A 1,153,433-nucleotide genomic window follows, 5' to 3' on the forward strand; every position below is an offset into this window, starting at 1 on the left:
CCCCAGGAAGCTGTTCGACTGCGTTGAACCACTAGTTGGTTAAGAGAGGTAGATCTGAGCATTCTCGGAGGGTTGTAAAGAATCAGTTGCTTTCTGAGGAATCGGGGTCCTAGGTCCTGAAGTGATTTAAAGACAGTACACAGAGATTTGAATTTGACCCTGTTGTGAATGGACAGCCAGTGATATTGTTTAAGCGTGTCCGAGATGGGTGCAAATCTAGGTTTTTTTGAGAGTACGCGGGCGGCGGCATTCTGCACGGTCTGTAATTTTTTAATGACTCTGTTCTGAGCATTGAGCAACAGACCATTGCAGTAGTCTAATGAAGACAGCACTAGCGAGGAAACTAGTGTTTTTGCTGCTGATTCTGGTAAGTAAGGAGTAATTTTCCTTACCATTCGCAGCTTAAAATGAGCATTGGCAGCTACCTTGTTCGCATGGGCCATGAAGTTGAGCTGGTTGTCAAAGGTGACACCTAAGTTTCTCACTTTGGCCGTGGGACAGGGAGGAGTGCCCATGGCCGCTGGCCACCAAGTTGCCGACCAGGCTGGGGAGAGATTACCGAAGATAACCACCTCCGTTTTATCGGAGTTAAGTTTCAGGCAATTTCTTGCCATCCACTCACTAATGGCAGTCATTCCATCTTGGAATCTCTCCGCCATCTTCTGTCCATCGCCCTTTATGGCCAGAACCAACTGAGTGTCGTCGGCGTATGAGGTCAGGCCCATCCCGTAAGCTTTGATGACACTAGCGAGGTCCGACACGTATATATTAACCTCATAGATGCTCGTAAACATCCCTCCCCAGTGCTGCGCTGTCCATTGGAACTAGTGCTGAATGAACGTCCAATGGTCGTGCGCAGCACTGGGGAGGAAGTGCTGCCGTCGGCCAACGCCCCGACGCAGCACTTAAGGGGTTAAATAGTGTCGGACTCAGAGATGAGCCTTGTGGGACCCCACACGGTAACGACAGGTCGGCCGACTGGAAAGGGCCTAGTGTAACCGCCTGGGTTCTGTTGGCCAGGAAGGAGGCCAGAAGATCTCTAGCAGTGAGCTGAATGCCCATCCTCTCGACACGGTCGACCAAAATCTTGTGGTCGACCGTGTCGAAAGCAGCTGACAGGTCAAGGAGGACTAATACAGCAGTACCTCCTTGGTCACGGATGACTCTTATATCGTCGGCTGCTTTGATGAGAGCGGTTCCGTGCCATGGTATTTGCGGAAGCCGAACTGGGTATCATCCAGCAGATGATTGTTCTCTATATAGGCTGATAACTGCTGGTTCATGGCCTTTTCTATGACCTTCGCTAGGAAAGGGAGAATTGCAATGGGACGGTAGTTCTTCAGTTCGCTTTTATCTAGCCCAGGTTTTTTAAGCAGAGGTTTGATCAATGTATTTTTCAAAGAGTCAGGATAGGATCCGGATGCCAAAATAATGTTACAGAGGGTGGTTATGATGGGGATGACTGTGTCTGGTACAGTGGCTAGTACAGAGGTGGGGCAGGGATCCAAAGCTGAGCCAGCTTTAATCGTATTGAAGATGCTCTTAACTTGATCAGTGGTGAGGGCATTGAAGGAGGTCATAGTAGTACTAGTCGGATTAGTCAAAGAAGTGATCAGAGAAGTGGACGCATTACTGTGGACCTGGTCAAGATTAAATGCTTGATAAATATCGTTGACTTTAGTAAAGAAAAAGTCTGACAAGGCATCACATAATGTTTGTGATGGGGGTGGGTTGAGATCTGGGGCATTTCCCGAGAGGGTTTTTGCAACGTCATAAAGCTTTTTGCTAGAGTTTTTAGCAGCTTCTATGTGGCGAGTGTAATAATCCTTTTTTGCTGTTATTATCATTGATTTATAAGTAGCCAGGGCTTTCTTATAATTATCCTTGTTTTCAGTGTCATAGGTTCTTCGCCATTGTCGTTCCTTGTTCCTAGTGAGTTGTTTTTGGTCTTTTAGTTCTTTCGTGTACCACTGGGCTTTGGGCGTATTTCTGTTTTTAGAAATTGATTTGGTGGGTGCCAGCTGAGTTGAAGCTTCACCCAACCATTTTTGGAATTGATTAGTGGCTATCGTAGGGTCGGTGGATAGTTCCGGGGTTGAAGTGTTGAGAAGCAACATTAAATCATTGGGGTTAATGTCCTTCCAAACTTTGAAAGTGCCCTTTGTCGCAGGGTTCACTTTTTTCCTCTGCGGACCTCTGATAGTAAGTTTGCTAAGGATGACTGAATGGTCTGTCCAGGTCATAGGGAGAACAGAAGTAATGGACAGTCCTTCCACATTTGTGAAGATTCCATCCAGCGTGTGGCCTGCCTGGTGGGTAGGGGTAGTGACCAACTGTTTGAGGCCCATCGAGTCAAGATCTGATACGAGGGTTGTGGTGTCCCTATCACTGTGAAGCTCTAAGTGAAAATTAAAATCACCTAATATCGTGGTAGATTCTTCTGCTGCTATAGATTCGGTGATATTGGTAAGATTTGCAAGGAACGCGGATCTGGTACCAGGGGATCTATATTTCAGTGATCCCTTAAAATTGTACGTGGGGGCCAAATTAATGTCAAAATGCATGGCTTCGCATGCTTTGATGGGGATAGGCGAGCAACGGGTTTTGTATTGGTCTCTTGCTATGATGGCTATTCCACCTCCTTTTCCCATGGGCCTGTCCTGCCGATAGGCACTATAGCCTGGGGGAACTGCCGTAACATAGTCAGGGGCAGATGCTTCGTCGGACCAAGTCTCTGTAATGTAAAGGATATCCAAGTTAAAATCACTAATCAGGTCGGCTATATCCTGGCAGTGCTTACTCAGGGACCGCGCATTAACAAGTGCCATGGAAATATGCGTGTCAGCCTCTGTAGCTCGGGTTTTGATATGCAACGTGGGGTTAACAAGCATGGACGGGGATTTACAGTGTAAACACTGTGTGTGTGATGCCGATAGTGTGAGCGATACATCAAGTTTGGTACATAGCGGAGCGTAGGAAGGGCGCAACTCCATAAGCTCGCTGCGGGAGTAAAAGATGCCTGAGGCAGGGGTTATGGCCCTGGGCCCGGTCCCGGCGCGGACGGGCCCGCCTTTGGCGCGCCTTCGGCGCGCCTTCGGCGCGCCCGCTGCGCGGACGGGCGATGGTGTTCTTTTTATACATACTTTGGGCGGGGCGTGAGGAGGGTGGGAGGGGCGCCGAGCTCTCGGCCAGCCTTCCCAAAGTAAGATGGCGGCCAAGTTCAGTTCCAAGCTTCCCTGCGCCTGACTACAGCGGCGCTAAGGGAGGGCAGTTCGAGACTAGGCGAGGTAATCTGATCTCAGAAGGACAATGTGGTAAAACAAAACAATTAAAATATTTACAGAGCTTAAAAACAAATTGTTGTCTGATTCGTTTTTGCCTATGTAGAATTAATGAAAGGTGCAAGGGAGCACAATCAGACCTCCGGCTTCCGCCTCAGAGGGAAACAAGTAGCAATACCAGCGTTTTCTGAAAGACGTGATTTAAATACCCTGGGAGGGCGGGAGGGGCGCCGAGCTCTCGGCCAGCCTTCCCAAAGTAAGATGGCGGCCAAGTTCAGTTCCAAGCTTCCCTGCGCCTGACTACAGCGGCGCTAAGGGAGGGCAGTTCGAGACTAGGCGAGGTAATCTGGTCTCAGAAGGACAATGTGGTAAAAACCACATGGCGGTTCCAACTGGTAGCTGTATATGGTAGTCCTCAAAGCACCCTGTAACCTCTGGAGTGTAAAGTGATCCATAACAGTTGCATCACGAAAGCGAGGGTCCTCTGTCCGGGAGAATACATGCACTTTTGGGACAAGGTAACCGAAGTTCACCAGGTGAAACTTGGCAAGTGTGCGCTTCACAAGCACCTCCTGCAGGATAGAGATCCACCTATTACCAGCCACTGGCAGTGCAGATGAGTACCAAATCTGGGAGCCTGTGAGTTTCAATAACTTATGCCATGCCCAATTAGTTGTAGACAAAGTTTGAATATCATTACAGTCCCGTGGGTATTTTATTTATTTATTTATTTATTTATTTAATGCCATTTATAAAGCGCGTACAATTACCCATAGGCGTCTCGGCGCTGAAATTGCATTAAAGTCTCACCCTGGACAGGAAGTGCGGAAATGAGAGTTACTGATTGAAGAGCCATGTCTTCAGTTTTTTCCTGAACTGAAGAAGAGTGGGACTGGTTCTTATGTGAATAGGTAGGGTGTTCCAGAGTCTAGGGGCCGCAATTGAAAAGCGGCGATCGCCCCAGGAAGCTGTTCGACTGCGTTGAACCACTAGTTGGTTAAGAGAGGTAGATCTGAGCATTCTCGGAGGGTTGTAAAGAATCAGTTGCTTTCTGAGGAATCGGGGTCCTAGGTCCTGAAGTGATTTAAAGACAGTACACAGAGATTTGAATTTGACCCTGTTGTGAATGGACAGCCAGTGATATTGTTTAAGCGTGTCCGAGATGGGTGCAAATCTAGGTTTTTTTGAGAGTACGCGGGCGGCGGCATTCTGCACGGTCTGTAATTTTTTAATGACTCTGTTCTGAGCATTGAGCAACAGACCATTGCAGTAGTCTAATGAAGACAGCACTAGCGAGGAAACTAGTGTTTTTGCTGCTGATTCTGGTAAGTAAGGAGTAATTTTCCTTACCATTCGCAGCTTAAAATGAGCATTGGCAGCTACCTTGTTCGCATGGGCCATGAAGTTGAGCTGGTTGTCAAAGGTGACACCTAAGTTTCTCACTTTGGCCGTGGGACAGGGAGGAGTGCCCATGGCCGCTGGCCACCAAGTTGCCGACCAGGCTGGGGAGAGATTACCGAAGATAACCACCTCCGTTTTATCGGAGTTAAGTTTCAGGCAATTTCTTGCCATCCACTCACTAATGGCAGTCATTCCATCTTGGAATCTCTCCGCCATCTTCTGTCCATCGCCCTTTATGGCCAGAACCAACTGAGTGTCGTCGGCGTATGAGGTCAGGCCCATCCCGTAAGCTTTGATGACACTAGCGAGGTCCGACACGTATATATTAACCTCATAGATGCTCGTAAACATCCCTCCCCAGTGCTGCGCTGTCCATTGGAACTAGTGCTGAATGAACGTCCAATGGTCGTGCGCAGCACTGGGGAGGAAGTGCTGCCGTCGGCCAACGCCCCGACGCAGCACTTAAGGGGTTAAATAGTGTCGGACTCAGAGATGAGCCTTGTGGGACCCCACACGGTAACGACAGGTCGGCCGACTGGAAAGGGCCTAGTGTAACCGCCTGGGTTCTGTTGGCCAGGAAGGAGGCCAGAAGATCTCTAGCAGTGAGCTGAATGCCCATCCTCTCGACACGGTCGACCAAAATCTTGTGGTCGACCGTGTCGAAAGCAGCTGACAGGTCAAGGAGGACTAATACAGCAGTACCTCCTTGGTCACGGATGACTCTTATATCGTCGGCTGCTTTGATGAGAGCGGTTCCGTGCCATGGTATTTGCGGAAGCCGAACTGGGTATCATCCAGCAGATGATTGTTCTCTATATAGGCTGATAACTGCTGGTTCATGGCCTTTTCTATGACCTTCGCTAGGAAAGGGAGAATTGCAATGGGACGGTAGTTCTTCAGTTCGCTTTTATCTAGCCCAGGTTTTTTAAGCAGAGGTTTGATCAATGTATTTTTCAAAGAGTCAGGATAGGATCCGGATGCCAAAATAATGTTACAGAGGGTGGTTATGATGGGGATGACTGTGTCTGGTACAGTGGCTAGTACAGAGGTGGGGCAGGGATCCAAAGCTGAGCCAGCTTTAATCGTATTGAAGATGCTCTTAACTTGATCAGTGGTGAGGGCATTGAAGGAGGTCATAGTAGTACTAGTCGGATTAGTCAAAGAAGTGATCAGAGAAGTGGACGCATTACTGTGGACCTGGTCAAGATTAAATGCTTGATAAATATCGTTGACTTTAGTAAAGAAAAAGTCTGACAAGGCATCACATAATGTTTGTGATGGGGGTGGGTTGAGATCTGGGGCATTTCCCGAGAGGGTTTTTGCAACGTCATAAAGCTTTTTGCTAGAGTTTTTAGCAGCTTCTATGTGGCGAGTGTAATAATCCTTTTTTGCTGTTATTATCATTGATTTATAAGTAGCCAGGGCTTTCTTATAATTATCCTTGTTTTCAGTGTCATAGGTTCTTCGCCATTGTCGTTCCTTGTTCCTAGTGAGTTGTTTTTGGTCTTTTAGTTCTTTCGTGTACCACTGGGCTTTGGGCGTATTTCTGTTTTTAGAAATTGATTTGGTGGGTGCCAGCTGAGTTGAAGCTTCACCCAACCATTTTTGGAATTGATTAGTGGCTATCGTAGGGTCGGTGGATAGTTCCGGGGTTGAAGTGTTGAGAAGCAACATTAAATCATTGGGGTTAATGTCCTTCCAAACTTTGAAAGTGCCCTTTGTCGCAGGGTTCACTTTTTTCCTCTGCGGACCTCTGATAGTAAGTTTGCTAAGGATGACTGAATGGTCTGTCCAGGTCATAGGGAGAACAGAAGTAATGGACAGTCCTTCCACATTTGTGAAGATTCCATCCAGCGTGTGGCCTGCCTGGTGGGTAGGGGTAGTGACCAACTGTTTGAGGCCCATCGAGTCAAGATCTGATACGAGGGTTGTGGTGTCCCTATCACTGTGAAGCTCTAAGTGAAAATTAAAATCACCTAATATCGTGGTAGATTCTTCTGCTGCTATAGATTCGGTGATATTGGTAAGATTTGCAAGGAACGCGGATCTGGTACCAGGGGATCTATATTTCAGTGATCCCTTAAAATTGTACGTGGGGGCCAAATTAATGTCAAAATGCATGGCTTCGCATGCTTTGATGGGGATAGGCGAGCAACGGGTTTTGTATTGGTCTCTTGCTATGATGGCTATTCCACCTCCTTTTCCCATGGGCCTGTCCTGCCGATAGGCACTATAGCCTGGGGGAACTGCCGTAACATAGTCAGGGGCAGATGCTTCGTCGGACCAAGTCTCTGTAATGTAAAGGATATCCAAGTTAAAATCACTAATCAGGTCGGCTATATCCTGGCAGTGCTTACTCAGGGACCGCGCATTAACAAGTGCCATGGAAATATGCGTGTCAGCCTCTGTAGCTCGGGTTTTGATATGCAACGTGGGGTTAACAAGCATGGACGGGGATTTACAGTGTAAACACTGTGTGTGTGATGCCGATAGTGTGAGCGATACATCAAGTTTGGTACATAGCGGAGCGTAGGAAGGGCGCAACTCCATAAGCTCGCTGCGGGAGTAAAAGATGCCTGAGGCAGGGGTTATGGCCCTGGGCCCGGTCCCGGCGCGGACGGGCCCGCCTTTGGCGCGCCTTCGGCGCGCCTTCGGCGCGCCCGCTGCGCGGACGGGCGATGGTGTTCTTTTTATACATACTTTGGGCGGGGCGTGAGGAGGGTGGGAGGGGCGCCGAGCTCTCGGCCAGCCTTCCCAAAGTAAGATGGCGGCCAAGTTCAGTTCCAAGCTTCCCTGCGCCTGACTACAGCGGCGCTAAGGGAGGGCAGTTCGAGACTAGGCGAGGTAATCTGATCTCAGAAGGACAATGTGGTAAAACAAAACAATTAAAATATTTACAGAGCTTAAAAACAAATTGTTGTCTGATTCGTTTTTGCCTATGTAGAATTAATGAAAGGTGCAAGGGAGCACAATCAGACCTCCGGCTTCCGCCTCAGAGGGAAACAAGTAGCAATACCAGCGTTTTCTGAAAGACGTGATTTAAATACCCTGGGAGGGCGGGAGGGGCGCCGAGCTCTCGGCCAGCCTTCCCAAAGTAAGATGGCGGCCAAGTTCAGTTCCAAGCTTCCCTGCGCCTGACTACAGCGGCGCTAAGGGAGGGCAGTTCGAGACTAGGCGAGGTAATCTGGTCTCAGAAGGACAATGTGGTAAAAACCACATGGCGGTTCCAACTGGTAGCTGTATATGGTAGTCCTCAAAGCACCCTGTAACCTCTGGAGTGTAAAGTGATCCATAACAGTTGCATCACGAAAGCGAGGGTCCTCTGTCCGGGAGAATACATGCACTTTTGGGACAAGGTAACCGAAGTTCACCAGGTGAAACTTGGCAAGTGTGCGCTTCACAAGCACCTCCTGCAGGATAGAGATCCACCTATTACCAGCCACTGGCAGTGCAGATGAGTACCAAATCTGGGAGCCTGTGAGTTTCAATAACTTATGCCATGCCCAATTAGTTGTAGACAAAGTTTGAATATCATTACAGTCCCGTGGGTATTTTATTTATTTATTTATTTATTTATTTAATGCCATTTATAAAGCGCGTACAATTACCCATAGGCGTCTCGGCGCTGAAATTGCATTAAAGTCTCACCCTGGACAGGAAGTGCGGAAATGAGAGTTACTGATTGAAGAGCCATGTCTTCAGTTTTTTCCTGAACTGAAGAAGAGTGGGACTGGTTCTTATGTGAATAGGTAGGGTGTTCCAGAGTCTAGGGGCCGCAATTGAAAAGCGGCGATCGCCCCAGGAAGCTGTTCGACTGCGTTGAACCACTAGTTGGTTAAGAGAGGTAGATCTGAGCATTCTCGGAGGGTTGTAAAGAATCAGTTGCTTTCTGAGGAATCGGGGTCCTAGGTCCTGAAGTGATTTAAAGACAGTACACAGAGATTTGAATTTGACCCTGTTGTGAATGGACAGCCAGTGATATTGTTTAAGCGTGTCCGAGATGGGTGCAAATCTAGGTTTTTTTGAGAGTACGCGGGCGGCGGCATTCTGCACGGTCTGTAATTTTTTAATGACTCTGTTCTGAGCATTGAGCAACAGACCATTGCAGTAGTCTAATGAAGACAGCACTAGCGAGGAAACTAGTGTTTTTGCTGCTGATTCTGGTAAGTAAGGAGTAATTTTCCTTACCATTCGCAGCTTAAAATGAGCATTGGCAGCTACCTTGTTCGCATGGGCCATGAAGTTGAGCTGGTTGTCAAAGGTGACACCTAAGTTTCTCACTTTGGCCGTGGGACAGGGAGGAGTGCCCATGGCCGCTGGCCACCAAGTTGCCGACCAGGCTGGGGAGAGATTACCGAAGATAACCACCTCCGTTTTATCGGAGTTAAGTTTCAGGCAATTTCTTGCCATCCACTCACTAATGGCAGTCATTCCATCTTGGAATCTCTCCGCCATCTTCTGTCCATCGCCCTTTATGGCCAGAACCAACTGAGTGTCGTCGGCGTATGAGGTCAGGCCCATCCCGTAAGCTTTGATGACACTAGCGAGGTCCGACACGTATATATTAACCTCATAGATGCTCGTAAACATCCCTCCCCAGTGCTGCGCTGTCCATTGGAACTAGTGCTGAATGAACGTCCAATGGTCGTGCGCAGCACTGGGGAGGAAGTGCTGCCGTCGGCCAACGCCCCGACGCAGCACTTAAGGGGTTAAATAGTGTCGGACTCAGAGATGAGCCTTGTGGGACCCCACACGGTAACGACAGGTCGGCCGACTGGAAAGGGCCTAGTGTAACCGCCTGGGTTCTGTTGGCCAGGAAGGAGGCCAGAAGATCTCTAGCAGTGAGCTGAATGCCCATCCTCTCGACACGGTCGACCAAAATCTTGTGGTCGACCGTGTCGAAAGCAGCTGACAGGTCAAGGAGGACTAATACAGCAGTACCTCCTTGGTCACGGATGACTCTTATATCGTCGGCTGCTTTGATGAGAGCGGTTCCGTGCCATGGTATTTGCGGAAGCCGAACTGGGTATCATCCAGCAGATGATTGTTCTCTATATAGGCTGATAACTGCTGGTTCATGGCCTTTTCTATGACCTTCGCTAGGAAAGGGAGACTTGCAATGGGACGGTAGTTCTTCAGTTCGCTTTTATCTAGCCCAGGTTTTTTAAGCAGAGGTTTGATCAATGTATTTTTCAAAGAGTCAGGATAGGATCCGGATGCCAAAATAATGTTACAGAGGGTGGTTATGATGGGGATGACTGTGTCTGGTACAGTGGCTAGTACAGAGGTGGGGCAGGGATCCAAAGCTGAGCCAGCTTTAATCGTATTGAAGATGCTCTTAACTTGATCAGTGGTGAGGGCATTGAAGGAGGTCATAGTAGTACTAGTCGGATTAGTCAAAGAAGTGATCAGAGAAGTGGACGCATTACTGTGGACCTGGTCAAGATTAAATGCTTGATAAATATCGTTGACTTTAGTAAAGAAAAAGTCTGACAAGGCATCACATAATGTTTGTGATGGGGGTGGGTTGAGATCTGGGGCATTTCCCGAGAGGGTTTTTGCAACGTCATAAAGCTTTTTGCTAGAGTTTTTAGCAGCTTCTATGTGGCGAGTGTAATAATCCTTTTTTGCTGTTATTATCATTGATTTATAAGTAGCCAGGGCTTTCTTATAATTATCCTTGTTTTCAGTGTCATAGGTTCTTCGCCATTGTCGTTCCTTGTTCCTAGTGAGTTGTTTTTGGTCTTTTAGTTCTTTCGTGTACCACTGGGCTTTGGGCGTATTTCTGTTTTTAGAAATTGATTTGGTGGGTGCCAGCTGAGTTGAAGCTTCACCCAACCATTTTTGGAATTGATTAGTGGCTATCGTAGGGTCGGTGGATAGTTCCGGGGTTGAAGTGTTGAGAAGCAACATTAAATCATTGGGGTTAATGTCCTTCCAAACTTTGAAAGTGCCCTTTGTCGCAGGGTTCACTTTTTTCCTCTGCGGACCTCTGATAGTAAGTTTGCTAAGGATGACTGAATGGTCTGTCCAGGTCATAGGGAGAACAGAAGTAATGGACAGTCCTTCCACATTTGTGAAGATTCCATCCAGCGTGTGGCCTGCCTGGTGGGTAGGGGTAGTGACCAACTGTTTGAGGCCCATCGAGTCAAGATCTGATACGAGGGTTGTGGTGTCCCTATCACTGTGAAGCTCTAAGTGAAAATTAAAATCACCTAATATCGTGGTAGATTCTTCTGCTGCTATAGATTCGGTGATATTGGTAAGATTTGCAAGGAACGCGGATCTGGTACCAGGGGATCTATATTTCAGTGATCCCTTAAAATTGTACGTGGGGGCCAAATTAATGTCAAAATGCATGGCTTCGCATGCTTTGATGGGGATAGGCGAGCAACGGGTTTTGTATTGGTCTCTTGCTATGATGGCTATTCCACCTCCTTTTCCCATGGGCCTGTCCTGCCGATAGGCACTATAGCCTGGGGGAACTGCCGTAACATAGTCAGGGGCAGATGCTTCGTCGGACCAAGTCTCTGTAATGTAAAGGATATCCAAGTTAAAATCACTAATCAGGTCGGCTATATCCTGGCAGTGCTTACTCAGGGACCGCGCATTAACAAGTGCCATGGAAATATGCGTGTCAGCCTCTGTAGCTCGGGTTTTGATATGCAACGTGGGGTTAACAAGCATGGACGGGGATTTACAGTGTAAACACCGTGTGTGTGATGCCGATAGTGTGAGCGATACATCAAGTTTGGTACATAGCGGAGCGTAGGAAGGGCGCAACTCCATAAGCTCGCTGCGGGAGTAAAAGATGCCTGAGGCAGGGGTTATGGCCCTGGGCCCGGTCCCGGCGCGGACGGGCCCGCCTTTGGCGCGCCTTCGGCGCGCCTTCGGCGCGCCCGCTGCGCAGACGGGCGATGGTGTTCTTTTTATACATACTTTGGGCGGGGCGTGAGGAGGGTGGGAGGGGCGCCGAGCTCTCGGCCAGCCTTCCCAAAGTAAGATGGCGGCCAAGTTCAGTTCCAAGCTTCCCTGCGCCTGACTACAGCGGCGCTAAGGGAGGGCAGTTCGAGACTAGGCGAGGTAATCTGATCTCAGAAGGACAATGTGGTAAAACGAAACAATTAAAATATTTACAGAGCTTAAAAACAAATTGTTGTCTGATTCGTTTTTGCCTATGTAGAATTAATGAAAGGTGCAAGGGAGCACAATCAGACCTCCGGCTTCCGCCTCAGAGGGAAACAAGTAGCAATACCAGCGTTTTCTGAAAGACGTGATTTAAATACCCTGGGAGGGCGGGAGGGGCGCCGAGCTCTCGGCCAGCCTTCCCAAAGTAAGATGGCGGCCAAGTTCAGTTCCAAGCTTCCCTGCGCCTGACTACAGCGGCGCTAAGGGAGGGCAGTTCGAGACTAGGCGAGGTAATCTGGTCTCAGAAGGACAATGTGGTAAAAACGAAACAATTAAAATATTTACAGAGCTTAAAAACAAATTGTTGTCTGATTCGTTTTTGCCTATGTAGAATTAATGAAAGGTGCAAGGGAGCACAATCAGACCTCCGGCTTCCGCCTCAGAGGGAAACAAGTAGCAATTACCAGCGTTTGCTGAAAGACGTGATTTAAATACCCTGGGAGGGCGGGAGGGGCGCCGAACTCTCGGCCAGCCTTCCCAAAGTAAGATGGCGGCCAAGTTCAGTGCCAAGCTTCCCTGCGCCTGACTACAGCGGCGCTAAGGGAGGGCAGTTCGAGACTAGGCGAGGTAATCTGGTCTCAGAAGGACAATGTGGTAAAAACGAAACAATTAAAATATTTACAGAGCTTAAAAACAAATTGTTGTCTGATTCGTTTTTGCCTATGTAGAATTAATGAAAGGTGCAAGGGAGCACAATCAGACCTCCGGCTTCCGCCTCAGAGGGAAACAAGTAGCAATTATCCCACAGGCAGCAGGACCCGAGGGATGCAGGAAGCGGTAAATCAGCCTCCGGGCGGTGATAGGGTATACGTATATCCATGCAATACCAGAGGCAAGCAAAACTTGCCTGCGCCACCAGATAGTAAACTTGAAAATTTGGCACCCCAAATCCCCCCCTTTCATAAGGTAGCATGGGAACATCCCAGCTAATGCAGTGTTGTTTACCTCCCCACATCAACTGTATCGGTAAAGTGCAGGGATTGGAAAAGAAGCTAATATACAGTGGGATTGGGATGTTATTAAATAAATACAGAAACTGTGGGAGGACCGCCATTTTGATAATTGCTATCCTCCCCACCATGGACAAGGGCAGGGCCAACCACCTCTGTATTCTGCCCTAGCCGCTCAAGCACCGGACCGTAGTTCAATTGCAGGATAAGGTTTTTGCCCCTAAGAATCTGGACTCCGAGGTACTTAACATGAGTCCTTATTCCAGGTCAGGGGGTATTCACAAATTTTACAACAAGGTGCCACAGTGAGAGGCAACACCTCTGATTGCTCCCAGTTAAAACACAACCCGGAGAGACTACCAAACCTGGTGACCTCAGCCAGTAACAGCGTTTGGTTATCATCGGGACGCAGGACAAATAATATAAAGTCGTCCGCATTTAGCATGAGTAGCAAAGGGCCAGAATTAAATTGTAAACCCCTATGGTAATGTCGCTCCTGTAGATGTCATACCAGTGGATCCAAGGCCAGCATGAACAGTAAGGGGGACAGAGGACACCCCTGCCGGGTGCCACGTTTGAGGAGAAATTCGGGCGATAGACTCCCATTAAGTCGAATGCACTCTGTTGGTTGCGTTTCAGTAAACGCACAATCGCCAAGAACCGGTCTGGCACTCCTAACCAGCTCATTGTAGCGTAGAGGAAAAGCCATTCGAGCAAATCGAATGCCTTTTCGGCATCGAGTAGCACCACGGCCGTCGGGTCTGATGGGTCCATTCTATGCAAAGTCGCAAACAAAGTGCGAACGCTTAATGCGGTAGACGTATTGGGGATGAATCCGGACTGTGCAGGGAAAATCAGTTTTCAATGATGAGTGCAAACCATGTGGCCAACATTTTGGCTAACACCTTGTTATCAAAGTTTAGGAGCGGGGTACTCACACTCTTTAGATAACTCTGACACAGGCGCACACCATAATGACATACACCACTGCATATTCTGAGATTTTAAACTCTACAGATATAACTCGTTCTTTCATGGATACTTTGGTTAAGTCCAAATGGCTGTGCTTAATTTAAAAAAAAATGATTGGCTTTTTGTAAAAAAAAGAAGAGCCCCATAGGTTTACATTTGGATTAGGTGCTGGGGCTGAGTTGCCAAATTCTCTTGCTCTTGGTCACAGTCGGATGATGAGGAAGAAGTCCTGGTCTTTAAAAAATGAGTGCTGGTGCCGACCTCTAGTGATCAGCTGTACAAATCAAGCTCTTAATAATAGAATAAGCCATTCACCAAAAAAGTACTGCTATTTACCATGTTAAATCCCAGGTTAGATATGCAGCAATGGAATTTGTATACTGACATTTAGAATGACTTGTAATCCTGATTTCATAATGGGGAAAAAAAGTTCTACAAACCCAAGAATGCATAGAGAAAGCCTCAAAAATTGGATGAACCTTGGAAACCTGAGTGTTCTTCTGTGCTTTCATTTTCGGACCGAAATGTGAGTAAAAAGTGCGTTGAGCTACATTTTCCATGATACATCTGGAAGGGCTGGTACAAACAAGTAAGGGACTCCTTTTGTATAAATTTGATTGAAGCCCATTTCCGCTAGAAGAGCTGGTGATGATTATCTGAGCCAAAGGCACACATCTGGCCTTTGATGGGTACATAACCACAGAAACCTAAAGCATAAGTCATGTAATCCCAGACAATGGACTGCTGTCTTCTGACAAGTAACAAAAGTTGTCTTGAATTTGAATATGGAAAGACATGTGAACACAGGAAGTATGTGAGTAAACAATGTATGTTGAACTATATTTAGAATGCAGTATTTTAGAAGACTGAAGCAGGCATACCATTTCTGGGAACTCCTTCATATAAAAAAATATTCTAAATGGCTTCATTATTTGCTTTTAGTTTGTACCTCTGCTGTCCAACAGTAGTGAAAGACGATATACTGTGTGATCCCTTTGAAGGATCAACCTAAGGGGTTGGGAGCAGAGGTGTAATTATTCCTCAAGCTTGCACTTTTTCAGGGCCCATGCTCATACTGCAAAATGTATTGATACATTTTGAAGCAAGCCTGTCCTGTTTACTACGGATAAGGGAGTTAACATGGCAAAAATCTCAAGGCGGTACCCTTGATCCTGCTTCAGGCTGGACGCTTCCCACGCCGCACAGAACCACCTGTGTGTTGCTGCCTTGAGCCCACTGCTGCAGCTCGCTGCAGGTTCGTGGCCGCAAGCTCTCACGCTCGCTCTGCCCCGTTTTCTCTAGTTAGCTCTGCTATAACTGTCTTTCATTATTGTGCTGTATTTCACCTTTCATTCCCCTTTTCCTTTTTTTCTTTTGCCCGTTATTATGCTGTATTTCACCTTTATTCCCTTTTTCCTTTTGTACTGTTGCCCGTTATTGTGCCTTTCCTTTTGCTTTCTGTACCCCCCACCCGCTCTACCGTCTCGCTTTTCCTGCCGATGCATACCCTGCGTCCCGCACCCCCTGCTCGCCCATTTGCCGCCCGCTCCAGCCTCGCAGATGCTCCTCCCTCCCACCTCCCCTTATATGGCAGCCTCTGCGCGGTGAGGAGAGCGACCCTTGACTCTGCTTCAGGCAGATCTCTCTCCATGCCGCACAGCACCACCAGTGTGTAGCTGCCCTGAGCCCGCTGCTGCCGCTCGCTGCAGGTTCATGGCCGCAAGCTCTCACGCTCGCTCTGCCCCATTTTCTCTAGTTAACCCTGCCATAACTGTCTTGCATTATTGTGCTGTATTTCACCTTTCATTCCCCTTTTCCTTTTTTACTTTCGCCCGTTATTGTGCTGTATTTCACCTTTTATTCCCTTTTTCGTTTTGTATTGTTGCCCGTTATTGTGCCCTTCCTTTTGCCTTCTGAATCCCTGCTCTACCCTCACGCTTTTCCCGCTGCTGCGTCCCCCACTGCTCACCCATTCGCCGCCCGCTCACTCCTGCTCCTCTCTCCCACCTCCCACCTCCCTTTATATGGCTCCCTCTGTGCCAGTCTGTGCCTGGATCGCGCCCAGCACCAGACCCCCTGGCCCCCGTGAATGTCACGACACCCGACGCTGCTACGACACCAACACCCTCCACGCACTCAATACTGGACGGTCGCACTTCTGCTTCCTGACCGCACCGAAGCACATCAAAGGACCCTTCTCCTGCCAGAGCTGCAGCTTCACCAGCCTTCGAGGCGCCAAACAGCCCACCGCGACAGGACGCACCCACCTCAGATGCATACTACTGAACACCCGCTCCGCACACAAACACGCCGTCGAACTCTGGGACCTGTTTGACACATCCTCCCCGGAAGTCGCCTTACTGAGAGAGACCTGGATGAACGCCTCCCCGGCACCCGACATCGCCATTGCCATCCCGGATGGCTACAAGATCACCCGCAGGGACCGCCCCAACGGAGTAGGAGGTGGAATCGCCATCATCCACAAGAACACCCGGGGTCTCGACCAGCACCGACAACACCCTCAGCACCGCCGAACAACTGCACTTCCAAATCCACACCGATCCCAACACCATCCTCAGAGGAACTCTCGTCTACAGACCCCCCGGAGCCTGGCCTCAGTTCAGCGACTCCATCCCCGACTTCGACAGCACGCACGCCTTCGCCTCCACAGACTACATCCTCCTCGGAGACCTGAACTTCCACCTTGAGAACAACAACAACACCAAGTCCACCACCCTGATTGACAACCTCAGAGAGCTCTTCACTACGCCCACCCACTCTGCAGGCCACAGGCTTGATCTCATCTTCTTCGCAAGCCTCCACGTCACCTTCAGCCACACCACAGAACTCCACTGGACCAACCAATGCTGCATCCACTTCACCTTCCTGAAACCCGCCACGCACCACCCACTCAACAGATCCCCCGCCGCAACTGGAGCAAAATCTCCGAAGACCAGATAAAAACCACCCTCCCCCGAACCCCACCTTCCGACCCCACCAATGCCAACACCACTGCCCGCAACCTCAGACGTTGGATCGACAACTGCACCAACACCCTTGTCCCGATCAAGAAACTCTCCAACAGACACACTAACAAGAAAGCTAGCTGGTTCACCACAGACCTCCAGGCCTTAAAGCAAGAGAAGAAATGGCACTACGAACAGACACCAGAGAGCCAAGCAGCCCATAAAAACGCCATCCGCAGACATCATCACCTCATCAGATCCGCCAAAAGGACCTCCTTCAAGGACCGACTCGAAAACAATGCACACAACAGAAAGAGCTCTTTAAAATCGTGAAGGAACTCTCCAACCCTAGCTCCAACACCAACGACATCCCACCATCACAAGACCTGTGCGATTCCTGCGCTTCCTTCTTTCATCGCAAGATCGCAGACATCCACGACAGCTTCAACAAACTGACCGCCCCAACAACCACTGACACCTCAGACCCCGCGGTCACCACCCACATCTATCTCCTGCTCACATGGACCAACATACACGATGACGAGACCATCAAAATCATGAGCACCATCCACTCCGGCTCTCTGTCAGACCAGCCTGGTCTCATGTTCCTAATATATGCATTCCAATAAAACGACACAAAAAGAACACATCTGTGTGACTCCATCCTTGTCACTTGTTGGTGATCATTCATATCACACTTACTTGTTGTGTGCATCAGACTTTGCTTATAATTGCTCTAAGAAGTTGTCATTAGTCCACTCAAATGCTAGACTAACTTTAATGCCTCTCACAATTGACCATTTTAATGTATGAATGACATCCATGCTACCCACACTATGCTGCCATTGTTTCTATTTTGTTCGATGTTTTCCAGTACCAAAAGCTTATTGTGGGCGAGGAGTACCTTGTGGCAATAGAGAGGTGGAAACGTATCTCCTCCATAAGGTAAATGACTTCCTAATGTTTTTTCTGACATTTATTTACTGATATGTTTGCCAATGATTGTTAAGGTAGGAAATCTATTGTGTACCTTATGATAACTGTAGGTACCTATTTGGAGTACGTGATCCTTATACACTATTCTTCCTCATTTACAGTTTGTTTTCCTTTTCAGATGGAGATGGCGTATTGACCACTTATTATGTTAGTGACATCAGCAAAACTCGGCACAGCTTCGCGTCATCCGGTGCCGGTTCCAAGAGACTTTGCATGACTTTGCGATGCTTTCCGCCGGTTCTTCCAGAGATTAGATGCAAAACCCACCTCTGAGGCCCTAAGGCAAGGGTAGGACTCACAGATGGCAGAGTCCAGCAGCACCAGCAGATTTGCAGGAAGTCTTTTGTGTCTCTGAGACTTCAGAACAGGAGGCCAGCACACTTCAGGCCCTTGGAAATCTCCTTCAAGCAGGGAACACAGCACACAGCAAATTCCTTCTCCTTTCCTTGGCAGAAACAGCAACTGAAGGCCAACCCCAGACACATAGCAAGGGCAGTCCTTCTCCTCAGTCTCTCCAGCTCTTCTCCTTGGCAAAGGTTCCTCTTGAATTCCAGGAATGATCTAAAGTTTGGGGTTTTGGGTCTGATACTTATACCCCAAAATGTCTTTGTTCTCTTTGTGCAAGGGGCTCTCAGCCCAGTTCAAACCAGTTCTGGGGGCTACTCTGCAAGTGCACAACAACACCCATTGTCAGTGTGAGCCTTAGCTCCAGACACACCACAAGGGGGGGGAGCCAGCATTGTGGAAGGCCAGCACAGCTCTATTCAGGTACAGGTGCTATTCCTCTCACCACTCCAAATGCAGATCAGGCCTATTCAGCCTAGTGCTGACTCATCCAGACTCCTGGATCCACTGCATCTCCCCAGCCCCTGTCACTCCAAAGCCAGACAGCCAATCCACAAACAGGTCGAGGCACACAGGATGGTTGAACAAGAAAATAGCCACTTTCTAAAAAGTGGTATTTTCAAACAAAGAATTAAAAAAATATCTGTACTAAAAGATCTGTTATTAAATTCTGAGTTCAAGGATTCCAAACTCAATTTTTCCATCTTATCCCTATGGGAATATATGCTTGTAAAATGTTACAAATTTTTCCCCATTCCGTCCTATGGGGCAAGATAGCCTTTCAATAGTGAAAAACGAAATTGGCAGTATTTCACTAACAGGGCATATTACACACACCAGTACATGTCCTACCTTTCACATATACTGCACCCTGCCCAGGGGGTACCTTGGGCCTACCATAGGGGTGGCCTATATGTAATAAAAGGGAAGGTTAGTGCCTGGAAAGTGGGTGCACTTGCCAAGCCGACATGGCAGTTAACAAACTCTACACAGGCACAGCGGTGCCTGGCCTGAGACCTCTTTTCAGGGCTACTCATGTGGGTGGCACAATCAGTGCTGCAGGCCCAGTAGCATTTGATCTACCCACCGTGGCACACTCAGTGCACTTTACTAGGGACCTACTGGTAAAACAAATAGGCCAATCAGGGAGAACCAATCACAATAACAATTTACAGAGAGAGCATATGCACTTTAGCACTGATCAGCAGTGGTGAAGTGCCCAGAGTCCTATAGCCAACAAACACAGGTCAGGAAAAATTACGAGGAAGAAGCAAAAAGTTTTGGGATAACCCTGCAAAAAGGGCCATTTCCAACAGGATGTATGTAAGATTTAATAATTATTTTATTATGAGATCCTGGCAGACAACCAAAAAAGAAATTCTAGCAGGAATTATTACGGCGTACAATTTCTACCCCTAGAGTTTGTCAGAGACAGGAAACAATATCAAGCTCCTTTCCTACTTTGGAAATTTGTGACATTTCATGTAACAAAATATCTGAAGGCTTTAATTCAGAGAAATAGCAATAATTCTGAGAAACAGATCAAACTTCTGACATCAGAAATACTTTATCTAGTGAACAATTCAAACCTCATGCTGGTATCACTGGCTTCTCCATAGCCAGCGAAGACCTCCTTTACTGAGCATAGGCAACTATCAGGCATACAGTAATAAGATTACATAGTATACAAAATTACAGTAGGCAAAGCAAAATACCATCTCTCCTATGACGGCCTAACAAGGATTCTGATATCTGTTATACCCGCAGTTTGTCAGAGTATTTATCACCGAAACTCATGACTATTATGGTAATCTCTGAGATTCCATCATCAAAATATCTGCCTCCAGCACAGTCCCTGAACGCTTATTGTCTTTAACACATGCTTTCACACTGGCTTTGTCATAACTTTTTATAATAAACAGAACCAACCTATGAATTCTGGTACAACTTTTCACAATTAACAGATAAAGCCCTTACCCTTTACTGTTGACTTTACACTTTAGCCAACACCAGCCTGTTTAAGTGCACATAATTGACAGCCACAATGCACACATTTATAGAATTGCTGATATGTAGAGAAATGCAGTGTACAAAACAATACACAACCCCTTTCAACAGGACCTAATAAGAATCATCAAAGTCGGGGCGTTTCAAAGTGGGTGGCCAATGCCAAAACCCTTTACTATGGTAACCTGTGAGATTACTTCTAACAAAATATCTATCTATAGCCTGTAATATAATGTGATAAAAACCAACTGCTTAAAGCTTACTGGGTTTAATAAATGCTTTTCACAATAAATAGGCTATGTCATCTGCCTTTGTCATAACGTTTCATAATGAGCAGACAAGATCTAAGGCATTGGACATAAGGTTTCCGGTACACCAAACAAGCCTCTAGCTTGTCACCATGACCAGCTCAGACTTACAGTATTGAGTGCAAGCTTTTCCACAAAGCAACCATCAGGCAACTAAACATATCTTTTTAATTGTTAACTGTTGTATGAATTGTTGAATTTTTTATTCTTAGAAAAAAATCTTGCTCATGCTTTTATGATATTTTATATCGAATAAAGTACATACAACAAGAACAACCATCAGGCACACAGCCATAACATTAGAAAGGTGTAGAAAAATACAGATAGGTAAGCAAAATAATATTTTTCCTAAGAGGGCATAGCAAGAATTCTCCCAGAGCAAATCTTCTATACCTTTGATTTGTCAGACCGGTAAACAACACCAAACCCCTGCTAAATACGGTAATCTGTGAAAGTCCATGTAACCAAATACTTGTCTGTAGGCTTTCATATATAGCAATAACTTCTGACACTTAATTGTCTATCGAATTAACATAAGTTTTTCACAGTAAATACATGAGGCCTAGTGAATTTCACAATACGCAGATCAGGCCTGTTGCCACGAACATTATGTTGGCACCATAACCAACTCAATTCTGCTGCTTCCGGCACAAGCTTTGCTAGATGCCAAAAAGTACAATAGAAGGAGTCTTTGTAGTGGAAGCCCACAAATTCAGCCCAAACAAATCCTATACTCTGGTCAAACCAACATGTGGATGGGACCTATGCCTCTCTCTCAGTAGTACTCTGAAAGCTCTTTTACACATAAGGTTAAGTGACAGCTGAACAGACAAGCCAGACTTAAACATCTAAGTAGATTAGTGGAGTCTTGACATTTTATATTAGTCTCAAACACGACAGGCATTGGCAATGCCAAAAGGTCTCGAGGCAGCTATTGGATTTGTCATTGTTATTTGTCTATGTGCATGGCTGACAGTAAAAATAGCTATGGCGAAGGCTAGTGCAAGGCGCTTCAAACTTTTGTTTTTATTGTTGGTGGGACGGGATACAACAAGGAAGGAGGGAGGGCATGTGGGGGGCAACACAGAAACCAAAGTGACTGGGGGAAAAAACGACATGATGCAGCCAGTGCTGGCCACATCATCGTGCTTTTTTGTTTTTTGGGAGGGAGGCAACACAGAGGAAGGCGAGGCAGAAGGCAACACAGAAGTAGATGGACAGGGGGCAACATGGAGGAAGGGGGTGAGAGAGCGTAAACTGAGTAAAATGTACGAGTATATCTGAATTACATGTAGTACGCACAAGTCATGAGGAGAAATGCCATGAGTGCGAATATTATATTCACCTATATCTAAACTGTGTAGCCAACGTAGAGAATATACATATAGAAGTGGAACTAATGTAGAAACGAGTATGAAATGTATAACCTTATTAGATGTGATTAATCAAGGTCCATGATAATTGTAGCTGCTAATGGGAAAAGGTCGTGCCGCAAAGCACAGAAGGGAACAGGCCACATGGCCATGCCTGAAAGAGTTAGAATGGTATACCTTTCATTTACATGGACAGCACAATTGTTATAATTAATGTTGTTTATTTGTTAGATCTATATTCCATAGATGTGAGTTCTTTTTATAAATTCAGAAATGATGCTAACATGTTATATTAGTTAACTGCTGCGAGAAGGGTTGTAGGCCTAAATGCTTAATTTGCACGTAAAGGCACAGGCCGACTTGTGTCTAGAAATTGTTGCAAACTTCTGTTAGAAGTCTATGGGAATGGGGATCCAGCTACAGATGTCTGTCTGCAAATGTGAGGGGGTCCAAATTAATAATGAGATGAATAGAGAACTGTTTAGGAGTTCAACGCAGACATGTAGGAGGGTTCGAGAATGTTGGGGTGTATCAGCGGGCCGGAGACGAGTCTGAGAAGCAAGGTCAATTCTAACGCACGAGGCTCAACGGGGAAGATCATGGAAAAAGCCAGAAGAAAACATCACGTGAAGGGGCGTCTCCCGAGGGGCGTCTCAGAATGTTATTGTTTTGTATTAGGGACAGCACCCCTGGGTGGAGGTAGAGCAGATGCCTGAGGACCCTTCAGAGAGCGGATGGGTAGGCAGAGAGGGGTCATGACTGGCGAATATAGGTTTCCACTTAGAGATTAGGAGTGGGTGATCTTCTTAGGAAGTCATTCACAACTGACACCTTTTGGTAGGATGAGAGCTTGTTAAGTAGGGATACCATCCAGATCAGGGTAGGGACAGCCTAACCTGTATTTTCCCTCCTGCTGTAAATGTCAGAGAGATCTCAATACGTGTCCATGCTGGTAGCCCTATTATTTTTAGAATTGGTACTTGTGGTTTTCGTGGCTCGTCTGAGGGTTTTCAGAGAGCACATGTATGTAGTTGGGCCCGTATATCTCGTGAATCTCATTTTGAGATGCCTGTACTTGCAACTTATATTAATTTTATAATAAACCTTTGAAAGCTAGAAGTAGTCTGTGGTTTTTCCGAGTCAAGCCCGTTATTGATTGAACTAACCTGGTATTAGATGCACCTTCTTTCCTCAATGACAGGCAATAAAGATTCAGCCGACCAGAATCGGGTTTAGATCAAGAGTGATAAGATATTGATCAAATCTCGAGCCCCAGCAGTTGGTAGCTATAGAGGATGGTTGCTTTCTTGAGGACGGTGACCTAGGCCAGGTTAGCTTACCCCAAGGCCCCTAGAGATCGATGATCGGAAGAACCGCCCGCCGAAGAAGATCCGGATGACGTGAGACCAGAAAAGCAGCAGTATCGGTCGAGAGTGAGTATAAAGGGTCATGCGTGTTAGATTGCGGTGTTTCTGTATTGTATCTATGTTGTAATGTCTAGCGGAGTTCAATGCCTGTAGAGTGACTGTGAGACAGGTTGTGAGCGCGCGCAACCGGTGCAAATCTTAAGTTCAAAGAGAGCTTAAGTGGTTCGGGTGTATCGGACATCCAGAGTAATTGTCAACCAGAGTAAAGGGGGTCATGAGGTACCATTGATCGCCCGCAGGACCGAGATAGGGGGAACGTAAGAGTGAGTGCGTGAGTAACGGACGCTGGTCGGAAGTTACTGTGTGTAAGCAACCTATCGGAAAGACGGAAGACGTTTCGTCAATTGTGGTGACAATTACAGATAGACTGTGGACGTACAGTCAAGAGAAGTGACGGCTTGGTCGGAAGTAGTCATTTTTCAGTGTATGAATGGGACGCATGCATGACCGGGGGACGAGCTGAGAAAGGAGGGGTGCTGCTGCGAAACGGAGACTAGTGACGTCAGAAAGTGCCGCGCTGGGATTGGCCGGCCGGAGCAAGACCGCGCTGTGATAGGCCAGCTAGAAAAGCCGCGCTAGGATTGGTGGATTGTCATCAGGAAGTAAACAGAATAGCGAGGTTGAAAATTGTATGTTTAAACATGAAATGTTTTAAATGGTTAAGAGCGGCATTTAAGAGAGAAAGGCGGAGATCTTATGAAGGGGAGGAAGCCCCGCCGGAGGGTACGCCGGCTTATTACATGGCGGTGAATGTGGGGCTACATACAATAATGTGGATCTCGGAGTGGAGTAAGATTACAGAAGGAAATGAGGAACTGACGTTTCCTAAGTACGGGACGTTCAGATTAGAGGCGCTACACCGATTAAAAGCAGTTATGACCTCAATGAGACCTATGCCTAGACCGACCCAGTTCGAAGCTCTCAATGCCTGGATTAGGGCGGCGCATGAGAGAAACCTGAATAGACGCCAAGAAAGGGTGAAACGATCGGTAAGAGCAGTGCAAGATGCTAAGTGGGATGCGGATGCTAAAAGATGGAGAGTACATAACATTGAAGTAAACAAATTGTACCCAGTGTTAGAAGTGACCCCAAACAAAAATCCATGTGAGGAAGATGATGAGAGCGAGACAGAGGACAGCCTGATAAATAGGTTACTAACAGATAGGCCACCCCCATACAACAAAGAGATAGGTAACGAGGAACAAAGCCGGGAAAGGGGGGCTAGCGTAGGGGAAAATGGACCGCTTTCCATAACTGATTGGGATCCCCCTGCGAAGAAAGAACTGTCCCAACCTAATCCGGTGCAGCAGGTAGTCGGAAGGTTTGTGGTACAGAGGGCCCCAGAAACAGAGTGTGCCACTTCCTACGCACTGCCAGATGCCCTGCAAGTACCTGTTACTATAGGCCCTATTGTATCGATTTATGACCCAGAGAGAGCCAGAGGGGAGGAACAGGTAAGAAAGGACAGGGAGAGAGCAGAGATGGTAAGGAGGAACGATACAATCACCTCCTCAAGTCAGATGCCCAGGCCGAGGGATTGGAGCACCCCAGTACACACAACAGGAGATCCGGAGGGACCTAGATGGCCGACGGATCTAAGGGGGTCAGGACGCAAATCCTTCCAGGAGCTAAACGAGTACATGAAAAAATGGGATGAGGCAGTAGAGGCTCACAAGAGCATCATAGCTGCAGAAGCAGAAAGGGAAAGCCAAGATAGCAGAACCCGGACTCATTGCGGAGCGAATGAAAGTCACCCAGGGTGGGGCGAGAAGGGACAAGATAGTAGCAGAGACCCTTGCCCTACCAGAAGCCCTGAGTGTGAGGAGGTGTCTCGCCGAATTCACAGCGGAGAGGATAGGAGAACACAGGAGTATAGAAACAGCTTTAAGTGCACTCACCATGCGTCTGGACAGGACGGACAGAATGGGAGTCGCGAGAGACTTTGCCATAACCATTGGGAGCGCGGACGAGAACGGGGTCTGGGGGAAATAGGGAGTCGAGAAGGGTCTTACAAGATACTGAGTGACACCAGGCAGAGGGAGAATAGCGATAGGGTAGAGGACAGCAAAGAATCCTGTCGCGAAATAAGAGAGTCCAGAGAGAATGGACAAAGTGGGAATGAGGGAAACAGGCTCGTGTTCCACCATCCCCCGAGGCCAGATGGGCGAGCATGGGACCTAGAGAGATGGGAACAAGGGAGGACTCCCCTTAACTCCCCTGACCCTAAGCGTAGAGCCCGGAGCTGGGACGGAAGAGAAACCAATGGGCCACCTAATAAGGATATACTGAGAGCAGAGATAAAAGCCAAAAGACTCGATGTTGCTACCTTACAGTCTGATCTAGATGATATGGTGGACGGTACCTTGCCCTTAGAAAGAATGGACATGTATGAACAGGATGAGATACTGTTCATGTCGAAAGATGTCACACAAAAAGCAAGGGCAGCACATGAGAAGTTAGTCGAATTAGCAGAAAAATACACGGTAGACCTGTCGAGGACCAAAGCATTACAGGGTAACCATAGGCTACATTATACGGATCGAGATTTAGATGAGAGGAGAACAATAGGGTTAAAAACACACATAAGGGAGCTGATCGCAGGAATAAGGACGTGGAGGGCATTGGACAAATGGGAAGAGAGGTGGTCCAAGAAAGGGACCGTCAGGAGAAGCATGCTTGGTACGACACCTGGAGGATTGCAGGGAATAGAGGCATACCCTTTGAGTGAAGTTGCAAATGGGAACTATGTGCATGTGCCATGGAGTAGGGGAGATTTAGCTGCTTTTACCAACTCCTTCCCAAAATTGAGGGAGAACCCGGTAGAGTGGTACAAGCAAGTAGAGAGGTTTGTAAAAATCTCTAAAGTCCTATGGATAGATCTGAACACTCTGTTCGATATAGTGGTACCAGGAGACTTGTGGACAGCATGCAAAGTTAGTGCCGAGTGGCCCACATCGGAACCAGAGAGGGATACACGGACTAATGGACCGTCCGAGACAGTAATGGCCAAATATGAGAGAATGATGACTTGGCTGAAAGACAAGGTGCCAATGCAGGACATAGATTGGGTCAAAATAGATCGAACTAGACAGGAGCCCAAAGAGACAGTTCATGAATATTATGAGAGATTGTTGAAAGCCTTCAAGCAGTACAGCGGGTTGGACGTAATGGATCCTAAAGACATAGGGCAGTTTGTGTCTAAATTTGTTTTGGGTCTAAGACCAGACATTAGTCTAATGATTCAGCAACACTTGATTTGTTGGCAAAACAAACCTTTAGAGGAAATCCTGAGATATGCTAGGTACTGTTGTGATGAGATAGATTCTAAAGCAAAGAAGCTAAAGGAAAAATTGATGGTGGTACAGATGCAGTCAGCTAAAGGGGGGCCACAGCAGCAGCAACAGGGAGCAGGTACTGGGGGTAAGAAACAGTATAGCCAGAATAAGGGCAATGAAGAGAACTCCACCTTTAAACCCAGGATGGACATAGCTGCCTTAAAGAAAACGACTAGGTGCCACCAGTGTAACGAGGTGGGGCATTGGAAACGCGAGTGTCCCTACAACATAGAAATTGGAGAACAGGAGGTAGAGGAGGAAGAGGTCCAGAGTACGCCTGCGAGAGGAGTAACGCCATACCAGGGAAAGGTGCTCAAAGGGGGGACCCCTCCTCCACGAGCCCAGTTCCCTCAGCCACCCAGAGTGGGGACTATGGGTAAGACATATAGACAGATGCCTCTGTTTGTAGGTGGAGAGGAATGCTATTACATAGACCCACTAACTGGACAGAGAGTAGAAAGAGAGGACTGCACCCTAGGGGCAGCCTTGGAGGTGGATCAGAGGGGACCCTATGTTGAGGCCGAAGTGGCAGGGTGCCCCACGACATTCCTAGTGGACACAGGAGCCACTCGATCCACGATCAGATCAGCCGCAGTTCCAGGCCTGCCCATGTCTGGAGAGACAATACAAGTGGTGGGGGTCGCAAACAGGAGAATAACCAGCCAATTGACAGAACCAGTACAGGTGAAAATAGGGAAATACAGTGATGAGCATCAGTTTGTGGTTTGCGATTCTAGTCCTGTGTGTCTGCTAGGAAGGGACCTTTTGTGTAAATTAAATTGTACAATATACTGCACACCTCAGGGAGTGGAGGTATTGACCAACGACGATGACGCAGATTTCAAGGTCGCAAACTCGAGAATATGTGTGGAACTATATCCCACCTTGACAGTGGATGAGCTTCCATGGGACCTAAGGGAGACCGTGGCCCCGGAAGTGTGGGACTTCACTGGGGAGGAAATCGGGCTAGTTAAGGGAGTAGAACCAGTTAAGATAGTAGTAAAACCGCATGCTGAGTTTCCAAGAACACCCCAGTATAAATTGACTCCAGAAACGATTGCCGGTATAAAGCCCGTGATTGAGTCCATGATCAAGCAGGGAATATTGAAAGAAATCGTGGGTAGTCCATGTAACTCCCCGATTATGGGTTTGCAGAAACCGAATGGGAAGTTCAGAATAGTGCAGGACCTTCGAAAGATTAATAACATAGTCATTTCATGTTGTCCAGTGGTACCGAATCCATCAGTGATACTGTTTCAGATACCGTTCCAAGCTGAGTGGTTTACGGTGATAGACCTGTGCCAGGCTTTCTTCTCGATCCCTTTGGACGAGGAGAGCCATTTTCTTTTCGCATTTAAGCTGGAAGATCGCGTATTAACATGGTGTCGTATTCCCCAGGGGTATACAGAAAGCCCATCGATCTTTAACCAGCTGTTGAAGAAAAATCTTGAAAGTCTAGTGCTGCCCCAGAAGTCAGTTCTGGTCCAGTACATAGACGACCTGCTTGTGGCGTCAGAAACAGAGGAAGCTTGCAGGGAGGACTCCATTGCTCTGCTAAATCACCTAGCTGTAAATGGGCATAAGGTGTCCCCAGGGAAATTGCAGTATTGCCTGACAGAAGTGCAGTACTTGGGACACAGAATTGAGAAAGGCAAACGAAAAGTGTCACCAGACAGAATCGAGGCGATCATGAAAATGAATGCGCCTAAAACACAGAGAGAGGTCAGAATGTTCCTAGGGATGGTGGGGTATTGCCGACAGTGGATAGCCAACTTTTCACTGAAAGCAAAACCACTACAAAAACTGACGCACAAGGAGGTGAGTGATCCGGTACCATGGGACAAGGACTGTTTGATGGCGTTCCTGCAGCTGAGAGAGGACCTGTGTCGTGCTCCTGCTCTGGGAATGCCGGATTACAATAAAACATTTTTGCTCTACTGTTGTGAGAGAGAGGGTTGTGCTTTGGCTGTGTTAGTCCAAATCCATGGGAATGCCCGTAGACCAGTTGCCTACTTCTCAGCTACTTTAGATCCAGTAGCTGCAGCGTTGCCCGGATGTCTCAAATCCGTTGCCGCAACAGGTGTCAGTATTGAAAGATGTGAGAACATTGTCATGGGGCACCCGTTAGAGGTATACGTGCCCCATTCTGTTGAACTGTTGATGACCAGGACCAAAACACAGCATCTGACCAATAGCAGGCTCACGCGCTATGAGCAAGTCATTCTTGCTGCAGAGAACGTGACCCTCAAGAGATGCTCTGTTTTGAACCCTGCTACCTTGATGCCACTTCCAAGAGATATCGAGGATGAGGATGAATGTACAGACCATGACTGCCTTGATGTGACTGAACTATGCACCAAACCGAGACCCGACATCGTTGATGAGCCACTGACTGACCCAGACGAAGTTTTCTTTGTCGATGGCTCATGTGTAAGGGACGAAGTTGGGCAGTTGAGAGCAGCTTACGCTGTATGTACAATAATGGGAGTTGTGGAAGCCGGATGCCTGGAAGGAGTACACTCCGCTCAGGTAGCTGAAATTGTTGCATTAACGCGTGCCTGCCTGGCAAGCAAACAAATTCGAGTCACCATATACACCGATAGCCAATACGGTTACGGGGTAGTTCATGATTACGGGCAGTTGTGGTCTCAAAGAGGTTACATGACTTCTTCAGGCTCTCCTATTCGTAATGGAGAGTTTGTTCGATTACTGTTGGAAGCTTTGCAATGTCCAGCATCTATCGCTGTTGTGAAATGTACCGCGCATACCAAAAATATGGACTTCGTGTCACAAGGCAATAGATGTGCCGACGAAGTCGCAAGGTATTGCGCAGAACAAGGGTACTCTTTCACGGAGGTGGAAGTGGGTGGAATACATGTCAGAACTGAATTAGCTATGGTTTTGGAAACTGTTGACTCCTGGGACGACTTAAGGGGTATGCAAGAAAATGCACCAGACTTTGAAAAGCAAACATGGAAAACTGCAGGATGTGTGCTAGGCGAGGCCCATTTCTGGGTGTCAGCAGATGGAAGAGCAGTATTACCCAATGAGATGGTGAGCCCAATGGCTAGGCTGATTCATGGTCCAGCACACCTAGGGAGGGATGCTATGCTGAGAGTATTCAGGCAGACCTGGTATAACCCGAAATTCAGAGTAGCAGCAGAATCAGTGTGCCAGCGCTGTGTGACCTGTCAGCAGCTGAACATAGGGAAGAGAACACCAGTCGCTCTAAGCCACATAGGGAGGTCAGGAGGGCCATTCAATAGGATGCAAATAGATTTCATAGAAATGCCAAGATGCAACCGCCTTCGTTATGTCCTGGTGGTTGTTTGTATATTTTCACGATGGGTCGAGGCATACCCTACACGCAGGTGCGACACCCTCACAGTAGCCAAACTATTGCTTAGAGAGCTCATTCCGAGGTTCGGGGTGCCGGCCTCTTTGGAATCAGATAGGGGAACACATTTTAACAGCGAGCTTGTAAAGATGATTTGTGCGGCTTTAAACATTGACCAGAAGTTGCACTGTAGCTATCGACCAGAAGCTTCAGGAATTGTGGAACAAATGAACTGCACTATAAAATCCCGGATGGCCAAGATGTGCTCGTCAACGTCCCTGAGTTGGCCTGATGCTCTGCCCTTAGTCCTGATGAGCATTTGTAGTACCCCAGACAGGAGGACAGGATTATCACCGCATGAGGTGTCAATGGGGAGAGCAATGAGACTGCCGTCTGTGCCGACGGCTGCACTGTTAAACATCACAGATGATATGATCCTGGACTATTGTAAGGGGCTGTCTGACGCCATTCATTCTGTGTCCCTTCAGGTGCAGGCTGCCGAGGTTCCATCGTGCCAGGGCCCGTGTCATGACCTGTATCCTGGGGACTGGGTCCTGGTGAAAAAACACGTGAGAAGAAGCTGCCTAGATGTTCGTTGGCGAGGGCCCTACCAGGTCATCCTGATCACGAACACAGCGGTGAAGGTGGGAAGTCTGCCCAACTGGATCCACGCGTCGCATACGAGGAGGGTTCCAGCACCTCTGGAAGACACAGCTCCTCTCTCGGATGAAAGTCTGGAAACGGACAGGGAAGCCACAGAGGGGGCCAGCCAAGCTGTAGAGGTGCAAGAAGAAGCTGGAAGTGTGTCTGACCAGGCTGAGGACGGTCAGTACAACAGTGAAACGGACGACGCCACAGAAGGAGGAAGTAGCTGGGAGGACGAGTCGGACTCCGACCCAGCCGACAGAGAACGCGAGTCAAGCCGAAGGAGAAGGAGCAGAAGGGTAAGGCGTGGAGAAGCCCGTTGGCCGCCGAGAAGGAGTACAAGCCTGAGGTCAACGCCAGAGAGAACCCTTGCTCCAATATCGGAAGACTCAGATCAGGAGGAAGGTGCTCAGGGCACTGCAGCACCAGATCCAAGAAGATCAAGAAGGATACGTGTGCCAAACAGGAGGTACGCCACCCCTGAGTGGACATATCTGGAGACAGATGTCTTGGGAACGAGCGACAGGGAGGATCAGGGCGGTGCTGGTGTCCTGCTCTGAACCTATCATCAAGGTGGAAGTAAAGCTGTTAGTGCCCGGAGTCGAAGCAGAAGGGACACTAACTTTCACACTCCCCAGCCCTCCCCGCTTAAGCAAGTTAAAGCACATGTTTTTCACTGAACTGCAATTCCCCGATTTTGGAAACAAGGTAACAGACCATGAGGAGAATATCCTTCGTTTGGAAATATTGAATTATGCTATTCAAGCCGCAGGCCCAGGCCTTATAGTAGATGCTTAAAAGACTTTGTAAATAAGCGAGAAGAGAAAGAAGATTACCTAGCGCCCAGGAAGCAGAGAATTGTAGGGACTTCCCTATAAGTTGACGGAGAAGGGCTAGGGATGTCTGTGTAAAAAGCTTGGAAGACATTGCAAAAGAGGAGTGCCAGTTCCACAGGTGGTTCTAAAGACTGGAAGATCAAAAGAGACTGTAAAGGAGCAGAAAGAAAAGAACTTTGTGATACAGGAAAGAAAAGTTTAGCACCATCTGAAGAAATGGAGACCGGCACCCCAAACAGAAAAGCCAAATGTATAATAGGCACATTAATAGTAGGAGTGATTTTCCTTATAGCTTTAGTTGTAACTGTATCTTATGTTATGGGACATGAGAGTGAAGCAAAGGTAACTGATGACAAGGCTGTAGTGACACCGAAACCCACTGTTGCTAGTAATAAGGGAGAAAATGTGCAGGGGAAAGCGTTATTAGCAGCAGAAGCCCGTAGGTTACACATAGATGAGTCCCAAGGCGACTATAGGTCAAACGCTTATGCTAAACTTCTGTATGAATACGTGGATGCCATGGAGGTTAAGGACTGCTATGTCTGCATGCAGTTGCCGGCGTCTGTAGATGAAGGCATTAGATATCATCACCTCCCGCTGACATATGGCATTACATGTAGCTTATTGCTTAGTATATTTTATGGGAGAGATAGTTTTGAATACTATTTCTCCAATTATGATTCTGTGTTACCAGAAGTCCCAAATTATAAACAGATGAACAAATGGGACTACTGGAAGAGTGAAGACAGATTGGCCAAGTTCTTCATTCCTTGGATTACTTTAGATACTTCACATGCCCGTAGAAATAATCTGACATGCAAGGTGTCAGAAGTCGAGAAGAAGTTCATAGGGCAGGTGGATGATCGATATAGAAGGCAAAAGATCCTGAAGAAATCAGGACAGGGGAAAACCGATTGGACCGAAGAAGAGAAGTCACACAAGAGAAAAGGTAGTAGCGGTCCAATAGCTTTAGATAAAACACAAAGAGGGAAATTATGTCTTCACAGAGCCAAAACGTATTACGAAAATGTGTACGTAGGAGAAGTCAGTTGTGAACATGCTTTCAATATAGAATACTATACCAAGGACTTCCTGAAAGGAATGCAAGTGATTCCAAATGTATACTTTGTGTGTGGGAGAAATGCTTACGTGAGATTGCCTGACAACTGGTACGGATCATGTTATCTGGCAATCATCTTCCCCAAAATATACCATGCCCAAGACTTAGAGATCATCGAGGGCAAGGCCTCAGTTAGGGGGAGAAGAGATCTGAGAGATGCAGAAATGGTCGGAGATGTATTTGGAGCTGTTTTTCCTCTTTTAGGACTGATTCTCAATGATGTCAAAATTAGACGACTGGCTACAGTCGTGGACAGGTTGTCTGCTAGCACTGCTAGGTCCTTAATGTTGGTTGAAGGAGAGATGCAATCGATAAGGGCCATGGTGCTTCAAAATCGGCTTGCATTAGACGTCCTGCTAGCAAAAGAGGGCGGAGTCTGTAAGGCTTTGAAGGTCCAGGAATGTTGCACTTACATTCCAGACAATTCAAAGCCTCTAGAAAAGGTCATTATGAATATAACAAATATTCACAAGGAGATCGAAGACCTATCAAAAGAAAATGTTTGGGAAAAAGTGGGTCATTGAATGGGTGAAGTTGGAGGTTGGTTCGCCAACCTAGGAAGGAGCTTTGTTTGGTACATCCTAAAACCTATCATCATAATAGTGATCTGTGTGATCATGTTGTGGGGATTGGTGAGGCTGTATCAATGGTATAGATCAAATGAGTTGGGAAGATCCAGAAGAGAGCAGCTGCAGAGATTGGCTGCTATACAAGACAATCAGTATAGGAGCTTGAGGGCTCTAGAAACGCAGAAACGAGGAGCACTAGCAATTACTTCAGTTTAAGTGTTGGTGATGACCCCGAGAGGTCATCAAAGGGGGGAACTGAGAGAGCGTAAACTGAGTAAAATGTACGAGTATATCCGAATTACATGTAGTACGCACAAGTCATGAGGAGAAATGCCATGAGTGCGAATATTATATTCACCTATATCTAAACTGTGTAGCCAACGTAGAGAATATACATATAGAAGTGGAACTAATGTAGAAACGAGTATGAAATGTATAACCTTATTAGATGTGATTAATCAAGGTCCATGATAAATGTAGCTGCTAATGGGAAAAGGTCGTGCCGCAAAGCACAGAAGGGAACAGGCCACATGGCCATGCCTGAAAGAGTTAGAATGGTATACCTTTCATTTACATGGACAGCACAATTGTTATAATTAATGTTGTTTATTCGTTAGATCTATATTCCATAGATGTGAGTTCTTTTTATAAATTCAGAAATGATGCTAACATGTTATATTAGTTAACTGCTGCGAGAAGGGTTGTAGGCCTAAATGCTTAATTTGCACGTAAAGGCACAGGCCGACTTGTGTCTAGAAATTGTTGCAAACTTCTGTTAGAAGTCTATGGGAATGGGGATCCAGCTACAGATGTCTGTCTGCAAATGTGAGGGGGTCCAAATTAATAATGAGATGAATAGAGAACTGTTTAGGAGTTCAACGCAGACATGTAGGAGGGTTTGAGAATGTTGGGGTGTATCAGCGGGCCGGAGACGAGTCTGAGAAGCAAGGTCAATTCTAACGCACGAGGCTCAACGGGGAAGATCATGGAAAAAGCCAGAAGAAAACATCACGTGAAGGGGCGTCTCCCGAGGGGCGTCTCAGAATGTTATTGTTTTGTATTAGGGACAGCACCCCTGGGTGGAGGTAGAGCAGATGCCTGAGGACCCTTCAGAGAGCGGATGGGTAGGCAGAGAGGGGTCATGACTGGCGAATATAGGTTTCCACTTAGAGATTAAGAGTGGGTGATCTTCTTAGGAAGTCATTCACAACTGACACCTTTTGGTAGGATGAGAGCTTGTTAAGTAGGGATACCATCCAGATCAGGGTAGGGACAGCCTAACCTGTATTTTCCCTCCTGCTGTAAATGTCAGAGAGATCTCAATACGTGTCCATGCTGGTAGCCCTATTATTTTTAGAATTGGTACTTGTGGTTTTCGTGGCTCGTCTGAGGGTTTTTAGAGAGCACATGTATGTAGTTGGGCCCGTATATCTCGTGAATCTCATTTTGAGATGCCTGTACTTGCAACTTATATTGATTTTATAATAAACCTTTGAAAGCTAGAAGTAGTCTGTGGTTTTTCCGAGTCAAGCCCGTTATTGATTGAACTAACCTGGTATTAGATGCACCTTCTTTCCTCAATGACAGGCAATAAAGATTCAGCCGACCAGAATCGGGTTTAGATCAAGAGTGATAAGATATTGATCAAATCTCGAGCCCCAGCAGGGGCTTGTTTGGAGGCAACACGGACAACAAAGGTGGGGGAAAGAACTGGTAGAAAGCACATGAACAACAGAGGGTGGGAAAGGGCAAACCAATGGAGAACAGAGTGTTGGAGGGGCTGAGGCAAACAACAATTCAGACAACAGAAGAAGGCAGGGAGAGTGGGTGCAAGCAACAACAGATGCAAGCAGCAACGCTGATGAAAACAGAAGGAGGGAGGGTGGATGGATGGGGCCAGCAACAACATGGACAACAATGGATTGGGGCAAGCAACAACATGTACAACAATGGTGGGTGTTGGCAAGCAACACAGACGAGGGAGCGCTGATGGCTGGAAATAACACAGATGAGAGAGTGAGGGAGGGCAACTGGAAGAATGGCAAACAACATGGATGAGGGAAGGAGGGACACTGAGGGGGAGAAGTACATGAGGGAGCCAGCTGAATAAGACTCACTCTGGTAGAGTGCTTAAACACAAAGAAAAAGCAGTGCCTAATCAAAAGAGCAGTAAAAGAACACAAGCAATTTGTTCATGCTCTAGGGGAGGGTCAAACTCACAAAGAGAAATCAAGCCTTCAGCAAATGACCAATAAGAGGCAAACAAATGAGAGTGACAATTAAACCAACCAATGGTAAGCAATGAGTGGACTCAGCACACTGATAGAAAACCAATGGAGAGAGCGCCTGCACTGTTTAGATGAGACCAAAATATACTGATACATTCTTAATGACTGGCCTTCTCCCATCTTGTGCCAGTTGCCAGAGAAAAACAAATACTATATATTATCTAGTTATATAAGACATTAACAGCATTACAATGCCATGTGTGTGTCCCCGAAAGTTTAATCTCAGGCAGACTTTACTGCTACTGGCGCCGGCAGCTGGATCAATAAACTAATGGTCTGATAACGATATTGGTGGATTGGATACTTCCATCACAAACATGACGGATATTGTCGCTGCCAAAAATTTCGCAAGATATAATGGAACTTTTAATACAGCAGACGGGATATCCATCATGTCTGTGACGGAGTATCCCATCCATCAAGATCTCAATCAGGCCCTTAATAATAGTTGAGTGAAGGGGAAGTATGTTTTCTGTGGAAGCACACAACTTCTGCCCAATCAGAACTTTTACTCTTGGCTATCACGTGTGAGTGGAGCCAAAGCCCCTCTCCGTGGTGCTCTAACATCTCTTCTTTAGATTAATTAATTTACATCTGACGACAGCTGTACTGTCAAGACAGACCTAAAATGGTTATGTGTCAAGTCAGTAATAAGAGGAATGAGCCTATTTTCTGTGGCCTTCTGTCTAAACTCTGCTATGTTGGATGCATGGTAGCGGTCCACTTAAAGGTTCATGGTGGGTCTTGATGATCCCATGACTCTTTCCTGATTAGCTTCATGAATTTTGGTGATCATTTTCATTGGATGGAACATTGGTCCAAAAACCAGTCCCAAGGGGAAATCATTAAGTCCTGCAGGGTTTTAGCAATTGATTCTTTCCCCACAATGTATCACATTGATCGCTTTCCCTTGCAAGAAATGTACACTGTTAAGGCCCTCATTTCGAGAAGACAGGCATTACCGTGCTAGGCTAAACCTTCAGTTTTCGTCTAAATGTGGAGCGACATTTGCAGACACATATCCACCTGCTTGAAGCTTGGAATTTTCCCATTCTATATATGCCTACATTATCTCCTAACTCGGGTATTAATGACATTTTATTCCATCGGAAATGCCAGGCGTGGTATTACCTCCAAGGTAATCAGGGTCAAAATGATTTATTGTTTTAGATTCTCAAATGTGGTCTAATTTAAAGAGCTCATGGGTTTGAACCGGAATTGCCATTGTCCACCGCTGGGTGACCAATGCGAAAACTTTTAATGACATTGTACATATTTGGTTCTTTGACTTCTGAGTTGTTTCCCCCTCTCCCTATCAAAGTAGCCTGGAAAGAAAAATGAAAATATGTATTTTTAAAAAAACATTCACATCCTAAACTAGTAATGAGGCAGGGCTGCTCTGAGAGACCTAACGTTTCAGAATCAAAGAAAGTTACATTGCCTTGAATACGCAGAGGAACATGTCCCTTGCTGGCGCACTTAGTCCACAAGTCGACGAAAAGTGAATCATTTGACGTGGGGGACCGATGCACAAGCATCTGTCTATTATTCTAGCCAACCCCGTCGAGGGGAGGCATGTCTGTAAACGGGGAGCTTTGAAGGGATTGAGCGCCAAAGCCACACGGCCAGGAACCGGGATGCCCCTGGACTAAAGACAACACGCGGTGTGTACCCAGGCCTGGAGTCCGGGCCTGCACCCTCGCTGCGCGGCGCTGTTTGTTTTGGAAGAGGTTTAATAAATAGCTGGGGGATATCGCATGATATTACAGAGGACATTACTTGGGAAAGCGTTAGCCTCCAAAAAGGAACAAAGGCAGCGGGCTCGAGCTTCAGCATAAGATATGGGCCATCGCAGATAGAATGTGTTTTTCTTAATTCTCCAAGGTAAAAAAAAAACAGAAATAGGAAGAGACGTTAAACAAATAATGTAGTCATCAAGGAACAGCCAGTCAGGGGCATTAGTGAATGTGAGCTTTGGTGCTCCAGATGGGTAAAGCAGTGAGCAGCTCCGAGTCATTTATATTCTGGGGCTTATTTGTAAAGACCCCACAAGGGGTCACAAATCTCACATAAGGCCCTATATGTGAATAGGAGCATTGTGGCGGCGCAGACGCACAGGGGTGGCGTCAGGTCACATGTGCACTCCGTAAATGAGAGGAAATGGGGCTTTGTGGGGGGGATCACGGTCAGTTCAGGATTCCCACGGTACATTAGGTATTTTTGTCTTTTTTTGGGGGATCGCTGCAGAGCAGCCAACAGCGGGGAACGTCCCAGAGGGAACTGATGACTTCAAATATTCGAAGGGTCATATTTATCACGTTATCACGCAGCGCAGCGCAGCACGTCACCGCGCTGCGCTGCGTGATAGGGAAAGGGCAGGAATGTGCCGTACTTAACATTGTGCTGTGTATTCCAGCTCTGGTGCACATTGTGCTGCCTGACGCCAGCGCAGGTACTCTTGCACCATAGTGCAAGGTGCCCGTGTTGTTAGCAGGATTGTTGTGCAGGAAGGGGCATTTTACTGCACAAAAAAAATCCCCTGAGGCATTTTCCTCTTTCTTTCTGTGGTGCAGAATGCAAAAAACATACAAAAAAATCTTTTTGAAATAAAAAAAAGAATGCACCACACATAGAAAGAGGAAAAAACAAGGTGGAATAAATATATTTCTCCTCGTTACACCTCACTTGCGGAGGCTGAGCAGTTTTGGTGCATTCCCAGGTTTACCACTAAAGATACATCTGGGAAAGCATCAAAATCCATAGGTTTTGCATGGGGAAACCCACGTACCACCAACACCTCTCTGGGGCAGAATAAAGCAACGCAACGAATTGAGCTGCGTTACTCTGGATTTATCAAGTGACTCAGGGCCACGCAAGCTTCATAAAATACATCTCAAGGGTTGCGTTGCTTTTGCACTCTTCTGCGTGGTGTAAAAGGGATGAAACCTTTGATATATAAGGCCCTAAGTGTTTCACTCCTGAGACTGCGAGTTTCTCAATCCTGCCCTGACTTGAGATGCAGGGAGGCAGGGTCGGACTGGGCACCAAAATTAAAGTGCGCCCCATTAGTGAACCTGATAGCTAAAAAAGTGCTCCTATTTCAAAATCAGGCCAATTTTGAGCTTGTAAAGAAACACTGTATGGATATTTTGCAAGGTATTGAAGACTTCAAGTATTTGTGTTTGCTCCAGGCAATGTTTGTGGCAATACGGAAATCAACAGAGAAAACTGTCCCACCTGGCCATAAAGCCTGCCCAAAAACGGCCCACACACTTACCTATCAGGACAACACTGCCTGATTTCTCTATAGGACAGTCCGACCCTGCAGGGAGGTGAAACAATTCTTCAAAGCTCCCTGCAACATCTACATGGCTTCCTACTGCAAATATACACAAACCCACATATAACAGCAAAGATACACTAACACACATGCACACTCTAACATGGCCATGACTGTCTCATCTGAAAACTACACTTCACGAGAAATGGATTGGGTGTACATTGCTCCCTAGCCCTAGTACTGGACACATGAAATATATTTTCGTACCCTCTGCGTGTAACATCAATCCAGCTGTTCTTCAAAACCGCACTAAACACCCTTCCCCTCAACACCCCCACTCCAAATAAAGACATTCACACCCCAGTTTAAACCACTCTCCATGAAACCCCATACCTCACACTATCCATCTTGCTATACAATAAAACATAATCACATCTGCAGGACACTACAGGACAGAACACGCCATTGCACCTAAGACACGCTATTTGCTACTCTCACACCAAACATATTGGCAAAAATTGAAAAAATCGCATGAAATCATAATTGAGTCGTTCAGATCAACGCCCCTCCCCTCACACTCCTTTCAACTTCAGCAAAGCAGTCAAAGTTTTCCTCGGCCCTGCCTGCCGAGGGTTGGGGACCCATCCCGCTGCTTCACTCTACTCGAACCAGCAATTCCATCCATCGCATTCACTAACATTTCAGAGAGTTCTATTTCCACCTCACACGAAATTCAGGAACGTTGAACAACCGCGAAGAAATGAAATATTTTAGTGTAACAATGACTATGTTAACGCCGCTCTGTGCCTTTATTCTTACAATAAATGGACTTCATACGTGGAATATTCATAGTTGAGGAACGAACTGCAAGTACTGCGAGTAGAATGAAATAAATTAGTTTTTCTGTAAAAATTAGGATTTTGCCATCATTCTTAATGCAATATTAAGATTTTTACCATTCTTTTGTGTGAAAACGTAAGAACACATACCTTTTCCATGCTTCTGTCTTGTGTACTGTCTTCCACATGGAAAACGAACAGGCGGTATGTACACCAGGGACATTCTGTGGTAATAAAACTGTACAAGATATGTCACTTGGCATATTGTGGAAAACGTGTTTTTCTAGATGGAAAATGGCATGAATATCAACCAAAATGCAAAACCTGGCAAAGAAAACGTGGCATGTGCAAGCCTGTGAAGCACTACTTCTTTGAGCTAGAAAAGTGCACAAGAACCAATCATACAATCACCACACATTAACATTATGTGGGTATTTAACAACATTGTATCACGGTTGCCCAGCAACAATGCAGAGGGCACAAAAGACGTTATACCCGGATGTCCAAGGTGGCCGCCATCCCTCTAGTATATGCAAGGGTTCATAGCCTGCTGGAAATTTTAGTTCACTGTCACAACACTGCTGCATAGCACAAGCAAAGACAACCCCAATCTAGACAAAGCTGACATTCCACAATGACTGTCAAATTTTATTTCTCTGAAAGAAAGTCAGTGCAAGTTGGTTTGAAGTGTGGCACCCCACACTCATCCTGTACCACATGGTAAGCAATGCTTCTAGTCCCGCTCCCTGCCAGTAACTCCATTATAAAAAGGAGATCCATCTGACAGATTCTGCACACGACTACTGTTGTTTAATTATACTGATATGCAACACATGTGATGCAGTACACCTTGAAGATTTAGCCTGTCCTACATGTGCTACAGAAATTAAATGAATAAAAATAGATTAGAAGACTACGTTTAATACCTATGACTGCCTTTTGGTTCGTGCTCCAGCACGGTCAGCATTATTTTGAGAAACCCAACCCTCACTGAACGAATACTTTTGTAATACACATTTATTTGAGCCCCTATTTGCTTATTCATTAGCTGTGCTTAAGGACTAACTTGTCAGCCAGTCAGTCAAAAAGGTCTTTATTTCGATTTTCATCATAAAAGACTAACTTGTCATATTGCAGGGTCCCACGTGGTAGTAATCTGAGATGGGCTGCATTTCTTCTCACCTTCAAATTTGTTCTGCTTTTTTTTAGGGCACTTAGGACACCTGTGCCTCCTTGCTAACTTTAAAACTAGCATCCTGTGCTCCATCAGAAAATGTTATTGTTTAAAAATGTCTCTATTTCTGCTGCCTGTTCAGTAGATATACAGTATACTATATAGATCATAATCTCGAAATCTTAAATAACTATGAATTTTGTGTAAATAAGTAGAATTTGATTGTTTTATTTTTTCCAGGAAAATTACGGCTCCTAAAATCCAGAATTTGTCTGGGGAGCATTGAAGGCAATAGTTTGGGTCAGATCAAAACCTTTTCTGCTTAGATGAATGAGGCCAAATGTAAACAATGGCAGAAGCCTCAGCAGGAGTTGAGCCTCAGCGAGTTTTTCTTCTTATATGCTGTTGAAACCTTTGAGTTCAGATACAGCCACCAATAAGTACAATTTCTGTTCTGAAATTATAGTTAGATTATATTGTCTTGTTGGTAAAATTAAATTGCAAGATTATTAGGTAACCTTTGAAATTATTCAGGCATTTACCAACTTCCTGTGTTATAAGGTAAATTATAATAAATGTAAGATTATTCTGTGTAATACACCCCATCTAAATTTCCATCTATCTTGGGGCTCAATAATGTCCACCAGCTTAAAAGTTCTCTTGGGTGAGATTCTCAAATGGGTCGGTGGATTTCATTGGTAAAAACTTTCCCCCACTGGTTTGTAAATTGGATAGACTTCTAAATTGATAGACTTTACTGCTATCCCCTTCACTGTTGCACACTGCCATAATCAAATGCTTATTTCAATATGATTTCAGGTTTACTTCACTTCAGTTCCTTGTTTTAAACTTGTTGGCTTTTTCAACATTGTAGAGAGTAAGTTGATTAGTTTCACCTGGGTCAATAGACATCCCAGACTCCAGAGTTTAAAAATGTCTGCTGGAGATGGTGGACTGTCATTCTCCAAATTTCTTTATCTGGCTTCTTTCCTACTTCAATTTGCTAATTTGTCAAACTGCAGTGCTTATTTCCTTTACATAATTCTCCTCTTAGACATGAATATATTGTATTCCATCATCTGCTATTACTTCTCCCTCTACCACAGCAACTGCTATGTGTCGGTTTTCTCTGCCAGGGAGGTGGATGTAGCAGCGATGGAAGCTAACCTAAGGGACACTTCCAAAAATGTTCATTGACAGTGTTTGCATACCCAGTGTGAAAGTATTGCTGAGGTGCCGCTGTTCTATAGCTGGTTAAAGTCAGGCAAGCATGGGCTCTGGATGCTAAAACGGTCTTGTCCTCGATCACTGAGAGAGAGATTTCATGATTTGGTAACAAGTTTTTTTTAACAAGGGTTATTGGTAGGAGTTTCCCAGACCCAGAAGTTGATTAGTATGTTTACAGATAGCGATTTGTTGAGGTATTCTCAGGAAGTTGAAGTATACCTGGTCTGCAACTCATGCCACAGATGGAAATTCCTGGTGTTGGGGTCTGCCTTCCAGATTTTGTCCCAGCAATTTATATAGCCCCGCCTGACCAAAGTCTGCCTTTGAAGGCCTAAGTATGGCTTACTAAGACCAAGTCATCAGTGTATAATAGGCTGGAGAGAATTGTGCCTCTTAATTTAGGAATGTGGGAATTGCAGATGTTTAGCTTTGGTGTTAGATCAGCCAAAAAAAGGTCAAACAAGGTGTGGGGCGAGAACACCCCCCGCTCAAACCTTGAGTTATTGAGTTTTCTCTAGAGAGGTGTGTTCCAGTGCCCAGCTTAACCTGCACTCACGTGTCTGTATGTAGCAATTTGAGCATTTTTAGTAGGGCCTGATGGATGTTCCAATACGCCAATTTACGCCAAAGTTTGTCCCCATCGACATGATCAAACGTTGAACTCTAGTCAATGAAATTAAATTGCAAAGACATTCTAGAGCCTTTTGCCGCATCGAACAGCGGGGGATAGGGCCAAGATGTTGGTAGTAGTTCAAGTCAATTTAGAAAACCCTGTCTGGTTTGACGGGGGATTACTGCATTGTCAGAGGCCCAGGAGCGTAAATTCCTCAAGACATTTCTCATCAAAGTATTTAGCCTCATTGTCAATAAGTGCTATGAGGTGATAGTTTTTTGCACAAGATGTATCTCCACTCTTGAAGATAGACGTTATCCATCCTCTCCATGAGACTGGCATTACTCTCTCAAACCTAATTTGACGAAAGACTGGTTCAAGTAGCTCCACCCAGTATCCTGCATCATGCTTGAATAGGGCAGAAGGAATGGCATTTGGACCAGGGGCCGCCTCCCATCTGTCCTTTCCTATTTGATGTCTAATAGTCCCCTTGGTTGCCAGTGTTGTGCCATTAAGTTGGTCTGCGGTTGACTGCGAGGGGACAAATACCTGGCTGGCTGCCTTAAAGTCATGCTGTTAGGGGTTGATTTCAATGGTCCTACAAGGGCCTGGCTGGTTATTTCACCACAAAAGAACAAAATAGGGAGTTTAGAGGTAGTGGATAGAATCTGCCTCCAGTACAAAGTTCGTAAACACAGAGACTCTATCCTTAGATATTTTTATATTTTGTAATTACTCACGTTATGAGCACAAAGGTGGGGCCTGTTACTCTGGGAAATGTCCAGGAGGAACACTGTGTTTTTAAACTACCCCTGACACACTATGAATCCCATAGTGTCATGCTTCATCATGGGGGTCCTACCGTCCCTCTACAGGGTGGGGCGTGCTACGACCGACGGCTGCATGGGAGCACTATATTTCGTGATAAGCTATGTGTGGTGTGGGTATTGGGAGTGGTAGGGAGTGTGGTGACTAGTGAAATAAACTTTAAAAATTTCCTGGCTAGTAGAAATAATATATTTTATTCGCTTCTCCAGCTGGAAATGTTAACCACATGGCTGCTGGGCGTTCCCCCCCCCCCCCCCCCCTGTGCTGGAAAATGCCATTTTAGTGGCACCATGACGAGCTCAGCTCGTCATCAGCACACAACACCCGTGGGTGATGACGAGCTGAGCTCGTCATCAGCATCGAAAGGGTTAAAAAGGGGTTAGGTAGGGTTTATTTAATATGCCCTCCCTGGTCAACATGTTTCGTAAGCAGTTCCCGCCTGCTTTACTCATCAGGACCACATGTGATCCCTACTACACTCAAATAAATCTAATTATATGTGATATGCCTATTGTCCTAAAAACAGATTGCAAAGATAGGCAAATACCTACCACTCCCATTACCCACACCACACATAGCCTATCACGAAATATAGTGCTCCCACGTAGCCGTCTATTGCAGCACGCCCCGCCCCGTAGAGGGACAGGAAGATCCCCATGATGAAGCATGACACTATGGGATTCATAGTGTGTGAGGGGTATTTTAAAAACACATAGGGGCTCATTAGGATGACGGTCGGACTTTGTCCACCCGCCATCCTGTCAGAATTCGGGACCGCCAGCCATAAGGGCGGGGGCCCCGTGGGGGGTATTAGGATGTGCCCGCCACAGTGGCGGGCACATCCTGCATTTTTAGCATTGTGGCGGGCGTTGCTCTCTGCACCGCCCGCCACAATGCTAAAAATGCATTGATGCATTTACATAAACAAAGCGGCAGGCACCGCGCGGTGCCTGCCGCTTTGTTAATGCAAATGAAGGGGGGTACCACAGGTACCCCCCGTGTGCACCCCCTACCTCTCCTTCACTCTGGGGGCCCACAGGGGGCCCCCAGAGTGAAGACCGCATGCCTTTCCGTGGTGGCATCGCCGCCACGGAAAGGCACTTAAGGACACTCATCATAATATGGCTGGCGGTGTCTGATAGACACTGCCCCCATAGTATTCCTTTCTGTCCGCCGAAGTCCCCCCCGCGTGGATGTCGGGCGGATTGCCTCCGCCAGGCTGGCGGTGGCTACCGCCAGCCTTGCGTGGGCAATACGCCCGACATCATAATAGGCCCCATAGTGTTCCTCCTGGACATTTCCCGGAGTAACAGCCACCACCTTTGTGCACATAACGTGAGTAATTAAAAAATATAAAAATATCTATGGTTATTCCACCAGACTGCTAGACGAAATTGTAAAATAGAAACTTTGCCCAAGTTTCCTCCGACAGCTGTGAGCTGATTCCTCCTTTGGTCCAAGTGCAGTAACTTGTTAGTAGTTTGCGAAACTTATTCCTTGTGTGAGAGAGCAACATGACCCAAAACAGATCATACTGCTGCCTTTTTCCCTTACTTCCGGTATTCGCTCCAGTATTTATTTGGCAGTGGAGCCCGGACGCGCAGTGGTAGGTAGCAGCTGTTGTTATTAATTGACCACAGGCACTTTGCACTTTGAAGCTTGCAGGTACCCGGTCCGCCGTGGCTCTTCTGGCCGATTGTGCGGAGGGACGTGACTCCTCCCCTTTGTTCCCCTATTTCTGGTATTGATGCCAGTATTTATTTGGCTTGGAAGCCCAGACACGCAGCGGTAGGTATCAGTGCACCAGAAGGCAAAAGCTATCTGATCTTGAACTTGATTCATAGCGTATTTAATGTGGCATACGGGGCTTTTTTTTTAGCGTTCTACTGTTTTTACCATTTTACTGTTGTTATTAATTGACAACAGGCACTTTGCACTTTGAAGCTTGCAGGTCCCCGGTCCGCCGCGGCTCTTCCGGCCGATTGTGTGGAGGGACATGGCTCCTCCACTTTGTTCCCCTATTTTCGGTATTCATGCCAGTATTTATTTGGCATGGGAGCCCGGATGTGCAGCGGATGCGTGCAGCGGGTGCGCCACTGGCATGCCAAAGGCAAGCACGTCTGTGCCTGTCCACTGTCAGATCGCGGCCAACGCCAGCCATGCTGCCCATTTGATTAGCAGCAAGGATATTCGATGGTCGAGGAAAGACCTTTTGTCCTTGAGAGGCAAGCCTTGTCCTAGAGAACATGCCGTTAATCTGGCAATTGATGCACTCCCCAGTAACTGTAAAGGATGCAACCTGGTTATGGGGCACACTATGGAGTATCAAGGTTAAAGCGGCAAGTATCGTGACAACATAGGTCAGAGTAAGCAGGCTGGCAAACTCAGGGCATGTTTATCAATTGTAGATCTCTGGCTAAACACGCAGAAGATATATGGCTTCTACTTGCAGATAATGATTGGGATGTCATGTTTTTGACGGAAACCTAGCTGACAGATGATGCCTCATCAGCAGTAGCTCTAGCCATTCCCCCATGATGCAAAATTTGCTGCACAAATAGGGAGGGAGAAAAACCAGATGGGGGGCAGCTATCATCTTAAAGAACTCCTGGGAAATCGCTACTTCAGTGCTGCATAACATGGGTGGTATAGAAGGCCTACATTTTTGTATTAAGATTGGCCCTACAACCTCCTTTGCAGGACTTCTGATGTACAGACCTCCATACTGTTCACCAAGTATAATTCCTGAGCTTTGCAATTTTGTTGCCCAGAAATCATTACAGTACTCTAACTTTATTGTGTTAGGGGATTTTAATTTACAAGTGGATGATCCGAGATGTAAGCAGGCAGCACAGCTCTCTTCGCCTCTCATTGGAGCTAACTTGATTCAGCATGTGAAACTACCAATTCATAGAGCAGGGCACATACTAGATCTTTTGTTTTCTAATATTCCTTCCTTATTAACTGAGATACCAGGCCAATTGATCTGGACAGAGCATTGCCTAATTCATGTTCCTTTAGTTTGGGAAAACCCAGTCAGAATGGGGGGAACTCGTTATTTTTTTAAAGAAATTGGAAGAAGCTGACCGCTGAGTCCTTAGGACCAGTTCTACAGGATAGTCAACCACTATTATCAAAAGATCCAAATGTGGATACAATGGCTTTAAATAGGTGGATTCCCACTGCTGTGGAGTCCACTGCCCCAGCCAAAGTTACTAAAACTATGAGGAAATCCCCCTGACCCCTATGGTTCTTAGAGACGCTCAGGATAAATAAAAGCAGATGCAAAAAAATTGGAACACTTGTGGAGGGTGTATTACAGCTCTGTGGCCAAACTGGCATACAAGAAAACACAGAAAGAGCTCCACAAATGGATGAAAGAGGCAAGGAGGTATTACGTGGTGAAGCGCATTAACAATGCAGAAAACTCAAGTAAAGAATTATTTAGGGTCATTAGCTCCTTCTCCAAACCGAGGGAGCTGGAGATTGAAGTACAGCCATCCCTTCTCTGTGTGAAAGGATTTCTGACTTTTTCGATAGCAAAATTCGGAAAGTCTATAACACCTTTACAGCTGCAGCAGAGACTGAAAAAAATGAAGAAAATGGAAGTAGTAAGCCCGAGCTCTCCCTTACCATATTTTGTTCTATCTCTCGGCAGGAATCACTGGCAGAGATCCAGAGATTTAAGTCAGGATCCCCGGAGGACTCATGCCCTCCTTCATTGTGGAAAGAACTGGCTCACTCGCTTATCCATGTGCTGGATCATATATGGAATACATCTCTTGCTTCTGGATTTTCCTGGATACATGCAAACATGCCGGACTCCTCCCCCTCAGAAAAAAACTTAGAGTGGAGTCCAGGGGAATTAAATAACTACCGACCAATTTCATTATTACCAGCACCAGCAAAATGCTGGAAAAAATGGTCCAGCGACAATTGGCAAATTTTATATAGTCATGATATTCTGCATGATACTCAAGTCTGGCTTTTGGACTGGCTTCAGTACCGAGACAACACTATTAGAGGTGGCAGAGTCAGTGATAATGGTAGTGGATGCAGGAGCATCAGCGATGCTAGTGGGCCTGGATTTATCCACAGCATTCGAGACGGTGGACCATCAAATTCTGTCACAGAGACTCCAGGCCGTTGGAATCAGGGGATTGGTACTTACCTGGCTGAAGTAATTTCTTAAAAACCGCACGCAGAAGGTCACTTTGCAACCCTATTAATCGGAACCCAAACATCTATGGTGTGGAGTGCCTCAGGGATCGCTTTGAGCCTGCTTCTTTTTAATATATATTTGGCCCCTTTGGTCTCACTCATAGCCAACTGAGAGTGAAGGCGATATCATATGCCGACAATGCTCAGCTAGTGTTTCCCTTTGAAGGCCAGTCAAAGGACTCCTTCAAGAATTTTAAGGGATGTCTGAAAGACATTGCCCAGTGGATGAACAAGAATGAACTCAAACTTAATGCTAAGAAAACTAAAGTGTTGTTCTTCTGCAAGGATTTGCCGCCAGCAGATGACATTTGGTGGCCAGCTGAAATGGACCGCCTCCCACCCCAGCTACCATGGCAAAAAACTTGGGAGTGAAGTTAGAAGCAGATCTTTCTTTCTCGGCTCAAATTTGGCAGGTGACAGCCTTTTGTTTCAGCAAATTGAGAAATCTGAGAAAATGTTTACATTTGTTGACAGAGGATTGTCGCAGAGTCATAGTCCATGCCAAGGTGACTGCTAGGTTGGGCTATGCAAACGCCCTTTACCTGGGCCTGCCTGTGTACCTAGTCAGAAGGCTGCAGATGGTACAGAATGCGGCTGCGAGATTTATTAGACCTGTACCATTTCGTTACCTTATCTCTCCGCATATCAAACAGCTCCTGGCTACTGGTAGCAAGAAGGATCGAGTTTACGTATTTGACCTTGGCATTTAAGACGATTCATAGTAAATGTCCTAGCTACCTTAAACAACGGCAATGTCGAAATGTTATGTTAACAAAATTTATAAAGCTCACAGCTACTCATGAGTGTCCCGGTGCGAGAACCAGTTAGAAAGAAATAGAATGGAATTGAGGAAGAGTGTTCTTAGGCAAACAGTAGTGTTTTTTAATTTTTTTTCAACATGGAAGGGTCTTTAATCCTGCGTAGTTCAAGGGGGAGAGAATTCCACGCTTCAGCGGCTTTGAAGGATAGAGAACTCCCTCCAATCCTTGTCCGCCGAAAGCGAGGAATCGATGCTAGGCACTGTGAGTCAGAGTACAGATGCCTTCTAGGAATATAAAAACTAAACCGCTTTCTTAGATAAAGAGGCCCTCGACCATAGAGAGCTGAATGGGCCATCGTAAGAGCCTTAAATTTCACTCTTGGGCCACTGGAAGCCAGTGCAAATCCCGCAGAGGTCGTTTAACGCTGGACCGGCTCGGAAAACCCATCAAGGCTCGTGCCGCTGTATTCTGGATGACCTGGAGTTTCTTAAGCTGGTATCCTGGTAGTTCAATATAAAGTGCATTGGCTAAGAATCAGAGCAGGCATGACCATTTCTCTAGCGGTCCTAGGTAATAGGGAAAGAAACTTCTTGAGAGATTTCAATGTACCAAAACATTGGGCGGCAAGTTTTTTTTACATGAGTGAGGAACTGAAGGTTTTCCTTAAACCATACACCCAGGTTCTTAACTGCCTGTCCCGAGGTGCTAGGAAGTGTATATTCTGGCGGTCAAAGTGCTACCCTGAACTGTGGGGGAAAAGATCTGCATAAAAGAATTTTAAACTTGTCTTTATTACATTTTAATCGGGCGGCTGCGAGCCATTTGAAGACAGCCGATAAACAATTTTTAGCTTTCGCTGGGGAGGTATCTAAATCCTTCCAAGTGAAGAGGAGCTGGGTGTCATCTGCATATGCCATGATTTTTGCTCCCAGCTCCTCTGGCAGATTGACCAAAGAGGTGACATATTTATTAAAAAAGAAGGGGACTCAGGGTAGAACCCTGAGGAACACCGGTGGTCACCTTTTGTGGTTTAGATGAAAAAGGAGGTAGCCACACTTGTTGAGATCTATCGGCCAGGAACAGACCCGTTCATTGAGGACCAATTCTCAAAATGTGTTATGTACCCCATGATTTGCAATAGCTCGGTAGATCGTTCACAGTGGGGCCTACTGAGCTGTAGAATTCTCTGCCAAACAATATTCGCCAAATTGAATCAGAGCCATTATTCAGGAAATCTGTAAAAACTTGGCTCTTTAGTCTAGGTTAGTATTCTTGGGGTCTGCGTGTTTCTTGTCATTCTCGCGTGTCCCTACTGCTATAGCGCTAAGAAACATCTGTTTGAGGTAGCTGTTCGCGCTTTCTAAATGTCGGTGTTATTATTATTATTATTATTATTTTTATGGCCCAATTTTAGTTTTAATAGCAAGGTTTTATGTTGTCTGAGTATTAGCTTTAGATTACAATCCCCCAGCCTGCGATGGAGGGACCTTAGTGTGTTATTTATAGCCCTTTCAAGCATATGTTGTTGTTCAATTTGTGCCTGGGTAAGGAATTCCTATTGCCCAATGCTGTATTTTTGGGACACTGTTCTTATTAGGATGCTGAAGTTGTTATCTAGCCCTTCGGTGAAACGCTCCCAGGTTATTAAAGTGCCATTGGACGTTGCCAGTAATTATTGTAGCAAAGACTGCTGATTCCGACAAATCGTTCATAGTGCAAGGAGAGTAATTGATTTTATCATAATTGATGGTAAGCACAGAGCTGAGCTTGGTACCTAGTCTGAATGGCAAAATACAGCGGGGGCAGCCTGGAAGGTCACTACTTGCGGAAGATTATCACTGTCCTCCTTCTCCCCCTGGTGATATGAGTCGACATTGTGAAACAGTGAGAGGGTGACAAAGATGTAGTCAAAGGTTGAACTGGCTAAGTTTAAATTGAAGGAGATTGTCCCCGATGAACCGGTCATTAGGCGCTCGGAAATGTAAGTGCTGTCAGTCACATAAGAGTAGGCCTTGGTGGTAAACTCTGCTATGCTTGCAGAGTTTGCAGATCATTTCCTGCTCCGCGTAGAGCACAGGGTTCCTAACAACTCCATGTAGCGGTGCAGAGCAGAGATTTTACTTTCTCACGGTGCACCAATTTTAAGGTCGTGAGCACGAATGAGGAAAGTCTAACGCTACACCATCTCCAGGCGAGATTTGTCAACATGGGCGGTTGCGGCAGGTGACTACCGCCCTCTTTGAGAAACCTGCCGCACAGGTTAAGGAAGCTGCTGCTAAAGTAGAACATCTACTTGAGCAGCAGAAAAATGCTGCACCCTCTTGTGCTGCGAGTGGTGCAGTTGTGCTGATTTTACAGTGCGGGACAAACGCCCAGCGCTAAAAATCAGTGCAACTTACTTCCTTCCACCGCTTGCAAAACTCCGTGGAGCGTGAGAGAGTTTATTTGCCACTTTGCAGAGTTCTCCTTAGTGGAACTCCGTGAACTCTCCCCAGGCCTACCTAAGAGTTGCCTGCCGGGTTTGTTTATTTTGCCGGTTCAATATTTGCCCTGAGCTGGTAGCTCCCAATGTAGGGACTGTGCTGATGTAAGCTCTTCGTAACAGGAGGATCCCAGGAGATGTAGATTAGGTCACCTGGCATCACAAAATTAGAAGTTTTTATCTTCCTCCAGGTACCTTAGGATTTCCTCTACCAGCAATCTTGAGGCCTTTGGATTGTATATAGATGTTGATAATACAACCTCAATTTTGCCATTATGGCAGTGAAATATCGCCTTCATTGCATTTACTGCCGGCAACTTGTAATGCAGTACCTTTCCTGAGCCTACACTTGTTGCAGTCGCATAAATTTCAGCTCACTCCTTGAGTGGCCATATTTTGCTCCTTCATAGGTTGGCACAGAGAAATGAATGAAACCTTGTATGTGGGAGGGATCGTCGAGCCACGTATAGGCTTGATCTGATGTTTTGCTAGCCAGACCGTTAATTTTCCAGGAGCAAAGATGTTGAAGCCCTAGCCGTTCCTTGGAGATTGTGCAGTTATCCAGGTTTTTTCATGAACTCCGGGATTCTCAATTTATTTTTCTCGAGAGCCATCTTAAGTCTGATTCTGAGAAGCCAACTGTGTTTGAATTTGATCAGTGTTGCTCCCTGGATGCTGTTCTCGTTGGTGGTGATTTCCCCAGAGCACTCTTAAGCACTGAGTGTGTGTGATTATGTGGCTGGGCATCGACTCTTGTTCAATCTGAGCGTAGCAAGAAAAGTCGGAACCCTGACTCATGATAGGGTCTTAACCTTATTCTCCATTTCTTAAACCTTGACCACTCCTTCAGCACTTTCCCAGCTGTTTCGATTGACCTCCAGGTGACCCTGGATGCTTCATTCTCTGATGGGCGTTCAGCATGAACAAATTCGAATGAGATAAGTTCTATTGACCTTTGATTATGCAGATTAGGGATCAGGGCTAATAAACGTAGTATGTTGCCTCTATTTAGTGTGTCGCAATTACCTTTGGATTTAGATTCGGGCAAAACAATTATAGCATTAGCTGAATGTCAAAATGGATTCCACTAAGATGTTGTATGCTAGATAGGGGATCCTCTAGTGGGTTTATCCTTATTGTTCTTGAGTCGAAGAGAACTTCAGTTGGAGCAATGGGTTTGGGAACGGCTTATCAAGCGTGCTAATGCTCTGCGTTAGACCCTCCTTCTGTCATGTTGACCCTTGAAGTCGAGTGAGAGTATCCCGCTGAGTCACCTCCTAGCTCAGTGCTCAATGAGGCCTTAATTCGAGTCTTTGCTCCTATCTTAATGCGCTGGGAACTGCCTGAATGTTGTGCTGCTGCACTTGATGGACAGATGTTCTCATCTGCTGGGCTCGGAGATACAGCCTTCTGGCCCATGAAGTTTCCTGATTTAGAAAGGGTACTGCTCTGTTGCTGCCCCAGGGCATCAGCTGTGACTCCGGGGCAACATCTGGAACTGGCTGATCCAGCTCCATTCAGGTGCCAGTTGCTCGCAGCTGATGTGACTTGTGGTTGTGGTGATGATTCAGGGTGTTCATTCTCACTAGACCTAGCCATTGTTCTGTTTATGGGATATTCCCCCATGCGGGTGGTAGTAACGTTTTGATTTTTTTTTTGCCTTTCCTTTTTTGCTTCTGTCCTAGTTGGCCATTGATCTGCTGTCCTCAAACACTGGACAAACTGGTTCTGACTTTTCTAAGACTACCACTGCTCATTTGGTGAAAGAATTTGAACCCCTTTGGGAAGACCAGTGTTGTTTTGATTTGGGTTGCCCTTTGCAGGTGGTTATGGCGTATTAATTTGTGATGAGCCTTGAGCATCTGAATTGGAGACTTGGAGCTGTAGCTGCGCTCCTGGTGTGGGCTTGGTGGTTTGTTTCAAATCTGTGAGTAGACCAGTAAGCATGGTTTGGAGGGAACATGGTTTGTCCAAAACTGGGGTGCAGGACAGCTTGCTTGGAACACTGGAGAATCTGATTGGGCTTGTTTAATGAGCGTGTTTAAATTTCCAAGTTTTTCGTCAATTCCAGCGACAAAGACCGCCAAAGTGTTAACTAATGATACATTGATATCCATGTTGTTGGACTGATATTGCACGGCTCCCACTGACAACTGTCCGGTGTTTAAAATGGATATCCACGAACTATCCATCAGCAGTGCATTTTCAGGCCCTGGTTTAGCCTTGTTACCTTGCAGACCGACAATACGAGGTGGGCCTTGAGTGTACGAAGCTAGCATCTCCTCCCATTCCTGAGTTGCAAGATAGGAGATGTCATTGTGTGCCCATTGGGCACCTTACCGGTCTTGCTGGTCTGGATGTTCTCCTCTGGCGCTGATGTCTTTGACCCTGTCTATGCTCAGTTGCCATTGGTAGTAAAGAGACCTGATTGCTTGCATCTTGATCAGATTTTGCAGTTGTCAGGTGTTCCCCCTGAGTCAGAGTTAGTGTTTCACGACGTAGGACCTTGCAGTCAACCACAAAGTTCTCGTAGTCCATAAGTATTTCTCTTTCAGTGCCCTCAGAGGAGTTCATAGTGCTCTTAGGTGGGCTTCTTGCTGCTATCAAAAGGACTGCTGGTCAAAACGACTAGTGCTTGGTGACCTCTCATAATTTGAGCCAGAGATTTCTTCTGTAGTCTGTTTGATGTTTCCCTCCTCCTTGATGCAGGAGGACTTTGGGTTGCTCAGTTCTCTATGATGGGATGCCAGTGTCTGCTACCCCTTCACCCAAACCTCGTGTTAGAAATTGGGGGAGCTCAAAGTAGCTGAATGAAGAGGAGCCCTCCAGGCAGGTAGATAACAGCCTCCGGTTGAAATTATGCCAGCAGTCTAACTAGCCCCTCGTACATCGAGTAGAAGGCAGATCCAGCATCCCTCAGGAAACTGAATTTTATATATCTTTTGGCTGAAAGCTGCAGGGCAATGCCTTACAGGGATGGTCCCCTCCTTAGAGCTGAGAGCTCGTCATTGAGCTTTCCTTTGGATCGATATTGGTTAGGACAAGGAGACTCTCTTTTATGGTAGATTTTCCCTTTTTTTTGTATATTTTAAGTATGTCTTTATCCAGTGGTCTTTGTGGGGATCACTCTCCTAAGTCTACCCGACCTCATTGAGACTCAACCTGGAAGCTTGTTAAAGGACCTGTATGTAGGAAGCCCCTAATTGATGGAAAGGGTGACATGGAAGAGCACCTATAGATTTTATAGGGAGCCGTACACTTACCCGGGCTGCAGTCCCATTTCATTGTGGCAAAGTGACTTTGAGGCTGCCGGATTCCAGCAAGATGGTTTACTCGTTGCTCACTCGTGACTCAGCGGTCATTGTTTTTGGAACCTGTTGCTTCCTAGATTTTCAGCCCATGTAGGTATTTCCCTTTAAAGCCCCTAATATAAGTTTGACGTGTTTTGTACTTTGATGCAGTGATACCAGAGGGTCATTAATCCCAATTCTAGCATAGACTACCAATCAAAATCCACCAATTATGAGATTTGTCCCCAGAATGCTGAATAATCACACAAAGCCAGAGATTTCAGCTCCTGTTTCCTGTGATTTCCTGTATGCTAGTGAGAAAACTACAGATATTTTTCACCTGCTCAGTTAATATGTCTGGATAGGAGCTGGTGAAGTTTGGGGAGGTTGCACTGGGAGGGTTTGCAGGGTCAGTGTAGGCTTGTCCATGCCATTTCTTGCTCCCCACTCTGTGCATTGGTTTGACAGAGACCGAGCTGTGATGTTGCCCACATCCCAAGCTGCTGCAGCACTGAAGTGAGGCCTGGTGTCTCCAGGCCTAGAATTATCAGGCTTGTTGATTGCAGGCCAGATCATTCCCAGCCAGAAGAGAGTTGAATTACTGGGGACCACACTTCATGCGGAGATATTGCTGCAGGTGAAATTACACCATTTATAATGAAGGCCTAACATGTACTTCCTGATATTAATATTAATTCCAATCAAGGTTTACACTATTAGCCGGCCTTATGCCAGGCAAACATTGGATTATGAAAAAGGCGAAGTAGGGACAGGGGCTTAATAGGTCCTGCATATGGTCCCCTAATGGCAGTAGCGAAAACAAGAGTATGCAGTTCCTAAGGGGAGGTGTGGGGCCAGAGTGGGGGAACAAGGGCCAGGTGTCCAGAAGTAGAAGGAGTGGAGTAGATCCTATAAGGAGCAAGGGCCCTCACACTCCCCGAGGGGTGTCATGCTTCATCAAACGGCAGCTCCTCGTTGGGCCGGTGCTGCAATGCCCAATTGGCCCCGCAGGGTGGCTCTTTGCCAGAGGTCTTCTCTTCTTTGCCGAAGTGAAGCGGTGGTGGGGCAAGAGTGTCAAGAGTAGAAATGGGAGGGAGTGAGTGTAAAATAAAAATAGCTGCTGGAATCCCTTACAGTAACTTTATTAGCTGGGTTTGATCGCTATGTCTAAAAAGACTATAAAGTCGTGGCTATGGGGGGGGGGGTAATTATACCCTCTGTATTTCTTAAATGTGTGTGTCAGGTGCTAGGGGTCAACATGTTTCATGCCATGTAATGTCCATAGGATCTCAGCATTTTTCCGGGACCATAAAATCCTCTTCTACTCTAATAGGGACGGTGGGGATAATTCTCCATCAAGTGCTGTAACTCTTAGCTTGGAGTTACGCAGAGGTACTGCATGGTGAAAGTGATTAAAAGTGTATATAAACCTTATGAAAAACCTAGAAGGGGGGTGCAGGGGCCCCAGCAGTGACAACAGGTGTACTCACAAAGGTGGCGTGATTCAGGTTTGAAATAAAGCCGTCTGGAGTGCGAGACCTATCCCCAACTGTCCGACACTGAAAGGCAAACATTGGAAACATGGCTATATTTGCTCCTAACACATAAAACTCCCACTGACCTATTTTGCATGGCTATTGGTGAGCTGTTAATTGTTATGACATTTAGAAAAAGACATGCCAGGGGATGACTCACCTGGATCTTGATTTGACATCATCCCTGGATAAAACCCAGACAGGATGGATATGATAAAAACGGAGAAGACAGACATAACAACTTACCAGATGTAGTAACACCTAAGACTGAGAATACAGATAAAAGATAGACGAATTGACAGTGTTGGAAGCAATAGCAGAGGATGACTCCACACTGAGAAGGCAGAGTCCAGACCAGCAGCGGGAGGAGGAACACTCTGCTTAAAAGAGGAAAAGCTGAAAAGGCATGTGAAAAGAAGACCTGGGGAAAACACTCAAAGGAAATAAACAGGTGTATAATGATTAAACGACCCTGAGTTTATTTTCTCATATGTCTGTTTATCATTTTCATTTTTTTCTTTTTTTTACGTATGTAGGGCTTCTTAAGGGAGAGTAACATTTCTGCAATTGTGTTGGACTACATGAGGAACTGGCTTAGAAATGATTAAAAGAGTAAAGGAAGCTCAACGGGGAAAAAACTGAGCTAATGGTACTAGGCAACCAGTCCCACTTCCGCCCGGAGTCTCTCTGGCCTTCCAGTATGGGCCCACCACCAATCCCCAAAACTGATATCAAGAGTCTGGGGATTTGGCTGGATGGCAAACTTACTCTCAACACGCAGGCCAAGAAAACTGCAGGAATTTGCTTTGGCCTGCTCCGCTCCATACGTAAAATTCTCCCACTCCTACCATTCCAGTCAAGAAAATTGGTCATGCAGGGCCTCATATTGTCTAGACTTGACTACGGCATAGCCCTATATCTTGGTTCCCCAAAAAAAGTCATCTCTAGGCTGCAGGTGGTGCAAAATGCGGCCGCCAGAATTCTCACTGGCACCAAAAAACGCTGCTCCGCCAAACCTGCACTCAAGGAGCTCCACTGGCTCCCGGTTGAACAAAGGGTGCAGTTCAAGGCCATGTGCCTAACCCACAAAATCCTGCATGGAAAAGCCCCCCCCGGTCCTGAAAGATCTCGTGACCCCTCACACGACAATCAGAACCCTACGCTCAACCAATGCCCACCTGACCAAAATACCTAAGATCAAAAAAACACGTTTTGGAGGTCGACAGTTCTCATTTCAGGCGTCCAAGATGTGGAATACTCTTCCACCAGACCTTCGGGCCCAACCTAATCTCCTTTCATTCCGCAAATCCCTGAAGACATGGCTGTTCCCCTGATCTCTTCTTTTCCCGCCGGTCGCCTCCTCTGGAGTCGATAGTGGATTTCAATTAGCGCTGGGACGCTCTCGGGCAGCCATGCGCTCTATAAATCTCCAAAATAAAAAGAACACAATAAGGGATCAGAAAAGGAACCCAGTGATGGAAACCCCAGAAGTAGGGACAAAAGAGGAAAAAGGGTGAGAGAACAAGTAGTGAAGGAAGAGAAACGTGAGAAATATGAGGTCTTTAGAAAAAAAGAAGTTGATATACTCACCTGAACACTAGTCTGTGTGTTATTTTAAGGTGAACGCTGGCTCTGTGGGAAAGCATAGTGGATTAATGAGACATCAGCATCTGGTACCAAAAGGAATGGAAGAACAATAACATAGCATCCTTTTAATAAAGAGCCTCTCTTTTGATTAATTTAATCCCACAAGACATATGACAAACAAAAACCCTGCACAAAACCTTTTCATTGATCCATACGATTTGAAGGATTTAGTGATAACTTATGTTCCACTCACGTATACTCTAACAAAAGACGCAGCCACAATTCTCATCTGCTGCACCATCAATCATTTAATTTCACCAAACTGTAGATCTCTCACAATGTTCTTGATAAAATGTTTTCTTATCTCAATTTAAATCAAAAAGTCTGATATGAACATTAGGTTGAAAATTACAAAACACACTGTTAATTTCACAGGCTTTATCACCCCAAGAACATCATCTTACCGGGTTGGAATCTTCTCCCATCATCATAATAAAATCACACTTGAGCATGCTATTGTAACTTCCAGGAAATACCTAGTGCACAGTGAATTTTTCCTAATTTTCTGCCACAAAAAATATAAGAACCATTTACATTTGACTTGATATATAGTCTTACACTGCGGGTGATGCCAATATGTTAACCATTACAAATACTCTAATAAAGCTTGTTTGCTATTTTAATGTGTCCATAATTGCAAAGCTGGTCACACTTTTCTGAAAAAAAATTGAGTACTACGGCATTTACAATACATGAGAACCAAATTATAAATTGGACAGATGCCCACTAACAAAAATGCTGCATTTTGATTGGGTCCGAGCCAGTCAATATCTACTGAAGAGAGTCATTGATAGTACCTGAAACAAGCCTCACTACTATATCAACTCAAATATCCCTTTAAAAAAAGAAATTCAAATTAATCATCTTTGAATTTGGTGAGTTTATCAGATTTACAGAAGACATTTTTATAAGCTACAAATATATTTGAAGATATGTTTTAGAACTTATTTAAACATTTACATAATTGTTATTTTAAAAAGCAGTGCACAGTGCAGCGGGGAGATGCAACTAACGACAAGAAGAAGTGAGTCAAAGTAAAAAGAAGAAAATTAAGGGGCCCATAAGGATGGCGGGCGGATTACCCCCGCCAGGCTGGCGGTAGCCACCGCCAGCCTGGCGGGGGAAATCCGCCCGTCATCCACACCTAAATTCCCCCCACCATATTAGGATGGCGGGGGGGGGGGGACCGCGGCAGACGGAAAGACCGTTCGCCGCTTTTCCGCTCCGGCCGCAAGGCGACCGGGGCGGAAAAGGTCTAACATGGTGGCGGTGTTTATTAGACACCGCCAGCCATATTAGGATGGGCCATAACAGATGCCTTTCCGTGGCGGCGATGCCGCCACGGAAAGGCATGTGGTTTTCACTTTGGGTGAAAAGTGAAGGCGAAGTGGGGGGTGCACATGGCATTTGCATATACAATGCAGCAGGCACCGCGCGGTGCCTGCTGCTTTGTGTATGCAAATGCATACGTTCATTTTTAGCATTGTGGCAGGCGTGCTGAGAGCACCGCCTGCCACAACGGTAAAAATGCAGGATGCGCCCTAATACCCCCCACGGGACCCGTGCCCTTATGGGGGGCGGTCCCGAATTCCGATAGGATGGTGGGCGTACTAAGTCCGCCCATCATCCTAATGACCCCCCTAATGTCCAAACACCAACTTGTTTGGAGGGTCCCACTGCACATTAGAACACACATTTCTTAATTTTAATCATAAAATAGATCTCTAGATAACTTCTTGCAACTCTAAGCAATCTATTCACAACATTTAAATGGAAAACCTTAATGTCCACTAAATTGTTATTTTTTTTAAATTAGGGGGATTTTAAGCAGCAGAGAAGATGGGGACACTTAGTAAAACGATACGGAAAGGGGATGTTGGACTTAGATAGGGATCTCTGTCTTTAACTATTTCAGCCCCTTCAAAATATATTATGGTTCAAATGATTAAATAAACCTGTACATACCCACACCTTTTTTAATCAGATGATTTCATATCTTTATTAACACCTCAATGCTTATTTACTTCAGCATGCTCCGCAGAAAAGGCTTGAGATTCAACAGCTCCTATTCCAATATAGACGTTCAGTAGTTCCTCGTTTTTGTCTTGAATACTCTTGTTGCTCATTAGAACTGTGTGGTGAAGCTACATTAGATCATCAGGAAGGCACCTGAGAGACTGCTGCTGGCATTGGAAGTGCAAGTTCCTCTCAGCATGCCAGATTTCTGCCGGTCATGTATGAGGATATTTTAAAATATATAAATCGTGTGCCCCTTTAAAGCTTTCTTGATCACTAACCATAATTTCAATGTCAAAATTATAATCCTCATTTTGTTCACTTACTGCAGTCTTCTCTATAGGAAATACTTTCAGTTCTACAGGTCTGATACCAGCAATGTGGGGCTTATTTACCAGCAGCGGGTTGCCCGTCGGTGCGTCACGTTGCGTGACGCACCGGCGGGCAACCTGCTGCTTGATATTTACAAGCACACGTAGAGCCACCCTGTGTGGCTTTAAGAGTGCTTGTATATATCGCCCCTTTTCACACAACACTTTGCATATTAGGGGTGTGACATTTCCACTGGTGCATTTCCAAATGGAAATGCATCAGAATGCTTCGCCACCCAAAGGGGTGGCACAGCGAGGCGTGACGAGGAGAATTGTTGTAATTTCTCCTCTTTTTTTCCTCTTTCAATGTGTGCTGCATTCTACAGCACGCATTGGAAGAGGAAATCAGCTCAATTGATTATTTTTGGGCAGGAAGTTGACCCTTCCTGCACAAAAACAATTTCCCCACGATGAAGGCATCCTTGCACCATGGTGCAAGACTGCCTGTGCCAGTGCAAGGCAGCAGTTTGTGCGCCAGTGCAGGGAAAGCACAGAGATGTGACATGTTGTTGTAAATATGTGCATCCCTGTGCCTCGAAAGTAACACAAAAACAACAGGTGATGGACCGAATGTGGATCAATGTCACACACTCAACCCAGTCCAAAGATCTGGGCCCAAATCCATCGTTTTTTTGCACTCCACACCACCCCGGGTTAGACAATGGCGATATGCAAATCAGCTCTGACCCTGTGCCCCATGGGAACAGTCCAGTCCGAACTACAAAAGCCATGTCCTTCCCAGAATGGAATCAAGCATCCGAGGACCGGACCGGTTTCGAGGTAACACCTCTCATCAGCCCGGCTAGCTTGACTCCAGTGGTGTGGAGTGCCTGGGACCCATGTCTGGGCATCCCCAGCGCACTTAGGGCGGAATTTGCAAAAACAACAGGTGATGGACCGAATGTGGATCAATGTCACACACTCAACCCAGTCCAAAGATCTGGGCCCAAATCCATCGTTTTTTTGCACTCCACACCACCCCGGGTTAGACAATGGCGATATGCAAATCAGCTCTGACCCTGTGCCCCATGGGAACAGTCCAGTCCGAACTACAAAAGCCATGTCCTTCCCAGAACGGAATCAAGCATCCGAGGACCGGACCGGTTTCGAGGTAACACCTCTCATCAGCCCGGCTAGCTTGACTCCAGTGGTGTGGAGTGCCTGGGACCCACGTCTGGGCATCCCCAGCGCACTTAGGGCGGAATTTGCAAAAACAACAGGTGATGGACCGAATGTAGATCAATGTCACACACTCAACCCAATCCAAAGACCTGGGCCCAAATCCATCGTTTTTTTGCACTCCACACCACCCCGGGTTAGACAATGGCGATATGCAAATCAGCTCTGACCCTGTGCCCCATGGGAACAGTCCAGTCCGAACTACAAAAGCCATGTCCTTCCCAGAACGGAATCAAGCATCCGAGGACCGGACCGGTTTCGAGGTAACACCTCTCATCAGCCCGGCTAGCTTGACTCCAGTGGTGTGGAGTGCCTGGGACCCACGTCTGGGCATCCCCAGCGCACTTAGGGCGGAATTTGCAAAAACAACAGGTGATGGACCGAATGTGGATCAATGTCACACACTCAACCCAGTCCAAAGATCTGGGCCCAAATCCATCGCTTTTTTGCACTCCACACCACCCCGGGTTAGACAATGGCGATATGCAAATCAGCTCTGACCCTGTGCCCCATGGGAACAGTCCAGTCCGAACTACAAAAGCCATGTCCTTCCCAGAACGGAATCAAAAATCCGAGGACCGGACCGGTTTCGAGGTAACACCTCTCATCAGCCCGGCTAGCTTGACTCCAGTGGTGTGGAGTGCCTGGGACCCACGTCTGGGCATCCCCAGCGCACTTAGGGAGGAATTTGCAAAAACAACAGGTGATGGACCGAATGTGGATCAATGTCACACACTCAACCCAGTCCAAAGATCTGGGCCCAAATCCATCGTTTTTTTGCACTCCACACCACCCCGGGTTAGACAATGGCTATATGCAAATCAGCTCTGACCCTGTGCCCCATGGGAACAGTCCAGTCCGAACTACAAAAGCCATGTCCTTCCCAGAACGGAATCAAGCATCCGAGGACCGGACCGGTTTCGAGGTGACACCTCTCATCAGCCCGGCTAGCTTGACTCCAGTGGTGTGGAGTGCCTGGGACCCACGTCTGGGCATCCCCAGTGCACTTAGGGCGGAATTTGCAAAAACAACAGGTGATGGACCGAATGTGGATCAATGTCACACACTCAACCCAGTCCAAAGATCTGGGCCCAAATCCATCGTTTTTTTGCACTCCACACCACCCCGGGTTAGACAATGGCGATATGCAAATCAGCTCTGACCCTGTGCCCCATGGGAACAGTCCAGTCCGAACTACAAAAGCCATGTCCTTCCCAGAACGGAATCAAGCATCCGAGGACCGGACCGGTTTCGAGGTAACACCTCTCATCAGCCCGGCTAGCTTGACTCCAGTGGTGTGGAGTGCCTGGGACCCACGTCTGGGCATCCCCAGCGCACTTAGGGCGGAATTTGCAAAAACAACAGGTGATGGACCGAATGTGGATCAATGTCACACACTCAACCCAGTCCAAAGATCTGGGCCCAAATCCATCGTTTTTTTGCACTCCACACCACCCCGGGTTAGACAATGGCGATATGCAAATCAGCTCTGACCCTGTGCCCCATGGGAACAGTCCAGTCCGAACTACAAAAGCCATGTCCTTCCCAGAACGGAATCAAGCATCCGAGGACCGGACCGGTTTCGAGGTAACACCTCTCATCAGCCCGGCTAGCTTGACTCTAGTGGTGTGGAGTGCCTGGGACCCACGTCTGGGCATCCCCAGCGCACTTAGGGCGGAATTTGCAAAAACAACAGGTGATGGACCGAATATGGATCAATGTCAAACACTCAACCCAGTCCAAAGATCTGGGCCCAAATCCATCGTTTTTTTGCACTCCACACCACCCCGGGTTAGACAATGGCGATATGCAAATCAGCTCTGACCCAGTGCCCCATGGGAACAGTCCAGTCCGAACTACAAAAGCCATGTCCTTCCCAGAACGGAATCAAGCATCCGAGGACCGGACCGGTTTCGAGGTAACACCTCTCATCAGCCCGGCTAGCTTGACTCCAGTGGTGTGGAGTGCCTGGGACCCACGTCTGGGCATCCCCAGCGCACTTAGGGCGGAATTTACAAAAACAACAGGTGATGGACCGAATGTAGATCAATGTCACACACTCAACCCAATCCAAAGACCTGGGCCCAAATCCATCGTTTTTTTGCACTCCACACCACCCCGGGTTAGACAATGGCGATATGCAAATCAGCTCTGACCCTGTGCCCCATGGGAACAGTCCAGTCCGAACTACAAAAGCCATGTCCTTCCCAGAACGGAATCAAGCATCCGAGGACCGGACCGGTTTCGAGGTGACACCTCTCATCAGCCCGGCTAGCTTGACTCCAGTGGTGTGGAGTGCCTGGGACCCACGTCTGGGCATCCCCAGTGCACTTAGGGCGGAATTTGCAAAAACAACAGGTGATGGACCGAATGTGGATCAATGTCACACACTCAACCCAGTCCAAAGATCTGGGCCCAAATCCATCGTTTTTTTGCACTCCACACCACCCCGGGTTAGACAATGGCGATATGCAAATCAGCTCTGACCCTGTGCCCCATGGGAACAGTCCAGTCCGAACTACAAAAGCCATGTCCTTCCCAGAACGGAATCAAGCATCCGAGGACCGGACCGGTTTCGAGGTAACACCTCTCATCAGCCCGGCTAGCTTGACTCCAGTGGTGTGGAGTGCCTGGGACCCACGTCTGGGCATCCCCAGCGCACTTAGGGCGGAATTTGCAAAAACAACAGGTGATGGACCGAATGTGGATCAATGTCACACACTCAACCCAGTCCAAAGATCTGGGCCCAAATCCATCGTTTTTTTGCACTCCACACCACCCCGGGTTAGACAATGGCGATATGCAAATCAGCTCTGACCCTGTGCCCCATGGGAACAGTCCAGTCCGAACTACAAAAGCCATGTCCTTCCCAGAACGGAATCAAGCATCCGAGGACCGGACCGGTTTCGAGGTAACACCTCTCATCAGCCCGGCTAGCTTGACTCCAGTGGTGTGGAGTGCCTGGGACCCACGTCTGGGCATCCCCAGCGCACTTAGGGCGGAATTTGCAAAAACAACAGGTGATGGACCGAATATGGATCAATGTCAAACACTCAACCCAGTCCAAAGATCTGGGCCCAAATCCATCGTTTTTTTGCACTCCACACCACCCCGGGTTAGACAATGGCGATATGCAAATCAGCTCTGACCCTGTGCCCCATGGGAACAGTCCAGTCCGAACTACAAAAGCCATGTCCTTCCCAGAACGGAATCAAGCATCCGAGGACCGGACCGGTTTCGAGGTAACACCTCTCATCAGCCCGGCTAGCTTGACTCCAGTGGTGTGGAGTGCCTGGGACCCACGTCTGGGCATCCCCAGCGCACTTAGGGCGGAATTTGCAAAAACAACAGGTGATGGACCGAATGTGGATCAATGTCACACACTCAACCCAGTCCAAAGATCTGGGCCCAAATCCATCGTTTTTTTGCACTCCACACCACCCCGGGTTAGACAATTCCCATGGACTGTTCCCATGGGGCAACAGGGTCAGAGCTGATTTGCATATCGCCATTGTCTAACCCAGGGTGGTGTGGAGTGCAAAAAAACGATGGATTTGGGCCCAGATCTTTTGACTGGGGGAGTGTGTGACATTGATCCACATTCGGTCCATCACTTGTTATTTTTGCAGTTGCCGCCCTAAGTGCGCTGGGGATGCCCAGACGTGGGTCCCAGGCACTCCACACCACTTGGAGTCAAGCTAGCCGGGCTGATGAGAGGTGTTACCTCGAAACCGGTCCGGTCCTCGGATGCTTGATTCCGTTCTGGGAAGGACATGGCTTTTGTAGTTCGGACTGGACTGTTCCCATGGGGCAACAGGGTCAGAGCTGATTTGCATATCGCCATTGTCTAACCCAGGGTGGTGTGGAGTGCAAAAAAACGATGGATTTGGGCCCAGATCTTTTGACTGGGGGAGTGTGTGACATTGATCCACATTCGGTCCATCACTTGTTGTTTTTGCAGTTGCCGCCCTAAGTGCGCTGGGGATGCCCAGACGTGGGTCCCAGGCACTCCACACCACTTGGAGTCAAGCTAGCCGGGCTGATGAGAGGTGTTACCTCGAAACCGGTCCGGTCCTCGGATGCTTGATTCCGTTCTGGGAAGGACATGGCTTTTGTAGTTCGGACTGGACTGTTCCCATGGGGCAACAGGGTCAGAGCTGATTTGCATATCGCCATTGTCTAACCCAGGGTGGTGTGGAGTGCAAAAAAACGATGGATTTGGGCCCAGATCTTTTGACTGGGGGAGTGTGTGACATTGATCCACATTCGGTCCATCACTTGTTTTTGCAGTTGCCGCCCTAAGTGCGCTGGGGATGCCCAGACGTGGGTCCCAGGCACTCCACACCACTTGGAGTCAAGCTAGCCGGGCTGATGAGAGGTGTTACCTCGAAACCGGTCCGGTCCTCGGATGCTTGATTCCGTTCTGGGAAGGACATGGCTTTTGTAGTTCGGACTGGACTGTTCCCATGGGGCAACAGGGTCAGAGCTGATTTGCATATCGCCATTGTCTAACCCAGGGTGGTGTGGAGTGCAAAAAAACGATGGATTTTGGCCCAGATCTTTTGACTGGGGGAGTGTGTGACATTGATCCACATTCGGTCCATCACTTGTTGTTTTCGAAAGTAACACAGCACAGCAAAATGACTTTTGGCACCTGGCAGCATTTCTTTCTCGTTAATAGGGCCCATGGATTTCGTGTGTGATACAAATTTGTCTTAGATATAGAATATTAGCACTTTAGTTGTTCATTAGAACTCTGTGGTGAAGCTGCAGTAGAACACTGGGAATCAGCTGGTAGAATGCAGCTACTATTAGAAATATGTATTTTACACCACATGCTAGACGTTTTCTCACAAGACTGAATACCATATTTGTGAATTCATAAGAAAATGTGTCATATTAGTTCCTAAATCACCTTCCATAATCTCTATGATAGTAAAATAAGAGAGAAAAATGTTTTCTCTCAAACATCAAATCTCAGCAAAGGATCAAAAGTCACTTCGGATCTCACAACAGTTCCTAAAATGAGCATCTTACTTACAACAAATGCTTTAAAGTGTGGCTAAAATCCGTTATCATCTTTTATATGTGCCCCTCTTTGTGACCCTATAAACCATGCCTTCACTACAATGCATTTCAATAGGACAGCAATGATGGAGCCCTGCCACAAAACACTATTCACCAGACCCATGTCAAAAACACATCATCTAACAAACAGTTTTGAGACTTTAACCCCACATTTTAAGGGTTTGATTGCTAATAGCAATATTATGCAAGGGGTGCTTCCAGATAGTTATTGACTGGGATGGAATATGGCCCCCAGATTCATCTCTGGACCCTCTGACTCCCCACGTTAAGATTTACCTGGGAACGTACTCCCCCTTCGATGATCCTGCTTAAATAACAATAAACATCAACATAGTAGGAAAGCTAATGAGAGGAATTCTTTAACTAAATGTATAGCAGCCCATCTGAAAGTTTCTGGTGCTGTTGAGTTAACTGTATAGTAGATTAGCTGGGAGGTTCTCTACTGTTGCATTAAATGTATAATATACCTCCTGTGAATTTCAAGTACTGTCATTAAATATATTGAAGCCTTGCTGAGAGATTCTAGGGCTGTGTCATTAAATAATGTGTTTTCAAGCTAACAGGCATTGATACTAAAAGAAAAACAGCGCTAATGACAAGTTCTGAAAGATTTTCACACTTAAAGGAAACAGGGGAAGTGACGCTCAATTAAATCCTTACCACGGCGTCTGATATTATCAACAAGTACCACACTCTTCTCTATAAACACAGTCTTACAAAAGTATTCAAATTGACCACATCTCTAAATTCATCACACACAAAAGTCATTATGAAAGATATAAAAACGTAAAGGATTTTTTCATAATTGTTTGCAAATGTGTGCAATAAGACACATCTCAAACAAACTCACATAACGAAGAAAGTGAAAACAGCTCTTAGCAAAGTGGACACAAATCGCTTTCGGAAACATGCACTAGGACTGAGCAAGAGTAACACATTCACTGCTAATCACAAAAAAACAGTAACATTCCAAAGAAAGGATATTGCTAAACTGTTGCGTTCCAAGCAAGAAAAACATATTTAAGGTCATGTTCTCAAGGGTAGGAACCATATGTTGATTGAATACCAAAATATGAAGTTTGATTTTCCACAGCCTTTTGTTCTGCCCTTAATTAACACACCCCAGGAAGGTTTGACATGTCCCTTTATTTGTGGAGGAGGATGGAGTTTTCTGCTGTGATTATGAGACTCATGCTGAGCAGCGAAAAATAAATTCAAGATCCTAGATCATTTCATAAACTTTGTTTTTACGGAGAGTATTCTCTCCCCAAAAGAAACACTAAAATAGTGTAAGAAGGTTTATCCCAGTGGCTATTACATTTTTTTAGTTACAGGGGCACATTGAGCCCTATAGTAACTCACCAACGTTTTGTTTTTTTAATCTGCCAGGGGCACCACACTATTAAAGGATTTCCCTGTGGATACGCCTAGGTAGTTTTATTTACCCACTCCTGCACGCACTTCACCACCGTCCCATTGGATCCACCTCACATACCCGCACTCACCTGACGGCTTTTCTCTTAAAAAATCTCCACAAAAGTGACCCTTCGGGAGACCAGTCGAGCATTGCTGCGCCGACCCGACGAGGAGCAGATGCCCGATGATGAAGCATGACATCCTTCAGGGTGTGTGAGGGCAACTAAGAGGCCAGACTTGGTCCTCCCCTTCGGTATTGGATCCTTGATACTGGGGATATACCTCTGCCTCTCTCTCTTTCCTTCTTCTCTCACCTTCTATTCTATTCCTAAACTTTCTATCTCTATTTGTTGAGAAGGTGAGACTGTGCACACTCAAATCGAAAGAGTGTCCCTTATGATTTAATGATATTTTGTGGAGCACGGACACTGGACCTGAACAGGCTCCTGGCCCCCCTCTTTTTTTGTTGCCGTAATTTAATTTCAAACAATGGAGTAGAGGGAGTAGCAATGCATACCTTTAAGAAATGCAGATGATGGTGGAATTAACAACATCATAATCTTTAAACCAGTGGAGCTACATTTTGAAATATATATGCAATCTGTACCAATGACCACTAACAGCGTTAAAGAATAGCGACACAACGCTGGACTGGATCAAAAATCTGCATTTATGACTGCCAATGTAACAGAAATGTCCTGCACAGAAACGTAGGAAGCACGCAACAATTGTGTAATTGAATGAATTGACTCAACTAGAGTTAAACAAGGCAATTTTGAAGGACTTCTAATGTTATAGGTGCATGTGAGAGTAACGGCTTAACGAGGCAAAGATTGAAAGAAGGCAATCAATTAATAGGAATAGCAGCACAAATAAAATCGAAATATGAATGGGACTAACAGTGCACCATTGCCATGCTTGGCGTGAAGTGAACAATTTGCAAAACTGCCACCAACACAGCCAATCCATGCAAAACTTATACAAGAACCCATACAATATCCACCATCACCCATAAATCCCAGTCAAGGGATGGAAGTAGGGGGCACTTGGGCGTTTCAGGGCATGGCTATCCCTGGACGTTTCTGGACATCAAACAGGTGCATTTGTGGACGCTTGCAAACTACTGTCATTCCCCTTTCCAGCCTAGAAAGGGTTGGACTTATACAGTCAGTCAACGGATGGTGTAGTTACTCTTTCCAGGGTACAAAGGCAAATGGATCATAACCACATTTGGGGGGGGGGTATAGGGAAAGATTTTTTTACAGAGGGGAAGAATATATTTCCCCGTCAACAAAAAAACACAAAGAAACACATGTGCATTTGCAGGGGTGGGAGGATCCATTCCACATTTGTGGAAAACTCCATCACATCCATACAGATAGAATGCATTCCCAACACGGACATCATTTGATTTTCCAAGAAAATCACATGGAAACCAGGGCAGGTTTCCATATGGATTCCTTGAAAAGTTTATAAATTCCAAAAAGTAGGCTATCTACACTTGAACCTAAATGAAAATATCCAAATGTAGATTTCACACATTTCTATGCCTAAGCCTGTGAGCTCTGTTCACACAATGAGATTTCACTACAATACAGTTAGATTCACAGGAACAGAATAGTGTACTGTAATTATGGAGAGGTGCAAGCTAACTAGACATGGGGGGGGGCTGACAAGCAGAACATGAAAATAATCCATCAATGGTAACTGAGCAAGCAAAAATTCTTTGGCCCTTATTTGCAAACCCTACATCAACACTGCATATTAGTGTGCACAGCATATGTTCGCAGCATATGCCATGAGAAAAGTTTTGAAAATCTCAAAACTCCATTGAGCAAACACAGGGCAGATTTGTTAAGAAATCATGCAATGCAGTGCAGCAAGGCAAATTGCTGCGCTGCGTTTCATGAATGGGAGAAAGTTGAAAAGTACAATGTCTTGATGCTCTTCAGCTCGCTCTCTTTGCTGGCACACTGGAGGCTGACTCATGCCAATGGTTCAAGGGTGTCTGCATTGTGCTTAGGATTGTTTTTGTGGGGAAGGGCTCACCTTCCTACACAAACACTATAGAAAGTGGCACATTCATCTTTCCTATGTGTGCTGCAGAATGCAGTAAACCTCGAAAGAGGAAGTAATGAGGTGAAGTAAAGATATTTCTCCTTGTTCACTTCTGACGGGTAGGAAAACCTTTTTGGTGATAAAATTCAGGCTTAGAAATCTTTGTGAAGATGGGTTTGTTTCAAAATACATGGGTGGGTGCATGGGACCGCCTATGCACCATTCATGTAATGCCTACCAAATATTAAGTAATGGTTGTATGATAGAGGCACGCAAGGCTCAACTACGCATGCCTCTACTATGCAGCCTGAAACATGAATGTGACTAAACCACTCATGCCTTTACCACGCATGACTTTACCTCGCAATTTTGTGGTAAAGGGTGTACGTATGGCTAAGGTCGCCCTACTCCACCATCCTATTCCCTAAATTACAAGCTCCCTACCTGCCCCCGCCCTAAGCCTAAATTACAAACCCTCTACCTGCCCCTACTGTAAACCCTAAATTACAAACCCCCTATCTGCCCGCCACCCTAAGCCCTAAATTACAAACCACCTACCTGCCCCCTGCCCTAAACCCTAAAAACACCCTATTCCTTAAATACTCCCCAAAACCAGCCTTTAAAGCTTCTCCAATCCCCTCCTCCTGCCTTGAGCTCTGAAAACTTGCCCCCTCCTTAAAAGTACCCTGACCCCCTACCCCTCACCCTCCCTGAGCCCTAAAAACTTGTCATGCCCCACCCAAATGCAACCCCGAGACCTGCCCTTCTGTCTTAAGCCCTAAAAACACCACATTCCTTAAATACTCCCCAAATCTAGCCTTTAAAGATTCTCCAAACCCCTTCCCCTGCCTTGAGCTCTAAAAACACGCCCCCTCCTTAAAAGTACCCTGACTCCCTCTCCATAAAAACTTGCCATGCCACACCCGAAAGCAAATCGAGACCTGAGCCCTTAAACCTTGCCACGGACCCCCCCAAAAGTGACCCACGGACCCAGCCCCAGCCCCAGCCCCACTTACCTATCCATGTCAACTTCCCGTTCCAACGCTACTGTTTGGAGTCTCTGCCCATCCCGAAAACTAGAGCACATTTGTGTTAACCACACATATGCATGGTTTAGGCAAATGCATTGTTAGGGCAAGCGTGGTTTCCGGAATGCGTGGCTCTGGCCGCGTAGTTATGGATGTTTCCCCAAAGTAATGCATGTATTTACTAAACTATGCAAAGCCATGCAAAGTGGCTTTGTGTGGCTTAGGTAATGCCAACAATGATTTTTCACAGGGGCTGTGCCACAAAAGTAACACATCCCGATGAAACATCACAGTAAATCTTCCCCTGCATGCACAGTAGCAGCCCTTTTTCTGCCAGCACAGTAATCTAGCATGTCTGTGTAATACTACATTGTCTAAACACTACTACCAATGGACACATGCTTATATCCATTTGATTTCCTTGGAACTGTGGGCAGTTATTTACATCATGGTCTTGAATGAGGGTGGTGACTCCTGTAGTCGCACATTCGTCAAGGAGCACTGCCAGTCACCAACCTACAGCGCTTCCCTCAGCCCGCTGCATCTTATTGGTGGATCAGTTCTTGCTACTAGGGTTTGGATAGGACAGGATACATTTCCTGTCCAATTTTCTCTTCCCCGTACTCTTTGTGCTTACTGGTGTTTATGTTTGGAGGACGTACGGTGTCGATCTTCTCCTCTGTGTCTACCTTTGTGGTAGAGGGTGGAGTCTCTGGACCTAGTTGTTATCAGTTTTTTTGAAGTGTCAATCAGCAAAAGACAATATGACAAACCCTGCTTAGAAACGTTGTCACCTCTCACAAAGACATCTGTGTATTAACTGAGCCAACACAAAGGGGCCAATTATGATGCTGTAGTGAACAGCTCCCACCCTCTGTCAGAGCCGTTCCTACGGCATCGTAATCAGCTGTTCGGATTAATTTCTGACCGGCCCATTTGGATCGAGTCGGTTAGAAAGATTCCAAACTGGATTTCCGAATGGCTTCCAACGGGCTCGGAGAGCCCATATGCCATTTGGAAAGCTTCCTGCAATCCCAAGGGCGGCTCTTTCTGCCCGAGGGATTACAATGTCAGCTTCCAACAGACTTTCTGTGACAGCCTTTCCGACACAGAAAGGCTATCGGAAGTTGACTTAGGGGTCCCCCAGCATGGCCCCCATTGGTGCACAGCTCTGGTTGGAGGCTGAGGGGACACCTATAGTTCCCCCCTATTGATCCCTGCACCCTGTGGCAGGCACCTTGAGGTGCATGCCACGGGGTTCAGGGATGAACTGCACCTCTTCTCTTTAAAATGAGAACATGCCTTCCAGTCAGAATGCATGCTGCCATTGTACAGAATAGGAGTACGACGGAACAGTGTTCAGTGGCATCCTAATTGCTGGGTTGGGACCGCCGGCAGGAGGTCAGTCTTTCCAAGTGCGTAATTGGTGTCGGATGGACTCAGGTTAGTCCAACATCAAAATCGGGCCTATAGTCTGGATACCAGTTTCACATGCAGTCAGGTAACTGAGGGCAGGGCTTCATGCCCGTTTACTATGCAGGGGACATTCCAATCCCAACAGAGTTCTTTTTTACTACCTTTTCTATACCAAGTGGTTTTCCCCTTCCTAAAATCAGGATTTATACTTTTCTTAGTTATAATGCCTCTTATTTGTTTTGTATTTCCCCTGTGGCCCTCTTGCACCTTTGTCTGAAAAACTATATATTCAGCCAGCACTGAGGGTTACCTGATACTTGATAGTTTTGTAAATCTTATGAAATTGTGTGCTGCCTTGTGACGGGACCTGCTCTTGTCCATGTAGGGAAAATTCTACAGAGATGCACAGAAAGTGTGCACACAAAGCGCATAACTCTTGACCTCTAGGGTTCTTGCAAATATTATAAGTGTTTCACAAGGTTAATACAATGCATTAATTGCTTGATCAAATGCTTTATTTTAACATATATTTTATCTGACATATATTTTTGAGTTAACACTCATGAGCATGAGAATCCAAACAACAGACACCTATGACGCAATGACACATCCAAACATACACAACATACACTAGACCCGAAGGCATCTGCACCCTCAAATGACGCATGCACATCAGACACTGTCACTCCCTCTACCTCCCAAACCCAACTCCCTGCTGAACACCCAACCCATTTTCCCATAGAACATGTTCTTTTTACACTTGCTCTAACACCTACCAAACCATAACCCACTCCTAGCAAACACAAATCTACCTCTTCCACATCCCAACCCTACAAATTCACCCCTTTCACATCCCAAACCACCCCTACCAAAGGCAAGAGCACCCCTCCCAACCCCAAGTGCACCACCTCTCAACCCCCCTCCCATGTGAGATCTTGAAGGTGCCTGCTCTGTTCACGAGATGCCCCTTCCTCAGGAGGTAACCCTTGGCAGTGTATTGGAGGTAAGCTTTGGGCCACTGCACAAAAATGCAGAACTTTTCACTTTATGGACTGCCATTTGGCTTGATTATTATTTTGATAGCCTGATCTCATTATGTGTAATAAATCTATACTTTTGACTTCACCAAATTAGTCCTAGCATTATGTTTCCATCGCAATTGTTTGATTCCTAGCTATGTTTTTAAGTAAAATGTGAAGTACCTATTTTCCTTTACTTTGATGGCAGGTAATACAACTGATTTGTTATAGTCTACTTTGTTAAGTTGATACACTGGTTAACATAGTATGTGATGGTCATTTGAATTTAGGTGCAGGCATTCATCATAGTAATGGCCACTTGCACCAACTAATTGATGATACTAATTTTATTTGGCTGTTACTACAGGTGTGTCTGTTTCACCTTGAATACTGATCAGTATGAAATATTTTGTGGCTATTGAAATTGAATATAGTAGACAAGGGGACATGTTAAATGGATTTATATGGTGAATACTTACAATTTGTGACTGACAGTGAATTTTTAGGGGAAACTTTACACCTTGTCTAGTACATTGCACTTATCCCTATGATGTGTGTTGCATATGTTTTTAATGTGGGAATTTTAGAAATGTCTTTCAACACACCTGTATGGCGACTGTTTGATTTTGGCTGTCTATTTTTCTGAAGGCAGCTTGCACCTAATTTATACATACAATGTGATCACACAGGTGTGTTTCTTTAAATTTCTTGAATGTCAACATTACAGGCATATGTATTGCAGATAGTTATGTTAATGCTTGTAAGAGAGATTTATAAATGCACGAGTCCTGTGCACATGCAAACAGACAATCCAATATGTAAAAGTGGAGCTTACCGTGGATTACCCCCATGATTGTGTTAGTTTTGTTCGTCATCAAGAAAATGCAGCAGTGGCAGGACTTGGAAGATCATATCTATGGTGCAACAAGAAGTGTGAAAGTGAGAAAAGGTGAGTTTCAACATTATATCCCTTCCATTCCTCCAACTCAGGTTGTACCACCACAATCACGTTGGTGGGAAGGCACATTATGATTGGGCTGGCAGAGGAACTGATGGTCCTCTCTCCAACAGCCACACAGTCAAGATTTCCTGGTAGTTACAAAAGTACTGCTGCAGTCTTTTGTCTATGGACCCACTAACATCTGATTAGGCCAGGCGGACCGCCAAGTCAGCGGGTGGGAAGACTGCAGAAAAAGCCATGGCGGGACTCTATCTTTCAAGATCTAAAATAGGTCCTTAATCCCCTAATGGACTATTTCGAAGATGCATGGGTTGGCAGACTGCATTGGTCAGGACACACATGCCAAGCCAAGTCAAGGTAACACGGTGGAATGCCTATGACAGCACCCTGTCCCAGGAGCCCAAAACAAACAACGACGCAGTGAAAGGATACCACAATGCCTTCCAATCCACACCAGGCAGAACACATAAGCTACATTATACACATTTACCGAAAATTACAAAAAGAACATAGGAGTCGATTACGAGTCTGGCGGTCCACAGACTGCCAGGCTCGTGGAGGGGTGGCAGTGGTCAAATTATGTGGTTGTTGTGCTGCCCTGGGACTGCCAACACGACCAGGGAACCGCTGTTCCCTGGCTGTGGTGCAGCAGTCCAGAGGCATCCTTATGCTTGGCTGGACCGTTGTGGTCCTGCCAAGCATATTAGGAGTTTCCTCTCCGCCAAGGAATTCATGGCGGTTCCCCTGCCTGGTGAAAGCCCTGCCAAAGAGGAAACAAAAGGCCCCTTCAAGTGCCCCTTCTGCCTCACAACCTGTAGATGCACACAGGGGGGCGCAGCATGTGTCCTGTGTGCATGCACAGAAGTCCACACCATGCTGGAACTGTTTTTAACGTTCCCAATGGGGTGCCTATTTTATAGGGAACGCCAAAGGAATCACCCACAGCTGCAGCCTCACCATCCATATTATAAGTTTTCTCACTGCAAAACTTCATGGCGGTCCAACTACCCTTAAAAGTGTGGTGGTGAGGAAAAATAGGGCGCCCTACAGGGCCCCCTTGTGCCTCTGAGCCATGGAGTGCATTCAGGGGGGAGCAATGTGCCCCCCTGTCTGCATGCATCCCCAGTTCCTGCAGGGCATGAACTTTACAGTCCATGCACTGCAGGAACTGGCTTTGATACTCTCATTGCTGTGCCTTGTTCCAAGGTACCGCCTAAGAACCGCCAAAGAACTGCCTGCCAGAGACTTTAAAAGTCGTACTCTAGTGGGTGTTTTTTTATGGCTTTGGAGATCTTGGAGTGGGGCTGCGGCATGGGGGCCCTGCTAAGAGACTACCAAAGTCATAATGAGTCCCTCAAACATCAAAATAATATTGAGATATAAAAATATTGTATCATGAATATCAGAACATCAAAAATATGGTGGACAGGAATATTGAAATAAAAATATAATTTTTTGCGTTGTTTTTAATATCATTGTGAAAAATATCAATGTACAAAATATTGTTGCAGGTAATATCATTTGTAAGTGCTAATTAGTATGTAATATATTGTAGTATGTTGATTGTATGTGTTTATAATTTTTTAATTTAGGCTTTTAGTAAGATATAATATTATTTATGAGATTGTTGAAATTTGTATTTTCAGTTGTACTAATGTATATAATTGATTGTTGAATTTTGTTTCAGTAGTAGGATAACTGTGGGGACATTTAAAAAAAATTGTGTTCCAATTTTAAATTGTACATTTTTCAAAGATATGGAAATTAATAATATAGAATTTTTAAATGTATTTTATAATTTTAATATCTTATTATATTTAAATTTGGTGTTCATTAATATACAATAATGGGATTACATTTGTTTTATAAGGAAAAATGTAATATTATAAAATATAATTCTTTTATTTAAGTAGAATATTTGGAAAAATATGTTAAAAAATAGAAAAATGTAAAATATATAAAATTGTATAAATATTTCTAATTTGTTTTACAAAAAAATATTTTAATTTTCAGCTACAGTACTACATTACTTTATAAAGTATAACATTTATTTCAATATTTTTAAAAGTTATGATTGTTAATTTTGTGTTATTTGTTTATTGTTTAAAGTTTATAAATGGTAAAGATTATTTTCAACAATGTATTATATTTTAATAACAATTGAAATAGGAATTTTATAATTCAAAGCATAAATATGTATCTAAAGGTTTTCAGTTTAGAGTAGTGTGTTTTTAGATAACATTTTAGTAGGTTTCATATTACAAAAATTGTGTGAGAATATGGAGGATTGATTGTGTTTGTAATATTTTTATTTTGAAATATGTAACTTGAAAGTTTTATTTTGAAGTTGATATTGTAAATGTCAACACTTTGGTGTTCTACGCCTTCCCCCGATATGGTTAGATTAGAGTGGTACTAGCAAATTTCATCTCTATGGTGTCCTACATCTTCCCCCAATATGGTTACATTGGAGTGGGAATTGTAAATGTCACTCCTTCAGTGTCCAGCACTTTCCCCAATTTGGTTAGATTGGAGTAGGAATAGTAAATGTCACCCCTTTAGTGTACAGCACCTTCCTCAAAATTTGTATTATAAGTACGCCACACATTTTTCATTGTAATTTGTTTCCATTTTTTATTATTCTCCAGTTTTACATTTCGAATCATACATTCAAGTAAAAATAAAGAAACATATATAGCTAAGTAAACAAAAATAATTGATTATTTTTCAATAATGAAGGATCAGATGAATCATATTTATAGACATTTGTATGTTGTACATTTCTGACTATTATTTTTAACTGTTAACAATTTCTTAATATTTCTTAACTTTTTCATTTACAGATATTCAACATTATTTAAACATTTTTATTATTAAATATTTGTATATATTTTATATTATTATTTCCTCATACTTTTTTCACAATTTGTTATAACAGGGTTCAATATGTTTTATACGTTTAATTATTTATTACATTTTTTAAACATTTTAAAGCTTTTTTATTAATATATATTTTCAACATTATTTTAACATATGCTCTTATAGTATATATTAAATAATTGTGTATGTTGTATACTAATATTCAATTTATTTCTTTACAAAGTTTTCTACATTAATATGTTTTACATGTTGAATAATTTTTTTAACATTTCTAAACGTTTATATATTTATATAATATATATTTGTAAAATTATTTTAAAATATGGTTCATTATTATATAATAAATAATTAAATATATTTTATACTATTTAATTTATACTTTACAATGTTGTCATACTTTTATAACAATGATTGATATGTTTTACATGTTTAATAATTGCTAAAAAAAAAGTAAAACATTTATTCAATATTTCCCATTCATTTTTATCGGTAGATAATCTTTTTATTTTAGTTTCATTCAGCTGCCTTTTATTTTGGAGTATGTTTTTGTTTTTTTGGTCTATTTTCCATGAACCAAGGTGCGGTAAGGTCATGTTGTTCATCAGAACAGGAAAGTCCTTTTTTAAGGATTATTTAAGATTTGTTAGGGTAGAAGGGAGGTTTTAAAATTAGTTAGAGTATTGTTTGTGAGTTTTTGGTATATATTGGGCCTCATTAAGATGTCGGTCGGAAAGCATACCAAGCGACCTCTTGTCGGAATGGTTTCCAACCGACTAGGGTTCGGGGAGTCTGACTGATCAATTACGATATTTCCAAACACTGTTCGGTCGGACTCCCATTGACTTCAATGTGAGCTTGTGTTCTGACTGACACATTGGCTCTCACTGAAGAAAGGGGTGGTTGCAGCAAACCTTGCAGCCTGTGGTGGGCACCCCATGTTTTTGCTTCCTGTGCCAAAGTGGTGTCATGGCCATTTCACCGTGCTATTTGGAATTTGGGTTAGAGTCTGTGTCCGGAGGGATTCAGTCTACCAACTGTCTTCAAAATAGTCCATTCGGGAACTAAGTTTGTCTTAATTCGATTGGTAGAAAGGGCTTTCCATTAGCAAAGTGTATTTGTTGGCAAACTCTATGATAGGGACATAGGCTAGTGCTACCATGTATTTTATTTCAAAGGCAAATTGGCTGTTTGTGAAGTATTATATTCTTAGGAGCCGATTACAAGTTAAACCACCCCGCACCCCCACAATGCCAAGTCTCTCCGCTGTCCGTCCACCCACCATATTATGACTTTAAAGTGATCTGGTGGGTGGACAGGCAATGTGGTGGTCCTGTGATGGTTCCCCTTTCAAAGATGATGGTGCCTTTGAAATAGGCACCACAATGGGGCCGCCCACAAGGTTCCTACACGGCTGGACTCAAAAGTCCCTGCCATGCAGGAACTCGTGTACCTGCAAACAGGGGGGGGGCTGTGAGCAACTGCATGCAGTGGAGGGAAAGGGCCCCTTTGTTTACTCTCTGCCACCGTGTACATGGAGGAGGAAACTGACTTTGTGTCAAAAAGATATTCCCTTTGGGCACCTTAATGAAAACAAACCAACTTATACAGACAAAATACACATCAAAACATATCACTCTGAGCAATGCAATGAGTAACAAAATTCTGTAAGGACAAATAAATTCAGTATGCACAGTTTATTTATATATTTAAAACAATTAAAAAACACATTAAAAAAATCTTTTTCAGTATGGATCCCCTGCCACAGTGCTTAAATCTCATTGTGTTCTAGTAATGAAGAATCTATTAATGTAAGGAGATTCTCCATTAGAATAAACAGTGGGTATAAGATAATACTCCACCTAGATATAGTGTCTAATTGAGATCCATTGTAGATCTACTCTTGTACCCTCCCACACTCTGTGGCTTATTAGTTGCATAGCTGTCATATAAATGTCCGGATGCTCTCTGAGTATTCATCGTACTCTGTGTAGCAGTATTATTACTCCATACTTGCAGTGTTAAGTAACGCTAGTATGCCGATTCGTGGTGCCAGGGAACCTCGATGTGCAGTCTAGGCGAAAAATACCTTTGTCTCAAAACTGAATCTTAATATTATATCATTAAATAGTGCCTGGATCCATTGTTGGGCCATGGACTCACATAGGTGTTGGATAGTAAGCTTTTATATAAAAAACACACACGTTCCCTAGAGGGTTAAAAATGCGTGTGTTTTTATCAATTCAAAGACCCCGAGTGTCAGCTATTAATAGCCCTTTATCACCAAAATACACTATGTCATTTATGACAATATTGGTGGTCTTTCTTTCCATTTTTTCTTCTTCTATTTTTAGGCCAATTATCAGCAGGTACGCTTAGGCTGAAAGGGGCTATTTGCTCCACCCATTGGTAGTACTATCTTTATGTCTATTGACATTGTAGGCCGTCCCGGGCGCAATGGACTTGTGATCCTATCTCAATGTTTAGCGATATTGTCCGTCATCGCTTCTTATTGAACACTGCGTCACTCTGTGGGAAAGAGATGGCGCGGAATTTTGAGTATATAAACTACGCAGCTGCTTTATACTGTGTTTTTTATTGAAAACAACAGGAACTGCATGCGGGACGTTCGGCGCATTAGAATTTAAGGTATGTTTGCTTGCTATTAGGCGGTAGTAAGGAACTTCGGGACTGCCCACCCATTATATCTAAACCGGTAATTTTCTTTTCGCAGAGGCGGCACAGATTTAGAGACTGAAGAGACTGGAGATAGCTCTCAGGCCCCTAGTGCCCTATATCAAAGAAAAGTGTAAGTATAGTTAATGCCATCGTACTGGGATAAACTGAGAGTACTTAGGCTCTGAGATTGGTGATCTTAATGGATACCTTTCATTTTTCTTTAATCCACTAGTGTACTACGAGTATCGAACACCTGCGACCTCAATTTTTTACCGCGTGCAATTTGAATTAAAAACAACGATTTTTAAGTGAGTATTTAGCACTGAGCCATACTAACACAGCGGAATAATAAGACAACCTATAGGTAATTTAGTTGATAGAGAGACACAGAGATTTATTTGTCTTTCAGGGCTTACTTTTTACTTTGCTCAGAAAGGACCAACTGTATCCGTTTTCGTATGTGTGACATCGAGAAATAAAAAGGATGTAAGTATTACATCTATGCACTTGTAGATAAAGCGGCAATTGTGACAATGTAGTATATTATTAAAAAATGTTGTTCCGCATGGCCATTGTTACTAGTATCGTTTTGGCCGACAATCAATAGTCTGAGTACTATATCTAAAATAAGGCATAGATTTAGATAGCCTTACTAATTTTTTCCGAATATGGCCTAAAAATATATATCTCTGTCCTTTCTTACTATGTATTACAGCGATTAAGCTGTGGCCCATGTAAACAGCGTCAGCTCGAGAAAATACGATTTTGTTAAAGAGGAAGGAGGCGTCAATCCCCTACCTAGAAGGCAGGCTTTCCCTCACAGGTTAGTAATCGAGAATGACCATTGGGGACTCAATGTATCGAGTACTACCGGCCCTGAATTGGGTTTCCAAGGTGATGTTAGCTTCTTGTTGCTAATCACTAGCCAGTATGAACCATTTTGAATTACAAAGATCAACAGCTTAATATGCCTTTTTGACTTATGGGAAAGCTTATGAAATGTGAGAAAATGGAAATTGAATCATACTTGTCTACGGAGATGGTCAAATTTGATTTTTGTAAATTGTAACGACTGAAATATTTGCTTCACCTTATCATGCACAACCAACCAGTGTCAGGTTTATACAACTATGAGTAGTATGTTCATAGTGACTAATATGAATAGGATCCATTCTTGTGGACCATTGGTAAAAAGTTTTCTTGTGTATGTATATAGTCTTCGGACTGTTTGTATGAATAAATTGTTATATGTCAGTATCTGATATGTATGTTATGATGTGATGTGTGTTCTCTGGAGCAATAGCCATGTGACATTTATTTAGTTTTTTCAGCTGGTTTCAGCTTTATGTACGGGTTTATTATTAGATTATGTCATAGTGTATATAGGATCTAAGGCATATTTTATTTGAATTTCACAAATCTTGGGAAGACAGCCAATATTTTCCTGATGAAGGCGGCAATATGTTAAATGTCCGTCGAAGCGCGTTGAAACTAAGGGAGAAGTACAATATATATTGGTCAAGGAGTATTCTGATTGTTGCTGAATATACCTTATTTGTACCTCCCTCATTAGCTTTAGGATTTAACTGGATGAATTCATGTATATGATTTGTTCCTCTGTATATTGTCTGTTTTCCCTAGTTTTATATACATTTTTTAAATGTGTTTTTTAATTGTTTTTAAATATATAAATAAACTGTGCATACTGAATTTATTTGTCCTTACAGAATTTTGTTACTCATTGCATTGCTCAGAGTGATATGTTTTTATGTCTGAAGAATTTATGTGTATTTTGTCTGTATAAGTTGGTTTGTTTTCATTAAGGTGCCCAAAGGGAATTTCTTTTTGACACAAAGTCAGTTGCTGGTACCCTATCCCTTTGTTATTGGGTCCCTCTCTCTTTTATTAGACATGGAGGAGGAAACTCCATGACACAACGGACGGAGAGGAAGCTCGTAATATTCTTGGTGGGACGGTGGTGGGACTACAGTGGTCCCACCAAGCATATTGCAGCCTCTGACTGAACGGTGGTTCCCTGGCAGCCTCAGCAGTAAGCACCCTATGGTGCCTGCCATGTAGTGCAGGGATATGTAAATTGTCCTTTTTTTGCATTGTGGCAGGTGCTGCAGCCAGCAGCAGCTGCCACAATGCAAAATATAGGCACTAGGCTGTCGCATCATAAGTCCTACTGTGGGACTGCCGCCTTGTAGGTCCCAAATACGAAACGATAACGGACAGACTGAAGTGCGTCCGCCATCGTAATAAGTCTCTAAATTTTTCTTTCTGTAAAGTGATACAATTGACGGCCTGTGGTATTGTATCTGTATGTAGTTTCTTAGTATAAAAATATAACTTTACCACTCTTGTTATTAATATACACTGCAATCACTTCTTTATTGTACACTTACATATATGTTCTGTTGAGTTGTTTCACACAGTTTTACAGCTTTTCAGTTGGGGTTTTATTGTGGAGCAGGTGCTTTCTTTTGAATGAGGAAAAGCTAAAGTTATATTTTAAATAGTACCTTGTTGATAGTTTGTAGAACTTGAGGACGTTAGATTTAGTTTTGTTCGCTATTTGGGTAAGTTCATAATTTGCTATTTAATCATGTATACTTACTTTCTTATAACCAATTTGCTGGTACTTGTTATCAGTTGATGAGTATTCAAGTTGTAGATTATTTCTTTTAGGAAGTCTATGTAAAAAGATAAAAGTTGATAAGTGTGTTAATATTTATTTGCTATTTTACATTTTCAAGTTTCATAAAAGTAACATTTTTGTTTAAATATAAGTATTACTTACTTGGTTATGTAGTTGTTCAGATGTATATTTTTCTTCTTTAATCGTTTGTTGAGAGAATCCAGCAGAGCTTTCTTGTCATGCAGCATTTGTCATTTTTGAAGTATTTAGGGCCTGATTATGATGTTGGTCTGACATTTCTGTGGTTTCGGAACCGACTGACCTCGTGTCGGCGTTCCGAAACCTCAATTACAATGCGACCGCACATGGTGTTGTCGCAGACTCACATTTCCCTATAGGAGCTTGTACGGCAATCAGAAATGGGCCACAGCACAAGCTTCCTAAGAGAAATGGCAGTTACTGTACATACCTGCACCGAGTGGCAGGCACCTCACATGCCTGCCACACGGTGCAGGGATTTACAGGGGGGCACCATAGGCGCCCCCACATCCCCCAACTGGATGCCGTGGAAAAGTTGCTTTCAAACAGGCTTTTCATGTCGGGCCTTAGGAAACTGACATCATAGTTCCGAGGGCAGAACGCCATCCATACTCGATTATGTGACGTTCCATCGGAAGCCAGTCTGAATGACTAACCAGTCTCAAATCCGCTTAAAGCTGAGTCCCATAAAAAAAGTAAAAAATAAAGAAAAGGATGCAGGGTAGGAATACCCTGACCCCTCAGATAGGGTGAAGGGTTCAACAGGGGCAGAGGCAAAATTAATAAAAAAAGACATGTGGGCTCCCATGCGTCTTTTTTATGAAGCCCCCCGGGTGGGCCAAATCCAGGGGGCAGTATTTATTAATTATATAGGGGGAGCCCAAGACACCCCCATGCCCCAGGGACTGCCACCTCCCTAGGGCAATGTGTAAAATGAGTGCAGGATGACCCATATGTCCTTCCCCATAGCCCCAGGGCCTGCCACCTCCCTGGAACATTCCTAACAATTTATGCAAGAGGGCCTGTGGACCACCACCTTTCTGGGCATGCAATTTGGCCCCCCGCAGCCCGTAGATCGTCACTTCCCTGTGGCTAAATATCAAATTATTGCAGGGGGGCATGCCCCCTGCAGCCCCAGGGACTGCCACCTTCCTGGCCCAAATATAAATAGTTAAAGTGGGGGGGGGGGTGCCCTATTCACATTATTTATTTTTAAACAATTTTTTAAATGATGCCTGGGCCCTCGGGATGGGGTGCCGGTGCCAAAATTGGCTCAGGAGGGGGGCGCTCAGACCCCGCTCCCTTTTCGTCTAAAAAAATTAAAATCAAAAAGGTTGTGCCCGAAGGGATGAGGTCCCTGGGACCTAAACTGGCCCAAGTTGGGGCCACACAGACCCCTCCTGGAAGAAATCCAAAATAAATGAATAAAAAAAGACCAGCAGGTCACCGGAGGCCCCACCCCCTTTCTTCATCACTTTGCAAATGCAACTCCTGGTGCACTGTTAGTTGGGGCGATGAAGTCCCCTTGGGTGCTGAGGGTCCTTATGGGCCAACAAGACCTCCTATTGCCTCCGCTAAGTCCCAAACAGTGGGATTACTGGGGTTTCTTTGGAGGCCACATCTCCTTTTTCCACCACTCTGCCGGTGTGCCTCCTGGTGCACTACTTGTTGGGGGATGACGTCCCTTGCCTCTTGAGGCTGCTTGGGGGCCAGTAACCGCTCCTGTTACTCCAGTAAGTCCCACACAGCCAGATTGCTGAGTGGTGGTCGGAGGCCTCGCCCCCTTTTTCCACCACTCTACAAAAGCACCTTGTGGTGCACTACTAGTTAGGGGAAGAATTCCCCATGAATGCCGAGGGTCCTATGGGGCCGGCAAGCCCTCCTGTTACCTCCAGTAGGCCCCAAACAGTGGGATCGCTTAGAGAAATTACGAGTCCAGGCCCTCTTTCTCCACCACTGAAAAAATCAAAGGTTACAGGAACATTATATTTAGGATCAGATTTCACTTATATAAAACCATTAAAATCCAGTGTTATAGTTATCTAAGCTAACTTTAACTAACGACACTGCTATGCATTGCTTATGACCTCACATATTACATCACTCATGACATGCTCAATGACATCAATTATGACGTGTCAAATGACATCACTGATGACATCATCCAGTGAGCAAAAGTATTTCATAAACGTTTCTGAGACGTAAAGATAAATGGTAAGCTACTGTCAAAGTTAAATTACTACTGATTAGTTATAGTATTTCTAACACATGGCATCTGAGCCTCTGTGAGACTGAATCTGTGTGTGAATGCCTGTATGAGTTGTTGTATAGGTATGTGAGTGGCATACGGTATGCTTTCCACCAGTCTGCGCAGATGACTGCTATTCGCGTGGAGGACAATATAAAAACGGCCATGGGCATCTGCTTCGCCCCAGCTACGCAAATCTTTTCGTGGGCTGGTTGGATAAGCGGGTGGCCTGGTCGGACTCTTATGATATCTGGGTGGGAAACATCATTAGTTGGCGTAGATATATATACGATCTCTTCATCATCTACAGGGGGACAGAGGAGTCAGCGAGTGAGTACATAGCAGCCCTCAATAATAATGAAATCAATCTCAGATTCACCTATGAGATTAGCCTCACCAGTGTTAACTTCTTGGATTTACACGTTTTTGTCAGTGACAACAAAATATGTAACTCATTGTATAGAAAACCAACTGCGGACAATGTAGTTCTCCACGCGAATAGCAGTCATCCACGCAGACTGGTGGAAAGCATACCGTATGAGGAACTGTTACGGAATAAAAGGAATACCACAATAGAGAAAGATTACCATCAAGCAGCACAGGTCTGCATAGAGAGATTTAAAGTGAGAGGGTACAGTAAGGGCACATTACAAGAGGCCAAAAAAGAGTAAATAGGAAGAAACAAAGCGACCTACTACAGGACAAGAAAGAAAGGATTCATGACAACAACACCAATTCAGTTAGGATGATCGCCAATTTTTCCAGTAAGGCTAATGCGGTGAGAAAGATCCTTCAGACACATTGGGCAATCTTGAGATCATACCCGATGATAGGTAAAGATATACTGAGGTACCCAGCTATGACATTCAGAAAAACGAGATCTCTTAGAGATACTCTAGTAAAAAGTCATTTATCCCGTCCAACAATTGAAATCCCATTATCAACAGTGAAGGGATTTTACCCGTCTCAAATGCAAGGCATATGCCAATAGTAGTACGATCTTTACCTATGAAATCCCTGGTCTCAAGAAAATAAACTAGTTGATGAATTGCAATGCCCCCTACACAGTGTATTGTGTAGTCTGCCCCTGTAAACTCTGCTACATGGGGAGCACCATTCAACCTACTAATGTACAGATATTGGAGCATTTGAGAGCGACTGTCAATTGTGATAGCTCTTACCCTGTAGCCCTACACTTTGATCTGCAACATAAAAGTAACAGGAATCTATTACAATTCTTCTGTCTGGACAATGTCCCTCATGAAGTAAGTTGGGGGGTAACCAGGAGTTGAGGCTTCGACGACTGGAATCCATATATATATTAGATATGCAAACAAAAGTACCAAATGGTATGAATAAAAGCGAAGAACTAGCAATCCACCTGTAACAGAAAGCAAGATGTAGCAGGACACAATGGTCATGTAAATGTTCGGTGGGTGCCGGAGCTGTATGCAATGTTTGTAAGCCCATTCAGGGCTAAATCACTAAGCAAGGGAAGCCCATTCAGGGACGATACGAACTGTATAACTGAATATATGTAAATATGACATGAAATATGCAATATGTTGACAGCTTTTACTGACACTGAATGATGAAATGTATTCCTTTGCAAAGGTCTTTACGTGTTCCAAGATGGCGCCCAAAAGTACCATTTAATTTGAGCAATGTAAATCAATAGTCCTTTAACTATGTCAATGAATGCTGTTGTAATGTGATACAAAAAAACAAAACAAAACGCAATGCCAGCTGACATTGACAAAGGCAGTTTGTGCCGAAAATTGTCTGAGTGTCTTGCAAGGACAAATAACGTTTTGTCCTCATGAGTGCTGGATTTTTTTGGAGTTGGGATATATATATATATATATATATATATATATATATATATATATATATATATATATATATATATATATATATATATATATATATATATATATATATATTACCTACTGGCGGTCGCCAGTAGGTATATATAGTTAGGATTTTTTCCCTATGGGATTTCTGAAAATTCTATGTCTAATAACTTTGGCGTTTGTGGACGGAATTGGCTGAAATTTTCTGGAAAATGGCACATTTTGTTCCTGAGCAGCTCCTGGAAATTTGGGGGGTGTTCGGCAAGGGGGGGCTGAGATCAAAGGGGGGTCCCAAAACGCGTTTTTCCCATGTTAATTTCCATAGGGCGGTTGGCCTCACTTTTAGCCCGAACGGCTGAATGGATTTCCACGAAACTTGGCAAAATTGTAGGGACTGTTAGCCCGATGTGCCTTTGCTAGGTCTCAATATATGTGCTTCAGTGGATTTTGAGAAATTAACGTTTAAAACAAGATATATATCTGTAACAGCGCTCCGGGCTGCGCTCCGGTTCGCGAACTTTTCGCGTATCGGAACTTTGCGAAGCGAAGCTGATTGGCTCTCCGGTGTCTGTCAACATTCTAAACAGTCCGGAGCGGCCGCCATCTTGTCTCTCGGTAGGATCGAGAGACAAGAGGAGGCCAAAACAAAGGGGGAAATTACCATAAGGGGGCATAGTAGATCCTCGTTGACCCCCTAGGTTTTATGTGGAGGTTTTAAAAGGGCCCAGGAGGGTCGAAAAAAAAAAAAAATTTTTTTTTTGCGTGGTGAGCGCCAGGTTCGTGAACCGGAAAGCGTTCTGGGCAGCGTACTATAAGGATAAAAGAATGATAGACTTTTCTAATACTGTATGTTAATTGTTTGTTGTTTTTGTTGTTTTTTTTTGTTTTCTTTATTTTAAAAGTATTTTTTTTTTATTTATTGAATTAAGAAATTAAAATTTATTTTTCATTTTGTTTTTCAAAATTTAAAAGAAAATCTAAAAAATCGTGATAATTTTTTTCTTCATTTTTTAGTAGAAAATCTACTGCATCTACGCATTGCACAAGTTCATTATTTATTGTGTCGTCGTAGAAATCCATGTCATCTTGTGTCTCAATTTTTTCTTCTGTTTCAGTTTTCATGTTCTTTTGTTGTGCTTCCATTTTCAATTCTGAAAAATGAATTTTTAAAAAATATATCAGTACAGAAAGGGCATTGTTGGGTTTCAGTACAGATTGGCAGTTTGGTTATTTATATAGTGTTTTTTTCACAAAGAAAGGTGTCGCCTGCAATTAAGGTCTATTGCAGGGGGCCCCCTCCTTGGGCCTCCCATGGATGGTGTCAGGAGGTATAGGGGAGGGAGAAGGAGACGCTCCCTCAATTGCAAGGAGACCATTCACAGGCACTGAGGAGGCCCATTGTCCAGCATTTTTGCGCCCCCACAGTTTTAACTTTTAGACCACAATCAATTCTCACACCTATGAAGGTGTGAGATATGCGTGTGGATTTGAAGTTAAAACTGTGGGGGCGTCAAAATGCTGGACAATGGGGCCCCCTCAGTGCCTGTGAATGGTCTCCTTGCAAGGGGCCACTTATGTAAATTGGAGGGGGCTTCGCGCACGTTCCTTTTTAGCCTATGGTCTTGGAAATTTCTTGGAATGGCTCTGCCATAACTAAAACAGAGTAGTCTATTTTTTTCTATAAGTATTACAGAGTGATAGAATATAATTCTCAGAAAATGTTTTTCTAATTAGGTTTCAGTACAGAACATACTTAAGTTTTATAAATAATATCTTACCTTTTAAATATAAGTTGAAGTTATCAGTTGATTTTTTGTTGTGCACTTCACGAAGTAGCAGTCAAAATGGCTGTGTTTCCTTCTCTTCCTTTATATATATTCAGGTATATAACCAATCAAATGTCAGGTAATAAAAGTTGAAAATGAAAGTCACATTTTCATTGGTTGTCAATTCCAACACTTCAGATGTGTTTTGTGAAGTAATTTACCTCACGGTACTTAGAGAGGTCTACAGGCTAAATGGCTAAATGAAATTTCAATCAAATTTGTGAAAATGAAAGGGATTGTTATGTAGTATGAGCTAATCTATATTTGGTGAGAGTGTCTCTAGTCGTTTTTCTGTAAATTACTTTCCCACCTTTTTTTAGGACCGCTTCCCGGGAAACGGTCCGGTCCGCGAACCTTAAGCGTCACGGGAGTCCACCATTTTGTGTTTCGGTCGCATTAAGATACAAGATGGAGGGCAAATAATGTTTAGAATGGGTAGAAGGGGTCATGGTAGACTTATCTTGACCCCCTAGGTTTTCTGAGGGTGGCTGAGGAGGCTTATATGTGCGGAAAAAAAACATTTTAAAAAAAAATTCCGCGAGGTTAGCTTTCGGTTAGCGAACCGGGTAGCGGCCCGGGGAGCGTATTTTGTGGAAAATTAGTGAAAAAAGTTAGAAAAAAATAATAATTGTGAGTGATCAGATGAAGGGTAGCTCTGAGAAGAGCTTTTGGGTTTATGGTACATTTAGGTACTTATAAGTAGGTACCAATGCACAGTCTTAAATTCAGAATGAAAATTCTGTTGCCCTCATCTGAGAAGTGAACTCCATCTCCTCTGTAGAAATCTTGCATGTAGTAACGCAAGTTATTGTTGTACAAGGATCCCATTCCATGGTCTCTCATGAAAGCTGAAACAGATTTGTTTACATGCTTCCTCGCTTTCTCAATTTGTGGACAAAATTGGTTGGTCCACCTCCATTTCTGTCTTTGGCATATATTGGAATATACCAAGGCAGTTTGAGGAAAAAGTGCCATTAATTGCTCAAAGGTGTCCTTTAAAAGCATTTCCAGACCTACCCCAGTCAAAGTGCCCAAATCATTACCTCCACAGTGCACAATTAACAGGTCAGGTTTTGGCAAATGCATAAAGGTTTTCACCAATGGTATCAATTGGTGACATTTTAATCCTCTTTGGCCCAACCACTTAATTTCCACATCTTGTAAATTGAGGTTAGGTAAATTTCTGTTCTCAGCATACCTTTGAGCCCAGTGGATGTAACTATGTCCAACAATCCAGACATTAAACATGGTGGGAGAAGGTTGTGCTGCAGTCAGATGAAGTGTGGTAATGAAAGGGCAGTTGAAACAGTAGGAGTTTGTAAAGAAAAAAAACTGTGGATTTCCAATGCTAATGATTCATTAGCAGTGATTGGTGCATTTCCATTTCTGAAAACAGAAAGTTAGGGTGCATGGATGTGTTCTTTGAAAGATGTAATTTGAATGGTCAAGGAAGAAACATTTAATGAAAGATTGCACTGGATACGCAGGTGCACTGAGAGTTCAGAGTTCAATTGAAACATTGTTGTGTGAATTTGCAAACATGAGAGGTCTTCCAGGAGGTGGTTGCTATGGAAAAAAGGCAGAGAGGGCAGAGGGGGGAAGGGTTTTGATTTGAAAAAAGTGAAGGAAGAGTTATGATTGGCTAATATGAGAGATATGTGAAATGAATATCTGTATTTCTGTGCTTTCAATAGCTGCAGCCTCTGGAGTGCATCCTTTTTCTTCTGCTGAAGACAATTTGGTGTATTTCTGAGACTGTTTTCAAAACTCAAAAAGTATTTGCTAAGGTGAGAAAAGATTTATTTAATTTAGATAGAGAATAGTATGATTTAAGGAGAAAATGATGAAGAAAGCTGTGTTTTTAAAATGTGGCTTTGTCTCTAGTGATATATAAATAGATTTTGTTTCTTTGAGAAATTGTAATTGCATATTCGGTGTAGCATTCTGGCATGCAGTAACACAAGTTATTGTTGTACATGGAGCCCATTCCATGTTCTCTTATGTAAGCTGAAACAGATATGTTGTTTTTAAAAACGATTTTTGAAATCAATTACATTTCTGGATATGTACTGCTAGAGCTTCATAGGTTGTTTTGGGTCATATTTATAAGGCATTTGAGTGTCTTTGATGTTATTTTTTCCTTTTTAAATGGAAAGCATTCCTCATGGGGCAAGTGTCTTGTAAATACGCTCCCACCTGTGCTTGGCAAATTTAGATTTTGATTATGGGAGTTACATAGCCATGTTAATAATGTCCAAAAAATGGTGCTAGGGCATTCCAGAAAACGCTTTCATGTGTCTCAAGGACATTTTCAGTCATTTCCTCTTGAATGCAGGTATACAATTGATTTATATGCTGTGTTTAAAAACGATTTTTTGAAATCAATTACATTTCTGGATATGTACTGCTAGAGCTTCATAGGTTGTTTTGGGTCATATTTATAAGGCATATGAGTGTCTATGATGTTATTTTTCCCATTTAAATTGAAGAGCTTTCTCCATGGGGCAAGTGTCTTGTAAATACGCTCCCACCTGTGCTTGGCAAATTTAGATTTTGATTATGGGAGTTACATAGCCATGTTAATAATGTCCAAAAAATGGTGCTAGGGCATTCCAGAAAACGCTTTCATGTGTCTCAAGGACATTTTCAGTCATTTCCTCTTGAATGCAGGTATACAATTGATTTATATGCTGTGTTTAAAAACGATTTTTTGAAATCAATTACATTTCTGGATATGTACTGCTAGAGCTTCATAGGTTGTTTTGGGTCATATTTATAAGGCATATGAGTGTCTATGATGTTATTTTTCCCATTTAAATTGAAGAGCTTTCTCCATGGGGCAAGTGTCTTGTAAATACGCTCCCACCTGTGCTTGGCAAATTTAGATTTTGATTATGGGAGTTACATAGCCATGTTAATAATGTCCAAAAAATGGTGCAAGGGCATTCCAGAAAACGCTTTCATGTGTCTCAAGGACATTTTCAGTCATTTCCTCTTGAATGCAGGTATACAATTGATTTATATGCTGTGTTTAAAAACGATTTTTTGAAATCAATTACATATCTGGATATGTACTGCTAGAGCTTCATAGGTTGTTTTGGGTCATATTTATAAGGCATTTGAGTGTCTATGATGTTATTTTTCCCATTTAAATTGAAGAGCTTTCTCCATGGGGTAAGTTTCTTGTAAATACGCTCCCACTTGCGGTTGGTAAATTTAGATTTTGATTATGGGAGTTACATAGCCATGTTAATAATGTAAAAAAAATGGTGTTAGGGCATTCCAAAAAAACGCTTTCATGTGTCTCAAGGACATTTTCAGTCATTTCCTCTTGAATGCAGGTATACAATTGATTTATATGCTGTGTTTAAAAACGATTTTTTGAAATCAATTACATTTCTGGATATGTCCTGCTAGAGCTTCATAGGTTGTTTTGGGTCATATTTATAAGGCATTTGAGTGTCTATTATGTTATTTTACCCTTTTCAAATGGAAAGCGTACCTCATGGGGCAAGTTTCTTGTAAATACGCTCCCACTTGCGGTTGGCAAATTTAGATTTTGATTATGGGAGTTACATAGGCATGTTAATAATGTCCCAAAAATGGTGTAAGGGCATAATCAAAATCTAAATTTGCCAACCGCAGGTGGGAGTGTATTTACAAGAAACTTGCCCCATGAGGTACGCTTTCCATTTAAATGGGAAAAATAACATCATAGACACTCAAATGCCTTATAAATATGACAGGACATATCCAGAAATGTAATTGATTTCAAAAAATCGTTTTTAAACACAGCATATAAATCAATTGTATACCTGCATTCAAGAGGAAATGACTGAAAATGTCCTTGAGACACATGAAAGCGTTTTCTGGAATGCCCTAGCACCATTTTTTGGACATTATTAACATGGCTATGTAACTCCCATAATCAAAATCTAAATTTGCCAAGCACAGGTGGGAGCGTATTTATAAGACACTTGCCCCATGAGGAACGTTTTCCATTTAAAAAGGAAAAATAACATCATAGACACTCATATGCCTTATAAATATGACCCAAAACAACCTATGAAGCTCTAGCAGGACATATCCAGAAATGTAATTGATTTCAAATAATGACTTACTTCATTGGTAGGCCTTCACATGTATTATCTCCTTTGTTTTCTTCAGTGAAAATCTTATCTGCAACCATGTGTTGGCCTCACCTCAAACAAACAAAACAGGTGATGGACCGAATGTGGATCAATGACACACATTCACCCCAGTCCAAAGATCTGGGCCTAAACAAACCTTTAGATAGGCCACACCTTATCGTCATCCTGAATTAATCATTTAAAATATTAGGGAGAGATTTATGATTGTTGTATGCCTGTTTTGTACCACTGTGTGTCATTTTTGTGATGCAGTGCTGGTGCAAAAGATTTGCTATGTTAAATAATAAGTAGGGCATTAAGTTTTTGATGACTGTTATTCATTTACTGTTTGGTAATAGTGGTTAATAACATTTTTTATTATATTTTTCCACAGATTCAACTGCAGATCTTTTCTTAATTTGAAAAATGCCAACGAAAAATCGAATTAGAAAGGCTAGAAAACGTCAAAGACAGCAGGATGATCTTTTATTGCAGCAGTCCTCTTCCCCAAATACTTTTCAAAACACCAAGAAAGCTCCGGGTAAGAAATATTTTTAGTAAAAAAAGAATTTATCCCAAAAATGTTTCAGTTCAGAAAAAGAAAAGCAATTTAAATGGAAAGGAAAGACCCATCAAAAATGTTACTGGTAGAGGAAGAGATAACTCTGTGCATGATAGTAGAAGGAAACAACAGTTTAGGGACATTCGAAAACGAATGTTCCGTAACAGGATAATAGTTAATTTATTAAAAAATATTAAGAAAGGCCAACAGAAAGTGGCATTTTATAAGAAGAAGAAAAATGTAGAGAAAATTTTTGATCATGCTTTTGAAATTAAGCGAAAGTTGTTTATTTTGGTAATCAATAGAATTAGGAAACTAAGCAAGGTAATTTCTGATTTCAAAACAAAAAGTAGATGGAAGAGAGTAGTAGATCGTAGTAACTTTTGTGAAGTGTTTTCCGGAGAATGGATGCATAGTTCAAGTTGTGAGGCATTTTTTAATGAGGAGAGTTATTTTCAGGATAATGATTTGGTGTTTGCAGTTGACACCAGTGGTCGAGCTTATGAAGTGAAGGATGGTTGTCCAGTTGAAAAAGAAAAACTTGTGACAACAGAGACAGAAGAGGCGCTAAGTGATGAGGTTTTAGGAAGACGTCCTAAGGGTCCTGTGTACATTTGGAAGTGTAGTTCTATTTGCAGTGTGCGACAGGTTTCCATCAATTTGCTTTGTGATTTTATACGGACATTTAATAAGAAAAGTTTGAAGCAGAAAATGAAGTTGTTGCAAGATTTAGATCCTTGCAGAGTGAGACAAATGACAGGTTTGCGTGGTCATTCACTGGCTTGTCTTTCCAGGAGAGTATGCCAGAGTGTTTTTCATCATTTCAGGATGCTAGCAGTGCATCATAATAAAGTGAGAAAATTAGTGAGAATGTTGTATTATGCTAAGAGTCCAGCAATTATGCTTAAACAATTATGTGCTGCTCTTTTGCATGGTTCTGAAATAGATGTGAAGAATATTTGTGAAGAAATTGAGTTTTGTTACTTTGGTAGTAAAGATGAGAATGTTCAAATTGACCCAGAAGTAGAGGGTAATGTTGAAGATAATGTACAGGTTTCCAGTACAGATAATTTTCAGAAGGAAATTGCCACGTTTCAGATGAAATCAAGTGAGAAGCCTAATTTCACTTGTGTATGTTGTCGACGCACTTATTATAAGAATCAGACTAAGTTAGTGGATTTATATGCAAAAAGTGAAAGGGAAAATAATAGTGAATGGAAGGATTTTGCCACATACTTGATGGTAGAAAATTATTTTGATTTGGGATCGGATCAACGTGTGTGTACTTATTGTTGTAATAAATTAAACCAAAACCAGATGCCTGCTAGGGCAGTTCATAATAATCTGGAATTGGTTGAGATTCCTTCTGAATTGAAGGATTTAAATACTTATGAATCTATTTTGATTCAAAGTATCCATCCCTTTCAGGCTATTGTAAGAATGGAGCCAAAGACAGGGAAGTTGCCTCCAGCAGATTTACAGAGAGGATTAAAGGGAAGAGTTGTTTATTTGCCTCAAGATTTGAACATAAACATTAACACAATTGGAGTAGAAAAAGTGGAAGAGGAACCTCTGGTTATCTTGGTTAATGGGGTTCCGACAAAGAATAAGAAAATATGGCAAGATTTAGTGGATGTTAGGAAAGTCAAAAAGGCAACATTGTATTTGAAGAAAAATAATAAGTACTATAAGAATGTATATGTTGCAGAAGAGGAAATAAGTGATGAAGAGGATAGCGATTTGTGTGCTGGCCAAATTGAGAAAGTAGAGGCCTCTAAAAGTGAAGAAATATATGAACATTATAGTGTTCATCCTTTGCATTCCAAGGAAGTCATGGGGAATGCTATTGAGTTGTTTCAAATGAAACAAGCCAAAGGGAGTCCCATTAGTGTTTGGGAGGAAAGTTTGGAAGCTCGGTGTTTCCCACAGCTATTTCCCACAGGTCGAGGAGGAAGATATGATGAGCGACCTCATCAAATTCCTGCATCTGAATACCGGACTTTACGATTGTATGCAGAAGATCCTAGGTTTCGTCAATGCATTCCCTATTTGTTTCATCTCCTGTTTGAAAGCGATCTGTCTGGACTGTCATATGCAGTGAACCACATCTTAAAAAGTGGTATACAGATGCGAAACATCTCTGCAAGTGATTTTATGCATAAAGTCAATGTCCAAGACAGTATTTTGGATTCTCACTTAATTAATCTCATGGCGTGTCAGCGTGGTACTAATGAGTACTGGTACCGTCGTCATGGTGATTTAAAATGTATGCTGAGGAACTTAGGAACTCCGACATGGTTCCTTACTCTGAGCTGTGCCGAGTATGGCTGGGAAGACTTACTTGAATTTCTACGAGAGGCAAATGGAAATATTGAAAACATTGAATTCAAGACACCTGGAGAACTGTGTTCTTTGGATCCAGTGAATGTATGCAGGTACTTCAATCATAGATTTGAAGCTATGATGTCTTTCATCACAAATAAGAAGAATCCACCTCTTGGAGAGGTGTTGGATTTCTTCTGGAGAAAGGAGTACCAAGCAAGAGGTGCTCCTCATATACATATGTTGTTGTGGATCAAGGATGCACCTAAATTTGGAACAGATCCGGATGACTTAGTGATGAATTTCATAGAACAGTATTCTACGTGTGCTGTTCCAAACGCAACAGAGAAGAAAAGCCTAAGAGAACAAGTTCTACGTTTCCAAAGCCATCGTTGTGGAAAGTACTGTCGTCGTAAATTCAGAAACAAGGACAAGTTCTACACCAAATGTCGTTTCAACTTTCCACGACTGGTGATTTCTAAAGGAAGAGTGAACAGTTTGATGTCTTCACTGCGACATAATGTGACGAGGAAATCACCCAAAAATACATACAATTTGAAAAGGAACGAAGAGTCCAAGTACATCAACGACTACAACCCAGTGATTTTGTCCATGTGGAATGCCAACATGGATATACAGTTTGTGGCTGACAACTGTATGGCTGTGGCTCGGTATGTGACATCTTACATCACCAAAAAAGAAAAGACAGAACTGAAGGATATGTGGGAGGACATTTCCCATGAAAAGAGCCTCAGCAAGAAGTTGTACAGTTTCAGTCTGAAGATGTTGTCGCATCGAGAAATCGGAGCCTACGAATGTTCTGATCGATTGTCTTCAGCAAGTCTCTATGCCAAATCCAGGAGTATCGTTTGGGCGAGTCTTGGTCTTGCTGCAACGCGAAATCGAGTTCTAAAACCTGTCCGGGAAATTGAGTATTTGGCAGAAAAGGAACCAAACAGTACCGACATTTTGAAGACCAACATGTTGGATACATATTATCCAAATCGAAGCAGTCACCTTGAGAATGTTTGTCTATATGAGGTTCTACAAAATTATATATTCAAGAGGAACATCAAAGAAGATATTGAGAAAGGAGTGTATGCTGTAATTGGAAGTGAGGGATGCCTGGTCAAGCAAAGAAAATGCCAATTAGTAAACCATCGAAAATTGAGTGGCGAATCTCCAGAAAAAAAGGAGTTTTTCTATTTAGCACTTTTGCAACTTTTCAAGCCTTGGCGTGCAGAAGAGGAACTGCTTGGAGATTTCCTCTGTTACGAAGACTCTTTCACTGCTGCTAAGGAGACCATAGAATGTCCTGCTTTTCCCAAATATCAAGAAATGCTAACTTTGGAAATTGAGCAGGAAGCAACGATTGCACCCGAGATTGCCAGAGACAGTTCTCAGGACAGTCAGAGTTCTGTTTCATTGAGTCAAGATCCACTTGGAGGACCTATTATCGAAAATGAAGCTGCCACTGCTATGAATGAAGTGGAAAGAGCCATGGCACATGCTCAGGAGGATTCAGTTAACTTAGAAGACTTGGAAAAACAACTCAACGTTGAGCAGAGGAAAATATATGATGAAGTTACCAAGCAAATTGAGCACGGATTAAGTCATGAGAAGAAAGAGTGCTCATGTACATCGTTGAAGCCTGTCCGACTGTACGTGAGTGGAGAAGCGGGAGCTGGAAAAAGTTTCCTCCTTAAAGCAATTTCTTGTTATTTGCAGGAAAGGACTGAGTCATCGCTGTCTTGTGTTGTCACCGCTCCTACTGGACTGGCAGCACATAACATTAAAGGTATTACTTTGCATCGTCTACTGATGCTGCCAGTGGAGCATGACAACAAATTACAATACCACAAGTTATCTGGGGATGCTTGCTGTGAAGTTTCAAGAGTCTTGAGGAAAATGAAACTACTTATCATTGACGAAGTAAGCATGGTTTCCAATGTCATGCTTGCCTTTGTGCATTTGAGAATGCAAGAAGTACTTAAAACTGAATATGATGTGTTATTTGGTGGCAAACACATCATTGTTTTCGGAGATCTTCTGCAGCTGACACCAGTAAAAGGTCAACCTGTGTTCAAAATACTCACGCATGAAGATACCAGGAAGTGCCTAGGGAGCATTGGCAACGTCAATATATGGTTAAACTTCAATTATGCTGAACTGCATGAAAATATGCGTCAGGCGAAGGATGAAGATTACAAGAATATTCTACAAGATATTAGAATTGGAAAAGTGACCGAGCATGGAAAAGAAGCTTTAAATGCACGATTACTTTCAAATTTATATCCCGAACAAGAGATTGTGCCTGAGAATATTTTTCAGAAAATTACTGAGAAGAAATCCGGAATATGTTTGATGCCAACTCTTGCAGAATGTGCCATCTTCAACAACAAAATGTTGAATTTAGAAAAGCTAGAGATTGTGAAACTTGAAGCGATTGACAAAATAGAGCATATGGGATCAACAATTATTTTGTCAGAGAATTTGAAATCAAAATTGGATTCATTAGAGAAGACTATATCTAAAACAGCGGGTTTTGAAAAGACTTTGAATGTGTGTTTAAATTGCCGAATCATTTTGAGAAGGAATTTACATGTTGAAAGAGGTCTGGTAAATGGATCAATGGGTAATGTTGTTGATTTTGAGAAATACAGAAATAGAGATGGAATAGAATTTTTAAAAATTAAATCTGATGGCATTGAGGAAGTACAGCTAATTGGTCATTGTTCTGCTAGGTTTTTGCTTGTTAAAGACTTATATGTTCGCCGTAAACAGTTTCCTGTTTGCTTGGCATATGCGGTGACAATCCATAAATCGCAAGGTTTAAGTGTAGACAGTGCATTGGTGAATATTGGCAGTTCTGTGTTCAAGGAGGGTATGGCATATGTGGCATTGTCACGAGTTAGAACTTTATCGGGATTGTACTTGATTGACTGTGATGTCACAAACATTTGTGCGGATCTAGATTGTGTTAAGGAATACAATAGGTTAAGAAGAGAGTATGCGCCACATTTGCCTCAATATCCTTTGTTTGAGAAACGTGTGGTAGGCCGGAAACGTAGAAATATCAGTAATAGTAGGGAGGTTGTAGCAAAAAGACCAAAAGTCAATGAACCGAAAATTGTTAGCAGAAAGAAAGTGGATTCTGTTGAAGATGTTGTCGGTTTTCAATTTGAAAACAGTTCTGGTGTCAACTGCTATGCAAATGTAGTGGTTAATGTTCTCTTTTCACTAGAGAGTTTAAAAGAACAGATTCTGTTGAATTCAGAACAAATTTTATGCTGTTTGTTGAATTCTGTTTTCGAGAAATGTAGCACTGATCGAACAAAAGTAGAAAGTGTGTCTGAAGTTCGTTATCTGTTAGATGAATGTTCAGGTCAAACAGACTTCTCTGAAAATAATCAGCAAGATTGTCAGGAGTTTTTAATGTATATGCTTGATGTATTGCAAGATGAGGGTGTAGATGTAGATCACCTGTTTGGGCTTTCTTATCAATGGCAGCATGACTGCGAGAACTGTATGGTATCAAGTACTACTAGTGTAGACTCAGAAAGATTTATATATTTAACTTTGCCAGACAGTAAATCAGTCTCCTTTAATAAGCTAGTAAATGCAGCGGATCACAACATGGAGTGTAGCCAATGTAATCTGAAATGATGTCAACATTATTTATATGTAGATATGGCCAGTATGTCATTTTAATGATCCAACGATGTAGGCCTGATGGATCAAAATTGTCAACTATAATAAAAAAATGTGTGGCTTCTCAGCTGTCAATATCAGGAAGGACTTTTGTAACTGTAGCAATTATCTATCACGATGGTCCTTCAACAACATCAGGACATTATACAGCTTATTTAAAGTCTCGAAACGGCTGGTCATTCTGCAATGATTCCGTTGTAACTTTAAAAAAAAAATTGCCGTTTGACCTTAAAAATTCTTACCTGGTGTTTTTAAAACCAAAATTTTAAAGAAAGAATCTCGGGATTTCCTGTGAAGAATTGCAAAAGGTTCATCAAGTAGAGGGAATGTAAGTCTGCAATGCTGTCTAGATTATTGGTCCAAAACTTTTAATTATAATGTCAATTTAAAAATCCAACTATATAAACCTGATGCAAGTAAGTCTGCTTCATAGTAAGCAGTATCAGTGTCATAGGAAAAGGAGAACATGAGTGACAAAGAAGGGTAAGATATTAGTAGTCCAGGATTGTGAACATAATCTTAAATGTTTTCTTTTTGAAAGTTGCGAAAATAGAAAATGACGGGATTTGATTGGAAGAATTACAAGACTTGTGAATCGCTGCAACATGATTTGGCCTAGTGGAAACATGTGGTAGAATGTGAGAAGTCTTTTCTTGTATGTAACATATTTTTCAAAACGATGGAGGTTTTCTTTCAGAAAGTGGCGGGCTGAAAATATTTATAGCACAACAGAGTGGACGCTGTTCATAGGACATCCTTCGACGTCATTGAAAGTAAGTTAATTTTAAGGACTTTTGAATTCAGATTTCTTAGGTTGTATGGGTTTTTTAAACACAATAATTTTGATTGTGTTTTTTTTTCCCCGCTGTTACATGATGAATACCTTCAAGTCACTGATTTAAGTGAAATTTGATACATTCTGAGAACAGCAAAAATAAACCATTTAACATGTATAATTAATGTTCTGCTTTTTGTACTTATGATATACATTTAGAAATGTGAGGTAGATATGGAGAAACTGAGTCTTCTGTAAGTGTCAATTTTAATGCTTACAGTGCTGTACTTCAGGGTACTGTTTTTTTTTAAAAAAAGGAATAGGCCTCACATCAAAGAAAGCTCTTGAAAGCACACATCTTATTTGCATCCTGAAACTATCATTTAAAATGTTAGACACAATTTTATGATGGCTTTACATTTTTGTGCTGCTATTGCATCACTATTGTGAGACATCAGCAGTGCAAAAGAAGCACCATGTTCCAAAATAGGCCTCAGTTCATCAGCATGAAGATACTGTTTGTTTAAAATATATATCTTTAGGATTGTGTAGGGGACGTAGAGAAGCAGAGGCTTCTGTAAATGTCAAAGTTGTTGAAAAACTGTTTGTTCTTGAACCTTTTCCCTTTTCTTTTCTAATTTTTAAATACATGTTGTAATATTTTTGGAAATGTTTGTTCTCTCTTTTACAGATTGAAAGTATGAAAAAATATTTTAAAAAGGTAACAAGAATTATAAGGTAAATGTTTTCTACTCTTTTTACCCGCAATGCACTGCTGATGATGTCACTGACCATGTCATGAATGATGTAATAAGAGGACATGACTTACTTCATTGGTAGGCCTTCACATGCATTATCTGCTCTGTATTCTTCAACAAGTGTAAAATTGATCTGTAACCCTGAGTAGGTCTCACCTTAAACAAACCTCAGGAGAGATCACACCTTATCGTCATCCTGAATTAATAAATAGATCTATTAAACAGTATCTCTGGTTTACTCCCTATAGCTGTCTTTCTTTTAACATTACTCTCTGTTTACTTCCCTTATACTAACTCTTCTTTTTTTAAAAAAAATATTTTTTTGGTTCGCTTCAAGTTCGCGAACCGGGCAGCGAACCGGAAAGCGAACCAAAAGAAATAGAGCTTGCCAGAGTGCTAAACATTCTAGCAATTTTATTTGAAAGGGGAGGTAGTTCTGAAAAGAACTTTTTTTTAATGTTTTTGTTGTTTTATTTATTTTATTTTTTTCTGAACATTTTTTGTTTTTTTTGTATTTTTAGAACAGTTTTATGTTTTTTTTGTGTTTTTCATGGAGGGGAAACAACAAAAAACATGCATTGAAAAGGGCTCAACAGGAGCAAAAAAAAAATTACTGTTTGGGTGGGTTAGGGCACTTGTGGTTTTCGTACGCAATGTTGATTAATTTCACGCTCATGTTCCCACATGAGAGCAGAGCGCCACAATATATGCAGGTAAACTTCATGTGTTTGAAGTTTTGCTGTATGTTTGGCACAGTTTCCTGTGCCTCTCCTCCTGTCAAAGAGATAGTTGACGTTGATCTGGCCACAGGAGTTGTCGGGGGATTATCTTGCAGGTCCCTTAACTCTGCCCGGCTGTAGTTTAATGGATGCCACCTGGCCATATGGCGATGCATAGTATAGTTGCCCATACTATACTTTTTATCAGTGCCTCTAGATAATCGGTATTTGCAGATGAGGCAGGTGGCATACTTCGCATTGACCTTCTTCTCCCCTTGAGGGATGGAAAAAAACTGCCATATAAAACTTGTTTTCCTTCGGGAAACACGGGGCAAATCCTGTATAAATTCTGGTTCATCTGTGTCCTCTTCTTCTAGGTCCTCCTCTTCCTCCTCTCTGTTGGAGATGAATTGACTTGGTGGTCCTCTCTTCTCATGAGGAGGTTGAGGTGGCGGTGGGGGTCCACTAGCTGAAGCAAGGATAGAAGCCATTGCTGAATTACTGGAAAATGGTCTTTCTCTCACCAAGATGAAAGTCAGAGTGAGGAAAGAAGGAGGGGTTTTCATGATTTGGGAAAAGCAAAAGTTCTGAACCAATGAAAAGTGTTATTTTTAGGTCACATGACCTAGTCATACATCATTTGGAAACCAAAAGTGAAATGAACCAATGAAAAGTTTGATAAACAAGTCACATGACCTGTTCCGCTTACGTCACGCGGTGCGCGCCGCGTCCCGGATCGTTTCCGGTTCGCGGTCCGGAGCACTTCCGGGAGCGCTAACGCGGCGCGTCATAAGACGCATTACGCGACAACGTGATACGTCGCGCTTCCGCGACGCGTCACAGTTGCGCTAACGAAACGTTTACCGGTTCGCGGACTAGGTCGCGGCATCAAGATGAGCTAACGGAAAGCTTCCCGGTTCGCTTACCGGAAGCGAAGAAAAAAAATATTAAAAAAAAAAATTATCAATAAACATCTAAAATATATTTTGGGATTTAAAGAAGAATACATTTTACAGCTACAGATGTTAGCTTTTAAAAAACCAATGAAATTCACAGAAAAAAACATAGGTTATAGAACATATATAGTTAGGAATTTGCATTTACAAAACCTTGAAAATTAACTGAAAAAACCATAGGTTATAGACCATATATAGTTAGGGATTAGCATTTACAAAACCTTATTTTACTCTCATAAAACCATTGAAATTTCATATATAGTTTGTTGCGCTAACTATATATCGCGCACCCGCAATCCACTGCTGATGATGTCACATATTACATCATTCATGACATGGTCAGTGACATCACTGATGACATCACTGATGACATCTCAAATGACATCACTGATGACATAACTGATGACATCTCAAATGACATCACTGATGACATCTCAAATGACATCACTGATGACATCTCATTTGATATTACTGATCACATCACTGATGATATCATTCATGTGATAATACGATGAACCTCTTCAGACTCTAATATAACCTTAGATACAATCAGTGTAAACAGACACTCACAGACTGTCACTCATCCATGGAGTTACTCACACACCTAGTCAGTCATGCAAAGAATCAATCACACCTCCATTTCCTCAACTATACAGTTATACACACCTTACTTATTCAAACATATACTAACACACATTTACTCTCTTATACAATCCCTGATACAAGTTCACAATGATCCATACTGCCACTCACACATTCACTGGCTCTCATGCACAGTTATTTATATATGTCAACTCTCACATGTACTGTGTTTTACATATGTACTTACTTTGACATGTAGCACTAAGATATCCATTCACTCACCAATAGACTCATGCACACAGTCAACCGCCCATACAGCTGTTTCCACATGCACTTTTGAACCCATACATCTAGTGAATCCACTGCTCACACATCTATGCACAGAGTCATACACCTCCCAGCCACCCACACACACACTCAGTGTCCCATACAAATACTTGGGCAACCAATCAATAACCCATATAGTTACTCATATAGCTACTGATCAACACATGCAGCAGTTTACAGAACAACAGACATAATGATGCACAAATTAAGACAGTTTAGTCACTAACCCATGCACTCAGTGAGACACATTTAATCACTCACTCATACAGTCAGTCATGCACCTACTAAATCCTTCATCCAGACACTTATACATCCACTCATTCTTCAATATGTAAGACATATTTACACTTTACAGAAACATACAGTCACTGGATGTTGTCATCAGTGATGTCATCAGTGATGTCACTGACCATGTCATGAATGATGTAATATGTGACATCATCAGCAGTGGATTGCGGGTGCGCGATATATAGTTAGCGCAACTAACTATGTATGAAATTTCAATGGTTTTATGCGAGTAAAATAAGGTTTTGTAAATGCTAATCCCTAACTATATATGGTCTATAACCTATGGTTTTTTCAGTGAATTTTCAAGGTTTTGTAAATGCAAATTCCTAACTATATATGTTCTATAACCTATGGTTTTTTCTGTGAATATATATATAGATAGATAGATAGATAGATAGATAGATAGACAGATAGATAGATAGATAGATAGATAGATAGATAGATAGATAGATAGATAGATAGATAGATAGATAGATAGATAGATAGATAGATAGATAGATAGATAGATAGATAGATAGATAGATAGATAGATAGATAGATAGTAATATTTAGGTTGGTGTTTAAATGCTAAGTTTTGGTGGGGTTTTATTGTATATATTTTAGATATATAGGGTTTTTGGGGATGAATAGTACTTTATTTTTGATGTAATATATTTTTACTTAATGTAAATATGTGTATAATAAAATGTGGGTTTATTTAAAGTAATTATTTTATGTGAAAAGTGTTTTTTATTTATTTTTAATGATTATTGAATTATTTTGGCGATAATATTGTAGTTGATATTGTGTAAATCTATATTTGTGACACATTACATGTTTATTTGAAGGTAACAATACTTTTGCTTCTGATATTTTGATTTTTAATACATGTAAAAATCGATATTTCTAACAACGATATTTGTGTTGTCGATATGTGTGCTTTTATACTTAAGTATATGAAGTTGATATTTTGTTATCAATATTTATCTTCAAATATATTAATGTTTTGACATATTAAAGATCGATATTATGTCAGTGATCCATATTTGAAATAATAAACAACTCTCCATTAAGAAAGTAATAAAGGGTGAGAAAGGGAGGAAGAGGGAGAGAAGATAGAAGGGAGAGGGATACAGGGAAAGAATGAGGAGGGAGGCTGCTTAGTGCCTTAATGGAAATAATGTTCACACTACAGCTTCTCTATAACTAAACTTTCCATGCAACCCCTTCCACTCTTCTAGTTAGCCCCAATGCTGTATATGAAGCTTTAGACAATGTCATCAGCAATAACGTAACTCCATTACCTGTCTCATAAGTTCAGGCCAAGTATGGCAGAGCTCAGTTTCATATCCTTTATAAAAGCACACTTCACTTCAGTTCGGATAGAAGATATGTTTTTCCTTTCTTCAAAACCTTCAGGGGCACTGGGTTGTATAAGGAGGCTGAAATCGCTAGGTCCACTCGTCTCTTTTGTATCTCTCTGAGTTCCTTTCTGTAAGTATGTGCCCCTGGACTAACGTTCACATCTTGATGGATTCATATATCATCAATATAGAGTGAGTACCACTTTCATCAGGATAGGGTTTTGGATCCCAGAGAACCACAATAAGCAAGCTATCACCCTTATGATTCCTGGGCCCATTTGACATGTGGGGTATTCTGAGTACCATTTTAAACAGTATACCTATATAGTTATTGGATGGAAAAGAACCTTTCAGGTGTCTTCTTCACCACCATCTTGGAGAAGACAGCACTAAAAACAAAATACCCTTGCTTGTGTTATGTGCTCAAGGTTTTTCAATTATCTATCTTGCTGTGAAGCATCACTAGTGTCACATTGTGCCCCCATGCAATTCATGTGACCCTTCTTCTGCCTACTCTGGAACTCATTTCCTACATTGAGGCCTCCAACTCTGTCAAATCGGAGACAATATGCCACAAGGGGGTTACTGTAGCCACTGTTGCCTTCTCAAGTGTGTCCGTTTTCTCAATATTACATCCCATCAGATATTCTCCAGATCCCATCTTTCTATGTGCATCAGCTAAAACAAAACCCCCTTTCTCTGACCCCTGTCTGACTTAAAACCACTCTTGCTACCACACAGTGCTGCCACATCATGACAAAGCCTCATATGGATGGTTCTGTTGCCATCTCCTTCCCTTCCTGGGAATGCTTCCCTGCACACACTGGGTTGTTGTGTGTAGGATGGCCTTGATCCAGACCCTGCCTGCAGTCAGCCACTGAAAATGTTCCTTCACCAAGGGGGCAAATAGCAGGTCACCATCTTGACACTCTCACAGCCAGTACCAGGTCCCTTGGCACACTGAGCTGGCATCAGCTCGTATGTGAGAACAATGCGATAGATGCAATGCTTCAATTAACCTGAACCACTTGCAATTACCCTATTATGCATTATAGCCCATCATTTCCTTTGCATACTGTGGCACACCAAATAGGGAGCAAGCAATACAAATCAGTCTTGATTCTGCTCCAATAGGAACTTTCCAGCTTGGACTGCCTGGCCACGTCCACTCGGAAGTGAACACAAGCAACCCAGACCATCATGACACACTGTCTGTGCTCAGGAGAGAGCAATTATAACCCCCAGTTTACAAGCATCCATGCTTCTACACTTTCAAAATGCCATCATTAGTTCATCCATTAGTGTCAGTCACCTAACTGTTCAGTACAATTGTACAACAGAATTTCTCTAGAGCCTGATAGACAAACATGGTGCTGGAGCTTGGGAAGAGTTGGCCACTGTGCTCGCCACGAGGGTCCACCCCACCCATCGCTCAAAGAAGTGTGAGTGTATGAAGACGTGTGTTCTGGTGATAACATCATTATGTATGGTGTTACAGAAACTAATATATCCTCTGGAGTAATTGGGCTATTTCAATTCTATGAGATCATGCAAAAGAAAAGTATTAATTGTTGCTCAGTACCTTTTGAATAGTTTCTGTTGCATTATCTTTGACAAGAATTCTCTGCATTTTCTAAAGCATTGTGTTCCCTTTTTAATAATGCCTTTATAGGTTAAAATGGATGCACCTCATTTTCAAGGTCTGCTAAAGTAATATAAAGTAGCACCATTTGCCTCTTTGTGCTTCTTTGTGTTAAGCGGGCACCCCAGGGGTGTAGGCAACCCGTGGTATTTCACTCTTCAGAATACATAAAAACTCCTTAAAATTCTCCAGAGTTCCGTCAACTGGCATAAAGTAAACAATGCATGCTGCGCTGCAATTTAGTGTCTGCAGCGCATTCCACAGTGAAAAATCAGCACAAATGGCAACACATGGTGTGCAACAGTGCGTGGCTATTCAAGTCGTTTTTGCTCCTGCTCGAGTAAAAAGTCTGCTGGAGATGCCGCCCTCTCCCCGCAATCACTCCAGCGACCTCTTGCATTAGAAAATCATGGCAGAAGGCTTCCTAGCAACTGGAAATCGGACTAGGGAATGACAAATCTCATTCACCAGCTGACTTGCTGGAGCCTCACATTCTTCCTGTGGTCATGGCTTTGCTTGGACCAGAAAAGAATTTTGTGAGACGGTGATAGACGGAATTTTTGTCAGAACTCCACGTTAAAAGAGTAACGTGAAGTTACCAATTTTTCAAGCAGAATTAAAAAGTCCTCCCGAGCCTAGGTGGTACATAGGCAGTCCCAATGCAACCATCCATGCACTTTGAAGAATAGCCCTATCTGCTAAAAATTGTAGATAGGGTTATTAGTCAAATATTTAGGGAGCCTCTAGGCAGGTATAATGCTGAAGAACAAAAAAATGCTGTAATGTATGTAAACTTACAAACTTGGAAAAGAAAGTGAGCAGTACAAATCCTATGCTAGATATCACACACACACACCTGTGATTTATGTGCATGGTGTAAAGCTGCCTAAAGAGCTCCTATGCTGAGGGAAGGGAGAAACAGCACCATATTGTGCTAGCTGTAGTTTTCTCTCTCTCTCTCTCTCTCTCTCTCACACACTCTCTCTCTCTGTGACTCAACGCTGTGCATCAACTTTGCATTGTTTCCAAAGTATGAAAATATGACCCCACTCGCCTAAGAACAGTTTCAGGAACAGGGCCCAGCAGATATGAGGAAACATGGCTAAGGTACTTTCTGCATCAAGCTATCCACAAGAAGCCAAAAGTAAAAAAGATCTGAAAAAATGGCAAGCATTTCAAGTGTGATACAGTCGGAAGACAGTAAAGGAGTGTCTGCAAACAGGAAGCAGCTTTCCATCACGAGTAGCGTGCGGGCCTTTAGGCCTCTAGCGTTCTGGATCTATCAGGACATTGTTACCTTTTGAAGTGTTTGTCCTATGTACATGTACACAATAGGCCCAAATCACCATTAAAACATAAAGGTACGGGTAAAAATTTTGATCTCCACCTGAAATTATTTTTATATGTTTTCAGTATTATCTAACATTCCCAGTAATAGAATAAACAATCTTATTAGACATTTGCTGAGCGCTATCACTATTGAACTATTCATTATGGTTTATATTCTTTATTATCTCAGAAAGCGTCTTCACACGGATTGGTGTCACTACAACGCATGCTTTTACATCGCATGCCTTTACAACGCGGTTTTTACCACGCAGTCCATTACAACGCATAATGCTTTTAGGCGCTGGATAGTGAATTATTTAATTTACTATTCCAACTCCAGTCCCTGTGGATAGCAGGGAAGGTGTTGTATAGTAAATTAAATATATTCCCTATCCTAGAGCGCCCCCCAGCGCAATGCGTTGTAATGGTATGCGTTGTAATGGTTGCGATGTAATGGTAGTGCGTTGTAAAAAATGCGTTGTAAGTGATGTTCCCCCTTCACACTTACTCTCAGGTTTTACTAAAATGTTGTGCTTGTTACAGTTTTGTTTATATTTCTAGTGTCTATTTGTTTCATCCTTAATAGTACCACAATAGTAACACAACATATCTGTTAATAATGTTGCCAACATGTGTTTTGCATCCGACTTCCACATGGCACTCCACAAAAAAAGTAAACAAGTCCAATGTTCTACCACACAATTGTGTAATTTGAACCGGTAAATTAACTCAGATCTTTCTGAAAATTGATTGTGAAAACATAGAAAAAGAATACAAAGCAAAAACACTCAATATATAACACATTTACATTTATAGTAAGACATGTTCTATTACACATACTTTTAATTCTCTTATACTCGCAATTCTATCTCAAGAAAAGGGATACATCTACTTGTCTTCCTTTCTTTCACGTCACATAGTTCTTCATTCACTCATTAAAACCTAAGTTTCATACTCAATTGTATTTGTATTAGTACAATCTTAATTGCTAAATATCTAAGATCTCATTGAGATATATTTTAGGTTGCATACATTAGAATATATTACCTCAAGCTTAAAGTCTTTGTAAAAAGGCCCCAATATCCATCAATTTTAGAATCTGCATTACAAGGAAATAAACTCTAGATGCAGCCAGCTAACATGAGAAGGGACATCCAGCAGAAACTGAAGGACCACCACCTCATGGAATCAACATACGTACTGAACAGGCCCCATCAACCACCACCAAAGACCAGACGGCATGCTATTAATGTTCCTGTACATGTTTTACAGTATGCTGCGCTAGAGTAGATCACTTGATAGGTGAGTGCTGGTGACATCCTGTTACAACATACTCAGCATGACACTGAAATAGGCAGCACCTTAAAACAGAGCATGCAACCAGTACCACTTGTAAACAATGTTCCTCTGTCAAATACCATGCCAGTTACATCAACATCCACCACAGCATTATTCATGACACTGACCTACCTAAACTAATTGGAGGATCAAAGTTATCCTCAACATAGGCTGCAAACAATTGGAGGCCATATTTTTAATCTCAAGGTCATACATCAAATAAATCAGATTTTAAGATTCAGTGCAAAACGATTATAGGTCATAAAATGGTCACTCGTCATGCCATGAACTAGAGTGTAGTGATGACGAACGTAGGGCCTGTTATACTGATATGAACGTATGAGTGAAGGAAATGAGGAAAAATGTGAACAGGTCCAAAGATGGAAAAAACTCCAAGGGCTTTGAAGTTTACCAAGATAGTGCACCACATTCATTATATCCATTACAATATTTTGCCTTTGATTTGTGCCTTAGGTTTCAGTTCCTTAGATAACTTGAAGTATTCTACCTTAGTGGAGTACCACATGCATTCAAACCTATGAGTTATCTAACCATACCAGTGTAATTTGTAGGCGGGTCATTGTATCCGGCACCATACGAAGAATGTGAGGTTGTCCAGTACATTACAGAGACTAATGTCTGAAACAATGTTCACTGGCAGCTGCCCAATGTTTTGGCTGTGGTTTCGTGATTTAGTGCTGTTTGGGAGGGTTACATTGTCATCTGTGTGACTCTTTGTACCACATTCGTTACATTGAAAGGTGATGATGTGTCTAATAGGTTCTGTTGTACTATTGGCTTTGAGTGCTGTGATCAGTGACAGATAGTGTAAATCTGTTAAAGTGTTATAGTTCACTCATTTAGAACATGTTATATATGTTACATTCACTACACTTCCTTTTCTTTGAGTGGCAAAATATTTTTCATTCTTTTCGGACATTAACGCGTGATCTAGTAGTTGACTAAAACAGGTGTTTTAGGTCATTATCTATTTAATCTGTAATTGAAACATTGTGTCTAGTTACCATGGGCCATTTGTACAAATATATGGTTGCAAAAAAACAGTTACAATTTACAACCTTTATTTTTGTGTCCAGTAAAGATTTTTAGTAAACGACCAATGTACTAATAGTGCTATGGTAACAAACAATCGGTGGAATGCTGAATAAATCAAACATTCACCTTCAGTCAAGAGATATTGGTTAAATCCATTGTTCTTTTGCTCACTACACCACCCCAGTTTATTTGCAAATCAGCCTTGACCCTGCTCCTCATGAGAGCAGGCCACCTGGAACAGCCAAGCCAGATCCTCCCTGAACCGTAAACAACCATTCTGGGTCCAGTTTCGGGGTACCACCTCTCATCAGCCAGGCTAGCTTGAATCCAGTGCACAGCATGCAAGAGACCCATGTCTGGGCATACCCATGCTACTTAGGGCAAAAAGTGCTATTGCAATAAATGATGGAAGTAACGATGAATAAATCAAACAGTGAACCCAGTCAAAAGATCTGGTTTAAATCCATTGTTCTTTTGCTCACTGTTTGGACCCAGCCATATGCAAATCAGTCTTGACCCTGCTCCTTATGGGAACAGGCCAGCCTGAACTTACACTATATACTACTAGGTCAGTTCTTAAAAATGTAAATCGAAGTGGGAAGGAGGCCGCACGGCCCCCCTCCCAAGGCCAATTTCGGCCCTGGGACCTCTTCCCCCAGGGCATGGCCGTTTAAAAAAATAAATATTATAATTTATACGGAAGTGGAGCAGCGTGGCACCCCCTTTCCAGGGCCACTTTTGGCCCGGGCACCCCATCCACAGGGTCTGCCCTCTTTTTTTTCTAAATAATTTTTACAGGGGGAGGGCCGCATGGCCCCCCTTCCCTGGGTCACTTTAGGCCCTGGATACCCCATCCCCCGGGGCCTGACCTCAGTGTTGGGGACCGTGGGGGGAGCCCCAATGCCCCGTGGTCCCTGCCCGCTCCTCGCCTGCTGGAGCCGGCATTGCTTTTGGGCAATGGGAGCTGCTAATATGCAGCTCCCTTTAACCAAAAGCAATTGTCATAGCAAGCTGCAATGTCCTGGGCTGGGCACCCCAGGACATTCCTGGAGCCGGCCCTGGGGGGTGGCGTTCCTAAAGCCTTAGAGGGCTCCAGGAGGGGAGCAGTGCGGCCCCAAACCCATCATAATTAAAGCCCCGGGGAGGTGGTGGTCCCCAGGGCTGGGGGCCCGCAACAGACCCCGCCCATAATTAAAGTTTGCCCCGGGGAGGTGGTGGTCCCTGGGGCAGTGTGAGGAGGGGCAGGAGCCCCCCACTTTTTGTTTAGTTATATTTAAGCCCCGGGGAGGTGGTGGTCCCTGGGGCTTGGGGGGCACACAAGGCCCCCGCTCATTATTATGAAATGCTCCGGGGAGGTGGTGGTCGCAGGGGCAGCATGGGGGGGCAATAACCCCCAACACTTATTTTAAAAGCCCTGGGGTCCCTGGGGCTGCAGGGGGGCCGCGTGCCCCGGCACACTCATAACATAGCCCGGTTGAGGTGGTGGTCCCCGGGTCTGCGGGGGCCCCTGCAGGCCCCCACAGAACAATAATACATTGCCCCTGGGAACTGGCCATCCCAGGGGCTTAAAAGCAACAAAGCGCCTGGATACCACACTTCATAAAAAAACAAATCGTTGGAATTCGCCTACCCTATGCGAATCCCACCATAAATATTTTTTTTAAATGCTTTTTTTTAGCCCTGGGGGCCCCTATGGAACCCCTGACCAGACCTAGGGGATCAGGGGGTTTCTACCCTGCCCCCTTTTCTTTTTTTATCATTTTCTTCCCTTTTTGCTTGTGACTCTGTTTTCCTGAGTCACAAGATGGCTGGCAACACTTCTTGGTTTAAAGTGTTGGCAGCCAATGAGACAAGCTCATGATCAGGAGGGTTCGCAGATCCACCGCGGCAGCCAGATGTATAATTCTTTTTATTGTTGAATTTCTCAGGAACTACTGAACGGATTGACACCATTTAAAGCAAAGACTGCACTCTGGACAGTTACCTCTCTACCAAATTTGGTGGCGACTGCCAGTTATATATATATATATATATATATATATATATATATATATATATATATACAACAAAAACGGGTAGCCCTCAAGGAAAGAGGCCGCCAGCAGGTAAGTAGTTTGTAACTTAATTGGTGGCACCTTGCACACAAACAGCTTTAAGGAAAACAGGCTACCCTTTTTTTGTTGTGTATATATATATATTTATATATATATATATATTTACATATATATAATATGTGAACAAGGCAACTGTGGCTGCTAGAGCATGTTATGCCGTTTGGATGAACGAAAAATAAAGACCTACTGATATAATAAACCCCCATTTTTGTTAGGTCTCGGCTAGTAACGCGCTGAAAGTACGTTCTCGCCAGATAACTATTGTCGGCGTCTCAGCAGTCTGAGAACACCGAAGTGAGACAAGACCTGGCCGCGCGCAGCGTTTCCCCATAGGATAACGTTGTGCGCGCGGCCAGGTCTTGTCTCCACAGCATTGCAGGGCAGACAGGATCGCGTCGCGATCCTCTCTGGAATGCAAGGGGAGTCTGCAGAGGGGCGCGCGGCGCTGTTCACGAGGCACGCGGCGCTCATAAACAAGCTGGCTGCCTCTTCTCTCACCCGCCCTCCCACCTTCAGCCTCTCCCTCTTCAGTTGTTAACTCCTCCTTGTTGCAACAGTATTTGATGGCTGCAGATTTCACACCCTCAAAGCGGTAGCATATCGTAAAACGATGTATTTATTCCTATTGCCAATTCCACTGTCTCGTGAAGGCCCTTGCCTTACCTTTTTGTGATAAACTGATTTTTATTGATTTTTATCACAAAGAGAACTCTGAGCCAAGTAATACAATAGAATCGTGTCAGTTGTGAGTTAACAAACATATACATAGCTATAGTCAGCAGAGCAAGGTTTGTAGCCCGATGTGGACCCTCTATTCTCCCAGACCTTTTGATGTTTAGAAGGGCAGCACCTTGCAGCATGGATAGGTTACTTCATCTTTGTGTACCAGTGAATGCCCTTATGCAGGACTCAGATACTACGCGTGAGTTCAGAGTTTCATCTACGCATTATATGTGTCTTGGTGATCAATGCCCCTAGTCCCACAAGGTATCGGTCACATCTCCTCACTCCTAGGTCTTACAACATGCCAAGGGGCACTGTGTGGGGCGAGCAGTACACAGGCTGTCCCAGCACCCGGGACAGGGTGTCAAAGGCTGAGGGGCTCGCAGAACCATTGATAGATCCCAAACTACACGAAAGAAATCGGCCTTCGCCTTGTTACATTGGGTGCAGGCGTACAATTGACGCCAGCCTGCTTCCAAAGCCACAGGGGAGTCGAAATTTTCGTGCAGGAAATTAACTTCTTACCTTTTTTAACATGTTTAACATTTTTTTTTAAAAATGTTGTCATTTGTATTACATTTTAAAACAAGTTAAATGATTAGGCAACCAAATTGTGATCAAGAAGAGTAGAGATGTAAGAAGTGAATTGAGGAGGGCAACAAATGAATGTTATTGGTTAGCGAACGATAAGAAGCCAGGTTGGAAGGCTATTGTATGCAGCCTATGAATATGCAATCAATAATAAATGGTCTGAGGTCTCTGTTCACTTGTGTAAGTAGAAGTGTGAAAGGGGAAAACAGTATTGGTATAGAAATATTCTGTGACAAAAGCTGGTTTCGGGATTCTATATAATGAGGAACGGGCAACATAATTTTAATCACGTTAGGGCACAAATAAGCTGGAGGATAAAATAAGCATGACAATCATTGAGGACTTAAAAAAAAGATACTAGGGGGCCCATTAGGATGACGGGCGGACTTTGTCCGCCCGTCATCCTACTGGTGATTGGGACCGCCCGCAATAAGGGGGGTCCCGTGGGGGCTATTAGGATGTGCCCGCCACAGTGGCGGGCACATCCTGTAGTTGTAGCATTGTGGCGGGCGGTGCACTCGGCACCGCCCGCCACAATGCAAAAAATGCATTTTCACATTTGCATATGCAAAGCGGCAGGCACCGCGCGGTGCCTGCCGCTTTGTATATGCAAATGAAGGGGGGTACCATAGGTACCCCCCCTGTGCACCACCACCTCGGCCTTCAACATGGGGGCCCGCAGGGGCCCCCAATGGCAACGACGCCTGCCTTTCCGTGGCAGAATCGCCGCCGCGGAAAGGCACCTATGGCCACACATGCAAATATGGCTGGCGGTGTCTGATAGACACCGCCACCATATGAAACCTTTTCCGCCCCGGCCGCAAGGCGACCGGGGCGGAAAAGTGGAGGGCAGTGTTTGCTACCGCTGCGGTCCCCCCTCCATTGTAATGTGGTGGGGGGGAAAAGGGTGGCGGGTGGGCATTTCTGTCGGGCGGATCGCCACCGCCACCATGGCGGTGGCGATCCGCCCGACATTATAATGGAGCCCTAAGTTTGCTTTTTTGTGTGCGTTTAACTTTGAATTAATTGACTCAACTTAATTGACAAATCGTATTTTAAAACAACACCACTTCAATGTGGAATAATAAACTGTGGCCAAAGGACCTCTGGCACTGGTGCCGATGAAGAAGGCCCCGTCACCCCCTCAGCCCCACCCCAACCCCACGCGCTGCAGTGTGACCAGTGGCACCCATTTACAACAAGGTGACCTGTTTGCCAATAATTTCAGCCTCTATCTCTTTTGGTGCTACTTTCCATTTCCCACTCAAAACTGTGTTTAGTATATCATGATGATACTGATATTAAATCACAAACAAGTACTCTGATATCTGGATGCAGTAATAGTAACAACTGATCACATAACTTGGGCAGGCGTGTGTGTGGCTCTGTCTGTCTGTGTGCTTGTGTGTGTGTGTGGCTCTGTCTGTCTGTGTGAGTGTGTGTGTGTGTGGCTCTGTGGGTGTGTGTGCGTGTGTGTGTGGCTCTGTCTGTGCGTGGCTCTGTCTGTCTGTGTGCGCATGGGTGGCTCAGTCTGTGTGCGCGTGGGTGGCTCTGTCTGTCTGTGTGCGTGTGGGTGGCTCTGTCTGTCTGTGTGCGAGTGGGTGGCTCTGTCTGTGTGCGCGTGGGTGGCTCTGTCTGTCTGTGTGCGAGTGGGTGGCTCTGTCTGTGTGCATGGGTGGCTCTGTCTGTGTAGGTGGCTCTGTGTGGGTGGCTCGGTGTGTGTGTGGGTGGCTGTATGTGAATGGCTCTGTGGGCGGCTCTGTATGTGTGTGTGGGTGGCTCTGTGTGGGTGCAAATGCAATAGGTGTCGCATTTGCGAGCTATTAAGCTATTGGCATTGTAAATGACAATGTCATTTATTTATGTTTTCAAAACTAAAACATAAATAAAAATAATGTCATGAGCAAAGCCAATGGCTCGAACTTTAACAATGCCGAGACCATTGCATTGTATATGCTTGTTGTACCTGTGTTTACATCGTGGCAGGAGCAGATGCATATTTTCTGATTGCTCTAAAAATTCACAGATGGGTGGTTGCTCTTTTTAGGTCTCGGCTAGTAACGCGCTGAAAGCGCGTTCTCGCCAGAGAACTATTGTCGGCGTCTCAGCAGTTTGAAGACGGCAAAGTGAGACAAGACCTGGCCGCGCGCAGCGTTTTCCCATAGGATAACGTTGTGCGCGCGGCCAGGTCTTGTCTCCACGGCATTGCATGGCAGTCCGGATCGCGTCACGCGCCTCTCTGGAATGCAGGGGGAGTCTGCAGAGAGGCGCGCAGCGCTGATAAAAGCTTCGCTTCGCTGACATGCTCTGTTTCTGGTCGCCCTAACCTTGAGCGGCCCCCTCCTTCCTGTTGCTGGTTGTCTATTGGAAGCATTTCTGTAGCAGCTCCTTTCCTTTTCATAAACAATGTCAATGTGCTGCTTTGGGTTGTATAATTTTACTCAGATGATGTTCAGCGTGGTACTACACTCAATTATGGGTACTGGTAACTGGTAGTCTAACTGGATGATGCTTCTTTCCCTTATGCCTCGAAACTTGCTACTTGAAATTCAATCCTTCACTTATTAGCTTAAAGCTTGAGGGCTTATTTTCAGATTTTGAACTAAAATGTTTGGGGCTGACCAGGAGCCAGAGTACGTGCATGCTCTCTCAGCGGGCAAAAATATTACATAACACTCGTCATCACAGCCCAGTGACGTCAGCTGACCTAACATGCTCTGTGGACGCTTGGAGACTAGGCGGGTCAAACGTGCCTCTACTAATTTAATTCGCTGTGGGGCTGCCATCTGTGCCAACGCGGTACCCATACCTGGCACATTTCAAAACCGCACTTTTACCGGCGATGCTAGAACGTATGCAGCACGCGCCAGAGGCGGGACTTTCCCAGGGGCATCTGGGGCTCTTCTACCCTCCGCCAGTTTGATCGGCATTGGAAGCATCAACGCCTGAGTCGGCAGCCATTTGAAGATCCGAGTATAAAGTAACGCTTCTGCGTTGTGGGAGGGGCGCGGACCTGACTTACCATAGGCACATACCCAACAAAATGACAGCTGGGAATAAACAGCGTTATAAAAACAAAGAACGTGGTACACGTGTGGCATCCTTGACTAGTAAGGCTATCACAAATGTTATTTTACACACTACAATTACAAAACGTAAACTTTATTATGTGGTGTCTAAAGCTGTGGGCGCTCTCATTCTTGGGAATAACATTGAAGGTGGTAAGGGAGTTATCTGTGGGTTGAAATCCCCGCCCCCTAATGCCAAGCAGTGTGGAGTAATACATGAAGGGCTAATTGCCGCTGAGGACAAGCCCCCACTGCAGCATTGTAATCCCTACCGAGGATGAGAAAAACAATATGAGGATATATACAACGCCGCCCGGGATTCACACTGTGGTTAATTGCAGCTATATATAGCCATAGGTGGGACCGTTCATGCCCTACTCCTAAAACTTAAAGCACGCCACACAAATGCAGGAAAGCGTCTAAATATATGACTTAAAAAAACCTGAAATGTCTTTGACAGGGAAAGTGTACGATGCGGTGCAGTCTCAAACAGTTTTTCTCTCTCAATTGTTTATTTAAATATAAGGAAGGAGTAAGCTGCGAGGCCGGGGCGAGCCTCATTTGCAGTCACGAGATGCTAGGGGGTTGCAGAACTTGAGAAGGTGAGTAATGGGTTTGATTTGGAGGAGGGGGACGGAGGGGGGTGTTGCTCCCTGTACCCGTTATGTGTTTTGTCTCACGGTGTGTTTTAAGTTGTTGCCTCCTCGCAGCACGCCCTTGTGCGTTGCACCCTTTGTGTAAATCTGGACGTGGAGGGGGGCGCTGCCTGTTTCCTCTGCCGAGGGGCTGAGATTAAAATACCAGGTTGTGTTTCACTGTCGGCTTCTGCTGCCATACACCAAGGAGGGAGTGAGTGGCGAGGCCTGGGCGAGCCTCAATTGCAGTCGCGAGATGCTAGGGGGTCGTGTTTCCAACGAGGCAGGTCAGTGGGTCAACGCGCCTGCTGCAGACCTCCCTCCCCCAGTTCACAGACTGTACGGGTAGGGGAGGGGTGGAGCACTGGTTTGCCAGATGAGCGTGTGACCAAGTGTCACGGGTTCAAGTCTCAGCTTGGCAGGTTAATGTCCCTGCTGCAGAAAGCTGGCTGTGCCCAGCGGGTCTCGGGTGCCAGTATGTGAAGTGGTGAGTTAATGTCCCTGCTTTGGATGTTTGTTTGCTGCAGGCCACGTGCTCTGAAGTAATATAGCTCGTCGGGGAATGACCCTGTGTTTTCTGTGTGCACACTGATCAAAAGGTTGCAATTTTAAGACAGCTGGGATGGTTAATGCACTCCCTGCAGGTGTGTGTGTCTGCGCGCCACAGACGCGACGAAGGGGAGACAAGAGCTGGCCGCGCGCCCAGCATTCTCAATGGGAAAATCATTTTCAGAGTCGGATTACGACGCGCGCTTAAGGATTGGGTCGTGCGCGTGAGCTTGTACCATAGACCGCTCACGTGACGTCGTGCGGCCAATCCCAAGGCGCGCGTCGTAATCCGACGCTGCCCCCCTCTCAGGCTCGCGTTGGTCACATGGAAAACTGTAGTGGTACTTGGGTGGTTTCATTGCAGGAAACTGCTTGTCATTCCCTCAATGTGTCCTCCGCCGCTCCTCACCTCCGTGCAAACCCTCTAGCGTGCCTCCAAATTCCCTGGCCAGCGTCTCTGCTGATCTTCCGGAGCTGGATCCGGAGTGCTCCCACGACAACACAGGAGTTTCAGCAGCAGCGCCGACGGGAGTCTGCATATTTCCTCTCCCTCTGCCAAAATGTCCGACCAGTCCGGTCCGGGCTCACAGGCTCAGGAGAGGGTGTATGATCCTGGCTCCTCTTCCACCTGGATCAGCCCACCCCCGCACTGCCACCAGCTCTGCACAGTGGAGCGAGATGCCCGAGCCCCCAGTGCTTCTGGTCAGTGCAAATCTGTAAAGGCCTCGCAGGTCTGTCGACGTACCATTTTGTTTTCATCTGTGAAAACAGTCTCTGCACGTTTTGTGTAAAATATAGACATTCTTAGACTACCCACATATTGTTATTCTGTCTACCCAGTAGAAACCGTTGTAAAAATGCAAGATGTCTTTAGTTAATGCCATTGCTCTGGTACAGCCGTGTACAAAATCCCACACACACATCGAAACACAAGCACATAAAAACACAGACACGCAAATACACCAGGGCACATATAAGCATGAACACACATGCACACATCGAAACACAAGCACATAAAAGCACAGACACGCAAATACACCAGGGCACATATAAGCATGAACACACATGCACACATCGAAACACAAGCACATAAAAGCACAGACACGCAAATACACCAGGGCACATATAAGCATGAACACACATGCACACATCGAAACACAAGCACATAAAAGCACAGACACGCAAATACACCACGGCACATATAAGCATGAACACATATGCACACATCGAAACACAAGCACATAAAAGCACAGACACGCAAATACACCAGGGCACATATAAGCATGAAGACACATGCACACATCAAACACAAGCACATAAAAGCACAGACACGGAAATACACCAGGGCACATATAAGCACGCACACATCGAAGCACAAGCACATACATGCAGACACACAAATACACCAGGGCACATATTAGCATGCACATCGAAACACACGCACATAAAAGCACAGACATGCAAATACACCAGGGCACATATAAGACCGCACACACATGCAAGCACCTACACAATAACACATTTCTATATTGCCATGCAAGTACACAAGCAAACACAAATATAAGCCCACAGATGTATACACACGTATATAGGCACTCACGCAGCCCACACAATTGCACATGGTTCCATTCGGCAACATAAAAACGCACACTCAATGCCACACAGAAACACGTAAAAGTTTGTTTTGATATGCCACGTGGATCCATGCACACACGAGGCATACACGCTGTCAAGCCAACACACACATCCAAACGAGCACACATGGATCCGTGCACAATGTGTCACATACACACATGCACGGGCAAACACGGCCACCTGTTCACACATTCATCACTGCTTTTGTGCTGCATGGAATATTACAGTTGGTGTTGCAATATTTAGCAATGCCAATAGCTCAAACTTAATTAACCCGAGACCTATTGCATTTTAAATGCTTGTTCTTTTAAGGCAGCGAAAAGCTTGTACTCTTTCCTGCACAACCTGAGAACTGAAGCATATCTTCATGTTTCTCGTAAAAAAATGAAAAGCTGGCTTTCAACCAAATAAAGAGATGAGTTCTGGTTCCCTCCGGAAGTGTTCTCAATAAGTCCATGATGGTTCATTAGCAGATAATTAAGTACTTTAGGAATTGATTAACATAGCATAACATGTATAAACTAGCACTGGCAAATCCCCACCAAACCATAGGCTGAAAAATGCTAGTCAGGATAGAATGTTTAAGTTAATGTTTTTTTGAGGAGCACTACTATGGTAACTCTCAATGTGTCAGAAGTTCGAGTGTATGCAGAAATAGGGGCATACGATGGTTAGAACGCAGATGTATAGAGGTGTGCAAGGGCTTTCTAACCATTGTGGGGATTTGCCTTTTTAGAGACAACTGAGTTATGTTTAATGGTTGGATACAAACAAAATAGCTAGACACTGCAATGAAATCTTGACTAGCAGCAGTTCACATATCATTATAGCTATTTCTTCCATCCTAACAGAGCGGGCTTCATTTTTATCCCGAGCTGGTGCCGGGTGAGGTGACGTTACTTCCCACATAACGCTGGGTGAGTACATCATAACTTTTGAAATGAATTTGTCGACATTTTTGTCTTGGATCAAGAGGATTACTGCCTCTTGATAATGAGGAGACTGTTTGCCCCTTACTATTTGTGTGTTGTATGTTCTGTCCTCTTTGTGACTTAGGGATCATATTGGATACTAGTCTTGACAGTACACATTTGTTTGCACTATCTTCCTTTCTTTTAGGAAAAGGACGATTTATCTTACTATCCGCCAGCTAACATCGGGGCTCCAAGTTCCTGGTAGGAGTATGTATATTGTTTAAATTTACACTGTATGAATTATTTACTTTGTAGTCGCTTTTTCCATCACGGTCCTGAAGAAAGCTGGATACTTCACTCCTAACAGCTGAAACATGTTGACCACACTGCACTGCGCCAACATATAGTTATACTTTCAAACTATTAGGCACTTTTTTAATCTTAACACTAGCACAGTGCCAAATAAACATACTTTCTGTCCTAGTAGTTATTTTTAATCTCACTTATTTTTCACTGAGCACTGCACATCTATCAGCATCACTTGAAATGGGAAACATCACTTACAACGCATTTATTACAACGCACTACCATTACAACGCAACCATTACAACGCAAACCATTACAACACATTGCGCTGGGGGGCGCTCTAGGATAGGGAATATATTTAATTTACTATCCAACACCTTCCCTACTATCCACGGGGACTGGAGTTGGAATAGTAAATTAAATAAATCACTATCCAGCGCTTAAAAGCACTATGCGTTGTAGTGGTATGCGATGTAAAAACCGCGTTGTAACAGCAGGCGTTGTAATAGCCTGCGCTGTAACGACACCAATCCCTTGAAATACACTGTGGCTAGAAGGTTACCTCGGTCATCCATCTCTGCACCATCATTAGATGGGTTGGGCGAGATTTGGATTAACCATCCGTATCCCACGTGATGAAATTCCGCCACAATGGTCCGCTGATGGGAATTTCTTCAGCTTAGTGTAATTCTTCTTATCCACGATCTTGACTGTCACTTGATTTCAGAACAGCACACATTCTTCCTGACTATACACCTCTTTTCAATTATTGTTACCAATGAGATACCTACACACGGGCTAAGGTGTGTGGTTTAAGTGTTGGCATACTTACTGACACTTGTCAAAAAACCTGTTAGGGGAGAGAAAGGACAAGACTAGACATATAGATTATAGCAACAGAAAATGCAATCTTGAAAGGTGCTGTAGTCATTGTCTTGGTTACTACCACAGAAATTGGTGTGCTGAATGCGCCGCATGCTGACAGCGACGTGCAAAAACTCGTGGCATGCTGCGCCTGCAAATGCGTGGTTGATTGCTTCCAGTGCCGCCTTGGTGAGCTAAGTGCGCACTCACCTAGGCAAAAGGTGGCCGCATGGAAGTGTATGGTCAAGTGGCGAGGCACCTTGGCGTGCTGGGATATTGGAGCCTAAGCCGTTTGGCCTTAATAGGTAGAGGTCAGAGTAGACAAGCGTGCGAGTGGCGCCCTGTGCAGCCTGTAGTGGCTACACCTACAGTTGTGACTGGATCGCCGTGTGACACATGTTGGCCACATAGGGAGTATAACATGTGGTCAAAGGCGCGCTATGCTTATCTGGATATGGCCACAAATAATGTACATACATGCAGTCATGTGACATAGTGCGCTGTTAAAAACAATATATGTAGATTAGGCAAATGCGTGATGTTGGCGATCATAATTACACTATATTTAGATATTTGGAAGCTAATCGAGGCTCGGGGATGCTCTTCCGATGTCCCAATCTGAAAATAAAGTGCAAGAATTGCGGCATTATAAGCATGGAGGTCCGTATGTGCTCATGAGTCTAAATGAGCTGGGGCACGCGCTACCTTACTTGGTCTCGGTGAGTGTCCCGATTCAAACCTGCCTGATTCCCCGGTAGTCACGGCTGGTATGGGACGTCGCGGGGGAGTGCGCTTTTAAGTGAAGTAGCATGGTTCGGTACGTGTCGTTCGGCAGAATTGCCGGGTATGTGTCAGAATGGCAGTGATACAGCACTATATTGGCACGCATGAACGCGCATGCGCATGGTGTGCCGATGAAGTTCTTTGCAAGCCCAACAGTAGGTAAGAGGTTGGCGGCCATATTGGAGTGGTTTAAAGTAGAAGTGAGGATGCGAAGATGAGTAGGAAAGGTCCTGGCCCAACTTGGGCTATGGGCAACGTTCCTGGCGAAGAAGAGGTTATTATTTACCGCCGATGATGATATATGAAAAGAAGGGGGAAAGAAACAGTTGCCAAATACACCCTGAGAGTATTGAAATCCACCCTGGATGAGACTGAGTGGCAGTTACCAGACCTCAAAGAGATTCATCTTGGAATGTGCCACGCTGGCACTGAAAGCAAACTTTGAGTTTGAGGGCCAACTCTATCTACAGAAGTACGGTACCTCAATGAGGAGCGTTTTCGCCCCCCGTGGCCGGCCTTTACGTATACAATATTGAGATTAAATACTTACTCCACAACAACATGCCACGGATCCCTGAAATAAGGTTCTATAAACGCTACATAGATGACATCCTACTCATCTGGGAAGGCAATATTGAGTCACTCACAACATTCTGCCAATGGCTTAACACTTGCGACCCCAATTTCAAATTTACGCATAGCATTGACCGTAAAAAGACCACATTCCTAAATCTGGACATAGAAGCTGACAGTGGGTATCTGAAGAGGAAAACCCACTTCGAACCCACAGCCCACAACTCACTCATACATTTCTCCAGTTTACACCCCAGATCACTGCGAGGAAATCTCCCCTACGTACAGTACCTCTGGCTCCGCAGAACCTGCAGCGATGTTGGAGACTATTAAGACCAAGCAAAGGATCTATGCACTAAGCTACTGAAGCATGGATACCCGAAACACATCACAGAGAAAGCCAAGAAACGAGCATGGTATCAAAACTGTGAAGCGCTCATTGAAATACAGACACGGGAAACCACCCCAACACCGTTGACATGTGTAACCACCGTCAACAGCGTCTCCAACAAGGTTTCTCAAATCATAAAAAAACATTGGCAAATCCTCAAGACAGGCAATCCAAACTGGGACCCTCCGCTTTTATTACACAAAAAAAGCAAGGTCCATTAAAGATGCCTTAAAAACACGACTGGCCCCACAGCTGAAGTCGGCGAACACAGTCCTAAATTCTTGGGGGCTTCCCAAAGTCATCGGCCACTTTCCCTGTGTCAATTGCAGTGTGTGCCACATCACAGAAACCACCAAGAACCTTAATCTGGAACCAGGCAAGACCTGGCAACTACGACAACACACCAACTTCAATACGGCACATGTTGTATACTGCATCATATGCCCCTGCAACCACAAACAGGAAGGTCAAGACCAGAGTCTGCGAACACCGCAGCACCATAAGATTTAAAAGGAACACCACAGAAATAACCAACCACTTTCTGGAAGCAGGCCATACTACAAATGATATGCGCTAGGTCGTCATTGAAGCACTGGACCCAAATCTGTCGAACATACACCACCACCTACTAGAAAAAGAGCAAAGACTGATTTAATGCTTATTCAGCCATAAGGCAGGCCTCAATGACAGTATACCATGGAACAGTCTCAGTAGGCCCTAATGTTAACATACGTTAATACAGGCACTATCCCAGGTCACATCTGACCACCTAGGCCGCCTTTCTTCACCTCCTTTGTCTCAGTCTGGTTCACAATATCCAAGACAGGAATCCCCTCCTGAAATTATCAGAGCGTCAACTGTACGCATGAAAACCTGCTTCTCAGCACCCATGTGGTGTGTGTTTCTCTTCCTTTTGACCATTAAGGTTAATGGTTCATTTTGCCACTGCCACGATTTGGCTACTGTTTTTTTCCACTTCTTTTCATATATCATCATCAGCGGTAAATAATAACCCCTTCTTTGCCAGGACCGTTACCCATAGCCCAAGTTGGGTCAATGGACCGTTCCTACTCATTTTTGCAACCTCACTTCTACTCTAAACCACTCCAATGTGGCCGCCAACCTCTCGCTCACAGTTGGGCTTGCAGAGAACTTCATCAGCATGCCATGAGCATTTGCGAGCATGCGTGCCGTTCGGGTGCTATGTCACTGCCATTCTGACACGTACCCGGTAATCCTGCCGAACGGCACATCCCAGACCATGCTATTTCACTTAAAAGCGCACTCCCTCGCGATGTCCCATACCTGCCGTATCTACGGGGGAATCATGCAGGTTTGAATCGGGACACTCACCGAGACCATGTAAGGTAGCATGTGACCCTGCCCATTTAGACGTATGAGCACACACAGACCTCCATGCTCATAATGCCGCAATTCTCGCACTTTATTATCAGATTGGGACATCGGAACAGCACCCCCCTGAGCCTCGATTAGCTGCCAAATATATAAATAGAGTGTAAATATGACCGCCAACATCACGCATTCACCTAATCTACATATATTGTTTTTAACAGTGCACTATGTCACATGACTGCATGTAAGTACCTCGCGTGTGGCCATATCCAGATAAGCATAGCACACCCTTGACCACATGTTATACTCCCTATGTGGCCACCACGTGTCAAACGGCGCTCCAGTCAGGCTGCACAGGGCGTCACTTGAAATCTTGTCTACTCTGACCTCTACCTATCAAAGCCAAGCGGCCTAGGCTCCAATATCCCAGCACACCAAGGTACCTCGCCACTTGACCAGTCACTTCCAGGAGGCCATCTTCTGCCTAGGTGAGTGCGTACTTAGCTCACCAAGGCTGCAGTGGAAGCCATCAACCATGCATTTGCAGGCGCAGCATGCCACGAGTCATTGCGCGTCGCTGTCACCATGCGCTGCATTTAGCATAACAATCACTGTGGTAGTCACCAAGACAATGACTAAATCACCTTTTAAGATTGCATTTTATGTTGCTATAATCTATATGTCTTCTCTTGTCCTTTCTCTCCCCTAACAGGTTTTTTGACAAGTGTCAGTAAGTACGTCGACACTTAAACCACACACCTTAGCGCGTGTGTAGGTACCTCACTGGTTTCACGTGTAAGTTTTCACCTTTGCCACTCACAAGTCTTACTGACCTGGTCCTGAAGAAAGCCCTATCACACGTTTTGATGGGCTGAAACATGTAGACCTCAACACATAGTCCACTAATAGTAATAGCCTCATGATAGGTGCACCACATATAGTTTTAACCATATCCTGAGCTGCCATAATAAAGTCTATAGGCAGGGATTCTCAGAGATATTTTTAATATAATTAATTCACGTCACATCACATATTTGCACCACACCAGCTCTGCTGTAACCAGGATCGTAGCACAACCAGGGGGCACTCGGCCACCTGGTTGGGACCAAAATGATGAAGCATGACACCAACTAGGTTGGTGTGTGAGGGGTCTTTTAAGTACACCAAATGGGTCCATGTGCTTACCACACGTAGTGATTGTAACACATACACAGAGTGGGTTTCTCCACATTGTTTAAGTCTAGCATTATATTGGGGATCAGGACGTACCCCCTTTCCTTCCCTTGCTCTCTTCCTTTTCCCCACATAAAAAGGTGGGCACCATGAGTGACCCCAGGACCGATAGCGGAGGCCCAGGGGGGAATTAAGTCACTTTACCCTGCCTTTTCTTGTCTGGTTAGCCACCATGAAAGGGCCAGCGGAAAGGGATATCCTAATCCCTACGGCGGTGCCTGAGCAGGCACCGCCCCATTGTAGGGAATAGGAATCCAACCGCCGCACTGATGGATCCTTGATCCTGTTGGACGCAGCGGGCTGTACCCCACCAGTCGTGATCCGACCGCCTGCATCTAATGTGGGGGTCGGATCAAGTGGGCTGGGTGGCATTGAGACAGCTACTGATGGCCTGGCAGTGACAGTCCCACCGCCATCTTAATCAAACCCTTAGTGCTAGCGGTTTATCACGAGAAAGTCAACAAAGACACACTAGGTCACTAAGATTAACTGAGTGATTCAACAAAATGCCACGTTGTTAGTGGCTACCTAAACTGCAGCAGGTTGGAATGGGAGCACAAAGTTAGAGGCAGAGAGTTCCAAAGTTTACTAGCACAGAAGGAGAAAATCCTGCAATACTATCTAGCCGGGCCGGAGGTGCTCCCCACCGGCCCGGCGGTGGCGATCCACCCGCCATAAGTTCCTGGTTATGTCCCTGCCATATTAGTGTAGCAGGGGGCACCGCTGAGGACGGAAAGACCATGTGTCGCTTTTCCGCCGGTCGGAATCTCTACCAGGCAGAAAAGGGGCACAATATGGTGGCAGCGTCTCCAAGACACCGCCATCCATATTATGATGTGGCAATATTCATGCCTTTCCTTGGCGGATACTCCGCCATGGAAAAGCATGCAATATTTGCTCGGGGGCCCGTTGTGGGCCACCAGGGGGGTGGGGCTGGGGGCTGCACTTGGGGGTACCTATAGTACCCCCCAACATTGGCATGGACAATGTGGCAGGCACCGCGCAGTGCCTGTCATGTTGTGCATGCAAATGCACAATAGCCATTCACAGCATTGTGGCGGGCGGTGCTGTGAGCACTGCTCACCACAATGTCGTGAATGTGGGTTGCCACCGCCATGGTGGCAGTGGCATCCTAATTGACGGTGCAGGACCGCCGCACCACTTGCGGCCGGTCCTGGCACCGCTAGGGTGGCTGGTGGACAGGAGTCCGCCCGCCATCCTAATGGGGCCCGTAGTGCCTTAAAATAGATCTGGTTCTTAACTGGGTGCCAGTGTAGCCTCTGTAATGATTGTGAGATGGGAGCAAACTTGGGAATTTTCCGAAGCAGTCTTGCGCCTGCATTTTGTAGAGATTGAAGTTTTCTCGCCAAATATTTATGAGTGCTCAGATACAAGTCATTGCAATACTCTATCTTTGAGATAACGAGCACCACCATAACTGTCTTTTCCAGTTCCAGAGGAATGAATGCAAATAGTTTCATTAAAGTCCTGATCAAGAAAATCTAAAGACTTCCTCATCGACCTTTGTATGAATGGAGACAACAATTTTCATGTCATCTGCATTAGCTATTGTGTTGAAGTCAAAGGATCTAATCAGTGCTGCCTATGTAGCCACATAAATGCTGAACAATGTGGGACCTAGGGGCCCATTAGGATGACGGGCGGACTTTGTCCGCCCGTCATCCTACCGGTGATTGGGACCGCCCGCCATAAGGGCGGGGGTCCCGTGGGGGCTATTAGGATGTGCCCGCCACAGTGGCGGGCACATCCTGTAGTTGTAGCATTGTGGCGGGCGGTGCACTCTGCACCGCCGCCACAATGCAAAAAATGCATTTTCACATTTGCATATGCAAAGCGGCAGGCACCATGCGGTGCCTGCCGCTTTGTATATGCAAATGAAGGGGGGTACCATAGGTACCCCCCCTGTGCACCCCCACCTCGGCCTTCAACATGGGGGCCCGCAGGGGCCCCCAATGGCAACGACCCCCTGCCTTTCCGTGGCGGGATCGCCGCCGCGGAAAGGCACCTTTAGCCACACATGCAAATATAGCTGGCGGTGTCTGATAGACACCGCCACCATATGAACCCTTTTCCGCCCCGGCCGCAAGGGACGGAAAGGTGGTGGGCGGTGTTTGCCATCGCTGCGGTCCCCCCCGCCATTGTAATGTGGCGGGGGGGAAAGGGTGGCGGGCGGGCATTTCTGTCGGGCGGAACCCCTAGTTTGGACTCCTGTAGAACCCCGCATGGCAAAAAGGAAAACAAACAACTAGAAGTAAAGTCTCCAAAAGAGACTGACTGGATTCTGTTTTTGAGGAAAGCTACAAAGAGATTGAGGGCAGTTCCTTTTATCCGATCGCCATTAGACGGTGAATGAAGACCGGAAGACTCTCACTGTCAAAGGCTGCGAAAAGATTCAAAAGGACCACGGCAGCCTCTCCACCTCTATCCAAGATGCCACGAATCTCTTCTGTATCCTCCAACAGAGCAAATTCCGGACCGTGTGATGTCCTAAAGCCAAATTGTGCTCCATCTAGGCTCTTGCTCTTCTCCAGAAAGAAAGAGAGCCATGTATCATGATTGAATGGATTTAAACTACTCTGATTGACACTACATCTCCACTGATTATATTGTCTGGCCAAAATTATCCATTGAATAATTGGGCGCTTGGACCATTTTTTTCTGCATAGACTTAGAGCATGGTTGTTTTCATTTCTGCTAATGCTTTGTACGATATCACAAGGAAGGATGGTCTAAACTTAAAGAATACTAGCCTCTTCAGTTGGCTGCTTCCTTATGCACAAATACTGCCACCACGCTTCTCTCACAAAACCAGCCATATGTTGAGCACATTTCCGAATTCCTCCCTAATTTAATAGATTATGCAGAGTATTCTGTGGGTTTCGTGGTCTTTTTTAAACAAACAGCTCCAATAAAAGATATTCCTCTTTTTTTCCCACGAATGAACAGCATTTACTTATTACACTTTTTATGCGCTAAATTAACACATTCCTGTTCCAAAAGTGCCCATCAAACTAGAACAAATGATTCGCACTCAGCGAATCATCTTTATCAACTAAGACGTAAAAAAAAAAAATCTGCAATTCAACATTTGAATCAGACAGCATTTACTTTATGAATCTCTAGTGTTCAGGGGGATTTTTATCGGACTATCTAGGCAGAGATGAAGCATTCGTGTTGTACATAGCGAGCATCTGGGGGTTTTGAAACTAGGAGACGTCTACAATTAATCACACCCAATGCGCTCACGCTGGAGTTGGACAAAACACGTTGTGAGGAGGCAGATACTCAGCAGATGTTTCTTTTGTTGGTTTAAGGACCAAGTCTCTGGTTTATATTCAAGTTTCTGAGTCGGGTTGTCATTAATACTAGTTAATGGTCCTGTTTGTGACATTTGTTGGCAATTGTGCGAGCGCGGGCCCTGAATACCGCAGGCCACAGAGGGGCCTGGGGTCTTGTGTAAACACTTCTTTGCTAAGTAGGATTCTCAAAGTGAAGTAAACGCTCTGCATCCCGCTGAAACCCAGGCATGCCGGGAGTGATTCATTTATACGAGTGCGCAAATCCCTCCACAAGAAAGACAAAGTGCAATAAAACGGCGTCTTTTTTCTGTCATTTGTTTTGACCCCGTATAAAGTCTGGGGAATACAGGGAAGCCTGCATGGCTCAGGGGCCACCCTTGCTCTCGGCTATGCAGGGGCAGGTAATCCTGCAAGGTTCTTTGCTTTAGGATGGCGCTGGTGTAGCAAGCCACTTCCCCTGAACCGAAGAAGGGAAAACAACTAAAGGACTCAGACAGGGATGAATGAACAGAAAAAGGGTCTAAGATGCTCCATTGGAGAAAGGACATGAATAATTTCTGCACTTTGAAGTAAGTGCTGAGTAAAGACAAGGAGTGGACCTTGTACCGCCTTCACCAAAACTCAACGAGGTTAGGCTCAGGTAGAAACGCATTAAGTATTAAAAGGTGCTGCTTCCCATTGTATTAATGTGTTTAATTGGTCATATGCAGTACGTAAATTGGAAAAAAAATACATGAACGAATACATAAAATTAAAAATATTATAACATAAGTTCGGGAGCCCTGCCTAATTCCTTGGATGCCAGATATCAAGCTTTCTAGTCTTTTGGGCAATGGCAAATACAGCGATTGTCAAACAATGCATTGCCTTTGCAACTCGGGCGGAATAATGAATGTGCCTAAACCACGCATTACATTTACAACGCAAGTCGTTACAACGACATGCATTAGGTCAAGCGTCCTTTGACTTTACAGTCCAACGCTTTCCTTACTGTTACGGTGACTGGTGTTGGAATAGTAAATTATACTATTGCAAAGTGCAGCACCTCCCTAAGGCAAGTCGTTGTAAAAACTTGCGTTGTAAATAGAATGCGTGGTTCAGACATATTAATTGTTCTGCCCGTGTTGTTAAGGAACGCGTGGAAAATGAATGCGTGGTTGTGTTCTACAACCAGTCTTTTTCTTGCACCACCCTACTTTTCCAGTCTTCTTTTGTATATCTTTTCCCATCCCTGTTGACTCTCTTAATCACTGTGTTCTTTTTCTTTCCTCTTCTGTCTCCTGTTTCGATCTTTCTTTCTCCGCAGACATCAGATAGAGCTTAATTTGAGGTGGTGGTTGCCAGTGGTTGCCGGTAGGGCCCACCAGGTCTCATTTTTAGGGACAGGATATATTTTTCATTCATCAGACTTTGGCCCAGAACAACAGAAAGAAAGACAGAAGAGAGAGAAAGAAAGAGGAAGAGATTAAAGCAAAAACACTGAGTAAGGGAGGAACCAGTGATGAAAAAGATCCTGCAGGAGAAAGGACCTGTTAACCTTTGGTTAATTCAATGAATTTCGAAGGGTATTTTAAATGTACAACAAGATGCAATAACAATTCCTAACTATAACGCCACTTGAACCTTTTGTTTTTGCCAGCGAATTTCTACGTTTTTTAAACTTAAAATACCTTTTTTTTCACTGTATGTAAAGCCAACACCATACCATGCACGACCTGCAGACTTGAGTAGTATGCGATTGGCCACAGGCTCTGGCCTCTAGTGTGGGGTTGAGGCTTGTGCAGGATTCACTGCAGGGTCTGGTTCCCAAACCTGCCAAATGCCCCATGGGTGTGCATGGCTTCATTTGTAATATTAAAATAAAAAGGGTGTCATTTTATGTAAGGCAGACCTACTGACTTAGTCAAACAGTATAATTGGCCTGTTGGCTTTATGAATTGGTCAACAAATTAAAATATATAAAGCACACCTATTATCTTCAACATATATAAAGCACACTCATGGAGGGGAAATTTATTTTCAATTAGTAGGGGTGCATTGTAACTGCATATAACCTTGCACGTGTATTAACGTGAGGTGTTAGAATTGTGAAATGTATTAACTTAATTATGTGACATGTTTTAGGTTATTGACATATAGCATGGAAATTAACGTAGGAAATGAATTTAAGTAGAAGGAAATGTTATTGTTAAGAAGTTGTGTTGTGAAACTGACAACATCTGTATACTAATTGTGTTTTACAATAATATTTTATAATGTGTTAGATGTGTTAGTAAAATGCAATAGGGTTATGCCAGGTTGTAATGTCTAAAGTGACATGTTCTTATGTTAGCTGAAGTCGTAGGCCTGAAATGCAGGTCCTTGAAAAATTTCTCTTTAGAATTTTAGTTGAATTTCATGTGCACTGCAGAATCTTTTCTTTCTCATGTTTGCATCGTAGGTGGAGAAGCATTCATTAGGGAAAAGTAATGTCTTTGCTTTTACGCTAGGCAAGGAGAAAAGAAGTTACAATCGTGTGCCTTGGATCGATAAAAGTAAATACCCTGGGATTCAAATGGGAGAAGGCATGGGTACCAAGGACGAATTGTTACAACGGATATACACGGAGAACGTTATGGAAAAGTGCCCACATGACAATGCCCATTGTTAACTGTGTGCACCCTGTGCATCATGGGAAAGCATACCTGTGGATAACTGATTGTTGGAATTAGGGAAAGGGCCCACTTCTTTCTTGCCTTCAGGGAGAGAGCATCTCAGAACAAGCTCTTTCTAATGATAGTGGCTTTATTCTATTTGACCCATTGATGGTGGGGAGGCTTCTTAGAAAGACTCCATGCAGTGACACCTTTTTTCCTTTTCATTAAAAATGCTTAGGTAGAGATGTCATCTTAGAGGTAGACTAGGGATAGATTAATGCTTTTCACTCACTAACCATTGATGCAGGGTAATACGGACTCATGCGTCCTGATATTCGGTATCCTACTTCTTGAATTAATAGTTTTGTTCATGTTGCACCGTCTAAATTGGATACTTATATTTGGCGTCATACTAATTCCTTTGTATTTCTATACCCTCGTGTTGAGGTGTCTCTACGATGTTATTTTTGGTTTTGTAATAAACGAACTAACCTTAGATAGTTGTCTGCCAGTTATTATGTATAAAGGAGAGTAATTGGCTAATTGATTATGTATTAACGATTTTCTCCCTTTTATACATTCATGCTGTGAAAAAGTGTAGCTTTAGAACCAACCACATGGGGACTCTGCATTCCAGCTGAAGAGCTTAGACCTCCAGCTATTTGTGATATGAAGAAATATGGTAAGCATTCCTGGGGTCATGGATTTAATGAACCAGGAGACTTACAGTTTTTGTTGTTAATGTTGCAGTGGTCTGCTGCACTCCCTGCAGCCCCCCAAAACATACAAAATAGTTTGGTGGGTGCCACTGCCCCATCTAGGACACCACAAGCAAAACATATTGTGTAAATAAGCACTAAGGCATTTTGGAGCGTTCCTTGCTAGTAGCAGGTAATAATAAAGGAGAGTCTCTTTCTGCTTATTTATTATTCATGTTTTTTTAATATTGGGAAGGGTGTGCGTGGCCCCTTCCCCAAATAATTCCTAGACATGGTGATCTCATCCCCTGGGGCAATTTTTTTTTATGGGAGGATGACTGAACGCTGAAAGGCACCAGGGACACCATCTCCCGGGCTCTTTTCTTTTTTTGATGGGAGAGGTGTGCAGCCCTGCTCTCTGAATCTTTGCAGACCACAGGTTCCCCATTCCCTGGGGCTGTATCCTATATAAGGGTATGGGGTGCACACTCCCCAAGACTTTACAGATCCCTGGGACCCCATCCACCAGGGCTGGGGCACCCATAACATAAAATCTTGGTTGCCATGGGGGACCCCTAGGGTTCCTGTGGCCCCACATGCTCCCGTGCATCCAATCATCCTGAGTGCAGGGGTAGCCGGCATTGTTCCCACCTGGCAGGAGCCGGTTCTTTTCTCTACTCCTGCCACCTTTAGGCAATCTCAGTTTTACAGCCTGCAAGAGCGTGAGTAGGGAAACAGAAGTGTGCTCCCAGCCAGCTGGAGCATTTTTCCCTGACTATGCTCTTGCAGACAGGAAAACAGTGCCCCGGCGGTGGTCTCGACAGGGCCCAACAAGTGTGCCAGCTCCAGGGATGAGGTCCCTTGAGCCTTTCTAGGCTCAGGAATGGGGTCCATGTGCCCCCTTTCACAAATGTGGAGGGCCGTGAGGATGGGTTCCCCAGGGCTGAAATCTGCTTGTGGGCCCAAAACACCTTTCCCCGTCAAGAAATGCTCAAGGCTTCGGAAATGGAGTCCCCAATGCCAAAATTGGCTTGTGGAGTAGGGCCTAATGCATGCCTTCTTCCCAATATTTACATTAAATAAATATGTTTTGACCCGCACGCCCTGACCCACCCCAAGGTTCATTTTAATTAAAAAAATAATGGCATCTGCCAGTTTGATTATTTTTACCAGGATCCAGCTGGGGAATCACAGTATTGCTGCAGAATACAATGTTTTTTAAACATTTTGGCCTCAGGGACAACCACACAAGGGCTAAAGGGCAGAGTATCCCTATATAGCTATCTTATATTCTTTTTTAGAAATGTTTTCCTGAGTTGTGTGATGGCAGCTGCAACATTTATTTTCATGTTGCGGCCAGCCACTCAGAACTCTCACTCTTGCAGGACCCTCACTTCCACTGGAGCTAGGTGGTCAAAGGCCCCCACAGTCAATCAGAATGGTCTATTATTTTCAGGTTGAGCTTGTGGGACTATCGCAAGAGTTTCATGAACCCAACAACTGCTGAAGCAATTGCACCAAATTCGGCAGGAAGCTATATCTTGGGCCTCAGATTGTGCTTTTTGTAATTTGGTGCAAAACCGTTAAGTCGTTTTTGAGACATTAAGAGCCAAAAATAGTATATTTTGGCAGTTGGGCTTGTGAGAGACTTGTGAGCCTCACACAAGAGTGCACATTAAAAAATGCAGGCTTATGATTAGGGAGAGGTCAGTTTTTCCCATGAGCCTTCATGTGCTCACGGGTCCCGTGAACACTTTGATTGGCTGGCTGTTGGATTTTAAGAAATGAAATGGCTGTCATGACTGTTTCCGGTGAAAAATTAGAGGTGTTGTGGAAATGAAGGGAAAAAAACGGTATAATGGCACAGCAGAAAGGTATGCTGGTCCCCTAGATTTAGAGAGGAGGTGTATATAGGCTAACTACTGTGAAGAAAATAAATATATTGTTTTTAACTATTTTTTACAAACTTGAGGTACTAATAGTAAAAAGGACTAGATGAGTTCTCAATACACTCCACTTGCAGGAATGCGTATTGTGGTTCTTGTTTTTGAGAGGAAGTGTGTAAGAGATAAGTACTGTGATGAGCAGAAGGTTATTACTCTTTATTTTAGTTACGATCTTACAAGATTCTTGTGGGATCGTGAAATGTAGGAAGGAGTAGGTGATCTGTGACTACACTCTGGTATGCACACTTGTTATTGTAGGAAGGAGTCTTACTGGAGATGGTGTTTATCAGAGTCTACTATTTATGCCCATTGCTTTGGGAAGAGTTTTTAATAGAGTTAAAGCTCTTCCCACACATGTCCTACTATGCACCCCGTCATCTGAGAGATTGGTCTGTCAGGAGAGGTCTGTCACTCCCTATACACCTTACTACGTGCCCCTGTCAGTGAGAGTTCTGAAAGGAGAGGCAGTCTATCCACACACTCTACTATGCACACACATCAACTGAGAGAAAGGGCTGAAAGGAGAGGCCAGTACATCTACACACCCTATTTCAGACACCCATCATCTGAGACAGAGGTCTGAAAGGAAAGATCAGTCGATTCACACACTCTATTAATAACACGTGTCATCTGAGAGAGAAGTCTGACAGTAAAGGGCAAATCCACTCTACACACTATTATGCACACCTGTCATGTCTGACAGAGGTCTGAAAGTAGAAGCCAGTCTATCCACACACCCTACTATAAACACCCATCATCTGCAAGAGAGGTCTTACAGAAAAGGTCTGCCACTCCCCATACACCATACTGTGCACAGCCATCATCTGTCTGAGAGACAGGTCTGTCAAGAATTGCTTCCCATATGCCCTACTACACACACCCGTCATCTGAGGTCTGAAAGGAGAGGCCAGCCAATCCACATACTCTACCATGCACACCTGTCATCTGAGAAAGAGGTCTGAAAGGAGAGGGCAGTCCATCCACACACCGTACTAGCACATCCGTCTTCTGAGGCAGAGGTCTGACACAAGAGGGGCCAATCCATTTGCATATCCGACGACGCACATCCATTACCTGAGAGAGAGGTCTGGAAGGAGAGGACAGTCCCTGCACACGCCCTACTATGCACACTCGTCATTTGAGAGTGAGGTCTGACAGGAGAGGTCTGTCACTCTCCATACACCCTACTATGCACACCCTTCATCTGAGAGAGAGTTCACAAAGAGGAGACCAGTCCATTCACAGACACTACTACACACGCCCATCATCTGAGAGAGAGGTCTGAAAGGAGAGGGCAGTCCATCCCCACACTGTTCTAGGCACATCTGTCTTCTGAGACAGAGGGCTGAAAGGAAAGGCCAGTTCATTCACACACTCTACTATAAACACCCATCATTTGAGATAGAGGTCTGACAGGACAGGGCACTCCCTTCCCACGCACTACCATACACCTACGTCATCTGATGAAGAGATCTGAAAAGAGAGGCCAGTCCATCCACACACTACTATGCACACCTGTCATCTGAGAGAGAGGTCTTAAAGGAGAGCCCAGTCCATCTACAAATCCTACTATGTGCCACTGTCATCTGAGAGAGAAGTCTGAAAGGTAAGGCCAGTCCTTTTACACCCCCTACTACGCACACCTGTCATTTGAGAGTGAGGTCTTAAATGAGAGGCCAGTCCATCCACATACTGAACTAGGTACATCCGTCTTTTGAGATAGAGGTCTGACAGGAGAGGGTAGTCCCTTCCCAATCACTACAATGCACATGGGTCATCTGATAGAAAGGTCTGAAAGGAGAAGCCAGGCCATCCAGACACCCTACTACACACACCCGTGATCTGAGAGAGATGTTTGAAAGAAGAGGCCTGTTACTCGCCCCACACTACTATGCATATCCATCACCAGAGAGAAAAGTCTGATACAAGAGGGCAGTCCCTCCCCACTCACTACTACACACATCCATCATCTGAGAGAGAGGACTGAAATGAGAGGCCTGTTACTCCTCACATCCTAGTGCGCAAATTCATCATTTGATAGAGAGCTCTGAAAGGAGAGAGCATAGCTCCCACACATCCATTCTTACAATCTAGTGTGGAAAGAGCGTCCTCCCCATCCCGGGCACTCACCAATGACTATGCCACACATGGAGGATAGTTTAACACATCTTTATTCATCAGCATGTAAGTGCAAACTCAACATTTAAAACCTGCATTTATTTCATTATGCTCTAATGCTTAGGTCACAGGTCTATGGAGTTCATTGGAAGCCAAAAGGGTTCCATCCTTTATAACTCACACAACAATACATCTCGCCCTTTGTTAGATAAATAAAAAAAAATATATATATATATATACTCAATTATAGCTCTTCAGTGAGTCTTTGTGGCACTCTGATCACACGTCCGAATCGTGTTTTTGGAAACAGTTAGTCAAAGTAGCTGTGATCTGCATTGACAATATAGAAACAACAGTAGTCAATGGATTTTCAGCTGTCTGTTCAGACCCAATCTCTATGTTGACATCAATGCTTGGCAAGCGATGGGCCACATTTCAGAAGTGCAAGGAGTCTCACGTAATGGACTTCCCAGGATGTTGGGCAGTCACCATGTATCCTTTGCTGGAGTGGGCTCAGCATCAAAGGGAGCATCAGATTTCATCTTTGAAACCTGAGGCGCAAGTGAAAGTAATATCTTTTGCATGTCATTGCTTGTCTGCATAGGCCTTAATTTTCTTTTTGTGTCAGAAATCGTATACCTGTGCCAAGACTTCCACTGGAGCAGGGTAACAATTGCCCGAATCCCAAACTCCGCTGCTAGCAACAATTTAGCTTTGCTACCAACACCAGAGAGGGGGAAAGAAAGAGAGACTGTGTGGTGATGTGATGCTGGCAGAACCTCTTGAGTGTTCCATTATGTCATCTAGAGTGTTGGTAGGCTTCCTGCCCTGAGTGTTCCCTCTTTGAGAGTTGCTGCTTGGGTCTTGGCTGTGCCAGCTGGGACGGCTCTCTGTGTCCTCACAATAAATACTTATGGAAATCTACTGCTGCATCTACTCCACATCATTTCAGTGGTGACAGAAGACGGGATGCCACTCGGCCACCTACTGTCTTTCAAGTATCTTTTTCCTGCAACTCAACTGTCTGCAACTTCACTGTGAGTCAAGTACCCGTTGCATGCAGCTCAACTGTGAGTAATTTTTATTTTGTTCCCACTATCGTCCAAGGCACACCTGTGAACAGGTACAGAGAGCAATGCCTGTTGTTCTTTAATTTTTTTATTTATACATGCCCTAAGTGATCGCACGGCTCTAAGCTCTAGCGGTCTGCTTTCTACTTGTTTAAAAAAAAAAAAGAAACTGCGAGGGCTCCTTGTGACTTTGCCAAGATAGTGCTCTGTTCCATCTGCCTGTGCTGGTTCTGAACCTTCTGCCTCTGTTTTTTTGCCAAAACTGGGACTTTGGTTCACTGCACAGAGCTAACGGCAAGAAACCTGTCATGCGCGCATTCACCCGAGTGGACTTTGAAAGCGTGCCACATGAGCACCTTCACGAGCTGTCTTTGTTTTTTTTCAATTCGGGCATCTACTCATACACCCTCGGGCCCCAGTACAGGCCTCGAACATTCTGCTGCTTGGCAACCAACTCTCCTCACCGAGTCTTTAGTAACGCTGACCAGCACAGCACAGTACTTATTTTTGCATGCCAGCACCACATCGGTTGTTTTGACGCCCACTCCTGTGGTGGTTCACATCGAGCAGAGAGGACAGAGAGGGTGTTGCTCTGTGATTCCAGAGTGCACTTCAATCTGATGTCCCACCTTCTACTTCCTGCTGTTTTTACATTGGCTGGGCAAAACCTTGAAGCAGAAGTTATTCTTTACCTTGTCCAAACCTGCCATCTTGTGTATAAGCATCATATTCAACATTGAATTTTTACATTTTTAAAACATTTTTTACTTCTGTGATACACTCAGATTTTCTATTTTGCTCCTGATAACTTCTACTGGTGAAAGCAGTGTTTTGAGAAAGAAGTGCTTTCATTTTATGCGCAAGACAAGTCTTTGGTCACATACACAAAAGTGGTAAACTGCAAGTGACAAGTTTTTTTGTGTTCTCTTCAAAAATATACTTTTCTTTTTCTCTTTTCTTTTTTCTATTTCTTCATACTTTTCTTGTGTGTTTTATTTCTTCTTCTTTATTCCTTTGTTTCCCAGGTTGTGTTTAACAGTTGTGCACCCATTATGCAGAGTGTTACAGCTCCAGCTCCATTTCTGCAAGATCCAGGAGAACCACCTCTTGAATAGAAGTTGTGGTTCAGATCGTTCAAAGCTTATTTGGGTGCCATTGATGGTCAAAGGTACAAACCTGAGAAGAAGAAAAATCTAATGAATTATCACCTAGGGGTTGAAGATCAAAATGTATTTGATCATTTACCTCCATATGACCCATCTGAGGCGAAGATCCTGATGAATTTGACACAGCTGTAGCCTAACTTGATAAATACTTCACAAAAACGAAAAACATTGTAGTTCACAGGTACAATTTATTTTACAAGGACGCAGAAACCATCTGAGAACATTGACACCTTCATTATGGCTTTAAAAGTCCTTGCCTCTAAGTGTGAGTTTGAGAATTTTACATCACAACTTATAAGAGATCAACTGGTAGCAAGGTGTCACTGTAAAAAAATTCAAGAAAGGTTACTTACGTGCAAAAATGCTTGTCTGGACAAAGCAGTAGACATTGCCAAAAGCATCAAGAGCTCTATGGAGGATGTCAAACAATTAGAGACTGCCTTGTCTAACTCCACAATTTCAGTTGCTGTTTCCACCAAATTTCCTTTTATGAAACGTGAAAACACCGCAAAACCTCCTGATTTTACACAAGACTATACAAGAAGACCTAATATATCTAGGGGTGGGAGAAGTAGACAGTTCACTTATAGAATCAGTTGTTAAAGATGTGGTTCATCTCTGCATGTCTCATCTTTTAAGAACTGTCCTGCTATTAAGCAACAGTGTGGTCAATGTGGCAAAATGGGCCATTTTTCCAGTTTGCATGAGTTGCAGGAGAAAAAATGTACGGTGTGTCCTCAATGAGACTGACAATCTCTATAATGACGATATCACATGTCAAGAAAATGTTGTAGTGTTCAAGGACCATAATCAGAGGCTTGACGCGCCACACATTCCTGAAGTTGATGTTATCATTGAAACCAATCGCATTCAACTTCTTGTTGATACAGGAGCACGTATTACCATAGTATCTCAAGATAAATATCTCAAGTTTTGGGCTGAGAAATGCTTGTTACCACCTGATGTACTCACTTGTGGGCTTGGAAGGCAGTAGAATTGAATTGTTGGGTTATTTCTGGGCTAGCATCAGCGTTCTAGGGGAAGCTATCAAAGGAAAAGTGTATGTGGGAAAAAAGGGGATCAATGTTCTTGGTCTTCTTCAACAGGCCGAATTTTGGGTTTACTATAAAACCAGTCTGCCTAACCCCGTTTTCATTGACAAACAACCTGGTGAAAGTCACACACTTCCACTAAAGATATCAACCCTCTGTCTAGTGCTCACATGGCTAGTGGTTGAGAACGCAAGTTCAGCAAAATATTTGAAGACCGTCTGGGCAAAATGACCAATTTTCAATACTTCATTAGAGTTAAAGAAAATGCTACTCCCGTAAAACACAGATTACGCAATGTTCCCTTAAGCATCAGATGTGATCTTTCTAAACATTTACAAACATTGTGTGACCAAGGTATAATCGAAAAAGTTGAGTCCACCCTCTGGCTTTCACTCATTGTTAAGGCCAAGAAAAGGTGTGGGGACTTGAGGATGTGCGTTGATTTGAGAAGCCTCAATCAAGCCATCTGGGTTGATGGTTTTCCTTTCCCACGCATTGAAGATCTTATTGCAAGAGCAGGGTCCTCTTCATGGTATACCAAACTCGATCTCAAGGCTGCCTGTCATCAAATTGCACTACATCCTCAGTCCCGACACCTTACAGCCTTTGTTACTCCTGATGGTGTTTTCCAGTTCTGTCGGGTACCTCTTGGTCTGGCCTATGCGGCCGCCTGATGGTGTTTTCCAGTTCTGTTGGATACCTCTTCGTCTGGCCTATGCGGCCGCAGTCTTTCAGAGACTCATGACTGTAATGTTTCATAACCCTCATGCTGTAGAATTTCAAGACAGCATCCTCATCTTCAACAAAACTGAGCCTTAACATGAATCTGATATTGATCACGTTTTCAGTGTTCTAGAAAGCAGAGGGGTTGCTTTGCAGAAAAGCAAGTGTACTTTGCAAGTAAGAGAGATTAAATATTTGGGTCAAATCATTTCTGAACATGGTATAAAACCAAGACCAGGCTTAATCAAGAGTATCATTGAAGCTCCTGCTCCTCAACATAAGGAACAACTCCTGAGTCTGCCATATTAGATGTACTGGGATCCAAACCCTTGTAGAGTTTTAATTATTAGAGTCAGCAACTCCAAACCCAATAATGGAGATCAATAGTGTCTCCCTTGTGGATATTTGAATTGGCTCTCAAACCCTAACTTCTGAGTACGTCATTTTATCTTGTTTATAGAGTCAATTTGTTCAGACCTGACATTATGATTCAAGTCTTTGGTAAGGATACCATCCTCAGTGATTGATCTATGATTGTTCCATTGAGCCAACTTGGTCATCATGACTCCACTGTATATCAGTGTCTCAGGGCTTTCACCTGTGGTCAAGGAAGGGGTTGAACGGTAAGCTCAAAGAGCTGAATTCAAGACAGCCTTCAAGTCAAGGTTCTCCAAGCAGCACGTTAAACAGTTAACGTCAAAGTACTCATTAAACGTTCAACAAAGCCATTGGCCTATGGCAAATGAGGGATGCTCTTCTGATGCTCCACATTAAGATGACTGAGAAACTATCAGAATTCTCGACTGTTGCTAAGTAGGCCATTGTTAGATTTCAAAATCATAAGAACACCCCATTTCGCAAAGATGTCATCTAATCTTTCAATGACTTTTTTCTTGAGTGATAGATGAAAGATCTTCTATTAATAAAAAACGAGAACATTTATCAACAATCACCATCAAATGATGTCCATTGTCAAGAGGACCGAAAAAGTCAACAGCAATTCTTTTTCATGCATGCTTGGCAACTCTGATATATTTAAAGTGTGTTGAGTGATAATAGACAGTTGCATAAATGACATGCCTTCAACTTTCTTTCAACCCTTTCATTGAGATGAGGAAACCAGACTTGGTCTCTGCAAGCTCGTTTAGTGGCAACGATCCCACTATGTCCATTGTGGGCCACCTCAATCATCTATTGTCACAGACTCTCCGGAATAGAAATTCTAGAACCTCTCAGGATAAGGCCTTTTTGTGTTTTAGACATTTAATCTTCGACATTTTTGAATTTTAGGTATTCACTGTCACTGGTGAGAGGTCGAGAGTGTTAGTTCCAAGACTGATGTGTATTAATGCCTTTCAGTTTTAACATGTCACTCTTTTGACTCGTGGAAGTGACAATTTGTTTCAATGAAATGGCAGCTGGTGTGCTTTATTTTACAATGAAATTTATAAATGCTTCAAATTTCTTAGAAGGAGTACCAGGGCACTGGTGCATCTTAGCCTCTCGATTGCCAAAAATGGTCAATAATGCTTGATGATCTCTACCCAATTGTAACAGGCTTTCCATATAAGATTATATGAAAATGTTCACAAGCCTACTGATAAACTTTCTTACTTAGATTGTGAATAAGCATGTTCGGTTTGGGACAAACCTTTGCTTGCATGCGCCACAATATGTCTTCGAGTCTTTGAATGTTTGCTGTGCTGTGCACGAATTGGTCTCAATTGTACAGGGGCAGCATCTACAATAACCTCTGTATGTCACTTTAGATCAAAATATGCCATTTCAGGAGCATTCTCTTTGAATTATTTAATCTTGAAGCTTTGCTTGCACTCAGGTGACCAATAAAATGAAGCATTATTTTTCATGAAGTCTCTTAGTGGAGCATTAACAGTGTCAAAGTCTTGTATGTATCTAGAACAGAAACATGCAATGCCAAGTAATGAACACAACATGAAAATGTCTTCTGCGGAATTGGTAGTATGCAACGCTTGCACTTTAGCTGGATCACAAGTCATAGTCATATCACAAAAGATATGGCCTAAGAATTTTACCTTTGTCTTATGGAATTCACATTTATCAATATTCAAAGTTTAACCTGCATCACCTAGCAAGCAGCATTCTTGTGTGAGAGCTTTGTCAAGCTCCTTCTGGGTAGCTGCGAAAATCAATATATCATCACTATAGTTGAAAGCATTAATGACAGACTGTATGATACGTCGAATGACATCTTGGAAAATCTCTGCAGCAGATGACACACTAAAACGTATCCTTTTTTTGTTGGAAGAAACCAATAAGTGTAGAAAAAGTTGTTATGTACCTGCAATTCTCTTTGAGTCCCAACTGATGATAGCATTTATTTAAATCAAGGCAAGAGGTGCCTCCTCAGCTGCCACATCCCTAGGCATACGCCATTTGTGTCTAATGGAAAATACACCAATGGCTTTCATAGCTCTAATCCTGAATTAGCTGTTGGACTTTATGGCATACTTTACAATAAAATGAGAATTAGAAATTTCATGTGTCCTTTATACTCAGGAAAGGCATATTCTGTTATCTGCATACTGATCAACTGAGACAAGAGAATTTCTCCAGATGATGTCTCAGTGTATTAAATGTTAGCTCTGTGGGCGAGTGAGAAGAAAAAAAAGCTTGGCCAATTATACAACAGCATCCAAAATTACAAATTACCCCAAGTGCGTTCATCTAGCCTTAAAACATATGTAGAAAACATCAATTCGATATAAACTCACCTGGAGAAGAATTTCTTGAACGCCTTGATTTGGAGTGGAAAGCACTTCTAATATTTAGAGGTTTTAATATATAGCTGCGCTTTCTTCACAATTTTTGCCACCTACTTGCTAAACAAACAGGGTAATGCTCAGTCCATCACTGAAGAGTTCATATTATATATGGCCTTGAATTGAGACCTGGGTCAAAAAAGTATTTTCATCCAGCCATAAAAACAGACCCCAAGTAATAAATGTGCTTTCTCATCACAGTATGACCCATGTCCACATTATCCCTGAAGCAAAGTACTGCATGTCTGTGAATTCTTGTTGGAATACCAGTTGGAATGAACACAAGTGTGAATCAGAGACCGCTGCTAACATTTCAAAGTGGTAGGGTGAATATTTTGTCCCACTGGCAGGCACTGTGAGAAACCTGCAATGCCGGTAGGCTCAACACCAAAGCTCTCAATTGTTGTCCGTAATAAAAAGTATATTTAATGGACCACAACTGAGAGTTCTGGAGTTCAGGCTGAATGCAATGGAAGTTTCTTACAGTGCCTGTCAGTGAGGGAAAAAACATTTGAATTACAATTAAAAAGTTTACTTACCGACTGCCTTAGTGTTCTTCTCCAGTCCTGGCAGTCGCAGATCCGAGATTGAGGTCCAATTGAGTCAATTCCCCTAACCAATCTAGATGCTGCTCCCATGCTGAGGGTTGGTGTCTGCTCTCCACCCGGCTGTCTAATACAGCTAGAGTTGGCAAGTTTTGAAGTGTGCATGTCTGGCAGGCCATTACAAGACAGTCTGCCAAGCTGACATGTGCACTTGGAGTGGCCACCATGCCACATTACACCTCCCTCACACACGGCTCAGGCTAGCCGCACTGAAAAATGAAAAGGTAAGAAAATTATTTTATAACCATTTTATTGTTCACGTTTGCTGCGCCCGCAGCAGGGTGGTGATGCTCCTTTGCCCTAAAGGAGGAGCTGCGACTGGTGTTAAGTATGTTTTGCCATAGAGCACTGACTCCTCAAATTATGTTACATTGGCAGCTTCTATACTTGTAAAAGTACTAAAATGACCTGATAGACATTTTCAATAACTCATCACACAATGCAGGACCAGATTTACTCAGCAATGTTATGCTTGCCTCGAGGAGGAGTACATTTCTGGTTCTTTTTTGGCAGTTAGGGCTTTGCATCAAAAGCCATGGGTAGTTGCATGGGAAAACCCATGTACCAAACATGCGATGCCTTAAAGCACTACTTTGCATTGCTTTTGTGCTTATTTCCAGGGCAAATACAAATTTGCTCTGGAAAATTAATTCCAATTCAAATATTTGCACCATTTTGAGTCAGTGTGTGATACTGCACTGACACAAATGCTTGATAAATCCGGCCGTCAGTTTTCTTTAATGTGTCCACCTACTTATGCAAAACTAACAATGTATAAGACAGCTTGCACCGAGGGCATAGCATGATATGGCATGTAAAATATTCGCACTAGGCACTGCTACTGGAGATTTGAATATGCTAACATGTTTGCTGTCGTAAATCCATCACTGTATAATACACCTACAAAATCTACTCTCAAAACTAACCACACTCACAATTACCAAGCCTATATTAGGCCCTGGTTATCAGTGCCTAGTAGGTGATGCTACGTTTATCAAACCTAATAAATGTTGATACTCAATAGCTTGGCAATTATTGGTTGTGGTAAATATTGCATAGTACATGTAAAACCTTTCAAATTGTGGCGTACTGTAGATTTTGTTGTGTCTGCACAACCAAAATCCTAATATTCTCTAGGATTTTTGTCCAGGTAGATATTGATGAAGAGTGATATCAGATTTTATCATGCACAACACATTTACTTTAAGACACAACAACTTGAAAGTGCATTTACTCACGTAGTGCAAAGAAAAACAGAAACTAGGGGGCCTATTATCAAGGAACCGCGTTAAAACTATCGCCTCTTTAGAGGCAGGAAACTACTGCTAAAACGGCGATAGCGGGCTTGATAATATGCCGTACAGAATTAAAATAGAAGCCCATGTTAACACCAGGACATGGGCTTTTATTGGAATTCTCAAGGGCATATTATCAAGCCCTTTATCTCCACTTTAGCAGCAGTTTCCTGCCGCTAAAGCGGTGATAATTTTAACGCCGTTCTTGATAATATTCCCCTAAGTGACAGCACCGTAAAAGCATGCTTGAAAGTGTAATAATAGATATGCTTGCGACGAGAGTATAACAGCTTATGAGAACGTAATACAAGGGTTTAATTTGAGAAAACTGATTTATGAGTGTTTATATTTACCAAAGTAAATTAATACCGTGGCCTAGCATCAGTTATTTTTAATTGTGTGCTAAAAGAAGAATGAGGTGCAAATATGTGATATTAGTAGATATGAAGCTGAAATTTACTATAGTGACCGATAAGAACATGATATTTATAAGGACTGATAAACAACTTTCGAAAAATAATTTTTAACAGTAATCCATAGTTTGTGTTAACCAGTTTAATGTAAGAATGCATTGCTGAAGTACTATTATTTTCCTTTTTATTATAAATTTTTAAGATTTTAATTGAGTTAAATGATTTAAAGCTGACGTATGCATCCAAATGCCTTTTCAACGTGCTGTTTTCCTGATGCTGCATTTTCCCATAGCTTGATACAATGAACCTTTGCATTTTATGAATGTTTCTTTTTTTAATTTCAACATATTTTTATTGATTTTTACTACATATAGTCATCAATGCTTTGTCGTTACAGGGTGCCAGCCCAAACTGGCTGTGTTTGTTGGCAATACAGTTAAACAGTATGTATGCTTGGCTGACCCCCTATCCACTGTCCCGCTAAGAGAATAATAATGAGTGAAAGGGGAAAGGATAGAGAATAAGGGATAGAACAGAAGAGATAGTATACCAGAAGTTTACTTCCTTCTCGTTAGTATTCTGATCTTGTGGGTGTGTTGTTTAGGGTCAATTGGTCCCTTTTGCTGGGTCTGCTCACGGGGGTTCGCTGGGGTCCGGGAACTCGTCCAAGGAAGCCCACATTCCTTGGTGGTTTGTGTCCATGGTGAGATTTGCAGGGCCGTACTGTCAGCGCCTCTGAGGTACGTCACCCAGTTGAGCCAACCCTTGAAAGTTGCCTGTATCTTTCCATTTGGTGAGTACTATTTTCACTGCGGCTGTCAGTAGGAGTTTTAATAGGTCTGTCATGTTGTGAGTCTAGTTCTGTTGTCATGAATGCGGTGGTAAGGGTTGAGAAGTCTGGTTTTAGTGTGCAGTCTAACGCTTTATTTATGAAGATTAATATTTTTTTCCAGAATTTTTTAACTTTGGGACAATAGTAGATAAGGTGTGCCAGGTCCCCCTTTTCTTTGTCGCAGTTCCAGCACATGCCATTTTCCCTGAGGCCCAGTGCTGCCAGGTGAGCCGGGGTCCAGTAAGTCTTGTGTAGGAGCCAGAATTTAGTCGGTGCTAGTACTGGGGAGATTTTGTTTTTCGAAGGGGAGGCCTAGAGGAGATGGAGTTCTTTCTTGCTAGGTGTCGTGTTGAGTTGTTTTTCCCAGTATGTGGCTGCTTTGTCATTAATTTTGGTGGAGCTGGGACATAGTAGCTTGTAGAGGTGTGATACCTGATGGCCTATTTTGTTGAGATTCGTCATGTATTGAATGATTGATGACCTGTGCTTTGCTAGTTTCGCTTTTGTCAGGGCTGTTCTGATTTTATGGAAGTTGTATAGTTCTATGTCTGGAAGTTTATGCTTTGGTTTTAACATGGTGAAGGTGGCGGGGCTTCCCCCCTCTTCCAACTGCGCCGGGTAGGAGATTCCTAGCCTCTTCCATGTGTCTTTGGGGAGAGGTTTCCCCCTGTACTTAACCTTTGTGTTTGACCGCAGCGATTCCCACATTGAGTTTTTAACGCTGTACTTCATTTTTTGGTCTATTTTAAGCAGGGCGTTTTTGGGTATTTTTGAGTATTGGGTTGGAAGCATGTATGTGTTTGTTGGTTGTGAGAAGTACTATTGGCTCTAGATTGTTTAGGATGGATCTCTCAATTGCAAGCCATAACGGGGTGTACTCCTGGCTAGGCAGAAGCCAGTAGACCCCCTGTTTCACTAGAAAAGCAGTTTGGAATGTTTTGAAGTCTGCCACATTTAGTCCTCCCAGTTTTTTGTCTAGTCTTAGTTTTTTCAAGCTTATTCTCGCTTTTTTGTCCCTCCATAAAAATGTATTTATCATCTTATCAATCTTGCCGTGGAAGTCGTCGGTGAGTAGCAGAGGGAGCATACCCAATAGATAGTTGATCATCGGGGTGATCATCATCTTCACTGTTTCTATCCGCCCCACCATTTTATAAATTTGGGGACCAGGAATCTAGCAGCGTCCTTGTCTTCTCTAACAGTAGCTTTTCATTTTGGTCAAGTGTGGTTTTGAGGTCTTTGAGGAAGTGTACCCCTAGGTACTTGATGAATCCCGTTTGCCATGCTAGGCCCGAGTTCTCCAATATCTCCCTAGTGGTGTGGATGTTAAGCGGTTTGCACTCCGACTTATCCTTGCTGAGCTTGTAACCTGATTGTTTTGAGTATATTCCTATGGTCTCCATGAGAGCCGTGATGGAGGTCCCGGGTCACTCTGTCACTATGAGGATGTTGTCCGCATATGCAGCTAGTTTGACTGTGACCTCATTGATGGTGATCCCCCTCACCTCCTCATTGGCCCTGACATCCCTGATCAGGGGTACCAAAGCTAGCAGGAATAACGAGGGGGACAAGGGACACCCCTATCTTGTCCCGCGTTGCAGGGCGAAGGGTTCGGAGGCCGCCCCATTAACTACTATTCGAGCTCTGGGATCTCCATACAGTGCCATTACTTTCCATGTGTATGATTCCCCAAAATTGTATGTCCGCATGCATTATTCTAGGAAGTCCCACGATACCCTGTCGAACGCTTTCTCGGCATCTAGTGTGATAGTCATCACTGGTTCGTCTGTTTTGGAGGCGCGTTCCAGTATGTGGCATAGAAATCTGGTTTTATCATGTGACATGTGGGTCTTTAGGAACCCTACCTGCGAGTTGCTTATTAGTTTTGGGAGTACAGTGTTCAGTCTTGAGGCCAAGATTTTGGCGTATACTTTGCAATCTACATTGATTAGCGATATGGGCCTGTAGTTTTGGGGCAGTTGAGCGTCTTTGCCTTCCTTTGGGATAACTATTATGTTCGCCTCTGAAATGGATTGGGAAACCACTCCCTCTCCCACGCAGTGGTTGAACACTTTTTTCATGGTTGGTTGCAGGTGCGTTAGGAATGTTTTGTAGAATGTGGCCGTGTACCCATCTGGGCCCGGTGCTTTGTTGTCTTTGAGAGACTTGACCACCATCTCTGTTTCAACCAAGCTTATTTCCCCTCCTGGTGTCTGTGCTTCTTCATCCGTTATCTTTGTGAGGTCTAGTCTGTCTAGGTATCCTGCACAGCCTTCTTGGTCTAAGGATTGGTCTTTTTTGTAGAGTTCTTTATAGAACTCTTGGAATGTTCTTAGGATTTCCTTATGTCTTGTGTGTGTGTTGTTTTGTGAGTTGATGATTGATGAGATGGTGTGCTGTCTTTGTTTGTGTTTCAGGTAGGAGGCTAGGAGCTTCCCTGCTTGGTTAGCCTTGCAGAGGTTGATAGCCTTATATTTGTTCACCCACAGCCTGGCCCTCTCACTGAAGATTCTGTTGTACTCGTATTTTTTCTTAGTGAGCTCTGTTAGGGAGCTAGTGTTCTTTATGTCAGTGATGCGGATCATCTCTAACCCTTTGATGTCTTTTTCCAGCTGGTTCAGATGTTGGTTAGCCTTTTTGTTCATTTTGGCCTTGATTTCTAATATTGCGCCTCTGACTGTTACCTTGAATGCGTCCCATATGATCTTGGGGTCAGTGTTCTGTGTGCCGTTATGCCATAGGTATTCTTTTTTGGCTTCTTCTATTTTGGTTTTGTTGTCCTGGTCTGCCAGGACATTGCTATTAAACATCTATCTACATGGAATGTCTTTGTTATGGCTCCCACACAGCTGTAGGCTGATGCACGAGTGAGATAGTTCTAGTCGCAATGTCATTGTGTTCTATTAGGTGAGTATGTGTGTGCCTGAGATTAGTATGTAGTCTATCCTGCTGTATGAGTTGTGCGGGTTGGAGTAGAAGGTGTAATCTCTGGTGTCCGGGTGTTGAAGTCGCCATGGGTCTTTGAGGTTGAATCTGGTGTATATGTTCTTTAGTATGTTGTGTGCTATTGGGGGGTGGGAGTGGCACTGAGATTGTCTGTCTAGTGTGTAGTCTAGTGCTATGTTAAAGTCTCCAGCCACCACTGTTAGGTCATTCTGGGGAATTGCTTCCAGTGTCTTCGAGACTCAAACCAATCAATCAGGAGTAAGGGTCTCAAGGCACTAGGGGTCGGGGGTGTAGGCTCCATTCCATCAAGGAGGGGGTCTGTCGAAGAGCCAGGTTTTGAGGTTTCTTGCGAAGATGGGGGGCGATGTTGTCGCCCTCCCAGAATTCAGTGTCGTCTGTGTTAGGGTCATAAATGTTTGCTACAAGTTTGGTTTCTTCTCCCCTTTTCAGTTGTGTTAACAGTATTCTGCCTGTTTCGTCATGTTGTTTGTCCTCTATTGTTATCTTGGAGTTGTTATTTATTACAGTGATCCCCCCGCTTCTTCCCTATTGCTGGAGAGCAGGCTACCTGTCCTATCCATCTGTCTTTCACACGTTTGGCGTCGTCGAGAGATAGCTTGGTTTCTTACAGCAGGATCACATTCCCTTTGGTCTTAGCTAGGTAGTCTAGGATTTTTTTCCTCTTGACTGGGTGGTTGAGGCCTTTAACATTGAGGGAGATTATCTTTAGGTTAGATGCCAAGGAAGTCGTGCTACATTGTGTCATTGGTTATAGTGTGTGTTAGCCGTTCCTCGATCCCCCTTACTCCCCTTTGTGATGTTTGTGCCCTTCTTTCTTGCTGGGTTTACCTGCCTGGGTTGGTAGATGGTACCTGTGTCTCCCCCTGTTGGGTCGGTTGATTACCCCACCAGATCTTGATTTCCTGTTACTTCTTGTATGTAGGTGCGTAGATGGAAAGATGAAGATAGCATAGAGGACAGTGGATAGATTCAGAGTATATAAACAAGATAGACAAGACAGACAATCCCTCCCCCCTCCCCCTCTCCCCCCAGTTACAAAACCTTGTACTCTGGATGTGCGACGGCAAGATCACCATTCCTTCCCCCCCCCGGGAGCCGTTAACTTAGTATGCTAATTTTAATATTCCTGTCCCCACCCCCCCTTATGCGTCCGTTTCAGCTGGCTCTGCATATCGTATATGCGTTTTGTTTGCCCCTTTGCATGTTTGCATTCTCCCTGTTTCCTCCTTACACTAAGAAACCCTCCAGATCCCCCTTATCCATATAAACAAAAAGGATATACAGTTATTTATAGTCTCTCTTTATCCCCTGTCGCATGGCGTTCCGCTTGCCCTTGTCTCTCTTCTTCCGTCAGCATCATGAGGTAGATATTGTTTTAGTCTTTTGGGTAAAAATCGTGGGTCTGAGGTAGTTTCGCAAAATCGTTTGTTTAGTCCTGAGGTAGTCTTGTTTGCTCTGAGGTAGATACGGTTGTTGCTCCTGAGCTTTACTTTTGGCTCTTGTCTTCCAACTGATCACTCCACTCTTGGTTCCGGCGATGCTCCCCTCTTGCCTGTTCCTGTTTGTGAGGTTTCCATCTCCTGTTGTGTCAGCCATTGTAGATATTTGCTTAGCTCTCTTGGGTCTTCGAAGATGTGCGTTCTTCCTTTGTCTCTTATTCTGAATCTTGTGGGGCCCACAAATGAGAATATGATGTTCTCTTTCCTCAGTTTTTCTCTCAGTGCCAGGAACCCTTTTCTTATGTCCACTGTGGGTTTGGAGTAGTCCTGTGTAAGGATTATCCTCTGCCCGTTCCACTGCATATTTTGTTTTTTCCTTGCTACTCCAAATATAGTCTCTGTATAATGTGACTGTAGTGGCCTGCATATTATTGGGCGAGGGCCCACCCTGTTGGTTGCTTTGAAGGCCGGTACTCTGTATGCTTTGTCTAGTTCGACGGGTTATCGAAATTGATGGTAGTATTTTTGAGGATCATTTCTTCGATGAGGGCCATGCAGGACCCCGCTTTGTCTTCCTCGCCCTCTGGGACTCCTAGGATTCTTATGTTCCCCCTTCTGTTTTGATCTTCTAGGTCCTCCGTCTGCTTTGGAGCACTGCTGTGGTTTTAGTTTGGGCCATAAGAGCTTTATTTGTTTGTTCATCTCCGTCCTCTATGTCGCTTACTCTCCGCTTCATCACCGTCAGTCTGTTGTTTGCCATGTGGATGTCCGCTCTGACTGCTGCTAGTTCCAGTTGGATTGCATCCGTAGTCTGTTTTGTTGTTTTGGCTAGGTCATGGACCTCCGCAAGTTTTTTCAGAATCATGTCGAGTGTGCTGTTGATATCTGGTCTTTGCTTGATGGGCAAGTCTGTTAGTGTATAGAGTGTTAGCTCGGGTGCACTGTGCGTTCACTCTCCTTCTACACCAACAGTGGCAGTCCCCCGTTGCGTCCTACACTGTTTATATAGGGCGATTTGCTGTTGCTAATTTTGTGTCTTGCCTCTTCTCTTGGCGATCTGCCTTACTCACATTGGAGGTGCTGTCAATATGGTTATCCGTTCTAGTGTTGTTTTGTGCAGGGGAGCCTAGTAGTGTGGCGCCTGCCTTTGCCACCTGTTCTCTTCTTCCTTCTGCTCAACCCCCTCTAGGCGTTACTGTGCAGTGCGCCCCTCCTTTTGGATAGTGCCACACCTGTGACCCGGTCACTGCATGCTGTTCCCCCACGCTTGGTGTAGATCGGCTGTACTTGAATCTGGTTGTGGCACCACTGCCGGTCATCCACTGTTGCTCTGTGGCATAATCCCTGCGCATGATTCCTGACTGCCCCTCAGGAGGCGGTCATACATGCACCTTTGATCGATCTTTCCTCGCATCTGCTCTCCTCTTAATTAAAGGACATTCCTTTCAAGTTTAATGTTGAATAGTTTTGTGAGAAGTTGACGGATAACCTGAAGTCATGAAACGTGGGTGGACGATAATGTCAGTGTTTTTCTTAATTTGAAAAGTCGACATTCAAGTTATGAATCTTACTTTGTTTTATAAGTTATTTTCTGCCTTGTTCCCAGAGTGAATTGGTTAGTGCCCTTCCCTGTGCTAGAAGGCTCAATTGTACATTATGACTATTTTGCACAATTTGTTTCCCTTTTTCACAATTTGTTTTCCAAACTGTGCAAGTTTTTGTCTTCTCACGTGTTTATATGGCCTTTAGCATGTCAGTTATTTGTACTTCAGCGGTACTAGCTCTGGAGGTTACTATGCCCTCCCCCTGATGATCCCCCATTCCCGGATTTAAGTGTCTCCTATGCCCGCACAGACAGACAGCAGGACATGCAGCCACCTAAACCGATTGCAAATGGACTCAAAAGCAGGCAATCTGCATCTTGTTTGTTGCACTCTGCTCTGACGAACATCCACCCGGTGCTTAGAAGCGCGCCCTTCTGTACAGCGCTACAAAAACCTACTCAAACAAGGACATGTACATACCATGCCAGAGATTTGCGTGCACAAGGAAGGGCTTTGTTGTGCAAGGTGTCAGCCTGAAAGAGTTCTGTAAACTGGAAGACAGTTCTGCTGTCCAATAACAATGTTGTAATCCCTCTACAACCTAAGGGGTAGCCCTTCTGTACTGGTGCAAGTGTGTCTGTTGTTTGCCATGTGGATGTCCGCTCTGACTGCTGCTAGTTCCAGTTGGATTGCATCCGTAGTCTGTTTTGTTGTTTTGGCTAGGTCATGGACCTCCGCAAGTTTTTTCAGAATCATGTCGAGTGTGCTGTTGATATCTGGTCTTTGCTTGATGGGCAAGTCTGTTAGTGTATCCCCCTTGTTCTTTTTCGACTGCTGTTGGATTTTCCCTTTGCTCCCTGCCATGATTGTCAGTTCTCTCTTCGCTTGTTGGAGCTCGAATCTTCTGCTCACTTTCTGAGTTATGGGGTAGTATCTCTGCTCTTGTGAGAGTTTGTTTTGATCCCTTTTGGTTTTCTCTTTCAGCGCAGCTTGTTTTGTGGCCTTGTCGGGTTGCTTTGTGTGGTTCTCTTGGTCAATTTGTCTTCGCGATGACCGTGTGGACGCCACTCCACCTATTTGCTTTGCCTTTATGGGGAGGTCATGCCCCTCCCTACTTCTGTGGTGGCGATTTCCGGTGTATGCGTGCCCTGTCCCTAGGCCGTTGTATGTTTTCCCTCGCTAGGGCTACCAGCCCATTCCGGGCAGTTGCGTGTTCCCCCTATGGCCCTTGCCTGTTGCAGTGAGTGTACAGCACCTCAGCTGCCGGAGCGGATGTACGTGGTCCGTTCTCTACCACACCATCCCCGGCAGTTAGGAGTTGTGTTCTTTCTATTCACGAGCTCGGGTGCACTGTGCGTTCACTCTCCTTCTACACCAACAGTGGCAGTCCCCCGTTGCGTCCTACACTGTTTATATAGGGCGATTTGCTGTTGCTAATTTTGTGTCTTGCCTCTTCTCTTGGCGATCTGCCTTACTCACATTGGAGGTGCTGTCAATATGGTTATCCGTTCTAGTGTTGTTTTGTGCAGGGGAGCCTAGTAGTGTGGCGCCTGCCTTTGCCACCTGTTCTCTTCTTCCTTCTGCTCAACCCCCTCTAGGCGTTACTGTGCAGTGCGCCCCTCCTTTTGGATAGTGCCACACCTGTGACCCGGTCACTGCATGCTGTTCCCCCACGCTTGGTGTAGATCGGCTGTACTTGAATCTGGTTGTGGCACCACTGCCGGTCATCCACTGTTGCTCTGTGGCATAATCCCTGCGCGTGATTCCTGACTGCCCCTCAGGAGGCGGTCATACATGCACCTTTGATCGATCTTTCCTCGCATCTGCTCTCCTCAGCTCTCATCAGTTCAAGTTAGGCCACATCTTTGTCCTTTTGCTTCTCACAACGGGTGTTTGTCCTGCGCTCTTCTCTTAGTTTCACTTTCCCTGTTCCCTCGCCGCTCGGGGCTCACAATCTTGCAGGGCTTGTTTGTCCTTCGCCTGGGCTTATCTCTCCTGCAGTTGCTCTCCTCACTTCCACTCTCTTGTAATTCGAAGGATCTCCTTGTCAGCTATTATCTGCGGGAGGCTTTGGTTGTGGCACGGCAATCGGCACCCCCCCTGTGTGACTGGCGTGACCTCTGTTTCCTCTTGGGGTCCTGCGGTCCAAACTGTGGCCCCACCGCTCGCTTGTTGCTTCCTTTTGAGCTATCGCCATTCATACGTCTTTTGGAGCTCGTTAGCCACCTCCGTGTATTCGGGTGATCGTCTTAGCTTTGCTCTGCCCCCTTAGGATGGTGCCCTTTGTGCTTTGTGCCTCTCCTTTTGCTTTCGTTTCTTGCTATTTTGCCGCCATTAGCCTCTCTGATACTTTTGGTGGGGTTTGGGTTGGGGGTAGTGCCTGGAGTATCACGCCGCCAGACTGGTCCCCTTGTTCTCCCAGACTGGGGTTCTCAGCTGCTTGTGCTCCTTGTCTGGATCCCGTCTGTGTATCCTGTCCGCTGCTCCTATCTATCTGGCGCTTATTGTTTGCCTCGGGCCCGCACTGCCCGCTTCCGGTCTTTGCGCATCACCTAGGTTTCCGCGGCCTCCATTGCTCGTCCTCTTTCGCAACTAAGATGGCGGCCCCCTCTGCTTATTTTTAGTTTCAGTTCTTTGACCGGGGTCGGGTTCTTCTCTCCTACTCATCACGGGGGTGTCACGGGGGGGTGTCACGGGAAGGGAGGCTTCTGCACTGACCTTAAATGTTTTGGCGCCGAGTGAGGCGCTGCTGGTCCAGGCGCTCCGTAGCTCTATTCGGCTACCTTGGCGATGTTTTCAGTTTCTAGGCACCATCTTTGGAGTTCCTCCACTCCTCAGAAGTTTTGGGGTTTCCTCGTTTAAACTCCGCTGCGGGAATTTGCATTAAGGGCTGTCGTCATCTCGAGCCTTTCCGACGCACATGGGGGTCATTCTTTCTTCTTTTCGTGTGGTGGTTGTTTACGAAATCCTTCGGCTGCTCCCAGGGTGTGACGGAACGGCAGATTCAGGCAACTTTCCTCATTGCCGTCCAAGCCACGCCCTCTCTGAATGTTTCATTATTTGTACTAAACATGCAACATATTTTAATTAAAGGACATTCCTTTCAAGTTTAATGTTGAATAGTTTTGTGAGAAGTTGACGGATAACCTGAAGTCATGAAACGTGGGTGGACGATAATGTCAGTGTTTTTCTTAATTTGAAAAGTCGACATTCAAGTTATGAATCTTACTTTGTTTTATAAGTTATTTTCTGCCTTGTTCCCAGAGTGAATTGGTTAGTGCCCTTCCCTGTGCTAGAAGGCTCAATTGTACATTATGACTATTTTGCACAATTTGTTTCCCTTTTTCACAATTTGTTTTCCAAACTGTGCAAGTTTTTGTCTTCTCACGTGTTTATATGGCCTTTAGCATGTCAGTTATTTGTACTTCAGCGGTACTAGCTCTGGAGGTTACTATGCCCTCCCCCTGATGATCCCCCATTCCCGGATTTAAGTGTCTCCTATGCCCGCATAGACAGACAGCAGGACATGCAGCCACCTAAACCGATTGCAAATGGACTCAAAAGCAGGCAATCTGCATCTTGTTTGTTGCACTCTGCTCTGACGAACATCCACCCGGTGCTTAGAAGCGCGCCCTTCTGTACAGCGCTACAAAAACCTACTCAAACAAGGACATGTACATACCATGCCAGAGATTTGCGTGCACAAGGAAGGGCTTTGTTGTGCAAGGTGTCAGCCTGAAAGAGTTCTGTAAACTGGAAGACAGTTCTGCTGTCCAATAACAATGTTGTAATCCCTCTACAACCTAAGGGGTAACCCTTCTGTACTGGTGCAAGTGTGTGGGATCTAGCAATCTGTTGTCTCAGGCGCAGTAAAACCTGGTGCACCAGTTTGTTGCAGTCCTGCCAAGTACCACTCATCAGGAGATTTGCATGGCAAACTCTAATGCTTGCACTTATGCAAAAAAACGACCTAAAAGTGTTAGACTAACGATGTGTAGCACTTGGCAGGGCTGATACCCTGAAACTGTTAGACAAAGATGACCCATACACTGGCATTTCAGAGCTCCCAGGTACAACAACGTGTGCCCAGTGAACAACATACAGAGTGTACTCAGGATGAAACTGGGAGCCTTCCCGAATGCATTTCATTCTGCTAAGTGTTGACACAACAGGGCCAGAGCACAAGGCAGCTGAGAGCAGCTGGGCTTGACATCACACCTGTCTACAGGGACAGTCTGAGAAAAACCTGACAACCCATCGTGAATTTTTTTTTACCAGTGGATTGTCTTGGATACTTAGCACTTCCCCAGGAATTTGTGAATACTTGATTGCAGACTACCTCTAAACCAGGCCCCTAAGCTGCTGTCCGAAAGTGTACTAAGACAGTATCCATCCTTCTATTGTAGTTACAAGTAAGGTAACTCTTGATACATTCTATCTCTCCATCCTTTCCTTCCTCTGTCCCGTTATCTCCTTCCTCTTCAGTTTTAATTCCCATCCTCCTCTTCTCATCATACATCCCATCCTCCTACCTTCCCTCTCACTTCCCTTTTTCTCATTTTCCCTCTTCCTTCATCTCCTTCTCTTGATCCTTCCTACCTTCGATCTTCTTCCTCTTGTCTCTCCTGCCTTTCTTCTTTACTCCCAGCCACTTTGATCACTTTGCCTTAGTACCTCCCATTTCCTCCTTCTTGTCCCACATTTCTTACTTCCTATTGTCTGTCTTCTCTTGCCACCCTATTCCATCTATCTCCTAACCTCTTTCCTGTCTCAGTTCTTTTGTCTTTCTCAAAGCCTTTTCCTAATCCTTTTCTTCCTCCCTATCACAAATCCTCCTTTTTCCTCTATTCCTACTTACCTGCCACACCCTCTCCTTGTTACTCCCTCGCTTTTACCCTTTCATTTCTGCTTTTGTCCTTCTCTTTCCTCCAATCTCACCTACGCCCCCTCTCTCACATCTCTCCTCCTTTTGTCTACCTCCTTCCCTCTCACCACTCTCCCTACTCCCATTGCCCCCTCCTTCTCTCTCTCTCTCTCTCCCTGCTCCTGTTGTTTCTCTTCTTCTTTCTCATCCTTGACAGTCTGTGCACTATGCAGTCAGCTGAGACTGTGGGACACTTAGGCAGCTGAAATGCCTCAGTGTGTAACTTGTTCATGTTGGGCTCTCACACATCCTTCTGTTGAGCCGGGTCCCATGTGGACAGAGAGACCCTTTCGGGTGCTTTCTAGCAGTTTTAAGATCTTCTTGGAGTTTCTCGATGCGGATCACCACACTGAAATGCATTAGTCTAACTCCTGAAGCGTGGTACTTGGCAGAGCTGGAGATTGGAGTTTAGTATAGTTGATGTTTTGACTTATGTGAAGGTATTGCAGAGGGTTATCATGCCTGCTGCAAAAAACATGTACAATATACATTACAGAGTGCATATAATGTAAATGGATCAGCAGGTTACAGCTTTTAGGAGCGACATCCTTTTGTTCCTTGCAATTGATAACTTATCCTAATATAGAACAATGAGGTAATAACTTTCATCATAGAGCTGCATACACACTGCAATTTATACATTAGAGCATAGATTAATGTTACAAATGGTTATTTTTATTAAAGAAAACTCCCAACTATGCTGTTTCCTTTTTGACTCTGAGTTTGTGCAACTCCACACCAAGCACTCCTAAACTATACTGCCTACCAATATGGATGACACGTGACCCCTACACTTTTTTTTCCTTTGGCTTATGCAACATTTCCTATAAACTGATTTACAAACCTATGTCGGATTATCTCTGTGTAATGTGTGTGTGATGCAAAAAGCTCTGACATCCTTTACTGGTATGAGTGGCGCTGTATAACTAATTCAGTGCATTTGAGAGAGAGTGGTTAGGGAGACTTGGTCACTGTTAAAGGGTGCTAGTAAGAGATACCGATTATGAAGGTGGTCAGGGGGGGGGGGCGCCAACTAACACTAACACAACTAACAGCTGGGTGCCACCAGCGGTACAGCCGGCCCTGCATGGATTGTTACTTTGTAATTTCTCACCATTGGCAAATCTGTGAGGCTCAGAAAGCCAGTTCTTTCCCATGAACAGTATGGGAAAGCAAGCAGCTGTAACTAAAATATGTCTTGTGACTACATGCATAAATTAATCATATGATAGACTGACAAGTGGAGTAACACCAGGTCATTAAGGTGTCATAAGAACTATAAATGAAGAAGCCCCAAAGGAGGGGCAATGCTATAAATGTTCCTTCTTTGAGAGATATAGGGCCCGATGTAGGTAAACGCGATTTTCCGATTTCAAAATACCGAGGCGGGCCGAATCGGTATTGTGAAATCGGAAAACGAGATGTAGGGAAAAAAAAACGAATGAATACCGAATCGGGCGGCATCGGTAATGAGAATCGGTACGTTCCGATTGGGCTCGGCCCGAATCGGAAAGTACCGAATCGGCTAACAACGATTCGGAAATTACCGAATCGGCTACCACCGAATCGGAAAGCCCCGAATCGGCGAATACCGAATCGGTAAAAGCCGATTCGGTAAAATCCGATTCGGCAATCATAGATTCGTAGCCATGAAAACACACCCATGGGGAAAAAAGCCCATAGGAATGCATTGAAGGAACCGAATCGGCTTTTACCGAATCGGATAATACCGAATCGGATAACACCGATTCGGATTTTACCGATTCGGTAAAATCCGATTCGTCAAAAGCCGATTCAGCCAATGAGGTGGCTCCCCCTCCCCCACCCGAACAGGGAGTGGCAACACTGGCAGGTGCAGCTAATTAAGAAGTTTCTGGAGAGCCAGCCTGAGCTCAACACTCACAGTTTGCAGCAGTGGGAGTAGGAGGTTGCCAACTGAACTGGAGAACATGGCAGAGCAGTCAGAAAGCCAGAAGTCCTCCCAGAAGAGGAAGCCGAAGTTCACCAACACCGAACTTCAGGTGCTGGTCGAGGAGGTGGTGAGGGTGCACCGCCAGCTGTTTGGCAAGCTGTCCCTCAACGTGCCAGACACCACCAAGAGGAGAATCTGGGCCGACATCGCCCAGAAGGTGAATGCTGCGGGTGTCACCCCCAGGTCTGTAGAAGAACTAAAAAAGAGGTTCTATGACATCCGCAGCCTCACTAAGAGGAAGATGGCTGAGATACAGAGGCAGGCTGGAGGCACTGGAGGAGGCAGGAACCCGGCGCCACCCCTCACCGAGCTGGAGGAACTGGTCTCCAGCACCATTGAGAGGGAGAGTGTCAGCGGAATCGGGACCCTGGACAGCTCTGCGAGAGCCACAGCTACAGGTAAGAAACATGCGCATCATGACACACCCTACCAGACACCTCCCCATTAGACACAATGCATAGGCAAACCCCAGCACAGTACTGTCACCAACATACAAGAGACAAGCATCATGGTACATGTAGTCAGCAGAAGTTAGCTAAATATGGCAGTGCAGAATCACAAGACAGGAAACAGTGTGACACAGTGTAAGAAGATGCAAGGACATGTGGAATGCTATAATTGTACTGACTGTAATACATCGGCACTCAGTTTACAAATGCTTCTTTGTACCTAGGGGCCCCATCAGGCGGAACAACAGTGGCATCAGAGGGAGCAGCACCGTCCGACACTGCAGTCGCAGGGCCGAGCACCAGCCAGGCAGGCCAGGAGGAGGAGGAGGAAGGAGACACCCCAGGGCTAGGAATGGAGGGAGTCCTGGTCATTGACTTCGATGCCCTGCACTCCCCAGTAATGCCCAGCACACCCCCCTTGCAGTTCTCCCCAGAGAACTCCCCTACAAGGGACACCATTCCGCCTACCCCAGCTCCTGCCACAACCGTGGCCTTGCCACCTGTTCAACCTGTCCCGGGAGCAGGGGCTCAGGGACCGCCCAGCATCACCCCCCCACCAGTGGCACCCCAGCCCACTCAGCAGGCCGGAAGCAGCAGTGCCCGGCGCCGTACCATCACCACCACTGCTGCACCAGCACGGGAGGGCAGTGTATTCCTGGGCCTGGAGGGACAGATGGTTAAAATCCAGAGGCAACAGGCAAGATCCACCATGGCCTGCCAACGCCAGCTCCTGCAGCACAACATGCAGATGGGAGAGTTGGTCAAGGGATTCCAGGCCGTTGTGGAATCCAACAAGGAGGTGGCAGCAGGGTTAGGCAGGCTGACCACTGCCATCACCCACTCATCTGCCAGACAGGAGGAGCATGAGCTGGTGCGCAGGCGGGATGCCCGGGTGCTGAACCGGGCCATGGGCCGCCTTGCAGCGGCGACGGCACAACTGTGCCATCGCAGCGCCAACCAGGAATCTGTCCTTAGTCAGCATACGGCTGAGCTCACTAGGGGGATGGCCAGGATCACCACGGCTATGGAGGCCATGATTATTTCAAACACCGCCTCCAATCCTGCCCTGGACCTGGGTGATGCTGGAGACAGCAGCAGCCGCAGCAGCCCGGCCAGCGCTGCGTCTGAGCCACGGAGGAGCACCAGGCGCTCCGCTGATGCTGCTGGGCATTCAGAGGGGGCTGAGGGACACCCCAGTGGGTCTGGCAAGCGGGCAAAAAAATAGCCTGGCAAGGGCGGGTGAGGCAACCAGAACCCTGGACTTTATTTTATTTACCATACTCCATTTTTTGATGCACATCAGTGCTGTAACTGTGGTGCAACACTATTAAAATTTGTTTTTTCCAAGCAACATTTAGCTGTCTTTGCATCTGTACTCAGTCAGAAATAGTTCTCAGTGATCTCCTCACGTCTGTATATGCCATCACTTGGCGTACACACCCCAGCTGGCTGTGTCAGTGGCACAGCTTCGTCGTCGTCATGGTCCTCGTAGTCAGACAACTCCACCTCAGTGCCCTTCTTCACCGCAAGGTTGTGTAACATTGCACATACAGCTATGATCTTGCAGCAGGTGATGGGGGTATACTGCCTTGCACCTCCACTCTTGTGCAGGCATCTGAATCTACTTTTCCAGATGCCAAAGGTCCGCTCAACAACATTCCTTGTGCGTATGTGGGCCCGGTTATACCTCCTTTGGCTGGGTGTGGAGGGGTTGAGGTAGGGGGTGAGTATGAATGAGCGGAGGGCATATGCACTGTCGCCTGGAAGAGAAAGGGGTCACATTAGACACATGCATACATGTATTCCACCTACCTACTATGTGTTATGGGGGTCTGATGATGTGTCTCACCTAGGAGGTATCCTTCTCCAAATTCGCCAGCCATCAGCCGTGCACATATGCCGCTCTGTTGGAATATATAGGAGTCATGGGTACTCCCTGGAAATTTTGCTACCAGGTCTGTGATGGTGCACTTTGCATTGCAGATCAACTGCACGTTGATGGTGTGTGTAGATTTCCGATTGCGGTATATGTATTCGGTGTCCGCTGGTGGGCAAATCGGAATGTGCGTGCCATCTATGCAACCGATGATTTGGGGAAATTGTGCCATCTGGTAGAAGTCAGCTTTAGTTTGTAGCAGTTCTGCGTGGGTTGCAGGGAAAGAGATGTATTGGTCCATCCTGTCTATCATGGCGTCAAGGAATGTGTGGAAGAACCTTGACAGGCTGCTCTGGCTCACCCCTCCTGCTGCTGCTACTCCACTTTGATAGCTGCCAGACGCTAGCAGGTGTAGGCTGCATAGCACCTGGACGTGCGCAGGGATGGCGTGTGCCCTTGGGGTGTGGTGGTCCAAGAATGGCTTGAGATCCCTGATGAGCTCAAGTATGGTGTCAGAGTCCAGCCTGTATCTCTGTAGTATCTCTGCCTCTGTCAGCATGAACAGGGTTATCCTCTGTCTGTAGACCTGTTCATTTCTTAGCCATTCCCTCTGTCCTTCCTGCTGTAGCCGTAGCCGCCTCGCAATGACATAGAAAGCTGCCATCCTGCAAGTTGCAATGCATTTTGGGACTGTTTATATGGGTTGGAGTTGGTTACCACCTGATTGCAATCCATGGTAAATACCGAGTGAATTCTACCGATTTTGAGCCGATTTCGGTGTTTCTGTGCCTCCCTACATCTCCCCAACTGTCGGAATCGGGGAATTTCCCGATCGGCGATTCATACGAATCGGCATGTTTTCCGATTCGGCTCATGTCCGATTCGGTCTTTGTACCGATTCGGTACATGGACCGATTCGGTGATTTTCCGATTCGGTGTCACTAACGAATCGGTACATGGACCGATTCGGTGATTTTCCGAATCGGTGTCACTAACGAATCGGTACATGGACCGAATCGGTGATTCTCCGATTCGGTCTTTGTACAGATTCGGTACATGGACCGAATCGGTGACTTTCCGATTCGGTGTCACTGACGAATCGGTACATGGACCGATTCGGTCTTTGCATCCGAATCGGTGTTTTTCCGGTTCGTTACATATCCGATTTTCGGTATGTACGTATCGGATTCTTTCCCATTCGGTACTCATTCCGAATCGGTTTTCTATCCGATTCTTTATGTTTTTGGTTCCCTACATCTCGATGGCTGTTTACCGATCGGTAAGGGCCAAAAATCGGTATTTTCGGCCGTTACCGATCGGTAACGCCCTACCTACATCGGGCCCATAATGAGCCGGCATTATTTTTTCACTACGCTATTTCTCTTTGCAAGAGGATTGAATACTTTTTCATGATTTACAACCATTGTTGATTTTTATTTTTGGACTGCCTATATGTATTCTTTGCCAAACTATTGATTTACTGATTCTCACTTTTGCCTGTGCATATGGACTCACCCTTTTGCCCCTGTGCTTAGAATCACCACGTCTTTATGGTGTCATAAGAACTATAAATGAAGAAGCCCCAAAGGAGGGGCAATGCTATAAATGTTCCTTCTTTGAGAGATACAATGAGCTGTCATTATTTTTTCTTTTACTTGGGATACCAATACTACGCTATTGCTCTTTGCAAGAGGATTGAACACTTTTTTATGATTTACAACCATTGTTGATTTTTATTTTTGGACTGCCTATATGTATTCTTTGCCAAACTATTGATTTACTGATTCTCACTTTTGCCTGTGCATATGGACTCACCCTTTTGCCCCTGTGCTTAGAATCTTTAATGATGTTAAGAAAGCAACCTACCTATCTGCCTAAATGGTAGCTGGGATTTGTAACTTTGAACCTTCCTCTTTCCGATTCGATTTTCTGATCAAATGTGTAGTTTTGGCCATGCGCGATTGAGCGCGACCAGGTCTTGGCCCCCCCACAGTGGTCCAGCTGTCTTTATCTCTCACCGGACATGCTGCTTGCTGTTAGCTGGAGAGTGTAGCAGAGTACGTATGGAGTACCTGAAGAGCTGCAAGCTGCAAGCCTAAGCAGCATCAGTGAATCATGTAGTCAACAAATTTTCAGGTACAAAAGGGGGTGGTGATGAACGGAGCATCTGAATCAATCAAACACTCACACCCAGTCAAAAGATCTGGGTTTAATCCATCACCGTTTAACAAGTTTTCCGGCCGTGTTCATTAGACATCATTGGATTTCATTGGTTATCAGATTTTAGCCATCAGCAGAGCAGAGCTGAGCAAGAGAGCAGGAGGTACAGAGGGAAAGAGGAGAGGGGAGGGATTGGAAGGATTGAACTGATTGGACTGTATGGGCCATAGATTTAAGCGGGTGGCCACAGCAAGTGAGCACTTAGAGTCTTGTGGAGGTGGCCTGTGACACAGCCTTGGGAGTCTTGGGACCCGTGATTCTCGTTCTTGTTATACTTCATTTGCACAGCTGAATTTATTTACTGTCATTGATATGGATCCCCTTAGTTTTAATGTTGCTGTCCTGCTGTCCTACTGTCCTACAGCCCATAGCCTGTGATTGTCTATGTTTGCCAACACGAATTCCTCTGGAGCAGCCTGAGCCTGTGAGTTGGTGCTCAGTGTTGCATGAGCGGCGCATCAGCGAAAAGGAGCTGAAGGAGCTATAGGAGCTATACCTCTCTGGTGGTGTCGGCCGCCCGGCTAAGGATTCCTCTGAATAAGGACTAAGATATGACTGCAAAGAAATTGCGCTCTGGTAGATTGCTATATACAAGAGCGTGCAACAAAAACTAAAGCTATTCCCTTAAGAAACAACTCACTACAAATAAACATTTTGAATCGTTTCAATATGTTTCAATACCATTTCTTCAGTTTTTCCGAAAAAGAAATAAGGTTAAATTCAGTAGGGATGTTGGAGTCTACTTGAGAAGCTTGTAGAGAGGCTAAAGTAGTCCCTGGGAAATCATCGCCAGTCGTATCTATTACCCATCTCCCAAAATTGGAGAAACTTGATCTAGGGATCCCCAACACTTGGATTCTAGGGAGGCTGACTCTTTGTTGGCGAACTTAACCATCCACTCCCTTGCTAATGGAGTCTCCCAACTTGAAGGGGTATGTCATCTAGTCTGAAAAATTGGAGAACCCATAACGGAAGATTTTATGCTCCCTGACCACAACATTAATTTAAATCAGTCTTTTAAGATGCCTGACGCACCTAATCTAGAGTCGTCCAGGAATCATATTCCTGCTACCTCACTTTCCTTTAATTCTTGTTAAAATGCAGCTGTTTAGTAGTACACCCAGCGGAACAAGCATATTAGATTCACTTGGCTCAACTACACCTGATCTTTCCCCGAACTTTCACCCTTCAATTCATAATCCAGAGTAAAAAATGCTGATGTCGGAATCATTACTTTGCCTGGAACGAGTGCTGTGTTCTATTTTAGTCTTAATAGAGAAATCAGTAGGCAACTCCGACTCTATTCTGGATTCTCTTTTGGCTCTGACCAAATGTTTAGCCTCTGAGCAAAGATTATCACCTGGTAAAGCAGGCCTACTTTATTTTTCCAGAATGCCCTCTCAACCTTTATTTTTGGAGGATAACACCACTCAAATAAACTTTCTTCCCCACGCTAATGGGCGGGACTTTGGCCTTTTATTAGTAGGAAAAAGCAATTTAAATCGAAAGAAAATGAAGATATACAAGATAAATTACAGTATTCAGTTCTTTAACAGCTTTTCAATATATAATTCAAAAAGTTTTCCTAAAAACAGGTGCAAAACATCCTGAGCATCCTATAGTGGAGGGGCTAAGCCTAAAAGCTGGCTGTTTATCCTCCAAAGAAAAAGATTCAAAGAATAAAAGTAACAGCATCGGTAAGAAAAAGAAGGAAAAAAGGGAAAATTGTCAAAGGATAAATAAAAAAAAGGGCAAAACGGCTATGCTTCGACCCTAACGAAATTTACAATATATCATCAGTTCCCGACTCAAACCTTTTGAAGATGGTCAAGCAGAATACACCCTATCAGGACCTTGTTCTTCTTTTTTTGAACCCAAGTGCTCCAATTCAATCCTCCCAAGAGCTATTTGTATTTGCTATAAACGTTCCCCCAACTGTTCAGAGTAACGTGAACCCTAATGCCTCACTATTAGCTTCCTCCTTAGGCAATAACATCATATATAATTCTATCGATAATATTCCTGAGGTAACCTGCAAAATCAATCATTCATCTTTTGCCCCTTATACCTTGGATTTTTTGTTTATTTTTTTCCATGAACCATTTATGAATAGGCCCTTCTTGTTAGATTGCTTTGCTGAAATCCCTGGCCTTCAAATGATTCGAAGCAATGACCTTGCTCTGGTAGGTTCAAGACCAAAAATATAATAATCATAGGGGAGCAAGTGTAATGTTTGCATCTAAAGCTATCCCCCATATGATAATGTTACACAGTGATAAATTACGTTGTTGTGGCATTGACGTTCTTATTTTAAGGAAAGAGTAGGCACTTGGCACACCATATTTTTTCTAGCTTTTTGATTCTACGTTGTGCTTATGGTTCATAGTACTCCAACTATTGCGTGCTATCAGGTGTCATGGGGCTGCCTGTCCCCTATGTGCAAATAACTTTGATAAAGCGGGTAGTAAACAACATTTACTCCCTGACCTGATGCACAGCCCAAAATTTATTTAAACTACTTTTCTTAAATTAAATCACAAGTTTACCAAGTTTCAATTAATTGCACTGGGTTTTATTCACCGTGTTTTTTTCATAGGATCATTATTTTTCAATGTTATTTACTTTTCTCTTTTAAGATCATCACTTATATCATCATGTACATTTCCTATACATTAAATCTTTGGTGTGATGCTGCTCACACGTTAACACATCCCAAAAACTGATTAATCTAAAACAGTTGAGAAGTGGTTGGCCCGATGCATTTCGGGACCCAGTCCCTTCTTCGGGGCCCGTCCTGTAAATGAAGCACATTAAACATCACTTTAAATGTTTCTCTTTGACGTTCTTATACCTGAAGAGGAGTTAGCTTTAAAAAAAAAGTGGTCCAAAATCAGCAGTCTAACACTTACTCAGAAATTGCCACAAGGGGCATACCTCACTCCGAGAGAGAATGTATATTGTAGGTCTCCCTTGAAAAAGAAGGCAGGAGGGTCTTGCCACTCACAGAGAAAAAGACTCAGTATAAATTTTCCGCAGATGAGGAAGATAAGAAATGGATTTGCAGGTGCTCTTAATAAAAATAGATCCCTTGGCTTAAAAGGTGGGAATTCTTCCTAGCAAGGATATTACTGTGATATCTTGGAACGCAGCCGGCATAAGCACCAACAAAAATAAACTCTTATTTTTGAAAGAGCAGAGTTCAGATATATGTCTACAAGAGACTTGGATCACAAAGGATTCGTCCACTGAAGATTATATAGTGCTGGGCCGGTCTGCACTCCCTGTGAATAGAGGACATGCTAAAGGAGGTACAAATTTTAGTTAGTCATATAAAGCATTTTTTCATGCCTCCAACTTAATTCAGGCGATTAAGCTAGATCTCAAGGATGCCAAGGATCATTCAAATTACCCGCTGATCATAAATGCATATTTACCTCCTGATGCATCTTACACTCACTTAATAAAAGACCAATTTATTTTTATCTCTTCCACCTCAGAAAGGGAAGATTGCAGGTTTCTAATGTTAGTTGGAGATTTGAATTCTTTCGGGGCATATTATCATGTGGCATCGATAATTATCGCTGGCCGCTCGTAGCAAGAACTTATTTATCACCGTCTATCGCTGGCAATTATCGCCATGCTATCGCTGTATTAACAGCGCATAGCGAAATGGCGGTAATTTTCCAGTGATAGCAGTGTTTTCCATGGAACATTGCTGGTTTTCCAGCAATGCTCCATCGAAAACGGCGATAACCTGTGGTCGTATAAGCATAATCCACCCCCCTTGTTAGGTATAGGTAAGTCAGCATTTTAGCAGACGTCTGCTAAAATGCGTGGGGCACTTTGTAAATATCGTGATGTACATTTAGCGACATTTTACGAGGTAGTCTGTCAGTGACGCCCACCTCATTAGAGATACAAAGCTAGGCATCAGTAAAACGGTTGCTAACATGCGCTAATGCATGTTAGCACCACCTTGTAAATAGGGCGATGAAAATATCGCTGATTTAGCAGAAAAAAGTGCAGCTAAAGCGGAGATACTGCCCCTGTTAATATGCCACAAAGAGTATAAGTTTATTCTCTAACACTGCAAAAAACGAAGCCCTAAATATTCCCTCTGCCCAATTTCCGAATAAAAGCAGAAGATAAAAAAGCAGCTACACTACTCGAAGGTCTTAGGAGCTTGGACCTTATAATTGCTAATGGGAGGATAGAAAATGACATTCCAGCAAATTATACTCATAAGGATCCAACTAGGAGATCCATTATAGATTATTTAATTGTCTTGGCAGATTTCTTTTGTAATCTCATAAATATGGAAGCTTTGGGAACTGATTTTAGCGACCATTTGTTGATCAGTTCCAAATTTAATTTTACGTGTGCTAAGGTAGGTCCCTGGAACTTCAAAGGCAGCACAGAGGGTTCAATGCAACAACTGGTAGAATTCACTGGAACACTCAAGCTACAGCTAACTTTAAAGCAAATATATCTGCTTTGATAAAAGATCAGCAACATTTAGTAATGGCCGAGGGTAACTCTCCTCAATCTATTCCTCTTGAAGCCTTTTCTCATAATGTAGTTTCTTTGGCTACATTTTGTATATCATCGCATGTTCCAGCTAAACAGAGATCATATTTTAATCGCTCACTTTAAACAGGGAAACATATAAATTAGTGAGGGCCCAGTTCCTGAATTTTTCTATCGAACGTAGCAATCTAATGAACCTATTTAAGAGGAAAAGGCATAGGAAAAAACGCTCCTTAAAACAAATAAAGGAAAATGGCGCATGGGTGTAGTTAAAAGAGGCTGCCTCAAAAAAATAACTAAAACGTTTGGGGAAATAATCGATGACTGCGGGACAAGAGTGAAATCTCTCCTCATTTCTATTAAAGAAGAGGATTGGAAACTCCACCTGGTAGAATTTTATTCTGCTAATTCTAATTCTACCAGCATTGTCCACGCTGCACCTGACTCTTCTGATACTCCTTTATCCTACTATGCACATTCATTGAACGACGTGGTTGGATTTATTAAAAAAACAAGATCTTCAGGAGCATTGGGACCGGATGAAATCCCCATGACAGTATTCTAAAAGGAGCCGCATTTGTGGGCCACATATCTAGTTCTATTATTTAATTTGTGTTACTCTCAGGGGAAGACACCGCCATCCGGGTCTGGAAGTATATTGATCCCTCTGCACAAAAAGGGCCCTAGAACCCATCCGGGTAACTACCAACAAATAGCTTTATTAGATGCAGCTGGAAAAATATTTGCACATAGTATTCTCGATCACCTCACGGAATGGGTGATGGAGAAGAAGGTCCTCCCTATAGAACAAGCAGGTTTTAGGAAAAATAGTTCCATCCAGGATAACATCTCCATGTTGAAACTAATTGAGGGAAAATACACAATCTCTTGTAGGTCAAACGTTTACATGGCCTTCATAGATTTTTCAATGGCCTTCGATAAGGTACACCGACCATTACTATGGAGGAAACTACATAATATGGGCTTGCCTGCTCCCCTGCTATCCTTAATTATTGCATTACATTCTCAAACCCGGTGCTTATGGGAGGAAACCAAGGTTTAACATCTGTAATTCCCATATAAAATGGTCTGAAACAAGGTTGCCTACTAGCACCGCTGCTATTTTCCTTATTTGTAGCAGATTTACCTGATTGTTTTTCCCACCAAGAGGGAGATGCACCAAAGATAGGCAGCCGACCATTTGCATGTCTCCTTTATGCAGAAGATATGGTAGTGATGGACCTAACCCCTATTGGGCTGAATAGAAAGCTAATATCATTTAAGCATAGGCAAAATTTGCAAATTTGCGTTCCGCGAATTAGCGGATTTCCCTGCGAAATCGCAAAAAAAATCTGCGAATTTGCGAATTTTCCTGCAAAATCGCAGATTTTTTTGCGATTTGCCCTGGAGTACTTTGAACTGGCTAATCCAGTAAGTGCTCCCTCATTGGGTAAATGTATAGTGCTTTTACTACACTGCAGCTGCGGAAAGGGCCAGAAGATGTGTCTCCAGTGACCATGTGTGCCTGTAACACAGGCACAGGCACACATGGTCACTGGAGACACATCTTCTGGCCCTTTACGCAGCTAGGGTGTAGTAAAAGCGCAATGGGGCAGATTTACAAGCCGCTTGTGTCTCTTTTGCGCCGCAGTTGCGTCACTTTTGTGACGCAGCGGCAGCACAAAAGATGCACCATGGTGCTGGGTATTAACAACGTGACACATCTGAGAGATGCGTCATGTTGTAAAGCCCTGCGCCATCAGGAAGTGTTCAGGCGCAGGGGAGGGCGTTCACTCAGTCACTTTTAGGCCAATGCTGCGCCAAAACCCTGTGCCTGCTTGAAGCAGGCGCAAGGCTTGACGCAGCATTGGGGAGATAGGGCCCCCCAGAGCATTGCTGGAGCAGCGTTGCGCTTGCGACGCAGCTCCAGCAATGCGCTGCTTTTACGGCACAGATGCGTGACACATCTGTGCCATTTTTGCCACATGGTGCGCCACATTGTAAATGCGGCGCACCATGGGTGACGGAGCTGCAGCGCACAATAACTGGTGCATCCCTGAGGATGCGCCAGTTATTGTAAATCTGCCCCTATACATTTAGCCAACGAGGTAGCACTTACTGATTAGACAGTAGAAAGTACTCCAGTTGAGTAGAGGTATTGCACAAAAAGGTGGCATCTTCGTAGACAAACACGCAAGGCGGGATTCGTTCTGCCCCCTGTTAGACTCGTTTTTTGTGCCCTTCTGCCCTCTGTTAGACTCGTTTTTCCCTTGTTTTTCTGCCCTTCTGCCCTGTGTTAGACTCGTTTTTCCATTGTTTTTCTGCCCTTCCGCCCCTGTTAGACTCGTTTTTTGTGCCCTTCTGCCCTCTGTTAGTCTAATTTTTCCCTTGTTTTTCTGCCCTTCTGCCCTCTGTTAGACTCATTTTTTGTGCACTTCTGCCCTCTGTTATTCCCTTGTTTTTGTGCCCTTCTGCCCTCTGTTAGACTCGTTTTTTGTGCCCTTCTGCCCTCTGTTAGACTCGTTTTTGTCCCTTTCTGCCCCCTGTTAGACTGTTTTTTTGTGCCCTTGTGCCCTCTGTTAGACTCGTTTTTCCCTTGTTTTTCTGCCCTTCTGTCCTCTGTTAGACTGTTTTTTTGTGCCCTTCTGCCCTCTGTTAGACTCGTTTTTCCCTTGTTTTTCTGCCCTTCTACCCTTCGTTAGACTGCTTTTTGTGCCTTTCTGCCCTCTACATCACCACATCATCACTCAGCGCTACCCCCGCATCACTCAGCACCACCACATTATCACTCAGCACCACCACATTATCACTCAGCACCACCACAGCACCACTCAGCACCACCACAGCATTACTCAGCACCACCACAGCACCACTCAGCACCACCACAGCACCACTCAGTGCCACCACAGCATCACTCAGCACCACCACAGCATCACTCAGCACCATCCCAGTATCACTCAGCACCACCACAGCACCACTCAGCATCACCACAGCACCACTCAGCACCACCACAGCACCACTGAGCGCCACCCCAGCATCAATATGCGCAACCATTCAACAACAACTGGTTCAAATATGTTCTCTCAATGTTTCAAGCTTTATTACAAATGTCACAAAAAGATGTTAATATTTCACTTCTGTTCTTGGATTTTCATCACAATAAAATACACTGAACATAATCATCACAAAAGTTATTTACAAAAGTTTAAGCTATTGCCATTATAAATTAAAATCACTTTTATTTAAGTATTAAATATTTAAAAAAATTAAAAGCCATTGTAATTTGTAATATCAATACATCTAAGTCACGTAAATACAAAACATGTTGCATTACAAATGCTATAGGTGTCACATTTGCGAAAGTTATAACTATTGGCATTGTAAATGACAAAGCTATTAATTTAGCTATTTTCAAAACCAACACATAAATAAAAAAAATTGTCATTTACAAGAACAATAGCTCAAACTTTCCTAATGCGAGACCTATTGCATTGCAAATGCTTGTTTTTATATCTGTCAGTGCTTCCTGTTGAGGTTTAATTTTCGTGACAGGCCCCTCATTGCGTACTTGTAACTATTCTCTGACCCTGCTTCAAGAGTCAGAGCAGGGTCAGAGAATAGTTGCAAGTAGGCAACGAGGCGCCAGGAAGCACTTACAGGCTTACAGCAGCAGGTGCCCAAATTGAAGTTAATTTCTTTGTAACCCTTTTGTAAAAGGTTACACAAAATTAGCTTCAACTTTTGCACCTGCTGCTGTAACCCTGTAAGTACTTGGCAGAAAATTCGTCCCCGCTGATTCGTGGATTGTACTGCGATTTCGCGAGATTCGCGGATCGTGAAATTGCGGAAAATCCGCAAATTCCGCGAGCGGAACGAATTTTCAGCCCATGCTTAATATCATTACAGAATTACACAATGGCTCATTTCTTGAAGGTCAATGTATTAAAAAGTAAAATTTTAATCATGAAATGTAACAGAAGTAGAAAATCAAGTAATTTCAAATGGCAAATTGATTCTGAAAAGTTGGAGGTGGCTATTTAGGGAAAATAATAGCAAGCAATACGAAGAATAAACTTCATATCGAACATTCGTTTTGTAAAGCTATGTCCAACACTGATGGTTTGCGCATTTTCTATAGTGCAATGGGCAGAAGGCATTTTTTCCATCTGCTGACGGTTTTTAAAGCAAAAATCCCACCAACTCTGCTCTATGCTATTGTTTCAATCCCTGTAAAGGACTGGAGTTTTTTAGATAGGATTGAAGGCCAGATTTTATGTAAATTGTGCAATTTAAACACGTTAGGTCCATCAGCTGCTATTAGATTGGAATTTTGCCTGATAAGCACCTATATCCAAGGTGTTTCCAGAGTTTTACATTAGGAATACCAGTTAAAATATAGCGAACCCCATTCATTAAGAGGTTTCATGTGTCAAGAAATCTTTGGGGGTGTTAGGGGGAAATATTCCCTATATCGTGATTTCTCTCTGGCACTAGAACTCTTCTGTGTACAGAAAGAAGCAGTCATTACCCTCCAACCAGTAAAATTTAAATCCTTTTTAAAAAACATAAGTGATAAAATCAGCTTTAATAGAGATATTAAGTTCTGTTATACTAAAGAGAGATTAAAGATAATAGCCATGACAAGCTTGCCAAGAACTTCCCAGAAATATTTATCCTGGAACCTAGAACATGGAACTCGATGTTGGCTCTCTTTATGTCGCATGAATCTTTTACCTCTAAATGATTTAACAGTAAACTGGTCCCAGAACATGAAACATGGAAAAAAATTGCAATTTTTGTGAACTGAGCATTCATAACCTGGATCATGTCCTGTTTGTCTGTCCCTCATTGGTCTTAAGTCGTCACCGCTGCTTTCGGCCGTTTTTACACAATGGAGTTAAGGATGTAGCTTCAGCCCGCGACTTTCTGTTTTGCCCAAAAAATGAAGCAGTCTGTGTAAAATTATTCAACTTTTTCAAGGAGTTTATGTACATATTTTAATCGTTTACATATTCTTTTAAATGGGCTGTTACCCCTGAGCCTTTCGCCCTATAATGTATGTGAGAAGTTGGCCTGGTAAGTGATGTCCACTATTCTAGTGGGCACCCTGTATAAGTCCAAACAACCCTTATTGTGATGGTTCTGAAGTCAACCTTATAGACCAGCTATCCTAGTGGTAGCATGGACAAAGCAGTCTTAGGCTAATACTTCAGAGAGCTTGTGAAGCCAATTGTTTTACAAATAATAACCCCTTGAATACCAAATGAAAGGACACCACACAAGGTATATATCAAATATATATGTATTTATTACTAACACAACCCCTCTGCACTCTTTATGAGGTCAGAGTTCGAGATACAGCACAAGTAACTCAATGAGCATACTATAAGTTGCACAAATACAATTCTGCCGTAGGGGCCTCACGAACCATAAACTAAATAAGTGGTATAAGAACCACTTCAGAACAGGTGAATAGGCCTAGGGCCTAGGGAATGGCTGGGACTACACTGAACAACCACAGGTTAGGAAATAGGAGTCTCTCAGGATGCGTGTGCAGTGTCTAAATACTCACGTGAGTTCTCATAGACTTTCAATGGGAACATAAAAGTTAGAAACTAGTTGATTTCGGACAGTCCGGGTGGACTTGCGGGGAATCCCAGTTAAAACAGGACACTTGGATAGTTACTACCCATGGGCGCACCGGAGTACTCGAGTTACCTCACCCAGGGAAGCCAGGTGCATAGGTGTGAAGTTGTGTCAGGTTTAGTCGTCGATTCCGATGGAGAGCTGCAAGAAGATGCTGCAGGCGACCAGGAGGAAGATGTCCGGATGTATCCAAGGGTGGATCAGAGAAGTGAAGAACCTGAAAGCAGAGGGGACAGAGTCTGGGTCACTAGCCAGTGACCAGGAAGGAATCAGGCGATGTCGAGCTGCAAACAGGTAAAGAAGTGAAGCTTGTCTCTGCAGCCACGTAGACCAGGAGGCGTCAACGATCACCAGGAGCTGATTACGGACTGTCCCACAAAGGCTCTCTCTGTTGGCGGTGTTGGCTTCCGGATTAATATCAACAAGGCTTGGCAAAGGCAACCCACGCAGGAAGTAAAGATCGGCTTCATGTACAGACCAGCAAGGTTTGTGGAGCTTCCCCTTTACAGGCAAGCTAGAGCAAGCCCAGAGCAACCAGGCAAGCAGCGTTGTTTCAAAATGGAGTCTGCAAGATGGTCATTAGCCAGCGGGCCAACAACCGCGAAGATGCATTGAGAGGAAATGCAAGAGCAGGCCCCACGCGGCACTCGTGGAGTATGGAGAGCTGAGCTTTGGTGCACTTACGACTCAGGGTTGGGGCTTCTCAAGTCCCAAAGCACAACTTCGCGGACGCCTCAGAAGCTGCACAGTTTAGCAAAGAGCAAAATGACCAGGTGTCCGGTCCCACGTCTCTCGTGTCCGCCACGGGTCTCAGCTTTGCTGGAGGTGTGGGTTGGGTCGGGTCGGAGAAGTCTGGAAGTCCAGTCCTGTGAAGCAGAGTTGACGGGATCCTTCAGGAGCGTTGACAAAGTAAACCGGCAATTCGCTAGGTGTTGCCTGTTTGCACAGGGTGGTCACTCCTTGACCACAAGTGAGATTCTTCAGTCTTCTAGTTGTAAAAGAATGTCAAAGGTCCAGAGTTTCATTTCAGAGTTTCAGTTCAGGATAATCTAAAGCCTCTAGACTCAGCTCCTAGCTTTATACTGATTAAAGGGGCTGGATGACCTGCTAGGTCCCTCCTATGGGTGGGACCAGGGAAGGGGGTGGTTACACCCCTTTCCCTTTCTCCAGTTATGTGCCAGAGCTGGGGCTGGGGTGCCCCAGCAACTGGTTTGAACCGGGCTATGCATGGAACACCTTGTGTGCCCCAGGCAGTGTCTCATTTCATTCAACCCATCCTGCCCCAATACACTATAGCCTGTCTGGTAAGGTGCTAGCACCTCCCCAGGCAGGAAACCTATTGTCCAGGCCTCCCTCGCTCGAAGGGCTCCCAGCTGCAGGAGGTCAGACTTGTGACTGTGGCAGCAGCATCCATTTTGTAATGCTGAGGCTCTGTTTGACTTTAACCGGGTAAAGCTACAACTACATGTCTTCTCCCTCTAGAAGGGTGGAATGCTACCCCCGCCGCCAGGACCTGGTGGGGGGTAGTATTCCAACGCTTATGACACCTTACACGACTTGTTTTGATGAAGCCAAACCAAAGTTAGCATTAACCACGAGGATTAAAATGCACTTAAGAGTATATGGTATGGCTATATCATTGAACAGCTATAAGGACATGATACCGAAAGCTGCAGACAGGCTCAGCTCATGCTAGAGCACCATATCACATAAAGCCAAGCACTCTGCCTTCAGGATTGTCAAGGCCTGCCATAGGAGTGACTTATAGGTATATATGTGTCTATATATACTGGTAGGTATAGGAATACTATACCTAAGCAAGGGGTGATTACACGACCTTGTCCCAGCTGAGTGATCAGCCAGTTGTGTCAATTTGGATGGCCAGCCAGGGATGGCATAATACATGCTGCAGCCCCTGGTAGGCCTTGGATGCACCTATTCCCTAGGTACCTATGGTACACTATACAGGGGCACATAAGGTGACCCAATATCCAATTGGAGATGTACCTAAAGTACATGGAGTCCATTTTACAGTGAGAGCAGATAGCCTGGGGCCCTGATTAGCAGGATCCCAGGCCAACTAAGTCGAAAACCAGCTACACACTAGGCAAAAAATTGGGATAACCATATAGTCAGATATCCACCTTCCTACAAGATAGTCTTAATATTCTCTTCTTTTCCCAAATGCATTTTGCACATGTTTTGGCTACTACTTATTTGCTCTTTTCAAAACTGGGATATGTTTTGTTTTTTGCCCACTGTCTTGTTACAAACTTGATTCTCTATTGAAGTTGGATTTCGGTTTGTTTTCTGCACATTACTCTGCCGTAACACAACAGTTTTTTCGGAGTTAATTTTCTGCTAAAGCTGGAATTTTTTATTGTATTTTGCATATCAACTGGCTGCTACTGTCGCAGGGATTCTGTTCTCACACAGAACTGTGCACAGACACTTGGAACCTCAGTGAATTAGGGTGTCCCAAAACTCACCTTAGTACCCAAAAATCCCTTACCAGACTAGCAACAGTGTCTCATTGGTTCTTACACTCTCCCAATGTTTAGACAAACCAGAACATGGATTTAGAACAGCTCAGGTACCGTGGAACATATGAACACTCTTTCGTTACACAACCATATCAATCCAGAACAAGGAGTAAATGAGGACGCGTGCACATTTGAAATGTTTATTTTCTAATGCAGTGTTCTCAAGCGCAGTATCTTGGCTAATACAAGCAAACATATTTTAAGCAACAAAGTAATCAGCATAGTTACTAGTCCATAGAATACAAAGGGAGAAAGCATGTTAAAATGCTAGAGGGAAGAAGGCTAAATTGCACCTAAATCTCACCCTCCCTTGCTAGTATAGATGTTATATCTAAGAAGGTCTCCTTGGGTTTTAGCAGGGCGGCCCCATACCTTTGACCCTAGTGGAAAGGGATCACATCATCTGCCACTAGCTCTCTGCATGTGAAGCATCATCAAGTGTGTGTGTATTCTCTGTGCAAGGCAATATTAAATGCGCCTTAAGCCAGAGTTTGGCTGCAGCTGCATGTATGTTATGTCTAGAACGTGCGAAGATCAGACCTCACAACAACCACTGTGTTGAAGTATCCTTGAATGCCTCGGCACTCACTGTACAGACATAGCTTACCAAGCAAAGCTGATACCGAAGCAACAACATATTATTCTCGTGTGAAGCAAAACACTCTACTAGGCTCAAACCTAAAATAACAATATGTGCCGTGTGCAGACGCAGCAGAAAGGCAAAATGGTGTTTAAGCTCCTAATAAGCTTGTGCTAACTTAATACAGTGTGTAGGTAAAGCATATCTATATGACTCTACCTAAATGCTCTTTGCACATTTCAGGATATGCTCTGTTACCTCAATCCTCTTGCTGTTAATCCCAAACTTTATTTGCTGAAACTGCTTTGCATTGAAAAATTTGTACACTGGGTTGATGTCATTAATATATTTCTGCATGTTTTATTATATTTTATGTAATAATTTGTTTGTATCCTTTTAAGTGGACCTCATTGGAGATCCAAATCTTTAATAAATATTGAATTGAATTGAATTGAATTGACAACATGTTGTAATGTTTTTTTTACTGAAAAGCTTGAGATTTTCTAATTTTGTTGATTTTGGATCATAAATACAATAACAATTTCGCAAAATTTCCTGAGTCTATTATTGTGTTTTGATGTTATAAGTTGAACCATACTATAAGTCCCAATTAGATGAAATGTGTTGTAGAAAGAATCAGAGAATCTTTTCAGAATATCACATTTTGCTCTTTTTATTTTGTGTTGCAGTGACCAAGCTCCTCGTGTGCGTAATCCTGGTTGGACTTAATTTCATCAGGAGGGTGGGTCTTCCCATTGAAATACTTCATGTACATTGTTAGGTGCTGAAAATAGTATATTCAAACCTGATTTCAAAATTGTGAGTTAGTCACCAATTAATGGTCCTCATTGGGTTTCTAACACTATGATTTGGACAAACTAATTCCCACCCCTCCTATCAGTGGAGAAAGATCCATGAGAGGACCATCCGCCTCAGTGGTAAGAGACATTTTGTGAGTCTTTTGAACGTGAAGGGATCAATACGCTTAGAGTGATACATGATTAAGCAGTGGATTCAATTAGAAACTTTCCTCGTTATGGAACATTTAATTTCAGAATAATTGAAAATGTAAGAAGGAAATTATACGAAATAAGACCTCCACCAAGATCTACTGTAAGTGAAGCATTAAATACATGTGAACATGTGCCCATCAGAAAAAGAGAGAAAAGTACCAAGGGAGACACAGGAGAGCTTTGGATAATTATGCAGAAGCTAAATGGGATGCAGAACAGAAAAGATGGATAGCAGATATTGTACGTGGCACTAGATTATATCCTGTGTTAGAAGTTGAACGGGATGATAAGGGAAAGAGAAAAGATAAAAGGAAACATACAGAGACATAAAACAATGACATAGGGAAAGAGGGAGAAGAGAGTGACATAGATGATGAACTTAAATATTTTTTTTGATGAAACATCCACCACATTATAATGAGATTTCAAGTGAGAGTTTTCCCAACACTATTATGGCTGAGATTTCGAATGCACCAATAATACCTCACATGTCAAAAGAGCAAACACTTGTATCTCCTGTATAAGAGAGGACAGAAATAACTGCTTTGAAGAACCCAATTGATTCAAATGCACCAGATGCTCTGATTGTTCCCGTTACCACTGGACCTGTTGTACCCCTTTACAAGTCTGGGTTACAGGTAAACACTGTTCACTATTTAGCTGTTCTTCCTGGAGTAAATATAGCACAAGGCAGTTCAATAGAATTGGCAACAAGATCATTGCTTAAGACACATATGGTTCCGACTCGAAGCATTACTGCTGCAAATGTTCACAATATTGGTTATGTACTAAATCAGAATCAAATTTGCACGATAAAGAGAATGTTTTAGAGGTGTCCTTCTTTTTATAGTCCCAGACAAAGTGGACCTCCTGAGTTGACTTATCAGGCTTCTGATATGACTATTCCCAAGGGAAATTTAGCTCCAGATCCATCTGCACTTATAATGCAATCTGGAACAAGTACAAATTTAAGTAATGGAGAATATGCTATAAGTACTCCAAGAGCGCAAACAGTATTTACTCCTCAAGAATTTGAAGAATTGTTTAAAGGTAATAGTACCCCGATTAGTAATCAGAATGCTGAATATGTTTCAGTTTCAGCTTTGGTTCCGAACGTGGATCCGATTCCAGTACCAGCTCCAGTTTCTTTACAGCTTCAGCTTCCTTTTCAGTTCCAAGTTTGATTCAAAATAAAGTTCAAGAAAAAAAAACTATTGATGTGAATAGGTTAAAAGAAAGTGGAGTTGGAGGAAATGATCTTTGGAACAATTAGTCCTTCTCGATTAGATACTTACCACAAAGAAGAACTATTGTTTCTCTGTAAAGATATTACTCAAAGAACAAGATTGACACTTGAGAAAATGACTGAATTGGCTCAAAAATATGACATAGCTATTCAAAAATCAAAGGTCTTACAAACGTCACACAGATTAGACTTTAGTGACATAAACATTCTGAATACAGGGAGCTAATGGAATAAAATTGCAGATTAAAGAACTGATGATGATGGAAAGAAATGGGAAGGCAGATGGTCGAAAAAAAGGAAATAAAATGAGTTAGGGTGCAGTCTTCACGTGAGGTCTTTAATTAAAGTGTAAAAGGAATTCAAATGCTCCGAATGAGAGAAGTACCCGGAGGAGGTAATGTCCATGTACCATGAACAAGACCCATCATTTAGTTATTCACAAATGATTTTCCCAAACTAAGAGAAAATCTAGTGGAATGGAGACAGATTGAGCAATTTGTGAAGTTTTTAAGGGTTTTCTAGATTGATTTGAATACATTGTTTGACATTGTGGGCCTAGGAGATTGTGGGATGAATGTTAAGTTACTGTGGATTGGCCTGAGACAGAAGCAGAAAGGGATCCTAGAACAGGAGCACCATCTCCAGTGGTATTGAAAAAGTATCAGCAGGTGATTCATCAATTGAAGACAAAGATTTCTCCTAAAGAGATTGATTGACAGAAGAACTCAGTAACTAAAAGAGACAGTATATGCCTATTATGAGAGATTGATGCAAATTTTCAAACAATATAATGGTTTGGATAATGCCGCAGAAAAAGATATGGGACATTTTGTTTAGAGATTTGTGCGTAGGTTTGAGACCTGAAATTTCTAACATGATTTAACAGTAGTTGCTTTGCTGGCAGAGCAAGCCATTAGACAAGATTTAGCATTATGCAAAATATTGTGGGAAGAAGATTGAGATGAAACACAAAAAGTTAAATGAGAAGTTGATGGTTGCTCAGATAACAGCAATGCAGGAAGGCCAGAATTAGATGACGTTTGACAATATTTCTCCTGTACAGTGAGGATATAACTAAGTTCTGACTATGCAGGGAAGTAAAAGCTGTCAATTGACTACTAATAGAGTTATGACTGTAAAAGCCATTGGAAATGTCAAGTGTGGTCTTAAACCTTTTTCTAAAGAGACTATCAACCAGGGCAGAACTGTGAGTATTCTGTACCGCGCTCGTCCGACAATGAGTGTTTAAAATCCAATAATCCAAAATTTGGCGGTACAACCCATCGGTTTGGGTACAGCGAAAAGAGGATTATTCATGGGTGACATACATGTTTCAAGTATACCTTGATATTCCATTTGCTCAAGGATTTCTGCGACAGGAGCTTTTGCTTCACGCCACATGGGATATTGGGGTTGAGGCTGTGGCATAGACCGCAATGGAATCTCATGTCTGGGAGAATGTTTATCCCAACCGACCTGAGTACGGTACTAAGCCGGTGCCAGCACCTAAGCCCACTCTTCTGCAAAATGCTGTATGTGCTCCTTTGGCACAGTGTGGGCAAAACTAGGAGGATTAGCTCCTCCCCTCTCGGAGCAGCCAAAACTAAAGGTGGGGTCCAGTCTGCCTCCACTAACAAAATGTCACAAGTAGAGGTCAGATGTTCCCCAAAAATCCTTTTTATTTTACGTTTTATGTCACCTTTAATCAAAAGGACTATGTCATATAGTGTATCAGGGGGAGCCACTCTAGTGTCAGCTGTCTCGACAATGATGAACGTGTCAGTTGCTGTCGCCTTCAGATACGGACGCAGTGCTTGCCGCACTAATGTAACCTTCGCTGCGCTATCTAGCAGCGTTAGCGCCCATGTCAGGTTACGAACCTGTGTTCTCACTATCCGTGGCATATCTTGCTGTTAACGCAGCAACTTTCTTTTTCTGAAACTGAGGTTGTTGATGTTGAAAGTCGTCCTGCTTACCTTTACCTTCTGTTAGGCGGGGCTGCTCACGTCCTTGTGGGTTACCCTGGCCTCTGTCGTATTCTCCTCCACCGGTTTTCGAGATCGCTGTTTCCTTCAAAGAACGAGGAGAATGTTGATCAGGAACCTGAAATCTATCAGACCTAATTATCGCACGCTGCACAAATCATATGTGCACTCAGTAGTCACAGGTATTGGTGACGCAGGTGAAGTAATTGGAAGTTTATTCGCAGGAGGACAGCTTGTACAACCACCAGTTAGAAGTACCCAGGAGATCTGAGCAACCACCACACAGAGAATATGGAATGCACATCAGAAAGATAACAATTCTAAGTGAGATCATCTAAAAGGGATACTACAGCAGGACGTGACCCTTGTTTCTGTTTCTGGTTCTCCTGTTTGTTATTTTTCCAATTCTGTTTCGGAAAATTGGGATGGTTGTCTTTATTAGACTTCTCCGTCTGAGTTTGCGGTTGCACTGCTGTTTTAGCAAAAGGCTTAACACCCAAACTATTGCGGACAATGGTTTTATACGCCTTCGCAATAATTTTCAGCAACTGACGGAGATTATTGGATTCAGGGACAGCTTGCAAAGCATTAGACACCTGGAAATTAACCGCATCTCCCTTGACATTAGCAAGAATGAGATCGGAAATTACGTCAAACACTCTGTCGTCTCATTCCTAACTCAACAGCCGCTTCCGGACCATCTTGATCCTGAGCACGCTTAATCACGGAGGGCAGGACAGTCATAGCGGGGTGCTGAAGCCCTTTGCATAGACTGTGCAAATACTTTACCCCATGTCTCACAATCGGTCACCTCAGGCACCAAGTCTTTCTGCAAACTAATGGTTAGAATCCTGTGTTTCTCCACAGGAGTCGTATTAGGAAATACTGCTTCCAGTTGGCAACATTTCTTGGCAAGCCAAAAAGGCATCTCGTCCTTTTCTTGGGGGTGCTTGCCCATAACCGAATTAACCATGACATGTCTGATTTTTATACCAGCCGGTCCAACTGGTTGCGCCGCAGCACCAGAAGGGGTTGGTGGCCGTTGAATCCCCACAGGTAGGGAAGGAAGATATATTCTATTGATAGTATTTAACTGTTTAAACTGGGTGACCCAAGTTGCTCAGGAGAGAACATTTGTAGCCACATGCAGATGCTTTGCCTTTGTTTCATAAATGAGTCTTTTTTTATTCACGACAATGGACTGCTTGGTGCTATTGTAAGAATACTGATGAACATCTAATGACACTTTTGTTGAAGGCTCTTATAAAGTGGACTTTGATCTGGTGTTTCTTGTATTTCTCTTGTAGACCCCTGAAGAAGGGTTGAGATGCGACCTGAAATGCATTGGGTTTTGTGAAATGCATTTCGTTCTGCTACAAATGATGGAATCATGAATTAATGAATTATAATCTAACAAATGAATGAATAAATTCATGGAGTAATATAAAACGATCAATGTATTGGATTTTCTGTTTGAGAGTAATTGAATCAAGTTAAGAAAACATTGTTTCAGGAAAAGGTGCATACATCCAGGGGACTGGCTAGCCCGACCCATGTAGTTTTGCACAGTATCAATATCACCCATAAGTACAGAAAAAACAATCTATATGAATTGTAGCACAAAAAGGGTAGTAATCCAAATGCAAACCTTTTTATAAATATCAAGCTTGAATGAACCTATAACACATTTGTATAAGTAGGTTAATCCGTCACGCCTGTCAACCGGAAACAGGTTTGAGGGTGGTGTGGACTAATATAAGCACTAATAGAGCGTCTCGAATATAAGACCAAACGTTAGGTGCCCCGTGTTTCGGGGATTCTGTGTAGGCACAGAACTGGGCACAGGAAACCAGGACCTCAGTGAATTGTGGTGTACCAGAAACTCACCTCAGTACCCAGAACCCCTATCTGACTAACATCAGTGTCTCATTGGCTCTCTGTCCTACAGCGAAGCTACCAATGATTAGACAACCCGGAACATGCGACTTAGGGAACTCTCCGGAATGGGGGGAATCAAGAACACTCTTTCGTTTTTATTCTCATACCAGTCCACAACGTGAGTAATCAGAGACACGGAAAAGTTTTAGATGACTATTTTTAACAACGTGCTCTAAGATGCAGTATTTTGGCTAACATAAGCAGGCACATGATTAGAAATAAAACAATCAGCACTGTTACAATTCCATAAAACATAAAGGGAGAAATCATGTTATAATGGTAGTGGAAACAGGTCGTATAGCGCCTTGTGAACCACCCTTCTCTACTAGGAACTAGGTTTTATAATAATAGAAGGTATTTTTAGGCTTGAATGGGGAACCCCATACCTCCAAGATCAGCAGAGGTGAATCTCATCCCAGGATCAGCAAAGCTCTCTGTCTTTGGAAATGTATTTTTTCCACGTGCCCAAATCATGCATGCAGTGCAATATTAAAAGCACTAGAATTTCAGTTGGTTGCAGCTGTGTGTGTGTTGTGTCTAGAGCATGGGTCGATTAACCTGAATAACAGCATACATTGTTATTATGACCTTGAAGGCTTCTGCACGCAGTGTGCAGACTAATGTCGTGGTGTAAGTCTAGGGATTTAAAAAACAAGACCGTTCTCATGTGAAGAAAATCATATAGTTTAACTTACAACAACAGTTACATGTAGTGCTGTGTGAAAAAGCTGCAAAGTGGCAAAATGGTGTTTAAACTTTTAATACGCTTATGCTAACATAGCAATGTGTGCAAGCAGGGCCCAGTCTTAACTACAGTGGACTGCGTGCTTGGTGCAGGCTTAGATGTAGACCAGAGTGGTCCCTTTATGGATGGAGAAGTGGATGCAAATCATGTCTCATTCCTTGTTGACACTGGTGCTACTCACTTGACTGTAAGAATAGCAGAGATTCCTAACCTACTCCTCTCAGGAGAAATCAGTGAGTTGTATGCATTACAAACAAAAAGTTGTTCACCCCAATTTCAGAACCTGTCTCAGTTGAAATAGGGTCCTTTGAGGAGGGACATCGATTTGTAGTGTGTAATAGAAGCCCAGTACATTTACTTGAATGTGTAAATAGATTTGCTCTATCTGTTGCACACCAAGAGGTATCATGTTTCACACAGAAACAATGGCAATGTTGTTTTTAAACTTGCCCAAGAGAAATCTGATGTGGGAATGTATCCTCTCCTGATGAGTGCCCATTGAATAAAGAGATGCAGGGTTACTCGAAGTATGGGACTTTACAGGTAAAGATATCTAACTAATTAAACATGTTGAACCAGTCCAAATTACTGTTAAATCGAATGCAGAATTACCAAGAATCCCACAATACAATTTCACTCCAGATACTATTACCAGAATTACTCCTGTGATCGACTCAATGATTGAGAAAGGGATTTTAAAGGTGATAATGGTCGTCTATGTAAGTCTCCTGTTATGGGCTTGCAGAAGTCGAATAGCAAGTTTCAAATTTTGCAGGATTTGCGTAGGGTAAATTCCATTGTTGTTCCATGTTCTCCCGTGGTACCAAATGCATCTGTGATATTGTTTCAAGTACCATTCGCAAACCTGCATTTTTCTCAATTCCATTGCTTAAGGATAGTCAATAACTTTTTGCCTTACTTTTTGACACTCTTGTTTGGGCATGGTGCCGAGTCCCACAAGGGTATACGGGAAGCCCTGCAATCTTTAAGCAGATAATCAAAAAGAATCTCTAGTCTCTAAAAGTGCTGAATCATTCAGTGTTAGTGCAGTATATTGACAACCTAGTGTTGGTGTCAAATACTAAAGAAGTTTGCAGAATTTACCCAATTGCCATTTTAAACTACTTAGCAGAGAATGGACATAAGGTTTCCCCAACTAAGTTACAGTTTTGCAAAACAGAAGTCTTGTACTTAGGACATCACATTGGGAAGGGAGTGATGAAAGTGTCACAGGAAAGAATCTCAGTGATTCTTAATACGAATCCTCCATCCCAAAAGAAGTCTGCATGTTCTTAGGAATGGTGAGCTATTGCAGGCAATGGATACCAAATATATCATTGACAACAAAACCTCTTCAGAGGTTGACACACAAAGATGTGTCTGATCCGATACCCTGGGACGGCAGTTGTATGACAGCCTTCACTGTGCTGAGAGATTGCCTTTTCAGGGCACCGCATTGGGAATGCCAGACTACAACAAATGTTTTGTGTTGTTTTGTAGTGAAAGAGAAGGCTGTGCTCTTTCAGTATTGACAGAAATTACATGGATGCAATCACAGACCAATCGCATACTTTTCGGTGACCTTGACCCTGTTGCAGCTGCTTTGCCTTGAAGCCTGAAAGTGGTTGCATCTGCAAGCGTGATTCTTGAACAATGTGAAAGTGTAGTCATGGGAAACCCACTGAATGCATTTGTACCACATTCATTGGAGATACTGTTGACATGTACCCGTACACAGTATCTTACAAATAGTTATTTGACTAAGTATGAACAGATTCTTTTGGGGCAGAGACTGTTACACTTAAAAGATGCATGATTCTAAATCAGTCTACTCTGATTCCATTACCTGGAAATGCAAATGTCCATTAATTGTTTGGATGTGACTAAGTTATGTACGACGCAGTGTCCTGATATTTTGGACAAACAATTGCCTGAATCTGATCATGTGTTGTCTGCTGATGGTTCTTGATTGAGTGACGATCAAGATAAAGGAAATCTGATAGTGGCTTATGCTGTATGTACAGTTGCAGATATTCTGGAGCATCATGTTTGCAAGGTGTGTTTTCTGTGCATGTTGTGGAACTTGTCATGCTAACCCGAGCTTGCAGCATTTCAGAGCAACTTAGAATTAAAATTTACACAGACAGTCAGTATGGCTTTGGAGTCGTGCATGACTTAAAGCAATTGTGGTCACAGTGTTGGTTCATGACATGCTCTGGTTCGCCAATATGGAACGTAGAGTGTGTGAGCAATCATTTACAGTCCCTACAATTGCCTACCCAAATTGCAATCATGAAGTGCATTGCTCACATACAAGGTACCAACAATGTAACAGTCGGGAACTGATATGCCGATGAGATGGCAAGGTATTGTGCATTAAATGCACATAACTTTAAGGAAGAAAGGAAAATCAGACATCACAGATTACAACTTATTGTTGTCAGCAGTAGACACTTGGGATGACGTGAGGAATGCAAGAGGAGGTGACAGAAATTGAACAGCAAGGTTGAGTGCATCCAAGTTATACCAAAAGAGCCAACCATGTATGGCTTTACACGATGGCAGACCTGTATCACCTGATAGTTTATTGTCACCAATGACAAAGACACTATCATGGTCCAGCACATGTGGGAAGAGAGGAACTGATGTGCCTTTTCCAACAAGTATGGTTAATACTAGATTCAGAGTAACAGCAGAAACATTGTGGCACAGATTTGTGGTAAGCCAGCAACAGAACCCTGGAAGAAAAACTCAGGTTGTGATGAGTCAATCTGCAGGTCCTTTAAACTGGATGCAACTAGACTTCATTGAGATGGCCCTTCGCAATAGTCTGAGGTATGTTTTGGTCATTGTGTGTATTTTCTCAAAAAGGGTTGAAGCCTATCCAACACACAGGAATGATAGCTTGTCTGTGGCAAAACTATTATGAAGAGAATTGGTTCCGAGGTTTGGGTTTCCAACTTCTCAAGTCAGATTGAGGAACTAATTTTAATATTAAGGTCCTGAAAATGTTGTGTGCAGCACTATAGGTTGAGCAGAAGCTCCATTGCAGTTATTGGCCAGAAGCTTCTGGCTTGGTGGAACAGGTAAATGGCACATTGAAATCTAGATTGGCAATGATGTGCACTTCCACATCTCTGAAATGACCAGATGCATTGCCTCTTGTGTTAATGAGTTTGAGAAGTACACCAGACAGGAGGACCGGATTGTCAGCACACAAAGTTATAATTAGTGAGTGATGAGACTGGCAGGTGTTCCTGCTCATGCACTCGTGAATATAACAGACGATCTTATTTTGGAGTACTGCAAGGGACTGGCTGATATGGTACATTCTGTGTCCTGCCAGGTTGGCAAATATACTTTTGCAGTTCAATATTAGCAGTGCCATGACCTCAATCATGGTGACTAGGTAATGGTGAAGAAACACATGCACAAAACGTGTCTGGAACCATGCTGGAGAGGACCTTTCCAGGTGATGTTAGTCACCAGCATCGCTGTGAAGAGCTGAGGTCTCCCGAACTGGGACATGCAAGCCACAATTGCAGAGTCCCATGTCCCCTTGATGATACAACAGCACCTGTTCCTGATGTACCAGTGGTCACAGTGAGGCAGAGGGATCAGTTTAGTCAAGCTGTTGGGGACCAGCAAGCTGCTGGGACAGCACTCGTTTGGCCTGAGGGGGTTCCAAGAGAATTAACTGTGGGTATCAAAGGGTCTAAGTAAACAAAGTTGACTGCGAAAAGTAAGGATCCTAATGAAGGGTCTAATGCACCAAGAAAATGAATAGTACCCTGAGACTGTTGGCCCAGAAGAGGTGAAATCCTGAGAAGATGTTTGACAACAGGAGGAGTGCCACCAGTGGCTCCTGAAAGCTCTGAACTGTCTGATCAAACTGATACCGTTGATGAGCAAACCACTGTAAGGAGATTGAAAAGAGAAAGAGTATCCCGTCAAAAGTTCTCATCTCCTGAATGGACTAACTTGGCAGCGAATGAATGGGATCAAGTGTTTATTACCCATTGTATTAACAATACTAATCCACCTGAATCTCCTTGAAACTAACTTTGTTGTGAATCATCCTCCTGGAAATCTCAGCAGCCTTTGACACAGTTTCACATCCTAACCCGCAGACGCCACGACTCAGGAATCAGGAACAAAGCCCTCGACTGGATCCACTCATTCCTCTCCGGCAGAACGCAGCCAGTCAGACTCCCTCCCTTCCTCTCGGATCCCACACCCACCATCTGCAGAGTCCCCCAAGGATCCTCCATCAGCCCCACTCTGTTCAACGTCTACATCGCCCCGCTCGCATCCATCGTCCGATCACATGGACTCAACATCTTATCGTACGCAGACGACACTCAACTCATCCTCTCCCTATCCAACAAACCCAACATCTCCAAACACAACTTTCAACAAGGAATGGAAGCCGTCACCAGATGGTATGAAGCACAGCTGCCTCCAACTTAACACGACAAAACTCAAGTACTCATCATAGGCCCACACCCGACACCTGGAACGACACCTGGTGCCCTCAAGAACCCACCCATGGACCACACATACAACCTCGTTACAGGCATTGTAGAAAGTATTTAAGCAGCACACAAACAGTAAAAAACTGAAAACTTAACACAAGAAATATCCTTCGCTAATTTAGAAAATTAGAGTAAAATGTAATAAATTATATTACACCAAAATTCCAAAAATCCAATCAGTAGAACTTGATTATGCAATTTCAAAGTGTTAGGGTAAGCATAACAGCTAAAAGCATAAAGCACCAACTGTGGTTATCTGGGCACGCCGGACTGGGACAAAGTTACAAGTTCAGGCTGACCGCAAACGATCACAGGGCAGATATAGGGACCAGGTTAGTCCAACTGAGAATTGTACCTCATGTTCTTGATGTGGGGTGTTGCCAGTCAGCTAACCCCTTGAGTCAGTCTGGTGGTTCCGGGTTCAAGAAGCAGGTCCAAAATTCCTTTCTCAGGCAGCAGGGCAGTCCTTCCAGCAGCAAGGCAGCAGAGCAGTCCTTCTTTTGAATCTTCCACAGATCCAGAAGTGATCTGAAGACTGGGTAGAGGGTCCTACTTTCTTTTATACCTGGTGCTAGTTTTGAAATGGGAGAAGCTTCTGGAGGTTTTCCCTCAAAGAGATGATTGGAATTTCCTGCCTCCCTGGTCTGGTCCCGAGCAATCTGCAGTCACAATAGGCTTGTGTGAAGTACTTTGTGTGTGAGCTGAGGCAGTGTCCTTGAATAACAATTGTAATAGGTGACAGCTCTGCCCTCATCATCAAGTCAGACTGCTTCATCCTGTTAACACCCAGGCCATTCATTGTGATACTATCTGGGAGGAATACACAAAGGACAACTACACCTAGTCATGTGACCCAGGAAACATGCTGCTGGTACCAAATGGTTAGAACAAGAGAACGCCAACTTTCTAGAAAGTGTCATTTTCAGAACTGTGACGTAAATTCCGACTTTACCATTAAAGAGGGTTTCAAATTAAAATTTAAAAAACACCAAACATGACAATCCCACCTACTCCCACACAAATGTTACTACCTTATTAAATGTATGAAAGTGACCCAATGCTATCCCCTGGGAGAGGTAGGCCTTGCAAAAGTGAAAAACACATTTGAGAGTGTTTCTCGACCAAGATATATAAAACTTAAAAGTACATGGCCAACTTTTTATGTACAGCACACCCTTCCCTGCGGGTTGTTTAGGGCCTACACTTGGGTTGACATGTGATAAAAAAGAAGGTTTTGGCTCTGCAAAATGTTTATTTAGCTAGGTCGAAATGACTGTTTAAAACGGTACAAACAGATGCAATGGCAGCCTGAGACATGATTTTTAAAGGACTACTTAAGTGGGTGGTACAATAAGTGCTACAGGCCCACTAGTAGCACGATATTTTCAGTCCCTGGATACATATAGTACCACTTTACTAGGGACGTTAAAGTTAATTAAATGTTCAAATTGGATGTATGCCAATTTTATCATGTTTAAATAAGACACCCCAAGCACATTAGCACTGCTTAGCAGTGATGAACTGCACAGAGTCCTAAAAGTCATCACACATGGGTTCAGAAAACAGAGGGAGGAAGGCAAAATGATTGGGGGGGCCAGGTCAAAGAGGCCTTCATTGCCAGGTGGCTCGCTCACAGCTCAAACAGCGTTGTGTGGAGCCAGGTTTCCACTGGAGGCCAGAGGTCTCTGATCTTCACTTTTTCTAGATGGCCTCCCCAATTCAGAAGTGGCGCATCTGTCACCAACATCAACTCTGGGTTGGGAAGAGAGAGGGATCTTCTGCGGGTCACACAGTGGTCATGCTGTCAATACTGCAGATTTGTTGCCATCTCGTCTGAAACCTGGATGGCATCCACCAGGTTCCCTTAGTGCTGAGTCTACTTGGACTTCAGATTTCACGGAACAGTCTGAATATGCAACCTGGCAAAGTAGACAAGAATGATGCATGAGGCCAACAGGCCAAGAAGCTTCAGAGCTGCTCTCATGGAGAACCAGGACCAAGGCTAAAACATCGGGATCATAGCTCAGATGTTGTGGACTAATTACAATGGTGGAATCGCCCTGAACTACATCTTGCCCAGAACAACTGCTGTGAAGTGAGGTATGACTTCAGCTCATTGATTGATGTCATGGGGTTCTCTGTCATCTGGACGTTGTCTATGACTGACAGTGCCAAGCCCGTCTTCAACAGTCAGCCATCGAGGTAGGGGAAAACATGTATACCCAACCTCGGAACAACTGAGGGGTGCTGGTAAGGCTGAAGGGGAGCACAGAAAACTGAACTTAGCCTACCTTGAACTATAAGTAATGTCTGAGGAACTGCAGGAAGGACATATTAAAGTATGCACTTACAGATCCTAGGCTACCATACAATCACTCGGATCAAGGGCACATAGAACTTGGCATTTGTGAGCATTTTCAGTTTTCATTCCACAAGAAGGCATTCAGAATGCAAAGGTCTAAAATAGGGTGGAGGCCACCCTCCTTCGACATGATGAAATAGTGGAAGTTACAACCTATCCTTGTCTCCGAGACTGGTACCCAATCTATGGCAACTTTGAACAGAAGAGTTTGTACTTCTAGCAGCAAAAAGGATTGGTGCTCCTCTGAGAGGCACTTTGATTTGTGTGGAAACTGAGGGAGGGCAAAGCCTTGTGGGACAATCTGGAGGACCCATCTGTCAGATGTGATAGACGGCCACTCTGGAAGAGAAAGTGGAATACTTCTTTAAACAGGATGTTTGTGTGCTGCTAAGGGCAAACTAAAGTGGTGTGGGGACTGATGTCGTAGAGAAGGATGATGGGGAAAATTGGAGCCCTTGGTGATCTGCATGTTGCCTGCCTGATCTCCATCCCCGCCACGAAAGCGCTAAGGTGAATGCAGTGGGTCTGCGGGGTGTCTGGCACTATCTATAGGCCAAACTTCTGGTGTAGCTCTGGAAGGACCAAAACTGATGAGGGAACTGTCTGGCAGGGTTTGAAAGTCCCAAAGAGCACGTCATAGCCTGGCTTTCCACAAAGCCTTCCAGGGCGGAATCAGCTTTTTTGGCAAAAAGGCGGGGTCCATTAAAAGGCACATCAACCAAGGGATGCCTATACATCTTGAGAGAAGCCTGCAGATCTCATGCACAGATGGTGATGAATCACCACACTAGTGCTGATTGCTTGTCCCAAACAATTTGAGGTGTACAGATCAGATCAAAATATTTCACTGTAACCTGTCCACCATAATTTGTTTGAGCAAGGGATGCTCTGAACTCCTCTGGGACTGCTGAAAATATCTCAGCCATGTTACAGAGGTAATGCGCATAATGGCCTAGTAGGCAACTTTCACTGGCCAACCTCAAGGCTAGGCTGGCTGAAGAGAACATTTGTTTCACAAAAGCTCAATCCTTTTAAACTCCCTTTCAGCTAGGATCATGGAGCATGCATTACAATAAATTTTGCTAGGCGAAGCAAACATTCAGGTGTAGGATGCTGTGTAGGTAAATTAGGGTCACCAAGCACCACTGTAAGGTGTCTGGCCACATGCCTGTTCACTGGTGGACAAGAGCAAGGTTTAGACAAAGTGACCAAAAGGGTGTCAGTTAGGCCTTCATTGAATGGTAGTAAGGACTCAGAAAGAGCATACAAAATCATTCTGCTATCAGGAAAGCTATAAAGGCTTGTTTCTCTGTCAGCCTTTCTTGCGTAAAAAGACTTTTACTTTCTTGCTTAGTCTTTATTTCGTTTTTAATTTAATTTTCTCAGTTTTATAAAGTAAGTTCATTAAGAAGGGTATTGTGAGTGGAATGTTCAATATCTAACTTCCTTTTCTATTGACCAAGGCCCACATGCATCAAGCATTTTTGGAGTCGCAAATCGTCCGTTTGCGATTCCAAAAGTGCTGTTTGGGATGCATCATGCTATTTTAGAAATCGCAACTTTTTTGCGATTTCTAAAATTGCGATAGCATATAAGAAATCGCAATTTTGCGATTTCTTAAATGCTATCCATCATTTCCAAAAAATGTGCGATTTCTCAAATTGGAAGTGCAAATTACCACGAAGTTCAACCTTGTGGTAATCTGCGAAATTGTTAAAAAATGCACAAAAATGCATTTTTTAAACTGTTAAGTTACAGACACACATGTCCTTAGGACATGTGTGTATGTAACTTCTACTGAAAAGTACATTTCATGGGTGCAGGGGGGAGGTCATTTAGACCCCCCTCTCCACCCTTGAAATGGATTGATGAATTGCGATTTCAAATTGCGAATTCGCAATTCCCATTCATTCCTATGGGCATTTTGGCCCATAGGAATGAATGGGAATTGCGAATTCGCAATTTGAAATTCGCATTTTTTATGCGATTCGGTAAAAATAGCGATTTTTACCGAATTGCATAAAAAATGAAAAAATAATCATGCATAGGCTTTTGCGATTTCTAAATTGCGAATCACTATTTTTCGCAATTTAGAAATCGCAAAAGCCGATATTGATGCATGTGGGCCCAAAGCCCTTCGAGGTGTACATTACGCAATTTAAATTTAAAATCAAATCATTCTTTACATTTGCATTCATTGTGGATTTCTGAATGTCATCTTGCCCCACCCAGCTGACACTGCACTGGTGCATTAAAAGAGACTTCTGCGTGCAGATAGTGCAGCAAGTAAGCTCTGCTCTTCATTAAATAACAATTAACATTTATGAGCTGACAAGGAGACTCTGCTTTGTTTTATGACAGTTTATATTTGCCTGCCTGAGAGATTCAGGCTGTCTGCAACATGTATGTAGGTCATTATTAGAGCAAATAAAGAACAGTAACAAATAATTTACAACATTTGGCTTTAGTAATAGTTTGACATAAATTTCAGGTTATATAATTTTTCCCAAAGTATTATTCTAAATTTATTTGGAAAACCTAGTGATTAGCACAGCAAGCGATATCTTGCATGAGAGAAAGCAATATGTATTGAAAAGAGAAAGGATATTATGTGGTCTAAGGAGATCATGAATGAAACAAGCATTGACAAAGCCAATAAGTCTTGCCTATGCGAGAGGTATTGGCATTGCCAATGTTTTTTAGCCATGTTGTGCAGCAGCTTGGCTGTTGTGCGGCATGGATAAATGTTAGGAAAAAAAGCACTGGCAATCATAATCCGTCTCGCTTTTTATATAAAGGTAAACCCCAAAGCTTGTTATTGACTTCCTGCTGATGCTGCTGCAACAGTAATTGCATGCACAATAGAAGCTAAAATACACAGGCACCAGACGAGAGTGCACGTTCGGGCCAGGCCTCTGAGCACCTAGATAGACCGTTTCCTTCATAGACAGTCTTTTAATGATTTATGTTGAGCCTGGGCAGCTCATGCGTTGCTCTGCGAGGCATGCAGTATTGAGGTATGGCTTAGAAGCTCCACCCATTTCCCACTCATCTTTTCAATTGGCTCCTGTTACTGTTCTTGCAAAATCGTTGCTTTTCATTTGTGAATAGGCTTAGTAGTCACTCCTTGGTACCGCCTTGTCTGCATTTGTAACCTCCCATATCGACTGGACTTTTTAATTGTGTTGTTACAGTTTCTTTTATGTGGTCTGTGAACACTATTTCATTTAATTATCTTCCCCAATTCCACCCAAGACATCGCAGCACACTGCATGTATTTATATTGTTAGTAATGTATTTATTTCAATTACAGCGTGGTCCTCTTTAACTATAGCAGCTGTGCTTGCTTAATTATTTAATTTACAGTGCAGGCCGCTTTCACATTAGTGGCCACGCTTGTTTAATTATTCATTTTATAGCACAGGCCACTTTAACTTACTCCAAATGCGAGACCTATTGTATTGAAAATGGATCACTGACACAACATAGACATATATATCGAGAGGACAAAATATCGAATCAAAAATATCGACTGCAAAAATATCGACTTCCTATCTTCAAACAGGTAAGTATAAAAATATCAACTCCAAAATATCGAGTATAAAAAATATAGACTGTCAAAATATCGATTTTTTTAAATGTCTTAAAAGTAAATTTCAAGTAATATAATATTAAATTAAATTAATTTAAACATATTTAAAATACTTAAATAAACGTAAAATTGAGAAATAATTGATGTAACTAAAAAAATATATATATTTTAAATACATATATATATATATATATATATATATATATATATATATATATATATATATATATATATATATATATATATACTTATTATTTACAAAACATATACAATATTTTTACCGTAGGATAGAAAAAGGGTTAAATTTACTGTAACGACTCCAGTGAGTGTAACAGTAGGGAAAGCGGTGGATAGCGTAGGGGTAAAAATTTCTATTCCCACTCCAGAGAGTGCAACAGTAGGGAAAGCGTTGGATAGCGTAGGGGTAAAAATTACTATTCCTATTCCGAAGAGTGCAACAGTAGGGAAAACGTTGGATAGCGTAGGGGTAAAAATTACTATTCCCACTCCAGTGAGTGCAACAGTAGGGAAAGCGTTGGATAGCGTAGGGGATTAAATTACTATTCCTACTCCAGTGAGTGTAACAGTAGGGTAAGCGTTGGATAGCGTAGGGATAAAAATTACTATTCCAACTCCAGAGAGTGCAACAGTAGGGAAAACATTGGATAGAGTAGGGGTAAAAATTACTATTACCACTCAAAAGAGTGCAACAGTAGGGAAAGCGTTGGATAGCGTAGGGGTAAAAATTACTATTCCCACTCCAACGAGTGCAACAGTAGGGAAAATGTTGTATAGCGTAGGGGTAAAAATTACTATTACCACTCCAGAGAGTGCAACAGTAGGGAAAGCGTTGGATAGCATAGGGGTAAAAATTACTATTACCACTCCAGAGAGTGCAACAGTAGGGAAAGCGTTGGATAGCATAGGGGTAAAAATTACTATTACCACTCCAGAGAGTGCAACAGTAGGGAAAGCGTTGGATAGCATAGGGGTAAAAATTACTATTACCACTCCAGCGAGTGCAACAGTAGGGAAAGTATTGGATAGCGTAGGGGTAAAAATTACTATTCCAACTCCAGTGAGTGCAACAGTAGGGAAAACGTTGGATAGCATAGGGGTAAAAATTACTATTCCCACTCCAGTGAGTGCAACAGTAGGGAAAGCGTTGGATAGCGTAGGGGTTTAAATTACTATTCCTACTCCAGTGAGTGTAACAGTAGGGTAAGCGTTGGATAGCGTAGGGATAAAAATTACTATTCCAACTCCAGAGAGTGCAACAGTAGGGAAAACATTGGATAGCGTAGGGGTAAAAATTACTATTACCACTCAAAAGAGTGCAACAGTAGGGAAAGCGTTGGATAGCGTAGGGGTAAAAATTACTATTCCCACTCCAACGAGTGCAACAGTAGGGAAAATGTTGGATAGCGTAGGGGTAAAAATTACTATTACCACTCCAGAAAGTGCAACAGTAGGGAAAGCGTTGGATAGCGTAGGGGTAAAAATTACTATTACCACTCCAGAGAGTGCAACAGTAGGGAAAGCGTTGGATAGCATAGGGGTAAAAATTACTATTACCACTCCAGCGAGTGCAACAGTAGGGAAAGTGTTGGATAGCGTAGGGGTAAAAATTACTATTCCAACTCCAGTGAGTGCAATAGTAGGGAAAGCGTTGGATAGTGTAGGGGTAAAAATGACTATTCCCACTCCAGTGAGTGCAACAGTAGGGAAAGTGTTAGATAGTGTAGGGGTTTAAATTACTATTCCCACTCCAGTGAGTGCAACAGTAGGGAAAGCGTTGGATAGCGTAGGGGTAAAAATTACTATTACCACTCCAGAGAGTGCAACAGTAGGGAAAGCGTTGGATAGCGTAGGGGTAAAAATTACTATTACCACTCCAGCGAGTGTAACAGTAGGGAAAGTATTGGATAGCATAGGGGTAAAAATTACTATTCCAACTTCAGTGAGTGCAACAGTAGGGAAAGCGTTGGATAGTGTAGGGGTAAAAATTACTATTCCCACTCCAGTGAGTGCAACAGTAGGGAAAGCGTTGGATAGTGTAGGGGTATAAAGTACTATTCCAACTCCAGTGAGTGCAACAGTAGGGAAAGCGTTGGATAGCGTAGGGGTAAAAATTACTATTCCCACTCCAGTGAGTGCAACAGTAGGGAAAGCGTTGGATAGTGTAGGGGTAAAAATGACTATTCCAACTCCACTGAGTGCAACAGTAGGGAAAGCGTTGGATAGCGTAGGGGTAAAATTGCTATTCCAACTACAGTGAGTGCAATAGTAGTGCAAGTAAATACTTCTTATTTAAATATAAATAATATAAATAGTAACACCAATTACAAATTAATTAAAATATTTTACAATTGTGTTAAATATATTAAATAATCAATTTAAAATACAAATAAAAATTATTTAATAATAAAAATTACCTACTAATACTAAATATTTACCTATTAATAATAACATATTTAACAATTTGAAAGTATTTTGAAAAAATAACTCAATACATTTTTTATTCAAAAATGTAATTACTTACAATTAAATTACTTCACAAGCTATTCCCCTAAAAACACACAACCCACTACAGAAATTAATGTAATAAAAGTAACATAATTATCAATTAATCAATTACAATAAAGTACAAAATATATTTTAATTAATTACAAATTAATATTTTATTTACAATTAATTCGAAATAAATACCAATAATTAAAATAACATATTAAATTAATTATAATGAAATTACTTCCCACCCTATTCCCCTATAAACCCACAACCCGCTGCAGAAAATAAATTACTAAAATTAACATATTTATCAATTATTCAATTAAATTTAATTATCAATTATTTTTAATTAATTTCCAATCAATTATTAATTATCAATTAAGTCTAAATAAATACCCAAAAATTAAATTACATATTTAATTAATTATAATAAAATTACTTCCCACCCTATTCCCCTATAAACCCACAACCCGCTACAGAAAAAATTTTAATAACATTAACATATTTATCAATTAATCAATTAAAATTAATTACCAATTATATTTCAATTAATTGGAAAATTTTAAATAATTATTATATAATTCTAAATAAATACCAATAACTAAAATAACATTTTTAATTTATTATAATTAAATTACTTCCCACCCTATTCCCCTATAAACCCACAACCCGCTACAAAAAATAAATTACTAAAAACAAAATATTTATCAATTAATCAATTAAAATTAATTAGCAATTATATTTTAATTAATTACCAATAATAATAATTTATCAATTAATTGTAAATAAATACCAATAAATAAAATAACTTATTTAATTAATTATAATTAAATTACTTCCCACCCTATTCCCCTATAAACCCACAACACGCTACAAAAAATAAATTACTAAAAATAAAATATTCATCAATTAATCAATTAAAATTAATTAGCAATTATATTTTAATTAATTACCAATGTATTATAATTTAACAATTAATTCTAAATAAATACCAATAAATAAAATAACATATTTAATTAATTATAATTAAATAACTTCCAATCCTATTCCCCTATAAACACACAACCCGCTACAGAAATATATTACACAAAAATTAAATATTAATATTTACTTAGCTTAAATTCGATATTTTTGTTGTCTATATTCTATCTAGTCAATATTATGTCCATTCTATATTTTATAATCGATATTTTTGCTATTCTAGTCGATATTAATTTTTTCTAGTCGATATTTTTGTAGTCTATATTATGTCTAGTCGATATTATGTCTACTCTATATTTTTGACTTGATATTATGTCTAGTCGAAATTAAAAACTCGATATTTTGACTAGTTACCATTGAAAATGCTTGCTTCTAGAAGCAGAAGTGTTCAGGGAGTGTAAAATCTTAGAGTGAGCCTGTGCACCCTATTGGTTCACTTATAAGATGTAGAGTTTCTAATGATTTTATTATCCATTTTTTCAAAACGTACTTGAATTTACTGCTATTAGGTTGTGAAAATCTGGAACCTGCTCATGAATTTTTAGCTGTATGAATTATGTTTTAAGTGTCATGCAGAGAGTGAATGCAGACAGGAGATGTATGAATGTCTTTTGATTTATTAACCAGTATTTGCAAGTTATTTCAATATTGTACTTCAGATGCGGTGATAGCTTCATGGTTTACTCTCTTGGTCGCGTAGCCAATCTGGTGTTGATTTCAAATGCTCACCTTGAAAAACAGCACATCTTGCAGGGTGTTAATGCCTGCTCAGTGCACCTCACTTTGCTTCCTTTTCGATGTCCCTGAGTTAAGAGGCATATGTTTGGGTGGAAAGTTCAAATGTTTTTCAAGGAGAGCAGTTCATGACTCCGTTTATTAAAACACAACAGAAACTGCCTCAGCACAATTGGCTTATTCAAAAGGAGCTTAAGGAGAAAAGGGAGGAAATTAATAGAGTAATTCCAAGGAAAGGTCAATCCTTTACCCTTCTAAAGAAAAAAGATTTTAGTAAGAGCAAATTAAAGAGTTTAGGAATTTGAGGCTGTCTAATTTTATTTCCTAATCTCACAAGTGCACTGCTAATTGCTAATTCCTCGTTGCAATTCATACCAGTGGTGTTTTTGTCTGCAGGTCTATGATATAGCGCTATTCAAGGCGTTGGAGACGCGAAATCCAGTCCCCCCCACTTGGGTTCACTGGGACATGATCAACGCAATATAAGGAAATAAATCCCTGTTGCGTGGAATTACTATATTAATTTCCTCCATTTTCTCCTTACGTTCCTTTTGAATAGAAATTGAGAAGGTTTACGACTAAACAATGATGAATTAAATATATGTAACAAGTTCAGGAAACCGTTTCCAAGTTGGCATTTTATGTATAAAATGAAATTTTAAAGCATGTTAACAATTTGTTTGGAAAGTTAGCCCATTCAGGGCATGATTGTTGGAGTATAATTGATATTGACTTTGCAACATTTGTCTAGGTGTACCTGTGAGCCCATACGGCGCGAGATAGTTTATTTCATCAAATTGAATGATTAGGATTGCCTAAAGCAACACAATATGAAAAACGTATTATTTATAAGAAATATGCGGATGTGACTTGATTGCGACCAAATCTTTGATGATGTATTATCAGTATGGTATTCCTTGACAGTGCCAACATGGTGGAACCATTCACATTTGCGAGTATGGTCTGTCTTCTAATTTTTTAATGGAAGTTTGCATTCATTCATGTACATATAAAAAATGGCGGCTAAGACACTCTTCACAAACATCGATAAAGGCATCAGCCGAAACGCATCTGTTTGGCCAGAGATCGGAGTAATAACATTGCGGATCTTACCCTCGGAAGTGCTTTTTTCTGTCTTAGGTATGTTTACCCGTTTGGCTTTAGGAGCTACAATATAGAGCGGAGGAAGGAGCTAGCACATTGCACGGTGAAGGAGTGTGCTGAAAAACGCTGGTGCCTGCATTTCACTAGGCGTCTGTGTTTTATATCGATATTGCCCCAAGTTTATAAGCACCATGACTGCTGACACGTTACGAAGTCGGGAAGCTGCAGCATGCGATATATTTGTCAACTCCCCAAGGAGTCTTCCATTTGCACCACATATCTTGAATGCGACACTAATACCAATGTACGGGAGCTTTTTAGGAAACTTGAAAAGCTCATGAAAGCGGATCAAGCAAAGTGGTGGAAGCACAGGTCTCTCAGCTGTTACTAAGAAGTGGGACGCATACCAAGGGGGCTTCGTATCATGCTGGCCTCGAGTTATAAAAACCCTGACCCTAGGATGCTCTCAGAACAGGCAGAATGTAATTTGGAGTCTTCGAGAAGACTGGTGGTACTCCTGGTCAAATACGCAGAGAGTGACCGGGAAAAGATCCAAAATGAAATAGACATTCTGAATGTGGAAATAAATAAAGTGGAAGTTACAGCCATTATTGCCAAGTATAGAGAAGACATGATTGCACGTTTATTCCGCGAGGAAGAAGTAATACAAAAAGGAAAACGTGACCCTGCCCCTGGGTCTCCTGGTGCTTGGGGGTGATTTTGATGCAGTACTCGATGGGGCAATAGATAGATTCCCGGCACGAATTCATACACCATCGCAGATGTGGCTCCCTGACTTCCTTGAAACGCTGGGTTTGGTTGATAGTTGGAGGGTACGTAATCCGACTCAGAGGCACTTCACTCATGTGTCCGCCGCACACAATAGTATGTCAAGATTAGACTACATATTGATACCGGCGGTCATGGCGGACACAATTAGAGAAGCAAGATACCTTGGGAGGGGCATCTCAGATCATCCCCCAATGTGGTTACAGGTCGAGATCGGGCAGCCAGCGGTTGGCAGGGTAGCTACGATTAATGCCTGGCACTTGAAGGTCCCAGCCACTAAAAAGGAGATACTCCAAGTTTTGGAACTCTATTTTCACGAGAATGTGGGCACTGTGGACTCAGCGCAGTCCCTGTGGGAGGCATATAAAGTAGTGCTGAGGGGTGACGTCCTTTCACTGATTGCAGGCAAGAAGAAGAAACACCAGGCAGAGGTGACCAGGGTGGAGGGAGAAGTTGTAGGGTTAGAGGAACAGGCTGCTCAGACTGCTGCTCAGGGAGACCTGCATCTACTGAAGTTGAAACAGGATGAATACAAGGGCCTCTCCAGGGAAAGAGCAGTTTATCATAACAATGTCATACAAAGTCGAATATATGTACATGGGGATATGGCCAGTAAGTTGATCGCATGGTTAGAACGTGGAGAGCGGGCCTCTCGTTTGGTGCCTGATCTAGAAGGGTCGGTTTCTGATAGAATTACTGATCCGCAGGCAGTGGCAGACGTATTTTCTAAATATTTCAAAGAAGTATATGCCTCATTGAGTGGTTTCACCGAGACCGACAATGGTGAAATGATCGGGAATATCTACATGCCAATCTTATCTGAGGACAATAGGAAATATTTAGACTCCCATAAAAACTGGGAAGGCGATGGGTCCCAATGGGATACCAATAGAACTATATAAATTGAATGCCTATAAAATTGCTCCGCATATCCGGGCCATGTTTCTAGAAAGTAGGGAATTGGGGCAACTTCCGTATGACCAGCAGGTGGCAAATATTGTGGTTATTCATAAGACAGGCAAGCCTAAGACATCCCCCTCCTCATATAGACCCATCTCGCTTCTTAATGCTGAGTCCAAGATTTTGGTGAAATTGCTCGCCACCAGATTGGTCAAGGTCATTACAACCCTGATACACGTCGATCAATCTGGCGTCATGTTGCGTCGTAACACAGCCCTGAACTTGGGGAGACTCCACAGGATTCTGGGTGGCTCCCAATAGATACTGGAACCGGCAGTATTGGTGTCCTTGGATGTCACTATGGCATTTGATAGGGTCGAATGGGCTTATCTATTTGCGGCTTTGACTAAGATGGGCTTTGGCTCGCAGTTTATCGGTTGGATTAGATTGTTGTATGCCACTCCCCTGGCCAGAGTAATCGTGAATAATTATAAATCAGCTGATTTTTCCCTCTGGAGGGGCACAAGACAGGGATGCCCGCTGTCCCCACTTCTCTTCGCATCGGCGTTGGAGCCTCTTGCGGCTTGGGTCAGGTGGGACCGGTCGATACGTGGCCTGTGGTGGACACCAGAGTGGGAGGATAAAATCTCACTTTACGTGGATGATATTCTGCTATATCTTACTAACCCCAGGGCGTCCTTGAGTAATTTTTTGGATGTCCTGGCCATATTTGGTAGATACACCATGTTTGCTATAAACTGGTCAAAGTCGGTATTGTTTGTTATATCGGGTGAGCCGCCTGTGGTCCTGCAGTCATGCTCTATAAAGATTGAACTGGTGGTATTCAAATATCTAGATATATATGTAACATTGGACCCGAAGACAAGATATACTAATAATTTTGGGCCCCCTTGAGTCGGTTCTAAAAAGTTGTGGAACGCTGGAGGACACCCCCCATTATCATTACTTGGGAGGGCGGTGTTATTTAAGATGATGGTCTTACCTCAGTTCCTGTACATACTCCAGAACACAATGGATCCGGTGCCGGCTGTTTCTTACTTCAGGGAGATCGAGACACTTCAGCAGCAGCTCCTCTGGTACGGCAGGCCCTGTATAGCTTTTATCAAGCTGACTCTCCCGTGGTATTATTGGGCCTCACATCTTGCGGCGGTGAATCATATGGTTTATGGACCCCGGGAGACCCAGGCTATGCTATGGATCGTGGACAGGCTCCAGGTGGAGATATTATCAAAGCCTTGTATGCCAGGCCCGGGAGATTCACGTTGGCGTGCCCGACGGCACACACCGTACATGTTTGGGACACGGCTACCAGAAGTTTGGGGTGGGAGGGAAGACTGACATTGGCCACCCCCCTGTTCAGTTCTGAGAAGCTTGGAAGCTTGGAAGCTTGTGGAAGTCTAAAGGGTTCAATAAGTGGGACCTTGTTGGAATCAGCCAGATTAAGGATGTGTGGGAGAAGGGCTGTGTGCAGACATTCGAATCTCTCAAACAACAATATAGTTTGCATGATAATGAACACATTCGCTACCGAGAGATTAGGCACACCCTTCTTGCCCGCATACCTAGAGGCGTGGTGCTTCTGGAGGCTTCTCCCCTCGAGGACCGAGTGCTGGATGGTCACATCCCAGAACAGACTATCTCCCTAATATATAGGAAACTTGTAAATAATATGAATGACCCATTGGGGTTTATAAGAACAGCGTGGGGGGCAGATGGATTGGAGTTAGACGATGAAGACTGGGTAGAGGCTATCTCCTCCCCTAAAGTGGTTGCAGTTCAGATGAGGCTCAGATTGGTGCAACTTAGGATCCTACATAGATCATATATCACAGGGCCCAGAATAGTACACATGGGGCGTGCGGTGAGCGGAGACTTTAGGAGAGGTTGTGGAGAACTTGGCGCTTTCATGCATATCCTATGGCACTGTGAAGAGATACAAAATTACTGGGTAAAGGTACACGATGTGATTACTGAAGTACTGGGGGAGGAAATGCGACCGGAGGCCCGGAGATGTATATTAAATGTGTGGAAACCCAGGGATTTGAACGGGTATCAGAAACAGTGGGTGACGTTGGCATGTATGGTGGCGAAGCGTAATATTGCTCAGTTGTGGGGAGCCTGCCAGTCACCCCGGACTACCAAGTGGGCCCAGGATCTAGACTGGTGTATGTTTCGGGAAAGGGCAGTGTATGTGGCTAGGGGTTGTCCGGAAAAGTAGGGGAAGATCTGGGGGCCTGGAATAGTCATCGCTGCGATTTGTGTACAGCCCCGACACGACAAATGGAAGCTGACACACAGGAATCCCCGTGATCCCAAAATGTATGCATACTGTAATTTATGATTCTGTACGAATGACGAATCAAACCTCGCAATGATGTCAAATGTTGATCACCTGATGCTAATGTTACTTTTCAATAAAAAGATTTATAACAAAAAGTAAAAAAGGAAGACGTTCAAGTTTCAGCTGGACAAACTTGACTATGAACATGGCCAGATATTTACTTTTTCAAAAAAGTACGATAGTGTCAAAGCTCATAGTAAGGCAATTCCTTCCACAACTATCCTTAATGCAGCATCCAAAGAGTTATCAGCTGCCACGTCCGCATCCGATTTGAGTTCCGCTATGGATAGCGGATCTGATAATGAATTGTCAAGAGCACAGAGGTCAGGGTTTCAAAAATACTCCCTGGTGCAAGAGGTAGATTGTCTGCGCCAGGACAGACGTCAAACACATTGCCCACGTGCACAGGGTGCAAAAAGCAATTCAAGCGCAATAGAAAAAGATGGGAACGACAACAATACTGCAAACAGTGCAGGCAGGAAGCAGAATACCAGAAAAACAAAAAAGCAATGGTATCGGAAATAAGCAACAATATGCTGAACAGCAATGCACAAACTGTCATCAACTTCACAGATATTCCCCTAACTGAGAGCGAGACCTCCATTTTGTCCCTTGGTTTATCGTTTAGCTCTAAGAGTGACTTCAATTATGCAGATTGTCGCATTGACATGTATATGTGTGTGTGCGAAAGTTGAAGTTGCAAAAGTTTAATCTCCTGCAAGGTCCTATGAAAAGAAAACAAACTATGGCGTTGACTGATACAGCTATGAGCCCACCAATTTTAACAGTAAGCGATTTTGCGCTAATGCATGACCTCCATGGGCTGCAATGGGAAGGGGATGACGCACTGGGGATCTACAGCCAAATGATAAAAAATATGACACTGGATCTTTAACCCCATTCAAGACAAAATTTAAGTTCTGTCCTGTAATGTTAAGGGACAACATAGACGTATTTCATGACAAGGTGACACAGGAACTAAAAATTCTCTACAAGAAACAAAGTGAAGTCAAAAAATGCTACACTGCCCGTGATGACTCCTATTTCAATTGAATGAAAAAATTGGGGCTCAACAGTAATGTTATTGTAAAGCAATCGGACAAGGGCCGCAACGTCATTCTTTGGCCCAGGAATATGTATATGACAGAGGCCTTAAACCAGCAGAACGATAAAGAATGTTACAAACAGAGTGACATGGCCGATGTTAAAACATCTTGAAACTCTTTTTATTCCAGCTTATTGGCATGGAAGAGTACGGGCCTCTTGTCAACAGATGAATTTCGTTTCCTTAAGAACGATCACCCTGTGATGCCGGTGGTGTATTTCATACCCAAAATTCATAAGGATGTTCATGTGCCACCCGGCAGGCCAATTATATCGGCCTGCAACAGCATCATGGAAAATACCAGTAAATATGTTGATTTCTTTTTACAGGAACATGTGAGGTCATTGCCTTCATTTATACTTGATACAGGGGATCTGTTACGTAAATTGGATGATGTTGTTTGGTATGAGGATTATTTCTTTGGATGTCTCGTCTCTCTCCACGAGCATCCACCATAGAGATGGACTTAAGGCTGTAGAGTATTTTTTAAACAAACGATCCATATGCTTTTATGAACATAACAAAATGTTAATGGCCATTATATCTATGTGTCTGGAAAATATTTTTTTCTTATTTCAAAAACAGGTGTGCCAACAGATCAGGGCATGGCTATGGGGGCTGTAGTGATTGCATGTTTCTTTAAATGGAATTCTTCCTATGTATTGTAGAATGTTTTGCTATGAATGTTCATTCCTATGTGTGCAATGAAAATACTGATGGGAATCATTCTTTGGATGAACCCGCTTCCAGCTGCATCTATCTTTTCTTGCTCAAGAATAAATTCTACTCAACTCAATATTTGGATTCATCTTCTTCACTATACATTGATACTACAATTTTGGCGACTGAGGATGGTTTTGAAACAAGAAGAACCGAATTTTTAACAAAGATCCAATGACTGCCTTGTGTTAAATTTACTTTTCATCGCCCTTCACCTGCTAATTTCTCCTCTGCTTGTAAGTACTCTACTTCACGTTTTCCCTTATTCCCGCTTTTCTCCCTTACCAGGAGTAATTTTCATCTAACTTTAAGCGTTATTGATATTTCACAAAGGGTGTGAAAGCGTAGAAAGAAAGCATGAGGAAGGCATGAGAATCGCATGAGAAAGATTCCGCTTGCATAGCGATGTTTTGGGATTTTCAATGAAAAACATATTGTTTACCTTCAAAAGCCGTCTCTTAACGGATTCATACCAACAGCGTCCTGTATTTGAACGTAGTCGCGAGGAAGCCCTCCATCGAACTTCTCTTTACAATCTCGTATGTGGATGATGTCAGCATCATCACGCATCACGCGGCGTGATAGCGTCATCACGTCAGGACGGCCATTTTGGATTTGTTAGTATCGGGTTTCCTTGACAACCAGTCGCGTTGGAGAAACTCCGAACAGACTTCGGAGCAGGCAGCATTTGGACGCGATTGTAGCGGTATTTCTTTGACAAAGTTCTTCTTTTTCTACAAGCATAAGACAGTTGGAAGCCCAAAGTATTACTGGAGGACACATTCACGATTGGCATCACAATTCAGTGGCTGCTGATTCAGGTTCCCCATTTACAATCACTCCTCAGAAAATGTGGAGAAGCCATTTTGTAGACAAAATAGGTGAATGGTTGGAACCTAATGATATATCTGCTGAGAGTTACACTGGAAATGATATCAGTTTTTTTAGGATTCAGAACAATCATTTTTTGATTTAAAGAAAGGCAGGCCACTGGGAAATTATATGTTGCCAGTGATGGTCCACCAGTTCTTGGGTGGAAGGATCAAAAGATGTTAGATATCATTCTCAACCCGAATAGCAAAGAGCAAGTCTTGGTCTCCTGTGAGAGTGTGGACACTAAGAAATGGGTCTAAGAAGAATTTCCTGAGGTGTTTGAGAGTCATATGGGGAAATTAAAAGGTTTCACCCATAGGATTCTTTTGAAGGAAGGCGCAATTCCCAAGATTCATAAAGCTAGAAACATTCCATTTATCATCAGGGATGAGGTTAAACAAGAATTAGACAAAATGTTGGCTAATAATGTCATTGAGCCTATTAAGGCTGCTGAATGGGTTTCGCCTTTGGTCGTAGCCCACAATCCAATGGCCGAGCCCGTTTGTGTGTAGATTTGAGGCATCTCAATAATAACATCATTGTGGACCAATTTCCCTTACCTAGAATTGATGAAATGCTTTCTTTAACACGAGATGCGAAGTGGTTTTCCACTTTGGATCTTTCTTCCGCCTATCACCAGGTTGTGTTAGATAAGCAAAGCAGACATTTGACATCTTTTTGCACTCCTTTTGGGTGTTACAGATTCATTCGAATGCCATTTGGATTGGCATCAGCCGCTGCAGTATTTCAGAGGCTAATGACAAACCTATTCAATCACATACCTGAAGTGGTAGTATTTCAAGATGATATTCTCATCATGGGGAAAAGTAAATCTCATCATGACACTTTATTGAGGGAGGTTCTATCTATCCTCAGAACAAATGGTTTAATTGCTGAGGGCAACAAGTGTAAATTTTCAGAAAAACATGTCACATATCTAGGGCATGAAATTGATGGTTCAGGTATTAAACCAAAAAGTTCATTGGTTGAAGCTATTCTGAAGGCTCCGTCTCCCAAATCAAAGGATGAATTGAGGTCATTTTGAGGTTTAGCGGAGTTTTATGCTAAATTTGTGAACAATTTTTTGCAAAAAACATACAACATGCGTACTTTGATGAAAAATAAGGTTCCTTTTTGTTGGACTGATGATTGTCAGAAGTCATTTGACGTTATAAAGGAATCAGTTGCACGAGCCCCTGCATTACAGGGATTTGATCCAAAAGCAGACTCCATCATAACTACGGCCGCTATTGGCACAGGTTTGGGGGGTGTTTTGTCACAGGTGAATAGGGATGGCAAAGAAGTGGTAGTTGCTTTTGCTTCTTGTGCATTGTCCCCTGCGGAAGTGAAGTACTCCGTCATAGAGAGAGAAACACTGGCTTGTGTGTGGGCTATGGAGTATTTTAGAAAGTTCGTTTGGGGAAAGAAGTTTCTTTTAAGGTCAGATCACAAACCATTGACAAAACTGTTGACTACCGAAGGTCTTTCTAGAGCTTCAGCCAGAATTGCAAGGATGTCGATGAGAAGCCAGGATTTTGTGTATGAGGTGCAGTACGTGCCTGAAGCCAAGAATGTCATAGCGGATTTTCTTAGTAGGCATTCCTTGCCTCTTAAAGAAATAGCACCAGACCCTTGGAATGATTGGTGTGTTGCTGCTGTGTTTGACAACACTCCTACGCTCTCGAAGAGCACATGGCAGGAGGAACACAAAAAAGATGTTGTGTTGCAATCTGTTTCTGATAAACTTATTCAGGGATGGGGTAAATTGGACAAACTGGATCAAAAGTTAAGACCTTTCTGGGAGGTTAGGGACGAATTAAGTCAGGATGGGGAGTTTCTTTGCAGATCTCAGAAGATCATGCCTCCTATGGGTATGAGAGACAGAATACTTGAATTAGGGCATGAAAGTCATCCAGGAATCACTAGAACGAAGAGAGGTATTAAAATGTTATATTGGTGGCCTGGAATTGATGTGAACATAGAGCGATTTGTCCGCAATTGCATTCAATGTGAGATTTCTGACAAAGCACAGAAAACGTTAAATCCACCTTGGTCATCTTTGGAGTGTCCCACTTTACCTTGGCAGAGTGTAGCATTGGACATCATGGGACCTGTTGTTTGGCAAGATAATGCAATCAGGTATATTTTAGTTTTAGTTGATTTGTTTTCAAGATGGCTCGAAGTGGAAGTTGTTTCTAGAGTAGACACTCAAAGTGTTATAACATTTTTGGAAATGTGTTTTCTGAGAGAAGGTTTTCCTGCATGTATTCTGAAGGACAATGGTGTTCAATTTAAATCAGACTTAATGAAAAGTTTTGTAACCAGGACTGGAATTGAGCAAAAGTTTACCGCACTTTACCATCCTAGAGGTAACACTGTAGTTGAAAGGGCAAACAGGATGCTTAAAGGTGTTTTACAATTGGCAAAAAAGAGTAATAAGAATTGGGATGATGAATTATTTAGATTAATCTGGTCCTATAGAGTTACAGTTCATGACACCGTTGGTGAAAGTCCTTTTTGTCTAATGAGAGGGAGATTTCCACATTCAAAAATCAATCCAGGATGGATTGGTAGGAGTAAAAGAGTGGATTGGGATGCTGACAAGGTTCAACAATCTATTTTGAGGTCACAGGACAGGAACAAAAATTATTATGACAGGAAACATGGCACCAAGGAGGTTAAAATCAGTGTTGGGCAACTGGTATGTGTTAAGTCTGCAAGGAAGGTTGGGAAATTACACTCAAAATTTTCTGAACCCAAAACTGTTGTAAGAGTCATGAGGAATACAGTTCAATTGGATGATGGCACGATTCATCATATGAGTCGTATTGCTTTGGCTGGCAAATCTAATTTAGAAGGGAATCTCTGTGGGGATTTGGAAAGAGATTATTGGTGGTTGGATGTTTTTTCTCAATTTGAAAGGGAGGATGGTGTTGTGAGTGAAGATTCAGAAGTCCAGGGTTCACAGGCTCCTGAAGTCCAGGGTTCACAGGCTCCTGACATTCAGGTTTCACAGATTCCTGCACAGGTTCCTGATTCTTTAGAATCTCCAAGTGAAACGCCACCACAGTCTAGTCCTCAATCTTTTGATCAACTTACCAGTTTACCTTCGTTTGACAGTTCTAATCCACAAGGTAGTGTTACTTTGGAGGGAAGGCCTTTGCCTGTCAAATGTACCAGAACTGGGAGAGAGATTGTAGCTCCCAAGAAATTTGATGATTTTGTTTGCTCTTGATTTATTTGTTTTTTTTTTGTGTTCAATTTTTACTTTTGTTTTTTTTATTTTAGGAGGGGGATGTGTAGTGATTGCATGTTTCTTTAAATGGAATTCTTCCTATGTATTGTAGAATGTTTTGTTATTAATGTTCATTCCTATGTGTGCAATGAAAATACTGTTGGGAATCATTCTTTGGATGAACCCGCTTCCAGCTGCATCTATCTTTTCTTGCTCAAGAATAAATTCTACTCAACTCAATATTTGGATTCATCTTCTTTACTATACATTGATACTACAGGGGTCTGTTTCTCCACCAGCTATGCTTGTTTGCATATGGGGCTGTGGGAGGAGCAGGTCCCCAGGCCCGCCTATGAGGAAATCATGAGAAACACGTAATATGATGGTACAGATATATAGATGATTTGCTCATTATTTGGAAGGGTACGGGGAGAGTGGGGCCCTAAAGTTTATTGAGCATATCAATGAGAACAACTTGAACGTAAAACTCACAGGCCAGTTAAGTCGAGAGTCAATCTGCTTTCTTGATGTTGAGATTCTCATAAAAAATACACAGATACACACCATCACCCAGTGCATTTGATCCACAGCATTCCCTTTGGGGAGATGCTGCGCATTAGAAGAATCTGTAGCACAGATGATGAATGTATTAAAGCACAGATTGAATGCTGTACAGGGTTCCTCACACGAGGTTACATTACCAGTGTAGTGGATAAAGCCATGGCCAAAGCTAATGAGCAGGGCAGAGCACAGGCATTGGTCAGTAGAATACCTAAAGACAATCTTCCAGGGACAGAGCTGCCCACAAGACTTATTCTGACATATAGCAACCAACATCATATTATCAGAAAAATTGTCAATAAAAACTGGGCATTAGTAAGGAATGATCCTGTGCTGGGTGACAAACTTACAATGTCCCCTAACTTACCATTTAGAAAAGCCCGCTCGATGAGCAACTCACTAGTTACAAGTAGTCCAGAAGCGACTCAAAATACAATGTGGTTGCTAGACAGTAAAGGCTTTATCAAATGTGCAGTCTGTAAAGCATGCAAACATGGCGTGAGCAAAACAGAATTTTCCACACCATTTAGGAGCAGGCCTACCAAGAATGATAAAAAACTCACCTGCAAGAGGGAGTTTGCGGTGTATGTGCTGGAGTGTCCTTGTGGCCTACGCTATGTGGGCAGCACTAGGCTGCAGGTCCACAAGAGGATACTCCAGCACATACGCGCAATTAACAATGGAGATGTGGTGTACCCCGTTGCCTGTCATTTTGAAGAAATGCATTCTAAGAAATCCTGTGATTTGCGTTACTTTGTGGTGGATTCAATTCCACCGTTAAGAAGAGGCGGAGACTGTGAAACTCTTTTGAGAAAACTTGAAACTACATACATTTTAGAAATGGATACAAAGACTCTGAATGGGTTAAATTCCAGTGAGGATTTTTATAAGCATTTGTAATATCTCATTCTGTCATGTGCATATTTGAAAGTATCCATATCTCTTTGCTGCTGCTTCTGAAATTAATGTTTTAGATTAATTCTGCTATATTTTGCACTATTTTGCACATTAGGTTTTATAGGTATTTTTATGTGACAAAATGTTTTATGCACTAGCAATTTATCAGTAGACTTGGTTTATAGTGATCATTGCCCACTTGGGCTTTATTTGGCATTGTCTAATTGTGGCAATGTTTATAGTTACTGTTGTGCAATATGAAAATTTAAATGCTGCTACATCAATTAGGATTAGTAAAGGATATTTATTTATATATCTTTTTATGGCATATTCATTTTTTTAAACAACTGTACATATATTTAGTATTGTGTATATATATGTGAAATATCGGTTGTTTAATTCCCTATACTGGCATATTGATGACAATGGTGTCAGTATGATCAGGTTTATTTATTACAAGGTTGATCTGAGGGTTCTAGGGATTTATGTATTTATACTATCATTTTGCGTAGTTTTGCATAATACTAGCAATAAGAACTGCTTTGCCCAAAAAAATATTAGAAAATATCCGAATGTTTTTTTCCATGTCGATGGCTAAGAGCTTGTTTTTTTATGTACTGTCACTTTCAAAAGAGGAGATTGTACCTAGTAAATTGTCATGTGATCAAGGTCACACGAGGATGGAAATGCGTAATGGCGGCGGTGCTGGGTAAACCATAAAAGAAAAGAGCCCTGTATGAGATGAGTATACAGGACATATATAACTGAAATATGTGGGGAGCACTAAGCTCCCCGTTCACAGGAGAATATTGCAACATTTAAGGGCAATAACAACACAGGACAATACGTACCCGGTGGCACGCCACTTCAAAACACACCATCAGAGCAATAATTGCAAGGCGCCTCCCCCCTTCGGGGAGTGGCGTCGTTAGTGGCAGCCAAAGGGCCGACCCAGAGGAGGTTCACTTCCGAGTCAGCTGACCCGGAAGTGAATAGTGTGCAAAGACCAATGGAAGCGGAGGGTGGCGGAACGCCCCGGAAGTAGTCATAGGGCGCGAGGCATAAAAGCCCGCGACCACCTTAGAGACCCCCTCTTTGTCCGCTGACCGCCCAGGAGTCGGACGTCGCGTGAAGAAGACATCGCGGGACCGTCGCGTGGAAGTGAACAGCGAGGGTCAATCCGACTTGTGGTCTAGGTTAGCGGGCCGTGCAGTGTGTTGTGTGGTTGTGGTGAAACGGTATGCATGCATATCTCGTGATTCGAGCGATTTGTTGAGGGAGCGAACGGAGGTGGGGAACGAACCGCCCCGGGAGCTAGTTGGCTGACTAGGGAACGGGTCGCAGGCATCGTGAGTCACGCGCACGCGGGAAGGTAGCTGAACGTGTGTGTGGCAGTCGCGGTGTGATTGGGATCCCTACGGAAGTGCATTATTTTCGAGATGGAATGGAGCAATGGCGGGCGCTGTGATTGGGGTCCAGCGCGGTAATTTTTTAAATGCTTTTGAGGCCTCCTTTTTTGTTATCATACCCAGGGGGGTGAGCGCATGCGCATACAGCATAACCTGATTCCCCGGGAACTAACTCAAGCCGCGGCAGGGCTTGCCCAAATGCATGTAATGTCAGTTAAAGGTTTTAACGTTTGTTTTCTTTGAGTGCAGGATGCCGCCAAAGAGGACACCGAAGGGCAAAGAACCCTCAGCCAAAAATGATGAGTACCTCGCTTTTACGGAGCTACTGGAGTTCACGAGAGAAAAAGGCGTGGATTGGGTCCTAAAGAACATGAGAGAAGGGGCTAGAGCAGATGCGAATTCTCAGGAAGAAAAAGGGAGAGGCAAGAGAGGGAACGTATCCCAGAGAGGCTTAAAGGTGCGACAAAAGACAAGCGGCCTAGGCCGGCAGACCCCCAACCAGCATCACCAGGTGAGGAGGAGGTGCTAGAGACAATTGACTCGAATTCAGTCGCAGATAAAGACAAAGACGATGCTGAAGGACAGCACGTGACTGCTAAGTCTACACAAATAGGAGGGCTCCCTGTCACTCATGTGGGGGGGCCCTGTTCGCAGGGTATGTTACCGCCAGTAGTGGCGCAGCCAGGTAGCGGAGTGTCGCAAGTGTGGGTGCAACCCGAAGGGGTCGCACAGTTACCAGGGATGCAATTATATGGGTCGCATGGTCAAGCAATTGGTAACGGCCCTATAAGCTCGATGATCCCCGCCATGTCCAGGCCTGGGGTGGTTAAAATATGATAAAATGTTTAGACAGATGAAAGCAGTCCACCCAGGTATATCATGGGACCAGCGGGAGATCAATCTTTGGCACACAGTGTTTTATTCCTCGCCCTCAACGTCTAACACTGGTTCCCCTGCTCAGAGTCAGTCCTTTCGGAGTGACAAAGGAGTCGGCGATAAAAAACAGGCCTGCTGGCAGTTTAACAGAAATGAGTGTACTAGAGGGGTCTCGTGCAGGTTCAAACACTGCTGTTCGTATTGCGGGGGAACATCCCATCCAGAAATCAGATGTTTCAAGAAGACCGGAAATCCCAAAGAACAGCCCAGCCATAGCACCCAAAAAGGAAAGCCACCTAAAGCTTCCGACAAAGCTCCCAACCCCAATTAAACGGCATGTCCTGACACACCTCCTCAGTAAGTATGACAACCTTGTGGAGGCTCAATTCCTGCTTCATGGTTTTACGTTTGGTTTCCGTATCTCGTCTTCAGCCCCCCCTTCTACTGTCCCGCCCCGCAATCAAAGCTCAGTGCTGCGGAATATGGAGGCAGCGCGAGACAAGATCATGAAGGAAGTATCCTTGGGGCGGGTCGGGGGCCCTTTCAAAGATCCACCTAACCCCAACCTGGTTTGCTCGCCGTTGGGATTAGTTCCAAAAAAAAGAGGAAGGTAAATTCCGCCTGATTCATAATCTATCAAGCCCAACAGGGTTATCTGTCAATGATAAGTTAGACCCAGACCTGTGCATGGTGCGGTATACCACGTTCGACATGGCCATTGAAAAATTGCAGGAACTGGAGGAGGGAGCCTTAATGGCCAAAGCTGATATTGAGTCGGCTTTTAGGTTACTTCCTGTTCACCCAGAAGATACCAGTTTGTTGGGTTTCACTTTTGATGGTAACTACTTCGTAGACTTGTGCATGCCTATGGGATGTTCTATTGCCTGTGCAGTCTTCGAGACTTTCGCGAGGTTCTTGGAGTGGGCTGTGGAGCAGTTCCTGACCTCAGACAAATCTCATGCTGTAGTGCACTACTTGGATGACTTTTTATTCATGGGCCCTGAGTGTTCCCAGTCATGCAGGAAGGCCCTTCTGGGCTTCCAGCACTTGGCTGAGGCGCTGGGGGTGCCGTTGGCGGCAGAAAAAACTGAAGGTCCAACTACATGTTTGACTTTCTTGGGCATTGAAATCGATACCAGAACAGGTGTGTGCAGGTTGCCAAAGACTAAAGTAGATGCCTTCAAGGCCGCAATTGATAGCTGCCTAGGAGCAAGGAAGGTAACTTTACACCAGTTACAAGTTCTCTTAGGCCAACTGAACTTTGCCTTACGGGTCATACCAATGGGCAGGGCTTTCTCCAGGAGTATAGCAAGGGCAATGTCCGGGCTGCGGGCAAAACACCACAGAGTGAGGTTGTCAGCCGAGGTGAGAGAGGACTTAATGATTTGGAAATGTTTCTTGCAGGAATTCAATGGCACGGTGTTGTGGCGGTCAGCCAGCACCTCAAACGCTGACCTTGAGCTATTCACTGATGCTGCAGGGAGTATTGGCTTCGGAGCGATTCTGGGCCCTAAGTGGTGCATGCAGCACTGGCCAGACGAATGGATAGAACGAGGTCTGACCCATAACATTTCCTTCCTAGAATTGTTCCCCATAGTGGTAGCGTTGCACTTGTGGGGGGATATGCTCGCAAACAGGCGCATTGTATTTTGGTCAGACAGCATGTCAGTAGTGATGGTGATCAATAACCAGAGAGCAACCTGCACTTGGGTGCTCCGGCTGTTAAAAGAGTTAGTATTGCAATGCCTGAGCCACAATGTCCATTTCACTGCTAGACATGTTCCAGGTGTGGAGAACAAAGCGGCTGATGCATTGTCTCGTTTTAAGTTGACAGAATTCCGGGCGCATTGGCCGCAAGCAGAGATGACAATGACAGCCTTCCCAGCGGAGCTATGGAAGTTTGGTGCCCCACGGCTGCCGAGTTGATAGCTGCATCCTTGGCCCCCAAGACTAAGTGTATGTATCAGAAGTCTTGGGATTGTTATAAGACATACTTAAGGGGAGCGGGCCTAGTGGACGCCTTTGTGCCTCAGAGCGTGTTAGGTTTCATAGTACAACAGAAAGAGAAGGGAAAATCAGTGGCTTTTATGAAAAGGCAGTTGTCGGCATTGGCATTCTATGCAGGGTTACAGGGAGTTTCAGACCCGACAAAAGACCAGAGGGTAAGAAGAGCAGTGAGGGGTTGGGAGCGCTTGACACCTGGGGAAAAAGATTCCAGAAGACCTATAGATGTAGGGAAGTTGGTAAAAATCTTGGAGGCTCTGCCGTTCGTTTGTTTTTCCCCATACGAGACCCAATTATTCCGGGTGGCCTACGCCTTAGCTTTTTGTGGAGCATTGCGGATCTCTGAATTACTCCCAGCGTCTAAGACAGATAGGGAGGGGGGCCTAAGGTGCTCAGACATAATTGAGTCAGAAGATGTCCTGAGACTCAGAGTTCGTAGATCAAAAATGGACCCTTTAGGTAAAGGGGCTTGGTTACAATTGGGTAGAGTAGAAGGGGAGCCCTTCTGTCCAGTTAACTTACTGAGGGGATTCATGCTAGTCAGGCCTCAAGGAGCGGATGATAGATTGCTGGTTCACAAGGATGATCTACCCCTCACCAGGTTCCAGTTTACACGGGTAGTAAGAATGACCCTGGCAAAGATCGGGGTTGATCCTACCGACTTTACATCCCATTCATTCCGAATTGGTGCAGCGACAACAGCTGCTGGCCTAGGCCTGCCCGAACAGGCGATTAAGAGATTGGGTCGCTGGAAATCATCATGTTATGAGCAATAATAAAGAACTGACATATTATGTGGTGGATGCCATAACAGCTAGCAGGAGAGGAGGCAATAGGGAGGCCAAATTGCGTAAAATGGAAACAAATTACATCTTAAAATTTAATAGCAAACAGCCTGGGGGGTTAAACCTTACAGAGGACCTTTACTCATGTTTGCATTAGGATTAAAAATATTCAAATCCTTGTTCGGAAAGCAAATTTCTAAGGATTATATATGAAAGTTTACATAATTGTATATAAATGAATTCTGGATACTTTCTTTTTATCTGTGTATAATGAAAAATGTATTTTTGTATATGTAAATATATTTATGATTTTAGGATCATACCCTTGTTTTAACAGATATAAGAACATTATCCTTAGTCATGCAGTCCGAAAATACAGCTAAAGCATCATGTATATAATAACAAGGGTCTGTACAAGCCATCTGCAGTTAAACTCCCTATGGAGGAAATTACCATGACCCATAGAAACCCATATGTGAAGAAGGGTTCAGAGCACTCTCCTAATAGAACTGTATAACTCTAACCAAGATTTAGCCTATCATGAGACATTAGCGGGGGGTGCCCCAAAACAAGACGATACAAAGCAGAGAGGAAATAATGTATAAAATACGAGAGGGTGGTGACACTGAAAGCAGCGACCAAATTGATGAAATGAATGAACTTGAAATATGACGCTCAGTCCTACTCTGAAAAAGGACAAGTTTATATAATATTTATTAGCACACAAAAGCACTTTTCACACATTGGGATTAATGGGTTCAAATACACAGGGAAAGACCGAGAATACCACAGTTGTGTAATATCTACAACTAAGGGATTTATCCCACAATTTTGAAATTGTATCAATGTAGTATGAGTATGAACAGGGATTTAACCCATGATTCAATCTAAAAAAATGTGTATATATATTAATTTAAATTGGCTAAACTATGTACTAGCAAAGTTTTGAATGTACTAGTAATTCGAACCTGTAACTCAGGGTACGATCGGCCAGTGATAAAGAGTCTTTCCTTTATGTTTGTGTAAGATCAATCAGGAAACAGCACTGTGCACTTTAAAAACTCACGTAAAATGTGGTTACGCTGTCATGTGATCAAGGCTCTGTGCCGAAACGTTATGGCGACAGCTGAATAAATCTAACCAGCATCTGAAAACGTTGGTCCGTGTCTGTGTCTGTATATATATATATATATATATATCTGCAATACCTCGCAGCAGCAGCACTCCACCCCTTAGGTAAAAATACGAGGCATGGACCAACTTGTGTTGCAGCATTCATTTATTCCCAAATAAACAGCTTGTCACGACGCGTTTCGGCCGTCCCTGCGGCCTTGATCACATGACAATGCATTGTGCTCAGCCCATTTTTAAAGTGCCAGTGCATCACATGTTGCAATAGACATAGAAATTATACTATCTCCATAAATACATTTACAGTACTTTGATTTTATAAATACGATCTGTATAAATACAATAAATGACTTCACCAATGACAGTTTAAAAAAAAAAAAGCTTCAACTATCAAGGATATGTTTGGAAAGTTGAAAGCATGTTTAATTCACAGTTTTGCTATCTTTTTGTCTGACTATAAAATGAACCACAGTGGTGTGTACTGCATATATATCCAAACATAGAGTTTGCCTGCAAGATAAAGGAGCCCACGAGCAAGGCAGTCACCTGCCTCGGAGCACAATTATTATTAAAATGAACCACAGTAGGGTGTACTGCATCACACCTCAATGGCGCAGCTGTCCATCGCCTTCCCACAACAGCCCCTTGCTCCCATAGGTGTGGCGTTGTAAAGCGTCTCCGTGGCGGGCTGGGAAAACCCCAGGGCTACCTCCGCGGCTCAGGCACGCTGCTCCAAATCCAAACGTAGAGTTTGCCTGCAAGATAGAGGAGCCCACGAGCAAGGTAAGATTTTCAGCTTTAATTAATTCTTTGTAGAAAGCAGCTTGCGAAATGGATGCAAATACAGCAACAGCTTAGAAAGTCAGCCTGACGCATTTCGTTTTTCAACTTCTTCAAAGGCACTGACTCAGGCTTAGGCTGTAACAGTGTCTGAATAAATCTTCATTTCCAATGAGCGGAGTGCTGGTTTTCCTTTTCGTGAGTAATAATTTACGGGACCCGGTCCTGGCCCCGAACCAAGCACCGACTTGCCAAGTTGTTCCCTCTGCGACGGCATCGTTTGTGAATAATATATATATATATATATATATATATTCATTGAAAAAAACATTGGTTATAGACCATATATAGTTAGGAATTAGCATTTACAAAACCTTGAAAATTCACTGAAAAAACCATAGGTTATAGACCATATATAGTTTGGGATTAGCATTTACAAAACCTTATTTTACTCGCATAAAACCATTGAAATTCGCATATATAGTTAGTTGCGCTAACTATATATCGCGCACCCGCAATCCACTGCTGATGATGTCACATATTACATCATTCATGACATGGTCAGTGACATCACTGATGACATCACTGATGACATTACTGATGACATTTCAAATGACATCACTGATGACATCACTGATGACATCTCATTTGACATTACTGATCACATCACTGATGACATCATTCATGTGATTATACGATGAACCTCTTCAGACTCTGATATAACCTTAGATACACTCAGTGTAAACAGACACTCACAGACTGTCACTCATCCATGGAGTTACTCACACACCTAGTCAGTCATGCAAAGAATCAATCACACCTCCATTTCCTCAACTATACAGTTATACACACCTTACTTATTCGAACATATACTAACACATATTTACTCTTTTATACAATCCCTGATACAAGTTCACAATGATCCATACAGCCACTCACACATTCACTGGCTCTTATGCACAGTAATTTATATATGTGAACTCTCACATGTACTGTGTTTTACATATGTACTTACTTTGACATGTAGCACTGAGATATCCATTCACTCACCAATACACTCGTACACAGTCAACCACCCATACAGCTGTTTCCACATGCAGTTTTGAACCCATAGATCTAGTGAATCAACTGTTCACACATGTATGCACAGAGTCACACACCTCCCAGCCACCCCCACACACACACTCACTCTCCCATACAAATACTTGGACAACCAATCAATAACCCATACAGTTACTCATATAGCTACTGATCAACACATGCAGCAGTTTATAGAACAACAGATATAATGATGCACAAATTAAGACAGTTTAGTCACTAACCCATGCACTCAGTGAGACACATTTAATCACTCTCTCATACAGTCAGTCATGCAACTTCTAAATCCTTCATCCAGACACTTATACATCCACTCATTCTTCAATATGTAAGACATATTTTAACTTTACAGAAACAGACAGTCACTGGATGTTGTCATCAGTGATGTCATCAGTGATGTCATTTGAGATGTCATCAGTAATGTCATCAGTGATGTCACTGACCATGTCATGAATGATGTAATATGTGACATCATCAGCAGTGGATTGCGGGTGCGCGATATATAGTTAGCGCAACTAACTATATATGCGAATTTCAATGGTTTTATGCGAGTAAAATAAGGTTTTGTAAATGCTAATCCCTAACTATATATGGTCTATAACCTATGGTTTTTTCAGTGAATTTTCAAGGTTTTGTAAATGCTAATTCCTAACTATATATGCTCTATAACCAATGGTTTTTTCAATGAATTTTCAAGGTTTTGTAAATGCAAATTCCTAACTATATATGGTCTATAACCTATGGTTTTTTCAGTGAATTTCATTGTTTTTTTAAAAGCTAATATCTATAGTTGTAAAATATATTCTTGATTACGTGACGTATCACGTAGCCACGTGAGACGCCTCATGACGCGTCGCATAAACGTGACGTATCGTCTCTGCAGCGCAAACAAAACCAGTAACGTAAGCGCGCCAGAGCACGCTTACAGATATATATATTTTTTTTAACCTTAATTAGACAAAATCCACACGTGCACATATCTTGAGGCCTTGCAAAGGCACATCAAACAAACAGTCCCTACAATTTTGCCAAGTTTGGTGGAAATCTATTCCTTTAAATTTTATTTTACTGTTTCTCTTGGTTTTCCCCTTGTTACGCTTACCGGAACGCTACCCGGTACACAAACCGGACGCTCCAAAAACACAAGATGTCGGACTCCCGTTACGGTGCCGGTTAGCTGCCCGGTTAGCGTACCGGGAAGCGCCTCTACCGCGAAAAATCGCAATTTTCTTTTTTTTTCTTTTGCCCCGCGGGCACTTTAATATCCCCCTCATCAATCCTAGGGGGTCAGGAGGGGTCTACCTTGCCCCCTTTCCTTCATTTCCCACTTCGTTTTTCACCACCTCTTGTCTCTCGATCCTACCGAGAGACAAGATGGCGTCCGCTCCGGACTGTTTACAATGTTGACAGCCAATCAGCTTCTCCTTAGACTCCCGTTACGCTGCCGGTTAGCTGCCTGGTTCGCGTACCGGGACGCGCCTCTACCGCGAAAAATCGCAATGTTTTTTTTTTTTGCCCCGCGGGCCACTTTAATATCCCCCTCATCAATCCTAGGGGGTCAGGAGGGGTCTACCTTGCCCCCTTTCCTTCATTTCCCCCTTTGTTTTTCACCACCTCTTGTCTCTCGATCCTACCGAGAAACAAGATGGCGGCCGCTCCAGACTGTTTACAATGTTGACACCCATTCAGCTTCTCCTCAGACTCCCGTTACACTGCCGGTTAGCTGCCGGGTTAGCTGCCCGGTTCACGTACCGATTTGCGCCTCTACGACAAAAAATCGCAAATTTTAAAAAAAAAATGTTTGGCCCCGCGGGGCACTTTAATATCCCCCTCATCAATCCTAGGGGGTCAGAAGAGGTCTACCTTGCCTCCTTTCCTTCATTTCCCCCTTCGTTTTGGCCTCCTCTTGTCTCTCGATCCTACCGAGAGACAAGATGGCGGCTGCTCCGGACTGTTTAGAATGTTGACAGACACCGGACAGCCAATCAGCTTCGCTTCGCAAAGCTCCGTTACGCGAAAAGTACGCGAACTGGTGCGCTATCCAGGACGCTGTCACAGATATATACATTTTTTTAAACGTTAATTTCTCAAAATCCACTGGAGCACATATATTGAGACCCAGCAAAGGCACATTGGGCTAACCCCCTACAATTTTGCCAAGTTTCGTGCAAATCCATTCAGCCGTTCGAGCTAAAAGTGAGGCCAAACGCCCTATGGAAATTAACATGGGAAAAACGCGTTTTGGGACCCCCCTTTTTTCTTGGCCCCCCCTTGACGAAACCCCCCAAATTTTCAGGGGCTGCTCAGAAACAAAATGTGCCATTTTCCTGAAAATTTCAGCCGATTCCGTCCACAAACGCCAAAGTTATTAGACATAGAATTTTCAAAAGTCCCATAGGAAAAAAATCCTAACTATATATACCAACTGGCTATCGCCAGTCTTGGTAGGCTGCCGCCCTCCCCCATGTGATATACTTTATATCTCCTTGTTGGGTTTATGCACGTAATTTTTCCTTTTTCATTATTTTTATAATGATTCACGGTGATTCACTTATTATGTTAGGTTATTATCTTTTGGTTAACACCAACCTTTTGAGGACATAGACAATAGGCATTTTCTGTTTTTCCTGAAATGCACGCTTTTTTATAATCGGATATGTGACAATAGTAATCCTGTGGTATCTATATCAAATAGTCTTTGCCCTACAAATATGCTGCTACAGTCATATGTTTACAAACAGCGCGGATTTGCACAGAAATATGTATGGATGCAATATGATAATGTTTACAATATGGCATATTTTGCACAAATAATCGTTATTATTAATCTTGATTGCGTATATTTGGACATTCATTTTTAATGATGCACTTTGCACTTTATTACGCATTTTTGCACTACAACTTTGTTTTGTATGTTGGGGCTTGGATTATAAATATTTGGTATTACAAATATAGGCATTATATGCTGTTATGTTCTTCGCACCATTTTTCCATGTACCGCATGTTTTAACATTGTCACAGTGATTTTTGGATTTTAACCAGGAATTTAACTTTATTTCCGATTTTTTCTAATTTGAAATGTTTGGAAAACAGACTACTCCATGCAGTACTGGTAGTTTGTCCTCTCTTTTTATTACCACGTGGTGTATAGCAAAAAATGAAAAAAATTCACTTTCACTGTCATGCATTTGGTATTTAAATGTGGCCATTTCCAACTCTGACTGTCTGTGAGCAAGGGCGGATGCCCGAAACGCGTCAGATTGTTTGGTTCAGCTCTGAATAAAACTTGTGCCTGAAGTAAGTTATTGGATCTGCGTGATTTCCTGGGTCGCTGCGGTCGGACCCTCGGAGGTTGCACTTGCTGAATGTAATTTTCGGAAGGTGATTGCTTCCGAGGCGGATCCACTCCCCTGAAGTTGGCTGTCGTGTGCAATCATCTCACTCAAGCCTTTCCTGTCAGGAAAATTCGTCGACAACAGCCCCTGTGTCTGTGGAGGCATAAGGCTCACGCTGGGAGATTCTGTGGCGTTTCCAAAGATCAAAAAGGGCGCGGCGGCGCTGACTCGCCTGACGACTCGGACTCCAGCAGTGAGCACTCTGCAATTAAGCGGCACGGTGGGGAGGAACATTTGGCACTTGCACGTTACCCTGGGAGCAGGATTTTCGGTCTCGGGTAAATCCGTGCAAATAACAGCTTTGAGCAATTTGAACCAGACGCCATGTCAGAGGAGACCCTCCGTGGCAGGGAAGCGGCGGCGGCCGCCTTGTACTCTAACCTGCCCAAAGTAACATCGGGTGCAGGAGGAGGCAGCAACAAAACGGACCAAACCGATAGCTCCAACACGGTGGAAAATCAAATACGATCTGCACTGAGAAGATTGGAAAAATGCATGTATTCCGAAATGTCCAAGTGGTGGGAGCACAAATCCCTGACTATGTACTTAGAGGAAAATCGAGTTCCGAGGGGGTTACGCATTTTGCTGGCGCCGAGCTATGATAGACCAAATCCCAGCATGCTGAAGGAGTGGGGTCAAGCTAACCTTGAGTCATCTGCCAAACTGATACAGATTTTGGTCAAGTATGCTGTTATTGATCGCGAGCAACTTATGCAAGAAATTGCTGAGATTAATGAGGAGTTGTTAAAATTTGAACCACATGACCTCATAACCAAATCTCGTAAGGAAATTGATGAGCGCCTATCCAAACAGGAAGAAAAAATAAAAGCACGCAAGATTTTTAAATTTGCGCGTGATAAAGAAGACTACGCACAAGGTAGAATATTTACCTTTGCGCGCAAATTTGACAGTGCGAAGCGCTCTAAGTTCGCTCAACAAACACAGCTAGCAAAACAAGGCAAATCTGACAAGCAAGCATCTACCTCGGCCCCTCATGGATCCACAACAAGCAGCACCAGCCAAGTAAACAGTGATAATGAGTCACTTACGAGTGCGCCAACCTCGGATGACGATGCCAGCAGCACCTGGGAAGCAAGCTCAGTTATTTTGGACCTAGGTGAAGAAGTGGATTTTTTATCCCTGGAAAGACTTCAATCACTGAGGCCCCGGAACAAACAACAGACAAAGGTGCAGCAGCAGCAGTAAAACGCGCAAGGAACAACAGGAGACGGGGCCAGCGCCGGAAAAAACACAAAGCCGCCCAAAAAACCAAAGCGGCAATACTGGCGCAAAAACAAGTAAGTGACAACACGATAGTCAATTTGTCTTCCATTGACCTAACCTTGGCTGAAAAACAACTTTTAAGTCTTGGACTTTCTTACTGTCCAGCAACTGACTTTAACTATGCCAAGACTCGTATAGACGTATACATGTATATCAGAAAACTTAAGCTCAAAAAATTCTTTGATATTAAGGTGGGTCTTAGCAACAAGACACCACAAGGAATTGGAGCTACCATTAGCATTCTTCCCAATGTGCCCATACTTCTGGCCAGTGATACTAGAACGGTATTAACAGTTCTGAATCTTTTGGCGAATGATGCACCAGCTAATGACCTTGCATCCACACAGGATGAGTTAAGAGCAGCAGCCATTCCCCAAATAGGAGCTAACATCAGTCCTTTTAAACAAGCGTCCAAATTCAATCCTACCATGCCTAGGGACTCTATAGATGTCTTCCACGACGTGGTAGTGGAGGACTTAAAGCATTTGCATCATCGGATTAAACACAAAAAGCGATACAGAAGCAAACAGGAAATTGATTACCATTCATTGGTCAAAAGACTGGGTAATGACCACAATATTATTGGAACAACAGCTGACAAGGGGGGCAATGTGGTCATTTGGCCCCAAGATGACTACATTAAGGAAGCCAAAAGACAGTTAAGTGATAATTCATGCTACTCCATTACCAACATGAGACATTTTGAAGCCTCCAAGGATGTGCTCAAGAAACTGCTATTTAAGTACAAAAGGGAGGGCATGATTTCCTTACAAGAATTTGAGTTCCTCCATGTTGAATTTCCTGTCTTGCCTAAACTTTATTTACTCCCTAAAATCCACAAGTTGACTAGACCGGCACCTGGCCGACCGATTATTTCGGCTATTGCGGGTGTGGCAGAGCATGTCACAGAGTACATAGATTATTTCCTGCAAGACTTAGTCCAGGACCTGCCAACATATGTGAGAGACACAGGCGATTTTCTTGCCAAAATACAGAATACCCAGTGGAATGATGGAATGCTCATGATTACTTTAGACATTGAATCGCTCTACACGAGCATAGAGCATATGTCCGGCTTGAAAGCATTGGACTTCTTTCTTGGCAAAAGACCTATGAACTGTTACCATCACAACAAAGTATTAATTGAGCTAACATCATGGTGTCTTAATAACAATTTCTTTTTATTTGGGAGTGATTTGTATCTGCAAAAGCGTGGAGTCGCAATGGGGGCCTGTTTCTCTCCCAGCTACGCGTGCTTGCACGTAGGCTGGTGGGAGGAGCAGGTCCTCAGGCGGCAACACGCCAAAGTTTTTTCCGATCATGTTTTGCTTTGGCTTCGTTATATTGATGACGTTTTTTTGTTATGGCAGGGGGACAGGAACAGTGCACAAATGTTCATTGACTCTATCAATAACAACAATGAAAACCTTAAATTCACGAGTTCCATCAGTGATTGTGAGGCTGACTTTTTAGATGTAAAAGTCTTTATTCGCAATGGCCAGCTAGCAACAAAGCTACATCGGAAAAGCACTGCTGGCAACAGCATTCTTCACGCCAGCAGTGCACACCCGCGACATGTAGTTGATAATATCCCTTTGGGTGAACTCTTAAGAATTAAGAGAATTTGCAGTACAGATTCTGATCTTAAAACATGCACTAACGAAGCCTTGGGCAGGTTTCGGGCAAGAGGTTATCGTGAATCTGTGTTAAAAACAGCAGTGGAAAAAACCGAATGTAGATCCCGTGCCTCTCTATTAGAGACCAAAAACACTGCTGAAACATCTACTACTACTGTTGATAACACCATAAATCCTAGGTTCATTACCTCTTACAGTAGACAGGCCAGACAAATAAGATCTATTATGTCCAAGAGATGGCCAGTCCTTAAAACCGATCCAGTACTGAAACCCCAACTTGCTGAAGCACCCATTGTCACCTTTAGGAAAGGTCCCTCACTCAGGTCCCATATCTGCCATGACTTTCCTGAACTCAGAAAAAAACAGGAATGGATGAAAACCAGGTCAGGTTTTATACGCTGCACCTCTTGCAGGGCCTGCAAATTTGGCAAAAGTACTCGGCAGTATTATACGCCTTTCAGTCCTGACCCAATTCAGATCAAGGGTCAATACAATTGTAAAACTGAATTTGCCATTTATGTTTTAACTTGCACGTGTGCATTAAGATATGTCGGCAGTACACGACAGCCTGTGCATGTTAGGATCCTCCAGCACTTACGAGCCATCGTCAATAATGACCCAGCCTATCCGGTGGCCAGGCACTTCAAGGCTGTACATAATAACAATTTAGAGTGCCTGTCCTATTATGTTATCTCTGCGATTGACAAACCTAGAAGGGGCGGAGATAGGGTCAAGATGCTCAGAAGAATGGAATCTCATTTCATTCTTGAGCTGGATAGCAGATCCCCTAATGGGCTTAACAACACGGAGGACCTACATGTATTTCTGTAATTCAGTTCTGCACAGGCCCCCCCTTTCTGTATTGCTTTGGTTATGTGAGTCTTGGTAGGCTGCCGCCCTCCCCCATGTGATATACTTTATATCTCCTTGTTGGGTTTATGCACGTAATTTTTCCTTTTTCATTATTTTTATAATGATTTACTGTGATTCACTAATTATGTTAGGTTATTATCTTTTGGTTAACACCAACCTTTTGAGGACATAGACAATAGGCATTTTCTGTTTTTCCTGAAATGCACGCTTTTTTATAATCGGATATGTGACAATAGTAATCCTGTGGTATCTATATCAAATAGTCTTTGCCCTACAAATATGCTGCTACAGTCATATGTTTACAAACAGCGCGGATTTGCACAGAAATATGTATGGATGCAATATGATAATGTTTACAATATGGCATATTTTGCACAAATAATTGTTATTATTAATCTTGATTGCGTATATTTGGACATTCATTTTTAATGATGCACTTTGCACTTTATTACGCATTTTTGCACTACAACTTTGTTTTGTATGTTGGGGCTTGGATTATAAATATTTGGTATTACAAATATAGGCATTTTATGCTGTTATGTTCTTCGCACCATTTTTCCATGTACCGCATGTTTTAACATTGTCACAGTGATTTTTGGATTTTAACCAGAAATTTAACTTTATTTCCGATTTTTTCTAATTTGAAATGTTTGGAAAACAGACTACTCCATGCAGTACTGGTAGTTTGTCCTCTCTTTTTATTACCACGTGGTGTATAGCAAAAAATGAAAAAAATGCACTTTCACTGTCATGCATTTGGTATTTAAATGTGTCCATTTCCAACTCTGACTGTCTGTGAGCAAGGGCGGATGCCCGAAACGCGTCAGATTGTTTGGTTCAGCTCTGAATAAAACTTGTGCCTGAAGTAAGTTATTGGATCTGCGTGATTTCCTGGGTCGCTGCGGTCGGAGCCTGGGAGGTTGCACTTGCTGAATATATATATATATATATATATATATATATATATATATATATATATATATATATATATATATATATATATATATATCTATATATATATATATATATATATATATATATATATATATATATATATATATATATATATATATATATATATATATGTGTGTGTGTGTGTATAACATCTATACTTTTTCTTAAATTTCACTCTGGAAGCAGGCATGGACTCCATTAAAGTGCGAAAGCTATTTTATTATATTTTCACATTTTAAGTGCCATTGCATTATCCATGGCGCGTTTAAGCCACTTTGAAGTCCTTGATCACATGTCAAACTGTCTTGCATTATATGATGTATATATATGATACTTCTGCTGTAACCAGCACTGACTTGCCAGCAGATGGATTATTTCAATTTAATAATCGTGAATAGTTATGCAGTGCACACTGCAAAACGAATAGTCTTCTGGCACTGAATATCAACTGCCACTTTTTTGATAGACTCCAGAAGAATGCCAAGCTGAGCTGGTTCTGCCTGGCGTCAAACGTCTGACCAGCAAATCTCAAGGTTATGTTACTCCATTTCTGAGTGAGACACCATTCCAATCAAGGCCAGCAGGCCAAACGTGCCCTAGCACCTCTTTTTTAAGCATATTCTTCCTAACATCATATGTGCAAAATGCCACAACCAGAAATATAAATCCTCTTTTTAAGTTATTTTATTATCTCCGGTGGTTTCATTAAAAGACTGAATTTACACAGCTCAGCAATATATGTGGTCAAAAACTATGTGTCCTTAAACAGCGGCATACAGTAAAAATAAGCAACAGTGCTTAGATATTAAATACATTCCTGCTGTGTCACATCATGGCGCCGGCAAAAGCCGAATTCATGACTTTTAATCGTTGAGAGGCACTTCTACATTTCAATATGGCCGCCTGCCAGCAACATAAATAACAAAGCACTCACTCATAAACAATACCGAAATGCAGTGTGTCAGGCAGATGCCTTTTGAAACAAAGCAGCTCATGTTGCCATCATGGCTGCACTATACCTGTGGACAATGGGTTTTACCTTTGTCTTCTGCATTCCTGAATATTAATAGCATTTTGCAAGTCCTGACTAGTTATTTTTCAGATCACCCGTTCAATAGAAATTTAAAAATGTCTCTCTCCAGTTATCAATTCTACTGGCTAAAAAGGTGGTGAAAAATCTGCGATCATTGTAAGGAAAGCACAATCATATCAAGGTACAAAATGAGTTGTGGCCAAAATAAGAATCACACAACTGACGCGAATTTGCAAAAGAGAGGAAACTACACACGCCTTTGATGTCAATGCAGTTTGTATTTTATCAGTTGGAAAGTTACACAATCACACAACCATTTTTTCAGATATACATATATACATTTAAATAGGAAAATCTGTAAACGGATAATTAGATCTAAATAATGGAAAACCAAAAACGGACTTAGAGTGAGAAATATCAAATCTGCAAGTAAAAGTATTCAATGAAAATACACATTTTTTTCTTTCGTGCTTTGCTTTGAAAGGGTTTACAAAATGTCTAAGTATTCAACTTCTTATGCGATTTAGTGTAAATGACTGTAAACAAGATAGCATTGAAGAGTAAAAAAAACATTTTTTTCTCATAAGTGCACCTATACAAAAGTATGAATTGTGCGAAAAATATTGTTACAATTTTTATTGAACTATAGTAATATGAAGTATAGCACGTCCCCGAACTTGATAATAATAAAATATTTTGATTGTCTTATGTTATTGCCAGCAATTCCTGATATAACAAGATTTTTCATGATGGAAAATATTATTTACATCCTGGCTTCCATGTTGGGAGTGCAGTTCTTGATATACGTGTAAAACGGATGTAATCCAGCTGTCCTATGGTCAGGGCAGTGAAGCTGATCAGTTATGTACATCTAGTTATAGTAACTTGTCCCCAGCTGCCATCTTTCTTGGTATATGTCGGTGCAGGTCAACCAAGTAACTAGTTCTGCAGTTCAAGGCACACATTTGCTGCAATGCAGCTCACGAAAGTTTATTTTGCCATTCAAAGGAGACACTATAACACTCTATGTCATATACATATGAATGTGTACATGATGTTTCTGACTGCGACTCAAGTGATGTGAGAAGTCAGTCGTGGGCTCGCATGTTTGAGACTTCATAAAGTCTCCATCGTTTATTCCTGGTTCTTGGTTTTCATACATCAGTCTCACCACTCCCCCAGGAGGCTATCCAGAACTCAGACTAATAACCCCACTCACAACACTATTTCCAGCTGTTAATGAAAGTTAGCAAACTGAAAGGCATTTACTATTGTATGCCACGACTGTGTACAAATATGTTGTTGCAACTTCCAATTTTTGGGGAGTGTGTGGATCAATATGTAGTTTGGCTTGAGATTTTTTGAACACCCAGAGACTCATTAGTTTGGGACAATCCACAGACCCACTGACGCTTTCCCCCCGGGAAATGGTCAGCGATTTGCTCCATTAAAGGACTGGTGTAAGTACATTTCCAGGCTGGAAATGGGAAAGGAACACACCACCAAACGTCCTAGGGGCAAACAGGAAGGTGTTTCTCCACCAAGAAACATGTTTTCCTCATGAAGAAAAAATCAGATTAAAATTTTTTTAAAAAAAGAAACTGAATAGTGATTCGCCTTTTCCAGTACACAGTTCAAGTGTGTGGATAATCTTGTACCAGCAAAACAGCAGAATCTAAAAAATACAAATGACATTTCAGCACTGTGCATAGAAACATACGACTGGCACAGCTCTTTAGGCAATGTTAGTAAATATTAGAAAATAGTAAATATGCACTCATTCTTAGTAATATTTTTACGAGTGTAGATGAACACTGTTTTTGTGACGTGTGGATGAATTATCAATGACCATTCCGAACAGATAACAGTTGTGTCCCCTCCAGACATGTCCCAAAACCTTAATAGTAATTTATAAGGCGGCACTCTGTGCAACAGCTATCCTATACAGATAACCCCAGGATTTGTTTCCTGTAAACTATGATACACATCTAGTTATATGCCCCTTTATGTAGAAGTTCCAAATACAGTAAAAGAGATTTAGCATTACCTGTAGCAAATGAAATTGTGAAAAAAATGTTCACTGCAATTTAAAAAAAAACAATTACATTTATAAATGATCAGAGGTCAGACAGAGATTTTGTTCATAGTGATAAATGTTCATTGTGCATTTGAAGTGTGTCTGCCTACAAACAACATTGCCTTGCAAAACAGACATGTGGCGTATACATATAACATTGTAAAACTACACTGCATTTTGTACAGTAAATGTCTGCTTTCATTCTTAAAGTGACATAGAAAGAGTGACAGGTATTGGAGTGTATGCATAAGATGGGTAACGTCCTCAAAAATACTACTCCAATCCATTCATAGGTTTCACAGGATATGGGTTCATGTTGGCTCCCCTTATACACCTGTCCCAATATACACGAAATAAATGAGTGTGGGTGAAACACATTAAATGTAGCAGATTGAAAACTTTTCTTACATGTCCTATTACCATAAGGATATGCATGTACTACCCTCAGAAATGTAACAAACTAGAAAAGTGGAGGGGAGACAGAGAGGATAGGGTGTCCTTGGAAGTTCTTCCACCTGCTTCCCATGTCTCTCAACTATTAAATCCCACTGAGTCAAAGCTTAGATGTATGCTAGTCACTATTTCTTTTCAATAATGGACTAGGAGTTAAAAGCTACCCTGTTTACCCAGTGAGTGTAGTGAGTTTGATGTTCTTCAGAAGAATTTATGGGAAACATTACAAATGTGTCTAACAGAAAAGTCGATACACCCCCTCAGGGCTTTTTGCCAGGCTTAACATCTGATGATTCTGTTCTGGCTGACTTTAGGGCAGTGCGGGAGGTGCTGCCGAACTGGGCGCTGACCTGTGCATGGGGCGCTGACTTCAGGGGGGGCGCTATGCTTAGCAATAACTTATGATTGGAGAGTTGAGGGGCACTTTTGCCTGGTGGTAGTGAGAGAATCCGAGGAGGCGGTCAAAGGGCCTGGGGGTGCTAAAATATTTTGTCGCACTGGTCGCCACCAGCGCTAAAGCCGGCCCGATTCTGCTATTCGACCACCCCTAAAGCAGTCCCCTGACCCTCAGCCTACTGGAGGATTTCCCTGTGTTCCATGAAGCCAGTCTCACCCTGTTTATAATCATGAGCCAAGGCATGTAATACAGTGAGTTTTGTAGCACCACTATGCGTGTGTTAGGGGTATTATAAGGTAGTGGAAGGTAAGGAGGAGAAGAGTGCTCTGGGTGAACGCTAATGATACAGATTAGATAAATGTATTGCAAGCACGCTCTTCCACTAATCTGTGTAATTTTGAGCATATCAGCAATGCAGGCTAACAATCAAAAGAGGGTTCAATAATTCAATGTGTGCTTTTAAAAATCAGCTGTCTAGCATGGACCATATAAGGATGCATATTTTCGCTCATAAGATACTGAAGTCATATACAGGATCAGTTAAGGAGAAATGTAGCAAAAAGAGAAATAATGAGTCTTTGGTTATTAATCCCGCTCTTTGCATCCACTTAACCCATGAGCCGGCAAGGAAAGTTCCAACAAGGCCTCAACTTCAGCCACTGTCGGCATGTTTTCCTCTTACTGATGCACAGCTGGACTCTAGCCTGCCAACTCCACACAAGGGAGGCTTTCAAAGAGTCTCCATTTATGGAATCTTGAAATCCGAATATAACACTTGTGTCACTTTGGAGATTGTGTGAAAGATCCATCATTTATTCAGTGTAAGGCTTAAATTTAAAATCTGTCAAAAAACGCATAGTACACTAAGAATACTACCAAAGATGAACCTTACACTTGGCTCTCTGTGCTGGAAATAGTGTTTATGTACGAAACAGGAAGCAGGGAACTGGCAACTGAATATGCAATCCAGATTTATCAAATTCATACAGTATCTCAGATTAGATTGTCATAACCATCACTTGGTTTTCCCAACTGCACCATTACTGTCTAGGATAAGTACAAAAGCACAATTATATACATATAATAAACAAAATGCCAGTGTAAACATGCTTTAGATAGTTCAATGCGTAATGTATTGCACATAGATAAATTCTTATGTTCAGCATTTCCTAACTGTGAAACCATACCTTACCTAAATGTATGCGGAAGACTATTCATTCGACTACAAATTTACTTATCTCAAATTCTTACATTAAACTAGAGAAGTCAATAGTTTCTGAATTTTTTATGAACTTTATTTTTGGGTATTAAGGTCTTTAAATCTCGGACAGATCGTATTCTAATACAGTACTTTGACCAGTGTAATAACTATTTTTGCATGATTGCTATATTCATGGCAGTTATGCATATTTTATTTTTCTTTGTACAATACACAAACTGCCATAAGACATGGGTATAAAAATGTGTATCTCGTGGTAATAGAATTTGACGTATTTCTGGTGAATGCAGTTTTTTTTCTAAAAAATATTTTTAAAAGGCATAAAATATCCCCCTCACCAAAACGAATGTTTAACTCAAGAGCAAACTTAATTGCTTTTGGTTCCAAAGCACCTGGGAGTACCCCCACAATAGAGACAGTGTCAGTGCGGAACTTAAGGAAAATGCTCCATCTGCATAACAAGTACACAATGGATTGAGTAGCTTCTTAATGCATCTGTTAAACATCTATTCATTCTGGCAATCCTATAAATTGCCCATATTTTGCTTTCAATATTTAGCTCCGTAATCAATCTAATGCTAATTCTTTGGCAAAACTAATATTTATGTCAACACAACGTTACTATCTGAGTGTCACTAGATCTAATACAGCATTATGAGCCATCATGTCTCATTGATTGTCTCTCAAAGTTTACCCTATAGGCGTTTCCCAACATTCTTGCTGGTTCAAGAAATCTAAAGTTTTATCACAACAAGCTCTCAACAGAAGGGCTATACAGGTTCAATCAGCAATGCCATGCAGATCCTAACACTGCAAAGTCAAACACGTTTTATTCAATCATCTTCAGGATTCAGCCCGCTCATACTTTGTGATATAAGATAGAGGGTGCTGCACTAGTTCAGGCAGTTTTACTGACATTTCTTAGAAAAATTAATTCTGAACAACTAAGTAATTAAAACATTGGAGCTATTTAAACTTGTTATTCATAAAGAAGAGGTTTCATCAAATGTGCAAAGTGACAAGCACCGTAAAAGATCCACATTTCTCTACAAATATGGTACTTCTTGGTGTGCATACATATGTAGCGGAACCTGCGAAGTGACTTTATTAGGCCATTTCTAAAAAACCTGTTCATATACACTGTGCTTGGTAAAGAAGTTTCTAAGAGAAAGGTTTGAAGACAGGTCTGTTTTAAAAACCTCATGTGAAAAGAGAGACTGATATGAATTTTAGATTCTTTTTCAAATTACAAAAGAAACAATCCACTTCTGTGAGCTGCAAAAAGCACATAGCCAGGATTTCTGATTTTCTTTAGAATGTTCTTTCCAATGAGGTGGGAGATAAATATCTGTGCTTGAGTACTCAAAAGGCAAGCAGTAGAATATCTCAAATATATGTTCACATTACAATCAATACTCTGGTTCAAGTCTACAGCCATGTTTCCATAAGAAGAGCTATGTCATCGATGGCGAGTAGTCGGGACATAGTCGTAATGATGTAGAGCAGCTGATTACGTTATCTCCTTCCATCCTTCAAGCTTCACTTCAGAACAAGTTTTTCATTTCCTGGTGAGCCAGAGTTACGCTGCAATAGTCTCAATGCACCTGCTATGGTCACTGTAATGCACCCCAGAGCAGGAAATGCTCAAGTAAAACCCAATGCTCCTGTACCAGTTTTTTAAGGCTGTGAGTATTGCTGCCCTGTGCAACAAAGGTTCATCACAAGGAGAATTTCAGAAAGTTGACTAGCTGAAATTACAACATTGTAGCAATTCCAATTTCCAAAGTTCAATTGGAGTGGGTGCAAACGTCTTTCGTTTCATTCTCTTTTTTTCTTAAGTTGAACTACATTTATGGACACTTTTTTTCATGCCTCTGCCGTTTTTCCTTTTGTTAGATGTTCTGTGTCTGCTGTTTCATCCTGGGGTGGTCGAGCTCTGTCAAAGAACCCACACTAAAAAAAAAGAATGGAATATTGAAGGTTTAAAACAAAGAAAAGTAATAGTCCAACCAAACATTGTAGTAAATCTGTAATAAGTCATCAATGCGTGAAGTATAGAGCACTGGATTGGAGGGCAGAAGGTATTTGTTAATAATCACATCCTTAGAATTTGTCTTACAGCTCACAGTACTTTTGGCATTTGGGGCCATACTTTAATTAATAGCAATATATGATGAGTTTGGAGGAACAGCTTATGCTAGAGGTCCTGCGCAAGAGACCCTAGAGGGGTCCTTAAAACCTCTTTGACACTCCCTGGTCTGGTCTGTTATAATCTTCCCTCTGATGGTGGATTGCAACTAAAATTCAGTTTCCAACCGAGCCCCACACAGGAGCATTCTTGGGCCAAAATATGTGAGGCAATGGTGGTGTTGTGCCGAATAAGTCAAAAGAGACTTCTACAAATACACAACGAACATGACTTTGGAGGATCTGTTTAAATTATACATCCTGCAGAACCCTCTCCTCTGCCTGATAAAGCCAGTTGTCTAAGTCCATCATTAACAACGCATTGACATTAAGGGGGCCAAACTTTGAGAATACACATTGATGAAGCTCCTTGTGCAGACACACACCTGCCTGATCTTCTCAGGATAAATCCACAGTAGTGGACACATTTACATGTTTCTCTTTCAACTTGTCATAACAAAACCATGCCCTAAACCCTTGAACGTTCGGATAAACAACAAATGGGATAAAAGTGATAAACCATTATTGGATGATAGCTATTACATATTTTATGACTTTAGCTGACCAAGGGCCATATGTGTCAAGCAATTTTTCCGTTTGCAAACGGGCAGATTCTCAGAATCGGCCCGTTTGTGAATTTGAACAAGCCTTTTGGGATGTATCATCCCAAAAGTCCATCGCAAAATAGAGAATTGCTAAATTTGCGATTCTTAATTTTGCGAATGCAATTAAGGAATTGCAAATTGCTATTCCTTAAATGAAATTCTAGAAGCACCAGAAATTTGCTATTTGGCAAATTACCACCAACTTCAAGTTGATGGTAATTTGCGATTTTCTTTAAAAAAACACTTTTTAGATTTTTTAAAAGTGCCATATGTCACACATAAATGCCCTTAGGGCATATATGTGCGCAAAATGTGCACACATGCATATTTCAGGGGTGCAACAGAGTGTCCTTTTGGCAAATTTGCAACCTTGAAATTGCATTCTCAATTTGCGGTTCTCTAATTGGTAATCACAAATTGAGAATGTCTTCCCAATCATTCCTATGGGCCTCCTAGCCCATGGGAAGGTATTCCTTATTTGCAAATCTTAATTTGCGATTCGCAAATAAGGAATTTGTAGGATTTGCACATATTTTAGCAAATCCTACATACATTGCATTTTGCTAACAATCGCAATTTGAGAATCGCAAAACTCTTTTTTTTTTAAATATGGCCCCTAGTCTGTTCAATAAGGACCCCTTCATGCTACAAATGTTGGCTTCATTTCCAATCTTAGAAAATAAAACTTTCAAATATACAATAAAAAAAGAAACTCTCAATTCATGTTTTGTGAATTTCAAAGCATAAGCAGACACAATAAGCAGTTGTGGGAAAAAGTGAAGACAATGAAAATAAATCCAGTTCATCTAAACTTAACGCAAACACAATGTTGATAAGTGAAGGAGGGTGGGGATGAAACAAACCAATCCTTTATTGATTTAGCTTCGAAACACGATGGTTGTATACATTCACTTATGTAAACACCCTGTATGAAACTGTACCAGTGCCAACACTAATGTCACCTGGAATAGGCCATTACTTTTCCATAAAGTCTTGCAGGCGTGCAATGATACACTTATGATTTGTTCCAGGAGGTGATCTGGGTCCACAAAATAGGTGCACCCTTCCAACTACTAGTAGGTCAGAAAAGCTGTCTTTGATAGAAAGTTACACCAGCAAGATTCCAGTATTCCCATTATTCGCACAAAGTTTTGCCTTGACCTCGCTTCTAAATCTCTGCTCTTGGCAAGTGCAGACTCCAAAATTGTTGTAAGTTTTACCATCCTTTTACTCTATGAGTTTGTGTAATATTCCAGATCGGGTATCCTCATCTCAGCAGTATCTATCCTACTAGTATTTTTGCTGACTCTTTTTTTATTAATCAATCGTGACTGAGAGAGAGCCTACCTTAGAATCTATGGCCAGTATTCTGCTGTTAATTTATATTAGTAACTCTTTTATGTCTTCATCTAGAGCACGGGTACTCATAGTACGGCCTGCGGGCCAACAGCGGCCCGGCAAGCCTTCCCTGGTGGCCTGCGGACCGTCCAACCATTGTACCCGTGTTTTATTATATATATATTTTTTTAAAGTGTGTCAGCAAACACCCCTGCGGCAGCGCGACTCATGGCCAGTATTCTGCTGTTAATTTATATTAGTAACTCTTTTATGTCTTCATCTAGAGCACGGGTACTCATAGTACGGCCTGCGGGCCAACAGCGGCCCGGCAAGCCTTCCCTGGTGGCCTGCGGACCGTCCAACCATTGTACCCGTGTTTTATTATATATATATATTTTTAAAGTGTGTCAGCAAACACCCCTGTGGCAGCGCGACTCAAGAGACTCTGCTGCCTTGTGGCGGGAGGCGATTCGCGCCATAGTCAGAGTGGAGCTGCAGGGGCCTAAGAGGTGAACAAAGCCTCATTAACATGTGAATGGTCTTTTAAAGACCTGTGAAGTGCTCGGGTGTGGCTCTGTGCCCGGAAGCTGTCTCAGCCAGGGCGCACACCGGCAGGGTGAGATGAAGAGGGTGACAGAGGGAGAGGGAGGAGGTAGAGGGGGAGCGAGGGTGAGCGAGAGAGAGCGAGGGATGGAGACCGAGGCAGACAAAGGGAGAGCAAGGGAGAGCGAGGGAGGGAGACAGTGGGAGAGCGAGGGAGAGGCAGACAGAGGGAGAGCGAGGGAGAGCGCGAGAGAGCGAGGGAGGGAGACTGAGGCAGACAAAGGGAGAGTGAGGGAGGGAGACAGAGGGAGAGCAAGGGAGAGGCAGACAGTGGGAGAGCTAGGGTGAGGCAGACAGGGGGAGAGCGCGAGAAGGCGAGGGAGGGAGACAGAGACAGACAGAGGGAGAGCAAGGGAGAGCGAGGGAGGGAGACAGAAGGAGAGCGAGGGAGAGGGAGACAGAGGGAGAGCGAGGGAGAGCGCGGGAGAACGCAGGACAGCAGGGAAGAGCGAGGGAGAGCGAGGGAGGGAAACAGAGGGAGAGGCAGACAGAGGGAGAGCGAGGAGAGCGAGGGAGAGCCTGGGAAAACGCGGGAGAGCGAGGGAGAGAGAGAGAGCGAGGGAGAGTGAGGTAGTGGCAGAGAGAGGGAGAGTGAGGGAGAGCGAGGTAGAGGCAGGCAGAGGAAGAGCGAGGGAGAGCGAGTGAGAGAGAGGGAGGGAGACAGAGGGAGAGCAAGGGAGAGGCAGACAGAGGTAGAGCTAGGGAGAGCACGAGAGAACGAGGTAGAGAGACAGAGGCAGACAGAGGGAGAGCGAGAGAGGGAGAGCGAGGGAGGGAAACAGAGGGAGAGCGAGGGAGAGGCAGACAAAGGGATAGTGAGGGAGAGCAAGGGAGAGTGCAGGAGAATGCGGGAGAGTGAGGGAGGGAGACAGAGAGAGAGCTAGGGAGAGCAAGGTAGTGGAAGACAGAGGGAGAGCGAGGGAGAGTGAGGTAGAGGCAGACAGAGGGAGAGCGAGTGAGGGTGAGGGAGGGAGGGAGACAGAGGGAGAGCGAGGGAGAGGCAGACAGAGGGAGAGGGAGGGAGGGAGACAGAGGCAGACAGAGGGAGAGCGAGAGAGGGAGAGCAAGGGAGGGAGACAGAGGTAGAGCGAGGGAGAGGCAGACAGAGGGAGAGTGTGGGAGAGCGAGGGAGAATGCGGGAGAGGGAGGGAGAGCGAGGGAGGGAGACAGAGACAGAGGGAGAGCGAGAGAGAGGCAGAGAGAGGGAGAGCAAGGGAGAGCGAGGGAGAGTGAGGGAGGGAGACGGGGAGAGCAAGGGAGAGCACAGGAGAGGGAGGGAGACAGAGGAGCGTGGGAGAGCGAGGGAGAGGAGGGAGACAGAGGAGCGAGGTAGAGGGAGGAAGACAGAGCGAGGGAGGGAGACAGAGCGAGGGAGGGAGAAAGAGCGACGGAGGGAGGGAGACAGAGCGAGGGAGGGAGGCAGTGCGAGGGAGAAGACAGAGCGAGGGAGGGAGGCAGAGCGAGGGAAGGAGACAGAGCGACGGAGGGAGGGAGACAGAGAGAGGTAGGGAGGGAGACAGAGGTAGGGAGGGAGACAGAGCGAGGGAGGGAGACAGATTGAGGGAGGGAGACCTCAGAGTGAGGGAGACCTCAGAGTGAGGGAGGGGGAAGGAGAGAGAGGGAGACAGAGGGAAGGAGGGAGAGGGAAGTAAAGAGAGAGGGAAGAAGAGAGAGGGAGAGGGAAATAGAGTGAGGGAGAGGGAAACAGAGTGAGGATGAGGAAAACAGAGTGAGGGAGAGGGAAACAGAGTGCGGGAGAGGGTAACAGGGAGAGGGAAACAGAGAGAGAGTGAGGCAGTCAGAGTGAGTGAGACAGAGGGAGAGAGGGAGTGAGACAGTAAGAGTGAGTGAGACAGAGGGAGAGAGGGAGTGAGAGGGAGTGAGACAGTCAGAGTGGGTGAGACAGAGGGAGAAAGAGAGACAGAGGGAGAGAGAGGTAGAGAGAGGGAGGAAGAGGGAGGGAGAGAGGGAGGGAGACAGAGAGAGAGACTGAAAAAGAAAGAGAGAGAGATATGTGTATGCCGGGTCTGGTGGCTCAGTGGACGAAGGCGTCCGCTGCAGGGACCAGTGATCAACCTCATGGTACCAGTTTTTTTTTTGTTCTAGCCCCGCCCCCTCCCCCACTGACCCCACCCCCACCGATGCGGCCCTCGGACACAAAGCACACTGTAAATTTGGCCCCCAAGAGAAAGTTTGTGAGTACCCATGATCTAGAGTGTCAAGTGGCAGTTTGAACTATCTCATCAAGTTTTGATTTGTTTTTTTAGGTGTCAAATGAAATGTGCCCTGCTTAGCTACTGTGCCATTCCTCTTCACAAATATTATTTTGGGCTCAGATCACGGAACTCATCGCTTATCCAGATCTTCTGCTCTGGCTTGAAGTTATGCGCACAGGCATTGTTTTCTAAAGCTGACAAACTTTGTAGCTGTGAACTGGCAAAGTTCATCACCCTGCTAAAACGTCATAGACAAAGCTATAATTTTGCACATTCAATGCTTTGTTCTCTTCCATGTAGCCCATGTGGTCACATTAGGAAATGCCCCAAATAGTTAAACTAAATCAGTTTCAAGCTAATAGGTGCAGCCTTATACAGTGAATTGAACATGTTTTAGAAATAGTTTTAGTCCTCACAGTATTATGCAGAACCCTATTCCCTTATAGATAACTTGATTCCACCTGAACTGATGTACACGTTGATATGAGATCACCCATTAACAGGTTGATGAGAATCATAGACTTCAGATAGGGGTTGCTCAGTGTAGTAGTTCCTACTCCTGGCTTGACCACTGTTACTCCTAGCACTGTCCTTCCTACTCAGATGTTCAGCTTTATGCAAACAGCACCAGAAGCACCAGAAACTAAGCAGAGATCTATGGAGAGCATTGTTTATATTCAAGAGTTTAAACTCCTTACCTTCCGCAGGCCCCTGAGCAACAAATGTCAAGGGTCTAAAAGTAGAACAAAGGCTCAATACTCTCTCTGTGAGGGTACATCAAAGGGTGCATGATGTCACTTTCACTTCGACGAGTCATATCTGGCTGAGAAATTCCCATCCGACCACCCTTATTTGGCGGAGTATCGTCATATGGGAGTTGGTACATGACCTCAATGCCGCCCAAACCATCAGAAAGACGGTGCGGATATGGATCTGTAAAGAAACTCTAGCCAAGATAATGCTCAAAGAGTGGAAAAATGATAAGGTGCAGTGCTCTAGTGAAAGTGAAACTAAAATTGACTACTCAGACAAAAAATATGTTTAATGAAAATTGTCTAAGTGTCAAAATTAAAACCACGCACCGTAGTGAAAATTGATAACTACAAAGTGGCGCTGTGCAGGACGGTCAACATGTTTCAGCCAGTATGGAAAAACTATCCGGCTTTCTTCAGGACCAAATGATGTAATAGCTACTGCAGATATATAAAGTGTGGTGAAAAAAGAAAATTAATACTTCGGTACCTCTTGCAATCATCCAAGAGGAAGCCTCTTGGATGATTGCGAGAGGTATCGACGGACAGAGCGGGGCCTCAACTTCCCGAGTAGGTTGCCGGGTGAGGTGAGGTCTTCTCTCCCACACAAAGCTGGGAAAAGAAAAAGTTAGCTCTCCAGGATACATTGGGGCTCCAAGGTCCAGGGAGACTGCTATTTTGCAAAGTATTAATTTTCTTTTTTCACCACACTTTATATATCTGCAGTAGCTATTACATCATTTGGTCCTGAAGAAAGCCGGATAGTTTTTCCATACTGGCTGAAACATGTTGACCGTCCTGCACAGCGCCACTTTGTAGTTATCAATTTTCACTACGGGGCTTGGTTTTAATTTTGACACTTAGACAATTTTCATTAAACATATTTTTTGTCTGAGTAGTCAATTTTAGTTTCACTTTCACTAGAGCACTGCACCTTATCATTTTTCCACTCTTTAAGCATTATCTTGGCTAGAGTTTCGTTACAGATCCATATCCGCACCGTCTTTCTGATGGTTTGGGCGGCATTGAGGTCATGTACCAACTCCCATATGACGATACTCCACCAAATAAGGATGGTCGGATGGGAATTTCTCAGTCAGATATGACTCGCTATGTATAGTTATTAGTCTCATTCTCCTCAGCCTCTGTACTAACACACACTTCTGACAGAGTATCCCCTTTTGTGGTTTGCGATGCTAAATAGGGGCACGGGATACTAGGTCGATAAACACTCCCCTTGACCCCCTTTCTATAGTATTATTAGTGTCACTTTCACTTCCCCTAGGGTATTCTGAGGAATTAGCATAAATAATGATGATAACAGTGTCATGTTAGATCTTAAGTCCTTCTGAAAATCAAGTGCTTCTTCGACGAATTCAACGACCAGACACCTGACTCCGAAACCACTACCCCTCCAGCAATGCCAGCCAGCCAACCATCTCCTCCTGGACTCCTATCACCACCAAAGACACCTCATCGACCATGAAAGGCATTCAGTCGGTAGACCCCATGAACCCCTGCCCCCAAAATTCTTCCAGAGAGCCGCTGCCGCCATCGCACCGTAACTACGACGCACCATCAACGCCACCTTCGAAACCGGCACCCTGCCTGATGACTGGAAATACGTAGAAGTCAGGCCTCTACTCATGAAGCCCTCAGCAGGCCTTGCGGACCTCAAGAACTACCGACCCATCTCCTTCCTCCCCTTCGCAGCCAATGTGAATCCGGATTCCGCAGCAACCAGAGCACAGAAACTGCTCTACTTGTCTCTACAGACGACATCAGCACCCTCCTCGACCAAGGAAACACCGCTGCCTGATCCTACTCGACCTCTCCTCAGCCTTTGACACCATCTTCCACCACACACTCACCTCCAGACTCCACGTCGCTGGCATACAGGGAACTGCCCTTCTGGCTCCACTCCTTCCTTCTCTGGCAGAACCCAAAGAATCAGACTTCCATCCGCTACAATCCCACTGAGATCAACTGTGGAGTACCCCAAGGATCATTGCTCAGCCTATTCAACATGTATATGGTCCCCCTCGCCACCATCATTAGACATCACGGACTGAGCATAGTATCCTACGATGATGACACCCAGCTCATCCTCTCCCTCACCAAGGACCCCATCACCATCAAACTCAACTTCTAGGAAAGAATGAAGTACGTAACGTCCTGGATGAGTCGCAGCTACCTGAAGTTCGTCTCAGAGAAGACAGAGGTCCTCATCCTCGGACCCTCCCCCTCTGCATGGGTCCACACCTGGTGGTCCACCATCCTAGGCAGCCCCCTAATCCCACGGACCACACCCGGAACCCCGGCATCGTACTCGACTCCTCCCTCTCAATGACCCGACAGGTCAACGCCGTCGCCTCCACCTGCTTCAACACCCTCCGCAGCCTCCGGAAGATCTTCAAATGGATTCCCTCAGAATCAAGGAAGACCATCACCCACGCACTCATACCCAGCAGACTGGACTACGGAAACACCCTCTATGCCGGTATCAATAAGTCTCTGCTAAGCAAACTCCAGACCATACAGAACACCGCCTCCAGACTGGTCCTCGGCATCCCTCGACACAAACACCCAACACCTGCGAGACCTCCACTAGCTCCCCGTTGAGAAGAGAGTAACTTTGAAGATACTCACCCACACCTACAAATGCCTCCACAACACTGGACCACAATATCTCAACTATAGAATCTCTCTCCACATACTCAAGAGAAAACAAATAGTTTCTTACCCGTCGGCGTAGTTTTGCAGCTTGAAGATCTTTCTGGATTCACTATGCTGTGCATTATTCCGCGGTCTAGTGGTTGGGTCTGGAATCGTAGTCTTTTCTTTTTTTTTTTCGTAGCCCAGGTGGCCGTCAACGTCCCTCCTTTTGGTGTACTTCCTGTGACGTCGACACACTTCCTGCAGAACCTCCCACCTTTGGGCGCCATCTTCTGATTATTTTTTCTTGTTTTGTGTTCTGTTTGCGAATACTTTGGCAATGTTCTCTTTTTCCTTTCCAAGTAAGTGATTTTCCCGCTTTTTCCTTCAAGGTGTCTGTTTCTGTATTGTCCTTGTATTACCACCTGCTTCTCCAGCCTCATCTTTCTGGCAGAGGTAGGTGGGTTCGCTAGTGAATCCAGAAAGATCTTCAAGCTGCAAAACTACACCGACAGGTAAGAAACTATTCATTTTGCAGCGTGAATCTTTCTGTATTCACTATGCTGGGCATAGACTTTGTAGCAGTTTGTTATGTTTGTGGCGGCTGGGTGGAAGATAAGCGTTGGTTGTTGAATATATGTCGAAGCACCTTCTGTCCTACTTGTGCTTCCTTGTTCATTTGTATATCCACACAGTAGTGCTTAGTGAATGTGTTAGCCAGGAAGGCTATTGTTGCTCCTTTTTTCCTGGTAGAGTCGGCCCGTGCCCCTTCTGCTAGTTCTTGGTATGCCTGCCTGTGGCAGAATTGTATAGTTTGTGCGATCCATCGTACGATGGTTCCCTTTCTTACTGGTCTACCCAGGAAACTGCTTGCGAAGGACACAAATAACTGCTTTGTTTTCCTGTGCACCTTGGTTCTATCTATGTAGTGCATTACTGCCCTTCTAGCGTCCAGAGTGTGCAGTGCCCTCTCTGCGCTTGTGGCCTGTTTCTGAAAGAAGCTTGGTATTTGTACTGTCTGGTTGATGTGGAACCTTGACACCACCTTTGGTATATAGTGTGGGTCAGTTCTCATCACCACCCTATCATTGTGTATTTGGATGTAGGGTTCTTGTAGCGTTTGCGCCTGTAGTTCGCTCACCCTGCGCAGTGAGGTGATCGCCACCAAGAAGGCTGTTTTCATTGTCAGCATTTGTAGGGAGGCCTTATGAATGGGTTCAAAGGGCGCTTTCATGAGCTCTGTTAGGACTAAATTAAGGTTCCATGCTGGTGGCGGCATCCTCTTTGGTGGTGCAATCCTCTTTGCCCCTTCCAGGAATCTCTTTACTATCTGTGATGTAAAGAAACTCTTCCCTGTTTCTCCTCTTGTGTAGGCTACTATCGCTGCTAGGTGTACTCTTAGCGAGGATGAACTTAGTTTTATCTTCAGCAGGTGCGTGAGATATCTTAGCACTGTTGATTCCCATGTCATCTTCTTGTGTAGCTTTTTCTTTCTGCACCATTGTGTAAACCTCTTCCATTTTTCCACATAGCACCTTCGTGTGCTTGGTCTCCTTGCCTCTCGCAGTACCCGTAGGGTGCTCTCAGGTAACTTTAGGTGTGCAAACTCTATGTCTTCAGGAGCCAAGCTGCTAGGCTGATGTTCTCTGGCTCTGGGTGTAGTACTTCTTCGTTGTGCATGGAGAGTAAGCCCTTCCTTTTCCCAAACTTGTGGGGAACGCCCTGTGCCATTTCCATTATCTGTGAGTACCAGGTCTGCCTGGCCCACTGGGGTGCCACCAGGATCAGAGTCATGTTGCTGGGTCTGCTCTTGTTGAGTACTCTGTGTATTAGTGGTATCGGGGGAAAAGCGGAAGCAAATGTTTTCGAACAGCTTATCCAAAGGGCATTCCACAGGGATCCTTCCCTTGGTTGCCGGGATGGGAAGTCTCGGCATTTTGCATTCTGGTGTGTTGCAACTGGGTCTATTGTCGGTGTTCCCCACCTTCTGAATAGCCTTTGCGTTTCCTGTGTATTGAGCTCCCACTCGTGGGATGCTGATGTCTGTCTGCTGAGCCAGTCCGCTTCCACATTGTCCTTCCCTGGTAGGTGTATGGCTAGCAGCTCTATTTTGAGTGGGATGGCCCATCTCCATATCTCCTGTGCTAGGTTCGATAGCAGGGCTGATTGTGTTCCTCCTTGCTTGCTGATGTAGAACATTGTTGTTGTGTTGTCTGTCTGGATCAACACTCTCTGGTTGTACCGTTTTTTCTGGAAGGCTTTCAGGGCGAGGAACACGGTCTTTAGTTCCAGGTAGTTGATGTGTTTGACCGCATCCGCAGGACTCCACAGACCCCTCACTCTGAGCTTGCTCATGTGTGCTCCCCATCCCTTCTGGGATGCGTCTGTGGTGATGGTCACCATTGAGGTTGGTGGTGTTAAAGGCTTCCCTTCTACTATGTTCTCCTTGTTCCACCACGACATCTCCTCCTGCACTGTGTGCGTTACAACCATTAGATCTTCCCAACTTCCTGTAGCTTGTGACCTTTGTTCTTGCAGCCATTTCTGGAATGTTCTCATGTAGAGCCGTACATTAGATACCAGATGTATGCAGGAGGCCATCATGCCCATGACCTTGCTCGCTGTCCTCACTGTCAGAGCTCGCCCCTTCTGGTAGAGGCGTGTCTTCTTCAGCAGGGCCAGTGTTCTCTTGTCGCTGGGGAACACTTTGCTCTGTATGGTGTTGATCTGTGTTCCTAGGGAGATTTTTACTTGCTCTGGCTCCATTGAGGATTTCCCCTAGTGAATGGAGAATCCCAGGTCCACCAGTGTACTTGTCACGTGCTGTTAGTGTTTTTTGCATGGCCTGTGTGAACTTGCCTTTATTAGCCAGTCGTCCAGGTAAGGGTATACATGGATCCCGTCCTTCCTTAGGTGCTCTGCCACCGCTGCGATGCACTTGGTGTAGACACTTGGTGCGGATTTTTGTCAGAATGCTAGGGTTGTGAACTGGTAGTGATCTTTGATTGATGGTAAATCTCAGTAGATGTTTGTGCTGCCTGTTCATTGGGATGTGCAGGTAGGCATCTTTGAGGTCTATGGTGGCCATGAAGTCTCCGTCCCGTATCTGAGGAATGACCTATTGTAGGGACGTCATTTTGAACTTTTGTGTTTTTATGTACTTGTTTAGGAACCTTAGGTCCAGGATGGGTCTCAGTGTTTCGTCCACCGTTGGTACCAGGAAGTAGGTTGAGTACACTCCCTTGCTCCTTTCTCCGTATGGCGATGGCCTCATTTTGGAAGAGTTCCTTCCCTTCCTTTTGAAGAAGCTCTAGCTCCTTCCCTGACTGCGCCCTCTTTTTTGGTTTCCTGTTTGCCGGTGTCTTTTCTAGTTCTATGCAGTATCCGTACTGTTTGATGTTGAGTATCCATTTGTCTGTGGTTATCTTCTTCCATTCCCGGAAGAAATGACTTAGCCTGCCTCCTACTGGTGTTACATGTTCGTTGATGCTTGGTACGTGCAACCCTCTGTTGGTGTTGATGTGCTCCACCATGGGAGGAGTTGCATGGGTGGGCACGTATTGCGTGATGGAGTCACTTTGAGGTGGGTTGTTGACCCCCTCTTTTATTTTGTCCACGTCCGTTCGCCCTCCCGTGAAAGGACTTGCCTCTTTGCTGGTAGTGCCAGGTTTGTTTTTGATGCCCCTGTTGTATTTGGCTGTCGCCCTGGTGGGACTGTTGGAATGTCTTGTGTGACGTACCTGGCTGGTTTCCCCCTCTTCCGTTTGGTCTCTGTGACGGGGTACCCCTTTTCATCCCCTTGAATTGTAAGGCCCCCATGGACCTTGCAGTTTCATTTTCTTTTTTGAGCTGGGTGGGCTTTTCATCCACTGGCGCCCCAAACAGTGTCTCCCCATTGAACGGGATGCTTAGAATGTTGTGCTGTACCTCTGGTTTGAAGCCTGAGATCCTGAGCCAGGCCTGCCTTCTTTCCATGATTCCCAACATCATCAGTCTGCTGAACGTGTTAGCTCCATCCAAGGCTGTTTTGAGGCAAGAATTTGCCACATTTTTCCCCTCCTCTACAAGGTGTGAAGCTCTTTTTTGGTACTCGTCTGGGAGGTGCTTCATCAATTGTCCGATCTCGTCCAGAATTTGGTACTGGTGCCTGTTCAGCAGGGCTTTTGAGTTTGCCATGCGGCAGTGCAGTGCAGCATTTCTTTCTATCTTTCTCCCAGTTAGGTCCATCCTCCTACTCTCCTTGTCTGGTGGTAGTCCTGATGTTGGTGGCACGTTTGCCCTTTTCCTGGCGGTCACGGCAATAATGGAGTCCGCTGTAACTGATCCTTGGATGTAAGGAGGATCCTTAGAGGAGTGTTCATATTTCTTCTCTGTCCTAGGCGTGACGGACCGGCATGTTGCCGGTTCCTTGAACGCCTCTTTCCCCTGGGTCATGACACTCTCAAGCATGGGGAGGTACTGGCTCCTAGTTTGTGTGGGGAGCAGGGTCTCCAAGAGGAAGTCTGCTTTTGGTTTTTCCTCATCTAGCTTGACTCCAAAGGCCGTTGCTGCATTCTTGATGACCATATTGTAGCCCCCAATGTCATCTGGCGGCGATGGCCTCGAAGGATACGTATCCACGGCCTCTTCTGGCTTTCGGTGTCGAGGTCCTGCAACTCCAGGTCCTGTGTTCCCGAGGATGCCGAGCCGCGGGTCGTCCACTGATTGTCTTCGCCCTCCTCCTCGTAGTAGAAGGCTTCTTCCTCTGGATGTTCTTGGGTCTCTGGACTTTTCGGCGGCCCTTTGGCGTCGAAGTCCTCCTCCTCTTCTTTTTCAATGATCACCATCTTTGGCTTTGACAGAATCGCGAATCTCTTCAACTTTTCGTTGAACTCCTCCTTTCTTTGCAGGATGTTATCCATTTCGGCCTCGAGCCGTCTTTTCTTTCTCTCCAGTTCGGCGGCCTGTTTGGCGTCGAGCGGTTCGGCTGATATCTTCGTCGTATACGTCGACGTCGAAATGGCCTTCGGGTCCTTTGTCAACGCCGAAGCGACCTTCGGTTCCTTCTCTTTCGAAGTCGATCGATCCCTTTTCCCCTGTCTTCGCCGCCTGGGAGTCCTTTTCGAAGGATCCACTGGGCTGTTTATCCTTGGATGCAGCTGCGGCCGTGGAGACTTTCGGCGCCAGTGCTCCCTTCGAGGACTTAGACTCTGTTTTTCGAGAATCTGACTCTGACTTTCGAGGGTCTGTCGGGGCTTTAGGGGTTGTCGACTCTCCTACCTCTTTAGAAGTCTTCTCGTCGCTCGAGAGTCTCAGGTCCCGAAGGGACGGCGGTTGTCCCTTGCCTTGCATGTTGCAGTTGGCTCTTCTCTGTCGCTCTCCATCCCGGAGAGTCTTCGGTGTGAAGGCGGAGCAGGCATTGCAGTCCTTGCTCTCATGGTCGACCGGTAGGCAGAGGTTACAAACCGGGTGCTGGTCCTTCTGCGCGTATTTGTGGTGGCAGCAACGGCAAAATTTAAAAGGTGTCTTGTCCATTTCTTGCGCTCAGGGGGTCCCCTGTGTGCGCATTCTCTGTTGGACGTCGAAGTTCTCCTTCTTCGTCGTCCCGGCTCGATGGTCTTTTTCCTCGTCGTCTTCTCAATCTTTTCCGTGCAAAATTAGTCTTTTCTGCGTCTTCTTTCCTCCAAAACTCTGGAGCCCCCTGGGGAACGAGCCAGACCCAACGGCCAAAAAAAGAATCTGAAGATGGCGCCCAAAGGTGGGAGCTTCCGCAGGAAGCTTGCCTACGTCACAGGAAGTACACCAAAAGGTGGGACGTCAACGCCCACCTGGGCTACGAAAAAAAAGAAAGAAAGAAAAGACTACGATTCCGGAACCAACCACTAGACCGCGGAATAATGCACACCATAGTGAATCCAGAAAGATTCACGCTGCAAAACTCTGATCTGCTAACCTCACCCTCACTGAACCCCAGTGCATCTGAAGAGCAAGAACTTTCTCCTACATCACGGCCAAGCCATGGAAAGAGCTCCCGATCGACATCAGACGCGCCCCCTCCCAGCACATATTCAGGAAGTCCCTCAAGACCTGGCTCTTCGACTGACTGGAGCTGCTACCCCCCTCCCTTAGCGCCTTCAGACCCTCAGGGGTGAGTAGCACGCTTAAAATTCCCTGATTGATTGAAGTCTCAATAAATGCCGATGTATTGTCCTGATAATCTCAGCAACTTGCAGAAAAGGAGATACCTTATTGGTTCAGCTATGAACAGATCATATCAGATTAAAGAATAGTATGCACAATATTTGAAAAAAGGCATATGTCGCAATTTAAAAAAGTTTGTAAAACAATTAGTTGCTTTGGAGCAATGGCAGCATTTGCTACAGCTGGCTCCCTATTAACTGTTCGCATTATTTCCTCATTATAAACCAGGCAAATGGAAGACCAGAATTATTTCGACTGTGCCAGTTCTGTGGAAACCTTTCGGAACAAACACTATGCAAAGAGGATGCAGCTTCCTAGCACTCGAGCCAAACAGCACGCTCATTTGTAATCAGAACTTGAGTTTACAACATGACTTTTAAAACAAGCGGTCTTCCTGTGTCAGCAACAACATAAAGATAATGATTCCAAAACAAACAAAAGAGAAATATCATTGGCTATTCCCAAGCTACCAAAAGGTCTCAAGCTGCAGTGCTTATCGCTCCCTACCCCCGAGTTTTGCTTTTCACTTTCTGGCAGCAGATTTCTGAAATGTTTAAGGAGAACAGAGAAAACCATATGCAGACTTACTTTCCACATTCCTAAAATCAAAATGGCCAGGACCAGCAGTCCAAGCAATATCGCCAAAATGATCACCCAAAGAGGGATCGCAAAGGAAACATTTGGAGTCGCCCAGATGACCGATGTTTTAATCTGTAAACAAAACACAAAAAATAATGGAAATTAATGTGACATTCAACAACGGAGTAATTTTTATTGAGTAATTTAATTGTCATTCATTTGAGACTACATCTTTGCACCTCCCAGACACGTGTATGTGCACACAAAAGTGCCCAAACTCTTAGAAGAAGATGCTACTTTCACCTCTGCATATGTAACTATAGTTCTGGACCCATAGCCTCGTAGGGACAGCTCTATGACGTGGTAGGAGATGAAGAGAGGCAAAACCCTTTCTATTGGGAAAACAATGTAATCGCTGTTTTATTGCTTTACTGCCAGGGAGTCTGTCTCAGAAAAAACACGTAAAAGTGCTAAGCGCTTTGATGGCTGCTATTGGGATGCATGTGAAAACATGTATGCTATTAGCAGTTTGGGGATTTAGAGGAAGTGGGAGGTGGCCTTTGAATGCTATGCTATTGTATGTTATGTGATGTTATATTATACAGATTTGTAGAGCGCACTATCAGTCGGGAGGGTATCCTGGCACCAAGCGGTTGTGAGTTTAGTCAAGCTTAGGGCCAAGTGGAGCTACTAAAAAAAAAACAGTACTTCAGCTACCAGAGGAATTCCAGAAGTGAGGAAGAGGATGTTATGTGTAGCAGCAGGCCATCTCACCCATTAGGAGCGATGCAGAAGAAGGATTGCCCACCGGGTCTGGATTTAGTATGCATGAGATGTGTGTAAGTAGGAGCCCAGATGAGCATAGGTGTCTGTCAGGTTTGTGAAAGCAGATGCAATTGTTGAGGTATGCTGTGCAAATGAATTGAAAGTATGGGTGAGGAGTTTGAATTGTGCTTGTTTGTGTATGGTGAGCCAGTGAAGCTCCTTTAAGTGTAGTGTGATGTGAATGTGGCTTGGGAGGTTGACAGTGATTCTGGCTACTGAGTTCTCAATAGTCTGTAGGCTTCTGCAGAGTTTTTTGTTGATCCTGGAATATAGGGTGTTCCGGTAATGCAGCTTGTTTTTGACGAGGGCACACATGACGGCTTTCGCTGGTGCTTATTGTGAGCCATTTGAAAATATTCCTCAGCATCTTCAGGGCATGGATGCATGAGTTGGTGAAGGGATCCACTTGGGCAGTCACGCTGAGTTTGCTGTCGATAACAACCCTGAGGTTCTTGGCGTGGGTGGTGGGTGTCAGTACCCACTCTACTAGCCATCAGTTAAGGACGCCGCGGTGAAGTGTTCTGTCTGGAGATCATAATTTCAGTGTTGTTGGTGGTCAGATTCAGACACTTGGGGCCCGATGTAGGTGGCAAATACCGGTCGGAAACGGAAACGGCCGAATTCGGCCGTTTCCGACCGGTTTTGGCATCTTGAGATGTAGGGGGCCAGATTTTACAGATTCTGTGAATTTACCGAATCGGTAAATTTACAGAATCTGTAAAATACCGAATCGGTATTTTATTTATTTATTTAAGCTTGTATCGCGCACAGCTACCCACAATGGGTTTCCCGGCACCAGGGATAGACTGTAGAAGAAAGAGGGAGTGTCACCTTGACTTGAGGCCTCAGCCGACTATTGGTCACGCTTAGTAAAAAGCAGGGTCTTCAGAGCCTTACGGAAGCGGAGTAAGTTTTTACCGATTCGGTAATTCCCAGATGTAGGTGGGACTCTTCTGAGTCCCAAAGGCCCTACAAATTCGGTATTTTACCACCCAATCCAATTGGGTGTTAAAATACCGAATTCAGGTGTGCATGCACATGTGTGCATGCACACCTAGCCATGTGACAGACAGACATGCCCTTAGGGCATGTCTGTGTGCCACATTGCGCACATGCCTATTTTTGGGGTGCCAGAGGGTGTCAAATACCGAATCGGTAATGCCCATTCATTCCTATGGGCTTCAAAGCCCATAGGAATGAATGGGCATTACCGATTCGGTATTTACCGAATCGGTAAATACCGAATTCTTCCGATTCGGTATTCCAGCACATCTGGAATACCTACATACCCACCCCTTAGATTTACCGGTTTTTAATTACCGAATCGGTAAAATTCGGTAATTAAAAATCGGTAAATCTATTCTACCTACATCTAGCCCTTGGTCTCATGCACGGGCGATTTTAGTTAGCAGGCATTTAACTTGTTCTGGGTGCTGGGCATTTTGCATGTAAGAGAGAGAGAATGAGTTGCATGTCGCCAACTTAGGAGAGGACATTGATATTATGAGAGTGGATAATGCTAGCTAGATGTATTGGGTATGCGTTGAAGAAGGTCAGGCTCGGGGACATCCTTGCGGGTCTCCACAGATGAGGTCGCAGGAGTGCAAGGTGTATGGTGCTAGGATTACTGGCTGGTTCCTTCCAGCCATGAAGGAGCAGATCCATTGGAATGCATGTCCTTGGATTCTGATATTGTGTAGATTATGGATGAGAATAGGATGGGAAACTGTGTCAAATACTGGGGATATGTCCAGAGGATAGTAAAAAAACCATAGCAGATATAATTAGTTGCATATATTTTGGGATCTGAGGAGCACCATTACAGGAGGTTTGCACCTTGAATATAAAATCTAGAATATCGAGGCATGCAAATATCGTGGACAAAATGTAAAATCCAAATTATCGAAAAATAAGTATAGATTTTCTATGCCTTGTTCCATGCCTTTCTATCTATCTATCTATCTATCTATCTATCTATCTATCTATCTATCTATCTATCTATCTATCTATCTATCTATCTATCTATCTATCTATCGATCTCTGTCAAGATAATACTCTTTTGGACTTAGAGTGCCAATCAAATTATGCAAAACGGAAAGCAACGAATACTGGTTAGTTCCCAAGATTAGGCAGAGAGCACCTCCTTTATAAGAAGCATCCGACAACAACAGTGCCACTCTGAATCTGCTCACCTCACATATCTGTTTTTATAGCAGAATTTGAAGCAAAAGTTTAGCACAGTACTATCCACTCAAGCTGAACAATGTCAAAACCTCCAGGAACAATACTACAGCTTTGGATTGCTAAAATAACATCCAAGCCAATATGAAATGAATAAAGTAACCCCTGGCACATGTTGAGCTCTAGTTAGAGCTCATCAGAGCCATTCAGCTTTGTCCAGACATGAGGTAGTACCCAGTATAAGTCAAGACAATCATCTTCCAGGCTTGGAGTACTGAATACATTATCGCCAAACCAAAGCTGTAGTACTGTGCATAGAGTGGTAAAAGGCTTTTATACATTTTCAGCTTGGCTTGGATGGCACTGTGCTAACCTATGCTTAAACACTTTGCTGTAAAAAATACAAAAGGATTTGCCCCTTTTTTATCTCAACATGAATGGCACTATGCTTAATACTCTTCTAGAAAAACAGACATTTGATCTAAGCATATTCTGGGTGTCACTGGTGTTGTAGGGTGCTCCGTATAAAGGAGCTTTTCCCCACCTAAACTTGGGAACTACGCAGAGTTCCTTGCTTCCCGTCTCACATAATTTATTCGGGACTGTAAGCCTGAAAGGGTATTGTCTTGACTTATCCTGTGTGCTCTCTTGTGTCTGGACAAAGCTGTGCTTCTCTGATGAGCTCTACCTAGAGTGAAACACATGTCAGGGTTTTTTTTTTATTAATTCCAGGTTGGCTTGGAGGTTTTCTTTTTACCAATCCACAGCTGTAATATTGTGCCTGGAGTGGGAAAAGACTACTGTGAGGAGGTGGAGAGATAACCCTCAATCTCCAATGCGAATAGCCATTATGAGCAAAGAATAATCATGAAGAATGAATAAAGATCCATCTAGTGATGTTTAGATAAGTGTAGCTCCGTCCTGTGGTAGTCTCTTAGTGTAATGAACCCATCATATAAATTGTTCTAGCTCTGTCTCATTATATTCCAGTTGGTATAGTAAGGAAAATGTTACTGGTAGTCATTTAAGTCACCATAATGGGCCACAGTGTGCATGAGTGGAGTGCCACTGTGTACAGTGTTGAGCCAGCGCCGACGAACTAGCACCCTTGAAGAACCATCCATTCAAGCAAAATAACAAAAAAGCCCCATGGTTCAACGATGACCTTAAGAAATCCAAGAAGCTCTACCGCACTCTCGAGAAAGCCTGGAGAAAAAACCCTACCACTGACAACCTGGCCACCTTCAAGAACGCCACCCGCAAACACCACCAACTGATCCGATCCACCAAGAAATCAGCACTCAAGGATTGACTCGACAACAATGCCCAAAACAGCAAGGAACTATTCAACATTGTCAAAGAATTTACCAACCCCACCACCGGCACCAATGACATCACTCCCTCCCAAGACCTCTGCGACTCTCTATCCTCATTCTTCCACAACAAAATCGCCGACATACATAACAGCTTTGAAAACCAGTCCGAAGACCAGCCCACTCCACCCACCTCTGAACCAATACCGCACTCTAACATCCTTTTCGCCTGAAACCCAATAACCACTGAAGACACCATCCGCCTGATGAACTCCATCCACTCAGGATCACCAACCGACCCATGTCCTCACCACATTTTCAACAAAGCAGACTCCATCATCGCACCCCATCTCCGCGATGTCATCAACTGTTCCTTCAACTCCACTACCTTCCCAGAAAGCTGGAAACATGCCGAACTCAGCGCCCTTCTGAAGAAACCCACAGCAGACCCCACTGAACTTAAGAACTACCGCCCCATCTCGCTCTTTCCCATTCCTTGCCAAAGTCATTGAGAAAGCCGTCAACAGTCAACTCGCTGCCTTCCTCAAATCCAACAAATCCCTCGACCCGTCACAGTCCGACTTTCGAGCCAAACACAGCACCGAAACCGCCCTCATCGCAGCAACAGACGACATTCGAACTCTACTGGACAACGGAGAAACAGCCGCCCTCATCCTACTCGACCTCTCCGTAGCCTTCGACACAGTCTGTCATAACACCCTCATTCAACGCCTCAGCAAAATCGGAATACAAGGGAAAGCATTGGACTGGATCATCTCGTTCCTCACTGGAAGAACCCAAAGAGTCCGCCTCCCCTCTTTTAAATCAGAGGCCACTGAGGTCATCTGCGGCATACCACAAGGATCATCACTCAGTCCCACCCTCTTCAACGTATACATGAGTCCCCTCGCATCCATCGCTCGCCAACACAACCTCAACATCATCTCCTATGCTGACGACACCCAGCTGATCCTCTCCCTCACCAAAGACCCATACATCGCCAAAACCAACTTACAAGGAATAAAAGAAGTAGCCGAGTGGATGAAGAACAGCCGTCTTAAACTAAACTCCGACAAAACGGAAGTCCTCATCTTAGGCTCATCCCCCTCTGCCTGGGACGACTCCTGGTGGCCACCGGCCCTGGGAACCGCACCCAAACCTACTGATCACGCACGTAACCTGGGCTTCGTCCTGGACTCCTCCCTCTCGATGACCAGACAAGCCAACGCCGTCTCATCATCTTGCTTCAACATCCTCCGCATGCTCAAAAAAATCTTCAGTTGGATCCCCACCGAAACAAGAAAGACGGTCACCCATGCACTGGTCACCAGCCGACTGGACTACGGAAACACCCTTTACGCCGGAACAACAGTCAAACTACAGAAGAAGCTCCAACGCATCCAAAACGCCTCAGCCAGACTCATATTGGACATCCCTCGGCAAGCTCACATTTCCGGCCACCTGAAAGACCATCATTGGCTCCCCGTCAACAAGAGATTAACGTTCCGCCTCCTCACCCACGCACACAAAACCCTCTACGACCAAGGACCCGAATGCCTCAACACGCGACTGTCCTTCTACACCCCCTCCCGCCAACTACGATCGTCCAATCAAGCCCTCGCCGCCATTCCGCGCATCCATAAATCCACCATGGGGGGAAGATCCTTCTCCTACCTAGCGGCCAAAACCTGGAATTCTCTCCCCACCCACCTCCGCCTTACACAAAACCACCTCGCCTTCAGAAAGCAACTAAAAACTTGGATATTCGATAAATAAAGCACACCCCTCCCTCAAGCGCCTTGAGACTCTCTGGGTGAGTAGTGCGCTATACAAATCTCTGAACTTGAACTTGAAGCAGTGACATATTTAGAGTTTAATGGGACATGCAGTGTGCAGCATCGAACACTGTTCAAATAAAATACATTACCTTGGATGTCTAAGAGCATACCCGCCGACTGAGGATGCAGAGAATTCAGAGGTCTAGAATTTTACACTTTTTTCCGATCTTTGGTAGTTCAGACCAATAAAACGTCTAATTGTGGTCCTGCACAAGTTTGCAAACAACATATGCATGTGCACAAAGTGCACAGCAGGGGCAGAATTTGGCTTGTCTGCAGTCATCAGGGCCCCACATAAAAACTGTGCTTGGGGGCATGCCAAGTGGTGTAGTGGACGCAGAATCAAACACACCCCTATCTCACTATACGTGCAATGCCATTTAACTCTACCTGTTCCCCGTTGCAGTGCTGTACACAAGCACTGCCAAAGGGAAAGGGAAAGTTGCAATGCAGTCAGTGGACAGAAATATTAGCCACCACAGAGTTGAAAATCAACAGGAGAGCGTTCAGCTAATTATTTGCTATCTCTATTAGATTATTGTAGGGATAGGCAGGTAAGAGTAGATTAAATTTTGGCTCCAAAAATTAGATCTGCCTCCAGTTTCTAATTTCTCTGTACTATTCTTTGAACTATATCTTCAAAGCAAGCACTGCTTACTTTACAATTAGGCAGGATACAAACCCTGTTGCAATATTTTTAGAGTTGGCTTGATGCCACAGCTATCCTAAACTAATGTGATCATCTGTTTCTCTATAGGCTTTTGCCAGGCAAATGTTTGAAAAAGAGTAACATTTTTACTTTGGGAAAGCTTATTCTCAATACAGTAGGTCTGAGTTGGTAGAGATGAAAAGCCATGGCTAATAACATAGGTCTAATTATTAAAGGTTGTTAAAAAGGCAATAGGCATGGCTTAGTCATTGTAAAAAGCATATATTAAAACTTGTAGACATTTGAGAGAAGACTACTACACATTGTGTTGAAGCCTGAAGAGAGATATTTTGTTATCTGGAAGCTCATGGATCACATTGAGCAAAGGCTTGGTGTTGGCTAGCTAACCCCTCTGATTGAATATTTGAACTGGGAGAATCCTCCATAGGCCTTCGTAAGAGAAATTATACATTGTTTTGTCAAGTGTAATTTTTTACACAGCTGTAATTTTCTGACTATACCGCATAGTAGCCTGCTTGGGAAACATGTGCTCAATACAGTAAGCCTAAGTTGGTTAGGAGGACATGCCAACAATGAAGGTTATAGCCCTGATTGGTTCATTGGCAAAAAAGGATGGCAGACGCCATAGGTCTGACCTGTTCATTATTATAGGTAGGTTGAAGGCAGTAGGCCTGTGTGTTTATTGTGCATCACCAAGTAGTGTCTTGATTTGTTTTAATCCTATTAAAATCTTTTCCATCACACCTCAGAATTACAAAAAATGTGCTTCCTTTTTGCTTTCCTAACTACTGAACATGTACAATTCATCTACAGGTATTTCCATTTTGATCTGTGTTACAAAAAAAGACATACTACAGCCTGTCCTTTCCCACTCCATGTACCCTAGTAACATTGTCACATAATTCACTTTACTTTTCTGCCTCTTCTTCCTCAGCAAAGTGAGTGGAGTTTGTAAACGCCAAACCAAATGTTAAAAAAATAATCAGGAATTTGTCAGATGGCATAGCCCCAAGTTCGACATTTGTCTTTGAAATACAGCAAATGTGACAAGATAAATAGAGAATTTAAAGGCACTTTTACTTATTGTTTGGAATTTCGCAATCCACCAACAATCAGGTTGGGACCCACAGTCTGGGAAAAACTGTTATAGATCACTGTAGTAGTTAATGGGTTTGTTGTTGGTTACTCCCTCTAACAGCCCAAAGGAGTAGATGTTTTTGCATTGCTAGATTCTCATAGGATTAGTTGTAAATTGTTATGACAGCTGTATTGTGGCACACATTTATACTTTTATGCATAGTGTTCAGCTGTGTGTGTGCTAAAGTACTTTTTCGGTTTCACTGCCCAGCTTTTGCTATAGGTCAAGATCTTGTCAGCCCTCGTTGGCCACTGGTCTCTTTAGATGTCAGTTACATTATCCTTCCGCCCATGGCAACATACATTACGAGACAGTGTGTCAGCCCATTTCAGACATAGGTTCTATTGCCTTGTGAGTGAAAGCATTTTGACTGATCACATGTGCACATTTATCTGAAAAAGGGTGCCATTCAGTGCCAGGGCTAATGATCTAGGGGCAGACGTATCAACACCCTGATTTGCAAATCTAAAATAGCGTTTTTTTAAGCAATCGCTACTTGAGATTTTCAAATAGGATGTATGTAGAAATGTGCAATTGTTTTGCAATTTCTTAAAATTCCTTAATTGCGATTAGCAAATTGCGAATCGCAATTAAGGAATAATTTCCCATTCATTTCTATGGGCCAGGAGACCCATAGGAATGAATGGGAAGTTATTCTCAATTTGTGATTCGCAATTTGAGAATCGCAAATTGAGAATAATTTCAAGGGTGCAAGGGTGTCATAAGGACACCCTGATGCACCCCTGAAATGAACATGTGTGCGCATATGGCGCACATACATGCCTAAAGCGCATGTATGTGGCCATATGGCACCTTCATGAATGCCAAACAGTGCATTTGTGAAAGAAATCGCAAATTACCACCATCTTAAAGTTGGTGGTAATTTGCGATTTCTTAAGGAGAATTCGCAAAAATTAAATGCCTGTTGCATAGCATTTAAGAAAACACAATTTGTGATTCCTTAAATGCTTACACAAAATTAAGGAATCGATTCCTAATTTTGTGATGCTATTTCCCTAATACATACCATTTTGCTGCTTCTTTGCGAATAGCAGCGTTTGGGACTAAAAATTGCCTTGATACATCTGCCCCCTAGTCCTTTAATTTTGCATTCACTCCTTTTGTAGGGCACCTTTCACTTCTTACAATCTTTTTTTTAGTTTGATCCAGCACTTCCCTACACAATGCTACTAGGTTGCTTTCATGCTACCTTTTCATCTACAGTGTGCCACATCCCATCTTCGAATGGGACAGTCCATATTTTATCCAATCCAATCCAATCCAAAATTTCTTTATTTCGGTCCTTAAGACCATAAAAGATTCATACAAAATGCATTTATACAGCCACATAGAAAAAGTACATTACATTTTTAAATACAGTAATAACGAAGTTTTAAAAATGTACCAAGGGTAAGAATGGATTGGAAAATCAGTTGCATAATATTAAAAGAAATAGTTCAAAGTTTAAAAGGGATAGTTCTGATTGGGGGAAACATTCAAATTTTCTACATTTAGGCGAGTAGCAGTTTTTTCCTTATCTGCCACATAGCCATAATGAACTTAGCCACTGCAAATACAATATGGGGCAAAGTGCTTGTCTTTAAAATTCTATATACAAACAGGTAAGACCTAGATCCCAGATTCCTGCATAAGGGCGCCAGCCAGTATTTTCTAGGTCTATTGTAGGCAGGGCAGAAGAAAAAGAGATGAATTTCCCCCTCATCATACATGTTACATCCAGGACAGGATCTAGCCCCCCCCCCTTAAGCCATTTACAGGTGAAGGTTTTTATGGGCAAAGTGCCTAACCTCCACTGTATAAACAGTTTTCCGCTAGGATGGGGAATATTATGTCCATAAAATCTTCAAATTCATACGAATTCTTAAATTCCAAAAAACGGTCAGTCAGGGTGCCATTGGTAGTAGCGGACAGGAGAAGAGCCAAACTAGATTCCTTATGGATTTGCACCAAATTTTTGCGGGAAATGGTTCGACATCCCTGCTCTAGGTCCTCCCATAACTCCTGCAGTTTCAACCAATACAATTCCTTTTTAACAAAGGCCAACCATGGGATTCTATCACGCTTATTCAAGCTCATTACATGGGTGAGATCACGCCTGTAATGAGCGACGTCGCTGGTGGTCCATAGCCTGTGCCAGAATCTTAATGGTTTTGACTCCAGTTCTATGGCAATGGAAGGTAATCCCACATCTAATCTTAGGGTGAGCAGAGGTGTGCCACGAGGGAGTGCCAAAAGGCGTCTTAAGAAGTTGTTTTCCACATTAGCCAGTTCACGCCCCGCTCTATACCCCCAAAGCTCGCTGCCATAGGATTCAGCTGCCTTGGCTTGAGTTTTGTAAAGCTCTAGTGCCGGACTTATAGGTTTAAAGGTGGAAGTGTTCACAACCTTTAGAATGGCACCTGAAAGTTGGCACAACTACAACCGAGATTTTAATATTTGGGGGTCCCAGGAAAGATTCTCTTGCAGTGTGACCCCCAGGTATTGAAAAGTTGTAACCCTTTCCAGACTGGCTTCACCCAGGGTGGGATTTGGTCTAGTCTTTGGGGATGGATTAAAGATCATGAACTTGGTCTTTTCGGCATTGATCTCTAGACCATGCTGTATACAGAAGAGACCAAATCCATCTAGGATCCTTTGTATCCCCATCGGAGATTTGGAAAGCAGGAGGGTGTCGTCAGCATACATAATAGCTGACACCCTCCTGCCTGCCAAAAGGGGGGCGTCATTATCTCTAACGTTGTCCAGGTGGGATATAATATTGTTAACAAAGAGGCAAAACAGGGTCGGCGCCAAAACGCAACCCTGCCTCACCCCTCTGCAGACAGGAAACCTAGAGGACAACGCTCCATCCCTCCCACACCTAACCTGTGCGTAGTTGTTATCATGGAGCCTAATTTTGGCATGCAGTATATGTGTGGGAACGCCAAGCTTTTGTAGGACCTCCCAAAGTTTCTTGCGTGGGACCATATCAAAGGCTGACCTCAGGTCCATGAACACCATGTACAGTCTCCCCCCCTCTATCCTCACCGTTTTCCAGTATAGGAGGACGAGGCGGAAGATCTGATCCATGGTGGACGTGTTTTTCCTGAAGCCAGCTTGTAGTGGGCTCAAGATTTCATTAGCCTCCATCCAATCCATGAGATGGTCCAGGAGAATACGGGAGAAGAGTTTTTGGGGAACATCTATGAGACTGATCGGCCTGTAGTTGGCTGGGAGCAGAGGGGAACCCTTTTTGAAAATGGGCACTATCTCCGCCCCCAGCCAAGTACAGGGGATCTTCATGCCTCCCAAGATGGCATTGAAAAGGATTAAGAAATACGGGCCCCAGATCTCCGGATGGTGTTTGAAAAGATCGCCAGGCAATCTATCCAGTCCCGGGGCCTTCCCCATTGTTAATCTCTCCATTGCACCTACCACCTCCCCTAGGGTAAATTCCATACCAGCTGCAGAAGTGGATAGATCACCAGGGGCAATATCATCATATGTAAGTTGTTCGGTCTCTTGATATAGTTTACCAAAATGCTCTTCCCACGCAGAGGATGCAATGTTTGGCTCTACTGCGGCTTTGGGTTCTCCAGTACCAAAGTTAACCAGGGACCAAAACTTTTTAAAATCCCTGGATTCCAATGCTTTATCAATGATTTACCATTCTACGATTGCCACCAGCTTTAGAAGCAACATTTGCCCATTTTGGATCCGTACAAAAATGATGCAATATCACCAATATCATTCCAAGTTGGCTAACTTCTAGATAAAACATTAAAACATATATTCAATGTTTTATCTATTTTTTATTGCAAGCATATCCCCGACATGTTAAGCCAGTGTGATTTTAACTCTTTCTACTTGTATTCCTTCAATGTATTTTGTATTTGCATGTTGAGTGTCTGGGTGTTTTTTATTGTGGACTGATGAGTGGGTGAATGTAAAAATGTGTCAGCAGGTGGGTGAATGGATGCATGAGTTCACAGAGGAGTGACAAAGTGCATGTATGATATGTCTAATCTCATGAGTGACTGAAGTGGCACTTCCAATTATAAGAGAGGCCTATTGGCAATGACTAGACTTGTGCAGTTGATCGTTCTGTATACAGGACATGTATTAGAAATAAAGACCTGAAATTACTTTAGTGAAAGGTAGAATAATGTAACCTGTCAGGCTAATATCAGTCATAGTGGGTTGGTATTGGCTGCATAAGTGTAAGGAAGACTGACGGAATGCATGCATGGTGAGTTATTGAGTGCCTAATCTCACCAGTGACTAACAAGAGACTTTCAATTATTAGTTAAATCTGTTGACACTGCCAATGTTTGTGGGTTGGTCACTCTGTTGACTGGCTGGTTGTTTTGTTGATTGTATGTGAACAAGAAACAAAGACCTCACATTACTTTCTGTATTTGAGGATTCATTTAATCAGTCTGGCTAGTGTATGCTACCATAGTGGGTTTACATAATTGTGTTATTACCTCATAACACCTGAAACCTTTGGCACTCAGTTCACTAGTTCTAAACTTTCTTCTGAAACACACATTTCAGATGAGTCTAAAATTCGACACAAAAAATATGTGACAATCAGTAAACAAATATGGTAGAAGCTGATCAGGATAACAGAAGAAAAGGAAGGAAATCAAGAAGTAAAGGAAGGGGATGAAGAAGTATGGAACAGATGACATACTGTAAGGATAGAAGGAGACAAGTAGCCAATTCACACATGTGAGTAAATAGAAAAATGCCTTTCAAAACAGCTGCCAATAGAATCCGGATTGTAGACATTAATTCGTTTTTTTATTCTCTAGTGTACTCCTTCAAATGCTTTACTTCTCAGTTTTACTTCATTTTCAGCACTTCGAGTTTCCCCCTATAGCTCTTGTTCTCTTTCAACAATTTTTTTTTGCTAAGTAGACTTCCTTCCTTTTTTTATCAGGACAACTACATATCTTCTTCTCCCCCCTCTGTCCATTTTTTTTTCCTTTTTAACATCTCATTGGGGTTTTAATGTGCATTTTCACTTCAAATGTACCAGCCCTTCAAGTGCAATGATTAATGTGGACATCTAGGTTAAGTATTTGTAAGAAAGTGGCTCTATATATACTGGACCAAAGTAAGGTACAGTGTGTATGGAGTCCCCAATCCCCAGAGGTATGACAGAGGTCAAGGTCAGATATGACCTTACTCTCTAAAGTGGTAGCTTGATCGAGCAGTAAGGCAGTATCAGACAAAAGTGTAAAGCATTTGTTGTACACACTCAGTCAGCAAAAGGTTTCACACACTCAAGAACTGAACTCTAGGCCAATTGTTTTTATATCAAAAGCTATAGTTGTTTTATTTTAGAACCAAGAGGTATCAAAATATACTTTTCTCAATATGAGTGACTTTAGGTAATTACTTTGCAGAAAGGCAATAGATTTGGTAAGTACAATAGCTACTGGGGTTGCAAAAGGCAACACAGTTCTAAACACAATTTAACATTGAGCTCAATGGGTTTCTTTAGATAAATGCAGTTGGTTACTTTCAGGATTACTTTTCTAACCTCAGGACTGGATCCTGGATTCAGTCCTGGCACCTCAGCTGTAAACAGTTAAGTAAAAGTGTTTTAGTTACAGTTGTAATTTTTAAAGAATATAAATGTATTTTCAAAGTTGACACTTCGAAACTTTTCAGTGAAAAAACTAGCAATGTTATCCTATGGAAGGAAATTCAAGTCACAGGTAAAGTAGGTTCTCGTTACTTTTGTAATCCAGTACTGGACTCCTAGGTTCAGCACTGGGACCTCTACCTAAGACAGTAAGTATTTACGTTCCAGTAGTTGGTACGATTTTTAAAGAATATTTGTAGTTTGCAAAAATCGACACAGAAGAAATTTCACAGAAAAACAGTCAATGGTTTCCTATGGAAGAAAATGCAGGTAACTGGTAAGTACAATTAAGATTACTTTTGCGGTTCAGTACAGGTTAAAAGCACAGTACTGGTTTCTCTCCTGATCACAGGTGAGTATTTCGGAATTTGTTATTCGGCTGATTTTAGATGAATATTTTAAAATTTAAAAACTCCAGAACTCCACACTTAGAAGAAATTTCAGTGAAAACCAGTCAATGTTAGCCTATGGAAGGAAAGTGAATTATCGGCTTTTAAGTAAGTTCTCGACTGGTGGAGTTAAGGTTCTGAGTATAGACTCAGGGGTCTCCCAGGGTTGGAAAGGTACAGTAGTTACACACTAAGTGGCAAAGGGGCAGCTGTGTGCAGAGGGAGTAGGCCCAATGCAATCCAATGGAGGGTAGGGGGCCTTCGGTTGGTGCCTGCAAGCAAGCAGGCCACGCAGATGTGGGAGCTGAGCTCTTGGTCATTTACTCAGAGTGAGTGGGGAAGTAGAGTAGGGTAGTTGTTGCACTTCCAGTGGCACTCGGGTGGCTGGGTGCAGGGTGCTTTTAAGCCGTCGGGCGCTCAATGTTCTCCAATGGGAGAGTTAAAAAATCAACAAAGGCTGCAGGCTCGGGGACGGAGATTCTTCAGGTGCGACCACCACTTCGAGAGGTAAGTTGGGATCTTGGAGAAGAGGTAGGTACCCCAAAGGAAGGTGCAGGGGGCGGCAGGGCACCGGGTGCAGGGGTGTCTTTTGGTGTCGGGAAATCTTACCCTCGGCTGGTCGCAGTTGGTGGGGTCCTTGGTTCTTAGGCTGCAGGCGTCGTCTGGGTCATCGAGGAGGGTCTTTGGGCACTCAACTTTGGGTCCCAGTCACCGGGGGGATGTTCTCGTGGTCTTGGGTCACTCAGGCACAGGCCGGGCTTGGCGGGTGCAGAGTGGGCTGGATTTGCGGTTCCCGGCTGGCACCAGGGGTATTGCTGTTGGAGCAGAACCAATGCTCATGGGAGTCCCAGTCTTTTGGAAGGTTCAAGGCAGGTCCTCCGGGGTTGTCGAGGTTGCTGTCCGCAGGAGATGCCGGAGTTTCACAGGAGCAGGTTCAAGGATCAACAGGCCTGTAGGGTTCTGGTGCCAAGTCAGTGGGTGTTGTCATTTGGTTAGCAGCTGCACAGCAGATCTTCTTGTTTCTTGGTCTTCTTGTTGTTGCAATCGGATCTGAGGAAGGAAGGTTCAGGGTGCCCCTAAATACTAAATTTAGGGGCGTTACAGGTAGGGCAAGGGCAGGGTCCAATGGGTCCCTGTCCGGGGGTGGGTACATCCCCTAGCCTGTTCCTCTCCTGTGGGAGGGGGGTAGGAGCCTAGCTGCGATTGGGCAGGGCTCCCCATCTTCAAGATGGCCGGAGCCCGGAGTCGTGCTTCACCTCGCCTCTCCCACCTGAGGGGTAGAGTTGGCATAGGCTGGAACACCCCCTTTCCTCACTTAGGGTTTCCCGCCATTCTTCCTGCCAGAGTGGGTGTCAGAACCGGTGGGGGCCAGTTGCTGAGTACAGCAAGTGGCCTGGAGAAGCTCACAAAGGTGGTATGCCTTCGAAGCTTCCCCTGCCCATCCTGTGGGAGGATGTGCATTGTTTCAGGCCCCCGAGAGTGGCAGACTCTCGACCCAGGGGTCCGGAAACATGTCTGGTGGTGGCAGCCTTGGCAGCCACAGAGTCAGGTCACTCGGGGTTGCTTAGGTTTCAGGGGGCATCTCTAAGATGCCCTCTTGTGCATTTTACATTAAATCCGACACTGGCATCAGTGCAGGTTTAATGTGCTGAGAAGTTTGATATCAAACTTCTCAGTCTTCATGAAGCCGTCATGGTTCTGTGGAGTTCGTAATGACGACCTCCCAGCACCATATACTCTTAATGGCAGCCCTGCACTTACAGTGCCCAGAAAAGGCCCTGGGTACTGCAGGGGCACAGGGCTCATGTACCTGTGCCCGCCCCACTGGCATAGGGCACCCAGCTAGAGGGGTGACTGATGGATGCCAGGGCAGTGAGTTTGTGGGCATAACACACAGGGATGTGTGCCATGTCGCCTCTCTGTTTAGTTCTGTACTTAGACACTCAGCCTGCAAAGGCAGTGTGTGGGTGTCAGAGTAAAGGGCCCCTAAGGGTGACACAATAAGTGCTGCAGCCCTTAGGGGTCTTCTCTGGTCACCAAGCCCTGGGTACCTTACAGTACCATTTACTAGGGGCTGACAGGTGGCCAGAGATGCCAATTGGGTTTTAGTTTCAACACAGTTTTAGGGAAGGAACACAGGCCCTGGGCACCTGGTTGCCCAAGGCACACTCAGTCAAAGCACATCAGAAATTCAGCAAAAAGTGGGGGCATACCCATGCAAGAAAGATGGCACGTTCTCACAGTATTCCATGAGCAAGTTCACTTGTAAGTAAGAAGCTGCTACTCCTGTTGGGTCCTAAGTGGCTCTGCAGCTTCAGAAGTCACCTTTTCTCTGCCATTGGCATATAGTGCATGCAGGTGAAGGGTGGGAGGAAAGAAAGGAAGTGTAACTCCATGCAGAGTTGTAAAAACCATTTGACAAACACCCTGAAATGGTGACTTGCCATCATTTCGGAAGTAGGGCAAAAGCTAAAGGCGAAATCTCACCTCTCATAATCAATCAAGGTGTACTCCAGGGAACTGCATTGTTAAGGACACACAATCTTTTTTCTAATTGCTGAATTACTAATTTGTGGAAGAGGGATGTGCACCGCCTTGTTTTAAATCTGTTTTTACTGTGCAGACATGGGAATCACTCCCCTCCTGGAGTGTATGTAGTAGAACAAACTGGTTGCGCACCTATGAACCCATAGGTGTGTCTCCCATGGCACCAGTATTAATGCTGTGTAATCCAGCTGGAGTTTTATTCACAAATGAAATTCCAAACAAAGGTAGTTTTGTTCAACATAAATTGTATTTCCAATTGGTTCAAAATGTCATCACATTGATGGTTAATGGCAAGTAGCAACAATGTTGTTTAGTTCCTATGCATTTCGGTGAAATGAGTCACCTTCTTCAGGGAACATCTATAAACAAACGAAATATGTACATTGTAACCTTATGTGATTGAACCAAATTTAAGTCACTAATAAACACTACTTGTGCTCTCTCAAAAGTACGTGATAAACATGCTTAACTTAGTATACTCAAGCGCCTGTCCTTAAAACATTGCTATCCTGCTGTTTAGAGGCTTCGGTTATAACATAGCTGGTTACGTGTGTTCATGCGCGCGTCTTTAAACTTTAACGCTGATTAGGGGCATATGCAATGAAGTTAACTGGCGGTTAACAAAGGGGTCGCGCTGCCGCTTACGCTTTGGCTCTGTGGGTCTAGTTTTAGCTCACCGTTAGTTGCTTGCGATCTCTCTCGGGTACTCTCCGGTTCAATGGAGAGTCTGCATATCGGGGTTAGGAAACGCCGCGGAGTTAGCGCATGCGTTCTATGTCGCTATATGGGAGTGGTTTCATTAAAGGTGCAGGCTGTCCTTGCTGGGTCGTTTTTTTTGGACTAGCGTGAAATTGACAAAATAAAGCTTTAGTGACAATAAAAGTGCAGGTTTTTCTGCCGATGCGTGTTAGCAAAGTGAAACTATTAGTAAACAAACACATATTCGGTGTTACACGGTGTGTTTTAAACATGTGGAGAAAATCAATCGGCCCCCTATATGAATTACTGGACGATATGTTTAACAGGTTGTATGATATAATAGGTACTTGTCTCTAAGTTACAAGTAACACAAAAGTTCTGTCCGATCATTGAGTCCATGTGGCTTAAGGCAGTTCAGGTAATATATCCAGTGGTTTTCTCTTTTGAGCAGGTTTTTTTTGTTCAATGTTCCTTCTTTTTTTGGTACCACCTCTAGGATGCAAGCTCTCAGTTGATTTAGATTATGGCGTTTTTCTGTGAAGTGGGTAGCTACCGTTGATTTGGTCGAGTGTGTGCGGATGTTACTCTTATGTTCGGTTAACCTCACTTTTAGTTTTCTTTCCGTGTGACCCACGTATACACTTCCACATGGGCATTTTAAAAGGTATACCACATTGGTGGTGTCGCAACTGGCGTTTACTTTAAGTGGTATTTTGTGTCCTTTCATGGGGTGATTTATCGTTGACCCCTTCATGATGTTGTGACAGTTTGCGCAGTTCAAACATGGTACTGTTCCTCTGAAAATTTGATGCGGAAAGGTCTGTTTAGGTTGTTTCAATAGCTCTCCTAAGTTTTTGCCACGGGTATGAGCAAAGAGGGGTTGTTGATCAAATATGCCGTTGAAATCACTTTCCATTTGCACAATTTGCCAATTCTTGTAAATGATTTTCTTGAACTGGGAGCTGACATTTGAGTATTTACTTACACATGTTATTCTCTGTGGCTTAATGGTGGTTTTATATGTCAATAGTTCTTGTCTTGTTTTGGTAAGCGCTCTTTTTTGAGATTCCTGGATAGTTTCTTTTGGATATCCTCGAGAGGAAAATCTTTCTGCCATGATTTCAAGTTGTTCTAGGCACTTCTGGTCCTCAGATACCACTTTCTTCACCCTAAGAAATTGAGTGAACGGTAGGTGTTTTTTCAGCGTTGTGGGATGGTGGCTGGTGTAATGTAATAAGTTATTTCTGTCTGTGGGTTTCCGGTATAGGTTTGTGGTGATGTTGCCGTTATTCAATGTTATTTCCACATCCAAGTATTGAATGGTGGTTTTGTCGATCTTCCATGTGAATTTTATTCTCTCGTTTTTCTCATCTAGAATCATCAGTTGTTGTGTCAGTGCTTCCTGTGTTCCTTTCCATATAATGAACATGTCGTCTATGAATCTCATGTACGCTAATAGGTGTGTTGCCCATTCTTGGTTGTTATAGATATGTTCTTCTTCGTAAGCTCCCATGAACAGATTAGCGTACGCCGGTGCGGCGCAATTTCCCATGGCTGTGCCATTTAGTTGGATGTACCAGTGTTTGTCATAAATAAAGTAGCTGTTCATCAAGGTAAATTCCATCAATTGTAACAAAAAGATTTGTAGATCTTGTGGGTAGGTGCTGCGTAGTAAGGCTTTCTCGATGGCCTCCAGGCCTTCTCTGTGTGGTATGGACGTATATAATGTTTTTACGTCTACGGTGGCCATAATGCAGTCAGGTTCCATTTTTACTGCTTGTAATTTTACCAAAAAGTCTGTGGTATCCTTTATATAGGAGGTGTTTTTTGTGACAAGAGGTTGTAGGTACCTATCGATGAATTTGCCCACTGGTTCATGTATGCTCAATTTGGTGGATACGATAGGCCGGCATGGTGGTTTGTTGGGGTCTTTATGCACCTTTGGTACGAGATATATGGTGGGACTTTTCGGGTTCTCTTGTGTTAGATACTGCTTGGTTTTTTCATTGATAATTCCCTTATCTGTGGCTTGTTTCAACAAGATCTGTAGGGTTCTACGTATGTCCGTGGTTGGATCATGGTTTATTTCCATGTAAGTATCTGTGTCGCTTAAGTGTGCTTGCATGGATTCTTCATAAAAACTCTTATTCATTACCACCGTAGCTCCTCCTTTATCTGCTTTTTGACAGATTAATTTTTTGTTGTTTGCTATACTTTCTATGGCTCCAAATTCTTTTTTAGACATGTTCAATGTTTTAGACCTTTTGTTGGTGTTGATTTTGTTGATTTCTTGTTTGCACAAGTTCTCAAAGAGGTCAATCATTTTGTGTGATGTTGGTGGCATGTAGTTGCTGGAGGTTTTTAAACCTTTAAGCTCATCATCTTTCGTGGGTAGTTTTTCCGTTATGACGTTCTCAAAAAAATGTCTCAACCTCATCTTTCGTGTGAGTTTAAAAAGACTTACTTCGAGTTCTAGTTTGTTGGTATGGGTTGTGGGCACGAACGATAGTCCTCGTTGTAAGGTGTTTATTTGCAAGGCACTGAGGTTTTGGTCTGAGATGTTCAATACCAAGTTATCTGGGCTCGTCAATGTTTCTTCCTGTCTTTCCTGGTCGTGGTGGTCTTCGTTTGTGGTGGATTTATTTCTTTTGTTTTTGTTGCGTCCCCTCCTGGGTCTTCTATTTCTGTTGGGCCTACTTCTAAAAAAGGCTCCGAGGTGGTTGGTTTATCGGGTGTTGTACTTCTGGTCGTTGGTTTTTTTTGCTGGGTTCTATCACTGTCCGTGGATGATGTGTCTGTTTGGGATGTATATTGTCTCGTTTGTCTCCTCTTAGCATATATTTCAGCCCATGTATAGACTTCTTGTAACTTGTAGTCTAATGTGTCCCTTCTGTATTTCCTCAGTTTTCGTTCATTCACCTCCTGTGTATGGTTGGCTAATTGTGTGTTTATATCATCAAGGATCTTTTGTAACTCTTCTCCAGTAACGCCCTTTTTTTAATTCTTCGGTGACTGTCTCTATTTCTGCTTTCAATTCCTCCAATATTTTTGCCAATTCTTCAATGATTAATAAAATCAAGTCTAAGCTGCATTTGTTTAGTATAGCGAACCACCGTTCTGTGAACGGTTTGGAGTTTTTGCAGAGAGATGGTCTTAGGGATATTCTGAGGCCTCTGGGGATTCGTTGTGCCTTGTGGTATTTTATCATGGTGTTTGCGTGGAGTCGTTGATTGATTTCTCTGCGTGTTAAATACATTAATTGTTTGATTTGTTGTTCCTTGTTTCGCGTTACTCTTGGTTCTGAGGTCTCCGCTTGTATCAGAGAATAAATTTTTTCACTGGCTTCAGTTCCGTAGGCAAAAGTCTCTGCTCTTTGATCTGTCGAATGGGTTATTTCGTCGTATTGCATTTTAACTTTCTGGTGGGCGTGCTGACTTCCCTGGTGGGGGGAATTGCTGCAAGCTTTGTGGAAGAGGGATGTGCACCGCCTTGTTTTAAATCTGTTTTTACTGTGCAGACATGGGAATCACTCCCCTCCTGGAGTGTATGTAGTAGAACAAACTGGTTGCGCACCTATGAACCCATAGGTGTGTCTCCCATGGCACCAGTATTAATGCTGTGTAATCCAGCTGGAGTTTTATTCACAAATGAAATTCCAAACAAAGGTAGTTTTGTTCAACATAAATTGTATTTCCAATTGGTTCAAAATGTCATCACATTGATGGTTAATGGCAAGTAGCAACAATGTTGTTTAGTTCCTATGCATTTCGGTGAAATGAGTCACCTTCTTCAGGGAACATCTATAAACAAACGAAATATGTACATTGTAACCTTATGTGATTGAACCAAATTTAAGTCACTAATAAACACTACTTGTGCTCTCTCAAAAGTACGTGATAAACATGCTTAACTTAGTATACTCAAGCGCCTGTCCTTAAAACATTGCTATCCTGCTGTTTAGAGGCTTCGGTTATAACATAGCTGGTTACGTGTGTTCATGCGCGCGTCTTTAAACTTTAACGCTGATTAGGGGCATATGCAATGAAGTTAACTGGCGGTTAACAAAGGGGTCGCGCTGCCGCTTACGCTTTGGCTCTGTGGGTCTAGTTTTAGCTCACCGTTAGTTGCTTGCGATCTCTCTCGGGTACTCTCCGGTTCAATGGAGAGTCTGCATATCGGGGTTAGGAAACGCCGCGGAGTTAGCGCATGCGTTCTATGTCGCTATATGGGAGTGGTTTCATTAAAGGTGCAGGCTGTCCTTGCTGGGTCGTTTTTTTTGGACTAGCGTGAAATTGACAAAATAAAGCTTTAGTGACAATAAAAGTGCAGGTTTTTCTGCCGATGCGTGTTAGCAAAGTGAAACTATTAGTAAACAAACACATATTCGGTGTTACACGGTGTGTTTTAAACATGTGGAGAAAATCAATCGGCCCCCTATATGAATTACATAAACATATCGTCCAGTAATTCATATAGGGGGCCGATTGATTTTCTCCACATGTTTAAAACACACCGTGTAACACCGAATATGTGTTTGTTTACTAATAGTTTCACTTTGCTAACACGCATCGGCAGAAAAACCTGCACTTTTATTGTCACTAAAGCTTTATTTTGTCAATTTCACGCTAGTCCAAAAAAAACGACCCAGCAAGGATAGCCTGCACCTTTAATGAAACCACTCCCATATAGCGACATAGAACGCATGCGCTAACTCCGCGGCGTTTCCTAACCCCGATATGCAGACTCTCCATTGAACCGGAGAGTACCCGAGAGAGATCGCAAGCAACTAACGGTGAGCTAAAACTAGACCCACAGAGCCAAAGCGTAAGCGGCAGCGCGACCCCTTTGTTAACCGCCAGTTAACTTCATTGCATATGCCCCTAATCAGCGTTAAAGTTTAAAGACGCGCGCATGAACACACGTAACCAGCTATGTTATAACCGAAGCCTCTAAACAGCAGGATAGCAATGTTTTAAGGACAGGCGCTTGAGTATACTAAGTTAAGCATGTTTATCACGTACTTTTGAGAGAGCACAAGTAGTGTTTATTAGTGACTTAAATTTGGTTCAATCACATAAGGTTACAATGTACATATTTCGTTTGTTTATAGATGTTCCCTGAAGAAGGTGACTCATTTCACCGAAATGCATAGGAACTAAACAACATTGTTGCTACTTGCCATTAACCATCAATGTGATGACATTTTGAACCAATTGGAAATACAATTTATGTTGAACAAAACTACCTTTGTTTGGAATTTCATTTGTGAATAAAACTCCAGCTGGATTACACAGCATTAATACTGGTGCCATGGGAGACACACCTATGGGTTCATAGGTGCGCAACCAGTTTGTTCTACTACATACACTCCAGGAGGGGAGTGATTCCCATGTCTGCACAGTAAAAACAGATTTAAAACAAGGCGGTGCACATCCCTCTTCCACAAAGCTTGCAGCAATTCCCCCCACCAGGGAAGTCAGCACGCCCACCAGAAAGTTAAAATGCAATACGACGAAATAACCCATTCGACAGATCAAAGAGCAGAGACTTTTGCCTACGGAACTGAAGCCAGTGAAAAAATTTATTCTCTGATACAAGCGGAGACCTCAGAACCAAGAGTAACGCGAAACAAGGAACAACAAATCAAACAATTAATGTATTTAACACGCAGAGAAATCAATCAACGACTCCACGCAAACACCATGATAAAATACCACAAGGCACAACGAATCCCCAGAGGCCTCAGAATATCCCTAAGACCATCTCTCTGCAAAAACTCCAAACCGTTCACAGAACGGTGGTTCGCTATACTAAACAAATGCAGCTTAGACTTGATTTTATTAATCATTGAAGAATTGGCAAAAATATTGGAGGAATTGAAAGCAGAAATAGAGACAGTCACCGAAGAATTAAAAAAGGGCGTTACTGGAGAAGAGTTACAAAAGATCCTTGATGATATAAACACACAATTAGCCAACCATACACAGGAGGTGAATGAACGAAAACTGAGGAAATACAGAAGGGACACATTAGACTACAAGTTACAAGAAGTCTATACATGGGCTGAAATATATGCTAAGAGGAGACAAACGAGACAATATACATCCCAAACAGACACATCATCCACGGACAGTGATAGAACCCAGCAAAAAAAACCAACGACCAGAAGTACAACACCCGATAAACCAACCACCTCGGAGCCTTTTTTAGAAGTAGGCCCAACAGAAATAGAAGACCCAGGAGGGGACGCAACAAAAACAAAAGAAATAAATCCACCACAAACGAAGACCACCACGACCAGGAAAGACAGGAAGAAACATTGACGAGCCCAGATAACTTGGTATTGAACATCTCAGACCAAAACCTCAGTGCCTTGCAAATAAACACCTTACAACGAGGACTATCGTTCGTGCCCACAACCCATACCAACAAACTAGAACTCGAAGTAAGTCTTTTTAAACTCACACGAAAGATGAGGTTGAGACATTTTTTTGAGAACGTCATAACGGAAAAACTACCCACGAAAGATGATGAGCTTAAAGGTTTAAAAACCTCCAGCAACTACATGCCACCAACATCACACAAAATGATTGACCTCTTTGAGAACTTGTGCAAACAAGAAATCAACAAAATCAACACCAACAAAAGGTCTAAAACATTGAACATGTCTAAAAAAGAATTTGGAGCCATAGAAAGTATAGCAAACAACAAAAAATTAATCTGTCAAAAAGCAGATAAAGGAGGAGCTATGGTGGTAATGAATAAGAGTTTTTATGAAGAATCCATGCAAGCACACTTAAGCGACACAGATACTTACATGGAAATAAACCATGATCCAACCACGGACATACGTAGAACCCTACAGATCTTGTTGAAACAAGCCACAGATAAGGGAATTATCAATGAAAAAACCAAGCAGTATCTAACACAAGAGAACCCGAAAAGTCCCACCATATATCTCGTACCAAAGGTGCATAAAGACCCCAACAAACCACCATGCCGGCCTATCGTATCCACCAAATTGAGCATACATGAACCAGTGGGCAAATTCATCGATAGGTACCTACAACCTCTTGTCACAAAAAACACCTCCTATATAAAGGATACCACAGACTTTTTGGTAAAATTACAAGCAGTAAAAATGGAACCTGACTGCATTATGGCCACCGTAGACGTAAAAACATTATATACGTCCATACCACACAGAGAAGGCCTGGAGGCCATCGAGAAAGCCTTACTACGCAGCACCTACCCACAAGATCTACAAATCTTTTTGTTACAATTGATGGAATTTACCTTGATGAACAGCTACTTTATTTATGACAAACACTGGTACATCCAACTAAATGGCACAGCCATGGGAAATTGCGCCGCACCGGCGTACGCTAATCTGTTCATGGGAGCTTACGAAGAAGAACATATCTATAACAACCAAGAATGGGCAACACACCTATTAGCGTACATGAGATTCATAGACGACATGTTCATTATATGGAAAGGAACACAGGAAGCACTGACACAACAACTGATGATTCTAGATGAGAAAAACGAGAGAATAAAATTCACATGGAAGATCGACAAAACCACCATTCAATACTTGGATGTGGAAATAACATTGAATAACGGCAACATCACCACAAACCTATACCGGAAACCCACAGACAGAAATAACTTATTACATTACACCAGCCACCATCCCACAACGCTGAAAAAACACCTACCGTTCACTCAATTTCTTAGGGTGAAGAAAGTGGTATCTGAGGACCAGAAGTGCCTAGAACAACTTGAAATCATGGCAGAAAGATTTTCCTCTCGAGGATATCCAAAAGAAACTATCCAGGAATCTCAAAAAAGAGCGCTTACCAAAACAAGACAAGAACTATTGACATATAAAACCACCATTAAGCCACAGAGAATAACATGTGTAAGTAAATACTCAAATGTCAGCTCCCAGTTCAAGAAAATCATTTACAAGAATTGGCAAATTGTGCAAATGGAAAGTGATTTCAACGGCATATTTGATCAACAACCCCTCTTTGCTCATACCCGTGGCAAAAACTTAGGAGAGCTATTGAAACAACCTAAACAGACCTTTCCGCATCAAATTTTCAGAGGAACAGTACCATGTTTGAACTGCGCAAACTGTCACAACATCATGAAGGGGTCAACGATAAATCACCCCATGAAAGGACACAAAATACCACTTAAAGTAAACGCCAGTTGCGACACCACCAATGTGGTATACCTTTTAAAATGCCCATGTGGAAGTGTATACGTGGGTCACACGGAAAGAAAACTAAAAGTGAGGTTAACCGAACATAAGAGTAACATCCGCACACACTCGACCAAATCAACGGTAGCTACCCACTTCACAGAAAAACGCCATAATCTAAATCAACTGAGAGCTTGCATCCTAGAGGTGGTACCAAAAAAAGAAGGAACATTGAACAAAAAAAACCTGCTCAAAAGAGAAAACCACTGGATATATTACCTGAACTGCCTTAAGCCACATGGACTCAATGATCGGACAGAACTTTTGTGTTACTTGTAACTTAGAGACAAGTACCTATTATATCATACAACCTGTTAAACATATCGTCCAGTAATTCATATAGGGGGCCGATTGATTTTCTCCACATGTTTAAAACACACCGTGTAACACCGAATATGTGTTTGTTTACTAATAGTTTCACTTTGCTAACACGCATCGGCAGAAAAACCTGCACTTTTATTGTCACTAAAGCTTTATTTTGTCAATTTCACGCTAGTCCAAAAAAAACGACCCAGCAAGGACAGCCTGCACCTTTAATGAAACCACTCCCATATAGCGACATAGAACGCATGCGCTAACTCCGCGGCGTTTCCTAACCCCGATATGCAGACTCTCCATTGAACCGGAGAGTACCCGAGAGAGATCGCAAGCAACTAACGGTGAGCTAAAACTAGACCCACAGAGCCAAAGCGTAAGCGGCAGCGCGACCCCTTTGTTAACCGCCAGTTAACTTCATTGCATATGCCCCTAATCAGCGTTAAAGTTTAAAGACGCGCGCATGAACACACGTAACCAGCTATGTTATAACCGAAGCCTCTAAACAGCAGGATAGCAATGTTTTAAGGACAGGCGCTTGAGTATACTAAGTTAAGCATGTTTATCACGTACTTTTGAGAGAGCACAAGTAGTGTTTATTAGTGACTTAAATTTGGTTCAATCACATAAGGTTACAATGTACATATTTCGTTTGTTTATAGATGTTCCCTGAAGAAGGTGACTCATTTCACCGAAATGCATAGGAACTAAACAACATTGTTGCTACTTGCCATTAACCATCAATGTGATGACATTTTGAACCAATTGGAAATACAATTTATGTTGAACAAAACTACCTTTGTTTGGAATTTCATTTGTGAATAAAACTCCAGCTGGATTACACAGCATTAATACTGGTGCCATGGGAGACACACCTATGGGTTCATAGGTGCGCAACCAGTTTGAATTACTAATTTGCCATGTTGCAAATGAATATTGCCCCTTTAAGGCATCTTAAGTAATTGACCTGTTAGGCAAGATACACTGATGTTCTAACATTAGTACAGGTAAATTGACCTGTCCCCAAAGACGGGTCTAAGCACTGCATGCACTTCTGTCATTAGAGTCGCTTGGCCCATGTATCAGGAGACATGATCCGTGCCAGATTTGACAACAGTCAACACTCTCAAAAATCCAAACTGTGGGGTACATATTGCACTGTTGAAAAAGTAGCAGGTAAGTGGATTTTGCCCAGCTGTTGCCAAATCGCAGTATTTTATAGAAGCTCACATAAACCTTTGAGATTTGGCTATAGCGGTCTTGATTGGTACGAAGTGGTGAGTGCCTGACGCAGATGCCTACATAACTGTAGCGTAACCCTACCACTTCCATGAGTATAGAACGATGACACAACTACAATATAAAATACACGTTTGTGTGTTTGACTTTTCCAATGCGTCTGATGTTTTAAAGCATATAGAGTGCAGTATCTATTTAAGAGGGTGTGCCCTGGTCTTTATTTCCTAGTTAGACTGTTTGCCCCTCTAGAATACTCATACATTTCTTATTTATTTTATATTATCTCACACATACAAACACAGTAAGAGTGTCACAAACACTTTCAGTTGCGTTCAGCTATACTATGTACTTTTAATTTGAATGTTGCCTGCAAAAGTTACAACTTGGGCAATCTAAAAATGTTTTTTGTGATGTTTTTAGCCCAGTGTTACATAATAGTCTTTTTTCTTAAAATACAAAAACCCTGTGCATCGGTTAAATAAATTGCTGGTTATACCTTTAGCAGCAATCTTTATATTTTTTATGAGATGGAACTGTATTGCTATATTTCAGTTTGAGAAAAAGTATAATGGATTTTAAAAAGTTGGAAAAAACAAGTAAATGTGCGTAACCTTCCGGGTCATTTGTCACCATTATTATGTCCACTAAAAACTGAAATCAATCACAAAGTAGATGAACTCCTTAGGGTTTAGTCAACACTCGACGAAAGCAAGCACAGGCAGACAGACCAACACAAGCAGACAGGCACAACACATGCCTTTGTGCTTAAAAATCATGGGAACGAACAATTGTTCACGCTAACACCAAGACACAATGATTAGCCTCTGGGGAAGGGGTTCTGTAAGAGGGTAAAACACTTAGACGTTTGAACACTCGAGATCCTACAAGCAGATAAGAACAGCTGGGACTCATATTGCGGCACCTGAGGCAATGGAAGGACTTCTTTGAGATTTCCTTCCTCCTGGCCGGACTGTCTGGCGGGGCTACACTTCTGCCTCTTGTGTCTGCCGTGGAGAAATCATTTGCAATGGCCAAAAAACGTATTTACTGCAAATGATCAAAGGGGTGGCAAAGTTTGGGAGGGTGAGCTCCTAAAATAACATGGATTGAAACAAACAACAGATGTAGAACCCTCTTCCCTTCTTTCAAGCTTTGCTATTTGTATAAAGTCACAGCAATCAGGGCATGCACCACGGGAATGAGCACAGGAAATTCTTGTCATGAATATAGTAAGTGTTTAGCTGGTTATTCTTTGATGTTGCATCAATTAACAAAACATTTTGGTCATTGATTTAAAAAAAAGAACTGCTGGTCCTTTTGTGTATGTGCCGCCAGACCTTACAGCCAGCAGCGGGTAAGATAGGTCCCCAATCTAAGTGCTTAGTGCTGATGTTTTAATATGACCTCAGAGTGCACGTTTTGAGTTGGAGCAAAGATGATTCAGACTTTCATTATGCACATCATTAGTAGTGGCGGCTACCCTTTAAAAAATATGATGAGGCCAGATGGCACCAAATTTACTATAAATGCTGCAATTCTCCCCGGCGTTCCACAAGCAGGAATGTAAGGATTTCCTTCTTGTTCAGTAGAACGCAAATGCAACCAATCCTGGAACTGCTCTTATCAGCGTGAGAGCAGCTCCAGGATTGGTTGGAGCAGGCTAACCCACCGCTCATTTTAAGCCTGGGGACTGTGCCCGCAATCGCCTGGCTGGATCCAGCTCCCCCTTCTGTCTCACGCTTGCACCGTATACAGCGCAAGCTGGTGGCAAAATAAGATGGCATTATTATGCCATTTTTTATGTGTGTTTGCTGATGCTGTGTGTTTGCCTGCTGCTCTTGCAGCAGGTGGAGCAACGCTCCTCCACTCTTGTGGAGGAGCTGCCGCTGATCATTAGTCTAAGAGAGTCACAATCGTACAAAACTCCAAAACAAAAATATTTATAGGTCGATTGCTGATAAAATATTTTAATAATTGTATTCTAATATAAGATTTTTTAGAGTAAAAGTGTGTATAGAAGGTAAAAACTATGAAAATGAATTAGAAATGTCCTCCTACATCTTACAGAAATATGAGCCTAATAGTGTATTTGTGTGAAGTTGGAGGATTCGATTTATTTTGTTGAAAAAATTACTTTTTGAACTATTTCTAAAATGTCAAAGCCAATAGGGTTCACCTGTGACACCTATTGAATTTACTAGTGCTACATTTGTCAAAAATGTCTACACTGCATACGCCAGGCATGGCGGCCTTATTTGAAAAACTTTTTCTTTGTTTTAGGAAAAATTCTACAAAATGCCCACTGTAGGAGAGCACATATGCAAAATTAAAACTTTCCAAATTGCCTCTGTGCATACATTCATGCTGAGCAACTATTCAGAATTATATTCTTCTTTTACGTTAATGATTTGTTTTATTTTCTTATTGACTAATTTATTGTTCCATATTTTTAAACTCATTTTTGTAAAATGTATCTTTTTAATTTTTATTTTATTTGTTTAATGTAATTAAAATCGTCATTTGATATTTTGGGGTGGATGTGTTTTTTTGGGTTGTGAAGAGGGATGTAAATTTGATATAAACTTTTCTATTGTATGCATTTTTTATATAACAAGTGACTACAAAATGTATTGTTGTTGGACATTTCAGTGTTTTCTTGAATTATGAGTTGGAAAGGTATATGTAATTCTTCCAATGTTTGACACTTTCCCTACTGTTGTATAGACTGGAGTAGAAATACTATATTTTACTCTCAGGGACCGATTACAATCTCATCCGGAATGGCTCCGAATGGGATTCAGTATTGCAGAATCCGATTCGGAACTCTTGTTTCCGAACGAATCATACACATTTCCCAACAACCCATTACAATACCCGGAAACTGTTTGGGCAGTCCGAATCGGTTCCGAAAGGCATTCAGACAGTACAATCATACAGCTCTATGGACACGGTTTTCGAACGAGCGAGAACGATGATCGATGTGGACAGCCGTTCAAATTCGGTCTTCCCAACACAAAATGGCTGTCTGAATCTGTCTTTGGGGGCACGTTGCAGGCTCCTCTTTACCTGGAGACGTTCGATTGTTGCCTTTGGAGGTACTCCAGGGACTCCTCTTCTCAACCATGCACAATGTGGCAGGCACCATGGGTTGCCCGCCACAGGGTACAATTTTTTCCCCAACCACCCCTTTTGTCAATGGGAGCCTGTGTTCCTGTTCGGAACACAGACTCCCATTGAAGTCAATGTGAGTCCGACCGAATGATGTACGGAAGCATCGTAAGTGGTCGTTTGGACTTTTCAGGACCCGATTAGTTCAGAAACTATTCTGAGACCAATTAGTTCGAAACAGTTTGCAGACGACATCGTAATCGCCCCCTCAGAAGCTTAATACTTCCCCTGCTGTTGCCTAGACTGGAAAGGGAATAGTAAATCTAACGCCTCTAAAATCCAACACTTTTCCTATTGCTGCTTAGTCTTGAGTGGGAATAGTATATCTTCCCCTCCAAAGTCCAACACTTTCTCTACTGTTTCTTAGACTGGAGTGGGAAGAGTAAAATGAACCCTCCAAAGTCCAAAACTTTCCCTATTCATGCTTTTACTGGAATGGGAATAGGAAATATAATCCCTCTGAAGTCAGGGAGCGGCTCTGTGCAATTTGGACTGCATCTTGGAAGCCATCATTGCCCTAGGGAGCTTCTGGAAACAAAGATTGACTGAGTGGCAATTGGCTTAAACATTCTCTGGGATAATCATTGGAAACTGGCAGACAAAATGAGGCTAACAAGACCACCCGAAACAGTGTTCAACCACTGGTGAGCGACCTGAATACTCAGCTGGCTGCCCTCACTGAAAAGATTGCAGTGCTAGATAGGAGGGTGGGAGATGCTGAGGGCAGCAGCAGGTGTAACAATGTGCAGGTTGTATACCTCCCCAAAGGGGTAGAAGGCACCAACATAATTGCTTACCTTGAACAATGGACACGTAATGTTCTGACCCGTTGGGCTTTTCTCAGTAATTTGTTCTTGAGTGGCAATTGGCTTAAACATTCTCTTGGATAATCATTGGAAACTGGCAGACAAAATGAGGCTAACAAGACCACCCGAAACAGTGTTCAACCACTGGTGAGCGACCTGAATACTCAGCTGGCTGCCCTCACTGAAAAGATTGCAGTGCTAGATAGAAGGGTGGGAGATGCTGAGGGCAGCAGCAGGTGTAACAATGTGCAGGTTGTATACCTCCCCAAAGGTGTAGAAGGCACCAACATAAATTGCTTACCTTGAACAATGGACACGTAATATTCTGACCCGCTGGGCTTTTCTCAGTAATTTGTTCTTGAGTGAGCACATAGGGTGCCCGCGAGGCCACCACTGCCAAGGGTGGCACCTAAGCCTACACCAGTAGTGATCAACTATAGAGATAGAGACACCCTGCTCCATCTGGCTTGTGCATTAGGTCATCTGCAAGTTGAAAATATCCTGGTAAATTCCTGGAATACACTGTGGCTGTTTCATCCCCTTCTTGCTCCATTACCTGAAGCCAAAAGAGCACTCACGGACATAGACCTCCACAACATACTTTTGTTCCCAGCAGGCCTTCAAATTTTTGTAGAGGACTGCTCACGTTTCTTTGAAAAACCAACAGAGGACTGGGACTGGATAGAGAGGTAGTCGGGGAGGGATATTTGAGTGCCCACTAACAGAAGCATAAACTGTGCCATAGGTCCAGATCTAGAGGTGGTCACACCTCCCAGTGACAGGTAGACATGGAGAGAGCAGCAACAATGAGGTATCGAGCATTCACTGCCTCCAGAAACCGAAGACCTGGATCAATGACTCATCTCAGGTGGGCACAAAATAAGATCATGGCTTCTGAGACTCCCGCACTAGACAACATCTGACCCCGTAGATGGCTGATTGCATTTAAACTCTAACTTTCCAGTGTTCACTGTCTGCCTCACGTGGGCCATGCAGATTGGCAGTGGCTTCCTCCGCTCCAATGGAACTGCTTGTCAGGACTCAAAGAAGAGGGGCGAAAGTTTGTGCCTGGCTGGAAGTGACTGAGGATTGTTTGTCTTTTGCAGAGATAGGAGCATGTAATATTGCACAGAAGACTATCAGCCCCCCCACAGTGCTATTGTGTGATGAAGCAGTGTCGGTACCAGATTGAGTTTTAAACACTTGGCAGTTGCCAGATTGTCCTCAGAAGTGGGAGTTGGGGGTTGTTTGTTTGAAGGTACCTGGCATGGTACATTTCACCCACTTTGCCCTGAGCACCCACACATACACTTGTGTGGCTCTGTGGAGCTGAGGACATGTCACAAGTGGGACCTTGGCTTGGCCCCAATCAGCACAAGTTATTTGAGAGATGGACCCAATGACTCCTACATACATCTTCCTCACATGGAACGTCTTGGTCACACACTCCACTACCAAACACCATGTGTGCACATAATTGAAATGCAGATGCATCAATTTCAGCCTCCTACAGGAGCCCTACTAGGTGGGACCTTTCTAAACTACAGAGATGCTGAAGGGGCAGATCTATATTACAACTTATTCCACATATACCAGAGGAACACTAACATGGATCCGAGGGGGTAGTTTTTTATGTTCCCAATGTGAACCAGTAGCATTTTCTGGATTCTCTGGTGCCACAACTGAGCGACTCTTCCACAATGATGTGTCACAAACACAACATTCGATCGTTCCACTCCACCAATTCCATATTCTCTGGTGCACATAATAGTAAGCTCTTTCAGGTGCCGAATACGTCACTGGCATCTCCAAGACCCTAGGAAAAAGAGAAACGGCTTGATGCTGGAATATTCCTACTATTGCCCGATCTATGTATTTTTGGCTAGATAGATTGCTGGTTTCCCATCAGGTAGGGGGAGTGGTGTTACATATGGAATATCTAGCCTGCACTGTTTCAGATCATAACCTACTACTACTACGACTTAGCTGAGGGAAGACTATCACCATTTCCACATGGAGTCTTTGTCCTGCTGTGTGACCCAGCGTTTAAAGACTGCCTAGCTGATAAAATCATAGAATACTTTCAATACAACACTCACACCAAATGTACAGATGATCTGGGAGGTGTTCAAAGTTTGTAATCAAGAGCTATAGTATGGAGAAAGAATAAGAGGTCTGCAGATCTCTAGAGACAAAGATTACTGATAAGTTGAATCAATAGGTACTCATGTAGTCCATCTCCAAGTGTTTATTCAGCTGTAGTACACAGACCATCAGCCCCTGAAGCAACTCAGTTCAAACTGTCATTTCAAACTCTCTGGAATACCACAGAAGAATATGTATATTAAGGGTAACAATAATGCTAAATACAAGACATAAGTTAAAACAATTCACAACATTGCATAGACACCATGCCACACAGGTCGAAATCTCAACCTCTTAGAAGATTCTCCAGAAGTTAAGCTTTGACTGCCCACCATCCTGAACTGGTTCATCAGTAGAACCAACACTGTATGCAGTTCTACCAGACCTCTGCGAACTGCAATGCCACTTAGCCAGTCTAGACATACTCCACACATCACCAGAATCCAACACCAGTACAGGCCTTCTCACTTCTGTGATAATGAATGGCCCCATAAATCTAGAGCGCCCTTTCTTTAAGAATCCCCGTCTCCTGACCAGCATTCATCCCCAACTCTCCAAGTTGTTTTTTTGGCACAGTTCTTCTTATCAAATCTGTCCTTATATTTCTCCTGGTGAGACCTCCTTTTAGACAGGAGTTGCTCTTCCATGTGCTCTGCCTTTGCCGCATCAGCACCTAATCTTAACCATGCAGGACTCAACTTATCATGTGGCTTCCTGCCCCTGAAAACAGAATAAGGGAAGGCCAAAGTCCAACAGTTGGGTATGTTACTATGAGCCAACCACGTCTCCCTAAGCCTTCATTTAAGTGAGGCCTTGGTCTGCAAAGCTCTTTGAACACAGCTCTTCACAAATTTGTTCATACTCTCCACCAAACCATTAGCTTGTGGAGAATATGTTATCTTATAATGTGTAATGGACATTTCCTTGGGGATAAAACACATCCCCTGGCAAGCAAACTGCACACCATTATCTGTGATGAGATACTTGGGGATACCCTCTCCGGAAAACTCCTCAAACGGAAATTCAATCACAGTTTTGGTATTGACCAGAGGCACACATTTGGTCACCACCCATTTGGAGGTATAATCACCCAACAACAACCCACAATGTTCATCATGTGCCAAACGTTCAAAGGGACCAGCAATATCTAACTCTAACTTGGACCAGGGTTTCACAGGACTCTCTACTAGTGATAACCGAGCCGTTTGCGTTGTCTTTCTTTTATCACTGTTAGCACACTCCCAGTAATTCTTTACAACTTCTTCAATTTGTCAGCGAATTGGAGGCCACCAATACCATTCACTAACTCTTGCTTTAGTTAAGTTCCTTCCCAGATGTCCCACATGGGCCAAATTAACTAGTTTATTTCTTAAGCAACAAGGTGACCAACCCTCTACAGTGAACTCTTTGAGCACCTCCAAATCGTTGCCTCCCTGGCATACTAAAGCCCACTCATCAGTATTAATGGCTGATTCACACACCCATGCTACTAGAGAATTCTCAACCTCCTCCCCACTCTGATTCAAGGGCATTCTTGATAGACAATCTGCCACAAAATTATTTGCGCCAGGCACATATTCCACTCTAAAATTAAATTCTGACAGACCTTCAATCCATCATTTAATTCCTGGAGACAAATTCTCCACCTCCCTGCATGAAATAATCTGATGATGAGCTGATCTAATTACCACTGGAATGTCCCTCAGCTAAAACTTGAAATTGGGAATTGCCCAGCCAACAGTAAGTGCCTCTCGCTCAACTACAGAATATCGTTCCTGTGCTCCCTTCAATGAACGAGAGGCAAAAGCTACAATCCTTGGCTCACCATCCACAATTTGAGAGAAAGCTGCTCCCAACCCATGCATACTAGCATCTGTAGAGAGAACTGTCTTTTTGCAAGCATCAAAATATCCAAGTGTGGGCATATTACCTATGATCTCCTTGATGTTATTAAAAGTGAGACTACATTCCTCAGAGCATCCAAACTTTGCACTCTTCTTGAGCAACAATCTTAGTGGCAAGGACAGACTAGCAAAGTTGGGAATAAACTTTGGGAAAAACTCTACGAGACTCAAAAAGGATCACACCTGGTCTCTATTCTCCGGTATAGGTGCTCTCACAATACCTTCATCCAAAAACAGTTTGGGGCGTATTCACTGCCCAGAAATTGTATGCCCCAAGTCATTCACAGAAGTTACTCAACATTTGCATTTCTGCTTCTTCATTAGCAAACTAGCATCTTGTAATCACTATTGATCTTCCCACTAGTGCTTGTCATGTTCTTGCTGATTCTTGCTGTAAACCAGGATATCATATTGGAAAATAAGTACTTTGTGCATCCCTTCAAACACTTTGCTCATGACCCTTTGGAAACAAGCAGCTGCAGAGGCCAGTCCAAAAGGCATACAAACAAATCTAAACGCACTTAAAGGAGTCACAAACTACGTAAGATGCCTTGAATCTGGATGAAGTAACATCTGTTGGTAAGCGGAGGACAAGTCCATAGCACTAAAGAATTTTGCATCTTTGATTAAGGCTAAAGTTTCTGATATATTCGGTAGAGGTTGTCTGTCAACCCAAATGTGCTTGTTGAGCGCCCGCAAGACCACACACATGCGAATCCCTTTTCCCCCAATCTTGGATGCCAAAACAACCTCTTCTACTAACGATCAAGGGGTTCCATCATTAAATGTGGTACTTTTCTCACCTTGTTCACAAAAGGCTGAGCTCCCTGTTACATAATAATCCGATGCTCAAAGTTCTTTAACAATCTCAACTCATCACTGAATACTTTGGGGAATTGTGAGCACATATCCTCGGGTAATTGGCCTGTAGACAATAGCAAATCTTTTTCTGGAGTGTTGGGATTTAAAGTAATAACCATGTCTCTTTTGTGTCTCCATCCAAGCAGATTCTCACCTCTCTTGCAACATATATTTTCCCTACACTTTCTCTATCCCTAAACTGTATTTTCATCACCTCGTAACCAAGAACATCTATCTTGATGCAACAGTAACCTACAGGATTGATATCAAGTGGAAACAATTCAATCTCATCCTTACCAAACACAACTTCCCAATTCTTGTCACCAACCATGGTGTAAGGCGACCCTGAATCAGCCAGACCCAACAACTGTTTCCCATCAATAAGAATATCCCACTCAGGCATCTCCAACCTGTCACCATCCACCACACCATCATCTCTCACACTCAAAATATGTTTTTTTCCTCTTTCACACAATGTACAACTTGACCCCTTACACTGCGACATGCACACGCATAAAGGTCCTTCTTGCCACATTTTTTACATTTGGCAAACCTTGCAAAGCAACTAGGGCTATTAGAAAGATGACCTTCACTACCACACCTGCAGCACTTAAGCCCACTGACACTGTGTCCAATGCTCAAATATTCACTTCCACTAGATTTCTTGCTTGTCTCGCTATTGATTTGTCTTTTTACCTCACCACTTTTTCTGCCTTCCTTCTTAATTTCATGCACAACACTCTCTTCAGACAAGGTATCCTTACCTTTGTCCTCTCTCATCCACCCACATGTTGGTGTTCCCCATGCCCTCCACAATGGCTATAGTTTCCTTTAAAACCTGATTTTGTGCAAGACGTTTTTGCTGAATCCTGACATCATTAGTGCACCTATTTGGTCTCTTACTAAAGAATCTGTGAGTTGTACAAACTCACAAGTACGTGCAAGTGTTTTTAGGGTAGCCACGTAACTACCAATTTCTTCCTGTTTGCCCTTTACCCATGTAAAAAACGTAGGTCGTTCAGACACAACATTTATTTTTGACCCAAAATCCCTTTCCAGCATCACGACTGCCATGTCAAAGACATTTTCTGGCTCACCTTCTCCACTCCTCAAGACAAAACTCTCGCACACAAGTCTTCCTTCGATTCCCAGATTGTGTAACAACACCGCTTGCTTCCTTAACTCAGAAGATTTCTCATCGCCAATAGCAATGAAATATGAATCAAACAATAGTTTCCATCTATTCCATGGCAAAATTTGGTCACCCTTGTCAGGAAGGAACTGTGGTGGCTGGGATATGTTGGATGATGCCATGCCGACAAAAAACACACAAATTATTAATGTAAATGCATGGACACCACTACAACCAGCAAACAGACAACAATATGATAAATGTGCATGTAACCTAATGCACTATGATGAATTGGAGCATGTCATATGCACCTCAATCAAATACCAGTACTTTGAAATATTGGTGTGCGCATCACCACGCTATGTAGCCACATCCAACACCCACTCAACAAATAGACTTCCTGTTTTAAGTGACACGACTCACAAATGTGCGCGTCAAAGCTGTTGAAAACAAAGGCAGTTAGGAAATCTGGGAAGTCAGGAAAAGGGTGTGCGTATCACCGCGCATGCTCAAACTTACAAATCTATTCCCAGAAATAACAGTGAAGGTGAGCGTGTCACTGCGCATGCCCAGCAACCCGGAAACAGATCCTGAAGTCTGTTTCCGATATTGAAATCATTTTCGTGCTGCATCCGAAGAGGATCGCTGACTCCGGTGACATGGTGGATGTATCACTACATCAACAGACACACCCGCCTTGAGCCGTCCAACAGATTCCACAACTCCGCTCCATCAGCTCCAGCGTTATCATGGAGATCTGGTGTTGTACAGCATGTCAGAAAGATTCCAGTTGACAGGGATCAATGCATGCGCACACCACAATAATACAATTTGAAAACCGATACACTGGTGCACATGATCTTCTTATTGTAAATAATCCGCTTCCGCTTACACAACAAACTTCCAATTTCCAGGAAACTTTCTTGAATACAGAGAAATAACATAGTACTCACAGCTATAAGTTCTGTAAGCCTATATGCACACTAGAAAATCATGTAATCTTCATGGGTCCGTGGGGAAGCTGATGGTCCTCACACGCCTGTCCCCCGCAAGGGCTCGTCGGAAATGATAAGCTGAATCAATACGTACTCATGTTGTCCATCTCCAAGAGTTTATTCGGCTGTAGTACACAGACCATCAGCCCCTGAAGCAAATCAGTTCAAACTGTCATTTCAAACTCTCTGGAATCCCACAGCACTAGGACAGCACATTATGCTGTCATTGACGACTAATGGAACTTACAACAACAGTGACACGGTAAACCTGGTACACAGACCATAACAGTTACTTAACTTAAAGAAGCACTTTGTGACTTAGAGAGCTGTACATTAATGGACTCAACCCTACGGCTCATGTACTAGAGATGCAGGGCCAATACAGAAAGGTGGTGAGCATGCTGGGGTGATTCTCCCTTTAGGGAATATATAACTAGGCCTCATGCAGAAGGTGGCAGAGTCTGTAGGCTCTTGGCTTGGCTGGTGAGCATGGAGTGCTGAGGTGTTGGGGTGTGGGCTCTCAGAGACTCTAGTGAGGTTTTGCATTGCTCACTGATAAAATACAGGAACATTTTGTACAACATTACAATGAGTTGTATAGTGGACTACACCAGGCTAGTGCCTAGATTGTTCCTAGATGGGGCAACATAATCCACCATTACTAGGATGCTTTAGTGGTGGGTGGCCGAAAGCCCGCGGAGTGAGGGCAGGAACTATGATGAAGAAGATGAAACAGCGGGTACCTTACCACCCAAACTAATTTATCGAACTCTATGAGGATACTTGGAATGTGAAAACACCCTATACAACATGGTGATAAGTGATTCTTTTGATTTTTTTACCCTGATGAAGTCCTAAGGAACAAAAGGCATTGGCCGGGCTGATTACAATTTGTTTTTGATTCAAATAATTCAATAAGAAGTTAGATTAACAAGATCCCACAGGAACTACATTTATTTGAATCATCCTTTTGGATACACATGGACATTGCAACCTAAGGAAGTTTTGCATAATGCTCTAATTGAGTAATATCTATAATACATTTCATGCTCCTCTTCAACTGTTTTGTTTGTTAAATGATTGTCCATGCCCACTATTTATTTTGGAAATACATGTAAACATCAAATATAATTAAGTGCATGACAGTAACCTCAAACCTTTCTATAATTTATTTAATTTATTTATTTATAAAGTTTTATATAGTGCGGACATGACCCACAGGGTTATCAGAGCGCTTTACAGAACATAATTATCACAAGTTATACATTCAATCGGTAATCGCATATAATACAAATGAGGTAAACATTGCTGTTTGATTAAAAGCGGGGTTAAGTAGGCTTCTAGGAGTTAAAGGTTTAAGATGATAATTTGTTCATGAGAAAGATTTTCGTTTCCTTTTTAAAGGTGGTAAAAGAAGGGATTCTGCATAAGTCTGGGGGAGGTTTGTTCCAGATCTTCGGTGCGATACCTGAAAAGGCTCTGCACCCAGTTCTCTTTTTGTGGAAGGATTGAGGTTTTAGTAGGAGTGAGCTTGCGCTTCGCAGTGTCTACCACCTCCTGACCGCTCTAGCTTTTGTGCTAAGTAGCTGGGGGTGTTGCTATGTAAGGCTTTATATGTCATGCAGGCGATCTTTAGTTGGATTCTCGACTCTTATGGTAGCCAGTTCAAAGCCTTCAGGGCCAGAGTGATGTGGTTATTTCTTTTAATTCCGGAGACCAGCCTGGCCGCGGCGTTAAGCGATGCCCTGAGCGGTGCTAGTTTGTATTTTGGAAGACCGCAAAGAGTGGTGCTTCCGTAGTCCAATCTTGATAGTACTAGGGCTTGGACCACCATTTTTAGATCAATCTGTGGGAGGAAGGGTTTAAGTTTCCTTAAGATACTCAGCTGAAAGTTGGCTCCTTTGGTAGTATTGTAGATTTGTTCCTGCATATTTAAGTGTTTGTCAAAGGTGACTCCCAGGGATTTTGCGGAGTCAATTTTGTGAGGGGCGCAATCAAAGGAAGTCAGATGCTTCAGCCATAAGTCTATGTTTGGTGCATGATTGGGAGGGGAGATGTGGAGGAACTCAGGGGCATATTATCAAGCCTGTGCGCTAAAATTATCGCCACTTTATCGGCCGAAAACGGCCGATAAAGCGGCGATAATGGGCTTGATAATATGCTCTATGGAATTCCAATCGAAGCACATGTTAGATGTGAAGACATCTAACATGGGCTTCGATTGGAATTCCACAGAGCATATTATCAAGCCCATTATCGCCGCTTTATCGGCCGTTTTCGGCCGATAAAGCGGCGATAATTTTAGCGCACAGGCTTGATAATATGCCCCTCAGTTTTTTTGTGTTAAGTATGACGTGGTTGCCATTGAGCCAACTTTGGGTATTATGAAGACTGGCGTTGAGGCAGATGAAGTCATCTGGTGAGGAGATTTTCAAATAAAGTTGAGTGTCGTCTGCGTATAGATGATATAGAATGTTTGCAGAGCTAAGCGCATTAGCAAGGGGTTCCATGAGTAGATTAAAGAGACTAGGTGATAATGCTGACTCCTGTGGGACTCCTAGTGTGACCATGGAAGGTTGAGAGAGTGATTGCTTCAACTTGATTCTTTGGGTTCTGTTGCTTAGGAAGGAGGTAAACCATTGTAACACTGGACCGGTAAGGCCGATCCTTCGCTTAAGTAGCGACAGTAAATTGTCGTGTTTAACCGTGTCGAAGGCGGAAGATAGGTCAAGAAGTATCAATAGGCACGATTCATTGTGATCCAGCATTTTTAAGATGTCATCCATTATGTGGGTGAGAGCTGATTCAGTACTGTGACCTTGACGGAAACCGGATTGGTGTTTATCTAGGAGGTTGAAGTTCACTATGTGATTGCAAAGTGAATTTGCATACATTTTTCCATTAACTTTGCCAGCGTGGGGATGCTGGATATAGGTCGATAGTTGTTGAGGTCTGTGGAGAGGGCGTTGGCTTTCTTTAGTATAGGTGTGACCTGCCCTATTTTCAGACAGTCCGGTATGGACCCTTACCTAAGAAAGGCGTTGACAATTTTTGCCCATAGGGGTAGAATAGAGGACTTTATCATTTTGACTACAGATGGGGGTAGGGGATCGGAGAAATGATTGGCAGGGTTGATTGCTAGCAGGGTGCTATATATTTCTTGTTCAGTGATGGGCGAGAAGGAGTGCCAGTTGGCGTTGTTCTTCGGTCGGCATGGAGAAAAGGTCCTTGATCTGTGAGTAGAGAATTTTTTCTTGGTCAGTAGATAGTTGGGGTTCTTTCTTGGATTGAATGTCATTTTCAATGGTCCTTGTCTTTTCTAGGAAAAATGTGGCCAGCTCGTCGCAGTTAGGGGTAGCCGGGTTGCTAAGCTCCACTACATTTGCTGGGTTACGTGATTGTTGTTTTACGATTTCGAATAGCTTTTTAGGACGGTTAATGGCTTGGTTCAGCTGTGTTTTGAAGAAGTCTGCTTTAGCTGATTTTTCTGCTATACGTGTTTCTCTGTGCCCTAAATTTGGTGTAGATAATCAGCGGAAGGTGCTGCTTTCCATGCTCGCTCAGCTAGTCTTAATTTCCGTCGGTCCGAGTTAAGATTCTCATTGAACCATGGTTTGGACATTTTGGTGCAGACATTTTTTTCTTGAAGGGGCGCTGTGGTATCCAGGATTTCAAGCATAGTGGCATTGAGATCTTGGACGTCTGCCATATCTGTGATGGTGTCAAGGCGGAATTGTATTGGGACACCAAGGCATTGGCACCGATATTCCTGATATTCCTTTTCCATTGTTTAGTTTTTGTAGGTTGGTTTCTTTTTGGAGTTACCTCACTGTTGATGGAGAAGAGGATACTGTAGTGATCAGTCCAGTCACATGGGGAGATAGATTCTAGCGATATGATGTTTCTTTTTGCTATGATGAGGTCTAACGTCTCCCCTTTGTTATGGGTTGGGCTGCCACAGAATTGTGACAGATCATGGTCTACCAGAAAGGATTTGAGACCCCTTACATCATGATCGCTTGTATTGCTCCAATGGAGATTGAAGTCTCCCAGAAAGATCTGCGGCACTTGTGAGTTGTCATTGGCTGTAATGACTTCCATTAGCTCATTAATGAACTTCGGATTGTCACCCGGGGGGTGGTATATTATGTGAAGTTGGCAGATGATGCCCTTGTCATCTGAGATGTTGGTACATAGATGTTCACAAGAGGATAAGGAGATGGAGTCTGCTAGTTTAACTGTGTTTAACTGTGATGGTGTTTCGATGGATGCCGGCAATTGCCCCTCCGGGTTTCTCAGTTCTATCCATGCAAAGTATATCATGGCTAGAGGGGACCAGTAGGTCAAGGATGGGAGCAGAGGAACTCTTAAGCCATGTCTCTGTGAGGATGATCATAAATGACAGTTGCATGTTTGTTAGCCGATCTGCAGTTGATTAGTGCGCACTTTAATTTGCTAGTCGGGTGAGTGATGGTTGATTGCATTATATTGACCTTTGTGAGGTTTTCCCTGATTATGGATCTGTGGTTGTGGAAGGGTTCTCTGTGTGGGTTGGGTCGGATGGCTTGGATGGTGCCAACTTGAGATTTGTTATTGCCATTATGACTTGTGTATGAGGTGAGAAGGTCATGTAAGTCATTGTCAGATAGACCATCCCTAGATCTCATTGGTCGATCCGGGTCATATGGGAAAGATATTTTACTCTGAGTTATAGAGTCTGGATGTGGATTCAAGGTTATATATCTGCTGGTGTGCTCACTAATTTTGTTAACTGTGACGCTAGTGGCTTTATTAGAGTTTAGGAGTTCGTTAGTGATTGATAGTAGATTTTTCATTTCATCCTTGAGTTGGGTTAGACCAAGGGTTAACTCGTTGAATCGAGCGGTCCAGTCATGGTTAGGGAACTCAGTTAAGTGTGTGGGCCTCTGCTCCCCCCTACTGGTAGTTCCTCCATTGTGGTCAGATAGCATGGAGAGCTGGGTAACGGATTGGGTAGGGGTATCTTTGTTAGTTTTTGATGGGGTTGGGTGAGCAAGAAGGGTAGCAGGTGGGTCAGATAGGAAGTGGGGGATGGTCTTAAGAGGTGCTGACATGAGAGGGGGTGTTGCACGTGGAGGGGGTATAGACGCTGTGTGTAGAGTTTGGGTGAGCGGGTAGGGCATCGGGGTGTAAGGAGTTGACCGGGGGTCAAAATAAGTGTCGGATCGGGGGGGGGGGTTATCAGATGGCTCATCTGCTAGTTGGGTAGTAGGAGTGTCAGAGATGTCATTATGGAGCTCATTATCGGAGCTTATGGTTGTCCGAGTTGGATCAGAGGGCCCTGGTGAGGTTGAGTCGGCTTTGAGGGACGTGTGGGGAACATTGGGGGTGTGGTGCATCTTGTCACTGCTTGTCACTGTCCTCGCTGAGTCCGGGGGCCCTGGTGTGGTTGAGACAATGGTGTAGGTATCATAGGGTGTGTGATGTTCATTATCTATGCTTATGTCTGTCCGATCTGGCTCTGTGGACCCTGGTGTGATAGGGTCAGTTGGAAGGGGCGTGTGGGAAACATTGTGGAAGGTAGGGTCCCTTTGAATAGTAAGTGGATTAGGTCGTGAAGATTGTATATCTTCTGTGAAAATGGGAGGAGTTGTGTCTTGGGAGAGAATTTCTCTTGCTGTTCGCTGCTCATTTAAGAATAGGAAAGATCTCATCTATGAGAGCTAGGTTAAAGATCTCATCTATGAGAGCTAGGTTACTATCGGAAGCTTGTATGAGGATGTTGCCGTTATTGTATATGGATATGGTAGCATTCGCCTTGCAGACGTCTGAGGCTATAACCGTCAATTTGAGGGCATGAGGGGTTTTCCTGGTATTTGAGATTCGAAGCAAGGAGTAGAGGGTGTTCCTCCACTGTGCACGTTTTTTTGTGTGGAAGATGAGGTCATTCGAAATTCTGCCCTTGCTTGAGGAGAAATAGGGATCTGATATCAGTGTCTCCGGATGCGATTTCAGGATTCTGTGTTTGTAATTCTTGGCTGCATTTTTAGATAACTTGGGGGAGTATGAGATGATAAAAGCATGACAGCCTGATGGCTGTAAGCTTGGTTCCATTTTATTTAAAAATTTAACTTTTCCTCTCTCTTCTCGATCTCAATTGTCTTCCTTGTCTTCTTTAACCTAACACTTTTATTCTTATTGCTTTAATTCAAAACGTCTTCACTGCTTCCTACTATCCTGCTTTTCGATATTTGCTGGTGTTTTACAGTTGTCCCAAACACCATTCTAAGATGGCCGCCGCTTTTTCCATACTATGCCCTCTTTCCAATTAAAGTGATCAGTGTTCTTTTCTCAGTTCTCTTTTTATGCCTACTACATGGGAGCAAGCAGACCCCTCGAGGCAAGAGGAATCCAAAATGGAGGGAAGGATCCCCGGACACCGAGAACCCTCCTCCAATTGGAAGGAGTGAGGCTAGTACCGGTGAACCGCGAGGAGTATAGACTTTCTCTCACTTTTTCCGTAACAGTAGTGGATGCATGAGGACTCGGGAGCTTTCAGGCAGTCCGTAATCTGCAGCCCTCGTATGTTGCAGCCCTCGTGTTTTGCAGCCCTTGTTGACAAATCGAATCGGTGCTCCCAGGATGGGGAAGAGGGGAGGGCTCATCCGTCTAGTAATCGAAAGAGCTCCCCATGCTGGGTGCGCGAAACGGAGTGGAAAGCAAGTCACTGACAATGACTCACCCGGTTCTCGTTTTCATGATCGTGCTGTCAGCATTCAGTCATCGTCATCCCCGTAGCATTGGACTCGCTCCCTCACGTTGTGAATATCCAGGCATCCACACCTACGATCCGGCGACCCCCTTCATCAGCGCTCAACACTCCTCAGTGGACCAATATGCGGTGAGTGGGGTCTGCGTGAGTCATGGAAGTGCAAGTGCCTTAGCGGTGGTGAGTGGGCATCAGGGAGGTGAGCTGGGACGAGAAAGTGGCGAGGTTATACGGGGATATATACCGTTTGGTGATCCCCCAACCCGGAGCTCACTCCAGGAGCTCCGGTCCTTCAGCCATCTTTCTTTTCTAGATTTGAATAAGTCTCCTGCAACTTCCAGTACGATCTGATATACACCATCCCTGTGATGGCATTCAATTAGAGTAAGTAACAATGTGCCATCTATCTCACTAATATTCCTGAGGTTGTCACATTGCGACTCACTCAGAATGGTGATTTTGCAAACAGATCTAATGGTACAAAGCATTGGTGGACCTGATACAGGGCAATGTATTTTGGAACTCAGGGTTAATTCATTGTGTGATTATGGGAATAAATGTATATCTGTCCTCTGGAATTCCTAAAGAAACGAAGAGGCTAATTCAATCGTCACATATGAGGACGTACTACCGGAAGTTACAAATATGATTCGAAATACCAAAGCCGCTGAAAAAGCTATCTGATAAGAACATCTCTGCAGACATAAACAAACTCATCTGTGTTCAAAATATAGAAAATTCTATTTATAGAAATACAGAAATTCAAGTTCTTCTGAAATAAAGGAAAAAGTGCACTGAAATATATAATGAAAATTCATGGATCAGAATTGGTTCGACCTTCTACAGTTAGCACTAAATTAAAGCTAGAAGCTATTTTGGAGTCTAATAGCATTACATAGTGGGATTAAAAAAACCTTTGCATACTACTTCAATGCCAGGGACAGATGGATTGAATATATTTCTAAGTCATATATTGAGAACCCAGCTATAGATTCTAACACAATCCTATTAACAATTCTTCCCAGGACATAATACCTCCAAAATGCAAGCAAACATGAATAGAGCAAGATCTTCTGCAGCAATGGGTCCAGATCGAATTACTATAAAGGTTTTGAAAAACAATCTTGCAGGTTGGGGAAAATTGTTGTCTCCGCTGAATACTGTTATCAAACAAGTCAAATTTCCTTTTCCTGTAAGGGAGGCAATATAATGTCTCTCCCAGAGAAAGGTTCTCGTACACCCACAGTGTACAGTTATATTGCTCTTTCTGATGCCACAGGAAAGATCTTTTCAGCACATATTGTGGAGCATACGCAAGAATGCCCAAAAACAAGAATTACCCATGAACAGGCTGATTTTGGACCTAAACACACGTGACAGGAAACACGATTGTTCAAACTTTGATTGACATGTATGCTGTAATGAAGTCGCAATTCCTGTATAAAGTTTTTAATTACTTTTTAACGTCATTTGATAAAGTGGACAGGCTGTCCTTAAGGAGGAAACTTTTCATGCTCGATATTCCCACAAAATCAATTAAGATTGCTTATAGAACTTCACTCTTGAACATGGTGTAGAGTTCTGTTGGAAGGGAATAAGGATCTAACATCTAAAATTCAAACAAAGAATGGACTAGAACAGGGCTGCCTGTTAGTTCCTCTCTTCTTTTTCATTTACCTCTTTGATTTACCTACACAATTTGTAAATATTAGGAACTTCACACCACGTTTCACATCATATGATTTACATGTTTTAATTTATGCAGATGATGCTATTTTACTTGATCGCATCTCAATGTAATTTGAATGCTTTAAATGTGTATGCGTACATAGAGAATACATTTTTAAAAATAAACGCGCTGACGTCCTAATCCCGTCCTCTTAATAAAACCCCGGCACAGCACGAAAATTCACCCAGCGCAGAAGAGGTTAAACCTATATCTTTGTGATTGGGGGTGAATGTTTGCATTGTTCAGCATTCTGTCCATCATTTGTTCCTTTTGCTTTTGCCGCCCTAAGTGGAAAGGGTCTGCCCAGACGTGGGTCCCTTGCTTACTGCGCCACCGAATTCTAGCTAGCCTAGTTGATTGGTGGTGAAGCCCTGAAACCAGTCCCAGGATGCTTGTTTCCAGTCCAGAGAGGACCTGGCTTGGCAGTTCAGGCAGGAATGTTTCCATAAGGAACAGGGTCACAACTTATTGGCATATGACTGGGTCCAAACTGGGGTGGGGTGGTGAGTAAAAGAACAATGGATTAAACCTAGATCTTTGTGACTGGGGGTGAATGTTTGCATTGTTCAGCATTCCGTCCATCATTTGTTCCTTTTGCTTTTTTCTAGCAGTCACAGCAGCATGACATTGCTATCTGCTACCTTTATAGTTTAAATTTAACATAACAGGAGTTGATGAACTGACCAATGCAGCACTGTTTACCATGAACAAATATGTACGTCATAAGGTTTTAACCATTTATAATTCTTCTCTGAAACTGTTGAAAACATCTTATTTATGATGAGTTTTGGAATTACATTAAGACTACAGTTTTAATTTGTCGCTTTTACATTGGTGATCTCAGTTGAGAGCCTAATCAATCAATCAATCAATCAATCAATCACACTGTACTGACAAAGCACTGCTAATCACCCGTGAAGGTATCCAGGCGCTGCATCTGTAGGTTAGTTTGTACATCTCATTGGATTCACAAAAGTAGAGGCACAATTTGCAACTGCTTTTGGAAATCCACATAGAAATACAATAAAATGCAATACATGTCAATTAATAGTCTTTTCTATTCCGCTAACAGAGTCATCTTTTTCAGGCCAAATTGTTACAAAGGGAATACACACACCGACGGTGTTTTCTGTGTTGGGATATCATAACGCAATAAATCCCCTTGTTCAGTTGCTGCCACCTAAAATGTTTAGCTTCTTACCTAAATAGTTAAATATAAGTGTCTGTGCACATCTTGCCATATCTTTTTAGAAATGCTATGTATTTTATATGTAACTAGTCACTTGATACTTTTAACTTTTGTCACATGGTATCTTATCATAGCTACTTTAAGAGTTGTACGCCTGATATATACCCAGACTCTGACTTCAGGAGCCTTTGAACAATAGAGATTGTGTATTCCCAATCAAAAGCCTCATTTTCATCATGAAACTGATACATTATATAGCAGTTTTCATCTTTTAATGTGTCTGTTGACAACCTCATGCTCTAATACAAACAATTTGATGTACTAGAAATCCGAGCTATGCCAGGACCATGTGCCAGGTTGCATGATAAGACGCTGCTTGCTCATGAATACTGACGCTGTGCAAGTCACGCTGGATAAGGAATGCTGCAAGCATTCCCTGCCATCACGTACTTTAGAGGAAGACTTAGTGAATGTGTTGGTGGAGATGAATGGGCTTCTTCATGCTAACACGGAAAAGCACAAAAGGAAACAAACATAAAATCTAAAGTTACAAGCCAAGGCGAACACGCCAGGCAGGGCACGAGTGCAGAATTGCAATTTGCTTGAGGCTGTGATCAAATGTTTCAGGGAAAAACAAATCTAAAAGATGGCTCACTACACATCACAAATATTTATATAGAGATCCACCAAAAGATGTGTTCACCTGTGATATATCATTACACCTTCCTGAAAATACACCCTGTGGGTCTTTCAGTCATTTTTTTTTAATCTTTTGTGGGGTTTTTTTCCGCTTTTTCAATGTCAGTCTAACCATTGGTCTAGTGCACTGAAAAGGGTGACTTTTAAAGCAGAGAGGAGAACATAGTGAACACTGGTTACAAAACTAAATAGAGCATGTTGACTGAAACTTCAGGAATTCAACTGCTGCCAAATATTTGCTTACAGGGGGTTCTAGTGCTGCCTTGTAGATACTGAACAGCGTGTGTTGCTGTCATGGACTGCATGCTGCCAGAAAGCCAAAAAAACTGAGATAACATTTATCTCAGTTTCCGAAACTTCATACTTCTTGGGTTGAAGGGCAACAGAACAATCCAGCTTTCCCAGAACAGCTCTAAACTGAAATAGACACTAGACTATAATACAACTGAGATCTAAACAAGAATCTCTACTATCTATTGTGAAATTAAATGACAATTTTAAAATAGCACCACCGATGAGAACATATCTGGAGAGGACAATTAGGAGCCGCATTAACCCATGACATTGATTGCCTTGTGAACTGCATTTATTACAGGAGCATTAGACCTAATTATGAGAATAGTTACATCAATACAGTAAGCAGTAATTTGCAATTACCACAGTTGGAGCAATATTGTTGATTACAAAAGGGAAACATAGTCCAGTGGTAAAAGCCACTAAACTGAGATACTTTTAGTGGTAAAACGACCATCAGTGCATAAAGCTTTTTAGGTCAGTGGTAAGTGTATTACTGGTGGTAATCCCATCAAATTCTGTATTAGCATCTGAAAATGGTGGAAATTGCCTCTCTAAAAACGATTGGTGCTACTCTTGCAGTTAAAAAGTAGAACCAATTACCAGTTTCTGCAAAGTAGCATAGGAATGCACTGTTCCTTTTTCTTGAAATTAAGATATTTAGCAGTTGTGTGCATTTTGTCCTCCAGCTGCACGTAAATGAGCTTCCATCAGCGGTATGTTTGCTACCACTGCCAATACTAATCTACGCAACACTGTAATGACCTCTTCGAAGCCTGATAATTTACTACTGGTAGCATTTCTTATACCAATAGGCCCCGTGCCTTTTGTAAGGGTTTCAGTACATGTTTGTCTCATTGATGATTAGGGATCATGCTGCTGCAAAGTATGATATCATTCATCTCCTGGTAGATCAGTGTCTTTATGGCTGAGATACCCGCCACCCCCTCTCAACACAATCATCCCCAAGAATTGGGAAACCGGAAACAGTTCTTGAACTTTTGGAAGGCGGGAAGGGAGTTACCCTTCCCGGCCGTATTTATTAAAATATGAAACAAAATTAAAACATTAAAATAACAGTTTCATATTATGTACAATTTCATTTCCACATTACGATGTTTGGCTAACCTTAACAGATCTCTAATACAAAGGTTCTCCTAGCCGAACTAACATCCTACAAAACATTTGACTTGAAATTGTACATCCTAACGTTAAGGGCCAACGGCAAGGTCGTAACCGGTGTCAGATCCCTAACTCAGAAATGCCCCCCTCACTTGTGAGAGGAGCGACCGCACAGAGGCGTACCTCAAGTGCATCTACCAATTTCCCTTTGTACTTGACGGGGGCCCCAATAAACTCGACGCCATTTAACGGTCGTTCGAGGACTCGTGTGAGGTGTCTAAAAGGTAGCGTAAACCCCCTCCCGCACCCCACACAACTTACCCATCTGCCGTCGCAGATGTCCTGGCCCCGGGAAATTCCCCAGGAGGGGCCGTAGCCCCTCCTATCCAGGAAGGGGCCTTGACCACCTTTCCTTTCCTTCCGGCGGCCTCTCCTTAGACAGGACCGCCTCCCCGTTGAGGGGCCAATTGGCCACCTCCCCCGAGCGCTCCCATCCGTAATGGGTGACGCCCCCTCATAGGGATCTTCGAATTACTGCTCACCGATCATGACCTTACCGCCCGACCAAAATAAATACGACAGTTCTACCTAAGTTACTAAGATTACAAAGCAAACATCACTTTTTACCAAGCGTAAATACTGACCAATCCAAATTACTTTATTCGCAAAACATACTAGAAATAACCAATCTTTATTGCATCTTAAGAAATTTCACGACAATCATCACAACCTGTAAGAAAACAGAGAAAACAAAACAGATACTATGTCAACTTCATTCACCACGAATCGCTGTCCTCAGGGGCTGGTGGGTGGGTCAAAATTGGCTCTTCGTTCCGTCTCGAGCTCACGTGCAGCGGGGAGGTGCAGCTTCAGAGCACAGGAACAAGAGGATGCTTTCTTGGCTTCCGCTCCTTTTATCCGTCTTCAGGGTGGGCGTAAACCCGCCCCCGCCTGCCTCCGAGGGCGTGGCCGGCCGCGTCGGTGTCTAGGCCAGCCCACTCTAGGGCGGGAAAAAGGCGCGCCCCGGCTACGCCACTTCGGGCATACCAGCCGAGACTCGCCTCCCGCCCAAGATGGCTTCCCGGGGGGATCGTGGTACTCCACCATACGTTCGGGGGGACCGAATGGTCGCCCCTTTCCATATGGCTGAGATACCCGCCACCCCCTCTCAACACAATCATCCCCAAGAATTGGGAAACCGGAAACAGTTCTTGAACTTTTGGAAGGCGGGAAGGGAGTTACCCTTCCCGGCCGTATTTATTGAAATATGAAACAAAATTAAAACATTAAAATAACAGTTTCATATTATGTACAATTTCATTTCCACATTACGATGTTTGGCTAACCTTAACAGATCTCTAATACAAAGGTTCTCCTAGCCGAACTAACATCCTACAAAACATTTGACTTGAAATTGTACATCCTAACGTTAAGGGCCAACGGCAAGGTCGTAACCGGTGTCAGATCCCTAACCCAGAAATGCCCCCCTCACTTGTGAGAGGAGCGACCGCACAGAGGCGTACCTCAAGTGCATCTACCAATTTCCCTTTGTACTTGACGGGGGCCCCAATAAACTCGACGCCATTTAACGGTCGTTCGAGGACTCGTGTGAGGTGTCTAAAAGGTAGCGTAAACCCCCTCCCGCACCCCACACAACTTACCCATCTGCCGTCGCAGATGTCCTGGCCCCGGGAAATTCCCCAGGAGGGGCCGTAGCCCCTCCTATCCAGGAAGGGGCCTTGACCACCTTTCCTTTCCTTCCGGCGGCCTCTCCTTAGACAGGACCGCCTCCCCGTTGAGGGGCCAATTGGCCACCTCCCCCGAGCGCTCCCATCCGTAATGGGTGACGCCCCCTCATAGGGATCTTCGAATTACTGCTCACCGATCATGACCTTACCGCCACAGGCCGGATAGTTGACCGGCTATCCGGACCCCCCACAAAACACTTCTACCTAAAGGTCATGCTGTAAACTCCTTAACCATGCTATGAAGTCTCCTATGAGTAATTCGTTCCCCACCCGGGACAAATGAACACCGTCCCCCAAATACATACTGTCTCCTTTAATACAACCATGCGAAACAGAATGCAGTGTACTTGAACGAAACAATCTACTCACTTTGTTATTAATTTTCCTTACTGAATGATTCAGAGCAGTAACAGAAATAGCCCCCCGCCACACTTTTCGTGGGATCATATGGGACCATGCAATTGTGCACCCTGGAACTCTTCTTGCCAACCAACTTACGGTGGAAAGCATCGCCTCAAGAAGTAGTCGTCTACCAGTGGCCACCAAATCGTTGCCCCCAAGATGGACTATGATTATAGACGGCGGTGACCTTGTCCGCCCTAACAAACCCTCAAAAAATGATTGAAACTGGTCAATACAGAGCCCGCCCTTTCCGTAGAAGGACACACTGTACCCGTATTCCCCAGCCACGTGAATCATGTCACCTGCTTTGAATACGTCCGCGGCACGCCTCACGTATGAGTGGCCCACGACCCACACCTCCTTTTTCACAGCCGGTGATGTCTGACCGCTGGTCCCCAGGTGTTGGGTCGACTGCACAGTCCGCCCCGCCTCGTAGGCTTGCGCAACTGAAAACCAAACAAAACAAGAAGCGTGAGTACATCATTACAGCTTCACAACATGTGCAACCGCACATACCTCTTATAACAGTTCGAGGACCAATGCCCCACACGTTTTATTTGTTCAACACTCAGACCCCTGGCTGTAGCCTCTGTAGCAGCCCCTATCCGGAAGGAATGGGTCCCAAAATCGCCGGGGTCCAAGCCCGCGGCCGAAATCGACATCGCTAGCACCCGCTGGAACTGAAACCTCGTCAGTGGGGTGGCGTCAGCGTGTCTCAACAAGGTCCCCCCCCAGGATGCCACCCTTTGCGCTAAAAATTCCTCTACGCAAACCACAGGGCACATGGAAGACCTGGGAATCCTTTGTATGATTATGCAGTCCCCCATCGCACCCTGATCGGTTTTGGACCTGACAAACGAGACAGTCATCGTCTCCCCCTTGACTTGAATGTGCTCTCGGCACAGTCCCCCCATCACATCCTGCTTGTTCTTCGCCACCAGTTCGCTTACCCGCATAGCCCCATGGAATGCTAGCGCAAAAGCGGCTCGGAATAACACTGTTTCATACTGGGATGAACACGTTGCAGGGAGTACGGAACATAACAGGGCCAACCTATCTAGACCTATCGGGTGTCTCTCATCTACTCTGCGACCCTCAAGGCGTTGCCACCCACGTAGCGCTTTTTGCACAACGAAAGACGCTGTCGGGTCCTGCATCCCATGAGCCCTTGCCATAAAGGAAATGGCGGCCCGATGCCTCTGGGCCGTAGCTACTGATTTGCCTGCCTGATGTAAAGAGAGTAGAAATTGTACTACAGACTCTTCCTGACCCCAAAACTCCCCCCTAGCAGTACCCAAAAAGGCCCAATAGGAACGGAACGCCCCTTCATATGCCTTCCTCGTCCTGGGTGCTAAACTCTCTCCCACGAGGTTTCGTAGTTCGGGGCACCGAGAGACCAGAGAGCTTCGGGAAAGGGTGCCGCCACCGGGTCCGCTGTGGGCAGAAAACCCCAGAAGGCCTGCATACGGAAACGAGAAAGCGCATCAGCCGCTTGGTTCATCACCCCCGGCACATGTCTTGCCCTAAACAGTACATTCAGTTGCATGCATAACAACACAATTTCCTTGAGCAGTCTCAGAATCAATCTGCATCGTGCTGCCTGACTATTGATACACTCAACCACGGTCATGTTATCGGACCAGAATACCACAGAGTGATCACGGAAACCCCCTGGCCACGTTTTCAGGGCCACCAAAATCGGAAAAAGTTCGAGAAAAGCAATGTTACTCGTCAATCCGTACTCATGCCACCATGGCGGCCATTTTTGAGCCGACCATTGTGTACCAAATATGGCACCAAAACCTATACTCCCCGCCGAATCTGTCCAAAGGCCCAGCTCCTCGGAGGACACCGCTGGTTTGTTCCAGACAATTCGACCATTGAAATCCGCCAGAAATGCCAACCAAATGCGCATGTCCTGACGAACCTCTGCCGAGAGTCTCGTGCGGTGATGTCCTTCCTTCAGGCCGACCATGGCTTGTGCAATCGAGTGGGAAAAGGGGCGCGCCATTGGTATCACTCTTAGGGCAAAATTCAACTGACCCACCACCTGTTGCAATTGATGCAGGTTTACTTTTGTTGCACGAATACATGTCTCAAGGGATAACCTGAATTTCAATACTTTTTCCTTTGGTAATCGAAAACAACCTTCTACCGAATCGAGCTCGATCCCCAGAAACTCGATCAAGGTCGAGGGCCCCACAGTCTTACCTGGCGCCAATGGCACACCAAATCGATTCATTAAGACACAAAATTCCTGTAAAGCCTGTCCACACTCAGGATCCCCGGCTGCCCCCAAAAACAGAAAGTCATCGAGATAGTGCATAACATGTTGAAAACCTGTCTTCCTTGTGAATACCCACTGCAGAAAACAACTGAACTTCTCGAAATAGGCACATGAAATCGAGCACCCCATTGGCATACATCTATCCATGTAATAGCGACCCTGAAACATGAAACCAAGAAGACGCTGATCGTCCGGGTGTACCGGGAGCAACCGGAACGCTGACTCGATGTCTGATTTCGCCATCAGCGCCCCGGGCCCCAGGCGATTCAACATGGCTACGGCCTCATCGAAAGACGCATACCGTACTGAACACACTTCCGGGTCTATCGCGTCATTCACGGAAAGACCACGTGGGGCTGACAAGTTATGTATCAGCCGAAACTCACCCGGGTCCTTCTTGGGGACCACCCCTAAAGGGGAACAAACAAAGTTAACAACCGGTGGCAAATCGAATGGGCCGGCAACACGACCTCGAGTCACCTCCTTCCCAATCTTTACCTGTACCACCGCCGCGTGCTGCAAGACCGACGGTTGATTCTTACAGTTTGCTACACCCTGAAAATCCCCCACTGGGATGCGGAAACCATATGAGAACCCGTTTCGCAACACCCCAGCGGAAGCATGATCCGGGTATTCGTTGAGCCAAGGAATCATTGCCATGGTATCAATCGGGGTAGGTAAAGGCGCCCCTCGGACTATATCAGACCTGTTTGGCGCCTCCTTTACCACCGTTATCACCCGTTTTGGCTCTGCACAAGGACTCAGGATGGGATGGCTGCCCACACCCCCCACACTCATGTCTGAATTTGCATGACCCCTGGGGTCTCGTACATTTCCCTCGGTTAAAATTCCAACAGATCCCCCTTTTCCCTGTGTTGCCACTCGGTTTCGAGTGGTACTCATTACCTGCACCCGTCCGAAAGGGCGTCCCAGAGTTTTGGCGGGAAGATTCTCCCCCGTTACTTCCCACCAATGGTACCTTCAACATTCCTGTACTCTCCATTTTTTGCCATGACACGGAGTCGTAACAATCCCAAGTCAACAAAGGGTTGTGTTCCTTAGCTTTTCTAAAAAGATTGTCATAGCAGAACCACTGATTGCCCCCATATGCCACAGAATACTCCATAATACGCGACTGATAAATGGGTAACTCGGTCAACAACTCGGGCCTGCGCTCGCCCATGATGGATGTAAATATGCCCCACGCTCTGCCCCAAGTACCAATGGTCTCGTCAACCTTAAAGGCGGCCATTTTTGCGCGCCAAACACTCGGGTGCATGAGCTCCTTTTGGCTCTTCACATGCTCTATCTCGTAATGGTCGGTAAGCAATGAAAACATGTTTACATACTTATCCGCCCAAATCAATTCCTTAATTTCTAGCGGGACATGCTGGGCAATCTTTTCCCTTCGAGAAGGTACAGACCCCTCCCCCGCAATCGGCAATGGCCGCTTACCTGAAGTAGACCCCGTGCTTGTCGCCGAACTTGGGCCTGCTGTACTTCCAGCCGCCGGAACCTGTAGGGGAACAGAAGATGTTGCCTTCGCAGCCTCCCTAGATTCCCGCAGTTGCCTCATTATTGCCCGGGCGTCGTCAGCCGTGGCGCCCTCGCTATCTTTTCCCAACCACGCTGCCAATTGTGCCGCTAACTCGGGGGGCATATCCTCCCTGTTCACAGGGGTGACCACCACAGGAATTGGATTCCCTTCTTTCGGCACCGGGATTGGCTCCTCACGTGGGGTATCGGGAACCGGGGTGTCCCCCCCAAGTGCTCCCCTTCTGGGCCTCTTGCTTTTTCCACCGGGGACTGCTCCTTGCAAAGGCCGTTTCGTTCCTCCCGGCCCGTCTTTAGCCTCCACCTTTTTCTTCAGATCGGCTCTCTCCTTCATGAGCATGTGGAGCATCTGCTCGGTACCGACCCGCTTTCCGACTTTCTTTGGCATTCTCCAACGGGATATCTGCAAGACAAAAGAAAGATTACAACGCTCAAAATTGGCTCTTCGTTCCGTCTCGAGCTCACGTGCAGCGGGGAGGTGCAGCTTCAGAGCACAGGAACAAGAGGATGCTTTCTTGGCTTCCGCTCCTTTTATCCGTCTTCAGGGCGGGCGTAAACCCGCCCCCGCCTGCCTCCGAGGGCGTGGCCGGCCGCGTCGGTGTCTAGGCCAGCCCACTCTAGGGCGGGAAAAAGGCGCGCCCCGGCTACGCCACTTCGGGCATACCAGCCGAGACTCGCCTCCCGCCCAAGATGGCTTCCCGGGGGGATCGTGGTACTCCACCATACGTTCGGGGGGACCGAATGGTCGCCCCTTTCCATGAGTGCAACTTATTATATACATCTATTAAAACTGATTTAGTATCTTCTCATGTTTGCACTAATAGCACTACATATTACTTCCAATGCAGGGTCCTTGATTGATCAGGAACATTGTAAAAAAGTGAAGGTCTAAAAAGCATATTTATGGTAGGTGCAAATTTAAATCAGAAATTATTGCAGTGCATACAATATTATATTTGTTATATGAGATTTAAAAGCACCAAATGAAGTTAGAATTTTGTAAATCATTCATTTTGTTTGGTTTAGATTAGTTATAGATAGCACTGGTATAACAATAGGGACAGCTGGGTGCTGGTCCTGAAAGCTATTGTCATGCTGGGTCCAGGTTCGAACATGGTCCGGTGAATGATGTCAACAGTGTGCTGGCACAGGGGTGTGACATGAGGTCAACAGAGCAGCAAGACTATCAGTGTGGCACACGCATATTCAATGCACGACGTGCAGCACTTTACAGCAGTCTCCTGGGGGCCTTTGGAGCACGGAGGCTTTTTAGGTCGAACCCTGCCACACAGCACAGCCTTCTGATTTGCTAACAATATGGATATCTTGGGAACATTCAGAAATCTTTTTGGGAATGCATTCCGTCCATTCCTGAACTTTCCGTGTCCTGTTACACCCCCTCCAGCTCTTTGTTGCGTTTTAGTCCCGAATCTGCCCCCGGATGGTCCTTACCTGGATTGTTTGGGAATATTCCTCCCAGGAGGGTGTTTGTCCCGCCTTCGTCTTAATTCAATGAATCAATGAGGCTGCCATCTCTCCTCCGCTCCACACAGCACACCAGCCGCGTTCCGAAGGGCAAACCACGGCAACCAATGCCAGGAAAAGATCAGCCCCAGTCCACCTCTGTAACACCAAGACGCACTGCACCAGCTGGACGCCCTGGAGCCTGTCTGCCATTTTGAACCGGGCGGGTGTCTCCAATCGCTCTCCGAGTTTTTCGAGTTGGCAATGCAGCTTACTCAAGAAAGGAAGGTTCCCTGACACACCGAGCCTTGTCGCACACCGCCGAGTCTTCTTTTTAGAATACATTTTTCACTCCGCAAATGTTTTACAACGCAGGGCTTTACACTGCAAACCATTATAACGCATTCCCCGAAGTAACGCCCCGGTGGAGTTAGAATAATAAATTGTGTTGTAATGGGGAATGCGGTGTAATGGATTGTGTTTTAAAGGTCTGCGTTGTAAAAGATTTTGAGTAGCGAAAATTGCGAGGTAATGGCATATGTTGTAAACATGTGCTGATAAGTGTCCTATTCCCCTGCATTACTCCACTCTACACCACTTCACTCAACTCTGCACCACTCACCTTCTATGCCGCTGCACTCTATGCCACTGCACTCTACTGTGCACCACTCCACTCTACTCTACCTTGCACCACTCCGCTCTACGCCACCTCACTCTACTCTGAAAACAATCTACTTTATGCCAATGCACTCTACGCCACTCTACTCCACTGTGTGCCATTTCACTCAATGCCACTGTGATGTAAACCACTACTGTATGCCACTGCACTCTACTCCACACCGCTCCACTCTACCCTTGACAAATCCACTCTATACCACTTCACAGTACTCTGAAACAATCTATGCCACTGCACTCCAGACCACTGCACTCTACGCCAATCCACTCTATGCCACTACTGTCCTGGTTTACCTCATTTCTATCTGAGTACTTATTCCAGGTCATTTTTCTACCCCACTGCTCCCAAATACATGCCCAACACTATGGTGCCCCATAAATATCCCCCATATACCCAATAGGGTAGGGCTCTTCATTGAGGCCACTCTATTCAATATATACATTCAACCATTGGCACAGGTGATTGAATCTTCAGGGCTTGCACTGGTGTCATATGCTGATGATACCCAGCTCTTTCTTTCACTCTATGAAAACTCCTCACAAAACATGGTCAACTTTCAAAAAGCAATGCTTGCTGTGACCGAGTGGATGAATACCAGCTGTCTGCACCTGAATGCACATAATATTGAAATATTGCTAGTGGGCAAACATGTCCAGGTCTAGCTCGACCACTGGTGGCCCTCCACCCTTGGGCTGCCCCCTAAAACCTAGTCATCTTTTAAAAATGTATGAGTCTGGATGGATGACACACTGGCATTTGAGGCCCAAGCCAAAGCCGTAGCTGGTACTTGCTTTGGGATCTTGAGAAGCCTCAAGCCCATCCTGGGCCTGTTCTACTCACATCGACAAACCATTGTTCAGGCGGTAATTCTGTCCCAATTAAACTTCTGCAACACTTTGTACATAGCAGCCAACCAATCAGTTACAAGTAGACCCCAGCTTGCCCAAAATGCGGAAGCCAGGCTACTAGTCTTCCTCCCCAAATTCTGCTCTGCATCTGGTCTCCTGCTCAAGCTGCATTGGCTCCCTGTGAATAAGCGTATTAATTTCAAGACCATGTGCATCGAAGATAAGACCTTGCACTCCCACGGGGCCCCCATTCTGTTCAACCTCATATCACCTTACCGGCCCTTCCATCTCTTGCGCTCAGCCAATATCAACTTGGCCACAAGAGTAGGTATTTGCTCTTTCCGTGCTCAGGCCCTTTCCCTCTGGAACTCACTCCCTCTCTCCCTGAGGAAAACCAAAAACCATGGACTTTTCAGAAAATCTGTATAGACTTGTCTTTTCTCTACCAAGCCCTCCCCGTTGCCCTATCAGGTGCTGGCAGTTGCAGCTCATATTGTCCTCGGTGTACAGCGAAGGGAAGCCCCATTGCTGGGGAACCTGTGTGCTTTACAAACCCCCTTAACTTAATTGTATTATTGGTTAATTAACAGAAAAAGACCTACACATATTACCATCAATCATGGGTTTGTCACCCGTAAGGGTCTCAAGGCACTGGAGAAGGGGGGAGAGGCGCAGGGTCCTGTACATCAAGTGAGAGGTCTATCGAAGAGCCATGTTTTGAGATCCCTTGCGAAGATGGGGTGTGATGTTTGTCTGAGGTGGAGCAGGAGGGCGATCCAGGCTTTGGCCGCTAGGAAGGAGAAGGAGCGGTCTACCGATCTGGACTTCCTGGTGCGGGGCACCATGGCGTAGGAGAGCTGGGCTGATCGCAGGGTACTTTGGGGTGCGTGGAATTTGAGTCAGCTGTTCAGATATGTTGGTCCGGTGTTATGGATAGCTTTGTGTGAGTGGGTGAGAATCTTGAAGATGATTCTTGCCTCGATGGGGAGCCTGGGACAGTTAACATAACAAAAAGCATGGGCATGTCGTGCCCCATCGATTTCCCCTCCCTCCCCCCTCCAACCATACCGGAGCTCTTCAATAAAAAAATCCCCAAAAGACATACGATGTGGGACAGTCGATGGCTACTCTGTACTGTGTTTTTAGTGAAGGATCATAAGTTTTCCTCAAGGAGCGTTTGAGACTTTACAGTGTTCCTTGGCCAAGATAAGAGTTTCATTAAATTAAGGGGCAACATGCTTCTTCTTTACCTAGACCAGTCTTGCAGGAATAGGGCTGAAGTATGCCAGGATGGAAGGTCATTGCTCACTGCCTCCACATCAGGGGCAAGCTGGGGGCGATTAGTCTGAATAAAATGTCCGAATTTATGCAGGTCAAACTTGTGCCAGGGACGTTTGAGTATAGAGTCTGAGCCCAATGTGTGATCTGTCACTGGATTCAAACTAGCCTGGCTGATGAGGGGTGATTCCCCCAAACCGGTCCTAGGATGCATGTTCCTGGTCCAAGAAGGACCTGGCCTGGAAGTTCGGGCTGGACTGTTCCCATGGGGAGCATGGTCAAGACTGATTTACATATGTCTGGGTCCAAACTGGGTTGGCGAGCGAAAAATATGATGGATTAAACCCACAACTGTGACTGGGGGTGAACTCTTGATTAGTTTAGAATTCAGTCCTTCATCTGTTCTTTTTGTACTTGGTGAGGAAGGTATATGGACAGGGAGACCATGAAATGGTCAGTCCAGGTCATTGGTAAGGGGCTTGCAACCCATAAAAAGCTGAGATTAGGAAGGACCGGGTATGTAAGGTGTCAGGCCGAGTGTGAGGCACCATTGACTAAAAGGTTGAACTGCATAGCGGCGAGATCATCTATGAAGTTGGTGATGTCGCTTTTGTGCGTGGCATCAAGATGTAGATTAAGATCCCCAATGATGTTAAAGTTGGCTGATTTGATGAACAACGGTGCTATAAAATTGGTCAATGCCTCCCTGAAGGTTTTGGAAGGGCCTCTTGCACGCATGGCAACAGACTCTGAATTATTTTTTTACATTTTAAAATTGGTGTTTATTACTAAGCAACTCAATGACAGATATTTAACCAGACTTAAAGGAAGGTAAGATCAAATAAAATCAGCAAGGATTCAAACGTATGCTTTTGCAGGTTGGTGCATTATTCACGAAGCGATTTAGTTTACTGGTAATGGTACTAGTGACTTGGAGGTCACACATGGATCTCTGCAACAACAGTTTGAAACTAAATGAGCTACCTTACTATTATATGAGCGTATGACCTGTAGGATACACACATCGCTCTGCAACAGGCACAAGTTTTTAATTTATATTATTATATGAAATCAGCAGATTACATATACATTTGCGCAACAAGTGAATTTACAGCCTCAGTCATCCAAGCAGAACAATACCCTAGAACGTGTTAGCTACACATACACATGTTGGCAGGAGAAACCTTAAACCCCTAATTCTATTCTAAAATATAGTATGTTTGGGACCAATAAAGTAAACTAGTGCAGCTTTATTTATTTTTTTCTCCTCACTGATCATTTTGTTTGTAGTCAGAGTTCGAAAAAGAGGATATATATATGTACTGTCAAACCATGTCACTGAGTCTGACGCAATGACCCACTCCTTTTGGACCCACCCTTTCCAATCCTATCATTTTCTGCAGCCACCACCCCGCATTTGCAGCATCTGGGAGCATTAGTTAAAAAGCCAGTATAGTTAGAAGACAGCAAGTTTCAAAAACGTTAACCTTTTTTAAATTAGGGCACTTGCATTCCAGCGGTGCATAGGAAGGCAAAATAACCCTTTGCCTTTCTTTACTCTTCGTATTCAATTTAAAGCCCTTAATCCCTCTTCTCCAATAACAGAAGAGTGTCTGTTTCATTCCAAACTAATGACAAGCCTTCTTATACAATTCTTCATTCTGTCACAAAAAAGCGATTGAATCTGCAAACACCAAATTTAGAAGCATGACTGATTGCAATGTAAAATGTGTACTCATAAGTCCTATGTCATATGGTCTGGTCGTTCTGGCCTGGAAAAGGAAATCACATGTTGTCTCCTTTGTTTCTTGGGTTAATAGGCATTTTCAAACTTCTAAAATTGCACATACTTATCCTTGGTAATCAAATCAACTCACACATTTTTCTTCAAAAGAAAATCCCCCTTTCATCACAACTCACGTTCTTCATTCCTAAATTTCCTGACCAAGAAGTTTCACCCTATCCTAAATATGAGCTGTGGACTAACCTACGTACATTTTTTAAGCAATTTGTTTTCAAGCCACCTATTCGCAAATGTTTCAAATGTAATTGCTCCTAAAAAAACATATCATAAAAAGGGTACCAAGACTTGCTCCAGTTTTTCTGGACAGTAAAGGGCCCGTACACCACCAGGTACAGAGCTGTAAACGCTCATGAAGAGAGCCGCTGTATGTAAAGATCCTATGTGTTATCTTAATTACTAGTGCCGCAGAGCTTGGTGCGCTGATAATCACACCAGTTAATGACTGATACCCTCGTGTTCCCAATTTATCAGATGCCAGAAATAGCACCTAAACAAATGTATCAGGTGAAAAATGTGAAGGTTTATTCTTTGCCGGACCCGATAAATATTGGTTGAGATAAACATCGAACCACTAATTGGAACCCGGAATCATCAATTAGTAAGATATACATACTCATGGTCTAAATAGGTTAACTTTGAAACATGTTAGTAAAGACTTCCTGTATTTCTGCCCTTTAACACCTGGTGCAAGCTGCAAGGAATGTTGGCATATCAGACATCACAAGTCAGATGTGGTTGGGGCCAGGGTTGCAGAAGAAAATTCTTGTCCTATATTTAATGACAGGTATTTGCGAAATCAGAACAAGTTTGGTTCATTGAAGTCCTCTGGGTTTTAGAAAAAAATCTATTTCACTTTGTTTGTACTGAGCAGATATTCCACTCAGTGCATTTAATTTGTTGTGGAAATGGTACACTACAATTGTGTGACACGGATATTGGGCAAAGGCAGGCCAGATACTAGGACTCAGGGGCTATTGGCAGCTGGGCTGACCTCCTCCAATCATTGACTTGCTTCACGAGCAGCACAGCTGATTAATGTTTTCCTGTCACTGATTAATGAGTAGATACTCTATTCACAAAGGTAGCAGGAAATTTAAAAATGTACTTCTGAAGACTTATATCTACATTTGGAGTACATTTCAGACTTTTTACGAGTTGTGATTTCCGCAGTCCTCCTGGGATTCTGCAAACATTGCAGATTCTAATGAGTACTCATATAAGTAACTATTCGAGCATAAAGAAATGTAGCGTTTGCACATTTTAGCATTTTCATATTTTCGGTGTCCTTCAATATGTCAAGGCACCAGCCGGCTTTAAAAATGGAAAGTTTGTTTCCCTTCATTTTGTTTGTTGAAAGTCACTCTCACATGGTCGGGCACTTTGAGAAAAGATCAGGCTGCTGGGAGTTTTGTGGTGAAGCCAGCCTATGCCTGGTTGGACTGCTGACATGTCGCACCAGTACCTCCCTCACAATAGCACCCCCTTGCATTCCACCCATTGCCTTGTGTGTGCTTGAAATACCACCCTAACTGGGGCAGGTATGCCCAGACGTGGGTCCCATGCTCACTGTGCCATTGGAACCAAGCTACACCCAACTGAAAATCCCCAATCAGGGCTAAACCGATCTTGGGTTGCTTGTGTACTGGTTTTGGGAGGACCTGGCCTGGAAGTTCAGGCTGGTCTGTTCCTATTGGAGCAGAGCTAAGAGTGATTTGCATACAGCTGGGTTTAAACTGAGGTGGCTTTGTGGGCAACAGAACACTGGGTTGAATGCTACTTCGAGCAACTGCCAGTGATTACACTAGTAGCAAGCATTTCTCCCATCCACTGGCGTAACGAAAATTGAGGGGGCCTCCCTGCAATATATGTAGAGGAGCCCCCTTCGGGCTCAATTAGGAGCTCTCCAGACAGACTGCAGTGCCAAGGGGGCCCCCTGGAGCTTCGGGCCCCCCGCACCGCGTGGGCTGCGGGGGGCCTGCGTTCGCCCCTGCTCACATCCCTTTTGGTGTGTTTGAACTGACCCTCAGACTACAATTGATTTTTCTTCAATACATTTTTCGTTTCCAAACCCTTTGTTGAAATAAAAAGACAGGGCTTGTCTGACCTATAGAGCAATCTGAAGTGTCTGAGAGGCTAATCACACAGATCAGTGTGTGAACTGTTTGTGGGTCTGTTTTATGACCTAGTATGCCGGTTTGTATTGTCGATTTCTCTGATATTATTACAAATATTCCCTGTAGCAATAACAAATGCATGCTGCCTTTGATACCTTGCAAAAGACACACAATTGATGGACGGAACGCAGAACAAATCAAAACATTCACCCCCAGTCAAGAGATCTGGGTTAAATCCATCCTTCTTTTGCTCACCATGGCACCCCAGTTTAGACCTGGCCATATGCAAATCAGTCTTGACCCTGTGCCTCATGGGAACAGTCCAGCCCGAACTGCTAAGCCAGGTCCTCCCTGGACTGGAAACAAGCATCCTAGGACCAGTTTCGGGGTTTTATCCCTCTTCAGCCAGGATTGCTTGAATCCAGTGGCACAGTGATCCCAGGACCCACGTCAGGGCATACCCGGAGAACTTAGGGCGAGGAAGTAAAAGACACACAATTGATGGACGGTATACAGAACAAATCAAAACATTCACCCCCAGTCAAGAGATCTGGGTTAACTCCATTATTCTTTTGCTCACTATGCCACCCCAGTTTAGACCTGGCCATATGCAAATCAGTATTGACCCTATGCCTCATGGGAACAGTCCATCTCGAACTGCTTAGCCAGGTTCTCCCTGGACAGCAAACAAGCATCCTAGGACTGGTTTTGGGGTTTCACCCCTCTTCAGCCAGGATAGCTTGAATCCAGTGGCACAGGGAGTCCAGGACCCACGTCTGGGCATCCCAGGCGGTCTTAGCGAGAGGAAGCAAAAGACACACAATTGATGGACGGAATGTAGAACAAATCAAAACATTTACCCCCAGTCAAGAGATCTGGGTTAAATCCATCATTCTTTTGCTCACCTTCTTTTTGCATTTGATACCTTGCAACACACTTCTATGGCTTGTATTTACAAGTTTAAAACTGCTCCGATTTCAAATGTGGGAACTTTTTTTACCTATGTGAATCGCTAATGGGCAGTCACTTTTAATTTGGCATCCGTACTTATTTTCTGTTCCAGTCTGAGACTAATGAAAGATGTAGGGGCATATTTACAAGGCCCTTTCACCACAGGAGCGGCACTTTTTTTGATGCTCCAGTGGCATAGAGCCCTTTCACATATTTACACGGTGGTGCTACAACACTTACAGTGACTTAACCCCACTTTGTAAATGTGGCCCTTTCTGCCCTAGTCCTCTGCGGCACAGGGGCATGCAATGGGCGTTGCAGTGGGATTTCCACCGCAACACCAATTGCTTTTTGATGCTGCTTCAGATTTAAAAGGCTGAGGCAGCACCAAAAACTAACGCCAGGGAATACCTGGTCTTAGTATGGTGATACGAGGAGAAATTATTAATTTCTCCTAGTATTTTGCTCTTTCCTTTGGGGGCTGCAGTTTGCAGCACACATAGAAAAAGCAAATTGCCTTTAATTATTGTTTATGTGCGAGAAGGTGTCTCTACCTGCACATAAACAACAGCCCCTGTAGCACAGACACCCTTGTCACATGGTGGCAGGGTGCCGACACTGGCACTAGGCAGTGTTTTTAGCACCAGCGCTAGGGGAAACGCAGGGGTATGCTGTATTCTTGTGAATATGGTGCATAGTTTCGGTTTTGAAATGTCAGAGCACAGAGTTGCCAAATTTGGTGTAACACTACGCTCTGACTTTTTTTGTTAATATGCTGCATAGTTTATGCTAAAGACAACAGCTTTCGCTGCATTTCCCTGGATGTTCTGTCCTATCTCTTCTTTCCACACAAGTTGACATGTTTTTGATTTGGGTGCTGCCCGATTGAGAGATACCATATGCTCCTTCCAGCCATCTGCAGAACATCCATTTTTGTTTAAGTGTTATTTATGGTTGGAAGATGAATACAGTCTGTGGCCAGGGAACCATATCTTAATGTTGCACTCACATAAAAGGAAATCTTGCTTCACAAAGACAGGAGGAACCAAAGCAATTCTCAGCTTGGATTTTTCTCTGGCACTTACTGCTATGCTGGCTTCTGGGAGCTTCACAGGCTGAACCTTGTAAGGCATCTTCTTTACTTCGAATGATACATTGGACGTTAAAGCATAGGGGTCATTCTTTCTCTGAAAGTATAAAAAAGAACACATTAGCAAGAAATGCGTGAATGTTAAAATAGCGACCACTGCATAAACCGTGCAACAGTACTGTTATATAGTACCCATTTTAGAATAATATGGGGATGCACAACATATACATCAGTGAAAGAAAACCTTGACACAGTATCACTGTAAGAGCTTACAATGTTTTTTCACTTGGTGTTGGTGTCAAAGTTAGTGGCAGTTGACCCAGGTAAGAGTGGTGAGGCAGTGGGGTGGTGGGGGGGCTGGGTGGGGCCGGGTGAGGGGGTGGAAAGTCAGACGACAGAATACGTAAAATTAAATAAAACCACTTACCTTGCACTCACCGCATCAGCGACTCAGCGATGAAGTGAGCGCTAGGTAGGTGTTAAGTGTTTTTTAAATTATTTTTAAATTTAAGTTGACCTACCCCATCGTCTGTCGACTACCCCGCCCCGCTGGCACCTCACAGCTCTTATCTGTGTGGGCCACCATTTGTCAAACTAGACAATAAAGTAAACAGCATCATCCATGTCTTTTTGTTGCTTATAGCAAGAAAACAACAGCAGAGAACCCATAGACCAGGTTGGGGACTGGGTAAGGAAGTGTATAACAACAACAATGTCTTAACCGGTATTATTGAGAGAGCTAATTCATAAGTATGTACAAGACATTACAAAGAAAAGAAATAGGGAGACTCGTGGTTAGTTTTCAAAGGTGCTCAAGGCATCATGTATATTTTCAAAAGGGAACAATAGTTGCAGAAGCAATAAGGGACACTTGTATCAACACTGTAGTCAATATAAGCAAGGGCAACCTGAATACTTTTTGCATGCAAGTAGGGCAGCCGAGCTTACCCAGATACAGTGGCAACCGTTCTGCGGGGAGGAATGCAAGTGTGTGATCGGCAACTCCCACCAAGTGGAAGCCCCCTGATGATCGCTGATTGCTCCGAACGGCGGCTTCTTGCTTCTTCTGCCCACGGACGGACCTTGCACACGGTCTCTGCCTCCACAACTGACAGTGGCATGGGGCTCTGACCTTGTTTTCTCTGGTTGATCCTGATTAATGCAAAACACTGGGCCCAATCTGACTCCGGATCGCTTGAGACCGGACACAGCCCAATTCCTCCACCAGATGAACCGCTCCCTCCGGGTTACAGATGATTGGATGGACTTGTTGCGCACCCCCCATTCCGGCGCAACATCTTGGATTCCTCCCTGCGGAATGGTTGCCACTGTATCTGGGTAAGCTCGGCTGCCCCGCTACTCCCATTGCTACCTTCAGCCAGTTTGAAGCACCTCTAAATGGCAACCTGATCCTGATGATGATCCCAATTGACTAGGATCGAAACGCCGTCCACACACCAGCGTTGTTCACGGTGCTCTCTTCAACTACGGTTTCATCAAAATGTTTAAAGAATATGACTAGTCCTTGAAAATAACCTTGCGTGTACCATAGAATCCTGTACATATCAGTCACCTCTTTCACGTTGCGCCCTCACAGTTTTTCCCACTTGTCACCTGTGCCGTTCACCTTTGAGTATCACAAGCACTTGCATGCACAAAGTATTCGGGTTGCCCTCGTATATATTGATTACAGTGCTGATACAACTGTTCCTTATTGCTTCTGCAACTATTGTTCCCCTATGAAAATATACATGATTCCTTGAGCACCTTTGAAAACTAACCACGAGTCTCCCTATTTCTTTTCTTTGTAATGTCTTGTACATACTTATGAATTAGCTCTCTCAATAATACCGGTTGAGACATTGTTGTTGTTATACACTTTTTATTGCTAATGACATCACACTGAGATCCTTTTGACAAAAGCATCATGTTCGCCTGTCAGAAACTGTCTCCTGTCTGTCAGCAGTATGTGTTTGAAGTTCAGTTGCAAACATAGATCAACTGATGCTTTTAGACTTTAAGGCCTCCCTTCCTCAAAAGGAAATGGCCAGTAATCCTCAATTAATAAACATGGTCTATGTTCTTTGCAATCTATGTCCCAAGTCCTGTTCTCTTAGCTTCTGACAGAAAATGGTCTGGCAATTGATGAAGTGAGAATTAGTTGGTAGAAGGGCAGCTCCTGCAAGAAATGGTGGATGGAGGTGGGTGTTGGGGGAGAGGGGACATAATTGCATATTCTGTGCACAGTGGTTAATTCTTTAAAAACATAATTGTAGTGGCCCCTTGCTTTCAATGGGAGCCTGCTGACAACATTGCCTAATGCGGGAGCTGCCAAATGTCAAGGCTGGTAAGTTTTCATTAAACCTCATTCTTATTTTTTTCATCGCCCTACATGTCTCACTCTTGCAGTGTTCTTGTCACTGTTTTTCTATAGGTCTATTCCTTCTGCTATCTCTGTTTTTACTTCTTTCTCTCTTGCTCTCTTGCTCTGGGTCGAATTATGCTGATGAAAAATGAGTCCGAGTCCACAAAATAAAAAAAATCAGTGCAGTTGCCCTTCACCTACACTCACTGGCACAAACTGGGCACTGCTTCTGTTCTTCCACTGGAGTTGCTTGCCCTTACAAGAAATAATGTATCACCAATATTGAGCTGATTTGACATGTATGCCCCACGTAAAGGACAACTGGTGCAACATACAGTCCACTAGCCTACATTCTGCAGGTGGACTGTCATCGAGGCCTAGACGATCACGGTTTCTTTAATCTTTTTCTGGCTTTTTTCTTTGCCAAAGAAAGTGTATTTCCCCTTTGTAAAGAAGTGCAAACTCCATCGCAAATTGTATAATATTCACAAGGAGCATTGTGAGCACACTCCAGTGAAGTAGTTGGCCACAGCACTGCCTAAACTGTATGATGGTATATGCAATTTACTAATTTGTCTATTTTTACCCGAAGATGTGCATGTCTTTGTGCATATGTGTACTTTTGGTTTCTGTGTGCAAGGGTTGCCTTCCCTTATTTCAAGGCTCTCTGGTCCTAGGTCAAACAGTGGTGGCCAGCACGGATCTGGGGTGGTGAGGTGAGGGGGTAAGAAGATACAATTGTAAAAAACAGAAAAATTAACTTACCTCCTCGCCGCTCTGCCCCATGTCGTCTCTCCTCTGCTAAACAGGAAGCAGCCAGGCTCCCCTGAGCCAATCACAACTCTGCAATGCAGCATTGTGATTGGCTCCCCTAAATCAATGACAATGCTGCGATGCAGCGCTGTGATTGCTCTGAGCGCCGTGGTTCGGTGCTCATACGGGGACTGGGGGCCTGAGAATGTTCTGCATTGAGAAAATGCTAAAGTTGGGTTATGCTCCTCGGCCTTAGCGGAGGAGCCGTCATTGAGGTCAAAGTCTATTCCACTACAGTATACAGGTGAGCATCTATCAGGCAGAGAAGCTCACACTGCCCTGCACCTTTCAGACTTTCCAAGTCAGGTCAGAATTCTTTTCCCATTTATAAAGGAATGCAGGTTCCATTAGATCTTGTGTAATATTTCACCAGGATAAATTGTTAATAATATCAGTTGATGAAGTGATAGCTCTTCTGCCCGCAGGTCTATTAACATTACACAATTAAAGCCCCTCCCTCATGTTTATAAGTGTGTGTATTTACATCCAACGGTACATGCCTGTGTGCTTGTGGTTTATGTGAGAGGTCTTGGCATCCCCAGTGATCAATGCTGTTTGCTCCCAGGTTAAAGGGGGGAATATGCATCTGGCAAAAAGATGATATACTCTTCCTATTTCTAGATCAGCCTCTGTATTTTCTTACTTTTGGTCCCCCTTCTTACTCATCCCAGGCAATTGTCAATACATTATTTGTGTTTTGAATAGTTAATGAATCTACAAATCTCTGCATTTCCTTTTCCTGTAAGATACTAGGGTCTGGAATGAATTTCAAACTTGCTAGAGGTATCCTGAAACACCCATATTTACACAAAAGAAGAACAGCCCCTTAAGGGCTAAACAAAACTTTGAGTTAACTCAGTGGGTGTTCTGCTGTAAGGAACCTCTGAGTGAAAAAAAGATGTGCTGGGTGGAACACTTACATTAATCGATGAGACTAGTAGTTACTCTGGGCCACTTTCTAGTTCATTGCTTTTTTGTTCACTGCACGGTTGGAACAGAGAGTAAACATTTGCAAAATAGTTTAGGCTCTGCTCCAATAGGAACATTTCAGCCCCTAAGTGGCAGGACAGATACCAACTCAATGAGAAAACAGCACCTGAAACTGATTTCCACCTGGCCTCATCAGTGAAGTTCATCTTGAGTTGTATTGCAGAGTGAACTAAAGGACCCAAGTCTTGGCATAAACTTTGATTTTTGTGGTTTACACCAAAAGAAACAGAAAAGTGATAGGTTAAATGCTTGAATTAGTTCCAGCAACTGACAATGGACCATCTCTGATAGACTATCAAGGGTCACTCAGCTGTCTCTAGGAAATCAATTACTTGCCTGTTCATGCTGCTGTGATCTCCCACTTTAGCAGGCATACATGTGGACCTCCGCCATGTAATGTACTATGTCGGGTCAAGGCAAGAGACCATAGAAGCAAAGCAAGAGAAAAAAGCTTCACCTTGCAAATATCATGGGCAACATGGGGTGTAGAATTATTGTATTTGTTACTATCCTATGGCTGTTAAGTTCGGGCAGTGTACTGGGACACTTTAGCGACATAATCCTCTGCTTCACTTTCTTGTTCAAGGCAGCTAAGAATGTGTTGTACGTGGCTATGAGAAGAAACCTTCCGTAAACAGCAGCAACTGGGCCATCCATTAATATGAGCTCTAGGCACAAAAACATTTTGGTGGTGCTAATCTGTGCAGGCGCATGTCCAGTAGTCCTTATAAAGAAAAGAACTCTTGTACCTCAGAATGAAGAAAACATGGGCCCTAAAAGAAGTTCCAAGAAAGAATTGGAGGCAAATGGGAGCCTGTGTAGTATTAGGCAAGGTCAGACTCAAACCAGCCTATTGAGGGGGCAAGCCTGACTATAATCTCTGAAGAAGACAACCATGTCTCAAAATCACGTTAAAAATACTTTACAAAGACCTGTTCACTTAGAGGTTTCTGAAAGGAATGAGACCTTCCAAGTATTTTCTGACCTTGAGGTGGCACGAGAGCCCTGCAGGTTTGAACTGAAAGCCTTTGTATAAGAGCTGATTGACACTTTTGTGGGTCAAGTTCAATCACACCCAAACTAGTGTCAAATGATCACTTTGTAACCAAGTTGTGAGGAGCTCTGTTTGCGCTGATTCCTGAAAGTTGTCTGTCATTCCCCACCAAGCTAGCTGGCACTGGTGCAGCTAGGAAAGATGAGTCTTCAGGACATTATAGTCTCTACTGTAATCAATCTCATATTGCAAAAGTAAACTGGTAGTATTCCATAATGCAGAATCCTGATAGTGCAGGGAATTCTCCCAAACCATTTGCGTCCTGATGGTAAACCACATAATTATTTTGAAAAGCTCAGTACATCTTTATATAATTTATATCCCTTTTCTGCATGTAATTATGTAATCAATAGCATGACAAATATAGCTGTCTTCTGAGGACAAAAGGATTAACTTACTTTTGTGTTGCCAGTCTTATGTACTAGAATGTGGAAGGGTTTGTCAGGCAAGGTTCTACTGCACGACATTCCCTGCGTGGAGGCTGAGGCAGTGGGAGCTTGCCCTGATTCGAACCCACGCGTGTAAAAAAGCAGCAAAGGTTGGGCTGTCTCAGTCCCTCTTTGAAAGGGTTGTTGTCTTTGGAATCTGCCCAATTCACCTTCAAATTCAGTATCGTATGCATAATGCGCTTAGTGCATTCCCATCAAACATTTTCTATGAAGGTTCTCTTCTGAATGGAGTCACTGCAACTGATCGTGTGAAAAAAGAATTTGATTTCCAGTGGCCACAGCCAGACAAACTGGTGTTCTTCTATGTGACTCATAGGATGCCAGAGGAGGTGGAAGGAAGTGTCAGTGTGAGGGATGCTATGGGGGTCCATGAGGCTGTATCCCAAACATCTGAGGGCAAGGATCCTATACATGGAGTGTTGCCAGGGTGGTTAAAGGAGTATGTTATGGATTAAGGGGTTTATTTTCTGATTTTCTTGTATTGGGGGTAAGTTTCCTTTGTGGGTATTTATCCTTTTGGATAATTTTAAGGGGTACATTTTCTTTGGGGTGTTAATTGCTGTTCTGTGGTTTTATTACTTTTGTTTTACAGAAGGGGATGTGTTGTGTTGGCATTCTTATGTACTAGAATGTGGAAGGGTTTGTCAAGCAAGGTTCTACTGCACGGCATTCCCCGCGTGGAGGCTGAGGAGGTGGGAGCTTGCCCAACCTTCTCACCTGTTCCTGTATTACCCTAAATAAAGAACTATATGCTGTAACCTGTCCACGTGTGTGTCAGGAGATCATCATAACACTTACCTTCCAGTATGTTAGTTGTTTGTGGGGCACTTTACCACCCTAAATTAATGTACAAGGAAAGATAGAGTATAAGAGAGAAGGAAAATAGGAAGCATAAAACTGCAAGAAAATTATGTCTTGTAGATTATTTGGTCTTGCCCGAACATTTGTTTCTCAACAAAGGGAACAATAGTGCATTATAAGTATTACCTAGTTGGCATCTAATGGGCATCTAAAGGGAAGGTAGGGAGACAATGAGCAAGAGTGCTAATAGGAAGGTGAAGAGCAGAAGACAGGAACAATGAATAAGGAAGGCAGTGGAAGGTGAGAAATGAGAAAGAAAGGAATTCGGGCACAAAGAAAAGGAAGAAATGATGGCATATTGTTAGAAAGGTTTCATGGAAGACCACAGAGGCTGCCTCCTCTCCTGCTCCAAAGAGTCTACAGCCAGTAGTCTCCTGCAGTTTCTTAATTGCTGGTCAAGTACTTTACGCTTAGTCGATGCAAGTAGATGGTTCTAGACAGGATTTTCACTTGATTGTAGATGTAAACCAATATATTCCTAATTAAAATTCATTAATTGTTACTATATTTGATGTGAGCCTATCAAGAAGCTTTACATTGACTGTTATTTCCTGCAATTCATGTACATATTTTACTTTTCAGTTGGTTGAACTGAAGCAAGTATTAGAACAACTTGCATAATCCCCAGCCTTCCCTCCTGTGGTTTCATTAATGTCAAGGCTCTGCTGATGCCACCCATCAGTGCACACTTCACATAATATGAAAGACTATCATTGGCATTACAAGTGTTGCTCTAGACAAAATAGAAGGGCTATATATTGCATTGCAGAAGACAGCCCTTCTGTTATGTCTATGGTGTTACAGAAAACATTTAAATTTACCACTTGCAATCCAGACTATAGTATGGCTATCATGTCCATTGATAGCTTTTCTGCTATAGGTAACAATGCCTTGTGGCCTGATGGCAGTGGAACCATGATAGATGGGACCCTCAGGAGCGAGTTCCAGATAATTATTACCTATGGAGTGACCTGCAATGCAAAACAGGGCCAAAAAAAAGATCCTCTGGCTTCTCTGTAAGACATAAAAAGCAAGTAGCGGCAAAGCCAATTAGACATGCCTCTAATCAACTATTGGCTTTACCAATGCTTGTTTGGTTTTGTATAGTTTTATTGGAAGTATAACAATAAATATACATATATGATTGTCCGTGCCTGTGTAAGTGTGTGCATGCATCATCAGTCATTTTTGATTTTTGTTTTAAAACATATCACTCAAAAAGGGCCACTGGCCCATATTGGTTTACCAGTGCAGTTCTGCAGTATTGGCCTAGTTATTTGGATGGATTGCATGGAGTGGTATCAGTGGGTAGGAGTGAGGTGGTCGCAGGAAGCAGAGAAAGAGAAAACAGAGCGAGAGCGGGGTCTACACTGTACTATCAAGAACAGATAGCGCAGAGGGCAGCAGAGAGCGAAAATGTGGAGCGGTCAGAAAAATCTGCAGGTATAAGAGAGAGACCCAGGAAATAAAATCACCCATTGACCATCTACGCAGGAACAACAATCAAGCTCCGTAGACGACTTCAACAAATCCAGAACGCCTCAGCGCGACTGATCCTCGACGTCCCCCGACGCAGCCACATCACACCCCACCTGAGAGGCCTGCACTGGCTCCCCGTCAACAAGAGGATCACCTTCAAATTCCTGATCCATGCACACAAAGCCCTACACAACACCGGACCCACTTACCTCAACAACCGCCTCAGCTTCCACGCCCCCACCCGAAACCTCTGCTCAACCAACCTCACCCTCGCAACAGTTCCTCGTATCCGGAAAACCACAGCCGGCGGCAGATCCTTCTCCCACCTCGCCGCCAAGACCTGGAACACCCTCCCCACCAGCCTACGACACACTAAGGACCTACCGGCCTTCAGAAGACTCCTCAAGACCTGGCTCTTCGACCAGTAGCGGCCACCCCTCCCCCAGCGCCTTGAGACCCTCACGGGTAGGTAGCGCGCTCTATAAATGTACTGATTGATTGATTGATTGATTGAGCCCGAAGGTGCCAAAGCAAGCACAGCAACATGGAAGGGGACGGGGTCACCTCCTGACGAGCACTACAAAGCGCTGTCACCTATCCCACTGCGCGGGCCGTGTGTAGAAAGGCTTGAGCTTGCCTATGCCTTCCAAATCCTAGCCCTGGACCCTAGCCTGTCTCTGCTTATTATTTTGCAAATATTGTATTTTAGTCTTTGATCTCCTGTCCCTAGATGTATTTGAATTCATTTTATTCTATGACTTATTAATCTGCATTTTATTGCTTTTATGTATTTTGTACACTGTGATATTTTTATGTGCCTTCATGGCTATACAGCCGAATAAAGATTATTTGATTGATTGATAATGACACAAACCAAGGGCTGAAAGAAAAGAACAAAAACAACATTGGTTTGGTTTGAAACGTCCTGAGTTAAAGCACACTCAGAACATGTTAAAGTATTTGCTAAATATGTCTGTCGGAGATACCGAAAAAGAAATGCAAAAATCAACACTCTGCAGTTTGTAATCGTACAGCAGGCCTCCGAACCAGTTAATCTAGTGAAAATTTGGTCAGTGGGGGATTGGAAGGAAAGAGTTTTGACATAATTAATTAATACATTTGTTCGTCAGCTCTATCGAGTAATAAGAACATTAGTACTTTATTTCTTCAGCAGCAGGCGCGTGTCGCTTGTCAAGTCGTTGCACCTCAATCAGTGTTAGGAAGCCTTATTTTAAACTTTGCAAAAGGCAATCAAATGAGCATAAACTTTTTGGTTCGAATCTTTTCCTGCCTTGTTTTGCAATTTCCACAGCGTGAACTACTAAACAGTGAACTGCTTATCGTTTCTGATAGCAGGCTTTCCAGCGGCTGTCCGACAATTTATAGGAGGAAATCCAGCGCTTACTGAACAAACTGCATATTTATCTGACTGTTTACACCAAGTTGCCTCGTATTCCTATTTTTGCTTGTTTTGTTTATTTCTACTTCACAGTCACACATTCTCTCCTGATATTATTAGATATAGTACTCTGCCCCGATCAAACCGCTGCTATTTTCTTTCTGTTTATTGCACGTGCAGTCCGAATGTGTCTTCTCCACGCTATCCATCGGGGAATCTTCCTATCCCTCTGACCAATCACCTGTGACCTCATCCAAGTCCAGTAATGGCCTACGTATGTCCCACAGGGAAGTTTAACCACGAACAGCAAAGTTGTTTTAAATATAAAGCCCTTTGGATATATTCATTTGTAATTGTAGTGTTCTAAGGCACAAACGAGGCACCGCGGTAAGGAGGCACAGTTTATACTGAGTGCTACTAGAATTATGTGGCTATGCCGAATACAATAATAAGGCAAGAAAAGAAAAATTATTAAGTGAATGAAGTAATCTTTGCAGCATATCATGCTACTAAAGACAAATTATGCAGGACACGCTGTGACATGATTATCTAGCTTTTTTTTATTATAACAATTTAACATGCATTGATACAAAAGGGATTCCAACGCTATGGAATTGATTGACACAATTCAAAATATCAGGTACTAGGCAGAGAATGAAGCGTTTGATGTCTTGCTAAACTCTGTGTCTGTTCCTTGAAATAACTGCTCATTTGAGAATACTAATATAAAAATTAGTTTGCATGAATAGTGAAACAAAACATTTTAGGAAAAAGAAGGGCTCTACACCCCACAATGTGAATTGTTTTTAAATCTTTCGATGCTGTGTTTCTTGCTGCAAACTAACCTCCTCTTCAAGTCCACAACTGGAAATAGCAGACACTTGGGGCCCAATTATGATGTCAGGCAGATTGCCACCGACTGCCCGTCGGTGGCGGTCTGTCCAACATATGAATGGCCAGGGGAGCTCTTGTGGATCATTAACTTTGATGATTCTAGTTAATTAACATGGATTCCTCCATTTATCTACGCTATTAGGCCTACTCTTCTTTAAGAAATTTTCCACTTTGTAGCATACCATTTCATTAAATTATTTGTGATTTCTTAGCGGCCACATTCGATTGCATGCCAATTCAAAAAACTCTGAGCCACTTATAGGTAAGGATAAGTTTAACTTCTTTATCTCAGAAACTCATAAATGATATAGCACAAAAAGGTCTACCACCATTTTGTTACATTTGAGTAGGCCAAATGCTAGTAATGCCTATACATCATGGTCTCCTGCGAGCTGAGATAGAAAACATTTAATAACTTTAGCACATAGGAGTTCATCTGGTTAGAAGGTCCTGAACTAAGTACCTGATTTAGACAGCAGAGGACAGGCTGTACTTTGTCAGGGCAACATAGTGAAATAATCTAGAAAAGTCCGCCTGCCCAGCGGACATCTCTAATATTGGCAGGAACCACCATCCCTGTGGTTCCTGTCAATTTATTAAAAATGTATCGGACAGTTGCAGCAACATGATGGTACTGGCTGTCAAAGTTTTGTTTGTTTTTTGTATTTTCAAAAACAAAATCTCTAAAGCAGGATTTTTTCAAAATAAAAAAAACAATGATTACCACACAATAGAAGTTGTCTACCATGGTGTGAGGCTCATTTTTCAGTTTCCACTGCCACTTTACAGCCAGGTTTTAACTGGCAGTGATATACAGTGAAAACTGTCCATTTGACCATCCATTTTAAAGCTGGGGAACAGTAAAATGGTCAAACCTCCGACAGCCATTGCTCTATCAGTATGTCGGAGGTGTTTGTTAGCGACAGAGACGGAGCCGCCCCCTTCGTCGATACACTGAAGTTCCGCCCGACAATAAATAAGTACACTCTCCATCAAACTCTAAATCAGAGCGTAAGTCTACTGAGCGAGAGGCAGAGAATCATATCCATAATTGAACAGATCCACATTGTAATTTGAGAGTAGGATATTCATCCCCCGTTAAAAAACCTCCAGTTCTTTTTTGGCCTTTAGTTGCTGTTTAGTGTCAGAATGTTATGTACCTTCTTGTACTAAGCAATGACACTGCAAATCACCTCACCTCTCCTTTGTACTTCGTTTGGCATGGCTTAGTCTTTCACTAGTCAGGAGGAATGTTTTGCAAATATCCTTGGGGCAACCCAATTGAAAGTTACTGGGGAATTTCTTAATAATAATGTACATTGTAGAAACAGTTCCACCCATCAACAATTTTGATGACCTTGTTTTCTGTTCGAATTTTCGGACAGTTGTCTTTGAGTGCACATCTGGCTACTTATGAAATCCAATTACCCATTTTTAAATTAAAATTACACGCAGCAAGCCTAATTGGCTATGTTGGGTCATGCAGATTGAAAACATCAGCCGCTAATCAGTTTTTTTATCCACTTTAAGGACCTAATACATCAACTGTTTCGATCAGACTGTTTTTCTTTCTTTCTGGGAGAGACATTTAATGCGTTTCTCAAATCAAAAGATTTATTTGGTTCGAAGAGAAACCAGAGTATAATGCACCTCTAATAAATTGATATGCCTATGTGAATACGTTTCTGGCTTTTTCATACAACTACAAAACGGAAATGTTTCTAAGCATACGTCAAACAAGGAACAACATGAAACACAAACATTCCAGCGAAATTACTGTAGCCCAAAGGCAAATGTAACTGAGATATCATCGGGCTATGCTGGTTACACACAAGCGCGTGGCAGACTGCTTAGTTTACATGTTATGCAATCACATCTTTAGTGACTCAAGTTACTCGCGACAGTCCAACCATAAAATAGACCTTAAGACCAATCATATACATTTGCAGAACTAATAAAATTAGAGAAAATTTAATTTGTAAGTCATGGATTTTCTTTTACGATCTAAATAGAGTTTCTACCCATTTTCTTTAGGATAAAGAATAATAAAACAAGTAGAAAATAGGCTAGTTACATCAACATTAATGAACACATTTCAAATTTTGCTTCAAAGATTGTATTTACCCCATGTACCAGAATGTTATTTAAAAGGACAAGGGGCATTTAAGAAAAATAAAACCACAATTGGTGTTGCTTATACATTTTATTACCTACAAAGCTCTCCACAACACTAGCCTTGCCTACCTAAACAGGGTCATTCACTTCAATCCTTCCAGACACCTCCGATTTGCCGGTCTCTCACTAGCACACATCCCACGCGCAAGCAGGGGACCCCGCCTTCTTGTACCTGGCCCCTAAAGCCTGAAACAACCTTCAACAATACATTAGAACCTCCTCCTCTCTTCTTGACTTTCGCAAGAATCTGAAGACCTGGCTTTTCAAGTAAGCCCCCACAGCTAGCCTCACACACCTGCTACAGACCCCCTGGATACCCTCACGAATGATTAGCGTGCTATAAAAACGCGGATAACATAACATTTGTTGATATAAAGTGATATTTCTTTCAAACACCAGTGAATGTTCCTCCCACCCTCAGTCATTCATGTAGATGGGATCTAGATGTTGAAATGATTATGCTCATTATTACATCATTCGACATTTCAATGAATGCACATATTTTACTTCAAAAACACATCCAAATGTTGGGGTTTAAAGAGACAACCAACAGCAAAATAGTCATAGTTTCTCAAAAGAGGGCAGAGTTAAGCCATTACCCGGATAAACATTGTAGAATCACTTTTGTCTCTGAGTTCACAAATATTCACTTTACATGTATCTGAGGTTACTGTTAGTAGTAATGTATTCTGTTCACTAGGTGAGATAATATGCGGTTAGGAGAATGGTCGGATGTATATGCATGTATGGCCAAGTTGCTCTGGCCATCAAAGCATAGAGGATGTTACCACTCTTGACTGTGCTTACTAATCTTTATTACAAGTATACGAAATACAAGAGGGTCACCAGACCATTCAGTGCTAAGAGCAGAAACTTTTAGATGAGTGTGCACACTGTGTTAGCGCCATAGTTAAAGGCATCAAAATTATTTGGCATGCATATACTTTCCTTTAGCTACTCTAATGAACATCCTCTTCACAAAATAGTGTTAGTGTCACATAGCATGTTGAAAAGACCTGCACGTAAGCACTGTCATGAAATGTCACTGTTCACCAGGGACATTCTCCGCTCTCCAAAATATAAAGCAGAAAGACCAACACTTTTTGATATACATAAAGTCAGACCCACTCAATGTCAATAGCTAATAGTATAGGAAGCTGGTAGTAAAGGAAGCTGATGAAGCCCCCCTGAAGTGTTGGGTGAGTCCTAGAATGTTCAGCTAGAATGTTCAGCTAGAATCATAACATTTGTCAGGCAGTCAAGCACCTATAATTTTACTGAAAAAAGCTGTAGAACTGCAGGGGACTTTTAACTCTTGACTATCATCCACGGTACACCCGATAAGCACGGTACACAATACACCCCTTTCTATGTGCATAACTCAGAAATAATTCATTTTCTATGTCATGGTGTTCAGCACTCTCTAGCCCTATTTACCCGCCACACTATTCCCCCATTTAAATGTATAAGTAGGGATAGTAGAGATCTTATTAGCCACTTATATGCAGATGATATGGTATTATTTTTAGTTGAGTCCTCATTTTGCTTCAACAAATGGCCACCAGGTCACAGCAGAGTTTGAAGGCATTGCTGGTTACAGAGCCAATAAATGAAACGCAGACAATGAATTGCACATGCCAAAGATTACCAAACACACCAAAAACAATGAATAGTTTTGGTATAGAATGGATACCAACATTTTTCAAGAATTCTGATTGCAGTTCGTATATGGTAAATCAATATGTCACAGGTGTGATTTTCTGGTTAAAGCTGCAATTTCAGAAATGACGGGTACATGTATTACACCAATGCTTTCTAAATCTTTTGCAAGTAAGATGAAAGTAAAAAAAAGACTTCCGAATCATAGACAATGATATCTGCACATTTGTGTATTATCAGGGGTTTGCCAAATCTCAATGAGCACACAATGGAGATGTCAAAAACTACCAATTGCCATGCATACTCTTGGTGCACTGTGCAAAATCAAGTGTACGCTCTGCAAGGTGGAATATATGTCAGAAATGAGCATAATTACATTTGTAGACATGTGGCCTCCATGGGAAGAACATTTTTCTAGATAAACCCCTTGCCTGACACCTCAATCAAATATTTAACTATTCCTTTGCATTACAGGACATTCTGCCCTATTGAGTTATCCTCGTCTACCTGGAGAGGGTCTCTGTGCTATGATGGACGCTATCACTGCAGTAGCGCCTTTCCCAAGATTGCCGGCGTGCCAAGTGGGTGCCTTATTTAAAGTGTCTACTCTGCAAACATCATTCTTTAGGGAAAATAAAATTCCTAAAGTGGGAATGTGTTTTTTCTAAAAAAAAAAATAAATGGCAACCACAATCAGGCCATTCTATATTTTGATTGACCGTGTTCCCCATGTATCCTACCTTTAATCACATTATCTTCACCCGAATCACATTTTTAAGTCTGATATTGTGATATTTAGGGAGAGCATCTGATAAGAGTAGTTTTCTCAAATATGCCACTAAGTCATAGAGCTCTGGAGATTTATTTTCCTATTATTTTATTTTAGCTCCTTAGCATTTTCCCTTGGCAGTATTATTTGTTCTGTTGTATGCTTTAACCAATTTGTGTGACAACATTTTTTATTTGGTAAGGGTGAACAATTAATAGTTTTGTTCTTCCTTGTATAACTGATTTAATTTATATAACCACTTTCATCAAAACGGACCCTCCTCTCTGACTTTAGCCTCCCAGAAAACTCGATGTAAAAAAAGAGGCACCCTCCGCAATATGCGACGGCACGCCTGCTCACTAACATCCCCTCCAGAATGTCCGCCAAGCCGGCCCTCAAAGCTCTGCACTGGCTCCCTGTGCGCCAAAGGGTGCAATTCAAAGCGATGTGTACGACACATAAGCTGATCAACGGATCTGGCCCGGCGATCCTCAGCAAAATGATCACCCCCTACACAGCAACCAGATCCCTACGATCCCAGAATGAGAACCTAGCTAGCATTCCTAGATTCGAAAGAACCCGCACAGGAGGACGACAATTCTCCGTTCAAGCAGCTACGGGATGGAACGCTCTTCCCCGCTCCCTCAGACTTGAACCTAACTACCTAGCATTCCGCAAGAAACTAAAGACTCATCTGTTTCCTAAATGAAGTCCCCTTGACTGTCTCCCCTCCCTCTCCTCCCCCTCAACAGGATCACAAATCTTATAGCGCGGGGATGCCCTTGGGTCACCAGGCGCTTTAGAAATCGTTATTAAAATTAAATTTAAATTAAAATACCATTAACGCACTCAAAGTGGTAATGCATGTTGCGTGACCAACAACCTTCAAAGGTCAGACCCCTAACCTCCACTTCTCAACATCGAACCACCCAGTGGACACCTCTCATGACTCTGGACTACCTGGACTCATCACCACCCGATCATTCTGTTTAGCATCCAACTGACAGACAGAGGCCCACCCAACAGAGAACAAAAAACCTTCAGATACTTCAAAACTTCTCCATTGGCATTTTAAAAATCATCTCTTGCCCTACCGTCTCTATGGCTGCCATCAATACCATTCTCAACAACTTAAATGTATTTCTGGAAAACCATGTGATCAACAATGCTCCAACTACAATACATGGTTGTAAACCACACCCGTTAGCACCCTGGCCCTCCAGAGATGTCACCAACAACAAATACTCAGTGATCAGACAGGAAACAATTGCAGGAAAAACTGAACCCTGATAACCTCATACTATGACTTCCCTCCATGAAACACACACAACTCATTCCATCAGCCAAAACTCAGTACTAAGTCAACACAATATATGAAGCTGGCAACAGAATCAGAATGTTCTTCTGAACAATCAAACAATGCATCTCCCCTTTTTCTGACCCTACTATCCCACAGTACACAGATAAACGTAATGCCATCAACCTCGTTTTCAACAGAAGGTACAACCTAACATCAGCAAAACTAAGCCTGCTTTTGTTCTGACACCCACCCCTCTGCACTGCTCCCCACAATGGTAATTCTTCATACCCCTGCAGACCTTACTGACATCTTCAACTCCATAAAAGCTACCTCATACGATGATAGTATCCTTACACTTGTCCTCATCAAAGGTTTCTCCAGAGAAGCTCTCTCATCTCTGCTTATCATCATCAACACATCCCACACTCAAGACATCTTCCTAAAGGTTTTCAAGAAAAGTCAGACATTCCCCCTCCAGGCAAAACTCAAACTAGACCTTAGCAACCTTGCAAACTTCAGACTCAACATTCACCTAGCCTTCTTCATCAAGATTATTGAAAAGCAGTCTATGTATAGCTCCAAGATCACACCAATGCCAACCTTTGCCAATTCGACTACCATTCTGGCTTGAGATCAAACTGCAGCGTGAAGCCATCTACCCTACAGATATTAGATGATGCCCTCTGGACCACAGATGAAGATGTCCACGCCTCCTGATACTGCTGAATATCTCAACAACCTTCAACACTATTGACCATACCACCCCGTTGACATCTTGAAGTCTAAAATGGGATTCACTGGAAGCACACTTTATTCGTTATCCCTCTGTCTATGCAACAAATACCAATTTGTTCACAGGGGCACCTCCAACACCTGTGATTACCCCATGATTCCATTTTCCATCTTTAACTTCTACTTGGAGCTCCTTGTAACTCCACTCACTGATAGCAGCATTGAAATGCATCCATGACCCACAACTCTATTTGAAAGCCTCCTCCGCTTGCAACATCCAATGCCTCAAAGAATTACTGCACCTCAACCAGACCTCAATGCCCAGCTCCTACCGGAAGCTCATCCTCACTAAAACAGGAATTCTACTATTCGCCCAAAACAACAACCAACAAACAGTCCAAACCTGGTTCAATGACATGAAGGGGACAGATCCGAAGTCCAAAATTCATCAAATGTCACGTCACTCAGATTCACCTTGGAAACTGACCTCACTAACAAGAAATGCATTGCCAAGGAAGCCAAATTGGCTTAGTAAGAGCTCTCCCAACTCAGGAAAGCAAAACTATTCCTCCAAGAAAGCTACTTCAGAAGTGCTGGTGAAGCCCATATACTCTCATAGCAGATAGTGGTATTGACGTGCTCCCTGGCCTCCCGGGCTTGAAACAGCTTTCTTCTGAAGGGCATCTTGAACACCACAGCACTCCTCCCCTTGGGCTTGAAGAAATAAGAATACATCATCTCCATCCTGATAGAAATGCACTTTGCTCTCCTTGCCCGCTCATACCATCTTCAAAACCCAGCAGCATCTACTACAATGCCATAATTACCGCCACCCCTGCATATCTGGCTATTACACTCACCATGACTTCACTCTTGGTACACCCGCAGCGAGGACACTATTGGACTTGAAACAAAGAAGAGCAAAAAAAAAGAAGATAAGGCAAAAGGACATCTACATCCATCGATGCATGAACTTAAACGACATGCCTGCGCCACCAGGGTAGATGCATCAGGGTTCCAATTTAAGTAACAGACCAAGAGCCCCCTCTAAGAAATCGACATCATGGCACATTAACAGTCCACTTCCTTTTTTCCTACCCTCCAGCCATTTTTTGAGGGTGTATTTTGTCTGAGCGAGTACAGAGCTCTGCTGCCTTTTAGCTATGTTTGTGCAATCTACAAATACTTCATGCTTATGTACGCACACACACATTCGTAGACACATGCATAAAACAGTTGCATAGACAATGGCCGCCTGAAAAGATGAAAAAAAGAGAGATGCGAACCAGGTGGGTTCATTCAGCTGAGGTCGCTTCTAAGGCACTAGGGAATATATTTAAAACACAGGAACTGATTCGAAACCTAACACTACAGGCTGTGCATAGGTGAAGTAGCTCTCCTTAGATTGACAAAGGTGTCCGAATGCTCCACAGCCTGTGATAATTGACATACATACGCACAACGGCTGTCCGCTGTGCATAAAAAGTCTAAAGGGAAAACAGTACAGCTTTATAATTTTGGCTTTTGCTCAACAAACCGTTCGGTGTCCTGCTTGCTCAGCAAGTCCCTATCCAAAAGATAAGTGATGCTAATCATATTTACATCCCCACTCTGAAGTGGAGCCAAGATGAAGTCTTCTTGGCCATCACACAAGAGCCTTCCTTATCTTTGCTGGCTGCGGAGGAGGCCCAGGGATGCCATGTTAGCGCGGCCACGGCCAATTATTTCACGTGGTTATCAGCAGGACGGGATTCCATGTCAGAATGGCAGGTGAGAAGCGCCACAAGGTTCACGAGCGCACAGCCAATGTTTAATACGCAACGAGGGCTCGCGCACCACTGAACCTCCAATGACAGCTGGAGTCTCCATAGAGTGCGCGCGCTCTGCTGGGAGGAGGCAGGAGGACCATTTGGTTTGCATTAGCCTCGCGGCCTTCCAATAAATCATGCTGTATATGTGGTTGGATAAACTGTGGATCGTAACAATATCTGTGCAGCACAATTACCAAAATAATTGTGTTTGGAAAAGATACAAATATTAATACAGCAAACACTGACAAGAGTTATGTGTAGACTTAGCCTGTCCAGTAAATGTCTTTTTTGTATCATTTTAATAGAAAAGCAACAAGATCTTAACCCTCCACTGTATTGTATGCTCACAAAGCAGAAGTCTATAAAAAGGCTTATGAAACACGCTGTTCTACTGAATAATAGTAAACAGTACAAACAACGCTATTCTCGTTCTAAAACCTTCACAATAATTTTACCCCACGCTGTCTAATAGGTTTACTTTATCGCTATCTAAATTACTTGGAGTAAAAATCCGATCTGTCAAACTATTGATCCAAAAGGTTGCCACTGGCGTTCATTGCCTTAGTGGCTCTTTGCATTAATTAATTAAGATCTGGTATATATAATGCAGGGTTGGCTAATACACTGCCCAAAGTTTTATATTCGATCCTAAGAGGCACATAATTAATCTGGGGCATTTTCGTTAAAAAAGTTGGGACAGATCTACAAGAAACTAACACAGCACGGTGCAGCAAGTCATTTTTACTGCGCCGCGCCGTGTTAGTTTTGAAGGACAGGGATACAACATATTTACATCAATATGTCGCATCTCTGTGCTTCCCCCTGCGCTGGTGCACAAACTGCTGCCATGCACCGGCACAGGCACCCTTGCACCATGGTCGTTAGAGAGATTGTTTTTGTGCAGGAAGGGGCACCTTCCTGCACAAAAACAATAAATTGAGGTGATTTACTCTTCCAATGTGTGCTGTAGAATGCAGCACGCATTGAATGAGGAATTAGACGAAGAGAAATTAAAACATTTCTCCTCGGTGCACCTCGCTACAACAACCCACCCCTAGGGTGGCGCAGCATTCTGACACATTTCCAGATTTAGGATTTTTCGTTAATCTGGAAATGCACCAGTGCGTGATGCGTGGGAACACCCACAGCAACACCCATGCACGCCCCTAACAAGCAAAGTGTTGCGTGAACAGGCGTGATATTTAAACGCACAGGTTAAGTCACGCAGGATGACTTTACCTGTGATTGTACATATCACGCAGCATGCTGCGCCGCCGGTGCTTGTAAATCTGCCCGCTGTATTTACTCATGTGCAGTTTGCACAGTGTACAGAATCCACCTTTTCTGCATGGTCACCCCTGATTTTTCACCTTTTGCTGGACCCTATTCTATTGCTGGATTTTAGACAAAAGCTGGGATTATTCTTTGAAGTGGCAGCGGCATACAAAAGCAGGGCTTCAGTTCTCACTGCTCCAGGACTCTACAAAGGTGGGGGAAGATTGGAAAGTTATTGTAGCACTCTGGGAATGCTTTCTTACATTAAAGCTGGAGAATGGCCAAAACATAATAATCACCCGTGGTGTCCCTGAGAATCTACCACAGAATTTCTTGTGGTGGAATTTACTGGATACTGATGTGTTGGCAGGGGATGGAGTGTTTGGTATATTTAGTGTACTGTTAGACTGATCGATGCATGTATTAAGAATTTAAAAGAACCTCAGTAACTGTTTCCTGTTCTCAAACTCCGCTCACATGCCACTGGAACAGTTGTCCAATAAGAGCAAAATAAAGAAATGGCTAGGTTTCAAATACATATAGTGTAAGTGTTGACACTTGCAGATGCAAATAATGTGTGCATGTGGTGAGTAGGAATGCATATATGTTATTTCTCATTGTTCTGTCTTTGACGCTCTCTCAGTCCTGTCTTGGTCTCTTGTGCACCTTGTTTCTAGTGTTATGACAAGTGAACCCCCAGGCCTAGCCATCAACTTGACTATCATTATAATAGTCCTGGTAACGAAAGCAGCACGTTGGCATTTAAGGCGAGTACCCTTTGGCATTTAAAATCAAGGATAAATTTGGCTACCTTGATCTTTGAGACCAGTCAACTGCATGCTGTAGAGTTTAGTGTATGCAAGGACTCCAGAATTTGGTTTTGCTGCAAGATGTTCTTGTGTACAAAATGAAATGCAGTGTAAACCTTGCTCTGCTGGACGTATGCTATTAGAAATGTGTCCAGTTCATGCTGAAGGGATCCATCCATCCATCAATCCATCCACCATAACCAAAATATGTGATTAATCTTGCTCTCTCTGAACTGCTTTAATGACTGGTAGTAGTGGAAATCTGGTACGTTTTTACTAGCGAAATCGGCTCCATGATATTAAGATGCCAAGTTAAGTTGATAAAAACCACTTTAGGGATCTGTCAAGGCCAAATGACTAATTGAAAGTCATACAGAATATGTACATTTACATTTTCAATAAAGATTTGAATGCTATGTGGATAATTCACCTGGCCCTCGTTGCAAGAGGAAATGTAGGCTTCACAGACAGGCCTGGCTTCTCAAAAGTAGTAGACATCATGAGGAGGTGGACAAAAGCCTAATGGACCAGAGGTCTGGATTGCCACTGTAATTTAAATGTTTTTGGAAAATCTTCAACACTACATTTTGTCCTGCCTTTCTTTCAGCCAAGACAGTTTGTAGAGAATTGGATTGATTCCCCAAAAAAAGGATGTGACTGAAACAAAATTGCATGTTTTGTCTACTTGTTACTTATGCAAACTCTGAAAGTAAATAGGGCAAAAGGGAGTATGTAGCAGCACATGATATGATGGTGGATCCCACAGGAGGCCCATAGAAGACCTGGTGGGATTGGGCCTATAATGTGTTGGAGCACTTCGGTATTGATTTTGAGAAATGATTAGCATTTCTTCGACAATAATGTTTAGATAATTGGTTTCAAGGCGCCAGTAGGTTCAAGTATTGTCTGCTTTTGTAGGAAGCACAGTTGGCGATTGTGAGGGGATAGAAAAGAGGAACAACATGTGTGACATGTATTTACTGGTTTAGTTTTGTGAAAAAGTGCAGAACCTGTCATGCTCATTCATATCTCACTTTATCCATTTACGTCTTAAAGCACCTGACATAGGCTCATTTTCTAATATTTGTTCTGAATATTCCATAAATCTTGTAGCAGAGTGGCTTGAAAGCTGCCAAATCTCTTTAAGCATAAATATTTCTGTGTGAAACTGTAAAAAGTATCAGTTCAGTAAAATGATACATTAAACAATATACAAAATGTGCAGGAGAAAGAAAATCAGCTGATAGTTACATTTCACCGGGAGATGGAGGAATTGGACTGTGCCATTATGTCTAAACAAAACCCCGCAAAAATCACAGAATACGCTGATCAATGGAGGCAGCTAAGAAGAGCCACATGCAGGGGGTGGGTTCATATGAAACTCAGGGGTTGACTTAGACTCTGGTGTGCATTGCCCCAGCCCCCAGATCAGTGGTGGACCTGGCCTCTGGCTCCATTGGTGCTTTAAGTGCACCTTGTCAGCCTGTAGTGGATATCTGATCTCAATTCAGAAAGGTAAACTTAGACTGAAATCTAAGTTTAGACCTGACATCTGAGGCTTCAATTCACAAAAGTAAATAGACTTCAGGTCTAAGTTGACCTATGCCAATTAGGCCTTTAGACTTCAGGTCTAAACTTAGATTTCAGGACTAAGTTTACCACTGTGAATTGGGCTCATTGTGCCTAGAGTCCATCCTCTAGTGCTGCAGATGGACTGTAGGCACAACTGAAATACCAAGTGGGTGTTGCACCTTTTTTCTTGGTCAGCTTGAAGTTCCATTTTGCTTGTCAGGCAAAAAATCCCTAAAAAGGATACTAATGCACAGAGAGATTTCTCCCTGAGTGTTGATGCCATTGTTTGTTTTACCTGCCCGTGTCTGCCACGGCAGACCTAGGCAGGGGCTTAACCACTGTCATTGCGGCCTGGTACCTTGGTGATGGACGGTTTTCAGATGGAGGAGCCTGGTGAGATTTCGCCATCAGAAACCCAGTGGCTCCCTTACCTCTAAAAGAAGTTGAGGAAGTATGCAACGGGTGGGTGAGGGAGTTCCTCCAATGTATTATGCAGCCTGGGGTATAACGCGGGGCCCCAATCCTATATACGGAACACCCAGTCCTTCTGGGGGCCCAATTGAGCTCAAGACCAATGCATATCTGTGAGATATGAGAGACATAGAAGCCCCTCATCACATTTGCAGGGGGCCCCTATCATGTTGCATTATGCCACTATATGTAGTTCCGCCTGTCAAACTCTAAATGGCTGCTCAGTCTGGTTTTATATCTCGCATTTTGTGTCAAAAAATACATTTCGAAATATATGCTTGGCAGTCTATTTGAAATGATCTTTGTTTAAATGGCATTTATTGAAATGGTGAAATACTCTAGATGTCAAGACATGCTGCTACACAATGTCCCATCGCATATTTTTAAATAGTATGTGTAGTGTGGAGCATTACCTGTAGAAATGTTTGAGCCCATAAACGGGATCTGACTTTCAGCACTGCGCTCTGTCCTCCTTCTAATCGTCCCACGCGACACGATATTTTTAAACATTTGATATTTGAGCAATTCTGTAAAAAAAAAAAAGGCAATGAGATTAAAGGACTGGCCTGTAAACATTGGAAGGACATCAAGGCTTCTCAACAAGTTATTATGGAAGAATGTTCTGGAACACTCACAAATAACCATGACTGCTAATTTATTCTTCAAAATGCTACACATCACTTTTCATTTCTGTATATTTCTCTTTGATGACCGAGGAACATTTGGCTGTGGGATGCAAGTTAATCCCCACTGCTTGCCAGCAACCTCCTGAATGCCATGCTCCCCTAGTGGGTGTTATGGTGGTCTCTGCCCTGCATGTGGTAACCCCATTTTAAAAATGCAGAGTTTAGCCAGTTGTTTTCAATTCAAATGCTGTCTCTGTGATGCTGTCTAAAACAACATGTAATAAAAACAAAAAGATAATGAAATAGATGACTTCTTTATGATCTCTATTTACAGAAACACAACAAACAGTTGATGCAAATGACATACCAATAGCTGATACGAAAGAAAGGAACATAAGGAACAAAGAGACCCCAGAGCTGAATGGCCAGTCTCCCCCAAGGCACTGTACACAATCATAATCCAGGCTCAACGGTTAATTCTAAGTTAGTATTTGCAGGTGTGGCCAATGAAACTCATTTTCGAGGAACCTTACTTATTTGTCCTTGTCATACTTGGACACACAGCAAGAAAGAGAAAAATACAAAAAAGGAAAAGAATGAGGAAGAGAAAGATGAAAAAATAGCGACAAAGTAATAAAAGCAAGAATCTAAAATAACCAAAAACAGTGACATAAAAGGACAGGGGCTGTTTGGTGGTGGATGAAGGAGGCGTGAGGTGGAATCAAGACTAGACAGCCTTGGTATTCATCACCCTCGACATTTGATAGTGTCGACTGCAGGTTTCTGAGCAAAGCTTTGGGCTACAACGCTTAGTCGTTTACACATTAAGCAGTGTCCTGACTCATTTCCTATCCTCTCTTGAGGTCGAACAAGGATTGTATCCAAAAACTGTTAGCTGCTGCACTACATAGGCTCCTATGGAGGTTTTCTCTATGTATGTACCAATGCAAATATGGATGTATGCATACATACAAATGAATGCCACAGTATTCTCCATTGCAAACATAGGCCCTAATTAGGAGTTTGGCAGATGGGATACTTCCTCTCAAATGTGGTGGATATCCCATCCACTGTGTTACAAATGCATTATAGCCTATGGCAAATGTAGTACAGATGTTTGGATATCCACCATATTTTGACAGAGTATCCTGTATCCCAAACTCTAAATAAGGCTCATAGGGCTACATGTACAAACCTGTTTGCCAGTCGCAAATGGGCCTATTCTCAAAAAGGCATTTTGGGATGTAGAAAGTCCTATTTGCCCCTCGGTAACCTATTACAAAATTGCAAATAAGGTTTGTGATTCGCCCTTGGGAAGGGTGTGTTTACAGCATCACTTTCTAATACCGAATCACAGTGGTATGTGTAAATGTTGTGCGACCAAAATGTGGTTGCAAAATATTTCCAATGTACTGCCAATTTTAAATTGGTGTTAACCCATTGTAAAATGGGAAGGGGATTCCAAGGGCAGTATACCCCTTTATGAATGTGGGTAAAATCATTAAAAAAAAAATGCAATGACGTGGCTGTAGTTTTATTTTGCAAGTACAAGAACAAAAACCTCTCACTGAAATCTGATTAAAGTTAGGTAATATATCCTACATCAATTCAAATAATGACATTGTTCCACAAACAGAAATTATTGAAAAAACATTGTCTTTTTTTATTTACATAATTTTCTGATAAGTTAGAACATTATAACACAATGCTGGGGGCCGCGTAACTAGTTAGCATGGAGGAGTCTTGTTCGTTATCGGAATTAACCAGACAAATCGCTCCACCAACTAAGAACGGCCATGCACCACCACCCACAGAATCGAGAAAGAGCTATCAATCTGTTATCCTTTCCGTGTCCGGGCCGGGTGAGGTTTCCCGTGTTGGGTAAAATTAAGCCGCAGGCTCCACTCCTGGTGGTGCCCTTCCATCAATTCCTTTAAGTTTCAGCTTTGCAACCATACTCCCCCCAGAACCCAAAGACTTTGGTTTCCCGGAAGCTGCTCGGCGGGTCATGGGAATAACGCCGTCGGAGCGCTAGTCGGCATCATTTATGGTCGGAACTACGACGGTATCTGATCGTCTTCGAACCTCCGGCTTTCGTTTCATTTTGCCCATGAGAGCTTCTTTGCCTCTCTGCCCCATCTGTCATATGTCACTCAAGCAGAGGCAAAATAATTCCCTCATTTGCAAAGGGCACACTCCTATACAAATAAGGGAATGTCCCCTGAAGGTAGCGCTAGTGCTTTAAGTACGCCAGAGCTATTGGTATTATTGAAGGGGATGAACAAGCGTCTGTGCCCCCATCTGCAATACCAAAGTGCCCCGGGTCCATGCAAAGTGGGCGCAAACACCTATTGCACCCCCGGGGCACTTACTTTAATATGGCCCTTAGTGTGTTCTTGGTAAGCACACAATATGCCTTTCTGGGCGAAACAGCTTGAGTTGTTAGGTGGGCTCAACCTTAAAAATCTGCAATAATGTTGATATCACAAAAGGAGCTGAGACATTGGGGAGGGATTGAAGGCACTTGAAAACTGATGCATAGAGGGGAGCATGCAAACAGAAGGCACTTGAAAACTGATGCATAGAGGGTAGCATGCAAACTATAGAGCAGAAGCTTCAAAATCCTACATTTGAGGCAGTGAATTCCCTCCTCTACAGTACGTAATGATGAGAAGATATTGATTCCCATGGAACAAGAAAGGTCAGATGGAATAATCTAATGTACTCAACTATTCCTCTATTCTACACAATGTAAATATACACTAGAAAAAAGTGGAGAAAATGTTGAAGTGCATTCAGACCTGCTTTATCAGTAATTTTTTTTGCAGAAGTGCAGTTATCACTTTACACAGTCCCGAGACTAACATCTAGGGTGGGTGCATGGTATGCATAAAAAACCTGATGAAGATAGAATTTACATCTGTAAAGTCATACAACAGTAAAAAGATGGGGAAATGATAAAGGTATTAAATACTTTTATTGGATGAGCATAGGAGTGGTGATGAGGATGTTCCAGGTGACTTGTGTTGCCATACGAATGGTTACGGTGTACCAGAAGGATATTCTTTACAGTAAAAGTGTTGAGCACAAGAAAATGGGTTGAGAACATGTGGTAAAATGAAAGAGACTTGAGCAAACACGAGGGAGTAAACCTGAGTTTTGAGCCAAGGAAAACTGGAGACCAAATGAGTCTGCGTGATGTAGAATACAGCAATAGGACAGTCGTAATCAGATAGCTAGGTGTGGTATGGTCCCATTGGTATGGTCTCAACATTAACAATGTCTTTCGTCATGCTGCACCTTATTATTTTGTATATAATACATTTGAACCTATATTATAGAGTGTAAAGCCTACTAATTACCTATATGAACTACCTGTTAAGGTACAAACCTATAGGGTCTAACTATATTTTGTAGTGTACAAATTGTCATATAGATATAATGCTGCTAATAAAATGTGTTCTTACAGAGAACTGTACATGTGCCTTGCATCCTATCCATGATAATTTGAGTTATTGCCCAAAGGCTTTATGCTGGGCTCCAGTATAAACACTCTACGATATCTTGGTTCCCAGGCCATCTTGCCTAGCAACAGGTCACCAAGCGACTAACCCCGGTTACAGCTTCATAAGTGCTCTCCCTCAGCAATGGGTGGCCTTGCACCCTCACCCAGCAAGAAGTTGTCATGACTTTTCAAGAGGAAGCAGCTTTATTCAGGCATAAAGACAAAACCATCAAGTGTGTCATACTGAGAAAGGGAAGGACCATCTACATGTCTGCGATTCTGAAGCCTGCACATCCTGGGACATTCCCACCAAAAAACAGCTTCCCAGCAGTACATGTGGATAAAAACACACTATACAAAATGGTTTTGCAATGCTTGTCAGATCTGAGAACATATTCATTTTTTGAATTATTTTTCCTCTTACTTTGTTTGCCTTTGAAAGTATTTGCATTATTATCAGTCTTTCTGATCCATATATTCTGCAATAGGCTCTGGTAAAATGAATCCCCATTAGTAGATTTCCTTCTTGAGTGTGGGCTGATGTACAGTGTTCAAACCTGGTTGATTCTATCTATCTATCTATCTATCTATCTATCTATCTATCTATCTATCTATCTATCTATCTATCTATCTATCTATCTATCTATCTATCTATCTATCTATCTACATATAATTCACTGAAAAAACAAAGGTTACATGAACATTAAAGTTAGAAAATAGATTTGAAAATGTTTTACAAATTCACTGGAAAAAAAACAAAGATTACAGAGACCTTATAGTTAGGCTCGGATTTCACTCTCACAATACCAGTGGAAATTCCGCAGTTTAGGTACCTGAGCTAACTATACCTTACTCTCCCGCAATGCACTGCTTATGGCCTCACATATTACATCACTCATGACATGGTTAGTGACATCACTGATGACATCATCCAGTGAGTTTAAGTATTTTCTAAGAGTTTATGATTATTAAAGATATATTTACTAAGCTACTACAAAACTTAAATTTGTATCCTAGGTGTACTTATAATGAGTGATACTACTTCTAACATATATTATGTGAGTGGCTGTGTGAATCTGTGTATGTGAGTGGATATCTGAGTGGTTATATGGGTGTGTGAGTGGGTATGTGAGTGGCTGTATGGATGTGTTAGTGGTATGTGAGTATGTGGGTAAGTGTGTGGCTGTGTGCATGGCTGTTTTGGAGATTGAGTGGGTGTTTGAATGGTTGTATGGGGAGTTAGAGGCTGTGTAAGTCTCTGCATAGGTGTATGAGTGGTTGTGTGAGCGGCTGTATGGGTGAGTGTGTGGGTATGTGAGTTTCTTTATAGGTGACTGAGTAAGTGTGTGGGTGGTTGTAAGGGTATATGAGTGGGTGTGTAAGTATCTGTATGACTTGATGTGTGAGTAGCTGTATTGTGAGTAGGTATATTAGTAGCTGTATAGGGTATGTTAGTGAGTGGTTGTACAAGTGACTCTGTGCTAGAGCTATTGGTTGTTTGCGTTCTGGTATGGGTGCATGGGTATGTGAGCAGTTGTGTGATGTGGGAGTAGGTGTATGAGATGTTCTATGGGGGTATGAGTAGTGTGTGAGTGGTTCTTTGGATGATGTCATCATTGATGTCATTTGAGATGTTATCACTGATGTCATCAGTGATGTCACTGGCCATGTCATGAGTTATGTAATGTGTGAGGTTATAGGCAGTGCATTGCATGGGCATACGTTACAGTTTGCTCAGGCAACTATAACTGCTAAATTTCACTGGTTTTGTGAAATCTGAGCCTAACTATAAAGTCCCTGGAACCTTTGCTTTTTCCATTGAATTCCTAAGGTCCTTTTTATATTTTATTTCTATAACTTCCCTGTAACCTTTATTCTTTTCAGTGAATTTCTAAGTTAAAAAAAATTCTATTTCCTAACTTTAACGTCCATGCAACCTTTGTTTTTTTTATGTGAATTTGTAGGGTTTTTAAATTCCCTAACTGTAACAAAACTGTAAGCTTTGAGAGTGAGTGTGTGAGGGAGCACATAAGTGTCTCAGTGTGTGTGTGTGTGTGTGTGTGTGAGGTTCTCAATGTGTGTGCGAGAGGGTGTGTGAGTGTCTGAGTTGGCCTGGGAGTGGCTGCATAAGTGTATCACTGGGTGTGTGAGTGGGTATGTGAGTAGGTTTGTGAGTGGGTACATGACACTGTGAGTGGATCTGTGAGCAGGTGTATGAGTGTCTAAGTAGATATGTGTGTGGGTGTGTGAGTGTCTCATTGAGTAGGTGCATGAGTATGTGACTGAGTACATGAGTTTCTCAGTGGGTCTGAGAGTGAATGCATGAGTCTCTGAGTGGGTCTGTGAGAGGGTGCGGGAGCCTGAGTTGGTTTGTGAGTAAGTGCATGAGTGTATGAGTGGGTCTGTGAGTAGATGCATGAGTGTCTCATTGCGTCTTTGAGTGAGTACATGAGTGTCTCAGTAGGTCTGTGAGTGGGTTCACAAGTCTCTGGGTGGGTCTGTGAGTGAGTGCTGAGTCTCTGAGTAGGTCTGTGAGTGGGTGTGTGATTCTCTGAGTGGGTGTCTCGGTGTCTGAGTGCTCTCTGTTTTGCCCTTTTCTGGTATGTCTTACCTTTTCTGTTTGCTTTTCTGCCCTCTGTTTTACCTTTCCTGCTCACTTTTCTCCCCTCAGTTATGCCCTCTTCTGCTCTGTTTTGCATTTCCTGCTTGTTCGTCTACCCTCTGTTTTGCTTGTCCTGTTTGCTTCTCTGCTCTCTTTTTTTCCCTTTTGAAGTAATGAAGCGTTCAGAAGCAGTAGTAAGTACAACGTCTTTATTCTGTCATCCACTCTCCGCCACTGGCAAAGGCATGCCAATATTCTAAGGTGAACTCCAACGGAAAGTTCCAAGGAAAGGGGGAGAGCGAAGGAGGGACTGTACCAAAGGAATGGAGAGGGAAAGGAAGGGAAGATAACAACACATCTCCCTACGACACCAAAGAGGTGGATACTAAAGATAACAGGTAAATTCCTTTACAGGCTTGACAATATGGACCCAGCGGTTGATGGAGGCTTGAAACGAAATACAAGAAAACCACAAAGTGAAGGAACAGCAACCAAAAGGAACAGCACGGCTGTGGTGGCAGCACCATCATTAACAATGTTATCCCCATGGAGAAAGGGTCCATCTGAGCACCCTTTTTGATGGACTGCTAGGTAGTGTCGAAGCAAGTTGCTGAGGCTTACTTTTACCTTGGTTGGTATGTTGGTTCGTAAGAGTCCCAGACTTCTACTTGAGATCATAGACTCCATGGTTGCGGTCATATATCAGATTTCTCATGTAATGGTGACAAAAGGGATTGTTTTTAGTGCTTGGATCTCTTCCCCTGATGGAAGCAAAAGGGGATACACCAATTATCAAGTCAGGAGAGATTTGATATGCCCAAATGCCATCTCTTAAGGTTTTATCCACATCATGACTGTTGACACGGGCTAATCAAATGAGAATTGACTTTTCAATGAGGCTGTTGGCCATGCGACAATGTAGGGCAATTTTCTCATGCCTGATGCCCAGCTCTAACAGAAAATTCTTCATTCCCATCGAAGAAAAATTGATACCATTGTCTGTGACTATAGATTCTGGTACGCCTTCACTGGTGAATGAGTCTCTTAAGAATTTTATGAGAATGCTTGTCGTGGTGCATGTCACAAACTTGTATTGGATCCAATGAGAAGTGTAGTCCATGAGTACAATCATGAATCTCTTCTGTACCACCAAGTGGTCTAAGAGACCGATTATTTCCATGGCCAGCCTGGTCCATGGTATACTTGGGACTGCTACTGTATTTTTAGAAGTGGACAAAACTTTACCAATCAGACAAATAACTACCACATCTAGTTTCTGTAATAGCAGATAATTGATCTTGTGTCCCCACTTCTACAAGTGCTCTGGTGAATAGTTGGAAGCGATGTTTTCCCCACCAGGTGGTGCATTGCAGGCGGTACTACGAACAATGTGTCATTTCTCAGAAGACAAATCAGGATACATATTAAAAATCCTGTTGGTTCCCTCCTCCCGCTCCACAAATAGAACTTGTTCTTTATTATTTGGATCACGCATGATCCCCAACTCCCTTTGATGATGCCACCCCAACAGATTGGAACCTTTTCTTACAATATACACTTTGCCACATGTAGATCTTCCTTTGAAATTCATAAGCATCTTCACCATCCCTACTAATGGAATGGTTTCTTTTGCATATCCTACTGGTGAAATGTCAGGTTTCAGAATATTGAGACTAGAGATGTCAAACAGGTTATTAATGTCATCTATATTTCTTAAGGTCCAAGGGGAACACGAATCAGCAAATACTACCAGGGGCTTATTATTCAAATGGATGGTAAATTTAGGATACTTAATATATCTGGTATATTTGGAGTAGTTGGGAGAATTTAGAGCGGCATCGCTGTCATTAACTTTTACTTGAAATACATATTTGGGGGAGAGGTCCCCATCACTGCAAACTACTTTCACTTGACTGTTCTCTCCCTCTCTGCAAACTCTAGCAAGGTGCACCTTCTTGTTGCATTTTTTGCATAACAAATTGCAGGCAGTACAACAAACACTTTTCGCAAGATGATTGCTACTGCCACATCTGTAGCATTTTAAACCTTCAGTTTCTCTGAAGGATTTGTTAACGTTGACGTCTTCGGGTCTAACTTTAAGTATTTACTTACTATTACAACAGTCAAGTGCATCACCAGTGTTGCGAACATTGGCAACTAGCTCCTCAGATGTCTTTGTTTCCTTGATACACCTAGCAGTGTGTTCTATAGATACTGCTATGCTAATAACTTCTTTTCGAGTAGCGTTTTTGGCCAGGAGCTTTTCTTGTATGCAACTATTATTTGTGTACCTGACTAATTGGTCCCTGATAAGGGAATCATTAAGTTCCCCAAAATCACATAACTTGATGAGACCTCTGAGTGCCGCTATGTAGTTGATGACCGATTCTTGTTTGCCTTGGATACGAGTAAAGAATTTATGTCGCTCCAAGACTACATTTACCCTGTCCCCGAAATGTGTTTCCAATTTCAAAAGGGTAACCTTAAACTCATCCATATCCTCTTCATCTCCTTCTAGCTCCAGTTCAGGTAAGGTGTTGAATATCTTCCTACCTTGAATACCTAAGTTATGCAAAAGGATGTGTTATTTGCGAACAGCAGAATACCTTTCGCCACCTATAGCAATAAGGTATGAGGCAAACAAATTAATCCATTCCTTCCAGTGGATATCCAATTCCCCAATCACAAATCCTATTTTTTTTACATCCTGTTAAACTAAACATATACTATGTGTAGGCATACACTTGGATCGCTTGATATCGGAGTACAGATGTGCACAACACAGTAAATTGAGGTCAGAGCCCAATACATGTAAAGAAAATACAATCAGTAAGTGGTTCAATACAGATCGCGAGTAATCAAAACTCAATGGGCAATATACACAACCAAGAAAGTAAACTGGCACAAAAGTACGTTAGAACAATTTGAAGTCTGGGAAAGGTGTGGGATTCGTGAACAAAGCCTCGCAAAAGTTGACATGCCGTAATCTCACATGATGAGGCATGTGGTGATATCGGGAGTAAAAAGGTCAAATAAGGTGTGCGTGTCACCGTGGAGTGCACGCACAGTCAAAGGTTAAAGAACAAGGGTGTGTGTATCACCGCGCACACATGTACGCTGAGAAGAATTTGAGCTTGACGTGGTGGAGATGACTGCAGATCTCATTCAATTAGCCTGTGTCAACAGTCATGATGTGGTTAAAACCTTAAGAGATGGCATTTGGGCATATCACATCTCTTGCGACTTGATAACTGGTGTATCCCCTTTTGCTTCCATCAGGGAAAGAGATCCAAGCACAAAAACAATCCCTTATGTAACCAATACATGAGAAATCTGATATATGATCCCATCCTCGTCGGCCAGTGAATAAGTAAGTACAACGTCTTTATTCTGTCATCCACTCTTCGTTGCTGGCAAAGGCATGCCTACATTCTATGTTGAACTCCAATGGAACGTTCCAAGGAAAGGGGGAGAGGGGCGGAGGGACTGTACCAAAGGAATGGAGAGGGAAAGGGAGGGAAGATTACAACACCTTTTCTGCTTGTTTTTCTGCCGTCTGTTTTGCCTTTCCTGTCTGTTTTTCCACCCTCTGTTTTGTCTTTCCTACTCATTTTTCTGCCCACTATTTCCCTTTTTATTAGCCCTGGGGACAACCACCTTCCTGGGATTTTACTGCTATTAAGGAATGGGCCAAAGGAACCCTCCCGCTATAGAGCAGTGCACGTGCTCAAAGAGCCTCAGGAGGGGTGCCTCATTTGCCCCCTCATCAAAAAAAAAAATAATGGCCGGGGACCTGGCCGCCCCAGGGTCTCATTGGAAAATAAGGGAGGGAGACTGCACTTGGGTTTTTAAAGAAAGGTTGCTGGAGTTGCGAATCTGCCATGACTTTCAGTGAAAATTAGAAAACACATGGTTATTTTGCCCTGTCAAGGGTCCCATCAGGACCCTACAACCAGAACTAAGGGGTCAGTATTCCTACCCTGCCCCTTTTTAATTTTTTAAAATGTGTTGATGACACAGGCACTGACCCACCCATATGGCAACTCACCCACCCACATATTCATCTATACACCCACCACAGACCCATTTGGCCACTCAGACAACCATTCAGACACAGATTCAGACAGTCTACTCTAAACAGTCTCTCAGATGACATATCTTAGAATTAGAAGTATCACTCAGTAGCACAAAAAAAATAGCATTTAAGTTATGTGGTAGCTTAGTATATGTCTTTAAAACTCAGAAACGTTTACAAACATACTCACTGGATAATGTCATCAGTGATGTCATTTGAGATGTCATCAGTGATATCACTGACCATGTCATGATTGATGTGATATGTGAGGTCATAAGAGGGGCCTAAGTTATAGTTTGCTCCGGTAACTATAACTGCTGATTTTGTACAAATGACATCTGAACCTAACTATAACGTCCCTGTAACCTTTGGTTTGTTCAGTGAATTTCATTTTTTTTTAATTCTATTTCCTAATTGTAATGTCCCTCTAGCCTTAGTTCAGTTAATTTCTAAGGATTTTTAAAATCCATTTCCTAACTATAACAGCCCTGTAATTTATGTTTTTTGTGTGAATTTCTAAGGTTTTTTCTATTTTATTTGCTAAAGGTAACATGTGACCTTTGAGAGTAGATGTGTTAGTGGCTGTATAGGTCACTCTGTGAGTGGGTATGTGAGTAGTTCTATGGGTCTGTAAGTGGTTTTGTGGATGTGTGAGTGGGTCTGTGAGTGGTGTATGGATCGGTCAGTGGATGTTAGTGGCTGTACGGATCTCTGAGTGGATGTGAGAGTGGCAGAATGGGTGTATGAGTGGGTGTGTAAGTGGCTATGTGAGAGGGTCAGTAGCTGTTTGAGTGGCTGCACCAGAACAGGAATCTCACCTGCCCCTTTAACCTACAAGAGAACACAGTTTTCAACAAAATGTCTACCTAACTGGAGTACTTTCTTCTGGTTAATTACTAAGGACTACCTCATTGGTTAAATATCCAGTGTGAATTTTGCAATACATCTGTATATTGGATCACAAGCAAATGTCTCCAGACTTTGTGTGCGTTTCAGCAATGTTATTGTTCCTTATGCATCTTTATCCATAAATCTGTGATAATATGAATTCTCCTATAGAGAAGACAGCAAGAGTACAAATAGGTGAATCTACACCAATCAAGGCAACTTTCTCTTAACTATACGAAGTAAGTGCTTCTTTGTTTGGTTAAGATGTCCTCATATACCACAGCATAGAAATATAGTTGGACCTTGCACAGTCATCACCAAACGTATTGCCTACGTCTCCTTCTGTTTACTGAATTAATTTTTGTTGGCCATGGGTGCGCTTTACCACTGCTTACAAGTGCTAAAGTGCTTGTGCCTTCTGCTAAAAAGATGGTAACATTGGTTTATATGCAGTTTTAAACTGCCATTTCGACCTGGCAAAATAAAAAATATTGACAGGCCTAAACCTAACTTTTTAATGTAACTAAGTCACCCTAAGGACCTGGGCTGCCTTGAAGGCAGGGTACAATGTATTTTAAAAAGTATTTCCTGGCAGTGAAAAACTTGTAACTTCATTTTGAGCTACTGCAAGGCATGTCTCTCCCATATAATAACATTAGAGTTTCCTTATTGCATTCTATAAGTGTAATTTCCAAATAGGGAAAGATAACCAGATCTTATTTGGTGTCTCTGGAATCCTAATTTAACATCCTAATGTATGATGAACTCAGATTTTAAATAACAATTCTGAAAATTCCACTTTCAGAAAGTTCGTATTTTTATGCCTTAACCATTTGGTGCCTGCAGCCTGTCTCTGGTAACAAGACTGGGTGTAGTTGGTAGTTGGGATTTGTGGATTCCTGCTAGACAGCCACACACAATGGGAGCTTAGGTGTGACTGGATGGGCCATCACTGGCAGGATGGGAGGGAGGAGTTGGACAAAGTCTCACTTACATCTGAATAAGCGGTGTCCTTTCTACACACAAAGAGCCTATTGACCCTGCATTGTCACTTCAGCCAACTTGGAGCCAGGGTAGAGGAGGCAGAGAATTCCTTGCATTTCAAAGCCAATGTCTAGAAGCTTCTCTCACCTTCCAGAACCAGGGCACCAAGGCATAAAAGATGGCCCTCAGCCACTACCACGTCAGTACACTTCTGGACCAGTTGATACTCTGTCAGGAAGAAGGACTGCTGTGCAGATGAAGGACCCCACTCTGCTAGACGGCTGCTTTGCTGGACTCCCGCCTTGCTGTGCTGGCCTGCTCCCTATCTCCCTCTAGCCTGGGAAGAAAGACTGGACCTGCATTTCTTGACCCAGGGGATGGGGTACCCAGGACCTTAAGATGCACAGGGAGGGGGCGCACAGCCCGTTTTAAAAACTGTGACAGGCCCCGGGTACCTAAAAAGCTGGCCTACAGATATAAGCAGTTATTGAGGTAAGTTTATTATCTCTGACTGGGAGGGAGCCCACCTGCCTGATTCAACCAACAATGTGTGCTCTGGAACCCGGATGCAGCTGGACTCCAGAACCACATTTACATTTCATGTAAAAGCACAAGACATAACACATCTCCCTCTTCTAAAAACTGCATGACCAGACAAAATGTGTTAAACTAAACTTCAATAATAGCACTGAACAAATAAAAAACACAAAGAAACTAAAAAACAAAGGAAGCCTAAAACGAATCGTACAACACATATGTTACAATTTTAGGCATGTGCCCTACCTATAGTACAAAATAGTGGAAACGAACATAAATGTTGAAAGTCATAAGATTACATAAGGACAAAATGTATCCCCAAATTCACATTACATATTCATCAAACTTCCTCAGAGTCTTGATACCTAAGCAATCCCTAAGTTCCCTGGTCATGCTTCTATCACTGTCTGTTGACCTGGAAACAACCACCTACAGTCGTGCCAAGTACCACGCATCAGGCATTAGACTAACACATTTCCATGTGGCATTCCACATCTCGCCTATACAGTATTGCATTACATGCAAGAGCTGAAGGAGACTGAATACTGCAGCGGGCGGAGCAGCTGAGTGCCCTGCAGGCTGAGGTACATCACACACATGTGTCTAACGTGATGCGCATGCACACTTACTTCAGGCTCTTGCCAGTCTGGTGTTCATTGGGTTCTGGGCAGGTCTGAAGTGTGTATTCAAGCTGGAGTGCAAATCAGGCAACACAGGAATGTGGGTACTGCAAGGTGTCCTGCTAAATGCTCACTTTCATTTGGATCCTGACTTGGTGATCGCGGTGTGGCTATGGCTGCCTGTGATTTGGGGGACTCACTGTCCATCCTGGATGACACTGGAGGCGGGCAGGGGTCCAGCAGTAAACCCAAAATGCGGCGGCCCACAGAGCCTTGCGGCCTCAGTCTGCCAGTGCCTGGAGCCTCATAACCAGCCTTGGCAGAGTCTATTTCGCTGCCTCCAATGGAGCAGCTCTACCACCGCAGTTCGAACTGACTCCCTTCTGCGGCCGCTGCCCAAGTATGTTACAGTTACCAGCCTGTGTGTGGCAGCGCGTGATCAGGCAGCTGCAGCCCGCGGTGCCTGCCAGTGTTAATACTCAGAAGGTGAGTTAGGTGGCTCGGCTGGTGCTGTGTGAGGTGTGTAACTGAGTATTTTATGTTGTTGGGGCCTCTCTGACTTTGGTTCCCTGTTGGACTGGGTCACTAATTTGATGTCAGAGAGAGGCCCAGACCTGATGCCCTCCTGATTTTGCCAGGAACGGGGTGCCCACCACAAAGGCTGACAATCTGTGTTTTGTTTTTCTGCCGGAGTCGGCAAAGGCTGGAAGCACAAGCCTCAAATAACACACAGCCAGAATAAAAAACTGTTCCTGAGCTAGTGTGCAGAGTCTCAATGTAATATGTTACAAAGGAACTTCCTACTATTTGTATGATTCAAAGTATATCATTTAGTCATGAGTCTCATAAATGGAAGTCATTAACAATTATTTCTTATGCTTTACACCAATTAACTTAGATTTTATCATTCCTTAAATGAGTGTATTGTCTAATATTTATATGTTTCCCTCATCTTCATACCTTGATTTTGCTCACGAGAAAATGTCACTCATAGTCTTTAAAATGTCACTCATAATTACTCTGAAATTATGAAAATGTCACACATGACAATCTGAAACCTTGGCAGCTATGCACTGGTTTGCTTTGTTCACACTGCTTTTTTCCAAACAAAGATCTTGCAATCTTCTTGTGATTCCATACATTCAGATCACTTAGCAACAGTGTGTAATTATTGACTTTCTTCACCTGAAGAGAGTCTGAATATTTGGATTGTCCTTTAGTCACCATGCGCCCCTTCTTCACACGCACCAAATTACCCTTCATATAATCACCATCCTTCCTGGAATCATTCTCAACCACCAACTTGGTGCATTCCACTCCTTTGGACATCAACCCCCTGGCTTTCCTACCCCTCATTACCTCGAAGAGAGATTTCCCTGTCACGCAATGAGGTGTGGTATGGTAAGACCACAACAGCTTTCTCATGGCCACCTTCCAATCCTCACCACCCAACAAAGCCAGCTGTCTTTCAATGTCTGGTTCCACCTCTCTACAAGACCATTGCTTTGTGGATAGCAAACTGACATGAGCAAAGAAATTTGTGTGAAATGTCCACTCCTGGGCACCCCAAGGTGAAGCCAGGCATCCCAGCACTGTTGGGGCCATTGTGGAGATTAAGCAAGCTATTGCCCAGAGTTGCAGAGTGGGACCCATGATTAGAATAGGCACAGAGGCGAGATTTATCAGGTCCGGGAAATTGAGCCCAAGACCCGCTGAGGCGGGAATTGAACCCTGGTCCCTAACCATTGAGCCACACTTCTCCACAGTAGAAGAGTCTGCTGAGAGAAATCAGCGAGATCAGCAGTCCTGAGTCACACAAATGCCAAAGAAGAACAGCAGGACTTCACCAAACAGCAGCAAGTCCTCCCAGTGATTCTCCTCCTGGTCAAAGCACCATCTTGCATCGCCAGTGAAAAGACGGGCTTCAGACACGAGTAGTTGTCGAGGTAACTTTATTATCTCCAACCGGGAGAGAGCCCCACTGCCTAATTCAACCAACAGTGTATGCTCTGGAAGCCGGACGTAGACAAACTCCAGAACCACATTCAATATTTCAATCAATCAATCAATCAATCAATCAATCAATCAATTAATCAATCAGGGTGTTTTAAGCATGCTACTCACCCATGAGAGTATCAAGGTGCTGGCGGGGGTGGCGCAACTCCGGTCAGTCGAAGAACCAAGTCTTCCTGAAGATGTGCAGGGTGGGGGTACGTCTGATGTTGATCAGGAGCTTGTTCCAGGTCTTGGCCGTGATATAGGAGAAAGTTCTTCCACCCGTTCGTGCTCTGCAGATGCATGGGGGTTCCGCGAGGGCAAGGTCTGTGGATTGGAGACTCCTCTTGGGTACGTCGAAGGAGATTCTATTGTTGAGATATTGGGCTCTGGTGTTGTGTAGGCATTTGTAGATGTGGGTGAGTATCTTGAAAGTTGCTCTCTTCTCAACAAGCAGCCAGTGGAGGTTCCGCAGGTGTTGGGTGATGTGTTTGTGTCGAGGGATGTCGAGGATGAGTCTTCCTGCGGTGTTCTGGATGGTCTGCAGTTTTTGTAGTAGGGGTTTGTTGTTCTAAAGTGGCGTTGAGGGTGCGTCAAAGCGGTGGCGGCTCTGTGGAAGATGTGCGGGACAGGGATCCGTGGAGGCTCCTGAGTAGATGCCTTTCATGGTCAATGTGGTGTCTTCAGTGGTGACTGGGGTCCAGGAGAAGATGGTGGGATGGCAGGCGTTGCTGGAGTAGAAAGTGGTTTCGGAGTCAGGTGTCTGGTTGTTAAAGTTGTCGTTGAGGCCCTTGATTTTCAGGTGGAAGTAGGAGCCAAGCTTGTTGCAGAGGTCCTAGGAAGGAGTAATGTACATGGCTTCGCTGGGGGCTTGGTGAATTCCTGGATTACGCTGATGAGTTCCATGGACTTGCTGAAGTTGGTGAGGATCTTGTTCTCGATGAAGATCCTTTTGGTGGATCTGATGCGTTGGTGGTATTCCATCATGGCGTTTTTGTAGGTGGTGCAATCTTCCACCATTTTGCTGTTTCTCTAGTTTTTCTCAAAACGTCTGCAGGTGCGTCTGGATTCTTGGAGGTCGACGGTGAACCAGGTGGCCTTCCTGGGGCGCTGTCTGGCAGGGTTAAATAAGGGTGCGAGCTTGTTTGCGCAGTTGAAGATCCACCTGTGGAGTTCTTTAGCTCTGAGGTTGGCGTCAATCGAGGTGGTGGGGCATTGAAGTTGTGGGTGGAGTTGAGCTACTCATCAGTAACTTTGTTCCAGTTTCCTTGTGGAGGGCAGGGTGCAAGTATGGGTGGGGGGGGGGGTTTGTGAATGGAAGTGTACACAGTGGTGGTCTGTCCATAGGGATTGCATGGTGTGGCTGAAGTGGATGTTGTTCCCACCTGTGAAGATGGGATTGAGGATGTGTCCTGCCTTGTTGGTAGGCGCGGTGACGAGTGGTTTCAGTCCGATGTTGGCATGGTTGCTTAGGAGGGTGGTGGAGTTGGGGTCACTGGGGTTGTCGGGGTTGAAGTTCAGGTCTCCGATGTGTACGTAGTCCATGGAGGTGATGGCATGGGGTGGAATGAGATCAGCAGTGGCAGTGGAGAATGAGGGTGCCGCAAAGTATGGTTCTAGGGCTGGTCTGGATCTGGAAGTGGAAGTGTTCGGTGGTGGAGAAGGAGTCATTCATGGTGGAGGTGGAGAGTAGAAGGGAGCTCTTGTGTGCGATGGCGAGTCCTCCTCCTGGGCAGTTAGGCGGTCCCTCCAATGGATCTTGAATTCGTCCGGGATGGCAGTGGCGATGTCGGGGGCGGAGGGGTCGTTTGTCCAGGTTTCTGTGAAGTAGATTACGTCTGGCAAGAGTGTGTCGAGGAGGTCCCAGATATCTATGGCGTGTCTGTGCACGTTGAGGAGGATGCATTTCATGGCTTCGGTGATGCCGGCGTCCGACGTGGGGGTGGTGCCCATGGAGGTGCAGAGGGTGGTGAAGGACTGGTGGCAGTGGCAGCAGGAGAACTGGCTGTGGGTGGTGTTTGGCGTGGACAGCTGGCAGTTAATGCTCCTTCCGGAGATGAGTGCGAGGAGGGCCGTTGAGTCGTAGTGGTGGATGGGCCAGGGTTTCTGGTGCAGGTCGCGGTCATGTCCCGGACAGGCGCAGATGGTCTTCCCTTTGGTGCGCCATCAGCGCGCCAGTGGCGTGGCCGCCATTAAATAGGGGAGAAGGGAGGGAGACGCAGCTGGGAAGCGGAAACCAGCGGGGGAGGGGCTGTGGGTGCAGCAGCGGTGGGGAAAAAAGGTGGGAAGATTGGGCAGCGAAAACGGGCAAGGGGCACATGACAAGAGCAAAGGCACAAAAAACAGTGAGCAACAAGGCAAAAAAAATACAGAGGACAATGGACAAGAGGAGGAGAAGCAGGCTGAGATGCGAGGCAGAGCAGGAGCAGGCCTCAAACCAGGGTCAGCGGGGTGCAGGAGACAGAGGCATTCCAGGTGGAGCTGCATGCCTGGGAGAGCAGTATCCTTGCCAAAGGTCAGGGGTCCTGCTCGCTTGGACTTGCAGCGGCCACCATTAAATAGGGGAGGAGGGAGACACATTAAACAGACTCCCCAAACTCAACGCAATTTGACAAGCAATTGTTTCAAGAACATATTTGTACACTGTTATTATCAAGGTGCATGGGGAAGAGAAATCTGTAGATTATTTTTGTGCTTTGTGTAATAACATCTGGCTTTTTTGCATATTTGGATTTATTGAAGTTGTCCGCATATTGATATTTCTGGCCTCTTGCTTTCTGCATGTGCACTGGCTTCTGGTTAAGGCCCATAAGACATAAGACATTTAAGAGCCAATAACTAGCACTGTTGACTGGATCCCTGAGCAGTAATACTACTGTATACAATCTTGGAAGCTACTCAGGCTATGTTCCTGTAAATATCCTAAAATACAGGATTATGCTGGTAACTTAATCTATATCATAGAGGAAGTGTCAATGCAGAATTAGAAATATTTGAGGAAGACAAGGAAACCAAGAAGGAATAATCTAATGATAAAATTATTTTAAATATTACCACCTTACACGTGTGAGGCTGGTATCTCATTGAGCTGATTGTGGCTAAATGTGGCTGATAGTAAATACTTCAATAACAGGAGTGGTGGGTAATTTTAACCATTGAGCGAGTGGCGGAGGGCACACATACACACTCACGTACTCACTTACACCCATGCATTCACACAAGCACACACGCACACTCCACACCCATTCATAACACTCACAACAAATTAATACATTGATATGCACACGCACCCACAAGCCAAACATTCAAAAACCTAAACCTTACTAGTCCTGCAGCTCCCGGATAGGAAAACCTCAGAGGTCCCAGGAGAGTTGAGCACTGCTGCAGCCGCGGTCCATGCAGGATAGGGCGGTGGGGCCAAGTGGGGGATGGGGGGGTTTCGACAGATGATGACGAGGGAAAAATAAATAAATAATTAATTTCCCCTTGTCATCGTCCGTCGTTACCCCCCCCCCTCACCCAGCCCCACCGCTCTTAGCTGCACAGGCCGTGGCTGCACTGCCGCCTTCCATCATTGGCTGTCCTGAGGTCAGCCAATGAGGGAAGGCACCTGTCCCTCACTCGTCCCAGATTGGGATAGGGTCAGTGAGATGGCTGACACCGACCCACTCTATGGTGCGGTGTAACTGATTGACACTCAACTCTGGGCATTCAGGGCTTAAAACTGTTGCCAAGTTCCGAGGCAATCGGGAATGCTCCCCTTCAACATGAGGGGGAAGGCCTTGAGGCACTTTAGCCAGGGTGAGTAGGTAACATCCACAGGGCTGTGAAATCCTCAGCCTGGCAAAATGCGGCTCAGCCAGCCATGAGCATGTGCATTTTGCGCGACATGTCCCTGGTAGCCTGACCTGAACAAGAAGATTGTCTGCCAGACTGACCTTTGTTCAGACTGACAGGCTCTGCTTGCCAGGAAAAAGGTTGGGGCATGGCCCCTCAGCCCCTCCGGACGGACTGCTGCTGTTTAGTAATAACTATGCTATTCATGCCCCTAGATCAACTAAAGAAAAGAATACTGTCCTGGTTATCATCACAACTGTTAAAAATAGATGTATGGCTAGAGTAATCCAACAGGTCTATTTGTAAACCCTTGTGCAAATTGGCTCTGTGCGGTTATTTTCTGATCAGGTTGTGCAAATTGGCTCAGGTCTAACAACAAGTGTATAAACAGGATTCACTGCAGGGAAGAAACGTTAGTGGCGATTAACGGCTGCACACTGCGTTGTACACAAGTAAACTGCCCTAGCCTAATTTGTTGACCAATCATTTTCAAGGTTAAAATTCTAAATTTCTTCATGCATAAAATTTTAGTGGGAGTAATATGAATACCCCTGGATAACGAAATGCCATGCATAGAACAAAAGAAGTTCTGGATTCCAGCAAGCTTTGCAAATTAGGTCCTAATATCACATCAACTATGAGTTGTCAAGAAACGTACGAAGTAGAAAGTATCAGAAACAACAAGGCTTTGGTTATCATGAGGCTTCCCATCATGGAGTAATGTACAAGCATAAGCGGAAGACTGGGAAACATATGGCCTGTCAACACTCCTCATGTGCAGGTGAATTTATGACCATCCATGACAAGTACTTGTACTCACCAGTATTTTGGCGTAGTTGTGCCGTATAGACTCTACCACAGTGACATCCCTCCTACTCACGGCATGGGCAACAGTAGAGTTTTTCAAAAAGGCAGGGAATTCGGGAGTATCCTCTGTAGCTGTCATCTGTGAATACGACAAAAATGTGAAAAATAATGAGCCAGCAGGAATTACTAAACCAGATTTTATTTTACTCCTCCCCTGGGTCTCGAACTTTCCATTTCCATTGTTTGTGCATTACTATAAAAAGCCTGCATATACTTCCTCTTCTGTCCCATCAATTTTCTCTTAGGCAGCACAGCAGGACTCTGTCCAGTTCTGTGTATTGCACTGACAAGGATCAATTATTTACCCAGCAGCCCATGCTGGGCACAGTCACTAAACCATATCTGTTTTACTTCCCCTAGCTTCCTGGACTATAATGACTTTAGCTGCATCAGAAAACGATGTGTATGTCTTCACAGTATGAATATTGTCTCTGTGGTAGTAGGAAGGAAGGTGATATATCTGAATAAAAAACATAATAGCCATGTTCATGGTTCACAGTAAGTTCATCTGTGTTCTCTGCAATGCTAGAAGTGTAGGAACCACTAAAATCTGAGCTTTAATGTCAGCTCTAAGGAGGCACATTCAAGCTTTGCTCCCTCTAAACAGAAGAAGCTAAAAAATAGCTGCAAGCTAAATAAAAAATAGCTGCATCCCCTTTGAAACTCTAAATGTATTTTACCAATCTGTGAGCTCTGTTAAATCCCGTTTTAGTCGTAGCTGCATGTTTAGAGCTAACATATGTTTGCATCTTTATGTTTACAGATAACATATGTTTACTTCTTCATTTACACCTGTCAAAAATACGAAAACTAAAGCAAAGAAGCGTAAAGGACATGCTTTAGAGAAGCTGTACGCCATGGCAGTGCAACCACAAAGTCATAACCCCATGCTAGAGGTGAAAGTGGGTGGTGAAAGCAAATTATACATTGAGGGCTTGTCACTGACCACAAACTTGTGTGTTTGTGGCCATTCACAAACTACTCTGATGCTTTCTCACTTTGGAAGTGGGCAGAGAGTTGCTTCAGCAGAGGTCTGGAGTAAATCCACTGCCAAGCTGGGATAGGGAACAGAACACTCCCTAACCCTCGGTGTAGGGGAAAGGGTTTCTCCGTGGTGAAACATGTTTTCCTATGCATTAAAAAGAACAAGAAAAAAAGAACAATTGCACGGATCGGCTGCCTTTCCCCAATGCAGAAATGTACTGTTTGTACAGCTGCAGATTGGGGGAAATAGCAACATATACAAAAAAAACAGCATCACATGACCCTTCTGGTTTCTCTCTGTACCACTTGCCACAGTAACATCTTTTTAAAAATTTTTTTTATTGAAGTCCTCGGTGAATTCATTAATTCATGACAAAAAGGCATATTTAGAAAAAATCAAGGCATATAACAAATCAGCCAGAAAGTACAGACATTAGTTAACATTCCTTCTTTGGTTTACAAAATCATATATACAATCAATCAAAATATAATCCCCAAATTTTTTCAAATTTTCAGTAACATCATAATATTTGGATTCTCCTAGCCTCTGAATACAGAAGATACAAGAGATACACAAGTGTTATTTATCTTCTCCCCTCTTCTCCAAAATAACAATTTTTAAAAATCTTTTTTCTTAAGGGCAACTTAAAGGTCAGTTTCAACTTAGAGCAAAATATAAGAAAACCATGATAGGAAAGAAAAAAAAGCCCTAATTCAATTTGTCGAAGTGAACAACTTTGAATGACTCGGTCAGCATTACAAAAGCCGGAAAATGCGGTTTAAGTTCAACTTCCTTTGAACTGCCGGAGCACCTCTTAAAAAAATACAATGCATTGACATTATTACATCTGAACACTAGTATCATTAGTACAAAGGCTTAAAAAGGAAACCATGACGAAATGTTTCGGCACCAAAAGAGAATATGAACACCTGGTAAAGACAGAAAGTCACATTGGTGCAAGTGAAATGAAATGAAATGAAAATGAAATGAAATGAAATGAAATGAAATGAAAATGAAATGAAATGAAATGAAATGAAAAATTCCATTTATATAGCGCATAACCACCCGGAGGCCTCGCAGCGCTTTAGACTGATTATTGTATCGGGCTGCTGGGTGAATTAGTACGCTTTTGAAAACAGGTGGGTTTTTAAATCTCTCCTAAATGACAAGTAAATCGTAACAACTAAGAACAAGGTCGTGCAAAATAGGAGGGAGATTTAACTCAGAAACATGGTCAAGAAAAGATATGCCTCAAAAAGGAAGGGTATGTTAGCCAGCAATTTCTGAATTATGTGACCCCTAAAAGTCAGAAAAATTTGTTTAAGACCCAAGGCAAAATGGAGACCGTACTGAGGTACTCACTTTGTTTGAGACATTTCCTCTTTGCTATTACTAGTCATAAACATTTTAGTGTATTGTATAGTGCAGCACTGTTACTTATGTAACGCTTTCTTAAACTTGTGAGGCTGAAACTATTTTAAAGATAAAATAGTGTCTACACTCTTTGTTGTTAAGAAACGAGTTACTTGGGGGGCGTGGCCTGACTGGCTAAGATGGCAGCCGCCCCTCCGTGAGCTCATGCTCCCCGGAGGTGAATCTGCGACACTCTGGATGCTGGTACTGTTGATCTTGACCCCTGGGTACCACTAGCATCCCTCTTACCCCCTTGATACTGGTGGCCTTCCTTTTGTTACCTGCCTGGGGGCAGAAAGGCCACTAAGGGAGCCAGCTAAGCCACTCCATATTAATGGCCCGTGTGGCGGCCGCTGCCAACTTCGGAGTGACCCGGCCTAGGCACTCCCTTCAAGTCACAGGGGTGATGAGCATGAGGAGGACCGATACCTGTTGAGACTCTCCCCGCTGCTGCCTTCCAGACTGAAGGTACAGCACTGTTCCTCCATCGCCCCTCCATGCATGGCTTTGCGCCACATGGGCTGTGCAGCGCGCCGCTCGTACCTGCTAAGAGCTTGTGGGTAGCCCTGATGATGGTGGGAGGGCTGCTTTCTGACAAAGAGCCTGATTATCTCCTGTGGCTAGGGGCTTCCAGGGATAGGAGGGATCCTTCTCTGTTACGTTTTATGGCGCATTGCTGGATACCCCCACCCACTGCTCTTGATGGTAGCAGTTGCTACCGTTATGGCAACATCTTGCAAACTGTGTCTGCGCTGATACTGGTGGGGCCTGCCGAACTACGGTAGTAATGCCAAGGTTGTGTGCTGGGGCACCCCCCACTTATATTTGCGGGATTCCGGCAGGTGCTTGTGGGGTCTATGATTGCTCATACTGCCAGGTTGGGCTACCCTATGCAAGTGCATCATGAGTTCAGTCCTGGCCTATTTCGCTGTCGCCCCTGGCACACAGGTGTCTCACCTATTGGCATATAGTTTGCTGCAGCCTGCCTTGTCTCTCTGGTTACCATGGGGAAGGGAGGTCCCACTCCATCATTCACACAATCCAGGATTGGCCCGCCTTCAGCCTCTCGGCAGAGCGTTTCTGAGGCACCCCTGCCCCGTTTACTGGAGGGCACCCTGACATTCTCCTGGGTATCCAAGCCTCCCGATCCACCCTGGAATCCAAGATCAGTAAAGCCATTATGGAGCTGTGGAGTTCGTAATGACTAACTCCGAGACATTATACTCTTTAAGGCTTTGCTGCACTTACAATGTCTAAGAATGGATTTAGACAATGTAGGGGTACAGTGCTCATCCAACTGTACCCTCATCTGTGGGCTAGTGCACCCTGCTAGAGGGGTGACTTACTGAGGCCCCAGGCAGTGGGTTGCAGGCATGGCACACAGGAATGTGTGCCATGTTGACTCATCACTTTTCTCTGCACCAAAACACGGAGCCTGAAATGGCAGTGTGTGGGTGTTAGGGCGCAGGGCCTCTAAGGGTGGCATAATTGGTGCTGCAGCCATTAAGGGCCTTCCCTGGTCTCAGTACCCCTGGTACTCATGGAACTTTTCACATGGGCACTATACCTTTGGCCAAAGAGGTGCGTGCCAATTGGGTGTACAAGGATATAGCTTTGGGAAAGAACACAGGCCCTGATAACCTGATTGGCAGGGACCCAGGGCACACCAAGAAAAAATGTGGGGTGTAACCATGCACAAGGGGCACTTTCTGACAAGGAGTGTGAGGGATAGAATTGCGTCTTGCATATACAGCTCAGTACTTCTTGTAGGTTCAGTCTAGTTGCTGCTGTTTCAATAAACAACCAGGTCTTTACAGCCCTGCTAAGTATAAGGTTGTTGCTGTTATGCTTCTTTTCTTCTAGAGTCAGTTTCAGAGCTGGTATGTCTTTATGGAGGATGACCTACCACCAAAACAACATTTATTGAAAGTGAGGTGTTCAAAAATAGAGCCATTCTGGATCTTGTATTCCTCCATGGCAGTACAGCTTGCATTGTTGATTTTAGAGAGATTTTTTTTATTGGACTACATGTATGCTATGTAATATTATCTGCATTTTTTAAGTAATTATTGATTAACTGACAAGTTAATTCACAGCATAATATGTTTATAATACATGGGATTCTGCAATCACTGTATAAATGCCTGTCTCTTATTTACTTATAATACATGGGATTCTGTAAACCCTGTATAAAGGCCAGGCTCTAATTTCTTTACAATTAGCGACTTGTGATACACCCAGTGGCTAATTATAAAGAAAAAAATAAGAACTCGACTATTATAAGTTATTACAGTCGCGTTCCGGTGTCACAATTCCTGCTGCCAGAGCTAGCAGTTGAGTTGAAAGGCAGGTCAGGTCATGGAGCATAAATGAAACAGCTGTATAAAGCAAGGAAAATGGAATGTTACTTTTCATTATCCTACTCTATGTTTCTAGCTTACAATGACAAGCAGAGAAAACATGTTTATTTTTGGCATTCCTTAGATAGTTAGAGAAAAACTAATATCTTTTTGCATGTTTCTACACATTCTGAGCGCTACTGCAGCTTTTTTTTAACAGGTTTGTATTGAGCTGTTTATAATATCAGTTTGCAACAAATATATAACTGGTTTTTGATGTGTATCATTTTGCACTTGAGGTTTTTATTAATTGCACAAGTTACTTACCTTCCGTAATGATATATCTGTAAGAGACATTAGTTAGTGATAGATTCCTTATCTTAGAATTACCCCCAGGCATCAGACTGGATCCGGAAAGTTTTCATCAACAGTACCCCTGCGCGTCGAAAGCTGGTGTTGTGGGGCTCCGCGTCTGTCGTAGGTGTCGAGATCGCATGGATGACTTTGCGGCAGCTACTTAGACCCCACCCTCGCGTGCTGATGTCAGTTCTGTACACGACTTTCCGTGCCAGGAATGCAGAGCCATGCAAAATATTCACCACTAGTGCATTGAATCTAGGGCCCTGAAGGGATGACCTTAACCCTAGAAATTAGTTTGCAGAATGGGGAGGATGGGTGGGGCGGTAAGGATTCTATCACTAACTAATGTCTCTTACAGATATATTGTTCCCGTAGGTAAGTAACCTGTGCATCTGAAAGAGACACATTAGTGATAGATTCCTTACCTTAGAATAGATACCCCAGCAATACCAACCCCAGTGGTGGGTCTGCAAACCAAGATCACACCAGAAAGTCACGAAGAACAGAACGGCCAAAGAAGCCATCTCTCTGGACTTGGCTGTCATGGCAATAATGCTTAGTAAAAGTGTGCAGCGAGGCCCACGTGGCTGCCTGACAGATGTCTTCGAGGGGGACACCAAGTCCCAATGCAGTAGTAGCTGCTGACGCCCTGGTAGATTGGGCGCGCAGCCCCACCGGAGGTTCCTTTTTAGCCAGAAAATAACAGGCTTTTATACACAAGACGACCCATTGGGAGATAGCCCCTTGTGTACAGCCCGGCCTTTCTTGGCGCCTACGTAGCCAACAAAGAGCTGGTCATCCACCCGGAACCGTTGTGTGCGGTTTAGGTAAAATGAGAGCGCACGTTTTGGGTCCAGACGGTGGAGCCTCTCTTCCTCTCTGGAAGGGTGCGGAGGCGGAAAGAAAGTGGGCAAGGTGATAGTTTTCCCCTGAGGAATGCAGTAACAACCTTTGGCAAGAAGGAAGGACGAGTGCGGAGCACAACCTTGTCCAGATGAACAGACAGAAAAGGAGGTTTACAGGAAAGAGCCTGGAGCTCACTCATTGGCCTAGCGGAGGTGATGGCAACCAGGAAAACAGTCTTTAAAGTCAGTAAACAAAGAGGAGAAGTGTGAAGCCGCTCAAAAGGAGCCCACATCAAATAAGTAAGAACCAGATTCAAGTCCCACTGCGGCATCACAAACGGAATAGGAGGGAAAAGGTGAATAATGCCTTTGAGAAATCTACTTACGAAAGGGGACTTCTAAAGAGAAGGCTGATCAGGGAGCCTGAGAAAGGCTGAAATTGCAGAAAGGTAGCCCTTAATAGTGTCCAGAGCAGAGAGCTGCCAGGCCAAAAAAAGAATGAACAAAAGGACTTCTGAAAGAGGGGCAGAAAGGGGATCTACAGCCTTTGCTGTGCACTATGCCACAAATTTGTTCCAACTACAGGCGTATACCAATTTAGTAAAGGGACGCCTGGCTGCCAGAATGATATCACAGACGTCAGGAGGCAAGTCAAATGGAATCAACTGTCACCGCTCAATCTCCACGCAATGAGGTGGAGGCTGGAGAGGTTCGGGCAGAGGACCGTCCCCTGCTGCTGCGACAGAAGATCCTCTAGAAGAGGCAGTTGGATCGGGGATCCACTCTCATACTGAGTAGGTCGGTTACCAAACTCTTCGAGCCCAGTCCGGGGCCACAAGAATGACTTGGGCCTAGTCACGCCTGATCTTCTTTAGCACTCTGGGTAGAAGTGGTATAGGCGGAAAGGCGTACAACAGACCGCAACTCCACTCATGACGGAAAGCACCGCCGAACGAGTGCCGCCTTGGAAATTCCAACGTGCAGAACTGCTGACATTGTGCGTTCTCTTCGGTGGCAAATAGATCTAACCAAGACTATCCCCACTGTTGAGAGAGACCTTGCGCCACCTCCGAGTAAAGATGCCATTCCTGATCCATCATGCACTTGCGTCTGAGTTAATCCGCCCTGGCGTTCAAAGAACCTGCCAAGTGTGGAACCACCAAGGAAATGCCATGACGTTCCAGCCATGACCAGAGACGCAGAGCCTCCTGACATAGGGTCCACAACCCCACCCGCCTTGCTTGTTGCAGTACCACATGGTGGTGGTGTTGTCTGGGAACACCTGCACTACCTTCCATTTGAGACACGCTGGTAAGGCCAAAAGGGAGCATGGTGAACTGTAAGTGCTCGTGGCCTACGGTGAACTGCTGGTAACGCTGGTGGGCCTGCAGGATGGGGATATGAAAATAAGCATCCTGCAAGTCCAACGCTACCATCCATTCTTGTGGGTCTAGGGCAGACAAGACCTGAGCAAGTGTGAGCATCTTGAACTTCTCCTTCTGGAGGAAGCAATTGACGTTCCAATGGTCTAAGATAGGACGGAGGTCCTTGTGCTTCTTTGGAACCAGAAAGTAGTTGGAGTAACAACCGCGCTCACTGGCCCCCTTGGCCAAGAGTGCCGCAACTTCCTGCTGGAGAAGTTCCAAGTGATCCCCCAACATGTGGTGGTACTGAGGTGGCATGTATGGAGGGGTGGTCTCGAAGGGGAGGGAGTATCCCCTTCGGACAATCTGTAAAACCCACCTTTCCGTAGTGATGGTGCGCCAGTGGGGGAGGTGATGGCAAATCCTGCCGCCCACTGGCGTGGGGTGGACCTGAAACACCGGACTAGGAAGGTTTGGAGGCAGTGGTGGCAGGGGAGGTGGTGGACTGACCCACCTGCTGGCCACATGACCCACCATGGCAGGTCCCACATCCGCGGCTGCGCTGAGACTGTTGCTGCACAGGCCTGTGGCTTTGAAACAAACGTGTTTGGGTGCCCCTTCCTTGGCCACGAAAGGAGCGAAAAGCAGATGCCCAAGGAGTGCACGTGACCGAAAGGCCAAAGGACTTGGCCGTAGCTCGCGAGTCCTTAAAGCACTCCAATGCACTATCTGCCTTGTTCTCAGCCAGGCGTGATAGCGTAGCGCCACTGTCGTGGAAATTGCTCTGCCCAGTGAGTCAGCGGTGTGAAGGCCACAACGAATTGTGAACTTGGCTGCATCTCTCCCCTCAGCAATAGCTTGGGAGAGCACTGTCCGGGCCTCCTCCGGACACCGAGGCAGCACCTGCACCACCGTATACCACACAGAGTGGTAATAACTGCCCAAGACGCATGCGGTGTTCACAGACCGCAGCCCTGAACTGGCGGAAGAGAAAATCTTCTTCCCAAACTGCTCCCGTTTCTTGGATTACCTGTCCAGAGGTACGGAAGGGAATGCACTTGGGGACACAGAGGCTTGGATAACCAAGCTCTCAGGGGTAGGGTGTCGGGAGAGTAAAATGGGGTCGCCCGGAGCTGGGCGATATCGCTGGCCACGTTCCTATTCACAGGAGCCCCTGTGTTGGGCCTGGACCAGGTGCCTTAAAGGACGTCTGAAAGTGCATCATTAAAGGGCAGCAGCGGCTCCGCAGAGGAAGCCGCCGGCCAAAGCACTTCTGTAAGGAGGGTAGTCCTGATGGCCACAGTAGGGAGCTCGAGGTGGAGAGCCTCTGCTGCCCTACGCAGCACCACTGAATAAGTACCACCCTCCTCTATAGCCACGGTTCCGGTGAGAAATCCAGATCACCGGCATCCCCCAAATCCTCTGCCCAGTCCGGGTCTAACTGGCATTGGGCTGCAAGAGGGTCTTCAGACCCCTCCCAGTCCTCCCCATCCTCCATAACTTGGTGGGCAGGTGGGCAAATGGAGGAGGATGGAGATAGGGATAAAAATTCCCCATCAGCGTCGGAATCGGCGGCGATCGACATCAGTCCGGCACGTCCCCATGTCGGGGTGGAAGCCAGGGACGACATTGGCCGGGGAGCCGGCCAACACCGGTGGCGGTGCCGTGGACGTCGATGTCGGTGGAGATTGTACGAGGTGAACCGACATCGGCTGGGATCCATGCATGGATCCATGGGGGTGTCGGAGTGCCGAGGCCAGAGCTGTCAACAACGTTGGGGGTGGAACCGCCACAGAAGAAGGGCGAGGACCCCCAGTTGAAACCGCGGGCCCGAAGGTGCACTGGCGGGGCCCAATGGGCCACAGAGGCGGGCCATGGCTGACAGAAACTCCTGTAGCTGGAGTCGCCAACGGACCCAGAAAGGGTGGGTAGACTGGCGACGACTGCGTAAGCTCTGCCGGTGCTGCGGGGGAGACACTACCAGCACTCTGAACCGTGTTGTGCGATAGACTAGGGGAAGGCGAAGAGCTTGGTCCTACCTGACCACGACTGCCAAGACTTTGTCGAAGGATGGTGGCGGCTCCGCAACAGGTCCCTTGACCTTCCACGGGACCGGGACCTTGAACTGCGAGGAGCCGAATCCCAGGCCTCAAGCAACTTTTGGGACCGCTCCCGCAAAGGTTTTGGAGCCATGGCCTGGCAGTCGGGGCTCGATGTGGGGTTCTGTTTGTGCCCCAGGCAGTAGAGACACTCGCGGTGCGGGTCCGTCACCGACATCATGCAGGGACAAACCTCGCAAGACTTGAAACTTGGCATCCCTATACACCAGGAGTCAAGACTCGAAAAAGTCAGAGACAAAAGTCCCAAAAAACTCAATCAAAAATTGACTGGGGTTACCGCTCTCTCCAGATCTGCACTTGCTGGCACAGAAAAAGAAAGAACTGACGTCAGCGCGCGAGTGCGCCGTCTAAGTAGCTAACACGACGTCATCCTGGCGATCACGACACCTATGACGAACGCGAAGCTGCACAACGCCACCTTCCGATGCCCAGGGGTACTGCTGACAAAAACGTTCCGGATCCAGTCTGACCCCTGGGGGTAATTCTAAGGTAAGGAATCTATCACTAACATGTCTCTTTCAGATATTTATGTTTAAAAACATGCTTGCTCCTTCATATGAAAGAGCTGTGCACCAAAGTTTTAAGTGGTTTGTGGGAAAAGTGATGGTGTGACCATGTATTATATGTGACAAAGTACTCCATGCCATACATGATAAAAATATTGCAAGTCACCTTGGAGCTCCATAACTTTATAAAGGAACTTTGCCTTTGGCCTCATTCCTCATTCCTCTACATGGTTATGGAAATACATGGTTACTTACAACATCCTTATAAGGTACAGCATGGAGTACTTTATCCCTTATATAGTCAATGACTTGTGACACACCCATCCAGTAAGTTATTACCTTCGAATTCTGATGTCACAATACGTGATGCCAGAGACAGGTGTAAGGCAAATCAGGTCATGGTGCAACTATTTAAAGCAACAAAAATTATACATTGCTTTTCATTTGTTCTCGATTTTTTTAGCTTTTGTTTTTCTATGGTGTTTAGAATGTTTATTCTTTGCATGCCTTAGATAATTATAGAAAAGTACGAATTTTCCGTACTCTGAGCTACTGCAGCTCTTTTTTTAAAAACTGACTTTGTATTGAACTGGTTCTAACATCTTTTTCCCAAAAGTATTTACTAGGTGTTTGATGTGTTTAATTTTCCACTAGAGGGTCTATTTTTATTCTTGATATTTGCAAACATGCTCTCTCTTTCATATAAAAGAGCTACAGACCAAGGTTTTAAGTAGTTTGTGGGAAAGGTGATGGCGTGATCATGTATTATATGGGATAAAGTACCCTTGCCAAACATGATAAGAATATTGCAAGTCACCTCAGAGTTCCATAACCTTTTCAAGGAACTTGGCCTTCGGCCTCAGTCCTCTATATGGTTATGGAACTCCTCAGTGACTTGAAATATCCTTATGATTTACAGCAGGTGCTACTTTGTCTTTTTTATATTATTATAGTTGTTATTAAGAGTGGGTGGAGATCGTGGAGTTGCACTATGCGGAATTCCGTTGAGTTGCCTATAAATTCCACTTAGTTCCGCTTCTCCCTACTCTACACCTCAAAGCCGCTCTCTCTCTGCTACTGCACCTACTCATGCCAGCTGGTGCTGCCCCAGATACCAGCTTTGTAGACCCCTGGGCTTTTGGGGTTCTCCCAAGATGGGCATGTAATGATGTGGGGCATCTTCGCTGTCCATCATGATTGAAAGTGCCACAAAACCAACTTCACAAAGAAGCCGGCACCAATTACCTGCTTAAGGAACAGTTCTCTTAGGCGCATGTGTGTTTTTTGAGCCTGGGTTGCAATGGTGCTAGGTAGAAATATGGAGAGTGCCACTGTTGGAGACCCCTGTGCAATACTTTGACGCCACCATTAATCATGCCGAGGACACCTCGGGTCGTGTTGTCTACGAAAAATAGGAAATAAATAATAGAATGTTTAATTACCCCATGCACCTGCTCTGCAGTGGGTGCATGGATGCACTGGACCATGCCATTGAGCCATATTGCTGAATCCCTCAGACCGAGTGAGGAGGACCTTCTCTATTTTTATAGCAGGTGTGAGGCAGTCATAGACATAGAAGAAATACACACTGTCAAAGTAGGCTATTGTTTACTGCCGCAATGTATAAGGTACACAAAATTGCAGTCTCTTCTGCCACAAATTGTTAGGAGCACAGTTACGGATTGAGCAGACGTTGCTGGGAGGTAGAGACCTGAACCAAAGGCCTGGTACGTTTTCCTCCTGCAGCATTGCAGGCTACTGGTGAGGAGTCCGGCAGAGTAGTGCAGCGTGGCATTGGCAGGTAGGTGTGGCCTGCCTCACCCAGATGGGTGCAAAACCTGCACTCATAAGGCCTCAACTAATTACCTGCGGCTGGAGTTGAGAGACTCTAGGCCTTGGAGGCCTATAATTTACATTGGATTTCCTCGGCTGCCCAGGCCTGGATAGCAGGCTTATTCAAATGAGATTCCTGCCTTGTGCCTCTGAGGGCCTTAATGCTCCTGTAGGGTTTGCCTTAGGGGTGGGCAGTGGCCGGGGGCAAACTGCGCCAAGCAGCAAAAACAGAGTTCTTTGCCATTCTTCGTGCTCACAGCGGAGTGTAGAGTTGGCAAAACTCCGGCCGGAAACTTTGCTGGCAGAGCGGAGTTAACCGCCCGCCCTTAATTTTTATTGGTATTAACACTGTTCATATATTTATTATTATTAAAGTTTGCTACATGAAATTTGAGACATTATCTTTTACTATCCTGCTGGCATTTATCGCCATTAATATTTTCATCAGTGCCACACTTTGATGTTTTGGTACGGTAGGCCAACATTTATTGTGACTGCTACCCTATTTTGCCAGTCTGAACAACTGCACTCCATGTTACTGCGACCTTTTATTTTTGCAACTTGTTACAGTACTATGTTATACATAATGCTGCACAAATATTATTTTGTTTGTAGGCTAAGGGGAATTTTGCTAAAGAGTTCCAAATTTTTGCAGGTTCTATTTGCGTCAGATTCCTAAAGCATTTTTCGCTGTTAAGAAGCAATGGATTTGTTTAATATATATAATCAGAGTAGTTTCAATGCGAGAAGAGAAAACAGAATGTCACTAGCATAATGACAGTGGCTGAGCTGTTCACATGATAAACTCAGTTGAATGGATAATTCTATCCTAGTCAACAAAAACAACAGGAACAGAGGTCCACTTCGCCTACAGGGTCACATTTATGGATGGGGACAGAGATTAAGATTAAAGGGCAGTTGATAAATGTGGTAGGGGGGCGTGGCCAGCATCATGCAGGACTAGACGTGTCTCCCGGGAGCTCCCGGCCGACGTCTAAATATCCGACTTAATTTTGCACCACCACTAGCGAAAAACCACCCACAGACTGTCGGGGGACGCCTGGAAGGCAACGAACGGTCCAGAGTGCAAAAACTGAGCCTCCGGAGAGAGATAAGCCGAGCTCTACACGGCGTCCGTGGTGGAGAAGAGAACACCAGGCAAGATGGCGGCTCGGTGAGAGGAAGGAGAGCAGACGAAACATCTTGCCGGGCACATGAGACTGCATGGGAAGAGAGCGGCGCGAACAGACACTGAAGCCCGACAAGCCCGGAGTGCCACGAACACCCTTGTGCTCACCGGAACGCCCGACGGACAAGGACTCGAAGTAGGGTGGAGGCGCACTGGCGGAGACGTCTGCTCCGAGGGCGTGGGGTGCAGAGTGATCGGAGTCGGAGGGTGTCCCGTTTGACGACATCATAACCTGGGCATAAGAGGGGCCCGGGCCACAAACAGAGTGTACCGGGAGCATCGGATGACACCGGGGCACGGGACGCCCTTACACAAGATGGCGGCTGCCACTCCCAACTGATGACCGGAGAGGAGCCCAGAGGAGCCAACGGCAAGAGAGAGTGGTTCCCTGCCCGCGCCGACTGCAGCGACGGCCCAGACGAGGTACATAGGGTGCGGCCAGAGCAGGAGAGACACAGAAGCCGAGAACCCAGAGGTAGCCGACCTTTACCAATATGGCGGCCGCGGCCTCTGCCGGTCGCTGTGAGTGAGCTTTGCGAGACCCGAGAAGAAGAACTACACGGCCAAGTGCACGGGAGCCGGCGACCCTGAAATACAACAAGGGGAGATTGTGGCAGACACCCCCCACCCCTCCCCCGCTCTCACCACCTGCGTGGACGTCAGGCCCCCCGGGTACCCGCGGACCAGCACACAGGGGTAAGCCCACGAACAACGCTGAATACCGCCATGCCCCTGCCAACACGCAAACCCTAGGGGGGCAAACTCTGACCACACTGGGGCAAAACTGCTAAAGCGGACCGCTGGAGCTGGGAGGGGAAGCCCTTTGACAACGCAGGAATTAAACAGTGAACGGTTGAAACCCTGAGGAGGGGGTGCTGAGACTGCAGCAACAGCACGGGCCTGGTGGTGGGCTGAGACTGCGACCCACGGCAAGGAAGCGAGAGGCACTCATAGGGGTCTCACTAGAAATACCACCACGTAGAGTGGGACCGACCCATGTCCATTTGAGAGAAGGCGCCGCAAACCGACTGGAGCAGTTACAAGGGGTGGTGGGGCGGGCGGCGCAAGAGACCAGGAGGGGGCGCACAACCAGAATATACATTGCCCGATAGACGGGGAAGAAACGGTGTGCCAAGCCAATACACCACTCGGAAGAATCATCCAGAGACGTTAACGGTGGGGCTAATCCGTAGCAGAGTCGGTAAAAGATATCTGACATAAGGCAGACAGCGCCCGGCTCAATTGGATCCCTGTGGGGCATAATACGAGGGGGCAGCCAAGACAGTTCTGCCTACACCCTTCGACGCAGGGCACACCACTAAATCAGTGACGATGGGGAAGAAAGACCCCCCACCCAAGAATCCCAAACAAGGCACTCTGGACGTCTTCACGGCGCCAAAAACATCCAAAGACAACCCGGGCCCAGCAGCGGAGGGGGCCACCGACACGGACAGGCTACTTGCAGCGATCCAGGTGTCTAGATCTGACATACAGGAATCCCGAGCAGCATTGGAGGTAAAAATTGGGGAAGTGGGCTCGAAGGTCACGCTCCTGCGCCAGGATTTCAAGAACCTCTCCGCCAGAGTGCCCGAGACAGAAACGCGCATTGGTGAGGCCGAAGACTCGATAACGACAATCCGAAGAAACATGGCTGAGCTTCAGGCGTCCCACAGACAGCTACTCTGGAAGGTGGACGACGCAGAAAACAGGGCAAGACGCAACAACCTCCGATTCGTAGGCTTTAGAGAGGGAATCGAGGGGACCAATATGGCGACATTCCTGCACAAATGGCTCACGGACACCTTCCCAGGCGCCCGTTTCTCCTCATGCTTTGTGATCGAGAGAGCGCACAGGGCGCTCCTAGCGAAACCTCCGGAGGGCGCAAGACCCAGACCAGTAATCGCGCGCTTCCTGAATTTCGCTGACAGAGACTTAATATTACGAGAAGCGAGGAAGATGGGCGAAATTCGAGTGGAGAACACTAATATAATGATTTTTCCAGACTATAGCCAAGAAGTCCAGAAGCAGCGGCGCTCCTTCGACTCGGTGAAAGTCAAATTGAGATCATTGAACATTACATACATGTTGCTCTTCCCGGCAAAACTCAAAGTCATCTACAAAGATAAGGCGCACTTCTTCAATCACCCAGAGGAAGCATGGCAATGGCTGGAGGAGCGACCGATCCTTAATGGTCGGGAAACGGCAGGGAGAGAGGAACTGGTAAAGGCAGCACAAGAAAAGGTGCGGTGGGGCTCTCCAAAACAGCAGAGGAGGAAATCCAGGAGACTATACTCGAGATACACAGGAACCCCATACCAGTCACGCACATCGGCGGGGTCCAGGAGAGGTAGATCTGCATCACCGGGGACGTCGAGAACGGCAAACATGTCGCCGAAGGGGTCCCGGGACCAGGTCTGTTCGGAGGGTGAAAGGGAACACATCAGGGACTCCGACGTGGATGACGAGGTGTCGGACAGTGACCAACGTTCCTTACACCCATTAGAAACAGAGATACGACAGTTGGAACAGGACATATCCGACAAGAACTGCAGCACAGTACCAACTACACAAGACTCACACTCGTGAACCTGGAAGAAGTGGACGATTGGATTGTCGGCCGGGAAACGGACATGACACGCAAGTGGCCACCACCCTTTTAGTTGTTGTTTCTTTTTCTTTTGTTAACCTTTTCTGTTTTCAGGAATAGTGTACTCATTAGTTTAACAGTTCTTCCGCCGCCTTAACACACGCTCAGGGAGTGGTATATACCTTAGCTGGGATACAAACCCAGCTTGGGGGATACATCACAAACTGATATAGGCGGATCTTGTGGGACATAGTTAAATAGAGGGGGGTGTGGGGGGTGACAGACCGACTTCTACTGACAGCTTGAACCTTGATGAGGACGAGTCTGGAAGGGGAGAGAGGTGGGAAGGGGGCGGGAGAGGGTGCAGAGGAGTTTCAACAAGTTGGGGAAGTTGGGGGGGTCGTTGGAAATGGGAGCACACAAAGGAACACAGTCAGATGCATGAGAATCAACGTAGTCACACACAGCTGCTATGGTCTCCTACGGATCTCCAGAAGAGCTACACAGTATGGCAGGTACACTGACGGCCACAAACAGAATACACAGGGGGATCTCCATTTTGACCTGGAATGTTAATGGATTAGGGTCCAAAATAAAGAGAGGATTAGTAAATTCATACATCAAGAGGGTCGCCCCGGACCTTATCCTCCTGCAGGAAACGCACCTTAGGGAGGGAAAATGTACATTCATAGCGAGGGGGAGATACAAAGTCTTGACACACGCGGGCTACACGTCGGGCGCCAGGGGAGTCGCAAAACTAATTAACAAAGCGCACCCCTTTAACGTAACACGCACATGGAGCGATCCACAAGGTACTTATGTGGGAATTCAGGGGACATGGAATAGACTAAGCATGACAGTTGTCTCAGTATATGCCCCGCCAAAACTCCAATCATGCACACTCAGAGAGGTGGCATCCATCCTACTGGAAACGGCAGACTCGATGCAAATAGTGGGGGAGGACTTCAATGACGTAATGTCGGAAGAATTAGATCGCTCAGGAGCAACACGCAGAGGGGGGACACAAACAGCGCTGGCAAAATACATGGCAGAAATGGGACTCACTGACACGTGGAGATGGCGACACCCGACACAGGAGACGTTCTCCTTTTATTCAGGGGCACATAAAGCCTTCTCCAGGTTAGACTACATTTTTGTGGCAAGGCAATACCTGTCGGAGGGAGATGAGTTCACGTACAAAGCAAGGGGAATATCGGATCACTCACCCCTATATGCGAAATTAGGGAAAAACACGGAAAGGCGAGAGACGGAATGGCGCTTGGCAGCATGGGACATTCAAACCCCAGAGATAATACGAGGACTGAGGGCAGACATAAAAGTGTACGTAGCGGAGAACGAGGGTTCAGTAGACTCCAGGGTCACCTTCTGGGAGGCCATGAAACCTGTGTTGAGAGACAGAATTAAAGGGGGACTGAGAGACGAGCGAAACAAACAACACAGGGAGGCAACAGCGTTAGAAATTGAAATCCTGTATCTAGAAAGGGACTACCATATAAACAAAGGGGATGGTTTACTGAGGCAGTTGCACGACAAACAAAGGGAGTATAGAGAACTGGTCTCTAATGAGGCAAAGACGCAATCGCTAGCAACGGAACACCGCCTATATGATGTAGGTGACAAGTCAGGCAAGCTTCTGGCATGGCTTAGCAGGAAAGAACGAGCAGCACAGTGGGTGGAAAAAATCAGGAGGGATGAGGGAGGCCTGGAAACTACCGACAAGGGCATAGCGGAGGCTTTCGCATTGCACTATGAGAACTTCTATAGAGGAAGAGACCTCGGGACAGTGGACGAGGCCATACAATATATGGAAAATGTGGACATCCCATTCCTAGATGTAGAACTCAGCGCCCCACTAGAGGCGGGAATCACACTGGAAGAGATAACTGTGGCCATTAATAAATTAAAAACGGGGAAAACACCAGGACCCAACGGGTTCCCAGCCGAATTCTTTAAAAAAACAGCCGACTTGCTGACACGTCACCTCTTGGCTCTATATGTCGAAGCCTACGAGACGGGGAGACTCCCACGAGATCTAGCATTGGCAACCATAGTGCCGATATACAAACAGGGCAAGCCGGAGGAGGAATGTGCCTCGTACCGCCCCATCTCACTTCTGAATATGGAGGTGAAAGTGCTAGCTACGATTCTAGCGGCGCGTCTACGGACAGTCATTCCAGACCTTATACACACAGACCAATCCGGGTTTTTGCCGGATAGAGCGACAAAGCTCAACCTCCGACGGACACACAACTGGCTCCAAGAAGTGAAAGATAGGACGGAGCCGCACTGGTTCATGTCCTTGGACGCTGAAAAAGCGTTCGACGCAGTACACTGGCCCTTTCTCATGGCGGTATTGCGTCGGTTTGGTTTTGGCCCACACTTTCAGAACTGGATAAGGCTGCTGTACACTACGCCGAAGGCACGGGTACGAGTGAATGGATGCTTATTGCGCGAATTCCAAGTAGAGAGAGGCACCAGACAAGGATGCCCGCTGTCACCTCTACTCTTCACACTCACAATAGAAATATTGGCAGCCAAAATTCGCCAAAACCCGGAGATCCATGGCTTCACGTGGAATGAGTTAGGGGGTACCCAGGAAAAAATTTCATTATATGCCGACGATGTATTGTTATATGTTACGAACCCCGAGGTCTCAGTAGGGACGTTGTTCAGAGAGTTAGAGGGCTTTGGGGCAGTGGCGGGCCACACCATCAACTGGCATAAATCAGTCCTGTACACGCCGCGGGGAGCAGTGCAGGGAGTAGCTCTACCGGACCGCCTACTCACCACGTCGGAGGGGTTCCAGTACCTTGGGATTTATATCACCCTGGACAAGAAGCTCTCGTTCCAGAAAAATGTGGAACGAATAATGAAAGAGGCAGTAGAAGACATGACGAGATGGAGACAGTTACCGCTTACCCTACTGGGAAGGGCGGCGATGTATAAAATGATTACCCTACCCAAATTCCTCTACGCACTTCAAAATGAGTACTATCCGCTCCCGACTAACACTATCACCAGAATCCACGCAGACATGCGATCATTCCTATGGTTAGGCAAACAACCACGCATCGCACTCCAGACACTCCAACGACACCAATATAGTGGAGGGATTTCATTGCCGAACCTGGAGGCATACTACTGGGCGGAACACCTGACCCCCATAAATGACTGGTTACATGCACCAGCGGACCACCCGACGTATGCACTGGAAAGGCATAAATTGTCCACACACAATGTACTTCACTATCTGTATGGGGGGAAGGCAGGGAGAACGCTCTTGCCCGCTACTATGATTACGATACGAGCATGGACACGGGCCACGAGATCCACAGGGTGGGAGGAGAGACCAACACGTCAGACACCACTATGGCACTGCAAATGGCTCACGGAATGTCAAAAACTAAAAGGCTTCCAAAGGTGGGATGACATAGGGATATCTACTATTGGGGATGTGATAAGGAAAGGTGAGCTGAAGACATTCGCGATGCTACAGGCGGAGTTTGGATTACACCGCACACAACAATACAAACACTTGCAGCTAGTACATGCCTGGAAAGCACAGAAGATATCACTACAGGATATACCGGAATATTCACCTCTAGAAGGGAGACTCCTACAGGAACAAATGGTACACCAGGCAGTCTCCCTCACATACAAAACACTCACAAATAATATGTTGGGTAATCTGGCGAAACTCAGAGGTGTATGGGAGGCGGAAGTGGGGGAATTAGAAGACTTAGACTGGGAGCTGATACTGATGCACCCCCGAGAAGTGGCCATTAAGTCACGGCTGAGGCTGATTCAATTAAATGTGCTACACAGGACATATTTCGATAGGAGGCGTCTCCTCAAAATGGGTAGGATAACAGACGCCACATGTCTTCGATGCAGATCCGAGCAGGGGGATTTCTACCACACTATCTGGTCATGTGAAAAAATACAAATATATTGGTCTCACATCTTCACTGAATTGGGGGAGGTACTGGGAATAGAGCAAACACTGGACCCGAAACTGGCGCTACTAGGAATGGTGACTGAAGTAGATCTGCCATGACCGCATATCATTTTCCTGGTGCTGGCACTAGTAGTGGCGAAAAGAGACATTGCGAAATACTGGGGGGTGGCTGAGAGGCCGGAAATAGAGGAGTGGAGGAGAGGGCTAGACCTCTATATGGCAGCAGAACGAGTGACATACAAAGCTAGAGGATGTCCCAAGAAATTCCGAAAGGTATGGAATAAATGGAAACAATACCATGGCCTAGAAGTGGGGCAATAGAAGGTGACCCATAGGAGGATAGACGGCGGAGACGGAAGTAGGAGACCACCTGGTAGCGATAAGTGCCTGAAAGACGACTGGGACACTGAGAATCCGGAGACACCAAACATATGAGGTGCTATACAGAGACATGGGTGGGGAGACAAGCAACAATATATTATGCACGAGGGGAACTGATGGATAAGTGACACATAGATTGATGGACATGTGATCTGACTGTCACCCCTTTGAGGGGGTAAAGCTACTAGTTTGTGGTTATGTATGGGTGGGAGGGGGGGGGAGTTGTGGGAGAAAAACAAAAGCAGGATTGGGGGGCTACATGAAGAGCTTGTAAGCCTTGGAATAATTATACACTAAATTGACGAGAAAGGTGTCGCCGCCCGGCCCCAGGGATGTGGGCGTGAAGGCTGTGGAATGGAGTCATAATGTAAGTTTGACATGCTAATGAGAGCTTGATACACCTGTATTCTTTTTCTACCTGCACAAAAATAACGTTTTTTAAAAAAAAGATTAAAGGGCAGTTTGTGTACCAGTGTTTTATTCAGTTTACGATCAGATTTCTTCTCTGATTGATAAATAAATCCAACAAAACTGGAATTAGGAGGAGTTCCACAGAACAAAATGACGAAGAGCCTCTTTGTATCTGTTGGATGTGAGAAGAGATAGCATTTAAAGGGAAGCAAATGAAAACCACATGCTCAGACGTGATTGCAATTACAGGCCTGTGGTTTAAAATGGCCTCAGACAGAAGTCTGGGCACATGAGCGAGTCTGCAACATGGCGGTCACTGGGAGGTAAGGGGCTCTAATGAGCTGGACAGGAGATGCAGATAAGTGCTTCCTTCCCATGAATGACTCGTACACGACCAGGCAGAGGTCAGGAGACAACACTTCGAATGTTGCTGACAAGGCAAATATTTGATGGGTTTACATTAGTGAGTGGCTAAAAGATATAAGCCAGGAATCCTTTTAAGTGCAACACTTTAAATTGCATGCATTGCACTGTGCAAAAGTAGAAACGGTGCAAAATATTCAGAGTTTGTGAGACTCAGTGAATAATGAAAATGTAAATGCTAGTCTAATGAAAACAGGGTGCAAAAAAATTGTCAAAACAGGGAACTTCATAAAGAACTGTAAACAGCACACACCAAAAAGCGTAAAATAAAGTCACACAGACATCACTGTATTTTACATAAAGTAATGGGGTAGGTTTATATACAACAAAACTAGGTGAAGTTAGTTCATGCCTCACAGTTTGCTGATTTTGACAAAAATGATTCTATAACACATCTTTAAATATAACATGTATGCATTCTAACTTCAGTACGGTGACGAAACAAGTCGCGTGCTGTTAAGCGCTCCGAGAATGTGGTTACAGAACTGAAGAGAAAGTTAAATACATTTAACTTGCTACTGAGAAAGGAGAGCACGCATCCTAAAACATTTGGTTATGTGCACAACCAGCTAGAGGCGGGCGAGCCACACCAAGCTGGAGCCAGGCTTGAGCCTGAAGCATGGCTCTGGCTCAGCTCGAGGTCCGACTGGAACCTCGAGCCCATAACTAGCCGAGCTTTCACGTGGCTACTACTTGTCACCCACAGGATGAGGCACTAGCCAGAGCTGACAACTTTGGACCTAAGGAACCTTGTTAGAGAGTCAGCCTCAGCTCAAAATATTGTGATTCTGGGCAAATTAATTAGTTTCCCCGTGCCTATAAAAACATGATCGGAGCCTTGTGTGATGTAACTGCTACTCGTGCGAAGTGCTGCAATACTTTTGGACACGTTCGTGCTATACAAAAGCTGCAGAAAATTCATAAAGAAGTGTATGAATGCACTTTCAAACATGGGAGTTCAGAGTGCTAAGTGTACAACAATTTATTGACTTTGATTTAATAGACTATAATGTTGCTCTATAACGATCTCTTGCCTCTTGGTTCACTAATGGTTCATGTCTAAAAACGCTCACTTTTAATAAGTATTTTTCAGTGCGATGCTAAATATTAACATTGATGTTAATTAAGGCTTCAACATTAAAGAGATACACTTTTTTTTAATTCTGGAGTGACGTTATCATATTACGTGATGTTTGTTGTATGTTGTATGATTTACACCGTCAACATTTCCAGGGCTCGGCTCGTGCCCGGGCTCTAAGGGCCAAACCTGACTCTTGGATACGCTCTAGCTCGGCTCTTTAAATGTGTGGGATCGCCCACCTCTATGACCAGCTGCAGAGATCAGCTGCTACTGTTTCCCAGCTCAGTGGTACTCATGTTATTGTCGTTACAATGCTGAAAGGCTGAGTCACCTCCTGTGGGGGTTGAAATTGGTGAGTTAGGGAGTGCAAACATGTTTCTGCCGGTGGGACATGAACCCAATGGGCTGTCTTTGCAGCTTTGAGGCGCCTCTGTTGGAATGTGAGACAACGCCTCTTCTTGCACTACCCTACCCTACGCTCTCACGCATAACAGTCAAGCCCCCTTAGAGAATGGGCAACATCAATTTCCAAATGAACAATTTTCCTCCACTACTGGTGCCACGAAACTAACACGCAGGGGCGTAGCTACCATTGGTGCAGCAGGTACAGTGGCACCGGGCCTGAAGCCCTGAGGGGCCCATTGAAACTAGGGGTGGGCGATACATTCTGCTCCGCTAGGAGGGAAGTCAACGTTTTGGCGATGCGCAGCAGAGTTATTTCTGCATGCGGCTCGCCAACAGTAAGTTGACAAGCAAGACTTGGCATCACCTACTGCGATTTTCAGGTGCTAGGAGGGCACTCAGCGCAGGCCTGCAGCAAACAGTAAAAAGTATTGGCAGTACCCGTTGTGACGGTGGTTCCTGCCAATCCCTTTGTAAATGACGATCTGCTTGGCAGTCATTTATCAATCTGGTAGACGGAGTATTCACAGCCCGGTGGATTTAAAGTGCTCTGTCCGGCCAATAGTGAATACTCGGTCGTCAGAACATAAATCTGGCCCTAATTGGGAAGGTCGTGACAAAAAGGATACATGTCTTTCAATGTTTGCTAGCAAGCCTTATCTGGGTGGGAACAAGTATTCACGGGATGGAAGGATGCTGAGGATTTCAGAGAGTATATGGCTGAGATGTATTTGTGTGCTTGTAACACGAGTAATGGGTTTGCCCCAAGGCAAGCTCTAATCAAGCTTCGCCTTTGTCAACAGTACCCAAACAATGGGGCCTTACGCAAAGGAAGTGCAAGCCTACAGGTTCTGAATGATCACCCCTGAAAGATGTCATTGGCTGAATAGTCTGAATGATGAATTGTACAGGCCAATGACTAGGGACATCCACATTGCTGATCAGGAAGGAGCAGATTTACTTAAACAAAAGAGAAAATATTTTTCTTTTTCTGCTGGTGTCAAATGAGAGCACAATAGATCCCACCAGTCCAGGAAATAACTTTACTTTTTGAAGTCGCTCTTCCCTGCTCATGAGCTATAGATCTCAGAAGTACAGTGCTGTCCCGTGTTCAGAAGTGCACGGCTGTCTGCTTGAAGGTCACGCGGAGCCAATGGTAATGTTACCAACATGCAGGAAAACGAGTTCCATAACTCAAGCGCAAGACTGCCTCTCAGTCGGACAACCATGTTCCAAAAGGAACAAGTATATTCTTTATCCACTTAATATTGTATTTTATGAATAATGCACACATCTATAGCAACTGTATAAAACAATCACTTCTGTTTACATGTTTAACATTACAACTGTTAAACATCAGTGTAAAGCAGCAAAAACTAAGAAGATTTTTACATGCAAAAAATGTCAGTGCTTATCACAGGCAAATTTCAGGCACCATTGTGATGTTGCACAAAAAAGGGATAGAGAATTAATTATATATATATATATTTATTTATTCCAGAATAAAACCAAAGGTTACAGCTAAAGGTACAGGTTACAGGGACCCCTCTAGGAAAATACCCTTTTTGTCATAGTTACCCTCCATTTGCCTGACTCTGATGCATCTTTCAATGAATGTGCACTGGGTTCCTGCTAACCAGGTCCCTAGTGCCTGTGTTCTTTTTCAAAACTGTACCTTTGTTTCCACAATTGGCATGCCACTGGCTCACACATAAGTCCCTTGTAAAAGGTATCAATGGTATCAAGAGCCTTATGACCGTAGAGGTTCTTTAAGGGCTGCAGCGTCTATTATGCCACCCTAACAGGCTCCTCACCAACATAGGCATACTGCCACAACAGGCTGCATGTTCTGAGAAAGATAAAAGGGAAGAGTTGACCTGGCACACCTATGTGCCAGGCCTACCAGCACTGCAAGTGGCATAGGTAAGTCCCTCCTAAAGCAGGCCTTCCAGCCCTAAGGCAGGGTGCACTATACCTCATGTGAGGGCATAACTGCATGAGCAGATATGCCCCTATAGTGTCTAGGTCCATTCTTAGACATTAGTGCACAGTGAATCCATACTGAGTACATTGACTGGGAGCTTGTCACTGCGAGTTTCACAGCTCAATGATAGCTTCTCTGAATTCCAAGATGTTTGGTACCAAACATCTCACCTTAACAAAGCCACACTAATGCCAGTGTTGGATTTATTAAGAAATGTACCCAGAGGTGCCCCCTGAAATCCTACCAACTAGCTAGTGTGTGCCTGACTGGTCCCCACCAGCCTGCCTGCTACCTCTAGACATGTTTCTGACCGCCTGAGGTGGGTGCCTTTTGCTCTCCTGGGTCAGAAACGGATCACTGACACAATATCGACAACCAAAATATCGTCTGGACAGAATATCGTCACCAAAATATTGATGGACAAAATATCAAATATCATTGAATTAAATATAGTTTGCAAAACTATCGAATTTTAAAAATATGTTAAAAATAATATTAACTTATTTAAATAATCAATATAATTAAGTAAAACATGCTTAATTTTTTTTTACATTTTTTTAAAATTAATAAATAATGTGTAATCTCATTGAAAAAAAAATACATCACTGTTGGATAGCGGGAAGGTAAAAATTACTATTCCCATTCCAGAGAGTGGAACAGTAGGGAAAGGGTTGGATTGCGGGAGGGTAAAATTTACTATTCCTACTACAGCGAGTGGAACAGTAGGGAAAGCGTTAGATAGCGTGGGGGTAAAATTGACTATTCCCACTCCAGCAAGTGGGACAGTAGGGAAAGCGTTTGATAGCGGGAGGGTAAAATTTACTATTCCCACTCCAGCGAGTGGAACAGTAGGGAAAGCGTTGGATAGCGTAGGGGTAAAAATTACTATTCCTACTCCAGCGAGTGGTACAGTAGGGAAAGTGTTGGATAGCAGGAGGGTAAAATTTACTATTCCCACTCCAGTGAGTGGAACAGTAGGGAAAACCTTGGATAGCGTAGGGGGTAAAAATTACTATTCCCACTCCAGCGAGTGATACAGTAGGGAAATAGTTGGATAGCGTAGGGGTAAACATTACTATTCCCACTCCAGAGATCGCAACAGTAGGGAAAGCATTGGATATCATAGGGGTAAAAATTGCTATTCCCACTCCAGAGAGCGCAACAGTAGAGAATGCGTTGGATAGCGTAGGGGTAGAAATTACTATTCCTACTCCAGTGAGTGGAACAGTAGGGAATGCATTGGATAGCGTAGAGGTAAAAATTACTATTATCACTCCAGAGAGTGCAACAGTAGGGAAAGCGTTGGATAGTATAGGGGAAAAATTACTATTCCCACTTCGGAGAGTGCAACAGTAGGGAAAGCGTTGGATAGCATAGGGATAAAAATTACTATTCCCACTCCAGTGAGTGCAACAGTAGGGAAAGTAATGATTTAATATATAAATAAGAATACAATAATTATCAATACCAATACACATTCTTTGCATTTTTAAAATTTCACTCACCCCCTGCCATCACGGAAAACAGGCGATAGAAGCGCCGAACAGCGACCCTTTCGCTGCAACGTAGGAACCGGCATACAAACAATTGTGCCGCCATTGACGGCGAGGTAGACAGGCCACGCCTACCCCGAGGCCACGCCCACCCGCCCTCCACAGTATAAATACGCTGCCTTCAGCGCTACTAATTCATACCTTGTAATTCTCCTGAGGCGGAAGCCGGGAGACCTCTTGCTTTTAAAAATTGTATTTTCTTGCTTTCACCTTGCGCATTCTTTGCATTTTTAAAATTTCACTCACCCCCTGCCATCACGGAAAACAGGCGATAGAAGCGCCGAACAGCGACCCTTTCGCTGCAACGTAGGAACCGGCATACAAACAATTGTGCCGCCATTGACGGCGAGGTAGACAGGCCACGCCTACCCCGAGGCCACGCACCACCCGCCCTCCACAGTATAAATACGCTGCCTTCAGCGCTACTAATTCATACCTTGTAATTCTCCTGAGGCGGAAGCCGGGAGACCTCTTGCTTTAAAAATCGTATTTTCTTGCTTTCACCTTGCGCATTCTTTGCATTTTTAAAATTTCACTCACCCCCTGCCATCACGGAAAACAGGCGATAGAAGCGCCGAACAGCGACCCTTTCGCTGCAACGTAGGAACCGGCATACAAACAATTGTGCCGCCATTGACAGCGAGGTAGACAGGCCACGCCTACCCCGAGGCCACGCCCACCCGCCCTCCACAGTATAAATACGCTGCCTTCAGCGCTACTAATTCATACCTTGTAATTCTCCTGAGGCGGAAGCCGGGAGACCTCTTGCTTTTAAAAATTGTATTTTCTTGCTTTCACCTTGCGCATTCTTTGCATTTTTAAAATTTCACTCACCCCCTGCCAGCACGGAAAACAGGCGATAGAAGCGCCGAACAGCGACCCTTTCGCTGCAACGTAGGAACCGGCATACAAACAATTGTGCCGCCATTGACGGCGAGGTAGACAGGCCACGCCTACCCCGAGGCCACGCCCACCCGCCCTCCACAGTATAAATACGCTGCCTTCAGCGCTACTAATTCATACCTTGTAATTCTCCTGAGGCGGAAGCCGGGAGACCTCTTGCTTTTAAAAATTGTATTTTCTTGCTTTCACCTTGCGCATTCTTTGCATTTTTAAAATTTCACTCACCCCCTGCCATCACGGAAAACAGGCGATAGAAGCGCCGAACAGCGACCCTTTCGCTGCAACGTAGGAACCGGCATACAAACAATTGTGCCGCCATTGACGGCGAGGTAGACAGGCCACGCCTACCCCGAGGCCACGCCCACCCGCCCTCCACAGTATAAATACGCTGCCTTCAGCGCTACTAATTCATACCTTGTAATTCTCCTGAGGCGGAAGCCGGGAGACCTCTTGCTTTAAAAATCGTATTTTCTTGCTTTCACCTTGCGCATTCTTTGCATTTTTAAAATTTCACTCACCCCCTGCCAGCACGGAAAACAGGCGATAGAAGCGCCGAACAGCGACCCTTTCGCTGCAACGTAGGAACCGGCATACAAACAATTGTGCCGCCATTGACGGCGAGGTAGACAGGCCACGCCTACCCCGAGGCCACGCCCACCCGCCCTCCACAGTATAAATACGCTGCCTTCAGCGCTACTAATTCATACCTTGTAATTCTCCTGAGGCGGAAGCCGGGAGACCTCTTGCTTTTAAAAATTGTATTTTCTTGCTTTCACCTTGCGCATTCTTTGCATTTTTAAAATTTCACTCACCCCCTGCCATCACGGAAAACAGGCGATAGAAGCGCCGAACAGCGACCCTTTCGCTGCAACGTAGGAACCGGCATACAAACAATTGTGCCGCCATTGACGGCGAGGTAGACAGGCCACGCCTACCCCGAGGCCACGCCCACCCGCATCTTCTCCACCCATAAAAAATGTGCAATTACCGGACACGCAGCGGACGGGCGCAGCGGGCGCGCCGTGAGCGCGCCAAAGGCAAGCCCGTCTGGGCCCGTCCGGGCCCAGCCGGCCCTAGGACCAGACACTATGCCCAAATCACAGCCCCACCTATCCTACTCCCCGGATACCCTCTGTCTTTGGAACACAAAGAAAAACCCTCAGTGCGATTTCATTCTCAAGGATGACACCCCGTTCACAGGATGTCCCCTTTGCGACACCCCCAAAGCTACGGAACCTAGCCATATGCTTCGACTGGGCCTTCTGAATTGCAGGTCGCTAGCAAAACACTCGCACGAGATTAACCTCCTCACTCAAACCCTCTCGTTAGACGCCCTATTCTTGACCGAAACCTGGCTGACCTCCAGCAACGGCTCGGACCTGGTCAATGCAACCCCCCCCGGCTATCAAGTCTGCTGCCTTGATAGACCAGTTGGAAGAGGTGGCGGGCTCGCCATTCTCTATAAAAGCAATTTCAGCTGCAGGATCAACGAGGGCACGGTCAAGGACTGTGAAAACTGTAACTTCACCCTCCAGATCTCCCCCACCACCTCACTATCGGGTCTGCTGGTATACCGACCACCAGGCGCGACAGGTGATTTCCCAAGCACGCTGATGGACCACATCCTTTTAAAAACAATAGAAACGCCCAACTTCCTCCTTCTAGGGGACTTGAACCTACACTTTCTAGACCCGGCAGACAACACGGCCGCCAATCTCCAAGCAGACCTCATGTCAGCTGACCTCCTGCTCCTGAACTCGAAACCCACGCACGAGAAAGGGCATCTCCTAGACCCAGTTTTCTCTAACATTAAAAGTCTCCAAACCCAAGACCCCACCCCTCTTCCATGGACCGACCACTTTCTGGTCCCCATGCACTGGTCCTATCAGCCCGCCACGGTTCCTAAACAGAAAACCAAGATTCTAACCAGACGTTGGCACAAGCTAAGACCAGAAGAATGGGAAGTGAAGCTGAGGGAATCCGACGGCCCCCTCTCTACTGACCCTAACACCGCCGATAGAGATTTTAACAGCTGGCTCACCAACCCCCTAGACAGCCTCATCCCATTAACATGCTCCCTCAAGCATGTAAAAAGGATTAACCATGCCCCTTGGTACACTCCGGCCCTGAACATCCTCAGGAAGGAGTGCAAAAAGACGGAGCGGACTTGGAGAAAAAATAAATCGGCGACGAACAAAAACGCCTATCAAACAGCCATGAAGGCATACAAACAAGCCCTCCACAGCACAAAAAGCTCCTTCTTTGAGGAAAGAATAAAGAATTCCTCGTGCTCTGCTAAGGAGACATTTTCTATCCTTAAAGAGCTTCTCCATGTCCCAGCCCCCCCGCAGATATCCTTGGACCCCAAAGCAGCCGAGGAGAAATGCGCCAACCTGGCTAATTTCTTTGATAATAAAATTAAGAAAATCCTTTCCTCCCTACCTGCCACCAATCAGGCCACCTCCGGATCAGCCAAGGATCGTATCCTCACGTCAAGAAATCCCACGGACTCATCCGAACCCCCTCGTTTAGCCTTTTTCGGACCATTCACGGAAGAAGAAGTGGCAACCACCCTAGCAGCCACGAAAAGTGGCGCTCCCAGCGACTCAGTGCCCGTACGGTTCACAAAAAACATCGCTCGGACCATTGCAGCTAGACTCACGGCCCTCATTAACACCTCGTTTACCCAAGGAGAAGTCCCTCAAAGCTGGAAGGAGGCCGTGGTCAAAGGTTTATTGAAGAAGCCGTCACTAGACCCCACGGACTTGTCCAACTATAGACCCATCTCGCTCCTCCCCTGGATAGGGAAGGTTGCAGAGAAGCTTGCAAATAAACAGCTGTCCCACTTCTTGGAGGCAAACCTTCTCTTAAAAAACTCCCAAACTGGCTTCAGACCAGGTCAGGGGACAGACACCGCCCTCCTGGCAGCCGTAGAAAAAGCGAGGGAAATCATTGACACAGGAGGATCAGTGGCAGTGGTCCTCCTGGACCTCAGCGCGGCATTCGACACTGTCAACCATCAGGTCCTAGTCCAGCGCCTAGACAACACAGGCATACAAGACAGTGCGCTGAGATGGCTTACATCTTTCCTCTCCCAACGCTCCTTCCAAGTTTGGGAAGGAGAAAGCCGCTCCCCCTCAATCCCCCTCCGGTGTGGAGTGCCTCAGGGCTCCTCACTGAGCCCCACGCTTTTCAACGTGTATATGGCCCCACTGGAGGAGCTAGTCGCCCCATTCGGAGTCACGATCGTCAGCTACGCTGACGACACCCAGCTGGTGGTGACCCTCTCACACCCCAAGCTAAAGCCCTCCAACCTGCGTGACTGTCTCTCCACCGTCCACCAATGGATGAGCGACTCTGACCTAAAGCTCAACGGGTCAAAAACAGAGATCCTGCTCCTCGGCCACAAAACCTCGAGTCTCCCACCTGACATCTGGCCCGCCTGTATGGGTGACCCCCCCTCCCCCAAAACAGAGGTCAAGAGTCTAGGAGTGTGGCTGGAGACAGATCTCACCTTTAGGACTCAGGCTAGGAAAACAGCCGGCATCTGCTATGGGCTTCTTAGATCATGCAGAAAGGTACTTCCCCTACTACCATTCCAGTCTCGTCTCCTGTTAATTCAAGGTCTAGTGCTAGCAAGGCTAGACTACAGTAACGCTATTTACCTCGGAGCGCCGGAAGTCACCTACCAGATTTTACAAAAAACCCAAAATGCCGCAGCTCGCCTGCTCACAAACACCCCATCAAGAACATCGGCCAAACCGGCGTTGAGAAAACTTCACTGGCTCCCCGTGAGGGAAAGAGTCGCATTCAAGGCCCTCTGCCTGGCCCACAAGACCCTGCACAACGCTGGTCCCCCCATTCTGAGCACGTGGATCACCCCATACAGACCACCGAGAGCGCTCCGGTCTGAACAGGGAAACCTTATCGTTGTCCCTAGGGTGAAGAAAACCCGCTTTGGCGGTCGCAGATTCTCGGTAAACACGGCCAGAAAATGGAACGCTCTTCCCCCGAACCTCAGAGCGGAACCAAACCTCCTAAGATTTAGAAAGTCCCTCAAAACCCTCCTCTTCCCTTGATCTACTTGAAGTTTCCCTTGCCCCCCCCCTTAGGAGTACGAGGTTTCAGCACTGGGATACTCGAGGGTGACTACGCGCTCTATAAAAACCAAAAATAAATAAATAAAATAAATAAATAAATACAAAAATAATTACAATTAATTACCAATTACAAAATATTTAATAATGAATCAATTATAAATACCAAATAATATGATTTACTACAAATTAATGACCTATTAATAATTAATTAACAACCAATTAATTTTCAATACCAAAAATGTATTAAGTAATAGAAAAATTACCAATTAATAATGAATTAACAATAAATACATTTTCAATACTCACAAATAATTTCAATATTTGACTTAATTACAATTAAATTACTTCCAACCCGATTCCCCTATAAACCCACAACTCACTCCGAATAATAAATTAATAAAATTAACATAATTATCAATTAATAAAAATTAATTAACAGTTAATAAAAAATAATTACAGATTAATAATTAATTAACAATAAATTAATTATCAATGGCAATAAATTAAAATAAATATTTTCTTAATTACAATTAAATTACTTCCCACCCTATTCCCCTATAAACCCACAACCCACTACAGAACTAAAATGCAAAATTAAATTAAAAAGAATTCATAATTCCTAAAAATTAATATTACATTTACTATAATTAAATTACTTCCCACCCTATTCCCCAATAAACCCACAACCCGCTATGGAATTAAATTACTCAAAAATTAAATAACATAAAATTCATTACTTTAAAAAAAATCAAACATACATTACAAAAATAATATATACTTTTAACACATATACTACCATACAAAATATTTAAAAAAAATATATATTATTAAAAATTCGATATATTTTAATGCCTATATTATATACTTCGATATTTTGACAGTCGATATTACTTACCTGCATTTCGACATTATTAACCACTATATTATGTCCATTCGATATTATGCACAAATAGTAGCCTAGTTCCAAAAGGCGACTAGGACTTTAACATGCACTACTGATTTGACCATACAAACATTCAATACAAATTTTTAATGAAAAATTCTCTTCAGTTCAATTCTAGCCAATACACATAGGATTTTCCTTTATTGATATGTTGGTGTTTTACACGAAAACAAACAATCTTACAACAGATTTGTAATACAACAAAAAAACATTTTTTATGCAATAAATTGCTACAACCCAAGGCATTTCGGGACGCTTGGTCCCTTCATCAGGGGTATTCTGTGAAAAAAAGGAAAACATTTCAAATGATGCACCTTGGGATTGGTTTTGAGATTATTACACTCATGTGATTCTTTTAATGTGTCATGCAACCCTCACCACAGTGATGTGAAAAGTAAGTGATTGACACCTCCACTTACTCTCTATGCTCAGCTGTATATTGGATCACAAAGAGGAAACAAAAAAAAATAAAAGAATATGAATAACAACCTCCTAGTGAGCTCAATCCAATGTCAAACCATCTTGCCCAGTCTCATAATTCTACATACCTGCTGTTCAGTGGTTAACTCCACTGCTGAAGATTTCAGTCGGTTAAAATAATGTGAATAAACACCTGTTAATGGAAAAACGCCTTTAGATTTACTAACCTTCAGAATGATCAACACCAAGTTCAAAAATAAGTTACCACTGCTCCCCTTCTAGGTACAAATGAGGACATCAAGTGTTTACATGGCCTGGGTTGCCGTCTTCATGAAACTGAAATGCCAATATCATGAAGTCAATATACCATGCATCTACATAAATGCTGCCAACTTGAACGGAAAAGAAACTAATTCCAATGCCACTGACCTCACAAGCACTCCTCTGGTACCAGCGATTGTAACCGTTCACACAACTTCTATATTCCTGGTATCCCGGTGCAACCTACGAAATTAGGAAAAATCATGAGGAAGCAATGCTTCCGTCTCGTGTTGTGCTATGAACTGCGCTGATCCTTCTATCAAGCTGTTGCCAAAGCATACACGCTTGAAAACAAAAGAGGTTCAATGTAATGCTCACTGTTCAGAAGCTATCTTTCTTCACTGCCGAAATTATATAGCCGTAAGAACTTCCTCGTCTTTTGAATCATAGCGGTTCCGCTATCTGATTAAAAAGGCTCACTTCCTGGTAACCGTTATGAAGCGATGACGCAACCGTGAAGAAAATGCACATAGAAAGTGGACTCAGTGTCTGTAAAACCCGACATCCACAACGGACTCAAAATCATGTAAAAACTGATAATTCATGGTTTACTCAACCCGTAACCCTATGACTTCAACCAAAAACTCGGCGTTCCAAATTCAAACGTCAGTAAGGATATACATTCACACCTGTGCTTTGTGAGTTGCTAAAATCAAAAGCAAGTTGTGTCCATGTTCAGACTAATAACAGTGCATTGTGGTCAACATAGGACTTTCTTAGTCAAATACAATACATTCTTGAATTAATGCCAACTGTTTTTCAATAGGTTTGGTTGGATTTAAAACAAAAAATGTTGATTCACAATTGCCATTTAGCAAATTCAATGAAATTTGCAAGGTTCAAAACGAAACCAAAAGTTAATTTCTGTTCCCCCTGTGCATATCTGTATTCTGTGCTGGTGTCTGTGTGCCTGGGTGGTGTGTGTTTATCACATGGAGTGGATGTTCAAGCAATAAGCTAATACATATCCCTCTGTGGTTTTCTTGATAACTGATGTGTTTATCTAAAGAAAGCATGTAATTTCCAGTTTGTCATTTAGACCATGTGGCATCATGGTCTGACGTCTTTTAATCCAAAAGACTTCTCTCGGTAAAAGATTTTTTGAATTGTCTGCACCTTGGATTTTTACAACTTGTTCTAGGATTTGGAATTTCAGTTGCGCAATGTTATGGCGGTCTTCTTCCCAGTGCACCGCCAGACTGGAGGTGGTGTTTCTTGTTTGTATCTTACTTTTGTGTTCTGTTAATCTTGTTTTCATCTTTCTCTCAGTTTTTCCTACATAAAGCAGCCCACATGGGTATTTAATGACGTAAACAATGTTTTCTGAGTTACAATTGGTACTGCTTTGAAGTTTGATTTTTGCCCCAGTTCTGGGGTGTTACAAAATTTCACCAGAAATGACGTTATTGCAATGAATGCAATTCCAACATTTATGTATTCCATTTTTAGCAGTTGTGGATTGCGTAGTAAATGGTTGTTTTTTCTTTTTTGATAATAGCTCTTTTAGGTTGTGAGCTCGTGTATATGCGAACAGAGGTTTGTTGCAGAATTATGTGTTTAAATCAGTTTCAGACTCCAATAGATCCCAACGTTTATTGATGATAGTTCTTATCTCTGTGGATGCTGTGGAATATTCGACATGAACACCATTCTATTCTTAGTTTTTTTTGTCACTTTCTCCAACAATTTTGCTGTAGGTAAGAGTTTGACTTGATTTAACTGTTGATTCAAGACTTCTTCAGGATATCCTCTTTGGATGTAGTTGGTTTATTGTTGCTCCCATGTTTCTTTACACACCTTGTTATTAGATAAAATTCGTCGGGTTCTTAAAAACTGAGACACCAGTAGATTCTTTATTAAAGAGGGTGGATGAAAACTGCTATATAGCAGAACATTGTTTTTGTCTGTGGTTTTTCTAAACACGCGTGTGTTGAGTTGACCTGATTCAATTTCAATCCATACATCAAGAAATGACAGTGCTCTGTTGTGGATAGTATGTGTTAATTGAATCCTTGGATCTACTAAGTTCAGTGTGCGTATGTTGTTTGTCAATGCTAGCTCTGATTTGTTCCAAATGAGAAAGATATCATCAATGAACCTACGGAAGAAAACCAGACCTTCTTTCCATGTTGGATCAGAAATAATGCAATAATTTTCAAATTTTGCCATATATGTATTCGCATAGGCAGGCGCTCCTGGAAATCCCATCGAAGTTCCGTTTAACTGAATGTAAAACTTCTCATTCCATGTAAAATAACTGTTCTGTAAACAAAACTCCAGTAGTTGTAGGATGAAACATTTGGGAGCACCTAGGTTTTCCTTTGTAAGCAATGCCCATTCTACCGCTTCCAAACCAATTCCGTGCTATATAGAAGTGTATAATGCAACCACGTCAATGGTACAAAGAATCCAATCTTCTGAAACCTCCTCATTGGGTGATTTCAAACTTCGCAGAAAATCTGTGGTGTCTTCCACATAAGTTTTCCAACTCTGGACAAATGGTTGCAGATAAGCATCAATGTAATGCCCTGGATTTTCGAACAATGATTCGCATCCTGGCACGATTGGTCTGAATGGTGGATCTAACAAACTTTTGTGTGTTTTAGGAAGTAGGTAGATTTTTGGTCTTCTAGGAAACTGGTTAGTTAAGAATTGTTTGTTGTGGAATCGATCCAATGAAGATCCTCAGCTTGATCTAATATTTTGCTCAAAGTTTCGGCTATTTCAACAGTGGGATCCCCATTTAAACATCCATAAATTTCCTGGTTATTGACATGTTCAAGCACCTTGCTTTCTTAATAATCATAGTCCATCGTTACTAAGCTGCCTCCTTTGTTGGCCTTTTGAAAGACGACATGTGAATTCTTAGCAAGTGTTGTCAGTGCACTGTATTCTGTTCGACTCAAATTATTTCGAAATTATGTCCATTCTATATTTTGAATTCGATATTCTATCCATTTTATATATTTTTTCGATATTATGTCTAGTTACTGTCAGAAACAAAGCCTGCTCTGGGTAGAGGTGCTTCACACCTACCCCAAGCAGGAAACAGCATAGAAAGGCGGTGAATCTCAAAGGCTTCCTATCCTTTGTTATGCTGTCCAGGGCCTCTCCAGCTAGTGGAGATGCTCGCCCCCTGAGCAAGCTCCAATTTCGACAGCAATGTTGGTGGGAGAATTAATACACAAGAGAGGTGTGTCCCACTCAGTCAGGGCCACCCCTAAGGTCTCCTGAGCTGAAGTGACACCCTCCTTTTTAGAATACTCCATATTGTTTTGGAGGACTCTAGTCAATAGAGTTAAGTATATGCCCTGTCCCCAGAGGGAGTGGACATACAAAGGGTGTAAGCAACCTAAAGGTAAGTAGCCCATTGACTACTACCTTCTGACCCCTGTAACACCCCTAAAGTTAGTATTTAGGGGCACCCCTCAAGCTTAACCTTTGGATTACTGATGACATACGAAGAAGAGGGCAAAAAAGAGCTGAACCCTGCATGACAAGAAGCTCTAGCCAATGACTGGATCCCAGCCCTGCCAGCCTGTCTGCAAACTTCAAACTTTGCAAGCTTCCACAACTCGTCCTGCAGACCAGAAACCTCTAAAACCTTGAGAGGACTGCCTGCCTTCCATAAAGACTCCTGACGTTGGCGGCCTCTGCACGATAAACCCCCAACCACGACCTGCACCAGTAAGCTGTTTTCCATTGCCAAAGGACACACCTGCCCCCGGAGCCCCTAGGGCTTGGGGAGATCAATTGACATTGTCCCAATGCTTCAGCACATCCCAACGTACCTGTGCAGCTGTAGGTCTCCTTCGATCAGCCTCCTAAACTGAGCCTGCAGCCTTTTTCTGACTTTGAGGTTCCTCATTGGCTTGCATCAGGTGCCCGATGCTGTGTTGGTATGCTACACCCGGCTGCCCCTGTGCTGTTAGAGGTGTACGTTTGGTACTGCCCTCTGCCACCCCCCCCCTGCGCTTACCTTAACCCCCAGAGACTGCGTTACCAAACCATGCTACTTGGAAGTAGTACAACTTCAATTGCCCCCTTTTTACATAGGAAAACATTGGCACCCAAAACTGAGTTTGACCTCTGCAACCGACCCCCACAGTGCCACTGGTGGTGCAGTTTTGTCACTTACCTAAAGTTGTATTTATCCAGAAACTCCATATTGTAAATCGTTTACTTACCTGCATATTGCTGATTGTGTTTCGTCCCATAGGATAACATTGAATTGTTGAAAAAATTTGTCTCTGATTTAGTCATTAAGTGTGTGTATCATGTATTGCCTGTATGTGTACAACAAATGCTTAGCACTGCCCTGTGATAAGTCAAACTGCTCACCCACACTACCACAAAAGAGAGCATCTGGGGATCCACTGAACTCTGTGTACACTATACCTCATTTTGGAATTGTATTTACAAAGCCAGCTCTCTATAGATGCTATAGTTAGACTCAGACTTTACATGCATATCTGAGTGGGTATGTGAGTGGCTGTATGGGTCTGTAAGTAGATTTATGAGATGTTTTGGGGGTGTGTGACTGGGTGTGTGAGTGACTGCATGAGTGTGCGAGCACATATGTGAGTCACATTTGTGGGTCTATGACTGGATGTGAGTGGCTGAGTGGGTGTGTGAGTGAGTGTCTGAGTGTCTATGTGGATGTGCCAGCAGCTGTGTGATTGACTGGCCCACTACAGGACCTCACCTGCCGCTATATCTGACAAGAGTCAGCAGTTTTGCACAAAATGTCAACCCAACTGGAGTGCTTTCTACTGGTTAATTAGTAAGTACTACCTCATTGGGTAAATGTCTGGTGCATATTTTACACTGCAGTTGTGTAAAGGGCCATGGGGTAATGCCTCCAGTGACCTTGTGTGCATGTAAGGGCACCCAGTGTGCAGCACTCGGGATTGTAAATGTAAATTGATACTTGTATAGCGCACTACTCACCCGCAAGGGTCTCAAGGCGCTTGTACGAATACCGCTGTGGAACCCGTCCTGGCTTTCCCTGTGAGGCGTCCACTCCTGGGCACCCCCAGGGTGAAGGCCAGGCATCCTTAGCGTTGTGAGGGCCGTTGTGGAGATTAAGCAAGCTATTGCCCAGAGTTGCAGAGTGGGACTCCATGATTAGAATAGGGACCGAGGCGAGAATTATCAGGTCCGTGGAATTTAGAGCCCAAGACCCGCCGAGGCGGGGAATTGAACCCTGGTCCCGGGCTAGACCTCTGCATCAGGGTCTGCCGCTCTAACCATTGAGCCACACTTCTCCTTGTGGGGGAAGCCTCAATGCCCCCGCAGTCCCTGCCAGCTACACGCCTCTAGTGGGCGATGCATTGCAAGTAGGGAGCAGCCACAAATGTTGACCCTGCATGTGGGAGCATTCCTTTCATATGTGTTCCTGCCCGCAGTCAAGTGGGCAGGAAAACAGATGAAAAGTCCACTCCCAGCTGGTGGGAGCAGTTTTTCTGCTCCTGCCCACCAGGAGTGGACTTACTGTTTGCTCTCACTTGATGGGAGATGATAAAGCTCCCACCAAGCGAGAGTAAACAGTGAGAGTGAACTGCTATATCCCGGAGGTGGCCACACTGGTACATAAGGAGCAGGCCCTTTAGGTGGTGGAAGTCTCTGAATGAATCTGTGAGTGGGTGCATGGGCAGGGTGCAGTGTATATGAAAGGTAGGACATGATTTAACATGTCCTGATAGCAAAATACTGCCAATTTCATGTTTTACTATAGCAAAGACTATCTCTCCCATAGGTTATAATTGGAGCTGCCTTGTACCATCTCACAAGTGTAACTTAACTTCCAATTGGGAAGAGATATAGATTTGGAGTTTGGGAGTCCCTGAACTCACAATTTAAAAATACATCTTTTAGTGAAGTTGGTTTTTAAATTGTGTGGTGGAAAAGGCCACTTTTAGAAAGTCGGCATTTTCTAGCTTTACAGGCTGCCTCTGCCTGCCTGTGGAATCCACGTCTGGTTTAGACTGACAGTTGGGCTGTTTGTGCATTCACACTAGAAAGTCACACAAAGCGAGCTGAGGTGTGCCCTGAATATCCTGATGGCCCATTACCAGGCTGATGAGTCTTACTGAGCTAGAGTGGTGGGAGGAGTTATCACTGACACCTGAATAGACTGTGCCTGGCCTCACACAAAGCTGTCTCCACCCCCCTGTAGTGTCACTGGAGCCAGGTCAGGGTATAGCAGGATCTTGTGCATTGCAAAGATTACCCATTGAAGTATGCCTACTTCAAAGGCGGAAAAGGGTATAAGTATTGGACCTGTGGCTCCACATGTTTAGAACACTTCTGGATTAAGAGGAGACTCTGCCATGTGGAAGAGCTGGAGAGCTGTCAGGAAGAGTACTGTCCCTATACTGTTTTGTGTTGCCAGGTTGGCCTGTAGTTGCTGCTTCTGTCTTGGAGAGAACAAGGACTGGACCTGCTTTGGTCTCTTGCTTGAACAGATTCTTCAAGGGCTTGTGTGTGCTTGGCTACTATTGAGAAGTGTCAAGGCCATCAAATATCTCATCTGCAACACCTGAACTCCTCTTCTGGGAGTTCTGACATGCCAAGTGGTGCCAATTCCAGTTTTGGGTGTGTGGTCCATTTGATACCAAATAACAGAAACCAACTTGTATTGGGACCCTGGGGTGGATTAGACAACGTCTTGTATATTTCATTTTTGATATACACATAGTTGCAATTTGAGTCACAGCAAGTTTCACTGATTTGCCAAGAGCCATGTGGTGTTTAGTAAATTGAAAAATCAGAGATTCAAAATCAAGTCTTCAAATTCTAAAGTCAGAAACTTTACTAAAGATCACATCAACTAACAAATGGTACATGCACAATTAGTTTTTAAGCTTATAGTGTGGTCAAATCATGATAATCATTTGCATATGCAGAAATGTAAAGTTTTTTTTGTCAAATAAAAATAAGCCTGCAATGCCTATTTGACATATTGGGGCCTGAGAAAAACACCTTATCTATAGGTATGTACTTAATATAACAATCTCAATATAACACATTGCAAATTTTCATATGCATATGTAACATCCAACATATACTACTGTTACTGTTGTCACGTCAACTATCAATTTTGCAGAAGTGTGTTTTTTCCATTGCTGTGGTATTCTAATGTATCCATATCACCCTGTGGGTGCAAAGTAACTCACATGTGACACAATACTTCCGGGAAGGGTATGAATCAACAAGGGCTGGGATGATGTGCTCTGGGCGGTAAACCATGAAAATATAAAAAAAATTAGTGCCAGGAAATATAAGTGCTCCAAAGAGGATTGCTTTCTCACTGTTTTTAGAGGTTAAGAATGATGGATCTAACAGACCATTGCCTTAAAGATAAAAAGGAATGATAAAGTATGTGTTTATGTATTTCATTGAAGACTGCAAAGTCCTTTCATTAATTCATGTATAACAGAACCCTGACAAGGTATAATCAAAGAAAGGACCATGATTCACACAAGTGAAAGGTACATAATCTATAAATGTATCAACAGATGGAAATTCCATGATCCTGGCTGAAGTAACCTATTCACAAAGCTATTTTGGAGCATGTAAGGTAGTACTGCTGTACGCCTTTTTACATGCTCTTACAAAACTTTGAAAATGGAAATAAAATGGGAGTATCCTGGAAATATTTATTCACTATTAGTACATATAGACAGACTATGGACTCTTTGATCTTTAACTAATAGGGAGCTGGGCATTTCAGGGCCAATTCACAAAAGCATTTTAGGCCTATGTAAAGGAGTACTTATTTAGTACTACTTCCTGTATTTATAAATACTCTTGTGAATTGGCACCAGAATCTATAAACAATTTTAGAAGGACCATGATTATCTCTGAGCCAGGTGGGAAAATCTCTATTCACAAGCTGAACCTTTGCGCTGAATTTATTGTCTGTAGATAAAAGTTCCAGAATCGAGACTCACAGAATCAGAGTTGGTAGACATTTCATCCTTTTGACTAGCCAGACTAATGTGGACAACCTGTTCATATAGCAGACTGACGGCAGATCATTCAACCTGAGCAAGTTTCCATCTCTTGCTATACATTATAGTTGTAACCCAGGTCAATCAACAAAATTATTAGAACTTTAGGCAAGTTCTAAGTTCATGGTTTGTACAACATAGTATTTAAAAAATAATAATAATTAGATATAATTGTTTATTCTGCTTTTGTTATTGGTAAAGGAAGAAAAGGGTATGTTAAATAGCAATTCTATGTTTAACTCCTCCTATACATTTTTATGTATTCCAACAGAACCTGATAATGTATTAAAATGTAATGGACTGACAATTACAACATCTTAAAATTTTCAAATGTTTGCGAATACTAAAAATAACACGCCAAATAAACATTACATACCACTATTCAGCCAGCCCTTACACATTAACAAATCATAGTAAACCCATGTTTAACAAACTAGGACTTGAAACAAAAAATAGGAACATTTTAGAAAATAGTACCTAACATTTGCAGTTTCTTAAAACTGTTGAATCAACAGTGTCAACACATTAAATAAATGTTCATATATATTTGAACAAAGAAAATTGTTACATGTTTTATTAACTAACAATGTCAGTTTCTAAAGCTCTTTCATGTCGAAATAATTTTAACACTAATTTATAAACAAAAGTCACATACATTCAGAAGTGCTTAACTCACAATGTTAACCTCTTTACAAAATCTGAATACGTATATTCTCCACATCCTTCTTGACTGAGTAACAATATTATATTCAGTTGTCAATCTGGGAGAAAGGTCAAAACGTCTGTTGCCAACAGCATTCTTAGAAAAACATTTACCGATCATTATTGACCTCAGCCAATGTACTTTCCTCCCCCTTGACCTAATCTTGCCCCTTGCCACACTTCCCCTAAACTGCATTTGCTTTTGCTGAAAGTCAAAGAACAAGGCAAAACAAAAGCCTTTATTTTAGAACAAATATCAACCAAGCAATTTGTCTCTTCTCAAACGTTGTCCCATGATAATTAGACCAACTCAATTACAATAAGAGAAAGAATTGTCACTCCAGACATTCAACGAATCTACATTGGTATCTCATCTGTCTCATCTCCCAAACTCAGTTGACTTTAAACAACACTCTTTCACTCAGTACTTGCCACCCTCTGCTCTGAATTCAGATTCACATTCACACTCTCCACCCCATTACTCTAACCTTTAATCACCTGAGACTTGATGCACTCAAAACTACAATGCAAACCTTCATCTAAAAGTGCTGTTATTCATGTGCACAAAAACACCTCGCTGCCCATATCACCCTATGTGTGCAAAGTAACTCACGTGTGACATAATACTTCCGCTAAGGGTATGAATCAACAAGGTCTGTGATAATGTACTCTAGCCGGTAAACCATAAAAATATTTATTTATTTTAGTGCTAGGAAAAGCTCTCATAGTTCCAGGGAAAGCTCTCATAGACTTCACCACTGACCTGCTTCAAGCTCAATTCAGCTATCAGGAAATCTTAATTTCATCCCTACAAGTCCACCATCATAAACCATCCTGAATCTAGCAATTACTGCTCATTCTCACTCCTTCTTACTCTCTTCAGGCCTTCTCTAACACAAAATCGCCTTGTCTCCTATTTATTTAATTGACGCACTATCATTTACCAACTAATGACCTACCACTCCCAAATGCTGAACTGAGATCTTTTTTTTCTTGCCCATTGCATCTCTATCTTTTCGACTGCCAAACTCCATACTCTTCTTAACTCCAATATGCTGACCCCCCAACTCTCTGCCAAGTACCTCGGTGCTCACCTCAATTTTCAAACCAAACATTCAGCTTCAATGGTATGGTAACAATAGTGGAAATAATTCACAAAGTATTTTCATGCATAATTGTATGTTACAGTTGAAAATGTCTGCATTTACTTAACGCCAGGATTTCCCAAAGGGAATCCTGACTATTGGGGTTTACTATTGTGGATTTCTCTTTCATGGCTGTGATGGAGCAAGGTGAAGAACAAAATTTAGTTCTAACCTGTGAAGTTAATCTCCCATAATGAATAATCAAACTAATAAGCATGTGGTGAAATTATTAATCAATTTAGTTTAAAAATGCAATTATCAGTACACGCGGGATAAACTAATGTGCTTTATGTTGCAAACGCAAAGAAGAAAATAAAAAACTAACCTTGTCTATTGTCTTTGTCAAATATTAACTAATGGCATGTGCTTATTATGTGTGCTTATGTTATGTCTTTTTGTGACAAAAGCCTTTGGAGTTTGCGCAGTTCCTGAAGGAAGAGTAAATATAAAGCTGCCTGACTGTGCTTCTGCTAGGTAACACAATTAACAGGGTTAATTAGTAAAGGGGGAGGGTAACAGAATGGGTCTCAATTCTTTAATTAATTGATGCCATGTGTTTGTTTAATAATAGTTTCCAAAGTGAGGCCTAAAAGGTGGTACAGAAACATGGCTGACAGCACAGCAGACGTGAAACTTTGTCCAGAGTGAAGTATTGGCACGTACGCAGCTGTGAGGATTTTTGCTGCCCTGACATTATTAATTGAAAAACAGTTCTTGGTCAAGTTGAACGTGCACATGGAGAATAAGCTTCAAGGACAGGATTTGTAAAAGTCTGCCAAGGTTAGGAAGTGAAAAGTACAAGACTCGAAGAAAAGTTACACTTTTGAGGAAGCCAAATATTGTGGAAATGAAAGACAATAGGGCTTATGTGAAGCCTGGACTAGGTCGAGGATCGGAGATGATGTATTTTACTTTATCGTGGTCTGACACTGGACAGCCAATGAGGAGCTTGGACTCGCTCGAAAGAATGTGAAATGTAGAAAGTTTAGCTAGAGAAAAAGGTATAAAACCTGACACTTGGGTTAGGGAAAAAACTCTTGCTTCCCGATTCCCGAATGATGTGACGTGCTGTTGGACTTTTGGCGCACGTAAGGACAGCAGAATTTAAATGATATTTTCCTTTTCAGGTGAAGTGAGAGATAGATAGGGAAATAGATTAGGGTATGGAAACTGTTATTTGCTAATATTTCATGTTTCTGAATTTGCTTATTAATGTCAGTTTATTAATTCATTTCCTAATAAAGTGCTGCTTTCTTATTTGCTTATAAAATAAAGATTCTAAAACATAAATGTTCTTTCTTTTTGAAGAATAAAGTTAATAAAAATTTGATTTGAAAAGACAAGCTGGTCTTGTTTATTCATTGTCTAGTTACTATCAGTTGATCCAATCGCCTTAAGTGGTCTGATTTAATAAATGACAAATGCTTAAAACCATGGTAAAAGATGATAATCTGCAGTTGTTAATAGTATTGTAAATATCATGTGAATAGTTTCATAAATCATACCACTAGATTCAGTTGCTCAAAAATTGTCTCATTGGTGTTATGGGCCTGTATATGTGTTTCATGATTAATGGTGAGTATTGAGGTAATAGGTAGCGTTTGTGAGACAGTTTTTCTTTAGGAGCGCTGGATTAGCTGCAAAGAAAATGGAGTGGAGTAATTGTGCTTCCAGGATGAGAAGGGGAAGTGATCTCTCCACACTATTAAGAAACGTAGGGAAGGGGTACATTTATGGATGTAGGTTTGCCACTTTTTAAAAAATTGCCCTCAATTGTTTTAGTGTTATTGTAAGGAATAGAATACACTCTAATAACTTTTTAATTCAAAGGCATCTACATTTTTTGGAAAAAAACATTTCAGAATGGCATGAGAAGTTTCTATGTGCTAACAAATTAAAGATAACTCAACTCTCTTATGTGGTTGTCAATTACCATCATTCAGAATCCACTTCAAATGTATTATCCAGATCAGACCATGTTATTTTCCTGTTACACGTTGTATTAGAAATTGATATTTTATTTTTAACATTAGGTCATGACTAAATGAATAGGTTGCCATGCACTTGCTAAAGAACTGATGAAATAAGATACAAATTACCTTTAACTGCAGTTCATTGATGGCTGTACTCGTTTGGCACTTTAAAGGCCCCTCGGTGTGAATACTGAAAACGTACAACAGAAACTCATCTCGACTCTTCAAGGGCCAACCAACATTGAGAACTGTATCGCTGATCGCACTTGGTCCTATGTTGTGCAGCTGTGCAATGAAGTGGAAAAACAGGTTAATGTTAAGGGCTACAATATAATTCAATGGCATAATCTAAAATTCAGTTCAAGTGATACTGCAAAATGTATGTTTATTTGGACCGGCAAACGCCATCTTCCTTCATAAACAGATATGCCTTCCTGGTTGATTTTTTACTTTCTGTTTGACCCCATATTTTCCCGAATGGACTAGGCATCTTCGAACCCATTTCTACATTATCACTAGAGCACAAATCACTGCTCAACTGGAGGTGCAGTCAAAGAGGAGCCCCATCCATAGTGAAAGGTGGCCACTGACCGCTTACTCAGTAATAGGGAGACTGGTGCTTGGTGGTAGCTAATGTGCAATGTTGAGTCGCATGCCTTTTTGTTTGTAGCATTTGGGGTGGAGTCTATCTGTTCAGTTCCCAATATTATGGGTCATTTGCTGACCCGGATGTAGCGTGTGGCTGTAGATATTATTCATATGTAAGATATTCATAAGTACCGTTGTGTGGCATGAATGGTTGTCTCTGCAAAGATACATCACATATCACAATTGTTTCACTTCATCAATAATAAGGGTTAGTAGACTTCCTTGCAAGCCCCCAATTACAAGACTTGGTCATTGGGATACTGCCTTTGAGTTGGCAGTACCATAACACCCTCACTGCAGATGCCAGGATCGCACATGAGACCTGTCATGTAAAGATTTGGTAGCAGTACTTCTGAAAGCAGTAAATGAAACAGAAACATTAACAGAGTAAGAAAGCCAAATATCATCTTAGTACTGAAAATACCCCCTTGTGCCGCAGAGAAAGTGCAGTACAATAGGAGGCATATGTATATGCTGTATTGTAGCATTGAAATGCTGTTACAACATTTTGCATGATAATGGTTTGAACTGATGCTTTTCCAAGTAATAGTGTCCAGAGTGAGCCTCAGAGATTGCCGTCTCACAAGAACAAGTATGGGATCACTGACAGAATATCAAAAACACAAGTATTGTGTGGACAGAATATCGTGTCAAAAATATCGATGACCAAAATATCAAGAAGTTATGTGCAAATATGCAAGTATAGATTTACTATTCTTAACTCCACATCTACATACTTTGAAAATATATAGCTATATATCGTTAAGCTACATGTATGTGGAGTTTCATATAGCGAAACTTTACTTACTTATTGAAACTTACCTTCACAATGCATTTGTCCTTGATATTTTTGACACAATACTTTGTCCCTCAATATTTGTTTTTTTGATGTTCTATCTAAATACAAAATCTGTTCTGCCCATAGTTTCTTCCACAAAAAGACACTCGGCAATACTCCATCTTAAAAACACCTAATTGGAAACTGAGATTTTCATCCCTGCCAATCGAAACATTTCTGGAAGACCCGTGATAACACATCACATTTTCAGGAGGACAAACTTTTGAATGACAGTTTTAAGCATGTGATTGGTTCATTGCTATTTCTTTGCTTGGTATAATCGGAAGGCTTAGCGGTCCATACAAGATCTCTCAGTTCCCTCTGCAGTTCTTCAGTGCCTCTGTATTCTATATTGGCACAAGGAACTGTCCAGATACAAAATTGAGGTCACTGGTAGGGAGCAGCAACAATTATTCTTGTCGACTGAGCAACTTGAAAAATGTAGTTTTCTTCCTCACCACTATATTATAGTTTGGATATAGGTTGGATTGCAGTGTCAAAGATGATGGGGATGGAGGTACGGAGTGGATATGGCCTTCTCGTACAGAAGCTTCACAACCTCGTGGTGCCAATCAGAAAAAAACGATTTTTGGGTTAAAACTAACTAAATATTTTTTCAGGACTCTATCTTTGTTATAATCATACAATCGATAGAGTATAGAATCTATGATAGATAATGGTCATTTATATAATGAGCATATTGTAGAAGTGCGTCCCTTCATAATGCAGAGTAGAAGATGCAGTTAAAGTCAAAAGAAGTGCATTTACAGACACAGAGCTACAGAGACCCCATCCAGTAACTGGCTAAGGCTAACTGCAACAATGACCCATTCCAACTCACTGCCTGGCAATCATCCCCAAATTCCAGAACATGGAGGTTGAGAACAACATGGAGGTTCAGGACATCACACATATCTTCTCTGCCTACCTCATATATATGTTGAACTAGAGGTCCCAGGTCTCCTTCTTCTGTCGGCTTCTCTTTTGGTTCCCATTTTGTAAAGGGCAAGATAATCTGCGGAGGGTGAGATACCCTATGACGTGAAAAGGGAAACACAAGTAATTACTGCAAGTTCATGTAATTTGGTCACTAGTATGTTTAATCAGTGTTTATACACTTAAAGAATATCTCCTTAGAAAACAACGACGGTGTCACAAAGAGAATTCAAGGACTAAACCAGAAAAAATCGAAAGCACTTTTTTTGGGCCATGTTAAGAGATATGTAGGTTCTGATTATCATATACATTGCATACTAAACCATAATTCAGTCAGAAATATTTTGTTTTGTTTCAATAATATTTGAATTCGGTATTACATTCAAAAAGGTTATGCAAATAAAATGTGTTGGAACTGCAAGTCAATCACATGTTTTTCCATCATAACCTGCTTTTTGAGATTGTATTTACTGGATCCCAGATGAGATAAAGACTACAATATTAAACTGGTTATGTGCTTCAATCAAACACCCCAATTTCTAAAAATGTACACACACCAGCATAAAAAATCAATGTGACGTTAGAATTCCGAACTTGTTTACTAATAAAAGGGTAGCATTAAAGGGGCACTTCATTTATATTGTGCATTATGGGCCAGATATATGACTGTTTTTTGCAGTCGCAAATGGGAAATCGGCCCGTTTGTGACCACAATATAGGTCTGGCTTATGTACAAACCCTATTTTGCGAGTTGGTAACTTATTACCGACTCGCAAAATAGGCATTGCGACTTGTTATTAGGAAGGGGCGTGCCAAGGGCGACCATTTCTATTAGCAAGTCCCAATGGTGTGTACCATTCTTTTGCAACCGCAATTGCGGTGACAAGACACTTGCCGTTTACCACCTACTTCAAGTAGGTGCTAAGCCACTCGCAAATAAGGAGACTGGGGCATTCAAAATATTATTTAAGAGAAGGCAGTGATCCCACGGACCATGGCCGACTCAAAAAATGAGACAGTAATGTTCAATTTTTCTTTTTTTTAACTGCATCCCGTCTTCCTGTAAGGAAAAGGGACTGCATTTTGTTTTTTAAACTGCTTTATTTAAAAAGCAGTCACAGACATGGTGGTCTGCTGAACCAAGCAGGCCACCATCCCTGGGAGTGCCAGCCATTTCTAATGGGGTCTCAAATTGCACCTGCTTCATAAATATTAATGAGGCAGACAATTTGCGACCCCATTAGGAATCACAAACGGTGTCTGTGACACTGTTGTACATTCCTATTAGCGAGTCGCAAATTGTGTGTCGCAAACCAACGCAATTTGCGACTTGCAAAGTGGTAGGGTCGTACATCTGGCCCTATATTCCGTGGTTGCAAAGGAAACCACAAATATGAGAAAATGCAGATTTGTCAGTACAGCCTAATGCAGAGAGTTTGACTCCTAAGTGCATCCTACTTGCTGAGAGATTACTAAACCATATGAAAAAATGATCTATGTATTAGATATTTCAGTGTAGCAGGGGTCTTCCATTCTGGAATTCCACAAGTGCTTAATTTGAACCATGGTTGCCAATGGGGGTTACCAGCATTATTTTTGTGGACCAGCATCAGACATTTCCCCAGAGCAAGAGAGGGAAACACAGACAAAGTAGAAAGACGGAGGAAAAGAGTGATATTAAGGGCAGGGAGTGTCTGGTAGTGGATTATAGAGACATGAGGTGTATTTAAGACTACAGAACTTTGGTATTCGGCTCACTGACATAATTGCAGTGCCCACAGCCTTCTGAGCAGAGCCTTTGGCACTGACACTAATCTTTTTACCAATTAAGTACTGCCCAACTCATAGGCTTAATCAACAGATCAAGAGATTTATAGATTTTCCTTGTCATCATATCTACATCTCACAAGAACCAGGAATTGTATGAATTTTATGATTTTTGCTTGGACCGTTGTCAAATGTACTCTCATGAACAAACGGCTCTAGGGATATTAGCTGTATGGTATGTACATTGACGTCTGAAGTGATGTGGTGAACATTGATAGCGCAGTGCATTCTGCACACATCCAGTTTCACATTTCCCACAAGATCCTCTCTGCGTCAAGCAAGTCTTTGATGTGGAAAATCCAAGCGATCAGCATAAGCGTCAGGAACAGGAAATTATGTGGGCTATCATTAATCCAATAATTGTGTCAGCATAATAAAAATAATGCACAAGCCTCAGAATGCTGTCCTATTTGGTTAAATAGAATATTACACTGCAAGGTAGTAAGGGGCATCACGTGATCTCTATAAGGAGGTGGAGGTGTAAGGTGAGCATGTAAAGATGTTTGGTCACGATGGCAGAAGGCAGGAGGGTGCACACTGATCAGGTCCCATTGGGTAAGAGCATTCAGCATATGGTGGCAAACTAAGGAGATGAAACTATAGAGACAAAGAAGAGGAACAAAGAATAATGCACACGTAGATACGAGTTAACAACTTAGGTGATCAATAAAGTTATCATAGAAAATCATACATAAAAATTAAATAGCTGACTGGTTTCATTGGACAATTTTTGTGTGTGCCGGTTGAGCAGCAGACACTCTAATGAGGAATAGGTGTGCCAGATAGAAGTTGTATTGGATAAAGGTTGTGACACCAAGGTATTACATACCTGGGATAAACCGGGAGATGTTGCTGAATACCAGGATTGCATTATCAGGACTCCAACAGAGATGACTGGACAGGGCTTAAATAATATTGTCCTACACCGTTAGGCACACAAGCTGTTAGACAGGCCACATCTTACACGAGATGAAAGCTTCACATTAATCAAAACAGCTTATCTTCCGGTGTTTTGTGTGATGCTGACAGTGCCCGCAGCATGACTTCCACCAAAAGAAATGCCAACAAGAAAGACATTTGCAAACAAAACAGGTGATGGACCGAATGTGGATCAATGTCACACATTCACCCCAGTCCAAAGATCTGGGCCCAAATCCATCGTTTTTTTGCACTCCACACCACCCTGGGTTAGACAATGGCGATATGCAAATCAGCTCTGACCCTGTGCCCCATGGGAACAGTCCAGTCCGAACTACAAAAGCCATGTTCTTCCCAGAACGGAATCAAGCATCCGAGGACCGGACCGGTTTCGAGGTAACACCTCTCATCAGCCCGGCTAGCTTGACTCCAGTGGTGTGGAGTGCCTGGGACCCACGTCTGAGCATCCCCAGCGCACTGATGGCGAATTTGCAAACAAAACAGGTGATGGACCGAATGTGGATCAATGTCACACATTCACCCCAGTCCAAAGATCTGGGCCCAAATCCATCGTTTTTTTGCACTCCACACCACCCTGGGTTAGACAATGGCGATATGCAAATCAGCTCTGACCCTGTGCCCCATGGGAACAGTCCAGTCCGAACTACAAAAGCCATGTCCTTCCCAGAACGGAATCAAGCATCCGAGGACCGGACCGGTTTCGAGGTAACACCTCTCATCAGCCCGGCTAGCTTGACTCCAGTGGTGTGGAGTGCCTGGGACCCACGTCTGAGCATCCCCAGCGCACTTATGGCGAATTTGCAAACAAAACAGGTGATGGACCGAATGTGGATCAATGTCACATTTTGTCTGCAAATTCGCCCTAAGTGCGCTGGGGATGCTCAGACGTGGGTCCCAGGCACTCCACACCACTGGAGTCAAGCTAGCCACAATGGTGGAGGAGCGTTGCCCCACTGGCTGAGAACCAGCAGCTGAAAAATACAACTGTATCTTACTATTGTTTTATTTTTTAGCTGCTGGCTCTGAGCCTGCTTGTGCAGGGAGAGGTAAACCAGGGGATGTATGACGTTAGCACTCACACTTTTACCACGCATACCATTACCACGCATTTTTTACAACGCGATACCTTTACAACACATAGTGCTTTGGGTGCTGGATAGTGAATAGTTTAATTTACTATTCCAACACCAGTCCCCGTGGACACTAGGGAAGGTTATTGGATAGTAGATTAACCTATTCACTATCCATTCCCTATTTCAGATCGCCCCAAAGCGCTATGCGTTGTAATGGTATGCGTTGTAATAGATGTGTGGTAATGGTAGTGCCTTGTAAAAAATGCGTGCTAAAGGTTGTATACCAAACCAGGCCATGGGAGGGGGGTGGAGGGGAGAGAAGGACTGGTATCTGCACTTGTAAGTCTTAGGCTGGCCAAACTGAAATGTAAATGTAAATGAGTGTGTCTTGTAAAGGGCACTGCTACCCAGAGGTATCCTGGCGCTATAGCCTGCTGGGGAACCCGTCCTGGCTTTCCCTGTGAGATGTTCCCTCCTGGGTATCTCCAAGGTGAAACCAGGCATCCCCGGCGTTTGTGGGGGGCCGTTGTGGAGATGAGGCAAACTAATGCCCAGAGTGATCCCTGGTTAGAGTAGGCACCGAGGCGAGAATTATCGAGTCCGCTGACCCTGGTTCACGACCCTGCCGCGTCAGGAATTGAACCCTGGTCCCAGGCCGTCCTCTGCTTCCGGGTCTGCCGCCTCTAACCAGTGAGCCACACCACTCCACTGTACAGCTGGGTCGGAGAAATAGCACAGACTCCCTGTACCTTAGCGAGTTTCTCTTTAGGCTGCATTGGCCAATCTCCACACTGATCTCATGCCAGAGAGCAGCGCAATGATTGGAAGAGGAGTCTGGAATGCTGCCCCAGGGACTCCTGGGAATTGCAAAGCAGCGAAGCACTTAAAGGCAAGCTGGCCGTCATCATCAGGAAAGTTTTGAGATTTTATCTATTAATTCTCTGCATGCTACCCCCTCCCCACGCTCCTCTGTGTCCTCTCGCTGGCCCTCCAAACAGCCCTCCACTTTTTAATGATATCAGCCACCACTGTTCTGAGTATCTGCTAAACACACAGACATGAATGCAACATGTCCTCAAAGTGAAGATGTCACATTACAGCACACTGTAGCCCTTCACACCCTTCTGGGACACTGTATGAGCTCAGCACTGTACCAAGCCACCCCCTCCTGACACAAACATTAAGCTCACATAGCAGCGCAGTCCAACATCCCCCAGTGAGCCTAAATATTTCTGCAAACTGGCCTCGCCCAGTGGCACATCCCGTAAAATGAGTTGGAATGGCAGCACTCAAGCATCTGTTGCCACAACGTGACAAGACTGGTGCAGTCTGGCACCAGTGCCTTCCCCTCTCGAAGCTGATTTTACATTGCTTTTGATGTCCTATGCTTACATATTTTCTAAGTTTAGTACTACAGCCTGGCACTCACATTAAGAGCGTCTTTGTCACTACACCCTGAAGCTATCTGCGGTCACAATGCGTTCATTTATTGCAGTGTTTACAGCAGCCTGAAGCTACCTCCTGGTACAGGCTGAGCTCATTCCACTGTCTGGCTTTTCATTAGAACGCGGGGATTCGGGTCTGGACTGGTTCATGAGAGCGTTTTATTTCTGCACAATTAAGTCTCCAGCCTGCATTTATTACGACGAGTTCTTAATTAACAAAAGGACTACAGCACGTGCATAGCACGTCACAAAAATGATGCTTACTGAAATCCTCCATATTACTGTACAAGCACGGCGGGGGCAAGTGTCCCACAGAGGGACGTCTGACACAAGCTTCACATAAGTCACATAAGTCACCCAAACCAGCCCTGGAGCCAGCCAGGGCCTCCTGCACTTCCGGGAGCCACGTGCTCCAGCCAGCTTTAACTCGGTTGCCCCAGGCCGCTGCTGCTGCTTTCAAGAGTGCCGCCATGAGGGGTTCAAGGCCACAGGTGTCACTGATATCACCCAGCGATAGGAAGGGAGGCTCAGAGTCACCCGATATGGGGCAGAGGCAGTGGGATGGTAAGCAGAGTCCAGGTTGGGGGTGGGAATCAGGCCAGGCGTGGGTAGTAGCAGAGGGGTTGGAAAGAGAGGGCAGGTAAGGCATGAAGGGGGACAGAGCATAAGCAATATCCACCCGCAGATACATTGGCATAGCTTTCAGCAGAAAAATGCTGGATCAATGTACATTACTGGGTGCTTGAAGAAATAAAACTGCCCTTTGAATGAAACAAGTCGCTGCAGTTGTTAGACAGCATCAATTTGTCAGGAAATAGGGCAGAGCAACTGTAACAGAAAAGGGAATAAAGTTAAACTCTGGTTAGGACTGAATGGATGCTCCAAATCAATAGCCACTTTCTTTGTGAATGTGCCAAGCTCCAATATTATGCTGTTTCAGAGAATAGGAAGCCTGTTTCCTTTTATTGTAAAGTGCATGATGTCAGAAAAGTCTGGCCTTACTGTGCATCGAGGGGTCACAAAAGTCCAAAGCCCTGGTTTTATACTTATAACAAAGAAAGAACAGGAACAGCGTTTTTTCAGAAGCCCGTCCTTTTACTTTTCGGGGTTGATCTGTTTTAAATACAGACATTTAAATTAAACATCTCTATCTTTTTTTTTTTAATGAGAGACACGTTTATGAAGGAATATATATGTGGCTTATGTGGGCTCAAAATGTAGCATAAGCAAGCAGAATTTTAAAAGTAAAAAAATTCACATACTGAATTCTGTATATTTTTTCTCATAGTTTAAAGCATGTGCTTAGCTTAAAAGCAGCAAAAAAACGTTATGCGTCTTTAAGGCAACTGAAACCATGCGTGTGTAAGTCTGTGTGTATTTGTTTCACATCTGTGCATATGTATGTGTACATTTCTTTCGTGTCAGTGAGTGGGTGTATGTGTTTATGTACATCAATATGTGTTTACCTATTAACACGTACCTAGAAAACAGTGTGTATGACACTTGTTTGTTTATTTAGATTTCCAGTAATACTCAATTAAGATCTTTACATCCCTTTATTTTACTACACTTCTTTTATAACTTTTTATTCAAGTTCAGGCAATCATAGTAAAAAAGCAATCTAAAGTGGAGGTAATGGGCCCTGTTCACAAAGGTAAATTCGGTAATAAATGAAATTTACAATCAAATGCATCCCTTTTATACCTGCTAGATATTCACAAAGGGAATCCTAGGAGTCAGCAGCCCTTTGACATGTACAGAAATCTCTATTTATTTATTTTATTTATTTATAAAGTTTTATATAGCGCGAACAAGGTCCCGAAGGATATCAGAGCGCTTTACAATATGATCCCGAGTATGGAGTCCTCCACGTCGGTAAAATCCACTCATGGGGTGGAAGCATTTATGTTCCATGGCATTTCACAGAGTAGTAGTCCTGGAAGTATGTAAACAGCCACAACCAAGTACGTTTATGTGCATTCACCAACTCCTCAGATTCTTCTTTCCATCCTGGAAATGGTAGGATTTTTACTCCAGCGCCGTGCTGGTATAATTCCCTATCAATTGAGTTAAAAGGAATTGATCACTGCCAAACATGCTGGGAATCTATGGGAAGGGCTTTCTTCATGGGGAAAAATATTTTCATATGGAGAAAAAAGAGCCTTTTCACAGGAGATGTCATTCCACCGTGCAGAGATCCCCGCTATGGAGAACTCCGCATAGGGAGAAAGGGACCCTGATTTAAATGTGAAGTGATCTGCTCCTGCCACAGATTTCCAGGTGTACTCTTGGGGCTGTTTATGAACAGAATAAAGTGGGAAAAGTTATGTGCAGGCAGAGGTGGAGATCTCTGCCTGTACTTGTGCGACTCTATTTGTGAATAGGGTTTATAGTGCTCTTCTTCAGCATCCTACACAGGGACAGGTTTACGCTGCTTTAGATTATCCCATCCACCTTGCTAATACTCCCATTGCGAAGGAGTGCAGGAGGAACTCACTATCTCCATAGGCACATGTCTAGTCTTTCCCCGCAGAGATGCTACTGCTGTTACCATCATTGCTGAGCAAGTACCACCGGTAGTCATTCCAGAAGCCTTTCAGTCATTTCTCAAATTGCGGCAATCTTCTATTAGATTCACCCCTTACAATGTACTTAGCTTAGTCTAACAGGGATGCTTAATAACAGGGTGACCCAAACCTTTTCAATCAAAATGCAGTCCATCTCTTTATGTAGTTATGCCAGATGTAATGTATGACAAGGGAGGGTCAGTTATGTTCACCACTTTTCCGACCCCAAAAGTTTGCTCAACCTGGACTCTTCCACATAAGATGGAAAAATCAACACTTTCACAAAATAATTAAGTCATTTAGAACTAAGGAAATTATTTACTATTCTATTTAGTAGTCAAAAACTCGGAAATCTGAAACATCACGCAGTTTGAAGTACAAAATTACCTTTTGTTATCCACTAAATCCAGTTTGCGGTTTGATCAAGCTTTTCTGAATCAAAATGGGTTTACCAACTTGTTTTGAAACATAATCCCACCTAATTGTAATTAGCAATGGGATGTATCAATGATTTGTGACCGCAAGTGGGTGTGCACTCCATTGAAAAGTTACCAGCTGATTAAAAGAGGTGGTAACACATTCGGAAAAGGGAATCTTATAGTTTAAGCATTGTGTTCAGCAACCTCTGTGGTCCATAGTACAACTGCCTGCTACCGCACAATCTATTTTCAAATGAAAACATTTTTTTTAAAGCAGCACCAGTTACTTTAAGGAACATGGTTGGCTTGAGGAAAACAAAATCCCATTTTGGAAATACAAAAGCAGAGATGGTGGTCTGATGTTCTATACAAACAGCCATCTTTGTTCTTGTAATCAATCACTTAGGTCACAAATAGAGAACTGGCTAATTAATATTCATTAGGCAGGTCATTCTTCAACCCCTGTGACTTAGGTTCAATTGAAAAATCAGAGACAAGTAGCAAACAGTCTGTTTGCAATTTGTGATCAATATTTGCCACATGTCCCTTTGTATATTGGGCCCACAATTTATTTTGCTTAGCGAATGAGGGTGGTGTCGTATCTGGTGATATATGTACATAATATAATCTGAAACCTTTCATCCACACCATTCTGTCGCTATTAGACCATTCTGTCATACAACTCTTTAAGCCCACGTCATTGACTTGCCTGAGTGCCTGTCAGTGCAATGCTGTGGCCAGCCATGAAAGGAACCAATACCAACAGTGAACTCATATTGCAGTTGCAGGGTAAACCCAATAGCTCAGTGAAAAACAGTTGCAACACTGTAGTTGCCACACGCTTTGGGGACGCCAAAGCTCCGGGAAATTACTGTTTCTTGTCATCTATCTGACACCAAAAGTAGTACCATTAGGATGCTGTTCCTATGGCTATCTAGGTGACGTTTAATAACAAGAGAGAGAGGGAGATAAAGGAGTCACTCTTGGTCCCCCTAAACAATATCAAAAACAAGGAAAGAGTGAGGCCAATCAATGGGAAAAGGAGAGAGAGCCAGCACGAGGAGTCACTCTTGTTTAAAAGAACCCTCACTCACCAAAATAGTTGGTGACATGCTTCATCATTGGGTCCTGACCAGAGAGGCCAAGTGCCTCTCTGGTGTGCTACAATGCCTGGTTACAGCGGAGCAGGATTTTCTGTGGGGTGAGTGCAATTGTAAAAAAGTGTGATATAAAAGATACCTTAGTGTATTTCCCAAACATTTTAATAGTGGAAAACCAGCCACCAGAAAAACCAAGTGTGTTGGATGTTTTCTTTCTGGCTAAATTGACCAGACACATCCTATTTATCTAAGAGTGCAAAAATTGGTCAACATGTTTCTGCTTCAAAATGCTTTTGGCGAAGCATTCATCGGGACCGACCCTCCACTGCGGTATGCACACGCTAAGGTGCACCCTAACCTGTGGGGGATGTATCTGACAAACTCATGGTTTATCAGATCAAGCCTTCAGTATTTCCGTTTTGCTTGGTTTTCCACCATTAACGTTTTTGGGGAATAAACCAAGGTATCATTTAAATCACACTTTTTCACAATTGCACTCACACCACACAGAAAAACCTGCTCCGCTGTAACCAGGCGTTGTAGCACTACCAGAGAGGCCGAGTGTCTCTCTGGTGGGGACCTAATTATAAAGCATGTCACCAACTAGGTTGGTGAGTGAGGGTTCTTTTAAACAAGAGTGACTCTTCATGCTGGCTCTCTCTCGTTTTTCCATTGATTGGCCTCACTCTTTCCTTGTTTTTAATATCTAGGTGACGTGGCAGAAATGTACAGCTGGAGGCAATATCCTGGCTTTAAGAGGTTGCATAGATTCTAGTCATGTCACATTCTAAATTATTGGGCTTAAACTACTGTGGTTAAGCTAATTTATTAGTAACAAGTACTGTGTTCCTTTACGATTCTGGCCAGGTTTCTTTCATGTAAATAAATCCAATAGCTTACATTAAAAACAGTAACCATCATATCACACATACATGCACACATCAGTAACATCCCACATATCCCATATATTCAAAGCTGTAACCTAAATACACCAAATATTCAACCATGCACATCAGACATAACATCTCACATACATCAACAGAGCTCAAATTTGCTCCACACCAATCAGATTGGACTGTACAAATAATATACTAAGATCATCGTAAAGAAATTGCCAAAAAATTGATAAAGGTACACCAACATTCCCCTCATATGCCAAAATGTACACACATAGCTTATTTGAATATACAGCCGCCACCCACCCAAAGATCGACAAGAGCACAACGCTGAGAACACTTTATCACAGCACTACTCTGTCTCCAATGTGGCATGAACATCTATGAATTACATGCGGAGGCACCCATAGAAAGCTTGCAGTGCTGTGCGGCGACAAGTTCGTTATGCATTTGTACAGTTGCGGATATAAGAGAGAATCAATACAGTGATAAAAAAATCAAGTTTTATTAAGAAGTGTCATTGGAAAAATTGAGCAGCACCAGCAACAATTGTTGGTAGCAGTATGGACATACGGTTACCAGGCTAAGTGAATAACTGAACTACAACCATGGAAATAATTTAACACTACTTAATGCATAATTGAACTGCACTGCAGGCCTAATTTAATAGTATTCATAAAGACATAGAAACAGCATTAGAAATATGATAAACTCACACATGTGTGTGCTTAAACAACAATAGCACAGAACTAACTGAGTAGAAGTAACAGAGGCAAAATTGAGAAAGCTCACTCCATAATTGAGAAGCACCGTCAGCTTCACTGAGCAGGTGCCTGAATGATTTAAGGAACTACTTCATAAGTGAGCAACAGCATGCAGTCTTAATCAAGAATGCCATAAGCATAATCAAGAAGTTTCACACTCTTTTGAGAGGTTCCATGGGCCTAGTCTAGAATCCAATCATAAATATTCATGAAGAGTTCCTGGTTTGGCATATTATCTGTGTGTTTCAATGGGTATTGAGAGGAGTACGACAGGAGTTAAAGGTCTTTGACATTTCAGGCACAATGAATAATATAGGCTCTTAAACCCAGTGGTGCATATGTTTCCCTCTAGGGGTTATATTATGTGGACTTACAAGTCAGCATGTATGGTATGTCATGGTACATGTATTCATTTATATTCATTGCTTATCTGTGGGTGGGTGTTTGGTAGATGGTGTTTCCCTTGAACACTTTATTTTTATTGTATAAACATTTAAATGAAGAGGTATAAATGGGGCCTGCCACAGGTGTAATCAAGAAGCATAACTAATGAAGTTGAGAAGCATCTCTGACATAAATGACAACCACCAGAAGCATAACTGACAAGCACAGAAAGCATATTTCAGGAGCACACTTGCATAATTGAGTAGGTTACTGACTTACCTGAGCAGTCCAATGGAAACACTGAGCACAACACAGAACAGAAATAAGCTAACCTAGGATGTGATATTATTGAGCAGCATCCAAGTATATGTTGAATGCACCTTCACCTATAACAGCAGAAAGCAGGTCTGATGGTATTTTCTTTTCTTACATAGGAGTTCTGATGGTGTTTAATGACATGATATTTACAATCGGTTTTGTTTATCATAGCACATGGCTTATTGTGGCAAATACTGTCCTGGGGTACAGTGTATCAGGCACAATATTTGCTGGGACAGAAATAAGTCTTCAGTCATTTTAATATTTGTATTAGACACAGAAGTTTATGATAAGCACACAATGTATTTTCGGCTGTAGTGGAGTAATGTTCTTGGGTACTAGTTTCGTTTATAAACCAAATTCTAAACCACACTGACGCCATCATAAATTTCCATAAATATTTCCTCTTAATCAAATTCAGAGATTTTTGAGTATATATGTGTTGTCAGTTCACATACTTCAACTAGATTGTATTATTCAATGAGTCGACAAGTCCAGCTCTGGTTTTCAGTCCCCACTGGACGCGGTCATTAGGTTAAAAAAGCTAAAGCTTACATTCAGTGTGTTGTATTGAGTGTTATTTGTTTCATTTCCTTATTTTGCCACATGGGTATTAACTAATGCCGCTCGTGCCGCTCGAGCTGAGAAGTCTGTTTTGCCGCTTTGCTCGCCACTGGAGTGGTTGGGAGCCAACACCTATTTGGGGAAACGTCCTGTGTGCAGTCCGGCCGCAGTGGAGGTGAGAGGCGCAGGCGAGCGGGACTGCGAGGACCAGCATTCCACTTGACATCGCCAGCTGGTTCCTCTTCCCGCCGCGCCGCACTGCCTCCCAGTGCCACGCCCCCTTGCCAGGAAAAGTACTTTACTCCTCGCGGCCCCCGCTTCGCGGGAGCCGCTCGAGCTGAGAAGTCTGTTTTGCCGCTTTGCTCGCCACTGGAGTGGTTGGGAGCCAACACCTATTTGGGGAAACGTCCTGTGTGCAGTCCGGCCGCAGTGGAGGTGAGAGGCGCAGGCGAGCGGGACTGCGAGGACCAGCATTCCACTTGACATCGCCAGCTGGTTCCTCTTCCCGCCGCGCCGCGCCCCCTTGCCATACTTAGGTGAACCTGCTCATGCGCATCGCGGGACGCGCGCGGGGCGGTCACCGGGGCGAAGACCGGGCAAAGAGCGGGCCGTTCTAGGCCGTTAGAGGCCGGCAGAGACCGGACCGGGCCATCCCTCTGACGTTCCCGGCCCCGTAACGCCTCACAACACACTCCATAATGGCGACCAGAACTTCACGAAGTAAGTCCGCCCAACCAGGTCTGAGTACCCTGGAAAAATTCTTCCCAAAGGCGAGTAATCAAGCTAGCAAATGCTCGTCAATCACAAAGGCGCACCTCGAGATGGGTCCGGAAAGTGTGTTCCTGGAACAGGGGGATACTGTTTCTACAGATGCTAGCACACCGATCCCACTGGATGCCACTCATTTGTCATTAATGGATAGTATTGATCAGATGATTGAGTCGGTCCTTCAGCAGTTAAGAACTCCCTTGACGCAGAGGGATAGGAACTCCTCCCGGCTATCTGGGATCTCTGACCATCCTACAATTCTGGAAATTAGGGGAATAGACTTGCAAGATGCAGGCCAGGTTGACCTGCTTCCAGACCCGGCAGGCAGTGGCGTGGAACAGCCCCCAAAAAGGAAAAGGTCCAGGAAAGCAAAGAAGGCTAAGAGGGCTAAAATCGATATCACTGAGCTAAATCAGGTTGACAGCACAGACATTTCCGCCTCCCCCGATCTTAATTTGTCTGGGTCCAGGTCGAATCACATGGGTTCTCCAACTATTGCTGCCCCACTTTTGCACTCGGGCCCTTTTATTTTTGGTGGGGCAACTTCTAATAGCACTGACACATTGATTAATTCACTCACAGATATCTTGAGGAATTTGCTAAATCCCATCTCAGCTAAATTGGACGCCATAGAGACTAGACTGAAGGCCATGGAAAATAGTCACTTAAGGAAAAGTCCTGGGTCAGCCATAAATGCGTTAAATGCCCCTTCGGCCCCCCGGGCACCATCAGGGAATATACCGTTGCTCCCTGCACCGTCTCAGGGCGCCAACACGATACTGCTGAGTACGGACGGTGCGCCTGTTCCCCAGACGCACCCTCTGCCACCCTCAGCACCTAGGCCCCCTGTCCCGGCCCCAAGGAGATCTAAGCAACTTCCTGCGCCACAAACAGGGGGAGTGGTGAACTCTACTAATGGTCCTACTGATGGTACCACGCCCCCTTTTGACAGGGGCAGGGTGGTTAACCTGCCCCCAGAAGCAGTCCCATATACGGCAATCATGGTGGGAGTACCTGAGTTAACTGGTGATATGAGGGAGCCTCAAGACTCTTTACGCAACAAGGTGATAAGCTGGCTTAGTATTAATAGGCCGCTGCCTCCTAGCCTGAAAGGCGAGGTCCTGATGGTCAGGAGGATCCCTTGGATTGGTCTTACCCCAAAGAATAGGGTAGGGGATTGTATTATTATAAGTTTTAAAAGCCCCCACGTTGCCAACTACATCTGCAACTGGCTTGTAAGGCCTGACAAGTCTAAGATTGAACTAGTCCCCCTCTCACACTTCTACCCAAATGTTAGCAATATAGAGGCAGGGGGTGAGAAGGGGTGGACTAGAGTGGGCTTCGCGGTAGACGGCTCATGTTACAGACCAAGGCATTACTTACCACCGGCCCAAGTAAATTTCATACATCATAATAGATTTTCCTGCCTAGACCAGGTCGACTGACCACAAACCAAGGTGACATCCTGCAGCCCTGGGAAGATGGCGGATGAAGCGCAAAGTCGGGCGGGAGAGAGTACAGTCCCCGTAATTGAGCATGGTCCGCAGGATAATGCTATAGATGAGGTGCAAAGCCGGGTGGGAGTGAGTGTAGCCTCTGTATTTGAAAATGGCCCGCAGGATAATGTTAAAGATCGATCACTTAGTACGGGTGACAGTCTGGGCCAACAGGGGCCTCCACCCAACAGCGGGACTGACCATATTCTGCAACCCGGGGTGGCGGAGTTGGCTGGTCCATCCGCCATCGCGGAGTGCATTACTGTCTTGCCAGGAATCCATCCACCCACAGGCTGTGCGGCACCTCCCATTGTAGGCCAAGGCCCTCCACCAATAGATCAGGGCCTGAGAATTGTCTCATGGAATGTGGCAGGGATTGCAAATAAGGAAGGCACACCGGAGTGGGACCATCTGGTGGGTAGTAGCGACATTCTCCTTCTCCAGGAAACATGGGCGAGGGATACCCAAGCTAGGAGAGGGTTTGAAGTATTTGAAATCACTGCCAAATGGGGTGGGAGGGGGAGGCCGTCAGGTGGCTTGGCAATTTGGATCGCGAGTCACACTGGGTGCCAGGCGGAACAGGTGCACACGTTCTCGCAGGACATCCAGTGCGTTCGGCTCACATGGCCTGGTAAACCATCATGGGCTATTGTGAATGTCTACTCGCGACCTGTTGCCGCGCCAAATGAATCCCCAACCCTAAACGACTTGTCCTCCTTCCTGGGGCAACTCCCGGGAGATCTCAAGGTGGTGCTTGGAGGAGACTTCAACTGCCACTTTGAACCTCTCGAGGGCTTACTGGAGGGTGCCCTTACGGCTGAGGATGACTACTGGGGGGTTCCACCTTCGTCTTCCCCTCATCCCAAAGTCTGGTCCCCCCTTGCAATACAACTTATGTCCCTTACCCTGAACTACGCACTGAGGGCTTGTAATGGGCGTACCCCGTCCGATACCCCCTCAGTGTGTACTTTTAATAGGAGGGGCCATGAGTCGAGGATAGATTATATCATGTTAGATATTACACTCTGGCCCAAAGTCCTCGACTTTAGGGTAATAAGTAGGTCAGATAGTGACCACAATGCCCTTTGTTTAAACATCCAGTGGCCCATGCATTTAGCGGGTACATTGGTAGAAAATCTGGGGGGAGACACAGGGGAACTGGTCCTTACAACTAACAGACGCCGGGTTAAGTGGGGTAAGCTTGTGAGCTCAGAAGAGGCAATCAGTAAGCTATACGAGTTGGCACTCCCAAGGCTTATGGAGGTGGACGCACTTCTAAATGCACCAAGAACCCCAGAATACAATGTGAAACTGGGTGCCATCCACCAGGATCTTGTCAGCGATCTGGCTGAGGTATTTCACCCGGTGGTGCCAAACCGAAAGAACAAGACCCATGTACCCACCTGGTATACCTCCTCCTGCAGGGCAGCAAAGTCTGAACTAATTGCTGCAATAAAAGAGGGGTCTAATAAGGCCAAGGTATGTGACCTTAGGAAACACTACAAAGCAGTGATGGCGACTGCTAGGACCGAGTGGGACTGGAATCACTGGCAAGACCTTCATGATGCCCTAAAAGTCAGGGACTACCGTAAATTTTGGGCCCTTGTTAATAATGGGACAGGGGAACTTAAAAAAGCAGTGGAACCCAACATTGCCCCCGAGGTTTGGGAGGCCCACTTTGGGGCGCTTTACCAAGATACTAACTCCTGCCCTGATATAGCCCTCTTAGTGCCCTGCGGCGCACAGGACCATGACTTGGAACTATCCCTGGGGGAAGTGGAGGCAGCCCTGAAGCATTTATCATTGGGGAAGGCGCCAGGTCTGGATAGGCTACCTGGGGATCTGTTTAGGCATCACTTGGACATCTGGGGCCCATACCTTCTCATTCTTTTCAATGCCATTCTAGGAGGTATGTCAATCCCCGGGTCGTGGCTGGGGGCAGAGATTGTTCCGATCCATAAGAAGGGGTCTACTCTGCTCCCCGCGAATTACAGGCCCATTAGCCTAATAGATGTACCCCAAAAGCTTTTTGCACGCCTTATCCTTAATCACCTCCTGGACTGGGTGGAGGACAACGACATCATGAGCCCCCTCCAGGCTGGCTTCAGAAAGAACACGTCGACCATGGACCAGATCTTCCGCCTTCTCCTTCTATATTGGAAGACCGTAACTCTAGAGGGAGGAAGACTGTACATGGTCTTCGTGGATCTGAGGTCAGCCTTTGACCTAGTCCCTAGAGGGAAACTATGGGAGGTTCTGCAGAAGCTAGGAGTACCCCCCCACCTCCTTAGTATTATCATCAGGTTGCATGAGAACAACTATGCACAAGTGAGGTGTGGGAGGGATGGTAAGCTTTCGGGCAAATTTCCGGTCCGCCGAGGAGTCAGACAGGGCTGTGTCTTGGCGCCGACCCTGTTCTGTCTTTTCATTAACAGTGTCATTCAACATCTTGACACTGTTAAGGACAATGATGCCCCGCTTTTGGCAGGCAGGAGGGTCCCGGCAATTATGTTTGCTGACGATACCCTCCTGCTTTCCAAATCCCCCATGGGAATCCAGAGGATTGTGAATGGGTTCGGCCTTTTTTGTCATCAACATGGGCTGGAGGTGAACACTGAAAAAACTAAGTTCATGATCTTCAATCCTCCTACCAAGACCAGACCCAATCCAAAACTCGGGGAAGTTAGTCTTGAGAGGGTCTCGACCTTTATATATCTGGGGTAACATTACAAGAAAACTTGGCTTGGGACTGTCAGATAGCGAGGTCAAGGCTGAAACTATCCCAGCTATCGGGCGCACTTTTGAAGGTGGCAAACAAGTCCACCTTTAAGCCTGTAAGCCCGGCCCTGGAAACATATCGATCCCAAGCGAAGGCAGCAGCCATGTATGGCAGCGAGTTGTGGGGTCACAAAGCAGGGAAGGCACTGGCAGCGGTGGAAAATAATTTTTTGAGACGCTTACTTGCCCTCCCGCAAGGTACGCCACTCCTCCCCCTACGACTAGACTTGGGTTTACACTCCATTGCCGAAGACCTCCTGTCGAAACCCGTGAAGTTTTGGCACCGGATATGGACTACCGGGGAACTGCACCATTACAGACAGGACCTTGTTCATGTATTGAGGCTGAATGGTAGCAACAAAATTCCATGGCTGGCTTTTATTAAGACGGAGTTGCACAGTTTGAACTTTCCAGACCTATGGGATGATCCAGCTCAGGGCTGCCAAAGGATTACGCGCAAAACTCTCACCCAGCTCTATAAAAACAAAAATCTGGCTGATATGGATAATGCTCATAACAGCGGTACCTTGACGGGACGTTTTATGGTATCCAAAAATTCTTATCTTTTCGAACCTTTTATGGATTTTATTTTTCCTCTTTTGGCGAGGAAACTGTTCCTGCAATGGAGGTTTGGTACACTTCCCACCAAAGTATTCACCCATAAATGGTCCACAGGGGGTGACAAACTTTGCCCCTGTTGCAAAACCCAGGACGAAGATGATTTACACATAATGTTTGCTTGCCATGCCTACCAGAGTCCCAGGAAGCGCTGGATAGCACCCCTGTGCCGAAACCTGGGTTTTAGGGAGTACTTACAGGCATACAGGGTTATGAAAACCAACACCCTGGGCCATATTGTATTTGCTGTCTCAAAATTCTTAATGGCAGTATGGATAATAAGGAAGAAAATGTCCCCCTGAACTGGTACCATGTATTCCTCACCCCATGCAGATCTAGTAGATCTTTTTATATGTAAATATTGTGTTATATATGTACTGTATTTTATTGCATCTTTTATGGCCTATGTGGCCGAAATAAAGAATTTTTGGAATTGGAATAGTCATGTATAACATCAATTTTGGAGAAGATATGCACACTCAGGAAAAGATATATTTGAGCTACATTTGGTCAAACCCAATTCATGGTATATAGATTCGAAGAGCCTCTTTTTTCACTGGAGTCACCATGGTGTAGTCACTAGGGTGTCAGCGTTTTAGCGGTGATATTTCATGGTGTAGTCAGTGTTTTACAGTTGATATTCTGTAGTGCAGTCACTAGGATGTCTGTGGTCTGTAGGAGAGATTCTAGCAAACAACCTCCAAGGTAGTACCTCTTCACTGAGAGTTGAGTCTTGATATTTTAGGACATTTAAAGTCAAGAGATAAATGCTATTTATTTTCATTTGAGTAAACTCCCTTGGTAATGTTATATTGTTTACGTTTTAGTTTTTTCTCTGTTCGTAATTTGGCTGATGTTATTTCTGGGGTGGAGTTAGTGTGAATGAATATTGAAGGATTAAGTAAGTCTTTTTTCTTTTTTTCATCAACAGTGGCTGGTTCCATTAGGTAGGTGACTAGCTCTAGATGTTTGTGATTGAAATAAACATGTGAGAAAAGAAAGATCCCCTTGGGTAAATTTCATTACAGAGTCGAATCTGTTCTCAAATATCACTCACCCTTATGCACTCTTTTCATATTCCTCACTATCCACACATTCCGAGATTGGACCATATACAATAGGGTAACCACTTCAAAACTTTGTGTAAAAAAATATATCACATATATTTATTTTTCACATAGTAAAAGGTTCTCATTAAAACACAGGAATAACCCATCAATCAATACACTTAATATCCCAAAAATTGATAAAAACACAGTGCATTCAAGATATTAATCACAACACGCATGAAAACATCAGAAGAGTGGAAAAACAAGGGCTAGACAGAAAAAATCAGTCTTAACAGTTTACACATCCGTCATAATATCATATCAAAGGCATGGAAATATGGAATCTGTAATTAGTTTATTTCACCAATGTCCAATAGGCGGATTGTGCATCAAGATATAGCGTTGACGCACTTCGATGGCAAAAGCTTTATAAATTCATCTTTCTCAAGACTCGTTTATGAACACTATGTCTCTTGGTAAACACTTTCATGCAATCACCTGCTTTAATCAGAGAGACTCCCCTAGTTGCACTCTTTTCTTATCTTTGCACTGAGAATATCGATAAGACCCAGGCTTGATGGGATAAAACTTCCAACTTAATGTAGCGGGGATCGCAATAGGCACAATATGCTCCTGTTTCAAGAATGATCTTATGCAGGGGACTTCTCTATATTTTCCCTTTGGCAGAAAACATAATCGAAGTGGAGGAGCCGCTTTGTTCTGTTATTAAATCACTCCGGAGCAGTAACTTGTCTCGTGGAGCGGTATCCTCGCTCTCGGTCCCTTTAATAATTAGGATTCCGCATTTACGTGCTGCTCGAACATACAGTCCTCTCCCTCGGGTCAGCTAGTGTAAATAAACGTGCAACACATAAGAAGGGGTCTGCAATGTCTACTCCAGTGGCAATACTGGAGAGTCATCTGAATTTGCCACAAAAGACCATTTATTACTTTACATAAACAAACGTGAAAAATAGGCATTTCTTGAACAAACTACTCACCCTCTTATCTCCACTTTAGCAGCAGCACTGATGTTAACTTGCAAGCTCACAAAATTACTGTTGGGGTTATCCTTATTGGAGCTATAAAAAGTTGAAATACATTACATCAGCACAGGGTACAAGTATATTAAAGAACATATTGCAAAAGTTACAGCTTCTCAAAATATGAAATAAATTAACAGAATAAAATGGAAAATAGGGTTTTGTTTCTACAAGAAAAAACATGCATGAACGTTAGTGGAACAAATCACTAGCCTCGGAAAATCTGTGAATCAAATACACTAGTGGTTCTAGACCTTGGTCTTCTGTCGACACCCACTTAATCCTTAATGGAGCTCGGTGACCCCACTGAATACCTTTTGGAATACGGGGAGCCACATAAAGTCATAGCTTGAAGACCTTCTCTTGGCAATTAAAACTGAAGACAGTGTAGGAATTAGGTTATCTCGACTGCTCTATAAAAAGGCACTTGTCAGGGGAAAGAGGGATTGGGAGGAAACGAGGTGGGAGGACTTGAGATCTGCACTTCTTTGTAAGGATGCTAAGTCGTTTTGGGCCATTGTTAGCGCAGGTGTGAATGGGGAAGGTGAGGCCGTTGCCCCGAATATTGCGCCTTCAGTGTCGGAGGCACACTTCGCAGCGTTATAGTCAAACCCGGACCGAGGCGATTTGTCCCGCCTCGGTTCCAAATCCTCCCTAGAGCATAGTATGCCAGGGATGATGGATCTCTCCCTGGAGGGAGCTGTGGTGCCCACTTCGTCCACCGACCCAGACCCCCGCCATGAGTATCGACTGGTGGGGGCCTCAGCCGTGGGAAGCGGGTTGGATCATCGGGTTGCTCTGCATGAGTGTCATTCTGCAGTATTAGAGACTATTACTCTGAGGGAGATAGAGTCAGCCAGAGTAGGGGTGACGGATTTGTCACCAGGTGAGGCAATGGGGTACCGCCCCAAGCCCCCACCATGAGTATCGATTGGTGGGGGCTTTGGGCGTTGGACGACGCTTGGACCACCAGGGTGTGCTGGGTGGGGGTCACTCTGTAATTCCGGAGGCAATGGCGCCCCCTCCCCCCGCCGCCCGGGACCCCCGCCATGAGCATCGATTGGTGGGGGCTTCGGCGCGGGGTGGTGGTGGGACCATCAGGATGCTCTGGATGGGTATCTTTCAGTAATTTCCAGAGACCATCACCCTAATGGAGGTAGAGTCTGCCATTGCAAGGCTCCTCCCAAATAAAGCCCCTGGCCTTGATAAATTGCCTGGGGACTTATTTCGCTCCCAACCTAAAATATGGGCACCATACCTGGTTATAAGCATGGGCGAATTTTGCGGATCTCGCGTTCGCGAATTTTGCGGATTTGCGAATTCGCAATCCGCAAAATCCGCGAATTCCCGCGAATTTGCGGACTTTTTTTTTTTGTGTTCGCCCGTGTTTCTGCCAGTTCGCGAGGGTTTTTACAATTTCGCAATTTGCGAACTTACCTGTCGGGTCGCAAGTTTTGCGAACTTGTTGTTTCTACGTGTCCAGCCTGTTTGGGACACTCTTCTTCATCACTGCCACTCTCTGTCACCACTGCCACTCTCTGACTACTCATGCCACCCTCTGGCCCACCCATGCCACCCTCTGTTTCATCACCACACCCTCTGGTTGTCCAGTGTACATTATTTTCGGCAAAGCAAAGCACACCTTCCCTGCCTCAAGTGACCTGAATTAATTTGGGGCTGATTAATGTGTCACAGAATATTTTTTTAGCTGGCACCTGCTTCCTTAGTGCGCCCTGATTAGTGATCTTTTGCACTTGCTAAGTGCTTTCATTGTTGCAAAATTAGTTACAACACCTGCCCTGCCCCAACTGACAATAATGAATTAAGGGCTGATTAATGGATTTTAACTTCCAGCCTGGCTCCTGCTTGTCTCCCTTAGCTGTAATTCAGGACCTTTGTGGCATATGTGTAAATATTCTGAGGTTCAGAGCAGGGTCACATAATAGTTGCAACTGGCAACTGAACTCTGGAGGGGCCCCTCAGGAAGCACTACAGGAAACGGCTACTAATGATGAGCCTGAACTTTTGAACCTGGTAAGTAGTTTCAGTTTTGCTAAGATCGTATTTCTGCAATTTAGCACTTATTCGCGGGGCGCGAAGTTGTACTGGGAAGCCGCGAACTCACGCGAACAGTGCGAGCAGTGCGAGCAAAATCCGCTGCTCGCGGATTTGCGGATTTTGCGGGAGATTCGCGAATCTCGCTGATTGCGGATTTCCCGAAAATCCGCAAAATCCGCGAGCGAAACGGATTTTCCGCCCATACCTACCTGGTTATCCTGTTTAATGCGGTCCTTAGGGGGTTTGATCCACCAGACACCTGGTTGGGAGCTGAGATCGTTCCCATTTATAAGAAGGGCTGTCCTTTAACCACATCAAACTATAGGCCCATTAGTCTTATAGACACGACACAAAAACTAATGGGTAGGATCATACTAGACAGGATCTAAGGGTGGATGGAGGAACATGCAATATTGACTACACTTCAGGCCGGGTTTAGGTCAGGTATCTCTACCCTGGATCAAATATTTCGGCTCCAGGTCCTATTCTGGAAAACAGCAAGAGTGGAGGGTGGCAGCCTCTACCTTGTCTTTGTGGACCTGCGGGCCGCTTTTGATCTTGTCCCCAGGGGAAAATTGTGGGAAGTATTGGCAGATTTGGGTCTCCCGCCCTACCTATTGAACATCTTCACTAGATTGCATGTGGGCAATTATGCTCAAGTTAGGTGTGGGAGACATGGGGATCTCTCAGCTCGCTTCCCTGTTTCCAAGGGAGTGCTACAGGGGTGCGTCCTGGCCCCACGTTATTTTGCCTTTATATCAATGGCCTTGTGGATGCCCTAACTGGTGTAAAAGACAATGATGTTCCTCGGTTGGCCACTGGGCGGGTGCCCGCTCTGATGTTTGCGGATGACACTCTGTTGTTATCCAAAACATCATCGGGCATCCAGTGTACTTTGGACGGGTTTGCAACATTTTGTGCCTTGCGAGGATTGGAGGTCAACTTGGACAAAATCAAGTATATTATCTTCAATCCCTCGAGGCAGACCCGCCCAAATTCCGTCCTGAATAGTATTACCCTGGAACGGGTCAAAACGTTTGTCTATCTTGGTATCACCTTGATGGAAGATTTTGACTAGGGCCACCAAATTACTAAATCTGCTCTTAGACTATCGCAAATAGTAGGGGGTATTAGCAAGCTCCATAGCACATCAGATTTTAAACCGGCTGCTCCGGTTCTTGAAATCTATGGACTCCAGGCAAGGACAGCCGCGGTGTATGGTGATGAGCTCTGGGGACACAAGAACACATCAGCCTTCCTGAAGGTCGAACAGTCCATTATGAGAAATTTGGTGGGCTTACCCCAGAGCACACCACTCATCCCCTTGCGACTGGATCTGGGGCTGGAGTTCATAGAGGAACTGGTAGCAGTTCGACCCTTGCTCTATTGTAAGAGGTTCTGGTCATTTCCGGAGCTGGCCCCCTATAGAGCAGAATTTTTGGAGCTTTGGGGACAAATAAAAAACAAAAATATCCCTTGGTTATCTTACATCAAGGCCCTCACCAACCACATAGGCTTGCCCCAGTTATGGGAAACCCCTGAGTTGAGTTGTCTGAGGATGCCCAGGTCTGAGTTGCTAACCCTGGTGAGGCGACAAAATGTACTTGCCCTACAGCCATCAACAACCCAGGGCAGGCTGTCTGCAGAGTTCCTCTTAGTAAAATCTGAACTACGATTAGAGGAATTCCTAGATGTGATTCAACCCCCTCTTGCGAGGAAATTATATACACAACTGAGGCATGGTTGCTTGCCACTTAGGGCATTTACTTCGAAATGGGCTAAAACAGAAAACAGAACCTGCCTGGCATGTAATCATATGCGAGAAGACGTTATCCATGTTATGTTCTTCTGACCAGGGTATGTCACAATAAGAAAATGCTGGTTGATTCCGTTATGTAGGAACTTGGGCTTCAGACATTGCATGCAGGCATGCAGTTTTAATGTATGATACCTCGTCTCCCATTGTCTTTGCTGTATCTCGTTTCCTGCATGGTATGTGGCGCAGATGGGAAGCCTATGTTTAACACTAATGTTAATATCTCTGATCAATTTTCTAAAACTTACGTTCATGATAACTTCCCAGTTTAATCTATTTTTACCACTAAAATCAGCTGTTAATTATTTATTATTTTAATTAACTGTGCTCTGTATGTATTTTATCTGCACTTTTATGCTCTCTGACCGAAATAAAGTTATCATTGAATGACTGACTGACATAACTGGAAGCCGGGGACTCCAGCCTCAACATTTTCAATTATGTGAACTGCAAAACAATGACAAAAATGCTGAAACAAGCATTCATCAAACAAATACACAAATTATTACATATTTAATTTAATTTACAAAAACAAATAAAACATCACCATTTTAATTTCAATGGGAAGTTTGGAGCTTTTTTAAATTCAATTGAGGCCACTCATTCTCCATACTACATTCTGTTTGATGTTCTTGCACTGCTCCCATGAATCAATCTGTGGATACTAGCTTAATTTTTAACCTCCATTTTCAAAATCCTTCACATTTACAGACGAGTTTAAAATGTTGCTTCTTTATTTATATACACTTTCTTAATCTGCTAATATTATTTCATTCCTAAGCAATCACAGACACCCTGAGGATACTTTGCAGACCACCCGGGATTCCCAAACCACAGGGTAAGGACCCATGCTTTGGCAAAGAAATAAACATCTGTTCTCAGCTGATACTATGTGATTCCACTCTAGTTTTGTGCTTGTGGCAACAGTTGTTCATACCACACTGACATGCAGCATTAACGCATTAACGTACAATAATATATTTTACCTGGGCAGATCGAGATCGTTCTCTCCTTTACATATTCCTCACAGAGTAATTGTATGGATTGCAGTTTCAAAGAAGTCAAGGCTACTCAAGCAACAACGCTACAGAAATTATATGGATGGCATAATAAATTGCACTACGCCTTCAGATGCCGGGTTCCCACAATGCATTTGACTTTCCTGCCTGTCAGAGTACCACAAGATATATTCTGCCTCTTTTCACAGTTTCACTAGCTATAGCAATCTTGGCTTTATTTTTAGAGTCAAAAAACGTTTCTTCATACTGGTCATAGTTAATCATTATCTTTAAGGTCACTGATGATCATTCTGGGAATATCAAAATATAAAAATCTTCATATTTCAACTCTTGTTTAGCTTTAGTTGCTATCAGGATTTTCTCTTTGTTTCCTAGCTATGTAACCTGAAAACTTCATCTACTATGGGCTTTGTTTCTGCGTGCCGGGTCTGGTGGCTCAGTGAACTAATGTGTCCCCTGTAAGGGCCTTTCACCAACCTCATGGTCACAGGTTCAAATTCGGGCGGGTCCACTCAGCCTTCCATCCATCTGAGGTCAATAAAATGAGTGCCGTTGAATTGGGTAACGATAATCATCTGTTATTCAGCGCCTTGATGCACTTGGGTGATATACTTATGTTATGCCTCGATTTAATGATGTTTCTCAATATATCTAGTTTAATTTGAGTATTGCTGCTCCTTTGGCCCCCACTCGTAAAGCTAGACCTGAATCTGATTCTGTCCAACTGGGTTTAACAGAATTTCCATTTTGTGGGCCATTCTCTTTTATTAATCTTGCACTGTTATTTCCATGTTGTCAATTCTGGGGATAGGATGAACTGTAGACTCTTCTATTGGATCTGCCGAACTTTGTCACAAAATTGACTTTTTCTTTCTGGCAATGTCCACCTTCACTTTCTTTTCCAGTCCCTTCTTTTTAGACAAGGCCGTTATGTTAATACTCTGCACTCTGCACCTAGTGCTTAATTCAACAGTTTGACCCACGTGCATCTCAATCTTCTCTTATACTAATTATGGCTGACAAAATGGACATCTCATTGAATTTACACTTGCTTGACTTTGACTTGGCCACTCCCTTCATTTCTGTTGTGATGCATTTTGTATTTCTACTAACAGTTCACTACCACTATTTGATACTATGTTTTTTGCCCCCTTCAAGTCAGTCACCTCAGGTTACTCCCATTGTACACATTCACCCTTCATCCACCACCTTTGGGTTTCTCAACATGACCCGATTCCCATTTCGCCAAAGAGTTGCATCATCAATTTACAAGGGTGGCGTAAATAGTAGGCAGCACCAAAATGAATACCAGGGGAAACCTGGTCTTAAACAGGTGAAACGAGTAGAAATGCTTTATTTTGTCCTCGGTTTTTGCTGTTTCCATGTGTGCTGCGTTGTGCAGCACACATAGAAACCGCACATTGCCATTGATTGTTTATGTGCAGGAAGGGAGACCTTTGTATGCCTGCATTGGCACTAGGCTGATAAGTTTAGCACCAGTGCAGGGGGAAATGCAGGGCTGTACCATATTGTTGTAAAGTACGTGGTCAATGGGTTACAGGTTGTCCAAAATGCCGCGGCCAGGATGCTCCTGAAGATCCCCAGACAGGAGTCAGTGAGATCCTCTCTGAAAAAACGGCATTGGCTATCTATTCAATATAGGGTTATGTCAAAGCCCTCTGCCTTTCCCACAAAGCCATGTATGGCAGAGGTCCAGCCGGGCTAAACACCCTCGTCTCCCCATATGTCCCCAATAGGTCCCTCAGGTCCTTTTTCGACTTCCTTATGAACATATCAAGGATAAAAAGATCGAGAAAGGGTGGGAGGATCCTTCTCACACCTGGTCCCAAAGCTCTGAAACCCAATGACCACGGAACTCAGACTGGCTAAAGACGAACGGAGTTTCAGGAAAAAAGTTAAAACTTGGTTGTTCCCATGATTCCCTACTTCCACCCTCTGCATGCTTTCGGTAGAGCTGGGAAACCCTTGGGCATCCATGCTCTTTATAAATCCCATACACATAAACATAAATATGGTGCAGTCCTGCATTACTGAAGAAGTGGAGCGCGGCGTTAAGCCAAGAAGGCTAACCCCGCGCTCCGTGGGATCTAAAATGACTTCTGTCGCATCGAGCAAAAACAACCGAACCGTGTTCTGCATTTACTTACACAAAATGTTCAAAACGTGCCCACAGGTCAATATTTGAATTACAGAGGCTGGGGTTTCGGACTAAAAAGCTGTGTTTGCTATTGTCAATGAAATGTATTTCGACATAGTTCACTGACAGGAAGTATTCCCACGTTTCTGCAATTTATCACATCTTGAATACAATGTAAGAGAACAAAAAGTTTTGTTTATCGCTATCACATCTGGCGAGCATCAGGCGAATAGACAAATGTGCAAAAGTCATACTTTAAAAGAAATGTGTCACTTCTGTTTGGAAAAGAAGAATCTGCTACCAGAATTCTGAATTATGGGCAGCCTAGTTTTTTGAACTGATTATTAATGCGTTACATAGATAACACCATCTGTACAAATGAATGCCTTTATGGAACAGCCAATGCTCTTTCGACAAAAAACAAGCTTGATAGTAAAGCAAACATAAAGTGACCTTTACTCCTTTTTGGCAAGCATACTCACATAGATCACCAGATTTAGAACTACAAAAATATTCTTCCAAAAAGAAAATACGGAGCATGATACACAACTGTGGAAACACTATAGACCAGCACTAGTTGAGGTGACCGTGATATGCAGATCTAGAAGCTATAGAAAATACTAGATTGTACCTGTGCATAATGAATAAGACAGACTTTTAACAACAATATGGCATAAGACTAATGGATTCTCAGTATGTCAGAAGCACAACGTTTTTTAATGCAGAAAAAACTGGATGTTTACAAGCAAAGCATTGAAAAAACATGTTATCATGCAGCTGTTCTTATTTGGTAAAAAATAAGAGGCGACAGCTCAAAAATCTACTAAATTCATAGTTTTACAGAATTTAAGCATAGGCCCTTTGTGACTCAGTGGCAACATGGGAAACAAGTTGAGAACAGATCTCGGACCAGAGATGTAACATTAGTGCAGCTGCGCAGTGACTCTGTGGTGGGAAGGGCCCAGAGCAGCCCATTTCTGGCTGACTATTACAAGCTAAAAAGTAGCAAGCACCCAATGTTCCTTCCTTGCATTAGAACACATGGCACATTTTCTACATCACTGCTTCTTTGAGAAACGTGTGGAGCAAAGCAGAAAGTCACACAACAGCAGCACAATCAGATTGTTATCTAATGGTCATTTTACAACCCAGTGCACAGCAGGAGTCATGTTAACCATGGTCATATTATGAAAATTGCTGTATTACATACAACACGTAAAGTGCAGTGAATGTGAAAAATGAATATGCATAGAAAATGTTGGCGCTTCTTTGTTTGATTTAGCATTGATTTGCACAGTCGGTGCAACACTAAACTCTACCTACCTGACACTCAACCCATGAAGACTGATTTAATACATCATGCCAACAAGACTAAACTACCACAGGTACAAGCCTGTCTCTCTGACATGAACGTAGCGGCAGCAACCAGTTGACATGCAATGCGAAATCCCTTTACAACACCCTTGAAGAAGGCCATATACTGAGAGAACAAATAACAAGAAAAACAATTACAGAAAGAAACCACCACTCCTTCCTGAAAAAAGTGAACGTCTTTCCTTTCAAAAGCAGATTTGATTTATAAGAAAGCAAAATACCTAGGGCCAGATGTAGGTAGGCGTTTACCGGGTGGTAACGGCCGAAAACCGGTAAAATCGGCCGTTACCGAGGAAATGAGATGTAGGAGGCCATTAATTACCGATTTTAGAAAATCCGAGTCGGAAACATACCGACTCGGTAAGAATGACCCGGTAAAATTACCGTGTCGGAATATACCGTATACATAAATACCGAGTTGGTATTCTCCGACTCGGTAAATCAGAAACGGTAAAAATTAGCCTTGGAGATGTAGGTAAGCACAAAAATACCGATTCTGCCGAAAAACGGTATTTTTTAGTCGGTATTTACCATGCATTGAAAGCAGGTGGTAACCAAGGGAGGGCTATAAAAAAAGTCCCAAAATGCACCTCAGGACCCATGATGGCGGCTTTTTACATCATAGCAAGACGGCAGAGACTACAGGCAGCAGGACACAGAGAATGGCTAAGGGAGGAACAAGTGTACAGGCAGAGGATAACACTGTTCCAACTGACAGAGCCTGAAATACTGCAGAGGTACAGGCTACACCCAGACACCATCAAGCAATTGATCAGGGACCTACACCCTCTCCTGGACCACCCAACACCCAGGGCCCATGCCATCCCACCTCATGTCCAGGTGCTATGTAGCTTACACCTGCTGGCCTCAGGGAGCTACCAGAGTGTGATAGCTGTAGTGGGTGGTGTGTCCCAGGGCTGCCTGTCCCGCTTCTTCAGGAGGTTTATTGACGCCATGATGCAGAGGATGGGGCATTATATATCATTCCCTGTTACACCGGCAGAATTAGCCAAAACCAAGACTGACTTTTATCAACTGGCACACTTCCCTCACGTGATCGGCTGCATCGATGGCACCCACGTCCCACTCTGTCCACCTGCAGCCACAGAGCACATATACAGGAATCGCAAATCGACGCACTCCATCAACGTCCAGGTCATATGTAATGCAGGTAACCTCATCACTGACATCGTAGCCAAGTTCCCCGGAAGTACCCATGATTCATACATCTTTCAGAATAGTGGAATATACACACGCCTACTTGCCGGAGAATTTGGAAATGGATACCTGCTAGGTAAATCACATTGACACACCCTGACACTCACATTAGATCTACGTCTCATGTACTTGCAATTAATGTCTATCTTTCTCCCCCTAGGCGACAGTGCATATGCCCTGCGGTCCTTTGTGCTCACTCCCTACCTCAACCCATCCACCAGGAGTGAAAGGCGATACAACGTGGCTCACAGATCTACACGAAACGTAGTTGAGCGCACATTTGGACTCCTAAAGAGCAGGTTTCGCTGCCTCCACAAGAGTGGAGGTGCACGGCAGTACACCCCAATCATCTGCTGCAAAATAATAGCGACCTGTGCAATGTTGCATAATCTCGCCACCAAGCAAGGCACTGAGGTGGAGCTCACATATCATGAGGACATTGATGACGACCCAGAGGTGGCAGAGCCCCAAGCTACAGTGGCAGCAGCAGCTACAGATGGGAGACTGAGACGGGCAGAGGTTACACAACAATATTTCTGAGTGAGTAAAGAGACACAGGCATGAATGTAACTTTGTGGAAGTAGTTTAATATTCACTACGCCACAGCATTGTTAGCTCATATTGGGCTCACTAATACAAACACTCCATGAGTGTGATGTCACGGTTAACACCACCGTGACTACAGCCTTGGGTGGAGTGCAAAGTCATTGTTTGTGGGCACGGGCCACAGGGCGGGGCTGCTGTGGCTGTGAATCAATGTCCTCACGCTGGCCTGTCACACTTCCCCCACGCCTGCCACTCCTCCGTAACTCATGCACAGGAGTGCTTGCACCACTCCTGCTGGTGGACCCCTCGCTTTCGGCAGCACAAGTGTTGCCTCCAGTGCCAGTCTGATGCGCGAGCACCAGCTCCATTGCAGAGGTCATCCTGGCCATGCCTTCACTTAAATTGTTGCAGCACTGCACTATGGCAGTTGCAAACATGTTCAGGGCCTTGGTTTGCTGGCGCACATCCACACGGGCCTTGCGTCTCTCCAAATGGTCCCTGTCCAATTTGTCACACAGGACAGTCATGCACTGTGTTATATCTGATATTCCTGACGCCATGGATTGCATGCTCTCTGCCATTTCCCCTATGCCCTTGCCTACTGCTTCCAGTTTATTATTTGTTGTGCGTGCGTGCCTCTGAACCTCCATCATTGCTTTTGCCTGCAGGCGCTGCACCTTCACCATGGTGGCCTCCAGTCCGCAGAAGACACCTTGGACTTGCCGCACATCCTCTACCTCCCGTGACCGTCGCCCTCGGACACTGGCCCGCGTGACTCTGGGACTGGGCTGCTGCTCGGTGTTGCCTCTGTCCTGTGTGTCACCCTCCACCTCCTCCTCCTCCGATGATGTTTGCAGTATTCTGCGAGGGGGCACATCATGGCTCCTGACTCTTCCCAGCACTGGGGATGGTGATGTGGGGGTGGGTGATAGTTCTGCCGCTCCAGTGTCCTGACTACCGAATAGGAGAGGGGATTGTGGATTTTCTGCAGTTGTCTCCTCAGGTATCGGGGCTGCCTGCTCTTGGTCCTGCCCTCCGTGAGATGTGCTAGGTCCGGCTCCTTCCCTCCTCTTCTCTCTGACCTCAGCTGTGCTGCGCTTTGACTCTCCTGTGGACAGACATGGACATTGTGTCAGTAATGTTGTTCACTTGTGTCATGAGATAAAATACACTTCTATAGCACTTTAGCCTGTCTCTCATTTGCCTATGCTACTTGTCTGTTGCTCCCCTTGCTGCAATGCACGCTGACTGCTCTGAGGTATCTACACATGACTACATTTCACAGGATGCATTGCAGGACATTAGTTAAACCTGTTGTGGAGTCTGATTTGTCCTGCGAGGGGAATAGGTAAAAGGGTAAATGATAATGTTCTTGCATCTTACCTGGTTTCTTTGCTCCTCTTGCTGAGCTGTCTGCGTCTCCAATTCCGTGAATACATTCCTTCTCAAGGGTGGATGCGACCATCTCCTCGATGTCGGTGAGTCTGGGGGCTCTGTTTCTTCCTCCGCCTGTAGCATCACTTTCCTTGCGGTGGGCAGCAAGCTTTTTTTTGGTGATTATGCGGATGTCATACCACCGTTTTTTTAGGTCTTCTAGGTCACGGTGGGTGACACCAATGGCATTTACCTTGCCTTGTATGTCCAACCAGGTGCTGCGTTTGATTGATTCAGCAACATGCAGAGTTTGCTTTCCAAACATTTTTCCATAATGTCTGACAACCTCCGAAATCAGCACCTGCAGTTCCTCCTGGCTGAACTTCTGCTTCCTTTTGCGCTCTGCAGCATCTCTCTGTGCCTCCTGGCTCTCCATCTTGCTGTGTATTTTGTCTCAGGTAAGGCTGCTCCACACTCTGTCCTCCTGCTCTCCTGACTGTTTGTTTCTGCACCTGCATGGGCGTGGCCTGTCCCAGGTACTGGGGTGTGGTGGTTGGATCTGATTGGTTAGTTCCCCTGTGGCTTGGAATTTGGGTGTGGTTGAAGTACCTGATTGGTTCACAGGCACACATGTTTGTCAGTTTCAAATTCTTCGGCGGATAGTTCCGACACGTTAAATACCGGGTCGGTTTTTACCTACTCGGTATTTTCCGGGTCGGGAGTTGCCATTCATTCCTATGGGCCGTGGCACCGGTGGATCGGTTTGGGTTTTTCCGTCTCGGATTTTACCGTGTAGGTATATTCCGAGACGGTAAATACCGTTTCCGATTACCGACAGGTTCCGAGTCGGTATTTGTTACCGGCATTCTTACCTACATCTCATTTTCCTACTCGGTAATACCGAGTCGGTATGACTCGGTATTTAAGAGGTCGGTAAATATAATTTATCTACATCTGGCCCTTAGTCTTCTCCCACTTGGATAGAAACAATGCTCTACTAAGTTCAACATAGTGTGAATAAATTCAATCATACATCACCCCAAAGCTGAACAAGCTACACTTTGACCTGTATCATCTTCAAGACCAATTTCATCACCTATCAGAAATGGCAAACCAGACATACCTGGCCAAGAAACTGATTGCCTCAATCAGACTGTGCCACACCAGAAGCAAGGAGAATCTGCCTTCCCCCGCCTGCCTGACCCTAAAATGGCGGCCCGATGGGACTCCCAGCTAACGTGCGGCGCCTTTCCTTGCTTTGCTGGACTATCTGGCCCCAGCGCTTGCTGCCTCTCCCTGGGGCGACTCCGCAGGCTCTCTCTGTGGCTCTTGCCTGCGGGGGTGAGCCCTCTTCATGGATCCCTTGGCGGTGACCCTCGCCTGCATCTGCCTCTGCGGTCTGCCACCCGACGACAACATCCCGGGAGGTAGGATCGCTGGCTGTTCGCTGTTTCCGCCCGCAACAGACGGGCCTGGGCCCGAGGCCAGAAATGTGCCCCTCCCCAACCCCCCCACTGACCACGCTGCTTCGCGCAAACGGTGCCTGACTCCAAGATGGCGCCCTTGGGGACTCTCTTCCGATGACCGGTGAACACAGGCTCCAGGGACACGAACGCATGCCAGGGGAAACCTTTGCTTCTAACTTTGTTGCCTTCCATCTCTGCCAGAGCGCCGGGGGTCCTTCTCCCCTGACCCTCCTCTGGTCTCCGGATTGAACTCCCCTGCCCAGCTCCTCTTGAACTATGAGGCTGTGACTTTGCTGCGGACTGCCTGTCCCCCCTGGACCTGCTGGCTATGCCAGCCCTCTTTCTGAACCTTCGGACTTGGACCTTCGCGCGCCCCGCCATTATCTCTATATGACGTGCCTCTTCTGCTAACGTTTTTCTTCCACCATTTTAGTGACCTCTCACTGTCCTTTTGACTTTCCTACTGTCTCTCTTATTGCCTCTGACCAGTATAGGCCTAGAGTATATCCATCTATATCTCCTCCTCTTGTGATTCTTTCTCTTGTACAATTGCAATTTTTTTTTTTTTCTTTTCTATTTGCACCTTTTGTAACGCGTGTAATCCTAAGTTAGCTGAAATTCCAGGAGCCTAGTCCCGACAGCTCGACGACTTTCGGAAGGCTGGATGAGGTCCCCCGCTACACGGCGGAGGAGGGCACTGGACATCGAATGCTCTCACTGTCCTTTTGACTTTCCTACTGTCTCTCTTATTGCCTCTGACCAGTATAGGCCTAGAGTATATCCATCTATATCTCCTCCTCTTGTGATTCTATCTCTTGTACATTTGCAATTTTTTTCTTTTTTCTTTTCTATCTGCACCTTTTGTAACGCGTGTATTCCTAAGTCAGCTGAAATTCCAGGAGCCTAGTCCCGACAGCTCGATGACTTTCGGAGGGCTGGATGAGGTCCCCCGCTACACGGCGGAGGAGGGCACTGGACATCGAATGCTGGCTTATGTAAAGCGCTCTGATAACCTAAACGGTTCAAGATCCTGAAATGTGCAACGTAACTGATCCTATGTAAACTGTTGTGACAACATGTAACGGAACTGGTGCTATGTAAAGCGCTCTGATAACCTTATCGGTTCAAGTTCGCGCTATAGAAAACTCTAAAAATAAATAAATAAAAAAAATAAATAAATAAATAAATTTCAGACTGGAGACAAAAATGTGCAAGAGAAAAACAGAAGCACGCCTTCTCCACCTTTGCACCAATAATCTGGAATAATATTCCCACTAACATCAGACTGGCTCCAACCCTCCTGTAATTCAGAAAGAAACTGAAAACTCTTCCGGTTCATGGAGCCTAGCCCATCACACAAGTATTACTTATCTGCCTTTTGTAATTAATTCCAATGTTCCTTTGGCTGCTGCTTTTGTTTAGTGCTCTGTTGCTTCCTAACTAGGTCTGCGTTATAGAAATACCAATGCATGCATATATTCAGCCATACATTCATTAATACAAAGTGTCAATTGCCCTCTCATTAATCCTCAATGTGAAGGAGTTATACAGACTGATTCTGTGACAGCGGCTCTTGGAATCATGTGTCGTAATTAGATACATAACACATAAAGTATGGTGAATTGGCCTTTAACTCCCTCCAAAATAACTGGGCTGCAGGGCCGGACTGACTACCGGGCAGTTTGGAATGCTGCCGAGCTGGGGGCTGATTTCACTGCGGTGGGGGCTGATTTCGTTCATGGAGACCTGCGTGTGCTTCAAAATAATTAAAGCAAAACGAATTTCGTATAGCACACGCAGGTCTACATGAACGAAATCAGCCCCCAGTTCAGCAGAATTCCAAACTGCCCGGTAGCCAGTTCGGTCCTGCTGAGCTGTGTTACAAATAAAGTGCAATGTTCCACCCTGCTCCTCAGCACACCTTTAACTGGATGCACCATCCACAGACTGAGACACTTCATCCGATTACAAGATACTCACACCTGCACTGCTCCTGAACTGGGATCAGTGCATTTGAGAAAGGCTGACCAGCTGTGGGTAGCTGCTGGGCTGTTTGGCAGTGACTTGGCAGACCTGGCCTCACATTTAAAGGGAGCAAAGATCCCCTTGTAGGTGGCTGCAGTGATTAATTATACCTAGCTGCATGGGGATGCCTGGGCATCCCTAGGACTCCCATACGCCCCTCCCAAAAGATGCCCTCTGGGGCAAAAGGATTCCTGTCTTTGCATGGGCCATGCCCTATGAAAATGATGAAACGCCCCCTCATAATCACACTAGCTCGTAGTGTATGCTGGTATTATTCATTTTACTGTAGGGGCCTCACAAGTGTCAGTAACCTTTTCTGTAATGCTAGGATGTCCAATTAGTGGGTTCATATATTTTTTGCAACCTCAGATCCTTTTTTATTAAATAATAGGCCCCTGGTATACTTTCTTGAGAGGATAACTATAATGGCAAAACCCCTTCTTCCCTGCCAGCAACCACTGCGCTAAAAGCTATTAACCGACATAACACATATTACTCACCCTCCAAGCCTTGAATGGTTTACCTACTAGAATGACTGCACACATCTGGTACCCAATAAAGTAGACGTGTGACAGGCCCATCCAGAGGAAAAGGAATTCCCTGGAAGCAACACTCCTGAACAATTCAGCCAAACCTTTTCCAAAATGGCTTTGCATATTATACAAAGAGGATCATCAATTCCAAACTGCAATAGCTGATATTGTAACTAATTTCATGTTAGGGACATTGTAAACATTTAACTGCGTCTCAGGCCTGTATTGCAGGGCCAGACTGGCTGGTATACAACCTTTAGCACGCATTTTTTACAACGCACTACCATTACAATGCAGGCATTACCACGCATACCATTACAACGCATTGCGCTGGGGGGCGCTCTAGGATAGGGAATACGTTTAATTTTCTATCCAACACCTTCCCTAGTGTCCACGGGGACTGGAGTTGGAATAGAAAATTATACTTACCACTATCCAGCAACTCTAAGCGCTATGCGTTGTAACGGTATTCGTTGTAAATACCGCGTTGTAAAGGTATGCGTGGTAAAAGTATGCGTGGTAACGTCATACATCCGCACTGGCTACCAGGCTATTTGGAATGCTGCTGAGCTGGGGGCTGATTTCGTTCATGGAGATCTGCGTGTGCTACACGAAATTCGTTTTGCTTTAATTATTTTGAAGCGCACCCAGGTCTCCATGAACGAAATCAGCCCCCAGCTCGGCAGCATTCCAAACTGCCCGGTAGTCAGTCCGGCCCTGCTGTATTGAGAAAGGCGGCCTCTAACAACTTGTATAGCACAAGGAAGAAGGGCTATAAGGCTATTAGAACATTACACCCACTCGGGGTAGAACATTCTGAATTAAAAAGAGAAAAATAAAACGAAAACTATTGGAATATTGGTGCAGACGACTTATAACAGTCATTAGCCCTAAGCAAAATGCTGTGTACACTGTTGGGGTAAATACATTCTTCTTTTCTTCTGTGAAAGATGACAGAAAGGTTAAGCGTGTTTTTTCTCAACGGTCTCCTTCAGTCTCCTTCCGCCTCTGTCTGTTTCCTCCCTTGACTCCCTCACATTTCCTGCTTACTTATCTTCTGTGTTTTTTTAACTCTCAAATCTTTTTTCTTATTATTATTTATAGAACAAAGCAGGACAATGTTGTTGATGCCATTTCTCACTGAACTGATAACAAACACAAAAATGTTTTTGGCAGAAATTAAGAACTGGCCGACTGCTGCTTCTAACAAGCACTGGCAAAGCCATTAGCTATGGCTTGTATTTTGAGTCCGTATTGAAATATTTAAATAAAAACCCTGCTGTATTGAAACAAAACAAAAAATTATTGTTTTCTGTATATTCAGTATCTATGAGGAAAATAATTTAATGCATCATGATTCAGTGCTTTTGTGACATATATGTTGATTTGAGATTTTAAGTTCATGAATCGAATCGAAGTTCATGACTCATTCTTGATGTATTACATTCCCTCACCTAAACAGCAAAAAACACCACCAGTTTTTGTGAATCCATCTTTGAATGAGGTGTCAAATTTAGATAGGTTTTGGGTGCAAAAGAAAAATTCCATGAGAATTATTAAGCCCATCATCCACCAAGCAATGTGGCATTAAGTTTGCACTGTCTTCGAAAGTTTGAAACACTAGTATTTTTGATGGTTTATTTGCTAAGCATCTTAGACAGAAATACTGCAGCTTTTACATTCAATAGTACAGGGGAATTCAGAAAAGGGTGTTATCAGAATGCCAAAATGGGGTGCAGAGGGTGGTGTGTATCAGCCGTAAAGTTTGAAGGAGAGGGAGCACCAATGTAAATAAATGGTGTTCCACCCAACCAAACTCAATGTTCCTGTGCTCTATTTTGAATGGGGGAAGTGCAACCTGTACTCCTTTTCCATGTCTTTGTCCATCATGCAAGTCAGGTTGCTCAACATGAACTCCAGGCTCAGATTCCAACCAACAGGAGAGCATAGAAATTCCTTACACTTAGCTACTGACAGCCTAAGGGATCGGAGGTCTAGGAGTCTGGAGGGTCTGTTCAGCCTTCTCCCAAATGTAATAGCCGGAACTTTGCCGATATTTGGTATTTCCAGAAAAGAAAAGAAGTTCTTCTCTTACCATTTGTGAAAGAACACTTTCACGCTTGTTAGATAGAACCTATCGGTAAATTGTAAGTGCTATTACAAAGTAGCAAATATAGCATATATTATAGTGTTTCATCCAATCGTGATCAATCATGCGCTCACAGGTCAGTGATCAATCTTGATCAGCAAATTATGTCTCTGGATTCCAAATCTGATACGGGTACATAGTGTTTTTGACATCTGAATGCACCACCTCACCCTAGGTCCTACTTAAGGGTTACATTAAAAATCTTTACAAAATATCTGAATCTAACTTCCTGATTCTGACTACAGTGACAAGAGACAGTTTAATAGGCTTTCTGGATAGCTGTTCTCCTCCACTTAACCATAAATCTGGACTAGTACTGCTATAAGTGGCTGATAATTTGGTATCCCTCAGCTCTTCTTATGGCCTAACACACGCCAAGCCAGTCCAAGTGTACTAGGTGTTGCACAGCAGGGTTAGAAAAGCACATTTTAGAAAAGCACATGGGACTTGGCCCGTGTCCAAGATAACAGAACAGGTCAATATTCTCGAGATGCAGAAGGAGAGAGAAATAAGGAGGAAAATGTAAAGCTTTAGGAATTCCTTACAGGTTTTGGAATTCTTTACAGTGTGCATACTTGTAGGAGCTTTGATGTACGAGTTGGATAACCAGCACCAGGACAAAAAGTAGGGCTTGTAATCAAGAGAGAAAGAGAGCCAGAAGAAGACAGCACTATTGATGTCAAAGTTGATATATCTGTCAACAATAAAACCCATATAGCAGTATCAAAGGCACAGTGGTGTAGCTAGACCTTTGGCTGCCTGTGCCAGAACCTGTGTTTGCTACCTCACGACAGCTGCAAGTAAGAGCGGGGGTTGCTGGCGATCCCTCGAGACAGCCACAGGTAGGAGCAGCATGGAAGTGTGCTGGCAATCCCTGTGTTTGCTTTGATGGCTGCAGGTAAGAGCAGGGGTGCCACCCCCAAACCTCATGCTGCCCAGGGCAGACTGCTCCCTCCCCCCTTGCTATGTCACTGCAAAGGCACTGGTGAGATTGGGTGTGACGTATAGATGTTTGTGGCACGCAGACAACATAAAAATAAAGGTTCAAGTTAGTGTTTTCTTAGTGTGGAGGAATGGTAGGATTTTTTTTTTTTGTCCTCATCTTGCGATTACTGTATGATTACGGAGTATCAGGTGTCTGCCTCTTTGCTCTTTTCCGACACTGCCCCTTGATCTCTCTTGACTGGGGAGTTTTTGACCTCTTGTTGGTTTTGAGGAGTTTCCTTTACTCGTTACATATCAATGCTTTTGGCTTGGATCGAGGGGAGCTAGCCAACTTGGCTACTCGGCAAGTACCATACTTGTCCACCAGAAGATGTATCGCTTTAATCATAGGACTTAAGTTTGGTTCTTACTTGGGGTTTAAGAAGGTTTCAAAACTATCCCAGAACTTAAATCTTTTGCTTACATTTCTTAGCTTATCAAGTTTGTTTATTCTTATTGCCGAGTTCAGCCATTCTGCATGCGTTGGGCAAGAGGATCCTATCCATTTAATACAAATTTCTCTCCTTGCAAGAACTATTAGCACAAAGAGGAGATTCTCCTGCTCCTTAGTAAGCCCCCCTTCATTACCTGAGTCTAATATCCCAAAATGAATAAGAGTTATACTCACAGTTAGTTGTTTGGACAGGATAGTGCTCAGGGTCTTACCGACTTGATCCCAAAACTCTTTCAATTGAGGGCAGCTTCTAAACATGTGGATGTCGTCTGATTTTTCTTCCCCACATTTAGGGCATTTCTTTATTCCAGCATTTTTAAATTTGGAGAGTTTTTTTGGTGTCCAATAAGCCCGATGGATTGTATACAAATGATTCCTCTTCAGAGCCTCAGATTTCAAGTTGGACCAGCATTTATCTACTGATTTTTCCCAAATTAGGTCCAAATCCATAATTACTATGTCTTTCCCCCATATTTGGGTTTTCATGTTGACGTTTATATCATTGGCCATTATCAGAGCCCAGTACCACTTTGCTACTTCTTTTGGTAATCGCGCTGTTTTGATCATGTCATCTTCCAATTTCTCATTACCATTTATACTGGGTAGAGTTCTAGACCAGCTTAACATTTGATAATATTTAAATTTAGATAATGTATTGTTTGTCATTTCTTGCAGTTCTAACCATGTTTTTAAGTTCGGACCATTTAGTATTTGTCCCCAATATTTGATGTCGGCTCTTTTTAATGCAAGTGCGAGAGTGTCTTTGAAGCATTCTGGGGTTCCAGGAGATTCCCAGATAGGAGCCCACTTGCTATGGTACGATATTTTTAGAATGTCTCTAATTTGTGTCCACATCTTTACTGCATCTCTTAATATCTTGAGCTTTATTTTTTTGAAGTATTTGGGGTGTCCAAACTTAAACAACGCATGATCCTCTGATTTTGTAATTACTTGAAAATAGGTAGGGTAGTATTCATGGTTTTTTAGTAATACTTTAATATTTTTGAATTGGAAAGCTCTGCAATACTCCACCAAGTCTGGGCTGGCCAACCCACCATCTTTCTTGCTCCTCCTGATCTTTTTCCATGCAATCCTCGTGCCTTTTGCTGCCCATATGAAGCTTGTTATGTTTCTCTGTGCTCGAGCTAATTCCGTCTTTCCAAATTACATCAGTATCGCATTAAATAGGAAGGTAAACTTTGGCAAGACGGTCATCTTGATTATATTCGATCTCCCAATCAGGCTTAATGGTAAAGAGGTCCATGTCTCAAGCAGTTTTCTTACATCTCCGGCAACTTTATTCAGATTTCTGTTTGCAATCTTCGCTATATCATGATTTATTAGAATTCCTAAGTATCTTATTTCGTTTTTTATAAAATTGCTTTGAAAGGCCGTATTCCATGTCATGATCTCTGTCTTCGTTTGATTCACCAGATATCCTGAGATTTTCCCGAATGTCTTTAAAGTTTTCTCGATTCTTGCTTTAGCTTTTAGATAATCATCAGTAAAAATCATTAAATCGTCCGCGGAAAGAGCGATTTTTTTCTCCCAAGTGCCATATTTGAATGGAGTGATTTTGTTATTGTTTCTTAGCTTATTTGCCAGTGGTTCAATATATAAGTTGAATAGTAAAGGGGAGAGTGGACAACCCTGTCTCGTTCCTCTGGTTATCTTTATATTTTCTGTTAAACTACCGTTAATTAGGACCTTAGATCTTGGATCTTTATAAATCTGGTTTACCATACAGATAAAGTGAGGTCCGAAATTGTTCTTGACCATAACCTTCTCAAGAAAGGCCCAATTGACCCTATCGAAAGCCTTTGCGGCATCAACAGCAAGAATGGTAAGAGGAATTTTCTCACTAGTTGCGATATCTATTGCAGTTAGAAGCTCTTGTGTTACTTCATGTAAATATCTTCCTTTAATGAAACCTTTTTGGAGGAATGGTAGGATTGCAAATGGTGAGGGAGAAGGTCACTGTAATGTAGATACCCTTTTTAATGGTTTTGAGAAGAAAGAGATTCAAGGGTGAGCATGATAAAAGAGGAGATAGTCATATGGAAATACAAGATTTTGTCTTAGTGGAGGTAAGTATGGAGAAGCAGATGTTTATATAACAATTTGTCCCTGGCTTTACACCCTTTGCTATTTGTGAGGTGAGTGCAGGTGTAAGTCCCTATATTTTAGAGGACTGGAATTATCCAACTTTGAGAACCAGGGGCAGAGGGTGAAGATTTAGAAGGAATAAATAGGACAGATAACTCCATGCAGACCATTTAAAATGTATAAATATTTGAACAAATAGGTTGGCTATGGTGGGAATCAACAGAGTGCTTGCTAAATATCTTAGCTGGGAGCAACAGAATCAAGTAAGAAATTCTATCTTTAGATAAGCGGTCAGTGGGTGGGAAGTGGAGAGGTTGACATACCTGTGATGTTTATGGGGATAAGGGTGTGGTTAACATGAGCAGTATCAGTCTGACTGGAGTCAGGAAGCAGAACAAGGCTGAGAGTTTTTCAACAGACTTCCACTGACTTTTAAATGCTTACCATTTGTTTTGCTTTTCTGTGCTAATATAAATGCCTTTATTTTTTTCTGCACAACTGGCATTCTGCTCATGAAGCTTCATTATGCTGTCTGACGTTGACAGCTAGCGCTGTGATGTTATATGTTATTACAGTAGGGTACGGATTATATTTTCAATTTACATATGAGTTGTGATATTACAACTGGGGTCTGATTACAATGTCGGTTAGAGTTGCTTCCGACCGACATTGCTGCGGATGCGGAACCGACCGACCGTAGGTCAGCGTTCCTGACTCCGCAATTATGATGCAACATCACATGGGTCACATGGTTAATTCACAAGCTCCCATTCCTCAATGGTAGCGTGTGCTGCAGTCAGAAACCGGCCACAGCACAAGCTCCCATCGAGAAATGAGAGTTTTTGTTAATCTCTGCACTGCATGGCAGGCACCAAGAAGTGCAGGGATTAACAGGGGGGGCACCATATGGGCACCCCAGGCCCCCAAGTGGAGGCCACTGTTGTAAGGGGATCCTGCTAGGGGCCCCAAAGTCGCTTTCCGACAGGCTTTTTTAATGTCGGAAAGCCTGACATGAAAAGCCCGTGGACAACCAACATCGTAATCTCGACGGCAGAAACACTGTCCTTAAGGGATTACGTGCTGGTTCTGACTGGCCAACGGGCTTCTTGAGCTCATCAAAAGCCAGCTGGAATGACCGGATGATTTCAATTCCAACCGCCGTATTCGGAATACAGTGGCCAGAATTGAAACCGAAGATGTCGGTTGGAAAGCCACTGACCGACATCAAAAAATCAGTGCCTAGGTTGTAATCAGAACATATTGTGAAGGTTTGTACAAAGGTACGTCCCCATCAGTGGTTTAAATGAAGTAGCTCATTTTCTAATAGTTATTGATCATGAAAGTAGATTATACAAATGAATACCCCTCTGACAGTAGTGCAAAAAGTGTCATTATGACCGAGATAGCACATTATGGTGTAATTTACAATTGGTGCTGCACTGCAAGTAGTCTTTCTAATTGATCTGCTTCACATGTGCTGGATGTGTTGTTCCTCCCATATCTTTGTTTCAATGCTTAATTTGATCCAGTGATTGCAGGTGGGGCCCAATTTCACTAATTTTTGGGGATCAGTACTTATTTTTCTTGATCAGACTTTGACCCAAAGCAAGAAAGTGAAAAACAAAGAAGGAGCAAGAGAAAGGTGAACAAACTGTGAAAAGATGAGAAATAAGGAACTTCAAACAGTGAGATAAAGGGTGTGGGAGTATTTGGTGTTAAACTTAAAAAGGCATGAGGTGGAATCAAGACTACACAGCCTTGCTATTTGGTGCAACAACATTCAATAATGCCCAGCCGCGGTCGGTAGTGGGAGTACCTGCTGGGCGGTGATGTGGGGAGGGGAGGGCCAGAGTGGAGGGTAGTTAACTATGGATTACGGAGGTTTACAGGTAAGTAAACCTATAAATAAATAAAACGAATTTCGTTGCGTGCACGGCATCCCCAAATGCGATGCAGTGCGCGCAATGAAATTTGTTTTATTTATTTATGTTTACTTACCTGTAAACCTCCGTAATCCATAGTTTACTACCCCCCACTCTGCCCCTCCCCCTCCCCACGTCACCGCCCGGCAGGTACTCCCACTACCGACCACGGCTGATAATGCCTACTGCCGCTTTCTGAGCAATTCCTTGGGACTCAGCACTTATTATCAGCACAAATTAAGCACTGAATTCTGTAGCAATGTTATGCTTGTGAAAGGGGTCTCAAGAATAATACCGCATCTTGGTAGGTCCTTGGGGGATACAATGATGTTCGCTGCAGACGAGACTTGCAGAGTATTAGTTTCATTTTGGACGGCGGTAGGCAATCACTTCTGGTACTGTTTGTACCAAAAACCGTTACAGCTCTGAAGGTGGCAGAAGGGAGAACTTATTGAATGAGCGTCTACTTCATGATAATAGGCCCTGCCACTACCTCAGCTCTCATGCTATATCCACTAGTGAAGGTTCTTCCTGTGGTGGGACACCCTACATCTCACCAATGACCTTGTCTAATGGGCAGTACCGTAACGCTGACACCAGGGCCGGACTGACTATGTTTGGAATGCTGCGGAGCTGGGGGCTAATTTCACTGCGGTGGGGGCTGATTTTGTTCATGGAGACCTGCGTGTGCTTCAAAATAATTAAAGCAAAATTAATTTTGTTTAGCACACGCAGGTCTCCATGAACGAGATCAGCCCCCAGCTCAGCAGCATTCCAAACAGCCCGGTAGCCAGTCCGGCCCTGGCTGACACTAAAACTAGTTTCTGCTAAACTGTATTGTTCTGTCATTATTAAAGTAAAGCCTCATGTTTTGGAAATAAAAATACACATCGTTTTACTGTACGAGATATTAATAAAACCTAGACTTTGATTTAAAAAAAATAAAAAACATAGTGTATATGTTCATCTGTCATGTCTACCTGACAAATGGACCACATTACTTTTAGAGAAAGCCTGGTCTGGTTTTGGAAAGACTAGCTGACAACTCCCATCCATGTGCAGTCTGAACATTTTCAAGATTTACTTGTGGTCACTTAATACAACCTGCCACCAAATGTTGCTAGCAAATGTTATTTTCATATACCATATCACCCTGAGGTGACTGCATCATAATAGGCAGAATGTTATGAAGAAAATTCCACTAAAATAAAATGAAGTAAAAAAATTCCACTAAAATAAACTAAAGTAAAGTATCAGAGTATATCTTATTTAAGTAACTTTGGAAATCTTTGTAAAACATGTTATGTTAGTAAAATGTATCATTAATCTTACAATTTCAAAGAGACAAACTAACCTTCTCATTTGCAGATCAAATTTGATGCTGAAATCTGCGTTTTCCAAATGCTGTACAACAAATCGCAGTCCAACAGAAAGCTAAGGAAAATTGAGAGACCATCAAGTAATTAACTTGCAAATAGGTAAAAAGACATTTAAAGCATAAAATATAATAATCTCCGATACATTACTAACATTTGGAAACAGGCTGTGAAAGACCAACGACAGGATATCGGCAGGGAATATTCAAGTATTGGAGGCAGTAGTAAAGCTCAAGTAAAGGACTAATTTGCTGCGATTAACCTAATGCTTTACTCTGACAAAAAACGAGCTTTTCTCAATAAGTCTGCAATTATTTGCAGAACTGCAGAATTACTATCCAATTTGTTTATTGTTTGTGGCTCAATTAATTGTGCATCTAGTAAAAACAGTAAAGACTTCCTTCACAAACAAACAAATTTATAAATAGAACTGTCTAAAATACTGCATAAGAATCAGAATAAGACGATGTCACGTAGTGCCGAGCAAATTCATTAATACAGTGAAGTACAAATCGATCAATATTTCAGTTTTCATGTAGGAATAAAAAATCTCACTGAAGGATACATGATAAATGACACACTCTGTACAGACAGATTTTTCTTAATAACGAAAACATGTAATTTAAAAAAGCATTGTTTGCCTGGAAAGAAAAAACTGAAGTTACAAGCCATGGGCAATGCAATAGGTACTTGTAGAATTTTGGTCGGTGTGACCTCCATGAAAATATTCACTCAAAAATCAAGTACATGAAAATTGAAAATCACGCTCTGAAGCTTTAAAATCACTCCACAGTCTGAATTTTACAATTAAAAACACATGTGCAAAAAATTGTATTAATTGAATCATGCAGCAAACATATGTTCTAAGCAAGCATGCATAGAAGAGGGTTTCTTATCTACAGAGCTGTTTTTTTTCCCAGGAGAGTTTCTTATACTGTACGCTTAATGGATGTATTTTAAAAAAAGAAAATGTCTTCCATTTACTAAAACTATGTAATCAGTAAATGTGCATATGGTTGATAGCTGAATCTCATTAGACTAACAGTTTCCTGTACACAGAGACCTTGCTTTACTGTAGCCAAACGGATATATGCTGTGAATCGGGCCCTTCCCCATTAGCCGCCCTTAAAATTCAATTAGATAAAAATCAGCAAGTCCTTCTGGGCCTCTCTTACATTAGTTCCAGCCACCATAGGGTTTCCAAGGTCGCAAACCACCATCCGAGTTACGTTTTCCATCTTGTATTCACAGCTCAATTTACGCAATGCCTGCAACAAAAGAAAACTGACATGGGGTTCAAAGGTCACGGTAAACCACAGCCTGTCGGGGAAAACGATGCTGCTCTCTTGACAGTAAACGTCTTTGATTTTAAACACGTGTGTGCGCGCGAGTGCACTGCACAAGACTCGCCACGCACTGCACCACTGCGCGCGTGACCCTCAACCACCTCGTGGAGGCGGAAGGAGGTGCCCCCCCCACGACAACTAGCCTGCTGTTCTAGTTATTTTCTTTGAAGCATAGCATTTAACTTCTATACATAGTACACCATAATGTGGCAATGTTACTAGAAGTGACAATAATTATGAAATAAAGGATAATGACATATAAATATGTACCTTAGTTCATTTCGTTATTCTCCAAATAACGGTTTTATGATCAACCTCGTAAATTTGAGCTGTGTACAGATTTTGACTGTTGGATAAGATATGTGTTGTCGCTAGTTTACAAAATACAAACTATGGGCTTGGATCACAAGGGTAATGTACATCTTTGAGTAAGTTTACACTTTTGAGTTCATTTCCTTCTTTTCGGTATTCACAAACTGCACTTTTGTAGTGACTTACACTTTTGTAGTAAGTCCAGCCCTACACACTGGCACTGCAACACCTGACCATAGAAAATAAGGGAGGTAGGGATTTACTACAAAAGTGTAAATTACTATAAAAGAGCAGTTTGTGAGTACCAACAAGTAGTAAACACATTCAAAAGTGTATGTTACTACAAAAATGCAGTTTGTGAATCAGGCCCTATGCATTTATGGCTTTGCTTTTTGTGTTTCAAACACCACACTGGGTGGGTTCTGGGTTTCTAACCAACCTTATCATGTGGTAATTCCCTTAACCCACAGTAAGGGCTCCTCTGAGCACATGTTCCTGTTCACCAGCCTCCACTAGGCCCAGATAGAAACATATTCTGAAACTACTGGCGTTGAGTTTCTTAGCTGGACCTGTTTAGGTGAAATGGAGGCACAGAGAAGTAATTGCGCCAAATGGACAGGTATTAAAATAAAGCAAGGGGACTCCTGCCACAGAGACCTTGGAGAAGTGTGGCTCAGGGGTTAGAGGCGGCAGACCCGGAAGCTGAGATCGGCCCTGGACCAGGGTTCAATTCCCCGCCCCGACGGGGGTTGGGCTCAATAATTCCACGGACTCGATAATTCTCGCTCCGGTGCCTACACGACTCACGGGTTCACACTCTGCGACTCTGGGCAATAGCTTGCTTAATCTCCACAACGCGGCGGGATGCCTGGCTTTCACCTTGTGGATACCCTGCCGGGGTATCTCACAGGGGAATACCAGGACGGGTTCCCTAAGCAAGCGCATAGATGCCTGCGATGTGGGCGATTTGCGCTATATAAATACATGTACATTTACATTTACATTTTTTTGCAATTCCTTGACGAATATTACAGAGTTATTGAAAAGCAGAAAATAGGTAAATCATAGTGGCATAATAGATCACTGCAAAAACTCAAAGTAATAATTGAAGCACATATGCTGAATATAAATTTGCTTCACAGGAGTATTTTAGCAAGACTAAATTGAAAAGCACCACCACAACCTCGCAAGTCTAAAATCAAATAAAGAGAAAAATGCTTGCACGTATCAAAGAAAGGAAGACAAGAAATGGCAGGTTTGTTGTTTCTGTGAATGAGAGAGACTGGATAGTTTAGTGTAATATGTGGAACAAGTGCCATTAATCTACAAGCATTTCTTAATTCCATAGTTACAAATGTCTTTAATGATACTGTTGTTTCTTTCACATACGTCACTTTTTTACATTCAGTGTTTTGGACAAGCATGGTTTTGTTCTTCTCCCACAAGAGCAAACTAATCCTGTCTCGGTTTTTGTTTTCTTTGATGGCCTGCTGTGGGGCTGGAGACATCTTGCTTTGGAAAGCTGCGGGCATCAATGTTAAATGTATTTTGATTTGGTGTGCTTTTATGTTTGTCTGACTTCTTTTTGGTTGCATGCCTTTTGATGGTTTTGGCAGCATTTGTATTTTTATTGGTTGCATTTAGTTTGTGTTGTGGGGGTGGGGAAACGAGCAGAAAGCAGATGGAAGAGGAGGCCAGTACAGGCTAATGCTCAGGCGGTGGTTTGCTGAGTATTACAATGGGAACGCCAAACTTCCAAGCTTGCCATTAATAATGCCAATCACAGCAAAGTGGCAAATTACAACTCTCAGTGCCTACCTGAGAGATGAGATACGGATACCCGATACAATAAAATAGCTGAGAACATTTAACTCTTCCTATGGCAAAGAAGCAACCTTTGCTATACATCTTGCATTTTATAACTGGAACATGCAGCTGGTACGTCTCGTACCCAGGGCCGGACTAGTAACCCAAAGAAGCCCTGGCAATTGTGTCGTACCAGCCCCCTGGGGAACTGAGGAGTAAGTGTGCACTGCTGCTTTTGTTATGGGGGCGATATTGCAAAACCGCTGCAAAACCGACACCCAGTAACAAAAGCAGTCCCCACTGTTAAAAAACCACCCCCCACCCTTTCATCCCCAAGAGGAAATGCTATTTGATGGAAGCCCTGGCAATTGTGTCGTACCAGCCCCCTGGGTAACTGAGGAGTAAGTGCGCAAGTGTGCACTGCTGCTTTTGTTACAGGGGCGATATTGCAAAACCGCTGCAAAACCGACACCCAGTAACAAAAGCAGCCCCCACTGTTAAAAAACCACCCCCACCCTTTCATCCTCCAGATGAAATGCTATTTGATGGACGAGGAGGAGGGAAAACGAAATAAATAATTCATTTTCCCTCGTCATCGTCTGTTGAAATCGACAAACGCCCCCAACCGACATCCCGCTGCCCCGCCGCTCTCACCTGCACGGACCACAGCTACTGCTAGCATTAGCAACTAAGGCAACTACAACTATATATGAACCGTCAAATGTGTAAAATACAAATTATATTTCAGACACAGCAAATCAAAGGATTTAACAATCCTTCCAACATTAGCTTTCTAAATACAGTGAGTCTTCTGTCAGATTGACAGATCTGTGAAGTTGTAGGGTCCAAATACACTTTTTGGGGGCAAGCTTTCAAGCTTCAGAAAGGAGCGCCTGCTTCTGGGCAGAGCCATCTTTGCCATGCCCCGCGGGTATTGACGGCTACGTGCAAAGTTTGAAGCCACTTTTTCGATGCTGTCTTCATCTATTGAATTGCTCCCACAGACCGCTGAATAGCGGCCATGCATAGCAGGTGTGTTAGCAGCATGCAGAAAGCACACAAAAGGGAAGCCTGTCTGTATTCATCCGTGCCAGGTTCGTACAGCTGTTGGGCCATGCGGACCACTCCTCTATCAATGTATCTTGTCCATTAACTAAGATCCCATAATCCAGACCAATCCTCCTCCTGCTCAGCTCTTTGGCTGGAGTTTGCCTCTCTTAATTGTTTTTGAGTCACACATAAGAATGCAACTCAAGTTCACAGTTTGACTATAAATCATAAGGTAGACCTTTGCACACCTACTGAAACCTGGCTCAAGCCACCCTGGTCCCCAACATTGTCTTTGCTAATCTTACTTGATTAAAGCCACTACACATTGACCACTTATCTGGAAGGGAGAAGGTAGTGTGAAAGGGAGGTAAGGGTAATTTTAGGAGTGGGTAGATGTAAAGAGAGGTAAGAGAGATTTTAAGGCCTCTATCTGGCCTCTGTGTATCTGACCACATGTTGACTTCTTGGAAAGAAAAGAATTATCTTAAAAACCTCTAGACATCGAGCAATGCCTTTAAAAAGTCCTATGCATCTTTATAGCAGACTTTGCTTTTACACTCCTACAGGCAGAATTGTTCTGCTGCCAATGCCTTATTGCTCGTTCCAGCCTCAAGTGACTCACCAAGGCAGATGTTTTGTTCATCTTCCTGCTGCTGTTCAAGTTCAATAAACAGCCCTCTTTTCATTAACCACTCGCTTTTTTGCAGGGCACTTAAAACTACGTTTGCCCTTTAAGTACCCAAACATTCTACTTCTTAGTTACAGTTTATTTTAGTGTTTTGAGAACTTAAGGTCTGTCAGATGCCTTCTGTTGGATAGTTATTAAAATGTCACACAGCAGAGGCTGTGTGTCAGAACATTGTTAGCAGAGATATTGTCTGACAGAAATACTGGGTCCTAAATATCCTTTACAAAAATATCGACCCATTGGATGTAGCTTTTTTATTAACCCAATTCAGGTAATATTTTTGTATTCCACATTTAGAGCACGATATTTCTGACAGACAATATTATGGTTATGATATTCTGGGATCATACACACAGCAGATCCAAATTGAGTTCTAGATATTTTTAGCTATTTAGAATGATGTGTTCAAAGCTAGTAGAGAAGCTAAGCATCCCTGGCGCCGAACTCAAATTCGAAAACATGTTTATGGTCTGAATGAGTGACAACTTCTTGAAATATTCAACAGAACTAACAAGAACCACAGACCAACCTTGTATAGATTTCCTATTTTTGGAGAAACCTTTCGTGCAATACCCAAGATGTTTGTCTGAATCGATAACAATTCATGTTTCCTCTCTTCTACATGGGGGAAAGAGTGCAAATAGGTTTCCTTTTTGAAGCTACACTTTTTACAACTTGTTAGTTGTGTCAGGTAAATTGAATTTGGCCTTAGGGCTGTCAGAAGCTCCCACCAAAAGGGTCACTTCCTTCTATTAATCCCCAAAACTCTTCTGTTGACAAAAAAATGTGAACATAACAATTATTTTCAAGAAAGTGAACTAAACACACCTATTATTAGTACAATCAAAACCATTAATGCATTAAAAAAGTACACACAAACAACACAGCTTTACAGAAAACAGCAAAGATACATCACAATGAGGAGATAGGTCCAGAACACAGCAGTTTACAAAATACAAGGAAGAATATTGGACCTAATCCTCTCTGCAGGGTCACCCCAACCCTTTACCTTCACCCCTCCTGTTTTGATGATTTTTTTTTGTTAGCTTAGAATGGTTAAGCAGTGTTAAAACGTTTGTGATATTTCCCTTAAACATGTTAACATTAGCTTACACCCATTTGGCACTTTTCATTTACTTATAGTACCCTACTAAAGTGGTACCTCAGGTACCCATGGTCTGTAAATGAAATGCTACTGGTGGACCTGCTGCACTTATTGTGTCACACACTTATGCAGCCCTTTTAAAACATGTTCCAGGCCTGCCATTGCAGCCTGTGTGGGCATTGTTAAGATGCCATTTTGACATGGTAAAATGAACCTTTTGGCAGGCCTAACCTCCCTTTTTAATACGTATAAGTCATGTATAGGGCAGGTCATAAACACCCCAGAGTGCTGGGCCGGACTGGTACCGGGGGTCGGCAATATCGGCCCTGGTAACAAAAGCGGCCGAAAACAGCCCTCGCAAACTGCTCAGCTGCACTCCCCCTCACCACAGGGGGGGGGGGACGGCTGAGCAGTTTGCCAGGGGCCGGTTTCTGTTCCCAGTCCGGCCCTTGCACTCTTACATTTTACATGTACTGGTAGGGGAAAACTCGCAAATTCATTTTTCGCTGTTGTGAGGCCCACCTCTCCCATAGGATAATATTGGGTTACCGTATTTCATTTATTAAGCTATAACATTTGTTTGGGAGCAAGTAGTTATTGCAAGTTAAGTGTCTGAGGAATTGTAATGTAAAACGTTTTTTAATGGCATATTTGGATTTTAATTCACATTATTCTTGTTCTAACCAGTTGTTGACTGCAGCCTGTTTTGTGGGTCATATGTTTAGGTGTAGTTGGCAATTGATCTTTCTGTAGTCCTCCCAGGCAGTACCATAATAGAGGGCCTGGGTGTTGGGAGGATGGACTATCCTGACTTGATGAGGGGGCAGAGCTGTAACCTGTCACTCTTGCACAACAAAGACACTGCCTCAACTCACACACAAAGAACTTCACACTAGTCTATTGTGACTGTAGACAGACTGGGACCAGCGTAGTGAGGAAGGAAATTCCAAACAACCCATGAGGCGGGGGCAAGGGGATTCCAGATGCATCTCCCATTTCAAAACTAGCACCAGGAATAAAAGGAGGAACCTTAGACCCACACTCCTCATCTCTTCTGGACCTGTGGGAAACTAAGAAGAAGTATTGTTCTGTGGCCCTTCTGCTGGAAGGAATGCCATGCTGCCCTGCTGCAAGGACTGCCCTGCTATCCTGCTGCCCGAGGAAGGAAGACTGGACATGCTCCTTGAACCCAGGACCACCAGATTGACTCCAACATAGCTAACTGGCCTTCAGTTCTGAGCTAGATGGGCATATCAAGCTCAAGAGACTTGTCATGCATCTGCCCAGCTGCCCATACTCAACTGGACCTTCCTGTGCCCTGCTGCTGGCCTCTCCTAGAGAGACTTCTAATTCCCAAAAGGTGCCCCCCAGGTCCAGGTCACCTTTTCTTCTAACAATGCGCCGTTGTAATTAATTTTTCATGAACTGTGAATTGAACTTCAAATTAAATGAAAATTATGTGAAGCATCTGTCAATGAATAACTGAATGAATAACTATTTGATAAATTGATGTTTGTCTCTTAGTGTGGATTTATATTATAAAAAGGAGAAGAGAGCTTGAATGGTTAGCCAAGCTCGTTTTGTGATTAAGTAACCGAATGTAAATGGTTATTAGATATGTTTTGAAGAAATCAGTTTTGCACCCGACAGAACCACTGTTGATAATACATTATATTGCCCAGGTTCTGAGGGATACTGGGTCACCCCATGGTGATTTATATGTACTCTATTTCCATAGCATGGTTCTGAAAGTAGCGTATTTGAACTTGATCTACAATCTTGTGAGTTGTCTACCAGTTACTGGTCCTCATTGAGTGGCAACCAGTGTAACATCATGATTTCTCACCCATAACTATGATGGAGAAAGGTCCATTTGAGAATCAATGCCTCGGAGGGTGAATTATAGAATCTAAGTGAAGTGGCTAAGTCTGAGACATTTTGTATGGACCCAGTGTGAGAAAACCCCAAAATGTTCTTGCGCTGTAAAAACACAGACACTCTTTACTCTTTCTGCTACTCACGCAGCATACACACACACATGCACATCCACAAGCACACAATTCAGTGAAGGACCTGGTTACTGGAGACTGGCAGAACCAAATTAAAAGGGACAGTCCACTGTATGCTATTCTTTGCTCCAGTTATATGTAAAAAGTCCATCACTGTCAGCTCGCTACATTCTGGAAAGCTGACAATAGTCACACTCAATTAAGTATGGTGCACATGGTGTGCCCCCCACCCCCACCTCACCTCCAAAGCTACAAAGCCACACTCTGTTTAGCATTCCAAGATGGGAAACAACACTTACAACACAACTTTTACAACACACTACCTTTACAACGAAATTTTTACACCGCAACATCCATTACAACGCATGCCATTAAAACGCAACCCGTACAACGCATGTCACTACAACGCATACCACTACAACGCATACCTTTACAACGCAGTCATTACAACACATACCATTACAATGCATACCTACACTATCCAACACTTACCCTACTGTTGCACCCCCTGGAGTAAGAATAGTAATTTGTACCCCTACACTATCCAAAACTTACCCTACTGTTGCACCCCCTGGAGTTACAATAGTAATTTTAACCCCTACACTATCCAACACTTACCCTACTGTTGCACCCCCTGGAGTTAGAATGGTAATTTTTACCCCTATGCTATCCAATACTTACCATATATGCAATGTAATGGTATGCGTTGTAATGGTATGCGTTGTAAATGTAGTATGCGTTGTAGTGGAATGCGTTGTAAAGGTAGTTTCAAAGATTTTGTTGTATTTATTTATTTTATTTTATTTATTTTTAAAGTTTTATATAGCGCGAACAAGATCTTCGCAGATATCAGAGCGCTTTACATAGAAGGGTACGTGAGGGAACATAGTCAAACAAGTAAATCAATAGATCACACAGTACAAATAGTACAAATAAGTGACTGCAAAGCCAATCATGTGAGTAATAAGACAACTCAAATAAATACGTAAAGGTGTCAAACATGTAGTACAGATCGGTGCTGGGTGTTAATGGCATGCGTTGTAATGGAATGCGTTGTAATGGATGTTGCGGTGTAAAAAATGCGTTGGCATGCGTTGTAATGGAATGCGTTGTAATGGATGTTGCGGTGTAAAAAATGCGTTGTAAAGGTATGCGTTGTAAAAGTATGCATTGTAACGACATACATCTTTCCAAGATACATTGGCCCTCAGCATACAGACATGCATAATTTCATGTCCAGTTTGGCAAAAGACAATTAGTTAAAAACACATGAGGGGTGTTCCTTTCTTAACTCCAGGCAGGACAGTATGCTCACAACTAATGCAAGGACCATTTCATCCCAACAGGTAGGCTTTGTTATGTATTAGGAAAGGGTAAGCAGACCTGCTTGTCCACATGATGCAGAAACACCATAGGAAATAAGAACTGAGACAATGAAGAGAGACAACAGGGGAAGGATAAGGTTAGTGGTAAGTAATTAGTGCATTCATTCCCATAGTTAAGATGTTCTCAATTTGGTTGCTCCTCCATTTAGAAGAGGAGCATATCTGATACTCCAGGAAAGAAAAAGAATGAAGGTGCTGGAGAATGGAATGTCCTCCTATCCACTCAGGTCTTTGTGTGTCTTCTTTAAGGAAACCATTAAAGTACAAGATGGAGTTGCCTATTAACAAATACTTTTCTGCAGTTATTTAGGATGGGCTATTATATACTTCATTCAGAATTTAGTCCCAGCCACACAACTGGTTCATTCTTACATAAACCTGTTTTGAAAAACTATAAGGGGCAAATATTTACAGCACAAAAAACGAGTGTAATAACTTTTTTTGCATTTTAAACCTTTTTACAGGATTCAGATGTGATCTCAAAATCTATAGATCTTAAAATACCGCTTTTTGTATTTTGGTGATTCTTAATTTCATTATCCCCTGTTTTTAACTGTATCTTGCTCAGCCCACACACTTGCATATAAATTGGGCCCCTCACCGCTCTTTTAGCGGAATTGTTTTCTTCTTTCTCCTGCCTTCGTGTTTGGCGCTTGGTCGCCATCTTGGGGGTGGCGAGTTGCAAGGGAGACACTTGTTTGAGCGCTCTAGCGCTTGCGAGGACCACAGGTGAGCCCTATTTAATGCTCGCTCCCTGCGCGCAGCGGTGACGCGCAGCGGTAGCGCCGGACTCTCGCCGGAGTCAAGCCAGAGTCCTGCCCGTCTGCGCCCGTCAGCGTCCCGGAGGCGGGCGGAGCGGCGGGTGGGACTCTACCATCAGGGATGTGTCCCCCTGGGACCCCCGTCTTGCGCTATTCCTCCAGCGATCTTCGCTCTTTCCATCCTCTTGTCTCTGGCTGTCGCATTGTTTTTCCCGGTCGATTTCATGGGAAATCCCGTTGCCCGGGTTGTGGCTGGCACCCGACCCGTTTGCTTACCTCACGGCCGAGCATTGACACCTTCAGGATGGGCTTTGGTTGCATGCTATTAAACACCAGATCAGCATGCAAACATGCGCAGGACATTTATGAGCTTCTCGACATAGAGAAGCCACTATGCCTCATGCTTACTGAGACATGGTGGACCGACTCTTCTAACCCTGATGTTGCTATGGCTATCCCGCCTGATTATAACATCTTCAGAAAGGATAGAGCCAAGGGAAGGGGAGGTGGAGTGGCGCTAGTGGTCCGGAAAGGAACCCCCTGTGTGATCCTGCCAGCTATTGACATTCGTGGCTCTGAGACCCTAGCCTTCTCTATTACTCTATCGCCCCACCAATCCTTTAAGGGACTGCTTATATATAGGCCACCTGGTGCACCCGGCACCTTCTTTGAAGATCTGGATTTGGTGTTGGTTGAGTTGGCCCTGAAAGCGGAACATTTTATCGTGGCTGGTGATCTCAACTTTCGTTTGGATGATTCATCCGACCCGGCTGCCACCAAACTCTCTGAGGCGCTAACCCCTTTGGGACTTGTCCCCTACCTTCAGGAGCCCACGCATGAGAAGGGGCACACCCTTGACCAAGTGTTCTCGTCTGTCCCTCTCGAGGGTATAGAGGTTGCTCCTGTCCTTTGGTCAGACCACTTCCTTGCCAAATTTGTCATCAAGGGCATAGGTAAGTCAGTGCCTACCCCTGCACACCAACAGGGTCGTGTCCATAGGGCATTCCACCGAGTAACCCCAGAGTTGCTGGCTCAAGCAGCTGTGGCCCATCCTTGCCTCCTATCAGGCGACCTAGACAGGGACTTGCAGACCATGCAGGATTGGTTTTTGGACAGGCTAAACGATCTCGCCCCGGAAGTAACATCTCGCCCGACACCGAAACGGGTCTCCGCGCCCTGGTTTACCGCTGCACTGTCGGCTACGCGGCAGCAGTGCAAGGTAGCCGAAAGAGCTTGGCGGGCACAATATGACACTGTTGCCAAGCTGACCTATAAAACGGTGGTCAAGGCTTATCACCGGGACATTCGCCTGGAAAAAAAAGCGTATCTTGCCAGGAGAATTGATGCTGCTTCCAACTCCTGCAAGGAGATATTCTCCATCGTGAGAGAATTCACCTCACCTTGGTCGAACATCTCGGACCAAAAACCATCTGGTACCTGGGCGGCGGATCTTGCTGACTTTTTTACGAGCAAGATCCAACGCATCCAGGAGTCATTCCTGGTACCAATGTCTGTGGGCCAAACTGAATGTGATATCACCATATTGCCACAGACCGGGCCAAGGGCGACGCTGAGTGTGTTTCCTCCGATCTCTGCTCCGGACTCCCTGGCTCTAATGGGCAATTTAAAATCGGGTTCTCCCCTTGACCCATGCCCGGCTAAATTTCTAGCGAAAGTCGCGGAGGTGATCAACCCGCTGGCTAATCCGCTTTTGAATCTTTCACTGAGGCTAGGTGTGGTCCCGCAAACCTGGAAGCAGGCGATGGTGATCCCTTTGCTTAAAAAATCTGGCCTAGACCCGAAGGCCCCAGTTAATTATAGGCCCATCTCTTTGCTGCCGGCCCTCACGAAGATTCTGGAAAAGCACGTTCAAGGCGTGCTCTCCAATTTCCTTGAATCTAATGAGATCTTGCACCCCACCCAATCGGGCTTTCGTCCCCATCTTAGCACTGAGACTGCGCTCCTGGAGGTTTCGGAAACCATTAAAGGGGTTCTGGACTCTGGGGGCAAAGTCATGCTGGTGATGCTAGACTTGTCGGCGGCTTTCGACACCGTTCCCCATGATGGTCTCCTCGCAAGACTTCGCGAGATAGGCATACGGGGGACGGTGTTCGACTGGTTTTCTTCCTTTCTTGCCGGCCGCCGGCAAACGATCTGGGCCCCGCCTGATTCCGCCGTGATGCCGCCTCTGGGAGTCGGGGTCCCTCAGGGCTCTATTTTGAGCCCGACCCTCTTTAACATCATCATGACCCCGTTGGCGGCACTGGTGGAGTCGCATGGTGCCCAGATCGTATCCTATGCGGATGACACCCAGCTCCTCTTCTCTTGTTCGAGAGGAGGTGACTTTGATGGGGAGAGTATTCGGGATTGCCTTGGGGCTGTTTTTCATTGGTTCCATCTTAACAGCCTCAAGTGCAATTCCGACAAGTCCGAAGTACTTTTCTTTGGGTGCGACACCGAGCCTGACTGGCAGACTTGGTGGCCACAGGATATGTTCCCTCCATCCTGCTCCTCTCAGGTTGCAAAGAATCTGGGGGTGAAGCTGGATAACAGGTTAACCTTGAAATCGCAGATCCTGGGGGTGTCTGGCATGTGCTTCGGCATCCTTAGGATGCTGCGGAGGTTTCTTCCTTTGTTATCCGTGGAACATAGGACGCTGACAGTTCAGGCTCTGATTGGGTCCAGGTTGGATTATTCCAACATTCTCTACCTGGGCCTTCCCGAGTACCTGCTGCAGCGCCTTCAAGTGGTGCAGAACGCCGCGGCCAGGGCTATCTTCGGCCTTAGTAGGCGCTCCAGTGCCTCGGGCTTGTTGGTAACGTTACATTGGTTGCCCATTCGTAAGAGGATCGCCTTTAAGGCTTTGACCTTGGTCTATAAAGCTCTTCACAAGGGGGGAGCTAAGTACCTCCAAAAGAGAATGGTCTTTTATCATCCGACCAGGTCTCTGAGGTCGGAATCCCTGCACCTTGCTGTCGTCCCTCGGGTAAAGAAAGCGCGCCTTGGTGGGCGCTCTTTTGGAGTGCTGGCATCTCAGCTATGGAACTCTCTGCCGCTGGCCCTGCGGGGTGCCACTAGCTTATTGGCTTTTAGGAAAGGCCTTAAGACGTGGCTTTTTACTCAGTAGCCGTCCTTTTTGGTATCTCTGGCTCACTACTCTTTTAGTCTTTTATTTGGTGTTATGTTATTATGCTGCAGTTTTCTTGTCTTTTCCAATAAAAGCGCCGGGACACTCTTTCTGAGTAGCCGTGCGCTATAAAAATGATCCAATAACATAACATAACATAACTGGAGGACGAGATGCATATTTCCGCTTTGGCTTCTGAAACACCCTTTTGAGTATATATGTGTGTTTTTATTATTGGGACACATTTATTTTCACTCTCATGGTATGTACATATGTATATACTGTCGCAGTAAAATAAACATGACCCAATAACCCAAGTTATCTAGAGCAGCTGTATTAATAATTGCTCATTCACATTACTTCAATGCAAAAGACAAAGTCATCAAAGTAGAGCAAAATTGAAATTAGAAAAACAGCGCTTACTGCCTCACAGATTACATGTAATAATGATGCTACACTAAACCACTCTCATAATAGTCACTAAGCTTCTTCAAAGTCCTTTTACCTTAGTGCACAAACCTAACCCCTTGAATCATAGTTTTGATGAACTACATTTTTTAAAAATAAATACACATGAATAAAAGCCATTACATAGACCATATATGCATATGTGACTTCGCCTCTAGTGAGTCATGACCCACCCATGCTCAACAATGCTAATACATCGAATATTACACTCTAAAACTGAATGTTTCTTAAATGTCAACAGAACACTGAGATGGCGATATACGACCATATCATACATAATCCTCGTTTGTATTTTTATATTGCATGTTTATTTTATACCACACATAGGGTCTTACTTCCAGAAAAATCGAAATCATGAAACGAAGGTGGGGTGCGCCTGCAAGTAAAATACTCACTGTGAACCAGTTCCTGCTGGTAGAGCAGGCTTAACAAGTGCAACTCAAATCTGCACCATACATTTCCTTTCTGAAATGAGGTAAAATGATTGATGTGGTTCAAATGTAATATCTACATTGGGAGCAAAACCTCATGGCTCATAGATTTTTTACACCCAGGCCAGTTGCTCGCAGTGTGAAGGAGATGAAAGAGCCGGAAACATGTGCAGGGGAGGCATAAATCACCAAGGCAAATGTGGCCGTCAATTCAAAACACAATTAAATGATGAAGGCTATCAGGTTACAGTGTTTGCTTCTGAAACGTACACTAAAATAGGAAGTGAAGTTCGAAAGCGCTTCACCCTGCAAGGAAGAGTTAGGGAATTCCTAAATTGCTATATTGTTTTTTTGTCACATGTTGTGCTATGTATTTTTCCTTTTTTCCTTAATTTTTTCCTTTCCTTCCTTCATTTCCTTACCCCTGCATTCTTTTCGTTTATTCATTGCTACCTAAATGTAATGACGTTTTATTATTACGGAGTTCTTGAATATATACAAACTACAGTGTTTCTGTCAGTGTTTGCCAGTGTTGAATGACAGCTAAAAGTCATTATAAGCGTGAGGACATTATCCCCAAAGTTGATTGCTGAATGATACTTGTCCTCAATCACTTCAGTAATAAGTAATAGATATGAAAATAACGGCAAGAGTTCCATAGCATGCTATGCCAACTTAATATGTGACAAGAGGGGAGTGTTAGCAGCAGTAGCGGCTCCAGGAGGGAGTGCTGCGGGGTGGTGGGGCGGGGCATGGGAGGGGGAGGGTGTCGGGGGTAGTAAACTCCAGCATACAGCCGATTGGAGTTAGGTAAAGAAATGAATGAATAAAAAAAATTAAATTGTGAGCGCTGCAATGCCAAATGCCACCCTTCCCATCCCCCGCCACACCGCCCGCAGCACTCTCTCCAGGAGCCGCTACTGGTTAGCAGCCTCCAGAGAGCGGCAGTTAAGAAACAAAATCTGTTAGTAAACCCTTAAATGTTCTTTTCCACCACACAATAATTCCACAATGCACAAAATGTAAGTTGTGGTGATATTCTAGGATGTTGACTTTACAAAACATTGCTCTGAAAGACTGGTCAATTCCTTGTTTTCTAGATGATTATTCCATTGCTCCATCAGAGGGAATTCCTCTCCTAATTCTACATCCCAGTTTAACCAGGACAGTAGGATCTTCCTCTGAGATTCTTTGGAGAGATTCCAGTGCTGCCCTTCAGCCTTCTTCATCCCCTCATATATTCACAAAAATAAAATATTGAGACATTTAATGGCAATTCTACCTGAAGGAAGGTATTTATGTGTTTCGGTGCCTGGCTGACTGGTTTGTCTCTGCCTCTTATTTTTTGAAAAGCAGAGACGAATATTCAGTAGGTCGTCATTCCTCGGAGAAATCTCCTTTTACACCAATTCAGACTCATCAATTAATTGGTGTAAAAATCTGCTTGACAATGGACATGCTATTCTTGCCATTGGACCTTAGTCGTTCACTACAATTTAATTTCTTCTCTCTCTAGTTCATAAACAGACAGCAGTAGTTTAAGGTATAGAGGCAGCACAGCACCAGTAATTGTGGGGCCTACTCCATTTGAAGCCCATTCTGTGACATATGCTGTCCCATTTTGATCATGACAAGGGCGGTTATGTGGCTTTGGTGTGCATCTCCTATAGAAACCAGGATCTCTCTAGCATCATGAATAGAAGCCCAACAACTGCAGAAAGGAAGTGGTTGATTTCCTCTAAGCTCCGCTAATGATGGATGGCAGATACATGGAAAATGTGGTCCATACGAGAGCCTAGACCATCCTTAGGCGGATGCGAGGTGATGATATATAAAGCGGGCCCTACCAGCTGTACTCAGGCAATTTAGGGATCAGACGTGTTGGTGAGATGTGCCAATCTTGTGACCATCTTACCTACATATAAAGTGGTTTAGCAGGTTTCCAAGACTTGGGACCTGATTTAGAGTTTAGCCAACAGATTACTCCATCACAAACATGATGGATATCCCATTTGCTGTACAGCAAGTCCATTATATCCTATGGCCAAACTCTAAATCAGGACTTGGACATATAGCACAGGATCTGTCTTTGTAGGCAGACACCACCCTCTTTTCCCTTGCATCAGAATATCATCATAAGAAGAAAATTGTGCATAGTAAAGGATTGGCTGCAGGGCCCGGCTTCTGGACAAATCCTGCACCTAAACCTCAGTGGGTGCCAATCCTCCCCATGGACACTCATCATTTAATTTAAACTTTTTTTAAATAACAATTGTGGTGCCATGGAATTTCATCTCTATGGTACCGCTGTACCATGCATGATTCTTCAGTGAAGCTTGCACTGTACCATGGATTGACGGGAGTGAAGCTTGGGTGCTGGCTCCCATAGGATACCACAGCATATCATGGGAGGGCGACACTGGGTCCTGTGGGAGTACTGCGATACCCACAGCAAAATGATTTTGGCCAATTAGAGTTTTCCCCTCTGGCCCCATCACTAGTTCAAGGGAGTTGATGTTGCTACCCATTTTCCTTTAAATATTTTTAAATTTTCAGGATACAGGATCTGGGTACAAAAGTCCTGCAATGGCAGCCGCAAAAATGTTATTTGGGCTGCAGACGTACTACTATATACTAGCATATATATGTCCATATTAGCTGAAAAAATACTAAGGTTAAAGTGAGGTTATAGTCAGTGATGATATCTCACTTTACTTTAAAGCAGTGCAGTGCGAGGGCAAGAAGTAAGGACCACTCATAAGTTGACTGTACCAGTGTCCTTGTGTGATTTTTAGCACTACTCACATGGCTCTTATCAGACTGGAGCAAAGCCTACATTTCTAGGGTTAGTCTGACCACCATTGCTACAAGGCGTAGGGCATTTTTTATAAAGTGGATCAATGCTCCTTTAGTTGTACTGAATGGAGACTCTATCATCTGTGAACAACAGCAGGAGTAATTCCTTTGCATTTTGTGATGGATCAACTAGCTACTTACAGCCAAGCAGTCCATTCCTTACAAGGTATAGACAAATATGCTTATAAGTAATTAATACAACATTCAGCGCCAGTGTTTCACTTCCTTCTTTGTTCCATTAATTTCTTCTTTCTTTCTTTTACCTAGGCATGCTTTCTCTATGCCTTGAGGAGTATTCAGAGAAATTCAATCTCTAGGTAATTTCAAGATGTACACTAATCGAATTATAAGACATGGGATTCTGTAATCCCTTTATAAATGCATGTCTCTAATTTCTTTATAATTGGAAACTAGTGACACACTCAGTGGTCGATTATAAAGAAAAGATGCAAGAAAATGACAACCCTAAATTATCACAGTTGAGTTTCGAAGTTACAATGTCTGCTGCAGAGCATAACTGAAGCAGCTGTTTGAAGCAACAAAAACAGAACATTGTTTTTCTTTCTTCTGCTCAATTTCCATAGTTTACAATGATAAGCAGAGAGAATATATTTATTTCTTCCTCTTCTTAGATAGAGAAAAGCTAGAATCTTTCTGCATGTTTCTACACAATCCAGGCTAGTGCAGCTTTTTTTTTAAAGTCTTGGATTGAATTGTTTCTAATATCTGATTGCAACAAAAATCTCATAGGTTTTTGATGTGTTTAATTTTGCACTAGACGTTTAATTTATATTGTTGATGTTTGCAGACATGCTCGCTCTTTCATACCAAATAGGTACGAGTACGCACCAAGGTTTTAAGTGGTTTATGGGACAGGTATTATGACTATGTATTATATGGGATACAATCCCCCCTGGTGTACAGGATAAAGATATTTCAAGCCACCTTGAAGTTTTATAACCTTACAAAGGAACTTGGCTTCTGCCTTGTTCCTCTATATGGTTATGGAACTCAGCGGTGACTTGCAGTATCCTTTTAGTATACGGCAGGGGGCTCTTTAACCCATATAACTTATCTGTACTCTTCTTAGCATTATGAAATGTGTGTACTGTAACTGTCTCAAGAAAATTCCTAAGGGTGGCCATCAGTAAGACACTTTTTATGTACATTAGAAACTATCCTAATGTGGCCTTCATTTTGTAACTTGCTGTGATGAATTTGATTCATGTCTCCACATGTTACCAGGCAAGCATGCTAAAGGATTTATAGATCAATATGTTTTGCATCTCACCCAGATGAAAAACGGTGCTAAATCAACATGGAAAGTTGATTGATTGCATCCTGCCCTACAGACAAAAACACTGACAACTGCCAGGAAACATCTGTTTGTACAAAGACAATACACTCATATGAACACAAAGAATTAACATATCTTGAAAGGTATACATGTTTCACAAAACAACATTAATTATTGTTTGTGTGCATTAAGATCACTTACTGTGAGAGGAGCACTGCTTCTAAGGAGCACCCCCGACCACCTAACTCATTAGAGGCCAATTCAGAAAGGGTAAGTAACGGTGCATAACAAGATTTTCTTTAAAAGGACATTTAGCAGCTCACACAGAAACCAAAGAATGGATCAGAAAGGCTTGGCTTCCTTCTGATTGGCTAGCTCACAGGAAATGCAATTCACTTAGTATAATTGACTTCCAGAGAGTGTCAGTTACTAATTGGATGCTTACTGATGTGTGATTCCCTAAATGCAGGATATATTGGAGGGGGAGGTCAATTATCAGCCAACAAAGGTCGATCTGGAGGTATCAAGTATTTCTTAAAACAGCATTGTTTCAGAATTACAAAACGAATAGCTATAAGCAGTGTATGCTCATTGCGGTGGTGGGAACTCATTTACCTTGTACTCTGCTGTCAGCAGAAAATGGCAGTCAGAGGCAGGGAGGTGGGTGTTAGCAGAGAATGTTTGTAAGTGCGACTTGTTAGGTAGTTTACCAAGACTGTGCTTTCAAGAAATGACTGGAGAGGCGAAAGTATCATGAGTTCTGAGTAACATAGGAGCTGAATGGCAACAGCAGTGCTAAGAGAGAGATTTAGGGATACTGCATGTTATACTACTGTACACAAGCAGGTGTGAGACCCCAAAATGTATGAATTGTCATTGTTGAAGATTGTTATACACGCCCAATAAAGCTGAGTTCCAGATACCATAAAGAGGATTTCTAATAGCAAATCCTTAAATCTTCGAAAAGCTAGCCATGCAGATCAGCACGCTGACATTTCATTTTGCATATGAACTGTGGCCCCTCTTTTTACTTAACACTTGTCAGTGCCTCTAGTCAGGCTACATAAAGCACAAGAAAGAGAGCATACACAAACTAGTCAAAGAAATCCATCTTGGATTCCAGAGGGGGACTTTAAAGTCTATTGGTTGCCTGTCACTTGAGGCCCCTTTTTGGGAAAGCAGCCTATTCTAAAGGGTAAACAAACAGCATCGAATTCTGTAGGTGCCCTTCCTTCCCTCTCATTTGAATTTATTCTATTGTCTACTGTCTCTCCTGTCAAGTTTCTCAGATGATGAGCTACTCCATTCCAGGTGTTTCCTTTTATTTTCTGGGTCTTTTTTATTCCATCATAAAACTAGGACTACAAGTCCCAGAATTCAAAGGAACAGTGCCATAGCTTACATTAAACATTGGCAGAAAAAAGAATGATTATATTTTTTACACGAAAATCAATTTCATATAAACTACTTGCTTTTTAAAACGAAATTCTCACCACAAATCTGGGCACTAGCATATTGGAAATGAAAAGACTAAACAGAGTAAACCGTTATTGTGTTTTTAGGCTAAAAGCAAAACATAGCAGTATATAAATCAGTCTAAGCAACGAAACTTTAAGAGATAGGATTTATTTGCAAGCAGAGTCCTATATCTTTACCAGTGAACACAAAAAAGAACAGTGAAACGTTTATTATGGGGATTACATTGCTTTACTGCTGTTAAGAAAAAAAGCTTCGAAACTGGGTGGGTGGGTGGGTGGGGGGGAGAGGGGAGTGGGTGTAAGATCTGATGAAGCCTACATTTGTTATTCATTTCCAAACGCTTTTTCAAATATCTTTGATTAATGTCTATGGCATTTTCTAATTTCACACTTTGTAGCACGTAATGATAATTCGAACTGATACAAAGTTTTGAGGATTAACTCCCTGGCTTCTGCTGCTGGTTTTGTAGCATTTGACAGTTTTGCACAAAGCCACATATATTCACATTTTGTCATCTTAGTCTTCCTGGAAAATGTTTTGTTCCCGAAGAAAGATGTACCATGTACCCTGTAAGTGTATACACTACAGCACAGGAATATAATTTGTCCTGGCTTTTGCGGTAGCCCTTACCTCGACATTTCGCACAACTCCCACGTAATCCGCTTCCTGGGGTATGATGACGTGAAGTTCGGCTTCATAGGCCCCTTCTCCTTCATTTCGCGCGTTTACCGTAAGCACAATATGGTTTTCATCACCAATGAGGAGTTGATGTTTATCCCTGGAAAGAAAGGTCCAGAAGGGTGAGCTGGATGGATGAATGGATGAATGGATGGCTGAAGTAATGGCAGTCGAAGAACTTTGCTCTTTCTCTGCCTTGACACAGACTCCACAGTCTCTCGCTCTTCCTTACACTTTCGTGATCATTCATTTGAATACACACAATGTGAAGGCTAGACTGAAACAGCTCTAGCGCTTAAATATTATATGCCTGATTCACAAAGGTAAACTTACAAGTTTTGTGTAAGTTAAAATTGTTTGCTATTCACAAAGCGATTTACCAGTAGCATCTTTACCAGTGCGGAGTATCTAGGTCTTTTTATGTGCAGAGACTCCGCACTCGTAAAGATACTATTCGTAAATATCTTTGTGAATAGCAAACAATCGTAAGATTAAATTTTCATGTAAGTTTACTTGTATGAATCAGGCCTTATTTTTTACAGTTATTTTTATAATATACGTGTGCGGTTATTACAGCTACTTGACATGAAGTCATTAGGTCAGTTCCCCTGGATAAATCTTCTTGCACCCTCTGTTAGACCTAGGACAGGTATTCATCATGCTTAGAATAGCACACTCTGTTAGTGTTAGGACAGTAGCTAGAAATGGATGGTTTGCTAACACTTGCCCCTTCTGTGAGGTCCACAGCTGCTGCTTCTTGTGTGGGGTAATTTTTAGACAAATGTAAATCGTGTTCCAACATGTGAACGATGGATAACACAAGAGAGTGAATTGGGGCATTTAAAGGAGGATGCAGAATGCCACTTGGAGGATGGTGGCATTTGGTAAAAAGCAGCCCCTGCACTCCGTCAACCCGGCAGCTTTAGGGACCTGCCTGCTACACTGGAATAGCAGCATTCATCCTCACTTCTTTTAGCTGCAAGATAAATTGCCATTTTTAAGTACAGTTCAAATGTTGAGGCACTACCATTTTTCTTTGACTTGCAAGTTGATTGGTTCATGAAATGTAATAAGTAAGCACAGGTTATTACACCCTTCTCTCTACTCCACTTATGTAGCGTAAAAAGGCCTCACATCCACCAGTGTATATTATTGGTATGTGGAGACAATTGTCCAATCAGAATGTTCCCTTCCCACTCACGTGACCTCTTCATAGAGCACCTCTTAGTTTCAGAGGATTATCCAACACATAGTTTATATCAAAAAGAGATGTGCACACTGCAAGTATTGTAGTTCCATATTATTCTTCACACCCCAAAATGTGTAATTAACTAGATTTATAGAAGTGTAAAATAAAATTTCTTTGGGCTTACAGTTTAGCTGAAAGTTGTAGGTCTGGAATACACATGTTATCCTCTCCACAATCCACTAGAATGTGAGCCTGCATTGTTCAAAACAAAATGCAAAATCATTACAAACTCTCTTTATATAAAACATGAATCGTATCTTTGTCAAATGGGAGAAAGACCACAAATTAAAAAAAGATATGCTTCGCACTTATCTCACTGCGCATAATGACTACCACACGCATAAACATCAAAGGGAAACCACAAAAACACCAAACTGTTGGAATGGTTCCAGAGTGCATTGTTTTTGATCACTTCACAATCTGAATTATTTAACCTCTGGTGCAATTGATTCACGCAAGGCAAGTATTTGTTTCTCAATACGAGTGCCATGGACTAACAGTCCCAAGCTCTGTGGGTCTAAAGGACCCCTATTTAAGACCCGTGTGTGGTAGTCGTTTTACCTGCTGTCGAAGAAGAGGGTCCCTGTAATGGTTTAGAATTGGTTTCAAAGCCAGGCTGCGCACGGGTGCAGATTCATCCAAACTGTAGTTGAAGCTCACACTGATTGGAGTTAATTTATCTCGGAATTCGGTTTCATTCTGAGGAAAGAGACCAGAACATGTCAGCAAGTTTCAGTTTTCCGTGAACAGCAATCCCTTAAGCAGTATGTATCACATTTCCCAGAAGGGACAGTGTGAGAAAATGCAAATCATCTGTTGCAAATGAATCTGTATCAAGTTTTAAGTATTTCTTAAATAGAGATTTTGTGGATCTCGTGGCAGGCGCTGAGGTTTACATCCACCACTGCATAAGTAAGAGAGACAGATGCATTCTGCAAAGTATTTAACCGTTTGCCAACACTCGCAATAAAGGGCATTTTGAAAAAAATACCAATGCTTGGAGAATAATTACAACAAAAAGAAAGACTTTACATTTGAATATATGGATCTAGAATGATTACAGCTATATACAACAGAATCTTGGATATATAAAAGAAACAAACATATAAAATGTTGCCCTCCTGCTAAATAGTATTTCTGATTTATATTGAGATTTGTGGGCGTTTGAAACTCTAGGAGTATGCACAATAATTATGAACATTTGGGGATATTGGCCAGTGCAGTTGAAAGGATCACAACTGCCATTTGTTTTGAAAGGGCGTTTATTACATTTAGACAAAACTTTGTACCAGAGAAAATCGATTAGGACAAAAGGATTTTCTGCAATATGTAATGTGTTGGTTGGGCAGTAAAATGACTTATTTTACTTAATAGGAATCTTCACTACCTTGATTAGGGCCCCTTTGTCCCTGTCATTATGTCATGAGAACAGCCCTACCCTCGAAAGGCACCTCCCACGCATAGTCCTTTTTTTGTGTCCCTGAAATATACAAAAGCTCCTCCCTCCTCCACCTCCTCCTGTAAGTTCACAAGCGAAGAAAGCAAACCTCAAGGGAGGGAAGGGAGGGTCGATGATGGGTACGAGGAGCACCTAATCGGGGAAATGAAGATTACCGGTAAGTAAAAGAAGTTATTACCACACTTGTACAGTCCTCCTCGTATCAGTCATAACGTCATGAAGAAATCACAACTTTATTTATAATAGAAAAACACATTTCTGCAGAGCAGTGGGCAAAACCTGAAGACCAAAATTACTAGGCATAAAATCCTCAACACAGAATCGGTAATGCTTTACGAAAGAATAAAAAGAGAGCCAGGTAACTGCAGGAGACCGACCTAGTGGACATGCCCTTCACAGAAGAAGAGGGAACCAAATCAAGAAAATACCGATAGCCTGCTGCACCCAGCGCTTCAAGCTGGAAGAGGTAACCTAATCGTCTGTAGGAGACCCAGCAAAGGAGACAAACAAAGACAGAGAATAGCAAAACTCCTAAGTATGCTGTAAGTAACACAAGAAACTGTGCCTAACATCAAGGAAGAAGGGACTCCATCAGAAACCCCCTTCTCAATGACATGTAAAGTCAGCTCTTGCTGCAAATGAAACTTGGAGCTGACCTTTGGAAGAAACCCCAGGTCAGGGAGAAGGACCACTCAGTCAGGAAAAATCTTGAGGTAAGGTAAAGCGATGACCAGAGCCCCAAGCCTCCCTAGTCGCCTAGCAGGGGTAATCACCATCGCAAAAAAATATTTTGCAGATAACCATAGCATAGGACAATTAATCAATAGTCCAAGAGGGGCCAGCTGTAACCCATGAAGAACCATGGGTAAATCCCATACTGGAGAAATGGAATGCAGAGGAGGCTGTTTCAGACTAAAACTCCGAAAAACAGCTGGGTGACCAAAGGAAACAAGTCATCAAAATCACCAGAATGACCCCAAAAAGCTTGAATATCTGACCACTGAGTGGCTAATGTAGAAGGAGCTAAATTCTCAAGGAGCCCGTCCCAGAGAAAATCAAGACTACGAGAAGGGTCCCCTGATACAGGATCATAATCATGACCAGAAGCACGATTCTTAAAGGAACTCCAATTGTTACAGTAACAATAAATGGTAGACTGCTTCCTAGAGAACTGAATTTCAACCACCACCCCACTAGAAGACAACAGAAGCTCTAAGAATTGCAGTTGAAGAACTAAGCCGGCAACTGCAGATTGCAGAGCTGACTGAGTGATAGATAGGGAGACTGCAGAGGACATGGGTCCAAAGGGAGCTTACAAAACTGAGTCCCTGATAATTCCCAGATCAATCGAAATCAGGGGCGAAGTGGCCAAAAAGGGGCAATCAGAATAACCAATACCCTCTCTTCCTGAATTGTCTGCGCACCCGTCGGGAGAAGGAGAATCAGTGGAAAAGCGGAAAGCCTATAATTCGGCCAAGGAAAAAACAAGTATCCAAGACCCAAGCTTCCTGGCTGGACTCATCCAAGCTAAACAGGGGAAGCAATGCATTGGAGCAGTATGTGAACAGATCGAACCATGAGGAACCCCAGATCAGACATATCTGATTGAACATAGTCATTGACAGATGGAAGGAGATCAATGAAAACATATTGTGGCTCAGACGATGAGCATGGAAGTTGATTTCCCCCTGAATGTATAGTGTAGTCAAGGACAATAGATGGGATTCTGCCCATGCAAAGATCCAAAATGCCAGGGAGTTCAACTGAACTGACCTGGTTCCCCCCTGCCGATTGAGGTAGCAACGTTCCACCAGATTGTCCGAGCAAAACACTAGACAATAGTTGTAAAGGAGGGGCTGAAGGAATTGGATTGGCTGCCACACCACAGCCAATTCTCTCCAATTGGAAGACTGACAACTGTCTGCCTTGGACCAAGGACCCTGAGAATTCCTCTAACCCTGCGTTTCAACCCATTCTCACAGACTGGCATCCGTCATTAGTAACAGAGAAGGGGGAAGCTGAAATGGAAGCCCTCGAGTCAGGTTCACAGAATTCAGCCACCATTTCAGGGCCTTCCCCACCCCTGGAGAGAAGGTGCTAGAAAGTCATACTAGGTTTATTCTGGGCTCCAATGGGCCAAAAAATGATTCACAATGGGTTTTAAATGAAACCAAGTCTAAGGAACCACTGCTGTGGTCGCCAATATCAGCCCCTGAACCTGAAGCCAAAGACAAGCCAGATTAGATGATAAGGACACCAAAGTCCGAACAGCGGATTGCAGTACACAAATCTTGTCTCCAGGAAGAAATTCCTTGGCCTGCTGCGTATCGAGCAGGGCAGCAATAAACAGTCCCTGTTGAGAAGTCGCATGATGCACTGGGCCAGGGACAGACTGATTTGCATATAGCCAGGTTCTGTGCTGGGATGGTGCAGTGAGATAAATAACGGTGATGGATCAAGCCCTGATCTTTGGACTGGGTAAGAGTGGTCTGCTTAATTCAGACACTCTGTTCATCACCACCCCCTTTTCTGAATCGTTTTTGGCCACTATAGGTGTGGCAGGGTATACTCAGACATGAGTCCCTTTCTCACTGCACCATCAGGATTCAAGCAAGCCGGGCCGAAGAGTGCTGAAATGCCAGAAACCGATGCCCGGTAGCTTGTCTCCTTTCTGGTGAAAAATTGGCTTGGTAGTTTAGTCTGCCCTGTTCCCATGATGCACTGGGCCAGGGACAGACTGATTTGCATATAGCCAGGTTCTGAGCTGGCATGGTGCAGTGAGATAAATAACGGTGATGGATCAAGCCCTGATCTTTGGACTGGGTAAGAGTGGTCTGCTTAATTCAGACACTCTGTTCATCACCACCCCCTTTTCTGAATCACCTGTTGAGAAGTCATCAGATGGGACTTTCCGAAAGTTGATCTTGGAACCCAGAGACTGGAGATTAGACAATCCTCGATATAAGGGAATAAAGAAAATCCCTCAAGCTGCAGGGAAACCAATACCTTGTTGAAGGTTTAAGGTGCTCTCAACTGACCAAATGGCAATGCCTGAAATTGGGCGTGCTTCCTCTGCACCGAGAACTAGAGAATCTGTTGATTGAGGGGATGGATGGGAACATTGAAATAGGCATCCCCCAAGTTAAGTGTCGCCTTGGAAAACTCCTTGGTGAATAAGAAATAATTCCTTGCAGAGAAATAATTTGGAATGAGGTCCAGAACAGGTCAGAATGAGCCGTCCTCATTTTAGACTAAAAACAGAATGGAATAGAGCCCGAGACCCACCTGGCCCAGAGGAACCTCAACCACTGCCTCTTTCAGGACCAATCTTTCCACACCATGCAGAAGATCAGCCCTTTTCACTGGATTTCCTGAAGCAGGGTATCACGGAACATCAGAGGAGGGGGACAGAACCCATTGGTCTTGTACAAACTGCCTCCATTGCTCAAGAAACAGAGTCAAAAAAGCTTGCACTGCCATATAGTCACTACCCACTAAGGGGAAGAAAGCTGGGCCATGGGCTGATGAGCTGATTGGATAGCTGGGACTTTGAACTACCAAACGCAGCCCTCCGACCTCGACCTCAAACCCAGTCTTGAAAGATACGGTTGGAATCCTGCTCCTAAAAAAGACTGCTTATGAAAAAAAGATTTATTTACAGAATTGAGTCTGGAAGGCTGAAGAATGTTCTTCTCATCAACAGAACCCTGCACCATATCATTCAGTTCCTTTTCAGAGAGTTTACTATCCAGGAAAGTCAATTTCTGAATCACCCCTTTCTGAGTAGCCTCCAATTTTTTTAAAGGCTTGAGCCACATAGCCCGGCGGTGTGCCACTGCAGCCCCAGGAGAAGAAGCTGAAGCCCATAAATTATCAAAGGAGACAAAATCTGTCACAGGACCTCCATGTGGGCCAGAATGGGTGTGGGATCTTCTTTAGCCTGAATGACATCCTATTGTTTCTAAAACTCCTTCAGCATGACTGCTGAAGCATAAGCAGCATAAATACTATCCCAATGTCCAAAGTTCTCTGCTGCCTCAGAATGCTTCAAGGAACCTTTCACCTTCTGCTCCACTGGGCCTAACAGAACAGCCTCTTCTGAAGTCAAGGAGGAACCAGGTGCCATGGGCGTAAATAAAGGACTATGTGTGATAGGAACCTGTCAAGGGCGAGACCACCCTCATGATGTTATGACTGGGACGAGGAGGACCGTGTGAGAGGGTAATGGACTTTCACCAGGCAGGGGAGTATTCATTTTGAAGGTGGCTGTAAGAAGCTGGGAAATCAGAGAACATCTGTAGTCTAGTTCACAGAGATAATCCAGATTCTATGTTTACAGTTTTGATCTCTCTTAATGGTTTGATTGGAGTGACCATGCAATCCTCTAAGAAAGTGCATGAAGGTGTTGTGCTGTCAAACCAAGCATTACATTGTTACAGTAGGAAATAAATAACTTCAATACCCACATCAACTGTATAGAATAGAATAAAAGTTAACACAGAAAATGAAGAAAAAACAAAACAGTCTTCATGGGCTGTGGAACAAAGGATACCACAAACAAATGTCCATGGCGAAAGGATGATATATTTCATACTAACAAAAAAGAAATGAAGGAGAATTTCGGGTCCTTCGGAACCAGAGGATGTATGATACGATCTTCCCATTGGTGGATTCCACCTTAGAAAATGGTTTGGAGACAAAATGTGGAAAGGACCCCAATTGTGACTCCCCTTCCATTTGAGTTGATGGAGGTCAAGTTTCTCAAATGCAATGGTCTTTAAAATGTGCGTTGCCCATAGAAGCTCAGTTGAGGCGGTAGACTGTTTACAACTCAGGAACATGTTCTTTCCAGCAGCAGAAAACAGAGCGATGCTGTTGACAGCTTCTTGGTTTTTTTTCTCCACAGATGAAGCCAGAATCTTTTCAGCTGTTCAACTGTTCAAGCCTTGAACTATCATAAAAGTGGTTGCCCAGGACGGTTGTAGGCAAAATCCATGTATGCCATTAGACAAAAGTAATCTACTATTTCTTAAACATTTCCCACATCTAACACTTTAACTTTTGCATTTCCGTTAATGTGAGACTTCTGGGACAAATAATAACTGGCAGAGCGATTTTCTTAGTGGAAGACAGCTTTCCCCCAAAACTGTACTCAATAATAGAATCCGAGAACTGCCACCTGAAAATGCAAAATGCATTTCTCATGTGCTATCAAAAAAAGTAGGCAAACTGTCCTGAAGAACTCTCCATACATGTGCTGACATTAGTCATCAAGTTTCCAGAGCTTCAAGAAATCTTCTGAAGAATGCTCTGGTAATGCTATTAACTTGGGGAAATTACTGTTGCTGCCTTCCTTAAAAGAGACCTGGCCTACATAAGATGAGTTAATCTAAACTACAGGTTCAAGTTGTCTCTGGTTCTCAACTATCCCAGGTGATTGGATTTCTACTCAGCAGCCTCTTCTGTAATCACTTGATAATCTTTAATCGGGAACCTCCAGAATCAAATTGTCCCCAGGCGGAATCCAGATCACCTTCACCACTCATTCTTCCCTTTGCCAAGCAAGGCATTTGATCTATCAACCACTCAGAGCTCCCTGAAGGCACATTAATATTAGCTAAATTGAGGTTAATTCTGGTCCTACGGGGTTAATTATTCAAAGCAATCATCTCCTCACAGGATTCATTATAGAAGTCTTAATCTCTCAAGTTTCCTCAGTCAGAGAGTATTATTTTATTTGTGTGTCTCAGGCAAACTACCTAGATGTTGTCATTTAATAAGTTACCACAAGGCCTGACATAATAATTCATATCTAGCACTAATGTTGACTTTTTTAGAGAAATGGGCTGCAGTTCAAACTTGCAGTCAGCGCAGTGTTATTGTCTAATTCACAGATACAACGTTCAGGATTAGGACAATAAATTAATTCTGCTCAAAAGCTGCTTTAATGGGCATGTTTCTAATAGAGAAAAAATTTAGTGCAATTATTGGTATTTTGCAATATTATATCTATTGATTTTAATGCACATCTCAGTGCCTGCCTAGACTCAGATCAGACCAGTCCCATTGTAGCACAATGATACAGAATATACTGTGTTTGAAATAAGCATTCCCTTGCATAAAGTATTTGATTATTTCAGGAACGGGCAGCGGGCCTCAAACCACAGTCAAATTCAAATCTTTGTCGTGTAGTTTCCACTAATTGGTAGAATTGTACGTTTGTGGATGACATAAATGTAGAATGGTGCCAGACTGATTCCATGCACCTCTGCAGGAAATGTTGTCCCTCAGACCAGCTAACTCACAGTGCCACCATGAGCCCCCCTAACCTAAATAGGGAGCGAGCAGCTCTGGCAACCACTGAACATGACAACCCTGTTCCCTCAGGAACCGTGGTGACAGACCTAGAACCTTTTGCTCAGACATTCATGCTCTTGTTTGCTCAGAGAAATATACAAAGAATACACAAAGGGACATTTTCAATGTTTATTGAACCAAAGTGATTATTGTATGGAAAATATGTGCTGCAATAACAAATAAACATAAACAGACGAAAGTTATATTAAGTGTCAGGCCAGTGAACAGGACGAAAAGTTCCACCATCATGCTGAGACAATGTGTACATGCAAGCATAAGTAACAGTATAACAATGTAGCACTCTCCTACAAAGCAAACCCTAACCTATGTGTCTAGGTTGTAAATGTATATTCTGCCAAGAAACCCCCTTCTGGATGATTCAACCCTGTTACCTGGGGGCTAAGAAGGTAGGAACCCTTCTTGGTTACAAATGTAACACCCCTCACGGAGATGTCATTCAGCTACTGGGAGAGAGGTTCAGCATGAAGGAACCCCTCGAAGTCAGTCGAAATGTCTCCTCTGATTATACTGGGAAACAAAAGATTATATAAAAAACGGCATCCTTGCCGTGAGCTGAGATTGTGATCAGGCTGCCATTGTTTGTATTCCACAGATAGCTTTGTCTCCACATGGTTGTAAATACCAAACACATTTGTACAACTCTCATAAGGGCCTTTTACCCAATGGCATGGCAATGTGATAGTGTTCTTGCAAAGTATATTGGTGTTAGCAAGGACGGTGTTTCCAAGAAACTAACCAGAGTGTCATGAATGCAAAAGTGTGTCAAAAGTCAATGCGGCAAAGTGAAGACAACTTTTGGAAAAAATGGTCTACATGTAAAAATGGCAACAGGTCCTACTAAGCCCAACTGGGCTAAAAAGAAACCCCGGACATGTTTACCAGGGCATTTGAATTTGCAACATTTATGTAAAAATAAGTAACTTTACCTCTATTTGCACACTTTCCCAAAGATTTCTTACATCCATTTTGTTCATTTACACTTAGTCCAAAAAAGACTTGGGTAACTGCAATTTTGAGTTCAGAAAAATCCAAACTTCCTAGTATTTTAAAATGTGGCTGAGAAAGGCATTTTTCCCCACAAGAAAAACATTTTTGTGGGGGAGAAGAACATGAAATAACCTTGAATTGGTAAAAAACACTTCCACAATACGTATTTCTCTGGACGGTGTGCCCTGCGTACAAGACTCAAAAGTGAGCTGAATAAGAAGTGTGCAGTAAAATATATGACATGTATCCATTTGCACGCATTCTCTCAGGGATTTTTGCATATCACTAAAGGCAGAAATCTGCACAAATCATAGGTATGAAATTATGACCCAAAGGTTCTGGATTTACAAACGTGATTTTGTCCCCATTCAGCTTAGTGTGGAGTTTTTTTATTCTCCTGCACGTTGTGTTCTGATCAATTGTGCTGCCTGGTACTTGTTCCTCTGGCTATCATACCCACTCCACATTCCTTTGTCATCAGATTTGTTGCCTCCTGTACCAAGAAACATCAGCTTTATAATACTGTATTATCTTTCTTAATCTTTCTAGCATACCAATTTTTTTATAATTGTTTTGCAATACTGTTTTTAATTTATTTAATTGAATTATTTTAGCAGTTATGTAGATATGTATTAATGCTGAAACATGGCTGCGGAAAGCAGAACACATTAGGGCCTATTTATGAGCCTGTTTCAGCACGCTTGCACTACCTAATGTGGTACAAGAGTGACGTAAACCTTACGTGTGATTTATCGAGCCACGCAAGGCCATGCAGTTCAAAATACTGTTTTGCCTTACCCTGCCCTGGGAGGGCATTTCATGAGTGTTTGTTGGGTGTTCCCCACAACTCCCATGGTTTTTGGCGCATTCCCAGATTTACCAGTACTGGTAGACACGGGAATGTGGCAAAATAGTGAGGAGAAATATCTGTATTTCTCCTTGTTACTTCCTCTTTCTATGTGTGCTGCATTTTGCAGCAAACATAGAAATAGGCATATGCCTCTCACAATTGTTTTTGTGGTGGAAGATGTCTCCTCCTGCACAAAAACAATCCTGCATGCAATGCAAACACCCTTGCACCATGGTGCAGGTATTCCTACCTTTGCTTTAGGCTGCCACAAGGGAGCCAGGGCAAGGGAAAAGGCAGGAATGCACCACACTGCCTTAAATATCATGCATTCCTGGCCTTTCCCTATCACACATCACAGCACAGCAAGATAACCTACTGCGCTGCCCTGCGCTGCGTGACAACTTCATAATTAGGCCCCTTAGTGTCAAAAATACAAAGTCAAGAAAACAGGACTGACAGTGCAAAACTGGTGCTGGGCCTGTTTAATTGTGTTTTATGTTGCATTTTGTAGCATTAGGAATACCTCCTAGCATCTCTGAGGATTTATGGGGAAAGTGCCATTTCAGAACCTTCAGCTTCAACTATGTAAAAGGCCTCTTCCTAAGTAGCAACATCCTGATTCATTTATACTGCAACTGTCGCATAGGCTATGTGGCACCCAATGGAAATGTAATACCAAGAAACTAAATTAATTTTAATGCAGCTTTAACATTCCCTTCCGGTGCTTGTCCTACCCAGAATCTGGAAAACTAAGAAAACATCAACAGAGTATAAATCTGATTACGGTAGCAAAAATATATTTGCTGGAAGTTATTTTTGGATGCTAACAAGAATAAATGTGGCCTTTTAGAATCCAAAAAAGATGTCAGCTGTTGATGTTCCAAAGCCCGTTTTTTAAAAAAACAAACAAAAACCAAAGCAAAATAATTATACAAAAGACAAAAGCCACAACATACTGTCTCGTCATGGGAAATGTAATGTTCATCAGCAGCTGCAGTAGCTTATGGAGCCAAAATGTCAAAATGTTTTGAATAATCTTTTGAGAAAAATGTTTCTGAATTCTGTAACAAGGAAATATAATTAGAAAACAAATCCATTATGTTCTAAACTTAGTTCTCCAGATGTCCAACAATTACATGTCACTTACTAATGAAGATATGCTAGTGATATATTTATGAAAGAAGTATGAAAATATTTAGATTAAATATTCAGTTCCGTCACTGAACACATGTAAACAGGATTCATAATTTTCAAGCTAAAGAATATCCCAATACCAGGAAAACGAACAATATCAGAAACAATGCAAGCAGGAACCACCTTAAGTCTCATTGATTCTGATTCAAGAAGAGACTGCTCTGCCAGCAAAACCTATGTGCATGGAAGATTAACTATTTGCTTTGAGAACAGATGTGCAGTGAAGCACGTGCCACCTGCCTCACAGTAGAGAGTAACGAATGATGGAATGGACGGCGGAATTGAACAGTGGACCTTTATCAGCAGGGTCTACTGCAGGTTCAGTTGTGACTGGTCAGCTGGGCACTTCAGATCAAAGGCCTCTTGCGTTTTGTGTGCCCTTAGCCACGTTGGTAGTCAGCAACCTGACCCTTGGAGTCTATGTATTTGCCTTGCATACACGTAGGAGCAGATCTCCTAAATGGTCTCAAATAGCAGGAGCAGTGCCTCTCCTGTTCTTTCATAGGTCTAGAGAGTACTCTGAGGGTAGTAATTTGGGGGGTGTAACATTTATGCCTTCCACCAGCTAGTGGGTGGGGGTGACTCCTGGATCTACCTTAACAAATGGTACAAAAATTCCCAGGGGCAACCCAACCCACTTTTGACAGCAGTGTCTGTTTGCCATACAGCAAACAATCCCACAGTCCACCTTATTCCAAAATCCAAGATGGGGAAACCCTTCTGCCTTGCGCAGAGCCTGTATGCCCATCCGAGGTGTGCCCAGGAAATTGAGCAGTCCCCTCCTCTGTGGTCACTCAAAACAGTTCTGGGGGTAGCTTCCCTCCCACTAGCTTTGGTGTTAACCTGACTATGGAAGCAAAGGCTGGGCCTTTCCGGATGTCACCAGGTCCTTTAATGCTACTATAGTTCCTGGGCCGATCCCAGTCGGTCTTTCTGCCAGGGGAAGAAAACACATCCACGTACCAAGTTCATTGTCCCTGCTCTGGCAGCAGTTTTCACACCCATTAAGGTCAAGTACTTGTTTGACAGTTGCTGGAGAGCTGGTGGAAAGTAACCTCTAGGAGCTTGAGGCAGGGGAAAGATAACTTTATAAAAATTACTTCTCTTAAATATTTTCTAAGCATCCAACTTCAATACTGAATTGGGCTTTTTATATAAATATTTATAAAGAGTCAATTTGTTGGTCAATGTATTTTTCTAGATTGTCCCAAACCCAGGATTCCGAATGTATACTTCAATCTGTACTTTAGTTTTCTCTATAGGACAACCTGAGCCTTCCCCCTTCCATAGTGAATATGTGTATTTTCTCCACTATGTACTATGATGTTATTCGAAGGTTAAATAAGCCAATAGGGAGTTAGCCAAGTTAATCATGGTTTAAAGGTCTAGTACATGCACTGGGACCAGGGGCCGGAATGTTCCAGTGCACAGAGGCATAAAAACAGCAGCATCAGTCCGAAACAAACTGGGTGTGACCACACAAACACATAGTGAAATGTTGTCAGAAATTAACACCTCACGTTCTGTAAATGGGGACAATCTGCCCTTAGTAGGTATATAATCATTCACTGTTTTGAGACCATTACTCAATGTCACAGTAAGAGGATGTAATGTCCCTTTTCTGGTACCTTGATCTACTCCCTGTCATGGTTAGGCATTGCACTTGCAATGTCATTTGTCGAGTAGTTCACATCTGTGAATTAGAATTTGGTATTTTACATTAGCAAAGTCAGTTGCTCTGTCTTGAGAATAGAAAGTACTTTTTTCTGCATCTTGCTGCTTATGTTGAGATGGGAACCATTAGAATACTTACACTTTTCTAAAAAATAGCCAAACCCATTATTTACTTTCCAATATTTGGAAACTTTAAGCCTCAGTAAAAACAATGTTTTGCTTGACACCCACTGTTCAGTGCCAATCTTTAAAAGCTGCAACAACCACTCACTTTTGGGTATAAGTATTGGATGTGATTGATCTTGTTTCACTAATATACTAGAAGACTGATGATAGTCATCCATGAGGGCAGGAATGCCACAGATTGTATTGTATCTCTTAGTAGCACACAATGTAACACTCTGTCAACTTCACCAAACCATCATATTGAGACACTAAACCCATGTACCATTGCCTGCTTCCCCCGATACTTTCCCAAAATGAAAACGAGGACTGCTTTAAAAAAAGGCTTCCTTTTGTAAATGCTAACACGTTTATGGTGGTTTGCTGCCTGTGCATGCCGCCATCCTTGTGTTTGTAGAATACTGCGGGGGGTCATTAACTGCAACCTGCTTAATTAATATCATTTGACAGGTCAGTCTGTGACCGCCAGAGAATAGTGATTTGGCAAAACAACCTATGAGGACATAGTTTGCTTTGCGAAATCAGAACCCATTAGCAAAAATGTAATGATCAATTTGCCACCACTTTTGTTTATTAACTCTTAGTATATCTGGCCTAAGATCTCTAGAAATTCTAAAATGGACCAAGAGCTGATCTTATCTGTCAAGCCTTCTCCTGTCCATGTAGACATGAGGGCCAAACTTTCCTAGGTATATATGCACAACACTTTAGATGTACATAAAGGAGAGCCCATTAACACAGGAACAGTGTGTATTTTAACAATGCACAATTCCTTCCTTTTTTCTTTTATTGATCAAGCAACTCCAATTTGTACATGTAGAAAAAAAATGGCGATACATATCAATAAATAAATATATAAATACATACATAATTGACAGAGAAACGTACCGTTCTTAAAAAAGAGAGAACATTACATAAAATCATGAATGTCCAAGTTGATACATATATAGCTTTCTCACTAACTTCTTACATCACTTGTCCAGGCTGCGATTGGTGACCAGATCTTATTGCCACGAAGTCTAGATCGTATCCCTCTAGCAGCAGAGATGGCTTTCTCTTGATTATACACTCCCAGAAACCTAGCTAAACACATTTGAAAGCTAGGAGGATCAGCATCCTTCACTGTGCTGCCAATAATATTCTGTAGACAGCTGTCCCTATAAAAAGACATGATTCCTCCTCCAAGCTTAACCCTAGAGTACTATCATAACCAAAAATAAAAAGTGTAGATGATTCCGCCACCCTGTGCCCGAATACCTCCTCCCGAAATCCTGACAACATGCTCTTAAGTGGTGTTAATGTGAAACAATCGAAAAACATGTGGCAGAGTGGCTGGCCCTAACCCACATCTAGGACAGGAGTCGTCTATTCTCTTTCCCCATGCAAACAACTTAGCAGGGGTAAAATATAAGTAAAAAATAGTCTTGTAGAGCTGAGCTTTCAAGTTAGAGGATAGAAGTAATCGTGATCGATATCGATATTGGGATTAGGCAATTTACTAGCCCAAGATGATTATATATGATCTAGATCATCTGGGAGCTTCTCTAGAAGTAGGCCATATATTGTTCCAATTCGAGTTAAGTTCTTAAGTATGGTATCTAAGAATGGGACCTTTTCCAATGAGACCAGCAGGGTCTTGGAGCCAAGAATAGTGTTGACCTGAATGAATTTAAAATAGTCATTGCTAGAGATTCCAAAAGTTCTCTGTAAATTCAGAAATCTATTATTGGCTTCTTCCCCCAGGAAATCCCATATAGTTCTTACCCCTGCCCTTTCCCACCTTTTAGCAATATCATCATTAGCTTGTAGGGGTAGCACAGAGGATTGCCAAAGACAGGTATATCTATTGATTTTCGGAATTGCCATAAATGTAGCTGCCTGCCTCCAAACTTACCAGGAACCAGTAATGACCTTGAATCTAACTTTTTTTTATAGTAACTTGATTCTGTTTGCCTCAGCAGAAGCCCTTGAGCTTTATTTCCCAATGATAATTCACTTATAGAAGGTATTTGTATGTCCTGCCTATTTTCATTCCCCGTACGAGTATCAAATTTGATGAAGCAGGGCCGCCCAGTGAGATAGCATTATATTTGGAACGGCTAACCCCCCTCCCCCTATTTTGTAGTAGGGACAGATATTTCAACAACCTGCTAATCTTCCCATACTGCCAGATGAAATTGGACATTTGTGACTCAAGCGTTTTAATGATTTTATTCTCTAAGAATAAAGGGATGGCCCGAAACAGATATAATATCCTGGGAAGTATGTTCATTTAAAAAAAAATTACCTCTGCCAATAATTGACAGATGTAAACTATTAGCTCTTACAAGATCTTTCCTTATGTTCTTAATTAGTGGTTCACAATTCAAGTTGTTAATATTTTCAATCTTTGAGCCGATGCATACTCCCACGTAAGTGGCCTTTTCCGTTTTCCTGGGGTCAACATAATCTGTATTTTCAGTACATAAAATGATAGTCTTTTCTTTATTAAGGGCGTATCCAGAATACAGACCAAACTGCTGGGTGATTATTTCTATTTCAAAAATAGCCTCAGTGGGGTCCGATGTTAAAACTGCCACATCATCAGCATAGGCTAATATTTTGGTCTTGTATGTTCCTACCGTAACCAGTTTTATTTTCTGGGTTTGTAGCAATCTAATAATCAACGGATTAATGTATAGTGCAAACAATATCGGGGAGCAGGGACACCCCTGTCTAGTTCCTCTCGATATAATAATGGGTCGAGATTCTATGCCCATTAACTGGAGCCTTCTCGGCATCAAGGAGGATTATCGACATCTGATCCCCGTCCTGGACATGATATCAACCAGTGAAATAACTCTGCGGGTGTGATCCGTTGTACCCTTGCCAGGGACAAAACCATGTTGCCAGATGTTCAACGACCCTCCTGAGCCGATTAGCCAGTATTTTGGCATAAAGCTTGGAGTCAGAGTTGATCAGGGGGATAGGTCGATATGATGAAGGAGTCTCGACTGGTTTGCACTTCTTAGCAAAAATGACTATTTTCGTCTCCTTCCAGGACTCTGGAGGATTACCACTCAGCTGTATTCCGATAAACAGATCCAATAAGTAAGGTGATATTTGTGCTCCTAGTATTATATAGAGTTCAAGGGGGATTTTATCAGGGCCAGCCGCTTTCCCCAAAGCTAAACCGGACAAGGCTAATTGCAGCTCTATAATATTGATTTCTTTTTCAAGATCTTCTCTGGTTGTACTATCTAGAAGCTTGCTCCCTCCAGTGTTTAGCGTAAATGCCCTTAACAATTTCCTGATTCAGAAATCAGCTGGGATATCGCTTTGATATAACTTTTGATAGTATTGTTGGAAAACTTTGGTAATATCCCCGGAGCTTGTATACTCATGATTGTCTGTTTTAATAGAGGTTATAGTATTGTATGAGATGTTCTGCTGGGTGCGCAAAGCCAGCTGTTTACCCACCCAATCTCCATTTTCATAAATGCTGCTTTGGTGTGATTAGAAAGTCTCTGCTGCTTTCTTGGTCAGCCAGCTATTTAACTCTGTTTTTAAAACAAGTATGCAATGCATAGTATGTCCCCCATCTTCTCCCTGAGTTAATAAAGATATGTGTTCCTCTTCGACTCTAGTCAAATCTTGCATCAGTAGATGGTTCTCCCTATCATGCTTTTTTTTTTGTTCTCGCCACATAACTGATCGTTTCCTCTCTAAGGGCAGCTTTAAAACAGTCCCAGATGACCCCCATAGATGCACTATAGCGATTCATATTGAAGTAACATTGTGCCCAGTCTTTGATAAATTTGATATAATCTTGATTTACTAAAAGCTTCCTGTCACAGGTCCAGTTTGAACGAGTTCTGGTAAAGTTGGTTAGCTGTATTGACAGAATTAGGGAGTTATGGTCAGAGATTATCTTAGGGCATTTGGTAACTTCTGCTTGGTCAGCTAGATCACCTGTCACCAATATATAATATATCCTAACATATTTGTTATGGGGATGTGAGAAGTATGTATACCCAGGGTCTGGTTGATTCTTGGTGTCCCAAACATCGACTAAACCATAGCTATCTTTAAGTTGGCTAATAGCTCTGTATACCCTTGGTTTTCGGCCTAAGTATATTTAATTCTTTTGCTTCCTATGAGAGGACCCCAGGGAGATATTACAATCTCCACAGAAAACTAGTGATCTTGGCCACGAGGTGAGCTCTACTTCGAGATCCTCAAATATTTGAAGGTCATCTTGGTTCGAGCCATAGACTGAGCAAATAGTTACACCTGATGTTAATTCTATAATGGCCCATCTCCCAAGGGTGTCGACTGCCTTTTGTAGCGCTAATCCTAGAGATACTTTGGCTAGAATGGCTACTCCTCGAGTATTTGATGTTTGTGTTGTGCAAGCTAGGCTATTATAGCCTCTGAGCCTTAGTAGATCTTTCTTATCCCAGGGTAAGTGTGTCTCTTGAAGACAGACTATATCTGAAGATTTCTGTTTGATTATTTCTGCCAACCGAGCTCTTTTGCTCCTATCATTTGGACCTGCCACATTTCATGAGCAAATTGTAATTCTTCCCATTACAGTTTGCTGGTTGATTTCCCAGGACTTAATAGCCCAACCTCGAAGCCTTGAAAAATGTTGAAAATATATTGTATCTTTTGTTTCTCATTCACCAATAAAGCCATTTTAATTATTTCAGCTACTATATCAAAATCATTATTGGAGTTGCTTTTTTTTATTATAGCCCTCTGCCCCCCCCCCACCACCACCTCCACCCACCACAGACCCCCCCACCCTCCCAGCACCCAATGTGAGGCGTACAGACTCCAGAGAGTCTGTTAGTGATGAGCATGCACTACATAACCAGAGCTCTGTCATTACATAGCTAATGCCAATGCTGAACTCCTTTATCAGCACTTTTTTCCCATTCTTTTTGTTTTATACACTTTTTTATTTTTTCCCCTTTCCTTTCCCCCGCACTTTTCTCTGTTTTCTAGTTTCATTTTTTTCCCCTCTCCTTTTCTTAACACCAAAGAAGGGGGTTGCATTGTTTACACCGCAAAAGCGCTCAAAAGCATGAACCTAAGGCAGCCTACCTTAGCCCGTCAAGATATTCTTTAGCTTTGATTTCTGAGAGAAAGAATTTAGTCTCCCCCCAAATCACTTTAAGCCAAGCACAGTTATTAAGATACGCCTGTGCCTTCTCAACCTGAAATGGCTTAATTAATTGGCGCAGCCTCCACCGCCTTTCGACGGTGGAGTGACAGAAATCTGGGCGGACAAAATAGGAAATATCATTTCTGGTTCGTTTAGATTCAGGCCTGGCCTTTTCAAAAACCTCATGACGGAGCAAAAAAATGCCAAAAAATACAAGAATGGCATGGGGGTAAGCCCCGGGTTTCAGTGGTTGTTTTAGAGTAAAGATCAATCAGGTAGGAGCGAGCATCTCCCCCCTTCACCCCCTCGGGAACCCGCAAGACTCGAAGATTGTCCCTGCGCTGGCGGTTTTTGAACTCTTCCAGCTTCCATCTAACATCTGCCAGCTCCGCTTCATGAGAGTCAGTTCGCTCTGAATTCGCTGCGATCTCAGTTTCGTTAGAGACAATCCTTGATTCCAAATCGTTTAAGCGCTCTCTGATTGTACTGCAAGTCTTTGTCGGTTTGTGCACAACCCCTTGGACCTTACGTAAGGCTGCTTGAGCTTTGCACCCATCCTGGGATGTTTCCTCACGGTGTGCTGTGATAGCCTGGAGAATAGTGTCCAGGGTTGGAATAGCTGGGTCTGAATAAGCTGGATGATCAGATTGCTGTTGAGAATTAGACACGCAGCAGGGGTTAGTCGGAGTATAATCCCAGGCCAGATCTTTTGAGCCATGGCGGTTCTTTTTCTTTTTCAAAACAGTTTTTAGATTAGACCCAGCATCTTTATTTTTTTCTTAGGTCCCACTCTCATCAGTGGTATAAGAGGCAGTGTCATCGGACCACGCAGCTCCATCTGAGAGGGAAAAGAAATAACTAGGATCTAGCTCTGTAGCTGGGTCAGCGCTGTTTTCAATGTTCTCATAGCATGATCTATATTTGGCACACTATTCGGATCTTTCATTGATATCTGCGATCTTTGGGGTGTATGAGTTTGGATCGATTAAGTTGCTTAACTGGCTTGGCTGAGCAGTCTCACCAAAATTATCCCCATTACCAGTACTAGTTTCTGAATAAGCTATCTCAGCAGATTTGCATGCTTCAGCGTCTGTTAGAAAGGGGGGTATTGATAAAATCATACCTTCATTGCTGCAGAGAGTAGCTTCCAGCTGACCCCTCATATTCTGATCAAGTATGTTTGCCAAGCAGCTGCCTTCATCGCCCCCCCGCAGGCATTATAGGTGTAGGTAAAACATTCGCCAGGACCGTATTTTCATCTCTAGTGGGAGCAGCCGCAGCAGCCTCCGTGCCCGTGTCATTGATAGTCCGGGCTCCGCTCCTCCCCTCCTGACCGTAAGCGATTTTGCCGGGGTTTTCCGAAGTAAGTCAGCCACTGTGGGGCCGGTCCTGATCCCTTTCTGCTTGACAGCGTTCCCGCATTTTGGTGTCCTAGAGGTCGGGGCAGCAGCACCCCTTGATTCCTCTGCAGCCCCACCTGTCTTGTCCCCTGGCTCCGCAAGCTCCCGTTTTGCCTGCCTCGCTGCCCTTGCCTTGGCCGCTGCTGCCACCGCAATTTTAGGTGCCATTAGGACGCTGGCTTCAGCAAGAGTACCGACCTCAGGGTACGTTCCGACTGCCACTTTCAAGTTAGGATATCCTCTCCAGAGATAGCGCAGGACTATAAGCCCAATTATAGTCCCGAGCGTCAGTAAACGATTGCTGACTGGTTTCTCCTCCTCAGAGCGAATATCCACGATCATTTCTTGATCTAGAATGGCTTTTGCTCAGCATAACAATGTCATATTTCTTTAGCGAGCTCTGATTAGTGTGCACTGCGGTCTCACTCAACCGCCATCTTGCCTCTCCGCTCCCCCGCCACAATACACAATTCCTAATGCTCATAACAGTCTGGCCATTATTTGTTGGTGAGGTGATCTTTAAAGGGTAGTCTGGAGAAATGACAGTGGAAGAGGTAAAGCTGTATTTGAGGCAAGGATTTATTTGGGTGATAGGATTCAGAAAAAGAGAACAGTGGACTCGTATAACTGTTTCTGAAAGGTAGCAGGTCAGTGGTGACCTAGAAGTGCTGATGAACGGAGTTCCGTAAGTCCGCACCAATGACTCTAAATACGTGCCCACTCGGGAACACTACTGTTCTGCTCTGAGTGACAAGTGTGGCTTACTGATTCAGAGTCCAGCAAATCAAGATCAACCTTTAACCATTCTGAAGCTTTTCATCTTTAATGCCCTGTTTCAGAGTCAGAGTCAAAAACACTTTATTCGATTATTTTAAAATCATAAAAGTATGCTATACAGTCACATTAAATCATCAAAAACATAAGTTGTTAAAAAGCAGTTTTAAAAATTATTAAAAACAAGGGTTCAATATATACACATCTTCAGTGGTGATCAGTTTACAGAATTTTAGGACCATAGAGAAATGTGCAAATCCTACAAAATATATAAATTGAGATTTACTACAGTTCTATTTATAAAAAAAATGTATACAACCATAGAGAAATGTGACCTGTTTGTAATGCCTGCCTGATTATCTTCTATTAAATGTATAGTTGTTGTTCTTTAGGTGTGTGTGAGAGAAAAAATATGTATTTGGCATAGTTCTTGGCATACTTAATACATTTCTACATTTACAACTTACAGCAATATTGGAGTTTCACAGCCTGCAATGGTGTTGCAGGTTGGTTTTGTAATAATACAACACTCGCAGGCAGAACGTCATGATTTGTGATTCCGGTGTAGATTTTGAGTTGAGTGCACTCCTTGGTACTTTCTATAATCCTCATCTAAAAGCGCATAGAAAAGTAGATGTTTTCACAGCAGCAGCCGCGGCTCGTGCAGGTAAGAGCGGTGGGGCCGGGTTGGGGGGGTGGGGTTTGGACAGAAGACGACAAGGGCAAATTAATTTATCGTCATCTGTCGAAATCGCCCCCACCCGGCCCCATTACCCCACTGCTGCTACCTGCATGAGCATCGGCTGCACAGCAAGGTCTTCCTGCTCACAAACCTGGTGCTTCAGTCATCGTTGCAGCATGCAAAGAGAGTGTGACCAGGATTCCGGCCTTTGTTAGACACATGGTCACTCGAAATCAACATATTGTTGTGTAGACATTGTGTGATGCGTAGTGTGGCTACTGAGGTCACAGTAATAAGTCAGGTAAAGGGATCTAGGTAGACCATTTATCCCAAAGTTTTCGAAACTTCAGAGGCTGCATAGAAAGCAGATGACTTGAGTTAACAGCCAAAGAAACAGAAGGAGATCTGCAATAGTAACAGCTCCAATAATACATGACAATGCTCATTAACTTTCTCAGAGTTATAATGTTGTCCTGTCTGTGCTGGCCTAAGATTTATTGTCTTCAAAGCATTAACAGCATAACATTCAGGTTAATTCATAATCCAAATGTTTTCATTCCTCCGCCCACCACAAATGTCAAAAAGTTTGATAGTCCTTGCGCAACTGTGCTTTTCACAATGTTTGGAAACCCCATTCTGCTGGTCAGTTAGTAGACATAGTCCCTAATCCCAAAACATTTTTGACCGGTTATTTTATGTTCTTGATGGTAAGTTGAGGCGCTGCTTGGCTACTGTATTACGAAAACAGGATTCTGGAGGGTGTAATGTGTTACACTAACATTTGCGTATACAAGTTTTTTGCCATTTGTTCAGAAGGTAATATGCTTGGTTGTTTTTTGTGCTTCTGTGTTTTTGTACTACGCAAACAAATGATCGACGGAATGCTGAATAAACCCTACATTCACCCCCAGTCAAGAGATCTGGGTTAAATCCATCAACTGTAATGTCATTTTCTTGTGTTGTACTGTAGTAGTTGTGTTGCATTCTGATTTATCTGTTTTGTTGTGATGTGCCCTGTTATGTGTTAATTGTATTGTAGAGTTGCTTTGTGTATGTTATTGTGTGATGTTCTGTTGTTTACTTTGCATAAGACAAAATATGCTGCTACGCTTCAAGCCAAAGGCGGCATATGCCTTGAAAGTCCCCAATAATGTGGCAGAGACTGTTTCTTAACTTACCAATCCCAGTACTTGCTTCATGTAATATAGCCCCATAGCCCATATCACAGAGCGAAGACGGAATACTGTTATTGGTAATTTGATATCTGCTGAGTGGTAAATACCATCGATTACAGATAGAGAACATTACTGTCGCCAGTAATTGCATTACCATCAACAATCCATAATAGTTAAAACACTTGCTGAACATATGGACTTTACTTACCAAAGTGATATAAGCTCTTTAAAGTGTGAAACTCATAACCAACTTTCAGAACGTGGAACATTGATTATGCATTGTCACTAAATACCTACCAAATGAAACTAAAGTCATTTCTCTTACAACAAGCCTGACTTTGCCTAACAGCCTATTCTAGTATTTGTTTAGACGCTTTTTCATGGACATATGTTTTCCATTGGTTGTACTTGTACTACCTTGTGGTAACTACCCCGGTAGTAGGTCTCTTCAGCCGATATTTTACAACTGCTAATTAAAATTCCACAGGGACAAAAAAAGGTCTGGTCGGTACTGTGAATCTCAAAAACAAAAGGTACTCTGCCACCGCCGCTTAATGTATGTGGCACACAAGAAATGGAGAGAGACCCCATGTCGACTAGCATGCTTGTTGCAGCCCTTTAGGCCCTAGAGATAGGCGCTGGGTCTCAGAACCATTATGAAATACCTATTCCTCAGCGTGCACATCCAATTGTTATATTTGCTGGGCCAGAAAAAAGAGGTTATCTGGGGTAACCTACAGCTGGGAATACTCGATGCAGGTGTGCAAATCTGTAATACCATGTATAAGACATTCCAAGCAACAGGTCACAAGCCTGTCTTTAATTACATAGACCATGCCTTTTGGAAACGATTCCAAGTTACTATTTTTTCCCACAGCTCTTTTTGAGACCTCCACCTTCTTCATCCCACTTGGAGCGCTGGCTACCACAGCCACTTAATGAGAGTGTACAGACACTCGCAGCCTTTAGTTATATCCCCTTTTATAGGGTTCCTAGGCTCCGGCACGCTGATGCAAATTAAGGCAGTGCAGCACCTCGTTCTGGCATTACAGGAGAGAACGCTGGATCTGACTGTGGGAGGAGCCATTCTTGACTATAAACTCTTGTGAGGGGTCACAGTGTGGTTAATGCACTGGCGCTGTGCCTGGGTCGTCTGCACCGTTTTGTGTGTACCTGTGCATCTGAATTCTCCTTGCATCATTTGTTGAACACATTTTGCACCTCTCTCAATTGTGTTTTTCCTCTGTGTCTGACCATGCTGAAACATGAGACATAGCATGTTTGACAGAAACAGAGCTATTTGTGATTTTATATCCCCTTGCAAATTAGATATTTGTCCTCATGGAATGTGTTGGTTCATCTCATATGGGAGAAGGCGGTCATGTGTCTATTCTGTAAAAATATATATGAGTGTGTTGCATAAACATCACAGTTGTGCAGTTTGGCAGCCATGTTGTCATATTCGAGTTTTTTTTTTTTAAAGTTTGGCAAATTAAGAGACATTCACCAAAAATGTGACAGACGTACTGTCTCCCTTTTTAGAGTGTATACCCACCAATACACTGTAAAAGTGGGAAAGGGACACATCACTGTTTGGTGGGGGTCCTGTACCTGGCAAACTCTAAATAGTACCCCAAGATAACGAGGGGCTGGATGCGCAGATATCTGGTCCACAGATGTAGAATGCACACCAATGTGTACAAGCTAAGAAGGGGGTTAGGCCATTCATCAATTTTAGCTGATGGCCCCATTTGGTAAACGCTTAAAAACGTCAACAGGAATCTGATGATAGAAAGGTATTGCCAGACCCCTACGCATTCTTTCCCACGATTATAAATCCTACTGGAATAATACACTCTGCAGCAAATATTTGCTGTGAATAGAAAATCAAACATTTGACCATTGCCTCCTCTACAGTGTTCCCATTAACCAGAGTTGCTTTTATATTGGCTTCCCCAAGCCATACCCTTTCTTTTTTAATATCTGCCCCTACTTTGGACAACTGGACATTAACACCTTAACAGCTATGGAACGTCCAGCTCCAGTGCTGAACGTTCCATTGCGCAGGTGAGGTTCGAACGTCCAACGGCTGACGGAAGCACTCCCGAGGTAGTGGTGCCGTCGGCCGTTGGACTAGGCGCAGCACTTATGAGGTTAACTTCTCCTCTCTTTACATGCACAACAAGGTACATAACCAGTATGGAGAATGCTACTTACCAGTATGCATCTGTTCTTGGCATGAGAGCTGCAGATTCACACATTATGCATAGATCGCCATCTGGTGTTGAGCCCAGATGTTTGCAGTTTGGTATTGTCTTGGAACAAGTCTTTGGAAGTTACGAGATAGGTGACTCCTCCTCTGGACAATGGTGCGCATGGGCATCGACTCCATCTTCAGATTGTTTTTTCGCCAAGAAGGGAAATGATGAAGTTTTGTGAGAAACAGAAAGAGATGTCCATGTATGTTGTATCTAATTAAGATAATACTGGAACAGTTAAAGATAGCCGGGAGGTGGGTGGGCTTGTGTGAATCTGCAGCTCTAAATGCCAAGAACAGATGCATACTGGTAAGTAGCATTTTCCGTTCGTGGCATATGAGCTGCAGATCACACACTATGCATAGATTGCATAGCAGTACTGTCCCTAAGCGTCGACCACCAGTATCTGTTGCAGTAGTTTTAAATAGTGTTTTGAGTACAGCCTGGCCCACACTAGCTTGTTCTTTTGCTTGCGCATCTACACAATAGTGTTTTGCGAATGTGTGGGGTGTAGACCATGTAGCTACTTTGCAGATATCATCCAAGGGAATGTTCCCTAAAAATTCCATGGAAGCCCCTATGTTGCGGGTAGAATGGGCTTTAAGGGGAATAGAAAGTGTATGTTTTGCTTTGTGATTGCAAATTTGTATACATTTGACAACCCACCTTGCAATTCCAGACTTTGATATTGGATTGCGTTTATGTGGTGGTGAAAAGGAAACAAAAAGCTGTTTAGTTTCGCGAAAAGGTTTTGTTCTGTCAATATGGTAAAGAAGTGCTCTTTTTACGTCCAGTTTATGAAGAGCTCTGTCTGCTACTGTTTGTGGTTGCAAGAAGAAGACTGGCAACTCTACAGATTGGTTGAGATGGAAGGGAGAAATAACTTTAGGAAAGAATTTGGGATGTATTCTGAGAACCACTTTGTTATGGAGCTGTAAAAAAGGTTATTGAATAGTTAGTGCCTGTAGCTCACTGACTCCTCTGAGAGATGTGATAGCCACAAGGAAAGAGACTTTCCATGTAAGAAATTGTAGTTCACATTTATGTAGAGGTTCGAATGGAGGACCCATTAACCTAGTGAGGACGATGTTTATATTCCACACTGGAGAGGGTGGTATCTTGGAGGAATTATTCTTTTGGGGCCTACCATAAATGCTTTAATGGCAGGTTCCCTGAACAATGACAAATGTTGTAATCTAATTGATGTGTATGCTAGATTACATCTTCAAAGATGCAGCAGGTAACATATGATGTGTTGAATGGACGCATCTATAGGATATATTGTGTTATTTGTATAGTACATCACACATCTTTTCCACGTGGCTGCCTAGCAGGCTCTAGTGGTGGGTCGCACAGTCTCTTTGATAACGTTCATACAATCAGGTGGAAGATTGAGGTAACAAAATTCTAGGACTTCAGGAGCCAGATCGCTAGGTTGAGCTGTGCTGGATCTGGATGTCTGATCTCTCCATAGTTCAGTGTTAAGAGTTGTGGGGAGAGATGTCGTTTTTGGTGCGTGACTACTCATACTTCCTACAGTGTTATGTACCACGGCTGTCTGGCCCATGTTGGAGCAACTAGGATCAGTGTTAGTGGCTGTTGTTGCAACTTGCATACCACTAATGAAATGAGTGGGAGAGGCGGAAAAGCATATGCAAATCTGTCTGAGCAATTTATCCATATCGCACTGCCTTTGGACAATGGGTGTGGATAACTGGCGGCAAAACTTGGGAATTTTGTGTTTGAATGCGTGGCGAAGAGATCTATCTCTGGATGCCCCCACATTTGGAAAAACGGTTGAAGGACCTGTGGATGAAGTTCCTATTAGTGAATCTGTTGTGTCTGACGACTTAACAGATATACCATCTGAATCTTTATTGCTTGAAGATGTTGGGCAAAAAGGAATGTCCGTCCGGACTAAGACAGCTTTGCCTGATACGTGTTTCTGGAATGATTTTAATGCCAGAAAGATTGCTAGTAGCTCCAAATGATTGATATGGAGTAGCTTTTGCTGAGGTGTCCATTTTCCCTGTATGGTGTGATGTAGTAGATGAGCTCCCCAGCTGGTGAGCGAAACGTTTTTGGGTGTTCCACCACTGCAGAGAGTGATGTGTGCGACCGTCCACCAAAACCAGATCTGTTAGCTGACCTTGAGCTTGGTTCCACTGACGTGCTAAGCATTCCTGTAAGGAGCGAATCTGGAGTCTTGCTTGAGGTACTATGAATATGCAAGAGGCCATCATCCCTATTAGTTGCATAAACACTCAAGCTGGAAGTGAGTTCTGCGGATGGAATTTTGTTATAAGGGCCTGCATACTTGCTATCCTGGCTGGATTGGGATATGCAAGGCCTTTTGAGGTGTCTATTGTGGCACCTAGATATGGTTGGATGCAGGACGGTTGGAGGTGAGACTTTGGGAGGTTTATTGTAATACCTAAGTTGTGAAGTAGTTGGATTGTGGTCTGTGTGTGATTTACACACTGGGTATGCGACTTGGCTTGTATGAGCCAGTCGTCCATGTATGGGAAGATGTGAATTTGTTGTCCTCTTAAGTTGGCTTACTTCCACTGCTAGACATTTTGTGAATACTCTGGGTGCTATGGTGACTCAGAATGGGAGAATCTTGAACTGATAATGCTGACCGTCCACTACAAATCAAATATATTTTCTGTGAGCAGGGTGAATGGGAACATAGAAGTAGGCGTCCTTGAGATCTAAAGTGGCAAGGAAATCGCCTTGTTTGAAAAGAGGAGGGACGTGTAGAAGAGTGACCATATAAAAACAGTCTGATTGTATGTATAGGTTTAATGGTCTGAGTTCCAAGATGGGTCTCAGGGTTCTATCCTTCTTTGGAATCAGAAAATACAGGGAGCAAACCCCTGTGTTTTGATGATGCAGGATGCAGGTGAACTGGTTCTATTGCATGTTTTTGTATGGGGGAAAGCACCACTTGTTTTACGGGTGTTAAATGCTCTGTTGACATTGGATGCTGTTTGGGTGGTATGTTTGGGGGAGTTGAAGTGATCTCTAGGCAATAACCGGATTGGATGATTTGTCTCATGTCGATTGCTGTGTCGATTAGCTTCAGACAGGCATTTTCTACAAATGTACTTATCTGTGAGTTCGCACAAACTCTCAAGGCTTGTTATGCCTTTAAATCCCCTTATCCCTACCTCGTAGGATTTGCTCCTTGGTAATATTTCACAGTCACAGAGTAATATTTTGCAAGAGTAAAAAAACATACAACTGCCAGGTCACCTTTGGTGAATTTCTTGCAATTGTAAATGCAGCCACCTGTGTCCTAGGTGTTATTTACAAGCATGAATGGCTCTATGGATGGGGCCTCTAGGCCTTGCATTAAAACATGATCTAAGACTAAACAACATTGTTCATACTTCTCTGCAAACGCAAGTATCTATTTCCATAGTAAGGTGAATGCCTAATCATCTCCCATGTACTTGTTCTGTAGAATTTACTATTAATAGAAGTGGTCACCAATCATGGAAAGTATGTTTACAATGAATGGTTCATAATGATAATGATACACTGGTGTGATGTTTAGAATAACAATGAACATTCGGGCTAGCATTTTTCAGGTAATTCTCTCCATAGCTCCCTGCCATGTTGTTCTCTGTGAAATGCCCTAAACAATATTAATCCTCGTGAAATGCCCTAAACAATATTAATCCTCAACATTTCCTGCAACTGCACCAAACCTCCTCATCATCCTCCTTACATATCCCTAAAAAATATGAGAACAACCTGCTATTTAAAAAGAAACTGGATACATTGCTAGTGTGGCAGTCTTTCTAGAAGATGCCTGGAATTACTGCGTGGATGCAACACAGGGACTTCAACATCCATTCAATGTGACAAAAAGCATACAAAGGCTTCCATTCAGTCGAATGCCCATTTCTTATTACACCAATGAGAATAGTGCACATATTATGCCTGATGCTAAACCACAACTTTATCCAAAGTCCAAAGGTTGTACGCTATTTTACAATATATGAAGAAATATTTAACAAACTAAACATGCCTGCAATTTGTTTTTACAAAATGTATGTCATTGGATTGTGTTTTTGGCAAATTCTTTATGGTCAGATTCTGCAGACCTGTTGGCCTCTCAGTGTGGCCATGTAGCCAGAGTGGCTAGACCCTTCCCCACATTAACGAATAGAGCAGTATACTTGAGACATAATTAAGTAACATATACAAAGCATAACATTTTCTGCATTAAACATCTTGTTACAATCAAAGCAAATTCAGTATAGGTTATGATCCTTTGGATTAAAAAAAACTCAATAAAGAACAATCCTGTTAAGAAACTTACATCTGTAATATGAACATGTTATTGTGTGCTCACTGATTTGGACATTGTCTTGTTATTACTGTTGAAAGTGCTGAACCTTCTTGTGTTCAGTTTATTTTTATGATTATATCATTCCTTTTAACATATTTGAGCGTAGACTCACCCCCATAACATAAAAAGCAGATATACAGATTAACCCTTCAACAGCCACATTAGTTCCTAGGAATGGTGTGAGTATTAAAAAGGCAGAAAATATACAAAAAATTCACAAGTTTCTGTAATACTTACTTTAAGATATACAACAAAACTCTGGCACTCGGACTGCTTCTGTTTCCTTACGAGAAGGGAGAAAGAATGTTGTGGCTGCTGGTAATCAAGAAAAAGAGTTCTTTTAATGGCTCCTTTCTGTTTTAACCAGTCCAATTCCAGGTCAGCTCTCAGCACTTGGGAAAAATTAGAATGGAACAGTTAATTATTTTCTGAATGTCCCCACAGAGTATAGCAAAGAATTAGTTCTCTAAATCATCCTCAATTGATTTGTGTGTGGACTATGAATTAGAAAGAATTAGTACACAAATGTTGCCCATAAAATTGTATCCAGGTAACTATAATAAAGGGGTGGGTGATGAGTTCTGCTCTGCTGGCAGAGCTGGCGGAGTTTTTAACACGGAGTTCTGGCAAAATTCCACCAACAGCTGTGTGGCAAAGATTTTTCTTGTTCACTGGTCACCAATGGTAAGTTGGCAAGTGAGAATTGATGTCCATTAATGACACTTTGGGGTGCCAAATGGGCACCCAGGAAGATTCCCAATGTGGGTGGTTGTGACCGTTCACAGTGAGAATACTGCCGCCTGAGTAGAAAATCTACTTGAGAGGCAGCAAAACCAACTCAAAATGCAACGCCCTCTGGCACACGATGTGGTACTGTTCGTGGTGACTTTTCAGCAAAGAACAAGGTCCGGGCGCTAAAAATCAGCGCAAGCAGCACGCCATACTGGTTTTGACCCATTCGGAAAACTCTTGCAGAATCTCGCCGAATTTTCATGTAATTCCACGGAATGCCTCCGAGTGAAACTACACAAATTCCGCCCACCCCTAATAAAGAATTACTTCACCCAATATACCTACCCATATTGTGTCCCTAATTTATTACTATATCACCCATAAATAGTTTATATCCTCACTACTCAAAGAAAAGAATTTGCTTCACTTATTCTCTGCTCGTCAAAAGTGTGTTCCCACTAGGCAAAACAAAGAATTTGTTCATTTAGTCTCTACACATCAAATTGTATCCCAGCTAGTTATAGCAAATTAGTTAGCTCAATCTCCAGATACATACATGAATTAGTTTACTAAATCTCCACTCACCAAATTGTGTCCCCACTGAGCATAACACATAATTATTTCACTTAATGTTCTTTAACTGAATTGAAACCCACTATGTATAGCAACAAAAAAGATTGTGTCCTTGCTGTTTATATCAAAAGGTTAATTTATTTCAGTAAGTGGTCTTCTATTTACATCTGCTTTTTTCATTGTGTACTGTTTGTGGACACAAGTTGTGCACTTTTTCTAAGTTGCATAGATTCAATATTTATATGTAACTGGTATAAATCTATATGTGTATTATCGCTAAATCATGTCTGATAATGAACACAACAGATTGGCATTCAGTGGCCATGCCCAATATATGGACCTTTTGTCATGGTTTTAAAGAGCCTTGGATTTGACAGCAAACCATCCTACTTCTAGAACACACTGAATAAACTGGTGTCTTTTTGTTTGACCAATTCACAAACACACTTTTTAGTGAATATATCTATCTATTCCCACGTTGGGTGTGACTTATTCACCAAGTCCAGAAGTAGGATGCACCTCCTTAATGAAAAACGCTTTGTGACTTGTGCCCTATGGGTTCAAATGTACAAAACCTAAAAAAGAAACATTGACTCAATAATGACAGTGACAGCTTGAACCCCACTAGGGTCTAACAAACAGTCACAAAAAAGTACAAATACGTGGTGCAAACAAATATATTCCAAGTTTAAGGAGAACACCAAATGCATAATACAAATCTAATTTATGCTTAAACAGTAGTGTTGAAAATGGCAGAACTGCAAAAATATTGAAGTAGAAAAGAGCCAGACTAAAGTATGGACACACAGCAGAAAACGCCCAAAAGTTGTGCCCTAACACATAGGCACCTTCACATGACCCCACAGTTTTAGAACCAACTCTGCATAATTATGAGGTGAATACATCTTCCTTCTCTAATTGACAATATTTCAGATTTATTTATTTCAGTGAAAGCAGCTCCTCTGTACAAGTTAAAGTGCACATCCACGTTTCACAATGAATGTGCTAGTAGTTCCGCTGCATCAAGTTTGCACAACCCTTGTTCAGTGGTATAATTTAATTAGCAACCATGGGTATGCAGTTGTCCCGGAAATCACACTCAGTTCCATGACCCATTGATATTGTTTTGAGGTGTGAAAGAATAACTGGTTGTGGATAGTTGTTCTCATGCCAATAATTTTTTTTATGATGCCAATCATTGTGCAGCATATTCTGCTTTGACACTGGTAGCGTGGAAAGAGTCTAAAATGTACTTTCCAGTACCAGCTCAACCTGTGACTCACAAGAATGGGCTCCAGCTCCGCACCAAAATCTTCTTCTAGGCAACAGATCTTTGCTACCGTTTGGAATGGAAGCTAAATCAATCATCTCAATTGACATTCAAATTTACCAGTTCTTAAGTTTAGTCAATAATGAGAGTTTTGGATTGGTTTTGAAATGAAAACCTTTATTCTCATATACAGAGATTAATAAGTATTTTGTCTTTATTCGATTAGTAAATCAGATAAATCAGTTTACAGAACTATCCCAACAAAAAATGCGGTTAGAATACAGAACAATACCAGATGACAAGCGAGTTTTATAATGGAATTACTCCCTATTCTAAATAAAGGTACATAATCTAAAGTTAAAGAGTTTGAGGAAAAGAAGTGAGATCATAGGAGCATTAGGTTTGAAATCAAATTAAGTTGTCGAACTCCCCATAAAGAGCAGTTGATGAAACTCATCTGAGTCTCAATATCCAAAGCGCATTAGCATACATTTGCAGTAACAATCTGTGCAAGCAAAAACCTCAACAGGAAAATATGGGGAAACAGATGCAGCAGTAGCTACAGCTGTCAAAGATAGAATTAGGAAGGTTGAGAGTCTAGGAGCATCGCCTCCAAAGTGGCAGGCAATAGCCATCAGTAGTACTTGTTAGCAGTATTAGCAGTAGTCTGCAGCAGACTGACTGTGGCAGATCTCCTGTATAACTAGAAACACATACTAATATAAAAGACAAGAACATGTGCATGACATTGTTGCAGGTTAGATCAATTCTATCCAATGAAAATACATCTTTCGAGGAGGACCAGTCTTCGTTCTTCCTTTCCCATGGAAAACACCTGAATTCAACAGTCTGCTTTCAAATATGTAACAGACATCACTAAACAGTTGTGTTTCTGAAAGCTTTAACCTTGGTTCCCAGGGAAGCTTAATGTAGAGTCAATTCTATCATTTATTCAATGTTTCACTGCATAACAATGAACTATTCTAAAGACAGAAATAATTACTTTCAGATTTCTAGTTAGGTAATGCTTTTCATATTTCATGTAAGTGAGAGTTATTGTTAAAATATGCTATTTTCGATTGAGTATTATATGAACATGAGATAGGAAGCAAAAGCCTAGTGCAAACAAGAATAATTTGCTTAGGAAAGATAATTCAATATAAAACTAGAACATTCAGAAGTTAGGACGAAAATTCTAAGCAAGTCACATTAAGGTAAAGCTATCAAATACATTTGTACATGATTCAGCAGTTTCTAAGTCTTCTATTTCTTAAAGGGAAATGTAACCGTTAATATAGTTGTCTGGTGCGTTTTGCAAATTTTCACCTCAAATTGGAGACAATTCAGGGCCATAAAGAGGGCTCTTCTAGTGTTCATGCCCATTTGCTGGAGATGGCAGTGCTGATAGGGACAGACTATGTCTCTGTGTCTACTTTTGTGAACAAACTGGGGAGTGTCTCGGGCCTGGAGTCTTGGCTCAGTGGTTCACAGGGTGTTGGAATGGGCTCAGTTGTCTCTGATTTTCTCTGAGAGCCAGACACATTCTGGGGACAGCAAACATGATGGCAGATTTGCTTAACATGGATATTTCCTTGTCAGGCGACTTTTCTCTGGCTCTGAGAGTGTTTGCTCATTTGTCTCATCTGTAGGTGATGTAGGTGTTGGATATTGTTACCTCCTGGAGCAAAGTGCATGTTCAGAGGCTCTCTGCCAAGGCCAGGGGGTCCGGGCTGTGGCGATCGATGCCCTATCCTGTCAGTGGCCAGTGCGTCTTTTGTATGCCTCTCCTCAATTTCCGCTCATTGACCTTTGTTGTTGTAAGTGTGGCATTTGTGAGCAGAAGTTGTTATGGTGGCTTTCCAGTGGCCTCGGGCCTAAAGGTATCCCCTGTTATTGATGATGTTGGGGGCACCAGAGTAGCTTCTCCTTGTGGTTCCTGCCCCTCAGGAGTTTCCCTTTCTGAGGGGTGATAGCTCTGTCTAAAGGCCTGGGGGTTGAAAGGGGGGAGTCTATGGCCAGGAAGTTTCCAAATCTTTGCAGACTATGTTGCAGGCATCCAGGAGCGATCTCCTTGTTGCTCGGATACTCCAGCATTGGGGGTATTTTTCCCAATGGTATGGAGTCAGTGGTCTTGATCCTTCTACTTTGTGTTTCCTTACAATTGGTGATGGAATTCTTGATCGATGGTTCTACATTGGGTTGGACATTGACCATGTTGAGTGGGCTGCAATCCAAGCATTTAGAGGTCCATGGAAGGCTTTGTTGGAGGTGGGTGGTTTGGGGCCACAGCTTTTGGAGGTGTTTGTCAAATTTGTCCCCTGTGATCGGTGAAGTCTGTACCTTCTTTGGACTTGTCAGTGGTATTGTAGTACTTGATGTCTGCTCCTTTTGAGCCTTTGGTGTTATTGGTTTGCAATTTCTTGCCCCTGTGATGCTCTTTGTGGGGATTTTGTTTTTGTGGGCCAGAAGGCTTGGGGAGTTGGAGGTTTAGTACTCTATGTTTCCATTTTGCTTGGCATTTCCTGACATTGGTGTTGGTTACTGTGCTGGGTTTTCCTGACAGTTATGTCTTCTTTTCATTTCCGGCAAGTTGTGTTTTGACAGGATTTTGGCCTTCACCAGGATCGATGGAGGATGAGAGGTTGCGTACTGCCTTTTTGTCAGGTGGGCTGTTTTGGTCTCCTTGCTAAGGGTTCTGCCCTTTTGCTAGGTAGTCATGGTTTATGACATTTGCTTCCAACCAGGTGGGGTGTGAAGTCAGCAGATTTTACTTGGTGCTGCTGGATTGGGAGGTCGGTTTCTATGGCCTCTGGGGTTCATGGCCTGGTTCCACCTTTTCAGTGAAGGTCTGCCCCATGTATCACCTCAATGTTGGTGGTGCTATGAGGAGCTTCCATTGGGGAACTTTGCCAGGCAGCACCCTGGGCTCTTTCCACATTGCCTGCTCAAACATTATCGTCTTTCTGAGATACAGTATGTCACTGAGGTGTTTGGTCATCTGGTTCTCTCCTCTATGCTGAAATAGAAGGTGTCCTGGTGTGGTGTGTCTCCATTGATTTGTGTGGTCAGCAGACATTGTCAGTTGTCTGAATTTTTTGCTTGCTACATCTCACATGAAGGGGCTGAAAGTGAAGGAATGGATGAGGAGGTAATGTCCTAATTACTTATTGATAATTACATTACTCTGAGTCCTATTTCCTTGCTTGCAGCCAAGATCCCACCCACCCTCCCTATGATAGAACTGACATGGGTGTTGGTTGAAGTAGTGTGGCTCACTGGTTAGAGGCGGCAGACCCGAGAGCAGAGGACGGCCCGGGACCAGGGTTCGATTCCCGGCGCGGCAGGTTTCTGGACCAGGGTCAGCGGACTCGATAATTCTCTCGCCTCGGTGCCCACTCTGATCAGCGATCACACTCGGCAACTCTGGGCATTAGCTTGCCTCATCTTCACTAACGGCCCCACCAGACTGCCGGGGAGGCCTGGTCTCACCCTGGAGATACCCATTAAGGGACCATCTCTCAGGGAAGCCAGGAAGGGTTTCGCAGCGGTCGAAGCGCCTTGGGACCCTTCGGGTAAGTAGTGCGCTATATAAAATGCCAATACAAGCTTGTTATGAACAGGAATTGTGAGGAGGGGAGTAGCTTTTATTTATTTTAGATCTCGTGGGATTGGAGTCTAGGGAGGTGGGAGGCCTCACATGGAAGGGCGGCTGTCAATGGAATAGGACTTAGAGAAACGCAATTACGGGTAAGTAATTAAGACATTTTCAGATTTGTTAATTCTTTTTTAATTCAAAATTTCACATTTTACAACCCCCCATCAGAAGTTTGCCTTGACCCTCATGCTAATTTCATTTCACAGATGAGTTCATTCAAAGAGCACTTACATCTTCTGTTGAATTTGCGTTTTCCTTTTCTGACCTCGAAATTTCAATGATTTCATGTAATCATCAATTATGAGATAGTTTAATCCTAATTCTTTTTCAAATCTCATATTGAGTTATTTTTCTCTTCTTTTGCATAAAATAAATCTACAGGTCATGAATAAATCATAAAGAGATAGCATTTGTGCGAACTCCCTTTCCAAAGTTTTTTTTAAAAACTAGTGTTTCCAATTCTTCTAACTCAGGTAACAAATCGGAAATATTCTTTGCAAAACCTTCAATCTATTTTCCTTCATCAGTTATATTAGAGCAGCAATGGGTTAATTTGAGCATTTTACAAACACCGCCAATTTCTGCAAGCACTATGTCTAATGCTAGATGATCCTGCAAAACCATTAAACGTATAGCAATCAACTCAGTGCTCACAACTAGAAAAGCACCAGAAGTGCTTGTTGCCATTTTGTCAATAACAGTTAATCTTTTTGCTATTTAATATGACACCTTAAGGCTGTGGTTCCCAAAGTGTGCGCCGCGGCGCCCTGGTGCGCCGTGATGAGCAGCCAGGGGCGCCGCGCCGCCATGCAGGAAGTCAGATGCAGATGATCAGAACAGTGGCTTTTCAAAGTATTTTTCCAGCTTGTCTTCCTTTTACCCGTGTGTTGTGCCCTGCCCTGCCGTGCCTTGCCTGACCCTGTTCAAATCGGTAAGTAAGTGTCGCAGACGAATGCAGGAATGTAGGAATGTCTCATCACAATGCTTTTTAATTTTTCAATCGTTTGAACAGTAGCAAGTGCAGTGGCGCGCGATTTCACTGAGCTCCGCTTGAAAGCCCTTCGATTTTGCGGGTAACGTGAGATTCATGCCAAGCTTTGAAAGCGAGCCAGATGATCAGAACCGTGGCTTTTCAAAGTTTTTTCCAGCTTGTCTTCCTTGTACCCGTGTGTTCTCGGCTTTGCAGTGAGAGATAGTGTGAAGGGAGTTATACGTGGGAAGCCCGAAGGTGTCAGAGCGCTTCACAATAGGAACAGTAATGATAAATGTGAAAATTACAAGTGACCAAATTACAAAACCAAACGTTAAGTTACATGAGGCAGTAATATGAGCAAACAAAATACACATCTCTGGTCACCTGAAAGACCTCCACTGGCTACCCGTCAATAAGAGAATCACTTTCCGACTACTAACTCACGCACACAAATCACTCTACGACATCGGACCAGAATGCCTCAACTCACGACTGTCCTTCTACACCCCCCCCCCGCCAACTACGTTCTTCCAACCAAGCCCTCGCCACTGTACCTCGCATCAACAAGACCACCATGGGAGGCAGATCCTTCTCATACCTGGCTGCTAAAACATGGAACTCACTCCCCGCGTACCTTCGCCTCACCCAGAACCACCTAGCATTCAGAAAGCAACTTAAAACGTGGATATTTGACAAGTAATCCTCCTCCCCTTTCTAAGCGCCTTGAGACCCTCTGGGTAGGTAGTGCGCTATATAAATTCTCTGACTTGACTTGACTTGACAGGACAGGTGGGAACAAAGCAAAGCACACACAAATGAAACATCTGTATTTTGCAGGCATGACTGCACCCATGCAGTTTTTCACTGATGGGTTTCAAAAAATGTATTTGCAAAAACTCCGGGTAAAAAGGCAAAACAACAGAGTCTGGTGCTTTAATGCTACCTTCATGGAGTGGAGCTCAGAATTTGGAGGTATTTACCACTTCCAGTAAATACCCAATCCTCATCTTCCAGTATTTGCAGGTGCATTAAGTGCCCCACCCTATGCCACCCTGCTCAAAATCAGGGCCTCATTATATGTAATTTAACCTCACATGGCTATCGTGAAAGTGCTGCACAGGTCAGGCACTTGTGGGCCTACGTGGAATGCCCGAAGATGTCAGAGCGCTTCACAATAGGAACAGTAATGATACATGAGAAAATTACAAGTGACCAAATTGCAAAAGTTAAGTTGCATGAGGCAATAATATGAGCAAACAAAATACAAGAGGTAGCAAAAAGTACATTAAAGGGGGGAAAAGTGACATGTGTGCAAGTTGTAAAAACGTACAAACTACAAGTAGAGGTATAATACTGCAATAAATGGCAGACACTCGAGCACAAGAACACATTGGGAAGGCACTTCCATAGTCATGGAGAAAATAATTTTCTGTACTGGAAGGTCTTCCTTAAGATAATAGAGAGGGCGTGAGTTACATTTGGAAGTGTCTTTGAAGGAGGCGAACTTTGAGGTCAGTTTTGAGGCCTGGGAGGAGGTGGTGGCTCCCGAACACATGCAGAAAAAAATGGTTTTCTCTGAGAAAAAGGCCCCCAAGCAGGGCGAGTTTGTCACTCCCTGGTGAAACTAGTGACGGGTAAACGGAGTGTGGCTGATCCAGGCGCCACCATGTCCCAGGGCGCCTCCATGCATATTTTGTTACTAATATCATTATAATACCTTCATTGCATCCCAATTACTTTACGGAAGACAACAGGAAGTACTCCCGAGGTCGGGCTTACATCCCGCCCACGGGTAAAAAAAATAAACGGTGGGGAGCCACGGCCAACTGCCGATTAGGTCAAGGGAGCCACGGGTCAAAAAAGTTTGGGAACCACTGCCTTAAGGTGTAATTATTGTTTCAAATAAGTGTTTTAATAATTCAGCTCCAGTTTCTGTACTGCATCTGTGTCTGTGTGCTGGTGTCATTGTTAAGGCATCTAAAACGTGTACATGGTAATTTTTAGAAATTAGTACATCTAGATAACAGATACCCTCCCAGTCAGCAGGCCACAAGAAAGCATTTGTTCCTCCTGTTAATTCAAATGTGTGTTACTAATACCTACATATCTAGTTTGCTTGGGTATTCTTCTTCTGCGAATGCACATTTTTCATTTGTGTTGACTATCTAACCTTAGTTTGGGGTAAACCATTTTCTTTCTAAATGTATCCTCTTCTTTCTTCCAAATGTTCTTTAGCGCATCACTATGTTTATCTTTAGTATGTGTTATATTAATGTAACTTTGTACTTAAGCCATTATGTAAATCTTCTCTATAGGTCTCATCAATCAAGTTAAATTGTTTTGCAAGCCTTAACACTATCTTTAGGTCTATGGGGAAAGAAGTAAAACCAAACTGTGTCAATTTCTTTTGCGGCAGATAATATGAAGTAGAGGAAGGAGCAACTTGAGGACTGGGATCAAGAAGCGAAAATAAAGGCAGCTCAACTGTTTCTTAAAGGGTGAACTAACAAGAGCTACATATCAGTGATAACCCATGTACTAGCGCTCCACCGGTGACAGCGCCAAGGGGGAGAAGCCAGGTTTCGGAACCTCCCAAAGAGACCAAAGACAAAGAAGAAGGATTAACCAGGCACGAGATGAGGAGTCCACAGGGATAATCCAGCAGCCTTGGAGGATAGTGAGGCAACCCCTGTAGCTTTGTTTTTTTTTTTTTTGTGGTAAACCTTTATTAACATTTCACAGTTACATACAAAGTCTACCAACCGTCACGGTTGAACAAAGGTACAGAGGTGGTGCAATCAAACAATACAGAGCAGGATCAGTGCTAAAGTACACCTCACAGTATCAATGCGTAACTCAGGAGAGTGTAGTAGAACATGGTCACAGGATTAAGGAAGGTTTTTTTTTATTTTTAAATTAAGAGAAAGCAGGATCCGATGCCGCACAGTTAGACCTCACCAATGCTAGGGTTACACCTGAAATAGGATATTCACGGCAGGACCATCATAGGCAGGATATTCGTATCAGGACGTAAAATCAGGATATTCAACAAACATTACATATCCCCACCCAAACAGTACCTGTCCGCCACGACCTAGAGCATCAAAAACATAAACCCTTTTACTGAGCTAGGAAAACGCACAGAGAATTACCGCTAATCAGACCCACATGCAAAGGAGAAGAAAAAAGAAGAAAGGAAAGAAAAACCAAGATATTAACATGTAAAATAATGGCCATAGAACTAAAAAGGTGAATCAAAAAACAATAATACCCTACCCCCATTCCCCCACCCTGCACCCCTGCATATGGCTACGGCCTACCCCCCTAGCAGCGTGCCTGTCGCCGAGTACCTAAACCCGAAATATAGGAAGAAAGAGACGAAGAAGAGAGAAAGAGACAATATTCCACACGAATTAAGAGAAGGAAATGAAAGAGAAACGAACAGAAACCCCACAAAAGGGGAAAAGAAAACATGGAGGGTCCCCAGTACAGGTCCCCGGCCCCCTCTCCCTCCCGCCGCCTCGCACCCCTGCAATAATACCATAGTGGATGATGAAATATCAAAGACATAAGCACATTCAATATCACAGTTGCAGCCCAACCCCGCAAGCCACCCAGGCAAAATGGAAACCCCCCCGTGCTAGAACAAAGGAACTGAGTGTCGTTGAGGTATATGCACTTCGATGTCCCGAGTCAGAAACATATTGCAAACATTATAAGCGGGAGAAAGCAAGTAGCACAACACAGTGATTGGGCAGATCAACTCAAAAGGAAAAGCCTTGCAATGTTCTGAGTAACTGCACCGTCAGGAGCATCCGCCGCCATTTTGACCGTCTGCAATCCAAAGAACAATGTGTAGAAGAACCAGGGCAGCCATTTCGCAGTTTCAAAGCTCGACATCAGGAAAGGCGAGCGAAAGGGAAAAGAATCAGACATAGCCGGTGGACGCTCCAATTAAATGACGTATCCGTGGAATCAGGTGTCGAAGAAGCAATCAATTAAAAGCATACAAGGAGTTCTACTTGCGTGAACATTCTTCCACGCCGCCGAGAAAACTGAGCAGGGTCCCACCACAAAACCTGTTCAACAAAGGCCGAGCAGGGGCCACATGAACAAAGTCTCGCAACCAAAATATCTGCGACAAATTGTTCTCCCCATTCTGATGACACCGGGCCCCCCCCTGTAGCAGTCCGTTTCCATTCCGTCCTTTCAGCGCACGGGGGGCATTCGCTCCACTCCCCTCGATCCACTGTGCGCGCTTCCAACGCCGTCTGTGGACTCACCATATTAAAGCACTACTCACAGGGGGGATGCCCAACCCGAACGCCGCCTAAGCAAATGCCAGGGCCGCCCGCCCCGTGTCCGATAAAGAGGGAATGGTGTCGTCAGTACCCCCACGTTACTACCCATTAGTGTCTTCGTCCCACTGCATGGCGGAGAAGCACATTCGGGCCCCCACAGTCCAAAAAGCGCCACGGTGGTACAGCGCCGCAGCCAGCCCCACGTAGCCGAATTGCGGGGAGGAGGCAGTACATTGCAGGCCAAACAGCGCTCCATCCAAGTAGCCAGCGGCAGGTAGTGGACGAGCAAGCCCATCAAGGGGAGAAGGGGGGGGAGACACCAAACCAGCGCCGGGAAATAGCATGTATTCTGCCCTCCCGATATACGGGGTAGCGCTGGAGCCAAGTTCTCAGGGGCGGGCTGACCTGCTTAGTAGTCGACGGGTACCTCCTGGATCCCTGCGGCCGTTGTTATGGCTCTCGCTGGCGGCGGCGTGGTCATGCTGGATCCCGGCTGCAAGTCTCACGTAGGCCAAAAGCACGGAGGTTCGTAACTCCGCTTTCGGGGCACGGAAAGCGCTCGGGGTCGAACGCATCTGGTCAGCGCTCCTTCCAGCACACGGGAGCTCCGGAGCTGTGCGGGGCGGGCAAAGAAATCAGGCGGCGGGAGAGGAGAGCCGGCGGAGCCGGGAGCCCGGGCGACCATCTTGGCCGCCGGTCCGGCTCCGCCCCCCCCTGTAGCTTTGTTAACAGCAGTTCCCACCTGATTCCAGTGACGGGAGCAGAGACCATCCATATGCCACCAAAAAAGACGCAAATTAATAGGGCCTCCAACTACTTCGGCTCCTCAGAAGAACCCACTGTCTGACAACTAGCAGGAGCAGACGAGATCATGGCACTAACAAAAGAGGACTTCTTGGCCTCGCTGCATGATTTAAAAAAAGAACTATGTGCGGAGATAAAATCTGATGTAACCACGTTTATTGACAAGCTCAAAACAGACCTGAATGATAAACTACTCACCTTGAGGCTGGACATTGATTCTGTTTGCAGCAGGACCCTGGATATGGAATAAACTCCAAGCATTCACACAGGATGTGGAACAGCAGAGGAACATGACACAAAGCCTGAAAATGCAACTACAATTGGCACTCATCAAAATGGAGGATATCGAAAATAGATTCCAAAGGGATAACATCCAATTCTGACAACTGGAAGAGTGGACCTGGAGTCGTTTGTAATATGGCTATTCAACGAGGTCCTGGGCTCTAACACTCTCAAGATTAAAATGGATAGATTGCACAGGATGGGTTGTCCCCCCACAGGAGAGAATCAGAGGCCAAGGGATGTACTAGTCAAGCTACACTCTTTTAAAGTACAGGAGGCCATTCTGCAAGGGGCTAGGAAAATCGACAAGGTGAATTTCCAGAGTTTCTCATGCTCGCTTTTTCAGGACATCTCTCCGGCTACCTTGGCACGGAGCCAACAGTTCCGCCCAGTGACTGGTGACCGACAAACTGTGTCAGGACAAAGTGAGATACAGATGGACTTTTCCCTTTGGCCTAGCATTTGAACATCGCAACTGACAGCATCACTTTATGGAGCTAGAGGAGGCTATGAATATACTTGGGCTGGAGTCAAATAGGAATGATCGGGCTACGGAGGGGCCTGAGTAGGCAAGATCGGTAGCAGGGGAAAAAATCATAGACTGCGCCTTGGCTCACTAAGAGACTGCCTAAACAGCAAAGAAGAAAATGAACAATGGCGAAGGTCACAGAGGACATTTGGCAGATGACTCTCATCGCTCAGGGGCACGCAAAAACAGAACTCTGAGGGAGGGTCCGAGGCACCAGGGGCTCGAGGTTCCACTGGAGTGTGCCTCGTCTTCCTCGGTCAGGCATGGGACATCCTCTTCGGGGTGACAGGATCACTAGAGAGTGGCAAAGTCTGTGGTTTAGCAGATTCTGAAATGGGGTACGAGAGGGAGGTTAACATGTTCCTTGATCCAATTCATGGGAGAAACATGGAATTCAAGGCAGCAACAATGGACTTGTCGCCCCACAGGACATCATGATCAAGAATACACCGTTCAATCTGGGACCTTTTGTTCCAGAAGGTTTGACCAGTTGGGTGAGGGGGTATTCTTCCTTGTTTTTTATCTTTTTTTCCTGTAGGTACTTGCCAGTTAGAGAGACTCAAATACTGATGGTGCGGCAGGGAGACAATGCAAGAGGGTTCATGGGGGGAAGAGATCAGGGTGAAGGGGATGGAGGAGGCAGGGAAGCTTCGATTGCAGCTATAAGCAAAAGGGTTACAAACGATGCCTTGGCAATACAGACGCTTACGTGGATAGTACGAGGTCTCAATGCTCCGGCTAAACGTCATAAAATGTGGAAATACCAGTTAGATGAGCACTGGGACATAGTCGCACTACAAGAGACACACCTCAAATGCTCAGAGGCCCACCGGCTCAAACATAAGACCTATCCATGAATATTTCAGTCATCCAAGTCCGCTAAACATAACAGGGTTGCAATACTGTTCCACTCTGCACTGAAATTACAAGTAAAAAGCCACAAAACTGTCAAAGATGGTAGAATAGTGATGGTAAAGTGGCGTATTTGTGGAAAATTGTGCACTGTGGCATCGATCTATGCCCTAAGTACCAATCAAATCCTTTTACTTATGAAGATGCTACACATATAGGGAGGCTTAGCAGTGGGGGAGGTGATCCGCATGGGTGACTTTAACTTTACTTGGCTCTCCGGAATGGATAGCACACATCCACATAGAGCACAGACCAATAGCTTTTAAAAAATAGCTAAAAATGCAAAAAAGGAGCTACAATCTCTGATTCTTCCCACAGGCGCACCTGTGAGATGGGCTTGTGTGGGACGAGTTTTGTCATATGCTAAAGGACGTTGTTCATTTAAATTAAATCAGGCCACCTACCCACTATTACTACAAAAGCTAACCTAAGATTTTAAAAGATGGATCCGCTCTATTCCTCTTGGTTGGGGAGAATACATGCAATCTAAATGGTGGTACTTCCCAGATTCCTCCATCTACTTGAAAGTTTACCCATTGAACTAGAAACAGGATTTCTGGACAAACTTAAAACGGCTGTCACCAAATTTATTTGGCAGAACAAACAGGCATGAATACCCTCTAAATTACTTCAGAGTCTGAGGATGGAAAGTGGGTTGGGTCTTCCAGACTTCAACATGTACTATAGGGCAGCCAGCTGCACGTTATCATGGAATGGTCACAAAGGGTATCAGACAAACATTGGCTACTTATGGATAGGGCAACAACAGGCAGAGTCATCTGGGACCTATTGTGGAAACCAAAAGTAGATCGACCAGCTAATGTATATATTTGCACTCCCACAAGGACAGTTTTGAGGATTTGGGACAAGGTACATAATGAAGTCACCATGGACAACATTTCCCACTCCCTTCACCCCTATTCACTTTAACCCAGCATTCCCGCCAGGCTTAATGCCGGGCCCCTCCGATGCATGGTGGGAGGGGTGGTGCTTGATGTTATCACATTTATTCCACAACACTGATATACTCACCATCGCACACTGCCAGCGAGATTTTAATTTAGCAAAAGAAGAATTCTTTCACTACCAGCAACTTAGGCATTGGGCGCTGCAGCCAGAGACGAGGGAGGCCTGCTCGAGGGATCTTACGCAACTCAAAGCCTTTGTGAAAAATGACCCATGGTACCAAGGGCATTATCTCCTTTCTTTATTCACCTCTGCTATGCTCCACAATAGGGCAATTGCCTCAACACATGGCATTCTGGGAGCGGGCCCTTGGACATGACATATCAGTGGCAGAATGGCAGACTTTCTGGAGGGATACACATAAACATAACTACTCTCTTAGTCTCAGAGAAGCACATTACAAACTTCTATATGACTGGTATTTATATCCCAGGAAATTGAAAAAATGCTATCCCGACACCTCTGACCTATGCTGTAGGGGCTGCGGGTTGCTTAGTGATTTCCAACACATCTGGTGGGATTGCCCCAACATACACCCTTTTTGGTCTGAGATACTGGCCCAAATAAAAGAGATAATGGGCTACCCCATACCGGAAATTGTTTCCTTCATATTATTAGGACTCAGGACGGATTCCCTACATTACCAGACTACAGCAGATAAGGGTATCGAGCAGCAAAAATGGGGGTGGCAGCAGCCTGGAGAAAGCCCGAGGCACCGCCTCTCACTCAGTGGCATGCACGTCTCTGGCAGGCACTTACGATGGAGAGGCTAAGTGATATCTTCTGAGAAGACTCCAAGAATTTTGAATATACATGGGGGCCCTTCCAGACAAGGGTATTACATCTTTTTCAATTCTAACAGATACATCAGGAGAAAGCGGTCACCTCCTGCTTAGAACTCCATCCCCGAGACTTTTCTCTCACCCCCGTCCACCAACACATATTGTAGAACTCAATATCAGTTCCCCTGGCAGAGTAACCCGCAATGCTATGATTATGTTAATTTAAGTTTGTTCAGTGAATGTTGGGATAGGGAGGGGGCCGGGGGAAGGGGTTAAGGGGAAGGGTGACTCCCTCGTTGTCTTTTTGAGGTAAGGGGAAAGCAACTGTTAAGAATAAGCAGAAAAGTCTGGAGCCACATTATATGAGACTGTAATAGGAAATAGCATACATAGTCGAGTACTGACTCCCATGTCGTACCTGTATGATGTAAAAGTTGCATAAAATGACAATAAAAAGAACTATGCCCAAAAAAAAATCTTGTGACTTTACCCACCAATGATGGCGCAGCCTACACAATCCTCTTGAGAGTCCAGAGTTGCCGATCGGTAAGGCTTGCTGACACAATCGAACATACCTGAACGGTCTGGTGTGGATTGTGTGTGTAAGCATGTCCTATATATGGCTTTTTTATTTCGGTAAATATTTGTTTTTTTTAAGCCTGGTTTCGAAGTCATGCATTTATTGTGACATGGTAATGAAAAATGCATTCTTGAGAAAAGTTCCCACAAAAGAGAATAGTGTAGGTTGATACGTGAGTTGTACATTTGAACATTTTATCGCCTCATGAAACATGCAAAGAAACGCATAACCGATGCTTACCTACTGTGTCGGGAACCCCCACACCTGTGACTGCAGCACACACCTGGACAGTAAAACTATATGAATGAAAAAGAGAAGCAGCTTTAATGTCGATCCTGATTTACATATTCATTGTAGCATTAAATGGACAGCATGCTGATGATGTACAGAGCAGGTGCGCATGTGCAGAGTTTTGTTTAAGAGTGTTGCCATAGCGACAGACAGGGAACAAACAATGCTTTAGTAACTGGAGGCCACTATGACTCTTGTGCTTGGAGTGACTCTGCCTGTTAATTGAGCCCAGACATGTAAGTGTATGTTTCAAAGAGTGGTTCCACATGTTGTCCCAGAGTGTGAGAATCGCTAAGCTTAGCTGAAGGCAGGAAGATGCAAGAACAGTGACCTCATTCTGGGACCTGCTCAAGCATCATAGCTGCAGCCTGTTCATGGACAAGCAAGTAAGCTAACTTTACATACAGAAAAAGTTGCATGGTTACCAAAGTTCACGTCTTTCTAAGCTGCATATGCGTCCACTGCAATATCCAGGGAGGTAAAAAGTAGACGGTCTTTGCGTTCCCGCGTCAGTTTGCATTTGGCAGGCATTTAACTAAGGCTCGCGGTTGAAATCCATCCTAATCTCAAAGTAGTTATCTTAAACATGTTATGTTATGTTAGTATGAATTTGTAGAGCGCACGTTCACACCAGGGTTTCTTGGTGCTGTGTACCGCTCGGGTACCCGTCCTGGCTTTCCCTGTATGATGGTCCCTATTGGGCATCCCCAAGGTGAAGCCAGGCATCCCCGGCAGCGAGGGGGCCGTTGTGGAGATTAAGCAAGCTATTGCCCAGAGTTGCAGGGTGAAACCCATGGTTAGAGAGGCACCGAGGCGAGATTTATCGGGCCCGCTGACATTGGTTCCATACCCTGCCACGTCAGGATTCGAACCCTGGTCCCGGGCTGACCTCTGCTTTTGGGTCTGCGCCTCTAACCGGTGGACCACACTTCTCCACTCAACATATCACTGATTGCTTCATTCGCCCATGTTAAAGTACAACACATTAACCCACGCATTACACTTGGTTCACTGCACCCGGGTTTTGCTTAAAAATGTGAATTTTCAAAAGTATACATTTTATGTCACAATAATAAACGTTTATTTGCTGTGCATTTTACCACCCGAACCGACTTTTAAGAGCTGATCACAGCTCCCAGGCTTTAATGAATGGTTGGCTAAAGCTAAAGCCAACCTTTCATGAAACCCTGGGATCTGTGATGTCATTTTCTTAAGGAGTCAACTTGATCTTGTTGGCACCTCAAGTAACTGTTTTGCTAAGTATGTCCTGAAGACTTACTTCAAGCTTGGTGGTCTCTTGTTCCAAATTGCTCTATTGTCCAGGAGGGGTACCTTAACCCTGTGCGTGCGGCCGTGATTCTGCGCCTGTGCGGCACTTCTAAAGAGTGGGCAGGTTCATGACGGCCCCCAGCCATCATCAGCACACGCCCATCAGCATGCAAGGGGTTAAACTCCACCTGCTGTTTCGCTGGAAGACAGTGAGCAACGTATCGCCCAATTCTTGCCTATCGATTCTTCCAAAGTGCTTGAGGAAGCAGTGGTGCTGCATTTCCCAAACCACATAAATCAACACAGTGGTGTACTTGCCTACCGATTGAGCTGGAGCATTACTAGGACCAGTATGGAAGAAGTCATCCTCGAGGAGCACTTGGTGCCCTTTGATACTGTTAACCACCAAGTACTGCTCAGATTGACTCAGCATCTCTGATCTGGTCCTCAAGAGGTCTACCTCATTCCTCTCAAATAGACAACAATCTGCCCAAGTGGACTACTCCAAGTATTCCATGCTCCAGCTTACATGCAGAACCCTTGGGGCTCCAACTTCAATCCAATGACACGTGGCCTGTACACGGGGCCACCACGAGGGCACTATTCAAGCAAGGCACTTCCATTCTCCAGTTAGCCGATGGCACAGACCTTCACAACGGCAGCTGATAAGCAAAGTCTGAAACTACAGCTCACACCATTCAGTCTACCTAAAAAGTCAAACTGAATGCAACCACAAACCGTACACTGTACAGTTTCTTTCTTTAGCCCACATCTAAATTTATTTTGTTATCCCAGGGACTCCATGAGCGTTGCCCCGGGGCTTCCTGAGTCATATAGAAGCTTTCTCTCTGCCCTACAAAAAGACACGTATTCATGATTTCTCTGGCTACCAGTTTTTTCATCGTGACGACTAAGGGAAGAACATGCGCAAGCATAAAACAATACCTAAGTGTATTCCTTTACTAGCATCTGTATCAAAAACTATTTGAAATTGAACCTAGGAAAGGGCACGCTATTATTTTCAAAATTATTATTATAATAGAAATAAACATACATTCTTAATACATTTTTAATTAAGTTGTTTAGGTCTTCCAGGAGTATGTCTACGTGATGGATATGCTCCAGCATTTCCATACTGAACCCACTTTTATTTTTTTTATAATAAAATAGATAATGAAACCTTTCTCAGGTTTGGGAGTGTGAGCAAGCCCTTGCGTCTGTAGCTGAGAACCACTGCACATGAGCCAGATGATCCAGTTACTGGCCGAGAAATCATTTTATTTTGCACTTCATTATTGGAGATCAAGGCAGTATAAATGTTTAATGAAATTATATACAAAGCCCCTTTACAAGCGACCACTGATGCATTGTTAAGCCATTATAACTGCGTGCACTCCATTAGCACGGCGTAATTTCCTGCTGGGAAAAAGCACTAGAGAGCCGTCCATTAGCAGTGCCTTATTTCTATATTAAGAAACACAGCCCAAATCGGTGGGCCATTACCTGCGAATAGGGACTCCACTGGAATGTACACCACAAGATGCTGAGAAAATGCATGCATTCCCACTGGAGCCTGCCATCAGTGAGCAATTGCTCTGCTTGGAAAGGGTTTCTTGATAGTATCAAAACAAATGTTGTTAATGTGAAACAATGCTTAGCATCAAATACTTTACCGGTTCATATAAAGGATAAGTGTTTTACACAGCGTTGGATGGCCTGGCTATAGATTGAGGACAGAACAGATGTAGCAACTATTGCATGCAGGGCTCTTTATTGACATTAGGAATGGCCTCAATTTTCACTTCTATTGAAAGATTTTCACAAAGAGAGCACAAATGAGAAAACAACGAGGCAAATTCAAAACATTTAATGTGAGCCCTTTCAAAATGAGATGGAACTACAATGGTATGAAGAAAACAAGCATTTAAAATATCAATAGGCCTGGCTTTAATATGTTGCATGTCCCACCAAAAGATATCCTATTGTACAAGGTATAAGTTTTGAACCTAACAAGTCCACAAACTTTCTTCTTTGTTTGCTAGACCCTCACACACCCTAATGGCGTCATGCATCATTATCCGGTCTCATCATGGTCTCTAAAAACCAGGATAGGGTCGACCATATTCCAGGGAGCACTTTGGATATTCTCCTGCCAGGGTCTCAGAATAAAAATGGTGTTCATGGTATGATTAACAAGCATTTACAATGCAATGGTTTTGCCTTTGTTAAAGTTAGAGCTATTGGCATTGCTCTTGACATTATTTTTATTTATGTTTTTTTTAACATAAATAAATGGCATTGTCATTTACAATGCCAATAGCTTAATCTCTCGCAAATGCCACACACAAACACCCACAGAGAGCCCCCCCACACAACCACACAGCGCCCTCCACACATACATCCACACAGAGCCCCCCCCACACAGAGCAGAAGTATGCTACATTTAATGCGAGTCAAGAAAGATAATGCAAGTCAAAAATTGCCAACATGATGAATTACTTGATAAGTCACATTGGTTTGTCTTAAACTTGGATTCTACGGTCAGGAATGTTAAGACTTCCTGTTATGGGAGCTTTCCTCAATCACAGATACATTGAATCAGAATCCTCTATCTTTTACCACTGACTCACATGTGCAGATGATTCCCAAGAGGTTCTTTTGGATCAAGGTCCAAGTGATAGGAGAAGAACGCAAAATGACATGAACACCATAACCACAATTTCTCGCAATGTTTCCATGCTTGTAAGATGCAAATACTTTTCTTCTTCTCCAGGTATATTGTGCTTTGGTAGGGAGAAGAAAATGTAATCCAACCACCATCACTTAAGAGTTCTCTTGTTTATCCCCCAGACTGACCTAGATTTACGTACATAGATCTCGTTCAACGAACGACAGATGTTATTCTGCCAAATAAACATGTATACTGAATCCATGCAAGGTGGAAATGCTGACATCACTTGTGTTAACGCGCAGCCCGCTTCCCTCCAAACGTGAATAATGGTGTACACGAAACAGATATCTTAGGTACAATCACGATAGTCTTTCCCTCCCTGGTAAACTCTAACTACAACATGGAGAAGAAAATGCGCATTAGCAGGGTTGTTATGAATATGCTAGTCGACTCTGGAAACAAAAACTATAAACGATTAGGCAACAATAAAAAAAAAATGTGCATCCATTGAAGACAAGATGGGGTGCCAGGGGTTGCCTCTAACGTGCACGGCAGTCAGTTTGTAGACGGCAGCACATCTGCTCCGATCATTCAAGTCACAACAGGTGAAGAGCGGTTAAAAACTGCAAACCTGTTCACACTCCTAACCACAATGAAAGCGAAGACAGGTTTGTTTTATTAGCTGTCTCGGAGCTTTTGATCACAATGCTGCTGTTATTTAGCGATTATATAGCGCACAAACAAAAAGAAACCTGTTCAGCATCGAAGGACTTTCGATAGCCTGGGCACTAGGGAATGAATATTGATAATCCTCACAAGCAATAGTTCCAGGGTTTCTAAGCACAGGGTCAATGGTTTTTAGCATCTATACAGCAAACAGCCTGCTATGCTTTCGTTGGTCCAGGTGCCGCAGAAGGGGCATCAAGCTGAATGAGGCATGGAGACTGTCACGCCCGCCTTCTCCTCCCCACCCCGCCACGAATTATCCATTTTATGGAGTAATCGATATCTAGCGCTTGCTCGCCCTAGGAGTAAATAATCTGCGTCTTCGGACAGTGCTGCTAATTTAGGGTTTCACGTCAGAACCGATCTCTAAAACAACAGCGGGGCATCCCGTGTTTAGGAATGTAATCCTGGCTGAGAAAACGAAACCCCACCTCAGATGATCCGTGGGACCCTAGAGGTCAACAGCTCTGTCAAAGAATGAATGCACTCCCATAAAGATTCCTGTGCAACCCGTGCCTCAAAACAACTGCACTACCGTTTGCAGAGGTACCTGTCTGCATCAGTGACTGCAACCCTGACATGGTGAGTCCTATCCTACCCAAGTGAGTGCAATGTGGTTTGAGGCAGCGAGTCTGGCTGAGTCACTACAGCCCTGTACGAGAGGCTGCAATCCTCCCCCGGTTACTGTAATAACGCCCCATGGTTCAAACAAGAAGCAGCTAGAGATGCTCACGAGTAACAGGAGCAAGGATCCCTCAAGCTGGCCAGAGAAAAGAGGCATACACACGCACTGCATGGTACACAAAATCTATAGATAGAACAAACCAGGCAGCAAGCACGCTCAAAAACTTTGAACAAATGTAACACTAGGAAAGCGATTTGGAGACTTTCAGGAAGATATGGTTCTGACTGCGGCCCTGCCTGGATGAGGATAGTCCTGTCGGAGTGACTTGAATCAGCCTCACTGACGGCAATCCTATTCCACAGTCATCGACCCTACTTGCGCGCAGCAATACTACCAGAGTGGTAGCAATTTTGTGAGAGTAGCAGTAGAGTTACCACAATCTTGTTACTGAGTGTGATCCTGATTCAGGGGGCGCAGTTCTGCCAAAGTGACAGTAATCTTGTATTAATCCTGAGTTAATAAGTGATATCCAGAGAAACTGCAGTCTGTCTTGTTAACGTGAAAACATACCTGCTTTAGTGCCCGAAGTTCTAGTTTAACTTTAGTACAGAAAACAAAGCGAACGCACTTTTTTGTCAGTGGCAGCAAACCCCCTTAGTTACTATAATTCTGCTTGAATGCAATCGTGTCAATGTCAGCGAACCTGCCTTAGTGTGTACAATCCTTCTTCAATGACTGCAACCACGTCCTGATTAGTGCATTCCTATGTTCGGAACCGCTATCTTGCTCCAGTGACAACAAACCTGCATTAAACACATTAGTGACAGCACCTGTGCCTGTCTGAGTAGAATACTGCTGCTGCCCGACAATGGTTAAAGCGCTACTTGAGGTCCAATGGAACCCACCTCTCAAGCCAAAGCGTGTACACATGTATTCCCAGACTGCTCGTGAGTGCTTCCCTATGCCCAGTCTGGACACTCACCTGCAGGAAACAGTCAGCTCCACTTTGGTGGCCGGAATGCTAGCGCTGAAGGGGCTAAAGTCTCCGCTGGGCGCGGGAACCCTGAATCCATAGTCCATCATGTCCAGGGCGGGCTTGTCCGATCCGTACATGGGGGCGGCCGGGGAAGCCGCGCGGCGGCTGGGGCTGAGGGAGCCTGTGCGGAGCGAGGCGCAGCCCGTGCAGCTGCTGCTGGCAGCCGGGGGCGGGGCGGTGCGCGCTCCTTCCTCTCGCGGTGCTGCCTCCGCCGCTCAGGGCAGGGCGAGCCCGGAGACTGGAACTCAAACAGCTGCTGCGCCACTGCACTTCGGAACAGTGGCAGCTGCCGCGCGGCGTTACTCCAAAACACCAACAGCTGCTGTACGACGTCACTTCATAACGTTAACTGCTCACTCGTGACGACACAACTGCCGCGATACGTCATTCCAGAGAGGCTGTCGCGTGGTGTCACTTCATAAGTCTTAAACTGCCACCTGACGCACGATTATGCTACGTGAAGCAAACCAAGAAACTCCTTCTGTAGCGCTCAGCAGTATGCGGGGCGGGGTCTAATTACATCACCGCTTGTCAACTGCTGAGAGCAGCACTCAGGGAGAACCGACCCCCACCGCTGGAAATGCCAGGACAGCCCTCGATCTGCTCACAGGCTGCAGCACGAGGTTTCACCAGTCTCGAGCTGATCGAATCAACGGGCAGAGAAACTGGCTTTGCCTCTGTTTATTCAAGAAACTTGTAGCGCATCCGCTCAAAAACAGAGGGCAGACTCATGTGATGCGAAGAGCAGCTTTATTTTTAGATGTTTCGTGGACAAGTGAGTACTTTTCGTCTTTTATTCAGACTACTTGCATCGATTCCATTTACGGCAGTGTTTTAATAAGCAAGTATAGGTACGTGGACGTTTATTTTAACGACCAGATGTGATTTTTAATGTGACACGTACGGTGCGGGTCGGGAGTGCAGGTACTTTCTTAAATTCACGACCATTTGAGACCAGGAGAGACGCAGAAGTGCCGGCAATGCCGGACCAGACACGGGGGCGTTCCCGGCGTCCCGTGACGTCGGCAAAAGCCAAAGAATGTCGGGAACGCCCCCGTGTCTGGTCCGGCATTGACGGACAGGCCCCTCGTCCAATGGCAAGGCTCCGTTTACGGAGCCAGCCAATCAACGACGAGGGCCGAACCAAGCCACACTATTCTTCTCATCAGGTTTTCGCCTGCGCCGAAAAGATGCGCAGAGCGCATCTTTGGCGAGGCAAAACCTAAAAATAAAGGAAAGAGGTGCCTATTGAAATAATGAATGATCTTACACCCTACATAAAAGTCAACACCCTTCAGTCCTAAATTATAATGGCCATAGGGCCCTGGGATTTCATCAGGACTGAATTAAATAAATGCCCCGGAAAAATGTCATATAGAGATATCAGTTAATCTAACACTATTCTGATTTCCAAAGTGCTCCCTGGAGTATTGTTGAGCCCACCCTGGGTTTTAAGGAACTTGATGAGACCTGATGACTAAGTATGACACTACTAAGGTGTGTAGGGTTAACAAACAAATAAGAAATTATTTGTATTTATTATGTTCAAGACTTTTATCTTGTTACTTTCAAGTCTGATACTTTGTACAATAGGATCTCTTTTGGAGGGACATGTTTAGATGGGAGAACCTATCCTAGTTTTTCCTCTCATCTCCTTCTTAGCATTTAATTTATCTGCTGGAACTTGCTACCATTTGATGAGGATATTTAATATGTTGCCCTCACTGACACAGGCAGTTTTGGGGTTTGTTTATTGACCAGGTGGGCCAGTTGTAATTTCTCTGATATTACCACAAACATTGCCTGCAGCAAGTACAAATGCATGCTGTTGGAAATGGCCCTTTTGCAGGGTCACTCCCAAACCGTTTGCCTTTCTTCTCCACTTTTTCTTACATTGTTGTTGCTGTTATTAGGACTCTGCACACTTTACCACTGCTAACCAGGGCTAAAGTGCTTGTGCAATTGCCGCATTTAGTTTACTTATAAGACCCTAGTAAAGTGCAGTACATGTGCCCAGGGCCAGTATGCTAAATACTACTCGTTGACCGAAAGCACTGCTTGTGCCAGCCATCTAAGTTGCCCTCTAGCCATGTCTCAGGCCTAACATTGCAGAGCCTTTTCTGCCAGGCCCAAACCATACATTTTTATACATATATGTAACCCCTAATGTATGCCTTTGAAAACCCAGAGGGCAAGGTGCAATGTATGTAAACGGCAGGACATGTGCTTTAAAATGTTATATGTCCTTGTAGTAAAAATGTCTCCTAATTCGTTTTTCACTACTGCAGCGCCTGTCTCTCACACAGGATAACATTGGGATTAACTTATTCTATTTTATAAGAGTAATTTCCAAATGGAAAAATGTGATTGATTCAAGTTTAGTGTCTCTGGAATGGAAAACAGATTTTAAATTGCAATTATGAAAAGCCACTGTTAGAAAGTTGTAATTTCTTACTTTAGCCATTTAGTGCCAACTGCCTGCCTCTGATCACAAGTCTGGGCAGGGTAATAGCTGGGCTCAGTGTATTTCCCCTAGACAGCCACACACAATGGGAGCTTAGGTGTGACGTGATGGATCATCCTGGCAAGATGGGAAGGAGAACCTAGACCCAGCCTCACTTACACCTGAATAGGCTATGACCTGTCCCCACACAACAGGCTTCATACCCCTCTATAGTGAGTCTGGAGCCAGGACAGGAACGGATTCTGTGCACTTAAAAGGCATGTTTTGCAGTCAAACCCACAAAAAGCCCCTACTGGGTATAAGTACTAGACCTCTGACATCACCACTTCAGTAAACATCTAGACCTATAATGCACCTGCCTGGGGGAGAAGGACTGGACCTGCATCACTTGAACCCAGAGTGACTCCAAGGGCAAGATCGCTTGCCTCCTGATCTGATGTCTCAGAGACATAAAAGACTTCCAACCACCCTGCTTCTGTACTTGGACTGTGCCATCTGTGAGGTTGCCTTGCCAAGTGGTGCCAGTCTAGCCCTGGGCCCCTGGAAGTGGGCCTAAAGCTCTTGCAAAACCCAAACATTTTGTTTGGGAGTTTGAGGTGTGTGCCACAAAGAAATAAAAAAACAACTGTGGCAAACATGTGTACCACTCTACTTTGCGTACTGCAAATAATAATAATAATAATAAAACATTTATTAAGCGCATGGCTGCACAACTGTGTATCCCCGCGCTGATTGCTGAAAAATCTCCTCCGAGAATCAAGTCAGAGGAAAATGAGTGGCAGAATTATTGAGGGAAGAGGTGGGTTTTCAAGTTAGCTCTGAAAAGGGTTTCAGAGGGTTCCATTCTTAAATGAATCGGGAGAGCATTCCAATGTTTCACTCCTAGATAACGAAAGGAGCGGCCACCGATTTTTGCTCTGTGGACGCGGGGGAGTTTGAAAAGGGACATTCCTGAGGACCTAAGGTGTCGGGTAGGGCGGTGAATGGTCATGAGGCTTCTTAAGTAGGTGGGACCCTTGTTGTGGGCTATCCTATGGGCATAGCAGAGGCTCTTGAATTGTATTCTCTCCCTTACGGGGAGCCAGTGCAGTTTGGACAATGCTGTCTTGGCAGAAGTTCTTTTAGGAAGGCCTAATACCAATCGGGCTGCTGCGTTTTGTACACATTGCAGCTGGTGAAGATGTTTTTGGTTAATGCCTAAAAGGAGGGCATTCCCATAGTCCAGGTGAGGTGTAATAAGAGCATGCACGATGGTTTTCCTGGCTTTGATAGGTATCAGGTCAATGATTTTTCTGAGAGTTCTTAATGTGCCGATGCATTTACCAATGATCTTGTTAACTTGGGATTTTCCTGATAGATCCGAGTCGATCATGATCCCAAGGTTCTTGACTTTCTCGACAGGTCGAGGGCATTCGCCAAGAGATGAGGGCCACCACGCTTGAGACCATAGGGAGGTTTTGTTCCCTATCACTAGCACCTCTGTTTTGTCTCCATTAAGCCGGAGGCAATTACTGTCCATCCACAAGGCAACAGCAGCCATGCACTCCGAGAAGTTTGAGGCATACTTCTCGGTATCAGGAGTAAGCTTAAACATAAGCTGAGTGTCATCGGCGTAGCTAACAATGCCAACCCCAAAGTTCTCTATGATCTGAGCCAGGGGTTCCATATAGATGTTGAACAATGTAGGGCTCAAGCTCGAGCCCTGTGGAACCCCATAGCTCACGGCCCGAGAGGATGATTTAAAGGGCGGGCAATGAAGCTGGAAAGTTCTATTGGTGAGGAAAGATTTAATCCACGCCAATGCACAGTCTTTTACTCCGATGTCTGAAAGACGGGACAGCAGCGTGGCATGTAGCACAGTATCGAAAGCGGCGCTTAAGTCAAGCATGACCAGCGCTGCTGTTTCACCCTCGTCTACCATCTTGCGGATGTATTCCGTGGAATACAAGACAGCTGTCTCCGTGGAGTAATTTGGTCTGAAACCGGATTGAGTGGGGTGAAGAATGTTTTCTTCCTCTAAAAACGCCATTAGTTGGATGTTAACTATTTTTTCTATTATTTTGGCGCATTGAGGCAATAGAGATATTGGCCTGAGATTTTGGAATTGGGTGATCGGAACGTTAGGTTTTTTTTTCAGGGGAATGACCTGGGCGTTTTTCCAAGCCTCCGGGACATGGCATTCTTTGAAAGAGAGGGTAATGAGTTGGCTTATTTGATCCATGAGGGTATTGTCCATGATGTCTTTGCATTTATCTAACGGACACACATCATTAGGGGAGCCAGAGTGGATGCTGTTAATTATGCTGGACAGTTTTTCTTTGTCGGGAGTGTGGAAATGGGTAAGAGTGGTTTTGTGAGGAGGGGATATTGTCTTACCAGATGTGGGGGGAGTGGAGAAAGTGGCATGAATTTTCTCTACTTTATTGACAAAGAAGTCTGCAATTTTTTCGCATAACTCATTAGAATACGTGTCCTGCGTATCCAGGCTCGACGTGTCTGTTAGTTCCTTATAAATCCGAAATAATTCTTTAGATGGATTTATAGCCTCTTCAATTCTGTTTTGGTAGAAGAGACTTTTTTCCTCTCTTATAAGTCTCTGATAAGCCTTTAGTTCTTGTTTGTAGGTCTCCTTCAGATCCGTGGAGTAGTTCTTCCTCCATTTTCTTTCAGTCGCTTTGCAGCGGGCTTTAGCTACTTTTAATTTTTCTGAGAACCACGGTTCAGATTTTGTTCTCCTAGCTGGGGGCTTACAAGTCCAAGGAGCAATTTTATCAAGTGCCTTACTTAGCCATAGTTCATAAGAATTCCAGGTATCTTGTAGGGACTGACCTTGGGGAGGGGGGTGGATTTTTAATTCATTAATCAGACGTTCTGGGGTGTAGTTTTTCCAGTTACGCCGCTTGGCATACAAGGGTTTGTGGACATTATTCTTAGTCCTGGTCTTGGGTATGTTGAACATGATCATATGGTGGTCTGACCAAATGATAGGGACCGGAGGTTGTATATCAATGCCTTCCCAAGTCGCAAAGATAGGATCGAGAAGATGGCCATGTTTATGTGTGGGAGAGGTGGAGAGCAGGGTAATCCCCAGAGCATGTAGGGCAGTCTTCAGTAGTTGAGCTTCCTTAGCATGTAAATCTTCGAAATGAAGATTAAGATCACCTAGTATCATAAAATTGTTATATTTGATAGCTAGTTGCGTCGCCGTTTCTATTAGCTAGTTGCAAAAAGGAGTGGCATTGCTGGGGGGTCGATAAATGAGAAGCCCAGTAATGGTCATACAAGGGGTCACTTTAATGGTGAAAGTGCCGCTTTCACTGTTAGTGATGTCCTTGTTAGTGAGGGTGCATTCCAGTTCTTTTTTAAAGATCATTGCAAGGCCTCCACCGCGCTGTATAGGCCTATCAATTCTCAGTAAGCTGTAATTCAGCGGGACTGTCTCAAGTATTTCTGGGGATGATGATTCTTCTAGCCAGGTTTCTGTTAAAAACATTACATCAAAGTCATGATTTAATAATAGGTCGTGAAGTTCCAGTTTGTGTTTGACCATGGATCTACAATTAAGTAGCATCAATTTAAGATTAGGTGCAGGATGGTTAGGGTTGGGATCATTAACAAAACGAAAGTTGCATGAATTGCATTGTAATAACAGCGCATTGGGGTCTATGGAGTGATAGCATGATTTAGTGGGGGTCTTACCGATTTCAAGTAGCGTCTCGCGAGTATAGCGGAATTGCTGATGAGGGAGGGCTATCTCGGATGCCTGCATGATAACAGTATGACCAGAGTCCCCTGTCCCGCGTCCCGTCTGGTCGCGGACGGGCACAGACGGGCAGGACTCTGGCTTGACTCCGGCGCGCGATCGGCGCGCACGCAATGCGCGTCCGCTGCGCGGAGCCATGGACGTATGATTTTAAGCGCTCGAAGCGCGACGTGCAGTGCGAGCCCTCACAAAGATGGCCGCTGCCTGACTTCCCTGCCAATCTGTTGTCCCACCTGGAGCCGGTCTAACAGTCGACCGCTTCCCAGGAAAGGCAGGAGTGGAAACTGACTAATGAAATTGGTCCTAGCGCAGTTAAACGTGCAGCGCTAATGTAGCAGGTAAATTTGAATCAATTCTAAAATACAGTGCGAGGGGGAGGGAGCGGACACATGGGAAGAAAGTGCAGATTCAGCAATACAATCGTAAAAACAGCCTCCCGGCTCAAGCCTCAGGAGGAAATTAAGAGCAATCAAGGTCCCTGCTCGTGTTTCCTGATTTTAAGCGCTCGAAGCGCGACGTGCAGTGCGAGCCCTCACAAAGATGGCCGCTGCCTGACTTCCCTGCCAATCTGTTGTCCCACCTGGAGCCGGTCTAACAGTCGACCGCTTCCCAGGAAAGGCAGGAGTGGAAACTGACTAATGAAATTGGTCCTAGCGCAGTTAAACGTGCAGCGCTAATGTAGCAGGTAAATTTGAATCAATTCTAAAATACAGTGCGAGGGGGAGGGAGCGGACACATGGAAAGAAAGTGCAGATTCAGCAATACAATCGTAAAAACAGCCTCCCGGCTCAAGCCTCAGGAGGAAATTAAGAGCACACTGCTCTGGCTCATCTTTTCACAGCCACCTCCAAGGAAATTCAATGGTGAGCAGGGCTTTAAGTGAGCAAGGACCTGACGGTACTCCGCATCCACAGCTCTAAAAATCAGGTACTGAGAAGGGTCCCTATAGGGCTCTCCTTGCTGCCCTCACCCTCAGGGTAAAAAAAAAATTTCGATTCTGCAGAAGTAACAGACTTCACTGCTTTTGATGTAACTTCAAAGAGACTTGTTTTGTTGTTGTTGCCGTTTTATATAGCATGAACTCAACCCAAAGGTATTGGAACGCTTTTATGAGTAAAAGTTACATTTTACAAAGACACATTGATTTTTTAAATCGCAGGATATTAAGTTTGGCGCCAAGGCTCGAATCTGGTTCTGGAGCTACAAAGTCGGGAACTCTAGCTGTTACATCAACAATAACTGAGGAGTTCTCAATGTCATATTAAACAAAGCCATAGGCAGTGCTCATGCATCTTATGCAACTAACAATCATTGACAAAGCTAATAGTCCTGGATTGTAGTAGGTGTAATGTAACTTGTTGCTTTATAAATCTGAGTGCAATGACAGAGGCAGCAAAATACCAGATGGCAGCACACTATGCTAAACTCAGATTATTAGCTTAAGTATTTTTAAGTCACACCCTTAATTACATTGGCAGCGTCCCTTTGAGCAACTCCTCCAGGTTTTTCATTCCATTTAAAGCCCTGATGATCTTTGGACCGGGCAGCATGCTTTTCTCCATGTCAAGTGGCATGCACCAGTGCTCTCATGTGTGTATGAAATGTAGTGTCTGTGTATCTTAAGTCGATTCTTCCTGCCAGGCCACACACATCACGACATTTATAGAAATGTTGACCCTTGCTATAGTGCCTATCACAAATGCCATTGTACACTGGCAATTAAATAAACAAGAGCTTGTTAGATTGCTATATTAGACCTCGGAGAGGATGAAAGTTAGATTGAGCAATTGAACAGTTGGCAAATAGCTAGGCAACATACCTCTGGGGTACACCATTAAGCAATTGAGCTGTCTTACCCCCATATACCTATTGGTAGGGGCCCAGCCCTGGAATGGATGTAGGTATATACCATGAGCATTCCCAAAATAGCAGTAGCTGTGTCATATTCACAATCTGACGATGTGGAGAAGTGTGGCTGACTGGTTAGAGCAGGCAGACCCTGAAGCAGAGGTCAGACCCGGGACCAGGGTTCAATTCCCGACGCGGCAGGGTCTTGAGCTCAAATGTCCACGGACTCGATAATTCTCGCTTCGGTGCCTGACCTAATCATGGGTTCACACTCTGCAACTCTGGGCATTAAGCTTGCTTAATCTCCACAATGTCCCCCCGCGACGGGATGCCTGGCTTTCACCTTGGGGATGCCCTGTAGGGGCTATCTCACAGGGAAAAGCCAGGACGGGTTCCCAAGGCAAGCGCTTAGAGACCCCTGGGTGATAAGCGCTATATAAATCCAATATACAATACAATACAATACAGTAAGGGAGTAAGACGGTGCTGTGCAGCATGTTACACAAAAGTGGTGTAACAACGTACCATAGAAGTGCAAACTGCTGCTGCTTCTTGGTATAGTGCAGATTGGTGCTGCCTGTCATGGTGTAAGCTCACGCTGGTACCACCCAGTATGGTACAAACACATACCAGTGCTGCATTGCATGGTGCAAGCTCATACTTGTGCCATGCTAAAAGTGCAGACATTGTAAAAACACCAGGAGCAAGATACCCGTCACCCGTGTTGGGATTTAGGGTGTGGTAAAATAGAGAAATATGATATCCCAACTGGTATTAGTTTAAGGCAGTTAGCAAGGATATGCTTACAACATTATCCGAAAGGAGGCAAGGAGACTCTGTATGATTATAGCATGTGCTCAAGGCATCAGTTATCCAAATGTTCGAGGGAAAAAGGTAAAATGAAAATACAAGGAATAATTTGCAGTTATTGCAGCACTGCAGTAAACAATTAACATAAATGATAAACAACCCGAATTGTACGTGGTGCTCAAGGTGTATCAGTGAAAAACAAGGTAGCGATTCGTGTGACAATGTGAAACAGCGTGGGCGGCGCAAGGTGACTGGTGCATAAATATACAGTGAAGCATTTAGTACACAGCGGTTCCAAGTGGCTTTAAAAGTTCATATTCAGTATGTTCAATATTGTGAACCGCTTCGTGTGTTGCGCCTGTGCTTGCGCTGGATGGTCGACGGCGTTTCAATCCCATTAAATCAGGATCTTCATCAGGACTGGGTCGAGGGCAGTGCTGTGAGTCGGTGCTAGGACGATCCACAGGTCGGTGGACGTCTGGCAGAGGACAGGCGTGGCACTCGATCGTGGCGCTCGATCAATTATTATTGTTTGGGGACCCGCTGATGAGGGGGGGAGCGGGATCCGAAGGGGTTTCCTCGTCACTATCCGGTCCTGGCGGAGAGGGGTAGGCAGAGGAACGCGGACACTGGAGCACGAATCTTAGCTACAGAGGCTTGACTCACCGATGTTCATCCTGCCAGGTTCTGCTGTTACATTTAAAAATTGACCTTTAGGCAAGGAAAAATGTAAATGCAGGTAGTTCATTCCCAATTATAAATATAACACTGATACCTAGATAGATCAGCTAAATTGTAGACTGCGAGTACTTTTTGATAGGTCCTGATGAATCGCCGGTCAATGTACCTTTAGCGAGAAACATGTCGACCACTATCTACACTGCTTAGTATAGTTTTGAGCGTGGAAACATTACTGTCCAGACCGCCCAGACTAGCTACTGTTTTTAGTTGACGCATGGGACCACCCGAATAAAGTTGCCTCCGGTACCCTTGCTTCATTTTATTTCACATTTCCGTCTACAACACTCTGGCCCCTCACCCTCACTTCACCCATAGGCATTTGGAAAAAAAGATCTCCGCCATAGAGCCCCTCTTTGAGGTGTTGCCCGTTGGGAATTGCACCGCCTACCCAACGAGGAGCATTGCCTATGATGAAGCATGACACCTGCAAAGGTGTGTGAGGCCATTATATCCAGCAAAATGGATACCCAGTGGTAGGTTACCATTTAACCACCATTCCATATCCACACTCCAGTGACCTGCACACAAACCCCAGGAACAGCCCAGTCCTTTTGTTGTATCAGGTTTCCTCGTCAGGACATGCAGGTGTGGTTGCTGCTGAGGGGGGTCCGGGAGGGTGAAAAATAACCTAGTTCCGATCCAGTCGGTGATCAGAGTGCTGAGAATCAATCTCTGGGAGAGACAGCCTCGAAGTATGTCCGTCGGGTTGTAAATGTGTAAATGTATTTGAGCTTATATAGCGCACAGCTACCCGCTGTGGGTTTCCCGGCGCTTGCTTAGGGAACCCGTCCTGGTATTCCCCTGTGAGATAACCCCGGCAGGGTATCCACAAGGTGAAAGCCAGGCATCCCGCCGCGAGGGGCCGTTGTGGAGATTAAGCAAGCAATTGCCCAGAGTCGCAGAGTGTGAATCCGTGAGTCGAGATGGCACCGGAGCGAGAATTATCGAGTCCGTGGAATTTTTTGCCCAAGACCCGCCAAGGCGGGGAATTGAACCCTGGTCCAGGGCAGATCTCAGCTTCCGGTTCCGGGTAGCTGACGAGGTAGCATTTTCCTGATTCCAATTGCACCCCTCAATCCCACACTTCTACAACCTCCCTCAACTCAGAGACCCTGTTCTGGAGCCATAATTTGAATTCTGATTATTCTATCCTGACCTTCAGAATAAGGACTTTGGCTCCAGGAGTGGCTGGGGTTACCTCACTGAAATAAATGATGTTTTTCATACCCATCCCACCTAGAGCTGTGGCTCCAGCGGCCACCAAAGTTTGCCTTTGGAACTGAGTGCTTGGAACTTAGGGCCAGATGTGCAAAGCATTTTTGAGGTCACAAACGACCCCATTCACAGAAGTAGGGCTGTTTGCGACAGCAAAAATGTTTCTTAAATGCATGAACACCAAATTGTGACTGAATCACAGTTTGGGTTTGCAACCTAATACCATTTCGGTTTTTGGAAGGGGCGTGTTTAGGGCGTCCCTTCCGAATAGCAAATTGTAGTGGTATGTGTGAGAAGTTGGCCTGATATGTAGTGCTCACCCTTCTAGTGATCACTGTGTATCATTCCAAACGACCCTTATTGATGATTGGTTGTAAGTCAACCGTTAGACCAGCTATCCTAGTAGCATTGGCAAGAGCAGTCTTTAGGCTAAACTCTAGAGGGCGTGTTAAGCCAGCTGTTATACCATCACATATACCCCTTGAACACCAAGTGAAAGGACACCACACAAGTTGTTATGAAAATAAAGTATATTTATTTAGAACACAACAGCCCTGGACTCTTTATGAGGACAGGGCGCTAAGCACAATACAAAGCTCTTAAGAAAATACTGAAAGTCGCACAATTTACACAAATGCCCGAGGGGCACGAAAAACCATATACTCTAAAAGTGGAATGCGAAATTACTAGCAGGTAAGTACTACTCTAATAGCCTTTAGGATCGCTAGGACTGGACTACTGAACCTTCAGATTACTTGCAGGAGACCTAGGGAGATCGGGTGCAGAGTGTGCACTCTCACGTGGGATGCGGGACAAAGTCTATGGATGCTAGATTTCGTAAAGTTAGTGTTATCGGACGAATCCGACTAGGTAGAGCTGAAACGAAAAAGGATCTGGACCTTTGGATAGTTAAGCTATGCTGGAGCACCGAAATGCTGAGTTTACCTAGCCCAGGGGCTGCGGATGCATAGGTCTGAAAAGACGTCGGGAATCCTCGTTGCAGTCTATGGAGCCTGAAAGAAGAAGTTGCTGGCAGGCGACCAGTGATGAAGTTCGAAGTGATCCAAGCCTGGATCGAAGATGGAAGACACCTGTAAGCAGAGGGGACCAAGTTCTGAATCACTAGCCAGTGATTAGATGGGCACCCGGATGGCACCGGATGAAGTCACCTCGACCAGGTGAGTGGGCGACGCTGGGCTCTGCAGTCTCACGGACCAGGAGGCGTTGTAGGCAACCAGGATGGAGGTGCGAGCTGTCCCACGATGGTATCTGCTGTCGACGTCGCTGGACCCAGGATTGGGGCAACAAGTCTTGGCAAATGCAAGCCCACGCGGTGGACTCAAAATGGCGTCTGGAGTGGACCAGGAGGGTCCGGGGTGCTCCTCTGTTGGAGGGGAGCAAGGGCCAGTCTGGAGCAACCAGACCAGCAGTGTTGTCGTCGTGGTGCGTCGTCAAGAGGGCTACAAGCCAGCGGGCAAGTAGCCGGACAATGCGTTGAGCAGCAAAGAGCAGAAGGGCCCCACGCAGATCTCGTGGATGCTGGGAGGCTGAACTTCGGTGCTGGAGCTGCTCAGGGTTAGGGCTTCTTAAACCCCAAAGCACTCACTCGAGGATCCCTCGGCGGTTGTGCTGGATAAGAGTCGTGCAGTTCTGAAGATGGCCGGTCCCTCGAGGTCTCGTCACACCCACGGATCTCAGCTGAGCTGACGATGTAGGTAGAGGTCAGGGGTGCCAGGGAAGCTGGGTCTCGTTGTGCTGGTCAGTCGGATTCCGGAGGAAGGACGTGCAGCAAACTGCAGTGTTCTTAGTTGGTGCCCGCAGATGCAGGGTGACTACTCCTTAGTCACAAGGGAGACATCTTGAGAAGAAGTCGAGAGTTCCTTTCGTAGAAAGTAGTTTCAGGATTCAAAGATGATCTAATTTGGAAGGGTCCCCGCTCCCACCTTTATACTAAAGAAAGGGGCTGGTACGGGACTAGGTACTGCCCTTGGGTGGGACCAGGAAGGGGGTGGTTACACCCCTCTCCCATGCCGGACTTTCCCCAGCTCAGGGGCTGGTGTGCCCCTGGAACTGGTTCAAACTGGCAGATGCACAGTGAGCACCGGGGTGCCACTTGCAGTCACCTTCCTATTCAGCCCTGCCTACCTAGGATACACAAAACCCTGTCTGGGATGGTGCTAGCACCGCCCCTGACAGGAAACCCTTTGTCCAAGCTCCCCTCGCTGGAAGGACTCCCAGCTGCAGGGGGTCAGACTTGTGTCTGTGGTGGCAGCATCCATTTTGTGATGCTGAGGCTCGAGTTAACTTTAACCGGGATTCACAGTTACATACATGTCGTGTCCCTCTAGAAGGGTGGAATGCTAACCCCGTCGCCAGAATTGGCGAGGGGTTAGTATTCCAATTCGTATGACACCTTACTCGACATGTTTTGATAAAGCGATACCAAAGATAGCAAATAACCGCGAGGATTATAATGCACTTAAGAGTATATGGTACGCGTTATCATAGAACAGCTATTAGGACTTGGTTCCGCAAGCTGCAGACGGGCTCAGCTCATGCCAGAGCACCATCTCACATAATTCTGCCTTCAGGATTGTTAAGGCCTGCCATAGGAGTGACTGATAGGAATACATGTGTCCATTTTAGGGTTAGATATAGGTATACTATATCTAAAGCAAAGGGTGATTACACCACCTTGCCCCAGCTGTCGTGCAGCCAGTTGTGTCAGATTTAGATTGCCAGGCAGGGGTGGCATAATACATGATGCAGCCCCTGGTAGGCCCTGGGTACACCTATGCCCTGAGTTACAGGGTCTGATAAGGTGGCCAGTACCAATTAGATATGTACCTAAGGTACATGGAATCCATTTTACAGAGAGAGCAGTAGGCCTGGGGCCCTGAATAGCAGGGTCCCAGGTCAACTAAGTCGGAAAACCAGCAAAACACCAGGCAAAAAGTTGGGGGTAACCATAGTCAGGTATCCACCCTCCTACAGTATGTATTAATGTTTTGCAAATGAAATGTGGCTCCAAAACATTAATATCTTACTGACACCTGAAAGGGGGTGGTAACCTATTTGCAAATGTGAGGGGGTCCCCACGAGACCCCCTTCCCCTTTGTGAATGTTAAATAATATATTTTTCAAGAGTAGGCAGACCACTGCCTACTCTTCAAAACCAAAAAGTGTACTTTCAATTTTTTTGTTTAAACACATCCCATTAACAGAAGAAAAAAAAAACGGAGTGCATTTAGAGAAAAAAGGGCTTTATTTAAAAGGAATCACAAACACGCTGGTCTGCACAACTCAACGGGCCACCATCCCTGTGATTGCTGTGATTCATAGTGGGTTACAATTTGCAACCTACCTCATTCTTATTCATGAAGTAGGTCGAAATGCAACCCACTATAAATCGGTGTTTTGCAAAATGACCTATAAGCATATAGGGCGCTTCACAATTGACCACACTGGTCGCAGTCTTTTATTTCACGACCAGTTGTACATACATCTAGCTCTTAGTGTTGTGCATTTGTCCGTCTCTACCAGGGTGGATAGTTGTCCCGAGAAGCAGCTTTACTAGGATCAGACAATGTAAATGCAGCAATCATACATTATTTTCTGAGGTGTGTATATTACTAGGTTGACAATTTGCTTAACCCTGATATGGTCGCCATTTATCTTTCAACAGTCAATTTGTTAAAATAAGGGCATACAAAAAAACAACAACAATGCTTCCTCTTGGCATACTGAAGCTGGGTCAATAAGCATTACATTTAGAAGTGTGCGAGTCAACACATTTACAGAGAGAGCCGCGCCAAGGGTCTGGTGCAGATCTTAATGCCAGTGCACTTGCCAGGCCCTGAAATTGTTTGCTATGTAAATCATACAACAACCATCACATAAAACATGATTAAGTCGCTTCAAAAGAAAAAAAAAGTGCATTCTTTAAAATGTGTAGCTTTCACATTAATACCTCGCATTAGAGTACTGCAGTGAGAAGTACTTATTAAAACTGTTAGTTACTAACCTAAATCATTAGTGCACTAATAGGCAAGACAATTATCAAGAAGCCCTATATGTGGCCCTGATTATTATAGAGCAACATTAGAGCCTATTATAACAAGCACAATAGGTTTTTGAACAACTCGTATTCTGACCTCACATATTTGAAAGTGCATTCATACACGGTAATGAAGAAAAAAGTTTTGGTGAATTAAAATATTTGTCTATGATCGCACAATTTAAGCAGTGAAACTGCAATTTATTTAGGTTTTCTGGTTTCACAAAACAGCCAGGAAATGGATATCTAGTTATATTTCCTTATGCGTCTTTTTCGGATTTTATAGTATGTGAACTCAACTTAAAGGCCCAATTGGAACAGTATACATGGGTACAAGTTACATTATAAAAAGTCGTAATCATTGCTTACAGGCATGAGGAGATTAAGTGATTTATCCAGAATCCTAGGATTTTGAGCCAACGCCCAGACCTGGACGTGGTCCTGCAGTTCTAGAATCTGTAGCGCTGGCCTTAATGCCACATCCTGGAGAGAGGGAGGGAGGGAGGCAGGCAGAAGGAACATGGAAGCGCGGCTAGTTGTGGGCTCCAGATTTCAACACCCTGGCTCGAGTTTTCAGTGGCTCCACATCTCTGATTACATTATGGGTAGTGGAGAGGAAACACCCGCCAGGAGCCAATAAGAGTGCAATACAAACATCATTTCTGCCAAATCAAACTGTGTAAACATGGCTACCAATGTATGGGCAGAGCCAAAGACCCTCTCCCTATAGTACTCCTGAAAGCTCTTTTTTAGGTTGATCGTAATGTCTGGCGACAGCAGTGCTGTGGAAACAGAACCTAATGACGATTAAAACTTTTTCAGCTCCACAAAATAAGGCCATCATTCCAGAGGCCTGGTGCTTGGGTGGTATTTATCAGACCTGAGAATATCTGACTCTTCTGGAACAGAATTCATTGGGTGGGATAAATAACACCAAATTATGAGTTTATCCTTTATAATAAGGAATACATTGGTGAATTTGGTCCTGATCGCATCAGAATCCAAATGCCCTAGTAATTGCCACGCATTTTACCCTTTATAAATGTTAGCAGTGTGACCTGCCGAAATGTATCCAGGGAAAACTGCAGGAGAGCAGTGTAAGCCACCAAACTCATGATTCTGGTATGTACCTTAACAGCAGTTTTCATACATACCGGAAATATTGATCCACTTTTACAGATGAGGGTCTAAGTGTCAAAAGTATGAGGCTGTGACAGCCAGGCCCGGACTGGCCATAGTGGGCACCGGGCAATTTTGAGCCCCTGGGGGCCGATTTTGTTACAGGGCCGTTTTTGCAGAATCGGCCCTGCAACAAAATCGGCCGAAAACCGGCGCTAGCAAAGTGCTTGACTGTACCTCCAACCTTCCGGGGGGGGGGGGGGGGGGGGTTCTTGGCCGGCCGAGCACTTTTCCGGGGCCGGTTTTGGTACTTCTCCAGCAGGTCGAGTAAAAGGTTCTATATCTAAACATTTAAAACAACTTTTGTTTTTCAGAAAAAATTGCAAGTTTAATAACAAACTTTGTTTCTATTATGTAATGTGTATTTCCAGTATACACAAATGGCACTATAAAGGTCATTTAGACCCATGTGCAAAATAGGGTGCAATGAGTCCCTGGCGTAATTTGCATTTCTTACAAGTGTCCTCTGAGATTTTGCACACAATTTACACGTGCTCAAACAATGATAATGATGCATGCAAACGATATTTGTACCTTTTTTAGGTGCTTCACTAACACATTTTAACAGACTTGCACCTGAGCTTATGAAGACTTTGGTAAGAGTTATGCAATGGACAAGTGAAATAAAACCTTCTTGGATTGAACTCCTCATTGTGTGAATAATTAACCAAAAGGTGTGAAAATTAACAGTGCAAAATGAAAAAGTTGAAAGATGAAAACAGTGCAAGCGCGCACTGGGGAAATTAGTGTAGGCCGCAAATGCACACGATTAATGCAGAAAATAACAGCCAAAAGCCATGAGTTTCATTTTAAAATAATGTGCAAAGCGTAAGAAAATGTAAGCATAAGCAGAGCGAATAATAACCGAAATTTATGAAATAACGATGATAATGACACATGTATTTGTTTTTACTACAGTGTATTTAACTGCTCTGCAGAAGAGGCCGCAAGAGTCTTTTTAGGTTTAATTGGCTTATTAGAATGTAGAAAGGAGAAAAATGTAATCTGTTCTTCACAAGTTTCTGATGATGGCCAAGGTTGTGCGGAGGAAACAATGAACATTATGAATGGAACATCTTTGCCGAATGGAGAATGTGGACACTTGTACTGCAAAATTGATGCATAAGCAAGATGGAGAAATGTACAAGCCGCAGAAGTGCGATGTTAGAATTTCCTCTGCTAAAGGATGATGATGTAAGCAAATTAAAGACAAAGGAACTGTTGAAGTTAGGCACATTGATAGTGGTGTGATCAGACACTCCTTGTTTTGGACCAATGAAAACAAATAATTGTATGAGTGATGATACAATGAGGGTTGAATCTAAAGTATAACTATTAGTAGTAAGATGGTGAAGTTTAGAGTGCGTTCTCCTACTTTGCAAGAGGAGGCAGCTGTGTTGCTATTTCCTAATTCTATGGGCTGGCTGTTGTTCTGCTTATCCTGACTCTTTGACTTTGCTCTTCAACTATTCTTGGGGTGCCCAGTTTACTCTCATAGTCGGAGGGTAGCTTTTCAGATTTCTAGAACCTTGCAAGTTTGGTTACTATTATATTCTGAATTTGCATAAATCTTATTTGCAGATGACTTTATCCTTTTGTCTCTACGCATATCCACTCTCTCATTGTGCTGACATTTGAGATGTACAATTGTGATTTACTTTGCTAATGTTCTCTTGTGTGATGATCTATGATTCGAGCTGTACTGTACTTGATGAGCAATCACATTATTTAGATAAAGCATATTGACTTATAAACAGAGTTTGTCATTATTAGTGTCAGTTATATTAAATGATTATTCTTTATAATGATATTTCTTGAGAATTCTGATATTGTTTTTCCAATCCCTGACTATTATATAAAGATTCACCGGAGAAGGAAGAGAATAAATAAAATGAGTGAATTGGTCAGATTGGTTCAAACTCATGCAGCTTGAAAGGCTAGTTAGGTATTAAATTGGGTCCAGATTATTGAGATTTGCAAGTTCCCAAAAGCTGGATCAGTGGCAACACTTTGTACTTGGCTCTAAATGTCGAATGGATAGCGTTTGCTGCTTGTACATATTTTTTAAGACTTGTCGGGTTCTAATGCTTATACACACACACACACACACACACACACACACACATATATATATATATATATATATATATATATATATATATATATATATATATATATATATATATATATATATATGTATGTATATATATATATATATATATATATATATATATATGTATATATATATATCCAACGTAGTTTTGGCAGGAAAACAAGCCACAGTTCACGGCGGGCAACACGGCTGGGAATGCCACTCCCACAAATACAAACGTAATCCAGATTAAGGATAGATAAATGAATCCACTGGAGCCATGGCCACAAGTAATAAACGGATCTTTATTTTTGGCTTCGGGTAGACCCGACGCGTTTCGCAGTTACCTCACTGCTTTGTCAAAGGTGGTTCAATAAAGTGCAGTACACACATTTAAAGGTGCAGGGTTCCACTTAATAAACATAGTAAAAATACTTCCGTTTTTTCAGCAGAGTAAACACAAATAATTATCGCATTGCCCTTAAACGTATTTGAGCCATTAATAATTCATACATTGCTTCTTGAATAGAGCCCCAGTGGGCAAGGCATTGATTAAATCATCATCTCATATATTAACAATTAAACTCAACAAATTTCTTTGTGATGTAGCTCAAGTGAGCAAAAATCCCCTCTTCTGGGCAAAGCATCTTTGGAAGTTACATCTTCTATCTGCAGAGAAAACAAACGGAAAAGCTGGCTTTAAAAACTAGTGAGAACCCTTAGTGTCCAACGAATATAACTAAAGACTTAAAAATTAAACAAAGATATACAGTAAGCGGAGAATAGGGTACAGAACATGATTCACCTTAGGTGTATAGAAATTTCATTGTCCATATTTAAACCATAAGGAATCACGGTGTTATATTTTATAATTAGCTTTGATTCCAATTTTCTTAATTCTAGTGTGCGGTTCCCCCCTCTCTCTCTCAGGGGTATTGTGTCAAGCACACAGAATTTAAGCAGACTTGGGTTTTGGTTGTGATTTACAGAAAAGTGTCGAGCAACTGGGTACTGTTTATCATTCTTGCTAATTGCCCGCAGATGTTCTAAGATGCGCAATTTAGCTTTTTTGATCGTACTGCCTATATAATACAGATCACATGGGCATCTTAAGGCATATATGGCAAATTCTGTATCACAGGATAGGTGTTTTATTATTTGAAATGTTGCTACATCTTTATTCAGTTTCACTGCTTTACAGTTGTTGCTGTAGCGGCAGGCTTTGCATTTTGAACAAGTAAAGAAACCTTGGACTGGATTTTTCTTTTTAGTCTCTTTGATCTCACTTGTCATGAGTATATCCTTCAGAGATTTGTTACGTCTAAAAGTTATCGATGGCTCCACTGACAAGTCTTCTTTCAGATCTTCATCAGTTCTCAGAACCTCCCAGAACTTTTTTAGACTCCTACGTACCTCCCATGCCTGGTTATGGTACGTGGTAATGAATCTTGTCTGTTTGTTTACAGCTGTTTCTTTCTCTTTGGGGTTTAGTAAATCCTCTCTCTTCACTAGGCCAACCTTGTCGACTGCTGTCTGGATAGTCGAGCAGCTGTATCCCCTCTCTTTAAACCTCGAAACCATCACTTGCTGTTCCAATTCAAAATCCTCAGGCAGGCTGCAGTTGCGTTTTGCACGCAGCAGTTCCCCATAGGGAATACTGTTAATGAGGTTTCTTGGATGACAGCTCTGAGCTAATAATAAACTATTACCGGCTGTCTTTTTCCGATAAAGTTTACTGCAGATCACATCACCAACAATATTCAGTTCCAAGTCAAGGAATTCAATTTTTTCTTTACTCATTTCATATGTGAACTGTAGGTTACATTCATTCTGATTTAGTATATTTACAAATGCTTCTGCCTGTTGTTGGTCACCATCCCAGATGCAAAATACATCGTCGATGTACCTTACCCAGAGGACAACATGATCTTGATACTGATCGATTTTCCGGGCAACCTGCTCCTCCCACCAGCCGAGGTAAAGACCTGCAAAGCTGGGAGCAAAGCAGGTTCCCATTGCCGTCCCCTGGGTTTGTTTGTACAAAACTTTATTGAAAATGAAGAAGTTGTTCTTCAGACATAATGTGATCATTTCCAATATCATGTCTGTGTGCAGAAAAAAAGAAATTGACCGTTCTCTTAGAAAGTATTTACAGGCATCTACACCAGCTGCCTGCGGGATGCTGGTGTAGAGACTGCACACGTCTAAACTCATGAGAAGATAACTCTCTTTCCATTTAATACCATTGATCATTTTCAGGAAGTCTCCAGAATCCTTAACATATGCTGGGAGTCCCTGTACGAATGGTTGGAGAAAGTAATCCACGTATTTTGACACATTCTCCAGTGCACTACCCCTGGAAGATACTATAGGTCTCCCTGGTGGTATAGTGGCATGTTTATGGATTTTGGGCAGGAGATATAGGATTGGAATTTTCGCATCTTTACATTGTAGAAACAAATACTCATTCTGCTCCAAGATACCCATATCCCTCCAATTCACCAGTTTTTGGGACACTTCATCGATACATTTGTCATATTCAATCCTAGTCACCACCTCATACTTGGTACAGTCTGACAGTTGTTTCAGGCCTTCATCCAAATACATTTGTAAAGGCCAGACAACCACGTTACCACCCTTGTCCGCCTTTTTAATCACTATATCTCTGCGATCTTGTAGTGTTTTGATTGCTTGTCTTTGATTTTTCGACAAATTTTGCCTGTTCTTACAACCATTTTTCTCAATTTTTCTAAGCTCATCAATTACACCTCTCTCAAAACAATTAATCGCATCATTACTGATTTGGGGAATAAAAGTGGATTTTGGTTTAAAATTGGTTCCCCCACTTAGCCCCATGTCAATGTCTGTATTTATGAGGTTCAAAAAGGGGTCATCAATGAAATTTTCAACATTCCCCAATTCATGTATTACATGAAGTGTTTCCAAATCTGATACATTCAAATTAATGGGAATTTGGTGGGATTGATTTGGTTGCTTGTTTTTATGAATAGCAAACCATTTTTTTAACTTCAGTTTTCTCGTAAAGTTAAACAAGTCAATTCTAGTCTCTGTATAATTAAATTTCGAGGATGGGCAAAACGACAGTCCTTTCGCAAGCACACTCAGTTCATCATCAGTCAATAAATAATTAGAGAGGTTTACCACAGTTTGACTCATCATTTCTTTTGCGCCTCTCTTCCCCTGGTCACCATTCCCACTGGGGTTCCTCCTGTACTGTTTGTAGCATAATTTTTCCCTCTTCCTCCTCTGCCGCCTCGACCACGTCCTCTTACAGGGCTTTCGCTGTTGACTTGGAGATTCTATATAGGCAGTACGATCAAAAAAGCTAAATTGCGCATCTTAGAACATCTGCGGGCAATTAGCAAGAATGATAAACAGTACCCAGTTGCTCGACACTTTTCTGTAAATCACAACCAAAACCCAAGTCTGCTTAAATTCTGTGTGCTTGACACAATACCCCTGAGAGAGAGAGGGGGGAACCGCACACTAGAATTAAGAAAATTGGAATCAAAGCTAATTATAAAATATAACACCGTGATTCCTTATGGTTTAAATATGGACAATGAAATTTCTATACACCTAAGGTGAATCATGTTCTGTACCCTATTCTCCGCTTACTGTATATCTTTGTTTAATTTTTAAGTCTTTAGTTATATTCGTTGGACACTAAGGGTTCTCACTAGTTTTTAAAGCCAGCTTTTCCGTTTGTTTTCTCTGCAGATAGAAGATGTAACTTCCAAAGATGCTTTGCCCAGAAGAGGGGATTTTTGCTCACTTGAGCTACATCACAAAGAAATTTGTTGAGTTTAATTGTTAATATATGAGATGATGATTTAATCAATGCCTTGCCCACTGGGGCTCTATTCAAGAAGCAATGTATGAATTATTAATGGCTCAAATACGTTTAAGGGCAATGCGATAATTATTTGTGTTTACTCTGCTGAAAAAACGGAAGTATTTTTACTATGTTTATTAAGTGGAACCCTGCACCTTTAAATGTGTGTACTGCACTTTATTGAACCACCTTTGACAAAGCAGTGAGGTAACTGCGAAACGCGTCGGGTCTACCCGAAGCCAAAAATAAAGATCCGTTTATTACTTGTGGCCATGGCTCCAGTGGATTCATTTATCTATCCTTAATCTGGATTACGTTTGTATATATATATATATATATATATTAGAAAAAGAATAAATACGTTAAAAAAAAACTATGAAGCATGCCAAGCTGAGTTCTCTACACTCAAGGCAAGGGAAAATGGCTGCAGTTAGCTGCATTCTGGCGCAGCGTGTTGGACCCTTTCTTGACCCAGTGGTATAGGCAGGAAGGAAGCAGTCTGACGGAAAATGTTCTGCCTAATGAGCCAATGCAATTACTTACATCTGCTTAAACAATTTGCTATGTTTCAAAATGAAGCCGTTATTCACCACCAGTAATAATTGTCAACAGGAGACCAGACAAACCTTCGCTGGTCGCACACACGGATTGACACCTTGGTCTCTGTTTCTCTGTTTCACCAATGCCTTTAATATAACAGTTCACAGCTGCTAACTGCATTTTTCTATTCATTGAACTTCTCAGCAGCAGGTAACTTGCTCTAGTACCATCAGTCACATCAGCTGGTTGCTCAGCGGTGTATGCTGTGCTTCAAGGACAGCTTGAGGGCAGTGCAAGTGGTGCAGCAGCACCGGGCGCTGACCTGGAGAGGGGGCACTGACCTCAAGGAGGGGCGCTGTGTTTAGCAATAACTTACAATTTGCAAATTTATTTGTATGTCCAGCTTTTAGGCAGCAGTAAAAATGTTAAATAACTCTTGTCATTAATGTTCCCGCTGCAGACAGAGATGGGAGTTTTATTTAGAGGCAGGTATGACTAGACATAAAGTAGCTCAGAGGGTTAATATGTCTGCTGCTTATAACAGATCTGTATCTTGTATGGATAGCTGAGTGGATTAGTAAAGCCAGCCTTTACCAGAGCTTTAAATCAAATGAAATGTATGTGAGAGTGGGGCTATGGAAAGATGAGGGGCCCTTTTGCAGGGTAGTTGTGAGGGAATGTGAGAAAGAGGTCACGGGGGAGGGGCACCAAAAAAGATTGTCGCACCAGGCATCACCAGCACTAAAGCCTGCCCTGCTGTGCTTCATACAGCAATGAACTCATCCAAGGACCACATTGTCCCTCAGTACTTTAGCTGTGAAGTGGGAACACACATGGCAAATTAGAAGTTCAGTGGAGGTTGAGTAAAGCAGCCTAACGGTAGTGTGCGGGAACACTTTATAGAGTGGGGGTCCTGGCCGGTTACACCACCTCACTAGAGTCATATGGGGTACGTAGCAAGCTGTCTTTGAAAACACATAAAATGCTGCCTGAAAAAAGACATGTGAGTAGTTTTTCTTATTGTTAATTCGCCATCTAAATTCTTGCAAGTTTCATGGTGGTTTTGCCGCACTTTCCGGATACCTAGCTCTATCACTGCTTCACAACAACCCTTTGCTGCTGGTTTATCTTCGAATATTATTTTGAGTCAAGCATAAAATACCCGAAGATGACAGACACAGTACCATCATATGCCCTAATAATAGTCAACATTTTTTAGTGCTGAAATGAGCCGCAAGAGGAATTTAATGACTGATGTATAAGTAGATCCCATTATTGAGAGGTTGAGGGGGCTATTAAAAAAAAAAATCAGCTATGGGCACCGGGAGCTGATGCTCATGTGACTTTCATTTTACTACAAGTGCCAGTGCACTAGGTCAGATAATGCACCTCCTGTTCAACTCTCAGAATGAAATTGTATGAAACAAGGGTATCTTTGCCCTGAAACTAAGTAGAGGATCAAGGAACCCCTCATGGTGCTTACATGGCTGCTGCATTGCACTATAGGGGTACGAACGATGCAATCAAAATATTGTGCTACAAACCCCCCCAGCACAGTCACAGTGTTGTAGCTGCCCAGTGCAAGTGGTATCTCTGAATACGGGTCAATGTGTCCTATGGTCACAATGGGAAGACACCACTTTATTCTAACCATTGCCGTTACATGTTTCAATGCTTATAAAGCTGCCATAAAAGGAGGCCATCATCCTATACACAAATAACATAATTGCAGTGAACATTCATGGTCATGGGGTGGAGAAGTGTGGCTCAATGGTTAGAGCGGCAGACCCTGATGCAGTGGTCTAGCCCGGGACCAGGGTTCAATTCCCCGCATCGGTGGGTCTTTGGCACAAAATACCACGGACCTGATAATTCTTGCCTCGGTGCCTATTCCAATCATGGAGTCCCACTCTGCAACTCTGGGCAATAGCTTGATTAATCTCCACAACGGCCCCCACATCGCTAAGGATGCCTGGCCTCCACCTTGGGGGTACCCAGGAGTGGACGCCTCACAGGGAAAGCCAGGATGGGTTCCACAGCGGTATTCGTACAAGCGCCTTGAGACCCTTGCGGGTGAGTAGTGCGCTATACAAGTATCAATTTTTTACATTTACATGGGGTATTGCGTTCTCATTACCTTCCACGGTACGGGCACCCCCACAACCGTGTGACTTTACTTAGCAAGGTGTCACAGGCTGCTTCCCATAGGTCCATCCCTATTGTTACTAAAGGGTCCTTTATGAGTGAAATGACAGCTGTCACTTCTATCATTACCAGAACATCCTAATACAGGAACCAATAAATAGTGCTGCTGTATTCAATAATTAGCATAGTGTTTCCCATTTATGCAGTGCCTCGTTGCAAGCAGGTATCACATTGCTCTGACAAACCAAAAAAACCCATTACTTCTTCTGATGGACTAAAACAATTGATTTAAGCTTATTTCCCAGTTATCGCTTTGGGAGAATGTTAACATGACCCATAATCTGCTTCTTTAGAGTAACAACTCCCATGCATCTCAAATACTTTCAAGTCCTTCTGGCCTCAAACACCACCTGGGTAATGACCTCTAATCATATTATAGCAAGGGATCAGTTTCCTGAGTCAGCTGTAATTAAAATGGGCCTTAGCTGGAATGTTTACATCTGGCATGACCTCAGTCAATGTCTTCCTCGAGGACAAAGACATTTGCCACATACCATTAAGCAAGGCCTTCCCACAGACGCCTGGGGCTATTAGGAGTATTTATCTCTTTTCCCTGGAGAAATTGCAAATGTTGAGCTATTCCTACAGCACTTTTGGTTATCCTTGGAAAAAAAAGCCTATTTCGCTTTTATTTTCAAGTCGACACATTAGCAAAAATAATTCTTAAAGAAACAGTGTACTCCCAGGAGAAGACAACATTACGAGGGTGAAATTGTTAAATCTCCCTAGCACTTGCTGTTATGTGATAACATGTAATCTCAATAACTGCGGGTGTTCATCGCGATTGCACTCTCAGAATGACATTTTTGAAATAACAAAAGACATTAATATAAAATATTTGCAGAAGGAATTAATCTGCTTGGGAAATTATCCAACCACTTTGTATGTAGTTGGAACTGTCCGAAATGAAGGCCTAGCCCTAAATCGAATCAACCACAGTCAATTAACTTCTGTTTTGTGTAAAAAAGACATTACCAACAAAATCAAAAGTTCTCTCCCTAGCTCATGAAATGTTTAGATTTTCTATTTATAGGAACAGCAAAGACATTGCCTATGCACTTTAATAAAACTCAGCAAACATTTCCAATTGGCTAGAAGTTCTCCATTCGCTGCCCTGATTAATCAATCAGCGGGTATTTCGCGTAAACCGTGCAGCTGGCGGGGAGGTACTGCAGTCTATCTGTGAGGTTTAAGGATTGTTTTCCTACTGGGGTTTCATAGCTAATTGTTTTCATGTGTAGAGTACAAGGTTATATCAACTACAAAGAAAAAAAGGCCAACCCCAGAAAGCGAACAGAAGAGGAAGTCATCAACAGCAAAACTATTCTTCTGAGACATAGGCAGACTTTGCTCCTTCCTGTGCTCTGGGAATTGTATCCCTGCACAAGGGATATTGTGTCTTTGTGCACAATCTAGGAACACTAGCGAGCTGCGCTTTAACACATAGCACTTCAATTCAATTAGCTATCAAATATCTCTCCTGGGAACACAATTATAATCCTTGTAGCCAAGTTTGTTCAAATGTAAGGGTTACAGAAACTAATACAATAATACAACCATTGTAATGTTGGCAAGAATACACTTGTTAAAATAATGGATTGTCTGTCCAAGCATGATTAAGTGCATGTGTGCTCTGGACAAAAGATAAACAATTGAACAGTCCAAGCAAGAAAAATAAAAGCGAAACATGCATTAATGGATTTCAGAAATTACTAACATTTAATGGGGCCATCCTATTAACGATTTCACAGTATGTGCCAAAACCCAAGCAGGCGTCAAACAAATGACATTTGAGAACTCTTATTACTGGTGATTGTTATTGATGCTGAATCGATTAAAGAAAACAGTTCAGTTTTTTTAATGAGTGGCCATCAGACTTTTGGGCAGTAATGTAGCTCAATATCCTACTTGTCCAAAAGAAATTGACAATGTTTTCATTTACCTCTTCAAATTGCCACAAATTGGCACATAGGGTGCTGGCAGAGATGACAAATCTGGCCACAGCACTGTTGAGTCTATCGAGCCTGGTGTTAGTTTTGGTGGATACCTGGATGGCATCAAGGGCTGTCAGTGTGACACATGCTTGTTGAATGATTCTTTATGATGATGATGCAGCTTTAATGGGGTACTCTGCCAAAGCTTTAGTAGAGTTAATTTGCAACTATTTTGCAAAAGCAGAGAACTAGACTTTGCAAATATTTCAACATATGAAAAACAGGTGTAGCTTGTCATCAGCACCATGATTTCTATTTAAATACAAGTTTCCCTATGAGCTATCACAGGATAGTGGTGTTCTGTGAATCTTTCATGTAGCTTGAAAAGTTCTGTGTAGCACCTGACACCTAAAAGTAGTGTCTGTTTTCAACTACTTCTGTGGAATCACTCATAGAAATGCAAAACGATTGGTTGACTTTAGCATTTGACCAGGTACAATAGGAAAGCATAAGATATAGAGCAAAAATAAATTAGTCATCTTAAGAAAGATCTCTCTAATTACAAAACTTGGCTCTAAAATATCCTTGGATCAAACAGTCAGTGACAAACCTAAAAAAAAAATTTGTGTAGAGTGTGGAAGATGGAAGTCTATTAACCACTACTCAGAACTCTTCAAACTAGTATGTGATATCAGGAATCCAGGATCATAATCAGTCAGTGGGTTCAACCTGCAGAAGAACCTCATTCCCTACTTTGAACCAATAGTGAAAGCCAGGAGATTTGAAATTACTCACTAGTAATGTAGAGCATGTTCATATATTATTAGTCATTTCAGTTGGTGCAAAGTTTCACATGTTTGATGCATGTGCATCAAACATGTGAAACTTGTTTGATTGTTTGCCCAAATGTACTCATCCTCCTGTGTTTGAAGAAGAAGATCAGCTCTCCATGGTGTATGGGCATGCCCCAATGAATCCTTATTATGTTGGTTCATTTCCACACTTCTAGGAGCATTTCCTGTCCGTGTGTCTTCTAGCGCCTTCCTCCATTTCCCTGTTTTCAACCTCTACTCCCTTTTATCTGATCTTCAATATTCTCCCTTTAATTCATTCTGCCTTACATGCCTGACACCTTTTATCAGTGTGCAAGGATCTGTGGTTCGCTAAGATTCATTTATAGGTGTTTGATTTCAAGTTTTTGTTCACAAGTGGTCCACACAGCCTGCAGGCTCATACAGGTGAAGAAAAATATTTAACATTCAACCCAAATGCAGGAATGACATGGTAAAGTTATTGATATAAACAGATATCACAATGGACACAAGAGATACTGATTAATTCAAAGCTTCACATCATTGTGATTTTAAGAAAAGACTTCCAGTTGCGACAAGTGGAAACAAAAATTCCTTGTCTGAACAACCCCTCTTGTCCCATACTTCTTTAACAACTTACCATGTTGCTAGTAGTGTAGAGCCAGGAACAGGACACGTTTTATTCTCCGGATTTATAATCATGGGGTTCAGCACCAGTTGAGCATCCACTGATACCACTGGCCTTGCTCTGTGAGAGAAAACACCGGTTTAACATTCCCAGCAAAATGCCATTTCAGTTGGTCTAACTGAGAATCACGCATTTGCGGAATTTTCCCAATGTAGAATTTACTCAGTGTGTGGTTATTAGTTTAATAAAGCAATTCAAACCAAATTTGCATGCATAGTGGCAGTAGATGTCAATGCCAACTTTTATGTATCAAAATACTATTACTAGCTTAAATCCTTCAGGAATAAAGAAACAATTTTGCTCATGGTGTATACCTGTATACAACTGCTTTCCCTACACCGAATGCTCCAACAATTATATCTGAAAAAAGAGAAAACATATATTTAATGTCATAATTTAATCAGAACCTAATAAATACATAGATGGTTCAGTACAGGTGTAAAGCCTTTAGGATTAACAGGAGATTTTTCTCAGGTGCCAAATAGATATATTATACATTTCTAGGTTTGAAGACATAGTGTCTCATTTAGGATCTCCTATAGAGGTAGACACCCCATCCATCAACTTCTTAGTATCAGCCCTCCATATCGAGTTAGTGGACCTGGAAGGTTTTCCTAGGCAGAGACTCAGCTGCCCTGCCTTCGGAATCCCTTCACTAGGCGCTCTGCCTACTGCTGGACCACCAGATCACACTGGGTTATCATTACTGATTTTTCCTTCCAGTGACTGCCATGTGAAGTATGATGGTCCAGGAAAGTAAAATGTAAAAATATCGCTGGCACTCAAAAGGAAAACTCCCTGTGCATCAGGGACATTTATGTTTTTGTTTTCACTTGCTAGATTTAGTTGACCTCTTTCCTCTCTGCACCATACACACCACACACAAGCAATCCTAGGCCCAAGAATTCACTGGCTTCTTTTCTACCTAATGAGCTCCAATGTGAGGATGGGCCCTAGGATAAACATGCCATATTTGGGTGGGTGAGGGCTTTCGCCTTTTGAAAACAAAAACCTATAGACCTTTGGTCAGTTAAGCTTGAGACATGACATTCATACATTGTTACTCTCTGAACTATCTCAAAGGCACTCTGTTGTTTACATGAATTATTGTTGGGGAGGGGTTGGCCAGAACTTGATTTATCCCTCCCTTCCTCCCGATTGAAGTATTATACGATAACTAAGAACTGCTTGATTCATTTGAGCTCAAAACTCCCAGGGGTTGCCCTGCGATGTTTCTTCTGAACAGGTCCTAAACCACCTCTTGCCATTTTCTTCTTCCCATCAATTGTGCACATGCAATGAGGGCAATTCAGATTTGAGCCATTGATAACCTCAACGTGCCCAAGCTAAATCCACTGATTTGTGTTTTCATTTCTAGCTCTAATTGAATCTTCATCCCAAATCCGAATGATATCAAAGCTCTTCCATCATATTCCAAAACAGTGGTTCTCAATGTGGGAGTGCATGACCATGGTAGCGTACTGGATGTGAACCAAATATCTAAAGCTTATCTCCGAAAAAACAGACGTTCTGGTCTTCGGCAACATGCCCTCCCTATGGGACTCTACCTGTTGGACAATAGAGCTAAGACCAACTCTCACATCCACATCCTATGAAAGAAACCTAGGAAACATTCTAGACAACAAGCTAAGCATGACAGCACAAATCTATGCAGTGAATACCTCCTGCGTTCGGATCCTATGCATGTTGCGAAATGTTTTCAAAGGGCTGCCACAGAACACCAGAAAGACAGTCACACACACACTCATCACCAGCAGCAACACTCTCTATGCTAGAATCTCCAAACAACTACTACTCAGGCTACAGACCATCCAGAACACCATGTCACTCAACCTCCCATGCCACACCCTTTTTACACTGCACCTCAAGAACCTTCACTGGCTTCCTATCTACAAGGACAGCCAATACAAGCTCCACACATGCACATACAAAGCCCTGCACAACACACAACCAGAATACTTAAACAGCCTCATACACTTTGACGAGCCCACCAGAAAAATATGATCTGCCTCACGTTCACTGGCACACGCTCCATGCATCTGCAAAAGCAGAGCAAGAGCTTTCTCTTTCTCCTACATCGCACCCAAAACCTGGAAGGATCCCCCTCAACACATCAGAGCCTCCTCTTTACTTCTTGAATTCTGCAAGAAGCAGAAAACCAAATCTTCGACTAACCGAGGGGCCACACACCACTGCACACCTACCAAAGTGCCTAAATACCCTCACGGATGAGTAGTGCGCTCTACAAATAGACATAACATAACATATAACATACATTATCGGACCTCTCTGCTCTTTAAAACCACTAGATAGATTATATACAAAAGCATTGCAGAATAAAGTGTTAATATTATTTGCATAAAATTGCCGTCCTTCTTTAAAACCCAAAATTTGGAAAGTGCAAAATCAATCAATCAATTAAAGAAAATGTTGTATGCCTGAGAAATTATGCTTATTAATCCTTTCCCTAACCTGAGTGTTAAATTAAACATATCAATACATTGTGAATGCTTGCAGGCATGCTTACGTTGTCATGACCAAGAGCTAGAAGGGTAACTGGACACTGAGCTACTTTATAAGGGGTCATTTAGGAAGATTACTTCACAGTGTAAGGAAGGATGCTCTGATAATGTGCTGAAGGTCATACATTTTCTATACTATATGGCACTGTTGGAAAGTAACCTGCTTCCCATATGCTCATACATATTCTTCCACTCAAACGTTAGCACCACACATTCCATACATTAATGAGATAAAGCAAGAAAAGGGTGTGTCCTCGCGCCATATGCTTGCCTTCTGCCTTTACCATGTGGAAGAAAACTGCTTCAAAGCATTGCAAACGTAGCAGTGGCTTGTTGAAGGGCAGAGATTTCCATGGCTGGTGCATTGATCTTTTACTGCTAACATTTAAAAACCATTCACTGAAATGAAAATGCTGCCTTTGAACATTGCAGGGGGGCATGCCCCTGCGTGATACCGATCAGAGAGGCGTGTTATAGAGTGCATCAAAAAATAACATTGCAGTGCTTCAAAGTAATGCTTTTGGGGTTTTGCTAGAACTGAATGCCTGTGGGGCGGGGTCTGCTTGCAAGGTAGTAGAACAGAATTAACATCCAGGGCGTTTTTTCGAACTGCTAGCTATCACAGCACCCACAATCCCTTCAGTACTTCTATCTGGCTTCTGCCACTGTTTTGTCAGGAATTCACCCTTCCAAAACTGGAATATCAAAATCAGACCACCTGTTAAACAAACCTCCCTCCTCCACGCTCCATGTTGCTCTTGGAAAAAGAGACAGATTTTATTAAATAGTCTTTGTGATAAATTCCCAAGTATCTTAGTTGAATTCCTAATCAATTTGGTCACAAACACTGAAATTGTGATCCGACTATCTTCTTAAGCATCCAACGGAGCTGCCCCCCTCCCGCGCATTGAGACCCTTAAGAGTGAGTAGCTGTGCTTTACCAACCCTGATTGATTAATTGATGGTTATGCTGCCCCAAGGATTATCCTACTCTTGCCAACACCTACTTCTATCTCCTCCTGAAAATCATCAGCATCTATGGGTTCTTGGATTAATCCTTTACCAACAATACAATGCTCTATTTGTGTTAACCAACATACCACTAGTACCAGTCCTGTCAATGCTGCTTGGCCTACACTGATGCTTGGATGGCCATTAGCCCAACAGTTTCAAAACAGAATCGCTGTTCCTGAACTCCCTGTTCAACACCAGCCACTTATCGCCCTTATCCTCACTGCCTGTTTATGGCAATCTAAAACCTAATGGCCCAAAGCTAAAGGTCTATGGCCCACCCGCAATCTGCACTCAGCATCTTCTTCTCTAGTTTTAGAGCTCCTTCTACCCTCTGAAAGGCAAACCAGTAGCACATGAAAGAATTAGGAATTTCTAAGCAGACTATTGTGATACTCTCTACCATAATCTGCCAAATTATCTGGCTCAGCATTCTGCAAAGTGCCCAGCACAGTTGTATGCTGGGCATGTGTCGAATGCACCTACACTTTACACACAAGTCACTGAATGCTTATTATAAAATCACAAGCACATAATTAATTTCTATTGTGTCAGCCCTATGTCATCTGTGACCAATGACCACTGGCCAGCAGCCTGGGATCTCTGAGTTATAATTTCTTTGGAGCATATTACGTAATAAAGCATTAAAAAAATCTGGGGTATATTTTAAGCAACCACACTGGATCACATATGCTCTTTCATCACTGTCATACACATCTCTAATGTCCACCACTGCCTTTATTATTATTAGCTCAATGAGACCCTGTGTAGAAGTGTACTTCTTAAATGTTTTTACAATCCTGCCATTTACACCACACATTCCAGAGTAAATTGTTACAAAATGGTCCTTGTGTTCTATCTTCAAACAGAAATGTATGATCGGGGCTCTTATGTTTGCAGCGTCAGTATTTCTCCATGGCTGTGACAGATTCCCTAGTTACTGTTGATTAGTGCTAGGCTGTGTAATAATAATTATATACCAACTAATATAATTCTCACTTTCTTCCTTCAGTATGCATTTTCACCCCAATCATTTCCAAATTTTTTTTTGATCGTTATTATTCTTCTTCTATATTTATTGTGTACTAGATTGGTGTATATTAAAAGTCAACCCATATGCTTGTATGAGGTCAAAAACCTGTTGGAAGAGTGACAGATAGGGGGAGTGGTTGGGGGAGGGAAACTTACCCAAAACCTGGCCAGTCTCTGAAAGAACTGATTACCTATCCCCAAATGGGCCCTCCTTCAGGTAACATTTGGCGGAGGACTCAGGGGAAACCTGGTAGCTTCCTCCTCTCTGCATGGTAGATAGGTAAACCTTCTCTGTCTTGGGGCTAAAAGAGATCTACTTGGTGTGAACAAAAATCTTCCGCGTACAACAATAATAAATGCACATCTGTGAGAAGCACAAGAAAACGCTCTTGATTTTTGCCCCATAATCCTGCCCTGCGCACCATCATTGACTGGTGGTTAGGCTTGGCCGAAATGTAAATTGTGTTGGTGCAATTCGTGCTGAGAATTTCATGTTACACTTACTATGTGAGATTCCCGAATTAAGCCATTATGCCAACTTAAGTAATTAAACGCCATTCACGCTAAAATGCACTGCAAATGCTTGACAACAACTGAACCTGGTCTGTTTGTTACCGGTGCTTTTGTTTTCTTGACCTTTTTTTTTTGCTTGTAATGTGTTCTTGTGTCAAAAATTGACACGGGGATGCGTTTCTCTTTTTTTTTTAAACCATTTTTATTGTTGTTTCAACATTTTATACAATCCACCCCCCCCCCCCTCGAGAACAGGTACCCCCTTCTTGTTACACACAGATAGATAAATACATAGACATAGACATAAACACATAGACATAAACTTAGCCGTTACTTTTAAGAATACCATAGCATTGCAACAATATATATATATATATATATATATATATATATATATATATATATATATATATATATATATATATATATATATATATATATATATATATATATATATATAAAAGATACAGAAATATAGACACACCGTGCTTAGTATCGGTTATTCCCTTTAGTCAAGTTGGTGCGCTTGGATCCAGTCTAGCAGCGGAGCCCAGATTTGCATGCCCTTCCTCCGATTATTATGCCCTTTGTTCCTCTATATGGCAACCTCAAGGCTGCAGGTCGTCAGCAGCCTAGCCCTCCATTGCAGAAAAGATGGTGGTAACGGATCTAACCAGGCTGATGCAACGCACAGCCGAAAAATGGCCATAGCGACAAAGATCAGTCCTTGAATTGGTTTAGGGCGGTTAGTGCTAGATGTACCCTTCATGACCTCCTCCCCTGTGATGTTAATCCTTCAAGAGCAATATCCGACAGGAAGCAGATATTTCACCTAGTAGATTGGTTAAAAGATTACATGAGGCAAACATATGGATGAGGTCTGCTGCAGGAAGTGCGCAGCGTGGGCATGTTGTGCCTTTCCCAGTCCCCCATTTTGAGATTTTATACGGGGTATAGTATAATGAGAAAAAAGTTTTATAAGATTGTGCATGGAGTTTCATGGACATTAGGCAGGTGAGTGACATTTCGTATGATTTGAGAGAAACTTGGGAGGAAATACCAAGTTTAGTCTGCCACGCCAGCACATGTTTGTCCATATCATCTGGGAGTGATGCATTCAGCCCTTCATAGATCTCTCCAATTCTGGGAAGAGTTCCTCTAACCAGATTCTCTATGGCTTGACAAGTTTGAAATGTAATACAGCCGCCCCCTTTCTTTAATAGGAAATCTCTAACCTGAAGAAAGTTAAAAAAATCCTGATTAGTAATATTGAACTCTGATTTTAACTCATCATACGATTTGATGCCACTGGCAGTAAAAAAACATCCAAACTGTCTAACCCCGAGTTGATCCATCTCCGCATACAGTTATCATGAAATATCTCTGAGAGATCCATATTCTGTGGCACGGGGGTATAGTTGGAATATCGACCTAGACATAGTAGCTTTTTCACATTCCCCTATACTTTGACGACATTGGAGATGGGGGATGCGTTTCTCAGTAAAGTATAATACTAAGTGATGGATTTGCATTTGGTCTAATAACAAGTAATTTTGCCAAGATGTCACATCATTACACGCAAGCAAAATATAGGAATTAAGCACACGGCTGGGGGCCACTTTCTAAAGTCATTCATTATGGCCCCCTGGAGATAGGGACCTTATGTATCACTCGAGGGGATGAAGTCAGTGGCTGCACTCACTTGAAGGTGACCCTCAAGCTGGCCACTGAGGTCAGAGCTGGATTGTGACAGAGCACATAGAGATGGTTAAGCTCTGGCTGCAGTTACCTATCTGCATTAATGACTGCAGCCTGCTATTGGAACGAGTTTAGTTCCACCACTGGGCTGCATTTTGTGATTGCACAGCAGCTTCAGCCACAAAGTTGGTGAACTAAACCAACCTACAGTCTGCAAGTTGCCAAGAATACTGTTACCTGACTAGTAGCGGACAATGCACTTGAAACTCTATTTATAGTATCTTTTGTACATTCATTGTCTTGTTCCACAAATAAATCCACAGAAATGCACATGAACAACAGGACAATCATCAAAACAACTGGGATCTAAGTTAAGGAGTTTACCCACATGTTGGTATGAGCATGGGCACCATTGTAGGCAACCGCACAAGTCGAACAAATCTATCAAATAAATACTATAGACTTGAATTCATGCAAATAAATGACAGAAAGACCTAATCCCACAGAAAAATATAAGTCATGCAATAACCGAAAAAAACTAAAAATGCATATGACAATCAATACACTATATAGACAATTTGCAAACCTTAACAACAATCTCTAATTAGCATGGAAAGCATGTGAAGTACAGAAAATGTGCCACACATCATCAAAGTAACAACAACGGTAAGAATGCAACAATGCAATTAGGGTAGAACAGACAATTACATTTATGCCTATAACTTTCACAAACATACTCATTTGTGTGGATTCACAAACAAATGTATTAGACCTGGATATATATTTGGGTTTTCTTCTTGCGTCTGACTTTAAACTGGCATATTGTCTAATGTTGTTAAATTGATAGCTTTTTTGGTTAGAGCTAAACATGCTATGCTTTGATTTCTTCAAATGGAAAGGTTTTTATGTGGTGACCTCTACTTGACACCCATTCAAACAAGCATTTGCAATGCAATAGGTCTCGCATTCGCGAGAGTTTGAGCTATTGCCATTGTAAATGACAATGCCTTTTTGGGATGTGTTTTGAAAACCTGCAAGTGGTGCGAAAACACGCACTTTGTACTTATAGTACTTGCTTACGAGAAGCAAGGCTGGGAGTAACTACTTGCTTATGAGAAGCAAGTCTGGCAGTAACTGCGCCTCTTTTACTGCCAGCCTTGCTTCTCATAAGCAACAGCTATAAGTGCAACATGCGTGCTTACGCACCGCTTGCAGGTTTTCAAACACATAAAGAAAAGGCATTGTCATTTACAATGCCAATAGTTCAAACTCTCGCAAATGAGAGCTATTGCATTGCAAATGACCGAGTATAGGTCACTGAGAGTTTTTTCCGGGTACATTTCAATCCAAAATAGTGCAAAAAAACCTAATCCCACTCATTCCCCTTGGGTCTACCCCTTATCAGCTACACCCCCCTCCACCCCGGGACCCCTTGCAACCCCCACTCCCACTTGCATTAATCGTAAAGCTTTCTCCGGTTGAGTGTCCTGTTGCTGTGCGGCGAGGCTAACATTTTAAACCTTTTGCAGACATGCATCTATAGCTCCACTCCACAGCAACAAGACGTCACTGCTCAGCTTCAACAGGAAACACAATTATTCAGGGGAAGTTTAAGAAGTTTAAGAACAACAAAAACGAGGCTTTATCTGTGACAGTGAGTGCTTCCTGCTCTGGGGTGATGAAGGATCACTGAACAACGTGGAGGGTGCAAGAAAGACAGTCGGTGTGGTTTGGGGATTCACTACGTTCTCTCGATTTTATTGTTCACAAACGTAAAATGTACAACATAAGGGGCTCGTACACCTCCCGCCCTGTTTGTTTTTATTTTGGAAAGACGAAAGAGAAAAGCAAAGAGAATTCAAAATGATTAAATGCATTAAAAAAGTTGCACATCGAAGGCTAATGGGTTAAAAAGTTGTGGGTGGGCCATACATGCAATTATTGGCCTGTGACACGCTGTTGTCTTCGGAAATGCCTCACCTTTAAAAAAATCCCGATTAGCTCAGTCGATTTCTGCCATGCTGCCGGGGAGCCATCCCATATCATCAGTGAGGCAGCGAGAGGGAAGCAGCCCACTTGGTTCTATAGATTCTAGAAGTCAGGCAAAGCATTAGCACCCCGGAGCAGACCTGGCTGCCACCGGTTTTCCACTGCCTCTGCGACCGTGTGCCATCCCTGCCCCTAGGCTTCCCATAACGGTCCGCTTTGCCACTGTTCATGCCCTCTGATGTCCTCCTTGATTTTACCCAATGTTGGCGGCATCGCTCCCAGCAACATTGTAAACAATGATCACATGGGTACTGGGAGCGAATCATGCATTGCTAGGGGGACGTTGCTAATGTTTTTTTTCAGCGGAACAGGCAGCGTCCAGGCTGGCCAAGTTTGTATCTCTCAGCGGCTTAACTCTATTGCTGTCCCCGCCTCTGTCTCAACCGGGGCAGGAGTGAAGGAGCCATTGTTTGGGCAGCCAAGTCGGGGCAGACGGGAAGAATGCCGCAGTGGGAGAAAGGCGTACGGCCACCATGAATATGAAGCTTGGAGTGCAGCATTTTATAAAACAAAAAATCAATTTTCAAAGAAAAGAATTTTGGCGGTGAAAAGAAAGTTGCGTGGCCACCATATCCGTTTTACAAAAAAATTAATAAAACAATTCTAAAAAGGATTTGGTTGAGCCATGCTATATAAATGGTGCGGCTGCCATTATTAAAGTTTTGACATCGGAGAGAAAGGTGCGCCGCCATATCAAGGATGGCGTGTTGTGCAGGAGAGCATATCCAAAAGCAGGAAGGAGAAAGCCCTATAAAAAATAGTGGTCTGAGGCTGTAATTGAAAGTTAGCATGTAACAACACATGTAACATGGGGGTGTCTTCATGGGAGGGTACAGAAAGAGAGAAGGCGGTACAAAGGCGGGACTACTAAGGCTATTGACCAATAAAAAAACACCATTTACAAAGAAAAGTGACATGATTCAATTAAAAAGATGGGCGGAAAGTGGACGGAGCTTCATGCACATATCCTGAATACAGCATGTCTCAAAGAGACAGCGCAAGCGCTGCCTAGGCAAGACCTAAAAATGACAGCATTTGGGATCCAGTTTGCACATTTTTCCTTTTTTTATTTTTTTATCACATAGTTATGACTTTATGAGTTTTCTCTCCAAGCCCTTTTCTAGGAATATTCCTGTTCCCTACTATTGCTAAAGATGGCTGAAATATACTTGTGTGGAATTTCCTTAAGCATACTATTCCCATTGCATTTAACAGGACATTTAAAAAATGTGTCTTTATCATTCTCTCCAGGAACTGGAGGAGTTTCTTTGCCACAGAATTGCAAAACCATCCCCAATAATTTTTCTTGGAGATGATTGTTGTATGAATGTTTGTATGTATTTATGTATGTATACAGTATCTATAGTGTAAACCTAGCTAAACAACAGAGGCACTCTACAGGGTCAAACACAAGCATATGACCAATAAGTAATAGGGGAGGCAGCTGGTTTAGTTAATGCATTGTGATGTGGTGTGAGTCTTCAACTCTTTCCTTAATTAGAGTAGTGTTGGGTAAGTCTTGAGGGATAGGGGATGTTGTTTCAAACCCTTGGTGCATATTTGGAAAAAGCCAGCTGTCCTGTTTATTCGTTTCTACACTTGTTAGCCTCAGTTCCGATGGTGTCCTGGTTATGTCAGCCACTACAAGCATGCCCATTTGTTAGTTCTTCCTGAATTTATTTGTAATGTAACTACGGTCGCCTCAAACATTTTACGAGTCCCAATATAAGCATAAATGAAGCTTATTGCATAAGTGTCCATCATCAGCAGCTCCACGTCCTCACAGCCTCCTATCTCTTGCTCACTCTGACTCCATCGTTGCATCTTAGAACCTATATGCATCATACTGTTCCCATGCAATCAAACAAGACATAACATCTCCACTACCAAAACATATATGAACAACCTATGACATAGATTTGCATAGTACATATTGTGCAAATAGGAACATAAACAAACAAAAAAGTAATACAATGGAAAAACCAATAATAAAAATGAGTTAATTAATTTGTGTAGTTATGATCTCAACACAGTCGGGGGAGCCACGCAGTGAGGGGTCTGGACCACATTCTTTTTCTTTTCATGAGACACATTACACATCTCACATCCATAACACCAGTTTATAATCCGCTAGTGAATTTTAAGAAAAGTGATTAGAAACCAGTCAGCAGTCTTGACTCTTGCAGTTGGAAGAAGTCAAATTAAATGCAAAGTAACACTATTGGCGTTATAATTCAACTCAGAATTCAGCTGAAGACCAAGACATTGCTTACAAACAATAAAACCACAATAGCAGAGACTTGGCATCAGAATTTACATCTAGTATGGTTTGTGAATTTTGAGGCAGATAAATCATTTTGGAGAGTTCGCTTAGAAAGCAGAAACCTAGTAAAACATAAATAGAAAAAGCAGTAGAACACACGCCATTGATCACAATATATGAACAGTGCTAAATGATCAGGAAGTGCAGTCCAACTTTGCATCATGGTTTAGGAAATGAGGAGCAGAATGGAACCAATTAGGAGAGCAAAGTGTAAAAAAAGACTAAAATAAGCGAAAGATAAGAGCCTTGTTCATCAAAGGAAACACGTCTGAGTTTGGCAGAACATCAAAACTGGGAATAAACTACTGTCTGCAGCTGCCTCTGAAACCCAATTTGCACTGATTAGACTCATTTCAATACTCTTGTAAGCTCATTTTAAAAGCAAGGCAATGTTTGTGAATTTCAAAGAGTGGTAAATCTGCATTCTTTCAAGGAGTACTTCTATAGGTGTAGAATTGCTACTTTTTGGTAAACTAGTCAATAAATGTGATTAAGTTCTGATAAAAAAAACAACAAGCGAAAACCTCAGAGTGAAGCCAGAGCATATAGAAAGGCCAATACTGACATAGCAGACCCTACTCAGGGCCCCAAGACCCAACGAAGAGGTCAAGAAAGCATTTATTTGGGGTTGGAACACTTCACACACCCCTCAAAAGCTATGCCCATGAGCACATATGCTTCACACAGATCCATAACAGGTTCTCACCCGTCATATATCGTATTCATCACTAAACACAGAACAGTTAATTCTAACCTCGCTAGTTCCTATCCTATGTAAAATCTCTCAGCAATGTGAAATATCACCAAATAAAATGGCAACAGATCACGTTGACTCCTGTCAACACGGATCCAAGACCCGTAAACGGTGCTCAGACTCCAAATGCGTATTGGAACCAAAGAATGCGACGGTACAATCCATTTTGCACACTTATTGCTATGTGAGTGCTATGGGATGGAACAAATGTAAAGATTTAGCAAAATAAGGGTGAAAATTGTGATTGCCTCGGAACTGGGCGCTTCAGTTTTAGGCCCTTAAGTGCCAAGGCCCAAGTGTAAATCACTGACAACTCGTCACAGAATCGGGTGGGGTCAGCAGTCTCACTAACCCTGTTGGACTTGGCACTTTTTGCAGGGTCATCCCTGAACTTTTTCCCTTCCTCTTATCCTTTTTTCTGACATGGTATTGGTAGTTGTGGGACTCTGGGCACTTTAGCACTGCTGTCCAGTGTAAAGTATGTGTGCTCTCTGTGGTAAACATGGTAAGATTGGTCTACACCTGTTTGGCCTATTTAATTTACCTGTCAGTCCCTTGTAAATTGGTATCTCAGATACCCAGGGCCGGTAAATTAAATGCTACTGGTGGGCTTGCAGCGCTGATTGTGCCTTCCACCAAAGTAGCCTTTCAAACCTGTCTCAGGCTTCTGCCATTGCAGGGCCTGTGCGTGCAGTGATACGGATGCTGTGATGTGACACCTAAAGTGTGTGCCATGTCTGTGACCCCCCTTTTACTGCATGTCAGTCACCCCTAACGTAGGCCCTAGCTAGCACTACGGGCAGGGTGCATTGTAGGTGAAAGGTATGACATGTACCGTAAGTGTGTGACATGTCCTGGTAGTGACAAACAACCATTTTGGTTTCTCACTGCTGTGAGGCTGCCCTCCCATGGGAATGCATTGGGATTCCCTGATAAGTGTTTCAGTGGTAATTCCTGATATGAGAGGAGCAGCGTGGTCAAGTTTAGTATGTTTGGAATGGTAATAAAAAATGCTGCACAATAGTGAGCACAGATTTACAATAACTAGTTTAGAAATGCCACTGTTAGAAGTTGACATTTCTGTTTGCTATTTGTCTGCCTGCCTGATGTGGATTGCATGTCTGGCTTTGGAGTGACAGGGGCTGGTGAGGTGTGTGTGTAGGCTGAATAGGGCATCTGGATTTGGAGTAGTGAGAGGAGTAGTCCCCTGATCCTGAATAGGTCTGTGCCTGCCTATGTGAATGCTGGCTCCACCCTTCTGTGGTGTGTCTGATGACGATCTCCCACCTGACAAAGGGGAAGAGGAGCCTTGTCAACAAAGTGCTCCAAAACCCCCATAACCAGTTTAGGCTGGTTCCCCCAAGCCATTTGCCTGGGCAGACAAAGCAAATGTTGATGTAAATATTGGGGCTGTGACCCCCTGAATATGTACTTCCTTGTGCTGAGAGGACCTGCTGATGCTGGGCTCCAGGAGCAACTGCCACAATGGACTGCCTCCCTGCTGGAGGGCCCTGTGAGCTGTCCTGCCTGGGCCCCGCCTTGTGCCCCTATAACTTTGCTTGCTGGAGCTGTGGCTCTTAGCGCCTCATGAGCGCTATCTTTTTGTTGCCAGCTCAGGAGGAGCCCTGGTGCCTGGCAGTGTGCTGCTACAAGGACTGCTGGGAGAATACAGGTGTGGGGACCCCCTGTGCTACTGTGGGGCCAAGCAGGAGCCCACCCCGCATTTGGGCCCCTTTGAGGGTGCCTACCCTGCAGTTGGCTTTAATTGCAGGTAAGAGGCCACCGGGCACTTGAGGAAGAAAGAGAGCGGGAGCCCACCCCACATCTGAACACTGTCTGTGGAGCGGGAGCCCACCCCGCAATTTTGCGTTTATTTTTTGGCAGGAGCCCACCCCGCACTTTGCCCCAGAGAAAAGAGGCTGCCGCATTTTCCAGAAGACAGGCAATTTGCCTGACCGTGGGCGGGGCTGGAAGTGGAAGTTGTGGCCGGTGAAAGAGCTGGGCTCCATGTGCTGGAGAGTGCTCCGAGTGTAGCTTAAGCCTGGTAGCGGCAGCGGGGAGAGCCCGAGGCCCAGTGTCCGTGACACCCCGCCGCATTGGAGGAGACCAGGAGAGCCCTGGTGAGGAGGGCTCCCATTGAGTTGCGTCCGTGTCTGCTGCCTACGACCGAGAGACTGGAGGAAGCAGAGAACACCAGAGCAGCCCCAGTGAGTGGGGGCTGAATCCAGTGTATTGCGGGTGCTGTGAGTGTCACCAGAAGAGCCCCTTTTGGGGGCCAGTTTGAGTTGCAGAGTCCTAGAGTGGGGCTCTCACAGGACACATTGGTGCCAGTGTCCTTTGTGCTGACCCCAGCTGCCCTGCGAGAGCGCAGGCAGCTGCAATGTTGGGGGATATTTTATTATTGAGTCCCAGTGGGGACCCAGAAGGCACAGTGGTGCCAGTTCTTCTTTGTGCCAATCCCAGCTGCCCTGCGAGAGCGCAGGGGGCTGCAACGTTTGGGGGACATTTCTTTTATTAAGAAGGGGGTGAGTTGCACCCCACGCCCCAGCGCATCTGCGCACTATGTTTTCGCTGCTGAGTCAGCCAGGGGGCCATTAGAGAGGCCTCATTTCATGCCCTGACTTTGCGGGAAATAGGGCATTTAGAGCCTCAGTAAAAGGTCAGTTTAGCGATTACTCTAAGGTGCTGTGTGCACTTTATGGGTGTACTGATAGACTGCAAGGCCCTGAGGTGATGTATGTACCTAATTAGTGTTACTTTGGTGCACTGCCAAATATGTGCAGAATGTGTTTATGCTGATGGTTGCCAAATGTGATGTATGCACCATGATTATTGCATAATGTGTTTATGCTGGTAAGGCCTATTGCTAATGAGGTTTGAACCTAACGTGTTTTATGCCTAATGTTATAATGTAGAGGTCATTATTGTACCAGTATTTACTGACTGTGTTTTATTTTTTCTACCTGCATTCTGATGGTTCTGACCGTGGCCCGATTGGCCTGGTCTTGTATATAGTCCCCTGTGAATATTGTCTAGTGCCAGTTGACACAGTGTACATTGTGTGAATATGCTTCTAATGTGTTTTGGATAATACAAAGTCTATTCTTTTATACAACCTTGTGTGGAGTCTATTTTGTAGTGTGCCTAGTGGGTTGCTGCTGTGTGTGTGTTGCACAAATGCTTTACACATTGCCTCTGGGATAAGCCTGACTGCTTGTGCCAAGCTAGCAAGGGGGTGAACAGGGATTATCTTCAGCATGTAACTCCCTTGCCCTGACTAGAGTGGTGGTTTCTGCTGCCTTAGGAGCATGCCCTAGGCAACCAGAAATCCCATTTCTAACAAACCCCATCCCACTCTGTGACGAGTAAGGGACAGCTGCCTCCCCTCATAGACTTACCTTGGGTCACCAAATGACATAAGGCAAGTAGTCCCAACCCTCCTGGGACCTCTAAGGCTTCCCTTTGTGCATGTGTATGAGTACGCATTAATGTATGTGCATTTGCTAGTGCGTGTAGTGGATGTGTGTGTATGCTTGTGTGGGAATGCATGTGTGAGAGAGTGTGTATGTGTGCATGTGTTGCCCCCTGCCCCTTACCTGTGAAAATTGCCAGCCGCCACTGCTTAATAGACTGAGAAAGTTCCTCCTGCAAATGAGAGAATTCTGCAGTTGTTTTTCATTACTGACGCAAATAGAATTTTAGAAGAGAAAAAGAGCAGATTCAGGAACATCCCAAACATCTATAAGGTAAATGTATCAGGAGGCAGCTCTGCACAAGATTATTATCCTTTACCAGCCTTCAATGAGGAAATGTAGGATAAAAGCACCCACATTGATGGGTTCATTCAGTTCCAAGTTAGCCCCTCTTTTAATGGCTAATAAAATACACCAGGTCTCTAGTGCTAGACCCGATTTATACATTGAGGTGCCCAACACTCCTGTGCTCTAGATGCGGACAAATATGCCCAGCATCTGATGCATGACCCTGGCAGGCTGTTATTATTTAATTAAGGTCCTGATGGACCCTCTTAGGCCCTCCATGGAACTGGTTGTCAGTTCCTGAAAAGTCATTTGAAATGGTACGAGCCCTCCATATTCTTGAGATCCAGCCATCAAAAAATGGCCAGGTACCTAGATTTAATCAGGTTCGATGGGGTGGGAGAAGTTTTAGACTGCATGCAGCCAGGATTTGGAAATTGCTCAAAATGTCAATCAAAAATAGCCCCTCTTTGCTCTATTTTAGAAAAGAGATAAAAACTTGGTTGTTCTCTGCAAGTTTTTACTCTCAAATAGAAGCTAACTGGTCTACTATGTCACATAGCGCCAAGACGCCCATGGGCAATCGCGTGCTTTATAAATCCCAAATCAAATCAAATCTGTACCAGGGAGAAAAAGAAACTAGCTAATAACTTAGTCACTGATGATATAAGCATTTTAGGACCTCATTAAGAATATGCCACCTATCCTGACTGTGGAAGGTCTTAAATGACAACGGACGATTGGTAACCATAAGCTCACATTGATCAAGGGGAGTGGTAATGCCTGCCTAGCATGTCTTCACGTTCTCTTATGTTCCATAGAGCACTGTAGTGGAGGTGGTGTTTTACTAAAGAACACTTCCATCAATCTAACAATGGCATTACAGAGAGATTGCAAGATTGCACTGTATACTGCAATTACATTTTCACACTTTATTTTGAGCAGTTGCATAGCAATGGAGAATTTGAGTTTTGGAAGGAAATTATCATTAAATATAACAAACTCACTGCTCACTAGGTAAGATGTCTCACGTGGAATAAAAAGACTACCCAGCTATGGCAAATAAGATCAAGGTCCCTATTTGCATCCACATTGTCCATCTGTGCTCAGTGTAGGTAGATATGCAAGGAAAAACATTAGGTTTTACATTTTAGTACTGGTAATTGTGTGAGGTGGTATCTCTTGCAGCAATACTACTCCTCATGACATGTGGTTGGCTGTGTTAAGACTTACTATTTCTGTATGGTTATCCCAAAACTTTTTTCTTTCATCCTCCTGTTTTTCAAACCCATTTTTGTTGACTTTTAAGACTCTGCACACTTTACCACTGCTAACCAGTGCTAAAGTGGTTGTTTTGTCTCTTTTAAAAATGTTAGGGGTCGATTAGGATGGCGGACGGACAAAGTCCGTCCGCCATCCTGTCAGAGGAAGGGGCGTAGGTCCCGTGCCTCGGATCAGGATACACCCGCCACAGTGGCGGGTGCATCCCGCATTTTAAACATTGCGGCCGCAATGCTAAAAATGCATGTTGTGGGTTTCAAAGCACAACATGACAGGCACCGCGCGGTGCCTGCCATGTTGTAATTTGAAACGCAGGGGGGTACCATAGGCACCTTCCCCCCTTAACCCTGGGGGCCCGCAACGGGCCCCCAAAGCAAAGACTGTATGCCTTTCCATGGCGGCAATGCCACCGTGGAAAGGCATAGGACCGCAGGCATCGTAATATGGCTGCCGGTGTCTCGCAGACACCATCACGATATGTATGCCATCCACGCGGACCCCCCAGCCATCCTAATGTGGCGGGGGGTCTTTTCTGTGAGGATGGCGGACGGATTGCCTCCCCAAGGTCGGCTGTGGCTACCGCCGGCCTGGCGGAGGCAATCCGTCCACCATCCTAATCGGCCCCTTAGTTTGGCTTATATCCAAATGACATACTTAATTTACTTGTAAGTCCCTAATAAAGTGGCAATACATGTGCTCAGGGCCTGGTAAATACCTCTAAGTTGCACAGATAAGAAATCACTTTGCCAAATAGGCAATTTAAAGCACTACTTACAAATTGCACAGATTTGAAAAACATCTTCCCTTACTCATCCCTGTAACTCCCAAGGCATAACATGACACTTAGTATAACATTAAGGCATGAAACAAATGCAGCAGTTCTAGTTCGGAGAGAGACTCCCACATCCCCATACTGGGGCTAGTAATGCCACCATACTTAAAAAGGCCCAGGAATTACCCTTGTTGCCACATTCACAATGGAATTATTAAAAGAACAGGTAATTGGTTCCCGGCAACGCGCTGCTGCTGCAAGCTTCCTCCTGGTGTGAACAGCGGCATTTCACATGGGTGCGCAGCGTCCTTTCTACTGGCCAGCCTTGTCCAACACTTGGGTTATTCTAACAACCCTAAGGTCAGGTTAGCTTTCCTTGCGGCTCCCTCATTGCTATGGCAACCAGCTTAGGGCTGCGTTCAGGCTCCTGGCACTGCTGTGGTTTCCTCAGAAAGAGCAGCGATTTCTCTCCTCTGCCTCTGCCACATTTGAAATGTAATCCAATGCCTAGGGCTTGAACCGCAAAAATTCATAAGCGCTCACCACAAGCTTTAACTGTGGAGGTGCAGCGTGTCTCCGTGGGTGCCTACACACACACACACACACCGGCTAACAGGTGGGAGCAGAACACTTCCTCAACAAGCTCTCCCCTCCTACTTCTCAACACAAAAGAGGTCCTTCCACAATGCTCTCAATGCGCTGGACTTGAAGAATCAAACGCTCTTTAGCACTTGTACATAGAATAAAGGGGAAGATCAGTCCAGTCTTTCTCCTGCCTCAGATAGGAGCAGCAACTTCAGACCGTCCCTCTCCCACACAAATCAGGGACAGCACTCCTCACAGAGCTTCTCCGCTCCCCATGAGGCAGATAATTTATAGATCCAACAAGGATCTTTCCCACAAAGTCTTTTAGTATCCATGAAACTTCCAATAGGGGACCAGCACACACAAGCCCTTGGAGATTTCCTTCCCAGCAGGATACCAAAGCAGGACAAAACAAGTCAGTCGTTTCCTCCATCACACACAGAATCAGCAACTGCAGGCCAACCCACCCCTAGATGGGAAATACAGAAAAGGCAGAGCTCCTCACACAGTCCTTCCACTCTTTTCCTTCTTGGCAGGGTCCTCTTGTTCCTGGAAGTAATCTAAAGTTCTGGGGTTTAAGGTGTAGTATTTATATCCCATTTTGTCATTGTTCTCTTTCCTGTAAGGTTCTTTGAACCCAGTCCAAACCAGTCCTGTCCTCCCTGGTGCAGCATGACCACAGAGGGCTGAAACAGCATTGTGAAAAAGGAGACACAGCCTATGCAGGTGTAGCAAAACTCCTCCCAAAACTCTAAATGCAGAGCAGGTCTATTCATCCATGGGATGAGTTACTCAGGCAAAGCAGGACACACCTTAAGAGAATAGAGGATTAATTGTATGTATATCTATTGTAGGGGAATTGTTCAGACCCTGAAACAAGACAGACATCGAACCTTAGTCTTGATAAAGCTGGATCATATTTTCTTCCAGAACCACCGAAACGCGTCGATGCCCAACTACTGTACAATTCAAGCCCTCTCCTCCCCTGTTGATATACAAATTTGTGGCTATAAAACAAGGGTGTGACGAAATTATAGCGTTGAATGTACCACTTGTATTTTACAATTTTTTACGTTTTACAAATTTTTGTCTGTCTTTTGTATTGTGCAGGTCACAATAGATTGTATTATTAGTTATAATTGTAATCGTTATTTAGGAATTTTATGATGCATAAATGTAAACTGTTTTTATTCTTGTTACTTTAATACATTTTTGTGTACCTTATGTTTAAAATCGCACTAGTTCATGATTTTATCTTTGTTTGACTTAAAGCTAAGTCTTAGCTTATTCTGTATATTTCTCAAGGGAACCAGTTCAATTTTTAAAGTAAAAAAATGCCCAGTTTCTAAAAGAGGTATTTTCAAACACAGAAATTAAAAACCACCTTTACCAAAAGGTGCATCAATAAATTCCGAGTTTAGAGAGCATAAACTCAAGATATCCATCTTGTCCCTATTGAAAGCTACAGATGTAAACATGTTACAGTGCAACCCCAATGATAAGCCTACCAGACAGGCAGGCTTTAAATAGTGAAAAATTAAATGCACACTATTTCACTACCAGGACAAGTCACACACACCAGTACATGTCCTACCATGCACAAACACTGCACCCAGCCCATGGGGGTATCTTGGTCCTACCTTAGGAGTGACTTATATGTAAGGAAAGGGAAGATTTGGGCCTGGCAAGTGGGTTCACGTGTCAGGACATGGCAGTTTACAACTGTGCACACAGACACTACAGTGGTAGGTCTGAGAAACATTTACAGGGCTACTCAGGTGGGTGGCACAACCATGGATAACCAATCATAGTCACAATTTATACAGAAAGAATATGCACTTTAGCACTGATCAGCAGTGGTAAAGTGCCCATAATCCTATAGCCAACAAAAACAGAGTCAGAAACATAGGAGGGAAAGAGCTAGATCTTACACATTCTGTTCTAATTTTGTAACCTGGGTGTGGTGTTTGTTTCTGTTTGAAGTAATGCACAAACACATTACTGATTGACTTGTGCCTCGCCCTGACAAAGATTGTGGTTGCTGCTTGCCCAGGACTCACAACCCAGTCAACCAACAACCCAATTGCTCACAGGGTGTAAGCATTATTCTTTACTGCTTAAGCAACCTTCCTACGGTAACTGGCTTTGGTGCATTACAGGTGTACTATTCTTTAAAGTTGTACCATAAGGATTTCAAAAATCTCCCCCAGGTGATAAAGGCTGAATGCAGCTGTGCTCAGCATGGGGACCCTTCACTGTGTGACTGTGAGTTGGACTACAAATGCAGGTGAACATGCTCAGATCTAAAGCATAATCCTCTAGAGAAAATGTCTAAAATAATCCACCTCTAAACGAGAAACCTTCAACCACATATCTGACCAGTATGTATTGGCAAAAAGTCAAAGTCCTTGCAACTCATGTTTGCACCAAATTTACCAACTACTCACCCTTCTAGGTGGTCTTCTATTTGGGCAAAGCTAGTGTGTCCTGTTGATCAAGATACTGTTTGCACTGTTTCTCATGAATTTCCATACACAATCAATCGTTTAAAGCAACCTGAATATCAGTTGGGTCCTTCAGAAAGTGGTGCATTTTTCATTCTTGCCTAACCCTTTAAATGTTTTCAGATTGCACTAATTTACAATCCTATACAGCAAATCCCACATCTCTTCTGAATACGATGACTTTTTCAGGGTCTATATGAACAACAAGGTAGTTTGATTAGATCTGACTAGTCACTTGGGATCAAATATCTTCTTTAGAAGAATTCCAAATCACCTTGTTATTTAGGTAGTGCCAAGGCTTTTAAAATCTTCTAAACATATGACAAATGTGGTTGCAGGGGTTATGCGTGTCTATGATTGTGGGAGTGAGCTCTTTTGTGCATTTGTATGCCCATGGGGCAGGACAGATAAGATTCTTGCAGGCTAATTCTCTTGAATCCTGTGCAAATTTGTGGTTGAGTACAGGAACCTCACTCAATTGATCAGCAAATATTTTCATTTATGTACAGTTTATTGGAGAAGTCCCATGAACAACCGCATGCCAGTTTATGCAAATTTCCCTGCATCTTCCAAACAATTCACAATTATCTCATTAACTCAGTACAACAAGTACTCATCACAGTGGCAGGTGTACCTTCGCACCACAGGGGTAAATGTGTGTGTCTTGTAAAGCGCATTGCTACCCGGAGGCGTCCTGGCACTATAGACCACTGGGGAACCAGTCCTGGCTTTCCTTGTGAGATGTTCCCTCCTGGGTATCTCCCAGGTGAAACCAGGCATCCACAGCGTTTGTGAGGGGCTGTTGTGGAGATGAGGCGAAGCTAATGCCCAGAGTTTCCGAGTTCGATCCCTGGTTAAAGTAGGCACAGAGGCGAGAATTATCGAGTCTGCTGACCCTGGTTCACGACCCTGCCATGTTGGGAATTGAACCCTGGTCCCGGGCCGTCCTCCGCTTCCGGGTCTGCCGCCTCTAACCAGTGAGCCTCACCACTCCACTAGGGGTACACCCCTTCTTAGGCTTTTTTACTGGGGAAATGTAAATGAATGTATATTAGCAGCTGTCCAGCCTAAGGTCCTTTATCACTGGATATATGTATGATGTTAACATTAAAAGCAATTGTGTTTAGCTGGAACTGGCTTACTTGCAAGATGAGAATCTGCTAATATACAAGGCCCCCCTCCAGGCATGGCCTGTGTGTGTGATGCAGCTGGTTAAATCAACAACAAAAAACGAAAGATTGCTGCACTTTTCACAAATGTTCACATTTACAGCTCGTGTTGCTCAGATGCACCAGTGTACAACGCAACATATGTGTAGATCGCAAACTGAAAATAACGGTGCTTATTTAAAATGTTTTATTTTATGAAATAGATAGAAGAAAGGGAATAAACGAATTACTCTCGTAAAGGGAAATTTCACAATATTGTCCCGGGTTTATAGATTTTTTTATGAAGCTAAAGGCATTCAAGTATACATATTTGAATTTCTAATAATATTTAAATGGTGGGGCTGGGTATCTTTCTTTAAGTTTGCAAAACAATGCCATTGTATTTGGAGAATTTTCATTCCACAAACATATTAATCTTAACAAACTGCCTGAAACTTTTCAAAGAAAGCTTTGAGAAGACGTCAATTATGAAGGCTGAGTGCAGCATTTTTCCTGGTAAGATGTGTATTTTGTTACAAAGGAATGAATGTTCTGTGCGTGGATGTAGTTAAAGGAAAACATCTGAGCATGAATTTGTAGTAGGGAATACAGTTGCTCTCTCTTTTCTCATTTTGACCATATGAAGGCACAATGTGAAAAACACCAAAAACAAGTGCTCTAAAAGCTGACTTCACTAATTCGACTATTGTGTGCTGTTCATGCCAAAGGCGTGTTAGCACATCACATTCTCCTGCGTATGTATGGTGCCCTAATAATATGCCATAAAAGTTTTCACCACGCCGTGTTTCTGAACGTATTCACAAAACATTGCTGCATCAAAATTCTGTGGCAGTCTAATTGCTTTGCTTATATTGTACCGGTTAGGTTTACACATCTCTGGCCATACCTGCAAAGGGTCACATGTCCTAGGCATGCTCTGGTGGGCACAGCCATTGTGGGTGTAGTGCATGCACTTACTCAGCCCATTCCAGAAACATGGTGTGGCAGTTTACCGGCTGCCGTGTGAAAATATATTTTAACTCATTTATTATAAAGTTTAATATGCTTTTTAAATGTTCCCTATACTTTATATAGGCAGATCTACACACCGATAGGGGAGTCACCAGGTGATAAAGTACAGGGAAAAGCAAAAAAGTTTATTTGACTGAAAATAAATTAGTAAAAATATTTTTATATTAAATTGTAATGTACATTAATTTTATATATTTATTTTAAATGTTGAACAGAACAAATGCCACAACACAATTAACTTAATTTTCAATTACATCTTTACTTCATTTGAGTATATTAAAATAAATTAAACATATTTTTCTGATTTTGAGATTACAAAAATACATTCTCACCTAAAGAAAAAAACAATATGGATTAAAGAGTATTAAAAGTGATGTATAGAATTAATTAACTGTAATGTAATTATATTTTAATAAACATTACTGTTACTATAATTTATAAATTGCAAAAGGTTGTTGAAATATTTTAAAAATACATATATTTTATTTTTAGATTATCTTAAACATTTAATTCATTTATTTATATGTTTTACTATTTACATAATTTAATTTAATTCAACATTGTTTCCTGATGGGGTTTTATTTTAAGTCCATAACCCCACTATATTCTATATGAGGGTGTTGCCATTTGTAGTGCAGGACTTACTCCACATCCGAGCTGGAGTAATTTACTACTTTTGCGGGTCTCTTTTTGACTGTAGTAACTTTAGAAGTGCATTTTATGAATGGCAATGGACTTCACATTTTGTGGGTGGGTGCACGTCCATCCTGACCCCTTTCCTAACCTTCCCTAAACCCCACCTTACTACTCCCTAAACCCCTTCAATTTAGTAATAAGTATGTCCCTTTTCCAGCCCTTACCTAATTTATTACTAGATATTACACTTAGATGTGTGTGAATAGGAAAGATGGATGGGAGAATTTGACTTGTTGGTTTATGAATAGCATTTTTAGTAGTAGTATTGTAGTACTAGTAAACATTCTACAAAATTCAGCTTGTGAATATGCCCCTCAGTATTTAAAGCAGATGTAGTCTGACCTTCATTTGGAGGGTAGCTAAAGACAGGGCAGAGGTCCTGGGATCCTAAGCATGAGCCTCCAAGGGATCCTCAAGGGGCGCACTAAGTGCACCGGCTCCGGGTGGTGCACACTAAGCGTGTCACTTGAAGATCTTTTTGACAATGTAGCTGCTTCTGCGATGTAGCACAAGAACATGTGCCATGGTATTCCGTCATTTATCTGAGACCATGCCATCAATCAAATAGGGGTATGCCAACTTCCATTGCACAGACACTTACTTACATTGCATTTGTTGAATAGTTATTACAATCGGAACAAATGTTGGCAAACCTTTCTGTAATATCAAGGTGGTGCAGGAGAGATAAAGATGAGTGCAAATGGCATTATGGTGCTGTGTCGCTTTGCCAATATGGCACAAATGGCTAGGCTATCTTCCTATATAGCACCTTCAATTGGTGCAGTAGTTAGAACTCTTAGTCCTTAAAAGGCTAAGAGCCCTTCCTCTATACATGTAGTTTAATCCTATTACTATTAGTATTATTTCAATACCCTTATACATATATTTCTACATATATATGATGCAATGCTTATTGCAGGCATTTAGTAAATTGTTTAGCCATACTGAACTAGACCTGAAAGCACTACAGCAGCTCCCAGTACATTCCAGAATTTGATTTGAAACTCTCAGCATTATCCAAGGGGCCTACTGAAACTCAGGAAAAGTTAATTTTACAAAACTTATCCCCAGACTACAACCCTTCCAGGAACTTTCCATCAGCAACTCTGAAACTAATCCCACTATGGACTTCATCAGGTAGAAACACACCAGTCACAATCTGGGAAGAGGAGGTCTTAAACTATAGAATACCCTAAATCGCGAAATGAGGGCTGAACAAAATGACCTCTGCTTCAGGCAACCTCTTGAAATAGATATTTTTAAAAACCTGTTAGTCTGGAGTCTCTCTTACTAGACCTGCAATAAAGGTAGGTAGGGTATTGGTTCCTACTGGACTCTAACAGCCCAATCTTCTCACTATTTATCATGCACTTTTTTTTGTTTTTGCTTCTTCTCTGTTCTGTACTTTATCAGCACTATGAAGTAGTCATCCAATAACACTCAATCTTTTACAACATTCCAAAATAAAAAATAGCAGCATTATACTCAGCAATAATCCCTTACACAGTCTACACCTGAAAAAGCTTACCTGGTCTTGGCTAAAGCAGCATATAAAACACAAAATAATCACAGATTCTATAGTCCAGTCTGTTTTTTTATAGAATATTTCCCACACCTCCCATTCAGTGTTACTGGTGACTACAGCGATTACATTAAAACTAGTTTTGTATGACCTCACAAAATAAATTTATCAGGCTGCAACCAATCTTCCTTGCCACACTGGTTGAAGTGGAAAAACCCTTCATGATGTCAAATTGGGAAGAAGGTTGGCTGAAGAGGTTGATTGACAGACAATGCTGCCAAGGTGACACGTGTTACCAGTCACTTTTTGGAATTGAGTATAGTGCAAGCAAGTCACAAGTCTTTTGTGTGGAGGTAGCCACAAGCACTTCATAAATTAGAACAAGGTGTCCGTTGTCAGTGAAAAAAGAAAGGTATGATCTGCATTGCAGTGATCAAGGCCTAACAGAGGTTTTTTCCCAGACTTTTTCTATATATCGAGAACATGATCCGAAGGTATCAGAGTGCTTTACATGAACACCAGTTGCGTTACAGACACATTCATGTTTTGTTAGTAATGGGGAGATTCAAGTGATGTGCCCAGAATCACAGGATGTTGAACATCCTTGCTGAGACTCGAACCCTCTATCTACCTCAGCTTCAAGGTTGACTGCTCTAGCCCTTAGGCCACATAAATGTTACTTTCCTAAGCACAGAACAATAAATAATTATTCAATCATATCTTTTGCTTTGAAAATTTAAAGAAAGGAAATGTGTGCATGTCAGCATGTCATAAATAATTGAGGCAGTAGACAAATACGCATCTTTCCAATTTAGAAACATATATGGCTGAGATACCCGCCACCCCCTCTCAACACAATCCCCAAAAGGAGGGAAACCGGAAACAGCTCTTGAAGTTTTTGGAAGAGGGAGGGAGTGACCCTCCCCGGCCGTATTTATTAAAACAAAATTAAACGTTAAACAGTTCATATTAATGTACAATTTCATAACCACATTGCGATGTTTGGCTAACCTTAACAGATTCTCTAATACAGAGGTTCTCCTAGCCGAACTACCAACCTGCAAAACATTTTCTTGAAATAATGAAATTGTACATCCTAACGTTTAAGGGCCAACGGCAAGGTCGTAACCGGTGTCAAGATCCCTAACCAGAAATACCCCCCCCACTTGGGAGGGGCGACAGCACTGAGGCGTACCCCACGAGCAACTACCAATTTCCCTTGACTTGTCGGGGGCCCCAATAAACTCGACGCCACTTAAAGGTCGTTCGAGGACTCGTGTGAGTATCTAGAAGGTAGCGTAGACCTCCCCCCAAACCCCACACAACTTACCACATCTGCCGTCGCAGACGTCACTGGCCCCGGGAAATTCCCCAGGAGGGGGCTGTAACCCCTCCTACACAGGAAGGGGCCTTGACCGCCTTTCCTTTCCTTCCGGCGGCCTCTCCTTAGACAGGACCGCCTCCCTGTTGAGGGGCCAATGGCCACCTCTCCCGAGCGCTCCCATCCGTGTTGGGTGACGCCCACTCATAGGGATCTTCCAATTACTGCTCACCGATCATGACCTTACCGCCTACCAAATAAATACGACAATGCTACCTAAACCAACAATCCATTGGCCACTATGACCCGAATAAGCATGCTTATAACGGACACAAAAAACAGAATATCTTTAATCACAGAACATACATAAAATCGGCCAACTTTATTACACACTCAATATCAACATGATAATACCACAACCTGTAAACGAAAAATAGAATTATCGAACCATCTTAAAACAACTAGCTGTCCTCAGGGGCTGGTGGGTGGGTCAAAATTGGCTCTTCGTTCCGTCTCGAGCTCACGTGCAGCGAGGAGGTGCAGCTTCAGAGCACAGGAACAAGAGGATGTCTTCCGGTCTTGCGTCCCTTTTTATCCGTCTTCAGGGCGGGCGTAAACCCGCCCCTGCCTGCCCCGAGGGCGTGGCCAGCTGCGTCAGTGTCTAGGCCAGCCCACTCCAGGGCGGGAAAGAGCGCGCCCCGGCTACGCCGCTTCGGGCATACCAGCCGAGACGCGCCTCCCGCCCTAAATGGCTTCCCGGGGGGATCGAGGTACTCTGCCATACGTTCGGGGGGACCGAGTGGTCGCCCCTTTCCATATGGCTGAGATACCCGCCACCCCCTCTCAACACAATCCCCAAAAGGAGGGAAACCGGAAACAGCTCTTGAAGTTTTTGGAAGAGGGAGGGAGTGACCCTCCCCGGCCGTATTTATTAAAACAAAATTAAACGTTAAACAGTTCATATTAATGTACAATTTCATAACCACATTGCGATGTTTGGCTAACCTTAACAGATTCTCTAATACAGAGGTTCTCCTAGCCGAACTACCAACCTGCAAAACATTTTCTTGAAATAATGAAATTGTACATCCTAACGTTTAAGGGCCAACGGCAAGGTCGTAACCGGTGTCAAGATCCCTAACCAGAAATACCCCCCCCACTTGGGAGGGGCGACAGCACTGAGGCGTACCCCACGTGCAACTACCAATTTCCCTTGACTTGTCGGGGGCCCCAATAAACTCGACGCCACTTAAAGGTCGTTCGAGGACTCGTGTGAGTATCTAGAAGGTAGCGTAGACCTCCCCCCAAACCCCACACAACTTACCACATCTGCCGTCGCAGACGTCACTGGCCCCGGGAAATTCCCCAGGAGGGGGCTGTAACCCCTCCTACACAGGAAGGGGCCTTGACCGCCTTTCCTTTCCTTCCGGCGGCCTCTCCTTAGACAGGACCGCCTCCCCGTTGAGGGGCCAATGGCCACCTCTCCCGAGCGCTCCCATCCGTGTTGGGTGACGCCCACTCATAGGGATCTTCCAATTACTGCTCACCGATCATGACCTTACCGCCACAGGTCCGGATAGTTGACCGGCTATCCGGACCCCCCACAAAGCTCCTACCTAAAGGTCATGCTTCAACGTTTTTAACCACGCTAAGAAGTCTCCTATGAGTAACTCATTCCCCACCCGAGACAAATGCACACCATCCCCCGAATACACACTGTCATCATTAATACAGCCATGCGAAATAGAATGCAATGTCCCGGAACGGAACAACCTAGTCACTTTGTTATTAAGCTTTCTAACAGAGTGATTCAAAGCAGGAATAGAAATAGCCCCCCGCCACACCTTTCGTGGGATCATATGGGACCACGCAATTGTGCACCCCGGAACTCTCCTCGCCAACCAACTTACAGTGGAAAGCATTGCCTCCAGGAGAAGTCCTCTACCGGTGGTGACCAAATCATTGCCCCCTAAATGCACTATGACTATAGACGGCGGTGACCTCGTCCGCCCTAACAAATCCTCAAAATATGCTTGAAACTGGTCAATACAGAGACCGCCTCTTCCGTAGAAGGACACCCTGTACCCGTATTCCCCAGCTACGTGAATCATGTCACCTGCTTTGAATACGTCCGCGGCACGCCTCACGTATGAGTGGCCCACGACCCACACCTCCTTTTTCTCAGCCGGTGATGTCTGACCGCTGGCCCGGTGTTGGGTCGACTGCAAAGTCCGCCCCGCCTCGTAGGCTTGCGCAACTGAAAACCAAACAAAAACAAGAGGCGTGAGTACATCATTACAGCTTTACAACATGTGTAACCGCACATACCTCTTATAACAATTGGAGGACCAACGCCCCACTCGTTTCACTTGTTCGACATTAAGACCCCTGGCTGTAGCTTCTGTAGCAGCCCCTATCCGAAAGGAATGGGTCCCAAACTCGCCCGGGTTCAAGCCCGCAGCGGCAATTGACATCGCAAGCACCCGCTGAAACTGAAACTTCGTCAGTGGGGTGGCGTCCGCGTGTCTCAACAAGGTCCCCCCCATACTGCCACCCTTCGTGCTAGGTAATCTTCTAAACACTTTACCGGGCATATGGAGGACCCGGGAATCCTGCGTATGATTATGCAGTCACCCATCCCATCTTGATCGGTCTTGGACCTGACAAAGGAGACCGTCATTGCCTCTCCTCTGATCTGAACGTGTTCTTGGCACAAACCCCCCGCCACATCCTGTTTGTTCCTTGCCACCAGTTCGCTTACTCGCATCGCCCCGTGAAATGCTAGCGTAAAAGCGGCTCGGAACAACACCGCCTCAAACGGAGATGAACATGTGGCAGGGAGTGTAGCCAACAACTGGGCCAACCTATCCAAACCTATCGGGCGCCTCTCATCTACTCTGCGACCCTCAAGGCGTTGCCACCCACGCAGCGCTTTTTGTACAACGAAAGACGCCGTCGGGTCCTGGATACTATGAGCCCTGGCAACAAAGGAAATAGCAGCACGATGCCTCTGAGCCGTAGCCACAGATTTCCCAGCCCTACGTAAGGACATCAGGAAATTCACTACCCATTCCTCGTGGCCCCAAAGTCTCTCTCTATCAGTCCCCAAAAAGGCTAAATAGGACCTAAACGCCCCTTCATATGCCTTCCTCGTCCGTGTTGCTAGACTCTCTCCCACGAGGTGACGAAGTTCGGGGCACCGAGAGACCAGAGAGCCTCGGGGAAGGGTGCCGGCCCTGGGTCCGCTGAGGGAAGGAAGCCCGAGAAAGCCTGCATATGAAAACGAGACAGTGCATCAGCCGCCTGATTCTGTACCCCTGGGACATGTTTTGCTCTGAACAGCACATTCAGTTGCATACACAACAAAACAATCTCTTTGAGCAGTCTTAAAATCAGTTTACATCGTGCTGCCTGACTATTGATGCACTCGACCACAGTCATATTGTCGGACCAAAATATCACAGAGTGATCCTTGAACCCTTCTGGCCAGGTTCTCAAGGCCACAAAAATGGGAAAAAGTTCCAAGAAAGCAATATTACTTGTGAGACCATTGTCATGCCACCATGTCGGCCACCTTTGTGCCGACCATTTTGTGCCGAAGATGGCACCAAAACCTATGCTACCTGCAGAATCTGTCCATAGCCCCAGCTCTTCAGAGGATACGGCTGGTTTGTTCCATATGACTCGACCATTAAAGTCCGCCAGAAATGCTAACCAAATACGCACGTCCTGGCGGACCTCAGCCGATAGTCTCGTGCGGTGATGGCCCTCCTTTAGGCCGACCATAGCTTGGGCAATCGAACGAGAAAAGGGGCGGGCCATCGGTATAACTCTAAGGGCAAAATTCAACTGTCCCACCAACTGCTGTAACTGATGCAGCGTAATTTTAGATCCATTTAGACACTCTTGCAGGGTTGCCCTGAACTTGAACACTTTGTCAGCTGGCAAACGAAAACAACCTTCTCTGGAGTCTAACTCGATCCCCAGAAACTCGAGGCAAGTCGCAGGACCCACCGTCTTACCCGGTGCCAATGGCACACCAAACTGTTTCATTAATACACAAAATTCGGCCAAGGCCCGGCCACATTCGAGATCCCCGGCTGCCCCAAGGAACAGAAAATCATCAAGGTAATGCATTACATGTTGGAAACCTGTCTTCTTTGTGAAGACCCATTGCAGAAAACTACTGAATTTCTCGAAATAGGCACAAGATATAGAGCACCCCATCGGCATACACTTATCCATGTAATAACAACCCTGAAAATTAAAACCTAGGAGACGCTGATCGTCCGGGTGTACCGGGAGCAACCGGAACGCTGACTCGATATCTGACTTCGCCATCAGCGCCCCGGGCCCCAGGCGATTCAAAATGGCTACGGCCTCATCGAAGGATGCGTACCGCACCGAACACACTTCTGGGTCTATTGCATCGTTTACAGAAAGACCACGTGGAGCTGACAAATTATGAATCAATCGAAACTCACCTGGGTCCTTCTTGGGGACCACCCCTAAAGGAGAACAAACAAAATTCTGTACCGGAGGTGCAGTAAACGGGCCGGCGACACGACCTCGGATAACCTCTTTCCGGATCTTATCCTGCACTACAGTCGTATGCTGCAGGACGGAAAGTTGATTTTTGCACATCCCGACACCCTGAAAGTCCCCCACCGGAATGCGGAAACCATATGAAAAACCGTTTCGCAGCAATCCAGCAGAAGTACGATCTGGGTATTCACTGAGCCAGGGAATCATCGCCAAGGTATCAATCGGGGTTGGTAAAGGCGCCCCTCGGACTATATTAGACCTGTTTGGCGCCTCCCCTACCCCCATTCTCACCCGTTCTGGCTCTGCACGAGGACTCAGGATGGGACGAACCGCAACCACTACATTCGTGCTTGAATTTACACGATCCCTGTGGCCTAGTACATTTACCCTTGTTGAAATTGAAGCAGAAACCCCTTTTCCCTGTATTACTGGCAGATCTCGAGTAATCGTCGGTACTCGTACCTGACCGAAAGGGCGTCCCCGCATATTGGCGGGAGGACTCGCCAACATTGCTCCCCACCAACGGCATTTTCAACATTCCTGACTCTTTCATTTTATCCCATGTCAAAGAATCATAACAGTCCCAGGTTAAACTTTTGTTATGCTCCTTCGCCTTCCTGAAGAGATTATCATAACAGAACCAATGGTTACCCTGGTGAGACGTCGAGTACCCCATGATTCGTGACTGATAGATCGGTAACTCAGAAAGCAATTCGGGCCTACGTTCCCCTAGGATCGACGTAAAAATTCCCCATGCATTGCCCCAATTGCCAATATTCTCATTCACTTTAAAGGCGGCCATTTTTGCGCGCCAAACACTCGGATGCATCAGATCCTTCTGACCTTTAACATGCTCCACCTCATAATGATCGACAAGCAAGGAGAAAATGTTCACATATTCCCCTGCCCAAATCTTTTCCTTTATTGCCAAAGGAACATGTTGCCCCAACTTTTCTCTACGAGAGGGTGCTGACTCATCCCTCGCGATCGGCAATGGCCGCTTACCTGCACCGGACGCTGCTTCTGTGGTCGCAACCGGGGCCTGCGGCTTGTCTATCACTGCAGCCGGCGCGGGCACCTTGGCTGCATCTCGCTTCTCGCGCAACTGTTTCATCAGTACTTGTGCCTCGGCAGCCGTGGCGCCCTCGCTACTGTCGCCCAACCACGCTGCTAGCTGTGCCGCCAACTCGGGAGGCATATCCTCAGTGGATGTCGGGGTGACCACGACGGGAATCGGATTCCCCTCCACCGGTACCGGGGTTGGCGCCTCGAGCGGGGTACAGGGAACCGGGGCGTCTCCCCCGGCTGGTCCCCTTCTAGGCCTCTTGGCTTTCCCTCCAGGAGCTGCTCCAGCCGATGGACGCCCCGATCCCCCCTCCCCATCTCGCTCCGCCACCCGTTTCTTCAATTCGGACATCTCCTTCATGAGGACCCGAACCATCTGTTCCGTCGTCATTCTCTTCGCGCCTTTTTTGGGCATCTTTCCGACCAAGTATCTAGAAGACAAAAAGAAAGATCAAAACGCTCAAAATTGGCTCTTCGTTCCGTCTCGAGCTCACGTGCAGCGAGGAGGTGCAGCTTCAGAGCACAGGAACAAGAGGATGTCTTCCGGTCTTGCGTCCCTTTTTATCCGTCTTCAGGGCGGGCGTAAACCCGCCCCTGCCTGCCCCGAGGGCGTGGCCAGCTGCGTCAGTGTCTAGGCCAGCCCACTCCAGGGCGGGAAAGAGCGCGCCCCGGCTACGCCGCTTCGGGCATACCAGCCGAGACGCGCCTCCCGCCCAAAATGGCTTCCCGGGGGGATCGAGGTACTCTGCCATACGTTCGGGGGGACCGAGTGGTCGCCCCTTTCCATATTCCCACCAGATGTAATATTTATAACTCATCATAGTAAATTCTAACAGAATTGAAGGACGTTGATTTGATTTATTAAAATAGAAATGGTTCAATACTACTTCGAGAATGTCTTGTTTGTACACATTGGGAATATTTCGTTTATTAATCCTAAAAATCTTTAAAGGGAAAACCAACAGAAAAAAAATGTTCAGTAGAAAAGAACAATGATGATGTCAGCTTAACTAAATTTGCATGTCCAGGCATAGAGTTTTAGCTTCAATTAATAAAATCTCATAGCAGATGTTCAATTTCCAATTCGCTGATGCAGATCTTCAGCATCACCTGGAACTTATTGAACACAAAATTTAAACAGCCAGCAGGATTTGTTTCAATTAAGACTAACCTAGTTTACTTCCACTTGTTAAACAACTAAAAGGAGATATTGGGCCAGTGACATAACGAAGTGTTTACCATTTAGGGCCAATCTGAGGACAGCATTTTAAAGACTTAGAACAATTTTATTCATAAAAACAAACCGGATTTTAAATATTGGTTGAAAAAAATAGATAAATATTTTTGGAAAAAGCCAATAGAGAGAAAACATTTCTAACTCAACGGTGCTGATTTGGAAAACACCGAGAACTATTATAGTTTTCGTCACTGTTTTTGAATAAATACAAATGAAGAAATAATATAGATATGTGGTTTATTAGCTTTATTTTAAGAACACCAAGAATTATTATAATTTTCATAACTTTTTTCAATTACAGACAAAGGAAGAATTATTACCCATGAACCCCTGCGGACCTGCAAAACATTCTGGACATATTGTTTCGAAGATTAAATATTGGCAGATTAATAAATTATATATACAAAGAAAAGCTAAATTGAAAACTGAAAGTTTTTAAATGCCCCGCAAATACAAACAATTTGAAATTGGAGGCTAACAAGATGTTGGTATCCTTTTCCTGATTCATGGCAGCAGTGGCAGTACAGCAAGCACAAGCTCGTAGGCACGACTTGTGGCCATTACTGAAGCACTATCATGCACTGCCAGAAAGCATAAGCAGCCAAAAAGCATTAGGAGACAAAAAGACAAAGTGATATGCTAGTGACTAACATATTGCATCATGTTTTAGGAACAAAACTACATTTTCAAAAGCTCCAGCCTTTTCATTAAAATTAAAACTTTTAGCTTTGCATATCTTTTCTTTGTGAATTAACTAGATTAACTAGACTATTTTGTGATGTATAGATTTCTTTGATATATACTTGTTTCCTTATTTCTGTGTATTGACTTAAGGTTCAAATTATAAAAATTGCTTAGGCAGGAATCTCCAATTTCCAGCAGTAATTCTCTGGGTGGGTGGGGCAGTGGGGGGCGGTTGGGGTTACCGAACTTAAATGGCGAAGAACCATTGATATATATAATTAAAAACAGTTGTCTTTTTCAGAAATTACAATAGATCAGCAAAAATGCATCCAGATTAAAAAAGATCAAAAAGAAGACTTCAGAAACACACACAACATATACTTGGTGAGAAAGAATTGATATACCTAATTTTGATAATAACTTTTCCTCAAGTATGTGGCCAGACAAGGTGCCCAGTATCCACATCAAGTTCAATGCCTGGATGACTGAAATCACCCACTGGATTAAGACCAGCTGTCTGAATTTGAACACAGACAAAATCAAAATCATGATCTTTAGGAAAAGCACTTCAGCGTAGTACCCCACCTGGTTGCCAAAAGAGCTAGGGCCGACCCCCATCATCCACACCAAATCAACACCACCACTGTCTCATTGCTTCATAGTCTCAAAATGTTGATGGCTCCCAATCAGCACCCTGAAAAATGTGAAGCCCACCCTCATCGCAACCAAACAGGACTACAGAAACACCTTTTATGCCATACTCAACAAGAAACTGCACTTCTGAAGTTACTACTGCCAGAAAGGACCCAAAAGAGTTGTGAATGTACTACAGCCCAATCTTGGTCTGCTCACAGGTATTGCTACACACTCCCGTGAAAAGTAGTGGAGGATTTCCAAGGAGGGAGGAGCAAGATGGCGGATTGAAGCCGCCATGGAGCTCAGCCAAGTGATGTCTCTCTCGCACCAGCACTGGTGAACCGAGTGGGGATGTGCATTCACGCTGTATCAGACTGCAGCTAAGAAGCGGAAGATACCAGAAATTTGGAAAATAGAGCAAGTGCAACCAGAAAAACTCCATTTGAACTGCATCTAAACTTGAGCCCCTTTTGAAACAGAGGAGAAGGAACACGGATGTGGTGGCCTTTCACAGATAGGTTTGGGCGCTCGCTGTGGTCGTCTAGGCTGCTTTCTTGGAGACCGGCTGGCCGGTCAGCGTTCAACTGGTTGGTCTGGTCTTTGCTGTGACTCCGGCGATAACACCATTATCAGAAACCAGAGGGATGGCACCATCGAAATCTGCCCAGAGGAATACCCGTGCCGGGAAGAATGCTATGGTGGGAGAGGCGGGCGTTTCTGATGGCGGAGAAAATTAGCGCAGAGAAGCCTAGCGCGGATATTGGAAAGCTGCTATCACGCTTGCTGCAGTCTGGGAAGGCGGCAGAGCTTCTTGTAGGTAACTTAGAGAGGGATAACTAAACCGACAACAAAATGACAGAGGTTCTGCTCGCAGCAATCTCAGAAGGTATTATTGTTGCAATTGACGCTGTTAATACTGATTCTTCTCCTACTACTGCTACTTCTTCTGCTACTACTGCTGACACGCTCCTATCTGACATTGTTAATACTGTTAATACTGTTTCTGCTTCTGCTTCTGCTACTGCTACTGCTTCTGCTACTACTGCTGACACGCTCCCATCTGCAGTCAGAAGTACAAACATTAGTGACACCACTGTAGAAGAGGGGAGTAGAGGGGCAATGTTGAGTCAGTCAGTGTATGTGACTGGGGTATCGGACAGGATCCCCTTTAATTCACTTAATATGCCCGGATCTAGTGATACTGCTCAATTGAAAAAAGTGGCAGAACTGGGGCAAGAGTTTGCAATGCTATAGATGTTATTGTAGAAGAGGAGAGAGAAGGGGAGGATGAGGAGACAGACTCATTCGTTGATATTGAGGAACCATTGGAGTTCTCTACACTGCTGACAGACACTGTTAAACCATCCATGGATAAAGAGGGGAGAGGCAGGGCAAAAAATAAAACGAAAAAGAAATCGCCTGCTGGTCAGAGTGCGATAACCCCATGAGGGAAGACTATCTCGGATAATAGCCCTCTGCGGAAATGGTTACAAGCAAAGGGGGGCGTTAAGAGCATGGCGTTACGGGTTTTGGGCAGTAGCCCTACTGAGAGTATTCCAATAAAAGCTCATTCGGTGTCTATGGTGGCGGATGGTTCCAAGGTGGGGCCCCCAGATGGGACGCAATCTAAACATTTAGGCCTTAGAGCTGCTTGTACTGTGGAAGGCACTCAATGCACCCAGGTGGTGGTTCCACTGGGGGATGGAGCAACAGGAGCAATTGGCAGCCAAGAAGCTATGACACCATCGCTCTGTCTGATATTGCAGTCATTGAATGAGGAAAGGCAGGAAGCTCAACAGCATTACATCAGTTCTGTGAAAATAATGACAGAATGCAACAGTCTCTACAGGAGATGGTGATCAATCTCGGAGGGATAACCCAAGATATCTCAGAGCTACAGAGAGTTGTGGATACTGAGGAATAATCAGCTCTTACAGATGGTCTTACGAAGAAACATGATGATCAGATTTCAGGTATACAGATTAAATTGGAGGACATGGAAAAACGCCAGCGTCGACAAAATCTTAGACTTTTTGGCATCCCTGAAGGTTCAGAGGGGCGGACCCGAGGGCCTATATGGTCCACCTATTCCAGAAGGCCTTCCCTGACCTCTCCAATTGGGACTGCGATTCTCAGTTGCAGAGGGTTCACAGATTGCCATCAGCCCAAAGGAACAAGGGGGGACAATGCCCTAGTCCATTTATGATTTATTTTGGAAATTGTTTGCTGAGACAGCCTGACCTAACTCTCCGGTAACAGTTGAAGCAGTTACTTTTTTGGTCAGATCTGATTTAAGTAAAGTTACAATGGACCGGCATTGGAAGTTGCGCCAATTAATAGACCCAATAAAAGCCCTTGGGGCTCAGGCCTTCTTGCAAGAACCTGCACGCCTAAAAATCCTTAAGGACGGTTACACTTATTTCTTTGTTGAAGAAAAAGAGACGGGGCAGGGAGTGGCCAAGTGGCAAATGGAGGCTGCTGAGAAAAAGTAGAATAGAGGGTCATAAACTCTTGTGTTTGGATATGGACACTGTTTCAAAGCTTAGTGTGTGTTTTTTTTGTCTAACTCGCAGGGGGTATTCAGAATTAACTTATGTTCCTCTCAAAAGGATTTGTGAGTTTTGCTAGCTATGTTTCTTGTTTTTTTTTTGTTGTTGCCTCTTTTGTCACCTATAGTCGCATTAAGGTTAATCCAAGGCTAATTCAAGCACTATCTCAAGAGAAAATTGTTGTTGATATTTTTATGAGGGGGTGCAGGGATGAGCATCAAGGCTGAAGCTCTTTAGGGCTGCCCTGTCAGCGGCAGCTGGAAAAAGGGAGGAATCATCTTCTATGGGACAGGGTGGAGGGAGGATTGGGGCGGGCAGTGTGGGGTGGGAGGGGTAAGGGTAAGGGGGAAACGGGCGCAAAAAAACATCACTAGGGCATTGTTGGTCTAGGGCAAGTGGAAGGTTTTTAGCTTTCTTTTTTGTATTCAAAGGCAGTATATTAAGGATCATTATATCGGTGGTGTTAAAGGGGACCTATTTAAAAGTCAGAAATGTTTTATTATGAATCAGGTTAAATGTATGGTCTGGAACATGGCTGGTCATAATAGCACAATTAGGCGACAGCTAATCCGCGAGAAGTTGCGAATGTACCAGCCTCAGCTGGTTATTGTAACAGAAAGACACATTGCTTACAAAGACCGAAACTTGTTAAAACATTTAGGGTATGAAATTATTATATGTACTACTCAATCAGTATCTATTAAAGGAGTAGCTATTTTGAAAGATAAAAGGTTTAAATGCAGAGTGTCAAAAAGTCAATCTGACCAACGAGGTCGCTGGGCACTTGTACAGCTTGAGGTGGGGAGCAAATAATTTGTAGTCTGTGCAGTATATGGTCCTAATGTGGATGACCCTGCTATTTTTGAATATCTTAGCTTAGAACTGTTAAATTGGGAGGGTGAAAGATTGATTATGGGGGATTTCAATTGCGTCATAGACTATGCCGTAATCTAAGAATGCGTAAGACGCGTGCTGCTATACTTAAAATGGAAAGGCATCAGTCTGTTAAAGACGTCTGGAGAAACATATATCCGACAATACCGGGTTACACATATTTTTCGCCCCCCCACAAGTCTTGTTCCAGGATAGACATGGCTTGGGTGTCAGACGGTCTAATTAGAACATCAGATATGGAAATATGCCCTTGTGTTACATCAGACCACAACCCTATTATTTTAGTATTTAGGGTCGACGTAGAGAAAAGGGAGGTCAGGCCATTCTCTTTTCCTAGATATCTGTTGTCAGACAGTGATTATTTGGATAATATGGCTCGGGAAGTGGAGGAATTTTTTTAAGTAATTACAGGGACAGCATCACCATTGATCGTGTAGGATACAATGAAAGCGTTTGCTCGTGGCACCACACAAAAATATATTTATGCACAGAATAAGAAGCGTAAAAATTAAATGGAGTCTTTGGTGCTCACATGCGTAATCTTGAGATGCAGCATGTGGAGGCAGTAAATAAAGGTCAGATGACTCAAGACACTCTGCTTCTATCTTTAATAGATGCTAGAATACTAGTGAAGAAGTTTTTTAGGGATAAAATGGCAGCTAGTTATAGTAAACACTGTTTAGAAAGATATTAATATGGGGAACATATAGGGCAGGTACTTGCCTATCAGACTGTGAAGGCGAAGGTTAAAACCAGGATAAGTGCTATAAGGGGCGTAGACGAGCATCTGCATACTGAATCTTCTGCTATTTTAGATCAATTTCTTTTGTTTTACCAAAAGCTCTATTCACTTACATGGGCACCAAATCAAGATGAGATACTAGGTTACATTGAGGATAGCTGTATTCCAGTAGCAGATGTTGATGAAGTTGCAATGTTAGTGGAGGCAATCTCCGTTGAAGAAGTGGAATTGGCACTATTATCATTACCAAGGGGAAGGCGGCTGGAAATGATTTGCTGCCGTTAGAATTTATAAATCTTTCAAAAGGGTATTGCTTTTGCCTATGTGCAGGGTAATACAATCTGTGGCAATTAGTGGGCAGGTACAGGAGTCGTGGAACACGACACAAATTGTGTTTTTCTAAAAAAAGTGCAAACCATCAACAGAATTTGGATCAAATCAGCCCAATTCCCTTATTAATACCGACGCCAAGGTATTTTCAAAAATCTTGGCGACTCGCCTGGCACCGCTCATGTCGAGTTTAGTTTCTGATAGACAGCATGGGTTTATCATGGGGAGGGACACTACTGCCCACGTCAATATGGCCATTGGAGCATTTGATTTTGCAGATAAGAGAGAGATTGATTTCTGCATGATACTTCTAAAAGCAGAAAAGGCCTATGACGAGGTCAGGTGGGATTTCTTTTGGGCCGTACTGGCCAAGATTGGCCTTGGATCCCAGTTTTGGTCCTGGTTACAGGCTTAATTCTGTAATCCACAGGCCAAGCTGTTGTATGATGGGCTTAGATCCCTCCCATTTCATATCTTGTGTGGGACTAGGCAGGGGTGCCACCTGTCCCCATTACTTTTTGCTCTGTATATAGAGCCATTTTTACATACTTTACAAACTTGTACAAAAATTAAGCCACTGGTAGCCGATATTTCTAAACTTAAGATCACGGCATATGCTGATGGCATTGCGGTCTACGCAGTTAATGCAGGTGAGGCTGTGTCAAGTATTAAGGAAGAAGCAGAGAAATTTGGCCATGTTGCAGGCGATACATTGAATGCTGATAAAACTCAAGTGCTCACTACGGTTGGGATTCAGAATTGTATTGCTAGGTCTTGTACTACTGTGACCTACTTGGGGGTAAAGATAACGGCTAAAGTTAATCTGATTATCGATTTAAATTATGCGCCACTCCTAAAAGAAACTAACAAATTGTTAAAAATTTGGCATGGGCTCCCTGTAGGCCTACTAGGCAGGTGTAATCTAATCAAAATGAAAATTCTCCCTAAATTTTTATTTTTGTTTCGGTCCATTCCTTTAAAAGTCCCTAATATATTCTTTAAAAAACTTGAAGGGATTTTTAGCAGCTTTATCTGCGGATATAAAAAACCTAGGAGGGCGAACGAGCTGCTCAAATTCCTATTTCATCAAGGCGGACTCGGTTTCCCAGATTTAAAAATTATTTTTTGGGCTTCCTTTACGGGTCAGTTTCGCAGCCTGATTGGTTTGGATCAGACAGATTCAGTGTTTAGGTTTATTTTAGGGAACCCAAGGGACAAGTTCCATGGAATTAGAGACCCAAATTATTTCAAACGAGTGAAGTTCAAGAATCTTAGAGATACTGTATATATTTGGCAAGCAATGTCTGCTAGGTGTAATTTACCAACATTTCATTAAAAATATCCACTGTGCGGGAATCCCATTCTTCCTGAGGTGTTTCAGGATTAAGCAGGTAAATCATGGGCGAATTTTGGGGTAACTTGCTTGGATGATATGTATAATGAGAGAGGAATTAAATTGTTTGAAAATGTACGTTTAGGTTATAAACTTCCGGCCCATTTAAAAAAAAAAAATATTTACAGATCAGAGATTATTTGGTCACTAACTTGGAGGCAAAAGAAATAATGCAATCAAGTATTTGGGATTGTATATGTGGGGGGAAGTCTAAATCTCTGATAGGGTTAATGTACCTCATTTACATAGTTTTAGACCAGATGGTAGTGAGAAATTAGTAGAACGCTGGAGCCAAACTTTGGGGATAATTGTCTTACCTAGAATGATTAAACAGGTTTCAGGCCATGTTAAGGATTCGGTTCATTCTGTTAGTTTGCAACTACAGCAACTACGTATTACTTGCATGTTCTATTACACCCCGGCTAGAATAGCTAAATGGGCCCAGGGAAACAAGATGGGGGATGAGGTAAATTGCCCTAAATATGGGCTATATACTGCCAATTTGAAACATATGTTTATCGAATGCCCAGAATTTAGGGGTTATTGGCAGAAAATTGAACAAATACTTCACTCTAAACTAAGGTTGGGCCATCCACTCACGGGTCTTGAAATGATGTTGGGGTAGAAGGATGATGATCCAGCAGTAGCACGTCTTTATTCAATCCTGATGGCTGCTGCTAGGTTGGCTATTTCCAGGGTATGGGTCTCTGCTACACCATCTGTGGCAGAGGATTGGTGGGCGATTATTAGAGATACCTATGGCTTAGAGGCAGCCTTAGCAAAGGCAAGGGGTATTCACTTGTTAGTTAAGTTAGAAGTACTATGGGGACCATTGGCTTTGGATGGAATAATATAGCTAATATTAGCTTAATATGAAATAAGTTTATTTGATATTTGATATTTATTGGAATTTGTATAGCGCATCTATCGCTCCGGAAGGAGCATCTTGGCGCTGAGCAAAACAGAAAAACCCGCATGGGGATGCATGGATCAGATGGCTGCGAGGACCGATGAATTAGGCTGAGGGAAAATCCAGGTCTTCAGGAGTTTCCTGAAAAGGATTTCAGTGGGAGCGTGTCTAAGGTTGAGGGGTGTCTCCTTCAACCTCTCCATATTTGTTATTATGGTATCAAGTTTTTCTTTCTTTCTATTTGTATCTTTTGCCTGATGTACAAAGTATAAAACCTCCAGTTTATGTTTACTGTATAAATATGCCCTTTTGATGAAAATAAAAAATAAAAAAAATAATAAAAGTAGTGGAGGCAGAACCTTGAAAGAACACCCCTTAGGAAATAAAGGTAAATTAAAATATTTATTGTAAATTTAAATGTATGTATTTTTTTTTAATGTTAGAAGAGTTATTGAATTTAACATCATTTTTAAATGATAAAAATTAATATTTAAATTAATAAGAATAAAAACCCTTACACTTAATTGGAAAATCCAATAAATCACAATTGAATAATCAATAGGTGTTAATAAAATTTAATAAATAATAACTAAATAAAATGATAGTGAGTTTAAAAAAAGTATTTTAAATTATAATAATGATCAATTAAATTAATATATGTAATAATAAATAAAACCTTTAGGGGCTTATTATGATGTTAAGTGGAAGCTATTCCACCCAACACCAACTCGGTCACGGTACGTTAACATATTGTTTATATGTTCTTAATAAAAGTATAAGCTTTTTTATTTTTCCTTATACATTGCCACAGGGAGATCTCTCTGGTGGCTGTAAACTCTGCCTATGTGTTAAAAGGTACTAGTAGTCATTTTACTATTGAGAATCCTGTTCTATAAGGCTCCACCCCCACTTTTGAGATATTGGACCTATGTAAGTCCACACATAATAGTAAATTTACACTCAGAAATGATGAAAAGAAAGGATAGAAAAAAAATGTAAAGATACCTAGTACTAAATGGTCACTTGGAAATGATGAACAACAAAAATGTTCATGTTAATACTTGGTACAGTGGTAAGTTTAAACATGAGTAAAACTGCATAGTTTAGTGGACTGCATAGTTTAGTCTGACTGCTGACGAGTGTGCTAAATCTGTCAGTATAATAGTTTACCACTTGACCTACAGGATATACAAAGCCATTTCAGCAGAAGCATTTGCCACATGCAATTTAAAGTAATGTATGAGGTCCATCTTCTCTATTGCAGGATGTTTGCTTGTCTCTTACTAAGTTTCTTTTACCCCACTTGAAGATTTTTGCCTTTGCAACTTTCCGAAAATCCTCATTTGTTTCAGTCTTAAATACAAATCTCTTGCTAGAGTACAGCCACACATGTCTGGCCCTCAATGTATGTGCAGCATTTGCATTTAAATCTATGTAATAAAGTTTCCCTTGGATACTACGACATACTTGTAATTAAAGAATGCAAGTCACACGTGGTGTAACAATTAAATCACAGCAATTTGTTATAAGATATCATATTGCCGGTAAGTGACCGTTTGATGTGAAAATTAATGTGAGCATTTTCAAAACTGCAACCTTACACAAGACTATGCAGGTACAAATGTAAATAAAAATAAACGCAGCGAGTACTTATGTGTGGTGGAAGCTTTCTGGTTTCTTATTTTCATTAGCCTAATTTGCCATCTTTCAGTTCCAAGGAAGAAATATTTTTTCTCCCGGACCACAAAAGATATAAGCTTAGGAAGATTCCACAGAGTAACCTTTCCAAGTACCACAACAAAGCCCAATGACTTCCAATGTGAGGCTGCACTCTGCCATTAAGTGTTGAGTGCTAGCTAATCCATTGGCACATCCATGTAAACAGCCAGGACAACTGAACGCGTTAGTTCAAAATCCTTCATAAGCTTTTTGAATAAGCAAGATTTATGGCAAAATACATAGTGGGCAGTAAGACAACTATATCTTGTCTTAATTGTTAATGCCCAATCAGCTGTGAATGGTGGGAAGCGAAATAATATTTAGAGAGGTTTGCCATCAGCTGCGTACAGTGCATGTGCATCCTACCAATCCAGGAATAGGATTTCCCTGTGTAATTGCATGCAACTGACCACCACCGTTTATCCTCCTCCACTGTGAATTCTTCATAGCAATGATAGCTTCCCAAGAGTATGGGTAAGGACTGAGACCAATGTAGGATAGGAGCAACGTATTCCCATTCCTGGTTAGCTTGAATATTTCCACACAAGGAATGTTATGTTATGTTAAAAATATTTCTTAAGCGCACGTTCACCTACGGTTTCTTGGCACTGAGCCGAGACAAATGCAAAACAAACACAGAGGGTTCTTTAATTGTAAGCCTGGGCAAAAATCCATGTTTTGAGGGATTCCCTGAAATAGGGATAGGAGGTAGCTAGGCGTAAATCCGGAGGAAGGGAGTTCCAAAATGGTGGTGCTAGAGCCGAGAATTTAAGACCTCCGTGTCAGTAAGTTCATGTGAGATGAGCGTAGCTCGCGGGTGGGGACATCTCACTGTATCTTGGTGGAGATAAGAGCCGGCCCATGGTCCGAGAGGGCCTTGTAGGTCATGCAACCAAGTTTAGAGAGGCAGCATTGAGTCACGGGGAGCCAATAAAGTCTCTTAAGCAATGGTTTCACATAGTGAGATTTTGGCTGGCCATAGAAAAGCTTTGCGGCTTGGTTCTGCACCAGCTGAAGCTTGCATGATTGGTAAGCTGGATTGCCAGCGTACAGAGAGTTGGCGTAGTCAATACACAACATAACCAGGGCCAGAATAACTTGGATCAGAGCCTCGGCAGTTAGAAATCTACTTATTTTCCGAATTCTTCGCATGTGGAAGAAACAGGCGGAGACCACTGAGTTTACCTGGGCCTTCATGGTGAGATCGTTGCTGATAATGATACCTAAGTGTTTAACCGAGCTGGCTGGGGAAGGTGGACAACCCAGTGATTGAGGCCAAAAGTTGGAGGTCCAAGGGCTGGTCAGGTCCCCAGTAATGACCAGCTCAGTTTTGTCGGGGTTAAGTTCCTAGTTTTCTTGAGATCGTCTGAGACATTATCAAATGTCTGTCTGCCCAGCTCTAGCTCTAGTCTGAAACAGACCCACCTCTTTGGACTGTTTGAGCCCCCAGAGCTGTAAAACTCCATGAGAACGTTATATACCACATCATTGGAGCATCCAAAACAAAATTTTCTTGGGTCTCTCCTGCAGTCTGTCCTCTTTCTAGCCCTTCTGGACTTTGGGGAACCTCAACTCACTGAGGCTCTCTGAAGAACATTAAGCACCTGATTTAGAGTTCGGCTAATGGATTATTCCATCACAAACATGACAGATAATACATCTGCCATATTACAAATGCATTATATCCAATGGTGCTTGAAAAACAGTGGATCGGATATCCGTCACGTTTGTGAGAGAGTAACTTGTCTGCTGAACTATAAATGAGTCTCCAAGACATTAAGAAGAATTAGTAGATAAGGAATTGCAATTGTACTGTTTAGGATCCTTTAGATTAAATCTATTTTTCATTTAATGGTAAAATTAGTTATTTAACCTAACTTTACACCTACTATCATACTCAAATCTTTAGGAACGTTTTGATGTCATTCTCTGTCTATACCTTAAGTTATTTATCTCTAACCTGGATTCCATTCCATGTCATTATTCATAATTAAGCACCTCAATAGAATTGTTGTACAGAGCAACAAGGAGGTAGGTTAGCACACAGGTCATATAACTGTTTCTTACTTCAGTTTTGGAGGCAATTGGCAATGAATGGGGTAGTACAGCACATTCCCTAACATTTAGTAACACATGTTGCTTTCCTTTACATTGCATACAGTAACACTCTCAAGCACAAGGAGAAGAAGTGAATTGTCTACAAACATTAGGTCAGATGCCCAAATCAGGAGTGATAACAACTTATCTGTCCAATTTATTAACTTTACCACCAAAATACACACCTATTGATGCATACTTCATGACCATATAAACCAAACAGATAGCAAAGGGTATTGCATAGATCCTTAGTCTAATTTTGTTAGTGAACAGCTAAATTTGAATTCTGTGTAAAATCATCTAGAGTTTATTTTGCCACTTAATTGTTCCCACACCTAGTCTGCCAGTGACTAAGCAGTTGCATAGGAAGGGAGGTGCGGTGGGGGTGGGCTGCCCCGTGTGTGACTGAGGAGGGTGACAAAATGGCAAAAATATGTGCTTTAAACACATATTTTTGCCATTTTGTTAAGCCGGGGGTGACAAGAAATTTTCTGCACCTCGTACCGCCTGACCTTGCTACGCTGCTGTGATTAGGACAGATTAAAGCAATCGAAGCCAATGTCTTACTTGAAAGGGGGTGTTTCCGTTCTCCCAGTTTCCAGGCCTGGGAAGATAAGACAATTGACCCAAAATGTGAAAAACATGCTGATTCTCACTGAGAGAGCTAATTTGGTTGGTGTCTCAATATCTGGCTGCTCAGTAGTCATCAGCCCCACCCATGAATTAAAATGTTGAAGATTTTTAATTTTAAAGTTGGCATATTGATTTTAATTTATGTCCCTTTAAAGTAACTAAGTTTTGGAAAGTAATGTCTGACTTTTCATTGGGTCTGGCTTCAGCCGCGGTCGTTAGTGGGAGTACCGGCCGGGCGGTGACGTGGGGAGGGCGAGGGGCAGGGTGGGGGTTAATAAAGTATGGATTACGGACTTTAAAAGGTAAGTAAACATAAAAATAAATAAAACGAATTTCGTTGCACACACTGTATCGCATTTTGCATTGCAGTGTGTACAACGAAATTCGTTTTAATTATTTTTATGTTTAATTACCTTTTAAAGTCCGAAATCCATACATTACTACCCCCCACCCTGCCCCTCGCCCTCCCCACGTCACCGCCCGGCCAGTACTCCCACTACCGGCTGTCTGGCTTGACATTTCACTAATTTTAAATTTTAAATGTTCCTCTGCTTCTTAACCTGGTAACCATCTTGTAATGCCCAAGGAGCATTAATGGTTTTAATTTTTTAAGATGGCTGCCATATATAGAAGCAACACATAGGCTATCCTGAATCGGTACATCTATGACACACTAAGAATAACACCATTCCAAAATGGCCACACAGTGTGATGTTCACACGGAGGCTATCCTGAAATGGTACTGTATATAGTTTAACTGTTCCCAGATTGACAACATGTTGCTTCTACACATAGTGACTGAAAAGGTACTTCAGTTATAAGTCAGACCTACTGGCTTTTGAAAACGTGTTTTTTGCAGGTAACCTTTATTACCTCAATGTATGTTTAACTGTGATGAAGTTAAAAATTCCTTTCATAAATCAGTATACATCATAAATGTACACTGAGTAGGTGATGAAGAGAAACCACAAAGCACATGATATCCAATTAAACGTGTTCTACGTAAAACAGTCAAGTATGAACAGATTTGCCCTGTTATAAAATGAGGACAGATACATATCCCTCAGATGAATTATGTTGGCACAGGATTTATTTATTCTGTACATTTTAATATAAGCTACAGATTTACAACCCAGATTGAGTTTCCTTCGCCTGATTCTCAGAAGCACATTTTAACAGATGTGGCTGTTAAAAAGAGTAATGTTTTAATAGGATTAAGTATGTTTATTGGATTACAGAGTAAAACAGGCCGGATGATCTCATTTGCTATGTGCTTAGATTCACTAGAAATCAGTTTAGAGAAGACACATGCTACTTAAATCAATTGTGCCAATCATTTACTCGTCATAGAGGTCATATTTTATGAATGAAATGAAACGACGATTATTGCATTACTGGCCATTACATGCTTCAGGCATAACCGGGCATATACAGTGGTGCACAATAAACACCAAAAAGGTTTTCCCTAAATAGGAACATCTTCCATCAACATTTTCAGGGCAGGCATTAACATAAACTGAGCTTCACCAAAAGTAAGTGTTTCTCCACGCTGCTCGCCTCTCTTGCTTTAAGTGTACACACTGGGAGCAGAATACATTATGGGATTATTACAGATGCAGACATTTTTTTGGCCTTGTTTTAAACTTTGGGGGTAAATGTTGATTTTATTTTAGCTTGATATGAATATCTTGACTGAAAAATGGTCTCATAGGAAATGCCAGTCTCACTCAGAATAAAAAAGACACAATATTTTAGCACCAGAAGGTAAATTTAGAAGCAAGGTACATTGACAAAGGCAGTACGCATGACAATTGTACAGTTCATGGCGAGAAAGGTAAACAGATACTAGGGAACATGCACATAACAGGTGCCCATGCTGGCACAGCAGGTAAGTACTTATTCATATATATACAAAGCCATGTACACAGGCAACACAAATTCACGTACCTATGTACATAGATTAGACTCAATGTGTGTGTGCATACATGCCTGCATATATTGGCATGCTACGAGTTGCTAAAAGCAACGTGAATTTGGCCAGAAAAACAACACGACGAATTAGATTTCACCTTTCTATATCAAGTTGATATAGAACTCATCTCGCCCATATAGAGAGCATCTACCTATTATCCCTAAATACAAAGTTAGTAAACCCTTATGTAGGGAACTTTTTAATGCATGGGGTGCCAATCAAACTGTAACAGTTCACTGACTAGGAAGGAGTCCGTGTTTCTGTCCCTGCTTGTCCTAGTAGTTCAGCTAGGGCCCCATCAGATATCTAACCTTCCAAAGCCACCACATGCATTTTGCCACAGCGTTGCTAGACTTCATTTAGCTACAAAAATGGTCATATCCCAAAACATTTTGTACAGCTTTTTTTTGTGAACTCAGGGTTTAGGTTGAGTGCTCGGCTTCAGTTTTAACATTGGTTTATTAAATGTTTCTTCAAATCTTTTAAGGATTTTCGGATTGCATTTAAAGGTTTAAGTGATAACAAGTGGATATTAGGATTTTCAATATCATCATTGTGTTTTCAATATATTCGCTTTGAGGCATTACGATTATCCTTGTAGGTGGATTCACATGGGAAGTAGGAGTGACAGCCATCACATCCACGTGGCATTACACGCTCAGGCAGTAAATGCTGCTGGTGTGCTGCCATTACCTGAAGGCACACAGCAATGGAGAAAACATGCAGAGCACCAGGCAAAGGGCAGCGCGCTCCTCAGGGTTTCGTGGCTAAACGTCAAAGCACATTAATGAAACTATAGAAGGTGGACCTGTGCCGCAGACATAAAACAGTCACACTCTGTCTCCTGGGAATTAATCATTCTGAGTAGGAGGCCTGCATTTTTGCAAAAAAACATGTAATGTAGGTTGCCTCCAGTTACCTTTGTTTGCTGTAACTTTTCACAGAGCCATATTCTATTTTGGGGATTATAAACAACTTGAAAAGAATATGGTGCTGACAGGATAGGAAGAAATGTGTTTTAACAATTCCAGGACGGCAGCCGACCAGAATGGTAATTTATAGTCATTGCAACGTTTAAAAGTGGTAAGGACATATTTGCAAAAAAACTTCCACTTACAGGACAGTGTTGCAATTAATGAGAGAGTGAATAAACGAGAGATTGAGAGTAGGACAGAGTGAAGGAAGAGGCAGGAAACATAAGAGAATTAGGGCCGCATGTACAAAGGTAATAGTTCGCGATTTGGTAATTGCAAACGCCAATGTACAAATGTGTCTTAGGCACACTTTGCGATTCTCAATAGGTCGCAAATAAATCTACCTCATGAATATATGAATAGGTCTCAGTTTACAACCCATTGGGAATCACTAAAATCATAGGAATATTGGCCTACTGGGGTCAGCAGACCACCATATCTGTGATTGCTTATATGTTCCCTCTTATCTTTAAAGGAAAACAAGATGTGTTTTAAAAATCACTTACGTTTTCTGTTCTTTTTTTAAGAGTAGGCAGTAGTACATGGGACCACTGCTTGCTCTTGAAAAATGATTTTACATACATTCACAACATTTGCGAATGGGTTACCACATACTTGGAATAGGCGGTAAAATGCAAATGTTTTGTTACGGTATTTCAGTAGCAAAACCAGCAGCAGCCAGTCCATTGGGGCAAAGCCTCCCCCACATTTTACCCCTCATGAACAGTGTCTGTCAGGCTGAACAAAGGTCAGCGGACAAACACTGTTCATTTTCAGGTCAGGCAGCCAGGAGCCAGACATGCGCTAAAAGTGCAGACTCATGGCTGCCTGAGCTGAAATTTACTGGGCTGAGGAATTCACAGCTCCTTTGGGCGTGACCTCCTCAGCTCAGCAAAGGTCCCTTGAGGCCCTCCCCGCAGTGACGAGGGCTAGCGTCACGAATTGCCTCGCACCTGGGCGCTTCAGTTTTAAGCCCAGGAGCGCCCAGTGTCGAGTGTCAATCAGTGATACTTCATCACAGAGTGGGGTGGGGTCAGCAGTCTCACTGACCCCATCCCACTCTGTGATGACGGTGGGACTGCTGCCTTCCACCAGGCCTCCTGGGACCTCCGAGGCGGAGCTGCAGGCAAGTGTGTGTGGTTTTTTCTTAATATTTGGTGCATGCGTGTATGAATGTTTGGTAATGAGTGTTGTAAATGGATGTTTTCGTGTGTGTGTGCACACATGTAAATGCATGACTGTGAGTGTGTATGTGTGCGTGTGTTTACTGTCCGCCCTCCTCACTCCTAAACTTACCGGCCGCCACTGCCCAAAACATTCACACATACCACTGTGATTCAGTATTAAGAAGGGACACCCTATGCACGCCCCTACTGCATACCAAACTGCAAACCCAATTTGCGGTTTGGTAATTGGTTACTGAACCGCAAATAGGGTTTTGTACATATAAAAAAACTTTTTGAATTCACAAACGTTTCCAACCACAAAAAACCTTTGCACATGTGGCCCTTTGAGAGGAAAGGGGAGAAATCTGAGAAAACACGTGAAACCGTTTGAGACAGATTGTGCACAAGTGACCACCTGAATATCCAATAATATTGATGCAGTATGCATCACAGAACAAATATGGTGGGTTAGAGTGTGCTTAGGTAACTGATGGACTAGACATTGATCAAGAAGAAGTTACTTTTGTTTCCACTCTCACTGTGATCCTGGGCAACTCACTCCGTAGATCAACAGTATATGTTTTAAGTCGGTGATGTTATAAACAAGTGGAAAACATGGAACTTAATTCTTTTGTACTAGTCCAGCTAATTTTGTGCTAAAACAAGTCACAAGTTTGAGAGGCATACACCAATCTGGATAAGAAAACTATCCAGGGTAGTGCTGGCTACCCACATCTTAGTTCACTGGTGCCCAGCTGCCAATCACAATGGTGTAAACACTGAAAAAGACTGACTGGTTGAAGGACAGCTAAAACGGAACTGGGCGTTGTGGTTATACTGTTCAGATTGGCTGCTGGGCAGAATGGCTCAAATATGTTTAAGCTAATACTGTCTATCATGGGTGGCAGTGCTGATAATCTTGTAGTAATATGTGGCCGCCGGAGCACACAGCCAGATTTTTATAAAGTCTTTTGAAGCTGTGGATAAGATTGATTGGTATAATGAGCTCTTCTATATTGCTCTGAGAGAAGAACCCCTGAGTTTTTACATCGAGAAATTGATAATTGTTTTTCAAATAAATTACTTTGATTTTTGATGTTATCTGCAGACAGTACTAGGAAAACAAGTTAAAGACCGCAGATAAGGGAGAGATAATTTACAAAGGTAAATATACATGAGTATATTTAATTGTGTATATATTTATGACTACAACTAGTTGTAACTCGCTACTGTTTTACTATTTACTAATTCTGAATGGAAATTTACAACCAGGTGCAGACTTACATTGCTCCACCCCCTCCAATTAGGGAAAACAGCCTTCTGCAGTGGTATGTACAACTGTAAAGTTACTACAAGTACTTTTATGACTGCACCACAGAGGAGACGAACTTTCTATGGGAAAGTATAAAGAAATGTAATAAAGTTTACTATTTTTGTTGGACAATAAATATATTTTAATGTATAATATAAAAGTAAATAATTTAGAATATTTATTATTAACCTGAAAACAATTATAGTTTTACATTACATTAACTTCTCAAATTAAGGGGCCCAATAGGATGGCGGAGGGACGGCATCCTTGCAGTGCTGGGACCGGCCGCCAGTAGTGCTGCGGGACTGCCCCGGTGATCAGGATGCCACCGCCACCATGGCAGTGGCATCCTCCATTCCCAGCATTTTGCCGGGCCGTGCTCACAACACCGCCCGCCACAATGCTGGGAATGCAGTGCGTGCATTGCTGTACACAAGGAGACAATTGTTACAAATGTTCAATTTCTTTCTTGTTTTCACAGTAATGTATGTTTGTAGTCACTTGTAAATATATTTGTCTAGGTGCAGGACAGCAAGTAAATCTTCGGACTGTCATGATTATGTAAAAATAGGTGTACTTTTCTGAACTATCCAAACAAAATAAAAATATACATCTAAGGATTAAACACCTTAGTGTATGATTCTGCTCTAAATAAAAAAGATAGCAGAACAAAAAACAGTGACTGGGTCCTCCTTTTCTTCTGAATTAAATATTGTCCTACCCGGCCACAGTATCGGACAAAACCCCACTTGTACAAGAGTACACAAGGAGACAGGTACCCCGAGATGCCTGCCACCATGTCCATGACAATGCTATATGCACCCCCTAATACCCTGGGGGCCTGCAACGGGCCCCCAAAAGCAGAATCTGCATGCCTTTCCGCCCCCATGCTAATATGGATGGCGGTGTCTAGCAGACATGACCACCATATAAAAAGTGGTGGACGGTCTTCCCGACTGCCGCCTTAACCCCCGCCATACTTATATGGCGGGAGTAAATGGGTGCCGGGCGGGAAAGGATGTAGGGCAGATCGTCACTACCATGCGGGCAGTGCCGATCCGCCCTACATCCTAATGGGCCCCTAAGTGTGGGTTAAATACCAAAATAATTGAAATATAATATTATCATTGTAGGGAATCTGCTTTTTCTGCGTGGTACCCCATATTTTTCACTTTTTGCTGTAGCCTATATATTGCTGGCCCTAAACCTCTGCGCACTTTACCCCTGCTGCCAAGAAGTAAAGTGCCTGTGCTCCCACATTAATCATGGTTAAATTGGTTTATTCCTGACTTGTGCATATCACTTGCCAATAAGGCCCTGGTGTATAGTGTAACAGGTGCACCCAGGGCCTGGAAGTCAAGTGGCACTTGAGGACTGCAGCACCTACTGTGTGATCCTCTATAATGATAGCATAAACATTGCTTCAGGCCTACACTGTGTAGATTTACTACTGCAGTATAAACATGCACTGTGATCTGCCAAATTAGACCCTTTTGACAAGTAGAAACACCCTTTTAAATATTAGCGAGTAACCCGATGTAAGACTTGTAGCACACAAGATAGGGTGTATGATATTTAAATGTGGGATATATAGAAAATGTATATTATCATGTCCCTTGATTGACAAAGCCCTAAATATTATTTTCACAGTTTCCTATGTAGAAAACCAGATTAAAATACTAATACCTTAACTCCGATTGGAACAAGCTGGAAAAATAATTAAACCACTTTTTAAAATAGCTGTTCAAATCCAATTCAATTGTGAAGTCATATTTGTAATAAATATTAAGAAAAAGTAACTTTTAAAAGTTGCATTTTACCCACCTGAAGTGTCAGAAGGCTAATTAATATACATCTCTGCCAGCTCTTAACCTGTGCTCATATTTTAATAGGTGTGACCAAGGTGTAAAATGCCTCCCCAGAGCAAATACTAGGCTGACCTGAAATGATGGTGAAAACTCCTCTGAAATTCATAGAACAGGCAGGGAGTGGGGCTGTGGGCATTCCTATTGACAATGCTGTATTAAATCCTGCTTGACAGATTTGTTGAGCACCAGGTAATATTTGGGGCACACTTGAAAGGGAGAAACTAGGATGTCAATGCAGTTCTTGTGTATCCACTGTCTGGTTGCTAGAGGACACTGCTTTTGTCCTACCAGACTCCTGTCTCTGGATCTGTTGAAGGAACAGGACCCGCCTCGCCTGCCTCATATAGGGGTTTGGTGTTAGATGTGGGAAGACACTAGGTTTACCTTACTACACCCCCCACACATCTTCAGACCTCAGAGCCCAAGTGTACATGTGGCCGTAAACTTCCACCATGTTGAAAATGTTGTGTTATCTTTTTTATGTTATGTAGATTTGTATAGCGTATTAATGACTCGAGAGGGTATCAATACGCTTGGGCAGGTCTATAGGTGTGTGGTACCCCAGGTGCTTAAAAGAAGAGCTTGGTCATCAGCTTCTTGCAAAGCTCAAGAAGTGAGGAGTAGGCTCTGATGTGTCGAGGAAGGTTATTCCATGTCTTGGCTGTGATGTAGGAGAATAAGCGACCTCCAGTTTTGCTTTTGAGGATGTGGGTAGAGTGTGAAGTGAGAGTGTAGAGCCTGCAGTCCCGATTCACAAAGGCAGTCTGAGACAAAAGTCTAACTTTATGACTTTTAGTATTCACAGAGGTCATTTAAAAGTTGTAGGTTTACGTCAACAAACGGGCTGGAATATCCGCACCTGGGCCGAACATTCCGCACTCAGGCCGTAGGTGTCAGGGGAACTTGCTGAAAGTGTATGTGTCTATTGAGATATTCTGGCCCAGTGTTGTGTAGGGCTTTGTATGTGTACATGAGAAATTTGAATTGGTTGCACTTGTGAATGGCTAGCTAGTGAAGTTTTCTGAAGTGCGGTGTGATGTGGAAAATCGACTATGAGTGTTGTGGCTGGTCTGGAGTCTGTGCAGGAGTCGTTTGGAAATTACAGCATAGAGCGTATTGCTGTAGCCCATCCTTCTGGTGATAAGTATTTGCGTGATAGTCCATCAGGTGCTCTGAGGCAACCATTTGAAGATCTTTTGCAGCATGCACAGGATGTGGAAGCAAGAGATGCACACAGCATTGACTTGAGCCGTCATTGAGCTTGTCATCTAGCCCTGATACATTGCATTTTGGGCCTGTTTGCAGTAAGGCAAACAGGATATACTGCAAATGTAGGTAGGTCAAGGCCTAGGAACCTTTTCTCCATCAGTTGGGGGAGGGGCCAGGAGACACCTCCACACACTAGCTGATGATACGCTTAAATTGTACACCTCCAGGCACGCATGTCTTAACCCTTTCTGGACCTGTGAAAGATCAGAAGTGGACTGGACATGCTGTCTTTGACCTGACAGGACTGCTGCTGCTCCCTCTCGAAGTGGACTCCAAGGGTCTGCTGGCTGACCTCCTGGGTGTCTACAAAAGGAAAGCAAACTGCAAATGGTCTGATCCTTATAGTTCCCAGGTGATCAATGGCAACTTGCTGTTAGCCTCTCTGTGATCCTGTGAGCATCTCTCAGTGCTTCCCCTGTGGTCCTGTGGGCTTTAGAACTGTACTTCTATGGTGGATTGGGACTAAAGACTAAGGGCCAGATGTAAAACGATATTTTGCATGTGCAAACGGGTTTGCGACCCGTTTGCACATGCTAAATCTGATAGGGCCATGTACAAACACTATTTTGCAAGATGCAAATAATTTGTGACTCGCAAAATAGTGTTTTGCTACTCACTATTAAAAAGGGGCGTTCCCTTCCTAATAGTGACTCACAAGCCATACAAATATTTTGTAACCGCAATTGTGGTTGCAAAATACTCACAATTTACCGCCCTCTTCAAGAGGGTGGTAATGCAGTCGCAAATGGGAAGGGGTCTCCAGGAGACCCCATCCCCTTTGCAAATGCAGGGGAAAATATTTTTTAGGGGCAGGCAGTGGTACCCTTAAAAAATGAAATGAAAATGTTCCATTTTTTTTTTTAATGCATTCCGTTTTCCTTTAAGGAAAACGGGCTGCATTTAAAAAAACTGCTTTATTTAAAAGAAGTCCAGACATGGAGGTCTGTTGAGCTCAGCAGGCCACCATCCCTGGGAGGGCCAGCCATTCCCAATGGGGCCGCAAATTGCGAGTGCCTCATGAATATTGATGAGGCTCGCATTTTGCGACCCCATTGGGGATCACAATCAGTGTCTCAGACATTGTTATACATTTGAAATTGCGCTCGCAAATTGTGACTCGATATTAAATGCAATTTGCGAGTCGCAATTTCAAATCGTCGTACATCTGGCCCTAAGTCAGAAGGTAAAATCTTTGACCAAGACAAACCTGGTTGATGTACCCAACCTGCACTTCATGGGCAGTGTGAGCTCATTTCTGAACAAGATCTTTAGAGGTAATTAAAAACGAGAATATTGTGGAGAATCAAAAAGAATGTGTGATACAGTTGCTGTTGGAAAAGGGAGACACTTTGAAAACCATATACATACCATTTTGGAACTGCTTCATATTTTACAGAACTTGAATAACAATTGAGAATCATTAACAAATAAAATTAGCTCCTTCAAAAGCGTGGCTTGGACGACAAAGAAGATGGTCGTCTAGGTCCGAGGGCTCCATGAAACCTGAGGAAACTAAGGCGATTACAAGAAGCCAAACGCAAGATCTTAACCCCAGAAAGGTGCCAACGAGGTATGAAGATCAGGGCTACAAGGTGGTAGGAGCCGGCGGTCTCGAAAGAAGCCCAATTAGCCAAAAACGCACCTTAGGAGGCAAGCGGGGAGGCAAGAAGAGAAGCAAGATGGCGACAGGGCGGTGCTAAGAAGAGAGGGCGAGTCAGGCGAGGCTGCAGACCCTCACCAAGCGACAGGCCTGAAAATCGAGTACTCAAGAGGAACTCAGGGGGTGCACAAGCGGAGCAGAGAGGAGGAAACAAGGAGCAGGAAAAGACGAGCTGCAACGCGCTGGTGCTCATTTTGAGGTGCGGAAAGGGGAAAATAGCTGGCTGAAAATAAAAAAGCCGAAAGGGCAAAGCGGAAAGACGATACCAGAGAAGATAAGGCTGCAACCACCTACCGGGGGGAAACTCTGTCGACAACTGGGACCGGAAGTACCGGGCAGAGGCAGCCATTACAAGGCGGAAAAGAAGAGCAGTAGCGGAAACGGAAGTACGTAGCCTGAGGAGAAGCGGAAACGGAAACGACCTGTAAGACCTGGTAAAACAGGAAGCGGAAACGGCGGTGCGAGATCAGGCACGTAGAAGGGACACCACAGGCGAGCTACGATCCACCTCCCCTACGCCAAGGCACACGATCAGGTCATCTGCCAAGCAACCGAGTAAGTAGCGGACGGAAGCGCCCCCCCCCCCCCCCCCCCCCCCGAGGGTAGGTGAGAAACGCACATGCGCCAGCCTGAAACCCTACACAGAGGGTAGTCCAAAAACACTGCGCCCGGCTTGAGCACACCCTGAGCACCCAGAAGAACAAAACTGGATGTAGAAGCAGCGTTCGACAGGGGGGTACCAAGCAGACAAGGAAAGGGGACCAGCACAGGCTCTGAGGCCCGCAGGTGGCAGCAATACGCAGAGGAGGCAGAGAGTGGCAGAAGTGCTATCCAAGACTGCAACTAGCGTCAAGAGCATACGCCTCACGTGATCCTGACTCGAAGGATCCCAACAAAGTGGGAAAGCCAACGAGACTGAGAGAGACAGAAAAAGACATTTTAACAATTAAACGCTGCCACAAACAAACAAGCAGAGCCAACACTTCCCAAAAAGGGCCAATACTAGTAACAGGACACTGGTCTAGACAAATTAAAAGAACAACCAAGCAACTACTCTGGCAGACAAGCATAAGATAGTGCACGACTTACACAGCTACGTGCAGCAACGAACGAAACAGAGCTGACAGTACCAATCAACAAAACTCGGCAAGTGTACTGGAAACAAGCCAAGGATAACAACCAAACCCGGAGGCCAGTGCAGCAATAAGACAAAGGGAGAGACAGGCACAACCCCCATCTAATGCGAACGAGACAAAGCAAGCGCTGGAGGGGGCAAGAATAAAAACAAAAACCCGGCAGATCAAAGTTCCAAGCCGCTTCCGCTATAATTGTACTGTGCAAACAACAGAACAAGCGCGAACCGCACAACGAGCAAGCGCAGGGGGGACAGGCACCTTCAGCAGCCGGAGCAGATCACAACTAAGGAAGATGGCCGATGGGAAGGGCACAAACGACCTGATGAAGCCAAGGAAAGACAACTTGGAATCCCCGGGGAAGCTCAAAACAGAGACTGCAACACTAGAAATAGTGTTGAAAAGAATCAACGAAGTTAAAGAGATGGCAAGAGACACAAAAAAGACGATGGATAACATGCAACTAGAACTAGCTGCGATACGGGCGGACCAACACAACACAAATACCAGACTGGAGAAAGTAGAGAGCAGGATAAGTGAGGTTGAAGACGCAACAATTAAGAACAACAAGGTCATAAAGGGGCACACAAAGATAACCAAGACAATACAGAAGCAGCTGGCGGAGCAGGACGACAGAGCAAGAAGGGGCAACATCAGAATCCTAGGCGTCCCGGAAGGCCTGGAGGAAAAGGAGAAATCCTGCGCAGCAATGCTCGAAGACATGCTCCCCAAACTCACTGGCCTGAACTTTGAGAGGCAGTTCGAAGTCAACAAGGCATACAGAGTACCAGCGGGAAAACCAGCCACGGGGAGGCCTCCAAGAGCAATAATCTGTTCCCCACTAAGAGCGGAGCACACAGACGCAATCTTCGCCTTTGCAAGAAAAAACCAAACCCTCACTTGGGCGAGCAATAAGATCGTGCTCACGCAAGACTACTCGAAAGCCACGGTAGAAGCCAGGAAAGGCTTCCTAGGCATGAGAGAAGCGTTACGGAAAAGAAACCTCACCTACTCTTTCACTGGTCCGGCCCGTTTCAAAGTCACCGACAACTGGAGATCTGTTACTTTTGAGGATCCGGAGGAACTAAGACGCTACTTAACAGGACCACCGACCGAAAAGATGGAGGCAAGTGGCTAAAGCCAAAGCGCCCCGAAAAGAAGTGCCTCGCCGAGCGGGGAAGAAAAATCGGACTGAACCCCACAGATAGAGTCAAGCGCAAGGAGCTACCTCAAGACCAAGAACTATGATCAACCCTAAGAAGCCCGGCATTAACCTCAAGAGACCGAGGCAAGAGACACTATACCGACACCTACCTCACAGCTCGAATGAAGCAACTCTAAAAGACACTGCCTCTGACAGGGAAGAACACCGACCCAGCAAGAATGAACAGAACGTAATAACAGAAGGATGAAGGACTACGAAATCAGCAACCAACCTACCTCAAGGAGTCGCGGAGCAAAGGAACTTTGTTGTCGCACACCCACTATGCAAGTAAGGGGGTAGGGGGGAGGGAGAGGAGGGGGGCGAGGAAGGGGGAGGGGGGTGCGAGGAGAACACACATGGGCTGATACTACTCTTTTCTCTTTTTCTATCTTATCACATCTATCACCTATCCCTAGAGAGCGCACAACTGAAGACTAAACACAGTACCAGGACAGACACACGATCGGTAGCTAACCAGACTAACAGCCAGCAGAGACAAAACGAAAAATGACACACAACTCAGACCAAAATCTCACGACCGACATCAAGATAGTGTCGATGAACGTTAAGGGGCTTAACCACCCAGTAAAGAGAAGGAAGGTCCTAGACCACCTGGCCAAGCTTAAGAGCGACATCTACGTCCTGCAGGAGACAAGACTAGAGGAGGGAGACATAGACCGCCTGAAGGCCAGCTGGATAGGTCAGGTAATAGGGTCCCCTGCAAAGAACAAGAAAAATGGGGTGATAACAATACTCAGCAAAAAGTCAAAACTTACACTAGCTAAGTCAAAAGGGGACACAGAGGGGAGATTACTAGTCACCAGCCTGCTCAGAGGGGAGGAACCCATACATGTGGCAAACATCTACGGCCCCAACACCGAGGATAAGGCATTCTGGGAACAGACTGGCAAGGAGTTGGAGACACTGCCACTAGGAGAGCTGCTAATAGTTGCCGGGGACATGAACCAGGTCCTAGACCCAGCCATAGACAGACACCCACACAGACACAGCCAGAGTACACAGAAAGGCAACACACTGCGGAACCTATGCACAAAACTAAGGCTCGGAGACCCATGGAGACTGCAAAACCCAGACCAGAGAGAATACACCTTCTACTCAACACCACACAACTCCTACAGTAGAATTGATTACATCCTCATATCAGACACGCATACGCACCTCATAGACCATACGGAGATAGGCCCAAGGGCCATCTCAGATCATTCACACATCTGCCTAACATTGACAGGCAAACACAACGAAAGGCCAACGCGGAGATGGAGATTTGATGACGACTTACTAAAAAATACAAACAGTAGTACTGAAATAGAACTAGCCATAAAGGAATACCTCTCAAACAACGACAGCCCAGACATAGATAGGGAGACCCTATGGGACGCGCTAAAAGCCACGGTGCGAGGCACAATAATAAGCATTAAAGGTAGACAGAACAGGGAAAGGGGCAGGAAGATAACAGACCTGGAGAGAGAAATCAAGACACTAGAATCAGGGCACATAGCTAATCTAGAGGACAGAAACACCCTCACGACCCTAACAAAGAAAATATACGAACTGAACAAGATCTTGAGTGAGAGGGCAGGGACCTGGGTCAACAAATACAAAGCAATAAACTTATGCTCAGCCAATAGGGCAGGGAAGGCTCTGGCGTCATACCTCAAAGGGAAGCAGAGACAACACACAATAGCAGCGGTCAGAGACAGGGCAAACAAATCACATACGACGAACAAAGGGATACTTGACACCTTCAAAGACTTCTACGCGCAGCTGTACAGGGAGGACGAAACACTAAGTGTAGATGGGGGCAAGGACCTGCTAGATCACATCACGAGACCAGAGCTGACGGAAACCCAAAGAGAGAGGCTAGACACTGAAATAACAAGTGAGGAGATAGAAAAAGCAGCCAAAAGCTTAAAGGATAACAAGGCCCCAGGCCCAGACGGTTTCACAGCCAAGTTCTACAAACACTTCATCGCCACACTCAGGCCAACAATGACATCGGTTTTCACAAGCTGTGTACTCAAGGGGCGGATGACTCAATCGATGGCAGAGGCCAACATCATCGTAATCCCTAAGGAAGGCAAAGACACACAACACCCCAAAAATTACAGGCCAATCTCACTCATAAATGTGGATTGTAAGATATACGCCAAGATACTAGCAACAAGACTCAACTCATACCTACCATCCCTCATACACTGCGCTCAAGTGGGATATCTGAAGAACAGGATGTCACACGATAACACAAGACTACTCTGCCACATAATCAACCACGCAGCCAAAAGCAACAATGCGACGGTCATGATCGCCCTGGATGCAGAAAAGGCCTTCGACAGGGTATCATGGAAGTACCTAGACCAATGCATGAAAAAATTCGGCTTAGGCCACAACTTTAGGAAGATGGTAATGGCCCTATATAATGAACCCAAGGCGCGCGTAGTAGTGAACGGAGGCACGTCAGAGCTCTTAAACCTCAAACGAGGAACGAGGCAGGGATGCCCGCTCTCACCAGCCCTCTTCCTACTGGCCATAGAGCCTCTTCTAAGCATGATACGAGCAAACCCAGACATAAAAGGGATACCCTTAGAGGGAGAGACCTTCAAGTTAGCAGCATATGCTGACGATGTCCTCATTGTGACAGAAGACCCAGAGAGATCCATCGCAGCCCTAATGGACACTATAGATCAATACGCCCAGGTATCAGGATATAAATTGAACAGGGAAAAATCGGAGTGTAAACCACTAAATATCCACACCAACAAGACGATGCTGGGGCCCTCTGGACTGACCTGGCAAAAGAAAGCCATCAAATACCTGGGCCTCCTTTTCGAGAGAGACCTGCACACCACATTAGACCAGAACGAACGAGCCATCCTAAACAAAATTAAGGAGAAGCTCGAAGGGTGGTCTCCAAAATTCACTACATGGTGGGGGAGGATAGAAACCATCAAAATGATGGTCACCCCAATGGTTAACTACTTGCTCAACATGCTACCGCTAACCAATACAACAGACTTCCTCAAAAAGCTAGACAAGCTAATCAACACATTCCTCTGGAGAGGGAAGAAACCCAGAATCAGCCTTCAAAAGCTCAGACTGCCCAAGACACTAGGAGGCCTCAACCTGACAAATTTTCAGCTATTCCAAACAGCATGCATAGCTAAACAAGGCCTGTACTGGCTAACGCCGAAGAATGACTACACCCCTGCCTGGCTCTCTCTGGAAAGGAGAATATTAGGCGGGATGGAACCCGTGGCCCTACTCACGGCAACGAAACACCCCGCAATAAAACAAAACGCAATACTAAGGAACACAAGGCAAGCCCTACTAAGAATAGACAAGCTACTAGACACCAGCATCAGGCAAACGCAGCTAGAATCCCTCTGGCACAACCCTGAAATAAAATACAGGAACAACACACTAGACATGCCCACTTGGTACGGACACGGCATAACCACAGTAAGCCAGCTACAACATAAGGGAACTCAAGCCACCTTCGACACACTCAAGGAACAACACAAGTTTGAAAGCGCAGAGCTCTATAACTTCCTAAAGATAAGAGTAGCAATCACCAAAGCAAACATAACTGAGCACACACCCTCAATACTGCAATATGCCACGAGCCTAAACATAATAGGACACCAAGTAGCACACATGTACAAAGCCCTGTGCCCCAAGACCTCTAAACTTAACAACAGAACAACAGACCATTGGGGAACAGTGGCAGGGAGGAAACTAACTGACAAGGAGAACGCAGACCTATGGTCATCCACATCAAGAAGGAAGGTGACAACAACACTAGATCAGACAAAATTCTGGCTGTTACACAAGGCCTACTGGACCCCAGCCAGACTAGCATCCATGGGTATTAGAGAAAACGACTCCTGCTGGAACTGTAACAATCAGAAAGGGGACCTGGCACACCTCCTCTTTCACTGCATCAAGGTCAGAAAATTTTGGGACTCGGTTAACACACTGGTAAACGATGTCACAGGGGCCACCCTAGCACTTGACTTCCACCATCTAGCACTGGGGTACACCGACCCTTCCATAAGATCCGAAACGGACAGAGACCTGATTGACCTCCTGCTCACAGCGGCGGTCAAGATGGTTTTAACCAACTGGAAAGACACAGCGAAAGCCACCTTCAAAGCCTGGTTTAACTGGGTCATTTTCCTGCGAGGGGCTGACAACCTAACAGCCAACAACCTACCGAACGCAGGGAAGAAAAGCGAAATGTGGCTCTCGCTGGACAACTACCTGTCCTCACACAAGCCACCTTGAATGCCAGAGAGACAACCGGGAAATAAGCCCCAAGCAAGATGAGACACCACTGAATAGACTACTAAGATCGCCCACTCTGTTAACTAGCCGAGCCTCTCTACTCTCTACTCTCTCTACTCTCTTTCTCTATACCTCTCTCTCTACACCACCGGGGGAACGGGAAGACAATTGGACAATTAAGCAAGGGGGAAGGGGGAATGCCAAGAGAAACTGAAGAAGAAGTGAGAATAAAGTGGACAAACGGCTGCAAACCAATACCTAACCCCCCCCCGGGGTCCCTCTCCCTTGTCCTCAGTTATCTCCCATGTATATATCCTGTATATCCTCGGCACCATGTAAATACTATTTTCAATAAAAATCTACTGAAATTAAAAAAAATTAGCTCCTTCAACCCTATAGCCATTGTTCTGCGAATCTAAAACAGATTCCTAACGGGCGCATTAAATGTTGAAGTTTGTATGTTGTGTTAGTGATTTTAAGTAGGGTCATTTAAAATGGCATCTCATATTTTAAAAATAGCAAAATTTCACTTCACTCCAAAAAATCTATTCCATTCATGGACAAGTCCATTCTACAAAGAACATGAGTCGATGCACAGCTTCTAACTCAATCCGGCTGCACAAAATGTATCTATCGCTCACAAGGGCCCTCCCTATTGCCTGAAATCTGCGATGAAAGTTTTTAAGTATGGAAAAAATACTACATGGATGCTGAGCCTCTTGGTCCCCTGCTGAATGCCACCTCTGGCTATGACCGGTTCTGTAACTGGATTACCAGGGCGCTGGACGTCCTGGTACCTATCATCTCCAGCAAGTCCAGTCCCCGGCAGGCTAGCCCCTGGTATGACACCGCGCTGCGTGCAATGAAGTCCTCCTGCAGACGGGCAGAAAGGGAGTGGCGTAAGTCGTACGATGCCGACAAGAAATCCATCTACCTGGCCTTAGTTAAGCTTTACCATCGAGCTATATGCAGGGCCCGGGCGGCGTTTTACGCAGCCGAATTCAGAAATAGCCCTAACCCGACCAAAACCATCTTCAAAACCATAAAAGACCTGATGGCAAAGAGAGTTCCCCCACAGTTGGACAGTTCCATCGCCCACTGTGAAGCCCTAGCCACCTTCTTTCTGGACAAAGTCAGGAAAATCTACCAGGCGTTTCCGAGCACACTGACACCAGTGATTCCCTGGAGTGGCTCGAGCAGCTGTCCATCATTGCACTCCCTTCCTACCATCTCTAATGAGGAGTTTGCTAAGTGGGCCCTGCGAGTCAAGTCTGGATCGCCGGCAGACCCGGTAAGATCTGCTCTTTTCAGGGATGTTGCTTTTCAGGGACGCACAGCGGTGTGCTCTCTGATCAACCTCTCCCTGACCTCCGGCCTGGTCCCTGCCAAATGGAAGCAAGCGGTGGTTTCCCCGATCCTAAAAAAACCATCTTTGGATCCGTCAAGACCAGAAAACTACCGCCCAATATCTTTGCTCCCTTGGCCGGCCAAGGTTATGGAGGCCCATGTAAATCTGGCCCTCACGGAGCATATGACCCTAGTGAATGTCCTGGATCCCACGCAGAATGGGTTTCGTGCTGGCCACAGCACCGAGACGGCCCTTCTGGCAATGGTCGAGCATTTGCGGAGTGTGCTCGATGCAGGTCAAACGGCAGCGCTTATTTTACTAGATCTGAGCGCTGCCTTTGACACGGTTTCCCATCGCATCTTGCTACACCGTCTGCAGGACATTGGCATTTGTGGCTCAGCTCTACAGTGGTTCCGCTCCTTCCTCAGTGATCGCTCCTTCTGCGTTGCCACCCCTCCATTTCAGTCCAAGTACCATCCTTTGGACCTGGGGGTCCCTCAGGGCTCCTCGCTGAGTCCCACGCTTTTTAATCTGTACGTGCAGCCGCTGGCTGAGGTCGTCAGGCAATGGGGCCTAACCATGGTCTCCTATGCTGATGACACTCAGTTGGCGGTTACGATCAGCGGGGATGCCAAGCAGGATGCCCTCAGGTTCCGAAGTGGACTGAGAGAGGTGGCCAGCTGGATGAACGACAACTGTCTCCAGCTGAACGCGACAAAAACAGAGGTGATGATCGTTGGAAGGGAAGCGGACCATTGGGGGGACGAATGGTGGCCTCCTGAGCTGGGATCAGCGCCGGCCCCTGTCCTGGAACTCAGGAATCTGGGAGTATGGCTTGACCACACGCTAAGCTTTGTGACTCACACGAAGAGAGTGGCGGCCTGCTGTTTTGGAGTATTACGCGGGCTAAGACCCCTGCTGCGATTCTTTGATGCTCCTACAAGACAGCTGGTCATTCAAGCAATGATCATCTCGCGGCTGGACTACGCCAGCTCACTCCTTTTAGGAGCGAACCAAGCCGAGATTCTTCGCTTACAACGAGTCCAGAACGCGGCGGCTAGGGCGGTGGTTGGTCTGCCTCGAACCTGCCCTACCTCTAACACTCTGCGGTCCTTGCACTGGCTCCCGATAAGCAAGCGTATTCAATTCAAGGCTCTTTGCCTTGTTTTTAAAATTCTGTGAGAGTTGGCACCCGGGATACTCAATACACTGATCTCTCCCTACGTTCCCACCCGCTCACTACGATCCCTTGGACAGTCCTTGGTGGTCGTCCCCCGTTTTAGACTTAGTCGGATGGGGGGTCGCTCCTTCCGCGTGAAAGCTGCAACCCTCTGGAATGCGCTCCCCTTGGAAATCCGCCTCTCGAATGACTTATTATCTTTCCGTAGGGCTCTGAAAACCTTCCTGTTTTAATGTTCCTTGTTTTTAATGTTCTGCTTTTTTGTTACTGGACTTGTGTTGTGTTGTGTTTTCCTTTCCCTGCGCCAGGACGCTCCTTCGCTGGAGCAGCTGTGCGCATTAAAATGCAAATAACATAACATAACATAACATACTCAGAGACTGTGAGTGAAATGGAATAGATTAAACTTGAATGAGAGAAAATTCACAGTGACAACAAGACCTGAATTTGCTTTGTGTGCTGTAGCTTTGTAATAACACATCCTCAAACTATAAACTAACTCTGTGATGGGCGGTGGCATAAGGTAAAATAAGAGTCCCCATCTGGCAGTGACAAGGGACTCTGCTGAGTATTGTCTGCTATGGAAATTCTCTACTCAGTCAGCCACCCAGTCATTTACCTGCAAAATAAGTTGACTGGCCTCTCCAATGTTTCCCCCACCCTTGGGGTCTCTTCTCAACCAAATTACACCATCCCCTGCCCCCAACTAAACCTCGATTTTATTGACAGTATATGTAGGAGCGTCTTTTTAAAACAGGAGAAATGCTACAGCTAACAGACCCAATCTGTGGTCACAATACCTAGAAAAAGATAAGAAAGCTAGACAATTGTGAACGGTCAGCACAAATCAACAATCTACCAGATCCTAGGACTGGAACCCAAAAAGGTCCTTTTAGCACTACAACCCTTGCTTACATAGCAAGCCAGATGATGTGGTGACAGCACTTGACTTTTCCAATCCACTATTTAATCAAGTGTAGAGATTCATTTAAGACCCAACTATTCTAATAAACAACATCATAAGACACAAACAACCTCTGATGTTATGAAAGAGGAACAGAGAGATTGTAGCTATACCATAACTCAATGTGGAATAAAGCGGTTAAAACGTATATTTTCCTTTACACTATCAATTTAATGAAACTGAGAAATCATTCCCTCTTCCTCTATGACGTATGATATGGTAAGAGTGAGAATCAGTGCAACCTGACATGCTTGACCTTGATATATGCATGAATTACCTTAGGTGGGGTTTCAGTATGAAGAACTATGTTGAGTGCAAGGACTGTCTTAATTACGATGTGACTGAAATGCATTTGTCTAGCACATATACATTTCAGGATTGTTTTTCAGCAGAATGCCGGAGGTAGCTAAAATTATATCATGCATCCTTTAATCCCCAGTTACATTATAGGTTTGACCCCTGACCCTGTTCTTAGCCTCTCAAGAGCCTCCTACTTCTTGTTGATGTTCTAGGCAGGCAGTAGACAAGAAAATTAAGAGAGCTCCAGCCACTGCCTTTATGACCCCTGAGACCAAGGGTAACTAGGGCATTCCAAGGAATTCATAAGGGCAAGCTAGGGGTAGAAACTGCTACCAATTGGCATCTACTAATGGACGTCCATGGCGTGTCAACTCTCTTAAGGGAAGATCCTGTCTGCTGGCTAAACTGCCAGATCTTGGTTGCCAATGCCAGTGCCATAATTATGAGTTTCAGTTCAATGGTCCAAAGAGAGTTCATGTTAGAACAACGAGGTTAAGACCTCAAGCAGGTACAGGTCAGGGAAATTACCCTTGCTCCTGGTCAATTGGTATTAACAACAAATTGTTGTTGTTAAGAAACCCCTCACCCACCTACCTGGTAGGTGGCATGCTTCATCATCGGGGCCCAGCTGGATCACCGAGTGCGATCCAGCTGTGCTGCAATGCCTGTCTACAGCAGAGCGGGATTTCGTGTGAAAGTGAAAAGTGCTATGTGTAATGAGTTATGTGCTAAAAATGCCTATAGGAAATGCCCTTTTAAAAGTTTTAATGGAAGTGTCCTAGGGCATGGGTAAAAACATAGATAGGATATAATTGAGGTAAAGATGTCCCTCTATATCACAGTCAAAAAGGTGTAGGTCTACTAGTTTCAGCCTTCTACGATAAACGTGAGGCTTTCTTCAGGACCAATGTTGTGCGGGGCCAAAAAGCTTTGTGTGGCCACAGCAGTGTATAGGTATATCAACGCGTGCCCTAAAGCGCGTTGTGTGTGTAGTGGATCAATATACTCACAGATCCAGTTCGTAAAGTATGTTATCTTTACGAGTAAATGGCTACAAGGATCCTGCCTCATGTTGGAGTGCTAGGGGACCTTTAGTCTCCTCTAGCGTAAAATCCAAACCTAGTTCATGGAGCAGGACCCCAAAGAGAGTTCATACTTAAGAGCTGAAAGCAATATAAGACACATAAACTCGGACTGGGCGTAGAAGCATGTGCTACTAATGCAGCACGTGCCATACATCATAGGTAGAGCCAGACCATTAGCTAAGCTGGTTAAGTGGGGTCAGCTGCGTATGCACAGATTCAGGTTGCACCACTGGTCTCATGGCGAGAGCATACTGTTCTCTCTGCCTCAGAAATGTTCCAATTGGAATGTTGTGACTACAAGTACCAGCATACAATGCTGTTAAGAGCAGAGTACAACAGCTTGGATTTATCATAGAGGCTATGAAGCATTTCATTCATACTTTCTGGAAACTGCTCATGACAGAAAATGGCACCGTTCTTACAAAAGTCCCCGAAAGCAATGCTACAAGTAAACAATCTAAGGAATTGTATTTAGGATTGATTGTTTTCAAAAATACACAGCATTACTACAAAACATTTTGTTGGCCACAATAGGTCATATGTGATTCCTTCAATTTCATTTTCACGCATGCATTGCCTACCCCACCACCTCCAAAAATCCATACCTGGATATTCATTGTTGTCGATGTCTGAATCTCCTCTGAGGGTGAATCCAAATCCTGCAGGTATAGACTGCGAGGCCCATAACCCACTCAGCACCTGGGAAGGCCTCTCACTTAACCCTGTTTTACCGCCATTGTAAATAAATACTTTGCCCCTTCGTTCATCTCCTGCAAAAGGGGCGCCCACTGCAACATCTGCAACCAAGAAAAGCAGAGGTGTTAAAAATACTATGAGATGTGTTTTCTTTCTTTACTAATACTTTTTATGAAATATTTTTCTGATATATTAACCTTTTTAAGTTTGGTGATAGAGGCAGAAATCAATACTTTTTATGTTTGTTCCTACAATTGGAGAAGGCAAATTCAGCAGATCTCAGAATCAGTAAAAGACCTATCAAGCTTGCCTTCACAATCACTCGCTACTCCGTCTGTTAGAGGTTGCAGGGGTAGAAGGGGTAGAAGCTACTACCCTGGCTTACCCTCTGGTATCTTCGACACTGTTCCTCTTATCCCTGGTGTCTGGGCCTTGAAGGCAGTGTTAAAAAGAGGAAGGAAACGGGGATTAAATAACACAGTTTACTTTATGGAAATGTCACCCTCTGTTCCCCCTCTAACCCCTCTGCAGCAAATAAAAGGATGCTGAGAGGGTACAGGTGGGCCAAGGAGCAGATCATATCAAAGGCACATGATGTGTCTCATGCAACCCCTGTCTCCTTGCTAAATCAATGTCCTTGCACTACTCTCACTGACTTAAATGAGGGAGAACCAAGAACTGACCCTCGTAGGGAGTCAATGACAAACATGGAAGATTGTGTGGTGTGCGGAGAAGGTGAGGGTAGAGCCAGAACAGGGTTAGGAAGATGCAACACTCCCTCTTTAGCTTGTTTTATATTGCATCATAGTTTTATTACATCCTCAACATCAACCTAATCTTTACATTGCATAATAAATAGATAAGAAAAGTAAATATATACTTATCATGAAAATATTGTGGCAAGTAAGGCAGCGGATGTGCTAATATTTTAGCTCAAAACTATCAACCTTGACACTGTGGGATACAAAGAAAAATGCACTGCAATAAAAAAGTGCCTTCATTCTGGGATGGAATGTAGGGTTAACAGACTTCCGGGGTCATCATAGAGTGGGATGATCAGACAATGGGAACTGTTTCTTATATATTGCTTTTTCTGAAATACAAGAATTGGTTTCACATTTTGTATTTTCCAAGATATACTTACGTAGCCCCTTTCACAAAGAGACAGTGACAGATCTGCGATGGGCACTGTGCACATTGTAGACGTGCACTTACATGGAAAATAAAGGGATATTCAGCTCAGCAATGACAATGCAGTGCGTGACAGTTGATGGTCAGGGCTGAGTCAGTGCACACAGGGATATTTGTCTCTGGGGTGATTCTAGGATTTCTCTACATCAGGGACCATATCAAGAACGACTGCGCTGACTCAGTGCAGAGCTGCTTGGTTCTTCAGTAAGCTAGTGAAGCTGTCCATGAGGCGGCCTCACATCTTCCTGTCTCAAGAGAGGAAATGCAAGACTTGGTGCAGACGTGCCAGTAAAACCCAGAAGCACTACTTTTGCACACCACTTATATGGGAGAGGGCCTTGTGTGCTACACAATGCTTTTTGAATTCTGACATGCGCAAAATGTACCATTTTTTCCAACCTGCCTGTGTATTTTGAATGCCGCAGTCGCAAAATATGTGACAGTGCAACTGACCAGGTCTTGTGGCTTAGTGGACTAATGCATCCACTGTAGGAACCTGTGTTCGACCTAATGGTCACAGGTTCAAATCCTGGCAGGTCTACTCAGGCTTCCATCCTTCTGAGGTCGATAAAACGAGTACTGCAGAGTTGGGTAACAATTAATAACTCTTATTCAGCGACAAGATACCCTTAAGCAAAAGTGTGCTTTACAAATACACGCTATGTTATCTGACTGACGAAGTTTTTGGCTTTTATGTTTCAGAACTAAAACTCAGTCTACTCTCCAAGCTCAATGTAAAAGTGGAAAAAAATGACTATGTATTCCAGACATACATATGGGCCAAATCTGTAGCCAGTTATGAAGCAGGTGATTTATTAAAATCCACTTTTCATTTCAGTGGTTTTGTGACTTTTTGTTTTGCCAGAACCTAATTCAAAAGCCACGTAATAAAGTTCATAATATAGATCATATATTGCCTTTAAAAAGACATGAACATCGTTTGTAATAGTCGGGATGGATTTCTTTCGCTCAAAAGTGATATTTAATATAGTTTTTTTCTAGTTAAATGCATACTTTGGTTAGGCTGTTAAGGTTTCCTCTTTCTTTAGCCTCCAAAGAAGGCAAGTGAACATTTATGACAGAAAATAAGTATAAAACGATGGAAGCAAGACATCAGTCTTAAATATTAACTGCCACTTAATTAGGAACTTGTATAGATTAGTTTAAAAACAGACTAAGGCCACTACCTTATAGTTTTTTGCACTGGCTCGATGTCAAGACAAACCACTTAAGTTCCTGAGGGAGGGGCTTTGTCCCATAGCATTGAAATACACTGGTTTTGTCTTTCCACCCGCTGAAGTTAATCAACAAGAAATAATGGTCTAAATATATAAATAAATCAATATATGCCCATTCTTAGATACTTGAAAGAAATTATAGCTATTAGAGTCAGATGTGAAGGCAAGTTAAGTAATGTATTCTACCTTCTCTTTATCATTATGGCTATGTATTTATATATTTATTCATTTGTTGGGTTTTCAATAGCACTAAGAAGCCACTTTTAATGCAAACAAAATATTTGTATATGATTCTGGACTGTGGCATCTCTGGAAGTGATTTTTAGGGGGGGCCACAGACAAAATTCCAGTGGCCACTGGTAGGGAGCTGGCTGCTTGTTGCAGCCCCTCCCCACCATACTTTTTACCTGGTATTTGATTCACCTTTCACTAAAGTTCACTGGGTTCCTGCTTACCAGGTCCCCAGTGCCAGTGTTCTTTCCCTAAAAATGATCAATTGTTTCCCCGAGTTGGCAAAACCTTTAGCACCCTCTGTAAGTTCCTAGTAAATGGTACTCCAGGCACCTAGGGCCTGAAGTACTAAAGGGGGGTCCCTCATGACAGCAGCATGAATTATCCCACCCTAGGGAACCCATCACCCAGCACATGCCAGGCTGCCATTGCAGGCAGTATGTCTTGGGGCAGACAAAAGTGAAAACACAACATGCCACACATTCCTGTGTGCCATGTCTACTAGCACTGAATGTGATATTTGTAAGTCACCCCTAAGGCAGAGTGCTGAATATTAAATATGAGGGCATACCTGCATGACCAGATATACCCCTGTGCTGGTCAGGCCTATTACTGCCGATTGCAAGTGAACAGGGAAGCCATTTTAAAACATGCGCTGGACACTGGTGAAAATGAGTTACCCTGCTACATGATGATGGATTCACTAAAAATAGGGATGTTTGGTATCAAACAGCTCGCATTGATAAACCCACACTGATTCCAGTGTTCGATTTACCAATGCATGCACCCAGAGGGCACCTTAGAAGTGCCCTCTGAAAACGTACCAGCTTCTGGTGTGCTCACTGACTGGTTACTGCCAGCCTGCCACCCAAGACACTATCCTGACCTCGTAGGGTGAGAGCCCCTGGTCTCAGGAGGCCCAGAACAAATGCCTGTCTGGGAAGAGCGTGTAACACCCCGTCCCACAAGGTGACCTCCTGATTAGCCTTCCCAGGCTGATAAGCTTCAAAGAGCTGCCGCCTTTGGAACGCAGCTCTGGCTCCCCTCACAGGAGAGGAAGCTGCCCCCCTTTGGCCAGGACCCCCTTGGCACCTAAGGCGGGCTGCACTGTGGTGGACACGATTATTTCTGACGTAGCCACCTTCCTATAGCCTACTACCCTACACTCCTCTAATAGTTCTAAATTCAGTATTTAGAGGACTCCCAGGCACCAGTGAAGCAGATACTGATGACCTAAAAGGAGAGAGGGCATCAAAGAGCCACAAAAGAGAGGAGAGAAAAAGCATCTGGTACCAGCCCTGCCTGCCTGTATGCATCCCTCTTCGAAAACTGCATCAAGGTCAACTTGTCCTGCATCTGTTGACTCCAGAAACTTAGGATGACTGCCTGCCTTCGATTAAGAACCAAGACCTCCTGTGAGACAGTGGACCTGTTCCCTGCATCTCGCAGGAACTCTAAAAGAAAGGATTCTGAGGCCCCTGGAACTGCCCAAACTCAACACCTGAAGTCACCACTGCACCCGTCACTCCAATCCCAAGTCAAATTGGGTCAATGATGTCATCAAGGTCCGCCAGCCCACCAGAGTTTGAGTCCATCCTGGTTTCACCACCCATGGACCCTCCGACGTCACCAGCGTTCTCTGCATGTAGATCCCCTCTACCACGACAGACACCTAAGGACACCACGGCACCCGTTGCCACTAGGCCATAGAGGACCAAAGGTGTCCCTACATCATGAGGCCTGACCCCCCAGTTGGTTTAGCCCGACTGGCCTTCTAGCCAGAGCCTGCAGCCTCTTTTTGCTGAGACAGATCTCCATAGAATAACATTGGGCTTCAGATACTGTCTTGCACCCTGCACCCTGCCGCCCTCATGCCACTGGTGGTGTACAGTTGATTCTGCCTTGGACATTGCCCACCACTCACCTTAACTCCTGGAGATTGGCCCTTAACTCGATGTACAATAACCGGTTTGCAGAACTTGTTCTTCCTTCCATATGGTAACATTGCAGAACTCAAAAACTGCATTGTGTACACTTTTTGAACTGAAAAGCATTCAGATTTGAAAACATACTTACCTGAATGATTTTTCTCTAATGCCTAAACATATATAAAGGTGCTTGCTATTTTTATCAATTGGTGTGGATCTCCTTCTTGAGTTGTGTGTATTTGTATTTGTATTTTGGTATTTATAGAGCGCAACTATCGCTCCGGAAGGAGCATCCTGGCGCTGATTAGATAGTATACATACAATTACAGAGGCGGAGTTAGATGGCGGCCATAACATAATCGACTGGGAGATTGAAAATCCATGTTTTTAGTTGCTTTCTGAAATGGATTTCTTTAGTCTGAGACCTGAGGTTGTGGGGCATGGAGTTCCATGCTCTAGAGGACAGATAGGTCAGGGTTTTCCCACCTTTGGTTTTTAGGTTGAATTTGGCTAGTTTTAGCTGGTTATTGTTGGAGGATTGTAGGGTCCTCAGGGGGTTGTAGTGGGGGTAACGTTTGGTTAGATATTTGGGGCCTGTGCAGTTGAATGCCCGGAATGCGATGATTAGGATCTTAAAAAATATCCTTTTGTGCAGAGGCAGCCAATGGAGGGTTCTCAGAGCGGTTGATGCTGAGGACCTCCTGGGAAGTTTTAGTACCAGTCTGGCGGCTGAATGTTGGACACTCTGCAGTTTTTTTAGTGTAGTTTTTTTCACTCCTGCCATTAGACCATTGCAGTAATCTAGGCGGGCGAGGATTAGTGCGACTGCTACTGCCTTTCTTGCGTCAGTTGGTAGGAAATCAAAGAATTTTTTAAGAGATTTTATAATTCCGAAGCAGCTTCCTGCCACATTCCTGACGTGTTGGTCAAAAGATAGGTCAGTATCGAATATGACTCCGAGGTTTCTTGCTGTTGTAACGGTCTGGGGAGGAGCGGTGGAGTCCTCTGGCCACCATAGGCTAGGACAGAAATTGACCTTTTTCCCCATAGGGAGGATTTCTGTCTTGCTGGCGTTGCATTTGAGGTGTTTTTTTTCCATCCAGTGAAAAACTTCCTTCAGGCAATTTTTAAGATTTTGTTCGGCATTAGTTGAGTTTTCATCTAACGGGACTATGAGTTGGGTATCATCAGCATACGATGTCACAGGTATGCCGAATGATTCCATCAGGGAAATGAGAGGGATTAGGTAAACGTTAAAAAGCAGGGGGATTAAAATGGAGCCTTGTGGTACTCCGGAGCGAATCTTTTTCTCTTCTGAGCTGAAAGGTCCCAGTGCGATGGATTGTGATCTGTCTGTTAGGAAGGATGTTATCCACTCCAGAGCCACGTCGGAGATGCCAATATCTTTTAGTCTGTCCAGTAGTATAGAGTGCGAGATTGTGTCGAACGCTTCTGTGAGGTCCAATAAAATCAGCACGGCGTTCTTTCTTTGGTCCTGTAGTAGTTTTATGGAGTCAGTCAGTTCAATCAAAGCTGTTTCCGTCGAGTGCTGAGGACAGAAACCTGATTGTTAGGGATGGAGGATGTTATACATTTCTAAATGTTTTTTTAGTTCTCTGTAGATCATCTGTTCCGTAATTTTTCCCAGTACTGGGAGGAGTGAGATTGGGCGTAGATTTGTAAGGTCTGAGGGGGATTTATTCGGCTTTTTCATCAAGGGCTTTACGATCCCTTGTTTCCATTCTCTAGGAACTACGCCTGTGCTGAGGGAGGCGTTTACCATCTTATTTATGATGGGATTCACTACTTCAATTAGCTGGTGGAGAATTCTAGGGGGACATGAGTCAGAAGGAGCTCCTGATTTGCACGCTAGAATTACTTCACGGGTTTGGGATAGACTGACCTGTGAGAACGTTTTTAAATTTCCAATTGTTTTTTCTGCTTGTTCCGAGATGGTAGAGGTCTGAGAGACTTGGTATGGGGGAAAGTCTTTCTGAATTAGGTTGATTTTCTCTTCAAAGAAGTCCGCTATTGGATTGCAGAATTCTTGGGAGGGAGGTATTTCGGGCTGTAGCGCTTTGGGGTGAGTGAAAGTCTTAACTATTGAGAACAATGTTTTTTGTTTTTGTTTAGCCTCCTTGATGGCTTTGATGTAGAATTCTTTCTTGGCGGTTTTTATACTGGAATGGTAACTCTTCCTTAGCTGGATATAAGAGTTTCTATCCGTAATGTCGTAAGTATTACGCCAATTACGTTCTCCTTTTTTGCACAGTAGATGGGCTTTGGCTAATTCTGGCGTGAACCAGGGGGCATTTATCTTGCCTCTTTTATCTGTTTTCCGGGCATGTTTAGGTGGGGCGCGTACTTTGATCTCATGCTGCATCCAGTTATGGAAGAGTTTTGAGTCGTGTTCTACGTCACCCGTCAGACTAGGGATCTGTGTCTGAATGATAGGCTTGAGTTTGAAAGTGTCCTCTACCGTTTTCCAGTTGACGTAGTTCTCTGGAAGTGAACTGGGTTTGGTTAAGTTCTGAGGGCGCAGGGTTCTGATGAAGAACGGGATCAGGTTATGGTCTGTCCAGATTTGTGGAACAGGAGTTTGGGTTTCTAGATGGGGAAAGTTAGTGCAGACCCCGTCTAGTGTGTGTCCGGCTAGATGAGTGGGTTGTTTAACCCTTTGCTGAAGGTTGAAAATTTCCAGGGTTTGATGGAAATTTAGTGCCTGAACGTCAGCTTTGAAGTCGAGGTGCAGATTAAAATCGCCCAGGAGAGTGAAGTGTGGGTATCGGGTTAGGAGCTGACCTAGAGCGTCACTAAGAGTTTCTAGGAATCTAGTTGCAGTGCCTGGGGGGCAGTGACACTTATTAATCATTGTGTGTATCTGCAGATGTCTTGTACTCCTCTTGGTTAAGCCTGAGGGTGCTCGACCACACTACCATCTAACAGAGCACCTTTGAATTGCTAGAGCAAGCCCCTGCCCACTTAAAAGAGAACCCCTGGTCTCTTTACATGGTATATCAGATTATTGATATATCACATAAAGAGCCAGCTTCCAACATTGGTGGTGCAGCAGTGGAATACAAGACTTGACATTTGCCCTACCACTTGGCTAATAAGTGATTCCACCAAGGAATCCAAAACTGTCTTATGTAAAAAATATATTTCCTATTTTTAATATTTTCTAAAATGTTTTAAAATAGCTATGAGGGTCTTTGTTAAGTCCCCCCGCAAAACGGTTTAGAATTTTAAAAGTAGTTAGGCCTTTTAGTAAGCATTTAGCATTTTTTAAAATTTTTTTAACGGTTTTCAACTATTTTAAAAGAAAGTCTGAACCAGAGACTTCTCAGGAGCTCAACATGGCAGTTAGGCCTTTTAGTATGCCTGAGCATTTTTTGTAAGTTATTCAAAGGTTCCTAACTACTTTAAAACCATGTCTGAACCAGGGCTTTCCTAGGAGCTCAACCTGGCACCCTAGCAGAGCCTTAGGTTGTCCCAACTTTAGGAGCTCTGTAATGCATTGAAACTTGCCATGGGACCTAGACCCACAAAAGCCCATCAGTAGCAGTTGTGGCAGAAAACGACAAGGCCTTGGCAAGTAAAGATTCCCCCACTGGGGAAGATGAAGGGGACCAAGAGGTGGATGAGGGTGACACTGACTCAACCAATACCCCCTCCGACAACAACTCCACTAGGAGCACTCCTAGTAGTGTCCCTGAAGAGATAGACACTGAAGATGCAGATCTTCAGAAACTAGCCAAGAGGAAGGCATTAGAGGGTAAACTCTGGCTATAGAAAACAAAATAATTTAGATAGGCCTAGGAGTTATCACTGGTGGCAGCAAAATTTTAAATAGGGATGAAGCTTTTGACCCTAAAATCCCCAAAGGGATTGTCCCAAAATCCTTAGAGGATCATGGTATCAGCATATGGTCTACAGCCTTTGAGAGGGCATGTAAAATGAGACAGCTGAACAAGAATGAGGCAGATGCTGAGTCTTATTACCTTATAAAGGACACTCTGATTAAGAGATTTGGACTCACCACTGAGAAATACAGGATCAGGTTCATGGAGTTTCAGAAAAAACAAAGTCAGTCCTGAGTTGATTTTGTAAATTTGTTAGTGAAAACACTAGGTGGTTGGCTGGGGGGAAGTCAGGGGCAAGATTATGATGGGCTGTATAATTTGTTTATGAAAGAACATCTGTTAAGTAACTCTACTTCTACAACGTTGCATCAATATCTGGTGGACCTGGGGCCTGTCTCTGCCCAAGAGTTGGGGAAGAAGAATGATCATTGGGTAAAGACAAGAGTGTCCAAAACTAGTCATGGAGGGGGTGACCAGAAGAAAGGGGTTGCCCGGCCCCTGAAAGAAAAAAGGGTGGCCACTCTAAAGAAAAAGAAAAGGAATACTTTGTCCAGGAGGGTGGGACCTGAGACACCTCACAACCCAAAGGTGGGTTCCAGGGTAAGAACTGGAACCCCAAAGTTGGTGCTTTAACTGTAAACAGACAGGTCCCTAGCTAAGGCTCCTTCCTGTCCTAAACACAAACCAACTGGTGTACCTTCAGGGGTTGCTAGTGTAGCTTTTCAGGATGATTAATCAGATGAAGAGGTCCTCCTAGCCTTCAACTGGAAAGTGGGACCAAAAGGTGAGTTGGAGATTCCAGAGGAAACCAATCACTTTCACCACCTACTAGTGAATGGAATCCCAGCCTCTATCCTGAGAGATAGATACATGTGCCAGTCAAACTCTTGTTCATGACAAGTTGGTACTCTTAAACCAGTATATCCCAGGGGAGACTAGGAGAATAAGGGCTAGGCCAGGGGTGCTGTTAGGCCTGTGGCTTTTGTAAACCTAGAAATAGCTGTGTTACTTAGTTGGAGAAGGGTGATAGTCAGTACAGACCTCCTTCTTGATGGTCTCCTTGGAAATTACCACCTAGATCGATCGAAGGTCCTACACTATTTAATACAAACTATTGGTAAGTCCATTGGATATCCCAGAATTAGGAACCTATGCCTATGGTAACCTGAGTGTGACTTATTCACATTTTTGTGAATTGTGTTGTGGTAACCACTTTAATAATGCCATTTCTCATTTTTCATGGCCTCCCCTTGCTGATACTGTCTCAGTGGCAGCTCTGAATCTGCGAGAGTGCTTTAAAATCCCACCATCATCGCAAAAATTATTGAATAAATACTTGCATTAAAATACATAGTAATGATGCAGGTAAACAAGAAAGCAGATGGGTATCACAAGAGAATAGGACAGCAGAGGGTATGCACAACAGAAGAACATGTTTATATGTGAAGGGTTTTGTAGACCATTTTATTCACAGATTTATGAAAAAAATGTAAGTGAATTAAAATATTGTCCAGAGGAGACAAATGTTTCCACAGGTCAACAAGAAAACATTGAATGGTTTGAACACACACCTAAGATTCTCACAGGCACAGTTTCTAATTTTAATTCCAAACCAAACACGAAAAGTGATTAATGCATCAATTATTCGTTCAAGCGACCAAACATTTTTGTCATGCTTTGATTGCATAGATTTAAACCTAGATATGCCAGCAAACGATGAGTTTCCAAAACCGGTGACCCTGGCTGTAGCTAATTTGAGATGTGTTAGTGATCCCTGTCCACTTCCTGGTGTGCAGGTGTCCACTTCAAAATGAAATGAAACACCTCCAGAAGTGGCGCTAATGGGCACACTTGTCCGGAAGTGTCTGCAGCAAAGTCAAGGCCTGAATAAGTGTCTAATCTGAGAATCCTTCACCCCACAGCATGTCGTACACACACCAATGGGGTCAGTGTCAGGATGTCAAAACCGCGCAGCACTGCTGTTTCAGCTTTTTTTTTTATACCCAACCCCATTTGCAATGTTTAACTCACAGGTGCTTTCAAGACAGTTTACAGTGCTCATGACACAAAATAAAGTAATCCATGAACACATGGTTGTTTGAGGTAGGTATTTTTAAAGCTTGGTTCCAAAAGCAAGATGCTTACTGTTATGGAGCCAAGTGCATGGAGCCAATTGCAATCACAAAAACTATGGATATTTAAAAAAAAAATACATTGGGTTAGGAATAAGTGCAAAAATGAAAGCACTGCAGGGCATATTACTAACAAAATGGGCGAAGAGAGGTGTTAGCCGCCTTGGCTTAATGCCTCTCTTTGCCACTTTAATCTCCCAATGATGGCCTTTTTCCACCAATGTCATGTGAAGCAGTTGAATATCTCACTGATGCTGATGTAAACAATATGCAGGTTAGATGAGAGTTTCTTTCTCCAGTTCATCTCATGTGAGTAGGCCTGTAAAACACCCCCAGGCTGTACTCAGGAGTTACACCCCAAACACACTATTGACACATTGTATAAACTTACACCTATTCAGTTAGTATACCTTTTTATCCCATACTCACTCTACATCCCACAACTTCACTTAACTCACCTATATCTTGAATAAAGCCTTACACATATTTCCATGCCTAGTCTCCTGATGAGGAACAGTATCCAATATATTTTATACTCATCTGAAAACTTACCATTGTATCCATCTTGATCTAGATCACCGAGATGGGCAATAGAACTGCCAAACCTTCCAAAGATATCGGTGCCTTTGAACACTCGGGCGTCTTGAAAATAGAATGCCTCTTCCTGCAAGTACAGGTAGAGCCGCCCTACTTCCTTTGGCGTGCTCTCAAATTCTCGATCCATGAAGAGTGGGGCACCAACAAGCACATCATCTAGCCTGAAATCAGATGTAAGACGCTACTTTGAGTGTATTCGATGGGTATCTTACATTTATTATGGCCACTGAACATTTTAGGTTAAAAGAAAAATGTAACAGATTGTTAGATATAATTATTTTTGCAGATTGCAGAATTTGTTTGCCACAATTCACAAATTCTAATTTCATATCACATACACTTCAATGGCAATTAGCTCCTGTCAATGTGTGACTCTCCTTAGTCTACAAAGGATTATCAATAGAGTTCTGTTTCAGTGTGTGTTCCACTATGCACTGATCTAGCCAGTGTGATGGATTTATTAAATCTTAATATCAACAAAGCAAGGTGTTTCAGGTCATTGTAAACCAGTCTCGCCGTTGTTCTGAAGCAGATTACTAATCTACCTGTCTTTGGAAAACTGTAAGAAGTCATATGGTGACTACATGCAAATTTCATTGACCAAACAATGCAGCACACCACCAGTTATTCTATTAAATTATTAGTTACCAGAAGGAATATTAGAACTGTAAAGACCTAGAACATAAGACATACTCGTACGAGTAAAAAGAGCCAAGATGCCATTGATGACATAATTTTACATAAATCATTTTATATATACACAAACAGCATTAGAGAACTGATATTCCCATACATAATTATGAAATTGGTATATCACTTTATTTGTTAAATGTTCATTACCTAACAGTATGTATCTGCCTCCACCTTTGACCACTCTTCAGCTTGCTCACCTTGCACAAAGAAGGTTATTAAGCATGTCAACATTTCTATGTACACAATCTGCAATCTTTGGCTAGAATAATTGTACACAACCAGAATACTAACAATATCATATGATTTAGGAATGTAAAGATCACTAGAAATCTAGAGACGGTCACTTGCAATGATGCGTCAAGTTTGTCCTAACATGAGAAATACCTTGGAAAAAAGCTCAATCTATTAAGTGGCATGTTTTTTCCAGTTTATGATTGAAAATTCACTGGCGTATACTATTAAAAGTAAATGGCATACTATGCTGGTTTGCAAAAGGCCTTCAGAGTAGTATAATATCACACATTGGTGGATTCAGGTAAGTCATCAAATATGGGAAAGTTAGACATACAACCATATAATGTGGGCATGATCAATTTTCTGTTGCACTGTTTACACACAGTGACTGACCACAATCATCGGTTGTCTGACAGAATATCGAGGAAACAAATATCGTGGAGAAAGAATATTGTGTCAAAAATATCGAGGACCATAATATTGAGAAGGTAGCTGCAAAGAGGTAAGTATATATCTACTATTGCTTACTCCACATCTATGAACCTTGAAGATATATATCATCATTGTACATATATGTGGAGTTAAGTATAGTTGCGGTTTGCTTACCCATTGAAACATACTTTCAGAAATATCTTTGTATTCGATATTCTTGACACAGTATTTTGTCCACACAATATTTTTTCTCAAATATTTTGTGCGAAGGCCCATTCATCATCATGTTCCAAATATCTTTACTTCTCCATCTATACTTTGTTCTAACTTTACATTGTCTGGGTATTCACAAATTAAAATTACCATTGCTTTGTCATTTTTACTTTGTCCTACCTTCACTTTTCCACATACGGCTAATCCAACACTTGAATATAATGCAAATATTTTCTTTGAACTTATTTTAAAGTGAGTTGACTTACATTACACGTCAATAATATTTACCTAAATTTAATTAACTTGCATTTTTTAAATTCGTAAAATAATAGTTACTATATTTCAAAACAAACTCTAACCACAGTCCTAACTTAAATTACATGAAATTAAATTAATTTAATTAATGTAAACATTTTTATTATAACAATTTAATATTAATCACAACTCCATGTTCAACCAATTTAATTAAAATGAAATTAAACATGCAATAAACTTTTTATAATCTGTGCCCCAAACCTAATCTAACTAAACTACAGCAATTAAATAATACATTTGAAATAATTACACCAAATTAAAGTAATTTATATCCAGATTAAATTAAGTTGTGCTAGGTCCAACCTTATACTTTAATAAATAGATTTATTTTAATTACATTTTATTCCAATAATTTAATTTGTTCTTCTAGTTGTAGATCAATGATGTTTATATGATGTTTATAAAATTAAATATATATGAACTAATAAGTAAAATTATTCTAACACTGACTCTGAAATTACATTTTGAACTCTAACCCTAACTGTAAATTGAATAACAGTACAGTACAATAGTATACATTACTTACTAATAAGTTTGTTGTTCGTAATATTATATACAATATTAGGTCCTACATGTTCCTGGTTCTCTTGATGCGGTATTAATGTAACTCAGTTAATACAGACAAATAAAGGTGTTGTCTATGTAATTTCACAAAACTAAATGCCAGACAAAGCAAAGTGGTGAATCAAACACCAGACCTTTATTATTCTTTCTTTGGGACTTTAAAGTGTATAGCAGATGGTTCGAAAAGACACAAAGATCCTTTATACTCAGAAAGGTGGTGCATTGATTGACGAATTCCCCTCTTTCACAGTGTCATACACCCTCCTGCCAAGTTCACGAGTGATAATTCTCAGCCTTGAGGAAGTGGTGAGGTGTTTTCTCTAAGACTGTGCACCAAAACAGTGTTGGTGAGCACACTGAACGTCTGTCCCAGCCAGAAACAGCACAAGTGCATTTTATGTTATACTGGGCTCTGCACAATTCTACCCCTGAAGCATCACCTCTGCTCAGCACTAGCATGCATTACAATTCAATAGAGTGGTTGTTGTGCTGTGTTGTGAAGCCCTGGGCAAATAGTATTTCCCAAAATCATAAACACACTTAGTACTTCAGTTGCAGTTGAGAGACTCAAATATGACGTAAATGTGCACCCATAACATAACTCATACAAATGAGTGTAGATTTAATACTTTTTGGAATTCACAAGGATTTCCTTTAGCATGTTTGGAAAGCTAAACCAGGCATAGGCTTCCAGACGTACTACTGGGAGCATCATGTACATTGTCAGGGGTGTCAAGCACTAGATAAATGCAGTAGCAATGTGGTGCAATCACATGCCAGGAAATTGAGCCTTTCCTTTAGTTTTCTCCACAAGAAAAACAATTTCCCTTTCTACATGTTTGAAGGCGATCCAACCCTATTCCTATCCTGCAAGGGGAATTCATTCTACCTTTTCCTACTGTAAATATTTGATCATTTCTAGAGTAAGTGAGGGTTGAATTGTGGTTTGTGAACACCCACATACATTCAAGCTTGTGGAAGAATAAAAAACGCAAGGCTGACAATTCTTTCCTCTGGTCACCTCCCACCCTGTACGCAGCAATAACTACTGTGCATTTGATCGCATATATGTGGTAGAGAAATGTTCAGTAATAAACCCATTTACGCTTGCCAGGATCTCTTTTGTGACTTCCTGGCACAGGCGCAAGTCTCAGCATTTGTAATTGGCTCTGGCAATATATATTTTTTGTTTGTTTTTCTTAAACGGCGAATTAACCCTCAATTGGATACGAGTGGATATTTCAAGCATGCTATTTTTTTAGTGCATGTTTTACCACAAATAGTGAACGTTAGCACAATATTCAGAAGTATAACATGACCTAAAGTATATAATTACACACATTTTTGCCAGCATTAAAGTAAACTCTGACCAGCTCTACTGTTAACTGGTGCTGAAGAAGGAAGTCTGTGGATGCTGCCATCTGTCAAAGAGATTATCGTGGTCCTTTGGTAATGTAATCATGTCTCCCTGAGGATGGAACCCTTGCAGTAACCACAGACTGCTCTATTCCGCCTTGTTACAGCCTGTCCTTTTGATGTATGAGTGGAGCAGGCCTCGACAGCACATGTCCACTTCTTAAAGAGAACATCTTATCTTGGAGGCCTGCCTTTATTGACTGGTTTGAGAAACTGCTTCCTAAGTTTTGCTCCTGCTGCTTCTCCAAGGGCCGCGTGGACAGTTTGCAGCCCAGTGGTTGTGTCAGTGGTAAGTAACCCAAATAAGAAGCCACTGCGTTTTCCCCGAAGTAAGGTAACTTTTTGTACAACAAAGTTTTACATTGCCATAAAATAAGACTTGCAGATGATGGAACGCTCTCAGTGGAAACATTTATTTCTAATTCATAGACTTTGAAAGTGATCACTTCTCTCCAGTCTTTCTTCAATGTTTAGGCAAACGCTCGCTCGGATATCTGCAATTCACATTAGCAGAAGGCGACGGACATTCTTGGCAGGACCACTGCCCAATACAAAGGAAAGTAGAGGCAAATGAAAACATTCCCGCTGAAAGCAGGAGCGTATATATTTATTTGATGTTGCTCAACAGCGTTCACCATTTTCGTTAAAAAACATGTATGTACCCATTTCTGAATTAGAAAAAAGACCACAGAACAAAGTCTCATCAGGTAACCGTGGCAACAGAAATCATCTGACATTGGATATGTAGTTAAAGGTATTGATTGAAGTCCTGTCCACTGTGGTCAATATGAGTGGAACGTTATCGTGGATGCCAGAAAGCGTCCCCTGTGCTTATAAAACATGCTAACTTTAACAGAAGTTCATCTAACACGCCAAGAAACTTGAACCATCTTTCATTTTCATTTATTTTGTTTGTATGTTTGATTTCTGATTTTTCTTTTTAGCATAGATACTTTAACAGACTGTCTTCCTCAAATTCTACAAAATTATCAAGATGTGATGATGCCAAATGCTTAATTAACTGTTCAAGTCTATTCGAAAGACAATTCAGTTAATCTACAAGGGACCAAAAAAAAAGGATAACTAAAACTGGAGTAGAGTTCGAACTGGTGTCCTTGCACCTAAATCCTGTTCATCAGACTGTCAATAAATTTGCATCTCCAGACCCTTCCAGCGCAAATTCCGTTAAGACATTTGTGTGAGGGATAGATGTCCAGAATATGGTCAGTGTGCAACATTCAAGTGCTGTGAGTCCACATAAACATGTTGGTCTCCAATCTCTCCTTAAAAACTTAACTCAGAATGGGGTGGTAAAATTGCATGGAGACCCCAATGGATTTACTTTGGGACAATTTTACTGCAAAATACTCCCACCAAAGTTAGAACAAGGGCATAGGTCTGTTTTGTCTGTGATGGAATAGCCACTGATTTACACTGCTAGCATATTAGTTTACTAAGAAAACTCAACACATGAAGATATGTCAACAATAGTTAACCACAGGTAACCCCCTTAAACCATTTGAATGAAGGCCAAAATCAAATCTTTTTGAAAGCTTGCTGATAGTGTGAATATATGTCAAATATTGATGCAAAAACACGTGAAAATGCTACAGATTTTTGGGAGCCAGCCAGAAAGCTCCTTTGCAAGCTGTAAATGCCATGATAAAAAACGATGGGAAAGCCCGAATAACACTCAGGAACCTGTACTAACTAATCTATATATAAAAATTGTTCACTTTGGGAATTGATTTGTCCTGTGGGCAGTTTAACACGATAAATTAGTAATTATTGGCAAGATATTTGGAACATTCCTTTGAAATTTTAATTTATTTAAAACAATTCTTGCTAGTTCTCAGTATACTTTTGGTTTGTCATGAAAACCCGTCATTTGGTATCACACCTGGAAATATTGTTGACCACATGAAGTTGTTTTTGCATTAAATAAACACTTTATATTTTTTGGAAACCTTAAATGTTATTGTGTTAAATACACCTAGTCCTAGTTTACAATAAAGTGGAGGTGCATAAAGTACAGTCATTCCACAAAGTGTTACAATGACAGTCCATTTTACCCATTCACAGGGGGTGTATGCATGTTTTTCAAGAATCCATAAACACACCCTAAGGTAGTTCAACTAATAAAGTCCAAGGGTAGGGAGATTAACAACTATTATTGCAAACAGGTTCTGGTATGCTCAATTAGAGTAATTGTATATCATGTTTTTCATTTCTTAGTACTTGTAGGGGACGTGGAAGGTTTGCGCTGGTTTTTAAACAATTTCATGATGGGTGTAACATCATTATACCTCCATTCTTTATTTACCCTTTTGAGTTCTTTTTTTTATCACGTTTTGCCATTCCACTACCTTTTGCTTTGTTAAGCTTTGCATTTTTTGTGTAACTCTGACTAGGGTTCCTAACTGTTTGCCATTTATTTATCTAAACTAAGCCCAGGCAGAAGTTTCGTTAAGGTGGTGCAACGTGGGAACCTGGGCTCGATACCGGAACCCGGATAGTTCCACTGAAAAAGCTAACTTCTCAAGGCTGGAGGGAAGAGTTACATTTGCGCGGAGCAGGAGTTTGCGAGGAAGAGGGAGAGCATCGTGGATGGACGTCTCTCTATCATGAAAAGTAGGCCTGGCATTGTATACGGTTGTCGCTGTAGCATGAGAATCCTGTTGGGTGTCACGGATGGTTATTTTTGGAGCTTCACATTGGCAGTCACCGCAGGCTGTTGGTGCTGTAACGCGCAGTGACGCTCACGATGTCGGCTGTCGTTGGCGTTCACAACAGCGCAAAGAGTCTGACTAACTGAAATTTTGCGTTCGTGGTCGACAAGAGCAGCCAAAGACTTCTCTTTTTCTTTTAAGAGGAGCTCAACTGATGCCACGCCAAGGGTCCACTGCCTGGGAGGCCTCTCTTGGGGATTTGGAACTCACTCCAGCAGAGGCCAGCAGGGTTCAGGCAGGTCCAGTTACTGGTCCCGGCAGGTCCAGTACAGCAGGTCAACTTGCAGTTGCAGAAAGGTCTCTGGAGTTTGTTGTATCACTGAAGCGCAGAAGAGGCAGTCAGTCAGTTGACCCTTGGAGTCACTTCAACCTGGAATTCAGGGTGAAGGTTTCCTTCTTAGGCAGCCGGGCAGGTCTCAGCAGCAGGGCAGTTCTCTGTCAGCAGGGCAGTCCTTGTTCTGTAATATCCAAGGTCCAGGGGTGTACCAAAGAGTGGGTCTGAGGATTCTATTTTCATACCTGGTGCCCCTTTCAAATAGGAGAAACTTTGTGAGATTTGCCCCCGCAGATGCGCCTGCGATTTCCTACCTCCCTGCCCTGGTCCCAGTTTGTCTAGTGGCACAATCGGCTAGTGTAAAATCCTTTGTGTGTGAGATGGGCCAATGCTTTTGAAGTGCAGGTTTGTTAGGTGACAGCTCCACCTCCCCCATCAAACCAGGATGGCCCATCCTGCCAACACCTAGACCCTCTATTGTGATACTATCAGGGAGGAATACACAAAGGCCAACTCTCAACTACTCCTATTAATGTGACCCAGGAAGAGGCTGCAGGCACTAAAGGAGTAGAATGAGAAAATGTAAACTTTCTAAAAGTGGCATTTTCAGAATTGTGACTTACAATCCCACTTAAACATTAAAGAGGGCTTTAAAATACACTTCCTGAGACGTCAAACACGGGTTTCCTACCTGCTCCAAAACAAAAATGGCCATTTATTAAATATAACAAGGAAACCAAATGTTATCCTATGGGAGAGGTAGGCCTTGCAATAGTGAAATATTGTAAAACTAATTTGAGAGCTTTTCACTACATGTCCAACTTTTTTTAAAAAACGCCCCTTGCCCTATGGGTTTTTAGGGCCTACTCTAGGTGCGACATATTTGTATTAAAAAGAAAGGTTAAGGCTGTCAAAGGGAAGTTTAATGCCGCCCACACAGGCTTGGCATTGCAGGCTTGAGACATTTTTAAAAGGGCTACTTAAGTGGGTGGCACAATCAGTGCTGGAGGACCACTAGTAACTTTTAGTTTACAGGCCCTGGGTACATGTGACAGCACTTTACTAGGGAGTTATAAGGAAGTTAAATGTGGCAGTTGGGTGTAGGCTAAGTCTAACATGTTTATAGGTGAGAACACAAGCACTTTAGCAGTGATAAATGTGCAACAACCTTATTTTGTACAGCCTGTGTACAGTTAGTGGGTGTAAGTGTATACAAAACCCATGTGCTCCTAATGCATAGGTGTGCAGTGGTATTGGACACATTATAAATCCTTGCAAGAGTAACTCTGTGTGTTTTAGTTGAAAAGCTTAAAACTCAGATTTTAGTTTTCTCAATAACTTTGGTGGGGTTCAACGATGCTGCATGAAACTTTCCAAAAATAAAGGTTTATCCAATTAGGGTTACTGTACGCATAGTCTCATGGAAATGTGTCGGTTGACGGAAGGGGCAGATGGTGTTTCCCAATTTTAACTCCCATATGAGTCTTTTCCCAACACCATAGAAGAAATGGCTGAACAGAATGACCCCAAATTTGTCATGAAGGTAGAACTTTACTTTACTTTCCTTGACTTGGTTTGGTGTAAATGCGTTCAGTATTTTGAGAAATTAGCGTTACTTAAATGAACGTCCATCAGCACCTCAGTACAAAGAGCATCCACGGACCTAAATTAAAAAAACTTTATTGGATGAGGTACCTTTTTTCTTCAGTCTTCCATTTTAGATGAGAGGACCGAAAGCTGGGGCCGGGCGCCTGAAGAATATGATTAACTGGAAGCAATTCAGAAAGTATATTTAATAATTGCGGACAGTATAGAACATTAGGCTCAGTCCTTGCATCCGCAAGAAAAAAGTGAAAGAGGCATAATAGCATCATCTAACAACCTGGCTAAGGTAGGGGTGGGGTAAAACACCCTGCTGGTCAATGTATCAAAAGAATTTAGTTTATTGTTGAGTTCACAGACCTTGTTGTTGTAATTTGACAGCGATTAGATTAAGCATTAGCAGAAGACATCTTAGTTCTAGCCGTTATCTTGACATTTAGCGGACTCCATTTTGTATTCATGGCAGCCATCTTGTCGACCATGTGTTTAGTCCTATCTTCCTGTCCACGGCGCTTAAAATCTGCCCGGCAACAAGTTATATTTAGCATCCCTCACTTTCGCGCATGTCAAGTAGGGTCCACATCTGTTAGTGATTAGTTACAGATAGGAATGTGTTTGTCGACACCCAAAACGGTTAGCTCCTCCCACTGATCGATTGTGCCTCTCGATATTACCTTATATGTACATAAACTGTGCTCTTGTGTTTCTACCACCTTCTTTTTGAGCCCCTGTGCGGGTATAAATAAACTATGCTTTCTTGGCTCGGGGTGCTACTTCTTGCAATACCGAAGGGTACTGTTTGAACCGTAGCACCACCTCATGAGGTGTAATAAATGTTCCTTTTTCTATTCTAGTTTCTGTGCCAACTTCTTCCTATTAGTCTGAGGACTTTGTGCAGAGAAGGGCGAACCCCTTGCACTAGTGGGTCTGGCTGAGGCCTGCTACAACAAATTGGCGCCCAATGTGGGGCTCATCGGCGACTCGGATGCCCGAAGGAGTGGTCGCGACGAAGGATTGGGATCTCGCTGCGGACGCGATCGCATGCCAGAAGAGACCCGAGTCTTGGCATCCAAGGCGTTTTTCCCTTCTTTCCGATCTGACCATCCAGGTGGCACAGGTCTTCGACTGAGATCTCTTCTGTCGATTCGCTGTGCAGTGGCCGTTTGGTCGAATTTAGAACTTGGCAGTTGGAACCTGGACACCCTATGATTGGTAAGGGCCATTTTACAAAAGGTACTATGGGTTTTGGATGCCCTTGTATGGTAAGGTAGTTTTAGGAACACTTACTGTGGCATATTTGGTATTTGGTATTTGGTAAAGACTAGCCTTATTTGTATGAGTATTTGTATGATTTGATATATGAGTTATAACACATATAGGCGGCAATGTGGAGATTTTTCTTCAATTAGTCAAATTTGAACGGCGCAACGTACTAGAAGTACCTTAAGTGCCACTTGGTGTATAACACTGCATATTTTGCATTATTTTTGGCATGCCTGTCTTCAGCACACTTCGAAGGATGTGCTGCTTTTGTAATGGGGCCCGACTTAGACTTGAAGACTCGCAACCGGCTCCCCCAGAGGGGATGCCTAATAGGGATATGTATATCAAATTTGGTCTTTCTTCCATAATGTACAGCACATTATGGCATAGATATACCCGCAAGGATCCTGAGTTACGTTGGCCTATGCATGGGTCATTTAATATACGAAAGATTGAGTATGTGGAACGATGTATGTTTGAGCGGAAATCTAGGCGTGATATGTTTGAATGTGTGCGTATGTGGGAGAAAGAAGTGCGTGAACGAGCGAAGCGTGAGCAAGCTTTGATTGAGAAGGAGCAGCGAAGAATGTGTATGAGAAAGCGCTGGAGTGGAGAAAGAAAGAAGTGAAAGAGCTGAAAGAGAGAGAGAAGAAAGAACACAGATTGCAGGTATCTGGCCAATAAACTGTCCGACAACCTCTCTACCCTGTCCTTAATAAATCACAAGATGATCTTTTGTTATTAGATCAACCTCCACCACCGTATGCCGTTCCGTCCGCTCCGTCCGATGGTGGTGAGGATTCCGATTCAGAACAACGAAAGGCGCAGGACACTCGTTCTATGCTGTCCGTACAACGTGCAGCCGATATCAGACAAGCTGCTCGTAAAGCATTACGTAGCACTGATCCTGCTTCCGATCTCTTAGCTAGTATACAGGGATGGTCGGAAAGGGAGCAGATATATTTCACTGAAACGTTTGCTTCAGAAGTCGTTGAATTATTTCAGAAATTCTCTCCAGATTTACAACCTGATGATGTATTAGCTGATTGTAAGAACATGCGTGATGGTCTTTTTGTTTTCTCTCATGTGGCTGACACGATTAGACGGTTGGTTAAATTAGGAACTGAGGCGGTTCACTTGAAGGAGAAGAAAAAGCTCGCAGACGAAGCTGCGCAGAAATCTCAGACCGGAGAGTCGCAGTCTTCTATCTTCGTAGCAGATAAGCTAATGGCGGTTTATATGAAGCCCATGCAGGAAGCAGTGCCCTTCTATGTTCCTCCTAGAGGAGCGGGTGACAATGATGATAAACATTCTGTTGATGCTAAAGGGTATTTTATTTATAATTGGGTTTATACTCCTTGGAATAGGGCAGATGTAATGGCGCTTAAAGCAGCATTACCTGATCCACGTAAAAATCCAGCTGCCTTCTATGAGGAAGTTGAAGGCGCTATAAATTCCTGTACTATGACTTTGTGTGACATTGATTTATTTTTCGTTTTGAAATTACCACCGGATATGTGGAGGACCGTTCGTAGAATTAACGATTGTGCTACTTTTGGCACAGAATGAAAAGAATTAGATAAATTGGATGTGGAGATGGAACGCGCTCTAAAGCCACATAAGTTAATATTAGATCTCCCTGCAGCTATATTAACTAAGCTTAAAACAGTTATCCCCCCTAAAAAGATAGATTGGACTGTTTTAGCATTGTGCAAACAAAAGGTAGATGAATCAGTTTCTGATTTCTTTACACGTTTTGAGGAAGCTTTTCACGATTTAGCAGTCAGTCCTTGACAGATGATACAGGCAGACATCTTTTTGTCGATAAATATGTTATGAATCTGTTACCAGAGATAGCTAGCCGTTTAAAAGCCAGTGAAAGTTCTTGGACTACATCTTCTCCAGCATCTGTTTTAACGATGGCTCAGTATCAAGAATTAGAAGCGAAAGGTAATGAAGACAAGAAATATAAAGATCTGAAAATGAAGGTTATGTCAGCTCAAGTTTATGGTCCGCCCTCTAGGGGTTATGATAGAGGCAGACGGGGATCTTTTAATCCCCCTATATCACAGGAGGGTGAAGAAGCACTCATACGAATTGTACATGATCTTATTCAAGTTGGGGTTGTTGAGGAAGTTCCATTTAACGTTTGTAACAGCCCGATTCTCCCGATTTTGAAAAAAGATACTGATACTAGAGTTTACAGGTTCATTATAGACCTTAGAGAGGTGAACAAGATCGTAGTACCACAATACCCTGTGGTTTCAGATATTACGACACTCCTTACTTTGGTTCCTCCAACAGCAACCACATTCTCTGTTATAGACGTGAAGAATTCTTTCTTTTCGATCCCTATTCATCCTGATAGCCGATATCTGTTCGGTTTCACTTTGAATAATCGACCGTACAGATTTTGTAGAGTTCCTCAAGGCTATACTGAGAGTCCGAGTATTTACAGTCAAGCATTGAAAAGAGAGCTTGATTCTTTTGCTTTGCCTGAAGGTGTGGCTCTCATACAATATGTCGATGACATCTTGTTGGCAGCCGATACCCCTGAACAATGTGAGAAATGCACTTTGTCTTTGCTTTCATTTCTTGCTTCACTTCATCATAAAGTGTCACGAAAGAAATTGCAATATTGTAGACCAAAGGTAACCTACTTAGGTCACCTTTTGTCTAAGGAGGGACGTGCATTGACATCAGATCGCATACAAGCAATTTTAGATACACCAGTACCTTCGACACAGAAAGAAGTGCGTGCATTTCTTGGTCTTACTTCTTTTTGTAGACAATGGATTTTGGGGTTTTCCTACATTGTTAAACCTTTGCTAGCACTTTTGACAAAAGGCACTCTAATACCCCTTCCATGGACAGATGAATGTGAAACTGCTTTTCGACAGTTACGACAAGCCCTTTGTTTAGCACCAGTGTTAGGTACACCAGATTACACGAAGCCTTTTACACTCTACGTGCATGAGAAAGATGGCTGCGAGTTGTCAGTTTTAGTTCAGTTACATGGTGATAAGCAACGTCCCTGTGCTTATTTTTCAGCAGTCCTTGATCCTGTTGCCCGAGCGTTGCCTGGGTGTTTTCGGTTAGTAGCAGCAACAGCTGTGTCAATACGACAGAGTGAAGGAATTGTCACATAAGCTGTTAGTGTTGGTACCCTATGCTGTTGATGCCCTTTTAAATCAGACAAAAACGCAGCACTTAACTTGCGCTCGTCTGACAGGATATGAACTGACATTGCTAGCTCCTCATATTACATTGAAGAGATGTGCAACTTTAAACCCAGCTACTTTGTTGCCATATCCGGTGACTCAGCCTCAATCACAAGAAACACATGATTGTATATTCCTGACTGAGGAACAGACAAAGGGTTGCATTGATTTGCAAGACAAGCCCCTTTCAGATGTGGATGGTGAATTGTGGGTTGATGGGTCCTGTTTGAAATTACCAGATGGTACGACCTCAGCCGCGTGTGCAATTACCACGCTTGAGACAATAGTGGAGACAGCTCGCATACCACAGAAATCGGCCCAAGCAGCTGAATTGATAGCTTTGACACGAGCATGTGAGCTTAGTACTGATATATGTGTGAATATCTATACAAGATAGCCGCTATGCTTTTGAAGTGGTGCATGATTTTGGCTTACTCTGGAAGGAAAGAGGCTTTCTTACATCTCAAGGAATGCAGATAAAGCACGGAGATTTAGTACATAATCATTTGACTGCATTGACATACCAAAAGAAAATAGCCATAGTGAATGGAAAGGGGCGACCAATCGGTCCCCCCGAACGTATGGTGGAGTACCACGATCCCCCCGGGAAGCCATCTTGGGCGGGAAGCGAGTCTCGGCTGGTATGCCCGAAGCGGCGTAGCCGGGGCGCGCCTTTTTCCCGCCCTAGAGTGGGCTGGCCTAGACACCAACGCGGCCGGCCACGCCCTCGGAGGCAGGCGGGGCGGGTTCACGCCCACCCTGAAGACGGATAAAAGGAGCGGAAGCCAAGAAAGCATCCTCTTGTTCCTGTGCTCTGAAGCTGCACCTCCCCGCTGCACGTGAGCTCGAGACGGAACGAAGAGCAATTTTGAGCGTTGTAATCCCTCTTTTTGTCTTACAGATATCCCGTCTAAGAATGCCCAAGAAGGTCGGAAAGCGGGTCGGTACCGAGGAGATGCTCCGCATACTCATGAAGGAGATAGCCGATCTGAAGAGAAAGGTTGAGGCTAAGGACGGGGAGGGAGGACCGAAACGGCCTTTACAGGGAACAATTCCTGGTGGAAAAAGCAAGAGGCCCAGAAGGGGAGCACTAGGGGGGGAGACCCCGGTTCCCAAAACCCCACGAGAGGAGCCAACCCCGGCGCCAAAGGAGGGGAATCCAATCCCGGTGGTGGTCACCCCTGCGAACAGGGAGGATATGCCCCCCGAGTTAGCGGCACAATTGGCAGCGTGGTTGGGAAACGATAGCGAGGGCGCCACGGCTGACGACGCCCGGGCAGTGATGAGGCAACTGCGGGAATCTAGGGAGGCTGCGAAGACGCCATCTTCGGTTCCCCCACAGGTCCCGGCGGTTGGAAGTACAGCAGGCCCAAGTTCGGCGACAAGCGTGGGGTCTACTTCAGGTAAGCGGCCATTGCCGATTGCGGGGGGGGAGTCTGCACCTTTTCGAAAGTAGAAGATTGCCCAGCACGTCCCACTAGAAGTCAAGGAATTGATTTGGGCGGATAAATATGTAAACATGTTTTCATTGCTTACCGACCATTATGAGATCGAGCATGTAAAGAGTCAAAAGGAGCTCATGCATCCGAGTGTTTGGCGCGCAAAAATGGCCGCCTTTAAGGTCGACGAGACCATTGGTACTTGGGGCAGAGCGTGGGGAATTTTTACTTCCATCATGGGGGAGCGCAGGCCTGAGTTGTTGACCGAGTTACCCATTTATCAGTCACGTATTATGGAGTATTCTGTGGCATATGGGGGCAATCAGTGGTTCTGCTATGATAATCTGTTTAGAAAAGCTAAAGAACACAACCCGTTGTTGTCTTGGGACTGTTACGACTCTGTGTCTTGGCAAAAAATGGAGAGTACAGGGATGTTGAAGGTGCCATTAGTGGGGAGTAGCGGGGGGGAATCCTCCCGCCAAAACTCTGGGACGCCCTTTCGGACGGGTGCAGGTAACGAGTTCCACACGAAGCCGAGTGGCAACACAGGTAAAAGGGGGATCTGTTGGAATTTTAACAGGGGCAAATGTACCAGACCCCAGGGGTCATGCAAATTCAGACATGAGTGTGGGGGGTGCGGGCAGCCATCCCATCCTGAGTCCATGTGCAGAGCCAAAACGGGTGATAACGGTGGTAAGGGAGGCGCCAAACAGGTCTAATATAGTCCGAGGGGCCCCGATTGATACCATGGCAATGATCCCTTGGCTCAGCGAATACCCAGATCATGCTTCCGCTGGGGTGTTACGGAACGGGTTTTCATATGGTTTCCGCATCCCAGTGGGGGATTTTCAGGGGGTACCGGACTGTAAGAATCAAATGTCGGTCTTACAGCACACGGCAGTGGTGCAGGTAAAAATTGGGAAAGAGGTGACTCGAGGTCGTGTCGCCGGTCCATTCGATTTGCCGCCAGTTGCTAATTTTGTGTGTTCTCCTCTAGGGGTGGTTCCCAAGAAGGACCCGGGTGAGTTTCGGCTGATACATAATTTGTCAGCCCCACGTGGTCTTTCCGTGAATGACGCGATAGACCCGGAAGTATGTTCGGTGCGGTACGCATCTTTCGATGAGGCCGTTGCCATGTTGAATCGTCTGGGGCCCGGGACGCTGATGGCCAAATCGGACATCGAGTCAGCGTTCCGGTTGCTCCCGGTACACCCAGACGATCAGCGTCTCCTTGGCTTCCGGTTTCAGGGTCGCTATTACATGGATAAATGTATGCCAATGGGATGCTCGATTTCATATGCCTATTTCGAGAAATTCAGTTGTTTTCTGCAGTGGGTATTCAGGAGGAAGACAGGTTTTCAACATGTTATGCATTATCTCGATGACTTTCTGTTTCTGGGGGCAGCCGGGGATTCTGAGTGTGGACAGGCCTTACATGAATTTTGTGTCCTAATGAATCAATTCGGTGTGCCATTGGCGCCAGGTAAGACGGTGGGTCCCTCGACCTCGATCGAGTTTCTGGGAATCGAGCTCGACTCGGTGGAAGGTTGTTTTCGATTACCTAAAGAAAAAGTGTTAAAATTCAGGTTATCCCTTGAGGCATGTATTCGTGCAGCGAAAGTGAACCTGCATCAATTGCAACAGGTGGTGGGTCAGTTGAATTTTGCCCTAAGAGTAATGCCGATGGCGCACCCCTTTTCCCGCGCGATTGCACAGTCCATGGTTGGCTTGAAGGAAGGACATCATCGTACGAGACTCTCGGCAGAGGTTCGCCAGGACATGCGCATTTGGATGGCATTCCTGGCGGATTTCAATGGTCGAATTGTCTGGAATAAACCAGCAGTGTCTTCCGAGGAGTTGGGGCTATGGACTGACTCGGCGGGGAGTATGGGTTTTGGCGCCATATTGGGTACACAATGGTCGGCTCAAAAATGGCCGTCATGGTGGCATGAGTGCGGGTTGACGAGTAACATTGCTTTTCTCGAACTGTTCCCTATTCTGGTGGCCTTGAAAACATGGCCAGAAGGGTTTAGGGATCACTCTGTGGTGTTCTGGTCTGATAACATGACCGTGGTTGAGTGTATCAATAGTCAGGCAGCACGTTGCAAACTGATTTTGAGACTGCTCAAGGAAATTGTGTTGTTGTGCATGCAACTGAATGTACTGTTTAGGGCGCGACACGTACCGGGGGTGATGAACCAAGCGGCTGATGCGCTCTCTCGTTTCCGTATGCAGGCCTTCTGGGGTTTTCTGCCCACAGCGGACCCGGTGGCGGCACCCTTTCCCGAAGCTCTCTGGTCTCTCGGTGCCCCGAACTACAAGACCTCGTGGGAGAGAGTTTAGCACCCAGGACGAGGAAGGCATATGAAGGGGCGTTCCGTTCCTATTGGGCCTTTTTGGTACTGCCGGGAGGGAGCTTTGGGGTCTGGAAGAGTGTGTAGTGAGATTCCTGCTCTCTTTACGTCACGCAGGCAAGTCAGTAGCTACGGCCCAGAGGCATCGGGCCGCCATTTCCTTCATGGCAAGGGCTCATGGGATGCAGGACCCGACAGCGTCTTTCGTTGTGCAGAAAGCGCTACGTGGGTGGCAACGCCTTGAGGGTCGCAGAGTAGACGATAGGCACCCGATAGGTCTGGATAGGTTGGCCCTGTTATTTTCCGTGCTACCGGTAACATGTTCATCCCAGTACGAAGCAGTGTTGTTCCGAGCCGCATTTGCATTAGCATTCCATGGGGCTATGCGGGTAAGCGAATTAGTGGCAAAGAACAAGCAGGATACGATGGGGGGACTGTGCCGGGAACACATTCAGGTCAGGGAGGAGACGATGACGGTCTCGTTTGTCAGGTCCAAATCCGATCAGGATGCAATCGGGGACTGCGTAATCATCCAGAGGATCCCCGGGTCTGCCATGTGCCCTGTTGGGTGCGTAGAGGAATATTTAGCGCAGAGGGTGGCAGCATGGGGGGGGACCTTGTTAAGACACGCTGACGCCACCCCACTGACGAGGTTTCAGTTTCAGCGGGTGCTTGCGATGTCGATTTCTGCCGCGGGCTTGAACCCCGGCGACTTTGGGACCCATTCCTTTCGGATAGGGGCTGCTACGGAAGCTACAGCCAGGGGTCTGAATGTTGAACAAGTAAAACGTGTGGGGGGTTGGTCCTCGAACTGTTATAAGAGGTATGTGCGGTTGCACATGTTGTGAAGCTGTAATGATGTACTCACGCTTCTTGTTTTTGTTTGGTTTTCAGTTGCGCAAGCCTACGAGGCGGGGCGGACTGTCCAGTCGACCCGACACCGGGGGGCCAGCGGTCAGACATTACCGGCTGTGAAAAAGGAGGTGTGGGTCGTGGGCCACTCATACGTGAGGCGTGCCGCGGACGTATTCAAAGCAGGTGACATGATTCACGTGGCTGGGGAATACGGGTACAGTGTGTCCTTCTACGGAAAGGGCGGGCTCTGTATTGACCAGTTTCGATCATTTTTCGAGGGTTTGTTAGGGCGGACAAGGTCACCGCCGTCTGTAGTCATAGTACATCTTGGGGGCAATGATTTGGTGACCACTGGTAGACGACTTCTTCTTGAGGCGATGCTTTCCACGGTAAGTTGGTTGGCGAGAAGAGTTCCAGGGTGCACAATTGCATGGTCCCATATGATCCCACGGAAAGTGTGGCGGGGGGCTTTTTCTGTTTCTGCTGTGAATCATTCAGTAAGGAAAATTAATAATAAAGTGAGTAGACTGTTCCGTTCAAGTACACTGCATTCTATTTCGCATGGTTGTATTAAAGGGGACAGTATGTATTCGGGGGATGGTGTTCATTTGTCCCGGATGGGGAACGAGTTACTCATAGGAGACCTGATAGCCTGGCTAAAGACTTTATGAAATGACCTTTAGGCAGGAGTGTTGTGGGGGGTCCGGATAGCCGGTCAACTATCCGGCCTGTGGCGGTAAGGTCATGATCGGTGAGCAGTAATTCGAAGATCCCTATGAGGGGGCGTCACCCATTACGGATGGGAGCGCGCGGGGGAGGTGGCCAATTGGCCCCTCAACGGGGAGGCGGTCCTGTCTAAGGAGAGGCCGCCGGAAGGAAAGGAAAGGTGGTCAAGGCCTCTTCCTGGATAGGAGGGGCTACGGCCCCTCCTGGGGAATTTCCTGGGGCCAGGACATCTGCGACGGCAGATGGGTAAGTTGTGTGGGGTGCGGGAGGGGGTTTACGCTACCTTTTTAGACACCTCACACGAGTCCTCGAACGACCGTTAAATGGCGTCGAGTTTATTGGGGCCCCCGTCAAGTACAAAGGGAAATTGGTAGATGCACTTGAGGTACGCCTCTGTGCGGTCGCTCCTCTCACAAGTGAGGGGGGGTATTTCTGGTTTAGGGATCTGACACCGGTTACGACCTTGCCGTTGGCCCTTAAACGTTAGGATGTACAATTTCAAGTCAAATGTTTTGTAGGATGTTAGTTCGGCTAGGAGAACCTTTGTATTAGAGATCTGTTAAGGTTAGCCAAACATCGTAATGTGGAAATGAAATTGTACATTATATGAAACTGTTATTTTAATATTTTCTTTTTGTTTCATATTTTAATAAATACGGCCGGGAAGGGTGACTCCCTTCCCGCCTTCCAAAAGTTCAAGAACTGTTTCCGGTTTCCCAATTCTTGGGGATTGTGTTGAGAGGGGGTGGCGGGTATCTCGGCCATATGGAAAGGGGCCACCAATCGGTCCCCCCGAACGTATGGTGGAGTACCACGATCCCCCCGGGAAGCCATCTTGGGCGGGAGGCGAGTCTCGGCTGGTATGCCCGAAGCGGCGTAGCCGGGGCGCGCCTTTTTCCCGCCCTAGAGTGGGCTGGCCTAGACACCAACGCGGCCGGCCACGCCCTAGGAGGCAGGCGGGGGCGGGTTCACGCCCACCCTGAAGACGGATAAAAGGAGCGGAAGCCAAGAAAGCATCCTCTTGTTCCTGTGCTCTGAAGCTGCACCTCCCCGCTGCACGTGAGCTCGAGACGGAACGAAGAGCAATTTTGACCCACCCACCAGCCCCTGAGGACAGCAATTCGTTGTGAATACAGTTGATATAGTATCTGTTTGTTTTCTCTGTTTTCTTACAGGTTGTGTTGATTGTCGTGAAATTTCTTAAAGATGCAATAAAGATTGGTTATTTTCAGTATGTTTTCCAAATAAAGTAATGTCGAACAAGGATTGATCAGTATTTACGCTTGATAATAAATGTTGTTTTGGTTTATAAATCTTAGTAACTTAGGTAGAACTGTCGTATTTATTTTGGTCGGGCGGTAAGGTCATGATCGGTGAGCAGTAATTCGAAGATCCCTATGAGGGGGCGTCACCCATTACGGATGGGAGCGCGCGGGGGAGGTGGCCAATTGGCCCCTCAACGGGGAGGCGGTCCTGTCTAAGGAGAGGCCGCCGGAAGGAAAGGAAAGGTGGTCAAGGCCCCTTCCTGGATAGGAGGGGCTACGGCCCCTCCTGGGGAATTTCCCGGGGCCAGGACATCTGCGACGGCAGATGGGTAAGTTGTGTGGGGTGCGGGAGGGGGTTTACGCTACCTTTTTAGACACCTCACACGAGTCCTCGAACGACCGTTAAATGGCGTCGAGTTTATTGGGGCCCCCGTCAAGTACAAAGGGAAATTGGTAGATGCACTTGAGGTACGCCTCTGTGCGGTCGCTCCTCTCACAAGTGAGGGGGGTATTTCTGGTTTAGGGATCTGACACCGGTTACGACCTTGCCGTTGGCCCTTAAACGTTAGGATGTACAATTTCAAGTCAAATGTTTTGTAGGATGTTAGTTCGGCTAGGAGAACCTTTGTATTAGAGATCTGTTAAGGTTAGCCAAACATCGTAATGTGGAAATGAAATTGTACATTATATGAAACTGTTATTTTAATATTTTCTTTTTGTTTCATATTTTAATAAATACGGCCGGGAAGGGTGACTCCCTTCCCGCCTTCCAAAAGTTCAAGAACTGTTTCCGGTTTCCCAATTCTTGGGGATTGTGTTGAGAGGGGGTGGCGGGTATCTCGGCCATAGTGTAGTGCGCATAAGAAAGTGACAGATAAGATTGGACAAGGGAATGCCCTTGCAGATCATGTGGCACGCGAGACTGCGACGCAGAGAAGCACTACTTCTATGTATGTAGTGAAGTCACAAGCTGAGCGTTGGCATAATGCTTGGCAGGAAGTACGAGAGATACAGAAATCTGCTTCTGTAAAGGAACGTGAACAATGGTCTGAAGAAGGAGAGTTGGATGATGAAGGTTGTTGGCGAAATAAGCAGATGGATAGATGGAAGCTACCTATAGCCTTTGTACAACCTATGGTTCAAATGGCACATGGGCTAGCACATGTTGGAGCTTCAGCAATAACGAGATTGCTTACGCAAGTTTGGGTGCATCCAGAAATTGCTAGTACAGCTAAGAGAGTAGTGCAGTCCTTATTGATCTGTTTACAATATAATCCTGGGAAAGGGACACGAACTCCAGCTGGAGGATTTGCTACACCAACTACACCTTTCGAAGTCTTGCAAATGGATTATATCCAACTTGAGCATTGTAATAATTTGAAGTATGTCTTAGTGGTGGTCTGTGCCTTCAGTAAATAGTTCGAGGCGTACCCTACGAAGGACAATACTGCTATTACTACTGCAAAGGTGTTGTTGAAGAAATTCTTCCTGAGATTTGGTGTTTGCAAAGTCTTATGGAATGATAACAGACCTTATTTTGTTGGGCAAATTATCAAACATGGTATGAAAGGATTAGGAATTAAACAGAAGTTCCATGCAGTGTTCCATCCACAATCAGCAGGATTGGTGGAAAGGTATAATGCTACTCTGAATTTGAAAATAGCGAAGATTCAATCTTCCACATCTTTGACTTGGCCGGATGCGTTGCCTCTGGCATTGTTGTCTATTAGATAGATACCACATTCTCGAACAGGCCTCACTCCCTATGAGGTGATATTTGGGAGGCCGATGAATATTTGGGGAGTTCCGAAACCGACTTCTGTGTATGATGCACCCTGTCTTAATGAATGACTGTTTGGCAAAATTAACTGACAGCTTGGTTTCTATTCATCAACAGGTTCGAGAAGCACTCCCCGACAGATCTACAGGTGATGGCCACGGGCTCCGACCTGGAGATCATGTAATGATCAAGGTATTTGAGAGGTCAAGCAGCTTGGAGCCGAGGTGGCGTAGACCGGAACAGGTGCTCCTTGCCACAAGAACAGCGGTTTGAGTCACTAACCAGAAAAATTGGGTGCATAGTACCCATTGTCGCAAGGTATTGTTGACCTTGGTGGAACCTGCTGTGCTAACCGATCCTCGAGAGATCTTGACTACGGAGAAAGGCCACGCTGTATCACCTGACGAATCTGCGGAGTATTTCCCAGATCAGACGATCCCTGGAGCATCACGATACAACTTGAGGCCAAGAAAAGAGTCTACAGTTTTGAAAGAGACAGGTTGAGCAACCGCCTTGGGTAGTGGAAAAGGAATGCCGATATGACAAGGGGGGATCAGCCCTGCGTAGTATAGTGACACCCGTCTTGATGTTCGGTGAAGAAACCAACGTCTACCCACGGGAGAAGAGCTCCTACGATTATTTTTTATTTTGTTTTTTAGAGAGAATTGATTTTGTTGCTGACATGAATAAACAAAGGAAAATATTAGGTGTTATAGGAGTTTTTGCTGCTTTGACAATTATAGCAGTGATTACTTTGTCTGTTGAAGTGATGATTCCTGCTCGTGAGTTGTTTGTTGTTACTACTCCAGTCCCAGAGGACCATCAGCATTTCACTCTTCCGTATCATGAGTAGAAACACCATCAGTCGTTTCTCAATAACACTTTTGTTCAGATGCTTCACCATACCCATGATGCTGCGAACACCACTAACTGTTGGGTATGTGGAATGATTCCAGAGCATCAAAAGAAAGGAGGAACACCTTTTATACCACTTCCTTTCTCGCACAATGGCTCTTGTCGAGCCTGGTACACCTTATTGTTCTCAACTAGTAAAACCTGCAGTAGGTGGACTTCTTTTCCGTTTGAATAAAGAATGTTATCAGGACAAAGATGGGTATCCTCAAGCCAATGGAACTATATGGGAATGGGAGGAATACCGACCGGACAATTTATCTACGCCATATGTTTTCACGCACACAAAAGACTTTGCCAAAAGTGAACAATTTGTAATTACTGTTACAAAGACTAAAGCAGACTTATGTGTACAAAGCATTGGATATATCCCAGTTGGAGTCAGTGATTGTATTACTGTATTAAAAATAGATGGAACAAATAATAGTTATTTTTTAGCTTCACATTACACATATCTATTATGTGGTAGTAATGGATACTATCGACTACCAGTTGGGTGGTCAGGTGGGTTCGGTGAACTGCATCTAGTTTCTTACTCTGGCAAACAGTGCCTCAGGGTTCACTAACACTTCAATAGGACCCATGGACCATTTTTTACCATTGTTAAGCCACTTGTCAGGTTTGCAGATCTGAGACCAGCTTTATGAGCCCAACATGAGATCCAAATAGAATCCACAAATTTCTACATTTTTGCAACCCAAAGATTATTAAAAATAAAAAAATAAAAAGTTGAAACAATAAAAAAATTAAAACAATGTAAAAAATGGCACTTAAAAAAATGTGAGCCATATTAAGCAGGATTTTGGCCATCCTCTCCGGTAGGTAACCCTAGTGGAGCACAGCCTTTGTGCAAATGGAGTGATATGCTCCCAGCGGGTTGGCTGCAGAGCTTTTTCCTCAGGCCATGGGAGCAACTCAGCCTGTGCCTGGCTGAAAGAAAACCTTAACGTGCACACCAAGTCCAATGTTTATAACCTTACAACATGTGTAAGATTAATTAAAAACAGCAAAAATCACATTATTAAATAGTACATATTCAATTCAATAAATGTTACTATATGCATAGTTACCTCATTGAAAATATGACTAGCAATGTGATAAGTAATTTGACCTTAAAGATCATTAATGACATTTGTAATTGCACCTGTTTCACCAAAGTGCATTTGTGAGTTATGGTTTGCAGTGCTGCTGTACAAGTTATGGTTTGAAGAACTAACCATAATGTATGAATATCAGTATTTTCTTTGTTTTAATTTGGAACTATAGCATTACTTTAACTGTACTTTTAAAATAATTTAAGAGTTTATTAAAAATAAAATCAACCATAAATATAAGGATAGACAACGGGCTGCAGTAGTTGAGGTACACTGTATATGTTTATGGACCCCGAGTGAGATCTCAGTGTTTATGTAGCACAAGACCATAGGTGGTGGAATATCTGAGCAATGTAACCTCTTCAGGGATCCATAGTCATACGCTATGCATCTGAAAAGTGCAGTCCATCTTTCATAAATGTAAGCCTGCAATGTGCAGTTTCTAAATCACAATGCTTACAATCGACTTTGTGGATTATAGAATAGTAAACAACCACTTCAGCAAGTCAAAAAGTAAGGAATGTAAATGGGTGATGCCTGGAGTTTATGTTTCTTGCACTATGTGCTTGATTAGTTGGTTTGATGGGTTTTTATGTGTGATACTGTGCTCTTTGGTTGTGTTGTGTTATGCCCTCTAGTGTTTTGAGTTGTATTGTTCTGTTTTGCATATTTTGCTGTTGCAGTAGCACAGTATATTTTAGCATTGTGTTGTGTTGTGTTTTTATACAGTTTGTGTTGTGTGATCAAGTTATTTTGGTTGTTCTAATGCGTGTTGTTGTGTATTCATGCTGTCTTGTGCTGTTTGTTCTTCGTTATGTTGTATTGCTGCTGTACTGTTGAGTTTTTTTGCAATTTATTGCTCAGTCCATAGCATATATATAATTATACATAGTCATCATATAGATATTTCTTCAAATAAACATGATAATAGCAAAAGAAAGACAATAATCTAGCATCCAAAAACAGAATTGCCAAGATCAAACAGCTAGCTCATATGTTCTATCATTGGGGCCCATACCTGGATACCCAAGTTTTGCCATTTAGGTGGCTTTAGACAATAAAGGCTATATTCAAGATTAAAAATATTATAGAATTTAGCCCTCCACCTCTGAAACGAGGGGGCCTCCCTCTGTAGCCAACATGAGGCTAAACATAGCCGAGCAACGGCAGCAGCAATGAATATCATATATCTAAACTTATATGCCGGTTTGTCAATTTGGAGATTGCCCCCGATCCCCAATAACATTGCTTCTTTTGTTATATGAATTGTTATGCCTATGAATTCAGACAAGAACAGATCTACTTGTTGTTTTAATTTTAAAAGCATGATACAATCATAAAACACATGCACAATATCAGCTCTATCCATAGTGCATCTAAAACACTTCCCTTCATTAGTTCCACCCCACTTCATCATCTGCTGTACTGTTGTGATGTTATATAATATTATGTTCTCGTGTGGTATTTTATGTTGTTGTTTCTTTTTGTGTCTTTGTACTGTGCTGTTATGCTGTTTAAGTGTATTTTCACATTGTTCAGACGTGATTACTGGTGTTATTACAACCGCAGTGTAAAATTACAATCACTGTGCAAATACCTGTTCAAAGTGAGATTGCAATAAATAGTGTGATGTTTAGTACACCAGATAATTGCAATAAAGTTTGCAACATTCAATACATTTCGGTAGGTCTATGGTGCCCAAATGTAAGCAGGACAAAGACTTGAGGGGATATTCTCAAGAACGTGTGATAATTATCGCAAAATTAGCTTAACGCAACTTTGCATATCGCAGTCTATCGTGGGAAAATAACGCGGTGTCAACATTGTATTCTCAACACAGCTGTACCATGCGATAGTCTCATGACAACGCATCAAATGACTGTATTAAAATGAATGCAATGCCTAGAAAATGTGAAATGCGAAAAATGTCCCAAATCGCGATACAAAAATCAGCGATAACCAGCGACAGGCCTGCAATTCCGATGCGTCATGCGGGAAAATGTACTATAAAAGCAACGAAAAACACAAACAAAATAATTTCAACTGCGTGGCACCATAGAGGAAGTACAGAGGATGACCAGTCCCCCACAAGCCCCCATGAGGACCATCCTGGGACTTCGGGCAAAGAGAAGAAGACAAGGTTCAGTCCGCAGGAAAACAGGATCGTCATCACGGAGGTGATAGAACACCACCAACAACTGTTCTTCACCTCCAACGTGTCATCGGCAAATAAAAATGCAATATGGCAGTCCATCCTGGACAAGGTGAATACAGTTGGAGTGAGGAGGAGGACAATTGGAGAGGTCAAGAGGCGCTGGAGTGATGTGAAGCGCAAAACCAAGAAGAAACTCACTGAGAACCATCAGGCAGCAATGCAGACTGGAGGTGCCAGTCCAGCAAAACACCAGGAGCTAGATGAGATGGAGGAATTGGTATCCACAGTCATCAGTGGGGAGATGGTGGCAGGAGTTGGGGGACCAGACACTGCTCGACATCACGGGACAACAGCAACAGGGAGAGTACCGAAGTGCGACTGGGGGGACAGGGGGAGATGGGCACAATGGTGCACATGCACAATTAAGTAGAGCACACTGCACACCCACAATGACTCTCGATCATGTCCCTGATCCCCATGACACACTGCAGCACACATACAAACAGCAAGTAGGCCCCCGTCTACTATGGGCACAAAGGGGTCACTCCCCACACAGCACCAATCTCCCAACCAACCCATGCACTCGTGTTAAAACCCAGAAAAGCTGCGTGTCTGTGAGCCACACTGACAATGCAAGTGACACTGCATGACGAATAGCATGGCTGCAGTCCAATAATCATGACATGTTGCACGCCATAACACTGAGGTGGCTGAGTGTGGAACCCATCTGGAAAGGAGCAAGTCGCACTCTGACGCATCCGTGTGCACAAACAACCCCAGACGTCAACAACACGTCTGCGGATAAACGATGCCCAAGAGTCCAAAATACGAACAAGAGTCAAAATTATCCAAGTCTGCAACATCTCAGCATTGTAGAAGCACAGAAGCCAAGGGCATACCACAAGAAAGGGCTAAAGGGCAGCAAAATCACAGCTGCAGGGGCGACACTCTCACAATGCAGCACACACATATAGCAATAACAGCACATCAACATTGACAACAATGTGGTACAAAGTTCAACAGTTTCACTACAGAACAGAGTACACAACTGGTTCCGCTTGTGCATACAAACTGGCCAATCACATCTGGCATAGCAGGAAACTGTGAGATGATAATGTACGTGTACATCCTCACATCCGTGATGTAGTTCAAATGTCCACTGTCCCGCATCAAATAGTCAGCTCCTCCCAAACAGTCACAATGTACATTGTCATGCAGTCTGCATGTAAACTTGAACAATGCGTCAACATACATGTCAACACAATGTCAAAATACAACTCCCCTTCACATTGCAGAGGGAAAATCAACACCTCCTGCAGAGCAGACCAGACAATTCATCAGTGATAATGAAGAGGACCTCCACATCTTCGACACCGACGCCCTACAACAGCTCATGGACAGCTATGGCAACCGACTCCAGGAGCAGGGCAGCCCAGCTGCATTGAGGAGACCCCACCCCCTGCACAGACCACACAGAAGGAAGCACCCACCAGCACGGCTGGCTCCCAGCACCTCAACAAAGAACACATCGAATTCCAAGGGAAGGTGTTAGGCTGCCAGAAGGGGGTTGCTGAACAGGTGCAGGTAGGGTTTGACCACATGGCTGCCAAACTAGATGACATACGTGGGTGTCTACGTGATATCAGAGACCACTTACACTCCCTAACGGACATCCACAGTTTGCTCCATGATGTCCAACAATCCATGCCCAACATCGCTGGAGTCATGCCTCTGAGAGGAGAACAACTGTCTAGTCAGAGTGGCTTCAGCGATGTCAGCCGAGAGTTGGCACAGATGCTGGATGCATACGGAAAGAATGGCTGCCACTGATGCACACCAGCGAAAGGTTGTTGGTATCTTCCATGCCCTGCAGATTCTCATCATTGCATTGCTGCCACTAAGGCAGTCACTGAAGAATGCTGCTGGTACTTCTACACACACATCTCTGGCCCCTACTGTGTAAGTGATATACAGTGCTGCAGACCAAACATCAGCACCCACATGTCAGACAAAGGTCCTAGAGGACGAAGATGCGGGTGATTTCACATGTGTATTAAGAAGGAGCCAGTAGCAATCTACTACGTAAAAGGCCCTGTTTCAACTTGGTTCTGCCCTCTGCATCATGCCCTGCAAAGACACCTCCCACTGTCCCCCAAAACACTCTGCGACACTCACCTTGGACTTCTACATGGACTGCCATATTTTGTTTGCTTACCAACGACACAGCAATCAGAATGCGGACTGTACTCTTCCTCTTCCGATGTACTTGTCAAACCCTAAATGACTCTGGCAGGCCCTCCACTGGGCTACAATGAAAAGTGGGGTTTGCATGGCCATGTACTGCTCCAGCTCCAACACTCCACCTATTGTGAATAAATCATTCAAATTCACACAGATGTGTCATGTCCATAATCGACCAGGTACACCCTCGGTAATGAAAGCAATGTGCATGTGTTACCGTGATCGTCATTATCTGCTATGGTATCTCTCTCTGTGGGTGCCTGCTGCATGCAAAACCAAGGTCGGAGGTGAAGGTGTCCCTCCGCCTTACGTATTGAGACAAAGGAGCTTTCATCCCTAATGTTAGAATGATGACTGCTTGCATTCTGGAAATGTGATGTGGCTTTTGTGCAACAATTGAGGCTAGGCCTTAGGGTTGGGGTGCACTAATAGTGATACACACACAACAGTTAGTATGTACGAGCCAAGACCTTGAGCAGTCTTGCACTCCTTGTACAATCCCTTTGTGCGCAGCCGCCCTCTGGGTGCATGCAACATTGCAACATTGTCGATTGCAGGCTGTGTGGCACTGACACTGCGACAGAGAAACACGCATCAGTATGTTTCCTGTCCAGCCCAGAAATTAACCATGCCCAGAGCCCAGGGGTCATTATTCACACCCCTATGCTGGCCTGGCATATGCTGAGCCAGCCCACTCGGCTTACGTATGAAGGGGACAACAACAACGCTTTGTGTCCCAGTTCTTCCCCACTGCCAGAGGTGAAATGCCTGCGTCTGCCTGGCAAATCACGAGACTCAATCATAAAGGGTCAATGATTTGCGTTGAACAGAGTCGGTGACACCTGATACACTGCGGCCGACATGGGCATTCCGCCACGGGATGGTGACTTTCGGTGCACTGATGTAGGGGCACCTTAAGTGCTGAGTGGATGTGCAGCATGCAATGATGTGCCGTCCTGGCAGTCCGGGCTGGTAAGGATTTGTGTGAGCCCTGCTGAACCGCAGTGTAGGCCTGAACCAGCAGGCAGCGCAGGCCAACTGCCATGTAGCGTTGCCTCGCAGTTCACAGAGTTAGTGGCACCTAAAGAGCTGAGCGGGTGTGTAGCCTGCGATGATGCCGCGTGCACTGACATGATCTCTGTATTTGCGAAATCAAGACCCAGAACAAGATGTGTGACCTGGTGACCAGCGGAGCGGGGCTGCATAATGTGGAGGCTGCCAGGGTTGTGGGCCCCGGGATTGGAGCTTGCACGGCACGTGGTGGGCCCTCTCGGAGACACGCCGGTGGCAGAAGGTGAGCAGTGAGGCCTGGGTGCGCAGGGGCAGGCACTCACAGCTGTGCGGCGGGAGGGGCTGGGGTGCAGCAACCTATGTGTGCAGGGGCGGGCAAGCGATGATGGTGTGTGCAATGATACAAACTCTGCCATTTATAAATCTGGACTCTGTTTCAGATAAGGGACCGAGTGGACTGCAGTGTATACTGGCACGGGGTTTTAGACACACTAGTGGCAGCAGGTGAGCAGTGAGGCTCTCTACCTCTCCCTCTTTCACTGTCTCTCTCGCTCTCCCTCTCGTCCTCTGCCTTTCTCTCTCTTCCTCTCTCTCTCTCTCTTTCTCTCTCTTTCTCTCTCTCCCTCTCACTCCCTTCCTTTCGCTCTCTCTCTCCCTTTCTTGCTCTCTCTCTTTCTTTCTCTTCTCTCTGTTCTGTGATGAGCGCATGACACACCTTCTTATCTTGAATTTTGTCTTGCAGGCTGTGACTTACAGATTGTCCAGAGAAGACCCACCATGACTCTTCCAAATAGTTGTTTTAAGCTTAATCTGAATTAAAAAATGTGTTTGAAAATTCAAAGATGAATAAATAATTCTCCTTTTTCTGACCACAAATGAATGTTGATTGTTGTAATTGTGCGACATCAGGCGAATTGTTTTGTCCATGATTTCTTAAAGTCAATGTAAAATTTCTTTGTCGGGGGGGGGGGTTGCCCGGGGTTGTGCGTCCTGGGGTGTGGTGGGTGTTGAGTCCTTATCGGGTGTCCAAGCTGGATGATCAAGAGCTCCATGGCATCTGTTGTTCTTCTTAATACCTGGATAGAGCAGGTGTTAATTCCCTGCTGCTAACGCGCTTTTATCACATTTGTGTTCTTATCACCGATCTCGCCGATCGTTGAGAATGCTGTGAAGTGGTGTTTTGCAGTTTTTTGTAGGGGAACGCATACTCTGCATCTCATTAGCGTTAGTTGCCGGTGTCATCCGTGACAAACTTTTTTGCTGCTGCTATGGCAGGAAAACTGCCGATGTCGGCTGTTAGCACAAGCTTGTGAATAGGGCCATAAATCTATCGCCACTTTGGCTGCGATAAAGTGCCGCTAACTCGGCGATAAGTCTTTGAGAATATGCCCCTTGGTATTTACTGGGACATGTAGATTTTGTTGCGAAAGAACCAAACTCCACGTATTTATTCTCCAAAGAGTGGAAATTACCACAATTTATCACACCCATTAAATTCCAAACCCCCTGGTGCAATGAATTCTGACTATCCCTCTAGGGCTCTTCTAATCAAGCATTTCCAAGAATAATTAACATCTGCAGTATGAGCCTACCACGAGCTTTCACCACCAAGTGTTCTTAAAATTAAGTTTATACAAAAACTGGAAACACGTTGTGCTGAAATGGGATTAAACAGTGGTCTCGACAACAGACTGCCAAGTTCAGGAAACAATGACCAGGACTGCCCTACAGACGTCCTTGAGAAACAACTGCCAGGCATCGTGTGCACAGGCTCATCTGTTAGAAACACACTTCCAGTCTATGACCTCACGTACAGAATGAGTCAGGTACCTCTGGGTAGATTTACAAGCCCCTTGCGCCACTTTTGCGTCACTTTTAACATGGGAAAAGTGACGCAAAAGTGGCGCAGGGGTCTTGTAAATCTGCCCCCTCGTGTTTGCACCTGAGGATGCGTTCGGAGTACTTCATAGACCTATTTTGATTTATTTTGATAATTTTGTCATTTTACCAATAAGAACATTAGGTCTGAATCACCATTAACATCTTTTAAAAAAGGGCAATAAATCGCTTCTGTTAAGGAAATTATTTATTGTGTAAATAGTAAACATGCAATAATTTACTATACTTCTTTTTGCCCCCTGCAAGAGTCAATCACAATGCAGGCGAGTTTGTGCTCATACGACTGGTGATCTGTCAATGAGTGATCACAGCATTCTTAGTGTCATAGTAATGCAAAATGTAGACTTAGAAAGATGTAGCTATGCCCATGTGGCAAAGTAATAGAAACAATTATGAGATCTGGAATTACTGGAAGTGGAAGAAAAAAGTCTAAATACAGAAAACAGGAAGTGGTTAACGTGCATTATTTCAAAGTGCATGCTTCATGCTGGGGCAGTGAGAAACACTGTATTAAAAGTGATAAAAAAGAAACAGGACCCCAGCCTGTTTGTCCATAAAAATGTTTGTAGGCGCTCGTTATGAAGACATTTTCCAGGAATGCACTATATACATAAATGTTCCCAAAAAAAGACAAAAGGACACAGTATTAAGGCTATTAAGTTCCAAGAACATCTTGATCTCTGTTTATGGCCTTTTCACATTTGTCAATGAACTAGGCATTTGAAATTCACACAGTTACAAGGGCACTGACGTACCCTTGTCTTCCATGGGGTAATGAGAACAATGAAGGCGTAAAGAGCATTTCTTGTTAAAGAAAGGCTCCTGGAAAAAGAACAACTGGAGTGTAGATGGAATGGATCCATCGCAACTTCTCTATTTGTTCTTTGTTTTAAAATCTGTACAATCATAAAATAAATGGAGAACATTCAATTATTTACATTCTGGTTTAATGTGTCATTCCATGTGCTAGTACAGCGTTAGGTGCCATGGTGAGGCATGACCAGTGAATTACCCTAAGGCTTTTCTTCAGACAGTACTTAATTTGTGCTGGCAGTTGCCGTTGTGATGCACCAAAACATCATTTTGAAGACAAGGCTAATTTAAATTTTTCATCATCATACTTTAATCCAGAGAGAGACAAAAAAAGCAGAAAAGGAAGACCAGCAAAACCGTGACAAAGGCAGAACACTGATAAAAAAAACTGGAAGGGTGAGATAAACCGACTTAAATTGTAGGGTGGTGGAAGAAAGAAGCATGCTGTAGACTTAAAACTAGGAAGTCTAGCATCCTTGGCACTTCTTAGCATCCTAAAAAAAACTTTGGTCCCCTTCATTAATTTTTTTTTTAATTAAGTAAAAGATTCAGGGTACCAAATAGTTCATAGGAATAAATTATGCCTAGGACAACTTAACCCTCCAACTATATGAAGCAGATAACATGTTTAGTTATAATGATTGGATATCCCAGTGGGGTTTAGGACAATCAATTGTAATTAGATACTAGGTAAAACCCTACGACCTTCAAAATGAAGCAGATCACATGATTTTAATAAAGGATAATTGACCAAGTATAGGACAGCTATGACTACTGTCGAAAATAACCATTTGAAGGCCAGTTCAAAATGTTCTTTTTTGGCCCGCATCTCAACGTTGGGAGGAGATGATTAATTTGATAACATGTTCCAGCTCCTTAGACAGCACTTTAGAATCCATACCTTAAGAAGCCAATGTCATGAGACGTCAGTGTAGGAAAGAACTGTGGGAGATATCCCATACTCCCGGGCTTGTGTTCTAAACCCTGTTTTCTCACTTGATCAACAGTTATGTTTTCAACCAAATTTCTTTACAGTCCTGTGGCTTAGGTCCCTACACTTTAAAAATCAGGATACATTTTTAACCGGTGAACAGAGTACGCAAGCAATATATAAAAACTGAAATCTGCACATTTACATTTAATAAAGGGACATTCAAACACATTAAATATTTGGGTTACAAAGTGCAAGGTTCAACTTGTGCTAGGAGTTCGTGTTGACCTTTATGGGCCAAGGCAGATATAGTCAATTTGTGTTTCTGAAACAAATAGTTCCTCCTTTATGACTAAGGACCCGATTTAGAGCTTGGCAGACAGGGTACTCCATTGAAAACACAATGGAGTACCCCGCCCACCACATACTCAGACCACCCACCTCATTTAGAGATGGGTCGACCTTAGGTATTCTGCCGACGGAGCAGCATTGATTCAATCGACAGAATACTACCAACGATGACCTGACATAGTAGGGGCTTTTGAGAAAGAACATTACACTGCCCTATTTAGGGTGGACGGTGTGCATCTATTTTTTTCACTAATCAGTCTCTCGAACCCTAAGTGATGCGGAGGTCACAATATTCCTCACACAGTATCCTGCTCAGCTTTTGATCAGGGTGGGTATTTTTTATTCTTTGATGTCCAAAAACAATATTTTGAAAACACCTATTATTTTAAAGGGTAAATACAACATTCCTTGAAAGGGAAGGCCTGTCTCTGTATGACAAGGAACTGCACCTCTATTAGGAGTTTCAGGCAGATCTCTGCTTATTTTAGGGTTGCGTCCCAATCTGTGTACGTTGTCACCGATACATCAAATAACAACCACATGCTTCTTAATATAAATCAAAACTGACGTTTGTTTCTCCGCCTTTGAATCTGGATTAACTAAAACCTATGCTCAAAAAGAAATCTGTTCTGGTGCCTAAAGTCCTTTCTTGCCACGTGTCAGGAACATGATTGAATTATTTTCCTGGCCTCCGTGTGGTCTCCCAGTAGACATGGAGAAAAGGATATCCTCCCATCCAGTTCAACATCGAACGATGACACCTACAATCAGTCATATATTCCTCCAAGTTGACTTCCACGAGGCAGAAGAGCAGTGAGCTCAAGTGCACTTAGTCATTTGTCTAAATATCTTCATCTGTCACGTGACAGCACTCAGTGCCTTCATGAGGTGTGATCTGAGTGAGCACTTTTTATATGTAGTAGGGGAAATAACATGTCCAAAACTAAGGAGTGGTGTGCCAGCACGATCTCCACCTGAAGACTATGTTAAGCTCAATCACCGAAGCAACTTGGTTTACATGCACAGCACTGTGCCAAGGGAGCTATGTCTTCTTTTTAGTGTCAATAAATCTCTGAGAACGCAGCCTTCTGCGCAGCTCAAAAGTAAAGCAGCATAACGCACTTTCCAAAGACCTTTAATTGTATTGCCTGATGTTTTCCAGTAAGTCCTGCGAAAGACAGGGATTCAGATGAGACCAGCCAAGCACACAGCTCAAAATGCTTAGCAGGTATTTTTGTAAGCTATCATCACTTGTGCAAACAAATTTGGGATTTTGGCCAGAAGTATCAAGCATTGTTAAGGTCACACGTGGCCGAATTTGCAACAGGCCATTTGCAAAAGCAAAAATGCTCCAAACTCCAATTCACAGAATTACAATTAGGTTCGCAGTTCGGGCACATTAGTCTACCACAGAACGCTGCTAGCTGCAGCGCACGTAAGAAACATTTTTTAAACATTGTTTTTAAAAAAAACCTTTGATATATTTTACCACTGTCTCTGATATCTGAATCTGATACCTGTTAGAAGCCTTTTTTCCTACTCCCTCGCCCTGGTCCGACGCGGCAAGTGCCGTTGCGCGGAGGGCTCTTGGGAGGTACACTCACTTCTGGCTTCGGGGGTTAGCGCTCCAGTCTTTTGGCGCCCCCAGCTCTACTTAGGCCAGACCAAATGCGCACGCGCAGCGGACGCAGTAGTCTACCACAGAACGCTGCTAGCTGCAGCGCGCGTAAGAAACATTTTTTAAACATTGCTTTTTAAAAAAAACGTTGATATATTTTACCATTGTCTCTGACATCTGACACCTGTTAGAAGCCTTTCTTCCTACTCCCTCGCCCTGGTCCGACGCGGCAAGTGCTGTTGCGCTGAGGGCTCTTGGGAGGTACACTCACTTCTGGCTTCGGGGGTTTGCGCTCCAGTCTTTTGGCACCCCCAGCTCTACTTAGGCCAGACCTAATGCGTACGCGCAGCGGGCATGCCGGCGGCTCGCCGAAGGCATGCCAAAGGCAAGCCTGTCTGCACCCCTCCGTGCCTGGACTGGGCCCAGGGCCACCTCTCCTGGCCTTACATCCCAAAAATCTATGAAAATATATTACTCAGGCATAGAACTCCTAAAATTACGACCGCCAACTGACAAAGCCTGCTCACACTTAACATTAGAGCTAGCGGCCAATACATCTTTCAAATCCTACTCACATTGCACGTTTAGACCTTCTATCCTCTAAACTCCAGACGTCACCTCTTTACAGCAAATTAACAAAATTGAAAATATTACAGTTGCCCTTATCAATGCTCACTCCATAGGCAAACATAAGGATGAGATAGCAGAGCTACTCACTGACCATAAACTTGATGTCCTTTTTATAACAGAGACTTGGACAGACCCTGCATCTGGACCAGACCTCGTAGCGGCTACGCCTGAGGGCTATTCTGCCCTAAAGCAAGATAGACTGCATAAAAAAGGAGGCGGGTTGGCAATAATTTTTCGCAGCCATCTAACTACTAAAATAGATCCTATCCCCTCCTCCATTTGTGAAGCACTATATTTCTCGATTCTGCTCACTGCATCCCAAACATTTAAGGGGATTCTACTATACCGCCCCCAGGATCTTTCCGGTATAGGCAACCTTCTAGAGTCCACAACAGCCGAAGATACCTTCTCTATTCTAGGCGACTTCAGCTTTCATTTAGAAAACCACCTAGATAAGGACACCACATCACTATTTGCTGACTTAGAAGCTGCAGGTCTGTCACAGCGAGTTCTTAAAGCCACCCACACAGCGGGTCACACACTGGATGGCCTTTTCACAAATCACCAAAATATCCTTGTAAAGAAAATACTCAGACTACCACACAATCATATTTGACATTTTTACCTACAGTTAGCCTTTCTCAAATGTCATCACAAATAGGCCAGAGGTAGTTAAAGCTTGGAAAAAGGTAGATATCACCTCCTTAACACCCAGCTGTCTTCCACCCAACCAGCTGCCTCTTCAGACTCTAATACTGCTGTGGCCAACTCCACTAACTGGCTGCAGAATGCCTTCAATCTGCCAGGCACCGAGCAAAACCCTCTCTAAAAATTGAACCTTCCCGTCAGCTCCATGGTTCACTGAAACCGTTAGGGAACAAAAGAAAGTTTGTAGAAATCGGGAAAGACAATGGCGCAAATCCTATACCAGCGAAGAAAAACTCCTTTACAATGATGAGCTTGCCAAATACAAATGTATGATTGCACAGGAAAAAAGCAAATACTATGTAACCCAAATTGAATCGGCAAAAAACTCCAACAAAATGCTCTATCAAGTAGTGTCTAAATTATCAGGTCACACACCCACCACTGCCACAACCCCCTCCCAGTCACTGTGTAACTCCTTAGCAGATTATTGCTACAATAAAGTTAACAACATCTATTCTGAATTTGCATCACACACCAAGTTGGCCGATCAACCTCTGATCACCAGTACCCCAGAACATTGTCTGAAGCAATTTGAGAACACAACAGCAGAAGAAATTCTCAATATAATGTTCTCCATAAAGTCAGGCTCAGTAAATGATCCTTGCCCACCGGATGCACTCACACCAGTTGCTGAGCAGGTGGCAGCTGTTTTAGCCAACATTTTTAATGTAATGTTCTCCTCTGGAACCTATCCCACCACCTGGAAAAAGACGATCTTAAAACCCCTATTAAAAAAACTCAACCTGGACCCAGTTGACTCTAAAACCTATAGGCCACCAGCTAGCCTACCCTTCCCAGCTAAAGTTGTAAAAAAACTAATGAACGTTCAACTTTCCAAGTATTTAGAAGACCATCATCTCTTAGATGATACTCAATTTGGGTTCCGTAAAGGCCATGGAACAGAGACCGCTTTAATCAAGGCGTCGGAAGACATCAGAATTATCCTGGACCAGGGAGGAACAGCAATACTCATCCTGCTGGACCTCTCAGCGGCCTTTGACAAAGTTGATCATACTATTCTGATCGACCGTGTCACTAGAATGGGCATCCAACACAAGGCCAGAGAACTGCTGCAATCCTTTCTCACCAATCGCACGCAGTCGGTTAATTTAGGCAATTTCCACTCTGCCCAACTGGCCCTGCCATGTGGAGTCCCTCAAGGCTCATCCCTAAGTCCCACTCAATATATATCTATGGGTCCCATTATTGGATTTTTGTCAGTTTGATGTAATTTTTGTTCATTAAACTGTACTGAAATTTGGTTTGGGATTTTTATAGTGTTACATTTCAACTGTATTACTGTTTTGGTATTTCATAAATAAAATAAATATTTCCTTAAATGTAGCCTGTCTGCTCTGTTCCACAGATGCCATGGGACTGAGCTCAGAATAATTTAGTGAGTTGGAGGGTTTACCCTGACAAGGGCCCTGATCATTCCTTGAGTTGGGTAATTACTCACCTCAACTAATAATCCAATTTCTTACAACTGGGATGTTAGCAGTCAGAATCCTATGAGACCATGACATTAATGCTCAGGGACTCTAAAAGGTCACTGGAGTTGCAGGGTTTTCCTTAAACCCAACCCCCCCCCTCGTCTGAGCTTTTGGCTGATGGCGAGGGATAATTTGGTGATGTCTTAAAATGGAGGGTGTGAAAAGCTGGCGTTGGGGCTGATTTCAAGAGTGCATATCACACGGCAATTACTGGTTTGAGACAGAATGGGGAAAATAACATGATGTATACCAGGTCACCAGTAATGAACACTGCAGTAGAGGACACTCAAGGTGAACAGAGCACCATGAAGAACTGTTTTCAAACAGTTAGAAAATAGAGAACAGTCCATACAAAACTGAGCAGGATACCACTCTGAAGAAAGGAAGGAACAAGGCAAAAATGAGGTTCTGGAAGTGGAGAAAGGCTTGTAAATTGTAGTTGATGCACAAATGGGAAACTACATAGGTCGTGTATGCAATGATATGTTACAATAAGGTGGACATCTGCCAATAGAAGGAGAATAATGCTGGAATAAATGTATTCATTCTAATAGAATTCTTTGTAGTGTTAAGGTGATCAGAACGTCCTTTAGTATTAAGAGATCTAAAGGAAATTCAGACTAATTATTTTCATGAGTGGTAACATGATTGGAAGGGAAGATGCAAGATCACATTCTGTTATCCCCAGTTGTTCCATCTGTGCAGACAACAAAACAGAAAATAGAAAAAGACAAAAAAATTGATACAAAGCTGAACAAATCTTGAAAAATGCCAACTTGTAAAGAATAGCTAAGCTTGGGCTGCAATTACAATCTGGTATACTTGATTAAAATCCTTCAGTGTGGCTAATTCATTGTTCCTACTTTTCACTTAAAAGATGGAAGATACTAGATCGCATTTAGAAACTGAAGAGCAATGTGACCACATCGTAAGAGGCGTAGGAAAACTTCTACATGTTGACTCTCAGTTGCTTCTCAGCTTTGACAAGCTTCAATGCAGTAAAGAATGAGCTTCAAGAGAAAAACATTCCAGAACAATGAATTACCTTTAGCGAAAAAACATATGGTCATCATTCTAAATGTCCCACATATCTCATTTTAAGTCCAAGGAGAAGTTTAATCCCAAACTGAGGTTCAGAGTTTTACAATAATTAATGCATCGGTGGGGGGTTGCCTGCACCATTTTCGGCAGTATAACCTAGCATAACCACATGGGCAAAAACTGCACATTCTGAGGTTGTGTACATTAAAAGGTGGAAACACGCTGTTTTAATATGCTATCACATTCTACAAAGTGTAGAATGATTTCTTAAGATAAATGTTGCATTCCATGGCACTGCTTATTACCGGATGCACTTACCATTCCTAGGGGCATATTATGAAATGATCACACAGTGCAGCAGGTCACCTTGCTGCACTGCGTGATAGGGAAGGGAAAGCGATGCACCGTATTTAACATAATATGGTGCATTCCTGTTTTTTCCCAGTGCTGGTGCACAATGTGCGGCCTAGTGCTAACTCACGCACCCTTGCACAATGGTGCAAGGGTGCCTGCATTGTAAGCAGGATTTTTATTATGCAGGAAGGGGCACCTTCCTGCCTGTACAAAAACAATCCCTTGAGGAATTTATCTCTATCTATATATGCTGCAGAATGCAGCACACATACAAAGAGGAAATGACGAGGAGAAAGAAAGAATTTGTTCCTCGATATGCCTCACCAGGAGAGGCATAGCATTTTGATGGGAAACAACACTTACAACGCAACTTTTACAACGCACTACCTTTACAACGAAACTTTTACAACGCAACATCCATTACAACGCATGCCATTACAACGCAACCATTACAACGCATGTCACTACAACGCATACCACTACAACGCATGTCATTACAACGCAGTCATTACAAAGCATACCATTACAACGCATACCTACACTATCCAACACTTACCCTACTGTTGCACCCCCTGGAGTTATAATAGTAATTTTTACCCATACACTATCCAATACGTACCCTACTGTTGCACCCCCTGGAGTTAGAATAGCAATTTTTACCCCTACACTATCCAACACTTACCCTACTGTTGCACCCCCTGGAGTTAGAATAGTAATTTTTACCCCTACACTATCCAATACTTACCATACATGCAATGTAATGGTATGTGTTGTAATGGTATGCGTTGTAAATGTAGTATGCGTTGTAGTGGAATGCGTTGTAAAGGTAGTTTCAAATAATTTGTTGTAAAGGCATGCGTTGTAATGGAATGGGTTGTAATGGATGTTGCAGTGTAAAAAATGCGTTGTAAAGGTAGGCGTTGTAAAAGTATGTGTTGTAACGACATACATCCCATTTTGATGCATTCTTAGGTTTACCACTGATGGTAAATCTGTGAATGCACCAAAATCCATGGGTGGTGTGTGGGAAATCCCACCCACCACCCATGGAATAAATCCCTGGGGCAGCGTAGCACAGCAATTTGCACTGCATTGCATTACTCTGGATTTATGAAGTCACACAAGTCCACGTGAGGTGGCCTTGTGTGGTTTGATAAATGAAACTTAAGAGCTGTGTCACTCTTGTGACCCGTTGCGTGGTGCAGGGTGACGCAACTCCTACATAAATAGGCACCCAAATCTCTTGGCAACTTAAAATGAGTCCCTGATGTATTTTGAGATTTAGGTCCAGCCACAGCCAGAGTTAGGGCAATGCAGGGGTGGAAGAGTGGGAACAATTATACAAGGGAGGAGTAGGTGACACAAAACTGTAAAAGACTGGTATACTAACTTTGCAAGACACTATTGTTCAAGTAGGGATCCCTGAAATGACTATCGACCATGTTATGCATGTGTGAGGCAGACAGAAGTTGAATCTTCCCATGTTCCCAAACCTTCTGCCCCCATCAATGCCAGGAAGGGTTGTGGAAACTACTAGGCTAGCTGAAGGTGAAATATTTACATTGTGGTTTATTATTATATTCACTTATATTTGTAAGGGTACAACCCAAATGAAATGTAATTTGAGCTATTCCAAACAATATAATGTAATTCTAAAAGCATACACACGTACATATTTTTGTTAAATACACTTATTTATTACTTATTGGTTCCAAAACACTCTAAATGGAAATATGGGAAGGCTTTGGGGACAGGAGCACTGATACTGGTTCTGTGTAATTATACAGTGATGTGCGTGTATTAATATCAATGGCTGCAATGTGGTGGCATTGCTCAGAGTGTTGTCATTTCTTTTTGGTTGAAAATAATACAAATAATTTACTGTGAAATTCAGGTAAATTTGAAACATAACATTGCATAATTTGCTCTCTGATAACAGGAAACAGAAAGTAAGCTAATAATGTGAATCACAGAATGTATCATATTGTAGCATTGTATAACGCAACAAATGTGCAAACCTATTTGAAAAAAGTAGATTAATTTTAGCTGCCAACGAAATTGTAATAGTGTTCAGGCACATTTTCAGAAACTGTAAAAAAGACAAATGTAAGGAGCCTAAGACCACATTGTCCAGTTCTTTGCATCGTTGCTCCAATTTCAGCTGAGTACTTAACGAGGGTGGCGGGCCGATGAATAAAAAAATCATGACTTATCTGCAGGCCGGTCGCTGCCTCTCAGTCCTCTTCGGTTGATTGCAGAAGCAGGAAGCACACGGGCTCCCAGACGACCCAAGCCAATCAATATGCTGCTGTCACCAGCATGACAGCAGCGCCGTGATTGGTCTGAGCGCCGTGGTTCGCGCTTAGACAGGGTCGGTATCAATATGCTGCTGTCACCACCATGACAGCAGCATCGTGATTGGTCTGAGCGCCGTGATTCGTGGTTAGACAGGGACTGAGAGCCTATGAATGGTCTCCATCCAGGCTGTAGAATACTGCCGGGTGGAGCACATGCTAAGCGCGAATGACTGTTTGGCCAGCCCAAGACGACCAGTTAAAACGTAATACGCACTTTATAGAGTGTCCACCACTCCTCCCACTGCTCCTGCGACGGCCCAGCCCCGACCGCACCTAAAATGCAAACCAGCTGAGCCATGACGGAAAAATAAAATGATAATAAAATTCTGTTATTATCATTTTATTTTTACTTTTTGAACTACTCACAGGGCAGTGGGGCAATGCTCCCAGGGGTGGCTCCGCCGCTAAGGAGGTGGAGCGTCGTCCCGCTGCTTAAATGGAAAAATTGAATGATAAAACTCATCGCTATTATAATTTTATTTTTCCTATTGCAGTCAGTGGTGGGGTGGGGCTGGCTAGAGCAGGGGGAGTAGTGTTTTCCACTCCCTAAGTGGGCATGATTGTTTGGCCGGCCTTCCTGGCTAGCAAAGCATTCATGCGCACTTTGCATGGTCTCCTCCAGGCTGCATTACACAGCCTGGTGAGGAACATGCACAGGCTCCCTGTCTCCGTCTGAGCCCTGAACCACAGGACTCAGACCAATCACAATGCTGCAGTGAAGCATTGTGATTGGCTCAGGGGCGCTTGTGTGCCTGAGTGCTTCCTGCTGCTGGCCGGGACTGGAGACAGTAAGACGCAATAGGATGGGGGAGAGGCGATGGACGGCCTCCCGTTCCAGGTAAGTCAATTTTCTTTTTTTTTCACACCACCCCTTCTGGTAGCAGCTGGCACTGAACGCTCCTCCGCCTCAGTGGAGGAGCCACCACTGGTTTGCTCACATTTTAAAGTGATGTCATTTAGTGGACTTTCGTAGATCAAGAGTCATAAAGAAGTAATATTTTAGTATGAGTTGAAATGCCCTTCACGAGGAGAAGACTGTCTATATAATACATCCACATTTAAATAAAACCCTGCTTTCCAAAGAAAGCCAGTGAAGGGAGAGCAAGACAACAAAATGAATCATACTTTCTCCTTTCCCCAAATAGGTCTCAATAGGGAACTCAGATGTAAATAGGGCAGAATCCTTTGTTTCACAAAACTAACATCGGACGTGGGGGACTATTGTTAGTGAAAGCAAAAAGTGATGGCGCTGACATGTTGGGAGTTTTCTCCGAAGGTATGGAGCAATCTCAGTTTTATTCCTGCTAGGTGACCACAATGCCCTCTGGTGCTCATAAGTAGACGACCCAGAGATGGGTGGGCTGCTGGAAGGTGATTTCCTAGGGTGGAGCCAACAGAGGCTTTGCCACCACAAACAACCCTGCCTCTGAATGGGGGTATGGTGCATGTGGAACCTCTGCCAGTTTACAACCTCACACAAACTCACACGACCCCCTTAATTATGTAAACTAACAGTCTGTAAACATATTACTTTTTATTTTTATCTCCCAGTGTTAAAGAAGTCTTTGATGACGAGTAATATGGTACACAGTACTACACCTGCTCATCAGTTCCTAAAAAATCCAGTAAATTTGTAATATATTGTTCAGTTCACAAAACCCTGTAAAGTTGGCAGAAAGTGTGAACTTAACTTTGACCTGACTTGTTGACGAAGACCAAGGATATCTGGTTTCAAGTCCACGAAGGAGAACAGACTGTGAACTAATATATAAACTTCAACTTTTTGAAAACATTCGAATGCCTCTTCTGGCTCTAGCTCGCACATATGTTATTTAAATACAATAAGATCACAAATGCAGAGTAGTGATGGAAAATCGAATTTCATGACCTACCCATCATTGTTAACATCGGAGACTGCAACGGTGTAACCAAAGTAGGATGCCATCTGAAAAAATAAATGCAAACATAGGAATCTACAATTTTAAAGACATATTTATTCAATGTGTTATGATATTATATAGCACGTTACTTTAACATTACACTACAATATGTCATTACCTGTTCTCCAGTAAAATTCTGAATAAACGTCAAGTCTGTGGAATTAATTATGGTAACCTAAGGGAAAGAAAAATATGCAATTAACTTTGTAATTTATTTCAGCAGATTTTTTGCACTTTCATCTTATTTCTTTTTATATCATTAGCTAACCAGCGAGCTAAGCAATGAAACAGTAGAATCAGGACATCTGTGTAAAAATACACATGCTCTAGAATATTTGTTTAATCCCAGGATCACCTGTGATTTATTTTCCATTACCAATGAAAAGTATCGGGTGGATTTTGCTACCTTACTCCTGCAAATGCCCCTCAAACTCTTGCAAGAAGTCCAATAGAAGTGAATATTCAGACCCTTCCACTGTTACTAAAACCTTAATATGCCTAGGATGCCAAATCAAAATCTGATACTGACTTTTTAAATATTATTGTACATTAAGAATTTCTGCTTTGTAACATGAGTGTTCTTTAGATTCCTTCACTTAATAAATCAGAAAAGAAAAGAAACTTGAACGAGGGAAACAACTTTTGTAACAGTTTTGGAAACTAAGTGGCTCAGAGTTATCCAAGGGAGTAAAGAGTTTTAAAAGCTAAGGGCATGTTTTTGATCTTGGTGTCTCTACCACCATCCCACCACAGCGGCGGTCCATCCGTGGTATTTAGATATTGTGACAGGAGACCACCATGGCAGCTTCTTCTCTGCCCGCTAACAGTACTCTGTTACCGTCATGCCAGAAGGTTTGCGATGAGCAGATTTAGATGTTCTTGTTGTGCTGGTGGAGTCCTGGGAGCAATGTTCTGACAGAGACAAGTAAGTGCTATTCATCATTATCTTACTGAACATATATTTTGTGTATGTGCCATTATGTATATGTAGGTAATGTGTTATGCCCCTTTTTGGTGCATATTGCATGCCACCCAAACAACATACACACACTACTTGATTGCATACCCACAGGCACTACAAGCGCAACACCTACAAGTACCACAACAACAATATTTTTTTAAGTGTCAATACAGGTGTGTTAATTTTACGTAGATGAGTAGGACAATGAACACTACTGCATTACACATAAGGAAAATAATGCAGAAGTGCAGCAAATGATGCAGCAAATAAGGGACCTGGACGATAAGGTACAAGATGAAAATGGAAGCGGGAAGCAGGAAAAGCGGCATGTTTTACCTCATTTCCTTTGATTCCGACAACTCAAAGGAGAGGGATTCCTGAAACAGTTGCCAAGATCAAAGGCACATTGTAATTGGGACGGTGCGTAAATCTGTGCTGGAGACGTCGACAGCTGCTTCTGCTTATACCACCATCAACGCGATTGAGATTTCCAGGTGGAGTTGGATGCACTCTGGTGGTCTTTCATCTATGTACCAGCCAACATCTAAATATGGCAGGCGGGCGCAAATACCGTCAAAAAAGCGATGGTGGGAACTGATCTGCTAAGATCTAAATCAGCCCTAGAACAAGGTGAGAAATATAGCACCATTTTGAAGGTGGATTTAGTCGAGGTGTAACACTGAGGCCCTGAATACAAGTAAAGGTGCTATTTTTTTGCACCTTGTAAATAAAGGTACCCTGGGGTTCGTTATTTATCGGGTCCGATAAATAGCACCTATCACAAGTAATTGGGGAATAACATGCAGTATTTTGTGTTTAACACACCAAAATCCACATGGTACGATCAATATGAAATTTAACGAAGCTTGAGGTATTTAACACATCCGATAATTACCGGATGCATTAAATTCTTTTTAACTCAGAATTCCAGCCCATGCGTAAACAGGGTTTTACACATGGGTTGGAATCTAACAATCAACTCTTGATCAGGCCCTTGGAGCCAGTTTTGTGCACTTACCATGATCGCCCTACTCAATCAATCATAACTCTGAATTCTGCACTACTTGCTTATTCTTGACCAAACATGAAAGCTTAAAAACCAGATCGCTCCTGCAGTCTAGCTGTGAACAAATGTAAGGTGTCTTCAATACTTGGGATAAATAAAAATTAGGTCAGAGCTATATAAGTAGTTGCCTCATCCCTGGCTCGTTACATGAATCTGGCTAACAATGCACAGTGACTGCATTCAAATGCCACAGGCTTGCTAGCCCTTGGCTAGGACGTCTCCATTGCTTGATGACTCGTGTCACTCCAAAACACCTGCCCTAACCCAAAAATGTTTGTATTAGCCTTGCCCAATTTTAGACCTAAGCAATTAGTCATAATCCACACCATTGTTTGCTAGGCAGGCTGATAAACTGAGGAGGTGACCTCGACATCCGACTGAGCCCCATCCATCGAGCTATATTTGGTTGTAAGGTTAGGTGATTGGCCGAAATGTATTGACAGTATTACATTTCCTCAGTACAAACATTTCCTTTTAATAATACGTGGGTTGAAGAAGCCATCTGAGTCGAAAATGTACATTCTATGCTATGGTATTCTATTGTATTTTATTCAACTCGAAACAATTTTATTCCAGGGATTGTTTTCCCAAGAGAGCACGGGACAAAACTATACTCTGAATGTTCCATGCATGGAGGTTACTTTCCAGGCAAACACATACCTGCTCCCTAACAAACCCAGAAAGGCTATGTTAACCAGTAAGAAACATAGGATGAACGTGATATGCCACAAAAAGTGCATCATATTCTGGAGTTTGAAGCAGGTACATCAAGCAAATATGTCCTAACTCATTCTGGGCATGGCTAAAGAGCATGAGAAGAGTGCACATGGACGGTTTTAAGTATTAAATGGCTGTATAATACAGAAACGTCTGTTTTAATTCTGATGACGCTGAGAGAGGAGGCATAGCTTACTTTAAAAATAGCAAGTTAATCGATTGATCAATACTGCAATATAGTAGCTCAAAGCCAGATTCATAAAAGCTTTTCTGTGATTAACTGTGACTTGCTCCTGAAGTCACGTGAGCAGGACACACAAATAATTTTTAAATCGGTAAAATAAAGGACAATGAAGTGACATGACTAGAGTAGAGGACTGCACAGATTAGCATCAAGCCTCCAAATCTCCTCAGTCCCTTTACCCTGTTTGTACAGCAGACACTGGGGATGTACGAAAGGCAGAGAAAACAAGCTACACAAGAACCCAAAGGTGGGCTTAAAAACATAAAAAAGCTACACTTAAAAGTAAGAGGGGGACTGGATGAGCGAACTAGTCAGCAGTTGAACCCACCAACTATGGATGTTATCAGGAATAGACTAGAAGGCAGTGATGGAACCTATTTTGACCTGGAAGTGAAGAATCATCAACCCAGAAGTCAATGACGGCCATCTTGGACTGGATGCATTAAAGAAACAAAGGTCATAACAGGGATGTGAAATTTTGAATCAAGCAGCGCTCTAATCAGGCACAAGGCTTACAGCGCGATAGGCTATCTACCTCACTGCCATCTCCCAAAAAACTTTAAAGCTGGAGAAGTAGGCAGGAGCTTTCTGCCATCCCTGGGTCCCTGGACACTCTCCAGTAAGTCCTGACATCAAGTCTTTTAGAACGTAGTTGGAAAGTATAAACATTTGTGCCAATATTGTGTTTGATAATAAAATAAGTGAAGGTTAATCATTTATACTAATAGATGAGTCTTCACCATCAAATTTTGGTATTGATAGAGATCGCTGCTGGCCCGGCGATCTTTTCTGTACCTTGAAAGAAACCAGCATCACATCAGTTCCCTTCAAGGTATAACGCATTTAGTAGGTCACCGTTGATTTTGATGGCCATTCACCCAACTTTGAACTTTTTTTTTCAAAGGTCAAATCGCACTTGATTCAGCAGCACAAACAACCATAGAAGTGCCTATTGCAATGCAAAAAGACAGATTGTTATAAAAACCAATTGAAATATTGAAAAAAATGATACAAGATAGTAGTAATATCATGTATTAAAAACTAGTAAAACATGACAGTATATATCTACATAGTCAATATCTCTTCCTGGTTCCCAAGCAGCATTTAATGCAATTTAGTACTGCGTAACACAGCTGCGGATTTCAAAGTTGCTGTAAAAGAGAGAAAGACATATTTTGTGATCTAGTTTTAAAATTGTGCAACAAGGGGATAGGGAAACGTTTCCTGAGAGTTGCATGGAGTTTACAAAAGAGTATGAGAGAGCGCAAACTGACCTAAATGTAGAAATACACCACACTTACACGTACTAAGCACAAGTCATGAAGAGAAATGCCATGAGTGCTGATAGTACCTACATCTATATTCTGAAATGTGTAGTTAATGTAGAGATTTAAGTAGAAGTGGAACTAATGCAGAAATGTGTGAAACTATATGATTTTATTAGACGTGATTGTTCCTGAATCCATGTCGTGTAGCTGCTAAAATGTAAGATGGCATACGGTTAAACGTAGAACGTGGTAGGCCTCAGGGCCAGAGCTAGAAGGGAGGGGGAAGGTGGTTCATTTCACGACATGGATTGCACTAATGTTTTAGTAATAACGTTAATAGGCCATGATTTATAGATGTGTTTACCGAATAATAGAATAGGAGTACTAACATGCTATTAATTAAAGAAGAAGTTGAATGCTATAATCATTATGAGAAATGCTGTAGGCCTGAAGTGTTTAAACAGTGATTTATACATACTGGTTTGGGCCGAGGAATGTTGCAAAACTTAGTTGGAAGTCTATGAGAATTGGGGTTTTGGCTGCCGATGTCTGTCTGCAAGAGAAAAGGGGGGATCCAATTATAATTGAATGAATAGAAGTTTGTTCTAGAGACGGACCAGACATGGAGGAGGGTTCCGGAATGTTTTAAGGGGTATCAGCGGGCCGGAGAGGAGTCTGAGAAGCAAGGTCAACTCTAACCACGAAGCCTCATCATGGAAAAAGCCAGAAGCTACACCACGTGAGGGGCGTCTCACGAGGGGCGTCCCAAATGTTGTTATGTTTTTGCATTAGGGACAGCACCCCTGGGTGGAGTTAGAGCAGATGCCTGAGGACCCTTTAGAGAGCGGATGGGTAGGCAGAGAGGGGTCATAACTGGAGAACTATAGGTTTTCACCAAGAGCTTGAGAGTGGGTGACTTCCCTTGGGGGTCATTCACTGCTGACACCTTTTTGATAGGTTGAGACCTGGTTAAGTAGGGATACCATCTAGAGCAGGGTAGGAACAGCCTAACCTGTATTTTCCCTCCGGCTGTAAATGACTGAGAGATCACAATACGTGTCTATGCTAATAGCCCTTTTATTTTTAGAATTGGTTCTTGTAGTTTCCGTTGCTCGTCTGAGGGCTTTCAGAGACCACATGTATGTAGTTGGGGCTGTTTATCTTGTGAATCTCATTCTGAGATGCCTGTATCTTCAACTTATATTGACTTTATAATAAATCTTTGAAAGCTAGAAGTTGTTTGTGATCCTTTGGGCGGAGTCCTTTATTGGGTGAACTAACTTGGTAAGAGATGCACTTTCTTCCCTCAATGACAGGCAATAAAGGTTCAGTCGACCAGACCGGGGTTTTAGATCAATAGTGATAAGGTATCGATCAAAATCTCGCCCTTCCAGTTGGTAGCTATAGAGGATGGTTGCCTTCTTGAGGAAGGTGATCTAGGCCAGGTTAGATTACCCCAAGGCCCCTAGAGACCGATGATCGGAAGAACCGCCCGCCGAAGAAGGACCGGATGACGTGAGACAGAAAAAGCAGCAGTATCGGTCGAGAGTGAGTATAAAGGGTCATGCGTGCTAGATTGCGGTGTTTTTGTGTTGTATCTATGTTGTAATGTCTGGCGGAGTTGAATGCCTGTAGAGAGACTGTGGAACAGGTTGTGAGCGCGCGCAACCGGTGAAAATCTTAAGTTCAAGGAGAGCTTAAGTGGTTCGGGTGTATCGGACACCCAGAGTAATTGTCAACAAGTGTGGAGGGGGTCATGAGGTACCATTGATCACCCGAAGGACCAGATAGGGGGAACGTAAGAGTGAGTGCGTGAGTAACGGACGCTGGTCGGAAGTTACTGTGTGTGTAAAGAACCTATCAGAGAGACGATAGACATCTCGTCAGTTGTGTTGACAATTACAAATAGACTGTGGACGTACAGTCGAGGGAAGTGACCGCTTGGTCGGAAGTAGTCATTTTTCGGTGTATGAATGGGACGCGTGCATGACCGCGAAGAGAGCTGAGAAAGGAGGGGTGCTGCTGCGAAGCGGAGACTAGTGACGTCAGAAAGTGCCGCGCTGGGATTGGCCGGCCGGTGAAAGACCGCGCTGCGATAGGCCAGCTAGAAAAGCCGCGCTAGGATTGGTGGATTGTCATCAGGAAGTAAACAAAGTATTCAAGCTGGAAATTTTGCGCATAATTATGAAGTGTTTTAAATGGTTAAGAGCGCTGTTTAAAAGAGAGAGGCGGAGATCTTATGAAGGGGAAGAAGCCCCGCCGGAGGGTACGCCGGCTTATTATATGGCGGCAAATGTTGGGCTGCACACAATTCTGTGGATTTCAGAGTGGAGTAAGATTACAGACGGAAATGAGGAACTGACGTTCCCAAAGTACGGGACGTTCAGATTAGAGGTGTTACACAGATTAAAAGCAATTATGACCGCAACGAGACCCTTGCCTAGACCGACCCAGTTTGAAGCCCTTAATGCGTGGATTAGGGCGGCGCATGAAAAGAACATGAACAGACGACAAGAAAGGGTGAAACGATCGGTAAGGGTAGTACAAGATGCAAAGTGGGATGCGGATGCTAAAAGATGGAGAGTGCATAACATAGAAGTAAATAAATTGTATCCAGTGTTAGAAATGCCCGGGAACAAAAGCCCCCTAGAAGAAGATGATGAGAGCGAGACAGAGGACAGCCTGATAAACAGATTATTGACAGACAGGCCACCCCCGTATAACAGAGCAGGGGGAGATGTCGAGAATAGTGAGAAAGGGGGGGGGCAATGCAGGACAGCATGGGCCGCTTCCCAGTTCCGATTGGGATCCCGCTGCAAAGAAAGAACTGTCCCAGCCTAGCCAAGTGCAGCAGGTAGTCGGGAGGTTCGTGGTGCAAAGGGCGCCAGAAACGGAGTGTGCCACGTCCTACGCATTACCCGATGCACTACAGGTACCTGTTACCATAGGTCCTATAGTATCGATATATGACCCAGAGAGAGCTAGAGGGGAAGAACGGGCACGGAGGGACAGAGAAAGAGCAGAGATGGCAAGGAGGAACGATACGATTAACTCCCCAAGCCTGTTGCCGATACCAAAAGATTGGAGCACCCCGGTACACACAGCAGGAGATCCAGGGGGCCATAGATGGCCAGAAGATATGAGGGGATCAGGACGGAAATCCTTTCAGGAGCTAAACGAGTACATGAAGAAGTGGGATGAGGCAGTTGAGGCTCACAAGAGCATCATAGCTGCGGAAACTGGAAGAGAAAGTCAGGATAGCAGAGCCCGGACTCACTGCGGGGCTGAGGAGAGCAGCCCGGAGTGGGACGGGAGGGAGAACGAGAGTAGGGGAGTCACCCATTGGGCCCGGAGTGGAGGTAGATCAGGCCTAGAAAACGGGGGCCCAGAAAACGGGGGGGTGTCTCGCCCACAACATAACGAAGGAGACCGAAGGACTCGAGAGTATAGAGACAGCTTTAAGTGTATTCACTGTGTGCCCGGCAACAGAGAACAGAATGGGAGTTGCGAGAGGTCGCACCATAGTCCCTGTGATGACGGCCATGAGCGAAGTCCAGGGAATATGGGGAACCAGGAAGGATCGTATCAGATACTGAGTGATACTAGACCGAGAGAGAATGGAGACCGGAGAGAGGATAGCAGAGAGGCATGCTGCGAAAAGAGAGAAGAGAGAGAGAATGGGCAAAGTAAGATTGGGGGTAACAGGCCAGTATTCCATCACCTTCCAAGATCGGATGGCAGAGCATGGGACCTAGAAAGGTGGGAGCAAGGGAGAGCACTCCTTAACTCTCCCGAACCCAAACGTAGGGCCCGGAGTTGGGATGGGAGAGAAACCTGTGAACCTCCCTCGAAAGAGATATTGCGAGCGGAGATAAAAGCCAAAAGACTCGATGTCTCCAGCTTAAGGTCAGATCTGGATGACATGGTAGATGGTACCCTGCCCTTAGAAAGAATGGAAATGTATGAGCAGGAGGAAATTCTGTTCATGGCAAAGGACGTAACTCGAAAGGCGAGAGCAATTCATGAGAAATTAGTGGAACTAGCAGGCAAATATATGGTGGACCTGTCAAGGACCAAAGCATTACAGGGTAACCACAGGCTACATTACACAGATCGAGACCAAGATGACAGGAGAACCATCGGATTGAAGACGCACATAAGGGAACTGATTACTGGAATAAGGACATGGAGGGCACTAGATAAGTGGGAAGAGAGGTGGTCCAAGAAAGGGACCGTCAGGAGAAGCACACTTGGTATGACACCAGGAAGACAGCAGGGAGTAGAGGCATACCCTTTGAGGGAAGTTGCAAATGGGACCTACGTCCACGTCCCGTGGAGTAGGGGAGATTTAGCCGCTTTTACCACCTCCTTCCCTAAATTGCGGGAAAACCCAGTGGAGTGGTACAAGCAAGTTGAGAGATTCGTAAAAATCTCAAAGGTCCTATGGATAGATCTGAACACGTTGTTTGACATTGTAGTGCCCGGAGATTTGTGGACGGCATGCAAGGTTAGCGCTGAGTGGCCCATAACTGAGCCAGAGAGAGATGCTAAGACTAATGGGCCGTCTGAGATTGTAATGGCAAAATTCGAGAGAGTAATGACTTGGCTGAAAGATAAAGTGCCAATGCAAGACATAGATTGGGTCAAAATAGACCGAACAAGACAGGAACCCAAAGAGACAGTCCACGAATACTATGAGAGATTGCTGAAGGCGTTTAAACAGTATAGCGGTCTGGATGTAATGGATCCAAAGGACATAGGGCAATTTGTGTCCAAGTTCGTCTTGGGCCTGAGACCGGATATTAGTTTGATGATCCAGCAACACTTGATTTGTTGGCAAAATAAGCCCCTAGATGAAATACTGAGATATGCCAGGTATTGCTGTGATGAAATAGACTCCAAGGCTAATAAACTAAAGGAGAAACTGATGGTGGTACAGATGCAGGCAGCAGGGAAGGGGGGACAGCAGCAACAGCAACCAGGAACAGGTACTGGGGGAAGGAAACAATATAGCCAGAATAAGGGCAATGAGGAGAACTCCACCTTTAGACCTAGGATAGATATAGCTGCCTTAAAGAAAACGACAAGGTGCCACCAGTGTAACGAGGTGGGGCATTGGAAACGCGAGTGTCCCTATAATGTTGAGATAGGAGAACAGGAGATAGAGGAGGAAGAGACCCAGAGTGCGCCTACAAGAGGGGTAACGCAGTACCAGGGAAAGGTGCTCAAAGGGGGGGGGCCTCCTCCCCGAGCCCAGTTCCCGCAGGCACCCAGGGTAGCGACTATGGGTAAGACATATAGGCAGATGCCCCTGTTTGTCGGGGGAGAGGAATGCTATTATGTGGACCCACTAACGGGACAGAGAGTGGAAAGAGATGACTGCACTCTCGGGGCAGCTTTAGAGGTGGACCAGAGGGGACCCTATGTTGAGGCCGAAGTGGCAGGGTTCCCCACGACATTTTTAGTGGACACAGGAGCCACTCGATCCACGATCAGATCAGCCGCTGTTCCAGGCCTGCCCATGTCTGGAGAGACCATACAAGTAGTGGGGGTCGCTAACAGGAGAATGACCAGGCCACTGACCGAGCCCGTGCAGGTGAAAATAGGGAGGTACAGTGATGAGCACCAGTTTGTGGTTTGCGATTCTAGTCCTGTATGTCTGCTAGGAAGAGACCTTTTGTGCAAACTAAATTGCACCATATACTGCACACCACAGGGAGTGGAGGTATTGACTAATGACGATGATGCTGACTTTAAAGTCGCAAATTCTAGAATATGTGTGGAGCTGTATCCCACTCTGACAGTAGATGAGCTCCCCTGGGATCTGAGAGAGACTGTGTCCCCAGAAGTGTGGGATTTCACTGGCGAAGAGATTGGGTTGGTGAAAGGAGTAGACCCAGTGAAAATTAGTGAAACCTCATGCTGAGTTTCCAAGAACACCTCAGTATAAATTGACTCCAGAAACGATTGCAGGCATAAAACCCGTGATTGAGTCCATGATTAAGCAGGGAATACTGAAGGAAATCGTGGGTAGTCCATGTAACTCCCCGATTATGGGTTTGCAGAAACCAAATGGGAAATTCCGGATAGTGCAGGACCTCAGAAAGATTAATAACATAGTCGTTTCATGTTGTCCAGTGGTACCGAATCCATCAGTGATACTGTTTCAGATACCGTTCCAAGCAGAATGGTTCACTGTAATTGATCTTTGCCAGGCTTTCTTTTCGATCCCTTTGGACGAAGAGAGCCATTTTCTTTTCGCATTTAAGCTGGAAGGTCGCGTCCTAACATGGTGTCGTATTCCTCAGGGGTATACAGAGAGCCCATCGATCTTTAACCAGCTTCTGAAGAAAAATCTTGAAAGTCTAGTGCTGCCCCAGAGGTCAGTTCTGGTCCAGTACATAGACGACCTTCTTGTGGCGTCAGAAACAGAGGAAGCTTGCAGGGAAGACTCTATTGCGTTGTTAAATCACCTAGCTGAAAATGGGCATAAGGTGTCCCCGGGAAAATTGCAGTACTGCCTGACAGAGGTGCAGTACTTGGGACACAGAATTGAGAAAGGTAAACGAAAAGTGTCACCAGACAGGATAGAGGCCATCATGAAGATGAATGCGCCTAAAACACAGAGAGAAGTCAGGATGTTTCTAGGGATGGTGGGATATTGCCGACAGTGGATTGCAAACTTTTCACTGAAAGCAAAACCCTTGCAAAAACTGACGCACAAGGAAGTGAGTGATCCGGTACCATGGGACAAAGACTGTTTGATGGCGTTCCTACAGCTGAGAGAGGACTTGTGTCGTGCTCCGGCTCTGGGAATGCCAGATTACGATAAACCATTCTTGCTCTACTGTTGTGAGAGAGAGGGTTGCGCGCTGTCTGTGTTAGTCCAAATTCATGGGAATGCCGTAGACCAGTCGCTTATTTCTCGGCTACTTTAGACCAAGTAGCCACAGCGTTGCCCGGATGTCTCAAATCCGTTGCCGCAACAGGTGTCAGCATTGAGAGGTGTGAAAACATAGTCATGGGGCATCCGTTAGAGGTGCATGTGCCCCATTCTGTTGAATTATTGATGACCAGGACCAAAACACAGCATCTGACAAACAGCAGGCTCACGCGCTATGAGCAAGTTATTCTTGCTGCAGAGAACGTGACCCTCAGGAGATGCTCTGTTTTAAATCCTGCTACCTTGATGCCACTTCCAAACGATATTGAGGATGATGATGAATGTACAGACCATGACTGCCTCGATGTGACTGAACTATGCACCAAACCAAGACCCGACATCGTAGATGAGCCACTGACTGACCCAGACGAAATTTTCTTTGTCGATGGCTCATGTGTAAGAGACGAAGTTGGGCAGTTGAGAGCAGCTTATGCTGTTTGTACAATTACTGGAGTTGTGGAAGCTGGATGCCTGGAAGGAGTACACTCCGCTCAGGTGGCCGAGATTATTGCCCTGACGCGTGCCTGCCTGGCAAGCAATCAAATTCGAGTCACCATATACACTGACAGCCAATATGGTTACGGGGTAGTTCATGATTACGGGCAGTTGTGGTCTCAAAGAGGTTTCATGACCTCTTCAGGCTCTCCCATTCGCAATGGAGAGTTTGTGCACCTGTTGTTAGAGGCGTTGCAATGTCCAGCAGGTATCGCGGTTGTGAAGTGCACCGCACATACCAGAAATATGGACTTCGTGTCACAAGGCAATAGATATGCCGACGAAGTCGCGCGGTATTGCGCGGAAACAGGGTACTCTTTCACAGAGGTGGAAGTGGGTGGAATAAATGTAAGGACTGAATTAGCCATGATATTAGAAACTGTTGATACTTGGGACGAATTGAAAGACATGCAAGAAAATGCTCCTGATTGTGAAAAAGAAACATGGCAAAAAGCAGGATGCGTGGTGGGTGAGGCCCATTTCTGGGTCTCAGCAGATGGCAGAGCAGTGTTGCCCAATGAGATGGTGAGCCCAATGGCCAGACACATACATGGTCCTGTCCACTTAGGAAGAGATGCTATGCTGAGAGTGTTTAGACAGACCTGGTACAACCCTAAGTTCAGAGTAGCAGCTGAAGCAGTGTGCCAGCGTTGTGTGACGTGTCAGCAGTTGAATGTAGGGAAAAAGACACCAGTTGCACTGAGCCACATAGGGAGGTCAGGAGGTCCATTCAATCGAATGCAGATAGATTTTATTGAAATGCCAAGGTGCAACCGCCTCCGCTATGTCCTGGTGGTTGTTTGCGTATTCTCCAGATGGGTTGAGGCATACCCTACACGTAGGTGCGACACCCTCACAGTAGCCAAGTTACTGCTTAGGGAGCTTATCCCGCGCTTCGGGGTGCCGGCCTCTTTGGAATCAGATAGGGGAACGCATTTCAACAGCGAGCTTGTGAAGATGATTTGTGCGGCTCTGAATATAGATCAAAAATTACATTGCAGTTACCGACCAGAAGCCTCAGGAATTGTGGAGCAGATCAATGGCACCATCAAGGCCAGAATCGCAAAGGTGTGTTCATCAACATCCTTGAGTTGGCCTGACGCTTTGCCATTGGTCCTTATGAGCCTCCGTAGTACCCCAGACAGAAGAACGGGGCTGTCACCACATGAGGTGTTAATGGGGAGAGCAATGAGGTTGCCATCTGTCCCAACTACTGCACTGTTAAATATCACAGATGATATGATCCTGGACTATTGTAAGGGGCTGTCTGACGCCATTCATTCTGTGTCCCTTCAGGTGCAGGCTGCCGAGGTTCCATCGTGCCAGGACCCGTGTCATGACCTGTTGCCTGGGGACTGGGTCCTGGTGAAAAAACACGTGAGAAGAAGCTGCCTGGATGTTCGTTGGCGTGGGCCTTTCCAGATCATCCTGATCACGAACACGGCTGTGAAGGTGGGAGGCCTGCCCAATTGGATCCACGCGTCACATACGCGAAGGGTTCCAGCACCTCTGGAAGAAACAGCTCCTCTCTCGGATAGACGTCTAGCTGCGGACCGAGAAGCCATAGAGGGGGCTAGCCAAGCTGTAGAGGTGCCAGTGGAAGCAGGGAACGAGTCTGACCAAGCTGAGGACGGTCAGTACAGCAGCGAAACAGACGACGCTACTGAAGGAGAAAGTAGCTGGGAGTACGAGTCAGACACTGACAGGTCTGACAGAGAGCGTGAACAAACCAGAAGAAGAAGGAGTAGAAGGGTACGTGGAGAAGCTGATTGGCCGCAAAGAAGGAGCTCTAGCCTGAGGTCAACTCCGGAGAGAACCCTTCCTCCGATATCAGAAGACTCAGACCCGGAAGAAGGTGCTCAGGGCGCTGAAGCACCGGACTTGAGGAGGTCAAGAAGAGTGCGTGTGCCTAACAGAAGATACTCCACCCCTGAGTGGACATATCTGGCGACAAATGTCTTCGAAACCGGAGACAGGGAGGATCCGAGCGGTGGTAGTGTCCAGTTCTGAGCCCATCGTCACAGTGGAAATAAGACTGTTAGTACCCGGAGTCGAACAAGAAGGGTCACTGACATTCATGCTCCCCCGTCCTCCCCGCCTCAGCAAGTTAAAGCACATGTTTCTCACAGAATTGCAATTCCCCGACTTTGGTACAAAAATAACAGCCCATGAAGAGCACAATCTTCGTTTGGAAATATTGAACTTTGCTGTCGAAGCTGCAGGCGACCGCCTGATAGTTGATGCTTAAAAGACTTTGTAAATAAGCGTGAAGAAAAGAAGATTACCTAGCGCCCAGGAAGCAGAGAATCTTAGGGACTTTCCCTGAGTTGATGGAGAAGGGCTAGGGTTGTCTATATTGAACTGTTAAAGGACTTTTGCGAAGAAGGTTGTCAGCTTCCAGTTGTGTGGTTCTAAGAGCAAGAAGAGTAAAAGAGACTGTAAAGGAACGAAAAGAAAAGAACTTTGTGCTGGGTTACAAGAGAGCCATACTGTCTGACGAAATGGAAGCCGGCACCCAGAACCGCAGAGCTAAATGTATAATAGGCACACTAATAGTAGGAGTGATAATATTAATAGCTTTAGTGGTAACTGTTTCCTATGTAGAGGGACGTGATGAGGAGGCAAAGGTAACCGATGCGAAATCTGTAGAGACGCTTACCCCCACCGTTGCTGGGGAGAAAAGGGAAAACACTCGAGAAAAAGCGTTATTAGCTGCAGAAGCCCGTAGGTTACATGTAGATGAGTCCCAAGGTGACTTTAGGTCAAATGCTTATGCTAAACTCCTATATGAATACGTGGATGCCATGGAGGTTAAGGACTGCTATGTTTGCATGCAGTTGCCGGCGTCTGTAGATGAAGGCATTCGATATCATCACCTCCCGCTGACATATGGCATTACATGTAGCTTGTTGCTTAGTATATTTTATGGGAGAGATAGTTTTGAATACTATTTCTCCAATTATGATGCAGTGTTACCAGAAGTCCCAAATTATAAACAAATGAATAAATGGGACTACTGGAAAAGTGAAGACAGGTTGGCAAAGTTTTTCATTCCTTGGATTACCTTAGATACTTCACATGCCCGTAGAAATAATCTGACATGCAAGGTGTCAGAAGTCGAGAAGAAGTTCATAGGGCAGGTGGATGATCGAAATAGGAGACAAAAGATTTTGAAAAAATCAGGACAATGGAAAACAGATTGGACCGAAGAAGAGAAGGCACACAAGAGAAAGGGTAGTAGTGGTCCGATAGCTTTGGATAAAACGCAGAGAGGAAAGTTATGTCTTCACAGAGCCAAAACGTATTATGAAAATGTATACGTGGGAGAAGTTAGCTATGAACATGCTTTCAATTTAGAGTACTATACCAAGGACTTCCTGAAGGGAATGCAAGTGATTCCAAATGTATATTTTGTATGTGGAAGAAATGCCTACGTGAGGCTACCTGACAATTGGTATGGCTCATGTTACTTGGCAATTATCTTCCCCAAAATATATCATGCCCAAGACTTAGAGATCATCGAGGGCAAGACATCATCGAGAGGAAGGAGAGATGTAGGAGATGTAGAAATGGTTGGAGATGTCTTTGGAGCTGTGTTCCCTATTTTGGGATTAATCCTTAATGATGTAAAAATTAGACGACTAGCAACAGTCGTAGACAGGTTGTCTGCCAGCACTGCCCAGTCCTTAATGCTGGTAGAAGGAGAGATGCAATCGATAAGGGCTATGGTTCTCCAGAACCGTCTTGCATTAGACGTCCTATTAGCAAAAGAGGGCGGAGTCTGTAAGGCTTTGAAGGTCCAAGAATGTTGTACTTACATTCCAGACAATTCAAAGCCCCTTGAGAAAGTTATTAGGAACATAACTAATATTCACAAGGAGATCAAAGACCTGAGTAGAGAAAATGTCTGGGAAAAGGTGGGCCATGGAATGAGTGAAGCTGGAAGTTGGCTCACCACCTTAGGCAAAAGCTTTGTGTGGTCTATCCTAAAACCTATCATCATAATATTGATCTGTGGGATCGTGTTATGGGGATTGGTGAGGGTATTCAAATGGTACCGAGCAAGAAGGTCAGAGAGAGCCCAGAGAGAACAGCTGCAGAGATTGGCTGCCATACAAGATAGTCAGTACAGGAGTCTGAGGGCTCTGGAGACGCAGAAACGAGTTATGCTAGCAATCACTGCAGTTTAAATGTTAATGATGACCCCGAGAGGTCATCAAAGGGGGGAACTGAGAGAGCGCAAACTGACCTAAATGTAGAAATACACCACACTTACACGTAGTAAGCACAAGTCATGAAGAGAAATGCCATGAGTGCTGATAGTACCTACATCTATATTCTGAAATGTGTAGTTAATGTAGAGATTTAAGTAGAAGTGGAACTAATGCAGAAATGTGTGAAACTATATGATTTTATTAGACGTGATTGTTCCTGAATCCATGTCGTGTAGCTGCTAAAATGTAAGATGGCATACGGTTAAACGTAGAACGTGGTAGGCCTCAGGGCCAGAGCTAGAAGGGAGGGGGAAGGTGGTTCATTTCACGACATGGATTGCACTAATGTTTTAGTAATAACGTTAATAGGCCATGATTTATAGATGTGTTTACCGAATAATAGAATAGGAGTACTAACATGCTATTAATTAAAGAAGAAGTTGAATGCTATAATCATTATGAGAAATGCTGTAGGCCTGAAGTGTTTAAACAGTGATTTATACATACTGGTTTGGGCCGAGGAATGTTGCAAAACTTAGTTGGAAGTCTATGAGAATTGGGGTTTTGGCTGCCGATGTCTGTCTGCAAGAGAAAAGGGGGGATCCAATTATAATTGAATGAATAGAAGTTTGTTCTAGAGACGGACCAGACATGGAGGAGGGTTCCGGAATGTTTTAAGGGGTATCAGCGGGCCGGAGAGGAGTCTGAGAAGCAAGGTCAACTCTAACCACGAAGCCTCATCATGGAAAAAGCCAGAAGCTACACCACGTGAGGGGCGTCTCACGAGGGGCGTCCCAAATGTTGTTATGTTTTTGCATTAGGGACAGCACCCCTGGGTGGAGTTAGAGCAGATGCCTGAGGACCCTTTAGAGAGCGGATGGGTAGGCAGAGAGGGGTCATAACTGGAGAACTATAGGTTTTCACCAAGAGCTTGAGAGTGGGTGACTTCCCTTGGGGGTCATTCACTGCTGACACCTTTTTGATAGGTTGAGACCTGGTTAAGTAGGGATACCATCTAGAGCAGGGTAGGGACAGCCTAACCTGTATTTTCCCTCCGGCTGTAAATGACTGAGAGATCACAATACGTGTCTATGCTAATAGCCCTTTTATTTTTAGAATTGGTTCTTGTAGTTTCCGTTGCTCGTCTGAGGGCTTTCAGAGAGCACATGTATGTAGTTGGGCCTGTTTATCTTGTGAATCTCATTCTGAGATGCCTGTATCTTCAACTTATATTGACTTTATAATAAATCTTTGAAAGCTAGAAGTTGTTTGTGATCCTTTGGGCGGAGTCCTTTATTGGGTGAACTAACTTGGTAAGAGATGCACTTTCTTCCCTCAATGACAGGCAATAAAGGTTCAGTCGACCAGACCGGGGTTTTAGATCAATAGTGATAAGGTATCGATCAAAATCTCGCCCTTCCAAGTATAAGGTGCAAATTGCTCTGTTTAGATCTGCCATCGCAGGGAAATGCGGGAAGAGGCAAAAACCATGCTCCGTTCGTTGAAAAGGCCACTAAAAAGTGGATAGTATTAAAACGCAGTCTGGTGAGAACAAACCTGGACCATTCTTCAGCAAACATTTAAGGTACACCTCGGGTGCAAAGCTCAACTAATATTCCACTGGAATAAACCCGGGTCCCTTATCTGCAATTTGTCCCAGTACACTTTAAAATGCTTTTTAAAATACAGATCTTTAACCATAAGAGGGACTAGGGGTTCTCAGGGTGTAAGTACAAGTCTGGGATCCTAAGTAAATGAAGGTTTCATTAATATGAATAAACCATGGGATTCTCCTGGCATTATCTAGTACTAAGCAGTCCATTGGAATTGCCTTTGGAAACTGGGCTTCAGGTTTCCTGTAGGCCTTAGCCGTAAGAGTAAAGGTGTCAAATTAATGTAATATTTGACGAACCCAGTCCCAGCTCGGCATGGCAACATGCAGTAGGTAAGGGTTATGGGAGGGCAAGGAGCCTTTGACTACAGCTATTGTCAATCGTTTGTTTGGAGCTAATGTCAGTATATCCCCAAAGTCCAGCACCAAACGTGTCCACCGGCAGACATTTACTTTGGTAATTCTGGGCAGTTTTCTTGACTGGTTTATAACCAAGCCTCTGGGCGAACCGGAACACTGCTCCAACAGATTTCGGGAGTTGAGGGGATGTAATTTTTAACAAACACTTCCAATCAAAGGCTGCATTAAATGGAATTTCCAAATATGTAAAATTAGGCACTTTAGCTACTTCTTTACCCGAGATTGTGAATTTCCGGGATATTGCAGGTTTGTCTTCAGAACCAGTTCAGACATAAAAGTGTTAACATCATCCAACAGTGTCTGTAGCCCATTGGCAGTTCTGGTTAGTAGAACCATGTTGTCTGTATATAGGAGAACTAGAATGGGAAGGAACCTATCTTAACCATGTCTTTACAGCTTTTACACAAAAAATCTTCCAAGCTATTAAAATACAGTAAAAACAAAAAAGTGCTAAAACACCCCCTTGTCGTACACAAGCGTTTATTTTAAGGGAGACATTGCCCTCTTTACTGTATCAAATCTTAGCAGTTGTTTGCCTGTGTAGCCAGCGTAATAGATCAACGATGGCCCTGTCGCACCCCATGAATTTAAAAGCAAGACCTCCCTGATACCTGCCCTAATACCCATTAAGGTACCTTGGTTTACAGTCCCACGTTTCCTAGCAAAGGACACATTTCAACCAGTCTGCCTTGTCAAATTTGGCCTGTAAACCAGACACATTCAAGATATAAGTTTAAAGCTCCCTCCATCTACCGGAACTATAGTGCATACAGGAGGGATACCCTCTGCATGGGGTGGTGCCCTTCGTTACCAGGAACAATTAAGGTAGGACTTACGAGTCAGTCCATATGGTCCAGTGATGAAAGGGGTTCAAACCTATTAGAAGTCAATGGCTGACGGGCTAATATCGGTCTAAGACCAAGGGGTTTGTCACTAGGGACATGAGCTTTAGAAAATCTAAGTGGTATATTCACAAGAACATGTGATAACTACCACAAGAGTAGCGTAACGCAACTTTCAACATCTCAGCCTATCGTGGGAAAATAACACTGTGTCAACGTGGAATTCTCAACGCGGCAGTAGCATGCGATAGTTAGCCGAAACTGTGGCCAATGCCCGTGACACAACCAGCTCAACGGAGATAAAAAGACAAACCCAACGCGAAAAAACCTGCGATGGGCAAAAGCGAGATAAGAAAACAGTGACAACCAGCGCGAGGGCAGCAATACTCACACACAATGTGGGAAAAAGCACAAGAACAGGATACGGAAAATGCCACAGACCAAAATTCATCAACAGCGGAGTACCACTGATGCACCCTGACCAACTGCAGGGGACAACATGTACACCACAACATCCAAGCACTGTGGAAGAACAGAACCGACAGGCACACCGCATACAAGCGACACACCCACCGTGCAGTATACACACATAAGGAGGAGTGCACCCTGACATTGACAACACCCTTACCACATTTGAACACAGGACACAACTGGTTCAGCAATTGTGCACAATCTGGCAAATCACATCTGAAATCGCAGGGAAATGTAACATGACAATGTACAAGTACAACCTTTAACCTGCAAATATGTTTTATTCACACATGCAGTGCATTTGGATATCTTCTACTGTCGCATGATTTCCATGGATGGTCACAATGTGACGTGATCATGAGAAGTAAGTGTCAATGATGGTATTCCTACAGGCCATTTCTGCCGCTGCTACAGTGGGATGTGGGCCACCTGCCCCATCACCACCATCATCGGCCGGTACCTCTGAACTGGGATCCATGGGGCCCTGGTGCGAACACAGATGTTGTGCAACACACAACATGCAACGATCAGCTTGCACACGATGTCCGGGCTGTACAGGAGCTTCCCACCTGTGCCGTCCAGGCACCTGAAACGTGACGTTAACATGCCAAATGTGTGTTCAACGATGCCCCTGGTGGGTATGGGGGCCGTATTTTACTGCCTCTGAGCAGGTGTGGCCAGGTCTCAAAGAGGTGTCATCATCCAAGGATAGAGTGCATATCCTTGATCACCTGTGACAGTGCAGGGAGAAAAGAGTCAAAACTTGGTTTGGCAGGATGTGATGGCAGGTCCACCAATCCAGTGACTCCTGTGCTGGCTGTGTGTGGGGTGAGGGTAAGCCAGCACGCAGGGAGTACCTGATGCTGGCAACTACACCAACAGTCATCAGGCACTCAGAAATGCGATGTCAGAACTACAAGGGGGATGACACGAGTCGCACACGGCTAGTGGCCCTGGATGCACAGCGGGTGACACAAGCCCACTGCCACGGGACACTGACCTGCGGGACACTGGGGTAGGGTTGTGTGGGCAGAGCAGTGCCTCAAATGGGTCATGGCTGGATTCCGCATCTCCACACGTTCAGCTGGTGTGTGGCTGTGGTGCCATGAAATGTCTGTATTGGGTGCATGGGTAGCCCAGGTTGACCCTGGAGTGGTGTGGTCATGTCTGGTCTGTGGTTGTGTAGTTTGACATGTTGAATGTGGTTTGGTCACGTGTGCATCCCCACAGCTGTGCGTTGGGTTTTGGAGGCTTTGGGATCTGTGGTGTGTTGATTTGGTACTTACCAACGAGCAGTCCCGTTCCATATGTGCCATCCTGGAAACGCTTGTCGATGATGGATTGTCGGAAGATGAAGGAATCAGGCACACTGCAAGAGTCCCCAGTGGTCCACTACTGCCTGCACATTGATGGAATGCATGTGCTTTCTGTTGCTGTAGTAGTCTTCAGTGTCTGCAGGGGGCACAGTGGGACACGTGTGCAGTCGATTGCCTCCAACACGGCCGGGAATCCGGCTATGGCATAGAAACCTTTCTTTGTCTCCAGCTGTTACTGCGCAGTGTTTGGGAAGTGAAGGTACTGGGGTATGAAGCTGAGGATGGCATCCGGGACAGGTGTAATGAACTTTGATAGGGCCCTCTGACTCTGGCAGTTGTTGGTTGGAAGGTAACTGAAGCTAACAGGTGCAGCACAGCCAGCAACTTTGTCTGCGGAGGGATGGTGGTTCTTCACTGTGTTGGGACCATCAACCTGTGGGCGTTGTGGGTCATCATGCAGATGATGGTTGTCCTTTTAAGCCTTTAGTGGGCAATGACTTCCTTGGGCGTTAGGTCTGTGAGAGTGGTGCATTTTCGGTAGGTCCACTGTCTTACTCTGCGCTGCCTCTGTGGTGGTCCGGGGGGCGGGTCCAGGTCCTGGGGGTGGTGGCGGTCCTGGGGGTGGTGGCGGCAGGTGTTGTGGCCCTGTTGGGGCACCGAGCTGCATGATGAGTAGCTCCATAGTGTTGTTTGTTCTTCAGGGATGGCTGTGTGTGGGGCTCCGTAGCTTACTGTAGGTTGTCGTCCATCTTTACACCTGCTTGAGGCAGGTGTTAAATACCTGCCGCTACCGTGGCTTATCGCCTTTTTTTGGGTTGCTTTGCGAATCTGTCAGTTCGTTGTTAAAGTGGTGTTGTTGTTTTTTCGTGTGTTTCTGCTTGGGAACGACTACTCTACATCTCATTAGGGTCAGTTGGTGGTGTCTGTCGTGGTGTTAGGTTTTGAGGCTGTTATCGCAGGGATTCAGATGATGTCTGCTGTTTGCACCAGCTTGTCAGTGGGGTGTTGGTTCTATCTCCACTTTTGATGCGTTAAGGTGGAGATACATCGGAGGTAATTCCATTGGAATATGCCCATAAGTACACTGAAAGGTGGAGAACGAAAAAAAAACAAGTGGGTGTGCTTTAATGTTAACTTGTTGATTTGTTTGGGGATTGAGACACTGTAGTGACGCTCTAATCAATGAGGGGTTTTTGAGATTGACAATAATACAATCCCCTTTTCAGGTTTTCATAATTGTCCCTATCCAAAGAACTTGTCTGACTGTCAGTATCTCAGGAGGAAGATTACAAGTCTACCCAGAGTGTTTTCTAAGCCAGTCGTTCACCTTCTTCAAAAGGGAAGCATGAATTTCTGTGTGAGGGGTCATGAGTTCAGGGATATTTTCAAGCACAATAATATAAGGGGTGCATTGAGGTGGGATCTGCTAGTAGGTATCAGAAACATCATTCTAACAAGAGACACAATTATGGCCTACAAATCAGCTGACCTCCTGATGAATCACTGCCACCCTCTTTGGGCCTACAGCTTCATAGGAGGGTTACAGTCTAGACAGGGAGGGTCGCAACTGTGACTGGGAATGAAATTGTATCTGGCTACATGGGACTGTTAATTGCACTCTACCAAGAGGAGATCGCATAGATAAGGTGTGGACAACCCCTGGAGTTTTACAAACAGTCTCCCATTTGGAATCACGATCTTTCAACTCAGTCAGAATCGTGGAGTAAAAGTTGTTAAACAAAGTTTCCAATTTGTCCAATTTTCCAATTCACCTGTCACAGTACTCTTTTAAATTGTTTTCACGAACAGACAGGCCCGGTATCATCTTCCTGCCAGTAGGACTGGCAGACCTGTTCCCTCGAGCACTTGGGAGGGACGACAAAGAGTCAGTCTTAGAGGAAGTGGAACACTTGGCTCTCAATGGTTCCTTTCTAGTTCTTTTGGCAGGAGTGCTGTTCGAAGAGTTTGAAAACTCTAAAATAGTTACAACTGCTGGATCATCAGAGATTGGTGCACTGGGGGGCTGCGAAACCCTCAGAAGGAAGTGCATTGCCTTATTGAGGGATCCGGCGGCTGGGAAGGTAAAGGAAGCTCCACACTTTCTCTCCCTGCAGGTACTTCCCGTTGGGGATTCACAACTAGGACTTTCAGGGTGGCATCCAGTCTGGGCTCTACTAGGCCTATCTCCGACTCAAAAGCACCCATCACTGAGGACAAGCAGCTGGTAATAGATTCTGAAGATGGTTGTCTACCCTTAGCGCCCGCAGCAGGCACATTCCCCTTGCGTTTGCCCATGAATGCGCTCCCAACAGACAAATCAGGGAGTAAACTGTTAGCTTAAACTGGGTTGAATGAATTTGTGCCATGAAGAACAAAGAGCTGGGGCCCAGTTCAGGGCCCAGTTCAGCCTCACCCGGCTGTAGATGGGTGCAGAATTACCCGCTCTAGGCCTGGTCTTGGCCGTGCACGCACCCAGATGCGTCCCGTGCCATGGTGATCTCAGCTGACTTTAAGTGAAGTGTCTACCTGGCGCGAATTGTGTAGCACCCGCCTCCTGCAGGAGAAAGGTAGTATTGGGCTCATAGGCTGCTCCTGGATCTCTGTTTCCAGCATGTCCGACGCCTCAGCTAACTTTAAATCAAGTGCATGCCTGGCGGGAAGTGTGCAACACATGCCTCCTGTGGTAGAAATGTAGTCTGGGGATCTCTGCTTTCGGCTCGTCCTGCTTTTATTTTTGCTTTTCAGAAACAAACTCCTACAGTGGGATTTAAAAAAAAATCACTCACCCTTAGTAGATGAGTACTCAGAGTTTGTGGTTATTCATAAACCTTTGTCATGATATATCACCCTAAAATTGTTTGGGATGTAGAGTAAGGGGTTTCTCCTGGGTGAATTAGGACCTTCAAGTGAGGAGCCCTTTTCTCTTTACAAGGGCACAGTGGCAGTCAACCTCACCAGGCAATTGCCCTGTGGGGCAGCTCTATGGAAGCCTCCATGGCTGGTCCTCTACTGAACTGGGCTACACCACTGCAAGTGATAACCTCTAAGCCAGAGACACTACAACATAATAACAAGGCTTTCCTAGAATTATCTAAGACAATTGTACAGCTGAAGCTGATTTGCAAAGTAACTCAACTACGTTGCAGTGCCTATTTCTTAATGTCATACTTGCAGCAAATTGGACCAAATGTCTTCTTTTTAGCACCAGGCGAGTTGGATACAGTGGCCTTCACAGGGGCACATTTAGGAATGCAACTGTTCTGGTTTGCCGTACGGATGCAGCTGCATCTATGTGGCGTCATAGAAGTCTCTGTTTCTATAATGTTTTCTTTTCATCCAACAGCATATCTTGACAATTTTTTGCAGACTCGCTATAGATCTATGCTGCTCATCTTTCTTCTCCAATTCTGAATGGGTTCAGCATGTTTCACCAGAATAGGGCCCAAATAATGATTATAGGATACAATGAATCATCGGAAGAAATTAAAATAAAGACCTATTATAAAGTGCCACACTGGCATTCTTCTTAGTGCTGGTATTCATTTCATGGTGTACAGGAATACATTTAATTATATATCTTACTAGCTATTAGCCACTAGAGACAGTTAAATAGCACACATTCAATAACGAGAGAGCTGCTAGTACTGAACATTCTTTCCAATGTTTTAACCTTTTACAAAGAACAAAATTAAAGAAACCCTTCCACATTAAATTGTATGCTGCATATTGGCAATTGTGTTTCATATAGTTTTGAGGTTGGCTACAGAGCCAATAGAATTTCTAATAGGAAACATCTGTGTGGTATAAATCATCCTTTCTATTTTCATCCTTCTTAAAAAGGTCTGACACATTAACTTACATATCCAAAATTCTGTGCTCCTCTTGGAACTCCAGCAATCAACTCTGCAAAGGAAACAAAGGTTAATGTTGTATTAGAAGTACAATGAAAATGAGCGAAAGTCCATGAAGCTATTGCTGTGAATGGTTTCCATAGGAAGCTGTTATTGAGATTATAAGATTTGGCAATAGAGAAACCTATTTTCCTTTCACTGCAGTGAGGTCATGAGGGGAGCAGTTGCTTGCCCTGCTTTCCTCTGTCTCCCTCTGATACCAAAGCATCCAAAGGAGGTTTTCAAATGGCAAATGATAAACCACTGTTACACCTGCCTTTCACCACTTATCCTTTCCATGCTGGGATTGAACAGTCCTCTGGTGGGTTGAGGGAGGGAAGGCTAATTGGGGAGTGGTTACAAAGAGATAAACAGAGTGGTATGATGGTAGATCACTTTTCTATTGTTGCAACAACGGTGTCTTGGCCATCTGAACATCCAAGAGCAACAGTAACTTGCATGGTTCCACGGTTCCTGGGTCTCAGGAAATGGCGCAAGGAACATGCAACTGTGGGCTATATATAAGTTTACCATACCTGTGGGTGCCTTCCCTCGTGTTCCTGGGCACAGAGCTGTTCTTTCAGCTCAAAAATAGTAGTCACCTACTTGAGAGTTTGCAGGTGCCTTGTAAATCAGCTCCATAGCTAGTCTGTTTCTGGTATTCCTTACTCGTTCATTTCCCCTTTGCTTCGTGGCTGCTTTTTCCTTGATTCCTTTCTGTTTTTTCCAATCAGCGGTGTTTCTTGTGATGTGATGTTTGATGTCATTTCCTTATCCAGTTCTTTTACTAAATAAAAGCTTCAGTCTGATTGGAAGGTGCATTACAACAAAGTTATTTTCTTTTGCTTGTTTCTTCACTCCATCCACTTGCTAATCTTGACTTCTCATTCCTGAATAAGTTCACTATCGGATTCTGTTTTTCTTGAATCCTTAGAAGCTTCTTCAAACAAGGAGGATTTTTACGCTACAGGTTTTTCCTCATGAGAAGGTGGCAGCTTCTCAATGTGTGGTGTCATTGTGGCTTTCGGAAACAGTTATCCGCACATTGGACAGCGGAAGACCCAGACCCGGATTACAAGTAAGCATCCACACCGGAACATTTATATATATATTAAAGGAATGAGAGAAAGAAAGCCAGAGGAAGATGGGAAGCACTGCAGGTGTTTCAAGGGAGGGACAAGGGGGAGGGAGCCAGAGGAAGTTGGGAAATGGGGAGTAGATCCTTCTGTGTGTAACACGTCCATGATCCTCTTCCCCAGCATAGCAGAATCATAGGCCAAGCTTATAGAAGGGTGACTGTGGAAAGTCATGGAGTACATGCAATTGTAAATGCTATGGTTGTCAATAACAGGAAATTTTAGTCCTCTGGATTCCAAATGAATTACAAAAAAGTCAAGCTTCAAATTCCTTGTAAATGATGTCACTTGGAACTCCTCAGTGGAAACAACATCTTTAATAATAGCTACTAATCTAGATTTCTGTTTTCTTTGAATTATGATTTTTGGATCCGTTTTATTTACTGCATTGACATGAGAGCAGTTTAATGTAGAACTTCCTGTGGTCTTCAATTACATCACAAAGATGGGTGGGAGCTGATACACTATATCTCCAAAGTATTTCTCTATCATATTTTTCTGGTTCAGCTTCTAATCAGATTCAAGGGCTTTGCCCCCCCCCCCCCATCTACTTGACCAAGATAATTACTCTGCTCCTCAGCAGAGGGAATAAGGTCTGTCCCATACAAACGGAGTAATGATTAATTATTGGCCCAGGTCCCAGAAGAGGAATGGGGCATGGAGGAAATCTGCATCTGATAATTAGCCTGTCACAATGCACCTGGGTTGGGACAACCCTGTTCCCCAAACAAATTACAAAACACAGTCCTCTGGAGCAAATACATTAAGGCCTCAACTTTAAAGTTTTGGTGGAAGGGACCCGACAAGTAGGTAAGTTATGGGCAGAGCAGAGGACATTGGAAGATCTCATTCCAGAGAAAACTTGAAGCTGCCAATATAGATTTTCCAAGAATGCCGTGCAGGAGGGTAGGAATGGGGTGGAGGGATGATGTGACATTCTAGCATTGGCCAAAGGCGTCTGGCATCTAGAACTCTCCTTCCCCACTTAAAAAGCCCAGAACAAGGGAGACACAGCTGAAAAGACCCTGGACCTGGGAGGTGGTGTTTGCAGGCAGGATGCCCACCTGAAAGTAGAAACCACTTGCTGCCCTGCAAAGATGGACTAAAGACTTTGATTCCAGCTGACCACAGGACTAGGATGGGTCTCTTCAAGGCCAGTGACACTGTATCCCTTATGCCCCCTGAGGACCAGTTGTGGAAACGACCAGGAGTTCACTTCCCACCACAGGTGTTCTGCAAGACAAACAGGAGACTCTGGGGTCCAGGGAGTGGATATGCAGGAGGGTAATCAGCGGGCTGGTTGCAGAGGGAATGCACAAGATGCCTCCGCCAGCAGGAGAAGAGCACCAGGAGCCAGACAGATTAGAAGGCTGGTGCAGAAAGCCAGCAAATTCAGATCCCTGCAGAATTTTAGAGGCAACAATGCCTGCTGAAAATGCTTGTGTTCGCTAGTCCTGGCCACCAGGAGCAAAACAAGCTAAAAATGGAGCAAATTGGCCATATGAACTGGAGACACAGCTGTTTAAAGCTTTGCCTATTTAGGAACATCAGACAAGAAGTCGAGGAGTGCTCAAACCAATCTTTGGGTCCTACAGGAGTCAGAGCAACCTCATTAAACAAATTCCACTGGTAATTATTTATTATTTTATTTATTTATAAAACGTATAAAGCGCACTATCGCCTTGCAGGCATCCTGGCGCTGGTGCTCCATAAGACATGAACGGAGGGACAACAGTAAATCAGCCAACTCAAACCATAGGGAACAGCCAAGTCTTCACGGATTTTCTGAACGGGAGAAGTTTATCCAGTTGCCTAATCTCCCAAGGTAGACTGTTCCAAAGTTTGGCTGCAGCCACCCCAAAAGATCTTCCCCCGCCCTGACTTTTTTAAATCTAGGGACTCTCACCAGGCGTGCTGACGAGGAGCGCAGTGCCCTGGCAGGGGTATACCATGCAAATTTAGCTTGCAGCATTCTGGGTCCAAGCCCATGGAGGTCCTTAAAAACAAGGTAGAGAGACTTAAATCGTATTCTCTGCCTAAGGGGGAGCCAATGCAGTTCGGCCAGGGCCTCGGATGCTGATGTACTTCTAGGCCACCCCAAGGCCATTGTGGCCGCCGCTGATTGAATTCTTTGAAGCCTATCAAGCAAAAAACTGGGAGACTCGAGCAGAAGTGCATTGCAATTGTCGAGTCTACTCAGAATTGTACATCTGGCAACCAGGGCCCGAGCAGAGGAAGGTAAAAGTGGCATGATCTTGCGAAGGGACCTAATCAGGGCAAAGCAGGAGGATACTGTTTTTGCAACCTGAGCCTCCATAGACAGCTTGTTGTCCAGCATAACACCTAGGTTACGCACTGTTTTAACAAGAGAAACCCTAGTGGCAATTTCTGGGTGCCAGAGATTATCAGGAAGAGAGTGTGAAATCTTGCTCCCCGCATAGAAGAGCAATTCAGTTTTACCTGCATTGAATTGCAGGGAGTTAACCTGTAGCCAGCCAGCAACATCCCTCAAACACTCATGGAAAACCTCAATCGATATTGAATCCTCCCCCTCAAAGGAGAGGATCAGTTGGGTGTCATCCGCATAATTAATCATATTGATCTTATAGGAATTAATCAGGGAGACCAACGGTTTTAAATAAAGATTAAACAAAATAGGGCTGATTGCCAAGCCCCGAGGAACCCCATGTGGTACTGGAAAAAACGCAGATTGAAAAGTGGGGAGGGCCACAGCCTGCTGTCTGTCCTCAAGAAAGGATCGGAACCACCGCAGGGCACAGCCCCTCACCCCGGCCTCCTGCAATCTGCGCAGGAGGATCTCATGGTTTACCGTATCAAATGCGGCAGACAGGTCGAGCAGGATCAAAGCGGTTGCTTGACCCCTGTCTGCACGCATTTGAAGCTCATCCATGGCCAAGACCAAGGCCGTCTCTGTCCCATGGGCAGGGCGAAAGCCGAATTGCAGATCCTCCAGCAGCTGGTGTTGCTCCAAATGTTTAGAAAATAAAGAACTGACCATACGTTCAACAATCTTTGCAGGGAAAGGAAGCAACAAGGTAATGGGAAGCTGTGAATGTGGGCCCCCACCCCAAGTTCAAGATCACCCTTTGGCTACCCAATTTCACCAAGGGCTGATGACAAGAAATCCCAAGAAGGCCCCACAGAGCAGTGCGTGAATGATTGGTGCAGTAAGCTCATCGGTGGAGCGCAGCAGATAATGAGCACCAACTATGTTTGCACTATAACATTCAACACCAGGGTCTTCTTAAAATTCCAGCAAACAGCATGATACTACAAGGATAATCCTTCTCTGGTGAAAGCCATTGGCCCCAGGAACCATGTAATACAAAACAACCACCATGTGCTTGATTTCAAAACAATGCTGGCACTCACCAATAGCATTCATCTCTGAGGTTCAAGTGAAATCAGACTTAATATCCCTACCAGTGCATTACGGCAAATGCGGTTCATCTTTGCAAAGTTGCAGTTCTTTCAACAGAGCAAACCTTAGTCACTGTTAAATTCTGTTAAATATTTCATTTTTCTAATCCCAAGCCACAGGTGTTTTGCTCTTCAAATGCTCTTTGGTGGAGCCCAGGATATTCTGAACGCAAAACTTGTTGGAAGCATAACATTCAAAGACCAGTGACTTCTCAATTGTCCAACAAACAACAAAATGCTACAAGGGTCATTCCATCTGGTGCATGCTATTGGTCCCGGGAATGGGGTAAGGAGCTAAGAAAATGAAACATTGGAAGATAAGAATAGCTATCAATCTTTGCTTCCCTCGATGAACTGCAGCTTTGGAATATTATTGATAATGCAATTCTGCTCTTCTGCCCACAGGAATTGATCAGGGAAGCTGGTCTTATCCTTCACAAGGTGGTTGATCTTCTAGGTGACCATCAACTGCTAATTTGTGTGGTAAGAAGTGGCGAACGTGTTGCTCTTGCTTTGTAACAAATATGTTAGGCTGTAGTTGGATGTTATCAGTAGATGTGTGCAGTTGGCACATAGGCTCTGTATATTTGTCTACCACCCCTGAAAATAAAGCCAAATCTATATTCATTATCCTTTGAGAAGGAGCAGAACTCATTGAAACTAGACTTTGAACAACAAAACTCATTATCATAGCATGTGAAATGTAGAAGATGGGTTGAAGTGAGCTTCACTACATATCAGTAAATTGTATGAGTGTGCTTTGTGTTCAAAAAGTGGCTACCATTGTGACACAGTTAACATAGCATCACCTTTACAACTAAGATTAGTGTACTCTAGCATAGGATCTTTTATAACCAATCCACGTTTTTTACTCACAATAGTTAATTGACATATTACTCTAAATAGAGAGCTGGATCTTTTAGTTATATTGAACCCTCAGCTTGTGCGTCCCCATGGTTGCGTGAATGACTGCATTCCTCTCACATCTGGCATCCACATTCGTTGAATCCTGCATTGGCTTCAAATAAGGCTTCTTCGCCAGTTAAGCACTAATGTCTTGAATTCCTTGAAGTGAAACAGACCTCATTAATTGTAGGCCTATTGGCAATATGCAATGGAATTCTTCACATCTTTCTCACCACTCTCAGATAGGGCATGAGATGATATCTTTCTTGAATTCAGACTCGGAATAGGAAAATCCCTCCTCCAGGGCCATCAGTTTTAAGCAGTTAGCTAGAATTCGTCATCCAGGCAAAACTATTAAGGTTTCCGTTCTGACACTACAAAAATGTTTTTTGCTAATTCTTTGAAAGAATATAATCCACTTGTCCTCTATGAAATGTGACCCTTGTCCATTGGATGATACTAGCTTGATGATGATCCCCTTGACCTCCAAGAAGTAGTTATCACCAAGAGGAAGCACAGTGGTGGTCTTTCGTCTGTTTTAGAGAACGACATCTTGCACTTGTAAATGTATGTATGTAAATGTATAGGCATTTATATAGCGCACTACTTACCCGTAGGGTCCCAAGGCGCTTCGACCGCTGCGAAACCCTTCCTAGCTTCCCTGGGAGATGGTCCCTTAATGGGTATCTCCAGGGTGAGACCAGGCATCCCCGGCGGTCTGGTGGGGCCGTTAGTGAAGATGAGGCAAGCTAATGCCCAGAGTTGCCGAGTGTGATCGCTGATCAGAGTGGGCACCGAGGCGAGAGAATTATCGAGTCCGCTGACCCTGGTCCAGAAACCTGCCGCGCCGGGAATCGAACCCTGGTCCCGGGCCGTCCTCTGCTCTCGGTTCTGCCGCCTCTAACCAGTGAGCCACACTGCCGGGAAAGGGGGAGGGAGTACAGAGGGTCCAGATATATTTTGATGCATACCAGTCTTCAATTATTGATCTTGTCTTTAGCGGACATTTTAGGTTTGAAAACTCTGGAGGTTATGTTAATAAGGTTTGTAATGCACACAGCTACTCAAAAGAATGTTCTGAAGCGAGCCCTGGAGCGGAAAGGCAGTGATAAAAGGACTCAGCAAAAGGGGAGATACAGTCGGTTAAAGGGAGACATTTTGAGTCTCCTTCTAAATTAGTTGGGATCCTGCAGGCTGCGTAAGTCAAATGGGTGTGAGTTTCAGGCCACTGCTGCTGTTTAGGCCAGGGAACTGCCTCCTGATGCTTTGAGGTTGGAATCTTGGGGTGCTCGCCTTCAGCATATTGGAAGAGCGCAGTTGCCTGCGAGGGGCATAAAACTGGAAATGCTTCCTGAGATAGACTGGACCGAACGCGTAAAGAGCTGCATGAGCTGTTACCCGGGCTTTGAATTTGACCCGTGCTTTCACAGGTAGCCAGTGAAGTTACGCAGTTGCTGCCTGACACTGTTTTTTTAGGGAGATCAAAAAGCATTCTAGCAGCAACGTTTTCGACCACCTGTAATTCATCCAGTAGGTAACAAGGCAGGACGGCATACAGTGCATTGGCATAATCAATACGGGAGGTGATGAGCACTCTGGTGATTATTTCTTTTGCTGCTAAGAGGAGAAGAGGCAGACATGTTTTGAGTAATTTCAGTATTCCAAAGCATGTTCCTGTCAGTGTATTAATTTGACTGCTAAAACGTAGCTTTTTGCCGAAATAAACCCCAAGGGTCTTGATCGTAAGACCCCCGAGGGGAAGGCCTGGGAGACTCATGCGGCCAGAAGGTGTGCCAATAAAGAGAGGGGAAATTGCTAATGCATAAAATCTCTGTTTTTTCCTCGTTGCATTAAAGCTGGGCAGTGGTGAGCCAATTGAACACTGCTGTGAGACAGATTTTGACATGGAAAGATGATGACTCATGTTTCTTCCTGGTGAACAGAAGCTGAGTGTCGTCAGCATATGTGAGGACTTTAGCGCCCAAGTCTTCTGCCATCTGGATGAGGGGTGACTTATATGTTGGTGGTATGTATACTCCATAGCAATTGCGATGGAGAATACATACCGCCAACATGAAGGTCCGCCTGCCCGATTTAAATGCGGGTGGACTTTTAGTATAACAGGAAATTATCATTTGAAGAAATATACCACAAAACCTGTTGACTTGATGGAATGCACAATATAATCAAGTTCTGTATCCAGTGAATTAAATAATAATTGGTATAAAAGCACAGCACACAAATAATGTTTAAGGGTGAGGAGAGATATACATGCCTCAAAAGTCTTGCACATTCTAGGGGTTTAGCTATAAATGATGGTGTGGGAATATGCATGTCTCAAACGCATTTCCAGCGTTTGCAAGATCTAGCTTTCTCTTATCCAAATGGCCCATCATTATCTCTCCATCCACGTGCATATCTTCTCTCCTCTTCTCCACATACCCTTCTGAGGTCCTTCTTTTCATCCTGTCAGTCTACATATTTCCTTTTGTCCCCTTCCTTCTTCTCTCTCCTCTAATTTGCCCCTGGGTGTGTCTTGCCTGCACTCTTTCACCTTTGTGTGTGGTCCCCTCACACCCTTCTGTAACATATATTTCATAATATCTAATGGACTGCTGATGGATAGAAAATATATATTAATATCTGACGCTGTATATATATCATTAAAAGAGCAATTGGGTGAATGACATCATAATACATCCCAAAACCTCAGCAGACTTCATCAGACAAAGCAGCATTCTAGAATGCCTATTTTTGGCAATTGTTGGGATTGAGCACTGGGAGAAGAGAATGGCTTTTTCACTGCACTGCATGGGCCCTTTAAGCACATGAAATAGCATAAGGAGGCAAATAATCGGTGTATGAGTGGACAAGGACTTGGTTGGGAAATTGGACGGTCACATCTTCAATGCTTACCTTGTGTGGAGTCCCCAGTGAACTCTCCGACAGTCACGGAGTAGCCTAAGAGGAAACAATGCAAAGCAAAACATTAAAGTCAGCTGGGGAGGGCTCTTTGCAGAAGACATGGAAGGGGAGAACAGGAGGCTACGACATTTTGCCTTCTTTCATCATAATATCTTACTAACAAAAAATTGGTCAGCACAGGAAACACTGTTTAATGAGCATCCTGAGATCAATCGTGCAACATCTGTACTCTGTTATTACCTCCGACCAGCAATCAGCAACCAACCCTGTGTACACAGGCCTGCTCCAAGTTCAAGCCAATAGCCAGTACTGTGTTTCGTGGCAGGTAGCACTGTAGGTATTTAAAAAGAAATGTGTTGGTGCAGCTGAAAAGAGCGAGGATCCAACATCTTCAATGTATTTAATCAGAAACCAGCCCTTTGCATGTACGCCTGCTCCAAGGCCCTGCAAAGTAGCAGCTATTGTGTCTCACTGGAAGTACCACTGCATGGACTTTCAAAAGAAATGTGTTGGTGGAAAGTGAAATACAATTGTGAGCTAGGCTCCTACATGGAATATTGTATTTACCACTTCATCTCACCAGTAATCAGAAACCAGCACTTTGCGTGTACACCTGTGTGATGGTGTACATCTATTTCTATAACTGTACCTTTAATGTGCTGGAACATCCTTCTCTGTGCACATTCAACAACTGGGAGATCTCCGTTTGAGTTGTTTAAAGGTAGGGCTCCCAACACTTGGTTGTGTCCTGGGTGGATGAAAATTAACAAGGGTTTGGTGGATAATGGGATTGGTGAGTGGCGTTGTAAGGAAGAAAGGAAACTGGATGAAAGGAAGCGGTATTATGATAAAAGAAAATGTGTGGATGTACAGAAGATTTTAGTGGGTGATCTTGTGAGAATAAAAGCTCCGGTTGGTTGTAGATCCTGGTCGAAGTATACTGATGTAAGACCTGTGGTGAAAGTTTTTAGGAATGCTATTAAAACGGAGGATGGGAGGATATGGAATAGGAGTAGAGTAGTTGTGGTTAGGTCAAGAATTCCTGCACAAGATTTGACGTGCGGAAGAGAAGAATTACCTCATCCATCTTTCAGTTTTGTTAATGGTTCTAATTTATCTTCATCTTCCCTCAGAAGTCAAAGGGTACGTAGACCTCCTGTTTATTTGAGGGATTATTCATTGTGAGTCTTTTCTCCCGCATGTTCTTTTTTGTTAAGTTTATCATTATATGCTTTTGTTTAGAAGGGAGATGTGTGATGGTGTACATCTATTTCTACAACTGTACCTTCTCTGTGTATTCCAATCTCGTGTGAGATTCTGGAATACATGGAAGTTCCTTTTGTCAGTTGCGAATTAGACCTGTGGCTGGGGTTGTAATTAAAGCTTGCTCTTTAACCAACTATGTTCCTGACTACTTAATTCTGGATCTGGACACTACAGCCTGCTCCAAGGTCCAGCTAGTAGCAGGGATTGTGTCTCATGGGAAGTACCACTGCAGGGACTTTCAAAATAAATGTGTGGGCTGAAACTGAAATACAATTGTGAGGTAGCCTCCTCTGCTAAGTAAAGGAATGTTTCTGAAGATGACAGATGCATCTCACTAGAAAATCTTACATCAGACATCCATTCTGTGTTCTCACTGTATTGATATGTTTATGATAATTGCTGAAATGCATATGTAGGGGCACATTGTCAGCGCTTACACTCTTCTTAGGTAAATTTATTTATAGCATATTTAAATTTTGCAACGGAGGGAAACAATAATAATCCGATGAGACTCTCTCGCGGAGGGGATCACAAAGATTCACAGACTCCTCCCAGAAATTCGGGGAATCACACGGTTTTGTACAGAAACCTCCTTATGAAAAAGGCCACGTTTGCCAGTTTTTATATTTATTATAGAGCGGGCATGGTTTCAAGAAGCAGCGGAAAATCATGCAAAGAGCAGCTTTATGAGTTGTTGTGCATGAAACATTATGGTGTTTGAGGCTCGCTTGGGACCTGGTGCAGAAGCCAGGAAGGGACGGCGGGTTGGAGGTATATAATTGGGAAAGAATATTGTACAGCTGTTTTTTGTTACATCATATTCCATATATTTAAGCACAGATAGGTTCAGTAAATTTCCTGGAATCACAAAACGTTGGATCAAGTCTGCAAAAGCTGGAGTAACAGCGCAGAACAATAGACCTCAGCGCGAGCAGTTTAACTTCTAGGGTCTCTACATTTACCAGATTGGAGCACGTCTTCACATGCCCTGAATTTCCAATACAAATTTCAGGCTTGGGCTAGAACTTGGCAGAAAAAAATTAAAGAAGAAGAGTGTACGGGAAGAAATGCTTCAAGAACTGTGAAAAGAGGAGTACGGGAGGGGGCGGCACTGGGGCTGAAGAGTGGGGTGGGCAAGAGGAAAGGAGATTACTGCTATAGCTGTGAATGCTATCCAGGTTAGCCTGCACCTTCAACTCTCCAGGAAAATACCCTAGTCGTTTAAACATTTGCTCCATAAACCTGCTTGGAACCTGTTTATCGCAAGCTCGAAATCTTTGCAAAAATACCCACTCTTTCTTCCTTGTGAGTCAGATTAAGGTAAATCAGGCATTGGGTTAGGTAATAAAAACCCTATCCTCAATATAACAAAAAGTCAACTCTGTTTGCCAAATGTGCTAATTAAATAATCAAAATGCCCAGCCATTCTTTCTTCTGTTAACGTTCTTTGATGGGACTGCTCTGCTGGTTAATTTGCCTGCTGCAGAGGTCAGTATGCAACAGTTACCATGCAGGAAAAGTGTCTAATGCTGAACGATAGAAATATACTAGCAGGCTATTCCCTGTTGACACTCTATTGCAGGCACATCTATTGTAGCATGCCCCATAAGGAATGATAACATGGATTTGCAAAGTCAATAAATCTGGCATTGGCTGCCAGCGTCTTGGACTTGCCAATGGTTTTAACGTTTTCGTAGCTCTTTACTAAACAAAAACTTTTAAAAAACATGAGCATGCATACAACTGTGCATATGCAGGCAGCCATCTTTGATTTTTTTCAGTGAACGTTTTACTAAAACATTCAAAGATGGCTGCCCTGAATGTGCATCTGTGTGTACGGACAGGCAGACATCTTTGATTTTTTTGGTAAATGGGATGGAAGCCCTTTCACAGATAGCTACCCAATGCGGGTGCATACATGCACACACAATGGTGGGTTTTTAGGAGTGGTCAGCATAAACCTGGCACTCAAAAGAAGTACAAACAGCAAGCTGCTAGATCCTCATAAAGATTGAAAAATGTTTTTACAAATGTAAAGTTAATGTTAAAAAAAAAGATTTTTAGGAAAAAGCACACAGTGGCTGACAATGCCCAAAAAGTGGGGTACTTTCTATGTGGGTGAGGACACTGTGCTTCGGCAGAATGCCATCATTCACACAGAAAAGAACCAATAGATAAAGTGGGGCTTTCCCCTGCTCCATTCTGTATAATGTGGTAGGAGGAAGCAAAATGGGAATGAAAATACAGAAGAATTATGTATGAAGGGGCTGGTAGAAAGTCCATACGACCGTAGTATACAAGTGTATATACCTTGTAACAGCAAAAGGGCTTGGCTAATAACAAATCTATAAGAACCAGAGATGAGTGGCGCCATCAGGAGGAAGCTCTACTCATTGCTCTGTGTAAGTATGAAGACAGGCAAATAAAGGGACACTGCAGGCAATCTGCCATAGAAATTAATTCTGGAAGAAGTTGATTTACAGGACATAATTTCCATCGGCCTGTTTGGAAGAAGCCCACAGAACAGTGGCCAAGTCCACAAGAGGCAAAGGGATAGGTGGAGCACAAATACAAGGCCTGTGCATATCATCAGGAGTTATGGACTAACATTTTCCTACATGCGTTAACAAGCAAATGAATAGAAATGGATGGAAAAGTCAGCACATACCTTTGGCGATGGAGAATGAATCATTGCTTGTTTCCACACCAAATTTACCAAGTTTCCAAAAATCTGAAAGGCAGTCCAGTACCCTTGCTTGTGATAGCAAAACGATGACATGCACATCCCTTGAGCATTCAAGAGATGAATGTCGAAACAGAGTTTCCACTATCGAGTAATGCTTGTCTTTTCCCGAAGCAGAAACATTTCTGGATTATGTTACAGACGTAGCGAGAGTAATTTGTGTAGCAAGACCCAATTCTGACAGCATTCTTGATTGCTATGCATAACCTACTATGGCTTAAGTACAGAACGTAAAGGTGCTGATTCACCAAAGCATATATGACTACGGGAGGTGTTACCAGAGGAGTCCTGTGCTACGTACTCTCCTACACATTCTCACATACCTGTGTGACCCCCTGAAATGCCCAACTCACTATTAGCAAAAGTGCAAAAAAGGTGCAGTCCCTTCAATTTGTACTATAAGTACATGTGTATATAATATACCAAATGTAGATGTTTTGGGGGCAATTCACAAAGCCTTGTGAAAGTACGTAAAAGAGTACTATAGGAGTAACCATTTTACATACCTTAAAATGGCTTTGTGATGAGACAGGAGTGATCTTGTAAAGGTCAGGTGGCAGACAACTCCACTTAGAACCAAGTGGAAGATACCATTTGGATGGGGTTGAGCCGTGCACATTGTTTAGCAGCAAGCAGCAGCACCTCACTGGGACTGTATTTAGGTTGAACTCACGGAATTATTATATCCAGAGCTGCAGTCTTACGAAGTTGATTGGTATAGGATCTGTGGCACATTTGCAAAAAACTTGAACTAATTACTGAACTGATGAAATTAGTTCTAAACATGCCTCTGTGACGTCTGTGAAGTTTCTATATTTATATAAAAAAGAGGTGGTAAAAAGGGGACTGGGAACTGTCAAAGATTAATTAGGCCTTTCGTGTTTTTTGATTGTTTCCTTGTTTACATACCACATGTCAAAGCTCATATGTTGGTAGTTACTTGCAACAGAAAAGTAGAATCATTATACATCTAGCGAAATAGAAATATACAAACACACAATTTGACAGCAGATCAGGAAGGCCAGACCCATTAACATTCCATGTGCTGCTTGCCAACGTCCACCTCTGTCTGTCTAATTTATAATGCTGGTGGGATGTGTAGGTGAAGGACTGCACGAGTAGGAATGCGGAAGCGAGTGATTAGGTCAGAGGAAGTGGGAGTGATAGTGAGTGTGTGGCAGAGAGGAGACCTGAGGAGGCAAACACTCAGTATATTATTTTTTGACACTCACCCTGCTAAAATAAGCTTTTTTACTGTCTTGATTTGAATAAACATAGATTACTCATAGGAAGATTCTCCTGTCTGCTCAACTCCCACAAACTCCTCCAAGGCATCGCAAGCCAAATAGCCAGTCTCAATGTTCTACATTGCTTAAAACATGGTAGCCTGAAATATATGTAGGACAACCTTTCTTTTGCTTTCCTATTACAATCTTTTAACAATTAACTGAAATATGGAAATGATTAAAGTGCTTTACTGTCAGAAAGTATTTCCGTCGAGTTGTTACACAAAATGCCGACTGCCAATCAGCAGACAGGACGAAAGGTTGGTCAATGGGCAGTATTACACTTGCTCAAGACTAAAAGTGAGAATTTGCTTATCAAGTATCCTCAACAATTGTACTATGCAATGAATGAACATGAAGGGCAATGCTTAATTTGTAAAAAAATAAATGGCGGTGCCCTTGTCAGGAGACCACTGCAGATCACACCAACTGTTGCCTCTGCCAGAGTTTACAATGACAGCACCAACACACCAATATTCATCATGCTCTTAAAATGTGACAATTCCAGGCCCGCAAAGCTGTAAACACGGCCTGGGTGGTAGGAATCAGTCATTTTTTATTGCATATTGAATTAATAAATAGCTTTTGTCCTTATATCTAAATTCGACCGACAATGCCACCATGCGTGGACTGTCATAAGTGCCGGTGCTGACAATTAAGTGCCTGTGCTGAGCACCGGAAACCACTGGTTCAAATTAGGCACTGATGAAGGGGACATTTAAGGCAGAATATTTTACTTTTCTTAATAGGTAGAGTTCATATCACAAAAGCAGAAATCTCTCTTCATATTACCACACATTTAGGAGTGGTCGCAATTTTGAAAGCGAATGACATTAAATTGCTTAATTTTTTTGGAACAAATTGTTATCTGTATGTGGCTGTGTTCGACTGCCGATTCAGCATTCATTCTACCTCTCAGCATCAACCACACAGGCTCTTTCATATGCAAGAAACTAAGCATTTTATATTTTTGGGTACAAGGGTAATTGTATGACCATATATCGTCAATCACTCAATCAACCAATCAATCAATCAATCATCAGGATTTAAAAAGCATGGCTAATCACCCAAGAGAGTATCCAGGCACTTGCTTATTCTAACAGCCAGGTCTTGAGGGCCATTCAGATATCCAGATTTGAGGTGACGGTCCGGAGGCACGAGGGGTCTGTTCCAGGTCTTTGCTGCAATGTGGGAGAAGGAGTGTCATCCACTTCTGCTTCAGTTGATGCAGGGAGTATGGACAAGTGACAGGGAGGAGGGGCATAGTCTTCGCAGTGGTTGTTGGAAATTCAGGTGGTGGTTAACGTATGCAGGTCCTTGATTGTGTAGAGCCTGGTGTGCATGGGTCTGCAGCATGAATTGGCATCTCTTCAGTACTGTGAGCCAGTGGAGTTGGAGAAGTGTGGTGTGATGTGGGTTCATTGGCGAAGGCCAAGGATGAGTCTGGCAGCGGGGTCTGTATGGTCTGAAGTCTCTGTAGGAGGTGTGTGGTGGTTCTTACGTAAAAGGTGCTGAACTAGTCCAGAAGGCTGGTGAAGAGGGCCTGTGTCACAGTGCATTTTTTGTGTGGGGGTAGCCACTTGAAGATCTTACATAGCAGGCGCAGATTGAGGAAGGAAGCGGAGAAGATGGCGTTGATCTGTGATTTCATGGTGGGCTTGTTGACAAGGATGGTTTTGAGGTTTCTAGCGTGGTTTGAGTGAGTGGGTGTGGGTCCTAGGTCTGATGGCCACTAGGAGTTGTTCCATGTGTATCTGCTGACACCAAAGATCAGTACTTCTGTCTAGATCATTAAGTCGGCGACATTTGTCATGCACCTGTGGAAGTTGGTTCTGGTAGTTGGGGGGTCATTTGTGAGTGAGAGGATAAGTTGGGTATCATCTGTGTAGGAAATTATGTTGAGACCGTGGGACCTGGCGATGTTGGCCAGTGGGGTCATATATGTATTGAAGATTGTGGGGCTGAGGGATGATCCCTGGATGACACCACAGGTGATCTCCTTGAGCTCAGAGGTGAAAGGAGGGAGGCAGAGTCTCTGGGTTCTTCCGGTGAGGAATGAGATGATCCATCTGAGCGTGTTCCCTTGGATGATGATGTGGTGGAGTTTTTCGATCAGCATGTGGTGTGATACAGTGCCGAAGGCTGCCGAGAGGTTGAGGAGGATCAAAGCTGCTGTTTCTCTTCGGTTTAGGAGGATTCAGATGTTGTCGGTGGCTGCAATCAGGGTGCTTTCAGTGCTGTGATTGCTTTGGAAACCGTATTGGGAGGCATTGAGAAGCTGGTTCACCCTCAGATGTGTCATGACTTGATTGTTGATGATCTCTGCTGGGAATTGGAGCAGGAAGATTGGCTGGTGTTTTTTGAGTTCGCTGGGGTCGGTGGAGGGTTTTTTGAGTAGTGGTCAATATTGCAACATGCCTCAGTGTTCCCTGACATTATAAAGACCCCACTAATTTATGAGATCAAGAAAAGCCTTAGTTACTTTCGATATCTGTCTAATGTGAAGGCGAGGGTCCTTAATCCCATTTACATTATTTACAGTTAACACATTTGTATTCCGGATGGGGTTTGCATTGCAGACGGCATGAAGAGGTAGGTGGGAAATGTATTGGCTGGCTGGCAAAGGTGTGGACTCGCAAGGGGATTGTTCTATGCTCCCATGTGCCATAGAAGGAGGTTGGGCATGGGCTGGGTTAGGCTGGGCTTGCTGTCCAATCCACACAACATTTCAGTGCCCAGATTTACCAATTGATAACATTTAGCATGATGTACCTACACATGGAAGGTCCAGATGAGGGAACACTGTGCCACTTGTGATTGGGGGGAGTGGTATCCCAACGAGGGATGCTGCTCCACCCAGTACATAATGAAGACCTATGTCTATCTAAATTGATGAAGAAATCAGTCGCAGTCGGGAGTGGGAGTACCTGCTGGGCGGTGACGTGGGGAGGGGGAGGGGTAAGGGGGGTAGTAAGCTATGGATTACGGAGGTTTACAGGTAAGTAAACATATAAATAAATAAAAAAAATGTTTGCATGCACTGCATCCCCAAATGCGATGCAGTGCGTGCAACGAAATTCGTTTTATTTATTTATATGTTTACTTACCTGTAAACCTCCATAATCCATAGTTTACTAACCCCCACCCTGCCCCTCTCCACGTCACCGCCCGGCAGGTACTCCCCCACTACCGACCGCGGCTGGAAGAAATTCAGTAGAACATTTTTCTTGATTTATTTTTGTTTAATCTCTTTATTGGCTTTTTTGAGAGATTATGCATATTACATATTAAATGGTTCTCAAAAGAACATAACAGCAGTAAGACACATTTTATACGTCATTGCAGTTGTTGGTTAACAAGTAGCATGTGTTCAACCATGTGTCAGCTCTGCAACCAAACATTACAGTGAATAAATCTTGTACAGTAATCCTGTCATGTAACAATGACCGGAGACCATTATATTTGTGCAGAATTTGTCAGTCTGAATGTGTGTGTGTTTGGTTTGAGCGCTCTTATAAAACCTTGCATCTGTGCTGTACCTCCTGTGGCCATTGACCAATCAGATATATCCTAGCAGAACATTTTTGGTTGAACTATAATATTGTGCTGGTAAACACATAGACCAGTGGCTCTTACCAAGGTAGTTGTCATCATAGTTGTCTGCAGCTGCTCTGGTTTGTTTTTCTCCTCTTACATCACTGAGGATGTTCTTGAAGGAGTACCCAGAAATGATCTCTGCGATGCCGGCAGTGATTACTTGGCCTACAATGAAAGAGATGAGAGAGATGAATTGAAGGTTAGCTATAGGGAAGATGGAGAATTCTACACCTCCCCTCATAGTATTGACACCTATGAACATTTCATCATCTTGAATAGATATTACCCATGACTGATATTTGAGGCCCAATAAAGTGTTACTGTGAACAATATTGCTAAAAACCTACTTACATACCTACATAATGGCAGACTAAGACCAATCCTTTACCTAAAGCATACTCTAACATTTGAATGTATTTGGTACATCTAGCGAGCAATGGTGATAGCAATGTCTGTATCAAATAGGATAGGTTGTTTATATTAATCACAGTGAGACATAATGCAGGTCTGGTGAGAGCAAATTCAAGATTATCTGGTTACATGCCAAAACTAAAGAGAGCATTTCACTAATATATCTTGAAAAGGGCAAGTTTGTTTGTGTGTTTCATTTCACAAGTAAACCAATGTAATTGGTTCTGACTACACCAATTTCAGTGAGAGGCCCTTGAGTTAGAAGATATGTAAAGTCCCTCTGAATGAGCATAGAGGATTGTTCAGAGCCGCCAAGGTTTCAGTTTGCTAATGTGAAACATTTTCATAGTTTCAATGTACTTATTTATGAGTGACATTGAACAACTATGAGTGACACTCTCTCGAGCCAAAATCGTGCAATGATGATCATGGAAACGGAGAAATATCAGAAATCGCACTCACTTGAGCAACGAGAAACTGGAACTCTGCAGCTGTTTTTCAACGTATTATTTCTAAATAATCAGCACCCTCCACCCTAACCTCAACGCCAAGTGCAGCGGACCCACAAGTAACAAAGGGATCTCTGTCACAAAAAGCAGCAACCCACTGAGCTATGCACATAAAATACAGTTCTGTAAATGCTGAGAGATTTTCTTTGCAGCAGGCATATTAACCCTCTGTGCTACTTTATGGTGAAAGTCAAAAGTGCCAGTAGATATAACTCCAACCTCTTTCCAGCGGGAACATCAATCTGGCTTTTGGGTTAAATCTACACTATATAAAACTGATAAATAAATTAATAGATAAATCATTAAATACTATCCAGGAGATTTCTTCGCCAGAGCACAACAATATTTATCTTGAAGGCATAGTTTTTGGGGGGAATCAAAGAGCAGAAAAACAATTGCAGTGTTAGCAGCTGAATTAACAGTTTTTGACTTTGGAAACTCAAAACCAATTTTCTCCCAATGGTACAACATGTCCTGATTGCATGTCCGGCATAACAGAAATGCTCAATAGTTGAGCCTGCTGTAGCATCCCCGTGATGACAGACCGGCTCCGATTAACAACATCCTAAGAAATACCTACAGATGGCTCTGATTTTTCTACTTAAGTCAATCAATCTCCCTCCGGGATTAGGTGCTTAATGAAGCATTAAGGACTAGAGATTTGATTTGGAAGGAAGTGTGTAATGAGCGCCTCGTGCATTTCTTGATTAGTGTGATAAAAAGTCTGAGCTCACTATAGTTGAACCATGACAGTCATTTCACAATAATTTCACCACAAGTGCCAATTTGTTACCTGTAACTCGATATCGAGAATATGTTTCATTTAAATAATCCGCCCAGTAAAATACTTGAAAAATGTTGATATTCTTTAATGTTGATAGTTGCTACACATATATTCCTGATCAATTGTCTTTTCTTGATTTTTAGTCTTTCAAGCCCACTTAATAATAATAATAATTCCTATTTCTAAGGTGCAAACCATAGCCCCCCTTTAAGGGTTTCAAGGCGCTGAGGGCCGTCGGGGAGATTAAGTCAGCTATTGCCCACAGTCACAAGGTGCTGAGCCGAGCTGCGCCGGTGATCGAACCACAAGCCCAGCACTTCGGAGTCAGCCGCTCTGGTCGCTGCACCACACCTCGCCCTCTTGCTTGGGGATGTTTACTTCTAATGTTTACATTATCTTCGGACGCATATGGAAAGGATGTCTGATTTGGTAGAAGAGACAGTCTCATGCTGAAAGCAAACAGATCGAGCCCTGAGTTTCAGAGACATACAGCCTGATTCATGAAAACCGGAATCTGCAATTTTCAAATTGCGATTAACAGCGAATCACAATTTAGAAATCGCAGATCGGTATTCATGAAATTTTGCGAGAATTAAATGCGATTCGCACGCGGCCGCAAAAACGTTTGAGATTTTCGGAAATCGCAGAATAATCGCTATTTTCGGCAACATCCGTGTAGGAATTGCGATATCGCAAATAGCGATATCGCTAATTGCGAGATCGCAAAATCGTGAGATCGGGAAAACGGGAAGTCGCATTTCGAGCACAGTGATGACATCACAACCAGGAAGCAGCCAGTTCCCACCCCCATTCACAACAGTGAGGCAGACCTCGAGGCAGCAAGTAACTCAGCTCCTGCCAGGACACCAGCAAACTTGGAATACCACACCCAATCTCAGTGCAGCAATGGCAGAGGAGGCTGTCCCAGGGCCCAGCAACACCGGGCGCAAGAGGAAACTGAAGTTCTCCGAACAGGAGTTGGAGCACCTCATCGAAGGGGTGGTAGAGAACCACTCAAAACTGTTTGGGAGAGAGTCAAGGAGGGTGCCTGAGCAGGAGAAATGGAGAATCTGGCTCGGGATAGCGGCCACAGTGAACTCCGTGGGCGTGGCAGACAGGTCACTTGAGGAACTAAAGAAGAGGTGGTATGACCTCCGAGGTCGTGCCAAGGAGAAGGTTGCCGAGAGGCTGGGAAAGTCCCTGGCCACTGGAGGGGGAGGACCTACAGTCCCTCCAAACACCCCCATGGAGGACCGCGTCGAGGACACGTTGGAGCCTGAGGCGTGCATTGGGGTCACCAGATTGGACTCATCCCGCCCCACCCAAGAGAGCCAAGGTAAGTGGCATGCGACTGCGACCCTGTCCCCTATCAATGGCCATGACCCTATAGCCTCCCATAATGTTCCAAAGTCATGCCATCGGTGCACATTAGGTAATGCCCTAAAGCATTGTGGGACATGTAGTCTGCCCACAATGTACAAGTACCCCAATGCAGCCAGACAGGTTCCAAAGTACGCAATGCCACAGCCAGTCAGGGAATGTCATCCAGCATGCATGTAGCAACTGCACGTGTGACAGATACATGCAACTAATGAACGTCCACTTCCCCTCACAGGTGGCGCAGACAGCAACGACAGTGACAGGCTGCTCATCGATGAGCAACCACAGGATGCCGAGGAGGTGCCGTCACAAACACATCCTGCACCAACAGGCGCTGCACCTACCCCTGCAGCCAGGCCCACAGCATCAGCGCCTCCACCATCAGGCGCACCACCAACCCCTGCAGCCAGGCACACAGCATCAGCGCCTCCACCATCAGGCGCACCACCAACCCCTGCAGCCAGGCCCACATCATCAGCGCATCCACCATCAGGCGCACCACCAACCCCTGCAGCCAGGCCCACATCATCAGCGCCTCCACCATCAGGCGCACCACCTACCCCTGCAGCCAGGCACACAGCAGCTGGAGCCTCCACATCTGGTCCAGCGACAGCGGTGACACAGCGCCCACCCACTGTGGCCAGCCAGCAGAGCAGGCATGGCAGGGCTCGCCTGCAGAACAATGCACGCAGCGGCAGGAGGGGGATGGAAGTGCGATTGCCGAGCATGAGCATAGAGCGTAGGATGCTACGAATTCACCAGCTGCAGGCACGCCGGCAAGGGGCCATACAGATGCAGCTACATAATATTGGCCGCAATGTGGCAAATGTGGCTGAGAGGATGGACCGCATGACGGCAGCCATGGAGGCCAACACAGCTGCGCTAATATCACAGCGCAACACCGCACGCCGCCGCCACCGGCAGCTACTGACGCGGCTGTCCGCATACACCAGGTCCAACTACGTGATCGGCAATGCGACATCCCAGCTATCGCGACGGTCCCTGGCGCAGCAGCAGCAGCTAATCCAATGCTGTGAGGATGTGGCCAGAGTGTTAGAGCACCTCACCACTGCCGTTATGGCACTCCATCCCACTCTACCAGGCAATGTCGGGGGGGACGATGGCAGCGAGGGCACCTCCAGTGTGAGCAGCCTGTCTGCCTCACAGGTTGCGGTGTTACGACGTAGCACCAGGCCCACTGCAGGGTCACGTGCGGTGGCAGAGGATGAGCCGGAGAGGCGCTTGGGTGCTTCGCGCCAGAGGCGCACCTGAGTAACATGTACTTTAACAGGGACATGCTGACAATACAAGCCTGCCCTGGGTTTTGGACGCAGCAGTATGGGGCAATACTGATTGCATAGGAAGGATGGCAACTTGCACTATTATTGTGAATCCAACAATAATTGTATTCTTGCATCATACATTTGCATTCTTGCATCATGATTTGTTGGGTGAGGGGAGTGGGTGCACTAGAAACTGTTCATTGTGATGTGGTTGCGGCGTCTGTGGCCTTCAGCTGGGTTCTCCCCGCGTGCATGGCGCACATGTGCAGGTGGCCGGTCGTCCCCTTCCGACTCACTGCCAGAGATGTCTACAGGTATCCGGCGCTTGGTAGCAATGTTGTGTAGTATTGCACACACAGCCACAATGCAGCAGCACACATCAGGACTGTAGTACATGGCCCCACCTGTCTTGTGTAGTATGCGGAATCTGCTCTTCAGTCGCCCAAAAGTCCTCTCAATGCAATTCCTTGTGCGTATGTGTGATACGTTGTACCGCCGTTGCTGTGGTGTAGCAGGGTTGAGGTATGGGGTGAGGAGGTATTTACGCAGGGCGTAGCCACTGTCACCTGAATGAGAGGAGCAGAGGGTGAGTGCCTGTGCAGCGCAGCTACTTCATTGCAGTTTGACATTGTGGGCAAAGTGTACTTACCAAGTAGGTGTCCTTCCCCGAAGTCTCCCCTGGCCAGTCATGTGTGGAGGCCGCTGTGCCAGAATATGAATGAGTCATGTGTACTCCCTGGGTACTGTGCCACTATGTCCGTGATGTATGTCTTAGCATTGCAGACCATCTGGATGTTGAGGGAGTGGTAGGACTTGCGATTGCGGTACATGTACTCCGTTGCAGCTGGTGGGCAGATGTGGACGTGGGTACAGTCAATGCATCCTATCACGTGCGGGAAATGGGCGACATTGTAGAATTGTAGCTTGGTCTCATCCAAATCCTGTTGGCTGGTGGGAAATTTGATGTGGTGGTGTAGCTGGGTCAGCATTGCGTCAAGGAAACTCCGTAGGCAGCGGGACATGGTGGGCTGGGATATCCCCCCAGCAGCCGCAACTATCCCCTGGAAGCTCCCAGAGGCCAGGAGGTGCAGGCTACACAATACCTGGACATGTGTTGGGACGGCATTGGTCCGCCTTGTTGGGTGCTGCATCAGGGGGTCAAGGTCCTGTATTAGCTTGATGATCATAGCCCCATTCAGCCGGTACTTTGCGTATATTTGCTCTCTGGTTTGGCCCAGCAGGGTGACCCGCTGGCGGAATATCCTGTCCTGGATTCTGCGTCTCCTCCGTGCTGCTCGCTGTAGCCTTTGCCGCCTGACCACCATGTACAGTCCTAGCATTCTGTCACTCCTTATGCTGATGCTGCTTCTCCTTAAGTGTGTTTGGTCAGGCCTGCACCAGTTACTGATTGGCCAACGGTTTTTCAAAACATTTTTTACAATGGCTTTGATGGTTACCACCTGCTTTGGGTTGTCCTTAATTTGCGCCTCGCAAACAGCGATTTTGGGTTTTTTCGCTAATTGCGATTTTTCATGAATACCGATTGCGATTGTATTGCGAAATCGCTATTATTTTCGCAGAATCCGTGATTTCTCGCTATTTCCGATTCGCTAATGGTCTACTGTCGGGATTCTGCAAATCTTTTTGCGATTTCGCAATTCTGTGTTTGCGATTTCGCTATTTTAGTGGTGAATACCGATTTGGGAAATTGCGCCCGCGATAGCATTTTCGCAGCTATTGCGAGCACAATTTAGCTTCATGAATCAGGCTGATAGATGCCTGTCTCCTAAGAAACACTAATTCAACACAGAGAAAAAGAACATTTTGTAAAATATGGTTTTGAGCAAACATGTTTTGGCACTCTATAATGTGGAACATTAACAAAGGATATCCTACTTGTCCATGCATTTCCCTCGAGGATCTAGTGTCACTTTGCCAGTGCACAAAGGAAAAGTATGCCCATTTGCAATGCTATGCCCTGCTAGCCCTATCCATGCTTGTAATAAACATTTTAAATGTCAGCAGCAGGTTATTAAATTAATTTGTTATTTACTGGATTCTCCGAGAGTCAGAATAATCCCATACACAGCGTGAGAGAGAGGAGCTGCTGGCTTGGCACAGCGGAGATCGCTAGCCTGGCTGTCACCTGCTCTCACTGTGATCACTAGCCTGGCTGTCACCTGATCTCACTGTGATCGCTAGCCTGGCTGTCCCCTCATCTCACTGTGATCGCTAGCCTGGCTGTCACCTGCTCTCACTGTGATCGCTTGCCTGGCTGTCACCGGATCTCACTGTGATCGCTAGCCTGACTGTCACCTCATCTCACTGTGATCGCTAGCCTGGCTGTCTCCTGCTCTCACTGTGATCGCTAGCCTGGCTGTCCCCTGATCTCACTGTGATCGCTAGTCTGGCACCTGATCTCACTGTGATCGCTAGCCTGGCTGTCACCTGCTCTCACTGTGATTGCTAGCCTGCACCTGATCTCACTGTGATCCCTAGCCTGGCTGTCTCCTGCTCTCACTGTGATCGCTAGACTGGCTGTCACCTGCTCTCACTGTGATCGCTAGCCTGCACCTGATCTCACTGTGATCGATAGCCTGGCTGTCTCCTGCTCTCACTGTGATCGCTAGCCTGCACCTGATCTCACTGTGATCGCTAGCCTGACTGTCACCTCATCTCACTGTGATCGCTAGCCTGGCTGTCTCCTGCTCTCACTGTGATCGCTAGCCTGGCTGTCCCCTGATCTCACTGTGATCGCTAGTCTGGCACCTGATCTCACTGTGATCGCTAGCCTGGCTGGCACCTGCTCTCACTGTGATTGCTAGCCTGCACCTGATCTGACTGTGATCCCTAGCCTGGCTGTCTCCTGCTCTCACTGTGATCGCTAGACTGGCTGTCACCTGCTCTCACTGTGATCGCTAGCCTGCACCTGATCTCACTGTGATCGATAGCCTGGCTGTCTCCTGCTCTCACTGTGATCGCTAGCCTGCACCTGATCTCACTGTGAGGCTAGCCTGGCTGTCACCTGCTCTCACTGTGATTGCTAGCCTGCACCTGATCTCACTGTGATCGATAGCCAGGCACCTGATCTCACTGTGATTGCTAGCCTGCACCTGATCTCACTGTGATGGCTAGCCTGGCTGGCACCTGATCTCACTGTGAGACTCATGTCAGTGAGACAACTGTTGGACACAAGGCTTTCTATGACTGCGTGGGCAGGGCACCCCAGTAGCACATCTCGAGGTCAGGACAAGGATATGAGCAGGTGGTCGATTATCGAACACCTGCTTCCTTCTTGTTTATCTTGGCCCATACAGAGCACGTGGCACAATAGTAATTAATTCCTGGGTGCCCGCCGGCAGGGAGGAAATTGAACATACTGCAGACGTGTGCAGAAAGGACACAGCTCCTCCTCAACAGTGTGTCCACTCCAAGGGGGACCTGACGCGACCCGAGGACCGACCTGTGAGAGCCTCAGAGAAAGAGGTGTCGCCAGCAGGCAGAATTCCAAGTGCCAAAGGAAAGAAGTCACTGACGCATGATGCGTGGGATTTGGCAGGATTGGTTGTTGGTGGGGAAAAAATGGATTTTAAAGGTTAAAGAAAAAAGGTAGAAATAGTCTTACAGGTACGGCCTTTGCGACCCTAGACTATTGCAGGTCATGGAAGATGGCTCCATTAACACATGTGAGGAAGCTTTTTCATAAAAAAAGAAAAATTATATAGTTTATAATAAATGTGCAAAATGTATGTAGGGGCTTTGATGAAAAATAAACGCATTTAATTGCAAAATTCATAATAGAAACCCCTATTTACTCACTAGCCTGAAAAGCTGACGTCGTATTGCTTGATCCACAGCTGACATGAATAAAGAAGGCTGACATAACTTGAAATGTTTATTTCTTGACCCTTCCATGAACATAGTTTTCATAATGAATAAAAGTTGCATAAATGTATGCATATATTTTACCAGAATGCTTCCATTTACACAGAAAACACTGGTAACAAATTATTAGAAATTAGGGACATATTATGAGACAAATGGAAAAAGAAGGAATATGCGTTATTTCAAATAACACATTGCATTCATGTCCTTGTCCCTGTGCTGGCACTGTTTTGGCTGCCTAGAGCATATGCAGGCACCCTTGCACCATGGTGCAAGGATTAACCCGATGATGAAGCATGCCACTATTAGAGTGGTTGAGGGTTTGTATACAAAAAATGATTATTTTTCCTTTTTCCCAACTTCTCACTGAAGTGGCGTTTAGCCGTGGTCCACACACACCTCGCACTTTTCCTCACTAAGCAGAGAGATACTCTTTTGCTTGTCGTATATTCCCAGGGAGAACATATCCCAGCATCCATTGGTGTTCAAGAAGATCTCCCTACCCTTCCAGCGGATAGGTCTTCTGACCTTCCGCACTATAGTCTGAAGAAGGTCCATGTAAATCCACATGATCCTCTTGGCAGCCCCAGGAATTTCAACACTCTCACCCGTGGCCTCCTTTGCTTTGCATGAGTAGTCCTTTGAAGTGACAACAGGCTGGCAAAGACTCAAAGAGGTGTGAACAGGACAAAACATATGGTTGCTTTTTGTAATGCACTTCAGCTCTGCTGAGGTTTTCATATTCCTAAAAATGGAGTAAAGGGTAATAGGAAACAGACATGTAACTTTATCATTGTGCTGTTTTCAGCCCTGGTTACCTGTACACATTTCCCAATAAGCCAAATTGTTGCTATCTAGTTGATTTTAGTCAGAGAAAATGATGTCTCCAGTTGATTTAAGTGCCACGTTATTATTCATTGCTGACATTTTTCAGTATTCAGCTTTTTTTGACATCCAGTACTTTGTGCACTGAATCATGCAAAAAATGATTAAATAGCATAATATTGATCACCGAATCACGCACAACACATTAATTCATGTTGTATTGGTTACAATCTGAACAGGCAAATACATTATTTTCCTTAACACACATTTGCCTGATCTTAACAACTGCTTTTCAACACTGAACTAAAACAATATTTCTTGTCTTCTTAGGTCTCATCTGCGACGGTGCATGTGCTACTTGTGCACGCGCTCTTACTTGCAAGAGTACTGTGTACATCTAGGGGGGTTTGCAGCCTGCCCATTGGTTACTATTTGTTGGCTTCTCTGTCACTCTTATTTGCTGCCTTCTAAATGGGCAGCACGTGCAGGCATCGCCTCCTCTTTTTTCATGCAGCACATGGGCCAAATACTGATTGCTTTATATTGATTTGGGTCCTTCCGATACCGTTGCGGTTTTTCTTCTGCTTGTTCCCTACTCCCCCACTCATTGTCCATTGCTTATTCCATCCCACCCACCACCCTCAAACTGTCCATGTTGCTTACTCCGAGGTCACTCCCACTCTCCCGTGTTATTTCCTCCCACCCCCTATTGTCTGTGCTTATTCTCAGACCTAAAAAGTGTTATTTGACAAAAAGAAGTGCACAAAATATGCAGGTATTACTTAGCACAGGGAAATGCTGTGTTGCTTATACTGCCGAACAGTGCAATGCAGGAAGCAGCTTTCGGACACACTGTGCTACCTGTCTAAGCCAGTCTCTGGAGAGCAGATGTCTTCGCTGGAAGCTTACATTGCTCAGGGGTGTCACACAAGAATATATATTTCACTTACTTCAGTTAACTTGAGCAGGCTGAATTCAACACCCCCCAGTGGCAAACGTCTGACATTTGCAAGTTAGCCCTTCCCTACTACCAGAATCTACCACTGACGCCTTTTTTCGGGTACAAGAGGTACAGTTTTACACCACAGCTCTTGTCTCTTATGCACTAAAAAAATAGTTTTGATGGGCAGCTCAAACTGTTTCAAATAGTTGTAAAAATCCCCTGTGTGGACTTACACTTTCTATGTTGATTGACTTGAGTTTTCCTGAGGGGTGAAGAAAGGCTGAGTGAGGCACAACCTACACCTTTCATAGATCGCAGACACATATGAATATAGCGGGCACGGGTACATGTCCCCACAATGGTTTTTTTTCGCATTTTGATTTAATATATTCGCTGGTAATATTGTGAAATTCCAAACAATACTCATAACACTGTCGTTTGCTTCTCCTGTATTAGGTAAGAGTGAAAGGACTCGTAAAAGAAGCTTGAGGGAAAAGTCACCATTGATACGAATGACGAGCCATGGTTATCTCGAGGGACAGGTTTCCTGTGCGGTTTAAGACAGTCTCGGTGAACCCATTTGCTAGTAACTAGACTACACCCCCATTGAAAGAGTAGGGTCAGCACAGATAAGCAACAGGCACTGTTATTTCCAAAGTTAACATTGTTTGCTGTCAGGTTGTTTTCAACTTAGTTGAACTTGCCCTTGAATACAGGAACAAGTTAATAATCTAATTGGGTTTTATTTTTGTTTCATTTGTGCTAAACGACCAGTTTATCGTTTGTGTGTTTAATTTGCTGTACCTTATCCCTCATTTTTGTATCGAATCTATTACACGGTAAGTACTGATGCTGTCATTTTTCAGCACTGTTTTAAATCTGTATAATTGTGTGTTAGTCACAATGTACGTCTGTTTTACACATTCATAGGATAAGGAATGCACTTCCCCCAGAAACCATATTGAATTCTTCCAATGCATCTTTCAAAAAAAGGAAGTAAAATCTATTCTCATGGCAAAATTCACCTGAGCATAGACTAAAGAAATTCTGAGAACAATCTCTCCCTCACTATTAATCCTTACTATGTCAAGGGTCCAATTAGATACCCTAGTCATTTCATCTGCCCTTAACTTGATTCAATAGGACTGTCCTGTTTTGTACCCTACTGCTCTCCTTTGCACAAGATGTTATGTATATTTGATTTACATGCATTTATTTGTTGTATAATTAACCTTAGTTATTGAAAAGCACTCTGATATCTGCAAGGGTCTTGTTCGCGCTCTATAAAACTTTCAAAATAAATAAAAATGTCTGTCTTCCTTTTGACCTTCGTCTAGTTTAACTTTGATCCCTCAAGACTGCTAGTTAAGCAAGGACATACTGTTATCTTTGGACTACCCTTCAATTAGCAACATTAATGCTTCTCTCCCATTTCCTTTACTATTATCTGGATAACCGAACCCACTTATGTTTAGGGTTCTAAACATTCTAGAGTCATCTTCTAAAGAGACCAGGCTTCTGTGTTCCTTTTCTTTATGAGGCTCTGACTGAAATACTGAGAAAATCTGCTATTTAAAGAGACTTCTATTGAGCAACAGTTTAACAAGATTGAGCACTTTTTCAGAACAAGCAATTAGATTTTGTAGCACTCCTGGGCAGAACATCTGAAAAAAATGGGTGCACCTTATCTGCCTCCACTTTCACACAGCACGCACTAACCTACCCGTCTTGTACCGCATATTTTTCATTGTTTCTCTGCATGAAGTTCAGACTCGGATGTCACACATCTTTAAACTCCTCGACCCAACTCACTATTGTGGTGTATCTGGGATGCAAACTAATTTTTGCCTTCAGTAAGCCATGCAAAGTCGATGTGTGTGGCTAGGTAAATACAAAGTAACACAATGCAGTGTATAGTGCTGTCTTGCATTACTTTGGGGCAGGTAGGAGTCACATGGGTGGAGCATGGGCGTTCCGATGCATTCACCCATGTATTTTGATATAAACCTAAATGTACAAAGACTTTTAAATCTGGGTTTGCACCAAAATGGTGAGCCTTTCCTGACAGAGGCTTAAGGAGGAGAAATATCTTTATTTCTCCTCGTTTCTACCTTTTTCCATGTGTGCCACATTATGCAGCACACATACAAAGAGGAAATACTCTGCAAGGATTGTTTTTGTGCAGAAAAGTATCCCTTCTAGCACAAAAAGAATCCTCCTGTAGCACAGGCATCCTAGCACCAGAGTGCAAGGGTGCCTGCTTTGACGCTAGGCAGCCGTAAGTCTGGCTGTGCAGGGGAAAGAGTTGAAAAGCCCCATTTCTTAGTTGATATAGCACTCTTCAGCTCTCTCCTGTTCACATGTGAACCTTTAATAAATATGCCCCCTCTTATCCAAGATGAAATTCATTCTTTTCATTTAAGTGATCCTTTAATCAGCTGCTCTATGCTGCCCTCTTCCTTCTTCACTGCATCAACACTACTCATCTTCCTCCTCTCGGAACCTCCAGTGCTAAATTCACAGACATCAAAATTCTTGGAAATTTCTCTTGACTGATCACTTCATGTCAAAACACACAGTGACACAACATGCATGTTCAGTGTTTCTCAACTCTGATTCCTTGGCAGGGACAAACTGCACATTCCTGTTTTATTTTCTATTCTGCCCTGCTGTCCAAGCAATCACTATTTGCAGAGTTCATTGATTGCAAATATCCAGTTGCTTTCTGCTCACTTCAAAGCTGCCTTTCACTCCTCTTAGTTTCTGGCTGCTTCTGATGTAAAGAAATGTGACTTTAAGGCACACATGTTGGAAGATCTAGACAAGCCCCCTCTAATGGCATGCATTATCCAAACATTTATTTTCAAAACAATAACATTACAAAAGTCGTGTCATGACATCTGATCTCAAATGTGTTCCTCCAGATATGGTAAAATTACAGAGGCCCCAAACTCCACTGGAACAAGAAAAGGAAAATCTCCCCTCAAGCTTTCTCTACAGCAGTCCCCAGGAACTGGAACTCACCTCATTCTGGCATGTCTTCCTCCTGATCTACTTTCAATCTGACTCGAGTCTCTGCATCTGGCCCTTAATCATCTCAGATGGAAAGCTTCATAGTCAAACCTTAAGCATGTTTTTTTCTTTGCAGCAATTGCTAACATTACCGATACTTTTTCAGCCACCTTTTGCTAAACCTTCCTCCAATTTTCATGCACAGCATTGGGAGTCCCTTTCCTCCTTTGCTTGCTAAGAGCATCATGTAAGGAGCCCTAAAAGCCTCGGCTTTGATGGTATTAGTAAATAAACAACTTAAGCTGTTAAATGTTTTGCTATTGGAATAGCACATTAGCAATCAATTCTCGCAGAGAATCAGAATTTGAGGTGTAAAGTAGGCCAATATAAATAGTACTTGTGCATGCCTTGTTCCATCCTTTAGTTTACCTCCATAAGAGCACAAGGTGTTGGCAAAAGAACACCTTCCCTCTGAAATGGTTTTAGGCTGAAAAGTAATACGTTCATTAAGACCATGGTTTAACTTCTATCCTGACATGTTCATCCATAGGCCAGCCAAGGACTTAAGCCTTAATTTGAACCGGTTATTGTCAGAGGCCCACTGGCACTTATTTTTCTAATCAGACATTGACCGCGAGTAAGAGAGGGAATAACATACCAAAGGGAAAGAAGTAGGAAGAGAAAGACGGAAAAACCATTGGAAAAGGAGAATGAAGAAGCCTGCACGTGAGAGATAAAGGGGGAGGGAGTGTCTGATGGTGAAAGGAAGAGCCGTGAGGTCAATTCAAGAATATGCAGCTTTGGTATTCAGTGCTCCAAAGTCTTGGTGCACCAGCCATGGGTTTCACAGCAGAACTTTGGGCACCGGCACTCATTCTATTACAAATTAAGCACTTGCCACAAAGAGTGCTTATTTTCCAGTTAACAGCATAGAGGATTCTATGCCATGTTTTTCACTTTTTCATTTCCAGATAACTAGGAACACATTTTTTCCAGTTGTATGCCTTTTCTGATGAGAGTTTTCTCCTTCTGGCCAGGTTGGACCATTTACGTTCTTAATACTTAACTTCATTGGTGTCTGGATTGCTGACTAATTATATAAAGTTTCACTGAAGAAGTCTTCACTGCTGGAGATAAGCAGCCAGAAGTGAGTGAAGAATTTTGTATAGAAACAAGATTTATTTTGTGGGTCAGATTTTTGGGCCCATGTGGGATAGGAGGCCTCTGTCTCCCATAACTTATCACAATGTATACACTTTCCCTGCTCAGTCCCAAGAGAAATGGCATTTGAGTTTGCTTCAACATTTGTCCTGAACCTAAAAATCTCCCTGTTTCTCTGGTTTTGAAAAACCCTTTATAAAAAGCATTATTTTTGTGGAAAATTAAAAAAACATCTTTGAACTTCAACCCTGAGGGAAAAAACGAGTATATCAGATTACATGCCACGGAGTGTCGTATGGCTTATTCTTTCTCAGTAAAAACTGTGCATTTGTTGGCAACATAAACGTTACAACTGTGTGATCTGATTCTGCGTACAACATCAGGATATGTTGGCCTTAGTCCTTCTAGTTCAGAGTGCCTCATCTCTACCACTTACCAGGAAAGGTAACAGGTGAAATATGCAACCTTAAAACATGACAACCCAGACTTCCCAAGGAAATCATGGCAACAGATCTATAACCTTTGTTTAGTTACCTAATTACCCAGAGAAGTACACAAGAAATACACAACATGACATTTCATTATTAATTGAAGCATTGTGATTCTTGAGTAAAATCTGTGTGCTGCAATAATGAATAGAAGGAAACAGAATAGTGGGACCAGTAACACAAGAATGGTGAAGAAGATGAATAATTCAACCATTGTGCTGTTTATAGAGAATATATGGAAAAATATGTTATATTTTGCTCCTGCCTAGCGCTATCTATTCTAGTGCACTTAGTGTGGGTGAATCTGCCAAATCCCTGTAGGGTGATCTAACTCAGCCGTGACCTGTGGGTAAGTGACATCAGGGCGCCCGTCTTGGTGGAGAGCTGGGCATCAGCCCTCACAAGAGGAAAACAGGAATCAGCTGGGCTGGAATTCCGGCATGTGGCGACCTCTCAGTGCCCGTTAAATGCTCCTCTAACTAAACAAGGGAGTAATGTTGTTTATATAATAAACATCACTCAAGTTGCCCTGCCAAAGTCCCAGTTAGGCCGCTATTCTTGATTCTATTGTGACAGTCGCTAAACAGACAATAACAAACAACAACATTTTGCTCAGTGAACCTAACGCTTGTACAGAATCTTCAGGGTATTTGATAATATGCCTCTGAAGTGGAAATGTAAGTAAAGCTTTTTCGGAGAATATTATACAGCACAGGCATGCAAGCAAATGTGCGTCAAATGTCATTGTGTTTAAGAAAGAAGGCAACTTAAAAAAAGGGGAGGGCATGTAAAATGGTGGTGTTTCGACTCTGGCTTATGATGTGACCACATGGCAAGATAAACTTAAATTAGTGTTCGGACAAAAGCTAATCAACATTGCTTGATTGGCACTGTACAGGAAAAGAGTCATCCCACATAGAACGGCACATTCCAGACTAGTGATTATACTCACATTAAGTGTGAATCAATAACAGTGTACTTGGATATAAATTAAAGCTTTATAAATAATTCTCCTCCAATCATACTATGACCAGAGTGATCTTGTGCAAAGTCCTTTTTCAGCATGCCATCTCTGCATAAATTATAATTTATAATTAAATGCTTCTGTTTTTTAGTGTCTGTTGAGTAGGCAATTCTGGCTTCTTATAAAGAATAAGTGTGACCGCCGATAGCAGCAGTCACAGCAAATGTGGGCCTAAGGAATTCAATCTCATCTTTGAGTAACGAGGACATAGAATATGCACTAAAGGACAGAAATACGGAATAAAGTCAAGAATTGCTCTGTACTCATTACAATACATTTGATGTTGTTGGTCAAATGTGGTCATGATGGGCATACAAGTATTCCTACTGGATTTCAAACTTCTCTGGGGCTTTTGAAGATTATTTAATACTCAGGTGAATATGCTCTTGATGGTTTTATTGTTTTTCTAAACAAAATATTGATTGAGCATAACAGGTAGTGGATAATGGCCACTATATTTTAACTGTATAGGCCAAATACGAAAGGATTGCACATATTGGTGCCTCAAACTGCTCTTAATGTGATCTGCCTTATAAGTTGCCATAGAGAAAATAAATTCTAACACTTATTATATCTCACTGCAAAATGGATAGTGGAAATTGATTTGATGATAATCTCAGTGCTGAATGATCATGTCTTATAAAGGCCATGAAATAACAAATGCTGGATATGGTTTTCAAAAAAATGTTTTGAGCCCAATACACAAAATTCAATCTATAAGTGGAAATTAACATACACATAGATTTACACTTACACCAATGATGGTGTGGGGGCCTGTAAAACTGAGAATGAAACCATTAAGTTATTACTAGTAACTTTAGGGGTACATTTTAAGGATAAATCCACCACATACAGCTCTACATAACGTAGATAGATGTGTCCGCCTAAGTTTTGCAGACTTACAAACTGAAAAGAAGAGAGAAACAGGATATACCTGAGGGAGAAAATACACACCAGATATGCATTACTAGTAGGAGCATATAAATAAAGCTAACTTCCTGGGCTATGCGAGTTAGCCCTCTGATGGGGACCTTTGTGGAGCCAGCTACTAGCTAGAGTTGTCTTGTGGGTTATGTGCGTGTCTGTCTGTTTGTTTGGAACATGTTGTGTGTTACGATTGTCTTTGTGTGTGTGTAGAATAGTTTTATATTTGATATTTATTAAAGTGTTTTCAGCCCAAAGTACAAAACATAGCTCCCATTTGTACAAACAAGTTAAAAACCCAATATACAATATACAAATTAAAATAGAATAAAAACAGGACTAAAACTCTATATGTATAGGATCAGGGATATATATTTTTTGTGTCCAACCTGTTTATTATCGTTCATATATTAGCGATAAGTGATGTGTTTTTTTAATGACTTACCAATTAACATATACATAATTTTCTATGTATGCACATCTGTAATGTTTAAAGTTTTGTAATCAAATTTCTAGAAAGAAAGACCCAGTTACAGTGAGTTGCTCTTTTTTCTCCATGTCAATGTGACTCTTACGGTTTGGTGAAAATTAGTTGCAGAGTTACAATAATATCCTCTCTAGTGTTGGAACGGGTGAAACATGCACAACACATTTCCCAAAGTCATCATTGAGATACAGTTTTCCTCTTACAATTCTGGAAAAAGGAGCCATAATGCAACTTTGGCCTCTCCTTGGAAGCATCCTTATATTAAATAATTTGCATCCTTTATTCAGTCTAATCACAGTTGCAAAGGCAGCAGAACCTTCACGTAAACAATGGTAAAACATCCTGCTTCTCCCTGAGCCACCTGGCAGAGTGCTTGCTGTGTGCCACAGGTTGGTCTGATACTTTCTGGATAATGGAACATTACTGGTCTACTGGTATAAAGTCATCTTTGTGGACCAGGATCATTTTGTTGTTCTCCACCATACTTTCACTTGGCTATTTTATTGGTACCACAATGTGCTGGCATAGAAATCTTTGTACTTTACCTCCTGACAGATGACACAAAGTTAAATATTTTACCAACCTGAGTGTCCCTCACTGACACAGCCCAGCTAGACAACCATCTTAAGTCGTAAAAGAATGCAAATAGGCTTCAAGATGTGGAGTGGTTCCCCAAAGTGGGACTGCAGAAGGCAATCCAGGATGAGGCTATTTTTATAGTTAGAACTAAGGGTATTTGAAGTAATATAAACCAGGAAGGCACTTCTTTTAAAAAGGGTGGCAACTAATGCATTTATGAAGGCAACAAAGTTTTGATTTGCTGAATCAAGAATAGTTGGATTATACCCTCCCCATTGGGATTTTCTCACACAGAAATCAGGGCCGTCACAAGAAGGGGCAGGTAGCTTTACAGGGCCCTGCTCTTAGGTTTATGAAAGACCGAGTGGCAGACAGGGACGCTCCTCGGCTAAGGCAGATGAGCATCACCCCACTGCTCTCTGAGCAGGAGAAAGGAAAAATAAAATGATAAAAACCCTGTTATTATAATTTTATTTCTCACTATGGGGCTAGATTAGAGTGGGGCGGGCTGGGTTACAGGGGAAAGAGTGTTTTTCACTCCCTAAGTGTGCATGACTTTTTGGCCGGACCTCTAGGGCTGGCAAAACAGTCATGCACACGTGGCGTATTACCCACCAGGCTACATTACACAGCCTGGTGCGGAACCTGCACAGGTGCCCATACCCCATCTGAGCGCCGAACCACGACACTCAGACCAATCACAAAGCTTCATTGTAGCACTGTGATTGGCTTAGGGGAGGGAGCCTCTGTACTTCCTTCTTCTGCCGAAGCTGAGGAGGAGGCGGTGTGGGAAAGGACCGAACCGAGGAGAAACGGTGGCCGGCAAAAGGTGTTTTTTTTTGTCCTGCCATCCCTGTTCCCTGCCAGCCGCAACTGGCAGCAGTTGATAAATAGAGAGTTTAATAAAGAAATCAGCAGGCCTACCCATGGCCTTGTTATTTTAGAGTTAAGTAGGAAGGTCTGCAAGCCTGTTTATTAGTTATATTTTAATAAACCAGGATCTCTTTTAATAAAAAAACATAAACATCCCAGGCCATACCTGCCCACGCTACTGAAGCAGCAGTTTCAGAGCATAGCAGATTCACTTTTTTCTGAGGGGCCACAAGGCTGAGTAGAATGGAACACGAGCAGACAGCATGGACAGGGTTCGATTGAAGGCAGTGTGTGTCTTATTAGTACACCTTACAAAGTGTTATAATTCACTTGCATAATTTAGAGGTTTGATTATTCTAAATTTGATCCAAATTGAGGTACATTTGGACATCTGTAGAGCTATGTATGGGTACCAGGTTTAGAATGCCTGTGCTGCAAATCAGAATTGAGGCGTGTCTAATTGGACTCATTTGCAAGTACCATTTTCTGACATGCTAGTCAGCCGCGGCCCATGCAGGTCAGAGCAGTGGGGCGGTGGGGCCGAGTTGTGGAGGGGTTCTGACAGACAATGATGAGGGAAAATTATTTATTTATTTAATTTTCCCTCGCCGTCGTCGTCTGTCGAACAAGCGTGAGCGGAAAATCCGTTCTGCTCGCGGAAAATCCGTTCTGCTCTCGGATTTCGCCGATTTTCGGTAAATCCGCAATCCGCGAACTCCCGCGAATTTACCGAAAATCCGCGAATCCGCGAGCGGTGGATTTGGGGGGCAAAAGTTCAAGCCTTCAAGCTTGAAGTTGTAACTATTTTAGGATGGGGCCGGCAAGCTGCCAGCGCCATCCTAAAATAGTTACTAAGTTAGCTTCAGTTAGCTTCAACAGGAAGCACTAATAGATAAAATAAAGCAGGTGCTCGAGCACCTGCTTTATTTTATCTATTAGTGCTTCCTGATGAAGCTAATTTAGTAACTATTTTAGGATGGCGCTGGCAGCTTGCCGGCGCCATCCTAAAATAGTTACAGGATGATGGATGGGATGGACAGCTCACTCAAGGGACCCCTGTGCCCTTCAGGGCGATTGCATAGTAACACACACATGGTCGCTGGAACTAGTTGAAGCTCAAATTCAGTGACTCATTCATCAGCCCAAAAACAATTGTGAGCGTCGTCGAGGCTGAGCAGGAGTGCCTTCTTCCCAAATCTACTGTCGAAAATCAGCTTTGATGCTGGATAGAGGCCTTTGCATCCCCCCATTTAAAAAAAGTCCGCAAAATACATGAATCCGCAAATTCGTGGATTTTGCGGATCCACGAATACGCAAATCCGCAAATTCGCGGATTGTGGATCCGCAAATTCGCGGATCGTGGATCCGCGAAATCCGCCCATGCTTACTGTCGAACTCCTCCCCCACTCGGGCCCACCGTCCCAAGGCTCTTACCTGCACGGACCGCAGCTGATGCTATTTTTTGTTGTAAACACTACTGCTGCTTATTGACAGGTTCAATCTGATGTGGCATCTACTCTGATTTTTATCTTTATTTGATTTACAAAATTAGTGTAATTTCGTATTATTTATAAACTCAATATTGGATGTTTATGGTGTAATAAGAACACTTTTTGTTAATAACTTGTCCCAAAGTAATATACTTTAAGGGGGGAGTGCATTAAGCCAAGACTAAGCCTTTGCCACAGTTTTGGGCTGACTGGCGTTTGAAGTACTTGAAAATCTAGATCAGCGCTATCTTCCTGCCTCAGAAAGTGGTAAATAGTTGATTGTCAAAAGAACATTAAAGAAATGTGCTAATTTTGGCCGGAAATTAATCTGAATTTGTTAACATATATAAAATAAACAACAGAACAGAACGTATTAACATATACAAAGCAACATAACAACACAATTAACCCCTTAATTGCAGCGGCAATTCCGCAGCAGTGCAGCGGTTTAGCGGAGTGGGCGGGACCGCGTCGGTCAACGAACGTACACAGCACTACGGAGGTAGTGCCCATGACGGCAGCTGGCCGACAAACGCATCAAACAGATTAAAACATTGCAGGGCACTTCATAACAAAACAGTAGAAACGAATGTAGCACAAGAACTGCACTACAACCCAACAAAATCACATTGCATATAATATAATGCAGCACCAAAAACGCATTAGCACTAAAAGCAAACACATCACCATCCCAACAAAATGCCACACAACAAACATGCACAAATGTACTTCTAACAACTTACTATCTCGAGAATCCTGTCTTGACAACACAGTGGCTAAAGATGTTTGGAGCAAGCACTACCCTAATTTACCACCAAGTACATAAAATAGCACCATCAAAAATGTTTTGCGATTCGGCACTCTATGTGCTGTACACATTCTATTTGCTCTATGTACACTACGTGCTAATATAAAAATAAAAATAAACCTCTATAGAATGGGGACATAAATCTACATTTTTGAAAAAATACTTTGAAGCTTCTTCTTTTGCATTTTTAGCTCTCGAGCTGAGAACACTTCGTTATGCAAAAAAAAGTATGTTTTGTGCTTCTGGAATTTCACTATCTCTTTCCATTTCTCATCAATCTCTCCCACTTTATGTCTGACCCCTTCATAACTGGATTGCGAAATAATCTCTATTTTGGTCAATGACATCAAAACTGTGCAGGAAATAAGCCTTAATTAGCATTTCCGTCTAAGAGTTTTATTGCAAACATCCCAGTGCACATGCGGGTCACTTGGCAACGGCTCCCAGCATTGAAAGGGTGCTGATGATGGCACACACGGGCCATAATGTCACAACTGACTGAAGCCATCTGCAGCATGTAACTCTTATTTATGCAGTTACCATCAAGTTGTAGCCTCTTTCGAGAGGAATTCATTGGCTTTTTGTCCCTTCAATGATTTCCTACATACATTCGTTGAAAGCCTGCCACAAAGGCATGCTTTAAGTAAACAATGATGAGGACATTGCATACATTTCGGATATGACTCGTGCATATATGTTAACAGTTCATATTTGCTACTTGAAAAGAACAGGGCCCAATTCGGAAGCCGCCTACCGAAGAAGTTTGGGATTTGGTCTCCCAGTGTGAATTCTGCATACGGAGCATTTTTAGGTCTCGCCTGTCGATGCGCATGCGCATTGAGCAAGCGAGACTATGGGGGCTTATCCACTCTTTGTCCAACTTGCAAGGAATCGTGGCGATTCCTTGCAGTGCCCGTGACTTTTAAGCTCAATGCGCATGCGCATTGAGCTTAAAAGCGCGTGCACATGCCCCCAGCCGCCTGCCTTGCCTACTCTCCCGCCCCCTCACTTCTTGATTGCACGGCCGCTAGGCCGTGCCTCCCTACTCTCCTCCCCCCTCCTCCTCCTACTCTCCTACTCTCCTCCCCTCGCCGTCTGTTCCCGCACTCCTCCCACACCCCCGCTCCGCCCCCTCCCCTGCCTGCCATGTCACGTCGCATGGAAAGGGCTTATCTGGTATTGAATGATCGCAACTTAATTATTGAGTATTGGCTAAACAGCGGTATTATCCTTGCAACATAAAATAATTTGTACTCTTCATTAAAAATAAAAGTGTATTTTGTGTAACGCTACCACAGAGTACCCTTTACAGTTTAAAATTTCGTGTTTTGGGAAGGTAAGCTCACCTCGCATGATGTTTTTAACAGTTACATTTTACTTCACCGGAGTCTCGAGTTTATATTAAATTAAACCTCGGGGCCCTGTCCACTTATATTCCGTCCATACAGGGCTAGGTGAGCAGTGTCTTAAGCTGTGCGCAGGTGCAAAAGAGTAAAGTATATTTGCGCGCTTGTCTGAAAGAGTAGTTCATCACAGTGTAGCCTCCTCCCTCGAATCACGCTGTGCGCATGCGATCAGTATTTCATGTTGCGCATGCCTATGGGATACACGCATGGTACCTTGATGAAGCTTTTTTTCAGGGAATTGTACTCAGCGGTTTGCCCAGGGTCAGGAGAAGCAGCAGCTGTTGGGACCCTGCTGCTTTCACACCCTCTCCCCGCTGCGCCCCCTCCCCTGCCCGCCGTGTCGCATTTCTCCTCCCCCCTCCCCTTCTCTGCCTGTTTCAGCCTTCTTTCCTTTCCGTCCATTTCGCTTCCTCGCTCTTTATTTTCCCTCTGCTCTTTCCTTTATTCTGCATTTCTCCTCCCCCCTCCCCTTCTCTGCCTGTTTCAGCCTTCTTTCCTTTCCGTCCATTTCTCTTCCTCGCTCTTTATTTTCCCTCTGCTCTTTCCTTTATTCTTTTTCTCTTTCCTTTCAGATTCCGTTTCTTTCCTTCCCCAGTTTGTTTCTTTTTTCCTGTTCCATTTTAAACCTATTTAACAATTCTTCCCTTACTCATCGTTTGTTCGATCCGTGTGACTTTGCCGACTTACACCTCCCCTCCCTACTTTCTGCCCTGGACCCTCCCCCTCTCCTTGAGGTGAGCTCGGCATCACCCTCGCTCATAGCCTCGAATCCATCACCCTGCTTCCAGTATGCACACCCCGAGCACGTCCTCGAAACACATTTCCATTCTGTCCATTCCTATGCATCATTCATTTATCACGCAGACACCTCTCAGATCCGTTTCAAAGCCAAACTGCAACTTTCTTGCACTCTCACTCCTCCTCACTCACCCTCAACCCCTCACTCACCCTCACTCACCCTCAACCCCTCACCCTCAACATCAACCCCTCACCCTCACTCACCCTCACCCTCACTCACCCTCACCCTCACTCACCCTCACTCTCACTCACCCTCAACCCCTCACCCTCACTCACCCTCAACCCCTCACTCACCCTCACTCACCCTCACCCACCCTCACCCTCACTCACCCTCAACCCCTCACCCTCACACAGTGCAATAGGTCTCGGAGCATTTGAGTTAGAGCTTTTAGAAATGTTTATGGCTTTTTTTTTTGTAATTCTTTAGCATTGGCTACAGGAAACAAAAATGCTAAAGATTTACAAAAAAAACCCATAAACAATTCTAAAAGCACTAACTCTAATGCTGCGAGACCTATTGCATTTCCAATGCTTGTTACAATCTTGCCGGCCTTCACAAACAATTCTAGGAATCCACCTAGACCCGGGAATTTGTGACTGTTACAGCTTCCAAAAATTACACGTGTAAACATTTCCAAATGTGTATGTGTAATTTTAAGTGCATTTGCACAATTAAACTTTTTTAATTTTCTCTGCCGAGAAACATCTTCCCTTAAACCCAACAATTTAGATGTTTTATTTCTCTTTAGCCCTGAAAAATTGATTTAATCCTGTGCTGGGCAAATGTAAATTACCTGGCCTGGCACTTTTACGTTGGGAAACTATCTGCAAAGGTTTTTTGAATGCACACAAATGTACAGGTTAGTGGGCATTCCAAACCCATTGCAGATGTTCCTACACTGGAATGTCCAAAAGCTATCCTGTACGAACGATACCAATGCATTCATTTATAGGTGAAAAAAATCCCCAAAGTCCTGAAAGAATTCTGTTGTAGTAAATGTTGTAATTTGTGTTACATTTAGATGTTTCAAATAGCTTTTTCTATTTTTTTTTATTGGGCCCGTGCAGAATTTTGGGAGGTCTCATAGAAACTCTTGTGTGACTAGTTGTTAAGTCCACAGACTGCTGTTCTCTAGGATTTGGATGTCAAATGCATGGACAGTATTATTTTTTACATCTATTCTAGTGGTGTTTTCATCAGGCTAACAAAACCAACATTTCAACAAATATGAGGTCCTGGCAATCCATTGAAGAGCCTTTGATGTAATATCAGGTTAGGGAACACACCCGTTATTTATTTGTACCATATGATATATTGTATGAACAAGCTCCCTAGTGGAGTGAAACGCGTCATCCTTTATTGAATAAATCGCCACTCTGCAACTCACTTGAGGCTTGATTGTTTTCTCAGCTTGAATTTCGCTGCATTCATTGGGGCCATTGGAGGTCTAAACCTGCTGTGTTCCGCCGATTACTGACGGAACAGGGACTGTTTTTTTTATATATATATATATATATATATATATATATATATATATATATATATATATATATATATATATATATATATATATATATATATATATATATATATATATATCAACACATATGAACAAAAATGCACGAAAATGAACCCCCTCCCAATACCCATCTTTCCATGTGTGGAAGTATTTTATGAAGGAAATACCAACAGTTGTTACCTTGTTCCTATCATGATTCAAGTTTCCTGCTTTGTTCCCCATTTCTTCAGGCAGTCCCTGCCTTCTTATACGTCCATGCACTAGTCCTTTATTGCAAGGGTGAATATCTGGGCATGTGTCCCTCCCTCATACTCTCGCTATATCTCTTTATAACACCATCATTCCCAGGAATCAGAAAAAAATCTATATTTCTACTACCTTCCCAATAAAAAGCATTACAATTGCCCGAATAATAATGAAAGTCCGGGTGAAAGCAGCTCCTAACTACAAGGAAGTTGTTCCATTCCAGAGGTTGGCGAATAACAGCAGCGATAGAGCGCTTCAAGGCACATATGACATGTGCTTTGCGATATTCATGAGGAATAGCAAGGGGCAAGGGAGTATATCACAGGTGGAGTGGTGCATGCTATTGATTACCTGTGCAGAGTGGGTGTGCTTCTGGTGGTTAGTTTCTGTTTGGGATTGAGGGTAGAGGTGCATGGGACTGGGGGTTCTAGTATCTCCTTTGTGAAAGCTATTGAGACAACATTATTGTCACAAATCAAGCGTTAGAGCTATCAGACATCATTTTTTACAACTTACAGGAAAGAAAAATGGGAAATGAAAAGCACTGATAAACTTTAGAAACTGAACACGGCACAGCACTCCACCTACCTTGCCAATAAAAACTGCCTGGTCCACAAACTACCAGGTCCCCGTCCTACAGTGAGACAGGAGAAAAACGACAAGTTTCAAAATGCGTTCTAATAATAATCAGAATTAATCTCTTTTATGCTACATGCTTTTCTGAAGACTTCCGTATATCTCCCAAACACAGGAGTAAGTTGAAAGAGTGCATAAGTGTCACTAAAATTAACAGTTAAACAACCTCAGCTCTAAATAAAAATGGGCAAAAAACACCTTCACCTAAGTATTTTGCAGTTGTGATGTTTCAAAACAACCATTTATTTCCATCCGTGTTAAAAATATTATTGTGCATCTTAGTGATACCTTTTGATTTACTAACAAAATAAGTATATATTGTTATTCTGCACTGGTGATTAAGACCCCACAAATGCATTCCAGTAGTTGTGACACTTACTACAAAGGCGCACAAGTTTCACAGGAGCCTGGATATCTGGATAACGGCCAATGTCAGATACATTTAATGTGAGCTCAGACTTTCGGAAGAAGACATTGTCTGGCCCCACCAGATGTCTGGAGAATTAATGTAAGCAACGTGGGAGCCGCCCAACAACTGGGGCACCCTGCCGTTTGGGAGACGGTGAGTTGACAGCATGTCAGCGTTCTTTCAAAGGATGAAAGCCGCCCCTGTCAGCTCTTTATTAGTAAACTACATCCAACATTTCACAACGTGGAGGAGCGAGCACTAGCCCACCATTCCACAAGCGGCTGCTACATAAGGCCGTGCATAATGTGCGGCGGTGTTTGACGGTAGTCCGCACCGCACTCATTTCTGGGGACCTGGACTTATTTTACATCATCAGGTTTTGACCCAGAGAATGGCAGATAAGAGAAGGGTAGGGAGAGAGATACTGGAAAAGAGTGCGAATTGGGGAAAGCAGGGGTGCACAAGGACTTGCAAGTGTGTGAATAAGACAGCGAGTGGAGGATGACGAAAGAAGCATGTGGTGGAATCAAGACTAGGCAGCCATGGTATTTGGCAACCCGCGCATTTGATAGAGCCAGCCCAGGTACCAGGCTTTAAGTATAAGGTTGGCCCACTGCACTGGAAGCACTGGAATAAAATGTGTCAAAAAGCTCTACTGTTGACTCGCCCAATGGGACACATAGTATGTGGAATTTTCCTTTCTTAAAGAAAGCCTCACGTCGAAGTCGAAGTAGCTCATGTAATCACAAGTCCCAATACAGTCTTAAAGTTGAACACTAGTGGTATCTGAGCCCACCTTTAAACACAAAGACCAACAGCGAGACATGCTGAGAAACAGTTTTTATTAAGTTGGTGAAAAAAAGGTTTTGCTCAGCATTGAGTGTTACTATTTTTGAAGAAGTGGTATAGTTAAAATGGTGGTGTGTCAAGTCCAGAGCCTGGAAACATTAGAATTACCTACGATCATGTGTTTGGCTGCGACTAGGCCTCATATGGTCCTGAAAAACAATTCCATGTGCACAAAAATAACATTTTTCGAAATGCCTTGTTAATTGCAATCACAATGATTAAATGGCTCAGTGTCCTATATATCTGAAATACACTCCAGCAGCACAGTGTCTGCGAGCTGAACCGGAAGGGGATGTGACATATAATGATTAATGAACCAGCTGAGTACAACCAGTCATAACGCTGGTTATCGGTTCATTCACTCCCTGAGTGCCTCATCCCACTCTTCCCACTTCCCGTCATTTGTCCCGTGCTGTCCGTATCCTGGAATGCATTTTCACTATCAAGATTATTCCCTCTTAAATTCAGTTTTGCAAACTTCCTTCCCTACGGTGGGCAAACTAATTGAAATCCACCACAAATTATTATTGTTGTGTACTAAAGGCTTTAAGCTCCGTGTGCCCTTTTGTGTACATGTTTAACGACCCATTTTACGCTTTAATGTTATACCAGATGCTGCCATGTTTTAATACATATGTTCAAAGACTATTTTTTTTCTCATTTTGGTTGAGATAAAAACTTTTAAACAAAACCATAAAAACCACGAAACTAACGACCCCACGCTCACCCTTCTAAGACATAAAACAACGGTGTTATTCAACACTGACATCTCACTTTTTGACCATCAATCACATTTATGATTATATTTGTATTAACCCGGCCAGATCCCCAAATACAGGATTAAATCTGTGTTAAACATAAAGATGTACTTAGGTCACGATTTCAACAGACTGAAGGTCTCAGCTCAATACATAATGTCTTTCTTGCTTGTTCAGATTGTTTAAGACACCATTACAGAGCGAATTACTATTACCACTTTATTCTCCCTTGAAACACAGACCCTGAATAACAAGGGAGTTTGTGCACTTAAGTTCCACTTAGATGCACATGTGATATTCATTTATTTATTTATTTAGAGAGGAGTGGCTGCTCCAAGACGAGGGTCGCAGAGAAAGTTGGTGTACACCCAAAGACCCGTGAGTTTGTGGGTACTCACAAACTTCTACAGATCGCATTCCTACCCTAAACATGGTCACAGACTTATCTCCGGAAATTAGCGGGTGCCGCTGCATCCCAGAGGTACTATGGGATTCGTTTTGAAAATTCTCGAAAAAAGTTATTTTAGTCCAAACATAGGTGTAAAACGGCACCAGTAAATTAAGATTTTTGTGTGTGTTGGGACCATTATTTTATAGCATCGTCCTTATATTAGGCATATCACGTGCGATTCTCCCCACAAACCTTGCCCCCCCTCTCCCACCACAAAAGGCACCATACCAGTGGGTTGTCTTCACTGCATAGTCTTTATTATTTCTCATAAAGCCATCTTTATTTGTTGATGCACTGTCAACATTCGACCAACTTTTATTACCAAAACAACACACATTGATAAACATTGTGTTAAGCAATATTCATTTGAACCACAGGTTACAGTATTTACAATTCAGGATCTCCAGAGTCCCCGGGAGGCGGGTTGTACCAGCAGGCCACAACCCACCTCCATTGCTTCCATTTGAGGTAATTACCCGTCGTCTACCCCCTAGACGCGGCCACCAGGGCACTGCTTTGCGCCTTTTACTGTGCACCAACTCTCACAAAGTTGCTTCCTCCAAACACAGGCATCTCGGGTAGGGCCGGAGAGTCCAGGACCACCAGCAGGACGGCCCCCTATCCCGCCAGCCCGGAACCCCATGGACTGCCATCCCTGTTCCAGGTTTAGGCCAGTCCCCGCCAAAAGGAGTCCCCGCCTTTTTCCTTGCCTGGGACCCCGCCACAGGGCGAGGAGCCAACTGGCACTCTCCCCCTCCCCCCAAGGCTGCTTCACCTTCCAGATCTAGCGCCAAGGCCCCCATTATAGTGTGGATGAAGAATTTCAACACTGCATTGTACAAATGTAGCCCATCTGCAAGGCACAAATCCTTTTTGATGCATGTATCATAGTATGCCTAATGGGGCGTATTGGCGAGCCTGCCAACAACTTCCCCCACCTCCCGATTCCATTTACGCACTCACTTGTCCGCCGTCTTTTTTGGCGCACTGTCGCCTCAAACTTGACGGGGGAGCACCTCCAATCAATTTTTTGATGGTGCCCGCCCGGGAGCTCCTTACCCCTGAGAATGTAGAAAAGAATGCCTACTTAACCCTTCTTCCGTCCACCGGAATATTGCTATTTCCGCCTGCATGACTCACCAACACGTCCGGGATGGGCATGCCCTCATTAAGCGCTCCCTGTAAATGGGCTGTGAGGTCCCCCAACCCTATCCAATGATGATGAATTCTCTCCAACCTGTGCGCTCTCCCCTTCCTGGATGCGTCGAAAATCGTACCTGCTGTGCTTATACAGCAATTACTAAACCAGCCGTCCCACGCCTCCGCCTGTGGTCTGACATACCGTCCAACAAGCCGACCTCCTCCCATTTTCGATGGTTCTGTGCACCCCCTCATTCCTCTCCTTGAGAACATACCCATTAGCGAAGGTCGGGGAAATGTAAATGAGTCGCCCAGATCCACAGGATGCTGAGAAGACGCCGAGCAGCTTTTGCTGTAAAAACGGCTAAACCTTTAAGTTAATAAATATCCGTATTCCTTACATACGCAAGCCCCCTTTTAACAGCCTTTAACTCTGTGACCCAATAACTAAGGAGGCTCCCAACCCCATGGCAACCTACGCGCTAAGCAAAGCCCGGGAAACTTTTTTGCCATAATGCGAGCAAATCCCAACCTACAGTGCGAACACGGCGCCATAGGCGCTGACCAGCCTCTTCTGCACACTCCTCTTTACAACGCTGTGAGGCCCCCTCACCCCGGTGCCCGCTGCCACAAGCCAACTTGCTTCTGGCTGCTACCCGCTGGGCTCCCGAGGCGAGAGAACAAAGAGGGCTTCTCCCTTATGTCCAGGGCTCTTATCGCTTTCCCGAGAGGGGAGGGGTCGTGCCGCCTGCGTAACCTAAGTGACGCTCTACCAGCCTGCCCTGCCTCCTCATATTCCCTTGCGACCCCTCCCATTCCCCTAAACAGCAGTACACTGTACCAGCCTCTCTCTAGCTCCACGGCTGAAATGGCACTAAAGGCCCCCCTCCCCTAGGTGCGGGGGGCCTCTCAGTACACAGTGTCCCCTACAAAGAGGCCCTAACAATATCCTTTTTGCCTTTAAGAAATGTGGCAAAGTGAGAATTTGTGCTGAATTGACCAGATCGCAGAAACTGTTTACATGAGATGCAGTGACACATTATGATAAGATGAGTGTCCTTGCCCTAAAGTGCAATGTTACGCGTTATGTATCCTTTATAAGAAAAGAAAGAACCTGTCTCGAAATTTACGACCTCCAGTTTGGCAGCATAATGGACAGTGTCTTCTAATTTATATATTACTATGTCAGCCTTCTAAAATCAGCTTAAATGTTGGCAAAGATGTTAGCCCAGCAGTTCAATGGCTGACCGGTTGATGGGCTAGTATATATTCAGAGGGTGTGGCCTTCTTTGAAAATATGCATCTACACCAGCATCTTGGGGCAATATTTACAGGAGTGATGGCAGACTGGGAGCATGAAAGTGTAAAGAGGGAGAGTGTCAAAAGAGCAGTTATCAGGGTACCTGCTGCCACAGGGTCACCAATCTTAGTGGGCAGAGTTCTTCAAACACCCAAGGGTGCTTAATATTTAAGCTGAAGTTATATGGGTGTATAGGGGTATTGATCACTAAAGGCATGGTGTCCAGGTTTATTGGTCGCTAAAGGCTATGAGGTGCTATAAGCAGTCATCCAACAAAGATCAGTGCACAGGGTGCATGTAATCACCAACATCTCAGGACAAAATTATCAAGGTGCATAGAGACAGCAATGTGGCAGAGCAGGTGTTAAGGGCCTCTGTGAGCACAAATATTTCAGTGCACAGATTTTCAGGGTATCCAGGGGCACCAGGGTATCCAAGTGCTCCCGCCACAACACATTTCAGGGTGTACATAGGCAGCAGTGTTTCTTGGAGTGACTTTAAAGGGAACACGGCGCAACAGACTTAGAGGGTACAAGATGTATAAAGTAGACATGCAATGCTGAAAAGACGGAGCAACTGAATTAACTTTGTGTGTACTCATATTATTTTGTGAATAATTGCTTTTGGAGCATGAGTGGTGCCAAAAAAAGAGAGACAAATCTTTACATTGCCTCCTAGTAAAGGCGTTGATATGCTATTTCATTGTAGCCCTTCATACAATACGAAACAGACTGTTGCAAGGATCCTGCTCCTACAAAGAACTGTGCACAGAGACCCAGGACATCAGTGAATTGTGGTGTACCAGAAACTAAGGGTGGCGTAGTTCGCGTAGCCGCACTCCGCGGAGCTACGCGGAGTTGCTCTTGCACTCCGCAAGCAACGCGTAGCTCCGTGGGCTTGTGTAGTAGCTAGCTCGACCTGTTCGCAAGCCGTTTTTCTTCTTCCGGAGCGCGGTGCGCATGTTCGGGGTGCTGCCTTCATGCTCGGGATGTGTAGCGCGCGAAGTTACCCATGAGGTGGGCTATGGGCGCGGCCATCTTGTTTTTTCAATTGTCCCGCCCATGCTCGCGAGTTATTCTGTGCCAGATTGCAGTTATGCATGTTCGGCAACTCAATCTTACCGACAAGCATCCTCGCGCGTCCTAATGACCTGATCGCGCATCCAAATGACGTTATCGTGTTCGCACAGTCGCACAGGATTGTGCGGCAGGGTTAACAAACATCGTGGCACACGTGACTGGGAAAGAACATAGAGAAAGCGAACGCAGAACCAAGGTAAGACATTGGCGCGCACGCGAGAACGCTATTGAGCGCGCGAGAACTACGCTACACTGCCGATTGCGGAGTATTCGACAACTACGCATTCTCCGTGGAGCGCGGAGTTGCCGAAACTCCGCAAACTCCGCGAACGGAGCGTAGTTCTTCGCCAGGCTTACCAGAAACTCACCTTAGTACCTAGAAAACCCCAACCAGCTAGCATCAGTGTCACATTAGCTCTTCGTCCTATAGCAAAGTAACCAATGATTAGACAACCTAGAACATGCGACTTAGGACCAACTCAGGAATGGTGGGAAGTGAGAACACTCTTTCGTTATACTCTCATACCAGTCCACAACAGGAGTAAATAAGATAAACGGGTAAGGTTAAAATATTTATTTTAACGACGTGCTCTCCGGTGCAGTATCTTTGCCAACATAAGTAGACAGAAATAATATGGTCAGCATTAGGTTACAATTCCATAAAATACAAAGGGAGAAATCATATTACAATGATGGTAAAAAGAGGTCTTATAGTGCCTAATTATAACACCCTCCCTATCTAGGAACTATGTTTATAAACTATAGAAAGTCTCTTAGGCTTGTACGGGGGATCCCATTACTTCTCCGCTCAACAAAAGTAAATCACATCAGGATCAGCAAAAGCTCTCTGCATCCCTGGAAACGGAAAATCTTCCAAGTGTGTGAAATCATGGCAACTGTGCAATAATAAAGGCACCAGAATCTCAGTTGGCTCACAGCTGCCATTTGTTGTGTCTAAAAATTGTTAGCCGATCAGTTCGAACAACAGCTACCATATTATGATAACCTTGACCGCTTCAGCACTGACTGCGCAGACTAGGGGCACGATGTAAGTCTAGGGATGTCGAATACAAGCCTTTCTCATGTGAAGACAGTCACGCAGACTAACTTACAAAAAACGCTATATGCAGTGTTGTGAGCAAATGCAGCGAAAGGTAAAATGGCATTTAAACTTCTAATAAGCCATGCTAACATAACATGTGTGCAAACCAGGCCTAGGCCACGCTACATCCTCCCTTGATCGGAGAACGCACAATAAAGGTGGCAATATTTGTAGAATGCAGAGTTCAAGTTCGAATGAGACAGAACCAAGTTCAGAAATGTTGCCAAACATGATAATTGTGAGTAAAAATCTGAATGAATAAGTATCCAGTTTAATAAAATATTCGTGGGTGGCCACTTTGTGAATAAGACCTAAAAAAAATGTAGAAAAAAACAATACATCATTGAAAAAAATCACGTGTCCAGTGGAGAAGTGTGGCTCAATGATTAGAGTGCCAGACCCTGAGGCAGAGGTCTAGCCCGGGACCAGGGTTCAATTCCCCACCTTGGCGGGTCTTGGGCTCAAAAATTCCACGGACCTGATAATTCTCGCCTCACGCCTATTCCAATCATGGAGTCCCACTCTGCAACTCTGGGCAACAACTTGCTTAATCTCCACAACAGCCCCCACAACGCTAAGGATGCCTGGCCTCCACCTTGGGGGTACCCAGGAGTGGACGCCTCACAGGGAAAGCCAGGATGGGTTCCACAGCGGTATTCGTAAAAGCGTCTTGAGACCCTTGCGGGTGAGTAGTGCGCTATACAAGTATCAATTTACATTTACGTGTCTATGAAGCAGAAAAAGTGTCACTTCAATCCAACAACGTATAGGCAAAATATGTTGCAACTGCCTCCAACAGGAAGGCATTGTTATCATCCGTGAACATTTCAGCCATCCAATTCAGTAATGGAAAGGAACCTACATGTTTTTCAATAGCTAGAGCCTCTAGCACCATCAGAGGACAACTCAGGCTTTCTTCGAGATAACTGCGTGCCAGAAAGTCATGGGCTGCAGTCCATATGTTCCAATTGCACAGGACCCCATGAGCCGATGCACAGGCCATTATCCTGATTCCAGAACAATCTAGTTCATGAGCTACTGAGGGGCTCATTAGTAGATCAAAATCCGGGTCAAGAGGCACCGTGTTGCAGAGACACAAATCCAGGGCCCATTCAAATCTGCAATCCAGGCAATGGAAAACCGGCTGCATGCAAGTAAAGTAAGAGAACCAGAAAGATGAACCATACGCCGCACTCATAGTCGCCAGAGGTAGTGATCCATAGTATTCAAGCATCCGGTTACGAAGTTGGAGCAGCCGGGGCAGACAGTCGTGGGGCACAGAATGTGCTAACGTTTTGGAGTAAGCAAATGAACAGAAGCACGCCCGCTCCCAAAGCGAGAATTAACAGGAAACCGCCAAAGACACACGAAAAAATCGAATGAAAAAATGCTGGTGTCACACCAAATATAGCTTGGAATGAGGTCACAAGGCCAGAACTTACTACTTTAAAAAAGTGTGCCAGGCCCGTGGTGGAAGAGGCATTAAAGATTGTGTGAATCTAAGCACCGAAATGCAGGGGCAGATCTGTATTTAATAAGGCATGTACCTCAGTACGAGTGTAAGCAACATGAAGGACTAATGTGTCACGCTCCAATGTAAGGGCGTACTGCTGTTAATTTGCTTACTCCAAAATGGTAGCACATTCTGTGCCCCACGACGGTCTGTACCAGCTGCTCCAGCTGCATAACCGGATGCTTGAATACTATGGATCGCTATCTCTGGCGACTCTGAGTGTGGCGTATGGTTTATCTTTCCGGTTCTCTTACTTTACTACAAGACCAGGTACCTCTGAATCATGCTTGTATTGTGGTTTCCAAAATCCACCACCTTGACAGAAAATGTGTAAGAATCTGAATCTGAGATACACTTTCCAAATGCTACTTACAAATATATCCTTTAACATAACCAAATGCATTCAAAGTTGACCAATAGAGATGTATTTGAGATGTCCAACATTAAATGCATTTTGTTATGTTTTACAACCTCGCATTGGCAGCACCTATCTAAGACAAAATAAAGCATTGAAAAGGCCAGTGGTTTCACGGCCAAGATCTATTAGATCTGTCAATGCTTGTTTTGTTCTCTATTTCCACTCTGTTTTTGTTTTTCTATCTTTTCTTCTGCCTTGTCTTTCTTACTCTTCCACTGGGTTAAAGTTTGATAATGAAAAATAAGTCTCTGCCCCAAAAGTGAGTGGAAATGCACACCACAGGCAACCACAAGCACAAAGTAAGAACTGGTAGCCTCACTAAATTAGGCTTGCTTCTCATCTAAAGTGAGCTTTATCACGACTAGTGCATTTTCCTAATGGCATAGGCAAGGCTTGTACTGTGTTTCTTCAGGATTTTATCAGAATGTGGGTTCTTTTCGTATTTCTGGGTGAATTTATTTATATCTTCAACTCTCTTTTATTTTAAATTGGTTTTATGTATAAAGTAGGGTTTCTTTGTTCCTTCCTTTTTACAGACCAGGCACAGTCGCCTGACAATCAAAACTGCCAGTTCCCTCCTCAGTCCACTACTGTCCTATTAGTACGTGCATTCAAAGTGTCCGCTGTTCCCCATATCACCAGGTCCACTCATGTAATTGACTTTCTGCCCCCACACCACTTAAGGCTGCAAATGGGCGCTATTATGTGTCCTCCTGTTGGGTCGACAGACGTGCTGATCTTTCATCTGTTCTGTGCCAGTTTTCCTGTGAGATGAGAGTGGTTGACATATAGTTCTGGAGCTAATGAAGTGCATCCCTCTCCATCTTTGGCCTGGTGTCAGACTAACCTGGACAGTACATATTAAAAATATATTAAATGTGGCTGCTTTCTGCCATTTTAATAAGTGAGCTGATTAACTAATTTTTGTAAAACAAATTTTGTATAAATACATTTGAAAGAGTAAAACCTGAAGATTAGAAGGGAATACTGTAGTAGTATGCCATGTTATGAGTGACCTCTTAATTTTGATGTGGCTGTGAATAGTATTTACGAGTCCCTCAGAGTTGTGAGCCATACAGTAGCTCACAGATCTTCTGTCTTTCACCTGGAGTCTCTCTTGCTGAAGGCTTTATAAATGTCTAGCCTCCGGGTGAAATGTACATCGAGGAGAAATGTGAAATAACAGATGGAACTGGATACAGAAAATCTGCTTCCCCTGGTAATTCCTCATTTTGGAGGGGACACTAGAGTCCACATCATAATACCAGGTGACTTCGCCCTTCGCCCTTGGAGATAGAGATTATCCTGATTGCCATAACAACGGGGCGGAGTTACCAGTTCAAAATCTGATCACTCAGGATGAGGCCTTTAGTCAGGTCAACAGGAGAAAGATATACACTACGAAAATAACACTGTTCTTGCACATTTCATCAGTCTTGGATATGGTGCTTCATTTCTATATGCATTTAACTTTCATCTGGAGTATTTCAAACATTCTTGGTGAGGTTATCCCATTTGAATCAATGTCACTCTGGTTAATACAATTCTAAAATTTGCACCCTCTCTGATGCAGGTTGTAGGTTGAGACCAGCTATGCTTCAAGGAAACAAAGGGGTCAGTAACAAAGCAGATGCCTGTCCAAGTGGCCAAGTTCTCCTTGATGCACAAGTGAACAAAAGCGGTTAAAATAATCCAACCACAGGACCGATGTTTGTTAGCAACTAGTTGAATGAACATAGACTCTTATTCAAGGCCGGTTTACAGTTCCACGAATGATAAAACACAGATTCTGCCAGTGGTACACAAGCTCATTTTGACCTCTTATGGCTCAAATAAAATTCCTTATACATAGAGTACTTTTGTACACCCTAAGCTTCCTTCTTTCCAGAAGATTGGACAATTGTGTTGGAATACTTGCATTGGGTCCTAAATGTACTGTTACTGCTCTGTTACTGTCTAATGAATGTCCTTTCCTTTACATCTGCATTTATACTGTAATGTTTGTTGGGAAATCCAATAAACAGAACTTGAGAAACACATAGAGTTCCAGGGATTGATACGCTACCCCAACACTGCACGTTACGCCCAATTAAATTCGGACAATCCCTAAATTGTTTGAATAAATCTTTACAGTAACATCTCTAAAAATGTTCATTAAAATGTCCTGTGTCTGAATGTGCTCATAAAACATTGATGAACACAATAAAATAAGTATCTCAGCAATTATCTGATGCAGCCAATAACGTTTAACCCTCCTGGAGCACACAAAACACTATCAAATTGTTTTTATTTAATTAAAACAAACTGTCTAATCCCAGCATCTTTTAGATTCCTGCTGTCACAAAAACTGCATTTCTTCTCAGCCCTGGTTGCCTAGGTTTATTTGTGTCACTAAGGGCTTTCTCAAAGAGATGTGACTAATTAAGTTAATCTTTAGAAGATGTCATGTGATTTTACATCTTAAAGTAAACCTTTCTAACTTTGCCTCCCAATATGAATCATGGTTTGAAAACAATTCAATCACCTGTTCCCTTGTGTGCCTGAAATAGGAGTGGATATCACCACATGTTTTATTATTAGGGGCCCCTGGTGTACTGTCACTGTCTGTTTCAGGCGCAGCCACAATTGGTTTCGCTCAGCACAGACAGGGACACTGAGCCAATATACACATTGTGTGTGCTGTCTCCAGTACAGGAGCAAACTCCAGCAGGCACCAGGGACAGCAAAGCAATTAAAGCAGAAACAGTTGTTAAAAACCACTGGTCCGCCTTTAATGCCTAATGAAGAGGGAAGGTGATGCCCCTTCAAGCTGGTACAGTATGTGACTATACTCATCTACAAAGGTATGACTTAGGGGTCCCTAAAACTCCTGTGCCCACACCTAAGGGTTATCCTCAGTAGGCACACTGTGCTCCGCTTCATATCAGTTTGCCTCACATGACCCTGCTTGCCCCTGCGCCCCACTTTAATAGTGCATGGGCAGGGGTAGTTCCACATTTTCACAGGACCATATCCTTATGCAAAAGTAGAAATAACCCATGGGGTTTGCAATAGTGCAAGATATGATCCAGCCCCATCCACAGTACATAAGGAGATACACAAGCATTTGTAGCCACTTCTTTAGTACCAAGGTGCCCAGAGGGTGCAAAAACAGGTTCAAATGCCTGTTGCACTCCACAACAGTTTCTGTATTGTGACTGAAAAGTGTTCAGGTGTTACAGGCAACATTATATTTGCTTTAGGTGCCAGACACATTTTGAGGGCCTCAATTGTAAACTTTTTATAATGAATTCTTCAAAGTTGTGGATCTCCTATCTTCAAATTAACACATTTTTAACCAAGTACTTTGAACTAGCAGGCGGTGCCGGAAACAAGGGGAAATCTCGCCGAATCCAGCAGCTATTACCGAGCTGGATCTAGGATGGCCCCAGTGGAATACACTGAATTTGTCAAGGTGTAACATTCAGCAGCCCCACCATGTTTCCTGCCTTCCACGCAAGCAGCACCACATGTCTGCTTTCCAGGCAAGAGGCACCAACATGCTGTCTGCCTGCTTTCCGTGCAAGCAGAAACTGCACGTTGTCTGCTGTCCATTAGAAGCAGCAACCGTCAGGCAGTGAGGGGGTTTCTTATTTTAATTTCAAGCTGGATGCAAACATCTAATTTAAAGGACAATCAGCCCTCCTTTTGTTTGAGTATCCACCTAGCTATAAGTTATTTGGAGCCTAACAAGTAAGTGCCAATGCAATGGAAGAAAACAAAGCAAACAGCTTGTTATCACTTCATAAGTGCCTAAGAGAAGCTATGATTTGGAGGCAGATTTTTGCCTTTATTCAATGCCTGTATCTAAAAGATATGCATGCACTGTAAACTATCAGCTGTATCTACATAGATAAGTAATAACACAAATAACAAATTAAATAGTACTTGTGGCCTGGTCTATCAAACACAAATCGTCGCTTTGATTCTAAAGATTTGCATCGGCTCTGTGATCACTTGTGCAATTGTTTTAAAGAATGTCCTGATGTTTTTATCAATGCTTTATGTATGTATATAATGAAATAGCTGGATTTTATATATTTTATTGACTTTTAGGTCGTATTTTTTATGCTTGATGTTATGTGTTGATGATAGATCAAATTTGCGATCTGTCAATAAACTTTGAAAGTTTAAAATAGTACTTGCTAATGATTTTTTATTTCATTCTTTAACACCCGTACTCATCCTAATGTAGGGAGTCGGAAACCTTTACAACACATATTCAACAGATACAATAAATCATAGAAGAGTGTAAATCAATATACAGGAAATGTTACATAAGACAATGGCGGTTATAAGGTGCAAGAGTCACATAGCATGCATTTTAGTTGGCATTATATGTTAAGAGTACATGGTGAGAAGAAACTCAGTCTAAGGATTTAATATATAACAGTGATTGAGATTGCCTGTACTCATAAGACTCTCTTACTATCCAAAGTAAGCCTTTTTAACAAACTCAGTATAACAACAGATTGAGAAAAGTATATTAATGTTCTAAACCCGTATCTTGAAGCTTTTATGCAGCTCCCTGATGCCTGCTCATAGCTCATTGTGCTAAAATAGGATTGCAAGTTATGTACTGTAATTAGCAAACTGATTATCATGTCAAAAGCAGTAACCCACTTACCTATCTACATAACATACACATCTCTGATCTGCATGTTACACGATGGGTTTTGCAGAAGGCACATTAACCTTCTAAGTTACTTTATGAGGCAAAATTGTGCCTATACAAAGCACAGATTTCTCCAGAACGTGTAATAACTACCAAAGTTATCTTACAATTAATAATTATCCCTGATAATTGCTTGGCATGTAAAGATCTCTACAGAAGTTGCTGTACCCTGTAAGATATTTAAATGAGGCTTCTTTGTGGCCAATTAAGAAAACCATAACAGATTTACTTATACATTTTTCCTTGCTGCTATTATCTTTGCAGCAGAGTTTAAATAAATATGAATTGATTGTCAGACTCTGCTTCTCATGACTCTGCTCCTCGTGACTCAACTTGACCTCCAATTTATGGGTTTCTGAAGTACATTTTTCCTTTTCTTGCACAGACAACAAATGCTGACTTGTGATCATTAAAAGTGAAAACATTGGTCCTCTTTGATTTTGAAGAGATATTGTAAAGGGCAAGGCAAATCTACATGCATGGTATAGTATCTTGATGCGACATCATGAGACAAAGCATAGAAACCAGATATTCTTTTATTAACCAAGCCTGGCACTCACATGAGTCTGCCCCTGATATCTTGGCCATCCTCCCAAATAACTACTATATTCTTCAGGTGAATTGACCAGCTGGGAAAATTGGGGGAGGGGTAGCTGCCATAATACGTCAGGAATTGAAATTCACCACACTCACTATGCTAGACATTACTTAAGTGTACAATCTAGTTATTAAATTGGACTCAGCTCTGGTACCCCTAATTTGTGTACTGCTATACAGGCTCCCTCAAGATATGCCCCTTCCCCCCAAATGTTAGGTGAGCAGGTGGCCCATCTAATAATCAACCATGCTAAAATGTTGCTGATCGGCGATTTTAACTATTGGGCCAATGATGTGACAGGTGGGCCACGCTCTGCAGAATTGACCGATCTACTTAGTGGGTTGAACTTTACTCAACAAGTAAAATCCCCCCACACACATCAAAGGACACACACTTGAACAAATTTGGACATCAATCTTACAGTGTCCTCACTGACAGTGTCCCCTTGCACATGGCCTGATCACTTTCTAATAAAGTTTGTGATCAACAATACAACTACAGACAAACGCCCAGTTGAGGGCTCATGGCAAGGAATTGGAACTGCATTGACGTTAATGATTTTTGTAGCTCACTGGCGAACCCAGTTCCAAATAATCAGCTATTAGTTAACCTAAGCGAGGAAAACATCCCAGCTTGGTTAACAGCAGCAACGAACATGCCCGCTTCAGGACGATAAAAACAGCCAGTTGTCATAAGGCCCAGGAATGGTTCTCAGAAGATTTAAAGACTCAAAAACTAGCCCTGTGCCAAACTGAAAGGAAATGCAGACAGAACTACTCCCCTGATAAAAAAGAGATTTACTTAGCTCAACTTAAGGAATACAAAAAATCAGTTCAATATACTAAGGCCACTTATTTCTCTTCAAAGATCCAGAGCTCCACCAATAAATCGAAAGTCATATTCATAATTGTGAATGAGCTGTCCAATCCTGATAGAGTCACAATAAAACCCATCCCTTCCCAGGTGCTCTGCAACTCCTTGAACAACTTTTTGACCGACAAAGTCACTTCGATTATAGCCAGCATTCCTGCCAGACATGCCTATGAGGCATTACCAACGGCACTGAGAAACCCCTGCTCCCTTCCTCAATTCCTGGCAATCAGTAGAGAAGCTCTTCTGGAACTTTTGACCAATGTCAAATCCGGAACCCCTACTGATAGCTGTCCACCTTGTATTTTAAAAGAAGTGTTTACTGTACATCCTGAGCCTGCCCTATCTATTCTGATTGAGTCATTAACACAGGTCTGTGTCCTTAGAGCCTTCAAAAAAGCCATCATAGTTCCCCTTTTAAAAGAAATGGGGGCAGATCCCCTGATCCCAATTAACTACTACCCCATATACTTGCTTCCCTTCCTGGCCAAGGTATTGGAATCCCATGTGGCAAAGTGCCTCTGCTCATTCATTGAACAGTCTCATTACCTTGATCCCCATCAAGCAGGGTGGCGACCGTCTCATTCAAATGAGGCAGTAATCCTGACGGTGTTGGACAAACTACGGAAGGATGCCGATAAGGGCACCCATCAGGCTATGGTGCTATTGGACCTATCTGCTGCATTTGACATGGTAAACCACAGCATTTTAGTGGACCGTGTCAGGGACGCAGGAATCCAGGGTTCAGCTCTCAGCTAGATTACTTCCTTTCCTGGAGGACCGTTCCCAGTCTGTTTCCCTCTCCCACTTTACTGCGCCTAATATGAAGTCAATGTGCGGAGTCCCACAGGGATCTTCGCCATCCCCGCTCCTGTTAATCCTGTATTTACTCCCTCTGATCATGTACTTAAGAGAAAAAAATGTGAGCATATTCAATTATGGAGATGACCTGCAACTAATATTTACCATCAACAACACTTCCAATTCTTTGTCTGAATTCCAAGCCACAGGATGAACAACAACCACTTAAAGTTAAAGCCAGACAAAACCAAGCTGATCCTGATAGGAGTTGCTCGAAATCCTTAGAGCTCACACTTCTGGCCAGCTGTGCTGGGCTCTCCCCCAACCCATTACTCCTCAGCTAAGAGCCTACGGGTCACAGCTGCAGCATTTCCATGAAGTCCCAGATCAGCACAGTAGTCATGTTTCTTTCAGTTACGGAAGAAAAGGAAAATTAGCAGACTTCTTACTAGGAAAGCACTGGTGCAGGCAGTTCTAGCCCTGGTTATTTCTCATTTAGACTACGCTAACTCACTGTACTTCAGTCTGACACTATATCTAGTCATGAGACTGCAACTTGTGCAGAACCAGGCTGCAAGACTGATTTTTCATCAGCGAAGATGGCAACATGCTTCCCCTCTTATGAGGAAGTTACATTGGCTCCCCATATCACAATGCTGTGCCTTCACAATCGGGTGCCTCATTTTCAAATCCTTGCATAGCATCTGCCCAAAAATTGTCTCCAATATGATTCAGAGACACAAACCCACCCACAATATGCATTCAGCCCACATGAACCTTCTGGTCACACGTCCTACAAATCAGTGGCGGCTGGTGACATTTGAAAGTGGCGGGGCGTAAACCAATTGTGGTACCCGACTGCGGCGAACCAGCGTAGCAAGGAAGCTCAAACAACCTACATGGGGTTCTAGGGGTTCTCCCCTCGAGAAAATTTTGGAAAAAGAGTGGACAAATGGTGCATTTTAAAACACATTTAAGAAAGCAGGAAGGATAATAAAGCAATACAATTGAATTAATCTTCATTTGAGAAATTGCCAAATTTTATGACCTATAGAGGACAATATTTGCGTATGCTGATGTTATCATTTGCCCCTATTTACTTGTGAACACACTGATACACTTGTAACTGATTTGTGCAATATAAAAAACATTTGCTCATGCAATGCAAGCAAAAACACGCATAGGGAGCACGTAGGATTATGCCCAGAACCGGCGTCTTATGCACACACTATATCTGTGTTTGTGTATACATGCTATTAGACGTCAGCTAAAGGCCTACTCATTGAAAAACACAGGTAGTGGCCAAAACAGCAGTATTAAACACCCTGGACTGTAATATATTTAACACTAGTGCACAACCTATGGAACTCGCATAAAACTAACTGTGGGCAGCCCTGGCTTCAGCATAAACAATATGCAAGAACATGAAATACCCGTCTTGCGATGAAAGTGAAGATGACACGACCAGTACAGGCAAAAGCTACTACTCTCTCATCGCTTACCAACAGTAATGCTTAAAATAACAGATGACATCTTGTGAGTGAAGGGAGAAACAGAATCGAATGTGAGGAGACCAGGAGGCAGAATGCAAGACCTGCATTGATGACAGCTTTGTATGCGGGCGGAAGGTTGAAAAGAAATACATGCATATATTGTCAGACTGCCATTAAATAATACAGCTGCTCTGCACTGGTAACCCTGTATCTTTTCTGAGAAGCCAGTGTGGGTGTACACAAAACGGTAGGTACTACACAGCCTAACCTCCTCATACTACCAGATAAACATCCACATTGAGAGGGGTTGGGGAGTAAAGAAACATCACAGAACGAGAACAGCTTGGCACGTACCGCGAGGATAGCAGGGAAATGAGCTGGTCCTGCTTCTCGTCCCTCTAGCAACAACGCAATGTGTCACTGCCTCTCTAATTGTCCCCTGAGTCATTTGCCTATTGAACCGAAGCCTGAATATTTTGGGGGTGCTGCAACACCCCCAGCACCCCTTCTTCCAGCGCATATGAAGGTGCGAGGGTACAAAAAGCTGAAAAACTTCATATACAATTAATTACATACATAGAACAAACCCAGGCCAGAGCCCATCCAAAAATAACACCCCTTACGGAAGGGCGCCGTAGGGCACATTTAGGTGTAGATTGGTAGTTAGTTAAAACAAGAAGTCGGTAATTCCAAATTTACCTGACTGAACATTACCAAAATATGGAAAATGGACCAGTTTACTTGTAATTTGCTTATTATGAATGTCCATAATATCTGTGACCATGGGGGATGTTCTTGTACATTCTGCACCGCACCGTGTATCTCCTGAGTCTGTGGCGTTGGGCTCTATGAGCAGAGGGGTGGGTGTCATAAGCGATGGGGGATTTATGGCCCTCTGTGGGTCAGGGTAGCACACCCAGCGTAGAACTCGCAGGGACGTCCCCAGGGCAGCAAGACTCTCAACAAGGTTTGGGGAAAGAGGGGGGTGTCCTGTGGTGGACGGGTGTGTTAGGGGGTGTGTCTAGATGCGGTATCATGCTCGCGGTGGCAATGCTGCGGTGAGCAGATTCAGTTGTGTGCTGGTGCATTAGAGGCTATGTACAGGCCTCATCCACAGGAGAGTGGGACCGTGGGAGGATAGGGACAGGGAAGGAGGAGAAGGAGAGCCCCTCCCGTAGATGATGAGGGAAGGGGGACATGGTGGGCAAGTGGGATGGCGTATCCCAGATGCCATACTAGGCTCGTCACCCCATCAGTTACAGTTAATTTCTGCGAAGGGTGTGGGCAGGTAGGTCGCCGTCTGGGGTGCAAGGGCCGGGGGAGGGGTCCCACGATGTCCTGTCGGGTGCCAGGTGGGTGTAGGGGAGGGGGGAGGGAAGGGGTTTAGTGTGTCCGGGATCTCTGGAAGCAGATGTGCAAGCTGGGAAAGGTCAGGTCAGGTGCAGGGCCAGTGTTCTACCGAGGGGAAGCCCAGACCCCCATTGGCTCTGCGAGCTTGTAACTTGGACGAGGCTTTGCAGGGTTTTGAGGAGTCCCACACGAACTATCTGATCCCGGAGTCAATCTACTGGCGCAGGGTGGAGACTGGAGAGGGGTATCTGCACGGGTGGGCCGGGCATCCCAAGTGTGCAATTAAAGCGTGGGAGCGCCATGCCGATATCCTGCACGCTGCCCCACAAGGAAGGCCCCAGCACCTTCCACTTCTTAAAGTTGCACACTTACCTTACTGCCGTTGGTCAGCGCCGCATCTTCTTCTGGGTCCTTGGCGCGCCTTCACACTGGAGCGGAAACCGGAACCCCGTCCTCCGTCCTCAGCCAATCCTGGCGCTGGAGCAGCACCAGGATTGACACAGGGTTGCTTTCTGCCCACCTGCCCATTAGGACAGCGAGGTTGCGCTCTTCTAATGGGCATGCGCCAGCCAAGCAGGCACAAGTACGCATGTGTGGGGAAGGCTGAAAAATGTGCCTCCGTCCCCACTCATGTGCACCTGTGTGCTGCTGCCTGCCCCAGACAATGCCTTATGCCTGTCAGTCAACATGACACAGGACCGCCCACCCCCTTCAGACTCTGAAGGGGGTGGGCGGTCCTGCATCATGCTGACTGACAGGCATTGTCCCTCGGCGTTTTGAACTGAAGTAAACTGAGAGTTTACTTCAGTTCAGAGCAGCAGTAGTACGCCGAAGGAGCTGCGGGTGCGGGCGGGTGGGGGTGGCAACGCCCCAACGCCCCCAATAGACGGTCCGCCACTGCTACAAATTGAAGCGGCTAGGCTGCAGCAGATTTGTGGTGCTGGCCTCTCGCTTTTGGAACACCCTACCCCTTGATATCCGATCATGTGCAGACCTCCCGAGATTCAGGAGACTCCTTAAAACATGGCTATTTACTCAGGCATATGAATAACTCACCAAGACTCAGGATACTCCTATTTATTGTACCAAGAAACCAACTGGTGTACGTGCGCTCTACAAATACTTTTAACATAACATAACTGGTGTTTGACCGATGCCTGAAGTACAATAACCCAATTGAGGAATCATGACTTCTTTGCCTTGCCTCATTCCAAAAGTGATGAAGAGTCTTGTGCAAAGTTACAATGCTTTTTCCTACACAACTTCATGAAGTTTTCTAAAGCTTTGAAATTTTTGTGACGTTCACAAAGTTTTCACAATCTAAAAAACAAATTGCTCTAAAGTAGATTCGCGCGCAAAATCTCTAAAAAAACACAATTTACAGAACGGTACAGAAAAAACTTTTTGCAGTACATTTTTTCCAACAAGCTATTTTTGTATGCGAAACCTCTCCTGAAATAAAATTTGAGGAGAGCTGCAACGTATGTCAACTTTCTTGATATATTCTATCTTCATTGTACATATCATCCGAATATAAAAACTTAAAGGATTTTTCCTTTGAATACACTGCAACTTCTACAGAAAATAGCTATAGTTTACATGTTTGTGTTTTTAATGAACTTAGCTATTTTATGTAAGGGCATTGCTCCCATTGTAATAAACTATAAGATCTAAATAGTAAGGCGTGGTATAGGTAAAATCTCACCTTATTAAAATCTAAACTGAAGCCTGCTTGGCAGAATCCTTGGCCCTCAGGGTCTGGATTGGCTGGAAAGAGAACAAAACATGCATCCGTGAGGGATAAATTCGAAAGCACAGAAGCATAACAAAAACTGGTCCCTTTACTATCTGTTTACAAATAGAAATGGTTACTGGTGATATTATGCAGTACTTTGTACACTTGAGTTAGCTTCCTGTTTGATGAACGACATTATTTCTTATTTCGCTCAGAACTGTCTCGCTTCTTTGAGAGTTACTATTACATTAACATTAGGATGTTTGAAAATGAGGAACGCATTTAAAGAGATGAATTATTTACTTCGTGTTAAGTGAACAGAAATGTAAACTGAAAGATTTGTATCAATAATGTAAAGCATGTTCCAGTACATACACTTTGCATTTTAAATTACTATATGTTGCAGCATGTTTTAATATGAATGCATTTTAAAAGCTAACCTCAAATTGAGGACTCATTTGCACATTGTCTCACACACACAGTAAAGAAAAAATGAAAATTTTAGGGGCTTGCTACTATTGATGTGTATATTTCATCTTTACTATTTTTATTGTTCAGACAGTACATCATTCAATCAAATCCCCTTGATTTCTGGGAATGCCATCGCGACTTAACGCACATTAAAAAAAATGATTTCCTTGATGTCAACTTTAGTAAACCTTTTTCTCTGTTCCACAAACAAAACGGAATGAAATATCCCTTGCGCTAATACAGGATTATACTAACAAAACAACGGCACCAGTATGGGGATTTAGAAATTGGAGAAAACAAAGCCTTGTTAAAGGAAATAGGTCTGGTGTTGGCTACCTTCCTATTGGCTTCGTCAATTCTTGTCATTGTTTTTGTAAAACTTTATTTTTGAGGAGCTGCTGGGCTCTTGCAAATATAAAACAAAATAAACATTGGCTTAGAGCAAAAATATGTTGTCAGCCTCAGAAAGCCCACTTTGCCTGCCCTGTGCCTAGTGCTGAAGGGAACTATTCTGTGGGTGGATGTGCACAATGTGAAAGAGCATAATGCTGTCACTCTCAGTAAACTTAACTATTAGCTGATGTGGGCTGACTTATTGCTCCATGCTGTATGTTGTGGTCGGAGGCAGACAAATATGAATGCACAATAAAAGACCAAGGGATGTAGCGGACTGGCTGAAAGTCCCTGTAAGTAAGTATATTATATATAATCTTAGTAAAATCATAAAGCCTTGGCTGATGTCAGACCTAACTAAATAAAGATTCCAGAGGTGCTAATTATGCTTCAATAGGTCTAGGTCTTCGTGACAGGATCCAGTGTTCCAGAATGCCTCTCTATGCCAGCACATCCTCAACTTAACGAAGCCTACTTGGGACTGTACAAGAAAAGAGAACATACCAGCCCAGGGTGTTTACCACAAGTGGTCGTAAGTGGAGTTTTCGCTAGTTTTAAGGACCCTGCCAACTGAGCGAAATGATTCCAACCTTTCACTAAGTAAACTGTTTCAGTACCATAATAAGTGTTAGTAACAGGAATGTCAGTGGCGGAACAGGTAAGAGCGGAGGGGTGGTGGGGTGGGGGGTAAAGTCGACAGATGACGAGATAAGTAAAATTAAATAAAACCACATACCTTGCGCTCGCCACATCGCCGAATCGGTGAGAGCAAGGTGAGTGGTTTTATTTTTTTATTTATTTAATTTTACTCATCCCATTGTCTGTCGACTTCCCCAAACCCCGACACCGCCCGCCCACCCGCTCACCACTCCTACCTGTGCCAGCAGCCACTGAGGAATGGCACTTGTGATAAATTAGTTTGTTTGTCCGACATATGGTCTAAATACAAAGGTTTTTACCACATCAGTACAGAACTAACCCTTCACTGCCTAGTTCTTCATAGTACATCATTGTTTTCTAGCACAGTGAACTGATAGCATCTATCACGCTGTCACACAAAAACGGCTGGCCCTCCAAGCACATATATGGCCTGAAATGTTTTATTAACTTTGAAAGAATAATACCACATTATTTGACCACCTGAATCTTTACTTCGCTTACACCTTGTTCATTACCTACTAACTACTATCAGATTGTAGTCTGATGAATGTTCGCTGAGCAAACCCACCGAAGCAAATAAATCAGGGATTAGATTCAAATTCATACATTCAGAAGAGCAGCTGACAAGACAGACTGCAGAACCTATGCTGAAACCTGGTACTACCAGAAAGAGGCAGCCAGTGTACGATATGCTTACAGAAGAGCTTCAGTCTACAAGAAGTTGTATTGTTTACTTCTACCTTAATATTCCAGATAACAAAGACAATACTAAATAAGGCCCATCATTCCGCAGATACGAAAACACAAGGAAACATACACTGGCCTTCCGAAAATGACGGAATCTTAACAAAAGGATGAGGCTAAGGGCATTGAAAGATGATAGACTTCTTATGTCTAGTCTTTCATGACGCATTAATAAGTAGCCATAGGTACTTATAGGCTACACTTGAGTGCTATCTGAAACCTTAATGGTGTTTCACCATGGGGTCGGCCTACCTAACTGCTGACCTTTCTCTGGCAATTGGTATGTTTACAATACCTCTATCTATCCGCCCTCCCTCCCACCCACCCAAACCACCAACCCAAACCACCCATCAACCCATCCATCCATTCATCCATCCATCCAGAAGATCTATCTATATCTTATAAATGATTCTTTTCTGTATGCTGTAAAAACTCTATTCCAGAGTATAAGTATTTTACCTAAAAATAATGGGGTAGATATTTGCACCGGCACACATCAGTAGCCCCATTAGAAGACATGGTGAAGAGACATGATATCAATATGCTGCTCTGACACAATAAAGGAAATTACCTGAGCAAGCCTGCTGCTACATTTGCACCACAACTGGTTAAGCGTTTGTTAATCCTCTTCAACTTCACGAAACATTCTCTACAAGTTAATGAAACGTTTCTTACCACTTTAAGGTTTTTACGACACACCTTCAATTCATGTTTCTGACTGTTATTACAGGTGTGCAAAATAGTTGCTTTTTCAAGTCTCGCCAATGTCAGCGTGCAAAGAAGGGTTCAAAACATGTCAGTGACATGAATCTGAAAGCCTTCATTTGTTAAGTCTTTAACAGCATCATTTGCTGTTCTATTTCACTGATGCCAGTATCAGTTGCACAATGCACATCATAAGCAAGATCAAGACCCCAAGAATCAATCGTGCCTGCTGAGGAGAATGACACCATGAAGAATAGAAACTGACTTCAGAGCAAGTGTCCTGGTGCTGGTCTGATCTCTCCTTGAGGGCTGCAAGGTTTCCTAGACACCTGCATTGGCCCTCTGAAGTGTGTGTTCTTCTTGCAGTGGTATGCCTCATTAAAGCTCTCTGGACATTTTACAGGATAACACCTACCCTGTGAGAATATTACTGCCCCCCTCTGCCCACCTGTTCCGCCTTCAAGACCAGCCGAACCATCTATGGTACTCTCAAAGGCAACACCTCGTAGTACCTCAAGGCTAATGTCAAGACATTCGAAGGAGGAGACATACCGCAGCAAAATAGTCAAGCAGAAATTCAGAAGAAGCAGAGAGGAAAGATCCTTGGCCTGCTCCTAGAAAAGATCTGTACCAAGCCTTATCCTGCTATGCTTGTTGGGTGTGGAGCTCCATCCTACTCGAAATACCAGGAGTGGCCCGTGAATGTAAGAGCGGTGGGGCCAGGTGGGGGGGCTCGACAGACGACGAAGAGGGAAAATTCATTATTTATTCAATTTCCCCTCGTCGTCTGTCGAGTCCCCCCCACCTGGCCCCACCGCTCTTACCTGCATGGGCCATTCCCAGGAGCGGCCCATGCAGGTAAGAGCGGTGGGGCTGGGTTTGGGGGGAACTCGACAGATGATGACAATTTTCCATCGTCGTCGTCTGCCAAGCCCCCCCCCCCCCCCCCCCCCACCACCCGGCCCACAGCTCTTACCTGCACATGCCACTCCTGCGAAATACACCAAGTACCCTCCATCTTCTGCCTCAGAAATGGGCTCAAACCCTTTCTCTTGACCCAAAACTTTGCAGTGTAACCATCCAGTTACAGAGTGCATCAGAAAAGGGCATCCGCCGCTGCAACCGAGTCCTCCCCCTCCCCCCCACTGACACCCCCAAACCCCCCGCTACCCCCCTGTTCAGCCACCAATTAACAAAGTAGGTGTCTCCTCAGACCCTGATACCTGGAGAGTGGTGTAAAAAGCAAGTGTGGTTGCCTGAGAAGAGGGATCGCTTTGTGTAGGGATTCCAGAGCAGCGGCACGGAGGTGTAGCGCAAGACAGGAATGTACTATAGCACTCCATGGGAGCCGTAGCAGCTGCAAAATAGGTCAATAACAGCATCTGATTTTGAACAACCTATTGATAGTTAGAGTCACTGGAAATGGGCTAACATAGGATGATGATGATGGTGTGCATGAAATAGCTGTAGAACAGTGTTATTGTATTCCATATTTCATACACCATCTAAGATCCTTTTATTATGAGTACATCACTACAAATATAAATTTCATCTCAACATGCACCAAGAAACTTACTGTTGCGACAAGGCGAGTATTCGGCATAAGCACTGAAATTCTGAATTGCAACGTAGCATGTCCCAACAGGGTCTTTTTCCTGAGTAGCCTTCAGAGTCCTCCAGTGATACAATGGAGCACAAGCCTGTGGAAAGAGAAATAACATTGTAAGTCCATCCTGTGCTAAATGTATGGGCTGGTTCCATTAATCAGCATGTCACCCGGCTAGCAGACCGGGGCCTGTCAGTGACCTGGTCTGCCTCACTCCTGACACTCCTGGGAGAAAGGCAATAAAACGTGTGCATGCCTTTTCCCCATCCCTTTGTACCCGCCAGAATACTGCACTGTATGTCTCTATCTGGGCCTGTACATGGAGGACTTTAGACAGCACGGGTGGAGAAAATCCAAACACAAACATCCTTGAGTGATCTAAGGGTTCCAGTTCACCAGGTCGGGGCGCTGCAGTGTCAATCCTTTGTGGGGTCAAACCCATTTGTATTGGGAAGGGAGCTGGGGCATATGGTGGGCAGCAGCGAGTGTCCGAAGTCCTGGGGCTGAGCAGGCTTCATGAATGGGGCGGAAGGCGTCATGGCCTGAACATTCCAGTTCTCGTGAAAGAATTCTAGGATTTTCAACAAAATAACTATGGCACCATGCATTTCAAGAATCAAGTTATCTGCGTCATTCTACGTCACCCGTCTGAAAGGCAGCTTGAGGCATTTCTTGGCTATTGACATTTAAACAAAAATGAAGCCACCAGAAATAACTTTGTTCGTTGGTGCCCTGTTTATACAATTATTTTTTTCTTTGGCAGACGGATTACAACTCTCCTTATTTTATGGCACGGTTCACAAAAGAACATTAAAAATTAGAAATCAGCTCAATAAAGATTTTTTCCTACGATTTGCATAGATTGATTTTAAGGGTGTTCACAGGGCCGGACTGGGAACCAGAACCGGCCCTGGCAAAGTGCTCGGCCGGCCCCCCCCCCCCCATACCCCTCCCCCCCCTCCTCAGGGAGGAGGGGAAGGTGTGACCGCGCTCTGTGCCAGGGCCGGTTTTCGGCCGTTTTTGTTACTGGGCCGTTTTTGCAGCATAACGGCCCTGTAACAAAAACGGCCCCCAGGGGGCCAAAACCGGCCCCCAACCATGCGGCCCACCGGGGGATTGCCCGGTGCCCTCAACGGCCAGTCCGAGAATCCCCAGAAGCATGCGTGCAAATCGACTCATTCCATACATTTTACTGCTCGTTTCACTTCTTCCATATGCGGGGCAGACACTCATCATAAACAGAAATTTGCGTCAGCAAATTAAACTTACATTTATTTTTTATTGGCTAAGACAATGTTGTGTCTCCAGGAGATTTCCATCCTGCATGCCCCAATGACACAATGAGGTTTTGGGGAACGTGTTCCGCATCATTTGCATAACTTCTCTTTTTTGAGTGCAAATGAAAGTGTGGACATTAAGTGAGGGAAAATATTGCAAAGGTATGAGATTATCCACAAAATGATGATTTTCTACTTGGATACTCCCTTGTCTAAGTGTGTCCTTTAACCCTTCCCTAGAACCACCATTGTTCCACCCCATTAAACTCATGACTCCAAAATAATGCCACGTGCCTGCAGATGTTTCCAAAATTTTCAAAGTTGGGAGTTCTGTCAGTTGGCATGAATGTCTGCAGATCTTGAATCCCTCAATCATTTACTACAATTTCCAATAACAGATGGGATTTTAATTAAACTTAGATGCCCGATATGTTTGTGAATCTGGCCCATGAGACCTATTCAGATGAAAATTGAATAATTCCATAAAACACCTCAATTAAAGCTTTCCCGGGAGAGGATTGAAAACATAATTTTGTCTACAAGGTAAGTAACATCTTTTAAAGCTATAATCCTGTTCATGGAAGCATGACAAGTCTGGCCTTGTATACCCCATTTGATTCATGGAATCTAAATTAGATTATGCGATGTTTGGTATGCTATGTTTGTTATGTTATGAACATTTGGATTGCACCGTTACCATTTATATGGTCCCATAATGCTTTTAGAATCTGGGTGCCATTTACAATTCTGAGGTTCTCATTGATCACTGTCAAAGATGTTCTTTGCAAATCGAAAATAAAAACATACAAATGCTGCACCAACACCTTTGCGTCCCTCAAGTGCAACACAAAGCCAAAAGCCCATCCACAGGCCATCTGGTACACAGAGGAACTCAATCAACCAGAGCGCAAACGGCAGCAGCGGGCCGTGCAGGTAAGAGCGGTGAGGCGTGAGACCCAGTGAGGGGGAGGGGGGTTTTGACAGACGATGAGGGAAAATGAAAATAATAATTAATTTTCCCTCGTCATCTGTCGAAATTGTCCCCACCCAGCCCCAGCACTCCACAACTCTTATCTGCACAGACCGCGGGAAAGAAATGGACAACGACTCAAGACACTGCAGAAATATAAATTTTCTAATCAGTCCTAAGATGCTACCACCAGCAGATACAGAACACCAAGTGCACAGCTCTTACAGATCGCATTGATGCCAGCATTAACAGCTGCAATAAAATCTTTGCTATTATAAAGATTTCACCACGCCTCCTGCCATCTTCAGCAACATCACCCCCTCACAAGACCTTTACAAAAAAAGCTCTCAGAATTCTTGTGTAACAAAATGACCTCCACATACAGCAACTTTGACCCCCATATTGGATCCCTTACTGTTACCGTTGCAACTTAACTTCCGATCATGAAGAATGAAAGGAACCTTCACTCATGGCTTGTCTATACCACTAGCGAAATCAGTGCTACAATTAAGACCAGCAGCTCAATTTTACCCTTGCCCCCACAATACCTTCACCAAAGAACTCCTACAGTGAAGCGCTAACACCCATCCTCAATGCCTCCATTGACTCAGCCACATTTCCAGACACCTGTAACTTTGCCACCGTCATGCTCCTGCTCAAGAAATCATTCATTGACCACGCTTTTCAACTACAGACCCATCTCCCTCCTATGACACCCGGCAAATGTCTCAGAGAAACTAATCAACTAATGCCTCAATAGCCAGCTCTCAACCGCCAGCTCCTCAATGCCCTTCTTTCTGGATTTAGGTCCAACCACAGTACAGAAACAGTCATCAAAACTGCCACAGACTACATTTATTATTTATTTATATGCAAAGTTTTATATAGCGCTGGCTAGACCCGGAGGTATCAGAGCGCTTTACATGAGGATCAGCGAGTTACAGTTTACATAATTACATGGCCAAGTATAGACATAGAAGAAAAACATGAGATTACACACTAATATGAGTTATTAGCACATACACACGTCTTAAGGGGAGTGAAAGGTAGAGGGGGAATGATAAAAATGTAAATGTAAATGTAAATTGATACACTACTCACCCGCAAGGGTCTCAAGGCGCTTGTACGAATACTGCTGTGGAACCCATCCTGGCTTTCCCTGTGAGGCGTCCACTCCTGGGTACCCCCAAGGTGGAGGCCAGGCGTTGTGGGGGCCGTTGTGGAGATTAAGCAAGCTATTGCCCAGAGTTGCAGAGTGGGACTCCATGATTGTAATAGGCACCGAGGCGAGAATGATCAGGTCTGTGGAATTTTGAGCCCAAGACCCGCCGAGGCGGGGAACTGAACCCTGGTCCCGGGCTAGACCTCTACATCAGGGTCTGCCGCTCTAACCATTGAGCCACACTTCTCCATGCAGAGGTAAGGAATGCAGGTGGAAGACACAACAGGGAGATGAGGGAAACAATGTCTGATGTCTGCTGGGTAGGTGACGGCTGAGGGGTGCACCAGAGCAGAACTCCTCTATAGCTGCAGAGGACAGCTCCACCGGGCATCGGCCAAAGTTGCCCGGCCACCGCTGTAAGTGCAGACAGTTACGGTTTCCGCCTAAGGAGTATCGTCAAAGTTCAATCAGTGATGTCCGCCTCATCCTCCTGCTCACCCCCAGGTCAAGAATGTATGATCCTTGACAGAAAAGACATGGCAGCCCTCATTCTCCTGTACCCCTCTGCAGCATTTGACAAGGTCTCACACCCCATCTTTATCAGTTGCCTGCATGAGATAGGATTCCAAGGACCTGGTTTGCACTGGATCTGCTCCTTCTTAACGGATAGAACACAAGCTGTCAGCATGGCACCTTACTTCCCTGAAGCCCATAACTCATCTGCAGAGTCCTTTAAGGTTTGTTGCTCAGCCCCACTCTCTTCAACACATACATGTTCTCTCTGATCAATGTCATCTGTATACACATCAACATCCTCTCCTATCCAGATGACACACAACTCATACTCTCCCTCTCGGACAAGGTCCCCAACATAAGAAACAAGTTCCCTGCCTGCATGATCGAAGTTGCTAACTGGTTGAAAGCCAACTGTCTCAAGCTGAACATGGACAAGACAGAGTAGTAATCTTCAGCAAGAACACCACACCATGGGACTCCAACTGGTGACCAGCCAAACTCGGACCCACAGGCAGAACCCACACCAGTGACTTCGGAATAATCATTGATAGCAAACTGAAAATTACTGCACAAGTCAACACCATCACTGTATCCGGCTTCCACACCCTGACAATGTTGAGGGTTCAAATTACTCCCAAGGAAAACTGTGACTCACACATTAATCACAAGCAAGTTGGACTATGGGAATACCTTGTCTGCTGGGACCACCAACCAACTCCCTAGAAGACTATAGACCATCCATAACTCGGTCCATTCAAACTCCTCCCACACACATTCATGGCACTCCACAACTCAGGCCCCACCTACCTGAACAGCCACACCTCCTTCTACCAACCATCAGGCACCTCTGCTCTGCAGAACTCCTACCCACCAACATGAGATGCATACACAGAATCAGATCAGGAGGACAAGTGTTCTCTCATCACTCCTAAAGCATGGAACAACCTCCCTTTCTACGTCAGACCCTCCTCCTCTCTTCTTGAAATCCACAAGAAGCTGGAGACCTGGCTTTTCAATTTACCACCCTACCTTAGGTAGGGCTAGGCACACCCACTTGTGCAGCATCAGGATACCCTCGTGGGTGATAGTGCACTTTACAAATATGCATAACATAACATCATAATATGTGGTGATAACCCATTGCCTTAGAAGGCAATTACTCTAGTAGAATACACTTGCCTTCAATTGAGCTCGAAATAGAAGAGAGGTTGTGTTGAACATTATTGGACTCCATATGATAGGATACTAACTTCTCTTTCCAAACACAAAGTTGTGTTTCCTCATTTGTCAGTGCTCTGAACTTACTAATTAAAATTTAAAGGGCTTTACAAAGCTCCTCAATAAATATATTCATATACATCAATGACCACTTAACTATGGAGACCATATGCTTAAAAACCAAAACCCAGACTGACTGTATACATAAAAGTAGGACTACACAATTACAGTGATTGAATAGGGCTACGCTAATAATCATTGATATAGGACTGTACTAACATGCAGTTTCACAGACACTGCTCCATAGAATTCACTTTTCATCCGGTCAACACTATATCCTGTTCATAAATAACAAATATTGGTGTTTTCATTGTAATCACACACTAAAAATAATTAACACAAACATCATAGTCAGTTTGAAAGTCATATTTTGACAAAGACATACAACAATGATTTGCTGAGAGAAGAAAGTTTTAGGGTTATGAACAAGGAGAATGGGGAAATGCTGACCAGTGGTACAATATGCTGCACACCACATGTTCGTTTGTCCATAAATGTGGAGGAGCACAATTTTTACTCCATCCCTTACACATCATAAATTCACAGTTTGTATTTATATTTGACATTATATCTAGTGTATGCCTTAATACTATTAAAGTGTGTGAACATTTGAACTCAATAATGAAATGTGATCACTGAGAAACTGATGCTTCATAAACATGTGCACCAATGTTCAGTTTAAACATGAAGATGTATTCTCTATTCATGTTGCATTTATATTTTAAGTCAAGAGTTGCATATATTCTGAAACTCATATTTAAAAGAGTAACCATGTATGCTTTTCCTCACTTATCATTTGTTCTTGATTTATACGTGCCCAAGTATAACCATGATTTTGAAGTGCATGTTTAAAAATTTAGCTAAAGTTAGCTTGACTTAAGGCCTTGTGATTTTGAAATATGCTTTGCTCGGTTAGAGTGTTCTTTTTTTGCACGTGCGTTCCCAAGGTTTCATTCGCTAGAGAAAAGGAGTATTGTTGTCTGTGTTTAGTTTCTTGATAGTAAGGTCTGAGAAGAAAACGTTTCTCAAGACCCATGAAGCCCTAATGAGCAGATGAAGCCTCATATTCATTGCTTATCAGAAACGAGAGAAGTTCAAAGTTGATGAAACTGTCCAAGTTCGGTGGGATGGGTAAGTGTGGTAATGTTGCAAATGCACAACATGAGGATGGAGATGTTTGTTTCCTGAGGGGTAGGAAGAGATACAATTCTTGCTGAAGTTTCTGTTCATTTAATTAGCGGTCACACTGTTAGAAGTTAGAGCAGATTACCTTAGGCTTTGAGTAGTACAGACCTCTCTGCTTCTTTTAAACGTGCAAGTGTGAAGCTTCATGCTATGCACTTATTCCAATTCTCAAAAACTTCTACAGGAGTCTTGTTCCTATGCTGACACCTTCCTGCATTTCTGAATTTCTATGAACCATCCTTATTCTAAACTTAGGATCCTAATTGGATGGCTCTAGAACATACTCATGTTTGGGAGAGAGAATTAGAATGTCTTTAAGGAGCACCTATTTCTAATTCTCAGTTTCAGTATTGCTGTGGCTGTGATTAATTTGTACCTTATTCTATTGAGACTGAACCGATTGTGATTTTTCCCCTTGCCAGCTGTAAACTTGCATCTTTTTCAGATTTTACTGAAAAGCCTATACATTGGATTGATTAGTAATTGGAAATAAAAGTTCTTAACTTCGCTTATTGATTACTAATCCTTACTGCAGGGCCAAATGGGCTGCACGAAAGTTGAACTGATTTATTACTGTTAACTCGCTTTCTGTCTCAGTCAACTTAAAAAGATCCATCAGATGAGAGATTGTAATTCATGCTCAGTTGCGCTCTCAAATGTGACACTTGCTTTTCAACCAGCAAAACTCATCTCTGCAAAGAGGTCACAATAGTTTGATAGGGTTGGACGCGCCATGTGCATGACAAGCTGGACTTCTACCACTTCTCTCGAGTGGTAGGTGAGAAAAGTCAGCAGTGGTGCAGGCTGAGGGACACGCTTCTTCCGTCTCATGCAAGAAGATCCGATGGAGATAAAAGCATGTAGAGCATCCTAATTCTAGTGCTCATGCCCACATGAAGTTTCTCAGAAATGGGGCATGCATTCAATTTTGGTAAAAGTATCAGAACGCTGCAACAAAAGTAAACAAATCTAGCAGGTTTATTTACATGCCCCTTGTGACACTGGTGCACCACTTCTAACATGGGAAAAAGTGACGTACCGAGGGCGCAAGGGGCTTGTAAATAAGCCCCTAGGTCTGTCTGGGGAAATCTGTGTCATCTGGTCACACTCCACCCAGGCCGAAAAGTGGAGCACCCCAAACCACAGCACTGTTGAAACATAAAAGTTCTACAAAAGAGTTCACTACAAGATTGTGCGAATCTCAGGGGAAGGATGAACAGAATTTTTTTTACCTTGTGTGAACTGCAGAAACACCTATGAGTAGGAACATTAGAAAATGGGGGTTCACATTTTGGAAGTTTGTCGCGTGCTGTGAAATTCTTAAGATCTCCGAGAACCTTAAACAATAGAAATTTAAAAAGTAACTGAAGAGTTCTGACTGAGGCGAAGCTTCACAAACTATAGAATCCGTCCATTGGGAAAATGGATGCAAACAATACACTGAAATATACAGAGCTGATCTCTTTCTCACTGCCTGCCTCTTAAATCACATCCATGATCCATAGTGCGTCCATCTGCAAGGTGCCCAATGAGAAGACGCATGCGAGCTGCACATGCAGATGCTGCATCCCACCCCCTCACTGTTCAGTGGATCAAGTTTTGATCTCTTTTTTTAGCTCTAATTTGAAGCATCTCTCCCTTGATGCGGTCCTCTCTCCCTAAGCCAAGGGGTGAATCGTGACACTGATACTCCCGCAAGCCGTACTTTGGGGGGAAAGGAAACATACATGTGGTTGGCGGAAACCACAACCGCGCATCACGGACTTTGAGGGATAGCCTGTAATCCTCACGCAGGAAATATTTGTCTTGGGTTACAGGCTCCACGTTAGCCCTTTGATGGGCCACTTAAAATTTTTTTTTTTTCTTTCGGGAGACACAGATGTTCAAAGTCTCAGGGGAGCCAGCAATTCCACGGGCTTCCCCTTGAATCAAATGTCTTCACTTTTGGTCGCTAATTCTCAGCAGCTGATGGATGGTGTGGTAGGGGTTAGACACTAACATGAACTCTGACGCATAAAAGCAAAACAAGCGCCTGTGGAGCATCAACGTGGTGCTCGGTTACGTAAAGGATACATTATATTTTAAAATGTAAAGCATTTACTCATTATCCACATTTCGTTTCATTTGCAAGAAAGCAGAAATGTGCGTGCACTATTATAAAGCACAGATAACTTCATCATTAGGACGATCTAAGTATTTCCTGTATGTGTCATGACAAACTACAGAGTGGAATGATGAAGTGGACATAAGTATGTTTGGCTGAAACTCATTTGTAAATATGTTTGCATTGTTCTTTACTCAAAATACCCAGAATAAACCACGAGCTTTGTGCCCCTCCTAAAAATGAATGGGCTGCTCACGTCACTGGTGAAGTTGAATTTTGCAAGCCACCACCTTCAAATAGAGTAATTTTTGGTTATGGAAGAAATAATATGGCACCCTTTGCAGTTTTAGTCTTTGGTGTCAATTTAGTATTTTCCCACGATCTCATAACTGTCCCAAAAATAATCCACTCTTCACTGCAGGCATGGCCACTTTCGTATTGGTGCTCTGCCTAAGAAGCCGGACACCATATTTGAGAACATGAGATGGAGATGTCTTGTCTGACATGTGGGGTAGTGGGCCCGGGGCCCTTGCAAGTTATGGAACATTGCTAATAAATATAATAAGCCCACAAAAGGTGATAGGAGGATGCTTGCAAGAAGTTTAACAACTAGCAATCGCTCGGGGTAGCATTCCAACCATTGGTCTTTCGCCATGCCCAGTTTAGCTCTGATTGAGGCTCTTTATTGGGGCGTAGCTTGGTTTCAGTGGCACAGTAAACAGGGGACCCACGTCTATGCATACTCTTGGCCACTTACGGCATTACATCAAACAGATTAGATCCAGCCATATGCAAATCAGTCATGCCCCTGCTCTGACCCTGTCTGTAACCGGTCTTGGATTGCTTATATTCTGGTACAGTGAGGACCTGGCCCAGTGGTGCAGGCCGGATTGTCACATTGGAGCAGTGTCAAGTCTGATTTGCATATGACTGAGTCAAATCTCAGGCGGCATGGTGTGCAAAAGAACAACAGGTCAGAATGCTACCCTAGTGCATGCCAATGGTGCGACTTGTTGTAAGCATCATGCCATCACCTTTGTGTTTGATGTTGCAAACATTTTCAGCATGTTTTTATACCTCATTGACATGGATGCACGGATGTATGATGCATTAATGCTTTCTGTTGCATCACATGCCTTTACCACGCAGGGGTTACAGTGTGAATGCCTTTACAACGCATAACTTTTACCACTCATTTTTCTACCACAAATATGCCTTTACCACGCATGCCTGTACAACAAATTTCGTTGTAAAGGCATGCTTAATAAAGGCTTAAGTGTTGTAAAGGGTTTCCCTGGCCCTTGCCCTTTGCTTCCAAATTGGTCCCTGGTGCCCACTCTCCCACACTGGCCCCCAGCTCTTTTTCAAAATACCCGAGCCCTGCCCTGAGCCCTAAAACTAGACCCCAGCACGACCACCCAAGCCCTTGTTAAAAATACCTGACCCCTGCCCTGACCCCTAGAACTAAACCCCAGTATGACCCCACCCCCACGCCAGCGCTTGACAAAATTACCCGTCCCGTCCCTGAGCCCTAACACTAGACCCCCAGACGACCCCCCATGACAGCCAGTCCTTGTTAAAAATACCTGTCCACTGGCCTGAATCGTAAAACTGGACCCCTGAGTGACCATCCCGTCCCCCTGGCCTCTAATCCTTTTTTCACCCCCTCCCTTCCCCAGACCCAATCCCCCTTTCTTCACCATGATGACGAGGCAGCTCAGGAACGGTACAGGCTATAAAGAGGAAGCGGAAGGGTATCTCCATTTTCTCTAATGACACAGATAGTCATTACCACATAGGTGCCTTTACCACCACGCATATGCCCTTACCACCAGTACCAGGTATATACCATTAACATTCATACCTTTACAATGTTAATTAGTTGTAAAGGCGTATGCATTGTAAAAAATGTGTGGTTAAGGTTCTGTATGACACATGCGTGGTAGAGGCTCTGCGCGGTAACAGCTGTGTTGTAATGGCTGTTTCCCGGGATGAACCTCACATACGCCAATGTCTTAAAATCCTGGTACAATAAAAAATGGGTTGAGCTGGGAAAAGTCGGCAACTTTGAACTGCGCCTACTTTGGTTTTTCCACAGCCAGTTTGTTCAAATGGCCCAACATTTTGGGATTCCAAATTCAGCTGCAAGTGCCATTTTCTTCTACAGGAAGTTAACATTTAGTGCAGAGAAATAAACAATTGCAGATAAAATGCTGCTGGTGATTAAGGAAGCCATATGTGAATGGTAATGTTGTCTAGCAAGAACAAGCAATACCACTACAAGGAAAGTAGCAATAGCAATTTGCAATTTCTGAACTCAACCAAGAGTGTTAAAAGTTTTACAGCATGCCAGTTCTTGCAGTCACTGTTCTTCACCGAGTACCTTTTGTTTATACATTTTTGGCCTAGTTCTGGCATTCAAAACGCATGCCTTCACACACTGGTCTGATCCAATGATATATATCTCTCATTTTTGGATACCTTTCAGCACCATAATAGAAAATGATAATCAATTCCCAAATTTTAACCTACAATTAGATGGTCCAGCTCAAAGTGGACATTGGGTTTATGAATAATACCTAATGTGCTTCCTAATGATAACACACCTTACCTGGTTAGATAGCACTCAGTGCTTCACCCCTAAACAGTATCCTAACAATACTCTCCATTTGTCTTGAGTCTTTCTGTGTAAGTGTGGCATGCTTTCATAGCAAAGATCTTGAAAATTAATAAATATGATGTTGTCTATACGAGACATCCAGCCCTCTTATGCAAACGAAGAGACTGTGCATTGTTAAATGCATCTGCAGATCTTGTATATTCTGACTTAGCATGAGTAAAAGTGAAACTACCTAAAATATAGGGCTGGATGCATCAAAGGGTTTTGCCCATTCTGTGTCTATGGGAAAATATGTTCATGCATAGGGCCCATAGGCCAGTAATTGGTCAGCCATAGTGAGGCACCAACATTTCACTGGAACAAAACAATATTCGCTACATAGCCATTATGTCTAGTGAATGACATGTAATGACTCAACCGCAGTCCTTAGTGCTCAATGGGTTTTTGGCTTGCAGTTAAAGACTTGAAAATACAGGTCCCAGTCAAAGAAAACCACCACTTTATAGGTTCTTTTGTTATGGACTTGGTGGTCAATCCTGTTGCTATATGGATGAGACCTCCAAGTGCAATGCAAATACATCTTGGGTTTCAAACCTCATTATAGACAGTACAAAATTGAATAGGATTTTAGACTCGAGAATATGCCATCCGAGGAAGGGAAATATACCTGAAGAATAGTCATGGGACTCAGTTTTTCACCTACGTATGACACAACTTGTATGATTACTTTACCAAAACAACCCCTACAAACTTCTCTTATGAGGTGCCTATAGGCAGGAATTACTGCCAGAATGGTCCCTTCTAGTCTGAGCATCTACCACAGAGTGCACTTTAAGGGACCATCCATGTTCCAATATCTGTACGCCGATGACACCCAGCTGATCCTCTCCCTCACCAAGGACCCCTACACCGCCAAAACCAACCTCCACGAAGGAATGAAGGCAGTCGCCGACTGGTCAAAAAACTGCCAACTGAAGCTGAACTCAGACAAAACGGAGGTATTCATCCTCGGATCGACCCCCTTAGCGTGGGATGACTAATGGTTGCCGACCGCACTAGGAACAGCGGCAACATCCACAGACCACGAACGCAACCTAGGGGTCATCCTCGACTCCACCCTCTCCATGACGAAACAGGTCAAAGCCGTCTCTTCGTCCTGCTTCAACACCCTCTGCAGGCTCCTGCAGGATCTACAAGTGGATCCCCAGAAGGACGGTCACCTAGGCCCTCGTCAGCAGCATACTGGACTACGGAAACGCCCTCTACGCAGGAGCCTCGGACAAACTCCTGAAACGGCTACAACGCACCCACGCGGCTGATCCATGACATCCCTCACCGCAGCCACATCACACCCCACCTGAGAGACCTGCAATGGCTCTCCGTCAACAAGAGGATAACCTTCAAGCTCCTCACCCACGCACACAAAGCACTCCACAACACCGGACCAACGTACCTCAACAGCCGACTCAGCTTCTACACCTCCACCCGCCAGCTCCGCTCCACCTACCATGCCCTCGCCACTGTCCCCCGCATCCACAGAGTGACCGCCGGCAGCAGATCATTTTCCCACCTCGCCGCCAAGACATGGAACACACTCCCCATCCACCTACGTCAGACCCAAGACTTACTGACTTTCAGAAGACTCCTCAAGACCTGGCTCTTCGAACAGTAGCAGCACCCCCCACCCGTTAGCGCCTTGAGACCCTCATGGTTAAGTAGTGGGCTTTACAAATGATTGAATATCTCCTTACTGATGATCATACATTTCACCTGGACATTTATGAAGATATCGCATGTCATTTAATCCTTACATTTTGGGGCTTACAAGTGCCATATGGAATCCAGAACTATATTGCTGCATGGTCAAGTTACCCGAAGCTCTAGCTAGGACCCTGCTGCGATTTGTAGTTTCCTGGACTTTAAATTCCAGACATTTTTGTGTGGGTTCAAGGGGAGCAGTTGTCTTCACCTTTTTCCAATAAACTTGTGTTCCTGTCTGCGGATTGTGTTTATTCTGTCAGTTACTTGTTCCAGTGAATTTCTAGTTCAGGTTCTTCCTAAGACCATTGGAAGGCAATAGACAGTTTTGCCTTGCTCACCTGATTCTCATTTATGTGGTGGGGCTTTGGATGGCGCTATTAATCCTTCAGTTGCCCACACATGTATTAGATGGATTGGAATTACTTTGACACAATAGACCAAAAAACCTGAAACTGTGCACTTAAATTTATATTCAGCTGATTTTGAAAAGATCAGAAGGATGATGCTCATCTATAGCTAATGATGTATCCAATATGCAGTACAAGATCTAAAAGTCAAATATGGTCTAATAGTCTTTGCATTTTACAACGTGTATAAGATCCTTGAGTCAACTGCAGTATGAAAAATACTGTATGTTGTGGAGTTGTAAGCTGAATATTTAGCAACAGTGAATTTGTATTTTTCGCCAATCTGTACTAGTTTACCTGAATTGTTTGCAAGGATACATGAGTGAATATGCAATGAATTTGTGAAATAATTCATTCATTTCATTGCCTTGCAAACACTATCAATGCAAAAGCCATACAGTGAACCCTGATGAGGAACTTCCTTATAAAGTATAATCACTAATCTAAAATTCAAATTTCAAGATCCTTAAGGAAGAAAATAGGGTTTTTCTTTATGTGCGGTTAATTCTTTTAGTCTGACCCTAGACCCAGAGCTTCTCTCTACTGATGACCAAAATGTTTCTCTGTCATTCCAGTGGGTGAGATTAAGTCCAGCATTCTATCCATCGCCTTATTTGTTTGTTGCATTTAGTATCCTAAAAGAGATGATTATTCCCCGAGTTGGGTCACTTTATCACTGTGTCATAGGTCTCAAGCTACACTGACGAGGCCCAGATCAACTGAAATGGTCTGGTGTTGCTTGTGTTTCATTCTCGCTGTATCCTCTCCTTGAAACTTGGGATGGACAGTTCCCATGGGGACCAGGGTCACTAAGGATTTACATAAGTGGAGTCTCTGTCTAAAGTGTCATGGTGCACAAAAACTATGGACTGGAATGTGGCCACAGGCAATCATAATTCAAGCATTCCATCCATTACCTTGTGGGTTTTTTGCATTGAATTCCCTAAGTGCAATGGGTATGCCCAGACACGGGTCCAGTGCTGTCTATGCCACAGGACTCAAGCTGCAGCCTACCTCTTGAGATACCAAATAGACCAAAACCAGTCTGAGGTTATGTGAGGAGTTGGGTGTATTATATTATATGGCTGTGGGGCCTAATTGTGGAATGCAATCACAAAAACTGTTTCCAGTCTGGCTTGTTTGAATCACCTTTCTCTCAACCCGGGGTAGCTGTGCTTCGTGCAGCAAGGCTTGACAAAGGAACTTAGTGTAAAGCATTTAACAGTACCAAACAATGAAATAAGAAAGTCACACAACAAGAAGACAGACCTTGATCATCAAAATCTACCCAAGGGCTCTGTAGATACAGATTTTTGAAGAGATAAATGCTTTTAAATGCAACCACAAATGAGCATTGCTCAACAGAAGGTTTGTAAACTTTTGAAAAGTTTGAAAGACTTAGTTCGACAACTCCAGCCCGGCTTGGGCGATGAAATCCAACAGGATGGAGGTCTGGGGGCCAGAGAGAATACTTTAGACAGTTACCTGGCCACCAGAGTGTTTTTAAGGCAAGTTCCAAACTTTACAGGGGGACTAACATACACTATAATGGAGCGGTCCTGATGCTGAGGATACAGGCGAAAAGATGCTTGAAGATACTCTGCTTAAGGTGCTGGCGACGGGGGTGTTTTTTTGGTGAGTGATCGGTCCAAGAGTGATATGGGCTGAGTCTGGTCACAGAGAATAGTTTCGCCTGAAGTCCTCTTTGTTGCAGTAACTGGCCAGCTTATGCTGGGCTGCAGGACTCCTTTCAGCCCAGTTAGGGTGAAAGTTCTTTAATGGGGATTAGTGTCCCTCTGTGTCAATGAATCCGGACTTTGATGGCACTCCCAGGTACAGCAGTCGCGGGTGCAAATTTTGGCCATCAAGGACTGGTCACTTTGTACATCCAGCATCAGGTAGCGGAAAAACCTCTGGGGTGCCTACCAAATTGCCAGTTTGGGCTTCTACAGCTCTTGTGTCCTTGGAACTGATTCCAGGGGATCTGCCAACTGATCCTTGCAGTCCCTCTTTGACTTGATTCTGAGAATCAACTTTTCCCAGGGTCAGAAGCTGTAGGCACAGTCCAAATTTCACTAGCCCAAAGTGCAGCAGGTGCAGTCCTTCCGACAGTGCAGCCTCTCCTCGTAAAGCTTCAAAGGCAGCAGGGCAGTCCATTTTCAGTCCTTTCTTCAAATCCATTATGTACTAAGGTCCAGAGTAACAGGGGTACCCATTTTATACCAGGAAAGTGTCGCAGGGGGACAATGGGCTAGTAGGCCCCTCATCTCTGGTGACAGAATTGTGGTGATGTGTGGCATTTGGCAATCCAAGAGTGCATTATCCTGGTCACTCTAAAGATGTCAGTACCTTCTCTCAACTGTTAGGAGCTTGGTAGCCCATCCCAGTGATGTGTCTAACTAAGGGCTACACGCCCATGAGAAAACTGGTTTGGGGACAGATTTCCCCTCTCTTACCCCATCTCCAGCTTGTCCACATGAATACATGGCAGCCTACTATGGAGTGTTATCTTCAGCAGCCCTTCAAAGGTAGCTTCCCTTTTGAAGCTTGCTTTTTGGGCTAACACCCTGAGTGGCCTTCCAGGAGAGGCAGTTGCACCTCACTCTGCGGCAAATGCCTTTGTTCCTAAGCCTGGGAGTCATTCACACATCTCTCCAGAAGGGCAGAAAGCTGTCTGTGTGCCAGAGCCTGCGTGAGGGCACTGGACCAGCTTGGGCACAGAGTGGCAACTTTCTAAAAGTTGCTTAACTTTAATAGTGTCATCAGTTTCAACTTACAGAACCCAGTTAGGTAGTCCCATTCAGATGTTAACCAGGCTGGGTAACCCTGTATTAGCCAAGGGGGCTACTAAGTTTTCCTCAGCAAAAATGACAATTTTAAGAAATATATAAATCTTTATGTCTAGCTGAACAATCTACAGCTCGCTCCCATAGGGCTCTATAGGCCTTCCTTTAGGGAGACTCATATATTATTAAGGGAGTGGTGGCTTTGCCATTATTTAAATGGCAAAGTCAAACCATCAGTGTAAACACTGCCCTTCCAGTCGGCAGGGGCAGACTGGGAGCCACTGTGGCACAACCAGCGCTGCAGCCTTGGGTAGACACTCTGCCTTACAGCCCGAGGTGCCTCGGGTACCTCATACTAGGGATTTATAGGTAAGTCAGTGCTTGCTAATTGATGACATCCAATGTAATACACCTTTTGGACATGCCTCGGTGCATTCTCAAAGTCGAAAAACCAGAAGCGAGTAGTCCAAATAGGGCAACAAGTGGGCAGGAAAACTGCACACAGCATGCTTCCTTACTTGTGCTCCCTTCTGGAGGGACCCTCACATGGCAGTTTGGGATGTACTGTTCCAATGAAAGGCAGAGTCATTACTAGAGTGTATAAGTTGAGCCTCTTTCTAGAGTGGCATGGTGAGCAAAATAAAATGGATTGGATACGTCCCCTAAAAGATTGGCAGTGGCTGAGATTAATTTAAGCATTCCATTCATTACTGGGTTGTTTGATTCACTGGCAATGGCCTACGAGCCCTAACACTTTACGCTCAATCTGTAGACCACATGCACCAGAAAAAACACTGATGGACAGGAGAGAGTTGTTAGTAGTATTTTTTTTTGGGGGGGGGGGGATAATTCATAAGACACATTTATAAAGTAAGCCCATGTGCAGACTTCAGTTACCACTTACATGGATTGATAGACATTGTCAGCCTGCCCAAAATACTCTGCACACTCATTAGAGTGTATCTACAAACACTGACAATGCTTGCATCCCACGGGAATCAGGCCCCGCCAAAATGTTCAGGGCTCCTTGTACCAATACCTTGACAAAGAGATGTCCATGATTGTGCCTGTGTTAGTGTGTGAGGGTAGCAGGAGCTGGCGCGTACAAGAAATGGTGGAAAACCTTTTCATTTTGAGCAAGCAATATAGAATGTACCTTCAACCCCCAAACTATAGCAGACAATGAACTTTTTGCCCGTTTGCTTGGGTCATTAGGACTAAGCACAAGAGACCAGCCGGAGGTCATGCAGAGTCTGCAGTGGGCCTGCAAAACCAGACTCACTAGGCTCTCTTTAGCTGCTATCCATATTCATGTGCACATATGCACATCTAAGTGCTATAATTAATATGAAGGTAAAATACAAGGCATTTGAAACTATGAACGTGCGTCGAATATCCACCCAGAATTAATAACATTCGGTCGGAATGTGCACGGTAAAATGCTACTGCAAACAAACCAATATTCCTCCTGATACGTTCTTTGTCAAATAAAACTCTGTAACTATTACCAAATTATAATCACTATGATGTGTAAATGATTACAGCTTCGAAAACACTGGTACATTTTCCAGCAGGATAGCAAATGACCCAGAATCCCTAGCTTCATTTAGACAATTCTCTTCTGTGTGCCATAGGCAGTGGTTTAATTTCCACCAGCCACGAAGGAAATATAAATTTAGTCGCGATTGAGAATCATTATATGTGTGAAATATTCTCGTTTCTTTTAAAGTTGACTCTATATTTCACCACCCCGTTTTAGGGGTCTCTATTTCCCCAAGTGGATAGTGTCATCTTAGATTTATAACATGCCATCAGGGCTCAGTTTACTCACTTCACTTGCAATGCGATTTGTGGAAAAATAATGCTTTAGCACACCACTTATCATAATCTATTCAGACACAATTCTTATAAAGAGAATATAATAATAGTCCATTGGGCTCTTGATGGTCTTTATTTTCTGTTTATTCTCCCAGTTCCAATCCCTTATGCCAACGCGTTTCGCCGTGGGACATCATAGCAACAATACTGAGCCCTGAGGAAGCCGGTAGGCTCTGTTATCCCACGGCGAAACGCGTTGGCATAAGGGATTGGAAATGGGAGAATAAACAGAAAATAAAGACCATCAAGAACCCAATGGACTATTATTATATTCTCTTTATATGAATTGTGTCTGAATAGATTATGATAAGTGGTGTGCTAAAGCATTATTTTGATACAGTGCTCAACCGTGAGTTTGTTTTGTAGGGAAGTTAGGGTGTTCTCTTCTCTCATTTAGCTTACAAGCACCCAACAAAACTGTTATTGTGCATATTTACATGAATGTGATTTCTATATGAACGCTATTATCTCCTATACACCCAGGGTTTAACGCGATTTGTGGAAGGAGCAACAATCGTGTCATTGCAGAGGCAAGACTGAGATTGCTTTACAGAGCGCTGGTGCTTTCGTACAGTATGACACCAGCCAATGAAATGTCAACGAAAACCTCTACTGTGCATGACGTTTGAAAAATGTAGACAAATAGTGTGCACATGTAGATTAAGTCACAAACGAAAAGACATGCAAACATAAAGGAAATTAATTTAACTTACCACCACCTTGTCTTTGTGAGCTTTAACAGTTGCACCAAACCACTGATTTGACTTGAACTCAATTGCTTCTTTGGTTCCATTAACTCTGACCTTTCTATTGTCTGTAAGAAATACACAATTTGTGTTAAAAGAGCAATGCATTTTTCATTTTCAGTTATAAAAGTGAAGAATATGGTTATAGTATTATGACTTTGCTATAACTATTGTTCCATTACTAATATTATTTTGCAGTTATTTCCTTTTTTTTTTCCAATTTCAATCTTTATTTGGGCCGATTTGGCCATCAAAGATATACAAAAAGAAACACATATGAAACATTATAAAACCATCGAAAATAGACAGCAAACACATATTGTACAATTTAAAATCGTTCCACCCTAAGAAATAGGTACTATTAGAGTGAAAACAGATAAAAGACCATACATTTAAAATTGTTAATCTTAAAATTAGGTGGGGAACTGCGACTTTAGAATACGGGTGCGAGTATGCCAGACATTTGTGAGAAATTTAGCTAGTGCAAACACAGTTGGGCCCGAGACATCAGTTTTTAAAATTCTATACATCGGGAGATACTCCCTACAACCAAAGTTTCTTATGAGTGGTAGGAGCCAATATTTCCTGGCGGCCTTGTAAGTTGGACAAAACAAGACCACATGTAAATCACTTTCCTCAGCACAAGTACATGCCGGGCATTGCTTAGTAGAGGGCGGTGTTGACCAGGAGCTAGTGTAGGATCGCAGAGGCAGTGTGCCATATCTCCATTGGAGAAATAGCTTCCTGGCCAGCACGGGAGACATAGCATCCAGGACCCTTTCCAGCCTGTATGAGTCCTTACTTTGCGTGAATACAGATGTTAGTGACCCCTCACCCTGGCAATCTAAGGCCATAGCTAGTTTCTGCTCATGATAAGCATTGGCCAAAGCTCTTTGTGGGATCCTTAGTGAAGCATTAGCTGGATCTGACCACAGGTCGGGGAGCCCCAGTCTCACACAGGACTTTTTTATATATTTTATCCAGGGGATCTGTAAAGCTTTGGGGTGGGTTAGAAACTCCCTCAGTTCCGCCCTGTAGGTAAAAAGTTCTTCACTACTCCATAGCCTTCGCCAGAAGACTATGGGTATGAGCCCTAATTCATCTGCTATTGGTCTCAGTCCCAGATCCATCCTCAAGGGGAGGAGCGGAGTGCTAGACGGGAGTGCAACTATCTGTCTAATAAAATTATTCTCAGTTGTAGACAAACTGCGGGAGGATGTGTGACCCCACAGTTCCGCCCCATACATAATAGCACCCCTGGCCTGTGTCTTGTAGATCTGGATAAGCGGCCCCAGCGGACGGTATGTGGAACTCTTCATCATCCGAGCGATGCCGCCAGTGGTCTGCACTAATTTAAGATTAGCCCTAGTCTGGTGTATTCCCCAGGGCATCGTTTCATTCAACGTTACACCCAGGTATTCGAAGGTGGAGACTCTCTCTAAACGTGATGATCCCAGTAGGGGGTTCGGGCGTGATCTTTGGGTTGGGTTCAAGACCATGAACTTAGTTTTTGCAGCATTGATCTCTAACCCCCTTTCTGTGCAGAAAGCCACAAAATAATCAAGGGTCCTCTGTATCCCCATGGGGGTTTTGGACAGCAGCAGGGTATCATCTGCAAACATGATTGCAGGCACCCTGCTGCCGTTCAACTTTGGGGCGTCAGTGTATTCAGTGCCATTGAGATGGGCGATTACCCCGTTGACAAAGAGGCAGAACAGGGTCGGTGCCAATACACAACCCTGCCTAACCCCCCTGTCAACGGGGAATCTGTCCGTTAATTCCCCAAGTTTCCCGCACCTGACCCGGGCATAGTTGTTATGATGCAGTCTCTGTAAAATTATCAGGATGTCCGGGGGGACCCCCATCTCGGCCAGAACGCTCCAAAGTTTCCCTCTGGGGACCAGGTCGAAGGCGGCCCTCAGGTCCACAAATATAGTGTATAAGCTGCCACCTTCGAATATCGCTGCCCTTCAGTAGATAATATTCAAACTAAAAACCACTGTAGAGACTCCCTTCCTGAAGCCCGCCTGGTACGGACTCAGGGCACCCGTCTCTTCCGCCCAGTCCTGGAGGCGGTTCAACAGTATCCTACCAAACAGCTTCTGGGGCACGTCAATTAAGCTGATTGGTCTGTAATTGGCTGGGAGCAGGGGCGAGCCCTTTTTAAATATAGGAACCACCTCTGCCCCCAGCCAAGTACTCGGGATTTCCATGCCGTGCAGAACTCCATTAAACACAACAGCCAGGTAGGGGGCCCAAACATCGGGCTCCTGCTTGAACAGGTCCCCGGGGAGGCCATCTAGTCCTGGCGCCTTTCCGGATGTCAATCCTGCTATTGCTGCCTTAACCTCCCCCACTGGTATCAGATCCCCGTCATAGTCAGCCAATCCATTACCGATATCAATCATAGTTTCTCCTAGCTCAGAACTATAGAGAGACTGGAAGTGTGCCTGCCACACCCCTGCTGCAATATTTGGCTCTATTGCCGAATGGAGTCTCCCCGACCCCCCATTTACTACTCTCCAAAACATTCAGTGGTCTCCTGTTGCGAGGGAACTAGTGAGCTCCTCCCATTGGTTCTCCTCCCATTCAATTTTAGCGTGGGCAACTAGTTTTTTATATGCTCGTCTACTTTCTCGTAGCTTCTCTCCACCTATTCCCTCCTTGATGCTTCTGAGGAGTTCTCCCTTTTCCTTCCTGCAGGCTGCATTATACCATGAGGATTTATGCTGCTGCCCCCTCCTCGAATTCTGTACCTTACTAAAGAGCTCAGAGGCCGCTCCCTTTATAAGGTCCTCGTGTGCCTGATATAAATTATTATGGGAATCTTTATTGCCCACATTATTAGCTAGATCACCCACTTTTTCCAAAATAGGAATTAGTCCTGCATAGAGCCTCGGGAGTTTCACTTGGCTCGTGACTAAATTTTACCACCTGATTCTTCTCCTGTTGTTACCCAGTAGAAGTTCAGGTTTGTTCTCCTCCTTGGTTGTTATAGAGGCTTCTAGACCGGGGTGGATGAAATCTAGTTCAAGGGCGTTGTGATCGCTATCTAGTCTTTCAGTAACCCTAAAGTCCAGGATAGATGACCAGTTCACTATCTGTACAAGGGCGTAGTCCAAGCGGGACTCTCTTCCCACTCTGTTATACGTGGGTTTGCTTGGTACATCAGACTTGATACGCCCGTTGCAAGCTCTGATTCCATGCTTTAGGGTGAGGGCAGTGATCTGCAGTGCTACAGGTGTCCATGCCTTCGGGGGAGGTGCTACTACAGAAGGTACTGACCACCTGGACTCTTCTTCCATGGGGAATCCCTCTAAGAGACCGGCCAGCGGCTCAAAATGAGAGTTTAAATCCCCTCCCACTACATAAGGTATGTCTCTTGGAATTTCAGATAAATAAGCTGAAAGCTCATCTATGGTGGAAGATTCTCGCGAAACTCCCACTGGCCTAGAGTAGGTATTTATCAAGGCAAGTTTCGCTAGGTTCGGCCAGGCCAATAGAACCACTAGGATGTCCTCTGATGGCACCGGTAAGCGTGAAGCCTGACACCCTAGGTGGGATGCCACCCAAGTTGTGAGTCCACCTGAGGGGCGGCCCTTGCCCTCCCACCTAGCCGGGATCGAAAATGACAGGTAGCCCTGGTGCCTGTATTCTTCCCTTGCCCAGGTCTCCTGGAACATACAAACATCCCCAGACTCGATGTAGGTTACCCAGTCTTGAGTGTCCAGCTTATTGGCTAGGCCAGCCACATTCCACCAGATTAATCTCAGGTGCGCCAGAGCAACAGCGGGGGGGATTGCAGAAGTAGAAATGAGGGGGGAGCTCATGCCAGGTCCTACACCAATTGCTACATCAGGACCATTATCAGAGGTAGGTCTAGTTGGATCGGAAGGTTCACTGAAACCGTTATCAGAGGTCGCAGGATTTAGGTCAGGGTTTGGGGACAGTCAATCAACCCCATCCAGTCCATTCAGACAGTTAAAACGATTGTAGTCAAAAAAGGGTGTCTCCGGAGGTCGGTAAACTGGACGTGCAGCATATCCCCTATATCTGGGTCTCCGTTCAACCCTTGCCCAATTACCTTGTGACAAATCATGATGCATACGAATAGGGGGGAAGAAGAAAGAGACTGGCAAAGTCTGTATGGTGGAATCCAGTGATCTATTTGACCCAGCGCATATGTGTAATACTGTCCCAGGGTCTCGGAAAGTCACCATAATACAGTCCCCTGTTATTGATTTTCTTGTCTTCCCCAACCAAGGTACCCTTCTCACCATAATGATCTCATTATTGAGGTGGGCTGGGAGAGGTCTGTTCCAATTCAGCCATTTGATGATTTTCCTCTTGAGTGAGTGGAAGTTCTCACTTTCACCCATTTCAAGGGGGGGAGCACCCGCCAAGACCACCATAAGGCTATTAGCCTCCGGCGGCAAGTCGGGTCTCCGTGGTCTGGGAGCAGGCTTACCAGGGAGTAGGGGAGCAATACTAGCATTAGATAGAGCCCCAGGGTTTGTGCCAGGAGCTGTATTGAGGGAAGCTGGGCCTACTGGCTGTGGAGGTAAGGTGTTGGAATTGCTAGATGGAATTGGGACTAGATTGGCCATGAGTGGCTGCAAACAGGGGACGGCAGCGGTACCCAAAGGGGGTGCCGCGTTGATAGGAGGGTTTTGATTATTAAGGGAAGTTCCAATTGGTGGATTGGACTTGATGGTTCTACTCTGTTTGCTGGCCGAGGTTTTCAGGCTGGTTAGGGTTGCCTCCAAGATGGTAAGCCTGATCTCTACTTTCTTCAAACTCTCGCTAATGGGCAGCAGGAGTGATCTAAGCAGAAATTCTACATTCCCCAAAGAAGTGACAGGGGGTGATATATTGGGTGGATTGTCCCCTTGATCGCTAATGGAAGCAGTGATTGTGGTGTTGGTACCCTTGGCAGGAATAGCATTATGCACATTCAATATAGGCCTGTCAGACGTATGTACGGGCTTATGTGCTTTTCCAAAGTCGGAATGGGGGATCTTGGTCTTCCCCTGCCCACCCCTCAGCTTCCTTCTGCGCTTGTTTGGTGGTGGGCCATGCACCTCTGCTACAACAATTTGCTTTGGCTTACTTTTCCTGGTGTTAACTACGGGGGGCGTTTGGGTGACTAAGTCAACAGCCATACTGCAGGAAATTGGGAGTGGGATGACGTCCGAGGTCTGTTCAGAGAATGAGCCAGGGTTGGGAGTGCTATCCCGCAATAATAGGGGGACGCCTTCTTGGGATAATGGATCCTGGCTACCATTAAAGGAACCTTCCTCTTGGGAGATAGGATAGGGAATTATGTCGCTGAGGGGCCTATTTTTCAAATGCTCAATAGAGCGGCGGCGCTCTGCCCTACGCTTCTCCAGCGAGGTTTCCTTTCCCCCATCACCCTTTGCCGTTTTAAAATAATTGTCCAGAGTCCCGGTGTTACTTCCCCCCGCCTTCACTGGTGTTCCAACTAGGGCCGGTGATGGCATGTCCAAAACCTATATCAAAATCCAAGTGTGATCAAGGAAGTACAGGCGAAAGAGAGTGGGCCCAGCCCGGCCTCCTGCGGCCCCTGACGGCCGCAGACGGTCCCGCCCTTGTCCTGGGCTTCTCCCGGCTCGCTCCCGCGCTGCGGTTCCTCTGGTCTCCTTTAAACAGCGTGGAAATGGCTGATAGGCAGATAGGCGGGGGCGTGGCCAGCGGGGAGAGCAGCCCAGGTGTGGTAAATAGGGCGCGCAGGGACTCCTGGACACTGGAGTCCCTGCCTGTGTGCTCGCAGCCCCGTCGGCACTTTCTCCTGCCCCGCTATCCTCCTATGTGCGCCCACACAGTCAACAGCTACTGCAATTGAAAGCGCTGCGGGACCCGCGAAGCGAGTCCGGCGAGGCGCTACGAAGTTCCTTACGTGCAGGGAATTCCTTGGAAGCAGCGATAGTCCAAAGGGCCAGGTAGGCAGTCTTGACACAGCATGAGATGGTCCTTCTAATTCTTCTTCTTAATATTATTATTAATGTTAATATTTATTATTGATATTATTACGAAGGCCCATAAACCAACTAGCATATGCATTTGTTTAGTGTTCATCCTTCTCCGATTAGCACAGTATTTCTAAGAATCTGGACCCTGATGTAGAAAGATATTTGGAGGTTGCAAAGATTGTGATTCACAAAATCACAAGGTTTGCGACTGCAAAATACTTTTTTGATATTTACAAAAGCCAATTTACGAGTTTGAAAAGTCTTTCTGACTCATAAAAGGGCATTTGCGCCCAAATCGCACACAGGTGAGGGTAAGGAGAGGGCATCCCTCTTCTATTTGTGATTTGTAGAAGAATGTATCAAGGATTTGTAACTGTTATTGAGGTAGCAAACCACTGATCAGATGTTGACACCTTAAAGGGGTTGGTATCTTACTCCTAAAAAAGAAGCTGTGCTCGTGGGACAGCTCTCTGTTTGGGAATTGTGCCAACAGCCTCTATAGAGCAGGCATTGATCTAAGGGACCACTCCCTACTCTCCCCAGTGCCTTCCTAACCTGGAAACTTTTTCAAAAGCAGCACTGGTCCCTCTAAAGGGCAGGCGTTGCTTTAAAAAAATGTTTCCTACTTGGGAATGTAAATGCATGGGTGGATTTCTGATGTCCTTGCACGCTGGACTCCTTACCTGTATTTGTAGCCAAACACAGGGGGTCAGGACTATGACCTGCCTAATTAATATTTATTATGCAAGACATTTTATTACATACTCTGAATGCATAATTTGAGATGCGACATATTACTACATAGGTGCACATTCGGGACCCAATTGATGTACAAACTGTATATCCCTGGTTTGCCAATGGGCATAATGCATCAACCCCAAAATAATGTACTTACTTATTTTGGACTGTTTGCAAGACACCACAACAGTGTTCCCACTTAAGAATTATATAGAATGAATGAAATATAGATACTCTCTGCCTGCTGACTCCCAGAGGCACTACTAACATTACAGCTGGATGCATTTAGTAGGACTGAAATCATATTTAATTCTATATGCAACATCCTCATAACGTGACTGTGCGGTAAGCTCTCTTGAGATGCTTTACTTTGCAAAAACCTTCACACCTAAAAAATCTACAGTGACTGCAAGTAAAGACATACGCTTTAGCAGGAAGGGTTTCCTAAACATTAGCATTTTTAACAGAATTATATGCATACTGTAAAGAGGCCTGCCAGAGGTCTGTTGTGACTCGGTGGTACTGGCAAATTATTGTCAAAACACGTCATGGACTTCATAGACCTCTAGGACTGTAATCTTGCGGGTCCTAAAAATTGACATGTTTGCACTACTTTAAGGCACACAGGCACCTGTACCAAATGGAATCATTTATAAGCTTTGGGCATGTATCCGATTCTTGTGTGTGTGCGCATGTATGCATGCGTGTGTGTTTCTGTGTTTACATGTGTGCTTGTAAGCTCCTACCTAAGTACGTGTGTATGTGCATGCCTGCATGTGTGTGTGCTTGCTTACCCTACGTGAGTATGTTTTTGTGTGTATGCATACACGTGAGCCTGTGTGTATGCCTACATGTGTGTGTGCGTGCAGGAGTGTAATGGACTCACCCACAGCCCCCGCGGTGGGGGGGGGGGGGGGGGGGGGGGGCAGTCTTCTATGCATAAAGGAGGGTCCCCTCAGCTTGTCAGCTTGAGTGTATGGGTATTGCCGGGGGCCTCCTCACAATTTCGTGCAGCCCCCCCCCCCCAGGTGTCCTTACACCACTGTGTGTGTGTGCGTGCTGCTTGTCTATGTGTGTGTATGTGGATCTGGGCACACATATTTCTAACATATGAATAGCTCATTAAGTGATAATGGGATTTTGAAACATTTGTAAAGCTCAAAAAGTCTCAATGCACTTAGCATTCCTAGTTCAGTAAGTTTTTATTGAATTTTTAAGAAGGAAGTAGTACATAAAGACATACAAAAAAGCGAAGAAAATTCATTAAAATACAAAGAAGCGAAAAAGAATAATCATAAAAATACAGTCATCAATAAAATGTATCGCAACAGAACAAAATTTGTCATTCAAAGGAAAACAGAAGAAGGGAAAAGGAGAGGAAGGGAGGGGAAGGGAGAAGGGAATGGAAATATACAATTCATAGCATAAATACTTAAATAAGTAGAGTTACAAATACTACATGAGCAATACAACAACAATAATTAAACCTGTACATATGAATCTATAGGAGACCAAAAAGATTGAAAAGTCGAAGAATTATGATGAACACCTTGTAATGACAATTGTGCACCTCTTCTTGTAAAGACAATCCAGGACCACCAAGCATGGACTGAAAGAGAGGAAGCATCCTTCCAACAAAAGGTGATGGATTTTAACGCAGCGGAATGCACTTAGCATTCCAATCAGCTCTTTTTTTGCGTTTCGCAATTCTACATTTAAATGCAACAATTCCCACACTTGCAAAAAGAAAATCCACATGACTAGATTTCAATTCACAAATTACAGTCTTTGAAGTCAATACTTCAGTACTTTAGAGTTTGCAGAACCATGAAGCAACTTTGTTATAATTGAAATTAGGGCATGTTTCTGAGCGTTTACAACTTAACATTTAAATGAAAAGCAAGAGGGGTTGTGATCATGTTCCAAAAGACATTCCTGCGTCATACACCTGCGCCCCTCGAGATCTCTTGATACTGCCTGTCCTACTAAAATATTATCCTCACAAGAGTCCTTAAAATACTACCCACGTGTCTTCAAAGTTGAAATAAAAAACGCTCAGAAAAAGGCATTTGGTTGAAATATGTCAAAATGCCTATTCAAGAACCGCTCACGCGTTTCACGTTCTTGCAAACCACGTGGGTTCGCAGCACAAAATATTTACAGGTTTCTTTCAAAACAGAAAAAAAACCTTTGATCACAAAATAACGAATTCTTCAGTGGGTGCCTTCCTCTGGTCACCGCTCCAGCGCCTGCATTGACTGGGGTCCCTAAAAGAATAGCACGTGCAGACACTCTCCCACCAGACGGCTCTTTATATACACTTTGCAGATGTCAGCATAAAAGGAACCATCTGGGCGAGAGCTCGGCCCAATTATGATGCATTTCAGGCCCTAATAAAAAGCAGACCCCCCCCCCCCCCCCCCCTTCCCTCACTCGCAGCTCTGAAGTGAAACTGGTTTCCCACATGGAGAAGCCTTCTCTGGCCAGTCACCGCCTCTGAACTTAGAGCTTTAGGGAACCTTAAGCGGCTCACCCGGGTAAATATCTCTTCCAGGCTTTCTTATGCCCTGCATTAAACTTGCGCTACAAATATCAAGAGAACTCCCTGGCTCCAACTCCATAAAATGTCGAAGAACACACACGTGGCACCGGCTCCAGCCAGCGGCGGAAGTGATGCGGAACCTTTTCCGCCGTAGGTGCAGAGGAAATCAAGTCATGACTTCCTGCAACATGTTTTATTATTTAAAACGCTCTGCGAGTGTACTCGGGGCCATACATAGCAGGAAGCGAGAGATCCAATGTACAGCATCACAGTCAGGCATGTCTACAGGAGAATACCACAGAGATGTGTGCAAATACCACTCACTGCTTCAACACAACAGGAGCATGGCGAGGGAAGATACACACAAGCTGAAAAGATGACGATCAAGCCATTTAAAAAAAAATCTGTTTTTATTGATTTTCAAAACAAGTGGCAGTCAAATCAACAGTCAAGAGAATCAGTACATTACATCTTGCTATCGTGCTGTGCTGTTCCCTCAATTCTCCACCACTGTAATTCAACAGCTTTATTTAGTACGGTTCCATAATTATACATATTGCTACGTACACCATAATGTTCACATTCGTATAAAATTCCTGATCCTACTGTCAAACATTTAACTCCAATGTTTTGTCGACTGATCCTTAGAAATAAGAGGAAGCCAACTCGAACCAAACTCCCACACCCCTCCCTCCACCACTGGTGTGTCCCAACTTCTTATCGCTCATATCTGTACAATTGTTAGTTCCTTCGCTCCATGTATCAGATTGATAAGGGGACAATACCTTTTGTTTGTTAAACATCTCACGTTACCCTATAGTTGAGCCACTGGGTTATACCTCGAGTACCTTCGCTGCGCTTTATCAATCATGGCGATCCCACTTGGACCTCCCTAACCGAGCTTGCCTCTGAGTCAGCCTCGGGTGTCTGCAGTGCTACTACTATGGTCTCCCACACCCTTGCTGCCTCCATCGTCTTTTCATTATTTACCCGTATACTTGTTGCATTCGAACTGTACTCTCGCTCCTTGCCCACTTGAGTAATTCCGTTTTCCACCTCTCTACACTGGGCCCTCGCCTGGTTTTCCATTGTGCTGTAATCTCTCTCTTAGCTAGCACTAAGCCTAGATCCAGAAATGTACTCGTTATTCTCGTTTTGGGGGTATGTGAAAACCAATGCAATTGACAGGTGCCCTTGTCAGGTTCTATGCGGCGCTCCGTGACTCCACAGAGTAGGTCGACTACCTCCTCCCAATACGTTCCTAGCTGCCCACAGCTCCACATCATGTGATGAAACTCCCCTCCCCCTAAATTGCAGCGTGGGCACTGGGCAGTAACTATTTGAAAATACAGATTAATCTTGGCCGGGGTTAAATAAGCAGTACATAGGATAAATAAGTGTATTAATTGAAATCTGGCATTCCTGCTACTATTCCAGGCCCTCCGAATCAGTTGTGTCCACGTCTTTTTGGGTATTTCCTTCCCGAGGTCTGCCTCCCACTTCCTCTGTAGCTCCTGCAACGGCTGCAGGCCTTCTGTTACCTGTCGCCTGTAGATACATGTAACAGCCTTAAACAACCCGCTGCCATCACTACATATTGGCATGCCATGGAGGTCCGCGGTTCTGACAACCCTTCCCTCCAATTAGGTTGTATCGCCGAAACTAGGGCTGTATGCAATAGGAAATCACCTCGCGGGAGGTCATACCTCCCTTGCAGCGTCTGATATTGCAATAATACACCGTCTTCATATAAATCTTCCATTGTCTGCACGCCCATTGCCTCCCATTCAGCCAACGCCGTCCAGTCCCCCCCATGCGTAAGAGCAGTACACATACCCAACGGAATCTGCGGGGCATAGGGACGAGTAATTCCGGCTCTACGCTGGCTCCGGTTCCAACATTGTCTCAGCGTCCGTTCCTCAGTAGTGAGTGACCCAAGTCGACAGTGCTGCTGAAGTATTATAAATGATAGCACATGGCATGGAAGCCATCGTCCATCCGGACCCTCTGGGCCCCTAAACTCTCGAGCCACCGCTTGAGTGAGCCATTGCAACTGAGCTGCCAGGTAATATTTTTCAAAATCTGGTTCTGCTAGGCCCTTGTTTGCTCTCGGACGCATCATTGTGGTCAATGCTACCCGCCTCCTACCATTCCCCCATAAAAATCCACTAACCATTGAGCGAAGCCGCCTAAAGACTTCTCCCAGTAATCCAAATAGGCAGTGTCCTAAAGTACTATAGCAGTCGGGGGAGCGCCATCATCTTCAGGAGTGCAACCCTGCCAGCTACTGAGAGTAGTAAAGTACTCCAGAAAGTCAGGCTGCCCCATAGGCCTCGTATGGCCCTGCCCACATTTCCCTCCAGCAAATCAGCAGGTGTATGATATATATTAGTCCCAAGATAGGGCAAGCAGTTTGGCTCCCACCAAATGCCCGCCACCTGAACAGGGCGTGCCTCCGACGGAATCACCAGGAAAAGACAAGTCTTCCCCAGTTCACCCCTTGTCCCAAAATCCCGCCAAACACCTGGAGTAAGTTTTTCGCCCCTTCCAGAGCCTCCTCTGTATTGGCGAGGAAAATAAGTAGGTCATTAGCATATAAGGATATGTGCTGAATGTCTCAGCGCAGGTCTAGCCCCTGGTAATTCCGCCCTAGTATAGCATGCACGGCCAAAGGCTCAATGGCCAACTGAAATAACAGCGACAATAGTGGGCATCCCTGTTGCAATCCCCACCCTACTGAGCAGGGGGAAGAGACCCCCGTCACCGTCAGCACCTGTACAGTCGCTGAGTTGTAAAGTATCTCCGTCCACCCCAGAAATGCATCTCCAAGACCAAATGCGCGCATAACCTGAAACAGAGAGGGCCACTCCAGAATGTCAAACGCCTTCTCAATGTCCACTGACAGTACTGCGGCATTGGGAGTCTCCCCGTGATCCTCATCCAGTATGCGGAGGAAGCGTTGTATATTAGTGGCCGTGTTCCAGGTTGGGATAAATCCCGCCTGATCACGGTGGACCAGTTGCAACATACAGTGGAGGAGTCGAGTTGCTAGAATCCTTCTCAATATTTTATAGTCAGATGTCAGCATAGATAATGGGTGGTAAGCCGACCTGTCCAAGGGATCCCGTCCAGGTTTCAGAAGCGGGGTAATGGTAGCCTCTTGCATGGAGGCTGATGCCGCCCCACCTTCCGTGCCTCCTTATAAACCGCCAGCAGTTTAGGTGCTAGTAAATCAATTGAGTTAAACTCTATTGGTAGACCATCTGTGCCCGGCATTTCATTGCGCCCATGTGTTTAATGGCACACCGTATTTCCCCCAATGTAATCTCCTGGCCTAATAAATCCGCTTTCTCCTCTTTTAACCACGGTAACGTTATATCCGCCAAAAACTCCTCCATAGAGTCGCCAGCAGCCCTCAGCTTACTCTTATACAATTCATCACAATAGTCTAAAAACAACCTGTTAATCCCTCGCTGGGTATATACCGGAGTTCCCAATGAAGAATTCAACGATACTATAGGAGTACCTTGAGGAGCCGGGTTGGCTAGCCAGGCCAGCAGAGTGCTCGTCTTGTCCCGTTCCGCATGCGTCTGCACCAGATAAGCTCTGGGGTCGAATCAGCGCAGCCTCTCTACCTGGGTCGACACCCATTTTCTGGCCTCTGAAATGTCCTCTTGCACCCCTGGGTTCTTAGGACGCACCCTCTCAGCCATTCTCAGTCGGTGTTCTGCTGATTCAATGTCTCACAGCAGCGTCTTCTGTACTCCCGCCATTTTAGTAATGCACAGTCCCCTCACCACCACTTAAAAGCGTCCCACTCCAGTGCTAAGTTTGACACTGTTCCCTCATTTTCAATGAGGTATTGCGCGATTCCTGTTTCTATTTCTGTGCGGAAAGCTGAATCTTCCAGCGCCTCCGGCTGTAGTCGCCATGTCGGTATCACGGGTCTCTCTTGGACCCAGCTTATCGTCAACAGTATTGGATTATGATCCGCGATTGTTCTAGCCAAATATTCACTGTGTACTATTTTTGCATGTACATCCGGTGTGCACAAGATGGCGTCTAATCAGTTTGTGTAGTGCAGAGCAGAAAGAAGAGTCATGTTCCTCTAAGTGTTGCATTCACCACTTGTCTATTAGCCCCACCTATCTTGCCAATGCCTCCAAGTTTTGGATATTCTGTGTATAGGGGCTTCAGGTAATGGTGGATGTGAACTATCCATATTAATATCAGTTATTGAATTGAAATCCCCTCCCAGTATGACCGAACCAGTCCAGTAATGTGCCAGTTTACCTGACAAATAATTGAAGAAAGCCGCCTGATCTACATTAGGGGCATATATGCTACACAACATTACATCCAAACCATTCAGACGCGCCCCCACTACCACAAACCTCCCCTCCGGGTCAGCCAATTGTCGTGTCATCTGGAAGGGGACCCCAGCCCTAATCCATATTAGCGTCCCCTTAGAGAAAGCTGAATACGTTGTGTAATACACCTGCCCTCTCCATCTATGCTGCAGCACTCTGCCCTCCGCCTGATTAATATGGGTTCCCTGGAGGAGGGCTATGTGTACTCCCCTATGCACATGTGGCTCCTCCCCATTGGGTGCATCCCCCGTACATTCCATGTTATACATTTTAAGTCAAGCATTGTCCCCATATTGGTCATCAGCCCCTAGGAACCTCTTTACTCCCTCCATGGTAACACCGGTGGCCCCTACTTCCCCAAACAAAACACGCAAAATTCCCCAACAACCCCCCCCAGAACAGGTTCTAACAATCCAGCACCCATCCAAACTATGAACTAAATTACCTCCCTGGTAGCTACCAGTGATCCTCTAACTACAATAGTAGGGGGGTGTCTAAGGCCGAGATGATCTGTTGCACAATATTTCAATAGTCTTGCGCCGTACCCCACTCTTGATAAGGCCTCAGCTTCCGCTGTAGCACCCCAGTTTGAGGGAGCCCTACACCAAGGCGTCCCCCCCGCCCTTTCTAGCATCGCTGATAATATCTCAACTTCACCCACAATAATGACAGGAATTAACACTAAACAAGAGCACCCTCAAGTTCCTTGGAAAAGTCTAACTGTACTACGCATCAGTGATCTCATCGGCAGTCCCAGCTGTAACATGTGGCATCGTAAGGCTCACATGTCTGAGTCTTCAGAAGCCTTTCGCGCCGATCCCTTTTCAGAGGGTGTTTCCCCCCTTGATTCCAGTCCCCGCTCCTGAGATATCGCCGTCACCGCCTGCAACTTTGCCGATCTCTCCCTTTCCATCTGAGACACCGTTGGTTTCTGGGAGCCGGGACGGCACCTTCCAGAGCGTTGCGGTCGGGGAGGGCGCAGCGCCTTCACAGTTGACTCCTGGTTGCAACCTGCCTCGCCCAGCCCCGCTCTATAGGATTTCAGCCAGTGCTATGCCTCCTCACGGGTATTGTGGAAGAAAGTTTTACCATCCATGGCCACCCTCGAGCGTGCCGGAAACATCAGTGAATACTGTATTCCTTCAGTGCGGAGTGCCTACTTGAGTTCCAAGAAGGAGGCCCGATGGCATTACACTTCGAATGTGTAGTCAGGAAACAAAGTTGTGCTACTATTATTTACCTTGAAGAGGCCCATGGTGCGAGCCTTATTCAGAGGGAGGTCTAGGTCTTTGTAGTGGAGCAGGCGTGCCACCACTGGTCTGGGTGACCTCCCGGACGCCAACGGATGAGCCGGCACTCTATGCGCTCACTCCAAAGTGTAGAAGGGGGACAAGCCCTCCGGGGCAACTTCAGTCCTAAGCCAGGCCATCAGATAATCCACTATACTGGTCCCTTCCACTACTTCAGGGAGCCCTACCACTCACACATTATTCCTCCTGTTCCCCCCTTCTGAATCTTCAGCCCTCCTCTCTAGGGTTTGTAAGATATGATTTACCTCTCCCAACTGAGCCTCAAATGCCTTTTGTGCGGGTTCCAGAACCTCTTTAGTGGCTTCTATTCTCTTCACCCGATCCTTTAGCTTCGCATGATCTGCGTGAAGGAGGCCCAGTCCTAATGTTACCTGCGCAATGTCCTGTTGAAGGGCATCTCTGGCATCTGTGATGGCTTTGAGTATCACCTCCACTTGTTGTTGCATCATTCCCTCCGTTTCTGACTCCAGCACCTCTTGCTTCCGGCGGTCTGCCGCCTCATCTTCTAGTTCCAGGGGCGCTCCCCCCTGCTTGCCCCTTGGTTTCCTCATAGGTGTCTGCTCTGCAGATTGCTGGGCCTCGCACCTCCCTCGCTTCCTCCACGCCCGTTGTTGATTCTGCGAAGTGCTCACTATTACGGCCGCTGCTCAGTCCCTCGGCACCTGATTGTTTTCTGTGTTACTGCTCATTGACAAACCTATCCACTCTTCTGACCCAACAGGCATGGATGCCCCTGGATCCACTCTTCTACACGTCAGTGCCAGACCTGGGAGTTGTAGGGAGCCTCGCCTCGATGGCGATGTTCCTTTTCTCCTTGCATCTTCCAAATGGCGGCCAGAACCTCCAGTCAAACCCTCAGCAATCCTCACAGTCCTGGGCTCCCGGCAGGTGAGGCCCCAAACGAGTTTCAGCAGGTCCCCTTCTGCAACGTGCGCCTGTGAGGGCTGCGCTGCCCTTCTACCTCCTCATCTGCTGCTCCGGTATCATTATGTGTCCCCTGGGGCCAGTCAGTTTCCCCAGCCCTCGCCGTCTCATTAACGCCGCCTCAGTTGATCTTCGTGGTCTGCACCAGGATTGGCACTGCTGGTCCCCCGCTACTCGTTAGGCGGTCCCCCGCATTCTGGTCCCACCGTCCCAGCCTGGCTCACCGCATCAGCGTAGCCTCTCGGCAGCCACGCCTGGCGCCATTTTAACTTCCCTCAGGCCAGGCTCCTTTGTATGCCCCGTCTCCAGCTCTTGGCGTTGCAGCTGTCCAGACTAGGATCCGTCATGGCTGCTCCCAGTGCAGCGCAGCTTGTTCCCGGGCAGTTTAAGGAGCATTAGGGGCTCCCAAATCAGGAGAAATGACGGGGTTGGTGCAGAGCTCCTAGCTCACGCGACCATCCTCATCGGCACCTAAGCCAAGCCCCATGACGATCAAGCCATGGCCACGAACAGGAACACGTGTCAATCAAAAGGGGATGCCTTATATGTTATTTTGATGTGATCTGTGTCTTTCAGATTTACCTGGGAAAATAGACTATATCTAATTTCATCCATCATAAATCATGACTTTGGCAATTACAACAACCTTGTAATCATGGATTTGTAGCCATTGTAGACAATTCGAACAAATGTATGAATTGATCTCGAAGAGTCTCGTAGAGGCATGTAAGTGAATTTTTAGAGGAGGCTAAGCCTGAGTTTACTTGGAGGACTGATGGGAGTCTGTTTAATTTCTGGAAGGTGTGCTAGTCTTAAAAACATTTCCTTGCAGTGCACATTTAAGTGCACAGTGGACATGTAAGTGCACAGTTATTAGTGCTCATACCTACATACATTTTAATAATGAGGTTCTCAAAGCCAGATAAGGAAGGTGCTCACTTTCATGTTGTGCGTACTTCGCACTGGTAATACGGTTGCTTTGGGTGATGCAGCAGTTTGGGAAGGTGCCAATCATTCTGAGAGGCTCTATTTGTAGCAGGTATTTTTCAGCTGGACTTGGGATTCCTAACATTCTCTCCAAAAAGGCCTTAAGAATGTAAATTGGAAGGAATGAGTGGAATTGGGGCATAAATAGTCAAATCACCCCCACCCATATATCTCTCTCTCTCTTAATATATATATATATCCAGGAATGACCCAATTCCCTTAAGAAATGACAATTGGAGCGCACTCAAACAAAGGTTTCATCCAGCATTTTTTTTCACAATCCAAATTACAGGTAAATCCACAGCCTCCAACCTACACGTTTTGTTCTCCATGAGAACTTGTTCACCATGAACAAGTTCTCAAGCAGAAAAAAACCTCACAAAACACAAAAAGGGGGCACAGTAGAAACAACCTGGCCCCCTACGCCTGCTGAGGTGGTCCCATAAGGACCACCAGTGCCAAAAAAAGCATTAAAAAAAAGAAATTGGCGAGATTTGCGCACCCAGCGCTTTGTTGTTAATTAGCCCCTGGGGGCTATACTTATTATGTCAAGGGGGGCCTAGAAGGGCCCCCCAGCCTCGGGGACCGCCACCCTCGGGGCTTCTTTGAATTAGGTGGTGGGGGGCTCTCAGCCCCCCCCAGCCCCAGGGACTACCACCCCCGGGGCTTCCTTACATTAGGTGGGGGGCTCTCTGGCCCCCTCAGCCCCGGGAACTGCCACCCCCGGGGCTTCTTTACATTAGGTGGGAGGGCTCTCAGGCCCCCCTGGCCCCAGGGAGCGCCACTCCCAGGGCTTTCAGAAAAGAATGGCGGGGTTCATGGCCCCCCCACAGCCCCGGGGACCGCCACCCCCGGGGGTCAATTTAATTTTGATTGCGGGGAGCACACTGCCCCTCGCAGCCCCGGGGAACACCACCCCCAGGGCGTTTTTTTGTTTTTTAAAAAGTACCCTGTGTGGTGGGCTCAAGCCCCCCACACACCCGGGGACGTCACCTCCCAGGGGCTCTAAATACTTAGATTGGGGGGTCTCCGGTACCACCACCCCCTGGGGCTTTGAAAATGTGAGGAGGGGGGCCGCTTGGCCGAAATTACTGAATTCCGTCCTTCACCGACCGGTATTAGGCATTTGAGATGTAGGGGACTAATTTAAGGATTCAGTAATTTACTGAATCAGTAATTTAAGGATTCAGTAAATTTTTAAATATCGATTTGGTAAATTACCGAATCCTTAATGTAGGAAGCACTCAAGTGAGTGCTTTTCATTTGTAAGGATTTGTTATTTACCACCAACTACAAGTTGGTGGTAAATAACGAAAACCGATAAAAAAGCTATTTTGTGCTTTTTTAACAGAGCCTTCTGGCAGACATACATGCCCTTAGGGCATGTATGTATGCCAAATGTGCACCCATGCATTATTCAGGGGTGCAACAGGGTGTCAATGTGACACCTTGCCAACCTTGTAGCTTTTCCCCCTCTTACCGATTGGGTATTTACCGATTCGGTAACCATAGGAATGAATGGGGAATACCGAATCAGTAAATACCGAATCGGTATTTACCGAATTTTACCGATTCGGTAAAAATTACCAAATGTATACCTACATACCATTTACCAATTCTAAAATACAGAATCAGTAAAATTCGGTATTTTAGAATTGGTAAATGGTATTTACCTACATCTGGCCCTTAATCTTTCAACTTAGAACGGCCACAGGGGGTGTTTACACAGTAGTGAAGGGAGGGGACGGGGCCTGAGATGACATGTGCAAACACGCCCTGTGGCGCTTTTTAAGTTGGGCAAATAATTCCCCTTCAAACCTAAAGGGCCCTGGGGGCCAACTAGCCCACCAGGTGCTTCCAGGAAGCGCCACTGCGCTGCATTGCAGAGAGGTGGTGCAGGCCGTGCCTCTTTTACACCTCTCTGCAATGGTGCTTACTGGACGTACCAAGTGGGCTAATTTGCACCTTGGGACTCTCAGGATTAAAGGAGAGTTAATCTTCCAACTTCAAACAGCCACAGGGCGTGTTTACACAGTGAGGAAGGGAGGGGACGGGCCTGAGGTGACATCTGTAAAGATGCCCTATGGCGCGTTTTAAATTGAGGAAATAATTCCCATTCAATCCGAGGGCCCATGGAGGCCTACTAGTCCACCAGGTGCTTCCAGTAAGCACCACTGCTCTGCGTTGCAGAGAGGTGGTCCAGGCCGTGCCCATTTTCTCTGTAACGCAGATCCGTGGTGCTAACTAGAGATACCTGATACCCTAGTTGTACCCAAGGGACATTTAGGATTCAAGGGGACTTTATCCCCTAAATTAAAACGGCCACAGGGAGTGTTTGCACACATAAGCTCAGCCACCCCCTCCCTTCACCAGTGTGCAAACACGCCCTGTGGTGCATTTTAAGAGGTAGTTTTAATCACCATTTCCTATTATATACTAGGGCCTTACAGAGGAGGTCATGCTAATAACAGGGAGTATCACTGATGACATCATCCTTGCGATAGAGTGGCAGACTTCCTCTCACACTAATATAACTTTTAATACACACATTCAAAATAGAAACTACAATTTAAAAAAAAAATGGACATACCAATACCAGTTACAACAACCTATTCAGTAATTCCAAAATCTACATACATATCTACTCATTCACCAACAGTCCTATATAGTCACTCATACATGTACTCACTCATCATATGTACTCATACACTTATATATCCTGTTTCACACCGCCACTCATTCATAGAGTTACTCACACACATAGTCACTCATGCTAATAAAGAATAAAACATCCATTTACTTGCATATACAGTTATACACACACCACTACACTTCCTAATACAGAAACATACACATACTTACTCTCTTAAACAATCACTTATAGAAACACATACTTATTTATACAGAAACTCTTCCAATCTCTCACTCTCACATATACTCACTTATATACACCAATACTCAAATATATTAGTTTTAAACATATGTAGTTACTCATAAAGACACTATTGACACAGTCATTCACTCACTAACACACCCATACACACACTCTTCCACCCATAGAGTCCTGCACACATGCTGTCTTCAAAACACATACAGTGAGTCACTCATTCATGCATCTATGCGCTAAGTAATACCCCCCACCGAACAATACAGACTCTCATACTTATACTCAAAAAAACAACTAATAACCCATATAGACACTCATACACAAAGTGAGAGACTGATACAGATATGTACATATTTAAACATTACTCACTAACCCATGCATTCACTAAGATACACTTAATCAGTCAGTTATACAATCAATTTTACAAAAAACAACCATTTAGACACTTATTTACCCTTTTATTCTTCCATCGACCTTGAGATATACAAATATAAAACATATTTAATTTTCAGAAAAACACACATTCACTGAATGATGTCATCAGTGATGTCATCAATGATGTCATTTGAGATGTCATCAGTGATGTCATGAGTGATGTCACTGACCATGTAATGAGTAATGTAATATGTGACGTCATCAGCAGTGCACTGCGGCCGGCGAGTTATAGTTAGCTGAACTAACTATAAAGGGGGAATTTCAATGGTTTTGTACGAGTGAAATGTCCATCTAAATATAACGCCCCTGAAACCTATGTTTTTTCAGTGAATATATATATATATATATATATATATATATATATATATACCAATATATATATATATATATATACCAATATATATATATATATATATATATATATATATATATATATATATATATATATATATATATATATATATATAGAGAGAGAGAGAGAGAGAGAGAGAGAGAGAGAGAGAGAGATAGATATGCATATATATTACCTACTGGTGATTGTCAGTAGGTAGTTATAGTTAAGACCGTCTTCAAAAGTAAAAGCGGTTTTTGACTTGCCTATATCTCTGGAGCCATTTGACTAATCTTCACAAAATGTTGCCCCCCAAAAAGTGCAACAGTGATTCTACTTGTGCATGGAAAGTTTTGGGTGATTCGTCTAGGTGGGCAGAGAAAAAGGGGGGTCAAACAAAGTGGCTTTATCATGTTAATTCCCATAGGAATTTTAGACACGCCAACAACCTGAATTGCTGGATGGAATTACACCAAAGTTAGCAGGAAGGTAGTGTTGGGGTTTTCGGTACAAAAAAGCAAGCTTTTTGTTATTTGGTGTAAATCCATTCAGGATTTTTAGACTTATTTAATGAAATCCAAACTTGTCTATATAGGAATGCAAAGACTCTGTGAACTCTCCCAATCTCGTGCTCAGATCTGATTGGCTGCCAGCACTTCAACCTGGAAGTGTTGGCAGCCATCTTGGGACTCAATCTCACCAAGTCCCAAACAAAAATATAAAAATAAAGAAAAGGGGACAGGGTAGGAATACCCTGACCCCTTTGCCTCAGTTCTGCAATTCTGCAGGGACCCCATCAGGGCAAAAACATTTCTGCTGAAAATTGTGGCAAATTCCCGACTCCGGCTCCAAAAAAAGTGGGTTCCTGCGATTATATTAAAAAGAACCCCTGGGTGGGCCAGGTCCCAGGAGCATTTCAAAAAAATGAGGGGGTGCACGGGCTCTTAAGCGCCCCAGGGAAAGCCACCTCCACAGGCTTATAAAAAATGTAGGAAGGGGACGGCATGAACACCACTCTATGGGTCCAAATGAACCCTGGGGAAACCCCTGTGGCTTTATTTAATTAATGGAGGAGGGTCACATGGACCCCCCTCCTGGGCTGTTTCAAGCGCAGGACACCACAACCTCCCAGGGCCAAAATAAGATAAAATAAGCTGTGAAACCACTCTTCTTTGCTAGGAGAAGAGCAATTGTCTGTTTCCTTGCCCACACTTATGGGGGAAGGGAAACAGACAAAACAATTGCTCCCACACAAAGGGAGCTGAATGTTTAGCAGGTCTGGAGCTGGCAGGTCTGCAGGGGCATTCAGGCTCACCTTGCCGCACTCAACGAGCAGACTAGGTGCCATGAGTGGGCTTCAGGGCACCCAGCATTACAAGGACAGGAGTGGGTTCCCAGGGCTGAAATTGGCCCGGGGAGGGGGGCCACAAGGTTCCCTCCCCTTCTAATAATTGGCCGGACCTCCCTGTCCACCTTAGTAGTATGTAAACGTCTTCCTGCCTTTTACCAGGATACTGGATAGCTTACCAAAAGCCCCACAGCACGATTCCCACTGATTTTGGTGACATGTTCTTCATGTCATGGAATACGAGGACATCTCCCCAAACAAATAATCACTTACTTGATATAGCTAAGAGGAAGGACCCTTGTTTAGTGGAGATTTACATCTTTGTAGTCTTGTTGTCCTCTCTATAGGAGGAGTCATGTTATCACAGATTTCTGGATAAAGGAACACAAGGTACACTCACATTCCCAAAACGCACACAAGGTCACTGGAGACATTTCCTCATGGTTCATTACACAGATGAAGTGTAGAATATGCACTGGGCATTTACTCAATGAGGTAGCAGTTTCTAATTAACCAGAAGAAAGAACACCACTTGAGTAGATATTTTGTGAAAAACTGTGGATTCTGTTGGATAAAGGGGCTGGTGCTGTTACTTTGTGGCACCGCCACTCACACAGCTTCTGACACACCCACATAGACACTTAGACACCCATTTACACACTCAGGCACTCACACATCCACTGACAGACCCACTCAGGGACTGATACACCCACTCACTGACCCACTCAAGCACTGATACACCTACTTACAGACCCACTCAGACACCCACACACCCACTCACACACCCACTCACACACCCACTCACATTCTGTCCAGCTGTTTTCTTAGTGTTACTGTTCAAGTTTCTTTTTGAAAATTGCATGGAGAAACTGTGCTTTGGGACCGGCCTTTCTTTCGGCCCGCTTTATGGATCACTCCAAACCTTTGCAGGAAAAAGATGGAGTGGACAAGACTTTTTGGGGAAAGTTTTGTGAAGATTTGTCAGACAGCACCAAAGTTCATAACCAACCAAAAAATTAAATTCCTATGGAAACATAGTCCTAACTATAACTACTCAGTGATGACTGCTACTGGGCAATATATTAGCAAAACTTGGAGGTCTTGTACACACTCCATTTGCCTTAGTTGCATTACTTTTTACCCAGTGAGTGAAATATGTTTAGCAGTGAACCACCAGCGTGCCCACAATACTTATTGATTGCTTAATTTTTGTTGCATTGTGGTAAAATATTAATATTCATATGTGCATTTTTGAAGCCTTGAAAAGGGCCCGGCAGACTAGCCACATGAGTTGAAGCAAGTTGGCTGTGACTATTTTTTTTGTAAAGAAATGAGCCGAAAGTAAAGCAACAAAAAAAAAACATTCTGCTCCAAATTATATCAATGTACTGTCTTTTGTACTATCATGATGAATTTGTACAGGTTAATGTAGAAGGCTTGCAACATATGTATAAATGTGCCTTCTCACTTATATGGACATTCTGCACAGAAATATAAATTCAGTGCAGAAAAGTCAACAGCCTTTTTGTGTTTCTCCACTTTTTCGGCTAGAACCCAAGATTTTAGAACTCTGCTATGGTCTGATGCTGCTAGATATTAAGTAAGTAAGAAAGTAAGTTACATCTTTATTTGCGTGATTACTTAAATCATTGCAACTGTAAAATATCATATCAAATTATTCCATATTCTTTATTTATTTTTCTTATTTATTTATAAAGTTTTATATAGCGTGAACAAGATCCCAAAGGATAACTGAGCTCTTCACAATATGAATGGGAGGAATAACATAAATGCAGTATCAACATCCGAGCAGGTGAACGTATCTCTCTTAGGGTAAGAATTTGTTCATAAGGAATCGTTTAGCTTCCAATTTGAAAGCCTTCGTTGAAGAGATTCTGTGTACTTCCGGTGGAAGAGAGTTCCAAATCTTTGGTGAAGTGCCAGAGAAGGCTCGGTGACAAGTTCTTTTTTTGTTCAGGATAAGTGGTTTCAGGAGGAAGGTGGTGGCACTTCTTGAGGCTCTAGAACCACAGGATAGTTTAAGTTTTTGCACAAGTTACCTGGGAGTATTGAGGTGAAGGGCTTTGTGAACCAGAACAGCAATCTTTAACTGAATTTGAGCTTCGTAGGGTAGCCAATTGAGAGATTTTAGGACTGGGGATATATGATTGTATCTTTTAGTGCCTGTGACAAGTCTAGCCGCTGCGTTCAGAGTTGACGTTAGTGGAGCCAGGAAATATATGGGAAGGCCACACAGGGTAGCGCTGCCGTAGTCAAGCCTTGGCAAGACAAGCGCTTGGACTACCTGCTTGAAATCCTTTAGTGGAGGGAAAGGTTTGATATTTCCTAATTACCTCAACAAATGGTTTGCTCCCTTACATACATTGCTGACATGATTTTCCATATTAAAGTGCTGGTCCATGGTGACTCCGAGGGATTTGGCTGAGTCTATGATGAGAGGAGTGCAATTGAAAGCAGTGAGGTGATTCAGCCATAGGTCTATCTTTGGGATGTGGTTCGGGGGGGAGATGAGTAGGAATTTTGTTTTGGAAGTGTTAAGCAGGAGATGGTTCTCCATTAACCAGTTTTGAGTAGACGTTAGAATAGAGTTGAAGGAGATGATGTTATCCAAGAATGAGATTTTCAAATAGAGTTGCGTGTCGTCCTCATACATGTGGAAGAGAATGTTCATGGAGTTTAACGAGTTAGCGAGATTTTATTCTAAAACCACACTTTAAATTAAGCATAAGTAAAACGATAATATTTGTCCAAGACTGGTCGAGGCTGCTAGACATGGTTCAGGACAAAGAACTCTGATTGAAATGGTGTGTTTATTCCCAACCAGTGCAGCTGACCGGTGCTTCTGTGCATGGAAGTTGCATTCTTTCTCTAAAATATCAGTCCTTCATTAAATAACATGCATGTTCAAAAAGGCTCCATAAATACACCACAACAAAGGCCTACACCAAAGAACTTGAGCAGCACATAAAAGCTCTGACTGCTGCAGAACAGCAACATCCACCCATTCAACCAGCTATACTCTATCATCACTACAAATTAAGAAATCCAAATGCATCCCACCTATGCAGAGGGAAGGACCGAAATGTAAATAATGTGCTCACATGTTCAATATGCTGGCAGGTGGGAGCCAAAGTCAAATTCCAAAGAAGATGTTAGAAGGAGAGGAAGTCAAATTCCAAAGAAGATGTTAGAAGGAGGGCAGGATGTTGGACTGACAACAGAGGTATTCTCAGTGAAAGGTGTGCCATTATGAAATCATGCCATAAGTGCACCACTCATTCTTACATGGAGCACTGACATTGTTGATGACATGTTACTGTAACCCATTCATAAATCAAAAATACTCACTATTCCATTTTTTTAAAATGATGGGCATCTTTTCAAATCACAGTCGTCAGCCTCTATTGTCACATAAAAGAAATCAATTTAAAAACAAAGCAGTATCCAGGAGACACGACCCTACAGACCAAGGCGCAGAGAGAGCATTTTTAGATTGGGTAATGTAGACAATATCCACAGCACACAACTATTTCTATTCCGCTCCCTGTGATCCTTTGGTCAAAGATAGAATGAAGCATGAGCTGCAGGAGTGAACATGATATCTTCATCCAGGAACATGTATGCACTTGCCACAAAGGTACTAAGTAGAAACATTGATCACTATAGTGATCTAATGCAGTAATGCTAAACTATCAGGGCTTTCAACAACCAGAAGAAAAGACACTCAAAATGTTAACTAGGCATGCATGGGGTGCATACTCCTAGAAGACAAATCAGTTCGATAAATCTGCCATGCTTTCACAGCAATGAAGGCTGAGAGGCAGGGTTAATACAAAGAAATACAACTTCTCTGTGAGTAAAAACAAGTAAAAAACAAACCATCCAATATAACGTGTAGTATAACAGTGCCATTCACTGTGATCATTGCTGTGTTGTGTAAAGAACGTACACCCATAGAAGGGTCACAAGTACCCAGAGTAGCTACACAGAAACATTGACCAGCATAAGACAGAAATATCATCTGCATGTTTAGACGTCCAAAGTATTACTGAATATCATTGGTATGAGGTATAATTTTCTCAAAGGAAGTAACTGTAAACACCTTTAATATCACTCTGAGCAAAAAAGGTGCATCAAAAGACATATCCCAGCATCTTTCACACATGTTAGTAGTCGGTTATCCAGAGTTTTTATGCACAATCATGACATGAGACATGAAGTGTGCAGAAAATGTGGACATGCAACTTCCTGTTAGACATTTCCACTTTTGGGTGTAGGTATCTACGGCAAGGTAACCCTTCTTTAAACAGAGTTTTACATCAAGGATTGATACTTTGCAAACATGTTCGACCATTAAATGAATTTATTTTCCTGTTTGAGCAACAACTGACGCTCAAAGGAAGTATGTCATCTAAGCACTGTTCAAGTTATAATGAGTCAGACAAATATCGAAAAAAATATTCAATGCATCAAAGAGTAATACATATTTATGATAAGTAGCCTTTTTAAAGAAGGAAAGATCTTTCTAAAAAATGTACGATAATCACAACTGTGGTTACCTTTTTGGCAGTGTTAATGCTTCTAATTAATTAATTAAAAGGGTTGAGACTCAGCACCAGAACCATGTGAGTCTCAATAGACAGCAGTCCTTTGCAAAATAAAAAGAATCCTTTTTAGGAGAATATTCAGTTAAAACCATAAGGGTTTACTCAACTTTAGGAGTCATTAGAGGAGGCAACAAGTAATTAGTTAGTGAAATTCAAATCAGTCTCAATATTGCCTGAAATAATACACATGCAAGAAGAATCAACATAAGGGCAACACCCAAAGCAAGTAAATAGCCAGAACCGATGTATAGTTCTGCAAGAGAGCAACATAAATCGGCTCAGTTCAAAAGTCAAGGAAAGTTTAAGTATAATCAATAGTTAGATTTTCATAGAACCTGCAAAGTTTAGAAAGGGAGACACATCGAAGTAGTAAACAACAAGCAGAATAGCATAGAACCTGCTCAGTTTGAAAAGCAAAATAGAGCTAGCACACATGCCAAAAAGGGCACATTTTATAGGTTTTAGGCAGTGAAAACACATACTCAACATAAGGAGATCTGAAATCCTGGGGCTGTAGAAAAGAGAGAAAGAAAGAAAGAAAGAAAGAAAGAAAGAAAGAAAGAAAGAAAGAAAGAAAGACAAAGAAAGAAAGAAAGAAAGAAAGAAAGAAAGAAAGAAAGAAAGAAAGAAAGAAAGAAAGAAAGAAAGAAAGAAAAAAAGACAAAGAAAGAAAGAAAGAAAGAAAGAAGTCACGCCACCAATTCAATTTCAGTTCATTTGCACAATACTTAAGTGCTCTTCAGGACATAAATGGCATACTAAGTATTACCATTTGATCACAACTTAACAAATTGTGATCTCTTTTCTGAAATCCAGGCTCTTGCATTTTTACTTAAATCTTATCGCTTGCCACAGGAGAGCACAAATGTTCTGTAGTGGCCATCTCATATGGAATGCGTAGTCATCCCCTGTGGCATCAGAGACATTACGCCCCCAGTGCCAAAACTACCAAAAGTATTCCTTTTTCAGTCTTCCATCTAAAATTCCTTGAGATTGGTGAGGCTCAGTAGAGGCAAATGAAGAGGAGGAAATCCGCATTGTGCACATAGCAATCCTCAAATCAAATCAAATCACTTGGGGCCTTATTCTAAGTTTGGTGGTCCTCTTGCAGGCCGCCATGCCAGCGCGCTGCCGTAGGACCGCCAAGCCCAGAGTAAGACTGCCTGCCAGCATATGATAGTAATGCTTGGTGGGAGGGTGGTGCTGCAACAGTTTCATGGTGGTGCCTGCGTAAGCTCACAGGAGAGCCTTAAATAGGTACTGTTGTGACACCGCCTCAGCACATTCCTGCACGTTGCTGCATGCACCATGTGATGCATGCTGCACAAGGCAAGAACTGGGGTGCAAATCTACAGGGTGGAAAAACATGTGCCTCCCCCGCATCCACCCCCACGCCCAGAGGTGCAAAGGGACCCTATTAGCTCCCCATTTGTTGCCTCTCCACTACCCTTTTCATGGCAGGCTCACCCCCATGAAAAGGGTGGCGGAGAGGCAACTCAAAATATGCTTGGAGGTGTTGCTGCGGCACCACCAGCATATTTCGGCCTGTGACCTCTGCGTCGCCATCGCAGGATCCTTGATTCCCACTGACACCAGTAGTCCGGTGGTGGTCTGACTACCACACTCATAATGCGGTGCACGGAGCTGCAGTGTGGCTGTAGTTGGACCACCACCAGAACTACGGTGGTCCTACGGACCGCCGGAGTCATAATAAGGCCCTTAATGTTATGGTGAGTAAATAATCACGATAGAAAGCAACAGCCATTTATAATGCAGAAAGAAGGACTAATTATGTATATGCCACACATATTCTTTGCACATCTGTATCAGGATAGTGAGGGCATGCCATATCAGAATAACAGTACAGAATTCAATTTGAGGAATAGGCACATTAATTTCAAATAAGCGCGATGCCATACTCCATAGCAAAGCGGGGTTACATTGAGCAGATCCAATCAGGAAAGACATCTCTCCAAGGCTTGATTGATGCTATTGTCTTGAAATGGCAGTTCAAGCCAGAAGCTAAGAAGTGTCATGGCAAGATATTAAAAGTGAAAGAAACCATAAGAGTGGTAGTTCTCTTAAAATGGTTTTATTGCACAACAAAGTTGCTTCGGAGAAAAACAACACATTTATTTCCATTGAGTCTTTCATATCAATTCTCACACCGTTTTTTGGATTCCTCTGTGATTTGCCGCTACTGTAGAAGGCAAGAGAGTTTGGATGTACAGCTCCAGGAACAGATACACTAGTTCCATCAGCACAACATTTAATCTGGGTGTTCAGCCACCCACCCACACAGTGAGCTGTAGCATAAGTAGGGTTTTATTGCTATTTAGCAGGTTGAGGTGTTGGAAACGACATTGAAGCCAATGGAGTGGCGCGGAATCAATAACGGCTGGTGTAAACCTTCTGCTCCAGCATAGCAATGTTTGTCTTACTGCTTCTCCCTGTTTATTTTAAAACATTCTACCTTTGCAGCTGCAATATTCTTATAACTTGAAATCCTTTCTGCCGAGGGCTGTGCAGGCCATTAAAGGCCCTCCACCTCATTATCGGCCTTTGCAGGCAACTCTGACATATAACTTGAGTGGAGGGCTGTTAATGAACGGTAGAGCCCATGGTTGCTGATTCTAATGCAGAAATAAATTCACATACCTTAAACTAAGATACCTGAGGATAGCTTAGTAGAATATAGCATATCAAACAATAACATAACTAAGGCACTGTAGAAATGTTTATGTCAGTAACCTGTTCATTTATTTATGTGACTAACTTTTGAAAGCAGAACCTCTGGTCTAATAATGGCGATTGCCTCAATCGATCAATCAGTAGATTTGTAGAGCGCTTCATATTACCCGTGAGGGTATCCGGGCTCTGATGATCCAGGCGCCTCAATGTTCTGGCTAGCTAAAACTAGCTCAGCACAAATCGGCACCGGAATGATTATCTACATTAAGATTTTCTTGGAACAGGGTAACCAGGAGATTTGTGCACTTCAGTCGCAAAAATAGCGTAATATGGAAGAGGTTGGAAGTGAGCGCTACTAGGGAAGGGCGGGATTAAAGGGTGTCTCCAATGAGAAGTTAAAATACAGCCAATTAAAATGATATACTCGAAATTCAAACACAACTTTTCTGCACGTTATAATTTGTGATCCATGTTACAACAGTAGGGTGATCTCTATTTGTATCTTATAGATACCTGATTTCTATGCGAACCAACATTGGACTGGCCTACAAGGCAATCGGGCAGTGCCTAACAGGCTGTCTGACAGGCCAGCTGTGGGCCTGTTTTATAATCTGCTGGGCCGGCTCTTACTGTTGATTTTCCTGATATTAAAACAAACATTTCCAGCTACAAGCATGAATCCGTGCAGTCTTACACCACTTTCTAAATACATATACAGCGTCTCTGTACAAGGTGAAACCTGCTCCAACTTGTAAACGTGGGCCACTTTTTTAGCTATCTAATTTTCGAATGGGGACCACTTTAATTTTGGTGCCCGGACCTATTATCTGCCCCAGTTCCCTCTGATAAGACCTTGAAGTGATGCGTGTAGATTAAGGATAGGTTTTCCTTCCTAGTTGAGCATCTCTTCATGAGGCTCCAAAAATATGTCTTCACTCTTTCCACAAGCAATGCCCCACTTGAAACAACACGCCTCTCAGAAGCCAGAGGTTAAAAAGGTCTGGTAACAGCTGAGGGGTATATAGTCATTTATGTGTGACCCCAGTACGGGCCGTGAACTCAGCCTACAAGCACGCCTTGGGGCCTGGGCTCTGTTGACCCAGATGTGCTTCTCTGCCCTTACAGGAAGTGATGCTCTTTCATCCGACTAGTTTATCTTTAACATGCCAATGACCTCCCTAACAGGAAGACGCATCTCTCTCGTGGCCTGGCATAGAACCGTTCCCATTATGGAAACAGTTCAATGTTGATAGCTTCCTTTGCCTTTTTTTCTGATTCTATGTTGCACAACGTGTTACTCTCTCTATGTTATATTTTGAATGGAGTTTCAGCAAAGCAGCAACAAGAAGACAAGGTTGGACAGTGGAGGACGAATGGGATCTGAGAGTGTGATATGTGGAGATTGCAAGATTGTTTGATCTAATTAGTTTAAACCACCGTGATAATGCCGAGATTCGACCTTTTAAATATCTACCTCCTTTTAGGAAACAGTTCAACACTGGCTTTTTTTCTGATAGAGATGGTCAGCATTAGTCAGCAGTTTTTAGTTCTTTGCTAATGCCATAAGACCATCTGAGTGTATAAGTGGTTTACAAAAATATATTGAAATACTATAACAGAAAACCTACATGTTATGGAATCCAATGGAGGTAGGTTATTCACTCAGTTGCTTGGATTGCTTGCTTCGGGGGATGCATTGCTTCTTTGTAGGTCTCCTGATTTGTTCAAAGAGATTTTTAAAAGGAAACTCTTTTACAGCCTTGACTAGGGGCTGGATCTGCATGGATATAAGATGGAAGAGGCATATGAGAGATTTAAGAGCAATAGCGGATCCTAATATATTCGATGTGGTTGAGATATGAAAGAATGTGGAATTTACTTTCTTTTTTTTTAACATATTATTGCAGTTGAAGGGAAAAAATGTAGGTCCAGACTACTGACCGGTTCAGAAAAATTGGGACAAATTGATGCAAAGTTTGCTGAATCAAGAGTCCAACACACTTTTTTGTGGGCTATAAAAGTACTTTATACCTATAAAATCCCTCAACTTACTTACAGAATACTCACGATTGGGAGAACAACACTTTTATAAAATGTGTTTATGAATGGAGCAGCTGAGGTGGTACAGTAAAATCACTACATTAGGACAGGTTGCAGCGTTTCTTGGTGTATCACCATTCAAAGCATATAAGCACCCACAATCTTCTACATTTTGCATTAATTCACCTATCTTTTGTTGGTTATTTCACTCTTGGAAAATGCACACACATTTGTCTGTGTCAAAAGCAGACACTTTCTTTCCAGAGAGAAATATTTCCTCTGTGGTACAACAGTTACATATGCAAAAGCACTTTGGCATCATATTCAGACAGGTAGAATTTCACAATTTAGGGAAATTCTGGGTTGTCAAATAATATTCATCAGATTACTCAAAGAAGTATACAACTGCAGTAGATTTCCCTAGGTAGTTTAGAAATGTCTTAAGTACGTTTAAAATATCAGATATCTTCACCCATTATAGGACTAATACTTTTGCAGTGCAGGTTTCTGAAGTTTTGCTCAAAATCTGCAAATAAATGCTTTGAAAGCTTTGCACAAAAGGTTATACCGAATAATGGAATAACCACAACATCTCATTTGTAAGCTATTTAATTGCACTCACAAGACACGATGAGGAGGTGAATGCAGCATGGGCTTCCGTTGACATGAAACTATTAAGCAAAGATTACCTACCAGTAATTCCATCCCTGCCAATGGGGTTACAGATGCTGTACCTTCAGAGATGAGCTTATATTTACAATTGTTATGCGGGAAACCGCAACATTATTTTTAAAGTTAATTTCTTAAATATGACAATTTGTAAAGTAATATAGGAGTGGATGGCTACATAGAGGAACATCGCAAAGGGTGCTGTACTTCAAACTATGTGGTACCTTCGGTCCAGATAAGATCAAAGAGAGTTCATGATTGGTGTTTTTGTATGTGTGCGTTTTTGTGTGTGTATGTGATTCTGTGTCTGTATATATGGGATATTTTCCATTTATGATACTGAATGATATGTGTAACCAGAATTACATGATTTTCTGGACAATTGCCAAGAGTTAGACTGGAACCAAGTCTCCAGGTGCAAAGGCAAGCAACATAGCACTAGACCACACGTACTTTATTCATGTGAGCTTTTGTGTGGATTTTAGCACCCTAATTGGAGGGCCTTTATATACTGCCCTGGCCTCTGTGGCATAGTTAATGGTGGTGATTGTAGGGGTGCTGATACTTTTGGAACTTTCAGCAGTGTTTGGCATCATAAAATATACCATCCCAACTAACACCTTGGCTGAGGTGGACTTTTAAAGGATAGTCCTCAACTAACTAAAGTATTTTCTAGCAGATGGGACAAAATCTGTAGCTATTCCACTTTTCTCCTCTGAGGCTACGGAGCTCAGTTGTGGTGTCCCACAAGGGCAAATATGATCCTCTTTCCTGTTAATCTGTGCATGCAGTTCCTAGAAAAACAACTCCATGTGCAATAACTGGAATTTACATGCATGCAGAGGACAGCCAACAGATTTTTGGACACTGCCACTATCTATTGGAATGGTGACGTCGACCAACTATCTGACAATCATGCTGTGGTAGATGTCAATCTTCTCAAGCTTATTTCCACCACCCACAGGAACTCAGCAATCAGCTGGGAGGAAACTCCCACGCGCTCTCTCAAGTTACTGATTGGGGCCCATTTCTTCCGTAAGGGCTCAGTAATAATAATAATAATCATAATAATAAAGTTTGTAAAGCGCTTGGTTACACTAGGCTTGTATGTCCCCACGCTACAGTACAAGCCAAAGAAAGCATATTTCCAAAGCAACCCCCCCACCCCCAAGCAGAGTAAGGCACCCAGTAAACTAATCAGTGGGGAATAAGAAAGTATTCAGCTTCTTGTAAAAAGTCATCTCCGAGGCATCCAACTGAAGCCGGGAGTTTGTTCCATTGCTGAGCCGCCATGAAACAAAAGGAGCGACCGCCCATCCTTGCCTTCCTGACTGCGGGTATATTAACCTGCCCCATCCCGCTGAATCTAAGTTGGCGGGAAGGGACATATGGAGTCAGAAGGTTATGTAGGTATGTGGGCCCCTTCCTTTTTAGAATCGAATGGCTCACACAGAGAGCCTTAAACAGGATTCGCTCCTTAATTGAGAGCCAATGCAGGGAGACCAAGCCTTCCTGGAGGAGGCTCTCTTGGGTAGCATCAGAACAAGGCAGGCTGCTGCATTCTGGATAAGTTGAAGCCTCTGTATGCAGTTGACATTAGCCCCCAGGTAAAGTACATTTCCGTAGTCCAGCCTTGATGTTACCAAAAGCATGGACCATGGTTTTCCTGGCTGCAGTTGGCAGCAGGTCCAGGGTCTTCCGGAGTCCACGCAAGACTCCAGAACATGTACCTGCCACCCGCCTGGTATGGTGCTCAAACAAGAGCTTGTGGTCAAACCACACCACTAGGTTCTTAACCTGTTCACTGGACACAGGGATAGGACCCAAGGTCTGTGGCCACCAAGCTGATGTCCACACAGAAGGTGCTTTACCAATAACCAGCACTTCCGTTTTGCTCCCGTTCAATTTGAGGCAGTTGTTGGCCATCCATAATGCTAGTTCTTGCAGGCATGTATTAAAATTAGTGGCTGCCTTCTCATCAGATTGTGTTAGGGACACCACCAGTAAAGTGTCATCAGAGTAGGACACAATTTGGACCCCAAACCTTTCAGTGAGCTCTGCCACAGGGGTGACATAGAGATTGAATAGGGTCGGACTGAGGGTGGTGGACCCCGAGGCACCCCCTGTTTCAGCCTGATGTTCTTAGATAGATAGGGTCCCTGCGCTACCTGAAAACTGTGGTCCTGCAGGAAAGATCCATCCATTCCAAGGCCTTACCAACCACCCCTCCTTTTCTGAGACACTGTAGCAACGTATGATGAGCCACAGTGTCAAAGGCGGCACTCAGATGTAATAAAATTAAGGCCTCCGTCTGTCCCTCATCAAGGTACCTCCGAATGGTCTCAGTGGAGAGGAGCAGAGCCGATTTGGTCGAATGCGTTGTTCGAAAACCGGACTGGGTGGGGTGGAGAAGACTATGTTTGTTAATATGGGCCGTCAACTTGATGTTCACTACCTTCTCTGCAGTTTTCGCAAAGTAAGGCAGTAAAGAGATAGGACACAAATTGTCCAGCTGGTCCATGCTGGCATTCGGCTTCTTTTTCAGCGGTAAGACCACCGTCTCTTTTCATTTTTTTGGCACAGTGCCTGAACTGAAGGAGAGCTCTAAAAAATGCCTGATGCAGGGTTCAGGGCACTCCATACACCCACTCAGTACCCTGGGCCTTGCAGGGTCTCTGGAAGAACCAGACTTAATGCTACAAGCTATCTTCTTTAGGATCTCATGGTTTTGGATAGTAAAACTATCCAGACATTCTCCTCCTTTTATGGTAATGAGGCAGCAAGCTCAGCGTGCCCTTTCCTTGCAGAGACCGGGAAGGTGGAATAGATTTTCTCTACCTTCTCTGCAAAAAACTCTGCTACCCGGTTACAGGATTCCACTGTACCTGTGATCGGTGCTGCGATATTGGCCAAGGAGGAGATCTCTTTGTAGACGGTAAACAACTCTTTAACCGAGTTTTCAGCTCTCTCGATTCTCTCCTTATAGTAGTAAGCCCGCGTTTTCCTGATAAGGGCATGATAGCGTTTGAGACTAACTTTGTATTCATTTTTAATCGGAGCCGAGAAATCCCTTCTCCATCGTATTTCAAGACGTTTAGAGGCTGCTTTTGCCATTCTAACTTCGTCGCCCAACCAAGAGGTTGATTTTGCTTGCCTTCTGGACGCCTTTGCGGCCCAGGGTGCACTACTGTCGAGTGCTTCCGTAATGCGCCTATCTAAGGCCGAGTCAATCTCCCGACCGCCCGGGGGCCCGCCTTGTAAAAGGGCTTTGTTAAAATTCTCTTGCGAGAAGCTCACCCACCTCCTATGTTTCTTCTTAAATTCCACTTTCGCTTGTGCCTTTTGAACCGGCATCCACACTTTAAAAGAGATCACAAAATGATCTGACCAGGGAACCGGAAGCGGAGGCTCTATTTCTGGAGCATCCGAATTAGCAAAGATTGGGTCAAGTAGATGGTCCAGTAGATGAGTGGAGAGCTCTGATTTAAGTGTCATCTGTAATGCTGCCAAATTCCTGTAAGATCCCTTGTGCCCCAGAGTCAGAGGTATCATCAAAATGCAGGTTCAAATCTCCTAGTAACAATAGTTTCTTATACCGTAGTGCTGGGTGGACTAGGCACTCGATCAGCCTGGGAGCAAAACCGTGTGGAAGGTCCGGGAAGTCTGTATACCAGAAGTCCCTTCATAATACAATTGTTAGATACAGTGATGCAAAAAAAAAACGCTTCACTATCCACAATGTTAATGGGCTCGAGGGTGCACTGTATAGAATGTTTATAAATTATAAATTAATGCAATCCTCTCTCCTCTCCCTGTGGGTCTGTCCACCCTAGTGATGCCATAACCATTGGGGAGGGCCTCCAAAATGTCAGGGGCTCATTTAGCCACGTTTCCGTGAGGACAAGGACATCTATCGGACCATCTAATAGGTGGTCATGAATATCCAGTCTGTGCTTCCTCATGGATCGACAGTTGATCAAGGAGAGGCTCAATCTCTGGCCAAACTCCCTAGGCTTCAACTGCGGGCTAACTGTGTAAGAGCAGTGATTACACTTCCCGTGGCTACTATCTACCTTTAAACTGTGCCTGCACTCCTCTCCCAACGCGTGGCATAGTGCATATAGCTGTTGAAAGCTATAATGCACACCTAGGTCAGAACTGGCAGGAGTCCCGAAAGCGCATCCACTACGCGGAGGCTGGGGCATAAGACCTAAGTTGTCGAGCTCTGCCTCCAACTAGAGCGCTAACCGCTCCGAGGCAGAAGTGCCTTGCTCTACCTGCCCCGCCAAGTATTCTGCTTAATTCAGATACTCTGTCCATCACCACCCCCTTTTCTGAATCGTTTTGTCCACCATAAGCGTGGAAGGGTATGCTCAGACATGAGTCCCTTGCTCACTGTACCATCAGGATTCAAGCAAGCCGGGCCGAAGACGGCTGTAATGCCAGAAACCGGTCCCCGGAAGCTTGTTTCCTTTCCAGTAAAAGAATTGGCTTGGTAGTTTGGTCTGCCATGTTCCCATGATGCACTGGGCCAGGGACAGACTAATTTGCATGTAGCCAGGTTCTGAGCTGGGATGGTGCAGTGAGCTAAAAAACGGTGATGGATCAAGCCCTGATCTGTTGACTGGGTACGAGTGTTCTGCTTAATTCAGATACTCTGTCCATCACCACCCCCTTTTCTGAATCGTTTTGTCCACCATAAGCGTGTAAGGGTATGCTCAGACATGAGTCCCTTGCTCACTGTACCATCAGGATTCAAGCAAGCCGGGCCGAAGACGGCTGTAATGCCAGAAACCGGTCCCCAGAAGCTTGTTTCCTTTCCAGTAAAAGAATTGGCTTGGTAGTTTGGTCTGCCCTGTTTCCATGATGCACTGGGCCAGGGACAGACTAATTTGCATGTAGCCAGGTTCTGAGCTGGGATGGTGCAGTGAGCTAAAAAACGGTGATGGGTCAAGCCCTGATCTGTTGACTGGGTACGAGTGTTCTGCTTAATTCAGATACTCTGTCCATCACCACCCCCTTTTCTGAATAGTTCCTCATGGCAGCATAACAGCTTCTCCTGGAGAGGAGCAGGTTGTAGAGCCAGCAGTGTCTAGTTACAAGTCCACACAGTGTCATGGGGTCACAGTTCCTGTACTTGTATCCAAAATTCTTTGTTTTGGGGGTACTTTCAGAAGTGCACAACACCCCCATTCAATCCAAAGCCCTGGCTCGAGACACACTACAGGGGAGCAGAGACAGCATTGTGAAAGTCAGATACAGCTGTAACTCCTCCGACCACTCTAAATGCAGACCAGGCCTTTTCATGTGCAAGCGAAACTCTTCACAACACTATAAATGCAGCCCGGTCTATTCAGCCCACCTCTGAGTCAGGACACACCTCAACCCCTGTTGTGACTCTCTAGAGTGAATGCACATTCCCTTCTCCTGTCAGTCTAAACCAGACAGTGAATACACAACCAGGCAGGGCACATAGAGTCATAAGCACACACAAATGCCCACTTCTAAAAGTGGCATTTCTAAAATCGTAAGAACAAGACTGCTTTTATCAATAAGCAGGGGTTTTTACTACTAGTGCAAACATATCAAACATTGCCATGCTACCTCTTTCATATCAGAAACTACTACATGAGCACATATCAGGGAATTCTCAATGCAAACCTATGAGAGGACAGCCTCACAGCTGTGAGAAACCAAATAGGCTGCTGGTCCAACCACGACATGCAACACATCTATGGCACCGGTCCCGTCTTTTACCTGCACAGCACCCTGCTCATAGGGCTACCTAGGGCCTACCTAGGGCCTACCCTAGGGGTGACCTACTTGTTGAAAAAGGGGAGTTTCACGCTTGGCAACCACTTCAAATGCCACGTCACTATGGCAGTAAACTGCACACGTTGGTCCAGCAGATGCCTGAGACAGGTTTGAAAGGCTACTTCGATGGGTGGCCAAGCAGCACTGCAGGCCCACTGGTAGCATTCAATTTACAGGGCCTGGGTATATAAGGTACAACTGTACAAGTGACTTATAGGTAAATTAAATATGCCAAAGAGGTGTAGACCAATCTTACCAAGTTTACAAGAGAGAGCACATGCACTGTAGCACTGAGCAGCAGTGGTAAAATGCCCGAGTCATGAAACAAAAAAAGACAGGCCAGAAAAAATACAGGAAGAAGGCAAAAAGTTCTGGGATGGCCCTCCAAAACGGGCCAGGTCCAACAGCCACATCCTGAATATTGAGTTACAGACAAGTATGTATGTAATCGTACAAAACCTTCAAATGCATAATGTTAGATTTTGGGGTCTCTAGTTGGCACAGGTAGGTTCTTGTGACAAATAGGGACCCTTGCCTCTAGTCAGGGTGAGGGGGATATAATATTGAGATAACCCCTGCTCACCCCCTTGGTAGCTTGGCATGAGCAGACAGGCTTATCAAAGGCAATGTGTAAAGTATTTGTACCAACACTCACAGTAACCCAGTGAAAACACCACAAATGGACTCCACACCAGTTTAGAAAAATAGAAGTATTTAATCTAAACTAAACAAGACCAAACGACAAAAATCCAACACACACAGTTCAAGAATATTGTTTTAAAAGAGTTCTTAAGGTTGAGTTAAAATAATCCACAGTTGCGTCACGTTTTAGTCAAAAGTACCTTTAGATGCGCCAAAAGTGAAAGCTGCAGCATTGAAAAACAAGCGAGACCCTGGGGAGGCAATGCCACAACCCCACTGGACACGCGGGCGTGTTACAGTGATTCCTGTCTGTATGGGGAGGGATGCTATACCTTGTGAGGATTCCGGTGCGCAGGTTTTGTAGGAAGCGTCTTGCAAAAGTATGATGCGGCGATCTTCGGGACGGAGACGATCTCAGGTGCGGCGGCGATGCGCAGCGCAGCGTCGATCGTTTCCTCTCGTGGCCCCTCAATGCGATGGCTCTGCGATGACTCTCGCAGCGACGTGATGTGGTCCGCAAGCAAGCAGTGCGACGATCTGACTCGGTGACGACAGGCTCTGCGACGATACTCGCAGCGATGGTACTCTTCCCACACCGGAGCAATGCATTCCGCAAGCAAAGGATGCATCTTTTCTTGCAGTGGCAACAGGCGCTACGACGATCTCGATCTTCGCGGCAGCGGGAATTTCCTCCCACTGATGGGGATGCGCTCCGTATGCGAGCGATGCGTGAAACTTTGTAGATTGTCTTTAGTTTCTTCTTGTCCAGCTTCCCAACAACAGGTACAACTTCCAGAGGTACCACAACTGGCCCAAGCACTCTAAGAAGGACAGACCTTTCTCAGTAGAGTTCAGAGTGGAAGCTGGGGGTGAAGTCCTTTTGTTCCTGGGACTTCTTAATAGGGAGCCAGCTCTTCTCAGGGCCTTGGAGATCTCTTCAAGCAAGGGGACACAGCACAAAGCAAAGTCCTTCTCCTCTCCTTGGCAGCAAAGCAACTGCAGGTCAGCCCACAAACACACAGCAGGACAGTCCTTCCTCTTCAGTCTTCCAGCTTTCTCCTTGGCAAAGGTTCCTTCTTGATTCCAGGATGATCTAAAGTTCAGTGGTCTGGGGTCCTGTACTTATACCCCAAAAAGTCTGTGTTCCCTTTGTGCAAGAGGGCTCTGAGCCCGGTCCAAACCAGTTCTGGAGCACTCTGTTTACATGACTCCTTCTTTCCTTTCACAGTGCAGAGCAGAAACATCAGACGCCTCACAGGAGGTGGAGTCAGCATTGTGGAGGGAAAGCACAGCTCTGGAGCACTTTGTTGACATGATTCCTTCTCTCCTTTCACTGTGCAGGGCAGAGATATCAGACGCACCACAGGGGGTGGAGCCAGCTATGTGGGGGGCAGGCACAGTCCTATTCAGGTCCCAGGTGCAACTCCTCCCTCCCATTTAGATGCAGATTTCTCTATTCACCACTGGGCGGTCTCAATCTTTCTCCTGGAATCCCCCAGCCCTGTCACTCACAACTCAGACAGTCAATTCACAAACAGCCAAAGGCACACAGAAAGGTCAGACAAGAAAGCAGCCACTTTCTAAAAGTGCCACTTTCAAACACAGGATTTAAAAGACATCCTTCCTAAAAGATGTGTTATTAAATTCTGAGTTCAGGGATGCCAGACTTCAATTTTCTATCTTTCTCCTATGGGAATATATGCAAGTAAACATTATACACAGCATTCTCCATTATTGCCTACGGGCAAGATAGCCTTTCAATAGTGAAAAATGAAAATGGCTGTAATTCACTACCAGAGCATGTCACCCACACTAGTACATGCTCTACCTTTCACATACACTGCACCCTGCCCAGGGGGGTACCTTGGGCCTTCTATAGGGGTGACCATGTGTAGAGAAAGGGAAGGGTTAGGCCTGGTCAGTATGGATACTGGCCAGGTCAGTATGGCAGTTAGCAACTGCACACAGGCACTGCTGTGGCAGGCCTGAGACACCATTCTAGGGCTACTCATGTGGGTGGCACAATCAGTGCTGCAGGCCCACTAGTAGCATTTGAATCACAAGCCCTGGCACACTCGGCGCACTTTACTAGGGACTTCCTTGTAAAACAAATATGCCAATCAGGGATAACCAATCACAATAACAATTTACACAGAGAGCATATGCACTTTAGCACTGATCAACAGTGGTAAAGTGCCCAGAGTCCTATTGCCAACAACCACGGGTCAGGAAAAATAAAGCAGGAAGAAGCAAAAAGTTTGGGGATAACCCTGCAAAAAAGGCCATTTCCAACACATAGCATTTCTATTTTCATTGTCCTCCTACAGCCAAATACCAGCAAAATTGATTTAAAAGAACTTGAGAAGTGCAATTGGCAAGGACCAGCTACTGATCCATAGATTAATATATAGTCAGAATTTACTGATTCCTTTATCATGTGACCCTGCTTGAGTACCTTGCCCTTTTTAGGTCTCGGCTAGAATCGCGCAAAGCGCGTTCTCGCCAGAGAACTATTGTCATCGGCTCAGCCGACAAAGGGAGACAAGAGCTGGCCACGCGCCCAGCATTGTGAATGGGAGAGGGAGCGACAAGAGCTGGCCACGTGCGGATTTGGTCGCGCGCGTGAGATGTGCACGCTCACGGCGTCTCGTGCGCTCCCACCGCGCTTTCAGTTTCACCGCCGCCATGAAGATCCTCAGCCCCCAGAGCAGCACCAGAGGTAAGCGGGTTTCGGGGGCTTCATTTTTTTTTGGTATTTTCTTTGCTTTCGTTTTATAGGTGGGCTTTTGTTCCTATGTGCGTTCACTCGATCCTGTACGCATACACTCGACGGGAGTTCAACCATTCTTGTAGTTTGGATCGGCATTTGTAATTTTGCTTCCATTCAGTATTTTGTTCCGATCCACCATTGTTTAGTTTTGTTTGTTCAGATCAGCATGTTTTTGTAGGCTTGAGGAGAGCCAACGCCGAGTCTTAAACCTGGTTCCCCAGTTCCAAAGTCAGCCGCTTTATATGTTACACCACATCTTCTCACACTGCTAACTTAAAAATCAAACTTGTTTTGTTTTGTTGAACTATGCCTTTCTCGTCATTATAACACTTCTTAACGTGTGATATAACACCTGGGTATACCCTTTGGCAATGATTGGTCAGAGCTTGTTTAAATGGGAGATGTGTGTTTATACACGTCAATATGCCTGCCATCCATCTTATTCATTTTCTGCAGCAGCTTGAGTGCAGACATAACTGTATGTATTACGACCTAATGTGTTCTTCTTTTATGGAGGGGAGAGCATAAGTACACCTTCGATGTGACCTCATAATTTGGTGTGAGTTCGGTGCTCCCGCAGTAATGTTGTGCCTTTTTTGCTCTCATATTCTGCTGTGTATGTGATTCTAAATATACCCTGTCCCATCCTTTACCAGCCAGCATGCTTCCTCCAGAAATTGTGATGTCTACGATGGCTGACGAGTCCTTCAATCGTATTCCGATTTAGCAAAGTGGTGCCAGCTAGGGCTGGCACCACTTTGTGTCACAGTGTTCCTAATTAATCATTCTGTGTTCGTGTTCATCCACCACCAGTGTCTTTTAACCACACCTTGTGTTTTTCTGTGTTGAACACAGCTGACTTCCCCGTCCGCCTCCCCCCCCCCCAGCCCTGCCACAGAAGACACACCTGGTTTTATTTTTGTTTCCATTTCAGGGCGGCTACCTGCAGTGCAGCAACATGTGAAAGGGGTGTAGGGTGTTATGTGGCCAGTGTATGCCTGTGCGGTGATATGGTTTAACCCCAAGCATTCTGTAGTTGAACAGCCTTTCCGGTCAGTAAGAGGAGGCCCATCTAAATGCGCCCCTTCTCATGTCTGCGCAGAGTTCAGATGCTCTCTACAGTTAAAACAAATATTCATATGCAATTTGTTTGCTTTAGAAATGCAGAGGGCTTTAACTTGCATTTCCTTTCTCCAGCCTTCCTTCCAGTGTGCACTTTGTAGATAATACTGCAGACATGCTTTGTACATCAATGACACCGCCCCAGTACACTCTGTCCTATGCCCTTGTCATAGTGATCATGCAGCATATGCAGACCCCAGCTTCGATTGGTGCAGCAAGTGCAGTTGCATCGGGCCCACTGATCAGCATGTACTGTGCCCTACCCCAGCACAGTCTGTGTTTGTGTGTATGTGATGTGAGAGTGTGTTCGTATGGGTGTGTGTATGGGTGTGTGGGAACGCAAGAGAGTATGTGTCTGTGTGCATACCCAGAGGCGCACACTGCACCAGTGCACGCGCCTCTCCTTTTACTTAAAACGATTCCCAGCTCGAGGTGCACAACCACACACACACACAACCACACACACACACAACCCCAACCACACACACAACAACAACCACACACACACAGCCACACACACACAGCCACACATACAACCACACACACAACCACACACACAACAACACACACACAACCACACAAACACATCCACACACATACAACAACACACACACACAAACACACACACACAACTACACACACAACCACACACACAACCACAAAACCACACATACAACGACACATGCAACCACACACACAACCACACCTTCAGTGCACACTTTCACCAGGCTCAAACACCATCAGTCGTCAGTGCACGCTTTCACTGGACAAAAACACCACCAGCCGTCAGTGCACGCTTTTACCGGGCCCACACACCACCAGCCATGTTGCACGCTTCCAATAGGCAAACACCATCAGACGTCAGTGCATGCTTTCACCAGGCACACACACACCACCAGCTGTCAGTGCACGCTTTAATCAGACACACACCACCAGCCATCAGTGCACGCTTTCACTAGGCACACACACCACCAGCCGTCAGTGCACGCTTCCACCAGGCACACACACCACCAGTCGGCAGTGCACGCTTCCACCAGGCTCACACACCACCAGTCGGCAGTGCACACTTCCACAGGCACACACACCACCAGCCATCAGTGCACAATTTCTACAGGCACACACACCACCAGTCATCAGTGCACACATCAACTGTTAACGCATCCACAATTAACTATTGTAGCAATCGCAGTATGGCGCACTTTACTTTTAAACATATTCATCTAAAGCGCAGCATGCCACCATTGCTACAAAAATAAATACACATTGTTTTGGCCTACAATTTATAGACTTTTGTTGCAGTTGGGGTTGCAATATTTAGCAATGCCAATAGCTCAAACTTAATTAACCCGACCCTATTGCATTGTAAATGCTTGTTTGTGAATGTTTGCATCCTTAAAAGGAGGTTCTGTTGCCTAGACAAATAATGATGAGCAGTTACTAAAGGATGGCAAAAAGACATTAAAGGTTCGTGGCTTTCTGTTGCTACATGAATAAATGCAAACTTAGTAAAAAGAAAAATGTAACTTGTGCTGCGGATTCTCCTATCAGTGGATTATGAGCTTTTTGCAAATACATTCCCCTTGGAGAAAGAAAAGCATAGGAAAGATATGATAGGGAAAAAAGTAAACATATACGTGAATATAACATAAAAAGTATAACTGTGAAAAAAATGAATACATTTGACCCAAAAAAATTATACTGAGCGGCAAACCTCAAGTGGGCATCATCTAAGACCCTCAGTGACATTCTATTGTGCTGTGTATAAAAATATGCATGTAACCATGAAAATCCTAATCATAAAAAACATGCAGCAAACCTTTATTTCATAATGCTCACATGTTAAATGGTAACCATGAAACAATAAAATAACTGTCCAATACTCAAGTGACAGATGCAATGAAAAATGTTATCTTCAAACAACACTTGATCTAGGCCAATCAACCAGTTCCTATAGAAGCCATCACTATATTGTAATCTTTCATTCACTGTGTAATTGATTTAAGATGGCTATAGACTGTAACGTTGTGTAACCATTTTCTTGCATGGTGAACTAAAAAGCATGGCTAAAAAAGCTAAAGTGAGCTTAGTTATATCAGCAATCACTTCCCCTTCCAATATGTTGTTTTTCTAGAAACAACACCCAAGTAGATTTAGTGGTTTGCCAAATCAGGTAGTTCATCGCACGTAGGCTCCCCATAAATGGTTCATATTTCAAAATAACATGCTCTCTTGGGCTGGCTTTTGGATCCGATGTTGAATGTCTCAGTCTAAGCTGATAATTCAATTTAGTATTAACAAAGATTTTGTTTTGCATGCCAAATATTTGTGGCCGTTATAGAAAACTAGAAATACCAGAGTCTTTATTTTTACTACTTCTTCGGGCAATCCTTGCACTTAACGTTTTATTGGGCTTACAACTGTTTTCATGGACCTTGCTGAGTATTTAGGTCTGGCTTAACAGCACAGCTGCCTAGAATGCCCATTCTTACCAATGTTTTACATATATAAAGACAGGATTTTATCTCCACCCAATGGACTATATCTTTCTTATGAAACTTGCTGTTTGGTATATGCTCCTGCATCCTAAGAAGTGTTTACATTGCAAGGTATGACTGACTCAAAAATTAACTGAATCCTCACATACTGAATTTTTTGCCTGATAGATGCATTGTATGCATAAAATAACCATTTGTAGGCCTGACATTAGGCAAAACCTTTTGATTTTGTTAAAAGTATATACAGATAATACTTACATATTGAGGTATTCAGCCAGCCCTCTTTTTAGGTCTCGCCTAGGCAGCGCAAATGAGCTGTCTACGAGATGACCTTTTGAAATTGGTCTGCTCCTTTTCAAGCACTCTCGTGCTTGTGCTGGTATCCACCTTGTGGGAGCGAGCAGCGGCAAAACATATGGCTCTCGCGCCGCCGCTGTTCGCTCACGCAAGTGCTTTAAAACAGCTGCTGCTTGTGCTCTTTTGAAAGATGGGAAATTACAGGTTTTCAGAACATGCGGCTTCAAGTCTTCACTCTAATTGTTTCTTTTATTCGTACTGCATGTATTTATTTGCATATAATAATGTAGTATCCTCCGAGCATTACGAATAGCCACAAATCGTTAAACTCTGCAAACATGTACGGGTTTTATATTCGAACCATTGTCACAATGAAAGTTGAGCTTTAGGGTACTCACCCTAACTGCAAATGCCTTTCATTAATGGCTGACTCACTCTCACTGACTATCACACTCTCACTGACACTCTCACAGACTCGCACTCTCTCACACTCTCACTGACACTCTCACAAACTTTCACTGATACTCGCTCTCACACTCTCACTCACACTGACTCTCTGACTCACACTGACTCTCTCACTCACACTGACTCTCTCACTCTCACTGAGACTCTCACTCTCTCACAGACTAACTCTCCCACTCTCTCACTCACTCACTCTCACTGATAGACTCTCACTGGCTCATTCTAACTGACAGACTCTCACTGACTGACTCTCACTGACTGACTCTCCCACTGACGGACTAACTCTAACTGACTGACTCACTCACTCTCACTGACAGACTCTCACTGACTGACTCACTCACACTGACAGACTCTCCCTGACTCACAGACTCTCTCACTCTCTCTCACTGACTGGCAGACTCTCTCTCACTGACTGACATAATCTCTCACTGACTGACTGGCTTACTCTCACTGACTGACAGAATCTCTCTCACTGACTGACTCACTCACTCTCACTGACTGACAAACTCACTGACTGACTCACTCTCACTCACTGACTCACGCTCACTGACTCACTCTCACCGACAGACTCTCACTGACTCTCCCACTCTCTCTCACTGACTGACCCACTCTCTCTCACTGACTGACTCACTCACTCTCACTAACAGATTCTCACTGACAGACTATCACTGACAGACTCTTCCACTCTCTCTCACTCACTGACTGACTCTCCGACTCCCACTCACTGACTGACTCACTCAGTCTCACTGACTGACTCACTTACTCAGTCTCACTGACTGACTGACTCACTCACTCTCACTCTGACTCACTCTCACTGACTGACTCTCAGTGACTCACTCTCACTGACTCACTGTCAATGACAGACTCTCACTGACTCTCTCACTCTCTCACTGACTCTCCCACTCTCTTACTGAATGACTAACTCACTTTCACTGACTGACTCACTCTCACTGACTGACTGACTCTCACTGACAGACCTTCTCACTGACTGACTCTCCCACTCTCTTACTGACTGACTGTCTTACTCACCCTCACTGACAGACTCTCTCACTGACTGACAGACTCTCTCTCACTGACTGACTGACTGACTCACTCTCACTGACGGACTCATTCACTCTCACTGACTGACAGACTCACTCTCACTGACAGACTCTCCCACTCTCTCTCACTGACTGACATACTCTCACTGATAGACTCTCACTGACAGAATCTCTCACTGACAGACTCTCCCACTCTCTCTCACTGACTGACAAACTCTCACTGACAGACTCTCACTAACTGACATACTCTCACTGACAGACTCTCTCTCTGACTCGCTCTTACTGCTCACTCTCACTGACTGTCTCTCACTGACTCTATCTCACTGACTCACTCTCACTGACTCACTTTCACTGACTCACTCTCTCACTGACTCTCTCTCACTGACAGACTCTCACTGACTCTCACTGACAGGCTCTCACTGACTCTCTCTCACTGACTCACTCTCACTGACTCTCTCTCACTGACTATCTCTCACTGACTCACTCTCACTGACTCACTCTCACTGACTCAGTGTCTCACTGACTGACTGGCTCACTCTCTTTCACTGACAGACTCTCACTGGCAGACTCTCACTGACTCTCTCACTGACTCTCACTGACAGGCTCTCACTGACTCTCTCTCACTGACTCACTCTCACTGACTCTCTCTCACTGACTATCTCTCACTGACTCACTCTCACTGACTCACTCTCACTGACTCAGTGTCTCACTGACTGACTGGCTCACTCTCTTTCACTGACAGACTCTCACTGGCAGACTCTCACTGACTCTCTCACTGACTCTCTCCCATTGACTCTCTCTTACTGACAAACTCTCACTGACTCACTCTCACTGACTCTCTCTCGCGGACTCTCTCGCACTGACTCACTCTCACTGACTCACTCTCACTGACTAACTTTCAATGACTCTCTCTCACTATTGACTCTCTCTCACCACTGAGACTCTATCACCACTGATTCTCTCTCACTGACAGACTCTTTCTGAGAGACTCTCACTGACAGACTCTCTCACTCAGTCACTTACTGACACTCCCGCCCACTCTCACTGACTCACTCTCACTGACTCACTCTCACTGACTCTCTCTCTCTCTCTGACTGACTGACCCAATCACTCTCACTGACAAACTCTCATTGACAGACTCTCACTGACAGACTCTCACTGACAGACTATCGCACTCACTCCACTGACTCACTTTCACTGACTCACTGTCATGGACTCACTCTCACTGACAGACTCTCACTGACAGACTCTCACTGACTGACTTTACCACTCTCTCTCACTGACTGACTCTCCCACTCTCACTGACAGACTCCCTGACTCACTCTCACTGACAGACTCACACTGATTGACTCTCACTGACTGACTGACTCACTCTCACTGACTGACTCTTCCACTCTCTCTCACTGACTGACTCACTCACTCTCACTGACTGACTCAGCCACTCTCTCTCACTGACTGACTCACTCACTCACTCTCACTGACAGACTCTTACTGAAAGACTCTCCCACTCTCTCTCAAACTGACTGACTCTCCCACTCTCTCTCACTGACTGACTCACTCTCACTGACAGACTCCCTGACTCACTCTCACTGACTCACTCTCACTGACAGAATCTCACTGACTGACTCACTCACTCTCGCCCACTGACTGACTCTTCCACTCTCTTTCACTGATTGATTGACTTTCCCACTCTCTCTCACTGACCGACTCACTCTCTCTCACTAGACACAATCGCTGACTAATGTTCCCACTCTATCTCACTGACTGACTCACTTTCATTGACAGACTATCACTGACAGACTCTCATTGACAGACTCACTCTCACTGACTGACTGACTGACACTCCCACTCTCTCTCACTGACTGACTCTCCCACTCTGTCTCACTGGCTGACTCTACCACTCTCTCTCACTGACTGATGGACTCACTCACTCTCACTGACAGACTCTCACTGACTGACTGACTCTCCCACTCGCTCTCACTTACTGACTCTTCCACTCTTTCTCACTGACTGACTCTCCCACTCTCTCTCACTGACTGACTGACTCACTCACTCTCTCTCACTGACTACCTGACTGACTGACACTCACTGACAGACTCTTACTGACAGACTCTCACTCACAGACTCTAACTGACAGACTCTCACTGACTGACTCACTCACTCTCACTGACTGACTGACTCACTCTCTCTGACTGACTCACTCTCCCACTCTCTGTCACTGACAAAAGAAACTCAAGACATTATTTTTAATACTTTTTTAATATTGTCGTTCATTTGCACATAATGCTTTTTTGGTCATATCTAAAGTAACAGAAATGCTTCTGACACTTCTTTATTATAACTTTTCAGCAGGCTGCTGACTTCTGTACAGCACAGCTTAAAGACACAGGTAAAGCCAATATCTCTGGCTAAACACTTATAAGTTCCCAAAGACGAGACCTATTGGCTATGCCAATTTTTATTTTCATGGGTCTCATTCACACTTTGAGCTTTCGCCTGCACAACGTTTGCACTGTGCTTGTGAAATCTATTGTTTTGAATATATCTTAAAAGTGCCTTCACTTTTTATTGGTCCGTATGTTTGGCAGCTTACCTGCCTCGGTTTCTATCGGTTGTAGCATGTACTACCTCCTGTGTCTCTCTTATCAGTTTTCAGTTTTCTGTGGCTCAACTACTCATTCCCATCCGCGTTGGTTGTTCCAACTTTCTTTTCTTTTGGTTAACGCTGAGTATCGTTTATTGTTTATATTTTATCTTTCCCTCTAAATACCTAACATTGCTATATTTTACAACTAAACAGTCTGTCACAATTGCAGTTGCCTTGCAGTTAAAAGGCGCTTGATTTAGATGGAACAGCAGGTACAGTGGTAGCAGGGCCAAAAGCTCTAGGGACCCCGCTAAACACAGATTATTGGTAAATGTTTCTACTAAACAGACAATCACAGGTGCACTTATCAAGCAGTCACTAGGGTCCTGATTACAATGGTGCAGCAGGTGCAGCTGCACCGGGACCAAGAGGTCTGGGCCCACCACTAAACACCTAATATTGCTATATTTTACTACTAAATAGGCAGTCACAAATGCAGTTACCTTGCAGGCAAGAGGGTCATGATTTGAATGGAGCAGCAGGTGCAGTGGCACTGGGCCCGAAAGTTGTTATAACTCCTCTAAACACCAAATATTGCTTTATTTTACAACTAAACAGGTAGTCATAAGTGGAGTTATCTGGCAGGCTTTATGGCCATGTTTTCAACAGTGCAGCAAGTGCAGTGGCACCGAGACCAAAAGTTCTAGACACCACACTAAACACCGATTATTACTATATTTAACAACTAAACAGGCACTCACAAGTGCAGTTTTCTTGCAGGCACTAGGGTCATGATTTGAATTGTGCAGCAGGTGCAGTGGCACCAGGGCCAAAGTTGTGGAACTTTTTTTCTTATGTTAAGGCTGCACAGCTTTTACTGTTTACGATAATTATCTTCCCGGGCTGCACGGATTTAAAACACGATTGTTTACCTCTCCTTTAGTGGGTGGAACTTTTAACTAATGTTCACATTCTATATGCTATGGTTCTGCTAATCAAATAGCATTTTTCTGTGTCATGTGTTTGCCGCTAATAGGCCCTGAGTCAGGCATGTGACTCCTAGACTGAAGAACAACCATTCTTTTCACCTAACTGAAGGTAGTAACAGAGTGGGCAAAAGTAACACCCCAACAGAGCACTAAAATCGGATGATCCGGCCTTTATTTTAACTCCTGATTTATTGTTTCATGATTGAATGCCAAAATATCAAAGTCAGTAAAATCGACCTGTACATGTGACCTCTCCAGAATATTGACTACCAATATATCTCCAGGGAAAAGATACAGACAGATGTATAAACTAACAATTCTTAACTCCACTTCTACGCATGGTCACAATAAATTGGTAGTCCATATTGGTGAGTCAATTCAATTCAATAAGCTTTATTCGGTTCATTAAAAAACAACCATAAAAGTGTATACAGAAAAAGAAACATCAACATACAAAGGCGGAAAAAAATCATTACAGTACATTTGATAATAAAAATCCAGCCAATGGTAAATACAATTAAAACATCATTCTTTTCCTTGCTTCAATAGATTTAAGGATAAAAGTTGCTGTAAAAAAAACATATATCCGGTTCTTGAATTGTAAAGATCAACCTCATAGCAGCATCTGTAGTGAAAGTGCAATATTTTAAAAACAGTGGTTTTAAAAACGCTATACGAAAATTCATATACAAGTCACAAATCAGGAGAAAGTGCAAGGTGCTTTGTTTGGTGTGGCCGTCACACGGACAGGGGGAAACTGGGTACTCTTTTATATGTGGAAATGCTACCAAATGGTGAGCAAGCCTGAATCTCAATCTGATGAGTACATATCTGTGTGAGATTCTGGCTACCTGGCTCAGATAAGTTTGGAAACCCTCCATATCTGAGTAACAATTATAAAATTGGCAAGTTGATAAATGCTCAGAGTTGTTAATGTGCCTTCTTTTCCTATGAAACAAGAACAAATTCCTCATTTCTGATTTCGGCAGCTCTGCTACGACGTTAGGGTCATCCAAAATATTTAATTTAAAAACTTCATTAAAACTATGTACAATGTATTTCAGCCAGGGAATCTTGGACCAATTATCCAGGCGGAGACAATCTTTAACCCCGTCGATGCTCATGACGAGCTCAGCTCGTCATGAGGCACAGTTGAGCTGTGCTCATGACGAGCTGAGCTCGTCATGAGCACACTCATTAACATTATGGCCTAGCGCTGGACAAGAAGACCTTCAGCATCCATGTGGTTAATTATTGTTCTATTGAAAGCAGTCTCCTCCTTACACCACATATTGGTGAGTCAATATAATTGCAGGTCGAAATGGAAAACTCAATATTTTAGCAGCACACATTTTTTTTTACTGCCGAAACATTAGCAAGCACAAAGACTAATTGAGTTTGAGTGTCTAGTATTTGAAAAACTTACCATTTGTTGCATGCCTAACAACTTTATTTCTTATAAATACAATTTACTGACTGTTGTTATAAATGAATTTTCTCAATGTAATATATGATGATGTATTGTCTCTTTTTACATGTTTGCTTTTATGATTTTAATGCTCAAAATCGAATAAAGCTTGTTTTGAATTGAATTGACTGTTGTCATATATCAGTCTTTCTGGTTGTTTCTTTCTCGAATTTCAAATCATTCTTACATCTCCTTCTCATATACTCTTCATACGTCTCAATTCTCACCTAATGTCTTCGTAACTAGGGGGCAGATGTATAATCTGTTTTTTTTTTGTTGCAAACGCTGCAGATCGCAAAAAAGCAGCGTTTGCGACAAAAAAATCGGCAAATGCGATGTATCAAAAAATCGCACCGCAAAATTAAGAAATCGCAAAATTTGCAATTCCTTAATTTTGCGCAAGCATTTAAGGAATCGCAAATTGCGATTCCTTAAATGCTATGTATGTAGCATTTAAGCTTTGCGAATTTAGGCTAAGAAATCGCAAATTACCACCAACTTGTGGTTGGTGGTAATTTGCGAATTCTTTTAAAAAAGCACTTTTTGAAATTTCTAAAGGTGCCATGTGACGCTCATACATGCCCTTAGGGCATGTATGTTCGCCATATGCGCACACATGTAAATTTCAGGGGTGCAGCAGGGTGTTCTTAAGACACCCTTGCACCCTTGAAATTATTCTCAATTTGCGATTTGCAAATTGCGAATCGCAAATTGAGAATAACTTTCCATTCATTCCTATGGGCCTCTTGGCCCATAGAAATGAAAGGGAAATTATTCCTTAATTGCAATTAGCAATTTGCTAATCGCAATTAAGGAATTTTAAGAAATCGCTAAAAAATAGCAAATTTCTAGATGCATACCATTTAGCAATTCTCAAATAGCGATTCGCAATAAATCGCTATTTGAGAATCGCTAAAGGGTATCTTGATACATCTGGCCCCATATCTTCTATACCGAATCTGCTCTTCTAAGGCCTATTTTGTTTAAGTACTTTTCAGACATCAGCCTTACCTCCTACTCATGTGCCGCTGTCAATGTTACATTTTTCATTCTTTTTCTCCCTTCCTCAAGACGTGTGCATCCTGGCCCAAGTATGTCACACTCACTCATCAACATTAAACATATTCCTTCATCACTTGCTTTCTCTTTTTGTTCATTTCAAGGCATGCTGTTTCAATCTTATGTGAATGTTATACAAGTGCTAAATACTAATGTGTGGGAAATATTCAGATGATTCATTTTTCCCTTTTTTAGCACGACTCTTAAAGTTAAATTAGCACTTATATAGAGAAAAGTTTGTCATGTCAATTAAAATAAGCAGTCATTCCCCCCTCTCTAAATACACTGCCCAATTAACTGAAAATGGAGGAAGTTTGCATTAAAGTAAATTGGGTGTTTTGGTCCATGGTGTCTGCAGTACTTGCATTCTATCGTGATGTGGTTAGCCATATGTAATAAAACATTTATGGTTATTTGGTTACAGACATCAATATTGTTTCATTCATCATCGTTCCAAGATCAGGAAAATGTTTATAACGAATTAAGAGTTAGCTTAGCGAGGTAATGCCCTCATACATCCTGGTTTTCAGTTAAAATAATGCAGGCCAAACGTGAATCTATATCACAGTCATAAGGCGCCAGGTATTTAATACATGGCTTTTTATGGGACTGCCTTAATGGTGCATGGCCCCATTTAATTTCTCTTCAAATCCTCAGGATATTCTTCCTCTTTCTTACTATCTATAACTCTCTGCCTGTCAGTATTTTCTTTCTCTCTCTTTCTCTCTCCCTCTCACTCTTTTTGTGTCACTCTCTCTTACTCGCCCTCTCTTACTCTTTTGTATCTGCCTCTCAGTATATTTGTTTCAATCTCTCACTCACAGTCGCTCTCAATCTACTTTTCTCTCTCACCCACAATCTCCTTTTTACTTCATTTAATTTATTTTCCTTTTGAATGAATCCTTCTTCCACAAAATACCATGAAAGTTCCCATTATCCCTTCCTCATTTTTCCTTTACTAACTCTACTGCACTATGTCTCCATTTGTCTCATACTTTGTTGCCCTCATTCTGCGGCCCGTCTCTTTTCACACAGTAGTGGTACTTAGTAGGTATTACATTCACTTTGGGTTCGATACCAAGCATGTTTTCTCTTGAAATGTATTCCACAATGTTGAGAATTGGCTATACTTCCTTTGACACTTAAGGACTGCTAGGTGTGCAGATGTGAGGCACACACATCTATTCCACAAACAAGTATCAACTTAAAACAATACTTTCCAATACAGGGAGGTTTGAAGAAAATATATTTGAAAAAACACAACTGAAGATAAATGTTTCACATAAACATTTGACCTGCACAAGAAGGCAGCAGCAGGGTACAGAGAGGGCCATAGTTGTAAAGTAGTTCCTCTTGCAGCTAAATGCAAGCACTGTAGTGGAGGCGGAGGGATACACCAAAACATACAATACCATTAGGTAGAAGATTGTTTCTCCAGTAGGCTGAACGAAGATGTGACTACAAATGTCTCCATCCAATGGCTGAAAGACGCTGGTCACAGAAAGCCAGTGGTTGAAAGGGGTGGACCCAAAGCTATCTCTATGTATTTTGTTAGGAATAGGTTTTTTTGAAAGCTGTGCTGTCAAATGCCGCACAAAAAAAACCTTTAAATGCATTTGACAGTTCTGCTCAAGAAAAGAGTGCCATGACAGCTCGTACGGAAGCGCTGGTGGTGACTGCTGTGAACTGTGCTTGTTTCGGTTGTCAACCAGAGCAGGACCGCATGAAGCCAGGCCTAGCAAGTAAACATCCAGAGGGCGGGTCCCTCTGATCAGAGATCTCTGAACACGAGTCTCAGGCTGAAAATAAGCATTTCCCGTCTCGAACTGAATGATTACGTATTAAAGGGTTTCCTTAAAACCAGATGTGCATGTAAACTAAACAAAACACTGGAACGGAATCCGGAAGTAGTGCAGCTCAAACACAGATAGGAAACTCCAGGCATCCAGAGAGACATGGCCTGCTTTGTGTCTCCAAGCTGCTAAGCGTTGCTGATATGACATCACCTTCTACACTTGACAGCATCCACTTTCTCACCCATTCGATTTTGCTCGAAGAACAGTTTTTAGAAAACAAATCTGCATTTATAGAAAACTAAATATTTGGTCTCGAGTTCTCCCTTACGGTTTCTCCAATCATACCAGCCAATGTCTGCCAAGATATTAACCAATATTACCGTTCGAACTGAGCTCTGGAATCGTTGGTCCCAGGGGCGTGGTGTGCGTGTGTTTTATGGTTCATGCAGAGACACGTAACACATTCACCCAATTATTCTGTTCCACCACTTAGTGTGACACTTATTGCAAATGCATGCATTGTGTGGGGATCTAATGGCGGTTAAAATATTCTCTTGATAGTTCGGTTACCTAAGTATCATTGGCGGACATTCTGTCACTGTAAATGTTTTCCAGAAGTTTTGTCGTCAACATGGAAATACAAGACACCAATCGGAAAACCCCAAGGGTTCCAAAGAATGTGATTAGTTGCATGTTTGACCTTAGGAAATATCTCTGAAATTAGCACACATGCCTCAAAATGGAGCTAGAAATATGTGCCAACTGATTGCCCACATCCGCACCCACAGCCAAATGCAAGCAGAGGGTCCTAATACCGAGGAATATAAGTGCATTTGGCATAGCACCCCTAAAAGTGCCTCGCTTAGAATAAAGATGCTATGAGCTAGAAAGGGTCAGATTGATCTTTCGGAACACAGAAAGGAAAACACTGCAGACAGCCACCCTGGCTCTACATACACCTTTGAAGAAGACAGTGTGGAACTTTTGTGATCAGGGGTTGTTAAAGGCGTGTGGTTTGCAGACAGGAACAGTTGTGCAACCAGGAGAGACCCTTCCAAGTAATGTTATAGCAGCTTGAATATGAATGTAAAGTTTCTAGATACCAAAATATTAAAGAAACATGTTTAGAATTAAATATTATTTGTAACACCTCTCCCACTTTCAGCGCGTGGACACGCCGGTGTGCGTAACGCAGCGCTCTACAAATGTCCCAATAATAATAATAATAATAATAACATGGTGTTTCTGAATCGCTGTGTTTGCCCATCCTAGAACATTGGACTCTTCGTGTAACTCTCTGATATAAATCTTCAATGGTGATGAAAACATTTTATGCCAAAGAACAAGTATTTTCCTATCAGTGCAATTGCGGTGTGACTGGTGTATGGGTTCATACACATATGCATGGGCGTCCGCAGGGGAGGGCAAGGGGGGGCACTTGCCCCCCCCTGGAACACCGGTCCGTCACTAATGACAGCCCCCACAGTGGTGTCTGTCTGCAGGGCCGTCAATTTTAAAAGCGCGAGAAAGCGGTTGCAATGAGGTCCTGCTTGATGAGCTTGAAAACTGCTGCTGATGGGCAAGAGAGAAGGTTCGGGCCTGGCTGCTCCCACAGCTTGAAGCAGAGGCGCACCTAGAGTCAAATTTCGGGGAGGGGGGCACATTTTTCAAGCTAAGGAAGAGTGGAGCTGCAGCCAGGGGCCCTAGGAAGGGGTGAAAATCATCAAAGCCTCATTAACGCCAGCACCGAATTACACAATTCGCCCAGAGATGCAATGGGTGTGTCTGCCTGTTTTTTGCGAGATCAATTGGAAAGTCCTTCTGTGCACTCATGATTTATTCGTACTCAAGCTATATTCCTTTCTTTTGTTGGTGCTACTACATCCTGGTGCCTACTCTTTAGGTGCCCTTTCGTATACCATATTTTGTGTGATGCAGACACTTCTGTTCCGATGGATGTGTGCACTTTTCAGCGAACATTAAAGTTTCATCAATTTCTTTTCCATGGTAATAATCAGTTTTAACTCTTTTTCAGTTGTCAACAAAATATTTTAATTCATATTTTGGTTTCCATTGTTCACTGTTGTTATACGTTTTTTAATATATCCATTATTTCTAAAATAAAATAATGGATACATTAAAAAACAGTTAACAATGGAAACCAAAATATGAATTAAAATATTTTGTTGACAACTGAAAAAGAGTTAAAACTGAACAGAAGTGTCTGCACACCACACGATATGCCTGTTTTTTGCACCATAAGCACTAGTAGTACAGAAGGGTCTGCATATGAGATGGATTAAAGAGTTTACACCTTGAGCTCCAAAGGGGCAGTCCCTCATGTTCATTGCAGTATCGAGTGTAGCCCCTGGACCACTGTCTGTACTCACTGTCGCCTGCCATGATTCACGAAGGGAAAGCTGTCCCACAGGGACAACTTTTCTTTTCTGAATCATGTACCAACTGCAGCTCAGTGTTGGTATCAGATCAACGGTTTGCGACTGCCATTGCGTTTGAAAACCATTGATATGTGTCATTGTAAATTGCAATTTGAAAATAGCACCCTTTCCACTGCCCCTCCAAATTCCAATATGAAGTAAGATGCAGAACCCCTTTTGTCAATCATGAAGGTTATACACAACTCTAAAAAGGGGTTTTGCAGTAGCAACCACTGTGATGCTGCAAATTGTAAGCTTTATACCACAACATCCTTTTGTATTTGAGGGCCCTACTTATTTAGATAAAGCAGGATGTGCTGTGAAAGGAATGACGTTACAAATGAGTAGTGCCTTTAATGCTCTGGAAATGCTAGGATCTCCAATCTACCTCTCTACCTCTCTCTCTCTACCTCTCTCTCTCTACCTTTCTCTCTACCTCTCACTCTCTACCTCTCTACATCTCTCTCTCCACCTCTCTCTCTCTACCTCTCCACCTCTCCCTCTCTATCTCCCTCTCTACCTCTCTTTCTCCACCTCCCTCTCTCTCTCACTACCTCTCTACCACTACCTCTCTACCTCTCTCTCTCTACCTCTCTCTCTACCTCTCTCTACCTCTCTCTCTACGTCTCTCTCTCTCTGTCTCTCTTTACCTCTACCTATCTCTCTACACCTCTCTCTACACCTCTCTACCTCTCACTATCTCTCTCTCTCTCTTTCTCTCTCTCTCTCTCTCTCTACCGCTCTCTCTCTACCTTTCTCTCTACCTCTCTCTCTCTACCTCTCTCTCTCTACCTCTCCCAATCTCTCTCTCTCTACCTCCCTCTCTCTACCTCTCTACCACTACCTCTCTAACTCTACCTCTCTCTCTACCTCTCTCTCTACGTCTCTCCCTCTCTATGCCTCTCTTTACCTCTACCTCTACCTACCTCTCTACACCTCTCTACCTCTCGCTATCTCTCTCTCTCTTTCTCTCTCTCTCTACCTCTGTCTCTCTCTACTTCTCTCTCTCTACCTCTACCTCTCTCTCTACCACTCTCTCTCTACCTCTCTTTCTCTCTACCTCTCGCTCTACCTCTCTCTCTACCTCTCTCTCTCCACCACTCTCTCTCTACCTCTCTGCCTCTCTGCCACTACCTCTCTACCTCTACCTCTCTATCTACCTCTCTCTATCTACCTCTCTCTCTCTCTACCTCTACCTCTCTCTCTCTACCTCTCTCTCTCTCTACCTCTCTACCTCTACCTCTCTACCTCTACCTCTCTCTCTCTACCTCTAGCACTACCTCTTTCTCTCCCTTCCTCTCTCTCTCTCCCTACCTCTTCCTCTCTCTCCCTACCTCTACCTCTCTCTCCCTACCTCTACTTCTCTCTACCTATCTCTCTCTTCCTCTCTCTCTCTCTCTACCACTCTCTCTCTCTCTCTCTCTCTCTCTCTCGACCCCTACCTCTCTACCTCTCTCTCTCTACCTCCCTCTCTCTCTACTGCTCTTTCTCTACCTCTACCTCTCTCTCTACCTCTCTACCTCTCTCTCTCTCTACTGCTCTCTCTCTACCTCTACCTCTCTCTCTATCTCTCTCTACCTCTCTCTCTCTACCCCTCTCTCTCTCTACCTCTCTACCTCTACCTCTCTCTACATCTCTCTCTACCTCTCTCTACCTCTCTCTCCCTACCTCTACCTCTCTCACTCCACCTCTCTCTCTACCGCTCTCTCTAACCCTCTCTCTACCTCTCTACCCCTCTCTACTCCTCTCTCTACCTCTCTCTCTTCCTCTCCCTCTTCCTCTCCCTCTTCTTCTCCCTCTCTACCTCTCTCTCTACCTCTCTTCCTCTTTCTCTCTCTACTGCTCTCCCTCTCTCTCTACCTCTCTCTCTATCTCTCTCTACCTCTCTCTCTCTACCCCTCTCTTTCTCTCTCTCTCTCTACCTCTACCTCTCTCTACATCTCTCTCTACCTCTCTCTCTCTCTCTCCCTACCTCTACCTCTCTCACTCCACCTCTCTCTCTACCCCTCTCCACTCCTCTCTCTACCTCTCTCTCTTCCTCTCCCTCTTCCTCTCCCTCTCTCTCTACCTCTCTCTCTCTACCTCTGTCTCTCTACCTCTCTACCTCTCCCTCTACCACGCTCTCTCTACCTCTCTCTCTCCCTACCTCTACCTCTCTCTCTCTCTCTCTCTCTCTCTCTCTCTCTCTCTCTCTCCTGCTCTCTACCTTTCTCTCTCTCTACCTCTCTCTCTCTCTACCTCTCTCCCTACCCCTCTTTCTCTCTCTACCTCTCTACCTCTACCTCTCTCTACCTCTCTACCTCTCTCTCCCTACCTCTACCTCTATCTCTCTCTCTCTACCTCTCTCTCTACCCCTCTCTACCCCTCGCTACCCCTCTCTACCTCTCTGTCTACCTCTCTCTCTTCCTCTCTCTCTCTCTACCTCTCTCTCTCTCTAACCCTCTCTTTACCTCTTTATCTCTTTACCTCTCACCCTCTCTACCTCTCCCACTCTCTCTCTACCTCTACCTCTCTCTCTACCTCTCTCCCTCTACCTCTCTCTCTCTCTCTCTCTCTCTCTTTCTCTACCTCTCCCTCTATCTCTATACCTCTCTCTCTACCTTTACACCTCTACCTCTCTCTCTACCTCTCTCTCTCTCTCCCTACCTCTACCTCTACCTCTACCTCTACCTCTACCTCTACCTCTTTCTACCTCTCTACTTCTCTCTCTCTACCTCTCTCTCAACTTCTCCCTACCTCTCTCTCTCTACCACTCTCTACCTCTCTACACCTGTCTACCTCTCAACCAGTTGAATCCCGGGAAGCCCAAACCATCAGTATTTCAAATCTGCGCATGAAACGTGGGTAGGATGAGCCGTCCAGCTCAGAAAGGGATGTTCTTTTTACATCATTTGTATGTAAAAGAATGAGGAAGCAGGAGAGCAGTCTCACAGTTGAGATAGGGATTAACATACACTGGTGACTGCTTTTGAATTGGCTTTAAAACTATTCAAAGATGGCTGCAGCATCTACGAGGGATGTGGTGGACTAAGTGGCAGCAGGAGCCATATAGCACTGCTTGTCATTTAAAAAAAAACAGCATTGACATAGCCAATAGATCTCCCTTTTGGGACCTTATAAGTGTTTAGTTGTCTAGTACAATATCCTTGGTGCAACAATTTCAAGTGTTGCATGGCTAAACACTTATAAGGTCCCAAAGGTGAGACCTATTGGCTATGCCAATGCTTGTTTATTTTTTCCTCTGTTACATTGTGGTTGCCAGGTAATCAGCTGTGAAGCCTCACATGATTTTTCTCCCACACCATGGGTGTCTTTGTTTATTTAATCTCTTTGTTTTATTAGATTTTTTTATTTGTTTATTTAATACTTGTGCTCAATCATGTCGGAGGATGGTGATGAAGTAAAAATGTTGCCCCCCCCTGGAAAAATTTCTGCGGATGCCCATGCACATATGTGGTGATGCATGGAATATCATATGACAACTAACGTTGAGATGCTTCTTCTTTACTTGAAACATCTGCTCTTGAGCTTTTGGTAATATCAGTTATACATATATGCAGTCAACACACAATTAAATACATTTCAATTTCATCAAACTGACCATCACTGCACTGGCAAAGTCTATTGGGAAATATGATTTAACTTGTAGTTCAACTTTAAGGATTTGCTGCAAGATACGTAGAGTGAAAGTTGTGGCATGCTACAGGGCATGGCTTCTGTGCACCATAATGATCCAGTGTTAGACCTGGCATCTTATAGCGTGGTCTCCCCTGACCTTTTTTTCTGCTGACCTCATGTTTGGACTTTATTGTACTGGCTTAGGACTTTGAGCACATTTGACCCTGCCATTCAGTGCCAAAGCACTGTGCATGTCATATGCATACTGGTGATTGGTGTATACAGGATTGGCTGATTTGAGGTAGCTGTATGTCCTTTGTGTAGGGGTAAGAAATATATCTAGTGCTTGTACCTCGAATGCTCCTCTGTGGGCCTGCATCACTGGTTGTGCCGTCCACAGAGGTAGCTCATCCATCGCGCCACAGGATTGCCCTGGTGGGGCCTGTTAGCGCAGGTTACTGTTACTTGGCTTGCCATTTACAAATCTACAAGCCAAGGTTCTGTATGTCTTTTGCTATACCGGAGTTCTCCCTGGGGACATGGTGTGGTATGGGGAAGAGGTAGGCCATGTGCACATGTGGGTTACATGCCAGGGTCATGAATGGCACAGGATGGTATGTTCGGTACGATGGAGCCTACTTTTTGAATTGAGTTAGCATGGGGGAATGTAGAGAAAGACTATTGAACAGTATTTCCTACGTGCAGAATAGTAGAAGTATAGTGTTTGATAATATTAAGTTCATAATGGCGAATACTCTCTGGTAGTGCGAGTGTATCTGGCATTATTATGTGAAAATGTCATTTTGGAAAAGTCAATCATGTTGAGATGTGAGTGCACTCCTCCCCTTCACTAGTAAACATAGCTTGAAAACGTCTTTAATTGGTGCATGCGATCAGAAGCCGTGTATCGCCCCTAGCCACAGTCCATATAAAAGTATAGAACCAAGTAGAGCACGCATCTCGTGCTCGTAACTGTTGCACTGCAATGAACGGGTTTCTTCCCCCGTAGTAACCAATTTATCTCAGTACTCCTCAGTTAGATAATGATTCCGTTCACTTATCCAATTCATTTTGTTAACTTGACCTTTATAAAATCATCACATCGGAGACGGTGTACTTGCGCCTGCATCTTTTATTAAACTTTTCATACTCCAGCTGTATGTCTTTGGGGGCTTTGTACAACTGTGCATTTTATACAGGTGAGTCAAATAGAGTGATCACAATGTCAACAGACCCAATGCATTTCGAGCCCATGAGGCTTTTCGTCAGGGGTTTCTCTAAAAATAGATAAAAGAAACAACTCAGCTGAACAATCAAAGATCACTGAATCACAAAATTGTTCTCATGACCAAAAAGAAATAACAACTGATAAAGTTATGCAGCTTATTAAAAAAAATGCGATCCGGAGGGTCGCCCGGCCCAAACGGTATTCCACCTGTGGTGTACAAAGGGACAGCACGTAAATGGACAGCAATTATGGCACCTCTATTCTTGAAATATAGGTATGGAAGTACCACACTGTGTCATGGAGAGGGTCTCTCTTAGTCTCAATACACAAAAAAGGTTCTCGATCTAACCCAGAAAACTATTGAGTAATCGCACTTTTAGATGTAGACAGGGAAGTGCTATGCCAGAACATTACTACAAGAATTGACTGCTTGGGTAGAAGCACACAAATTGGTCCCTCATACATAACAAGCATTGGCATAGCCAATAGGCCTCGCTTTTGGGACCTTATAAGTATTTAGTTATGCAGCGCAATATCCTTGGTGCAACAACATCAACTGTTGCATGGCTAAACACTTATAAGGTCCCAAAGGCGAGACCTATTGGCTATGCCAATGCTTGTTTTTAATGCACACAAGAATAAATTAGTCTTTGGCTTTTAGTCTTCTACAGGCCTATATTTTTTAATCAAGCAAAAGTACTATGCATAAGCAGTCTACTTGTGCATGACCACTTTATAAGAGACAGTAGTAGATTTAATGAGGTTGTGCTACAACTAATAATATTTTGTTCTCGGCCTGAGGTTTAAGTGATCTGATGATCATGAAACAGAAGCGCTAAGGGTGGCAATACCCACTAACAAACCTCTGCTTCTGGGTGGCTTCACAGGAAACAGGAATAACAGCTGATAAAAAAAAAGTAAAGTACAAGCAAACATGAAATCTCACTACGTGCTTCGGGTCCAGGCACATCGAGCTTCCTTTGTATGGCCGATGCTTCCAAAAACAACAAACGAGATGTCCTGTTTACCCGGTGTGGATTCTACACCGAAGAGAGATGCGCTGCAGCGCCCCTAGTTCCACGGCCTGGTGGTGGTACGCGCAGATGAAGACGTGTGGCTGGGCATGTAGCATTGTGACTCCTGTAATGAGGGGCGCGCAAGAGTGTGCCTGACGCCCGATAATTAGGACAGGCTGCCATTTAGAATGGCGGATCACTTTCAAATGAGCCCAGCGAGTGTGCCACTGAGCAGAGCAGGAAAGAGTTGTGGTTAATCGAAGAGGCCAAGAGTAGACACAGATTGCCGTCCCCTGCTTTTCTTTCCGTAAGTGGTACAATCATTTCCCGCGCCATTGTTTCTTAAAAGCTGGGGGATACAATAGAAGCCAGAGAAGGAAGAAAAGATAGGGGTTAGGAAGAGAGGGGTAAAATTGGTTATAGACCTAGGAATAAGGGAAATGAAAACAAGGGACTGAATGAGCAGAGAATGGTATATGTGCATAAAAGGTGGAAAAAAGAAATATTTGCAAACTGGAGGGCGGAAAATAAAAGAGAAAAGGGTATGAAAAAGGCAAGAATGAAATCTAGTGAAACAGCAACGACAGAGAAAAATAAATATAAGAGAGATGAAGATGAGAAACTTGCAAGTGAAAATATACAGCGGAGACAGAAGAGAACAAGACAGCAAAAGTGAAAGCAGGGGTGCGCACGAGCGGGCAACGGCAAACAGGCGAGCTGCAAAAGTGAAAGTAATCAGGTCCAGATGGCGCCTTGGGCCCTGAAAGCTAGCAGCTGAGCATGCTTGTGCGCGTAACAGCAAGCTGGTGGCTGGCTGCCTCTGGGTAGCACTTTCAAAACCCGCTTACTAAATGTCTCGCTTGAAAAAGCGCATGCGCTGGCTCAGGCAAGACCTAAAAAGGCTTCCAAAAGTGATCGCACACTCAAGATAACTTGATCTGTATATCCCAATTGATTTAGACAATGCTTGCAAAACAAGGAAGAGCTTTGTATCTATCTTACATCGACTTCCAAACAGCGTTTGATAGTGTGGCACACCCAAGACTATGGATAAAATTAAAGAACTGAGGCATTGATAACATTATTAAAAGCACTGGTTGCCTTATATTCGGAAACTTGGATTAAGATCAGAGTCACCTCTGTCTGGTCTACTACCAAGAAAATAAAAACCAACAAAGGATTAAAACAAGGATGTATATTGGCCCCAATGCTCTTTAACCTGTACTTGACAGACTTACCGGACTACCTGCCTGAAGTCTGAGCTTTTCCTCCTAAATTTGCCAGGAATAAAATTGGATCGCTCCAATAAGCGGATGACAAAATATTGCTCAACAAAACTTCAATCGGACTACAGCGGCTACTAACAGCACTCTCATCTAAACATGGCAAAAACAAAGGCGCTGATAATATCCAGACAAATATAAAGGATAGTCTGCTAGCATGTTGAAAATAAGCCTATCGAGTCACTGCATATAAGTATCTGGTTCGATCATAAAGGAAGGCAGTCTTCTCACATCACTGCAATGCAAGGAATGGCACAATCGCTGTAGGTGGCCTTCTGCAGAGTCAGGAAATCCATGGGTTCACCAGATTGTAATCCCTTAACCCATGCAATGGGGGAAACATTTTTACCCTCAGTGGCCCATGGCGCAATAGCCTACAAAGATAAAATGATATCATGGCTGGACAGAGCTCAGTCAGCTTGTTCCCTCAAAGTATTCTTACCAACTTCCACTCCCCATGCGCAAATCCGCTTGTCACAAAAGCGGATCCTAAAAGCCAAGTATAAAGCATATTGTCTAAAAACCAAACAAGCAAGGAACAACACACTATAGAAGCATATCTGGCTAATGACAAATAAAACAACCAAGGGTCAACGTGGCATGAATATTTAATGCACTGCATCAAAGCACTTGATGCCCGAGAACTATGGTCTGCCCCCATTCCTACATCTGCAGCACCAAAACTTTTAATAAAACAAGCAAAGATAATGTCGGCTGGCAGCGGCGCCGAATCCTTAAAAAATCTAAGACATGGAAGCTGGGCATCTAAACTGTACAACCGCGGTGGCTTGCCATATTATCTGTCCTCTCACTTAAAACCAATAATGAAGCGCCAATTAATGAGACTACGTTTTGGCTTGATTACCCTATTGACTTACAAATATGGCTGTAGGTACAAAGAAACTGTTACTACGCAGTGCAGAGAACGGGGGAGAAGAGGAATCATGAATCCAAATACTGTGCATTTGTGAGAAACAGTCCCCTTGCGGATATACTGGCTTCGCCCAATCTGGCGCATTTTAAACATATCGACATGTCAAGCAGCTTTGGTAGAGGGTATGAAAGGTGACTCTGTGCAGCTGGCGGCACGCTTCATGAAACTCCGGTCTGCAGTAAAAGCTGTTCTGGACTTAAACAATCGTATGTTATGTTATGTTATGTTATGTTATGTTCTCAATTTATACAGCACCAGAATACCAACGGTGTCTTGGTGCTACAGAACCATAATTTAGGAATGCTGCACAAATGGTTTTAACCTCCAAGTTTTTACACTTGATAAAATGGTGTCTGAAGTTTTTGGTTTTTCAGACTAATAGGATGTTAAAGGTTATATATCTCTTAACAACTGTTTAAATAACGCAAATTACATTGATTTTAATTCAGCATAATTTCAATGATTATAATTATTGGGCAATAAAAAAACTATCTCTCTATAAAGCCCAGCCAGACATACTAATCCAGCATGACCTGGCTTTGTGTCAAATCATATGGTCGACAGCAACCAGGTGCAAACAAGCGGCACTGCGGCAGTCAGACTTGACATCATTTTCCCATTCTTAATGAGTGAGTTTTCCAGGAAACCTTGCTTCTAACAAGACTTACTTACTTGGGTGTGGCTGGCCTCATTTGTAGTGTGGGTTGTACCTTGAATAAGAATATCATTGCTCACGTTTGTGCAACAGAGCAACACACAACATTGGGCAGAACTGTTTTGTTGAGTGTGCATCACCAATGACATCATCAGTATGCATAGCATGAATCACTGAAACAATATTGATGACAAAAATATAGAACTACCATAATATCGAGTAAAAAATATAGAATGCCAAAATATCGACTTCATATCTCCAAACAGGTAAGTACAAAAATATCGAATCAAAAATATCAATGTAAAAAATATAGTTAGTCAAATTATCAATTTTTTTCAAATGCTTTACACAAATTAAAAATTAATTAAATAATAAATATTATTAACTTAAACATACTTAAAATACTTAAATAACCTTAAAATTGATAAATAATTAATGTAAGTTAAAAAAAACATACAAATTGACTTATTAACACATATATATTAATGAAGGTAATAGTAATAAAAAATATAAAATATTTTTACCGCAGGTTAGTGGAAAGGGTAAAATTTACTATTACCACTCCAGTGAGTGCAATAGTAGAGAAAGCGTTGGATAGCGTAGGGGTAAAAATTATTATTCACACTCCAGTGAGTGCAACAGTAGGGAAAACGTTGGATAGCGGGAGGGTAAAAATTACTATTCCCACTCCAGAGAGTGCAACAGTAGGGAAAGCTTTGGATAGCGTTGGGGTAAAAATTACTATTCCCACTCCAGAGATTGCAACAGTAGGGAAAGTGTTGGATAGCGGGAGGGTAAAAATTACTATTCCCACTCCAGTGAGTGCAACAGTAGGGAAAACGTTGGATAGCGTAGGGGTAAAAATTACTATTCCCACTCCAGAGAGTGCAACAGTAGGGAAAGTAAATACTTCATATATTAAATAAAAAAAAATATATATGAATACCAATTACAAACAAATTAAAAATAATTACCAATTTAACATTAAAAAATATTTATTAAAAATCATTACCTATTAATACAAATTAATTACCAATTTAAAATTAATTAATTAGAAATTGAAAAATGAATAACAATTAATTAAAAATAAATACCAATAAATATATTTTAACATTTAATTAATTACAATTAAATTACTTCTCACCCTATTCCCTTGTAAACCCACAACCCGCTACAGTAAATAAATTAACAAAATTAACATAATTATCAATTAATCAATTAATAGAAAATAATTACCAATTATAATTTAATTAATTACCAATTAAAAATTACTTAACAAATAATTCAAGATAAATACTAATAAATAAATTAAAACATTTAATCAATTATAATTAAATTACTTCCCACCCTATTTTCCTATAAACCCACAACCCGCTACAGAATTAAAGTATGCAGAAATTAAATACCATAAAATTCATTACTTAAAATAAATTATAAAATAAATATACACTTTTCACTCATATACTAACATAAAAAACACTTTAGAAAATTCGATATTATTAAAAAATCGATGTATTTAACATCTATATTGTATACTTCGATATTTTGCCTTTCTATATTTATGTAAATCGATATTAACTCACTTACCTCAAAATTGATATTTTTGTTGTCTATATTCTGTCCATTCGATATTTTGTCCATTACATTCGATATTTTTGTTGTCTATATTCTGTCCATTTGATATTCTGTCCATTCTATATTTTTTACTCGATATTAATGCAATTCTATATTTTTTACTCGATATTTTGGGTGTATACCGTATAGCATGTATCTCATTCTAGATTTGGTGCTGTCCACTTATTTAAAATTTGCACAATACAGCAATGCACATTCTGAAAAAGCGCAGCGCTGTGGAAAGATTAGTAAACCTAGGCTTAAATAGCAAGGTACATTTTTACCAATGATTTTCTATATGCTTGAGGCGTTTCTAATTTTAAATATTTCATTTTCATTGTGTAATTTAACCATTGTCATGTTATAAGTTATAATGTTATAAAGAATTTTATAACTCGCTCTGTTACTAGCAAGTATCCTGGCGCGAAGGGAAAATGTGGCATGAGCAGCAAGGAGGGGAAGGCAATTTACATGTTCACATTAAACAGATAGGTTTTAAGCCCGGTCTTGAAGCTGGAGATGGTCTGGGCTGACCGAAGGTGGGGGGGAAGAGTGTTCCAGGCTCTAGCGGTCCTGACCGAAATAGACTGGCCCCCCAGCCTGGTGTACTTAAATCCGGGCACAACCATTTTACACTGATTAGCAGAACGAAGGCAGCGGTTGGGGACGTACAAAGAGAACCGTTTCCTCAGGTATAGAGGCCCAAGCTGATGGATAGCTCGGAAAGAAAGAACCAGTCCTTTAAACATGATCCGTTGTGCCACTGGAAGCCAGCAGAGGCTGCGCAGGTGAGGGCGGATGCTCGGCCTCCTAGGCAGATTGAACAGGAGTCTCGCAGCCGCATTTTGAATCACCTGAAGCCGTTCGATCAAGTAAGAAGGTAGCCCGCTAAACAGGGCATTCGCATAATCAAGCCTGGAGAGAATAAGAGTGCGCGACACAGTCTCTTTGGCATCTCGCGGGAGGAGGGAGAAAAACCTGCGCAAGGCTTTAAGAGTACCGAAACACACGCCCGTAAGCCTTTTAATGTGGTCCTCAAATTTCAGGTCGCTCCCAAACCAGACCTCGAGGTTCTTAGCTGGGCCACCCATAGATTTGGGGCAAGGAATGTCTGGTGGCCATAGAAGGTCTCTAAAGTTATCAGGAAAGGATCCATAAAAAAGGACCTCGGACTTGTCTTTGTTGCACTTAAGCTAAGCAAGTGCTAACCAACGAAAGACAGATGAAAGACAATGCTGTACCGCCGAAGTATCCAAGTTGTCCCCTGGCCAGGTGAACAAGAGTTGGGTGTCATTGGCGTAGGATATTATTTTAGCCCCCAACTGTTCAGCCAAATAAATCAAAGGAGTCCAATAAACATTAAAAAGCAAGGGGCTAAGCGTAGACCCCTGTGGGACTCCCGTAGTGAGTTTCCTAGGCAGTTCCCTAACTAGAATGAGAAGCACAGCAATATTGTTTTATTATTATGATTATAATTATTTTGAGTTTTGTATAGCGCTAGTTGCATGCTACGTGTGATGTGATAGCGTAAGTCATTCATAAATTACGTCATGGAACTCTCTGCAGTAATAAATAAGTAGATTTATTTCTTAACTGAAACATAGGCTTAAAGGGAGGGTCACAGAAAACTGTCGGATTCGTTGAGCTTGCGGGAGGCAGGTAGCAGTTCAAGTGTAGTACATGTAGAATGCAGTGGCAAGTTAATGTTTAGCCCTTAAAATGTAGTGGGAAACTTAAGAATAACAGAAGTAAATATCCATTTCACAGACTGGTGTATTTGCCGAAACAGGTATTATTAGCCCAGTGCTTTTAAATACTTGTGCATGTTTGGAAATTGCATTCATTAATATTTTAATCTTGAAGTTTTGGACAAATATGACATGCATCATTTTCAAGGATAGCATGCAAAATAATTTAAAATGTAGTAACGGTCACAAACCAAAATGCACAGTAGCCAATCAATTGGAGTGATACATCTGCGATTTGCTTCTGCTTTTCTTCCTCATGACACATGGGACCACAAGACTAATCTAATTAGTCATGAAGGCTTATGGCAACAAAAAGACTTTATACAGACACACATCTTACTTGGTAAAAGGATGAAATCTATTCCTGGGATCATGTTCTGCTGTTAGCAAAATATCATATCCCTGCCTGTCTTTGCACGTTTACTGTCATTATATTTTTAGTTTATAGCCACAGAGCTTTTACCCTGACAAGGATAATCTTGTGGTACTGGAACGGATGCTGCTCTGAGGAAGTGTTGTCAAGTAGGTCTGGCCATTTCTAATTCCCAATTCAGGAGAGGTGAGAATGTGGTCGCCTTTAGATTCATAGTCCCCGTGATACACTGTCACATGCACTGTGATGGCCATTCCGCTGTACTTACTTGTGACATCAAAAGGGATCTGTTTGCATTCAGATGTCCATTAAGATAATGGGGTAACCCAAAAGGTACCGGACCTGGGTATCACGCATTATTGGAAAAAAGTGGTCCAAGACCTCTATGATTTAGGGACTGAATTAATCAGTGAATAGTCATTAATTAGGCAAATTTAGGAGCATGTACACATTAATCAGCTCTGTCCAATAATGCATATATTCATGAAAAAATATAATAATAAGGGCATAAAACAAGCAACAGTATCAACAGAGAGCAATATTTTTAATCCATAGTCTCTTGGTCAAACAAATACCATAATTCATGCATAAGGTGCAGAAAGAATGTGTATGGTGATTAGAAAGAAAAGAATTCAAAAGGTGGTGACATAAAATATTCAAATTGATTAGCAGCACAGTATCTCCGGCTGGGTTGTGTTAGCTTTTGGGTCTCCAACCAAGACATTTACGGTATTAATGTGTACTTTTGTAATATATATGCAACTGAAATTTCAAATGTGAACACACACTTAAAAATCTATTATGTGTGTCTATACCGTAAGCTTGGTTTTTCATCCAGTTTATTCCCTCGACCTTTTACAGATGATACAAAATAAGACTGTTGGGGCTGCATCTGTTTTTAACTGACCACTCACACGTTACAGCAGTAAAAGTTAGGGCCCTAGGCCCTCATACAGAGAGAATCATAACACAGACACACAGTGGTAGAGTCTGTACCTGTACCCTTTTATTAGCAGGGTCGCCTGACCGGTGACAGCTGTGATGGATGGGTGTGGGATGAGTGTGGAAGTCAGCCCTCAGGGAGTGACTGCTGGAAACACAGTATTTTATAAAGAGTAGAACATGACCAGCTGCTCACTACATCCTTCTAAAACGTTGTTACAAATGGACAATGAGTCCAACCTGTGGGGGAGAACAAAATAACAAAACAGCAACTCCACAGAGTGTATTCAGGTTGTTTGCCGGACAGGATGAGAGGACTGGTGCGCCTGGGAGCACCCGGCATCACGGCACTCCTCCGTAGTTTTACCAGACTACTCTGGACACGAATGGCACTGTGGGTCCTGTCCCACCTGGTCTCACTGTGTGGAATTCTATTTGCAAACTTCACTGTGATGGTGCATTCGGAGCAGTGATGGAGTCTGCTGCTGATATTTCTTAACAAGCATTTGCAATGCAATAGGTCTTGCATTAGAAAAGTTTGAGCTATTGGTATTGTAAATGACAATCTTTTATTTATGTTTTGTTTTTAAAAATAGCGAAATTAATAGCTTTGTCATTTACAATGCCAATAGTTATAACTTTCGCAAATGTGAAACCTATAGCGTTTGTAATGCAATATGTGTTGTATTTACATGACTTACATGTATTGATATTACAAATAACAATGGCTTTGAATTTTTTTTCAATAATTAATACTTAAATAAAAGTTATTGTAATTTATAATGGCAATAGCTTAAAGTTTTGTAAATAACTTTTGTGAAGATTATGTTCAGTGTATTTTATTGTGACGAAAATCCAAGAACTGGAGTGAAATATTAACATCTTTTTGTTACATTTGTAATAAAGCTTGAAACATTGAGAGAACATATTTGAACCAGGTGTTGTTGAATGGCTGCACAGATTGATGCTGTGGTGGCGCTGAGTGATGTTGTGATGGCGAACGAGTGATGCTGTGGCGTTCAGTGATGCTGTTGTACCACATAGTGATGTTGTGGTGCCCCTCAGTGATGCTGTGGCGGTGCGTAGTGAGGCTGTATGCTATGCTATATTTTGTTTTGCTATCCTATGTTTTGTTGTGCTATGCTATGTTTTGCTATCCTATGCTTTGATTTGTTATGTTATGCTATGCTGTGTTTTGTTATGCTATGCTATGTTTTGTTATGCTATGCTATGTTTTGCTATGCTATGCTTTGTTATGCTATGCTATGTTTTGTTATGCTATGCTATGTTTTGTTGTGTTTTATTATGCTATGCTTTGTTTTGCTATGCTATGTTTTGTTATGCTATGCTATGCTATGTTTTGTTATGTTTAGTATGCTAAGTTTTGCTATGATATTATATGTTTTGTTTTGCTATGCTATGTTTTGTTGTGTTTTGTTATGGTATGTTTTGTTATGTTATGCTATGTTTTGTTATGCTATGCTATGTTTAGTTTTGCTATCCTATGCTTTGTTTTGTTATGCTATGCTATGTTGTGTTGTGTTTTGTTATGCTATGTTTTTTTGTGTGTTGCTATGCTATGCTTTGTTATGCTATGCTATGTTTCGTTATGCTATGCTATGTTTTGTTATGTTTTATTATGCTATGCTTTGTTTTGCTATGCTATGTTTTGTTATGCTATGTTTTGTTATGCTATGCTTTGTTATGCTATGTTTTGTTATGCTATGTTAAGCTTTGTTTTGTTATGCTATGCTATTTTGTGTTTTGTTATGCTATGCTATGTTGTGTTTTGTTATGCTATGCTATGTTTTGCTATGCTTTGCAATGCTATGTTATGTTATGTATGCTATGTTTTGTTGTGTTTTGTTATGCTATGTCTTGTGTTTTGCTATGTTTTGTTATGCTATGTTTTGTTATGCTATGCTTTGTTTTATGTTATCTTATGCTATGTTTTGTTATGTTATGCTATGTTTTGTTCTGCTATGTTTTGTTGTGTTTTGTTATGCTATGTTTTGTTCTACTATGCTATGTTTTGCTATGCTTTTTTATGTTATGCAATGCTTATTTTGTTATGCTATGTTTTGTTATGCTGTGCTATGTTTTGTTGTGTTTTGTTATGCTATGCTATGCTTTGTTGTGTTATGCTATGCTATGTTTTGTTATGCTATGCTAGTGAGGGTGTGTGAGTGTGTGTGAGGGTAAGTGAGGGGGTGTGAGGGTGAGGGGGTGTGAGGGTGAGGGTGTGTGAAGGTGAGGGGGTGAGGGTGAGGGGTGAGGGTCTGTGTGTGAGGCTGTGTGAGGGTGAGGGGGTGTGAGGATGAGGGTGTGAGGGTCTGAGGGTGAGTGAGGGTGTGTGAGGGTGGGTGAGGGTGTGAGGGTGAGGAGGTGTGAGGGTGAGGGCCCACAGTAAATGGTGGCAGGGCAGACATCATTAGACAGAGAGAAGAGACTGCATGGTGACTGCGTTGGTCAGTTTCAGAATCAGGAGGGGCAGAGTCAGCACAGTCTGCGAGGGATCTACGTGTCTAGAGGCAAAGCATAGCGGATGTAGCATTGCAGCTAGCAAGTCGAGTGTTTTCAAGCTGAGTGTCCCGAGAGAGTTGGCAAAACAGCAACAGCTTTTGAGGAGCAAGGCTACTGTAAACAAGCACGGTAGGCTTTCACTTTCGTCTAGAAAAAAAAACTAGAAAGGTGCAGAGAACGCCGAACAAAACACGGCTTCTCCCGCGAAATGGATGCAAAAAAAACAAGCTCTCGGCATTGCTGTGGCAGGGGGGTGGGAGAGCTGGAGCGCATTCCTTTGAAGTCTGATGCCAAGGCTCAGACAAATGGTGGTATGTGATGTGCACATGGGGGGCGGGGAGAGGCAGCCTTTAAAGTCTGATGCCGAGGCACAGACAAATGGTGGTGTGTGATGTGGCTGGCTCTGTGCACGCGCATAGCTCACATGAACTGTATGCGATCCGCAGGCTAAGTAGACTTTTCTTTTCCGCTTACCATAATCTCGTTTTTTTATCCCTGCAGGATATAATAGGCGAGACCTAAAAAGATGTTCCCTAAATTTGAGCAGTGGAAGAAAAAAAGTCATCCAGTTGAAAGGATGAAGTACCTATGCTGCAGGGGAGGGGCAAATACTAGAAGAGGAGGGAAGGCAACCAAATTGGAAAGCAAATCAGAATGACAACAAAGTCAACCAATGGTAAGTAGTAGACTGGCCCTGTGCCGGCTGTAAGTTTTTGACTGGTTGACAAAAGCCTTAAAAAATATGATGTCTTCTTGCGAGAACTTATAATAAAAAAATACACCATTGCAAAAGGTTGCCAAGCCCAGATTATTGGTTTAGCCTTTGCCAATGATTGTTATGTGTTGGCATTTAGTTGTGCAGACGAGTGCGTAGGAGGCCTGGAAGTCAGATTGTGTCATCACATCCTGTCCTCCCACAAACATGTGCTCCTACGCCTGTGGGTACGCGGTAGACCCTACAGATGTAATTTTGGCTCGATGATTAGCTTTATGGAAATTGTTGCACATTGTGTTCGACTGCAAAGCATTAGCTATTCTCGCTTTACGTACGCACTGGTTACATTTTGACAGGGATCATTTGCTTTGCACCCAGATTCCCACCCATCACTGAAAGCCCCCTTCCTCCTCACTCCATTCACCAAGGGCATGATGTGTGTCCCTCACGCTGAACTGTTAATGTAGCCGTGTCACCTCAGTCACACCTTATTTTGGTATGCTGGTCAACACTCCTGATTCTCCCTAATCTTGGTGTTCACCTCATTTCCCACTTGCTCCAAACTCTTCACGGTTGTGTCTCCTCCCTGCCCACTCAAGTCGCTGGTGTCCCTTCCACCACTCCCCGCCAGCTGCCACTCATGCTGGTGTCATTCCAAGCCTCCTGCATCTGTGCTGTTCTCTTAGTAGAGATATCCTACTCCTCTTCATTTTCTGACCTAGAACGTCCCCACCTCCCATCCAACCCTACACGGCACTCATTGCCAGTTCCAAATTGTTCTTGTTGACGTCTGTCTGAATAGTCAGCAGACTTGCAAACAGATTAGCACCTAGCAGAGATGTGCAAAGCAGCCAAGAGGTATCATGTCATGGTTGATATGTTCAGCTGCTCTTGAGATTGTAGACATTTCTTGGCATCCTGGGACTTGTAGTCCTACTCCTTCAATGCACCAATAAGCGCCAGAATGCAAAGCACATTCGTCTAAAAGCCAGAACTGTCATAGAGCTTCTTCACACATGAAATAAAGTTACTCGGCAGCTCCCTCATCATCATCTGAAAATCAGAGTCTGGCACTAGGCAAAGTAAATCGGAAGGAAAGAGAAAACTGCCCAGCAACAAGAAAGCAGAACAGAATTATGAAAGAAGAAAAGAGAAATCATGTGTCATGGTTTCAAGACAAATAAAATGTGTGTCATCTGTTAGTTTTGGAATAAATCAATGTAAAAAAGGGAATTACAACTCAAAAGTATTTTTGGACTGGATTTACCCCGCAACATTTATGCCCTATTTCTTCTTTCTGTAGGGAGTAGGGGTGGGCGTAGTTCGCAAAGTAGCGCTACGCGAAGCTACGCGAAGCTACGCGAAGTGCCCTTCGCACTACGCGAACTTTACGTAGCACTACGCGTGCTGCATACTAGCATGTTCGCACTGTGCAAAATGCGTTTTCAATAAAATGCACAGTGCGGACAAGCATCCGGCACTGTGCAGTAATTGAAAACAGCATCTTGCACAGTGCGAGCTGTAGTTTTCTGCTTTCTCAATGCGTGCTGGTAATTTCTCATTGAGAGCAGTCGCAACTTAGCATGAGCAACCACTCACAATGAGAAACCTGACCTCCCCGCGTTGAGAATCTCGCCGGGATGTCATTTTGCTTGCTCGCGGTCACAAACATGACGTTGAGGACCGCGAACAAGCAAAAAATGGCCCTGCAATACGCTATGCTGCACTACGCGTGTTCGCACTGTGCTACGTGCAGCTCGCGTAGTGCGAAGTTGCGCAAACTTCGCAAACTCCGCGAGCGTAGCATAGTGCTTTGCCCAGGGTTAGTAGGGAGTTAGATTCCTACTTTGTAAAATGCACTGATCAAAGAGCTGCTTGCCTTCATTTTCTCCAAGGCAGTCAGCTCTCTTCTTTCCCTTGCCTTTGATTGTGTGATCCACGTTTTTCTTCTGACCACTAAAGCATACATCATGTCAAGAAAGTTGCCGATGATGACAGAACGAGGAAACTGGAGAGTACCAACCAGTAGCTCCATGGATGGTGCTTACGTGAGGCACTTTTTGACTTCTCCCACATTTCTTCTTTGTTGGGGGTGAGATTACTTTTGGATGGTTTATAAAAGTGTTTAAACAACAATTATTTTAAGAACACTATAAGGTAGGGATGATTAGACAATTTAACATAGCCATACCTAGGAGTATAGAATACCCGCTTAATACAAGTCTCCAAAGGTGATTTTCTAACCAGGTTATTTTTGGATGTATTCCGTGAGTGGAGGGCGACCTGGTTATATTCCCTCTTTTGCTCCTAATTTTTTGTTGTACCATTTATCCCCACAGACCAATCTGGAGCAAATAATTTTAACCCCCACCCCCAGAAATCTCTCTGTACTTCTCTGCATACTCTCTTTTTTATGATATTTTTGATTCAGAGGACGTGAAGCAAGTCTTAATTTGTGGGTGTGGTTGCCGGTCATGGGCAGCAGCACTCATTTTTGAAGAGCAGGACTTTCTTTCTAGCATCAATCTTTGAGCTAGAGAGAGAAAGGCAGCAAGGAAAGAAAGGAGGAGGAAGAAATAGAGAGTAAACACAACAAATGGGGGCATGGATAAAAAAGAAGCTTCTACAATGAGATGAAGATAAGAAGTGAGGGTAGCGAAAGAAAGGCACAAAGTGGAATCAGGGCGAGGCGTCCTTGATGTTCAGCAAAGCAAGCATTTAGCAGTGATGATGGCAGGTCCCACAGAGAATCTTTTGGCCCCCACACTTAGTTATTTAAAAAGTGATAAGGTTACTCTGCGCCTCCTGGTCAGTGGATCTCTGCCTTCATGGGTGACAGGAAGGCTAACTTGGAAATCCGAGTGACATCAGCAAATGGTTGTGATGAGGCCACCTAGGTGAACCAAATCAAGTAAATATTGATGGTAGAGCCATAACAAAGATACCTATGTTGAAAATGGATGTAGCCGGGGTAACAACTTTGTTGAACTTGTGATACTAAAAAAGAGTCACGCCCATGACATGTTTGGGAACCCTTGTATTAACGCTATTGGAGATCACTTGCCCAACCTCCTTCTGAAGTGCTCAGTGAGCTGTGCACCAGGAAGAGCTGGTTAGTGGTAGCCAAGCACCCTACCCGGAGATGAGAAGAGAGGGTTACAGCGGCCAGCCCTTGTTCGCTGCAGGGGATGAAGGCATGCAAGCTGTGGATTGGGAGGTTGTCCTTACTGCCTTAATTGCTTGTTTGTGTTTCTTAGTTGATTTATATAGTGCTGTATAACACTTTGGTTGTTTCATTGAACTTTACAAATGAAAACATCTTTTGATGGATCTGGATGGTGTGCTTGGGACCCATGGAGGGTCTTACTATTGGAAATGCCACGTTTGATGTGCAGATGGCGGGGTGGCATCTGCTGTGATCTCTCGAGCATGCCCCAGCGGAGACATTGCTGTTTGCTCCCATGGGTTGGAAGAGTTTGTGAATCAAAGGGCTATGGAGGATTGAAAAGGGGTCAATCACATTATGCATGAGGTGACATTCAGAGATTAGGAGTGTGCTCCAATCGTGGGGCATGATAAAAACTTCAGGAGGTGGGCTGCATTCATTTAAAGACTCCTAGATGAACACATGAGACTTAATTTCAGGACAGCAAACCAGGCAGTTGTTTGACAGAACAACGCCGGGAAATACTTTGCATGCCTTTACATCGCATTTTTTACCTCACATTTATTTTTAATGCATATGCTTTTACAATGCATGCCAGTGCCACGCATTGTTTATATATATTTATATACATTAAAAGATTTATTTGTGGGGGTAGATGCCCCACACCTCCCAACTTACCTTAAATGCATGGTAAAGGCATGTGCTGTAAAGGCATATGAGTGGTAAAAACATGCCTGGTAAAAAAGAAGTGTGGTAAAGACACAATGTGTTAAAATCCTTGTTGTAAGGGCTGTTTACCAACCAGGCACCGTCAGTCTAGGACACACCAAACCGAGGCTTCAGAAAATTGTGCTCTACACTAGCTACTAGCAGAGCCAAAGTGTGAGCATTTCCTCAGTCAGAAGTGATGCAAAAAGGAGGTTCATTTTTCCACAGTGTCGGACAGCATCTTCTAGTGACATCCAAGTCAAGTCCATCTCAGGTTGGGTGGTCAATTCACTCCATGACATCAAAGACAACAATTCTAATTCTGGCATTTGTGTGATAACATAGTGCATTCTGGATGCTACGGTCTTTGTTATCTTCCACTAAACCAATTTGTCAACCACATTTGATAGGAGTGAATTTTGTGGAGAAAAAAAAGTCTGTGATGACATGGAGTACATTGGACACTCTAGTCCAGGTGGAGGTGAAGGCTTAGACGAGCAATCGGATATAAAGGGGTCATTCAGTAAATTATATCACAGTAAGTCTAAAATCCGAAGGAAGACATCATCATACAAGGGACACCCTGTTCCCCACCAGTTTCGGATTACCAAATAGGCAAAGTAGGCACCGCCCTATGGGCCCCCCTCCTATTAGGGGCCCCGCGACAACTGATTAAAAATAAAATTGATTTCATCTTGAAAGAAAATTACAATCAAGCTTTCTTTAATATTATTTCCAAAAAATAGATACAAATGAATCAGCTCAAAGAAGCAAAAACTTTACATTAAAGACTCTATAGAGAAAATATTGTATTAATGAAATATACCCATTAGCAACTTAAAATACACAAACCAGGGACATCAGGTTCACATAGCAGTTTGTCTCTTAAAAGCTCATCTTCTGGTAGCTGTCAGTTTCTAAGAAATCCAATGCATTGGGTATTAGGAGATAATTTGTGAGGGGGGCCGAGATTTCGACTGCCTAGGGGCCTCTACACTGATCTCCACCTTGGAAAAAACAGTTCAAATATATGCTTCCAATCTTAGGTGTGGCAAAAGAAATGTCCCTGTCTAGAATCTTCTGGAAAATATTGTCCTTACCTTCCTCCAAGGCTTCAGTAAACGAAACCCAGCTCAGAAAAAAAAACATGAGTCATGTTTCGGCCGACTCCCCCCATGCTGCTGACTCCGTTCTTACCCATATTAGATGCTGGGATGCACAACCCTAGTGCGGCAGGATGGGCTCCTCCCACCACGCTAGCCCCAGTCCGCTGCCCACAAGTCACTGAGGTGAGCAATGATGCTGCTTCCAACGCGGGGGCCACAGCAACAACTTACTTGTGGCTGCGTGCCTTATTTTTTTCTGCACTTGCTCTTGTTACTGGTTGGTGGGCTGGCAAAGTCTGCTGTGGCCAGTCACTCTGCCTCACTCAGGGGTGGCCGGGCCTGTCCACGCGTCTCCGGTTTCTTACATGTGGGCTGCGCTTTGAGCCTCACGCACCTCTCCCAAAGCTCCGCCCACTCAGCCTACCTCACCATAATAAAGGTGAGTTCCGTTCTGGGAATTTCTGTCATCTCTCCTTTGCCTTCTTACAGTAGGTTTAGAAACACATAAATTACATACAATGCAGATAAATGTCAAGCGACAAACAAATACAAAGAACAAAACAGAAGCAGCAATAAAGAGAAAATGAACGGGTGTATATGAAAATATTGAGTTTATCATCAAGTAAAAAAGCCATTTTTTTACTTGATGATAAACTCAATATTTGTTTGTCGCTTGACATTTATATCTGCATTGTATGTAATTTATGTGTTTCTAAAGATATTGGTATTGATTGTTCAAACCTTGGGATCCTTAATTTGTCTCCCTGGCTGCTTCAGATTTACCTAAATACAGTTTTAGAATAAATTCCCTTGAAGGCACCTCTTACCTATCCATTTATATTTACCCAAGCCCTCATGGGTAGTTTGGGTTGCTCACTGTTTGAAACTTCTTACAGTAGGGGCCCCACATTGTCGTCTAGTGCAACGCGACTAACAAACACCCTGCTCTCACCTCCGATCTCTCACCTGGGCAAGGTTTGTCATGGCCCCCTCAAGACAGCAGGCACCCTTCACACGGGATGGGCTGTGCTTGCCTACTCTTCCATTGGGTCCCTCCTTGCCGGGTCTCTCATTACAGTGGGTGCAGGAGAATCAGCCATGCGAGGTCCATCATTATCCCATCTCGACCGCAGCAAGCTGGTAGGGGAGCCCCTGGCATGGGCTAATCTTTTAACCAAGCAGCACTTTAGAGATGCACCCCACCTACATGCGGGGCATATCCACTCATTGCCATTGTAAGAGTTAGGGCCCTAGGCCCGCATGCAGAGAGAATCATGAGGTAGATACTCAGTGGTAGGGGCTGTAAACAGGCCCACAGCACGTGTGCCTGACCCCTTTTATTAGCAGGGTCACCAGACCAATGACACCTGTGATGTATGGGTGTGTGGTGAGTGTGGAAGCCAGCCCTCAAGCAGTGGCTGGTGGAAACACAGTATTTCATAAAGGTAGAGGACTGCTGCAGTGATTACCCAGGGCCACTAGGTGTCAGATGGATAGCTCTGTTCTAGAATGGTTTAGGATCCTTCCTGCAAAACCGATCACAGAGATTCCTAATTAACGATAACCTGTCTGCTCCCTCTCTAGTCACGGTCAGAGTCCCTCAGGGATCAACCTTGTCCCCCACCCTCATCAACCTTTACCTAGAGCCGCTTACCGATGTTCTACGCACCGCAAATATCTCCTACCATATGTATGATGACGATACCCAGATCTACATCAAAGCCTCTTCTCTCGAGGAGATTCTCTCCCTGAATAAGGCCCTGGAACTGACTGTCCAATAGCTTGCCTCCAATCAACTTAAACTTAACACAAAGAAAACAGAATTTCTCCTGATTTCCCCTACAAAAACCAACCCTGAGCTTCAGTTATGGATAAAGTCTATCACAGCCTTAAACTGCCCACCGACCATCGTGGAATCAGCCAAATCTCTGATAATAACCCTGGACTGCAATCTAAACATGCAAGATCACATCAACTCGATGGCCAAATCAACCAGGTTCCACCTGAGCTACCTAAGGAAACTGAAACCCTTCCTCGATGCTCCCAACCTAAAAATGGCAGTCCAAGCACTGCAATATGGCTGTTCCACCCTCTCTGGGTTACCCATGACCTCCCTGGCACTTTTGAAAGCATGCCTCAACGCGGAGGCCAGACTACTTACCTGCACAAGGAAGTTCAACCACATTTCTCCACACCTGAAAGCTCTGAACTGGCTTCCTCTTGAGGCCAGAATACAACTGAAACTGGCATGCATCACACACAAGGCTCTATACCCAAACTCTCCTGCATATATTGCACAGAAACTTGTGATATCTGGAGGAAGCAGAATCTCCCGGTCAGCTAAAGACCTCCTGTTCCAACCTGCACGTTTTCGGGAAAAAAAAACTTACAATCGAGCCTTCTCCGGGGCCGCACCAAGAATATGGAACTCTCTCCCATCCGCTATTAGAAGAATCCCTTCTCTGGCACGCTTCAAGAAGGAAGCCAAAACCTTCCTTATGGGTAAATTCCTCGTTTAACTTCTGCTATCAACCAACACTGAGACCCTGTTTATCTTCCGGCTTTGGCCTCCCCCTGACTACCTGGTCTCCCCCCAAGATACTGGGGGACCCATCTTGTGTTATTGTAACTATAATCTGTACATATGTGCCCTTCTATTCATTATATTTCCAGCACTGTATGTATACTATGTGATACTAAGCCTTTTGTATAACTCTATCACTCCTGTTATGTGCTATGATACCCTAACGGGTCATGTTTGCGCTCTATAAAACACTAAATAAAATAAAATAAAATAAAAAAATAAAGACTAGAACGTGACCAGCCTGTCACTGCAGAATTCAGCGAATATGTTAGTAAAGATCATATGAAAACTAATCTGAGAAGGGCTGCATATATTGATAATGTGATGTGCTCAGAAAAACAATCAAGCTGTTCCTAGTCACAGAACTTGTGAACATTTAGTAAAAAAATAACGTATTCAGCCAAGAAACTGGGAAGTTATAGATCAATATCAAAAGACAGAACCAAACAAGCATTTGCAACGCAATAGGTCTCACATTAGCAAAGTTTGAGCTATTGGTATTGAAAATGACAATTTTTTTATTTATGTGTTGGTTTTGAAAATAGCGAAATTAATAGCTTTGTCATTTACAATGCCAATAGTTTTAACTTTCGTAAATGTGATACCTATAGCATTTGTAATGCAATATGTGTTGTATTTACATGACTTAGATGTATTGATATTACAAATAACAATGGCTTTTAATTTTTTTCAATAATTAATACTTAAGTACAAGTTATTGTAATTTATAATGGCGCTAGCTTCAACTTTTGTAAATAACTTTTGTGAAGATTATGTTCAGTGTCCAAGAACAGAAGTGAAATATTAACATCTTTTTGTGACATTTGTAAAAAACCTTAAAAACATTGAGAGAACATATTTGAACCAGTTGTTGTTGAATGGTTGCACAGATTGATGCTGTGGTGGCGCTGAGTGATGTTGTGGTGGCGACGAGTGATGTTGTGGCGTTCAGTGATCCTGTAGTAGTGCATAGTGATGTTGTGGTGCCCCTGAGTGATGCTGTGGTGGTGCTGAGTGATGCTGTGGTGATGCGATAGATAGATAAAGTGAGTGCGATAGATAGAATGAGGGCGATAGATAGATAGAGTGATTGCGATAGATAGATAGAGTGAGGGCAATAGATAGATAGAGTGAGGGCGATAGATAGATAGATAGAGTGATAGCGATAGGTAGATAGATAGAGTGATGGTGATAGATAGAGTGAGTGCGATAGAAAGACAGATAGAGTGAAGGCGATAGATAGACAGATAGCTAGAGTGAGGGCGATAGATAGACTGATAGCCAGAGTGAGGGAGATAGATAGATAGATAGATAGATAGATAGATAGATAGATAGATAGATAGATAGATAGATAGATAGATAGATAGATAGATAGATAGATAGATAGATAGATAGATAAATAGATAGGTAGATAGAGTGAGGGCGATAGATAGATAGATAGATAGATAGATAGATAGATAGATAGATAGATAGATAGAGTGAGGGTGATCGATAGATAGATAGATAGATAGATAGATAGATAGATAGATAGATAGATAGATAGATAGATAGATAGATAGATAGATAGATAGATAGATAGATAGATAGATAGATAGAGTGAGGGCGATAGATAGAGTGAGGGTGATAGATAGATAGAGTGAGGGCGATAGATAGAGTGAGGGCGATAGATAGAGTGAGGGCGATAGATAGATAGAGTGAGGGCGATAGATAGATAGAGTGAGTGCGATAGATAGAAGCCATATAAAAACTCAGCTTGTTATGGGCTGAACTTCCAATAGGACTTTGAGCTGAGCAAGAGCAATGCCTCAGGCTCAAGCCTGGCTCAAACTTTCAGTTGCTCACCCACCTCAGTTTGTAATTTAACTAATGCTGTAGCAATGCCATGCAGTTCAATGCTCCAAAAAAACAACATTAATATGCGTGGTACCCTTGCTCACAAGGTGCAATGTGGTTAGTTTTAAAGCCAGTATTGGCTGCTGGTATTACATCTGACATTGAGGCACCTGCTAGCTACAAATAAGGGTATTATGCTGTTTCCATAGTTACCTGGCACTCCACTATTCACTGCATAAGTATGAGACATTTGGCATGTGCTTCACTATGGTAACTGACATGTAGGCCAGGATTCCTGCTAGCAATTTTGCCTGTGACAAAATAAAAACATTGCCAACACATCAAATATGTTTTTAAATCATGTCGGTGCTCTTTTGAGAGTTGGACTCAGTAGGGCGCCTGCTTAGCATGAATGAGGACTCGGCTGGCAGTGCGCAGTTCCAGGGTGCCTGGAAAGCGCAGTACTGATTTCTCAAACCCAATTTTAACAGAAAGTCAGGTCACTGCTTCACAGTTCAGTGGGGGTAACGCATGAATCAGAGTATGCCTTGATCGCAGCAGATTTTAACACAGACAGAATCAACTCAGCATCTCATCTTTCCTATGTGGATAAAATTAGTACTACTGGAGAATATTATCACCTTTTATCAATGCCCTCCGTTTGGAGTGTGTATTGTGAGGTTGCTGCACACCCCTGACATGGAACAGCTTGAGGTCTATAAAAAGAATGAAGGGAGCCTACCAGAGCACAAAACAATGAAAGCTTGCTGCATCAGCGGCACTCATTCAATAAGGGATCTTGATGGGATGCGTTAAGAAACTTAAATCCTGGTTGCTGTTCCTTACACACCGGCTAGTGTGGTTATCCGCGAAATAGCTGCACTTACTGTGAAATGCACTGGATTTCGTGAACTATTTCTGCAGCTCCCAAACATCCCCAGAGGTGTTATTTTAGTTCTAACTAAAAATGTTAAACCTAAACAGAACTAAATGAATTGGGCACAATCCAAATTAATTAACCCCAAAATAGTTAAAACATTAAAGCACGAGGGAGTCCCAACATGTAGAAAAAAAAATGTCACCTAAGTAAAAGGTCCCTTGCCCTCAGGCAGTTCTTTTTTATTATGAATGATGTAAGTGTTAGAATAGACGACAAAAGCATGTAATGCTATTTAGAAATATTGAAATGTTAGTAGTATATTTAACGTCTAAGGTTTAAGTCAACGAAGGAAAAAGATTGAAGGCCCGGGTAAACAAAACAACGAGGCAGGGAAGTGGCGTTTATTGGTTAGATCAGCTGCAAGCTCCCTCTATTCGCAGTAGGTTTTGTTTGGGCGTTTTATCACCTTTGTAATCTACTTTTCCCCAGATCCATCAGGGATGACACTGTGGAGGCCGGATGTACTTGAACATTCCAGACAACAGCTCAGCGGGTTAAGGTATTGAGCGTTGTCTACTGTGCTTTATTGGAAGGAGCTGAGAAGTATTCAGGCTTTTTGATAAAATAAAGAACCCACAACACTGAAAATTAAAGAGACTCGTCGCAGTTAATGCAGGCGGTTCAGAGCGATTAGCGCTGATTGGTGGCTTCTTAAAGCCCCCAAAACAACAACAGAATGTAAAAAGAACTTACTGTAATTGCCCTGCATCCCCTCCAGCTTCATCAGGGTAATGACTGGGTAACGTCAGCGCCTCTTTTGTTATGCAACGTTATTGGAAAAGGGGTCGAGGTATATGTTTAACAATCTAAGTGAAGTGCTTTTTAATACATAAACATCCGATGCTGAGATGTGTGTAAAAAACAGGGTTTAAAAGGACTGGTGCCTCTCCTACAGAAAGCACACATGCTCTGCCCAGGCACACAAGGCTCTCAACGACTTAGGCCCCGAATACCTGAACAACCGCCTCTCGTTCTACACGCCAACCCGCCAGCTCCGCTCCGCCAGCCTCGCCCTCGCCACCGTCCCACGGACCCGTAGAGCCACCACCGGAGGAAGATCCTTCTCCTACCTGGCGGCAAAGACTTGGAACACCCTCCCCACCCACCTGCGACTCACCCAGGACCATCTCTCCTTCAGGAAGCACCTCAAGACCTGGCTTTTCGAGCAGTAGCGCCCCCCCTCCCCTCTTCCCAGCGCCTTGAGACCCTAGCGGTCTATAAATGTTATTGATTGATAATAGTTCTGCGCCACTTTGAAGAGAAACCAAGAGGGCAGTGCCCCAAATCTGGCACCAAGCAGGCAACGGGTTCCTTAAATTAGGTTTCCATACTAGTAGCTTGCTTTTTCCATTTGTATGCTTTAAAATAAGAAACCCAAACAAAGCCAAACCGAAACAAGGAAGTAGCAACAGTGTGCCATTTGGAGAGCAGAAGTGTATTAAATCGACAGTGCCTTAGAGTGTTAATGCGTTCTCCTTTGTTGCAGCAGGAGATGGATGCGCTCTCAGCCTGCGTTGCTGATAAAAGGTGGGGCGGGGGCGGGACCAAAAGGTGCAAGTGGGTGGGAGCTCGTGAAGGACAGTAGGAAGGCAGAGAGAATGGAAAGGTGTGGGGCGAAGCAGGGAATTAGCCCCCTGATTTATGGACGCACTTCAACAATTGTTTTGGCCTGCATGAGCCGGCCAGCGGCTGGGTGTGAATGAGCACAGCAGGGACCTCTGGCTCGAAGGCACTGACATCTGCTGTAATGAACTCCCTGGAGCCACCCACTAGTGCCCGGCCTCCTAAAATCTGGGGCTAGGAAGTGCCCACCAAGTGTCACCCGGGGCATGTCTTTCCGAGCTCTGACTGCCGATATGCCCAGAAGGGGGCAGGTGTGATCAATCAGCATGCCATTCAGGCACCCCGAGTTTTCATTATATGTCCACCTAGCAGAGGGGTGGGGTTGGAGAGGGATGTGGGACAAGGGGCTTGTTCGTCTACAACAAACAATAGGTGAAGTGAAAAACACGCCAAGAAGAGAGGCATTCATGGGGTTTGGTGGGTAAGGCTGTAGGCGGACAAATGGTGCGCGTGCTCGGGCACATGCACTGTGTCCGATCTGCAGACTTTGGGAGCATTTTTGAACGCCCCTTACTATAACTCTCGCAGAACAACGCATGCGCGTTGGTATCACGAGACCTAAAAAGACAATAGCATTTTTAACAGAGCCGGGCGATTTGAACAGGTTAACATCCTGTTTGGATCAGGGGCCGGATATCTGCGGCGGAGACTGGCCTTCTATCGACCAGTCCGCTCCCTGCGCTCGGAATCCCTTTACAAAGCGGTGGTCCCTCGGGTGAGGAAGGCCCGTACGGGAGGACGCTCTTTCAGCTGCAAAGCTCCATAGTTGTGGAACTCGCTTCCTCTTTCGCTGCGCAGCACTGCCAATTTGTTCCAGTTCAGGAAGAGCCTGAAGACTTGGCTTTTTAATCTTTAGGCCGTTCTTATTGTTTCAGTTTCGGTTCTTTCTCTTTTTCTTATTTTTCTACTGTGTTGTGTTATTTTTATTCTGAGCTGCAGGTGGAAAGCGCCGGGACACTCCTTTCGAGTAGCCGTGCGCTATACAAGAGCGCTATAACATAACATAACATCAGATTATGGGGTGAAGGAGGATTGAAACAACTTTGGAAAATTTAATAGGTCGCATCTTTGATACCAATTGGCTTTGCCAATAGATTTTTTTATTACTCCATATAGAGTGGCCAGTATAGAATAGTTTTACAGCGTTTAATGAAAAATCGTTTTTAAAATGACTGATGCCATTACTCTTTTGTCTAAGAAAACATTAAAAATGATCGGAACATGGCAGTTGTGCATGTGGCAGCCATCTTTGAAGGTTTTTTTTCATGTGTTGCGAAGAAATATCAGAAGATGGCTGCAACGCATTCAAGCACATGCACGGCGCCATCTATACAATATAACACTTTGCCAACACACATAAAGTTGTCTGTAGGCGAAACTTAAAAGAGAAATGGCTAAATGCTGTTGATACATTACTTATTACTATATAGAGTATACTTGCGTTTTTATTGTAATATATAGATGATCTGATGGCCTACGTCCACGCATCTCTGTTTAGGACCATTGTCTCATTAAAAGTTTTCATAACTTATGTCATGGCCTTTCTAATAGGGTATACATGAATTTGGCCTGCTCTGTATGGGAATTCTGAAACTATGAAATAAATAGTACCGATTTGATCAAAAGATGCTGCAGCTACATTTAGTCCACAAAGTAAATTTAGCATTATACATATGTATTTATTTTAGTGATGTTATTGCTATGCATATAACTGATCACTTCAACCAGTTGGTAAACATTTTCTTTAGTATTACCTCGTCTTTTCAACTTGCATTCCACGTGAACATGGTTAACAACAATTTGCAACGCTCATTTTGAAGGAATTAATGAAAGTTATTTACAAAATACGGTCACAATTAAAGATGAAATGAGCCCTCGTGGAAGCGCTGTGAATGAGGTCCACTGTTCAAAGGTCATTAAAGGTTTAATTCTATCAAGATGCCCTTCCCCCAGTAAGTAATATTGACCTTTTTGCGTCGGTTCCAGGTCAGTGTGGACTACAACGTTTTGCTTTGTTAAAGCATCCAGCCATTGTTCGAATTCCTCCATGCCTCGAACCCGAATCACAACATGTTGTCACGAGAAGCTGAGTCAAGAAGGCAGGAAAATAAAAAGCAGCTTCAAAAAGAGTAAGGGGGCGGAGCCAGAGGTCACGTGGCAATGCAGGAGGCTCCAGAGCTAGAACTATATGGAAAGATCATGCAAAGAGAGGTGATAGGAAGTGAGACTGATGTAAAAAGATGCTAAGCATTAAAACACCAGTCACCACTTACAATAAACAGTAGGGTCAACCCTCAATGGAAACATGTCAAGGCAAAAATGGAGTGCAGATCAGGAACATCGCAGTACAAAAAAATCTAAACCTTTAATAAACACAAGCTGGCTAGAGCCATGAGCACATTAGGAATAAATTTGGCTGCCTTTTCGGTATGTTGGTGCTCTAAAGATGCCAAATCTATAGATACGGACTGGCCTACAGTAGGGTGACCAACCGTTCGTAAATTTCACGGACAGTCCGTAATTTCGTCCGTCTGTCCGTTGTCCGTGAAGGATTCTTTAACGGACGCCATTTATCAGTAATTTTATTTTAACGCCGGCACAGCTTCCACCCACCTCCCTTCTTGACTCCGATGCTGTTCCAAAGCTAAGATACCCCGCAGCATTGGAGAGGCACAGCGGGATGGCAACCCTCACACCTTCAGCCCTTGATGGGCTGTTCAGAGGTGCTTGAAGGTGACTGAGAGGGAGGAGCTGCAACTTCAGTAGCAGGGGCATCTATTCAGATGCAAACAGCCCTGAATGCGTCCTGTCTCTGCAATTTAGAGGGGGCCTCACACATTCCCTTCCTATGAAGAAAATAGGCAACGTCTGTGGGGTTTTCTACAGAAGATTGTGGTTGCCCCTAGATAAAATGTTTTAATTCTTTGAAATAGCTCAATCATTTTGCACAGGTTTGGTCTAGCTGTGAAGGAAGTAGGCCTGATTTTTATTGATTCTGCAGGGATAAAATTGAGATGCCTCGTGGCCTCCTGTTTAGCATAGCCTCATCCACAATGTGAGTTTTCTTGGCAGGAAATGAAAAAAGTAATACAGAAGGAGGGGAGAAACCCTGATGACTCCTTTAACCCCTTCGCTGCTGATGACGAGCTCAGTTCGTCATCAGCCACGGTGGTCGTGTGCGGATGACGAGCTGAGCTCGTCATCTAACGCGGCTTTTTGAAAAAAGCCGCACAGCGCAAAGATATGCGCCGCAGCAATGTGGTTAAAGCGGAGGCTTCCCTAACATTAAATCACAGTCACAAACTGAACTCAATCTATAAAAGGTGAGAAGAAGTGAAAACCCAAGATCTTAGCTGAGGCTTGCTATTTGTAAAAATAGCCTCCTTGCATCCACAGATCTAGAAACCAAATGCCAGTGCATGCGCTGTCTCACCGCTGCGGCCCTTGTGCATGCAACAGTGAGCATTTGAGGTAAGTAGATGCATCTCTCCCATAGTCATGAAAGAACACAACACCATATCCTTCTCCAGGCACAGACTGGGTCACGCATATTCGGAATCTTCTTCGGCTATTGGTGCTGGTACAAATGTGTGTCAGTAGGCAGCCCTGATGATCATGTACTTTCTCTCCTCTTCATGCTGAAGTCACTTGTAGCTTTCATAAATTGCAGACGAACACCGCAGAGTGGTTGGGGCAGCAATATTTAGAGTCAGAAGGTGCTAGGAGTGGGTGGGCCAGCTATGGAGCCTCTCACCACCCCCTGGCTGTGCAAACATCCTAGAACCGGCCCTGATTACACTGAGTCAGCACGTGGTTCTTTTCACAGAGCTTAATTACTGTCACTAAGGGCCAGATGTAGGTGGCCGTTTGAGGCCATTTACCGAGCGGTAACGGCCGATTTTGGCCATTACCGATCGGTAAATGGGTGACAGGTATGTAGGGGGCATTATTTTACCGAATCGTAAAATTACCGATTCTGTAATTTTACCGATTCGGTAAAATAAAAATTCGGAATTTTACCGATTCTGAGGCACCCAGATGTAGGTGGGACTCTTCAGAGTCCCAGAGGCCTTACTGAATTGGTATTTTACCATCAAATCCAATTTGATGGTAAAATACCGATTCCGGTGTGAATGCACATGTGTGCATGCACACCTATGCCATGTGACAGGCAGACCTGCCCTTAGGGCATGTATGCCTGCCACATGGCACCCGAGCCTGTTTTGGGGGTGCCAGAGGGTGTCAAAGTGACACCCCCTGCACCCTTGTGATAATCGGTATTTACCGATTCGGTAAATACCGAATCGGTAATGCCCATTCATTCCTATGGGCTTCAAAGCCCATAGGAATGAATGAGCATTACCGATTCGGTATTTACCGAATCAGTAAATACCGAATTCTTCCGAATCGGTATTCCAGCACATCTGGAATACCTACATATCCACCCCTTAGATTTACCGATTTTTAATTACCGAATCGGTCAAATTCGGTAATTAAAAATCGGTAAATCTATTTTACCTACATCTGGCCCTAAATTGTAAACAAACCTCGGTTCTTCAAACATGAAGTCTATAATGTAATAAAATAAAGAAATGGCACAATCGCACCCACACTGATTAACAAAGTATGGAGGACAATCAGGTCAATCAGTTCTCTTGGAGTATCTCCTTTAAGTACTGTATAAGTGGGGGATGGCAAAACTAACATTTTGGAAAGAGCCTGTCTTCTCGTTGTCTTGTCCAGGAGGGGGTGAGGAGCCCTACCCCTCCCTGGAAGAGACCAAGATGATACTAAAATACTGCATGCCCACCCCTGTGCCCACCCTGGTGGAGCCTGTTCCCCCTCCAGTGATGGCTCTTGTCCCCCCATGTGGTGGCTCCTGTCGCCCCCCCTGCCTGTGATGGCTCCTGTCCCATCCTGTGGTGGATCCTGTCTCTGCCCTGGGTGGCTTCTCTCCCAGTCCTGGAATGGCTCCTGCAGTGAGGGTGAAGTTCTTGATGGGCCTCTTCTCAAAAAGGCTCAGCTCAAAATTAATATGAAAAGGTGGGCGAGTGAGTAAGTGAAGGGATGGGTGGATGGCTGGATGAATTAGTGAAAGGGTGAATGGATGAATGAAAGATTGAATTGAAAGATAATGAGAGAGGATGGATGGATTGATGAGTGAGTGTAAAGATGGAAGAGAGAAAAGGTAAATAGCTGGATGTATGGGTGGAAGGGTAGCTGGATGGGTAAAAGGGAGGATGGATGAGTGAAAGGATGGTTGAGTGGAATGATGGATGGATTGATGCATTGATAAGTGCAAGGGTAAATGGATGGACGGATGAGTGAAAGGGTGGATGTAAGGATGGATGAGTGAGTGAAAGGGGGGTAGATGGACAAAAGGATGAATAGATGAGAGAAGGAGTGAAGGAGTGAAAGGATAAATGGATGAGAGAAAGGATGGATGAGTGATAGGGTCAATGGATGGATTCATGAGTAGATGGATGGGTGGGTGGATGGATGGAAGGAAGGATTGCTAAGTGAAAGGGTCGATGGAGAGAGAAAGGGAAGATGGATGGATGACTGAAATGGTGGATGGGTGAAATGATTAGTGACTGGGTGGATGGATGAGTAAGTGAAAGGATGGCTGGGTGGGTGAAAGGGTAAATGGCTGGATGGATGAGTGAATGGATGGATGGGTAGAAGAGTGGATGGATGAGTGTACAGATGCATAGGGTGGATGGATGGATAATGGATGGATGAAAGGATGGATGAGTGAAATGATAGATGGAAGCATATATGATGGATAGGTTTGCAAATGGTTGAATATGTTTGGATATGGCTAGCTTACTTATATACTATTGCGCGACCTATGAAGTGTCTGTAAAACGTATTCAATTGTCCTGAAGTTTTGTCCTGAATTTTGACTTCCTGTCCTGAATGTGTGTCCTGAATTTTGCCCCTTTGTCCTGAATTTTTACAGTCACCGTCCTGAATTTGCACCAATGCCAGTTGGTCACCCTAGCCTACAGGGCAATCAGGCAGTGCCCGGAGGCCTGGTCTAATAGGTCAGTGTGTGGGCCCGTTTTTTATGTTTGTGGGCCTGTTTTATGGTCTGGTGAGTAGGTTTTTTTACTGTTGACTTTCCAGATGTCATCACAACCATTGCCTGTAGCAAGCACAAATGCACGCGGTTCCCCAAAAGCTTGCAAAGAACCTAAAAACGTGGCTTTAGAAGTTCAAAACTGTCTTCTTGCAAATGTGGGCCTCTTTTGTTGCTATCTGATTCGCCAGTGGGAGACACTTTTATTTAGGTGCTGGGGTCTATTTTCTGTCCTAGGCTGTCCCTGCCAAAAAGCTTAAATTTAGAGGATTAGCAATCAGCAACTAGACCATGCTGACGGAGACCAGACGCTCCATGAACCCCCTCTTTCACTTCTACTGACTTGTTAAGACAAAAAAACGTTTCAGCATGAAAGTGTTGTTCTTTACACTCTGCCTTTTGTTTACACCACCTGCGATTAAAACAAGCCCATGAAAAAAGTGTCAACATGCCATTTTGTAAGGAAACGCAATGTTACAAAAACTGGAAGCCAAAATCCACAACCATTACAAAGAGCCAGCAGCGACAGCAGAAAGCAGCATAACAGACGTATGAAGGAAGACTGCACACTATCAGCGAGCAACGCTCCTGAAGGCGGTGATAAGACACAGAACACCGGAGTGGGGTGGGAGACCGTCAGAAGGTTTACAGCTCTCCCTGCTATGCCCTGGTGAAACCAGAAACACAGATAAAATGCCAAGTAGTGGCCAGACAGGAAACAGCTAGCAGTAATTCACAAACCGATAATATGAAAGGAGAGGACGCTTTTGTAAACTGCCCCAGTGACTTTAGATGAAGGGAGGGACTTCCTTCAGTCAACTGTATCACCTCTAGGTGGCTGGCAGAATATGAGGTGTCTGGCTGATCTTCATGAGAGGTGCCAGAGGGAGGGTACTGAGGAAGGGAGGCTTCCAGAGCAATGCAAACGTCTTACACTGCTCATCACTTTGAGACATCCTCCTCAGGCAGGTGAGAAGCGACAAATTGGATTGGTGAAAATCTAAATTATGTAGACCCCAAAGGAGTGCTCTGACCTACCAGTGGTGTTTCCTAAGACTGCGGTCAGTGATAGGCACGCGCTTCATTACCAGGTAGGATTCTTCTTGTCAGTGAATGTCCTTTGCCCTAGGGAGTATGTTCGTAGTTTGTGGAGGAATATCTTTCCAGGATGTAGCCAGAGTGAGGCAGATAGTGTGAGGCAGAGAGAAAGAGAGAGCTGTGTGTTCCTCTTGGAACTACCTTCACCCAGTATTGTGGCCCATGGAAACAAAGGTTAACTTTATATTGTTTATTTTGATTTATTTTAATATTTTACTATGGGCAAGTGGATGGTAGAACTGTTTACAAAGAGAACACTGATATAATACAATAACAAATGTACATTTTACAATAGTTTAGACAAGTAAAAAGCAAATGTCGGTGGCATTGTGGCAAAGCGAAAGCGTAACGTTTGTAGCGAAACTCTCTCTGAAGATCGTAGTTGATATAGCGTCGAGACGCCTACGGGTATTCGTTCGCGGTTAATAAATATCAATAATAAATAAATAAATAATAAATATAACAGTGGAGGACAGCCAAGAATTAAGAACTGAGTGCCCACACTTGCAAAGATCCATGTAACCAAGCAATCCTTGGGTTTCGGCAGAACTGGACCTGTAAGGAGTGTGAAGTCATGGTGGGTAGCTCTCATTTATATGTGAATAGAATGTACCTGTGTTCACCAGGATGTAGTCCTCTATTTCAAGGCAAGGCGTTTGTTCCAGTAGTTTTTGAAGGATGAAAAGAGAGAGGTATGTCTGATATCTGCTGAGCTATAATCCCAATTCGTTAGATCAAAACCGAGAAACAAAAGTGGTAGAGTGAAGACTTTCTTCCAGCACATTGTTTCCAACTGGAGATTGCGGGAACTGCTAAGGTGGCGCCATCTTCCTGAAACCATCAGTTTCTTTTCCGATAGTGGGGACTGCTAAGATTCGCAGTTTTCAAAAAGATGCAGGCTACAGTGGGAGCACTTTAGTTATGTAAGTGCCAGTTTGATATAGCCAAATTATTGTAGTCTGCAATTAGCCATACAGCTGCTTGAAGGCCAACTTCCAAAGAGGCTGTCTGAATAGTAGTAAATGCAAAAACAACTGCAAAAACAACAGGTGATGGACAGAATGCAGAACAATGTCATACATTCACCCCAGTACAGAGATCTGGGTTTAAATCCATCGTTTTTTTGCTCACCATGCCATTCCAGTTTGAACCCAGCCATATGCAAATCAGTCTTGACCCTGTGCCCCATGGGAACAGTCCAGCCCGAACTGCCAAGCCAGGTCCTCCCTGGACTGGAAACAAGCATCCAAGGACCGGTTTCGGGCTTTCAGCCCTCATCAGCCTGGATAGCTTGATTCCAGTGGCATGGAGAGCACGGGACTCACGTCTGAGCATACCCGTCCCACTCGGGGTGACAAATGCAAAAACAACAGAATATGTCTGAATAGTAGAAGGCCAGTGAGCCCACAATTTTTTAGGGGCCGTTTTATATAGCGGAGAAGTGTGGCTCACGGTGTAGAGCAGGCAGACCTGGAAGCTGAGGTCAGACCCGGGACCAGGGTTCAATTCCCAACGCGGCAGGGTCTTGAGCTCAAATGTCCACGGACTCGATAATTCTCGCTTCGGTGCCTGCTCTAATCATGGGTTCTCACTCTGCAACTCTGGGCATTAAGCTTGCTTAATCTCCACAACGGCCCCCCTGCGGCGGGATGCCTGGCTTTCACCTTGGGGATGCCCTGTAGGGGCTATCTCACAGGGAAAAGCCAGGACGGGTTCCCAAGGCAAGAGCCGGGAAACCTCCGGGTAGCTGTGCGCTCAATAAATGCAATAATAATAATATAGAGCAAACTCAATTCGAAGGCATCAGAGCACATGAGCAGCAGTTGCGTTACAGACAGACACATTAATTTTTCTTAAGCACAGAGAAAATATGTGATTTTCCCAGAATCACAAAATGGTGAGCTTCCCTGCCGAGACTCGAGCCCAGTTCCCCAGCTTTGAGGTCATCCGATCTAGCCGATAGGCCACATCCTCTCCCCACATTACAACTGTGAGATCACTAGTGCTTGCACGATCTATTTATGATTCGTTTAGGACTTAGTTTCTCAATCAATTTAATGAATTATAGCTGATGTTAAGCACTTTTGACCAGGATCAGTACATGAGCATCTACCTGTAATGAGGTAAGGCTTACTCCTACTGATCAGAAGAGTGGCAAAGACAGTAGTTCAAAGAGTATGCTAAGGAGACAGAGGAAAATAAATAAGATAATTTTGCAAGAGCCTCTCAGTATATCCTAGTACAATGTGTGTGATGGTGTGTTAGCCATTTGCTGAGGTATATGTAAAAAAAAAAAAACAGTAAAACATCCAGTGATTCTGCGCGGATTAGGCTAATATGTGTCACTGACGCATGGTCATTATTACAAACAGTCCTAAACTTTATTTTCTAGTCCTTAGATTATGGGGTGCATCGGAACCCAACAGAGCGACACTCAGCTGTTGTAAATGTTAAAATACAGAAGTCATTTTTATTGGAAAAAATATTGTTTTCTATTTCCCATATTCCCTTTTATGCTCCTTGCCCTTGGACATAAAATGTGCACTTTACACATTTTCAGAATGGAAAGGCACTCAAATGCAACCAAGGAACAGAATAATATTTAAGTTTAAAAAAAAATCATTTTATTGATATTTAAAAAATATATATATATATCAACAGCAATCAACATTACGGACCATGGCACTACCGCATTCATCATCCAGGTATAATAGTTGCAAAATAACAGAGAATCTGCAGATTACCATCCATTACAAGAAGTAGTTTAAGGACAAATTCAGATTATACATTAAAGTAGTCGGATTCACAAGTAAATAATATGCTGTTAAGTATTTCCAAAAATCTCTAGGTCAGGATCGAACAGGCAGTTCCTCCTCATAGGTTTTTAACGTGTCTTGACAGTATGACATGTCATGAAGCCATTGCTTAATTTGAGGTGCATCCTTGCTCTCCCAACATAACGAGACCCTGCGTTTGGCAAGTAGTAGAGCTACCATGCAGAACTTGCGCTTAACAGCATTTCTTAAAAGACCTAACAGACAGGTGCGGACATTACCATCAATTACAACCTCTACCATCTCCCCCAACAGCGAAGTGACGTTCACCCAGTATTCACGCACTTTCGGGCAGTGCCATGCAAGATGTATAAAGTCAGCCATGTCAGAACCACAGTGTTTACAACCCGCTTCCTGACGGAGGCCATATCTATAAAGCCTCGCAGGAGTATAGTAAGTTTGATGTAGGTACTTAAAATGCAGTATCCTCAAATTGCCATTTGGAATTAACATTTGAGTGAGGGAACAGGCAGTCTGCCACTCTGCCTCAGTAAGGGGAATATCCATTACCTCATTCCATCTTGCCAACGCTTTATTTGTGTTATTAGCTATTTCATCTTGCGCCATATTGTGTAGTCGTGATACTAAATGCGTGTTATTTGAGGAGGATATAAGTAGTTGAAACGTGTTCAGCTGTGGGGGCTCTGCAGGGTAGCTGGGATATATTTCATCGCCCCTTGAAGTCTGTGATATGTGAAGCAAAATAATGTCTGGTTTTTAATATATGATAAATCCTGCGTCGTTTTAAATACCCCATTGTGATACAGGTCAACCATGTTGTCAATCCTCACCTGATTTAACAAGCGCATGCCAGCCAACCTCTTCTCTTGTAACAGAAAGTTCTGGGTGGTGATGCAGTGGTAATGCCGGGGCATAGAGGGGTAACTTACGTGCTAAACTACCTAGCTTATGTCATGCCGCATTAGTCGCATCAATGGTGTTAATGTTTTTGGAGTGCAGTGGTGGTCTACGGTTACAATTGCCGTCAAAGGTATTGGTAAAGCATCACCTTTTTCTATGGCAGTCTGTGATAAGTAAGGAATATGATGGTACGTACCAATACATGGCGTACTGCGCCTGGGCACAAAGATAATATAGCAGAAAATCGGGCACACTGAAACCGCCTCTAGAGTACGGTAGCGTCAAAGTTCGCAACTCTATACGAGCTTGCTTACCTGCCCAGATCAATTTAAGCACTAATGAGGACAATCGTCGGAAAACCTCAGTTGGGGGGGAAATCAGGATATTATTAAAAAGGTAGAGGAGTTTTAGTAGAATGACCATTTTCACTATTGCTATTCTGTCTGCTAGAGATAAAGGCAATTGTACTCAGCAAGTTATCTCTTAATCTAAGGAGGAGATCACTCTACCATAGTCGGTTCTAATAGCGATCTCTGGATCACGGTGGTACCAGACTCCTAGGTATCTTATGGGGTCAGTTTGCCATTCCAATGGGAATTCTGTGGGGTGTGGGAATGTAGTATCAGTCAATGGGATGAGTGAAGACTTTGCCCAATTGATTTGCAGCCCGGACTGTCTCCCAAATTTGATATACTCGCGTAATAGTGGGTCCAACTTTTGTTCTGGGTCACGTACATAAAGTAACATATTGTCCGCATATAGGGAAATATGTAAGGGTCTTTGTGGGAACTGTAAGGCTGAAGAGTGATGTCCCTGCCGAACTTTGCAAGCTAGAGGCTCAAGTGCTAGTGTGAATAACAAAGGGGATAAGGGGTACCCCTGCCTTGTCCCGCGCGCTATAGGTATCGGGTCAGAGATATAACCATTGACCCGGATCCTAGCTACAGGCTGTGTGTACAGTAACTGAACCCACTGAATAAACATAGGGGGAAAGCCCATCCTCCGTAGCACCGTTAGAAGATACGACCATTCGATGGAATCAAAGGTTTTGGCAGCATCTAACATGACCGGCACGGCCTTCGTACTGGGTGTCAGATAGTGGGAGAGCGCGAACAACATCCGAGTGTTGTGTGTAGTTGCCCTAGACGGTATAAAACCGGACTGATCCGGGAGGACCAAGTTAGTCATCAGGGGTTGCAATCTTGTAGCAAGTAACTTAGCTAAGATCTTAGAGTCAACGTTGAACAACGAAAGTGGCCTATAAGAGTCACAGGTTTCAGGGTCCTTTGCAGGTTTTGGGAGGGTAATCAGTACAGCTTCCCTGAGGGAGGGGGAACATCATCTTATCAAAGGCATTCCCATACATCGCGACCAAATGAGGGGCTAACAAGTCGACAAAAGCTTTATAAAATTCACAAGTGCACCCATCGGGGCCCGGGGCTTTACCATTTGGTAATGATTTAATAATGTCTGTTATCTCTTCTACCATGATCGGCAATGACAGGTAGGCACGCTGCGCATCCGATAGCCATGCAATGGCCACGTCTGCCAAATAGTCCATAACCTCCGTTGATGACGCCACCGGCTGCGATTCATACAGCGCGCTATATGTTTTTACAAAACCTTGTAAGATACCAGTTGCGTCTGTTCTCAGACAACCATCCTCCCCGTATCTGTAACACGTTCTGAGAGCTACGACCTTCACAAATATTTGATGCCAACACTCTGCCTGGCCAACCCCCATTTACCTAAGGCCCTGGCAGTGGGACGTCTGGTCAGATATTTAAGTTCGTCCTCAGCATTGGATTTATACTCTGTCAGCACCTGCCTAATTTCCCCCAATAATTGCAAACTTTGTGTGAGCTCGTACTCGTTTTCAAGCGCTTTCAACCTATTCTCGCAGCGTGGAAGCTGTCCACGAATATCTCTCAAGATCCCAGCATTTGTGCTTATACATACCCCTCTCAGGGTGGGTTTAAAAGCCTCACATAAGAGGCTCGGGATCGCAGTGGAGGGTACGTTCAATCAAAAATATTCTTTAATAGCCATGGCATGAGTGTCTGTGTATATCTAGTCTGAAAGCGCTTTTGTATTAAATCGCCAGCTATAGTGGGGTGGCACATACGACGGTACCTTAAGGGACAGCAAAATGGGGTTATGATCAAATAATGTTTTAGGCAAGTGCTTTACATCTGTGGTCCAAAGCAGCGCCGTTTTTGATCCTATCCAGTAATCAATACGCGACCGACTACCATGTGCCACTGACGTGTGGGCCGCTGCCATGCATTCCGGGTTTCGCACCCTCCATATATCGTGTAGCTGCATTTCTGTCATGATATCTATTACCTTAGCCCTTGCCCTCCGGTGTGGTTCTGTAGTGTTACCTGATCGGTCTAGGTGTTCATTCAAGACGAGATTGAAGTCACCTCCCCGAAGCAAAGTTCTTCCCACCTCCCTGTGTAATTTCTGCCAAACCTAGTGATAGAAGTCAGGCGCGTCTATATTTGGACCATATGTATTAATAATCGCTATCTGCTGCCCTCGAAGTGTGGCTTCAACGATGATATATCGACTTTGAGTGTCCGCTACTGTGCGCTCAACTCTAAAATGCGTGCCCTTTTTTACCAAGACTGTGACCCCTCTAGAGTATGAGGAATACGTGGAATGATGAATTGATTCAGCCCATTTGCGACCCAGGTGGCTGCTTATATGTGGGGCGATGTGCGCTTCTTGTAGCAACGCAATGTCAACATGCAATCTGTCAAAATAAGCGAACACTTGCCTAATTTTTGGGGGGTTGGTAAGCCCTCGAATATACCACGTTAGCAGATTTAAGTGCAACCGACTTGGTTCATTGGCAGTCATTGGCATCATGGATGATTGAATAACAATAGAGTATAACTTGTGCGCAGTGTCCTCTCCCTATGCAACAACTGTGGTGTGGCAATACAAGACTTTCACTATTAAATAACACCATCATTTTGGATCTCAGCAATGCGTCTCAAGTGGTCTTGTCCGCCAAACATACCCAACCCCCAACTCTACCTCCCCCCTCCCACTTCAGCATCCCAATCATGCCAAAGACACATCCCCGTGTAGAATCCCCACCCAAACAACAACTTCATGGCGAACTACCGTGTGAAGGTCCGCGCAGGGCCCACAACACCATCCAAATTAATGGATGTGGACAGACCTCAATCATTAGTACAGACTAAATCCAAACAAACATATTGGAATATAATTGACAGCAACTCATATGTCGCAGTAAACTGCATACCATATTACTGTGTGTATACATTGTCCAGACAGAACATCCAAGCTTCAGTTTGTAGATCCCCCCACCCACAATGGAAAGAGCCAGATACGGCATATCATTTAAAAAACGAACATGTGAGCAATCAGTTCATCACCGGTAAAAGTCAGCGCCCGGCTTGCTGCTTGTGAAATAATATAGACTTATTCCAGGTGACCAAACCCCCATGCGTGCTATGAAAGTACTATGCATCTGAAGTTCAGATCTTGGAAATAATGAACAAACTCTTCCACTTCTGTAGACTGCAGAAGGAACACTATAATCAGCCCCCAAAAATGCAAATGATGGAAACAATGGGCGAGCAGCATTACCTAGCGATCTCCCGTCCGGCATGTTCCCATCATACAGGACAAGATATATACCTGAGGTCCTGTTTCCCCAACAACCAACATATGACAAACTTCCACCATGTCTTGGAGCAAACTAAATTACCGCATGAAATAGGTCCGAGGCTACCACCCCGACGCCTCAAAATGGGACCCAGTGGTAGTTACCACCCCAACATAGATGCTAGTCATGATCACATCTCACAGTATTAGGTCGGGACATGCATGAAATCCACCATTTAGTTCAGCCATCCTGCAGTTATATGTCCCACGTTACTACTGCTGGTAAATCCTACCACTGAACAACTTCCGGCAGGTGCAGCATACAGCTCTAGGAGGTCCAGCATAGCATACCTTTTGTTCAAACCTTGCACTTACCGCCCAAGGATATACCAGTCCCCAACGAGTGCGCGGTACCTGAATCAGCCAATCCGAATGTTTGTGTTGCAGACCCAAAAATAGCAGTGACGACAATAGCATGGGTCCGTGACATTCCCCGCCTTGCCAGAACCTCAGTCCAAATCTCGCTGCTGGTCCGCGCATTTTTGTTCCTTACGTTTGGTGGTAATCTTCTTAATGAAGTCTTGGGCTGCCTTCGGGGTCTGGAGGATTGTTGGTCGACCGTCCCAGGTTACCTTCAAACGTGCTGGATAGAGCATGATGTACTCCAATTTCAGCTCTCTCAGTTTCATCTTGGCATTGGCAAATTCCCTGTGGGCCTGTTGTACAGCAACCGTATAATCCGGATAAAACTCCAACTGATTGCCCTGATATGACACCTGTTATTTCTCTCGTGCCATCCGCAGAATACTGTCTCTATCCCTATAATTCAGGATACGAGCCACTATGGGTCTGGGGGGAGTACCCGGTGGTGGACGAGGCGCTAGTGACCTGTGAGCTCCTTCTACTATGAAGATCGAGGACAAGTGTTCCACTCCGAAGATCGCCCGACACATCTCCTCCACGTATGTCTTCATACGGCCCGTGTCGGTTGATTCGGGTATACCTGCGATCCTAACATTGTTTCGGCGCGATCTAGTTTCCAAATCTTCTGCCTTCTTTTTAATCACCTCCAGCCCCCTTCCATCCTGCCACACTTAGTAGTTGTAGCATGCACCTCTTCCTCCACTGCCGAGATGCGGGTTTCGGCCGCGTCCAGGCGCTCACCTTGCTTGTCCAGTTTCACTGCCATGTTGGCCACACGATGTGTAAGGTGGTCCAGCTTCCCATTAATGTCCTGTAAACTGGATTGAATTGCTTTGAGGACGGAATCCATGCCGTTGTCTGTGGTAGTGTCCGTCTCAGCCTCCGTGTCAAAGTGCGCGGTATGACCCTTCGTTTGCCTTTGTGATTCGAAAGTAAGCTTCGGCTGCTGTTTGTCCGGTTTTCCCATTATGGAGGACAGGGTCACCACCCGTGAACGCCAGCAAGCAACTGAAATGCAGCAGCACCAGCAGATGTCCGGAATGCCACTGCAATGCTAGAAGTCGCCTAAGCCGTCTGCAAGGGCACCACAAAGAAGTTTTACCACCCAGCAGGAATGTTCCACAGTGGCAATCGTGATCAGTTATGCATGGGGAGGATCCAAGGCTGCTGGTATGGGGCTAGCCAGGTGGAGGGTGAATGCGCTGGATGGTGAAAATCGCAATGCCGTGGAATTACACGTCCAGGGAATTTATCAACCGCCACATTCAAAGTTGACCCAAAGGTGGCGTCCTTCAGAAGGAACCATGGCTACAAACACTATGCCAGTGACTGGTGCATGCACGAGATGTGAGGTGTCAAAGTACAGGCCGCACGTTACAGCAAGGGGCCCGCTGCGAGATCAACGCCACCACAGAGAATCCAAGTGACGCGTACACTTCCACTCACCATGCAGAGGCACCTAAAGAAAGTAGAACAGCCACCTGGATCCGATGTTGCAGCACTAGTTGGTCACAGCACAGGCACCTCAACACTCCAATCCAAGCATGCCAGTATGGTGCAGGTCTCCTCTTTTATCGCGCCATCACACTCTCTGCAGAGTTCGGTCGTGGAGCACAGAAAATGGCTGCTGCGTGGCACCAATGGACACCCCCGCTGTCCGTAGGGATAGAAGACCATAGTACCCCTCAGTGCTTTGGCAGCGTGTTAACCACAGCCCAATCAGTGTCCAAGCCTCCTTATCCAGTCCGTCCTCACTCAGATACCACCATTTCAGGCCGAGGGGGATACACAATATGGCCGGTGCCCGCACTTAATGTTCTGACAGCGCTGAAATGCGCAGGGACGGCAGTAGAGCAAGGGAGCGCTCGCTGCAGCCAACAGAGGTCTCAGCCCGGCAGTAAGGGCACGGAAGGTCGCGTGCGCTGAGCGACGGCACCTCCTACCTGGCTCTGAGGTCCTAGCACGGCGGCGAACAGGGTGCTGCCATGTCAACACGGCCCCCACATCTCCGCCGCATCTATCAGTGTCGCTCCCGGTACCGGCAGGCGTCCTCAGCCGTCGCTGCACCGCACAGCGAAGGCAGGCACTGGTTGAGGAGATCCCGGGCCCACGCTGCGATGTTTCCGCCTTGCGGCACCATTTACTGCGCTCTCCGGCTGCCTGGTAGTGTTGCGGTCGCCATCTTGTTGAGCTCCGTTCGCTGTACCCACAGAGCTTGGAGGCTGGTTCTTCACCAAGCCTGCCCACAATCAGGTCGCAGAAGCGTTCCGCCGCACCACACCATATTCCGGTTTAGTTTGCTGTCAATTTGCAGAAAAATATTGTCTGCTTCAAGGTTTAAAAACATGCGGGACAGGAGTCTGTCCGGCGGAGTTGTCTCAACAGGCAGCCATCCCGCAGTGTGCCCTTTAGCGCCCATGAATAATATTTTGTTTGACATAGTTTGCGCTGTTTTCTGATGGGACTGCTCTGCTAGCCTGTAGACCTCAGAGATCACAAACCTTGTCTAGAGTGAGGGAAGGTAGCTTCAGACTCTTTGAGGGTGAGACCATAATTATCAAAGGAATTGTCTGTCTAACGAAAATTGTTGGTGTGTTCTAAAAAATGTAAACCTTAGCCATTAATATCCATGAGATTAGACAGTGTCTCCTCTGGATTGCCATCTTTTTTGGATAAACCTAAAGATAGGATCGAGACAACAGCAAAGTCCTATGTACCCCCAAATGCCGACAAGAGGGCAGCATTTTCATACTGTCAAGAAAAGCTCAAATAAAAGTGACATATGGGAGACGTCTCCTCCAGGCTGTCGGAGTGCCCTAATAGCTGCAGCTGCAGACTCATATTGTTGTTTGCCAAATTATTCCAGAGTCAACCTTTCAAAAAGTGAAGCCCCCAAGACACAGCAGATGTCAGCGGGCACACCTCCATATATAGGAACGAATTTTGAAAATTTGTTGTGTCTGTTAAGTGTCCGAAAAGTGTAGGATGTTCGGCAAAACAGCTAAATTAGGAAGTAGGCCATGAAGACAAATAGATCGAGAGGCAGTGCTTAATTTATAAAAGAATGAGTGCTGGTGCCTGAAGCTCTGCGTAGAAGACTGTGACCGGTACAATTAAATGTTGACGTGCTGAATACCAAGGCTGTTAGTCTTAATCAACCACATGTCTCTTTAATTCACTGCCAGACACGACCTGCCCACTTATATCTCTCTTACACATTCTTTTTTTCTCCCTTTGTAACGATCTTTCCGATTTGTGTTTTCCCTCCCTTGATCTTGGTAAATATCTGATGCATAAAAATAAGTGCTGGTTCCCAAAAATAAATGCAAAAACAACAAGTGATGGACAGAATGCAGAACAATGTCATACATTCGACCCAGTACAGAGATCTGGGCCTAAATCCATCGTTTTTTTGCACTCCACACCACCCCAGTTCAGACATGCCCATATGCAAATCAGCCTTGACCCTGTGCCTCATGGAAACAGTCCAGCCCGAACTGCCAAGCCATGTCTTCCCTGGACCGGAATCAAGCATCCTAGGACCGGTTTCTGGCTATCAGCCATCTTCAGCCAGGATAGCTTGACTCCAATGGTGTGGAGAGCACGGGACTCACGTCTGAGCATACCCTTCCCACTCCAGTGACAAATGTAAAAACAACAAAATAAGCGGCAGTGGCCACCATCAGCAGCCACACGTTAAAATTAAGCACTATTGAGAGGGCAGACCCACACCAGAGGACGAGGGAAAGGTGGGAAACCTATTATGGAACACCCCCAAATCAACAGAGAAAAGTAAAGCATTGCATCTGAGGCTGAGGATCCTACCTCATTCCCTGTTTCTTTCCAAACTTTATAGCCCTACATCATTAACGAGTAAAAGATAGAAGATATACAGCTGCCCCTTTGTCCACCAGTTAGGGAGAACCTCCAGATCCCAAATCCAGAAGCAAATCTGAGGAAGCAGGATATTAGGCAAAGAGCTTTAGCCACTGGTGTCCCTTTATGGATGAGAACCATCTTGTAATGCTCTCTAAATCCTTAAATCATACCGCACACATATTCCTCAAAGTGATGATTGACACAGGACTGTGTCTTTGCACCGTTAAGGACATCCATGCTCATATTTCTCTGAAACACCGCAAAAAGGCTCACTAGTGCTGGTACTCTCCCTGCTTGATTATTGGTGCTCACCTTATTAGAAAGTGAAGAAAGCGTACTCCAGGCTGTACCGTTAGTGTAAAATATTGGCAAATGAATCGTTGCTGTTTCGAAATGATAGCACAACATTGAAGTGACCTTTTACATGCTCCACTAACCCACCATCAGGACCTGGGTAACAGCAACACATTATCAACCATGCTAAAAGCTTCTAAACAACGAACCCCATAAACCTTGAAACCAAACTCTTAACAGTGGCTAAGAACTGATCTCCAAGACCACAGTGGCTATTATGCTTACCACACAGAGCACAACCTGACGCAATCGGGTGAGCATTTCAGCAAGGACGCTAGCCATTACTTCTAGAACTCGCTCTTGATACCAGGAGCGGCTGGTATTCTGGAGGAGCGGGAGGGGAGGTGGGAAGGTGGAAGGGGCACTAGAGGTCATGGGGTGGGGGCAATACAAAAAAGTATATACTTACCTGCAGCCATCCCCATCACTGTCTTCTGCTCCTTTTCACCTCTCGAGAAAGGCGCAGGCTCCCAGAATGCTCTGCAGCTAATCCTTAAGCTGCTCTCACACATGAGAGCAGCTTCAGATGTGGATTTTGGGGGTCTTTTGGGGGACCACTCAAAAGGTGCAGGGATCACCCTATAGTCCACGGGTCTGTAATACAAACTGAGACCAACTCTAGAGCATGGAGAGAAAGGATATTTATTGCAATCTCATGAGATGGAGAGGGCATCAACAACAGACACCCATAGCTGTCTGGGGAGGCAGTCTGCAGAATGGTCTTACAATACATCTTATATACCCTCTATCCTGCCCCAGGCATGTAAGGGAGTTGTACCAATAACACTTTATTACATTCCTAAACAATAGTCAATCTGGAGGATCAGCAGGTGAGTAGCCTTCGGGGGTTTTTGCAGGACATGGGCAAAACATTATAATTACATAGTGCACAGAGGTCCATCTGATTAGTTGGTAGGTAATAGCTGAGGGTCTCTGCAGGGCGCAGAATGATTACATGTCAAACAAAGGTTAATCTGATAAGCACAGGTACAGGTGAGGCCCCTGCAGGGTGTAGGCGAAAAGCATGTTTATACAAATAAGTCCACAAATATTAGTCCACAAATATTAGTTGTTTCGACCCATGCAGGGCACAGGCGAGAGGTATGATTACACAGCAAGCAGGGATATGCCTGTTGATGGACGCCTGCAGGGCGTAGTGTGCAGGGTGAGGACGATAAACATCTGAGAAACTCCCTGTCCGACTGGTTGAGCACAGGCTGGTCAGTTTGTAGCAGGCCAAAGCACGAGCAGGTTGTGAGTGTCCGTGCAGGAATGTGTCCAAAAGTGGAGCTCCAGAGTGTTTGTGATACAGAGAGAAGGTCAGTCACGAAGGGTATAGCACAAAATGGTGGAGTGAATCACAAAATGGTGGAGTGAATGACAAGATAATAGACCCACTTTTCCACAGGATTGGCCTGAGTGCCCTTGATTTGTGCTCCAGGACAGACTGTGAGTCTGAGCCTGCTCTCTTCAGCCCAGCCATGTTGCTAGGTTGGAGAGAGCTTTCACTGCACATGATAGTTTGGCCGGCCTGAGACGACCGGCCAAACCATCATGAGTAGTGATGAGAGTGCACTACCACTACCCTCAGTGCCTGTCACGAACAGCCCCCCAAGACTCAGCAGGAAAGGAAAAATAAAACAAGTGTTGTTTTATTTTTCCTTTCCTGACGTTTTTAGGGGGGCACCGCTCCTCCGCCATAGCAGATGAGCCGCTACTGCTTGATGCGCAGCAGTAAACTGTTATTAAACTAACCTTCCAAAAATGGCAGAAGACCCATGTATTCAAACCAGCATTTAATACCACTAATACGGTATACGCCCTGACCTTAATTTTTTGATCTATTCTGTGTTATTTTTTAACCAATGTTCCACAATTTTCCAAGTTAAGGTTGATTTGGATATTTCCGACTTTTCACAACAATCTGGCATGCAGCTTATGAGACCACAAATAGGAATATTTATTTTCTGCATCAGCTGTTCCGAAACCAAAATCCAAATTCAACATTTTATATATGAATCCAAAAATACTTGACATCCACTGAGCAATATGTTCCCGAACTCACAAGTAGAAGCACATCTGCCAAAGCATAGATATGCTTAGCTACCCAAAACATTTGCAACTTGGTACTAACTGCTTCCCCTTGACCTTTGATCTTAGCTTTCATGCACAACACTTCCTTGCCACCCTCACGAGCACCATATGAATGAACCCTTTTCTAAGAGTGTAATTTTTTAGCTTTCCATGTTTCAGAAATTACTGAAGCTCAATCATACATAAAGTGGAATGGACAGGAGGGTTGGGGACCTTGATCACCCCAAAGTTGTCTGCTATAGGCTATTGGGAAAACCTTTTGACATATGGAAAAATAGTCATAAATATAAGAATAGCTCTGAACCTCTGAAAACAAGAACATGTGAACCCTTTATTGAGATCACTCCACTGGTTTGCAGTAAAGCTGAGAATTAAATTTCATAATTTATGCACCATATGTAAGGCTTAAGGGTACGAAGCGCTGGACTACTTACAATACTTCGAACACCTCTAGATCATGCACAGACTATGAGATCAGCCACATCAAATCCATCCAATCAGATCCAGCAAAGAGGGTTCAAGTCACAAACATCTGTCCCAAACCTCTGGCAGTGCAGAGGTACTTTCTTTGGAATGTCCTGAAGCATAAGGCAAAGTCCAACACTTCAGAAAACTCTACATAAATGAGGTTTTCAACAGTCATTTGAATGAGCCAGCTCTAAGGAGAGTGACTGATGAATACCAAAGAGGGAACCATGTCTCACACCAAAGTGGACTCAATCAACCATCTTTCTGAATTATTTTAGGAATCCTAGTGCTTTGAAGTGATTTCAAGGTGATACTCTACCGCTATATAAACTGCCTAAATAAATATACGTTATTCTCTTTTCTTCAGTGAGGCCTATAAGGTCAAACGACTACATTAACAAGGTATATAGGTCTGTTTAATATTCCGATCAATAAGCACATCAATAAAATATTATAAGCTTGCCGTTGTGGGCAGAGCAAAGGTGCACGGGTTAAAAGAAACCAGTTATTGCAACTTCTTGTATATGTTCTGTAGAAAAATTTCAAACAAGCCAATTAATGTGAAAAATAAATGGGTAAGAATGCTGCTCCCTCTGCCTCCAAAATTCCTCTGAAATTCATAATGATATTACCACTATGCATGTAATTGTGCACACATTGTTGGTAATCGCTTACATTGTAAAAGTACATTTATTTCTCTAAAAGTTTATGAACATCGATTATGCATGTACATGGTTATGAACGTTGCCTCATGTTTTCAAAATGACAAACAAGCTATTTTGTTCATGACTGTAACAATTTTACTGTTAATGTCTCCCATTTGTTAAATCATCTAGTGAATGACCTTTAAGCACTTTGATGGAGTCAGTGACTGCATGCAGGCCTGAACACTAATGCAATCTTAAATCCCAAAGTACACCCACAGACAAAGGCTACACATGAACTGCATACTCTACACATATTTAAAACCACTGCAGTAATAATTACTTTTTCTTACTGTCAGATACACTTGTGTGTATTTTTCCACCAGTAGAGTATTCCACCTGTACACTATACAGTGTTCCACCTGTAGAGTACAACTGTTCACAAGGCCTAATGGAACTCAATGAAGGAAACTAGCATAAGGCCCTAATCAACTTGAAACAACTTGAAAGATGATCAATTTGTTGCATAAAGAACAAACCCTATCCTTCCTCTGTTTTTTATTACTGGAATGACCAGCTTGCAGCCAACCAAGGTGCAAACAGATCTGTTTGGAGATCTGTCAGACTTCTTTTTCAGGAAAGATTGGCATTCCCACGCATGACTTGATGAGTTATGGTGAAGACCATCAATTGGACGCAATAAATACCCATAGGAGCGTTGAGGCCTGGTGACATTTGCACGTGCAATAAATAAGGTGATCAGATGTATAATGTCACCTTTTAAAACTCACCAAAAACAGCATGCTAGTCCAAAAATATAGAGAATTCCAGTGAGAGGGGATTGATCTCTCTGTGCTGTAACAATTTTGTTATTTATTTGTTTGCAGCATCATATAGCTCTAACAAAGCCCAAAGACATCAAAGCACTGTATAAAAATGAAGGGCAAACTATACAAAGGTAATAATCAAGGCTACAGGAAGTGTGCTATTCTGCGGCCACTGTATGTTCTGCATAATTATGAGTTTACTATACTTCCAACATAACCCACCATCTTCTGCAATATCTGCAGATTTCAACAAAAGATTAATTCGTTTGTAGCTTAGTTATTAGAAAGTGCTACAGGTGGTGAAGTAAAGTGGCAGGCCGTTTGCATACGCTAACTGGTCACGCTCCTGCATCCAGACCTTAAACTGCACTAAAAAGGTGTAAATATATTAATGTCCGACACTCACGAGGCATTAGTGTTTTAAGAAGTCGAACCTGAAGAGCTGCAAGACAAGAAGACATCAAGAAGAATTTCCAGCAAGAAATAAAAGTCAAGTTCTGATAGTTTCAAATTGATTTTAAGGAGAGTCTTAATGGTTGTCATGAAGCTGGTGTGACTTTCAGATCAAGGAAAGTTGGAACAATAGGCTCTTAAGATCCATCTTCAAGAAGCAAATCTAAGGTGATTGTTAGGAGTCATTCCAGATGTGTGGGGCACAGACAGGGAAGGGCTGAGATATGTTTTTTTGTCTTAAACCATGAACCTTGAAGTGCAATGAGGGAGGCTAACAAAGGCCTTCTCCACCAGAGTTAAGTATTCTCTGGAAGAAGTGTCTGGGCAAGATTAGCTGCACCTCACTGAAGGCAGGGGGCCCGTTCACAGAACTAACTTAAGACAAAATCCTAAACTTACTAGCATTTTCGTATTCAAAGAAGGCACTTATTCATTTTGATATTCACAGAAGACACTTACTCTTTTCGGTATTCACAGAAGTTAGGAGTCCAAACTTTTGGACTCCTAAATGCCTTCTGTGAATTCCGAAAGTCTTAAAATTAGGATTTTTCTCAATTTAGTAGTAGTAAAGTTAGGACTCCTAACTTTAGGACTCCTAAATGCCTTCTGTGAATACCGAAAGTCTTAAAATTAGGATTTTTCTCAATTTAGTAGTGGTAAAGTTAGGACTCCTAACTTTAGGACTCCTAAATGCGTTCTGTGAATACCGAAAGTCTTAAAATTAGGATTTTTCTCAGTTTAGTAGTAGTAAAGTTGAGAAAATCCTAATTTTAAGACTTTCGGTATTCACAGAAGGCATTTAGGAGTCCTAAAGTTAGGAGTCCTAACTTTATTACTACTAAATTGAGAAAAATCCGAATTTTCAGACTTTTGGTATTCACAGAAGGCATTTAGGAGTCCTAAAGTTAGGAGTCCTAACTTTACTACTACTAAACTGAGAAAAATCCTAACTTTAAGACTTTCGGTATTCACAGAAGGCATTTAGGAGTCCTAAAGTTAGGACTCCTAACTTCTGTGAATACCGAAATGAGTAAGTGCCTTCTGTGAATACAAAAATGAGTAAGTGCCTTCTGTGAATACCAAAATGGTAGTAAGTTTTGGATTTTGTCTTAAGTTAGTTCTGTGAATAGGGCCCAGGCAGTTTAGAAGATGATTGCCTTTAAAATGGGCTCCAGTTACTTATTCTTCAAACAACAGAGTTAAAATGATTGACGCAATCATCAGTCACTAAGGAATAATAGAATCCAGATCTGTGAGTTCTGATGGGTAAACCAGATGCAGAACGCATTTCTGGAATAAAATCATGGCATCAGCGGTGACAGCTATGTTAATAGAGAGACCATGGCACACAACAACTATAGTCGCAAATACCATGTTAAAAGTTGAACTAAAAAATAAATTTCTCCCCCTGCATATTTTACTGGTGATCATATTTTCAAAAAGAATTGTTCAAGCGATGAAGTGGTAAAATAGTCTGTATTATTAAGATATATAAGCCTTTTTTTAGAACTTGCCAGAAGGAGGCAATAGCTATGCTCCACCAAAGAACTGCCCCCTTTCTCCATGGCACCAATTTCAAGAAAAAGGGCCCGATTCACAGAATTAACTTAAGACAAAATCCTAAACTTACTACTTTTGATATTCACAGAATGCACTTACTACTTTTGGTATATTCACAGAATGGAGTTACGACTACTAACTTTAGGTCCACACTCGGGCCGGAAATTCCGGCCTGGAGGCGGAGCTTCCGGTTTGGAGGCGGAGCTTGCAGCTCGGAGACGGAGCTTCCGCTTGGAGGCAGAGCTTGCGGCCCGGAGGCGGAGCTTCCGGCTTGGAGGTGGAGATTCTGGCTCGGAGGTGGGGATTTAGCCATGGCTGAAATCTCCACCTCTGGGCTTGAAGCTCCACCTCCAAGCCGCAAGCTCCGCCTCCGGTCTGCAAGCTCTGCCTCCAGACCGGAATTTCCGTCCCGAGTGCGGACGTAAAGTTAGTAGTAGTAAATCCATTCTGTGAATACCAAAAGTAGTAAGTGCATTCTGTGAATACCAAAAGTAGTAAGTTTAGGATTTTGTCTTGAGTTAGTTCTGTGAATTGGGCCCAAAGAGTATGCGAGAATATCACCAATTAGAAGACAACAACCTTACCTCTGCCTTTAGCCTAACAATTCTCCACCGTGTAAGAATTGTGTAGCTATATTTTATTTGGGTTTTTTTCATTGCATGATGGAGAGGAAAGATGGAGGTGGAAGGATGCTGGGATTCACCACCTCAGATCTAGAAGTAGCACCCATCTCGCCCTCTCCATGACTAAAGGTAGATTGTAATAATTAGTGTGGAGCAAAGCAGCCCCAAGGCTAGAGCCAAATCTGTGTTCCGCTGCCCACAGCAGTATTCGAGGGTACAGGGATTCTAAATTCCTGGAACGCTCACAAGTTACCAGCTATGCCCTCATTGCTCTGCAGGACCCAGGGCCACTAGGAAGAACAACAATATCAGAATGTCAATCCTTGCACACCCTTGCTGATGTCCACAAGATTATGCATTCATTGAGGTGATTCTTCTGGCCAGGTCTAAAAGATGACTTCCCTTCATTTTCCATACCTCCACAATGAGTGTTATCACCATTAGCCCAATACATTAATCCTTGAAAAAACAATTCTGGTCACAATTCTGGCTAATAAAATAAATTAAAACTCAAAATACAACAACCTCATTCCTCAAATCCAAAGCAAAATGATTGTCAAACAAGTGACGGTTAACAAACTTGCCAATAACTCTGCATATGTAAGAGAGTCAAGACTCAGAATGCCTTGATCATTCACATTCAACGGAAGCAGTACTCCTATGTACAATTTCTACTTAGTAGCAGGTGTACCAAATGTGCTCAGACAGCTTTGAAAAAGCACAGATCCAGTACGTAATCTTTGTTCTGCCTCCTAGATGTTTTAATATTATGTTAAGTTGTTGTATTTAGTGCAACTTCACCCAAAATATGTGACGTCCCTGTAATATCCTGTTGGAAATGGAAACCTAAAGGACATAGCCCAACTAAATAAACTAAGTACTTGTCAAGGAATGAAAACATGTATCATGCTTTAAGGGAGTGCAGATGAAGAGTCCTTCTTCCAGAGGACCTGAATGCACAAACAATGTGTGCACTAAAGTGCAACTAAGGACCCCTTTATAGTTTGGTGGAGGAGGTACTCTGTTGCAATACTGCATTTTGAGTTAGGAGGACTTTCAGTATGTCGACGGTAGAGACTACTCCACCTCCGCAGAGATACATCTCTGACGGCCCGACAGAGTAAATGCCGATTTAAGTTTGACCGTTTGTCCGGCCACTCTATTTAGAGTGGGCGGACAATTGGCAGTTTTCACTGTACGTCACCGCCAGGTATAACCTTGAGGTGTGGTACAGGAAAACTTTAAAATTAACCTTCACGTCATTGGAGAAATCTCCCACATTGAGGGGGGTCATTGTGTTTTTTTATTTTCAAAAGGAAAATCCTGCTTTGGGATTTTTTTTCAAAAATAAAACAACACATTGGTACTTTGCTGCACAGCTTCTTCAGGTTCATGGAGCCCTCTGCCAAACTTTCAATGCATTTACTGAAATCACTGTGACTGGGATTCCTTTAAAAGTAAGGGTTGTCTGCTGGGCCAGCAGACATCTCAAAATCCAGGAGGCGGGTTCTCCCTCATGGCGACAGAGTACTTTACTCCATCGCTTCGTTGAAGTAAATGTCTGTCCGTCAAGCTCTAAATCTGGCCTTAAGTTGTGAATAAACTGCTTTCAGATTTCTAAAATTTAAATTCCTATTCACAGAATTAGGGCAATTCGTATTTCAGAATCAAAAAGTGCACTGAGGATGGTGAAAAATTCAGCTCTATGTTGGATTTTCCTCTGGCACAGATTTAAAGATAGAAGCCACAAAGGAGAGTGTCAGGAGTTGGTCATGTCAATGGTTATTAAATAAATGAATGTGGTCTTATGCCAACTTGTCATTTCATTTCTCCAGTCAATGCTATGAGGAGCATCATATCACCGTCACATCTCTGCTTATATGGCATGCATGTCATGATATGCTGATTTCCAGCTGGGTCAAACTGTGCCCTGTTCCCACATATGCCAAACATCATAAGGAGCCCCGGAGATCCCATATGAGAAACCATAGCGTGCCTGTTTGCCCATCTACCATCCATCCCCTAATCTGCCTTTGCTCCCATCTAGGACATGCATGACATGATGTGCCAGATACTACATATGCCAATTATGTGCCCATGTTGGCACATATGCCTGTCATGTCATGGTGCATCTTTATCCGTATGCGGCAGCTGCGATCTGGTGTGCCTGTTTTTCATTATTCTAGTCGGTCATAGCATGGCGTGGTGTCCTCCAAATGTGCGAGCTAGAGCATGATGATCATCTTTTACCTCCACATGACAGCCATGTCATGAATCGCCTTTTCCCATTTGCCATTCATGCCATAATGTTCCCAATGTCCTCATATACTTGCCGTGCCATGATGCGCCTCAGTTTCCCATATGATCCCCCAGTCATGATGCGCTCTGCCTCTTACCCCATGACAAATAATATCACTAGAGCAGGATGACAACACCCTCTTCCTAGTCACCCCTCTGCCTGGCACAACTGCTGAACCTGCTAATCCCAGATATTTGCATGTACACTGTGCATTTGAAGAGGGAGTACATATTTAATAAACCCTCTATTCACACATGTGCAGTGTTCATGTAAAGGTAGTTACAAAGTTAACTTCTCTGAGCTTGATTCCTGCCATCAGATTTGTTACTGTGACGGTGTGGGCTGTCACATGTGGTGGGGCTCTGTCCACCATGAAATAATAGACCAGCTGTCTTTGATGCTTATTCTAATATAGGAAGGTCCCCTTCATGCCTGGTCGTGGACTCTTCGGCCATTGGCTATTGTGCTCCCCCTTAAAAGTGCCTGTTATTACTTATCAGGAGATCTGAGACTCTTTCAAACTAACTTTTTTACCAACCCATTGCACACAATCATTCTGACTCCATCGGGAGTTCTGATGCGGTACCCATAAAAAGGGAATCGCAATTCTACTGTTATCATTTTCATGGAATTCTGAGTTATCCCCTATTGAATGGGAAATGGGAGGGGAAATTAATATTGGTGCACAGATTTCCACTGGAAATTCTCTTCTAGCAGGCTCTACTCCACCGTGTCAAACATTGTGAAAAAGCCACTGGAAAATCCAAAGGGGGTGGCAATTATGCATGTGAAACTACTGCACGAGTCCGAATTACCAGTTTGGTTGGTACCTCCTGGTACCGGCTGAATTAGGAATTGTGAAATTCTTAGAACTACTGGATGTCTAACTGTGAGCGTCCTACCAAATATTTTGGAAAACACTGAAGTAATACTAGTGAAACACGGGGGTGCTCAAATACAAAAAGGACCCCAATGGATGAGCACAGCGGCGGCAGGCTCGCTTCGGCTGGATTACAGCGTTTGCTCTTGTGTTGTCAATTTTGCATCGTTGTTTACACAAATCAACCAGTTCCAAAACATATTTTTCACCAATTGCCTTTTTGCAATGTCATGCTGCACTGGCCTGTCGGTGCCAATGAGTGCATAGTGCTATAAAGGCAGCAGCGTGAAATTGCAATTTCAGGTGGCAATTTATCAATTTATCAAGTTGCTAGTGGGAATATCCACGTTTTGATTGCATAAATAAAAGTCAATCCTGCCATAAAATAAAACAATGAGGATTTAGCGTGCACAGTGTAAATGGCTGGCGGGTCCATTTCTGCCTCGCGCTCTTTGTGGTTGCAGGAATGCCAGCCTCAGACAGCTTTCAAGAGAACCAAAGAGAAAGCAGAGCTGAAGGTATAAACAGTCGGAATTGTTTAAAACATATTTTGCCTTCAGAGAAATAAGAAACATATGTTAAGGGACACAACTTGAATGCTAAACTCAACATGATGCCTGCAAAACATTTGATGTAGCGTATATGATTGAAATAGAATCTCTGCTCTGCAAAGAATTATGCATGGCCATATGAAAACCAGTATGTTTTCTGGGTTTAAATTGAGTGTGACACTTACTTTGTCCAGTCTTACTCTATCTCCCTTGAATATATTGACTAAAAAGCACTTTGCCTGGTCCCAGGTGAATGAGCGCAGTGTGCAGTAGCTAAGTCCGAGGTAGCGGAATATGGGGAGAGGGGTGGGTAGGTGTGGGGGCATCGCCATCCCTTTTAATCCACCAAAGCATTCTAAGCACATTTTCACAGTAAATGCAATGGAAGCTACAGTTAAAGGGGTGCAAATCCTCCTGTGCCTGGAAAACCCCCCATCTCAAAAGCTAACACTGGCCCCTCTCTGGCCTGCTGGCTAGTCTGTCTCAGGCCCACAATATGATTCAATTCCTACCATCTTGTTCCTCAGACCATCCTGCTATTCTGTGCACTTCATTCAGACCACCTTTTTAAAATCCCTAACCACCCACGTTCCTGCCTGCTGGTTAAATCTTCATGCATTTTCATTTTCCCTGGGTCAGTTACCCAACTGCCTAACGTGTAAGTCTCCTTTTTCTCCCTTTCTCTTCATTTTTGGTTTAATGCATTTTATACTCGCAATTTCATCATTTACGCATATAAGATTTATTCTTTTTGTATTGTATTTGTCTATTTCTTCTGTTTACAAAATACTTCAATAAAATCATTTTGAACTTGAAAAAAGTACCACTCCGTAGCCAGCCTTCTATGCTTAGCCAAAGTTATTGAGATCTGAATAACATGGCTGCTAAAGAGTATTGCCCATGTTTAGCCATATGAGTTGGGACGGGCTGTAAAATCCTCACTGACATGCTTTCAATCATGGAAGATGTTTTGAGCACCCTTGACAGAGGAGCCTCCTGTCTTTATACTGCATATCTCCGTAGATTTCTATTCTGTAGAACACAGCATCCTTGATGCCTATATTATTGCATCGGCACTGGGGGCAATCACTTCATTGGTTCTCCTCTATCTGAACAACTGTTTTCAATTTTTCAGGATTATGAACTCTCCCTCTTACCATATCAGTATGCTCCACCGTGTCCTCCAAGGTTCCCCTGCAGCCTCCGCACTGTTCAATGTATATAGGAAGCCCTTTGATGTAGTGTACTGACATAGACAACTATCAATACGCTTATGATATACAAAAAGTTTCTAAAAGTGTTCCCTGAGGATTGGCACACTCAGATCTCAAAAGACCGAGAAAATACAAAGATGGCTGGATAGCTCTTGCTAAACTCACACAGGGCTGAGTTTGTAAAAATCTCATAACTGACCCCCAATGTCAATTCCTATTAATCACCCTCTTGTAATTTGGCATTGCTCCTTCTGTCATCAACAGTGGCAAAACCTTGGAGGTTGCTTTGGATAAGAAAGTGCTGCTTCAATTCCATGTGACAAACTCATGAACAACTACACAAATTATCAGCCTAGTCTGCTGCGTCAAATTTGTTCTACGTAACTCTGTCGTCATGTCTGTAGTCCAAGCTGAAGTCCTCTCTAGCTTGGTCTATTAGAATGCTCTTCTTACTGAGGTCTGTCCAGTCATTGTTAAGGCTGCCCTCTATGTAGCAGGCCCTTTGGCCCTAGGCACATGTCCCTTTGGTCACAATAGCCTAGTATTCCTCTTTTTGTTGACCATTATCATCAGGGGGACTCCACACTGAACTTTCTGATTGCAAAATCATTTAGATCACAAAAATGTGACAATGTTCTGTAGAATGAATGAAATGAAGTAGGTTTCCTTACCCGTGGATTCAATTTCCGTTTCTCAGGAGATGAGCATCTTCCATTTCAGTGCCCCAGTCCTGTGGGGTGATACTTTGCACGCTGCACACTGTGGCAGATTCAGAGACAGTGCCAAGGATGATGTGGTAAGTAATGATATGTGACTGTAGATGCTTCTGTTAGAAACATTGGCATTTGTACTTTATAATCTCTAAAGCAGAAGCGCACAACGGGATGGGGTTTCTCTTTGTCTGAAACCTGCCAAACAAATGCATCCATTTATTTAGAGGATTTGTGAAGGGCAGCATGTCTTCTTTCTGCCACTAGAGAGCACAGCCATTGGAGCATTACAAAATGTATGTTCTGAATGAAAGAAGGGGAAATTAGGTTCTGGTCGGTGTTGGTCTGGTAATTGCCAGACTGGCCAATCTGCAGCAGGCTTATTGTCGGTGTGTTGCAGGCTAGTGAGCTTCTTTCAGAGCATGGCAGGTCACCATGACCCAACCACGCCCTCATGTCCCATGGTATTTACTGCCTTCTCCAAGGAGGGCCTGATTTGAAATTTCTTTGGTCTCTAATCTATTCTCTGATTATGAGACCAACCCAAGGCAAGTTAGAACAGCAACTTTTCCAGAGGTGGATGTGGTTTTGGTTCAGATCAGGGGTTATAGGCTTTCAAGAGTTTGGGACAATAAGTGAGGCTTTATGGGGGGGAGGGGGAGGGGCAGGGGTCTCTCTCAAAACAAATGAGGAAAGAAGTTATTTTTCCAAATAGCTGTATGCATTGTGATGAGCGGAATATAAACAAAAAGCAGAGTCCAAAGGGGCTGCCAGGGACAAAGAAAAATATTTGGAATTAAGGATCAGATTGTGTCTATTTAATTGACATGAGTCAGATTCAAAACGTGTCAAAGGCCATTAGAAGGAGAAGCTGAATACTTCCTAAAGTCTACCAAATGCATAACTAAGATAATACCACAAATCCTGCCACTGCTATAGACAGAAGTGAGATTACCCCTCATGCTAAGAGTTAGAATCCCAGATGTTTAATGTATTCTTGAAGATCAGTAATCCTTTCAGCATCCCAAAAATAAAAATAAAAATCCTGTATGGCCCTCTTTTCATAAGTGATACAGCTGCTTTCCTTGTCACAAAGCATGTATTCTTGCTCTGCGAACACTGCTTGAACCAGTTCAACATTCGCATACTTACATGAAGGATGACCTTAGGAAACAGATTTAAAACCTTAACACAAATTGTCAGAATATTCGTCCGCAAGAGCTAGCAAAAGATCAGAATGCAGTAAATGAAAACATGCACCCAAACTAAAAGTTAATGAGATACCAGTGGTCAAAAATTTTGAATATTTAGTATTGGTCAATGCAGCTTGCATGGCTGGATTTACACACCAGATCAACATAACAATCCAAATTTATGGACACAGTTTTTTGTCTATCAGCAGTTTAGGCACTAGAATATGAGAAGACTGAAAATGACTCCATTAAAAAAGGCTATCACATTTCAGATAAGTTATTATTAAAGCGTCTGCAATTCTGCACACAGATTTCTATAAGTCTATGACATACCAACAAAATATCAGGAGTCATGCGGTCAAGTTTATTTACTTTTGATGAATATCACAATACTAGTTATACTTACAAAAATGGCATTGACAACCTGTGATAAGAGCATTTCACAAAATACAAACCCTTTGACTTATAAATCCGTTATACACCAGAAACCATTTGGGACTAATCACAAAAATAGCAGCTTGATGTACAGGAATGATATTAGCAATTTATAAATAATGCCATTTCACATTTGCCAAAGCCAGATTGCCAATTTACAGAAATCTGACCATAACTTTCCCACTATTCAGCCAAGTTATAAGTTCATGGGGAGACCATCAGTTGTCAAATAAAAAAAAACATCTACACAACCTATGACCTTTAAGAAAAACCAAATAATATTGCATCAGTTTTAGTTTCGCACTTTTTACAGAAAGTCTCCTGATGAACATTATGTCTACAAGTGAAATATCAGTTTATACCACTTTGCTGCAAAGTGTAAAAAGACCAACACATCCAAGTAATTTCCACGTGCTCTTGGAGACCAGGACGTGAAACCAAATCACTAAAGCAGAGCTAACCACGAGAAACAACAGCACATTTGTTTTTACAGGATGTTAAATGCTGAACTAATTATAGTACTTGGCAGTGTGCTTCACGGTTTTACCACCCCAATACACGCCAGGGAAAGCTGAGGGAACCCATTGAATTCCGAAATTTCCCGACTACAGACATTGAATGACTTCTTGGGACTCGGGAATAATGTACCCATGTCCTGATACAGAGAACCTGTTGAAATACTACCCTATTTCAAGAATCTGCCTACAAAAGACAACGATCAGTTCTGGACATTTGTGGTCACTTCTGCAGGTCTGATTGCACGTGTTAGTTGCTGCATTATCCATTATGTGTGGTCTTCTTACAAGCTCAATTGGCAGCACCAAATGGAGGATGTTAGCAAAGTCAAGAGTCAATTACATGAAAAATGTTACTACTAACACCCTTGATTGTAATTTTAACAAAGGAAGAACAGTAGGCGAAGGTGTAGGAAAGAAGTCAGTCCTCCTTGCATGCAAACATAGATTTTCCATCATCGAGCAGGACAGAGATCTGGCGATCGGAGCAGCGCACTGGTACCTCACTGTCGAGGCAGGATTTCAGCAGCTGCCCGGATGTCTTACCATACACTGTCAATACCTCCTTTTCATCAGGATTGAATCTAAGACAGTGGTTGGTGCACATCCAATGAATACATTTGACAACAAAACAGATAAAAGACACATCACAAAAAAACTATAATAAATTAGCAAAACTGAGGTGAAAGTCGACCTAAGTTGTTAATAAAAACTGAGGGGCAGATTTACTACTTCTGGTGCATCTTTGCTAATCAGCAGGGATGCGCCAGAAGAGTTGCAACGCATCTGCCCACTGATGCGTTGCACCACTGATGCGCTGCATTCACAATGAGGTGCACCGTGGCAGACGGATGGGCAGATGCGTGTCGCATCCAACCCCCCGCGCTGAAAGCCAGCATATTGCTGGAGTTGTGTTGCAAGAGCGACGCAGCTCCAGCAAGACTCGGGGTGCCCCTATCACTAACATGCTGCGTCAATCCTTACGCCTGCTTCAAGCAGGCGTAGGGTTTTGACGCAGTATGGCCATAAAAGTGAATGAGTTAAATCTTGTAGATTTTCGTAGGCGTCCCTGCGCCGGAACGCTCCCCCCTGTGCAGGAACGCCCACATGTGGCGCAGGGCTTTACAACGTGACGCATCTCCCTAGATGCGTCACGTTGTAAATAGCCCACAGCATGGTGCTGGCTTTGTGCCGCCTTTGCGTCACTTTTGTGACGCAGCGGCGGTGCTAATCTGGCTTAAGGGGCTTGTAAAGTTGCCCTTAAATTTTCTGTTATTTTTCACTCAAGTGAGATTAAACTTCAAAGGACCATTTAAAAGAAAACAACTAGCAAATGTATACATTGAAATGAAATGGAATTGGAGAGGAGAGGAGAGGAGAGGAGAGGAGAGGAGAGGGGTTTTTAAGGACTCCATACATCAAAGTGTGAGATTTGTAAGAGAGGAGGTGAGGTCACAAGTTGCAGTCCACCTGAGCGATACAATGTTAACCGTATCACCACGAGGTTAACCGGTGAGTTAGGAGAGTGGTAAAATCAATTGTGTTCACGCTGCTGACACATCTCACAGAGTAAGGTCACAGGCGTTCCATTCTCAGATTGTCCATCACCCATATATATATTTAAAAAAAACTATTCTATTCCACAGGGACTCTCAATCAAAGACAAACTACTTCTTAAATGTTCTTGCCTTTTCTCTTGCTATCTTAACTTCCACTTCCGGTTTTCAACCCACGTCTCTATTCTAATCCCACCATCTGTCTGTCCGCAAGCCTTACCTATCTGTTTCTTCGGGTATGCATGTTGATTTCCAGCTTGCATTTTATAACATAAGAGTAACATGTCTCTTGAGTCCCACCTTTCAAAAACCTATCAAATTGTCAATAGATTGAATGTAAACATTTGACTACGGTCTGGTATTTGCTTTAAAATTACTTTTATAACATCTTTGATGTGATAGCGTAAGTCATTCATAAATTACGTCATGGAACTCACTGCAGTATTAAGTATGTAGATTAATTTCTTAACTAAAACAACAGCCTAAAAGGGAGGGTCACAGAAAACTAGCAGATTCCTTGAGATTGGAAGCGAGGTGGTAGTGTAACGGTAGTACATGTAGAATGCAGTGGCATGTTAATGTGTAGCCCTTTAAAATGTAGTTGCAAACTAAAGAATAACAGAAATGAACATCCATTGCACAGAATGGTGTATTTACCAAAGCACGTGTTAGTCCAGTGCTTTTACATACTTGTGTACGTTTGGAAATTGCTTTCACTAATATTTTAATCTTGAAGTTTTGGACAAATATGACATGCATCATTTTCATACAGAACATGCAAAATTATTTAAAATGTAGTAACGGTCACAAACCAAAATGCACAGTAGCCAATCAATTGAAGTGATACATCTGCGATTTGCTTCTGCCTTTCTTCCTCATGACACATGGGACCACAAGACTAATCTAATTAGTCATGAAGGCTTATGGCAACAAAAAGACTTTATACAGACACACATCTTACTTGGCAAAAGGATGAAATCTATTCCTGTGATCATGCTCTGCTGTTAGCAAAATATAATATCCCTGCCTGCCTTTGCACGTTTACTGTCATTATATTTTTTTAGGTCTCGGCTAGCGTAGGCTGCGCTTGCGCAGTCTTGCTGGTGAGATTTTATGTTTCTAGTAGTGAGGCCGCCCTTCTTCTCCATTGGCTGGCTTCCTAAACTGCGGCCAGCCATTGGAGAAGAGGTTTGTCTTTCAATTTAAGCCCCGTCTTTTTCGGATTGGGGGGCGTGTTTTTGGGTTCTTTCTCTCTGTGACGTCCTCAGTCCAAAACACGCCCCTCAGTCTGAAAAGGACGGGGCTTAGTTCCTTGTGTCCTCGCCGCAGTTTTTCTTGTTTAAATCTCCTACGTCCCTGTCCTAAAATGTTGGCTTGTATTTATAAGTATTGTCACCTACTATCTACCATCTTACTGGGAATACCTTATGCACTTTACTTTGCGTTATTGTAAAGCTCTATTCCACCTCTGGGTAAAGAACGCGCTATATAAAAACACATAAATAAAATAAACGGTCGCTTTACAAACACAACATTTGTTACTGATTCGAATCATCGCTGTACCGGTAACATGAAAATAGAAGAAGGACAGCGCACGGTGAACTTCCCAAGAGATTTTGTAAACTTGTAAATTAATTTAGCGGCCATCTTAAACATGTCATAATATAACATTCCAAAGTGGGAAGGTTATAATCCGGTATGAGTACAAGTGTGCTAACACACTAAAAGATATTCACAGACATCGAAGCAAAAATACTGTGCAGCATTTATTATGTCTTTGCAAATATTTCAAAATTGCTTTGCTGTGGCAAAAATCTTTCAGAGGTTTCTATTTATGATGCCAGTGCATGAAGGCTGCAGTTACTGGCACAGTTCTCTAAGATACTTTTAATTATTTGTCGGTGAGCGTGCAGGAGTGCGCCTCTGCAACCGGAAGTTGAACGTCTCTCTGCGCTCGCGGCCTTAGAGAGCACTTCCGGAGCAGGGTTTCCTCCTTTTCGATGTCGACCATTTGTTACAGGGGGAGGTGAGGAACGTGTGGAGGAGAAAAGTACTTACCGGTGGTGGCTGTGGTGGAACCGGGAAGGGGGTGTCTATGGAATAACTTCTGGGAGCTTCTCAAGAGCACAATGAGCCTTGGAAATGGGCACAACGGCAGTAGTTGTGGATAGAGAGCCCCGACAGGGACCGGAGGGAAGAGGGTACAATGTTCCAGCGTGATCATGGCTTCTAGCGGTGCGGTGACCGGGTGAATTAATACTGCAGGGATAGCCACTGTAGAACTTTCTTTTCACAATTGTCAATTGGTGTTTATTCAGTACTCTCGATTGAAGTACGGCATCCTGCTGTTAAAGCTATATTATATATATTATATATACACACGTAAGTGGCAACATGGGATCGTCCGGCCACCCAGTTTACCGGGGATGTCTTTATCTGGGATTCAGGGGTTTAACTCCATATACCGCTGTTCAAATTAGCACGCCATCTCTAGATTATGCTTGGATGTTTCATAGTGTGAGATTGAATGATTTTAAAGACGGTGACAGCCACATTGAGCTTTTATGTTGACTGCTTTCCATACCAAAAATTAGTTATGCCTCAAGTTGAGATAGATCAAGCAAGAACAAGCCATATTTAAATCTGCGATTGGTGTGCATTGGCCAAACCTTTCAGCCAGTGATTGATTCTCTTTACTCGCTCAATCAGCAAACAGTGCGTCAGGCACTGTAAACATAAACATGTTTTTCTATTGAATTAGTAGACCCATCTTTACACTGCTGGTGGTTAAAATTCCGTTTTTTTTCTTTTAAACTTTCACATTATCAGAAAAAATATGTATATTGCAACGATCCACCCGTTGAAGCTTCACTGATTAGCTCACATCTTTAGTTGTTTGAGTTGGACAGTCTCCTATTTGGAATTCTTGGAAGTGTTTCTGGAAGGAACCCTGTGTAAAGCGATGTTAAAGTAGACCTTATTGGAGCTGTGTTGCTTTGTAGCATCTAGCTTGTAAAAGATATATTGGGTTGATCGACCTGTAAGGTGGTGCACGTCGTCTCGCAATCAGAGTTTTCATATGTCTTACTTTGTTACTTTTATATTTCACTAGTAATCCTTAATGGGTTCCAGAGTAGCCTGCAATGTGCTAAAACAGGATGTACGTTGTTACAACGCATGCTTTTAGCAAGCATGCTGTAACAACGCGGTTTTTATAACGCATTCTTTCACAACGCATAATACAAAGGGGTGTTGGATAGTTTGAGTTTGAGTTTGAGTTTAAAATTACTTGTAAAGCGCACATACACCAGCGGTTTCTTGGCGCTACAACTAACAAGATCCGAGGCTAGAAGAAAGGGGAAGCTGTTGGGGATTTAGTCAAAGGACTTAGTGAACAGGTGGGCCTTGAGGTGTTTACGAAATTGTGGGTACAGAGTGATGGTGCGGAGTTCAAGGGGGAGGGAGTTCCACAGGATCGGGGCAAGGGTGGCAAATTTCGAGCCTCCCCACTTCTTTCTCCGATAGCGAGGGATGGTGAGGAGGGACTGGGAGGATGAGCGTAGTTCCCTGGTGGGAACGTAGGGGGTGATCTCAGAAGAGATGAATGCGGGTGCCAAGTTCAGTCGAGCCAAGAAGGTGATGGAAGCGAGTTTGAATTGGACCCGAGCTCGCACAGGGAGCCAGTGTAAAGATTTCAAGAGGGGGGAGGAGTGGTGAAATTTCGGAAGACTGAAGACCAGGCGGGCCGCCTGGTTTTGTATCTGCTGCAAACGCCGTAGACTATATGCAGGAATACCTGCATATAGGGCGTTGCCGTAATCCAGGCGGGACACCACCATAGCCAAGATGATAAGTTTGAGGGCAGAAAAAGTAAAGAAACGGGACACCCTGCGAATAGTGCGCAATGAGAGGAAAGAGGAAGATACCACAGAACTAACCTGGGAGTGAAGGGTGAGTTGAGAATTGAGTTTTATGCCGAGGGTTTTGACAGAGGTAGTGGGTGCAGGAGAGGGGCCAAGTGAAGGGGGCCAAAAAGAGAAGACCAGGGGCTGGATGAACCACCCGTAAACACCAGCTCGGTCTTATCGGGGTTGAGTTTCAGGCGATTGTGGTTCATCTAGTCCCGGATGTGGAGCATGACAGTTTGGAAGTTAAGAACAGAAGAGGGGGAAGAGGACAGATTGAAGACAAGCTGGAGGTCATCCGCATAATTAAATACGGCGACCTCCATTTGTTGAAGAGAAAACATAAGAGGGGCGACATAAAGATTAAACAGGAGGGGGGAGAGGGAGGAACCCTGGGGGACCCCGCACTGAACTTTCCGGACGTCCGCTGTAAAGTCACCGAGGCGGACGGCCTGGGTGCGGTCACTCAGGAAGGAGGATAGCCAGACCAGAGCAGTCCCCCCGATCCCCGCCGCCCTGACACGGGAAAGTAAGATGGTATGATCCACCGTGTCAAAGGCGGCTGAGAGATCGAGGAGCACAAGGGCCTGGCGCTGGTTGGTATCCATACACTCCCTGAGGTTGTCCAGGACCAAAATGACAACGGACTCCGTGGAGTGTGCGGGGCGGAAGCCGGCCTGGCGGGGAGCCAGAGCTCCGTGCATCTCCACAAAGGAGCTCAGAGCGCAGGTGACATGGCCCTCGAGCACCTTTGCCAGAAATGGCAAAAGGGAGATGGGGCGGAAATTGGCAGGGACAGAAGGGTCTGCCCCGGGTTTTTTGAGAATCGGCACAATAACCGCAGACTTCAAGGGGTTGGGTACTACACCTTGGGCCAGGGAGCTGTTAAGAAGATGAAGGGGGGGGGTCTGGGCAGGTAACAAAGATATGGCGGAGGATGTGAGCAGGACAGGGGTCAAGTGGAGAGCCAGATTTGACCAAGGGTACTAAGGAAGTCAGAGCTTCCTTGGATATGGGAGGGAGGGTGGCGAGTACTCCCTTGGGAGGGGGACATTGGGGGTCAACAAAGGAAGGAGAAGGGGGCGGGATGTTGGCTTTAATGGTAGTGATTTTGTGAATAAAGTAGTTATTGAGGGAATGGCAGAGTTCTTCGGACGGGGCGGGCTTAAGGGTTGTTCGGTCTGAAAACGCCAGGTTATGAACAATCGTAAATATCTCCTTGGACTGGTTTTCTGCAGCAAGGATTTTGGAGGAGAAGTAGGTGGTTTTGGCCTCCAAGATGTCTTTTTTATACTGGGTAAGGATGTTAGTATACTCCAGTCTTAGAATGGGGCAATAGCTTCTCCTCCAAGCCCGCTCCACGCGACGTACTGTAAGTTTGGTGGCCTTAAGCTCTGCATTGAACCACCGGTTGGCATCCTTATCGCGCTTGGAGGTAATGCGGGGCAACAGAGTCACTGCCAGCGGAGAGCCACTGATCTATGGCCTCGACCTGGGAAAGGGTGGAAAGGCCCTGCAGGGAAGGGAGGGAGGTGGTAAGAAGGGAAGAGAGATCTTCCAGGTTAGCTCGGCCCCATGATCGGACCCAAATGTTTTTGGGGCGAGGGGGCTTGGCTGGGGGGTGAATGGGCAGGGAAAATGAAATCAAGTGGTGGTCGGACCATGTGCAAGGCGAAATAGAGAGAGATTCCACAGGACAATTCAGGGACCAGATCTGGTCAAGCATATGACCTTTGATGTGGGTGGGGGAGTGAACATGGGGTGTGAAATTGAGGGATTGGAGGGTTTCAGAAAATTCCTTTGAGGACGAGCATTCAGCTGGGTCAGAAGGCCAGAAGTTGAAGTCGCCAAGGAGAAGAATAGAGGAATTGTTGACTGTAATGGTGGCCAAGACTTCCAAGAAATCAGAGAGAAACTGTAAAGGGGATTGAGGAGGGCGGTAGGTAAGAAAACAGGTCACAGGGGGAGAGGTGGAGGTGGTGCAGATAACCAGATATTCGGTGGTCGCGATGTCAGGCAGGGACAGGATTTGAAAAGGGAGATTGGTGCGTGCGATGACCGCCACGCCGCCCCCAGCTCTGCCAGAAGGGCGATCTGCCCGGAGGGCATAGTAAGTAGCCGGTAAGGTGGCTAGTAGGGCGGGGAGGGAGTCATCGCCGAACCAGGTCTCCGTTAGAAAAAGAAGATCTGGGCCATGAAGATCTAGCAGGACCGAAAGTTCGTGCGTATGGGCGACAGCGGACCGAGTATTAAGGTAAAAAGCCGTAAAGGATTTGGGGGTTGTAGGATGAGTAGTGCTTCTAGGCGGGAGAGAGGGGCCAGCTATAGGAAGGGGGAAGTGCGGAGGAGCAGCAGGGGAGAGACCAAGGGAGGAAATGTGAGAACAAATGGAGGCTGCGATGGGCCAGGGTCCCTGGAGGCGGCGTAGTTGGACCGGGGTGTAGGTGATGAGCGGGGCAGAGTGACGCGCCCCTAGCCCCGGTCGGCCGCGGACGGGCGCAGACGGGCTTAACTTAGGCGCAACTTTGGCGCGCCTCCGTCGCGCCCGCTGCGCCGTCTATGAGGGGAAGTTGTAATATAGGGACACATGGGGGGGGAGTCTGAAAGGGGGCGTGGCAGGGGGTGGAGGGACAGAGGAGCTGCCCCGCCAACCACAGAGCAGCCCGAGATGGTGGGCACGCCCGTCCCCGCCCTCGTGACCTGCCCGTCAGAGGGTGAGGGAACGAGCAGCGTGGGGCACTCTGGCGGCGGCAGGCAGGGAAGTCAGGAGGCGTCAGGGGGTGCACGATGTCCAGAGCGCAGCCCCTGCAGAATGAAGGCAAGGTAAATTAAAACAGTCTTGTGATTTTTAAAAGCAGAGTTGCACCGCGCCTCGGCAGCGTTGTAGCTCCCGGCAGAGCCTCGGGAGATCTAGTCAGTATCAGGACTCGCCCAGCTGAAGTAGATTGCCAGGGGGGGAGGGACAGAGGAGCTGCCCCGCCAACCACAGAGCAGCCCGAGATGGTGGGCACGCCCGTCCCCGCCCTCGTGACCTGCCCGTCAGAGGGTGAGGGAACGAGCAGCGTGAGGCGCTCTGGCAGCGGCAGGCAGGGAAGTCAGGAGGCGTCAGGGGGTGCGCGATGTCCAGAGCGCAGCCCCTGCAGAATGAAGGCAAGGTAAATTAAAACAGTCTCGTGATTTTTAAAAGCAGAGTTGCGCCGCGCCTCGGCAGCGTTGTAGTTCCCGGCGAGCCTCGGGAGATCTAGTCAGTATCAGTATATAGTGAATATTTTAATTTACTATTCCAACACCAGTCCCCGTTGACACTAGGGAAGGTGTTGGAAAGTAAATTAAAAGTATTCTCTATCCTTGAGCGCACCCCAGAGTCATGCTTTGTAATAGAATGCGATTTAAAAACTGCATTGTAATAGCACTGCGTGCTAACAGTTGCGTCGTAAACGACGTTCCCCGCTACAACACCTCATCAGGTGTAGCAATCACTATATGAATGCAAACCTTTGCCCTCTTCTGTCCCTCTACCATCCTTCTCAATCCAAACAACTAACGTATCCACCACACAAATATTTCACTATACTAATTCACCACTAATCCTTTATGGTTTTCGAAGCAGCGCTATTTGTAGAAAAAGTGGTTTGCCGCCTCGTCATGGGTAGTAGGCTACATATAAATGCAATTCCAATAGGCATTCCATCTGCAGCAACATTCATTTTCACACGTGCTGTTAATACCTAGCAAATCCTTATGTTCCGCACGTCAGCAGATCTGATGCAATCCTTATAAAAGCGGTCTGACTAAGGCAGTGGTCTTCAAACTTTTTAACGGCCTGTGAAAAAAATAAATCGGCCCCCCTCTACAATTGTATTAAATTGGCAACATTTAAATATGTCTAGACGTATTTAAACATTGCAGGCAAGTTCTGTTACTGTTGTAATAATCCAATCAAATACACGATTACCAAAACATACTATTCTGGTCAGCCAGGCCTTACTAACGTGTAAAAGTATCCACTGCAGGATTCTTAGATATGGGGGTGGGATTTTTGCAGGATATTTGGAGTCCCTTCCGACACCTCCCAGCCAGGATATAAATGATAAAAGATGTTAGTGATGGCCCATTACAGAGTGGCTTACTGCTACTCATTGTTTTCCACTTACAGCAAAGCACTGTTATAAGCATAAAGCCTTATTGGCCAGAGCCTGTTGCCTCCCCTGGGATCACTTGAGGCCCCACTAGAGGGGCCTGCCTGCCAGTTTGAAGACCCCTGGACTAAGGTATACTTTATCTTATAGGCTCTAACTTTTAGATATGTAGGGTTACTGTAAGCATTAAGGCTTGCTTGACCAGATTGTGTCAAGGAAAGGAGATGCTGTGGCACTGTTGGATATCATTTTTAGCAGCAGCTTAATTTTTAAGGCACATACAAGCATCCCTGCAGAATAACCTAGGTTGGCGCGTGTGACACAGCATCAGGAGTGGTGTGCAGCATGGCTAACAAACTTTGGAAAAGCCAATGGGCCTCAAAGTCATGACCTATTAAGTTTGCCAGTGCTCTTGATATTTTTTTCCCTCTTGTTGCCTGAACAAAAGTTTCATTTAATTAGCACCATTTTAATGCTTAAATATGACAATATACAACTGAAAAGGAGCTAGTTAATCTGAAACGGATATGCCACTGTAACCGCCACAACCCATTGTAGAATTTTTTTGTAACTTTTTAACTGTTTGAGATAGAAATTATTTTCAATATGATGATTAAGCTTTAAATGATTGAGAAATGCATATTCATGTATGAAGTAACAATTTCAGTGGCCCTGCATTTGTGTATTTGAATGAAGAATTGAAGAGATATACCTCATTAAAAAAGAAAAGGGATAGCAAAGTCTTAAGGCAACTGGATCAGCTGTGGCATGTCTGGGTCCTACTTAATGGGCATGGACGATTTAGCGGTTTGTCTAGTTTATATATGGGGACAGCTTTGCATCTCTGACCTCCAGAAAAGCTGCCCACCAGCATTCTTCCTATAGGTAGGAGAGAAGTGCCTACAACTCACTCCTACTCTACTCTATACAAGTATACTCTCTATTAATAAACTAGTCACTCTCTACTAAGTATTAATCACTGCTAATACTCTCTACTACTCTCTAATGCTCACCTATTGCCATCGTAAATGACAATACCATTTATTTATGTTTAAAAAAAAAGAAAAAAAAATGCCATTTGCAATGCCAATAGCTCTAACTTTAAGAAAGACGAGACTATTGCATTGTAAATGCATGTTGTTTATAGCCACAGAGCTTTTACCCTGACAAGGATAACTTGTGGTACTGGAATGGATGCTGCTCTGAGGAAGTGTTGTCAAGTAGGTCTGGCCATTGCTAATTCCCAATTCAGGAGAGGTGAGAATGTGGTCGCCTTTAGATTCATAGACCCCGTGATACACTGTCACATGCACTGTGATGGTAATTCCGCTGTACTTACTTGTGACATCAAAAGGGATCTGTTTGCATTCAGATGTCCGCGGCCAAGGACAATAATACACAGCTCCACCTTCAACTATCTCCGGCTGGGTTGTGTTTGCTTTTGGGGCTCCAACCAAGACACTTACTCTAGAAAAGAAGAGACAATGCAAAGTGTGAGATGGCGGCTACCGCCCTGTATAAATCAAATCAATCAATCAATCAAGCCAAACATTATCCCACTGGCCTAAGCCTGTACTCTCTGGAGGATTGCTCAACCAGCCTGTAGCCTTCAGAAGTTTGAAACTTCAGTCATCTACGTGGAGGCAGAGGATTTAACTTCAGCTCCTCCTATGTATGAATCCTGGATTTTGCTCTACCATTTGTAGTGTATTCCAGTCACAAGACAGACCATACCTATGCAGCATGAATGCTACAGAAAAGGTAGCAGTACTAGAACACTTCTAGCCATCTGCTTTAAAGGAACAGTGGAATAACTTGCATAATTAGAACTATTACTGCACGTTTGGCATCCTGCAACTGGCTCAGTACATCAAAGAACTGATCACTGGTAGGGAGCTGGGCTTCCATTCCTCAGAACTGACAGAGCAGGAGTAGTTCGAAGACCAAGTGTAGCTTTTATTATTCTCAAGGACATTGAGTTTCCACTTTGGAATAGGGGTTAGAAGTTCATTTAAAGATAAATGGAACATATTTGCCCAAAACACTGCCTTGCAATATTACTAGATTAGATCACTGGGAAATGTGTATACTTACTCTCTGACTTAATACAAGGGGCAGCGGGGTCATCTAGGAATATGCTAATGTTGTGTGACTATGACTAGGGACCTAAGGAGTTACTTGTTCCTTCAGAAATTGAATGAGCTCATGGAGGCTAGGGGTTTTAACCAACTGGTCCAAACTGCAGGGGAGTTGAAAAGACCCATATATAGGACTTTATCTGCTCCTGGTAAGTCATTAAAATTGAGATGTGTAGAATTTCCTATCTGTTCACATCTTCATATAAATGCAGTCCAGCCTTTAAAGGCACCCTGGGGGTGCTGGAAGAGCTTCAATGCCCCAGGGACACCCATGCACTAGATCAGGAGAATGTATGCAATGGTGGACCGAATGCCATGTACTCCCAGGATGGTGATGTGTGCCCCTGTATACAGCGCCCAGAGGAGGCTGCATTTTAGTCGGCTGCAGGGCCTTCCTCTGCAGGTCTTGCAAGGGGTGTACCTGGGTGGGGGGGGGGGTAAACTTATTTTATAGTTGCATGCTACAGTTTCACTCACTTCCCCTGCCAGCGCCCTACACAAGGCAAAAACTTGGCTTGTGTGAAGCTCTGCCAAACCTCTATATGTCTTATCCACCTTTTGATACAACAGAGCTGTACTGAAGAGGTAGACAATCGACAACTCTTAGGGAATGTGCCAGCCGTGGAAACAACATACGATGACAACGGAGCATAACCGCTTTAGAATCCTTCATTGTCCTACACAGCATTATAACATTACAAGATAATCATAAGTATTTTAATTTTTGTTCAGTCTGTTAATGTAGCTTTCAACTGCGGATTGTTTTAGAGTTAACATTATATCATAATGTAAATATGTAAATGTCAGATATTTCTCCACTTGTATGATATTGTAGCAATGGATTTATATATGAGCAGCTTTAACTGTAAAGAAATCAATAAAGTATTGTATTTATTAGGTCTGACTTGACAGTGCAACTCTTATCAGACCTTTTGTGATGAACAGCAAAAGAGGTTAAATAAGCACTACTGAGAGAGGGGGATTTGCCCTGCCACGAGTACAAATGTTTATTTGAAAAACTTTGTGTGCTTCTGCTGTACAGGAGAGCTTGCGCTGCACTTTTTACCTGCTGGGAAAGCTTATAATCATTGCATTGAGACTGCATTGGTTATGGTGACAAGCCATCGATCAAAGCTATAGGCCTGGCCTGTTTATAATTTATATATACAACAAAGGTAGAAGACCTGACATATTGATTGTGAAGATCCTATGTTGAAGTCAATAAGCCTGTGAGGCAGATTATCACTACCCTGTCTTATTGGATAGTACAGCTTTTTACAGAAAATCTGAGATTACCACAGTTGGCAAGGGTTTTGTTTTTGGTTAGCCACTGTGACAAACCCTTGTGGCAGAAGACTTGCACTTTGAGAAACATCATCATGCAGTTTTATTAAGGGTTGTATTGTATTTTTACAAACTGTAATTTTGTACATATTTTATGACAACTGAGAAACTGAGAGAGGGACTAGGGCTCTCCCCAAAAAAGTAACAAAAGCGCAAAAACTCTACATACATGTACATATACCTCAAGCATCAGCAGAAACGACCAGGTGGGTCGTGTGGAAGTGTTTGACACGAGATGGCAATGAAAAAACAATGGAGTCCCTGTACAAATGATGCCGATCAGAAGGACACTTTTCCTCATACTGAAAGCCTGTGGGATAGCCCTCTATTGTCTGTTCAAGTACAATTTACATTTGGTGTCCCACTGTAACAGCATATTGCATGGCGCAATTAGTGCATTTCTGCTATTGTCCCTGTTGCCACTTTGGTAGTTGCACTTTTCTTGATCACAAGTGCACATCCTGCCGAATATGAGTATTATTCAGCGTGTGGGATGGATGCCAGTGGATTATTGTTCAATTTCTTCTTTTTATAGGTTCCCATTAAGAGCATCTTGAAACTCCCCAGGCAGTCTAACAAGATGCTTGCTTGTTACATATTTCATTTGCAGTGTGCTGTTTCCTGTGGAGACACTATTTTTAAACTAGATGGACATCTTGGAATGGTATTCTCTATTGTGTATCACAGTATGCATTCAAAGATGCACACCATATTTGAAAGCATTGTTTTGACCACTTTGGAGCCCTACAACAATGATACATCATATACTTTAGCATTCAAAGATGGCTGTCCATTGTGATGTTTATTGAGAAGCCATCATCGGAAGTGATTGTGCATCATCATGTATCATTTATTTGCCTGATCCATTGTTCAATTTAGTTTTTGTATTGCAAGCACGTGTCCTCGAGTTTACGAGATGGCAGATTTTCTTATATATAACTAAATTATTTTATCTTACATATGCTTGTTGTGTTTGTGTGTCCTTTTGTTGTGGATGGGTAATTTGGTGAATGCAATAAGTCAATGGGTGGATGAATGAATGTAATGATGAGAGACAGAGTGCATATATGATGCTATGTTTCGTACCTAAACGTATCAGTGACTGAAGATGCTCATTCAGTTATGAGCCAACCTATTGTCATTGCCAAAGCTTGTTAAAGATCATTTCTTCTACTAGTCTGAATTTTTTTAGAGATTTTGAAATGATTCCAAGGTAAGCCCCAGAACCGAACCCAATATTCTCGAAGTTGCCTCCAGAAAGTGAAGACAGTATTCTAAGGGCCACCATGACAGTGATGTATATGCTGTATAGTGAAAACACAACCTCGCCTTCTTGTAAGTTATATGTCGTCTTTTTGCTTTTACCATGACTATGCAATATTGCTTTGACACATGGAGGTGATCCAATCTGAGCTCTCCAGGATGATGAAGATGAAGGGAAGCTGCCATTGATACAACTTGTGCTGTAATGATTCTGAGTGTTTGGGGGAAGCCTGCTCTGCTGCTACTTGTCCTGTTCATGGGAATCTTTCACTGTTGTGACTGCGCCTGCTCTGTGTGTGCAGCAACCTTGCACTGCTGCTGCCTGTTCTGCACCTGTGCTGTTTACATCAGGGAATATTGCTTTGTCGCTGCCCATAATATTCTGTCTTATTCTCGGTGTTTGCGAGATTTATTTACTGAAGTTGTTGCACTGCAGCTGTGTGTGTCTGTGTGTGTGTGTGTGTGTGTGTGTGTGTGTGTGTGTGTGTGTGTGTGTGTGTGTGTGTGTGTGTGTGTGTGTGTGTGTGTGCATCAGCGTATCGCATATAACATATCTGTGTTGTGTGTGCTAAAGACTCTTGATAAAAAAAAGTTTGACTGGGCAGAAGCCAAAACTATTGTAACAAACACCCTGAAAATAGCTGTCAATAAAATGACCTTTCTCACCAAGAGGCTTAATATTTTGAATAACAAACTGATGGCTCAGCTCTATGATAAAATCAAATCCACTGCTGACAACTTACCCAGACCACAAAAGGAGGGGAAAACTCACTTCTTTATCACTGTGTTATTAGGAATAATCAATGTGAACATATTTGCTCACACAACAATATTACAAGTGAACCACTGCTTCGAACAAGGGTTTGCCCTGGTAGATAGACACATCTTGGCAAGTGTTGAGACAGAGTCAGGGGAGCCAAAACGACTGCAGACATCTGAGTGGGTGGAAGAGGCAGACAAGCTTTGTCGAGAACATTAGAAAAAGTGGTTTCAAATAATACTGTGTGGCAAAACCCCAGACACACATGGATGTAAGCTCACACTAGTATACCAACAGTAAGAACATTTATCATAGTCAGACCTCTTAACGCTTTGGTTTAGCTGGCAAGGAGAGGTGCAGAGGGGCTCGCCCCTGGGCATTAGGCACTCACCGAGTAACTGAAAAGAGAGACTGCCAGGGATCCTATGCCAGCAAGATTCCAAATGCAGTATTCAATAACAGCTCAGAATATATATTGTAGAACAGCTCTTCACATCTTGTATTACTTTACTTTTTTGGAGGTTAGGACAGAGAAGGGTATGTGGTGGAATGGGGGATAATGACTAGGTAGTTCAGAGGATCGAAGTTGTGAAACTGGCAACTAATAGTGCTGACATTTTAATAGAATAATTGTATTTTCTGGGGCCAATCTGTTATTAAGAATCTAAAGTTATGAATAGCTGTAGCCCGGCGCTCAGGCGCCCAAAGTTTAACCTAGGACACCAAGGCTGGTGCGGCTGAAGATCACAGCTGCCTGGTGTTGTTTCCACCTTGTGCCTCTTTCACCTATCACCCTAAACTTCCTGTCTGTTTACCTCACTGCTCAGATGCTTTTTCATCTCTGCTTGTTCTCTTTGTTACTGTTTTCCAGTCTTTCTCTTCACACTTTCTACCCTTTCTGTCTTTCCGTTTCATGCTCTGGGTCAAAGTCCGGTTCCAAAAAATGAGTGTTGTTCCTTACCACCTGCATAAAAAAGTTAAGTCCCCTTGATCTACATATATTCTAAAACCGTATGATCATCAATCATACAAATACAACTAAATATATAAAAAGAACATCAGATTTATTCCATATATAATAAAAATATACAATCATATAAAAATACAATGACAAACAAGGTACATAAAATCAATAGGAATCACTTAAAAAAATTCAACAGAATAATGCAATTCAAATACAGTTCAAAACCAGACATTAACGATTATGACCTGTATAATCACATGGAAGGACAGAAACAAAGTAAGACATTAACAATTATGCAGTACAGTTAGTACACTCGATGTCCTAGTGACACCCTAAATATCGTAACTGTATAATTTGTGCTGCTATTAGGGTACTGGCGTCTTGAGTTGAACGTAGAGGATGCGTCGACGCGTTTTGATGGAAAAAAGGACACTCCATCTTTATCAAGACTTTAAAACTTTTTGGCTCTGTCCTAGTATCAGGGTTCCACCGAATTACTCGTGTTTAGTAGTCTGGCGTAACCGTTGTGGCTTCTATTCAGAAGCCACAACGGTCACGGCAGACTACTCAGGTATCTGGCTTCTATTCAGAAGCCACAACGGTCACGCCAGACTACTAAACACGAGCAATTCGGTGGAACACCGGGAATGGGTATATTCTTTAAAGGTGTCATATTATACCGAAGACAGTGATTCAACTCAGACCATATTTTGGGAAGGGAGCTTATTGCAGCATACCTGATTTTACGCATTAAGGACCACGTCCCCCATGTCCAATATTTCGAGGAAAGGACTAGACTACTAAACACGAGTAATTCTGTGGAACCCTGATACTAGGACAGAGCCAAAAAGTTTTACAGTCTTGATAAAGATGGAGTGTCCTTTTTAGTCTTTAGAATTTAAAGTCTTGAATTTTATATCAGAATTTTTGAAAAAAGTGAGGCCGGCCTAACTTATTTTAACAATTAGAGACTCTACGTCCACTCAACAGAAAAGCAGCTACGGTCTCATGTACTCTCATATATATGCACTTACTGAAGGCTACAATGGACTTTCTAAGTACAGGAAACATTACTTTGCTTCAAAGCAAGTATTGACTTCTTGTGAAGAAGAATAGCCAATGTTATTTTGCTTTTATATAGAATCATTTACTCCCATCAAGTACATTCCTGATTTCTGGTTCTATTTAAAGCCTTAAGTTATCTTTGTTTTATTTACAGTTGGGAAGACATTTTCATTATATTGCTGATGACCAAGAGATTTGCCAATATAATTATCTGGCATCCTGTTCATTTGCATAAGTAACTGTAACATTGGTTGGGAAGTTGAAAAATATGAAATGTGCCTGGTCAAAAATGTTGCTGACCTCATATTCTTGTCTACCCTTCGGGTTACATAACCCCCTAGTTACATTGAGAATATAGAAGACTACATAAGGAATTATTACTGCCATAAGGGATTTTGGGATCATGGTTCATTACACGATAAGCAGAAAGCAGTCATCAGATGAGCACAGGAGCCTCCTCTGATATATTGCTTTGTAGGAAGACTATATTTACTTGCAGCAGCGGCGCCATTCAAAAGAACAGAGGGGCCACGTCATCGCACCTTTTGGACATAAAGAGTATCTGTCAGGCTGAGCAAAGATCAGGCAGCCAGGAGCTATTACATGTGCTAAATGCGCAGCCCTGAAATGCCAAGGTCCCAGTGTCTATTACTGACACCTCATCACAGAGTGGGGTGGGTCAGCAGTCTCACTGACCACATCCCACTCTGTGATGAGGTAGGGACTGCTGCTTCCCCTGAGGAGAGGCAGCAGTCCCAATCCTCCTGGCACCTCCGAGGCTTCCATTTCCGAGAGCTGCAGCAGGTAAGGGTTGTGTTTTAATTGCCTGTTTGGTGCGTGCGTGTATGTATGAATGTATGTGTATTTGTGAATGGGTGTGCGCACGTCTTCATGTGAACGCATGGGCTAAGTGAGTGTGCATGTGTGTGTGTGTGTGTGTGTGTGCGTGTGTCCCTGCCCCCCCCCCCCCCTTCTAAGCTGTACTTACCGGTCATCACTGTTTGCTTGGAATTTAAAGTCTTGAATATTATATCAGAATTTTTGAAAAAAGTGAGGCCGGCCTAACTTATTTTAACTCTAGCCTTTGAAACAGTTTTAGCTCTCTTGCCAATTATTGTTTTGACCACACATTAAATAGTAAGATGTATACAAAGGAGGCCTTTTGGTCAACATGTTTAATTTACTGGTCTTTTAAGTAGTCATTGACATTTGATTTTGCCCACGACAACATGCACCATCGGGCAATAGGTCAACCCACTGTATTCATTGGCTCCCTTCACTTTGAGTGACTGCACAAAACCTAAGCACATTATTCACATCCATCAAAATTGTTCTTCCTCTTCAGTCACAAATCAGTGTCTAAGTGCACTTTTGTCACTGTAGTTTTGTATTATGTTAACTTTAAGTAGCATCTATTTATTTTGCCTACACTTCAGGTGTCCAGTTAAATGGCAATGTATTTTCCATTTACTTTTTCAAGTGCTGATATAAAGTGTTTACATGCCTTTCAAACATTGCTATTTACTGTGATCTGAGTGACTAGATAGGCAGTGATTTCTTCTTGCCTTCTCAAATAATAATGAAATGCTTGGCATAACTGAAAGGACTGGTATTTAAAAAACAAGCATTTGCAATGCAATCGGTCTCGCCTTTGGGACCTAATATGTATTTAGCTATGCAGCACATTAGCCTGGGTGCTGAAACATTTACTGTTCTTTAGCATGGTGGAAAGTAAGCACTAAACTGCATGACACGCCAGGTATGGGAACACATGGAGAGAAATATGGCCTTTCAGCAGGAAATGGTATTTTCCAAAGCTCTGTTTTTAATATAAAATCAAGGCCTTCAGTGGTCATATCACTGAAAATGCAAGATTTTAAAAAATATTATTATCTACTGGTGCTCGTGGAAGACAATTTCTATGGACTGGAATCTAGAGAATGCTAAAGTGATTCTGGTATTTTACTGACCTCTTCTGGTCATTTTCTATCAAGAAAGTTAAATAGGGGCAGTTGCCAGAAAAATGTAAGATGGGAAAGTCCCTCAGCAAAAAGCAATTCTGTATTTTACTGACCTCTACTGGTCCTTTTTATTAAGACAGTTAAATAGAGGCAGTTGAACAGAAAAAAAGTCCCAAAGCGGAAGCAGCCAAGTCCTAGGGCTGATCTTCAGAGCCCACAAAGTACATACAAATATAAATGTATACTAATATATATGTATATACCAAAGTATATAAAAGATGTCTGGAATGCTTAATCTAAAAAACGAATAAAATGGCTACATCACTGATTTTTTAAAACTCAGGGGCATATTATCAAGATAGGGCCTTACATTATCGCCGCTTTTATCGGCAGGAAACTGCTGATAAAGCGGCGGTAATGGGCTTGATAATATGCTCTATGAATTCCAATCGAAGCCCATGTTACATGTCTTCACATCTAACATGGGCTTCGATTGGAATTCATAGAGCATATTATCAAGCCCATTATTGATGCTTTATCGGCAGTTTCCTGCCGATAAAAACGGCGTAAGGCGGTTTCTTGATAATATGCCCCTCAGTTTTGTATTGAGAGCATAAGGCTGTCAAGTTGAATGGCAGCATGTTTTACTTTTTTATTTTTGTGACACATATTGTAATATAAACACATTAAAAGATACCTAACTCACCAGCCTGCTAAGGCCCAACCTATTGTCTTCGGCAATGCACTTTTTCTAAAGGACTCTTACAGCATTAAGAGGAGTAGACCTGGTGTTTGCATTCTACATGATTGCTTATTTATATTATCAACGCTTATTTAAAAGCGACCATCGCAACTGAGGATTCATCTCCCTGGCTGAAACTGGAAAATAAAGGGAAGTCTTTGGAAAGTAACATGTTTCCTATTCAATGTACCTCGGATATCGAAAGAGAGCAATTGAACGAGAAAGGTAGGCAACATTTCGTTGTGGGCGTACAGCTGGTTATGGAAGCCCTGCAAACAGGAATTAAACAGGAAACTAGTATGCCACTAATATGGCATTTAAATCAGAAGCTTAGATGTTGAGCCTTTGTAAATTTACAGAGTCAAGTTTTTACCATGGTCATGGGCATTGTGATTCCTCCAATGACACTCAACTGTATATTACTGAGTTTAAATTACACCAACAGTGGGTTCAATGTACACTTGTTAGACATAATTTTCTTCTCCCAGCAGAAACGAATGATGAAAAAACGAAAGATATAATTGTTGGAGAATGCACACGGAATGAAGAATTAAAAGGAACTCTCCTGTACTTCATGTTAATCTGTCCAAGGTAACACATGAGCAAGATGAAATGATTAAAGATAAGGGTCCAAATGTACGAACACATTTTCCCATAGACACAGAATGGATAAAACCTTTGATACATCTGACTCTAGGAAACATCTGAGGAAAGCAAACGTCAAACACACACCCTGCCCTGGTGTGCCTACATGGGAAATGTTTGTGTCACCTAACCAGAGAAGTGACACTTTTTGAGGAAGGATGGGTGTTCAGAGACAAGAAGAGGGAGGAAGATACCGACATTAGACACGTTGTGTTGTGGGCGAGCAATTATCAGATAGTCGTCAGTCGTCTTATTGATATCTTTGATGCTCCCAGCTGAAGAGTCAATCCTAAAACCTAGCAGCAATGATGTAAGGACAAACATGCAGGGGGCAGCGAAGAGAATGAAATGAAACAACTGTGAACTCAGATGTGTGCAAGGGTGGTCGAGGAACTAACCGAAAGTCTTGTTGTTTTGTTGCACACAGTAGGACAAGTCAGTGGTATGGAGCACTGTACTTCATCTAAACCTTTTCAGACAGAAGATGTCAATGAAACTGACAGGAGGGTGCCCAGGAGACAGAAAGGAAGGAGCAAGGCCATGCTGCATGGCACCTCCTTCTATGCTTTTCGTTGTAATTATAAAACAACCATTTGCAATGCAATAGGTCTCACATTTGTTAAAGTTAGAACTGTTGGCGTTGATAATAACAATGTTTTTACTTTTTTTATTTGCAGCAGAATTATTATATTTGCATAGAAATACAGGTAGAACGAACCCTATCTTCATTAATTAATTAATCAAACTCATAGGTTACATTCCTTAAATCATATTTCATTGTATGTCCAACAATCCATAGAAACAGAAACCTATATATCAGGGAGAAAGAATTCAAAATAATGAAGCTAGGCTTTATGCCCATATCCTGAATACAAAAGACACACAATTGATGGACGGAGTGCTGAACAAATCAAAACATTCACCCCCAGTCAAGAGATCTAGGTTAAATCCATAATTTCTTTGCTCACCCTGCCACCCCAGTTTAGACCTGGCCATATACAAATCAGTCTTGACCCGTGCCTCATGTGAACAGTCCAACCCGAACTGCCAAGCCAGGTCCTCCCTGGACCGCAAACAAGTACCTAGGACCAGTTTCAGGGTTTCAACCCTCATCAGCTAAGATAGCTTGAATCCAGTGGCACAGTGAGCCCGGGACCCATGTCTGGGCATACCCGACGCACTTAGGGCTAGAGAGCAAAAATCACACAATTGATGTACGGAATGCAGAACAAATCTAAATATTCACCCCCAGTCAAGAGATCTGGGTTAAATCCATCATTCTTTTGCTCACCATGCCACCAAAGTTTATACCTGGCCATATGCTAATTAGTCTTGACCCTGGGTCTCATGGGAACAGTTCAGCCCAAACTGCCAAGTCAGGTCCTCCCTGGACCAGAAACAAGTATCCTATGACTGGTTTCGGGGTTTCACTCCTCATCAGCCAGGATCGCTTGAATCCAGTGCCACAGTGAGCCCGGGACCCACGTGCACTTATGGCGAGAAAGCAAAAGACGCACAAATGATGGACGGAATGCTAAACAAATTAAAACATTCACTCCCAGTCAAGAGATCTGGGTTAAATCCATCATGCTTTTGCTCATCATGCCACCCAAGTTTTGGCATATCCTAAATACAGTATGTCTTGAAGAAACAGCGCAAGTCCTGTCTAGGTGAGACCTAAAAAATGAATGTTTCATGGCACTTTTTTCCTTCTTACGCGTTCTGTTATTGTATGTCCCTGCTTGTGTGTAGCTCAACTGACCTTTTTAATATGTAACCCATAAAAAAGTTTTGTACAAACTTTGTTTACACATAAGACATGGTAAGCACAAACATACCAATAAAATGAACATTTAATTTAGAACCTCAGGATTTGTTCAATGTGGGTAATATATTTCATCTGGTTAGCTTTGTCCATGTTCTAATATTTGATTTTTTGCACTCAAAATCAAGGAAAGGGAGGTGAGTAGGTTGGCTCTCACACTTTTAAGCAGTACTTAATTTATGCCGGTGGTGGAGTTAAGGACCACCAGCATTAATTCTGCCCACCGGAATGCAGCAGTCACTGATGGTCATTGGAACCTGGGGGCAGGAGCGGATTGGGGCCTGCAGGATGATGGTAATCTCCAACCTGATTGGAGACTTTATTAATTCACATGTTTGCTTTTTAGTTGATTATCTACTTAATTTTGGTTGTTTTAAATGGTTCTGCATATCACCTAAAGTCACTGACAGGTCTCAACCCATTTGGCGATGGAAAGACATTGCTCATTGGCTGCTTCTTTCCATACCTGTGTCATCACTATTAGCTTTCACTTCACAGGCGGACAGAGTTGCTTAGGCAAATACCACCTTAGCACAGGGTCTTTGGTCAAGGATGGCAAAGAAGAGAGTATGAGTGAAGCAAGAGAACCCTCTCAACCTAAGCCATACCATTGGATGTGAACTTTCCTTTTGGAGATATGCCAGAAGCCTCCATTGAGACATCTACATGCCAAGAGCTTCTTCACATAAAATAGGAGACCTTCTTGCCCGGAAAGGTCAACGACCTTGGTCAGGATGTAAGATCCATGACATAACGTAAAGTGTTGTGATGATTAGATTGTACAACATACAACATGTATCTACAGAGACAGGCTGCATGCAAAGTACAAAATTAGGGAAAAGAGGTCACATGGAGAATTACTGATAATTATTATACGCTCTTTCCATCAGATATTTTTTCTGTGGGCGACAGAATACCTTTGTTATCACTTTCCACCAGGTATAGCGCGCTGGATGACAAGCGAACGGGTTGTTCATGTTTGCAAAAACTGTACATCATTGTGACACAGCACACAACATGCGGGGACAGGAATGATTAAAGTATTCAGTGCAAAGATCACACGCTTATCCGAGTGTTGTGAAATTTTGTTCTCAACACGTGGATTCAGGGGAGTATTTTCCTGTAAGCACACTGAACAGGGAAAACACTGATCGTTTTTAACAACGTATTTTAAAAAAAACTTTTGGTCTTCCATGTCGCCATGTCAGTGATTTCACCTTTTCCTTAGTCATTCATTCCCTAAGAGCATTTGTTTTCAAGATGTTGTGTTTCTGTGGGTTTTTTATGCAACACATCATTCTTGTATGGTGCATGTTATGTTGTCAGATTTTTAAAAAGAGCTTGTTCACCTGAGGGTATCATGGCGATAACCTTGAGACGGAGATAAATACACTACCGCGTGAGGCTAACCCACTGGTTGCATACTATGAACGAAGGTGCCTCGAAGTGTTTGAGTGAGTTCAGGTTGTGGGTGGGTGTTTATGATGGCGTATGATGGACAGATCTGAAGGTGCAGCAGAAGACAACTCTCACAGTGCCTTTCAGTGGGTCATACCTGTGTACAAACTATATACCCATCTAATCCTTTGCCCTTCTTTTGAGCGCACAGATCGATGGTGGCATAGGTGTAAAATGAAATAAAATCATTGTCTACATTCATTCATCTGATACAGCTGACCATTGGCAAAGCCAATAGGGCTGGCTTGTTTGAGGTATATGTTTTTCTTATTGTATGACATGTCAGGGTGCAATAACAGATAAATCAAAGAGACATATCCCAATACTGGTCAAGTGGTATGCACTGTGAAGCACAGGATTTTACTTTACATGGTTCAATCCATGCCCTTAAATAAAATGACTGCAACTCTTAGAAAGGATCTTAGTTACATCTCGTTGGCCCTTTCAAAAACTCTCCACCTCCTCCACCTTTTTTCATCCAACTTAATCCACTGATGGATAGATGGTGACAAAGGTAGTTTTGCTGAAGATGCACTCAGGAAACCATGACACCCAAGCATATTCTTTTACACCAGCCCAGATGAATAGCAAAAGGCAATTGGGCGTATGCATAGCACAGAAGGAGAAACAGGGTGCCCATGAGTGTGTTCCAGGTGGCCACGGCTTTAGTTCCTCAGCTTCATTCTCTAAGAAGCAGGATGGAAACCAATGTTTTCACTAGCGCCCTGCTTTTATGTTCTATTTCCTTCCCCGCACCATATATGACAGACTGAATTATCAGACGACAATCCACTTTGGCAATCGGTATTCAGTCTAGCACTCAGACAATGGACTGCACACTCTATGGGAACCTTCTTGAGAATCCATTTACGTAGCCGTGTCCTTCTGATCTTCAGTGCACTTTTTCTCTGCCTCTGCTTTGTTTGGTTTGAATTATGAAAACCAGATCACAAAAAAATCTGCTAAAAAAATCAATAGCCAGGCCAGCTGCTATGCCAGAGAGCTTTCGGAAGGACACCAATGTAAATGCAGCAGATTTGGTTTCTATGCCTCTGCAGCAGACAGCACAAACATTACTTCCACACCGATAAAGCAAACATTGATCAAATATTGCTTTCAGATGGGGATCACCACAACATGGGCAATTATTACTGAGTAAATTCATTTTGCTCATGTTTGTATATCAACTAATCCAAATACGTCCGATACTGATCCTTCCGCTATAAGATCAACTTTATTATCTCACCATCCATCTACACAATTAATATTTAAATCAATAATTTTAATCAGTGCTGTCCCCGAAAATATACATTCATTCATCAGTGCCCCAGACTGACTCAATTTACAGTGTCAATTGTGAGTCGGAGGAAGTAGAGGAAGTTGATGTTTCGAGCGAACAATAACACACTTATCCATACTTACCTCATTGTTATATTCGTCTCCTGCAAGCTTCTTTGATGAGACTATTTTTTGATTGAAATTAGTTGACCTAAAAGGCCTGCCTCTTTTAGCCCTGCTGTCCAGTTCTCAATCTTGCAAACTAAATGACTCATCTGTTGGTCCCAAAGATAACAAGCTGTGGCTGTGGAATGTAGGGGTTCTTGAAGGGAAGGGAGGGAAAGTGAAAGTGCGCGATGCGCGCGCTGTGCCACCGGTTTCTCTGCTGAAGGGAGACAGGAGGTGGCACGTGCGGACAGGAGATGAGCACGCGTACAGAGTGCACATCTCCTGTCCGCGCGTGCCACCTCATGTCTCCCTTCGGCAGAGAAAGCGGTGACTATAGGTCTAGCCAAGGCGAGCAGCGCATGCGCTGCATCGCTAAGGCGAAACCTAAAAATTATGTATCTATATCTCCACTTTATTTATACGGGATCGCAAGCAATGGGACCAAACACAACAACTCTCTCAAAAATGGTGTACACAATAGATAATCAATCATTCGCCTTCACAGAGCAAATATCCTTATTGAAGGATATTAAAATTGATTTTACAAAAATTTGCAATCTCCGGGAAATTCTAATGAAGAGTCAGAAGGCTCCGGAAAATTTGGAACCTCATCTATATGATTTGGCAAGACTGAACAACATAGCCAGTTTATTGCAATTTTTACTCGAGAAGTTAAATCTAGTCAAGTCTGAAATTCCTTAGCCATAGCCTCTCCAAGCATGTGATGAGATCAGCACAGTAACTTGTCCATGAACCCTAAAAGGTAAAAATAGCCGTGACTCCAAAAATCACTCACCAAGACAAATTAACGAGCCAGGTGGCCACTTAAATGTCAGCCAGAACATTTGGACGAAATAGAGATAATAATAGAAGAGCTGGTAAAAAATGAAGCTTCAACTGATCTTTTATTGGGGGACACGGCTAGCGATGAGTTTCAACCTTACATCAGCAAGCACTGTTTTAAAAGATTCGGGCGACTAAATAAAAAAGCAGTTTTAGCGAAATCTAAAGATGCCTATCTGAATTACAGTTTAATCAAAAGCAAATCCAATTTTTTTCCTATATTTAATCAGAAAGAATGCCTTGACACAATTAAGTGTAAACCTATGAAAGGTTTGGATCCAAGATACACACTAGAAAGGACCACAATACTTTTTATACACAAACGGTTTCTAGTGGCACAAGTTAAATACACAATTCAACATGTGACGAGCCGGTGTTTTTAATCCACAAGCTTGTGTGGTTTATTTCACAATTATTTTCATATTTTTTAAAACCAATATACACATTAACAGTATGTCATGTTAAAGAACACAATTTCACGGTTTACAATTGCATACACAAACAATACAAATTGTTTGACACTACATAACATCGAAAAACACATTGATTTTTTTGATGTTATGTAGTGTCAAACAATTTGTATTGTCTGCTTGTGTGGTTTATTTCACAATTATCCTCAAATTTTTTTCAACCAATATTCACATTAACAGTATGTCATGTTAAAGAACACAATTTCACGGTTTAACTTTACATACACAGACAATACAAATTGTTTGACACTACATAATTTCGAAAAAATCATTGATTTTTTCAATGTTATGTAGAGTCAAACAATTTGTACTTGGATGGCGGAAGATTTGCATTTAACCTGCATATTAAGTTTAATAAATCAAAGACCAATCAAATACAATCCAGTACAATCATACTCTCAATCAATAAATTCCACCCTTAAGAAATCAAGTTTTTATCATCTCACATCTTGGTTCTTCTGCTTGCAACCCTTTGATAACTAATTGGTGTAGTGATTGGTAAGAACTCTTACAGAAAATACTTAACTTTATTTGAACTAAGCCAACAAATAGATCAATCGCTCACCTTAAAAGATTAGATCAGTTAATAACAATAGCAAAAAGGAAATATGGGAAGCTGCTAAAGTTATTTCTGAAGAATCAATGGTCTGCATGCTGACATAATGATATAGGATGAAAAGAGCGATACTGACAAGAAATACTGGAAATTTGTAAGCGGTATAAAGGCACAGCTTGGATGAAATTACATCTTGCAAATAAAACACTCAATGCTAAAATTATTTTGGTCTTTAATTAGCTGGGGACAAGGTGCTACAGAGTAGCTCAAGATCATTTAATATTGTACGACACCAGGAAATTTTATTTAGATGATCTATATGCTATCTGTTTCTCCACCACACCTAATCTTTTGAATTACTCAAATATTGAACGGCACATTTCCCAATAGGAAATAGAAAGTTTGATAAAGAAGTCCCATTCTTTTCAAGCAGTAGTCCGAATGGGCTACCAATTGTTGTGTTAAAAGTTGACCCTGATCTTTGGAGTGTATTACTCCTCAACCTATTTTTACAGGTCCTTGATTTAGACATTATTCCATCTTGTAGAAAGCGGCAGTAATACATCTTTTACATAAAAATGGTTCGTAGAGGGATCAAAAACATTACCGACGCATTTCTCTCCTAGATGCTGAAGAAAAATTATTTGTAAAATACATATTGGATAATCTGTATACTTGGGCTATCAACAACAATGTAATTCCACTTAATGAAACCGCCTTTAGACCCGACTATTCAATGGCTAACAATATCATACCTCTTACAGGAATTCAACCGAGCAAATTACTAAAACTTATTCTTGGAAACTCAAAAATCATGTAAGTCAAAAACTTTAACTCCTTGGGCTTAACAGTGGATAATAAGTTAACATGGTCAAACCACATTTCACATATGAAAACTAAAGCCCATGTCATTGTACAATCAGTTAAAAGATTCTCAAACATCTATGGAGGTTGAGACATTTCTCAATCCATTCAGGCATTAGACTCTAAGCTCACATCCTCCTTATCATGTGGGTCATTAGATATTCAGGAAAAGGTAAAAAATGACGAGTAAAATTTATGTAGAACAAAGTTTTTTATTGAATTTGTCTATTCATCACAGCAAATCAAGACTCGAGTTATCTTTGACATAGATAACAGCAAGATATTTCGCTGCAATGTTAAATTAGATGTTTGATTGCATGAAGGCTGGTGAAAACTCTCTAAGATTCCTGCTGTATAAAGAATCAACAAATATAAATGGATATACCACTGAATTGAGCCTTGGGGCTGCAAACAAGGTACTTACCAAGAACAATCTACCACCACTATCCAACCTTACAAAGTTGCCTTGATCTGGGTGCAAGGGCTTAATAAAACAGATTACGAGAAAGAAAAGCAGACTAGTTGACCTGACAACTTCAGAGCAATACAGACGTGCATACTATACATTAGAATCATATACCTGCTTGGAACAGGAATATTTCACTTATTGTTTGGGACTGGATGTAAACTTAAATATTTAAGATTTCGTCTTCTGTTTACTCCGCTGTGACAATTCGAAGGCTCATGGAATACGGAAAAAAAATTTGAAGTCTGCATGTGTTATTGTTAATTGCAGGACCATTAGGGAATCTATTGCGCACTATTTTTCTGCAAATGACTGCGAAATTATTGGAAAACTTCACACATTCTTATACCTTACCTCCACCTTTTGAAAAAGTAAATAGGGAAATGATATTATGAATGTTTTACACCTTTAGCATTGTCTTAATTATTTATGTATCTCAGCACGTGATTTTAATTATTGTAAAGGATATTTTAATATTTCCCTACAATAAAATCATTTATTCAACTGCAAGGCTCAAACATAGAGTATTTTGAACCAGAAATAAAAAGCAAGTTTGGACTTAAAGGAAAGGGCCTTCAGGGGTTCCTGTGAGGCAAAGTCCTGCTCAATATCAAGAGAACACTCCGAACTGGTTCACTGCCAAATGGCAAGTGATCTATACAACAAGCCAGTGGCACTTTTTGGTTTGGAATGCATTGAGGCACCCCACCAATATAGACTAAATCACACTAAATCAGACTTCAATTTAAGGTAAAAACAGAACAGATGAATGCACAAACAGTATGTGGCATGCCTTCTATTGTGGAATGGTGCTTTCATGGTGAGGATGTCACTCTCATGGTGAAGTGCTATTCTTTTTTGTCTGTGTCACTTTTATGATGGCGGGTAAATTCCATGCTGGAAACGCTAATCTAATGGCTTGGGTTTCACTCTTTAGGTGGCATGTCACTCTCATAGCGGGAGTGCCCGTCCAGTGGCATGATGTTACTATTATGTTAGAGTGTAGCTTGTGGTTCGAGTATCAATTGGAGTACACTGATGTAATTATCATTGTGGGATGCCACTCTCATGACAGTAGTGCCAGTCTAGTGGCATTGGTGTAACTATTATGGTAGGTGTAGCTTGTGTTTCGAGTGTCAATATGAGCATACAGGTGTAATTTTCATTGAGGGATGTCTGGCGATAGTTTAACTCTAGTAGTATTGTAGTCACTCATACAGTGAGGCGTAACTCTCCTGGCAGAAGTGCCACTTTGCACTGGGTCACACGTAGGGTCGGATGTAACTCTCTTAGTGAGAGTGCCCATCTGTGGACAGTGGTATCATTGTCATAGTGAGATGTTACTCTCTTGGCGGGGTGCCACTCTAGTAGTAACTCTGTCACTCTCATGGTGGGATGTAACTCTTGGGGTCTGAGAGTCAATCTGAGGGCAATGGTGTCAGTCTCCTAGTGGGCTGCCACGCTCATGGTGGTAGTGTCACTCTAGTGGCAATGGCATCACGCTTACACTGGAATGCCACTCTAGAGGCTTTGGGGTCACTCTTACTGTGGCTGTAACTATAGGCGGACACGGCTGTCCTTTTCACAGTGGGATGTCTATCTAATGGTGGGATGGGTATCTTTGCCGGGAGAAACAAGAGGTCAGACCAGAACAGAAGTATGAATGTCCACTATGGAATCCAAAGTTAAACTGGCCAGTCAGAGGAAGCAAAAACGTACTCAAAGTATATTGCTTTTGTCTCTGGCCGGGACATGTGTTTGATACACTGCATGCTTCTCTACTATAGTCCCTTCCTTCCACCCCATACCTTGGCGACAAGATTTTAGGGAGGAGGGATAGAGGAGGAACGTCTCAATGAAATAACCTGTCATTTAGAGGAGCACCGTCTTGAAACAGAACTTGCAGTTTAGAGGTATCAGATTATATAGAAAGCTCATGTTCTGTAAATCTGGTTTGTTTGCTCGCATGCATTAGCTGTGTTACATTTTAACATTGGGATGGATCCATTTCTTATGTGTTATTCTGCAAAGACCGTACTTTTATATTTGAGGACAAAATGTACATGTGGTATGAATATAAATTGAGATCCTTTACATATTTTGCTAGGCTGTTTGTGGTTATTGTGGCACAAAAAGCACTTTTAAGGCCAATTCTTAGGACGTATGAAATATTAGATCATACGGTTTATTGACTGTGAATTTTTTTTTAAAGAGTTTTAACTGACCAGTTTTTAACTTTCGTATTATGATGCGATTTGTGCAATAGAAAGGTATTTATTTGCTGGGGAGAGTTTTCTTTTTTTAAAGGACTTTTAATTGACCGTTTTTAAGGAGTATATATCGTTATTATAATGCATGCAAGGGTTATTTTAAAGAATGGATAAACATTTTTTTTGACAGACTGGCATTACATTTGACTGAGTTTTCTATTTAAAAAGCCGTGGAGCAGCAGCCAAAATTGCACCTTCCCTCCGTCAGTGTCAAGCCGAGCGCGCGCGCCCCCTGCCCGACCGGCAGGACAATCCCGTGCATTTTATTAAATTGCTCTTAAAGCTGCACCGATTGAAGCGATTTGAGGGAAATGATATCTAGAGATTGAAAAATCAGATTGCGCAGATGGTGTGGCCTAAAAGCCTGTTGCTCGCAGTGTGTATTTTAATTGGCCACTTCCCAAAACTTGTGTTTGTTTTCTTCAATATTCTGTTAGTACAAAGGCGGAGACGCTTTTCTTCGCGGAAACTGAAACTACTGCTAAATTAAAACAATAATTAATTCCTCTGTGGGAACGCGAGAGGAGTGTTTACGATAGTGAATACAAGATTAGAGGAAGGACTCACGAAGAGGCAAACGATGTAAACGTTAGCAGCCAAACAAAACCTAAAGGAGGCAGTGCCTTATTTACAAGCCCGGTGCGCCGCCGGTGCGTCACTTTTAATGTGGGGGAAATGACGTACAAGCAGCGCAGTGGGCTTGTAAATAAGCCCCCTAGGTTTATTTAAGGCCTCCAGTTTTCCGTTTTCACTGATCATGTAGTGGTGGAGCAAGAAGTCACTTTTTTAGGACAAACGTATTGATCTTGTTTAGGTCTACACAGTCTACACATCTAAGTGGCTATTGTGACAGTGGCGACTTTGCTTAGCCACTTGCTCAACGGAAGTCTTCATTTGGGAAATGGGTCTATACCTTCCCTAGGAAAAAAACTATTTTTTTCAGACCACTGGATTTTGGATGTTGTCAAGGAGGGTTGCAACCTCGAATTATCTCACTTTCCTCCAGGTTTAGAAGGGAAATAAGATACATTAACAGAGGGACATACAGCCAGATTCATCAAACTAAAATCGGCTCGCAAAGGGCCAGATTCTGAGAATCTGGCCCTTTGCGAGCGCTATCTTTGGGATTCATCATCCCAAATACAAAAATCGCAATTCTAGAAATCACAAAATTGCGATTAATTGCATTTAAAGAATCTTAATTTTAGATTCCTTAAATGCAATTCATGAACCATTTTAAAATTGCGAATTCGCAATCTGGGGCCGCTATTTACCGTGAAGTCTAACTACGTGGTAAATAGCAGATACGAAAGGCATGTGTGTGCGCAACATATGTGCACACATCAACTTCAGGGATGCAACAGGGTGTACTTTGGACACCCCTGCACCCTTGAAATCGCAATCTCAATTTGCGAATCACTAATTGCGATTAGCAAATTGAGATGGTCTTCCCATTCATTCCTATGGGCCTCTAGGCCCATAGGATTGAATGGGGAGATATTCCTTAATTGCGACTCGCAATTTGCGAGTCGCAATTAAGGAATTATTAGAAATCGCTATTTTTTAAGTGATTTCTTGATGAATAGCATTTTGCTATTCCTTAATAGCGAATCGGTATTTTTCGCTATTAAGGAATCGCAAAATGTGTTCTTGATGAATCTGGGGGATTATCTTTTGGAAAAGGGGGCAATTGTGCCAGTGCCTAACTTAGAACCGGTCCCAGGATGCTTGCTTACGGTCCAGGGAGGATTCAACTTGGCAGTTCGGGCTGAACTGTTCCCATGAGGAGAGGGGTCAAGATTGATTTGCATATGGCTGGGTCCAAACTGGGGTGGCATGGTGAGCAAACAAATGATGGATTTAACCAAGATTTCTTGACTTGGAGTGAGTGTTTGATTGATTCAGCATTCCACCCATTATTTGTTGCCCCAGTGTTTTTCACCCAAGTGGGATGGGTATCCCCAGATGTGGGTCTCTTGCTCAATGTGCAACTGGATTCAAGGTAGCCTGGCTGATAAGGGGTGATACCCGAAACCAATCCCAGGATGCTTGTTTACAGTCCAGGAAGCAGTTTGGGCTCGACTGTCCCCATGAGGAGCAGGGTCAAGACTGATTTGCATACCGCTGAGTCCAAACTTGGGTGGCAACTGCAGCATAACTAGAACAGGGTCACTGGGCTTAGCCCTGTTATTTCCCATTAATAAGTGTATCAAACACTGAGGGCTTAAAACATTGAGAGCGAGCACCAGGTCCAAAGGTCCAAATATGTATGTATAAATCTACTATTCTTATAGATACGACCCCTCCCCTCTGATGGTATTTGCGACTTCAAGATTTCTATTTTATATGTGGTGTCAAAGAAGGACCAAGCTCAAGGCGCTGGATCCTGTGCACAACGCCTAGGTGGTTTATTTTATAAAATAACGTGGGGTCTGGCAAGTGATCAGATATTTAAATCTAGCTTTTATGTTTGCATCTAATGCCATTACCCTCGAACTAGAACTGTTTGTGATCATCTTTTATTAATTTTTCTAACAACTATTTTGAAAGGATTTTATTGTTATAATTCAGTCATACCCCATCACTTTATTTTAAAATGTTTATTTTTTCTTTTTTAGTTTTCTATGTCAGACAATTTTACTGTGTTTTATCTGTGTACTGCTTTTATGGCCTACGGCCGAAATACAGTTTTTTGACTGACTGACTTACTATTCTTAACTTGACATCTAAGTACCTTGAAGATCGTCAAGGTACATAGATGTGAAGTCAAGTGTATTAAACCTATACTTACCTATATACTTACCTTCACAATATTTTAGTCCTCGATATTTAGACCCCATTATATTTTGTATTCCAACATCGAGTGGAAAGCCATTATAGGAAGTGAAACAACATGCACTTCCCATTCGATTCAGGAAGGAAGCCTTTCATATTATCCAGGCATGGGTCATGCCAATAGAGTTTTTAACCACAATTGACTTGTGCGTAATCTATGCCCTACTCTCTTTGCCATTGAAGTGTCGTGCGTTTTGTGGTACCATGGTGCTATTAGGACTTCATTGACCCACCATTTTAGCTCAAATTAGCACTGCATGTGCTCTCAGAAGTACTGCTACCTTCTGTCAGCCTCATACATTCTTTTCAAATTCTCCTGCTATCTTTCAACTCCCATGCCTTGGTAAATAGGTATTCCAAACAGTGGTGCCTGATTCTGAGACAGCTGCAGATACTAGGAACGAAGGTGTGCAAGAAATGAGGCTGGGTGATCAACCTCAAGAAAATTAAAGCTGGTACCAGCATAATAGCTGGACTTTATGGGCACATTTTAACCCTGTCAACAAGAAAGAATGTATCCATTTCTTAGGGGCAGCAAGGCTACAACTTATTTCAAGGCATGTATTGTTAGCTCATGCCTTGCAGTGGCTTCAAAAGCAGGGTGATATGGCATCATGGGGTTTAATGTTCTCATGGACATGACTGTACCTGTAAGAAATAGTCAGGCCCATTCTGATAAATGATTTACCTGATTCAAGGAGATACACATTCTAGTGTCCATCCTCAACAGACAGAATCTTTAGTGGTTAACTATCAAATGATACTTGTTCAGGGGGAGGATTTAGATACCTTAGTATCCGCCCATCCTCACCACAGACACCAACTTGTTGGGATGGGGGGTGTGAGAGGGGAGGGTTCGGGCACCGCTGGATCCCAGATATGCATGACTAGAAATTAAGGCCATCCAATGAGAGGAAACTCTTAGCAATTGTTAAAGCTTTTCAGGCATTCATACAATGATAGTTGGGTCACTCTGTGGTGATAAAGACAGACAACTGCTTACAGTGATTATCTCCTTGCTTGGGGGCGGCGAGTCATTCTCGGTCTCTCAACAAGGTACCTCATACATTGGGTGTTTAAATGGATTTCTGTCTTTATTGTCTACCACCACTATACATTTGAAATCAAAAAACGTGCACGTCGACAGAGTCCAGTTTTCCATTTGTCCCAGCAGTATGATATAATAACGGTACTATTCAGTTACATTTGTTGTTGTTTTGCTTTGCATTTGTTTTTTTTCAGACCTGGTGTAACAGATTTCTCCATGTCAGCTGCACACAATCACACACACACACACACACACACACAAACACCCACACACACACAAACAAACAGAACAACAACGTAGACGTTGTATGTTCTTTCTCTAATCTGACCAGGTGTTCTTTTGCTCACTTTTTCAATCAATTCTCAGGATATTGGCAAACATCTGAAAGAAGAAGGTGTAAGAGTTATTGGTAATCCATTGGTGACTTTGCATGTCATAGCCCCCTTACCTCTGACAGACAACTATGGTTCCAGAGCACTTACTTCTCACCTATCTTTCTATGGTGGGCCCTTTCTGAGCAGAGAAAATTTCCCATTCGAAGCTGTCCGTGTGGAGAATAAATGGCTAAGTCGTTGACATCAGTGGTTGTCCAAAGGCAATGGCTTAACCATTCAGGTATCTCATAGACTGCCAATTACCTGGTAATAATTTGCCTACTGCATGCCTTTTCATTCATGGTTCAAGAAGAGACATCATTTCTAGGTTGAGACCCTCTCCTGATTCTTGAATGTTTTCTAAGGAAATTTTCATGTGTTAGCAGTTTTTCCATAAGGGCAAAACTGGCAGCAGACAGGCTTTATTATCACTGAGGTCACGTATTTAGCACATAAAGTTGCTTCCAGCCTTGTCCTTTGCCACAACAGAATGAATTCTCAGGTCTCGATGTGAGACTATTCGCATTAAACTTAGTCTCGAATACCTATCTGCAGGAGGTATCTCTGCAGGTACTTTCTGCTGAATGGGGGCTTTACACGGCCATCACATCAGACTAATAGCATGGTGAATAGACTACTCTTATGCACAATCTTTATTTGTGGGTTCTTCTTAGTGGCTTGGTGCTGTGTCCTTCTCCCAATATTGTGTCAAAAGTCTTATTGAAATTCTCAGTGCTGCAGTAAATTGTCCTTCGTGTTTCCCAGGGTTCTTCTGCCTCTTCATAGGAGGCAGGGACTAGTTTCTTTGATGTGTTTGGGACAGAGAGAATTTAGCTGAACAGAATGGACTCCTCCAAGAAACTGAAGGCATTGTTTATGGCATTTGGACCAGGTTGAAAATGTATTTTGGTGCTATTGAGTAATTAGGGGCACCTGGCTGTGCCTTTGGCCTGTGAACAGTCGGTCACTCCACTTCTGGCATCAACTTTGCATCTCTACACATAAGAATTAAGAGCATTTTGGGCTGAAGTGCAGAGGGTATCCATTGCAGATCTTTGCACGGGGACTACATAAGGCCTCCTTCCAAGGTCCCTTTCATTTCCAGCCCCATAGTAATCAAGAGATCTGAAGGAACACCACAGATCTGTTTTCTTTCTCTTGGAGATTTTTTTCTGCTGAAAGCAGCCTAAATCTATTGATGAAATCCCATTAAAAATGAGGAGCTACCAGAGGACACTGCCCTCAAATTAACATCTACTGCAATGATTCCTCACTTCCAATTGGACATTAAAGGTCCCACTTGCAAGCCAAGGTTACTAGGCCTCATTGGCTTTACCGGCAGCACCCCTAGTATAAGTAAATCATGAAGCGTTATCATTGGTTGGGATACTGGGCCATGCATAATGACAGCCTTAGTAGTCCCCACACCCAGCTGCGACCCAGTACATTATGATTGTAGTTTAACCTGGTACATGCCCATTTGAACTGTTAAACTGATTTCAGTGTCACCCTGAGGTTTGCTGTGCTATATGTTTTATTAGAGAATTCATGGGAGTTACAGTATACCATGGTTTCTGCTGTTTTTCTTAGTCTTTAATGGCTTTCTAGACAGCCCCATTGATTAGGGCTGGAAAATAAAGAGGGACAATTCTGCAACGCCCTGATTATGTAGTGGTAATGTTAATTACACTGGATTCGACTCTTCCTTATTGCAGTCATAAGACCACCAATCTGCATGTGATGCTAGAGAGTGTGAGGTGTATCACCCTGTGATTGTGCCTTAAGACAAGAGTTCTAGAAAAATCAAATACTGAATTTTACATCCTTTAATGAAGGTAGGGAAACTTTCCTCCTTAACATGTTGAGCTTTCTGCAAAATATTTATCTATAAAAGGTACACTCATGGCTTTATTTGTGCTGTTGGTTGGCTACATCCCACCAACATGAGAGAGGGAGGAGACCAGCATGCCAATATTTACAAGATGTCAGAAAATAAAAAAAAATTGACAAGGTAAGTTGGAAAAAGCTTGAAGATGCCAATAGCTACGAAGAATTTGCCCTGTCACAAGTATTCAATGTTAACATCTATCTGGAAATAGGAAACCAGCATTAAATAGTTTGCTGAGCATCCTCGCACAATTATTGAACAAAGTAAGCATAAAGAGGTTCCCGTGGATGAAAATGTTACTGTCCATGCTGATGTAGATAGATTGTGCTCTCTTACAGAAAAGGACCCTCAACCAGCCTATACCAGCACTAGGAGGTAGTCCTCCCACTTTGCAAGTCTCAAACATTGGGGTCGATCATCTACAGTAGGTACTGGCCAGATAGGCCAATGGGATGATTTGACTGATCCCTGACTCATTCAGAACCAACATTGCAGATCCTTTTGAGTGACGTGCTTTGTTCATGGATCTAAATGCAGATTGTACACAGCCAAATAGGGTGACTACGCAGCCATATTTGTGTATAGTTAGTGGCAGCAAACCTTCAACTACAACTTGGAAATGATAGAAATGTTAGCTGTTGGGTGAAGATTGACGAGGCTTGTGAGGGTCAGCTTTGACTTTTAATGATCAAGGATCTCACCCAAGCATTTACATTCTGATAGTGATGGGCGGCAAGTAATAGAGCTGTGTGGCACAGCGTTGTGGTCAGTAATGTTGACCTACAATAATACTGTATTCACTACATCACCTACCACAACATCATCAAGCTAAACATGTTGTAAATAACGAATTTTCTCTGATGCGTCCCTCTCTTCGCTCTGAAACATTTTTTGTTAGATGTGCAATACCTCAGTGCACAACTCTTTGCCCAACTCTGTCCAAAGTTTAGATCCATCCCCTGCCAAATATTGTCAAACTATTTGGGGCTAGGATTATCTTTTGTGCTAATGACATTCACCTTTTTAGACAAATCCTCTTTATTAATACAGAAGCAATAATTAAGATATCTTTGTTCAGTCCTTGAATTCATGAATTCTAACTTTTTGAAGTTAAATGGAGCATAAACAAAGATTCTACTCTTAGGAACAAATAACCTCCAGTCCCCTACATTATGGCCCACCAATATTGGACCTCCATTCAAACCTGAAAACAATGTGAAACTCTCAGGACTTCTCGTTGATATAGAACTAAGTGTGACTCCTGATGTCAATTCTGTGGTCAAGTCCTGTTTTCACCAGCTTGAATTGTTACGTGAGAGCTTAATATTTGTTGCTAAAGAACTTGAAATCTCTGTAGTTAAGTCTTCTGCTCATTCTCAACCTGATTCTGCAAAAATGTGCCACCCGGGATTTCCTGCCGAAGCTGTTTTACAATCACAGCAAGTCCAAAATCAGACATTTCGATTGGTTTCCGATCATGATCAGTTTCCGAAGCCGGTTAGGGCTTTTATTGGGTTCCTGTAAAAAGACACCTACAATTAAAATCCCACTGCTACCGCTACAAAGCTTATAATAGTAAACACTCCATGATCATTCAAGGCCGAATTCCTAGATATACCTGCAATATCTTTCTTCATTCTAACAGCATACTGTTACTGCCTATTCCCTGCACAGCAAAAAGCAAGATTAGGGGGAAAGCTTTCTCTTTTCTTTCTCCGTGTTTATGGAATTCACTTCCTAAAGCAAGTCAGTTGAGAGAGAGTCTCTCAGCATTTAGAAAGGCTCTGAATACGTATCTATTCTGTTAGTACTCAGTCTCAGCTCTCTTATTGTCTTTACTTAACCTGGTCTTTAAATCTATTGATACCATGAGGCCGTTGGGGCGACATTCATTCATTCATTCAAGGTAACTATTCTTACCTCCACACGTGCTACAGTGGTTAAGTCCATGTAGTATGTGATATTTTTGTTATGCGATGTAATGCATGCGATACAGTGTACTATGCCAAAAATAGCCATCATCGCCAGAAATACCATTTCCAAAAAGTGGATGGCAATATTGCAATATCAAGCACTATGCTCGCCCTTGTGACACTTAGGTCTTTCCGTGGAGGAAGACACTGCACCTTGTCATAACGCAGCACCTAAAGGCAATTTGCTTCAGAGTGCACATAGCGGAAGATTCCTGAATCACTCGCTCTCTCTACCTCCCTTCCCTTGTGTCCAGGGTCTGGGACCCCTGCAGCTTTGTAGCCTAGGCTCTGCTATCAGATGAGTGCCCGTCCGAGACCTTGGTCTGTAAAGGAGTTGGAACGTGGATGCTTGTGTGCGCCAAAGATCACAACAGTGGAAATCTGTGTGATATGGGAAAGAATTTTGTAGCACATTACTTAATGGGCAGTTATACTGTGACACAGCAACAGGTGTGCAAGTACTTTGTGGCACCGTAACAGGTGGGTGAGTATTCTGTACACAGGGATCAGCAAAGTAATTGGTGGCCGAGAATTCTGTGCTGACATTCTTTGACACAGTGACTACTAAATTCAAATTGCGTGGGTAAGTAACTGATGAGGTATTCTGGGGCATAGTAAATGATGTGCATGGTCTCGAGACAGAGTACCTACCTTTGGAGGGTAGGTATATTTAATTAATTATATGTTTGTAAACATTTCAGATATTCGCTCATACATTAGATGCTTTTGCAGAATGATGCTATCAGCACATGTGATTCATACAGCAGGTCAGTGTCAAGGTGAATTTCAAGCGGGCTCCTCTATGGCACAGGAACGTACACTGACAATGTATCTAGTACAGGAAGTGTACAGGGTATTACTTCTGCGGGACCATTTCTTATGAGGGGTAATATATGTACAGTGGCACTCTTTTTTCAAACAGGCAATGTTTTCTCCTGCCGCACCAATAAATGTCTGAAACGTTTATACGGTGCATTGAGAAGTGTACAAAGTTTAGGTTAATAAGATGAAGTCCTGTGGATACTTGTGAATGAGTATAGTGTTATTGTGTATTAGAGACCACACAAACATTTACTAAGAGAATAATGAGAAGATGTCTGAGTGAAGGAAAGGAAAGTCTAGGCAGCCTGGAACCAATACCTCTTTAGCCCAAATGTCTACTACTAGCTGATTCCACTTGTTCTGCCCTTGAAAATAATGTACTCAAGATCTGCCTTCCCATTACTAGGGTGTCATTTCAAGGCAACATAACATATGCTTTTGTTGTGTCACAACTTGCACATAAACAGATGGTCAGGGATGACCGTTGTTTGCATCCATGCAACTTTACCTTCCAAGCCGGCTGTAGAGCTGAAGTGGGCATGGGACTCCAAGGGTTATGATGAGAGAGACATGGTCTAGGCTGCTCCCGGGCTCCCTTGTCCCTCAGGATCTATTCATATACCCATGATTCTCTTCGTCTTGTACATGGAATCAAATTGGTGTTTGGTGGATTTGTTGGCCATCTCCATGAATCAGTTTAAGATGTACCTGTCATCACCCAACAACTGAGGCACTTTCTTGTGAATAGGGGATGGGGGGGGCCTGCAGGAGCTAAATTTAAATGTCGCAAAGACCAGCCTCATGCTGATCACAGAACGTTCTTGGTGTTAAATTGCTCAATCTTGGCTCCATAAATGTGCCTGGACAGAGCTGGCTATCCAGATAAGATCCAGGGTCCTCATTGTGGACTCCGGTGTGAGTCTGTATCCTAATATCCAGGCCATGGCAGATACATGGCTTGTACAATGTTTAATGTGAGTCAACACTCGCTGATGGTGGTCCCTGTCCTTTTTAATCAGCAGACTTTGACCCAGAGCGACAGAGATAAAGGCAGAAGTGGGAGAAAGAAGCTGAAAGAGGCAGACATGTACACAGTGAGAAAGGGAGACAGCAGGAGTGGAAATGAACATGAAAGATTGACATAAACAGACAGGAAGTTTAGAGCGGTACAAGAAAGAGGCAGGAGGAGAAATTAAAGCCAGGCGACTTTGGTATTTGGCAAGCGCGGCATTCACCAGCACAAAGGCTCTTTAAAAATGTGGACCGCTGCACTTATTTTTTTTTTAGAAATTGTGCAGTGGCTCGGTGATTCCAATTTCTTGCTCATGCATTGCGTTGTAAACCGGGGTCTCACCCGCTGTAGACTTAGGGAGTGTAGTGCTGGCTGGCATGCCATGGTTTTATCCCTCAGTGCAGCACTGAACATTGCAGCTCAGCTCTTGTCTGAGGCTCACAGATACAATCATATCATTCCATTCCCCACTCCTGCATTGCCTCTCTCTTGATGCCAGTTTACACTTTACAGTGATGTGTCTTGCTAAAAAATGTATTCACATTAGGTCTCAGCAGAAAAAACGAATCACTTCTGCCGGTCACTGATGATCTAGTACCAAAGCTTGTTTGCATTATTTATTTATGCATGTATTTATTTATTTATTACTTTATTTATGTCTTCAGTCATTTAATTATTTATTATTTTTGTATTTATTTTTGGAAAATGTCCTCTTCAAAATAACAAGAGCAGTTATTGAATCAGATATACTTTCAGAGTTTGTTGTAGTAGGTATTTATTGATTTTATTTGTATTTGTATTTTTTTGGTTAATGGACAATTCAAAAGTAAAGTTATACAATCATATAAACTTTCAGGGATGGTTTTAATAGTTTCGTCGGGCAGTTTCTCATCCATGGGCCATGTTTTAACCTCTGTGGTTCCTCAGGGGTCGACCTTCACACTTTTTAAATACCAATATTCACCCTCCGGGTGAGCTGGTGGAAAGCTGTCATCTTTCCCTATTCTCCTTTGGAGAGGATACTCAAATCATATTTTCTTCATCATCCGCTCAGGACCAAAGCTCCACGTCTCTGAACCTGTCTGGCTCAGGGTGCCTCATGAATAACGATTCATGGAAACTGAATGGTGAAAAAACTGAGGTGTTGATTATAGGGAAGAACCTGTGTCTCTGGGGCCCACAACATTGCCCATCTACTATGGGTGATACCCCTACCCCTGCTTCTAAAGTTAACAAGTTAGACTTCTTGGTAGACACCAGGAAGCCGCAGGGGCAATGGCCCCTGGGACCTGTTTCATAACCTTGAAATGATTACAGAAATTCACTTGGATTCTCCCCATACCTGCCCAAAGAACCATCATCCAGGCTCTTCTTTTATCCTGTCTGGATTATGGCAAGAGTCTTTATCTGGGGGTTTATAAAGCCCCCTTGAGACGCTGGAAGGTTGTGCAAAATGCAGCAGCTAGGCCTATCTATAGATTGCCAAAATATGCCTCAGCTACTTCTCTTCATCATGAGCTACATTGGCCAGTTGTGCAAAAATGTGTCCAATTGAAGGCAATGTGCTATGTCTTTAAAGCAAGGGCTGGGACCGCCCCTCACCTCATCAATGGCCTGATAAAACTCCACCAGGATATTAGATATCTGTGTTCCAGCAGCCGCTCTCTGTGCACTGTCCCCAAGATCAAACATACTCACGTGGGAGGTCGCTTCCTCGCGTTCTTGGACCCTACGCTTTGGAATGCTCTTCCAGAACATCTGAGATTTTGCACTTCACTGCTCTCCTTTCAAAGACAACTGAAGACCTGGCTGTTTTGAATCCATCCGAGCTGGGGAGAAACTCTTTCAGTTGCTAAGAGTGCTGGGAAAGTTCGAGTGGGTAGCTGTTCACGCTTTGTATATTAAATTAAACTAAGCTAAGGGAATGTGTTCGGAAGAGTCTGGTCTTAAGATATCTTCCACGAGACCGGCTAGACGGATTTGGGAGTACTTCCTGACCTAATCATGTGTGTGAAGCCCTGTACAAATGCTGCAACACAGTGCAGTTCTTTACGTCTGATTTTTCGTCCCTGGTAGTGACTGCTGTCCCCTCATAAAAGACTGGAAATCTGGTTGTTTGTGATTGCCTTTGGTTCTTTGGTTTACTTTTTTCCTAGCGTAGTTGCCTCATGATGTTTTCTAAGCTGCTGCGTTTTGTTGCCTTCATGGTTAATATTTTGACCAGGTTCTTCTGATGAGTGAATTCATCGGTGTGGTCTGTAAAAACTTACAAAAATAAACTGCAGATTATATTTTTTCTCTTGCTAGGAATATTGTACAAAAATAAACTACACATTTTTTCTGCTGCGGGGAAATAATGGTTTGGGGCACTTTGGCAGCTTTCTACATGTTTGATTATTTCAAGAGCTTCTCTTCACAGGTGTCTGCTAAAGCCGAAGAAGTTTTAGAGCTATATTAAGAAAGAGCTGAACCTGAAAACATCACGCTTAGTATAATTTTCTAGAATAAAAGTCATTTGGCCTAGATTATTCCCAAAGCCACGTTTGGACAGTGTTTCCGCACGAACTAAACTTTACATAGTCTTGTATTGGGCTAGCTTGATTACCACTGTGACTTATGTTTTTTTCTGGATTCGGTGGTCCCGAGTCACAGAAAAACAAGCATTGGCAAAGGCAATAGGTCTTATCTATATGAAAGCTTTTGAATCTGCCACTGCCTTTTAGCCATGTTGTACAATGGCATGGCTGCTGTTCACCATGTCTAAAAGTTAGTGGTGTGGCATAGAGTAGAATGTGTAGAGGGAAATAAGTGGCGTAGATTGGAGTGAAATAGAGTGGGGGGTTGGAGAGGCGTAGAGTAGCATAAAGTGGACGGAGAGGTGTAGGGTTAAGTGGTGTAGAGTGAAGTGGCATAGAGTGGAGTGCATAGGTTAGAGCGGTGTAAAGTACAGTGGCTAGAGTGGAGTTCTACAAAGTGGCGTACCGTAGAGTGGCAGAGAGTAGAGTATGGTGGCATAGACTAGAGTGGTGTAGAGTAGAGAGGCGTAGATTAGATTGGCGTAGAGTAGAATGATATTAAGTGGATTCAGTGACATAGAGTGGCGTGACGCAGAGTTGAGCTGCATAGTGTGGAGTGGCATAGATTGGAGTGGCATACAGTAGAGGAGCGTAGCATAGAGTGGAGTAGAGTGAAGTGAAATGGCACAGAGTGGAGTGGCATAGAGTGGCACAGAGTGGTGTGGCATAAAGTGTCACAGAATGAAACGGCGTAGAATGGAGTGGCATAGAATGGAGTAGCATAGAGTTGGGATGGCATAGAGTAGGGTGGAATAGAGTGGGGTGGCATAGAGTTGTGTGGAGTAGAGTGGCATGGAGTACTGTGGTGTAGAGTGGAGTGGTGTAGAGTGACAAATTGGAGTGGCATAAACTGGAGTGCCATAGAGTGGAGTGGCATAGATTAGAGTGGTGTGGTATAGAGTGGAAAGGCATAGAGTAGAGTTGAGTTGAGTGAGATAGACTAGAGTGGCGTAGAGTGCATAGAGTAGAGTAGTGTAGAGTGTCATAGAGTGGCATTGTGTGGAGTGGAGTAGAGTAGAATGGATTAATGTAGAGTGGCATGGAGCAGAGTAGCATGGAGTAAAGTGGTGGGGAGTACATCAGAGTGGTGTGGAGTAGAGTAGAGTAGGGTGGAGTGGCATAAAGTGGGGCAGAATAGAGTGGAGTAGAGTGGCATAGAGTGGTATAAAATAGAGTGGAGTAGAGTAGAGGGGTATAAATTGCAGTGGTGTAGAGTGTCGTAGAGTGGCATTGTGTGGAGTGGAGTAGAGTAGAATGGAGTGATGTAGAGTGGCATGGAGCAGAGTAGCATGGAGTAAAGTGGTGGGGAGTACATCAGAGTGGTGTGGAGTAGAGTAGAGTAGGGTGGAGTGGCATAAAGTGGGGCAGAATAGAGTGCAGTAGAGTGGCATAGAGTGGTATAAAATAGAGTGGAGTAGAGTAGAGGGGTGTAAAGTGCAGTGGTGTAGAGTGTCGTAGAGTGGCATTGTGTGGAGTGGAGTAGAGTAGAATGGAGTGATGTAGAGTGGCATGGAGCAGAGTAGCATGGAGTAAAGTGGTGGGGAGTACATCAGAGTGGTGTGGAGTAGAGTAGAGTAGGGTGGAGTGGCATAAAGTGGGGCAGAATAGAGTGGAGTAGAGTGGCATAGAGTGGAGTGGCATAGAGTGGTATAAAATAGAGTGGAGTAGAGTAGAGGGGTATAAATTGCAGTGGTGTAGAGTGTCGTAGAGTGGCATTGTGTGGAGTGGAGTAGAGTAGAATGGAGTGATGTAGAGTGGCATGGAGCAGAGTAGCATGGAGTAAAGTGGTGGGGAGTACATCAGAGTGGTGTGGAGTAGAGTAGAGTAGGGTGGAGTGGCATAAAGTGGGGCAGAATAGAGTGGAGTGGAGTGGCATAGAGTGGTATAAAATAGAGTGGAGTAGAGTAGAGGGGTATAAATTGCAGTGGTGTAGAGTGTCGTAGAGTGGCATTGTGTGGAGTGCAGTGGCATAGAGCGGGGTAGAGTAGAGTCAAGTGGAGCACAGTAAAGTGGGACTGAGTGGAGTAAAGAGGAGTAGCGTAAAGTACAGTGCAGTGGTGTAGAGTGGCGTGGAGTAGATTAGAGTGGCAAGGAGTAGAGTAGAATGGAGTGGATTGGCGTGAATTGAAGTGAAGTGGCATAGACTGAGGTGGCGTGGAGTGGAGTAGGGAAGAGTGGAGTAGAATGGCGTGGAGCAGAGTGACCATAGAGTAGAGTGGCAAAGAGAGGCACTGGAATTGAGTATTGTAGAATGTAGTGGCGTGACTTTGACTAGAGTGTGTGGGCATAGAGTATAGTGGCATAGGGTGGAGTAGCATGTAGTAGAGTGGAGTGGTGGACGGCCGGGGACCAGGGTTCAATTTCCGACACGGCAGGGTCGTGAACCAAGGTCAGCGGACTCGATAATTCTCGCCTCGGTGCCTACTCTAACAAGGGATCACACTCGGCAACTCTGGGCATTAACTTGCCTCATCTCCACAACGGCCCCCCACAAACGCCGGGATGCCTGGTTTCACCTTGGAGATACCCAGGAGGGAACATCTTACAGGGAAAGCCAGGACGGGTTCCCCAGTGGTCTATAGCGCCAGGACGCCTCCGGGTAGCAGTGCGCTTTACAAGACACACACATTTACATTGCGTTGTATGGTTGTGCGTGTAACTAAAGCGTCAATAGAGACAGCAGTTAGGGTAAAAGCAACATGAATAAGAACCTGTATGCCTGTGTTAAAAGTAGGAGAGCACATTGCACATCCATGAATAATACCGAAACACTTATAAAAAATTAAAAAATGAATGTGTGTTGCAAAAAGAGGAAGAACAAAGACAGGGAAATACACATGTACTTGGTTCAAGGTCAATAGTGGAGCCAACGCAAGAAAGGAAGGAAAGCCTACAGGGCCCAAGCAATCAAAGACTGCAAATAAAAGTGTCAACAAAAACAACTAATTGTATGCTATGGTTGAGTTGTAAGCCCACTGAATAATCAACAATATGTCTCGCAGCACAGCGCATGCGCTGTGGTGGTGACACCCAATGATGGAAATCTGCACCCACAAGTATCCAACCTCACATAGAGTTAGATTTCCAAATGTATGGAATTTCACAAATGTTTCCCATTGTACATCTGCTCACCTGCAGCTGCCGCATATTACCTGTGAGAAAACCCCTCCTAAGTCCCCACCAGTTCTGGGAGTTTTCCGATGTCATTGTGACACTAGTAAGGAGATGTACGCCTGCCAATGACAGGGCTAAATTACACCGTTTAGATGGAAATGATGACATTTGCGCGTGTAAATGAAACGTACTGGCGCAAATGGCTTTGAGAATCGATCCAGTGATTCCTTTCACGCCATTATTGGGTTGGGGCCAAAGTCACGACATCAGATACACATTACATAGCGGCCGCTGGCAGTAACAGCTGGCCTGCTCGTTGCGTTTGAGGAAGGCGCTGCTGGGAGGTTGCAGCCAGGGTCCGAGCTGCTGCATGCTTGCTGCTGGGGCCTCTCAGTACAGCTGGACTCGTTAATGCGAGCCTCGGCACAGCTGTGGCAAACGTCCCTCTTCTATTTATTTGCTTCGTGATTTTACAGCGCGGACCACACAGGGATGCCCCCGTCAGAGGTACCACATTAAAGCATATACATCGCTTAGTCTCTATTGCGTTTGTTTTGCAGCAACATCATCGTCACACTGAAGTGCACATATGTGCAGTTATAGGACCGGCATTAATGAACATAAACGGGAAGCATTTACGAGTGTGTCTGAAGGTAGGACATGTCCTTGCTGCCAAGGTGGCTCGGTGAAATTCGCAAATTGGCGCTGGGTGTCGAGGAACGTATGGGAAACGCAGGACAGTCTTTTTACCCACGTATCTGTCATTGGTGCAGTGGCGGCAGTGGCACCGGAGCTAAGTGATGTGGGAGCCGCACCCCAATTACGGCAGTCTTTTACTTGCAAGCAAAGGGCAGCGGGGAGCATTTTATTTGTTCGCACTAGGGCCTGTGGCACCCTTGCTGCGCCGTTGACTATTTCCATTCCTGGAAGGGTTGGCGCGGTCTTTCATCTTACAGGGTCGATGGACTGAGAAACATGACTTTTGTTGCCTTTCGAGCAGATGGGTATATTTGGCGCCATCTGCATTCTATTAGCAACGAAGGGCAGGCAGGGTTGTTTCCAAAGGACATCCGGCAAATGCCTGTCTGATTGGCAGAGAGTAAACCATGCTCAGATCTGAGGGGGCATGGCCGTCCTGCCGGCGGCGGCAGTGCCACAAGAGCTGGTATGACAAATCAACGTATGGGCTTTTTTTATGTTTGTGTTCTTGTTTTATGATCTGGTGGGCCGTTGTTTTACATTTATTTTCTCTGCTATTAAAACAAGCATTGCCTGCAGCAAATCCAATGTATATAGCCCCCCATACCATTAAAATCACCTACGCAACTTGTCTTTACAAATTCAACACTGCCCCCATTTTCAAATGTGGCCCACTTTTTGGCTATCGATCCGCTAAAAGGGCCACTTTTAATTTGGTGCTGGGCCTATTTTCTGTCTAAGTCTGACTCTGCCTGCGTCAACGGTGTCTCACATTCGTGTGAAGTGATGGTGTGCGGTCTGCCACCTGCACTGACAGGTGAGTGGGAATGAAGCTCCGGCGTGGTGCATTCCACCAGAAAGAGGCGAGGAATGTGATGACGGTGAATACAATACATCGCCGCCCCCAAATGTAACCCACTGGAAACAATATTATATTGTGCTAATATTGCTCGTACTACTACTGATGTGCGAGTATTCAGGGGCTTGTAGGTATTATGCTCTACAATTGTCCAAATCGACGACGCACGTATTTGATCACCCCTAGGCAAGTGAAAGGTTGAAGAATCGTTGGTTTAGATCAACAAGTCACTCGAGATGAAGTCTGTCCCTCTCTCTCACCCTCAGATCCACCCGTCCTCTCATCCCTCCCTTCAGAGGCCACAGACAACTATGCCACCCACGTGCTATGCCACAGACAACTATGTCACCCATGCGCTTACAGGCCTCGGGTAAGTTCCTCGTGTCGGAAGGGTGTTCTGCGCTCCTGGCTCTCACATGTGCGCAGGACGAGCAGAGGGACCCTGGTTACTGCTAACCTGGACCCGCCGCCAGCCCCCCCCCCCCCCCCCCCATAGCACAGGGAGGCACGGTTCGTGGGTGACACCCCCTGGGAGAGAGATGCCCTCGCGCGTTGCCAGCCGCCATCACCATGCCATGCTCACGTATCGCTTCGCCTCAGCCTCTCTCCTCACTTACGTGTTCCGGTCGGGCAGGTGGAAGTCCACGGAGTAGCCGAAGTAGCTGCCCGGGGGGCCGCTGTAGACCGTGGCCTTCTCGGTGTCCAGGTTGAAGGTCAGCAGCCCAGGTACGAGCAGGAGGGGCCCGAGCCAGGCTGGGAACCAGAGGCGCAGACCGCTGCGGCGAGGACCGGGCATCTTCAGGCGGCTCCTTCAAAGGCCGGGGGAAGGAAGGGCAGGAGTTCGGCGCGGGGCAGGAGGGACAGAGGAAGGTGGACGGCTCTGCTGCAGAAAGCGACGGGGAGCCGCGTGGTCACCCAGGAGGGGCTCTGTGTAGTGTGCACAGGCTGAGGGGGTGATGGGGGCTGTGTGCTGCCCACAGACAGGGGGGGGGGGGGGTCGGTGTAATCTATACAGGCAGGGGTGTCTGCGTACTACGCACAGACAGGGAGAGGGGACGCTGTGTACTCTGCGCCGACACGGGGGTGTACTGCCCTCAAAGAGGAAGGGTGAGGGTCGGTGTGCCCTGCACAGATACGTAATGGCTAAATATTCCCCGTAGACAGGGAGTAGAGAGTCTGTGCACTGCTCACTGTCCGACAGTGTCTCTGGTACTACGGAGAGCCAGGAGGCGCTTTGTACTGGCCCAGAGACTGAGTCTGTGTACTACTCACAGACAGCAGGGGGTCCGGTCCATGCACCACTCACAAACAGGAGAGTCGTTCTTAGGGCTCACATACAACAGCTGCTCTGTGTACTGTGCGCAGGACTCTACTGCTCACAGTGAAGAGGGTCGGCAGTGGCGCTGGGCACTACAGAAGACAGGAGGAGGAGGGGGTCTGTGCACTGCGCACAGCATCCAAGTCATCGAGGGAGGGCACTGCGGTCAGTACTCAGTGAACCAGTAGCCTCGATCACTTGGTGGCACGGAATTCCCCGGATTCAGTCACCGCCGAGCCCCCGCAGCCGGAGCTCAGTCCTCCGCATCTGTTTCACCCCAGAAACCGAGATGCTTCTCCGCTGCCTCTGGCGGCCTCCAGAGCGCCACCGCAGCGAGTGCAGCGAGTGGAGGGCACCGCGACCACTGGTCACTGCTGCCGCAGAGGGGAGTCCGTTCTTCTTCACTGCACACCTGGGACAGCGGTGAGTCTGGAATGACTGGACTCCCTGCTGCACGAAATCACTCTCGCTCGTAGCGCCAGACTGGAGACGTGCTGCAAAGCGCTACACTAGAATCCCTGCTGCAAAAAAGGAAGCTCCTCTCGCTCCAGTTCAAATCCAGTGTTATCCTGTGAACTTCATCAGGAGAAGTTTTGCTGGCATATCTTCAAAGGGTTCACTGGAAACGGTACAGCGCTGGAGTCCGCCTGACTCTGCTGCTTACTACATCCAGTGCAAGGCAGAGATGTGCTGCTGAGGCAGTGTCAGCTTCCCCTGCTTCCCTGCATCCAGTGCACTGCCAGGACCAAGAGCAGTGCTTTACTATACCCAGTGCTGGTCTAGACTCTCTCTGCTTCTCATAACATCCACGGCACAGCACGAGGGGCGCCCCCTACAGCTCCGTTTCCTTGCTGTTGTCCTGCTCCAAGGTTCTGCCCAAGAGCTGCGGTGCTGCCAAGAGCTACGCTGTGATCAATAAACCGCTGCTGCTTCTCGTGCAGCCCATTCGTGCTCCGCCTCGAGGCGGGAGGGAGTAGGGGGCGGGAGATTCAAGACCCAGGAGTGCCGAAGCGGACGCTAGAAGGATGGGGGAGTAACCGAGGTAATAGCAGGGAAGGAAGGCGTGGGGCGAGTGAGGGCAAGAGCTGTGAGGAGGATGTCTGGAGGAAGAGGGAGGGGCGGGAGCTGTGTCTGGGGTCCGAGACCGCTCGGCTTCCTAAACATTAGTTAAAGTCTGCGCACGGGACCGCGACCCTCTGAGCGTCGCACGCACGGGACTCACGCTCACAGACAAACATTGTAACTGAGTCCAATACTCACTGGGTAGACACTCACGCAATTAAAGACTGCACGCACTCACCCGCTCCAAGGTACACAACATGTTACAATACGATGAATATACAGCCACACTCTTAAAGATATACAAACATACACAAACAACACCCCCACAGCACATTGAGGGATCATTGTACGAGTGAGTATCGTTTGCTAACTTTTGCACATGGCGAACCTGCATGCCTTGGAGAATTGTGCGTTAAAGGGGTATCTGGGAATCAGAGTATTCATAAAGAGGGGGGGGGGGGGGTTGTTTTGCTGGCAAAAGTCCGGGATCGAAGGTGGAGCTCGAGTGGCTTGGCACAGCTGTGCCACCCGGAATACGAGTGGATTGCTTCAGGGGCCCCCATGGAAGCTCAACCGAGAGGGGGTGTCGGCAGCCCAGTGCCCCAGTCACTGTGGTAGATTCACCGCACCGGCATCTGGTGAGATAGCGGATCACGCGGACCACAACCTCCCCTCCACCCTGGCAGCTCCACCTCAGCCCCGCCGCCCTGGGTTAATGTATGTGAGATGCGCAAGGGCATTGCTGCACACCTGAACCCGCGGCCAGCAGCAGTGATGCACATGTGGCCGCATAGGCAAGTGCCGTTAGGCGGTACACCTGAGCCAGCGGATTAAGGCAGGCGAGGTGGGCGTGGCATCAGTATGCCAACCCGACCCCGCGGCCGTCGTTGGTGTTGCACGTGCCCACGTGTACGCACATTTTTTTTGTTTAAATATTTTTTATTGAAGGTTTATAGTGCAGTACATCAAGTATCCTTGCAAGTGCGGTTAGTTAGTTCACTTCAGCCCATGGTCCCCATAGGATTAAGGTATATATGATGCGCAAGGACATCAGTGGCCATCCCCAGTTTGCGCGTGCATGCCCACATTTTACATGTCAGTAGGGGCACACATGAGCTACAGGTGTAGGAGTACGGCGTGTGCATTAGCATGCAAACCTGACTCCTAGCCATCGACTGTGCTGCATGTGTGCATGGATACGCACAAGACAAAGGCCGCTAGCTGCACACCTCTGCCCCCGTCGCCAGAGGTTTAATGTATATGAGGTAGATAAGGGTATCTTTACATTCGCACCGGATTCTGTAGCCGTCGCTGCACGAGTGCATATAGCGGCAGATGCCAGTGCTTAATTTGAGCTGGTGGCTCCGGTGCTCAACACCGGCACTATCGTCAACCACGGCACTTTATTGTCACCACGGTAGTCAGACAAACAGTGCCATCATGTGGCTGATTTCCCTAATTTAGAGATCCTCGCAACAATATTAGTTTATTAATTCGAAATACATAAAAAATGACTAATCCCCGTGGCACAAGCCATTCTTATAGCTATGGGAGGCTAGAATAGGCTGAATTGTCACACTGCTAGGTGTATGGTGGCCGGTAGATCTTCTGGTACTGTTACTGACAGCACTAGTCTAGTGCCTAGTAGGAACAATGGGGTTGATTCTCTGCGTGGCTCAACATCCTGTGATTCTGGGCAAATCATCTTATCTCCCTGTGCTTTAGAAAACGAATGTTACTGCTGCTCACATTAAGCGCTCCAATAGCTTCGGGAAGAGTTCCGCTACATAAAACCCCACCCCAAAAAACTGGTACAGATGTGCTCAGATTACACACGTGAGATCACGGTCGCCAGGCTTGTCACACATCTGTACAGAAGTGCACAATACACTGGAAAGTCGCATTTGCCTGCAAACTATTGACAAAGTAATAGTGTGTGCCCGTTTAGCATTGCTTTTCATGCACAAGACAAATACGCATGCTTATCGCCCCCGCGGAGCGCCTCCGTCCTCAAGTGGTCTTCACAGCTTCGATATGGGCATGCAATAAATGCAACCGCAAAACCAAAAGCCCCGCCACTGCTATAGCATCGGAAGAAAAGTTTAAACCCTTTTTAAGCAACGAAACGAGAATTGATTTTAGTTTTAATCTCGATCAGCGCTGCCGTGCGCTCCAGCGGGACTGCCGAGCACCACTTGCCTCCTGAGCAACAGGTTGGAGGCCACTGGTGCAGCACAGTATCACGGCCCCGCCCCTGCAGGACGTGCCCCCCCCCCCCCGGGACTCCCATATCTCATAGAAATCCACAGGCCATAGGCTAAATGGAACCGCCTCAGGAGCATGCGTTATTTATTACCCTGACTGCAAAAGCAACACCCATGGGGTTAAACCCATAAACGACTTCCTGGCTGATTTTCCAAGTGGGTACTTGGAGGTGAGAAGGAACGGTCTGCATTCTTTTCTTTTGTCGTGAATTATGTTAAATTCTACACTAAATAAAAAATCTAATTGTATCGAAGACTAACGGTCTGAATGATTGAAGGCCTCCTGCGCCCCTTGTGGCCAACGTTCCTTCTCTCTGGGCACAAATTCAACAATATTTTCGGAGTGGCGGTACACTGAACCAGATTATTAGCAGGATGCTTAAGCACTCTAGGGCCTATTCACAAACGCATGTATTAGTACTGCAGGTACTATTAAAAGAGTACTCTTTTATAAACTCTGAAGTGCTGTTGTGAGTCCGCTCGACACGCCCAACACCATTAATATTTTTATTTTGTGTTTTATATAGCATTAGCTAGACCCGAATGTATCAGGGCGCTTTACATGTTATATGTGATGTGATAGCGTAAGTTGTTCATAAATTACTTCATGGACCTCACTGCAGTAATAAATATGTAAATTCATTAATTGGCTCCAACTGCTGGCCAAGGAGTCGGTGTTGTACTGAGTGGGGACCGCTGAGGTTGGTACAGATACGTGGACATTGCACATTGGTGATGCTGATTGAAGGCGGTCTCTTTGGCAGGGGGCCTCTGCCCATCCCTGGTGGAGCAGGCTCAGAGATGGAAGAAAAGCGACTGTGCCCCCCTTGAGCTGTGGAGCCCCCATCAATGAGCAAAGGAGGCAGGGGGGGACAGGTTGTCTAGCCGAGGGGCCTCTTGTCCATGGATTCTGAGGGCCCTCGGAGACTTGGCTGATTTTACCTCTCTGCTGGGTATTTGGGACTAATAATCGAATCACTCATGGACAGTGGAGAAACGCTGTGAAGTGGGGGCCATGGGGTGAGCTAAGGGAGGTAGAGACAATGTGGTGGGTAATGACCCAGGACTACCTGCATGGCGCAGAGTGCGGAGCCCCAGCAGAATCCGGGGCTCCTCGTACAAATTCGACTTGATCCTGAATGCAGTGAATGCCCCCTGGGAGGTGCTGGTGTGCAAAATCAGTAAGGTATCCATCGACCAAGATGTGCGTCCGGATGACCACCGCAACCTAGCGGATAAAGCAAAATGCGATGCTGAGGCCCTGGAGGAAGTGGACCCCACTGTTCAGGAATTGCAGACAAAGGTGACAGATGTGTTGCATTGTGTGGACCGGCTGGATCATTTGGCAGACAATGTGGAGGGCTGCAGCCTCTGGAATAATGTGCAGTTCGTGGGGCTCCCTGAAAAGACTGAAGGGACGGACATGGTGGCCTTCCTGGAGAACTGGCTGGTGAAAGAGGTAGTGCCAAAGGTGCTGTTAACATTATTTGCCCTGGAGATGGTGCACAGGATCCCTCTGTGACCGCCACCACCTGGGCCTCCCCCCTCACCTTGTGTTAGCGCACCAGTTAAACTACCAGGACATGGATCTTATTCTGCAGAAAGTCCAGGAGGCATGAAACCTTCAGATAGGGAGTCTTCGGTGGCTATCTTTCCAGACTACACCATGCTGGTTCAACAGAGACGCACCTCATTCCTCGCTGTTAAAAATGAGATGAGAGACGCTGTAATTCGGTACATGCTTTTGTTCTCTGCCTGCCTTAAGGTCAATAGGTCATGGTAGATGGCAAAACACAGTTCTTTAACAATCCGCTAATGGCAGGGAACTGGCTGGAGTCCTACAAAGCTGGGCTAAATGGAGAATGAAGCAAGGGATCACCATGGATAAAGCACCAACCCCGGGGACACCGAGAGGTTGCCTGGAGGTCACACTCTGATCTGAAACAGGCTGATGCAGCCTTTTCCCTAGGACCATCATCCATGTGGTCTCCAGATGAAGGCAGCACTACAGCTTCTTCTGAACATTTAGACTCTGGCGCTTTGCTGGAAGAGCTGGGTCCTTATGTTGCCCCTAGGATGGCTGAAAACCTCTAGCATGAGGGTGGGTCCACATAAGAGTTCCTTGCGCCAACTGTGAGCTTGATTTTGGGGGTCCTTGGCATGGAGGGTTCTTCTGGTGAGTTGATGAATACTGACGCTCCTTGAACAGCTGCAATGAGAAACTGCCTATATATTGCTGGGACAGACCGCCCCAGGTGCAATTAAAATTCCACTGCATCTACATGGAGGGGTCAGTGGCAGAGTGACTTGCCTACGAGCATACAATGTCAACCTTCCCTCACTGGAAACCTCCTTATAATAGACTGCTATTGGGGCTTTGGGTTTTATAGCTAAGTTTGATTCTTGACTTGGGCCTGAGTACAAGTACTCTGACCAGGGTGTGAGGAGTTGGGAAATTTTTGATTGTTTTTTGCTCAGGTTATGCGAATGGCTGTGGCAGTACCTCCCAACAGGAGTGGCAGGGGTGACATGATTTCAATATTTAGCTCCATCATGAGTGAGAAGAAAATGCGTTACAACTTTCTCTCGTGGAATGTCTGAGGGATGGGCTCCGTTATCAAACAATGTCAAGTCCTCTCTTTCCTGACACTGAGGACCCTTCACGTGGCCCTCTTCCTGGAGACCCAATTAACAGGGGCTGAGACATTTAGGCTGCAGTGATGGTGGAGGGGGCAGGTTTTAACGACAGGGTATTCAGCTTTTTCCAGAGAGCTGCTGGTCTGGGTTAGGGCCAGGAACTCCACTCGAGGCTGAATGGGCATACTTGGACAGGGAGGGTTCATAAGCGATAGTGGTGAGGAGGCTTACTGCTCAACAGATCTACTGCCCCCCTTTGAAATTCCCCAGTGGTGAGGCTGGCGCAGAGTATACTAACATGGCAGGACCATTGTGCTCTCATGGACATGTGGCGGGATCGCAACCTGGGAAGAAGGGAGTACCCCTTTTACTTACCCCTGCATGGCCTGCATATGTGATTAGACACTGTTGTGTTCACAATGGGACTCAGGGTTCAGGTTGGGCGAGCTGAGTATGTTGTACGTAAACTATCTGACCATAGTCCCCTCCAGGTTGAGCTGTGCTGTGTGAGGCGCATGTCACCTACAGCTACCTGGAGCCTCAACTCCACTTGTCTGTGCACACCTAACCTCAGGGACCTTTGACTGATGTGATTGTCGACTATTTTGCCAATAATGCATGTATGGTCTCCCATACCAACATTGAATGGGACGCCTTTAATGCTGTTGACAGGAGGTACTGTATTAATCAATCCGTGGGGATGGGCAGCTCGCTGCAAGCGGAGCAGACCCTACGAGAGGAGACGATCAGTCAATTTGAAAATGAGGGGGATCGCCACCCATGGAACCTTCAGGCCCTGAAGGAGGAGCACAAGAAACATTCCGAAGTGCAGAGTAGGCTGCATTCCCTCCAAAACAAAGACTACTTCAACTCAGCCCATGTGGAGGGGAGGAAACTGCTGGTGTGATCCATTCAGATTGAGGACAGGGATGGACCCATTACACAGCTGAATGCTCAAACAGGGGAAATAGTTAACCCCAACCTGAAATTCATGCTGTTTTCTCGATGCATTATAGGGAACTGTACGGGGCTGGTAATCCGATGCCCAAAGAGGCGCTTGATGGCTTCCTTAGCCACATGACTCTTCTGCAGCTGCCGCGTGCAGAGTGAGAGGCATTGGGCCCTCTCATAGCAGAGCCTGTAGTCAGGGCTGCCATGAAGGACATAGACTGTGGTAAAGTACCTGAGATGGATGGTATCCAAGCTGGACTTTATCAGGCTTATTCTGTTCAATTGATTCCGTGGTTGGCTTAAATGTATGCTGCAGCATTGGAATGCAGGCACCTACCAGAGACAACCAGAGAAGCTCTCATGTCTCTATCCCTAAACCAGCAGGAATGCCCTGGATGTGATAGCATATCATCCTTTATTAATGTTCAACCTGGATTATAAGATTCTTAGCAAGGCCCTGGTGAATAGGCTTCAGCCTCACCATGCCACCCTGATGCAAAAGTACTAAAATGGTTTGATCCCTAACCGAAACACCTCCCACAACATCAGGCATCTGTACCGAGTTCTAGATCAAATGATTGTGGAACCGTACCCAAAGTCATTGGTATTTTCAGTAGATATAATAAAAGCTTTTGACTCACTGCAATGGGATTATCTTCAAGCGGCCATGATTCGGATGTCCCTGGGAGAGGGATGAACTAGACTGGCTGTTATATGTGGATGGCAGACTAGCCATTTGCATGCTTAGCACAGGCCTAGGGTAGTGAAAAAGGTACTTGCTGCATGGCAGAGAACACGCGGTCTTGTTGTATACTGGTGATATACTCCTCTTCCTGGGAGACACATATATGGACATCCAGTTGAGCATGGCTTTTCTGGGAGAGTTTGGGTGAGTCTCTGGTCTGCAGCCAAACTGGTGAACGCCGTGAGCTTTTCCCCTGTCCCCTGAACAGTCGTGTAACAATAACCCACGTAGACTTCATGTTGTGGGGGGACCCTTACACCCCTGGACTGAGAGCTCCTGAGTGGGTCCGAAGCATGGGGGCCCACCTCCGTGTACTTTGCGTTGTGCCCCCCTCAAGTATCGTTATGCCACTGCCCCTGAACTTGTGAAGCCAGCAGAACTGGTGCGGAGTGTTAGTTGCCAGTGGGAACCAAGAACCATTAAATATTTGGGTGTGAGGATTTATCATACTTACAGCAACATTAGAAAAGGTAACTTTGGGAGAGCGCTCAGTGCTCTTCAAGGCACATTAGCATTCTGGAGGCCACTAAAACTTACCATCATGATTTGCGTGGCCTTGACTAAAATGGTCATGTTGCCCAGAGTCCTTTATCACCTTGTAAACATACCTATTCCAGGGCCGAAAGCATGGCGCGCTTGCTGGTTGGCGGGCCTTCATGTAGCTGAGCTGAGAGACTTCGCACAGCCCATAAAGAGGGGGCATTGCTGGCCACGCCACTGGGAGTCAGGTTGGCTCCGAACTCCGGACCTCAGCTTTTGCACGTGGCACTCAGATGCTGGAAAGGGGTCTGTTGCTATATAGGGTTGGCTCCATTCTATGCGACGGAAATACCGCTGGTGCAATTCCTGGAAGCTTGGATGGATATTTTACTGCACAGGTCTGACTATTTGGACAACAGCGGATGTGGAGGCCCTTGGAGGTTGCCACTCTGAAGGCACCCTTAGGACGCTGGAGGAACTGGAGACTAACAATGGCTTAGCAGGTGCCCAATTTTTGACCTATGAAGCATTGACTATTGCAGTGAGATGAATGTATGGGACGAGAGACCCGGAACCAACTGTTCATGAACTACTTCATACTCTGCTGACCATTGGCAGGGGATGCCACCCTATTTTCTGGCTTCATAAAATGGCACTTTCCATGAGAGTTGATGACTTGCCTGCCTTATCAGACAACTGGGAGATTCTGCTTAGTAGGACTTTCAGCCGGAAGGAGAGGGACCAGGTACTAGTGCACTCTTATAATCTCACTCATAACACACAGTTCAAATTCACTCAATATAACTACTTAGACTGTACGTATTTCACACAACATCGACTTAGGGGTCGATTCCGATTTGGGAAAAAAAACGTCCGTACAATTTGTATCCGGAGCCCTCTGCGTACGAATCGTACCCGTCCGTCCGAGTCGCGAAGTACGATCCGTATTCCGTGAATCCGTCCGAATCGTCGCGATCCGTACGTATTGCAAGGCTGAAACCGTGAACCGTACGACTCGTACACATACCGTACGACTCGTACACATGCCGTATGCCCCGACGAGTACGATCCGGACTGGGGTATGAGAAAGTGATTCGTACGGTCCACGTCAGGTAAGGGCGAGTCGTAGGGAAAAGCACACAAACACATACACACCGTACGGTCCGTACACCCCATGATCGCAGGGGTGCGATCATGGGGGTATGCACCGTACCCAGGGGGGCCATTCTGTACCTGTTTCGGTGCGAACTCTGCTTTTACGGCTGTTTTCAGCTCCCATAGAAAAAGAGTCGTATGGTGCGTACCCGACACGTATCGTACTTGCAGGGTCATAAAAACCAGCCGCGAACTGTACAGATGTCGCGTACAGCGGGTTCCGAGGGAGAATCGTACAGAGATTAGAGTCGTACGGTGTCTTGTACGACTCCTGGTACGAATCGTACTTCGTCGTAAGTACGGGGTACGTTGCAGGGTACGATTAATATGGGAAAACGCTCCGAACGGCTATTCAGAGTGGTTTTTCCCGAATGGGAATCGACCCCTTAATGTTAGCCAAAAATGCACACAACAGCTAACGAAGGTGAAGCACTTAAATTCCACCAGTTTCATATATCCCACACAAGTGCAACTACTCCCGGCATCCACTGCTGAGGGATATCCATTAATAGAGAAAGTCCACAGGAAAGGAAGGTGCACTCTGATTGAAGTCAGTCAGGAAACACATGGGTCAAATGAGCATCCAAAGTATGAAGCCCCATAGCGCACAGTGTAACCCTGTTGCCGGTTATCATGCCGTGTGGTACTTGTTCTTTTTCGTAGAGAACGCAATTTCGGGCTTTACCGACAACTGTTTGTTCTATATTTGAGGACCATTGTATGCACTGGGGCTTCATATTTTGGATGCCCGTTTGACCCGTTCTAAGATATTGCTGTTTGGTATTATCCATACTTGTCCTCGCAGAACAAATGGGAGTGGCTGTTTTTACCTTTGTGCCACGTATAATAAGATAAACTATCGTTTTGGATGATCTTTCTATGTTCAAGAGATACTTGGACTAATTTAATTTGGCAATCTAAGTAGGTGACGATACACCTCAAGGGACTTTTTCGGTCAATTCTGGTTATATCCATTTATTTGATTTTTGAGCAAGCCCTGATGAAGTTCCAGTGGCACTAGGGAATGAGGCGTGTTGGCTGTGTGCCGGTTTTAAAAAACAAACAACTTTAATAAAAAGAAGATGTTTTGGGCTATGTGTGTTTTCTAATAGACTTCAATCACAGTGCACCTTCCTTTCTTGTGGACTTTCTCGACTTAGTGTTATGCTCCATGTCACTGATTTGAGCTACCCCAGGTGTAGTCTGGTTGATTTAAGCTTCCTGCACATAGTATGCAGCTACTCAGTCATAGAGCGATTTTCGATGCTAGTAGTACTGGACCTGGAGTGCACCTTGGTCATCGCCAGCTCTGTATTGTGGAGAAATGCCTTCTTGGCCTGTACAGGAGGCCATCAATGAAAAAAGAAGCGGGCAACAGGTTCCTAGAGCTGCCCCTGGGGATAACCCATAGAGACATAGCGTGTCTCTGGAAATCACCTCATGGCAACCACACATCAGGTGCTCGGCAGAGGTAGATACATGGGCCTTAGCAGATGGTGCTACATTAGGAGCTGAACAGACTAGGGGACTGCACAGAAAACCAATTACAGGGGTAAACACTAAGCATGGGCGAATTTTGCGAATTCGCGATCCGCAAATTTGCGGATGTGCAAATTCGCGATCCGCGAAATTCGCGAATTAGTGCGAATTTGCGGATTTTTGTTTTTTGCATGTTCGCGGGGTTTTTTGCATGTTCGTGGGGGTTTTTGCGTGTTCGCGGGGATTTTTGCGTCTTCGCGAGCCGCTTGCATAGCGAAGTTACCCATGCAGTCGTTTATGGGAGAGGGAGAGAGAGATAGATAGATAGATAGATAGATAGAAAGAGAGAGAAAGAGAGGGAAAGAGAGAGGGAGAGAGAGAACGAGAGAAAGAAAGAGAGGCCGGATCTCTGAAGGGCCAGATTCCTGAGTTGCCCCTACAGAACATACAGCTTTTTATTTTTAGCAAAATGCATATAAAAATTGTGCTGTAAAGGTCTCTTTTAGTTTAACCCCTCCTGACAACTCAAAATGGGTGTATTTGCCATCCTCTCCCTTCTTCCTGTTTTTTATATCTGTAAGTGCTTCCTGATGAGGTTTAATTCCTTGCAAAGGTGCCTCGTTGCCTACTTGTAACTATTCTCTGACACTGCTTCAAGGGTCAGAGCAGGGTCAGAGAATAGTTGCAAGTAGGCAACGAGGCGCCAGGAAGCAATTAGCAGCAGGTGTCCAAGTTGAAGTTAATTTGTTTGTAACCCTTTTGTAAAAGGTTACAAAGAAATTAGGTTCAACTTTTGCACCTGCTGCTGTAACCCTTGCTTGGCTGAAAATTCGTCCCCGCTGATTCGCGGACTTTACCGCGATTTCGCGAGATTCGCGGATCGCGAAATCGCGGAAAATCCACAAATTCGCCCGCGAAACGGATTTTACGCCCACCCTTAGTATACACTCAAAATATCGAGTAAAAAATATAGAATTGCATTAATATCGAGTAAAAAATATAGAATGGACAGAATATCAAATGGACAGAATATAGACAACAAAAACATCGAATGTAATGGACAAAATATCGAATGGACAGAATATAGACAACAAAAATATTGATTTTGAGGTAAGTAAGTTAATATCGATTTGCATAAATATAGAAAGTCAAAATATAGAAGTATATAATATAGATGTTAAATATATTGATTTTTTAATAATATCAAATTTTTTAAAGTGTTTTTTATGTTAGTATATGTGTGAAAAGTGTATATTTATTTTATAATTTATTTTAAGTAATGAATTTTATGGTATTTAATTTTTGCGTAATTTAATCCTGAGGCGGGTTGTGGGTTTATAGGGGAATAGGGTGGGAGGTAATTGAATTATAATTGATTAAATGTTTTAATTTATTTATTGGTATTTATCTTGAATTAATTGTTAATTAATTTTTAATTGGTAATTAATTAAATTATATTTTGTAATTAATTTTTATTAATATGTAATGATTTTTAATAAATATTTTTTATTTGTATTTTTAATTGATTATTTATTATATTATAATAAATTGGTAATTATTTTTAATTCGTTTGTAATTGATATTAATATATATATTTGTTTAATTAATGTATGAAGTATTTACTTTCCCTACTGTTGCTCTCACTGGAGTGAGAATAGTAATTTTTTCCCCTACGCTATCCAACACTTTCCCTACTGTTGCACTCTCTGGAGTGGGAATAGTCCTTTTTACCCCTACGCTATCCAACGCTTTCCCTAGTGTTGCACTCACTGGAGAGGGAATAGTAATTTCTACCCCAACACTATCCAACGCTTTCCCTACTGTTGCACTCTCTGGAGTGGGAATAGTAATTTTTACCCCTACGCTATCCAACGCTTTCCCTACTGTTGCACACACTGGAGTGGGGATAGTAATTGTTATCCCTACGCTATCTAACGCTTTCCCTACTGTTGCACTCTCTGGAGTGGGAATAGTAATTTTTACCCTCCCGCTATCCAAAGCTTTCCCTACTGTTGCACTCTCTGGAGTGGGAATAGTAATTTCGACCTCTACGCTATCCAACGCTTTCCCTACTGTTGCACTCTCTGGAGTGGAAATAGTCATTTTTACCCTCCCGCTATCCAATGCTTTCCCTACTGTTGCACTCACTGGAGTGGGAATAGTAATTTTTACCCTCCCGCTATCCAACGCTTTCCCTACTGTTGCACTCTCTGGAGTTGGAATAGTAATTTTGACCTCTATGCTATCCAATGCTTTCCCTACTGTTGCACTCTCTGGAGTGGGAATAGTAATTTTTACCCCTACGCTATCCAACGATTTACCTACTGTTGCACTCTCTGAAGTGGGAATAGTAATTCTTACCCATACGCTATCCAAAGCTTTCCCTACTGTTGCACTCTCTGGAGTGGGATAGTAATTTTCACCCTCCCGCTATCCAACGTTTTCCCTACTGTTGCACTCACTGGAGTGTGAATAATAATTTTTACCCCTACGCTATCCAACGCTTTCTCTACTGTTGCACTCACTGGAGTGGTAATAGTAAATTTTACACTTTCCACTACCCTGCGATAAAAATATTTTATATTTTTTATTAATATTACCTTCATATATATATATATGTATTAATAAATCAATTTGTATGGTTTTTTAACTTATATTAATTATTTATCAATTTTAAGGTTATTTAAGTATAAGTATATTTAAGTTAATTATATTTATTATTTCATTAATTTTTAATTACTGTAAAGCATTAAAAAAAATTAGATATTTTTACTAACTATATTTTTTACATCGATATTTTTGATTCAATATTTTTGTACTTACCTGTTTGGAGATAGGAAGTCGATATTTTGGCATTCTATATTTTTTACTCGATATTATGGTAGTTCTATATTTTTGTTATCAATATTGTTTCAGTGATCCCAATTGCAGACTTATGGCAGGAGGTGGTGGCTAGCTTTTTAGAGCGGGACCCCAATGACTCGATAAACAGGGTTTTTACAGGGGTGAAAATATGCGGATGAACTGTGATGAGCTCCCTCCCTATCTGGGGCCCCTCAGCACCCCTTGCACCCCTGCATCCTACCACAACAGAAGAGCATGGCCAATTGCATGCAAGAGGACAGTTGGTAGCTGTGGCAACCTTCACTGAGCAATTATTTTTCCTTTGATTGTTATGTTGCTGTTAAAGCCAGATGTTGGATTATTTACTTTCCGAACTTGAATTGACTTGCATGAGGCATGGGAACATTCTCAGGCATCATTTAGGTGAAATGTGATACTGCCACACTGAATGATGCCACACTGAATTACCTGTAGGATATGTTGCACTATATAATATGTTCACATATAAGATCACTCAATGTACATATTGTTTCTCAATTATAGTGATGAAGATATATGCTGCTGCAATGCTCTTATGCTCAAAATACCAAGAAAGAAAGTAAAAAAAAAATCCCAGCCCCAGAAATGTATTTCACTCCTTGCTCCAGCCTCAAGGGACCAGCCCTGCTCAGTTCTGCCTCAGTAGTCTTCACTACAATCAACTTTTAGAAGTGGCCCTGTTGACCCGCAAATGTCTCAAAAAGTGGTTCTAGTGGACCTAGTTCTCCCCTCACCTGCTAAAGCAGACACAATCCTTCCTCAAGTCTGACCCTCATTGGGTCTTTATTCCTTAATCCCTTTTGCCATTCAGGAACCAACAAGATCTCTGTTATGCAGGATTATTAAGCCCAGCCTCCTCAATTGCTCAATTAAATAAATGCTTCCACCATTGACCCCTGTTTCCCGCTACTTTACAAACTCTCATTCAGTCTTTTCCTGCTCCCTACTCCCCTGCCACCCACCACCCAACTCACCAAATCCACTAAAACTTGCTGTCCTCCAGTTCCTCAGGGCCCATGCTTCATTGGCTACTGCTGTGATCTTTTTGTGTGCGCTCTGCCACTCCTTCCTGTTGGCTCAGGGGAACTCAACCCACCGGCCACCACCATCATTGAGGCACTGGCTACAGCAAGCCTAATCCAACGCAGTAAATCTTTCCCCATTTGCAGCCTTACTCGCTGTACCAGTCCAGCTTCCACCAATCTAAGGTGTTGGGATGTCTTTGCTGGGCCATTTCAATGTATTTCTCTTCACATAGAGGCGAACATCATGTTTTTTCTCCCACAGTTTGGCATTTGGAGATTCTACTTCTACACCATCTTGTCAAAGAACCGCCCAGCCCTCTCAGTCCTTTTCTTTGCAGATCAGTGCTTTTAAATACAGTATTAGGGCCATAGTGACAACATTCAATAATAAGGGCCAAGTACATCTGTGACCCATTTTGTGGCCACTGAAAAAATGTCCTTTATTCGATTGTCTGCGCATTAAAAACGTTTTGTGTCTCCCTATGTAGGACAACCCATACCATCTAGACTGTTAGCAAGCCTATGACTTTATTTGGAAAGGCCAAGGAAGTGGTTATGGTTGTCTATCTCACCGAGTGCACTAGAATTCTTCATGGAAAACAAGAGTAGAAATTGCCATGGAAACACAGCTCTGAAAAATGACAAACAATAAGGCAAATGGGTATATGCTTGGGTGAATTTAATTTAGTCTATGTACATGCGCTTTAGAATTTGTGTTGTATTACTGATTACGGTGGCTATGTTCCTTATCACTTTCATTCTTCCTTTAATTATGGCTGGAAAAAATTCACAACTTTCCCCCGTCAAAGCAGACTTTCTGAATAAGTGCAGGAAGAAAGCTATCAAAACTGTCCAATAACAGCCAACGGAAAGGTGTCAGCTGGGGACTGAAATACACTTCAGATCCAACCCAGGATAGCCCTGACACAACAAGCATAGGGAGATGTTTGGGAATATGTGCTATAAATGGATAGGCTGACAGTAAAACTAGAATGAAGTAAGCACCTCAAATTGAGGACGGCCTTATTCCTAAAAAGACAGAAACACGGGGGCGTGGCTAGCGGCCGAACATGGCGGCAGCATAGAGGACTAGCTCCGGCAGGGAAGCGGCCTCTCCATCTATCCGCACGTTAATCCGTGGCTAAATCTTACCTCAGACGGAGGCACCGAACGCCCGAGACCGGGCGGAACTGGCGGCAAGTACCCGGACAGAAATCGAGGGCTGGATGACGGAGTTATCGTCGAGTGCTGATTCGATCGAAGTACAGGCCTACCTCCGGGGAATCTAGTGGCGAGTGAAGCCGACCGGAAGTGCAGCCTGTTCGGCTACCACAGACAGGAAGTGATCGGTGCTGGGGGGCTACCCCGAGTGACGGCCGGCAGGCGGGATCCCTGTCTAGGGACAGAACATTTGCCATAACTGACGGAAGTTCATCGAAGGAGGTACCCGAGAATCTTCAGGAATACCATAAGAATAGTTTCCTGCCATCTGCTCCGTTAAGATCATCGGGCTTTTCCCCCATTGCTGCGAAAGCTCCTCTTTGCACTAAACTGAGGGCCGCGCTGTGATGGTGGTTGCTCCTGGTGCCCCATCGCGCCGACGAACTGTATAATCTCCGTGATCGAACTATGGCCGGGAAAGGTGTTAAAGGCGGTACGACCCAGACTCGTATCGAACGATACACGAACGACAGAACCGCTTCCCCTCCGGCGGATGGGAAACATTCTTCCACGAAACCAGGCGAGCCTGTGGGGACGAAGAAGGCGACGTTGGATGATGTTATGAAGGCTCTCTCGCAGATTCAAACGACGGTGGGTTCCATCTCGACCGAAATCACCCTTATCCGAGCGGATCTCCACAAGATGGCCGAAAAAGTAGGTTCATTGGAACTGGTTACGAAATCGCTGGTTGAGGATGTCTCGGAACTGCAGACGGCCATGGAAGCGGTCATGGCGGAAAACAAAATCCTGAAAGATAAGCTGGATGACCAGGAGGGCCGTTCCAGGTGGAACAATGTACGCATTCTTGGTGTTCCGGAGTCGGAGGGCACAAGAGCGATGGATTTGTACGTGGAAGACCTCATTAAAACACACCTTCACCCTAAGGGACTGTCGGCCTTCTTTTCAGTCGAGAGGGCACATAGAGTTCCGGGGGGTCAGCCTAAGCCAGGGGCCTCGACCAGGCCGATCCTAGCGAGAATGTTTAATTACCGCGACCGGGATGTCATCCTTCAAGCGGTGCGGGTTTCACCGCCAGTGAAAATCCTCAACTCTACGGTGGCGTTCTTCCCGGATTACACGGCGGAGGTGGCCAGGCGGCGGAAGACTTTCCTGGACGTTAAAAAGGAACCCAGGAAACAAGAACTCCCTTACTCCATGATCTTTCCTGCCAGGCTCCGGGTGGTGGCGGAGAACAGGACCTGGTTTTTCGATAACCCTGAGACTGCACGAGACTGGCTGGACGGCTGGCGTCCTGCCTCCCACTCTCGCCGCCCTGGACGGACTAAGAGCGGCCCACATCAGAACGACCGGGACGACGCTGGAGAAGCTGATATGAACAGTGGCAGAAGCTCGCCAGTAAGAGACAATGGCGACACTCGACAGGTATGAGACATTGTTGTTTGGGACTGCGGCTGGAACCGCCATGGACACTGGGCCGAGGGCCTCTGCAGAGGGCATGAGGGGTCGCTAATTCCGGAGTACTGCTCACCCCCAACGAGCAAGGAACTGTGTGTTTTCTTTGGGATGGGTCTAAGCACTCTGCTAAATTGGGGTGGCGGGCAGTTTTGAGTCCGTGTAGAAGGGAAGCAGGGCGGGTGGGGGTTTTGGGAACGGGGGGGTTTCGTTGGTTTGTTTGTTTGAATTGTTTGGCTCTACTAATCATCTGGGAATCACTCATAGTCACACATGACCGCATTCCTTATACCGGGTGTGCCACCTCTGATCTTCTAGCACTACGAAGGCACCGACATGCGAATGGTTGCACATGGCCGGGAAGTTCTCCATCGACCATAGTTCCGTCCTACCCCATGGAATACCAACTCACACGCACGTCTACACAATGGCGGACCTCCCACGGCCTAATAACATAACAACTGACACTGGGGTGGGGCCTGTGCCACCGCTACAAATAATGTCGTGGAATGTCCGGGGGTTGGGGGACAAAGTGAAGAGGGGACTGGTTCTGCAGTGTATCAGGCGACTAAACTGCGACATCGCCCTTCTTCAGGAAACACACTTGGTGGGGGCGGCTACCAGAGCTCTAGATAGGAGAGGTTATCACATGGTAGTACATTCGGACTTTATCTCAGGGTCCCGAGGGACGGGTGTTTGGGTAAAAAAAACATTGCGCTTTATACAACAATCCACAAAAACAGACAAACATGGCCGCTTCGCGGCAGTGTGTGGGCAATGGGAAGGTGTGCCCATTAATGTGGTGTCTGTGTACATCCCGCCAGCGCTACATTCATCGGCATTTCCGGACCTGGGCAAATTTCTTCTGGAACTCCCGGATGGGGACCTGATGGTGAGCGGAGATTTCAATGCACTAGCCAATACTGATCAGGATAGATTCCCGGTCCGCACCCCTCCCCACTGGCCCAACGAAATTCGGGGACTTTCTGGAGGCACAGGGTCTGGTCGATATCTGGAGGCAGCTCCACCCTACTGATCGCCACTATTCCTACTATTCATCCACTCATGACTGCCTGTCTCGCATTGACTACTTTCTCACACTGGGGGGTGGCAGACTCACGATTACTGACGTGCAGATTAGGCCCCGGGGTATATCGGACCATTCCCCCTTGACTGCTACACTGTCCTGCACAGCAGCGGCTCGCAAACGGCTCTATCCTATTTACCCTGGTTATCTTAAACTTCCCCCAGTTCGAAAATCCCTAAAAACAACCACCAAGCATTACTTCCAGGAGAATTCCGGCTCGGTGTCCTCCCCGACAACACTGTGGGAGGCGTATAAGACAGTGTTGAGAGGCCAGGCGCTCGCGGCTATAACCGACCATAAACGTAAGCAAAAACAGGAACTGGTAGAGTTAGAACTGCAGCTGGAACAGGCTAACATAGCTCATATGGCCGTACCGTCGGACGACACTCGACACGCATTGCACCTCTGCCAGCAAAGACATGACGACCTTCTTCGGCGGCGGACATTAGAAAATATAGAGTCGACTGCGAGTAGGGTTTATGATGTAGGCGATAAGGCCAATAAACTATTGGCCTGGTTAGACAAGAAACAGGACGGTGGCAGGTATATTTTACAATTGCGGGACCAAGAAGGGACGTGTCACACGAACCCCTCCAAAATTGTTGACCTCTTAGCGGACCACTTTCAGATAGTTTATACCCCGGAGGTGGTGGTCACGGCAGAGGCGGCAGAGCTAGCTCTCCAGGATGTAGAAGTAGAGACGCTGTCGCCGGAGGCGGTAACTGAGCTGGAAGCAGACCTCACGGTGGAGGAGCTCCGTATGGCGATAGGTGCACTGCATACAGGTAAAGCGTTAGGCCCTAACGGGATACCGATCGAATGGTTTCAAACGATTACGGATGCATTGGGCCCACCTCTGTTGGCCATGTTTGAGGACTGCCGAGGGACCGGCACGTTGCCTTTCGACCAGCACTTGGCGACGATAGTGGCTATCCCAAAACCTGGCAGGCCTCCTGAGGATTGTACGTCGTATCGCCCAATCTCGCTCCTCAACGCGGAGGCGAAGATTTTGGCGAAATTGATTGCAAATAGGCTGACTCCGCATTTATCCCAATTGATCCACCCGGACCAATCGGGCTTTATGCCGCATAGGAGCACGGCACTAAATCTCCGTAGGGTGCACGGCGCACTGGCTCGGGCACACTTACTAAAGGAGCCGGCGGCCATTTTGTCATAAGACGCCAGAATGGCTTTTGATATGGTAGAGTGGCAATACCTGTTTGCAGTTCTGACCCGGATGGGTTTCGGACCGAAATTTCTATCGTGGGTTAGACTTCTCTACACAGACCCGGTAGCCCACGTGGCGGCCAATGGCCACATCTCTCGAGCAATTCCTTTGGTGCGTGGGACCCGTCAGGGCTGCCCCTTATCCCCACTATTGTTCGCGCTGGTCCTTGAACCGCTCGCTATTGTTATTAGAAGGACACCACTACTGAAAGGTATTAAATGGACGGATGCCTGGGAAGACAGAGTATCTCTGTATGCTGATGATATGTTGGTCTACTTATCTGATCCCGAATCGAGTGTCCCGATATTGCTGGCACTCTGCGATAAGCATGGCTCGGCCTCCGGATATACCATTAACTGGACGAAGTCGGTCCTTTATGTCCTGAAGGGCCCTATGCCAGTCCTCCCTGAACACTGTCCTCTAGTGTTGACCGATGTCTCCTTTAAATACTTGGGCATACATGTCACCGGTGACACAGCCATGTTCTATGATCGGAACCTGGCGCCCCCCCTCCTTCGTCTGAAAGCAGACGCCCGACACTGGACGGCTCTGCCACTCACGCTACTGGGGCGAGCTGCCTTATTTAAAATGATGGCGCTACCGCGCCTCCTGTATGCTCTGGAAAACACCCCAGATGTAATTCCGCCCTCCTACTTTCATAAAGTCACCGCAGTAGTGACTACCCTGCTGTGGGGTGAACGTCCACCGAGAATTGCCCACCTTAAACTTAACCGTGGTTGGTACGATGGGGGAATAGCGTTACCGAATGTACAACTTTACTACTGGGCATCCCAACTTAAAGTAATTAACCAATGGCTCCACGCACCACACGATGACCCGGCATATCTGGCTGATAGGGCCCAATTGAGGACGCAAAGTTTGTTAGCCCCGTTATATAACCCGAGTCTCCTTAAGGGACTGATTGGCCCTACTAAACATACAGTTGCCTTATGGTACAGGGCGCTCACTCGGCTGAAGTGGAAGGGGGTCATCACGAAACTCACCCCACTTTGGGACACCAAAAAACTGGGTTGCCTTAGATCCAGCAAGGGGTTCACCCAGTGGGATAATATAGGCATTTCAACGGTGGGGGATCTTTGGACGTCCACAGGGGTGCTCCCCTTTTCACAACTGCAACAACAGTATGCCCTAGGCCCCACTGAAACATATAGGTACATCCAGATAAGGCACGCTCTGCTGGCGGTATTGGAACCAGGGACCACCATCCCGGAGTCCTCACCCCTAGAAGACCGGCTTCTTACAGACTTTCTACAGACACGTGCCACCTCTCTCACATATCGCAAACTGTTGAACAATCTCCCGGATCCCCTGCAAAATTTACGAGAAAAATGGGAAAATGAGTTAGGAGCTATGGACGAGACGGATTGGAATGCTGCTATGGCATCTCCAAGGGAGGCAGGGGTGTCGGCCAGGTTCCGGCTTATACAACTAAAAATACTACATATAGTATATTACACGAGGACCACCCTACATAAAATACATAGGGCTGAAACCCCACACTGTCTCAGGGGATGCGGGGAGGCTGGTACGTTATTACATACACTGTGGGATTGCCCGTTCATCAGTAGATATTGGCAACAGGTCATGAGGACAATATCCCAGGCCCTTGACACTTCCCTTACGCCGGAGCCACGCCTCTGTCTACTGAATATCTGGGAGGGTACTGACCTTAATCTTAGACAACAGCAGTGGGTTACTATCGGTACAATGGTGGCCAAGCGCGACGTGGCACAAAGATGGGGGGTGGCGGAAGTACCTACATTGGCATTGTGGTGCAGAACTATGGACAAATTGATGCTAACTGAAAGAACTGTATATAAAATGAGAGCTAACCCAAAGAAATGGAACAAGGTATGGGAGGCATGGAATAGATACAGGGGAGACATATGTGAACCGCTGCCGGAGGATGACGACGACGATTCGGAGGATGAGGAGGAAATGGTCGATTGAATCGGGGGGGTGCTCTGGGGAGGGATCGGAAATGTTACCTTGCTAATGGGGATTTCGACTTAGCACGGTGCTTGAGGGGGGAGGGGTATTTACCTGGGTAGTTGGGATCGGCATACTTCATTGACAGCATTTTTTCTTCTTGCTTTGTGACTATACAGCACAGATGAGCCATTGAGTTTGTTCTGTTTATTTTCTTTTTCACAAAAATATAAAAATGGACTAGAAAACGTAAGATTTCATGACTTCGAGTACTGTATCCTGATGGCATTCCACATCATCTCTAACATTCGCTGCCGAACCGGAGGGTTGTCGGCTGAATAGCTGTGTAAAAGTACAAACTACTGCATTACCGCACGAAATGTATTACTGACTAGATGTACTATTGTTATTTTGATGATAACTGTCAATAAAAATCTTACACCCAAAAAAAAAAAAGACAGAAACACAGTATATAGGAGGAAGATTCAGGGTAGCTGTTCAAAGAGTAATAATACTCTACACTTTTGTGTGTTATTTGAACTTTCTCTGCTTGGAGCTACAAGAAGCCTGTCTCTACTGTGCTACAATCAAGCATTAAACATTATCTGTGGACCTGCTGCTCTACCTGCAGAAAGAGAAATGAGTCCATGACAATACTACACAGGCCTGCCATCTTGCGAAGAAAACTGCCCAGTAACATTCACAATGGAGAAGATTTAGCCTGATGAATAGGTGTTCCTGAACTTTCATCTGACTTTTCATTAAGGACCACCCTTAGCCTCCTTTCCATGTGGTGCAGGGATGTCCCCTAACAACATCTCGCTTAGGGGCATGAAGAGTATCTATGAGTCAGGCTATGGGTTCCCCTAACATTTCTGGGCTGTGCACAGGTCCAGCAAATGACCAGTCAGGACACTGACTGAATATAAATGGTATTCCTCTCCATTAGCCAGTCAGGATTTATCCACCTTCTCAATGCCAGATACACCAAACAAATCAACAACATACACGACAGAATTACAATACCCTGAATTCTTGGTCATGACCATAACTCAATCGACAGACTTGTCATCACCAACAACTCCAAACCAACTAGTTCCAAAAGAGGACACTTGTCAAAGCAGATACCTGGGGAGAAACCAGGGCTGAGGCAGTAGGTTTGCCTTGATCTACTGTCAGGTCCAAGAATGGAAAACCACAACATACCTGACTAGGTCTAGTGCAGTAGCATGAAGTCTTCACAAACAATACAGGTAGACCTGCAGACTTTCTAAAAAACAACAGACAAAAAAATGAGTATGGTACCTGAATTTCTAGCATTAAATATTGCTGAACTACAATATATTGGTAAAATATCAAGACTTAAAAAATAGTGTGTAACCTGTTGATTTGTATTTTTTAAAGATCTAGTTTGAATATAATCTACCAGTAAAAGTTGCTGCAAATAACCAGAACACCTTTCTTAACTTTCAAAATATAGACCACCTATTTTAATTATGAGCATTATGAGGCAGAAATGTAAGAGAATGAAAACAATTTTCTACAAAAATTTTGTAATTTTGTGTAGAATACTTTTTGTAACTTATGATTTCTGATGAATGAACATCACGTCACAAAACCATTAGGAAGCACAGGCAATAATGTATAAGGTTCTAAGTAAAATTAAAAAAAAGGAAAGAGGGAAGAAGTTACATGCATGTTTTTGATAAACACCGAACGGGAGTATATCATTGTTTAAGTTTGTTGGTAATATTATTGTTAAAAAGTATTGTTTATTAAAATATTGTGTTACTTAATATAGTTAGTGTGTTGTGATTTGAATGTTTATTAATATTTTTTAAATAAAGGTGTTTTGCAAAATTTTTGATTTGGTATATATTTTTGGGTTAAAAGTGTTGTGAGTTAATGTGTGGGTATGGGTGCGTTGTTTATATTTATAAATCAATAATAACATCCTTTTATTCATGTACTTAAAATGTTTCTTTTTGGAGAATAATATATTTGTCTGATGTATATTTTTCAAATGCTGGTTTAATGTATTTTTGGGTTTATATTATACATGTACTTTTTATATCATGGGTTATATTGTTTACTGGGTGACTGAGTGAGTAGAGTTTTAATGGTACTTTAATTAAACATTTTATTCGTTTCAGGAATACTATAGAAATTATTGTGTTTGCTGTTTCCAATTTTTATATATAAAAAATGAGGGGCATTATGGGGGATATTTAAAAAAAATAATATTTTCTTTTTATTATGTGTTAAACAACTTCATAAAATTTCAGTTTTTCTGTTTTGGGGTTATTTATATCACTCTATAACAGATTTAGGCGTTCTACATTTGTATAAAGGTATAGTATATCAAAACCCAATTTTTTTAATATTATGTCATGAGTTGGGATAATATATTTGGTCATGTGCCTATTTATTTAGTTTATTTAGTTTATGCAATTATGCAATATTGTACACTTGAAAGTAGAATAGTTCATTTTAACACTCACACACATACACACAAACACACATTCTCTCATTAGCATTTATTTTCTGACTTGTTTGTGGGGAATGTAGAAAGAAAAGTTAGTCCTTGCTCTCCATGAAATATCCACTTTTGGAAATATTTGTGGTGTAAATACCACCCCTCAAAATTCATCAATTGGAGGCTTTTGGTTAGAGTAGTATATTTGCCACCTCCCACCACTTTGCACACATTTCTTTAATATATGCAGGATTGGAGTTAGAATAGTATACATGCAACCCTTACCAATGTATGCACTTAATATGCAGTTTGCTGGGTAGGGGTTAGAATAGTAATCATTATCCTGCAAATCAAGCACTTTTCTCAAATGTGTGTATGACTGGAGTTAGAATAGTATCTTGTTACCTCCCCCTTTTTCCCACTCTTTGTTGAACTGAATTTATAATGGTAAACCTTACTTCTCCTACTATTTCAAGGATTACATTAGAATATTATAGCCTTTCGTATTATGCTGTACTGTTTTTTGGATTAGTGCTAGAATAGTAACTTACTACTCCAGATTATGCATTTTCTCAATGTTTGTGGGATTGGAGTTAGACTAGTATTTTTGCACCCCCTCCATATTTATGCACTTGCTACAATGTTTGGTTGATTGGAATTAAATATTCAAAATGTCCCCTTCTAATTATACCTTTTTTCTGATAATGGGATAAGAATAGCACAAGACACCCACCCCATTTAACTACTTATCACAATGTTTTCTTAGAATGTTTGTGGGACTGAACTTTGAATTGCATATATGCACCAATACCACATTTAACCACTTACCACAATGCTTTTTGGATTGGAGTTAAGATAGTAAATCTTATCCCTCCAAATTGTCTACAAATGTTTGTGTTATTTGAGCTACAATAATCTATTTATATCCATAAATTAGGCCCTTTCTCCACTGCCTATTGGATCGGATTTAGAATAGTACATTTTACCACTCGTAATTGTGCACTTTCCCCAGTCTTTGTATGAGTCAGATTAGTATATTGCCTCCATTCCACATGTATACTTATTCATCAATGTTTGTTGGACTGGAGCTAAAAAAGTAAACCATAAATCTTCAAATTATGTACTTTACCCAAAGTTTGCCGGATTGGAGTTAAAATAATATATTTGCACCCTTTCACTTTATGCAAGTAATTCAAGTTTTATTTGACTGGAGTTAGAACAGTAAATGCTACCCCTTATGCACCTTCCACAATGTTTGTCACATTGGAGTTAAAATTGTATATGTACCATTCCTACCCCCATTTAAGCATTTCCCTAATGTCTGCAGAAATTAAAACAGGAATTTCTAACACCCCTATTATCAAGTTTCTTTAAAACGAAATGGTTTTCCATTACAAAACATTCATGTGTATAACTAATAAGAATTATTATTCCATTAAAGATATAATCCCATGTACACATAAATAAGAAAAAATTAATAATTGAGTCAATTTAAAATGCATTACTATAAAGAGAAGGTTACACAAGTTGGTATGCTTCCAAGTAAAAAATAAAACAAGGTTGTTTTTTGACGCTGATGTATCACAAGCAGAAATAGAGACATATACATACATTTTTTAATTATAAGCATATAATTTCAATAGATGTGTATGTTATGTAATTGTACATAACTCTTCATACATTGTATAGTAATTGCATTTTGAACAAGTTAATTATGCATATTTTTAGTTAATAAAAATACAGTAAAGAAAAAAGTATGTTTTGTTAATAACATATCTTTAGAAAGCAATGTATTTGTATTTTCCTTTCGACTTTTATTTTGCTGCGTTTTATCCCACAGTAAGTCTAATGTAGAGTCATTGCTTTATGCCACTGACTAGCGGACATCAATGGGAGCATTTGCAGGCGGCTGAGTCATCAGGTCTCCTAAGAAAAATGTCATTTTATGTGTATGTGGAGTAAATAGGTGGTCTATGTGTAGTTTCCGATATTGTAAGGCTATTCAGTTCTTTGAAAATATATTGGTTAACATTTATTATTAGTAGGTTAGTGTGTAATTAAATGTGATTAATACACATTCAAACTACATAGTTCTGAATGATAAATTAGATAAAGATTTTAAGGAGCATATAAAAAATTGAAATCGTTCAGTAGTCTTTTAGTTAATTACCATGCTTTCAGAAATACACTCATTTAAAAAAACGTTTTGGACTAGGACTTTATGGAAGGTACGATAAGCAAAATAATGCCTTTGTTCTTCCATTCTTTACAGCTCAGTGACTGTGGGTTGGACATCATGGATGTCAAAGAGACATATAGCAATTTTCTAGTGGCAGGGGCATAGTTAACACATGGTCATTGATGTGACTCTAATCTTTTGTCAAGAGATATGGACAGAAGATGTGGGAAATTCATTAAGATATTCTGCCCTTCAACACTAGGGGGCTGATTAGGATGGCGGTGAGACTTTTGTCCAACCACCATCCTTTCGTAAAAGAGACCGCCCGACAGGCTGTCGTCGGTCCCGCCATCGGCATTAGGATGCAACTGCCATCACAGCGGTCGCATTTCCTATACTTTGTATTGCGGCAGGTGCTGCTGGCTGCAGCACATGCTGCAGTACAAAACAGGGACACTGCACATATCCCTGCACCATGTGGCAGGCACTGCACGGACTGCTACCAACTGGCTGATGGAGCTGTCCCACCTTCATCGTAATCAGGCCCTATGTGAGAGTTTTCCATGATGTTGGATAGCTTATATTTAAAGTATTCCATCACCCCCTGACTCAGTGGACTGATTCCATGCTGCCTCTCCCAGCGTCACAGTACCTGCATGTATCATGTTGTCCTTTATAACACATACTGTCAATATACATTTTAACTTCATGCCACCCCCCCGCCTTAGTCCCTGTATCTCACTGGTCATTCTTCTGGTAAACGATGTTGTACATGTGGTTTATCTACACTCAACAGCCTCCTCACATTTCAGGCACCTCATTAATTTGAAGTACATACCATGGGCTAATGTCTTTTCTTAATGCTTTAGATATGATTTTCACACTCAACCTACCACAATCTCAAAGACTGGACACAACATATGCACAAGCCACAGTAACATCAACCCAGTGATGTTTCACTAATCAAGGCTGAAGAGTGAATGGAACAAGAAGTCACATAAAGGTGCTACAGAAGCACACAGCAGGAAAGAAACAAAGAAAAATAGTACATTATGTTAGTTAATTTGATTCCTTTAACTATCTGCACCTTTAAGAATGACTCTGTCATGTCACCGCAGAGGGCATTCTCTAAGCTTAAAAACTGCCCCAACAATACCACAAATCCTGTCACCGTCTAATCACCCAAAACAAAAATTAAACACATCCTTGCAGTCCAGATACCTTAAGGTATGGTCTTATAGTCCAGCTATTGAAAGGCACCTTGTATAACCCAGAACTACCTGGGCACCATCTGCAACACAAACCCAAAGCCCCTCTCCGAAAACTAAAATGCAGAATAAAAAGATAAACACATGCCTGCTAGAAGACATTGAATCTCTAAGCCCAGACTAACACAAAAACCTTGAACATTCAGAGAGCTTACTAAAGGAAGCATAGGCGACGAGACAGGTTCCTGTCACCAGAAAATCCACATTTATGGACTGTCAATGTGGTGCTTCTTTTTTTGTCACAGCCTGCAACAGTTGGGAGCAGAGTGGCATCAGGCAGGCATGTGCAACTGCTTGCCAGTCTTCCACAATGATGCACACCACTTGTCATCACACACCTCAATTGGGAAATGGAAGCAAACTTACTCTGGCCCTTCCCAGCTAGGGAACCACCCCACCGGAATAATGATCCCCCCTTTCCAGGTAAACAAGCACTGTCAATGTCAGTCAGTCTGGATTATGACCAAAAGTGCTTTTTGTGCCGGTGATGGGTTTAGCCTCTCATTACGACCTCCTACATGGACCCTGTCACTCAGAATGCATCCACTGACCTGTTCTTGAATTCTCCCTCTGACACAACTGCAATAAAGCACACACAAACCAAATAACATATGCAAGATACATTTAAAGAAATCTATTAGGAAATAAACATGCTGCCATCTAATCATGGCAGGCATATGCTTGAAAAACCGAAATGAAACATAGCAGTGGGAGTCCATTTTTGCGGATGTATTGTAAATAGTCTAACTTTTTGTAAAGATCCAGCATGGACACCCCATTTAAACCCAATGTGTTGGCAATCTTGGAATTGTAAAACAAGGATACACTATTGACAACAGTACTCCATACTGGTCTTTTGGTTTAGAGGCAGTGACCACATGGGGCTCACTACAAATGCAATGAGTAGCAATCAAACTCCTCTTTAGCGCTACCTGGAGAGCTATATTATCCTTTTAAAAAATACCGAAATAAAAAGAGGAGAAGCAAAACATTAAAAGGGATCTATAAATGAGAAAATTCAAAACTAAAGGACTGGCTTACCAGCCCTGACACTGAAGAGTACTCATTTTCGGGTGGATGTACCCATGTGATCGGAAAATGGTATCATTCACAGGCCATCACAGTCAGTGCCTGATGTGAACTGAACCATGACCCTATGCAGTGTGCTATCATGGATGGAAGCAGAGTGTCCAGTGAGTGCATATAGATGAGGGGTTGGGATCCAAAAACAAACGAGGATAAAAATCTCGGATACCACCCATCAGAAATTACCTATTAATTTATTTAGGGAGTGACAAGATGATTAAAATGAAAGGCAATGTCTAGGAGTTATGGTTGCTCCTACATGTGTGGGTCGACATGTTTCGGCCTATGGCCCCGTCCATGGTCTGTGGCTTTTTTCAGACCAAGGATCCTTACTCTGTCTCTGGGTATTTACACACACATTTAACATGAGGCAAGCAAACATACAAAATACCTAATAGTAATTGTTTGAGAATTCTGGATAAATGAGGAGGCGCTTCTTTGTTTCTTATTGGAGGTCCTGGTGTGACAAATAAATAACAGAAACTGTGGAAAATGAACCCATAATTCTATCGATGCCCAGGCTGCTGGCGCAAACCGCCTCTTAGTTCCCATGTTGAATAATTACCAAATAAAGAGACGGGCGCTGGAAGCAGGAATCAAGAACAGAGTTTAATTCTCATGAGGAGAGCCAGTCATTTCGGACACGAAACACAGTGTCTTTCGGGAGGTGCTCTAACAAGTGAGCTGAGACTCTTGCTTTTATATCTTACAAAAGGTAGGGTGTTAAAATATCGATAACAAAAATATAGCTGACATAAATATCGTTGCAAAAATATCGTTTACAAAAATATCGACACCCTATACTTAAACAGGTAAGTACATAAATATCGACTCCAAAATATCGTTGTAATTAATATAGATGTAAAAAATATCGACTTTTTAAAATAATTAAAATTACATTAAATAATAAATAAATATAAGTACTATTAACAAAATACATTACATTACTTTTATTTTTTAACTATTTCAAAAATATTTACTACACTTTTTAATTATAAACTTAATAAATGTGGACATATAAATTAATTTTACACATTACTTTATATAACAACAATAATACATATATATAATTAAAATACCCCTTTACCCAAAAACCCAAAACTGACCCTGAACCCTAAAAATACCCCTTTACCCAAAAACTGAAAACTGACCCTGAACCCTAAAAATACCCCTTTACCCAAAAACTGAAAACTGACCCTGAACCCAAAAAATACCCCCTTTACCCAAAAACTAAAAACTGACCCTGAACCCTAAAAATACCCCTTTACCCAAAAACTAAAAACTGACCCTGAACCCTAAAAATACCCCTTTACCCAAAAACTGAAAACTGACCCTGAACCCTAAAAATAACCCTTTACCCAAAAACTGAAAACTGACCCTGAACCCAAAAAATACCCCTTTACCCAAAAACTAAAAACTGACCCTGAACCCTAAAAATACCCCTTTACCCAAAAACTAAAAACTGACCCTGAACCCTAAAAATACCCCTTTACCCAAAAACTGAAAACTGACCCTGAACCCTAAAAATACCCCTTTACCCAAAAACTAAAAACTGACCCTGAACCCTAAAAATACCCCTTTACCCAAAAACTGAAAACTGACCCTGAACCCTAAAAATACCGCTTTACCCAAAAACTGAAAACTGACCCTGAACCCTAAAAATACCCCTTTACCCAAAAACTGAAAACTGACCCTGAACCCTAAAAATACCCCTTTACCCAAAAACTGAAAACTGACCCTGAACCCTAAAAATACCCCTTTACCCAAAAACATTTTCACTAAAAAAATCCTGTACACACACCTAAAAATAATTAAAAAATTAACATAATTAATTACATAATATTATTCAATTAACTAATTGAAATTAATTAACTATTATTTATTACACTATTTATATTCATTTAAAACATTAATTAATGTATTATTTCATTATATTTAAATTACTTCCCACCCTACTCCCCTATAAACCCACAACCCGCTACGGAACTATTAATACTAAATTCAACTGAAAATACATTATTAAATAATAATATACTACTAAAAATACTACTTTGACTAAAAATAATCATTAAAAACACTACATTACTTATAATTATTTAATAAACGATATTATTGTAAACTATGTTTTTGTAAACGATATTTATTACAACTATATTAATGTTAACGATATTACTTACCTGTCTGTCGATATTTTGGTCAGACGATATTTTTGTCATCGATATTTCTTCCTGTAGATATTTTTGCAGCGATATTTATGTTAGGCGATATTTTTGCGACGATATTCCTGCTCTGTACCCTTACAAAACACTTGATAACACAATCAGGACAGTATGACGCAAAAGAAAGACATCCCTATAATCCTCGTGGTGATCCTACTCCACATACGTTCACAATGGGGACCCTTGACCTGCTGATAAGAGGGAGGGCAATCACGCAGCTGAGTGTTTCGTAGGATGTGTACGCCTGATCATGGCCCAGGGGGTGGGGTGGCTAGGCATACAATAAGGGCAGTAAATGGTATCTCCTGGCTTAGGCGATGGCCTCGGACATGTGTGGTCAGCCGGACTCGGGGGAAGGGGTCATCAAAGGAGTGGTATTCATGCCTGCGTGGACAATCGAGCGCGGAGGGAAGGCTTGTCAACAGAGGGGCATTCATGGAAGGGGAGGAGGTGTTGGTCAGGCGCGCCCGTGACTCTCAAGGACAGGGCCTTGCAGAAGAGGAAGGTTTATGACTTGCCCATGTGAGGAGAAGGGAGGGGTAGCCAGGGTGGACATAGGGACAGAGTCACGCAGAGAGAGAGAGAGAGAGAGAGAGAGAGAGATCTGATGACCAGTACATGAGAGAGCGGGGGCAGTCAGGTGCAGCTGGGGAGGGCTACGTCAGCCAAGGCGAAAGATGCTTCTTCAAGGGGGAATGGGGGGGGCTTTGTGCGGGTCAAGCAGGAGAATCGTCTTTTGCAGCAGGGTCGCACAGGGGGAGAGGGTTTCATGGCCTACGCATAAGAGAGGGGGTTTAGGATATGCACAGGAGAGAATCTGGGAATTCCAATGGGTAAAAAGGCCATGGTGCCTAGAATGGCTGTACATATGCATAGGGGTACGGGCTCTTACTGGCAGGGTGATACGGTCAATAATTTACAGTATCCATGGTGCCCACAGGGAGAGGAGTGGGAGAAGAAGGGGAATGAATGCTGTCTATGTACATCAATTTCTTCAACTTTCACAGTCGCCCCTTTTTACATAACAGCAGTCATTTTTGCAACTGACGGGTTTACAGGTAGACAAGCATTCGTTGATGAATTAGCATTTTGTTGATACTAACATGTGGCGTACAATCATAGACAGTTAAGGTGATGGGCAGAATGCAGTACATAGGAATTTACATTTTCGTTGTGTTCCTGACAATTAAACGCACTACATAGCATAAATCTTTCTGACTTAAAAAATGTGACCAATGAACAATTTTGACCAGGTAGTTGAGAGCGGAATTCAGTTCAATACACAATACTTCTTCGTCACAGTGTCTTTTAATCATTGAGCCATCACTGGTAGGCTCTAGTCCGGGTACTTTTCGTTGGCGCTGTTGAGCACCGGCGGTGGAGCTATGGGTCCAGCTCAGTTCTATCCTTTCGCGTTGCAGGGTGCGGTCAGTCCTCTGCTGTTAGACCACAGTCCTGTTCCCTAAACAATCCGGTTGGTGGCGCCTTATGCTCGGCACCCATAGTTCTGTGGCAGAACCCTATTCCCAGTGGAATGCGGTTCTTTGCCTTGGCAAAAAGTCACGTGGAAAGGAGGGTGAGTGTGGTTCAAATAGTCGATAGGTGAGAGGGCGGAGTTGGGTCAGAGTTCCTGGGACACGTAAAAGGGACCAAGGGAGCAAAGGATAGCAAACAGGCAGGCCCATCCATAGGGCCCAAAGAAGGGAGACGGAGACTCCAGGCATACGTGGGTTAGCAGGCGGGGGGCTTCGAGGCGGCCCATAGTTTTTCATTTTCCATGTTGAGTTTGCGGTCTCGTCCCGTATCCTGTTGCTCTGCGGCTCCACCTTTGGTCGAGGTCACACGTGTCCCAAGATCCGCAGTCGGGCTGTACGTCACATCTGACCCATCTCCTTCGGCGATCGTGAATCTTTGAATAGGTACAAGACAAGGTTTTAGAGAAATGGCAGAAGAAGATATCTACGCATGTGAATTCCTCCCTCAACTCTGTGCATTTGGGAGATACGCTCATGGTCACAGTCAGAGGTCCTATTACCAAGCAGTGCATGTGTCAGCATTCCTACTGAGTTTATGGCAGGTTTATTCATTGTCCTGTTTATAACTCAAGTGAGGATAAATGAGATTTCCATCAACTGTGCGTTACATCATATTCAACATTACAGAGCATTTCCCTTCAGGACTGGCTAACATTTTCAGACAGGGCGGGGGGTGCCATCATCGACAGTCGGGTAAAACAAGATTTTCTCGAGGGTCAACAGCTACTCATGGTCATCATGTTTATATCCGGGACAGCAACTGGGTTCTATCAAAAATGGGGCGGGGATGCTTCGGGCGCTTGCGCTTGGGTGCAAAAGGGGGTGGGGCAATCTGGGCATTGGGGGTTCAATCTAGACGTTGGCGTTCGTCTCTGAAGAACAGACATAAGGTGCCATTGACATACAGTTCCCCTATAAATGGCCAGATTTGGGGGACTTTAGTCGTCTTACCTGTCCTTTCCTTCTCAGCCAATTCAAGTTCATTCATTTTGCAGAAAGGAGAGGCAGTAACATGGCGAGATACAGTCATTTTAGTTTCGGTCAATTTCACTGAACACCTTCGCGTTCAATATGTATCAAATCAGACTGGTACCGGTGGGGTACAGTTTTACCAAAAAGGGAGAGAAAATAGGGAGACTCCCGTAGAGAGTGAGAGTCGTCCGCAATCTAAACGAGCCATTCTGTACACGTATGACATGTAGAGAGAGAGAGAGAGAGAAAAAGAGAGAGAGAGAGAGAGAGAGAGAGAGAGATAAGAGGGTGGAGAGAGAGGGAGAGAGAGAGACGTGTACGAAGATAGGTCATTTAGCGCGCTCACAACATGGAACAGCAAAGGTCAGGTAACATGCAGATACAGACAGAGGGGAGACATAAATTTGTACGTTACACACACACAAACTCAGACAGGGAAGACGGCACATGTATTACACATATACAAGACATTCACGACAAGACAGGAAACAATTGTTAGTCTACAAGATCTGTTTTTATATATATCCTACGTATCTTTACTATCCTATTTATCTACGTGCTTAGCTCTTTCTACCCTTCCCCCCTTTCCCTTCTCGCTTGTCACGCCTGCGAGCGTTCCCAATTACCAATACTCACACCTCGGTTGGTTGATCAGAAATTAACCTGGTCGCGCTAGTTACCCATGGTTGGATCTTAAACCATTTTTCTGTTCCCTCCTTTGGTGGGAAGTTCTCCAGGCTGAGACAACGGCAAGTATTGATCGGGAAAACAGTCGGACAGCTTGGCTATATCTGTAAGAGTGTGAGAAAGGGGGCAGTGCATTTTGAACATCGGCAACATTTCTAACTTCCTAGGCGGGTGGTGCCGTGGCAACTCTTACCCGTACAATTTTCTTTGTCCTTTCCCTACCTAGTCAAACGTCCAGTAATATTATTTAACACGTCATTTCTAGTCAATTTTTCGTCATTCAGTACCTGTCCAGTTTCTATGTCAGTCCATCCTCTCAGTAGCTATGTCTTAAGGAGGAACAGTCATGTTAAGCCTACGTCTTTTAAAACTTGTCGTTAAGAGTACTACACACTTATTCCCTCTTTCCCTTTTCGTCGGTAGTCCGACCGTCGCTCTTCCACACTTCAGCCGACGTTCTGACGTGACCTGCAGAAGGGAGGGAAAAGAAGGGGTGGGGGGGGCAGCATTCAAAGTACATCAGCATGTAGTAGTCCGAAAATGTTTTTACCTACCACATACTCGACCTATCTCCGCGTACTGCATTTCTTTACCATCTCGGCGTTTAAGCCTAGAGGGACCAGTAATGTCAGATAGATAATCATTGACGATCTGCATATCTACATGAGTTACTCGGTTGTAACCCTCTCTGTCGGGTGCAAGGGTGGCGGCCAGGTGGCATTTCTGTGGTGTCGTTTTAAGGGTGTCTAAAACACTTTTCCTGGCTGCCTGCAATACATAATGTAGCTGCTAAATATCTGATCCCTTTTGATCTACATCCTTCATCATACTTATTCTTCGCTCACAGTAGTAGGGCATCCAAAACTCATTAATGCAACTGCTACAACCATGCTTTCTTTTGTTTCAAAATACTTTTAAAAAGGGTGTCGGGGTACAAACACAAGCCTACAACTCAGTGGGCCGGCTACGAAGCAGATTGAAACTGTACATAAGTGGAACGGAGTTGGTGGCAGTTCATTGCATAAAGTGCAGCAGTGCAATAAAATCATATTAAAACTTCCCTACAGAGCAAGCATGATGCATGTCAGTAATTCATCATTTTTCTTTAATAAATTCATAAATTCATTATCCAATGTTCATTCATTACCCAAATTACACCAATTCATTTTCCAACTCATAATCAGTACCCACCCTAAGTCAATTCATTGTCCAAGCACATCCTCAATATCCTTCATATCTACTTTCATTATCCAAAATGTCATATATATATATATATCTCGGGGCAAAAACTTGCGCAATCAGGGTGCAACAAAGTTCATTCAAAACATCTCATTTTGTGTCGGCACCATTTTGGGTGGGGTCAGGCGAGTTCCAGCACAGTCAGAATGTCTCTAGTCTCGCATGGTTGGCCCAGAACCTTCCGTTGGCAGTTCAAAAAGGTCTTGTGCTATGTGGTTAACAGTCTAACAAATGGACCATGAGTCAAAAGAGTGGGAAGGGCGGCAACAATTTTCCTACCGGGTCATCCTGGTGTTCCTCCGGAACTGAACAAGCCTGTGCCGTGGCTGCATTTTAGCCATTTCCGATCCGAGGCTGGTGCCGGCAGGAGTAGCACCGATGTCGTGGTTCCCAGTGAAGGGGGCGGGGGCGCCCATGAGGAGGGATCGGGGTGCCCCCCGGCTCTTATAGAATCTTCAAGGTTGAGGAGAGAAGGCATGGAGCGTGTGCCCGTCCTGGGCAGAAGACCGCTTTTTGATGTTGACCCTCTTTAAGTAAAGAGTGTTGGGGTGTCGCTGGAAGCCTCCACCTGGAGGGAGGTGGGGGAGGCTCGTTCGCATCACCTCCCCCTTCCAGCGACCCCGCGCCGTTCCTCGGCTCCGTCGCTTCGATATTGGCCGTGCCAGCCATTGAAGATGGGGGGGGGGGTGGTCGGCGGCTGAGGCAAGACAGCCCCCCCTTTTCTCTTGACATGTGGCAGGACTACCTGGAACTGTCCAGGCGTCGACATGTGGCGGGACTACTTGTCACTATGCAGGCGATGGCATGTGGCGGCACTACCTGTAACTATCCAGGAATTTGACATGTGGCGGGACTACTTGACTTGCCGCCGTTCTCGCCCCCGGCTTCGGCCTTCTTCGTGGGTCGGACCAGGCGAGAGACAGAAGGGGGGGGTAGTCGGTGGCTGAGGCAAGACAGCCCCCCCCCGTGGCCTGCAGGGCAGCAGAAGAGGAGAGAAGGAGAGGTCTCTGCCATTCTTTGGACCGCCTGCCCAAAATCATCTCCTCCTGACCGTGGCCAGGCGAGTCCCTCGTGCCTCGAGGCCTCGCCTTCCGGATGGGCGTAACCGCGGACCTGTTGCACTTCGGGAGCTTCCGGAATGGGGGTAGGTACCTATTGGATTATTTTCTATTGTATGTGACCGTTATTTGGGCGTGGTGGGAAATGAGGCAGACATGTTGGAAGCAGGAACAGGCAGCGAAGCCTAGCTACCTCGTTGCTATTTTTGCTGTCAAACCTTTTCGCCATTTTACATTTCTTATTACGAACTATTTCTAATGTTTCTTATTTTTGGTGAAGTCAAAAGCTCATCAGGGGGTTACTGACTTAGCCTGATTTCTTTTTATTTTCTTTCTTTTCCTTAGCGTGTTTCGAGCTAAAGTCTTCTGTTAGTAGGGAACGGTGATCACTTCTTATTTTTATATGTCCTTTTCACTAGGGGGTACTTCTGGACGGACCAGACGAGTTCCCTCCAATAAATGGTCCGGGGTGGAACGAGATTATCGATCAAAAAGGGGAACATATATTCCTTCATTAGGGTATCATCCTGGACAGACCGAGCGATGTACTTCCACTTACTAGGGTAGCCTCCTGGACGGACCAGTCGGTCTATTTCTACTAAATGGCCCATGAGTGGAGAGCATATGTCCTCCATAAGGGTAGTCTCCTGGGCGGACCATGCGAGCTACCCCCCAATAACCAACCAGTGGGGAGTGGGTAGGACTGACGAATTCACAAAGGGGCATAACCTACCCTTTTCTACTTGCAAAGACTAGACAGAATATTTCTATTTCACGTTGTTTGCAAATAGAAAATACCTCAAACGAAACAATTCCTGGAACAACAATGTCCAGGCAACCAACCAATCAGTGGGGAGAAAAACAGGCATGACGGATTACAACGGGGACAAATGTCTGCATTACCTGCCCTTCGCTATCCAAAAAGGAAGACAGAATATTTCTACTCGTCTCAGTTTGTAGACAGGGAAGATCTCAAAGAGCAACAATCGATTATTAATCGACTTCAAACAATCCAGTGGGGAGAAAAGTAGGCATGACGAATTACAACGGGGACAAAAGTCTGCATTACCTACCCTTCTCTATCTGCAAAGAGGGACGACGTTCCTATTCGCCGCTGTTTGCAAACAGAGAATGTCTCGTTCTCAAAAGAGAACCAATATGTCAAGTAGCCTTCAAAGCTAAATGAACCAATACCAACAATATCAGTATACAAATACCGACTTTCAATACAAACAATCAATCAATCAGGTGGATAGAGCCACCCTACCAATCAGGCGTAAAAACACCCTACTTAATCTTACCCGGACCGGACCATACGGACAGTTCTTCGACTCCCTCCTCCAGCGCCCGATCGTTCTCTTACTCCATGTAGCATTCCTATGGGATTCCAGTCAGGACAATAGGTCACTCAAGAGAGGTCCGTTCAGAATTGGTGAAGTTCTGTCGATCGGCAGCCGGGCGAGGGCCCTCTCAAGGCAGGCATACCCCGATCATTTAGATGTTCACTTCTTCGTCTGGATCTCTCTTATCGGACCCTATGTCACTGATGGGCCCCACGTGGGCGCCAATTGTGGAAAATGAACCCATAACTCTATCGATGCCCAGGCTGCTGGCGCAAACCGCCTCTTAGTTCCCATGTTGAATAATTACCAAATAAAGAGACGGGCGCTGGAAGCAGGAATCAAGAACAGAGTTTAATTCTCATGAGGAGAGCCAGTCATTTCGGACACGAAACACAGTGTCTTTCGGGAGGTGCTCTAACAAGTGAGCTGAGACTCTTGCTTTTATATCTTACAAAACACTTGATAACACAATCAGGACAGTATGATGCAAAAGAAAGACATCCCTATAATCCTCGTGGTGATCCTACTCCACATACGTTCACAATGGGGACCCTTGACCTGCTGATAAGAGGGAGGGCAATCACGCAGCTGAGTGTTTCGTAGGATGTGTACGCCTGATCATGGCCAAGGGGGTGGGGTGGCTAGGCATACAATAAGGGCAGTAAATGGTATCTCCTGGCTTAGGCGATGGCCTCGGACATGTGTGGTCAGCCGGACTCAGGGGAAGGGGTCATCAAAGGAGTGGTATTCATGCCTGCGTGGACAATCGAGCGCGGAGGGAAGGCTTGTCAACAGAGGGGCATTCATGGAAGGGGAGGAGGTGTTGGTCAGGCGCGCCCGTGACTCTCAAGGACAGGGCCTTGCAGAAGAGGAAGGTTTATGACTTGCCCATGTGAGGAGAAGGGAGGGGTAGCCAGGGTGGACATAGGGACAGAGTCACGCAGAGAGAGAGAGAGAGAGAGAGAGAGAGATCTGATGACCAGTACATGAGAGAGCGGGGGCAGTCAGGTGCAGCTGGGGAGGGCTACGTCAGCCAAGGCGAAAGATGCTTCTTCAAGGGGGAATGGGGGGGGCTTTGTGCGGGTCAAGCAGGAGAATCGTCTTTTGCAGCAGGGTCGCACAGGGGGAGAGGGTTTCATGGCCTACGCATAAGAGAGGGGGTTTAGGATATGCACAGGAGAGAATCTGGGAATTCCAATGGGTAAAAAGGCCATGGTGCCTAGAATGGCTGTACATATGCATAGGGGTACGGGCTCTTACTGGCAGGGTGATACGGTCAATAATTTACAGTATCCATGGTGCCCACAGGGAGAGGAGTGGGAGAAGAAGGGGAATGAATGCTGTCTATGTACATCAATTTCTTCAACTTTCACAAAACAGTAAATCAAATGTGAAACTGATACAAACAAAGTCCTAGAGGACAATACCTCTGGAAGTAAGGTGATGTTCAGCCAGATGTGAAAATTCATGCTTGATGCATGAAATGGCTGGTTTGCATTCCACTGTCATTAGTTTAAATCACTTACGTGGAAGAGTTTAGGGGAACAATACATGAATCAGTGCACACCAGTGGCCTAAATATGTGAATGGTGATCACACCTAAACATACACGGTTTTCTCACACAAAGTCCTTTCATGTACCCTTAGCTAAACTAGGGAGCACCTTGTGGAGGAGTGCGATGAGGATGGCCTAGTAGTCAGACACTGCAAAAGGGGAGAGAAAGTGCTAAGAATTAAACACACATTTTCACAAAGAAACTTTCGGATAATATACGAATGGAAACTGTGTTAATGTCATTTAGGAAAAAACTTAAAACCATCTTGTTTACTGAGGCATTCGGCTAAATCCCTTCAGTGCGCTGACTACACTTGGGACCACTGGACATCGGTCCATTCTACCAGCGCCCAGAGACCTATGGTGATTGGCGCTCTACAAATATAAACTAACAATACCAAGAATGTTGGAAGTGCACTAGGTAAAGAGAGTTTGATATTTATTCATGTCATCAAAGGTTACACCCTGCTTTTGCACCTATTCGCTCGTCATTCTCCTTCTGACGATGCAGAACCATTAGAGACTCTGGCATAAAAGGACAGGCCTTTCGGGAACACGTTGTCGTATGCCCGATTACATGATCAATGTAATGCGAGTGTACTCGATCACATGACACGCGGGGCTCATGGAAGTTGGAGTCCCGCATATCGTTGCTTCGTCCTCCTCAGTAGAGTGTATCAGATGAAAATGCTCAATTGTTTCACATGATTAGTGTGATGCAAGGGCATGCAATCATGAGACACGCGGGACTCATAAGAGTTGTAATCCAGCGTATCGTTACTTGCTTCACCTCAATAGAGTGGATCGTATGAGAATGTTCTTTTTCTTGTTATAGTGTAAGAATTTAAAAAAAATTTTTTTTTACAAACTTATGGTGGGGAGCTGCTAGAGCTATGTAATCCCATGTAATGACCATAATGATTTAAATGATGCCAACTCCAGTGGACAGAAAAGGAATAATTTACTGCACAATTCTTTTTTGTTGGTGCTCTCTTATTGACAAACCTACAAGGGGCGTGCTGCTAGAGCTATATGCATGCTATGTCATGAGCATAATGATTTGTGTGAGGTCACCCCCAATGGACAGAAAATGATTAATTTACTTTATTACACAATTTTCAGCTGTTTGTACTCTCTTATTGTTGTAAGTGCATAGTAAAAATTATGATTAACTGATTTGGTGAACCCTACTCCAAAATGTAAAGTGATCTACCAAGCATTAGAAACAGAGGTGAGTTCGGATTATTTTAAGACAAGGGATATCGCCATTCAGTCCCTGTGTGTCCTAGGACGATATATCCTGTGTAGCTCCTAGTTGAGCAATGTTTGAAGTATATTGCCCCTGTTGGGTGCATGCAACTTCTCCAACACTTTCCAACTGATCTAATCTTCACTATGTTTGGTCTACAAAAAGTAGGTTGTCATTTTGTGCCAGAAATCTTACACCTGATATTACTCCTGCGTTCATCAAATCTAATACAGCCATTTTGTGAAGTCATACCTAAGCCTACAAGGGCAGGTAATCAAATACACCACACTCTTTATGTCACAATTGGTATGGACTTTTATGATTCATGGGCAGCTGATACCAATATCAATCTTGTTGTGTGTTTTAGTGAGTTTACACACAGAGGTTCTCCCACAGGGATAATAGCCTGTAACTGGAGGGAGACCCTATAGTGTATGGGTTGTTTACCTAGCTTGTTGTGGACCAAATGGTCCCTAATACTCATGCCCCTTTCAATTAAGTAGAGGATGGGCCCAGTCATGACCTGCACTGCATAGAATTCTCCAGTTTTTTAAGGTAATCTTTTTGACTTTATCGAACAAAGTATAAAAGGTAGTTACACACATAAGTCTGTCCATTGTAGGTTTTAGGACATCCCTTTTCGTTAATGCGTGAGTGCTTTCTTGAGAATACTTTAGCGGTATAGTCTATTAGCAAGTTTGTTAGCCAACCTTAAAGGTTAACAATTCAGAACATATGTGTCTGATATGTAAATAGTTCACCAAAATGGCGGTCCTCTCTTAGTGCTCTTAGATGGAAAGTGTCAAAATGTAATAGACCATTTTATCTGTAGGGGTTTCAAATACTTTTGTTATGAACTGATTGACCTTAATTTCAATAGTAAGATCAAGGAATATGACATTCTTACACCCAATACTATGAGTGAAATGAAGGAAGGGGGTCAATGGTATTGACCCATGTGGTGGTCCAAAGGAGAGGTGTCATCTCCTCTCCAAATGATAAGAATGTCATCTATATCTACGCCAAACCATGATTTGATCTTTGAATGTGTTAAAGGGGAATAACTGTAGGCAAATGTACTGCCCATCGAAGTCCCCAGTATTTGGTGGCTGATATTATCATTGTATTCACAGGGGTATAATTTCTATTTCTGTTAATCTTACTATAGCCTCTATCACCTCTAGTGTGTACTCCTGAGAGATGCTGGTGAAATGACTTCAATGTCAATTGTAATGAGAAATGTGTTGGTAATGTCAATGTTTAGGTCTCTGAGAAGGACAAAACATCTTTGGTGCCCTTTATGTCATTTTAGTGCCAATTGTACCAATGGTCAGAGAAACCAATGGCAAAACTTTGAAAGGGGTTCTTACTGAGTCAGTTCCAGACATAATTGGTCTTCTTGGGAGTGGCAACCTATTTTTGTGTATTTTGGGGAGAATGTAAAATTGGGCTAAACGAGGTTATTCTGCAACCAAGAAATTTGCCTCACTTTTGTGATCCACCCTAAGTCTAGCTCTTCTTCTGTCATTTTTACTAATTTGATTCTTCAGTATTTCAGTGAGGTTGTGCTAAGAATTTCAGATAGAAGGCAGATGGATTCAGCTTCGTCAATTGTTTGGTCCATAACAATTGCTTCTCCTTTATCAGTAGATTTATTATTATTATTAGTACAGGTCATGACTGGGCCTCTCCTCTCTTCTCTTTTCATCCAGCTAACACTAAAAGCACTGTTATCACGACATTAGTGTGTCCAAGCTGGATTATTGCAAGAGACACTAAGTGAATATTCAGGCTCAACACCTAAATCGACTGCAGATGGTTCAAAATGCAGCAGCTAGACTACCATTAAAAATATCTAAATTCCAGTCTGTCTCCAAAGAAATCTATAAACTACTTGGCTCCCAGTGATAAGCTGTATTAAACTCAAAGCCCTGCATAGTACTGGACCAGATTTTTCGAGGCATCTTATCAAATGGTACTAACCCATCAGACTCCTGAGCTTTGCTAGAGCTAAGAAAATTGTTACACCCATAGTCTGTAAAAGGAACTGGGGAGGCAGAGGTTTTGTCACAGGAAAGTCTAAGTTGTGAAATGATCTCCCCCCTGCATTAGAGCTCTGCCCTCGCTGATCTCCTTTACGAAGGAGCTCAAAACATGGCTGTTTAATAATTAAGATTTTCCTTTCCTGCCATTTTCAACTTAGTTTCAGCACCAATACACCTCAAGGTATATGTGCGCTCTACAAATTATGTTAACATAACATTACTCCTTCCTTATATTCTTTCTCACTGCTACATGCTGTTTGTTGATACTGCCATGGGGTTTCATCTGGCTAATTCCCTGTCTGCAATACACCACGCCTGAACTTTCTCCACTGGATTGAGGTGGGACTAAGTTCCCCCTGTTGTCTCAGCAGCAGGGTTAAGCCACCCCCCTTGGCTTTCTTGGCCATTGATCGTCAGCAAAATCAGTGAATCCATTTTGATTATAAAGCACTGGATGCTGTTCTGCCCTTATCTGGCCAGGAGTCATGGGTACGAGCAAAATGGCTGGTGGGAAGGGCAGTACTACTGATAAACCACAAAGTGGCGCTAGGCTGGACTCATCCCTGGTACGAGTAGTGAGCGCAGTTGCCAAAGAAATTCACTTGGTGGAGACGCGCTTATCTCTTTACATGGGGGTGGGGTATAGTGTTCCTTCACCTAGTGGGGCACCATCTCTGTTAGGTTTCCCTGCGGGGGCCCATGGTAGTTGTTGTAGACCACAGACCCCTGAGGTCATTGGACATCCTACTCTGCTGACCACGGATAGGGCACCTTTCATGGATGAGCCTGCGGATTACTAGTCCCTGCAAACCGACAGCCAGGAAAAATGGAAAACAAAGCAAGGGCCTATAACAGGACACTTTAAGAGGCAGGGACCACTGCTGATTCTCTTACCTGCTTCTGCAAATCAACAGACCTAAGCCCACTGCAGGTAGTGATGTAATCAATCTTCAATTCTGGTGAAAAAGGTGGGGTACCATACCTGGTCCGGGAAAATGTGATGGACCAAATCATATCTATACTCTTAACCACAATTGTACCCTTATTTGATAGGGAATGCGCTTTGGAAGGGGCCTTTCTGTATTTATCATTTAAATTAGAGTCCCTATTGGCATCCCCAGCATCCCTTCGAACGCATAGCAAAATGCCTCCCAATTCTGGGAACAGCCACATTGTTACCTTTAACTATTTTGAACAGAGGCCTTTATTACCTGTTGAGCCACCTTTTTCCACCACCAACCCATCCATTCCAGCTATGGGGACTAGGTCTTTGTTCGCAGTAAATCGTGGTATAGTTGGTTCAGGGAAGCAAGGTCAAGTAGTGGCTAATTGTGCTGCCAGAACCCTTTTCAAGAAGAGAAAGCTGCAGTCTCTTTCCAGACAGCCAGACATGTTTGGCTTTACCACCTAACCTCTGTCCCATTATGGCTGTTTGGGTTGGAGTGTCATTGCTACCTTATGAAAGGAAAAAATGCCATCTTGAACTGAAGAACAAGGTCTGCCATTGGTTTGCTCACAACACCAGTTTTTTCATATCTGAATACAACAATATGTTGTATTTTGTATTGTAACATGGCACCGGGGGCTGGGGGCGTGGGGGAAAAGACCATCCCTTTCACGTTTTTTTAATTGACTCCCAGAGTAATAGGGTTACTGACACCCCAGGATTCTTCAGTGACTAAAAGAAACTAACAATGAACCTAAGGTCTTCTGTAAATGGGTAAATTGTCCCCACCTTGACCTTTCCGTGTCTCATTCGCTTTGCTGTGTTATGTAGTTAAGAGGGAGGATACAAATGTAGACTGCACAGATTTCTCCTCTCATTCCTCTCAACCTCTATATTTGTGTGGTGTCATATTTGTAGAGTAATTAGGCAAAATAATTGCAGCTGTATAGAGGGGAAGCACTTTCTTTCTGTGTAAGCCAAAAACTTCTGCCCAATCAAAACATGTACTCCTGGCTACCACAATGTGGGTGGAGCTAAACCCTCTCATTGTAGTACTTTTGCAAGCTTTTTTTAGGTTGATCACATTATGTCTGGTGACATCTATGCTGTTAAACCAGACCTAGAAAAGGACTGGAGTGGCTCATATCCCCAGTGGGATTGTGACATTCACGAGAAGCCTGAGGCATCAGGTGGTCACTAGAACCTTTGATATATCTCTGGTATGCCACATTTACAGACACATATTGTAGATGTCTCTATCATGCTTTGTTCCCTTGGACACTCATGTTCAGTCTCTCAGGCAAATGTTTCTTTCTGCTTATAATCATATTTTCTATAGGCGTTATAAATGTCTGTCTTAAGTTGGAGTCACTTTTAACATTCATGGCTTGCTTCTTTGCCTAATGCCTCTTTCAGTTTATCAGTCAGTCAGTCAAGTCAAGTCAAGAGTTCTTTATTCGGTGATTAAAAAAACACCATAAAACCACATATATACAGGTGATTAAAATACAATTAAATCCTTATCAGAAGCCTGCTTGTAATACAAACTGTTATTAAAAGAAGTTAACAATATCAATTCATTGGGGTCATGTGAGTCAATCACCCCCTCTAGTTACCCTCAATCTGACCGCCACTTTAATAAAGTTCATGATACAGCATAATGTCAGGAGGTCAATCGCTTATTGCAGAAAAAGTAATGCAGCTTTAGCATGTGTCAATTTAGCTTTTTTTAAATTCCTACCAAGAATCTACGCCTAGGCATTGAATAAAAAGAACACAGTAATACAAAATGAAGGGAGTCCTGCGGAGACCTATTGTCGCAGCCGCAGGCTCCCTTCTGCTCAATTGAAGATAATAAACCTGGTGGAGATGCCAATAAATATGGTAATTAATTGAGCCTAAAACGGCACATTAAAAACCTATCCTGGGCATTATACATAAGGTATAGGCATGGTTCCATTCCCTCTGTACTTTTGACGAGACTATGGGCACTTACAGAACATTTGGACCCATCGACCTCAGCTCTGAGTGTTATTCTCTGGACCAAAAAAGCTCTCTTTATAATCGCTTTGTCCTGATATACAATTGCTACAGGATTAGTAAAGAGATTCTTATGGCCGAGGTTTTCCAAAGTGGCCTTTATATAATTGAGCCATGGAATGCTCATACTTTTGTCCCTTCCTAGGCAATCACTCAGAATTTGCCTACTTAGGGACGCCTCAGGGTTTGTCCAGATTTTCAATCAGGCCAAGCTTCACCAAATCTTCAAGGTATGGCCTCCCTAATTCTCTGTGTGCTATAACAGCTGGGGTACTCTGTGGGATTTTCAGAATTGATCGTAAATATTTGTTTTCCTCCAGCTGTAGTTGGTTAATATTCACAAAGTCCCAAACCTCTGCCCCGTGCATAACTTTGGAACAACACATGGAGCCATAAAGGTTCATTACTTCTTCGGGACACCATCTGCCAACCCTCCGCCTATAACTCGCAATAGCACCATTAGTGGCAAGCATTTTACAGCAACGTTCCTCCAACAAAGAGTTACATTTTAAAGACCCGTCAAATAGTAAGCCTAAGTATGAGAAGGATTTAACCCTTTCTATTGTGTGGCTTCCTATCATGTAAGTGGATTTGGTGCAAGGTTTGTTGCCTGCCAGCAATACATATGATTTGCCCAGATTGACGGACAGGTCTAAAGATTCCATGAATTTAACAAATCCGTCTATTAAAATCTGTAGACTCTTTGGCGCGCACGGGAGCAGGACCGCGTCATCCGCGTATAACAATACCGGGATGCTGCGTGACCCTACTCTTGGGCAATCTGTCTTTAAATTGATCAAAAACTGCTCTAAATTATTAATATAAAGTAAGAATAAAAAAGGGGCGAGAATACAGCCTTGCCGTACCCAGTCAGTCATTAAAACTTTATTTGGTTTGTTACAACCATAAAAGTATACACTATACATATTATAAAAAACTTTTTAAAAACATATAATATGAAACATTTATAAAATTACAGCTCAGTCATTTCCTGGAAGATAGCACTTCTCCTTTTGTTATTAAACAGTATCCTCCTAAGTTGTTAAAATCAAAATTAATTAAACATATATAACTGAACCTTCCAAGTGCAATACATACATTAAAATACAATCTCATTTCATAATAGGGGGGTTACTAGCACCTATAACTCTGTACGCTGGAGGAACTCCCTAAGTCTACTCATGTATTTCCCCAAAGCACAGGCTATATCCTAATTTGTCATTCCCACTGGGAGGTTTGCAGCTTGCTTCCTATTCATAGTCCTGTATTTTTTAAAAATCGGGCATAAAATCTCCTTACGTATTTCAAGGATCATCCTACAGTCTAATAAAATATGTATTATATCACATGAGGTACCTAACATACAAGTGCAGTTTTCATCACTTTTTATCATGAGATTTTTGACCCTATTACTTATATAACAGGGGTTTATTCCCATTCTCACTTTTAATACCTCTCGTCTTAGATGCTGATTCGGTAACCTATCCAAGTAAGGGTAGGGTTGGTCTTCTGAAGCCCATACTTCGATCATATGGGATACCGATGTTTTTTGCCAGAGATACTCTAGATCACATATACGGGACACGTCAGCTCCCAATGACCGTAGTTCTTTTTTGCTTATGTTGACGTGTCCTAACTGCATATCTAGTTCTCTTCCTAACACACCATATGCTTCTTTTAATGATACTCTTGCTTCTTTTGCCCAGGATAACTCGCTAGAGGCAATTTCCTCTCTACACCACTGTGAGATTTTTTTGGGGAGCTCCCCAGTCCCTAAACGCTGCCAAAAACGTATTAGGGCCATCCTAGTGGTTTTTGCCCAGGAGGTAAATCCCAACTCTAATCTCGCTGCTTGTACCATTGATGATTTCGGCAGCGAGAACAAGCTTTTCAGGATCATACCCTCCTCTTTATCCCAACATTTTTTCCCGCTAAGGAGGAGAACCTCTGATCCATATAGAAATTGCGCGGGGACCATTGCTAGGTAGGCCTTTTTTATCAGCCCATCTGACATGTCTCCATAGGAGCTATTCATTTTTTTTAAGCCCTTCATAGAAGCCGTTGCCCTCATTTTTAATGCTTCCAGATGGGCGGTCCATTTCAAATTGCTTGTGAACCATATTCCCCAGTATCTATATTCAGTTACCTTCTCGAGTATTTTCGTGCCTAGATGCCAGGGGAATCGGGACTTACTTTTACCAAAGCATAATATTTTGGTCTTTTCCATGTTTACTACTACTTTTTTGTTTGAGCAATATTTGTGGAACATATTTAGTTTCCTCTGCAAGCCTATCTCTGTCTGGTCCATAATCACCAGAACGTCTCCATATAGCAGACAGGATATGTGATCACCTCCTAGCTTTGGACGAGCCCCTCTGACCTGTCTTAAATTCTGAGGTAGGTCCGCTATAAACAGAGAAAAAAGCAACGGGGCTAGTACACACCCTCACCTCAGGCCATTTCCAATCTGGATCCGCCCAGACAATCCACCCTCCTCATCCAGGATTACCTGGGCCCAGTTATTTGTATGTAAGGCCTGAATAAGGGCTAACAGGTCAACGTGTATCTTGTAGCCTACCAAGGTTGACCATAGCTGCTCCCTGCCTACAAGATAGAATGCCGCGCAGAAGTCTACAAAGCAACAAAACAGGTTACCCCTTTGCTCTATCGACTTCCGCGCAACCGCCCAAAGGGCGAAACAATGACCCACTGTTGAGTGCCCTTCTTTAAATCCCCCCTGTTCTAGAGGTACTATATAGTTATCCTCAGCCCAATCTTTTAGTTAATAAAATTAATATGGAAAGGTCATATACGTCTTACTCGGATTTTGCTTGTTCAAACAATTCTTACCTGCAACTCTAATAAATGCTTTTTTCTTTTTTTTTAACCGCATGCGCGCTACGGGTTTTCCCGCTGTGCGCTGACATTTGAAAATCGCGCGGTTCGTGACAAAGCCAGCTCGTCATCCGCGCAGCGCAGGTAACGCCCATGACGAGCTGGCTTTGTCATCCGCAGCGAAGGGGTTAAAGCAATGTAAAACGCTTTCAAATGTCTCATGTCAAGGTGTTTTCTTTTTTTCAAACTACAGTGGTGCTCAGCTGTCCAATGTTTCTCTTACTTTTCCCCAGCATCTTCACTATCATTTCACTAAAGCTGGTAATGCAGTGAAGGCAAATTAACAGCTGTTGTTTTCCGTCACTATGTTGATCATTGGTCTATTAGCATCCACATCCCAATTTCACAGACCAAATTCAGACAAACATGCTCGCTGCTCAGTGCTGCTTCATGTTCCCGCCTCATGCTCTTACTGACCTGCAGGAAAGCACAAGAGGTGAAAGCTAGTATTCTAAGCGCTCTGAATGTTTGAGCTAATCCCAGCATTTCATATGAGTGTTATAATAACATACTTGTAAGTGCTAAAGAGTTGACTATTTCTTAATGTCAGCCACCACCGCCCATAATAAGATGTTCTGACTAAGAAGACAAGCGTCTTTATTTACAATCATCTTTGATTTTCGCTACCCAACAAAAAATATTGTATATAATCCTGCATATTTCTAATGCATTTTATGACTGACCACAAAACTAGACACATGTATTTCTTGTAAATCAAGTATCCCAGTATATTTCCATATATAGATGAATGTATCAGGCCATCTGCAGCTTGCTTTGCCGTCTCAGCGTGCAGCTCTCTGTCGTAGTCCCAATTCTGAGCTGACTTTTCTTTCACTTTGAAGCTACACGCGATCAGAAGGGTGTTTTAAGATTTTTAAGAAACAGCAAAAACATTGAAACGGCGCTGGGAAAATAAATATATCATATTTGGAATTCCATTGCAGATGGATCATCACACATATAGTCAGGGGAGTAAAAGTTGTATTGTTTGACTGGAGCATGAATAATGTATTTGGTATGACTATAAAATGTTGTTTACAGTTGTATTAATTGGGATGCTATGTGGTGTATGGCCGCATGTTATGGAAATAATCTATTTGATGTCGATTGATATTCTCTGAAACTAGTTTTGCGGTAGTTTGCTTGTATAAATTAGAATTCCATGTTTTTGATGCAAATTACACATTTCAATGTACACCCCGCTTATGTACATTTTCGTGAGCATTTTGTGGTTTAGGGTAAGTGTGTAAGGCAACCAGATTTTGGTTGGAAAAATGTCACATTTACTCATAGAAAGGTGGAAACTAATAATCGCAAAAGCATTGCCTTACACAGTAACTACATTACCACGGCTAACTATTTTAACTGAAGCTCAATTGCTTCCCTAAACCTTAATAATAACCATCCCTGGTTAGGGAAAGGAACCCTAGAACCTATTGGAACTTCCTGTGGATCTGATGCTCCCGCCTTCCTACACAGCACAGCAATCATCTTAGATCTCTATGTTCCTTTGATTCGGATTTAGCCAGGCATGGCTAACCGCGCAAGTTCTACTTTTCAAGATAACATTTGAATGTTATTGTTTCTGCACACACACAACTCTCGAGTCTCTGCCATCTTCCCAGTGCTTAGAAGCATCACTGAAGGCTTTACAAATATGTTAAAAAAATTAAAAAAATACATGAATATAAAGGGAGTCAATACAGCTTCCTTAAAGGCCGAAGGAAAGATGCCAGTGAGCCACAAAGAGTTGACAAATGTGGTCAATGATGATCATTTGGATCATCATTCATGATCCAATGATGGATCATCACTGATCCATGATGATCCAGACATGATGGATCAATGATGTCTGTGTGTTCGTCAGCCACTCATAGAAGAATCGCCTTGGGTCCTGGTAAGATTGGTCATCCAGGAAGATGTATAATGTTTATCCCAAGGAATGGCAGAGTAGAGTTGTAGTTTCGGTGGGAGGAACCAAGCCTCACAAGGGAGGTAGGTAAAGTAGGAGAAGAGAGTCTAGAGATTTTCGCCTTGGATGGCAATGCCCTCTTGATGTTCAGTACATTATTGTTGAAGAATTGCTGAGTGCCAGATTTGGCACACCCTTGATTTCTAGGCAGTTTGAAATAATGTCCAAGCATTGTTGATTCTACTTTTATTGAATCCTTTTTTGATGGCTGAAAAAGATTTTTGGTAAAGGCGAGGGTTGCTTTGTGGGTTACAGGATATAATGGCTTTTGAACTATCGCTTAGGTTTTAATGTATTAGCACTTTTTTAGAATGGCAGCTGAAATCAATACAGTACTGAACAGGGCGGTGAGCTAAGATTTTCTTTGCAAAAAGGATTCTCTGGATTGATCTCCTCTTTGAGCAGGTAGTTGTGGTAATTGAGGGACAGATATTTTCAGGAGCAAACATTGGGAGAGCTGGTAATGGGCCCATGGGCACCCAGCTCTTCGATGATGGATCTGACAAGAAGGACCTTTTTTAATGTTAGTTTGTAAGCTTTAACGTGCATGACTGTCAAAGTTGGCATTGACATTTAGACTTTAATGAATTAAATAAAGTAGCTATTAACGGTGGTACATAGTAGATGTTACATTTCCTTGTAAAACATTGAATTTAGGTAAAACCAGGTTTGTTGACATTGTTGCGGCATACTTTTAGAGTGTCACTCATCATTCTTTTGTCGTAGAGTTTTTGTCATTCTAGGAAAACACATAATATATTACTGGAAATTGGTTCCTGTATCTATGGGTAACATATTTATATGACATCAACCAGAATTTTTGTGTAAAAAGTGAATGTTGTGTGAGGGTGCATAAACATAACATGTAACCACTGAAGAATCTTTTGTTTGGCAGCCATGGAAACAAAACAAATGCTAAAACGAAAATATGTTTTATAATAGCAATGATAACATTTCACATTTAAGTTCCTTCAGTACCTTATAAATAATAAAGGTTATTTGGCCCCACCACATATAGAACTGATCTGCAAGTTACCCCAACGTCAGGCTTGCTTTGTGGGAATCCCCTGCAAATTGGGACCATTTCTTGTGGGAGCGGGGGTGATGCTCCCTTGCCACCTCCCTTAAACCTTCTCCTCACCTAACCAGATGATCCTTCACTCTATGTGTGAAACTGCATAGGCAGATTTCCTAGCAGCAGTTCATACCTCATCACCACGAAAGACTACACAGATAATTCTATATGTGGATATAAACAAGGCCACATTTATTACACATTACTAATCTTCAAATTAACATAAACCATAATTCTCAGAGTCAAGAAGGGGTAAATTCAGTGATATTATTGAACCTAATCAAAGTCTGCCCCTAAATCTGGCTTAAAGATAATGAATAGAACAATAAAATTACACTTCCGTCATATCTAGGAGCAATGAAAACATGCTTCAGTCCTACCAGCTATAAAGAGGCAGCTCATCAACCAATTAGATAACAGGGCCAGGTCGTCGAGAAACATTATTCTGGTGAGCTGTACTGCAGTGTTAATTTCGGTGAGGGGGAGAAAAGAAAGAGGGAAGCGGATCATGGTAGGGGCCTTTATAGACCACAGCTTTTCTCCATCACATGAGAGCTGTAAAACACAAAATCTTCTATCCCATTCCATTGAGTCGCAGAAGTGAATCACTAATCAGCCCTTTGCCCCTTTATAATCTTGCCAGGCCAATAAATGTGTCTGCTGCCAGGGCCTGCTGTTAGGGAACTACTTGTGTGAGTTTTGGACAAGACTTGAATATACGGAATGTGAGCTCTCTGTAGGAAAAGGGGATTCTAGGGCCTGGGAAGGAAGGGTGCGCAGAGTCTGAAGTCTAGAGTAGGCAGGGGCAGGATTTGATTAGGAAAATGAAAGTTGATAAAGGGAAACTATAAGATAACACAAGTTATTCAACAAAGGGTGATAAGGGTGATGACAGGCGGAAAATTATCATAAATGATTGCATGTATGCATTGGATGGTGATCTCTCTGTGAGGTGAAACGATTTTAACATGAAAGTAAGGAGCAGATTAATCTTACAGAGTTCGGGGAGACACCCAGCAGTTACTACGGAGAAGGAGGCCTAGGTGGTTCTCTGTGCCAAAGGAACAAGATCGCCTTTCAAACTAATTGGCACCCTTGGAAGCTATGACCATCAAAAATGCAATATCACCACACAAGACAGGACATTAGGGAACAGAAAAAGGACCACCAAAACAGAAACTGGGTGTAAGAAAGTGCCCTCTTTTTGCATGGTTTTCTCCACGTTTTGCCAAACTGCTTATGTAGTTTGACTGAGTGTGCCCTAAGTTCCTGCCAAAGAGGTGCCAAGAGCCTATCTTCTTTCCCCAAAACTGCATTGAGACAAAACCCAGTTGGCAGACCCTTGAAATGGTACCAAAGGTACCAAGGGCACTGTGGCTAAGGAAGACCTCTAAGGGCTACAACACTTATTGTGGCATCCTTAGAGGCCCCGTACCTTTACACACTCACACTGCCATTGCAGACTGCATGTTTTAGTGCAGAACAAAGTGAAGAGTCGACATGACACACATCCCTGTGTGCTATTCCTACAGCCCACTGCCCTGGTATAGGTCAACCACCCTTCTAGCTGGGTGCACTATACCAGTGGTCAGGGTACATGTGCAGGATCCCTGTACCCCTACAGTGTCTAAGCCAATTCTTAGACATTGCAAGTGCAGTAATGACATTAAGAGTATATGGTGCCAGGAGTTTATCATCACAAATCCCACAGCACCATAATGGCTTTACTGAAAACTGGTAATTTTGGTATCAAACTTCTCAGCACATGCAGTGAAAAATGCACTCAGAGGGCATCTTATAAATTTCCCCTGAAAAACAACCTAACGTTAGTGTCCTGGCTGAGTGGCTGCTAACCAGCTGCCACTACCAGACATCTTTCTGGACCCCTACTGTTCTCAGGGGTCTGGAGCAATGCACATCCTGGGATGAGGTGCCAAGCCTCCTCCCCCAGGATAGGCAGGGTCCACGAGGGGGAAGCATCAAAGGCTTGCCGCATTTGTGAGCTACCCCAGCCATTTGCTGCTTCCAGAAACTGGAACCCACTGGTTCTGACCCCCACTTTGGGTGGGAGAATTGGTGTGAAAACCAAGTGTGGAAGGGAGGTGTGCCACCTTTGTCAACTCCACCCCTCAGGTGGAAGAGGCGAGGTGAAGCACAACTCTCAGTCCACACCATCTTGCAGATGTGGGGACCCAGCCAACCAGAGAGAGGCATGTGCACCTCTCCCACTAGAGGGTGGCATAACAGGGGGTGTACCCACTCCAAGGAAGGGGCCCATTGGTCCAGGCCTTTACTCACCTGTAACATCCCTTAATATAGTATTTAGGGGCAACCCTGAACCTTGCCTCTTCAGACAAGAACTGACCAGAAGAAGAGAATAAGAAGGACCGGAGAAGCTGTGCTGAAATGAGAAAAGGAGGATGCCCACTGACTTGGCCCCAGCCCTACTGGTCTGTCCACACCTCAAACCTGCTCCAGCAAAATCCCAGTGTGTTCTGCAGCCAGCAGCCCTCAAGAACCCGAAGGACCTGCCGGCCTTCCAAACCCAAGACTTTGTCTGATTTGCTCACTAACAGACTCTGTCCCCAGCCCCACGAGGAGGTCTCCCCGGCAATACTGTCCTGAGATCTAGTGATCTCTGACCTGCCTTGAATCTCCAGTCAACGCCTTCAGCCTCTTTCTGGAGGATCCCCCCGAACGCAACCAGAGCTGGTAAGAAAACCTGACGCCTAAAGACTCCCCTGCACCCGATGTCCCAAGGCCTTGGGTGGCCCAACCGATGGTGTCCCAGCATCCCCAGGGCATCCCAAATAACTCTCCAACCGGGGGTCACCTCCAGAAGATCTTCATCCCCGAAACTGCAGTCTTTGTTGCAACCAAAGAATCCCCTTAGAAAACAACAGGGCAACCAACGCCAAAACAGCACCCTGCACCCAGCCAACCCTGCGGGTGTACTTTGGGTGCTAACTTGGATCCCCATTTGCCCTGAACCTAACAACGGGAGCTTTACTCCCACAACCTTGTGGCCTGCTCCCCTTTGAATAACATTGGGCCTCAGCACTCTGCACCTGGTTGGCCTAGTGCCGCTGAGGGTGCTTTGACCCTGGGAGAACCCTGGTTCTAACCCTAGAAAACCAACTCCCAAACATAAGTTCTTACCTTGAGACCGATAACCTCATTTCCTCCCATAGGACTGGATTGACTGCTTTCTGCTGAAAAAATTGTAAGTGTGGAGTTGGTTTTGTATGAGAACTGCAAATATCTAAAAACTGCTTTACTTACCTTTTCTCTAGGAAATGTCATAATGTGATATCTAGGCATATCAGACTGAGTAGAACAAGTAATCCATAAAGTAATCTGAAAAGTAATCAAAAGTAATCTAACAGTAATTTCCATTGTATTCAAAGTATTTACATACCTGTAACAACGTTGTTTTCCATCAGCTTGCTTGTAATGTTCAACCTGCTTTGAAAAGTACCATTTACACTTACCTGTGCCAGGCTTGCATGGTTCTAGAAAATAAATATAACAACATTATATTTTATACAATCAAATTTGTCTGAGTTTAGTCTTTGAGTGTGTGACATAATTTCTTGCCTGAGTGTGTATATCAAATGCTTAACACTACCCTCTGATAAAGCCTTACTGCTCGCCCACACTACCACAAATAGAGAGTAATGTGCTATCCACTTTTACCTCTGCCTACCTTTGGGGTTCCACTGGACTCTTTGCATACTATACCTCATTTTGGTATAGTATATACAGAGCCAGTTTCCTATACTGGGCTCAGGCTAAAGTTGGATTGGAACTAAGGTCAGGAGCATAACTGGAAGTTTAGTCAGGTTCAGGTTTGGAATATCAATACTTAAGGCACGGAACTGGGCTAAAAAAGCAGGACTGGGATAAAGGTCAGGTTCAGGACTGGAATACACAGAACAGGAGGCAATGAGTTTGCATGTAACAGGAGAGATCAGAAGCTGTACAGACAAGACTAGGAACAATGTCAAACACAGAAAATATGAGGCAGGAACCCAAGAGGTAGAAACTAAATCAAAATGCAAACCAGGTATCTCAACAGCAAAGATGTGATGAAGCACGAGGAGACTCACCAAACAAGTCAGTTGTAAGCTGCTGCACTCAGAGCTCACTGGGCTAAAATAGCTGGAGGCTCAGGGGAGGAGCACAGGTGCAGGGAGATACCCATGTGCAAGGAATAAACCAGGTGCAAGGAATAAACCAGGTGCAAGGAATCAGTAAAACAAAGGGAAGGCTGAACTGGGAAATGGAAAAGGGAAGACCATGGGACCCAAGACACCAGGGGAAACCAGGGGACACAAGACAGGGAATAGGAAAGCCTGGAACAAAGTGTGGATCGGAGCACAGAAAGAGAAAAGTCTAAAATGCAAATGTAAAGGTGTCAGAATAAATGTAAGATCCAGGAACCAAGCTTGAGAACATGGAACCACCACCAGGATGTGATCTCGGTAGGGTCTGAAGACAGAGCAAGTACCATAATGCATCAGTGATGAGGAACAGAAACCTTGACTAAAAGGTGAAGGGATACTAAGTATGGTAAGTGTTGATGTGCATGTTTTCTTATACAGATGTAAAGGCAATTGCACAAAGGACCCTTGTGAGTGACATCTAGTGGCATGATGGCAGAATCCTGACACCTGCCTAATTAAATAGGCCCCTATTTGGGGGCTTGATCTTGAAGGCACTAAAACTGGCAACATTTCATAACCCCTCTGTCTGGAAGACTATATGGGCAGTGTCATATACATATCTAATCATGATGGTATTTATTGCAAAGTATATTTAAGATGCCACATGAAACCGCCAGGCATTGTCATTTCACTGAAGATTTCATAATACTCAAGATGACAAACCACCTGGTAACATGGAAGATCACAATTGCAATCCAACATTTGTGCTGAAGTCTACATACACCATCAGGATTCAAACAAGCCGGGCCGAAGACGGCTGAAATGCCAGAAACCGGTCCCCGGTAGCTTGTCTCCTTTCTGGTGAAGAATTGGCTTGGTAGTTTAGTCTGCCCTGTTCCCATGATGCACTGGGCCAGGGACAGACTGATTTGCATATAGCCAGGTTCTGAGCTGGGATGGTGCAGTGAGATAAATAACGGTGATGGATCAAGCCCTGATCTTTGGACTGGGTAAGAGTGGTCTGCTTAATTCAGACACTCTGTTCATCACCACCCCCTTTTCCGAATCGTTTTTGGCCACTATATGTGTGGCAGGGTATACTCAGACATGAGTCCCTTTCTCACTGCACCATCAGGATTCAAACAAGCCTGGCCGAAGACGGCGGAAATGCCAGAAACCGGTCCCCGGTAGCTTGTCTCCTTTCTGGTGAAGAATTGGCTTTGTAGTTTAGTCTGCCCTGTTCCCATGATGCACTGGGCCAGGGACAGACTGATTTGCATATAGCCAGGTTCTGAGCTGGGATGGTGCAGTGAGATAAATAACGGTGATGGATCAAGCCCTGATCTTTGGACTGGGTAAGAGTGGTCTGCTTAATTCAGACACTCTGTTCATCACCACCCCCTTTTCTGAATCGTTTTTGGCCACTATAGGTGTGGCAGGGTATACTCAGACATGAGTCCCTTTCTCACTGCACCATCAGGATTCAAACAAGCCTGGCCGAAGACGGCGGAAATGCCAGAAACCGGTCCCCGGTAGCTTGTCTCCTTTCTGGTGAAGAATTGGCTTTGTAGTTTAGTCTGCCCTGTTCCCATGATGCACTGGGCCAGGGACAGACTGATTTGCATATAGCCAGGTTCTGAGCTGGGATGGTGCAGTGAGATAAATAACGGTGATGGATCAAGCCCTGATCTTTGGACTGGGTAAGAGTGGTCTGCTTAATTCAGACACTCTGTTCATCACCACCCCCTTTTCTGAATCGTTTTTGGCCACTATAGGTGTGGCAGGGTATACTCAGACATGAGTCCCTTTCTCACTGCACCATCAGGATTCAAACAAGCCGGGCCGAAGACGGCTGAAATGCCAGAAACCGGTCCCCGGTAGCTTGTCTCCTTTCTGGTGAAGAATTGGCTTGGTAGTTTAGTCTGCCCTGTTCCCATGATGCACTGGGCCAGGGACAGACTGATTTGCATATAGCCAGGTTCTGAGCTGGGATGGTGCAGTGAGATAAATAACGGTGATGGATCAAGCCCTGATCTTTGGACTGGGTAAGAGTGGTCTGCTTAATTCAGACACTCTGTTCATCACCACCCCCTTTTCTGAATCGAAGTCTACATACAACATTAAGCATCTGAGAAGGGGGGACAACACTGGGCAAACATCCAGGATGCATTGTCTCAGATCCACCCACCTTCAAGTGACCCTTAAAGGTTTCTATTAATGACTTGTGGGGACAGCAGGTTTCATGTAGAAAAAACTTGACTGCATGCATTTGTGAGTTCCTACATACCCTCTAAAAGGAATTATTAACAGACAGGGGGATTGCAATAGAAATCAGGGATCTTGGATATCAAAGCCATTGAACAGGGGAATGTAATAATAAAAACATCCCGATTGTAAGGAAAAAACGAATTCTAAATGACCCCACACTGACTAAGGTCTAGTCTAACCCCCCAGAAGTTATAGTATGTTTGTAGGCCATACATTTAACCCTTTCCATGCGGCCGCGATTCCCCTGGTGTGCTGTAAACAGCACGAACAGGGGCGGGCCGTGACGAACCCCAGCCGTCATCAGCACACGAGCACCGTAGTGCATGACGGCTGGGGTTCGTCATCAGCATGGAAGGGGTTAAACCAAACAAAAAAGGCTATACAACCCTCAGATCACTTTTGAATTACTGTATATCTTGCCAGAGAATAACAAATGGGACAGAGATACTAGATAGCAATGCTCAGATTTTCTATGTAGCAAACTCATAATGTTCCAGCAAAACGTGGAGGCTGCTGTTTGTAGCACCTGAGTGATAGTCACTGTAAAGCATGCTGCAACCATTCACTTAAGCTATTCATCCTGGCAAGAGTACCGAACAGTCATAATTTGCCTGTAAACATTGAGAAAGAAGCTGAACCACTAATATCGTCATGAGAATATCCCGTATAAGTGTACTTCACCACCCATGTGGACAGACGAAACTGGTCTTAGCCCTGGCTAAGCAATCAAAAAGTTGTAAGCCGAATGGAACATATCAGAAAGGGTGTTTGAATAAGGACGGACAAGCACATTCTCAAGTGAACGTGTGGTTTAGCATATTGAAACCCATGTTCCTTGCCTGGAATGCCATGCACTAGACTATTGGGTCAGACCTGTAAGAAAGCCATAATTCAGCACACTGTGTTATGTTAACGTTATGTTATGTTAATAACCATTTGTAAAGCGAGCGGACACCCATAGGTTTCATGGCGCTGGAAAGAAGACTGTTGCGACCGGAATACTAAAAGAATGCTTGCTCAAACAGCCATGTTTTCAAAGCTTTCCTGAAACTCAGAAGGTTGTCACAGTCTCTGAGTGACAGGGGGAGAGAATTCCAAAATTTGGGGGCCAGGTGAGAAAAACAGCATCCTCCCTGTCATTTACGTCTGAAGGACATGAACATTATTAGAGAACAGACAGTGAAAAGCAGGACTATAAGAGCTAAGCCCCATGGGAGGGACAAACACAAAATAGGGATGAAAGCCACTAATAACAAGCATTTGCAATGCAATAGGTCTCGCATTTAGGAAAGTTTGAGCTATTGGCATTGCCTTTTATTTTTGTTTTGGTTTTTAAAACATAAATCAAACACACTGTAATTTACTATGCAAATAGCTTAAACTATTGCAAATGGGAGATCTATTGCGTTGAAAATTCTTGTTTAATTATGCAATTAGTGAATAATATTAGTGTGATATAAAATGAAGTATATTAGCTAGAATATGACCTTATCTGGAAGCTAAGGTAATTTAAAAAAAATACTGTTAAATGTATGTTGTATGCATGCTTGCTGGTGAGAGTGTGTCTATGCTTGCGTGTGAATGTTAGTAAGCCAGTGTATACACCGCTGGCTGTGTTGTAAGTGTAGCTGGAATGTAGGTGTATCTCAGTCTGATGTCTGTGTCGCAGCAGCGCTATGCCGTGACTGGGTGAGGACCCGAGTATTTATGTGTGTCTCCAGCTGGCCTGAGTTTCTGTGTGTATTGGGGGGAGTGGGGGATATATCTCTGCAGTCTGTCCCGCACTCAATGGCCTGCATGCAAGTGTTTGCAAGGTCTGAGTGCAACATGCTTCTGTGCTGACACCACCTCAAAGTCCACAGCCTCGCTGGTGCTTTTATGCTTCGAGTGAGGGGCTCTTCTGAGTGAGATATGGGCATGCTGGGGTGGGTATCTTATGCTGTGGAGTAGGAAGAGGGTGAGTCTGCCACTACCGGGGGGGTAGGGCTTTACCTTTTGGCCCTTTGTTTCCATACGTTTTGCCCCTTGGTGTAGGTAGCATGTGCCAACCCATGTGCCCTCCCTGTCTTTTCCTTTGGGGTACTGCGCTCACTACTCCTTATGCCAGCTTTTATGTAATTTCTTTGCAAAACAAGAAGTGCAGCAGAGAGTAAAGGGGAACCGGAAACTGATATTTACTTCTTCCGCCTTATTAACATTGATTTTTAATGCAAAAGTGATGTAATTAACCACATGACTGCTAAGGCAATTCCCCCCCTGTGCTGAAGAGCCTTGAAATACATTATTTCATGACGAGCTCAGCTCGTCATAAGCACACGACCAGTGTACTGCATGACGAGCTGAGCTCGTCATGAGCAGCGAAGGGGTTAAGACTTCATTTAGCACACATATCAGGGCACACAAAAAGGGATCCGGGAGACGGTGCTGGTGGATAAAACCCAGCAAATGGCGTTTTTTGTTTGGACAAAAGCGGTGGGTGCCCGGAGAGGATTCAGGGCCGGCCTTTCTTTGCTGAGCTGGTGGCTGCTGTCTATGTCTGCGGGATGGGCTGGGGACAATGGAGGCGGTCGAACGAGGGTGGACACTTTGTGTCACTCATTTTTTTTCTCTGCCTTTCTTCTCAGGGTCTCGACAGTACAGAGCGGTTAATCTTCTGTGTGGGTCAATCTGTTCCCTGGGACCGTGGAGATTGGGCCGGCGGTCAACCCCCCGCGTGTCAACAAACAACTCGTCACCAGATGCACACAGCAAGTTCAGCGGAACCGGGAAGAGCTCTGCAAAGACGCGGGGACCCGGAACCGGTGCGGGCAGCGAGTCTGACCCATGGACCGGGATGAGGTCTGTAAACTCCTCAGAGTCATGGGGCCGGAGACCATCCAACCACACATGTAAATAAACACAAAGACAGAGCCCGCTCGGCACCGGCAGCACATAGTGAGTCAGTCTGTTCCGTGGACCAGGAAAAAGTCTGTGAGCGCCTCTGAGTGATCAGGCCGGATAACGATCCACCAAGCGTGAAACATAAAAAATAAATAAATAAAGTGCGCACGGTGTCCCTAGTGGGCCCCGGGCTCATTAAATTAATAAATAAACAAGTGCGAATAGAGTGAGTTTAACATACAACAGTCACTATTTTCACTTCTGCTTGTATTACTTTTTTTCAATTCAAAGGCAATGTTTGGATGCAATAACATTCGTCAGTTTCTCCATCCATCCCCGTGTGACACCCGATCCGGCGTACTTTGGTTTCTTTCTGATCGCGAGCAGGGCACAAGTCCTTACAAGCATTGGCTGCGTGGCAGTAAAGCCGCGCGGCCAATCACAACACATTCCCGCAGCAACATCTAATTCGCCTTTCACAACCGAAGATGCACAAAAATAGCACTTGTCACACACACAGTAGAGGGCAGGACTTCAGATACACACACAACACATAAGCAGAACAAAACCACACGTACCCTTTCAACAGCAACAGCAGGGGTAGGGGGCCTGCCGATTTCCTCGCGGGAGCCAGCGACGAGATTTAATGCCATATGGCGCTGCCGATCGCAGCGCCATATGGTATTAATTATCGCCGCTGGCTCCCGTGAGGCAATCCCCCCACGTGTACGCGTTGCCATTGAAGGCAATGGAACGTGTGCACGAGTTTGCCTCAAAATGTGAATGGACGGCTTTAGGTCTCTTTCTTATGTAACGCATGCGAGCTGCGTAGGCAAGACCTAAAAAGGAATTGGATTGAAAAGACAGCCATCCAATCATGAGCAAGAGTTGAGTCTGTGGAGTATTGCATACAATGCTGTCTGCGACAGACAGCTGGAGCTGTCTGTAGCGAGTCCACAGAAGGAGGCATCCGAAGGTAGCCGCTGACGGTACCTCTTCATGATGATACTGAAAATATTTTGTCACTCAACATGCACATGTATAGCTCAAACTAAATATAGTCCTCAATATGCAGCCTTAAATGTTATGACTACTCTGAAGTGTATAGAAATGTGTGTTTATACGTATTGTATTCCTACAGCATTCTCAAGTGAGACACTGGCTTAGCCTTACAATGAAGATGCATGTTCTCTGCCAAGCATATCCCACCCCTAGATTTGGGGCTGCAGACTGCCACAGATGCGAAATCCAACAATTAAGTAAGAGACATGAATGCAACTATAAGAGCCACCTGCTTGTAGGAGCTGGTTGTGTGTGTACTGTTCTGCTCAACCCTAGAATGATGTGCCCTAATCGGTTCCGGCACAACTCAATCTAAAATTCCGGAGCAATAAAGGAGTTGCCAGCCTGCTGTATTAGTATCAGATACAACCCCTTCAAGGCCGATGCTGAGCTACCCACCCTGGCTGAAGGACCACCTAGACGAGCAAAATAAGTAATTGTGCTGTTTACCAGTTAAACCCGTGTGCTATACACACACCTAACTGCTGTTGCCTTAGCTGCAGAGAAAACATTTACAGAACTAATTCAAAATAAACTTGACTTGGTCACTAAAAACTGACAAAGTGCAGAAGACTGACTTACGTAAAGACTAAAAAAACACTTTGGCAACCAATAAAGGTGGTATCAACCTCATATGATGAGAATGACTTAACAAGCAACTTCCTTCCACTGCACACCATATCTTCCCCAGTGGCTGGTGAACAACTCTTGTCTTTTTATATGCCCGCACCTTATAAAGAATCGAACACATTAGCAGCATCTCTTCTGGGAGGTTGTGAATTACTCTCGTTTCTCATTGTACCAACGAACGATATGAGGGCCCACTGAGTTGCAATTTTGCCAAAGGATCCTCTTTAGTGACCCCATGTACACATTTAATCACTATATTTTATTGGTGCAGAATGTGATCAGGACAAACAAAAGAGTCCCTCACTACCGACTGTTTACACTTTGTATACAGTAAAGCCTGAAGGAAATATACCCATTGGTTTGTACATGTGCATGATGTCTGGAGTGAGAATTTTCTACATAACTGACCCAACGACAACCGAAACTGACATCCATAGGCTCCCCACGTTCTTTCCTTGTTTTAGGACAAGAACGGGTTTCAAACTCCCACTTACCACAACCAAAACATTGTGGCCCAGTCCTGGGAAAGTTAGGGCCCTCTCTCGCCTGTACAATCCCTGAAGTTACAAGTCAGATGGCCCGTAGAGGTTTTCTATGAGCTTGAGAGAATGTAGTCATTTATACTCTTTTACAGAATCATTCTCTGTTTTTGTCCTTCTTGATCCCTAAAAACTGCATTATTTAGATTCAACTTATCATGTTGTCTTACCCACTTTTGAGTGTGCTATGGGGAAATGTATTGACAAATTGCTCTAGATAAATCTTTTCTATTATTCTTTTTTGGTGAATTCATTAGGTTAGAGCCTGTTGTCATCCAAGTCTTTAAGTTTCCATCGAGGCCTTTTTCTTGCTGAAAGGGTAATCTACACATTTCCTCATCTACATCCATGCATTCTAAGACAGGTCCTGAAGGGTGGGCTGACTGGTACACTCCCTGTGTATCACCCACACGACTCAAATAGCTCCCCCACCTCTCTCGAGGCCAATTAGCGCACTGGACAATCCTTTCAAAACTGCTAAAGAAAGAGTCTGGTTCTTTTACAGGACAGGAGTAAATTTCTATAGCACTACAGAGGCCGTGTAAGTATCTCCTTAGGATTGCGCGAGGACATCAGCAAGATTGTCCATTGTGGAGGTGTGGGTGAAACACATTTAAGTACTTCCTTCTGTATATTTTATTGGATATTTCCCTGATCCTGTTCTGCCGGCTTGATGAATCTTTGAAAGGTCCATTCAAGCTTCTTTGGGTCTTCAGGTGTTGGTGAGCCAAGGCTTCCATGTCCATGCCAGTTAGGATCAGAGTCTGACACCACTTGTAGAGGCTGCGGGTCGGGTTAACTAAATTAGGGCTGTGAGGCGCAGGGTTTCTTTAGAAAAAGTGGACATTATTTATGCTTCTGACGGATTAGTCCAGGCAATAACAAAATATTGTCAGTTTCCTTTTAGGTCATTCCAGATCATGGCTGGAAACAAGTGAATAATGTTTCTTTTGTTCTTTATGCCTCCAGGACAGGATTTCTGGTGCTGTGTGACTTCTACCTCAGCTGATGCTCATATCCGGTTCCAAGTTCCTTGGACAAGAAATAATGTTAGTGTACGAAAAAAATAATAAAAGAAACCCTAACTTTGAGCATTTCTAGTTTATTTTTCACTCCTTAGACTTTTAATCAGCTGTACTTGAATTCCTCTTAATTCTGTTACTTTTTGTCTGCTTTTCTCTTTCAACCTCTCCGACCCTGCTCTCTGTTTTTGGGGTGTGCGGGTGAGCCCATAAGATTCAGAAATTCTTTAAGACTCCTGTATTCTTTGTGTGAGTTAGGGTTATAGCCCTTCTAGTTTTTTAGGTCTCGGCCCAAGCGTACACTGTGCAGCAGTGTTGCGCAGCCGAGAATTTATGTCTCTAAGGGCGAGATGTAGGTAAATCATATTTACCGACTCTGAAATACCGAATTTTACCGATTCGGTATTTCATAGTCGGTAAATATGAAGGGGGGAGATGTAGGTATTTCCAGATGTGGAAATACCGAATCGTTTGAATTCGGTATTTACCGATTCGGTAATTACCGAATCGGTATTCCCTATTGATTCCTATGGGCTGTGAAGCCCATAGGAATGAATGGGAAGTACCGATTCGGTAATTACCGAATTGCTAAATACCGACTTTTGCAAGGGTGCAGGGGGTGTCACTTTGACACCCATGGCACCCCAAAAATAGGCATGTGCGCCATGTGGCACACAGACATGCCCTAAGGGCATGTCTGTCTGTCACATGGCTAGGTGTGCATGCACACAAGTGCATGCACACCTGAATTCGGTATTTTAACACCCAATTGGATTGGGTGTTAAAATACCGAATTTGTAGGGCCTTTGGGACTCAGAAGAGTCCCACCTACATCTGAGATTTACCGAATCGGTAAAAATACCGATTCGGTATTTTACAGAATCGGTAAATTTACTGATTCTGTAAAAGAATGCCCCTACATACCATTTCTGTAATACCGGTCGGTAACGGCCGAAAATACCGATTTACGGCCGTTACCAACCGACCTACATCTGGCCTTTAGTATGGGGGCTTGAACCCGCCCCTCTTCTCTATTGGCTGGCTTCCTAAACGGAGGCCAGCCATTGGAGGAGAGGGGCGTCACTCCGTTCAAGCCCCGTCTTTATTGGATTCGGGGGCGTGTTTTTTGCAGTTTTCTCGCCGTGACGTCATCTGTCACTCAACAGCAAAAACCACGCACCGAATGCGAAAATGTCAGTGCTTTTCTGACGCCATTTCTGCCCGACCGCCGCCGCAAGAAGTCGAGAAGCTGCTGAGTCCCCCTTGTTGCTTGTGCTTGCTGTCCTGCCCCTCATTGCTTGTGCTTGCTGTCCTGTCCCTCGTTGCTTGTGCTTGCTCTACTGTCCCTGCCCCCTCGTTGCTTGTGCTTGCTGTCCTGCCCCTGCCCCCTCGTTGCTTGTGCTTGCTGTCCTGCCCCTTCGTTGCTCGTGCTTGCTGTCCTGCCCCCTCGTTGCTTGTGCTTGCTGTCCTGCCCCCCTCTTGCTCGTGCTTGCTGTCCTGCACCCCCTTGTTGCTCGTGCTTGCTGTCCTGCCCCCCCTCGTTTCTTGTACTCGCTGTCTTGCACCCTCATTGCTTGTGCTTGCTGTCCTGTCCCTCGTTGCTTGTGCTTGCTGTCTTGCCCCCTCATTGCTTGTGCTTGCTGTCCTGCCCCCTCGTTGCTTGTGCTTGCTGTCCTGCCCCCCTCTTGCTCGTGCTTGCTGTCCTGCGCCCCCTCTTTGCTCGTGCTTGCTGTCCTGCCCCCCCTCGTTGCTCGTGCTTGCTGTCCTGCCCCCCCTCATTGCTTGTGCTTGCTGTCCTGCCCCCTCGTTGTTCATGCTTGCTCTCCTGCCCCCCCTTGTTGCTTGTGCTTGATGTCTTGCCCCCTCGTTGCTTGTGCTTGCTGTATTGCCCCCTCGTTGCTTGTGCTTACTGTCCTGCCCCCTCGTTGCTTGTGCTTGCTGTCCTGCCCCCCTCGTTGCTTGTGCTTGCTCTCCTGCCCCCCTCGTTGCTTGTGCTTGCTGTCTTGCCCCCTTGTTACTTGTGCTTGTTGTCCTGTCCCCCCTCATTGCTTGTGCTTGCTGTCCTGCCCCCCTTATTGCTTGTGCTTGCTCTCCTGCCCCCCCTCGTTGCTTGTGCTTGCTGTCCTGCCCCCTTGTTGCTTGTGATTGCTCTCCTGCCCCCTCATTGCTTGTGTTTGCTGTCCTGCCTCCTTGTTGCTTGTGCTTGCTGTCCTGCCCCACTCGTTGCTTGTGCTTGCTCTCCTGCCCACCCTCGTTGCTTGTGCCTGCTGTCCTGCCCCCTTGCTGGTTGTACTTGCTCTCCTGCCCCCCCTCGCTTCTTGTGCTTGCTCTCCTGCCCCCCCTCGTTGCTTGTGCTTGCTCTCCTGCCACCTCGTGCTTGCTGTCCTGCACCCTCATTGCTTGTGCTTGCTGTCCTGCCCCTCGTTGCTTGTGCTTGCTGTCCTGACCCCCCTCGTTGCTTGTGCTTGCTCTCCTGCCCCCCCTTGTTGCTTGTGCTTGCTGTCCTGCCCCTCATTGCTTGTGCTTGCTGTCCTGTCCCTCGTTGCTTGTGCTTGCTCTCCTGTCCCTGCCCCCTCGTTGCTTGTGCTTGCTGTCCTGCCCCTGCCCCCTCGTTGCTTGTGCTTGCTGTCCTGCTCCCCCTCGTTGCTCTCCTATCCCCCTCATTGCTTGTGCTTGCTGTCCTGCCCCACCTCATTGCTTGTGCTTGATGTCCTGCCCCCTCGTTGCTTGTGCTTGCCTTCCTGCCCCCTCGTTGCTTGTGCTTGGTGTCCTGCCCCCTCGTTTGTTGTGCTTGCTCTCCTGCCCTGCTATTGGCATTGTAAATGACAATGCCATTTATTTAAGTTTTAAAAACAAAAACATAAATAAAAATAATGTAATGAGAAATGCCAATAGCTCTAACTTTAAGAATGCCAAGACCATTGCATTGTAAATGCTTGTTTATATTGGTTAACATTATTTTGAAACTTCAGCCCTCCTAGCCTTTTCTTTGCAAGCCTGCCAAGACCACCTCAGTTCACACTTGAATAGGCACGGCCCTCCTTGAGCTGTGGTAGGGCTGAGACTTCGAGATGTGGGACAGCAGCTTGGTCCTCCTCATCGAATCAGTGATGCGTGGATGTCTCCTTGGGTTGCCACATAGGGTCCGCTTCTGCTCGGTTATCGGTCAGCGTTCTCTGCGGAAAACTTGTCATTTCGTTGTAGATGTTGGTCTCTTCAAACTTGCCCATATAAAGGCAAGCTACACTAGGGGCACAGGATGCCCCCATGCTTACACCTTGCACTTGGTGAAAATATTCGTTATTGAATTCAAAATAATTTTCACCTAGAACTATTTTAGGACAATCCATAATCAAGGGTGCATTGGGAAGACCACTCTGATTCTTCACAATTTCTTCTAAGACCTGGATCGGGGGATGTTTGTATAAAGTGATTCCAGGTCCATGGTCACTAAAAGTTCGGTGTCACAATCAAACGGCATCTGCTCCACCTTGGAAATAAAGTGTCCAGTATCTTTCACAAAGGATTTAAGTTTGCTGACCAGGGGTTTTAAAAAACGGTCAGCATACTTAGATAGAGGCTCCGTGGCCGCCCCAATAGTGGACACAATCGGTTGCATGGGGGGGGTCCTGCACATCTTTAGGTACCTTTGGTAGTCCGTAAATAATAGGCATTCAAGTGTACGTGGGGGTAAGATATTCTACTTCCTTCGTGCAAATATATCCTTCCTCAACAGCTGCATTGACTAAGGCCAGGATACGATGTTTAAGGGGTTCCTCGGGGCACCTCGTCACTCGCTAGTTCCCCCGTAGTTCCGATGCTCGTCCCACGCTCTTAACTAACGAGCGATTGGGGTCGTTTTGTTTGTAACCCCTTACGGGCCGCATATAAAGATGGAATACTGAGGGGAGAGCCTCGCGTTCTCCTCTGGGCTTCCTTTGAACTAACTTTATTGATATCGGAGTAAAGACTTGAATTCTAGAAACACTGATCCTCAGTCAGACTACTGTTTGTTTGATTATTATTTTTTTCGTCGGTGCTGTTCTTACCTCTTACAGGAGCTGATTAAAAGACTGAAATACTGCTCCCACTGTTTATTAGGAACTGATGTTCACCCACCGTTCCAGGTAAAGTTTTGGCTTATTTAAACGGTTGACAAAACGCTATATTTTAAAACATCCCGAAGCTTGTAAAACACCGGGCTTTCTTTATTTTAAGAATTATTGACCGTTGAAGAGAGGGGGTGGGTGCTTACTTCTGCGAGTGCGGGCCCTTCGGGTCTGTGAAATTGTGACGATATATCTTTTCTATTAGAAAAACCATTCCCCTATCCTATCTGGTTCCCCTTATGTATCCTTGAATGCATTCTCTAGAGACTTGGGCTAAAAATCTTTTTAGCTCTGATTCTATTCATGAATTATTTTCAGACCCTGCAGTATCGAACTGGAGTTCTCAAATATTTCGAGTGGATGGTTACAGTTACCTGCTACCAAGTGTGGGCGTATTCCCTGTTAGAAATGCCGCCCTCGAACCGTGCTGCCTGATTATTTGTGGTGAGTATCTCGTGGGGGACTAATAGCGCCTAAGTATTCAGAACTTCGGGGCATATTACCAAGCAATAGCGATAATTATCGCTATTGCTTGGTTAGAGACAAAAATTTACTGCTGAGCTGCGGCGATTTTTACCGCAAATAAACCTTGGTATTACCAAGGTTTATCGCAAATGTGATAAAAATCGCTGCAAATGAATGAATATCACTGAAAAGTCTGCGATATTCATGCATTACCGAGCTAATGCTCTTAGCCATGGTATCCACCTCCCATTGGATAACATGGCTAAGAACTGCTCAGGGCAGGTGTTAGCTTTTGGAGATATTCGCGCTTAGCGCGAATATCTCCAAAAGTTGGTAATAGGAGATAGCGATGTTAGCGACTGTTTTCAGTCGCTAACATCTTGGCACGCCCACTTTGCATGTCATTAGTGATAAATATCACTGACATGCAAAGTGGAGCCCAAGAGGGTCGCTATCTCCTACTAGCTGTCGCTAACTGGTGTTAGCGACAGCTAGGTAATAGGGAGATAATTGTATCCCCGCTTTCTTGGCTTTTAAAGCCAAAAAAGCGGAGATAAACCCCCTTGATAATATGCCCCTTCATCTTTCCCCAGTCTGTAGAACAGGAAATGTGCGCTCTGATTTTTGGATACGCGTTTTGTGTCCCGGTTGCAGGATGCCTACATTGAATCTTTTCGGGTTTACTGTTATTCTACCGCAAGCACCTGGGGTGCATGAAACGGCCTTAATGAAATCCCGTCAGGAAACCTTGAATGTGAATTTGTGTGCTTGAGCAGGTATTGACTCTTACCCTCTCTTTGGAAATTTCAGAGTTTTGTAGGGATGGACTATCTCTGATGGAATCCATCTACTCCATTGACTACTTTCTCATTAAGTACACACCTGTCGTTGTGAAGTTTGCGAAATTCTTACGTTTCCTCCTTACGATGCCTTTTTTATTTTGACAAGGAGGTTAGTATATGTTATATATGTTCCTGTGGGTTCTCTCTATTTTTTTGATCTTATCACATTGAGTAATCATGCAGTGTCTGACGCTCTCAGCTGCGGTCGCTCCCCAAGCTCCTTGCTCCATTCCTGATATCGTTTGGGCTCCCTGCTCTTCTACTGGTATCGTCTGAACTGTGCTCTTTGCCCTGATCAGAGAAGTGTTCATCTGCTGGCTGTTGCGTAGAATCGCGCTATTTTGCGATAAGCTTGCAAAATTGTAGTAATAATTATACTTTCAGCGCTCGCTGTGTTGCTCTAATTCACATGTGCATTGCTTGTGTTGTGCTTTAATTATTTGTAGCGCCTGTTTGAAAGATCGTAGAAGCTGCTTGAATTTGACTTTGTGCCCCAGCCTCTCTGTAGTTTCGTTTTTGTTGATCCGGCCATCTTGTTGTTGTTGTGCCTCGGAGACCGTCCCCTACACCTCGCACCCGCCTCCCAGCTGACCCTCCCTACCACTGATTGTATAGCCCTGCTCCCGCCCTCTGCAGCGCTGTGACCGTCCTGACACTCTCAGCTGCGGTCGCTCCCCAAGCTCCCTGCTCCATTCCTGATATCGTTTGGGCTCCCTGCTCTTCTACTGGTATCATCTAGCTGCGCTCTATGCCCTGATCAGAGAAGTGTTCATCTGCTGGCTGTTGCGTAGAATCACGCTATTTTGCGATAAGCTTGCAAAATTGTAGTAATAATTATACTTTCAGCGCTCGCTGTGTTGCTGTAATTCACATGTGCATTGCTTGTGTTGTGCTTTAATTATTTGAAGCACCTGTTTGAAAGATCGTAGAAGCTGCTTGATTTTGGCTTTGTGCCCCAGCCTCTCTGTAGTTTCGTTTTTGTTGATCCGGCCATCTTGTTGTTGTTGTGCCTCGGAGACCGTCCCCTACACCTCGCACCCGCCTCCCAGCTGACCAACCCTCGCTCCGCCCCCCTCCACCATGCTCTTATGACAGATGCATTTGCGCGCAGCGTTCACGCGCAGCGGTCGCGCCCTATGCGCGCCGAAGGTGTGCCAAAGGTAAGCCCGTCTACGCCCGTCCGCGCCTGGCCCGCGACCAGTGCTAGACCCCCTGGTCCTCGCAAAACCCACTCATCCCGCTTAACGTATGACGCTGCTTCCCTCCTTGCCCTCAACCCCGGACGCTCAACACAATGCTGCACAGCTACCCCAGGATACACCCATGGACCATTTGCCTGCCACTCCAGCAAGTTCACCTGCATCAGAACACTCACCAAATCCTCTTCCCCCAAACACAGCTCCGACTCTAACTACCTGAAATGCATCCTGCTGAACACCCACTCGGTGCACAGTCACACCACTGAACTTTGGGATCTACTCGACACTACATTGCCGGACATCGCCTTCCTTACTGAAACATGGATGAACGCCTCATCAGCACCCGACATCGCCATAGCCATCCCGGACAATTATAAGATCATTCGAAAAGACCGCACCGTCCAAACAGGAGGAGGCATCGCCATCGTCCATAAGAATACCATCCGAATCACGACCAGCTCCGACGACAACCTTGCGGCCGCCGAACACCTGCACTTCCAGATTCACACCGACCCCAGGACCACACTGAGAGGCACCCTCATCTACAGACCACCAGGAACCCGCACACTATTCAACGAAGACATCACTGACTTCATCAGCCCTCATGCCCTCACTTCCGAGAATTACATCCTACTGGGAGACCTCGACTTCCACCTGGAAAAGAAAAATGACAGCAACACCACCACCCTCCTGGACAACCTAGCCAATCTCGGACTCAAACAACTTGTTGACACCCCCACCCATTTAGCCGGACACACGCTCGACCCTATCTTCACCTCCAGCAAACACATCTCCTTCGATCACACCTCAGCTCTTCATTGGACGGACCACAGCTGCGTCCACTTCAGCTTCAAAAAGACCACGACTCACAACCCTCCACAACCTATTCCTCGAAGAAACTGGAATAAAATCACCACCGACCAACTCACCACATCGCTTATCCAAAACCCTCCTGCCATTTCATCGGACCCAAACCAAGCCGCCACAAAATTCACACAATGGATCCCCCACAGCGCTGACGAATTAGCACCCTTGAAAAACCACCAGATCAAACAAGGTAACACCAATTGATTCGTTCCACCAAGAAATCAGCATTCAAGGATCGAATCGACAACAACGCCCAAAACAGCAAGGAACTATTCAACATTGTCAAAGACCTCTGCGACTCCTTATCCTCTTTCTTCCACAACAAAATTGCCGACATACATAACAGCTTTGAAAACCAGTCCAATGAACAGCCCACTCCACCCACCTCCGAACCAAAACAGCACTCTCACAACCTTTTCGCCTGGAACCCAATCACCACTGAAGACACCATCCGCCTGATGAACTCCATTCACTCAGGATCGCCAACCGACCCATGTCCCCACCACATCTTCAACAAAGCAGACTCCATCATCGCACCCCATCTCCGCGATGTCATCAACTGTTCCTTCAACTCCGCCACCTTCCCGGAAAGCTGGAAACATGCCGAACTCAGTGCCCTTCTGAAGAAACCTACAGCAGACCCCTCGGAACTTAAGAACTACCACCCCATCTCACTCCTCCCATTCCCTGCCAAAGTCATTGAAAAAGCCGTCAATAGTCAGCTCGCCGCCTTCCTTGAATCCAACAATTCCCTCGACTCTTCACAGTCCGGATTCCGAGCCAAACACAGCACCGAAACCGCCCTCATCGCAGCTACAGACGACATCCGAACGCTACTGGACAACGGTGAAACAGTCGCCCTCATCCTCCTCGACCTCTCCGCCGCCTTCGACACAGTATGTCACAGCACACCCATACAACGCCTCAACAACGTCGGAAGACAAGGAAAAGCTTTGGACTGGATCATTTCATTCCTCGCCGGAAGAACCCAGAGAGTCCGCCTCCCCCCATTCAAATCAGAAGCCACCGAAGTCATCTGTGGTGTACCACAAGGATCTTCACTCAGCCCCACCCTCCTCAATGAATACATGAGTCCCCTTGCGTCCATCGCACGCCAACACAACCTCAACATCATCTCCTACGCAGACGACACCCAGCTGATCCTCGCCTTCACCAAAGACCCAAACACCGCCAAAACCAATCTACACGAAGGAATGAAAAAAGTAGCCGAATGGATGAAGAACAGCCGTCTAAAACTTAACTCGGACAAAACGGAAGTCCTCATCTTAGGATCATCCCCTTCAGCCTGGGACGACTCATGGGAGCCACCGGCCCTGGGTACAGCACCAATACCTACAGATCATGCTCGTAACCTGGGCTTCATCCTAGACTCCTCCCTCTTGATGACCAGACAAGTCAACGCCGTCTCATCTTCATGCTTCAACATTCTACGCATGCTCAAAAAAATCTTCTGCTGGATCCCCACCGAAACAAGAAAGACAGTCACCCACGCACTGGTCACCAGCCGACTGGACTATGGAAATACCCTTTACGCCGGGACCACAGCCAAACTACAGAAAAAACTCCAACGCATCCAAAACGCCTCAGCAAGACTCATACTGGACATCCCCCGTCAAGCTCACATCTCCGATCACCTGAAAGACCGCCACTGGCTCCCTGTCAACAAGAGAATAACGTTTCGTCTCCTCACTCACGCACAAAAGGCCCTCTACGACCTAGGACCCGAATGCCTCAACACACGACTGTCCTTCTACGCACCCACCCGCCAACTACGATCATCCAATCAAGCCCTCGCCGCAATTCCGCGCACCCACAGATCCACCATGGGAGGAAGATCCTTCTCCTACCTAACGGCCAAAACCTGGAATTCTCTCCCCACTCACCTCCGAATGACTCAGAACCACCTCTCCTTCAGAAAGCAACTAAAAACCTGGCTATTCGATCAGTAATGCACCCACCCTCCTGTGGCCCTAGACCTGGCATTACACCGAAACGCGCGTTGGCGTTTTAAGCCGTTCCTAATATTTTGTCATTTAGTCTCCGAGTCTGGGTATTGGAGACGATCCAGGACACAATATATGTACAACATCTGGCTACTGAAGTTTGATGTGTATGGGATGATTGAAGAATGGATGAGTATGCCAGAACTTATGGGGTTGGTGGATGTTTTAAGAATGTGTGTGATTGTGGAGAAGTTTGATTGAATGGACGTTGGGGTGTGTGGGATGTTTTTGAAATATTTTGGTGTATATCATTGTCATGTTGTGTAAACTTGGTCTCATTGTTTGGAAAAAAATTATATATTTATACGAAGAAAAAAAATAATAAAATATGAATATTTTCTCATAATGTTTTTTACTCTGACTTAAGTTGTTCTGTCTCTTGTTTCAGTGAGCTTATTCCTGCTTTTAGTAAATTCAGGACTCATTTTGAGCCTCAATATAAATTGAAAGGGGCAGACTGTTCTGTTCTTTGAATTAGCTGTTGTTTCCCCTGCCTGTCTGCCCCAAATTCGCTTTCCCACAGGGCCCCTTTTCTATTTATTGGATGGGGGCGGGGCCGGGAGCAACCTGGGGGTCCGGGTCCTAAGCAAAAAAGAGAAATAAAGCATTTCTCATCGTTTCACCAATTTAAGACTAGGTTTTCCATGGTCTTAATTTTGGCACTACCTCCTATTAACACTGCCATTGTAAATGGGGGCAGCGTCAAAATCAATGGGTGTTGCGGTGGGACGCCCACCGCAACACCCCCTGCCCACCCCTTTCATGCTAACCATAACGTCAAAGGGGACTTATTTACAAGGAAGCATTAAGCCACGTTAAGTGGCTTAACGCTGCCTTGTAAATAAGGCGAAGCCCCTATCGTCAACACGTCTTAAAAAGTGACGCTGTGGTGGTGATAGGGGTTTATATATATGCCCCGTGGTGAGATTCTTGACGATTCTAACGTGTATAATCTGGTGCTTTAGAATAAATATACAATCCTAGGAGATGTGGCAACAGTTGACCAGTACTGTAGCCACCCCCTCCCTCTCCCTCGTTGGAATTGTCCAGAGGCTTCTGTACAGTGTCACTTGCGACTCGAAGATGTCACTTTCTGTGACGTCAGTTAGTAATATCGTGCATACTTATGCTACCACATAGAGAATATGGAAGTTGGAGTCCTTGAGCGCCAATTTGAAAGACATCTGAACTTAATTTCTAAAAATAAATGCATTGTCTTTATTTTTCTATAAATATGTACTCGTGAAATTTCTTTCAGTTCCTTCACAATGGATATTTGTATCTGGCAAATCTCGAGCTTACGTCAGCACCTTCTACAAACAAGCCATGCGGAGACCACGCTGACGACAGCTACGCTTGCTCCCTCGGGCTAGCTTTCCTGCGTCTGGCTCAAACTAGCGGATACCCTTTAATAGAGGACGGTATGTTTTGTATTTAGTGAATTTGGTTTTGGTGATTCAATTGTAATTTATTGTTTAAATGGAAACTGATTTTTTTTTAAACCACACAAAAAAATGCAAGTAAACTGGAATAAAACAGACGAGGTGTTTCAGCTTCATGTCTCCCCCTCTCTCCCCTTCCCCAAATCCCAGAGACACAAAGTTAACGACAGAACGTGTGTTTTTCGACCCCGAGAGTCTTTCTATTAAGAGGTTCCGCTGTAACACCTAACGGCTTCCAGGCGATTTAACACAGCAGTAACATCCATTACCTAAAAAGACCGAGCCTGCAAATGTGATCGGTCACTTAGCTTGACGATCTGTGACCCATGCGATGGACATAGTTGTTAGAGTGGAACATATCGGTTTAATGGGCGTTCTTTAGCGCCTGCGGGCTGGGCTTTGGTTTACACCGGTGCTAGGGCCGCAACCTGTAAGTAAACTGTTTTAAAGAGGACAGAACGGGCGAGTCTATATTAAACTACACCTCTGAAATATAAGGGAAAGAAAAAAATCAAGGTTTTGCGTGGTATGTCACCAATCATTGGACGACGATCAGTTTAGATAAGAAATTGTTCGTTTTACCCCCCCCCCTCTCTTTCCGTTTCACAGGCCACATTTACACGAGCACGTTAAACAGCCTTTGTGAGCAGTGCATCTGTTTCACAGCTTAGTGTTGATTGTTAAAAGCGCTTCCCATCACTGATCTTTTTAAGACGCGGCACATTAACCTGAAAGATGAGGGAGCAGTGGGGGCGGTGCATGGGGGAGGAGAGCCAAGGAAGTGCACGGACCCTAGTGACTCAGCTCTGTGCAAAAATACACTTAAGGGGCAGAAAAAAATGGCTGCCGGCTCAGCACACCATGCGGGAATAACATGAGGCCCCTTGAAACCTTGCCGTGAGCTAGGACGGTTCTTGTAGAGTAAGCCAGTAGTAGAGGTTGGAGTTACTCAGCTGTTTAAAAGACACGCGCAGTCCCAATCAACACCTCAAGGGATAGGGTCTGCCGCAATTGGTTGAGGCGGGAACTCATTAAGCCAAAGGTCGCAAGTTCGAATCCATTTAGCCTGTGACCTCATCCTCCAGAGGCATAGAACATCAACACTCTGGAAACGTGCTTGTGTATTGAACACATTTCTAAACCACTTTATAGGCATAGAAACATAATGGTTACAAGAAGCGGATTGTAAAACTTTAAAAATAAACTTTTACTGTGTGTGCAATTATAGGAAAACGTGCTCCACTGCCGCCAGTGGTCCTAGCAAATACACTTTGCGAGAAACCGTACAATTAATGTAAATAATGTAGGGAAATGCATTTTCGCTATCATCTATCACACTGTCTTCTTGGAGTCTCCAAAGAAGGCGCGCCACGTCCAAGCCATCGTGAAGTTCGGTCCGCTCAAATATCTAAAGCGCGTGAAAACCCCCTTTTCTGGTCGGTGCTATCAGAACAGCTAAAAATGTATACAAAAAGCGAATGAAGGTGAACAGCCCAAACGATTCACTCACTCATCCCACCAATCCGAATTCCAGGTGCCCAGAGTTTCCTCATATTCATACGCAATATGGTATCGAAAATTGCGCTGATTTAGAATTTTTATTCCAAATGCTAGTCCCTGAGTGCTAGAAATTAAACCAGCTACATCAGATAAGTAGTTGTGTCTCGCTGGATTAGGAATAAACAGCTTTTTTTTTAGATGTGCAAGACAAGATGATAAACTATAACATATATGGTAAAACCATGGCAGGTCCACATTCTCCAGAAACCCAGAAAACAACCGTCGAAATCTTACAGTTTAGTTCACAGAACGCATAGAAAAAATAGATTTCAAAATGTTGACGGCTCACGTGACATGATAAGATTTTAATTCACTTTTTTTGTTTTTTTACATATTTACGATACAACCCCAGTAGTAGCCCCAAACAGGAAGTTTAGGTGATATTTTGTGTTTTGCATTTCGGTATGCTTACAGTGGCTGAAAATGAGCTGCTGCAAATCAGTATAGGATACATAAAATAAATACCTGAACAAATACATTAAATATGATAGAAACCAACGTGTGAGAGGAGAAACTCTGAAAATTCACAAATGCATTAATTCATGCTTGTAAGTTGGGGTGCAGGTTTTTTTTCTATTGAAATAATATGTCATCTAGAGGAGAAAGAAGTTGGATGCTTGTTTCGGTGCCCAAAATGAAGACAAGCATAGACAAAGACAATAGGTCTCACCTATGTGAGATATATTGACAGTTCCAACATGTTTCAGCGAAAGTGTACACCAGCGTGACTGCAGTTCAACATGGCTGAAAGATAGCAGCATAGAGTAGAGTGGTGTGTAGTGACATGGAGTGTACTGGAGTTGATTGGAATAGAGTGGCGTGGAGTGGCGTAGAGTGGAGTAGGATGTAGTAGAGTGGTGTGACATAGAGTTGAGTGCCGTAGAGTGGAATGGCATAGAGTGAAGTAGAGTATCTTATAGTGGAGTGGCATAGAGTGGAGTAGAGTGCAGTAAAGTGGAGTGGCATGATATAGAATGGAGTTACGTTGAGTAGGGTAGAGTGGCATAGAATGGATTAGAGTGGAGTAGAGTAGCATGTAGTGGCATTGAATAGAGTAGAGTGGTGTAGAGTTGCCTGTCGTAGAGTGAAGTGGCGTTGAGTGGAGTAGAATGGATTGGTATAAAGTGGAGTGACATAGAGTGGAGCAGAGTGTCATAGAGGGGAGAGGAGTAGAGTGTTGTAGTGTGGAGTTGCAAAGAGTAGGGTAGAGTGTTGTGAAGTGGCTTAGAGTGTTGTGGAGTGTCGTCGAATGGCATAGAGTGGTGTAGAGTGGAATGTCGTAGAGTGGATAGTCATAGACTGGACTGTTGTGGAGTGTCTTGTCTTGGAGTGTTGAAGAGTGGAGTGTCATAAAGGTGAGTGGTGTAGAAACGAATTGAGAGTTAGGGAGTGAAGTATTGTGGTGTTGAGTGGCCTAGAGTGGAGTGGCGTGTCCTAGAGTGTAGTGTCATGGAGTGTCATAGAGTGAAGTGTTGCTAAGTGGAGTGTCTTACAGTGGAGTGCCATAGAGTGAAGTGGTGTGGAGGGCATGGATTAGAGTAGAGTGGCGTAGAGTGGAGTGGCATGGAGTGACATAGAGTGGAGTAAAATAGAGTGAGTGGATTGTTGTAGAGTGGATTGTTGTAGAGTGAAGTGGCATAGAGAAGAGTGGTGTAGAGTGGAGTGGCGTAGCGTAGAGTGGAATGACATAGAGTGTAATAGAGTCAAATGCAGTGTTGTAGGTGCATAAATTGGAGTGGTGTACAGTAGAGTGTCGCAGAATGAAGTAGAGTTTCATGGAGTGGCAAAGAGTAAGGAGGAGTGGCATAGAGTGTAAAGAATTAGAATGGATTAGTGTGGAGTGGCATAGAATAGAGTCGAATTGAGTAGAGTGGAGCAAAGTGGAGTACAGTAGAGTGGAATGTTGTAGACTTGAGTTAGTGGAGTGGTGTACAGTGGAGTGCATAAAGTGGGGTAGAGTGGCATACAGTGGAGTGGAGTAAAGTAGAATGGAGTAAAGTAGCATGGAGTAGAGTGTCATAGAGTAGAGTGTTATTGAATCTATTGGTGAAGAGTGAAGAGGAGAGGAATAGAGTGAAGTTAAGAAGCATGGATTGGATTGGAGTGGAGTGGCGTAGAATAGAGCAGAGTTGCGTAGATTGGAGTGACGTAGAATGGAGGTGAGCGTCATAGAGTGGAGGGTTGCTGAGTGGAGTAGAGTGGAGTGGAGTAGAGTGGCTTAGAGTGGAGTTGCATAGAATAGAGTAAAGTGTCGAAGAGTGGAGTGTTCTAGAGTTGAATTGGGTGGAGTGCCATGGAGTGGCATAGAGTGGAGTGGTGTAGAGTGAGAGCATAGACTGGACTAGAGTGTTGTAGCATGGAGTAGCATAAAGTGTAGTATATTGTCATGGAGTAGATTCTCATGGAGTGGAGAGGAGCAGAGTGGCATAGAGTGGAGTGAAGAAAAGTAGAGTGGAGTAAAGTAGCATGGAGTAAAGTAGCATGGAGTAAAGTAGCATGGAGTAAAGTAGCATGGAGTAGAGTATCATAGAGTGGAGTGGCATAGAGTGAAGAGGAGTGGCATAGAATAAAGTAAAGTTGCATGAACTGGCATGGAATGGCGTAGAATAGGGTAAAATTTAAGTACAGTGGCATAGAGTAGAATGACGTAGAATGTCAGAGTGGAGTAGAGTGTCACACCCGTTCTCTGGCGAAACATCAGCTCGAGATATTTCAATTGCTAGACGGCGGCAGAATTGATGTGCTACTTCTTTCCGAAATTTGGTTGACGGAAGACTCTGCTCCAGATTTCTTGGCAGCTATCCCTTCTGGGTATTACATTTTACAGTCAAACAGGGCCAGTGGGAGAGCTGGTGGAGGAGTCGCAGCTATCATTCACTCCCAGCATAAGTTTACTACTTTAGAAACGTCTTCCCTCCCCAACACTTATTGTCTTGCGTTTAAATTCTCCTCCCCCAGGTTTTCCTTTGTGTGTATTTTGGTCTATCGACCCCCTGACTGTATGCCTCTCTTTTCTCATCAGTTCAGTGACTTGGTATCAGGTCTTGTTCTTAACTCCACCAAAATTCTTATCGTTGGCGACTTTAATTACTGGCCCTCCGATTCCCGGGAGAGCAGCTCTTCTGTTGACTTTACTGGCCTTTTAGTGAGTTTAAATTGCAGCCAGCATATCACGACTGCCACTCACTGTAAAGGTCACATTTTAGACCAAGTCTGGACAACCAACCTCGAGATATCCCCCCCCCCTCAGTGTATCCCTGTTCTTGGTCTGACCACTTTTTTATTTCTTTTTCTGTCAATCTCGCTTTGGTTACCCGCCCGACCCCCATTTCCAATTTCACCGCCCGTAACTGGAAGCATGCTGACCTTACGGAGTTCCATACTATTCTGACTTCCACTGCCCCTGGGGAACAGAGCTTGCTGACCGACCAGGTTAGTTCCCTTGATCATTGGCTGACATCCACAAGTGATATAGTAGCCCCTCATAAAATCATCAAAAGTAAACGTCCTCACGACGCTCAGTGCTGGTTTACTGACCAACTTAAATTTGACAAGCTGTCCCTTCGCCAAGCTGAACACCGCTGGCAGCGTAACCACGACTCTCAAGCCAAGTCTGATTATGTGGATCTATTGAAACATTATAAAAAATCTATTCTCTCGGCAAAATCCTCCTATTTTTCCCAAAAAATTCTTGATTCTGCGTCCAAGTCCAAGGTAATTTTGTCCATAGTTGAGGAACTTACCCTGCCAGACCGTGTCACCGCACAACCCTTACCCTCTCAGGGTTTGTGCGATTCTTTAAACTCGTACTTTCTGGATAAAATTGTTACCATAAAAAAAACATCCCTCCTTTTTCATCACCCACTCCCCCACCCCTGCCTCCTATGAACCCCTGTCGATTAGAGGTTCTCCCTCCCATCTCTCGGACGATTTTATCTCTTTGTTACATTCGGTGACTTCTGGATCTCCCAATGATCCCTGTCCCCCCCAAATCCTTAGAGATATTTTCCTGGCGTGTCCTGACCCTCCGCTGTCGTTACTTAACAAATCGCTTGCTACCGGCCTGGTCCCTGAATCCTTCAAACAGGCGGTGGTTGTCCCCATTCTAAAAAAGCCAGGGGCTGACCCGTCTGTCATGAGTAATTTTCGACCTATCTCTCTCCTCCCCTATTTGGGGAAAATCCTGGAGGCCTACGTCACCCGCTGTCTCAGCTCATTCATCGAGAGCTCCTCCTTTTTGGAGGGGCATCAAGCTGGCTTTCGTCTAGCTCACTCCACCCAAACTGTCATTGTAGCGTTGATGGATGTGCTGAGACAGGGTGCCGATAAGAACATTGCCCAGGCCCTTGTTTTACTGGATCTGTCGGCCACATTTGACACGGTCGACCATGCTATCTTGATCGACCGTGTCAATAATGCCGGCATCCAGGGTTTGGCCCTTGCCTGGATTAGATCTTTTCTTCATCAGCACTCTCAGGCAGTTCACTTGTCCAACTTTTCTGCCCCCTTCACTCCCTTAGTTTGTGGTGTCCCCCAGGGTTCTGCTTTGTCCCCTCTTTTATTTAATCTTTACATGCAACCCCTCTTGGTTTCCCTCCGTCACGCCCCTGTCACTATTCTGAACTACGCGGACGATCTTCAACTGATCTTCCCCGTGGATTCTTCCCCTTCTTCTTGTTCCAACTTTCATTCAACCATGCTGGAGATCTCAGAGTGGATGCAGTATAGCCAGCTGAAGCTTAACCCTAATAAGACAGAGTTGGTATTGATGGGTGGGCCAGCCAATCCTTGGAATTCTAGCTTCTGGCCCCCCTCCCTTGGGCCTCCACCTTGCCCTGTCAAGTGGGTTAAGAGCCTTGGGGTCATCATTTCAAATGATATGTCTATGAGACCTCAAATCAATGCGGTAACATCATCCTGCTTGTTCCAGCTTCGCAGGATTTGCAAAATTCGTAGGTTCCTCACCACTGAAGCCCTTATTTTGGTTATCATGGCCTTGGTGACCTCACACATTGATTATGCCAACTCCCTCTACGTAGGTATTCCGGCCTATCATCTTCACCGGCTACAGCTGGTGCAAAATCAGGCGGCTAGACTGGCATTCCATCTCCCGAAACACCAACACGTTACACCCCTGTTGAACAGTCTGCATTGGCTCCCGGTGGCCTACCGCTGTCAGTTCAAACTTGGTTGTCTGGTGTTCAAAGCCCTCATTGGCCAAGCACCTGCTTTCATTATCTCCAGCCTCCAGCGTTACACTCCTTCTAGAGGACTCCGATCTACTTCCCACAACCTTTTGACGATCCCTAGGTACAAAAGAAAAAAGCATGGTGGCTCCTGTTTTTCCTTTTTGGCCCCCACCTTGTGGAACCTCCTTCCCTCCTGCCTCAGACTATGTCCTCAGTATGATTGCTTTCGTAAATTACTCAAAACCCACTTTTTCAAACTAGCCTATTGAGCCCCTCACAGCACTCTCTCTCCCGCATTTGTCTTGAGCGCCATGAAACCTTTTGGTGACCGTGCGCGGTAGAAATGTTTTTAACATAACATAACATAACAGAGTGGAGCGTTGAAGAATTGAGTCAAGTGAAGTGTATAGAGTGGAGTGACGTAGAGTGGAGTAGAATGTCATAGAGTTGAGCGGTGTAGAGTGAAGAGGAGTGGTGTAGAGTGGAGTAAAGCAGCGTGGAGTGGCATATAATAAAGTTGAATAGAGTAGAGTGGCATAGAGAGGAGTGACGTGGAGTCGAGTAGAGTTTCGTGGAGTGGTATAGAGTGGAGTAGAATGGCTTAGAGTGGAGTTGCGTAGAGTCGAGTGCATAGAGTGCTGTTGAGTGGAGTAGTATAGAATGGAGTGGAATGTCATAAAGTGGAGTGTTGTAGAGTTGAGTCAAGTGGAGTGGCATACAGTTGAGTAGAGTGGCATACAGTGGAGTGGCATGCAGAAGAATGGTGTAGAGTGGAGTGCGTATAGTAGAGTAGAGTGTCACTGAATGAAGCAGAGCGTTGTCAAGTGGAGTAGATTGTCGTGGAGTGGAGAGAAGTAGAGCAAAGTAGCATTAAGTTGCATAGTCTGGAGTAGAGTGTCATAGAGGGGAGTAGAGTGTCGCAGAGTGGAGTTGCATAGAGTGAAGAGGAGTGCCATATAGTGGAGTAAGGTAGCATAGATTGGAATGGAGTGGCATAGAATACAGTTGAATTGAGTAGAGTGGTGTAGAGTGGAGGGACGTAGAGTGTCATAGAGGGAAGTGTCAGAGAGTGGAGTAGGAATACAGTGAAGTAAAGTATAGTGGAGTGGTAGAATGTCGATTATTAATATTAGTATTGTGATTTGTAAAGTGCATGGCTACCAAAAAAGGTTTTCCTGCACTAGCCTCCTCACCGAACCAAGGATGAACAGCAGTCATAGAACCCAGAGCCCCCCAAGCCATGCCAGAACCCCTCCCAAAACCCATATGAGCCAGAGACAGACAATCAACCGTTTTGGGAAAAGGCCATGTTTATTACATAAAGGTAAACACAAAACAGTACACCAATCTTCATCTTCTTAAATAATAACCTTCAGCAATCTACATCAAATAAAAACTTTAAAAACAATTTCCTAAAAAGCATGATCAGTTTTTCGTTGTATGTACAAAGTTGTCCAGAACTAAAGGTGCAGTCAGTCTGTGCCCCAGGGAGATCCACATAGGTGTATTTCACCTGCATCCTTGAGGGGTGGTCCCAGTCATCTGAACCTTGTCAACCATAGGGGCTTACCCCTCCAACACCAGGCTGTCTCTAGAGCTCATAGGGTGTAACCAAGGGCAGCAGCTACAGGACCTAGATTGACTAACTGTGATGGTGTAAACATTTTCTTTGGGGATAAGCCTGCTGTCTCTCCACTCAGAACTACCGTAGGAAGTACGTTGGAGGACTCCCCTTCCTGTTGTACAGCGACCTTGGTGTTCACTTTTCCGCCCCCAACTTTCGAAATTACAAACAGAAACTGGAGAAAACAAAAATGATTGGGGACTGGTGGGTGGGTTAGCCTTCGCTCTGCTCCTGCCACTGCGATGCTTGGAAAAGGAAGGTGCCCGGGCTGCAGCACCCTAAATAGGCCCCCACCCTATCGCCGTTGGGAGTGCAAGTGACATGCTAAATCTGCGCTGCCTGTGACCCCAGAAGGAGTCATGTGCCCTATGAGTTGGGACGGCCGCAAGACAGAGCCTGGCACTCGGGGTCCCCAGGTCCTAATGCAACGCCACGGTAAAACGTCACACTTGGCCAGTACCAGTTATAGAGAGGAGTGGAGAAGAGTGTTGTAGAGTGGAGTGACATACATTGGCGAGGGGGGAGTAAAGGGTCATAGAGTGTAGTGGCATAGAGTGGAATGGCATAGAATGGAGCTAGGTGTGGTAGAGTGGAGTGGAGTAGAGTGGCATAGACTGGAGTAGAGTGGCATAGACTGTAGTAGAGTTGCAAAGAGTGGAGTGGTGCAGAGTTACTTAAAGGGGTGTATAATGGAGTGGTATAGTGTGGAGTGGTGTATAGTGGAGTAGCATTGAATGGACTAGAGTGTCATAGAGTGAAGTGGCGCAGAGCGGAGTAGAGTGTCATAGAGTGAAGTAGAGTGGTGTGGAGTAAAGTGAAGAGGAGTGGTGCATAGTAGCGTGGCATAGAGTGACTTAGGTTGGAGTAGAGTGTCCTAGAGTGGAGTGGCACAGAGTGACTTGGTGTAGAGTGGATCTGCGTGTTGTAGAGTAGAGTGGAGCAGAGTGGAGTAGAGTTGAGTAGAGTTGAGTAGCGCAGAGTTACTTAAAGTGGCGTAGAGTGGAATGGTGTATAGTGGAATGCCGTAGAGTGGAGATGTGCAGAGTGGAGTAGAGTGTCATAGAGTGGAGTGGCATAAAGTGGAGTGGAATAGAGTGGAGTGGCATAGAGTGGAGTGGCACTGAGTGGAGTAAAGTGGCATTGGGTGGCATTGTGCAGAGTAGAATGATTTAAGTGATATGTGTCGGCTCAAAGCTGCCGTTACCTATCTGGTGCAGAGACAGAATATTGAGTTGGTAATGTTGACTTACAAAAATATTGAGTTGGAAATATCATGACATAGAAATATTGACCGCAAGAATATCGTGGTCAAGAATATTGACTTAGGGCAAGAAAGATCGTTTAAAAAAATATTGAAGTCATTAAAATTGTATGCAAAAATATAGTTGTTTAAAATATCGATTTTAAATTAATGTTTTGTATTTTAGTATATATTTTAAATGTATGTGATCTATTTTTTGTATAAGTATTGCTCTTGTTTTTTAATATGTGTACTTTTTTTGTAGTTTTAAATTTTATTTTAATACATTTTTGCGTTTCTTAGTTCTGTAGCAGGCTGTGGGTTTATAGGGGAACAGGGTAGGAAGTAATTTAATTATAATACATTATTTTCTTATTATTTATTAGTATTTAATTTAGATTTTATAGTGTTAATTGTGGGAATTAATTTATTATTAGTTATTTATTAATTGGGTATTAATTATTATTAATTCATTAATTGGTAATATGTTAATTGTGTCATTGTTTTAGGAGCAGGTGGTGGGGTTTATAGGGGACTAGGGAGGGAAGTAATTTAATTAGCATAAAGATTTTAATTATTATTTATTAATAGTTTTAAATTAAAATTTTATTGTGTTAATTGTGTGAAGTAATGTATTAATAATTAGTTATTCATTGTTTGCTAATTATTAATAATGAATTAATTGGTAATTCATTATGTTCATTGTTTTTTTTTAGGAGCGGGTGGTGGGGTTTATAGGGGTAAAGGGTGGGAAGTAATTTATTTTTAATTAATTAATAATAATTTGTTAATTAATGCTAATAAAATAATTAACATTTAAATATGGCAATTGTGTAATTAATTTTAGATGTGAGTTGTGGGTTTTTAGTGGCAAAGGGTGGGAAGTAATTTCTTTTAAGTTTATTAAGAAGTTGTTAATTGATATTCATTTATTATTTTAGAATTAATTACGGAAATTGTGGAATGATTTTTAGTTGTGGGTTGTGGTGTTTATTGGGGTAGAGGGTGGAAAGTAATGTATGTTTAATTATTTAATAATTAGTTGAGCATTATTATTAATTCATCAATTGATAATTAATTAGGGTAATTGTTTTTTGTGGGGGTTTTGGTTTCATAGGGTTAACGTTTGGGGAGTAAATTAATATGTATCTGTTTTAATTTGTTATAAATGTAAAAATATTTATTTAATTGATAATTAATTATGTTAATTATGGAGGTACATAAAAAAATTAGATGTGTGTTGGGAATTGTGTGGTGTTATAGGGTAGAAAATAAAAAAGATTACATGTAGGTAATAATGAATATTTTTGTTTCTAAATAATTTCTATTTAGAAATAGTTATTTGTTTGTAAATTATTTAAAAAAAATACTATTTCTAGGTATTGGTATATCTATTTAACATTACAATATGTTTTATTTTTGTGTTTTTTAATATCTTTTGTGTAGTTGTTGATATTTTGTTTGTTTTTAATTTTTAACTGACTTCAGTGGGCAATACTAAATTTTACCCCTCTCTGATCCAACACTTTCCCTATTGTTACCCTAACTGAAGTAGGAATTGTATTTTTTACCCCTCCGCTATCCAAATCTTTCCCTATTGTTGCAATAACTGGAGTGGGACTAGTAATTTTTACCCCTCCGCTATCCAACACTTTCCCTATTGTTGCATTAACTGGATTGGGAATAGTAATTTTAACCCCTCCACTATCTAACATTATCCCTACTGTTGCACTCACTGAAGTGCTAATAGTAATTTAAGTCCTCCACTATCCAACACTTTCCCTACTGTTGCACTCAGTGGAGTGGGAATAGTAATTTTTACCCCTCCGCTATCCAACATTTTCACTAATGTTGCCCTCATTGGAGTGGGAATAGTAATTTTTACCCCTCTGCTATCCAACACTTTTCCTACTGTTGCACACAGTGGTGAGGGAATAGTATTTTTTATCCCTCCGCTATCCAACACTTTCCCTACTGTTGCACTCACTGGAGTGGGAATAATAATTTTTACCCCTCTGCTATCCAACACTTTCCTTACTGTTGCACTCACTGGAGTGGGAAAAGTGTTTTTTACCCCTCCGCTATCCAACACTTTCCCTACTGTTGCACTCACCGAAGTGGTAATACTTAATATTATTATTCTGCTATACAACATTTTCCCTACTGTCACACTAACTGGACTGGGAATAGTAATTTTTACACCTCTGCCAACCAAAACTTTCCCTACTGTTGCACTCCCTGGAGAGAGAATAGTATTTTTTACCCCTCCTCTATCCAACACTTTCCCTACTGTTGCACTCACTGGAGTGGTAATAGTTATTATTATTCCTCCACTATCCAACATTTTCCCTACTGTCGCCCTAACTGAAGTGGGAATAGTAATTTTTACCCCTCCACTATACAACACTTTCCCTACTGTTGCCCTCACTGGAGTGGGAATAGTAAATATAGCCCTCCGCTATCCAACACTTTCCCTACTGTTGCACTCACTAGAGTGGGAATAGTAATTTTTAGCCCTCTGCTTTCCAATACTCCCCTACTGTTGCACTCACAGGAATGGGAATAGTATGTTTTACCCCTCCGCTATACAACACTTTCCCTACAGTTGCACTCACCGAAGTGGTAATACTTTTTATTATTCTTCTGCTATCCAACATTTTCCCTACTGTCGCACTAACTGGACTGGGAATAGTAATTTTTACCCCTCCGGTATCCAACACTTTCTCTACTGTTGCGCTCACTGGAGTGGGAATAGTATATTTTACCCCTCCGCTATCCAACACTTTCCCTACTGTTGCACTCACTGGAGTGGTAATAGTTATTATTATTCCTCCACTATCCAACATTTTCCCTACTGTCCCACTAACTGAAGTGGGAATAGTAATTTACCCCTCCACTATCCAACACTTTCCTTACTGTTGCACTCACTGGAGTGGGAATAGTAAATGTAACCCTCCGCTATCCAACACTTTCCCTACTGTTGCACTCACTGGAGTGGGAATACTAATTTTTAGCATTGTGCTATCCAACACTCCCCTACTGTTGCACTTACAGGAGTGGGAATAGTATTCTTTACCCCTTCGTTATCCAACACTTTCCCTACTGTTGCGCTCACTGGAGTGGGAATAGTAATTTTTACCCCTCCGCTGTCCAACACTTTCCCTACTGTTGCACTCATTCGAGTGGAAAATGTAAGTTTGAAGACTTTTAAATAGTTGTATGTTTTATTTTATAATATCATTTTCTTTTCATTCGATTTTATCGGTGTATGTATATATATATATGTATATATATTACCTACTGGCGGTCGCCAGTAGGTATATATAGTTAGGATTTTTTCTCTATGGGACTTTTGAAAATTCTATGTCTAATAACTTTGGCGTTTGTGGACAGAATCGGTTGAAATTTTCAGGAAAATGGCACATTTTGTTTCTGAGCAGCCCCAGAAAATTTGGGGGGGTTTCGTCAAGGGGGGGCCGAGAAAAAAGGGGGGTCCCAAAACACGTTTTCCCATTCTTTTTTCCATAGGGCGTTTGGCCTCACTTTTAGCTCGAACGGCTGAATGGATTTGCACGAAACTTGGCAAAATTGTAGGGACTGTTAGCCCAATGTGCCTTTGCTGGGTCTCAATATATGTGCTCCAGTGGATTTTGAGTAATTAACGTTTTAAAAAACAGATATATCTGTGACAGCGTCCCGGGTAGCGCTCTGGTTCGCGTACTTTTCGCGTAACGGAACTTTGCGAAGCAAAGCTGATTGGCTCTCCGGTGTCTGTCAACATTCTAAACAGTCCGGAGCGGCCGCCATCTTGTCTCTCGGTAGGATCGAGAGACAAGAGGAGGCCAAAACGAAGGGGCAAATGACCATAAGGGGGCATAGTAGATCCTCCCTGACCCCCTAGGTTTGATGTGGAGGCTTTAAAAGGGCCCCGCGGGGCAAAAAAAAAAAATCGTTTTTTTTGCGTGGGGTGCGCCCGGTACGCGCACTGGAAAGCGGTCCGGGGAGTGTACTATAAGGAAACAAGAATGATAGACTTTTAAAATATTGTATGTTTATTGATTGTTCGTTTTGTTGGTTTTTTTTGTTTATTTTTATTTACGTAGCAACATGTAGGTACCAATGCAGAGTCTAAAAATAAATAAACGCCGTCTCCTTTGTAGATATCTTGCAAGTTGTTTCTAAAGTTATTGTGGTATATGGAATTCATACCATAGTCTGTCTGGAAAGCCGAAACAATATGGAGGCAGGAGATGATAAAGAGATGTTAAATACACATTGGAGATAATGTAGTGGAAGAAAGGAAGTAACTATGAGCAAACTTACTATGTAACACAAAAAAGTTGCACAGTATATTTAAAGTCTGACTTTACATTATAATCAATTTGCTACTAGTTTACAAAATACATATAAAAATGAATAATGTCTCAAACAATTTTTGAATTATTAAATAAAAATCTATATTTCTGATTCTTTTTCAAAATTAAAAAGAAATTCTAATAATTCATTGTCAGTTTTTTTTTCATTTTCAAGTAGGAAATCTACTGCTTGCACACATTGCAGAAGTTCAAAGTCCCGTGAATCATCATAGAATTCAGAGTCAATTTCTGTATCTGTTTTGCTTCCTGCAAAAATTTCCAAGTTAGTTTTGTTCTCTCCTTCCATTTTTGTGCTGTCAAATGAATTTTAAAAAAATATATCAGTACAGATAGGGCACTGTTGGGTTTAAGTACAGACAGGTAGTTTGTTTTTTAAACAGTGATTTTATCTTTGGGCAGTGTATGGTATCAGACTGGAAGTAGAAATATAAAAAAAGTGTATGTGATAAAGCCTAAGTAAATTCATAATTATACAAGACAAGCCTAACTCCATCCATAACTATAACAGAGAAGTCTATCTTATTCTATAACTATTACAGAGGGATAGTATATAACTATCAGAGAATGTTTTCCTAATTAACTTATAGTTCAGAACATACTTCAGTTTTTAAAATGACATCTTACCTTTCAAAAAGAAGTTTAAGTTCTCAGTTGAAATGCACTTCAGGAAGTAGTAGTCAAAATGGCTATGCTTCTCTCTCTTTCTTTATATATATTTAGGTACATAACCAATCAAATGTCATGATATAATAGTAGAAATTGAAAGTAACATTTTAATTGGTTGTCAATTCCAACACTTCATATGTGTTTTGTGAAGTAATTTACCTCAGGGAATTTAGAGAGGTCTACATGCTAAATGGCTAAATGGAATTCCAACCAAATTTGTGAAAATGGTAGGGATTGGTATGTAGTATAAGCTAATGTTTAATTGGTGAAAGTGTCTCCAGTGGTTTTTCTGTAAATTACTTTCTCACCTTTTTTGAGCGAGTGCTTGTCAGTGCGTGTCCCGGTACGCGAACCTGCAGCGTTACGGGAGTCCTCCATTTTGTGTTTCAGTAGAATTGAGATACAAATGGAGGGTAAATAATGTTCAGAATGGGTAGAAGGGGGCACGGTAGACGTATCCTGACCCCCTAGGTTTTCTGAGGGTGGCTGAGGAGGCTCATATATGTCGAAATAAAAAAAAAAAATTTCGCGCTGCTAGCTGCCGGTACGTGAACCGGGTAGCGAACCGGGAAGCGAACATAAGTGAAAATTAGTGAAAAAAGGTACATTCGAAATTTCAAAAGAGTAATTAAAGTTAAGGTAGCTCTGAAAAGAGCTTTTGGGTTCTGTGTAAGTTCTAGGTACTTATAAGTAGGTACCAATACACAGTCTCAAATTTTGTATGAAAACTCTGTTCCCCTCATCTGAGAAGTGCACACCATCTCCTCTGTAGATATCTTGCATGTAATAACGCAAGTTATTGTTGTAGATGGAGCCCATTCCATGGTCTCTCATGTAAGCTGAAACAGACTTATTTACATGCTTCCTCGATTTCTGAATTTGTGGACAAAATTGATTGGACCACCTCCATTTTTGTCTTTGGCATATATTGGAATATACCAAGGCAGTTTGAGGAAAAAGTGCCATCAATTGCTCAAAGGTGTCTTTTAAGAGCATTTCCAGACCTACCCCAGTCAAAGTGCCCAAATCATTTCCTCCACAGTGCACTATTATGAGGTCAGGGTTTGGCAAATGTAAAAAGGTTTTCACCAATGGTATCAATTGGTGACATTTCAATCCTCTTTGGCCAATCCATTTGATTTCCACATTTTGTAAATTGAGGTTGTGTAAATTTCAGTTATCAGTATACCTGTGAGCCCAGTGGATGTAGCTATGTCCAAGAATCCAGACTGAAAACATGGCTAGAGGAGTTTCTGCTGCAGTCAGATGAAGTGTGGGAATGAAATGGCAGTTGAAACAGTGGAGTTTGAGTGCAAATGATTCATTAGCAGTGATTCGTGGATTTCCATTGCTGAAAACAGAAAGTTAGGGTGCATGGATGTGTTCTTTGAAAGATGTAATTTGAATGGGTAATAAAAAATGATGTTATGAAAGATTGCAGTGGATTAGCAGGTGTACTGAGAGTTCAGAGTTCATTTGAAACATTGTTGTGTGAACTTGTAAACATGAGAGGTCTTGCAGGCGGTAGTTGCTATGGAAAAAGGGCAGAAAGGGCAGAGGGGGGAAGGGTGTTGATTTGAAAATAGTGAGGGAAGAGTTTTGATTGGCTGACATGAGAGATATGTGTGATGAATATCAGCATTTCAGTGCCTTTGTTGGTTCCAGCCTCTGGAGTGCATACCTTTTATTCTGCTAAAGAAAAATTGGTGTGTTTCTGAGAATGTTTTGAAATTCAAAAAGCATTTGTTAAGGTGAGTTATCGTTTCTTTATTTTAGATAAAGACTAGTATGCTTTTTTGCGAAAATAAGAAAGCCAGCTGTGCATTTAAAATGATGTTTTGAGTCAAGTGTTTGCATTACGTTTTCAAAGAAGATTTTGCATTCTTTTACCAATTGTAATTGCAGATAATGTAAAGTATTAGTACTGACAAGGTGTGGTTGTACATAGGAGCTGTGCTGTGTTTTCAAATTATGATCAGAAAATCGTTTTTAAGGAAAAGGAATGCTTTTAAAAAATATGAGAATTTATTTACTTGCGATGTGACTCCTGCAATGCGTCGCTTTTGCGGAACAGATGCATGATGCATCTGTGTTGTTATTGCCCCATGCTGCTCTACAGTGTACATGTTAAAAGTGATGCATAAGTGGTGCTAGGGCCTTGTAAATACACCCCTATGTGTGCTTAGCCATTTCAAGTCACTTCCCCATGGTTCAAGGGCCTTGTAAATACGTCCCCATGTGTGTTTGGTCATTTGTAGTCACTTTCCCCGTGGTGCAAGGTCCTTGTAAATACGCCCCCATGTGTGCTTGGTAAATTTTGATTTTGATTGTTTGAGTTACATAGCCATGTTAAAAGTGATTGAAAAAAAGGTGCAAGGACCTTAAAAAAACGTTTTCATGTGTATTAGGGCATTTTACGTCAGGTCCCCATGAATGTAGGTATATAATTGTTTTACACAAAAGTTTTAAAAACGTTTTTTGAAATCAATTAGGTTTCTTGATATGTACTGCTAGTGTTTCATAGGTTGTTTGGGGCATATTTACAAGGCCTTTGAGTCCCTTTGATGTAATTTTTCCAATTTTAATTTAAGACATTTCCCCTGGAGCAAGGTCCTTGTAAATACGCTCCCATGTGTGCTTGGGTAATTTAACTATTGATAGGGTGTGCTTCTACATAGGACGTAGAGTACATCTGCACAATGAGATAAGTAAGCTGAAGAAATACAGGTGATGTGATTGCAAGTTTTTCAATTATATCACTTGTGTTTCCTAACATTACGAATCACATTGTGCAGATGGTGTTTAGGCGTGTTCAGGGAGATAGAGGAGGTCTGGCCTTTGTTCAAGAGTGCAGTGGACATGATTCACTTCATTGGTAGGCCTGTACATGTATTATCACCTCTGTACTCTTCAACAAGTCTAAATTTCATCTGCAACCCTGAGTAGGCCTCACCTCAAACAAACTTCTAGATAGTCCACACCTTATCGTCATCCTGAATCAATCATTTAAAGTGTTAGGGGCAGATTTATGATGGCTGTGCGTCTATTTTGTGGTGCTGTTGCGTCACTTTTATAATGCAGGAGAGATTTTCAAGATGCACCATGTTGCAAGATAGCAGCAGCGGGTCGTGGAGGGAGTTACGGTGGGGTAGGGAGGCGGGGAAGGGCAGGGTGGAGGGACCTAAACACTGGCATATGTATTATTGCAGGTAAGTACACAATTTAATGTGCGTCAAGTTTCATGTGGGCTTTTGTTGCAGGGTGGGCAGTCATTTGCATGAAAGCCCTGTAATACTATCACTATCACAGTAAAATTAAAGAAGATTTCACTGAGTCATCTTTATAGCATTGCTGAATCAAATCCTTACTGTTATTGATTTACTGTTTGGTAATAGTGGTTAATAACATTTTTTATTATCATTTACCATAGATTCAACTGCAGATTATTTCAAAATTATACAATGCCGTCTAAGGATAGAATCCGAAAGGCTACGAAACGTCAAAGACAGCAGATTACTAAATGCTTGCAGCAGTCCTCTACATTAAAATCACATCAACGCACGAAGAAAGCTCCGGGTAAGAGAACGAAATCATTCCTTAGAAACATTTGTAGAAACAAAAGTATAACTACAGAACAAGTTTTAGTCCAGAAAAAGAGAGCCAATTTAAATGGAAAGGAAAGGCACGTCAAAAAAGTTTCTGCTAGAGCAGGAGATAACTCTGTGCATGGCAGTAGAAGGGAAAATACATTCAGGGTCATTCGTAGGCGAATGTTCCGCAACAGGGTAATTGTCAATTTGCTAAAACAATTTAAGAAAGGCCAACAGAAAGTGGCATTTTATAAGAAAAAGAAAAATGTAGAGAAAATTATTGATCAGGCTTTCGAAATTAAGCGAAAGTTATTTATTTTGGTAATTAATAGAATTAGGAAACTAAACAAGGTAATTTATGTTTTCAAATCAAATAGTAGATAGAAGAGAGTAGTTAATCGAAGTAATTTTTGTGAAGTTTTCTCAGGAGAATGGATGCATAGTTCAAATAGTGAGGCATTTTTTAATGAGGAGAGTTATTTTCAGGACAATGATTTGGTGCATGCAGTTGACAGCAGTGGTCGAGCATATGAGGTAAAAGATGGTCGTCCGGTTGAAAAAGAAAAACTTGTGTCTGCAGAGGCAGAAGAGGTGTTAAGTGATGAGGTTTTAGGGAGACGTCCTAAGGGACCAGTGTACACCTGGACTAGTAGTTCTATTTGCAGTGTGCGACAGGATTCCATCAATTTGCTTTGTGATTTTATACGGACATTTAATAAGAAAAGTTTAAAACAAAAAATAAAGTTGTTGCAAGAATTAGATCCTTGCAGAGTGAGACAAGTGACAGGTTTGCATGGTCATTCATTGGCTTGTCTTTCCAGGAGAGTATGCCAGAGTGTTTTTCATCATTTCAGGATGCTAGCAGTGCATCATAATAAAGTGAGGAAATTAGTTAGAATGTTGTATTATGCTAAGAGTCCAGCAATTATGCTTAAACAATTAAGCACTGCTCTTTTGCATGGTTCTGAAGTAGATGTGAAGAATATTTGTCTAGAAATTGAGTTCTGTTACTTTGCTGGTAAAGAGAACAATGTTGAAATCGACCCACTAGAAGAAGGTAATGTGGAAGAGAGTGTACAGATTTTCAGTACACATAAGTTTCACAAGGAAATTTCCACGTTTATGGTGAAATCAAGTGAGAGGCCTAATTTCACTTGTGTGTGTTGTCGACCGACTTATTATAAGAATCAGACTAAGTTAGTGGATTTATATGCAAAAAGTGATTTGGAAAACAATAGTGAATGGAAGGATTTTGCCACATACTTGATGGTAGAAAATTGTTTTGATTTGGGAGCGGACCAACGTATGTGTACTTATTGTTATAACAAATTAAACCAAAACCAGATGCCTGCTAGAGCGGTTTATAATAATCTGGAATTAGTTGACATTCCTTCTGAATTGAAGGATTTAAATACTTATGAATCTATTTTGATTCAAAGTGTCCATCCCTTCCAGGCTATTGTACGAATGGAGCCAAAGACAGGGAAATTGCCTCCATCAGATTTACAGAAAGGATTAAAGGGAAGAGTTGTTTATTTGCCTTTAGATTTGAAGAAAAACATTAATACAATTGGAGTAGAGAAAGTGGAAGAGGAACCTCTGGTTATCATAGTTAATGGTGTTCCGACAAAGAGTAAGAAAATCTGGCAAGATTTAGTGGATGTTAGGAAAGTCAAAAAGGCAACATTGTATTTGATAAAAAATAATGAGTACTACAAGAATGTATGTGTTGCAGAAGAGGAAGTAAGTGAAGAAGAGGACAGCGATTTGTGTGCTGGACAAATTGAGAAAGTAGAAGCCTCTAAAGATGAAGAAATATAAGAACATTATAGTGTTCATCCTTTGCATTCCAAGGAAGTCATGGGGAATGCTATTGAGTTGTTTCAAATGAAACAAGCCAAAGGGAGTCCCATTATTGTTTGGGAGGAAAGTTTGGAAGCTCGATGTTTCCCACAGTTATTATCCACAGGTCGAGGAGGACGATATGATGAGCGACCTGTTCAAATTCCTGCTTCAGAATACCGGACTTTACGATTGTATGCAGAAGGTCCTAGGTTTCGTCAATGCATTCCCTATTTATTTCATCTACTGTTTGAAAGTGATCTCTCTGGATTGTCTTATGCAGTGAACCACATCTTGAAAAGTGGTGTACAACTGCGAAATATCTCGGCAAGGGACTTTATGGATAAAGTCAATGTGCAAGACAGTATTTTGGATTCTCACTTGATTAATCTCATGGCTTGTCAGCGTGGTACTAATGAGTATTGGTACCACCGTCATGGTGACTTAAAATGTATGCTGAGGAACTTAGGAACTCCCACATGGCTCCTCACTCTCAGCTGTGCTGAGTATGGCTGGGAAGACTTACTTGAATTTCTACGAGAGGCAAATGGAAACATTGAAAATATCAAATTCAAGACACCCGGAGAACTGTGCTCTTTGGATCCAGTGAATGTATGCAGATACTTCAATCATAGATTTGAAGCTATGATGTCTTTCATCATGAACAAGAAAAATCCACCTCTTGGAGAGGTGTTGGATTTCTTCTGGAGAAAGGAGTATCAAGCAAGAGGTGCTCCTCATATACATATGCTGCTATGGATCAAAGATGCACCCAAATTTGGAACAGATCCGGATGACTAAGTGATGAGTTTCATAGAACAGTATGCTACATGTGCTGTTCCAAAGACAAACGAAGATAAAAGTCTAAGAGAACAAGTTTTACGGTTTCAAAGCCATCGTTGTGGAAAGTACTGTCGTCGTAAATTCAGAAAGAAGGACAAGTACTACACCAAATGTTGTTTTGCATTTCCACGGTCGGTGATATCAAAAGGAAGAGTTAACAATTTGATGTCTTCGCTGTGACATAATGTGACGAGGAAATCACCCAAAAACACATACAATTTGAAAAGAAACGAAGAGTCCAAGTACATTAACGACTACAACCCAGTGATTTTGTCCATGTGGAATGCTAACATGGATATACAGTTTGTGGCTGACAACTGTATGGCTGTGGCTCGGTATGTGACGTCTTACATCACCAAAAAAGAAAAGACAGAACTGAAGGATATGTGGAAGGATATTTCCCATGAAAAGAGCCTCAGTAAGAAGTTGTACAGTTTCAGTCTGAAGATGTTGTCGCATCGAGAAATCGGAGCTTACGAATGTTCTGACCGGTTATCTTCAGCAAGTCTCTATGCCAAATCTAGGAGTATTATTTGGGCCAGTCTTGGTCTTGCTGCAACGCGTAATCGAGTTCTGAAACCTGTACGGGAAATTGAGTATTTGGCGGAGAAGGTGCCAAGCAGTACAGATATTTTGAAGACCAACATGTTGGATACATATTATCCAAATAGAAGCAGTCACCTGGAGAATGTTTGTCTGTATGATGTTCTACAAAATTACATTTTCAAGAGGAACATCAAAGAAGATATTGATAAAGAAGTGTATGCTGTAATTGGACTTGAGGGATGTCTGGTCAAGCAAAGAAAATGTCATTTGGTAAATCATCGAAAATTGAATTGCGAATCTCCAGAAAGAAAAGAGTTTTTCTATTTAGCTCTTTTGCAACTTTTCAAGACTTGGCGTGCAGAAGAGGAACTGCTTGGAGATTTCCTCTGTTACGAAGACTCTTTTAATGCAGCCAAGGAGTCCATAGAATGTCCTGTTTTTCCAAAATATCTAGAAATGTTGAATGCAGAAATCGAGCAGGAAGCAACAATTGCAGCTGAGATTGCTAGAGACAGTTCTCAGGACAGTCAGAGTTCTGTTTCATTGAGTCAGGATCCACTAGGAGAACCAGTTATCGAAAATGAAGCTGCCACTGCTATGATTGAAGTGGAAAGAGCCATGGCACATGCTCAGAATGATGCGGTTAACTTAGAAGATTTGGAAAGACAAATCAACGTTGAGCAGAGGAAAATATATGACGAAGTTACCAACCAAATTGAGCATGGATTAAGTCATGAGAAGAAAGAGTGCTCATGTACGTCGTTGAAGCCTGTCCGACTGTATGTGAGTGGAGAAGCAGGAACTGTAAAAAGTTTCCTCATTAAAGCAATTTCATGTTATCTGCAGAAAAGGACTGAGTCATCGCTGTCTTGTGTTGTCACTGCTCCAACTGGACTGGCAGCACATAACATTAAAGGGATTACTTTGCATCGGCTACTGATGCTGCCAGTGGAGCATGATAACAAATTACAATACCACAAGTTATCTGGGGATGCTGGTTGTGAAGTATCTAGAGTCTTGAAGAAGATGAAACTTCTTATCATTGACGAAGTAAGCATGGTTTCCAATGTCATGCTTGCCTTTGTGCATTTGAGAATGCAGGAAGTTCTTAAAACAGAGTAAGATGTGTTATTCGGTGGCAAACACATCATTGTTTTCGGTGATCTTCTGCAGCTGACACCAGTGAAAGGACAACCAGTGTTTAAACTGCTTACACATGAAGATACCAGGAAGTGCCTAGGGAGCATTGGCAACGTTAACATATGGTTAAACTTCAATTATGCTGAGCTGCGTGAAAATATGCGTCAGGCGAAGGACGAAGATTACAAGAATATTCTACAAGATGTTAGAATCGGGAAAGTGACTGAGCGTGGGAAAGAAGCTTTACATGCACAATTACTGTCAAATTTGTATCCAGAAGAAGACGTTCTGCCAGAGGATATTTTTCAGGAAATTACTGAGAAGAAATCTGGAATATGTTTGATGCCAACTCTTGCAGAATGTTCCATCTTCAACAACAAAATGTTGAATTTAGAAAACCAAGAGATTGTGAAACTGGAAGCTATTGACAGAATAGAGCATATGGGTACAACAATTGTTTTGTCTGAGAATTTGAAATCTAAATTGGATTCATTAGAGAAGACTATATCTAAAACTGCGGGTTTTGAAAAGACTCTGAATGTGTGCTTAAATTGCCATATCATTTTGAGAAGGAATTTACATGTTGAAAGAGGTCTGGTAAATGGATCAATGGGTAATGTTGTTGATTTTGAGAAATACAGAAGTAGAGATGGAATTGAATTTTTAAAAATTAAATTTGATGGCATTGAGGAAGTACAGCTAATTGGTCGTTGCACAGCTAGGTTTTTGCTTGTAAAAGACTTATATGTTCGCCGTAAGCAGTTTCCTGTTTGCTTGGCATATGCGGTGACAATTCATAAATCGCAAGGTTTAAGTGTAGACACTGCTTTAGTGAATATTGGCAGTTCTGTGTTCAAAGAGGGTATGGCTTATGTAGCATTGTCACAAGTCAGAACTTTATCGGGATTGTATTTGATTGACTGTGATGTCACAAACATTTGTGCGGATCTAGATTGTGTTAAGGAATACAATAGGTTAAGAAGAGAGTATGCGCCACATTTGCCTCAATATCCTTTGTTTGAGAAACGTGTGGTAGGCCGGAAAGGAAGAAATATCAGTAATAGTAGGGAGGTTGAAGCAAAAAGACCAAAAGTTGATGAACCAAAAATTGTAAGCAGGAATAAAATTAATTCTGTTGAAAATGTTGTTGGTTTTCAATTTGAAAATAGTTCTGTGTCAACTGCTATGCTAATGTAGTTGTTAATGTTCTCTTTTCACTAGAGACTTTAAAAGAACAGATTGTGATCAATTCGGAACAAAGTTTATGCTGTTTGTTGAATTCTGTGTTAGAGAAATGTAGCGCTGATAGAACAAGAGTAGAAAGTGTGTCTGAAATTCGTTATCTGTTAGACGAATGTTCAGGTCAAACACAATTCTCTCAAAATATTCAGCAGGATTGTCAGGAGTTTTTAATGTATATGCTTGATGTATTGCAAGATGAAGGTGTAGATGTAGATTATCTGTTTGGCCTTTCTTATCAATGGCAGCATGATTGCGAGAACTGTAGGCTATAAAGTACTACTAGTGTAGACTCAGAAAGATTTATATATTTAACTTTGCCTGACAGTAAATCAGTATCCTTCAATAAGCTAGTAAAGGCAGTCAATCAAAACATGGAGTGTAGCCAATGTAAGTCTGCAATGCTGTCCACGTTAATTATACGAAGTTATGGCCAGTATGTCATTTTAATGTTCCAACGATGTAGGCCTGATGGAACTAAATTGACAACTTTAATTAATAATTTTGTGGCTTCGCAGTTGTCAATATCAGGAAGGACTTTTGTAACTACAGCAATTATATGTCATGACGGTCCTTCAACTACTTCAGGTCATTATACAGCTTATTTGAAGTCTGGAAATGGCTGGTCATTCTGCAATGGTTCTGTTTTAACTTTCAAAAAAAGATTGCCTTTCCACCTTCAAAATTCTTACCTGGTGTTCTTACAACCAAAATTTTAGGAAAGGAATCTTGGGATTTGTTCTGAGGAATTTCAAGAGGTTCTAATGGCTCCTACTCTATATGGCCTTGTGGATAAGTGTAGTACAGAGCGAAAACTGTTTGTGTTTATAAGCTAATTCAAGCAGCAGATCAAAACAAGGAGTAGAGGAAATGTAAGTCTGCAATGCTGTCCACATTATTTATGGAAACTTATGGGTGAAATGTCATTTTACAATTTTAACTACATAAACTGGATGAAAATAAGTTGTCAAGTCTAATTAAAAATGTTTTGGCTACACAGTCATGGAATTCAGGAAGAACATTTGTAACTGCAGCTATTATATATTATGATGGTCCTTTGACAACATCAGGATATTACACAGCTTATTTGAAATATAAAAAAGGCTAATCTTTCGGCAATGATTACCATTTTAGTATGAAGCAATGTTGCCTTTTGACTTGTTTTCAGAAATGAGAATTTAGGGTAGGTAACTAGATTATAATGATTCTAGGTGTTGCTGTAATTTAGCATGCTGTTTTAAATTGCTTTGTATCTCTCATTTTTCTTAAAATGATGGAGTTTATCTTTCAGAAAGTGGCGGGCAGAAAATAGTAACAGCACAACATAGTATAAGCTGTTCATAGGACATCCTTTGACGTCACAGAAAGTAAGTTACTTTTGAGGAGTTCTGATTTCTGATTAGTTATATTATTTGGGTTTTTTAAACACAATCATTTTGATTGTGGTTTTTTTCCCCGCTGTTATATGATGAATACCTTCAACTCACTGTTTTCAGTGAAATTTGATATATTCTGAGAACAGCAAAAATAAACCATTAAATATGTATAATTAATTTTGTACTTTGAATTGTGATTTATAATATGTATTCATCTTGTCTCATGCTCACTCTTTTTTACTACCTTCTATTAATTAAACATTTTTTGTTCTTTCTTACACAGATTAAAAGTATAAAAATGACAATTGACTACGTTAACGACAATTATAAGGTAAGTGTTTAGTACTCTTTACGTTACATCTCTATCACATTTAAGTTTTATTAGTTCCACTGCTTCATTTCTTTAACCCTTAGTTTCCTGCCTTTGCTACTTCCCTCATTTCTTTTTCTATTACTTATTTATACTACTCTTTCCACTCCTTTTCTCAGTACCTCTTTCAACAGTAACTGTGTGTTACTCCCTCTATTTGTCTTTCTTTTAACATTACTCTCTGTTTACTTACTCTTCTTTTTTTTAAAAAAAAAGTTTTTTTAGTTCGCTTCCGGTTCGCGTAGTGGCAGATGAGGCAGGTAACGTACCGGGCATTTACTTTTTTTTGATGTGGAGGAAATGAAAAAAATTGCCAAATAAAATTCTCTTTTATATGGGACCTCCTTGGCTGTTCTTTTAAAAAAACCCTTGTCCCTTGCTCCTGTTCCTCTTCTTCCTCTTCTTCCTCCTCTTGTTGGAGGATGACCTGAGGATATGGTCCTCTCTTCCTTGGAGGTGGTGGTGGTGGTGGTGGGGGTCGACCAGCTGCAGCTACTACAGATGCCATGACTGAATAAGCAGAAACAGGTCTTTCTCTTATAAAAATGAAAGTCAGAGTGAGGAAAAAAGGTGGGACTTTCATCATTTGGGAAAAAAAATGTTCTAAACAAATGAAAACTGTTAATTTTACGTCATATGATCAAGCGTTCCATCATTAGGAAACTAAAAGTAAAATGAACCAATGAAAAGTCTTATAAACTAGTCACATGACCTGTTATGCTTACGTTACGCGCTCCGCGCCGCGCCTCGGATCCTTTCCGGGGCTCTGCGTTTCGTGCCTTGGTTCGCATTCCAGAGCGCTTCCGGGTGCGCTAACGCGACGCGTCATAAGGCGCATTACGCAGTAACGCGATACGTTGCGATTACGCGACGCGTCACGATGTGGCTTTCTAACGCGGTACTTGCACTAACGGAACGTTTTCCGGTTCGCGTACCGGCAGCGAAACAATAAAAAATAATTTAAAAAAATTTTAAATTACAAAAATATAATACAAAAATATAAAAAATATCTTTTTGAATTAGAATAAGAATACATTTTACAGCTTTTGATATTTACTATTAAAAAACCATTGAAATTCACTGAAAAAACCATAGGTTATAGACCATATATAGTTAGGAATTAGCATTTACAAAACCTTGAAAATTCACTGAAAAAACCATAGGTTATAGACCATATATAGTTAGGGATTAGCATTTACAAAACCTTATTTTACTCGCACAAAACCATTGAAATTCCCATATATAGTTAGTTGCACTAACTATATATCGCGCACCCGCAATCCACTGCTGATGATGTCACATATTACATCATTCATGACATGGTCAGTGACATCACTAATGACATCACTGATGACAACATCCAGTGACTGTATGTTTCTGTAGAGTTAAAATATGTCTTACATATTGAAGAATGAGTGGATGTATAAGTGGCTGGATGAAGGATTTAGTAGGTGCATGACTGATTGTATGAGTGAGTGATTAGATGTGTCTCACTGAGTGCATGGGTTAGTGACTAAACTGTCTTAATTTGTACATCATTATTTCTGTTGTTCTGTAAACTGCTGCATGTGTTGATCAGTAGCTATATGAGTAACTATATGGGTTATTGATTGGTTGCCCAAGTATTTGTATGGGAGACTGAGTGTGTGTGTATGGGTGGCTGGGAGGCGTGTGACTCTGTGCATAGATGTGTGAACAATTGATTCACTAGATGTATGTGTTCAAAAGTGCATGTGGAATTAGCTGTATGGGTGGTTGACTGTGTGCATGAGTGTATTGGTGAGTGAATTGATATCTTTGTGCTACATGTCGAAGTAAGTACATATGTAAAACACAGTACATGTGAGAGTTGACATATATAAATAACTGTGCATAAGAGCCAGTGAATGTGTGAGTGGCTGTTTGGATCATTGTAAACTTGTATCAAGGATTGTATAAGAGAGTAAATATGTGTTAGTATATGTTTGAATAAGTAAGGTGTGTATAACTGTATAGTTGAGGAAATTGATGTGTGATTGGTTTTTGTGCATGACTGACTAGGTGTGTGAGTAACTCCATGGATGAGTGACAGTCTGTGAGTGTATGTTTACACTGATTGTATCTATGGTTATATTAGAATCTGAAGAGGTTCATCGTATTATCACATGAATGATATCATCAGTGATGTAATAAGTAATGTCAAATGAGATGTCATCAGTGATGTCATTTGAGATGTCATCAGTGATGTCATCAGTGATGTCATTTGAGATGTCATCAGTGATGTCATCAGTGATGTCACTGACCATGTCATGAATGATGTAATATGTGACATCATCAGCAGTGGATTGCGGGTGCGCGATATATAGTTAGTGCAACTAACTATATATGGGAATTTCAATGGTTTTGTGCGAGTAAAATAAGGTTTTGTAAATGCTAATCTCTAACTATATATGGTCTATAACCTATGTTTTTTTCAGTGAATATATATATATATATATATATATATATATATTTATTAGTAAATGTTTATATATGTATTAAATTATAAAAAAATTAAATCATAGGTTATTGTTTTAAAGTAAATATATATATATATATATATTACATTTTATATATGTATGTTTATTTTTTAATAACGTTTTTGTTATATTTGTTAAAATGTATAATAAATGTAAATATTTTGTTAAAGTTAAATTTTATGATTTAATATTATTTTTTATAAATATATATATTAAAATCGATATTTTCTACAACTATATTTTTTACATCAATATTTTTGTACTAACCGTTTTAAATATAGGATGACAATATTTTTTACATCAATATTTAGAACTCAATATTTGTGTATGGGGATATATGGGGGGTCGATATTCTATCAGTGAACCTAGCCATCTGGAGCAAGGCCGGCTAACCCAATGAAACCATCCCAGTTGCCTCTGACCAATGAAGACAAAGGAAGGGAGATTGACAAAGACGCCAACCAATGGTAAGTCATGGTCGGGTTCTAAGCTGTGTTTAGGTTTGTTTAAGGTACAATATATCAAGACGAGACAGTGCATGTGCACTGCCTCAGACAAGACATAAAAAAGTAAGGTAGCCCTCTGTATCAGTAAGACCTCACTTTCGTTGAAGCGATTGGACTTTCATGCAGGTAAAGTGGCTTAGGGAGTTGAACTCTCACTGCTGGAACACGTGGTTATCAAATGGTCACAGTTTAGAATCCTGGAAAGGAATAGGTAGCCTTCCACACTTCCACATCAGTATATTGCATACTGATAAGTTGGGAAATAGAAATACCTGTATTTGTAGTGTATGATAAGAACGGCTGACATAACATATACAAAAATGCTTTGTTAAGGGGAATGCAGGGTTGCCCTGAAACTGTATCCACGCTGCTATCGCTAATGACAATAGTATTCTCCGCTTTCATATTATAGGAATGCTGAAATATGATGTTATGATTGTAAGTCTCGGATATAATGTTTGAATACCCCCTTTAACCGAAAATGAGGATTCATACAGTCATAGTTCCATTGTTTAATGAGATGTCATGAAATGCGCAATCCAGGATGTGATTCTCCCCCGATGTCCTGCTGACACCAAATGTACGTATTTTTCTATTTTTTTCCCTGCCAATTAATGTCTGTGTAAAAGCCTTTCTGTAATGTTTTTTTTCTCTGTATACATGCTGAAAAGTCATAAATAAAGTTTTTAAAAAAACTGTCTGATTTTGTGTTTTCTCTGTATTGTGGATGTATTCTCTTTTTGTATTTTATGTGAAATAAGACATATGGATTTATTGTGTAGGTAACATTTTGTGAGACAATTGATTTTAATGTATGAATTATTTATATTGTTTATATATTTTTAAATAAAATAATTGTTACAATTTTTTAACTTCAGTTTTATCTATTTTGCTTGATTTGTATGTTCTAACATAGGTTGTGGCTTGTTTAGACAAGGTCCAATGAAACAAAGGGCCTCATGCGATAAGAGTCTTTTCTCAAAGGGAATCCTTTTTTAGGTAACCGACAGAACCACCCAAGGTAAGTAGATAGGGACCCCACGGAGAGCATGTACATTGTGTGAACACGATCGCTGGCTCCGTACAAGTCTATTTGCAAGTCGGGTTGGAATTTTAAAGTTTAGGGACCCTTCCCAGTGGACCCTGAAGAAATCTCGTGGAAGACAGAAGGTTGGAGAGCCATCCAACCCATGGATACCTAAGTACCCAATTTACCTATTCCAAGGAAGCCAGGTGCATAGGTGTGAAGTGGTGTCTTAAACCCCCGTCGAACCCAATGGAGGACTTCAGGCAGGAAAGTGCTGCTGCTGGAAGAGGAGAAAGTGTCCGTGGGAATCCAAACAGGGATTCTTGAAGCGGAGTACCTGAAAGTAGAGAGGACAGTGTCTATGTCACTCAGGAGTAAACAGGACTTGGAAGAGGAATGCCCTCCGATGTCAGGTGTTTCAGGACAGTTGACATGACCTTGGCTCTGCGGCTGTGGGGACCCTCAGTTATCCCAGTTCTCAATTATCTTGACCAGATATTTTTCTCTCTGTGCCCCTGGATTGGAGGCCAACTGGCCACCTTCTGTAAAGTTCTGCTTTTAGGCACTAATCCAGATCTTGGAGCTAGCATCCCAATTGTATCTTTTACATGTGTGAGTATGTGATCAATGTGTTTATGAGTGAACCTGAGGATTGGAGGAATGTAAGTTACATTTTGAAAGCCTGTGGCCTATTCCTGTGCATAAAATGATGGAGGTGAGGTTGCTTCCCAGATAGTCAAAGTGTATTGCTGACATTCCAGAAGTTGAAGGGAGGAGACCCAGTCACTGAAGTGGGAATGGGACAAGAGCTTCCCACTAGAAGTTTGATTAGGTTATTTTGTTGCGGCAGTTGCTCATGATTCTTCATGAGCACTGTCATTTGGTAGGAGGTGGAGGACAAGGGGAGGGACTGTAGTCTCTATTGTTCAGATTGAGAGGGTCCTTTAGGTGAGGTTAGCCATTTGTCTCTTTCCTGATCACTGTTCGCTGTTGATAGCCAGGTGCAGGCAGTTCACAACTCTTTGTACCTTTATGTAGTCCACTTCATTGCTAGGGCTGATAGGCCAATCTCTACCTTCATTTATCCTTTTACTTCATATTATTATTTTACATTTATTTTTGTAATAGGTCATTTTTAATTTATTTATTTGTAAACATATATGTGCCACCTTCACGAAGCAGAAATTTTCGCTTTTTGTTACCTTTACATTTTTAGTGCCTACAGCATATATTTACAAAAATGCAACAAAATAAAAAAATGCAGATTTGCCAAGGCCAAACCTATTGGCTTTGCCAACATTTGTTCTTTCTTTCAGCCATCTGTGATTTCTCAGGTATTCCTCAGTGACAACAACGAGATGGCAACTACACAACTATAACTGTGTTGCTGGGCCACTTTAGGACAGTGCCATTAGGGTTCCCTTGTAAATGATCCTTTTGTTTCTTTCACTGCACTCGTCCCAAACTGGAAATACCGAAGGACAAGGTGTTCCAGATCTTCTAAATGCTAAGGGGCAGATTTATCAATCTTTCACGCAGCTCAATGCAGCAAACCACCTTGCTGCCTTGTGCTGCATGAAAGGTAAGGGGTAGGACTGTACCGTATTTAACATTACACAGCACATGCTTGTCTTTTACTAGCGCTGACTCACTATTGGCCTGCCTAGCACCAATGCTGGCCCCACTGCATCATGGTGCAAGGGTGTCTGTTTGGTAGGTAGAATTGTTTCTGTGCACAAAAACAATCCTGAGAGGCATTTTCCTCTTTCCACATGTGCTGCACAAAGCAGCACATATATAGAAAGAGGAAAACACCAGGAGAAATAAAGATATTTATCCTCATTACACCTCACCTGGGGAGGCGTAGCATTTTGACGCATTCCCAGGCCTACCACTAATGGTAAATCTGCTTGCACCAAAATCCATGGTTGAATGTGAGGGAACATCCACGCTCCACCCATGGAACGCCTCCCTGAGGCAGAGTAATGCAAGGCAGGGATTTGCGCTGCCTTACGTTACTCTAGATTTATCAGGCCATGCCGGGCCATGCAAGGTGGCCTTGCATGGCTAGATAAATCTCACTTAGGTTTTGCGCCACTTTGCCTGGTGCAAGGACGACACAAAACCTTGATAAATATGGGCCTAAGTGTTTACACACTTGTTCATCAATGAACATTCCACTTCATCACAGGACTCTGGGCAGGCATCTTCTCCTCTGACCTCTATGTTTTCGAGGGTTAGTGAAGTTCTTACCACCACTGGAATTATTCCACTGCTCTCTGTTTCTTGCAGTTTATACTCTCTTTCTCACCTTCACTATAACGCTCTGATACCACAAGTTATATCTCCCACATCCCCTCCTGGTCAGCTGAAGGCAGTGACCAGGAGGGGGTGGGACCTCCTCTCCTGACATTCTTAATAGCACTTTTGCAATCCCAGAACTTGGGACGCAAACAGACTGCACCCAGGCGAAGCCCAGGCCAATGGTGGGCCAGTCTATGCCCGCCAGAGCCCAGAGGATTTTAATTTGGGCACCTAAGGTTACTGTATATGTTCTGTTTTATTTGCTAACAAGTTGGAAAAGGATCAAAACAACGGGCATCGAGTGACCCTTGTTGGATCCGTTGCTATTTGGACTCTTTCCGTTCTATGCTGTATTTCACTTGTTGCTCCACGCTTAGTTCCTGATATCTGAAGCATAGCGATGGGGAAGAGAAAGGTTACTGAAGGTGGTATCGGGGAGGCAGTAAAGAAAGTTAAAAAAGCCAAAAAGGCATTGAACCACGCTGGGAATTGTGTGTTTGATAGAATGGACAGCATTCTGGTTGAATATGAGGAGATTGTACCACCACCAGTTGCCGACCAGCACCACAGCCCTACGTGCTCCCCAGTAAAAACAGGCTCCACCAAGCAATAATGCATTCCCCAGATGTCAAAAGACGCCGGGCCCGGTGCCTTGCAGGAGCGTGGTCTCCACAATCAAGTTTTTACATGTAGCAACCGGTTTTTAAGCCTCCAAAGCCCAGATGTTGTTCCTCCTAATACTAAGAGGGCGGGCGGAATAAGGGGATGCTCCAGCATTAGTAACCAGGTCTCTGCCTCTCCAACTAGATACACATGTGTACATTAGTGGCCTAAGAGCAGAACTTAATGCCCTTAGGTCCATGCTTAGTGATCTCATTGATCTGGTTAAACAGTTATTAGTGGAGAAAGAAGAGTCTAGCTTGCTTACTAATATGGTGCCCATCTTGTCTCGGAAACCCACAGTCCAAACCCACAAGCCACATCCAACTATCGCGACTGCAAAGATTCCCTCTGCTCCCCCAGATTATCATATGATAGAGTAGCTTGAAGACCTGCTACCATTGTCTCAGGTAGGGGGCCTTTTGGAAACGTATAATGAGCCAATTCAATCTGATGTAAGACACCTTTTTCTAAGAGGAACTGGTTATTGTGAGGCGCCACTAGCTGGAAGAGTCCTTATGGAACAGTCCATAGCTCCGGAGTCTAGAGCTCCCTTTGCCCCTTGTAAAATCTGTATGGTTAATGTGCCGAAAATCTCTTCGTACCCCTGGCATGAGGAGGAGGATTCCCTTAGGAATAAAGCAACCCATTGGATCCGCCATGTAAGAGGCTGTTGGTCTGTAATAAAGGAAGATATCATGAGGGCATGAAGATGCGTGTCCACTAATAGTTCCACCAATAGCATCAAATTACTTATGGCGTATGGGGGCCTCGCTGACAGACTGTTGGCTTTGGTCATCAGCATCAGTCCTCCAGCCAGGTCTGGCAGTCAATTTAAGTATCAATTGGCTACAAGTGCATTGTCCCTTGTCACACATCCCTTAAATGTTCATCAAGGTAAAGTATCTTTTATGGGGAGCTAAATTGACTTCAGAAAAAGAGTTTTATGATTGTCGGCGACACTTCCATCATAGATCCTCATTTTATTGTCCCTCTAGCTTCAACCAAGGACTGAACCTTCGTAAGTATCCCCATCAGGGCAAGTGTGTTTGGGAGTAGCTCTTAGGCCATGTTGGGCAATCTGGACCCATTGGTATTCTTGGTATTATGCCTATCACGGACTCGTTGGACCGCTTGCCCGATGTTGGCTCCTTAGCAGCGGACACTCACATAGTAGAAATTGCCTATCATGATTTCATTAATCTCTTAGAATTTGGCTGGGATTGAAGTTCAAATTGTCGCTGCCACAATGGAACAACCTCATAAAACCCTTCAATATCTGCATAGTGCAGGAAACCTGGAGTGTTGGTCTAGTCCATATGTCTGGGTATTTCATTTTTTATCTCCCTGTTACTAGCAATAAGCCAGGGCGTCCTGCGTAGGCTTATTTGATCTTGGTCAGGATTGCTCTTTGTTGTTCAGTATCCCAGCTGAATACTGAAAGCCGGGATACTCTGGAAATTTGAGTTACGGGGCACACAAGGCCTACTATCGGCATTTACAATGTTCATGCCAGAGGAACTAGGGGCGGCAGGCCATCTGATACCCTGCAAAAACTTGAAGAGCTTTTGGACAAAAGAGACCCCAACTCTTTTTTTTTATTCTAGCTGGAGAATTTAACGTCAACTTCGAACCTTTGGATAGGGACGATGTGTGCGAAGTAGTGAAAGAAGATGAATTATGGTCAATCCACTATCTAGACCTACACTCTCATCAAAAAATGGTCTCATGTAGCACTTCAACTGAAGGGCCCGACTCTAGAACTTGTGTTGAGGGCCACAAACAGTAGAACCAAATCAGACAGAAATGGACAAAACACGTTCAATAACAAGTAATATTGACTACATCTCAAAAGACCTGAGGCTCTGGCACAGTATTGCTGATAAGATTGTGAGGGCAAGAGTAGAAAGTGATCATTACCCTCTTTGTCTAAGCTTATTGTCCCCATGCTGTGGGTTGCACATCCTGCCCAGAGCACACCAGTTAACCTGGGGAATAATAAAATCTAACAATAAGTGCTGCCTTAAGTGGCACAAACTGGTTCTTAAAGAACAAAAGGTCCAGTACATTCACCAGGCACTGCTTTCATGTACATAAGCAGATTGATGCCCAGACTACAGAGCCTGGAGTGTTGTATCCAGTTCCAGATGCTCACTCTCTCTTTTTTGAGCAGATGGTTTCTCCATTCACTGTGTCAGTGGCTTCTCAATTCACTGTGTCAGCGTCTAAGCCAAACTATAGACCCACTAAAAGGAAATCCAACTCTTGGTGCAATTGGGAGTGCAGACAGCTAAGAACTCAATTATCCTGGGATATTAAATCTAGAGATATGGCACTCATAAGAACTCATGGGAGCTCTTACAAGTATGCCCTTGTAAAGGCAAAGCAGTAATGGGATGAGTCTAGGTGGCACTTTATCAAGAAAGCTTGTCACTGCAATGATTCCAAAACGTTTTGTTCCATGGTTGTGTGGGGTGATCGTTTTGGGGGTGACTCCTCTAGAAAACCATACTTCTGTTTCTACTTAGTACGATCACTTTAATACCCTTTACTCTGATGATAGCCAGACGTGTCCTTCAACAGTCCCACTTGCACTAACTCAGGCAGTTGATAAGGACTTTTTTTTACCCTGGACGACAACCAGGCATCTATTGACTCAATTGTTCGAGCTAAAGCCCCGGGTCCTGATGGTATCCCTGGTGATCTCTTTTTACATGAGAGGGTTAACTGGTCACAGTACATTTTGCTACTGTTGCACGTCATAGCAGGGGCTGCGTCAATTCCTGATTACTGGAAGTGTGCAGAGGCGGTTCTTTTATTTGAGAAGGGTGACAGCACCAACCTTACAACTACAGGCCAATGAGCCTCATCGATTTTATCCAAATAGTGTTTTGTTGTGCCCTCTAAGCCAAGATCCAGGAGTGGGTAAGCAACAACAACATTTTAACATCCTACCAAGCTGGCTTTAGACAGAAGACAGGCACAATTGATCAGGTGCTTCGTTTTCGTCTTTTATTTTGGAAAACCGTTGTTATTGGTAAAAGAAGCATGTACGTTGCCTTTATTGATTCAAGTCAGCTTTTGATTTGGTTCCAAGATGCAATGGGGATGCCCAAGGAGATTTTATCTTTAATCATTCGTCTCCACGAGGCTAATATTGCTAGAGTGCATTAGGGGGACCAAAGCTAGCTCACTGACCCAATTATCGTCAACAGGGGAGTTTGCCAAGGGTGCATGTTTGCACCAACTATTTTTCCCTTTATCTTAACAGTGTAATCAAATTATTTTCTTTCTATCCTGCAGATGCTCCCATGCTTGGGTGGAGAAATAGTTGTGACTCTATTATTTGCAGACAATATACACTGCTAGTATCTGAAACTCCGGGGGTCTCGGACGCTACTTAATCAGTTCAAAGACTTCTGCGATTTGCGTGCCCTTGAGATCAATACGTCGAAGACTAACTATATGGCAATAAATCCCCATAAGTCTATAGGGGAAGGCCCGGCATAGGCGGGGTTCTACTAATGGTTATAAAGTTAAATGACAGCATGTCATGGAAGCCACATGTGACCAAGATGTCCTTGAAGCACAAGCAAATTGTTATTGCACTTTTGAAGGTACATCGCACATCGACCAGTAAACCAGTTGGAGTAGCCCTTCAGAATTAAGATTTGAAAGCTGTAAGCACTGCCCTTAATGGGGCTGAATTGTGGGGGTTCACTAAAATAAACGATCTGTCTAGAACCGAACATACGTTTTTGAGGAGTATGGTTGTTTGCCCCCGAACACCCCACTGCTCCCATTCGACATGGGCAGGAAATCCATTGCTTATAAGGCCAAGATACATCCCTTTTTATTTTGACGGAGAATAAGATCTTCACCTGAACTGCTTCCCTATTCCAATACGCTAATGGAAATTAGTACACTGGGTACGTTTAATAAGATAGCTTGGATAAGCAATGACAAGAATTTGTTGTCTGCCATTGGGCTGCGAGAAACTTACATCTCCATCCCTGCCTCACTCCCCTCCAAAGATCTGGTAAAATCACGCTACTAGGAGTGGGTGGCACAAACAGAGATTAACAATTCAGGCTGTTGGAGGCTTGCCAGTGAGTTCTTGGATTTCAAATAGGTCAGCACACTGGACCACTATCTAACTATCTAGATATAATCCTGGAACCGAACGATAGGAAGCTTTACATCCAGTTTAGGACTGGCATCCTCCCTTTAAACACCTTTACCAGTGGTTGGCACCACAGCCTGCTGTCACCTTGTTATTTTGCTATGGTTGCAACATTGCTATTGAATCTGTTGCCCATATAGTCTTTGCCTGTCCAGCATATGCGTTTCCTAAAGCCAAGTGGATTAAACCAATTTGAACGCTGCTGGGTACACGCAACCATCAATCAGATTTACGAATATTAAGATCAGACTCTAGACCCTTATTTACTGGCTTTGTTGCCAAATTTCTAGGACATATGTGGGGCATTAGGAGCAAAACCTACATGTTTTAATATACTAATTTTATATTGCAGTTGATAATTGCATGTATACAGTTTTTCTTATGCTCTAGCAGGTATTGGCACATGTTTTTTGTATCCCAGCTGGAATTCTAGAATAGTTTTCATTCTCTTGCATTACAGAATTTAATTATATCTGGCATGAGAGCAATAATATAATACACTTTGAGCACTGTACATGTGTTACATAGTTATTATGTATGGCTTTTAACATGTTGCTTGGCTAAATGACGATGTGGGAACTTTTATGGCATGAATGCCGAAATAAAGTTATTATAAGAAAAAAAAACTCCACAAGCCATAATCTACTTTCTGACTGCCGAAGGAAGAGGCGTGCAGGGCTGCCCCATCAATCACAGTCTTCATGCTCTTGGAAAAGCGTGTGGTGGAGAGACATGATGATGAGACCTCTGATTTACTCATGTCAGTTCCGGTCTTAAGGTAGGGTTGCCCACTTATAAGGACACACCCTGCCTGTGTCCTGCAGACCAGCTAAGCTTTGGGACTAGTGCGGAGAGTTCTGGGCAAAAATAGCCATCATGGAGCAACAGCTGACCCCATCTTTTAGTCTACATTTATTATCCTCCTACCCTGATTTCCCTAAGGTTTGCTCAGGAATGTTTAAAGGGAATGTCATCTTAGACATTCTGTATCCAACTTGACAAATGCAGTTGTTCCTTGATTCACGTTTCCTGATGTGTATTTCAGGTGAGAGCTCAACTTAAAGGCCTGAAAAAGACACACAATTGATGGGCGGAATACAGATCTAATCAAAATATTCACCCCCAGGCGAGAGATCTGGGTTAAATCCATCATTATTTTACTCGTCATGCCACCCCAGTTTAGACCTGGACATATGCCAATCAGTCTTGACCCTGTGCATCATGGGAACAGTCCAGCCCGAACTGCTAAGCCAGGTCCTCCTTGGACTGGAAACAAGCATCATAGGACCAGTTTCGGGGTTTCACCCCTCGTCAGCCATGCTAATTTGAATCCAGCGGCACAGTGAGCCTGGGACCCACGTCTGGGCATATCCGGCGCAATTAGAGCAAGGAAACAAAAGACACACAATTGATGGACTGAATGCAGAAAAAATCAAAACATTCACCCCCTGTCAAGAGATCTGGGTTAAATCCATCATTCTTTTGCTCAGCATGCCACCCCAATTTAGACCTGCCCATGTGCAAATCAGTCTTGACCCTGTGCCTTATTGAGAAGGCCAACCTGAACTGCCAAGCCTGGTCCTCCCTGAGTGAGACGGGTATTCCCAGATGTGGGTCCGGTGCTCTCCGTGCCACTGGAGTCAAGCTATCCTGGCTGATGATCAGTGAAACCCCGAAACCGGTCCAAGGATGCTTGTTTCCAGTCCAGGAAGGACCTGGCCTAGCAGTTCGGGCTGGACTATTCCCATGAGGCACAGGGTCAAGACTGATTTGCATATGGCTGGGTCCAAACTGGAACGGCATGGTGAGCAAAAAAATGTGGATTTAGGACCAGATGTCTGTACTGGGGTGAATGTATGACATTGTTCTGCATTCTGTCCATCAATTGTTCTTTTTGCATTTGTCACCCCGATTGGTATGGGTATGCTCAGACATGGGTCCCGTGCTCTCCATGCCAATGGAGTCAAGCTATCCTGGCTGATGAGGGATTTAACCCTGAAACCAGGGGCCAGGGCTGGGGAAGGATGCAAAACTACTGGTAGAGATGGTGGGTGAGGCCTCCCTGACAGGTGTCATTGGGACCATGGGGACGAACACCAGGAACTTCACCTGGAGTTGCCCTGATGGTTTCTTGCGCTCCAGGATAGACTTCATCTTCATCTCTCAATCAGTGAAGCTCAAGCAACATTCAATGGTGACAGTGCATTTCTCTGACCACAGAGCTATCCACTTCCAAGGGGAACTGATGGGCATGTTCCTGACAGGCCCAGGCACTTGGAAACTGAATAGCTCTTTGCTGGAGAAAGAGGGGATGAAGGAGGTGTTGAGGGAGACATACACCCAGTGGCAGGCCATGAAAGACACATTCAAGTCCACAGGGGAATGGTGGGAATGGGTCAAAGGCAGGCTCCAGGATTTCTTCAAGAATGTGGGCAGGCAGGTCACATGAGGGAGAAAGAGGGAGTTCAGTAGACTTCAGCAAGAGCTGCAAGAACTTCACGACCTCCAACTCCGGGGATGGGACGTCATGAGCCCCCTGGAAGAAGTCAAGAAAGAGCTGAGCGAGCACTTTCATGACGAATCCAGAAGGACCATTTTCCGTTTGAAGGTGGAGAACTTGGAGAAGGAGGAGAAATGCAACTCCTTCTTCTTTAAGAAAATCCACCCTGCGCACACCCCTCTGCTTCAACTGCACAATAAGGAAGAAACTCTCTGTGACACAGGGAGGACATTAGGAAGGTAGTGACAGACTTTTATGGGGACCTCTACTCAGAGAAGAGGTCAGAGGGGGATCAAGCAGAAAAGTTTTTGTCTGGTATCCCAAGAACTGTTTCCCCAACAGTGAGAGAAGCCCTTAATGCCTCCCTGACTTTGGATGAGCTGCACCTCGCAGTCAAATCCTTCAAGTCAGGAAAGACATCAGGTAGTGACGGTCTCCCAGTCGAGTTCTATGCCTCACTGTGGGACCTAGTGGGACCGGATCTCCTGTAGGTGTATGAGGAGATGGAGAGGGAGGAAATCACGCCCAACACTCTGAGGGAAGGAAAGATTGCTCTCTTGTATAAACAGAAGGGGGAGAGATGTGACCTAAAGAACTGGCGCCCCATCTCTCTCCTCAATATAGATTACATGATCCTTGCAAAGACACTAGTGAACAGACTGAAGGGCGCCATGGGAGAGTTAGTTCATTCAGACCAAACCTGCGGGGTTCCGGGGCGCAGGGGCGCAGATAGCTTGGCATTGATAAGGGACAAGATCCAGTACATCACGGACCGCATGATCAGGCTGCCCTGGTCTGTCTAGATCAGGAGAAGGCATTCAATCGCGTCTCCCATGAGTTCATGGAGAGGGTACTGCACGGTTTTGGCCTGGGGGAGCGCTTTTGCGGTTACGTTAAAGTAATGTATAAAGACATCTTCAGTTCAGTCATTGTAAATGGTTCTAAAACAGACCCCTTTCCTATCATGTCTGGGTTAGACAAGGCTGCCCGCTCTCGCCACCTCTGTTTGTTTTGGTTATAGAGCTACTCACGAGTACATCAGGAAGAACCCAAACATCAGAGGGATCCAGACACCTGGCGATGCGAAGAAGGAGGTCAAGTGTTCACTGTACATGGACGATGTCACCCTCTTCTGCGTGGATGGGGAATCAGTCCAATCCCTGCTGAGGCGTGCACAAACTTCGGCAAGCCATCAGGGGTGAAAATCAACGTGGGCAAGTCACAGGCCAAACTCTTCGGGTGATGGGACCTCTGCAACGAGCCTCTCCCCGTCCCCATCGAGGCAGGACTGATTAAGATCCTCGGCATCTGGTTTGGAGGACCAGGGGCAGCAGCGAAGAGCTGGAACGAACGCTTGGCCATGGTGATGCAAAAACTGGGCTTCTGGAGCCTGAGAAACCTGAGCATTGAAGGGAAGGCTTTGGTGCTCAGGAACGACGCCCTGCCCGTGCTGCAGTATGTGACACAGGCCTGGCCACTACTGGCCAACGCAGCATGGGCCATCAACAGGAGGGTGTTCCACTTTGTCTGGCACTCAAAGATGGACAGGGTGAAATGGTCAGTCATGCACAAGGAGCACCACAAAGGGGGAAGGCAGTCCCCGGCATCTCAAAGATTCTCAGGGCTTCCGAATAACCCTGTTAATTGTGAACAAGGACCACTCTGCTTAGAAGGTGTTCCGCTTTTTCCTCCTTCCAGTGTGGAGACGGCTGGGATGGAATAAGTGGGAAAATGCTGTGACTTTCAACTGGGACCTCCCATGGTACTACAGGGAGGTAGAAAAGTATGTGGGAGAATTTGGGCTGAATTGTGTTACTCCTTGCCTTTGGAAGTGCAAGACAATCCGCAAACTGATCAGGACCAGGGACACCACCGAACCAGTGAGCGACCTGCCACCAGCAACGGCAACACACGTGTGGGGGAATGTATCCTCCCCAATTCTGACCAACAGAACAAGGACATAGCATGGATGACCATGAAGGGGGGCCTGCCAGTGAGGTCTTTCATGAACAGCAGAGGCCTCTGCCCGCACAGGAACTGCCCAAGGGGATGCCCCAAAGAGGAATGTGCACACCATCTCTCTGGGCCTGCCTCTTTGCCCAGAGACTAAGGGCAGCCTTACGACAAGAACTGGTAGCCCTCATCCCCTACAAGAACATTACGGACCAGTCCATGCAGTATGGGCTGTTTCCAGGGACACACAGAGGAAGCTATCCAGGGGTGCTGGAGACTCCTCTGCTGTATTATGGACATTCTCCCGTTTGCCAGGACCCGACTGGTGACAAATGTAGAGGTGGTAAACAGAGAAGGGGGCCGCAGGATGGTGCTCAGCCGGCTTAGAGACTATGCAGCCATGGACAAGAAGGAAAGTGAGGAAGAGGAAGAACTGTAACAAAACCCTCCTTCCCCACTGTACTCTTTAAAGTGGTGGCCCCATTAAAATCGTAAAAGCTACCTGCAAACATTTTTTAATCCCAAACTGATGGAATGTAAATGTTTAAATGCATTGATTGAAAAGTTAAAGTGGACTGCCCTCCCTAAGGGGTGCGGTACCACTTCTTTAAAAACTATGTATACCAACATTTAAGCACTTAAAAGTTGTTGCCGCCCCGCTCCCCCAAAACAAAACAAAAACAGTCCTAGGATGCTTGTTTCCAGTCCAGGGAGGATCTGGCCTGGCAGTTCGGGTTAGACTGTTCCCATTGGGTGCAGGGTCAAGACTGATTTGCATATGGCTGCGTCCAAGCTGGAATGGCCTAGTAAGCAATAAAAACATGGATTTAGGCCCAGATCTCTGTACTGGGGTGAATGTATGACATTGTTCTGCATTCTGCCCATTGATTGCTCTTTTTGCAATTTAAAGGCCTAGCATGGGTGGAAAGACTTTAATGTCAGACAGTCAAAATAGGCCCCCCAAACCACCAGTTAATTAATGGAATACAGTTAAAATTGGGGACCTACAGAGCCCCTCTCACCTGTGTGCCCAATACCAACGCCCTGGCTAACCTCTTCCTCTCTTCTTGCGGTGCAGATTTTAAAATCGACAGGACAAGTCTAAATAAAAGAACCTGATGATTTCACGTCTCTTAAGGAAAACAGATCAACACATTTTCTTTACATAATTTCAAGGGCTATTAGAATTTTTTTAGCCCTCTTTGAAAGGCGAGTTAGAACAGCACAGAGTGGTGAAAAATAGCCTATAAATGATAAATGCAGTTTGTATTCAAATGTATGTGAATGCACGTTTTAAAAAATATTTCTTTATTGAGCTTTTTCAATGAAATTAACAGAGCATGCATAACAATAGAGCACACACTAGACATGTTGCTCACCACTGCGTTATTTGTAACATGGTGCCAGATTGTGTATCCTTTCTTCTGTGGTAAATAAATATTTACCGTCGGAATTTCTATGCGGTAAAGTTCAATAAAATAACTCAATCGGAAATGAGAGGCAGAGTCTGTGGTGTCTGAGTTATAAGGGTTTTATTCCATAAAATGGAATGGTTCGAACCATGGTGTCATGTTCCTTTCACCATTAAGGATCAGGAAGGGATAGACAATACTTTATTAACAGAGCACAATATATATAGTTAATGCATACAATGGTGATGGATACAGAAGGCGTAACAGCTGAGAGAAACGAGATAAGAGCACATGTGCGTAACAGAAAGGCGTGCACGAGGGCGTACACAGAGGTGTGTGCTAGAAACGTCACATGAAAGTGTCACAAGTGGGTGGATTCATAGAGGAATCCTGCAGTGTCAGCAGAAATCTGTAGCAAGGATGCGCGCGCAGCAGCATGACGCGTGACTGACGTGAGGCTGGAGGGTGCAGGGGACTTGACATTTAGCACTAGAGGAAAGAGACAGAAGTCTGGCATGTCAGATCGACTCGTTCCCAAATCATATCTGATATCTTGTGTTTAGGGAACTATATTATCTAGAAGGAAAAGGTCTCTTGGGCAGAGGCTACTCTATACTGACTATTAATGCGTGCATATGTGACTACGTGTCTGCGTGTAATGCGAGGGGCCATGGGCCTACCATGGTAACGGGAGCAATGAGTTACTTGCATGGAGACAGAGAGGCCGGGCCCTTTGCTCTGCAGCCAGGGAATTGTTTATCTATTCTACTAGACTGGAATGTGTTTTCGAGGGGCTGAGCTCGGCTATACTGATAACTTGAAGGCAAAATACTGTCTTTGGCAGGCAAGCAGGCCGAGCCGGGCACCGCTCGCCACGCAGGGAGTAGGACAGAGGTCAGGGATGTATCCCACGTTGCAGCTTTCAGGAGGCAGAGAGCAGAAAGGGCTCGATGGCAGAAATCAGGGCCTAGCTCTGCAGGGCTAGGAAAACGTGGAAGTGCACCATGAAAAGACGTTGGCAAGGCATACTTAGGAACTGAATTATCGATCCATTCATGGTGGATCTGAAAGAGGACATGTTAACGTTGGACGCAAATGTATTTGCGTCTTCATAACTGGTCGAGGAGGGAAGTTAAATGCACTTTAAGCTCGTACATGGAGACGGTGGGGTTCACGTTAGGGGACATTTCTTGACCAAAAATTCATATTACCTCATTCCCTCCTTGTCCCCTACGGACCCTTAATGATATATCAATCTTCATTAGTCCATCTATTTGTTCATATAACATCATTTGCTCTTCCTTTTTCAGGCGGGATTTAGAACGTGGACTTGGATGAGAAAAACATGATGTGGCGCACAAGCCGCAAATCGCTGGCCCACACTGTATACATAGGCAACAACTGAATACTATGAGAAGGGCTATTCCGAGTAGCTTGTCTCCTTTCTGGTAAAGAATTGGCTTGGTAGTTTAGTCTGCCCTGTTCCCATGCTGCACTGGGCCAGGGACAGACTGATTTGCATATAGCCAGGTTCTGAGCTGGGATGGGGCAGTGAGATAAATAACGGTGATGGATCAAGCCCTGATCTTTGGACTGGGTAAGAGTGGTCTGCTCAATTCAGACACTCTGTTCATCACCACCCCCTTTTGTAAATCGTATTCCGAGGAAGGATAGGACTTTCCATCCCCAGGCTGATAACACGCTCCAGAACCAACCGGACCAAGTCCAGGTGCCTGGATTCTGGTGTATCTGACTTGCAATCTTATGGAGACGCGTTATGGCTCTATATACTGACGGTGCGTTTTCTGGAATGAAAACACAGCAACTCGATCCAATGACTCTACAGGCTCCGCCCCTATCGGCCAGGATGACGTCAAGAACAAGACGATTTTGAAGAACAACAAGTCTCATAGCAGACTGTTCCTCTGTTAAGTTGCCTAGGGCGGAAGTAGTTTCATTTACCACTGCTTCAAGGGTTCTGGTCAAGTGACGTATTGATTTGCTATTGAAGATAGCTCCTAAATAGGGAAAGAAACCTTTATTGAAATCTATGTATCGTTCCCATGCTGTTTCAGTATAGTCGACAATCGGGAGTTCTCTCCTGGGTCTATTAGGTACTAGACGGGAGTTCTTATGATAATCAGGTGGAGCTAGAAAAACAGGTGGCAGAAGGAATGCAATGTAACATGTCCCATCCCAATCTAGTGGCAAACGTATTTAGGCTGTATGACCACAAATGAAATAGGAATGGCGGGTAGCTTTGAATGTAGACTTGCCTTTATCACTGAATTCGATCACAGTAGTACATTTACTATGACCTAGGTGTACTGAACCATTCTTTCTGACACATAATTCGCCTTTGACTGGTAACACTGACATAGAGGGTAAGTCTGGTCCTGTATCGGACTGGACATTCAGAATCATGAGGTTAAGTGTATAATTACCTAATCCATATACTTCATTTTCTAGATCGGTCCCTGTCCTTTGTGGAAGACCCTCCTTGTTAGGGTAACATGCTTTATGCATAACTGTGTTCAGATTTCCCCATACCCAATTGCCTTGGTAGACTATGGAATCAGAATCTAAGGAATTTATTAAACTAAACCAGGCACCACAGGAACCATTATGTGTGAACGGATACGGGAAGAAGGGCAGGACTCCCTTGTATTTCTGGTAGGGAGGGAGTCGGCCACATATCCAACAATTGGTAGCATTGCTGGTCTGATGGGAATGATGTAACATACTAATAAAAGTATTGTTGCGCAGCGCAAGCCGGTAAGATAACTCGTGCGGGGGTAATTCACTGAAAGTATGCTCGACAGTGCTATTTGGAAAAAAATGTGCATTTATGGAAATAGGAAAGTACATGTGTAATAATAAACTTGCAGCAATAATCGTAAGACTCAGAAAAAACATAATCAATAATGTCACGATGCAGTGACTACGGAGAGATTTACAATATTCTCGTTTCTTGAGCTGTTTCTGTCTATCTCTCTCTCTATTGGGGTCTAACTTGTACATGTCAGGAACCTGTCTAACCGCTTCACCTAGGGGAGGACTTAAACAATTAAACTGTCTGACTTGCTAGACCTTAATTTCAATCGATACTCCTGCTGAGGAGTTTTCTCTACCAGGGGGAGTTTAGTATCAGTCTCTGGAATGGGGCAGGGCTGGGAGTCTGTCTTTGGCGGCAGTCCATGATATTTTTTTATATGACTCGAGTGGAGCCAGCCCTTGCGGCCCTCCACCTTCACTGCTGTCCTTGTGGTTAATAAAACAAGCTTCGGCTCCTGCCAGCGGGGCTCCAGCGGACTACTCCTGTCGAAATTCCGAATAAAGACGTGATCACCAGGGACGATCTCGTGTGGCTTCACCTCGGTGTTGTCGGGAAAGGCTGCAGCCACCTGTGAACGACAAGATTGTAGTGCAGACATCAAGGAGGCAAGGTAATCTGTCAACATGTTACAGTCAACATCGGTGATCTTACGAGGCAGAGGCGTCCCCCACATATTCGGTGGCCTACCAAAGACCACCTCGTACGGGGATAGCCCTGTTCTGGAGTGTGCGACCATTCTCATGTAAAACAATGCAACTGGCAAGGCGACTATCCAGTCTACCCCTTTCTCGGCACAAATCTTGGCAAGACGTGTTTTCAGTGTCTGATTGTGGCGTTCCACGAGGCCTGCTGCCTCGGGATGTCGGACGCAGTGGAATTTCCACTGATATCCTAGCAGGAGTGATACCTGCTTCATTAGCTCGGACGAGAATGGCTGACCGTTATCTGAGTACACAACACGAGGCAAACCGTACCGTGGGAAGAATTCACGAACCAACTGTTTGGCAGTGGTCGGAGCAGTGTAATCTGGGACTGGATATGCTTCTGTCCAACGGGAAAGTGCACATACAACTACGAGGACATATTTGAATCCTCGACATCGTTCCATCTGGATATAATCCATCTGGAGGACTTCAAAAGGGTAATCGGGAGGATTGAATCCACCTTGCTCTACAGGAATGCTTTTGCCTGGGTTGAACTGACAACAGATCATGCAAGTACGCACTTTCTGTTTTGCTGCTGCTCGTAAATGTTTATTGTACCAGAGATTCTGTAAACTGTCTAACATGGCTTTTTCTCCTAAGTGTGCTGGACTGTGTGCGGTGTTAATCATAACTTGAACCATAGAGTCGGGGAGAAACCATGTGGCTTTTCCCTTCGTCATCCATCCCTGGTCTGTCTGGATCCCTCCTAGTTCAATCCATTTCTTTATTTCGTCTGGAGTAGCATGTGTCTGTATGTCAATTACATCTAGTGCGGGATCCTTAACTGTCATGCAATGTGTCGGTGTCGGAACTATTGTCTCTGTCATATCAGCTGCATGTGTGTGAGTCAGAGCTGTGTGTTTCGCGGTTCGATCGGCCAGGTCGTTACCCTGGGAAATAGTATCTGTAACTTTAGTATGTGCTTTGCACTTCATGATAGCTATGGCTGATGGCAAATGTATTGCTTCTAACAATGCTTGAATGAGGGGATCTTGGCTGCGTGAGAGGTCAAGAAACCTCTTTCTTGCCAGAGTACACCGAAGTCGTGTACGACTCCAAATGCATAACGTGAATCTGTGTATATGTTAACATTCCTGTTCTTGGCTACTATACAGGCTCGAGTCAGAGCAATGAGCTCTGCAGCTTGAGCAGACAGTGTATCAATACGGTGTGTTTCTTTGACTTCAGTTTCAGTGGTCACTGCATATGCGGCCACTAATTCTCCTGTGCTTGTTCTCATACATGAACCATCCACGTAAAGTGTCAGGTCTGGGTTAGTCAGTGCAACATCTGTCAGGTCTCGTCGGGGCTTTGTTACTGCATTAATGATCTCTATACAGTCATGTGGAGCTGGATCTGTTATGTTCGAGGGTAACAATGTGGCAGGATTGAGCATATTGCAGCGTCTGATTTCTATGTGGGGCTGGAACAATGTCAATTCATAACCTGTCAGTCTTGCTATTGTCAAGTGTTGAGTCTGTGTTCTGTTTAAAAGAACTTCCACAGAGTGTGGAACTTGCACTGTCAGGGGATGTCCTAACACTATGGAATCACTTTGTCGGATTGCTAAGGCTGTCGCTGCAACTGATTTTAAGCACGCAGGCAGGGCCTGGGCTACTGGGTCTAATGTACTCGAAAAATAAGCACAAGGCTTATGTGAACCTGCTTGGTCTTGTGTGAGGACAGCTAATGCTGTGCCATCACGTTCTGTAACGAAAAGTGTAAAAGGTTTTCTGTAACATGGTGTTGCTAAAACTGGTGCTTGACATAATGCTTTCTTTAATTCATCAAAAGCCTGTGTGTGTTCCTGAGTCCAAGGGAGGACAGTCGAAATCGCTGCCTCCTGTGTTGTCAACTGTATAAGTGGCTTGGCTAGAAATGCGTACTGGGGAATCCATTGTCTGCAGTAAGAGGTGAGGCCAATGAAGGCCCGCACTTCCTTTTGTGTCTTGGGTTGCGGTAAGTGTGTAATTAACTGAATGCGGTCAGGTGTTAGCTGTCTCCCCCTCTTGGACAGCAAGTGCCCAAGGTACACCACTTGCTGAACACAGAATTGTAACTTTGAAGGGGACACCTTGTGTCCCTTGTCAGCCAAGAAATGCAAAACCGTCAGTGATGCTTGTTCACATTCAGGTTCGCTACGGGCGGTGATCAACAGATCATCGACGTACTGGAGTAGGGCAGTGTTAACTGGCATGTGAATACTGTCAAGTTGTCTTTTCAATGCTTAGCTGTAGATGCTGGGGCTTTCTGTGAATCCTTGAGGTGCGCGTGCAAATTTGAAGCTATGGCCATTTAAACAGAATCCGAAAAGATATTGGCTCTCCGGATCGATGGGGACACTGAAGAAGGCATTCTTGAGGTCAATTACAGTAAAGAACGTCGCCTCTGAATCAATAGCAGTCAATAATGATGAGATGTCTGGGACCACAGGATACTGTGGTATAATGCATTTATTTAATTCTCGTAAATCAATCACCAACCGATAAACTGGAGGTGCATTCGGGTCAGTACGTTTAAGAATCGGAATGATAGGGGAATTACATAGATTGGAGTCGGTTTCTACAACCAATCCCTGTGCAATGAGCTCTTCAATGATTTCCAGTAAAGCCACTACAGCATCGGGTGGTAACTTGTATTGTCGGATTCGGGGTAGTACAACTCCTGGCTTGAGTGTAACTCGGTATGGTGTAATGTGCATACAACCTACATCAGTTGGGCCTTGCGCCCACAAATGTTCTGGTACATTTTTCAATCTGACATCAAAATCTCGTAATACATAGTGACCCTTAAAGTCACGCAAAAACAGTCTAACTCCTTCCGGAGAACAACATATCACAGCTCCTAGAGCTTTCAGTGTTTTGATACCTAACAAGTTTTCTGGACATGACTTCGTGAGCAATAGGTCTGTAGTACGTGACAATGGACCAACTGCTAGTGGAACAGGTTTCGATACTTCATTAACAATAGGCTGTCCTGAAAATCCAAGGGAAACATTCTGTGAGCCTGAGAGGGGTACCCCTGGAACCTCGTTGTGACTTATTGTTGTTCGACTTGCCCCTGTGTCAATCAAAAACTTTCTATCTTTTCCTAATACTTGACTATGTACATAAGGACCCTCTTGATCTACAGGAACTTCAATGAGAGGCAAGCCAACCTCCCTCTCTAGGCTGGTTCATGAGTATCGCTGATAGTCGGGGTAATCAGATTGTGCGTACTGGTACATCTGCTGTGAAACTTGCTGTGTCGCGGCAATGGGCTGTGGATGTGGTACCGCTACTGTCTGTACTGTCTGTTGTGGAGCAGGCATAGGCTGTACGTTCTGTGGAATATGTTGCTGAACCTGGTGTTGAACCTGGTCCTGTCTAGGCTGACGTGGTCTCTCTTTAGTTTTGCCTGTTGCTATATTATGTTTCAGAACTGTACATTCGTTCACATAGTGACCTGGCTGTTTACAATAGTTGCATGTCCCTTTAACGGGAGCCGCCGTATTATTTGACTGTGTCATACCCCTTTTCTGACCGTCAGCTGGGACTGACTGAGCAACTAACATCTTCATTTTCGTATCTTTCATACGTCTCTGTTCGTGATCTTGTTCTTCCCTATTTCTATTCTGGTGGTACTGTAACATTTGTAACATTTGGGACGGCGTATTTGCTTGCCATGTACTTTCTACTTTCAAAACACGGTTCTTAACTTGAGGCAGGGAATTCTCGACTAATTTTGATACAAAGAGGTGTGGGTATGACTCGCTACTTGTTTTCAGGCCACTGTTAATAATAAAACATTTCTCGAATCTAGAATAAAAATCACTAGTATCTTCATCGTGTTTCTGCTTACAGGCTGATATTGCGTCCCAGTCTTCCTTTTTAGTTGTTAACAGTCTAGGCAAAATCTGTACTAATAAACTTGGTAATGCTTTAGCTTTATCCCCAAGGCCTAACCCCGCGGTACGACCATTTTCTTCGACTTCTAATGCAGCCCAATCAATTTTTGTGTCTCCCACCTCCCATTCTTTCTCCTTTAATTTCTCGTAAATGCCAGCAGGCAATAGTACCTTTAACATTTTCATAATATCTGAATACGTGTAATCGCCCATGAGTAACATATCTTTAATTTCTCTGTGAAAACCTGCAGGGTCTTTATCATGACTGGGCACTATTTTCTTCATTTCCAATAATTCCATTTTAGTGATGGGTGTGTATACGAATACACGTTCTAGTGTGTTATCGTCTTTTCTGACCGGATGTACTTCCCGTAAGGGATTCTGTCTGTCAAAGTAAAACATTTTTCTTTCTGAGGGTGGTGGAGCTGAAATAAACTGTGGTTTCAGGAAAGCACTATATTTGTGTCTATGTTCTAGAATTTCTTTAATTAAATCAGTACCTAGGCCTCTCCATCTATTCGAGAGTAGTTCTACTAATATATCCGGTAAGGGACCTGGATCAGAATGTTGGCTTTTGAACAACGTAATGAGATGCTGAATCATGTATATACCAGCTAATTTCTGTTCATCAGGGGAAAGGTTCAAAAACGTCTGTGCTACTGTATCATCATTATATGTACTAGAATTGTTAGCCCATTGTACTGCGGACCGGGCTAGTTCTTGTTCATCCATGGAATTGAGTACATGGTACCCCATTCGATCTTGAAGTATTTTATCTGTAGCCTGAAACATATGTTCAGGAGAACTCGGATTTGATATAGCAGAGAGAAAAAGTCTTTTGCTTTCTGGACGTATTGTTTTCTTAAGGTATCTTCCCTTACCTACGTATGCTATCATCTCTTTGTCTGACTGTTGCGAGGTTTCTGCTAGATCCTCTATATCATCCTCCTCTTGCGAGGAAGTTGGATCGTCTAATTCAAGTTCTTCTTCAGGTGCTCGCTGGGCATGTATTTCTATTATTTCTTTACGGATCTTTCTAACCATATGATGTACACTGTTCTCCTTATCATGTTTACCCTCCGACATATTCTGGCTCCATCTAATCAGTCTATTCATCTCACTTTGCGGAAAACCTGCCTGATCTTGTTCTCTTATTAAACAATTTACCAAAAATCGCATTATTAAACCTTTAGTCTCAACTTTCTGACGTGACATGGCTTCAGCAACAGACTCCGGTCCTTCTCCTGTTCTAATAAAATAATACAATTTGTCTAGATGTTCTGGCATTCCTGGTAGTAATATCAAATAATCTGTAACGCGTCTCAAACGTATGGACGCTAACAACATGGGTCCTGACGTACCAGGCACTGGGTCATATCTGCAGTCTGTAAGTTCTCTTCTAAGTTGTTCGGCCGGTGCGCCTTTCGGTGTCCGAGCCTTTGCTAGATCTCTCATTGTCACTCGGTGTAACTGTGGGGGTGTTTGATAACCTCCTGTAGCACCTCCTGAAGCGGAGGCTTGAGCATAACCTGGCTGTAGGGTCGGTACCTGCTGTAGCTGGGTTGGGTCCTGGACCACGCCAGTCCCAAAAGGATTTAATGGATGAAGTTGTTGAATACCAGGGGGGACAACGGGAACGGGTGCGGGTAGCGGACCTGGAGGGATCTGCTGTTGCGGACCTGGGGGCTGATGATCATGGGGTAGGAGGCCGTCAGCGGGTGCGGGTGGTGCGGGTGCATGGGCAGGTGTAGTAGTATATGTAGGAGCTACATCGTCTAAATAGGAAGAAATAAAAATGTCCGCTGCGGTCTTGTGACGTAATTTAGTCGGAACCAATGGAAGGGGCAGATCTTTTGGTATTTCCGGAGTGGCCTTAGGTAAACCCTCGGCCAAAAGAGGATACATACCATTCACAAGAGTGTTTCGTTGTCGGTCTACTTGTTCTGCTTTAACTTGTATTCCTTCTTCAACTAGTACGTTTTCTCGGGCTTTATCTGAATCTTCTCTATGCTTTTCTGCTTTTCTGAATTCTTTCTCTGTACGTCTATGCGATTCTTTACGCCACAATTCTATGGCGTCTTTCTGAGATTGTCTGGCCTTCTTTTTCCATAGCGCTTCTTCTACTCTCATGATGCAGTCTGCATCCCATGTCCCTGTAACGGGCCATCTTTATTTCTCGTCTAGGTTCTTAGTATAATCGACCCATAAATCTAGATATAATATGGCATCTAAGCCGTGTTTATGATACATAAAATTCCTGGAGTGTCCCTAGGTGGGATAGGAATCGCTTCCTCTAGTATCCCTTTCCTAGTTCCTAACTGTCTTAACTTTGAGAACAATGGCATCTTGATATTTTGTCACTTGACACTTACTCGAACTTGAACACAATTTTACACAGAAAGACAGTAATGTAGATCAAACAGTCACTCATACCACGACATTAATCTCATAGAAACATTTGAACACATATTGACTATGCTTGAATTCTATAACGAAAACAAAATCGAACCGTTAAAGACACGAATTACTTGATATACTGCTAAACAGTACAGATACACTGCTAAAACAGTGCAGACCGGGTCTGTGTACCCAAACCCGTCTTGACCGGATACATAGTAATGCACCCGTCTAGATGCGTCCCCAGCAACGGTACTCACCGGGAAGCACGGACCGGAAGGCCTCGGAAACTCGTCTGGACTGGACCGGACTGGACTCGACTGACGTCACAGGCACGTCGGAACTGGTGGGCCTCTAGACACCTCGGACCTTGCTCTCTCGGCTGGGCTCTGGTCGGGATCCTTCGCACTCCTCACCGCCTCGTCTGGATGCTGATCGCAGTCTCCGTCACCTCCGTAGGCCTGAAGGAGATACAGGAAATCCTGCGGGTACGCGTAATTGTCCGTCACGGCTGTGGCAGGGGGCGAAACCTGCGACACACCTACCGGCGCGTGGGGTGGGGGAGGGGTCCCTATTCGGGCACCAAATTAATGTGGTAAATAAATATTTACCATCGGAATTTCTATGCGGTAAAGTTCAATAAAATAACTCAATCGGAAATGAGAGGCAGAGTCCGTGGTGTCTGAGTTATAAGGGTTTTATTCCATAAAATGGAATGGTTCGAACCATGGTATCATGTTCCTTTCACCATTAAGGATCAGGAAGGGATAGACAATACTTTATTAACAGAGCACAATATATATAGTTAATGCATACAATGGTGATGGATACAGAAGGCGTAACAGCTGAGAGAAACGAGATAAGAACACATGTGCATAACAGAAAGGCGTGCACGAGGGCGTACACAGAGGTGTGTGCTAGAAACGTCACATGAAAGTGTCACAAGTGGGTGGATTCATAGAGGAATCCTGCAGTGTCAGCAGAAATCTGTAGCAAGGATGCGCACGCAGCAGCATGACGTGTGACTGACGTGAGGCTGGAGGGTGCAGGGAACTTGACATTTAGCACTAGAGGAAAGAGACAGAAGTCTGGCATGTCAGATCGACTCGTTCCCAAATCATATCTGATATCTTGTGTTTAGGGAACTATATTATCTAGAAGGAAAAGGTCTCTTGGGCAGAGGCTACTCTATACTGACTATTAATGCGTGCATATGTGACTACGTGTCTGCGTGTAATGCGAGGGGCCATGGGCCTACCATGGTAACGGGAGCAATGAGTTACTTGCATGGAGACAGAGAGGCCGGGCCCTTTGCTCTGCAGCCAGGGAATTGTTTATCTATTCTACTAGACTGGAATGTGTTTTCGAGGAGCTGAGCTCGGCTATACTGATAACTTGAAGGCAAAATACTGTCTTTGGCAGGCAAGCAGGCCGAGCCGGGCACCGCTCGCCACGCAGGGAGTAGGACAGAGGTCAGGGATGTATCCCACGTTGCAGCTTTCAGGAGGCAGAGAGCAGAAAGGGCTCGATGGCAGAAATCAGGGCCTAGCTCTGCAGGGCTAGGAAAACGTGGAAGTGCACCATGAAAAGACGTTGGCAAGGCATACTTAGGAACTGAATTATCGATCCATTCATGGTGGATCTGAAAGAGGACATGTTAACGTTGGACGCAAATGTATTTGCGTCTTCATAACTGGCCGAGGAGGGAAGTTACATGCACTTTAAGCTCGTACATGGAGAGGGTGGGGTTCACGTTAGGGGACATTTCTTGACCAAAAATTCATATTACCTAATTTCAATAAACCAGTTTAAACGTACGCAGTTCTCCATCTCGTAGAAATAAATTGGTCTACAAGCGCTTAGAAGATCAGTGTGTTAAACAACTGTTCCAATTGCCTCCTTTATTTTTTGTGTTTTGGGGGACAACCTCTTGCTTCATATATTGAGATATCTAGTTTCCTACATCTATCTAAAACTTGTTTGCACACCCTAATTGTGAGGGGCGTCAGGCACCTCCAATTTTGGGCTTTATCTCTTTTCCCCAGTGTAAGGCACACTCTCAGAAATATCTTTTCTGCTTTTGTGAAGCCCTAATTTTTTACTATATTAAATAAATCAAGTTTTGGCTAGTGAATTATTGGTCTCTGTAAAAACTCTTGGAGGGACTGAAGTATTTCGAACCAGAGGGATTCCAGGCTGAACATGCCCATACTCTGTGTAAAAAATCCCCTATTTTGTTGTGGCACTTGGGGCAGTGAATGCACAATGTTGATGAGCATATTTGTCTTACTTCTTTTGGGTATTACTTAAGTAGAGCAATTAGGGTATAGCATGACCACACCCAGCAAAGGAAGTATGCAAACATATCCCAGGACACAGAACAGTTACAGAAAAAGACTGCCCCACTGAAGACAATTTTTGTGATATATTGGAGTTTGAGGGTGAAGGGCCCCTAAGATTATATTCGTAGGTCTTATGCTGAGGGTCAACTGAAGGGCTGGGCCTTCTTGGACTGCAGTGGCTGTAGGGGCCTACATTACACCACTGCCAGGGCACATATGCACATGCATAGCTACTGATGCGCATGTGCTGTTGCTGAATTTGTACAGTTTCACAAACTTGTAATAACAACTGTGGGCGTGTAGTTGTTGCTTTCACGCCCAAAACTCATTTGTGAATTAATATATATACTTTTTTTAACAATAGCCTTATTCAAAGAGGCCCTCCTCCAAACATGTCTATCATTGATGTCCCAATGATTGGGAATTTATTCTGGTGAGCTTTCTCACCAAATTCCTATACATAATAACTTAAAAGCACAATGTATTCCCCAAACCAAAAAAAGGATTTCTTCCTATATTGTCACTCTTTTACCAACATTCACAAATGCAAAAAAATGCCAGACCAACTTTGGGTCTACAGGAGACTTAGACAAAGTACTTTACTCACATTATAGAGAATGGTTGAGCTTCCAGTACCAAGTGTTAAAGATTATTGTTGGGCTAATTGTTTAATAATTAGGAAATGTTTACTTCTTCAATGCCTGGCACTTTAAGGTTTATATAAAAAATGTATTCCATGTTTGCAATTTAGAGAATTCTGTTATACAGACAACACTCAGTTAGTGGTAGCATTGAATCACTCTGAGGGGTTGTCTAGCACCCTAGGTCCATGCCTAGAGGCGGTGGCCGAGTGGATGGAACTCTCCTGCCTCAAGCTCAACGGGGACAAAACGGAGATTATGTTCCTGGGAAACCCTCCGTCCTCCATCCCGTGGCCGGTATGCCTGGGCCCTGCTCCACCTCCAAAGGCACAAATTAAAAGCCTTGGCATGTGGCTGGACAGCTGTCTTGATTTTAACCACCAGGCCACCAAGCTTTCAGCCACGTGTTATGGACTGATGAGAATGTTGCAGAAAATCATTGCCCTTCTTCCCTTCCAGGCAAGGAGAATTATGGTACAGGCCCTTGTTCTCTCTCGCCTTGATTATGGGAACGCACTATATCTAGGTGCTCCTCAATTCATCATTCACAAACTGCAAGTAACTGCAAGTAACTCAGAACTGTGCAGCTGACCTCCTTCTCCAGATTCTACGGTGTCAATCTGCTAAACCAGAATTGAGGAGTCTCTACTCGCTCTCTATTCCGGCTAGGATACAGTTTAAAGCTATGTGCCTAGTTCAAAGAGCCACCCGGAAGACTGGTCCGGCTATTATCCACTCATTGGTCACCCCCTATTTTCCTCACAGAACCCTGCGATCCAGCTCCTTATGCCTGGCCACCCCCAAGAAAATTTGAAGATCCAGATGGGGTGGACGGTCCTTTTCGTTTAATGCTGCAAAGATCTGGAACACTCTTCCTCTCACTTTAGGACAACAACCTCTTCCAGAAGCTCTTAAAAACCCACCTCGTTAAGACATTCCCTTAACATCACGGCTTCTGCTTTCACTCTTGTACTCTTCTATCAAGCAGCGCTGGGAGGCCTCAGAGTAGCCATGCGCTATACAAGTACAATTTCATTCATTTATAAGCACTCCCTTCCTATGTTTTTTTAAAGAAAGTCTGTTTGTGTACTGTAGAGGCAATAGTTGATGAACTCATATTTTTATGTCGCCAAAATGTATCTTTTTTCACATTCCCCTTTTAAATTTGGACAACACAGTAACAACTGTTTTTTAATATCACTTAATACAACAGTTTTCCTGCCTACAAATAACTGTTGTAAATCTTACCCAGTTGACTGGAACTCAATTTATTGACCTCATAAAGATGATGCTAAACCAAATTTGAATAATCAAAGAATTGAGCTCGATGTGGTGTCTCAAAAGGAAGCATCATTACCCACATGTGATACCAATTCTTTAACTTGTGAAGAAGATTGTTCTGTTATCCCCTATTCTTACTAAAAGACAATATTTAGTGGCATGTCCAAAATGGCACCTGAGTAGGAGTGGCTTCACAGAGCTCTGCACACAATTTCATCCTTGAGAGGCTTGAACTATCTTCTCTGCCAACTGCGACCCGGAACAAAGTGAGGACACCCTGATGCACACGCAGGAGCTGGATTCACTGCCCGCCACTGGGGACTGATGGGGAAAAGTATCTACTGGCACCGTGAGGCCGTACGTGCAGCTAATATGGCGGCTCTTGTGGAACCCGGGCAGCGGACCCGATGGAGACTGTCTAACCTGCTATCCAGAACCAGTGGTGAGTGCAGTGCATGCATGTCCAATGAAAGAGTGGGCCCAGTTGGCGCTTGTGAGGACCTGCACCTTACACAGGAGCAGAGAACGAGAAAAGGCTGGATAACAGCTTGACTTGTGGAGAGCCACAGTGGACCAGCATGCACTCTTGCCTGTTTCTTAAGTATACTTGCAGTCCACCATTATACTCCGGAGCTCTCTCACTGAAGGTAGAAATCAGAGAGTCTACTAGCCTGCAGTGCCCTACCCAGGAGAGATTCAGATGTGAGGCATTGCACTCCCGACTTGAGGCACATTTGACTTTGGAGCAAGCCCAGCAATGGCTTGGCTACTCATTGCTCCAAAAAGGATACCACACTTAAAGATATGCTCACCAAGTCTTCCACCAATAAGGCTGACCGGACTCGAGATGTGTAGCCCTTCCATCAACAAACTCCTGTGACACAGATGCCGTGGACCCACAAGAGGGTGAGGCACCGATCACAAGCGCGTTCATAGAAACCCTCATCACTTGCCTGTGAAATGAGATTGCGTCCTGAAACAAGAAGTGGCTACAGACATCAAATACATTATACGATGGATGGGAGACATGGCACAATGGGTCACCACCCTGGTGCAAAACAGCAAAGTAAAAGAGGAGGAAATAGCGTGAACTGCTTGACCTACATGATAAGAATGCAGATTTACAATTCCATCTGTAAGACTTAAGAGAAGATCACACCAGTCCAACATTAGAATTAAAGGAGCCCCACTCCACGCAGACTCCGGAAAGTTAGAGAACTACGTGCTTTGTCTTTCTGACACATCTTGCAGGAACTCACAGAGAAAGAAATTATTCTCGACTGCACACACCAAGCAGGCTGCCCATCTAAGGTTCTAGGGACTCCCCAAGATATAATGACCTGTGTACACTACTACTGCCAAAAGGAAGCCATAATGTCAGCAATGAGGGACTGTGACTCGATCACCTTCGAATGGACAAAGGTTTGGTTCTACCAGGACTTATGTGGCATCACCCTACAGCATCACAGAGCACTGAGACTGGCTGCTGTATTCCTTCGAAAGAAATGGTCAGATATAAATGGGGCCACCCCTTCAGACTGATCTTCGTCTGGAATAATGAGACGCACATTGTCTGCGACCAACAACAGGCTCACTCGATCCTGGGGTTGGAGAGCACATAAAAGGAGACTGCCTGGCCTGTGCTGCCACTAGGCCTTTCTCTAGTGCCAGGCACTGATGGACAAAAGAGAAATGCGAAAGAGAAATGGCAAACCTTTGGCTGCTGAGAGCAGCAGAGAAAGATCGGGCCTGATATAACAACTACAGTGATAAAGGTCGCTCTTGGACCAGGACTCCACCTAGAACGATGTGGCAAAGACTGGGGCTACATTAAAGGGAGGGCACTCTAGATTCCACCCACTGTTATCATCACCCTTGTAAGATCGGGTAGGACGAGGCCGTGTCCGCCACTCTACTTTGTAATCATAAGGCCCAGAAGCAGCCGAGCTCCACACTCTGTTGCATACCTAACCACAACCACTCACCAGAAACATGTACCCCGAATACACAAATTCTTTTGATTATGAGATGGGCGCAACTTATGTCCCCAGTTATGTTTTTCACTCACCCACCCTGTGCTCAATGTATGATGCTGCTCACCTGCTACTTCTACACCTTGAAAGACTGCTCGGCATGCTGAGGGAAGTCCACAGCCTGCTTCCGCCTGATCCTCTCTTTAGATAGCACTATACATACCAAGTTTCTATGGTCAAAATCCTAAGTCTAAACATCCGTGGACTTAATGCCTCAGCAAAGCGGCTAACACTCCTGACTGTGCTAAAAGACTATAACTGCAACATCTGCCTTCTGCAGGAGACCGACCTTCTCAAGGGAGATTCGGGGCACATGAGCTTCTGATGGTTCGATAGCGGGGCAGTACTGGGAACGAAAACCGGCCCTGGCAAAGTGCTTAGCCGCCTGCCCCCCTCCCCCACCCGTGTGGCGCACCGGGGGATTGCCCGGTGCCCGCTACGGCCAATACGGCCCTGTCGATAGATAGTACTTCTCCTCAGGACCATGGAAAAAGGCAGGAGTAGCAATTTTACTTGCAGCACCCTTTCAGGACCAGGTCATCCAAACGCAATCAGAACTGACAGATAGACTCTCTATGCATGTTCACATTTTCACTTTTGCCACCAACATCTATGCTCCTAATGAACGTCAAGAAGATTTTATACCACTAGCTGGTGTGTACTGACCACTCCATATGCAGACATGCCTATAGGAGGCAACTTCATCTTAGTCAACTACACCCTTTTAGACCAAATAGCCCACAGAAAAAGACAAACAGGGGACCTATACAGGAGCAGACCATCAATGGTTGAAGAAGGCAGGATTGGTGGATGTGTGGCAAATCCAGAATCTTACCACTAAAGATGTTATTTACTTTTCAGCGGCCCATCAAGCCTAAGCCAGAGCCTTGACCCTGCCTAACCCACACCTTTGACCCTGCTCGAGGCAGGTCGCTCCCAATGCTGCAAGAGCACCCCCTGTTCTACCTGAGTTCCCTGCTCGCTACTGCCACTGCCGCCAGTTCGAGGCCAGCCTCCACCCGCAGGCTGCCACCTGCACCTCGTCCCTGGTGGCCAGAGCTGGCCCTAGGTCTGCTTGCACTGTATTGCATGTTGTTGTTTAACTGTTCGTTTTTTCACTGTACTGCTTGTTTCTGTTCAAACTGTTCGTTTTTCTCCTCCTTCAGATTGCACTGGTAATTTCTGTGCCCTGTGCCCTCTTTTGCCTCTGTCCCCTTGCCGCTCCTGCCCCCGTTGCTCCCGCTGCTGTGTCTCCTGCAGCCCGCCTCCCCACTCGCGGCGTGTACAGCATTGCCTCTGTTTTATCATTTAATGTGCTCGTTTTTCCTCCTTCCCATTGGTTTCTGTGCCCTGTGCCTGCTTGCCATCTGTTCCCTTGCCGTTTCTGACCTGTTTTTTTTCCGCCGCTGTGCCCCCTGCGGCCGCCCCCTGCTCGCCCATTTGTCCACTTCCTCCTCCCAGCTGCTTGCTCCTCCCTCCCCTTCTTATGGTGGCCGCTGTAGTGGCCGTGCCGCTGGCGCACTGAAGGCATGCCAAAGGCAAGCCCGTCTGTGCCTAAACTACGCCCAGCGCCAGAACCCCTGGCCCCCCAACACCACGACACCCGACTCCGCTACGATGCCAGCACCCTCCTCGCACTCAACACCGGACAATCTCACACCTGCTTCCTGGCCGCCCCTAAGCGCACCCAAGGACCCTTCTCCTGCCAGAACTGCAGCTTCACCAGCATCTGATCCACCAAGCCACCCACCGGGAAAGAACGCAACCACCTCAGATGCATCCTTCTTAACACCGGCTCCTCCCACAGACTCACAGTTGAACTCTGGGAAATACTTGACTCAACCTCCCCAGACGTTGCCTTCCTGACGGAGACCTGGCCGAGCCCCTCCTCGGCACCCGACATTGCCATAGCCATCCCAGACTGCTACGAAATCACCTGCAGGGACCACGCCAATGGAGTAGGAGGAGGAATCGCCATCGTCCACAGGAACACTCTCAGATTCTCGACCAACAACGATAACACCGTCAGCACCGCCGAACACCTGCACTTCCAGATCCACACCGATCCCAACACCACCCTCAGAGGAAACCTCGTCTACAGACCCCCGGACCCTGACCACAGTTCAGCGACTCTATCGCCGACTTCGTCAGTACACACGCCCTCGCCTCCACAGACTACATCCTTCTCGGGGACCTGAACTTCCACCTCAAGAACAACAACAACTGCTACTCCCCCACCCTGATCGACAACCTCACCACCTCGGACTGAGACAATTCGTCACCACACCCACCCACTCCGCCGGCCACACCCTTGACCCCATCTTCTCCGCAAACTCCAGCGTCTCTTCAACCACACCACCAAACTGCACTTGACTGACCATTGCTGCATCCACTTCACCTTCCAGAAACCCACCATGCACCGCCGCACCCAACTGATCCCCCGCCGCTGCTGGAGCAAAGTCACCGAAGACCAGCTAACCACCACCCTCGCCTGGAGCCCACCCGCTGACCCCAACAACGCCAACAACCTCAGACAATGGATCAACAACTGCACCAACACCCACGCCCCCATCAAGAAACCCTCCAACAGACACACAGCAAGAAAGCCAACTGATTCACTGAAGACCTCCAGGTCTCTAAGCAAAACTGCCGTAAGCTAGAGATGAAATGGCACCGTGAACAGACACCGGACAGCCACGCAGCAAACAAGAATGCCACCCACAGACACCATCAACTCATTAGATCCGCCAAAAGAGCCTCCTTCAAAGACCGCCTAGACAACAATGCACACAACAGCAAAGAGCTCTTCAACATTGGGAAGGAACACTCCAACCCCAGCTCCAACATCTACGAGATCCCACCTTCACAAGTGCTGTGCGACTCCCTTACCACCTTTTTCCATCGCAAGATCGCAGACATCCACGACAGCTTCAACATCACGACCGCCCCAACAACCACTGAGACCTCCATCTCACGGCGACCATCCACGCCGACCCACTGCTCTCCTGGACCAACATAAACGATGACGATACCATCAAAATCATGAACACCATCCACTCCGGATCTCCGTCAGACCCATGCCCAACCACATCTTCAACAAAGCCAGCACCACCATCGCACCCCATCTCCGGAAAGCCATCAACATGTCCTTCAAGACATCGACCTTCTCAGAGAGCTGGAAGCACGCTGAGATCAACACCTTACTCAAAAAACCCAAGGCTGACCCCAAGGACCTCAAGAACCTCCAGCCTTCCCTGCTCCCAGGGAAGGTCATCGAGAAGACCAACAACAAACAACTGACACGCTACCTTGAGGAGAACAGCATCCTGGACCCATACCAGTCCGGGTTCCGCAGCAACCACAGCACCGAAACTGACCTCATCGCCGCCACGATGACATCAGGGCCCTGCTGGACAACAGAGAAACCATGGCCCTCATCCTCCTGGACCTGTCAGCCGCCTTCAACACCGTCTGCCACCGCACCCTACGCACAAACCTCCACGACGCTGGGATCTGAGACAAGGCTCTGGACTGGACCACCTCCTTCTTCTCCGGCAGAACCCAGATCGTCTGCCTCCCCCCTTTCCCCTCCAAAGCCACAGAGATCATCTGCGGCGTACCCCAAGGATCATCCCTCAGCTCGACGTTGTTCAACATCTACATGGCACCACTCGCCCACGTCACCCGTATGCATGACCTAAACATCATCTCATATGCCGACGACACCCAGCAGATTCTCTCCCTCAACAAAGACCCCCTCACCGCCAAAACCAACCTCTACGAAGGAGTGAAAGACGTCGCCGAGTGGATGAAGAACAGCCGACTAAAACTAAACTTGGATAAGACGGAAGTCCTCATCCTCAGCTCCACCACCTGGGTCTGGGATGACACCTGGTGTCCGACCACAATGGGAACAGCTCCAACACCCACCGACCACGCACGCAACCTAGGGTTCATCCTCGACTCTCTCCATGACTAAACAAGTCAACGCCGTCTCATCCTCTTGCTTCAACACCTTCCGCAAGATCTACAGGTGGATCCCCACTGTAACAAGAAGAACGGTCACCCAGGCCCTTGTCAGCAGCAGACTGGACTACGGAAACGCCCTCTATGCAGGAGCCTCGGCCAAACTCCTAAAACGACTGCAACGCGGACATAATGCCTCTGCACGCCTGATCCTCGACATCCCTTGCCACAGCCACATCACACCCTACCTGAGAGACCTGCACTGGCTCCCCATCAACAAAAGGATCACCTTCAAACTCCTCACCCACATACACAAAGCACTTCACAACACCGGACCAGCATACCTCAACAGACGACTCAGCTTCTACACCCCCAATCACCAGCTCCGCTCCGCTGACCTCGCCTTCACCACAGTCCCTCGCATCAGAAAAGTGACCTCCGGCGGCAGATCGTACTGCCACATCGCCACCAAGACCTGGAACACCCTCGCAAATTTCCTAGGGCAGACCTAGGACCTCCTAACCTTCAGAAGACTCCTCAAGACCTGGCAATTCGAGCAGTAGCAGCACCCCTTCCCACCAGCGCCTTGAGACCCTTAAAGGTAAGTAGTGCACTTTACAAATGTTGTGATTGATTGATTGATTGATTGATTATATTCTGTTAACTCCTCACTTTGTGATGGCGACCACCCATATAGAAATTGGCACGACTGCACTCTCAAACCATTCCCCAATCTGGATTACTCTGCACGCCCCAGGTCAATGGCCGCCTCAACCCATGCGGCACCTCAATCCCAAACTATTAACCTATGAGTCCACTCTTACAGAAATCAGAGACAACATACACACTTATCTCTGTACAAATGACACCCCTTAAAACCCAGTGGCACTACTCTGGGATATCCTCAAAGCTGTACTGAGAGGCACCTTTATAGTCATCTCCGAAAGACTTAACAAAGATAGGAAGTACAAACACACCAAACTGGAGGGCCATGTGAAAGAGCTAGAGGACCTTCACAAACAATTGGGCTCTCATAGGGTGAGGAGAAAATTAACGTTAGCCAAGAAGCAACTTAATGTGCTTGATATGAACAATTGCAAAAACAACAAGTGATGGACCGAATGTGGATCAATGTCACACATTCCCCCAGTCAAAAGATCTGGGCCCAAATCCATCGTTTTTTTGCACTCCACACCACCCTGGGTTCGACAATGGCGATATGCAAATCAGCTCTGACACTGTTGCCCCATGGGAACAGTCCAGTCCGAACTACAAAAGCCATGTCCTTCCCAGAACGGAATCAAGCATCCGAGGACCGGACCGGTTTCGAGGTAACACCTCTCATCAGCCCGGCTAGCTTGACTCCAAGTGGTGTGGAGTGCCTGGGACCCACGTCTGGGCATCCCCAGCGCACTTAGGGCGGCAATTGCAAAAACAACAAGTGATGGACCGAATGTGGATCAATGTCACACATTCCCCCAGTCAAAAGATCTGGGCCCAAATCCATCGTTTTTGTGCACTCCACACCACCCTGGGTTAGACAATGGCGATATGCAAATCAGCTCTGACACTGTTGCCCCATGATATGAACAAAGCATACGTCATCCTTCAAACTAAAGAAAACTACTATGCAGAAGGCAATAAGGTAGGGCGACTGCTCATCCATTGGTTGAGGGCACATGGACACAGAATTACGGAGACTCAGTGATCACATGGTCTACGTGCTCACCAGGATGCCACTATAGCAAAGGAGTTCAAACCCTACGATACCTACTTATGCTCGGCAGAATAGTTTCGCCAAACGGATGCTTGGATGCCCATGGACCTACAGCCTGCCTGGCTACTGAGGATTCACTTCAGGTAGAGCAGTCCATAAGAGAGAATGAGGTCCTCACAGCAAAAGTACAGCACCAGATAGGTAAAGCGACAGGGCAAGATGGGCTCACGCCCATTTTCTACAAAGCATGTGCTGCAAAACTGGAACCTACCCTCACTAGACTAAACAAAACTGTTAGTGAGCAGGGCATCTTCACTAATACAATGAAGGCTGCTACTATCACAGTAATCCCTAAGCATGGGAAAGATCCCACCTTATGCTCATCCTACAGACCCATTTCCCTCTTCATATCTTAATATCTTTACAAGCATACTGGCTGCTTGTCTAAGCCCCTATATCACAGCTTTCCAAACTTTTCATGTTGGTGACACACTTTTTGGAGATGCATCATTTTGGGACACAGTAAGGCAGTGTAGCGAGTGAGCGTAGCGAGCGAGCCCGAACCACCTAAGGAGGGTTCGAGGAGGTTCTCACTCACTCTGTCTGTCTCCCTCTCTCTCTCTCTCTCTCTCCCTCTCTCTCTCTGTCTCCCTCCCTCTCTCTCTCCCTCTGTCTCCCTCTGTCTGTCTCTGTTTGTCTCCCTCTGTCTGTCTACCGCCCTGTCTCTCTCTGTCTGTCTGGCTCCCTCTGTCACCCTCCTCCCTCTGTCTGTCTCCCTCCCTCTGTCGTCACCCTCTGTCTCCCACCCTCTGTCTCCCACCCTCTGTCTCCCACCCTCTGGCTCCTGCCCTCTGGCTCCCGCTCTCTGTCTCCCTCTGTTTCCATCCCTCTGTCTCCCACCCTCTGTCTCCATTCCTCTGTCTCCCTACCTCTGTCTCCTTCCATCTCCCTCTTTTTCTCCCTCTGTCTCCCTCTCTCTCTGTCTCCCTCTGTCTGTCTCCCTCTGTCGGTCTCCCTCTGTCTCCCTCCGTATCCCTCTCTCTGTCTCCCTCTCTGTCTCCCTCTCTCTGTCTCCCTCCCTCTGTCTGTCACCCTCTTCTTCCCTCTGTCTCCCCCTGACTGTCTCCATCTGCCTCCCTCCCTCTGGCTCCCTCTCCCTCTCCATCTCCATCTCTGTCTCTGTCTGTCTCAGTCTCTACCTCTGTCTGTCCCTGTCGTTGCCTCTATCTGTCTGTCCCTGTTTCCCTCTCTCTGACTCCTTCTCCGTCTCTGTCTGTCTCTGTCTCTGTCTCTGTCTGTCTGCCCGTGTCTCTGCCTCTATTGTCTCTGTCTGTCCCTGTCTCTGTCTGTCTCTGTCTCTATCTCTGTCTGTCTCCCTCTCGGTCTCCCTCCCTCTCTCTCTGTCTCCCTCTCTCTGTTTCCCTCCCTCTCTCTCCCTCTGTCTCCCTCCCTCTCTCTCCCTCTGTCTCTCTCTGTCTATCTTTGTCTGTCTCACTCTGTCTGCCTACCTCCCTCTGTCTCTCTCTGTCTCTCTCTCCCTCTGTCGCCCTCCTCCTTCTGTCTGTCTCCCTCTGTCTTCCTCTGTCTGTCTCCCTCTATCTGTCGCCCTCTGTCTGTCTCACTGTGTTTCCATCCCTCTGTCTCCCTCCCTTTGTCTCCTCTGTCTGCCCCCCTATTTCTGTCTCCCTCTCGTTCCCTCTGTCTCCCCCTGCCTGTCTCACTCTGCCTCCCTCGCTCGGTCTCCCTCTCTCTCTGTCTCCCTCTCTCTCAGTCTCCCTCCCTCTCCCTCTGTCACCTTCTACCCCTCTCTCTCTCTCTCTCTCTCTCTCTCTCTGTCTCCCTCTGTCTCACTCACTCTGTCTGTTTCCCTCTCTCTCTCTCTGTCTACCTCTCTCTGTCTCCCTCCCCCTCTCTCTCCCACTCCCTCCCTCCCTCTCTCTCCGCCTGTCCCCTTCCCTTTGTCTGTCTTCCTCTGTCTCCCTCCCTCTGTCTCCCTCTATTTCCCTCCCTCTGTCTCCGTCCCTCTGTCGCCCTCCTCCCTCTGTCTGTCTCTCTCCCTCTGTCTGTCTCCCTCTGTCTGTCGTCCTCTTCACTATTCCCCAGAGTGCTAGGAGCCAGCTAGAGATTCTCTTCCTATTCCCTGGGCTACTCAAGGGAGTACACTATTTAAGCCTTCAAATTCACTTGACAATTGGAAAAATGGCAGAACTATGCAGCCATGCTATCAACCGCCCGTTCTGACATACAATCCTGGAGGGATGGTGTCAAGCGGCACAGTTGAGTTATATTGTGGAGTAGAATGGGCTGAGCACGGAAAAGTATTGGTGATTTATAGACCAAGCAGTCGCCGCAATACAGATATGGAACATACCAGGACTAACTAAAAAACGCAGCCTGCCGGGGGTGTATGTCTCCCCAGTTGTGAGCGCTGCTATCCGGACTTGGGAAAGGGTTAAAGTGACCAAGAAGCTCTCCACCTGTATCTCACCGCAAACAGCTATTATATGAACCCAGATTTCCCCCCTGCTATGCATGGTACAACATTCCTTCCATGGCAAGACACTGAGTGTAAAAGGTTAGGAGATCTATTTGACCGTCACAGCTTTTTAGACTTTCCACATATCAATTGTGACTACGGAATACCGGAGCCCGAATACTGGTGTCACATCGCTATCATACAAAGGGTGACCCTAGTCCAGCCAACTTGAATACTAGACTGACTGCATAATTTTGGCCCCTGAGATGGAGTCCCCTCAACTCCCCAAAAAGCTTTAATAAGTCTTGGGGTGATTATTGATGCTAAACTATCTATGAAGCCACAAATTGGACAAGTGATCCACTCATCATTTTTAATGCTTTGCAAGATTAGGAAAATTGCTAAATTCTTTACTCTGGAGGCCGTCATCCAAGCTGTCAACACCCTTGTTATCTCCAGGATAGATTACACCAACTCCCTATATGTGTGCCTGCCTAAATGCCTCATCAACAGGCTTTAAAACGTCCAGAACCAGGCAGCCCAATTAATATATCAACAACCTAAACAGTGCCACATCACCCCTTTGATGAAAGACCTCCATTGGTAGCCGATGGAACAAATATATTTTTTAAAAACTGGTTGCATCATCTTTAAAGCACTTAGGGTCCGATGTAGGTAAATTCATTTTACCAGTTCATAAATACCAATTGATACCGACTCGGTATTTATGAATCGGAAAACAGTATGTAGGTAAAAAATTGTATAAAAATACCAATTCGGTATCAGTCGGAATCGTGACTCGGTAAAAACCGAATCGGTAATGTCTGAATCGGTAATTACCTATTCGCTATCACCCATACAACCCAATGGGCATAATTAGGCCCTTAATCTCACCATGCCTAACAAACTGAATGAGTTTTTCTATAACACATGTAAAGCACTTTGGAACCTTTGGGTCGAGTTTGCGCTATAAAAAGCTATAAAAAAACGGCAAAACATATTATCAACTCTATATACTGGTTACAATGCATTAGATCAACTAAACATTTCATAAATGAAAGATGGAAGAAGCATTAACATGCTATTAGCAATAATGACAGGTTATCCACTTATTGAATACTTTGTAAAACAACATGATACAAGAGACATTAAGAACATCACATTTCTAGTAATTTTTCATGTTACATTAAACGGAAGAGGTGAAGATAGGAAAGAAGGATACATGAAGAGAAACATACTTTTTTGAATTCACAATTTAAACAGTGTAACTAAAGGTCTCAAAAGGATGACGACCTACATTCCTTTTAATAATCCGTATTCTACATAATTTAAAAATGTAACCACTATAATGATGTCTTCGCTTGTAAATCAGAGATTTTTGCTTCCCTTTAAGATGATATCGTAGTAGGTTCTCACCTACTTATACTGTGGTATTTTGCTTAAGACTTGAGTCATTTTGTATTTCAAGCACCACATCAAGTACCATTTTTTCACTGGTTTTCTAAAAAATGATGTGTTTATATTATGTTATTTGGGGATTGAATCAATACAACCTGCTTAGATACAAGTTATGCAATCCTTCCTCAGCATAACTATATGTAGTTAGTGTGTTTTTTGGGCCTAGAAATCATTGTAAAGTTTCCCTAGACAACTGTTGCTGGTGTTTTTCAAACTCTAACAAGACATGCTGCTCAGTACCAAGTTCATTAACTATGATGATGAGCTGCCTTTTTTTTAAATTGTTTTTTCTGGGGCGCTCCCAATATGTTTTTTTTTTCACCCTTAAAAAGGAGATGGAACAGGACAGTAAGGTTCCATTTCATGCCTAATATTCTATAACACCGTTTTAAAAGAAAACAGCATCTCAAACACACAGTGTCAGTCACAGCTTCCGGTGGGGGCATCTGTAATTGTGAATCATGGCCTCTATGAAAAGACTCAGGGTTGGATAATTTATATACATATGTACAATTATTCACGACCATGAATTGAAGAATTTGAGACAGATGAACATATTAATGCCCTGAAGAAGTTCTTTTCAGAAAGAAACGTCTTAGCTGTGACTGTATCACCTTTTATAGAGACTTACTATAAAAGACGACAGAAAACAACAGTCAACTGTTATTTTTGTGTGTTCTTCTGAACGCTGGAGTTATCTGGAATGCTTCCTGGTTAATTGTCTAGAGTTCCTTCTGTCCTGGCGGCAGCACTTTTTGCAGCTGGTGCTGTCCAAGATGCACATCCTTTGACTAATGTGGGAATGGGAAGCATGCGCTGTCACCTGTTTGCCTTAGCTGCTTTGTAATTTGTTTTGGTGCATATGAATATCATGTTAATATTGGTTTGACCAGAGGCCATTAGGTATTCAGTGTCAGCAGACAGGTTAGCCAGCAGGATTATTTCAAATATGAACTCTTCAATTATCTACGATTGTTACATTTGAGTGAGAGGGATCAGTGATTAAACTGTGAAGGAGCTTAATTTGATAAAAGAAGGAAACTTCCCTGAATTTTAATCCATTTTACCTTCTTGGAATTGTAATGATATAATATTATCCTGATACTTTTAGACATATTCCATCAAACACGCTCAAAAACGTTTGCTTAAAATAGACTCAGGTAGGTGGAAATTGATCTCTCAATCACAATAATACTTTTTAGGACTTGATTCTGTGTCTGCAGTGTTTTAAAAAAATATATATTGTGATGTAAGAAAGAGGGACATACTTCGAACAGCACATACTTTTCTCTTCCCCCGTCTTTCATTACAGAGCCTCAGAGAGATGCACCAAAGAGATATGAAACCGTTGACACACAGTGAGATGTGAAAACTATAATGAAAGGTTTTCTTTTAGTTCTGTAGAGAATTTCATTATGGAAATATTGAACACCAACAAATCCATCTGGTGTGCATGGCAACCGCTAAAAAGAGTTACATCATCTGCCCTACCATCGTATGACCCACATCAATTTCAGTGACCTGCTCCCTTGGCTCAAAATGAATGTTTTCTATAACACAATGAACATAGAACAAGGGTGTCTATTTGTAGGACCAGAAGTGCCCAATTCACAACAATAGACCCCCTTTGTTGTATGTAAATGTATATCTGTAGATATCGTAAAAATCGGGTGTTAGAAATGGGGTCTCTAGTAGGGACCCTAACTCCAGTCAGGGTAAGGGGATTACACACCTAAGATATCCCTTGCTTACCCTCTTGGTAACTTGGCATGAGCAGTCAGGCTTATCTCAGAGGCAATTTGTAAATTATTAATAAATGCACAGTAGCACAGTGAAAACACCACAAAAGGCCTCTACACCAGTTTAGAAAAATAGCCAATATTTATCTGAATAAAACAAGACCAAAACGAAAAAAATCTAACATACACAAATCAAGACATCAAGTTTGCAAAGATCACTTCTAAGTATAGCTCTTAGAAATCAATAGCTCCAATTCATGCTATCTTGACGTCATGATAGGTACTAAATAAAGATGTTGTACAACGTTGGGTAGGTGATGTATTGCTGGGCCTGTGCGGTGTCGTTACCATACTTCCACAGGGGAGAAGAGTAGTCGGTTCCTCACTGCTAGGCAGGGGAGGTGAGTAATCGGTTCCTTACTGCTAGGTAGGGGAGCTGATGCATCTGCTCCTTACTGTTTCAGGGGAGGCAATGTGGCGTTGGCAGCAATACGTCGGTTTCTTATGATGGTGTGGTGACGATGAGTTTGGGAGGTTGCATACGTCGAAAATCAAATTTGCGGGTTTGCGGTTGAAGTGCTGTTATCAATAGACATCAGGACTCCGGTGTAAGTTTGGGCGGTGTGTCGTGTTCTACACGAGTGGTGCCCTTGGCTCCTGTGCAGGCTCAGGAGCGGCATTGGTGCAGAGCACTGTTGTCGCGGAGATCAGGGCTGCGGTGTGATTTGAGGCAATGTGTTGTGCTCCTCACGATCTGTGCCCTCGGCTTCAGTGCAGGCAGCGGCCTCAATGATGGAGTTGGAGTCAATAAGTTGCTGTCATCAACAACACCAGGGTTGCGGTGTAAGTTGGGGTGGTGCGTCGTGCTCTTCACGAGTAGTGCCATTGGTTCCGCTGCAGGAAGCAGCATTGCTGACTGCATATGGGTTGCTTTTCTTGAGTTTCAGCACCAACCATATGATTTCAAGGTCCCAGGAACTGGATGTGGCACCACTTGGAATCAGGACTCCCAGCAGAGACATCCAGGTGCTGTTAGCAAGATGCAGGTGAAGCCTTTGATCAAACTCAAAGCAAAAAGAAGGAGAATAGGAGCCAATGAAGGTCCAGTGCCTTGGCTTCGAAAGCATTATCCAAGGAACAAGGAATGTACTGTTCCTATCAGAAAGAAAGGAAGGAAGATAAAGTGGTGGATGAGACATGGTGGGAATCCTAAGGATAATTTTTTGGTGCCTTTATACACCATTGAGGATGTCATGCATCATCATTGTGTGTTACTTGTCATAGGGCCGGCACTGCAATGACCTATGGGCTCCACAAAGGGTGACTTTGGCCGAGATCATTTACTGTTCTTGCCTTGTGATTAAGGGTGAAAGTAGGAGGGCTTCCTATATGTGTGGGGTGGAGTGATAGTGTTTGCATGAGGGAGGAAAAAATTGATAAAACTGTGTAAGATATGTCAATATATTCGTTCATGTGGTAGTTCTGTTGGCAGGATAAAAAAAACCTGTAAATGAGTCAGGGCAACTGTAGGGTCACAACGTGCTACAGCAGCTTCAGGTCTATGGGTGTAGCCAGTTCGACATGTTTCACTCACTAAGGTCCAAAAAGGATCCAAGGTGCTTCTTCAGGACCTAAAAAAAGAAGAGAGGTAATCCTACCCCAAACCTAAACTATGATGTGTTGTATAGGTATTCCCCTAAAATAAAATTCCTGGTACAGAGGTTAAAAAAATGATTGTCCAACCCCATGTCTCATGCATCACTTTGTCTCCCTTCCTTTCTTTATGATAGGAACAGTACCATCCTTGTTGGTTGAAATCTTTGATGGGCCTGAGACTTCATAACAAGAGGCACACACTCACAAGCCCTTACAGAACCTTGGAAGCAGGCTGTAGAAAGCAAAATCCAGTCCTTTTACTCCCAGTACAGACGCAGGCCAGGTCAGCAAAGCACACAGCAAAGTGGCAGTATCCCCTGACATCAATCCAGCTCTTTTTCTTGGCAGAATGCCCTCAACCCAGAATTGTTCTACAGATAAGGCGGTCACAAGCCCAATAATTATACCAATTTTAATCTTGTAGTGTACAAGACCCTGCCTTTCTCTGTCCTGGCTCCAGGCACACTACAGGGGGGTGGACACACTTGGTGTGAAGACAGGCACAGCCCTCTTCAGGTGTCAGTGTCAACTTCTCCCACCACTCTAGTTCAGGAAGACCCATTAACTGGGTGATGGGCCATCAAGATATGCAGGGCACAAGTCAGCTCCCTCTGTGCAACTGCCTAGAGGGATTGCACAAACAGCCCAACTGTCATCCTAACGCAGATGTGTATTCAGCAGACAGCAAAGGCACAGAATGATTAAAATAGGAAAAAGCCAACTTTCTAAAACTGGCATTTTTAGACCTGCAATTTAAAAATCAACTTGACTTAAAGATGTATTTTTACAATGTGAGCACAGAGACCCCAAACTCAATTTTCTATCAGCTCCCAATTGGAAGATGCACTTGTAAGATGTTACAAGGCAGCTCCAATGCTAACCTATGGGAGAGATAGGCCTTGATGTAGTGAAAAACGAAATTAGCAGTATTTCACTACCAGGATATATAAAACACGACAGTACATGGCCTATCTTTCAAAAACACTGCATCCTGCCCTTGGGCCTACCGTAGGGGTACCTTGCATGCAATTAAAAAAAATGTTTGGGCTTGGAAAGTGGGTGCACTTGCCAGGTCAACATGAGAATTTACAACTGCACACACATACAATGAAAGACTAATAACTGGTAACCTCGTAGATAAGGGCGCTCAACACTATCCTCAGGGATATTAGTATCAAATTTATTTTATAGGTAATGGTGCAGCAGGGTGAGAAAAGGGTGGTTACCAGACTACCCTTAGAAGCCACACCAGGGTGTGGCTGTTACTACTGATCAATGGGAGACCTCACCTGCGATCCAATATATATATAGAGAGAAAGTTTATTGGTAATCAACTTCAATCACAATGGAGAATACAAATAGAATTATAACAATTATAACCACAGAAATGTAACCAATAGTGTCTGGTCACAAACACTCAGAATCCATTCCTCAAGTCCTGGCCCAATAACTCATTCAAATACAATATTGAAAGCTGAACCCAAAATAAATGTCCACAAGCAGTAGGATCCAGTAGAAATCTGTTTTTTTTCTTGCGTGATGTGTTACAGCTTCAGTACATATTCAGAAAACAGCCAACACGTGTTTCGTCTGGCTTTTCACATTTGCCAAAGACTTCATCAGGGCTGCATTATAAACATCAAATAAATATATATCAGGACTGTATAGTTCCAAAAAGGGTTGTTTTGAAAAGTAAGTCTTAAAAGTAAGAAAAGGAAAGTGGCTTGTCCAAAAGTAAAATAGCCACGAAAGTGCACCCATAGTAACTAGGCCAAAAAGTTATCTAATTCATTACGAGAGAAATGGAGAAAAAGAAACCAAAACATCACCGAGACCATAGGGTCTCCACTGTGCACACCTTATAACCCAAAATATGTTTAAAGTAAGGCAATATTCACCTTTTCTAATTGTAATTAATGCATGGAACATTCATTTCATCCTCTTGAAGAGAATTAGTTCTTCTCATAATCTAAATAACAGAAGTTTGTCACGTTAGTAATTACTCTAACTAAACTTCAATACTTCCTCTTACTGTCCCCGCAACATAATATCGATGCCACGTAATCCATGGCCCAATTTCTTCTCAACGTAACTTGGTGCTAAAGATTCCTTTTTTTTAAAAACATTTTTTATTAGCAGCACAGGAAAGAAATGTAATCAAAAACAAACATATCAAGAAGTTAACAATGAGAAAAAGAAGAAGAAGAAAAAAAGAATTTCATATCATGGGCAGGATAAACATATCATAATAAATGAATTCTCATTAGACCCAGACACATCAAGTGTAATTCATGTTGCAGGCATATATTATAAATCAATATTCATGTGCTAGGTAGGCCTTGTATAAGTATTCGTTTCAGCAAATAACAGACCCCCAAATCTTATCAAATATAAAACTACTGAAGATACCTTCCAAGTTTCTAAAGAATAAGTTACCTAAAGCCAAAGGAATAGAGCGGAATAAGTAAAGGAATTTTGGTAGTATTATCATACGTATCAGATTAATTCTGCCTATGATATTTAAGGGTATTTTATGCCATTTTTTTAATAGAGCTTTAGTAGATTTAATTCATCATAATTTATTTTCGTTATATTCTTAACTTGAGAAGTGATCCTAACCCCTAGATAGGTGGCCGTTTGACATAATCCAATAATTGCACTCCCCAGTTTGTAGTTGCCAATTATTTGGGTTTTATTTATGTTTAATTTATATCCGGATACATCCCCGAATCTGGTTGCTTCCACCTTAATGCCTTGCAGAGCTTTTACGATATCAGTTGAGTAGATAGCTATGTCGTCAGCGTAAGCTGTGATTTTTAGTGTATGCGGGCCAAATTTAAAAGGAATGATATCAGATTGAAGTTGTAGTGCTTGGAGAAATGGCTCTATTGATAATGCAAATAAAAGCGGTGATAAGGGACACCCTTGGCGAGTTCCACGAGTAATAAAAAAAGGAGTTGACGTCAAGCCAGCATAGTTGATTGTGGCTTCAGGTTTATCATATAAAGATTGTGCCCAGATCAGGAATTTACCCCCAAAGCCAAACCCACCTATGACTAGCCACAAGTACTCCCACCCCACTCGGTCAAATGCCTTTTCTGCGTCTAACATAATCATACCGAGTGGGGAGGTTTCCTTTTCCGCTATATCAAAGGCAGTTACCGCCATAGTGATGTGTGCTGTAGTATCCCTACCCATGACAAACCCATGTTGGTGTGGGCTGACTATTTTGGGTATAAAAGGTGCTAGACAGATGGCCAGAACCTTTGCAAAAATTTTAGCGTCTGCATTAATTAAAGAAATAGGACGATAAGAGCTGCAATCATCTGGTGGTTTCCCTTTTAAAAAAACAAAAAACTAATTTTACCCTATTCCAAGAGTTCAGGGCTTTCCTACTAGCCCCTATGAAATTAATAACTTGAAAAAAGAGTGGTATAAGTTCCTCAACACATAGCTTATATATTTCCATAGGGATAGTGTCCTCGCCGGACACCTTCCCAGATGGCAAAGAAAAAATTGCTTGTCTAATCTCAAGCTGGCTAATTTGAGCAGAGAGTGAGTCCATCCCGAGGGAATTAGGTCTAACGAGGAAATGATCCAAATAATTCTGGATAGATGTTGCTGTAGGGAAAATCTCAGGAGTATATAATTTTTTATAGAATGTTACAAATTCTTCTAGTATTTGCAGTGGTTGGTCGATTATAGTGTCATTAATGCCCTTCAAATTTTTAATCGAGGTATTAGCTTTCTCCTCAGCTATTTTAAAAGCTAGTAGTTTCCCGACTTTATCTCCACTTTCATATTGTGTGATTTGATTTTTATGCAGTTTTATGCTGCTTTTTTCCCAGAAGGTGGTTTTAATGGCTGACTTAAGCTGTCCTAGACGCAGTTCTAATTCAGTTGTGCTAATGGTCCGTAGGCGAAGGGCATCTGCCAATAATAACTCAGCTGATAGAATGTCATTTACCAAGGTTATGTCTTTCTTGCGGTTTTCTGAGTTCTGATGAAGAAGAAATTGCTGAGTAAACCCACGTATGCTTGCCTTGCAAGAGTCCCATACCATAAGACATGTAGTAGAATCAAGATTAAACTTAATAAAATCAGAGATGTGCACCTTCAGTTGTGAAATAAATAGAGTATTAGTAAATAAAGGCCTAGGGAAGGAGAAATGTCGAGGTGCTGTGTGTTTCTGTTCGATATCAAATGATAGTAATATTGGGTTGTGATCAGAATTAATTCTAGGGCAGAGTTCGATGGTACTAGTACTTGCTATTCTATTAGAAGCCCAGATCATGTCGATGCGGGAACAGAGCCGATGAGGAGCCGAATAATATGTGTAGCCGGGCGCAGTTGGAAAGGCATGACGCCAAACGTCTTTTAAATTATGCAAACGCCCTAGCTCGAGAATGGCGGCCCGTGTTCTCCGCATTCGTTGAAAGGAATTAACCCTTGTAGTGTCAATCTGATAATTCATTATGCAATTAAAGTCCCCCATGATAAACAATTCTCCTGACCATTGCAACAGTTCCATATTCAGTTGATCAAATACGTACACCTCATCAAGATTTGACCCGTAGACAACACAAAATACCAGTTTACGTTTTTCAATAGTTAATTGGACTATGGCCCACCTCCCATTCTTATCACAGGCAGTTTTGTTAATTTCAATTCTAAGCCGTTTATCCATAAGGATGGCGAGCCCCCTTATTGAAGCAGTAAACCTAGAACAGGGTAGCACCTCTAAGCCCAAATGACTCAAGATTTTTTTATATTTATAAGCTACATGTGTTTCTGATAGAAATACAAAATTGGGTTTATACAGAGCTAGTTCTTCCCGTACCAGATGCCTTTTCTTTTTACTATTTAAGCCTGCAACATTCGAGACTAAGCATTTTACTCGAGGCATTTAACAAAAAAAGAGAACCTCAAATACATCCTGTCGTTATGTGTAGTTAAAACAAATAATAAACTTATCTCTAGTTGTTTAAGATATTTTTCCTCCTGTGCTATTTTTTCCAAACAAAACCCCCCTCCCCCCAAACATTCCTGACCCCCTCTCCCCTTCTACCCCTTCCCTCCTCCTGAGAAAGGGTACCCCTCCCAGATATACTAACCCAACTGCTGCTGCACTGGCAGCAAAAAAAAGACTGAGCTGCGGCCACGAGGATCCAGCTGTATAATGTTACCAACTCCATACCATGTATATTATCTAACTGTATCTTTTATCACAATACTAGCAGCCCGTTCCGACGTTGTCTGGGAGCAAAAGGCTGCTTCAGGGCCCCCGCCCGCCCCGCAGAAGAGTTGTCAGTGCAAGTCCTGGCCCTGTTCAACTGATTTGGCCCACTTGTGTTATTTTTTTAATTTGTATGTATTGTTTTCTGCGTTTTATGTTGTCCGCAAGATGTGAGGAAAGTGTTGTGTCACCTGTTTAATGTTTTTTTTTCTTTCGAAGGCTCTTTCCGTGTGTTCATTTTTGTATCCCTTTCGTTTTGTCAATTGTGTGGTGAAGTCCTGGCAGTGCTCAAGTGATTATGGGCAGTTGTGTTATTTTCGTTATTCGTATGTCTTATTATAAGCGTTTTATCTTGTCCGCAAGATGTGAGGAAAGTCTCGTGAATGCACAGTCGATTGCATTTCTCCGTTAAGAAATGTCGGCTTTTTTTGTTCGTGTTTACCCCCCTGTGACGTCGTTGGTCAATGGCCAATGGTTAAAGACTTTTTTTTTTGGTAAGCCGAAGTTGTGTGTGTGTTTTCTTTAGTGCGTTGTGATTGGTGTAGTATGCGATTAATCCTGTCCCCCGTGTGGCGTCATTTGACGCTCCTCGTCGATGGAAGGCCCGCCCGGTTTTTAATGCGAAGGCGTCAATGTTGTCTGGGTAACTTCAACGAATGTGTGTATATTTCTTATAGCGCGCACCTCTGCGGTTTTTGTATATTGGTGTTACCGCGCTGTATGTGTGAATTTGAATTCATTGAAAGCACATTTCCACTGTATGTGTTGGGATTTGCAAATATTTGTTAGAAATTCATTGAAAGCGCATTTCCGCTCTATGTCTGCATATTGTGCGTTCTAAATTCAGTGAAAGCGCATTTCCGCTCTATGTGTGCTCGAGGTGTAAGTGTGTTGTGAAGTCGCTTGGCCTATGTTTGTTATTTGCACTTGGCACGGCACTGTAAACGCCCACATTTGTTGTTTGAGACGCCCACGGCCACGACCACGCCCCCCAAGGGACTACTTTACCACTTTGGCGTTTTTGCTTTTTTAATGTATATGGTGTACATATCTATACCCTATGTCCTTCTGTCACATCTCCCCTTTCAAATGGTGTATTGGGTGTAGTGATTGTTGCATTACTTTTGTAGTTTACCTGGCTCAAAGGTTTGTGTTCTCTCTTTATAATAGTAGTATAGATAGTAATATATTCAAATTCAACTGCTGATTCTCTTAATTAGTGCCCCGATCCAATCACACTGACCAATACATAACTTAATTCAGTCTAATTTTGATTAATGATCGAAGATTATTTCATTGTTTATTTTCCGATTTCCATTGATCCATTATTGGCTCTACCTGCTGAATCCCGTTAGCATCGGGGCTGAGACCATTGTAAGGGACTAATATGACTCGTTGTCGCAGCCGGAACGGAGGAAGACTACTTTTTTCGAACAGTACAGACCATATACATAAAATGATAGGACTCAAGTATTAATATTTATAATTCTGGTGATATAAAGAGAGGAATTTGTGTTTTTTGAGAGTATTTGTACATTACAAGATGGCGCTGACTCACTAAACAGTATAAAAGGGCTTACAAGTATGGCGACGAAGTTGCACACAGAGACTGATAATGACGAGGATCTGTTACCACGGTGAGAGGGGGATGCAACTTAACTTGAAACAATAAATATGCGATATTGAGCGCATGTTGACATGCGCTTTTTTCTTTTTCTTTTTCTCCCTCACTGTTTATGGGATAAAACATCTGGATGAAGAGGAATAGCGAGGTGAGTTGTAACTTGGTAATCCTAGTTACGACATTTGGACCTATGCTCTGAGTGTGTGATTAATGATTGTTGTATTTATAAACTTCTTAGGTTATGATAAATTGAGGACATAACTTGAGGTAAGCGTCATGATAATGGAACTGTGATAAGAGTGCTGGGGATAATCTTTATTGTTCTGATTGCTGGGCAATTTATCTTTGTTTTCTCACAGACATCGGTGAATCTGGGGAGGCTTTAGATATAATATTACAGTCTCTGAAGGAGTGAGACACTGAAATAGGGAATTGTCGAATATATAGGGTAAGGTGGACCAGTTGTGACATTATAATTACTGGAATGTCTGTGATGATATCGTCGTATGCCTGATGTTGCAATTTATTAACTACAGATACATATTCTGTCTGACCCTTTCGCATGCAAACTGGAATCGTGCTATCTTTACTTATTGTTGGAGGGGATGATGATATATTGAAGTGGTGAGTTCAGTGAGAGTCTTACATGGATTTTTGGTGTTGTTGGAATAATGTTGTATAACACTTACTAGAGATATAAGGAATCTTTAGCACCATGTTACGTTGAGAAGAAATTGGGCCATGGGTTACGTGGCATCGATATTATGTAGCCGGGACAATAAGAGGAAGTATTGAAGTTTAGTTAGAGAAATTACTAAAGTGACAAACTTCTGTTATTTAGATTATGAGAAGGACTAATTCTCTTCAAGAGGATGAAATGAATTTTTCATATATTGATTACAATTAGAAAAGGTGAATATTGCCTTACTTTAAACATATTTTGGGTTATAAGGTGTGCACAGTGGAGACCCTATGATCTCAGTGACGTTTTGGTTTCCTTTTCTCCATTTCTCTTGTAATGAGTTAGATAACTTTTTGACCTAGTTACTATAGGTGCACTTTCGTGGCTATTTTACTTTTGGACAAGCCACTTTCCTTTTCTTACTTTTAAGACTTACTTTTCAAAACAACTCTTTTTGGAACTATACAGTCCTGATATATATTTATTTGATGTTTATAATGCAGCCCTGATGAAGTCTTTGGCAAATGTGAAAAGCCAGACAAAACATGTGTTGGCAGTTTTCTGAATATGTACTGAAGCTGTGACACATCACGCAAGAAAATAAAGAAGATTTCTACTGGATCCTACTGCTTCTGGACATACATTTTGGGTCTAGCTTTCAATATTGTATTTGAATGAGTTATTGGACCAGGACTTGAGGAATGGATTCTGAGTGTTTGTGACCAGACACTTACAGTTACATTTCTGTGGTTATAATTGTTATATTTCTATTTGTATTCTCCATTGTGATTGAAGTTGATTACCAGTAAACATTCTCTAGATATATATTGGAGCGCAGGTGAGATCTCCCATTGATCTGCACACACATACACTGCAGTTTCAGGCCTGAGACATGTTTTCAGGGCTACTCATGTAGGTGGCGCAATCAGTGCTGCAACTTGCAAGACCTCTAGTAGCAATTGATTTACAGGCCCTGGGCACACATGGCGCTCTGTACTAGGGACTTACTAGTAAATCAAATAGCCAATCAGGGAGAAACCAATGACCAATACATTTTAGACATAGCACTTGCACATTAGCACTGGTCAGCAGTGGTAAAGTGCCCAGAGTCCAAAAACCAGCAAAAACAAAATGCAGCACACATTAAAAAAAAACATAAGAGTACAGAGGCAAAAAGACGGGGGAAACACGCCAACACATGCTAGGTCTAACAGCTGGCATTTATTTGGTTCTCCTGGAGCTAGGTTGGATGCCACTCATCTGGAACAACAGAAGTAAGTGAATCAAGGGCAGATGCTCTGATAAACCTCACATTTAGTCATCTGGGCTGCAATAAACGAGAATGAGCAGAGTACTGATGTCTACTACCACACAGTGCCAAATAAAAGCAAACCACTCACTTTATTTATTTTTTCAAGAACTGTTATTGAAACCATAGTTTATAGATATATTACCAGACTAAATTACCTTCATACTACCATCAGAATACGGGTTTATATTTTTGTAGTACTGGATATTTAGAGTGAGTAAGAACTTCCAATTGCAAGGAGGCTTTGAACAAGATTTAGATATCTCATAAAATGCTTTGGCATTAGATGTTCTCTTTATTCAGAGGCCAGCAATGAAATCCACAAGTGGCAGCCAGGTAAGGAAGAATCTGCATACAGCCGACAGATGTTCAGACTGAATTCCAAAGACAAGAGCGGCTCTTGGAAATTCAGCACAGGGAACTTTTTTTGCACAATGAACATTTTCTTTGTACAATTGTGCAGTGCGGCCTCAAGTTGTTAATATCTGTTCGTTATTGTTTACTTCGCGGAGTGCTCATGGTCTCAAATGGCAGGCTCTTCAGACATAAAGTAAATGAAGAGCAAGTTCAGCCCTGGAATGTAGCTCACAGATGAGCACTCCTGCTGTCAGGGGTGCTGGGAAGCATTTGGCGTGTCATTGCAATTCAACAGCAATCAGGGAAAGACATTAACGCCCCTCTAATGTTCAACCACATTAGTCTGTTCCGCAAATTAAAGGTAATATGTTCAGCACATGTTCTCGACTTATGATTAGACTACGCTGAGTTAGAGCGAAATCTAAACACATCATATGACTTACTAAGTGATAAGAAAGCCAGCCCTCTATACTTAACATTAAAAAGACGTCTTACGAGCAGCCATTGCCAAGACTTCAAGCAGAAGGCTGAACAACCAGATCACTGTGTTTGAGATATATCTCCGAAGTTTATTAGCAGACTTAACACTTGAGCACTTCAGCTTTTATTGTGATTTCCAATGCTGGAAAACTAGCAATAAGGATATCTTTTTTTCACCTAAAAAGAGTGTTTTACAAATGAATTTATTAAATATTGTTTTGCTACATCCACTGAGCCAGAGATAACCAATATATCCAGGAGGATCGGTTCCCTGCAGATTTTCAGCATAACCACTGACTAAATGAGTTGCATGTAGATTTGCTGTATGCAAAGGTGTTTTAAGTAAATATCATAAAACCTAGTACGAAGTCTACACTCCTAGACATACACTGGACACCCGTATTAAGGCAATAAAAATATAAAAATGAAAGAAAGCGAGATTTCAGAGGTTAAGCAAACTGGGATCACTGGAAAGTTGTGCTGCAAATGTTAGAAATAGACAAAGTGCAGTTGATGTAAAGCCCACTTTTTAATGTAATTGTACACAGAAATAATTATGAATTATGCATATAAATTATATATCACTAAAAAAGGCAAAGGTTAAAGTGTAGTAATAATAGAAAACATAGGGGGCCAATAGGATGACTGGCGGACTTTGTCCGTCATCCTACCGGTGATCTGGAACGCCCGCCATGAGGAAGGGGGTCCCGTGGCCAGCATTAGGATGTGCCCGCCACAGTGTTGGGCGCATCCAGCATTCCAACCATTGTGGCGGGCAGTGCACTCAGCACCGCCTGCCACAGTGACAGGAAGGCATGCTGTGCACTTCCATGCACAGCATGGCAGGCACCGTGCGGTGCCTGCCATGCTGTGCATGGAACTGCTGGGGTACCATAGGTACCCCCCATCTGCACCCCCCACCCCTGGAGTCCTTGGGGGCCCACGTAGCATGGCAGGCACCGCGTGGTGCCTGCCATGCTTTGCATGGAACTGCTGGGGGGTACCTTAGGTACCCCCCATGTGCACCCCCCACCCCGGAGTCTTTGGGGGCCCGCAAGGCTCCCCCACAAGCAATGCCGCCATGGAAAGGCATCTGCAACAGCCCATCCTAATATGGCTGGCGGTGTCTGATAGACACCGGCACCATATAATCCCTTTTCCACCCCGGCCGCAAGGCGACCGGGGCAGAATAGCGGCGGACGTTGTTTCCATCTGCCGCGGTCCCCCCGCCATAGTAATATGGTGTGGGGGGGGAATGGGTGGTGGGCGGGCAAGGATGTCGGGCGGATTGCCACCGCCCGCATGGCGGTGGTGATCCGCCTGACACCCTAATGGGCCCCATACTGTTTAAAAACAAAGAGATACTGAAATTCACCAGTTATAGTTTGCTGAGCTAAGTATAACATGCCCTTCTGACATGCACTGCTTATGATCTCACACATTACATTCCTCATGAAATGTTAAATGACATAATTGATGGCATCCCTAATGACACCACACATGACATAATTAATGAAATCACTGATCACATCACTGATGACATCTTCTGTTGTGATGGGTGTGTGGGGCCCATGATGATCGTTGACTCCACGGTCCTGTGATAGTAATGTTTTTGAGCCCTAGAAAGTAGCACGCAGAGCGAGCACTTAAGTTGTGTGGTAGTCGGCACAACAGGTCTCCTTGATCATGCCCTGCCACTCACAACATTTATTATCATGACCCACGTGACCACGGGGTATTACTATATTAGCATACAAAGAAGAGGTGGCAGCACAAACCCACTTGTTCACCAACTCATGTCTGAGTCCAGCACTCCAGTTACATCACAGGAGTGACACTACATTCCTCCCCAAAACAAACAAACTGAAACAGCAGCAATTAGTACCAACACATTTACTGACATCAAGACAGATTGTGCATGTCATACTGATTTTACTGCAGTTACAAACATGTGCTTAGGGACAAAATGAAACGAGAAACAAACTGCACACCTGTGACCAAACTAATTGATTAGAGTTTCTACTACCTGGAGATGATAAGTAGCTATTGCACCAGGTGATCCTGGATGGCGCTGGGTTCCCCCTGAGTTCATACCTGGTGTGGGTTGTGCAGCTGCCATGCTGTTCGGGTGAACTAGCTTCACAAATCACATTGCTGCTCACTACAGGGGAGGCCAGGTCAGGAGCACCATCAGCTGATGCCGGCAGAAAGGAAGCGAGGCTTACGGTCTCTGACACTGTGTTATGTTTGTCCATCAGAAGATTATTGTTAGTCATGTCCTTGGAAGACATGATACAGGGGTGAAACCTCTTGAACACTGATATGTTCTGTGTGACCTTTTCCGTCCTGTGACGAGCAGTAATCTTGGTACCATGCACGTGGACAATGCCCCGTGGGGAGCGCTCGAAAGGTATTCTGATCTTGCTTCCTGGGAACCGATCCTTGATAAGCACTAAATCTCCAACTTTAAGAGTAGATACTTTTACACACTGGCATTGGCTGGTGCTATCATTGGCTTTCTTTCTCTTCTCTTGCACTCAGCCGTCATCGATAGGAGCTGGTACCCAACAATGATGATGAGGGATTGCATCCATGATTACTCAGCACATGTAGAGGTGCCCAGGAGCCCACCTTGAGTGAAATGCGGAGTCTGGCTGTAATCCTGCAGAAAGGAATAGATGGCCAGTTCAGGAGCCTGCCGGCTTACAGATGCAATCAAATTCCTTTGTTTAATGTCTTTATGTATTTCTCTAACTCGCCGTTAGCTTGGGGCCAGCAGGGGTGATTCATTTGTAAGATATGCCCAGTGATTTCAGATAGGCTGCCACTTCCTGGCCTTGGAACGGTGGACCGTTGTCTGTCTTTAATTCTTTTATCAGGCTGTCTGCCACCGTGATCTTCTCAATTTTGGGTACTACTTCACTTGTACCTAGAGAGAAGAGTATCTCCAGATCTGGATATTTTGAATAATCATATATCATGACCATGGTGTGTATCCCATCTGGAAGGGTCCCAAAATCAAGACTGGTACACACCCAAAGCTATTGGGATCATGTTTCCATCATCACTGGAGTCGATTGACTGGCATAGTCTAAAGCTTGGCACTAGGTGCACAACCTTTCCAGTGCTTCAACTTGTTCATCCATTATTGGGAGCCACACTTTGATTTGTTGTTGACTCTTGTTCTTGAGCATGTCCTGGTGTCTGGCATGGGAGAGTTGAACTACCCGATCAGTAAGGCTGGAGGGGATGACTAGGCGATGTCCACTCAGGAGGCAGCTATAAGGGGCAGCACTCAATTCCTGATTAATATGATAGAAGCTCTCTCTAATGCATCTTGCATCGGGGTGAGATGGGCATAATAGTTCTTGAATGCAGGCCACTGGTTGGTTGTCATGGCTTACAAGTGCTTTCTGGAGGCACGCATTGTGGCTAGTGGCCTGGTGAATAGCTTCCATCAAGAGCGGAAGAGGACGAGACCGGTCGGCCATGTACCTCACATACTCCTCTGCCTCTTCTTTCTCTTCCAGCATGGGAGCACGAGGGTGCCAAGACAGGTAATCTGCCGGGTTATTAAACCCAGGACTGTTGTCCACTTATATTATTGAACAACGGTGTGAGGAGTTTGTGGTCGGTGGTGACTGTGAATGGAGTGCCATAGATGTATAGATGAAAGTGGCGGCACCTCCAGTGAATGTCGATTGCCTCTTTCTCAATCTGAGAATATCTCTGCTCCATCATTGTGAGAGACCAGCTCTCAAACACCACTGGGGTCCAGTCTTTTCTCTATAAATCCATTAGCACTGCACCCGGGCATTTTGTGCCTGAGTCTACATCTATTGTGGTTTCCTTCCAGGGTCAAAATAGATTAGTGTAGTATCAGTTGATAGGGCATCTTTGGTTGTTTGAAAAGCCTGTTCTTGTTCAGGGCTCCAGGACCAAAGGACAGAGGACTTGGTAAGGTCTCTGAGTGGTTCAATTAGTGTTATGAGGACTTTGATAAATCAACTGCAGTAGTTGACCGTAGCCAAGAAAGTACGCAGTTCTGTCACTGTTGTTGATGGAGGTGCTTCTTTGATGTCCCGGACCTAGTTGGGGTCAGGAACTACTCCCTTCCATGAGAACACAAATCCAAAGAAGCGATGTTTCTGTTTCACAAATTCACAATTGTTGCAATGCAGGGTGAGGTCAGAATCCTGAACCCTTTAAAGCACTTTCCTTAGCCTCATATTGTGTTCTGGGATAGTCTTGCATGTATTAAGATGCCATCACTTATATTGATGACTTAGTCGGCTAGGAGTGTTTGTGTATGACATTTTGGAACACCTCACTGGCGCTCAAGATTCCAAAATTCAGCCGCTTGTAACGCCGCAAACCAACATGAGTGGATAAGGTCGTGATGTAGCGGGATTCTTCTGAAGGGCAAGCTGGTGATAGCCAGAAATCAAGTCCAATTTAGAGAACTGGCTGGCCCCACTGAGTTCACTAATCAGGACGTCTATTGTGGGAGTTAGCTGTCGCTCTCTGTTGATAGCAACATTTGGCTGGCCACCACAATCAGAGAAACCCAAGGGGTGGGCCCTGTCACTTTCTCAATTATGCCAGCAGCCTCAAGTTTGTCTACCTCTTTTTCCACTTGAGGCTTCGTATGAAAAGAGATGCACCTGTGCTGGAGGGCTATGGGCTGCACAGATTTGTCTATATGTAACCTTATCTCTTTGCCTTGCAGGCAATACCTTTGAGCACTGTGGGGAATTCATCCAGGATGTGAGTTATGGCCTCTTGGTATACTGGAAACGCAAAGACCTCGATGCCAAGGGCTTCCGCTGCCCAGCACCCTAATAGCATACAGTGGCCTTCTTCAGGAACATAGACTTTTGTGTCTACTGACTGAGATCTGAAAGCTATCGTCATCTGGAACTTTCCTCTCATGACGAGAGGCTTGTTTTGGCCATAGGCGAATGCTTTGGCTACCGCTTAGTGTCGAAGTGGGGGTGGCTGCATGGTGTGATATGCTTCAGAGGACATTATGTTGATGGATACACTGTGCCCACCACTTCTAGTGTTGGATGAGTTCTGATGAGTATTTGGCACTGAGGCAGCCGATGTGTGACTTGGGATGCTGCACCAATGGTAAAGATGGAGTGAATTGTGTGTTCTTTACTGTCATTGTCACCCATGTCACTGCTTCGCTCTTGTACCTCTGGGACAACATTCACAATAGTACGCGGTGTACGCCCTTTTCCTGAATGACACACTTTCATGAAATGGTTGAATTTACCACATCTTGCACATTTCTTCCCTCTCGCTGGGCAAACAATCTGTGGGCCGGTGGGTTAGTTCTTCACAGTAGCTTCATGTTCTGAGTGTCAACACTACCCTTTCTGGGCAGGCTTGCGCTGGGTGTTGGTGTGACGGTGTTGACTTGTTCTATTTTCATTGGCTTGTTCAAAACAGCTTCCATGTGAGAAGTGCAGGCCTTGTAGGGTTATTATGTTCTGCCCATCATTAAGATGTCTGCCAGAGATCTTCCAGACTCTTCCAGAATGTGTTCACAGAGCTTTGCTGATGCACACCCTTGAATGTTTTGGACCCGTTTCTCTTTTTTCTTTTTCATCAGTGAAACCATACGTGCTGGCTAACTCCTTTAAACATGTGTAGAAAGTGTCAATAGATTCTTCTGCATCCTGTCTGGCTCGTCGAAATACGAACTGTTTATAGTCTTTATTTGCCATCAGCTTGAAGTAGACATTAAGATCCACAATGAGGGTAAGGTGTGTCTTGGGAGTGGCCTCAGTAATGGTCTTGGACCTACACGGCGACAGGAGGGACAATTTGATAGCTGACAACTTACCTTGATGAACGTTTGACTATAGAGAGTTGTTCTCATTCCCCTTCCAGTTGGAGAGTTGAACTACAGTAAACTCGGTTCCCCACGGAAACCATCCGAACACATTTCTAGGGATTATTCCTTGAGAAGGGTTGCTTATTCCCTGCTCCTGGACCAAGGAGGTAAGGGTAGTAATCATGGGATCTTTTCTTCCTTGTGAAGTCCTGAAGAAAGCTGGGGTAATGATTAATTGAATCTTTTTTCGGCTGAAACATGTCGACGTTTGCTTGCAGAGTGGAGGGGTAGGTGATTCCTTATAGTTTACCATACCTTCATCCACTGATCACAGTTTTGACCTTTTCCGAGTTAGATTGAGGACATCCTTTGATCCAGCTTTATATCAGTATTTCTGCACCTTTATTCACATTTTGATCCCATTTTATGTAGTTTCTTTTTCTGTTGTATTGTCTTCCCCCTCCCCATTTCTCTGCCTCCAGCGTTGGGGAGAGCGGAGGTGTGTCAGCAACCCTATGATGAAGCATGACACAGCTTGCTGTGTGTGAGGGCAGTTTTAGACACCTGGTTATCTTCCCCGGGACCTCAATGGATTACATCGATCTAGCTTCACAAGTCCTACTTCTTTGTAAATTCCTCCTACCCCTTCCTTTCTGTTTGTGTGGTTAATGATCTTGGAGACCCCATGAATTTCCTTGCCACCTAAATGTAGGATTGTCGCCCTTTTCTGAGCATTTTCTACCTTGGTGACCTTGAATAACAGCAGCACGCTCTCGACCCATTTCTTCCATCTAGGCGCTTGTGCCGAGCTAGCACCTTCAATTTTAAACAGCTCAACAGAGTGTATGCTGGCCATGGCTCAATGACTTGAAAAACTCAGAATAACAGTCTTTTTGGTAGGTGGCTCCACCTGCATCGAAATGCCGAGACCAATGGCCTGCTGCACCTTTTTAAGACGTGAGGTGGTTTGAGCAGGCTCTCTATATGCTAGCAGCAGTCAGAGCAGGAGGTGGAGGCCCATTTCTCTGTGTTTTCTTCCTGTGTTATTTATTTATTTCCTCCTTTTTTAGATTTCTTTTGTTTTTTACTTTTAGGGTTCAGACGAGGGCGAGGCAGGCCTACACCAGGAACACTTCCTGAATTTACTGGGCCCTTCAATAACAGTGACAGCCCACCACCTACTGTGCAGGATCTGGCCAGCAGAGGACACTGCCATATGGCACTCTGCTGGGCGTTCCTGCAGCAGGCCATGTGCTGCAATGTCAGATACCAGGGAGAAGTGCACGGCGCACACGTGGGACAGAAGCAAGACAAAAGCCACTCACACTCAGCTGCACATGCAGGTCGAGTAGGCTCAGCGCACTGTGAGTGAACACTGCGTGGTGAAGGTACCGCTGGTTGCGTGTGGCACGAGCACCATGCACCCAGAGAGGGCACACAGCCGCCACAGCACACCAAAGACCAGGTATGTGACACTCTCATCTGCAGTGTTGTGTCGAGGTGTGTGGGGCCAATGATGATCGCTGACTCCACAGTGTGGCGATAGTAAGGTTTCTGAGGCCTAGAAAGTATCAGGCAGAGGCAGCACTTAAGTTGAGTGGTAGTCGGCACCGACGGGTCTCTCTGACCATACCCTGACACTCCCAACATTTATTACCTTGACCCAGGTGGCCACGGAGTCTTACTATGTTAGCATACAATGACGGGGTGGCAACCTAAACCCCCTTGCTCAGCAATTTTTGTCTCAGTCCAGCACTCCAGTTATATCAATGGAGCAATGCAAAAGGTTCAGGTTTTCGTATATAGGAAGTGATGGCGCTCAGCCTATTCATGTCAGTGTCTATTAATGTCAGTGTAGAGTATGGCGCTACCTGGGAAGGGGAGACCCTATCAACCCCTTAATCTGTGTAGGGAGACTCTACAACATGCCAATATACCTGTATCCCGTGCACACATACAATATTAAAACAAGCTATGCAAGTGAAATGTCAAAAGCAAATGGAACAATATTCTTTGTTGATGTCTTGGTTTCTTTTAGTTTTTGATGTACAACGCAGCCGGCTGACATGCGTTTTGTCAATGTAAAAGTAGTCCCTGACTCTTCAGGGCTGAAGGGATTTACCAGAACTCTGTGTAGTCCCTAAGCCAGTGTTAATTCCAACCCGGTAGGGCAAATGTGTCTGTATATTCAAAAGCCTTGATGATGTGAAAGCAGGTAACTGTCAGGTTGGTCAGCAAATGGCGTAATCAAGATGTCGGTGATACTTCCAACCCAGCACCGCTGAAACTGGATTCCGGGTTGGAATTAACAACGGCTTAGCGACTACACAGAGTTCTGGTAAATCCCTTCAGCCCTGAAGAGTCGGGGGACTACTTTTACCCTGAAGAAACACGTGTCGGCTGGCTGCGTTGTACATCAAAAAATAAAAGAAACCAAGACATCAACAAAGAATATTGTTCCAAAACGTATATGGTGCAAGCTTTAGCAACCAGTGAAGTTTTAAGTGCAAGTAGTACTTCATCATAGCAAAGTTTAAACTGAGTGCAACTAGTGTGCGTTGCAGACTTATGTTTCAAATAGATTGTGAATTAATTCAAAAGCTTGTTACTAAAATGTGTCAGATAAACTAAAGCTTATCCTTACCATACATTATTCTTTTGTGGATATCTGTGTACATGCTGTGTCCTTACTGAGCTCCACTCTCTTCAACTTGTACCTATCCCCCCTAACCAAAATAATCAAACCATACAGCTTTGATACAGTGTCGTATGCTGACGACACCCAATTATTAATCACCCTTGGACCAGATCCCACCTCTATGAAACTGACATTTAAACAATGTATGACAGACATCAATGACTGGATGACTAAAAACCATCTCCAACTTAACGCCGGAAAAACAGGATCTTACTCTTTGGTAAGGCTCAACAACTGTGGACCGACGACTGGTGGACAACCACCTAAAAAGGCAGCTCGCAATCTTGGTGTGATAATAGACACCAAACTTTCAATGTCTGACCTCATCAACCAGGTAGTGCACACATTCTATGGGCTAATGCATAGCCTGAGAAAAATCTTTAAATGGATCCCACTCTCCTCACTCATGCCTTTAGTGCAGGGATTAATTATCAGCCACCTGGACTACAACAATGCCCTGTTGGCATCCATAAATAAAACACACCTGACTAGATTCCAGGCTATTTTTCTGTTTACCGACAGCAAAGCCTACTCATCAGTTTAGATGCTGTGAGATCCCAAACAGAAGTCATTGTTCCTGCTTTGGTTGCTTATAGGAATTAAGTGACTCGACTTGGAAGATGGTTAGATTTCTTCAAGGAGAATTCAGATTAATCACACATATAGAAGTTCACATACCAGCGTATTCAATTGAAAATGATCTACTCCTAGCAGCTAATCTCTTTCCTGTTGTAGCTGTATATATCCGTGTACCAACCATATTGCTAAATATATCCCATTTATCCCATTACCTAGAAACCATAACTACACATTTTTAATTATGTTTGTCACATTACACTTTTTATTTCTGGGTGGCCACTGCCTCCTACCCGAACTTACACACTCCCCATACATGTTTAGGTCACATCTGATCATTTCATCCGCCCTTTCCCCCAAAATTTGTCATTATGTATTTTAGTAAAGAGACACATAACACTTTACAAAACTTCCAAACAAATAAATAATAATTGTACTTATCCGTTGAAGCAAAAAAATGTATGTTGTGTTGTGAGTGCATCTCATTGCTCATGCACTAGTGTTCTTATGACTGGCAGAGCCTTGCTGAAGTTTGCTTTTCGTTGCTTGAATAAACTTGGGAGTAATGAGGGTGAAAATGCACCTTGGAGCAGTCAAGGTTTGTTATTATTGGGCCATTGAGGAAGACAAAACATATTGATTTCGGAGTTTTGCCTCTTGCACTTATTTTCTAATCAGTTGGCCAAAATATTAGCCAGTATATTCATTTAAATGTATACTTGAGAGGTTGATGTTGAGACAAGATACAGCTCCATGTCTCTGGCCATCTTAAGAACTACGACTGTTTAAATCAAGCGCTTTGCTGAGTCACTATTAAGTAAGATGGGGAGACAGACTGGAAATTCATTGTGTCCCTCAATAATGTATCTCTGTAGTTTGGTTGTAAATACTTTACACCCTGGGGGAACAATGTCCGTCGAGCGTAAGACACACTCTTCCATGAAAACCAGTGGTATTAGGCACAGTAAGATGTATATAACAACCTATGGAGACCATTGACGTAGGACATTTCCCACGGGATGCAACAGGCATTTGTGCCTGTTTGTTGTCTCACCATGCCTGTTAGTGCTATTCTGTCTCACTTCCTTTCAGTTTCCGCAATGACATGCTAGTGAACCTGATGAGCTTTATACATATAGATAGTCATAATGTGCAGGGTTTCTTGTACTATGCTCAAATCACCTCGCCAACATTGGCCAGAATCAACAGATTGCACCAACCAAAGCAGAAGAATGTAGATGAAGGCAGATGCTACAGCTCAATTATACTGCCCATCCCTTGTTAATCTGAGCATTTAGCAGGGTGCTGTTAATTTAGTATGTCTGTGTTTCTGTACATCAAACTTGCAAACTTTTGCTGGCAAGAAAATATTATGCAAAATCTCTCTGTTGAAGTATTTCTTCATAATGCATATCTTCCTTGTTTTGATTGGTATACAAATCCTCCTGTGTTGACCCCAGACAGGTCCTGTGGTATTGAACCTCGTGGCCTTGTCCCATTTGGCGTCGATACATCTTTGCTAGTGCATTTTCTACAAAATCATCCAAGGGCTATGTTGTTAAAAAAACACTGTCCCTCCTAGGTATTAGAAGTAGTAGAAAAGCTTTATTCGATTTTTGTAAATTAAAAAATCATAAAAGCATCAGCATCAAAAATCAATACACATGTACATACATAAAACAGTACAATGAAAGGAATACGTAGCAATATTTACATTGAGTTAGCAACATAGTAAACTTTTCCTTTTTAAAAAGACACTCTTTAAAAAACTAGTCATGGTTGCCACACAGAGTTCACCATTTAGTAGCTGGAGATACAACAACGCAGGACGACAATGTCGCCATGGGCCATATTTATTCAATAGAGGTTTGATCCATCGGGCTCTTTCATTATGATAAAAACCACAAAAACAGATCACGTGCAATGTTGATTGATCAGAACTCCCATCACAGGGACAGTTAATAAGTTTTTTTGGCCAATCGTTAGTTTGAGGGAAAGACACTAAGCGGTAAAAAATATCAAATCTAAATCTGGTGAGTAGGTACCTATCAAAGCCCCCTGAGCACCAGATCAGATAAGACTGCATATTATCTGAGGTGAGCAAAGAATGGTGTCGCAATACCGTAACTTTGTTCAACTCAACTGCTAGCCTCAAGGATTCTAAGTGAGCCCAACATTCTTTCTTTAGGGCTATCCTCGTAATCCTACATGACCCCTTCGGATCGATATAATACTCAGGTTTGCCCAAGTCATGGCATTACTTTCGGATATAAGTTAGCCATGGTATTTTATGAGAGTTATCAAGGGCCATAATGTCAAGCATAATTTCTCTATTTAAAGCTAACTCGTCAGCGGTCCAGACCCGGTGCCAGAGAAGTAATGGTTGCATCGCAATCAGTCGCTAATATGACGGACACCCAGCTCAGCGTGGCAATTATATACAGAAGTACTAGGCGGAACAGCTAAAATAAACCTTAAAAAAGCATTTTCTACGGATTGTAGTTCTCTAGAATCAAGTATGCCCCAGACGCCTGCCTCATAAATCGCTGTACTTACGCATTTGGCAGAATAAATCTTAAGTAAAATAGCTGGGGGTCTTTTTCCCATTTTACGCGAAAAGGCCATAAGTGCTGCTGTGGCCTTTTTAAACGAAAAAATTCTACTCCTAATTGCTGGGCCCCAGTGTCCAGCACCCTCCAGAACTACTCCCAAATATGTGAAAGTTTTTGTGGTCTGCACTTTATCCCTACCAGCAAACAGTTTGCAAGTTTTGGGCTTTCCTCTGGAGCAGACCATTGCAAAGGTTTTCTTTACATTTAGGGACAGACCCCTAGATTCCATAAAATTAGTATACGTATCTAGGGCTAGCTGCAGACCCCTCTCGGTTCTGGCCATGATAACGGCGTCGTCCGCATATAATAGGGACACTATTTGTTTAGAGTTGATTCTGGGTGAATCAATAACCTTGGACTCCAGGACCTCTTCAAGATCGTTCGTATAAAGATTAAAAAGAAGGAGCGCAAGGACGCACCCTTGTCTCACCCCTCGTTTCACATAAAATGGTTTGGTACATTCACCACTAACACCAAATCTCACCCTTGCCCTAGCCCCAGCCCCAGCGTAAAGTTGTCTTAAAAATGAAATAATGGGCTCATCAATTTTGAGATTTTCCAGCACCTCCCATAAACGATCATGCCTTACACAATCAAACGCGGCACTAAGATCGACAATTGCCGCATAAAGTTTTTCAGCCTTAGCCTGTGCGTATTTCCCTTGGAGGAGTGTAAAGTTTAAAACCTGTTCAACAGTGCCCATCCCTTCTCGAAAACCATACTGGACCTGGGATAGGACGCCTGCATCTTCGGCCCATGATGATAATCGGTTTAGGACAACCCTTCCCAATATCTTCATAAAAGAATCAAGAAGGGAGATAGGACGATAACATGAAGGATTCTCTCTATCTCCCTTCTTGAGAATGGGAATGATAATGGAGTCGGACCAAGTTTTAGGAAGGCCCAGCTCACCACTTGCATCCATCACTCTTTTCAGGATAGGGGACCATAAATCTACAGAGTGTTTAAACAAATCAATAGGTACCCCATCAATACCCGGGGCCTTTCTTCCCTTACTCTGCTCTATGGCAATGGTTATTTCACCAGTTGAAATTCCCAGATTAACTTGATTAAAGGTCCGAGTTGCCTCTTTTTCAATGCCCTCCATGTCGACTAGTTTTAAGGTCTCCCCAGGGTTATAGACTTCCGAAAAGAAGTCGATCCAGGAAGTTTCGCTAATGGCAACCTCAATCCTCGTGTTCTTTAGTGTATTGAAAAATGGTGCATTGACTGCACGCCAGAATTGGGCACAATCCTTAGATTGGGCAGCAAGAACCAAATTGTTCCAGGCCTCCTGTTTGATGTTTTTCTTACAGTTACTTCTGACAATCGATAGATTTTTCTGCAATTAGCCACCTCTGCTGGGTCCCTGATCTTTATATGAAGAGCAGCCTTCAGGAGGGACTGTGCCTTAGAACAGGCCGCATCAAACCATGTGTTAGTCGATGTCTTGAGAGAGGAATCTCGCCCGCTCCGCGACAAACTATCTCTGATATTGTGTGAGATCGTTTCAAAAGCTGTCAGCACATCTTCACTAGAAGTCTCTTCATCTAAACACCTCTCAATATGGGCGAGAGATCCCCTGACAATCTTATTGTGCATGGTCTCGGCGTCATTGTAACTCCATTTAATAGTATACCAGTTAAGTCTGGGCATTTCACAAGATTTCAACCATGACAGTCTCTCTATCAGGGAATTATGTTGAGCCTGTGGAAATCTTATAGAAAAGGAGAGGGGAAGATGATCGCTAAACCCTACCGGGTGGGTGAAAAAATCTGTATACCAGGAGGCGCGACTTTCAGAGGCTACGATATAATCTATAATGGTACCGTAGCCTCTGCCCACAAAAGTTGCACCAAAATCAACACAGGGAGTGCATAATCTGTGTACAAAGTTTAAATTATGAGATGCCATCAGTTCATTCAGTGAATCCCCCCGTCCTGATGAGAAAAATGTGGGGACAAATCATCTACACCTGCCCCGATAAATCCACACCCCCCTGCTGTTAGGTCACACAATTTAAGGTTAAGGTCCCCCCCACCAACAATAATACAATCCCTCCCCTTTGGAATAAGAGTCCCCTGTAAAGCCTTGTTCAGTGCAAAAACCGTATCATTTAATATACATTTATTCGGGTTGTTATAGATGTTAATCAGAATAATATCAACCTTAGCAACCAACCGAATTGAGAGAATCTGAAAGTGACTTCCCTGGTTAACTACCTTAATTTTTACAGCACCCAGAAGGTTGGAGACAAATATGCTAAGCCCCCCACTGTTCCTCCCACGTTTAGAGGGAAGAGCCGCAACATGAAATGTGCTATACCCGTTTAGATGGACCGGATCAATGGGCCAAGTTTCTCGGAAACACAGTATACCAAATGCATTTACAAAATCAATCCAGGAGGAGTCCAACGCCCTATCCTTAATACCTGCAATGTTCCAAAATAGAAAGCTGTAGTTGGGAGCTGTTGTACTTGTACACCGTGCAGTCAAAGGCACGCTGGACTGCCCGACTGCTCCAGCAGCAGGTGCTTCCACAGTTGCAGAACCTAAGTTACAGATATTAGCTTCTGAGCCGGTGACATGGGCTTCTGGAATAGCAAAAACCGAATCAGTGGTGATTGCTAAACTGGGTTCCACACAAATCCCCAAAACATTCTCAATGGTTGATCCTTTACTTTGACCTACTAAAACATCTGGGCCATTGTCACGAGAAGACAAAATTGGGGGATGTATCGAACAGGTCAATGCTGGAGATTTCCTACTCAGTCAGTCCACTCCCTCCAGGTCGCGCAAGCTATCATAACGGTTGTGGATGGGAATTTGGAACTGGTTAGATGGCCAAGGGACAGATGGAGCATATGAAACATTAGAGTGCAGGTTCCAAAGATCTGAATGGGCCTGACGAGCAGGGTAAGCAGGGGTTACAAACTGTGGTGCAATTAGGGGTATAGGAACATTATGAAAACCTTCTGGGTGATAATAACGAGGTCTCCTCGTATAATTAGTCTGTGGATGCCTTAGTGGTCTTATAAGTCTGTCCGCTTTAGGAAACCAAGAACTTGGCTTCCTGACCGGGCTTAACAAATCTTTGGGGTAGAAATAGGGCAAATCTCTTGGAATAATCGAGCTGCCACCTGAGGGGGAAGACCAATTCAGAATGTGACTGGCCACCCTTTTATCCTTAAAACTGATTATAACGATGTCCCCTGAAATATTTTTTGGGCTGGGACCCAACCACGTAAGACGTCGTACCATAAGTATTTCGCCATTTAAGTGTGGGGGTAGGGGCCGGTTCTGTTTTAGCCAGTGAATGGCTTTATTCTTAAGTTGAAATTGGTCTTCTTTCTTTCCCAGTTCTAAGACTGGGACAGCCGTTAGAATCACCACAAAAGGGGCTGCTTCTGGGGGGAGGTTTACTCTATGCCTTTTGGGTATGTGAGTCTTAGCCGGGTCATTTACAACTAAGGACTTGGATTTGGTACTACCTGTAGACGGACACCCCCTTGTTTCACTATCCGGCTTGTTGACTACTTGTCAAGAAGATAAACCAGCAGATGACACAATATTTCTGAGCTGTTTATCCTGAGTCCGAGGGGCAGAAGCCTGGGGGACATTACTGGGAGTAGGAGCGAGGGGTATCACAGTAGAACCCTTAAAGCTCGTATGGGACCCCTTAATAACTTTCTCTAGCTCCTCCAATTGCACAGTTATCCTCTTTAACCTCTCTACCAGAGGCAAGGTGAAAGATCTAAACATTTTCTCACTACCCCCCATAAGGTCTGAACCCTGCTGAACTGGGGCGGGGGTAGTGTTCACAGGGGAGGGGGGTGAATTTGAAGATAACTGAGCTGACTCCTTAGTACAAAGGGGGGGCACCTTTTTTTTCTTAGCTAAGCCGGGTCCCTTTCTACGCCTTTTCTTAGGCGGAGGACCAGGACAACGGTGAATATCCACATCATCCTGCCTACCATTGATCTTAGGTGATTGCTCAGTCACTAGTAGCAGATCTTCTTTCAAAAGTTCCACCTCGTCATGGATGCTAATTAGCGAGGCGGAAAGATTAATGATAGCGTTAGGGACAGGCATAGAATTCGGGGAGGTATCCCTATCTTGAAGTAATAGGGGAATACTGGAGTCCAATGAGAGGTCGGGGGTCTTGGAGCCTTCGGCTCTGTCGGATACCAATGGCGAGGCAGAGAAGACAGGGCCTGTTAGCGCGACGCTCGGCTAAAACTAGATCCCTATCGGCAGTAAGAGCCGATCTGATAACAAAATTATCCAGAGTGCCTTATTTGGCTCCCGCCTCCTCGGTTAGAATAGGGGTGGCTAAAGACATTTCCCCAAATAAATTGATCAGGCCAACAAGGGGAACACAGAAGACAAATTACTAATAGCCTGGGACACGCTAAGAGTCAATGTCCTAGCAAACACCAAAATACAAAATAAGATAAGGGAAACAAGGAAACGCCAGAGCACCACTCATATGCGATGCTAGCAAAGGAACGACCAGAAAGAGGAGTGCCCAGCCCAGGCTCCTCTGGCCTCTGAGGGCCTCAGAGGGCCCGTCCTATGCCCGGGCTTTGCCCTGGGTGCTACCGCGCAGCGGTTTCCTCTACCAGTTATATAGAGCTAGGGTGGGGGGCATGACCGGCAGGGAGAGCGGCCTCAGGTGTTAGGAGCAGGGACTCCTGGGAAGTTGAGTCCCTGCTATGCCACTCGCAGCCCTGCCGGTACCTGGAATCACCGATCACTTTAGTACCGCAAGCCCCTCAGCCCCGCAGCTCCAGATGACGTAGCGGGACCCGCGGAGCGCGTCCGGCAAGGCGTTAGACAAATCCTGTTCTCTCAGGGACAGTCCGTAGCAGGTATGATCCTAGGCAGAATCCGCTGTCAGCAAAGCGTTCCTATTCAGAGGCGTATTAGTAGAGGTTAGCAGATACCATTGGTACTGTCTTAAAACCTAATAAATAGACTTCAGATGGTGTGGTTGCACACAGCCAGACTGGCCACTGGAGTGTTATAATGTTGAATTGAATCACATCAGGGCACTGGTAGCAGACTAATCAGGTTAGAATAGTGTTGGAAGTTGTTGAACAACAGCCAATTTCACACATGACATCTGTTAGATTTTTTTTACAACTCAGCACTGCATCATGAAAACTATACGAGTTAAATGCGGAGGCTCACAATTACAAAATGATTGATGTCAAGGATATCTCTCACTCCCTTTGTTTTGTTTACTTTTTTGCGCTCTCCTGTGCGGTTATGCTATGTGTTCCTTTGATGTCACTCGTGCCTGTCTAATCTCTTCTTATTTTCACAATGTGTTTTTCTTCCCAAGTTCACAATTTCCTCAAACTTGCGCTCTACCTCACGTGTTTATATTTATTGAAACTTCCTTTGTGAAATCTAAAGAAATAGGAGCAGCAGTGGTTCATCATCACAGAAATACAAATATCTGTTTCTAAACTACATGCAAAAAATATTGCACAATCTGTCCTACCAGTGGAGAAGCAGTTTTTTGTAATTCTTCAGCTGTGTATGTGACATGGGCTGCTTCCTGTGGGCTGATTCTTGCCAACACGGATTTACAATATCACAACAGCAGCAAACTGTGTGGGAGGTGTCCTTGTCTGACCCCTCATTATGTCTCTTGAATACTTCTTAAAATTGAGTGGTCATTATAATCTTACCATCACTAGGTTCCTACCACAGGTACCAACTAAGGGGTCGATTACAATGCTGTTCCGAATGAATCAAAATGGGGGAGTCTGACTGACCGATTACGCTGGTTCTGTACACCGTTCGGTCGGACTTCCATTGACTTCAATGAGAGCCTGTGTTCCGACCGACTACACAGGCTCCCATTACAGAAAGGGGTGCTTGCGGAAAATCGTGCACCCTGTGGCAGGCACCCCATAGTGGCTGCCACTATGTGCATGCATGGGAAGGGACACCCAGGGGTACTCCACGGGCCCCATTCGACATCCCTGGTTGAAGGGGGCATGCTATGGGCCACCAAAGTCAGATCCTGACAGCCAATCTGTGTCGGAAAGGCTGTCCGAATCCGACTTCGTAATCGTTCTGTCGGAAACGCGGTCTGTAGACCTCTATGGTTCGTCTCCGACCGACTCCTTTACTCCAAATGCTGCTCGGAACTGAGTCGGAAAGTCCGAACAGTTTCCAACAATAGTACCCAGTCGTTCGGAAAAGTGTTTGAGTCGGTCAGGAAGGCAAGTTCCGAATCAGATTTGGACTGACCGTATGCCATTCGGAGCCTTTCCAACAGGGCATCGTAATCAACCCCTAAGATGGAACACTGCAATGAAGGGTCGAGTGCAGAGGTCAGTGAGTAACATACATCTCAGGCAAATGAAATGGCAATCCTCCAGCCCAGTTAGTCACATGCCTGTCAGTTTCAGATGAATGTTCAAATGCAGTGTTCTGCAATGTATGCTTGTGCAATACATCGACACGGCCAGCCACATTATGAGATTGTATTCCCCATTCCTTCGACGTTGTGCTATGACCAGATTTGTGCCCCAGTGATTGTATTTCCACCTTGCCATGCACCAGAAGCAAATCCATACATCTAGAATCCCTATCAATTCAAAGATCGAATCCGCCCACAGGCTTGCGTTGGAAAAGATCCACTCGGGACAGTTACCTTGTTGATTTATACCAGAGTATCATATGTGGGGAATCTTCAGATTTCTTATCCACATATTCCTGTGAGGCACCAGTTCTGCTCACAATCCACCATGATTAGCTCAGATGATTACCAGGCCCCTGTTGTCATCAGGAACCTTCCCCTACAACAGTATAAAAGCAAGGAGCAATGCAGTGAGTGTGAGCTGGCTTTAGGTCGTGCTGTGCCCTTGACTGTAGTATTCTCCATCACTGAATATGCAGAAGCATGCATAAGAATGTACCTTTCATGCCCATTCTGTGTCGTGGGTGTGAAGGGTTAAAACCAGAACTGCTGTCCCTTCTGAACCCCTTTGTTCTAACCTTTCTGCATCTATTGCGCCAGCTGAAGATGGGTGCATCTATCCAGGGGTGGGTAATCAACACGTCGACACATATCTAACTTTCAACAGCATCAGTACCGTTAGAACCGACTGGAACTGTAGAGGTGGCAAGACATGGAGACATATTTGTTTCACAGGCGGCTGCAGATCACAGATTACACAAATGTAAACCCTCCTTTTTATGAAAAGACAAATGCATTGAATGAGGAGCGCTCTCATTGAAGCGGAAACCTAGAAGACGATTAGATTAGCTATTAACTTAACTATGAGACATATTTGTTTTTGTTTAAAATGTGAGATGTTACTCATTGCTGTTTAAATGGATTTCTGGGAACTGTGTAGACTAAAATATGCTGGATATTTTTTGTTTTCAGGGAAGTAAAATCTTACCAGATGGGAAACATGTTAATGCACGGAAATAGGAAAGATGCTCAGCTCCTTAAAAATACAGCCAGCTGACCATACCTCTGCTGACAGATTGAAAACAGCTTAACTGGGAAATAGGCCAGTTCTAACACTGATTAAGGACCATTCTTCAAATAAAACTTATAAAACATCGCAGAAAATTCACCAAATATTCAAAATATCTCCTCGAACAGCAATCTCCTAAAATTTTCAAACTAACAATATGTGTTTTGGAACAAAAATTCCTTAGACGCCAATTCTTGAAGAGAGTTACATTTGGCAAATAGTTATGGCAAATGCATCCACGAAAAAGCAGCAAACAGAGGAGAGGGAAAAACAGTATTGGTCATAAATTACCAGGAATAAATTAAAAGTCACCAGCAGAAAGAAATGTTTGATCCCTTTAAAGAAACTCGGGATTAAGTTGACTACACTGGCAAAGTAAGCTTTCAAAATAAACGCTAACATGTACTGAAACGAAATTAAGTGTAGTCTGGGGTTGTATGGTTGAATACCAACCACAAAAATTATAGAGATACAAAAATATTCCTGACAAAATATCGAGTACCAAAATACAAAATTTACATGCACATAATGTAAAGTAAAAAAAAATATCTTGGACCAAAAGGTCGACATTACGTAGGTAATCAATTTATATAACAACAACTTAAGAGTGACTAATGGTGCAAACAAAGGGATTTTTCAAATTTGCAACCATCTAGAAAAATAATAACAAAAAACACAGAAGAGTGTGTGCAGGTGAAAAATGGAAAGAAAAAAACTAAAAGCGAAGAAAAAAACGTATTTTCTAAAAGAACCCTCACTCACCAACCTGGTTGGTGACATGCTTCATCATAGGGTTCCCACTGGGGAGACCGAATGTCCCCCCCAGTGTGCTTCAATGCCTGATTTACAGCGGAGCTGGGTTTTTTCGTGATTGAGTTGTGAGGTAGTGCTCAAAGTGAAGTGTAAGTGGGTTAAAAGATAAACAACTGTGCCCTCTACTGACTTTAAGAGGGTGGGTGGATGAGTATAATACGTCTTATTTAGGATCCGGGGCGGACGATGCACGGAAATAAGATCGTATACTTGAATAAAGAGCGAGTGGATCTATGGCCAGATGCATCAATGCATAGATACATAGATGGATGTATCAATGTATGAATGGATGGAAGGATGAATGAATGCAGGGACCAGTACTTATGATAGACAGGTGGGTTGATAGATGCTTAGGATTGGTTCTAAGCCCGGGCAAAGGGCGGGCCGTCTGTGGCCGTCAGGGGCTAGAAGAGGCCGGGCCGGGCAACCCCCCTAAGCATCATTAGAAGGTGAGTGACATCAAAACACCATGGGGAAGCATACAGTTATATCTGTCACTAAGACCTCAACTGCCACCACCATTGAAAGCATGCTAGTAGAAGCTGTTAACATGGTCTCAACAGAGATCGAGTTAACTGAAAGAAGACTCTCCATGAGCCTACCGGCACTTCATCTGCATTTTAGACAATACTTTGAAGATCTTGGGCAGGGTTGTCTTTAACAAAATTAGTAACTTATTTTGGGGAAATGTACCGTTGCACAAAAAGTTCCACTTTATTTGGGTTTTATGGATTTAACCTCAGCATTTGATTTTGTTAATAGATCGCGTTTATGGAAAATTCTTTTAAACTATGGGTTGGACGAGGCATTGGTTTGTTTTTTTGGCTTATTTGCACAGGGATCTGAAGGCACGGGTGAGGATAAGCAATGATGGGGAAATCTCTGGGGACATCACCATTGGCAGAGGGGTCAGACAAGGTTTTGTTCTGGCCCCTCTGCTTTTTATCCTTTATATAAATGAATTACACAACTCCTTGTCAAAATTGTCTAGTGATGTACCCAAAATTAATGGCAAATTATTGCCTGTGCTTTTATACGCAGACAATGTGGTTCTTATGGGTCGCACCCCAAACGCACTTCAGTTATGGGATTTGTGTCTTTCATGGCGGATCTGGATCTTTGCACAAATTTTAAAAAATCTTATATAATGACTTGTGGGCCGAAAAAACATTGTATTAAGTCCATTACATCGGGCAGCGAATCGTTAACATGCAGAAGCACTTTTCCTTATTTGGGCCTAGTTTTCTCGGATTCAGGCTCGTGGCAAGCCCACACGGCCCACAGTAGAAGTAAACTCACCAAAGTTGTTAATTCTATCGTTAGCCTTCGGCAACCAAAACCATCTGAAGTAGTGGTACCATTGATTCAGATATATAAATCGCAATGTGTACCAACGGCCACTTATGGTGCCGAAGTCTGGGGGCATGCGAATTGTAGTTGGATTCAAATTGAAGAGAACAGATTCTGTAGGAACATTCTTGGTGCGCAAATTTCATCCCCAAATTATATATGCCATAAGGAATTGAATTTACAATATGTGGAGGATTTTATCAGGTCACGCCCAGCGATATTTTGGTTGAAAATATGGCAGAATCCAGCAGCAATTTTAACAAGAAAAATAATCATAGACTGCCTTAAGTGCGACAAAGGTGGCTGTATACCCTGGCTAGCTGCAGTAAAAAATAGTTTAGCTAGCGTGAACTTGGAGCACATTTTTTCATGCCCACTAGCAGCGGAAGGAATTAATATAAGATCAGTCAGGGGGGCGCTTTATGACCTGTATCATAACGAAAGACAGGACATTGAGCACCACAATCCATCGATTATTAGATGTATGCCCCTTTTGGAGACACCGAGCACTCCACATCATAAGCCACAACAATATCTTAGGAAGAATATAGGGAGATGGAAAAGGAGTTTACTCTACCGCCTTAGGGATGGCAGCATAAAATATTCACTCTGCTTTCCAATAGGCTTTAATAGCAATTTGGAGCAATTGAACTGCCCCTGCGGCATTGGTAGTAAACAAACGTTGTTACATTTTTTACTCTTTTGTAAATTCTATGTAAGATATACAAAACAGTACTTCGCTCCATATTTCAAGGCACAGGCTATCTTGGATTTTAAATTAGCATACTTTTGACATTTTAAAACTAGGAAGTGACGATTTGATTTTCCGTGTTAGCACATTCCTACAAGTTGCGGTACGCTCCCGTGCTTCAATGAATGAATCCTAATGACGTATACATTTTGTAAAACGAGCAATAAATTCATAAGATAGCCAAGCGCAATGCCTTTATTACCCCGCTCATAACCAATATCTCGATGTTGTTGCAAGTAGTCCTGGTGAATAATTTCGGAATTTATCTGGAAGATATTGTTGTCTTATTGAACAATAATGCACTTTACATGTAAATTATTGCTGATTTTGTAAAAATGAATTCAAATCCCATTTTTTGCGCTGGCCTGACCGATTGCACATTATCGCACTTTCTTCACAATCCTTTGCTGATTTGCACAAGCTGTTTCAAACTTACATTTTGCACTATGCTATTCAACTGCTAGTTTTTAGGCCCGTCCAACTCTTTTTAATGTGATTTTATCTTTGTATTTTGTATTTGTATTGGATGATAATGTTTATTTATATGTTTTAACATTTACTGTATTTTTATTGGTGGTGATGAATTGTACTTTTATGGATATTCTTATCCGGATAAAGATTATTTGAACTTTGAACTTGAAGATAAGCGCAGGAACAGATGTATGTATTTATATAAGTAGGAATATATGCATAAATTAAAAGATGGTTCAATTGCGCAGTGCCTACGATGGATGGATACTGCGCTTTAATTGGGCCGGGTCTGAGAACCAGCACTTATTTTCAGGGAGCCTACAAATGGCTCTCTATCGGGCTCTATTTTCTGCCCTCTCAGAGATAGTAAATTTTTTTTTATTACATTGCAGTGAGAGCATGTGCATCGATGGTGTACGTATGCTTATTTTGCTCACTACTGAGAACTGGAGACATCGTGCTAGGTTACTCATGTTATAGAAGGAAGGGAAATCCTTTAAAGAATGTTCTTTTCCAAACGTAGGATAATTGGAGAGGATTTTCTAAAGCACACAATGATACTTATCTTGACCCAACTTGCATAGACCACACCCCCTTTTAGAGCACCCCCACTTTTTTCTCGCGCTTAGAACCCTAACTACACCACAATAACAAATGCACAGTGTAAGCTTCCATTTAAATCTACAATAGCACCAATTATCATAATTTTCCATCAATGCTATCAGCCTTTTACCACACTACAAGAGTGTCTATCAGCACAAAGATTTCTTATCCACAGAAATGTTGTGTAATGTGTGTAGCGGAATGCTGGAACACTCATCACCAAAAGGTATTAAAACATGGGAATTTGCCAGAAAAACATATACCATACCATAAAGCCATTCATAAATGGGTACACTGCCACTGCACCACCCTCTTCCCCATCCTTCCTTAACCTTACAGAATCAAAGAAAGAGCCACACCAAACCTAGTAGACACACTATAGCAATACAGGAACTTAATTTCAATAACTGTCTGCCTGAACGCTCATGAGCAAAGCGTATTAAAACATGCAAATCTGCTGGTAAAACCTTTACCATGCCATAGGGCACTTTATAAGTGCTCCCAGAGGTACTACATCACCTTCAGTAGCTCGACATCTGCATGGTACTAAATTCTGTGTTTCAATCAGCAACATAACCACCTCCCCCATACCCACCCCCGCCCTTCCTTAACCATAGGAAATCAAACAGAAACCCCCACCATTCCTAGTAGCGCCACTATAACCATATCACAGTCTTAATTTTAACAGGTGTGTGCCGGAACACTTATCAACAAAAAGTATTCAAACACGCAAATTGGCGGGAAAAACATAAACCATCCCACAACACGGTTAATAAATGAGCCCAGTGAAACTACATTACCTTTACTAACTAGACATGCCCACGTTACAAACGTCCGTCTTATAATCAGCAACATACGCACCTCCCCCACCCCCACCCATGCCCTTGCTTAACCTTACAAAATCAAACAACGAGCCCCAGCACTCCCGTTACCTCCACTATACCCATACGTAGAGTTAATGTCAACATGTGTCTGCTGGAACGCTCATCAGCAAAAGCTATTAAAACCTGCAAATTTGCAACTAAAACTACACCATACCATAAGACAGTTTATAAATAGGTGCAGTACCACTACATCACCTCCACACCCGCCCTTGCCTAACTTTACGCAATAAAAGAAAGAGCCCCAGCAAACGTAAAATCGCCACTATAGCCATACAGTGGCTTAATTTCACCAGATGTCTCCCGAAACGCTCATCAGCAAAACGTATTTAAACATGCAAATTTGCGACTAAAACATACACCATACCATAAGACACTTTATAAATAGTCACAGTACCACTACACCACCTCAACACCCGCCCTTGCTTAACTTTACACAATAAAAGAAAGAGCCCAAGCAAACGTAGAAGCACCACTATATCCATACAGAGGCTTAATTTCAACAGATGTCTCCCGAAACGCTCATCAGCAAAACGTATTAAAATATGCAAATTTGCGGGTAAAACATATACCATGCCACAGGGTGCTTTATAAGTGCTCCCAGTGGTACTACATCACCTTTAGTAGCTCGACATCTGCAAGTTACTATATTCTGTGTTTCAATCAGCAACATAACTACCACCCCCCAAACCCACCCCCGCTCTTGGTTAACCGTACAAAATCAAACAGAAACCCCCACCATTCCTAGTAGCACAACTATACCCATACACAGAGTTAATTTTAACAGGTATCTGCCGGAACCTTATCAGCAAAAAGTATTCAAACATCCAAATTGGCGGGTAAAACATAAACCATCCCATAGCACAGTTTATAGATGGGCCTAGTGAAACTATATTGCCTTTACTAACTAGGCATGCCCACGTTACAAATGTCAGTCTTATAATCAGCAACATACGCTCCTCCCCCACCCCACCCATGTCCTTGCTTAACCTTGCGAAATCAAACACGATCCCCAGCACTCCCGTTACCGCCACTGTAGCCATACATAGACTTAATGTCAACAGGTGTCTGCCGGAAGGGGAACATCCTTTACAACGCGGATGTTACACCGCAGTTCCCTTACGATGCAACTTTTACAACGCAAGTTGTAACAAAGAATTGCGCTGGGGGGCGCTCCAGGATAGTAAATAGTTGAATTTACTATCCAACTCCTTCCCTACTATCCACGGGGACTGGAGTTGGAATAGTAAATTAAACTATTCACTATCCAGCCCCCAACAACGCAAGTCGTGGTAACGACTTGCGTTGTAAAACATGCGCCGTAAAGTACTGCGATGTAAAACATCGCGTTGTAACGACATACATCCCTGCCGGAACGCTCATCAGCAAAAGCTATTAAAACCTGCAATTTTGCAACTCAAACATAAACCATATCATATGACGGTTTATAAATAGTCACAGTGTCATTACACCACCTCCACACCAGCCCTTGTTATGTTATGTTATGTTATGTTAATAGTTTTTTATAAAGCGCACGTACACCCAGGGGCTTCATGGCCCTTGCTTAACTTTACGTAATAAAAGAAAGAGCCCAAGAAAATGTAGAAGTGCCACTATAGCCATACAGAGGCTTAATTTCAACAAATGTCTCCCGAAAAGCTCATCAGCAAAACGTATTAAAACATGCAAATTTACGACTAAAACATATACCATGGCATACACCACTTTATAAGTGCTCCCAGTGGTACTATAACACCTTTAGTAGCTCGACATCTGCACGTTACTATATTCTGTGTTTCAATCAGCAACATAACCACCTCCACCACCCCCACCCCGCCCTTGATTAACTGTACGAAATCAAACAGAAACCCCCACTATTCCCAGTAGTGCCACTATACCCATATAAGACGATAATTTTAACAAGTGTCTGCCAGAACACTCATCAGCAAAAAGTATTCAAACATCCAAATTGGAGGGTAAAACATAAACCTTCCCACAGCACGGTTTATAAATGGGCCCAGTCGAACTAGACCACCTTTACTAGCTAGACATCTATATGTTACGAAAGTCGTTTAAACACTCTGTAGAGTGTATAGCAGGGGATGGGGAAAGTAAACAAAGTTCTATTTCCCAAACTTTTGATATACCGTCCCTTTACTACATCTATATTAAAGATAATAAATGGAAAGAATAAATTGACGAGTGTCTCAAAAGGGATAGTGAAGCTCAGCATCGGTAAAACCCGGACCACTTCAACACCTACATATATCCAGCAAAGCGACACAGCCTAACAAATAGTATCACTTAAAATCACATGTAGTTCTCTAATGTCAACAAAGTCATACAGAAAATATACCACACATTTTCATTTCTTTTTATCTCTCACACATTTATAAAACATCTCTTCTAAAGAAGCACTCCCCAACCACTTCTATTCCATAAGAACAGACAATAATTAATACGTTTACTACCATATATTTTAGAATATCTACCTTTTCATTAATCACTAATAACAAACTACTAAAGCTATTAACTATATCCAAATGCAAACCAAAAACCATGTTCATATTATTTCTCAACCTAGGATCACATGATTCAAACTATGCGTACATATAAAAGTAACGTATCACTTTTCCTATCTCCATCTCCTCTCCATGTAATCTCCAAACACTGCAGACGGCCTCACAGTACAAAAACCTACCTCGACTTACATTATACTCTACCTCTCAGTGTCAAAAATGAGACCACAACCTGTCCACATAACATTTCTGGGTTTCGTTTTTTCGCTTTTAACTTAATAACACATACATCTCCTACCACCATCTCCACACCACTATTTCCACAAAAAGTTTAATTTGCAAATGTGTGACATTTTGTTTATCTCCCCAAATACATTACAACCCCAAATTAATGCTGTACCTCATTTTCAAAGCCATAAATCCTATAAAGATGACAAACTATACTTCTTCTTTGTGAAAAATTCCTAAACATATATAAAGGGTGACTTATTTAACAACAGCTCAAATTTTATGCATATTTTATAACCAATATTAAACACCATACTTTACTAACACTATATTACTTTGAAATAAAAAATACTTTCAAAATTAAAAATATCACCTCAAATACTTAATCACTACTACAGAACACATAACACACCTTGTTCATTTCTAACTCACCTTTGCAGTTGTTATCCAGATTTCAAATGTCACACACGCATACAATTCTTTCTTTGTCACATAGTACATGTAAAGCTCCGACTTCATCAAGAATGAAACCAGAAATGGCACAATTTCTCTGTCGCTCCACACATAAATACATGTAAAGAACAAATCAGAATACTTCATTCCTTCAACGACATTCCAAAACTTATCTCCATTGGTTAATTTAGAATTTTCCATACGAAAAGCTACTTAATATTCCGCGCCACATACAGGTCACAAGTTCAATCTATTTTATCACCACACTTTCTGGAACATTCTACGAAACATGCAGGTTAAAAGTTCATCAATTTTGTTTGTAACCTAACGATATTCTTTTGCAACATTTTATTGAACATTTAACAGCACTTGCAGGTTAAAAGTTCACAATAGGGGCCAGTAGTTCATCAGCTTCATCCCCAACTCCAGCAGAACCACAGCTTAAGCCCCCAGTGCTTTCCACTTTGCAAATACCAAATTCATTTTATACACACAAATGTACCTTCGCACTCCCTATATAACACCCCCTAAGCACCATACACAAGTTACAATGTTCCTTTTTTTTTTTGTCCTCATTTGCCTTGCCCTCCTTTCAGAATCGCCAACCACCTTGCATGTCACCTTCCAGAAGACTTCGGATCTTTGCCTTCTCCCGCTTCAAGACACAAATTAATATTACTGGAGGAAGGAGCATCCCAAAAGTATGAAGGGAGGAGGATAGAGTGCAAGCATGCTATGACTCCAACTCCATCTCAGTGTTTATCAACCTGCTGTACCAACAGTATTTTGAAGGGGGCCCTTGTCCTAGGTCCATGGAGTCAAACTAGGCATAATGATTGGACCCAGGGAAAAAAAAAACCCCTGGCCATCATCTCCACTGAACCAACAAGTCCCAAAAGGCCAAATTTCTTTTATTGCCAGATCTGGCGAGATCCACTTTAGATGTTTCGTATAACGATATTAACCAACCCGAGTGTAAAGGAGCCGTATTCTCCATCCAAACTTTACAAATTTGCCTCCTGGCCAGGAGAATCGCATAGAACAAAAAACACCTAGCCTGGTCAGTTATGCCTGCCTCAAAGCCAAAGATGATTAGAGGCAGCATGAGAGACAGCGAGATGTTTAAGATAGAGCAGAGACCTTATTACTTCATCCCAGAACCTGGCGATGTGGGGACAGTCCATGAACATATGGACATCGGATGCTTCGCTATAGTTACATTTATTACATTTCTTTCCTGGGAGGAATTTCGACAATTTCAGGGGCGAAAGATAGGCCTGATGCAGCGTGAACAGATGATTTCGCCTGAGCCAGGCTGGTTTCTTGATTTTATAAAGGAGGGTAAAAGATTTTAACCATATCTCCTCACAAGAGAACCCCATCTCTTCCTTCCACAATTCATCAGGGAGAGCCAGGTCCCCATCAGCCTCCTCCAACATACTCCAATACCATAGGGCTACCTCCTTGACCCCCTGACCGCTCTACCAGCTGCTGTTCCAAGCTGGATATCTTTCCCAAAGGAACCCCCTTCCTGGTCAACACCTTGGCCCAACTTTCTAACTGTAGATATTTAAATCAAGAAAAGCCCGAGCCTACCAACTCCCGTAAATCCTCCCAGGCCCTCAACCCCCCTTCAGCCACAAGCTCCCCCCATCTTATCACCCCGGCGTCTCTCACCGGAATAGACAATCTATCTTGTAAGCATAATGGTAACCCAGGGGAGTCCCATACTGGTGCATAGTTAGAATAATAGGTCAGCCCTATTCTCTTCCTAATCTGAGACCAGGCTGTCCCCAGGGATGCTAATATTTTTTGTTTGATCTTTTAAAAAAAATTCTGGTCCCCAAATTTAAATAAGAACCCGTCCATTGGCAGGTCCGCTCCAATCAGCATGGCTTTAAGCATCGTCCCAGAAGATGTACCCACTGGTGTTTTTAAGAGCATTCTTGTGTGGGACAGCTGAAAAGCCCATGCATAGTACTGAAGGTCCGGCAAGGCAAGCCCCCCTTTCTCCCTCCTCCTCCTCAACTTTTTCCACGCTAGCCGGGTGGACCTATAATTCCATACAAAGGAGTTGATTTCTCGCTGAATTTTATCCAGTAATTTAACATCAAAGGCCAATGAAATGGTATTAAAAATGAAAGTAAATTTAGGCAGGATAGACATCTTGATTAGGTTAACCCTGCCCAAGATTTTTAGTGGGAGGTGAGTCAATGATTTCATTAGCTTCTTACACTCATTGTGTATTCGCTCCAAATTGACTTGGGCAATGTCCCCTATTTCTTGAACCACCCATATACCGAGGTACCTCATAGATGTTTTCACCCCAAGATGTAAGTTGGGGATATTCCACGCCATGATCTCAGTTTTGCTGGCGTTGATCTTGTACCCCGATATATGCCCAAAATCCTCCGCCCGCTTGATTACCACGGGAAATGCTTTAACTGGGTCTGACGTAAAAACTAAAATGTCGTCCGCATACAGTGCGACCCGCCTCTCCCACTCTCCAAATTTAAACGGCGGGATATTTTCATCCCCCCGCAAAGTCTGAGCAAATGGCTCGATGTACAAATCGAAGAGAAGGGGAGAAAGCGGGCATCCCTGCCTCGTTCCCCTCGAGATTTTAAAAGGTTCTGTCCGGACTCCATTTATCATAAGCCTTGCCGATAGAGCGCTATACATCATAGAGATGGCACGACAAAAACCCTCGCCAAAGCCAAACTTTTTCAACACAGCCTCCAGATAAAGCCAATTGACCCTGTCCAAGGCCTTTGTCGCGTCTAAGGTGAGAGTGGCCAAAGGGAGAGAAAAGGTCGAGGCGATGTCAATTGACCCTACCAAATAATATGTTAGGTCAGAAAGCTGCCTCCCTTTGATAAACCCCTTTTGATCTTGTTGTACAATTACTCCAATTATGGCCCTCAATCTCGCAGACATGATGGACGCAAAGATCTTGTAGTCACTATTTAAAAGCGAGATTGGTCTATAAGATACGCAGTCCGTTAAATCTTTCTATGAAACAATAGTCGCCTCCCCCCAAGATTTTTGGGGGGGCTTCCCCCTTCCTTAATATTCCATTGAAGAGGGTCATCAATATAGGAACTACTGTGGCGCCCAGGACTCGGTATAACTCTCCTGGCAGGCCATCCGGGCCGGCCGCCTTCCCTTGCTTTAATTGCCCAATGGCCCTGCTGACTTCGGACTCTGATATGGTCATCTCCAAACAGTTCCTCTGTACTATTGAAAGAGTAGGCAATGAGATGTTACCAAGCCATGTATCTCTTATGGCCACGTCATTCGGAGTGTCCTCCCTATAAATCTCCTCAAAGAATTCAAAGAATGCCTGCCCTATCTCCTGCTTAGAGGTCCTTGCCAAGGGCTCTCCCTCCACCCTTATCTCTCCAATGTAATTCTTAGCTTGTTCCGCCTTGACTTTCCAAGCCAAGATCCTTCCAGCCGCTTCTCCGAACTCGAAGTGCGAGATCTTACAAACCTCCCACCTTTTCGCCACCCTTTCCTGGAGGATATTTTCCAATTTTCTTTTCATTGTTCCTAATTGTTTTTGTTCCTCCAGTGACCCAATAGAGTCCCCCAGCTTTATCTCAAATTGCCTCATCTCCAACTCGAGCTTATTTATCATTTCCCGGTATGCTTTCCGCCTGTAAGAGGCTCTGTTTGTACTACAACCTCTGAGAAAAGCTTTAAAAGTTTCCCAGTCTATTGCTACTGCTGCAGAGTCTAAGTTAATCTCCAAGAAAGATGTAGTTTCGGATACTAGGAAGTCCACTTCCTCTGCTTCCAGCAGTAAGGTACGGTCAAACGACCAGGAAGGTTGTTTCGACTGAGACTCTAGTTTGAGAACGAACATTAAAGCTGAATGGTCCGACAGATGGGACGGGAGATATTCTATGGTGGTTAGTAAGTCCTGAAGGCTATAAGTAAACAAAGCATAATCAATCCTTGATTTATGCTTGTATTTCAAGTTACGGAAGGAGACCCCTAGTTTATTGCCAGCCCTTTCCTGCCACAGATCTGCCAACCCAAGTTGCAGCATTGCTGCAATGAGCGACAGCCTCGATTTGGAGGGTACACTGGCTCTGGAGCTTGGTGTTTTATCCAATTTGGGGTTGAGCACAATATTGAAGTATCCTACCCACACTACAGGATCTTGTGAAGAAATCAAGTGATTGCTGATAATGTCAAGGAAGGTTGTATCATCCGAGTTGGGGCCATAGTAACCGACCATTCTGCAGATCCAGCCATCCACTGAGATTCTCAGCAGTAGCCATCTCCCGCTTTGGTCCTCCTTAGAATCCAAAATCTGGACTTTCGCAGATTTTTAAAAAATAAAAATGATCCCTCTAATATTTGCATTATGGTCCGTACTATAAAAACTATCTATCCATCTGTGTTTTTTCAATAAGCCATTAGCCTCAGCCTTCAAAAGATGTGTCTCCTGCAACACAATGATCTGCGCGGCGGAGTCCCTTAGATATTGCAAAATTTGATCTCCTCTGCTCCCCACCCGCAAACCATTGACGTTCCAGGACAAGAACTGGACTGACATCAACATATGAATTTCCACCCCCCCCTCTATACTCCCTCTTGCCTAACCTTCTGGCCTGAAAATGAGTGACTACCCAACTAAAATACTGACCATTTTTATGGAGAACAACCTTATGAGGATTTTTTATCATTTCCCCACCCCCCACCCCTGGAAAACCCACCCATACTTACTCCGACTAGATGTGAAGCCGGATTTGCGTCCTCAGACAGCTCCCCCTCTCCGTACCACCCAGAACTTGCTGGGCCCAGCAGCTTGCAACAGAATTAGCAATCGGGAGACTTTACCTGATCCCACCCCAGTGTAAAAAGCAAAACTATTGCCCTCGTACCCCAGTTCTTTTTTCTGATTACGTTGTTTTATTTCATTTTATTTTTTTCTTTTTAATTTTTTCTCTCTGTTTCTCTTTTTTTTTTTTTTTGCTGCCAAGTACTCCCCACACTCCCCCTTTATGTGCACAAGACCCCTTTTTTAAATTTAACCTTTTTTATTTTTATTTTTAAGGTATTAAACCCTTCAATCCAACAATTATTTATGCCGGGGAGGGCCTTTTTTAAGGATTCTCCCACTCTCACTTACGCTCCCTGCTGATGTTTTTGCGTTTTATTCTACATATGCGGACCGGGTGGAGGCTGGAATAAAGACCAGATCTTCTACCTACACCCCTCCCTGAGAGTGAATATTGATGGATTCCAAAAGCTCATCTGCCTCCACTGGTGATCGGATGTTATGCATCTTATTATTGTACATCACACATAGGAACGCAGGGAACCGCATCTGCACCGTTGCCCCAAGAGTCCTGAACTTGTCCATTCGCTGGCCTAGCTCTCACAGTCTGTCCAGTGTAGTCTTTGACAGATCTGACCGTATCTCGAACGAGAAGTCCGGGCCCTTCAGTGATTTTGCCTTTAAGGCCAGGTTTAAAAATGTTTCCTTCAGGGAATAGGTGAGAAAGTTAACCAATATCTTCCTGGCTTTGGTTCTCCCAGGGTTTAGACGGAAGGGATCACGGTGAATCTGTTGAATGTCCTTCTCAAGCTCCTCCACGGACTCTTCAAGGTCAAGGGAGTCCTTTAGTATCCTAATGACGAATGCCTTTACATCTTCCCCCTCTTTTCCTTCGGGGATCTTCAAGAGCCGAACATTTTTTCTCCGTGAATAATTTTCTAATGAATCGACCCTCTCCCGCATGGCGTCTCCCTCTCGTCTCAGGTTCTGAATTTTAGATTCAGTGATCCCCAGACTAGATTTCAGTAGACCCACTGCCCCTTCCAACTCCTCCGTTCTCTCATATAGTCCATCCACCTTCCTCTCTAAGATCTCACATGAGGACCTTATGTCATTCTGGTTAGCCTTGGAAACAACAAAATCGTTTCTGATCTCCTCCCTCATTGAGGCTATGGATGCCACAAGAGCCTCCAGTGTATTCCCAACACTGTTTCCAATGATGCCCCCCCCCTCCTCAAACTCCTCACCCCCTTCTGCCGCATTGCCTGCTGCATTACCTGCCCCCACCAACACTATTGGTGTCTTCTCTTGAGAACCTAAGTCCCCCTCTGCTTCTGGAATAGGAGATACGTCTGCCATCCCGGGCTGTGGGGGTTCAAGCGTGAGTGTAGCTGTTGCTGATGATGCAACTGATGCAACTGATGGTGATGATGCGGATGTTAAAGCACAGACTCTGTGGCTGGCAACAGGTCCAAGACCTGGGGTAACACCTTGAAAAAGGAGCGCAGGGAGGGGGTCACCCTTGTCGTACTGCTCTGACCCCTGGCCTTTACACCCTTGCCCACCTCCTTACTGTATTTACTGTTTTAACTATTTTTACTATTACTATTACTCTTCTGGTTAGCCCAGGGCACCCCCCCCTCCTTTGTACCCCCTCAGCCGACCCAGTAACACTAGCACTCTCTGCTACTTTGCCCGGACTTTTCCCTTCACTGATGTGCATTATGGGACTTGTTGTTTTTTACCAGCTTTCTGATTCTTTCTTTGCTTCCGCTGGCCTTGAACTCTGGGGGTCTGCTTGGGAGTTAGCTTCTTATTAGTTACTTTAAAGCTGGTATCAACAGGACAAAAGTCAGCATCCCCTGCCGCCCCCTCATCCCTACTCACAGAGTCCGGATCCAGCGCTGAGCTTCCTGGATTGCTGGAGGGTTCTGTTGTCTCAATGGCTAATACTAATGCGCTGGAGTCAGGCACATTTTTCGAAAGCTAGCAGCAGCCCCTCTATTGCCGCCCAATGTGTGCGTCAGGAGCCCCCGCGCCGCCGCTCTATGGCTACGCCTAAGCTCCACGACTGTCCGACCCCAGTGGCACAGAGAGACGGGAAGCGGGAGGCGAATCCCGACCAACAAGCACATCCGCGAATGCAGCAGCACAGCACGGCAGGTAATCAGGGTCCGGTCCGATGATTAGAGCGGCGTCTGTCCGGCGTGACGTAGCGTGGGTCCGGCACACAAACACTGGAGACCGAGGTCTTCTCACTCCAGAGGGGGGGTCAGACCTTCACCCATAAACAACGCTAGAAAAATGCCGTCTGAGCGAAGCAACGCAGCGATACACCGGAGGATCTGCCAGGTCGCGCGCACCACTCTAGCCAGTGGCCGCCATGTTTTCCTCTCACACAAGTTACAATGTTCGAAACAAAAGTTCCTCCGAGTAGCTATAACTACATGCTGACACTACTTGGACAGATGTGGCACAGCGGCCAGAGCACATGACTTCACAGCATATGACACACAGTTTGGGCTCACGCTTTCATCCTCAAGTCCGGCAGCAGCTCAGCTTACCAGCATGACACTCTACACACTACCTCACATACTTTCCGTACCCTAGGACTTTCAGACCAGTAGGAGTCAGTAGATCTTCCTATTAGTTATAAACACATGCTGACACTACTCCACAGCTGCAGTACAGCGGCACGGCACATGGCTTCACAGAATAAGACACACAAGTTCGACTCATCCTTTAATCCTGAGTCCCGCACCAGCTCACCTTAGCAGCTTCAGACTCTAGGCAATACCTCACTTAATTTTCGTAGCCTAGCACTTTCAGACCGGTAGGTATGAGTAGTTCACTTCGCACCCCCTGTATAGCATACCCTAAACACCCCACAGAGGTTACAGTGCTCCTACCCTCCTCTTTCCTACTTTTTTTGCCCTCTTTTTCCCTTACTCACTTCAACAGAATCACAAAATGGCAGCCAACACTTCCTAGTTCCATGAGACTCTAGACAATACCTCACATATTTACCATACCCCAGGACTTTCAGACCAGTACAGGTCAGTAGTTCGTCCTAGTGGGTATAAACACATACTAACACTACTTTCACAAATATAGCGCAGCGGCCAACGCACATGACTTCACAGCATAAAACAAAAAGTTTGGGCTCACGCTTTAATCCCCAAGTCCCACACCGTCTCACCTTACCAACAACAGACTCTAGGCAATACTTCACTTCATTTCCGTTACCCACCACTTTCACAACAGTAGAGGTGAATACTTCGCTTCACACCCCCTCTATAGCACACCCTAAACACCCCACAGAGTTTACAGTGCTCCTACCCTCCTATTTCACCCTTTTTTCCCCTTACTCGCTTCAACTGAATCACAAAATAACGGTCAACAATTCCTAGTTGCAACCGCTCGCACCGCTCGCAGCCAATAAGCAGCAGGCTCATGCTCATAACGCCTCAGCCAATCAGATGGCAGAATATCGATATCGGAAAATTTGTATATTTCTCAAAAACTACTGAACGGATTTACACCAAAGACCAAGACCCTTCTCCCTGCCAAATGTGGAGTAATTCCATTCACCCGTTCGACCTGTAGCCTTGTCTAAAGTTTCCTATGGAAATTAACATGGAAAAAACACATTTTGGGACCCTCTTTTTTCTCGACCCCCTTGACTAATCACCCCGAAACTTTTAACTTAGGAGCTGATATCAACAAAAAAATAGTTTTTAAAATTTCGTGAAGATGCGTCAATCGGCTCCAAAGTTATTGGGAATAGAATGTTGCGGTTTTCCTATGGTAACACAATCCTAACTACCGGCAGTAGGTAATTTTTTATATATATCCAATTCAAAAGTAAAAGTAATGGCGCTCTCAGGAATGATAGTCTCTGTACTCATAAAGGAACACCACCGTGTTTATTCACATCACGTTTCACTCGCAAAGGACACTCATCTAGGATTCACATTACGTGTCCATTTCAGTCGTCTTTTGACAACGCGCACTTAACACAGGGCATCACAAACCCACAGCTATTTACGCAAGATAGTCAACGGCAATGTATTTATTTTGATGTCAATTTCTTGCATTTATCTCCCCCCCTTTTTTGACAATTGTATTCATTTGTGATGTCGAATTTGTTTTATGATTACAACTCACCCAGCCGTGAGTATTACACAGACAGTGACAACACATGCATTTCCGGCTCACGCCCGTCCTTATTATAACAGTACTTTATTTACATGATGATTAATGTCCATGTTTAATTTGTACCATGGAGCATCACAGTCACCTCGTTTATAACGTGATTTACCATTAAGATATGGGCGACACCTTTCTTCCCCAACAGTCCCATTTTCATGTTCATTACTCATGTCATGATTTAATGCCTGCATTGGTTGTCTGTATTCACGTGATCAAGCTCCTTTGAGAGTGAAACGCGTTGTGAATAAACACAGTGGTGAACCTTTACGAGTACAGAGACTATCATTCCTGAGAGCACGCTTACTTTTACTTTTGAATTGGGTGTTTACAGCCCCTGTGCTCCGCCGGCGTGCGTGCCACCCTCCACGGGTCCAAGAAGTCTGGAAGGAGTAGTTTCACGTTTGCATATATATATTACCGACTGGCGGTCGCCAGTAGGTAGATATAGCTAGGACCTAGTTTCCATAGGAAATCTGCAACATTTTATTTGGAATAGCTTTGGCACAGGCCGACGAATCTTCGCACAATTCTCTAAGAAGATGGGGCGCTTCGCTCCGCTCATATCCTGAAAGTTTTGGGGTGATTTGTCAAGCGGGGGCCGAGAAAACAGGGAGGTCCCAAAACATGTTTTCCCAATGCAATTTTCCATAGGGACCTTTAGACACGGCTACAGCCTGAACTGCTGAATGGAATTGCACCAAATTTGGCATAAAAGGTAGAGTTTGGTTCACAGATCACGCTTTTTGTTAAATGGTGTAAATCCGTGCAGTAGTTCCTGAGAAAATCAAAAGTAAAATCATAGATATATCTGTAGACGAAGTAGGGTACGCATACTCTTACGAGCACGAGCTGCATGCTAATTGGCTGTCAACTGTCTGTCAATACTCCAAACCAGGAAGTGTTGGCAGCCATCTTGTGTCTCAATAGAACCGAGGCACAAGAAAACTGAAAAACAAGTGTGCAAAAGGTGCAAAGGGGGCAGGGTAGAAACACCCTGACCTCCTTGGCCTGCTCAGGGGGTCCCGGGGGCAATGAAATAATTATATTGGGGGTCCCAAAGGGGCCCCCCAGCCCCAGAGACCACCACCCCTGGGGCTTTGCATAATTATGTAAGGGGGGCTCTGAGGCCCCCTCAGCCCCGGGGACCGCCACCCCCCGGGGCAACTTTATTTTGGGTTTGGGGGAGCTCTGAGGCCCCCCAGCCCCGGGGATTGCCACCCCGAGGCTTGGAATTGATGTGGGAGGGGGGCCGCATGGCCCCCCTCCTGGAGCCTTCTGTAGGCCCTGGGGACCGCCCCCCCCAGGGCCGGCTCCTGCAGTGTCCCCGGGTGCCCACCCCCGGGACACTGCTGTTTGCAATGACAGGGTAGGAGCTTGCGGCTCCCGCCCTGCCATTGCAAACTGCTTTCCTATTTCGAAGAGAGAGCAGGAACCTGCTCTCTCTTCCAAATAGGAAAGCAGATTGCTTTTCCACATGGGGAGCAGCATGTTAGCTGCTCCCCATATGGAAATGCAAAGTCGGCTCCCGCAGGATGCGGAGAGCCAGCTGGGACCGTGGGGGGATTGGGGACGCCCCACAGTCCCCAATGAGCAGGGCCAGCCCTGGGGGATGGGGTCCCCGGGACTAGTAGTGGCCCGGGAGGTGGGCCACGCGGCCCCCCTCCACAAAATTTTTTTTTTAAATTAAAAATGCCCCAGGAGGTTGAGGGCCCCAGGGCCATAAGAGGCCACAGGAGGGGGGCAAGGCAGCCCCCTCCAAAAGATTATTTTTTTTTTAAAAAGGCCATGCCCCAGGGGATGGGGTCTCCGGGGCCGAAAAAAGGCCTCGGGAGGGGGGTCCCTTTCCCAAATTTTTTTTTTTAATTTAAAAATTTGGGGGCGGGCCCTGGGGGATGGGGTCCTCAGGGCCAAAAAAAGAAGGGAGGCTACACAGCCCCTCTTCTTAAAAGTATTAAAAAAACAGGATGGGGGAGGCCACGCCCCCTCATTGCACCTCTCTGCAAAGGCACCCCCTGGCACGTTCGCAGAGGGGGAACTAATTTCCCTTGAATACTGGGGGTCCCTGGGGGCCAACTAGTCCTCCAGGAACCTCCAGTATGCACCAGGGGGCTGCGTTGTAGAGTTGTGTAAAAAGGGGCATGGCCTGATTACACCTCTCTGCAGCACAGCCCCCTGGCGCATACTGGAGGTTCCTGGTGGGCTAGTTGGCCCCCAGGGACCCCCAGTATTCAAGGGGAATTAGTTCCCCCTCTGCAAACGTGCCAAGGGGCTGCATTGCAGAGAGGTGTAATGAGGCCACGCCCCTTTTTACACCTCTCTGCAACGCAGCCCTCTGGCGCATACTGGAGGTTCCTGGTGGGCTAGTTGGGCCCCAGGGACCCCCAGTATGCAAAGGGACTTAATCCCCCAAGTTAGAACGTGCAACGGGGCGCGTTTTCACAGTGGTGAAGGTAGGGGGCGGGGCTTGAGGTGATATGTGTGCAAACATGCCCTGTGGCGCGTTTTAAGTTGGGGAATTAATTCCTCTTCAATCCAGAGGTCCCCTAGGGGCCAACTAGCCCACCAGGTCCCTCCAGTAAGCCCCACAGAGCTGCGTGGCCTCTGAACACCTCTCTGCAACGCAGCTCCCTGGTGCATACTGTTGGTACTTGGTGGACTAGTTGGCCCACAGGGGACCTCAGGATTGAAGAGGAATTCATTCCCCGACTTAAAACGAGTAACACAGGGCGTGTTTGCACACATGTCACCTCAGGCCCCACCCCCTTCCTTCACTATTGAAGAAAATATTCCTCTAAAATCAGCCCAACTACAAATTCTAATTTACTCAAATGTTATCACGAGAGACCTCAGTGCTGCATCTTTGAGCCCAGTACGGACCCTGAAAAGTAAATCTCAGCGTACTTACCAGTAACTTGTATTTCCTTCCATAGGAATCTATTCCGTGGTTTTCACAAGAAAAGTTTCTAAGTGTCCATTTTTGAAACGTACAAATATTCCTCTAAAATCAGCCGAACTACAAATTCTGATTTACTCACCTGTTAGCACAAGAGAAGCCAGTGCTGTATCTTTTAGCCCAGCCGCCCGTCAGGTGACAGCAGCACACACCGCATTCAATGCGGCTGGGCTTCTCCCACGACCGGGACCAGCCGTATTCCATCAAACAGCAAAGTTTTCCCATTTAGGAGAGCCACACAGGCAGGTAGGTGCAAATAATGTTTTTTATTCGTGAAGTTGCAGCAAAGTCGGTGAATCAAATGCCAAATTTCATAACTGCCTGACGCGTTTCATGCTATCAGAAGCATTTCTTCAGAGGCAACAGTCATTCACCTGCGTGTATCAGCAGCATTCAATTTATCTTAGTTCCACCTCCCTCAGCGGGCGTCGGCTCACGCTGAGCCTCACTAAGTATGAAGGTCCTTGTAGTCACCTTAATATTCCTCAAGTGAGTTGCTGCATGCTGTAACAAATAATGACATGGAAACACCACAGTGGGTTAGGGGAAAGTTCCACTAAAACAGTGATGCATGGTGATTCTTCAGAAAAACGACCTTTCTGTTATGGCGCCGCCCGTCAGGTGACGGAAGCACACACCGCATTCAATGCGGCAGGGCTTTTCCCACGACAGGGACCAGGCGTATTCCATCAAACAACACCGTGGTGTTTCCATGTCGTTATTTGTCACTACTTGCAGCAACTCACTTGAGGAATATTAAGGTGACTACAAGGACCATCATGCTTAGTGAGGCTCAGCATGAGCCGACGCCCTCTGAGGGAGGTGGAACTAAGATAAATTGATGCTACACGCAGGTGCATGACTGTTGCCTCTGAAGAAATGCTTCTGATAGCATGAAACGCGTCAGGCAGTTATGAAATTTGGCGTTTGATTCACCGACTTTACTGCAACTTCACGAATAAAAAACAGGATTTGTACCTACCTACCTGTGTGGCTCTCCTAAATGGGAAAACGTTGTTGTTTGATGGAATACGGCTGGTCCCGGTCGTGGGAGAAGCCCAGCCGTATTGAATGCGTTGTGTGCAGCCGTCACCTGACGGGCGGCGCTGTGGCAGAAAGGTCATTTTTGTGAAGAATCACCATGCATCACTGTTTGAGCGGAACTTTCCCCTAACCCACTGTTGTTTTTCCATGTCGTTATTTGTCAACGCGTGCAGCAACTCACTTAAGGAATATTAAGGTGACTACATGGACCATCATGCTTAGTGAGGCTCAGCGTGAGCCGACACCAGCTGAGGGAGGTGGAACTAAGATAAATTGAATGCTGATGCTACACACAGGTGAATGACTGATGCGTCTGAAGAAATGCTTCTGATAGCATGAAACGCGTCAGGCACTTAATTTGGCGTTTGATTCACTGACTTTGCTGCAACTTCACAAATAAAAAACAGAATTTGCACCTACCTGCCTGTGTGGCTCTCCTAAATGGGAAAACTTTGTTATTTGATATATATATATACATATATATTGCCAGTCAGGTAGTTATAGTTAGGACCTTGTTTCTATTCAAAAAGCGTTTTTTCTTTTGCCAATATCTTTGGTGCCATTTGACGAATCTTCGAGAAATTTCCAAAACTAATGGCCCTCTCACTTCAGCTGTTGTGTTGAAAGGTTTTTTTTTTGTAAATATTTTTATTGAGCGGAGCCAAAAGAAAACTGCCATTATTAACACATCACAAAAAAATTGCACTATAAACAAATCGCATCCTGATTTAGCACATAATAAATACATATAGTAAACAAAAGAAAAAGACACCATTATCAAATAAACAATCAGCAAAATAATCCCAAAACCTCAAAATTTTCTTAGGCGCCCCAACCCGCTTAGCGTAATGTTCTTCAAAACATTTTGTACGTTTCATTTTACTCAACCATTTCTCAAACAAAGGTATTTCCAATTATCTCCAATTCTGTAAGATCGATGAACGGGCAAACAGCATAGCGATAGCAAGAAAACGTCCCTGAGATTTGAAGAGTGTAACCTCCTTAATACCTATACCAAACAAAGCAGCTTCTACTGAAGATTTAACGATTTTCATAATCGCACCGCTAAAAAATGCAAATATTTTTTCCCCAAAAACTTTTAACTTAGGGCAGGAAAAAGAATATGTCGCCATCCCTCTTCTGCTACCACAGAGAAAACAGCTATTTATCACCTCTGGATATATTTTATTTAGTGTTTCTGAAGTGTAATATATCATCCAGTTGGCAAAAAATTCCATTCTTTTATAATTCGCAGCTCTTAAAACCTTATTACCTAAAGAAGAGATTTTTTGCCATACTTGATAAGAAAAAACACACTGTGTATGAGCTTCAACTTTCTCCAACATCTTTAATACCAAAGGAGATTTATCTTGATAATTCACTAAACGGTACCAATTACCCACTCCAGATAATCTCGAAACATATAGTGCGGAAACAATGTTTCCAGGGTGGGTGCTAAAATTGAAATAATACTTTTTTTTTAATTCATATTTTGAAAAAATTCAAAAAAATAAGGTTTATTGGGACCCAAGCTTCTAGCCTGAACTTCTTCACAGGTAATCAGCCTGCCTTGAATACCCAATTGACTCAAAACCCCCAAACCAGAATCATTCATTTTTTTTAATTGAGTAGAGTGAATATATAAACCTAAATCTCAACACTCGGTTAAGTTTAAAGAAAAGAACCCCAAAAGATCCTTTTGTTTAAAAACCATACGCAGTCGATTTGAAAAATCTAATAATGTTTTATAACAAGTTCTCTTTGGGAGTTTCGAAGTCTTTAAAAAAGTAGGGAATTGAGTTCCGGCCTCTTGGATCATCTTGCTGACAAAAAAATTATCAACCTGATAAGATTTAGATAACGAACATGCTACATAATCAAAAAATTATGCGTCATAATAAAGATGAATATTTGGAAGTGCCAACCCGCCCAGCTGAGTATCTAATTGCAGATTTGGCAGCTTAAATCTAGCAGTCTTTTTATTCCACACAAATGATCTAATCATAGCATTGATCCCTTTAAAAAAACTAACGTTGAACTTAACCAGAATATTTGTGAATAAAAAAATCAAGAGGTAAAATAGACATCTTAATTAATGCCAATCCTCCTATCAAAGTCAAAGGAAGATTAGACCATTTATTCAACAAATTCTGAATCTTGAAACTGGTGGCTTCATAATTATTCTTAACAAAGTGCCCATAGTAACCGCTAACGTATGTTCCCAAATACCTTATGGGATCAGTTTTTCTTACTTGTTGTTTTAATTCTTCTGAACGGCATGCTGGCCCAGAATTTAGCATTAAAATTTCTGTTTTACAAGGATTCATTTTATAACCCCCTATTTGTTCGAATTTCCTAAATTCCGCCAATGTTGACTGTCAATTTAACTTTTCTGGCTCTAGATATAAAATAGCGTCGTCAGCAAAAAGTTTCAGTTTTGCTATTTCTTCGATTGGGGCTCTAATATTTCTATTGGCATGTAATCTAATAGCAAGAGGTTCGATAAAAAATATATTTAAATCACAAAGCAAACCACATTCACTGGATGGTGTCATCAGTGATGTCATTTGAGATGTCATCAGTGATGTCACTGACCATGTCATGGATGATGTAATATGTGACATCATCAGCAGGGGATTGC

General features: G+C 43.9%; 3 protein-coding genes across 3 annotated transcripts; 1 reads left to right on the forward strand and 2 right to left on the reverse strand.

Moving 5' to 3' along the window:
• Positions 1-232,565: 232,565 nt before the first annotated feature.
• Positions 232,566-953,694, reverse strand: ITGA8 (integrin subunit alpha 8). The gene is made up of 30 exons (XM_086941818.1): positions 953,386-953,694; positions 915,828-915,955; positions 785,739-785,839; positions 767,052-767,175; positions 762,473-762,534; positions 741,875-741,920; positions 716,490-716,615; positions 707,550-707,594; positions 699,120-699,163; positions 674,810-674,866; positions 674,644-674,696; positions 631,724-631,929; positions 620,498-620,689; positions 552,494-552,539; positions 552,132-552,239; positions 517,598-517,653; positions 501,236-501,390; positions 473,034-473,171; positions 472,597-472,664; positions 471,176-471,323; positions 451,601-451,693; positions 450,404-450,483; positions 425,806-425,886; positions 405,792-405,897; positions 403,504-403,662; positions 359,054-359,179; positions 338,978-339,091; positions 315,683-315,784; positions 249,607-249,729; positions 232,566-234,435 (listed from the first exon to the last, which is right to left on the reverse strand). Exons 1-30 carry the CDS (start codon positions 953,562-953,564, stop codon positions 234,349-234,351), a joined length of 3,153 nt encoding a protein of 1,050 aa, XP_086797944.1. The 5' UTR covers positions 953,565-953,694; the 3' UTR covers positions 232,566-234,348.
• LOC147688916 (uncharacterized) lies at positions 436,195-437,846 on the reverse strand. Its single transcript, XM_086941820.1, has 2 exons — positions 437,420-437,846; positions 436,195-437,144 (listed from the first exon to the last, which is right to left on the reverse strand). Exons 1-2 carry the CDS (start codon positions 437,844-437,846, stop codon positions 436,195-436,197), a joined length of 1,377 nt encoding a protein of 458 aa, XP_086797946.1.
• On the forward strand, positions 688,887-690,697 carry LOC147688917 (uncharacterized). Its single transcript, XM_086941819.1, has one exon. The coding sequence runs from the start codon at positions 688,887-688,889 to the stop codon at positions 690,573-690,575; it is 1,689 nt and encodes a 562-aa protein (XP_086797945.1). The 3' UTR covers positions 690,576-690,697.
• Positions 953,695-1,153,433: the final 199,739 nt, after the last annotated feature.

The sequence above is a fragment of the Lissotriton vulgaris genome, chromosome 10 (genome assembly GCF_964263255.1).
Source record: "Lissotriton vulgaris chromosome 10, aLisVul1.2, whole genome shotgun sequence".
In the NCBI taxonomy this organism is placed as follows: Eukaryota; Metazoa; Chordata; class Amphibia; order Caudata; family Salamandridae; genus Lissotriton; species Lissotriton vulgaris.

What these genes read in the sequence shown, in the direction of transcription:
- LOC147688916 (XM_086941820.1), bottom strand. Translation starts at nt 437,846, where the DNA reads ATGGAGAGCCAGGAGGCACAGAGAGATGCTGCAGAGCGCAAAAGGAAG. An exon ending in AAGAGGAGCAAAGAAACCAG is followed by an intron (nt 437,145 to 437,419) that starts GTAAGATGCAAG and finishes GTCTGTCCACAG; the next exon opens with GAGAGTCAAAGCGCAGCACA.
- LOC147688917 (XM_086941819.1), top strand. Translation starts at nt 688,887, where the DNA reads ATGGAAGCCGGCACCCAGAACCGCAGAGCTAAATGTATAATAGGCACA.
- ITGA8 (XM_086941818.1), bottom strand. Translation starts at nt 953,564, where the DNA reads ATGCCCGGTCCTCGCCGCAGCGGTCTGCGCCTCTGGTTCCCAGCCTGG. An exon ending in TCAGTTTAGATTTTAATAAG is followed by an intron (nt 741,921 to 762,472) that starts GTGAGATTTTAC and finishes GTCTCACTGTAG; the next exon opens with GACGGGGACCTGGTAGTTTG. An exon ending in GCTAAAGTGGAGATAAGAGG is followed by an intron (nt 405,898 to 425,805) that starts GTGAGTAGTTTG and finishes TTCACGTCATAG; the next exon opens with GGTATCTCACCCTCCGCAGA.